We start from the raw sequence: 1,133,532 nt of genomic DNA, 5'->3' as shown, positions 1-1,133,532 counted from the left end.
AATTGAGTCCTTTCATAAAAATCTGAAATTTAGTCAGCCTTCCATGGGAGACAAATCAATTTAATTTCACGTCTTCATTTTAGCCATTTGGCAGAGACTGCTCTGTGGCAGATGTTTGTTTAGCAAAACAAACACAGGAAGGGATGGTTGGGCCCTATAATGTTGTTTCCTATGAGTAAGGGTGCTGCAGTTATGGAACAGTTGCTTGTCTGTGGGGGGGACATGAGAGCAATACAGTTATGAAATTATCATTGTGTTCCTTTGCTGTCAAGTAGCTATTGGCTAGGGCATTCGAGAGATCGAAGAATGCAAAATAACATCAATTTATGGAAACAATTTTATTTTTCCCATAAGTGCAACTATGTGAAGACATTTTAGGAGCAGAGGGTGGGCTACACTTATCAGTTCACTCTTTCTGTTTTGATAATATTAAAGTCAGCAATATCTGAACATCCTCTAGCTTTCTGCTTCCATCCTGTTCATGAGGATGAACACTCTGTGTTGGCTTGAATGATCAGTGGGGGAAGCAACACAGCATAGGTTGTTTCCCCCACCCCCATGCATGCTGGTCGTGTAACTGGGATTACCCTAATTACGTCTGCCATGTCACGGGTTGCTGTGTCGCCCGAACATGGTGTGAGTGTAGTACATATTCACTCACAGTGGCTTGCAGTAGGAGTTGTAGGGTGGGTGAAAAGGCACAACATGGCAACCCGTAATTAGGGTAATTCTGGAGGGGGAAATAATGCTGTGTTTTCCCTGCTGATCTGCGGACCTGACATAGATTGCAGAGCACCCCTATGGCACCATGTTTGAGACACTTAATTTTCCTAGACCTGTTTTCCTCAACTGACAATACCCTTGTTTGCTTGCAGACAATGCAGTTGTATTCTCAACAGCTTTGTATGAATTTTGCATATTCCCCACCCCCACAAGAGGTTTCTTTAGAACATGTCAATTTGAATAGGTCTTAATGCCCTTAACTTCATGGATTGAATTTTGATTCTTTAAAAATTTATGTAGTTATTTGAATACATATTTAATATACCTAAAAGTATGACCTGGCAGTTACTTGCTGCTCAAGAATACACAAGTGGAGGTGTACCTGTTCAGCACCTCTATGGGAAGGTTGCATAAGAACTGCAAAACTCACTAGTAAGCAATCTAATCCAAAATGATTTGTTTCAACCAAACAAGGAAGCAACCTGGCAAAGTGCAGTAATATTTTCTTCCCACTTACTGAGCAATTTTGTAATTGCTCATTGCTGAAAATGCACCTTAAAATGACCCCATGCTGTAACCTAGGGTGGGCAGCCCATGGGCTGCATGCACCCCCCACGTGGGATTTCCAGCACCTTTGGCAGCAGACCTGGAAAAAAAACTGCATTTAGAAGTTGAAGGGCTGCTGCCCATGAGAGTAGATGGTACAGAACTGGATCAACCAATGGTGTGGTCCAGAGAAATGCAACTTCATAGTACTTAAACTGCTATAGGTCATAATAAGCTAACTAAATCTGAGGTGTGTGGGGGAGAAGTGGCAGCTCATCACTCTTCCTATTGCCTTTCTTCCTCCACCTCACAAGGCCTGTTAAAAGCAAAGCCCCTGCTCCTTCAAAAGCTGCTACAACTAGCATAAGCTCTCTTTGGCCATAGAAGCTGGGGAACGTTGCTTCTCTTGGCCATACTCCACTGGTTCAAGTGTGGGTGGTTAGGAAATGAGGCAGACTTCCCTGCCAGCTTACTACGGCCGTGTTCCTTCTCTGGGCTCAAATATGCAGTTTGCCATAATGAAATCAATACTTAAAAATTTAAGAAGAGCAGTGATAGGAATAGGTGTGGGGGAAGCAATCCAAGTTAAGTTTACTTCAACCAGCAAAACAAATTTGAGCATGCATGGCCTATATGGATGGCTTGCCAAGTTATTTTCTTGAAAGTTACAAAAGTATCTCAAAAGAATTTTGAGATGCACTGCTTCCAAGTAACCTTAGCTGCAACCCAGTGCTGAAGGCACCGGAGAGCTGCTCAAAACATTCTGCTTCTCCATGTAATACCATGTAGCTGTGAACGAGGAAGTGACTGACGTGGGTCTACTCACGTCAGACAGGATGAAACAGTTCCAATCTTTCCATCTGAAATGAAACTTTATATGACTTGCATCCAGTAACAATGTATGTAATTTGGTTTCTTCAATACAGGGATACTGTGCCTTGTTAATATAAGTTAGCCATGCTGGGAGTTGTAGTCAAACACAGCTGGAAAGCACCAGGCTGATGTAGGTTATGCAAAACACTGCAACTGTGTAGTCAGGAAACAGTTTTTCTACATCAAGCTACAGCCTAAAACTCTGACTAGGAACGCATGTGAAAAAAACACCATAAAGAAGAAATGGCTGCCATGGACTCATGGGAGGTGGGGAACTGGCATAAAGAAAAACCAGCTGTAAGTGCTTTGGGGCAAAGTGCAAAGGCAATCCAGTAATAAACGACAGACTTCTTAGATAGGCTCTGGAGTAAAAGCTGGCTGGATCTTATTCACAGTGGAGCTGAGAGATATTTAGATCATGTTTCTAATGGGGGGCGCAGAGAGAAATACTGTGACGGAGCCATATATAATGTTTTCATATATATAGCAAACCAGCAGTAGCTGTTGACATCCCATTCAGTGAGTTTGGTGGTGCTGAGGCATGCTCTTACTAAGGGTCATTCTAAGCTCTTATCATTTCATTCCATCTATTCAGCCCATGAACAGGCATACGATTTTGAGAATAATACAATGTGGGAGAGAGGTACTAGGGTAAATTCTGCTGACACAATGTTTAGAGAACGCTGCTGTGGTTATTGACTGCGAAAGAAGCGACTTTGGGAGTTAATCCTCAGGAAAAGAACACACACGCCATTATAACTGGCCAATACTTCCCTCTTGCCTCAGAACAGCATTGCAACAAACTACTCTTTACATTCTCTCCCCACCACCCCTGCCCAATCACTCCAACCTGATAAAAAGAAATTTAGATCTTCATATCTGTACACAGGACAAAAGTCAAAATGGCTCCATCATCGTGTTCTTAAAACAATAGCATAGGCTTCGGGGGAGATCAGAGTTCAATTCTAGAGATTGACCAAAGGCTCCAGATGAATCCACATTTAATCCTCAGTTCACTATTGGTTAAGGGGGAAAATGGTTAAATTGTGGCATCGTGTCCCATACGTTAATTCAGTCTCAACAAAAAGGAACAGAACAGCCTCCGGTGCCCTGATGCACTCCAGATGTGGACTACAATGCCCACCATCCCCAGCCAGCATACCCAATGGCTGTGCTACCTGCTGCTGATGTGATGTATAATCCAACATCTGAAGAAGGCTGGAGTCGAACTATACAGGGAGTTCTATTCCAGCTTTTCCGGAGCTAAACAAAGCAATTATTGGAACCCATTTCAGAGCCATAAGTTACCATTTCTTATTACATTTAATTTATGAAGATGACATGACAAAAGCAACCACACATACCACAGCAGTAGGCACCCCGGTGCTGTCCAGATGTTTTGGACTACAACTCCCAGCAGCCCCAACCACATGGCTAATGGTCCGGAGTTATGGGCACGGTAGTCCAAACATCTGGAGGACACCAAGTTACCCACCCATCGCAGTTATCCTCAAAAATCTTTTTGTACATTGAGCATTCGTAATATTTTAGCTACCAGTTTCATCAATTTTCTTTCTCCATTCTTGACTGAAATGTTGAATCCAAAAGAATGGTTAAAGTCTACTGAGTGGTAATTAATCTGCACTTCGTGATCTTACATAAGCAGCTACAGGACATATTCAGGATTTACTAGGAGAGACATGTAGCTGGTACCTCCCATGATCATGGGATACATACATAGTGGTTAAGATTTAGTGAGTCATATACCTGCACTTTAGTAACAGGACACCCAGGGAAACATGCAAAACCAAATAGGATTGAATCATGTTTGAATTGCACAGAATTTTAAAAAGACTTTCACAACATACACCCCTCACCCCTGATACCCTACATTCTCAAAATTTAAAAATTTAACTTGAGCCACCAACAGCTGGTCTGAATACAAAAAGTATAACCACACTTCTGCTAAATGCACCTGTATAGATTTAGGAGAGGAACGGAAAAATGAAAGTCCACACCACAGTAATGAATAGATCAACTACTGAAGTTGCTTAATAATAGCAAATAATCCGCCATTGAAAAATCCGATCAAACTGGCTAACTGCCCACATAAATTGTCCAGTGATAATTTATCAAAAGGATTAAGGTGCTCCTACTGATAATTAATAGTATTAACTTGATGTGTAAACTTACAATGACTTGCAGTGCTTCCATTTATTTATTTTATTCAACAACATTTATGAATCAACATTTATGAATCGAATTAAAGAAATTTCTAGGCAATGTTAAAAAAGAAGTCTTCCTCCATAGGGCAAGATGACTTCCCAGGGAAAGCCTATTGAAAAAGGTATGTTTTGCAGTAGGTGCTGAAAACTGAAGAGTTGGAGCCTGTCTAATTTGTAGTTGTAGGGAGTTCCAGAGGGTGGACGCTATGACACTAAAGGCCATGATGGGCTAGACCTCTGAAATTTTGGGTAGCACTGAGAGGGTGTCCCTATATCTAGGCTGGAGACTTGTCACAGGTCAAGCCTGAATATCTTTCAGAAGTGCACAAAGTCTTTTCTGTTGCAGGTGATGTGCAGGGTCCAGGGTTAAGTTGGTATGGCATGGTGTTTTAGAGGAGTTCTGTAGTTGACATTTGACTTTCATTTCAAACATTCTGCTGCTTTTCCCTAACTTTTGGAATGAGACTAACTAAAAGTGTAAAAAATAAAAGCAGTACTGATAGACTATGAAGTGTACACGCTTTTGCCACCATAATAGCTATTTTGTGTCTCTTATCTGTAAAATAGTGCCTTTTTTTAAGTGCAGTTCTTTAATGTGAAGTGCTACTGGATCTACAGATGTCTCTCAAAAGCTGCTGTTAATGGGATGCAAAGTGGATTGGGACACCACTGCTGAGGAAGGGGTATTTAGCCCTTCCCCTCTCTGCACCATTTTCCCAAACAAAATCCCTGTCCAGGTTGCTGTAACCTTGCTGGGAATAAAAGATGAGAATACAAATACTTGATTTTCTCCCCCACAAGCATGGCTAATAGAGGCTTTGGTGGTGGAAGGAGTATAGGGGAAAGTGTGTGCGTGTGTGTGGGGGGGTTAACCCCCTAGTGCTGATGCTCCAATCCAATTTCTCTTCTCCTCCATTGCTTTTAAGAAGAGATTTCTGGAGATTGTATTGTGTATAATATACTGATGTATTAAGGGCCAATGTCAGTTCTAAAAGAGCTTGTTAATAGGCTGAAAAATTGTGCTATTTCCAGTCAGCATCTTATTCCCAGCATTAGGCATTGTTAGGAATTCTCCAGACAATCCATACACATATTTTCCAACCACATTTTATCCCTTCAGGGCACAATCTTATGTCAGCTTAGACAGAAAGAAGTCCTACAACTCCCAGCATTCCCCAACCAGCCATGCTGGGAGTTGTAGGACTTTTTCTGTCTAAGCATGAATAGGATTGCACCCTGAAGGGATAAAATGTGGTCAACTGATCATTCTGGCACCTGAGGCAACATTTTTATTTGACCACAAGTGATCCTACCAAATTTTAATCAGTGAGATAAAAAAAACAACAGTTTCCCTAGTTTCACTTGTAAAGAAAAGGGAAAATGCTTTCCATTTCTATTAAATAACCCTATTCCACACCTGAATTTCCATTGCCCTTTTTGGATTTTATATGCAATGATCCAGTCCTTCATAATCATGAAGCCCTTACTGCTAGCTGGTACCAGTTTACCATGGAGCTTGTGGAGGAAAATAAAAGTCCAGCTCCCATCTGGAGAAAACAGGAGCTAGCCATTATTGCTTTCATTTAGTCGATAGCCCCCCAAGTTCCCATGTTTAAAGTCCAATATAAAAGACCAATGGTCAGTCTGGATAACTTGTTTTGAAACTCAGGGGAGCTTCCAAAGTGATTAGTGATGCATCTAGGGAGTGCTGCTGCAATTATCAGCTCTTAATTCAGAACAATTTAAATTCTACTTGGGAGTTTTAATTAACCCATTGAACATTGGGAAATGTCATACTATTAACACATCTCTCCAAAACCCTCCTACAAATGACGAACAGGGATGCTCTGTCCCTCCATCCCTTGCACAGGCTTCAGAAACGGGAGTAAAAAATGGCTTGCTTCCTACTGGGCTGCAGCCTCTTCCAGGAAAGTGAAGAATTGCCTTTACGTGGAAGCTGCAGACCTCCATTTGAACCCCACAGATTGCAAAGAAACAACTTCCCCTGGGGAAGGCTGAGTAACTGTATGGCCCTATAGCATAGGTCCTGGATTTTGCCCTGAGCGAATGGCTCACTCAGTATGAACCTTTTGTTCTAATCTAAGCACATTGCCTCTAACAAGTACTATGGATGCACATTGGGCCCTGCACTTGAGCAACAGCATAGGGCAGCCTTCCTCAGCCTGGTGCCCTCCAATGGTTTGGACTACAGCTGCCAGCATTCCTGACCATTGGCCATGCTGGCAGTGGCTCCTGGGAGTTGGAGTCCAAAGTGTCTGGAGATCTACCTTGTGCCTACACCTGGCATAGGATACCAGTCCACCTGCTGGCTCAGGAGAAAACCACAATAATGCAGCTTAAGGTGAAGACCCTCCTCTCTCTTCCATTTAGTTTCTACTAAGATTCTAATTCTCAGTGCTTGGATGAGAGACCCTCTGAGAAGCCTTTGTAGAACACCTTGTGTTCCATGGAAGAAAGGTGGGATAGCAATACTATTATTTATATAACATTATATTATATAAGAAATAATATTATTGGTTATATTTATATTCTGCCTTTCTTTCAAGAAGCTCAAGGTGGCATATATGGTTCTTCCTGCCTCCCAGCCTGGTTTTATCTTCACAATAACCCTGTGAAGTAGGTTAAGCTGGGAGATGGTGACTGATCTAAGGTCATCTAGCGAGCTTCATGGCTGAGTGGAGATTTGAACTTGGGTCTTCCCAGTTCTAGATAATCAATTTTCTTGTTCTCGGTCATCACTAATTGACAGATAGTTGCCCTCTCTCTGTCTCTGTCTCTCTGTGACCTGGTTCAGACAACACGACAGCCCACTGTGGGTTAAGTAACCCTCAGGGAGCTGCAGCACATGCCCTCCGTCATTATGAATATGTAAGCACCATCTGTGCTTGGGTTTGCGGTGGCTTGTTGTGTTGTCCAAAGCCGGGTGGCGCAGGTTATTTGAGAGCTAACAACCTTTGCATAATCCACGGTCTGTTTTAGGGTTATGCTTGTATATACTTAATAGTAGCTGGCACACGACAGCTCCTCATGGGTAAATTAATCCACAATGGGCTATTATTTGATGTGAACTGCCCCTCGCCCCCCCCCTCACACACACACACACACACACACACACGGCCCTTCTTAACTGTAAGAATGGTAGGACTATGAATCAAGTTGCCCAGAGATTGTGGTATCCTTCACTGAAAGTTTTTTTTTACGTGGCAGTTGGAGAATCATCTACTGGGGATGGCTGCAATCTTATGTCCACTTACCAGTTACCTATATGTTGTCCAAAGCTGGCAGTATGACACTGCCAACCATGTTGCACTAGCAGGAATGACTGCTAGTGTAACAGGACAGTAGTGCTCTGTAGAGCAACCCAATAGCTCAGACATCAATAGCTCAAACTAGTGCCTCCTTCTGTGAGCTCCGCTGACTTGCCCCATTCCGGAGTGCTAGCTTCTCGTTGCATTAGCAGTCATTCCCACTAGTGCTAAGGCAGCATTAGGTACTTACTGCCCATAGTTTATTGACTTCCAGTGGGATTGACTTCCAAATAAATATGCAAAAGATTGGGCTGGCAGCATATACATAGCAATAGTGTACATGAAGCAAGCACTTCACACACACAATTCTTGATAGTCTTTGTAACAATCCTTTGTGAGATGTGCAGTATCTTTATTTCGACATTACAGCTAGAAGGCTAAGGGATTAGTTTGAAAGTATCTCAAAGCCAGAGATATGGCTGAGTAAGATATCCAGCAGCCAGGGGGCGGGCCTCGTTCTCTGAAGGGCTCTTTGCCCCTCCTAGTGGCTAGCAGGACTAGAAGCTTCACAGGGAAATGGAGGGAGAGGGGAAGTGGGCACAGAAAATGTATGCCTCCTGAGGAGGTAGGCAGCCTGGTGCCCTCCCCCTGTTTTAGACCACAATTCCCTTGACGCCTGACCACTGGCCATGCTGGTTAGGGCTCATGGGACCTGTAGTCCAAAACATCTGGAGGGCACCTGGTTGCCTATCACTTAAGCAGCAAAGAGGCAGTTTCCTTGCCATCAAAAGGACTAGGCGGGGACAAAACAGCTTGGAAGACACATGCAGAAGGGCACACATCTTTGACCCCAGTCTCTCTCTCTCTTTCCCCACCTCCCCCATTCCTTTAAGTCTCTAGCAGAAAGGAGAGTTCCCTTCAGCCATCCAGATCCAGTTGAAGACTAGTGCATAAAAACATGCTGGATCAGACCAAGGAACCATCTAGAAGCCACTCTGCACCAGTGGAAGCAGTGAAGCTATGGAACTGTTTTCAGGTACTTGAGGATAAGACTGGAGGACAGCCTGCAAAGGAAGAATTACAGGGGAACTTGCATGAGAGCAAGCAAGAGGATGAAGGTCAGTCAAGCAGAGGTGATGAAACCAAGGCCTACAACAACAAGAGAAGAGTAGTAGTAGTGGGAGATTCCTTGCTGCATGGGATCGAAACCCAAGTATGTCGTGGACTCACCAGGTATGCTGTCTCCCGGGAGGATGGATTAGAGACATGACTGAAGGGTTGCCCGCAGTCATAAAGCCCACTGACAGGTATCCCTTTCTTCTCATCCATGTGGGAATAAATGATACCACCAAGCGGAGCCATGAAGAAATCACATCAGACTTTGAAGCTTTGGGAAGGAAACTCAAGAACTTTGGGGCTCAGATAGTTTTCTCATCCATCCTTTCAGTAGTTAGAAGAGGGATAGAAAGGGAACGAAAAATACTCCGGGTGAATGACTGGCTACGAAGGTGGTGCCGACGAGAGAGATTTGGATTCTGGGACCACGGGCTATACTTCCTGGAAGATGGACTGTTGGCAAGGGATGGGTTGCACCTCACAAAGGATGGGAAGAATATGTCTGGCTACAGCATGAAGAACTTTATCAGGAGGGCTTTAAACTGAATCCTACAGGGAAGGGAGACGTAAAGCTGAGGGTAACAATGGATGAAGGCTCATGCACCGCAACCGAGAGAACAGTTCTGATAGTGCCCAATAATAGTCTTCAGACACATGTAGGAAGAAAGCCAGACTATGAAGCACATGGTCTTTGATGTCTATATACTAATGCCCAGAGTATGGGAAACAAACAGAATGAACTTGAACTCTTAATACAGGAGGGAAATTATGACTTGATAGGTGTAACTGAGACTTGGTGGGATGACTCTCATGACTGGAATACAGCAATTGAAGGATAGAACTTGTTCAAAAAGAACAGGAGGAACAGAAAGGGAGGTGGGGTTGCCCTATGTTTAAAATACATATTTCTGCACAGAAATACAGCAGGATGAGCCCTACTGAGAGCATCTGGGTTAAAATAAATGGAGCAAAGAATAAAAGAAACCTGGTGGTCAGAGTCTACTACTGGCCACCCAATCAAGGAGAAGACGAGGATGAAACTTTTGAAAAGCAAATAGCCAAGGTTTCAGGGAAGCGTGATGTAGTAGTAATGGGGACTCAAAGAGTGCTGATCAATGGGATCTTCTCAAACTGAGGAGAGGTAACGAGTGGTGTACCACAGGGCTCAGTCCTGGGCCCAGTGCTCTTCAACATTTTTATTAAGGACTTGGAGGAGGAGGTGCAGGGAATGCTGATCAAATTTGCAATGACACAAAATTGGGCAAGATAGCTAATACTTTGGAAGACAGAAACAAAATTCAAAATGATCTTGATTGACTGGAGCGCTGGGCAGAAAACAACAGAATGACATTTAATAGGGATAGATGCCAAGTTCTGCACCTAGGAAAAAGAAACCAAATGCACAGTTACAAGATGGGGGATATGTGGCTCAACAACTCTACAAGTGAGAAGGATCTTGGAATTGTGTCGATCACAAGCTGAATATGAGCCAACAATGTGGTGATGTTGGCATTTGCAAAAAAGGCAAATGCTATTTTGGGCTGCATTAATAGATGCATAGCTTCCAAATCCCAGGAAGTCCTAGTTCCCCTCTACTCAGCACTGGTTAGGCCTCATCTGGAGTACTGTGTCCAGTTCTGGGCACCACACTTTAAGAAGGATGCAGACAAGCTGGAGAGGGTTCAGAGGAGGGCAACAAAGATGATCAGGGGACTGGAAACAAAGCCCTATGAAGAGAGACTGAAAGAATTGGGCATGTTTAGCCTTGAGAAGAGAAGACTGAGGGGAGATATGATAGCGCTCTTCAAGTACTTGAAAGGTTGTCACAGAGAGGAAGGCCAGCATCTCTTCTTAATCATCCCAGAATGCAGGACACGGAATAATGGGCTCAAGTTACAGGAAGCCAGATTCCGGCTGAACATCAGGAAAACATTCCTGACTGTTAGAGCAATACGACAATGGAACCAATTACCTCAGGAGGTGGTGGGCTCTCCCACGCTGGAGGCGTTCAAGACGAGGCTGGACAGCCATCTGTCAGGGATGCTCTGACTTGGATTCCTGCATTGAGCAGGGGGTTGGACTTGATGGTCTTATAGGTCCCTTCTAACCCTCCTATTCTATGATTCTAGTCCAGTCTCCTGTTTCCCACAGCGGCCAACCAGCTTGCCTGGAAGCCCACAAGCCGGACACAAACACAGCAACACCTTCCTGGTTGTATCCCCCAGCAACTAGAGTACATAAGCATACTGCCTCTCATACTGGAGGTAGCATATAGCCATCAAGACTAGCAAACATCGATAGCCTTCTCCTCCATGAATTTGTCCCCTTTTAAAGCCATCCAAATTGGTGGCCATCTCTGCATCTTGTGGAAGTGAATTCCATAGTTTAACTATGCACTGTGTGAAGAAGCTGTTCCTTTTATCTGTCCTGAATCACCCACCAACCAGCTTCATGGCATGACCCCGGGATTCTAATGTTATGCATATGGGATGGGGGTTTAGGGCTGCATAATATGTGTGTATATAAGGGCAATGAGCATGTACAGACCTGGGTCCTATCGGTCTTTGTGTGATTCCAACCACCCTGTATTTTTCTGCAGAATGAGTGAAAGTCTTTATCATCAGTGGAGACAGACACTCTTCCACCTTGCCCTAATCTCCTCCTACCTGAAATTTACAGTCTGATCCTACGAATCATTACTTTGAAGTAACTCCCACCATCTTCAGTGGGGCCTACTCCCAAGTGCATAGGTTTGTAGCCTTAGGCATATCAACACAGAGACATCTCGCTTTATTAATATAGAGAGTGCAGGGGTAGGGGGTGTGTGTGTGTGTGTGTGTGTGTATGTATCTGTAAAACACACAGAGAGAGAGAGAGAGAGAGAAATTGCTTCATTTATACCAGCTTTTCTTGGTTCAGAATCTTGAGTTACAGAACTTTTAACTCTGAATATATACAGCTGTCTTGTCTATATGCAGTGCCACAAATAGACAAGGCTTAACTCTGAAAGGCGAACAGATTTATTGTGGCAGACATTCTTTGTGGACTCAAGCCTGCTTTTATCATTTCATGCATTTGACAAAGTGGGCTGTAGTCCACAATAAACATGTCAGGTGTTAACATACAACAAGATTTTGTCTTGTTTTCGCAGCCACAGACATGCAGATCAACGCTATATATATTTACTCAGATGTTAAGTCCTACTGCCTGTAGTAATATTGCACTTAAAGGAAAGGAAATGTCCCCAACCAGTCGTGTCCGACTCTAGGGTGCGGTGCTCATCCCCGTTTCTAAGCCGAAGAGCCAGCGCTGTCCGAAGACGCTTCCGTGGTCATGTGGCCGGCATGACTGAACACCGAGGTGCACGGAACGCTGCTACCTTTCCCGCCGAGGCGGTGCCTATTTATCTACTTGCAATTTCTTGCTTTCGAACTGCTAGGTTGGCAGGAGCTGGGACTGAAGACGGGAGCTCACTCCGTCACGCAGCACTCGGGTCTCGAACTGCTGTCCTGCCGACCTTCCTGTCTGCAGTTCAGCGTCTTAACCACTAAGCCACCGCGGCCCCATTGCACTTATTCCCCACTAAGTCTGTTTACCTGCTGGACTAGCATGGTCTTATTTACCAAGGGCACAATCCTATGCATATTTAGACAGGAAAAAGTCCTACAACTCCCAAAAAAGTCCTACACCAGCAAGCCATGGATTTTGCCCCCAACAGTAACATGCCTGAGGGTGGTCTTACTTTACTTCTCACCAAAGTCCCTTAACAGTGCAATTTTACGTGCGCTTATTTGGGAGTAGTTCCCATTGAACGCATTGGGTTATATCCAAAGTTATTCCTACTTAGAGTAGACCCACTGAAGTGAATGGGACTTAAATTGCAATCCTATACACGTTTACCCAGGGAGTACGTCTTATTTACCAGGGAGTACGTCCTCCCCTTTCGACGCGCGCGCGCGCGCACACACACACATCACATACCCTTCAACCTCTACTGTGCACATTCACCCCCCCCCCCCCCCCGGCGTCATAATACGCGAGAGGCACGGCAACGGGAGACCTTCAAACAGGGGAACTTGGCTTACTTCAAGCAACGGGACCTCTCTCTCTCTCTCAAACAACAGCAAGCGTATCTAGGTCAAAAGCTGCCGCGGCCCCGCGGAATGCGCCGCCAGATGCGCGCTCCGCAGCGGCGCTCTATGCGCGCCCACCATTGGATGCCGCCTCGGAACGGCCCCGGGCTTTCTGGGAACCGCCTCCCGACTTCTGCCGTCCGGGGCCGCTGGCGACGCCTGCCCGCCGCCCCCTGTTTCACGCCCCAAAGGCTCTTCTGGCTCTCGACTCCGCCTTTCGCGGGGCGGCGCCGCCTGCGCGCCGCAGCCATTAGCCGGCGCTGGAACTCCTCGCTCGCGTCCGGGGACATTATGACCGAGGCGAGCTCCGCCCCGCTGCGGGCAGGCGCGCACCCAATATAACGCTTCTCTTCGGGGGCCGGGGAGTAGGTGCCGGCGGCTGGAGGAGGAGCGGAGGCGTGCAGGAAAAGGCCGGCCGCTGAGAGTGCAGCTGCTTGGGCGGGCGAGAAGAGAAGAGCAGAGCCGGGCTGCCCAGGCGCGCCGCCGCGCCCGCCCGCCGCCGGCCGGCCGGCCTCGCCTTCGCCCCGCACTCCCTCCTGCCCTCTTTCTCCCACCCCCGCGCTCCAAACGCCGGGCGCGTTGCCTTGTAGATCTCCCCGCTTTCCCATCTCGGTCCCTCGTTGTCCGCCTCCCTCCGCCTCTGCAAGGGCGTGCGAGAAGGTGGTGGCGGCGGAGGCGGCGATGTACCCGCCGGGCTCCACCTGGAATATCTCCTTCGCGGGCTGCGGGTTCCTGGGCGTCTACCACATCGGGGTCGCCGGCTGCCTCCAAGAACATGCTCCGTTCTTGGTTGCCAATGCCAAGAACATTTATGGCGCCTCGGCCGGAGCCCTGACGGCCACAGCCCTCGTCACCGGAGCCTGCTTAGGTAAGGAAGGGAACGCAGCGGTCTTCTCCTTCGGCGGGGTGGCTGGGACGTTCAGCAGCCCCTTGCCAAGAGGGGCGGCCATGGACTCGGGCCCTTCTGCTCTCATGGGCTGTGTCGGCATCCTGGAGCTCAGGAGCGGCGAACCTGTGGCTCTCCAGGTGTGGTGGCACTCCAGCTCCCTTCATCCCTGACCACTGGCCATGCAGGCTGGGGCTGATGGGAGTTGGGACTCCAGCAACATCTGGAGGACCACAGGTTCCCCATCTCTGCTGTAGCTCTACCCTTGAAGCAAGAGTTCGTTCGGTAACACGGCCCCAAGTCCTATGGGTATGTGCCCTTTTAACAGTGACACATGGGCAAGTCTGGGGGGAAAAACAATGGCTAGCTAGTTTAGTCATGAATGACTCCTTCTGGTACACGTGAAGCTGTCTTACACTGAGTCAGATCATTAGCCTATCCAGCCCATTACTTCATGCAAAGTATATGAGTATTCTACTGCTAAGGCTAATCTTACTACTCTAGGTGAAACCAGAGTTCCTTCCCATGCATGTTATTAGTGTGTCACTAAGTTATTTTTAAAAGGAGAAGGAGACGGCAGAGGATGAGATGGCTAGATAGCATCACCGATGCAATGAATATGTACTTGAGCACACTCCGGGAGAGAGCAGAGGACAGGAAGGCCTGGCGTGCTATGGTCCAAGGGGTCACGAAGAGTCGGACACGACTGAACGACTGAACAACAACAAAGTTATTTCTCTGTGGTTGGGGGGGGGGTTGTATCCAGTGTTAGCTCTACTTGGAGTAGATCCATTGAAATGAATGGGATTTAAGTGAGAGTAACATTGAAGGCAACCCTCTCTGCGTATGCATATACACGGTGTGTATTCCTACAAATGTGGTGGTGGTGAGGGAAACAAAAATACTCTGTGTAATCGCATGAGGGGGGAAACAGACAAATGTTCTCTGCTTTGTCACTGAGGCGTCTCCCAAGTGCAAAAACTGACTTGCTCAACTTAATAATTCATTAGCTTCCTACAAATTGCGCTCTGAAAATATTCATGCATATAGTGTTTGGGCTTCGTAGAGCCAGAACTATGCTTTCTACCATACTGTGGTGCCTTCTCTTTCAATCCTGATTATTTGCTGATTTTTCCTGGGGCCTGGAATACAGTAAGGCTACATGCCCTCTAAATTAGATCATCCGCTTTTGTTTTCAAGCGCCCCCCCCCCCCCCGTGCGCGCGCGCTCTCTCTCTCTCTCTCTCTCTCTCTCACACACACACACAGCAAAGGAACATGGTGTGCAATAGGGGGCACTAACTGTCTGTTAAAAACATAGCTGGAACTGGTTTTTACCTTTGAAAACTTATCTCTTGGAATTTCTCATAAACTTCCTCCAAAGGCTTCAAACTCTGTGTTTTTGTGTGTGTTTTTCAAAAAGGTTTCTAAGGCTGCAATCCTATGTACACTTACTAGGGCTTAATTCAGAGTAAATATGCTTAGCGTTGGGTTGCAAGAATCCTTCCTGAACATGAAGCTTAACCTGGAGGAAGCGAGATCTGGGTTGCTGACTTCCGGCATTGGACAGGGGGTTGGACTTGGGTTGGACTTGTGTTTTATGTGTTTTCCCCTCATGGTTGTAGGAATCTTGTTGTACCTTGTAACAACACTGTTAGTGGCAGAAATACAGCAGGTTGTAACACTGCAGTTCTGTGCTGGGAGAAGCTTGCCCAGCTAAATGTATGTGTACCTTGCAGTGGTTATAGGCACAAGAGGTACGTGCTGGTGGGAATGGCAATATTAGCAGTATCCTACCATAACACTGGGTGTTTTAGTTCTTACATTCACACAAGAGTGGTCTGTTAACATGAGGTCCAAACTAGACCTGATGTGGGAGTTCTCCAATTGGGCTTCTCTGTCTTTTTTTTTCTTTTAATGAATAGCAGCACAGGGATGGGTGGGATTAGTTTGGAATGATGGTGCGGTGGGAGGAGAATTTAGCTCTTTCCCCTCCACTGTTTTCTTAGGAATATAGGAAAGCTATGATTTATCATTATGACAGACATGGGGAACCTCTGGCCAGATATGGCCCATGAGGGGCCCCCATCTGACCTGCCAGCATGTCCCCCTCTTCCCTGGCCCCACTCCCTATTACCAAGTCCTGTTCTCTGCCCACCCCCCGCTCCTGACCAAAACCTGTTATCTCCAATCTCTGCAGAGATAACAGGTTTCCACTGTTACCTCCATTCCCCTCTGGTGCAGCTGGGAGGAGGGGATCATAAACTTACTCTTCCATTTTCAGTTAGCCACAGTTTATGTCCAAACCTAGATAAACTATGGTGAGCCTTAACTGTGATTTGCGAAGCTGTCTTGTTCTAGTAAGCAGGCTATAGTAAAGACTAAACACAGATTGTCCAGCTTCAGACATAATGCTCAATGGTGGTTTCATTGAAAACGGAATCAAAAGCTTCCAGTCTCCCCCTCATGGCCATGCCAGAGGGGAGTTCATGACGTTTAGTGTTGTGTCTGGGTGAGGCCGATGAGTGAGTGCATCAACCTCATCAGACTAGTTTTGCAAGGAACTGGAACAATATGTATGTCTTACTCGTGTCATTACTTCAGAGTGAGTTTTTTTTCTGTGTGTTTTGTTTGTTTTGAGAGAGGGCAAATGTAAGGAATGTCAAGCAACTTTGTTGAGGACTTGTACTGTGCAGTTATATCTTTAGGAAGAAACTCCATTGTATTGGGAATGGATTTTATGGAAGTACCACACAGCTGCATTCCCAGGCAGTTCTTTCCTCCCTTTCTGAAATATGTACATCTGAACTCTTTCCTCCATCTCGCATGGTCACTGCTATGTTTTGGGATGACTTAGGGCACAGCCCTCCAATTGTGCCCTCAATGATCATAAGCCCCTGATCTCAGACGTTTACAATCATCCTGTGCAGGGTGGGAGGAGCGGCAGAGATCTTCGCCTCCCTGTCCTCCTGCCCTACATTTTTTGCTAGACTGGCTTTTTAGCCTGTCTAGCTGGGGTGCTTTGGAGGGGGAAGGAAAGAGGCTGGAGAGGCCTCAGGATAACTCATATCCTGGCCTCTCCAGTCTCCTCCCCATCCACCAAAATGCCCCTCTTCCCCCCTCTCTGAGGTTGCTTTTCCTTCCTCGGTGGGCAGCCGGTTCTTTCTGTGGTTCTTTCTGTGCCGGCTGTGAGGGGGCAATTCTCCAACTCCCCCTTCTGAGGTCTGAGCACTGTCTCTGACCTTAGAGGGGGGAATCCCTGTATCCTGTGGCCCTTGAGATGCTGTCTCGGGGCCATAGGATTGCTACCTTGAATGTATTACTTTCTCTCTGATGCGGTTAACTTCCAAACTGAACAGTGGCGTAGTGGTAAACTCTGAGGGGCAGGTGCTCATCATGTAGTCTCCATAGCTATGCCCCCAAGGAGAGATTAAAGACTCAGGCAGCTGTGTTGATCCATATCAACAAACCAGTTCTAGCAATTTTCATTGCCACCAGGATCAGGTCTTTGGTAAAGCTAATGGGTCTTAATTGCCCTTTCAAGAGTGAGCCACCCGAAAATACTTTGCATTACAGCAGGGAACAATATATTTTTGATTCTGCCTCCGCACTACTCTGAGGGTTGCAGCTAAGCTCAAAGGGAACAGGGAAACAGGGAATTCTGAGGGGAGTGGCAGATGATGTCAGCACCCCTGCTAATCTAAAAGTTCTGGTGCTGCATCTTGCGAGCCCTGGCTCCACTGCTGCTGGAGAGCCGCCAGTCCGTTGCAGGGTGTTCTGGAATACTTGAAGCTAGCGTGGAATTGTTCTACATTAAGTAAAAGGAAGAAATGTGGAACTGGAAATCCCTTTCCCTCAATCTAGGGATTGTTAAAGATCACTAAGGGGGAATCTCATCGTAGGTGACATGCCCCATTTTCAGTCTGGTCCCCGGCTGCTGCCCTTTCCCCCTCCACTTCTCCCAGTCGGAGGAGAGTCTGCTTTGTGAGGGCAGAACACCATATCCCTGCCTTCCACTGCATATTTGATTTGCCTTGTCCTGCCTGTTTTCATGAGGTCGGTGTCATGCTTTGGGTGATAAACATTAAAAAGTCCCATTTTCAAGCTGTTCTAGGGTGTCTTGGGGTTCTTGCATACCAAATGTCATTTTTCTGTTTGTTACAAAAGTACGCTACATCTTTGATATCCTTAGTGGCTCATAAACATTTTTATATATTCGACAGGTGAATCTGAGGATGTGCATAAAATCTAAGGAAGGTCATTAGGCTGTATTGAAATGGCCCTTAACAAAGGATGAGGGTAATGGGGTGACTTGTTTGTATAGTGACTAACAGTTTATGTGGGTGGTTAAAAACTGGGGAATTTTTCTTGGCTTCTCTGTCTTGACTCACGGTATCTTGAATGTAAGAGGGAGCTTACCAGTCGTCTGCTTGATGGTAGGTGCACAACAAAGCATTAATCAACAGTTTACCAGCTGTGTGAGTTGCTCCTTAACTGCAGTGCAAACAACAAAGAGTTTTGTGGTACCTTTAAAAAGACTAACAAATGTATTATGGTATCAGCTTTTGTGGACAGCACAGTGGCTTCTGTGTCCTCCTTTGTGTGAAAGGGGATAAAAGCTATCTACCTGTGACAGTTTCCCTTTTTAGCACATTTCTTTCTTTCTTATGTTTATATCCTGTCTTTTCCTCCAGGGTGGCACACGTGATTTTCCTCCTTCTTGCCCTCTCCATTTGATTCTCACAACAACTTTGTGAAGCAGGTCAGGCTGAGAGTCACTGACCAGCCCAAAATCATCCAGTGAGCTTCATGGCTGAGTGGGGACTTAAGCAAGTCCCTTAGGGCACAAGCCTATCTAGAATGGTGGCCACCTCTGAACTCGGAGGCGGCCGCCTCTGAACTCGGAGGCAACCGCCTATCCAAAGCAAGGCAGGAGAAGCACAGAGAGGATTGTTCCCTCTGCGTTCCTCCTGCCCTGCTTTTTCTGCGAGACAGCCGAGTGCGACAGTACACATAGGATGTGTCGTGCAGGCAGCTACGCTCTCCCCACTCTGGAACGCCCCCAGCCACGCCCCTTTCTGGCTGCCCCACGCTCCTCTTGCGAGCACGGAGGATGGGGCTGTTCTGTGCTGCCTTGGAGGCAGCGTGGAAGTGGGAGGAGGTCGGTTCTCAGAGAACCTCCGAGGTCGGTTCCCAGAAAACTGCATATCCTATGACTGTCTAGCCACTGTCTAGTGGCCATAGCATTGCTCCCTCCACCTATCAACTGTCATTGTCAATAAGATGGCTGCTGTCAGAATATTAAGTGCCACCTGCATATACAACTCCTGCTTTGAGTCTTCAGATGATCGCACCCTGCATTTTAGGATGCTTTCCCAGCTCTGCTCTGGAAAGGATACAGCTCTGGGATCATGATTGCATTAGCAATTATTAGCCATTCTAGAAATTAGCCATTATTAGCAATTATGAAATTGGTTTCACTGGTAAACAAGAAAGGTGCTGGGGCCAGGTACTCACCAGTTGGGAAACAGTACAGAAAGGTATTGTTCTGGGCGTGGTGAACAGATGATTTTAACTGTGTCACTTGAATGAGATATCAGTAAGAATTGCGTTCTAAGAGGCCACTTATTTTAACCTTACTGGTAGGCAAATTAATCTGTTATGCACATTGACCAAGGTACATTCGAGTAAGCTATATTAAATGTGTTGGTGATTAAAAAAAAGGGCATTTTCTTGTACCTTGCTCTTTGATCCGCCATTTGAAAGAATCCTTTTAATTTCTTTGGTGGTTAAGGCTTCAATCCTATACTCGTAAGCTCCACTGAACTTGGCGGGACCTACATTTGAGTAGACATTTATTTATTTTCAGAAAATTTCTATGCCACGTTAAAAAAAACAAAACCCGAAACATCCTGAAGTGGTTTATAAGATAAAATCATGATGACATATAATAAAACCAATCACTGAAACAATAAAACAGGAATAAAACCATAAAATATGTCATTAAAATAACCAGAGGGAGCTGGCAATGCCAGCATCAGGAAAATGCCCAGGCAAACAAATGTGTTTTAATTTCTCAGTGGAAACGCTCCATGCTAGGAGCCCACCTGATCTCAGTGGGGAGATAATTCCACATGTGGGGCACCATAGTTGAGATGGTCCTCCTCCTCCCCACAACTGAAGGAATGTCAGTGGGCTCAGTATGGTAAGCAAGGCCTCTTCCTGAGGATATGGGGACTGGGGCAACCTATATGGAAGAAGGCAGTCTCTCAGATAACCTGGCCCTGAGCTCTTTAGGGCCTTATAAACCAGCAGTAGCACCTTGAACATGGCTTGGTAGCAAATTGGCAGTCGGTGCAGAGCTTTCAGCACAGGAGTCATATGTGCATGGTACGACGCTCCACTGAGCAACCTGACTGCAGCGTTCTGCACTAGCTGCAGCTTCTGAGCCAATCTCAAGGGCAGCCCAACATGAAGCGGATTACAATAGTCCAATCCTGTATAGGGTTGTGCTACAAACTAGCTTCACAAATAGTAACAGTTCACACACTGATGCAGCAGTAGTGTGATAATCTCTGTTTACTCATTGCCCAGTTTATGTAGGACTACTTACACTAGGAACGGTGTGCGTACATCCTATAGGGTCTGGACCCAACACCGGGCATTTTTCAAAAGCACATGGCAGCTGAAATCGAAGATAGTGCATATAAATTTGGATGGAAAGAGATGGGGGTAGGAATCCAGGAGTAGGAATCCAGGAGTATTCTAATTAAAAATGGAAACCATTGAAGTGAGTGACACTGATGTGTATTAGGAAGCTTCCTTTCATTAACTTAGAGCACAATCCTACACATGTTTAGACAGAGAAAAGGTCCACAACTCCCGGCATGCCCCAGCCAGCCACACTGGTTAAGGCATACTGGGAATTGTAGGCCTGTTCTTTCTGTTCTTCTGCAAGCTGAGGCAGAAGTGGGAAATGCTGAGGTAAGGAAAAATGGAGTAGAGGATACTCCTTGGAAAAGAGTGACAGTTAGGAGAAGAAGAACTAGATGCCACTCTGCACCAGTGGAAGCAGTGGAGCTGCGGAACCGATTCCAGGTACTTGAGGATAGCCTGCAGAGGAAGAATCACAGGGGAACCTGCATGAGAGTGAGCAAGAGGCTGAAGGTCAGTCAAGCGGAGGTGATGAAACCCAGGCCTACAACAACAAGAAGAGAAGAGTGGTAGTAGTGGGAGAGTCCTTGCTGCGTGGAATCGAGACCCAAGTATGTCGCGAAGACCTGTGGACTCGCCAGGTATGTTGTCTCCCGGGAGGACAGATTAGAGATGTGACTGAAAGGTTGCCTGCGCTCATAAAGCCCTCTGACAGGTATCCCTTTCTTCTCATCCATGTGGGAACAAATGATACCGCCAAGCGGAGCTACAAAGAAATCACATCAGACTTTGAAGCTTTGGGAAGGAAACTCAAGAACTTTGGGGCCCAGATAGTTTTCTCATCCATCCTTCCAGTAGTTAGAAGAGGGCTACAAAGGGAAAGAAAAATACTCCGGTTGAATGACTGGCTACGAAGGTGGTGCCGACGCGAGAGATTTGGATTCTGGGACCACGGGCTATACTTCCTGGAAGATGGGCTGTTGGCAAGGGACGGGTTGCACCTCACAAAGGCTAGGAAGACTGTGTTTGGCCACAGCATGAAGAACTTCATCAGGAGGGCTTTAAACTGAATCCTACAGGGGAAGGAAATGTAAAGTTGGGGGTAACAATGGACGAAGGCTCATGCACTGCAATGGAGAGAACAGCTCTGATAGCGCCCAATAATAGTCTTCAGACACATGTAGGAAGAAAGCCAGACTATGAAGCACATGGTCTTCGATGTCTATATACTAATGCCCAGAGTATGGGAAACAAACAGAACGAACTTGAACTCTTAATACATGACTCTCATGACTGGAATACAGCAATTGAAGAATATAACTTGTACAAAAAGAACAGGAGGAACAGAAAGGGGGGTGGGGTTGCACTGTATGTGAAAAATACATATCTCTGCACAGAAATACAGGAGGATGAGCTTGGTAGTCCCATCGAGAGCATCTGGATCAAAATAAATGTAGCAAAGAATAAAAGGAACCTGGTGGTCAGAGTCTACTACCGGCCACCCAATCAAGGAGAAGACGAAGATGAAACTTTTGAAAAGCAAATTGCCAATGTTTTAAGGAAGCATGATGTAGTCGTAATGGGGGACTTCAATTTCCCTGATATTTGTTGGGAGACAAATTCTGCAAAACATGGCCCCTCCAGGAAATTCCTGACTTGTGTGGCGGATAACTTCCTCCTGGAGAACGTAGAGGAAGGAACCAGAGGATCGGCTATCCTTGACTTGATCTTAACCAACAGAGATGACTTAGTGGATAAAGTAGCAGTTACAGGAACTCTGGGGGAAAGTGACCATGTTGTACTTCAGTTCTTGGTTCTAAGGGAAGCAAAAGCCGAGTGTAGTCAAACGTGTACCCTGGATTTTAGGAAAGCTGATTTTAATAAACTCAGAACAATGATCAGTAAGGTCCCATGGCAAACGACTCTAACGAGAAAAGGAGTCCAAGATGGGTGGGAGCTTTTAAAAAAGGAACTTCTCAAGGCACAATCACAAACAATTCCAACAAGAAGAAAAGGTGGAAGACAACAGAAAAAGCCAATGTGGCTTCACAAAAAGCTTAGAGATGACCTGAAAACAAAAAAGGACACATATAGGAAGTGGAAAGAAGGCCATGCAACAAAGGAAGAGTACAGGCAGATAGCACAGAATTGCAGGGATGGCGTCAGGAAGGCTAAAGCTAAGAATGAGCTGAGGTTAGCGAGGGATGCTAAAAGCAACAAACAGGCTTTCTTCAGCTACGTGCACAGTAAAAGACAGAGGAAAAAATGGTTCAGCTATTAAATAAGGATGGAAAAATGATAACAGATGATAAAGAAAAGGCAGAGGTGCTCAATTCCTACTTTGGCTCAGTCTTCTCCCAAAAGAGGGTCTATGACCCCCCTGGCAAAGGCGAAGTACAGGCTGAAGGGGCAGGATTGCAGCTTGAGATCAATAGGGATATGGTCAAGGAACACCTAATTACTTCGAATGAGTTCAAATCTCCAGGGCCAGATGGACTGCATAAAGGAACTGGCAGAAGAACTTGCAGAACTTCTGTCTATTCTCTTTGAGAAATCATGGAGGATGGGTTAAGTGCCAGATGACTGGAGAAGGGCTAATGTTGTCCCTATCTTCAAAAAGGGTAAAAAGGAGGAACCTGGGAACTACAGACCAGTCAGTCTGACATTCATCCCTGGGAAAATTCTGGAGCAGATGATAAAGCAATCCATCTGTAAGCACATTGAAAACAATGCAGTGATTACTTGAAGCCAACATGGATTTGTCGAGAACAAAAACGAATCTGATCTCATTTTTTTATCAAGTAACCTCCCTTGTGGACCATGGGAATGCTTGTAGACATAATATACCTCGACTTCAGCAAAGCTTTCGACAAAGTGCCCCATGAAAAACTTCCTGATTTTTAGAGCAATATGACAATGGAACCAATTACCTAGGGAGGTAGTGGGCTCTCCCACGCTGGAGGCATTCAAGATGGGGCTGGACAGCCATCTGTCAGGGATGCTCTGACTTGGATTCCTGCATTGAGCAGGGGGTTGGACTCGATGGCCTTGTAGGCCCCTTCCAACCCTACTATTCTATGATTCTATGTTTCTATATGAATATGATTTTTTAAAAGCACTTTTCAATGTATGCTTTTGTAGAGGAAGACTATCACACTGAAATTGACCCTTCCAAAGCCCTCTCTCTGACGCACAGATTGGTTGGGTGGAGAGTTATTTTTGTTTTGTTTTTTAGTAGATTTGGCTTGCTCAGGCTACTGCTTGTAGAAGTTTGAATTTTTAATTGGCATTTACATCAGTAAAATAGTAACAATTCCTATCAGCCAGCATAGCTAGTGGTGAGCGATCATGAGAGTTGTTGGCCAGATCATCTGGAGAGTTGCAAGTTGCCTGTGGTAGAGAAAGACAGTATCTTCGTTACCAACTAGATATTTCTCACCTGTCTTGTAGAGATCCAGCTGACTGTCCCATCAGACCTTGAAATAGCCCTAATTCTGAATTCAGTGTTTTCCCCCCATGTGCCCCTTTTTGAGTGGGAAACACTTTGTTAGCTCATGCTTAAGGGCCAAAATAGGTATGATGCAGAAGATCACAACTTTATTTATAACTTCTTTTTTTAACCAATTGCTGAGAACTCTGATTTCAATTGTAGCAGCATCACTGCAGCAAGAATTGTCTCTAACTCCCCCCCCCCCCGACATTACCAAAAATTAGTCCCTCACCCCACCTGATGAAGCTGTTAGCCCCACTGGGGAAATAATATAGGCCCTGTTTGTTACCTGTACTTTTTCCCTCAGCAAGGCTAACAGCAGCTTCAAGTGAGGAGGTGGGGGAAGAGTGCAGTTACCAACATGACACTGAAGGAAAAGATCAAATACCCCTGGCCACAGTGCTGCCACACTAATCAAAATTGGAGTCCTCAACAATTGCCTTAAAATTGGGTGGTCCAATTGCATATGTCCTGCATAGTGTTGTCAGGAATGATTCTGAGCGTGTGGCGATAGTTAGCAGCTCAGACTCAGAATGGGAACGGCCAGAACTGGGGGAGGTTTCCTCCCTAGTGAGCACAGATATGGATAGGCGTTCTTCTCAGGAACTTGGCTCACAGATGGCTGAACTGGAAGGTCCCCCCCTTTCCTCCCCTGTGAGAACCCAGGTCTTGGAGGAGGAGAGTATGGGGTGTGACCTGAAGGATGCTAGAGTCCGGCGCAGAGCAAAGAGGGAAAAGTTAGAGGCGGAGCTCAGACATTCCACCCGGTTGGCTATGTATGAGAGCTTGTGTAGGGGGCACAACTGTAAGAGGGGCATCCCCCCCTAAGTTATTCTGGCCAGCAAGTTCTTGTTCAAACTGCTGGCAACGTCTCTGATTCCCACTTGGCTCCTCTATTGATATTTGTAATTGTGTGGAGTAGCTGTTTTCCTTTGTAGCCTGAGAGTCTCCAAGGATTTCCATTTGTAAAGAACCTGTAGCTAACTAATAAAGTAGTGAGCCTGAAGCCTGGTACCTTGGAGTGTGTGACTGCGAACCGAGAGGACCAAGGGACCTGACAAGTGTCTGTTTTGGTCCCAAAGGATCCAAATTGGACATCCCAGATATGTTCACCATTAGCTATGCTGACTAGGGCTGATGGGAGTTGTGGGCCAAAACATCTGGAGGGCTACAAGTTACCCACACCTGCTCTAAGGTATTAGTAGTCCTAACTAGATATGTTAGGCTGGGTCTAGCAAGCAAAACATTATTTACATTCAGGTGAATAAGAGCCTCATCTAGACTTCTGGCTTTGTGTGTGAATGTAGTACTCTGGTTTTCCTCACCATGGGAGCTAATGGCTTTCTGTGCTTTGCTTTTTCCAACACTAGTTCAGCCTGGTCCCTATTTCAGATGGGATTGTTCCTTATTCTAGAAAATAATCTCCCCAACCCCCAAACTTGTTGGGTCCTAAATAATGTTTTCCTTGCCAGACCCAGCTTAACATATCTAGTTAGGACTACTAATACCTTAGAGCAGGGCTGGGCAACTTGTAGCCTTCCAGATGTTTTAGCCTGCAACTCCCATCAGCCCTAGACCACATAGCCAATGGTGGGGGGTGATAGGATTGTAGGTCAAAACATCTGGAGAGACACAAATTTAGTTGTAGGCCACAAACATCTGGAGGGCCTGCTTCTCCTTTAGGGTGTTGAAAGGATTTCATGTACATTACCTCAGTAATCTTTGTTACAACCTTGTAAGGTAGGTCATTGCTGCTCCCATATCATGAGATTTGTAACGCTCTTTAGGAGTTGCCCAGAGTGTTCTTCTCCCGTAGTCTGTGGACTGCACTTTATTAGGGGATTTGTCACAAATTTCATGGTTCTTGCCCACAACTTGCTCCTTGACTTGGAGCTGGAGAACATGCAGCTGTATTTGTGCATACTGATGGCAGCCAAAGTCTCTGGTACTGCGCTCTTCCCACTTTACAGTGGCCTGACAACTCATTTGCAAACCCATGATAACATGTGGTTCATAAGAATCCCTTTCATGTGCCAGCTCAGGTGTACCTTTGAGGAAGAGGCAAGTAACAGTGTTTACTGCCACCAGAAATAGTTCTCAACAAGAAGTTATTTGAGGGAATCTCGCTAGCCTTCTGAAGCATCACTAATCTTTTGGCACAGTCAGCAAAACCATTAAAGCATGTAAGGACATTCTTAGTAGTGAGAATTCATGCACATTATACCCTCTACATTCTGCAGTAGGGAAGGTTGCATATTTGTTTGCTGTGATAAAGATGTTTGACATTCCACAGAGGTTTGCTTAAGAGGATATAAGGAGGGTTTTATTAGTGTCTTCCTTAAGACCTTTTGTTCCAGCCTTGATCCAGGACTAGATGCTGGCTACTTTGTGATCAGGCCTATGTCATTGGGTGATAAGGCTGCAAGTTTCCATGTGACTACAAGACAAGAAAGAACAAGGCTTGACAGGAGATCCTCTTGGAACGGTGGTGTCAGCAGTGCTTTTTGTTCTGGTTACCCGAGGCTAGCCATCAGTCATTGCCCCCTTCTTAATGGGATATTCTTGGCACTTTTAAAGGAACCCTCAAAGACTTGCAGTGCAATCCCAGATATCTTTACTCTGAAAGAAGTGTCCCACTGAGCTCAATAGGGCCTACTCCCTATTGAGCATGTTTATGGAGGATAAGGCTATCAATGGCTACTTGTCATGATGGCTCTATATTACCTCTAGTATTAGAGGCAGTATTGCCTCTGTATGCCAGTGGCTGGGGAACATGGGCAGGAAGGTGCTGTTGCATTTGTGGCTTACTTGTGGACTTCCCACAGGCTGCTGGTTGGCCACTGTGTGAACAGAATGCTGGACTAGAAAGGCCTTTGGTTTGGTTCAGCCTGGCTCTCCTGTAGAGTTCAGAGTTCCTGAAGTCAAAAACAGCACCCTGGTTTCGAAACAAACTGGTCACCACTGTGCAGATTAAATAAGATCAGTATTAAAAGAGAGCTTTGGCTATTGGGTGGTATAAAAATGAAATAAAATCTATATGTATGTATATATACACCCTGGGGCCTCCTCCATCTAAAAGCCAGGCTGCTGCCTTTTGAACTACTTGAAAGTTTCTGAATGTTTCAAAGGCAGCCCACATAATTTCAGTAGTCAAGTTGAGATGCTAACAGGATGTACTTGGTGGTGGCCAAATCCCTTTGCCTCCAAAAAGGAGCACAGCTGGTCATGGCCGAAAAACGGTACCCATGGTCATGGCCGTTATCTCATTGTCTCAGAGTTATCCTTGACCAACCACGCCCAGTGGTGCATGACGATGCTGAAAAGCTGGGGAGATGAGATGGAAACCCAGAAACCCACAGGACAGTTCCCACTAGGGAGAGCAGTAATCTTCCAGGACCGCCTTCTGAAACCTTCTTGCAAGGTAGGAGTAGAGCTTCTGCAGGGCAGTGCTTCCTATTTCCCAACCCACAAGAAGGCTATCCTGTTGATGATTTCAAAAGCCACTGAGATCCTGGAGAAACACGCTCAGCTCTCTCTCTCTGAGTATTCTATGAGAGTGACCAAAGCAGTTTCAATTCTATTTCCATTTGGTTTCTGGCTGGGATTTGGATTTAAATACTCCTTTTCCTCCAAGAGCACCAGAAACTGATAGACACTGCGTACTCAGTCGGCTTGACTAATAGGACATTGGAAGCTTGCCAGTATGAAGCTTAAGATAACGTTTCTTCTTAATAAGCAGTTTTATTACTGCTGCTTTAAGAATAACAATGATCATGCATTAACAGTCAAGATGGGAGTTTACCAGCCTTCTTCAACAGGCATTACATGCAGAGAACATGTCTCTTTTCTCGTCACAAGTTTTTCTTAGTACTTGCGTCTGAGAACAGTGCTGTTTACAGTACATCATGTTATGAATGGCTATTTCAGGTGTTCCTCCTAATCAAACAAAGGAGATGGTCTCATGATCCCAGAAGAGAGCGATTGGCATACGTTATTTGCTGACCTCCTTTTAGAGCCTTCTGATATCAGTCGAGGGTATATCACGAGCAAGTGTGTAATGTATTAAGACTATTATATAATGCTCAAACTGTTGAACAAATGTAAGTATGTTGAGTCATACTATGGATTGACTGTTGGTTTTTTTAGCAAGAGACGTGAACTTCTTTTCTCTAAATGGAGGATTGGGGAGCAGCAGCTTGAGTTGGCGTGGGCGATTAGGGGTTAAACTATTGAGTTTTTCTAAGCTGACTGGGTTCCTTGGAGGAAAACAGTCAGGATATAAATGTAATAATAAATAAATACATAAATAATTAAAATACTGCTTTAGTACCACATGTTTTGAACAGTAACTCCCATCAGCCCTGAATGTTGGCCATGCTGGCTGAGGCTGATGGGAGTTGTAGTCTATTACATCTGGAGACCCCCAGGTTGCCTACCTCTACTTTATTAGGTCTTGGTAGTTATCTTTTCTTGACTGGTAGCTGAGGAACCTTCCCTTGGTCTCTTTGTAGCACTGTCAAGGCCTCATAATGTTCTAAGTTTTCAGCTCCCCTTGAGAATGTTGTGACCAAGTGGCACAGCAGTTGTCAGTAGGACAACTGTCAGTTTGTATTTAGTCCAGTCAAATTGGTTATTATTTTTGGAGGTGGGGGGAGGAGGTTCAGCCCCAGTTGTGGGCCTGCCCATACTGATTTTGCTGCTTGTGTTGTTCAGTATGAATGGAGTTTGCTGCAAGAAGTGGGTGGTGTTACATGGCCTCTCTCACTTCCCAGATTTGGATTCTCTCAAAGGTTCTAAACAAAACTTTTCTCATTACAGTTTTTACTGTAATTATCATTTGGTGATGGAGTCTTACTCTTTTCCTAATCCTTGACCACACTTTAAGCTATTAAGGTGTGTTGCCCCCAGCCATGGGCGTTGAACTCTTAGGTTAGAAGTGCCAAGATAGTGATGAATCAGACTCAAAGGTTTGCTTACAAGGAGACTTTATCAAGTAACTTATAGCACACAGGCGTACCCAATGGTTGGATCAGACAGCTTCTCTGAACCTTGAGCCATTGGGTCTAATGGGTCTTATACTCTACAGGTTAGCAATAAGCAGCGTTTCAGCAGCACGTGCCCCTAGCGTTCATTCTCAGCATAGGCTAGAAGTGTTTGGTTCTCAGGCACAGCCACCTGTAAACAGACTTTGCTTCCCAGGCACATCAGAGATAAAGACTCTCCTTATTAGCAAGGAATGCACCAAGAAGGCTGTTATCGGCCTTTTGACTCATCTGCACATGCTCAGAGGCTTACTAGCATGGGAATTGCACCAGTAATGAACTTAAGCAAGCATTAAGAAGATCAAACCAGTCCATACTCCAGGAGATAAAGCCAGACTGCTCACTTGAGGGAATGATCTTAAAGGCAAAACTGAAGTACTTTGGCCACATCATGAGAAGACAGGATACCCTGGAGAAGATGCTGATGCTAGGGAAAGTGGAAGGCAAAGGGAGAGGGGCCGACCAAGGGCAAGATGGATGGGTGATATTCTGGAGGTGACGGACTCGACTTTGGGGGAGCTGGGGGTGGCGACGGCCGACAGAAAGCTCTGGTGTGGACTGGTCCATGAAGTCACGAAGAGTCAGAAGCGACTGAGCGAATAAACAACAGGCCCCCTAACACTACAAATGACTTGACTACACTCCTGGGGCCAATACATAAGGACTAAATGCTCTGAGCTATTATAAGGACCAATTGCTCAGCGGCATCAACTGGTATAGAACCCAAATGCCAGAGTATTGACATGGGTGCAATATGTAGAACATATTAGTCTGATTTTGTAGTATCTACATTGTCTACCAGTTTGTTTCTGGGCCCCCAATTTAAAGTGCTGGTCTTTGACACCACCATAAGAGCTAGAAAATTGTTTTTAAATTGAATTCTGTGGCCACTACTACATCCTGTGCTCTTGCAGAATTGCAACAGGCGTGCAGTCCTGCCTCTGCCCGTTCTCCTAGGTTGAGCAGCTTACCTCCCTGCCTGTAATCGGGCTCTCTGTTACCGCATGTGTACAATGCAAACTTGAATTGCACAACTTCCCAGGTTCTGACTTGTGGAAAGCTGAAGAATTTGTGGGTAGTCTGTTGACAGGAAGGCTCTACTTCTGCCACCAGATATTGCAGCAACAAGACTCCCAAGAAGATGTCAGTGGCTTAACTAAGTCTGTGTGGAAAACTTGAGTCTTTGGACAGCACATTGCTGTCCTTGCTGGTGAACTATATTACCCTGGGGAGTTACCCATTGAAATAAAAATCCTTTGACTTCATTGTTGGCTGCTTGCCTTGGGCAGCCCAACGCTAGTGGGGCAAAGTTAAATTGTAAGCCGTAAGTCTTGGATTGTAAGCATAAGCATTCATGGGAGGGCAAAGAGGACAGACTGGGGGTGTGTGGGGAGAGGTGGTATATGAACCAAACTTGCAGAGCTGATTGTTATGCCAAGGAATGTGTTTGTTGGCGTTCAAGGATGTTTTGATGGAAAAGGATTTTGAAAGGGCAGGAAGAACCTCCCTTGGGCTGGATCTGCCCCCGAGAACTGTATCTGCAAGTTAGGCTTTTAACTGCACTTGTCTGGACATGCTGGATGACCCCCTAATGGCTAGAGCTCTCAAGCCTAAGAATAGCTTGGAACTTGTCAGCATTTTAAATCTCTCTTGCTTCAGAGATTCTGCCCCATCCCTTTATTGCTATGTCCCCTGAAAGTTCTAGACTAGCAAGAACAAAAAACCAACTATGAAAGTTGGTTTAAGACTGGAAGTTAAAATCTAAGGCTGTTGAACACTGCCAGCATGCTGAGAACACTGGATCAAGCATTTTGATACCTAATGAGCAGATCTCCAAAGGCTGGGCGTTACTGGTTGAAAAGTGCCATAGAAGGAGAAAGTCACGTGGGCATAAGGAGAGCCATCCTGGATCAGACCAAAGGTCCATTGAGTCTGGTATCCTGCTTCCCAACTAGATGCTTCTAGGGAGCCTGCAAGCAGAGCGTCATGGCAGTAGCCCTCTACCACTGAGCTATAGCCCTTCCCCTGGGAGAGCACCTGCTTTGCATGCAGAAGATCTCAGGTTCAATCCCCAGCATCTCCAGGTAGGGCTGGAAAAATTCTTGCCTGAAACCCTGGAGAACCACTGCCAGACAGTGTTGACAGTACTGGGCTAGATGGATCAAGGGTCTGACTTGGTGTAAGGTAGCTGCCTATGTTCCTGTGCACTCCTGGTCCCCAGCAACTGGTATGAAGTGGCATAATGCCTCTGAACAGGGAGGTGCTATGTAACAAACTTGCTTCTCAGTCATGCTGGGAGGCATGTTGGGCTCTACACGTGAGCAGTAGTGTAGGGTGCCCAGTCTTCAGCTGCTGGGTCTGGATCCAGAAATGAGGTATGGCCCTTTTCCAAGTTGGGTTACATTACTGCCATCAACAGCATTTTCTCTTTGAAAGCTGGATAGATGCATAGTGGTAGTTTTAAAGTGGGACCCATGTTGCAGATTGAGATTAAAAATGGGTCCTAGATCCAAAGAAGTCAAAAACTCTAGGACAGGGCAATATTCCTGATTGTGCCCTGGAGATTCTTTGACAAACTGATGAGAAATGGAATGCTTTCCTAATCTTCATGCTTTCTGTACCCTGGAGGCAGATTATCCTGCCACTTGCCACATTAAAGAGTTGCCATCTTTCAGTGAGCAACTAGGGAAATTTCCCTAAAATGGGGATGGGGGCAGGGTTGTTGCCTTTCTGAGTCTCTAGAAGTAGAAACTCTATAGTACATTTCCATAAGCGTGCATTTTCCACTTCCATGAACCCTGTCCCCTGGGCTGGTAGCATAATTGTTTTATCAGAAAATGATATATGACTCACCTTTTTGGGTGTCTCTATTCTTCTGTATGATGATGTGGCAAGGCCTAAGGAAAGTTGCTCTTGAAGAGACAGGGACTCTATTTAGTCCTTGCTGTTGAGAGACTACCTGTTCTGAGTATGTAGTCACTGAGGCACAAGAGCCTTATGCACTGCATAGGGGACCTACGAAGCAACTTACGGACCTGGGGTTTGTGATGCAAGTAGAGGTTGGGGACTGCTAGTTTCTTAATGGCTCGAACAGTCCTGCACCATGAAGACATGGCCATTGGGTAATGTTAATCGCACCCCTCTAAAATGAAATGTATTTGATTAATAGTACTTGGGGGAAATCAGGGTACAGGATATGTAGAGCCTTCTCTGTAACTTAGTGAATTCTTAAATCACCATAGCTAAAATGGTTGCCATTACTGGTTACTTTTGGCAAAACTGCCAGTGAGGCTAGGGTAATCTGTTCCAGGGAAAGGGGTGCATACTTGAGGGGAGGGTTTCCCATTCGGCTTCATATTGAAGTTCCCTTCAGAGACCTTCAGTCTGATCTCATTGTCAAGATTTAAATGCCAGGTTCCAACCCTGCTTATAAGGGAACTGGCCAAGGCTTGCTTAGAGACCATCCTGCCAATCCATTCCCATAAGTAACTCACCCCTCACAGTTCTTAGACTCTTGCTGTCAACATTCCTGTAGTTGGAGACTTTGACTCCACAAGCAGTCTATAACGTCTTGTCTTGAGAATTGCTAAGATACACACTGTCATCTTCCTAAACAGAAATGTGTTTATCCTCCTAAAAGCAACTTAAACCTTATAATGACTTAGGGTTGTATCCAATGTTAATCCAACTTAAGTCCCATTCATTTCAATGGTCTCCTCTAAGTAGGATTAATATTGGATACAACCCTGTATCTTTAACTGAAGGTTGCTACCACTTTTTAAAAAAATTGATATTCATTTTGCAAGCTTTACTCTCCAAATGCATCCTTTAGAATATGTCAAAAAGCCAACTATAATATCCCTTCATAGTTGGAATCGGGTAAAGCCACCAGATCAAAGTTAAAAAAAAAAAAAAAGGAGCTACAGTGCGTGTCCAAATTATGTTGTAGAGCTAAGATGTCATAAGGGATATCATGACTAACATGGTCAGATACTTAACTTCAATTTATCTCTTAAGGCTGCTGACTCCTGCATACCCCTGGCTTAGGCTGTGACAGCCCAACCTTTCCTAAAGGAAAACATGCAAATATTTAATGTTAGTGTGGCATTTGGGCACACGTTCTGCTCTGCTAGTACCATGAAGAAAGCAGCTGTTGTATTAACAGTGGCTTTATTTAACCTATCCCAAATACAAATATGATGGAGCTGGCCTATCATGTCTCATGTGCAAAGCTTGTCAAATTTATCTCCTTGGGAGATTGCTTGTTTGGTCAGAGCTGTACCACAAAGCTTGAGCTTTCCTTTTTTGTTTTTGTTTCTTTGTAACACCCTATAATGTGGTACTGCACATATAATTTTAGGGCACATGGGGAAGAGTCCTACTATGATCTAAAACTATTGGGTAGACATCAAATCTGTGTAAAGAACTTAAAGCAGCTCTGCCTTGCATATGAGACGCTGTTAAACAAATACATTGCCCCTTGTTAGTTCCATTGGTACCCTATCATGTCCTCTAAGGAGTTTAGAGCAGCATTCTATCCTGTGAAGTAGAACAGGTTGAGCAAATTGCCCAAGGCTACCCACAGAGCTTGAGAGATGCATGGGGATATTGCATCAGATGCAATATGTCCCTTTGTACATCCATAGTTCTTAAAGAATGGCAAAACATTCTTGCTTATTAAATGCAAGTGTTCAGAACCAGGGTATAGGTGTCTTGTTCTGGATTAAGACACAAGATGGTACCACTTGACTCAGTCTGTTCTCCTTGTTGTCTTGGATGTTTTCTATAGGTGGGTCCCTCCCCCACTTTGGTTGCACCTTCTTCCGCTTCTGGGAATTATTTATTACATTTGCATACGTCCTGTGAGGACTTCTAGATGATACATCAGTTTTCCCATTTTATCTTTGCAACAATGCTATGAGGCACAGTTAGGTTAGACTTGGCCACAACCATGCACTGGGCAGGGCTTGATCCCTGGGTTTGGTGCATCAGTGCTTTGGCCATGACACACTCACTCACTGAATTAGGATTCATTCAACCCCATCTAAAGTAGACATGGAGACCAGCCTGAAACATTGGAGCGTGATGAGGTACAGCAAGGGAGAAAGACTTCAGCTCTCCTCATGCATGCATACACATTTTGTTATGAAAATTAAGACTCTTCCATTCTTCCGAAGCAAATGGTGCAGTTACATGAAGAACAAATATGGCTCCTCTGCCCTATCATGTCTGCTTTGACCCTTGCACTTCTAAAGGCATCGATTGAAAGAGGGAAGGAGAAGGTGTGGTTGTAGAATGAAAGTCTTCTGAAGAGCAAAATAAGGTAGCTAGAGAATATGCAGAAGGAATATGCTAGAGATCTTAAGGATGGATTTCAGCAGAAGCAGCCTGGCTTTCCCTGGTCTGAGTGACTGGAGCAACTTTGTTGATAAAGGTGGAGTCTTGTCTGCCTGGTAGCTCTAAGGAAAAATAATGACCTTTGTTCTTGCAGTATTAAGCCCTCTAGAAGTGGGGTGGGGGAGTTCAAGCAATAGCGTACTGTTTCTTGCATAGATTCATACCTGCACATTAAATAAAGGATATTAAGACTAAAAAAACTTCTTAGTAAACAGAGGCAAACCTGGTGGTGCTGTGCATGCTAGACTTTTTATATGTGGTAACAAGGAAAAGGAACCTGTCACTTCCTGTTTTGAAATTGTTGTTGCTGTCTGAGAAACACTCTCAAGTAGAATTTTAAGTGATGATTTAGGCAGCCTTCAGCCTTCCTCCAATGGTAGTGATACATTCTTTTGGCAAGTGTGTTGCAAGTCCAAGTTCAAAGTCTTTGATATTGCCACTCTCTTCTATTTGTATCCTGCTTTTCCTCTAAGGAGCTCAAGACACTATATATGGTCCACCCACTCACCCCCGTTTGTCCCCAAATGCTGTGAAGTAGGGTAGCCTGAGAGACCTACTTCTCAGTAATTGAGAAAGTCATCTGGCCCAAGGTCATCTTGTGGAGCTTTGAGCACTGTAGTACGCCTGCAACCCCCCCCCCCCCACACACACACACCCCACCAATCCCCTTTCCCTTGAGTTTTGTAGCTTTGCCTCCAGGCTGCTGAGCTGGAGAGGCAGGCAGGAGTGTAGGCCTAATTCTTTGCCATAGGCAGGGGCCAACACATCCTGATTCTGTTCCAGCCTGCCGCAAACACACATGGCGTGTGCTGAGTGTGGCATTTATACCTAGAGAGGGCTGAGAAATTTGTTCAGTTCACATTTCAGCTTGCCAAATACATACTTCCTGGACCTAAACATGAACTGGAACACAGTTAAATGTTGAAATCCATAGTTTTTGTAAGTTTGCAATCCAGTTAGCAAAAAAAAGAGGATACAAAAATGCATACATCTGAAATGGTGCACATGATAAATGCACATGAAGTCGTCTTCAAGATGCAAGCTCCTCCACTGGGTCATCCTGCTTTTGCACGGTAACCATATAAGTTTATGGAACTAGGATCCGTTTGCACATCAAACTCTGTGTGGGCATCTGTGGTTTAATGGGCACGGATTTTTCTTGGAAGAAAGGAGGGTTTTTCACCTTGTCATAAAGCCTAGTTATTTGGTGCTGCTATTGGTATAGTAATCCTGATTATGCAGCAGTAAGAATCACTAAGAGCTATAATTCCATTTTGAGGGATTTATGATTTATAAATCCAGCACTGGTAATATAAATTGAGCAAAGTGGGCCCTCTTGTCTCCCTCCCCAATTGTAGTACTTTTCCTCACATAGATCATAGAAATTGAAATAAGGCTTACAAAAGGGAGGAAATGTGCCCTGAAATCTGTCAAGTTCTATCATTGTTATTACGCCAAAATTTAATTTCTGATACCCAGTTATTGAAACTACTCCATCTATTCTGTCCTCTTATTTAAAGATGTCCCAGAGTGGATTTCCATCCTTGTTAAGTTAGGGACCCTACTCAAATCCACTGCCATCATAATACATTTCATCTTGCATAGCTGAGTAAGGCCATGTAAGGCCAAAATGTTGCACTGCATGTGCTGAGTGTGTGTCTATTTGCTGAGACTTAAAAAACCAGGAGGGATTACAATCATACTCTCCAGGAGAGTTTCTGCATTGTACTTATGCAATGCTGCTGGTTACAGCATTCAACCTTGCATAACATTATTATTTTCTGATTAAAGAAATCAGGCTGCCTTTCGTTGCTATAATCCCAATAAGCCACAGATCAGAAAGATTCTGATGCCACCCTGTGCTAAGTTCCATTTGCTTTGCTTTACTTGATTTGTGTTTACTTGATTTGTGTTTCTGTTGCATGGTGTTCACCAGAAAGATGAGTGGTGGGAGCCAGGGAATGAGCAAAGGCAAACCAAGGGAAGCTGGTGTGGCAAGTCTCTCTGCTTCTACTGTATTGTAACCAGTATTGCAGTAATTATGGGGGAAGGTCCCCCTCCACCACTAATCCTGCAGTAGCGCTAGTACCAAGTGGGCTGTGGAGGATGTAGAGGCAATGTGCATCACCTCCATCTCCTACATGGGTCCATGCTATTACAACCTGCTCCAAGGATGCAGGGACATATCAGCCACATGGGCTGGCCTTGCACAGAACTGGCCTGGTCTTTGGGGATGAGGAGAAATGGCCTCTGAAGCCTTGGGTCAGGGTTTCTGAGCTAGGATTCTCTTAGCCACATTGATGGACCCCTCAGATGGGCTGCAGCATTTGAATGGAAGCAACGTGAGTACATATGATAAAACTTTGATGCCACAGTTCTTTGGTTATGCTGGCCTTTTCAATGTATGCTCTCCTCATAAAGGACAATAAGGTGCATTGCAGTGTTGGGTGCTGCACTGGCTCTTAATATATATCACTGGAAGTACATGAACTTCCAGCATATCCCATGACGGTGTTTAGATGGGTGACAGACTTGATTGAAGATGGCAAACTGGAATTGGCAGTGAATATCTTGGTTGCTACTTGGATAGGATAAGTATTTTCAAATGTTATATATTTCCTCCAGACTGGTAATGCTGAACATTTATATTAACAAGTTTGGGCTGTGTTGGGCAGCTGGCAAACCCAAACTGAAAATCTGTCGAAAACATACTTTGTGATTAGGTTGGCCTTGCAGAATCAGATCTTCATAAAAAACAGCTATCACATGCAAAAACAATGGAATGTAGTCTTCATTCAGGGCACTCTTCTAAAGCATGTAGCATTCTGCCAAAAATGTTCAGTTGCAACTAAGTTAGTTTTTCTAGATGTTAACTCAATGATGGAAAAATGCCCATCCAGATAGCTATGTTGCAAAAAAATTTGCATGACAACTGTTGGACAAAGGAGAAGATTTAGTACATTGAAAGCCATGTGTTACCCATGAAAGTGGGGAATCATATTCTTGAGATCCCTGCTCTGCTAAAGTTGCTTTGCAGAGATAATTTGTTTCCATCTTCTGCAAGAACAAAGAAACTTGGACCATGGCTCTTGGCCAGGCTTTCTAAAAACCCTCTTTCGCAGAACTATTTGTTTGTGCAGTCCCGTATCTTGAATATTTGCACAGGGCCCTTTTTGATTAAATGGGTAGCTCATTGCGTACGAAGGATTGACCCATGGGATAGACTTATAAAGCATGGTGTTTACCATAGGCTGCTGCAGTTCTTTGCACTGCACCCTGAACAAGGAGGTACATGAAGACACATCGCCAACTCTTTCTCTCTCTTTCCGCCCACCCCACAAAGAGAAGCTAGAGGGCTAGAAAGTGCAGAAAGCCCTCAAATGGGAAAACATCAGAAGAACAAATTGTTCTAGTGCACACCATTTCTCAACACCCTTGAGGAAACATCCCTTTAAAACAGTTTAATGAGACGATAGTCATGTGAGTGGTTGCAAGGGAGCACTGTCTCCAAAGTAAGTTATAAGCTTCTGTTTTTTACAATGATTTTTGTGTTTGCTTTTTAGATTGAGGCTGGTCTTTCTCGGGAGGTGCAGACAATTGGCAGTAAGATTGCCAGCATTGGGCAGACCAGGTTTGCAAGAACTGCTTTGTTTTTCACTAGTACAGCCTTCCCCAACCTGGTGCCCTCCAGATGTTTCAGACTGCAGCTCTCACTGTTCCTGACAATTAGCCATGCTGGCTGAGGCTTCTGGGAGTTACAGTCCAAAACATTTGGAGAGCACCAGGCTGGGGAAATCTGCACTAGAACCTCAAGATCCACCAACTGGTGCAAAAGACACACACTTCAAATTAAAGAATTCCGAGTCCATTAATTTGTTTTGAGCATAAGAACTGAATAGAGCTTACACTCCTTTGATACAAAAATATGCTCCCTTTTACCAAAAGTTTCCTTCATGTCAGCAGTCTAGTGGGGTGGGGTGGGGTTGGGTTGGGTTGAGTAATTTTGTTGCTACTATTGTTAAACAGTTGGGAGTCACAAATCCTTGCTGATCTTCCACAAATCACCCAGTGATCTACCACTAGATCCCGATCTACCATCTGCCCACCTCTGATCTAGAGATCATGGGCTTTCCTACATGAGACTTTTAACCCACACCTTTACTGAAGCTTCTGCTTCTGGATTCTTTGCGGGATTAAGATCAGCTCTTTTACACGTGTATTTCCCCAGGTTCCCCCCCCTCTTCCTTTTGATATGCTCCATTACACAACCACTAGGTGATGCTATGGTATAGCGGAAGTGTGCAATTACACTAGGTTTCTATAACGCCATTCAGAAAAACATTAAGCTTTCCTTGTTAGGAAAAAAACACACCTTGATAATGGTTACAAATCACAGGAGAGACCCTGGAGGATGACATCGTGTAAAGGACCCACAAACTACCGTGAGTGGGGAATCACAAAAGCATAATAAAAGCCTCGTGTGGAGAGGCTCCATAACTGTCCCTTATTTATTACATTTCTATGCTTCCCAATAGCTGAAGCTCTCTGAAGGACTGAAGCAGCAAAAGAAGGCAGACCCTCTCCTGCTCTGCACCTCCACTGGTGCCTCAGTCTCTCCTGCTTCCCACTTGCCGTAGAAAACAGTATTGTCTTTTGCCACCACAAAGAGGGTGGGGAAAGCGAATAGTGCAGGAGTAAGGCGGGAGGTGCAGCCACTGCATCGTCTTCTGATGCTTTTATAGGGATTGCTGGCAATCTTAGTTAGCAGGGAGGGCAACAGGTTCTCAACCTCACCAGTCAAGCATTGCTTATTGGTCTTATTGGAATCTAGATTATAGACTCTAAAACAAGGATGCACAACTTTTTTGGCCCTGATGTCAGACCAGGGCCACACATTCATGTACACTGGTGACCCTGATACAGATTGCTCTTTCCTTGCTGCTAGTAGTGGCAGGAAAAGAATGATCTCTGTGGGGATCTCTGGGTGGGCTGAGTGGAGAGTACAGGCAGGGGGGAATTCAGAAGTGGTAGCAGGGTTTTCCCAACCCATGCAGCTCAAAGAGGTTGCATGCCTCAGTTGATCATAGGTGGTGGGGAACAATATGGCAACTCCTTCTTAGCTGACTTCTAGTCACAGAGAAACTTTTGGAATTATTCTGTGGATGGTGTCGTTTGTTTGTTTAAATGTACCCCATGTAGTCAGAGAGGTATGTTGTTGTTGTTCAGTCGTTCAGTCGTGTCCGACTCTTCGTGACCCCATGGACCATAGCATGCCAGGCCTTCCTGTCCTGCGCTCTCTCCCGGAGCGTGCTCAAGTTCATATTCATTGCATCCGTGATGCTATCTAGCCATCTCATCCTCTGCCGTCCCCTTCTCCTTTTGCCTTCAGTCTTTCCCAGCATCAGGGTCTTTTCCAGGGAGTTTTCTCTTCGCATTAGGTGGCCAAAATATTGGAGCTTCAGCTTCAGTATCTGTCCTTCCAATGAGCACTCAGGGTTGATTTCCTTTAGGATGGACTGATTTGACCTCCTTGCAGTCCAGGGCACTCGTAAGAGTCTTCTCCAGCACCACAGTTCGAAAGCATCAATTCTTCGGCGCTCAGCCTTCCTTATAGTCCAGCTCTCACAGCCATACATTACTACTGGGAAAACCATAGCTTTGATTAGACGGACCTTTTTCGGCAAGGTGATGTCTCTGCTTCTGACTATGCTGTCTAGGTTGGCCATAGCTTTCCTCCCAAGGAGCAAGCGTCTTTTAATTTCATGGCTACAGTCACCGTCTGCGGTGATCTTGGAGCCCAAGAAAGTAAAATCTGTCACTGCTGCCATTTCTTCCCCTTCTATATGCCAGGAAGTGATGGGGCCAGATGCCATGATCTTAGTTTTTTTAATGTTGAGTTTCAAACCAGCTTTTGCACTCTCCTCTTTCACCCTCAACAAGAGGCTCTTTAGATCCTCTTCGCTTTCTGCCATTAGGGTGGTATCGTCTGCATATCGGAGGTTGTTGATAATTCTCCCAGCAATCTTAATTCCGACCTCTGATTCATCCAACCCGGCATTTCTCATGATGTACTCTGCATATAAGTTAAATAAGCAGGTGACAATATGCAGCCTTGTCGTACTCCTTTCCCAATTTTGAACCAATCGGTTGTTCCATGTCTGGTTCTTACTGTTGCTTCTTGACCCTCGTACAGGTTTCTCAGGAGACAGGTAAGGTGGTCTGGTACTCCCATCACTTTAAGAATTTGCCACAGTTTGTTGTGATCCACACAATCAAAGGCTTTAGCGTAGTCAATGAAGCAGAAATAGACGTTTTTCTGGAATTCTCTTGCTTTCTCTATGATGCAGCGAATGTTGGCGATTTGATCTCTAGTTCCTCTGCCTCTTCGAAACCCAGCTTGTACTTCCGGTAGTTCTCGGTTCGCATACTGCTGAAGCCTAGCTTGTAGGATTTGGAGCATCACCTTGCTGGCATGTGAAATGAGCGCAATTGTGCGGTAGTTTGAACACTCTTTGGCGTTGCCCTTCTTTGGAATTGGAATGTAAACTGACCTTTTCCAGTCTTGTGGCCACTGTTGAGTGTTCCAGATTTGTTGGCATATTGAATGCAGCACTTTTAACAGCATCATCTTTTAGGATTTTAAATAGCTCGGCTGGAATACTGTCATCTCCGCTAGCTTTGTTGTTAGTAATGCTTCCTAAGGCCCACTTGACTTCACTCTCTAGGATGTCCGGCTCAAGTTCAGTGACCGCACTATCATGGCTATCAGGGACATTCAGATCTTTCCTGTATAGTTCTTCTGTGTATTCTTGCCACCTCTTCTTAATCTCATCTGCTTCTGTTAGGTCCCTGCCTTCTTTGTCCTTTATCATGCCCGTCTTTGCACAAAACGTTCCCTTGAGATCTCCAGTTTTCTTGAAGAGATCTCTAGTCTTTCCCATTCTGTTGTTTTCCTCGATTTCTTTGCATTGTTCATTTAAGAAGGCCTTCTTGTCTCTCCTTGCTATTCTCTGGAACTCTGCATTCAGTTGGGTATATCTTCCCCTTTCTCCCTTGCTTTTCGCTTCCCTTCTTTCGTGAGCTACTTGTAAAGCCTCATCAGACAGCCACTTTGCTTTCTTGCATTTCTTTTTCTTTGGGATGGATTTCGTTGCTGCCTCCTGAACAATGTTACAGACCTCCGTCCATAGTTCCTCAGGCACTCTGTCTATCAGGTCTAATCCCTGAAATCTATTCCTCACCTCCACTGTATATTCATCAGGGATATGATTTAGGTCATACCTGAACGGTTTAGTGGTTTTCCCGACGTTCTTCAATTTAAGCCGAAATTTTGCAAGAAGCAGCTCATGATCTGAGCCACAGTCAGCTCCAGGTCTTGTTTTTACTGACTGTATGGAGCTTCTCCATCTTTGGCTGCAAAGGACATAATCAATCTGATTTCGATATTGACCATCTGGTGATGTCCATGTGTAGAGTCGCCTCTTGTGCTGTTGGAAAAGAGTGTTTGCTATGATCAGCATGTTCTCTTGGCAAAACTCTATTAGCTTTTGTCCTGCTTCATTTTGTACACCAAGGCCATGCCTGCCTGTTATCCCGGTGATTTCTTGACTTCCGACTTTAGCATTCCAATCCCCTATGATGAAGAGGACATCTTTTTTTGGTGTTAGTTCTAGAAGGTGTTGTAGGTCTTCATAGAACCGATCAACCTCAGCTTCTTCGGCCTCAGTGGTTGGGGCATAGACTTGCATTACTGTGATGTTGAATGGTTTGCCTTGGATTCGTACTGAGATCATTCTATCATTTTTAAGATTGTACCCCAGTACTGCTTTTCCCACCCTTTTGTTGACTATGAGTGCTACTCCATTTCTTCTAAGGGATTCTTGCCCACAATAGTAGATATGATGGTCACCTGAATTAAATTCGCCCATGCCTGTCCATTTTAGTTCGCTGATTCCCAAGATGTCGATGTTCAATCTTGCCATCTCATGTTTGACCACCTCCAGCTTACCTTGATTCATTGATCTGACATTCCAGGTTCCTAAACAATATTGTTCTTTACAGCATCGGATTTTCTTTTCACCACCAGACACATCCACAGCTGAGTGTCCTTTCGGCTTTGGCCCAGCCGCTTCACTCTTTCTGGCGCTACTTGGAAATCCCCTCTGCTCTTCCCCAGTAGCATATTGGACACCTTCCGACCTGAGGGGCTCATCTTCCGGCGTCATATCTTTTAGCCTTGTGATACGTTCCATGGGGTTTTCTTGGCAAGAATACTGGAGTGGGTTGCCATTTCCTTCTCCAGTGGACCACATTTTGTCAGAACTCTCTGCCATGACCTGTCCGTCTTGGGTGGCCCTGCACGGCATAGCTTATGGCTTCACTGAGTTACGCAAGCCCCTTCGCCGCAACAAGGCAGTGATCCATGAAGGGGCAGAGAGGTATAGCAGTGGGTTATTTTCAGTAGCTGAAATGAGTGGCTACATATGTGTTTAAAACCCACCCTTATTACTGTTCCTTCCACGTGTGCCAAGACACCACATGCTGTTTTGACTAAGTGGTGTATTTAAATAATTATTACTTGCAGATGGTTCATTATAATATAGGAAATTGTAATTTCTGCTTCATTCAGGAAATTACAAATTAAGCAGTGACTGGCCTGAGCAGGGCAGGGCTGCAGTGCACTACACTGCTTATCCTGAAATAAATTAGGTTATTTTTTGCAAGTCTTGCTACTTCTGAGTGCTTTCATGTTATAGGTTTCTTATCTGAGAGAGGGAAAATCAGGAATATTTCAGTGTGCATGTTGTATCTGTGCTATTAGATCTACATGTTTCTATGGGGCCTGTTTTCCTTCTTCGTGAAAGTAAATATGGGAGCTGTCCATAGACAAACAGGAGCCAGAATTTGGCTTGAGTAAACCTTTTGCTGTCCCCCTGAACCTCAAAGAGAGACAGGATTAGTCTTAATTATGAATTTTGTGGGCCAAAACAGACATTATTTTAAATCCATATCTAGCAGCTGCATCTTTTTTTCTTTTTAGTCTTATTTTATTTTATTTAAACTCCTTATATATAACATGATATCGCAAGATCCCTAAGCGGCTTACATACAAATACATGTAATGTAAAAACCAATGTAAAACCAACATATAGTATAAAATAATAAATACATTAAGGGCACATTCCTATGCATGTTTCGACAGAAAAAAGTCTTACAACTCCCAGAATTCCCCAGCCAAAACCTGTTACAGCAAGAACAGGGCAGCCAATTACAAATCAGGGGAAGCTTGAGTAAACAGATCTTCAAGAAGCATTTAAGGCCTGCCACAGTTTCCCTCTCTTGAACCATACATTTGAGTGAGTTCCAGAGGGTGGGTGCCACTATTGAGAAGGCCCTCTTGTGTGCCTGGTGACAGGCTGTTGTGTGCCTGGTGACAGGCTGTTGTTGTGAGAGTAGGTGCAATCTACATGCAGTCTAGAGTACATACAGAGGGCCCGATCTGGATGAGGACCCTAGCATGGAGTGTAGGGGTGTGTGTGTTTATGATATGGATTGGGGGCATTGTGTGTACTCTACATTAAAAATGATGGAGAGAGGGAGGTATAGTAGCTAGATACGGATTTAAGGTAATGTCTGTTTTGGCCCTCAGGGTACCTTGTTTTGGAGAAGGGGAAAGGAAACAGCCAGAAGCAGGTGGAAGGGCAGGCAAGTCTGCTGACTGATTCTGTTCTTGTATCTATATGCCTGTGCTGGTCTGCCTTCCTTGTTCAGGTGCCTTTTAGAAAGTGACTTGAAGTTTAGTCTCCTGGTACTGGAGTAATATTCCCCCTCCCCCACCTGCCTCCACATACACTTCTTTCTAGTGGGTCGTGGCTCACAGTCTCTGGTATAGAGTCAGTGGTGCTGCAATGGGCATAATTTGGCAGCAGTGTCATCTTTCCTTTATGGGCCAGAACTGCATTTTCACAAGTGCAACTGGTCTCACTGCTACTATACACATTCAGTGCTTGCCCCCTGGTTTTAAGTGTCATCACACACACCCTCCCGCAAGTGCAGGAGAATACCTTCCCCCATTTGCCCACTCAGAATGCTCCCCAAAACGTCCCTGCACTTACTTGGATGCAGTCCGTAATACTCCACAGATAATCCTTCTAGCAAGATGTATAACTTTAAATTGTGTGCAATGCATTGTGGTCTTTCTTTTTTTGTGAACTGCCCAGAGAGCTTCAGCTATTGGGTGGTACAGAAATGAAATAAACAAACAAATAAAAAAAAAAATCTGCTCCGAGATACACATTTTGGTGGTTGGAGAGAGGTGAGATCATGTCACAACCCCCTTCTGCTTCAGGACCATTTTTTTATGCTTGTGTGTGCGTTCTCGCTCCAATCCACCTCCCAGTCTCCACCCCTCATGGCACTATTCTCCTTAATCTTCTTAAAAACGTACTCCCTCCCACCCAGTTCTAGTAACTATAGTGTTCTCTGCCTGTGTTCCTTGATGGCTGTTTCCTCCAGTGCCGTTGCCCACCCTGTGCTGAACTTCCAGCCCCAGTTGGCAAGGAATGGGGCAGGCATAAGGATGAAAGAATGGAACTGGGGGATACTGGAACAGCTGGCCTGGGAAAACAGAGGCATTTAAAGGGAAAGAAGCCTCTCCTCCAACCTCCACTGGGAGGTGGCTGCTATTCTGGGCCTTCCCGTTGATCCTGGGATATCTCCCCGGCCAAGTGTTCACAGGCTATGCTATAGGTAACTTTGCTGACTTCACTTCATGTCCCTGGCAATACATTACTTGTTCTGAAGGACTGGTATTGCTGCCCTTCGCTGCTGCAAGGGTGAAGACAAGTTCAGTGAAAGCAAAGCCTGTGTTATGTAAGTAACTGTTAGGGCAAATGTGGAATATGTAAAAACCGGAAAGCTGTCATCTACAGAAGATTGTCAAATGGTGCAGAGGGAGGGACCAACCCATCATGGTGGCCTTGTAGGAATAAGATGACACACCCAGCTGGGAAGGGGCAGCAGGATGCTGTTTGAGTTGAGTGTGTAAAACGTTGAGTGTGTTGAGAAGTCGAGTGTGTGAGAACTATGTGCAAAATCCACATTCTTCAGTGACTGCTCTTCTGCTGAGCTTGGTGCCCCTGACCTGTACCGCAGGAAAGGCATAAGGCTTCTGTTCCAAAGAGCTCTTGAGGAAAGCAGAACAGGTGTGGCTTTTCCCATCACAACACTACACATGGGGGAAATTGTATGTGTTGAGTGTTGATGCCAAAGCAGCCAGTTCTGCCTGAATGCAATGTGGTCTCTTTCCCCTCCCCTCCCCATGTTTGCTCCCTTGAATTTTTCCACTTACACATGTAGTTGAAAAGCTGCCTTATAGGCCCTTTTATGGCCCTCTTAGCCCTGTGAAACATTGCTGTTTGGCAATGTCAGAATCTCTGGTAGCTCCAGCCACACAATTTGAAGGACAATCATTTGTCCTCCACAGCTCTTTTCCTCTCCCTCCCCACCCCCTTGGAAGAATACATCAGTGGTGTAGCTCCATCTATCAGTTCCTTGTTTCTTGTGCGGCAGGGACAACTCTAGCTTTCTCATCCATGTTTGCATTTCTGTCATTGCCAAGTTTAGGGTATTTTCTTGCACATCACATGAAAACATGCTTTTGGGGACCTTTCTCAAGCTGTTTGTGTGCACTTGTGAAGCCATTTTGATGCCCTGAACTGACTTTTTTTTGTGTGCTATTCCTCTATCTGTAATTTGTATGTAAAATTTGCATTGTACATGATGCACGTTTAATTAAAAAAATTGTTCTCCGCTCTCAATCCTGCACTAATGTTTAGAAGAAACTCCTTCTGTGTTAAAAGGTATTTTTTAGCATGTCTTATGAAAATGCCCTCTGTATTAATGTATGGTGGAAAGCAGAAGATGACTACTGTTTAACTCAGGTGTACATTTCTATCCAATGTAGGTTTTGCATTCTGATTAGACACGGAAAATGCAAAATGTGACTTTTGCCTTGTGTAAGGACACGGCCACTCTTTCCATGCGTGATGCTTTGAGTAATTTGTTCCATGTGGCTCGTTCAGGATAGAAAGGGGGAATAGAGCCCCTTTTAATTTTTTTCTCCCAACTGTGTGTGCATTCTGGCCAGTGTAGTTCTACATTCCTGTTGGACTGACTTAAACCTCACATGGTGAAATGCCCTCTGTCGAGGGTGTCCTGGAATACCAAATGAAGCCGGAATGTCCCTGGCTTCAGCTAGTGCCCTTTACTCTGCGATGAAGCCTTTCCAAGAAGAGTTCCTGGTTCCAAAATAATATTGTCAGTGGCTGTCCAATCTCTTGCTTGTAGGCAAACCTTATCTGCTGCTGACTTTAATTCCTTTGTTTTCTGTTGATCAAATACTTTTATAGGCCAAATTGACCTTTGTTGGCAAGAGAGCTGGTGGTGCTTCTAATGATGTGTCTCTCTAAGTCTCAGGAGATTGTAAAATGTGTGTGTTGTGTGTGGGGGGCTCCACCAAATTAGTTTCTGAGCATTTGTGGGAGGGCATGTGGAAAAGGGGAGAGAAGTCTTGTAGGAACCAGGGCTTCATCTGTGTGATGGTTATGCGGCACCACAAAGAAACATGGTTTAAAGTATAGAGAGGGTGGACCAAAATATTGGGGAGCAGGAAGATCGGGTGCACACAGAATTGAAAGCGACCATTCTTAGTATATTATACTCTACCAGAGTTATACTAGGAATTTGAAAACAAAATTTTAGGAATGATTATTATGATTCCTGAATAATAGGCATGACTTCCCCCTGCTCCACCACTCTTGTGACCTCTATTACTCCCATTGATAATCCTTTAGCATTTCCAAAGTTCAACATGCTAGTTGGGTTTTCCTGCCAAGATTTGTGCGTGTGAGTGTCTGTCTCTGTGTGTGCATGCAGGTGCATCTTTCAAGCATACCACACATGCTTATTTATCTTAACTGCTGCCTACCTCAGAGTCTATCTAAATAAACCCAATTCTCTACTGGCAGTGCATCCAAACTGGGCCTCTCTTTGAGGAAGTCTGAAGTTCACTCTAATAATATCCTCTCTCTCAAGGATATTTTGGCACTGCCAAGTTCATAGAATGATGGGCTTGCTTTAAATAAAGCAACAGATGTTTCTTGTGCATAAGCATTGCACTTACATGTTTGGCAAAGACCCCCTTCAGAGGACTCAAAAGAGCTGAAGAGGAGCGATTCCTTTCCCTCCTGGCTTGCCCTAATCCTGGGAAAGGATTGCCTCTGGCCCCCAGCAATACAGTGATTTGAATGTAAAGTATAACTTGGCCACTGTACATGTTTTATGAAATGATACCTTTGTGGATTGGGACTGTACACAATTATGACTCTGGCAGCCTTTTGCAACCTGGTGCTGCCCAGATGTGGAGGCTGGCTGGGGGATGCTGAGAGTTGTATCCAACACATCTGGAGGGCACCAGGTTGGTCTAAGGACTGCAAATATAGAGGAAGTAGGCTTGAATAGATTGCAAGCACTCTTGGAGATTATTTTTTTCTGTCGGTAGATCCAGGATAGCAAATGCAGGGGTAGCATCATAGCTATGCTGTCTGTGCACCCACTCTGGCTGAAGAAACTCACAGATTCAGATGACACGCTGCAGCTTGTCGTGAGTTATTTAACCTATGATGAGACATGGCGTCAAGTTACATATCCAACTCCTGCTTGGGGGTTGTCATATTGTGTGAACCCAGTGAGTGTGGGTTATGCAAGGGTTGTTTAGAAAACAAACCATGGGTTGTGTGAGGGTTGTTTAACCCTTGCATAACCCATGTTCACTGTGTTTGCATGACATGACAACCCTGAGCTGGGGTTGCATAATCAAAATGGCAGCCACATAACCACATCCTTGCTGTGGGTTAAATAATCCCCAGTGGGTTGTCGTATCATGCGAACAGCCCCTTTGACTCACCAATTTGTGTGTGTGTCTCTCTCTTTTTACCTAGAATTAAAAAAAACTAGCTTTTAAAACCAGCTGTTCCATAGATACTTGCCAGAAGCACACCTGCATTATTTATGAGGTCCAGTTAACCATCTGCTTTTTGGCAGAGATCGGAAACCGAAGAGTAACATACGAAATGAGGGCTCCTATCTTGAGTAACAGAATGATAAAGCATTTTGCTTTAATGAATATCAGTTAGGGATTTGGGGGGACAACAGTGTTGCAATCCTCGATCTCTTCGTTTTATATTACATACCAACATTTAGATTTTAAATTGAAGTAAAAATTTAAATGGGAAAGATTGAAGGCAAAAGGAGAAGGGGATGGCAGAGGATGAGATGGTTAGATAGCATCACTGATGCAATGAACATGAACTTGAGCACACTCCGGGAGATAGTGGAGGACAGGAAGGTCTGGCGTGCTATGGTCCATGGGGTCATGAAGAGTAGGACACGACTTAACTACTGAGCAACAACAACAAACTTTTAAATATGCATTTATCTGTCTGTTGAACCTGAGGGAGAGGCAAAAGAACTTCTCAATCACCCTATAACTGTGCTTGTTCTTCTGAACCCCACAATACTCTACAGTGTATGTTTATTCATATGCACCGTTGTTCTGCCAGGGGGCAGGGGTTCTTTTGGATTCCAACAAAGCAGTGAACACACCAGATTGATTTCCCAGATTTTATTCAAAGGTAGAGGTAGCAGGGAAGAACATGGAAAGGAATAGACAGATACAGAGTACTTAATCCCTTCCATCACTGGGAACCCCAACACAGTAACAGGTGTGCTCCTGAGCCAGTCAGCCAGGGTGCGTGTCAACTCCTTGCCCATGGAGAGGTTCATCGTTGTGAACTCTCTGGAGCTTTTTATGCCATACTAGCCCATGCCCATGTGACTAACTAATCATCACCTACACCTGTGGATTGGGAAACTGGCCAGTAACTACTTATCTACAAGGTTACGTGCATTATTCATGAGTGAGCTGCTATCACATCAAGATTACATATATTATTCGTGGATTATCTGCTATCACCTCCCGCAGCTGGCAACGTGGCAACTTCGATTGCCTTATCTGTGCACCTGGCTATCCTGGCCAGAACACCTCCCCAAGCCCCCTCCCACATTTTCATGGGAATATTAAAGGCACAGGGGTCTCACAGAGGGGGGAATTCAGCCATGGGGGAACCATTGTTATACACCACTACATCCTCCTTGAGATCACAATAACCTTCCAGAAGGCCTGCCACTACAACCACCTTACTGTTCTCACCAGCACCTGGGCAGGCATGCCAGATGAGTGAGAAGGAGTGGGGGGTGGCGTGCTGGCTAGTGAACTCCCAAGCTTTTTAGTAGTGACACTGTCCTTCAGTAGCAACCCTAAGTTCAGCATTTCAGAGTGGCTGTTTTATTATGGCAACATTATCAAGTGTTGCCCCAATGTTGATTGAGTAAAACTTATCAGAGTGGTCAACCCAAGCCCTAACAGGTCAACCTGGGTTGATTTCGAGCTTTGGCACTTTGAATCTGCCAGCTTTTCCTGCCTCTTCGCCCAATAGGGTTATTTTTCCTTTCAGCAAGATTTTCTGGACAGAGTGCCCCAGAGGAAGTGGGGAAATCTGCGTCACCTTGTTTGTCTCCCAATTCAGGCCTCTGACCCACTCCCACTCACTGGAGCAATGAAGCATGAAGCTGCTGAGTTCTGCTTCCCACAGCTGTTTTGTTTCTGGAGCTGCAGCATGATAAAGAGCAGTGAAATCATCAAAACAGGGAGAAAATCGTTATAGAGCCGCCTGGTTCACTCTTGTCCAACCAAACTCCAAAGACTGAATCAAAGCCTGTCCCACTTCTCTGGGGAAATCGGTCTCCCTTTGCAGAGATTTGTGTATGATGTTGGTTGTAGTATCCATCTTTTTTTTTAAGGTGGGGTCCTTTTAAAAAGGAAAGGGTCCAAGCATTGGGGGTGGGGGTAGAAGGGTAAATTTTATCAGGATCCAGTGGGTCCAGCCTAGTCTGCAACCCTATTGCCATGAGGGGAAAGAACTGAGGCTAAACTGAGAGATCATTTTATTTATTTATTTAGTACATTTCTGTACTGGCCAATAGTCAAAACTCTCTGGGTGATTCACAAAAATGAGAACCATAAACTACAACGTGGTAAAAGATTATATAAAACCTTAAAAAGTTTTAAGACAGAATAAAACCAGAGTAAAAGCCAGCAGCAATGTAAAGGTCTAAAAACACAATAATGTGTTTAAAAACAAAACTGAAGGACTAAAAAACCTGGGGAAATTTAAAAATAAAAGGTTTTCACTTGATGCTGAAAAGATCACAATGTAGTCCCCAGATGAGCCCCCCTGGGAAGGTCATTCCACAGCCGGGTGCCACCACTGAAAAGGCCCTCCCCTTAGTAGCCACCCTCCTTTCCTGTTTTGGTGGAGGCATCTAGAGGAGAGTCTCTGAAGATCACGGTTGAGGATATTTAGGGAAACTTATTTCCTAGCATCTGTGTACTTATGGTCCAGTTTTTGTGAGATTTGCTGGAGCCAATCAGAAGCAGCATTGGAAAAGACAAGCAACTTTCTGAACAGAAGAGTTTCCAGCCCAGGCCCTTCTCTAGAGCAGAGAATGTGCTTGTGCAATTGAACTAGGACCTGTAGTTTGAGAGAAGCCCTCTTCAGGCATTCAAAATCTGTACCTGTGGGGGGCATACAAGGATGCACACTTTGGTGCTACCTTGACCTCCCTGTGTTGACAGGGAAGGTCGGAAATGTGACTGCATTTGGCTGGACACAGTTACAGTACTCCGTGGGATTGGGAACCCTGGGCAATCAAGGTTTCTGTGCATGCTTAAAAAAAGAAAAAGAAGGCTTAAACTCGACTAGAGTAAGTCATATATTGTTGTCTGGCTTAGCCTTTCTGGATATTGAATATAGTACGGTAAGGTTTGGGGTACAAAAAAGAATATGCCAAATTGCATGTTCTGATTACTACTGATTTTTAAGGACAAGATCATGTTTCGAGAAGTAAAATGTTGCTACGGTGTGTAATTTCTGCTGACTGCCTTACTAGGTAGTGTCTTATACCTAGGCATGTGCCATAGACAAGTTTGAAGATAAAGTAATAGAAGAAGAAAAAATAGAGTAGCCCATTACAACACTGTAAACTTCAACTCTGCTTAACCTTGAGTATATTTTTGTGACTGGCAAAAGGAGCCATATGAGAAGGTAGACAACTCTGATCACAGGGAAAGGGGCAAATGGCAGTGAGGTCATCTCAGTTTCCCCAGCACAGATCTAGTCTGACTGTCAGGAAGAACTTTAGGGCAGTTGACCAACACTGACTGTCTGTAGTAGGAATGTCGGAGAAATCCGCTACAGATTCAGATAAGTTCAGATTTCTTTGAATCTAACCTGTGGATTCCACAGCGGACTGCCTTTTTCTGAGTCAGGCAGATTCTGTGGACTTAACAGACTGTGTTTTCACTTTGGGGGGGAGTTTGTGCTCATTTGTGCAAATGCACACTTGCACGAATATGCTAATGCACATTAGTTAATGTGTATTAGTGCTAATTCACATTAACTAACTTGTGTTGGCACAACTGTGAATTAGTGGTAATGCGGTAGAACAAAATTCTGGTTAAGAAAAATCTGGTTCTGTCAATGAGTGGATGATGAAACAAAAGATGCCTGTAATCCGCAAAACACAGACGGAACGGATTGAACAAAATCTGTACATCCCTGCTCTGTAGTATTAATTATTTCATGCATGTGGTACTATGTTTTATAGTTGGGGAATTGTCAGTGCATTGGAATACTTATTCACTGTTGTAAATACCTCTGTGTTCTCTTAGTGAAACTGAATTTGTTGATTCCCCCCCCCAAAGCAGTGCAATCTATATATTTATATCCTTTCCTTTGAGAAGACTCTAGCTTTTATAGTCATGTGTAATATAGGCTTAAAAACAAAATTCCATGTAGGTTTCCAGCAGAGGTGTGTGTAGAGAACGTGCTGCTGCTCCACTGAGGGTCGATTCTCATTTTGGTTGGAGGGAGGCTGGGTTGTAATCTGCTACCAGTTAGGCATTTTATTGGCTAAAAGGATGCCTCTTGTAAATCTATAAAACACAGTAGCTGTGAACGATGGTACAGTTGTCTGTTGGACTTGAATGAGAATTAGCTGTCTATCAAACACTCAGGTTCGCAGCCAGAAATTTCATGGTGAGGGAGCTGACCCAAGCGCATGCTTCCTGGCTGTGTCCTTTTTGGACTATGGGGAGGCATAAAATAGCAGTAGCTTAGACATGTGTTTGATGTGCTTAAAGTCACTTAATTTAAATTGAATTTGACTTTATGTGCCAGGTGCCCAAGCACTCTTCTAGGCCCTAGAGGTAACCACTAACTGATTTTTTTTATTATTAAAAAGCAAGGTAATTGTATATGCTAAAAATATAATGCTTCAGATGCAGGTCCATGCTGCAGAGGACTCCTGAGCAGCTGCAGTGGGCCACGCATGTGGGGAGCCACGCATTTCCCGCTTAACCTGAAGAGTACTTGCTTAATTGCAGCCGATGGCACAAAGGGAACTACCATATTGTGTTTTTTGGAAATCATCATTAAAATGGCAACTTGCTGGCAGAGTATAGTAGAGGTGAAATCCTGTTTTTAACTTCTCTTTCTTTCCAGTCGTCAGCTAGTCTTTCACAAGCTGCCTTATTCCTTTCTCTGTCTTAACATTTCCACAATTTTGTAATTCTTCAACTAGTTGTCAGTTACTATGTATGTGATTTGGAGCGACTTCCAAAGGGGTAGGTGTGTTGATCTGTTCTGAAGGCATCTGCTGTATACAGTTTCTGAAATGTAGACTGTAAATGTAGCCTTTCTTTGTGTGTTAAGTCTACTAGCTTAGTATCTGGCACCATTAGCCCTTTAACCTCCTGCATTATCTTCCATATTCTAGGTGAAGCAGGTGCAAATATTATCCATGTCTCTAAAGAAGCTCGGAAGAGGTTTCTTGGCCCCTTGCACCCATCTTTCAACTTGGTGAAAATCATCCGCACCTGCCTGTACAAGACCCTGCCAGACAATGGGCATGAGACGGCCAGTGGACGCTTGGGCATCTCGCTGACGCGGGTCTCGGATGGAGAGAATGTCATATTATCAGAGTTCAGTTCCAAAGAGGAGCTTATCCAGGCAAGTAGTAACACTCTGCCTTTCTAATACAGCCTTCCCCGAGCTGGTGCCCTTCAAATGTTTTGGGCTGCAGTTCCCATTAGCCCCAGCTAGCAGGAATGCTGGGGGTTGTAGTCCAAAACATCTGGAGGACTCCAACTTGGGAAACTCTATCCGCTTTGGGTGTGAAGCCATAGGTTCCCACCCACCCGGGAGCTTGGAGATATGATCTGCTAATGCTTTCCTGACTAAAGGTTGTCCTGTAGCTACGACTTGTATCATCAGACTCTCTGATTTACTTGATGTTCTGGATACATATATTTTCCCCTGCACATTGTTCAGGTTTCCCTAGATAGCTTCACTCATTTCATGTGGTGTTTTTCTATCTCTCTTAGGCATGTGTTTGCAGCACTTTCATCCCCGTATACTGTGGCCTGATCCCTCCAAGTCTTCAAGGAGTGGTAAGCAGGCCACTGCGGACTTTCGCTTTCAGATTTGTGTATTGCTGTATCTGAGTTGTTCATGTTGCATCAAGGGGGAAGGAGGAAATAGCAGAGCTGCAGCAAGGGACTGGTCGAAACGGGGTGTTGCAGAGTTGCTTCGTCAGCACAAACACAATGGTCCGAATCACAGGCTTAGCAGAATAATATTATTCTCAAGAGACTCAGGTATTCCTAGAGTGCCAGCATTCATTGTTGGAGATCTAACTCACCCCTTGCCAAAACATGGCTGGTTTTGATAGAATGGAAATGCAACCTACTGTTGCCAGGTCTTTCTCCTTTTCCTTGGTAAGCATTGAAAACATTATCGAATAAAAACCTGCGGCTACAAAATAAGAAGCATTGCAGTGGTTTATAAACCAGTTGCCAGAGCTGGTTTATAGTGGTTTATACTGGAGTTGGTGAGCTGTGTGCCAGAGCATGAAGAGACCTTGCCTGAGGCTTGGGTGTCATGAGAACACCACCCCACACTTAAGTTGTGGACTCGATGGCCTTGTAGGCCCCTTCCAACCCTACTATTCTATGATTCTATGAAGTTAAAATTCTTCAAAATAGCCTCCAGAGCTCTCTGGAGACTTTGTAATTTTTCATTATAGCATTGGAAGGAAGAAAAGTTACTCTGCTAGGACTTAGGGAAAGTTTGGTTCACAGCAGTGCAGCACTTAGGCGCTCACTGTGCAAATCATAGTGGCTACACTTGCAGCCATCACATGGAGGCTAAGATGCCCATGGCCTAACAACTTTCCCCAGCCTGGAACCCATCAGATACATTGGACAGCAACCCCTGTACTTCCCAGCCAGCATGGTTGGGGAAGGCAGGTCTATGAAATGAAGTAAGGTAAAAATTATTCCGGCTTGCAGTGCCAGCTGTCTTTTCCCTCTGCTTAAAGCAGCAGAACAGGATGTGGGAGGAGGAAGAGGAGGAAAGCAGGCTGCTGTTGTTGCTAGTACACCGAAGGTGAACCTTATCTCTTTATGGACTTTGTGTGTAGTAGCTAGAGTGGGGCCTAACTGTCCACCTAAGCTAGCTAGCTTAGAGGAATGTGCTCAGCCTCCCAGAACAGGCTTTGGAGTGGGCTATACAAGACATTGGCAGAGGATGAGATGGCTAGATAGCATCACCGATGCAATGAATATGAACCTGAGCACACTCCGGGAGAGTGTGCAGGACAGGAAGGCCTGGCGTGCTATGGTCCATGGGGTCACGAAGAGTCGGACACGACTGAACGACTGAACAACAACAACAATACAAGACATTGGTTGCCGGAGAATTTGGTGTGCTTCTTCTGCCCCCAGCCAGTCAGTTTCTTCTCCGTCCTGAACCTTATTCTGTTTCTGAGACTGGTGACGGAGGAGGCCGCCTTGAGTGCCATTTCTTTTAGTAGAAAGGTGAGGCACAAATCAAATGAATCAATAAATCTTCTCTGCTCCAGAGCATTTCTGTGCAGGAGAAGCAAATGTTGGCCTCTTCTATGAGAAGGGGTATGTGGGGGGGGGGGGATTTGATTTTTGGCAACCGAGCCCCTTGGTCCTGTAAGGTTTAGAAGAGTTGTGATGAGCACTTAATCTCTCTTTGTCAATGGATGTTTGGGAGATAATCCTTCAGGCACTTTCAACAAGGCATCTGGGGCTGTGTCCCTATTGCAGGCAGTCCTAGTGAATGCCTTTGTTTTCAGTACTGTGGAAACTGGTGACAAAAGGCACCAGATTTAGCAATCTCAATGAACACCTGGCTGGACAGGTCCTTTCCCTTCCACAAGCCTATTGGTACAAAAGGCTGTATTTCTGCCTTCCGCAAAACCTCCCTGTTGACCTCTGCCCATCCAGCCTCTTCATGCCTTTGGCTAATGTGCTTCAGTTGTCACAATGGCAAAAGTGCCGAGGCCCTCAGTTGAATACTAAGAGAGTCTTAGCACTGGAATTGGGATTCCAGGTTCCATAAACGCCTTTTGTCAAATGAATGTCATCAGTCTCTGGACCCCCAAGGATTCTTCATTAGGCTAGATGTAAAGTAAAATGTGGGGAGGTGCCTTGATGTTGAAGCTTAAAATCTGCAGTCAGTCACAGTCATAAGATGGCACATAGGGATTTTTTTCCCTCCAGCTACAAACTTGGTAGTTCATCTGTGTTCATGGTGACTTGTGTAATATCTAACTGAAGGAGGTGAGGCTGCCTGGATTCTGCAGCTGTGTTTTGCCTAATCTCCTGCAAGAGAGGAGATTGCCTTATTTAATAGTGAGTGTATGAAGCACAGGGCAATAGTAGATGTCAGGCTCCCTTGGGTCCCCAGATGTTTACTGCCCACTTTTTTAATGTGAATTATTTCTCTCCACGCTTGGCCTTGTTTGTTTTTTGTGCAGTCATGTTCTGGGCATCAGGGTGTGTTTTTTTTCTAGAGGCAAACAAGCCAATACATTAGCTAATTGCACTGCAAATGATGGCACTGCATATAGCCTATTGGTACAATTGCAGTCTCTCCTTGAACTCTTACATTAATGCCATTGGAAATGGGCATTGCTCAACCAATGCCCGCAATAAATTTTCAGAGGGCAGGAAGAACCCACTTATCTTTGAGAAGCCCAGTATGACTTATTCAGATGTAACAATAAACTGTGGCTCATCATTACAGGAAGCTTTGTGCTTGTGTGGACTCTGCTTCCCCTCTCCTCCTGTAGTGCAGCTGGGAAGAGGAGTTTGTAAGCTTTTGCTTCCAAGGCCCATGCAGTTAAGTGTTGCATGTAAACCCAGAGAAACTGTGCTCAACCTTACCTATGATTTGTTGAAACAAGCCACCTTGAAACCATAATTCATGAAGCGCCTTGTTTCAACTAACCATAGTTAAGATTAAGTGTTGTGTAGGATTCAGACACAAAACCAAACCGTGGCTAATTGAAACTGGAAGCAAAAGCTTCTGATCTCCTCCTCGTGGCACCTCATGGCATGCAGTATGTCTGTGTACATCAGTTGCTGGGGAACATGGGTGGGAGAGTGCTTTTGCGCTTGTGTCCTGCTTGTGGGTTCCCGGTTGACAGCTGGTTGGCCACTGTGTGAACAGCATGCTGGACTAGGCGGGCCCTTGGCCTGATCCAGCAGGGCTCTTCTTACGGTCTTGTGGAGGAGGAGAAGGAAGGGGGTAGTGCACAAGTCCAAGGCTCATGCACATAATAACAACAAAAAAACATTGTTTATGGTTGTGTCAGAAACTGGGTGATGAGCTCACCCTGCCTTGGAGAGAGAGAGAGAGTGTGTATTTGCAGAGGAGGGTATCATGCAGTTGAACTCCACTCCAGTGGTCTGGGAGCTTGCAGAGAAGGTCAGGGTAAACTGTTTGTTCCCTGCTGGAAAATAGGTGAAAGGCCACTGATGGAAGGATAGATCTAATTATATATTGCTCTCCCTTACATAACAATGTTAATAATAACTGTACAGGGGCTGGGCTTTGTTTCAGATAAGTGTTCAGAAGTGTTCTCCCTGGGCTTCTTGGAATTTCAAAGCAAAACTCCAAGCATCCCAGTCCTGTACATACACCTCCCCCCGCCCCATAAGACCAAACATTTTTAGCTCTGTCTACACAAACAGCTGACACCGAGGCACAGGAGGAAGCATTTGCATAGAGCACTCCCGAGTATAGGTTTAAGCTAACGTGCAATGTTCTCTTTAATAACAACAAAAATCACAGAATCGGGAGGAGTTGGAGGGATACATGGGGGATTAGAACCCCAATCTCTTGAGCCCTTGATAGTCTAGCAGGCCGTAGCACCTAATGGAGCTACTGCTAAGTGATGCCATCACATTTGCAACTGCCTATGACTTTTCTAGAGGTTTGGGCAAGGGGGGAACAGACTAGATGGGTCTTCCCCTACCTGGTGCCCTCCTGATGCATTGAACTACAACTCCCAGCATCCCCCAGCCAGCCATGGTTGTAAAAAGCTGTAAAAAGGTAAATCACGCTCACAGTTCCTTGAATTTTCTCTCCTTCCAGAGGTATGTTGACGGAGGCATTTCTGACAACCTGCCGCAGTATGAGCTGAGGAACACCATCACGGTATCCCCCTTCTCAGGGGAGAGTGATATCTGTCCACGGGACAGTTCCACAAATATCCACGAGCTCAGGGTCACCAATACCAGCATTCAGTTCAATCTGCGCAACCTCTATCGCCTCTCGAAGGCCCTGTTTCCACCGGAGCCTCAGGTGAGAGCCCAGCATGGCTCGTGAGAGAAGTGGATCTTCTGGTTTTTTGCAGCTTCCGTGATTGGTGAAGTTTGTTTGCAGTCTTTCACTTGAAGGAACTTTAGGAAGTCTCTTAGGAAGTAGCTGTGAACTACTGTAATCCCCCCCACACACACCCCCTCAGGCACTCCAACCCAGACAGCCTGTGTGCACAATGCAATGACTGTTTACTTTGAAGTAAATCCCACTCTGCTCCATGGGGCTTCGTCCTAAATAAGTGAGCACAGGATTTCAGCCTGAATACCACTAGGCTATTGAAAGCTGTGCGAAGAGGAAGTGCCAACATGCTACATTCGCTCGCTAGCACAGAATATACTAAGAAACCTACAGGATCCAGATCCTGTGGACAACAGTGGAAATACACTTGAAAGCTTGTTTGCAAAGCTGAAGTGCCCCCAAAGAGTGTTGCTTTCAGTGATATGTTTATTAAATTGATGTCCTTTCTGCCAAAAATGGTGCTCAAGAAGTCTGGCTAAATTCTACACACACATTCTTAGCATGTTCAGTGACTTCTACCACCTTGTTCCTTCCCCTACTCTTTATAAATCTTTTCATCTCTCTCACACGCATGCTCATGCACACAGACACACACTGATTTCTGCCTACAAAAATTCTGCTAAAGTCAGGTTTTTCCATCTGGGATAAATTGGTAATTGTAAATTGGGTTATGCTGACTTGCAGAACTTGCTGTGCTAGCACTTTTTCTGACTTCAGAATTTGGGACTGCAGGGATCTAGAAACTGTCCTACCCTCCGTAAAACTTCAGTGTTCAGCCACCTTTCTGACAGCCAGGCATGTGGCATTTCATGAACAGCTGCGCATGGTTCGATAAGAAAACAGGCAACAAAGTCACTGAAAGGCACAGGGATATGAGCCAATGCATGTTATGTAACTTGGATGCCTGATCCCATTCTTTAGAGGGTGTTGAGGGGTAACATGATCTGTGGTGGCATTATGGTTAAGTTTCCAAGGTTATGGGGCAATAAGCCTTCAAAACATTTGGAGCATGGCTGGAGGCCATTTTTATTGCGCTGGAACAGAATTAAGATGCTCGAAAATATCCTGCAAGAAATATTAGGTATGGTTTGGAAATGCTTAGGGACTGTATTTGATTTGTGTAGATTGCCAAGTACTGTCTTTATTGCCCTTTTTATGTCATTTCATTTTTTTCGTGTGTTGGAATATTAGTTTATTTTCAATATAATTCAGTATTTCAGGTTGTATCCAGTGCTGTCTTTTCATTCTTGGAGGGCTCTTAGATGAAGGTGATGTTTGCAAATTCCCCCTTGCATAGAGCCCTACTCCAGGAGTGGGCAGACCAGGCTTTCAGGATCTATTTTGTTTTGTTTTTTAGTAAAACACTAAGATCCACCAACTGGAGCCTGGTGCAAAAGAAATGCACTTAAAATTAAAAGCATTCTGAGCCCAGGAATGTGTGTTCAGTACCAGAACTGAATAGATTTCGCAGTCCTTCCACACAGAAGTCCACTCCTGGTTACCTCAAGTTTTCTTTACTTCTGCAGTATAATTTAGAGTGGGCTGGTGGGGGTGGGGATCCAGTTTGTTGCTGCTATTGTTAAACAATTGGGAGTTGGAAATCCTTGCCAGTCTACCAGTAGATTTAACTTCTGTCCAGCCCTATCCTCCTCCACCTCCCATGCTGTTCCATAGCGTCCCCCAACCATTTGTGGGGGTGGGGGCAGTGAGTGTAGAGGGAAGGAGGATTTGCAAAAATTGCCTCCCTCCCCGTTCTTTTCGTGGAAGCCTTTGCTGGATCAAAGAGCCTTCTGTTAATGGAAGGACAGCACTGGATACAGCCTCTTATCTATGTGTTTGTATGAATCTCTTGGTTTGGTATAAATATAAACGTCTGTCTGCTACTGCCACCAGTCAGCCTTGCTACGGAAGTGTGGGAGATTAAATGTTGGTGGCAACAGCTTTTTAGCAAGTGTATAGCCAGACAGTGACTTTTCAGGAGCTCTTTGCCTGTTAGGCACTGGTCATGCAAACACTTCTTGTTCCAGGCATTCTTACCTTGTGCTTCATCCAGTCCTCTGTCCACACTGTTCTTCTTGGATTCTGTAGCTCATTACTTCCACTGTACCCTGGCATACAAGAGAGCATGGTCCAGGACCACTGCACAGAGTGCAGTGTCTCCTCCATGCTGCTCCCTCTTCCTTTAATTAGCGACTTAAGATGTTGCTGGAGACAATTTAATTCTACATCATTCCTCCCAGATGGTGCACAATCTCTGGGTGATAAAGGATAAGTGGTAATGTTCCACTGACCACTCCTGCCTTTCACGTGCACAACCCTGAAGAAGTATTCAAAACTATGTCTCAATTTGTCATGCCCTCCCCAGCGGTGTGTGTGCTGGTGGTGCTTCTTCAGACATTGGACCATTGGCATCCTCTGTCCTCTGTTATGGCTGCAGTAGAAAACGCTGTTGGGGTGAGGATGGTGGTATCCAGAAAGTAGGCACCTCTCACCCTTTCTACTGTAATATTTCAACCTAGCCTTCTCGCACCCTGGATAACACGCACTGCCTCGTATCTCTGCAGGTTCTGCGGGACATGTGCAAGCAGGGATACAGGGATGCTTTGCACTTCCTGAAGAAGAATGGTAAGCATTTAAGCCCTGCCCTTTGCATCATTGCATTCTCTAGCAGAAGTAAATCCTGTACAAATGCTTCTCTCCTCTGCCTTGTAAGTTTCTCTGTGCATAAAAATAGAAGGGCCACATTGCAGTCCATTGGTGGCCCTGCTTAATCCTCAGTTGTTCTGTTTAGCCAGTGGCTGCTATGCAGAAAGCAGACGATATGAATGGTCCCTTTTTATTGGGGCTAACATCTGGTTGAATTATACAAGCTTTCAAAATTTGCAGACCTATCCCACTGGTGGAATGGAAAGAGAGCTGTGCAATGTGTAACTGTGGAGCAAGGTTGATTACCAGTGCAGATGTTATTCTCTTTCTGCAGTTGACCTCCCTTTCCATTCTGCATAATTGACAAAGCCCTGAGTAACTCAAAGGTTAGTATATACTCCTGCAGTCGTGGAACTTTGTCAAAATGAAAGCTGTCTCTTGGGGTTGTAGATATGACAAGTGAGTCTGTTTTGCATAACTTTTGTATCTCTACATGGAGCTATGAGAGGAAATGGCATTGGGCAGAATTCTCTGAGATCTCCCTCCGCACAAACCTGACATTAAAGGAAGCTGTGCGAGAGCATGACGGTGCATAATGCACCTTTTGGTTTTACTGTATTTAAAAATATTTTTAAGCCACCCTTCATTCTTACAGATACTGAGGTAGTACACAAAGGGCATGACCAAAACTAATCATGCCAAGATAAAATAAAATAAAAGCAAAAAAATGACATAAAATAAATCTTAAAACTGTTAAAACAATAGAGCAACTCACAGAACAATGCTTAAAATGCCTGGGCAAACAGAATTTTTTTAATCTGGTGCCAAGAAAAATGGTAGTCTTGGTGCCAGTTATGTCTATGAGAAGAGTATTCCACAGTTGGGGTGCCACCACTGAGAAGCCTGTCTCCCTTGATGCCACCTAATGTACCTCTCTTGGCAACGGTACTCAGGGAAGAGCCCCACCTGCAGATCTTAAGGCATGGATGGGTTGGAATAGGGAGAGGCACTCCTTCAATTAACTGGGTCCCAAGTTGTTTGGGGCTTTAAAGGTCAGGTCAGCCCAGTGCCTTTAGTTGAGCTTTAAAGCAAATAGCCAGCCAGTGCAATTCCTTCAGAATCAGAGTAATGGGATTCTACCTGACTATCAGTTCAAGTTTTGACTGCCACCTTCTGCACTAGTTTCAGCTCCTGGGTCGTCCTCAAGGTCAGCTCCATGTAGAGCATGTTGCAGTAATCCAGAGTATGGTTCACCATGGCTGAGCCACCTGTGTCCAAGAACAACTGTTGCTGGCAAACCAACCAAAGCTGCTAAAAGGCGCTTCTGTGCCACAGGAGGCCACCTGGGCCTCAAGTGACAGTGGTGGGTCAAGGAATACCCCCCAGCTACCTTCCTGCCCTTTCAGGCAGAGTGAAACACTGACCAGAACAGGTTGCAGATCCAGTTCCCAGACATAGAAGCCACCTGTTTGCGGTGCCTCCATCTTGTCAGGATTCAGTTTCAGTCTGCTAGCCCGTTACCGAATCTGGGAACCGGTTCAGCATCTGCACAGCTGTACCTGACATGGATGACAGAGAGAAAGTGAGTTGGGCGCCAGTGGCATACTGATGACACCTCGCTCCAATCCCCCTTATCTCGCCCAGTGGCTTCATATAGATGTTAAAGAGCATGGGGGATAAGAAGGAACCTCGTGGGATGCTGCAGCACAAGTGCCATGGGGTCATTCTCCCCTCCACCCCTGCTCCTTTCTGAAAGCAACCCTAGAGGTAGAAGTGGAACCACCGTATCACTATGCCCCCTACGCCCAACCCACAGAGCCAGCCCAGCAATATACCATGCCAGTGGTATGAAAAGCTGCTGGGAGGTCAAGGAGAATCAACGGGATAACAGTCCTTGCATCTCTCCTGCAACAGAGGTTATCTATCAGGGGGTCCAAAGCTGTTTCAGTGCCAAACCCAGGCCTGAATCCAGATTGAAATAGATTTAGATAATCTGCTTCATCCAGGAATGCCTAGGTGTTGGATTTTCTAAGATGGCATATTTTCCTCCTCCAGCTGTAAGATGCTTGTTTCTCTAGTGCTCTGCCTACTATTATGTAGTCAGCTAATGCTGTGGCCAGAGCACATTTTCTGGGTCTGTAGTGTCACCTTGTGGTGCAATGTTGGTAGTGCCACAGTCTTATCCACTTCATTGTTTTGTCGTAACAGTTCATGTGTAACTTGTGTACACCAAGAGCCAGATGCAGTTGTTCTGCATATTATGAGATTAAGCCACCCCACAGAGATAGTGCAGCTACAGTGAGAAAATTGACACGATGGCATCCAAAGCCTTTGTAGGATTGCAGATATAAATAGGTTTGCTCATGAAGTCACAGATGCTCATATTGTTTTAGACTGTAGGTGGGGAAAATTGTATATGTGACTGTCCCTCCATACATATTTCCTTTACAAACAATCCCCCCCACACACACACATCTGAAGCATGATGCTTCCATCATGAGACAGCAGACACCAAGTACAGCATAATGTTTAAAAGGCCTCTTGCCTTGCACTTGAGTGTATGCAGCCATCCAACATGCCTTTGTGGCAATTTCTTGTCCACTGCTTTACTGTAGACCATATTCCACATGACAACCATCTTATGCAGGTGACCTCTGGCTGTGGATGCCACTTTTCTCCAGGATGAGACAGTGAAGAAATGTAATGTGCAGGCATATAAAGCTTTTTAGCTGGACTGCAACAGCTTCAGTACCCGTCTTCCTTCCCCAGGTCTCCTCCAGCGCCCAAGACCCATCCGCCCTCTGCTGGCCATTGGAAACGGTGCTGGGGAAAGGAACCCCAAAGAAGAGGAAGAAGAAGAGGAGGAGGTGGAGGACCAGCTGGGGGAGAATGCTGCACTCAAAGAGGCTGAAGAACATGTCTTTGAGCACTTGCCTCCTAAATTAAACCAAGGTATGACCTTTTGTTGAGGGAGGAGTTTGCTGTATGGCTGTGGTTCTCCTGTTTAAACAGACGGGGCTGTTAATGCTGTAAAGAGCCATTTCTTCCTTTGTGAGAAGCTGGAGAAGCTGAGTGAAGGAGAATGTTGAGAGGCTAGGCTAGTAACCCTGGGTTTGGAAAACCCCAGTTCCTGCACATCTATGTACATTTTAAACTTTGCAGGATTTGCATTTCTCTAGTACAACCTTCCCCAACCTGTTGCCTTCCAGATGGTTGGACTGCATACCCCATCATCCCCAGCAGCATCCCCAGTGGCTACACTGGCTGAGGATGATGGGGTTTGCAGCCCATGACATCTTGAGGGCAACAGGTTGGAGAAGTCTGCTGTAGTACATGTCACAGACCAGACTGCAATCCCCAGACTCCGTTGTAGAAGCCATGAGAGTTGAATGGATTCAACTGTGTAGTGGAAGCATGATTGGCTGTATTCAAATGTAATTTAGGAGTCTTTGAATACATGAGATGCTTGAGGTAGACAGTGTGACTCACGTGGTGTGCTAGGTTAGCTCTTTGGCCTCCAGCAGACATCTTGTATGACCTTGAAAAATCTGTGTCCTGCCCTCATTGGCAAAGTTTTGAAAGCTGTGTGTGTGTGTGTGTGTGTGTGTGTGTGTCTCTATATCTATATACACATATACACCTTTTAGTCTTATCGTAGGCTATAAATGAAAATAAATTCAGTTCAGGAACATTTCTAGTTGTAGACCTTTTGTTGCTGTTGGAACTCTTCTTTGTTTGGGGGCTCATGAGAAGGGGATGCAGCAGAGGGCCCGTGACCTTGTTTGGGATGCGTCTGGTTTTGGGTAGGGCCTGTAGCAGATGAAGTGAGGCTCAGCATTGAGGAAAGAAGAATGAAGTGATGTGCAGCTGGTTTTCAAACTGATGTGACCTTCCCAGCTAGAGCCCCAGCTGCTTGGTCCTGCTACTTGTTCTGTTTTTGGTTTTGTCTTTGTGTGTGGCTGCAAGACTTTTGTGCAAATGCCTCCAGTCTCTGAACTGCTTCAGACATTCAGTCATTGCATTCAGCAGTTGCCTGTGATTTAAGCTTCTCGTTCCCCACTTCTGCTGTAATAACTGAAGTGGGACTTAGGTGGAAGTCCCTACTTCAAGTTATGCCTACAGCTTAGGTGGGGAATCACAAGTGCCAGCTTATTGCAAACATGTCCAAACTGGCTTTAGAACTGCAAAGTCCCCAGGGTCTTGGTAATAATTTCTTCCCACTTCCATAAATCTGGAGTGAATTAAAAGCTTCAAAGCCATTCAGGTTCTGTGGCGGGCGGTACCTTTTCCTACAGCGAGCTCTGAGAGCCAGTGTGGTGTAGTGGCAAGAGTGTTGGACTAGGAGCTGGGAGATCTGGGTTCTAGTCCCCACTCAGCCATGGAAGCTCACTGGGTGACTTTGGGCCAGTCACAGACTCTCAGCCCAACCCACCTCACAGGGTTGTTGTTGTGAGGATAAAATGGAGAGGAGGAGGATAATGTAAGCCGCCTTGGGTTCCTTGCAAGAGGAAAAAAGGCGGGGTATAAATGCAATCAATCAATCAATCAATCTTGGCCTGGCCTGTTACATGGGGCAAGAGGAGTAACAAAGATCTCTCTAGCTGTTTCTCATGAGCTGAGTGAAGTCTGATTCTTGCATTCCCTGCCTCTTGGATTGATGCTTGGAGCCAAGGCTGTCTGTGAGCGGGCTTTGTCTTGGTCATTGGTTTCTCCTCTTAGAAACTGGGAGGGGGCGACCTCTGATCTCCCCACTGGAGCAGTGACTGGAATAACCCATTTCTTCCACCTTCAGCCCTATTGGAAGCCTGTGCCGAGAGGAGGGGGCTCTTCACTGGCATTGCCAACCTGCTGCCTGTACGCATGGCATCGACATTGATGCTCCCATATACTCTTCCTCTGGAGTCGGCTCTCTCCTTCACAGTCAGGTAGGTTCAAAATCTCTTTCTGAGACTGCTAGGAAAGGATGTTGTTGATGGGACCCGAGACTGGGATGCAGATTGCTGGGTCAACAGGAAGGTTAAGACCTTAGTATTTAGTTGAACCTTGTCCCAAATAAAGCTGGAATAAAATCCACTCCGAGGAGAGAATTCCTTATGAGCCAATGACTTTTACCTATGGTTTTAACTAATAATATGGAAAGCAGCGCTGAGACAGTTGGAACTAGCGCATCATGCAGAATTGGGCACAGAATTTGGCATCCTGATTTTTTTTTTAAAGAAAAATTCTAGTCCTTATGGCAGCAGAAAGGCTTGAATCTATGCAGGTAGTTCTTCAGCAAAGAGAGAGATTGAGCAGGCTTTCCAGTGGTTGAGAATGGGGCATAACTCCTCACTCACTCTTCTCAGTGATTACCCAATTCATGCAAAATCCAGCTGTTTGTGATGCAGTATTTGGCTTATCCCAATAAATAATAGTTTGTTTGCTTATAATGCAGAGCATTTGCATACTGCCCTGGCTCTAAGGGCTTTTCTACATGAGGCTTTTATCCCACACCTTTACCGGGGCTTCTGCTTCTGGATTCTTTGCAGGATTAAGATCAGCTCCTTTACACATACTTTTTTCAGAGGATTTTCATTCTCCACTGTTCTCTATGTTTTATTATACAACCACTAGGTGGCACTGTGGTTTAATGGAATTGCAGAAATACACACCCCTTTTATAACAGCATTCAGAAAATGCCGGACTTTCTCCAATCTTTTTAAAAAATGTGATAAACGTTACAAACCATGGGAGAGGCCCTGAAGGATAACGACATTGTGTAAAGGGCCCACAAACTACTGTGAGTGACCAATCATGAGTGCACAATAAAAGCCTCATGTAGAGATGCCCCAAGTCACCTAGGGCTATTTTTAATTTCAGCTTATTTGCTTTTAAAGCATTCTTCTGTGCTCCCTCTTCATCAAAAAATGAACCTCAGAGGCTTACTTACACAAGATCAAAAGAATAAAACCATCAAACATAGCAACAAGAGAAAAATTAACAAGCAGTAAGCAGTAGACAAAAAAACAAGCTGCAGAGGTTCGAATTTATCTAGCAGTTATCCAGCTGCTGCCTCGAAAGCTCTGTGAAATGTCTTGCCTCTTAGAACTTAAAGAGAAAGAAACTGAACTGCAGCTTTTTGAAATGGTCACACTTCTTTGTGGTAAGGAAGTGCAAATGAAACCTAAATCAGGCCAATTCAGGGACAACTTTAAAAACGGTGATGGATTGTGTGGGGGTGAGGGGAAATAAAGATAAATGGCCTGGCCTTTTAGTTGTCCATGCTTACTCCTGAAAATGGACATGAAATCATGGTACCAAAGAAGCCTTTAGCTGGCAAGCTCCAGGAGCAAATCAAAGTGTATACTGAGCCATATTATGGAAAAATGAAGGTTTGCCTTATCAAAGGGTGGGTGTTGGAGGAAGAGACAGCCATGGTTTAACCTAGCTGAGAAAAGCTTTGAACATCTGCTCTACTGAGCAGTCATGTACTCACATGCCCCAATATCCCACACAGCTGTGTGTGTGAGGGGTGGGGGAATAGGAATACTGCAACCACGAGGCAGGAGCAATTGTATGGATATTTCTCATCCAGTCAGCCCCCTGCCAGGAGGGTATGTTCCTATCAAGTGGGAAAGACCCATTTTATCAGCCAACCCATGTAGTTCAATATTCACATATTTGCATGAACAAATCACAGTGGCATGGGGACAGTACTCTGGGGAAGCTGCTCCCATGCAGTGCAGTGCGTGTGATTGGGGGTGGGGGGGACAGGCATGCTAATATTGGGGGCTAACTACCATACTGGTACTCACACCCATTTCCAGATGTTTTTAATTAAAGCATCTTAGATTTTCATTGGTAAATGCAATTTTAAAAGTTTCTCAGCTTGCCACACCTTTGTGGATCACTGTAGACTACAGATATTTCACAGAAGACAAGACTCTCTCTTTTTACTCCTTATTATGGTTGTTTAGACCTGTTCAAGTGATAAGACTATCAATAGCTACTAATTATGCTGACTACATATGGCTCTGGTATCAGAGGCAGTATGCCTCTGTACGCCAGTTGCTGGGGAACATGGGTGGGAGGGTGCTATTGCCTTCGTGCCCTGCTTGTGGGCTGCCCACTGACAGCTGGTTGGCCACAGTGGGAAACAGGATGCTCGTGTAGCTGGACTGCCCTTGTATGGATGTGGGAGGCGGTCCCGGGGTGGCTGTTCTAAGAGCCTCAGTGGAGCTGTGAGGTGGCTGGCCATTCATTTGTGCTTGCAATGCAGCGATTGCTGCTCCAGGTAACAGTCTTCTTGTGTGTCGCCTGCCTCCTTCAGGTTGCTTGAGTGGCTGCCTGATGTTCCAGAGGATATTAGATGGATGAAAGAGCAGACAAGGAAAGTCTGTCACTATCTCATGAGAAAAGCCAAGAAGAAGCTAGGAAGTCACCTCTCAGCCAGGTATGATAATTGGTTCATGTCTTAGATTTGCAGAAGTATTGCGACATCGAAAGAGACAACTCGAAGTTGCCCTATGAGGGATGTGATAAAATCAGCGAATTGGGAGACTTTGACTTCGAGTTTTACCATGCTTACACAGAAATTGGTTCCTTTTGGACTCCACTCAACAATAGCCATGTTCAGGTGTTTGTCCGAACATGTGAAGGCTTGAAGTGGGTAGAGGGATGGGGTTGTGCACGCTGGCTGAGCCCCCTGTGTCTCTAGGCATGCTGACCCCCTCCCCCCGGCCCAGGTCAGACCTTGCCACGTTGAATTGGCAAGGTCTGAACGGGAGCTCTACGTGTGTTTGCTTGAGCATGAGTAGAACTGTCCCTGTGACTGGGAACTGCGATTACACGGAGAGTTCTCACGCTCAAGCAAATGCGAGCATAACCCCCGTTCAGGCAATGTGGCAAGGTCTGAACTGAGGGGGTGGGGCCAGTGTGCCTGGAGACATCGGGGGCATGGCCAGTGTGCACGACTCCCATTGCTCTACCCGCTTTAAGTCTTCACATGTTCAGACAATACCTGAACAGGGCTTATGTAGGCTTAAGATGGCAGTTCTAGAGGTGTCACCGTAGTCTGCTCAGCCCTTATAAAAATAAGTGTCTTCCCCATTCAGGAAGATTTGGGTGTGCCTGCATCCTGGTAACCTGATAATAAGAGAGCCAGTGTGGTGTAGTGGTTAGAGCATTGGTCTGCAACTGTGGAGACCTGGCTTCTAGTCTCCACTCCGCCATGAAGCTCACTGGGTGACTTTGGGCCAGTCACTGATTCTCAGCCTAACCGACCTCACAGGGCTGTTGTGACGATAAAATGGAGAGGAGGAGGAGCATGTAAGCTGCCTTGGGCTTCCTGGAAGAAAAGGCAGCCAGGTGGGGTGGGGTATGGGGGATACATCTGCATTTAAAACCAGAGAACAGAAACCCAAACCTCATAGTCCCCAATTTTATTTTATTTTGTTTTATTTTATTTGTATGGCTAATTTGTAGAGCAGCTAAGGTCCCTAAGTGTTGAACAAAATGTATTGAAGAAATCCTACAGGCTTAGAATCACAAGAGAGAAGTGTTTCCCTGTACTGAGCATTCCAAAGATCTGTCTCTTTGGATCAAGTTTAAAATGGAAACCTCAAAAGAATCTTCGTAAGTCATCCCCTGGACAGTTAGGGAGACTAGGATCCCTATTGTAAGACTGAGAAAAATAGAAACACAGGATATGTAGGGGCTGTTCCCCACCCTTGAGACAATTTTGTACTTAACGCTCAGTTATTGTCAAGTTCACACAATACGTCTTTGTCCACTGTTCATGTAAAACCATCCTGACCTTCCGTGGTTATCCGCTCACGTACAGAAAAGTACGTGAACTCAGTGTTAGTGAGGCAGATGCAAGGTGAAACAGTAGCAGTAACTGCAATGGCAGTTTTTTCCTAGGATATTCTCGTTCACTCTAAAGACAAATGTAAAGACAGAGAATGTCAGGAGGATGGTTTGCACAGACAAATGTCTTGTGAACCACCTTTCAGTTTCAGGCTGTCACCTAATGATACTTCTAAAAGTTTACAGTATAATATACCGTTTTTGTTCTTTGTTGAGCACCATGTACAGCAGGGGGCGGCAATACATGGCCTGCAGGCTGATATACCCCCCTGCCCGACCTCATGTGCGGCCATCGCTACCCCACCACTGAATTCGGCAGTGGGGTAATGGTGGCAGCAAAAAGACCCCATGGTGGTTCACTGCCGAAATTCAGCAGCAAACCGCTGCAGATGCTTACAAAGAACGCATTTAGCTTGAAAACAAGCTAAAGTTGCCCTTTGTAAGCTTCCGCAGTGGTTTGCTGCCGAATCCCAGGAAAAAACCACTGGGGGAGGTTTGCTGCTGCTGTGCCACCAAAATTTGGCAGTGCGGCAGGCAGCAGGAGTGTGGCCCATGCAGGGGGTCAAAGGTGGTCCCTGGAACCCCCCCAAGTTGCCCACGTATGATGCACGTAGATGGTGTTATATAAATAAATAATATAGCTGTTAATGTGTCTTGTTTTTTATGGTACCATTTGGATTTATCACTTGATGCTACATTGTTACAATTTCCAACTGGTGGCTGCTGCATTTTGTCGGTCACACAACTGATGGAGTTGCCCTTGTTGGCAGCATTGAGAGAATGGGCTCCATTCTGTCCACGAAGTGTCGCTTTCATGGAGCAGTCGGCTCTGTGCTGCTGCTGGTGTTCTCATTTGTACGCCTGACTCCCTTCCTCAGACTCCATGAAACTCAGCACTATGACGATCACCAGCCTGGGGACTCTGGAGGCTCAAAGTTTCCTCTGAACCTAATTCAGCTCAAGTGGCACTTTCTGGTCATGGCCCAATGACGGGACTAGCAGAGGGCAGGACTAGGATAGCCAGGGTGTCAAAGGTCAGTATTGAGGCATGAGGGAGAGCGTCAACACTGCCCAGCTGCACCTTGCCACAACCTCAGCCTGTGCTGCTGCCTTCTTTATGCCATCATATCAGTCAATGATACTGGTATGATGTGGATGGGAAATTGTGATGGGACGTATGGTTAATCTGTCTCCCCCCACCCCTCTCTCCTTTTCCCCTTCTCTATGTTTTATCATCACATCTAGCTTGGAAGACCCAGCATGCCGAGCACTGCATAAAAATACAGCACGGCAAACTTATGATCTTCCTTTTTCTCTCTCAGGCTGTACTACCATCTTGAACTCAGAAAGACCCAAAGCTTGCCTGTCCCGCTGAGCATCGGCTATGGGGAGGCTCTGCCCAAATGGTTGCGGAACAACCTCTCCCTGACAGACGTTATGACAAAATGGGAGGAGTACCAGCGCCAGCTTATGCTGGGTCTCTTCTGTATCAACGTGGACCTGCAGGCTTCCATCTTCCCATCAGAAGGGCTGCAGATGAGACACCCTCCGGCGGGCTGCACACAAGAGACCCTTCAGCTCTTCTAAGACTCTTACCACAGTTTGGGCCGGGGGAAGGGGAAGGCGGGTGGGCAGTGACTGTGTCTCATCAGCATCCCAATGGAGCTCTTAACACCCACTAAGAGATTTTTCCCAATCAGAGAGAGAGAGAGAGAGAGAGAATTGATATCAAAATAGGCAATCGTGCCACTGCTAAGCAGGTGACTGGCACAGTGTTAGAACCCATCAAAGTGTGTAGGGAGTTATGAACATGTTTGGATATGATGGTGTATAAATACTTAACAACTGCAACACAAGTGATTGGTGCCTTGGTAGAACTGAAAAGAGTTTCATTCGAGGCACCTCCAAAGAGGCGTAATCTTGAACTTGCGGTCTGTAATAAGAATATTGGGACACAATCAGTGCTCTGGCATTTCTTTTGTTTTTTAACCTTATTTGTTTCAAATCAGTATTGTAAAGTGCTTTTGTTTTTAAAGGTGTGAGTTCCCTGGGATCTTCTTTCTCTGTGCAATGGAACAGAAAAAAAACAACAACACACACACAGAAAAGAAGTAAGGCAGCCTAGAATGACTGACTGCCAAACCAGTTCTTGTATCCAAGGCAGTCCTTGGTTTTCAACTCTCGACAGAGCCACCTTATAACTCCTGCCCCACATTCTCATGCAAATCTGTGTGGGTGCTGCTTCTCATAATACAGATGTTAGAAATTCAGAACTGTAAAATGAAACCCTTATGCTACTAGGGTTCCTTGTTCTTCTCAGGTGTGCCTGAAAAGATCCCTCCTTCTAAGGGATCTTTTTACCTTTGGGGGATGAGAAAAGATCAGGAGCTCTGAAATGTGGTTGATTAAACTGTGTCTGAGCTATATTTTTAGATATTGATACTCTTATTTTTTCCCCTCTTTCATTTTAAATTGTCCCATGCTGTTTCTGTTCTATTCCCAATAACTACAATTATGTGTCTTAATTCCTAATTATGTTTAGTCACAGAAGGGATGTAAAGAAGGATGGAGGAGGAAGGCAGGAGTAAGATGGTCCAATGTATGTTTTAAAATGGTTTGTGACTAATTGGGTTAACTGGAGCTAGCCGTACAAGGAAAGGGGAGAGGAGGGATTTGATTCCACTTGCAAAGGAATATGAAGCTGTTAGAACCTAGAGGTCAAAGTCAATACTGGTCCAACAGGATTTAATAAAGTCTGTGGCAGGGTAGGTAACCATTTTGGGCCAGTGGGCACGTTTGACAACTGTCCTGGACACTACAGAAAAAATGGCTTCCTTGGGAGCTGTGGGTAGTCACTGTGTAGCCCAGAGGCATTCATGGGATTCACATCTGGGAACGCATTGGTGCCCATGGGCACCATGTTGCCAACCACTGGTCTATGGAATCCATACCTACTTGTGCCACTGGTAAATTTGATCCCTTTTGGAAGAAGCTGACAGCCCCAACAGGATTGTTGCTGTTAATGGCTCTGCAGTGGGGCAGGGGTAGGTAAGGAGGCTCTGGACTTGGGAGATCTCAAAAGGGATGGCAGTGGTGCATGAACAGGAGGGACAGAGCTGCCAGTTCAGAAACACCAAACTGAATGCACATCCTTCTTTACATCCTCTGTGTGTCAGACTAGTGGATTGTGACTCCCCTTCTTTTGAGATAATGAAGCACAGAAATTCATGCCTATAGGTTAACCCCTATAGTCCACATAGGCAGAGGGGCATTTAATTGCTTGCCAGGGTTTTGAGTTTTCCAGAATAAAGATCTGGTACATGTTACCAGTGCTTTTACTAAGCCCCCCCCCCCTTCCTCTGCTCCTTTGCTGGAGTTGCTCGCTGCAGTATGTGTTAGGGATGAAGCACTCCAGATAGCAGAGCAAGCCCCACCAGCTGCACAAAATCCCTCCTCCCATAACCCCTTACCAAATGTACTACTAATTGTCACTAGCATGGAACTTTCTTTCATGTTTTGCTGCCGCTGCCTTGTTCCTGCTACTGTGTAGCGCGGCAAAGATATACTGTGATTGCAAAGCAGCAAGGATCCCCTTTCATATAGCTGTTTTATTTTCTCTGTGTGTAAAAAAATATACAATTCCTTCCCGGTTGTGCTTTTGTACTCTAAAAGCACAAATATTTTGTGCTACAAGGACAAAAGAATTTTGGTTTATTTGTATTGTGGGGCAGGGAGGTTGATTTTCTTTGTGCTCTAAGCAGGTGGTCATGTCTGTTTCTCTCGATTCAAACGATCTGTTGAATGCCGAAGATAACACATTGGCAGGAGAGGGGGGGATTCAGATAGTTTAGTTCATATGAGTAAAGCAGCATTAATAGTGATGGGATTTCAAGTGCCACTGGAGAACAGAAGGGTAGATGTACTTGCATACACAGACTTCACTGCACACTGGCCATTGCTCCCAGCGGACATCTACTCAATTTCTGTTTGTGTCTTTTTGTACAGCGGAGCTGTAGGCAGCTCCTGTAGCAAAGGCTTGTGATATATGCCTGCTTGATTTATTCCCCCCCCCCCAGAAAAGGAGAATTATTCGAAGTGGCAGAAGCCAGAACAGCACCGCGTTCAAAACCTTCTGGTAACCGAACACCTGGGAGTTTGGTGGCCGATAATAGCATTCTTAGAAATACTGCCACCTGCAGAACTTCTGGAATGTTTGTGGGGGCGGGCGGGGAGGGGGGAACAGGCAGTGCTACAAAAATAGGCTTGATATGGAAAGAAAATATTTCAGTTCTTTATTGGCTGTCCACGTAGCACAAGTGCCTGCTTTTGTCTCCACACCGCTCTTTTAAACTTATTTTAAACACCATTTGGAAAAATAGAACTCTTAAAGTGTGAAGCCTTTGCGACCGGGCAAGATGGGAGTGGTGAGGGTTTGGCATTGTGGCCAATTAAATAGTCACTCTCTTTTACTTTATGTAAATACTCTGCGTGGCAAAGAATTCACTTGTTCTCTCTGCAAACATTTGCTTAAGATGAGCGCTTGTAGCAAATCACAAAAGATCCACAGCACCTACCACAGAGCCCAACTCCTGGTCTCTGGGATCTCTGTTGAATTTAGATCAATGGGAATTTAGCTTTGGAGGCATTCTTGACATGCTGTGTGCCTTTTTTTATCCTTGTGTTGAATAAGAAAACAGCAGCCAACAACTATTGGTGCAGAGGAAAATGAGAATACAGGTCCTTGGCATTTTAACTGAAATATGAACTGAGATGCCAGAAGTGGAACTTTTATTTGGAGGAAGAAATACCATTAAAATGGTTTGGGACTTGTTCTGTTGCTTACGAAGACTTACACGTAACCTACTCTGTGATAGTTGAGGGAGAAAAAATACACCTGAAGATAAGGATCTCTTGGTTGTATTTAACCTTTTCCCCTGTGTTCTTCCATTCTTCATCCATAAAATAATAGCAGGCATCTCTAAGGAGGGCTCTGACTAGAAGACCCTCAGTAGAATCTTTGGGAGTTTGAAGTGTAGCTTAACAAAGATGAAGACCGCTTATAAATCAAGTCTCTACTGTCCTACATGAAGATTAGCGATTGCTAGAAACTTGCTGCTTGTTCAATGAACTATTGTCTAACCTGCTACAGGGAACTTCTCTTACTAAAAAAAGTTCTTGAATTTTGAAATATCCAGAAAAATGTGGCTTTCCTTTTGTCTTCCCAAGGTTGGGTAGGCACCAGTTTTTTCCCTTGCTTATAACGTAAATGTCACTTCTTGCTTCTAAGAAGACAGTGAGGCTGTGTTTATGTCTGTGTATATGTATAACCAACCACTAAGTTATTCAACACTGTATCCTATTTTAAAATGCGTTGCACAATAATTTAGAGTTTTCTAGTAAGCTGCTGCTTAAGGCACAATGATTGTACTGCTGGGTTTCTGTTTGCTGCTGATATATTATAATTTAGAAAGTCCTCTTCTGGAGCAATCCATCTAGCCAGATGGGAAAATAGCCAAGGTTATAAAAGAGGTTTTTAGAAAGTAAACCTCAAACAATCTTTCTGGTTTAATTATATCTTCTGCTAAATCCAGATTTTCGTGCCAAAAACTAGTATTGCAACAATGCACTGGATGCTTAAAAGGAAAAACCACAAAGATGGTTTAAACTGTAATTTAAAATTGGTCCAAAGATTATAGTCTAAATTTCAGCTCTAATAATGACCGGAACTCTCACAGAAAATGAGCAAAAGAAATGGACGATAGCCAAATGTAAAGCCAATCTCTCCCCACCACCCTTTTTTAAAAAAAGGATTTGGTATGTCAAATTTGGGAAAACTTTTGGATCAAGGTGTGACGTAGGTGTGAACAATATGAAACCTTGTGTGACTTGGTACACACCTTTAATGTGGTTTGCTCAAATGGAAGAATAGCATCTAATTACACCAGCAGCCAGTGGAACAGTAACGGGGCTTCATGCGTTGCGCACATCTGCCAGTGTAGCATTGTTTTTAAGTTACCACAGTGCCTTTTTTTAAATGCCAAGCATTCCAGCACTTGCTGCTGCTGTCAGAATGGCACTCATTCCCCTCCTGTTCTCTTCGCCCAGCTTCCTTTAATTCAGTAGCAGCTACTGGGTTAGCAACACTGCTGCAGATGGAGTAGTTACTGTGACAAATAATTGGTGCCCTTCCTGTTCCACTGACACACGCTGGCCATATATATATATATATATATTCTACAGGAAATCCAAAATGCCAAATAGAGAATCAGAGTTAACCTTAGAAAAGAGTCAGTTTTATTTTGCATTTATCTTATTGGAGAACTGATAACTGTGCTAACTTTGGGTGTGGGGGATGTTCTCTGATGCTGTTCTGCACTTCTGTGGACAGACTGCGGTAGATCCATTTTAGCACTTGCTAGTGAGTAATGCAGTTCTTTGTCTGAAGAAACAGCAGCAAGGAGATTATGAGGAAATAAGCAATTGATTGTATTTACATGGCAACCATCATTAGGTGGCATTCTAATAGTCATTGCTTGGAAGTTCAGTGTTAATTTTGTTTATGCTTTGCTTTCCCCCTTGGCCCCCCCCCCCAGTGTTTACTGGAAATGTGTTAAATATTTATTTTGAAAATATACGTCCCTAATAAAATACTTTCTAAACATATTGAACTGTGTGGATCTTTACTTGTGCCCCAAGGCTAATCAGCTGATGGGTTCTTCTGAAAGCCATGTCTGTTATGATACAGTCAGCTTGGGAAAGATGCACAAATTGAGAGAAACAGAGATGGCCAAAGGCAGAGGGCTTATCCCAAGGATCTTAAGTGTGGTGGTACCATGATGCCTTCTGTGGCTCTTCAGTCACTCCCCCCCCCCTTCACAGCTACTCCTTGCTGGAAGTCCCCAGTTTTTCTCTACTCAGTAGCCCATTAAGATGTGGAACTACAGCTTGTTACTCACCCAGCCTCGCTGGACACCAACCCATTGTCACCGCATCACCTGTCATGGGACCAGACAGAGTGATCCAGGAGTCGTCATGCTTTTTGCTTTCAGAGCCAAATCTTATGATGATTTAATGCACAAGTAGTGAAGTAGGCCAAGGATCTGTCACCAGCAGTGAGCTGACTCCATGTTTAAATAAGAAAGAGCTGCCTACTTAATTAATTACATTTCTATACCGCCCCATAGCTGAAGCACTCCGGACAGTTTATTGATGTTGAAACATTAAAATACTCTATACAAAGTTTAAAAGCCATTTACATAAAGGCACACAGACAGTATATACAAACAACATAACTAAAAACAACTTTGAATAGTCAGTCATAACAAAAGACACATCCAGGACAGATTAAAACTCATCATGTGCTGCCAAATGCCTAGGAAAAGAGATAGGTCTTAACCTGGTGCTGAAAAGGTAACAATTTTGGCACCAAGCGGACCTCATTGGGGGGCTCATTCCACAGATGGGGGGCCACCACTGAGAAGGCCCTCTCCCTCATTGCCTCCTTCCAAGCTTCCCTCGGAGGAGGACCTTAGATGTTGAACGTAGAGTATGGGTAGGTTCATTTCGGGAGAGGTGTGCCATCAGGTATTGTGGTCCCAAGCTGCGTAAAAGATAAGGGTTAGCAATAATGTCAAAGGCCATTTTTAGGTGAGCCAGGATTTAAATGCCATGATTTAGTGCCACGTGAACCAGGATTTAAAACCCTGCAGGGCTTTATAAGTTAAAACCAGCACCTTGAATTGCCTAGACTTCCACGTCTGCCCCAGATGATACTCCTTTGAGTGTGAGTGTGTGTGTGTATGTATGTAGGCCAGAGGGGCTTATCATGGTTCATTGGTAGGGCACGTGCTTTGCACACCCAGGTTCAATCCCTGGTATCTCCAGACAGAGCAGTGAAATACCCATCTGAAACCTTGGAGAGCCACTACCCCCTCAGCGTAGACAATACTAAGCTAGTTGGACCAATGATCTGACTCCATATAAGGCAGTGTCTCACTGTTTTGGCTTGGAGAGTTACTAGCCCAAGGAGAAACAATGCTGTACAAAAAGAAAAATGTATTTAAGAAAAACAACATGGATTCAGGTGTAAAAGAAAGTCAAATGTGACCATGCTGTCCTGGCATGGATATCCGCTCAAGGCTAGAAAACAAGAAAAGTCTGATTCCAGAGGTCCCCTAAAGGGGAAAAGGTGGCATACATTCTTTCAGCTAGCAAGCAAAGCACGCACCACTGGGCCTGTTCACATCATTAACTTCAATGCAATGTAGCCTGCCCCTTCACGGATCACTGCCTTGCTGTGGCAAAGGGGCTTGCGCAACTCAGTGAAGCCATAAGCTATGCTGTGCAGGGCCACCCAAGACGGACAGGTCATGGCGGAGAGTTCTGACAAAATGTGGCCCACTGGAGAAGGAAATGGCAACCCACTCCAGTATTCTTGCCAAGAAAACCCCATGGAATGTATCACAAGGTTAAAAGAGATGACGCCGGAAGATGAGCCCCTCAGGTCGGAAGGTGTCCAATATACTACTGGGGAAGAGCAGAGGGGATTTCCAAGTAGCGCCAGAAAGAGTAAAGCGGCTGGGCCAAAGCCGAAAGGACACTCAGCTGTGGATGCGTCTGGTGGTGAAAAGAAAATCCGATGCTGTAAAGAACAATATTGTTTAGGAACTTGGAATGTAAGGTCAATGAATCAAGGTAAGCTGGAGGTGGTCAAACATGAGATGGCAAGATTGAACATCGACATCTTGGGAATCGGCGAACTAAAATGGACAAGCATGGGCGAATTTAATTCAGGTGACCATCATATCTACTACTGTGGGCAAGAATCCCTTAGAAGAAATGGAGTAGCACTCGTAGTCAATAAAAGGGTGGGAAAAGCAGTACTGGGGTACAATCTCAAAAACGATAGAATGATCTCAGTACAAATCCAAGGCAAACCATTCAACATCACAGTAATTCAAGTCTACGCCCCAACCACTGATGCCGAAGAAGCTGAGGCTGATCAGTTCTATGAAGACCTACAACACCTTCTAGAACTAGCACTAAAAAAAGATGTCCTTTTCATCATAGGGGATTGGAATGCTAAAGTCGGAAGTCAAGAAATCACCGGGATAACAGGCAGGCATGGCCTTGGTGTACAAAATGAAGCAGGACAAAGGCTAATAGAGTTTTGCCAAGAGAACACGCTGATCATAGCAAACACGCTTTTCCAACAACACAAGAGGCGACTCTACACATGGACATCACCAGAGGGTCAATATTGAAATCAGATTGATTATGTCCTTTGCAGCCAAAGATGGAGAAGCTCTATACAGTCAGTAAAAACAAGACCTGGAGCTGACTGTGGCTCAGATCATGAGGTGCTGCTTACAAAATTTTGGCTTAAATTGAAGAACGTAGGGAAAACCACTAAACCATTCAGGTATGACCTAAATCATATCCCTTATGAATATACAGTGGAGATGAGGAATAGATTTCAGGGATTAGACCTGATAGACAGAGTGCCTGAGGAACTATGGACGGAGGTCCGTAACATTGTTCAGGAGGCAGCAACTCAATCCATCCCAAAGAAAAAGAAATGCAAGAAAGCAAAGTGGCTGTCTGACGAGGCTTTACAAGTAGCTGAGGAAAGAAGGGAAGCGAAAAGCAAGGGAGAAAGGGGAAGATATACTCAATTGAATGAAGAGTTCCAGACAATAGCAAGGAGAGACAAGAAGGCCTTCTTAAATGAAAAATGCAAAGAAATCGAGGAAAACAACAGAATGAGAAAGACTAGAGATCTCTTCAAGAAAATCAGAGATCTCAAGGGAACGTTTTGTGCAAAGATGGGCATGATAAAGGACAAAGAAGGCAGGGACCTAACAGAAGCAGATGAGATTCAGAAGAGGTGGCAAGAATACACAGAAGAACTATACAGGAAAGATCTGAATGTCCCTGATAGCCATGATAGTGCGGTCACTGAACTTGAACCGGACATCCTAGAGAGTGAAGTCAAGTGGGCCTTAGGAAGCATTAGTAACAAGAAAGCTAGTGGAGATGACAGTCTTCCAGCTGAGCTATTTAAAATCCTAAAAGATGATGCTGTTAAAGCGCTGCACTCAATATGCCAACAAATTTGGAACACTCAACAGTGGCCAGAAGACTGGAAAAGGTCAGCTTACATTCCAATTCCAAAGAAGGGCAACGCCAAAGAGTGTTCAAACTACTGTACAATTGTGCTCATTTCACATGCCAGCAAGGTTATGCTCAAAATCCTACAAGCTAGGCTTCAGCAGTATGCGAACCAAGTACTACCGGAAGTACAAGCTGGGTTTCGAAGAAGCAGAGAAACTAGAGATCAAATCGCCAACATTCGCTGGAACATGGAGAAAGCAAGAGAATTCCAGAAAAACGTCTATTTCTGCTTCACTGACTACGCTAAAGCCTTTGATTGTGTGGATCACAACAAACTGTGGCAAATTCTTCAAGAGACGGGAGTACCAGACCACCTTACCTGTCTCCTGAGAAACCTGTACGAGGGTCAAGAAGCAACAGTAAGAACCGGACATGGAACAACCGATTGGTTCAAAGTTGGGAAGGGAGTACGACAAGGCTGCATATTGTCGCCCTGCTTATTTAACTTATATGCAGAGTACATCACGAGAAACGCCGGGTTGGATGAATCACAGGTCAGAATTAAGATTGCTGGGAGAATTCTCAACAACCTCAGATACGCAGATGATACCACCCTAATGGCAGAAAGCGAAGAGGATCTAAAGAGCCTCTTGTTGAAGGTGAAAGAGGAGAGTGCAAAGGCTGGTTTGAAACTCAACATGAAAAAAACTGAGATCATGGCATCTGGCCCCATCACTTCCTGGCATATAGAAGGGGAAGAAATGGAAGCAGTGACAGATTTTATTTTCTTGGGCTCCAAGGTCACCGCAGACGGTGACTGTAGCCATGAAATTAAAAGACACTTGTTCCTTGGGAGGAAAGCTATGGCAAACCTAGACAGCATAATAAGAAGCAGAGACATCACCTTGCCGACAAAGGTCCGTCTAATCAAAGCTATGGTTTTCCCAGTAGTAATGTACGGCTGTGAGAGCTGGACTATAAGGAAGGCTGAGTGCCGAAGAATTGATGCTTTCGAACTGTGGTACTGGAGATGACTCTTACAAGTCCCCTGGACTGCAAGGAGGTCAAATCAGTCAATCCTAAAGGAAATCAACCCTGAGTGCTCATTGGAAGGACAGATACTGAAGCTGAAGCTCAAATATTTTGGCCACTTAATGCGAAGAGAAAACTCTCTGGAAAAGACCCTGATGCTGGGAAAGACTGAAGGCAAAAGGAGAAGGGGACGGCAGAGGATGAGATGGCTACATAGCATCACTGATGCAATGAATATGGACTTGAGCACGCTCCGGGAGAGAGCGCAGGACAGGAAGGCCTGGCGTGCTATGGTCCATGGGGTCACGAAGAGTCGGATATGACTGAACGACTGAACAATAATGTAGCCTGACTCATGAATACTTTGAGTTAGAGGATTCCGAGTTACAACAGGAAAATGTAGCAAGTGCCTTTGCCCGGCTGCAGCAGGGGTGCATAACCTTTTTCCTGGCAGAGGGCTGCACTCCATTTTGCAGAGGCCCTCAGGAGCCACATTCCAGTGGTGGGTGGGGCCAATGGCAAGAGGGTCGGGCTTAAATCTTTCAGCATAGGTCTCTCACTGTCAGCGACGAGGCCTTCGGAGAGGCGTTTCAACCTTTCACATTGGGGGGAAACTGCATAAACGCCAGGGAACCACAGAACTATCAGTGTTTGGGGGAAAGAGTGTGGGGCCAGAGGGTGTGACCATCTCGGGGTGCCCGGAGGGCTGGACTTTGCCCCCAGGCCTGAGACTGCGCCGGCAACTTGGCAATGCTTCCCGTCAGCACGGCAGCTTGAGAAATGCCGGGTCACAAGCTTGGTCTGTGGGCCAGCGCAAGTGCACCGGTTCCGCGTCTCCTCGGCTTGCCTCACGCGGAGGTGACCCGCGAACCAGCCCTCCGCGTCCCGTCTTTCCGCGCGCGCTGGATCGCTCCTTTGCGACCGCCCATTTCGCCACCGCTCCTGGTGGGGAAAGCAAGGCGCTGACGCGGCCGGGCGGGCGGGCGTTTCGAGGCTGGCCGCTCGCGCGGCTGGCAAATGCCTCCGGAGGCTCCCTGGCGGCGGTCCTCGGAGCCGCGTGCGTCCCTGGCCCGCGCCCGCAGAGGCGCGGGGCCCATCGCGCCGCCACTTTCCCGTGCTCCACGTGGGTGAAATTGGGGAGGCGCTTGAGGCGGCTCAACAGGCCCAGCCGGCGAGCGGGAGCAGCCGCAGCAGGATGCTCGCGCCCGGCTCTCCTCTCTGACTGACTGGCAACGTGCCGCGCGTCCATCCTGCCGCTCCGCGCCAGCCCCAAGGCGACGGCCCTTGGAGGCGCAGCCGCCTCCGCCTCCCGCCACCTGCAGGGCGGCGGCGGAGCGCCTCGCGGGCCGGAACAGAAAGCTCACGCGGAGACGTCGCAGCCGCTGCTCTGGCGAAGCCGCCGTCGATCATTTCCGCGTCGGGGGAAGCCTCTTCTCCACCGCGCACCGACCCGAGCGCGCCGGACTGCTGCCTGCTTCTCCTCTCCCCCAGTGGCGCCTCCGTCTGGATTGGGGAGATCAGGTAACGCTGAGAGCGATGGGCAACTTTTCTTCTTCGGGCAGACAGCTGAGAGAGGGTCTTGCGGCACCACCTTCAGGACCAGCAGCTTGAGCCTGGCACACATACGCCGCAGTACACGCGGTTGGTCGTGGAAGTGTCTCGAGGCGCTTTGCTGCGCCTGATTTAGGCTCCCGCCCCGGAACGGCTTCCCCGCCGCCGTGGTCTTGGCTCGTCTCTGCAACGAGAGGGGCGGGGAGGCGCGCTAAAGAACGGCCGTTCCAGCGCACCGAGGCTATCCCTTGCAAAACGGTGTAAGGTCCTGGCTCCCTGGAAGGGGGCTTCTTTTGGGGGTCTCGGGAGGGAAGAGAACGGACTTAAATGCGTTTAATCCCGTTATTAGCCGACTGGCACGTATTCCCGCGAAGTGTTATTGTTTTCGTCTAACTCGCCTCATCTCTATTATGGCGCTTTCCTTCCTCCCTGAAAAGATTAAGATGAGTAATAACAGCAATAGTAGTTATACCCCCACCATTTTCTTTTTCTTTTTAAAGCAAAGGGCACACAAAGCGGCTCTTTAGCAAAGTCCTCCTGATTTTTGCTTCTCTCCGTGTAGTTCTAAGTGTTGTAACAAGCAGAAATTCAACAGGTGGAGCCCATCACTGTAGTTCCATGCTGAGAAAAATCAGCAGCTAAAGCAGCTTTGGCCTGGAGTTCAAAGTCAGGGCTCTGCAGTCTAGGCCCCCACCCACCCCCCACCCCCCACCCCCCACCCCAAAAGCAGCAGGTGATGAGCAGCAGACACAAACCCCATTTTATTCCTGTAGTCGTGATGATGTTACGATTTAAGTGAGTTTAAAAAGTAAATCTGCACCTGCTCAGAATTTTGTATTTGTTTTTTGTTTTTTTAAAAAAATTGGGATTGGCAAACAGGTATTGCTGGTCTAACATATCAGGAATGTAGAAGCAGTTGTAACACATGGAATGGCAGGTGGGGAGGAGGGGAGAAGAAAAATGTTAGTTGTCTGCTTGAAAAGACATGGCGGTCTAATGACTGATGCCCCTATTAGATTATTAAGTCCAGGTTCTAAAATGACCCAGCTGCAACCATGGGTCGTCTCCTAGGTTTTTTGAAGTGCAGCTTGGGCCATGGAAACTTGGCAGGTGATGTTTTTCCTGTATGGAGACAGAAGTGATGAGAAACGTGTCACCTGCTCAATTTCTCTGTGTGTTTGGCTGCTCTTAAAAGGCACAGGAGCAAAACCAAGTGGTTTTTTAAAATTTTATTTTAAAGATGACACCCCTAAGGATGTTGGCATCTGTGATAAATGGTATATCACTTTTTAAAGAGACTGTGTCCCCCTAACAGCTGCATGACAGGCAGGTGCAGTTTCTCTTCATCACTGCCTCTCTGTGGTGGAAAAACGGTTTAATTTTTGCCAGTTATGTAGCTGGTGCAGACCCTCTGATGGAGGGAAAAATAGCGGCAAGGTTAATGATTTGTGACACAACTTTCCTTGCAATAATTCCCACAGAGGTAGCCACGTTGATCGGTTGAGGCAAAAGCATACATTTATGTGTACCATGGGGAATTAATAACACTTGTCTGGGGTGTCTAAACACTATTGGAGTATGCAATTGTTATAACACCTGTAGTATTCCAGAGAACAGATCTGTCTGGGTGGCTACTTTGTGGCTCCGATTTACAGATGGAAAAGTGGGACCTTTTTCAAGTGCCATACTTTAAGCAGGGATTTGAACCCAGGGCTCTTTGTAGCAAGTCCAATACAGCTATTCCCACACACCTTGGCCTTGTATTATTTAGTTGCCTGTGACAATTCAGCTCTCCTGTAGCATTGTTGTTGTGGTGGCTGTGGAACAGGGAGGGGGAACCTGTGGCCCTCCAGATGTTGTTGGCCAATCTCCCATCATCCCCAACCATGCTGGCTGGAGCTGATGGGATTTGGAGTCCAACAACATCCAGAGGGCCATTGGCTCCCTGCCCTTCTGCAGAACTTGAGACCCAACAGCTGCATGTTTGGTGAACAGAAAAAGACCCTGCAGGAACAAGGAAGGCAGTGAATTACTAAGAATCCGGCTCCCAGATGGATGGGGCAGGGAGCCACACAATGCCTGCAACTCCACATCTAGAAGTATGAGTCATGTACTCTAAGATGGAGTTTGGGGTTCAAAATAGAACCTGAGAATCTTGGGCCAATGTGCCTAGGCACCCACAGATACACACACACACACACACACACACACAGGACAACAATAACTGCCCGACAATTCAGCGCTGGAAACAGGGCCAGCCCTACCATTAGGCAGCCTGAGTTGGCTGGTTCAGGCAGCTGTTTCAAGGGTGTCAAGGAAGGGCAGCAAATAGTTACTGTTTAAGTTGTTGTTGTTGTTGTTGTTGTTGTTGTTATCTCCTAGGGAGAGTTGCTTGTGGGATTTCTTTCTCTGTTTTTGCCTTGGGTGCCAAAATAACTTGACCTCCCTCGGATACTATGTACCTTTATTTGGGGCCACGGGAGTGGGGAGGAGCCATTTGCTGTACCATCTCAGGCAGCAAAATATCTTGGGTCAGCCCAGTTGTGCCTTACAGGCCCCTCTTAAGACTCTTAATAGAGGAGTGAGCAACTTGTCAGCCCAAACATCTGGAGAGCCACATCTCCCATGATCCCCCACCATTGGCTATGCTGGCTAGGGCTGATGGGAGTTTTAGGCCAAAACATCTGGATCTGAAGGGCCACAAGTTGCCCATCCTTGCGCTAACAGTTGTTGTTGTTATCATATATGTGTCTACTCAGAAGTAAACCTTATTGAGTTCAGTGGGATTTACTCCCAGGTAATTAGGTACAGGATTGCAGCCTAAGAGGCCTGCAGGCTGAATGTTCATTGGCATTCCTTTTCACTCCACCCTTTGGCTATGTCACATTTTCCTCAATTGGGGTGTAATGTTTGTCACTGATGAGGTGACCCGCACCATGAGTGAGGTTTTGGCAAGTGCCCTCATTGCTTCCTCCCTCCCCTAAACATGGGCCTCTGCTGTGTTAACGTTAAGGCTCCTTACATTCATCACTCTTCCCTTCTTAGCTATTAGTGTCTGTGCTCAAACTTTGAGAAGCATTTTATGTAAGAGTGGTCAAATACAGCCTGCCAGTTTTGTACAGACCATAATCAGTTGTTATGCATCCCTGAGAAGCCTTTCAGAATCTTAGGGCACAGTCCTATGTGATCTGCCCTCGGTACTCAAATATCCTATGCAGAGCGGGAGGCGTGTTGTGCCCGCTGCTCTGCATTTAAGCTAGACAGGCGATTTCACCTATCTAGCGGAGGCTTCAAGGACGGGGAGGGAAGGAAGCTGGGGAGGCCATAGGATTCCTCATATGGCTGATGACCTAGTCTTCTCCTCCCGGCCCCCAGGAATGCCCCCTTTTCCCATTTCTGAGCACAGAGATGTAGCCCCCATGGAGAGAACTGCACCAGCTACGAGGGGGAGGGGGAGGGAAGCATGGTTTCTGGGCTCTGAGATCAGAGCCCTGTTTCCAGCTTTGGAGCCCATTAACCGACTGATCCTATGTCCCCACAAATGCTCTCTGGGAGGTGTAGGATTGCTCCCTTAGCTTCATTAAATAAAGAAATATTTCTGTTCCTTGTGGCTATAGAGATGAGCTTGAAAACATGACCATGATGTTACCAAAAGGCTCCGTAGCCCAAGGGAAAGTAGGGTTTGTTTTCAGATCTCATGATTTCTAAGTTATCTCCTGATTCTGAGAACCTGGCTGCAACATGATTTAAAAGATCTACAAGTATCAGTTCCAGATGCCTCTGTTCCCTTTCATGATGGAAAGCTCCTTTTGTCAAATGTGATTTGTCTAATTATGTGCAAATATAGGTGCAAATGTTTGTGCCTCTCCATTTCCAGTGTGATCCTTAATATCTGGACAAATTGCTTGGCCCTGTCTTAGTGAGCAGGTTATAGGTAAAAGGAGGCTCATGTACTTTTTACCTTCAGGCCATTACTGTCCATTTTTCCAGGTGCCAGTGAGATCTAGAAAAGGGATTCTTAACAATTAAGAGAGATGACAGCGCAAGTCTGTAAAATTTTGAAGCTGAGGGATGGAAGAAACGGTGTATCAACAAAGCTGAGTTCCTGTTGTTGTTGTTGTTCAGTCGTTCAGTCGTGTCCGACTCTTCGTGACCCCATGGACCATAGCACGCCAGGCCTTCCTGTCCTGCGCTCTCTCCCGGAGCGTGCTCAAGTTCATATTCATTGCATCCGTGATGCTATCTAGCCATCTCATCCTCTGCCGTCCCCTTCTCCTTTTGCCTTCAGTCTTTCCCAGCATCAGGGTCTTTTCCAGGGAGTTTTCTCTTCGCATTAGGTGGCCAAAATATTGGAGCTTCAGCTTCATTATCTGTCCTTCCAATGAGCACTCAGGGTTGATTTCCTTTAGGATTGACTGATTTGACCTCCTTGCAGTCCAGGGGACTCGTAGGAGTCTTCTCCAGCACCACAGTTCGAAAGCATCAATTCTTCGGCACTCAGCCTTCCTTATAGTCCAGCTCTCACAGCCATACATTACTACTGGGAAAACCATAGCTTTGATTAGACGGACCTTTGTCGGCAAGGTGATGTCTCTGCTTCTTACTATGCTGTCTAGGTTGGCCATAGCTTTCCTCCCAAGGAGCAAGCGTCTTTTAATTTCATGGCTACAGTCACCGTCTGCGGTGATCTTGGAGCCCAAGAAAGTAAAATCTGTCACTGCTTCCATATCTTCCCCTTCTATATGCCAGGAAGTGATGGGGCCAGATGCCATGATCTTAGTTTTTTTAATGTTGAGTTTCAAACCAGCTTTTGCACTCTCCTCTTTCACCCTCAACAAGAGGCTCTTGAGATCCTCTTTGCTTTCTGCCATTAGGGTGGTATCGTCTGCATATCGGAGGTTGTTGATAATTCTCCCAGCAATCTTAATTCCGACCTGTGATTCATCCAACCCGGCATTTCTCATGATGTACTCTGCATATAAGTTAAATAAGCAGGGTGACAATATGCAGCCTTGTCGTACTCCTTTACCAATTTTGAACCACTCGGTTGTTCCATGTCTGGTTCTTACTGTTGCTTCTTGACCCTCGTACAGGTTTCTCAGGAGACAGGTAAGGTGGTCTGGTACTCCCATCACTTTAAGAATTTGCCACAGTTTGTTGTGATCCACACAATCAAAGGCTTTAGCGTAGTCAATGAAGCAGAAATAGACGCTTTTCTGGAATTCTCTTGCTTTCTCCATGATGCAGCGAATGTTGGCGATTTGATCTCTAGTTCCTCTGCCTCTTCGAAACCCAGCTTGTACTTCCGGTAGTTCTCGGTTCGCATACTGCTGAAGCCTAGCTTGTAGGATTTGGAGCATCACCTTGCTGGCATGTGAAATGAGCGCAATTGTGCGGTAGTTTGAACACTCTTTGGCGTTGCCCTTCTTTGGAATTGGAATGTAAACTGACCTTTTCCAGTCTTGTGGCCACTGTTGAGTGTTCCAGATTTGTTGACATATTGAATGCAGCACTTTAACAGCATCATCTTTTAGGATTTTAAATAGCTCAGCTGGAATACTGTCATCTCCGCTAGCTTTATTGTTACTAATGCTTCCTAAGGCCCACTTGACTTCACTCTCTAGGATGTCCGGCTCAAGTTCAGTGACCGCACTATCATGGCTATCAGGGACATTCAGATCTTTCCTGTATAGTTCTTCTGTGTATTCTTGCCACCTCTTCTTAATCTCATCTGCTTCTGTGAGGTCCCTGCCTTCTTTGTCCTTTATCATGCCCATCTTTGCACAAAACGTTCCCTTGAGATCTCTGATTTTCTTGAAGAGATCTCTAGTCTTTCCCATTCTGTTGTTTTCCTCGATTTCTTTGCATTGTTCACTTAAGAAGGCCTTCTTGTCTCTCCTTGCTATTCTCTGGAACTCTGCATTCAGTTGGGTATATCTTCCCCTTTCTCCCTTGCTTTTCGCTTCCCTTCTTTCGTGAGCTACTTGTAAAGCCTCATCAGACAGCCACTTTGCTTTCTTGCATTTCTTTTTCTTTGGGATGGATTGAGTTGCTGCCTCCTGAACAATGTTACGGACCTCCGTCCATAGTTCCTCAGGCACTCTGTCTATCAGGTCTAATCCCTGAAATCTATTCCTCACCTCCACTGTATATTCATCAGGGATATGATTTAGGTCATACCTGAACGGTTTAGTGGTTTTCCCGACGTTCTTCAATTTAAGCCGAAATTTTGCAAGAAGCAGCTCATGATCTGAGCCACAGTCAGCTCCAGGTCTTGTTTTTACTGACTGTATGGAGCTTCTCCATCTTTGGCTGCAAAGGACATAATCAATCTGATTTCGATATTGACCATCTGGTGATGTCCATGTGTAGAGTCGCCTCTTGTGCTGTTGGAAAAGAGTGTTTGCTATGATCAGCATGTTCTCTTGGCAAAACTCTATTAGCTTTTGTCCTGCTTCATTTTGTACACCAAGGCCATGCCTGCCTGTTATCCCGGTGATTTCTTGACTTCCTACTTTAGCATTCCAATCCCCTATGATGAAGAGGACGTCTTTTTTTGGTGTTAGTTCTAGAAGGTGTTGTAGGTCTTCATAGAACCGATCAACCTCAGCTTCTTCGGCCTCAGTGGTTGGGGCATAGACTTGAATTACTGTGATGTTGAATGGTTTGCCTTGGATTCGTACTGAGATCATTCTATCATTTTTAAGATTGTACCCCAGTACTGCTTTTCCCACCCTTTTGTTGACTATGAGTGCTACTCCATTTCTTCTAAGGGATTCTTGCCCACAATAGTAGATATGATGGTCACCTGAATTAAATTCGCCCATGCCTGTCCATTTTAGTTCGCTGATTCCCAAGATGTCGATGTTCAATCTTGCCATCTCATGTTTGACCACCTCCAGCTTACCTTGATTCATTGATCTGACATTCCAGGTTCCTAAACAATATTGTTCTTTACAGCATCGGATTTTCTTTTCACCACCAGACACATCCACAGCTGAGTGTCCTTTCGGCTTTGGCCCAGCCGCTTCACTCTTTCTGGCGCTACTTGGAAATACCCTCTGCTCTTCCCCAGTAGCATATTGGACACCTTCCGACCTGAGGGGCTCATCTTCCGGCGTCATATCTTTTAGCCTTGTGATACGTTCCATGGGGTTTTCTTGGCAAGAATCCTGGAGTGGGTTGCCATTTCCTTCTCCAGTGGACCACATTTTGTCAGAACTCTCTGCCATGACCTGTCCGTCTTGGGTGGCCCTGCACAGCATAGCTTATGGCTTCACTGAGTTACGCAAGCCCCTTCGCCGCAGCAAGGCAGTGATCCGTGAAGGGGAGCTGAGTTCCTATTCAGAGCCATATTCACAAGAATAGCAACTCCTTGTTCTGATTAAATTGTTCTGTTTAATGGGAGAAACTTGTCCTTTGGACTAACAATATTCCTGCAGCACAATCCTTCACATGTTTACCAAGGAGTAAGTCCCATTTAGTTCAGTGCTCCGGGTATGAAAGTTAAAGAACAGGATAAAACTAATAAATAATTGTTATTTTTATTCAGCGACATTTTCTTCCTAGAAAGTGTGTGTAGGTATGCAGCTTTAACTGAACTGCAAATAACATTTAGGCACCAGTCCAGCTTAGAAGTTAAGCACACTTAAACCTATGACTTCACTGGGCATGAGCCTGATCCACTTTTGTGTTGAATTGTGGTGGCCTTGGTAGAGAGTTAGTGGTAGACACTGCAGGAGTGGGGAAACAGTGAGGCCGATGAGAAAGGTGTGGAACGCTCCCTCCTCTGTGAATCGCAGGGCCCTTAAGGGAAATATCTTTGAACTGACATGTACTTTTAGGAGGAAACTTAATCCTTGGGAAGTAGGGTTGTAGCGCACGCCTTCGGAGAATTTGTCTCCATCCCCACCTACCCGTGGCCCTGTGTGTGCATATATATATATTGTTGTTGTTGTTCAGTCGTTCAGTCGTGTCCGACTCTTCGTGACCCCATGGACCACAGCACGCCAGGCCTTCCTGTCCTGCGCTCTCTCCCGGAGCGTGCTCAAGTCCATATTCATTGCATCCGTGATGCTATCTAGCCATCTCATCCTCTGCCGTCCCCTTCTCCTTTTGCCTTCAGTCTTTCCCAGCATCAGGGTCTTTTTGCTTCATCATGGTGTATAATCCTAAACTGGCATATATATATATATATATATATATATATATATATATGCCAGTTTAGGATTATACACCATGATGAAGCAGACTCATGTCCATGAGAGTTTATGGCCATCTTCAATTTGTTAGTCTTTAAGGTGCCGGAAAGCTTTATTCTTGCTGCAACAGATTCACATCGCACCCGTCTGGAAATTGTTTTCCCACATACATGCTGGAGACAGTGGCTTCTGATGGATTTGTCAGTGACACACCTATAAGCAATCAGCGAAGAAAGAAAGAGTGATAGGAGATAAAGTCACAGAAAATGACTCAATGTTGCATTATTGGCTGATTAATTATCTTAATTTTAGTGCTAGAGAAACGTAATGGCCTTATAATGTCTTTGAAGTATACAAGATACTATGTTTGTTTTGGTGCCTGCATAATAGCAAAGTTGTGGTTTGTTCACTAAACTGGTTCTAGTGCAGCAGTGGAATGGAACTGGGCTTCGCTCTCTCTGTCTAAAGAGTGCAGAATGTATTTATAGAGAAGAGAGGCACTTGGGTTGTTTAACTGTGCCTGATCTTTGCCTAATAAGAAAGTACCCATTTTGTTTCCATCTGATAACTGAATGCCATGAGGTTTAGAAAAATAAATGTGTTGCAACACAGCAGATTAGTGGAATCACATAAAGTTTGCAAGTTTCTCTTTCTCCCCACCCCACTTTTGATTGTAGCAACACATGACTGGCAGAGACTTGAGGCTCTTTTCAGAAATGTTTGAAAAACTAAGACTGGAAAGTGAAGCTACTTGTGCTTTAAGGCCTAGCCTTGACTAACGGCTAATCCAACAGTAAGCCTGTTGCTGGACTATACACTGATGGCAAGGGGATCTCCCAATTGAATGCTTTAATTGAATGCCGAAAACTAGATGTGGGGAGGGGGTTATCCCTGGCAGGTTTTGAGTGTGGCAGCCCCCACCCCACCCCCTGCCATGAAGTAGCATTCAAAAATGCATTCTTGCATTTGCTTTCAGAAATGGTAGAGCCCAATAACAGTTTAAAATGGCTGAAATGTCAGAGCAGTCAGGTGTGAGCTTGACACCTGCAGCTGGGGCCCAACATCAAAGACCAGCAATGAGCTTTTGAGACTGTTCTTTCTGCCCCATCAAGCACTCCTTATCTTGTCACTGCATCAATCCGTTGAGTTCTCAGTGCTTCCTTGAATGCTCCCATTTGTGTGTGCCGTGCATTTTGACTGCCTGACCCTCTGCACCGGACGTAAAGTCCACCACAAGCCCCAATTGACTTTACCTGAACTTGTGCAATAACCGTTCTCATTGGCCAGCACTCAGTTGCAGCAATTATTTGCTGATGTGTATGCTCCATGCTGCATGCGACAGTGCTTCACACACTTTTCAAGGAGTTGCCCCTCCAATGGAAAACTTATTCACACAGGACCCCCTTGCACATATTAGAGCCTAAATGGGCTTTGGATTGGTGCATCTGTCTATACACGACTCTGGCTGGCGATTGGCACGAGTTCTGCCTTGGGTTACTGGCATGCAAGTATGTGAAAGCCCTGTTATTTTACAGTGTTACATCTTGGCTCACCTGTCCTTCAGCCTGGCTCAGATGATGATCTTTGAATCTCCTGTTGAGGGATGTTCCTGACAGCTGTTCTCTCTTTGCCACCTGTTATAGCAATTTGTTCTGTAGCACCTGACATGGGTCATGGGTGGGGAGATTTGGACGCTCTGGGGAAAGGTGTAGCCATGTTAACCTAAAAATGATTAAATACATAAATCACAGGTTTTGTTGTTGGTTGCTTGAAGTTTATATTTTAACCTCCTGCTCCTTATCCAAACTGTGCCTTGCCAATCATAATTCAGAGTGGCTAACAATGGAGAGAGAAAGCCCTCCATGTGAACAAATTGTAGAGTTACTTCGGGTGCAATCCTATGCATGTTTAGACAGAAAAAAGTCCTACAGCTCCCATCTTGCCTCAGCCAGCATGGGCCTTGTAAGACTTTTTTCTATCTGAAAACACATAGGATTGTACCCTTAGTCTTTCATTGGCTTTCTGTTTGTAATTGTGAGCTGGTTGCTGAGTGGGCCGCTTAGGCTGCGATCCTGTGCACATTTGGGACCTGTGTTCAAGTAGTAGACATGTGTAGGATTGCACTGTTCATCGCTTTCTGCATTGCAAGGGATTAGACTCGATGGTCTTGCAGGCCCCTTCGAACCCTATGATTCTATTGATTCCATTGACTTCCTGTGTGTAGCTGTGAGCCAGTTGTTGAATGACTGGTGCTGCACTGAAAATCAGTATACATTGTACCTGGTGGTGCAATGAAGATAAAAGTACAAAAGACGTTAGGTTGTTCTGGTAATCCAGAAGTGACTTTCATACTGTTGGTATTTTAATGTGCTTACTACCACAGTTTTACAATTCCCACATGGCTTAATGAACTGCTGTGATATGAACAGGACACAGTGGGTAAAATCCAACATAAGTCCTACTTCGATCGAACTGAAATCTCATACATTTCAATGGTCTATTCTAAGTAGGACTTATATTGGATTTTACCCAGTGGGAACAATCCAGACACAAGGAGCAGAGGAGTTTAATGAATGAATATCGTCCTCTCCTCTCCTCTTCAGCCTTGCGTTGGATATGCTGTGATGGTTGCAGCCATTCATGGTAAACAAACCAACCCTGCCCACCCCAGGCCCAGCATTAGCTCTGGGTCTTTGAGGGCTTTTGGGCAAGACACCCTCCTGGCCATGCCTACCCTTGACACCACCCCTCCTAGGTCTCACCTACAATAGTTAGCAGCCTGCTCCGTCTTAGGTCCCTGCACACAGTATCTCTCCTGTTCACTTTGCATACTAATAATGCTATAGAAATGAAAAATGAAAGCATTTCTCCGGAGCTATCCTGCACATATGTCTTATTATTTGGAAGTGAGCACCATGGTGCAGATAACTCAATTTCCTGCCAGAGAGCCCCTTTTGATGTAACTGGCGGGTTTTTATCATGTTACTTAAATGAAATTGACAAAGGGCAGGGGCATACTCCTTTCAACATGGAATAGACGCAAATGGGTTCCTTGATGAAGAGAGAACAAAGCCCAGGTTCTTTCCTCCAATAGTTCAAGGGAAACGGGCTAAAATCCATTTGCAGAAGAGATGATATTTGCCTGTGTGGTCTATTTTGAGTTACTGTGATTTGTACATTTGCATGCATCTCTTTAAATTCATATTTCCTGCATGGCTTTGTCTTCTGTACTATTCCCCCCTATACACACACACACACACACACACACTCTCTCTCTCTCTCTCTCTCTCTCTCAATTAATCTGTGCCTATTCAGCCCTACATGAGTTAGAGTTATGACATCCCCACTTGAATTAACTTTGATGAATAATCTATCTGAAAAACCAAATACAAGTTCCCTAAAGGATCTCTCTGCAAGTGTGCTCACCCACGCCTATACAGCATGACACCCCCCCTTTTTTTTCCTATGGGAGGAACATTGTGGCTGGTCAGGGGAAACATTGTGGCCACAAGAATTGCAAAAGCAGGCCTGGCAGAAAGGAAACAGACCCTGGGAGACCTGAGTTTTAGATGATACAGAGGATGCTACTGATAATGACATCCTCCTCAGGGTAGGAGGTTGGATTAAACCTCCTACCAGTTCCATACTTTTATAGAGACAACTCTGTGTGCAATTGGAAACTTGAGCCTTGATCATATAGACAACAGGTGGTGGATGAGATTGTTCCTGGACCGCACCACTTCGTACGAGGGGGCGTGTGTGGGGTCAACTGCTTCCCTATGGGGAAAGTTCTCTGCACTGCAAAACTAGTGTATTGGACCAAACACAGGGCTAGAATGCTTTACCCGCAATGTCTACTTTATTCTGAATGTCCAGGGAATCCTCTTGATAAAGAGGAGCACTCAGCATGTAACCCACTACCTGGGGTGGTTTTTGTGTGAACCAGGCTTGAATTGCTCTGGTTCTCATTTCTCACTCTGTGGTGTAAGGACAGTGGCCCTTCCCTTCTGCAGCATGGCATTGTGTGAAACAGACTGCTGTGCCTCCGAGTGCTTTGATAGGATTACTCTGCCCAAGGCAAAGTTGAGGTGGAAGCTCCTTTGGCTCTGTGTAACCAAAGACCATGACCCAGGGAAGGAATTCTATGCAAGTTTGCATCTGTTGTCGGGATGTCTTCCCTTGGTAATATGGGAGCCTATTATTGTGCAGCCCTAATTTCTGGAATTTCAAGGGCTTGTGCAGAATATCCAGTCTCTGCAGTTTGTGCATTGAGGGCTTTGGATCATACCTGACCCCAGGCCATTTGTATGACTGATTGAGGTGGCTGCAGTTCCAGAACAGTATGCCAAGTGTATGGTCATTTTTTCTGTTGTCACTGATGCTGCACGTTCCAAAGGAAAACATGTGCATATTTCCCAGGGACATCTCCTAAATGCTGGTTTGCTGGTCCAGCTATGAGTGTTGGTAAGCAACTAGACTGACTAATTGGTACCTGCAGGGGTTCAGGAAAGCATTGGGTTGTATCCAATGTTAGTCAAGCTTAGACCTATTGAAATGAATGGGACAAGTTAGACTAACATTGGGTACAGCCCATGGGATATAACCCCTAGATAATGTGGATAGCCTCCATCTTCCAGAGTTCTTGTATTATCCCTGGCAGTTACACAAGTAATGGCAGCCCTGAGACATTTAACAGTAAGAGGTATCTTCTTGCACCATCTAATTGCCATGTTTGCAGCAGCAGTAGCTGATGGAGGATGCAAATCTAGCCAGACCACAGTGCCAAGTGACGTGTTTTGCATATTGCATGCTTCTAAATGAAAAGTGATTTGGAATCATGCAAAACCAATGGATAAGAACTGAATTCTGTGAGCACTGGAAGCATGTGGGTGTGATTTTTACATTGGAGGATCCATTTGTAGTCCCATATATCTGTGTACACAGGCAGTAGGGCTGAGGAATATTTGTTCTTCTCAGCTTTTCTGAGATATAATATGTCCACCTTAAAAATGTAAATATTCATCAGACTCATGGACATTCATTTCCTAGAGTCATGTTTGGGACCCTTTTCAAATCAGTACAGCCACATTTTTCTTAATTTTGCCTAATTCACACACTCCTGAACTGTGTATCCTTTGTAAACTGCTTTGACTGATTCTATTGCAGACATGATGCACACAACTCTAGTAATTGCTTTGCTCAGTGTACAGATTGGGAACTGAACTGAGGCACTGATAAACTAAGAAACTTTTAGCATAATCAGATGATGGGGATAGATAAAGATAAGGATGCCTACACCTACAGATATTCCACAACTTGTTTGTACCCTGACTTAGATGGTTTGCACCAGTGATTGCACCACCATTTATTCATTTCTAAGAATAGGAGAGAGGTGGGAATAGTTGGTCAGAGAGAAGAAGGAGAAGAAGAGGGAGAGACACATACAGTACATGCGATACAACTGTAAGACTGGGTGGGTCCTGTTCTAATTTGGGTTTCAAGGTGGGCCCCAGGCCTGGAAAGATTATTGCCCTAAGAGCAGATAAAAAGGTAAAGGTGTCCCCAACCAGTCGTGTCCGACTCTAGGGTGCGGTGCTCATCCCCGTTTCTAAGCCGAAGAGCCAGCGCTGTCCGAAGGCGCTTCCGTGGTCATGTGGCCGGCATGACTGAACACCGAGGTGCATGGAACGCTGTTACCTTTCCCGCCAAGGTGGTACCTATTTATCTACTTGCAATTTCTTGCTTTCGAACTGCTAGGTTGGCAGGAGGTGGAAGTTAATTCAAATCTTATGAACCCCAGTTATTCTAACAACAAGACTTTGCCATGTATTCATTTTTTCCTCACATATTTGCATATGAAGGGGCTGCTTGTAAGCTGGAATGATTAAAAAACTGTGAAGAGCTTGTGGTGGGAAACCAAAACCTTTGCTCATTAAATGTCTCCTGCCACCTCAGCTCTGTGGCTCTCACCCTGCCCCCTGGTTTCTTAAGATTACAGTTTTCATCAGCATATTCTGCCTGTACTGAAGGTAGTTAGGAGGAACCATTGACAAGATCACATGCTCCTGTTTGACTTAGAATTATCTATGTGTGCTTTTGCTCATCTTGTATGATTTCTGATTGTTACAAGGGTATCTGCGCTTACATGCAGTCCATAACTCATCCTTCCCCAACCTGGCACTCTCCAGATCTGTTGGACTACAACTCCCACCATTCCCAGCCGGCATGGCCAGCCATGGTTGGGAAAGCCTGCCCTGAATGAGCCCTTGCCAGGTTCCCAATCACTTCAGTGACTGTAGAAGTGTTTTTTTTTTAAAAAAAAAAATCCACTCAAATTCCGATTAAATTATTGGAGCAGTGAAGAATGAAAGAGGAAGTCAAATCCCCAGGCACTCCTACCCTAGCGCAAATTCCTCCTTGTATTTGTATGTCGAAGTTTGTTTTTGCTAAGTAAATATTACCTTTGTGCGCTGCTTTAGAGACCCAGCAGTGATCAGATGGGGAAGGAAAGAGCATTAAACAGCACTGTATACATCTCCGTAATCCTGTCAAGGGGTTCCAGTATGACGGTGGTCTTCAGGGCTCTGAAAAAGCCTTATGCTCCTTAACAGTTGCCTAGATGAGCCAAGGGCAACTCTGCGTTGGCTTGCAGCCCTGGGCCAGCTGCTTTTCAAAACAAACAGCATCAAACTTTGACATTTCCAACAGACAGTGTGGCTTTTGATTTCCTCCATTTCTGAGTTAGTGGAAAGCACTGGAAAATGAGTGCATGCCAACAGGCAATTCCAGGACGCTGTGAAAGTGGATTGTTGCCGTTACTTATCAGCACTACTGCACAAACATGCGCAAAATTGTCCTTGCCAAATGTAGAATAATTAATTAATAGTCAAAGCTGGTACAATTTTCTACATGCTTCCTTGTTCCTATAATCTTACCACAGTACCAGATCAATTAATTCTATTGATGGGAACAATACAAGCAGTTTGTCCAGCCTATATAAAAGTTGAGATTTACAGTGTAATCCTATCCATGTTTACTCTGTAGAAAGTTCCAGGGAGTTCATTGGGACCCCCAGGTGAGTGGGTAGAGGATTGGAGCTGTCATGATTCTAGGAGTAGAGGCATTTGAGAATACCTGTTCCTACTGACAGCAGAAAGTTGACAAAACTGCCTACTTGGGTGGAGGACAATGTTTTGGCCTTATGCCAGATGGGTGAATGTTCTGGGAACAGTAAGAGTTGAAGCTGAGGAGCAGAGAACTCACAGGTACTCCTTGGCTGTGTACATGCAGGCAAGTTATCAGAGCAGAGGACACGTTGCCTTTTTTAGGAGGACACCTAAATGTGCTCACCTGTGTGACAAGCACATGTTGCTATACAGGTGCACTGGTGGCACAGCAGTGATCCGTTGTGGCTCCGTAAGGATGTGACAGTTTCAGGAACTACTCCAGGTGACCCAGCACGCTTGGAACTGCTCTAGGGCAATAATGAGAAGAAAGACATATGATCTAATGCTTCAGAAATAAGGACGTTTCATATTTCATGACTTTTTAGAGAAGCCCATAAGACTCCTTTTGCATGACTTGATTCAAGGATTTCCCCATTTGGAGTGGTAACTTGCAATACCACCTTATAGAAGAAAGGCAGCATTGTGTTAATTAAATATGCTCCTCCTTGTCTGTGCAACTGTAGGTAATCTTTTTGCATATCAAGGATTCAACTGAGCTGCAGCTCTTCCACTAATTGTATGTTTTCTGTGAGATCCATGGTGCCGCAAAATATGCCCGCTGATCGTTTAGCTCTTCAGGGAGTTGGTAGTGTGAATTAATCTCCATATACTTGTTTAGTTGCTTAACATGGGGACAGTATTCCAGACATTGGCTTGGATCTGAACTTCTAACTCCATGAACAGAGCTAAAAGTTAGGATCCAGGTCATTTGAAGGGAATCAGATATGGACAGTGATGTAGTGGTAAAATTTGACTGCATAGGCTCAACTTGTAAAGCACATTGAACTTTAACAAAAGATTTTGAGCCAGCTGAATTGCTAACTTTAGCTTTTAATTAGAAATGCAGATGTCTTGAAAATATCTGTTACCATTTAAACTGCTACTGTGAAGTAGGAGTTCCATCATAGCAGAGCAAGGACCTACCCTGGTAGTCAGGCAAACGAAGTCCCTGCTCTTGCTCTGAAAAATGTCCTGTACCTGCACTTCCTTGCCTTTCTCCTCCACTACCTCACTACATGCAACTGCATATTCCAAGTTATTTTAGCTCCTTGCAAGAGGGGCTACTGGGTTTCTGTGTTAATTATTTTTCTAGTCTAAAACTGGTGGGATCACATCAAGACACCTTCCAGTTCTGCACACCAAATCTGCCTCAGTTGATCAGGTGTTCCTCCGCACCAGAAAAATCATCCTGTCTCCCACTGCTGATTCTAACACATTATTGTGTTATTACATTTGTTATTGAAATAGTGTTAAAAGGTTAATCTTTCCAGAAGCCTTATAATCCCCTGAAAGGGTGAGGCTGATACAGCAGCAAGCATAGCTTGAGTGGGTGGGTGCGTGCGTGCGTGGGTGTATGTTTGAAACCCTAACCCTCCTGCTTTTAATTTCAACCATTGACGACCTTTTGAAATCCATCTTTCTGGGAGGTTATGAATAGGTTCTTCTAAGCCTTGGCCTGTATTTTCAGCCTTCCTCCTTCCACCCACACACACAAAGGCCAGGAAAAGATTAAAGCTCCCCTTTAGAAATTGCTTTGAAATATGGATTTCATTTGATTATCCTTTGCCTGCATGGCCCTTGGTTTTCATCCTCCCCCACAGCTCCTCCAGCCTCTTGTGACTCACGGTAGATGGATGTTGTTGATGTTTTTTGGCTGGAAAAGCAGATTGATTAATCGTTGTGCTGATAAGCGTATGGAGTACCCAGTACAAAAACATCTCCCCGTTCTTCCAAAGGGAACAGTGAGGGAATTATGTGCCTCTTTAGAGGCAGTAAACGTGCTGTTACCAAGTGCAAGTGCTTGGATAAGTCCTACCTCCATAATTTAGATTCCTTGCTTAGGGTTACCCCTAGAGTTAGATTTAGGGCTCCTATATCAAAATCACTGAGCATCTATTCTGCCTTTCCCTCCTTAGTGAATTTTCTGTGACAAGAAAAAGGATGAAAGAAGCGGTGGGAAAACACAGGAAGATTACAAATGAAAGACAATGTCATCTGCCCCCCACCCCCATAAGTGCTGGTTATGACTTATAAAGCTCTATATGGCTTGGGAAAAGGCTACCTGAAAGACTGCCTTCTCCCACATGAGCCTGCTTGGATTTGAAGAGCTTCGGGAGAGGCCCTTCTTTCAAGAGCACCGTCTTCAGAGTTTCTTTGGTGGCGACCCAAGAGAGGCCCTTTTCAGTGGCTGCTCTGAGGCTGTGGAACTCCCTCCTCCCTTGCCACCACTTTCTGCCAGCAGTCAAAGGCTGCTTTATTCAAGAAAGCCTTTGGCCTATAAGTGGGCCTGTTGGGTTGGGTGCTGTTTTCTTTTTTTGCCTTTTAAAAAAATTCTGTAATTGTTATTGTTTTATTGTATTTTAATGTATTATTGTTCTAAACAGTTTTAATTGTGCCTGTAAGCCGCCTTGAGTGCCATTTTTGGGTAGAAAGGTGGGGTACAAATCAAATAAATTAATAAGGAGAGCCCTGCTGGATCAGAATAAAAGCCTGTCTAGTCCAGCATTCTGTTCCCACAGTGGCCAACCAGATGCCTCTGGGAAGCTGTGAGCAGGTAGGGTGGCCACTTATGCACCTTCTAAAAAGAGGAAACACACCAGTTTTTTTTAAAAAAAAGTGGGCAAGAGAGGGCACAGATTTGCATAACATGTGCATATTCTAATTTTAAGTATTATTTATGTATTTATTTAGAGCATTTTAAAAGCTCTGAGCGTGGCTTACAAAGGTTAATATTAAGACAGTCCCTGCCCTCAGGCTTACAATCTAAAAAACACGACACAAAAGGAAAGGGGTTGGGGAGGGAGGAGGGGAAAGAAAATACACTGCTGCCCAATGTATTGGGCTAGGTTGGTCTCCCCCTTGCCATAACGCTCTTTCATGAGACCAGCAGTGCAGCCCCCCAGTGGCCCTGGGTTCTCTGGTCCGGTGGGTGAGGCCAGAGCCTGCAGTCCCAGGGAATTGTCAGTTGGAGCTACGTGCTCTTTCTAGCAGGGAGGGGTGGGGCGAGCTCCCTGCAGCTCTTCCCTCCTCTCTGGCTGATGTATAGGACCAGGCTGGTTTCCCCCTTGTATGGCTGCCTGTTTAGAAATAATTACTGCAATTTAGAATAGAAATACGTTGCATTTCATGATAGTGGGAAAGACTGACCAGGTGACCTATATGCTTGCTCAGTCTGCTGTCCAGGTGCTAACTGGTGATGTATAAACTGGATTTGAATGGGACACCCCTTCGAACAGAGCAGGGGCGCACAACGTTTTTGGCCCCTGGTGGGCAGATGCAGGGAGAGTCTGGCAGGCTGCCAGAAATGGCTTAGTGGGCTGCATTTTTGCACCCCCTGAAATAGAGGATGCTTTCAAATAGAGGACCACTTTCTGTAAAGTAGGACACATGGATACCCTACAAGCAGGACATGAATTCAATAGCACCCTCTCCTGTTCCCCACCAAGTGATATTGAGATGTATACTATCTCTAATAAGAAAAATAAAATCCAGCATCTCTCCAGAGACTCTTCCAAATGCTGGGTGCCATCACTGAAAAGTCCCTTTCCCAGGTACACACCCATCTTATCTGGGATGGGAGAGAAAGCTGAAGGAGAGCCTCCAAAGTGGAACAAAGGTACTGGGCAGGCTTATGAGCATGAGGAAACAACTGCAGGAAGAGAGGGCTAGTATAAAATGACGATTAAGAAAATGAACTGTGGGCTTGGAGTTCAGGCTTCTGTTCAAATGCCACCCCAATCATGAATTTACTGAGTGACTGACCCATTAATGTCTATCAACTACTCCAGGTATACACCAACTTCCTTGCCCTTTGGGTGAACTCCTTAGCACAGGGGTGGATAACCTGTGGCAATCTGTAGGCCAAAACATCTGGAGGGTCATAAGTCGCCTACCCCTGCCTCAGCAGGTGTATGTGTGAATTAGTTTCCTGCATTACCTGCATCCAGATCTGTTCAGAACCTGTGTGAAGCATTGGTGTCCCCAGCTTTGCTGTAACAAGTTGAGGAAATTCTTACTATGTCCCCAGACTCCAAATTTCTAGTCACTGCTAGCAAAAGAAGAGCGTTATGGTGCAATCCTATGCATATTTTGACAGAAAAGAGTCGTACAACTCCCAGCATTCCCCAGCCAGCATGGCTGGCTGGGGAATGCTGAAAGTTGTAGGACTTTTTCTTGTCTAAACATGCATAGGATTGCACCCTTACTTGCATTACAGTCTGGTAGAACACCATTGAATGAAGGTAACTGGGCTGGACTCTTCAGGCTGTAAGTATAGCTAGAAATCTGGCATTCACTGTTGCTGTCCCTTTTTCCTCAAACTCCCTTCCAGAACTATGAGGTACTACCATTTTCTCCCTACCACCTTCAAATCCCTTCTAAAAGTCCACCTTTTCTGTGAAACTTTCTGTGGCTTGACTATATCACCCTCATCCCCCAAACCAGGGGTGGGCAACTTGTGGCTGTCCAGAGATTTTGGCCTACAGCTTCCATCGTCCTTCACCACTGGCTACGCTGGCTAGGGCAATGGGAGTTGTAAGCCAAAACATCTGGAGGGCCACAAGTTGCCCATGCCTGCCCTAAACAAAACAAAATATAATGAGATTTTGCTGTACTTGCTCAAGAGCAACGCTTTTTACCATTCTCCGACCCTTCTCCTCCCTCTGTCTTCCCCACTAGCAGGTTTTCGCTTACCCCTTGGAGTAAGGACTTATCTCCCTGCTTCTGTAACTTGATAATGCCCCATAGAATCATAGAACTGTAGGGTTGGAAGGGGCCTACGAGACCATCAAGTCCAACCCCCTGCTAAGTGCAGGAATAGTGGGGGTATGGAGAGAAATATGAGTTGTGTGCGTCACAACTCAAGTAATACACATGGCCATCTAGAGTCTCCCCACTCCCCATAAGAGCGTTAAGTCCAGGGTTGAAAATTTCCCAGCTGTACCACTGAGTCATGAACACAAGCACCAAAATGTGGAGACAACCAGATCACAGCAGGATGAGGATGGCATCAGCTTGTAAGGACAACCTGGTCGGTCCAGCAAGAAGGGAGAAGTTTGCACTGGTACAGTTAGCTGAGGCAGTAAGGCATGCTCAACCACCGTTCCTTCAGATCTCAAGAGATTTCTGTCCGCCATGAATGTTGGCAGCACTGCGTAAATAATAATAGTTCCCCCTTGGCCCTTTATAAGCCATGAGAGGTGGTGCATACATGGGATGCCTTTTTGTCACAAGAAATACAGACTATTTTAATATTTGCGTCTGCCAGCTTATACCAGCTTATACACTGTTCCAGTGTCTGATCGTCAATAAACATTGTGGTAGAGAGAGTACAGCCTGCTACCTTACCTTGAGCACTAATCCTCTTCCGCTGAGCATATTCCATTTCCGCTTCACACAGGTCTTTCCTGCTTTCTTTGAAAAGGATCTTTAAAAGGCAGCTTAATAGAAACAAGACGCAAAAGGCTCAGGTATTACACTTACCCATAGTTCCTCTAACCAATTTTATGTAGCCTTACGACAATGTTATTTTCCTTTTCCCTCCCACCCCAAATAGCATGTGTTTCTCTTACACATTAACTACTTGATAAATTCTGGATTTTTTCTCTCTCCATGGGCCTTTCTGTCTAAAAATGAGAAAGTTGCCCCGTTTTTGTTGATAGCAATAAAGTAGTGGTAGTTTGCCAGAATTAGCAAAAAATGTTCTGCCACTTGGCCTCTACAAACTTTAATGACATATGATTTATGATCTGACATTCTAAACCAGCCTTCCCCAAATGGGGATGATGGAAGTTGTAAACAAACACATCTGGAGGGCAGCAGCTTCGGGAAGGCTGTTCTAATCCACAGAGATTAAAAACTTTGAAAGTTTTGGGGATTATTTCACACATTTATATGCTTTATTTCTGTGCATGATGGGAGATCCCACATGTCAAATGACATCAGTAGTACCTAGCCTGTGGAAGCCTAATCAAGTGACATCATACTTTTCCAGAACACAAGTTAATGTTTCCGGTCTTTTCTATGCAATTGACACTCTTGTTAGCTTTGACTATTTGAATCAAAAATACCTCTAATTTTGTGTTATCATTTAGAGCATCTCTGCACCAGCCTAAAATCCCACATTTAAAACAGGGCTTTCTGCTTCCATTTTAAATGCAGGATCACGAGGGACTCGCTTTACGCACACTTCCTTCCCCCCTCCTTTCCCCCCTATCTGAGTCTTCCATACGTTTCATTATACAGCTGCTAGATGGCTCTGTGGTCTAGCTCCTCTTATTGTGACTTTTCCTCTTTTCACGGAGAGAACCCAAGCAGAACTCAAGCGCTGTAATTTGATAGTTCATTATCTGTGATCTTTTAAAAAATGGAATCAAGGTCATTTAGTGTGGAAGATGCCCTGGAGGTTGATGACAACATCTAAAGGACCCACAAACTTCTGTGAATAACCAGTCTCAATAGCAGGATAAAAATTCTGTGTGAAGAAGCCCTAACTGCAAGTCTGCTGGCATTAATGCTGAATGCCTGACCCTTTTTGTCTTCCAGTGTGTAAACTTCATGCAGGATTCGGAGACAAAGATACATGCTGCTAATCTACATCTCGAAGCCTGCAGAATAAAGCATCACAGAAGGTGCGTGTAAGCAGTGCCATCCTTAGAGTGTTGCCCAACCTTCCCCAACCTGGCACTCTCCAGATATTTTAGACTACAACTCCCAGCATTCCTGACCATTGGCCATGCTGACTGGGGCTGATGGGAGTTGAAGTCCAAAACATCTGGAAGACACCAGGTCAGGGAAGGCTGGTGTAGCGCATTCCTTTGCATGTCTACTCAGAAGTAAGTCCCATTGAGTTCAGTGGGACTTACTTCTGGTAACTATGTATAGGATTGCAGCCTTGATGTGAGTTTTGTGCTCTGCTTTGTGAAAGTAAATAATAAGTGGCTTCCAACAAGTCTGATCAGGAGTTGGTGGCAGCTTTGGGAACGGAACTTGAGTTTGCCTGCATCCAAAACACTGGTGCCTTAAGCACAAAAAGTTGGCTAATACGAAAGTCCACTCTGTGTGTTTATGCAGTGGCTTGGCTGTTCCCCATCCCATCTTCTTGATTCTGTGGTGATTTCATCTTGATGACTGTTCACCTTGGCAACCAACAGTTGGCAGTGGAGAACTTGATTTCACAACAATACAGGGCAAGCATAGAGGGCGGTGGGGGATGAGACGGATGTGGGTAGGCCTCTGTCCAGAATGGTCAAGGGCACTCATTCCTTTTCTCTGAAAAATGCTGTCCCCTGTGCCTGAAGTTGGAAATTGGATGTTTGTCCCATTTTTACTGTAAGTTTTCCTCCCATCCTTCCCTTTATTATCCTTCAATAATAGAAAAGGGATGTTCCCAGTGCTTCATGATTAAGTAAACATGATACATGGGAGCCTTTCGCTCAATATTTTGAGAAGCCAAATGTTTTATTTTTATTTATTTTTTAAACTTTATCTTGGCAGTTAGATGCACTCCAGCACCAGTGAGGACAGAGCTGTGAAGCAATGGCAAGACCTGGGCAAGACCTGTGTGAAATGTCCCTTCAGGAAGACAAGAAAGAGGGTGGGACAGCCTCAGGCATCTATTCTTCTCCTCTCTGCTTGAACGATGTAGAAAACATGCAGGTGGAGATGCTGGAAAAGGCCAGGGAGCTCTTCCGGCTCTGTGACAAGGAGGAGAAGGGCTTTATAACCAAGCTCGACATGCAAGTAAGTAGGAGAACTGACTCTGCCTCCTTCCCTTCAGACAGAAAGCTCTTGTTCTCCTCAGCTACCATCCATAAGCTGTGTTCTGTCATAGGTACATTTCAAAAGCAACAAAGAATCTTGTGGCACCATAAAGACTAACAAGTGTGTATTGGAGATGCGGGGCAAACTTCAGGCTAGCAGGATCGATTTTGTTTTTTGGTAGAATGCTGAAGTCTATCAACCAAGGCAAGACACAAAATGGTGGCTAAGAGGGTTGAGTCAATTATCTACTGCATCCCACAAACCATATACTGGGATACATACAAATCTACGTGTGAGTAGATCAAGGATTCCAATCATCCCTCTAAAACTGGCCACATCGCTCTAAAGATCTGGTCAAAGGCAATCAATTAGTGCTGCTATTTTATGGATGAGGAACACTGAGGCTGAGAGATAAGCAGTTAGCACAAGGCCAGCCATCGGTGCTGGTGCTGGTGCTGGTGGTGGTTGTATCCCTTTGCTCTCATTAAAGTCAGAAACCTTTAGAGAACTACTACAGACCATCCATAGATCTACGTGCCTGTGTATTCTGACATAAGCTTCTGTGGACTATAGTCCATGTCATTAGATGAAGTGCCAGTCTCTAAGAATAAATGAACACAAATCTGACACCAGAAACAGCAGTATTCAGAAACCAGTGGGAGAACATTTCAGCTTCTCAGACACTCTGCCACTGACATTTAAAGTGGCCATTCTGGAGCAAAGGAACTTCAAAGGGAGGCCAGAACAAGAAACTGCCAAGTTACAATTCATCTAGAGCTTCAGTTCTATCTCTTGGAGCTTGAATTGGGAGGAAGGGCTTCTTTTTAATAACACCACATGCGTGAACCTGCTTAACCAATGCCAATGTTTGTGTCGTTAGCCACAACTAATAACTTTGTTGTTGACTGTTTAAAATTGTTGTAGGTATGTGTCTCTCTGTGTCTCTTTGTATGTTGTCTATTTATATGTTTGCATGTTTATGTTTTTTTATCACATATTTTTAATGTTTTAATCTTTGTAAACCATCCAGAGAGTTTTGGCTATTGGGCGGTATAGAAATGTGATGAATGAAATGAAACTACTTTGTGAATGGCCGCTGTTGATAATGTTGTTGTCACCATCTGCACTTTTTGCATTTCATTTCCCTCTGAACTCACTGTTTACGATCCCACACCCAACCCTCTGTAACTCAGGACAGCCGTTCATGTCTCTGATGAAGTGGATGGTGTCCACCAAAGCTTATACTGTAATAGATTTGTTAGTCTTTGAGATGCACAAGACTCTGTGTTGTTTTTGCTGCAACGGAATAACACAGCTAGCCCTCATTTGTGTGTGTGTGTGTGTGTGTGTGTGTGTGTGTATATATATATTATTATATTTATTTATACCCCGCCTTTTTCCCAGTACTGGGACACAAGGCGGCTTACAAAAATTAAAACATATACAATTAAAACATATGGAAATATACAAAAGTTAAAATATAAATTAAACAACAATACAATTAAAATTATATTAAAACATTAAAACAGCATTTTAAAACAATGCTTTAGCAGCTTACCCCCAGGTTCCAGCTATGTCCCAAAGGCCTGCTGGAACAAGAATGTTTTAGTCTGCCTCCAGAAACACATCAAGGAGGGAGCCATCCTAGCCTCCCTGGGAAGGGTGTTCCACAGCCATGGGGCAGCTACCGAGAAGGCCTTCTCCCAGGTTCCTACCAAACGTGCCAGTGACAGTGGTGGGACTGAGACAAGGGCCTCCCCAGAAGATCTCAGGACACGGGCAGGTTCATAAGGGAGGATACGGCCTTTCAGATAACCTGGACCAGAGCCGTATAGGGCTTTATAGGTCATAGCCAGCACTTTGAATTATGCCTGGAAACAGACTGGAAGCCAGTGAAGCTGTTTTAACAAGGGAGTTGTATGCTCCCTGTAACCAGCCCCAGTCAACAGTCTGGCAGCAGCTCTTTGTCCGAACACTCTTCATAGGCAGCCCCATGTAGAGCACATTGCAGTAATCCAAATGGGATGTAACTAAGGCATGTGTCACCGTGGCCAGATCAGACATCTCCAGGAATGGGCACAGTTGGCGCACTAGTTTTAACTGTGCAAAAGCACTCCTGGCAACCGCTGAAACCTGAGCATCTAGGCTTAGGGCTGAATCCAGGAGCACCCCCAAACTGTGAACCTGAGTCTTCAGGGGGAGTGTAACCCCATCCAACACAGGCTGAATCCCTATTCCCTGAACTGCCTTTTGACTGACCAGGAACACCTCTGTCTTGTCTGGATTAAGTTTCAATTTGTTCTCCCTCATCCAGTCCATTAGTGATGCCAAACACTGGTTAAGGACAGAAACAGCTTCCTTGCAATCTGGTGGAAAGGAGTAGTAGAGCTGGGCGTCGTCAGCATATTGCTGGGCGTCGTCAGCAAACTCCAAAACTCCAGACAACCTCTCCCAGCGGTTTCATGTAGAAATTAAATAGCATGGGGGACAGAACAGAACCCTGAGGGACCCTGCAAGCTAACGGCCACGGAGTCGAACAGGCATCCCCCAACACCATCTTCTGAGTTCGCCCCACTAGGAAGGAATGGAGCCACTGTAAAACAGTACCCCGAAGTCCCATCCCAGTGAGGCGTCTCGGAAGAATACCATGGTTGATGGTATCGATTGCCGCTGAGAGGTCCAGCAGAACTAACAGGGACACACTCCCCCTGTCTAGTTCCTGGTGTAGGTCATCCACCAAAGCTGTCTCCGTCCCATACCCAGGCCTGAAACCAGATTGAAATGGATCAAGATAACCCATTTCATCCAGGAACCCCTGGAGCTGGGAGGCCACCACACACTCTAATACCTTGCCCCAAAATGGTACGTCAGAGACTGGACGATAGTTATCTAGTATGGTGGGATTCAGGAAAGGCTTCTTCAACAGAGGTCTCACAACCACCTCTTTTAAGCATAATGGAACAATACGTTGTTCCAAAGAGGCATTAACCACTCCCGTTATCCACTCAGCCAGTCCTCCTCTGGCCTCTTTAATAAGCCAGGAGGGGCAAGGATCCAGCATACATGTGGTGGCTCTCACCACTCCAAGGATCCTGTCCACATCCTCGGGCTGCACAAATTGAAAAGAATCCATCAACAATGAACAAGCAGGAGCCAAAGTGACATCCACAGGATCTGCATCAACTACAGCATCCAAGTCAGAACGGTTCCGAGCGATTTTATCAGCAAAGTGTTGAGCAAATTGTTCACAGCAGGCTGTCGAGTGGTCAGAATATTTATCACATGGGCCAGGATGTAGAAGGCCCCTGGCCACTCGAAACAGCTGTGCTGGCCGGCTCCCTGCAGATGCAATGGTGGCAGAAAAGAAAGACTTCTTTGCTGCCCTCACTGCCACGGAGTAGGTTTTCAAATAAGTTCTAGCCCGTGTTCAATCGGACTCATTCCGAGTTTTCTGCCAACGTTGCTCTAGTCTCTGTCTCATTCGCTTCATTGCCGCCAGTTCCCTAGAGAACCAGGGTGCTGGCTTGGCTCCACTCCAGGAGAGGGGACGCTCAGGAGTGATTGTGTCCACCGCCCTAGCCATTTCCCTATTCCAGAGATCAGCCAGGGCTTCGACAGAATCACCTGTCGAGGCAGCAGGAAAATCCCCAAGAGCCGTCAGGAAACCATCCGGATCCATCAGCCTCCTGGGGCGGACCAGCTTAATCGGTCCCCCGCCCCTGCAGAGGCACTGAGTTCCAGTGAGTCTAAACCCCACCAAGCAGTGATCTGTCCATGACAACAGAACAACAGAAACAACATATTTCATTTGCCTTTGTTCAAGGTTGATTTGATCAATAGCCTGCTGGAAACACTCTCGGAAGCGTATAATGTGTGTGTGTGTGTGCGTGTGTGTGTGTGTGTGACTTCGACAACTTCTGCTGACGTATTGGCGGGAGAGGCCATGTTGCTGTGAAACTTGTTCTGCTGACGCTTGCATTCCTTCTCCAGTCTGTTGTGCTCCCAGCATTCCAGACCATTGGCAGGAATGCTGGGAGTTGAAGTCTGTGACATCCGGAAGGCACCAGGTTTAGGAAAGGCTGCCTTAGGGTTATGCCAAGGAGGGCTAGACCCTGGAATCTGTAGTAGTGGTGTAGAAGAAGAGAATGCTGCAGGTGCAGCTTGTCAGGAAAGGTGTACCTGCCACAATTCTCTTGTCTACACACCTCTTAAAGGTTCAAGAGCCCCCATCTTTCTTGCTCCTCATCAAGCCACCATCTGTCCTTCAGAGGCAGCCCGTTGCTCAAGCTAGGGTAAGGAAAACGTTCAACTTCAATGGATCTTCTCCTGATACCAAACTTATGATGTTCCAGGATTGATTCAGATAATGTTTTCTTGCTATGGCGTTCAAAATAGTTTCACTTTAAAAAAGCACCTACCAAGATGAAAGAGTTTGATCAACGTATGCACTGGCACGCCTTGAAAATATAATTCAAAAGTTTCAAGAGTAAACTGAACTTGCTGCCACCTGCTCCTCTTCACAAACAAGGAGCTGTCACCTGCATTGCTTGCTAGAACATAAGGGTTAAGCCATGGACAGCTTCATAGAAAAGGTGGGCCTTTAGATGAGATTTGAAGGTTTAGGGAGAGGGGAGGAGAACCTGTGGCCTTCCAGGCGTTGTTGGACTACAACTCCCGTAATTTCTGACCATTGGCTGTGCTGCCTGGAGCTCATGTCTAGCAACATTTGGAAGGCCACAGGTTCCCCCACCCCTGTCATAGTTCTGGAAAAGAGTTTGTGGAATAGGGGAAAGCAGCAGGGAATGCCAGACTGATAGACTTACAGCCAAACAACAGTCCATCCCAGTTACTTTCATACAAAGGTTTCCCACCAATATTTAAAAGCAAGTACACTATTCTTTTGCCATTAGTGACCAGAACTTTTCAGTCTGCAAACAAAATAAGGCTTTCCCCCAAGTTGTGATATCAAAGCTTGGGAGACCAGTTCTTTATAGATGGATGCAGATAGCGTAGGTGGAGATCTCGCACAGACACCTGTAGCTACACCTGCTGAAGAGTACACCAAAGGTCAAGAAACTCATCTGCATTACACCCGAAGTTGTTTGTAGACCCTGCGATGTGTTGATGTCATAGCATAATCAAGGCTTGTGGCTGGGGTTGCTATCTTCCTGTGCCTTTTCTGCCTGACATGAAGAAATGAAGCAGGCAAACGCATGCTCCTACAGTGCTGGGAAAAGCTGGATTCAGGGCCTTCAGCTACATGATTGCTGCATGCCGGGCCACTGCTAACGGCACAGCAGAAAGACCAGTTGAAAAGAGGCAACGTGACTTGTGGCAAAAGCGGACAGAGCTTGCAGTTAGGGAGCGCCCATCTGCTGCAGCAGAACGAAAGGTTTGTCGCTTGCAAACTGGCTTCTGCCAAATTTCCCATGAGTTATGTACCATTAAGGTTGCTTCAGAATTGTATCCTGTTCAATTCCGTCTGCTAAATGCTAATTATAGGAACAGGCCATGTTTATTAAACAAAAGCTAGCTTAAGTAGCGAGTCATTGTGTAATAAATTATGCAATGGCAAATTTCATGTGGGATTCTGTTAACAAAACTGGTTGGAATCTCTGTCCCAGTGGGCACAAATAGATTGTCTTGTACCAACCTTTTGCTTAGGGCCAGGCCTAAAGACCATTTCATATCATCGTTTCTCTTATTGTAACATTGGGCTGTTGCCTTCTGGCAGAGACCTGCATAGATTTGTGTGTGTGTGTGACTCTGGTTTCTACAAACTCCCTTGCCCATTGACACATTTGGCGAGGTTCAAAAATCAAGGTTGCAGTGACCTCTGGGCCAATCTGCTCATCCAGCAAAACCTCTCCCCACCCCCCACCCCAGGCCTGTCCAAAGCTCCATGCCAATTTGTAAGTTAGAGTGTCACAAAGAGAAATTCTGGCATATCCTTCAGCCTGAGGTGCTGGCTTTCTGCATGCATTTTGTAGTTTTCTACATGCATTTTTCTACATGCATTCACTTGCATTTTGAAGCAGTAGAATCCCAAGAGGGCTATGCCATGCATGTGATTTTTCTGAATGTGAAGTTCGCGGCTCTGTTGTGAGAGTGTATTCCATGGAACATATGACCACGAAACATGGCCATCTCCTCAGTTGTCCCTCAGGTGAGTAGAGATGGCTCACACCTCTGGCACCTTGCCTGATAGGGATTTCTTCCTTCCATGTGCTGAGTGGGATTGCTGAGGGGGTTTTTTATTTTACATCCAGCACAATTTGTATCTGTCCTCTTGACAACCTTAGAACAGTGAAGGCAACTGGGAAAATAGGGTAAAAGGAAGGTTTTTCAAGCTGTTCTATTACTTATGGGTAAAAATCCTGGATTATTTTATTTTTCTCCACAGCGGCTACAAAGTGAACTACCCTTTACTACTGAGCAGCTGGAAGCTGTTTTTGACAGCCTAGAGCAAGACAATAATGGCTATCTCACCCCAGTCGAATTCAGCATGGGACTAGGTAAGAGTAAGGGAAGAGGAGAGGACCTTTGCGGTGGTGGCACCATGGTGGTGGAATGCCCTTCCCAGAGGGGCTGACCTGGCACCTATATTGTGTGTGTTTTTGGTGCCAGGTGACGATCTTTCTATTTTCCCAGGCTTCTTATATCTTCCGTTTTGTTTTTTATTACTTTTTTAGATCTTTATACTGCTGCTGGCTTTTACTCCGGTTTTAAAGGTTTTATATTCTGTTTTAACGTGTGTATTTTATGGTTTTCATTTTTGAGAGCTATGACTATTGAGCAGTATAGAGATGTGATAAATAAATAAATCCATAGAAGTAAGTTTGCCTGGAGGTCGGTGTGTCTATGTGAAACAATGGCGACGAAGACTACTTAACATGTATGGAGGCAAACAGTGTACAGAACACGAATCTTCCTGTCCTCAGACTCCTTGCAGTCTGCATTAGGCAGTGAAGTGTGGAGAGATCAGGAATGCACCATTCTGTGTGGCAGCAAGATAGGAATGGGGAGTCCGGACAGCAGATTCCTGTCAGTGAAATATTCATGCGTGGCAAACATTTGAGGTATTTGCTCGTTATACAGCCAGTCCTGTTTATAAATAATGCTGTGTACCTTCTGCGGTTGTCTTTGCCCAGTGTGTTTTCGAGCCCATCTCTGGAAGCGCAGTCCTCCTAGTGATACATTCCTGTCCACCAAACCACATTTTACGCTTGCCAAGCGCAGCTGTGGAATGTACACACCCTGCCACTGACTCGGGGTATGGTGGGGTTTTCTCATGCCACGCTGCCGCTCTGCCAAGAAGGCTTCTCCCCGAGCTTCCAGACGAGTGCTGAAGCACCCAGCCGTGCAGCTCCCACGCAGATGAGCAGAGAGATCCAGCAGCAGCAACCTCCCATCCGAGCTGCTTTGCCAAGCGTGTGCTGCGGAGAAGAGGCTCCGCTGGCATTTCTGTGGCCTCGTGCTGATTAGAGGAAGCCAAGTTCCTTTTCTTAAGTAAACAGCTTAAGTCAACAGTTCCACAAATCTGACGCAAAGAATGTTGATCAAAGGTATCAGAAGTGAGGAGTTGGGCAAGGAAGCAATGAGAGGCTCTTATTTCAACAGGAACATGGTAGTGGTGTGTTTTGTACAAACTGTACATGTCTTTGTGCTTGACGGCTAGGCAGACAACTCAGGGATTTGATGCAGGCCAGCATGACTGGGGGCCAGGAGTGGCATTGTGCAGCTCTGCTTGTTACTGTCCTAAACTTGGAGTTGTTAACTCTCCCTTCTGCAAGGGATCAAACTGATGATGTGATTTTTAAAAAAAAAAAAGCTGGAAAAGTAATGTGTTCCCTCCATTTATCCTTCACATGGCCAGCCAGTCATAAGTGAGGAAGGCAGCTAGGCCGGTGACCCTGACTGGGATACTGGGGGGCCGGGTGGAGGCAGTAGGGGAGCATCAGATCTGTGTTCTGTCTTTTGACCCAAGCAAGACATGCAAGCAAGTTGAAATGGGGGAGACACTAGCTGGGCTCGGACAACCAGCGATGAAAAGAAGCCACAGTGGTGTCTTTTCCCTGCCCCACGTGCCACTTGCATGGCTGCCACGTCCCTCATGGCCCATGCCACAGGGCAAGTTGCCAAGCCGTCCGAACCCGGCAAGGTGTGTGGCAAGGGTGGCTTCCAAACCACCCCGCAACCCCTGTGTTGTTGTAGGGGTATGGGGTGGCTTGGAAGCCACCCTTGCCACGCACCCTGCCACGTTTGGCATCCCCCACCATGGTGTGGGTAATGAGGGAAATGGTGGGTGCATGAGTGGTCCACATGGGGTAGGGAAAAGAAGCCATGGTGGCTTCTTTTCCTCCACTGGTCGTTCAGACTCTCCTTAGCAGCTTTCATATGCTTCAAGTCTAAATGGTTTGTCTAAGATCTAGAACTCAACCCCAGGATCTGTTTTGATGTCACAGCTTAGTCCTGGAACGTTTGAAATAACAAAAGTGACAGGACAGTGAAGAGCACCTTCGAGCATGTGGAATAGCCACAGAATAGCCAACACTCGGTGCTTGAATTGCAGGGGGAGGTGGTGGTTTCATTAAGAGGCTCCTATCTCCCCACCCCCATAATTTGAGCACTGACTTGGTCCAGATCTGGGTTTGAGAAGGCTTTCCTTCCATGCCAGAAGGCACATTGGCTTCCCAGCAACCTTGAGCTCTGGCATCTCTCTTTTTAGAGGTGGGCCACAGTTGCAGAAGAAGCCTGGAGCCAGGCAAGAAATCCCCATTCATTTGGTCCCTCTCCCCGTGCTCTAACCTGATCCCGCATTCTTTCCCTTTTGCAGGGAAATTCATAGGAATTGAGCAGTACCCGAGCTCTGGAAGCACTGGACATGAGGAGACATTTGAGTCTGGCTGGTCAGATGACTTGGACCAGGCAGATGAGGAAGAGAAAAGGTTTTGCTCCATGCTGGAGCAGCTTGAGGCATCACAGGTGCTTGAAGAGTAAGTTGGCCCTCTCTACCCTGCACGCCTCAGGGCACGATTGTGATTACTGTTGCCCTCTTTAGGGACCTTGTTTTCAAGAGTGCTGCTTTGACCCTTTGTATCACACTCTCTGTGTTCAAATCTGTGAGCTGTATTTTCTGGATCAGCTCTGCTAGCTGGAAGGTTGTTGTCTACTCTTTGCACCCTATTTTAGCCTTCCTCAACCAGATACCATCGAGGTGTGTTGGCTGGGGGATGCTGGGAGTAGTCCCACACATCTGGAGGGCAGCAGCTTAGGGAAGGCTGAAATAGGGCACAAAGAGTAGCTGACAACATACTTGGCCACCGAACTGTTTCTTGGTCTAGGTTGGCCAACAGGGACTAAGAAAGTGACTCTGTGTACAGAAGTGACAATGTGGGTGAGGGGAGAACGGTGGAAGGGGGAGGATTTGCCTAGTAAAACAACAGGGCCCAAACCACAAGGAGGGGTGTGGGGATCTCCACCAGTATGCCTGTTCATACTTGACTTAGATTCCCGCACTGAGCAGGGGGTTGGACTCGATGGTCTTATAGGCCCCTTCCAACCCTACTATTTTATGATTCTATGTTCAGAAGAACCTCCAGTTTTAAGATGCAAATAACTTACTTCTGGCCCTTGGACTGGCCATCTCATCTCTTGTTGCCTGGGTTTCCCCATCACAGGTAGAGGTGACTAGGGGTGCTTGCAGATGAGGCTTTTATCCAGTGGAGGCTGGTGGCACTGATTTCAGTGGGTCTATGAGTCCATTCTGGGTTTCAGTCAGAACCAGCCAGAACTCTAAAGGTCCTGAACTTATTTTGGGGATAGGGTTCCTCACCTTGGATAGCTTCTTTAGATTTCTGGCTGGTTCTGACTGAAACCCAGAATGGACTCATAGTCCCACCAAAATCGGAGCCACCAGCCTCCACTGCTTTTATCAACCCATCATCACACTGCCTCATTCATGGAACTTTATGGAAGATCCAGATGATACCATCTTCCATTTGTAATCCTCCTGCGTTTTCCCACCATCTTTTTTTTCTCGTCATGGAAAATCCATGAAGGAAGAAAAGATGGAATAGCTGCACAGAACCTTCAGTTAATGCTAACACACCTTTAAGCACCCTAGGAAAATTCCTACTAATTAATTATTACAAATTAACAGTAGGAAAACACTTTAAAATAGGGAGCAGCCTTCTCCCAACCTGGGGAACCTCCATGTCTGTTGGACTACAACTCCCATCAGCCCCAGTCAGCATGGCTAATGGTCAGGGATTCTGGGCATTGCCCAACACATCCGGAGGACACCAGCTTGGGAGTGGCTGCTTTAGCACCTGTTTAGCAGGACCACAAAATGATACTGCTTGTCTTTGCTCCAGACAGAGTGAGGTTCAGGAGCTCTGGGCTCGACTCCGGAAAGAACGTCCAGAACTCCTAGCCAGTTTTGAAGAGTTCCTCTTCCGTATTTCCTCATACATCAGGGATGTACACCATGAGAAGGAATCCATGGAGCTGGCATTAAAACGGTAAGCTGTTTCCAGACTGTGTGGGACAGCCCCATTTCATTAACATGAGAATTTTTATCTATCTTTATTAATTTAAAATATTCCTTGGCCTCCTTATAGGGCAGAAGCCTTCCCAAGGCAGTGTACAACAATAAAACACATAAAACTGATACAATATTAAGAATGATAAAAACACAATAAAAACAGTAAGAACACAATAAAAACAGCAACAAAAACAGCAATAAAAGCCAACAACAAAATCAGCAATAAAAACAGCAACAACAGCAATCATATCAAGAGAAGACCAGAGTAAAATAATATGATTTCAAGGCCTTCTTAACAGCCTGCAGTGGTGGAGCATGGTGGACCCTGGATGGCAACTTATTCCACAAGTGTGGGGCCACTGCAGAAAAGGCCCTCTCTTGTGTACTCTCCCACCTAACTGCCCTTGCAGGTAGGCAAGTGAGAAGGGCCTCTCTTGTTGATCTTAAAGTGAGGGCAGGCTGATAAGGGTAAGGGCAGTCCTTCAAGTAATTTGATCCCAAACTGTTTAAGGCTGTAAAGGTCTAAACCAGCACTTTAAATTGGGCTTGGAAACACACCACTACCCAGTGCAGCTGGCACAGTATAAGCGTTACGTGGTGTTGATATGGTGGCAACTCTTGGGCTGCCAACAAGAACCAGCAGAAGCTGGGAACAAGGTGGGAGGGACTCCTCTTGGCATGTGCAAGAGGACTGGTGGATTCAAAATATGGATGTGGTAGTGCCTCCATCAGCATACCTATGGAAGGAGAGAAAATTCAAGGAATTGTTAGCGTGATTTATCTTTTTACAGCTTCTAGTCCAGCCTTCCCCTACCTGGTAACCCCTAGATGTGTTGGACTGGAACTCCCATCATCCCCAGCCAGCATGGCAGTTAGTCCAACACATCTAGGGGGTACCAGGTAGGGGAAGTTGCAGTCCAATGCATCTGGAGGGCACCTCGTTGGGAAAGGCAGACGGAATGCTTTCAGTAGGTAGCATGCTTTATGCTAAATACTGGTGATATCAGAAGATTGCCACAGTAAAGGAATGGCTGGATTAAAAGGGGGTGGGGGCTAGTACTCATGCCAAACCTAGCTGATTACCTATGAGTGAAAGCAGATAGACAAAAACAATTTATTTGGAAAATGGTCTTCTTTTTATTAATTTTGAAGCCAAGTCAAATAGGAATTGCCTCGATTTTTTCTAAGACATAGTGCATAGGACCTATTACTTTCTGGAAATTCTTTTTTTCTCTTTAAAACAATGGTAAGAGTTTCCTACTCATCTGTGTTACTGTTTTCTTCCTCCATAGCATGTTCATATCTGCAGCAAAATTTCCCTAAGATACTAAAGCAACATATAGACCAGCCTCTCTCAACCTCCAGTTCCTCCAGATATTTTGTACTACAACTCCCAGGGTTCCTCGCCATTAGCCATGCTGGCTGGGGGTGATGGGAGTTGAAGTCCAAAACATCTGGAGGGCACCAAATTGCGGAAGGCTTCTGTAGACTGAGTTTGGTTTCAGAGTTCCTTTCTGTTTTAGAAAATGTTTGTTCAGACTTTAAGCCTCTCTGGTGCCCCCTTGTGTCAGAGAATGTCCATATCTTCTAGCATATCTCATGCTGTTCGCTGGAATGTATTTAGTTTGTTTTGTGGAACAAAGTAGATTTTTTTTTCTTCTCCCCCTTCTACTTTGCCTTTGCCTTGTTATACATACATTTTCCACGCCTCATTCCTCTTGTTCTGTGCTTTTAGGAGGGAGGGAGACCATGACCGAGAAATCAGGTGCCTTTATGAAGAAATGGAGCAGCAAATTAAAGCAGAAAGGGAACGGTTGCTCAGCCAGGTAAACTGTCCCTCCACTCTCGGGAGGCCTCCTGAGCTGGACACACAGCTCAGCTGCTGAATCAATGAGCCACGTCTTTGATGACTCCTATGGTGTCGTTTGCAAAGAGGAGGGGACGTATTTTTATGCAGGACACTGGAGGGGGAAAAAGTAAATGCCATTCATCTGCTTTTTCCAGGAGTCCATGAGGCACGACAAGAGCAGCCTGCTTCAAAAAGAGCTGCGGAGCAAAGAGCAAGAGTTTGAGGTGCTGCTGTACCGTCAGAAAAAGGTGACTGGGGCCAGGTCCTCGCCCTCTCTCGCGTCTGGATTTTCGACTCAGTGAAGGAGGAACTACCTTTACTGGAGAGCTGTTTGCTGAATCCAGCAAGGGAGGTCCCCTTGCAAAGGAGGCTTCCACATGAGTGCAAGTGACGCAGAGGTGCGGGGGCACACCCGGCCCTGTCTGCGCCCCATGGCACTGGCTGGCTGTGTCCATTGCTGCAGACGGAGAAGCGCATTCTCATCCCGGGGTGGTAGTGATTGCACAGGTCTAGAGCTGGATTGGGTCCCAAGTAGCGGAGGTGCAAGTTGCCAAGTAAACTAGAACGGGTGACAAAGGAAGATTCCCTTGAAATAAAACAAGCCTGATAGTCACAGTCGTTTCCATCTCATTTGCAACGTACTCGGCACCATCTGTTGTCCACCAGAGGCATTTGGTTCCCTGAGGCCCTGGCACGCCCATCTGCAGTGCGGTTCCCTGAGCGCAGTTACCACCCCTGTCGTTTTGTTGTCCTGTTACATCAGCGCGCTGCTATATTAACTGTGGCAGGGGAGATGAAAGCTCTGCCTGCTGCAGCGCTTGGCCTGTGACCGGTGGTTTCATTCACGCAAATAAATCATCACAGGACAAGCACCAGGGGGATCGGAGGGGACAAAGTAGGCTCGGAGAGGGCAAACTCCCAAATCTTGTATGCATGTTCTGTTAGGGCCAGGGTGGAGAACCTTTTTTCTGCCAAGGGCTGCATTCCTGCCAAGGGCATCTGTTGGGGGTGGGAGGACATGACAGCAGTGGGTGGGGCCACCTCCTCTCTCTCCTCCCACCAGTGCTGTAGTGGTAAATTTGAAGTGCAGGCGTTCACCGTGGCAGTCGCCATGGCCACGTCCACAAGGAAAGTCCGAACATGCAAGCAGCTGTGTCGATCCATATCTATCACAAACCACTTCTAGCAGTTTTCATCTCCACCAGGAGCAGGTCTTTTGTGAAGCTAATGGGTCTTAATTGCTCATTCAGGACCAAGCTCCCCTGCCCCAATACTTTGCATTACTACAGGGGAGAATATCTTGTGGCTGGGAAAATTCATTTCCCCCCTAGCTACTGTGAAGGTCGCAGCTAAGCTCAGAGGGAACAGGGAAGTCTGGGGGTGGCAGACGACACCCGCAACCCCGCTAAGAGAAAAGTGCCGGTGTGGTGTCTCTGTGAGCCCTGACTCACTACACCACTGTTCCCCTCCCAGTGGGTTGCCAGGGGAAGGACAGCTTGCTCTTGCCAAAATTCTGAACTAATCTCTTTAAGAGGGCTTTTGAAATTAGGCTAAGGACTGCCTGCAGCTCAAGGGCCGCTGGTTGCCCAGCCTGTGTGATGGAAATGTTGGCCTGCAGTGTGGGGAGCAAATACTTTTTCAGAGAGGCTCCTTTCCCTTGGCACAGAGCTGCCTATGATTATTTTTCTCCATAACCTCTTTCTTGGCTTATGCTGAGAACCTCTTTGGTGTCACGCTTGAGACTCATCCGTACAGCTTTGACGCAGCATGCTACTTGAAATGTTCCCGTCATAGGACTTGGTGGCACTGCGCCGGGTTTTCCACCCAGGATTTAACCTTTACCTGTGAGGCCTAGGTGAGCTCCTTTTGGGTTTAACCCACTTACAAACGGCAAGGTGTCCTTCCTCTAACCTCCAGGCCCACAAACGTGGTATGATTCCAGCACCATTCATGTTTTAGCTCCAACCAGGTGGACCCATTTCCACAAGGAAAGGCCATCTGCTCTGTTTACACATGCCATTGTTGCACAATCACATCCTCTTACAGGAATGCAGTCAAGAGATAAAGCCACGTAGCGTGCATGTTATCAGTGCTGTTTGGATCATTCTTGTGTCAGCATTTGCTCTGGGTTGTTTTTTAAAAACTCAAGGGCAATTATGCTAGTGTAAAACAGCAGAGAGAGTAACCATTCTGTAATTAGAGCTTTCTCAATTTGTTTCATGAGTGGGTTCTTCAGGGACTCTTAGCCCTTTTTTCTGCCTTTATTGGGGGCTTGAAGAGAAAAGGGTCAGTGTGCCCTGTTGACTAGAGTGCTGGACTTGGAACCAGATTAAAATCCTGTCTCAGCCATGAATTTATTTGGTGCCCTTGGGCTATTCCTTATCTCGACATTTAATTCCCCACTGGAACTGTTGTGGACTTTTCTCTTGGATGATTATTCTGAAGATTACAATTTGCATACTAGATGTGCTGTCAAAATTATATAGTATGGGTTCTAGAAGCTGTGCTATATAGCTGGGGTAAATCTGTTTGGTCTTTGCTACCTTCAACAGAGGACTTCCAGTTGCTTCTTAATTCCTCCCTGCTTCAAGGCACAGATTACTTTGGTTGGCTCTGGAGCTTTCCGTATCCTGTAATAAATGAGGCTCCAGAGCATAATACTAGTGATTTGCCTTGCATCTGTGAAAGAGGTGTTTTTCTCTGGCCTCTCTTGACATCCCAGAAGTTCTGGGCAGCCTGGGGTTAGGGCATTGCTGAGTACAAAGCATATAAAAGTTATATTGCAAAGTCCATGAATGAGGTTGACCAAATTAAACCACTTAAGGGAGCAATCCTATGTCCCCTAGACAGTGTCTGGGGGACATAGGATATTTTGGATTCCTGGATCCGAGGCTGGAGACAGTGCTCTGGCTTTGGAGCCAGGAAACTGAGCTCCCCACCCTCTCCCCACCCTCCCCCACCCCCTCACAGCCAGCATGGAGAGAACCATGCTGGCCGCTTCTACAAGCTCTCAAATGCAAGCTTGTAGAGGGCTTAAAGGGGGCATGTCGGTGGGTGGGGAGGGGAGGAGCTGTCGCCAGCTGCCCCCAGCCTCCTTCCTTCCCCCTTGCCCATCTAGCAAAAATGCATTGGATACACATAAGCCTCTGAGTTCAGAAGCCTACGAGTTCTGAGGCTTACGAGTACCCAGGGCGTATTTGATAGGACTGTGCTCTAAGAACACAATCCTTGGACTGTTTAGACAGAAAAAAGTCCTAGAACTCCCAGCATTCCCCAGCCAGCTGGGGAATGCTGGGAGTTCTAGGACTTTTTTCTGTCTAAACATGCATAGGATTGTGCCCTGAGTGTAGCGTCAACACCTTAGGCTTTCAATTATGCTTTGTTGGTAACAAGTTAGCTGAATGATTCTGGATCCTTCGGGAGAAGGCAGACTAGTTATTTATGTTATTGTAATACCTTTATTAGGCCAACCAAAAGATCACAAAAAATGTGCAAGTTTTTGAGATCTCCAGGTCGCTTCATCAGGCAAGATGTTACAAAAAGCAAGTTTGTCAGAGGGGTGGGTGAGTGGGAATGAGGGGGAAAAAACCCAGACTTGATGGTGAAGTCACAGTGGCTGCATGTTTGCAGTTCCAAGATGACATGGGGAAGGAGAGGAGGGGTCTGCAAACATAGCATATTACACAAATATAGATTTTGCCAATTTTTCTTACAGTCAACACAACTACTTTTCTTGGTTTTTGTAGTTAGATCTGCTCAGTGCAGTTTGTAAAGATATGCACGTGCCCTTCTGCGTTGAATCCATTTGCCCAATAATGCCTCTTCTAGCTGACAAACGTGTGGCAGAAGAACTCTTGAGTATCCAAAGGCTGGTTTTTAAAGTCCAACTCTAAAATGTATTAGGGAGCAATCCTATGGTCCCTAGGAGAGCATCCCAGGAACCAGAGAATGTTGTAGGGCTCCCTCTCCATAAACCCTGCTATGACCTGGGGAGGGGTCTCCCACCACTCACAGACACTGCAGAAAGCAGTGTGGTGGCTTCCTCAGAGCTCCGACCTCAGATGAGGATGCAAATGAGGAAGGGGGAGGGGAAGTGCTGAGGTGTGCAGGATCCTACAGCCTCCCAGCTCCCATCCCTGCACCTCCACTAGACATGCTCCAAAGCAGGTCTAGTGGAATATCACCAGAAAGGAAGGTGGAGAGGCAAAGATGGCTTCTGTCCCTCCTGTTGCTCTCCTGGGTGTCTTCTGGCAGAACATAGGATTTTCAGAGCACTCTCTCGATGTGCATAGCGTTGCTGTGCCTGGGCCACATATAGGGATAGGGTCTCAGACCACAAAAGACCACTTCAGATTGTGAATGTAAGTTCATTTAGGAAAAAAAGGCAGGAGTTTTTTGACTGCTACTTTTTAAATTTGCAAATTGCTTTTCATTCACTAGCATGATCTCTCTGTCATAGAACAATCCCCTAAGCTAGGTTACTATATTCCAGTTTTGCAGATGAGGAACTGAGAGGTCTGAGAGAGAGTTTCCCAGTGCACGTAATGGCACGTAATGGCAGCACAGTGTGGATTAGTTAACCTCAGATTTGCCACAGCATGTGCTGGGCGCATTCCATGGCCATTTTCCATATTCAACCTCTGATCGGGCCAATCAGAGGTTGCTATGTGACGTCCAAACCAGATACTATTACGTTAAATGTGGGTTAAACAACCCATAGTTAACCTACATATAGTAGTTAGATTAACTGTGGGTTGTGTAACCCAGGATTAACCTATAGTGTCTGGGTTTGGTTAATTAACCCACAATTTGCCACGGTTATGTGCAAACCGGGTCAGTGAGTCTCCAGTAGAGCTGAGACTCTCAATTCACAATCTAGCTCCTTGGCTACAAGTTTGCTGTCAGGCATGATGGTAGTTCAAATGACTTTCTTTGGTGGCTACACAATCCCATCAACCACAAGAACCATTAAGAATAGGCCTTTCCTATTAAACTGCTGAGGTTTTCATGAGGTATAAATCGGATCCAGGCAAATCGACTGCTAATCCAAGTGTCTAAGGGCGCAATCCTATGCATGTTTAGACAGAGAAGAGTCCTACAACTCCCAACATGCCCCAGCCAGAGAAGACCTTTTCTCTTTCTAAACAAGCATAGGACTACGCCATAAGGGCGCAATCCTGTGGCCACTAGACAGTGGCTAGACGGCCATAGGATTGTTTGGTTTTCGAGAACCGACCTCAGAGCCCACGCTCTGAGGTTGATTCCTGGAGAACTGCCTCCCCTGCCACCTTGTAGGCAGTGCGGATCATCCCTGGGTTAGAGCGGGGCAAAAGGGGGCATTCCCGGGAGCAGGGAGTGCAGGAGTCCTGGTACAACACTTCCTATGTGTTGTCCAGCTTCCATATCCTGCGCTCTGATGTCCCGCAGCTAGACAGCCAAAACCGGCTGTCTAGCCGGAATGCAGGGTGGCTAGAGCACAGAGTAGAGGATTCCCTCTGCACTTCTCCTGCCATGCATTGGATAGGTGGTCGCCTCTGAGTTTGGAGGCAGCTGCCTGTCCTGATAGGATTGCTCCCTCAAGCAGGGGATTGAACCTCTTCCATCCCAAGGGCTGAATTCCATTTTGGAGAAGCTTTTGGGGGCTGCATTCCAGTAGTGGGTGGGGCCAGGGGCAAAATGGGTGGGGCCACACACACCCCAGCATAGTTTAGCTTAAAGCTCCTCCTGCCAGCAACTAAGCCTTGGGAGAGGCATTTCAACCTTTCAGGAGGGCTGGGGGAACTGTGTGAAAGACAGGAAACCACCAAATGATCAACAGTCCTGGGAAAAAGGCACAGCCGACTGGAGAAACCTGGAGGGCTGGATTTGGCTCAGGGGTCAGGGGTTCAACACCCCTGTCTAAAGGCTTTTAATCCATTTACCATCCTGTATTAGGAAAATGTCCATGCAGATATGGTAGTCTAGGTTTTGAGATGCAGTTTTTGCTGCATTTCTTCCCTCCCCTGTCTTACATTGAACTTGTATTTTGCACTGGGCCGTGTTCACAAGTCACAGATAGATGTGGTGCGTAGTATAGCCCCCAGGCGATTACTAGTTCTGTGCTTCCTAACCAGTGGCTGTTGGTCTCAGCACTTGGTAATCTTTTCATGTCCTTAATGTATTTAAATGCACTGTGGCTAAAACCAGGTGTATTGATGTGCTTGCTGTTTCATCCCATTGTACACCCATTTTTATTGAAGTATTTTTACTTAAGATGTATTCATCCTGCTTCCTGATCAGCTCAAAGCTGTTGTGGAACAGTGGCTTCTGATTCCTTGATTTTTAAAATGCATCTGTTTTATTTCTTAGCTAGAACATCAGTTACAGTCCCAGAGCTCTGAGCAGCTGGAGATGCAGGTCCAAAATGAGCGGCTCCGGCTTCTGAACGAAAATCTCCTGGATCAGGTGGAGAGAAGCAAATGGGAGCTGGAGGTGGCCCGAGCTCACCTGCAACAGCTGCAGAAAGAAGCCCAGCTGGAGCAGGAGCAGAAGGACAGGTATGTCAGGGCGGGGCTGCAGAGCATGCGTTGAAATGTTCCACTTGCTATTGCACTGTTGAGCGGGTTTGCTCCAGTCAGTGTGTGTGCGCATGTGTGCAGAAATGTAGAAATCAATAGCAATGATCTGTGGCTGCAGCAAATTGATATGATCTGTAAGCACACAGTGGTGCAAGTGAGGGCTGGACCTCAGGACCAAACCCCAAGGACCCCCAAATGACCACCCAGACAGCGGCAGGTGATGGGAGCAGCAGCAAAGAGGTCAGCATGGTTGCTGCGGCATCCTTTCTTTTAAGAAACATTTTACAGTCAGGGAGCAGGCAGCTGGGCACATACAGATGGTCACTTTTTATTTGTTTTTATTTTTAAAATATATCGTCCTTTTCTACAACAAAGTGCTGCTTGCTTGCTTACTTGCTTATTTATTTATTTATAAATTTGTGAGGCTCCCTTCAACCCAAATAGGGCCCCGAAGGTGACTTGCAACAATTTAAGAACATGGAGGGAGCAATCCTGTGGCCCCTAAGACAGGCTCTGGGGGACCATAGGATATTTCAGATTCCTGGATCCGAGGTTGGAGGCAGCGCGCCAACTTCAGACCCAGAAGTCTGAGCTCCCTGCCCCGCCCCCCACAGCTGGCATGGAGAGAACCATGCCGGCTGCTTCCCCAAGCTTGCAAAAGCGACCTTGGAGAGGAGGGAAAAGGGGCATGCCGGGGGGAGGGGAGGGGACTGGAGAGGCCAGCTTATGATGTATCCTCAGGCCTCCCCAGCCTCCTTCCCATACAACCAAAATATGCCTCCACCACCCTTCCTGCTTTGCATTGGATGGCCAAAAGCCTCCACCTTCAGAGGCTTATGGCCATCCTGATAGGGTTGTGCCCTAAATTCACCTATTCCTAAGTAAATTTGTTTAGCAGCAGAGCAGCAGAGGCAAACTCCATTTCATTCCCATCGTGATGTTGGGGCTATAATTGAAGTGCATGTAAAGCACAAAACTGCATATGGTGAGGAGATTTCTTTTTTTAATTGGGGTTTGCAAAGAGTTTTTCATTTTGTTTGTTTTTGCTCTAACCCACCGGGAATATAGAATCAGCTGGAAAACATGGAATGGCAGTGGAAGTAGTGGCAGGGAGAGAAGATCAAGGTTAATGTTAATTGCGTGCTTCATGTGGCCATCTAAAGGGGGTGCTCCATAAGACTGCTAACCCCACGGTCTAAAATTACCTAGCTGCACCACTCTAAGCAGGAACATCATCCAGATTACAGGAGACCCTGAGTTAAATCATTTGAAAATGCCTGTCGTTTGCCACAAACTTCGCAATCTCAAAGCCACATAGGGAGTAATATGTTTCCTTTCCTCTGTGTAAATGAGTGATGAAAATCCTTTCCCAGCTGCATTTCCTAGAAGACTGTGAAGGAATTGGCTTGGACAGCAAGCACAATCTAGAGCGCTTTTTAATTTAAAACCTTCCATTGTCAAAACCCATGGGTCGTAACAGTCTTGGAACAAAACAATGCAGCAAATGTTAACAATGATCTCCACAGCAATCAGTCACGATAATGTTCAGAAACGTACGTCCTCTCTTGAAAGTCACCGCTGCAAATTGGGCAACCTTTTGCGTTACTAGTAAATCATCTATTTTCTAGGACTGACTTGGCAGAATACTGGCTTCAGTCATAAAGTGGGTCAAGACTTTGGGGTTCATGTCTGCATAACAATAAGCAGTCATGCAGGTCTTCCACCCGCTGTTACGCACAGATTCAGAGCCCCGGGCGGCACAGTCCATCATGTGGGGTGGAGTTTTTTCTCGGGGAGTTTTTCCCCCCATTTCATACGTTCATTAGTGACGATGAAAGGATGCCAACTGCAAATACAATATTAGGCAAGCATGGCAGCTTCAGAGGTGTAATTAATGTTTTTCAGGTGATTATCCCTAGCAGGCATGTGAGAGAATGCATATACATCTCAGTGTAAAATGGAGCTAGCACGTAGCGGCATCAAAACCGAAGGCGCCCCCAAAACCTCAGTGGAAGAGTGACTGTCAGCATATCATGCACAGTTCTTTGGGTTTCTAAAATTTATAAGTGTGTTTGCAATACCTTTTTGTTTTTCTTCTTAAATTTAAACAATGTAGGAGCCTAGCCTTGGCCCAAAGGTAAAATATACTCCCAGTAATTTACATCTGCAAGTTGCTGAAAACTAGGACCACAGTCAGCTCCAAACCCAGAGTTAATTTATTTATCCCAGTCTCTGCACCCTATTGCTGCCAGCAGGTTTGGCATTCTGGATATATTATTGGTGTCTGCAAATGACAACACTTGCAATCCTTAATATATATATACATATATATATTTAAAACGTCCCTTGCCTTTAACCCAGGGATGTGTTTCGAGTCTCTAAGAATATGCAGAAAGAAAAACAAAGCCTTCTGCGACAGTTGGAGCTGCTCAGGTGAGGAGGCTGTGTTGAAAGAGGGTCGAAGAGCTTTTAAGATCCAGATCAGGGCCCCCACACTTACTCTAGATTAAAAATGAAGAACATATGTAACTGCTACGCACAAATGTAAAGTAAAGTTGGTTTGGGCCCTGAGGTATAAGATACTCTGGAATAAGAAACTCCTGGATGTTGTACCACTTTGGGAAACAACTGAATATGACAGTTGATAGCAGGAGATCTGTGATTGGTTCTTCCACGGTTTTTGGAAAAAAGAAGAAAGTGGGGGGAAACAATGGGTGGGGTTTTTGATTGAGGCTGCACCACATCGGGGCTGGAGGTTGATGCTTCTTCCTGTGCTTTTTCCAGATGAAAATCATCCCCCAAACATTCCCCCACATGGGTTCTTGTAATTTTTCTCTCATCAGGACAAAAAGCAGCTTCAGAAGGGGGATTTTCATTGGGGGCCAGGAAATGGCGCAGAGGGGAAGGGTTAAAGCCTCCCTCACTGGTGCTGTAGCCCTGATCTGAATCCCCCCGACCCTCCAGATGTTACTCATTTTGAAAAAACATGGGGAAGACCTGATCAGAGATCTCCTGCCATTTCATCTAGTTTGATCCTTAGTGTCTCCCTGTGGTGGCTGTGCTGGTACTGTAACGGTGGTGTTAGGCAAGAAAGAGAGAGGCCGGGTTCGCACAATCAGCGAAGGAAACCATGCGCTGTAGCTTGTTTCCCCTGTCCCCATGCATGCCGTTCACATGTGCACCATTTGCTTAATTACCTGCTCTGCGTTGTGGGTTGCTTTGTTGTCTGAACCCGGCACAGTGTGCAGTGGGGGTGGCTTCTAACCCACCCCACAACCTGTGGCTTGTAGTAGTGGTTGTGGGGTAGATTAGAAGCCACCCCTGCTGTGGACCATGCCAGGTTCAGATGACATAGCAACCTTTGACGCAATGCAAATATTCAAGCAAATAGCGAGCGTGTGAGCAGCACGTGCAGGGGCGAGGGAAACAAGCTACAGTGCATGGTTTCCCCTGCTGATCGTGCGAACCAGGTCATAGTGTGGTTATTGAGATGACTAGCTCAGGACTGGGATACAGAAGATAGGTTGTGTTTTCCCAGGAGAAACTGAGGGCCAGAGATAAGGCACTCCTAGCACACTTGTGATGTACTAGTCAATGCCCTGGGGACATAATTGCACTTAGAGGAACAATACAACCCTAACTTGTAATTAAGGAGACAATGGCCTAGTTCCCATGTCACAAACGCTGCTCTTTTTTTCCCCCAAGCTCTGGTTTGTTGCTAGCCAGCAAGTGTGCTGGTTCCTGCTGTCTGATGGCTCCCGCTGGAAGTGGGAGGAGCTAAACAACCCAAGAATGCTCTGTCCTTGGGTTGTTTTGTGTGCTGTTCAAACCAGGAATTCTGGTTTAACCATGTGTTGAAACTCTGGGTTGTTTCCCCTCAAGCAACCCGGAATTCCCAGTTTGGATGTCACATTAAGCAACCCAGTGATGAAGCGACCCTGGGATGTTTAGCTCCTCACGCTTGGAGTGGGAGCAGTTGTGTGGTGGGAGCCAGAATGTTCACTTGCTCCTGCTTGTTCCCAGTGACACAGGGATTGCGGCGGACGGGACCCACCCTGCGTTGTTTGTGACATGTGAACCTGCCCACTAACTCATTAAGCCTCTTGAGTTGTGGGAGGCTTGAAGGCAGAATCTCCTCTCAGTGTTGGTTGGTTCAGTTCATATTTTACTCAGCAAAATGCTTTCCACCAGAACCCAAATTGTGTGCTCACCACCTTGCATGGTTAGCTGCTTGTGTGAAGTGCTGCTTACATGGGTCGGGCTGAGCTCAACCTTGCAAGTGAAGTCAGCTACAAGTGTGTGTGTGTGTGTGTGTGTGTGTGTGTGTGCGTGAGAGAGAGAGAGAGAGAGAGAGAGAGGTGTGTGTGTGTGTGTGTATGTCTGTGTGGCTGCTACTTCGCACAATCAGCCTGCCATACCCCATTAGGTGATCTGGGTCCCTGCCAGCCACAGCAGCGCCAAAGTAATGTCTGAACAGGACTCTTGTGGTTGCATAAGGAGTGATCTCTCACCTCTCTTGCTTCTGTCTCAGCTCTCTAAGAACTATTATTTATCTGCTGTAGGTTGAGACATAGAGGAGGGACAAGCATGTGCATCTTATTTAGGGTCAAAGCCCCAACTTACTTATATGTGTGTGTCTCGCTTTCCTTTGGAGCAGGGAGATGAACAAGAAGCTGCGCGATGAGAGAGACGCCTTTGAAGCCAAGAAGCTGGTTAGTCTGGGAAAGAAAATTCTCATACCCCGTCACCTCCCCTTTGCCTGCTGCTGTTGCTGCCACCACCTGGGGTCATTTCATTTACATGGGGGCCATTGACCAAGAGGCCTTGGGTTCATAGTTCCTGCATGTGGACACTTTTTCTGTCTCCCACTTAGCTGTGCTTTTAAACTCAAGCAGCTACAAAGGGCTAGTAAGGGCTGTCTATGCCGGACTGTACAGGAAAGAGTCTATCATTGGGTGTCTCTTGGTCCTGAAGGGAAGAGAGAATGCTTTGCACGTTCTAAGCCTCATACGCTAAGGCAGAGGAACCATAGCTAAATCTCCATGTTTAAAACTTGAACCTTCCTCATCTAGCTCAGGGAATACCTAATGGTATTCTCTTTCTTCCTGTCTCCATTCCTGCAGAGTGGACTGGATCTCATCTGTGCAAGTGTTGTGCCTCACTCCGGCCTATAGTCAACAACAGAGCCTGCTGGCTCTTCTCTTAAATCAGCTTGTGGTTATACCCATCTAGGCTTCCATAGTCATGTAGCCTATAAGCAAGAGACTGGAAATAGGGGGTGGGTGGGAACTGGTCCTTGCTGCCCCGTACCTAGGCCTACTCCTATGGTGGGACTTTCTTCCCCATGGCAACTTGTGCGTATGTGTGTCAGGGTAACGGGGTTGAGACATTGTGTCCATGCAATACATCACACTAGATTCCAGTGTAAAGACATAGCCGAAATGTGAAGATGAGCCAAAAGAAAACATCTGAAGGATATTCCTCTTGCTGCTGACTTGCCTGTTCACAAACAAGGGGCAGGAATGAAGGATAAAGAAGAAGAAAAGTTTGTTGATCAACAGCTCTAGTCTGTTACATTGTGCAACAGGGAACTTTTATGAAACTTGAATGGGGATTTATTGAAGCTGCTAAGTAAGTTTTTGTGTAAAAGAGGAGAGGGATGTTTCCAATTCAATGTTTTGGTCTTTGTGTGTGATCATGTGATTGTGCAATCATTTGTATGTCTGAATATACGACTGTTTGTCTTTGTGATTACCAGGCCTGCAGGTGCAGCTCCAGACAAATCTGGGGGCATGGATGTGTGACATCCCTGTTGTACATATTGCATGCAGTCTGTTCTGCATTTGGCATGTTTCCATGTGCTCACAGTTCTCCAGGGCAATAGTCATCTGGCCATCCAAAGTTGCTGCCAAAATCTTGTGATCTGTTAAATTAGAGCATGTCCATCCAGAGACAAAGGGTTAATAAAATCATGCAGTTGGGAGCTCAGTAAAATAATCCCAACCATGAATAGCTATAGAACACTGAGATATTGCCACATTTTGCCCGCTCTGTCGCTTTGCACAGTGATCAAGCTGAAAAGGTTCCATTGAAGTGGGCCAGAGAGAGTATAAACAAACTGATTCTTGGAGGTACTTGGCAACAGTCTTGTTTTTCTTCCCCACCTCTCCACTTTTCAATGGAAACCCAGATGCTTCCATTTGCATTCTGTGAGGTGATCCCTGCTCCATGTACCCACACCACATAAAAGATGAAGACATCTTTGGCAAGAAGTAGGTTGTTTACCATGCATTAATCTGAGGCTGTGGATCAATCTCTCTGATAGCTACTAGTCAGTAGTCCAGTGGCTGCTATCCATAGCTACTAGTTATGATGGCTCCAGGATCAGAGGCACCCTGCCTCTGAACACCAGTCCCTGGGGAACAGCAGTATGAGAGGGCCTTTGCCCTTGTGCCCTGCCCGTGGGCTTCCCATAGGTCAGCCGTCCCCAACCTGGTGCCATCTAGATGTGTTGGACTGCAACTGCCATCGCTCCCAATGGTCATGCTGGCTGGGAATGATGGGAGTTGCAGTCCAACACATCGGGAGAACAGCAGCTTAGGGCCAGCTGCCATAGGCATCTAGTTGGTCACTGTGAGATACAGGATGTCAGACTAGACAGGTCTTTAACCAGGTTTTCAGAGAGGATGCAAAACCTGTGATTGCTGAGTAGGCTTTGTGGCACAGTGTTACTGCTGCTCTTGATTATATTGAGTTGGATCCAGAGGCCCATGTTAGTTTCTTGAAAGCAATGAGACTTAGATTAGGCATGACTAACTTAAACCCCATTGATTTCAATGAACCTTCGACATGATTAACGTCCTCTGAAGCCAACCCATTATATTTTATTGTCTCTTGTTGCAATTTCTGTTGTGTATTTTCTTTTGGAAGTTGCCTTCAGCCTTGGAGAGGTGGGGTACAAATATTTTTATAATAAATAAATGATACATGTACATAGAATCTACATTTTCCTGAGCTTAGCATTTCATTGAGAAATCTGGGTCTGGTCCTGGCACATGTGTGTGCATTGAACTGAGCTGTCTTCCGGAGATACCATTGTCCCCAGAAGTCCCCTGCTATACTGTGTTGCGGGTATTTTAATAATTCAGAAATATGGCCATTTTAGTCTGTAGCAGCAAAAAGACTAAAGCCTTGTGACATCTTCAGCTGAAGTACATAAGAGCATGAAACCAAGTTTAAAAGGTGAGAAATCAAGATGTCAAGAGCTGGTGATAGCTCCTGTAGAGTTATGACTGAAACCCGGAGCGGATTCACTGCCTCACTGACATCAGAGCCACCAGCCTCCACTGCCCTCAGCCCATGTGTGTGTCTATGCCTATCACCTCCTTAGCCAACTTACAGTGCAATCTTATGCAGGTGTACTTGAAAGTAGGCCCCACAGTGTTCAGTTGTGCTTACTTCTGGGTAAGGGTATGTATGATTGCCGCCTCAATGCATCTGATGGAAGCTGCCTTCGGCATACAAGAGCGCATGCCACAATATAAGTCTCTTAAGGCAAAAGAAGCCACCCTGGTGCCAACCACATGCTATGGACTACAACTCCCCATAAGCCCCAGCCAGCATGACCAATATTTGGGGGTGATGGGAGCTGTAGTCCAAAACCTTTGGAGGGCACCAGGTTGCCTACCCCTACTCTAAGGTGCTACAGCACCCCTTGCATTATTTCATGGTATCTAGCCCAGCTGTTGACTCGGCCAATACAGATCATGTGCATTTGGCGCATTCTTGGCTGCTATTTCTGGACAGATTTTTTACAAGCCGCATTTCCATTAAATGTAATATAAAAAAAACCACACAGAGAAAATGGCACTTCCTATCTGCTTTGGTTGCAGTCCAGTGAACTATGCAATGAGCAGTCTGCTCCCATTTGGGGCTTTTATGTTTTTTCCTAAGAACATCTCTTTCATGCTGCATCTCAATGTACTTTTTAAAACTCTTGAGTGGAGGTCACTTTGAAAGTAGTTTACAGTGTGGCCTGGGAGGTAGCTGCTGGGAGCTGGAGGAGGGGGAGAGAAATGGCAAGTTCACCTAGCCTTTCTCTGCATGTAAAAGTGGCGTCTGGATTGCCCCTCTAACATTCTGCCATCTCTTTTCCCAAAGGGCATTTGGCCTCCAGGGAAGGTCTTCTGTTGGCTTTTGTTGTCTGATGCTCTCTGAAAAGTAAATATTAATGCTGTGGAGGTTCCACTGGATGCTGAGTAGAAAATCATCCTGCTGCTATCTAAACAGCTTGCATCTGAGTACCAGGCAAAAAAGAGAAAGGGAAGAGAGGAGATGAAGATCTTGGACTTTTCTTGTAACTGAACAAAAAAAGTGGTTGGTGTGAATACAAAAACAACAAGTTTTTGATCTTCATACAACCATTCTGCAGACAAAAAAATGATATAATGCAAAAAATAACATAGTGCAACTGTGCTTGCATGTAACCTTGTGTGGGTGGATTAGTAATCAAAGATTCTTAAGGTGAAATGGTAAATCTCCAGCTGATGGGAGAAGTCAAAGGATCCTTATCTGCTTGCATGTTTAATCTGTCATCTTTTAAAAGAAACAAACATCAGCTTTGTATTAGGACGCACCAACTGTAGCTATGCTGGAGGGACTGAAATGAAGGAAATCACGTTCTGATTTTTCTAGTGGAAAAAATGTGTTGCATTCTGTTATTGTCAACATACGCACACTGTTGTCACCTCCTTGTGCCACCCATAAATTTCAACAAACTTTGCATTACAGGAGTTCACAGTAGGACGTTTACAGTACACTAGGGGGGAGTGCAAGGTGTGCATTTTCCTCAGGCTAACTCTGCAAAGAAAAGCTCAGTGCTTCCAGAAGGTTGCTTCTGGCAGCAGCAAGCAAGAAGTGTGGGAGGAAAAAAGTCTGCTGATCCATCAACAAGACTGTGGCTTGCAAAAGCCGCTGTCTGCAAACCTCTGGGTGATGGACACTATAGTCATCTTTCACTTCTTGCCAAGATTGCAATGCTTGTGTCTCAATTGGATTGGATCTATTTCTGTATATTTATCAAAGCAGGTGATATTAGATAGCTCTTCCAAACCTGCCTAAGGTACACCTGCCTAAGGCTATTGCTTTTCCAGAATATCTCTCAGCACTTAAGTTGCAATAGGTAGGTGAGCATCCCAATACAGCAAGAGAACATCCAGAGATGGAAGCAAGTGCCCACATGTTCATCTAATAATGGAGATGCAGGTGTGCACCCCTGTCCACTGTCTGATGCTCATCTGGGCCACTTTGAGCTGGCTGGATGTCTTTTGATGCAGGTGTGTGCATCTGGCAGGACTATCAGGATTGGATCTGAGCCCATAGAGTCCCAAAGCAGCTCTGATTCTGAGGAAATACAATCCATGGGAGAGGAACTCTGTCAGGTTTCAGAGGTGCAGCTGAAGGGCGAGCCCCCCCTGCTCACATTCCTGGGAGTGACAGTGACCCTGGCATGGAAAGGGAGGGACAACTTGAGCTTTTAGCCGCAAGGTGCAGGCGCAGGAACAAGCGAGAGGTTGTGGGAGCCAAGCTCAGGCGCTCAGCCCGATTGGCTCGACGTTAACAGCTGCGCCCCAAGGCCCCACGGGAGAGGGGGAGACTTTCCCCTCCTACTCCTTATGTTCAGAGAGTTGCCACGCTTTCCCCCAAATGGAGACCAACTGACATCCTAACTCTTAGAAACCCCTGGTAGGCTGTTCCTTTGTATTTCCCCTGAGTCTCAGGCAATTAGCATCTGTAAGCTTCATGAGGTTGAATGGAATTAAATCCTTGGAAATCAGCCCTTCTGTTGATTCTGGCTATTGGAGGATTCAGAAGGCACCAGGAGCAATCCTGACAGGGACACACCTAATCATGCAGACTAGTTCTCTTGCGCAACTAGAGCTGGACTGAGGCCTGTGTATGATGAGATGGATCCAGAGGTGCCCCTCCATGAGCAGGAAAGCTTTTCCTGACTTTGTGGAGAAAAGACAACTCGTGCTTTCATCTGACAAGTGCAGTGTCTCATCAACTCAGATTACTCATTTAGTTCAACACGATGCTTGAGAGAGAGAATCCATGAGTAATTTTTATTGTATCTTCGTGAGAGTTTCTCGAGGCGTATCATCCTAATACAACTCTGGTGAGCCTTTTGGTTTAAGAGTCTGAGAGGGCTTCCTTGTCTGATGTTTCTGTTGACATTAGATTGCATCTATGGTGCTTCTTAGCCAGAGATACTTGACTGTTGGCCAGTTCCAGTCTCATTTCACTGTGATGTAATGATGGACCAATCGGGTGGCCGGAATACTTGGCTTAAGGATGCTGCTGCATTCTCTAGGATGTGTCTGGGTTGTTCTTTCCTGCAGGTTTAAGCAAATTTGCTGGTGCTGCAGGATACATTTCCAAGTCTGCTTCAAAGTGTAACTCGTAACCTTGCCATAATGAGGTATTACAGTCTTTTAAATATGCAGGAGCTATTTAAACCTATGCATAAATGTCAGCACTGGAGGCTACAGCCTTTTTATACAGGTGAAACACACGGGGGCAATAATGCATTTTTCCTATGGCTGATACTTTGAATGATGTGCTGTAAATGTGAGGGGCAAAGCAGATGAAATGTTGGTGGGTCTTTGGATCTCCAATCTCTTTATTGTTTGTTTAAATCATGGGGAGGGGGAGCAAATTGGATCAGAACTGCAGCACTGGGTCAGGGCAGTCTATCCCTTTCTCTAGCACTGTTGTCCTATTCGAAGGCTGCAGTCCTATGCACATAAAGCTAAGAGTAAGCTCCATTGGCTGCAGTGGTACTTAATTCTGAGTAAACATTCACAGGTTGCAGTGCATATTTTCCATTATAGGCAAAAAGCAGGTTTCAGGGAGGATGGTGATATACATTGGATGGTGTTTATCCTGTTCTGGTTGGGGTTGCACTCCCGCTGAAGGAGCCAGTGGGTAGCTTCGGGGTTCTGGAGCCATCATAGTCACTTGAGGCTGAGATGGCCTTCTGCCAGCTATGGCTGGTGGCCCAGCTATGACCCTATCTGGACAGGGATAACCTGGCTTCAGTAGTCTATGCTCTAGTAATCTCCAAGTTAGATTACTGCAGTGCACCCTTTAAGACTGTTTGCTTGTTCAAAATGTGGCAGCCAGATTGATAGTGGGGACCAGAAGGTCTGAGCACATAACACCAGCTCTGGCCCACTTGGACTGGCTGCCTGTACACTTCCAAACCCAATTCAGGGTGCTGGTTTTAATATATAAATACTTACACAGCTTGGGACCACAATACCTGATGGACCACCTCTCCCAATATGAATCAGCCATACACTATGATCAACATCTGAGGTCCTCCTCCGAGTGCATCCTTTGAGGAAGGTTCGGCAGATGGCAACAAGGAGAGGGCCTTTTTGGTGGTGGCCCCCTGATTGCAGAATGCTTTCCGCACTGAGGTGTGCCTGACGCCAATGTTGTCATCTTTTCAGCACCAGGTTAAGTCTTTTCTCTACTCCCAGGCATTTGATAGCATATTATGAAGGTTTTAATGCCTGTGTTTAATCAGGTCCCAGTATTGGGGGGGGGGGGGATGACAATGTTTTAGCAGTTTTAAACTGTTTTAAATTTTTGCATGTTAAAAAGATTTTACATTGCGTTTTCTGTGTATTTTGAGTTGTAATTTTTGTGTCCCCCCTAGAAAGATTTGGCTATTGCGCTATATAGAAAAGAAATACATGAAATGAAATGGGGAAAATGGCACAAGGAGAAAGGCTTAACCTCTCCTTTCCCAAAGCTACACTCCTGATCCAGGTTGCTTGCAGCTGCTTCTAAAATCTTTTTAAAGAGATGGGAGAACTTATCCTGGATCTCCCACATCTCAAATCGTAAGGCTGTGAGTTACCGCACTGTACTAGGATTGTTAAACCGCATAATCTGGGAATTTCCATTCTATTTCTTCCACCAGTCCCTCCCTCCCAACCTCTTTCCCTGAATGCTTTGGGATAAAACTGGACTCTTACCTGCTACAGCAGCTGAAGAGAGGAGGATGAACAAAAGGCCCAGCAGTGGCACATGGCAGGAGGAGGCACAGTGGCCACATCCTGACGCCTCTGAACTTTCTGGGCTGTGACCTGGCTGGCTAGCTTACTTATAGCCAGATTACCTGGTTTCATTTATCCTTTACAGTGCAATCCTATAAATGTCTTCTCAGAACAAAGCCCTGTGGAATTCAGTGGGGCTTGCGTCCAGGCAAGTGTGTATAGAATTGCAGGCTTAGTGGTGATTTTCTATTCTCATTATTTTCCAATTTAGGTATGCATTACTGGAATAAGAGGGCTGGAGTAACCCTGCTTCATGGAGTTTTACAGGGGTGGGTGGATAGGTTCAGACATCATCAGCTTCCATTTGTCGCCCTCCTGCATTTTCCCACCACTTCTTCCCTTGTTTTCCTTACCCCAGAAAATCCATTAAGGAGGGACAGAGAGAACAATGCACAACGTGTTTTGATTGGTAGCACTAGGAACTGTCTGTTTGGAAGCACTCGGAACCAGCTAGAGATAATTAGTTTGTGTCTATGTGATGGACTAGGGTGGTGGTGATGGTAGTGGTGGATGTCCCATTGTGCCAGCTGATGCTTCCTATGAAGAACAAAGAGCCGAGAATGTTACAGCCCCCTAAATGCTCATAAACATGGGTCTTTAATTGATAAATTAATTATCGATCTTAAAACTAATTGAGAAATTTTGATACTTGAAATTATAGTGCAAGGATTTCACTTCTAGTTATTAAGACTTTTAGTTAGTTGTACTTTGTTGTGTTTGTAAGCTTATATTTTGTGGGCTCGATGCTGCAAATCAGCAGTGGGCCATTTGTGGGCCTCCAGATGTAGTTGGACTGCAGCTCCCATCATCCTTCATAATTAGTTAGACTCGCTAGGGCTGATGGGGTTTGCAGTCTACCAACATCTGGACAACTACAAGTTGTCCACACCTGTTGTAAATGGAAGCTAAGTTTCCCAGCAGTCCATACCTCCATTCCCAAATCTATACCTCCTCATATAATTTGGAGTGGTTGCATTGCATGCAGCATAATCCATACAGTTTGCTCATTTGTGTCCTTCTGGTGGCAAACCCACATACTCACAGGTTATGAGTAAAATTATTTCTCCCCAGGCTAAGCAATAACTTTACAATTTAAATATACGTTTAGTAACATGAATCAATATTTTTCTCAACACCCTTACAAATGAGGATTTTCATAAAAAAACGCTTGTTACAGAGAACTGAGTAGATGTCAAAGAAACTACTATGTCTGTGATTACTGTGGAGGGGAAATATGCAGTAACTTTCTGTGTTTCCTAACTAAGGCAGCTTTTGGTTCCAGATGTCTTGGATCCAGTATCTAGGTAGACCCATTCATTTACAGGTCCTGTTACATGCATCTCTGATATGTGTTTGCTTCAAACATTGTGACCCCCGAACACTGCAGAAATCCTGAGGTCATTGGAATGTCACCTTGTGATCCAGACTTCCATAATAAAATGTCACGTACCCCGTTAATCATCCTCATCAAATATGTCATGTTTGTGTGTTCTGTCCTTTCAGTGCAATGTTTGTTTCTTTATCATCTGTTTAAATGCCAAAGTTACAATGAGCCAATAAAAGCTGGTAAGAACCAGAGAATCAGCCAGGGAACTGTGGTCTTTATCTTTGTATTCATATTCCATTGCGTGAAGTGTTTCTTTTGTATGACTGTTTTATCAGACCATTCGAAGGACCAACCAGATGTTTAAGACTGGGCTCTGAGACTACCTGAGAGGCATTTATGGACTTGGTTTCCTAATGCTAAGAAAATCCACCAGAATGTAACGACTAATATCTATGCAAATAATACTTTTTATTTCTCGTGCCTTCCGTAATGACTGAAGGATTTCCATCACGCAGCGGAGGCTGGAGGCTCCAATGTCACTGTGGCAGCGCATCCGCTCCGGGTTTCAGTCAGAACTCTAAAGGAGCTATCCAAGGTGCTCTGCTGGTAATAAGCCACCATGTTTTGCACCTGGGATGGCTCCTTTAAAGTTCTGACTGAAACCCGGAGCGGATGCGCTGCCCCAGTGACATTGGAGCCTCCAGCCTCCGCTGCCATCGCCCCAAACAGTTTTCAGCACAATCCACGTGCATTTATGACTCCTCTGTTGTGTGTGACCCACACAATTGGGAGGAGGGGGCTTCTGTTGCAGCATTACATTTCCCGGGTTGTGTTTGAAATCTGGGAAATCATACTTCTACCTGAGAACACACCCATTGCTACTGAGGTTATCTAGTGCAGCTTTCCTCTCAACCTGGTGCCCTACAGAAGTTTTGGACAACAACTCCCAGAATTCTTGACTGTTAGCTATGCTGGCTGGGGCTGATGGGAGTTGAAGTCCAGAATCTCTGGGGGCACTCAGGACTGTTGTGTAGCAGCACTCCAGCTGTTGAACTCTCTCCTGGCAGGGCTTAGGATAGTCTGCTCTTTAGTAGGTTGTGGAAGGCTGCTCTGTATGTTAAACTGAAGCTTTGAAGAGCAGCAAGGCTACCTTCTTACTCTGCGGTCATTTTCATTAAACTCCAGGGGTTTATGGGGGGTGGGGGAATTGACATCCTCTTGGAGTCTGCAGCTTCCTCTCCTGTGCTGGAGCATCTACCTTTTTTTAAACAAAGTGAACAACAGCAAAGCTCCCCCTTTTACTTATCTATTTAAGATGTATGCCCTACTATATAGCAAGCAATTTTAAAGACAGCTTTCAAATACACATAAAGCCACAATAAATATGCTAAAATGAAAAATTGCAATTAAATGTGTCCTTAAAATGCCAAACCATGTACTATATATAAGAAGGCACCCATACATGGGACAGGAGAGATCGAATACTTTTTGGTGCTAGATCAAAGCTTGCAGGAGTATCATTCCGTAACGGTAAGTGATAGTAACATAGCATTATATATGCACTATTTATACGTGGTATGGTTTGGATCATTTCTGGTGAGCTGTTCTGAGAGCCTCTGCAGTGGAAAAATACCCTCTACTTTTCAATATGAAAACAAATGGAGCACTGGAATACACCAAGTTCTTTCCTTACGGTGCTCCCAAAACTGGAAAACCTTAACAGTGCAATCCTATGCTGGTCTACTGGGAAGTAAATCCCATGCGGTGCAGTGGAAATTACTCCCACAGTAGCGTGTATAGGGTTGCAGCCTAAATGTATCTTCTGCTTCAAAGGGCAGTGAAAGGAGTTCATGGGGTGATCCAGACTAAGTGTGAGAGTCTCCCCCCATCATAACATCGCTTAGATGTTACCATGGACTGAACTATTTTTCTTGACAATTATTTGGGCGATGAACTCTAACTAGCACTCTCTAATTTTCAGGCACCTGCTGAGAGAAAAAGGCCCCTGTTGAAGAAGCAGTCAGTGATAGGCAAATACCTAGTGGAAGAGAAGCCAGTCAAATGGTCAGAACAGAGTGTGTTGTGTTGTGTTGGGTCTCACCGCATGCTGTCAGTCTGTAGCGATCACCACAGTTGGTCTGTTGGGTCAAACTGTTCTCTACATTTCTCCTCTTCAGCAGAACTAATGTTGGCAATAGGTGTTCTAAGTGGATTTCTCTTTGATGAGAAGGGGACTGTGTTGTGACACATGGGACAGGTGGGTGGGTGGAGGGGGAAAGAGTTTGATCTGACAAGATGAGATTCGACATGTTCACACCCTCTTTCGTACAATAGCATGGTTTTGCGGGGAGGGAAAGGGCTAGATACAGCACCAGAGTTTATATATGAACACAGTATCACTCAAAGCCAGTTCACAAAATACATTTTGGGCCCGTGTGAGCAGCCCTGGCCTCCTTTGGAACCGTGCCCGTGTGATGCAAAGGCAATGTGTGATTAGAGTATGGCGAGAGAAACAACTTGGCTAATAGAGATGGGTGGGCCAAAAATCACTAGAGCTGCTGCTGGCCCTATCCACACCTGCCCATATCACATGTTTGTTTGTTCATCTGTGTATCCATTTAAGTGAGTGCTGATGTTTCTTTGAGCCCCTTTCACAGTAGTACAGTTCTTGGTGCTCCTAGGTGGGGGCAAATGGGACACTGAGAGGTGAAATTAATTTACAAATCTGTATACATTTGGCGTTCACATATACCTTAAGGCAGCCTTCTCCAACATGGCCCCTTCCAGATGTTTAGGGCTACATAGATGGTTGGGTTGTGGGAGCTGTAGTCCAACACATCTGGATGGGGGCAGGTTGAGGAAGGCTGCCTTGAGGGTTCTGGAGCTCATTGTATGCCTGCTGCTTCTCTCCCCACATTTAAAGCTGTTGGTGCCTCATCCTCATTCATGTTATGCAAACGTTTGGATAAGCTTTCTGTAAATGCTCATGTTGATTGCCTTGACCCTTCTGGTAATTTCTTCCCACTGTCTGGAGCCTTGGGCACAGGCAGCTTGTTCCTGGAGATTTCCCTCATATCCTGGAGCCAGAAGAGGTTTCTTTGGAAGAGCCAACCAAGAAAAATGGCAAATTCTTCCTGACCAACACAATTAGTTTGAAGCAGGGAAGAGAAGGTAATTCATCCATGGAGGAATATGCAGCTCCTAGGAAAACAACGGAGAGGCAAAAAACAGCAGGAAACTGTGGGAAGCCGAGGTCTCTGAAGAGCAACACAAAGTGGAGGGAAATTACACACACACGTGTTGATCCTCTTTTGTCCCCGAGAGGGCAGCCCATTGGCAATGAAACTGAGGTGAGTCTAGCTATTTGAGGGCATTTCCTAGCCTTATTCTTTGACTTTTATGACTGAGCCTTGCATAATTTGAGGCTTTAGTGCAGGGTGGGCAACTTCTGGCCCTCCAGATGTTTTGGCCTACAAATCCCATCAACCCTAGCCAGCTAATGCCCTAGCCACAATGGCCAATAGTGAGGGCTGATGGGCACTGTAGGCCAAAACATCTGGAAGGCCACAAGCTGCCCACCTCTGCTTTAGCATCCTGTCCTGACCTCAAGCAGAAGTCCACAGCACACGGCGGGATACTCAGCAAGGCAGGCTGGAGATGTGGCACCTTGGAGAGCTCTGAGTGAGCAACATGCTCTGAGGAAAGCTGGAGGTTGAAGGCCTTATCCCTCCATGCCAGTTCAGATAACCCTTCATAGGCTCCACCTCCCTACCTGTGGCTTCTTAAAGGGACAACCTCCAGGCTTCAAGATGAGTAGTTCTGTGTCTTTCAGTGCCTTCTCTCTGGTGCACACCAGTAGGTAGGTGTTGTGGAGTTAGATGTACTGGGGTGAACTGGCTTCTGGGAGCATCCATGAGGGCCCTTGCTCAGGGTCCACAGGTTCTCAACTGTCAGCCTTAAGTTCAGTATCGCGAATCCTATTGCATTCTTCAACCTGTTGTATGGCAGCCACAGACTGGAATGGCTCATCCTACTTTGTCTTTGAGCCTTGGCTATCATCCAAGGCTGGGGACATGGCAATTAGAGCTTCCTGCACTAACAGACAGTAATATATTATTGCCAGTAGACATAATATGTCCTAAGAAGGGATATTTTGACAAAAAATGGGAACCCCTTCAGCAAAACGCAGGGGGAGATGGGGAGCAGGTCATCACTTCACCATGAGGGAGAAGTGAAGATTAAATCAGGAGATCCCATAGTTATTTGAAGGATCTTCCTGATCCTGTGAGATTAAAACTGCTGGACCATGTGAGCCTGAGGATTAGTCCTGATCTCAGATATGACAGGGAGGGGGGAACATGGCCTCACTCTAAGCCACTAGTCCTGCAAATTTCAAAATGGGTGTGCCTTTTTTCATGTGAGCTTCCGTCGTCTGGTTATCGACCAGGTTATCTTTTAAGCACAACTTGTATCCTGGTTTTATAAACTACCTGGATGACTGCTGCTGATTTCAGACATCTGAACCAACTGGTTCTTCTCCTGACCGCATCTTCAAAGTAGTGTTCCTTGGAAACTCTGGAGTTGGCAAGAGCTCCTTCATCCATCGTTTCTGCTACAATAGATTCCTGGCTGGCATCAGCTCAACCATTGGTAACTAAAAGACTTCCAAAGTGTCGAAATGAGGGGGAGGTAAGGGGAGGAAAGAAGAGCCTTATGGAATTTGTCCAGTCTGTTCAAACCAGGAATATTTGTGAGTCCTTTTCACAAATAGCCCTTTTTCAGTGCTAGTGTAAACGTTGCTGATTTTTCCCTTGGATGTTCCATGCTACGCTTTCTCGTAACAATGATGGTTTTAAGATTTAAGAAGGATAGGGAGGGAGACATGGCAGTTGCATTCTGACTTGGTGCCTTAGAGCAGAACATTTAAGGATATAAATATGAAATCCCTACTCATTGATGGCCATTGGAAAGATTATGCTTTTCATTTTAAATGGCATAACGTACCCGAAGTCATGAGAGCTTTCTCAGCAGACAAAAAAGTAGCCCCCAACTCAACTGGATTTTTGTTCTACACTGTATAGACCAGGGGCGTTGAACCTCTTTCAACCCAAGGGCCAAATTCAATTTCAGAGAAGTTCTCAGGAGCCACCTTCCAGTGGTGGGCAGGGCTGGAGATAAAATATGGCAGGGCCAAAGTCAAAGATGCTGTGCAACAATATCAGTATAATTCTCTTCCTGCCAGTAACTAAGCCTTAGGAAGGGCATCTCAACCTTTTAGAAGTGAGGGCTGGGGCATGCACAGAAGCCAGGAAACCACTAAAGGATTGGAATTCAGAGGAAAGGGGGCAGAGCCAGGGCAAGAGGGCATGGTCATCTGGGGAACTCCAGAGGCCAGATTGGAATTTATTTATTTATTTATTGCATTTATACCCCGCCTTTTTTCCTCTTGCAAGGAACCCAAGGCGGCTTACATTATCCTCCTCCTCTCCATTTTATCCTCACAACAACAACCCTGTGAGGTGGGTTGGGCTGAGAGTCTGTGACTGGCCCAAAGTCACCCAGTGAGCTTTCATGGCTGAGTGACTTTGGGCCAGAATCCCAGGTGGGCCAGATTTAGTTCTGCATCTCTGATACAGATGTTTGTTTGTTTATTTCCATGCCACCCAATGGCTGAAGCTCTCTGGGCAGTTCACAAAAATTAAAACCACAAAATGCAGCATAAAACCATACAAAATATGAAAGCTTAAAACCACAAAATAACATCATATTAACCCCTTTGCAAGCCTGTTCTTATATTTTACCAGGCCTGCCTTACTGCTATGAATGTTGTTATGCACCACTTTTGATTTGTGATTGTGGTTTACAATTCTAATTGCACATTGTCTTCACAACAATGCTGTGAGGTAGACAGATCACTGTTATCCATATTTTATTGATGAAAATTGAGCTAAGCAGAGATTTGCCCATTGACCAAGACTGCAAAGGTGTCAAACCTGGACACTCACATCAGATCAGCTCTCTGTGCCTGGACCATACACGCCCTGGACTCAATGAGTGCCTCTTGTTATCCCTGCAGGCATTGATTACCAAGTGAAAAGTTTGATGGTTGACAACACACAGGTGGTTTTACAGCTGTGGGATACAGCTGGACAGGAAAGGTAAAAGATTTTGTGCTATTGGGTTCAAAGTGTCCTAAAAACACGTAATGATGTTGAAGATTAAAAACAGACCTGAATCATCTTCCAGAAAAGCCAGATGTTCTTTGAAACCTGATAGGGCTAACCAGCTAGTATATCACCTCAGATGCGCAGTGCTTTTCCATGCAAACTTTTATTGGCATCTGTGGCCATTTCACACATCACATTTTAGGACGAAGAGCAAAACGATATGTTACATAGAAATATGAATCACAAACGCTGGCTTTTATTTTTATTTTTAGTCTGACTTGTTTTAAGAAAAAACGTTTTAGATGAGGGGGCAGTTTGGAGCAGAAAACTGGTATAGGAGGGAGTCCTAAAAGCAGTTAGAGGGCAGTACTTCTTCACACAGTGCACAGCTAAACTATGGAATTTGCTACCACAAGATGTAGTGAAGTCAACCAACTTGGATGGCTTTACAAGGGGATTGGACAAATGCATGGAGGAGAAGGCTATCAATGGCTGCTAGTCATGATGGCTATGTGCTACCTCCAAATATCAGAGGCAGTGTGCTTCTCAATACCACTTGTTGGGGAATATGAGTGGGAGGATGCTGTTGTGCTCAGGTCATGCTTGTGGGCCTCCCATGGGCAGCTGGTTGGCCACTGTGGGAACAGAACGCTGGACTAGATGGACCCTTGGTCTGATCCAGCACTGCTCACCTTATGTTTGTATGAAAGCTTTGGACCAGAAAAGTGGTAGGCAGAGGGAAGGGTCAAGCACCCCTTCCCCTCCCTATATCACCTCTACTCCATATCGCCTCCTTCCAGAGCTGCCTTCTTTTTTGAAAAGGCCCTTGTGGTTTCATGATAAACATTTGTTTGTAATATTTAGGAAAGGCACCTATGCTTCTTTCTCACAGGCATATTAGCTTTCTATCTGCAGCGACCTGTGATCTGGGGGTGAATTAAATGTTTAACCTTCCACATATTTTTCTGAACTGGCACAGTTCCAGCAGAATATTTAAATCAGTTGGAAGATAGAGGCACAGCCCCACATAAAACACAATGGGAGAACATCTATCAATATCCAGTCAGAATTTGGCTGCTAGAATTTGTTCTCTCCCCTCCTCCCTCTCTCCCTCCCTCCCTCCCTCTTTCTCTCATGTGTGTGTGTGTAGGGGGGGTGGGGGAGCTTAGTGGTGAGTCATCCGATGTTGCTCTGACCCAGGCGGATATGAATAATTAGCCCAGGGAGAAAAACAACATTGATGTATGAGAGTTGATACTAAATGTCAAAGGCCAGACCATATTATTCAGAGAGCCCTTGCTTGTAAAGCATATTTCCTCCATCGCCTTTTTTCTAAACAGAATCATCTCTCTGTAACATGAACAAGGTCCTTCCTCTTAGGTGCAGCTCTTTCATCTTCCCAGGTTTAATGATGCTTTATAGTGCTTCCACAAGTGAGAGGTGTGCTAAAATGGGGTGTTTGACACTTCCAAGCCACTTGGGACTGTGGTACTTTGCTGCTGGTAGAAACAGAGCTGCAGGATCAGTGCAGGTGGCACAACAACCAACCGTGCACAAAACCCACTGTTTTAGCACCAAACCTCTATGCCATGGTGCAGAATCTTGCGCCTGGGGGCCACATAGAACCTTCTGGTGGGGGGGTCTCAGCCTGGTTCCCTAGGTGGCCATGCCCCCTTCCCCTGGCCCCACCCCCATTTCCCTCAACCACCAATTGGCGGTTTCCCAGCTTTGGTGCGCTAAAAGGTTGAGATGCCTCTCCTAAGGCTTCACTGCTGGCAGGAAAAGCTTTGAGCTAAAAGATGCTGGCATTTTTGGCTCCTTTGCCTTTGGCCCCAGCCACCACTGAAGTGTGGCCCCAGAGAGATTCTCCAGCATGGAATTCAGCCCTCAGGCTGAAAGAGGTTCTGCACCTCTGCTCTATGCTAGTGGGTACATCGGAAGCTACCTTTATACCAAGCCAGACTGCTTTGCCCTCTAGCCCGCTATCGTCTCGTTGGACTCACAGTGGCTCTCCAGGGACTTGGGTAGAGATCTGCTGCCTGGTCCTTTTTTAACTGGAGATGCCAGAAAGTGAACCTGGGACTTGGCACCTGCAAAGCATGTCTTCTGCTGTTGAGCTATGCCCCCTGCTCTACCTTTTTCCTCTGTGATGCTTCCTGTTTTGGCACTGGCATTACTTGGGAAGCTGTTCCCTGCATCTGGTCTAATTGCTTATTCAGTTGGTCTGATCCACTCTCATATCAGGCTGGTCCTAAGGAGCTGTTACCTTGACCTTCCAAGGGGTCCTTCCGAAACCTGCCCCTTATACCACCTTGTGAGTAGAGACAAACATCAGTCGGAGAAATCTGCAGTGGAAGCAAATGATTGCCTGTAGATTCTGCAGTGGACCAGCTTTTCGTAAGACACATCGATTCCATGGACTTGTGGATCAGTTTTCTTACTTTTCAGAATTTTATGCAAATTTGGTCATAGAAAAATACGTAAAAATAAACAAACCACCAGCCAAAAATGTAAAACCCCCCAGGCTAAAGCATGAAAATGCAACCATTTTGAGAGGATTTGTGCATTGGGGGGGATTTGTGCATTTTTGCAAGCATTTGCGCAAATTTGGGAAATTGATGGAATTGGGTTTTTCCCAATGAGCAGATGACGGAACAAAAGGCACCTGGCAATCCATGAAATGTAGACAGAATGGATCTTATAAAATCCATACGTCCCTCCTCACTAGTATGAAGGTCATTCAGTGGGAGTCAAAGTTCAGAGGGTGTGTGTGGGGTGTCGTTAATATATGAATGAATGTTCTTTGATTTGGTTTGGCATTAGATTCCGGAGTATCACCAAGCAGTACTTCCGAAGAGTGGATGGCATTCTGGTCATGTATGACATCACAGCAGAGAGCTCCTTCACAGCAGTCCGAAACTGGATAACTTGTGTCCAGGTTAGAATACTATGAATAGATGCAGATATCCTGGCCTTTGGAAAAGCTGTTGCATCCTCTTTTTTGTACTGTGGTTCTTCCAAGGGTGTCTGCTTGTGTGGGGGTGAGTCCCATCTACTTTGGCCAAACTTACTGCTTCTTCAGAACACGAAAATTAGCCAGAGAATAAAATCCCTAAAAGCACACATCAGATTGATCTTCCCAAGTCATCATTTAACCTAATTCTGGAATCTTGGCCAGCCATCATCTGAACTCAAAGTAGTGAAACATCTGCTATGTACCCTAACATTTAAGTTTGGGGAAGAGCGGACTTCCCCAACCTGGTGCCCTCCAGATGTTGTGGACTACAACTCCTAGCTTTCCTGACTATTGCCCATCCTGTCTGGGGCCGAGTTAAAAATTATCCTCTCCCTGCTTACTCATGAGAACATGCTTCTTTGAATGACCTCTTACGGCTTCTTTTGTTCTGCAGGATGGGACTGAAGATGGTGCAGCAATCTTTCTGCTTGGAAACAAAATGGATATAGCAGACAAAGAGGAACCAATAGTGCCCAGGACTGAGGGAGAAAGGCTGGCAAAGGTACGATTCTCTGTATCTCTTGTTCATCCTCACACCGATCCCCTGCCCAGCCAGTATGAAGTTTGTAGCATCTTCTATGCTGGCCAAAATATTTGGAAATAGTAAGGGAGTTCGAAGTATTTCAGATTATGGTCTTGCATTCAGTGAACTGAATTGAAATTGGTGGTACAGGATCTGTCTCTGGACCAAACTAGATGTAATGTTTGTCATGTAGCTTGTCTGTGTGTAGCTGGCCTCAGGGCTCTGAGCTGGATTGGGGCCATGGTGTGTGTGTGGGGGGGGCTTTCCCCCTTTCCCCTGCCCATGGTCCCAATCAGAACCCCCTCCCACATGCCTGTTATTTGCAATGGGAGAAAGGAAACTTTCTTCCCATTGAGAATAGTAGGAGCAGGGGGACAATTCTGATTGGGACTGTGATGGGTTAAAACAAAGGGTTAAAGCCTCACTTCCCACACCACATGTTCCTAATTGGCTCCCACCTGCACGCTAGCTATTTATGGACTAGAAAAGCAGCAGAGCGAGGGCAAATGGTGTGACAAATGCCACATCTAGTTTGACTCTTCCTCCAAACGGTCAACCCTGACGCTGCTCACTGGATGTCAATCCCACTGCAGTTGAGGGGACTTCAGAGTGTATGGGCTTAGGGCTGGAAGCTGGTGACATGGAGGAAGTAAGCAGCACATCAGTTGGCCACTTGTAGGAATGCTTCCTACCAACGGTGGCCCAAGTCATTTTGCTGCCTGAGGCGAAGGACAAGATGGCGCCCCCTCCCATGCCTTGTACAAAAGCCTACTGGACTGGCAGTGGAATCTTACTTCAACACTGACAATGGGACAGCATCTTCCACTGCACCTGAAGGCAGCAGGCTCACTTAGGGGCACAGGACAGGCTACACGTCACACAGGTCTCTTTCTATACCTTGCTGCCATCTTCCAACATCTGCTGCTTGAGGTGACTGCTTCACTCTGCCTAATGGTAGGGCCGGCCCTGCTTCCTACAGACAGATCAGAACAGCATGGGAAATCAGTCCATGGAAGCCACATTGGGCTGCTCAGGACAGTGTTTGAATTTGTTCCATGTCCCAAGCATTCATATGTATCCCCCCGCCCCCCGGTAAACTTGTTTGGATTGGGGGATCTCTCTCTTACGCTGGTTGCAGAGCTAATCTTGGAACGTTGAACCTTTTGTGAATGGACCCACTGAAAATAACTCAATATGAGCACTGAATCATATCAATTAGATGTTGGTTGTAGGTGCTTCTCCCACCGGCACAAACCACTATTTGGCATGCCAAAATCCAGGGGACATCAACATGACAAAAGTGGTCACAATGCTGAGAAATTGCATGTTGGTCTTCTGACCAATGGTTTTGTCTTTCATGCCCCCCCTTCTAATACATACTCAAACCTTCTCTCTGACTTGGCCCTCCACCTGACACCAGACTAGAGTGTTTCATTAATGTGAGTGCACAGTAATCGGAAAGCAAATCCTGGTTTGCCACCGTGTGTGTACACGCAAGGGGGAGAAGCAGCACACCCTGGCTTTCCAGCAAGTGTCTGGAATTTTTCTAGGTACATACTTAAAGCACCTTGAAGAAAGACCTAAAAGTGTAATGTGTGAAGCAGATCTAATGGTAAAGAGATCTGTCATCTTCCCTTCGTGGGATTATATCATTGGCACCTCACTGGGAATGACATTGCAAGTAAGCGTCTTCAGCATTTGCGAAGCTCAACCTTGATCCTTTTTTGTATTATTAAGTATTGCAGGAAATGGTAGCAGTGTGATTCTGGTGGCAGTCTAACGACAATTGTTGACCGATAATTGCCTTTCCTCTTTTTGCAGGAATATAAGGCTGTCTTTTATGAGTGCAGTGCAAGGACTGGCCATAATATTCTGGAACCCATGCTGCATCTGGCAAGGTCTGTGCAAATACCTCCCACAAAATTGCTAGACTTGCTCTGGGTAAGGGCTATACCAGCTGTCCCCAACCTGGTGCCCTCCAGATACCACATGCTGTTTGGGGATGATAGGAGGTGTAGTCCAACACATCTGGAGGGAACCAGGTCGGGGAAGACTAGACCATTTATTTATTTATTTATTTAGTGATACTTATATACCATTAAATATCATAAAATTGCTAAGTGGTTATCATATAAATATTAAAATCGCATTTAAAATGTAACATTTAAAAGCACAACATTAAAACAATTCCAGTTGCAATAAAAGCAACAGAAGGAGCAGTAAGATGGAGCGGCATGATTAATTTAATTACAGGCCAGGGAAAGCCTGGGTGAACCAGTGGGTTTTCAGGAGGCATTTGAGAGATGCCACATTTCCTGCCTCCTGAACTGCACAGGGGAGGGTTTTCCAGAGGGTGGCTGCCACTGCAGCGAAGGCCCGCTGTTGGGGTATTGCATGGCGACATTCCATTAGTTTTTGAATAACTAGCAAGGCCTCCTCTGACAATCTTGCTGGTCGCCTGGGTGTATATAAGGGAAGGTGGAGGGCTCTTGAGATCAGACTAGACCGTCTTTTCATTTTAATAATGTATGTTACTTCCTCTGAAATTAATACATCGGAGATTATTGTCAGAGTTTGCCGTCCATTTTTCTTTTTTAAACGTAGTCCTCCCCTTCCCTTCTGACCTGCTGTGTTTCCCCTGCAGTGGGCGTTGAACTCTTCGGTTAGAAGTGCCAAGATAGTGATAAATCAGACTCAAAGGTTTACTTACAAGGAGTACTTTACTGGGTAACTTACAGCACACAGGCGTACCCAATGGTTGGATCAGACAGCTGCTCTGAACCCCGAGCTACTGCGTACAATGGGTCTTATACTCTCCAGGTTAGCAATAAGCAGCGTTTCAGCAGCACGCGCCCCTAGCGTTCATTCTCAGCATAGGCTAGAAGTGTTTGATTCTCGGGCACAGCCACCTGTAAACAGACTTTGCTTCCCAGGCACATCAGAGATAAAGACTCTCCTCATTAGCAAGGAATGCACCAAGAAGGCTGTTATCGGCCTTTTGACTCATCTGCACATGCTCAGAGGCTTACTAGCATGGGAATTGCACCAATAATGAACTTGAGCAAGCATTATGGATCTCTTAGGTCCCTCTAACACTACAAATGACTTGGCTACGCTCCTGGGGCCAATACACCTGCTAATGTGTTTGTTTGTTCCAGAGTGCTGGCAGCCCATGAGGACAAACAGAGAGAGCGGGCACTGCGCCTGGAGGAGTACAGCAAGAGAAAAGGATGCTGCTTGTAACACACCATCGCTCAGGAATATAGAAAATAAACCAGAGCCTCAGAAACATACAGAGTGGGCTGTCTCCAAGCAAGATAGGCATAACCATTATTGGCAGGGTTGGAACTGGAAGAAGATCCACTTTTTTTCTTCTTAAAAAAACCCCCACCAGTGACATCACATCATTCATAATACCTGCAAATCACTCATACATTTTCTGCGTTGCTTCAGGTGATGGTCTGAGTAATATACCAGGGACGCAGCACTATCAGTTCCTCCATAAACCCATATAAATTTGTTTTACAGGATCAAAAGAAAGCACTCTGTGACACCAGGAAATATACACATATAAGGATTTGTGTGAATTCATTGAGTAATAAAGAGATAAGTACTTGAACAAAGTAGAACCGTTTATTTATATGAACATATGAAGCTGCCTTAGATTACAGGGCCAGTGAGCCCAATCCTGCCTACTCTGATTGCAAGAACCCTCCGAGGTACTATTAGGTGCAGCCAGGCCTGCTACCCCTTCAGAGCTCGCTCAAAGCCTGTTGCTGCTTGACGTTTAAGCATGGTTTTTTAAAAGCGTATTTATCATAATGTGTAGTTTGGACCTGAGGCTTCGACAGCTCAGCCATCCTAACACAGTATTTATATTAACCATGACTTGCTCAGCCTTGTGTAATACAGTGAGGATTTAGTCTGCAAAAGTTAAACTCTTTGGTCACCGTTTTTAGACAAGGATCTGTTCCACATGCATCGCCAGTGTCAAGGGAAGGCATGGTTGGGCACCTGCCAGGAGCCCACACCCCAGCAAGGGACCCACTGACATGACTCCCCTGGACTTGCTGCTGCTGCTGCTGCTCCTCCTCCATTGTAATCTGCCTCTCGCTCCGGCACAGACAACTGTGGTGGCGAGAAGGGGAGCAGGGGATGCCACGGCCTACTTGCTCACTGGCTCTTTGCCTCTCAAGCGAGCAAATGGTAGCAATGATGAGAAAGAAGAGAAGGAACAGTGGCACCCAGTGACAATAGTGGTCAGAAGGTGGACCCACTGAGGGAGGGGCCCCTTTGAGGGTATCTTGCCCAAGGGCCCTCAAAAACTTGGAGCTGGCACTGTCCACATTCACATGGAAAGTGCAAGTTAAGGATTCATTACCACAAAGTGCACAAAACAGTAGGAAACAAGGCTGCCCTCATAAAAGTAGGCTCCCCAATATCACTGAGGAATAATAAACAGCAGTGAAGGGATGGAAATGTATATATCACAAATGTGTGTGGTGTGGGTTGGGAGTATCATTTAGCTTTATTTACTGCCCAGGATAGTCTACCTGAAAAGGCTTGGCCTAAGGCAAGGCTGTAGGCCAGAGGTGGGCAACGTGCTGCAGCCCTCCTCAGCCTAATTTCGCACAGGCCTCAGACAAATTCCCAAAGCCCTCTGCAAGCAACCAGTTCAGACTTCTGGCAAGAGCTGCCTAGGCAGCCTGCTGCATGGGAAGGAAACAGAAGAGAGAGACAAGGGGGCAGCAGAAGGAGAAAAGTGTTGACCCACCTGCTTTATTACTCTCCCTGGCTACTGCCAGCATGTGGCTTTCGATAGATTACCCATGAGGTAATGTGGGCCTCAACAGGAGAAAAAGTTGCCTGCCCCTGCTATAGGACAGTAAAATGGGCCCCTGGATTTAGCAAAACTAGCACTTACAGGTGCTGGAGGAAAATTCTGAGAGTGCCTTGGACTGCAAGAAGATCAAACCAGTCCATACGCCAGGAAATAAAGCCAGACTGCTCACTTGAGGGAATGATCTTAAAGGCAAAACTGAAGTACTTTGACCACATAATGAGAAGACAGGATACCCTGGAGAAGATGCTGATGCTAGGGAAAGTGGAAGGCAAAAGGAAGAGGGGCCAACCAAGGGCAAAATGGATGGATGATATTCTGGAGGTGACACACTTGACCTTGGGGGAGCTGGGGGTGGCAACGGCTGACAGGAACTCTGGCGTGGGCTGGCCCATGAAGTCACGAAGAGTCGGAAGCGACTGACCGAATAAACAACAACAAGCACTTACAGAAATACAGGCCTCTTTTTCAGAGACAAAATGTTTTAGTTTATGCTGCATCTTGATGAATATATTAAAATGTCCAGTTAATCATGAGGTTCAAAGATAACTGTGTGTAATCTGGGGAGTTCTTGCATGGGCCATTTGCTTTAACGCTGTTCTCCAGAGGTGAGGGAAGGTCATTTCTCTAAGCAGAAATGCTCATGAGACCATAGCTCTTCCTGACAAGCTTCATAGAGAAAAACTCTTAACCTTAATTGAGTGAAAACTCTCTGCCAGAATATAAATACAATAAGTAGAACCATAATATTCATTTCTCACACTTCCATAAGAACGTCATTCAGAAAACTCACGTTCTTCTGCATGCATGTGCCTTACTTCTGCTTGTCTGCATCTCCATACGTCTGTATCTTTGGAGCTAGAAACCTAAGAGGCCTGGGAGCATCTAACCATCAGGTGTAGGCAACCTGGTGCCCTCCAGATGTTTTGGATTACAACTCCCATCAGCCTTAGCCAGCATGACCAATGGTCAGGGATTATGAGAGTTGTAATCCCAGACTATTTGAACTATTTATATATAGTTCCCATTCACTTCAATGGAGTCAACACAGGAGAACTTCCCCACTGTCTGAGGTGTATTAAGTCACAGAGTATGACAAAAGGCTGAATTAATATTTTCTTATGGAGGAGAACAATTTCTCACCAAATCTATGAGAGTAAAGCTATGATCTAACAGGATTAAATGCAAGGAATAATCCATAATCTCACACAGATTGTGGAATGCCCATTCTCAGTGGTTTTCAAGGACAGGCTGGGCAGAAATCTGATGACGAGGATTTAGGGCTCTCCTACCTTTAGGGCAGGGGCTAGACTAGGGCCCCATCTACATGGCACCACTTTCACCCTCCACCCCATCACAACTGCGCAGCATTGCAACTTCGAATTAGCTTCTGCTGGGATACACTCGCGATTTACTGCGCACTTCCCCAACAGACTCTGTTGTGCCCTGTTTTTGCCATTATACTTTAATGCACAGCTATGCAGCCCTGTGAGCATGGGGGTGTGACACTGCAGTAGCTGTTTTGTATTTTGGGGGTTCTGCTGTGTCTATCCGTCCCTCATTAGGTAAAAAGTGGGTGTTCTGCGCTTCTTCATTTCCACACCATCTGTTTGTCAGTTCCCCAGCCTGAGACTCTTTCAATGGTTTGTGTGAGCGGTACGTGCCTACCCATCACTTTGAAATAGAGGCTGGAGCAAAGTTGGTCCTCCCCTAAGACCCCGCTGGCCCTTGGGCACTGAGTCCAAAAGCAACCGTTGCAGAGATACGAAGCAGCAAAAATGTGCAAAAGTGTGATTAAATAAATGAAAACGCCTCTGTGCCTCTGTAACTGCACAGCTGCAAAGGGATGGGGGGAGTGAAGGGGCATCACAGAGTGATGCAAGCACTACGCATGCCTACAACACGCCCACCGCAAAATGCAAAGTTGGTTTGGGGAAGCAACAGATCGCTTGCAACTGCGGGGAAACCCGCAGCAAACCAAAAACATTGCAGCAAAATGCCTCCTCGGAGATCTGCATTTTCAGGGAGAAAACCACGGATGGCTGTAAAGTGGTGACTGCATCATCTGTCCCAAGGGACCTTGACTTGCAGCCACCCCGGAGTAAAAGGCTCATGTAGATGGGGCCTAGATGGACCATGCAGTCCCAGTTCTAACTCTTATTGGTTACATGAAAGGGGCCCTGCAGGGCAATGTGAGGTCAGGGAGTGAGAGTGAAGGTTGCAACAGGGTTATGGATGCCCCTTTGCCTTCTCTCTGAACCTCTGGGTTGTGTCACAGCATGGTGCTAAGTTTGTAGCTGCACCATGAGGCCTGGCATTTCAGCCCATCCTCATACCAAGCCCACAACCATTCTCAGTCTCTTATGGGATACATTTGTGTAGTGATAATATAAAACTGAGTGAAATGGGCCGGAGCGGGAGCATATTTCTCTCTAGTATTGTTATTAAAATATTTATATCCTGCCTCTTAATCATACTAATTCATGAGGCAGCTAATGATATAAATTCACCATTTAAGGGTCAAAACTCGCAGGCCTTTATGTGCCTCCCTGTTAGAGTTTCCCTAGGGCCTGCCCAAGACGTTTTTGTGCCTGAGGCAAAGGCATCCCCTTCCTGTCCCATATACGGAAGCCTGCGGGACTGCCAGGCGAACCTTACTTCAGCACTGGCAATGGCATAGCAGCCTGAGGCACCAGGCTAGTTTGGGGAGGGCAGAGCAAGCTGTGTGGCATACACACCTCTGTCTCCCAACAGAGGAGAACAGTGGGAGGGCACCTCTGCCCTCCAGCATCTGCCGCCTGAGGCAATCGCCTCACTCTGCTTAACAGCAGGGCCGGACTCCTGTTTTCCAAGAACGCTGAACAAACGTACATAGGAGCTTCTGGTTTCCTTCCTTTCCGCCTCACTTGCTGTTAATGCAAGTAGCCACTGGGTGATGCTGTGAGATCAGATGTCAGTAAAGGCAGCTCATCTTTGACCGGTAAATCAGGGAGGGCCTTAAAGTCGTCCCTCTTTAACGGAAATTCACTGACATTCCTAGTTCTTTTTATACAATAAAATTGCATTTGGGGCAATATTTGACTTTAATCCAATAGGATATGTTTGCCCTGTTCCTCCACTCCAGCCCCAGTGTCCTCTGTTTCACATGGTAACCTCTATGAGACATGCACAACTCAAGTGTTTTCCAACAGATACTTCATTTGCAGTTAGCTTAATATGTACTAAACAGATGCTTGTCCTGCCCCTCTTCTAATTAAGTCAAGGCAGTGCAGAAATAATAGTCCTTTTGGCTCTATGCTGCCTCTAGTATCAGGGGCAGTATGCCTATGAATACCAGTTGCTGGGGAACATGGGTGAGAGCGTGCTGTTTTGCTCAGGTCCTCAGGTCCTGCTTGTGGGCTTCCCGCGGGCAGCTGGTTGGCCACTGTGTGAAATGGGTCTTACGTACATCCTGCCCACCTAAGCTCGTGACAGCAATAGCTCTCCCTCCCTCCCTCCCTCTCTCTCTCTCTCTCTCTCTCTCTCTCATTCTCTCTGCCTGTGTGAGTGGGTGAGAGTGAGTGTGCCTAGCACTCTGTTTCTGGGTCTAAATTATGATAGTTAGAACTTGCCTGTCCCCTTGTTGGGGAAAGTCAGGTCCTTTCTGCCCTGGAGTATCCAAGGCCACTGTCAGTCCAAGACATTATGTTGCCTGAAGCAAAGGACAAGATGGCATCTCCCATTCCATGCACCAAAGTTGGCTAGACTGGCAGTTGAATCTTACCTCGGCACTGCAATGGGACAGTGTCCTCCCCTGCAACTGAGGACAGCAGGCTCGCTTAGGGGGTGCAGGGCAGGCCATGGGGATACCCCCTCTACCATGAAGCTCACTGGGTGACCTTGGGGCCAGTCACTATCTCTCAGCCTAGCCTACTTCATAGGGTTGCTGTGATGATAAAACCATGTATTCTGCTTTGAGATCTTTGGAGGAAAAGCAGGTTGTACATTAGAAAGGGTTGCTTGGTGCCTTCCTTGTTGATCTTTTGCAGCCAGGGGAAAAAACCCTTCTTACTCTTTCAAGCATTTAAACTTGCTATATGTTTTCATTGCCCAGTTATATTTTGAATTCTGTATCTTATGCTCTGAAGTTTTGTTTTGAGCTGTTTTACCTCTGCGATGGTTTCAGGTGCTTTTTTTTGTATTTGCTGACTTGTTGCTGTTTCAATAGTTTTGAAATAATAACAATAATTGTGTTTTTGCTGCTGCATTTTAATGTGATTGGATTTTTTTTAGTTATTGGTTTTATTGATTTTGCTGTTTTTGTTTTATTATGTACATCTCCCTAAGAGCCTGGCCTAGAGGGAGACTCATATGTTTATAGAACACTTATTTTATTTATTAAGCAAACAAATAATACAATACTCTGGGAATTTAGAAGAGGGAGCCAGCCATACCATCTGCACAGCCCTCGCTGGTCTGTGTCAGTTGTGGATTTGCACAGTCCTGTGCAGAATGGAATACTTCACACATCCAGCGTGCAAATACTGGGAAAGCTCTCTTTCAAAATTCTCCCTTTTCATGTACAGTCAAGCTTTTAGCTACTTTATGCTAAAGGACATTAAATGGAGCCTTAGGCAATAAAATTTCAGTCTTAATTTTAAGAGCAATTGATCTTTTTCTGATGGCCAACATAGCTGTCTTTGTTTCCTGTATGATTTTAAGAGCTTCTCTTCATATCAGCTGCTCCAAGCACTGTATCCATTTTGTAAATGCTTCATATATTAAGGGAGTGGAGCAAAGCCACTCCTTTGATTTGCCATGTAAGGCAAGTTTCCATTTTTTAAACTCAGCAGTGACTCAGATTTCTGTGCTTTCCAGCATTGTCTTTACTTTTCCTAGGAGGCTCTGGTGCAGATGAAAAGCTTTTTGAGTCAGCCATGTTGTACAAGGGCAAGGCATGTTTTCCTCAGAAGGCTCTGCCAGGTATTTGGAAGTGCAGTACTAATGGAAATGGAATTTGTGAGTTTCAGTATAACCATTCCCTCCACTCCTCCCGCCTGCTTCCTGACTCTTCAGACCTTCCATAAAGGGAAGTGTGAGGCACAATTAGTATAGGGCAACTTTCCCCACCCTGTTGCCCTCCTTCTGTGCATGAGACTGTAGGAAGTCGTTCATGGAGTGAACATCTGCAATAAATGTTCATCTGGGTGGCATCATTAGATTTCAGCTGCTACATGAAGAGTACCAGAAAAGGTTCTCCAGCCAGGACTGCACAGGAACTTAAGGCTGATTCATACATGTAGACACCTTATCTGACTGCTCACAACTGAATATGTGAACTGCCTTTATTTCAGCGTACTGGATTTGCAGTGATGTCCGGTGATATGAAAGCTCTGTCCGTGGTGTTTGATCTGTAATGGCTCAAACACATATGCAAGTCAACCCTTGGTCCTGCAGCCATTGGCTTATGAAAATGCATCTGTGGACTCTTCCCCTTTCCCCCAGTACTAACATGCTGTTGTTGTGGCCTAACTTGTGGTTTTAAGCAAAGCCTCCTCCTGGGCAGGTGGGATCAAACCTAGTTGAGGTAATTCTCCTCTGACAGCCTTCCCCAGCCTGTTGCAATCCAGATGTGTTAGACTGCAACTCCCATCATTCCCAATGGCCCTGCACTTTCCCCACTGGGGGGTGGGATGGAATTTTGGGGGGAGAAAATGAAAATTATCCAGTACTACTATTTTTAAGCACTATTTACAGATCTAAAGTCACTTTGTTACTTTAGGAACATAAAATGCATTATGTATAACTTGGTTTGCTCATAAAATTACCATTTAAATTAAAAAACATTTAAAAGTAAACTTGGTAAATTTGTAATTATCATCTGAATAAACTATACTTTTAAATTCAATATACCAAACTTGAGAATTTTATGAGGAAACCAAGTGATACATAATGTGTTTTATACCCCTACTTTATGTCTGATCAGAGGGAATTTCAGCAAGTAGTCCCTGAAAGAACTGATTCATCCTGGAACCCAAGGAAGCAGAGAGAGGTGGAAGCAGAGGAAAATTGGTGTAAAGCATCTGTTCTGGTTTGTGAGGAATTGGTTGGGGTAGAGTTTAGAGAAATCTGGGCTGAAGATACTGAGAGCTTATTTAGCTGGGGAAGACTCTCTTACCTAACAGAAATGGTAACCAAGCATATTTAATTTAAGAACCTTTAGGCAATCTTTATCTGTTATTTGAGGAGTGTCATTTTATTACCTTCTGTAAATGATTCCCTTTAATAAATTCCTTTTAAATTTTGTTCATTTTGAAAGGTTGCCTCTTGTGGTGGTGTCTATCCCATATCTACGCCATAGGAACCAGGCTATTGAGTTTCTTTTTGGTATAGGGGGGTTTATTTTGGTGGCAGCGGTTAAGGTTTTATAGCTGAGGCAGCATTTCCTAATGTTGAGGTCTTATTAGGAACTTTATTACAAGTGGTGGCAATAAGTTCCATAGACCCAAGCCTTAATGTGTTTTTTGTTTGTTTGTTTTTAGAAGAAACATAGGTGGGATAATCCACATATTGTTTCATCACATGTGGTGGTAGTGGCAGGAGAACCTACAGTGGTTTTCTCATATGTGGGTTTTATTCACTGACTACCAGAGAAAGGGTTAAATTCCGCCTCCAGATCTGATGAAATTCTGGATCAGTATCAGCCATCCTACCCTGCATCTGATGCTATATGCATTTTTTTAAAACAAACCTGCACATTAAATTCAAAGACACAATTGAATCACATCTAGTTTAGCCCTCAGTCTCTGTTTACATAGGAATGCACTGGAAATAAATTCCCTCTAGACAGTATTAAATAGGAAAACGATGACTCACTTCCCATTCTAAAAAGAGATGCTTCTAGTGGAGGAAATGGTTTCTCCATGACTATTACAGCCCCGCATGCCTTGTGCCGGACAGCATTGTTATAGGACACATTGCACTGAAGTGGGAGAGTCAGTGAGACTGCACATAAGACTCACTGGACTTTAGTTATGTATTAACTTCTCTGTTCCTGGAAGCCAAAGGATTAAGAGCTGAAGTGGAGCAGATATTGGTATGTGTGTGTATTTCAGGGCACTCAAAACTGCAGTTTATACTTATAAGACAAATTATCCCCCACAGTTAGCTGCATTGTTTTTGGTGAGAGGGCATGCTCCCATAGGCAATTGGCAGGGTTCATAGTTTAACTCCTACCCTGTTCTAAGCAGGAGAAAGATTGTACCCTTTTTGGGGTATACATCCCAGTTCCTGGTGGTTCATAGAATGCTTGCTCACGAGAAAGCTGCATGACTAATGGGGTTATTTGGTTCATTTGGACTTACCAAAGCACATAGAGTTGCCACTGTATTTTCTTGGTAGGGCTCTTGTACCTGTAAGAAGATGGACAATTAGCAGATATCCACCAGGTGAACAGTTTGGCACAACATGAATCTTGAACCAAAGCTATGTGTAGTGTGGCTGCATGATGGGAACATCACACATCTCCCACACTAACCTATATCACTGGTTCTGCAGTTACAAAGTTCTACATTATTCCTTTCTTCCCTCCTCCTTTGCCCAAATCTCGCCAGCCCCATCTCCCCCCCTTCCCCCCCTCTTTTTACTGCACTGTAACCAGCCACCCACCCTAGCTGGAAGACAACATACATGGGGGCAAAGTGCGGGTAAAGGAGCTACATTTCTCAAAATGGCTATAGATGGTCACAGTGGCACAATATAACAGTAGGTAAGGGGGGACTAGTTGAGCGGGCAAGGATTGGCACGAACGCCTCTTTACGGCAAGGTGTGATTCTGTCTTGCCTAAAGGAGGCGGTAGTAAGAACTTTGTTTTTAAAAATCCTCCCTGAACTCCACTGTGTTGGATAATTTCCGGCCGGTCTCCAATATTCCATTTGGGGGGGGGGGTGCTGCAGTGTGTGGTGGCTTCTCAGCTCAGGGATTTCTGGGTGAGGTGGATTATCTAGATCCATTTCAATCTGGCTTCAGGACTGGTTATGGAAGCAGTTATGGAACTGCTTTGGTTGCCTCGGAGGATGATCTACACCAGGAACTGGAGAGGGGAGTGTGACCCTATTAGTTCTGTTGAACTTTTCGGCGGCTTTCATTACCCTCCACCATGGTATCCTTCTGAGGCATCCATCTGAGATGGGGCAGGGAGGCATTGTTCAGCCTGTGGTGTCCCTCAGGGTTCCATCTTATCCCCCATGCTATTTAACATACATTAACACATGAAACTGCTGGGAGAGATTGTCCAGAGTTTGGGGGTTCGGTGCCACCAGTCTGCTGATGACACCCAACTCTCTCTGTCCTTTTCATCCAAATCCAGTGAAGCTGTTCTGGTTCTAAATCACCGCCTGATGTCAGCAATGGACTGGATGAGGGCAAACAAGTGGAAGCTTAATCCAGACAACATAGAGGTGCTCCTGGTCAGTCAAAAGACAGATCAGGGAACAAGGATTCAACCTGTGCTGGATAGAGTTACACTCCCCCTGAAGACTCAGGCTCATAGTTTGGGTGTACTCTTGAACTCAGCCCTGAACCTGGATGCCCAGGTCTTGGCAGTGGCCAGGAGTGCGTTTGCACAGCTGAGGCTAGTGCACCAATGGTGCCCATACATAAAAATGTCAAATTTTATTATTTTATTTTATTGCATTTATATCCTGCCTTTTTCCCTCTTGCAAGGAACCCATGGTTGCTTACTTTATCCTTCTCCTCTCCATTTTAGCCTCACAACAACAACCCCGTGAGGTAGGCTGGGCTGAGAGTCTGTGACTGGCCCAGAGTCATCCAGTGAGCTTCATGGCTGAGTAGGGACCAGAACTCAGATCTCCCAACTCCCAGTCCATCACTCTAGCCGCTATACACACTGGCTCTCTGATCTGGCCATGGTCACATATGCTTTAGTTACATCCCGTTTGGACTACTGTAATGCACTCTACATGGGTCTGCCTTTGAAAACTGTTCAGAAACTTCAGCTGCTCCAGAATGATGCAGCCAGACTGTTGATCAAGGCTGGTTACAGGGAGCTATGCATCTGTTTCTGGGCAGAATCCAAAGTGCTGGTTATGACTTATAAAGCCCTATATGGCTTGGGACCAGGCTACCTGAAATACCTTCTCCCACATGAGCCTGCTCAGTCCTTAAGATCTTCTGGAGAGGCCCTTCTTTCGAAACCATCAGAGGTGCATTTGGTGGTGACCCAAGAGAGGGCCTTTTTGGTGGCTGCTCCTAGGCTGTGGAATTCTGTCAACAAGGAAGGCAAGGTTCATTCCCCCTCTGCTGCCCTTCTGATGGCAGGCAAAGACCACTTTATTCAAGAAGGCTTTTGGCCAGTAAGTGGGTCAGTTCAGGTGGGTGCTATTTTTATTCTGTAATTGTTATGTTTTTATTGTAGTCCACTGTATTATTTTAATCAATTTTTATTGTCTCTGTAAGCCACTTTGAGTACAATTTTGGGGTAGAAAGGCAGGGTACAAATAATGTAATTTTTTTAAATCTTGCTTCCATTGAGTCATAAATGTTAAGAAGGTTTTTTTTCCAGACTGAACTGGCCTATATTCCTGAAATGTATACTGAAAAAAATCCATATGTCTTTCAGCATTTTCCATTTAATTGTCATGCTGTTAGACAATATTCCTGGAGGCACAGCCTGAATACAATTTTAGCTAGCTGTTTTACTGTATTATATTCTTCTTATATTTATGTGCATATTGATTAGCCTATTGTCAACTGGAACACTATAATTGGCTCTATCCTCTCTGTATGTGAATGTGTCATCACCCCAAATTAAAGATCTTTGGTTCTTAATGAGGGTTTGTCCTGACGAATGGAGGTGTACAAGATGTTAATTGCTATGTGACAGTTCTGTAATCATACAAATGAATATTCAGCAAATATACAAACTGAACAAACCATGTTAGTGAAGGCTACTTCTTGATGAGAAGATTTAAACTTAAGTCTTCAGCGTTATTAACAGTGCTATGTGGCAGGGAGATAAACAGGGGTTCAGAAGATTAGGTGAAGAAAGCACAACTTTGCAATAAATTTCAAGAACAAAGGTCAGCTTAGGAAGGAAATCCCAACCTTCTGACAGAAGGGAGATTTGGTAGGCTAGGATGTGTTACAGCTATAGGTGAACTGGTGAATGCTTGTTTAGTAAACATATTTGGTTTGGCCCTCAGATCAATTCCTGCATGCAATGGTGTTCATTCTTGTGTGTGTATATAGTAACCTTAGAAAGATGTATTGCTTCCTGAGTCCACGCACTTGTCCTTTTCACATAGGAGCTGAAGGCAAAATACTGTTCAGCCAAGAGAAGGAAAGGTAATTTTCTTGAAATAGCAGAGACGTGGTTGCACTGCATTTCAGATCTCCACATTTTACCTAATACGTGGATGCCCAATTTGCTGTGTCGAGGGTAGCCAGATGCAAAGGAGGACAGGGCTCCTGCTTCTGAGACTGGACGTAACATATAGCCATTAGGACTAGCAGCCATTGATAGCCTTCTCCTCCCTGTATTTGCCCACTTCCCTTTTAAAGCCATCCACGTTGATGGCCATCGCTACATCTTGCAGTAGCAAATTCCATAGTTTCCCTGTGAGTTCTGTGAAGTATTAAAAGACGGGCTATAAATATAATAATGAATGAACGGAATAATGAATTAAAAGGCGTACCGATCCCACCCAGCAAATCCTCTCCCAGAATCCCAACCCCCTTTCTTCCCTCTCAGCCCTGCCTTCAAGTATCCCCTTCCTCCCCGCGCTGGGGCAATGATCTCGGCCTCCCGCTAGGCGTCCCTGGGTTGTCGGAGAGAAAGAGATCAGAGCCGAGTCCCACAGCGGAAGGCGATCCCAGCCGCTGCAGCAGGAGTCCGAGGGCTGGGAGGAGTCGCGCGGCTGTTTGTATTCTCGCCGCTGCGCTGCTGCAGAAGGAATTCCCAGCCACCCCTCCGCCCCACCAGCAGCCACCGCGGGCACGACCGCCCGGATCGCGAGGGGAAGGTAGGGGGGCGCCCCAGGCTGGGTTTTCCTGGCTCTCGTGTGCGCGCTTGCGTCGGCTGCGTGCAAGGGAAGGTCACCGGTGGCGGCGGCCACGGAGCACGCGGGGGGAGGACGGGGAGCTCCTGCCTGGAGGAGCGGCGACAAAAGAGGCCCGCGCCGCCTCGCTCTGGAACTCAGCCGGGCCCTTTCCGGCTTGTTCCAGAGATCCCGACCTTGAATTTGGCGAGGCGAAGGAGGAGTGACATCTGGCGGTGTGAGGCCCACGAAGTTGGCTACCCCCCCCCCCCGTAGGGTGTATAGGGCAGCCTTCCGCAGCCTGGGGCCCTCCACATGTGTTGGACTACAACTCCCAGCATCCCCCAGCCATGAGGGCCCCAGGTTGGGGAAGGCTGCTATAGGCTGCGGGCAAGGAGTATTGCAGGCTTTCCCCGCTCTTTGCAGAGGAAAAATGCCTCTGCAATCCAAGATGTCTTTTGCTTCTATGTAAGGTGGGGAGAGGGTGGTTGAGGACCTCATGAGAAGGCCCCCTCAGTTTGGGTCAGGTTTTGGGAGGAGGCGGTGTGTGTGTGAAGGTGAGGTGGAGAAAGTGCAGGACGGTTAACTTTGTTTTGTTCGTGATGGGAGTGAGCCCAAACTACTTTTGATTGGAGAATCCACATGGGTAGTTCAAACTCCTGTCTCAACATGTGACGTTCCCCAGCATTTTCATTCGTGTGAAACTAGCATGGGGTAGTTGGTCCATTATTTATTTATTTTATTTATTTATTTCATTTCTATACCGCCCAATAGCCGAAGCTCTCTGGGCAGTTCACAAAAATTAAAACCAAACAACACACAATAAAACAATTTAAAATATATAGAACATTAAAACCACAATATAACAATACAACCATAATATACTTTGTCCATATACTTTGTGCTGCTTTATTTAATTTATCCTTAAAATATTACAGCCCATAAGTAGAAAAATATACATGAAATTGATGAACTTCTATGCATCAGGATGCTACACCATTATAACCAATCATCATCTGTCTAATCTGGATCTTTTCATCTTTTGGACGGTCTTCATAAGTGACAGAGTGTTCGAAGTATATGCAACAAAGGGTTTCGAGGCACCTTAAAGACTAACGAAGTATTATGACATAAGCATTGTGGGCTACAGTTTGCCTTTAAGGTGCCACAAGACTCTTTTTTGTTTTTCCTGCAACAGACCAGCACAGCTACCCTCTCTAAAAGTATATGGATGATGAAGGAAGATCTTTCCTTTTCCGGAGTGTTTCTCAGTGATGATTGTTCCAGAAAGCCAATAATATACCAAAGTTCTTCAGTTCCACATTGAATGTGTTTGAAATCTTTGCCAGAACTCCAAAGTGTTCACCTATAACTCTGCTTGAATGCTTTGAATAGTGAAGGTGGTTTTGCAGATGAGGAGGAAGCAGGAATGATGTGCATTTCTATTGTAATGTGTGAAGAGGGAACTTGTGCATCTTCCCCTTTGGTGAGACAGATGTGCAAATAGTTCTTTTGCATCTCATGTCAGGAAAGATGTTTGCATTTCTGCTTTGCATGTAGTAATGGAAGCATGCACACGAAGAACTGGTTCACTTGCACCAGTTATTTTTCTGGGGAATGTGTTCCTCTACATCTAAAGTGTGTGTGTGTGTGTGTGTGTGTGTGTGAATGGTATAGAAGGAAGGCCTTGGAGCTATAGAAGTACCTAATGCTGTTGTCCTTTGTTCGTGTGAATACAGCCTCAGTAACAGCATGGCACTATAATAAAAGGAGTCTTTCTTTCAGTATTGCATTACATCAGAGTGCCAAGCTGGTTAATAAAAAGAACATGACTAACAGACTGCACCTCTTAATTACCTAATATATTTTAAAGGGTTACACTGTGTCCATCTAGAGCCATGTGCTTCTTTCAGTTGTATAATTCATTGGTTGAGGAGGACCTGTGTTTTGGGTGTGGGTGTGCATGTGTGTGCCAAGGTAGAGAAAAGGAGAGGATGGTGGCCCAGCAAGAGGGTATGGTTTAAACAACTGTAGGGGGAAAATGGAAAAAGCAAGTGCAGGACTAAAAAGGCCAGTCAGACCTGTAGGCTGTTCTGGGCAACTGTAGCTAGGACTTTAGGAACAAACAAAGCCGAAAGGGTGCAGTGGAATTTGCTGGCATTGGCTATAAAGGGTTGGAGCCAAGCCTTAAAGGAGCAAAATCCATTTTAACAAACTATCGCAAGGGAATCATGTAGTTTGAAATAATCCTCGCATTTGCATTATGGTCAGAGTTTGGTGGGAAATAATTCAAGAATATGTTAGTTTCTGGGTTAGAGTATAAACACTTTTGTGAAAGAGGTCATTCAATGAAACCATTTATTTTTATAGGTTAGATAACTCCTGTTCTTGCTTTGCACGGCACAGTCTTCTGTGGGTTTGGAAACATTATGTGCAGCCTGATTCTCTGCAGAGTTAAGTGTTCAACCAGTTTAATCAGGATTAAATCTGAATAGGATTACAGTCTTCAAGCTTAACTTTACTTAATCTTACAGATTTTAATGGGACTTCCTCCCACCTAAGTGTGCAGGGGATTGCAATAGTCTAGCCCCAACTCCAGCCATTCCCCAGCATAAAATGTGGATTATAGCATTTTTCCTAGGCTGGAAATGTCTGCCTCAAGTGGCAACTTGGAGTGTGCTTTAATACACCATTCTCAGAAAAGGATTTGGCCCTTTGTGACAACAGCAGAAGGTGGCTGGGTGAGGAGGTTTCAGAACACTTATCAGGGGTGTGTGTGTGTGTGTGTGTGTGTGTGTATATATATATATATATGCAAATCAGCCCACATAAGTGAATAGCCCACATATATTTTTACTAGCTTTATACACCCACTTATATACCTATTTTAGTGACAGTTGATGGCCCAAAAGATAAATATAACACATTCTGTTCCATTTACAAAAACACCGATGTCTGATCACCTGCAGGTGATTTTGCATAGCCACAGACAACTGGAAATATACTGGCCTAATACACATTGTCCACAGGCTTCCTTTATTTATTTAAAATATTTATATACTGCCTTTCTGCCTGACAACATGCCCCAAGGTGGGTGACAATATGTGGGAATATATAACACATATTAAGATCCTTGAAGGGAGCAACCCTATGGCTGTCTAGAGGGCCATAGCATTTTTCAGTTTCTGGAAAGGAGGTTGGAGCCAGGGCTCCCAACGCAGTTCCCAGAAACCTCACCCGCCTCCCACTTGTAGCCGGCGCAGTTCTCTCCATGCCGGCTACGTCTCTGTGCTTGGAAATGGAGTGCGGAGACAGGAAAGGGGGCAATCCCTGGGGGGGGGGCACACACACCACAGATGCCAAATTACTCAGCTTCCTATGCGCTTTGCAGCCTCCTTCCCTCTTCTTCCCTGAAGGTGAGGCCAGACAGCTGAAATTGGCTATCTAGCCAAAAATGCAGGGTGGCTGGAGTATGTAGGTGTTAGATAAAAAGTCCTTGCTTTCGGTTTAGAAGAAAAGGATGCCAGGCAGGCAGCAGTGGATCCAACACTATTTTATTGAACGTTTTGCAAAACGGGTACAGAGCAGTCTGGACCCCGAGCTAAGCGTGCATTAGTCTTTTTATACCTCCGCCCCCTATACATTTTTGCTAGTGATAAGATATTTTAACCGACTAAGCTACTAGCTGACACAGCAGAAGCATGACCTGCAGATATACAATGAGATAATGTCGGCATATTTATTTTTGTGATTATGCTTTTGTGCCTGTCCTAACCATGTTTTACGACTTCCCTTTTTAACAAATGTACATTCCCACTGGACATGTGTCCGGTGGGCTCAATAATTATGACTAATAGCTCAAAGGTCTAGCAAAGAGCTGACAGCCAAAGAATAAGAGGACAATCTTTTTCTAACATAGGCAAGGATCGCCTCCATGCTATGGCTGCCCTGCACTGGATACTCAGCAGCCTCTGACAACTACCTCAGTAGGATTGTGCCCTAAAAGGCTGTGGTTCCGGAAGCAGTTGCTTTAGGCTGGCTCAGGTAGAAGAGGCTGATTGGCAACTTGGCAAACAGCAAGAGGGTAAGACTGGGAGTATTCCAAGGCACACTTGTCATATCGTAACTCATAATCTGCAGTGTTGCTGTCAGCGTTTCATTCAGTCACATGAAACTTGCTGAAAAATAATGGGGCAGCACTAGGTGGATGTAGGTAGGGAGCAGCATATCTGTGGTGTTTTAAAACCTGCATCCAGAACACATTGCCCTGGTTTGCACATAATGCTAACCCGTGGCTTGGGTTGTTGAATTCCGGGTTGCTGTGATGTGTGAAGGCAGCCATGTAAACAAACCATGATTTGTTAGCCATGAACAACCCAGAAAGAGAAGGCATGGTTTGTAGTTGGGTCATGAACTCTGGGTTGTTTAAACGATGGGTTGTTACATGCAAACCTAGAAATGTGGATTGTTTATGGGTTAGCATTATGGGAAAACCAGGTCACTCCATTATAATGAGAAAGGACTGCCTGCCTTTTTAGAGTTCTAGTTGCCTTTGCCTATGAATCTACAATCAGTAGATGGCTTTTGGTGAAAAAAAGCATGTGTTTAAAAGAAATGTAGCTGACAAAAATTACTTTCTTTTTTTCAGTTGGAAAGTTGCATAGTAAACCAAGCTTTCTAATGAGTAAATACATACCTCATACAAGCATTTCTAGCATGCCATTTGCCAAGTTGCATCATTGTGGTGCCAGGAATGCATATGGGTGGGGAGTAGTTATGGGAGTTGAAGATGACACAAAGGCCTTTGCCTTGGCAGCAGTGCTGACTTTTTTTTTTTAATTGCCCGCAAGTAAGTCCCATTCTACTCAGTCAGGCTTACTTCTGAGTAGACATGTATAGGATTGTGCTGCTAGATATGAAAATGTCCAAAGCCCCATTCCTGAACCTGAATTGTTTTTTTGTTTTTTAAAATGGCATACAGAAATAAGGAGTGGCAGGTTAGAAGCAGGGAACAGTATTTGTTCTTGAAGCTGCTGTTCTACACAGTCTGTTTTCTGTCTCTTGGGCTGCTCAGTGAAAATATGCATGGGAGGAATTGTTTCCCAAAATGCCATCACCTGTGATCCAGTCCTATTGTTTCCTTTTGTTCCTAAAGGAAAAAAATGCTGCCTTAAAATGGCTGAGCATAGCTCCCACAGGCCGGGCTGGGAGTTGCCCCCAAAGAGCATATAGGCCTCTCCCAATGAAAACAAAACCAGTATTAATCGCCATTTCAGAGGAGGCACTCTGAAAGGAGTGAACTTTGCTGCCCGCTGTGCAGATCCATGAGTTTCAGAAATCTCCTGTAAAAAGATTCCTGTGTAGCAGTATCACATGCTGCACAAGGGCCCCCAGTTTCCAGTGATACTCCAAACCTACAACCTGCAGCAAACCCCAAACTATGGCCCATCTCCTCAATGACATGTTGACATGTTGCAGAGGTCCTTTCGCTGCTTGTTTCCTGCCTTTCCTGGAATAACACCCACTGTGCCCTAGTTCACTTTATGAGCTCCTTCTGACAAAGTTTGCGCCATGGGCTGTTGTTTGTATCCTCTCACCTCTCTGAGTGTGGGCTACTACTCCATCACACCCACTCTGTGCCCTTAGCTCCCAAAAGCCACTGCTGTTCAGCCCCTCGTACTTGCCTCCTTCCTCCCCGCCACACGCCTGTCCTATCACCTCTAGATAGGTGCTTGCGCTTTTAGATTTGAACACATCAGATCCTGCCACCAGTTTCACAGGCACCTGCTGAGTAAGTTGCTATTATAAGAGGAGTATCGCGTGGCGCTCCTTCATATATTGAGAATCTGTCTTTGGTGTGAACACAGGAATTGCATCTCCTCTACCCCCACCCAAGAGCTACAAATACTTCTTTCAAGATTCTATCAAACGTGTTGTCTGCGCTTTTTCTGTGTTATGACATGATTCATAAACATATTCTTTTACGGCACTGTCTTTTGAAAAAATCTTAATGCCACTTGAAAAAACCCTTCCACCCACTTGTTCAAACACTGGGTTGTTTAAACAGTGTATAAGTGTAGGAAAGCGTTTTGTTTTCTTGGAGAGTTTCAGTGCAATGACAGCTGGCAAGGCTGACAGTATTTTTAATTGTGTATTGAAGTACCCCTTCTGTTGAAGTGGCAGAGGTTCCTGACTTGCAAGAGATCCTGTGAAGCTGCCCAGCTTAGTTGGTTGGTACCTTGGTTCCATCATGATAAAGTAAAGGTTTGTTATTGCACCTCACAAATTTAGGGTGCAACCCATAGCATTACTCGTAATCCTGGGTACTTGTAAGCCCCCGAATTCAGAGGCTTACGAATATCCTCCGTGGCCTCTTCCTCTCCCCACCCCCAGGATCTCCTCCTTTCCCTGAATCTCTGTGCTCCGTTTACCGAGTGCAGAGAGGCAGCTGGCACAGTTCTCTCCCTGCCCGCTGTGAGGAGGAGGGAGTGAGGAACGCCGTTTCCTGACTCCGCGCTCAGAGTCCTGTCTTCGAGCATGGAGCCAGGAATCTGAAAAATCCTATGTCCCCCAGGCACTGTCTAGGGGACATAGGATTGCTCCCTTAATGAGAGTGTTATTCTAGATTACTAAAGGAGAGCAATCAAAACTACTGCAAGGAAAAGGAATACTCTTACCAATATAAATAGCATAGAATAAGCACAAGAACAAAACTATTCCCCTGGGTATTTGCCCACTTGCATTGGTTACCCTGCATTTAACCTATATGATAAAGGATGGAACCCAATAACCCCTTCCAGTGAGGAACAGCGTCCATCCGCAATGGGGAGAGAGTGATGCCTCCTCCCTTCATGCACCCTAAAAAAACGCCAAGAATTGTGGGGAGCAGCTTTTGGGTGGCCAATGAAGATTGCGGGGGAGGGGAGATACTGTGGTGTGAGCAAACATCCTCTGGCACGATATTGGATTTTGCCCAAAGTAGGAAACTTTACACAGTGGGAAGAGGCAGCCTTGGATTGCTTCAAGGTTTTTAAAAACAGGAAACCAGTTTTTTCTTACAGTCTTATTAATAGAAATTTGAATAAATTATTTCTCCCCTTTTATCAATATCTATACTCACAACATTTTTTGAACATGGAAGTTCCAAAGAAATGATTTCTTACAAGAATTCACACAGTTAGAGAAAAGTGTTGACAGTAGCTTCTGTAACAAGGGGTTATTGTCAAAGATGTATGGTCTTCCTATTTCTTTCTTTCTTTAATATCCCACCTTTCCAATAGTGCTCAAAGTGACTAACAATCATAAAACAGAGCTAAACTGTAACACGATTAAAGCATAACCACATTAATTAAAACACATCAGTTAAAAACACATCAAAAGAGATATGAAATAAACAGCACCCATCACTTCAAACCTAGTTCAGCAAACAAAACAGCTTAACAGCCGAAATCCTATCTGAATAAAAATGTTTTTGCCTATGGGCAGAAGAACAATATAGAGGGACCTGGCCTTGCCTCCCTGTTCTGGGAGCAGACACTGAGAAGGCCTCTTCTCTGCTTCCCACGAAATGTGCCTGTGATGGTGGCCAGTTAGAGAGAAAGTCTTCTCCTGAGAGTCTTAAAACCCAGGCAGGCCATAAAGGAGAATGCATTCTTTTGACCCTGTAAAAGGTAAAGGTGTCCCCAACCAGTCGTGTCCGACTCTAGGGTGCGATGCTCATTCCCGTTTCTAAGCCGAAGAGCCAGTGCTGTCCGAAGACGCTTCCGTGGTCATGTGGCCGGCATGACTGAACACCGAGGTGCACGGAACGCTGTTACCTTTCCCGCCGAGGCGGTGCCTATTTATCTACTTGCAATTTCTTGCTTTCGAACTGCTAGGTTGGCAGGAGCTGGGACTGAAGACGGGAGCTCACTCCGTCATGCAGCACTTGGGTCTCGAACTGCTGACCTGCTGACCTTCCGGTCTGCAGTTCAGCGACCCTAAGTCTTATAAGGGCTTTATAGGCCATAACCAGCAGTGCTTTGAATTGACCCTGGAAACAGCTTGATAGGTCTGTTTTACACTGTTATGGAGGGAATTTTGAGGGAAGTTACCTAGAAAGAATGATGGGAAAGATTTGGGCAAGGAAGTTATGGGAAAAGCAATGGATTTTTTTTTCAATCTATGTGATATTGTACCCTCTTTTTGAATCTGAGGGAGATTTAGTATAAGCTACTGAATATATGATACCTTACCCTACAAAAGTTGAGCTGAATTTATGGAACCAACCATATCAATGTTAGAGGTTGTTGGGCGTTTGATGCCAATGTTATGCATATAGGGTGCAAAATCCCTCCAGTACATGACTTCTGGAAGAAAGTGATGGTATTATTCATCAAATAAGTGGCTGTAAGTCGAAAAGAATCCATTTGTGTTTTTGTTAAGTTATTTAAATGAATCTTAGTATCCATATAGCACTTAACTGAACACTTATTAGCAGTAAATTCATTCTTGCTAAACATTTGAATTCCAGCAGTCCACTTTTTTAGTGTCAGAATAGTTACAAAGGGCTTTGAAGGTAGCCAAAATGGATTAATTGATTCAATAAATATTGGGGGAGGGGAGATCCAATTGTGGCAGACAATTAAATAGATGGACAACTTTTATCATGAATTGGAATGCTTAATGTAAATCCTTCTTTAGAGATGCATTCTTTTTCTGTCTGGTAATGCACATGATGTTCATGTAATCCAATTTTTAAGTGTGTTTGTGCACGTGTGTGTAAAAAGAGACAGAGGTTGCTAGATAAATAGACTATATTTAGGCTGTCAGACTGACTTCTTACCACTTGAGGACAACACTGTAGGGACAGGTGATGGCATATATAGTTAGGATCCACAACTAATTCCATCTGATAATATACTTTATTACCGCTAGGGAGCAAAGATTCCTGCTTTATTGAGACCAAATGCATCTCAGAGCACTCTGGGGAATGCATCATTGACCTTGATACTTGATGTGTTGATGTTGAGCTGTGACAATACAAGTTGTCCCTACCCATTAACAGTTAGTGAGTGTATGCCGTATAATATTTTAGTCTTTGTGAAATAGTTTCCCATCTGTTTGATTCTTTCTCAAATAGTTTTCCATCTGTTTGAATCCAAATACAATTAATCTATCCCGGGTCAAACTTGGTTCGCAGATTGCAACAAGCCACAGTAAAAAATAACGGGTTGTTGAAAAGACTAGCAGGAGCGAGTGAGTGTGCTGATTCCCGGCTGTCTGCCCACTCCCACTGAGATAAACAACCCAGGGGTGCTCCATTCCTGGGTTATTAGGACATCCAAACCCAGAATAACTCTGAGCTATCTCTCCACCCAGCAACCCAGAGTTCTGGGTTTGGATGTCACAACAAAACAACTCAGGGAGGATCCCTGGGTTTAGCTCTGCCCAGTCGGGAACCAGCACATTCATTTGCTCCCACTAGATTTTCAACAACCCACAGTTTGTTAGCTGTTTACAATATGCAAATGGGGTCATTGGGTGGGTGGGAGGAGATGATCTTATTCCTGCTCAGCCTCTAAATCGTGTTATTTTCTTTTAAGTTGCCACACACTGCCAGTTTGGAAGAGCAGAAGTTGTTACTTTTCCCTGTTCATCACACAGCAGACAGCGATAGAATTCTCATGACACAAAAAGGGGGTGGCGTGTAGATCTTTGTGAAAAAGAGTCTCTATGAAAAAAGAGAGGTTCTTTTTCACAGAGTCTCTGCACACCACCCCCTTTTCGTTCCCATTTGCATCAACCGCGGCAGCCTTTGACAGCTCCTTTGACAGCTGTCAAAGATAGCTGCGGTTAGTGTGAATGGGAGCAAAAAAGGGGGTGGCTTGTGTGATAGATGTGAAAAACACTTCTGGGAGACTGCTGCAAGTGGGGTTTGAAGTAGGGCACCCCCAAGCGTCAGGGCAATACTTAAAACCCTGAGGATCACCTTGCTAAGGGAGTGATCTACACCCCTTTTCCCCACCTGTCAAGGGCTGTCAAATCAGCCTATATACAGTGTACTCTTGTCAGCTACCTTGTATGTTTGACAGCTCAATCATACAAGGCAAATCTTTTCTATTTTGGAAAGTTGTGCAACTCTGAAAATCGGACAAAATTATTTTTTATTATTTTATTTTAAATATGTTATTATTTATTTTTTATTATTATAACACAAAAAATAATAAATTTCGACCCCAATTTGCACAAATGTTTGGAGGATTTATTTTTTTAAAGGGTTAGTGAATGAGTGACAGCCCCTCCAGGTGCTGCTTGGGCACCGTTGGAGGGGCTGTCATTCATTCACAGGTGAGATCACTTGACACGAGCGGCAGAGGTTTCTGTTGCTCTTGCTTGACGATGCCCGCAACCCACGATGGGTTGGCAGTACCAGGTTCGGATGACACGCCAGTCATCATGGGTTGAACAACTCCTACAACAAGCCATGGGTTGTTAGGGTGGCCTGCTGCCCATGCACAAGTCAACCTGTGGGAATCAGTCCAGTTTTGCATGGCATGATAGCCCACTGTGGCTTGTCACCCATGATGGGTTGGCATGTCGTGCAATCCCAGTTAATATCCGGTAGGCACCAATGGCACTTGTGCAATTGTATTCTACATGGTGATGGGTGTGCTCTTATCGGTGAAGTGTTGCATTTTCAACATATAAAATATTGTGCTTTTAAATACTTGGGGAAATGCTCTGGGCCTGATACCAGCTGCCTTGAAAGCTCTGTGCATCTGATGTATTGTGTTTGTTCAATGACTATATTGCTTTTGTGATCAATAGCTAGACATTAGGCGAATACAGAGTGAGCAGTACTAGGGTTTGTTTCGTGTGAAACTATTTAGAATCCTAATGCTAAAAGAAGGGGGGATGTAAGAGAGAGAACAGCTTCATTTAGTTTTAACCACTTTGGTAGCTTCTTTGTATGAGAGTTTTAGCAACAAGATAAAATTGTACCATTCTGTTCATCTGTAGGCGTCTCCTTGGTTTGCGGTAAAGGATTTGCAGTGGGAACTGGGGCTAGGTTGGCTATGTAGTATTTCGGAGGAATGTGTTTTTCCCAGTTTGGCTGGGGATGTGTGAGCTGCAGAGTTAAGGTAGTGCTGCCCAGGCCTTCCCACCCCCTCGTTCCACCACTGGCATCCAGCCAGCCAAGAACTGCCTTCAAGCTGCCCATGACTTCCTATTGTTGGGCTGCCAACAGATTCCCTTTGATGTTTACAGGCAGCTCTTCAAAACAGTTGAGCAATGATTTTGGTGGATCCTTTCAAGACCTTGTACTGCTAAGGAGGTGGGGAGTAGGGGGAGAGAAAAGCACTTGTGCTTTTAGTGCCAGAAGCTGTTAATTTTGGTTCTCTGGAAGATTGATTTCAGGATCCAGTTTAGTTGATGGCTGCTGTTGCTGCTGTAGCAACCGAGGAGGGGAGAAACAGCACTGTCACTTCAACCCTATATATCTTTATTCGGAACCAAGTCCCACTGAGTTCAGTACTCTCTGCTCCCAGGTGAATGGAATTGCAGACATTGTCAGGCAATTCAATAAATTTATCTATTTCTTCCTCTTGAGCGCATTTTTCCCTTCTTCTGAACATGATCTGAATGATGGAATTCGGCTTCCTAATTATTAATAGTGACAAACATGCTGGGATTGCAGATATGGATGGCAGGGAAACTTGAGCCAAGTTGTGCTGGGCTTGTGGAGGTGGGCGTCTTCAGAGGATCTGTGGGCCACTTTCCACATGCACCCCACAGGCCATACTCCTGCCATCACTGGCCAAATTCGGTGGTGGCAGGGGCCGCAAAAAAGGACAGGTGGTGCATGTGGGCCATGTGTTCCTGCTGTAAAGGGATGTGAAGAAGCAGGAACTTCAGGCTGGACCTCTGAAGAGGGGCCCATGGCTTTGCGCACTGCATAGGTTAGTGGCACAATTTTAAATTGTGTCTAAATCATTTTTTGGTCCAAGTAGATAATAGATAATCAGATTCATGGGGAGAGCAATCCTATGCCCACCAGACAGTGTCTTTGGGCCATAACATTGTTTGGTTTCCTGGTTACAAGGTCAGAGATAGGGCTCCAACCTGGGAGCCTGGAAATCGCACTCCCCACCCCCTCCCTCGCCCCTTCGTAGTGAGCGTGGAGAGAACAGCTCTAGCTATCTCTCCACACTTGGTAAACGGATCCCAGAGATGGGGAAAACAGGGCACTCCCAGGAGCAGGGAGAGGAGGACACCAGGGCAGCTACGGTACAATTCCTATGGCTGCCCCAGCCTCCTTCCCTCTTCCTCCGAGGCAGCACTGCCTGTCTAGCAGAAATGCAGGGCGGCTGGAGCGTGAAGCTGCCGCTCTCCTGCCACCCTGCATTGGATACTCGGCAGCCTCTGAGTTCAGAGGCTAAGTTGATTTAATGTAATAATAATATAAATATAGCCCAATGCACCAAGACTAAATCAGAGAAAGGGAGCAACTACTGGGCAGCAGTCATCAGGAAAATGTCCAAGTTGATTAAAATATATACTTGCTGTCTACATGAGAGCAAAGCTAATCAAATTTCTCTGAGGAGGACATTCTGAAGGGGGGTGCCACAACTGAGAATGCCCCCTGTCTTCTTGCCTGAACTTTGAAAGTGGAGGTACTTGGAACAGTAGGGCCTCCTGTCCACCCATTGAGGTCACTGCTGATTTGTTTTGGGGTAGAAGGGCCCAAACTATATAGGGTTTGTTTTAAAGACCAAGCCTTCCATGCTGTCTTTGGGTAGTACGTAAGCTATGTCCTTGCAAACTCTTACTAAGAACATTACCATCCTTGTCAAGATTTCTAATTGCACAACAAATGCATTAAAAAACAAAATTACATAATGACTCCTACTTACAGTTAAGAGCTACTATTTTATTCCTTTCCCATGTTTTTCCCATTCTAAAAGGTTGAAATGCCTCTCCTAAGACTTAGATACTGGCAGTAAAAACTTTGCCCTGAAACATGCTGGTATATTTGCCCTTGCCTCTTTTGCCTTCAGCCCCGCCACCGCTGGAATGCAGCCCCCACAAGGACTTCTCCAAACTGAATTCAGCCCGCAGATGGAAAGAGGTCCCCCACAATTGGATTGGATTGTAAGCCCACAAGCAGGGATTGTCCACAAGACATCTAGTCAGTTTTTATTTCCTTTATTTTGTCATAGAGTTTGAGTTCCTTCTACTTCTTAGCCTTCACAGTCCTTTTGATTCAGAATTCACAGCAGGTTATTATGAATTGCTTTAACTCTTACCCTAAAATTGGGGTTTAACCCAGAGTCAACGAGGGTCTGAAACTGAACTCCCTCCCAGCAGCAGCACCGCGAAAAAAAAGTGCTGCATAGTGTGTCAGTAGCAAGAAATTTGCTTACTAATGAACATGAGTGCAATTAAATTGGATTTAGTAAAGTTAGGCTGGATTAAAAAGAGATTTCTTCTAGGGCCTTTGTCGTGACACTTCACTGAAAGATGCTAGTCCCTTTTTTTATTGTTCCCCCTTTCATCTCAATGGCTGTTGAAGTGGCTCCTGTATATTAATGGTGCAAAGTGCTTTTAGAATGAAAGGAGCTTTATTTAAGACCATGATGCTCTCTGCAGTGGTGCTTCCATCAATCACTCCTTTAGTGCCGTCTGGAAGGCAGCCTTCCCGATATAAACACAACAGAGCCGACTGTCTCTTTCGAGGGTTCTGTTCTCATCATAACATGATATTATTGGAGCGTATTTGACACACACAAGATTTTATCTCTCTCTAACGCATAGAAAATACATAGCAAAATACATGTTAAGGATTAGGATTTGCCCTAAATTGCCTTAAATATTTTTAACAGTTTTCTTCACACTGATTGAACAGCTCCCTAGAGGTGTGCTCAGTTGAGGCTAGGGAAGTCTCAACTCTCTGTAAATTCTGAAATATTTTTTTTCTTCTGCTGGGTCATAGTCTCACTTAGTTAAAATAGAAATCAGCACCTGGAGGCCCCAGGGCCAAAACTGGGCTGCTGGGAGGGGACAGCATGGCTCTCCAGTTGCCAACCCAGAAGAGAGTGAAAAAGTAACATCTATGCCAACAAGACTTGCCACCTGGCTACTTTGGGGGTCAAAATAGGGCTTTGGTCTCCCCTCCTGATTCCATTATCAAAGAAAGTCTCTGAGAAATCTGGCCTGTAATCCAGGGGTTCAGAATAACAAGTGGAACCTACAACCAGTGGAGGCTGGTGGCTCCGATGTCAGTGGGGCAGTGAATCCGCTCTGGGTCAGAACCAGTCAGAATGCTAAAGGAGCTCCTTTAGGGTTACAACTGAAACCCAGAGCAGATTTACCGCCCCACTGACATTGGAGCCACCAGCCTCCACTGCCTGCAACAAAGTGTTGCAGTGTGGGATGACATTCCCATCAGTCCCAGCCAGTATGTCCAATGGTTAGGGATGATGAGAATTGTAGTCAAAGCATCTGGAGGGCGCCAGGCTTGGAAAGGGCTGCAAAAGAGTTTATAATCTGGGTATTTTGAGAAAATATCCACAACAGTTGTACTCTAAATGGGGAACTCTGAGACTTTGTGACCTCCCTAATATTCTCGGGTAGCTAGAAGTAGGAGATGCTGAGAAATATGTGTGAACCTGCAAAAGGAAAGTAGATTTCTGCAAATCCTCTCCTTCCAACCCCTCCTTGTTAGAAATCTAGCCCAATATTTTTCCAGTCAATCAGCAGAAACTGACGCCACCTGCTATTACTTAACCACCTGGAGCTGGGAGCAGGGTTTTCTCCAAATATCAAGGTGTGCTACTGGATTGGAGGTAGCCAGCCAAGCCCCCATTCTCCATTGGCCAGCCTTTGACCCATCCTAACCCCCCTTCCCTCCTTATCTGACTCAGTAGCGTGTAACCACTCCAGGCCATGTGTGGAGAGAGAAACAACAACCCCTCTTGAGTTTGGTCAGAAATCGACTTCCACTTTCTCAAGAAGAAACAAGAAGAGAAAGCAAAGTTGATACTAAAGGAAACAAAGTAAAAAGCTTGCTGACCTACACTAGACTCTTGGCAGTAAATTACTTGTATGTAGGAGGCACATGCTGCATCTGGAGTTAGACAAGAGATGCAGTGAAATTTCTGTGCGCTGCAAACAAAGGATTGCATCCCATGTTAGTCCTACTTAGAGTAGACCCATTGAAATGAATAGGACTTAAGGTAGACTTCGGTCGGATACAATTCAAAATATCTTATTCCATGCTTATTCCTCTTGGCTAAGGGAGGGGCAGGAGTAGCTGCCCACTTAAATCATAGAATAGTAGGATTGGAAGGGGCCTACAAGACCATTGAGTCTTAACCGCCAGCTCAGTGCAGGAATTCAAATCAAAGCATTTCTGACAGATGGCTGTCCAGCCTCTTCTTGAATGCCTCCAGTGTGGGAGAGCCCACCGCCTCCCTAGGTAGTTGGTTCCATTGTCTTGCTCTAACAGTCAGGAAGTTTTTCCTGGTGTTCAGCCAGAATTTGGCTTCCTGTAACTTCAGGCCATTATTCCATGTCCTGCACTCTGGCATGATCGAGAAGAGATCCTGGCCTTCCTCTCTGTGACCACCTTTCAAGTACTTGAAGAGCGCTATCATATCTCCCCTCAGTCTTCTCTAGGCTAAACATGCCCAGTTCTTTCAGTCTCTCTTCATAGGGCTTTGTTTCCAGTCCACTGATCTTCAGAGGAGGCCATCTTCATTGCCCTCCTCTGAACCCTCTCCAGTTTGTCTGCATCCTTCTTAAAGTGTGGTTCCCAGAAGTGGACACAGTACTCCATATGAGGCCTAACCAGTGCTGAGTAGAGCGGAACTAGTACTTCACGTGATTTGGATGCTTCTATTAATGCAGCCCAAAATAGCATTTGCCTTTTTTGCAGCTGCATCATATTGTTGGCTCATATTTTATTTATTTATTTATTACACTTATATCCCAACTTTTTTCCTCCTTAAGGAACCCAAGGCGGCTTACACAATCCTCCTCCTCCATTTTATCCTCACAACAACAGCCCTGTGAGTTGGGTTGGGCTGAGAGTCTGTGACTGGCCCAAAGTCACCCGGTGAGCTTCCATGGCCGAGCGGGGACTAGAACCCGGATCTCCCGGCTCCCAGTCCAACACTCTCACCACTACACCACACTGGCTTGTAGATCACAAGCTATATTCACCTTGTGATCTACAACAATTCCAGTTCTCCAATCCTCCAATCAGTACAAAGCAAGAAAACAAAGTGATACTAATGATCACCTTTTAGACTAAGAGATAAAGCTGGAAAAATGCTGGTTAAATGATCTTGACTAGCTACAACAAATTGAATAAAGCCAAAGGCTCCCCATTTTATGTATTTGAAGGCTCAGAAAATATATGCACCATTCAGGAAGCCTGATAATAATCAGCTGCCCTGGCCAAAAATGCTTAACAGCTGCCGGGAAAGGGATGCTGAGAAGCAGCTCCACTTCACAAGTTCCGTTGTTGAAAACAAAAGCACATGAGTAATTTCTTTAGGAAAGCAAGGAGAATCTGTTCCTTCATCCCACTGATTTTATGTGGTGCAAGGTGCAATGTAAAAATACCATTGGCAAAGGAGTAAATTTTTTTTAAAAAACACCTAAAGAGGGCATATTGAGATTTCACATGTCAGGCTATATAATGCGCGTGGTAGGAGTGAGTGAGCATTTTGAAAAAGCACCTTGTGGGGCCTGGTGAGTGCAGATGGCAATGCTTGGGGCACGTGTGTGTCTGTAATGTAATTTCTTTTCTGAATCACTGAGCTGGTCTAGGCTAAGGACTAGTCCTGGCAATGTGGGTCTTATTCCTTGCAATGCTGTGATAGCCAGTTGTCTCTCATCATGGCCATCGGAGTGTAGCGATGACTGGCTTTAGTGCTGGTTTGTAGAATACCTGGGAAATGAGGAGTGACAATGTTCCTTGGTAACTTCCCGCCTTCTTTAAGGCAGTGCCCTGTGATTTTACTCCCACAGTGCCTCACATAGGCAGAACAAATGTGCAGAGTTACTATTGGCTCGCTAAGTCTTTCTCCCTGAACTGGTATAAGGTTCGTCTCTGGTTGTGTGTGTTGTTTACTATCCAAATTCTTTGTTTTTGTTGTATTATTTCTTTAAAACATTCCTATCCCTCCTTCCCTAAAAAGAAGAAGGTCTAACAGCAAAAGTAACACCATATATTAACAACGTTAGAACATCAAAAATATTAAGACACTAAAACAGCGCAGGATTAAAAACAACAGCAGTACACCAACAGCGGTAAATGTAATTTCAAAAAGCAGAGACAGTTAAAACTAATAATGCTGAATTATCCATCCTATCTAATATGGAAGTCTTCCCCAGTGTGGTCCTGTCCAGGTGTTTTGGCCCACAACCCCCATCATCCCTGGCAACTGGTCATGCCAGATGGGGCCAGAAAAGAGGTACGCATCCTAGGCTTATATAGCCTGAAGAATAAGGTGGTTTGTGTTTGGTTATTGTCTTTGCCACTAGTGTCTTGCATGATAGTAGAATTGTTAACCTAGGTGGATTCAGGCATTCAATTGGTGCCTTTCTTGTGGCAACAGAATCTCCTTCTCCCATTGATAGCAAGTACTACCTGCATGTCAATCAGCATGTGGTGAAAGCTTTTGACAAGTAGGTGGTTACCTGATAACTACAATCACCACATGAAAAATGATGTGTGGATCTGCAATCTGTCTCCAGGTTCCTTGGTGTTGAACATATTTGCTATTTATAGATCAAGTTATGCAGACCAAGTTGTTCAGGCAAAGTCCCTTGTGTCATCATCAACAGCAGTATGGCAGAATTAAAAGTAACAAAAACAACAACAGAGTCCTATGGAAGTGGATTGTGGCTGATGGAGGAGGGGAGATGTGTGTGTTTTTAACTGCAGTTTCATTTTTACCCTTCCCGGCATAATAGTGAATGTGGGGGGAGGATGGATAATAGCTTTGTTATTAGTTGTGTCTAGGCTTTGGCAATACAGAGGAAACCACATGCCTTTGCAAATAGTTATCTGTGCCTATTGTTATCTGCTACAGATCCTTATTCAAAAAGCTTTTGCAGAATGCTGATCTTGTACATGCTTCATGTGCTGATTAAAGCATATTTATGTTTTTTACTGTTACTTTTCTCAACAAAAGAATTCAGAGACCTTTAGAATGGGTTTTATTATTGTACCTTTTAATTTGTGGATTGAGGTGGGTTTTTTTTAATATTCGGTTTTTGTACTATATTCCTTTTACTTTTCCTAGTACCACTCCCAGAAAATACACTGAAATGCATTAGGCATATCTTCCAATAAGACGTTCCACCTTGAGCACAAATTTTGAGGTTTTGCCTCCTTTATTGGGAAGTAGCTTTTTGTATGTATGGGAAAAGACCCATATTTCGGTTTCAGAGCACATATTTTTCATGCAGAAGAAGATCCCAGGTAGGAAAGACCTTTACCTGGGGTCTTGGCAAGGCGTTGCCTGATTAGACAGAACTGAGTTAGATGGACCAATAGTCTTGACTTGATATAAGATAGCTACTTACTTTCATATAGAGTATTGGTTCACTCATGGTGGGGAGAGAGAGAGAGAATTTAACCCAGTGTCAAATTGGGGTGTTTGGGAAAGGCTAGAACATAAAGATGATGCTTGATTCCACACCCAGACTTGTGTCTGTTGCCTTCTAGGTCAAATTTTAGCAAGGTGATAAATTGAGCTGAGCTTGGTCTGAGTCTCACAAAGAAGAAAACACTAAAGTCCCCTAACGATGTAGATCCAGTGTTTAACAATATGGGAAATGTATTGAGCTCTAATGAACTTGAGCACACTCTGGGAGAGAGCGGAGGACAGGAAGGCCTGGCATGCTATGGTCCATGGGGTCACGAAGAGTCGGACACGATTTAACGACTGAACAATGACAACAATTGAGCTCTAAGACTGGATGAACCTACCTAGGAGCAGTGGAAGAAAAGAGGAGAGGCTTTGACATTTTTCTGTTGGCGTACGTGCTGTTCATTGTGCTCTGCCTTGTCTTCTAAATGGCTACTGAAATGTAACATTTGCTTAGCCTTTGTTTCCAAAGCTCCCGTTTTGTGTTTAGATCTAACCTCAAGGTAGGTTAAGAAGAAATAGCTTCAGGACCTGCTTTTTTGGTTGCTGTACAAGTAGAGGCAAGTGTGGCAGGCAAGGTGTGTGTGTGACTCAACAGATGTATATAGTCTGTAATTATATGGCTATGTGAGCATATGACTTTGCAGAGTATATGCATACTTGCCGTTAATTGGCAAGGAATCCTCAAAGTGGGTACAGTCAGTGTAAGCGACTCGAGTGTTAAAACAGCCCAGTTAAAAGCGAACCAGTCCAAGGTTTGTCCTACCTCCTGTAATGGGCTTTGTATATGTGGCCTTGGTCAGATCACATTCTTTTTGCCCCAGTCCCTGTTTGGAATACCCAATATTTATTTTTTATTTATTTTTTATTTAGTACATTTCTAATCCGCCCATTTCTAACATCCTAAAAAACCAATGCTGTACAGATATGCTATATGAAATACAAAACAAATTATCACTGGATTCTTGCCATCCACAAGAGAACTTCAGAACAAGAATTAAAGTGCAAGTGCTTTTGTAATTTCTCCCATTAGAGAACATTTAAATGGTTATTTTTCAAGTTGTCTCCTCGTCCATAAGGTCAGGGACAACTTTTCTTAACCTTGGTATATGAGTTATATCTTGATTACTTTGTGTGTTGCAGTCTTGTAAACAAGCCCACAAAAATTACTAGCCTGCCACTTTCTTTACTAGGCTGTGTTTCCACGCTGGCTACAAAGCCTGGAAATGTATCCTACAAATATAGGATACTGCTCTCTTAGCAGTGAAAAAAAATGCTTTCTACCAAACAGGCTAGTAGTGACACAGCTGAGGGACAAGCTTCCCTTCCTTCACAGCTAATGTGGAAACCAGGTGGACAGGAGGAGGAATGGAGGGATCTATCCCTCATCTGTCACCCTTCTCACTCATCAGCCTGGAATTCCTGGTCACCTATGGCGACTAGGCGAGTTATTATGTATATGGCTGGCATATTGGCTTGTTAATTCACATTGTGTTATAATTAAAGGAATCCTAGGGGTTTTTTAATGACTTAACTCGATTTAAATCTACATAACTTTCCATATGTGAAAATCCAAGTTTCTAAAAAAAGAAGCATAGTTTCTTTGTTTTTAGATTATGCGTGCATGTATCTCAGTAAGTATCATCTTAGAAGAGGCATTCCCACTCCTCTTGAGCACAGGAGGGAGTGCCTGTTCTAAGAACGTGCCGTTTTTATAAGTAAGTGCATTACAAAAATTAAATATCTGCTTCCCTGTTAGTTGGGGGCACCTTTTTAGTTGAACAAAATGTTTTAAAATCAGTTAATCAGCATTGAAGTCCTCATTATAAATGCTTTATGCAAAGCTCTTGTTTCTGTTTTGGCAAATGGATGGAACTCCCTGGCACAGATTGCCCCTATTTCCAGAACCCCTTGTAAATGCTGCTATGGATCTAAATCCCCCCTCTGATTTATCAGCCCACACATGCATTTATATGGTTGCAGCCTTACTACCCATTTGGTCTCATGCTTCCAAAAACCAAGGAGCCAGGAGTTGGGTGGCTCTTCAGGCTCTCCACTTTTTGTCTTAACCTTCCTTAATTGGTAACTGTTATCGTTAGCCGGGGAACTGAACATGTGATAAACTAGTCAGTAACCTCTTTCACGACTTATGTGGACGTATTTCTAAAGAACAAGATGTTGCCTCCAGGATTTTTGTAATCTTGCTAATAATGCACATCTCAAGATGTGTACAAACAGCTCCAGAGAATTCTGCATGTTGCGTTTTGTATGATCTTGTGCCACTGAGCTGATAACTCAATCCATGTATGCTGGATGAGAACAGAATGTCTTGGAATGAAATGCAAATTATCCAGGCAGAGAGGCAGGGGTGAGGACACCTTTCAGAGCACCCCAGATCTCCAGACACTGCATGAGCCCTCCGGAGTTATTAGCACCTGTTTTTTGTTTGGTTTTGATGGGGGCGCTATTGCAGTTTAGAAGGAGTGGGGTGATGTGTTGGTGGAGGGATTAGCCCTCCTTGTCAGTGTGGGGCTGGTTTTTGTGATCTCTTTCAACTCAGTGGTTCCTTTTCTCCCCAAGCCTAAAGCTGCGAGTTCTGACAGAATGTGGTCCACTGGAGAAGGAAATGGCAATCCACTCCAGTATTCTTGCCAAGAAAACCCCATGGAACGTATCACAAGGCTAAAAGATATGATGCCAGAAGATGAGCCCCTCAGGTCAGAAGGTGTCCAATATACTACTGGGGAAGAGCAGAGGGAATTTCCAAGTAGCGCCAGAAAGAGTGAAGCGGCTGGGCCAAAGCTGAAAGGCCACTCAGCTGTGGATGTGTCTGGTGGTGAAAAGAAAATCCAATGCTATAAAGAACAATATTGTTTAGGAACCTGGAATGTAAGATCAAAGAATCAAGGTAAGCGAGGAAAACAATAGAATGGGAAAGACTAGAGATCTCTTCAAGAAAATCGGAGATCTCAAGGGAACGTTTTGTGCAAAGACGGGCATGATAAAGGACAAAGAAGGCAGGGACCTAACAGAAGCAGATGAGATTCAGAAGAGGTGGAAAGAATACACAGAAGAACTATACAGGAAAGATCTGAATGTCCCTGATAGCCATGATAGCGCGGTCACTGAACTTGAGCCAGACATCCTCGAGAGTGAAGTCAAGTGGGCCTTAGGAAGCATTAGTAACAACAAAGCTAGCGGAGATGACAGTCTTCCAGCTGAGCTATTTAAGATCCTAAAAGATGATGCTGTTAAAGTGCTGCATTCAATATGCCAACAAATTTGGAACACTCAACAATGGCCGCAAGACTGGAAAAGGTCAATTTACATTCCAATTCCAAAGAAGGGCAACACCAAAGAGTGTTCAAACTACCGCACAATTGCGCTCATTTCACATGCCAGCAAGGTGATGCTCCAAATCCTACAAGCTAGGCTTCAGCAGTATGCGAACCGAGAACTCCCGGAAGTACAAGCTGGGTTTCGAAGAGGCAGAGGAACTAGAGATCAAATCGCCAACATTCGCTGCATCATGGAGAAAGCAAGAGAATTCCAGAAAAACGTCTATTTCTGCTTCATTGACTACGCTAAAGCCTTTGATTGTGTGGATCACAACAAACTGTGGCAAATTCTGAAAGAGATGGGAGTACCAGACCACCTTACCTGTCTCCTGAGAAACCTGTACGAGGGTCAAGAAGCAACAGTAAGAACCAGACATGGAACAACCGAGTGGTTCAAAATTGGGAAAGGGGTACGACAAGGCTGCATGTTGTCATCCTGGTTATTTAACTTATATGCAGAGTACATCATGAGAAATGCCGGGTTGGATGAATCAGAGGTCGGAATTAAGATTGCTGGGAGAATTATCAACAACCTCCGATATGCAGACGATACCACCCTAATGGCAGAAAGCGAAGAGGATGTAAAGAGCCTCTTGTTGAAGGTGAAAGAGGAAAGTGCAAAAGCTGGTTTGAAACTCAACATTAAAAAAATGAAGATCATGGCATCTGGCCCCATCACTTCCTGGCATATAGAAGGGGAAGAAATGGAAGCAGTGACAGATTTTACTTTCTTGGGTTCCAAGATCACCACAGACGGTGACTGTAGCCATGAAATTAAGAGACGCTTGCTCCTTGGGAGGAAAGCTATGGCAAACCTAGACAGCATAGTAAGAAGCAGAGACATCACCTTGCCGACAAAGGTCCGTCTAATCAAAGGTATGGTTTTCCCAGTAGTAATGTATGGCTGTGAGAGCTGGACTCTAAGGAAGGCTGAGCGCCGAAGAATTGATGCTTTCGAACTGTGGTGCTGGAGAAGACTCTTACGAGTCCCCTGGACTGCAAGGAGGTCAAATCAGTCAATCCTAAAGGAAATCAACCCTGAGTGCTCATTGGAAGGACAGATCCTGAAGCTGAAGCTCCAATATTTTGGCCACCTAATGCGAAGAGAAAACTCTCTGGAAAAGACCCTGATGCTGGGAAAGACTGAAGGCCAAAGGAGAAGGGGACGGCAGAGGATGAGATGGCTAGATAGCATCACGGATGCAATGAATATGAACTTGAGCACGCTCCGGGAGAGAGCGCAGGACAGGAAGGCCTGGCGTGCTATGGTCCATGGGGTCACGAAGAGTCGGACACGACTGAACAACAACAACAAAGCTGCGAGCAGGGAGAATGACTGAAATGCTGCACTGAGGCTCACACACAAAACCAGCTGTCAAGCCCTCATCAATCAACCACTATCTGGGCAAGAGCATTGCTGTTTTTCAGAGTAGGCGAATTTTTAGATTCAAGGTTGCACTGCACCAGCCTTTGTAGAGGGAAGGCTCCTTTCCCTCCTACTGGCAGCTCCATTCTCAGTGTCCCTTCCTGGTAAGCTTTTTTGGGTGGGTGGGGGGTGCCAAGAAGGTAATTTTCCTCCTCCTGCTGGTGGAGGCTCCACCCTCAGTTTAATTTCCCTGATGTACATGGAGCTGTCCGAGGATGTAGGCAGCTGCTCACCAGGCCCAAATCTGAAAGATGTCAGTAGCAACCCAGTGCCTCTGTTTTCTCAGCCCTGCTTCAGCTACAACAGGATCCCTTTTATACATCTGCTAGAGGAGAACATTGCTATATTAAGTATCCATTAACACAGCTAGAGGCCATGTAGAAGTTGAGCATAATCTGGTGCCTCCACTTTATGTGCCAAGTCAACACTACAAAACAGAAGAGACAGGTTCCCCGATTACAACTCCACAAAAACACACAAGGTGCAAAGGACTGTACAGAACTGCACTTAATCAATATATTATATAGAAGAAATAAATTGATAGTGTTTTATAAATATGCATATAAACAAATAAGGCACAGTTGATTATGCATACCAAATTACAGAGGAAGTATGTATTTCCAATGCGTATATATCATATCAAACCTACCAATCTCAAACATATCAATCAATTCCAATGCATATTGTTGTTGTTGTTCAGTCGTTAAGTCGTGTCCGACTCTTCGTGACCCCATGGACCATAGCACGCCAGGCCTTCCTGTCCTCCGCTCTCTCCCAGAGTGTGCTCAAGTTCATATTCATTGCATCGGTGATGCTATCTAGCCAATGCATATACATCATATCAAACATATCAGTCCAATGGAACCCTGGTGTGTTACCATTTTGACCAGGAATAGTCTTCCTCAGGAGCTATATAGACTACTCTTTTTAATTAAATATATAAAACATACTATGAAAACTGATACCATAAGAAAAATATATTTATTTTATATAATATATTGATTAAGCACAGTTCTGTAAGGTCTCTTGCACCTTGTGTGCCAATTCAACAAGAGGAGGTAGCAGCCCCCTTATAGCTTCATTGCTGGGACTACTTGATCTGACCAAACTCCTCTGTGGTTGAGACAGTCTGTTGAAAGGATCGCTGCAGAGTTCAGCTTGTGGTGTAAGCAGCTATGTGTGATAGCTGCCCCTTGCATCTAGCCGGGTTGAACTGGGCATACAGTGAAGCAGTCACAGTCTGTTGCTAGGTTAGTGCTCTGCAGGGTTCTGTTCAAGCAGCATTCTCAACCCTTCAGTGTTGATATGTGAATTAAGGAGGTGCGGCATGGGACAGGGCTTTAATTAAAATGGGAAAGAATGCCTTGGGTGATATGCTCATGCCGAGACAATGTACCTGAAGTGAAAGGGATCTCTCCCTCCTTTCTTCTGATATGCTGTGACTTGCAGTAGGTCGCTCACTTTTACCCTTGTCTGGATCAGTATTGTAAGCGCTGAACAGGACTGCATTGTACTCCATAATTTTGTGCTTAGTGTTGAATTATCTATTGAGTGCAAACATCGACATCCCAAGAACCCTGCCTTTCTTTCTCTTCTTAAAGGGAAGTTTCAAGCCTGTATAAAACGTAAAGGCCAATGTCAAACTATGCAGGCAGTAACATGGTGAATCTCAGAAGTTCAAAGGACTGAGCAGGATTTCCTGTGGCTGGGGTGGATCTTTCACGCAAGGCACTTTTCCTTGCCCCTCTCGCAGAAGCACACTAAGATACACTAGACAATATGATCACGTGCTTAATTTGTGCAATTCATGAAGGTTAGACTTCAGATTCCAGATTTCATTGGCAGCAAATGCAGATTACCTGAATTCTGCAAAATTCTGTGGTGGGTATATTAGGGTAATGTATACACAGCTCTGGTGCTAGATAGCCAGTTGCATACACTGACTTTGCATCTCCACAGCACTATGGAAAAGTCTGTTCTGTTCTTAGTCGGCAAAGAAAAGAATATGCATACAGGATGGGCCTACATAGCGTGTTGAATCTCCAGCAGTGCACTTCTCAATTTGCCAATTTAAATGCAAGAACAGTCTTGTTGTACTATGAGATGCTGTTCCTGGCCAGGATAACTGGAGACAGCAATGATTGTTTTGTGATTCACTGGCCACCAGCCCTGCATAAATCACCATGCTTCATAAACCTCCTGCTGCTCTCTGTCTACAAATCTAAAACCAGTGAGACTCCCCTTTTACTACCTCTTCACAATCTGATTTGCTTTACAAGCAGAACTATGCTGGATGATCAGAAAACTCTAGTCCGATGCTTCAAGAAACTTACGTTAGAGGAGTGGGCATAACAAAATCCCCTGTAGTCCTAAACTGGGGTAGGCAACTTCTGGCCCTCCAGATGTTGTTGTTCAGTTAAGTCGTGTCCGACTCTTCATGACCCTATGGACCATAGCACGCCAGGCCTTCCTGTCCTCCGCTGCTGGACTGTATCTCCCATCATCCCTCACCACTGGCTGTGCTAAGGTATTAGTAGGTGATCATGTGATGTAGGGAATTGGCCAATCAATCAGATTAATGTGCGTTAATCAGAACTTAGAAATTTCAAAATGCAACTATTATATACCATGCACAGAAGTCTAGCAAGCCATCCATCTCTGTTAAACATGTTGGATTATACTCATTTATCTAATGGTTGCACCTCCACCAGAACATTGTTAATTTGTTCATTTTCTTAGATGGGTGCAGTTTTAAAATGGAAATATAATATTCTGAAATAGCAGAGTGGCATGTACCTTAGGGTGTCCTACACCACTGTTAACATCCACTATATTTGATGCTTCTAACTTCTTCCATTGTCCATGCAAAGGCTACAAGGAACAGTATAGCTAGTTGCAAGTTTGATATGTCCTGGGATGGTGCTTGTACACCACCGATGTGGCTTCTATAATGCTGATCTTGGATCAGTCCAGCAAACCACATTCCTTCATACTGGGCTGCAGAGGAGAGCAGAACTAGAATCAGTACAGTACAGGAGGAGAGAGAATAAGGTGGGTACAGGACTGATGGGAAAATTGGGCAGCGAAATTGTGTTTGTAAAAATCTTCTTTTCTGGACCTCTTAAAACAAATGCTGACCTTTGGTCAGATAGTAACAACCTGACTTCCATGCCAGTTCAAGAACATAACATAGCATTGTATGAGATGGTGATACTGTGCTGTAAGGCTGGTCTTGCTCCCAGAAGTTATGTATGTTTTCATGTATCTTGATGTCAAGCAGGGGTGGGCAACTGTGGGAGGCCTGGGGGCCATTTTTGCTAATTTTGACCCTTTGGGCACTCTATAGCCACTATGGATGCCATTTTTTCAGGAAAAATTGGTTTTTTTAAATTATTTTGAATGGTGGTAGGCAGGGCCAGCCCAAATCATTTTGTTGCTTGAGGCAAAGGATTAGATAGCGCCCCCCTCCCACTCCATGTGCAAAAGCTGACTGAACTGGCAGATGAATCTCTCTTTTACACTAATGATTGGATAACTTTCTCCACTGAACTTGAAGGCAGCAGGCTAACTTAGGGGGTACAGAGTAGGCTGCAAGGCATGCAGTTCTGTCCTTGAACACTTTGCTGCTGCCTCCCAGCATCTGCCTCCTGAGGCGACTGCCTCCCCTGCCCAATGTGGCCCTGGTGGTGGGGGCTCCGTGTGGCTTGCAGGCCGCAAGTAGTCCACCCCTGATGTAGAACATTCATAGAGTGCGTATTGGCTTCGGGTATGATGAACTCTGCTTATCGTTGCACTTTTATAGGAAATTTCCCTCAGCACTGAACTTGCAGGCATTCCTCCCACTACCACCACCTGAATTAAATATCTCTGAACTCCTACCCCTTCTATCTAAATAGGAAAGGTTTCTGTACTGAGTGCCATGTTTTGGTACAATTCATCACAAAATGGTCTAGTAGTGGAACTAACCATAAGTATTTCAGCTCCACCATATCTTTTATTTTTATGTTGCACGTTAGCCTAGGCAGCAGGCTAACTTAGGGGGTACAGAGTAGGCTGTAGAAACACAGACTTCTCAAAATGTAAACCCATGTTCTGACTGACTATTAGGCCACATGCGTGTGGGAAACTTTTTACAGTTTTCTGACCCAGATTACTGGGCTAGTTTCCTCCAACACCCCCTGGGAATTGTAGTGCTGAGTGTGCTAGGGATTGCTAACAGAGAACTCGCAGCATCTTTTTTTAAAACTACAGTTCCCAAGATTCCGGGGGGGGGGGTACAATAACAGCTAAACCAGTTTATTTTTGTAGCACAGATGTCCCCTTTAGTGACTGATACCACTGAGTAATCTGTCCTATAGATAAACAAAAGGTTTCTGTCCCAGGGATAGTAAATCTCTCATCCTTTACAAGTAGCAAATCCATAAGAATAATAGATGGGGGTTGGATGTTTGAGGATGGATGGATGCATCTGAATCACTTTTTGTGTTTTGACAGAGCAGTGTGGAAATTTATCATGATGACTGGGCTGCCTGGATGCCAAGAAATGAGCCTTGCTCTTCTCTCCCTGATACTATCTTGGTCTTATGCTTTCATCTCTGAGTCTCTCGCCTTGCTTGTGAACACTGCCTGCTGCCAACTATGCTGTCACATCTTCTGTGAGAAAAAGAAAATCTGTGTGTGTGTGTGTGTGTGTGTGAGAGAGAGAGAGAGAGAAAGAGAGAGAGAGAGTATGTGTGTGTCTGTGTTGTAATTGGGGGCAAAAGGGACAGACTGAAATAGATTGGGTTTGGAGATGGACACATTGACCTGGTTCACACGTCACAGCTGGCAAATTGTGGGTTATTTAACCCATGATTCACTGGGATGCACACTGCCTGCAAGCTGCTTCCAGTTTCTGTAAACAGCCTCCTATTGGCATGATCAGAAATTGTCAGTGTGACATGTTAACCCAGACCAATTAGGGGCTAAACAACCCAGCAGTTAACTTATGGTTTGTTGTTAAGTCGAGCACTGGGTTGTTCAGCCCCTAACCAACCAATCAGTCTGGGTTTGCATGTCACACTGACAAACTCCAATCGGGCCAATTGTAGGCTGTTTACAGAAAGCAGAAGCGGCTCATGTACAGCCGCGTCCTGGCAAATCGCAGGTTAATTAACCCACAATTTGCTACCGTGATGTGCAAACCTGCACTCCTATCATGACATGCCTGGCCCCCCTTTTTTTTGTAATGTGCCAATTCCTGAGCAGATGGCATAGCTTTCAAATGTGAAGGAGGGGAAAAAACACACTGCTGTGCAGCACACTCCTGACTGCATAGCAAATCCAAGGGTGGTTTGCTGTTTCAAACTCTATAAATACAGCAAACTGCCTTATGCAGAATCAGACTGTTGGTCCATCTAGCCCAGCATTGTCGACACTGACCGGCAGCAGCTCTCCAGGGTTTCAGGCACGATTCTTTCCTAGCCCTTCCTGGAGAAGCCGGGGATTTATCTGGGGACTTTCTGCCTGCAAAGATCTCTGCCACTTCTCTACCACTGAGCTATGGCTGCTCTTAAACTCACCATCATCAGGGGAAATATGAGCAAGACCAATTCTCTCATGTTTGTTCTGATCCTTTGTGGCTTTCTGGGTACAATTTAAGGTGCTTTTGGTGGCTTATAAATCCTTACATGTCCTGAGTCTACTGCTGTAACTTGAGGAATGCTGTTACCCACCCCCACTAAGATTAGCAGGGGAAGTTTGACTTTGGATACCATCGCAGTGGGATCATAGACTAGTGGGAGGTGGGTTGGAACCTTTCATGTCTTGGTGATTTTCATTCCAGACTCAACATTGCATCAAGGTGGGCCTGTGGTATTATCAATCTTATGTTTCTTTCCAGATGTTTTTCTTAAGGTGCATCTCAGAAGAAAGGAAGCAGGAGAATGGGGAATAGTTGCACACTGGGCGACAAACTGTTGATCTTCCTTTTTCTTGTTGCTCTTCCACAGTTCTGCTGAGTTGTGACAATGCGTGAATACGGTGAAAACAAGGAAACATGTGGCACCATCTGTCTCAAGTATCTGCTCTTCATCTTCAACTTCTTTTTCTGGGTAAGGCACCTTACAGCCAATCTGTTATTATTTCACGAAGTACAGCACTCCTCAGACTCTCTGACTTCAGAATGCAGGTTGGGAATAGCATGCTTGGATGCTTTCTCCATATCAGAAAATCACTGCACATAGAAAGCTAGCACATGCTAAGCTAGAACTTTTCTTTCTAATGTGCTAGCTTTTTGAAGATGGGGAGTCACTGACATAGAGGAACATTCAAGCGTGCATTCCCCTGGCTGCAAGTTCTAGGAGGGCTGAATGATGTGTTTTTGTCCTGAACATACACATTGGCCTTTATTCTATTCTTCCCATAGCTTCCATTAAGAGAGATCAAGAGATCTTTTAAGCAATCTTTTCCCCTCTAGCCCTTGGATATGTATATTTGTTCTTTATGCTCAGAGGCTTGACAGGAGGCATGAAGACAAACAATCACCTAAGGGCTGGGGAAAGTGACTCCTAGCCCTTTATTTTTTACAGAAGAAGGCTTTGTCTTTGGTGCTTGTTTCCACATGCGGGGCCTGGAGTCACCTTCTTTCAACTCTTTGTGTTGAATTGTCTATACCACTACTGCCCACAGACTTGACAGCTCACCAAGAAGATTCTAGAAGTACATTGATGGGTTCTGACAGACCATTTAGGAATGGATTACTTAAAGGGTCTTTCATGAAGTATAAAGATGGATGTTTGCATCTTATTTCAGGTGGCTTAATGTGCTTTCCCCCTGCTTGTATAGAGTCTGATTAAGATTTTTTCTAAATGGGATGACATGTCTTTTGTAACCTTTTGTCTTTGCAACCTTGTCTTTCCAATTGCGCGTATCACACAGGGGTAACCTTCAGCACTGTGGGTTGAATATGGCCTGCGGGAATTCCCCATCCAGCCCTTCTCCCCAGGCTGGCAGGGAAAATCTGATCAGAGATAATGCTGCCCCCTATGTTGCATTTAGGTATTTAAAAGCATCCATCAGTGCCAGTGGAGGCTTTTAAAAAGCTGAACTGTTGCACTGGGGGCATTTTGGGCAGGGGACGCTGCTGTGGAGGGGAGGGCTAATCCACCCCTTCCTGAACATTGTGGCTCGCCTTTGAAAATCATCCCCCAGGTTGCAATCAGGATTTTGGAAAGCCTCCATTGGTGCCAGTGGAAGCTTTTAAAAAGCCTAATTGCCACCCAAGGGGGACATTTTCAGCAAGATGTGTGTGAGTGTGTGTGTGAGAATGGAGTCTATTATGTTGGGTGACCACATGCCAGCAGTGAGATGGCCCCACCCACTGTGGAATGTGGCCCTGCCCACTGCTTTCATGTGGCTCCCAGTGTACTTGCCCAGAGCCAATTTGGTCCTTGGGTTCAAAAGGTTGACCCACTCCTGGCATATTCAGTAAAACAAGGAGGCTCTAAGCAGCTAGGTTTCAGAGGTGACCCTAGATCCCAAAAGGAACTGGAACAAACGTTGTCAACATCCCTTCTCAATGGCTGAGACATCTTTGACCAGAGCCTGAAAAAGATCTTGGTTAGGTTTAGTAATGCATAATTCCTGTAAATGCAGACCTTGCCCTATTAGACATTCTGAGAATTACAAATCTTTCCATTTTATTGGCCTGATCCTATAAATCCACCTGGTCCTGTGTGAGAGACAAGAATGAGAATGAAGTGATATTTCATTTGGACTTAGATCCACTTTGAATTCAGCAGGAGCTGTGGCATCAAGGGATCCTGTATCGGGCCTTAGTGAACCATCACTGACAAGGTGATATGTGGTCCGACTTGATCAGTGATGGGCAACCTGTAGCCCTCCAGATGTTCTGACTTACAACTCCCATCAGCCCTAGACAGCATAGCCAATGGTGAGGGATGGTGACAGTTGTAGGCCAAAACATCTGGCGGTGACTAGCCCCCCCCCCACTAGATAGTGCTGTCTCATGTAAAAAGGGATAACCTCTAGCCCAGCTGCATTTTACTGACTTTGACTTTCTTTCTAAGCTGGCAGGTGGAGCTGTGATGGCCGTGGGCATCTGGACCCTGGCGGAGAAGAGCGATTATATTAGCCTGCTGCAGTCCAACACGTACATGGCCACAGCCTACATCCTGGTGGTGGCAGGTGTTGTTGTCATGATCACTGGCATCTTGGGCTGCTGTGCTACGTTCAGAGAGCAGCGGAACCTGCTGAGAGTGGTGGGTTTTCTTTGAATAAACTGTGCCTTGGATACGGAATGGCACAGAGAGCCATACTGAGTCAGACCAGGGCAAGATGGCCTAAGAAGGAAACAGATATTTGGGCTGGAGAGACTCAGGCTAAGGGATCCTTCACATGTTACCCTTCTGGCATGTTACTCTTAATGCCTGTGTTGCAGGAAGTGTGTAAAAGTGTAATGTTGCAATGGCAGGGTGAAAATAGTTTTGCTCCAGCTAAATATGTTAGAGGGGGGAAACTGACATGCTTTTCTGATGCTGACCAGAAAAAGCAATGTCTGAAACAGCACTCCTTGGTTTGCTGTTCCTATGTGCAAGGCAAGGAATACTGCACTGCAAGGACAAAGTCATCTTGATACTTCTGAAGTGCTTCTCATGATTTGTGATGATACTGGAGCTGACATGGCCTGTAGACCGTACCATTCCATTTTGGCATGTACACAATAGCTCACTGTGCCGGAGAGTTTCTTTCTTTCTTTCTTTCTTTCTTTCTTTCTTTCTTTCTTTCTTTCTTTCTGTTTCTGTCCTTTGAAGCCAGGAATTACAGATGGAACAATTTGGTACAGCCCTTTTGTTGTTGTTTTGCCACAGAAAACTAATAATTGTCTCTTGAAAACAAAAAATCTTTTTGTTCCCATCTTCCGTCCACTGAGTGGCTGGTTGTGACAGATCTATTGTCTCCTGTCACTTGGCCTCTGGTTTATTTGGCCTTAAGTAAAGTGCACAATAAACACTTTGTGGCCAGCCAGGCTGATCTGGCTTAAAGGCTTCTGCCAGCTCTGAACTCAGCTCACACCCAAGCATCTTTGTGCCAAGGGTAAAAGGCTATGAACCAGTAAATCCCAATGTTCTTCTGTACATTGTATTATGTATTATGTATTACACTGTATTATGACACTGAACAGTCACGATATTTTATATATTATTGTGGTGAGTGCAGGCTGGAGATGGTAAGTGTCTCTTGTGGTGTTACTTATTCAAAGCCAAAAGACACTCCTTTGTAAGAATGGTCTTACCTGGTGACCCCTTACCTAGGAGCTCAAAAAGGGGTTCTCTCTCTCTCTCTCTCTCTCCACCTCAGATTAGGGTTCCCCACTTTCTCCTCTCTTCCCCACATCACCATGTCAGCTGCTGCCATAACAAGATACAAAGTGTTAGGTCCGGAGTACTTATGGCCCCCGTAAAACCTTCTTTTGAAGATACCCCAGTATCTTTGCTTTACTCTGGGTCTTTCTTTGATCTTCTTCAACTGGGAAGGAATATTTTTCCTCCTGCTCACTTTAGGTAATAGTGGCCCTGCTGGATTCTCTTTCCCCCTCCCCCTTCTGTAGCGCGTGGCTTTGATAACTTGCTTGAGTCATCTGCAGCTGTTTACTCTGCAGACACTTCGGTATGGCGTGTCTTGTTCTCTCCTTGTGGCATGCTGTAGGTTGGATTATCTGTGCAAGAAGTGGGTGTTAAAGAGCAGAGAGATGGCTGGGCTCACATTGCCTTCCAGCAACCTTGGCGGGTTCTGTTAACGTAATCACCAGTGTAGCGAATATTCTTCGGGGTTGCCAGATCACAATGGGGGCGAAATAATAAAGGACTCCTATGGAGGAAATGTGTTGTGATCCTATAGGTCTTTGGTGTCCTAGAGCTGCGCCCATTTAAATCAGGAATTATCTGTGTCAGCCCTGATGGTTTTGCTGGAGCAGAGGAAGAAATATAACCTCAGTGGTGTGCTTGGGCATGGTGTAGTGCAGTGGAGAAGTAGACTTTAAATGAGGTAATGTGAGAACACTAGGGCAGGAAAGAACAGCTTTCCAGCTCATTGGCTGGATGTTTCTTCTCTCCTAATGTATCAGCCTGCTAGAGGGATGGTGTCAGTAGCATTGCTTAACCTGCCCCCAGCAAAAGAGAAGCCGTCTTCCTTGGGTGAAGGCGTGTTTCTGTTCTATTTCAGTCTCCCATTCGCATGGAGTCCAGCCTTTGGTTAGTCAGCTTTCTGTTAGGTTACTCATTCCCATGGTATGAAAGGATATCTTGTCCAAGCACGCAGATGGTCTGAGGCTTCAGCAGACCTTGTGGGGGGCGGGGGTGAGTGGCTGCCTGGGATTGTGCTCCCACACTGAAGCCCGTCTGCAGAGGAACACTTCTAGCTTTTTTATTTAAATAAATAAGGACATGCATTTATATCCAGGGAGACTAAGTAAAAACAAACAAACAAAACCAATAAAAGATTAAAAAGGCAACCTTTGCCTACTTAGCAGCAGAAAAATAAAAGATGAACACTACACCAGTCTTTAAAAGGGAAGATTTTAAGACCAATGTCTTAAAACAAATGCAGGCAAGGGATGGGGGGGAGTCTTGTTTGTTTGTTTGTTTGTTACTTTTACATCCAGCCTTTTCCTCCAAGGATCCCAACGCTGTGTACAATATCCTCCTCCCCATTTTACCCTCACAACAACCCTGTGAGGTAGGTTAGACTGAGAGTCAGTGACTGGTCCAAAGTCTCCCTGTGAGCTTTGTGACCATGTGGGGATTTGAACTCGGATCTCCCAAGTCCCAGTCCAACACTCTAACCATTACACCACATACAATCTCCATCTTCAACTGGCTCTGGCAAGACATAAGATCAGGAGTACTTCCAGAGGGACGGCCCTTAGCACTACCAGTCAAAAGGCCTTGTGCAGCTATTCTGTCTTTCCTTCCTTAACTGATTTTTGTGGTAAGAAAAAGGATGGAAGCAGTGGCAAGAAAACATGGGAAGGTTACAAATGGAAGACAGTGATGTTGTCTGGACCCCCAGTAAAACTCCGTGTTGGATGGCACAATAAAATCGTTGCCTGGAAACACCTAGGGGCATGGCACACCTCCCTGTGGAGAGCCTTCCACAGATAGGACACCACAACGGAGAAGGCCCTTGCCTTAGTTGTCACCTGCCATACCTCAAATAGTGGGGGATCTGGAGAAGGGCCTAAGTCTGGTGTCCTCAACATGGTGTCCATGGGCACCAATGTGCCCATTGACACCTCTCTTGGTGCCTGCCTGGCCACTTGCTTCTCCTATTTTTTTAAAGAGTTTTTTAAAAATGGTTTTTAACTGGAAGGCTAGCATGCTGCAAGTAAAGTCTTGCCCTCCAATGCCATCTGTTTGGTTCAAAAGTCTGGTTTCATGTTTTGCAGCTCAGATGCCACCTTTGATGTCTTGTACGTAGATTCTTGGGTAAGCTACTTTCCTTTTAGTCTCCCCAGTTTGCCTTCTGGGAAGTGAGTGCTTTGTGACCAGCCATGCTCATTGTGGTAGCCATTTCGTGAATGGGAAAGCCCCTCCATGGCAGCCATTTTGCAGCCATTTCGTGAGAGTGCCCACAATATTCTGTCAAACTTCCAGAAATGTGCCTGCCCCCACAAAGAGATTGGGGACCCCTGACTAGGGATGTACAGATTTTGTAAAATCTGTTTTGTCTGCATTTCATGGATTGTCAGGTGCATTTTGTCCACTGTCCGCTCATTGATGGAATCCGGTTTTTCCCAATTTCCCAAATCTATGCAAATTTGCATTTGCAAAAATGTGCAAATCCCCCCCCCAATGTGCATTGTCATGCTTTAGCCTATGGGGGAAATGTGCATTTTTGGCAGGTGTTTTGTTACTTTACATATTTTTCTATGACTAAATTTGTGTAAAATTCTGGAAAGTTCTAAAAAAAAAAACAGATCTGCAAGTCCACAGAATCTTTGTGACTCGGGAGAAGCCGGTCTGCTGCGGAATCCGCAAGTCGGATTCATAGAAATCCAAACTCTTTTGATTATGTTGCAGATGTCTTCATCATCCCTACCCCTGACCTAAGTACACAGACAGGTGGATGTAGTAGAAGGCAGTCCTTCATGTACCAAGGTCCCAAGCCATTTAGGGCTTTAAAGGTGAACACCAGCACTTTGAATTGTGCTCAAAACCAGACTGGAAGCCAGAAGAGCTCTTAAAGCGCTGGCAAGATGTGTTCCCTGTGCCTGGTCCCAGGTAGCAAACTAACTGCTGTGTTAAGCTAACTGCAGTTTCTAAGCTAACTGCAGGTAGCCGTACATAGAACATATTGCAGTAATCTAACCTGGAGGTTAGAGTGCAGCCCCATCTGGAACAGCTTGAACACTGCTTCCCTCAACAGACAAGCCACCCACCAAGAGTGCCTCCATCTTGTCAGGGGTGAGCTGCCTGTCTTGCTGAGCTGGTGAATCCCAGAAAGGCTGAAAAAGAAGATTTGATCCAGTAGATCTAGATGCTGAAATATCTCCATCATTAGAGCAGGACAGTGCCTTCTGCTGCAAGGAACTTGTGAATTCCCTCTGGGGAGTTCATGTTTGGGGGGAATGTTTCCTCTTTGCTCGAAGATCTATACCTTATCTTCCCTACTTGGTAAAAATTCATCTAGTAACTAAGAAAAACCAAAAAGAAACAAATAAAACTGCATTACAAAAGTATACAAGTAATTGTGTATGGAAGTATATCATAACTGTGGTGATTTTCTCTCTCTCCTTCCAACCAAATACATTTAAAAGTTCTACATTTATATTCATTTCAGGCCATAGTTAACTGAATGTAAATAGATAGTTCAAAAGAACGGTGATAAACTCAGTGGTGCAGTGCATTGTTGTTTCTGGAAGATACAGAATCTGTCTAGTTCAAGCTCCAGGGGTAGTTAATTGATTTTCTCTTTTGAAGGGTCTCTTGAGTAGCCTAGGCAGGGAAATCTTCTCTCCTTGTTGCACTCACGCTGTTCTTCTTTTGAAGCAATGACTTGACAGTTCAGTCCAAAGTTCCTAAAGCTGGTTTAGTGCTGCTGCAGGCATGTTGTTGACTTTTGTCAAGTTGAGAGCTTCAAGAAGCTCAGCTATTCCAAAATCATCTCCGCCCTTAGCAATTAAGCATTCCACTGTCACCTAACAAGCTTGCGATGAGTTTCTAATGATGTCAGCTGAAGGGGTTGCATTTCAAGACAAGTGTTATTGGCAAGAGCGAAGTAGGAATCGCAGCTGCAAAAACTATGCGGGGGGGGGCATGATTCAGTGGTAGAACACATGCTTTGCAGGCGAAGGTCCCAGGTTCAATCCCAGGATCGTCAGTTAAAAGGATCTTGGATAACAGGGCTGGGAAACACCTCTGCCTGTCATTTTGGAGATCCTTTGCCAGTTAGGGTAGATGCCTGTAGATTAGATGGACCTGACCCAATGTAAGGTGGTCTCCTATGTTAATTACATTCTTGTTGCATCTAATGATATTTGCATGCTGACAGTTAGTGAAAGGAATGTCTGCATCTAGTTCAGACATGGCCTGTGTAGCTTATGGTGCTGGCAGGGGTAAGGCCGGCACAAAATGCTCTGGAGAAGAAAAAAATGGTGGAGACTACTTTGGACAATAGTTTAAAATAGGACACGACAACTGTCCAATAACCTTGCTTGTTGAGATGATTGATCTATTGCAACCATGTTCCCATATTTTATTGTACTCTACAGTTTCAGTAGAGGAGGACTTTCCTCTTAATATGCAAGTAAGGCTAACTGGTCTTGTTGAAAAACGGCAATCAGAGTATCAGTCTGCTTTGCTTCTAAGCGAAATGAGCCTCATGGAATTTGACATGTTCTGTCCTATTGGGTAATGATGATCTAAATCCAGAAATGCACCAAGTGCTTCTCTCGTGCCATTTTTGTTGTTCTTATTCTTCTCTCTTCTGGAAATATTCCTTCAATTAGAGCTGTGTTTGAGATTCTCTCGTGTCTTCATCTCTTCTCCCCAATTTAGTGTTAGTAATTAAGCCTGTGGCCACAGCTCAACAACAGCTTTTGTGGCTGTGATCTGTATTTGATCTCTGCCTCTGTACTTGATCACAGGGGGCTCAGGGAAGAGTATGGATGGAGACTGCCTGGGAAACCTTACATATGTGCTCTGAGCTTCTTGGAGAAAGATGGGATGGGCATGCAGTAATTTATCTGATTCTCATTTTCCCTTGCATTTTAACATTTTTCAGAGTCATCTTGGAGTAGCCCGCACCACCTACTGATCTCTGAACCTGGAAGATCTGTAGATTTCGTGGTAGTGTTGAGCCCCTTGTGTTGCTCTGCTTTAGTCCTGGGCTTCTGTTTTGCCCCAAAATTCTTTGTATCACCTTATTTTTGTGGAACAACAGTAGTTCTGCCTATTAATATTCAGATCTGACCAGGCCAGTTTGGTGAGGTGAGTGGGAGCTGGACAAGCCCTTCCCACTCATTAGGGGACTGCTTCCTGATGATTTCATAGAATAATGGGACACTAAAAGTCAGAAACCTAGAACAAAAGTTATCTCCAGTCCTAGATAGGGCAGTTGGCTGGAACCACATCCCCAGAATCTTTCATCTGTAGCTGTGCCACTGGGTGCCAGTGAGCATCTGTTCCTGTTGTGTGCCACTCATTCTCTGGCTGTTAAGCATTGGCACCCCAATTCTGCTTGTTTTGTCAATGGCATACTTGTACGGTAAAAGTAGATCTACAGCATTTCATCACAGCTTTACATATAGTTTCCAGTGTCGTATTTCACCTGTAACTTTATCCTCTGTTTTAACTTCTTTTTTCATTTTCTTTTTGCAGTATTTTATATTGCTGCTGTGCATCTTCCTGCTTGAGATAATTGCTGGGATCCTGGCATATATCTATTACCAGCAGGTAAGCAGTTACGAGTAATGACTAGCAGAGGGCTCATCAGTATGATAGGGTTTGTTGTTTAAGCTGCCAACACAACTGCCTTTCACTCCCCACAGGTCTCCTCCTGATCCACTTCATCAAAACACAAACACACAGCTTCCCTATTCCCCTCTGCAAGTCCCATCTGTTATTCTGCTGTGGCTTCTCTGCATGCCACCGCCCCCCCCCCCGCCCCCCATGCCCAATGCAAACCCACACTGCCTTTACTGTGGCACTGGCAGCAATGTGACAGGAGCATGTCATGGCGGAGGCTCCTCCCAACCCTACCACAGAGTCCCTGTAAGCATATCTATTGTGGATGTGACTTCCTCTAAGACATACTGTTGCACCACACCAAAAGCCCACTGTGACCAACATCCTGAATTGAGTGTGTGTGTGTGTGTGTGCGTGCGTGCGTGTGTGTGCATGTGTGTGTTTGTTTGTGTGTATTAGAGGAGGTCATACTGCAGATGCTGGGGGAGTTTGATTGGAAGTGGTCATATGAGCCCATCGTTTCCTACTCTTTTTCTCCCTGTGTTCTACTCTGGTGTATAGAATGTATTTCATTATAAGCCCTGTTTAGGTGCACCCGTATACAAAAACTGGCCAAAACAGCAAATTTTACCATGATGGTGACCAGAAGGACCATAGGACAGTGCATAGCACATGCTTGGCATGTAGAAAGGCCCTGGTTCAGATCCCTGGCATCTCTAGGCAGGGTAGGAAAAACTGTTGCCTGAAACCCTGGAGAGCCACTCCCAGTCTGTGTCGACAACACTGGGCTAGATGGATTCACGGTCTGACTCAGTATAAGGCAACTTCCTGTGTCGCCTAAGAAAAAAACCGTATAGATTTATAGTGGTCTGATTTAAAAAACCCCCAACCTGGAACGATTTTTGCCTGCCAACCCCCATAATGTTCTGTGTTTGCCAATTTAATATAGCATGAAATTGATCAGCATTGATCCTGAGCCAGGTTCATGATGTGTGAAAAAACCTTCTAACAAAGCATCTGGCTAGCTGCATCTGTGCTTGGAATACAAAATTTCTTATGTTGTCTTTCTCTCTTCCCCCTTGACAAAGCAGAATGAAATGGAATGACTGAGAATCTAACTGCTTCTACTGTAGAATAGTTGCCTAAAAAGTATTTTCTTACTAGCATAAGGCCATTGTTACTGCAACACTTCCTAGAGTATAAATAACCTCTAATAAGCTGCAAGGCGGGCAGAAACGTAGTTTAGAAGACACGGCACGTGGACTTTGGGGGCACAATCCTATGCGTATTTAGATAGAGAAAAGTCCTGCAGTTCCTGGCATGCGCCAGCCAGCATGGCTCCAGCATGGCTGGCCGGAGGAAGGCTGGGAATTGTAGGACTTTTTCTGTCTAAACATGCATAGGATTGTGCCCCCAAAGTCATAATTGTATGATTGACATGTCAGCAATCAGTTACAAGTATACAACTCAGGTGGCCCAGGAACAGTAGGGAGATGTGTGTGCAACAGAACACTTTAGCTCAGGAGGTTTATCCCCATCCCCTTTTACAAATGGGGCTTGTGCATTCTGACAAAACATAGTCCCCGGGCTACACCTCAGGCTCCATTGAGATGGTTTCTAGTCTCCCCCTGCCCCTGGAGAAGGCACCCTTGTGGGGGATGGTATATTCTCAGGATTTGGACATCATGACAAACCATGGTAAATGTTCCATGAACCACGTTCCTGACAGCCAAGTAATGATTTGCCTGCAACATGTGAACGCGCCCACAGTGTCTGATAAGGCATGATTTAAAGACAGATGATGATGTGCCTGTGACCTATGCAGGGGACATCAATTTTAGAGCAATACCACATGTCGAGGAGTTGTACATCGTTGTAAATTACAGCAGATATTCTCTATTGCTCCCTAGTGTCTGGAAGCATGCCTAGTGTCTGGGAGTTGTTCCTATTATCCAACACACATGACGTGTACTAGTGGAATAAAACACAGTAGTGCCATTATTTCAATCACCACTGGTATCTGCCTCTGTTCCCTGTGAAATCTGCAAGTTGCAGAATATGATGCATCATTTATACTTGAAAACAGACTGGAGAATAAAATCAAAGGCTAAAGGAATGCGTGGCATCAGTTTTGATGATGAGAGGGGGAGGCATGGCATGGCATGCTGGGATTTGTGGTTTTGGGAGGGACACTAATGGCCATGTGAATCCTATTTCTCTTGCAAGCCTCCTTTTCCTCTGTATGCCTCCCCTTCCTTGCAAGCCTCCTTTCCCCTTATTCCTAGGGCTCAAGGTGCTTTGTCTCTTTCGATGCCTCTTTTTATTTTTCTACTTGCTGCCACTTTCTCCCAATATGCATATAAACTATGTGTGTTTGTTTCTGCTGCCTCTGTTCCATGCTGCAGTTCTTCCCTATGAACCCTCAGGTAATTGCTTTTGTTTTTCCTGTAAGGCCAATTGAGAGTCTTCTTAAAATATTGTTTCTGGTGCCAGCAAGCCTTTTCCCTTTTGTATGTATGCTAATTATTAATCTCTAAAGCCTCATATCTTTTGGGTTCAAATCCAAGTATTTATTTGGCATAAACAAATGACCTTCCAGCCTGTGTTAAGTTATCCTCTTATGCAAGTGGAGTTTAAGCACTCACTGCTGTATTTTGATGCAAAATCCTGGTTTTCTTTTTCCTGAGCACCCTCTTTGATTGCCTTGTGGTAGAGCACTTCCTATATGACCTGGTTTGCACAACAACCCAGGGTATGGGTTGAGTATGAGTTGTTGTTGAAACATTGGTTGTCATTACGTGCGAACCCTGCACTATGGTTTAAGTATGGGTTGTTAACCATGAACAACCCAGAGTTCACAACCCAACCACAAACCATGGGTTCTCTTCCCAGGTTGTTTGTAGTTAACAAATTATAGAGAACGATAGTGCAAGGTTCACCCGGAATGACAACTCACAATTCAGTGACAACCCACAATTCAACTCATACTCTAGGTTGTCGTTTCATGCAAACCAGGCTTATAAGCAACCTGACACTTGCAGCTAAAGGACTTCTGCTGGAAGGGCCAAGAGAGATCTCTGCTTGAGACACTGCAGAGCTTCTACTTGTAGCCAGTGGGGTTGACAACTAGATGGGCCTTGTGTCTGCCACAGGATAAGGCAGCTCCTTGTTTCTACATACAGGGAAAAGTATGTTCTTTTGACTTCATTCAGCAGTGGTGGAATATCCACCACTACTGGGTGAACACGGCAGAACTGTATTTCCAAAAGCATTGGGCTTACAAAGTCCTGTCTCACAAACCCCATCAAGTCCTTGTGCCCAGGGCAATTTATCCCCAGTGCCTCCAAACAAACTTGAATTCTACCGCTGTGTCTTGGCTGGTTTACGAAGTAGGCTGCCTGTTCGTTACATAGAGAATTTTTGAAAGGAGGCCTAGACAATCCTGCAGTAGATTAAAAAGGGGGGTGGGGGAATGCAGGCAAATACCATGAGCATTTATTCAGAACCAGGGCGTTCTCAAGAGCAGCCTCTCCCAGCTTGCTGCAGTCCAGTGCATCTGGAGGGCAACTCCCATAATTATGGGAGCTGCAGTCCAACACACCTTGAGGGCACCAGATTGGAGAAAGCTGTTCTAGAATATTCCATTTGCCTAATGCTGCAACTCCCCTTCTCACCTTAAGTTTGCTCAATTTATATCTCGTAAAATCAGACCAGAGATCTACTGAGTTGCTCTGGGTGCCATTTTGCACTGTGTGCAAGTACTTTTGGAGCAAAATTAGTAGCAATTTTTACACAGGGAGCTGTGTTGGAAAAACAGTGATCTCCATGTTTTCTTTCCATGTTGCTCCATTTTGTGTAGCTGAATATGGAGCTGAAGCAAAATCTGAAGGAGACAATGACCAAGAAGTACCAGAAGGAGGGAGAAGAGGGTGTGACTAGTGCAGTGGACAAACTGCAGCAGGAGGTATGTCTACGAAATGGGGAATTTATATGGGAAGTCATACTCTTTTAAACAAACAAACAAACAATTATTTGGGGCAATGGAACCATGCCATAGAAGATACAGGTGTGTTTCGCCACTTCCCAGCTTTTGACAATGGCATTTATGACACCTATTTTCAGGGTCCACGTCTGTCTACACAGATACCGCTTGGCATTTAGAGTTGGGCTGAAGAGCTGAATGCTGGTAGGATACACTTTCCCATACCACCTATCTAGGGATGGGAGAACCAGGGATACTCAAGCGCCCAGAGATTCTCTGAGCTCCACTTCAAAGCTCAGGTCAGCTTGCCCCCATTTTCATTTGTGACCTGTTTTTGTTGTTGTTGTTCGAACAGGAGAACTGTGCATTTCAAATGGAAAAAGTGCACATTTCCGTGGCCATTTTTCAAAAAATGGACATTTTTCAAACACAATTGCAAATTCGGGAATGCACTCCCATTTGTGTTTACAGTTTCGAACAGGGAAAGTTTTTTGCAAATGGAAACGAAATCCTTGTACATTCCTAATCCTATCCCGCTCACCATGTTTTATTCCCATGGAATTTATAAAGGTGGCTGCTCCCATTGCAATCACCCATCAAGGAAAAAAGTCTAAATTGGGGTGAGGGTGGAAGGATTACTAAACTGAAAGCACTACAATACTACCAAAAAGAGTGTTTGATGAATGAGTGTAGTTCCCCATCGCTACTGTTGCAAGGAGATCCTAGCTGTGGTCAAGCATTATGCCTACACAGGGAATTCCAGTTTTTTTTTAATGGAGCACATACACCGGCCCCATCCTATCCATTCCCAACCTTCCTGCATTGAGTGAGAAGGTCTGAAGGGGGCTTCTGTGTGTGTTCAGCTGAATACACTTAGAATGTGTGCAGAAGACCCCTTTAGACCATCCCACATATCACGGAAAATTTGGGGTGAAGCAGGTGAGCCCGGCATGCTTGGTCCTGTGCCTTCTACACACACTTATTAGTTTCTTGTTGTGTTTTTGATTGTGTTTTCAATGTATTTGTTTTTATGCTGTGTTTTAATTACAATTTTATTAATCTGGATTGTATTGTTAGCCGCCTTGAGCGCCTTTTGGGAGGTTGGCGGAAAGGTGGGTTAGAGAATATAGAAATAAATAATGCACATGGAAAACTTTTATGTGACTTGAGGCCCACACGCATATATAAATACATGCTAGGTCTCTGCTCATGCATTCCATCTACCCCGTTTTTGTGGCATATGGATTATGTAAGCAGAGCTGACTGGTTGCATATGGATGTACACATCCAGGCCTCTGCTCATCTTGAATGTTCTATGCACAGTTGGGAAGAGGAGAGCTCAAGGCTTGCTGTGCTGTGAGTAGAATGTGAAGGGGGTACTGAGACCCAGTATGAACCAGCCCCAAAAGGCCTGGGCACCTGAAGAGAACTTTGTCTGAATTTTACTTCACATCTGCAGAGCGCTTGGCTGGAGAGAGGAGTTCCGAGGATGCCTTGTTTGGACTGCTGATGGGTCGTATTTAGATCACTTTCCCATGCCTTCAACTTTGTGTTGGTCTCCCTGGAATAGCTGGTCAAGAGGTGCTGAACAGGGCATGTATATTTTTAGCACTCCTGGCCTCATTCCTGAAGTAGGAAATCCCAAAAGAGAAGCACAAGTGTGGCTGGCTAAAATACATGGGTGGCTGTATTTAGTGGCTGAGTTGCTGGGGCACCTCTCCATTTCTGCTCTCCCCCTCCTCTCCAAATCTAATGACCTCGTTGCAAGAGAAAAATTAGAGTGTAGATAGGTCTTCATTTTGGCGGTAAATATGGTAACTTTGCTGAATGTGGAAGATGATGAAGCTCCCATTTCTTTATTTGGTACATTTTTTCTTGAAGCCATTACATTACCAGCTATAGAGAACCATGGTGGGGAATATAAATCACAATGGAGCACAGTCCCCCAAGAGAAAAGGCACTGGGATTTTATCTTCCATTTGCCAGCGTAGCTGTGTTCCGTGTTTGTTGTACTGGATAACCATATTGGATATACCTAGGTATTTCAGTTTGGAAAACTAGGACAGGCATAGGCTTGGTTTGGGTACATGCTGGGTAATTCATACAGAAGGCAGGAGAGGAGGAACTCTTGGTTGTATAGCTCCAAGGTTGTGGAAAGCTATTTTGAACCCTGCCTCATTTCAGAAACAAACCAAGACTTTGTTTATATTTGTTTTTAGCAACCAGCGATAGGGGAATGGTCAATCTTATTGTTTCTGCTTCTTGTTAGTGCAACCACTTTACAACTGTTAGACTTTTTGTATAGTTGTGTGACTTCAAAGATATTGATATCTTAGGTGGCTTTGTGTACAATGCTTTGAGCTGTAGGGCTGGTATTCCAACTGTTCCAAAAGTCTACATTGTTCTAATAAAAGTAATTCAGCAATCTGAATTTTACAGCACTCCATACACAGCTGGAATGGATCTCCTGTTGGGCAACATGGCAAGTGGGGTGGGAATAATGGGGTATCTGCCATATGTACAGGGGAAGGAGAAATGCAAGTGTGCAAAAACTAGCTCCACATAATAAATTTTCATGCACCAGTTGTTGTGCAATAATAACCAGAACTTCAATGGGACTTAACTTTCTAATTTGCATAGGATTGCAGTCTGAGGGCGCAATTTGTATGCACGCTTACTGAGAATAGGTCCCATTGAACTTAGTAGGACTTACTCAGGAGTTAAACATGCATAGATTCCAGCTGCATGCCACTGAACTGGAAGCATAGGATATTTCTGTGCAGACATGACATATGACAGAAAAACTCAAGGAAGGGAGGAGACTCCTTTGGACTGTAATGGAGAGGAAGTATGTGAGCATGCAATGTCTCTACAAGGAATGAGCTCACTCTAGCTATGACACTTCTACACCATGCTGAACATTTTATCTGCTTGCAGAGAATGTAGCTTGATACAGTGAGAACAACCAGAGTTGCCTCTTCATTGACTGAATAAATGGGGGCGGGGCAGGGGGAGGCTAGCTATCACACATCCCACATATGTATAGTATGTAGCAAAGACATCAGCTGTTCAAATGTACCCTAAAGCACTGGAAAAAAAAATGTTTGTGTTGGTTTTCTACTTTTCCATGCTCGAGGTATTCCTCAACCATGAGGAGGTATAAACTAAAAAACCATGCACACAAGGTCCTCGGAGACAAAGGGATCCCGCACAATGCCATTTAAGTTTATTACTCTTCGTGTCTATAAATGCTTATCCCAGAACCTGTTCTCTCCATTTTTTAAGAGAACAAAGTGTACAGGCTGAAAAAAACAATGTTTTGCCTAATTACATAATAAACAAATGATTCACTAATCACTTGTGAATAATATCACTACTTCTTTTCAACTATATTGCCTTGCTGCAGGGGTGGGCAACTTCAGGAGGTCTGGGGGGCCATTTTAGCCCCCTAGACATGAACATCCCATGCGCCACAGTCTGCGGGGTAAGGCGATTTTAAAAAAAAACTTTAGGGGGGGGAAATGGCATCTGTAGCTGCTGCAGAGCACCCAAAGGCTCAAATTTAGCTTACTTACAAGCTAAATTTGCCCCTTTGGGTGTTTTGTAGCAGCTACAGGCGCCATTTCCCCCCTTTTTAAAAAACAACAACTAGGTCGCCCCAAATTTGGCAGGGCTGTAGCAGGGGCCAAGCACAGCCTGTATGTTACCCACCTCGTCTTACTAGAAAAAGAAAGTTCTCAATTAATGTATTTTTTAACTTGTAAATGATGTCATGCTTAATACATTCCACCAGGTATGCTATTTTTATGGCTTTCTTGGGTGTACATTTGACCCCTAAACTGTATTGATGCAGTACATTTTTCTATTGAGAGAGGGTTAAGGAATACTTTTTAAAACTGCAGGCAGTCAAAATTTATAGCCCCTTATAGAAATTCCAGCAAAGCCAACGTAGTTGCTCTTGGGAAGAGAGCACTCTCACCATGTATGGCAGCTGACAGGAGACTCAATAAGCCTTCTGTTTTGTTGTCTGGCTGGTGGGCTGAATTCTGCTTCGGGGGATCCTAAGTTGTGCAGGCAGAAGTACTTGCAATCAAAGCCATGATACAGCCATAGACAATTGAGTGGGAATGTGGCTAACCCATACCGTGCTTTTGTTTGTGTATTTAGTTTAAGTGCTGTGGCAGCCATAATTATACAGACTGGAGCGACAGCGATTGGATCAAATCTCCTCAAGGGAAAAGCAGGACGGTCCCAGACAGTTGCTGCAAGACAATAACAGACAAGTGTGGCAGAAGAGATCATCCTTCAAATATCTACAGAGAGGTAAAAAATAAAAAACAAACCTGAACCATCTCCCTCTATTTGGAAGTTAAGCCGATGCCAGATGGCAGTTTTGGTCTGAGTTCTATTATATACTTTTATCAATATTACTTACACACAAGTCTTCAGTCAAAAAAGAAAACATAAAACGTAACAAACATAGGCCTGGTTGTCATGTAATGACAACCCAAAGTATGGGTTGAGTATGGGTTGTCATTGAATCATGGTTATTGTTACATACAAACCTTGCAGTATGTTTTACCTGTGGGTTGTTAACCACAGACAATCCAGGAAGAGAACCCATGGTTGGTTGTTAGGCTGTGAACTCTGGGTTGTTTAAACAACCTATAGTTAAACCAAAGTGCAGGGTTCGCAGGTAATGACAACCCACAATTCAACGACAGCCCATATTCAGCCTATGCTCAACCTGTACTCTGGGTTGTCGTTACATGCAAACCAGGTCTCAATCTCAGGTTATGTTGGGTTACTTTACTTGATGTTGTTGTTCTCTAGAACAAAACATACACCGATAGATATTTATATTTCTTGGCAGGCCTGGCCTAACCCAGTTTGGTACCTGAGGCAGATATACTTTGCTTCCATCTTGGTGTTTTATAGAACTTTCATTGGTGGAAACGCCTCCTGGCATACAGTAGATTCAGACCCGACACCCACCAAGTGTCCCCTTCTACAAAAAAAGCCTTAAAATGTATTTAACCACAAAATTCGAATTCCCAGCCTGGCTGTTGTTGCTTTCGGTCTGCAGAGCGTCCTGCCAGAGGAGGGGGATGGTGAAGCAATCACTTTCCGCAGGGCTCAGGGGGATTACACGATATGAGGAGCGTGAGTGACTTCTTTAACTAAGCTTGTTTTGATCAGGCAGAGACAGCCTAAGCCCTGTGCCTCGGGGCATGATTGCGGAATAACGAGCCCAGGCAATTTCCCCCCCTAGCTGCTTTTCCAAAGAATTCTAGGACAGAAGCATGGAGGGGAAAAGAGGCTCTCTTGAAGGAATTTTCTACCATTTTGTATTTATTACCCTTCCCTACCTCTTCTATTTCCCTTGTCTCTGTTCCTAAAGAGTAAGCCCCTTGGGGCAGGAACCTGTAAAGTGCCATTTACATAAATGGTGCTATATAAATAAATGAATTAAGGGCGCAATCCTATTCTTGTTTAGACAGAACAAAGTCCTACAACTCCCAGCATTCCCCAGCTAGCCATGCTGGCTGGGGAATGCTGGGAGTTGCAGGACTTTTTTCAGTCTCAACATGCATAAGATTGCACCCTAAATAAAACATGTTTCCGAAACATTGGAAGGACCAGGGAAGTTTCTCCACTCTGTGATATTTCCCTCCAGCTTGTCTTTGAGTCTGACGTACCCATGATGGCTTGAAGTATACATGTAAAGGATAATTTGGGGAGTATCTATATTACTGATTTAAATTTATTCCATAATGAGTCATTCCCTCTCCCTAGGGAATCCCTTTCTCCCTAGGGATTTGGAATTGAGGGCCATCTGTGCTTCTGCAGCCACTGCTCCTAAGGGAAGTCCCAGTGAGCAATCCATCAAGCTGAGAAGCTCTTGGGGCCTGGAAGGAGCTATTCCCCCAGAGGTCCGTGCAATAGAGCTGGTGTATTGGATAAGAATGAGAATCGCGTTCTGTGTGGGGTTGTTACTTCCTGTTAGTGGAACCATCTGCTGGAATGGTAAGAAGGGGTCCTCTTACAGGAGGGAAGAGTGGAAGCAGGGTTGTAGCTGGGTTTGGACTACTGTTCAAAATAAGAGTTTAAAACATAGCAATGATAATACAATGTTTTGTATTGCATTTTCAAGTGTTCAGAGTGCTTTGCATGTATTATTTCAGCTTTCCTAACCTGGTGCCCTCCAGTTGTGTTGGACTACAACTCCCATAATTCCCAGCCAGTATAGCCATTGGCCACGCAGGCTGGGAATTATGGGAGTTGCAGTCCCAACACAACCAGAGGGCACCAGGTTCGACAAGCCTGCATTATTTAGTTGTAATCCTTACAAGAACTCTGTAAGGTAAATTAGGCTTAGCATCCCCTGTATTGCAAATGGGGTGGCTGAGAGAGAGAGACTTGCTAAAGTCACGTAGTGAGTTCATAGCAGAGGTGAGATTTGCACCAAGGACTTCCTGGTTTGTAGCTCATTGTTTTAGGATGCAATCCTATGCATGCTTTGACAAAAAGAAGTCCTACTATTCCTAGCATTCCCCAGCCAGCATGGCTGGCTGGGGAATGCTTGCAGTTGTAAGAATGTAAGAACGTAAGAAGAGCTGTGCTGGATCAGACCAAGAGTCCATCTAGTCCAGCATTCTGTTCACACAGTGGCCAACCAGCTGCCAACCAGGGACCCACAAGCAGGTCATGAGCACAACAGCACCCTCCCACCCATGTTTCCCAGCAACTGGTGTACATAGACTCACTGCCTATTTACACCAGTTGTAGGGTTCTAGAACTGGTAGACCTGTTGTAGAACCAGTTGTAGGATTCTACAACTACAATCCTAGTTGTAGGATTTTTTTCTGTCTAAGCTTACATAGGATTGTGCCCTGAGCCACTACACTAATGTTTTGCTAAAATCATTTATATCTTATCTTTCCACTAAAAAAATAGTGCTCATAGTGGCTAACAATAAATTCATAAAACAAGTTCAGAAGACAGAAGTTTACTGTAGAATGAGCTTTCCGCTGAAATTCAGCACTTGCATATCAATTCAAAGCAAGGTAGCCGTAAGTACATCTTTAGTACATTTGTATCCCATCCTTACTCCAAGAAGCTCAGGGGAGGGTTCTCCCACCCACTGACACTTTTATCCCTGCAAGGCCTACCCTATGAGGTAGGTGAGACTGAGGAATGGTGATTGGCTCAAAGCCATCCAGTGAGCCTCAGTAGCTGAAGAAGAATTTGGGTCTCCTCAGCACTCTTTCTACTGGCTCTCAGTTTGAACTTGAAGATCATGAGACGTGTATCCATGTGCTGCCTTCTTTGGGGCACTACCGCAATGTCAGGAGAAATGTATTTAATACCACTGTGACAAAGGTACCATCCCATATCAAACAGCGCTTTTAAAAAAATGCTTGGATCACAACCCATCCTGTTATTGTTTCTGTGCCTGCAGTGACTTGGCAGGGCTCAGGAAGGAGCAGGCAGGAGGCCAAAGGCGATGATCCCAAAATGAGGCAGGCAGTAATTGATCTTCCCAGAGCCCGTGCTTAGCTTCATCTCTTCTGTGATGCCAACTATCCAAGGTTTAAGGCTTGCTGCTAGTGCACCACAGACTCTAGCTGCCAACCCTGATTGGACTGTGTAGGAGGCCTCTGTTCAGGCCACATGTGCAACAATGTTGTGATGAGACATTAAGCTGACTAGGGGATTGTTGCAAGGACAGATGTTCATTCATCAGCACCAGCCCATTTTAAAATGTATTTATTTGCTATATTCACATATATATGTCTTGAAAGATGTGGATATCATACAGCAAAAGAAAAAAATACAGTATAAAAACACATAGATTAAACTTGAAATTATGTTGTCACTTTATTTCAGGGTGGCTGCATTACTAAACTGGAAAACTTCATCCAAGAACACCTGAAAATTATTGCAGCAGTGGGGGTTGGCATTGGTTGTGTACAGGTATGTATTAGTAGTATGGGAGATTGAATTATGCAATTTCAGGGTTTGAAGAGACCAGGATATAGTTCCTTCCCTAGTTTCACTGTTATGAGGTTGGTCAGCAACTGGTAGCCTGTAAGTAAAGTCTGACCCATGAATGCTCAGCACTAAGCTGCTAAAGTTAAAAAAAAAAAAAAAAAAACTGCAGAAGACATATGGTTATCAACCACAGAAAAGAAGCAGTTACTTCTCTCTCTCCCCTGCTTTAGGAATATTGTGAAAGGTGCATACTTTCCTAGGAGTGGCCGGCCAGGGGTGTGGGAGAACACTTAGTCTGTTGCTCCAGTGGTTGGCCCTTGATTGGCCTGTTGCCAACTACTCTGCTCTAGGACAGACATGTTTTTATGTCCTGCTGAATCCAAATCTGTCTGTACCTAAGCAATACACTTTAACATTCACCCTAAAACCAAGGATAGCAGCCAAGATGACTCAGACCGACAACTTAACTGCATATGCTTGCAGATAGAACCACATGATTTAACCAATTTTGAAGAAATTTTGAGGGCAGGCTAACATTAGGCCTAACATTTATCCCAAATGTTTTTAGAAGCCTAAGTTGAAAAATTTCAAAATGGCAGGCAGCTGGAATTTATTTTGGGCAAGAACACAAAACCTACAAAATATGTCATGAAACCACTCTACAAGTGTTAGTTGTAGAGCATTAAACGATGCATAGTTTAGTGTATAAACCAGCTTTCTGTGACACTGATGCTGAGAAAATGGAAATTTTAAAACATACAATGGTTGCTAAAATCACAGCATCTCAATTAAAATGGAAATCTATGCATCATTTTGTAATCAGAACAACACTGAAAGGTCTAAAACTGCAGAAATAGCACCTGATATTACCCTAGAAGAACTCTTTATGATTTCCAGTTGTGTTTATAATGGGATTCCATGATCATTTTATGGAAGTCATTTTTAGCTGTTTATTTGCCTGAAGCTTTGATAGAATCTAAATCAGCAAAAGGAAAAACTTAATTATGGGTGTGCAAAAGATGGATGCAAACAAGTAAAAACTATGCCTCAAGGGTAAATTGTTGCCTTTCAGCCTTTTTAAAATTAAACTTCTAAAAATTTGCCACCTCACAATTCTCCCTCTGGAGACTTTCCATGCAGGATGTCATGAAGCTGGGACGCACATTCTTTATTATATTATGAGTAGAAATGTGTAATTAAATGCTCTATAACTAACACACTTGGTTTCGTGACATCATTTGTACAGATTTTGTGTGGCCCAAAATAAATTTCAATTGGCTGCCTTTTTGTTATTTTTTAACTTATGCTTCTAAAAACCTGTGTTAGGCCTAATTATTAGCTTTGCCTCAAAATGTCATCACAAGTCATTGAACACTGTGGTCCAAGGGCAAGTATATGCTGATAGGAGTTGGTGTCAACCATCTTAGCTGCCACCTTGATTTAGTGATCATTTAGAATATTTTTGAATCACGCCCCCGCCACACACACACACACACACACTCACTCACTGAGTGCTCAAACAGATGTAAAAATAGAAAGAAATACATAAACTGCAAAAAGCTAAACAACTTTTTTGAACAATAAAACCAGGGATTAATAATAAAAACGGAGTATTGTTGACTGTTAAAAGCTTGACAGAACAATGTTGTCTTCACCAGCCATCCAAAAGACAAAGAGCAGACTATCCTAAGCCCTGCTAGGAGAGAGTTCAACACCTGGTGTGCTGCTACACAACAGTCCTGAGTGCCCATCAGCCTCACCTCTCTAGGAGGGACCTATAGCAAGGCCTCTGATGATGAACACGAATTTCAGGAAGGCTCATATGGGAAGAGATGGCCTTTCAGATACCTTAGCCCAGCCTTACCCAACCTGGCACCCTCCAGATCTGTTGGACTACAACTCCCATAATCCCCAGCCAGCATAGCCAGGAGCCAGGTTGGCGAAGACTGCCCTAGTCCCTTGGTGTTATGGTCAATACTACAGTGTATTGCTTAGATACAGACAGATTTGGATCCCATAGGTTAAAAAAACATAAACACAAGCAAACACATTCCTCTCAAAAGTGGAAAACTTGGGAAATCTCCCTAACTTCTGTACTCTGAGCCAGTCCCCTGGTCATAGAAATAGGTATCAGCTCTGACCTTGTTGTTCTGTCCCTAAGCTTAAGCCTCATCTCACGTTGCACTATATACGTGTGGGAATGTTCCCCCACCCATGTGTATCTCTTTTGGGAATAGGTATTTTTGTATCCACATGATTTGTGGTTGTCATGTATCCCACGTTGGTCCAGTGTTTGTTACCATATAAACTAGTCCTGCAAATAAGTTATGAAAAGGTACTGTCCCAGAAAAGAAATTAGTAGCCAGCCAGCGTTCATTTATGTTAATCTTTTATGGTACATTGATGGCCTCAAAGGTTGGCTCTTTCAGCTTATAAAAGCTTTCCTTCCTGGAGATGGTTCCCTCTCAATACAAGTGACCACATAAGGAACTGTTTACAAGCCTGTTATAAAATGTAGAGAGATTAAGAAGCTTCAGTGGAAGGCACTGGTGCTGATTTTATATGTGGGTTGCCTGCTCATAATTCTAGGTTTCCTTGGGAAATTGAGAGGATCTACCCCCCCATTTTAAATTCATGATTTTCTCTAAACATGTAAATGGAAGTCCCAGTAACCCACATACTTAAAAAAAAAATATCTTCCAGCTGGAATGGGTTGGGGGTGCTCCTAAACGTTTGGGTTTTCCAGGCCTAGGTATGGATGGCACAGTAAAATTATTGCACTGTTTATAAAGAGAAATGATTTGAAAAGAGAGATCTGTGCCTCTAGTACAGTCAGAGGGCAACCTCTAGTGGTGATGCACCACAACAATAATTCAGACTGAACACCGTCATTAGGAGGAGGTACTTTTTAAATAGCTTCTTCTGTTCAATTTCTCAGCAATACCAGAAGAACTGACAATGTCTGTTATATCATGGGAGTTCTGACAATAATATAGTAATTTCCCATAGCCGGATAAGTGTCTCTTCCCATCCCATTTCAGATAATTCTGATTAGGTTTCCTTTCCTTTTGTTTGTTTTTTCCTAGCCAAAAATGAAATGTGCTGTACTCTTAATGCCAGAGAGAGGCAACCCCCAGGAGTAGTGCATTTCTCCTTTTCTCATGCCTTTTTAGAACTGTCATTGCAAAATGCAGTTCACTCAGGACTGGCTCTTTTTCAATGAGTGTGTGCATCCGGGTAGGACCTTTGTTTTATTTTGTTATGGAAAACAGCTTTTACCAGCTGTAGGAAGAAATGCCCCTGCTTGTGGCATCTCCTGCCTATTACCTCAGACTAACCGCCCTATGGCTCAGGTCATCTTCTCCTTCCAGTAAGTTGTGGGCCAGCAGGAACTTCCAAACTCATTCCTCTGCATCCACACTGTACGACAAGGGGCCAGACTGAGGAGGTGCTGAGAATTATACCTGGATACAGAGACTGTTCCCATGTTTTTCCTACTACTTACCCATGTTCTGTTTGCCTTCTAGATTTTTGGAATGATCTTCACTTGCTGTTTGTATAGGAGTTTGAAATCTGAACATTACTAGGAGCTTAAATGCCACCCACCTGCTTGACTCCACCACGTTCCATCCTGTCACCCTTCCCTTTATCCGGCAGCGCAGAAAAAGTGACCTCGCAAGGACTTTTGCTGCTCAATGAAAAGTATTCTTGGATCACCCAGTGCCTCTCTGCCGGAGACAGCAGCTCTCCTCCTTAATGCAATGAGCGGAAGCCCAGTGCTCGCCCAGTCATTTCTTTGTGGTCCAAAATAATGGAGTTGTAGAATTTTGTCTGCTAAAAATATTTACAAGCCAGACCCAGCATGCAATCTGAAAAGGAGAACCTCAAAGCTGCCAAGGGCTCACTGCCTCACATCTTTCCCTTTCAGCTCTTTTAATCAAGATTTTGGCTCTCTGAGGGATGACAGCTGGCCACAAGAATACATGAGGTATACACAGGTTGGGGGTTTAAATACCCCCTGTACCCAGAAGAAATGCCTTTCTGGGCATGCGGAAGTTCTAGTGACAGCTCTGTCCCATCCAAGGGGGCAGCTTTCTCTGCCAACTCCTGCCCTGCTGGGTAGGCTTGAGAGATGGGTGGACTAGGCTACTTGCAGTTTCTGCCACCACTGATTGTGTTGCAGCAGTAGGACCAACCACCAGCACAGTAGGTCCCTCTGATGAAGAGAGAAGTGCTGTGCCTTTCAAGCCAGGCATTGGAGGACATACTTTTGTTCTCTTAATTAAAAGTATTAGAATATACATACATACATACATCTCTGTCTCCGAACCAAACTTCAGGGCTTAAAATGGCTTCCTGCCTCTAGAATGCGGTCAAAATAACCCCACTTTGTGTAATGCAGCAGGGCCCCCTTCATATGAATTAGATCCTTTCTCAGAATGACACTTCATTTAGTCGGGAAGAAAATACATTACTAGCTTTTATATCAATCTTCAAAGTCTCATTAAGCAGCCAGGTCCTATCTGACTGAAATGAGCCCCGGAAGTCAGCTCTCCTGTTCCCCTCTCTCATTAATTTACTGGGTGTGCTTCATTTAAAAAAAAAAAAGAGTCGTGGTGTCTTTTTAAATTGGCAGTAAGGAATACATTGGACTTCTTGATGTAAAGTGCATGGTATCTTTTGTATCCACAGTGCTACATCCTCTTCCATAGAGGAGCTTTTCGTACTACCAATGACTTCCACTACTGGATTTGCTAGGTTTCCCAAGAGTTCATCTGCACTAAAACATGTTCATAAAACATGTCCTTGTTTTTTTTTTTGTTCTTTAAAAAAAGGTGCACCAGCATTTGCAGATGTCCTGATTCTTTCTATCTGTGTAGCCCATAGTCAAAATATTTCTTGTGCATTCCAAGGTTTACCTATTTTACTGCTGCCTCATATTTTGCTTTCCCTCTCTTCCCTCATCTCATCTTTATGTCCAAGGCAGCAGTGGCAGCAGCACACTCAATAATATACTTCCGATATCTCTGAGACTCTACTGAGTAGATATTGTGCCAGCTTGTATATTGGCACCAGGTAGGTTCTGATAAAGTTCTTGCATTGCGTCTCCATAGCAGGTTCTTCCCTGCCCTTTTCCCCTCCTTCCACAGACTTGGCAACAAAAGAAATCACATGGTCTAAGTCAGGGGTGGGCCACTTGTGGCCCTTCAGTTGTTTTGGCCTATAACTCCCAGCAGGCCTAGCCAGCATAATCAGTGGTGAGAACTGATGGGAGTTATAAGCCAAAAGATGTGACTTTTTTTCCAGCTGAAGTGAACATGGAATACTTGGGTTTTTTTAAAAAAATGCTAGATGAGTTATTGCCCTATTTAGCTCTTTGTCGACCCTGGCAGGCAAGCATTTAACACAAGCACGCCTTCCTACAATTTCCACATAGCAAGTTGCACCTTCACAGGGCTATGAGAGCAGAAGTGTGTCCTCCTGGCTTTGCTCAGGAGGTTTCATGATGATGGAGTGTTCAGAAGGCAGCTGAGGAGGTGAAAAGGGGAGTCTTTCTATCATCAATATGTGTAAATGTTTGTACAGGAGAAAGATTTTAGACCATTCTTCACTGTATAGGAGAACAAATATCTCAATTATTGCAGGATAAATGGCTAAATTATTCCTTGATACCTACATGGGGTTTTCCCCTTGAGAAATTGATTATTAACCAAAATGGAAACTACAGATTGCAATTGCTTGAAACAGTATTTGATTACTGAGGTGTATATGTGTATGGCTAGTTTTCTCTTTCCCCTCTTCCAGGGAACCATATTGCGCCATGGTAAGAGAGGACCAGGTATGCCAGCTAGCAGTCTGTGCCTGCTCTCCTGTTTTTTCCTCATACAATAACCATGCTTTAAAAATGCAGTTTATGTTGCTGGCCAATAAAACTAATGTGTCTGTATTTTGTCCTTTGTAATGCTGAAGTGGTAACACAGGCAATAGAGGAGTAACAACGTATCTCCATTGAAAGGGTGAATATTGCAGGGGGCAGGAGAGATGAAGAAGAGCTGTGCTGGATCAGAGCAAAAGCTTATTTGACTCGGCATTCTGTACACACTGTGGCCAACCAGCTGCTTGTGGGAGACCCGCAAGCAGGACATGTGTGCAATAACACCTTCCTGCTTGTGTTCCCCAGCAGCTGGTAAGCAAAGGCATACTGCCTCTGATACTGGAGGTCGCATGCGACCATCATAACTAGTAGCCACTGCTACCCTTGTCAGCCGTTCTCCCCAATATTCATGCAGCCCAGACCCAGTCTTTAGTTCAAATGCAATTACCTCCTCTAAGTAATCAAGGAAGCAGGTCATCGTGCCGCACAGGCTGAAACGCATTAGCATGCAAGATCTTCTTATGGATGGCAGCTCTTGCATTCCAGCTTGATGATCTCCACCTCTGGATGGGTTGGCTCTAAAACATTTTAAAATAAGGCCTGCTTCCAGAGGAGGCTTTTATCGTGCCACTGCATTGTCTCATTCGTGGAATTTTGCAGGGGGTCCAGGTGACATTGTCTTCCACTCGTAACCCTCCTGTGTTTTCCCACCCCTTCTTCTATCTGTTTTCTTACTGTGGAAAATCCACTGAGGAAGAAAAGATGGAATAGCTACACAATGCCTTCTGATTGTTAGTGGTAGGCCCCTCCATCTGGAAGGACCCTAAATCAAGAAAGGCCCAAAATGTCTGCACTGGAGCCGGGCAGAGCACAGCCTTCAGTTATTTTTTATTTGTAATGTTTATTAGCTTTATACTGATACAAGTATGAAAGTTGCTCATCTCTTTCTAACGGAGTAACCCAGCCTTCCACAACGTGGCACCCTCCAGATGTTTTGGACTACAACTCCCAGCATCCTTGGCCATTAGCCATGCTGGCTGTGGCTGATGGGTATTGAAGTTCAATTAAAAATATATGGAAGGTATCAGGCTGGGGAATGCTGGTGCACATAATTACAGATTCCCCTGAACTAAAGAGGAAAGTGAGGAGATTGCAGAGAGACAGAGGGAGACCAGAGAGTGGGTAGTAGCCATGCAGTATAGGGATGATATTTGAAGATATCACAGCTTATTGCATTAATTTTATTTACTCATAGATCTCTTAGAAACTTGCCAGAGCAATTCATGGAAGGCTTAAGTCCCACATCTACTTACTGCATGTAAATGTTTCCCCTTTAACTGTCAAGTCTACCATCTGTTATACCCGATACTATACATTTGGGGCAATTTGCGATTTCCATGCAATTCATTTGGTAATTACAGCAGCTCAAAGAGTCCTAGCTTTAAGCCAGAAGCCTACACACACTTCTGTGTGAGTAAGCCCAATGGAACTTAGACATATACAGGATTGTGCTGTTAGTATGTTTTTGACGTGCTCTCATTTAAGGTAGTTGGAGGAAAAGCTGGTAGAAGTGGAAAATACCAAGTTAATTTGACATTCAATTTCATGTCAAAATGTCTTTAGACAGGAGCAACAAGTACAGAGATCCTTTGCAGCCTCTATAGAATTTCTTTTAACCCTATTATTTGTTCAGGGTTGCAAACGTGGATGTGGGGAGGGAAGGGAAGTTGTAAAACTGAGCACTAGTGATGTCACAAACAATATCCAGCAGGAGCCTGGAACACTTGTGCAATCACACCACACAGCAATGGTGACGGCAAGAAATGCTTTATACAGGGTAAGGGAATGCAGCCACACACAATTGCAGTTTGGTTACTGCAGAAAATTATATTCCCAATTATATTTCTGCAGTAGATGTATTCAGCTGGTCCTCATTTACACACTGTACATTTGTGTTTGTATGAACACGCAGGCAATGTGGAGCAGAACACTCTTGAGAATGAAAAGCTCTATTTTGCAGTTAATTCCTCTCCAATATCTGACCACTAGGTGGTGCCTGACCTTACAGCATGCTACCGGCTAAGAGCCAAGAACAGGGCTTGGGTCCTTACAGTAAACTCTGTATCTGTCTTGAGTTATACAATGTAGAGATGCGTTAGTAACAACATGCTCCACTGCCACCATGACACAAGTTGAAGGACCCTCTCCCCTGCAGTGGAAAGCCAATTAGGCTGGCTCTCTGCCGAGAGAGAGATTAGTGTGTGTGCGTGTTGCTAGTCCTAAATGAAAAGTATGCTTTCTTAAAACGCTCACCCCCATCAATAACGCAGGGTCAACACAGAAAGTGCTCATCTAGTTTAGCTCCATTATTAATGTGTTGAACCATTCCGTGTTGCCGTATGGCCCCCTTTGTTTACCTGATACAGAGCCATGGCTTACCTAACTCAGCTTAGGAGAAACTGGGTCTATGTGTATACCAAAGTTACAGCCCCTGGCTTTGAGTGAATAGATGGGTATTGCTGAGCACAACAAATGTATTAATGGTAACCTCTGATATGGCACATGATGGCCTTTTACAGTCTTCATCCTCATGATACACGTACAGGTGGGCTGGAGTTGTTTTCACTTCACATGATGGAGGGTTGAGGTTGGAAAACAGTAACCTACCCAAGAAGGCTCACAGGTGAGATCAGAATTTGAATCCAGGGCTTCCCAAGCTCCATCCAGAGGCAGACACTGTTTTCGTAACTGTAAATGTCAAGAAACAAGTTCCACTGGCATGAATAAGGGTTAATAGTGCGCCCTTCAGAAGAGAAGGTCAAGTCGTGCGTGGGTTCCCACTTTATGGTTGAGGCCACTCTTCATGCCCATAAATGCTCATTGAGGTGGTTGTGATGTCTGTAGAAGTTGGCAGCAATGGGACAAATCTTAGCAGCTTTCCACTAACAAATAGAAGACTGACAGCATGGATGATCATGGCCTGATGTGTCTGCCAAACATCAACATGAGCTCAGGTGGCATAACCATTCATGATGTTGCAATAGACTTGAACAATAGGCCACCAATGTTAAAGGAATAAATATTGAAGGTGGATTTCTCAGCCCCCCCCACACACACACACTTGCCCCCGATAGTTGAAACTCTTTCAGTAATTTCCCTTTAATCAATGAACACTGCCCTCTCATAACTTTGATTAATTACTGCTGGTGCTCTTCCACTTGCGGTAATTAACAAAACTGGCTGTTGGGACAACTAATTTTTGTTGGGTTTGCCGTATTGGCTGTCCACTGCCAATGAAATATGGCTGGCACTTTCCCCCCCCCTCCCCCATGACAGATGTACTGTTTTTACAGATGCATGCCAGTTGCTGATCTTCTTGGCATGAAGATGCAGTGATGGGACTTAAAAAAGAAAAAAAAGTGGCAACTATACAACAAAATGAGCCGTGGCCTGCACTAGCTGTTGTCAGGAGTCTTAGGCCTCTAACCTAACCATGATGGGAGAGATTCTGCTCTTCCCAAGTCCTCTCTGATGCATGAAGATTCCCAGGAGGCTATTATCACTTCGTAGAAAGTGCCCAGGAAGCCTGGAATCGGAGCAAATATTTCTTCCGCTGCTGCTGGTTGCCAGGCACATGCCAGGAGCAGGGGACAACAAGACAAAGATGTAGGACCAGGAGCATTATAGGGAGGAGCTGAGCCCTGCAACAAGTGAGAGGGCCCTGGGGTGTTTCCTTCTTCATGCACTCTTGCTTCCTTCCTTCACTCTTTGGCAACTAAGCAGACCTAATGGGTGGCCCTTTGCCAGGGGGCTCCACCCAATCCTGCTCTTCCTTGGTTTTGCCGCAATAGAGTAATATGACTGCCCTCTGGAAATCCTATTACTTTTGTTACAGTAGAGTACTACCATCAGGACCCTTTCACTGCATTCCCCTATGCAGCCTTCCAGATCAATAACACCAAGTAAACAAGTTCTTAAGATCAGGCCTGGCCCAAGACATTTTGCTGCCTGAAGCCAGGGACAAGATGGCACACCCATTCTGCCTAGAGAAGCTGACCAGACTGGTAGCTTGAACCTTAGTTCAAAACTGGTGACAACATCCTCCACCTCACCTGAGGGCAGCAGGCTTGCTTAGGGGCGCAGGGCATGGAACATACTGGTGGTGTAGTGGTCAATTTTGAATTGCAGGGGCTTATCATGACAGTCCCCATAGCCCCTCCCCCAAGGAGAGTGCAAATATTCAGGCATTTGTGCTGCTCCATATCGGCAAACCACGTCTAGCAGTTTTCATCTCCACCAGGAGCAGGGCTGAATCTACACATAGCAGTTATACCATTATCATAACTATTGGCACACTTGACACCGATGGGCACCAATAGTTGTGATAACGATATAACTGCTATGTGTAGATTCACCCCAGGTCTTTTTTATAGCTTAACTGGCCATTCATTAGGAAAATACTTCATACTACAACAGGGAACAATATATTGTTATTGGGAAAATTCATTCCCCACCCCATAGAGCTACTGTGAGGATTTCAGCTAAGCTTGGAGGGAGCAGGGAACTCGAGGGAGTGGCAGGTGACATCATCATCCCTGCTAATAAAAAAGTGCAAGCATTTCATCTCTGTGAGCCCCGCCTCCGCTACACCACTGGAACACGCAGCTCTGTCTTCCAACAGAGAAACAGCCAGGAGCTGCTGCCGCCCCCACCAGCTACTGCCTGAGGCGGCCACTTCACTCTACCTAACGGTAGGACCGTCCCTGGTTAGGATAATGCCAACAAAATGCATGTGTGAAAGTCATCATGGCTGAGCCTCTTGGTAAAAAGAGTCCAATTCTTTATGGAAGAGATTGAACAGGGCGTGGTCTTGCCAACATTTCTAAACATCCCCTGATGCTGTGTGTGGCTGTCAGCTGTGCTATTGCAACTCTGTGCTCTCAGACAACAGCGCTATGAAAGGCAGTGAATTTGGTTCTGTTCATTTCTTTCTTGGAAGCAGGCCAAGTTACTGAGTATTTAGCGAAGTGTAACTGCTCTTTAAAAGCCATGTCATCATGAGAAGCAAAGGATACATTGGTGGGATCTTGTGACTTACTGTAGAATGGAGTAATAAGCCAAAAAGAAAAGAAAAGATGGAAGTATCCACGGAATCCAAAGGAATAGTTTCGGGGGTGGAGGTGGGGAAATTATTCTCTGAAATGAACTAAATTCACACAAATAGCAGGGATGGCAGGTCCCCAACACACAGTTAACCATACAGTTACACAGGACCATTGAGCTAGCAGGCAATTTAACCAGCCCCGATTTGCCGTGAGGGAAGCACATCGCCCTTAACATCATTGCGGTTTCCTATTCACACCCCCAAAGGCCATTAGGGCTGGCAGTTCTCAGTCTCTCCTTTTTCAAATCCCTCCTATTGCAAACAAAAAGCCTTTTTGAGAGTAAGGCACTTCTGAGCACCAAGGAGCACATTCTGTGCAATAAAAGATTCCTGCATAGCTGAGATAATGATCTCCCCAATTTAAAAGAGTCTCTCCTTGCTGTTTTCCCCTGCCGCCACAACCTGCTACCACCATCCTGTCACTGCACCAGAGGAGAGCATTTTCCTTTTGTTTTTCAACAAAAACTCTCTCTTCAGGGAAAACAACACAAGCATGGTGCCACCTCCTCTTCCTGCTGACTTGATGTTCTATTAAAAGAATGCTTAAACTGAGGAAATCCTCAAAGCACATTTATGGAGTAATCCAGCTCCCCTAAAAAATCAATGGGCATGTTGTTGTTGATTTTGTTACTGCACACAATTCGCGTTTTATTTCATGCAATGTATGTGCCACTGACGATCTGCTTTCCAATGGCCATTCTGTTCGCTTCTTTAAAATGTTTGTATCCTGCCTCTCCACACCACTATTCTAAAATCACATCAACTAAAAGAGCACACACATTTTTTTACACTGTATTTTACCCCACTCTTCAGCCAAAAAAAGCTCTCAGGGTGGCTTTCAAAGATTAATAATGAGACAGTTATGTAAGCCATATATGAGACCATTTATATAAGGCATAAAACTCACAGTGGAAATGAAATCACAGCCTATTGTTACGTGACTGATAGAACTACTTACTGAAATCTTACTGAGTCAAGCATTACAGATTTGGGAGGGATCCTGATTCTCTTTGCAGTCAGAGGCACTGGACTGTAAGGGAGTCCCTGGAAGGTAATTTAGACTGATCCCAAACACAACATATTTTACCTAGCAGACCACACGTGAGGCAGGCAACTTCCCTTTTACTGCCCCCAGAAACCCCTCCCAAAGAGAGATGTTGTACAGCCCTTCCTGAAAGCCAGGGGAGATGTACTTAAAGGCATATCCTCTACAAGGCTATTCCGTAGCCTTGGGGATGGAGTGCTGGCAGCAGCACAATCTATCTTCAGCCAGGGTGGTCTAGGTGCTGGTGATCAACTAGTGGGTGGCTTGAAGCACTATCACTACCCTTTCTTTAAAAAAAAAAAGTCGGAGGTGGGTATAAATAGAAACAGAAAGAGGTGATGATCAGAGGTCAAAGGGAGAGGCCTCGTGCTCTTTGAAAAGTTGTACTGAAGACAGAATTTCAGCAGCTGCAGCTTTTCTCACACCTGTGTGACAAGCTGCATCAGTGCACCTGCTTAAATTCCACCTGCAATGATTAAAGGTACAAAAGTCCTGTCCTCTCTTTCATCTGGCCACCCTACAAGACAAAGACAAGAAAATGGGCCTGTATGGGGTTAAAAAAAAAGAAAGAAAAAAGCCTAAGGGAGTCTTAAGTTTGAAGACTACTGGTGGAGGGTGTAGGAGTGTTGGGACCAGTTTACACTATCAATAGAAATGCGTGGAAAGCTTTTCCTGGACTGTACTACTTAAGGCGGGGAAATCACAAATGCCTTCCTTTTAAACCAAACTAAAACATATCCCTGCATACAGACAACTAGTGTGTCAGGGAGAAAGCTAGGCTGAACCTTTTCCTCTGACTTGTTAGTTTTCTATGCGCATAGAATTTTTTTTTTTTTTTCATGGAGAAATGTTCAAACATACAAGGGCTGTTCAAATGTCACACTAACCCATCGTGGGTGATAAGCTACTCAGAATAGGTTGTTTTTTGAACAACCTACTGTGCTCCCACACAGATGATCAGGCAAACAAGCTATGCAGCATGGTTTATTCCCCCCTCCTCCTCCTGTAGTCTTCCCACCCTCCTAGCCAGGTATCCCAGCTTCCTTTGTGATGGAAACCATATCCTGCCATCACTTGCTTCCTGCTAAATCAATAGCCTGTCTTTGATTGGTCCACTTTGTCCTAGAGGCATCTTTTCCTCTTCTGTCTCTGCCAGTCCACCCTCCCCTGTTCTCAGCCCTGGGTTGATCCCTTCCCCCTTGTTCCTAGTCCTTATTCCTTACCTGCTGCCCCAATTTCCAAGCCTTTGATGGCTCCCCCATCACCAGCAACAAACCAACAACACAGAATAAAAAGAAATAAAAATAAACTTTTTATGGGTATACAGAGCAGCTTATTTGGCTTGCTTAATACTGGGCTTGCTTAATAGTGCCTAGAATCTACTGGGGGGGGGGGGCTCCAACTCCTTGAAATTTTGCTGAAAGAGGATGAAGTTTAATATACAAGCTCCCCTTATGGGGAGCCACTGGATAATTGCACGACTTTGCTTTTTTCATGGAAAAGTGAAGGTTTAACCAAACTGAAACAAACCATTGGCTTCCCTTCTCTTCCTTCCCCTTCCCTCTCTGCTCCTACCCCTCCTTATTCCTTACCCGCTGCCCCAATTTCCAAGCCTTTGCCACCCCTACCTCCTAAGCAATAAACCAACAACACAGAATAAAAATAAACTTTTTATGGGTATATAAAATGGCTTATTTGGTTAGCTTATTAGGCTTGCTTAATACTGGACTTGCTTAATACTGATTCGAATCTACTAAGAGCACAATCCTATGGCTGCTAGTCAGCGGCTAGACGGCCATAGGATAGGTTAGTTCCCGTTAACTGACCTCGGAGCCCACACTCCAAGGTTGGTTCCCTGAGAACCAACCTCCACCCCCTCCATGCTGCCTCGTAGGCAGTGCGGATTGGCCCCGTGCTCAGAAGAGCAGCGCGGAGCATTGAAAACGGGGAAGGAGCAGAATGGGCAGGGGTGGGGTAGGGTGTGGGAAGGGCAGTGATGTGGGTTTTCTGGAAAATTTTGAATTGGAAAATTTTCATTTGTATCAAAAAAATTCTTCAATGCAAATTAGGCTAATTTGCCTAAGTTCATTTGCATTGGAAAAGTTTCAGTTTGCATTGGAAAATTTTCTGATGCCCTAGAGATACCTAATTTAGCATGTATATTTTACTTGTATTTAGTAAACAACAAAGCTAAAAAAAAGTACCCCATGTTAATTGTTTGTCCCAATACACCACAAGTTTTTGACTTGAGATATATGAGGGGAAAAATTAAAGCACACTTAATGTGATTTAAATGTTATATTATGCAGAAATGTTTATTGGAATACTTGTAAACATTTAAAGACAATAGCTTCCCATACTTTAATTAAAATTAAGGAAAAAACAAAGGTGCTGAAAACTATGGTAAACTAGGGGCACAATCCTATCCATGTTTTGACCAAAAAAAGTCTTACAACTCCCAGCATGTCCCAGCCAGCATGGGTGTTGTAGGGCTTTTTCTGTCTAAACATGCAGATGACACAAAATTGGGCGGGATAGCTAATACTTTGGAAGACAGAAATAAAATTCAAAGTGATCTTGATAGACTGGAGGGCTGGGCAGAAAACAACAGAATGACATTTAATAGGGATAAATGCCAAGTTCTGCACCTAGGAAAAAGAAACCAAAGGCACAGTTACAAGATGAGGGAAACTTGGCTCAATAACACTACAAGCGAGAAGGATCTTGGAACTGCTGTAGATCACAAGCCGAATATGAGCCAACAATGTGATGTGGCTGCAAAAAAGGCCAATGCTATTTTGGGCTGCATTAGTAGAAGCATAGCTTCCAAATCCCAGGAAGTACTAGTTCCCCTCTACTCAGCACTGGTTAGGCCTCATCTGGAGTACTGTGTCCAGTTCTGGACACTGCACTTTAAGAAGGATGCTGTCAAGCTGGAGAGGGTTCAGAGGAGGGCAACAAAGATGATCAGGGGACTGGAAACAAAGCCCTTGAAGAGAGACTGAAAGAACTGGGCATGTTTAGCCTTGAGAAGAGAAGGTTGAGGGGAGATAGAATATTGCTCTTCAAGTACTTGAAAGGTTGTCACAGAGAGGAAGGCCAGCATCTCTTCTCGATCATGCCAGAGTGCAGGACACGGAATAGTGGGCTCAAGTTACAGGAAGCCAGATTCCGGCTGAACATCAGGAAAAACGTCCTGACTGTTGGAGCAATATGACAATGGAACCAATGACCTAGGGAGGTGGTGGGCTCTCCCACACTGGAGGCATTCAAGATGAGGCTGGACAGCCATTTGTCAGGGATGCTCTGACTTGGATTCCTGCATTGAGCAGGGGGTTGGACTCGATGGCCTTGTAGGCCCCTTCCAACCCTACTATTCTATGATTCTATGCATAGGATTGCGCTCTGATTAATTTTAGTAAACTGTGCTTGATATGCTGAAAACCACTCATCTATTTCAACAGAGTTCAGCTCTCTACTGAGGTTGCTGGTGCACCTTCAGTTTCACTGTCGCTACTTATTAGTTCCATTTCACTCCAAGGAATATATGTATTTCAATAACATATATGCACTCTCTAACAAACTTCCTAGGGATAATCACCTGAAAAACAACGTTGAAACTGCCAAGCTTGCCTAATATTGCATTGGCAATTGGCGTACATTCATTTTTACTAATGAGCATGAAATGGAAAATTTTCCATGAAAAGATAAAGCTTTGGGAAATTTCCCCAAACGGGAAGTGTTCTGCCCACATCACTCAGGAAAGCACAGAGAGGGAGTGACAGGAAGGATGAGATCTGATGGGAAGAACTTAATGCCTCAAGGAAAGCTCAGTGATTCCCACAAGTGAATTCTTTAATTAACACAAGTGTTGTTGATATGGTGCTGTTTTAAAGTATAGCTCTGCAGAGGAATATTAACCCCACCATTTTGTGCAATGGCAACACTCTGTGCTTGCTTAGCACTGCCAGGAAGAAGCTGAAGGAGGCTCTGGGTGAATTGTGAGTTTACCCCTTCTCCTTCCAAATCTGCTGGATAAAGAGCTGCTGGAGTGGGTTGGGAGGGCAGCTGGCTGGAGTAAGGGGCAAGGGGTTATCATGCAGGGTACCCTGACCACTCCGCTGCTCTTTAAAGTGCCTCCAAATCCCCTCAGCCTGCCTCATGGTCAGGCTTAATGCTACTTGTAGAACGTCTTTATTGTGGCATTTGTCGTGTATATGAGGCCTTTGAAAGTAACATTTGTGTAGGTGAACTCAGCTCCTTTCCCTTTGAAATTATACCAGTTCACACATTTCATCTTAACCCCTTTAAACTTCTCTACTGCTTATACAGAATGGTGACTTTTTCTTCATGAATGTCTGGAGTGTTTATATTCCAAGTTTCTCCTCATAAGCCCCCAGGAAACGCTTTTGCAACAATGATCAACAAATAATCTTTCTCTCAGAAAGGCCCTCTAAACCCAGCCTACACAGTTGGCCAAACTGAGGGACTCCATCTACCTCCCTCTCCATGCTAGACCCTGCCTGACCCCTCCTCTCACCATTCTCCCTTTCCTTCTCTTAGAACTAGGCCTCTTTCACACACACGGCAACGTGATAAAACTGTCCCTGGACTGTGCCACAACCGAATTCAAGAGGGAGCTTGCGTGGTTCTTCAGCGCCCCTCTATAAAAAATGTACAGTCAGGGCCAGAAATATTGGAACAAGGATAACTGTTTTGGCAGCTGGCCTCTGTACACCACCACACTGAAGTTGAAAGGAAACACACCCAGATGGGAGTGAAGTCAGGACTTTCAGCTGTAATTCAAGGGGTTCAACAAAAGTGGGGCACTACCCATTCAGGAAGTACAGCCAGTGGCATGCACACACACCCATCGTTGGTGGCTCATAAGTAATGGAACAAACCAACATCATTTCAAACTGAAGGATCGCCTTTAATGCCTGGATGGAAATCCTTTGCAGTCAATGACTGCCTGAAGTCTGGAACCCATGGACATGACCCAATGCTGAGTTCCCTCCCTCGAGATGCTTTGCCAGGCCTTCACTGCAGCTGCCTTCAGCTGCTGCTTGTTTGTGGGTCTTTCTGCCTTCAGTCTTGTCTTCAGTAAGTGAAAAGCATGCTCTATTAGGTTGAGATCAGGTGACTGACTTGGCCACGGAAGAACATCCCACTTCTTTGCCTTCAGAAACTCTTGGGTAGCTTTTGCTGTACACTTTGGTTCATTATCCATCTGCAATATGAAGCGGCGTCCTATCAGTTTGGCAGCATTCGGCTGAATCTGAGCAGAAAGATAGCCCTCTACACTTCAGAATTCATCCTGCTGCTTTTATCAGCAGTCAGATCATCAATAAACACCAGTGACCCGGTTCCATCGGCAGCCATGCATGCCCATGCCATAACACTGCCTCCAACATATTTGACAGATGATGTGGTATGCTTTGGATCATGAGCTGTTCCTTTCCTTCTCCATACTTTTCTCTTCCCATCATTCTGGTACAAGTTCATCTTGGTTTCATCAGTCCAAAGAATCTTATTCCAGAACTGGGCAGGCTTTTTAAGGTGATTGCTGGCAAAGGCTAATCTGGCCTTTCTGTTCTTAAGCGTTACCAGTGGTTTGCACCTTGTTGTGAAGCCTCTGTATTTACATTCATAAAGCCGTCTTCTGACTGTAGATGTTGACAATGACATGCCTACCTCCGCAAGAGCGTTCTTGACCTGGCTAGATGTTGTGAAAGGGTTCCTCTTCACCATGAGCAGAATTCTGCGGTCATCCACTTTAGTTGTCTTCTGTGGTCTTCCAGGCCCTTTGCTGTTGCTGAGCTTGCCAGTTAATTCCTTCTTTTTCAGGATGTTCCAAACTGTTGTATTGGCCACTCCCACTATTTTTGCTGTCTCTCTCTGATGGGTTTATTTTGTTTCCTCAGCCTAATGATGGCCTCCTTCACTCGCATGGACACCTCTCTGGACCTCATGTTGCGGGTTCCAGTAAACAGCTACCACTCAGAACCACTCCTAGGCCTTTTATCTGCTTGATTGGTCATGGGGTACCCAGGAAACAGGCCACACCTGGCCATGCCGCTGCTTGTCAGCCATTCCTTCCATTACTTGTGAGCCACCAACGATGGGTGTGCTTGTATGCCACTGGCTGTACTTCCTGAATGGTTAGTGCCCCACTTTTGTCACACCCCTTGAATTACAGCTGAAAGTCCTGACTTCGCTCCCATCTGGGTGTGTTTCAACTTCAATGTGGTGGTGTACAGAGGCCAACTGCCAAAACAGTTATCCAATATTTCTGGCCCTGACTGTATATCCCTGCATTTAGAATTCAGAGAATGTCTGTTAGCAGACAGATAAAAGTTTAATATAATGAAATAATTAAATTAGGGGACCCTTTTCTCTGTCTCCATCAGCAGCATTTCTGAGGCTTCAGGGCAGCCTCCCCCAACCTGATGCCCTTCAGATGTTTTGCACTACAGTTCCCATCAGTCCAGCCAGCATGGCCAATGGTCAGGGATCATGGCAGCTGTAGTTTCATGCAGTGGCCATGGTACCTGGATATGCTTATTTTCCTTTTTCCTCACTGCCCCTTTCCCCATTTGTATTGTGAGCTATTGTTTTTAACTATGAACCACCTTGCTAAATGTCAGAAGATAAATGTAACAAAGAAATAAATATATAAAGGTATCCCAACCCACCTTTCCCTGCCTGGTGCAGAAAGCGTTATTTTGTGTCTTGTTCTGTTGAGGAGTGAGACAGCATCAGCATTTGAGCAAGCAACTTAAGCCTCCAGTCCTTAAAACGCTTCAGCTGCATTGAGATCCTTTCATTTAATTTGAGCTACATGATATAACAAAAATTGCTTTCATTATGTTTTCACATTTAGAGGTTTTGTGTATGGGTATCCAAACAAAGCTTATGGCAAGAACTACAAACAACTCAGAAGGGTATCAGGGGTGAATGTAAGCAAGATAAATGCTCAATGTACATCTCTAACATACCAAATCATGCATGTTTTTAGTATACAGTCCCTAAATACTGTCCAGCTTTATGTACTATATCATATTTTCGGGGTGTACTTTAAGTTCTAGGGCCACTCCCGACTCTTAATTCTTCTTCGACGGATATGAAGAAGTGTCTTCAGTTCTGCATAGGAGTTTCTCCTCTCATCTAGTTCTCACATAATGACAACCCAGAATGCTCTGGGTTGTCATTATGTGCTAACCAGGGTGATGGTTTGTCGCTGAGTGTTCACAACCCAACAACAAACCATGGGCTCTCTTCCTAAGTTTTTTGTGTTGTTCACAACTCATAGTTAAACCATGGTGCAGGGTTCGCACATAAGAACAACCCATGATTCAATGGCAACCCATACTCAATCCATACTCAGGGTTGTTGCTGTGCGAACCAGGCTTCTGTGTCCCATTGTTAAAGGAAGTTTGCTATGTGGTAATACAAGAGAGATGGGCTTTCTTTGTGATGGTACCCAACTTTAGAAGCCTTCCCCACAGCAGTATGACTGGTTGCCAAACTACAAACTTTTTGGTGCCAGGTCAAGAGATTTATTCACCCAGGCATTTAAAAGTTGGTATGTTATTTAGTCTGCTTTGTTTTTAGCTGCCTCTGAATTGTTTTATGAAGATCCATTTTATGGCTTTGGATTGTAAGGATTCCCCTTCACAGATCACTGCCTTGTTGTGGTGAAGGGGCTTGCGTAACTCAGTGAAGCCATAAGCTATGCCGTGCAGGGCCACCCAAGAAGGACAGGTCATGGCAGAGAGTTCTGACAAAATGTGGTCCACTGGAGAAGGAAATGGCAACCCACTCCAGTATCCTTGCCAAGAAAACCCCATGGAACGAATCACAAGGCTAAAAGAGATGACGCCGGAAGATGAGCCCCTCAGGTCGGAAGGTGTCCAATATACTACTGGGGAAGAGCAGAGGGTATTTCCAAGTAGCGCCAGAAAGAGTGAAGTGGCTGGGCCAAAGCTGAAAGGTCACTCAGCTGGGGATGTGTCTAGTGGTGAAAAGAAAATCCAATGCTGTAAAGAACAATATTGTTTAGGAACCTGGAATGTAAGATCAATGAATCAAGATAAGCTGGAGGTGGTCAAACATGAGATGGCAAGATTGAACATTAACATCTTGGGAATCAGCGAATTAAAATGGACAAGCATGGGCGAATTTAATTCAGGTGACCATCATATCTACTACTGTGGGCAAGAATCCCTTAGAAGAAATGGAATAGCACTCATAGTCAACAAAAGGGTGGGAAAAGCAGTACTGGGGTACAATCTCAAAAACGACAGAATGATCTCAGTACGAATCCAAGGCAAACCATTCAACATCACAGTAATTCAAGTCTATGCCCCAACCACTGAGGCTGAAGAAGCTGAGGTTGATCGGTTCTATGAAGACCTACAACACCTTCTAGAACTAACACCAAAAAAAATGTCCTCTTCATCATAGGGGATTGGAATGCTAAAGTAGGAAGTCAAGAAATCACTGGGATAACAGGCAAGCATCGCCTTGGTGTACAAAATGAAGCAGGACAAAGGCTAATAGAGTTTTGCCAAGAGAACACGCTGATCATAGCAAACACTCTTTCCAACAGCACAAGAGGCGACTCTACACATGGACATCACCAGATGGTCAATATTGAAATCAGATTGATTATGTACTTTGCAGCCAAAGATGGAGAAGCTCTATACAGTCAGTCAAAACAAGACCTGGAGCTGACTGTGGCTCAGATCATGAGCTGCTTGTTGCAAAATTCCAGCTTAAATTGAAGAACGTAGGGAAAACCACTAAATCATTCAGATATGACCGAAATCATATCCCTCATGAATACACAGTGGAGGTGAGGAATAGATTTCAGGGATTAGACCTGATAGACAGAGTGCCTGAGGAAGTATGGACGGAGGTCCGTAACATTGTTCAGGAGGCAGCAATGAAATCCATCCCAAAGAAAAAGAAATGCAAGAAAGCAAGGTGGCTGGCTGATGAGGCTTTACAAGTAGCTGAGGAAAGAAGGGAAGCGAAAAGCAATGGAGAAAGGGGAAGATATATCCAACTGAATGCAGAGTTCCAAAGAATAGCAAGGAGAGACAAGATGGCCTTCTTAAATGAACAATGCAAAGAAATCGCGGACAACAGTAGAATGGGAAAGACTAGAGATCTCTTCAAGAAAATTGGAGATCTCAAGGGAACGTTTTATGCAAAGATGGGCATGATAAAGGACAAAGAAAGCAGGGACCTAACAGAAGCAGATGAGATTAAGAAGAGATGGAAAGAATACACAGAAGAACTATACAGGAAAGATCTGAATGTCCCTGATAGCCATGATAATGCGGTCACTGAACTTGAGCCGGACATCCTCGAGAGTGAAGTCAAGTGGGCCTTAGGAAGCATTACTAACAACAAAGCTAGTGGAGATGGCAGTCTTCCAGCTGAGCTATTTAAGATCCTAAAAGATGATGCTGTTAAAGTGCTGCATTCAATATGCCAACAAATTTGGAACACTCAACAATGGCCACAAGTCTGGAAAAGGTCAGTTTACATTCCAATTCCAAAGAAGGGCAATGCCAAGGAGTGCTCAAACTACCGTACAATTGCGCTCATTTCACATGCCAGCAAGGTGATGCTCCAAATCCTACAAGCTAGGCTTCAGCAGTATGCGAACCGAGAACTCCCGGAAGTACAAGCTGGGTTTCGAAGAGGCAGAGGAACAAGAGATCAAATCGCCAACATTCGCTGGAACATGGAGAAAGCAAGAGAATTCCAGAAAAACGTCTATTTCTGCTTCACTGACTACGCTAAAGCCTTTGATTGTGTGGATCACAACAAACTGTGGCAAATTCTTCAAGAGACGGGAGTACCAGACCACCTTACCTGTCTCCTGAGAAACCTGTACGAGGGTCAAGAAGCAACAGTAAGAACCGGACATGGAACAACCGATTGGTTCAAAATTGGGAAAGGAGTACGACAAGGCTGTATATTGTCACCCTGCTTATTTAACTTATATGCAGAGTCCATCATGAGAAATGCCGGGTTGGATGAATCACAGGTTGGAATTAAGATTGCCAGGAGAATTATCAACAACCTCAGATACGCAGACGATTCCACCCTAATGGCAGCAAGTGAAGAGGATCTAAAGAGCCTCTTGTTGAGGGTGAAAGTGGAGAGTACAAAAGCTGGTTTGAAACTCAACATTAAAAAAACTAAGATCATGGCATCCGGCCCCATCACTTCCTGGCATATAGAAGGGGAAGAAATGGAAGCAGTGACAGATTTTACTTTCTTGGGCTCCAAGATCACCGCAGACAGTGACTGTAGCCATGAAATTAAAAGACGCTTGCTTCTTGGGAGGAAAGCTATGGCAAACCTAGACAGCATAGTAAGAAGCAGAGACATCACCTTGCCGACAAAGGTTCGTATAATCAAAGCTATGGTTTTCCCAGTAGCAACGTATGGCTGCGAGCACCGAAGAATTGATGCTTTCGAACTGTGGTGCTGGAGAAGACGCTTACGAGTCCCCTGGACTGCAAGGAGGTCAAATCAGTCCATCCTAAAGGAAATCAACCCTGACTGCTTATTGGAACGACAGATACTGAAGCTGAAGCTCAAATATTTTGGCCACCTAATGCGAAGAGAAAAGTCCCTGGAAAAGACCCTGATGCTGGGAAAGATTGAAGGCAAAAGGAGAAGGGGATGGCAGAGGATGAGATGGCTAGATAGCATCACCGATGCAATGAATATGGACTTGAGCACACTCCGGGAGAGAGTGGAGGACAGGAAGGCCTGGCATGCTATGGTCCATGGGGTCATGAAGAGTCGGACACGACTGAACAGCAACAACAATTGTAAGGATTAGTGGTTTTTTTTTAATTACTTATTAACGTATATATACCATCTTATCTGCCAAAAAGTAATCATGGCAGGGTACAACAATTACAGTCATGTTGATTGTTTACCACCCTGGTATCCATGAAGATGATGGGAAGTCTAAAAGTATTTTAAGGGCACAATCCTATGCAGATAAGCGGCCCCCTCCGAACTCAGAGGCGACCATCTATTCAATGCAGGGCAGGAGAGGCACGGAGGGGATCATTCCCTCCACGCTTCTCCTGCCCTGCATTTTCAGCTAGACAGCCAATTGTGGCTGTCTAGCCTCAAGAGGGCAGAGCGGGGGCGGAGGTTGCCATACAACACATCGGATGTGTCATACAGGCATTTCCACCACCATCCCGCCCCGGAATGCCCCCTGGGAACACCCCACTTTGGCCGCTCCATGCTCTTCTTGCAAGCGCGGAGCACAGGGCTTTTCCACGCTGCCTGAGAGGCATTGCAGAAGTGGGGGAAGGTCAGTTCTAGAGGAACCCACCTCAGAGCGCAGGCTCTGAGGTCGGTTCCTGGAAAACAAGATATCCTATGGCTGTCTACCCACTCACTAGCGGCCATAGGATTGCTCCCTCCATCAGTAAATTATGTCAATCCATACTTTTTAGACTAGAAGGGTGTATGTCAAGGGTATATGTCCTCCTGTTCTATATCAAGGAGGGAATCAGATATGTAAGCAGATAGCTACCATTTCTTACACATATCCATTTCTGTTCATCCCAATTGCAGTCTCTATTATACTGCTGGGTCCTGCCCTTTGCAGTTATTGGCATGTTGTCTTTCCTTCCCAAACAATCCTTTTTCTGTACTGCCTTAAGAGAAGGTAACACTCTTTCATTATGCATCTCCATGCTGGGTGCTGTAATAGAGTACTTTACATTTACTGTATCTAAATTAAATCTCATCCCATTTAAACTCATCCATTTTGCTGAGGTCTCTCTATCACTAAGTGATTCCATTTATCTGCTGTTTTCTCAAGCCCTCCTTGTTTGATCCACAAACGTGATCAATATTGCAATGTATTTTCACCTCCGAAGCCACTAATGAAGATTTTAAAGAGTAGCCAGCTTGAGACTGACCTGATGCTTCCTGCTCCTAATATATCATGCCTGGTTGCAAAGGTGTTCTGCATAACTGATTTGTTGATGGGCTGCCAGCTAGCTCTCTAGTTGCACAGCAACATTCTCAAAAGGAACATTTCAGAGATTTGTCGCAATTGTGGAGTAGGCAATCTTGAATCAAGCAGAATGAAGCCTTAAAAAAAACAAGTTAACAATCCTATCTCGTTCCCAGAATGTGTCACATATACAATCAGCTACTATTGCTGGTAAAGATTATGAGGATTGGTGTGCATGGTTTTGTCATGTGACTTGTGTAGGCTGATCTGTGCCTGATGGGTATATGGTTCTGTCTTGTAAGTGAGGTGGGACTAGCTGCCCATACAGCTGAGAACCTGTGAATTGTAGAAAATTCACCATAGTGATTGTTAAAGAGAAAGGGATACTACTTTCCTGTTGTCCAACTGCTTCCCAGGGAGGGCAGCTGGCTGGAGTTAAGGGAAAGGGGTTGCCTTGCCCCTTGCCAGGCCCTTTACAGTGCCTTCAAAACCAGCTGCTTTTCTAACTAGAGGAATCTTGTTTTTGGAGCTTTTTAACACAGCGTTGACTTGTGTGTTGTTTTAATATTCATCTCTGAAACACCTTGGTAAGGAAAATTCTGATACTTTTTGATTAGGAAAGGTGTTTTGTGAGGGACTCTGCCTAAAGCCTCTCTGTATCTGGCGATATTAAATTCCCTTTGTCAGCTAAATCTGCAGTTTTGTCAGAGGAAGCTATTGGGTCTGTCTGGCACAACCTGTTCTTTATAAACCAAAGTTGCTTATCACTCACCGTGTCGTTCTTTCATAAGGGCTGATATGTTGATTCCCATACTGCACCAGCCCCCCTTGGACATACTGGCTTGACACAAGTGAGTGAAACAGAAAGCTGGGTGAGCCCAGCACATTTTTCCAAGGGGAGAGGGCAAAAGGACTGTTGTTGCTTCCCATCCCGTGTTACAAAAAGACACAAGGCAAGGGCAGCAGAATTAATTTCCATGAAAGGCTGCAGTATAGCTTGTGTTGGCCCTGAACTCATAAGAAGAGCCCTGCTGAATCAGACCAAGGAGCCGTCTAATCCAGCATTCTGTTCACACAGTGACTAACCATCAACCAGAAACCCACAAACAGAGCATGAATGCAACAGCACCCTCCCACCCATGTTCCCCAGCAACTGCTGTTCATAGGCTCACTGCCTCTGGTACTGGCACATAGCCATCAAGAGTAGTAGCCATTGATAGCCTTTTCCTCCAGAAATTTGTCCAACCCCCTTTTAAAGCCATCCAAATTGGTAGCCATCACAACATCCTGTGGTAGCTAATTCCGTAGTTTATGCGCTGTGTGACGAAGTACTTCCTCTTATCTGTCCTGAATCTCCCACCAATCAGCTTCATAGGATGACCCCAGGTTCTAGTATTTTGAGAAAGGGAGAAAAATGTCTCCCTATCCATATTCTCCACGCCATGCATAATTTTGTAGGCATCTATCATGTCTCCCCTTACCCTCCTTTTTTCCAAGCTAAACAATCCCAGCTGTTGTAACCTTCTCTCATAAAGGAGATGCTCCAGCCTCTTGATCATTTTAGTTACCCTTTTCTACACCTTTTCCAGCTCTACAATATCTTTTTTTAGGTGTGGTGACCAGAACTATACACAATATTCCAAGTGTGGTCACACCATAGATTTGTATAGGGGCAGTATGAAGTTGGCAGTTTTATTCTCAATCCTTTTTCTAATTATGCCTAACATGGAGTTAGCCGCAGCTGCACACTGGGTTGACATCTTCATTGAGCTGTCCACCACAACCCCAAGATCTCTTTCCTGGTCAGTCACCACTAGCTCAGATCTCATCAGGCTGTACTTGAAGTTGGGATTTTTTGCCCCAAAGTGCATCACTTTACATTTGCTTACATTGAACTGCATTTGCCATTTAGATGCCCATTCTCCCAGTTTGGAGAGATCCTTTTGGAGCTCACTCACTGTACATGAGAAGTCTTTTGTTGTTGTTACTGGCAAAGCTTGTTGTTGCATTCTTCCATCAAACACACACACACTCACACACACCAACACACTGAAAGATGTGTTACAGGGCCACATGATGCTGTTCAGTGCAGGGCTTGAACTGAAAACCTCAGAGCAGGGGTAGGATGGGAGCTGTTCTGAGGAGAGGAGCAACAAGAAGGAGCTGGGCTACACCCAATGAAAGCAGGAAAGTGGGAGACATTGATCTTTTCTACATGAGACATTTATCGTGCGCTCATCATTCCCTACTCATGGTTTTTTATGCATTCTTTAGACAATGTCATGACACTCCAGTTTCACTTCTTTGTCTAACCAGAACTTTTGGCAAGTTTTTTAGAGAAGGGAAAACGTGGCATTTAATTGTGAAAGTGAAAGAAAGTGCGGTTTCCTCTTGTGTGTTTGTGCTATTCTGCTATACCACAGTGCAACCTATAGGTTATGTCATGGAAAAGCAGGAAAGGAAACGCTCCTCGTGTAGTGCTCGGAACTCAGTTCTGTGACCAAAGCAAAAGTAGATGCAGCAGAATAACAGCCTTGTGTAGAAAAGCTCAAAATGGACCTGGATAAATCCCAGTCTGAATCTCACTGCTGAAAGGAAGGGATAAGGAATGAGGAAAGGAAAAAGAATTGTTCTGAGCCCAGGCCTGACTTCGTATAGTGATATGTGCGTTCACATATGCATGCACATGTGTGTATGCAGCTGTGGTCAAGTAGAAATCCACAGGCTGCTGAAAGCCGCAATCAGAGCATTGAGAAAGGAGACTGCTGGCCAAATAGGGATCCCAGAGGTGTGGTGGAGCCGGGTTTGCAGGGATGCAGCTCTGGCACTTATTGATTAGCAGAGATGCTGACATCAGGGTTGGACTTGATGGCTTTACAGGCCCCTTCCAACCCTACTATTCTATGATGCTATGATCATCTGCCACCCCCTGTTCCCTCCAAGCTTAGCTGCAATCCTCATAGTAGTGGTGGCGGAGGGGCGGTTGGGGGGGGGAATGAATTTTCTCAGCAACACTATACAGTTGTGAGCTATCCATTTTGTGATATGAAGTATTTGGTGGGGGTGGGGCAGGGGCTTGGCCTTGAATGGGCAATTTAGACCTGTTCGCTTTGCCAAAGGCCTGCTCCTAGTGGAGATGGAAACTGTGGAACGGGTTTGTTGATACGGATCGACACATCGGCCTGCATTTTTGGACTCTCCTTGTGGGGAGGGGGATATGGGGACTGTCACGATGAGCACAGGCACTTCAACTGCTATGGGACTTCGGGAGAGAAATACATGCACGGGGTGTGAGAAGGGATGGGATAGAATGAGATGTAGGTTGTTTTGTTGGGTGCGTATCAACTTTGTTTTTACCGTGCATTTATGCTGCTGCATGCATTGGCCAACCAGAAGACAGATAGGTCAAATTTGGCAATTATATGTGGTATAGATTTTTGTCAATTTATCTCCCACATCGAGTCATCCCACCATTGCCTAATCTCTAGTCTGATATGCATTTGCCATGTGATTAGTGGCTATACACGCTCCAGGGCCATTTTACAGTGCAATGAATATCAGAGGCCCTGCCATCTACGCCTGCCAATAGAAATTTAGCAGTATTAGAACTAGGCTTTAATGGAACAGTTCTTTGCATCTTTAGACAGAAAAAAGCCGTACAACTCCCAGCATCCCCCAGCCAGCCATGCTTCTATCCACGGCATCTCCAGGTAGGGCTGGAAAAACCCTGCCTGAAGCCCATGCCAGTCCATGCCGCTGCCAGTCAAATGTCGACAATACTGGGCCAGATGGACCCATGGTCTGACTCAGTATTAGGCAGCTTCCTAGGTTCTGACAGCAGGTTATTTTTGAAAGACCACCTACACGGATGTGAAACTACCCACGCTTTAAGATCAGTGTTGGAAGCCTTACTCACTGGCCTGCCTTTAAGACAGGGGTGTCAAACTTTGGGTGGGGGGCCAAATGACTGCCCAACCCCTGCACAGGCCTGATGATGGCAGGGGCTGGGGCCATGGCCCCTGTTGTCCTTGGTCCCTGCCTTCTCTGCGATGGGCTTTCCCTGGCCAGGGAAGGTCCACGCACAGAGAAGCCTCGGTACCAGGTGGAGGAACGCTCCTTTACCTGTCACCTCGGCCAGGGATCCGGCTACACCTGCCCTGTGCCTTCCCCCATTGGAGAGGACCAGAGCAGGCGAAGCACTTGGGCTACCACTCACTCCCACAAGTTCAGAGGGCGAGCAGCACACTAAGGGAAATCCCCACGATTATCTCCAGTCAGTGATCGGAAATAACAGCAGGGATTCTCTCCCCACTAGCCTCCAGAGGGTGGGGGCTTGGGGAAGGAGCCCACGCCTTGTGGGGCTGGATGGGGGTCCTCCATGTTCCAGATTTCTCCTGGATTCACTGCCAGGAGTGCGAGAGTAAAAAAAAAAAAGAGAGAGAAAAGGCGTAGCTGCTAGCTTCATTTTTAAAGTCACATGTGCTTTGCCTGCACTACAGCAGGGTTTGGGAAGTAGAGGGTCGTGCCAGAGGCTTCACAGAAAAGGTGATGCTTGAGGAGGGACTTGAAGGAAGCAAGAGAGGTGGCATCACACAGGTGTTCTGGGAGGCAGTTCCAAGCATGTGGGGCAGCATGGGAAAAAGGGTGGAGGTATCAGGAGATTTTCAGAGGCTGAGGCGGTGGAGCTGGAGGAGTGAAGGTCAGGGGCACAGAAGTATCCAGGGTGTAAGGGGAGAGAGATAAAGAAAGCAAGGTGATGGAGGGCTCCACAGACTAGAGTAAGTGCAGAGGCCATGATCTGGACTGGGACCCTAGCTTGGGGGTAGGGGGCTTTTAACCCTTCCCCTGTGCTGCAATCCCAAGCTGGACTGGGGGAACCATGCCTGCAATTTATATTGCTAAAAAGTGATTCATTAAAACAAATTCACTGAAGCAAAGGCATGACTAATTGAAGTCTCATTCATTTCAATGGGTCTACACGAAGTAGGAGTTTCACCCATATATCTTAGGCACGGGGAAGCAGATCTGGATTGGGACTGGAGCAGGGGGGAGGGCTAAAGTCCTCCCCCATGCTAGGGTTCTGATCCAGATCAGGGCTCCTGCACTTACTCTAGAGTAAAAAAAGAAAAAAAAAGACATAGCTACCTTATATTAAAGTAACGTATGGTTTGGCTCAGCTAAAACAAATGCAATTTGCTTCCCTGTCTGTGCCTCCCCTCCCCTCCCCTTCTTCTATTGCCTTCCCTGTGCTGAACTTTAGACTGTAGGCTCTTTAGGGCAGGGACTTCTCTTCTTGTACTTGGCAATGCACCATGAGCGGTCATGGTGCTATATTTATAAACAAGCAAATAATAGATGGCACCTGTCAATCCCATGTTAGCAACTGCTATGAGATAAATGTGACATCTCTGCCATGTTACCACACCTTGTATCATGGTAGAAAATCTCTGCCATTTGATGACAAGTTTCTTTCTAGCCAGTGTTAAGATACTAGTGATTTGTACATATGAACAGACGTCTTGAAACCACATTTTCCACTTGCAGTCTTCCAAGTGTCTGTGGGAAAGTGATGAAGTCTCTGAAGGATTTCCCACATCATTCCTTATAACACCTGAGAAAGAGGAGAGCAAGCTGCGTCCATCTCCTGTAGCAAACTTTCAGAATATTAAGAGAATGCACGAGCAGAATTTTGGGCAACTCCACTGCACCACCACAGGGAGCTGTTGCTGCTGCTCTGAGACGATGAGCTTAGACAAGATTGCGGAAAGCAACTTTAGACTGATTGTGTCTTCAGCACTTAAGCTTTGGCTCAGCATGTTGCACCCTCCAAGTGTGTGATTTTTCTTGAGGTCATATCTAATGCCCAGCTAAATCTATGCCTTTAGATTAAAGCACTTGGAGAAAGCCCTAAATCTCCATGTCTTCAGCTCCTGAAACCTTCCTTACTTTCTAGCTTTTAGAATTTACTGCCTCCCCATTGAAGACAACCCTGAGCTATGGTTTACAGTTGAGTTGTGGCTCAGCAAATAGGCTGATAATAGGCTGCTCCCTTTGTAAGCACCCTGTCTTCTGGCTCACATTATAGATCATTCTCTGGCTTCATTGTTGCCTTCATGGTTTATAGGAGGATGTCAACTGCTAATCCTCTGCCTTTTGTCTCTTTTTCCTGTCCTATAGCTGTTTGATGCTGACTCTGTCGCTGTTGCTGTGTCCTACTGCCAGTATAAATATTTCAGATGTAGAAGGCCCATTTTCCTCTCTTGCATCTCCCGTTTTGTGGAATTTCATTTCTATACTGCCCAATAGCTGAAGCTCTTGAGGCAATTCACAAAAATTAAAACCACAAAGTACATTATAAAACAATATAAAATGTGAAAGCTTAAAACTACAATATAAAAGTACAACCAGAATAGAACCTAGCAGCAAAGCAGGGATTTAAAAAACATATTTAAAACAGCAGAGCTAAAAGACTAGAGTGCTAAAATGCTGGGAAAATAGGAAGGTCTTCACCTGGTGCCGAAATGAGTACAATGTAGGTGCCAGGAGAACCTTTCTAGGGAGCTCATTCCACAGCCAGGATGCCACAGCAGAAAATGCCCTCTTCCTGGTAGCCACCCACCTGACTTCCTTTGGCAGGGGCTCCCAGAGAAGGGCCTCTGAAGATAATCTTAGGGTCCGGTCAGGTACGTATGGGAGGAAGCGATCCATCAGATAACCTGGCCCCAAGCCGTTTAGGGTTTGAATTTTAATACCAACACTTTGAATCGGGCTCGGACATGGACTGGCAGCCAGTGCAGCTGGAAAAGTACTGGCGTAATATGAGCTCATTTGCCAGTCCCTGTTAACAATCTTGCTGCCCTGTTTTGGAGCAGCAGAAGTTTCTGGACCATTTTCAAAGGCAGCCTTACATATAACGCATTGCAATCATCCAGACGAGAGGTTATCAGAGCATGGATAACTGTAGCTAAGCTATCTCTGTCCAGATAAGGGCATAGTTGGTATATCAGCCTATTACACCACTTCCTTTCAAAATGCTGAAAGTAATATATCCTCATGTAGTGTGCGCGTGTTTCACAAAATGACAGGACACTGAGGAATGGCAGAGGAGGAACTTTGCTAGTGTTGAGACTTTTTAGTTTTATTTGTAAAGGACTCCCTGGGGATCTGCCCTTCAGTGGAATGGGTGGAAAGCATTCAGCCTCTAAAGAGTTTTTAAAAGTTCATACAGATGATAAAACAGCATGGAGGAATGAGAAGCATTCCATTGCTCATCATCGGTGATGTCATGAGCACTATCCAACAGGTGCCTACAATAGACTATTAATATGCAACCACAGTACTCTTGATAGGCACTAGGCACACTAACTAGCTAGGGATAAAACTTTATTTTACTAAAAACAAAATATTGCAGATTTGAGTTATGGGTAAATGCGGTTTCCCTGAAACAGTTGGGCCACCTCTGGGAAACATCTCTGGTAATTAACGAGTAACCATCGTGCATCAGTTGTGCAATAACACTGTTGTCTGGGAAAAGCTGTAATCTTCAGTTGTCAGTTCCACACCACTCCATGCTTCAGAGTGCAACAGGTCAGATTTTTAAGAAATGCTCAACACTCCCTAATGTTCTTAAATAGTAGTTGGACTTTCTGGATGTTTCCTCACAATGGCCTTGTAGGCCCCTTCCAACCCTGCTATTCTGTGATGGAGACAGGACCTTTCAGAAAGACTTGTCATAAACACAATCCTGAAGTGGATTCTGGTATTGCAGACATGTTTGCAAACCTTGGCAGCTGTTGCAGAATTCTTGCAGAAAATGTTCTTGGCCTTCAATGCTAATGGCATGCCTCTTCCTCCTCCTTCTCCTCTTCTTCTTCTTCTGCATAAACAATCTCAGTTATACCTGCAGTTACCACACGCTGGCCCCACAATAAGCCTGTCTAAATGATAACATTTTCTCATAGTCTTAGGGTGCAATCCTATGCATGTTTCGATAGAAAAAAGTCCTATAACTCTGAACATTCTCCAGCCAGCCATGTTGGCTGGGGCATGCTGGGAGCTGTAGGACTTTTTTCTGTCTAGACATTCATAGGATTGTGCCCTTAGAAATATAAGTATTCTGGTTTTCTAGCACAGGGGGAGGTTGCTTGCCCAGCCTGAAGAGAACCAACAGAATATGTTTACTGAGAAAAGAGCAAATGGCAACGTGCGTCTTTCAGTGTGTCTGTTCCCAAGAAGAGGAAAATAAGTGACCTCCAGATCATTCCAGTTAAATACACCCATATCTATGGAGTATCAATCAAATTAAAAACAGCTGCCTCTTGCATTACACACCACCTCAACCACATTAAGAAGTTAGTTTGGTTACTTCTGGAAAACATGTTTGAATCACCGTTCTGCCAACTAAAAAAGCATCCAGTTAGGAACAAAAATGCATTTTTCTGCATCACTTGTGAAAGCATGCTAAGCAGCTGTTGCCAATCAGGAAGATCAATGAGGTGCAAACCCTACTTCTGCCTCCAACCATGCCTGCGCTGCTGCTCAAACAGCTCCCTACCCCGTGAAGCATGGGTTTTGGTGCTACAGATGGGTAGTGCAATAGGTGAAGTTGAATTTCCAGTGCTGGTTCCTTCCTTCTCCTATGACTACTCTTATTTTTAATTATTGTTTTATTTCAATTATATAGTTTTTAGATGAGAAAGCTAATTTGTTCAATTGCACAAACCACTAAAGAAGGACAATAAGACAAAACAAACAACCCAAACAGTTGTGTAAGAAGAATGGCAATTGTGCCCTTTGTCCTTCTTTGGCCATAAAGCACACCAGTTATTTATCTATATATAAATTTAATTGACTGGCTGCCATTTCATGAAGAAATGCTCTTCAAGGCAGCTTACTACAAAGTAATGAACTTTATAATAAGGATAAAATGAAACAGCCTCACCCCAGCTTTGAAACTGACACAATCTAAAACTGACTGAAGGTAGCAACACAGGAGTAAAAGTTAGTAAGTGTGCAATCCTGTGCATGTTTAGACAGAAAAAAGTCCTACAATTCCCAGCATGCCCCAGCCAGCATGGCTGGGGCATGCTGGGAGCTGTAAGACTTCTTTCTGTCTAAATATGCATCGGACTGTGCCCTAAGTAGAACCTTTTAGAAGCTATAAAATGCCTGGTGAGAAGGATAAGATTGTGCGGTTGTTGGAGCCACCATGGATAATACTTTGTTCTTAGGGGGTGTCTCCACGAGCGATTTACTGTGAGGCTGCTGCCTTCGGAGGTCATTCAGGGCACGTGATGTCATGGCCATCTCACAGCCACCCCAGAGTTTTGTGTCGAAAAACCGGTTCTTCTGAAACTACTTTTAGTCCAATTGTTTTCCTTAATTCAGCTTGTCTGCGCATCTGTTGTGGTGTACACCATCCTCCGCATTTACTCCAGTATGATTCCCCTGCCCAGTGGTATGTCTTTCACCCGGCCGTGACTTCACTGACCCCGGTCAAGGGGTATTTCCCCAACGTTCCCCCGTCTGTGTTTCCTTGATGTTTCTGCCATTTCAGGGCTGGCTGTCAGAGTTCTGAGCTACCTCATGGCATTTACTTCACCTTGCCTACCACTACACTCTAGTGGCCATCCCCACAAAGTATAGGTGTGCTCCGGGCAGCCTCTAACTTTTTTAAAAAAGTAACGCATTAAAGCGAAATAACGCTTTTGTCCAGCAGTACCTACACCCCCTATCTCACTATCTCACATTTGCCAGCAAGTCCTATAGCCTCGGAGCTGGCGAACCAGCCAAAGCTGGTAAAAGGCACTCCAAGCTGCCATGGCCACTTGGGCTTCCAGCGACAGCAATGGATCTAGGAGTACGCCCAAACTACAGACCTGATCTTTTAGAGGGAGTGCAACCCCATCCAGAACAGGCAATAAGCCTATCTCCCAGACTCAGGAACCACTCACCCACAGGGCTTCCATCTTGCCTGGATTCAGTTTCAATTTATTGGCCCTCATCCAGCCCATGACTGAGTTCAGGCACTGGTCCAGGACTTGCACAGCCTCTCCTGATTCAGATGTCACAGGAAGATAGAGCTGTGTGTCATCAGCATACTGATGGCACTTGGCTACAAATCCCCTAATGACCGCTCCCAGCAGCTTCATATAGAAGTTAAATTACATTGGGGACAAAATGGTGCCCTGCGGCACCCCATGGCTCAATTGCCAAGGGGCCGAGGAATAGTCACCCAATGTTACTTTCTGAAATCGACCCCGCAGGTAGGACTGGAACCACTGTAACACAGTGCCTCCAATACCCATCTCATGGAGTCTATCCAGGAGGATACCATGGTCGATGGTATCAAAAGCCGATGAGAGATTGAGCAGAATTAACAGGGTTGCACTCCCCCTTTCATAGAATCATAGAATCATAGAATAGTAGGGTTGGAAGGGGCCTACAAGGCCATCGAGTCCAACCCCCTGCTCAATGCAGGAATCCAAGTCAGAGCATCCCTGACAAATGGCTGTCCAGCCTCGTCTTGAAGGCCTCCAGTGTGGGAGAGCCCACCACCTCCCCAGGTAATTGGTTCCATTGCCGTATTGCTCTGACACTCAGGAAGTTTTTCCTGATGTTCAGTCGGAATCTGGCTTCCTGTAACTTGAGCCCATTATTCCGTGTCCTGCACTCTGGGATGATCAAGAAGAGATCCTGGCCTTCTTCTCTGTGACAACCTTTCAAGTACTTGAAGAGTGCTATCATATCTCCCCTCAGTCTTCTCTTCTCAAGGCTAAACATGCCCAGTTCTTTTAGTCTCTCTTCATAGGGCTTTGTTTCCAGTCCCCTGATCATCTTTGTTGCCCTCCTTTGAACCCTCTCCAGCTTGTCTGCATCCTGAAGATGCAGACTGAGCCAAAGTAGGAATTGAGCACCTCTGCCTTTTCTTTGTCATCTGTTATCATTTTTCCATCCTTATTTAATATCTGAACAACCATTTCTTTCCTCTGCCTTTTACTATGCACGTAGCTGAAGAAAGCCTTTTTGTTGTTTTTAGCATCCCTCGCTAACCTCACCTCGTTCTCCGCTTTAGCCTTCCTGACGCCATCCCTGCAATTCTGTGCTACCTGCCTGTACTCTTCCTTTGTTACTTGGCCTTCTTTCCACTTCCTATATGTGTCCTTTTTTGTTTTCAGGTCATCCCTAAGCTTTTTGTGAAGCCACATTGGCTTCTTCTGTTGTCTTCCACCTTTTCTTCTTGTTGGAATTGTTTGTGATTGTGCCTTGAGAATTTCCTTTTTTAAAAGTTCCCACCCATCTTGGACTCCTTTTCTCGCTAGCATTGCTTGCCATGGGACCTTACTGATCATTGTTCTGAGTTTATTAAAATCAGCTTTCCTAAAATCCAGGGTACGCGTTTGAGTACACTCGGCTTTTGCTTCCCTTAGAACCAAGAACTCAAGTACAACATGGTCGCTTTCCCCCAGAGTTCCTGTAACTGCTACTTTATCCACTAAGTCATCTCTGTTGGTTAGGATCAAGTCAAGGATAGCCGATCCTCTAGTTCCTTCCTCTACTTTCTGTAGGAGGAAGTTATCCGCCACACAAGTCAGGAATTTCCTGTTGGGGCCATGTTTTGCAGAATTTGTCTCCCAACAAATATCGGGGAAATTGAAGTCCCCCATTACTACTACATCATGTTTCCTTAAAACATTGGCTATTTGCTTTTCAAAAGTTTCATCCTTGTCTTCTCCTTGATTGGGTGGCCGGTAGTAGACTCCGACCACCAGGTTCCTTTTATTCTTTGCTCCATTTATTTCAACCCAGATGCTCTCGATGGGGCTACCAAGCTCCTCCTCCTGTATTTCTGTGCAGAGATATGTATTTTTCACATACAGTGCAACCCCGCCTCCCTTTCTGTTCCTCCTGTTCTTTTTGAACAAGTTATATCCTTCAACTGCTGTATTCCAGTCATGAGAGTCATCCCACCAAGTCTCAGTTATACCTATCAAGTCATAATTTCCCTCCTGTATTAAGAGTTCAAGTTCGTTCTGTTTGTTTCCCATACTCTGGGCATTAGTATATAGACATCGAAGACCATGTGCTTCATAGTCTGGCTTTCTTCCTACATGTGTCTGAAGACTATTATTGGGCGCTATCAGCGCTGTTCTCTCCATTGCAGTGCATGCGCCTACGTCCATTGTTACCCCCAACATTACATCTCCCTTCCCCGTAGGATTCAGTTTAAAGCCCTCCTGATGAAGTTCTTCATGCTGTGGCCAAACACATTCTTCCCAGCCTTTGTGAGGTGCAACCCATCCCTAGCCAACAGCCCATCTTCCAGGAAGTATAGCCCGTGGTCCCAGAATCCAAATCTCTCTCGTCGGCACCACCTTCGTAGCCAGTCATTCACCCGGAGTATTTTTCGTTCCCTTTCTATCCCTCTTCTAACTACTGGAAGGATGGATGAGAAAACTATCTGGGCCCCAAAGTTCTTGAGTTTCCTTCCCAAAGCTTCAAAGTCTGACGTGATCTCTTCGTAGCTCCGCTTGGCGGTATCATTTGTTCCCACATGGATGAGAAGAAAGGGATACCTGTCAGTGGGCTTTATGAGTGCAGGCAACCTTTCAGTCACGTCTCTAATCTGTCCTCCCGGGAGACAACATACCTGGCGAGTCCACGGGTCTTCGCGACATACTTGGGTCTCGATCCCACGCAGCAAGGAGTCTCCCACTACTACCACTCTTCTCTTCTTCTTCTTGTAGGCCTGGGTTTCATCGCCTCTGTTTGACTGACCTTTAGCCTCTTGCTCACTCTCATGCAGGTTCCCCTGTGATTCTTCCTCTGCAGGCTGTCCTCCAGTCTCATCTGCAAGTACCTGGAATCGGTTCCACAGCTCCACCGCTTCCACTGGTGCAGAGTGGCGTCTAGTTCTTCTTCTCCTAACTGTCACCCTTTTCCAAGGAGTATCCTCTACTCCATTTTTCTTCACCTCAGCATTTCCCACTGCCTCATCTTGCTGTTGCTCTTCAAGCTTCTGGTCTGCCCTTTGCTGCTGTAGTTCCCCCATTCTGTCCAAGAACTCTTCGTGTTCTCTTATTCCCCGGAGGGTTGACAGTCGCCACTCCAGTCCACTTACTTTTTCCTCCAGCAGCGTGATCAACTTGCACTTGTTGCAGGTGTAGGCCATGTTGTTCTCAGGCAAGAAAACAAACATTGCACACACCTTGCAGGTCACCACCCCTGGAGAGTCTTGTCCTTCCAAAGCCTCTTTTCCCTTTTTGTGTCTAGCTTTGTGATTGTTCTAGACTAGCCTGTGCCTGCTCCTCTACTCAGTAGAGGTTAAAAGCAGAGTCCCACTGGTGTGGAAGTGTGTGTTACAAGACAAATAAATGAAAAAAAGTTAGTAAAAAAAAATAAAAAAAAATGTTAGGGGCCTCCCCCTTGACCTCTCCTGCTGAACTCCCCTGGCCAACTCCTGTTTGCTCCCCCTGTGCGGTCGCTCGCTCTCTGGGAGCTTGCTTGCTTCTGTAGTCCCTGGACCAGCTGGAGCAGCTTGCTCTGCTCTGCTCTGCTCAGCTGGGAGGCGGGAAACAGACTGAAGCTTCCCGCCCAGTCAGCTGCTGGGAGTACTAAGGCCACACCCCTCCAATTCAGTTGGAGCTCTCAGAAGCTCCTGGTGAGCTCACAGCCAGTCAGAAGGATAAAGGGCAGCGCCCTGGGCTTCCTGCAACCCACTTACCTCTTAGCCTCTGTCTCCTTTGTCTCTTCAACCACTGCAACTCCCCTGGCCAACTCCTGTTTGCTCCCCCTGTTCGCTCGCTCTCTGGGAGCTTGCCTGCTTCTGTAGTCCCTGGACCAGCTGGAGCAGCTTGCTCTGCTCTGCTCTGCTCAGCTGGGAGGCGGGAAACAGACTGAAGCTTCCCGCCCAGTCAGCTGCTGGGAGTACTCAGGCCACACCCCTCCAATTCAGTTGGAGCTCTCAGAAGCTCCTGGTGAGCTCACAGCCAGTCAGAAGGATAAAGGGCAGTGCCCTGGGCTTCCTGCAACCCACTTACCTCTTAGCCTCTGTCTCCTTTGTCTCTTCAACCACTGCAACTCCCCTGGCCAACTCCTGTTTGCTCCCCCTGTTCGCTCGCTCTCTGGGAGCTTGCCTGCTTCTGTAGTCCCTGGACCAGCTGGAGCAGCTTGCTCTGCTCTGCTCTGCTCAGCTGGGAGGCGGGAAACAATAAAGGTCATCCATCAGGGCGACCAAGGCTGATTCAGTCCTGTAAATAGGATGAAACCCAGACTGAAATGGGTCTAGATAATCAATATCCTCCAAGAGTGCCCGCAGTTGTTCCACCACTACCATCTCCAGAACCTTCCCTAAGAAAGAAGTATTTGCAACTGGGTGGTAGTTATCTAATAACATTGGGTTTAGAGTGGGCTTCTTCAGGAGTGGCTGCACTACTGACTCCTTAAGGACAGCAGGGACCACCCCCTCCTGAAGGGAAGTATTCACCACACCCTGGACAGGTGCATTAAACCATAAATCTTGAAGGGAGAATGTACACTAACATCTTGTAAATGTGCTATGCAGACACAACCTCAGTGCAGCTTGCAAGTCCTTCTGTTCCTTTATATGAGCCCTGATGTGTTATCCATGCTGCTATCGGTATCTTATGCCAAAATTAAAATCCAGTTTCATAATAAGGTGGTGTAATGTCCACCTACAATTTTATACAGAATAAAGACGTAAAAGTCTTTGATTTGCATAACATATTCTGCTTGCAGAATTGTAATTTACTGATGATGGAACTGGGTAGTCTTGCTGTGCAAGTCAGTTCCACAATGCTAAGCAAATTCACAATGTTGGCAGCTGAACTAGAAAAAAAATCTAGCCTCCACTAATAGATGCTAGCTAAGCCCTTAAAAAAAATAAAACAAAAAACCACTGTGTGCTCTTCAGAAAGATCTGGCCACACATACATGTTCAATAACTGAATTCTAACAATGTCCCATTGGGGACAAGTGAAAATATCAACATTATTCATGGTGGTGAAAATTTGGCAGAAGTGCATTGTATTACTTCCTTAAGGCTAAGGTACACATAGGAAGCAAAAACCAGGTCTACCAAGGAGAATCCCCTGCTTACAACATTATGCCTCTTAATGCTGTTGGATTGCCAGCTGGCAACCAAGATATTTATTTAAAGCTCCAAAGCAAACTGAGAGAGTAGGCAGATGCTCTGCCTTCCGCCTGGCTCTAGCAAACAGGCCCTCATTTTTGCCTCATAGCCGGTGGAAGAGAAGGGTGGGCAAGGGTGGAGGAGCTGGCCAGAAGGTGCTGAGTCTGCATGTTTTGTTGCTGCTTTGGATCTTCTGATGTGGAAAGGTGTGATCTCTGGGTAGGCAGCTGGCAACCCTAACATTCCATTATTTTATATTATATTGTAGCCTTATCCAATCAGGTGCCCGACAGATATTTTGGACTTCAACTCCCATCAGCCTCAGCCAGCATGGCCAATGGACTCAGGAATGCTGGGAGTTGCAGTCCGAGGCACCAGGTTGGGGGAAGGCTGTGGTTATCTATAATTACATATATTGTATTCTGTTCAGTCCGCCTCTTCTTCTCTTTCCTTAGCCAGCAACTAGTGGAAGCAACTACCACCTTCAGCACTTTCTGGTCACCTGGGCCCAGACATTCCAAAGGATTAACTGGCATCTCTATTTCATTGTCCTACCAGTGTTTGGGGAATGTGGGGCTCAACCCACTCTCATAGTAACATCTCTTAGTGACACTGTAATTCAGTCAATGACATGACTTTAATACAACTCTTTTAAGTACGCATTTATTTCTCATAAGCTCTTGAGTATGGTCAAGTCCTTTTTATATTGAAATTCAAGATCTTCAATAACATTTTATTATGAGGTTTGCTATTTTTGGGATCACTGTTAGTTTGTTAGGAGCAAAGCACATAACACTGCATGATATGAAATCATTATGGGTACTGCAGAGTTCATTACTAGGGCATTTCACTGTATTAAGAACAAATCAATAGCACATACTAATACAGCAGCATGATACAGAGCTAGAGTTATGAGCAGCATGTCTACAAATAGACATAATATTCTCTGGGCCTTTGTCTACTTCTCTTTCCAATATGTTACCCTATTGTTTTTCCCCCAGGTGCTGGGACAGGTGCATCTCTGGCTGTGATCTAAGGATTTGTTAAAAGTTGTATGAACATTGTATGTTATTGTATTTCTCTTTATCAACATCTGGTGAAAAGATGTCTCTAGGATCATGCCTTGAACCTGCAAGTACTTTCTACCACAGCCTTCCCAAACCTGGTGCCCTCCAGATGTGTTGAGCTACAGCTCCCATCACCCCCAGCCAGCAGAGCCATTGACCATGCTGGCCATATGATGGGAGCTGTAGTTCAACATTTCTGGAATGCACCAAGTTGAGAAAGGTAGTTCTACACATTTACATATGTATATTTAGGGGCCAAACTGTACTTATAGTGCAACCCTATACAAGTCTACTCAGAATGAAATGACATTAAATTTAACAGGATTTACTCCCACACAAGTGTGTGTAAGATACAGCCTTAAGCATGTACTACAAATACCTTGCCACAAAATCTTTCTTTCCTGGTTTGCTTGCTCACTTGCATTTTTATACCACCTTTTGGCCAAAAATGGTTTCCAGGACATTTTACAACCACAAAATCCAGACAACAATAAAATCAGTATAATAAACAAAATAAAATATAATTACAATAAAAAAACAGCAATGCAGGGCACAATCCTATGGGGATTGGAGATGACCACCTATCCCATGCAGGGTGGGCAGAGTGTGGAGGGGATCTTCTCCCCGTTCCAGCTGCCTTGCATTACCAGCTAGATGGCCAATTTCAGCTGTCGAGCTGTGCGACTTTGGAGTGGGTTCCCCCACGATACATAGGAAGCTTTGGAACAACATTTCCGCTGTCTCCGCCCCTGGGAACACCCCCTTTTGCCCCACTCTGTGCTGCTCTTCCGAGCGTGGAGCCCGGGGACGATCTGCACTACCTATGAAGAGGTGAGGAGGCAGTTTTCCAGGAACCGACCTCAAAGCATGGGCTCAGAGGTCAGTTCCCGAAAACCAAACAATCCTAAGGCCATCTAGCCACTGTCAAGCGGCCATAGGATTATGCCTTAAAACAGTTTAGAAATTCAGAATTTAAAAACCATGGGAGGAAAAAAAGGCCTTCGGTTCTGGGGCTGGGGAGGGAGTTCCTTAAGCAGGGAACCTCCAGTGAAAAGCCCTCCTCCCTGGATACCACCCTCCTCATTTCAGATGGCAGCAACACCTAGAGGACAGCCTCCGCTGATGACTGCAGCATATGGGCAGGTTGATGTGGGAAGAAGCTTTCCTTCAGGTACCCCATTCCCAGGCCATGCAGGGCTTTTAAGACAAGCACCAGTACTTCAAATGTGCCTGAAGATGTACCAGAAGCCAGGACAATTCTTTAAGGACCAGCGTGATATGTTCCTATTTTTCAGTATCATTTAGTTGCTTAGCACTCATGTTTTGAAAAAACCGTAGTTTCCAGGTAACCCCATGTATGAATGCATCATAGTAGTCCAGCTTGGAGATCAACACAGCATGGATTAGTGGCACCGCTACTGGTAGACACATTAGCGGCCATTTCCAGCCATTAAGGATAGGTACCTCTACCCAGTGTTTACACCCACTGCAATCTAGAATCCCAATACTGTTTTGAACATGGAATTCTTGGTGCACCAGTGGTAAAGGGCGAACTCAGCGGCCTATTCAATTCTGCAGCTAAGGTCAACATCAGCCTGGAACCTCTTTTGCTCTTTTGTCCTCCACAGTAGCCTGAGGTTTTCGAAGGAGCTGCCCAAAAGGAACAAGTGATGCCATCACCTGACTTCTTCCAAGACAATTCACTTTCATCCAGTTAGCTAGTCATATCTATCTTTCCCAGGAGGGTCTGAGGAGAACCCAATTTTGGGAGGGGTGTTGCCAGCCTATGTGGGGCCCAAGGGGACCAAATCACAGCCTATGTCCCATATCTTAACCTTTGTTGCCATGGGAACAAAATCAGCCTGCCAGTTACTCCAGGATGTGCCCTGCACTCATATTTGCTCAGGGGCACTTTAGTCATATATTCTAGGGTTTGAACCTGGCATTGAAAGATATGCTGGGGCTGAGACCTGGTAATATCCAGCACCAATTACAACCCAGATTTGAGGGGCTGTGATGGAAGTCTGATCAGAGCCCCCGCCCACTTTAGGGCTTGGATTGAGCCCCCAAGGCCATCAGTTGCCTCTCCCTAGTTAATGCAAATGATGCCCAATCAGGGCATTCCTCCTCTATCAAGGATAGCCCAGACTCTTACTCCTTCCTCACTCCTCCCTTTTTGTGAGCAGTGCAGGGGATAAAAGAGTATTAAGAACTCAAAACATGTTTCTTAAACTGAAATGACTGTGTATGAATACTGCCTCTTTAGTCTCTCAAGCTCCTCTCCATAACTGGGTCCTTTGTGACATCCACATTAAGTCATCCACTTATGTGTCCTTTCACAGGTAATGTGCACCACTGGAGCCAGCTGAGTGGAACAATCCCAGAGATGTAGGTAAAAAGCATGATTACAAGTATATCTTATGTTTTAGCCTTTATGGAATCACACTGGATCTCTTACGCTGCAATCCCACAACCACACCTGGGGGTAAGACGTTAATGAAACGTACTTCTGAGTAGACATACATAGGATTGTGCTGTGAGTTCAGCAATCACTCTTTTTTTAGTCCATGCCATTAATTCTTAAGCAGCATTCCCCACTGAAATTAATGGTGTGCATGGCTTACAAAAACATTCAGAAAACTTTATTTTACCTTGAACTTTAAGATATTACTACTTCTAGCAGATACTGTAACTTTAAAAACATAAAAACCAACAATGTCCTACCCACCCCTTTTTCCTTCCTGCCTTGTTTTCTCATTCTTGAATTCCATCTTCTACCAGCAGTAAAGTTGATAGCATAAGTAAACAAAGTCCCATGATTATTTTCTTGTTTACTGGTTGTGTTTTGTTTTGCTCAAATAACAATAATTCAGCACTAGAAGTTAATTATGATTGTCCGGGAAATTATTCACCATGGAGAAAGGGATCCATTTATCAAGGTTGCACTTACCAGTGACTGAAACCAAAGGGTTTTTTCTGACTCAGCTGACAATAAGAAAAAAATAAAGTTAGTGATGGCCTGAGCCGTGGGCCTCCTCTGATAATGATGTGAAGCACTCAAGCCATTATTAGCTTAATGGTTTAATTTAATAGATCTTTCCTGGAGGTGGAATTTATAGTGCAAATAGGCAGAGTTAGAAAAAGTAAAGTTAATAATAGCTTGAAATGCACAGATCTTTACGGGAATTGGCTTGCAGCACTTTTTGATTTTTAAAGTTTAAGCAACACCTTTTGCCTGATTATTTTACATCCCCAGCTTGGATGTTTGGTATTTCATTGTCGTTTGTTACACTCTCTGAAATGCATTAAAGACATATGGAACTGCAAACCCCTCAAGTTAGAATTCACCTGATCCCCAATTATGTTTGGGTAACATCCTGTGACAAAATGTGAGAGTAAGTGGTTAGTGAAGAAACAAAGCTCACAATAAAATTATTATAGTTATATATGACTTGTTCGTACAATGGAGGAAAGACAGAGCTTCTGGTCAATAAAGATGCCAGCTTTTCATATATTTTTAGTTTTTACAAACTCTTCTCCTGTGTTTTTACAAAGTTTACAAGAAGATGCTTCTAAGCAGAGTTGCTTAGATAACCAGTAGGGTTGCATACTGGTTAACCATTGGGTAGGGATGTCGCTAGGCCTGGCCCCAAATCTATTTCCCAGAGCCCTGAGTGTCCATTGGTGCCAACAAACTTCTTTCCTCAGCTTAACTGTCATGCAGGAGGCAATTTTCAAGGGGTATTGCAGCTGGGGAGGGAAGGGTTAACTTTCCCCTCCCCTCATGCTGCAACCCCCCACGCAACGCAACCCCCCCTTCCCCTGCATTGCAATTAAGCTCAGAAAAAAAAGGTTTTCATTGGTTTGGGATGAGGGTGCAAATTAATTAGTGAATTTATTATATTTGAAATGATTTGCTTCCTGTGAAATTTAAATAAATCCTAGTAATTATTTATAAATTAGCAGATACATATTTTATGCAGATTTGTGTCTTATGGCTCTGGGCTCTGAATCTTTTAGGGTACAGTCCTATGCATGTTTAGACAGAAAAAAGTTCTACAAGTCCCAGCATGCCCCAGCCAACATAGCTGACTGGGGAATGCTGGGAGTTGTAGGACTTTTTTCTGTTTAAACATACATAGGATTGCACCTTTAAGTGCCTAGCAATACCACTGCCAGTAGCGTTGTCATCTTTTCTTCTGTGTTAAAGAAATACTCCCTATCCTGTGCCCTTATGCTCAGCCCAACAAATATTAAGAATCATTTTTCCCCATGGAGGTGGTGTACTCAGAAACAAAATTCTGCCAATTTCCAAATTTGAGGTCTCCACACACACACACACCGTCTCCGCCGCCCCAACCCCTTCTATTACATGGGCTCAAGATTTTTTGCTGCAGATGGCCAGCTGCCTACAACACTATCACTGCTATGAAAAGCCCGTTTCAGTCTGGAAGGGCCTTGGCTGAGCTCACCCACTTTTGTTAATAAATAGTAATAATAATAATAATAATAATATTTATATCCCGTCTTTTCCCCAATACTGGGACTCAAGGCGGCCTTGCAACGTTAAAGCTGCTACAATTAAAACCTTGACCCTTTAACATAGGAGTTACAGCTTCCCCAGGGTACCTCCAATTGAAGCTGCCCCCTCTGGTTGCTTCCCTGAGTATACAGTTAACTTTCTGTGGAGAACCAATTGGAGGCAAAAAAACAACTCTTAAAGCCTGCAAGGGAGCTGTTGGTCACTGTGTCAAGGTGACTGATAATGCAATAAAAAGGATCCTGAAAAGAATGTCCTGGAAGAATGTCTGGAGAGACTTGAGCCTTTCAGGAGTGGGAGAATGAGGCACCTGTAGTCTGTACAGATTGTAACTGGCATGTCTGAACAGTATGCCATAGGGAGAATGCTGCTAGATTCCCTACGTGTGTGAGGGGACATATTATGTCTTCCTACATACAGGTTAGGAAACTGTATTACACGTTAAGTGACTAGGCTGTGTTCACATAAAACGGTAAGACAGAATTCTGGAGAATCCTGGCTTATCATTCACAATTTCTCCCGCTTGACCCCTCCCATCTGCAGGAGCAAACTTTGTAACCAGGAGCTCACCAGGAAGAAAAAGCTTAGGGCTACACATTCAAATCAGGGCTTCTGGTTTGTCATTCCCCTGAGAAGCCAGAGTATGAAGCCAGGGTTTTTGATGTTAGCTTATGACTCCTGGCTTGTTTGGGAGCAACAACTCAGGAGTCGCTAAGCTTTTTCTTGTGGCGAGTGCCTGGTTGCTAAGCCTCTCCCACTGGTAGGAGGGCTGTGGGCATCAACACACTTGCTCATAACCAACATGTATTTATTATTACATTTATATTCTACCCTTGCAAGGAACCCAACGCAGCTTACATGGTCTTCCTCCTCTCCATTTTATCCTCACAACTACCCTGTGAGGTAGGTTTAGGCCGAGAGTCAGTGACTGGCCCAAAGTCACCCAGTGAGCTTCATGGCCGAGAGGGGACTAGAACCTGGATCTCCCAAGCCAGTACTCTAACCACCACACCACACTGGCACTCCAGACTTCGGGCTTATCGTTCTGTGCGAATGTGGCCTCTCTTTGCAGTGACATTCTGATATCAGAGGCAGGCTTGAGTGGACTGGACTGGACATGTTGGACTGGAACCACTGCAGTGGAGTACAGTGAAGCAAAGCAGGGGAGGGGGTGGGCTGGCTCCTATTCAGGTCAAGAATACCCCCTCCCCTTTCATATGTGAACAGGGCAGACACGTGGAAAAAATATACACAAAAGCCCCATCGTATCTAGTTTGGCCACACGCTGTAAACAAAAAGAGACAGAAAGGGAAAGAATTCTTCAGTCTCAAATCTGCTATTTCATATCACAGTATATACCCATAAATATATGCTGTTCGAAATGTAAAGCCAATGCAAACCTATGAACTATCAGTGGTTGTGGCTTGGAAACCACAGCTGGGTTTCAGAAACCTTGTGAGGGGGGCACTGTCCAGAAGCCCAGCCCAGCCCAGCCCAGCCCATAATGGAGGTCATGGACAAGAGGACACTGGTTAAGTTCTAAAAGGAATGGGGCTGAGCAGTAAACTTGCAAACAGTTCCATTTAATGGGTTTTCATAGCCAAAAGGAAAAAGTTGGGCACCAGTTTGTGACATGCATTCTGCAGACTAGCCTTCCCCAACCTGGTGCCCTTGGCTATGCTGGCCGGGAAATACAGTCTAACAGCTTGGGGGTATCAGGTGGAGGAAGGCTGCTCCAGACTATATGCCTTTGCTAATATAAAGACCAAGGCCTCGCCTTTGTGCAGCCCCCATGCGATCCTAGCAGTATTTGGTGGGACAACACGAGACCCTAAGGAGGTGCAAGGGTTTTTTTTGAGAATGTGCACACATGATATTGTCCAGGCGCAAACCTCTGCAACCTCTATAGGTAAATAGGAAAACGATGACAGCAGAAGCAATTTACCAGCACTGGGTCCCTGAAAAATAGGCACTACCCCCTGGCAGAGCATGTGCAGAGAGCTGTCACTTTGCGGTGGGCAATTTTATACAAACCAGTTACTTTATAGGGACGAAGCATTTTCCAAAATTAGGCTCTTTGCAGGTCATTCTTGCTGGGCATCCAAACTTATCAAACCATTTTTGATCTGTAGCATTTTTTTAAAAAGAAAGAATAAATATCAAGCTTTAGCTGAGGACAATAAGAGCAAAATCCCCCACAACACCCACTTCAAAACACACACACACACAAACCCACCCTCTACTCTTTACATTCCCAATAGCAAGTATTTCTTAACTATACTATTTGTTCTTTTCCCAAAGGCAGAGCAGGCTAGTTTATTAAAGCACTTGTTCTCGCATTTGGGGTGGGGATAAATACAGGATGTCCTTGCATTTATATCTCTAATTCAGCTTTTAGAAGGCATTATGATTATATTCAGCATTATGATTATATTCACCAGAGTGCTGGTGGGAGTGGGTGCAAGAAAAATGGGTCAGGCAGTGGAAATCTGTGGCTGCTGAGACACAGAGGCCCCATCTACGTGAGCTTTTTACTCCAGGGTGGCTGTGAGTCGAGGTCCCTCAGGACAGATTGGGCCAGAGAGACTTTTCCAGGACACTGTTAAACAGAATCAATAGCAGATCTTGATAATGGAGGCTTCTGACTGGTTGCTCAAGGTTCTCTATGATACTGATTCAGTATTGCTGGGGGTGGTGGGAGGCAGGGCTAGGCTGTTTTTGTTGTGATTCTGTATAGTTTTAAAGCCTGTGGAAGTAAAAAGAAAAGAAAAAAAGGCTGTTTATAATAGCTGAGGATCTGGTTCTTTTTCTCTATATGGGAGCCAGCATTTAGAGAATTCTGCATAGTGCCTATACCTTTGGACCAAAGTCGATAATACATGGGCATTCTGTGATTGGAACTTCCTACCTTTTTCCTTTCCTAAAATTCATCTAATGGGAGGAGGGAGGATTTGGATCAGGGCTGCAGTGCTGGGGGAGGAGAGGGTCTAATGCCATAGCCCTGATCCAAACCACCCCCACTCCCACCACTCCAAAGCTGCTATTAACTCTAAAGGGGGAAGCATACAAGCACTTTATAGGGTGATTTGGATCAGGGCAATGACTTAGGGCAAAAGGTTAGCTCCCTCTTCCCAGTGCCATGGCTCTGAACCAAATGGCACCCTCTGCAGTGCTGCTTTTTAAGAAAGGAAGAATTCTAATCACAGAAACCCTGCATAGTATCTGTTGTATAGGTAGAAGAAATGACTGCAGAATCAGCAGGCCTCAAAACACAACCGTTCTTTAATTCAGCACACACAGAAGTGACAACTTAGCAGAAGCTCCACCCACTGTTGCTACTCCCAGCTGTACAGGAGCTGCCAAGGTTCAAAACAATAGCTAAGCCACAGTACCACCACCCCCAGATACATAACATCCCTCCCCCCTTAGCTATCACAGCCTTCCAGCCAACAAGGGGGGTACCCTTTCATGGCACGGTCTCTGCACTTGATTAGTAGGTGCAACTTGTTCAGATGACTTCCTTTCAGTAACTGCTGTAGGTAAGGAAGGCGTATTGCTCCCATCACTTAGTGGTTCTGGTGCTTCAGCTGGTGGTGAGAGAAACACATCAGTTCTAGACAGATCTTCAGCAGCCACCTCTGCTGATGACAACCCACTCTGGCTGGAACGCTTTCTCAACTGGTCAACATGGCGATGCTGGACTGACCCATCTGCACACTGGATCTTGTATGACACAGGTCCAGTGACCTCAATGATAGAGGAAGGAGCCCACCTCAGTGCAGCACCACAGTTCCTTGCAAACACCTGATCTTGTGGGGCAAATGAATGGAAAGGAGGAGCTAAGAAGGCAGCATCCAGAGCTTGCTCCTATTTGCTTTGTAAGTCTTCAGCTAAATCTGGGTGGAGATGGTCAAGGCATGTTTTTAGACACTGCTCCATAAGCAACTCTGCAGGACTGACTCCTGTTGTTGCACACAGAGTAACATGTTGAACAACGAGAAACCTGGCAAGGCATGTTGGCCAGTCTCCTCCCACAATGCGCTTCAGGGCATCTTTTGTTGTCTCTCTGCACCATCCGTTCAGCTTGGCCATTTGCTCGGGGATGACGAAGTGCAATGGTGGCAGCCCAAATAAGGTTCTTGTTCACAAATGTTTTAAGAAGCCTGAAGAAGTGGGTCAGGAAGGGCTTCAAGCATCAAGACTTCCAGTGGAGGAGGTACAACAAAATCTAGATTCTGAAGTGGTACCCAACTCAATCCATCAGCATTAGCTATTGCCTTTCCTGGCTTGTAGACAAGTGTATAATCATAAGCATGGAGCAGAATGCTCCAACACTGCATACGGGGTGATAGTACCAGGAGAGAAGGCTTACCAGGAGAGAAGTTTCCTAGAAGAGGCTTGTGGTCTGTGCATATTTCAAGAGCATTGCCATAGAGATAGTTGTGGAACTTTCTGACTCCTGCAATAACAGCTAAGGCTTCTCTGTCAATTTGTGCAAAGTTCCTTTCAGTGGATGACACAGTCCTTGAATAATAAGCAATTGGTGCCTCTGTACCATCCAGAAAGTTGTGGCTTAGCACAGCACCAACCTCATAAGAAGAAGCATCAGTAGTAAGGATTAGGGGTGGGTGGGTTCATCATAATGTACAAGCACAAAATTTGAACTCAACAAGTGTTTGACCTTCTGGAAAGCATTCTCATGCTGGCTGGTGCATTTCCATGGAACTCATTTTCCCAGCTAGCAATGCAGTGGCTCAGCAATGATAGACTTTTGTGAAAGAAGCACATGGTAGAAATTGAGAAGTCCCAAGAAGGCTTGAAGTTCCTGCTTTGTTTTTGGAGCAGGTGCATCATGGATTGCACATACGTTTTCATCAGTGGAGTGAATGTCAGAAGCATCAAATACGATAGCCCAAAAATGTTACGCTGGAGATTCCAATTTCACATTTCTCCTTTTTTACATGAATGCTGGATGTGTCAAAATGATCTAAGACTTCTTGAAGTAATTCAGCAAGCTCTTCCTCTGTTGATCCCATGAGCAGGACAGCATCAAAATATCCAGAACATACGGTTTTTATTAATTGTTGGAGCAGTCCGGGGCCACAGAAATTCCAAATTGCAGATGCTTTACTCAGAATGCCCCTCGATGAGTGATTACTGTTTGGGCATCTGCTGTAGAATCTTCGACAACCAACTGTTGATATGCTTGGGCCAGATCAAGTTTAGCAAAGACCTTCCCTCCACCAAGAATAGTGAGGAGTTGATTGACAGCAGGCACTGGGTATGGGTGCTACTTAAGTGCCTTATTCACAGTGCACTTGTAATCCCCACACAGCCTCACCTTCCCATTAGGCTTTAGTACTGGCACAGTGGGCATAGCCCACTCTGTGTAACTGCTTCTAGCACACCTTGCTTGATAAGACGCTCAAGCTCTTCTTCAGATTGTTCCTACAATGCAAAAGGCACATTCCTGGCTTTCATGCAAATTGGTGCATAAATGGATCCAGATGGAGAGACACTGGCTTCCCTTTGTATTTTCCCAATTCTTCAGAAAATACCCTTGGAAATTATTAACAATTGCTGCAAACTGACCTGTAGTAAGGGCATGAATTCCTTGAACGCTAATCCCTACTGATGAGAATCAGTTTCTCCCCAAGAGGTTTTTCCTCTGCCTCTTTACAATTATAAGTGGAAGCTTCCCTTAGAAGGAGCCACTGTACATCTACAGTGCAGCATCCAACGAGATCGACCTTTTCTGCACCCTAATCATGCAGAATGCATGATGAACTTGAAAACTTTGGAGCAAGGGTCCCAGAAAATATGTGCTTAAAGGTGCCTCTGTTAATTTTGGATACCCCAGACCCTGAATCCACTTCCATTTTGCACTTCCAGCCATTGAGCAATACTGTTGCATTCAACACAGAATCATGAGGTTCCTTGCCACTGACCTTCTGAATGTGATATAGCTGTTGAGTTTCATCACCCTGTGGATAATCAAACCCATGAGATGCTGGGTGGAGCGACTCTTTGTTATAGTTCCTTGACCTTGTGCTGACAGATGTTGAACGGCAGACTCACTCAAGGCGACACTTCTTCTTGCAAAACCTGCACTCAGCATCCTTGAATCTGCACAGAGAGCGCTGATGTGGTCCTCCACAGCCTGAGCAGGAATAGGTAAGCCAAGGCCTATCTGCAGATTTTGTGGAGGGTGCATTTCTTGTGTTTTGTTGTCCTTGCTGCCCAGAATTCCCAGCCTGCTTGCTCCAAATGGCATTTACATCCTCTGCATCTCTCTTCAGTTCTGTGACATACAGTGATGCAGTCTCACTGGCTAATGCCTTTTCTTGAGCATTGCAAATGTCAAGCTTGGCTGGGACAGGAGGCATCATTGCAGTGCTTCATCAAAAACCGCATAGACAAGGTGATCCTTCAACATATCCTCTAGAAAATCCCCGAAGTTGCAGTGCTGAGAAAGATGACGCAGTTCTGCAATATAAGTGGCAGTACTCTCTCCAGGTTGCTGCATTCGTTTGTGAAATTTAAAGCTCTGCACAATAACTGAAGGGTTTGGTGAGAAATGTATCTTCAATAATCCTAAAAGTTCATTAAATGTCTTAGTTTTGGGTGAGACAGGAGCAGTGAGGGATGTTATTATGGCAAATGGCTGTGGCAAACAAACAGTTAAGAGCACAGCTCGCTTTTGTTCAGCATTGGCTATCTTATTTGCTTCCAGATAGAATGAAAGCCGTTCTGCATAAGAATCCCAAGAAGCAGATTGACTAACATCAAACTCTTCAATATGTCTGAGAGCAGCCGTTTTGATTTTAATTCTCTTTAAAAAAACACAGGAGTTGCTCAAGTTCTTAAGTGGGTCTAGCTGACTGCTTACCAGTTAGCTGTGTAAATGGATTCACAGTCCTTGCTGCCTGTACAGGTCTTAGAATCCCACCTTCGTCGCCACAAAATGTTGTATAGGTAGAAGGAATGAGTGCAGAATCAGCAGACCTCAAAACGCAACCGTTGTTTAATTCAGCACACACAGAAGTGACAATTTAGCAGACGCTCCACCCGCTGTTGCTACCCCCAGCCGTACAGGAGCTGCCAAGGTTCAAAACAATAGCTAAGCCACAGTCCCCCCCACCATACATAACGGTGTCTAATTTGACCCTTTGCCCTGCACATATGGGCAGAAGTTAAAATTAAATGTAATAAATCAATTTCCTTGTTCACATGTACTTACTTGTTACAGGGTGAGCCTAAGTAATGAACTGTGGCTTGTTTGAAACCTTTCTGCACCTCCTACTTCCATCTCTCTGGCTGCAGGGAGCTGAAACAGAATTGACTGATAATTTGCCCAGTAGGCTTGCATTTTAAACTAGCCAAGGGTGTTAAGTGGCCATTATGCTGGGAAGGGCCCACTTTCAATGATAGAATCCCCTTCCTAGGATCAAATAGGTAAAATCTCCAGTCCATTTGGACTTTATATAGAAAAAATATACTTCTACATGAGAAGCATTGCAGGAGATCACCCTTCATTGGCATCATGCTCATGGGTTTTGTGGAAGGGAGATGCTTTCTACAAAACAGCATTTTGGTAAGGCAGGTAGTCATTTTGGGCTTTTATCTGCCAGCTAGGAACAGTATATATCGAAGCTCTAGGCAACACTAGCACCATGCAGTGGAAAACGTTCAGGAACAGCACATAGCTGGGAATGGGAAATGGCCTGGGTTGGATGCCCTTAGCTTGCTTCAGTGAGGAGGGAGAATGAGACTGATTTACATAATCACAGAATCAGAGTTGGAAAGGATCTTGGAAGTCATCTAGTCCAACCCTCCGCTCAATGCAGGCTCTGCCATGCAGAATGCAACTACAGCATCCCTCAGAGATAGCCATCTAACCTCTCCGTAAATAGCTCCAGCAAAGGAGAGCCCACCACCTCCAAGGCAGGCTGTTCCACTGTGAAATAGCACATGCCATTAGGAAGTGTCTTCTAATCTTTAACTAAAATCTACTTCCCTGCAATTTCCACCCATTGGTTCTTATCCTGCCCCCCAGAGCAAAAAAAGGTGCTCCATCTTCGTGCAGAAAAGAGCAACTAAAGTGTAGAAAATGGCAATTAAAATGATCAAGGGGCTGGAGCAACTCCCCTATGAGGAAAGGTTACAACATCTGCGATTGTTTAGTTAGAAAAGGGGTGAGTAAGGGGAGACATGATAGAGGTGTACAGACTTATGCATGGTGTGGAGAAAGTGGATAGGGGGACATTTTTCTCCCTCTCTCATAATACTAGAACCCGGGGTCATGCCATGACCTTGACTGGTGGCAATTTCAGGACAGATAAAAGTAAATACTTCTTCACACAGCACATAGCTAAACTATGGAATTTGCTACCACAAGATGTAGCGATGGCCAGCAATTTGGATAGCTTTAAAAGGGGATTGGACAGATTAATGCAGGATAGGGCTATCGATGGCCACTAGTCCTGATGGCTATATGCTACCTCCAGTATCAGAGGTGGTATGCCTATGTACACCAGTTGCTGGAGAACATGGGTGAGAGGGTGCAGTTGCACTTGTCCTGCTTGTGGTTTCCTGGTCGACAGCTGGTTGACCACTGTGTGAACAAAATGCTGGACTAGATGGACCCTTGGTCTGATCCAGCACGGCTCTTCTTACATTATATTCAGCAAAAACAGCATTTCAGATGTTTGAAGACAACTATCATGACTTTCCTTAATTTTCTCTTCCCCCTGGCAAAGCATACGTAGCTCTTTCAACCTGCTGCTGCTGTAGGACCCAGGAATGTTGCACATGCAAAGAGATGAATGGCCCATCTATCACCACCAAGGTTGGACTAAGGGTTGGACCCAAGACGTTCTTGGCTGTGCTACATTGAGTTAAGATTTATCTCCCAGTTGCCCCAGGAAGAAGTCAATCCTTTCCCTTGGCTCAGTTGCATGTTAGTCCCCTGGGAGCCTGAGGCATGGGTCCCACTCAGAGTATGGTTCCCTGAAGGCCAAATTAGACATAGAAGAACTATGAACAGGATCTCCCGTGGCCTTTTACAGTGTAAATAGCAGGAGACGCCTATGCTGGGCATCAACTTGAGCAGCCTTAGGCATATGGCAATGGAGCAGGGGGTAGTGTAGTAACCATGGGGCAAGGGGCTGATTTGGGTTGTGGCTATGGTGCTGGGACAGCCTTTCCACCACATCGATTTCCCAATTAAAATTGACCTCAAAGCTAGTTGCCCTGTGGGGCAAAACATGTAGGTATTATACAAGGAAATGACTCAGGGGGGAAGAGGTTAACCTTCCCAGCTCCACAGTCCCAATCCAAGTCCTCCCCAACAACACGCACACAGAGCTGCTATTGACACGTTTAAAAAATGTGAAAGATCCATGCATACAATCTCTCATCTAGTTTGGCTCTTCATTTTCACCCAGGAAGAGCAAATTGTGAAAGATGATGGTAGAAGTAAGCACCCCCGGAATACCTTGCATAGCACCCCAAACCCAGATTGACACCCTCCCTGGTCCAAAGTAGGTGTCTGGTCTCGTGATCCAGATCATGATTTGTTTTCTGGAGAGTGTCAGGACAGATCACATATTTTCTCTTACTTAAGATTCATAGCTAGTTGAGATATAAGATGTTTCTTGCTTTGGAGCAGACTTCCCCAATCTGGTGCCCTCCAGTTGTGTGTGGACTACAACCCCCATTCTTCCCAGCCAGCATGGGCCATGCTGGCGTCCTACACATCTGGAGGACCCCAAGTTGGTGAAGGCTGCTTTAGAGTAACATGCTGAATTAATTCTGGACATTTGCAGCTGTGATGTGTTTAGTAGAAGACTGGCACAGCTGGAAGGGAGCCATGAAGGCAAAGAGCAGCATCCCAAGGCCTTTATGAACCTAGTAATCCCCTAGTTATTGTACCTCATACCTCCAGAATGCTTGATAGTAAAGAACACTTCTGATCGGAAACTTCCAAGTTATCGAGGCTGAGAAACTGCAGGAGCCTGTGATGCTCACCTTTGAATTATGGTTGCTTCTTGCACATCTCATTAGCAGTGGGGCCTTTTCCCTCAAGCATCTTCCCCATATCATCTCCGCCCCTTCTGACCTTCTGTTGACAAGTATCAGGGGATGGGAGGGAGAAGTTCAATATGTCACCTAACCAACAGAGATGACTTAGTGGATAAAGTAGCAGTTACAGGAACTCTGGGGGAAAGCGACCATGTTGTACTTGAGTTCTTGGTTCTAAGGGAAGCAAAAGCCGAGTGTACTCAAACGCGTACCCTGGATTTTAGGAAAGCTGATTTTAATAAACTCAGAACAATGATCAGTAAGGTCCCATGGCAAGCAATGCTAGCGAGAAAAGGAGTCCAAGATGGGTGGGAACTTTTAAAAAAGGAAATTCTCAAGGCACAATCACAAACAATTCCAACAAGAAGAAAAGGTGGAAGACAACAGGAGAAGCCAATGTGGCTTCACAAAAAGCTTAGGGATGACCTGAAAACAAAAAAGGACACATATAGGAAGTGGAAAGAAGGCCAAGTAACAAAGGAAGAGTACAGGCAGGTAGCACAGAATTGCAGGGATGGCGTCAGGAAGGCTAAAGCGGAGAACGAGGTGAGGTTAGCGAGGGATGCTAAAAACAACAAAAAGGCTTTCTTCAGCTACGTGCATAGTAAAAGGCAGAGGAAAGAAATGGTTGTTCAGCTATTAAATAAGGATGGCAAAATGATAACAGAGGACAAAGAAAAGGCAGAGGTGCTCAATTCCTACTTTGGCTCAGTCTTCTCCCAAAAGAGGGTCTATGACCCCCCTGGCAAAGGCGAAGTACAGGCTGAAGGGGCAGGATTGCAGCTTGAGATCGACAGGCATATGGTCAAGGAACACCTCATTACTTTGAATGAGTTCAAATCTCCAGGGCCAGATGAACTGCATCCTAGAGTCATAAAGGAACTGGCAGAAGAGCTCTCAGAACCGCTGTCTATTCTCTTTGAGAAATCATGGAGGACCGGGGAAGTGCCAGATGACTGGAGGAGGGCTAACGTTGTCCCTATCTTCAAAAAGGGTAAAAAGGAGGAACCTGGGAACTACAGACCAGTCAGTCTGACATCAATCCCTGGGAAAATTCTGGAGCAGATCATAAAGCAATCCATCTGGAAGCACCTTGACAACAATGCAGTGATTACTCGAAGCCAACATGGATTTGTCAAAAACAAGTCCTGCCAGACAAATCTGATCTCATTTTTTGATCAAGTCACCTCCCTTGTAGACCGTGGGAATGCTGTAGACATCATATACCTCGACTTCAGCAAAGCTTTCGACAAAGTGCCCCATGATATCCTGATGAGCAAACTAGCTCGAAGTGGGCTAGATGAAACAACGATCATGTGGATCCACAGTTGGCTACAGAATCGGACCCAAAGAGTGCTTATCAATGGGACCTTCTCAAGCTGGGGAGAGGTAACGAGTGGGGTACCGCAGGGCTCAGTCCTGGGCCCAGTGCTCTTCAATATTTTTATTAATGACTTGGAGGAGGAGGTGCAGGGAATGCTGATCAAATTTGCAGATGACACAAAATTGGGAGGGATAGCTAATACTTTGGAAGACAGAAACAAAATTCAAAGTGATCTGGATAGACTGGAGTGCTGGGCAGAAAACAACAGAATGGCATTTAATAGGGACAAATGCCAAGTTCTGCACCTAGGAAAAAGAAACCAAATGCACAGTTACAAGATGGGGGATACGTGGCTCAACCACACTACGAGCGAGAAGGATCTTGGAATTGTCGTCGATCACAAGCTGAATATGAGCCAACAATGTGATGTGGCTGCAAAAAAGGCAAATGCTATTTTGGGCTGCATTCATAGAAGCATCGCTTCCAAATCCCGGGAAGTACTAGTTCCCCTCTACTCAGCACTGGTTAGGCCTCATCTGGAGTACTGTGTCCAGTTCTGGGCACCACACTTTAAGAAGGATGCAGACAAGCTGGAGAGGGTTCAAAGGAGGGCAACAAAGATGATCAGGGGACTGGAAACAAAGCCCTATGAAGAGAGACTGAAAGAACTGGGCATGTTTAGCCTTGAGAAGAGAAGACTGAGGGGAGATATGATAGCGCTCTTCAAGTACTTGAAAGGTTGTCACAGAGAAGAAGGCCAGGATCTCTTCTCGATCATCCCAGAGTGCAGGACACGGAATAATGGGCTCAAGTTACAGGAAGCCAGATTCCGACTGAACATCAGGAAAAACTTCCTGAGTGTCAGAGCAATACGGCAATGGAACCAATTACCTGGGGAGGTGGTGGGCTCTCCCACACTGGAGGCCTTCAAGACGAGGCTGGACAGCCATTTGTCAGGGATGCTCTGACTTGGATTCCTGCATTGAGCAGGGGGTTGGACTCGATGGCCTTGTAGGCCCCTTCCAACCCTACTATTCTATGATTCTATGATTCTATGGTCATTGCTGCACTGCGCTTTGCTTGATGCGCATGGGTGGCTGGGTGGGTGGATGGATGGGCAGGAGCTGCTGCTTGGATTATATTGCTAATGTGCTCAGGATAGCAGCACGTATCAGAAACTGGCCTGGATTGCTTTATTGTGGGTTGCCAGCAGCATGTCAGGGAGCATCTTTAGAGTACAAGGCATGGAAGTCATAACACGTTACAAAGGATGCTTTATCTAGGAACTGTTCCTGAGTGGCTTATTTCCTATGGCAGTCTGCAGTCATGGCACTATGATTAAATATTATTCATCCTTTTTAAAGGACTTCCTCCTCCAACCCCCTGCCTCCATTTTAAACAAAAAACAGATCTAAGACAGGGACTTTCCCAAGTCCACCAAGTGCATTGGTGTATCACTTCTGCAGGTGAGGGCCCACCTGACTGAACACTCCTGTTGGGGAGAAGGGTCCAAGGCTTTCTTTCTCCATGGCACGCTGCTTCTCTGTGTGCACAGACTTTTCCAGTATGTAGCAGCATTCAATAATGGTAGCCCTGACCTGCTGCTGAAGTGGTACAGTCAAGAAACAGACTTACCTCTTCATCTGCTGTTTGTGAGCAGTAGGCCTAAATGTTAAAAAGAAGCATGAGGCTGCTGCCAGAAATGTCAGCGCCAGGTTAAGTTCCCTTCCCCCCCCCCTGAAACTTGTAGTACAACCTACCCTATGTCCTGACATCATTGCACTGCATTTCCCCATCCTCCTGGCAGCTGTGGTGAGGAAACGTGCAATGTAATGCCACCAGGAAGCGTGATAGGCTGCACTACACATTATGGAAAGGGGAGTTCGGTCCTAAATTAAAGAAGCAACAGCTGCACCAATTGAATTCCCAACACATTTCAACAGTGGTCTTCATCAAGGGAACATAAGAATGCAAAATATAAAATACATGATAAATGATATATAATGTACACCAAAGCATTTAAAATAAAATTTTAGATGTTTCCGAAATAATTCTTGAATATGAATTAACTAAAATCTTCAGAACATGCTAAACTATTCTAAAAATGTTAAAATTCTCTCTGTATAAATCCCTAAGTTTTATAATCTGACAAGTATTTTAAAAAAATTATTTTGTTTAGCATGCTCTGAAGATTTTAATTAGTTAATACATATTATTCAAGAATTCCTTTGGAAACATGTAAAATTATATTTTAAATGCTTTGGTGTACACTATATATCATTTATCGTGCATTTTATATTTTGTATTCTTCAGTTCCTTTGTTGAAGACCAGTGTCAAAATGCTTTGGGAATTCAATTGGTGCAGCTGTTCTTTCTTTGATTTTGGTTTCCAGGCTTACAGCTGTCTTTTCTGATCCCTATTGGTACTGTTGGAGGTCAGTGCTACCATTTTCAGTGTCAGCTTTGTGTTTCTTGTCATGTTTAATTCTGCTCTAAGTTCTCATTTGGTAAACAGTCTTCTGTATTCAGTATTCTGTATTCAGAGTGCAAAAGCTGGTTTGAAACTCAACATTAAAATAACGAAGATCATGGCATCTGGCCCTATCACTTCCTGGCATATAGAAGGGGAAGAAATGGAAGTAGTGACAGATTTTATTTTCTTGGGCTCCAAGATCACCGCAGACGGTGACTGTAGCCATGAAATTAAAAGACGCTTGCTCCTTGGGAGGAAAGCTATGGCAAACCTAGACAGCATAGTAAGAAGCAGAGACATCACCTTGCCGACAAAGATTCGTCTAATCAAAGCTATGGTTTTCCCAGTAGTAATGTATGGCTGTGAGAGCTGGACTATAAGGAAGGCTGAGCACCAAAGAATTGATGCTTTCGAACTGTGGTGTTGGAGAAGACTCTTACGAGTCCCCTGGACTGCAAGGAGGTCAAATCAGTCAATCCTAAAGGAAATCAACCCTGAGTGCTCATTGGAAGGACAGATACTGAAGCTGAAGCTCAAATATTTTGGCCACCTAATGCGAAGAGAAAACTCCCTGGAAAAGACCCTGATGCTGGGAAAGACTGAAGACAAAAGGAGAAGGGGACAGCAGAGGATGAGATGGCTAGATAGCATCACCGATACAATGAATATGAACTTGAGCACGCTCCGGGAGAGAGCGCAGGACAGGAAGGCCTGGCGTGCTATAGTCCATGGGGTCACGAAGAGTCGGACACGACTTAACGACTGAACAACAACAACTTCTGTATTCACCCATAATGATTTTGCTGTGGGTGCCTCATGTTATCTCTGGGTAAATGTGGCATGTGAAGCATCCCGTGACTGCCTCTTACCCTAAATATCTTGTAACATTTAATAGATATGAGAAAGCATAATCACACTATCCTTATTCAATGTACTATTGATGACATGGTGTTGGATCCAGACTAAGTTAATTGATTTCAAGGGGACTTAAGTTAATCATGATTAACTTGCCCACTGATTTCAATGGAACTAACAGAGCAATCCTAAGTGGGGAGGGGGAGTGAAATGGCAGATTGTCACTTCCAAAGCTTTGCTGGCTCACCCTGGCCAGGGCAGAGTGAGGGGAGATGTTACCTTTTCTCTTTACCAGTGTCCTTTAAAACAACCACTACCTCTTGTTGGTTTCCGATGAGAGAGGAAATACCTACCAAAATGACAGTCAGGTGTAGCTGAGGGGCCCAATTCTTAGGCCTCTTGGAGGAATTAAGGGGCCACTGAAAACAAGGTCATCTCCAACATGGCCCTGGAACACCACGTTCTGGGGTCTACCACTGGCAGAAACACTGCCAGCAGTAGATGTGCACCCCTAGAGCTTATCATGGATGTACTGGGGCTGCCATGGCAGGTGTGCCTCCTGCCAACGGAGCTCCTCTTCAGCTGCGAAGGGACACTTCTGCCCCATCCTAGCCTCCTCCAACAGACCTGAAGTCTATCATGTCTCCCCTTACTCACCCCTTTTCTAACTAAACAATCTCAGATGTTGTGACCTTTCCTCATAAGGGAGTTGCTCCAGCCCCTTGATTTGTTCTATAAAGCTTGACTAATCTATCCTGTATCCAACTCATATCAGACATTCCCAACCTGGTGCCCTTCAGATGCTTTGGGCTACAGCTCCCAGCATTCCTGACCACTGGCCATGCTCACTGGGGCTGATGGGGGTTGAAGCTGCAAACATCTGGATGGTACAAGGTTGGGCAAGACCGCCATAATTTTTCAGTCTTAAATGCATTTACTCATGAGTAAATAAACACCAACTCCAGGCATTCCAAACCCTTTTCTGACTGCTAAGATATCCATGGGGTGTATTTGGTTTTGAGAAATTATTTCCAATTGAAAATATCTATATCTATATGCAGTACCATAAATTTAGGTTCAGCAGATTCTTTTGTTGTTGCTGGGGTGGGGAGAGAGCTCTGCAAATTCTAAGTCTCTTACTGCTGAAGTTAATGCCAGTCTGTCTTCTGGAAAGAAAAACATAATCTATGAAATACCTGCCATAGTTTCCTTGATATTGCAGAGGAGGGTGATAATTTATATGGAAAGCCAAAAAGCGGTGGAAAATCAACAAAGAAGGGAGGAAGGGGAAGCTCATACTATGGAATATGCCTAATTGTCAGCTAGAAAAATAGCCTTTATAAAATACTGTCTATAAATCTGGCATGTGTAGAGAATTCCCTGTATATTTTCTGTCCAGTCCTTCTGCTCCACTCCCTGGAACTGTAGATCAGGGTGGGGAACCTCAGGCCCAAATCCAGCCCTCTTGTGGTCCCAATCTGGCCTTCCAGGGATCCCCAGAAGACCCCACCCTGTTCTCCTGGCCCCACCCTTTTCTCCCAACCAACAATAGTTGGTTGATTTCCCAGCTATTGTGCAGTTTTCCCCCATTCTAACAGGTTAAAATGCTTCTCCTAAAGCTTTGTTACTGGCAGTAAGACCTTTAAGCTACAATATGCGGGTATTATTTTTGTTTTGGTCCCACCCCTTTTGCCTTCAGCTCCGCCCACTCCTAGATTTTGGCCCTTGAGAGCTTCTCCAAAATTGTATTGGGCTGACTGGGGCCTCTCTCATTCCCTTTGTGGTTATGTGAACGTTTTCCTTTTAAGGAAAGGTGTATGACATTTCATTTAACTCAATGGAATTGCATTCTTGGTCTGCAAAATATGCATCTTCATTTTGAAGCCTATAGTAAAATAATCACTGCAAAACTTACCTCTTACACATCTTTTCCTGGTTTACATCTTTTTCCTGGTTTCTGACACCTACAGAAGTAGGGAAACAAACAGCTCCAGCTTCTGCTTATTGATAATCCTTGTATTTTATTTATTTCTTTATTGCATTTCTATACTGCCCAGTAGCTGAAGCTATTTAAATGTGCCCCTTTAAAAAGAAACAGGAGCATGTCTTCCACACTAATTACTTTCGGAGCTTAATTGCTGGAATGGAAGCACTTTTCTTTTCCTATTAACGTATTTAAAATTCACACGGTCAAATTCTCAGTTCGATAGCACCTGGTTGTAGCTAAACATGGAGGGATTGATCACACTTCATTTCTCAGGTGCACACTATTAGATGTGTTAATTTTACAGCCCACACATATACACAGAAAAAAAATCTATTTTACTTCCTTCAGGCCCAGTCTCCCACTGTTGGTATAAAACTGGTTTAATTCAATATGGATTTGAATGTTAGCAAAGATGATGGCTCTGTTGTCAGTGGCATGCTTTCAAAAGCTGCTTTCTGTCTTTGGTTGTCTCTGGATTGTTTGCTGCTTGCACTCCCAAAGATTTCTCTCTCCTGCCAGGCCTCTTTACCTTAGCTTAATACAAGTTTATCCCCCACACCCCACCTCCCACCCCAATAAAAAGCTCAGGTCAAGGCACAGCAAGCACATGTCAGCTTGTCTGAGGGATCCTTCTTAGACAGCTTGCTTTCCCTTGTAGGACTTTTAATATGGTATCTCCAGGCTGAAGAATTCCTTTTTGACTCATTCTATAGGGCCATAACCACCCTTCACAGACATGGGTTCCAACATTGCTGTTTTCTAGGCTTGCACACACTAGTTGCCTCCTTAACTTCCTGGTTTATGGTAAACATAGTTTGCTGTGATGTCTGATTTGGAGTAATGCTGGTAACCAGGCTCAGCCCAAGACATTGTCCTGCTTGAGGCGAAGGAGAAGATGCCTCAGCCCCACCCCACCCCACCCCTACCCCAATTCCATGCCCAGAATCTGACTGGACAGGCAGTTGAATCTTACTTCCAACACTGGTGTTGGAACAGCATCTTCTACCACACCTGAAGTTATCAGGCTAGCTTAGGGGGCATAAAGCAGGCAGTAGTGTAGTGGCAAATTCAGAAGCGCAGGGTCCCTCATGATAGTCACAGCCACACACCCTTCTAAGATTATACAACCTTGTAAGATTATATAATAAAAATGACCTTTCAGTCACTTACTTTAACTCTAAGCCATCATTTCTTCCAATTATGTTTGTGCAATTACTTGCGTTCTCACCGCCACCTATTTCAGTGCTCAGTGCAACTCAGTGCTATGCCTGTTTACACATAAGTTCCCATTGAGTCAATGGCTCTACTCGGTTGTAAGTTTGCATAGGACTGCAGTCCTCATCTTACTTCTCATCCCTGAGGTGACTGCTTCACTCTGCCTAATAGCAATGCTAGCTGGCCTGGCTGAGACATTCAGACAACACCAACACTCACAACACCAATACTTGCCTTCCTCCCACCAACATTAAAGGCAAATGGAGCATTCTGTAGGTTTGAATTATCAGAGCTAGAAGATGAGACATGGGTTGTTTAGTTTAGATAGCAAAGGGCACAATCCTATGAAGATAGTTGCCAGCCTCCAAACTTGGAGGCTGGAGACTATCCTATGCAGGGCGGCTGGAGCCGGAGGGGATCTTCTCCTCCATGCTCCAGCTGTCCTGCGTTTTCAGCTAGGGGGCTGTCAGAGCAGGAGCGGGGGAGGCTGCATGGCGCATAGGAATCCTCGTAAAGAGGCTTCTATGGTCCCCTCCCCTCCCCGTCCCCTTTTCGTTCTGTCCACGCTCCGTTTGTAAGCATGGAGAAGCAGCTGCCGCAGAGAGAAACGCACTGGCTACAATGGGGCAGAGGAGGGGGCGGGGAGCACAGTTTCCAGGAACCAAGCTTGGAGCCCTGGCTCCAAGCTCAGTTCCCCAGAAACCAAAGTATTCTATGGCCCTCTAAACAGTGTCTAGAAGCCATTGGATTGCTCTCTAAGGGTACAATCCTATGCATGTTTAGACAGAAAAAGTCCTATCACTCCAATACTGCATGCATTGGATTGCATCTTAAATAGACTGGGGGCTGGGTCAAAGATTCAGGCAGAAAAATCCCCTTTTAATTGACCCCTATCAATTGACTTGTTCACACATTGCTAAAGCAGAAAACACTTGGATATTTCCTCCCCATTATTTATTATTTAGTTTATATTCCACCTTTCCACCAAAAAATAGCGCACAATATGGCTGATAATAAAATACAGATTAAAAACAGAATATTAAAGCAGAACATAAAAACAAATACATTAAAAACAATAAAAACAGAGCAATAAAACAATAAACAGCAGCCAACCAATTAAAATCTCCTTCAACAACAGACCAGGGGTGTGTTTCCACACTATCGCCTTCATTTCTTTTCCAACGTTGTTGCGCTGTTTCCCCAAGCTCATTTTCTTTCGCGCGTGTTTCCATGTCCCAAAAGGACCCGGTCTATCATCGTTGTACCCTGGCGGGCTGTGCTGTTTCCACGGAGCCCTAATTGCATTATTCTCCCTATGGCTGGGTGGATCCTTTTTGGAGTGGGTTGGGTCTGCTTACCCCGTCTGTTTTCCTGTCTCCTCCTGTTTCCGATTCCCCCCTCCCTCGCTCCCCTCTGCCCCACTGAAGTTTCCCACTCTGGCCAGTCTCCTCCTTGCCTTCCCAGCCCTTTTACTTTGCTTTAGAGAAGGAGCGAAAAATCAAAGCGCTGTGTCCAGAGCATCCTCCCCTTTAAGCCTTCCTAGTTGCCCCTGAAACGAGGTTTTAAAGCGCAATTATTAGGGATGTATGGATTCCCCACCATCCGTTCCGGTGGGGAATCCGCGGGGAGGGGGAGGCGATCTGTTCCTCCCCCCTGGAATCTTCATGAGGTGCCACCTCATGCCCCCACCTCCCTCCCTCTCTCTCTTAGGAGGCCCCAGCCAAGAAGGCAGAACAAAAGCAGGGCCAACGGCCAGCACGCTTGCTCACTCCCTCGCTGGCTCACCGCAGGGCAAGGCTGAGACCCGGCTGGAAAAAAAGTACAGGGGTAAGGACCTGGTGAGACCCCCCAGGACTACACCACTGAATACAAGCCACATGGTATAGATAGCTCGGTTCTCCTATACTTTATCGACACTGTGCACCCCACAGCATCAGCTGCCTGAGGTGGCTGGCCAGCCCTGATGGTTACTGCTAACCATCATTAGCCTCCAAGTCAGAATTGGGAAACAATGGTTTGAGGTGGTTTTTTGATTGTAGTTTGGAAGGAAACTATGGTTAGTTGTAACCATAGCTTTCCCATTACAGACATCACGGCCAACTGGTTACTAAGGAGTGGAGGAAGGCTGCAGCACATGTGAGGGGAGGAGGGAGGGTGTATATGCGCTCACAGCACTTTCCAGCTGACCAAAGCATGGCTTGACAATGCCATCAGAACTGGGACGAACTAGACATTACATGAAATATGGAGCAGTTGTTGTTCTGTATTTCTTTACTTCCTCTTTCCAGTAATGTGTAACAACAACATATAATGTCACCACACTGGTGTGTTTCCTCACTCCAGCTACCAGTAGCCAATTATGTGAAGTAGGGAAAAGCATGGCATGATGGTGATAATGATATGTCATGTGTTGTGTTATATTATGTGTCACCACAGAAAGGAGACAAATACGGAACAGCAGCAGTTGTATCTTTCTTGTAGCATCTAGTTCTGCCCTAAAGCTATTGGCTCAGATAAAATCTGTGCTGGGTAAATATGTGTATTTTTAGTAACAGTTAAGAAAATCCTACTATATACACAGTCGATTCAGTTTGAATCATAGTAGAAAAACAAGTACTCAGACCTGTCTACCAGATCCTATAAACCAACCTTCTCCAGTCTAGTGCCCTCCAGATATTTTGGACTTCAACTCCCATCAGCTCCAGCAAGCATGGCGAATACTGGGAGTTTTCCAAAACTTCTGGAAGGCACCAGGTTGGGGAAGGCAGCTATCTGCTAATAAGCCCTAACAATGGCTCATAGGGTTCTGTATAACAGAAATGGGCAGACTTCAGATCTGTGGGATCTACTTCGCTTTTTACTAGAGCCTTGAGGTCCACTAATCAGAGCCAGGTGCAAAGTAGTGGGGCGGGGGGATGGACAACGACAATAGAGTCAATTGCCTATTGCACCCCATGAGGCATACACTGCGTATACATCGGAGTTACTATAGATCAGGGATTCTAACACCAAACTCTGAAAGTGGCCAGTAGACCTGTATACAGCCCTGGTCAAAGGCAACCAATTAATACTCTCATGTTACAGGTGAACAACACTGAGGCTAAGAGATAAGGAATTAGCACAAGGCCAAGCCATGGCAGATTTTTTTTAAAAAACATTCAATTTTATATGTTGTTGTTAAACCATCAGGAGTAAAAACCCTTGCTGATCTACTGCAAATCATCCAGAGATCTACCAGTAGATCCATATTTACCTTGCCTTCCCCTGCCAAATAAGGCCCCTAGTGTAAGGACAAGTTGGCTGGATACAGCTGTACTAGTGCTTACAGCTTCTATCTGCTACATGTACAGTATAGCTGTGTGGAGCAAGGGACTTGTTAGGCTCTGCCAAAGTGCCTTTCCCCCGTGCGCCTGTCTGGTTGGCAGGAGCTTCCCCAATGATCTACTGTGGGTTGTGGGTTGCTGGCATCTGGGAGCAGCCAGGCTAGCCAAAGGCAAATGGAGGATGGAGAAGAGGAGAATCTCAGGGGACGATAGCTAGCCAGTTCTGATCTTAGGAACCCTGAGCCTGAATATGTAGCCATTTGGTCATGTCTTTTGCTCTACCCAACCTGTGCTCAAGATTTTAGTCTAGGTCATCTGTAGGATGGTGTTAAACAGGGGCAACAAGAGAAGGCTTGATATTAGTGGGAAACTGAGTGATTGTGCACAGGTGAATGACAGGCCCGAACAACACTGGAGCCCCGGCTTTGTAGCCATTCAGGACCTACATGGGATTGGAAGATCCCCATTGTACAATGACCCCTGTTTTGGGACTATTACATCCTTGATGCACCATCTGATGAGCAGTCATAACACCCTTGCTGTGCCTGTAGGCACTAGTGGGGGCAGTTTGACAAGGGGGGCATAGCTGTTGTGGGCACAGTTGTGCTAACTTTCCCTATACCCCCCCCTTGATGATTGGAATCTAGTTTCTCCTCTCCCTCTGTTGCATTGATGCAGTTTATGTATTATCATTTTCCTCCTACCATAGTGCTTATGGTTTGTTCTGCCCTCTTCCTACCCTTCTGCATTGTACATTCATCTGCCTCACTGCAGTATGGGTGTGGTAGCCACATTAGATTATGCTTGGAGTTGCAGCCGCAGTGCCCTTTTGTGCTGTCTGTGTGTATTTGCACAGACATGATACTGACTAGCTTGTATAGGTGCCAGCTGTGCCACAGTGGTGGCCTTCTTAGTGGCATACAGGATTGGGATGTAAAATAATCAAGAATACGACTAGCACGTATGCTACAAGTGAGAGAATTTAGAGATGGAAGTAATATAAAGGCTTCTTGCTTCATCTAAGCTGGCACCCAGGAGCTGGCATGTTATTCCCTAAAGATGCAACTATGGATGGACAAAAAGCAAACGAAGGTTAACTTATGCACTTCAGAAACAAATATACCCTAAAACGGAATGTTGTTTTTCCAGGCATTTTCCTAGATAATGTGGTAGGCATACAAAACATAAGCTCTCCAACCAACTGTGAAACACAAATGCCAGAATTAATCACTTAATGCCCTTTGCATTAGGATAAAGCATGTGGTTTAAAATACAACAGAGCACTTTAAATGAGGAACTGCTGAATGCTGGCAAAAAAAAGAGATCGCAATCTCCTGCATCCCAGTAATAAACGAAAAAGGAAGCTTAACTTGTAAAGATTTGTAGAACTGATGAGAATAATAATGGTTAGGTTAATAATGTTCCTAGATCAGGGTTTTTTTTCCCCAAGAAGCAAATTGATAAAACCAAATTAAAGGAGTCTTGGCAAAAGTGGACCCCTATGAGGAAGAAGCTCTGCACAGCTAGCAGTTCCTGTAACTAAACACAACTCTGTAGCGTGTCTTCTCTACAATTCCATCCCTCCACTCCGTGCAAGGCAAACACACCAAAGACACTCCTTACTTAGAGGTTAAACCACATTTGTGGTAAAACATATTCTCCCAAACCTATCTATATACCAAGCCCAAGGATTACGTTACCACATTTATACCCACTGCATTTCGGGAAGGACTTTCCTTCTTTAGGGGCCTCTTATCTTTCTCCAGATGCTCGGAGCATTTTAAGACAGCAGCAGTATTGGAAAGATTCTTTACGGCATGTTCGGAGAAAGATAAGCAGCCCAAGAAAGTCTTTTCTGAAATGTGTTGGGCATAGTAAGTTTTTTTAGGCACTCGAGAATATTTTCTCTTCTGTTTTGAGACACATAAGCGCCTTCCCCTCTTCTTGTTTTCTTACCACATTTATACCAACCTTTATTTCATGGGGGGATTCAAAGCAGCATACATGGTATTCCCAGGTGGTCTTCCATTCAAGCACTGCCCAGAGCTTCAGTAAGGTTGCGGTACCTTCTGGCCATGCCGTCCTGATGTCTAAGCAAGCGTATGGTTTATAGAAGCAGTGTTCCTCTAGGAAGCAAACTGCATTTATCATTAAGTGAAAGGTTTCTGATCTTATGTGGATAATGCTGACTGGGCAGTAAAGAACAAAAAGGATACACAAAATTTCAGAGCAGGTTGCTAGGCTGCAATAATAATTTTCTGAGATGTGTGTAGAGAAGTAGGCCTTTTCTTGTAAGTACAGCATTATTTATTAAACTGAGATTTTATCTGATAGGTATTATGAGATGGCCTGGCCTAATGTAAAGCTAGCATTTGTTTAAAATGTATAGTTATCCTGTTCCTTATGGCTAGAGTAGGAAAATCATGTTTTAGTAAATTAAAAAAGCAAATAGAGAGAATAGCTCTCAGCTGCCTTCATTGCTTTTCCCACCTAAGCATTTAGTTACCTCCATAACATAGACTAGCTATACTGACACTCTAATGGAATGCCATTGCAGAGCTGCATGGAAGCTAGCAGCGACACCTTTATGTAAAGACTTGTTACTTGTACTTGACACACAATGGCACTACATGTGCTTGAAGACATTCAAAAGTATTTTGGTAGCTAAAGGCAAGATGTCTTAGTGTCTTGTCAAATTAATGGTGTATTTGTACATTAGTGGTGAGGAGAAGAATTTTCACTGCCTCCCCTTTAGTCATTAGCAAAAAGCAGATGTTCATTTCCTGAGCTCCCACAGCAGTGTGACGGAAATGACAGGCATGTAAGTATTTATGTTTCAGCATTGCTCATATGATAAACAATTGATCCCAGCATTGGTGGTAGAGCATACAAAATAAATAGAGGCAATTTCTTTTATTAGAGGGATGCAAGACTTTGAGTTGCACAGAACTCTAAATCTGGGCAAAGAGTTGATGAAGAGATATATTACTTGAAAGCATGAATGTATTTGTACCTCTAACTCATGATGTGGTTCTGAGTTATGTGGTACCAGCACTAAGGATTTAATGAACACATCTCTTCCTGCGTGTAACGATTTTTAGAAATTGTGCAGACAAGAAAGGCCTCTGAAACTGCTCTGAAATCTTGAAGCTGCTCACCTTTTCTCAGCTTTTGGAACTTACGCTACAGCTCTGGTAAATGGACTGCCAGTTTTGCAATGTGACATGCAAGAGAAATGGAAGAAGACTGTGTAAGCAATATAGCATGGTAGCTTTGAGGATGTTCCCTCAGTCTGAGCACAAGAGATTGAGTTTGATGGATAATGCCCCTTCCCCCATTTTTCTTGTAACCACAGACCTGCTTTTTTAAAGCAAGCCAAATCCATCTTACATTTGTATTAGTTCTTCATGTCACAGCCCACAAGTCACTCAGTTGGATCTCAGGTCTGTAACACAAGTTCGTAACATACAACTGTGTGCGGAAGAATATTGGAGACAGGATCCCCCTGCCCCTTTTAACATTGCTAGATGCCAGGAGCAAACAATCTGGAAGAGGTTAGTAGCAGTTAACACTCTCCAGTTTCTTGAATGACATTTAGAGTGAAAGGAGCAGCACAGGGGAGGGAGGAGGGACAGTCCTGACAACATCACAAACAGGCTATATTTACAAGCTTTATTAAAAACTCAAAGCAGTTTTTAAACTTCACCATTCTCCAAAATCCATGTGATTCTGATGAACTTTCATCCCTGTTTTAATTAAAATTAAAGTCCCCAACTGTGTGTAAGTGGATTTCATCTTTCAGTAATTTCCCTTGAAGAGGTTAGTGGCTGGTGCAGTAGTGTGCACAGAGAGTGAAATCCCTCACTGAACACGATCTGCATTTGTAACCCCAACAGTTTAGTCTGTGGATTTCTAACAGCACACTGGTCGATGTGAACATAGTACCATACATTCTTCTTGCTCTTTATTTCTCCAGAGGGGCATAATTCAGGAGCTTCTCAATCAGATCCACATGGGCAAGCAGCATTCGACGACAGCAGTATCTCTTCAAACCCAGAGCATCTAAGGCATCACTAAAAACAAAGAAAAGCAAGAGTGTTTTTTTAAAGAACAGCAACATGCTAATACCAGATCCCAGTCAAATAAAGGCAAAGAATTCAAGGCCTTGCCTATAAAGTAGTAAAAGGAAACCATGGACCCAGGAAGCTGAGCCCCCCAGGGATAAGCAAAAAAGACTGCTGTTGTAGTGGAGGTTGATTGTCAATGTGTGTTTTGTAAATTTTACTTTGATAAATTACAATTTTTAAGATTTTTTTAAAGATGTAAAATGTCCCTGAGAAGTAGGTAACATTGATCACATCTTGATTGCCTTGAGCCTTCCCCTGTCCCAACACACAACCTTTCTAGTGTCCCTGAGGGGAAATCTTGGCAGTCTGTCTCTTAACAAGGCCTGGCTAGCAACAAACAGGATTTGTGGTTTTGTTCTAAGAACCAAGGCTACAGTGCTTGGGGGGGGGGGGCAGTGGGGGAATAGGATTGCATGCTTGCATGTATGTGGGCTGATTAATATATTCACTTCTTTAAAAAGCACCAAATACATAGAACAGCATTTCTGCCACTATCAGCCTCCAGAAGAAGGGAGGGAGCTGCCTTCTCTCAGAAGAAAAAAAGGGCAACCATTACCTGACTTTACATCTAGCACATGCTTACCTTCTTGCCACACCTATGCTTAGGGGTTCATTATTACAAAAATTATACATAGTTCTGGTTTCTAGCAACTTTCAGAAGCCCCTGCTTCCTTTCCTCCCTCCCTCCCAAAAAAGACCTGTTCCTACAATATATTCAGAGTGAGTGAACAGAAGGCTCCATGCTTAATATACGGGCATTCAACTGATTGTCTGCAAGAAGTCTATGTACATACGGTACACATGTAGGACTCTATCCATACAATCAGAAACCCTAGCAAAGCAGGGTTCCCAATTGCAGGGAGATGGTTGTATGCATGTAGATTCCATACAGATATTCAAGAGAGGGGCCTAACCCCCCCCCCCACTATTTATATTCCTCACCCTGGTTATGTTGTGAGAAAAGAAGCTAATAAGTTACTCATTTTAGAGATCTTTCAGGGGGAAAGTAGATGCTGCCAGAGCAAAGGATCTCCAGCAGAGGGGAGGGGGATTCAGGTTGTTGCCAAACACTGCTGGAATAACTGTGCATGGTGGTGGCAAATCTGTAAGAAACAGCAAGGAAGTTAGTGAGCACTAGAAGAACTCACACTTACCAATTGTTTTGCTCTATGGGGAAAGAGTTGTCATTTTTCTCCGGGAGCCTGGCATACAAAGGGACTGCGTTCTGTATACATGGTATCGTCTAATGTGGCCAATGCATGAACCAGCCTAATGATACTACTACTGTGTTAACTGTCTCTGACTTAACGATGCTGCCACCTCAACCACACTTACTTGGAGGAATTGTGCTGAGTTTCACTGGGGACAGGCTCACTGGCAAAGAATGTGATTTGCATGCAAAGAGCCCAAAGTTCAACCCTCTCCAGGTAGAGCTGGGTAACAGAGTTGCTGCTGGTTAGTGCAGACAATACTAAGCTAGACCAATACTGACTTGGTTTAAGGCAACTTCCTATGTTTCTTAAAGCCAATGGCACTGTAGAATTAGATTGCCCCCTTTGAAGAGGCAGTAAGTAGAATGTATCTAACTTATGGAAAGTCTTGTACAACGAATTAAAGGCATGAGTATAGGATCGGGGAGACCGGCTTGGCAGCAGTACATGTGAAAAGGATCTAGGGGTCTTACTGCGTCACAAACTGAATAGGGGCCAGCAGTGTGATGCAGATGCTCAAAAAGTGAATGGAACATTGTTGTTGTTTATTCGGTCAGTCGCTTCTGATTCTTCGTGACTTCATGGACCAGCCCACACCAGAGCTTCCTGTCGGCCGTCGCCACCCTCAGCTCCCCCAAGGTCGAGTCTGTCACCTCCAGAATATCATCCATCCATCTTGCCCTTGGTCGGCCCCTCTTCCTTTTGACTTCCACTTTCCCTAGCATCAGCATCTTCTCCAGGGTATCCTGTCTTCTCATGATGTGGCCAAAGTACTTCAGTTTTGCCTTTAAGATCCTTTCTTCAAGAGAGCAGTCTGGCTTTATTTCCTGGAGTATGGACTGGTTGGATCTTCTTGCAGTCCAAGGCACTCTCCGAATTTTCCTCCAGCACCACAGTTCAAAAGCATCTATCTTCCTTCACTCAGCCTTCCTTATGGTCCAGCTCTTGCAGCCATAGGTTACTACGGGGAATACCATTGCTTTAACTATGCGGACCTTTGTTGTCACTGTGATGTCTCTGCTCTTAACTGTTTTATCAAGATTTGTCATTGCTGTCCTCCCAAGAAGTAAACGTCTTCTGATTTCCTGGCTGCAGTCAGCATCTGCAGTAATCTTTGCGCCTAGAAAGACAAAGTCTGTCACTGCCTCCACGTTTTCTCCCTCTATTTGCCAGTTATCAATCAAGCTGGTTGCCATAATCTTGGTTTTTTTGAGGTTTAACTGCAACCCAGCTTTTGCACTTTCTTCTTTCACCTTCATCATGAGGTTCCTCAGCTCCTCCTCGCTTTCAGCCATCAAAGTGGTATCATCTGCATATCTGAGATTGTTAATGTTTCTTCCAGCGATTTTAACTCCAGCCTTGGCTTCATCAAGCCCAGCATGTCACATGATGTGTTCTGCGTACAGGTTGAATAGGTAGGGTGAGAGTATACAACCCTGCCGTACTCCTTTCCCAATCTTAAACCAGTCCGTTGTTCCGTGGTCTGTTCTTACCGTTGCTACTTGGTCGTTATACAGATTTCTCAGGAGGCAGACAAGATGAATTGGTATCCCCATACCACCAAGAACTTGCCACAATTTGTGATGATCCACACAGTCAAAGGCTTTAGAATAGTCAATAAAACAGAAATAGATGTTTTTCTGAAACTCCCTGGCTTTCTCCATTATCCAGCGGATATTGGCAATTTGGTCTCTAGTTCCTCTGCCTTTTCTAAACCCAGCTTGTACATCTGGCAATTCTCGTTCCATGAATTGCTGGAGTATACCTTGCAAGATCTTGAGCATTACCTTACTGGCATGTGAAATAGGTGCCACTGTTCGATAGTTTGAACATTCTTTGGTGCTTCCCTTTTTTGGTATGGGGATATAAGTTGATCTTTTCCAATCTGGTGGCCATCCTTGTGTTTTCCAAATTTGCTGGCATATGGCATGCATCACCTTGACAGCATCATCTTGCAAGATTTTAAACAGTTCAGCTGGGATACCATCATCTCCTGCTGCCTTGTAATTAGCAATGCTTCTTAAGGCCCATTCAACCTCACTCTTCAGGATGTCTGGCTCTAGCTCACTGACCACACCGTCAAATCTATCCCCGATATTATTATCCTTCCTATACAGATCTTCCATATATTCTTGCCACCTTTTCTTGATCTCTTCTGCTTCTGTTAGGTCCTTGCCATCTTTGTTTCTGATCATACCCATTTTTGCCTGGAATTTACCTCCGATGTTTCTAATTTTCTGGAAGAGGTCTCTTGTCCTTCCTATTCTATGATCTTCTTCCACTTCCACGCATTGCTTGTTTAAAAATAATTCCTTCTCTCTTCTGGCTAACCTCTGGAATTTTGCATTTAATCGGGCATATCTCCCCCTATCACTGTTGCCTTTTGCTTTCCTTCTTTCTTGGGCTGCTTCCAGTGTCTCAGCAGACAGCCATCTTGCCTTCTTGGTTTTCTTTTTCTTTGGGACGTTTGTTGTTGCTGCCTCCTGAACAATGTTGCGAACTTCTGTCCATAGTTCTTCCGGGACCCTATCTACTAAATCTAGTCCCTTAAATCTATTCTTCACCTCCACTGCATATTCATGAGGAATATTCATGAGCTCATATCTAACTGATCTGTGGGTCTTCCCTATTCTCTTTAGTCGTGATTCTAAATTGTGCAATAAGAAGTTCGTGATCTGAATTAGTCTGTATTAACAGCAGCGTAGTGCCTCGATCATGGGAAATAATTGTTCTGCTCTATTCTTTGCTGCATTTGGAGTACTGTGTCCTGTTCTGGGCACCACATTTTAAGAAGGACATTAACAAACTGGAGCATACGTAGAGAACAGTGGCCAGGATGGTGAGAGGTCTGGAAACCAAGTCCTATGAGGAATGGCTGAAAGAGCTGGGTTACGTTTAGCTTGGAGAAGAGGATTAAGGGGAGATATGAATTTCAAATATCTGAAAGTGTCATGCAGAAGAAGCAGAGTTGTTCTGCTACTCCAGAGGGCAAGATTGCAGGCAAGCAGATTTTGGCTAAAATGTCCTAATGGTATGAGCTGCTCAACAGTGGAACAGACTGCCACATGAGGGGATGGTTCTTCTTCACTGGAGATATTTAAACAAACTTGACAGCTATCTGTCAGAGATGCTGAAGCTGCATCCTGCATTACAGATCCTGCATTCAGCAGGTGGTTGGACAATATTACATCCAATGTTCCCTCTAACTATGATTCTATGACTCATGCCTACTTCATGGTCCCTTTCCAGACACACGGCCCCTTTCCAGACTCAGTACTCCAAACATACAGATACAATTTCATTTTTATAGCTTAACAAGAGGATAAAAACAAACAGGTCCTTGACCAAAGTAGCTTGCAATCTAAAAATAGAAAAAAGGATCTGAAAAAGGAACAAGAATATGTAACTGATATACAAACGAAGAACAGAAACCAAGACTAAAAAGAGAAGGGGTGAGAATATCCAAAACAAGTATTGATTCTTTGCTAAACAAGTACTGTTTATCAACAGTATTGCTTCTTTAATAAACAAAACTCATTAGACATTTAAGGATAGTTTTCACAGAGAAAGAGTAAATGCCAAATGGAAAAGGGTCAAAAAGTGAATTAGCACCAAGAAATCCAGGACAGCAGGAGTAAAAAACCTGTTCAAGATTCTAGAAGAAGATAAATGGGAGGACAGCAGGAGTGATTAAATGCATCAAGGAAGAGTTGCTGTTTGTTATTTTAAAAGAAATTATCATAAAGTTTATCAGTTTTAATATATAATCAGCCAAATGTGTATCATTTATGGTGTGTGTGTGCATGTGTTGGCAGGGTTTTATACTGTACCTATGTTCACATACGTGTATGCAAATCATATCCGAGTGATATCTCCTCCTGCAAGATCTCAGTTTGTTCATATGTATGGGTGGGCAATTTTTCCGCTATTGCGATGTTATTCCTAAGCACAGCACTTTTATTTCTTCTTTACAGAAGTAAATGGCAGCCATTCCGTTATGTGACAGAAAATAAAGAGATGAATTTAGACACCACTAGGACAGGGGTGGGGGGTGGGGCGGCTAAGTCTGTGCCTTCTTCCTGGCGACTCCATCCATTAAGAATTGCACTTGCTCCTATCTGCATAGCACCATCCGGGATCCTGGTTCTTCGCCACTCTAAAATGTGTGGTGGAAGGTTTGGAAGGTAAGACTGGGTGCTGGCTTTAGATAGATTCTCTCTCATTAGGACACAGTCATCCCCAAGATCAGGCCTTGCTTTTTAGCCTCTACCTTATAGAAACAGCTTCTCTGGTCTCAGCCCTGACCTTTTAGGTCAGCATACTATTAGTTTCTGTCCCATAGAGTTTCTGGCTTTCAGTGGGGCCTAATTAGATAGGATTCACATGGCTGGGCTGTTGACCTACTCAGCTAGCAACATTTAAAAAGAAGTTGAGACTATCCAAGTTTTATTAGGGTGCAATCCTATGCAGATAGGCGGCTGCCTCCGAACTTAGAGGTGACCACCTATCCAATGCAGAGCAGGAGAAGCATGGAGGGGATTGTTCCCTCCATGCTTCTCCTGCCCTGCATTTTCAGCTAGACAGCCAATTGTGGCTGTCTAGCCACGGGAGGGCAGAGTGGAGGAGGAGGCTGCCGTATGACACATTGGATATGTCTTACAGGCATTTTCGCCCTCCCCACCCAGAATGCTCCCTTTTCGCCCGCTCCGCGCTCCTCTTGCGAGTGCGGAGCACGAGGCTGTTCCACGCTGCCTCTAAGGCAGCATGGAAGTGGGGGTAGGTCAGTTCCCAAAAAACCAGATATCCTATGGCCATCTAGCTGCTGTCTAGCAGCCACAGGATTGCTCCTTCCAAGTTCCTTTTGTCATGTAGGAAAAGAGTACATTCCACATTTGAGAATTCTGCTCATGATTTGTGCCAGGGTAGTAGACATGGGGAGAGTAAGTTTCCATTTCCATGATGGGTCTAGTGTAATTAACATTCAATTTGAGATGTGAGCCACTCACAGTTCAAGGAGGCAGAAGCTATAAAATAGAAGCAGGGAACTGATGAACATAAGATAGTGTCTCTTGACCTCAGAGGCCTCCAGCATAGACATTGGATTCCCATACAGGATCAAATCCTCACTACAGTGTATGACCTCACAAATTATTCAAACAATTATAATAAAAACACACACTCTGTTAAAGCTTTTAATAGCAGCTCAATCATTTTAATATTAATTTAAAGTGTTTAAACTGAAGATTTCAGCACACTAAGTTGTAATACTATGCATAGTTACCTGAGAGTACATTCCGTTGAACTCCATGGGGCTTACTTCCGAATAGACATGCATAAAATAGCACTGTTAACCTCCACAAAAATTGCAGAAACCTTTAGCAAAACGTTTAAAAATCTCAACTCATGATCCAGTTTTTAAAACCCCTACAGGTGATACATATTAAGCAGAACTGAAAATGCTCTTCAATGTTTTTTCTTTCTCCAATATTCCAGTGACTGTCTGAAGAAGCTTAATGTAAGTGAAAAGCAACATTTCCAAATACTGCAGAATTTCTGCATCCCTAGACTAGCAAATTATTCAGTTTACCTGACCCATTTTTGCTACAAGAAATGACTTTAACAACATCTGACATATAGATCTGCCCCGAAAATTGTCAGAAGACAGTTAGCTAACATAGACAGCTTTGCTGCTAGTGGGAACTCAAATATGATTGTCTGCTCACTTGGTTAATGTGAAATCATACAATAAATTGCAAGAGAATCAGATTTATGCCCAAGGCATTCACTCATTCAGGTGCATTTATCATGCAAATTTGTACTAAAACCCTGCTTAATCTCAAATATTAGATCCATCAATCCCAATTCTGTATTTGCAATGAAAAATCAATGGTTAGCACAACTATGATTAACTGCAACCAAAAGCAATACCATGAAGTTAAGGAAAATACAGCAACAAAACAGAGTAATATATGGGCGTTCTCTACAATCTAGCTAGTCAAGGAAAGAAGCTTTTCTTAAGTGTCTTCTGCTATATAATTTTGGCTTGATATCATCTGGCCATTTCATTCTACTATTAGAAAAATAGTGCTACAAGGCCGCCAAAAGTCAAATTATACAGTATCTATATATGAAATATGTACAAGTATTTTTCTTAACGTATACATATTAAGAGCTGCTAGAACATTAAAGAGTAAAAAACAGCCACATTAGCTGATGATGCATTGTGATTTAATAAAACGAAAACTTTAAAGTGCAGGAATGCACTTTCGATAATTCAGTTATGAGATGCTAAAAATGAACAGCTAAGAAGCACTTTTTGTGCTGTTCCATATTGTTCAAGCATCTTAAACTACTCCGTTGCTGAAAGGGTACTGAATTAGTTGGGATTGCTGGTCAGACGACTCAGCACAGGTCTTATTCTAGCAGCATTAATATGCCACAGTACAAATGTGAAAATAAATTAACTTACATTTCAAATGATCACATTTAAACCAAGAGTTCATAACTTGTCTAGGGCTGTAACAGACGGGGATGGGAAGCAGGGCTATTCCATCAGCTTTGCTCCACTAGGCTCCTCTTAATGCTGAACTGTTCTATTCCAGCTGGCCATTATAATAACTACAATGGAGAGAGCAATCCTATGGCCACTAGACACTGTCTACAGCAGGGGTCCTCAACCCCCGGTCTGTGGACCGGTACCAGTCCGTGGCCTGTTACAACCGGGCCGCAGGGGTGTGCAAAACCCCCTCACCTTGGGTCTGCAAGGGTCCGAAGGCAATCCGTCCCTCCCCCCCCGGAATCCTCGCCGGCCCCGGCCAGCTCCACTCCGCAGCAAGTCTGCGGAGCTGCCAGCTGGCTCTGGCTGCTGGTGGACTTCCGGCCGCTGGGACGCAAATGGCGTCTGCATAGCGCACGCCATTTGCGTCCCTGTCCTTCAACTAATAGGCTATGTAAATCTTTACGTAGCCGATTACTGCAAAGAATAGGGATACCATTTGCGTCCCAGTGGCCGGAAGTCCACCAGCGGAAAACACCCCCCACCCGGCCCATGGAAAAATTGTCTTCCACGAGACTGGTCCCTGGCACCAAAAAGGTTGGGGACCGCTGGTCTAGAGGGCCATAGGATTTTTTGGTTTCTGGGAACTGAAGTCACAGCCAGGGCTCTGAACGTGGTTCTCAGAAACCACGCTCCCCTCTCCCTCGTAGCCGGCTGGTTCTCTCCATGCCAGCTGCATCTCTGCACACGGAAATGGAGTGCAGAGGTGGCGATAAGGGGGCAGGGAGGAGATCATGGAAGCCGCTTTATGCAGTTCCCTATGTGCTGTGTGACCTCCTCCCCTCCCCCTCTCCAAAGGTGTGGTTAGTCAGCTGAAATCGGCAGTCTAGCAAAAAATGCATGGAGGCTGGAGCACGGAGGCAAGGACTTCCTCCATGCTATGGCCGCCCTGCATTGGAAGTTGGAGGCTGCCGACTATCACAATAGGATTGTGCCCTTAGTTTGCTTTTTTCCTCTTCTCTCCCCATTGATTTTTCACCATGACTTTTAGATTGTAAGTTTGTGTGCAGGGACCATCTTGTTTTATTGATTGTATGTAAGCCACTCTAGGAGCCTTTTCAGTTGAAGAGCAGGTTACGAATGCTATAAATACATAAGAAGAAACATGTGTGCCCTATAGAAGCTAATTGGTATTCTAAAATATCATGTACTATTTAAGATGATCCAAAATACAAATTCAGCTTCCTGTTATGTTTCTAGTTCTTGTAAGTGCAAAGGGAAATACACTTTATGGGAAGCGTGACAACAAAGAGCTCAGGTACCAGAGGGCACCTAAAATTAGTCTTTCATTTGTTATACGTCCTTGGGTTTCCTGAGAACTCAAGTGATCCAAGGACTTAGCAGGAAGATGGACCCTGCCATTTCCCTGAAAAATTAAACTATGGTAGCAATCCTATACACTTACATGGGAACAAGTCCCACTGAATTCAGTTGGGCTCACTTCTGAGTAGAGATGTATTGAACTGCACTCTTAACAGCACAAATACAAGAGAGCTGTGTTTGTGAAAGCATTACACTGAAATACAAAAGATGGGTAATGCTATCTACTGTTCACTGATTTTTTTTTTGCCATATCATATGGCAATGCTGAATCACAGCAAGATAGGATGCTTGAATATAACTGCTGAAGGACTGTCTGTTCTAGCAGCTCTACCTCTGCGGGAGAGATTGAAATGTTCTAACTTTGTCTGACATGCACTTCTCACTTTGTCAGTATGCTTTATTGGTAAGAAAGCACTTACCCCTGAAGCTCAGCAATGTAAGAGCACATGCTTTGCATGCAGAAGGTCCCAGGTTCAATCCCTAGCTTCTCCAGGTAGTGCTAGGAAAGAAATTCTGTCTGAAACCCTGGAAAGCTGCTGTCAGTCAGTGTCAACAATACCAGGCTAGATGTAACAATGGTATGACCTCAGTATAAGGCAGTTTCCGATGTTCCGATCAATAGAACAATTATTTTATTATTTATTTAAAATTATTCTTAGGCTGCTTTTTAGGCTGTATCATCCCAAGATTTGGCATTTGAATTTCACAGGCAAAGGAATGACAGTTGCACATTCATTTCAGTAAGGTCTGTACCTGTTCTCAGTTTCCTATTAGTCCTAACCCTCCTTCCTCAAACACTTCTCAATCCCTGACAAAAAAATAAATGACCTGCAAAAATACAAACAACATATAATCAAAGTTAAATCTGCCAATCAAGCATGTTTATGGAAGTTTCCCCCATTTTCATAACTTTTCAAATGCAGTAAGGGATTGGTTTAACCAGACTTCAACCATCTACATCAAACCATATCTAAGGCCGCAGTCCTATGGGTTGTGCCCTCATGAGATAGAAGCCTCTAAACTCTAGGGACAGCAGTTCACAGGGTGAGGGAAGGAGGCTGGAAGAGGCTCAGAACTGCTCATATCCTGGCCTCTCTAGTGTCCTCCCCGCCCCGTCCATGGGAATGCCTCCTTTCCCCCCTCTCCAAGGTTGATTTTCTGACCTTGGAGGCCAGCCAGCACAGCTCTTTCCATGCTGGCTGCAAGGGGGAGGAGGGTGGATCTCCAACTCCCCCTTCTGAGGTCAGAACACTGTCTCCAACCTTGGAGGAGAGAATTCCCACTATCCTATGGCCCCTCAGAATATGTCTAGGGGCCACAGGTTTGCTCCCTAAGATAAGGTATGGCTTAAAATGTCTTCAATGCAGGATCCTTCTTGAATAAAGATGGTACTTCTGTGGAAGCATCTTTTACTCAGTTTTAAGGAAGAGATCCTTGCTTATTCTCAAAATCATCAAAAGTATATTTTATATAACACTAGTAGTTTTTGACTGGGGAGCATTATGTCTAAGCTTACTTCATTTTCTACATAACCCCGATCCAGGGTAGTTTAGGGAATACCTTCTCCTGTAGAAGCTGAAGTCCTGTTTCAGTTGACACTACCTCATGAGTTTAGAATAGGGGTGAGGAATCAGTGGCTCTCCAGATGTTGTTGGACTCCAACTGCCATAATCCCATAATCTCCATCAGCATGTCTGGAGCTGATGGAGATTGGAGTCCCACAACATCTGGATGGCCACAAATTTCCCACCGTTGTTCTAGAAAGGTAGTGATAAGCAAGACCTTAATGGTTGAAATGCTCTCATTGTGGAACACTCTGCCTAAGAAGGCCCATCAAACAACCTCTCCTATTTTTTTGAGATGGCATAGAATTAAACACTTTTATTTCAAAAGGCATCTGAAGAACTTCCCATAGTGCTGTTTTAATTCTATTATGATTTTTTGGGGGTACATCTCTTGGACTGATTTTATCTTTTAAGCTTTAAGGTTTGATATAGACATTGCTATTATAGATATGATTTTGTAAGCTGTATTATAGTTTTGTCCTTATCTTAAAACAGTTGTGTAAACACAAGATTATAAGGAGAACACATACCCTTCTGTATATTCTGCCTGCAGAAGGCCAAGATAAGCCTCCCATTTGTTTCCAACTATTTTGCCACAAGTGAAGCATCTCACGGGTATAATCATTTTATACCTAGGAAAACATCAAGGAAAGGAAAATTAAACAGAAGCACATACTTGGTGTACCTAGATTCTAGAACTTAGTCTACTAAGCACCCAAAGCCAAGCATTTAAGACTTACTAGTTTCAAAGGAAGAGATCTACTGAAGTCAATGGAATGTAAAAGTGATTAGCTTTGGATGAACTTTGCCCTTGTTTTGCAGCCTATGGTTTTTTAAATTAACTCTACATCCAGCTCTAAGCACATTTCCTTGGATGCAATTGCCACTGATAGAGAACAGTCTGGGAGCACCTCATGCCATAGAATTGTTGAAGTTGTGTGTGTGTGGACCTAGTAGTCAGTCCCTGAATGCGGGATCTCTGGGTTCTCCAAGTAAGCAGGACCAAGCATATGTGCAATAAACAAATCAGTGTATTGGGGCTTAGTTTTGAGTATGTGTAGTTAGGGACATATTCACTATTCGATACACACTTCAGGTGAAGTCCCAGAACAAGTAAGAGAGAATCCTGCGGCCCCTAGACATTGATTGGGGTGCCACAGGATGATGCAGCTCTCTTCCTCCATGTCTGTAGAAAGAGCTACGAGTGCAGAGATTTGATTGTGGAACTTCCCTTCCCCACCCCCTCCTGCTGCTGCAGAAAGCTTCTCTTATAAGATTGCAAGTTCAAGAGGAAGAGGGAGAAAGGGGGTGTCCTGGTGGGCAGGGAGGGGAGAGTCTGTGATATGTAGAATCCTATGGCGCTCCAGTCATCTCCCCACCCACCAAAAGGTAAGTCAGCTAGATGGGCTCAGAGACCCACCTAACTGCTTTTTGTATTTTAAATGGAGGAAAATACATGAAATCACCTCCATCCTCCTCTCGCCCTGCCTGGTTCTTGCCAGCAGGGCATAAGGTAGAACTTGAAGCCTCTCTGTCTATTGGGAGTGCAATCCATATGTTTACACCATAAAAGTGTTTAAGACTTTACTGTATGGCTTACATATACGAATTCCAAAAAATATAATTTTCCTTTAAGAAAACCAACAAAAATATAGATATCCTTTGTTCAAAGTACTGACAATATGTGGAATAAAGGATATCATCACATCTCACCCTTGCAGAAGAGTGCAAAATTTAATAGAATTTTCAGTGGTTCCAATTTGTTCTGTGCTAGACTATAAACTAATAGTTTGCCAGTCTAATTTGTGTCTTTTAACAGACAAACACTATTCAAAGTAAGGGTCGTGTAGAATTATTTAAGACTCCTTCACCTCCAAGTGAGAAGATAGACAAAGCACAGACTGCATCAAACTTTTTCCAAGTGTGAGATATATATTGGACATATTCCTTTACCCCTTCTCAGTTTGAGCCAGACAACATGCATGATCATGCAACTCCAGTGCAGCATTTAGAGTGCCAAGCTTAGATACTGAAGACATCCAACTTAATTTCCTGCTATGTCATGAAGCTCACTGGGTGACCATCAAGCAAATCAGTTTCTCAAGTTGGCACCAACTTATGTCAGGGGGTTGTTGGGGAGATGAAATAGGAAAAACTCAGGTTGCAATCCTATACAATTTTCTTAGGCATTAAACTCAGTAAACACACATTCCAGAGGGATAGCTTTGTTTGCCTGTTACAGCAAACACAAAGAATAATCTTGTGGCACCTTGAAGGCTAACATTTATTGCAGCATTAAGAATTAGTGAACTAGAATCTATTTGGTCAAAGCCACACAAGCTTATACAACAAAAAGTCTTTAAGGTGTCTTTTTGTTTGCTTTTTAACTAATGGGAATTCCCATTGGTTTCAAAACATGGTCTCCAGTAAACATGGTCATATAGGTTTTCCTCCCACGTGTTTTTAGCACTTGGGGGGCTGAAATAGCCCCCAACAAAGTGACTAGCAGCGCTGCAAGGTATCTACCCATTCTGGTGTGACTATCAGCTCAGGATCCCGCTGCTAATGAATGTTGCCATGGCCTCCACAAAAGGCATTCGGATACAATTCTGATATGATAGGCGAGACGAAATAACTGCTCCTGTTTGCCGAAACCGGCTTGAGCCTGTGGAAATGAGGGATGTACGAAACACTTACCTGGTTTCGTCCAGGGACATCCACGGTGGGGGGGAGGCGCTCCGTCCCTCCCCCCGAAATCCTCAACGATCCGTTCCTCCCCCCGGAATCCTGCCCGGCCAGGCCGCGGAGCTGCTGGCCAGGCCAACCCGCAGCGGGGCCTCCAGCCGCTGCCGGGCTGGTGCAGATGCAAATGGCATCCCGAGTGGAGGATGCCATTTGCGTCCCTAGGGTACCCCGTGATAGGCTATGTAAATATTTATGTAGCCTATCACGGCTAAAGCAGGGACGTAAATGGTGTCCCCTACGCCATTTGCGTTCCTGCTTTAGCCGTCATAGGCTACGTAAATATTTGCGTAGCCTATCACGGATAAAATGGAAATGCAAATGGCATAGGGTCTGCTTTAGCCGTGATAGGCTATGTAAATATTTACGTAGCCTATCACGGGCTACCATAGGGACGCAAATGGCATCCCCCACTCAGGACACCATTTTTGTCTGCACCAGCCTGGCAGCGGCCAGAGCCGCTGCCGCAGCCAGGTAAGCTCCATTTCACGAGGCTTTCGCGGGGTGGTGGGGTGGGTTGCTCCATTCCGCCACAGATTCCGGGGGGCTGAATTCACTGGAATTCAGCCCCCCTGGGATCCGTGGCGGAATTCTCTAACATCCCTAGTGGAAACGGTTTCACTCCGCTTCTCACGCACTCCTCCTTCAGGGTGCAAAAGTATATTATTTACTGCTAGTTAGTAGCAATGCTAATATTATTAATAATAATATACTTTTGCATCCTGAAGGAGGAGTGCGTGAGAAGTGGAGTAAATATTATTATTTACTGCTAGTTAGTAAATATTATTTACTATTATAAATAGAAGTAAATATTATTATTTACTGCTAGTTAGTAGCAATGCTAGTAGGGCCGCGGTGGCTTAGTGGTTAAGACATTGAACTGCACACTGGAAGGTCAGCAGGACAGCAGGACAGCAGTTCGAGACCCTGGTGCTGCGTGACGGAGTGAGCTCCCGTCTTCAGTCCCAGCTCCTGCCAACCTAGCAGTTCGAAAGCAAGAAATTGCAAGTAGATAAATAGGTACCGCCTCGGCAGGAAAGGTAACAGCGTTCCGTGCACCTCGGTGTTCAGTCATGCCGGCCACATGACCACGGAAGCGTCTTCGGACAGCGCTGGCTCTTCGGCTTAGAAACGGGGATGAGCACCGCACCCTAGAGTCGGACACGACTGGTTGGGGGCACCTTTTTAGTAGCAACGCTAGCCAACCTCTCCCCTTTTTTTGAGGTGAAAAGGTGTCTGACACAGAGGGAAAGGTCTTTGGAGGAGAAAAGGGCTTGTACCCAACGTTAGTCCTACACAGAATAGACCCACTGAAATGAATGGGGCATAAGTAAGTCATGACTAACTTAAATCTCATTCATTTCAGCGGGTTTACTCTATGTAGGACTAACATTGGATACTATCCAAGGTGTCCGATAGAGAGGAAACCCCAAACTGAAGCGCAGTGCCAGGCACATCCCACTTCCAACGCGGAAGGGTCAAGGCAATTTACGCGCCCAGCTGACATACCTACCTCAAGGGCGCTCACCGAGCCCCGCGCGCGCCACGCTCCAATCCCTGTAGAGCGGCGCCGCCGCCCCACGCTTTGCATCCGCCACGCCCCCTCCTCTCCCCTCCCGGCAGTACTACACCATAAAATGGGGGGGGGAGTTTCCTGGCTTCCTCAGCCTACTTTAGCCTTGCACTGCGCTAAGAGATAGCAGCAGTAGGTACTCATGGAAAGTAGCGTTAATCCGTGGCGGGTTGGGAAATTGTGCTCTTCCTTTTTGTGCTCGTTTTTTTTTTTTTTTACCCCCAATCCTACGGAGTGGTACGTTCCGAGAGGTACGGCGTCGCGGTTGGCTCAAGATAGCCGCGTCCTGCGAGAGGGCTTTGCGATTCTCGTGCGCGCGGCGCTGAGTGGCAGCAGGGGCGTTCGGGTTGCAGAGCGCGGGGCTTAGGCAGCCGGAGCCAGCGGTTCATTGGGAGCAGCGGGCGAGCGTCAGGTATCCCTCTGTGTTCGCGTTGCTTTGCCACGGCGCTCTTTTGCGGACACGTGTTGGTAGAGTTCTTCTGATGGAGAGTTTTTAAAAGGGGAGAAGGGGAGCGGGTGTTCTCGTTTCCCTACGTTGATTTGTGGTGTAGGCTGGAAAGTGCAACTGGTGGTGGTATTGCAGCTGAGCCCGATCAAGTTTTTTCCCCTGCCGATGGGAGCAAGAAAGGAAATAAAAGGGGGGGGGGCATCTAGGCGAGAGATGGCAAAAGGGGGTGGTAGGCGAGAGATGGGGATCCTCGTTCCTTGCCACTCTGACCCGTTGTCAGTCTGCTGTTTTGCTGCTTTGCATCGGAAAACAGCCGGTCTGCGACTTGTGGCGATTTCTTGTTGCTCTGCCCAAGCCGCTCAAGTTAGTAGCGGTTTTTGGTGTGTGTGTTTGGAGAGGAGATGTCTGAAACTTGCTGGTCTCAAACGGCGATTGCAATCTCGGGTAGATATTTTAAAGCAGCCTTTCCCCCGACCGGCCCCCAGCTGGGGATGATGGGGACTGCAGTCCAACGCGTCTGGAGGGCGCCAGGTTGGGGGAAAGGCTGCTGCAAAGCGACGAGAGAGAACTTCAAATGGAAACATGCGCTCCCGGGGGGAGGAAAGAAAAAACAACAGCCCCTCTTTTTAACATGGAGACAGAGCCGTGGAGAAAATGCAACTGCTCTTGGTCGTTCAACCATCCTGGTTTCCCCCTAATACCGCTCTTGCGCTGGCCAGACGTTTTTCATCACCCGAGGAGGGGCTCTTCCCTCTTTCCTATTGAGAGTGTTAACTTGATGAATCCTGTGGCTGCTGGTGTCACGCGAAAACTTGCCCAGTATAGGTCCTTATAGAGTCGATGTCCTCCAAAGCTCTCGGGGGTGGCACCCGCGGCCGCTCCGTTTATTCGGAGAAATCTCCACCGCTCCGGGTCTGGCACGTCTGCAGCCCGATCCGGCGTGTGCGCCTTTATTCTTCGGAAGTAAATTCCGCAGATGTCAGTGAGATTGACTCCCCGATAAGCGTGTCTAGGTTTCGAAGCCTGACGATAGGTAGGCACGCAAAGATAGACGTTTTAAATGAGATCGGCGGACCCCCTGCGTCCAAGCAGGGCTGCAACCCTAGGGACGCTTATTGAATTCAGCGCGGCTTGCTTTTGGGAGAACAATTGCGTGCATAAGGTCAGGCTGCACATCAGACAACAAAGCCTTGTTTATTGCTTTTTTTATTCCACTCTTCCGCCAAGAGTGGAATAAAAAAAAAAAAAAGCTTAGAGTGGCATGTAAGGTCCTCCTTTTATTCTCACAACAATCTTGTGAGGTAGATCAGGTTGAGAGGTGACTGGCCCAAGTGAAAGCTTTACGAGCTAGTGGAGATTTGGCCTTGGGTCACCTTGGGGAAGCCCGCGAAAGTGATCGGAGTGTGGATTTTGAAAAAACAGCGCATAATTCTGCGAAGGCTTTAAAGTGGAATTAATTACACACTGGTTTATCCAGAGGAAATAATTGGGTTAAAATCCGGTTATGGCTTATTCTGGGGTCATACTATTCAAGTTAATGGGACTCCTCTGCAGTGTGGAGTTTGAGGATTATAGTCTGCTTGGTTGCCCTACGACGTAGTAGAACTCTTCTGGAGTTCTCAGTTTGGCTGAAGTGGATGGGTGTGGTCTGTTTAGTTTTTTCTTCTCTAGAGTAACTTTGGCCTGTCTCCTCTCTGGCCACATGTGCTGAATATACTTAAGAGTCGCCTTTAAAAGGGTGAGATTTATTTATTGACCAATGTATTTAGGACAAAATGTTCCAGCTTCAGGAGGATTAGTGTGTAATGCTTGCAGGATTGTGTCCAATGGCAACATTTTATTTGGGGGAGAGTTACAAACCATGGGATGGGGGAGGAGAGAGGACAAATGAATAGGATATTAGGTTTGCAAGTTGTCAGGCTCTGCACTTCATCAAGCTATTTCTGTGTCTTCAGGCAAAGACCAAATGAGGGACTATCATGTTTCTTGATTTCCCAGTTGTGTCTCATGAGTGTGCTTGGTATTTGAAACTGGTGGTATTATTGATTCTTGCTCTGCAAATATTTATTGTAAGGCTGCAAGGCTTACTTGGGAGTAAATCCCCTTGAACTCAGTAGGGCTTACTTTTGAGTAACATGCATACAGTTGCAATCAAAATTATTCAACCCCCATTGCAAATCAGGTTTATTGTCAAAATTTACAGACTTTCAGTTGTTTGCAATGAACAAATCAAACAAAAGCAATAGGAATAGCTCAGCACAACAAATGCTTCAAGTGGTTTCCCCAAATTCAACTGAAAATGCAACTTATAATGACTTCTCCAGTCAAAATTATTCAGTCCCTTCATGGCAAGCATCTTTAGTACTTAGTAGAGCACCCTTTTGCTGTTATGACATTGCTCCTCATGAGCAATGGCCTCCAGTTCAGTAATATTCTTGGGTTTGCATGCTGCAACCGCCTTCTTCAAATCCCACCAGAGATTTTCTATGGGGTTCAAGTCAGGTGACTGTGATGGCCACTGTAGAATCTTCCAGGACTTCTTCTGCAACCAAGCCTTGGTGGAGTTTGAGGTATGCTTGGGATCATTGTCCTGTTGGAAGGTCCACTGATGCCCAAGCTTCAGCTTCCTCACAGACAGCATGACGTTTTCTCCTAGGATTTCCTGATACGTCAATGAATCCATCTTGCCTCCCACGCGCTGCAGGTTTCCAGTGCCAGAGGATGCAAAGCAACCCCAGAGCATCACTGAGCCACCACCATGCTTAACTGTAGGCAGAGTGTTCTTTTCAGTGTATGCTTCAATCTTCTTCCTCCAGACATACCGCTGATCCATCCGGCTGAAAAGTTCCAGTTTTGTTTCATCGCTCCACAGAACAGAATCCCAAAACTTCTGTGGCTTATTTATATGATTTTGAGCATATTGGAGCCAACATTTCCTGTGCTTTTGGGTCAGTAGTGGTGTACATCTTGGAGTTCTGGCATTTCGGAAACCTTTAGTACGCGCCTTACTGTGCTCACTCAAACCTCAGTGCCTGTTGCCACCAAGTCTTGTGCAGGCCTTTTACAGTCACTCAAGGGTTTTTCTCAACCTACCTTCTCAGAAATCTGGTTGCAGCCATTGATAGCTTCCTTTTTCTGCCCCGTCCAGGTAGTGTAACCACTGTTCCTTTAGCGTTGAACTTGCAAACTATGCTTCCTATGGTGTCTCTAGGAACATTCAGTGCCTTCGCTACCTTTTGTATCCTGTCCCTTGTTTGTGAAGGGCGATGATCTCTTCTCTTAACTTTTTGGATCATTCTTTTGACATAGCCATATTTCTAGCATCCAGTCACACATGACACTCAGCAAACCCCTAGCTAGTTCAGGTATTTCATGTGTTCCAGCTCAAGCACACCTGGTGCAACTAATGAAGCCCTTGATTCCTTGCATCAGGTGTGCTTGAGACAACACCTGTTTTGCATATTTGTGTTGTTGTGAGGGATTCTATTCATGGGGTTGAATAATTTTGAGACTGGAGAAGTCATTATAAGTTGCATTTTAAGTTGAATTTGGGGAAACCACTTGAAGCATTCATTGTGTTGAGCTATTTCAATTGCTTTTGTTTGATTTGTTCATTGCAAACAGCTGAACATCTGTAAATTTTGACAATAAACCTGATTTGCAATGGGGGTTGAATAATTTTGATTGCAACTGTAGGATTGGACTGCATGACTTATTTACCACAGACTTTAAAAACAGCATGCATAGTTCCCTCAGAGGGGAAGGGAAGGTGAGAGTTTAGCATCCTGGGTGGGAAAAGAGCTAGTGTGATGTAGTGGTTGGAGTGTCGGACTGGGAAATGGGAGATTTGGGTTCTAGTCCCCACTCGGCCATGGAAGCTCACTGGGTGACCTTGGGCCAGTCACAGACTCTCAGCCCAACCTACCTCACAGGGTTGTTGTGAGGAAATGGAGAGGAGGAGGATTATGTATGCCACTGGGGGTTCCTTAAGGAGGAAAAAAGGCGGGATATAAATGTAATAAATCAATCACAATGGATCATAGATGATGGGAACTGGAGTCCAATAACCACTGAAGGTTCACAGGATTCTTATCCCTACCTTCCTTGATCAAGCCTGGGGGTGGGGAGAGGATTCCTTTTCTCTCCGAGTTCAGAGGCTACTCAGGTGCGGTTCCCTGCCAGGATGTGCGTGTCTACCTTGTGTGAAGGGCTGCAGGGTCGAGGAGGAGGGTAATCTTCGTGCAAGGCTTCCTAGCCCACTCCTCTTCTCCGCACAGCCTGCCATTTGATGGACATTATCTATTCAAAATTATTTCTAGGCCGCCTTTACGAGTGGATCATTATACTAGTGATATGCCCTTAGTGATCAGGGAATCCAAGTATGTACTAACTGTACTCCTTTTCCCATTGTTGTGGTAATAACTTCCAAAGATGTCTGGTTGGCCACTGTGGGAAGCAGGTTGCTGGACTAGACAGGGATTTGGTCTGATCCAGCAGGGCTCTTCTTCTCAATTGGTGAAATAGACATGGAAAGTACCTGACCCATCCAAGTCCTTTCTTTCATTTCTCCCTTGATCAAAAGTGTGTGTGTGTGTGTGTGTGTGTGTAGTAAGTCGGCCTTCTCCAATCTGGTGGCTTCCAAATGTGTTGGACTAAAACTTCCATCATCCCCCTACCAGCATGGCCAGTACTGGTTAGAAAGAAAGAGTTTGGTACAGTGCCTCTTCTCAAAGTGCAGCTTCTTCTGTAATCCCTTGTTCATGGGATAGCTGCAATGCTTATCTCAGCATGAAGGGTGTGTTAGGAAGAAGCCAGGGGGAAAATAAGAGAAGTTAAATGGAATCTCTGTGTGGGTACTACTGATGTTCAGTACTTTACTGAAGTTACCAAAGGAATGGGAGCTGGAGTAAAGAAACAGGTATGTAAACATCTGATTCATTAGAATCAGATTCGATTTCATTAAGTGTGATAGTACATTAAGGCTGCAGTCCTAATTAAATACATTAAGGCCGCAATCCTATGGAGTTGTAGCATGCTGGGAGTTGTAGGCCTTTTCTCTGTCTAAACCTCCATAGGATTGCAGCCTAAGGCTGCATTCCTGTGCATGTGTATGTGGGAGCAAGCCACATTGAACTTAGTGGAACTTACGCCTGAGTAGATGTGTATAGGATTGGTCTGTAAGTCAGATTTGCAAAGCAGTCCACAAAAGTCTGATATATATCAGGGCCAAAACAGCTATTACATTTGAATGTTTTTGGTTTTTTTTTAAACTCTAGATTAGGCGCAGGGTCCCCTAGCATGGGGGGCTTTAAACCTCCCCCCTTTTATGGGCCCAATCCAGGTTGAGGACCCAGCACCTGCAAATTCTGTTGCAACATAGTGATCCACTTGGTTTTTGAGTCATTTGTGGGTTTCCACTTGCTTTATGAGTCATATTTGGGGGGGGGGGTCGTAAGAAAAACATTTCTACCTGAGAGTTGTGTGACCAAGCAAGTGGCTATTCAGAACGCTGCAAGAAGCCCTTGTAAAGTAGAATTGGCCAGCTCTTCTCATGGGCCAGCTTTATTCCACAGTTTAATTTTATTTGACTGCCAATGCCTGCATATTGGGCTGCTGTTAAAAGCACAGGGTTGTCTTTTTAAGCTGGGATCCATAGAGCAAAGGGTTTATGCTGCAAACTACACTTCCATTGTCTGGAGCAGCCCCTAAGTGTGCCATCCTAGTTTTAAAGGAGCAGGACCTTGCAAATGAGTTACTGGCAACCCAGTAGAATAATACAGGAGACAAGCCTTTTACTGTGGGACACTCTGCAGACGTTTTTCTCTACCTCCCTGAAGATCTCAAAATAAGGGATAGGCTGAAACGCACTGAGCTTTTTGTTAATGAACTATTCTGCATCCTGAGAACCTGTTTTTCTTCTTTATGACCTACTTTGGATGCTCCCCAATCTCCGCTTTTTAAATAAAAATTTAAAACCTCTTAAAAAAAAAAAAAGTTGTGAACCGCCCAGAGAGCTTCAGCTATTGGGCGGTATAGAAAAGTAAGGGAAAAAAGGGCACCCTCATTACTTGCGCATTCAACCCGAGTGCCTCTTTAAGGTCAGCTCTTCACAATTATTCATGTTGTTTGTAAGTCATGCAGCCATTAACATTCAAGACTTGCATGCACCAGTCTTGATTCATTTCCTCGAGTCTAGTCGGTCTAGTTAATGTTGGGCTATTGTATTGATAAAAAGGTCCTGCAGTACCTAGGGCAAATGTCTGGGAATAAAGATTTCTCATCTTATTTTTCTTTTTAGGAGTTGGATAAACAAGCCAAGAAACTCCTTGCTGTGCACCATGTCACCTGAGTGACATTTGTCATGGTTCTGCAAAATACTTGGGAATATACTGAACTTTGGGAATATACTTTCTGTGTGAGAGAGAGAGCCCACATATCCCTCTCAATCCAAATAGATTAATACACCCGGAGATATAGCTGGACACAGAGCTGGCATTGGGTTGTCATGGTTGGGCACCTGCCAAGGGCCCAGGGGCTTAGAAGGCCCCGTCACCATCCCTGATACCCCTGGGGTCCCTGGCCAGTGCTGGGTGCCCCTGCTGTCATCAGAGTCCATGCGCCACACTGCCGCTGCTTGCTACTGTTACCACCACCAGTCATACACCCAGTGGAGGCTGGTGGTTCCAATGTCAGTGGGGCAGTGAATCGGCTCTGGGTTGCAGTCAGAACCAGTTAGACGATTGACGCCTGCAGTTTTATGTAAATGGTGCTATTTACTGCTGCCGTTTTGTGCAAAATGGCCATTTACACAAAAAGCTTATCCATAGTTGCCCACAAAATGGTGGTTCAGTGGGGATCCCCGAGCTTGCCCGACTCAGTGTGCACCTAGTATGTGGAATGTGAGCATTGTGCTTGCATGGATCTGATTCGATGAACGTTGCTGAACTGTGCAAAAAAGCACACTAAATAGGCAGAGCTCAGGTGGGATAGGGTGTGGAAATGGCAGTGTTCACTGGTATCCTATCCATGACATCAGAACCCAGGAGTTGGCCTTGCAGCTTTGCATGTCGGTGCTCTCAAAACATACGCTGAGTGCCAAATATAGGACAAGTATTCCAGCCACATTCGCATCTCCCCAGTGTTCCTATTGTCATTGCATCCAGCAGGTGGAAATAAGATAGAACATCCCACATAGGTGAGGAAGGGACATAGCATTTCTGGAAACTGAGGGCATGAGTCCTGGCTTAACAATACTTGCCACTGAACAAGTAAGAGCTGAATATGTGCAAAACGCAACTTGGGGAAGAAATCCTCCAGTACAGGTAATCTCCCATCATGACCCTGGGAAAGGAACGAGAAGCATTCATGGTTGGGGATGCCATCTCTTCCTTCCATTGGCGCTGCTGGCTGGGCACCTGCCTCTGCTGTCTTTTCTTGCTTGGATATATTCAGGGACCAAACAGCAGACAAAATGAGCCTGGTGATGGAGACCAAGACCACCAGCTCCATTGGGGAGCATGCCCCAGCCCTTGTGCACGAACTCTCGAAAGAGCAGATTCGGATGAGAACACATGGAGGTGGAGAGGGCCCTGGGCTGGGGCTTATGGAATGGGAAGTCCCCATGTGACACTCTCTCACGTGTTTGCAGGCACTGCCCATTCCAGGGAGAAACCTCTCCAGAGTATGAGCCTATCTCAACCTTTGACAATGTTCAGCTGGTTTTAAATGCAGGAAACCCATCGTGGTTATGGGTTCCCTGCATTTAAAATCAGCAGAATACCATAAAAGGATGAGACAGGATGGGATTATGGTAAAACCCCATCACTACTATACACCTCATGTGTGCTCAAGAGTATGATGTATACCCAGTGTAGGTGGAGGTGGCCTTGGGTAGCTTATCTCATTGGCTTTTTGCAGTGGTGGGCAGAAAGGAGATCTCCAGATGTTTTGGACATCAGCTCCCAGCATTTCCTGACCATTGGCCATGCTGGCAGGGGCTTCTGGGAGTTGAAGTTCAAAACATCTGGTGATCTACCTTCTGCCCACCCTGGCCTATTAGGATAGTGGTAAGCAGCTACCTCACAGTCACTTATTTATATGAAAGAAGACAGGGCAAGAATGATCGTCCCCCTCACAGATATTGCTGAAGGGGATTTTGGGAAGTGTTGCTGCTGCACCAGGTGGGAGAGTTGACTTTGGGGGCCCTTGGAAAATGACAGTTGTGTACTGGGCAGTAGCCAGTAGGAGAGTGAGATCATAGTGAGGGAGCAGCAGAAGAAGTTGACTGTTGGTAGGATGGAGTGGGCAAATCAAAACGGGAGGTGTTTCGAAGCATGTCCTGTCCATTTTACCCATTCTTGGTTATGGCTCCTTAGTGTCTTAGGCCAGGGGTCCTTCTGGCCCCACTCCTTGGAACTAATTAACTGGAAGCTGTTGGGGCTTGAACCTGAGACCTCGTGAGGCAGGTGAAGCTGCGAATTGTCTGTTGGTCCAGAGACACCCAATCACCTTCACAGCTCAGTGGGATTCTCCCATATTGGATTCCAAGACTCTAATCACTGCACCAGACTAGCTTTTAGGAGTTGAGTGTTACTCTTCCATCCAAAGAACAAGAGGCCTAAGTATGCAATCCTTGGGATCATCAAAGCAAAGCAGGACACATGGCTCCCACAACTTCAAGAAGAGGGAATTTCAGCAGGTCCGGTGTGTCTTGCCCTGCAAGACGAAGATGCGCCTGTTGGAATTCCTTTTCAGTCTCCAGTTCACTTGTGTGACCCTATGTCCTATTGACTTAAATAGCATTTTGATGAAATAAGAAACTGGAACTCTGTGGTGCTACATTCTGCCATACTGTTGTTAGCTAATTTTCTTGAATTGGTCTTTTCTTGTTGTGAGACTTGTATCGGCATCAGAAAAAGAGGGTGCTTCTTGGCTGACCTTATTACTTTGTCTGTTAGTATGGTATGACTTTCTTTTCTTTTTTAAAGTGCTTGTTTCTAATGTCCCTGACACGAGAGCTGATACAAGCCATTACTGCCCTTGGTATAAATAATTGTGCCTTAATGCACAGTTTATGTTAATGTGACTTTCATGGCTATTTTTTTGAAAACATGGATTATTGACCTGATGTGAAGAAACACGAACCTCTGTGTGAACTGTGAAGGAGTACACACTCCCAATTGAAGCAATGAGGATAGTTAAAATATGATTTTTATGACTTCAAGTGCTAATGAAGATAAGAGTCTCATACCACCACCACCACCTTTTTGATTCCCAAAGACGGTAATTGTCGTCAGCTCTGAACAGAGGGAATTGAATTGGTATTGAGCACAGAAACAACTGTGGTGTGCTAGGACTTTCTAAAAATGCTTGCGTTCTCCCCCTGCACCTGTTGAAGGTTTCCTGCACTTAAATGTAGTGCTGTAATACTTTGTCAGGTCTGCATCTGTCTTAAAAATATTATAGTCATCTAATATGTTTTTTGAAGTGAGTGTAAAAAGGGAGACATTGTTTAAGGCTGCAATCCTAAACAGACTAAATGGAGAGTAAGTTCCGTTGAGCATAGTAAGACTACTTTCAAGGCGGCACTTATGGGATTGTTCTGTAAGAGTATTGTATGCACCCCACTTCCTGGGTGAGAGCTGTGCTGTAGGGTTTATTTGCCTTGTGTATGAGAGAGAGCGGACACTTACGGGGTCTTTGTAATATCATTTTGTTTGCAAATATACAAACAGAGCATTGTGGAAATGAATGGACTCCTACAGTAAACAGCATAACTGCTAAACCTACATCCGATTCCCAAAAAGCAACTGTATCCCAAGATGCTTTACCTTCTGCCAGCTCACAGCATGTGCATTCATTCTCTCTCTCTCTCTCTCTCTCTGCAAGTTCAAACTGCAAAAACTCCTGGCTTCCCTCCCTAAAATGCAACTGAATGGGAACTTACAGATGGTTGCTTGAAAGATCATTTTGTGTTATGGCCTAGATACTGCTGTACTATATGAACTCAGGTCTTTCTGACCTATATCCTCCAAACTCTTGCTGGTATTACATTCTAAGTCTAGAGTCATCATGGAGCATTCAGTCCTTTTGTTAAGTCCCTGATCACTTCCGAAGTTTGTAAGTCAAAACTATAGAAATAGGTTTGCTCATGTTGATCAAGACAGAAAAATGACTCCGAACATTGTAACCTTGTAATGCAGCAATGACACCTTGAGTTAGGTCGCATTTTTACTAATTAGTTGTCAGAAACCATGTTAGTGCTGTTATAGCCTGATTATATGTAGTTGGAAGTAAGTTCTACTGAGTTCAGGGCGACTTATTCTCAGCTAATTGTGGATAGGGAGGCAAAAAAAAGCCCCTACCATTCTAGAGCAATTTTGCTACAAATAATGATAATTTTAGTAAACACACTATTTTTTAAACATCTGATTTGTTGCATATGGCCTGTTCTGAGGTAAACAATCTAAGTTCCTAAAAGTTCTATCAACTAAATTCTTTCCTTGGATGGATGATACCTTAGGAAGAGCCAAGAATAGGAAGAAATTGGCTTAGTGGCCTTGGCATGATATAAATTTGTGTGACACTCTGGTGGAGGTTTTACAGCTGGAGGATCACAAGTACCACAGGATCAGTAGGAGGACTGCAGCTTGTTTACAGAGCAACAGGATTCTAGCAGAAAAGGTTTACTCAAGGAATTCGAATTAATCATATGAACTTGATAAAGACTATTTGTGGAAATGGTATTCCATAGCCTATTCTTGTTTGGCTGAATATATTATATATTTTATATGTTGTCCTTTTGTGTATCTTCATTTGAGATAGAAGCATTTTCTATGTAATTGGGGTCTTGTATTGTGGTTGTGGTTGGCCCCTTCATGGATCACTGCCTTGTTGTGGCGAAGGGGCTTGTGTAACTCAGTGAAGCCATAAGCTATGCCGTGCAGGGCCACCCAAGACGGACAGGTCATGGCAGAGAGTTCTGACAAAATGTGGTCCACTGGAGAAGGAAATGGCAACCCACTCCAGTATTCTTGCCAAGAAAACCCCATGGAACGTATCACAAGGCTAAAAGAGATGACGCCGGAAGATGAGCCCCTCAGGTCGGAAGGTGTCCAATATACTACTGGGGAAGAGCAGAGGGTATTTCCAAGTAGCTCCAGAAAGAGTGAAGCGGCTGGGCCAAAGCCGAAAGGACACTCAGCTGTGGATGTGTCTGGTGGTGCAAAGAAAATCCGATGCTGTAAAGAACAATATTGTTTAGGAACCTGGAATGTCAGATCAATGAATCAAGGTAAGCTGGAGGTGGTCAAACATGAGATGGCAAGATTGAACATCGACATCTTGGGAATCAGTGAACTAAAATGGACAAGCATGGGCGAATTTAATTCAGGTGACCATCATATCTACTACTGTGGGCAAGAATCCCTTAGAAGAAATGGAGTAGCACTCATCGTCAACAAAAGGGTGGGAAAAGCAGTACTGGGGTACAATCTTAAAAATGATAGAATGATCTCAGTACGAATCCAAGGCAAACCATTCAACATCACAGTAATTCAAGTCTATGCCCCAACCACTGAGGCCGAAGAAGCTGAGGTTGATCGGTTCTATGAAGACCTACAACACCTTCTAGAACTAACACCAAAAAAAGATGTCCTCTTCATCATAGGGGATTGGAATGCTAAAGTAGGAAGTCAAGAAATCACCGGGATAACAGGCAGGCATGGCCTGGGTGTACAAAATGAAGCAGGACAAAAGCTAATAGAGTTTTGCCAAGAGAACACGCTGATCATAGCAAACACTCTTTTCCAACAGCACGAGAGACGACTCTACACATGGACATCACCAGATGGTCAATATCGAAATCAGATTGATTATGTCCTTTGCAGCCAAAGATGGAGAAGCTCTATACAGTCAGTCAAAACAAGACCTGGAGCTGACTGTGGCTCAGATCATGAGATGCTTGTTGCAAAATTTCGGCTTAAATTGAAGAACGTAGGGAAAACCACTAAACCATTCAGGTATGACCTACATCGTATCCCTTATGAATATACAGTGGAGGTGAGGAATAGATTTCAGGGATTAGACCTGATAGACAGAGTGCCTGAGGAACTATGGACGGAGGTCCGTAACATTGTTCAGGAGGCAGCAACTCAATCCATCCCAAAGAAAAAGAAATGCAAGAAAGCCAAGTGGCTGTCTGATGAGGCTTTACAAGTAGCTGAGGCAAGAAGGGAAGCGAAAAGCAAGAGAGAAAGGGGAAGATATATCCAACTGAATGCAGAGTTCCAGAGAATAGCAAGGAGAGACAAGAAGGCCTTCTTAAATGAAGAATGTAAAGAAATCGAGGAAAACAACAGAATGGGAAAGACTAGAGATCTCTTCAAGAAAATGGGAGATCTCAAGGGAACGTTTTGTGCAAAGACGGGCATGATAAAGGACAAAGAAGGTAGGGACCTAACAGAAGCAGATGAGATTAAGAAGAGGTGGAAAGAATACACAGAAGAACTATACAGGAAAGATCTTAATGTCCCTGATAGCCATGATAGTGCGGTCACTGAACATGAGCCGGACATCCTAGAGAGTGAAGTCAAGTGGGCCTTAGGAAGCATTAGTAACAACAAAGCTAGCGGAGATGACAGTATTCCAGCTGAGCTATTTAAAATCCTAAAAGATGATGCTGTTAAAGTGCTGCATTCAATAGGCCAACAAATTTGGAACACTCAACAATGGCCGCAAGACTGGAAAAGGTCAGTTTACATTCCAATTCCAAAGAAGGGCAACGCCAAAGAGTGTTCAAACTACCTCACAATTGCGCTCATTTCACATGCCAGCAAGGTGATGCTCAAAATCCTACAAGCTAGGCTTCAGCAGTATGCGAACCGAGAACTACCGGAAGTACAAGCTGGGTTTAGAAGAGGCAGAGGAACTGGAGATCAAATCGCCAACATTCGCTGCATCATGGAGAAAGCAAGAGAATTCCAGAAAAACATCTATTTCTGCTTCATTGACTACGCTAAAGCCTTTGATTGTGTGGATCACAACAAACTGTGGCAAATTCTTAAAGTGATGGGAATACCAGACCACCTTACCTGTCTCCTGAGAAACCTGTACGAGGGGCAAGAAGCAACAGTAAGAACCAGACATGGAACAACCGAGTGGTTCAAAATTGGGAAAGGAGTACGACAAGGCTGCATATTGTCACCCTGCTTATTTAACTTATATGCAGAGTACATCATGAGAAATGCCGGGTTGGATGAATCAGAGGTCGGAATTAAGATTGCTGGGAGAATTATCAACAACCTCCGATATGCAGACGATACCACCCTAATGGCAGAAAACGAAGAGGATCTAAAGAGCCTCTTGTTGAGGGTGAAAGTGGAGAGTGCAAAAGCTGGTTTGAAACTCAACATTAAAAAAACTAAGATCATGGCATCTGGCCCCATCACTTCCTGGCATATAGAAGGGGAAGAAATGGAAGCAGTGACAGATTTTACTTTCTTGGGCTCCAAGATCACCACAGACAGTGACTGTAGCCATGAAATTAAAAGACGCTTGCTCCTTGGGAGGAAAGCTATGGCAAATCTAGACAGCATAGTAACAAGCAGAGACATCACCTTGCCGACAAAGGTCTGTCTAATCAAAGCTATGGTTTTCCCAGTAGTAATGTATGGCTGTGAGAGCTGGACTATAAGGAAGGCTGAGTGCCAAAGAATTGATGCTTTCGAACTGTGGTGCTGGAGAAGACTCTTACGAGTCCCCTGGACTGCAAGGAGGTCAAATCAGTCAATCCTAAAGGAAATCAACCCTGAGTGCTCATTGGAAGGACAGATCCTGAAGCTGAAGCTCCAATATTTTGGCCACCTAATGCGAAGAGAAAACTCTCTGGAAAAGACCCTGATGCTGGGAAAGACTGAAGGCAAAAGGAGACGGGGACGGCAGAGGATGAGATGGCTAGATAGCATCACCGATGCAATGAATATGAACTTGAGCATGCTCCGGGAGAGAGCACAGGACAGGAAGGCCTGGCGTGCTATGGTCCATGGGGTCACGAAGAGTCGGACACGACTGAACGACAACAAAATTGTGGTTGGATGCACATCTCTAATTTCTGCAGTCCTTTGAAATGTAAGGACTCATATAAAATGTGAAAGGGAATGGTTGCAATGCATGAGGATGTGTTATGTGCCTTGGCGGTGGGGCGGGGGAAAGGTGTATTTGCTGCTCTGTCTTGAGATCTTTAGGTCTCAAGGATAGTCAACGATGACTGTGCTCTTGCTCTAGATGTGTGTACAAAGGGATCCGGCAGGGCTGAGTTAATATGGGTTGGATCCAGGTTTATCCTGGGTCAACTCCACTGACAGAAGTGGACTTCTTCCTACGGCAGCCCCTCCATTCACCTGAAAATGCTACACAGTCACAAGAGCTGGCTGAATGGGATGAGCTGTGGTGGGGCGGAGGGAAGATCCCCAAAGGTTGGGCAGAGGGATCTTCGGTGAGTGGACCCATTCCTCTCATGGAAGGCAGATCTTGGATCCAACCCCTTGTAAGTTGCCTTATCTTGGGGGCTAGTGCAGCGTGCATGTTTGTTTCTCATCTAAGACTAATAGGAGCGCATTTAACCATTGCCACGTCTGCCGATTGTCCCCAGCAAATGGTCCTCCTTGTCCCTGCATTTGTGTTTCATGTATTCAGCTTTGCTTCTGCAAGTGTGAGGATTCTCTCAAATTCTATGAATTATAAGTCACAGAAGTTTCACATTTTCTTGTCCTCTCTTGCTGCTTGAAGAAGCGATAATCCCCTGATCTTTGTTACTTTGGGGCTGCTCTCAGACACTGCAACATGTTTTAGATACCTTAACATTCAGTGACTATGTTGGAATATAATTCTCTGTTACAAATGGATGATACTATTATGGATCGGATTGAACTGGAGCAGGCTGAGGTCTGTGGTTTATGTGACAAAACTAAGATCTGTGTTTGCTTGAAATCAGTTGATTCCTGATCTGTTATTTGAAGTCCTCAGCGGGTTGAGATTTCTTGAAATGCTTCCATTATGCACATGCTTCTTCCTGATTATGTGTTGGGGTTAGACAGCTTGGCCAGGGCTGCTTACAATGCTTTGTTAGGCAAAGTTGGAGTTGACTGTTCAGGAAAAACTCATGGAGTTCTTCTGTCAGCTGAGACCTATGCAGCCCTTGTTTAGCAACCCAGCCTTTCCTGTACTGAGCTGCTCAAAGATGCCTTTATAGTTCCTCATTTAGCACTCATCAGTGTGCAGGGCAGTGAGGGCATCTTCACTCCTGAGATTCAACCAGCTAAGTGATTCAAGTGGCTGAATAATCCTTAAGCTGTTTTCATAAACTATCTAATTTTGTAGCTTCTGCTGTCGGGTGGAGTTTCGGGGAAACAATTATAGGCTTTCTACCTTGGCAGAGGCTTTCCAACTTGGTACCTCCGAAGAAGTCTTTCCGATATGTGACTTCTCTGCCAGTGAACCCCTGTGCAGGGCCAAGGATTCTGGGGTATATTCTAGGGCAGCCTTCCCCATCCTGGTGGTCTTCGGATTTGTTGGATTACACCTCCCAGCATCCCCCAGTTGTTCTAGGGCGCATTCTCTTTTCACGTGAGACAACTGCCCAGGACTGTTGATCTCATCATTTTGAGATAACTGAGAATGGATCCGAGAAGAGAGCCAACTCACCTGCAGGTGTGCACCGCAGAGAAGGTTGGCAGTGGTGTCAAACATAAGTTTGACACACGCCCCCCCCCCCCCGATCTGCTGCAACACTGTTGGCATCTCCAATGTTGGCAACACTTGCTCAATTCATTTCTCTTTCATGCTAGATCTTTGCATTTCCAGGACACCTTCTGGAACAGCAAACACGGGATGTTTGTTTTTTTAAATGAATAAACCTTAAATTTGTGCTACTGCATTTGAATGCTTCAATATCTGCCAATACGTTTTATGCTGAGAAAATGGGAGGGGTGTGTGTGGCATGGCTAGAGCCTTCTGCTAGCGATTAGACCTTGGGTGCTCAGCTTTTTGCCAGCAAACCAAATTATCGCGGCGTGGGCTTCAACTGTGAAAGAAGTGGCATAGCATAGTGTGCAGGAAGAAGGATGACATGCGGCTTCAGTTCATACCAGGAGTGTAAAATGCTTCTACCTCTTTAATGAGTGCGTGGCTTTTGCTTTTGCTCCCATTTCTGGTTTTCATGCACAAAAACAGTGACACATCACTGCATGTGATGCAGCGTGTGCCTTTTCCTCACTGACCAGAGATCATGCAGAAAAAACTGCTGACACAGGTATTGGGGCTCTTGCACATGGCGGTGGCTAGTATATATTTTCCACAATGTTCAGGTGGAGTACGGAGTTGGGACCAATTCCCTGTCCCTCAATATGTGAAATAGCCCTAAGCAGCAGTGTCTTGGTGTGTATGGCCCCTCTGCTGGCAGTTAAGGGAATGGAATTGTTTTGTGTGAATGCTTTTGTTTTCTGGCATTTCCTCAGATAGTAGAGGGCATATGTTTGTGTTTTTCCACAGCTGAAAAGCTCTGAGTGCTTTGATTTTATTTTTTGGCCTATATGCTACAGATAAAAGTCGAGAGGCACAACACACTCGTGCTAAAAGAGCAATGATGAAGCGAAGTTCAACATGGTCTCCTGCTTAATTTTGAACAGCTAGTCCTTTGGTTCCTTGTACTTTCGCAACATATGCTGCTTCCTGCTTTATCTCTTTGAGGAGGAATGCCATTTGAGAGTTTGGGGCTATCTTTATAAGACTTTGAGGGCTGGATGATTGTGTCATCTGATTCTGGACAAATCTGGCTCTCTGTCTTGTTGCTGACCCTTGAATGAAGCAGGGAGTGGGAAGGGAGAGAAAAAAGGCCAGGAGGAAGAATGTGAATCTTAAACATGCACTGTGATGATGCAGGAACAGTTTAGGGTGTGGAACAAGACTCCAAAGATTATATTGAGAAAGGGGAGGGATTATTATTAAAGCCAGTGCCTTCTGCTCCATCTTTGGTTTTCTGTGACGATACCCAGGGTAGCAAGACTGTGTGGTACGGCAGTGTAGCCTCCCATGTGGGGAGAAGCTCAAGCAGCTCCCTGACCCTTCGCCTCCTCATCGGACATGTTTGACTGAGTTAGGAAGCAAAGGGCCAACATGTGTGTGTTTCCCTGACAGTGACTACTGACATTTCCTCCAAGTGATTCCCACTCCCTGCTTCAGGAGCATAAAAGCCTAGAACTGGAGCCCTTTGACATCCCCTCAGACTAATAGTGGAGCAGGAATCTTGCTCTTTGTTGCCTTTTAGTGTCTTAAGTGGTAGAAAATCAGAACAAAAGAGTGACCTGGAGGAGGATGGAGTGAATAACTTGTACTGCTAGACTGGTAAATGCATTAATAAAATCTAACAAGTCAGGCATGCCCCCTCCCCCTATTATGTCTTAGGGCACTGGAGTTCAAGCTAGAGACAGACAATAGCTCTTTTTTCTTTTTTGAAAAAGAGTGTAATAGAGGCAATATTGCCTGTGGTGTGACCATTTATCCCACTATGATCTCTATTTGCAGGTTTCTGTAGTGGTTTAAGAACTGTCTACTTATGATGTGCAATGAAGCCTCTGTCATATTTACTTTCACATCTCTTAAAATGAGTGGCTTGAATCTCATGTTTCTGTGGACGGAATTCCGCTTATGGGGTGCTGGTGGTGATGGAAGGGGTGGGGAAGGTGGTTTTTACAGTTTCTCTGGGTTGCCTGAAAATCTGCTCTGGAGGGTTGGGGGACCCTCCAGAACAGCATGGGAATCCTGCAGGAGGGAGGAGGAATCCACAAAAATTGCCTTCCCTCCCACACCTTCTGCCAGCAGGAGACTTCACTGGATTGGATTCTCCCCATGAATGGAAGGAGCCCTTCTGTTTGCTGTAGAGCAACTTGGGATCCAAGCTGTTCTCTGGTCTCAGTGAAACAAAGTTGGGTATGGTGGAAGTAGAGCAAGTTGAGCCTGAGAGTGTGGCTGGAGATGTTACAGTTAAAACTTGAAGCAAAGGTAGCCGTATTGGTTGTAAGGCCCCGTCTGCACGGGGCATTTACTCCAGTTCTCCTGTGCCTCAGAGATGATCATGGCGGATGATGTAACCCTCACTCCACATCAACTGCATGTTTTTCTGCCTGAAAAGCCATTTCTTTGCAAAGTCGTTTTGCACCAGATTTTCTTGTTGCGGCAGCTTTAGTGCGGTTTGGGTGTCTGTATGACCTCAGTTGGCTTTGACGCAGGCTGGGGGGAACAACACCGATAAGCGGAAGGGGAAGTTGCGTTATGGAAGGGTGGATACAAGAAGTGTTGGCTAAATGTGTCTACTCAGAAGTAACCCATTCTCTTTTCTTGCACTTCACTGAGCATGGGAGAGAGGCAGGGAGCAAGCCTCCACTCATTCACTGCCCCAAAGCTATGCAGGTGATGATGTTGTTCAGTTCTCCTTGCGAGATTCCGTCCACCCAGTCCCCAACTACTGCAGTTTCAGGCGCTGTTTGCCCTGTGAAAGTGGGATTTAAAAAAAAAGTATACACCGCTTTACTGGCTGTGTTTGCCACGGGAGGAGCAAACCTGATTTCATGAAAATCTGGATTTAACTGGAATTGCTTCAGAAAGCGTCTCTGTGTAGATGGGGCCTAAGAAAAAAAATTGAGGATCCATATTGGTGAATTACCTTTATTAGGACAGCTCAAACTTCACACAAAATGCAAGTTTTCAAGATCTCGAGATCTCTTATTCAGGCAAGATGTTCCAAAAATCAGGTTGGGGAGCTAAGCTGGGGGAAGTCTGATGATGTTGAAGTCATGATGTTTGCATCACGGTCAGAATCTTAAAGTGAAATAAGGGAGGAGGATTAGCAGACATTTAAGCTGGGTCCTACGAAGAGATGTGGTGGTTTTCGGTTTCACCTGGATGTGCCCCTTAGGACTGCTGGGAGCAAGAAAGAAGCAAACAATGATTGATTCCCGAGTTTTGAAAATACAATAATTATTTCTTGATTTTACACTAATATGAGTTTTGGAGTTATACTTGCTAGTTTTATGCCCCTGATTTCATTAAATGCAGCACTTACACTTTGCTCTCTATAAAAAAAGAAGAAGATGAAAGTTTGGGTAAGCTTGTTATGTTGGATGCAATGAAGAACAGCTGCAGAATAAATGCATACGTAATATCCATTGCCAATTTGGAAAGCGGCACCAAGACCTTGACTTGTTTGAAAGGGGGAAGGGGACTGCTAAGGCAGGTGGCAGGCTGTTTATTTTACACCTTGCTAATTGCTGCTCCTACTTTATTTCTCAGCACTGGGCTTGATGATGGGGGAGAATCATCTTGCTTGTACGTGAGCTAGCTTTGATCTTGAGGCCCAGTAGAAGCCCTTTGCATCTTCCCACTCGGCATTGCAAGCTTGTCCTTGTAAACCTGAGTTGCTTCTGCTACTGTTAGAAAGCCTAATGCTGGGGGATGGCGAAATAATGGTGTAAACCTGCCACATGCCTCAACCCACTTTCCCCTTCCAAAAACTCAACGTTGCTTTCCAGTTTGGGAGGTGTTGACAAGCCATCCTTTTTCATGGAAATAAAGTTATTTTTTGGAAGCTTACTCTAGTACCAAGCTTCATGAGGAAAATATCTATAAATCCCTATATAACGTTGTTTTGAAGTTTCCACCAATCCCTATTTAATGGTGCTCAAGCATTGTGCTTGTGTTAGCTAATTTCCATCCAGGAGTTTACAATGTTGTTGTTGCGTATGCAAAGTCACATCATTTCTTCGCTTTATTGTTTGTTTCTGGAACTAGAATCCTAAATTCGGCAACGAACACTTTAAGGGTGCAATCCTACGCATGTCTACTTGGAAGTCCCATTAAATTCAGTTAGACTTACTCCTAACTGAAGTAAGGAATACTTACTTCAGTACTCCTTGGTAAGTGTATAGGCTTGCAACCTAAGTCACCTACGGCCACTCTTGGCAAACATTTTCACCAGGATGAGCCAAGTGCTCAGGCACAGCAAGCAAAACTGATTGCCTTTGTCCGTGTGAAGAAGGAAATGATCCAACTGGAAAATGAGATGGTTCTCTCTCTACCATTTTTCTATCTGCGTCTCTTCCTCCATTCTCTTTTTCCAGCTATTCCATTCGATTCTCCCTCCTACCCAGTTGTGATGCTTTGCCCCCTCTAGGCACTAAGCATGCTTCTTCCTCATTGGACAGTTTTGGGGAGTCCCCACTACCCTTTTCCCCTTTAAATATATTTTTATCTTATGCAGACCTTGGGGTTACCACAACTCTGCTGATACCTCCCTCTTGCATGTGGCTGTTGCTGTTTTGGCTGTGTAAGTGATCAGTGATTGAATTGGAATTAGAATATAGGATGACAATAACCAGGGGACCTTTAGTTCATAGTTTATGCTTTAAGACACAATCCTATGCATGTTTAGACAAGGGTCTACAACTCCCAGCATGTCCCAGCCAGCATAGCTGGCTGAGGCATGCTGAAAGTTGTAGGCCCTTTCTCTGTCTAAACATGTGTAGGATTGCACCCTTAGGGCACAATCCTAACTAGATAGGCAGCCTCCTCTGAACTCGGAGGCGATCACCTATCCTAAGCAAGGCAGGAGAGGCACGGGGGGATCATTCCATGCCTCTCCTGCCTTGCTCTTTTTCGCTAGACAACCGTTTTCAGCTGTCTAGCGGCGGGGGAGCCAACTGGGAGAGGAAGCTTTCGTATGACACATAGTAGGTGTTGTACGCGCATCTCCGCTCTCCCTGCCCCGGAACACCCCTGCCCCGCCCCTTTTCAGTCACTCCACACTCGTCTTCTGAGCGTGGAGGATGGGGCTTCTCTGCGCTGCCTCCGAGACAGCGTGGACAAGGAGGGAAGTAAGAACTCCAGGAACCGACCTTGGACCACGGGCTCTGCAGTCGGTTCCCGGAAAGGATCATATCCTACGGCCCTCTAGACACTGTCTAGTGGCCATAGGATTGGTCCCTTAATGTACCAGCTTTCTGAAAGTTTTTAATTTTTTTCAAGTTATTGGCTTTTCCACGCTTTTTGATTTGGAACCATTGACCGCAGTGTTTTGTCTCTGTGCTGGAACCCTCAGAAATAAATGGCACCACAGCAATAAGAAGCTTTGAAATGGCAAACAAATGATAGAAAGTCTCATTATTTATTTATTTATTTATTTATTTAAGAAATGCCTGACCTGATTTTCATTTTAAAATAATCCCAAAGTGGGGTAAATCAATAAAACACAGAAAAACAATACAAATTGACAGAAATCATAACCAGACAGGGAAGAACAGTAACAAATAATAGTTTACATGATATAGCAAAAGGAAAGAGAGGACAATTCAGTCAAAAGCCTGGGTAAACAAATAAGTCCTTAGCTGGTGTCAAAAGGTTGTGTTAGATAAAAAGTTCTTGCTTCCGGTTTAGAAGAAAAGGATGCCAGGCAGGCGGCAATGGATCCAACACTATTTTATTGAAACGTTTTGCAAAACGGGTGCAGAGCAGTCTGGACCCCGAGACACGTGTGCAAAAGCCTTTTATACCATATCACTTCTATTGTTCTTGCCAGTAACCAATGAAACAGTCAGTACATCAGCTTACCAAGTCAATAGCCAATAAACAGTCAGTATCAGCTTACCAAGCCGTTAGTCATGAACGCGTCATTATGGTTCTCCTTTTGGCTCCGCCCACATTTTTCCCGCCACTCGGGCTCCTACGTAACTGAGGCACCAACGGTTATGGAGTCTCTTTTTCTAACAATTCCCTCCTTTAAGTCTTTACTCACGTCTCAAAGCGTTTAACGGAGCCTCTTTATTGGTACAATAAAGCAAGAGCTTCTGTTTTGACAGAGCGGTTTCTATCAATCGCTGGGATAAGCCTCTAACACAGGGGATAATGCAGGAACCAAATAATACCAGAACTCCTACTACCACTACAAGCGAGATAAGGATTGAGGCTGCTAGGTGTTTCCATTTTCCAAACCACTTTTCTAGCCAGGCAGTCAGGGGGTTGTTAATCCCTGAATTCTCGGCTAACTCCTCAGATAAGGTGGTGAGACCTTGTAATGCTTTTGTTACTGTGCCATCTGGGGCAGTGTTGTTAGGGATGAAAGTGTAACACCGCCCACCTAACATAACGCATACCCCTCCTCTTTCTGCTAACATATCAAGAACATGCCGATTTTCCCAGGCCATTTGGCTAGTGGCATCTAGCTGCTCAGCCAATCCTTTTACAGCATCGCGGGTATAATTTATAAATCTTTGTTGATTATAATAAATGTAATTGATCCAATCTACATTTTTGTTAATGGTTGCCCACCAAAACAGGGTAGACTCAAATCCTGCAGCGATTTGATTTCTCCCTTTGAACTCATCTGGCACTCCCCTTGGCACCCCTATAGAGTCAATGTATATTCGATTATCAAAAGGGGTTACCGACCGTTTCTGTCGGGGTTGGCTAGTCTCCCTTGTTGGATGAAATGCGATTGAAAAGGGGACTGCCAACTGGACCAGTCCACAAACTCCTGACCAATTAAAGGGCAATACTTCATACAACTCTAGACCCCCGCAATACCACCAGAGATCAGCCCGTGGGATTGGGAGGGAATCATTTTTAAAGCTAGTGGAATTAACACATCTCCATTTGTTTGTCAGGTTCCCTACAGGCTCCCCTCCCCCTATAAGATTTCGGTATATACATCCAGTATGGTTTCTTTGTTGCACAAAAGCTACAGGGGGTATAACACGATTTTCTAATTTGAGGGGAGGGTACAACGTATTGAGAGTCTGGCACTCCTCCTCTCCCCATGCGTTAGGGTGCTGGAACAAACGGATCACACAGGTGAGGAGGGAGGGAGTGTCCCATCCCAGAGGAAAAGGCAGTACCGTTGCTACTGATCTTCCTGCAGCACAAATAAAACAGTCAGACTTATTTAAGGAATTCGCGGTGTACTTTACCCATTCTAGCCACACATTATCAGTTTCTTCTGTTATTGGGACCCCTAATCTGGCTTTCCAGGGGCGCTTCTCTATCTCTGGGATCTTTATTAAGGGGGGCAGACGTGGGGCTGCAGGGGTTAGCCTGGCTTGCTGTACAACTTGCTTAATGGTCTGATGGACCCGCGGCGGGCTCCATCGATCTAATCCCCACTGCCCTCCCTTAGTGAGGCAGACTTTGGCCCCTTGTGGTAATTGGCTTTTCCGAGTACCAGTATAATAGGTGTAGGGTTTGTTAAATTGTATCTCAAAAACCTTCTTTCCTAAGCAAGTGATAGACTTCATGGATTTGTAGTATTCTGTCCCTAGAGAAGTTCTGAAGACTGTGTTTCCCCCTTCTTGGCAACAAGATTGTTTTGATCCCATTACTCCATAGGTAAGCAATATTAGGATCCACAGCCACTTCATTTTAGCACGAGTAGCTATTCTATCAAGCCCGATTAAGTCGGATCTTGGCCTTTCCTAGGTGCTGGGATTTATAGACAAGAGGCGATTGTGGCTCCTGGATGGCTTCTTCACCTGTGTCCCTGGCAGCTTCCTGGGGGGTGCCAGGGAGCAGAGGACTGTTGCCCGTGTCCTCCTGTTCTCTCCAGGTGACAGGAGAAGGCAGGGGTCATCTGAACGGCTTCAACCGGCTGCAGTGTGTCCATTTGCTAGAACCTACAAGTTTTACACATGAATGGCTGGTTGGTCCCACTAGGTAGGGTCTTTCCCACCCTTCCTTTAGAGCTTCTTTATTCCACTTTTTCAGCAGTACTTCATCTCCCGGTTGGAAGAGATGGATGGGAGCATCTAGTGGCAATCTCTGGAATGGAACAGAGTAGGCTTGTAGCTGTGAAAGAACAGACTGTAGAGAAATCAACTGGCCCCTTAACATCTGATCTCCCATTTCCCATTTGACCTCCTCCCTCCTTCCGCAGTGTACCCGAGGCGGGAATCCAAACATTAGTTCAAAGGGGGACAGCTTTATGTCTTTTCTTGGCATTTTTCGAAGCTTTGTCAAAGCTATTGGCAGAGCCTCAACCCAAGTGAGTCTTACCCCTTGCTGGAGCTTGGTTAGAGTCTCCTTGAGACTCCAATTGGTTCTTTCAACTTGCCCACTCGCCTGAGGTCTCCAGGGGCAGTGTAAGTGCCACTCTACCCCCAGAGCTTGTGCCAACCCTTGCATAACAGCTGAAGTGAAATGTGAGCCCTGGTCGGATTCTCTAACTTCAGTCAAGGAGAACCTGGGCACCACCTCCTGTAACAATTTAGCAACTACAGTTTTTGCTTGACAGTTCCTGCATGAGAACGCTTCTACCCACCCCGTCATTTGACACACTATTACAAGCAAATACCTGTAACCCCTACATGGTGGCATTTCAGCAAAATCAATCTGTACCCTCTGGAAGGGATAGTACGCCCATGGTCGCCCTCCTTTTGGTGGAGGGGGGGCTCTGGGGGAATTAGTTTTCTGACAGACCTCGCAGGTTGTGGCTAGTTGATGGGCGCATACAGTTAGGCCAGGGGAGACAAATAGCCTTTCGCAATAGTCAATCATGGCTGATGCCCCAGGGTGTCCAAGAGAGTGATGCACTTGTTCCAGGATAGCTCCCTGCAGGGTCTGTGGAAGAAGCAGTCTTCCATCCGTCATCTGGATCCATCCATCGTCGCGAGGACTCACTTTGTGTTCTTGTGCCATTTGCAACTCAGAGGGGGAGTATGTGGGGCACTTCCCCCTTCTGGGTAAGACAAGGAATGTTCCTTGGATTCCTTCCCTGGCTGCTCTCTTTGCAGCCTCATCAGCTCTTTGATTTCCTTGCCTCCACTTTTCCTCTTTTTCCTTTCCATGGGCTCGGACGTGGATAACTGCCACTTGTAAGGGTAACTGGAGGGCATCCAAGAGGTCTACGATTAAGCCGCCATTGGCAACTGGGGATCCATTTGCTGTAAGGAATCCCCTCTTTCCATAACTGTCCGTGACCGTGCACAATGGCAAAAGCATTCTTATTGTCAGTGTAAATATTTACCTGCCTTCCTTTGCCTGCCTGCAAAGCTCTTGTGAGGGCCACCAGTTCAGCGGATTGGGCGGAAAAATGAGGAGGCAGTCATTCTTCATGGACACTCTCGCTATGGGTGACGACAGCCGCTCCTGTGTAATGCTTCCCATCTAGCATATAACTGGACCCATCCACAAACAGATCTTCAGCCCCCTCCAGCGGTTCATCTTCAAGATCTGGCCAACCCTTGGTGTCCAAGTCTAGTACTTCAAGACAATCATGATCTGGGAGCCCCGGCCCATGTGTGGCCTGTATTGCCGGTAACAGGGTGGCGATGTTGAAGCTAGAGCAGGCTTTGAAAGTGAGGCTTTCGTTCATTAACAAGCCTATTTCATATCGGGAGTGCCGAGCCGGGTTGAGGAATTTGCTTCCTCCCCCTGACCCTAGGATTTGCGGCACCCCATGTGGCACCCAGACCTCGATGGCCCCTCCCATTGTCATTTTTTCCGCTTCAGTGCAGATCAAGGCTGTCGCTGCTACCGCTCTCAAGCAGCTCGGCCATCCTCGTGCTACAACATCAAGGACTTTGGAGTAGTAACCCACTGGCCTCCAGGAAGGGCCCGTCCGTTGGCAGAGTACTCCCGAGGCTACGCCCTTATTTTCATGCACACAGTCTAAACGGTCGACTGGGATTTGGCATGGCGAGGGCCGGTGGTGACACAAGAGCAGCTTTAAGGCTGAGGAAAGACTTATTCATTTCTTTAGTCCATTTCCATTTGTCTATTTTATCCTTTTGCAGTGCCTCATATAGAGGTCATGCTATTTCCCCATAGTCGGCTATCCACAGCTGACAGAATCCAGTCAATCCCAGGTAGGCCCTTAGCTCATGGGGGGACGTAGGGACAGGAGTGTCACAAATGACTTCGACTCTTTCTGATCCCAAGCTTCGGGTCCCCTTGGCTAAGTGGTAACCTACGAATTTTACAGTTGGTCGGACTAGCTGCACCTTCTCCCTTGACACTTTATAGCCTCTCTCTGCTAGATGATTAAGGAGGGAAATTGTCCCATTTAGGCACATATCCTTAGCCTTGGCTGAGATCAGGAGGTCGTCACAATATTGGAGGAGATGCACCTCAAGGTGCTGATGGACCCAAGGCTCGAGGTCCTTTTGAAGTTGCTGACCAAAAACGACGGGTGAAAGATTGAGCCCCTGAGGGATCACTGTCCATGTTAGTTAAACCTTTGACTCACCCTCTGGGCTTTCCCACTCAAAGGCGAACAAAGGCCTCGAATCAGGGTGGAGTGGGATGCTAAAGAAAGCGTCTTTTAGGTCTATGACAGTAAACCATGCATGATCTTCTGGAATTCTTACGAGAAGGGTGTGTGGGTTAGGGACCACAGGGTGGGGGGCCTCGATTTGCTGGTTAATGAGGCGGAGGACTTGCACAAGGCGAAACCCTTTGCCCCCCCTTTTGATACAGCAATAATGGGCGTGTTGTAGGGGGACATTATCTCGATGAGCCAGCCTTCCTCTCGGAGCTTCGTTATTACTGGTTGTAGACCCAGCTTCCCTTGGCGGGAAAGGGGGTATTGTTTCATATGAACTGGTTTCACCCCTTCCTTGAGAGGAATTTTGTATGGTGCCGCCAATTTGGCACGAGAGGCCCCTCCAACCCCGGCCCAAACCAGTGGGTTGACTCTGTTTTCTATTAAGCACCGGTCTTCATTTGCCTCTGAGGTGGGTTCCTCCATGGCTTTAAAAAGGGCCATTTGATAGTTGCTGCTCTGTTGCTTGAGGAGTCGTACTTCCATTCTTCCATCAGGGGTGAAAGTGATCTCAATTTGGAGCTTAGTCAATAAGTTCCTCCCTAACAATGCCACTGGACAGGAGGGGGTACAGACAAACGCGTGTTCTAGGTGTGTTTCTCCAATTTTAGTAAACAAAGGACGAGAAAGGGGCACTCGCGTTGCCCTTCCCTCGACCCCCATTATGGTGGTAGTTCCCCCACTTCCCGTTGGTGGCTTGTTAAGGGGGAGTATGGACAAGGCAGCCCCTGTATCCACAAGGGCATCATAGGAGTGACCCCCAACTTTAATTTTGACCACGGGGTCCCGTCTTGCCTCGGAAACGGCCAGGAGGGGCCCGGGGCCCGGTCTGTCCTAATCTCTTTCTTGTTCATACAACACTCTTTGTTCTTCCCCCCTGCTTTCTTTCTCTTTCTGTTTCAGGGCTTCACAGTCTTGTTTCCAATGCCCAATCTTCCTACAGAAAGCGCACTGATCCTTTCCTAAGGGAGGCCCTTTTCTGTTCCCCTTTCCACCCTTCTTAGTCCCTCCTTTCTCTGGCTTGAGAACGGCAGCAAGTAGTTTTGCCTGCCTTTTATCTTTTTCTTTTTCCTCTTCTTCCTCTCGTCTTTCATAGACCTTCTGGGCTACCTCAACCAGGACTCCCAAATCAGCCGCCTCCTCCTTCGACTTTTTGTAACTTCTTTCTAATATCTTGGCAGCTATTTCCTACAAACTGCATTGTGAGAATTCGTAGGTTATTTGGGTCATTCAGGTCGATGTCAGTATATTTAGCAAAGGCTTCTCTCAGCCTTTGGAGGAAAACGGCGGGGGGCTCGCATTTGTCCTGTTTCAACGTCAAGACCTTTTGCAGATTGGGGGCCCTTTGAGCGGCCTGTTTCATGCCCACTAAAACAAGCCGAAAGTATTCAGCATGTAATTGCCTTTGCGCTGCCGTGGCCACTCCACAGTCAGGCCTCCCAATAGGCAAAACCTCTGCCATTTGCTCCTCAGTCACCTGGGGGTTCTCTTCTCTAAATCTAGTTCGCGCCCCCGCAAGAATAGTTGGCTTTTGACTAAGGAAGCAAGTGTTTAACAGCATCTGTGTGTCATCCCAGGTAGGATTGTGTGTAAGCCTCACATTTTCCATTAAGGACAACAGCGGACCAGGGTCCTCTTCAAAGGGAGGATTGAACTGTTTCCAATTGTACAAATCAGATGTCGTAAAGGGAACGTAAACAAACATTGTCCCCCTGTGGGTGTTGGGCAGTAGGATCAGGGACCTCTCTAATAGGGAAGGTCAATTTCACTAGTGGTTGAGGGTCCTTTCGTAAATTGTAATTAGGCCCTCCTTTGGTTTCCCCCTCTTTATCAGGCACCTTTTCCTGGGTTCGAGGCCCCCAAGCACCCTTCATCTCTTTGAAATTTTTCTCGAGGGCATCCAAACGATCTTGGAGAGTGTCCTCAAACCCAGTCATAGACCCAATCTCGGGAATTTTTAACGGTTGCAACTCTTGGGCAGGCTCCCTTGGTTGGGCAGGCTCCCTTGGTTGGGCAGGCTCCCTTGGGGGGGGGCGCTGGGGCGGGCGTAGTCTCCCTGTGACAGCAGTCTCGTAGGGAGGAGGAAGCAACGGATCCTCAGGGGCCGTCGCTACCACCCTAGGTATTCCCTTCTTCGTCAGGTTTTTTTCAGTTATCACAGAGGGCCAAGGACATACATTTAACTACCCACAGGGTGGGCCTGCCGCCGAGAGGTACACAAGTTGCCCATGAATCAGTATAGGGAAACTGATCCCAACTTCCCCTTTGCGTTACTATTATGCGCATAGCAGATACCAGGGTTGGGTCAAAAGACCCCTCGGGTTCTAATACCGGCCATTCCTGGGCACAAAGAAGGACAAGCCGATCCTTCGTCATCTTAGTTCCATAATCCTGCTTAAAATGTGACCATTTGCGCAAACAACACTCCAAGGGCGTATGGGACTCTTCCGTGAGCCTGGATTGGGACCCGCCCATGACGGTGGGATTTCACTCAACAAATCTCGCGCTTTGCCTTCCTCTGACCCAGGCCGTCGCCGAGACAAGGAAATGCAGATCGGGGCTCCTCACTCGCTTCGCCCGTAGGCATCTCACACAATCACAAACACACCACCGTCCCGCGTGTATCCCCTAAAGTAAGCTGTTTCACTTACCCCGAGGCCTCCTCTGTCCCGCCCGCAGCCGCGTCCAGCTGCCTATTGATCCACTGCCGGTGCCAAAAAGGAGTGATCACGTCTCCCTCTCCCTCTGGCGTTGGTCCCCAAGTGCCTCCGCCGCGAGGAGAAGGCAGTGTAAAACAACCGCCTGTGGCCACTTCTCCTCCGCGGCCCCTGGGCTCAGCGTGAAGGGGACGCGCCCCGAAGCAGGATCCGAGTCACGGCACCAAATTGTTAGATAAAAAGTTCTTGCTTCCGGTTTAGAAGAAAAGGATGCCAGGCAGGCAGCAGTGGATCCAACACTATTTTATTGGAACGTAAAATTTTGTAAAACGGGTGCAGAGCAGTCTGGACCCCGAGACACGTGTGCAAAAGCCTTTTATACCATATCACTTCTATTGTTCTTGCCAGTAACCAATGAAACAGTCAGTACATCAGCTTACCAAGTCAATAGCCAATAAACAGTCAGTATCAGCTTACCAAGCCGTTAGTCATGAGCGCATCATTGTGGTTCTCCTTTTGGCTCCGCCCACATTTTTCCCGCCACTCGGGCTCCTACGTAACTGAGGCGCCAACGGTTATGGAGTCTCTTTTTCTAACAGTGGAAGGTGTGTTGCTGCCGGTATATGAGGGGGGCATGAGTTCCACAGTTGGGTGCTTGTATGGAGAATGGCCTCTCTCATGTTGCCACGTATTGAACTCCAGGCAAATAAAGCACTATCAAGAGAGCATCCTCTTTAATGCTTCTAGTTCCATACAGGCACACAGCAAGGTACTCCCTACTTTTTCCAAGTGTGTCCTTAATTCTACTAGTCCAGTAGAAGACCTGAAACGAATGAGTCGGCAGTCTGGATCTTTTGGAATTCTGCTTGGGATCAAGGCATGGATGTAGCATGAACACTATGCCATGCCAATGCAGAGCAGTTTTGCTTATGCCACAGTTGGTCTTCAAGCGCAAAAGACAGTCCTAGGAACATGATCTTTAAAAGCCCCATTTTACAGCAGAGGACGTATAAGTAGGGAGATAAAATGCTAAACAATATTTGTTTTATTCTGAAGCAAAATTTGTGCCGATTCGCCTGCTGCTACAAATGGTGGCATGACATAAATTATAGATGGAATAAAGCTGCAGTGTATGCATACCTGGGGAATCTTGCTGATTATTCTGTTTCCCACTAGTATTTATTTTGGAAGTAAATCCAAGTGAATCGGTGAATGCTCCAACTGCGACAATTGCATGGAGACTGAAATTTAGAAGTCTTTGGTCCAAGAAAATAGCACAATACCTAGTCCACATAATGGTTTGGGGACCAGGTTTGGGGAGGGTAAGATGACTTTTTTGTGAGGACAGATTTGTTGGTGTTTACTGTTTTCTTCAGGTGAGAGGCAGGCATGCGCTCCACAGTTGGAGATGGAGAAGGCACCATTTAAAAGAATCAAATACAATAGGCTTAGGGTGCAATCCTATGCCTATTTAGACAGAAAACTTCCAACATGCACTCTCTCCAGCAAATTGGGCCCTAGTCCCCTCAAGGACTCTCTGTGACCTTTTTGCATCGCATTTTGAAGACAAAATCGTTTTACCTCTGCAGCGAACTTGTTGCTGTTAGCACAGTTCCAGTTTAAGTCTGATGCCACCATCTGCCCAATTTTGTAGGATCAGTTTCAGTTGTTGTGGCCTGATGACGTGGACAACGTGCTTGCAGCATTGCGACTGACCACATTCTCTCTTGATCCTTGCCCCTCCTGGCTAATAAAAGCTAGTCGAGGGGGTATGAAAGGGTGGGTCCAGGGTGTGGTGAATGCTTCCCTTCAGGAGGGGGTGGTCCCTGTTGTCTTTAAGGAGGCAGTAGCATGACCACTCCTGAAGAAGCCCACTCTGGACCCAATGGTATTAGACAACTACCGTCCAGTTGCAAATGCCCTTTTTTTAGAGAAGGTACTTGAGAGGGTTGTGGCAGAGCAACGGCAGGCACTCTTGGAGGATACTGATTATCTAGACCCATTACAGTCTGGGTTTCAACCTGGTTATGGGACCAAATCCGCTTTGGTTGCCCTGATGGATGACCTTTATTGAGAGAGGAACAGGGGGAGTGTGACCTGCTCGCTGTCTTACTGGTTTTTGATACCATCGACCATGGTATCTTTCTGGATCGACTCTGTGGGCTGAGTATTGGAAGTACTGTGTTACACTACTTCTATCCTACATTGCGGGGTCGATTCCAGAGAGTAACATTGGGTGACCATTCCTCAGCCCCTTGGCAATTGAGCTGTGGGGTCCTGCAGGATACCATCTTGTCCCCAGTGTTGTTCAACATCGATATGAAGCTGCTGGGAGTGGTCATTAGGGGATTTGGAATGTACCAGAGTATAAAGCCATCAACAACTTGGGGCCAGGATACTTGAGAGTGCCTTCTCCCTTGTCAACCTGCCTGCTCACGGAAGTCATCAGGTGGGATGCCCCTGGTGGTTCTGCATAGACCTATGGCCCAAATGGAGTCCACCCCAAACTAGTAATAATCCTTTCTGTGGAATTTCCTGCCTCTGAAGGTCAAGCTGGCACCAACATTGTGTTATTTTCGGCACCTCCTGAAAACTTCTTTATTTCAAGAAGCTTTTCTTGATTGACCAGGCACAATTTTTATTGGTAGTCTCTTTTAAAAACAAAAATTGTAATATGATTTTTAAAATTATTTTTATCTTATCTTTTAATGTTCACCGCTCTGGAATCTGTCTAGATGCAGAGTGGTATATAAATGTTGTCAAAGGGATGCCTACGTATCTTACATCATAGTAAGCTGAAGGCTTCACTTGAAACCTGAGTTCTATAAAGGTGCTACAGTTATGGCCCAGGTCTTAAAATAATGTGCCCTGGAGTGGTGGATCTTAACTCTACATATCAAACTGAATGTGCTCATTTATAATCACCCTATCTTTATTAGCATCTCAGTCAAGACATACCGGTGACCAATATTCAGCTATCCTGCCATGGGTAAATTATGGTTCCTCAACTTGTCCTGACATTTCTTTGCCCAACCACCATTCCTTAATGGTTCCAAACAACTCAATTTGCAATACTATCTTGTATTTCATTCAACTTGCCAATAATGGAAGTAGAGTAGAACAATCTCAGCAGTACCCCAAGTTCTGCTGTAAAAGAGGCAGATGGTGTTCTTGTGGGGAGTCCTAAGATATTCCTCAATTTATTTTGAAGGATCTCCAGTTCCAACCTAGTGCCTTTGCCTCAGATTTCATCCCCACGCAACATTTAAGCAATAGCCTTGGTGATATAAATCTTTAAGGCAGGATTTATGAACTGCCCACCTCTGGTGTAAAACAAACGCACTGCCAACAGAATCATGGTCCCGACACTCAGGGGTTTGGTGGCATCTGGTGCTAAAAATTAGCTCCAGGCTGAGTTTGCATATTCTAGGGCTGAGCTCAAGCTAAGACCTGAATACAACATGGTGAGGTGGCACCACTGACCTAGTTCACACAACACAACAGGCCAGAGTACGGGTTATCGTTACACTGTGGGTTGTTTCTGAATCGTGGGTTGTTTTATTGTGTGAACCCAGCAGTGCCAACAAACTATGGGTCCTCTTTGTGGGTTGTTTGTGATTAATGAACCATGGTTGGTTTGTTAGTGCAGCTGGGTTTACATAACACAGCAACCCACAATTCAACAACAACCCACACTTAACCCATACTCTGGCTTGTCATGTTGTGTGAACACAGCCACTCTCTCCTGATGCATTGCTGTGTCTCACTTCACTCCTTTTAGTAATAGACAGAGAAACAGAAGGAGCATATTGGTAAAATGGAACCCAGCCTGTGATTTTTATCTAGTGATAATTTGAGATCGCGAGTAAGATTCGTAGTCCAGAAGCTTAAGGCTCTATTTCACAAATGCACACTTCAAAGGTGTGTTGGCAGTTGTATTTGTACAGCTCGAGTCTTTCTGATGGAGGGGGAGAAGATAAAATCTTCACAAGAGCTCCGAAGGCAGCCTAATGACAGCTTTTACAGATACGTTTGGTCTTTTTTAAAATCAAAGTGCCATTTTGACTTGTCTTTGGCTGAATTATACCGTGCTGTCTGACATGCCTTTTATAACAGAAAAGCTGCTATTATGTCAATATATTGCTGACTAATTGTGACCACAGTGAACGTGCGCACAAAGTCTTGAAGAAGAAGACCAGACATCCCCCTTCTGAGGCAGCATTTTAATCAATAACTTCAAGAGGGCTGTCCACTACCTCTTTCCCTTCCTGCATTAAATTGTAATCTCCTCCTCCTCCTCCTCCTCGGCCCTCCTTGGGGTTAACTAAAAGAAAATAGCAAAGCCTCTCTATTGTATTGTTTCTTGCAAAGGGGATGAAGGTGCTTATGAAAATAGTCTTTCCTGTGGAGTGAATTGTACATGATGCACGTGCGGCGGCTCGTCTCTGAAAAGCTTCATGCTGTTCCCTGGCTGTAGGGTGGATAGTAAAGCTTTTATTAGCTCCAAATGGAAAAGGGGGTTATATCTACATTGGCCTTTAGGAATGCTGAGGGACTAGGAAAGCTGTATCTGGAGTGCTTATACAGACTGGATTAATAACCATCACGTGCGCACACACACCCAGAAACCCTGAGAACTGCAGTTCAGCATAGAGTGGCCCAGGATCTCCAAAGAGGCTTTTTGCACCCTCCCCAGACTACAATTCCCATGGGGAATAATATGGTAGTTCAACTGGTAAACAGTAATAGACATTTCTGCATAGATATCTGCAGAGAAATTGAGTGAACATCTTGTCAGTATTCTAGAGGTAAAAGTTTGACTTTCAGAAAGGTGATGCTTTTATCCCAATAGTTATAGGTGCTTCCTTGTTTTGAGTTGTGAGAAGTTTTGTCCCTAGAGGGCCCCAGTAGAGTAGAGGAGTGGACAGACAGAGGGAGGGAGAGACAGAGAAGGAAGAAGAAAGGAAAAACATAGTAAATAAGAGTTTAGAAATAAAGTGAAGTTCTGTTTACATTCAAACCCTGTTTCTGGGTCCTTACTGAGAAGAAAATACAAAAGTGATCGTTGGTTTTACAAGGACAGTAGTTACCTACAGGTATCGTTTAGGTTTCTCTACCTAGGTCAGCCCTCCCCAATGTGGTGCTTTTCAGATGTGTTTGCTACAACTCCCATTGTTTCCAGCCAGCATGGAATGATGGGAATTGCAGCCCAACATTGCCGGGGGGGGGGGCACCAGATTGGGGAAGGTTGACCTAGAAAATGAGGGCAGGGAGAAGCTGGAAAGAGTGGTGGACAATCTGTTAACATTGAGTCCCAATGGTTGAACCTTCTCCAGTCCCTGTAGGAAGGCAGCTTCGTATCTCAAAATGAGGGAGGTGGTGGCTGGTACTTTCTCCCTGGGCTGCTTTCTGAGGTGGGCTGCATCTTGGCACTGCCTTTTTAAATGTTTGGCAAGCACGGGGGGGGGGGGCTTTTGCTTTGGCAAGGCACTTCAACATCAGCGAAGCAGCAAAGGAATTGTATCTTGGTTTCTTCCTGAAGCAAATGAGTTGGCAAATATTAGTCTGCAAGTTATATTGTCTCCTTTTCTGACTTGGCATCCAAGTTCACATCCTTTTGACTGGCATGAATATATTAACTTGTACATTGAATCCTTTCTTCCTTTTTTTTTTATCCCAGCCCTCCCCAACCTGATGCTCCCCCAATGTAGTGGACTACAATGCCCATCATCCTCAGCCAGCATGGCAATGAACATGTTGGGGATTGTAGTCCAACACTTCTGGATGGTGCCAGGCCGGGAGAGAATGTCTTCTCCAAATGAACTATTTTGGCAGATGTATCATTCCCTCTATTTCCAAATTCATGCTGACAGTGGCGTTGCTTAGTAGCGAGAACAACAACATCCACGCACAGGAGAGAGGTATCGATTGTAATCCTGACCTGCTGTCTTGCTTGCAGGAGTGGTTCAATCTGAATCCAAGCCTCCCCTGCAGGAAAGCTGATGCCACATCAAACTTTGTGCATGGCAAATGTGCACAGCTGCTGACGTGTGCCTGTGTGATGGATCTGATGCATCCTTACGAGTGACAAGCAATCTCTGAAACGACAGCCATCGCAAGCACAGCCTGGAGTTAGAGCTGTGCAAAGGCTCCCCCTCCCCCCTTCATTGGATTTTTCTTTCCAACAAAAGTGTGGGGGAGAAATTCAGCAACATCTGTGTGTGGGGTCGGTGGGAGAAAGTCCCTTCACTTTTGTGGAGAGATGCTTCGTAAAACATAAAATTACAAGGTGGGTTCAAGGGCACTTTTATCCATTTTTCCCTTCTGTTTTTTAAAGAAATCTTTAAAGGCAAAAGCCGCTCTGAATGGCTAGGGAGTGCAGCTGCTACAGCATGCTTTCAGAATGGGGCTTGAATGTTGTAGCATTGTTTTCAAGGCCTTTGTATGGGGAGAAAAGGCATACCTGTCAAGTCTGAGGACATTCTGGAGCCATTTTGAAAATACCTGGTGGCAGCCACACTCCCATGCCACTTGGGCTGGTTTCTGCCTCTTAAAGAAGTTTTATAAATTGAAAAACCACCTCATATTACTTAATACTCTGAATGTTGCAACCCGCAATCTTCAGCATGGGTTTTACATCACATCCCCTGCCCTCTTCTGCCTGCTACATTTGAACATTCAGATGCGCCGGCGTTTGGCTGAAGCCTACCTGAAATCTGGAACAGGTTAAAGTTTGCTGGGAAAGACTGAAGGCAAAAGGAGAAGGGGACGGCAGAGGATGAGATGGCTAGATAGCATCACGGATGCAATGAATATGAACTTGAGCACGCTCCGGGAGAGAGCGCAGGACAGGAAGGCCTGGCGTGCTATGGTCCATGGGGTCACGAAGAGTCGGACACGACTGAACGACTGAACAACAACAAAGTTTCAGCAAGGTAGAGCCATGAAGAAGGGGATAAATAGTTGAGCGGACAGGGGCTAGTTTGGACCCAGCCTTGATTTATTTGTAGGTGGAGAAAAATGTTCCTGGATACCCCTCCTCTGCTAGATTTGTTCCTTCTAGTGGCTGTTTTTTTCTTAAAAAAACAAAAAACAAAAACAAAAGCCCAAATCCTCCATGGAAAATTAATGGGTATGGCATTGGCTTCTCTTGACAAATTAAGCATGTCACTTAGAGTGCCCTGAGGGTGACAAGACACTGCTCAACATGGTGGCTCTCTCACCTTAAGCGTGCATTAAGGAGACATGCTTGGTCTCGCAAGAGATACTGAAGCTATTGCTCTGCAAATCCAGTATCCATAGGGGTCCTGTGCTTAAAGCACTGCTCTTAGAATTACTCTTTTTTCTTTTCCTTTTGCAGTGGGGTACTCTGTAGAACAGCAAATTGCTTTTTGCTGTGCTCTTTTCAAAATGTTCTCTTCAGGTCTTCAAGCAACTACTGTGCCTGCACAGTAACGACTTTACAAAAGGATTTTAAAAAATTATAGTGTTTAGGCTTGAGACTAGAAACGATTATGTTCTAATGGGTAAATAGGAGGAAAGCCCTTAAGCCTGTCCATTGCCTTTATGAATATGGATTTCAATTTTTTTGTGCTTCTTGCGTATGTGTTTAATTAAAGTGCCTCTGCTGCAATTTATTTACAGCACATGGAACTACAAAGGATGGTTGCAGGTGGGAAAGAGTGTGCTGGATGACTTGTGTGCTTTGCTCACCTGCACTTTGAAACTGTTAGCGAGGGAGGGCTGATGCAGATTTGTAAGGTGCATTTTCAAAAAAGACATCAGAGTTCTTGGGAGTCTGATATATTTTACCAGGTTGTGACATGCATTGGCAAAGGTTTTGCAAAGCTTTTGGCCATGCAGATAGCTTCAGACAAGCAATGTAGACTTAGCCCACCAAATGATTTGCAAGGAGTTGTAACATTATGGACATATTGGGCAATTACGACTTTTAACATGGCTTCTCTACCTAACTCTATTTATTTATTTAATTGATTAAGTAAGTAATTTCTTACTGCAAAATAGGCAAAGCTGGGCAGTTCTCAAAAACCACCCAACTTGTCCTGGAATTGCCTACTTCACACTTCTCCCCCCAAGAAAGATGGGGGAAAGTGTGTTTAAGGGGAGGCAATTGAAATGCCAGACCTGGCTTGTTGACAGCTAGAAAACAGGACAGGATTTACTTAAAAGTGTTCTGGCTTGTCCTATATAGCATAGGCTACCTGCTTGTTGGGAACTAAATATAACAGAGCTCTTTTTCAGCCTAATACATAATATAATATTATATGATTAGGCTGAATATAATATATATTCAGCCTAATAGTACTTAAGGCGGGGCTGCCAGAGGCTGCTCGGGAAGGAGCCTGGGGGAAGGAGGACCAGCCAGCAGCTGCACCAGGTGGATCCTGAGCCTGCTTCTGCCCCCACCAACAGGTACTTAAGGCGGGGCTGCCAGAGGCAGCGCCTCAGCGTTGCTCCAAGTGCAACGCTAAGTGCGCACTTAGCGTCACACTTGGAGTCGCGTAGAGCAGGACCTGAAGACCTACCCACCTGCCTCTCCAGAGACACCAGCAGCCACAGATACCAGCAGCAAATAGCAGCAGCAGAGGGCAGCAGCTTTAAAGACGAGGAAGAAAGGGGCAAACGTGGACTTTATCTGCTCCTTCTTAGCTGCTGTTCTCTTTTATCTCTTTTATCTTTTATATTTTATACTGTTGAACATTTTGTACCTTAACATTTTAATATGTGCCTGGGAGGACTATTGGGCAACTCAGGGGGTCGGGGAGGTGCCACTATAACTGTGGTCACGGGCAGGGGGAGGTATGGCGCTGGTGGATTAACAGGCCAGCTGAGGAGAAGAGGGGCTAGACACCTTATAGCTGTCCCCTCTTCTGGTTCTTCCCCCAACCTGATGGTTCCTGGCAGCCTTACTAGTCTGCCCTCGGGTCTGGTGCTGCTGCTGCTGAATGCCAAGTCGGCCCAAAATAAAATCTCCCTCATCCATGATTTGATTGTGGATGAGGGGGCTGACCTGGCATGTATTACTGAGACCTGGGTGGGGGAACTGGGAGGGGTCACTCTCTCCCAGCTGTGCCCTCCTGGGTACTCGGTGCAGCACCAACACCAACTTGAGGGTCGGGGAGGGGGCATTGCCATGGTCTATAGGAATTCAATCTCCCTCTCCAGGCTTCCTGCTCATTCGAGCGCAGATCTTGAGTGTCTGTACCTTGTGTTGGGTACCCGGGACAGATTAGGGATTCTGTTGGTGCACCGCCCACCCCGCTGCCCATCAGACTCCCTGCCTGAGCTGACGGAGGTGGTCTCGGACTTGGTGTTGAGGACACCTAGGATGATGGTCTTGGGGGATCTCAACTTCCATGCCGAGGCCGCTGTATCCGGGGCGGCTCAGGACTTCATGGCCGCCATGACAACCATGGGGCTGTCCCAACATGTCATCGGCCCAACGCATATAAAAGGACACACGCTTGATCTGGTTTTCTCGACTGGGCAGGAGGATGGTGATCTGAAAGTGGAGGAATTAACATCTGTCCCTTTGTCATGGACAGATCACTTCCTGCTGAGGTTTAGACTTCTGGCGGCCTTCCCCCTCTGCAAGGGTGGGGGACCTATTAAAATGGTCTGCCCCTGGAGATTAATGGATTCTGATGGATTCCAGAGGGCTCTGGGGGACTTTCCTACTGGTATGGCTGTGCTCCTGTTGAAGCCCAGGTCGTTCTATGGAATGCAGAGATGACTCGGGTGGTTGACATGATTGCGCCAAGCACCCTCTCCCTCTGAGCAGAGCCTGGCCAGCTCCTTGGTATACACCTGAGCTGAGGGCAATGAAGCAAGAGGGGAGACGGCTAGAACGCAGGTGGAGGAAAACTCGTGCCGAGTCTGACCGAACACAGGTAAGAGCCCACTATCAAGCCTACTCTGTGGCGATGAGGGTGGAAAAGAGACAGTTCTTTTCCACCAGCATTGCATCTTCTCAATGTTGTCCAGCGGAGCTTTTCCGAGTGGTTCGCGGCCTGTTACATTCTGGGCCAGGGAGAGAGACGGTTGAACCCTTGGTAGCATGCTGTGATGAGTTTGCACGGCACTTTGAAGATAAAGTCGCTCAGATTCATCATGAATTGGACACCACCATTAATGCAGTTCCATTGGTAGAGGCGTTCAGAGCACTGTCTGGTCCAGTTCTATTAGATGAGTTTCAGTTACTGAGGCCTGAGGATGCAGACAAGGTGCTTGGCCAAGTCCGATCGACCACTTGTGTGCTTGACCCTTGCCCTTCCTGGCTTATTAAATCAAACAAGGAGGCGATGTCTGGCTGGGTCCAGGAGGTTGTAAATTCCTCCTTGAGAAAGAGAGTGGTGTCTGCTGCTTTAAAAGAGGCGGTAATTAGACCACTTCTGAAAAAGCCTAACCTGGACCCGGAGGATGTTAACAATTATAGGCCAGTGGCCAACATCCCCTTCCTGGGCAAGGTGCTTGAGCGGGTGGTTGTAGGAAAGCTCCAGGCACTGTTGAATGAAACAGATTATCTAGATCCATTTCAATTGGGCTTCAGGCCTGGTTTCGGAATGGAAACTGCCTTGGTCGCCCTGTGGGATGACCTCTGCCGGGAGAGGGACAGGGGAGTGCGACCCTGTTGATTCTCCTGGACCTCTCAGCGGCTTTCGATGCCATCGACCGTGGTATCCTTCTGGATAGGTTGTCTGGGTTGGGAGTTGGAGGCACTGCACTACAGTGGTTCCGCTCGTACTTGGATGGCCGATTCCAGAAGGTGGTGCTGGGGGATTATTGCTCTGTGCCATGGCAATTGTGCCATGGGGTTCCACAGGGCTCTATTTTATCCCCCATGCTGTTTAACATCTACGTGAAACCACTGGGGGAGGTTATCCGGAGGTGTGGGTTGAGGTGCCATCAATATGCGGATGACACCCAGCTCTACCTCTCTTTCTCATCAAAACCAGGTGAGGCAGTGGCTGTTCTGAATCAGTGCCTGGGCACGGTAATGGACTGGATGAGGGCTAATAAACTGAAACTCAATCCAGACAAGACGGAGGTACTGTTAGTGGGTGGTTCGTCTGCCCGGCTAGGTGATATTCAACCTGTTCTGGAGGGGGTTGCACTCCCCCTAAAGGATCAGGTTCGTAGTTTGGGGGTGCTCTTGGATCCAGAACTGTCACTTGAAGCACAGGTGAACTCAATGGCACGGAGCACTTTTTATCAGCTTAGGCTGGTATATCAACTACGCCCTTATCTGGACAGAGACAGCCTAGCTACAGTTATCCATGCTCTGATAACTTCTCGTCTGGATTACTGCAATGCGTTATACGTGGGGCTGCCTTTGAAAACGGTCCGGAAACTTCAGCTGGTCCAAAATAGGGCAGCAAGATTGTTAGCAGGGACTGGCCTGCGAGCTCATATTACTCCAGTACTCTTCCAGCTGCACTGGCTGCCAGTCCATTTCCGGGCCCGATTCAAAGTGCTAGTGTTAACATTCAAAGCCCTTAGCGGCTTGGGGCCAGGTTACCTGAAGGATCGCCTCCTCCCATATGTGCCTGCCCGGACCTTAAGATCATCGTCAGCGGCCCTTCTCCGTGAGCCCCTGCCAAAGGAAGTGAGGCGGGTGGCTACTAGGAGGAGGGCTTTTTCTGCTGTGGCACCCTGGCTCTGGAATGAGCTCCCTAGTGAGGTTCGCCTGGCACCTACATTGTATTCCTTTCGGCGCCAGGTGAAGACCTTTTTATTTTCCCAGGCATTTTAGCATTTTGGCTTTCTAAATTTTTAGCTTTGCTGTTTCAAATCTGTATTTTAAACTCCTGCACTGCTGCTAGGTTTTATTGTGGTTGTATTGTTATATTGTGGTTTTAATGTTCTATATATTTTAAATTGTTTTATTGTGTACTGTTTGGTTTTAATTTTTGTGAACCGCCCAGAGAGCTTCGGCTATTGGGCGGTATAGAAATGAAATAAATAAATAAACAAACAAATAAATAATATACCTGGGGAGGAGAGGTATGGTTCAGGAGAAAGCTGAGAGCTGTATAGGAGATCTTACTTGGAGGGTAAATGTGAGCATTTCGTGAACAATTAACTTGAGAGAGCGCCTTCTCCCTTGTCAACTTGCCTGGTTGCTGAGCTGAGATGTTCCTCATGGTTCCACATGGTCCTATGGCCTGATTGGAGTAGAGTCTTCAGTGTAGCGACACCCTTTCTGTGGAACTCCCTGCCTTTGGACGTCAGGCAGGCACCAACGTTGTGTTGGTTTTGGCATCTGGTGAAGACATCTTTATTTCAAGAAGCCTTCCTCGACTGACCAGTCACAGTTTTTATTGGCATTCTGGTGGTTTTTTTAATGGTGTGTTATTCTTTTTATTTTTTATTATTCACCATCCCAGAATCTGTTTAAATGTGGAGCAGTATATAAATGTTATAAGTAAGTAAATAAATAAGAGTATAAAGGCTGCTATGCTAAGCTAGGAAGTCTCACAGAACTTAGCGGGTTTGCTTCTAAATGAAGATGCTTATGAGCAACATGTTTTAAAGCCCTTCCCTTTGCCTAGTACTATTAGAGAGCTTTTAACGTTTAATTTTTGGTCTGTAGACAAGGTGTGCCATCTCTCTAAGCACAATGGTGGCATGTGCGGCATGTTAGAACCCTGGCACTCCTGGAGTGCATGATTAAATCACATTGCTCAGCACACCAGGGAACTGTTATTTAGGAGATTGTTCTGAATGGCAGCAGCTACTTTTTCTGATCTGATATGCAGCTGCAGCTATGCTTTCCTGTGGAGAGTGGGAATAATAAAATAATGTTCTGATCAGGAGGTCACGTGATAAAAGGCTTTGTAATGATTGAGAATCCTTTCCCTGATGACAGATTGATGGCATACTAGAAAATGATTCTTTTGCATGCATTTTTTATGGCGATGCAGAATGTGTGTGTGTGTCTGTAGTTCTGAATAAACATCAGTTTGATCAAACTTTCTTTTTTGGACACTAGCTTTTCTTTGCTATGGGCCAGTGTTTGTCCTTTTTGCCTGTTGCCATTCCCAAATACTGTTCTGATCCCCTTTTGGGAGATTGAAAACCTCTTCCAGCTTTGCATCAGTATGAAAGTAGCATTTTTAAGGTTTCCTGAAAAATTTCAGTGTCTTACAAATGTGTTCATCCCTCCAGGTTATTTGCATGTTGGTTGCCGGTATCACTTAATAACCTGAACTTGTGAAATAAGTAGCATCAGTCATCTCATGATAAGTCTGTCACTGGATCCCAATCCAGGTAGGAGTGAGCCTGGAGGTGGGGTCGGGGGAGACCTGTGGAATGGGATGTGGGGAGGTTTGGGGAGACAAAAATCCAATGATGCCCTTTTCTTCCTCCTCAATCACCCCAGAGATCACTTTGATGAAGGGACAGGTCAGAACGCTGTGTGATGCTCGTCTCCTGCTCTCTCCATACCACCTCTTTTAGCCCACCCCTTCCTTTTCCTAACTGGTGAGTGGCCAGGGTTGTCACTGCAGCTGACAGCATGTCATCCTCACCCTGCCAATGAGAGTTTATGTCGCCTTTGTGTCTGCTGACGTGCCATAGCGGGCACTGTTCTCCCTGGCACCTTGGGTATTCTTGTGTCACCAAGTGAATTCTCTTGCAGTCACCGTGAGTCTTGTCTCGACCAGCATGTGTCCCAAAATGAGGACCGTGATGGCATGAGAAATGGGGCTGTGCGATGGCTGATACAGTAGGACTTTGAAAGTGTGGTCACCCTCCAGAGTGACTCCCTGCATTAGGCTAGATGCTTCCTGCCCCCCAATTTTGTTTTGATGACAAAATATAGGGACCACCCACATCTGCTCTTGCATCTCCCCTTTCCCCCCAGTCTCTTGTATAACTCTCTGTTGCCATGGCTTCTGTCCATTCCTTGAACCAGGCCCAGTGCTGCCGCTGACTATTTTCCTTAGGTCCACGTATTGTTACATCCACACCCGCCCCAAGCAGTGGGAAGGTTCTGGGGTAGTGCTTGCCTGGCTTTAGCTTCCTTTGTAAGGAGATCGCTGGATACGTATGGTGTTTTGTTTAATACTTGGGATCATTTATCTCTCTCTAAATATATATAATTAATTTTGTATTATAAATGTTTAACAAAAAAGAGGAAAAGAAAAAAATTGTAGCTATGTGAATTCGAATATATCAGTTTCAATGCATGCATGTTGAATGTCTGTATGTACATATGAAAATATGGTTTTCTAAGAATTATACATAGATTTCAACAAAAGTAGACCAAATATCCATATAAGTATCAATTTGCAAGTGGCATCTATATACCACCCATTCAAATGTTGAAAGCGTTGTTAGGACCTCAATCCATTGCATTATAGGAGGTGAGCGTTTATCCTTCCAGTGTTGTAAAGTTAGTCTTTTAGCTGTCAAAAGGATGCGGAGAATCCATTTGCAGTGACCATGCATTAATTGCCAGGAAGCAGGAAGATAATTTAAGGGGTAATTTGCACAAAATTCCTCACAGTGATTATTTGCTCTTGCGCAGGACTGAAAAGAAAAACACACACAAAAACCTTATGAACGTGTTTGGGACGCTCTGTGGTGTCCTTTCTTCATGATTCCTACAAAAAAAGTTCCATCCTGGGGCTGAGAAGGGATGAGGGAGAGTGGGAGCAGCACTAGCGAGATCGTGAGGTGTGGCTGGTTTTTGTTTTTTTTTTGCTGCTCTCTAGCTGTTCCGATAACCCACAGAAAATCACCCTGCCGGGTTCAGATGTCACATTAAGCCACCCTTAGAACCATCCATCCTAAACAGCCCTACTATGAGCCATGGGTTCTCAGGGTGGCTTGTTTGCGCAAAACTACCCACGATGGGAAAACCAGTCTGGGTTCAGATGTCACCCTAAGCCACTCTGTGATCACCCACGATGACAACCCACCATGGCTTAGCATGATGTGTGAACCCAGTCATTCTCTTCACTCTGAAAGCTTGTTTTTTGGCCCACCTTGTCTGTGGAACCAGCAGAGACCTTCCTGTCACAGGCCTTGCGATTGTAGACCTTCCCAGAAATGGAAGGGGCAGCTGCCTGGGTTGAGCATTTGTAGATGGAGAAACGGTTTCATCTGTAAAAGGAAGCTAATATGTATTCTCCTGACTCCAGTGGGTCGAGCAGTGAGTATCATCTCCATAATGAAAGGAAGCCTTTCTGTCAAAACACTTTTTTCCCCTCCTTCTCAACATCTGGCAATTATTAGATTAAATGTTTTTTTTTAGGCTTTGTACATTGCACAGTGAAAAGGGCTTACTTGTGTAATGTAAATTCAGTGTGGTGGTGGGAAATTAATAGCTTACTGCACTTCTGCAGTAGACGGGGGGGAATCTAAAAATCTAGGGTGGGAAACATGTGGCCCTCCAGATTTTGATGGACCAGCTCCCATCAGCCACAGCCAGCATGGCCAAGGGTGAGGAATGATTGGAGATGTATTCCAGCAGTATCTGGAAGCCACAGGATCCTCATCCCTGATCTAGCGTATAGAAAATACTTTTGCAATATTTGACTTAAAGCACACCACTGGTCTGGGAGAGAGACCCAAATTTACCAAGGGACTTGTGCTTTGATATGGTTGCTTACTTCTGTAATAATGATAAGAGGCATTCCTTCACAGTCCACTGTCTTCTGAGCTATGTAGGCATTATATTTACTTGCAGTCCGTGCTGTGTCCTACGTGTATAGTTAAGCCATCATCTGGTTTAAAACCTATGGACATTAGGGAATGCTGGGATTGTTTGTAGCTATTTCACGTTTTTAGTGGGTGAAACTTGGGACTACTGACATAATGTTGCTGCTGGAGAACGCTTTTACCTAGGAGAAGTTAGGTACAGGACATGCAACTCTCTGAGCTTGGCAATAGCCAGAGGGGATTTGGGGAGGAGAAATGTCAGGCCACACTGTGGAATAGATGTGTCATCTATTCACAAGATGTGAGTAGATACTTGCGTTGCTATGCTTAGGAACCCCATGGGATTCCAAGTGCTTTGCTATGCTCTCATTCCTTTGCGCAAGAAATGTGCATTGGTTTCCTGTTTGTGTACATCTTGCATATGACCCTTTAAGGTAGTTCTCTTATTGATGGAGATGTTACATTTTCTGAGCATTTAACATTCATTTGTTGTGTTTCCAGAAAAGGCTTTTATTGTGCAACCCCCCTACCTCATACACACCATGTTATCAGAAGGTCCAGATGTTGTCAGCCTTGATATGTAACCCCCCTGTGTGTTCCCACCACTTCTGCCTTTTTTTTTTCTTACCACAAAAGATCCATTGAGGAGGGAAAGATGGAATAGCTGCACAATGTCTTTTGATTGGTAGTACTAGAAGCCATCCTTCAGGAAGCACCTTCAGTTGGATCCAGAATTTGCTCCCACCAGAATTTGCTCCCACCAGCAGGAATGCTCCCTGAGCAAAGTTCTACTTGCGACACTCCAGCTGGTGAGAAGCGGGGAGGCTATTATCACTTATTTCCCCCTCCCCCTGCAGCCTCCAGTATTATCTCCTGCACTCTTTGGGAGGTGGCAGTCCTCTGGAACAGATTTTGGAGTGTAGGGGGCTGTAGGTTGAGGGAGGGGGGAAACCATCTCTTTTTGCGAAACTTTAAAAAAACCCGAAATCTGGATCTAATTCAAACATCTCTTAAAAATGAATCATGCCCACCTATCAAATACTGAATTAAAGATTGTTTTTTTATGTAAAAGAGAACTATGGGAAAGAATATCTGACTTCTGAGAAGAAGCACTATAAATGTACACAATAAGTAATGTATTACATTATTGTGGGATTCCTACTGTACCTGGAGACTAGCAAGTCATTGTAGGCATTAGAATCTAGGAGATGCTACCCTGTATCTCGCTAGGATCATCCACTCAGCCCATATAGATGATTTTGTACCCTGAAGAATGCCACTTGACTCTTGAACTTATGGAGAAGCAGAGACCATCTCCTACAGAATTTAGGCTGCAGTCCTATAGTACCCATACACCAGGTTCCCCTACTGGTGCCTTCCAGATGATTTGGGCTATAATTCCCATCAGCCAAATAAATGGTCAGGGAGAATGGGAGTTGTAGTCCAAAGTGGCTGAAGGACACCAGGTTGGGGAAGGCTTACACACTTAGAGTAAGCCACGCTGAATACAGTGGGGCTTACTTCTGAGTAGATAAGTTCTTTCATGCACTGGGTTTAACTACTACCATAAATTTTTGCCAGATTTCGCAAGTGTGCTCTACCCTAACTACATCCAATAGGAGAACAATGGAAATGAACTAATGTGTACCCGCCTTCCAGGAGACAAAGATGTTTCCCACTTCAGAACAAGTGCCAACCTAGAGTTGGAAATCACCCTGGCATGTGATGCTTCAGCTTATGGCATTGGAACAGTGATTTCCCGTGTAATGTCAGATGGAAAAGAGTGGCCCAGAGCTTTTGGTTTTGTATCCTTGAACTTTGCAGAGCATAACCATGCTTAGATACACTGCGAGGCTTTGAGTCTAGTCTGGGGAGATAAGACATTTGAACTATCTCTTTGGTAGGGAATTTACGTTCGTTTCAGACCACAAACTGTCTGTCCATTTTCCATCCTAGGAAGAGCATTCCAGAGATGGCTGGTGCCCATATCCAAATACTGGGTTTGTTGTTAGGGACTCATAATCGTGATATGTTTTGAAGGAACAGTCCGATGCTGTGATGCAGGCAGCCTTACACAACGGCCTTTCAAGAGGTGTAGAGAGGTGCGAAACATCAGGATGGCCCCTCTGCTGTGGAGGTGTTCAACATGACACAGAGTGGCAGACTACCAATCATGTCTGTGGTACCAAGATGAGAGACAAGGTCTCTTGCTTGCTGAAGTGTATGAAGATACCATAAAAGGCTGGAAAAATGAGCTACTGGGGAGTTTGAAACACCTTTTTTCGCTTCTTTCAAATAAGCGCTCTTGCTTTGAATCCTTCCATGTGTACAGAGACAGCCAAACAGAAATGTGCTTCTAGTCTAAGGGTGCTAACTAGAATTGGGGTGCCTCCAGACAGAGGGCTCCTAGCTCTACCAATCAGAAGGCATTGTGCAGCAATTCCATCTTTTTGTCTTTCTCTTTAATGGATTTTCTGCAGTAAAAAAGCTAGAAGAAGTGGTGGGAAAACAAGGGGGCGTTAAGGAGTGGAAAACGACTTTGGACCCCCTGTAAATTCTGTGAATGAGACAGGGCAATGGCACAATAAAAGCCTCTGCCTGGAAGCACCCTAAATGTCTAATGCGTCTTTGCATTTAACCTGCAGGCATTTAAAAGTGTGCAGGCAGGGAAGGTGAATGTAACCCTTTCCTTCCCTGCTGCAGTCCCTGCGAAAATCCCTCCTTTGAAGCTGATATTTGCATTAGAAGGGGATTTCTTCCTAATGCAAATACCAGCTTCGGACTGCAGCAGGGGAGGAAAGATGCATTTAGTGTCAAGTTTTTTTCTGAATGGGTATTAATTTGCAGTGCAAAAGGCACGGTGAGAGCCAGGGGCATGGCTACGATCTTAAAAGATCTGGGGCACAGGCCTATATATCTATCTATCTCAGAGTCTAAGCACATCGTGTGTGTGTGTGTGTGTGTGAGTGTGAGTGTGTGTGGGTGTCTGTGGCATGCTTGTGTGTGTGTATAGATTACATACATACATAAGAAGTGTGCACCGACCCCCATCCCACTTCAACTCAGACTCTGATTCAGCATTTTGGAAAACATTCCACTTCTGCTCGAGCCGATTTGTAGTCAGTCTGATTCAGCTCAGCACCAAACCCGAGTCACGGTCTGGAAAAACGAGTCTTTATGCTTCCTGTTGACTACCATGGGAAACTTAGAAAAAAACTGTAACTTTTTTCTCTTGGTCAGAACTGAATGATAATTTCAGGCATAGTAGCCCCCTAGAAGGGGATTACACCTGCCCAGTGTCAGAAAAATAGGTGCAGGTTTTATATTTTGATTTTCATTTAAAGGGAACTGCCAGTAACCTTTGTATTCCTTGGAAGAATTGGATAAAATTTTCAGGATTCATTGTCCCATCACAGGAGATCATGTCTGCGAGAATTCAGAATAATAGCCACAGGGGGTTTTGTGCAAGGGAAAGAGTTGTGAAACTAGCAGAGTTTCAGAAGGATAGGTGTAGCAGTTGATGTGGAACAGGAGTTCTCCAATTCGGGGGAGGGAGTTATTTGCTTTCCCTTCCCTTCACTCCTTTAATAGTTTTGGGGTAAATTTGTATGAAAATGCACAGGTCATTAGAGGTGTACCCCAGCAAGAGACCTGCAAAGTTTTTGAAGGATATACATGCATGCAAATTTAGAATTACTAGAATTTATTTACATTTCACCAATGTTAGCACCAGGGGAACATGGGTGGGAAGGTGCTATTGCACTCACATCCTGCTTGTGGGTTTCCCATGGGCAGCTGTTTGTGAACAGAATGCTGGACTAGATGGACCTTGGTCTGATGTAGCACAGTTATTCTTATGTTCTTAAACATAGAGTGCTTCTGAGCATGTGCAGAATGCTTTTCTTTCACCACTGAGCATTTACATTTTCCCCCTACCAATTCTATTCCCTTCTGTGCAACTATTCCTCCACATCCTACCATCCTCCAGTAACTCTTCACAAAAACAGATGTCTTGTTTTGTGCAACTCTCCTCTACCTTGTCCTTGTTATGCACAAGCTCTCAATGTATCTTCCTCCCTATAACTTCATTTGTGCCAAGAGTTCACCAGGATTGAGCCAAAGAGTCTGTTTTCAAAACTAGAGCTCATTTATGGAGAAACTCTGAGCATGTACTAAGTGCCTTTCCCTCACCACTGAAGTTCATGCAAAGTGAAAAAACACAGTTGACAAAGCATGCATAGGACTGAGCTGAAAGGGTAGTCAATTCATTAGACTGGAATTGGGTAGGCACTGTATTAAGCCTGCATTACCATGCTCACAACTCAGGAATAATTTCTGAGTAAACATGAGAACATCAGGGTGCAAACCTCCCTGCAAAAGTAACTTATGCTGGAATCCCATGCACATTTTCCTGAGGATAAGTGTCATTAAACATAGCGGTGCTTCTGAGTAGGTATACATGGGATTGTATAAATGAGCAGCAGTTATCTCCCCTCCACTTAAAAAACAAACCCAAAACTCATATTTTTATTATAGCTTTCTGTTCATAGGAACATAGGATGCTGCCTTATACTGAGTCAGACCCTGGGTCCATCTAGCCCAGTATTGTTGACATGTGATTGGCAGAAGCTGCTCTCCAGGGTTTCAGGCAGGATTCTTTCCTACTCATAGAATCATAGAATAGTAGGGTTGGAAGGGGCCTACAAGGCCATCGAGTCCAACCCCCCTGCTTAATGCAGGAATCTAAGTCAGAGCATACTCCAACCTGGAGATGCTGGGAGTTGAACCTGGAATCTTCTGCATGCCAAACATGTGCTGTACCGCTGAGCTACAGCCCTACTGCTGGATAATGGCAACTGACAGACAAAACTAGATTTGTTTTTCTGCAACAATGTGAACCCACTTTTCTTGAAGACTTGAGTGAGGAGAAGGAGAAAAACAAACCTTCTTGTCTGTTTGTATAAAGTGAAATACAGTTCAGAACTTTTCTTGCCCACGAAAGAGAATTCTCTTTACGAATTTCCCAAGATATGCTCTGGGTGAAATAAAGAAGAGAAAGAAAGAACAGGATAGGGGAGGGAAGAAGAAAAGAAGAATGTTGATTGGAAATGCAGGGGCGGGGTAGATAGAATTCCCTAAGCCAAGGGGCTCCTTTCTGAGAAGTAATACTTCAGAGGAATTTAGGAGGCTGTGGAGGGTTTATAAAGATTGCACATACTTAACTTCATGAGATGAGGTGGCTGAGAGTTTTTTCTAGCTTTTTAAAAACTGTAGAACCTATTTAAAAGCCCCAGCAATTTCTCGATTATGACACCACATAGTCCTAACCCTCCTTTTGGAATAATTTGAGTCCTACAGCTATTTAGGAGAAAGTAAAGTGGAGGGGGAGAAAGAAGTTTGAGGAGGCTGGTTGGATCCTTTGTTGTACTGAAGCTACTAAACTTCTGCAGAAGCCAAAGGTTCCAGTTTGGGGCAGTAAAATCAGATGCTGTGTGAAATACCTGTATTTCACATGGAGCTCTTTATTCCCTTCTCCCTCTTCAAAATTTCATTGCAAGCAGGCTCCCAACAGTGGGCATATACGAGCAGAAAAGGAGGGGGAGAGAGAAAAACAATGAGCAGACTGTGGAAAGAAAGGTGGCGGTTTCCCCTCTAGTTTAAAAGGCTGGTGCATTCACACTGGAGCCTCTATTGGTCTGCCAAGGGAGTGAATCCTAAGGCCTCCTAGTAACAGCAAGGCTACTGAGCTCAGAGGGAAGAAGCAGGCTTGTATTAAGTAGGGCTGTACATTGCTTCGGATCCAGATCCAAATTGCGAACCAAAGCAGGATGATTTGGATCAAATTGGTCTGGATTCAAAGCAGGTCTGGATCAGTCCAAAGTGAGTTAGATCTGTCCAAATCGATTCAGAGCACTTCTGAGGATTCTGAAGCCCAGATAGCCTGTCTGGAAAATGTAACAATTACCTTAAGATTAGGAGGAGGAGAGGAGGAGTTGGGAGGGAGGAACTTAGCCTGGCAAGTGACATCTAGCTGCCATTAGGGCTGAACTTTTAACCCAGCAGTCTCCAATCACCATGGGGTGATTGAGAATGGGGTACAGTCACTACTTTATAAGGAAAGGCTTCAGTGTTTGGGCTATTTAATTTAGAAGAAATGCAAATAAAGGGGAGGCTTATCCAATTATATGGAGTAATGAAAGTGGAGCAGTGCACTAAATAAACTGAGTTCAGTGTGACTTTTCCCCAGGTAATGTGTATTTGACCTGTGGCTAGCACAACGGTCATTGGACATAACTGCCTGAAATTTGGCAGGTTCAGTCAGCTCCATGGGGCTTCCAGGTCTTCAAATTTCATGTATTTATCATACAGACTAAAAAAAAGTTATGGCAGTTTCTGTTTTCCAGTGCAAATCAATAGGAAAATGTAAAGAAAAAGGCAATCAGGACAGCTCAAAAGATCTGGGGCACAGCTCAGAATATCCAGGGTCCATGCCCAGGTAAGCTACTTATAATGACACCCCTGCTCCACTCTTACACATTTTCATTTCGAACATCTGAAGGGGGCTTGTGTGAGATGCAGTCATTACTTTCTTTCAGTTTCAGCTCCTTTCAGTGAGGTAGTACTTCAGAGGAATTTAGGAGGCCGTGGAGCAAATTTTATCTGTGGCTAACACAAAAGCAGGCTTTCTCCATCTGGAAGATGCCTCTAGAGCAGGCTTTCTCCATCTGGTGCTCTTCGGGTATTTTTGATTAGAACGCCCAGAATTCCTGACCACTGATTGGCCTTGTTTGCTGGGGCTGATGGGAGTTGAAATCCAAAACATCTGGAGGGCAGCTGCCCTAGAGGCTTGTAAGAAGGGCTTGTGAAGTCTCAACTCTCTAAAACATCAGTGTGGAACCTGTGATCCTCCAGGTGTTTAACAATAACTCCTGTCATCCTCACCATTGGTCAGATTGGCTGTGGCAAGGATGTTGGAGAAATCCACAGTGGAATCAAATGAGTTCACATTTCTGTGAATTTGACCTGTAGATTCTGCAGTGGACTAGCTTTTCCCAAGTAAAACAGATTCTGCAGACTTGTGGCCCATTTTTTTTAACTTTCCAAAATTTTATGCAAATTTAGTTGTAGCAAAATACATAGAATAAAAAAAACAGTGGCTGAAAATGCGCATTTTCTCCCATGGGCTAAAGCATGAAAATGCGTATTTGGGGGGAGATTTGTGCAATTTTGGGGAAGGATTTGGGAATTTGTGCAAGTGCAAATTTGTGAAAAGCCAGTTTCGCCAATGAGCAGACGACAGAATGAAAGGCACCTGACAATCCCTGAAATGCAGATGGAATGGAGATTACAAAATCCATACATCCCTACCTGTGGCTGATGGGAATTCAGCAACTGGAGGGCCACAGGTTCCCCAGCGCTGCTCTGTAAGTTCACCGGTAAGTGCGATTGATGCCAATTCTGTGAATAAATTAAACTTTCATGAGTTAACAGAATAGTCAAGCAGTCAAAATATTATTAGAACCTTCATATATATTTTCTGACTACCTGATGTAGGCGATGATTTACTTTGCTTAAGCATCACTTTTAAAAGCACTGCATGAAACAAGAGGCTGTGGTGAACAGCATCAGCGCTGCACACCTTTTATAGGACAGCTGCAATTAAAATCTGATTTAAATGCTGTATTTAAATCTGTAGCTAACGAAATAATCAATTGTTTCGATTAAAGCCTTTGGGCCTACATGCAATGCTTTTTGACATGAGGAAATCATCTGAACAGGGGAGAAATTTAGATAGAAGAATGAATGGCATTCCTAAACTTGTTTCTTAAAATAGTTGTGGGGCGAGGGTGAGTTTCAGAGGAAAACTTCTTAGCTTAACTTTTTAAAGAACGGAATTTTAAAAGCCTGTTTGTCAACAAATGCCTATCAAAATACTAGCTCCAGCTCTTAAGAGCATCTGAAAGGAAAGCAAATGTGGAAGCATTATTTTTGAAAATGCAGAAGAAACAAAATACTTCCTGACCGAGGGGGGAATTTGGAATTTATTCTTACCAAAGAGAGGAATCTTTCCCTCCTACATCCGTTCTAGTGAGCTCTTTCTCATGCATGGAGCTTGGCAAGATCACAGTTGACATTAATTAAAGAAGGTACTGTTGTTTCCCAGCACTGTTAATGGGAAAAAGAGGGAAAATGCTACACATCTGTTACTCTGGCCTGGAGACATTTTGGATCCTGCCAACCCTTCTTACTAAATCTGTTTTTGTAGAATTTTGCTTTTAAAGAAATCACCTATTTCCCAACATAACCAGTATACATAGGTTTGCTAATGTGATTTTGAAACCAGCTTCTTCTATTTCTGTTGAGCTTCAGTAGTAGTCATAGAAAAAGCAGCAAAAAGTAAATGCCTTAATTAATGTACAGAACTTCTAGGGGAAGGCTTTAAAGATGGTAATATGTTGTATTTGAAATGCGCAGATACCACAGTGTGAGCTAGAGCCATGCAGAATCTCCTCAACATACCAAGTGGAGGGCTCAAGCTGAAACCGCATGCACATTTTGAAGCACTTTTATCACTCAGGAATTTTTCATTGCCGCTATTCAGAAGTGATGCTTTCCCCACATGTTACCATACACCCTTCAGCTAGTGTGGGAGTAGACCAGTCTGGAGCCCTCCAGATACTTTGGACTTTGAATCCCATCAGCTCCAGCCAGCATGGCCGATGATCAGGTATCCTGAGAGTTATAGCCCAAAATGTCTGGAGGGCACCATGTTGAGGAAGGCTGGAGTAGGCACTTCCCCACCTGCCTACCCCAAATGCTGACTCTTGTTGTTGTTCAGTCGTTAAGTTGTGTCCGACTCTTCGTGACCCCATGGACCATAGCACGCCAGGCCTTCCTGTCCTCCGCTCTCTCCCAGAGCGTGCTCAAGTTCATATTCATTGCATCAGTGATGCTATCTAGCCATCTCATCCTCTGCCGTCCCCTTCTCCTTTTGCCTTCAATCTTTCCCAGCATCAGGGTCTTTTCCAGGGAGTTTTCTCTTTGAATTAGGTGGCCAAAATATTTGAGCTTCAGTATCTGCCCTTCCAATGAGCAGTCAGGGTTGATTTCCTTTAGGATTGACTGATTTGACCTCCTTGCAGTCCAGGGGACTCGTAAGAGTCTTCTCCAGCACCACAGTTTGAACGCATCAGTTCTTCGTTGCTCAGCCTTCCTTATAGTCCAGCTCTCACAGCCATACATTACTACTGGGAAAACCATAGCTTTGATTAGACGGACCTTTGTCGGCAAGGTGATGTCTCTGCTTCTTACTATGCTGTCTAGGTTTGCCATAGCTTTCCTCCCAAGGAGCAAGCGTCTTTTAATTTCATGGGTACAGTTACCATCTGCGGTGATCTTGGAGCCCAAGAAAATAAAATCTGTCACTGCTTCCATTTCTTCCCCTTCTATATGCCAGGAAGTGATGGGGCCAGATGCCATGATCTTCGTTTTTTTAATGTTGAGTTTCAAACCAGCTTTTGCACTCTCCACTTTCACCCTCAACAAGAGGCTCTTTAGATCCTTTTCGCTTTCTGCCATTAGGGTGGTATCATCTGCATCTCTGAGGTTGTTGATAATTCTCCCGGCAATCTTAATTCCGACCTGTGATTCATCCAACCCAGCGTTTCTCATGATTTACTCTGCATATAAGTTAAATAAGCAGGGCGACAATATGCAGCCTTGTTGTACTCCTTTCCCAATTGTGAACCAATCGGTTGTTCCATGTCTGGTTCTTACTGTTGCTTCTTGCCCCTCGTACAGGTTTCTCAGGAGACAGGTAAGGTGGTCTGGTACTCCCATCTCTTTCAAAATTTGCCACAGTTTGTTGTGATCCACACAATCAAAGGCTTTAGCGTACAGTCCCGCAGTATCATTCTAGCCTGCTTCACCGCCATTTCCTTCACTTCACCATCCTGTTCTCCAGTGAAGTTGACAAGTTTGGGGGAAAGCCCTGTCAGTTTCACTGATACCTCATCAGGTTTTTGTTTTTGTTTTCTGTTCTGCCACAAGGTTTTATTGGTTTTGTATGATCTCATCACACTTTAGCAAGCCAGTCTTAAGGCCTGTGATACATGAATACATACATAATCTGTAGAAATATTTACATTTAATAGACTCCCTTATATAAAATTGTTGTACAGAGGAAACAAACCCCAAAATTAAGCTGATCACAAAATAGACATTAGTAGTTGTTTGTTTTTGAACTGAGTATTATTATTATTTATTACATTTCTATACCACCCCATACTGTCTGGGCAGTTTACAAAGATTAAAAACAATACAAATACGGTATACAGACATTAAAAGCCATTTACATAAAAAAAACACATGAACAGACAATATACTCAAAGACAACATTTATCTAAAAACAACTTCAAGCAATCAACCATAGCCATAAGACAAATCCAGGATTGGTTAAAACTCATCATATACTACTAAATGCCTGGGAGAAGAGAAAGGTCTTGACCTGGTGCTGAAAAGATAACTATGTTGGCGCCAGGCAGGCCTCATCGGAGAGATCATTCCATAATTGGGGGCCTCCACCAAGAAGGCCCTCTCCCTTGTTGCTTTCTTCCAAGATTCCCTTGGAGTAGGCAGCCAGAGGAGGACCTTAGATTTGAGCGTAGTGTACGGGTAGGTTCATATCGGAGAGGTGCTCTGTCAAGTATTGTGGTCCCAACCCATGTAAGTCAGGCTCAGAAACATACAGGCAGCCAATGTAAGCGGGCCAGAGTTGGCCTTTTATATTTGGACCTTCTGATCCCCATTATCAATCTGACTGCTGCATTTTGCATGAGCTGCAGCTTCTGAACCATCTTCAAAGGCAGCCCCACGTAGAGTGTGTTGCAGTAATCTAATTTGGAGATTACCAGAGCATAAACAACTGAAGCCAGGTTATCCTTGTCCAGATAGGGACATAGCTGGGCCATCAACCGAAGTTGGAAAAAAGCACTCTGTCCACTGAGGCAACCTGAGCCTCAAGTGACAAAGATGGCTCTAGGAGAATCCTCAAGCCACGAACCCGCTCCTTGGTCAGAAGAGCCATTACTGTGCCATAGATGACACAAAAAATGAAGGATGTTTGACATACATCTGTAACTCCACCTTCCTGCATGGCCAATAACTGATTTTTTAAAAAAAAATATGATGGAGTGCATTTAAAGCCACATTTCTGTTCTTCACACGTGCATACCAATAGCAAGAGAGAGGCTCAAAAGCACTTTAAATGGTAATCTTAAATCTCTCGAAGGCAGCCTCCTTAATAAACAGGTCATTAGCAGAGGTGTATTAGGATGATGACCATTACACCTGTTTTCTAGTATTTATAATGAACTATTTTAATGGAGCAACTGTTTGCCTTGTTTACAACAAAGAACATAAAATGTCCCTGTACTTAATTTATGTTCAAGTTTAACAAAATAACTTTATATATTAAGAAGATTGAAAATATTATCTCCCTGGTTTTAGCTATATGTGAAACAAATGAGAGAATGCAACAGAATATAAAATGTCAATTTACTTAGTACATTTGCATAAACTTTCATTTCTGCTAGAGAACTGATGTTCCTTGTAGCCTGCACTGTCATATTCTAATTCATATTATTTCATGATGCTGGGAGAGAAGGTGGGGGTAACTTAGGTGTTGCTGCTTATCATTTCAGAGTCTGTAGAATGAGATCCCCAGGACTTATAAATGCAAATCATGACCCTGTGCAGTGCATTCAGCCTTTTTGTTGTTATTGTTGCTTGTGAAATCTTTCCTGTTATGGCACTATATCTGAATTAGATAGCAGACTTCCTTACACAAGGCATTTATCATGTGCGTGTCATTCCCTACCCACGGTTCTTTACGGGTTCTTTAGATGACATTGTGACCCTCCAGTTTTGCTTCTGTGTCTAATCAGCACTTTCGGTGAGTTTTTTTAGGGCAGGAAAATGCGGCATTTAATTGTAAAAGCGAAAGAAAGCACAATTTCCTCTTGCATATTTCCTCTACTCTGCCACATCACAGTGCCACCTAGAGGTTATGGAGTGGAAAAGCAGGAAAGGAAATGGTTCTCGTGTAGTGCTGAATTCTGCAACAAAACCGAAAGTAGAGCAGATTAACAGCTGATTAACAGCCTCATGTAGAAAAGCTCATAGATGGAGAAAACCTCTCCCTTTTCACCAAGTAGGAATTTGAAATTGGCACGGTTCTCTCCCATTTAAAAGTAATTTCTGTCCCTGGGAAGCATGGGGCAATATCCAGCACTGCTTGCGTGCCAGTGGGATTTACTACTAGCACAAGGGGGAGCTAGTGCTTCCTAAAGCAACCGGAAAAAGCCGAAATGCTCATTTCTGGAATGGGGCAGGTCAGTGGAGCTCACAGAAGGGAGCTCTGCCTACCTATCCCATTCCGGAAACTAGCATTTCAGCTAGTTTCTGGGGTTGTTTTAGGAAGCACTAGCTTCCTGTTGCACCAGCAGTTAGTCCCATGGGCGTAGCAGAATCAGCGGAGACATAGCAGCAACTTTGGATAATGCCCATGGTGTTGGTAAGAGGGAATCCACAGAGTTCAAGAACTAAATACAAAAGGAATCAGAAGTCCACAGAATGCCATGTCCTGAAATGTGGTGCCATGATGATGAAGGAAGGGTTGTGGAGAAGAGGTGGGCTGGATCCTTTGGGGTCTGAGGCTGCTAGTTCAAGGTACTTGGAGAAGAAAGGAAACCAAGCTGGAAGCATGGATTAGACAAATCGGGGTGTTTCTTTTGGGTGGGGCAAATGGGAAAATAAATTTTGGCAACAGTTGCAGGAGGCTAAGGGAATCTGGAAGGGGGAATTAATTTCTGGAAAGAGAAATTAATAAAAGGGGAAGAACCGGGAAGAGAAATTTATCTGGAAACAGGGAAAATATTTCTAGCGCATTATTTATTTAAAGCATTTCTACCCTCCCTTTATGTCTTATAAAGGACCCCACAAGGTGGCTTATGACACATATATACAAGAAAAATATATATCAAAAATACAGCTAACTATGTCAAACAACTAAAAACAAAGAGTATTAAATCACATCAGTTAAAACAGCAACAGAGAGCGTAAAATCAGATCAGTTACAAATGAAACTACCAACAGCAGTAGGATAAAAATATGGGGAAAATTAAAAGCCTGACAAAATAAAAATGTTTTTCCAGTCCACATAAGATGCAAAAGAGAGGGAGTCCCCTGAAGCTCTCATATGGGGGCAGAGGAGTGGTACTTGGGCATTGTGGTTGTTATGTGATGTGCTCTTGTTAGATCCGTGTACGGACTCATGCACGTTCCAACGAGACTCGCACACTTGTTTATAAGGAATCTTTGTTGTTGTTCAGTTGTTCATTTGTGTCCGACTCTTCGTGACCCCATGGACCATAGCACGCCAGGCCTTCCTGTCCTGCGCTCTCTCCCGGAGCATGCTCAAGTTCATATTCATTGCATCCGTGATGCTATCTAGCCATCTCATCCTCTGTCGTCCCCTTCTCCTTTTGCCCCCAGTCTTTCCCAGCATCAGGGTCTTTTCCAGAGAGTTTTCTCTTTGCATTAGGTGGCCAAAATACTGGAGCTTCAGCTTCAGGATCTGTCCCTCCAATGAGCAGTCAGGGTTGATTTCCTTTAGGATGGACTGATTTGACCTCCTTGCAGTCCAGGGGACTCGTAAGAGTCTTCTCCAGCACCACAGTTCGAAAGCATCAATTCTTCGGCACTCAGCCTTCCTTAGAGTCCAGCTCTCACAGCCATACGTTACTACTGGGAAAACCATAGCTTTGATTAGACGGACCTTTGTTGGCAAGGTGATGTCTCTGCTTCTTACTATGCTGTCTAGGTTTGCCATAGCTTTCCTCCCAAGGAGCAAGCGTCTTTTAATTTCATGGCTACAGTCACTGTCTGCAGTGATCTTGGAGCCCAAGAAAGTAAAATCTGTCACTGCTTCCATTTCTTCCCCTTCTATATGCCAGGAAGTGATGGGGCCAGATGCCATGATCTTAGTTTTTTTAATGTTGAGTTTCAAACCAGCTTTTGCACTCTCCACTTTCACCCTCAACAAGAGGCTCTTGAGATCCTCTTCGCTTTCTGCCATTAGGGTGGTATCGTCTGCATATCGGAGGTTGTTGATAATTCTCCCAGCAATCTTAATTCCGACCTGTGATTCATCCAGCCCGGCGTTTCTCATGATGTACTCTGCATATAAGTTAAATAAGCAGGGTGACAATATGCAGCCTTGTCGTACTCCTTTCCCAATTTTGAACCAATCGGTTGTTCCATGTCTGGTTCTTACTGTTGCTTCTTGCCCCTCGTACAGGTTTCTCAGGAGACAGGTAAGGTGGTCTGGTACTCCCATCACTTTCAGAATTTGCCACAGTTTGTTGTGATCCACACAATCAAAGGCTTTAGCGTAGTCAATGAAGCAGAAATAGATGTTTTTCTGGAATTCTCTTGCTTTCTCCATGATCCAGCGAACATTGGCGATTTGATCTCTAGTTCCTCTGCCTCTTCGAAACCCAGCTTGTACTTCCGGTAGTTCTTGGTTCGCATACTGCTGAAGCCTAGCTTGTATGACTTTGAGCATCACCTTGCTGGCATGTGGAATGAGCGCAATTGTGCGGTAGTTTGAACACTCTTTGGCGTTGCCCTTCTTTGGAATTGGAATGTAAACTGACCTTTTCCAGTCTTGGTGAGTGTTCCAGATTTGTTGGCATATTGAGTGCAGCACTTTAACAGCATCATCTTTTAGGATTTTAAATAGCTCAGCTGGAATGCTGTAATCTCCGCTAGCTTTGTTGTTACTAATGCTTCCTAAGGCCCACTTGACTTCACTCTTGAGGATGTCCGGCTCAAGTTCAGTGATTGCACTATCATGGCTATCAGGGACATTCAGATCTTTCCTGTATAGTTCTTCTGTGTACTCTTGCCACCTCTTCTTAATCTCATCTGCTTCTGTTAGGTCCCTGCCTTCTTTGTCCTTTATCATGCCCGTCTTTGCACAAAACGTTCCCTTGAGATCTCCAATTTTCTTGAAGAGATCTCTAGTCTTTCCCATTCTGTTGTTTTCCTCGATTTCTTTACATTGTTCATTTAAGAAGGCCTTCTTGTCTCTTCTTGCTATTCTCTGGAACTCTGCATTCAGTTGGATATCTGCATTCAGTTGGATATCTTCCCCTTTCTCCCTTGCTTTTCGCTTCCCTCCTTTCTTCAGCTACTTGTAAAACCTCATCAGACAGCCACTTGGCTTTCTTGCATTTCTTTTTCTTTGGGATGGATTGAGTTGCTGCCTCCTGAACAATGTTACGGACCTCCATCCATAGTTCCTCAGGCACTCTGTCTATCGGGTCTAATCCATTAAATCTATTCCTCACCTCCACTGTATATTCATCAGGGATATGATTTAGGTCATACCTGAATGGTTTAGTGGTTTTCCCTACGTTCTTCAATTTTAGCTGAAATTTTGCAACAAGAAGCTCATGATCTGAGCCACAGTCAGCTCCAGGTCTTGTTTTGACTGACTGTATAGAGCTTCTCCATCTTTGACTGCAAAGGACATAATCAATCTGATTTTGATATTGACCATCTGGTGATGTCCATGTGTAGAGTCGTCTCTTGTGCTGTTGGAAAAGAGTGTTTGCTATGATCAGCGTGTTCTCTTGGCAAAACTCTATTAGCTTTTGTCCTGCTTCATTTTGTACACCCAGGCCATGCCTGCCTGTTATCCCGGTGATTTCTTGACTTCCTACTTTAGCATTCCAATCCCCTATGATGAAGAGGACATCTTTTTTTGGTGTTAGTTCTAAAAGGTGTTGTAGGTCTTCATAGAAACGATCGACCTCCGCTTCTTCAGCATCAGTAGTTGGGGCATAGACTTGAATTACTGTGATGTTGAATGGTTTGCCTTGGATTCATACTGAGATCATTCTATCGTTTTTAAGATTGTACCCCAGTACTGCTTTTCCCACCCTTTTGTTGACTATGAGTGCTACTCCATTTCTTCTAAGGGATTCTTGCCCACAGTAGTAGATATGATGGTCACCTGAATTAAATTCGCCCATGCTTGTCCATTTGAGTTCGCTGATTCCCAAGATGTCGATGTTCAATCTTGCCATCTCATGTTTGACCACCTCCAGCTTACCTTGATTCATTGATCTGACATTCCAGGTTCCTAAACAATATTGTTCTTTACAGCATCGGATTTTCTTTTCACCACCAGACACATCCACAGCTGAGTGTCCTTTCGGCTTTGGCCCAGCCGCTTCACTGTTTCTGGCGCTACTTGGAAATACCCCCTGCTCTTCCCCAGTAGTATATTGGACACCTTCCGACCTGAGGGGCTCATCTTCCGGCGTCATATCTTTTAGCCTTGTGATACGTTCCATGGGGTTTTCTTGGCAAGAATACTGGAGTGGGTTGCCATTTCCTTCTCCAGTGGACCACATTTTGTCAGAACTCTCTGCCATGACCTGTCCGTCTTGGGTGGCCCTGCACGGCATAGCTTATGGCTTCACTGAGTTACGCAAGCCCCTTCGCCACAACAAGGCAGTGATCCATGAAGGGGAAGGAATCTTTAGGCATTGGCAAATAGAGCGTCTGTGGCTAAGAAGATGATTCCCACTCAAAGAGATCCTCACTTGGACACTGTTGGAGAGGATAATGCCACAATGGCATGTTTATTGGGGGTTTTGTTGTTGTTGTTTATTCGTTTAGTCGCTTCCGACTCTTTGTGACTTCATGGACCAGCCCACACCAGAGCTTCCTGTCGGCCGTCGCCACCCCCAGCTCCCCCAAGGTCGAGTCCGTCACCTCCAGAATATCATCCATCCATCTTGCCCTTGGTCGGCCCCTCTTCCTTGCCCTTGGTCGGCACCTCTTCCTTTTGACTTCCACTTTCTCTAGCATCAGCATCTTCTCCAGGGTATCCTGTCTTCTCATGATGTGGCCAAAGTACATCAGTTTTGTCTTTAATATCCTTCCCTCAAGTGAGCAGTCTGGCTTTATTTCCTGGAGTATGGACTCCAGTTTGATCTTCTTGCAGTCCAAGGCACTCTCCAAATTTTCCTCCAGCACCACAGTTCAAAAGCATCTATCTTCCTTCGCTCAGCCTTCCTTATGGTCCAGCTCTCGCAGCCATAGGTTACTACGGGGAATACCATTGCTTTAACCACGCAGACCTTTGTTGTCAGCGTGATGTCTCTGCTCTTAAGATTCAAATGCACAAGCTGGTTTGGGGGAATTAGCTGAGCAAATGGATTTCTTAACACTTAAGACCAAGTGGGGATGCTTCAGCCTTCACCAAGTTATGCCTTGTTGGGGAAATTAGTTGGATTCTTGGTGAGGCTGAGCTCCAGGCCTAAAATAGAGACTGCGGGAGGGAATATTCCAGAGGCTTGAAGCATACTCACACACAGAAGGGAAAGAGGGGGTGGAGGCTCCAATTTGTACAAAGAACCTCCAAGAGCAATATACCTTTCCTTGGACTGACGCTCTTTCCTGCAGACAGGAACTAACATGTGTTGCAATCCCTGGTCTCAGGTGGAGAGGAAGGAAAGTAGGGAGCCTTGACTGTGGGAGGCAAGGCACCCCACGATGGCACCTTGCTCTGGCAAGCACAGAGCCTAGCGATTTCAACTGGAAGTAGGCTAGCCCTTCAGTGATTTCAGCATGGAGCCTTTCTCTGGGAGGAAAGACTCTGAGTGATTTTAGCAGTAGTGTGGCACCTTACCCTGGTGGCGGGGGGGGGGGGTAAGGTACCTAGTGATTTCAGCAGCATGGCCCCATGCCTTTGGGAAGGGAGGGACAGGGAACCTCTGACTGCCCCAAACTGAGGGTTCTTATACAGTTCAGAGAAAGGCTGTGATATTACATCTTTGATGAAGCAGAAACCACTTATAGGCATTGGAAATAGTGATACTTGCTATGGGATAAAGACTGGGCTGCCCTTTCCTCCCATTTAACAAAAGAGGGTGCTTGGGCTAATGGCTATACTTGCTGGAAACAAAATCCTACTGGGTCCTTCTTACTATCACTCTTCTTCTAACAAAAGATGATCTTACATGCTAATGACTGTCTTAAGGACAGGTGTCAAGGCTGGAGTTCAACAACAGGAACACATTGCAGGTAGTTGACCAAGTAACTTATCAGTTATCACATTTCCTATCCAGCACATTCATGTTTTGCTCAATTTTTACCCCCACCTTCGCCTTTGGGGAATGCATTTTTGGAAATCCATTAGAAACTGAATTGCTTGACCTAGTCTTACCTGATTGCACGCAACCCCATTCCTATGCCTTTCTCCTGCCATTGCTGAAGGCGGGGATGAAAACACCTGGCTGTGTCTCAAAATGGAGTCAGTACTGTTCACTCAGAAGAGAGCCCCTTTGTAACACAGTTGTATAAGAACCAGAATAGGATTCCTCCTGGGTTGGCACAAAGGCCATCTCATCTCGCATTCTGGTGCCAGCCAGCCAGATGCCTCCAGAAGCTCACGCGAAGGTGATGGCCTCACATTTGGAATTCAAAGGCAGTATCTCTCTCAACTGGGAGTCTCCATTTGGCTATGTGGCTGGTACCTGATGATAGATATGTATTTATTATTACATTTATATCCCACCTTTTTTCCACTTGCAAGGAACCAAGGTGGCTTACATAGTCTTCCTCTCCATTTTATCCTCGCAACAATCCTGTGAGGAAGGTTAGGCCGAGAATCAGTGACTGGCCCAAACTCACCCAGTGAACTTCACGGCTGAGTGGGGACTACAGCACGGATCTCCGGAGTCCTGGTCCACCACTCTGAGCACAATGTCATTAGAATATAAGACGCTGCCTTACACCAAGTCAGACCATTGGTGCCTCTAACTCAGTATTGTCTACATCATCCTTCTCCAGCCTGGGTCTTTCCAGGTGTTTTGGACTACGACTCCTATCAGTCCCAGCCAGCATGGCCAAAGGTCAAGGATGATGGGAGTTGTTGCTGAACACATCTGGAGGGCCGGGTTGGGGAAGGCTGGTCTACACTGACTGGCAACGGCTCTTCTGTCTATAGAGCAGGGTCTTTCCTAGCCCTACCTGGTGATGCTGGGGATTGAACCTGGGGATTTCTGTATGCAGAGCAAGTTCTCTTCCACTGAGCGACAGCCCTGTCCTCTGTGTTAGCCTAACCATCCTTTTGAAAAAGGATCTGAGGATGTGGCCATCACCATATCTCATTACTGTGACTTCCATTAGTTAATCATGTGTTGTGTGAAGAAGTAAGGGGTGTTACTTTTTGTGTGTGTGATGGCTTAAATTTGATTTCCCCTTTGTCTCTGCAGATATAAGAAGCCTGGGGAAGGGAAAGCTTTTCAGACCATGGCATTGCAGCCAATGTTTGGTTGAAGGAGTGGTAACTGGATTTGGTTCTTGGGTTTCAGACACTCCCTAGTTTGTGGCCTTGGGCATGTCATTTGTCTCTCAGCCTCACTAGTTTGCCTTCTGTAAAATGGATGTAGCAGCAGCAATGGTGGGGGCCAAGGAGTACTTTGGTATTTATGGCTCAGACTTGACCTTTGCTTTTATTCAGTTTGTGCCGTTGTGCATATACCCTGCCATTGGTCTCCATTTAGTCCAGCATTTGCTCTCAGTGGCTAACAAGATCCTCCTGGAAGTTAACAGGCAGAGCATGGGGTACAACAGCCCTCCCTGTTGTTTGTCCCCAGCAGCTGGGATTAAAATATATAATGCACCTGAACGTGGAGGTCCCATTTAGCTACCACGGCTGAACTTGGAGGAGCAGGTAAGAGGAACTTTGCGTAGGTGGAGCTGAGGGGGAAGGCATGATGGGAGTGGCTTAGGAGGGTAGGTAGGACTTGGAGCTCCTCCAAGATTTGGAGGCACCAGCTGTCACTGGTTAAGAGATGAAGCATGTTACACATGCATTGGCCCTTTCTTATGCAGGAATAGGCTGTGGGGTTTTTTGTTTGTTTGTTAAAAAATGTTCTCCCTCTCTTTTAGAGTTGCTTTCTGTCAGCCTGTTGTGTTTGGCTTTTCAGTGCATTCTCCCACCTCTAAGGAGAGGTTAATTTCTCTTGATACGTAGTTCTGAAATCCTTGGTTGGGTGTGCATTTTTTAACCTTAACCATGCCTAATTAAGGATATGAGAAAAATGCTTGCCCACCTGTTCCTTTGTTCTTTTGTACTGCGAACTAAACCATGCAGTGAATGCTGCATGATGTTTTTGGGTTACTGCATTGCTTAGTTTAACACAGCCTTTTCCAACTTGGTGCCCTCCAAATTTTTGGACTTCAGCTTCCTTCAGCCCTCACTAGCATGGCCAATGGTCAGAAATGCTAAAAGTTAGGGCTCTTTTACACGGGGCTTTTTATCCCGCAATTCAGTGGTGTTTCTGCTTCCAGATTTTTGTGGGATTAAAATCGGCTCCCTTACGTGGGCTGACACGGGCTGTTGTTTCGGGGCTGTCTTTCTCGGCAAGTTCTCTGCAGACTCTTCGCCACCTCCTCAGAATTTGTTGCCTCACTCTGCTTGGTCTAGGAATTGGGGAAGGGGGGAGAATGCTGAAAGGGGGGATGCTTTATCAGAATTTGCTATGCTTTTTCTTTTTCTCCTCATCCAGTCAGAGAGGACCACCCAGAATATGTAACATCAACTCCATATTACATTTTTATCCTGCCATTCTTCCAAAAAGCTCAGAGCAGCATACATGTCTCCTTCTGTTATAGAACAACCCTGCAAGGTATCTTAAGCAGAGGAGGTGGGGGTGGGGTGGGGTGGGGAGATTAGCTCAGAGTATCTTCCCTTCTTCCATGATGGAGCAGCTTATCATATGGAGCCACCCTATATTTGCCTCATGGCACTGTGGTTATAGTGGAACTGCGCAGTTTCACACGGCCATTAAAGCAGATTTATATGTAAATACTACATTATCTCTGATCTTTTAAAAAGTGGGATAAAGGACAAAAACTGCAGGAGATGCCCCAGAGGTTGACGATGTCATGTAAAGAACCTGCAAACATCTGTGAGTGACCCATCATGAGCGTGCAATAAAAGCACTGTATGAAGGAGCCCTTAGGGTTCAAAACATCTGGAGGGCACCAGGTTAGGGAAGGCTGGTTTGACATAAGGGGAAGTGGGAATACCCTTATCAGGGCCAGTACTAGGTTTTTGAGGGCCCTTGGGCAAGACACTTTCTGGGCCTCCTCACTCAGTGAGTCTACCTTCTCACTGCCATTGTCACCAGCCGCTATTGCTCCTCCTTCTCTTTCTCATCATTGCTACCGCTTACCTGACAGGCAGAGAGCCAGGGAGCCAGTAGGCAGCGGCACTACTGCTCCTTCTCAGCACCACCATCGTCTGGGCCAGAGTGAGAGGCAGGTGAACAAGCAGGTTGCACTGGTGAAGAGGAGCGAGTCCAGGGGGCTCTTGTCAGTGGGCCCCTGCTGGGGTGTGAGCCCTCAGCAGGTGCTCAAACAAGGGCTGCCTGCCCTTGACGCCAGCCTTGATCAGTGGGACCACAAGGCCACATGTTCATGAGCTTGACCTATTTTTTGTTTTGTGTTCCATGATGTTTGCCCATCACTTGCAAAAGGGCACCTTCCTCAGAGGATCAAATGTTCTGGTGCCCAAAAGCAGACCTGCTTTGTTTCAGGTCTTGTACATGGCATTATTTTATAATAGACCAAGAATATTATGGAAGCTATCAAATTTCTGAATGAATGCATATCCCCTTGTTATACTGGAAGGTACTGTGGATCTTCCTTTTGTCTGAAAAAAAATTTTTTTTTGTAACCTGAACACGCGCACACTTTTAAACAGTGAGTTGGCCCTAATAAAATAACCCCTTCCACTGGTTCTATGTCTTTCTTCTTCTTTCTTAGTGTGTGGAGTGCATGACGAGGGTAAAAAAGTGGAACTGTGCAGCATTTGCACATGAGCACTTCCACGTTTCCCAATAAAATAAGTTTTATTCCGGACTGTGTGTGCCTCATGGTGAGGAAATTGACATTTTGAGCATAGCATAGATAGATGTGAACTAAGCAATCATACTTATTTGCATAATTATCCTGTAGTCTTTTGGAAACGGCTGAAGTGGAAGTTATAGATGGAGGAGAGAGCATGGAAATAGGAGCCTGATGGGCAATTGGGGTCAGTGGGATGAAGCAGTGCTTGGGCATTGAAGCTCTCCTTCCTCATTGCTGGAAGGCTTACACAGAGCCCAGCTGTGAGCAGCTACCTTTCGAACCTTCAGCAGCCACAGTCTGTGTACACTTCCATTTAAAGCAAACTGTCTCCTTAAAAGGGAAGGTTTTGCGGTGCTAAATCTCTTGCCAGATGCTTTAGTCATGCTATGTGCAGAGATGGGCGGAATGCTGACTTCTGTTTCTGTCCCAGAAGCATCTGCCTTTTGCATAATCCCTGCAACCTGTGCGCCTCTCCTTCCAAAACTAAGGGCTGAATCTGACCTTTTCGTCCACACGTGCGCTTTAGGGAATGATGGCTGTCGAGAGATAGCTGTGGAAAGCCTGGCTCTGGAGCTGCAGATCCACACGGATTTCTCAGGGAAGCTCAGTGAGCCTGACGCTATGCTTCTGCTGGCTCTTGCTCATGCTTCTTTCCTGAAGGAGACAAGCTTATTCTCTTCTGCAGCTCTGCAGAAATAATGGCAGTTGCATGTATACACCCTGAAACATGGCTTGGCTGACCAGGTTGTTTTTCTTGATGGCTGGGGAGAGAATGTGGCTGGTTCATTTTACTGCCAGCAGAAGGCTGCCTGGTGTGCAGGCGTCTTATCCTCTTCCTTTTAAAAGCATCACAGTGGAGGGTAATGCTTTCATTTGAAGGTGCCTCACTGCGTTTTGTACACTTAAGACAAATATCCCATGTACTGGGCTGTGTCTAATGTCTAATTAAAAAAGGGAAGAGGAGGAGGAAGAGGCCAAAATTACAGAGGGCAGAACTTTTTAGTTCTATCCTACCCTGTTTTGAACCTTCTGTAGTGTTTTCACAAAGAAGAGCATCCCTGTGCAACCTTGCAGTGTTAGATTTGTGTTGGGAGAGACTGACTAGGGGCACGCTTTTTCCTTTGGCATTCTAAGCTCTTCAAGGGAGTGCTTCTGTTTTTAAATGGCTGCAATAGAACAGCCCTTTTTGCTTGATAGCAATTAGTGCTTGGGCTATGACAGTAAACAGTGCCGTCTAGTACTACTGCAGGGGTTGCTTCAACAATCCTGCTAAACAGGCATGGTAATGAGGAAAGATGGCAGCATTTCTGAAGTGCCTCAGAAGATTAGGGATGATGTGATCTCTCCCTGGGAGGCAAGCGTTTCTGCAATTAGACCATGGCTTCCTACTGCATTTTAGAAGTTCTGGCCATGTTCTGAAAGTAGTTAAAGGCCTTGGGCATGCAAGGTAGTGACCTATCACAGGCTCTCCAGCCTATGCTACCTACCTACCTTCCAGCTCTGTAGGCCTCCAAGGCAGTGAGGGGGCAATTTCTTGAATTAATGTATCTGGCTTCCATGCGATGGGGCTTTCCCACTGACTTCAGTGTTGGGGGCAAGTGGGTTCAGGTGTAGAGCTGTCTCCAACATTGGATTACATGGGAGAAGCTGTCGCATATGCAGAAAATTCACTCATAACTCAGAAGCCCTGCTTCCAGAAAGGGTCCTTCCATTGCTCTATAAACCTTAAAGATAGATAGTGCTAGTCATGTTGCAAGAAGCATCATGTTTATAATTGATTTGCTAGAATAGAATTATGAAGGGAGTACAAACAACAACAAAGGCTTTTGTGGCACCTTAATGTCATAACAATGTATTATGGCAGAAGTGTTCATGGAGTAGAGTCCAGTTCTTTAGATACATGGAGGGAATATGCTTTTCTCTTAAATATATTCTCAAGAGAGTATTTAAGCCAGCCTTGTAATAAGCCTACAAAAGTTACTAGCCTGGGGGAAAAATACTAGCATACTGGGGGCTGGCCAAGGAGGGGATGAAGAATTTTGTTCCTCCCCTCCTGTAGCGGCCGACTGCATTTATGTGCTGGATGCAGGGGAGGGGGTTTCCCTCCTTGGGCAGCCTGCTTTGTTTCTATGCTGAGCTCAGAGGAGGGAAGAAGAAGTGCTCCTTCCCTCCTCCACCAGCCTGCTCACTCATCTGCATGGCATTCCATGCTCTCGTCTGCATGGAATTCTTTGTTACTTATGGCTATCAGGTGAATGCTTAAGTACAAGGTTGAGTTTAAGCCTTTAAAGATGCTATCCTATGCATGTTTAGACAAAAAATAAGTCCCATGATTACTAGCATTCCCTGGCCAGCCATGCTAGCTGGGAGATGCTGGGAGTTGTAGGACTTATTTCTTTCTAAACAAGTAGAGGATTGTTCCCTAAAATTATGAAGCTCTTGGCTCTAGTGTGGGATTCCTCAACGTGAAATCTATAGATGCAAGCAGTAGGTGACACATCCTTATGCCCGATTCAGGTTCCCAGGAGGGGCCCATGGTTATATGCTTTGCTGTCTGACTACTACTTGCTGTGACCAGCCATATATTTTGGTCTGCCAGGTGCTTGCCAGTCCTCTGTTTTTGCCTGCCTGCCTGGGACTACAAAATCAAGAGGTAGCTCACCCATACACAGCTGGTCGGCTGTGCTAAGGTTAGTCAATCACTAGTTATGCAGTGGTACTGTAGAGGCTAAAGTGCAGGTCTGGTATGAACTGGTTATTCTTGGATGGAAGATGCTAAGTACTATAGTGTAGAAATACCAGTATTTTCTTTCTTTTTTTTAGTTTATTCCCCCAGCAGACATTAGACAAAGGTTGTTCTTAGATTCGTTTATGTGCTCCCTCCTGCAGAAACTCTAGGCATCTAATATGAATAGAACAGTTCTACTAGAACTAGAAGTGACCTTTTTCTAGTCAGTGTTGGTGCTTAAATTACTTCCATTACACATTTTCAATTTGTACTTCTTATTTCCTCCCCTCAGCGAAACACTTTCCTTTGATTACTGTTACATTTACCACAGTTGGGCCAGAGTGCCTTGTTAGGCAAACCTTGTCCTGACTAATAAAATTGCTTGTCCATACAAAACCTGAGGATAAGCTCATTAAAATGTTTGGTTAATAGATTGTAACACTATAATGAAGACTTGCAGCAATCTGTTTCTTCCTATTATCCTGCCAAGTGTTGTGGAGATGGAAAATTAGCTCAAGTGATCACATGCATGATGCAAGCCTAAATAAAACCTGAATTACAACACAACTGTCAGTATGTAGAAGAAAGGGACCAAATGATGAAAAAATTAAGGATTGTGCAGTCTTGTTTTAAAGGTAACCTAAGTAAGAACAATACATATTTTTAGATAGCAAGACTGTTCGAGCTTGTGCAGATAATGTTGTTTTTCACAGCAGTCAGATTAACCCCTCCCCTTACTGCTGTACAAATAGCCTCTACCCTGTTGCACTAGCAAGAGATCTTTCCACTTTTAATATTCTTAAAATATTCACCAACTATTCTGCATTCAGCATAAATGCTTGGTATCTGGCAATATTTAATGTCTAGCTTTGATTTCTGTGTTTGATATTTGACAGCACATACCTAACAGTAACTAAAAGCTGGACTGCTGAAGTATTCAGAATTTGATTTCTCATATATATAGTAGTCCTCTGTTTGATAGTTAACATGCAGCAGTTCCTGGTATTTGACAGCTAGCATACAATTGTATTTAGTATCTGACAGGATTCAATGAGAGAGGTCCTGCAACATAGGTGACAAGATAAAACCATCACATGTTGAATGTTCACATCAAATGTTGAGCTCTAATTTCAATATTTAGGTCCAATTGAATTTTAAATTTTTGACAAATTTAAAACGTTTTCACAACTTTGATGCTAGATGCCTCCATGTGTATGCTCCTGGAAGGGGCTGGAAGGGGCTGGAAGCAGGCAGGAAGCAGAGTTCTTTTATGAGAAGACAGGACTGTGCATCCTAAGTATATTGTGCTGTGTGTGTTCTACCCACTCTGCACTCCTTTAGGGACAGGGTTGTTTGGCCAGGTGTTGCTTCATGGCAATCATGTGATAAGAGTGTGTTGTACCGGATGCAACTTGATGGGAGACCACATCGTCGAGAGTTGAAGGGTATGATGCAGTTTTGCCAGTTCATATGGAACAGGACATTACATGAGCTCTGTTATGGGCAGGTGCGCTCTTTCCTCCCCTCTTCCTCTTCTGTGCTCAGATTCAGTTAGTTCCTTTGTAGATCAAACCATAGCTTGCTGTTGCATCTGGACCAGCAAACTATGGATTGTGTTTGCCCTTCAGTCTAGAATTGCAAACCATGGTCAAATGGTGAGATGGTTTGAACTGACAGTGTCGTCTACTTCAGTGAGTATGCCAATGGCAAAATAGAGGAGATGCATAGAGCAGAACACTTTATGCTTTTATTCAAATTCTTCCATATTCTCCAGACCACATAATGTGTCTAAGTGACATTGAAATGAATCAGTAGCTTTCAAGCTCATGCTTATGTAAAATGCCTTGCTGATTTGGGACCCAGACCCATTGACTCAAAGACCTCCGAATCAATAGAGCTTGGCTCAGGCAGAAGGCATCTGTTCTTTAAAGCTCTTGGTGGGCCTGTCCTCCTTGCTGAAACCATCTTTGGAAACTGAAGGAAATATTCGGATGACCATTAGCAAACAAAATACTGAAGAACAGTATAAAGTCATTCTAGTGTTTTAGCCAAGTTCAGCTGGATAATGTTAGCAGATGCCACACTGACGTCAAAAACTGCTTGTTTCAACATTATATGTTATAGAAACACTGTAGATCTTTTGGAGTGACACCTTGGATGACAAGGAGTTCTTTTGTATTTTTTCTTTTTATGATACTCCTTATTATAGCATTCTCATTTTGAGTTTGAGTTTATTGTTTTTATGTGAAACTCTGGGGGGGAAACCCCTTTCCGCCCATTATTTCATGAGTTGTGTGCTATGAATTTGCTTGGTGCTTTCAACGCTCACTGTATCCAAAAAGATCCTGTTTTTGTGAACTTGTACAGAAACAAAATAAAATGGTGGAATCTGCCTTATCTGAGCAGATAAGGGAAAATCAGGATAGAACTGCAATTCCTAGATCTCTGCTTTATCCGCTGGTTTATACTGTCTCCTAAAAAGGCACACACAGTTGCTATAAGAGGGATAATGGGATAGTACGTAGGGCTTTGCTTTTGTGTTTTGGGGAATGAGTGGCTAGTTAGCTTGCTGCATGTGGATAATCCATTGGGCAGTTGAGATGGTCTGCTTGGATAGCAGATTACGCCATGGAAATGAGTCGGAGAATTCATGATCTGAGTCGGCGCATACCAGAGTAAAAATAAATAAGGCTGTAAACTACTCTTTGCTTGCTTTTTTTTTTTTTTACAATACAGGATTTCATCCATTGGGCTTGTTGACATTCCAAGGGTCCATGTGAGGAAAGTTTGGAAGAACAATATTTACAAATGTCCTGCTGTGATGTCTGGAACAGCCGAAAGTTGTGGAACTGGTTGAAATTAAAGGAGGTCTTTCTAGCCCTATTTTTCATGTGCTGCAGGGGCTTGTTAATGCTGACTCTTAAAAGAATATGGGGTGGCTGGCCTTTGCCTTAGGACGCAGTCCTATGCAGGTTAGACAGAAAAAGATCCTACATTCTCCAGCCATCCATGGGCGAATGCTGCATATTGTTTTGTCACTTGCTTAGCTATGATAGCTTTCTCTGAAAAGCAAAAGGCCCAAATATGTAAGCTTGACTTGCACTGAGCTGCCCAGTCCAACTTAACCTCAGGATATGAGATTTAATGTGGTTTAGATACCTGCAAGATCTCATGGTTACTAGATTGTAACCTCAACTCATCATCATCAATGTGTGCCTTAAAAATAAATGCATATAATTGAAGATAAGGCACAGTACCATAACATCCTAAGCAGTGCATGCACTATTTTGGGCTGCATAGCGCTGTAAAATTCACACATATTATAATGGAGTTTGGGGGGCATTTGTGACCTTTTCTTGTTCTTTTCAAGTTTTATGAAGCAGTGGCTTTGTGCCACTTAGATTTCCTAGGGTTAACAAAATCTCCCAGAGGGAAGATGTTTTTCAGCTGCAGAGATGTATAACAAGACAATGCCATCTGGAAGCAGCATTCCTAATCTATGCTGTTTTGAGCCAGGTAAAAATTTCTTGTTGTTAGCTGCCAGGCTTTGCCTTCCCATTTCCAGAGATCATTTTCATGCTGTCTAGATGAGGAATTGATGCATATTCAGGTGCGCTGTTGGGTTAGGTGGAACTTTAAATAGAAATTTGGAATTCAATCATGTAGGTACCATAAAGCTCTTCTTCCCTTTTGAGAGGTATTTGCAGCCAGGTTTTGAAAAGAACTTTCTTCCTAACAAGGCACCTGGTAGCTGGATTTCAGAATAACTGATTAGACAGTATTAAATTCTGGGGAAGTTAGGCTTTAAATATAATGTGCTAGTGGCCACTTGGGTCTCCCTTAGGACTTAGAAGGAGAGTTTGTGGTTCTCTGAAATGCTGATCTCTTGCATGGTGCTGTACACTAAAAATAAAAAATGAAAAATTGTCCACTGCAATCTTGAAGTTATGTTTTTAGGAGGTGGCATTGCATATGCCACTAACTAGAAAATTTTAGGGATATTCTAGCTAGATTCTACATGGTATGGCTCTGGTAAAGTTCTAAAAAGCTTTAAATGTTCTGTATTTTGTTGTTTGTGCTTAGAATGTGCAAGAAAAGCCAGGCTCCTAGCTAAAAATAACAGCCCTCTGGGGTATGTATTTTTCTTAACAAAAATTAATCACCAGGCACCCAGTGGCAAGAGTATGTTTGGTTCCTGTATGTTACAGCAAACAGGTCTTTGTGCTCCTCTCACTGTTGCATACATTGCAATGACATTGGGGCATATGTGAACTTATGGGGTTTCCTTATCCTGAGTCAGAGCCTTGGGCCATGTAGTCCAACCCTGCACACTCTGACTGGCTGAAGCTCCCCAAGATCTCTTTCCCAGCCCTGCCACCTTAGACCCTTTAACTGGCGGTGCCAGGGATAGTTCGTAGGATGCGTGCTGTGCATGTGCTTTACCAAGACATCTAGTGTAGAAAATGGCATAAAATCCAGACGTGGATCACCATCATGTGCATTTCCCTGAATGTTAATATGCTAAGATACTGCAGTTGGTTGTGTCTTTCAAGCATGTGAATGCCCTATGTAAATACAGTAAAACAATCTCTCTCTCTCTCTCTCTCTCATGTCATGGATGCTGTTCACTTGCAAGTTGCCCCAGCCTGGTGCCCTCCAGATGTTTTGGATTGCACCTCCAAACATTTCTGGTAATTGGCCATGTTGATGGGACTTGAAGTCCAAAACATTGAAGGGCACCAGGTTGAGGAAGGCTGGGTTACACCCTATCCTGTGCTCTCTTATGGTGACTTTGGTAGGGCAGTTGTCAAGGTAGGATTGGCTATTTTTAATTTTTATCCCCTCCCTTTGAAGTCAGTGGAAAGGAAATCTCTTGCACCAGGTGTGGGGCTTGTGTGAAGTTTGTGTTGAAGTCTGAGTGGGGAGTGTATAGGACATGGCGTAAGTGTGCTCCTCCCTTGTCTTGTCCATGACACCACCCTGTGTTGGCCATTCTGCCGGCATATCTTCTGAGGTGTATCTGTCATGGGGACAATGCGTCTCACATTCCACCAGGGTATGTGGGGCTTCTGGTGAATTTTATAGCCCTTCTACCAGCATAACTTCGGTTTATGATTGTGCCCCAAGAAATGCATGTATTCAGAAATTAAGACTGAAGATGCATGTATTGCATGAGGAGGGCCTGATACCCCATGGTACCTGTGGGTTTTGAATCCATATGGAGTACTGTATGAGCCTCAACCTTGAGCTAGTGCCCTCTCACTTCTTTTTGTATTTCTGAACGGAAAGATAAGATTCGAGACATGAGCCAAAAACTGTTCACTTTGAGGCTTAAGGAGAGGGTGACATGCAGAAGGCACCAAGCCTGTTTAAAATTTTGCTCATGCATCAAACTGCCTGCCCTAAAGGCTGCTAGAAAATCAATGGTGTATGATACTTGATTCATTACTGAGTAACCTACTGAATTTCAGTAACTGAGAAGCAGGGCAGTGGTAGGTAATCTTCATCCTACTTTCACATCATCTGGAAGGAATTAATACAGATTCCGTCCGTCCATCCATCGCAGTATGTATCCCACCCTCTCAGGGTAGCCAGCAAATCCAAAGGTTCTTTTCCACCCCTTTTATCACAACAACTCTGCAAGGGAAGTTAGGCTGAGAGATGTTGTCAGTCCTTTGGTCTTCCAGGGGCTTCATGGTTTAGTAGTGTTCTGAATCTTGGCCTTCCCAGTCCTAGTCCAGCATTCCAGCCATTACACCACACTGTCTGTCAGTGTTATATACCTTTAAACTTTAAAGGGTATGTTTTTGTCAGTGGAGGCTGATGGCTCCAATGTCAGTGGGGTGGTAAATCCACTCCGGGTTTCAGTCAGAACTCTAAAGGAGCTATCTGAGCACCTTAGATAGCTCCTTTAAAATTCTGGCTGAAACCTGGAGTGGTTTTGCCTCTCTGCTGTCATTGGAGTCACCAGCCCCCACTGTATTTTTGTAGCATCTTGCCACTTGAAGTGGTGCTTGTCATACTCCTACCTGGCCGTGTTGATCCTTCCTGGCCAGTGCTTCATAGTTACATGCACGTACATCCACGATTTATGCCCTCACATGTGTAGGATGGTAACCTGAATCTTGGAAGTGTAGCAGCTCCTTTTTAACAGCATGTCTGCATGGATGATACCCACTTTTGTATATTGTGCCTGAGTTTTATTTCTGTTATGCTATTTTTTTTCCACCTGAAGTGCTATAATGCATTTGTGAGCTTGTAAGGTGTCATAAGGTTTTCTGCTGGTTTTGCCACAACCGATCTAACTCTGGCAACTAGAACTTGTGGCAAATCGTAGCTGATCTTTCTTTCTACTAGCTTGCTGCCCTCTAATAACAGCGCAAGTAAGCCTGCAGTAATGCAGCTACTCTTTGATTAAGTGCAGTGCTGTCTGACATGCATGGGGTGGAGGGTGGGGGGGGCAGTTAAACCTCCAAACAAGGCATACATTTACTTCCCGGTGCTTTATGCAGATGGCATTTCCTTGGCCTTTCCCCTCATCATTTAGCTTTTAAAAAGCAGCCCTAACCTTGCAGGACATGGAAGTCAATTTTTTATGGTGCTGGCAGGTCCTTTATATATCTCTCCCCCTCCACACACACTTTCCCCCCTACAAAACTGCAAGGGTGGATTAAAAGCTTCTTTCTCGAAAGTGCTGGTCACACTGTGAAGATTTCAATTTTGTCCTCCTCTTTCTCTCTCCCTGACAGTTTGCCTTGAAACTTGTAGCTTGCTGGCCTCAGCTGGTGCTTGCTTTTTAGGTTTGTTTTTTTTAAACCTGCTTTCAAGGCTTCTCAATTGAGAAATTTGGTGTCTCGCAGTTGGCAGATAAAAAGCTTGGAGGAAAGATGATCAGCAACTATTTGTCTTTAGAATATCCTGCAATGGGATAGCCTCACTGGGGTTTATGCTCTTTTTACAACAATATTTCAAGTTGTGCAATATCAGGTTAAAAATGTGTGTGTTCCAGTCCTGTCTGTTTGTTCCCCAGGTGCTTCTGAAGTTGGCAGAAAAGAAACTATTGGGATAATAAGAGAATTTCTTCTGTTTCAAATTGAACTTGTTGTCGGGTTTTAAAAAACTGTACTTAAAGCTCTGTACAACAGAGCATGTGGTTAGACTGTACCAGATATGCACATAGGGTGGGGTTGTTTGAAAGTGTATCTACCTCCCCCCCACTCCCCGGCCTCCATCCCATGTCAGAATTTTCCTTCACACACGAAGCTAGCATGTCAGGGAGACAGGCAAGGCTAAAAACAGCTTTCTCCTTGTGCATTACTTTGCATGAGCATTATAACTCTGCATGTATGTGTTTCCTTTTTATATAGGGTGGCCTGTGTCCTTTGTTAGGGGACAGTCCTCTGTTTGAAGAACTTTAAGGATGTTCTGTATTTTAAGGGCTATAGACTCCAAGTCTGTTTTAAAGATCAAGAAGCATAAAAAGGAATAGGAAGGGCCTTGAAGTTGCCCATCAGTGGTTAGCACCTGCACAGCAGCCATACAGTTATCTGGTCCCAGACTTCCCCGCTAGGGTGAGATGTATTGTATTTCTATTTAAATTATAATAATTATTTTTAAATTTGCTTTTATATATATATATCAGTTTGCATATGCAAGTCTTTCATTAGTGATGGGCGAACAAGTGATGTTTGTGCTTGTGATCGCTGTTTGACTTGCGCAAATGAGAATATTGCGCAAATCGACCAGGAGAATTGTGCAAAAATTGGAGTATTTGAGTATTTGTCAAACATGTGCAACTTTCCCCCATAGAGTAAAGCATGACATTGCATTTTTTAAAATTGTACAACTTGGGATCGCCCTTTCTCCGAAATTTGTGCAACTTTTAAACGCAAGTGCATGTTTGAGAATTCGTGAATATTTTCTGAGATCATGTTCTCCTGCTCGTGCTCATGTTTGAGGTTGCAAACATGGCATGCTCGACTCTTTTGTAAATGCAAATGAAATTCTCATACATTCCTATCTTTTGTGTTCCTTCTCTCTCTTTTTTAGGCAATACAGAGTGACCACCCTACTTCCTTGTGATAAAATGGTACACCAAATGGTATTTGAATTCTAATAATCCAGATTAATCCCTTGGTTAATCTGGGGATGGTTCCTTATTTCATTTAGGTGTCCACACATGTGATGGCTCATGGCTACCATAATTTTAGTTCAAGAGACCCCTTCCTTTCTGTCACTTCCCTCCATATGAGAGAGGTGTGTGTGTGTGTATGTGTGTCCCACTTTGTACTGGTGGGGGAGACAGACATACCCCTCCCTGAGTTCTCTGTGTGCCTGAGAGGACTCAAGATTAGGGTATGATCAGTTGTGACGACAGATATTAGCTGGCTACCACCACCAGCCAAGATTTGTGGACCCTTGACTCAGTACCATGAAAGTTTCACCTGGTCACATCATGTGAAGAGACTTATTATTCTGCTTGTATACATATATGCAAGGGACTTGTGTGCATAGCCACAGTTTCTCCCATTTCTTTTCACTGTTCCCAGAGTGGAAGTACCAAACAAGTGCTTACTTTAAAATAGAGTGCAGCTTTTTGGCTCTAGGACTTACAGTGCTGAAAATGCCAGCTGCACGTGGAGTTCTATTGTGAATCCATACACTGTTCTTTGGGATTGTTGTGATCATACTCCTGATGGCATGGATGTGGGGGCTGACCAATTAAACCTTTTGAAGAGAGTTGAAGGCAGGTTCTTGATGTGTATGAAGATTGGTCAAGCTTTTTCCTCCATGCTGCTGCTTTCCGTGAAACAACAAGGAGTCCATTGGAACTAGCCCGTCGTGTGACCATTGCCTGTAGCACTAGGCTATTGTAAGAGACCTGCTTGCTCAAGAACAGCAACTTCTTCCTAGCAGGATGTTTAATTTTTTACAAGAGTTGCCACAGACTTTTATAGTGGGACATAATGTTATGTTTAAACACGTGTAATTACTTTAAAAGTCTGTTAGAGAAGAAAAGCATTGCGTCAATGGGAAAATGGAAGCGTGTAGCAGCAAAGTCACTCACACAGCAACACAGGTGATAAGCTAAGATTCAGAGCTACTGTATATATTGTCCTCACCATTCCTGGTGACCTTTCAGTACTTGGAATGTCACACTAGAAAAAAGCCATTCCCTCACTTCATGATTTTGGTGGTCACTGGTAAGGATGCAGGCAGTCTCAATAAGATAAGGGCGAGTCCCATAATAAGAGTTTCTAAACATCGGTGGTGGTCAAAAGCTTGCTATAGGATGTGACTTTCAAATTGCATCCCTGTGGCAAGAGGTCAGCAGCAGCTCTTAGAATGCAAACTGCTCAGAACTAGTAAATGGACATTGTGTTTTTCAAGCAGAGTTGCATGTTCACTTCTTGACGTTTCTTCAGGAGAGATTGATTCAAGTGTACAAAAGGGCAACAGAACTCCCATAGCCCAAAATTCTATTGCTGTTTGGTACCCATGGTGCTGAATGTGTAAAGGGGCTCTCCAGAACGTGCAGGCTAGCCCTGTCTTAGACACTATGCCCCCCTGTCTGACATATGATTGACATCCGTCTCCAAGGGGCCAACACTCATACTGTCAGGAGCACCCTAGCTGCCTCTTACAGTCCCCTCCAATAGCCAACTCAAGACACAGACGAAAAGGATTCTTTCCAAGGCTTTATTCCATTTACAACTTAATGACTCTTTCAGATGCTAATCACCAACAACTAAGCAAGGAACTGCACTGGGGTAGTTAGCAGAGTAGCCTAAGCTCCAGGTTAGGCAGTTGATCCCCGTTTGACACGGGAAGACCCTGAACTTATGGACTAGGAAAAGAGATCCTCCCTCTTTCCCTTGGGTCCTCGGGAAGCGACGGTTGCTTGTGCGCCAAACGAGCGCTACGCCTCCTTTCTATGCCCTCCGACTGTTGTTGCTGTCGTTGTCGAGCGTCCAGCAAGCCCCCCTCCAGCACTCTCTCACTGCCAAGGTCACTATTTCTCTCAGGAATGTAGGCAGGAGGAGTCTCTCCCTGCCGCTGTGCCTGTGAGAGATGAACGAGCTCCTCTCCCACAGGTTGTTGCTCTTCCTCAGAATCAGAACTGCTCTGGGGCTCTATGGACTCAGTTTCCACCCTGACACATACCTCCTACAGAGTGACACTAATCGCACATCAGCTGTGATGTGTGCCTGGCTTGTCTTATGTGCAACTTGGCATGGTTTGTGCTGGGGCACTGGCCGCTATTATGAGGTACTAACTCATTAGCTGTTATGAGTTTTGACCTATCTAATATTGCCAATTGGATACATATCTCTCCCTCAGAAATGAGGAACATGAATTGTACGTTTTCAGACTTTGTAGTAATGGTTGTCTTGGACTTCACATGTACCAGATTTCAGGTTTCTAGCATGTGGGGAAATACCCTAACAATTTCGGAGACCCTTCTCTGTGAATGACCCAGTCAGTCCCCAAGGCTGCTCAGTCACTTTCAACCCAGTCCAGGGATCTCAAGCTTGATCCCCCCCCCCCCCCAGTACAGTGTAGTGGCTAGAGTGTCAGAATAGGACTGGGAAACCTCAGGTTCATATCCCTGCTCAGCTATGAAGCTCACCTTGGGCCAATCACCCTCTTTTGGCCTAACCTACCTCACAGGGCTGTTGATGATAAAACTGCAGGTTGAGGGACAACAATGTGCAGTGCAGGCTGGTGGCTGCCATGTCAGTGGGGCAATGAATCCGCTCCCATTTTCAGTCAGAACCAGTCAGAACACTAAGGGAGCTATCCAAGGTGCTCAAATAGCTCATTTAGAGTTCTGACTGAAACTGGAGTGGATTTGCTGCCCCACTGACATCCCAGCCACCAGCCTTCACTGACAATGTGCTCTCTCCTGAGCTCCTTGGAGGGTGGATTGGATATAGATGTAATTCATTAAAACAGGGGTGCAAAACCTCAGGGCTAGGCACCAAATCCGGCTCTCTGAGTGTCTCAGTCTGACTCTCTGGGTTTCCCTGAAGGCCAAGCCTCCTACAACGTGGCCCCACCCCCTTCCCTCCAATCATTAATCATTTGCTTGCTTCTGAGGTTTTGTGCATTTTTTCCCCCTTTCTAAAAGGCTGAATTGCTTCCCTTAAGACTCAGTTACTGGAAGTGAGAGCTTTAAGCTACAGTATGCTGGCATTTGCGGTGTTTGGGCTAGGCCCATTTTGCTGTCTGCCCCGCCTTGCACTGGAATATGCTCCCCCCCGCATTTCTCCAAAATGAATTTGGCCCTTGGGCTGAAAGCGGTCCCACACCTCTGTATTGAGATTTAAATCGTGTAGTTCAGGTGATCTTCCAAACCATAGTTTGGAGGATCAGGAATAAACTGCACCCCAGGGGGATAAGATTAGATCCTTCTGTTTCTAATGAACAACCACCTCTAAGCCCCGTGTAGGTGTTCACCGGCTGCAACGCATCAGAGATAAAACAGGGGAAGGGACGTGAGTGTACACTCCAGCCTTGCCTCCAATGTCCCCGGTTGCTCTTGGAGATTTCTGTGCGTTTAGTATGAAGATCTGAGCTCTCTTCTCACCTGGCATTTTATCCCAGTATAAACTGGTCTCTTTGATTCCTGATCCTTTCCAGGATTTAGACTGGCCCTGTATACAGGCATTTCTCATAGTGCTTCCCTCCACTGTATTCCTTTTCATGACTGGGCAGAGCTGCATGGAAAAATTGGGACAGAAGGTAGTGCTGGCCCCTCACCCCCTCTCCACTGATCATTGGTTCCTGTAGCATGATTGATGGCTCCGCCCATCCCTCCCTTCATCCCTCCTGCCTTCCTTCCTGCCCCACCCCACTGTTGCTGCTCTTCCCCCTAATTCTTTCATCCCACCAATCCTGTAAGGTAGGCAGATGCACAGGCCCATTTGGCCACTCAAGAGTCCAACTTGTGATTCCATCCCACCACTACAAAGTCAGGCCATCTGGGCCTTCAGTGTACTGTACTTGCGATGCTACAGCCACCCCCCCCCCCACAACCCCTTGCACAGTGGCAAGGCATTAACCACCCCAAGCCCCTTCTCTTGTCCTTCTCTTTTCTGTGCCTTGTCTGGCATCTTTGGTTCTGTGGTCCGTAGAGAGATTTGGATTGCATTTAATCCGGTCTGCAGTTTCAGGCCCACCCTTCCATTCGCAAGGCCAGGAGCTCTACTTGTGCCTGTGTCTTTTCAAGGAGGGAGGGGAAGCCTCGTGGAAGCAAACTGACTTTAAGGTTTCTTTCTGTTGTGGAGGTGATGGAGACCACCTTTCCCACCTCAGCATTACTGTCAGGAGCGCCCTAGCAGCCTCTTTCAGTACATTCCAATAGCCAACTCAAGACACAGACGAAAGGATTGTTTTCAAGGCTTTAGTCCTTTTACAGCTTAATGACTCTTTCAGATGCTAATCACCAGCGACTAAGCAGTGAACAGCAGAGTAGCCTGTGCTCCAAGTAGGCAGTTGATCCCCGTTTGAAATAGAATCACTTGAAGACCCTGAACTTAAGGGCTAGGGAGAGATCCTCCCTCTTTCCCTTGTCCACGGGAGGCGGCCGTTTCTTGCGTGCCAAACGGGTGCTACGCCTCCTTTCCGCGCCCTCATAGAATCATAGAATAGTAGGGTTGGAAGGGGCCTACAAGGCCATCGAGTCCAACCCTCTGCTCAATGCAGGAATCCAAGTCAGAGCATCCCTGACAGATGGCTGTCCAGCCTCATCTTGAATGCCTCCAGTGTGGGAGAGCCCACCACCTCCCTAGGTAGTTGGTTCCATTGTCACATTGCTCTAACAGTCAGGAAGTTTTTCCTGATGTTCAGCCAGAATCTGGCTTCCTGTAACTTGGGCCCATTATTCTGTGTCCTGCACTCTGGGATGATCAAGAAGAGATCCTGGCCTTCTTCTCTGTGACAACCTTTCAAGTACTTGAAGAGTGCTATCATATCTCCCCTCATTCTTCTCTTCTCCAGGCTAAACATGCCCAGTTCTTTCAGTCTCTCTTCATAGGGCTTTGTTTCCAGTCCCCTGAACATCTTTGTTGCCCTCCTCTGAACCCTCTCCAGTTTGTCTGCATCCTTCTTAAAGTGTGGTGCCCAGAACTGGACACAGTACTCCAGATGAGGCCTAACCAGTGCTGAGTAGAGGGAAACTAGTACTACTTGGGATTTGGAAGCTATGCTTCTATTAATGCAGCCCAAAATAGCACTTGCCTTTTTTGCAGCCACATCACATTGTTGGCTCATATTCAGCTTGTGATCGACAACAATTCCAAGATCCTTCTCGCTTGTAGTGTTGTTGAGCCACGTATCCCCCATCTTGTAACTGTGCATTGGGTTTCTTTTTCCTAGGTGCAGAACTTGGCATTTATCTCTATTAAATGTCATTCTGTTGTTTTCTGCCCAGCGCTCCAGTCTATCCAGATCACTTTGAATTTTGTTTCTGTCTTTGAAAATATTAGCTATCCCACCCAATTTTGTGTCATCTGCAAATTTGATCAGTATTCCCTGCACCTCCTCCTCCAAGTCATTAATAAAAAAATTATTTTTTTATTAATTTTATTAATAAAAAATTCCCTCCATCGCTCGTTGCTCCCTGTGTCTGCGTCGAGCGTCTAGCAAGCCCCCGTCCCGCACTTTCTCACTGCTAGGATCACTATCTATCTCAGGAATGCCGGAAGGAGGAATCTCTGCCAGCTGCTGTGCCTGTGAGGGATGAGCTGGCTCCTCTCCCACGGATTGCTGATCCTCCTCAGAATCAGAACTGCTCTGGGGTTCTATCGGCTCAGTTTCCACCCTGGCAATTACTGCCTTATCTCAAACAACTCCATAATAAAGAAGAAACCATTAAAAATGATGATTCCAAGCTCAGCCAGATGAATTTATTCAGGGGAGGAGAAAAGGCAGCTGTAATACCCACTGAAATCCTAACTGTCAAGCCTTTCTCCTGCGTGGCTGAGAAGGGAGACTCCCCCGTCCACCCTGGGAGGAAAAAAATCCCATCAAACTGGTGAGCAAAAGGGAGAAGAGGCAGTCAGGGGCTAAGGAGGACGGTCCTGCGCTCACAGATAAAAAAATCCAGTGAAGTCAGTGGGAAGGGGAGGTTCAGAGTAAATGCACTGAAGGGGATGGGAGACCTTAAGACTGCTACTCTAAGTAGACTTACAGTGCAGTACTATGCAAGCCTACTCAGAAGCAAGCCACACAGTTTTCAATTGCACTTACTCCCGGGAAAGGAAAGGGTCAGGTGGAATGGGAGAGAGAAATGGTCTCAGTCAGTGACCTGCCCCCACCCTCACACCATTTTGTTGTCATGACAATGCTATGCAACACCCCCCAGCACATGCCCACACAAAGCCGGCCAAAGCACTAAGGCGTAGATACACGGGGAGGAAATTGCGGTTTCAAGTGCAAGCACAGGAAATACTGGGTTTTCCCTGTTCTCAGATAACACGGAAAGAGGGAGGGGAAGATGCAAGACAGCAGGAAAACCTGTGAGTAAAGAAGAATTATCGCACTAAAAAACCAACTGTGAAGGTGGCCCTGAAAGGGGTTTGTAAGCACGCCCACACACTTACCAACCTGTCCATAATAACAAAGTGTTCTTGAATGTGGGGAGCTTTGTAAGCACATCCAGCTGGATGCACCTACAACTAGGGCTGTGCAGGGACCCCCGACCCGCCTTGGGGGCCATTTCGGGGCTTCCGAGGTGGGCCAACCTACTTCGAGCTGTTTTGAGTCCCATCTGAGCCGCTCCGGGCTCTAGGGCCAAGGTGGGATATAGATAGCTGAAGCAGACTCTCTCCCCCGCCCAACACACCTGATGCATTGCACACACCCCTGCTCCATACCTGGACCCTCAGGACATGTGCCATCACCCTCTTCAAGTGAGTCGCCCTTTTGGTGACTTCCTCTATTTCCAGAAATTGAATTCTGTGTAAATGGTGGCCGTAAGGCCATCATGTATGCAATATTACAGGTGTTTGCACCTGTAATGTTGCTTACATGATGGCTTGGATTGCCATCATGTAATCGCCATTACGATTTCCAATTCCAGAAATAGAGGAAGTCACAATGGCGACTTCTTTGAAGAGGCTGCCAGCTGCCAGCATGCATCCCAAGAGTCCAGGTATGGAGCAAGGGGCTTGGGTGATGGTGGTGGGGCACAGTTGGATGGTGAGGGGCGGCTGGGCGGCTGGGCTTCTGGATTGCTCTGAAGTGCCTCAAGTGCTTTGGAGGGACCCGACCCGCTTTGGGTTGCTTCAGGCCAATGCCGACCCACTTTGGGTGCAGCCCGAAGCGCCCTGAAGCACCCCACTTTGGCTCAGAATTTGGCTTGGGAGCCAAAGCAGTGCATAGCCCTATCTACAACCCCTTTGCAAAGATACCTCAGTGCGGCCAGGCATGCGGGGATGGGTGGGGTGGGCTTTCATGCACCCTACACCCCCTCTCCAGCTTTAGCCTCACATGCTGCAGGTGAACACTTGCATAGGGCTCTAATCCTGTCTAAACATGGCAAATTATGATTTGCATAAACCATACTTTGACCTCAAACCAAAGGTCAAAGGTTTGTCTCCAAACCAATGTTTGGGTGGTAGTTTGAGGCCGAATAATGTTTTGCTGCAAGTTGGAAGTGGAATTGTCTAATTCCCTCCTGTCATGTGTGATGGAAGGGGTGGAGGGAGCATATCAGTCTGAGGCTCACTGCTGCTCATTCTCCTAACACAGGGATGGGTGATTTGTGGACCTCCATATGTTTTGGCCTACAACTCCCCGCATCCCTGGTTAGGGCTAATGGGAGTTGTAGACCAAGACATATGGAATGCCACAAGTTGCCCACTCCTGTCCTCATAGCAAGTAACATTAGAACTGAGCCTAAGGCTTTACTGTACTGATTTTCTTTAGGCTGGGGCTCAAGCTATGTGGGACAGTTCCACACTGATTTACAACAGGGTCTGCGTCAGTAGCCTACATGGAGGGGTGGTGGTGGTCCGATTTTTAGAGTGAAAGGGGTGTGTGTGTGGGTAATGCTTCTAAAAGCTGTTTGTAATGTTTTAAAAAAAGAAATGTAAAGCCCAGGAAAGCTGTTCTGCAAAGTTATTTCTATGTAGCTTGATGCCTTTTGCTGAAATAGGTTGTTATAAAAATAATGTTTACCGGCTGTGATCTCCAAAGATGTCATTTGGGAGTTGCGTGTATGCAAAAAATTTTCTCTGCTTCCATCATTGGGCTGTTCATGGTCTGTCCCACTTAGTTTCTTTGAGATGACAAAGTACCAGTTTTATTCTAAAGTTTCACTAGTCTGTTAATTCATCTTGTGCTTTGCTAAATTGTAAACTAATTGAGTGTTTGAAAGGCATTAGATTGACAGCCCTCGAGAGATGCAAGCTTTCTAATTCCACAGTACAAGCTTAGTATGGGCAGGAGCCGTGCAAGCTCCCCAGTGGGGACCTTTTGAAAATGTTTGGAAGCTAACTGGAGGTATATTTGCACCGGTGCCAGTTCCCGATGTCTTGTGCTCCTGCGCTGAATGCTGAAAGCGAAGTGGGAGAAATTCCTTTTAAAAGAGTTGTGGCGAGACACAGAGGAACCCTAGGTGAAGATATCTCCTTGTGCAGGGCAGAGCATGCTTTGCGACCCTGGCTGTCCATTGGAGATGGTAGCAAAGCTTGCTGGCTTTGGGCATGGATACCAGCTTCAGGGGCTCATAATACAAGCCTCAAAAAGAAATGAGTGTGATGAGACCCCTGCATTCTTTTTCAGCTTGGATTTTAACCCGTTGCGAGAACACCCCCGCCCCAGCTCACCTCCTTACCTCATCCGTCCCAGATAGAGCTGCCCAGTTTCCAACTCTCCCTTCCCTTTAAATGACATTTAATGCCTGGGATGGTGGAAGTAGCAGCAGTGGCACTCCTGTCACTGTGAAGGAAGGAGGGAGGCCCCTGGTGCTGGCATAATGCATAGGCCCTGGTGGCCCTTTTTTCCAAGGACTACCACCATTAGAGATAGGCAAATGAGCAGTGTTTGAGATTGCTAGGATTTTCCAAATGTCTTACAGCTTTTCTTGTGCCTGATTGTTATTCATGTTTGTGATCGCTGCTTGTCCTGCACAAATGGGAAAATTGTGCAAAGTGAGTAGACATCAAACATGAAAGTTGCTCAAATTTCCCCATATTTACGCAACTTTCCTCCATAGACTAAAATGGTGCTTTTAGTCTGCTGAGGTGATTTGCTCAAATTAGGAAAGTTATACAAATCAAGCGCGAGCTCATGTCCGGCCGTTTACAAACATTTTCGGCAGACAAGTGGTCATATTCGGGGTTTTGAACAGGGCATGCTCACATGTTTTGTGAGAAAAAACAAAATTCTCATATATCCCTAAGTACAATGTCAGAAGTTGTTTCTCAAGGATCACTGGAACCTACACAGTCCGTCTGTCCCAGGTGATAGCCGGAAGGGGTGTGGGGGGGTGTGTGGAGAAGAAGACCTCTCTTCCTCTCACTGCAACTAGAATGCCAACTGCTTCTGCCACCAGGCTAGCCAGTAAGAGCAACTTAAATGGAAGGGAAGACGGGCTTGGGGAATGGAAGGGGGCTGTGTAAGACAAAAGGAGCGGGCAGACCAGACTGAATTTGGCTTGACTTGGAAATGAGCCAAGCTCTTTCCCAGCTTTTGGGGAAATGCTTGGCTGGTTCATGATGCAAGCCCAGTGCAAGGGTGGTGTTGCCCATGAATGACACCGTTATGCAATGCAGAGAAGTAGTGGCTGGGTGCGGGGCATGGAGTGGACTGCAAATGGAGTGGAGTGCCAAATAAGGAGCAGTTGTTTCTGTATCCTTTACAATAATGAACCCTCTTAAGGCATCAAAATATGAACAGCACCATTTTATTTGCGCAATTTGTCAGTCGTTCTAATTCTCTCAAACCATTGGGAGGATGATAGAGATGGACGAATCTGTTAAATTCACTTTTGCTCCATTTCTCATTTTCCTGACTGTATGTTTGTTTTGGCCCATTTTTGCAGCAGTTTGTGTATTTGGTCCCCAAAAGTCTGCACAAATGTTTGTACATTTTTTTGTGTGCATTTCTCATAATACATGCACCTTTGTATGCACCATTCTTCGGGTGTGTACTTCTTGCAAGTGATGCTTCCCTAATATAATCTATTTTTGTGTGTATTCTCCACCAAATACTCATTTTTATGTGCCCATTTCCTTAATATGCACATTTTTGTGTTCATTTTTTTTGTTTTTTTTAGTGACCAACTCCATCACAAAATTCTGAAGCTCGTGGATTTCAAAGCGGACACGCATTCCAGTTCACATATAGGTTTAGGAGGCGTGAACTGGATAGGTTTGTCTAAAATTCAGAACAAACGAATTTGTCCTCATCCCTAGAAGTTGTAGGTTTCCCCAAATTTGTGTGCGTTAGTTAAAAATGCTCTACAAGACCCCCTTTCTGTTTATGAACAAAATATATTGCTGTTGCATTTGGGAGAATAGATTTTTCTCCCTTGGGATTTATTTGTGTATTTATTACCTTGCAGGCTGTTTTGCCACTTCCTATAGAAGGCACAGAGTGATTATCTTATTACTCATTGCATTTGTTTTCTGGCCTTCATGCAATGAATTCAGAGCAAACAACTGCTACGCAGTCTCCCATCCAAACTCTGACCAAATCTAGAGCTACTTAGCTTCTGAGATGAAACTGGGCTCTTGAGAGGAATAGAAACCCAATGTCAGGATTGATTCTGAGTGTATGGAGATAGTTAGCAGTTCAGAACAGCCAGAACCGGGGGAGGCATCTTCCCGAGTGAGTTCAGATATGGATAGGCGTGCTTCTCAGGATACTAACACCCAGATGGCTGGGCCCGAAGCCCCCCCCCTTTTCCTCCTCCATGAGAAACCAGGAGGAGGAGGAGGAGGAGAGAGCAGGGTGTGAACTGTGGGATGCTAGACTGCGGCGCAGAGCAAAGCAGGAAGGAGGCGGAGCTCAGATGGTTGACCTGGTTGGCGATGACTGAGGGTCGGCATGGGGAGCATCACTGGAAGGGAGGGACATCCCTCCCTAAGTTATTCTAGCCAGCAAGTTCTTGTTTCAAATTGCTGGCAACATCGTAGCTCCCATTTGGATCCCCTGTTGTCATGCGTAAATGAAGCAGCTGTATTCCTTTGTAGCCTGAGAGTCTTCGAAGATTTGCATCTCCAATGAACCTGTTGATAGCGAACTGAAGGCGTCAGGCTGAAACTTCTCTTCTTGTGTGTGCATGAGGAAGGAGGGGGCCAAGGGAATGTGACACCCAGTTGAGCCCTTGGTTAAGAACATAAGAAGAGCCCTGCTGTATCAGACCAAGGGTCCATCTAGTCCAGCAATCTGTTCACACAGTGTCCAACCAGCTGTTGCCCAGGAACCTACAAGCAGGACATGAGCGCAACAGCACCCTCCCACACACGTTCCCCAGCAACTGGTGTACACAGGTTCATTGCCTCTGGTACTGGAGGTAGCACATAGCCTTCAAGATTAGTAGCTATTGATAGCCTTTTGTTGGAGGAAGGACTTCACTGTTAAGATTGTTGGAAGGAGTCTGCCCTTTGCCCAAGGATGCCATCACTTGACCCACCCTAGTTGTTTTGCAGGCAGATTCAAATGGTGGCTTCATTGCTTCTCAGGCAGCCACTGTGGAATCTGGAGGTGGACGTCTCTATGTTCCACTTTTGTTAAGATGTCAATGTTTAAATGACATTTCCATTTAAATTTAGATGGCAGTTGCCTTGACAAAGGAAAGTAGTTCCAAAGAGAGAGCTAATGCAGCACCGCAGGCTAGAGAAAGGCAAAATATTCTTTGTTCTAAATGAACTCCCAAGTAAATCTGTCTTCTCTAATGTATGCAGAGGAAAAGAAATATTCTTTGTTCTAAATAAACTCCCGAGTGAAGCTGTCTCCGTCTAATGTATCACATTCAGCGGCTACTTTGATAAATGACAATGACTTGTTTTGATTTAACCCTGGTGATTGCATGCTCTTGTGGCAGTTCATCTTCTTGAGACTGGCCTTTTCTAGCAAGGGCCAAAAATGAGATTTTCCATTTCCCAGCTCTTCCAGAATGGTACATACATTATGAACACCATGTGGAGGTCCCTCTAAAATGTTTCACATGCAGCTGGAACCACACAGTGAGCCTTTTATTCTACAGTGGTTTACCATGTGGATTGGGCCATTCTCTCAATGCCACCATTAGTGGCTCTACGTTAAAAGGATCTGCAGTGGCTTTGAGAATGTTTCCCAGTTCACATGGGAGCTACTGCACATGAAAGGTGAAGAACACAGAAAGCTGTCTTATACCGAGTCAGACCCTTGGTCCATTGTCTGCACTGACTGGCAGTGGCTTTCCTGGACTTCAGACAGAGGTTCTTTCTCAGGCTTATTTGGACCTTCTGCATGCAAAGGATGCACTCTACCACTGAGCCATGGCCTTTCCCTCAAAGGGCCAACAGTATGGAATGATAGAAGGAATGGTGTGCATGCAACAGTTTTATTGTGTAAGCTATTGTAGCTGCAAGGCATGTGTGAGGTCAGACCTAGCTACGGTAACACATGCCTTAGTTACATTAAGATTGGATTATAGCAGTGTGATTTTCATGGGGCTACCTTTGAAGAGATGTCACAAGCTGCTGTTGGTCCAGAATGCAGCAGCAAGGGTGTTCGTGGGGACGTGCCCAGGGTATCATGTTATGCCTATCCTGCAATGCTTGTTCTGGTTGCCAGTTTTCTTCCACGCACAATTCAAAGTGTTGTGATGATCTTTAAAGCCCTAAATGGCTTGGGGCCAGGATATGTGAGGGGTCATCTCCTTCCATATCAACCTGTCCTCTCCTTAAGATCAGAAGGAGAGGCCCTTCTTGGTGTCCCACTTAGGGTGGAGGCATGGCTGATGGTCTCAAGATACAGGGCCTTTTCAATGGGTGCAGCAACTATGTGGAACACCTTGCCCCCTGAAGCACAGGTGGCTCCCTCTGTAGCTGGCTCACCAGTTGGTGAAAATATTTTTTATTCCGGTAAGCTTTTGCCTTGCTAAGTAAGGTTGTATTTTATCTGTGGTCTCTGCCTCCATTGTATTTTTATTGAATGCATTGAGAATCTCTCATTCTCTCAGTTTAGACACTTAACCTTCCCACCACCAGCCTCATCTAAGAAAGACGTGCCCAAGAATCCACGAAAACTTGGAGCCAGCCCTATGAATGGCTTAGTCTTATAGACACTGATCAGTGTCTGCCCTAAAAGGGAACCTGTCCAAAGGAAATAGACTTTTGATATCTTTGCGAAGGCTTTCCTTTCTTTTGCGACCTGCCCTGAGACAAGAACTCCTGCACCAAAGTGATGCCTAGAGGAACATGGTCAGAGGTTGAGGGGAAATCAAAACTCCTTTCTGGTAGACCAGCAGCACAGGTCCAGAAATTCACAGCAACCATACATTTAAGGAAAATGACCAAAAGTTGCCAAGTGATGAAGACGTAATTCTAGATAGGAGAAATCAGATATCAATGTGCTACTGTGCTACCTCCTCCACAAACATTTAGCTCAGGCTAGTAGTGAGTCTGATCAACTAGCCTGAGCTAAATGTGTGTGGAGGAGGTAGCACAGTAGCACATTGATATCTGATTTCTCCTATCTAGAATTACGTCTTCATCACTTGGCAACTTTTGGTCATTTTCCTTAAATGTATGGTTGCTGTGAATTTCTGGACCTGTGCTGCTAGTCTACCAGAAAGGAGTTTAGATTTCCCCTCAACCTCTGACCATGTTCCTCTAGGCATCACTTTGGTGCAGGAGTTCTTGTCTCAGGGCAGGTCCCAAAAGAAGGAAAGCCTTCGCAAATATATCAAAAGTCTATTTCCTTTGGACAGGTTCCCTTTTGCTCAATGGGGGCTTTCTTTTTATCTCTGTAGCAAACAGAAGTGTCTCTCCAGGTTTGTACTCTTACTGAGGAAAGTTGGCAACCCATATTTTGCATGTGAATACATTTAAAGAACTTGCATATACCCTGCTTACTTTTTATAATTTGTTAATGTGTTCTTGTTCTTGTTTTTTTAATTTTTGATGACTGGGGGAATGGCAGGTAGGTAGGTTATGAAGGCTTAGGAGGTGAACTGTAAAAGAAGAAGGCAGGGTACAGGCTGCCATGGGTGAGTGTGTGTGTGTAACTCTGCAGGGTGCTGAAAACATGCATCCTGACCACTTGAAGCCCTGCTCTTTCATTTTTCCCCAGGTGCTGCCCACATACTTTCAGGATTTTCTCTTAACCATAAGAACTAGAAACTCCCCCCTCCCCCGAAAACTAAGCATCTCAAATGCTGAGTTTGATCATCTTCCAGTTGGCAACGAATGTGCTTGCATGTGGGGCCTGGCGCTGTTGCTTCTTGACCAGGGAGGGAGGAAATTGGGAATAGTTGCAACTTCTCAGCATTCAGGAAGCAAATTGGCGCAGATGTCACTTCTCCCTTAAGGGTGACAGAAGAAGTGAATGGCCTGTCACACTGACACTGCTGTAGAGGTGATATAGTATGGTTTGAGGAATATGCACTTGCTAGGGGAAGCATGAGTAGTTGAAATAGTTCGTTACTGCTTGTCCTTATACCGAATGGTAGTCTTCTGTTCCCTCTAGTGCTGATGGATCTGGCTTGGAGAACTGGGGCCAAGAAAACAAAGATGGCTGAACATGGTGCAGTTCTAGGAAGTGGGATAGTGGTGGGGAGCTGTGTCAGTCACCACAAACATAAGTGGCAAACCACAAAGGTACAAAAGAAAGTCTTGCATTCATGCAAGGATGTTGGTGATTCGTTTTATTCCAGTGCATTATTTTGAGCCAGAGATGGTCTTTATCAGAGGATGTAATTTAGTGCTCTGTTTTGGTAAGTTGCTATTAGAAACTTGCTCCCATCTCAAAAGAGCTTTTTGTAGAGCCAACTTGTGTGTCTTGCCGCTTTGGTTTATTTGCTTCTTGGACATGGTGTGCTGACCACCACATCATTCTCTTGGTATACCACTGATGATGGAAACTGGCACACCAGCTGGACCCAAACTGCAGTTTCTGCCTGAGAGATGTGTGTCTTATCAGTATGTGATCAAAAAGCTGATTTGGAAGAAATTGCTTGCATGGTCTGCCATCCAAACATAAATAAAATGCTGGGGATCAGCATAGGAAGGTGCTCATACCTTGAGGAAAATAATTTCCCGTTCAAATAATGTTTTTCCTTTCTCACAATATTTTTGTTTCCCTTTATCCAGCCTTCATCACCAGTATCACTTGATTTTCTCTGCTCTGGGTCTTCCACCTAATAGTGGACACTCATTATTCATTCTGTGTGTGTGTGTGAGGCATCATTACAATCAGGAATACAGCAGGAGTAGTCATGTCTTCTCTGGAAGGTCCTGGTTTTATTGGTGGTAGAAGACATGGGGATAGTTAGGTCAAAAGCTATACTGCTAGCTTTATAGCTGTGGTCTTCCCAGGCAGGTTCCTTCACAAAACAACTTTTTCAATGCTTCGTATGCTATTCACCAAGGCTGTTTGTGTTGCTTAAAAATTGAAAACCATGTGCCATTAGCATGTGAGCTTGGATAGTGGCACCTGTCTGAAAGACTTTTCCAGCACAATGGCTGGCATTTGTGTTAGAGTCTAACAGTTAGCATCAAAGTGCGGAACCAGATACCTTCTACAGAAATGCTCCTGCATTTCCAATCTACTAAAGATTCAAATTAGGGCTGTGTGTACACTAGACTTAAACAATAACAATGAGGATTCTGTGCAGAGGTGACTCAGAATTGTGACCCAAGAAGAGCTGAGTCTGGTGACCTTTAGAAGTGATGCAAGTTAAGGAAAAAACTGCATGAATTTTCATTGTATAATCCGAAGTTGCTAATCCTTGCGAAGAACAAGGAAGCCCTGTCTTCTGCCACTGGAAATCAGTCCCCCTCAGTTCCTTTCTCCTGCCCAGTTTGAGATTCACCCTAGCAGCGGCTTTGCTCATATGCTTTCAAAGCTCCTTCCAGTCATGAGCACTGGCAGCTTTTTTTAGAAAATGAAGAGAGAGAAAATCCCAAGATGTCAAATTCCCTGCTTGTACAATACGATTCCAGTATGCACACCACCCGGCCCTTAAGTGAATGACTTCTGCAAGACCATTCATATGTCATCACTCCATAACCTGCCAGGATTCCTTTCCTTCAGTCCCTGTGAGTCTGGTATTTTTGGAATCAAAAGTTCACAAGCCCTATGATAAACAGGAACTGAAGTTTCTTGCTGAATTACAGCTTACATTTGTTAATATTCTTAGGATGCAATCCTGTGCATGTTTATGCATAAAGAGTTGAATAAAAACAGGAACAAATGGTGATATTTAGCAAGTTGTAATGATTTAAGCAGACAGCTAAGTTGACCCTTGCACTGTAGAAATTGAGATATTAAAAGCCTTCTCTGAACCTGATGTTTGAAGATGTAGAACTTCAAACAGTGGCAATGTGTGTTTGAGGGTGGCTGACTCGATGGTCTTATAGGCCCCTTCCAACCCTACTATTCTATGATTCTATGACTGGTTGGCTTTTGACATTTCCCCCATTTTGAGTAAGTATACCAGGCAACGCCTGATTATGTTGTCAGGACTGGTGTAGTAGCTGATTTGGATTATTATGACCTCTCTCCTTTTGGCTGCCTCACCATCAAGTCGATGGGACATCGATGCGAGCTGCAGAACTGTGGATCTAGCAAGTCATATTTGATAGGATGCTTCCGGGCGGCAGGAGTGCAGCAGCATATTTACTTGGATCAGTCTCAGCCAGCCTTCTCTAATCAGTTTGGGAATGTTAAGGGATGCTCCACGGGAGTCCTGTAAGTTAAGGAAAACTCTTATCATATTACAATGCAGTCTATGAAGGACAGGAAAGAGACTATCCTGAAGCAGTGGAGTTGTGAAAATCAAACCTTTGTCTGGAATACGGTTAGAACTGGGACAGGGAGGACTCTTCCAAATTGTGTTTGATGTTAATCTAGGTCACACTTTAGCTCTGTCATCAAAATCCATTTGGGAGCCATGAATTATCATCAGCCAGTTCTAAACTGATGGGCCATTTGAGATCCAAGAGACTAAGGGCCAAACTACATGTGATGCTAATTGAGTGAATGCCATTAACATGCACATTTTTTTGTTATGTAAATAGCCCTGGCAAAGCCTGGGGAGCCTTTGAGCCTTGGATGGTGAGGAGGTTATCTTTCCCTCTGCCACTGTCTGGACAAAAATAGCCTCTCCAGAGCTGCTATTTGCACTTCAATGAAAGCCTCCATTGGCAACATTGGGAGATTTCCCCTACAACACAAATAGCAGGTTGGGAGAAATAATTTTTGTCAAGGCAGTGGCTGAGAGACAGACAGACAGACAGACAGACACACACACACACACACACACACACACAGGGAGGGGGAGGGGGGGAGAGAGAGAGAGAACTACTCTTCCTCTTCATGGTCCAAAGGCTGCTCATGCTTCCCCCACACTGCTGTTTACCTCACAAAAATGCATGTTAATTGTGTTCATGCAATGGCATATCCTGTGCAGTTAAGCTCTTAGGAATCCTCTGAAGAGGTAAACTCTGAGTTTATTGTTAAAAAGAGGAGTGGTGTTGTATCAGGGAGTATCAGTTGTGGGCAGCCTTGAATTTTGCAGGTGATTTTTGAACTGTGTGAGAAATACAAGATGGCTCCTTAGAAGGAAAGGGGTTGCTTTTGTCCCGTTTCATTTTTTGTCCTTCTCTTGTTGGTAATATCCTGGGAAGGATTTGCCCTGGTTCCAGTAATGTTCTTACCTTGTTACACAGGGTGGAACACTTACAGGCTGGATTCATAACAAGCATGGCATACATTTCCTTCCCCAAACATGGAGTTCTGTCTAGCCTTCCTCCGAAAGCAGTGCTGTGTGTGTGTGTATATATATGCACAGTGGCTTTGAAGGAGAAAGTCCTCTTTTATACCACCACCACCTACACACTGCGGGTTGTGCTGTTGTTCCTGGCACTGCATTTTCCTGGTGTAGGAGAATTTGATAGCAAACAGCTTGCCTCTGGATTTCCTGTCCTCTCTTTAGGAATGGTGGGTAGTACCACCCCGGCTCCATTAAACTTGTGTTCTACTAATAGAATTGCTGGCATCGTGCCGCTTTTGTAGGACAGAAAATGCACACATGCTGACGTTAAGTCTGAGGGAAGGCATAGACTGGTATGCATGGCTGGCCACTGCACTGCCCCAAAATTCTCTCCCCAACATTAAAAGCAAGGCCAGAAGAAGGTCTTTAAGGCAATTAAAGGAGAACATCTCTTCTCTGTTCAGAGCAATGTGAATGCTTTGTTGACCACTGTGTTGTGGGGGCAGGTGGGGTACTTGTGTTGCTGAGACCATGACAGCCACTGTTCTTGGAATCCAAGATGTATTATGGATACCTGTTTTTAAAGGGTAAACATTATGTCCAATATATAGTATAAACATGGTCAGAATGACTTGGGAACACAGGCAGCTGCCTTATACGGAGTCAGGCCATTGGTCCATCTAGCCCAGTATTGTCGACACCGACTGGCAGCGGCTCTCCAGAGTTTCAGACAGGAATATTTTCAGTGCTACCCGGAGATGCTGGGGATTGAACCTGGGACCTTCTGCATGCAAAGCAGGGGCTCTGTCACACTAAACCATGGCCCTTCCCTCCCTGTCTTGAAAGATTCCCAAGTGTTTTGAATTTGGAGATCCAACAAAATCTGGCCTTTTGAGAAGACAACCCCCAATTAAATTACACTTGACTGCTAAAGTAGGTGGGAGAAGGTAAAAATTATCCGAAATAATCAAATTATGGTTTCAAAAGCAGTATTGAATGCAATGTAGATTCCTGCCTTATCCTGGGGACTCAGGGAAGCTTTCACGCACATTTTATAATTGTTAAAATGATGGGACAGGAAGAAATCCAGATAAAGAGGTTTATACTTTCTCTATTGGATGTTCTGAGATGAAATGTTTAATTTGCCCTCTCCTCACCCTGAGTTAGAAATGTTTGGCTCATTTCTCCCCATTGTAGAAGAATTATGGAAGAAAGTACACTGAAGTGGTGGTGATGAGGGTCAGTTACACTACTATAAACATACTGAGCTGGTTCACGCAACTAGCCAGCCCTCTGTGGATTACTTTGCCCATGGGGGCTGTCATGTAGTACCGAGTGTTTGTGGGCATCTGGCATGTCATGGGTTGTCGTATTGTGTGAACTCAGGTGGCAACCCTCAAATAACCCTTAAACAAGCCATGGGTTTTTGGAGGTTTGTCTAACCCTCAAACAACCCCTGCTGCCTGGGTTCACATAACACAACAACCCATGGTAAATTTAAGCCATGGTGGGTTGTTGTGTCACGTGAACCAGGTCATACTGTGCTACTCCCTATGTCTGTTTCCTTTACTCAAAAGTAACCATGCCCCCTGACCTGGATCAGGACCACAGTACACAGGAGAGATTTAATCCTTTTTCACTTAGTGATATTCTTTTAAAACTGTCATTAGTGCCAATGTAGCAGTGTAGAAGGAGACAGGGTAGGAACTATGCAGAACAGAGCCTGTTCTTTGACTGCTGGAGGCCTGTTCCAGCCCTCGCTTTGTCTTTTTAAGCCTTTACCAGAAACTGTTCAGGATTTTTCACAATTTCTCTATGTCCCTGAGCCTGAGAATGCAAATTTTGCTCCTTGTTAGTAAAAAGGTTTGGATTTTCAGACTTGTGCTGTGGAGGGCACGTTATACATTAAGGTAATTGAGAATTCTAGAGCCTTGGTAATATGTCACTTAACAAGAAGGTATTTGATTCTGATGTGTGGCTGGCAATCTATTTAAACAAAGATATCCTGAAGCATTTTGACCATGCTGTCTACTTGCAGGGTCCAGGTGCGGGAGGAACTAGCAGAAATTTCCATTTTAAACAGCTCTGCAGTTTTCTGGACAGCTACTCAAAAGTGGTTTGGCTAGTCAGTGATTGGATTCTATACATGCTACCTTGGGGTAAGCACAATGAACAGCCAGCTAGCTTCTATGAGTTATTACTGTAATGCATTAGATAAAAATAGAAAATAGATATTGATCATCATCTTATCAGTCACTCATTCATCATCTCCTTTGTCAGTCAGGAATTCTAGGAAGTAGGGTTTTGTCTCATTCAACAAGTATATCAGCCACTGTTAACTTTTAGTGGTTGCAACTGTTAGTTTCTCCTGCAGTTTTTAAAATGAATGGATATATCTGCACTACAAAAATGAATTTTATTTCCTTACAATTCAGCTCTTGTAATGGTACATTTCTCATTTTAATAACATTTTAGAACTGCCTGGCTTAAGGATTTTAACTTGAAAGATCAGCTGAAAATTCTGCCATACATGGAAAATCTATTACATGATGATATGATCTAAAATTTCATCAAACTCCTAAGATTTATTGTATCTCATCTGACTCAAGGCATGAGTACAAGGGTAAGAATGATGAGACATGGAGCCCTGAAGCAAAGGTGGATTAAATAAAGGGGTGGGGGAAGAGATCCAAGATAAAAAAAAACACTATGTTCTCTGGTACAAGAACACTTCCTTATTTTTAAAATGTCTCAATTGCCTATCCACCAAATTAGGTACCCAAGGCAATGTACAAAAATGAGATGGCAAATGAATGTAACATGGATGTCCTGCTGCTCTCTCAACCTTGCAGTTAACCAAAATGCTCAGGATGAGAAATGATTCCTTCCGAGCAAGTCGCTTGCCAGATCTGCTGCTCTTGTCAGGCAGTCAGGTAGGTAAACCCTGGGGGGCAGAATTACTAATGTTAGTCAAACAGGTGAAGCCTTTTCTGGCATACAAAGTGATGGGGAAAATTTCACAGCTTAATTGCTGTAATTGTGTGGGGCTGCTCTTTAAAGATACAGGAAGTGGGACATTTTTTTTTAAAGGTGGGGGAGGAAGCAAAGTGTTGTAGAGCGTGGTCAGTTTATGTACTTCACTGCAAAATTGCGTTATATCTGCAATTTCAGAAACACTCATCTGGAGTGTGATGTGGGAGGACGTTCGTAAGAGATCTGGTGAAAGTGAGTAACGGTTTCTATTCTATCATGCTTTCTCTTGGCATGAGACTGGAAGATAAAGTCTGTGATTAATCATGCTCTAGAGTTCTTGTGGTGATATTTCATATGCTGCCAGTCCAGTACATTTAACAGATAGGAACAGGGACGCTTTTGCATACTTGGAACCCCTCCTGATTTACCAGGTGCTTGTGGGAAGGACCGTGTGGCAGGAGCCGTCCCGTTCTCCTGAGGTGGATGTTATCTTCTCTCCACCTGGATCTGGTCCAGGGGGAAGGAATTGTTCTTGACCCCACTGCCAAGCCCAAGACAACCACAATTGCCACTGATGTCAGCAAGGGAGTAGGACAGCTCCATCCAGCCCGCTCCTGTGAAGACTCCAACTGCTATCAAGACCGATGCCTGGAGGAATGGCTATGTGGCAGGAGCAGCCCTGACCATCTACCTGACTCAGAGATTATCTGCTCCACTCCTGGATTTTTTTTTGGCGGGGCGGTGGAGGGCACTGCTGTTTCCTTCATGTCAGTGCCATTGCTGGTACATAAAGCCAGTGCTTTTTCATATATCACTTTTGGCTCTTCACTACTTCTCATATTTTTTAAAGTGCTGCATAACAGCTTCTTTAAAATCAGCTGCTTTTGCCAGATCAAGGTCTTCTTTTTGGAGTACTTTGTGGAAGCCCTCTGTTATGCTAAGTAGAGAATGGAACATATACAGGCAGTACACTGTGTGCAATTTGCACAACTGTCCTGAAAGTCCACTAGCTGTTGGAGAATCCATTTCTGAAGGGCACTGCACAACAGTGGTGAAGTTTGTTATCAGTGCATTCACGGAACATACCTGACAAGTCCAGCGTGTATCAGAAAGCTGTACCAGTTCAGCTTGTTTTAACTCGGGTTTAGCTTGGACTTTGAAGAATCTATGGTGATTTATCAGTGATCCGCTGAAGAGGGTGTACAAATGTTCCAGTGTATTAAAAGAAATCAGTAGCTTCTTTGATAGACTTACAGGTGTGACAGAGCATCAGGGCATAACAATGGACATACATAGCTTCTGGGTGATACTTCTGAAACCTAGCTTGACCACCACCACATATTCCACTCAGAACAGCTACTCCATCATGTGTCTGTGCTACACATTAAAGATTGTCTAGCTTGTTGACATGTAGGTAATGCTGTATTGTTTCAGTGATTGAATCTGCATTAAAGTCTTTCAGTACACTGAATCCTAGGAAATGTTCTTTCATAGAAGGAGTCCCTGGAGCAGCATACCGGACATAAAGGGCTAGCTTCTCCGTATGTTTGTCCCTTGCTTCATCAGCCATTATTGCACACATTCCTGCTTTCCTCACTTTACTGACTATAGTGCATGTTACTTCTTCTGAACAACACTGAAGAATTTCATTCTGAGAAGAACGGGAAGTGTAGGTAGTGTTAGCTGGTGCTTTGTAGTTTTGAAGAAATGGATCAGATTGCACTAGCAAATTTAAAATCTCAAAATTCCCTCTGTTTGCACTTTCTTCACTTTCATCAAGGCCTCTAAATGGTATGCCTTGCTTGCCAAGGACTTGTGTGAGAGCAACGCTGCAGCAGAGATATTTCCATCTTTCTCTGATCTGACTTCCATTTATCATATGCAACTGTTCTACTACATTGCCATGTATCCGACTGTCTTTGAAAGCTACCCAAGCAGTTATGCTTGTCCTATGAACTGCTATCTTTTCATGCTCTCTAAAGGAATCTAAATCTCTCTTCCAGTTTCTGAAACCATTACTAATTAATGCATCACTTTTAGATCTGCCATGTTTTGGTCCAAAGTTCTTGCAACAAAATGCAGCATTCTGTTGGACAGAGAATTCCAACCACTGGTGCTTTTCAAACCACTGATACTGAAAGGAGTGTTTTTTGGGTCCAAATTGTAGATAGGTATACTGTGCTAAGTTTGGCTGTGCTGGACCACTGTCTGTGTCTCCTAAATCTGAAGTTTGCACTGTAGCTGCACTGGAATCCGCTAGCCTGACACTTGAGGATGCCTCTGCCTCCCTACTGAAGCCTACCTCTGACAGATCACCCTGACAAAGCTGCTCTGCATTCCCTGTCTCCTCTTGCTGATGTTGCTGCAATGCAGCCTTACTGTTCATCAAAAATTTTCTGATATCCATGTCCTACCAAGAATGAAAATTTATTTTAAAACAACAACAGTGCTGATAGACATACACTGACACTTATAGAAGTGTGCCTGAGGCTGACGGACTATCATTTACATTAGCCCTCCAATGCAGTCCATTTCTAATATTTGCAGGTCAGAGATAAGGATGAAGTTTATTTGGATTTCAAGCCAACAAACCTCCATGCAAAGCCTGTTCAGACTTTATCAAAAGAAGCACACTATAGCCTGCTATTTCAGCTACCCGGGGGCTTCACAGTACTATCTTTCATTTTAAATGAGGTGTGGGTAACTTGTGGCTCCCCAGATGTCTTGGCCTTCAACTCCCATCAGCCCTCAACACTGGCTATGCTGACTAGGGCCTATAGGAGTGGTAGGCCAAAACATCTGGAGGGCCACAAGTTGCCCATCTATTTTAAATGAACAAAAGAAGGTACTGCATAATACACAATAAACACAGCTCCAACAACATTAGGGATTGTAAGACTTTGTTCACAGACACAAATTGTTCTTTTACATATAATAAAAGTGCTAGACAAAACATGAATGATGAGGGGTTTAAATTCAAAACCATAATGAAGCCTTGTGACATCTTAAAAGCTAACTCCTTTATTATGGCTTCAGCTTTGGTGGAGAACTTCCCTAGGACACTGTAAATAATTTTTGAACTTTGATAATTCACTATTGCAAAGATAAAAGCAGCCACCTTTTGTGTTACATTTTCTGTTATATGAACCTTCTTGGAGATAGTCTTAAGATGTCCGCATACTGCACCCGCTGTGGCTGACGAGAACAACCCTTCTCCCCTGCAAAGCACGTTAAACATTTACAGATAAATTGCAAACTGAACGTCATGGCACACTGAATGGGAGAGTTCTGGAGCATGGCTGAGATACTGGTTTTTATTATGACATGGCATCTCCACTTTTGGGGGGTCTTTGTTATTGTTCAGTCGTTGTGTCCGACTCTTCATGACCCCATGGACCATAGCACGCCAGGCCTTCCTGTCCTGCGCTCTCTCCCGGAGCATGCTCAAGTTCATATTCATTGCATCGGTGATGCTATCTAGCCATCTCATCCTCTGCCGTCCCCTTCTCCTTTTGCCTTCAGTCTTTCCCAGCATCAGGGAGTTTTCTCTTCGCATTAGGTGGCCAAAATATTTGAGCTTCAGCTTCAGTATATGTCCTTCCAATGAACAGTCAGGTTTGATTTCCTTTAGGATTGACTGATTTGGCCTCCTTGCAGTCCAGGGGACTTTTAAGAATCTTCTCCAGCACCAGAGTTTGAAAGCATCAATTCTTCAGCGCCCAGCTCTCACAGCCATACGTTACTACTGGGAAAACCATAGCTTTTATTATATGAACCTTTGTCGGCAAGGTGATGTCTCTGCTTCTTACTATGCTGTCTAGGTTTGCCATAGCTTTCCTCCCCAGGAGCAAGCGTCTCTTAATTTCATGGCTACAGTCACCGTCTGCGGTGATCTTGGAACCCAAGAAAATCTGTCACTGCTTCCATTTCTTCTCCTTCCATATAACAGGAAGTGATGGGGCCAGATGCCATGATCTTCTTTTTTTTAATGTTGAGCTTCAAACCAGCTTTTGCACTCTCCTCTTTCACCTTCAACAAGAGGATCTTTAGATCCTCTTCGCTTTCTGCCATTAGGTATCGTCTGCGTATCTGAGGTTGTTGATAATTCTCCCAGCAATCTTAATTCCGACCTCTGATTCATCCAACCCGGCGTTTCTCATGATGTACTCTGCATATAAGTTAAATAGGCAGGGTGACAATATACAGCCTTGTCGTACTCCTTTCCCAATTTTGAACCAATTGGTTGTTCCATGTCTGGTTCTTACTGTTGCTTCTTGACTCTTATACAGGTTTCTCAGGAGAGAGCTAAGGTGGTCTGGTACTCCCATCTCTTGAAGAATTTGCCACAGTTTGTTGTGATCCATACAATCAAAGGCTTTAGCGTAGTCAATGAAGCAGAAATAGACGTTTTTCTGGAATTCTCTTGCTTTCTTCATGATCCAGCGAATGTTGGTGATTTGATCTCTAGTTCCTCTGCCTCTTCGAAACCCAGCTTGTACTTCCGGTAGTTTTTGGTTCACATGCTGCTGAAGCCTAGCTTGTAGGATTTTGAGCATAACCTTGCTAGCATGTGAAGTGAGCGCAATTTTATGGTAGTTTGAACATTCTTTGGCATTGCCCTTCTTTGGAATTGGAATGTAAACTGACCTTTTCCAGTCTTGTGGCCACTGTTGAGTGTTCCAAATTTGTTGGCATATTGAGTGCAGCACTTTAGCAGCAGCATCTTTTAGGATTTTGAATAGCTCAGCTGGAATACTGTCATTTCCCCTAGCTTTGTTGATAGTAATGCTTCCTAAGGCCCACTTGACTTCACTCTCTAGGATGTCCGGCTCAATTTCAGTGACCGCACCATAGCAGCTATCAGGGACATTCAGATCTTTCCTGTATGGTTCTTCTGTGTATTCTTTCCACCTCTTCTTAATCTCATCTGCTTCCGTTAGGTCCCTGCTTTCTTTGTCCTTTATCATGCCCGTCTTTGCACAGAACGTTCCCTTGAGATCTCCGATTTCCTTGAAGAGATCTCTAGTCTTTCCCATTCTGTTGTTTTCCTCAATTTCTTTGCATTTTTCATTGAAGAAGGCCTTCTTGTCTCTCCTTGCTATTCTCTGGAACTCTGAGTTCAGTTGGATATATCTTCCCCTTTCTCCCTTGCTTTTCACTTCCCTTCTTTCCTCAGCTACTTGTAAAGCCTCATCAGATGGCCACTTTGCTTTCTTGCATTTCTTTTTCTTTGGGATGGTTTTAGTTGCTGCCTCCTGTACAGTGTTACGAACCTTCAACCATAATTCCTCAGGCACTGTGTCTATCAGGTCTAATCCCTTTGGGGGGACTAGGGGGATTAAAATCCTATTTTTCCAAGTATAGTGGCTTACCCGTAAATATGTAAGATGTATTCTTCCATCTCCCCTTTGTGGATCGCTGCCTTGTTGTGGCGAAGGGGCTTGCGTAACTCAGTGAAGCCATAAGCTACGCCGTGCAGGGCCACCCAAGACGGACGGGTCATGGTGGAGAGTTCTGACAAAATGTGGTCCACTGGAGAAGGAAATGGCAACCCACTCCAGTATTCTTGCCAAGAAAACCCCATGGAATGTATCACAAGGCTAAAAGATATGACGCCAGAAGATGAGCCCCTCAGGTCGGAAGGTGTCCAATATATTACTGGGGAAGAGCAAAGGGAATTTCTAAGTAGCGCCAGAAAGAGTGAAGCGGCTGGATCCAAGCCGAAAGGTCACTCAGCTGTGGATATCGGACTCAAAGAGTGCTTATCAATGGGATCATCTCAAACTGGGGAGAGGTAACGAGTGGGGTACCGCAGGGCTCAGTTCTGGGCCCAGTGCTCTTCAATATTTTTATTAATGACTTGGAGGAGGAGGTGCAGGGAATGCTGATCAAATTTGCAGGTGACCCAAAATTGGGCGGGATAGCTAATACTTTGGAAGACAGAAACAAAATTCAAAGGGATCTTGATAGATTGGCGCGCTGGGCAGAAAACAACAGCATGGCATTTAATAGGGATAAATGCCAAGTTCTACACCTAGGAAAAAGAAATCAAATGCACAGTTACAAGATGGGGCATACGTGGCTCAGCAACACTACAAGTGAGAAGGATCCTGGAATTGCTGTAGATCACAAGCTGAATATCAGCCAACAATGTGATGTGTCCGCAAAAAAGGCCAATGCTATTTTGGGCTGCATTAATTGAAGCATAGTTTCCAAATCCCGGGAAATACTAGTTCCCCTCTACTCAGCACTGGTTAGGCCTCATATGGAGTACTGTGTCCAGTTCTGGGCACTACATTTTGGATGCAGGCAAGCTGGAGAGGGTTCAGAGGAGGGCAACAAAGATGATCAGGGGACTAGAAAAGCCCTATGAAGAGAGACTGAAAGAACTGGGCATGTTTAGCCTGGAGAAGAGAAGACTGAGAGGAGATAGGATAGCGCTCTTCAAGTACTTGAAAGGTTGTCACAGAGAGGAAGGCCAGGATCTCTTCTCGATCATCCCAAAGTGCAGGACACAGAATAATGGGCTCAAATTACAGAAGCCAGATTCCGGCTGAACATCAGGAAAAACGTCCTGACTGTTAAAGCAATACAACAATGGAACCAAGTACCAAGGGAGGCGGTGGGCTCTCCCACACTGGAGGCATTCTAGATGAGGCTGGACAGCTGTCTGTCAGGGATGCTCTGACTTGGATTCCTGCATTGAGCAGGGGGTTGGACTCGATGGCCTTGTAGGCCCCTTCCAACCCTACTATTCTATGATTGTATGTGTCTGGTGGTGAAAAGAAAATCCAATGCTGTAAAGAACAATATTGTTTAGGAACCTGGAATGTAAGATCAATGAATCAAGGTAAGCTGGAGGTAGTCAAACATGAGATGGCAAGATTGAACATTGACATCTTGGGAATCAGTGAACTAAAATGGACAAGCATGGGTGAATTTAATTCAAGTGACCATCATATCTACTACTGTGGGCAAGAATCCCTTAGAAGAAATGGGGTAGCACTCATAGTCAATAAAAGGGTGGGGAAAGCAGTACTGGGATACAATCTCAAAAACAATAGAATGATCTCAGTACGAATCCAAGGCAAACCATTCAACATCACAGTAATTCAAGTCTATGCCCCAACCAGTGAGGCTGAAGAAGCTGAGGTTGATCGGTTCTATGAAGACCTACAACACCTTCTAGAACTAACACCAAAAAAAGATGTCCTCTTCATCATAGGGGATTGGAATGCTAAAGTAGGAAGTCAAGAAATCACTGGGATAACAGGCAAGCATGGCCTTGGTGTACAAAATGAAGCAGGACAAAGACTAATAGAGTTTTGCCAAGAGAACACGCTGATCATAGCAAACTCTCTTTTCCAACAGCACAAGAGGCGACTCTACACATGGACATCACCAGATGGTCAATATCGAAATCAGATTGATTATGTCCTTTGCAGCCAAAGATGGAGAAGCTCTATACAGTCAATAAAAACAAGACCTGGAGCTGACTGTGGCTCAGATCATGAGCTGCTTGTTGCAAAATTTCGGCTTAAATTGAAGAACGTAGAGAAAACCACTAAACCATTCAGGTATGACCTACATCATATCCCTTATGAATATACAATGGAGGTGAGGAATAGATTTCAGGGATTAGACCTGATAGACAGAGTGCCTGAGGAACTATGGATGGAGGTCCGTAACATTGTTCAGGAGGCAGCAACTCAATCCATCCCAAAGAAAAAGAAATGCAAGAAAGCAAAGTGGCTGATGAGGATTTCCAAGTAGCTGAGGAAAGAAGGGAAGCGAAAAGCAAGGGAGAAAGGGGAAGATATATCCAACTGAATGCAGAGTTCCAGAGAGTAGCAAGGAGAGAGAAAAAGGCCTTCTTAAATGAACAATGCAAAGAAATCGAGGAAAACAATAGAATGGGAAAGACTAGAGATCTTTTCAAGAACATCGGAGATCTCAAGGGAACGTTTTGTGCAAAGACGGGCATGATAAAGGACAAAGAAGGCAGGGACCTAACAGAAGCAGATGAGATTCAGAAGAGGTGGAAAGAATACACAGAAGAACTATACAGGAAAGATCTGAATGTCCCTGATAGCCATGATAGTGCGGTCACTGAACTTGAGCCGGACATCCTCGAGAGTGAAGTCAAGTGGGCCTTAGGAAGCATTAGTAACAACAAAGCTAGCGGAGATGACAGTCTTCCAGCTGAGCTATTCAAAATCCTAAAAGATGATGCTGTTAAAGTGCTGCACTCAATATGCCAACAAATTTGGAACACTCAAGCAGTGGCCACAAGACTGGAAAAGGTCAGTTTACATTCCAGTTCCAAAGAAGGGCAATGCCAAAGAATGTTCAAACTACCGTACAATTGCGCTCATTTCACATGCCAGCAAGGTTATGCTCAAAATCCTACAAGCTAGGCTTCAGCAGCATGTGAACTGAGAACTACTGGAAGTACAAGCTGGGTTTCGAAGAGTCAGAGGAACAAGAGATCAAATCGCCAACATTCGCTGGATCATGGAGAAAGCAAGAGAATTCCAGAAAAACGTCTATTTCTGCTTCATGGACTACGCTAAAGCCTTTGATTGTGTGGATCACAACAAACTGTGGCAAATTCTTAAAGAGATGGGAGTACCAGATCACTTTACCTGTCTCCTGAGAAACCTGTACGAGGGTCAAGAAGCAACAGTAAGAACCGGACATGGAACAACCGATTGGTTCAAAATTGGGAATGGGGTATGACAAGGCTGCATATTGTCACCCTGCTTATTTAACTTATATGCAGAGTACATCATGAGAAACGCCGGGTTGGATGAATCACAGGTCGGAATTAAGATTGCCGGGAGAATTATCAACAACCTCAGATATGCAGACGATACCACCCTAATGGCAGAAAGTGAAGAGGATCTCAAGAGCCTCTTGTTGAGGGTGAAAGTGGAGAGTGCAAAAGCTGGTTTGAAACTCAACATTAAAAAAACGAAGGTCATGGCATCTGGCCCCATCACTTCCTGGCATATAGAAGGGGAAGAAATGGAAGCAGTGACAGATTTTACTTTCTTGGGCTCCAAGATCACCACAGACGGTGACTGTAGCCATGAAATTAAGAGACACTTGCTCCTGGGGAGGAAAGCTATGGCAAACCTAGACAGCATAGTAAGAAGCAGAGACATCACCTTGCCGACAAAGGTCCATCTAATCAAAGCTATGGTTTTCCCAGTAGTAATGTATGGCTGTGAGAGCTGGACTATAAGGAAGGCTGAACACCGAAGAACTGATGCCTTCGAACTGTGGTGCTGGAGAAGACGAGTCCCCTGGACTGCAAGGAGGCCAAATCAGTCAATCCTAAAGGAAATCAACCCTGACTGCTCATTGGAAGGGCAGATGCTGAAGCTCAAATATTTTGGCCATGTAATGCGAAGAGAAAACTCCCTGGAAAAGACCCTGATGCTGGGAAAGATTGAAGGCAAAAGGAGAAGGGGACGGCAGAGGATGAGATGGCTAGATAGCATCACCGATGCAATGAATATGAACTTGAGCACATTCCGGGAGAGAACAGAGGACAGGAAGGCCTGGCGTGCTATGGTCCATGGGGTCACGAAGAGTCGGACACGACTGAATGACTGAACAACAACAACATTCTTCCATCTACTCCACCTCTGCAAAGGAAAAGTCTGTGTTGTCCTCCATGCTGTAGGTTTACCAAGAATGGATGGCTAGAACAAAAAACATGAACAAGCTGTATGATACCTGAAACATTTACAGAAAAATTACAAACTAAACATGGCACACTGGAAAAGGGAAGGTGTGGGAATAAGATATAGCAACCCATGCTCTCAGGCTGCAAGCTTATTATGCTTTAATACCTTTCTGAGTCTTCAAGTTGCCGTAAGACACCTTGTGGCTTTTGAACACAAAAGAAGGCGAGGTCCCTATGACTCTTTGCATCAGTTCACCTTTCTCTAACAAGTGCAAACCCCTGCTGTCAAGGAGGACTATGCACCCACCAGAGCCTGGCCTTGTAGATCACACAACCAGCAGTGCAGTCCAAAAAGATGCTTTTAGAGCTTTCCCTCATCCAAACGCCGCCCAGAGTGCTTTGGCTGTGGTGCAGTATAGAATTGTAATCATCATAATAAAACACACAGAGAGAAATTCCCTGTGTCTCCCTCGGGCTTGAAGAGGTGTCTTTGCATCTCTCTCCCCACCCCACCAAACATAAACAAACTTTCTAGCTTGAAAAGATGCTGTGGGGCCAGGCAGGGGATGGAGCATAAACCCTGAAGCACTTCCTGCCTTGGCGCCTCTCCACCCCCACTCCAAACACTGCCCGTGCCTAGAGAGCTTTGGCTATGGGACAGGAAAAAACTTCATAAAGCACACACACGCACAGAGAAACACTTCTCTGCATCTCCCTCAGAGGTCTGAAGAGGTATGGGGCCCGGGCAGGGAAATGAAAGAGGAGAGCCACGTGGTGCCTCCTGTTTTCCTGGCTGCTCATCCTTCCACCCACCCCTCAAATCAGGCTGCTAGGATGGGAGAAAGAAATCGGGAATGACCAAACGGTGCCTTTCCCTCCTTCCTCCTCCCCGATTCTCTGCCCGGCCCCCCAACCAGGCTTCTTCTCAGGGCTTTCTGGGCCACAACGGGAGAAATGAGCAAGCAGCGCCTTCCCCCCTCCTTCCTTCCTTTCCCCCTCCATCCCTCCACCGCTGCCCCTGCCCCAGCCAAGCTTCTTCTGGGGCTTGCATTCTGGGCCCGACCTATAGGAGAGGTCAGTGTGGGGGTGGGGGAATGAGCAAGTGGTGACTTCTCCTCCCTCCTCCCTCCTCCCTGATCGCTACCCCCTGCCCCAACCAAGCTTCTTTTGGGGCTTGCTTTCTGGGGGAGATCAACATGGGGAGGGGGGAACAAGCAAGCAGTGACTTTCCCTCCTCCCCAATTCACTGCCCCCCCACCAAGCTTCTTGTTTCTGGGGCCAAACCTACGCGAGAAATCAACGTCGGGGGGAATGAGCAAGCAGTGAGTTTCCCTCTTTTCTTCCTTCCTCTCTCTCTCTCTCTCTCCCCCTGCCCACTCCCCCCCACATGCTTGATCCCCCCCTTCCCCACACACCTTGCTAGAAATCAGGGCGACTTGAAGGGGTGCTTCCAGATCCAGGCAGGGAAAGCGAAGGAGCTTGCTGCTCTCCCTGTCTTGTTCTCGTGTTCTTTCTCTCTCTCCACGCACACCACACGAAACCTCCCCCCCCCCCCAGTAACCATACAGTAACCTTCTGCTCCTGCTGTAATCACTGCAGGAGCTAACTGTTGCATCGCCTGGCTTCTGAAGATTTGAACTACATGTCGGGAGCGCCCTAGCGGCCTCTTTCAGTACACTCCAATAGCCAACTCAAGACACAGACGAAAGGATTATTTTCAAGGCTTTAATCCTTTTACAACTTAATGACTCTTTCAGATGCTAATCACCAGCGACTAAGCAATGAACAGCAGAGTAGCCTATGCTCCGAGTAGGCAGTTGATCCCCGTTTGAAGGAGAGTCACTTGAAGACCCTGAACTTATGGGCTAGGGAGAGATCCTCCCTCTTTCCCTTGGGTCCACGGGAGGCGGCCGTTGCTTGCGCACCAAACGGGCGCTACGCCTCCTTTCCGTGCCCTCCATCTCTCGTTGCTCCCTGCGTCTGCGTTGAGTGTCTAGCAAGCCCCCCTCCCACACTTTCTCACTGCTAGGATCACTATCTCAGGAATGCTGGCAGGAGGAATCTCTGCCAGCTGCTGTGCCTGTGAGGGATGAGCTGGCTCCTCTCCCACGGATTGCTGATCCTCCTCAGAATCCGAACTGCTCTGGGGTTCTATCGGCTCAGTTTTCACCCTGACACTACAGCCATTACTGGTGGCAGCCATTGATTGGCTGCCAACTGGCCACTCAGAGAGCCTCAATTCAAAATGTTGCAAAAACACCATGAGGAGACTTTTCTGGCCTCCCCCGCATGTGGCCTTCCAGCTGGGGTGGTTCGGGGGTGGAATGACAAATCAGGAAACACGTCCCTTATCTGCTTCAGTCACCAGCCCCAGAGATCTGGGGCACTCCAGCAAAGATCCGGGGCCCATGCCCAGGTGGCCCGTCCTAATGATACTCCTGCCTGATCCCATTATAAAATGCTGCTGGGGTTGCCGTGTCAGCAAGCAAGAAGGAAAAATAGAGGAGAGGCAGCAAAACCGCTCTACCAGGCTTACAGATTCCCACCATGTTGTGCTGTGCAGGCAACCAGTAATGGAATGGTGAAGAATCTAAAGAGCGCAGGCATGGCAGGGTGACACTGCCACCCCATCGTCACAGGAGTCATCATGATAACTGCACCCCAACAACTGCCCACACGAAAGCGTCTCATTGAGCCATGGTAGAAGTACACAGGCAGGAGGTGGCGGTTTGATGGTGCTACCTGAGAAGATACTGTATTTTCCTTGTTGAGAACTAACATGAGGAAATGGTGGGGAAGAGGCAGGACAACAGCTTCAGGGCAGCAACATCGTGTAAAGCACACGGGAAAAACCATGACCGAAAAATAACAATCGTAAACAAAACTTCATGTGAAGGAGCCCAGGGACAGAAAAAAGGATTGTCCCTAGAAATAGGGGACAATTGGTGCTTATGTATTGAGGCTGCAATCCTTTACACATTTACCATGGAGTAAGTCCCATAAAATTCAGTGGGACCTATTTTTGAGTAGCTGTGTAGAGGATTGCACTGTAAATGATCATTTGTTCCCTGTGAGGGTTTCTACTAGCATAAGAGATATATTCAATCACTTAACAGGGGTTCCTCTTCACCTCACCCTATTCACAAGCCTGAAATGATAAGCAGTAGCAAGTAACAAAGCAGAAGCCTCTGGATTTACTCCTAAAGCTTACTTGGAAGAAAGCACTCACTACTCTAGAGGGAGGTGTTACTTTTATTTACAATGGGGGGAGGGGAAGAAGGAATAAAAGGCATACAAAAACCAGAGCAACCTTTAGAAATAACACTTCAGGCAAACATAACAAAGTACACCGAAATCTGCCCTATGTGTTACCTGAGTACAGATTTCCCAATAGGACAGGGCCAAATCTGGGATCTAGAGAATCATAAGCCCTAAAGCAAGTTCTAGCATGAAGACGAAGTCAAATGGGCGGCTCCAAGCCCCCTCTTTTTATGTTCAAACCCCTAACTCCTCAAGGGAGATCTTTGTTATACAGGCTGGCTAGAACCCCGTAGGGGAGGGTGAAAGTTCCCACAGGAACGCAGCTGAAATCATTCCATCCAGTTAACTGAGTCTTACTCTGGCCTTGAAAGCTAGAGACATCTCGAGATAACAGACACACAGGTGGTTGCATCACTGCAAGCACTTCAGCCTGGCCAATGGAGTCTTACACACAGAGCACAAAAAGAAAATGGAGTTCTTGACAGCTGGTGTGCCGATTTCCTTGGGGAAACTGGCATGCCAGTGAACACGAGTGCCATTGCAGTAGTGTAGTTTACGCCAATACAACGTAATTTACATTAATAGTTGTGCCCTGTTTGATATTGCCCAGAGCTCTTGGGGCAACATACATAATTAGAAAATAAAACAATAAAATCAATAAAATCTAGTTAAATACCTTAAAAAGCTAAGAGCAGGCTCCAACACAATTTAAAATAGCAAAGACTAAAATAGTGAAGATAGCAAATACTAAAAAGATTTTCAAAATCCTTGGAGATAAGTGGATATGGTTGGATGTATCTGTGTCTAATGCTTAATTTGAATACTTTGCAAAGACAACAATTTATTCTGAAATATATTTATTAAAATATTTCTAACTTGCCCTTTATCAAAACATCTCAGAGCAGGATACCATCAGTAAAAACAATTTGACATAAAATCCTAAAACCATAGTAAACACCCACAAGCCAGTATAAAATTGGCTATGGCATTAAGAGCCAAAAGATAGATTGGTTGAAGAGCCAGTTCTTGACCAGCCAGGCCTCTGGGGGAAGGGCGTTCCATAACAGCTGAAAAGGCCCACACTCTTTTCATCTCCATATAATGCACCCCTCCCAATGGCAGGATGCAGAGGAGGGCCCACTTGGCAGATTTTAATTCTCGGGCAGGTATATACAGAAGTGTGGAAGGAAGCACTGTTGTTTCCAGCTGCCCTTCATTGTCTTGTTTCTTTGGACAGAGGTTGACTTTGAGAATGTATCTGTTATCGCCTGGCATTCTGAGACATACAACTTTTCCCATTGTGAAGCAGACAAGTAGGTGCAAGCTGGTACGTTGGCTGAGGAACTTGAAAAGGGCAAAGGCTTAGTTATTTTTTTAAAAATGAATTGAGAAGTGCAGAGTAGGTGATTCCTTATAACCTAGTAGAATACCACAGTAAGCCAAAATTACAGTGTCAGTCTTCCTGTGTTCCTATCTAAATTGGCATCTAATCTTAGTCACTGGCAGAACGAACAGTCAAGGTTGTTGTTTATAATGATGTCTGTCTTATTGTTCAAACACAAGGTGGTGGTTGAAAATCTTCATGATCTCTAATCAAACAAGGCAATTTCAGGTGTAAACTCTGTTTCCAAATATCAAACTCTTGAGAAAACTGTTTGGTTCTTTTAGAACAAAAGCTGTTTATATAACTTAATGGAATGGACAGGGAGATGGAAAAATCAGTGTGGCATCCATGTGACTTTTGCCTTACCCAGCAGAAATTCAAAAAATGGTCTGCTTGTTTTTATCCTAGGACTCTGCAGGCATTCAGGCTGGCTTCTGGCACTTTCTAGAGCAAGATTCTTACTTACTCCAGTATGGGTGACTTGCCCTTGAGCTATGAGCTCCCCATGATTTCTCAGTTGATGTGAACAAAGACACATTGGAAGGTCATACTGGGGCTCTTGCTGCCAAAGACTGTAGTCCTACACTGAGTTTTCTTTCACTCCCTCTGTATTACGTAGAAAGACTTCCACATAGACATAGACATAAACTCATAGGGTTGGAAGGGGCCTACAAGACCATTGAGTCCAACCCCCTGCTCAATGCAGGAAGCGTGATTACCCAGGCAATCTCCAATCGAAGTACTAACCAGGGCTGACCGTGCTTAGCTTCTGAGATCAGATGAGATCGGGCTCATCCAGCCCTTTCTGTCCTGTCCTGATGTCATCATGCTGTGCATTTCTCTGCCAGTGGCAGCCAGTTCTGCAGCCTGGGTACAGGGAAGCCTACAGTGTGGTAACGTCAGGACATAGAGCAAGTTTTACTACATGTTTCGGAGGAGGAGAACTTGACACTGAGTTTTTGTTTTCAGCAGCTGCCCCGTGTTTTTATCTCAGTATTTTTACCTGGTATATACCTGTCTCTCTAGATCAGCCTTCCGCAACCTGGTGCCCTCCGGATGTGTTGGATGACAACACCCAAGCTCCTAGACAATTGCGATGCTGGCTGGAATGTTGGGAGTTGTAGTTCAACACATTTGGAGGGCACCAGGTTGGGTGGGGGGAAGGCTGTTCTAGATCAGGGGTGGGCAGAAGGTGAATCTTGAGATATTTTGGCATTTAACTCACAGAATCTCCCAGGAATACTGTGGGTTGAAGTCCAAAATATCTGGAAATCTACTTCTTGCCCACCCCTGTCATTGATGAACTGATATCAGCAAGCTGTTTGATTTAGAGTACTGATCTCTTTAGTTAGCAAACCTTTCAATTCAATTATGTTTCAAACAGTGCAGGAACTTAGTGCAAAAATAGTGTACTTCTGGCTACCAGCTGCATATTACAGGTTGCAGTTTTATGCAGATGGAAGTATACAAATCACATGGGAGATGATCTCTCATACAACCCAGGTGGAGCAGGAAAGACTCTCTGAAGTCAATGAGACTACTCCTCTCGTGACTTAATTTGCACAATTACATCTTTATGGTAAGAGACTCATCAAATTTGGTATATTCATCCAACACATTGTATTTCCAAAGAATCTCTGCCACACTAGCTAGACAAAACCCATCACCGATGGCATTATTTTCACTGGCATTGCATGTGGCATTGTGGACATCCCCTTCAAATATTAGCACAGCCTGTTGGACAACTTCTATGTTCACAAAGACCTGGAATAAATGGAAGAAGTTGTTTTTTCAGATGGGTTCTGTTCCTATTGATATCTCCAGAAAGAAGTGAGGTGCAAACATAAAAATCAAATATGGAGAGCAGTTCTTTGTGAACCACATATAGGTCAGTGCTTGGTGAGCTGGCGTGTACATGTACAATCCCACAGCTCCTGCCTTCAGGTAATCACACTGGTTAAATCTGTTCATGATTGTGTTCTAGTACTTTGATCTGGAGGCATCACAGAAACATAGGAAGCTGCCTTATGTCAAGTCAGACCAAGTGCACATTTCACTCAGTACTGTCTACACTGACTAGCAGTGGCTCTCCAGGGATTTAGGCAGGAGTCATTCAAGCCCTACCTGGAGATGCTGGGAAATCGAATCTGGGACCTGTTGCATGCAAATCATGTGTTCTACCATTGAGTTATGGCCCTTCCCCAAGGGTCAGGACACACCTGAACGAAAGAACTTTTAGAACTAGGCAATTGTGGTTCCCCTTATTGTGCATTTTCTTGATTATGCAAAATTGTGGTTCCTCTATCAAACAAGCACAGGAGTTTATATAAATTACGGATGTAACTGAATTTCATTTCAGTTTGCAAGTAATCCAAACTTGCCCTGTTCACAGCCCTGAACATGAGTTCATTTTTTCAAAAAACATTTGCACATTACTGAACTTGCAATCACATTAAAAAAAATGCATTTTTTAAAATGCACACATTTTTAAAAAAACCTATGCATTTTCATGGTTAAGATAGTGGGGAGAAGTGCACACTTTTGAAAAATATGCACAGAAATGCACACTTTCCCCATTTGAATGAAAAGAAAAATAGTTCACAAATGAAAATGGGCGCGAGCCCAACCAAGCTTTGAAGTGAAGTTCAGAGAATTTTGGCAAGCTCAAACATCCCTGGTTCTCTCATCCTAATATAAACAGCACAATAAACGAAAGATAATGTTGCAGCAAGATGTACTGAATATATTAAACTGTTTTATATTGACTCAGGTCATTGGTCCATCGAGCTCAGTACTGTCTGTTCTGACCGTCAGCAGCTGTAAGGGTGGGAGAAAGAGACAAACTCTTTCTTTTTAGCTGTTTTCTGCTCAATAATCCTGTCGGAAAAAATTATAGATACCCAGATTGTTTCTCAGTGGGGCAAAATGCAGGTTGAGGGAAGCTTTTTGAGTGGAAAAATGAGTGGAAAATGGCTAGAGATTTAGCAGCTCCCCACCCCGCCACCAGCCAATTTTCCACTTAGGACTGTGGCCTTCAGGGTCACTTTTGGGGTGTGCGTCACGTGACTGGGAATGATGTGTAGTTTGGGCCTTAGGTGCAAGGAAGGTATTTCCTACTCCTGTTACTTCTTTTAAGCTGGAGATGCCAGGAATTGAAAATGGGATCTTCTTGCAAAGTATGTACACTACCTTCGAGCTGCAGTCCCTCTTTTATTATTTTTTAAGTCATGCTTTGCACATTCATTTCTGCAGGCTGTTCTGTGGCAAAGTCTGCATAAGCAATGCATGCACCAATGTATGCCTAAGGGGCATGTCTGGTACCTAACACAGAGAAAAATTTTAACTATATAGGGTATATATTTTCAGAGCCCATTCCCTCTTTGTGTTTGGTTTTCATGCTCCAAAATGTAGGAACTACAATGAACAGAGATGGCCACACTAATTGAAGTTGCAAACTTTTTCTTCTTCTTCCTGGAAAACGATTTGATAATCAAAACAGGAATTTAAATCAGAACTGGAATTTAAATCCCAGCTGATTCATCAGCCTCCAAGCTGATCATGCTAATATTCTAGAATGATAGAAACCAACTTGCTTTGCAGTTAGCTGAAATAAGCAGAGGCATTCTTGTTAGCAGTATTAAGAAATTTGGGCCAAATGACACATGATTGAATCTCCATATGTATATAGTTAAAAACAACAACAATTCAGATGCAGCTGTAGGTAACTGCCAACTTCTTCTGAGCAAGTGTTAACCCATTTCCCCTGTGCCATTTCCCCATTTTCCCAATCAAAATTGTGTGCGCATATACATCTTGGCTGCTGTTTGCCCCACAGGGGGAAAACTACATGTACCTGTATTCCCTACTACCACCAATGCACCTGGGATATGTGCATGGGATTTTGGTGGGGAAATGATACAGGTGGTGGGAAAACAGTACATACCATTGCTCTGAAGAAATTGGCAGTTTCTGATGGGCAATTCCCATCAGCTGTATTTTAGAAAGAGAAAGAGAAAGAAAGAAAGAAAGAAAGAAAGAGAAAGAAAGAAAGAAACCTGATCACGGATGTCGCATGCAATGTGTAGTTTAGACAGTGGAGGCTGGTGGCTCCACCTTTGGTGGGACCATAAATCCATTCTGGGTTTCAGTCAGAACCAGGTAGAACTCAAAAGGGGCTATCCATGGTGCCAAATCTATTTTGGAGATAGGGTTTAGCACCTTGGATAGCTCCTTTCGAGTTCTGGCTCGTTCTGACCGGAACGCAGAATGGCTTCATAGCCCCACGGATATCAGAGATGCTATCCTCCACTGAGTTTAGGCCTACATTTCTATCATGAGAATGTGTGATGGACAGTAGGGTTGTTCTCAAGCCGACCTGCTGTGAATCACCTTAAACCAGTTTGACATGACTTTGGAAGACAGTATATATTGTAACAGCTGCTGCTGAGAGTTTCAGGGCCATTCTACGCTTGTATGTTGTAGCTTTTTCTGTTCATAGTACCTTTGCTTTTCTGATGTGGAACAGAGACCCTGTTCATTAGTCCAGTTCCTTGACCAGCCTCCCTTTTCCACAAGTCTCTTTGTCAGGCACTTCCAAAGCTTCAGCCCGCTTCCATCTCCTTAGTCCCCCAAACTCCTTTCTTAGTTCAGCTGCTGCCATTTCCCAAGGCCTTCAAGAGACACAGCCCACAGGCTCTGCAACTTTGTCAGGAATAAAACACATTCAGCAAGGATTTTAATTGATAGGAGTCTCTGTATTTCCGCCTTTTCAACCCAGGACTCCTTGTAGACTTTCCAGTGGGAAATTTCCTCTAATTAATAATGTACATGGTTGAGCTTGTAGTGAGGCCCACTAATAAACATTAACCTTGCAAATTTCTGCAGGTGTAAAATGTTCCCCAGATGCCTTAATGTCTATGATGCTGCAGAACAAAGATTTTATTTTTCCAAGTACATTCGTGTGTGTGTGTGTGCACTTTCAAAATGCTTTTTAAGAGCTGATAGAGTGGAGTGGTTAATGGTCAACCCCAGGATTCTATCAGTAATACGGGGGGTATGAGCCTACTCTACAGGGATATTGTGAGGATTAGATAGTGTATGTGAAGTGCCTTGTACACTTAAAACCATGTTATAAACAGCATTGTTTCCCTCAAAACAAACATTTTTAAGCATAGGAAAATTAATTTATAAAAAAAACACTCTGTGTAAAATAAATTGCAAAAATGATTTAAGATGACTCACTGACAGTTATGGATATATAGAAACAACAATATATTAGCAATCTGCTTAACAGCATTGTTTTCACTTAGTTTCAGTTTGCTATGATGGTGTGAGAAATTATGCCTTTCACTAAAGGTCACGTGTTGATAGAGAGAAATATATTTTAATTCTTAAAAAATCCAGACATACATCTTTGAAACAATCAAATGTTGTTGGGAGTGGTAGGGTTGTGTTGGTGATTGGCACCTCTCTTTTCCACCTCCAACAGCAGAAACAAGCACAGGCAGTACGTCCAGAATTTAAAGATCAACACCAGCCCTTTGAGCTGAGCCCAGAACTAATGCAGCTCCTTCAGGACAGGTGTTATGAGAGTTTGGCCCAAACAGGGGTCTGGCTGCTGCTGCGTTCTTGACCAGCTTGGTGCTCTGACAGAGGCTGCTGTCTCTCTTGTGTAGTTTGTTTTTCTGCTCTTAACTGTCCTGCTGTATTTAAATGGTTGAATTTAATCTGGTTTTATGAGTTCCACTGTATTGTACAATTTGTTTTCACATTGTAGGTAACTCACTTTGAAAGCCTACGTTAGGGCTAATCAACTGGGATAAAAATACTAAGATAAATATATCACGGTGAAAGTAAAAAATATGACTTTGGTAATGTTCACCAGTGATAAGCTGATTCGTCCAGTTGTAGGTGACTGCTTCTGAATTCACCAATGGCCGCCTTGGGGCTTTCATAGGACAGCGTTGTTACGAGATGCCGTTCTCCATGATGCTTTGTTGAGATAGCTTGATGACATATGATGTAACTCATCCAAGGTGCTGAATCTCACCTAGCACTTCAACTAGTAAAACCCATCCTCAGTTTGAGTTTTGGTTTATGACTTGACTTAGGGTTACTTCTCATGTTACACATTTCCTGCATGGAAAGCACTTGAATTGGGGTAGGGAGTGGGGTGTCGATAGTCTTATGTGACCATCTTATGTGCGTGTAATTTGCTTTACATATAGATACCGGGAAGCCCCAACTGGTACAGGTAGATGCATGCATTGAGGATGTTGACAGCCTGCATGTGGATTTCTTGGTTTTCCCTATATCAAAATGGTTTCTATGTTGTGAAATACCTAATAAAAAGGTGATGTGTAATATGTGATAAAACACAAAGTACGCAAAAGCTTAGAATGCCCATTTATCCAAATTAATTATCTCTTTTAGTACCATACAGTTGATAAATAAGATTCCTTTTTATTCATACACTTGAATGTTTAAATATTTTTTGGGTCTCTATCTGTATTCAGTCTTGCTAGTGGTGTGAAGAAGTTTGGTTTAGCAAACATTTTTTCCTTCCTTGTGATTTACTTTCCAAGTGTCTAAGCAAAAGTTGGGTCCCTCTGCTGATGTTTGATGAAAATTTAGGTCAATAGATGTTCAGGTCATCCACTTACTATGCCTACCAATTGTTGGAAAAGCTTATTTGACTTCTCTTGTGGATAGCGAATTGTGCCACAGCTATAGTTAACTATGGGCTGTGCTTTTCCCCCCCTCAGGGGACCTGTTACTAATGTGTGTTTTGTTTTCAAGCCTCGGTTTGATTAATAACACTCATAAGGTCTTTTTTTTTTTTTAGCTTGCATAAGAAATAAGTCAGATAAGTGACAAACATTTCTAATATCTCCATTCCAACCTATGGAAAAAAATGAGGTGAAAGAACTATTGAGCTGTGGGGGAAATGGAGCTATGAGAGTGGGGGAAGGCGGGAATGCACCAAACCCTGACTCTGAAGATATACTAAACTGGCAGGGGTCATAAAACCTTTATATAAATCTATGATGTGACCACAGTTGGAATATGATGTGCAGGTCCGGTCCTTTTTAATAGGAAAGAGGATATTGTAGTGTGCAAAGCCCTTGTTGTGTTTGACCTCTAAAGCTTTAAACAGGCTAGATCGAGCGTATTTGAATGGACATGTCTTGCGTAGCAGCACCGCAGGGCCCAGTTGGCTGGCTATGCTACCTGTGGCCTGGATTCCCAACAGAGAGACAGGGACAGAGGGAACATGGCCAGCCAGCTGGATCCTGCAGCGCTGCTAGGGAAGCTCTTGCTCCAGTGTGATATTGTAGGGGGTAGTAGCCATAGCCTGGATTTTTTAAAGCAAGTCTCTAGCTCTTAGAACCAGAAATACGAGGCAAAATGTGCAAGTGGTATTCTGTCCAACCACTTTGTGAGAAATGAGCACACTCCCCCCTTTCCATTGTTCTTGGACAATGAGGGAAGATGAGGGAACAGCTATGAATGACATTTAGGGAAGCAGTACTAATCACAGAAACAAAAACAAAAATTACTGGAGTAACATAACCATTGTCTGGATGAGAGACTTCCTGGTTCATTTTGAAGCCAATCTTTTGGTCTTACCTGGGGCTGAAGTGATAACTGCCCATAGAAAAAGTAGAGAAATCCAGCATTTTTGTGTGGCAGTGATTGGGCAGTAGCATGTCTACCCAGAAACAAATGGTAACAAAGACTACCATTCATATGCTCTTTCTAGCCTTTTAAACCTTTTTGAAGTTTTTGATGTGTTTTAAAGATTTTTAATTTTTTTTAAATGTCACAAGTTTTAACTAAGTCACCTTGGGGCCTTATTTGGGCTGAACAGGCAACTCATGCATTTAAATAACCCAGGTCTTACGTCATGTGAAAAATGTGATTTCCTTTAAAAAAACACACATTGAGTCTGTAAACATAAAAAAGATTACTTTGCTAAAGCCAGTGAAAATAAAGTCCACCATTTTGCTGGTTGAGGTGGTAAAACGAAGTCCATGTAGCTGAAGATGTTGATCCTTGAACAAAGCATCTGCCTTTATAGTCCAACTCAGAATGTATAAAGACTGACCTGGCATGCCTTGAGTTGCCAAACTTGTAATAAGTTGTCCAGCATGAAGCACTGTGAAGATTATTACCTTGCCTTTTGTTTTTTGTAAGCTTTCTGTTCACAAAGATTTTTAATATGTGGCCTGAAACAATGTGTTGGCTTCTGCAAAAAGTCGGCGCAATTCGTTGCTAAGTCTGCTTATCACTCTGTTTTTGTCTGTCCCTCCTTGGAAGGTCCATCTGGTTGTCATGACAACAAGAGATAGGAATCGAGGAAGTTGTGTGCCGGCTCTTGCTCCAGTGTGATATTGCCAGTGGGTTGAAGTGTTCCCAGTCCAGTCTTCTAACCTAGGCCGAAGGTTTTTGGACAGATTGGTCTCAGGGCTGCTAGGAGGCAGCACCCATTTAACTGAAGTTTCAGGACAACTTCATGCAGATACTTGGAGCAGAACAGTGGTCTTGAAACAGTGGAACAAGATCCATGTGGAGTTCCTGTGGCCATCCTTTTGCTTGAGTTGTGGCTCATGACCTCAGTTCAGCCCAAGAGACTGCTGCTGGTGTTCTACAGAGAAAGCCCTGCCCAGGGCCAGCATCAGAGGTTGGCATAGGTGGCCACCTGCTGAGGGCCTGGGGACTCTGAAGGGCCCATTGCTGATCCTGCTACGAGTGCCCTGCCCAGTGCTCCTGCCACCGCTTTGCCATCAGAGCCATGGCAACTACTGCTGCCAGCCACTCACTCATTCCTTCTGCCGCCCCAGAGGTGTTTATACTTATTATAGGTGTGGTGCCTCACCTTGGCTCTGTGGTGAGTGGCTATTAGATTCCTGAAGATGCAATGCTTGACAGAAATCTAACATGGTGGCTGACCACCACAGAGCTGAACCAGGGCTCTGTACCCATAAATGCTGCAAGCAGGGTAAACCCATCCCGGGTGGAGGAGGTGAGTGACTGGTGGTGGCATGCAGGCACTCTGATGGCAGGAACAGGAGAGACTAGGGGGCAGCAGTAGTGCTAATGGGCAAAGGTTGGCACCAGGCAGGGCTAAAGTCTGGTGCTGGCCCTAGTCCTGCCACAGACACACAGTTCATTAATTTCCCTAACATCAAGATGGAACTTGAAAGAGGATAGGGTTTCCTCTGCATGTCACCGAAGGCAGGAAGGCTCACATTGAAACATCTTAGAGCTCCATCTAAGCCTTAGATAGAGCTGTGAGGTCTGTTCCAACCTGAAGGTATTTTTGAGTAGGTGAAAAGCCTGTCTGACCTCTGTGTTTGTGCTAGGGTGGCTCCAAAGAATGGAATGCCACTATGAATACTAAAGGTGGAGCCACCATCACACTTCCTTGGATTATGCCACTGATAGGACTCCACTGGGGCTTTTCTGCCCAGTGCTGCTGCAGCCCCCATCCAGCTCCCATCAGGGGTCCTGTCCTGTTGCACACTGCTGCCACCCACACCATCACCAGTCACTCACCACCTCACCCCAGACATGTTTCTCTAGTGGCCAGCGGTGCTTTTGAATGGAAGCTGAGCCAGCCAGCATTCTACTGCAGTTTGCAGTGCCACCAGTCACCCACCTCATCCCAGACCAGACGTGTTTGTGCTCTGCTATAGGTTCTGCTTCTGAATGGGAGATCACCTCTGATCTGCTGAGACCACCTTCCATGTTAATTACCCAAAATGTAATGCTGGACATGATGCTGATATCTGGTTGGGCATTGCATTTTGGTAATTTATCATGATGGGCGGCCACCACAGATCAAAGGAGCAGGTGAGTGACGGTGGGCGGCCACAGGCAGGAGTGCCAAATGGGACAGAGGCTGCAGCAACGCTGGACAGGAGAGCCCCAGTGGTGGCCAGGGAATGGCAGGGTTGGTGATGAGCCCTTCTTAGTCTCTTTGGCCCTCAGCACATGCCTGTCCATGCCAACCATGGTGGCAGGACATGATGTAAAGAAGATGCCAGGTGCTTTTCAACACTGTGGAACTCTCTGCTAAAGGTTTTCTACCAGAGCCCAGGTATATACTGATATTTAGGAAATGCTGCGAATATTTGTGCTTGCCCAGCTGGTTGACATTTAATTGATTTTTATGAACATTTTGACTGGTGTTATGGTCTTGTATAGAAGACCATAACACCAAAAAGGTATGTTTTTTTATATTGAACTGTGGCTTGTAAACTTTGTTACAAACCATCACAAACTCATGTAGAATGGGCAATAAAAACATTAATACATTTGTATTACTTGCTCAGTTAGGCCCCATCCTGGTGGCTTTGTTCCCCCTCCACTCCTTATTCCTCTTTGTTGTTCAGCTGTTGTATTCAGTATTGTAGTTAGATGTGTGGATGCACTGCTTTTAACAAGCTGCCACTTAAGTGTTCTGTTTGTTCTCTGGGCCCTACTGGGGATTGCCTCTAGAATGTTAATCTTTTGTTCAGATCAGGGAAATGTGTTTGTATATATGTTGGCCTGGAATTTGCAGACATTAAGTGTAGTAGCTCAGAGAGCCCATGCTCTGCATGCCAAAGGCCCCACATTCAACCCTTGGAATCTCAAGGTAGGGCTGGGAAAGACCCCTGTCTGCAACACCAGAGTGCCGCTGCCAGTCAACATCAGCAATACTGGACTAGATGGGCCAATGTTCTGATACAATATAAAACAGTTTTGTGTGTTCCTATGACGTGCTGATTGAGACAATGCACTGCGCTTGCTGTTGGAGCAGACACATGCTGCCTTTCCACCGTTTGGGAGACTAGGCTAGAACCCCTCTTCTTACTCACCTGGCAAAAATGACAGCAAAAGACACTATCTCAAGGAGCGCCTCCAGCAACACCAGACAGGCCGCTCAACAAGATCAGTCTCGGATGGCCTTCTCTCTGTCCCATCAACCAGGACAGCTAGGCTGGTGAGGACGAGGGAGAGAGCCTTCTCTGTGGTGGCCCCCACTCTGTGGAACTCCCTCCCTAGGGAACTCCGCCATGCCCTCTCTTTAATGAGCTTCTGCCACACACTGAAAATTTGGTTATTCAGGCAGGCATTTGGGGTGGGTTAGGGTATTTTTAAATAATGTTTAATGTGTAATTTTACTGTTTTAAATTGTACTGTTGTACATTGCTCAGAGTGGCTGAGTGACCGGCCAGATGGGCGATTAAGAAATTTAATAAAGAATAAAGAATAATAATAATAACTGGTGGCATAAACACCCCCTTTGCACACTGCTTAAAAACCAGCTACAGGAGTACAGTGACATTCAAGTCACCAAGGCTGACTGTGCCTTTTGATGCCATGAAAGGGACTTTGCTGCATTGTACAGCAATAGTGAGGCCACAAGCAGCCTTGCATGGCGCTTAGACAGCACATCATGGCCAGAAGGCACACACAGATGCAACTGCTGTTGTGCTGACGGAGGAGCTCTCATGCAAGCTCTGGAATCATTAGGCCTGATCCTGTGTACTCCAGTAGCACAGTTTCAGGTTCGATTTAAACATGACCTAAACACCATGGTTGCCACTGTCTCATGGTTGCTCCCACGGTGCTTTGTTGATGTACAAAGGTTCCATCCATGTGGTTAGGGTGGGCTGTGTGGTTATTTGCCATAACCACAATATCTACTGGATCTGGCTAATTTTGCAAATATCTACTGGATCTGGCTAATTTTACAAATTAGATCCTTTAGAGCAGGGATGCACAACCTGCGGCTCCTGAGATCTCCACCTGGAATTAAACTCCACTGCTGAATTTGCTGTTGCTGTCAACTTTGCTGATGTTGATTTGTTCCTGGTCCTGCTGTTGCCCATTCTCCCCCACTGCTGCTCCCCCTCTGCCAGTCCCTTTCAATGATCCGAAGTGTCGCTGCTTCTGCTTCCAGGAGGATACTCTAGGACCCGGTCTCAGAGAGCCTACCCTCTGAGTGCTGGAGGCCAGAACATCTTCTAGGAGACACTCTGGCAGTCCCTGTCAGAGAGCTCTATGACCTGCTGAGTTGATCTCCGTGCAGCAGAGAAACAGAAATCTTTGTGGCGAAAGCCTCTGCCAACCACCAGGGATCCCACTTCCAAGATGGTTGTTTTCCTGCCACTAGGAGAAGCTTTCACTGCTTCCATCCCCCAGCAGTCAGGAGCTCTCCCCATCCTGGCATGCTGAAAGAGGGGTGGGGGAATGAGAGGATCAAACTGCATGTTACATTAATTGTGTAGTGTTCGGCTGAACCTGATAAGTTTTCTTTAATTTAGTGTAAGTGTGTGTGGCTCCAATTCAGATTGGGGCCACTGTGCAACGGGGGGGGGGGAGATCAACTCCCCTCCCCAGTTTTTCCTGAAATTCCATCCCCAAGGAGGTATGTGTAAAAAAAAGAGAGTCTCCGTTGGCTTAAATGGGGCCCACAGAATGTGTATTTCTGTGCGTGCATGCATGCCCCCCCCGATGTATGTCTCAGGACCAAAATGTTGTGCTCCCCTACATTAGTGAGAAACAAGCAGTGAAGAGCTCAGTTGATGTGGGTTCTCCCCCCGCCCCTGAATATGCCCCATCTAATCAACATTTGCTGTATACAGTGATATTACTTTTTTCAAGCATTTACAGACTAGAATATAATTAAATACCATAGCTGCAAGCAAGAGTCTCTTTCCCCAGCTCCCTGTCTCCTATAATTTACAGCATTCATCTATGCTTTCTTGCTATAGGAGTCCCTGTGTTTAGAATTGTGCTACGAGCCAGAGTTTATGGTAATAATCAGCTTGTATAAAATGACAAGGGCTGGAGAAATGAAACATAAGAAGCTACAAAGCTCTCTCCCTATCTTGCTTTCCTCCATTTTTAGAGATAGTTATTTTCCTTTAAGTAACTGTTATATTGGTTTATGATGCAGAATTACTGGTTTTTATGAAATATTAATGGAATAATGAATGTTTTTTAAAAAATTCGAATGCCTGTTTTTGTTTCATCTGAACTACCTGCAGTTATTTCTGAGTAGAAAAGGCGTTATTATTCTTGTTAACATTTTGGTAACATAAACAGACACCTTTTTAGTGCATTATGATGTTTCAGTATGCTTGGTACCGGATTGGTTCATTACCCAAAGGTCCCTTACTCCTGTTAGCAATTCTTGCTCATGCATTTAAACATATATATGATAAACCCTATGGCTTGGATCCTAAGATAAGTTGAGGGAATTCCCAGAAAGAATTTATTTATTTATTTATTTATTTATTATTGCATTTATATCCCGCCTTTATTCCTCTTGCAAGGAACCCAAGGCGGCTTACATTATCCTCCTCCTCTCCATTTTATCCTCACAACAACAACCCTGTGAGGTAGGTTGGGCTGAGAGTGTGTGACTGGCCCAAAGTCACCCAGTGAGCCGAGTGGGGACTAGAACCCGGATCTCCCAGCTCTCAGTCCAACACTCATTCCTCCTGAAAACCCTCTCCAGAGGACCAGGAGTCCCACTTGAACATAGTGGGATGGGGCATGGGGTAGCTTCTATGGGGAGGAGCAGCCGAGGAACTTTTCTTTCCATGAACTTCCTAAAGGGCGAAATCCTATGCATGTTGAGACAGAAAAAAAGTCCTACAACTCCCAGCATGCCCCAGCCAGCATGGCTTCCTGGAGGGATGCTGCGAGTTGTAGGACTTCTTTTTCTATCCAAACATGCATAAGATTGCTCCGTAAGTTAACTTGTCTTAGGAACAAAACCAAAAACAGTTCCTCTTTTTTGAGACTCACACTAGATAGACATAATGAAAAACCCATTCCTGCTCTACTGTGGATAAAATACCAGATTTGCTTGCCATAGAACTGAGGTATCATTGCATTGGGTGTAACTCTGAGTGCAGCAAACATGAAGTTAGAAACCTGTTTTACTTAATTTGTTTTTGTTTAAACGAGTGAAAGCGTACGGAGGTGACAAAATAAATTAATTGAAACAATCTCGTGCTGGAGCTAGAGGCAACACTGAATGTGCGGGAGAGAGAGACAGCAAAGTAGATCTTGCCTGGGAGATTTTGCAGAACTGAGTAGAGCAGAGCACTCTCTGTGATGAGAGAAAAATCCATCCCACTCAAAGGACCAAGTTTGCCTGCCTGGTGACCTGGTGACTGACTGATGAGGCCTTGCTTGGATGATGTGGAGGGGGATGGGGTGGAGAAGCCATAAAAGGCCCCTAACTCCATCCAGCGCAGTAACATTGCCACTTGACAGTGGGGAGTGGGAAGGAGAGAGCCCCCCACCCCATGCCCAAGAAAAGGCCCACAAAGGCACAAGCCTCACCCGCAGTGCTTGGAGCCAAAATGGATCCTGCTTGAAAAGTAGTGAAAATCACTGTGCAAGGCAAATCATGGGTATAAGGAATGCATCCATCTAGCACTTGCGCATACTACAGCCACTGCCTTCTTCTGTCTACCGCCACTTCTTAAGGTACAGTACCTTAACTCCGAACTTTCAGCACTCTTTGCTGCTCCAGCATGGTTCCCCAACAGTAACACACAGGCTGTGCCTGCCTGGCAAGAGTGTTTGAGTTAACCTGCCTCACCCTGCCAACTTCCTCAGCCAAATTTGCATGCTGCTTGGTTTCAGTACCCCAGCTCTTGATCTAAAACACATTGATGTTCAGATACAGTGCCTTTTCAGTAATATGGGCACTGTGGCTCTCTCCTGATGCTAGTAAAGGTGCATGCAAGTTTCATGCCAGGCAAAACTAGGAGGGTGTCGCATCAGCAGCTTGTTTGGAAAATGCTGGATGTTCAAGTCGTTCTGCCATATGCCTGTATTCATCCTTGTCCTATCAGCACTGCAGTGCACTTTCTCTGACTTTCTGCCAATTAAGCAGAAAATGAACAAACCTCAAACTGTCTTTCATGCATCCTAACTTCCTAGCCAATGCACCTATCATTCTGAAATGTTGTAAGTTACTTACTTAAGGGCACCACTATGGATGATGTATGCATAAAAAATAGCACACAGACCATGGAGGGGTGGGGGGAAAGCAACCCCCTTTTTGTGTCTCCCCCCCCATCAACTTTACAGGCACCTAACATAAAACTCCCTGAGCCTATCCTTTTTAAATTTTGTCGGTTTCTTCCTTTGTAGTGACTCTGATGTATATCATTTTCATACAAATTCCACCCACTCCCACACATAAAACACAGGAGGATAAGCAAATCCCTTTTTGAAAACCTCCAAACTGGTAAAGACCGTTCTTGCACAAAACTCCTTGCGCCTTTCTGTCTGAAATTTGGCAGGCTACACCCCTTCAGAAGGGACAGTGATGCTTGCTAATTTCCAATTGTGTGAAAAAGCAAAAACATTATAGCCATTTCTTGATTTCCCAATGGTAATCAATGTGCAGACATATGAAACTTTGGATTTCCTATGGTTTAGTTCTGATTCAGACACAAGTCAAATTGGGTGGTCTCCAAAGTGGTGTGGGCCAAATTGGGCTGATTTCCAAATTTCTGAAATGGGATCCAAACTGAATTTTGTGGTTCGTGCATACCAGATTTGACCTTTGTTTCATGTTTTTTTTAGTTAAACACACTTCTGGTGCTACTAATACAGGATTACAAATGCAGAACTGTGTTTTGCAGACATAACATCTAAAGGCTCCTTTTGATGGTGTTCAGGTGAGTCCCCCCCCCCCCCATTTCATTCATGCCTCACATAGCGCTAGTGTTGGTAGAGATTTAGAGAGGGATTGTTTCGCACACCCAGAACCAACTTCTTCACCCAATATATTTTTCATGCTGAAGTTAGTTTCCTTACTGGCAAGGCAGGAGTGGCTAAATAGGTGTGGCTGAAACTGTGACCCAAGTTTCCTCCATAACACCTGTCTTCTAATGCTGAAAAACTACATGTTGCATTAAACATATAGTTTGACGATGTGTTTGTTGTTGTTGTTGTTGTTGTTGTTCAGTCGTTCAGTCGTGTCCGACTCTTCGTGACCCCATGGACCATAGCACGCCAGGCCTTCCTGTCCTGCGCTCTCTCCCGGAGCGTGCTCAAGTTCATATTCATTGCATCGGTGATGCTATCTAGCCATCTCATCCTCTGCCGTCCCCTTCTCCTTTTGCCTTCAGTCTTTCCCAGCATCAGGGTCTTTTCCAGGGAGTTTTCTCTTCGCATTAGGTGGCCAAAATATTGGAGCTTCAGCTTCAGTATCTGTCCTTCCAATGAGCACTCAGGGTTGATTTCCTTTAGGATGGACTGATTGGACCTCCTTGCAGTCCAGGGGACTCGTAAGAGTCTTCTCCAGCACCACAGTTCGAAAGCATCAATTCTTCGGCACTCAGCCTTCCTTATAGTCCAGCTCTCACAGCCATACATTACTGCTGGGAAAACCATAGCTTTGATTAGACGGACCTTTGTCGGCAAGGTGATGTCTCTGCTTCTTACTATGCTGTCTAGGTTTGCCATAGCTTTCCTCCCAAAGAGCAAGCGTCTTTTAATTTCATGGCTACAGTCACCATCTGCGGTGATCTTGGAGCCCAAGAAAGTAAAATCTGTCACTGCTTCCATTTCTTCCCCTTCTATATGCCAGGAAGTGATAGGGCCAGATGCCATGATCTTCGTTTTTTTTAATGTTTTTTAAAACTTTAAATAGCATCGGGGGGGGGGGACATCAGGATTGGGACCGTGGCACTTGGAGAGAGGGGTTAACCATTTCCCCGCATGTTGTGGTCCTAATAAAAATACTCCCCTCAAGCTGTGACTTGGCACAGGACTGAAGTTGCCACTGATGACATGGTCCTGGTCCTGTTCGGGCCCCATTATGGCTGCTATTTAAAGTTTTAAAAACAAATACACATTGCCAAACAATGTTTTTAATTTAATGTACTTTGGCTCATCCCAGCAGCTCCTTATGCATGTGGGGTCTGCAGTATGCCCAGTGGCTTTCCCATCAGTCTCAGTGTTGGAGCACCTTTTCATGCCATTACTGTCTTTCAAATGTTCATAGTGGTATTTTCCACCTCCAACACTTTGTCATGTTTTGGTAATTTTGTTTAATTGAATGCTTCCTCCCTACAAAAGTGTTGCGTGACTGCTTATTTTTTTCTTCCCTCCTCAGAGTAAAAATTCAGTAATATTGTCTCTGTAGTGTGCCTGTTTTTGAAAGATTGCATGACAGCACGTTATGATTATCAGTTAATGTTTCACAGCAGAGCTGTCATTCTGCTTTCTTCCACTCTTCGATGCCTTGCCTTATCCAACTTCTTTCATAGAGTTATTTCATTTAGATGACTGGATGAAACTGATCTAGATTGCCTGTTCACTGAGGAAGCATTCTGTCTCAGGAATGTGCAGGGTTTCTCAGCTCCATCAGTGTCACTATATAAAATATAGGGCGGTATCCTATTCGGCACTAACGCTAATGTAAATCTTAATTGTGCTACTGAGAACTACCCCTACTGCAATGTCAGTAGTGTTTGCTGGTGTGACAGGTTTTCCTGGGGAGGTAGTTATAATCTATGTTATTCAGATTAATATATAATTTAATTAGTGTTAGTACCGAATAGGATACAGCCCATACTATCACACTGCATATAAAGGAATATACCAGAAATGCTATATTTGTCCCCCTCTGCTCTTTGGCCCCATATCCTCATGGAAATATGACAATAGAAACACTTCCACAAATTCTTATAGTAGTACGCTCTCAATAAAAATAACTATTCATAAGCTATACATCCCTGTATATATCACTACTACTTTTAACTAATGATATAGCTCCAGCCATGCTGTAGTTGCTGAACAGAAGAAAGAACATGGCTAGAAAGCACATGATGCAACCATCTTGCTAATGCTAAGCAGGGCCCAGTCTACATGGAAACAGAATGAGAAGCGCTTTCTGGTTATATCTGGATTTTCATGAAATCACTTTGGTCTGTTAGGGGCACATGAAGCAAGAAAAGCAGAGTATACACTACCTAAGAACCTGCCTTCATGGGTCACACGGCACTTGAGACCAACATACTTTGGGGTTGGGTGGGCAGGGTAGAACTGAATGTCATCAACCCCATAGGTGCTGCTCAGCGAATGAGAGAGGCTTGTTTCCCACCCCTGTACATGCTCCCCTGCTCAGGGAAATTTACTGGAAGTGCTGAATTAAGCCTCTGTAGTTTACACCTCACCTCTCCCCTCACTTCCACCATTGGGATAATGTGAAAGATGAAAAGATCCTGAGCTATTGTGAATGGGAAAAGCAGGCTACGTAATCTGAGTGGGTGAAGCAGCTACTGTGTTACTGCTCATTCATGCTTGTAATGTTGCGTAAATTGCCCTTTACAGCTGCTATGTATACAACAGTCCCTTCCAGGAAACACCCAAGCTGCTATTGTTGCACAACATGGAGGTTCAGGGAAGGAGCAGGCGAGTCCGTGGTGCTTGTCAGTTGGTCACTGAGCCATTGAGGGGCTCAAGCAGCATGGCACGCAGGCATGGGCGGTGGCTCAATGAGCGACTGATAGCCCCAGATGGAAGTTGGTCTGTCCATCCCTAGCTATAAGATACAGGAAGGTGATCTCTACCAAATGGTACCAGTTTCAGCCATGTACCTTATGACATAATCAACAGTCCCCTTTTTGGAGGGCGCAGAAAGGGGGCACGCCCCAGCAAAGTCAGCCAGATTGGGACAGTCTGGAATTATATCCACTATTCCCCAACAGATGTGCTTGTTTCATTCATGTACCTTAATGATGTAATTATTGGTCCTCAAAAGGGGCTTTGGGGAGCTGCCACCCCTAAAAGTCCCAGCAGCTGTGCATAAGACGGGCAGTTTTGGATATGCCACAACTTTTTAAAGATGTCCAGATAGTCAAACTTTTTGCACCTTACAACATAAGTATTTTGATCCAGGCTCTTGGACTAATTGCTCTGCAGGGAGACATGAAAAGGCTTTCCTGAGGAGAGTACCTCAGGTAAGGGCAGCAGGAAGCTGGGGCACTGCAATGGAAAATTCTGGAGCTCTGCATTCCTTATGGGAAGAGGATTGCTGCCTTGGCACAGAGAACTCTTGGAGGTGACAAGAACAGAAGTCTTCATTTGTAGTCTACAGAGTTGAGACTGCGTAGGTCAGGCCCTGTTTGATATGATTCTATTTGCTTGGCCTGTTTTGGATGGGGTTGCACTCCCCCTAAAGCAAGGCTGGAGAAACGTTTTCAGCTGTATGGCTGCATTCCCTTCTGGATAACCTTCCAGGAGCCACTTCCTTGGAGGTGCTGTAATCCCTCCCTTTTTAAAAAAAGGCACACAAAACACTCCCTTGCTTGCTCCCCGCTACATAAAACCTTCAAAGAGCTCCTTTGAAACCTCCTCTTTAGACAGGAGCAGCCAAATGAAAAAGCATGCCTTGTCTTCCTGACTGATTCTAAACAGCTAGCTGGGATGGGAGTTGCTTTGTTTACATAGGAGGCTCTGTTCACTGCTGGGACCTCCATTGAATTTGGATGGACACCAGGACTGCCTTGGGTTTCCATATTTTTTGTAAAGATACCTGAAGAAACTGAATTAAATTGGGGGAGGGGGAGTTGATCCATTTTAAATCTCATCTATGCAGAGGTAGAAGGGGTTGAAGAGTAGAGGGAAGTTTTTCAAAATGGAAAACCCAGATGATGGAACAGTTCTGTCTGCTGCCTTTGCATGTAGGCAAAGCTGGCCCTCCCTTGAGGGTGGTTGAAGCAGAAAAGATGGTAGATCCTGTGCATTGACTGCCTGGAGTCCCTATGCCACCACCACATTACGCCTCTCAAAATGAGGCACAGGGTGAGCGGGCGCTCTGGAGAGCCCTGATGGCCGCTCTCCTGCTGCTTGAAATGCTGCCGCAGGAAAACTGCAATTGTGGCTCTCTGGAGCAGCAGCAGCAGCAGCCGCCATCGCCGCCTCTCACCCCATGCCTCAATCGGAGTAAGGTATAAGTGGGCAGCTGCTCTGTAGATCCGTGCCAGCAACTCCACTGCTGTGGCAAAGGCTGCAGCAAAAAAATGCCCAGTGTGGCTCTCCACAGACCCAGCCCAGGCTAAATGCCCTACTCTGAGGGATCCTTTTTGAGGTATTGAGCAGGAGGCGGCTATGCTTGTGGGGCAGCTCACACTCCCGCCACTGCAGCAGCATGTGGCAGCTCACCCCCCCTCGACCCCCAGCAGTGGTGTGTGACAGCAGCAGCAGTGGCTCGCAATCCCCTGCCCTGCCCTGGAGGCAGGAAGTCTTGCGCCAGCCCTGCATGCATGTGCATGAGTAGTTTAGCAGGCTTCTGTTGCTGTCGGCCACTTGACTTTTGTCTCTCTCCCTGCTCTGCCTTGGTTTGCTGGAGAAGGAAAGGGAGTTAACTGGGCAGCTAGCTGTCATCTCCTCCTTCTCCTGGGAGATGTTTGTTTATTTAAACTACTTATATACTGCTTGACACCATAAGATGTCTAAGCAGTTTAGATGAAGGAAGGAAGATGCAGCTGGGCGGTGCTGGCTGAAAAGGAGGACCAGGAGTTCACTCAGAGAGAGTAAAAGTATCGGAAGCCGTCTGAGCAGACCTAGCTGCAGAATAAAGGAAGGGAAAGAGGGGAATTGCCAGCCAAAGAGGAGGCGCCTCTTCTGTATAAAAACACAGACACACACGTCCTACCCACACAGCCCATGCCCATCAAGGCGTTCTCCCTCCCCCACTTGTGCGAGGACCCCACTCCCTCGGTGCCGGTTGCCCATTCCCTGTCTAGGCCCTGATAGTCTCTGGTGGGTGGCAACTTTTTCTTTGAACTTTAGACCTGACCATGCGGCAGTTCAGCTTCCAGGCTTTGGCAGAGGGGGGAGGTGGGCGGTGGGCGGAGCACTTCACAAGGAGGAGCACCCGGGGCACGGGACCATGTTCGCACTGCAGTGGAGCCAATCAAGGATGGCTGGACCATGTTCGCACTGCAGTGGAGCCAACCAAGGATGGCTGGACCATGTTCGCACTGCAGTGGAGCCAACCAAGGATGGCTGGACCATGTTCGCACTGCAGTGGAGCCAACCAAGGATGGCTGGACCATGTTCGCACTGCAGTGGAGCCAACCAAGGATGGCTGGACCATGTTCGCACTGCAGTGGAGCCAACCAAGGATGGCTGGCGCCATTAGTAGGGGGCAGGGCCAGGCTGAAGAGGGCTCAGGATCTGGGACGCTGGATGGAGAAACCTGGTGGGTCCTTTCTGGTCTGTGGGCCAGAGGCTCCCCACCCCTGCCCCAAACAATCAGCATGCGGTGCTATCAGATTCAGTCTTCTCTTTCAATGCCCTGTGGCATCTGGAGCAATTAGCACCTTCTACCAGATGAAGCCGATGCGCTGGCTGCAGCCTGGCCTGGGTAGAGATAAGCTTGGCGATGGTTATCCATCCACTGGTAACTTCCTCTTTGGTTTAGCATTAATGTGTTGCATATGGGGCTGCCTTGAAGACTGCTTGGAAACGTCAGTTGCTTTGAAATATGGCAGCTAGCATTACTGACTGGGACTGAGCACATGGAGCCCGTATTGCCAGTTTTAATACAACTACACCAGCTCCTGCTGCTGATCTTAACCTTTAAAATCCCTAAACGACTTGGGACCTGGGTTCTCAAGGGTTGCCATCTCCCACATGAAGCTGCCTGAGCGTGGAGATCTTCCTCGGGGTCCCTTCTTTGGGTTCTCCTGCCTTCGCGGGTTAGATGGGTGATGACCGGCAATAGATCCTTTTTGGTTGTGGCACTCGGGTTCTGAAATGCTCTTCCAGAGCATTATCCAACTGAAATGCTCTTCCAAATCTCTCTGTTTGCCCAGGCTTTTTATATCTTCTGACCTACTATTTGGGGAGAACAATTCTATGGCCACTAGACACTTCTAGAGTGCCATAGGATTTTTTGGTTTACTGGCTTCGAGGTTGTAGACAGCACTTTGAGCTCCGAGCCAGAAAACTGCACTCCCTGCCCCCTCCCCCTTGTAGTCTGCAAGGGGAGAACCGTGGTGGCTTCCTCTCCATGCTTGTAAAATGGAGTGGGGAGAGGACAAAAGGAGGGCATTCCTGGGGGTGGGGAGGCGACGAGACTGTGGAAGTCCTTTACTTTGCTTCCTATGGGGTCTCCAGGTCCGTTCCTGCCCCCTGTCTGAAGCCCCAGCTAGACATGTGAAATCACATGTCTAGACAATGCAGGGCGGATGGAGCGTGGAGGAGAGGATCCCCTCTGTGCTTTACTTGACCTGCATTGGATAAGCCTCAGCCTCCAGGTTTGGAGGCTGACATCTATCTTGATAAGATTACACCTTAATCTCTTTAAAAAAAAATATTAAATCTGTTTCTGCTCTGCTGATTTTATTCTTTTTTATTGTTTTACTTATTTCTATTGTGTGTTTACCATACCTTTGTACGATGCTCTGAGAGTTCTTTTGGGGACTGAAGAGCAGAGTACCAAATAATACCTGAAATAAATACATTTACAATACTCTGTGTGTGTGTGTGTGACAATCTGCTATTTTTGATATATTTCCACATTCCCTAGGTCTTTTTTTAAAAATTATTTTTCTAAATACATAGCCAAACAAAAATGCATCTAATGTAAGTCTAGGTAGTCCATTTAGGGTGCAATCCAATGCATGTTTAGACAGGAAAAACAATCTTACATGGCTGGCTGGGGAATGCTGGGAGTTTTAGGCATTTTTCTGTCTAAACATGCATAGGATTGTGCCCTTAACATTTTTTTCCCCCTTTACAGACTAAAATATAGGTAGAATCCATTGGTTGCTTTTCTTCATGCATCTTCGTAATAACATATTTATTCTCTTTTCCACAATCTGAGGAAAGGCTTTGATAAATACTGCTGAGTATGTCCCTGATTTGAATATGAAATAAAATCACACTATATTTCATAAAAATCAGATATTATGACTTTGCCTTTAGTTAATTTCAGTTGGCTATTTGCCACAGCTCCATGTACTAAGACTTCAGCGTTAGAAGTTATGCAGTTTCCAACTTTTAGTTATTATCCTGCAAGCTGCCATGAGCGTGAACACAATTAATTCATTACATGTCACCTTTGCATTTTGTTCTGCCCAAATTGTTAATAGAGCCACTTTGTATTGCTTTTATTTGCTATCCTTGCCAGACATTCCTAGGTCGTTAGTTCACAAAGTAACATAAAATACCAGAACATGATTTTCAGTGTTTTGCTCAAGATGAATATATGGTGATTTGAAGTATTGTTTGTTCACTTGGCATTCTTAAAGGTCATCCTTTCAGATGAAGATGGTGGATGGGTAATTACCCAATTGAGCACTCTGTTTTAATGACATATAAAATAAAAGCTAGGCTTCTTTTCAAAAGTAGTCTGAGGACCTGTTGAACAGGATAGGTTGGACTGTGGGTTTTTCAGGAGATTTAAGTGTTATGTGCAGATCCCAGTCCTGCTTTTACAAGTAAGTGAGAGACATGAATGCATCTAGCTGGTTGCTTACAATTATCTAAGCAACCAGCTACATGCATTCATTGCTTAAAATGATCTAAGCAACCAGCTAGACACTTCCTTTTTATTTATAATGACATTTCTATGCCAACTCCCATCCCTAATGAAGGCCCCCATAGTGGTTTACAAAACTAAATACCACACAACCAAACAATAAGATAATTAAGACAGGTATAGCATTTTGGTTTAGCAAAAGGCGGCTCCCCTCTTTCAGAGGAAAAAGGGTGTATCTGCATGGATTCATTTCTATATATGTAGTTTTTTACCATTGGTGGGACACTGAGCCAGAGCTTCAAAAAGTCACTCCTGTTATTTCAAAAAGGAAGAGCAAGCAGGCCAGTTCAGCATGTATAAGCAAGCCCCATGGCATCCCAGTCTACACGGCATAAGATGGCAGTAGGAGGATGGCTTTTTTTGCAGTAAAGGCATAACTTGGACCCAGCTGGACTATCCATAGTCCATCAGAGACGAGGCTTTTCTCCTTTGAAGAGATTTGAAGTGGGAAAGTGTTCAGCAAGTGCAGCTCTTCCTGTGGCATCATTATGACGAGAGAAGCTGCACCTGTGACTTCTGCCTTCCTCAAGCCTCTTAGGACAGAAGCCCTGAAGATGCTCTGCTTAACGTTTCGGCATTGTATTCAGGTACATGTGTTTCATCGTAGTTTAAAAGGAAGGATAATAAGAAAGCATCTGAGGAGTTTTCCAACTGAGTTGTACACAAGTGAATTTACTGAGGCAACTTTTACAAGATGTCTTTAAACTGTTTCTTGTTTTTGTTTTTCCATTCCCACATTTGCATAATAGCCTGTGTTATGCATGTTAAAATGTCAACATTTTCAGTGCCTGACAGCCTCACAATTACTAGCCAACCCTTCAGTGTTGTTCGTTGCATGGTGGTATAACAGCCAGGCTATTGGTATATTTTTTGTTCTTAAAAATACAGCACATACTAAATTTTAGTACGTGTGAAGCCAAGCCCAAAGCAGAAGTTTCTAGATGTTGGTTTCTCTGTGGTAAAAACTGGCCAGTGCTGCTACTCGTTAAGGTGGAGTCGGTTCATGGGGCGGGGGGGAGCATGCATCCACTGAATCCTTCTGATTAAGTAGCAACAGTTCTAGGACTATAATCTGAATTAAACAAGACAATTGCCTATTTCAATTGGCAAAAAAGCAACTCTGCACACCAAGAGTTTATTCCAAAGCCGCAGTCTTATTTAGGTCCCTTGAATGACTGGGGATGCAACAACCCTATACTTACCTACCTGGGACGAGAGGAAGCCTTTTTGAACTCGGTACTTCAAAGTAGACGTTTATAGGATTGTATTGTGAGCCAGTGAACCTGATTTAATCTCAACACTGTACTCGTTTCAGCACCAGGTGAAAACATTTTTATTTGCACAGGCATTTAAATACAAACTCTTTTTTTTCTTTTCTATTTTTAGATTTAAGTTTGTATCTTTTTAGCTGGGTGAAATAGTTTTGTGCCTCTTGATTCTTTGTTGTTTAGATTTTAGATTGTTTTTATTGCATTATATTGTATTTTTAAGGTTGTTTTATGTACACCATCTACAAGCCTTTTTGGGCTGAAGCCACTCTTTATAAAATTTTCAAAAAAATAAATAGCAGATATTGCTTAAAATGTGTTCAGTTGTTAAGTCTTGTCCGACTCTTCATGACCCCATGGACCATAGCACGCCAGGCCTTCCTGTCCTCCGCTCTCTCCTGGAGTGTGCTCAAGTCCATATTCATTGCATCGGTGATGCTATCTAGCCATCTTATCCTCTGCCGTCCCCTTCTCCTTTTGCCTTCAGTCTTTCCCAGCATCAGGGTCTTTTCCAGGGAGTTTTCTCTTTGCATTAGGTGGCCAAAATATTTGAGCTTCAGCTTCAGTATCTGCCCTTCCAATGAGCAGTCAGGGTTGATTTCCTTTAGGATGGACTGATTTGACCTCCTTGCAGTCCAGGGGACTCGTCTTCTCTAGCACCACAGTTCGAAAGCATCAGTTCTTCGGCGCTCAGCCTTCCTTAGAGTCCATCTCTCACAGCCATACATTACTACTGGGAAAACCATAGCTTTGATTAGACGGACCTTTGTCGGCAAGGTGATGTCTCTGCTTCTTACTATGCTGTCTAGGTTTGCCATAGCTTTCCTCCCAAGGAGGAAGCATCTTTTAATTCATGGCTACAGTCACCGTCTGCGGTGATCTTGGAGCCCAAGAAAGTAAAATCTGTCACTGCTTCCATTTCTTCCCCTTCTATATGCCAGGAAGTGATGGGGCCAGATGCCATGATCTTCATTTTTTTAATGTTGAGTTTCAAACCAGCTTTTGCACTCTCGACTTTCACCCTCAACCAGAGGATCTTTAGATCCTCTTTGCTTTCTGCCATTAGGGTGGTATCGTCTGTGTATCTGAGGTTGTTGATAATTCTCCCGGCAATCTTAATTCCGACCTGTGATTCATCCAACCTGGCGTTTCTCATGATGTACTCTGCATATAAGTGAAATAAGCCGGGTGACAATATACAGCCTTGTTGTACTCCTTTCCCAATTTTGAACCACTCGGTTGTTCCATGTCCGGTTCTTACTGTTGCTTCTTGCCCCTCATACAGGTTTCTCAGGAGACAGGTAAGGTGGTCTGGTACTCCCATCACTTTAAGAATTTGCCACAGTTTGTTGTGATCCACACAATCAAAGGCTTTAGCGTAGTCAATGAAGCAGAAATAGACGTTTTTCTGGAATTCTCTTGCTTTCTCCATGCTCCAGTGAATGTTGGCGATTTGATCTCTAGTTTCTCTGCCTCTTCGAAACCCCGCTTGTACTTCCAGTAGTTTTCGGTTCACATACTGCTGAAGCCTAGCTTGTAGGATTTTGAGCATAACCTTGCTAGCATGTGGAATGAGCGCAATTGTATGGTGGTTTGAACATTCTTTGGCATTGCCCTTCTTTGGAATTGGAACGTAAACTGACCTTTTCCAGTCTTGTGGCCACTGCTGAGTGTTCCAAATTTGTTGGCATATTGAGTGCAGCACTTTAACAGCATCATCTTTTAGGATCTTAAATAGCTCAGCTGGAATACTGTCATCTCCGCTAGCTTTGTTCTTAGTAATGCTTCCAAAGGCCCACTTGACTCGAGGATGTCTGGCTCAAGTTCAGTGACCGCACTATCATGGCTATCAGGGACATTCAGATCTTTCCTGTATAGTTCTTCTGTGTATTCTTTCCACCTCTTCTGAATCTCATCTGCTTCTGTTAGGTCCCTGCCTTCTTTGTCCTTTATCATGCCCGTCTTTGCACAAAACGTTCCCTTGAGATCTCCAGTTTTCTTGAAAAGATCTCTAGTCTTTACCATTCTATTGTTGTCCTCGATTTCTTTGCATTGTTCATTTAAGAAGGCCTTCTTGTCTCTCCTTGCTATTCTCTGGAAATCTGCATTCAGTTGGATATATCTTCCTCTTTCCCCCTTGCTTTTCGCTTCCCTTCTTTCCTCAGCTACTTGTAAAGCCTCGTCAGACAGCCACTTTGCTTTCTTGCATTTCTTTTTCTTTGGGATGGATTTCGTTGCTGCCTCCTGAACAATGTTACAGACCTCCGTCCATAGTTCCTCAGGCACTCTGTCTGTCAGGTCTAATCCCCGAAATCTATTCCTCACCTCCATTGTATATTCATAAGGGATATGATTTAGGTCATACCTGAATGGTTTAGTGGTTTTCCCTACGTTCTTCAATTTAAGCCGAAATTTTGCAAGAAGCAGCTCATGATCTGAGCCACAGTCAGCTCCAGGTCTTGTTTTGACTGACTGCATAGAGCTTTTCCATCTTTGGCTGCAAAGGACATAATCAATCTGATTTCGATATTGACCATCTGGTGATGTCCATGTGTAGAGTCGCCTCTTGTGCTGTTGGAAAAGAGAGTTTGCTATGATCAGCATGTTCTCTTGGCAGAACTCTATTAGCTTTTGTCCTGCTTCATTCTGTACACCAAGGCCATGCTTGCCTGTTATCCTGGTGACTTCCTACTTTGGCATTCCAATCCCCTATGATGAAGACGACATCTTTTTTTGGTGCTAGTTCTAGAAGGTGTTGTAGGTCTTCATAGAACCGATCAACCTCAGCTTCTTCGGCATCAGTGGTTGGGGCATAGACTTGAATTACTGTGATGTTGAATGGTTTGCTTGGATTCGTACTGAGAACATTCTATCGTTTTTGAGATTGTACCCTAGTACTGCTTTTCCCACACTTTTGTTGACTATGAGTGCTACTCCATTTCTTCTGAGGGATTCTTGCCCACAGTAGTTGATATAATGGTCACCTGAATTAAATTCACCCATGCTTGTCTATTTTAATTCACTGATTCCCAAGATGTCGATGAGTCATTGACCTTACATTCCAGGTTCCTAAACAATATTGTGCTTTACAGCATCGGACTTTCTTTTCACCACCAGACACATCCACAGCTGAGTGTCCTTTCGGCTTTGCCCAGCCGCTTCACTCTTTCTGGCGCTACTTGGACATTCCCTCTGCTCTTCCCCAGTAGTATATTGGACACCTTCCGACCTGAGGGGCTCATCTTCCGGCGTCATCTCTTTTAGCCTTGTGATACGTTCCATGGGGTTTTCTTGGCAAGAATACTGGAGTGGGTTGCCATTTCCTTCTCCAATTGCTTAAAATAATTTATGGTAATTATTATGAATAAGTAGAATCCATGTTTATGGTCAGTCATGGGTCATAGTATGCATAAAGGTGTTTGATGTGCTTGATCAGTGATCTTCATCATTTTATCCCCATTTTTATTTTTTACAGTGCTGGCAAAGTGTATAAAAGTCTACAAACAAATATACAAATGTGTACAAGTATACATCTTCACCATTTCCAAGCAGGAACCACTGGGGCTCTAGGGACCACCACCAAGGTCACTTAGGGAGGGACCTGCACAGTGTAGCTAGCCAATCATGTTGCTCTTTGCCTCATGGGCTACTCCCCCCACCCCCAGCGAATTGGCAGGACGTTCCTGTGTTCTCCCCTCCCCACCCCCAGCCACCTTACAGCTAACAAGTGGCAGGTCTTCTGTGACTCCACATCCCTAAAGTCTCCGCCGGCAGCCCAGATCTCAGCAACCTGCCCCTCACTAAATCTAATAACAAGGCAAAGCTAGAGAGACTCTGCTAAGACTGAACAGCAACTGCAAGAAGAGGGAGCAAGTGTGTGTGAATGAAAGAGAGAGGCAGAGAGTCGCACTTGGGCCTTGCAGTGAAAAGCACTGTGCTAGATCAATGCTTGTTCCTTGTACTATTAAGCATTAATAGATAGCTTGCTTCACTGTTGGTTGTGTGACTCAGCACTTAAACAGAAAGCAATACTACAAAAAAGAAGTTGAACAGGATTATGTGTTGTAAGCATTCCACGGTCTCTACCTTGGACTGTGCCACCCATGCTGAGATTTTAAATCCCACAAGTGGCTGTTTTGGATTAATGAGGCCCAATCTGGGGACGGGCCTTGCCCATACGTGGCTTGTACATGGTTGGCTTGTTTTTACATATTTTATGGCAGCAAACTTTGATTTATCAGAATGTTCGCTGCAGTCCTTTAGCGCATCTCTTTAATATGTTTGACCATATTCCCACATCGTAGTTTTAGGTGTACACTTGTGTAAGGTGTTTTTAGCTGCTCTCCTAGAAGTGTTATCTGTGGCATGGCCCATATGATGCACTGGAACATGTTCCTGATGCATGATAAATCCTTGGCCTGGAAGTGACCTTAGATAGAAGCATGTATACTTCTGTGTGGGGGTGGGGGGACTGTGGAGTACAGGGGGAAACTGCATAGCCCCCCTCCACCAATTAAGTGAAGGTATTATTTAAGACATCTTGAATAATTATAATATTAATTTATGGCATTATGTACCAAACACCCCAAATGAAGAGTTGCATTGGGGTTTTGTTGCTTTTGAATATTAGGTGTCACAGATACTGTGTTTAAACCCATTGGCTCAAGAAAGATAACACACTAGTTGTTGTGTTATGGTGTTTAGACCTGCCTTTGTCATCAATGTTTTCTTAATTTTTGGAGGGTGCAATCCTATGGGGATAGTCGGCCGCCACCAAACTCGGAGGTGGCCAACTATTCAAGGCAGGGCGGGCGGAGCGCAGAGGGGATCTTCTCCTACGTGCTTCGTCTGCCCTGCATTTGTGGCTAGATGGCTGATTTTGGCTGACTAACCAGGGCACCTTGGAGCAGGAGTGGGGGGAGGCTGGATGGTGCATAGGAAGCGTCATACCGGCGCTTCCGTGGTCCCCTCCCTGCACTGAAGAATGCCCCTTTTCAGCCACTCCACACTGCTCTTCCCAGTGCAGAGCTGGGGATGAACCATGCCTCCTACGAGTCAGCAGGGGAGGGGCGGGCAGTCGGATTTCTGGGAACTGAGCTTGGAGCACTAGCTCCGAGCTCGGTTCTCATAAACCGAAAAATCTTATGGCCATCTAGATGCCACAAAGTGTGATGGTCTTATAAAGAAAATAGTTATTAGACCTGTCCATTGAGACCTTGCAAATGATAAAGTGACTGAAGGAAAATAATTTCCGTTGAAATTTGTACCATTAGCTAGTGATATTGTTCCTGACATTTGCTCTATCGTATCTTTCTTGTCAGAATGAAATTAAAATCTTTCTGCCAACAGTAAAAACGAATACTTGATTGTCCAGAACATGCACTAGATAATTAAAGGAAGAAGAGACTTTTATGGGGGCTGAATTCAGTGACATTCTAATCTTTATTTTGTGATTAGCAGGGTGGGGGAGACTGCTCTTCTCTTTCCTCAGTTCTTTTTTTTTTTTTTTTAAAGCAAAACGGGATGGCCAAGTTTTGATAGGCACACAACTCTGCTACTTGGAGACATATACTGTGATACTTTTCTGCACCTTCCTAGCAGAGTTCTACAAGGGGAAACCTGACGAGGAATGCAACAGATTCAAATGATTTTGGATTTCTATGAATCTGACTTGCAGATTCCACAGCAGACCAGCTTTTTCTGAGTCACTTGGATTCTGCAGATTTGCAGACCGGTTTTTCACTGAGGGGTGGGGGTGGGGGTTGCATGAATTTGCATTAGCATTAATTCACATTAGCAGAAGTGTTCATTAGTGCTAATGCAAATTAACACAATTAGTATTGTATTGGAACAAATTCTTGTATGGGAACAAAGTCTCTACCACTTACCAAAGATGGCAGTGTTTGAGAGATTATACCTCTTTTATAACAGACAAATTGGTCTTGTCCACATCACCTTTGTTGTAAGAGGGGTGCAATTTTCCCCTAATTTGAGAAGTAAATGGGTTTTTTAGACTATGAGTAGCCAACCTACAATACAGATCCCTCAAGTGGCTCTCACACCAGAATTTTGTGGCACTCCTGGATAGGAGTAGGAGAGTTCTGGAGGCCAGGTTATAACAACAAGTCTGATCTGTACTTCTGCTGGTCTCTTCTGTACTGTGCTACTGTTTACTCTCTGTCTTGGGAGGTGAGAGGCAAACCACAGCAAGACACAGGTGAGCTGCACCATGGACCATAGTGCATACTAGATAGACACTGTCAAATATTCTGTCCTCTGTTTGTGGCACATCTGCCAAGAAAATTGGCCACTGCAGCTTAGATAGATCCATGCTGTACACAGGGGTTTAGAGTAAAGAAGAGAAGATATGACCTAATGATTACTACAGCAAGCTCAGCAGTAGGCTTTTGAAGGGTCAAGATCTATCAGCCAGAACTGGTAAATTACAAAGATAGTCATTTTCCCCATGCAACGATGCAACACTACATTCTGTAGTGTGTGCACATGTGTGTGTGTGTTTTAGTTGAGTGTTAAAAAATCTTGATGTTAAGGGTGTCTATATATGCTTTACTGAAATTCCTGCTCATTCTGGTGATTCCTCCGCTCCCCCTGCTGCAGCAAGTTTGTGTGTGTGTGTGCAAAACTCAAACCAAAATGAAGATTGGCATCAGAATATGTGTGTGCTGCCAAAATTCAGTGCCATGTGGAAGAATTAGGCTTAGGCAGTCTAGTCTACATTATCTGCCAGTGTGCGTCAATTGTGTGTGACTCAGTCAGACTTCACATCTGGTGCTACATACTGCCATGCTATTGCATGAAGGACGTTTCAGAAGAATTGGGGAAGACCTTGGGAAACTGTGTCTGTATATCCTTGGCCGTTCTGCATCTCACCTGTGTACAGCTACAGACCCTTTGGAGAAGGGCCCTGTTCTACTTGTTCCTAGAGTGTATCCATGGAGGCCTAAATATAGATGGACTTCATCCAGGCAGGTGAGGTCAGCTACTGATAATCAGGCAAAGGTAGTAGAGTTTGCACTACATTCTCTTAGCTCTTTCTGTTTAACGCTGCTCTCTCTGTCTCAAGTTTTCTTATGTGAAGTTTTATATTTAATTAAAAGGGTACAATTTTCCCTGTGATTGGTCTTTTACCCTTTCTGGCTGCTTTCTGCTCCCCTTTCAGTACTAACCCTCCTCCCCCTGTTATAGCTGGGTGAAGAGTTGCATTGGATTTGTGCTAGTATTTACTTGTAGACACCTTATTAATTTGTTCTGCTGATTTCTAATAGCAGAAGTTACACATACTCCACTTCTTTATCTCCCAGCCTGGCTACTTCACTGTCCTATCTCAAGTTTACACTTTGGTGCCAATTTAGTGCTATTTAGGTAGGGGTGTGTGTGTGTGTGAGAGAGAGAGAGAGAGAAATCCAAACCTACAATGGTAGGAGGACATTCATATGAATGTAAAACATGTAAACACCGTTTACCCAAACGCAGAAGGATAATCGTGAAATTAAATATTACAGGAGTACTGGCCTGGACAAACCCCTCATTATTACTGTAATGCAGATAAAAAATAGTGATAAACCAGCTGTGCAAGCATAATTCAGGGCAGTAGAGACCTCCAGTTGTATCCTGGGGTAGTATTCCTGAATAAAAGCCAGAAAAGTATCTTATCTATAAACTAGCAGAAACTGGATGTGGGTGAGGGGGACTTAATAATAAGTTTCAGCTATGCTGTTACAAGATCTATACTAATCCTAAGGTCCCCTCTTAAAAAGTATGAAATAATTCTACTTCCCATCATACATTTACCTCCCTGTATGTGTGGTTTTGTTCTTATTTACTGTAAGGTGCAACTGAACATATAATACCAAATTCAGGCTTGATCAGGGCTGTTGCACAGTTGCATTTATGTTTTCTTTTCATCTGTTAGATCTCAAAACAACTGAGAAACATGTGGTGCGTATTAAAGATTTCTCAATAGGTCAACACCACTAGGGGCTCTAAAGGATGGGGAAATGTGTCAAGATGGCTGCCAGAACTAAACAGCTGGCAGCAGTTGGCCACCTCTGGATTAATACTTTGTGGGTTTTTTTTTTTTTAAAGGAAATAACATTCAGTGCAGTGTAAAAGGATTTTTATAGTGGTTCAGAGAATAAAATAATTGAGATTTCCACAATTAAATGGGATGGGGTAATTGTGTAGCAAAATGTTTTAAAAGGTCTGATTCATAGTTTATTTTAGTATATTCTGAATGTCAGATCTTGAACTTGCTGCTGTTCTGAAATACCTCCAGCAATGCTTCTGCAAATGCAGAATTGTGGTTAGGCAATGTTACATCTAAACATCTAAAACAGTACTAGCAATTTAGACATGGCTAAAGATCACCCAGTTCAGGGCTGACCACATTAGGTTGAAACATTAGAGATACTGGTGTCTGTGTGATGAAGGATACATGGAAGAAAGTGAAAAAATAATGTAGGTTTCTGAAGCCCCGTAGTTTGAAAGGAAGACTGACATTCTGCAGTTACATAAATGTCAAATGATTAATCTTTTGCCTACCCCTGGTTTAGACAACTGTCTTGAGTCAGAATCAGAGAAGGAGGAGCCAGACTAGTCTGAAGCTGTTGTGTCTCTGGCTGAAGATCTGGACTGTCCTCCTGACACTGAGCACAAGGTTGATGCCCCGGAGCCTACCAAGCCTGGAACTGGCAGGTAGGACCCCACATAACTGGAGCCAGGACCTTCATGGAGCCAGGACCCTCCACTGAGCCTGAGAAGTCGAGAGCCTCCTGCACTACTTGGCTTGCCCCAACAACCACGCAGGGAGCATGGCAGGCAGGAGACCACAGAGAGGGGAAGAAGCACCCATTGGCCTTACATTCTTCAAGCAAGGGGATAGAGCTTAGAAGGGAGGGGCTGGAGGCAAAGGCTCATAAGGCCTCATTCACCTCCAGCCTTCTTTGGGGGCGTGTTGCTCACTAGAAGCTGTCCATGGTAGTGGAACCCCTTACCTTACCAGTATGAGCAGCTACAAATTGATCAGAACAGTGCTCTCTAGTGCAGGGGTAGGCATTAGGCAAGCAACGTGCTACCTATGGGGACTTGTGTGCCCCTGGACACCTTTCTTGGAGCCTGCCAAGGTCCTAGCCCTCCCACCTTTCTTTTTTCTTTTATTTTTTTAAGATTAACACATGTTCTTGCTGGTAACTAGGATTCCTGCGAAACAGGTTTCTGTTGGTGCAGAAAACTGTGGGTTCAAAGGAGTTGTTGAGCACGTTGGGGCTTAGACCCTACCCCTGCCTTCTACTCAGTCTTCTGGGCAGGTTACATGTCCTTAGCCATGCCTCCCATGACAGCCATTTTGTGGAGGTGTCCAGGACAGTTTCTCAAATTGCCAAATGTGCCGATGTCCCAAAAAGGTTATCCCTGCTCTAGTCTAAGCAGTTCGCTCTCTGTCTCTCTCTGTCTCAGTACTTTGACAAATTTGTTGGCTACATCATGATTTTAGTGTATTAGGAAGGTAGAGCTTCTGTTTTATATAAAGAAATAAACAGGTATTTGTCTGTCATAGCTGGCTTTATGAAAAAAAAACTTGGACAGAAATATTGTTACTTGGGAGGGACGAGTACTGTTATGGTACTCAGCTCCAATTCACCTTAAGTGGGATGACCACTGTCAGTCCCACTGAAATCAGTGGAATGCTTTCAGTGCAGGTGAGGCTATCAAGGTCTTCACAGAATTACTGTGAAGATTCTCTATTATAGCTGGTCTTCATCCACAATGTTTAATCCTGTGCAAAACAAGTAATGCTAAGTGTCTCCATTCCAGGAAATATAACAAGAGGTGCATAAAGCTGGTCTGGCTGAGCTATGCAGTGAAGGTATTACATATGGCAGAGACCAGTTTTGACTTGCCTCATGTAACTTTGAGAGACTCTGACAGAGCAAAAAATGGACCTCAGGTCACTTGATATTTTCTGTCAGAGGCCACAACCATGGCAAAACCCACCTTCCCCAACCTGGTGCTCTCCAGATGTTTTGGACTTCAACTCCCATCAGCTCCAGCCAGCATGGCCAGTGGTCCAGAATCCTGGGAGCTATAGTCCAAAACACGTGCAGGGCACCAGCTTGGGGAAAGCTGCTCTAACCAGTTCTCAAACAGGGTGTGTAATGAAGGGACACACGTTCCCCTTCTCTGTGAGGTAGGACAAGCTGGGAGGAGCCCTTCATGTTGTTCACGTACAGCTGAACTGCTATCACCCATGTATTGTTGCCTTTAGTCTGAACATGTGGGGATTCAGGCTTGCGGTATCTCTGGGGGCTGAGTCACTGTCACTTTAATTTTTGCCACTCACACCATTTTTTAGCGGTATCTTTGAGTGGAAGAGATAGACCCGAGTCAGCTACTTCTGTTTACTACGTAGGTTAGACCCAAGTAGCCAGCCTGTGAGTGAGACTGTGTGCGAGTGTAGCACTTTAATCAACTATAGCCTTCTGATTCAAGGTATTTATCAAATGATTCAAGATAAAGAAATAACAGTCAAATTGCATAAAAAGAAAAATAAACAGTAATTTAATTATTACTCTGATACAGTTCCTAAATTAGTTCCAACTTACATAAAGAAAGTGGAGCATCGTGCCAAAGTGCAGGACCTTTATTGGAGGGGAGAAGCATAGATATTTTAGGAGAAGACAAAGGAAAAATACAAACGCTGTTCCATTTTCAAATTGTGTTGCAAGAGTGGCTATGATTGACAGGGGGAAAGCAAGTATCCAGTCAAAAGGTGATAAAGGGTGTGTGAGATGTTTGTCTTGTAGGCAGATCACCTCAGAGATGGGTGTTTAACACTTAGAGGAAAAGAAAATGAAGAGAAAGCAAGAATCGAGGTATCCTTTCCCTTGCCCATAGCTAGATGGGCTTTAGCACCACATCCAGTTGATCTTATGTGAATTAGCTCAAGGCTATCTGCATTGCTGGTTGCTCTCTGATGGAGATTCTGAAGGGGACAGAGCATTAGGGCTTTGTTGTGTCACATATCCCTGCCTTAAAAAATTGGGGTGGGAGTTTCTGCTTTATCAGGTGTTTTTCTTTCTCAAACATTGATTTTTAGGCCCTGAATGGAGGTAACTAGTACCAATCTTTACCTTTTGCTCCACACAAATCAAATTCATATAATAGTTATTAATTGGTACATTAAAGCTTTGTTCCATGGGGAAATCCAATACAAGAATTAATGACTAGCAACCATATTAATGTTTCATGAGATGTCATGATTCATGCTATTACAGTATGGACTTGAAGAATTAATTATGATTAAACTGTTGTTTTTTTTGTCAGTGCTGAGTGTAAATAGGTTATTGATGCTGATAAAGAGCAGACTGCTAATTTGGGTGAAAATTCTGAATCCTGCCTCCTTCTATAAGCACCACATATTTGTTCAGGCTGCTGTACAGATCTCTAGTTTCTCATATGAGGCTATTGTTGAAGACTCTTCTAGGAAGCGGGTACAGAATTCAGCTGCCTGGCTGCCAAATAAAGCTGATTCTCATGTATACATCATTTCAGAATGTAATTCAAAATGTTGAGTTCAATCCGGGGGTGAATCTAAAGCCATGGATGGGAATATGTACCTGAGTGAAGATCCTGTTTGGAAGTAGCTTTCAAATGTGCATTTGCGTGTGCATCAGAAAGGAATCCAGATAAAATTGTGCACACACCTGTGTGTGTGTTTTTAAAAGAAGTGTGGTAGAATCATAGAATCATAGAATAGTAGGGTTGGAAGGGGCCTATAAGACCATCGAGTCCAACCCCCTGCTCAGTGCAGGAATCCCAAGTCAAAGCATCCCTGACAAGTGGCTGTCCAGCTTCATCTTGAATGCCTCCAGCGTGGGAGAGCCCAGTTCCAGTGCACAAAATTGCTTGTGTACATAGCTTAGCTGAACGGAGGGAAACCACAAAAATGAATACAAGTGGAAAGCGGCAGTTTGTGTCATGCCCCCTTTGGAAGGTGACCCAAGCCAAATTTCATGGAGGAGCTGCCTGTGTCTAGAGGCCTTGAGGCAGATCAGGGGGATCCTGCCCCTCCTCAGGAGACGGCTGTTGACCCTACTTACAATGGACGTAGCGCCTTCTTGGATTTGGAGGCAAATGCTAAGTTGCCACCTAGCCCCAGGCAGCTCAAGGTTTGGGCTTGGCCACCTGCCAAACACAGAAGTGCCTGCCTGAATAAGGACTCGTAATGAGTAAAGGTATACCCACGACCAACACTCTGCTCTTGTGTAGACCATTCCTCTCATTCCTCGGGTGGCACTGGGCAGTATCCAATGTTGCACCAGTGGGGCCCACCACCAATGGGAAGCTAGCACTTCCTGACACAAGCAGAAGCAAGCGGAAATGCTCATTTCTGAAATGGAACAGCAATGGATCTTCATACAGAGGGATCTCTGCTCACCTGTCCCATCCAGAAATTAGCCTTTCAACTCATTTCCGAGGTTGCTCCAGGAAGCACTAGCTTCCTGTTGGGCCAGCAGTGGGTCATGCTGGTGCAACACAAACAGTGATGGTGGTGCAGAGACAGCATTGGATACTGCCTACAGCCGTGCTCTGAAGGCCCAGGCATAAAAGCCTTCAGTTCTAGGCACATAGTGCCAGAACAACGTCTGTGCACCAGTTCCCAGACTCCTGCCCTGTATTTCCCTGACAACCTAGCTCTTCCCTGGAACTCCTGTGTTTAAACTTTGGATTTCCTCTGACCTTGCCTTTGGTACTGACCCTGACTAATTTCATGAAGCTCTGTCCCTGCATCCCACAAGCAAGGCAGTTTGCTTATATCTGTTCTGAAATTAATTACAGAAATTGTATAACAACAGTGGGCAGAATGCTGGCCAGAGCCAATCGACAAGAAGATAAACAGCATAGGGGAAGTACTCCAGCTTTGATCTGGCCAGAACTGCAGCTGGAACTGAGACTATAATTTCACCTATTTGCCTGGTCTTCTCTTCTCTTCTCTTCTCTTCTCTTCTCTTCTCTTCTCTTCTCTTCTCTTCTCTTCTGGTAGCTGATTCTGGAAATTGGGGCTTGAGCCACTGTCACTTTAATTTTTGCTGCTCGCACCATTTTTTACTCAATCTGTATGATGGCATGTGTCAGTGGTACTCCAGCAGTGCACTCCTTTTAACGCTACAAATAACAGATAAGCAGAATAAAGCACTATGAATGGAATTCCATTAACATTCTCTACAGGAGTTTCCAAAGGTGTAAAAGTTATTCCAGGATCTATTCTTAACCATGTAAATGTGAATCTGTACTGTTAATATTTAGCCAACAGGCTAATTTTTAATAGCAATTACAAATCTCACAAGAAACTTGTTTCCCTTAGATCTTTTTTCCCTCCGCCTGAAAGGCATTTGAACACCTTCTTGGGGGGAAAAAAAAAAAAAAGAGGAAAGAAACGGCTGCCTTTCTACACATTTCCCTGCTGATGACCAACAGATTTATATTGTAATACAGTGGAAATCTGAGAACCACCTGTGCAGTTAAAATGGCTTCTAAAGATAAAATCTATTATGCCTCTTGAAAGGCCATTTTGGTCTCCAGAGGAAAAAGGCAATTTTGACTTGACTGGGACCTCATGTATTGATCTCACACAGGAGGTGTTAAGAGAGAGATTAATCTGAGAAAGGAGGTGTTCTCTCTGCCTTGTGGAACATGCCCCAGAATGGTTCCAAAGGAGTGAGAAGCTCCGAATACTAATTCTCATTCTCTCTCTCTCTCTCTCTCTCTCTCTCTGTGTGTGTGTGTGTGTTTGGGGGTGGGGTGGGGGAATGTGCATTTCATTTTTAAACTTTTCAGAGCTTCAGCTGTTCTTAGTCTTTTGTGCAGCTTACAAGGCATTTGGCTGGCAGTGTTGTAGTAGTGTAATACAAAGGTGGGCAACTTCTTTGTCACCAGGAGCCTTGAGTTCCCTTTCATGTGGCCTTCTGAAATAGGTGAATAGTGACGGATATGGGTGGCACAGGTTTTGTATCCCAGACCTACATCAAAACGGGCTGACCTGACTGGCAGCAAAGGCATGCCTGTTCCATGAGGAAAGCCAGGTAGAATAACCTTCCAGCTGGGACTCACCTCTCACAGAGCACCTTTGACCCTTGCAGCCCCAAGCAGCAACCTTATCAAGCCCTTCAGAGCCATACCTGCTTCTATTAACAGAGGAAAGCACCACAACATTGCTGCAGTAAGGGAAAGCTCAGTGACATAGAGTATTAGGTACCTTTAGGAAAAGCAACTGCCTAATGCAGTTCTTGGTGTCTGCTACTGTTCATTTAACAGCCCATGGGAAAGTCAATTGAAAAGCACATGCACAGACCAAGTATAACTTGAGGGCCTCTAATTGTCAACAGAGCTCTACATTGGCAGCAAAGCAATGATACAGAAATAATATTCCCCCTCCCTGTGCATCCCACATGTGTGTGTATGTGTGTGTCTCCAGGGGGTGAAAATAGCCCCACTGTTGCCCACCCTGGCTCTATAACAATCTGAGTTGTGCACCTGTAGAAGGTGGTGTTTTTGACACTTGATAAGCTTGCCTTCATTGCTGCAACTTGTTGCAACTTGCTGCAACCTAAGAAAGCTCTCTCTGTGACAGCTGATGCGTGGCACAACTGTTGCACAACAGCGATCCTATCATTGTTTTCAAATACCATCCTATTGAATCAGTCTTCGCTAGAGTTCACAATCTAAAATGCATCCCATGATTCTGTGAAATCCTGGTTCTGCTGAGCTTTCTGTTTTGGCTTACGTTCCCTTTTTGTCTTCTCTGTTCCATTATGTTAATGTTGCCAATCTGCCTGAGGAGTGTATGTGTGTTTTGTCTCAAGGTAAATCAGAGTCCCACTAGGCTTTTCTTTGTTATTTCCATATCCTGATTTTTTCCCTCCTGGGTTTGTTAGTGGTGAGGTGATTACATTTTGCAGTGCATAGTTTAAGAAGAATTTTACAGAGAGAAATAGGCAGCATCCCTCTTCTTACTGTTATATTTGCATGTATAGTATTAGAGCCAAAACAGACATTACTTGAAACGTGTATCTAGCAGCTATGTCTCTCCCCACCTCCATTTTTACTCTAGAAGGCTCCAATCCAGATCAGGATCCTTATCTGGGGTGCTTAGAAGGGCTTTCAAGACCTGGATTAGGGGCTCCGCACCTACTCTAAAGTAAAAATCAAAAGAACACATAGATGCTAGACACACATTTAAAAATGTATGTTTTAGTGCCAAGAAGCACAACATTGCTAAGATGTAGCAGCATGCAACACAACCACCACCATCGCTTCTTACTGCAGTGGCTCATACCTTGGACAGGACTAACATTTACTCAGAATTAAATTTCAGAGTTCAGCGGGTCTCACTCCTGTATGCCATATGTAGGATTGTAGTCTTGGCTGTTTTGAAATGTAACATGCTTTTACAAATGCCTTTGAGCCTCTTTCTTACTGTTGCATTGCTTTGTTCAGCTATAAAGCAAAAGAGGGTGGTTGTGAAACCTACATGGTAGTCAAACTCATTATAGAATGTGAAATGCAAAGAACACTTCAGTGTCATTTCAAAAGATAAAGGGAGCTATCCATCTTAACAATATCTCCCAAGATCCATTGCAGCAAGATGCCTGAAGAAAAAAGATGTAGATTTGTGTTTCAGTCCGTGATGTAATAGACAGCTTGAAGCCTACATCATGTCTGTGATTGCCATCATCTAGCCCACCGTGAGAAATCCCATAAAATTCCCAAGCCCTCTCTCCTCCACTACACCATTCCTTCTAACAGTGAACTCAGTTGGTGAGAGCTGACAGGATTGTAGCCAAGAAGGGAGGGGCAATGAAAAACAAGAGGGGGGATATCAGTGTGTTAGGGGGAACCCCAACGTTTGGAGAAGTACAAAAAAATTTTAGGGGAAAAAACGCACAAGGGGGAAATCTCTCTCCTGCAAAAGCCCAGTAAAGGCTAAGCATGCTCAGTGGCCACAGAATGTTGGGTGCCTGTTGAGGAGGGGGGGGGGGATGGAAAACTGGGAGGGAGGGGGACTGGAATAGAAGGGGCTTGACAGGCTGGCTGGCACGCACCATAAATAGGATCACTCCATATGGCAATGTTTTGTTGAATGTCCCACTTTTCCCTCCTGTTGTTCAAGGAGGGTGCTAATGAGTAATTTGCAGGTCAGACTTTAAAAATGAGGAATATTTTAGAGTTGTAATGTGTTTAAAATAAATAACTAAAGCTCATTCATGACATTTAGAGTTAGGTATAAGGTGGCCATGTGTAGGGCCCAAGCATGGGTGGATGTGCAAGGCTCCAACCCCATTATTGTGAGAGGGGAAAACTGAGGCTAGCTAAATTGTAGATCATGCTTGAGAATATTTATGGAAACTTATTTCCCTCTATGTATGTATCTATTGTCCAGATCTTGTGAGGTTTGTTGGAGGCAATCAGAAGTAGGGTTGGAGCAAAACAAGCAACAATCTGAACCTTGAGTTTCTGGCCCAGGCCCTTCTCTGGAGCAGGGAGTGTGTGCTTGTGCAGGTAAAGTAGGACTTGTAGTTTAAGGCAAGGGTGGGTAGACGGTAGATCTTGAGATATTTTGCATGGCCCAGAATGCTGGGAGTTGAAGTCCAAAGCATCTGAAGATCTGCCTTCTCCCCAACTCTGGTTTAAGAGACAAAAGAGATTTTCACTTCCCTATGTGACATACTCTCTCAGGAACTACTAATCCAGAGTTCCTTGTGTATAGGCAGGAGCGAGGTAGGAGGGTAGGAGCTGGTAGGAGGGACAACGCACCATAATAATCAGGGAGCTTGATCTTATGGACAGCCGGAGCCAGTGCTGCTGGTAGATATATGTGAGTAAATGTCTAGTGTGTGCTCTCTCTCTCTCTCTCTCACTCACACACACACACGCACACACACAGTGTGTAAATATGTAATGAGGTTAAACAAAGAGAACGATAAGGTAAAGGACACCAATCAATCCCTCCACTTCTACTATGGGGCAAGAACAGTTAAAGGCTCAATTCTATGCATGTTTAGACAGAAAAAAGTCATGCAACTCCCAGCATTCCCCAACCAGCCATGTTGGCTGGGGAATGCTGGGCGTTGTAGGACTTTTTTCTGTCTAAACATGCATAGGCTTGTGCCCTGTCACCTAGCTAATTTTGTCTGTCAAATGTGAAATTGCAAAATAAATTGACTTTCAGGAGATATTTCATGATTTTGCAATGAGAAGGGTCAAAATGATAAAGCTTTAAAGTGAATTGGTCTATTTATAAAATGTTTGGACTCTTTCCCGCACTCCAAAGATGATTGGACTCTTTGCCATGTTGAACCATTTGAATAAAAAAAAAAATCAGAACATTGATAAGATAATATCTTTAGTAGGACTAACCACAAAGTTACAAAATAGTCAGTGAGCACTGTGGGACTTCTTCAGACTGGCTGTTAACGTTAACCATTAATAGCCAATTGTGGTGGGAGCCTGATAATGCCCCAGTTGTGGATATGGTGTAATTTTTGAAATGGAGAAAATGCGATATAGTTAAAGTAAAAAAGAGCATAAGAACATAAGAAGAGCAATGCTGGAGCAGATCACAGGTCCATTTAGTCTAGCATTCTGTTCACACAGTGGCCATCACTAAGTCTTTTGGTAGTGAATTCCATAGTTTACCTATCCATTACAACAAAAAGTAGGGATGGCCACCAATTTTGATGGTTTTAAAAGGGACACAGTTCTGGAGGAAAAGGCTATCAATGGCTACTAGTCATGATGGCTATATGATACTGATAACTCCAGTATCAGAGGCAGTATGCCATGTTCCCCAGTTGCTGGGGAACATGGGCGGGAGGGTGCTGTTGCACTCATGTCCTGCTTGTGGGGTTCCCACAAGCAGCTGGATGGAAAATTCATGACTCATGAGACTATGTGTATGGGATAGAATCATGGCATGTGTGTGGGAAGGGGCCCATGTTCAAATTTTGTACTAATCCCCCCCCAAAGATGATTAGACCCTTTGATATGTGTCCTACTTTAGATGACAGTCCTCCATTTGAAAGTGTCCTTTGTTTGAAGAGTCATCTGTGCTTGTTGTTGTTGTTCAGTTGTTTAGTCGTGTCCGACTCTTCGTGACCCCATGGACCATAGCATGCCAGGCCTTCCTGTCCTGCGCTCTCTCTCGGAGCATGCTCAAGTCCATATTCATTGTATCGGTGATGCTGTCTAGCCATCTCATCCTCTGCCATCCCCTTCTCCTTTTGCCTTCAGTCTTTCCCAGCATCAGGGACTTTTCCAGAGAGTTTTCTCTTCGCATTAGGTGGCCAAAATATTGGAGCTTCAGCTTCAGTATCTGTCCTTCCAATGAGCAGTCAGGGTTGATTTCCTTTAGGATTGACTGATTTGACCTCCTTGAAGTCCAGGGGACTCGTAAGAGTCTTCTCCAGCACCACAGTTCGAAAGCATCAATACTTCGGCGCTCAGCCTTCCTTATAGTCCAGCTCTCACAGCCATACGTTACTACTGGGAAAACCATAGCTTTGATTAGATGGACCTTTGTCGGCAAGGTGATGTCTCTGCTTCTTACTATGCTGTCTAGGTTTGCCATAGCTTTCCTCCCAAGGAGCAAGCATCTCTTAATTTCATGGCTACAGTCACCATCTGCGGTGATCTTGGAGCCCAAGAAAATAAAATTTGTCACTGCTTCCATTTCTTCCCCTTCTATATGCCAGGAAGTGATGGGGCCAGATGCCATGATCTTAGTTTTTTTAATGTTGAGTTTGAAACTAGCTTTTGCACTCTCCTCTTTCACCCTCAACAAGAGGCTCTTGAGATCCTCTTCGCTTTCTGCCTTAGGGTGGTATCATCTGCGTATCTGAGGTTGTTGATAATTCTCCCGGCAATCTTAATTCCGATCTGTGATTCATCCAACCCGGCGTTTCTCATGGTGTACTCTGCATATAAGTTAAATAAGCAGGGCGACAATATGCAGCCTTGTCGTACTCCTTTCCCAAATTTGAACCAATCGGTTGTTCCATGTCTGCTTCTTACTGTTGCTTCTTGACCCTCGTACAGGTTTCTCAGGAGACAGGTAAGGTGGTCTGGTACCCCCATCTCTTTAAGAATTTGCCAGACTTTGTTATGATCCACACAATCAAAGGCTTTAGCGTAGTCAATGAAGCAGAAATAGACGTTTTTCTGGAATTCTCTTGCTTTCTCCATGATCCAGCGAAAGTTGGCGATTTGATATTTAGTTCCTCTGCCTCTTCGAAACCCAGCTTGTACTTCTGGTAGTTCTCGGTTCGCATACTGCTGAAGCCTAGCTTGTAGGATTTTGAGCATAACCTTGCTGGCATGTGAAATGAGCGCAATTGTGCGGTAGTTTGAACATTCTTTGGCATTTCTCTTCTTTGGAATTGGAATGTAAACTGACCTTTTCCAGTCTTGTGGCCATTGTTGAGTGTTCCAAATTTGTTGGCATATTGAGTGCAGCACTTTAACAGCATCATCTTTTAGGATCTTAAATAGCTCAGCTGGAATACTGTCATCTCCGCTAGCTTTGTTGTTAGTAATGCTTCCTAAGGCCCACTTGACTTCACTCTCGAGGATGTCCGGCTCAAGTTCAGTGAGCACACTATCATGGCTATCAGGGACATTAATATCTTTCCTGTAAGTCCAGTTTAAAGATGAACCATAAGAAGTGTGAGCAGGGGCCTTGAAGTTGCCCATCAGCAGTTAGCACTTGTATGGCAGATTGAGGAGGCATACAGATCACCTAGTACCAGTCTTTCCCACTGTGGTGAACTGTATTGTATTTCTATTTAAAGTATAGCAATTATTTCTAAGTTTGCATCTATACATATACATGAGTATATGCCAATTTTATGCAAACTATGTCCTTTTGAGGGGCAGCCGGCCAATGCATTTGGATATGTATAAGTGACCACCCTAGCTAGGCAGTATAGGCTGATCTGTCAGAGGGTTGTCTCTTGGCCTACTGTTTAATGATGCTGCCCTAGTGGCTAAAATACCTTTATTTTAGCCCCAGGCAAATGCTTTATGACAGGCTTATGTTGTCCACGGGGGCTGCCAGAAATTCACAGGTGATCCTGCTGGCTTGATTTCAGCTGTCTCCCCTCCCCCTCCTGGGTTTTCCACCAAGGAAAGAAAAATTCTAATATGGGGCAGTATCCAGTACTGCCAGTGCACCTCCGCTGGTTCCATTGCACTCATGGGACCCACTGCAAGTGCAGCAGAAAATAGGGCTTCCTAAAGTAACATTCATTTTTGGAATGGTGCAGGTCAGTAGAGCTCGCAGAACGGAGCTCCGCTGACTGCCCTGTTCCTAAAACAAGTGTTTCTGATTGCTTTGGGAACTGCTAGGTTCCCATTGTGCTAGCGGTAAGTGCCACTAGTGCAATGGCAGTATTGGATACTGCCCATGAAGTTTTCAACCACAACTAGCTATGACTGTGCCAACCTGGCATGTATGGACAAGGGGTGGAAGCAATTTTGCCCCTGTACTTTGTCCTAGATTTGTGTGCTCTGATAATCAAGTTGCTGTCCTGTGATGTATAAAAACAAGGGCCATCCTCTTAAATAAGGAACACCCGGTGACTACCATCAGCCTGTGCTGGAACCACAGACCTAATCCAGGCTGCACTGAATAGCTTATATTCCATTAATACAGTTTTGCCTACTTGTTGATTCAAGTACTTGGAGCATGACAGAGAGGGAGAAGATATATGAACAGGGTTAGTTCCCACAGCCCATAGAGAAGAGGAAGGGGTAAGATGGGATATATGTTTTATGAAGTGGGAGGAGAGAAATGAAGTGGTTCTCTGGCATCAAGAACATAAACATGGAAGGATTTGTGTTAGAAGAATCACTAGCTATAAAAAGGGCAAGGTAGATAGGAAATGTGTGGTGATATACTTGCTGACTGCAAATAGGAACCTGTATTTATAACAGAAGCAAATCAGATTTTTTAGTGTTAGGAAAGCACAGTGTTATGGCTAGTGGAGTATAAATAGTGTGTGCGCGTGCATGCAGGGTAATTTTGTGAAACTGGATGCTTCTGACTGAATGTTTGCATATACTCTAATTTGGAATGGGGAGCATCCATCCACAAACTGTTGACCATTTACGTGCTCAGAAGGAGGTGGAAGCTTGGTAGGGCTCGGGCAAAACATTTGCTTAGGGGTATGCTTTAGTGCCCCTTCATGGATCACTGCCTTGTTGTGGCAAAGGGGCTTGCATAATTCAGTGAAGCCATAAACTATGCCATGCAGGGCCACCCGAGATGGACAGGTCATGGCAGAGAGTTCTGACAAAATGTGGTCCACTGGAGAAGGAAATGGCAACCCACTCCAGTATTCTTGCCAAGAAAACCCCATGGAACGTATCACAAGGCTAAAAGAGATGACGCCGGAAGATGAGCCCCTCAGGTCGGAAGGTGTCCAATATACTACTGGGGAAGAGCAGAGGGAATTTCCAAGTAGCGCCAGAAAGAGTGAAGCGGCTGGGCCAAAGCCGAAAGGACACTCAGCTGTGGATGTGTCTGGTGGTGAAAAGAAAATCCGATGCTGTAAAGCACAATATTGTTTAGGAACCTGGGATGTCAGATCAATGAATCAAGGTAAGCTGGAGGTGGTCAAACATGAGATGGCAAGATTGAACATCGACATCTTGGGCATCAGTGAACTAAAATGGACAAGCATGGGCGAATTTAATTCAGGTGACCATTATATCTATTACTGTGGGCAAGAATCCCTGAGAAGAAATGGAGTAGCACTCATAGTCAACAAAAGGGTGGGAAAAGCAGTACTGGGATACAATCTCAAAAACGATAGAATGATCTCAGTACGAATCCAAGGCAAACCATTCAACATCACAGTAATTCAAGTCTATGCCCCAACCACTGAGGCTGAAGAAGCTGCAACACCTTCTAGAACTAACACCAAAAAAAGATGTCCTCTTCATCATAGGGGATTGGAATGCCAAAGTAGGAAGTCAAGAAATCAGCGGGATAACAGGCAAGCATGGCCTTGGGGTACAAAATGAAGCAGGACAATGGCTAATAGAGTTTTGCCACGAGAACACGCTGATCATAGCAAACACTCTTTTCCAAAAGCACAAGAGGCGACTGTACACATGGACATCACCAGATGGTCAATATCGAAATCAGATTGATTATGTCCTTTGCAGCCAAAGATGGAGAAGCTCTATGCAGTCAGTAAAAACAAGACCTGGAGCTGACTGTGGCTCAGATCATGAGCTGCTTCTTGCAAAATTTTGGCTTAAATTGAAGAACGTAGGGAAAACCACTAAATCATTCAGGTATGACCGAAATCATATCCCTTATGAATATACAGTGGAGGTGAGGAATAGATTTCAGGGATTAGACCTGATAGACAGAGTGCCTGAGGAACTATGGACGGAGGTCCGTAAAATTTTTCAGGAGGCAGCAGCTCAATCCATCTCAAAGAAAAAGAAATGCAAGAAAGCAAAGTGGCGGTCTGATGAGGCTTTACAAGTAGCTGAGGAAAGAAGGGAAGCAAAAAGCAAGGGAGAAAGGGGAAGATATACCCAACTGAACGCAGAGTTCCAGAGAATAGCAAGGAGAGAGAAGAAGGCCTTCTTAAATGAACAATGCAAAGAAATTGAGGACAACAATAGAATGGGAAAGACTAGAGATCTTTTCAAGAAAATTGGAGATCTCAAGGGAACGTTTTGTGCAAAGACGGGCATGATAAAGGACAAAGGAGGCAGGAACCTAACAGAAGCAGATGAGATTAAGAAGAGGTGGAAAGAATACACAGAAGAACTATACAGGAAAGATCTTAATGTCCCTGATAGCCATGATAGTGCGGTCACTGACCTTGAGCCGGACATCCTCGAGTCAAGTGGGCCTTAGGAAGCATTACTAAGAACAAAGCTAGCAGAGATGACAGTATTCCAGCTGAGCTATTTAAGATCCTAAAAGATGATGCTGTTAAAGTGCTGCACTCAATATGCCAACAAATTTGGAACACTCAGCGGTGGCCACAAGACTAGAAAAGGTCAGTTTACATTCCAATTCCAAAGAAGGGCAATGCCAAAGAGTGTTTAAACTACCGTACAATTGCGCTCATTTCACATGCCAGCAAGGTTATGCTCAAAATCCTACAAGGCAAAAGGAGAAGGGGATGGCAGAGGATGAGATGGCTAGATAGCATCACAGATGTAATGAACATGAACTTGAGCACACTCCGGGAGAGAGCGGAGGACAGGAATGCCTGGCGTGCTATGGTCCATGGGGTCACGAAAAGTCGGACACAACCTAACGACTGAAGAACAAAGCTGCCTTGTTTTAACCCTTGCTCCTGGTTTTATCTTGGTTTTATTATGTGCTGTTTTAATCACCATGTATTTTGTATTTTATGCTTTTAATTTACCTGTACACTGCCCAGAGAACTTCGGTTCCTAGTTGGTCTAAAAGTGTAATAAATATCCTTGGCTGTGTATTTACTCCCCTCCCTCTACTGTGTTCCCCAGTGTTGAAAATGAGATTGTAAGCCCCTTGGGACAGGGATCTTACTTTTGCTGGAACTGTTCATCAATTATAAATAATAGCACCACCATTTGTTATGGGAGGTGAACACTTTTTGTTCATGGAAATACTTTCTTATAGGCCACAGTTGATTACTGCTAATAACTACTGTGGTATTTTGCTATATAAATATTCCTGGAAGGGTTGTACGTATACTGGCAAAACCTCCAGTATATGCACAAACTATCAGAGTATCTGCCAAATAATGGCTGGATATATTCAAGATTTTTGTTTCTTAATCTTTACATTGCAAGGCAACTTTCCTTACACTGGCACTTTGCTTTTATTATTCTCTGACATTGCCTTGCTTGTTGCAGTTATGAATTCTGTGAGAAGTACCCTTCTTGTCAACATATCCAGCTAAAATGGAGTTTTATTTTCCCTTCCCTGCCAATAGTGACTTTTTAATTAGTACTGTAATAGTACCTGTAAGTGCTGAATGAAAGCACGATTTCTATGCTGCGTGCTGTGCTTTAATGTAACATGCTAATCCCCATTACAAGTAGACTATAATAGAAACAATTAAGGTAACCAAAGAAAACAAGCTAATTATTTTAGTTTTTGAACTTGCTGATAAACAAAAGACCACAGAATAGTGACTTGTTAGTCCTTAACACACATTAACTAAAACTTAGCGGTACAAGAGAAACTAAAGCAAGCTTTCCCTTCTTCTTTAAGAAGAGTATTTCAAGAGTGGAATGGCAGAAGTTATGTCTTTAATCATACTATGCTGCAGCCCTTTTATACCCTATTTGAAGCAGCCTTTTGGGCTGACATCTCTGCTTTCAATTATTTTGACCCTCTATGCTAAAATTTACTGTGATGGATAGCCTTGCGAATTCAGTGATTGCAAGAACATGATGTTGTGGTAACTTGGACTAAAAATGTGGTTTTGAGAACTTCGTATGTCCCCAAAAGTGATTTATAGTGGCGTTAAGAGCCACTGTAATGTCCAGGGTCCACGTTCTCTTGTGCCATGCTTCCCTCTGAGAAGCAGCTCCAGGGATGATCCTTCTCCATCTCTGCAGCTACAAGGTTGGGAGGAAGGGTGGGAATTGTGTGTGTCTGAGGCTTGTGTGACTGAAGCACCCAGAGTTTCAGCTTTCAGCCGGAAAGTGATGTTCTGACAAAGTCATTTGCAGTGGCAGGAGTTGTTATAAGATTTGTACAGCTGCCTGTCATGACAGAAATGTGGAAGGAGAGAGATTTTTCTTTGGTGTTAGTAAGTACATGTGCTGTTGATAGCCTGATTTTACTGAGGCCATGAATAAATTCCTTATTATCAGGTACAGCCATTTGGTGCTAGAAATTCTTTTTCTAAAGCAGACTGTAGGTTTAGGAATGATGGGTGGCAAAGGCTGTCTTGGGTTTTAGAAGCTCGGGAGAACTGGTGAAAACCTAGTTGTCATGTGCTCCTCAAACTATGTTAAGTCAATGAACTTTTTGTAGTCAAGTTTGGTGAAAATAAAGATGGATGGGGAGAGCAAACCTATGCCCACCGACAGCATCTGGGAGGGAGGGGGCATAGGATGGTTCAGTTTCCAGGCTCCGAACTCATAAATGGGGCTCTGAGCTTGGAGATGGGAAACTCCCCTCCCCGTCCCCCTTGTAGCCAGAGCACCGAGATGAGGGAAAGGGGGCATGTCCGGGGGCAGGAAGGGGAGGAGACTGGGGTGGCTGCATTATGCCATTTCCTATGGCTACCCCAGCCTCCTTCCCTCTCCCTCTGAGGTGCCACCGCTAGATGGGCGGAATCGCCCATCTAGCAGAAATGCAGGATGGCTGGAGCGTGGAGCCACCACTCTCCTTCCCCCCTGCATTGGATGCTCAGCAGCCTCCTGACTATCTGGATAGGATTGCACCTTGTTTGGTGGTGGTCATTCTTAGCCGGGGGTGACAATATTGCTTCTATCGTGATGGTGGCAAAAGTCATCCTTCTGTGATACTGAATGCAATCCCAACTCCCAGAACGGCCAGTACCCCACAAACGTTTAAAATAATACATCAAAAACAAACCTTTAAGGTAAGGAAATTCTTTTCCTATTTTTTGAGTTGAAGTTGGAAGTACACATTTTTTGCCCTGAACTGCATAGGAAGGCTTAAGGCAAACAAGAGGGTCATAAGAGTTACAGTACAAGCTCAAGGTTTCATCTTCGAAATTTCTAGTTACAAAATAGTTAACAAGAGGTCCTGAAAAGATTTTAGTTGAACAGATCCTATGGAAATGGATCTGATACCTGTTGACAGTCCAGGGCTTCAACTCCTTAGCTTTTCTCGAAGAAAAATAAAATCTAATGATCATTAGTAGCATGTTCAGCAGTGTAGTTCAAGCCTGGGGACACGTCAAGTTTGGTTTTAAGTGAGTCTCGGTGGCATTATATCAAATCAACCTTGAAAAATCACCATGAAAATATACAAGGCAGTGTAAGTAATCTACTTATTTACCCTCGCAGTCTGCTGCAAAGCACACAGAATTAAATAGAAAACCTTCTCTTGAAGCAAATGGGGTTTAGATAAGGCCTGTGGTTGAAAGTGGTTGACTGTTGGGCATATGGAATTGCAAAAATATCACTTCTGGGGTGAATAAAATTAGGAGACATGAAGCTGTTCTGAAGGCAGGGCAGGAGTGATGATCATGCATGGTTCTCTTTTCTGATTTGTCAGGTGCGCTCTTCCTTGTACACAGCTCTTCCGTGATATAGTTTACTGGCTAGTAAACTTTCCATTCATCAGAAAGCTTGTCCTTTTTGTGATGGTTTTTCCAGGATCTCTGTGGTGTTCCAAATCAGTGTCTAACAGTATTACACTGTCACAGAGGAATCCAAGTTTTTGAGCAGTTTGCGCCAGTCTGTGCAGAAAGTTGCAAGAATATTTTGGAGTGCTCTCTCATTCTGCCCTGGAATAAGAAGTATGAGACATCTTCCATTGTTTTTTTTCCCCCCATTGTTGTAACTACAGATTAATCTCTGATAGAAAGCAGTTCTCCAGATGTATGCAGCAGCTCTGTAGTCATGGCATGTGTATAGGGGAAAAGATATAGGTGTTTTGCCCAGACAATAGGTTTTATGGTAAATCATAGGCATATAGTTTAGTTGCTCAAGAGGATGCACTAAGGTAGTGTTAAAAGCAGGATTGATATAATACTGTGAATCTGAAATTAGGAAGCAAGGCAATTGCTGAAGAAGTATGTGGCCGCCTGGGGAATATATAGGGAAGCAAGTTCTTCCTTTCGGACAATACCCGTTGGTGGCCATGTCATGTGCTTTTTAACAGACTTTTGTCCAATGTCCTGTCTTAATGCCAGCAGTTTGCTGGAAATAAATTATAGCCGAATACTTGGCTATAACAGAATGTGGGAACAGCTGCCTCCAGACATGTGCCTTTTTGGGTTCTTGCTGTTAGTGTGCTTGTTTTCATGTACACAGATGTTAACAAAGCAAAGACAAAGAAATGTCAATTTTTGAGCTCCTTTTTGAGCACAGACCTGAGCATGTGTTTCGGTATGCTTAAGGTTTCATGGGGTAGTATTCCACATAATTAGGAAACAATAATGGGTAAACATACTAAATGACACAGGACGCCAAATACTTGGGCATTGGCTATATTTTTCTGTTCAAATGACAGTCTAGAAATGTATCTAAACAACACTCTCTGAGCTGGTGATGCATGAGTTAGTTGTGCCAGCCCTAATGCAGGTTTAGAGCATGAAGCAGATTCAGAATTTTTTATGCATATATACACCAAGAAGTCATTGTGAGTAAAGAAGATACAACTGGAAGACCTGAACCGGTGCATCTGTCTATATCATTCTGAGTTTTTCTCAGCTTCCTTCTCCCATCTTCTTCTTGAAGTTTTATTCTGTAGTCTAGTGGTTACCAAATTGTGTTTCGGGGGAACCTCGGGTTTCTTGGAAACCTGTCTGGAATTCCTCAGTGACCAGATCGATAATGGCATACTAGCTTTCTTGAATATCTGTTGTCATCCTTCTTCTCTGACTGTGTATGGATGAAATTTTGGCAAGCATTCACAGTTCTCACAAAGTGATGGTGAAACCAGACAAGAGCTGGCCCATGGCCCATATGGAGTCCCAGAGTCTTCTACAACACACAGGAGTTATTTGGCAAAATGTAGAGGGGTCGGTTTGGGGAGGGGGGTTGACAGGTAAATTCATGCAGAAAGGCAGTGAGTTTGAAATTGTCTTGGGTAATTAATGTTACACAATGCTGCTGTAATTAATGCTATCAAATGGCCTTAGGACCAGATTCACATGATTGGCAGGTCAGTGATTCTTTCTTCCAACAGTTTTCTTTCTGTACAAGATGCAACTGCAGGAGGCTGAAGCCAGGAATTAGGTGACTTTTGAGGAGAGGGGCTGCTTAACCCTTTCCTCTCCTGCCTCTTCTCAAATCTCTCCCCATGGGAGGAAAAATAAGATAGACCACAACTGCTCTTCCTCTGTGTATGGTGTTCCTTGTATCTTTTTGCATGTGGGGGGAGAAGCAGCTTAGGGCACCTTCCAGCAAAAAAATGACAGGGAGACAAAAGATTAAGCAGGATACCATTCCTTGGCAGCTCTCTGCAGTTTCAGCCCCTTGTTGCCACTTTTCATTTGAATACAACAGCAACATCAGGAGGAAGAATTATGGAATTGCCCATCACATATAGTTCTGTCTGAGACAACCCAACTTTACTGCATATGTACTGTTTGCATGTGTCAGTTTGGTAGGTCATGTAGAAAGTAAGATGAGTCCAGTGCTGTTTCAAGAAAATTAGACCTGTGTTTCTGTTGTGACACGGATTCATGTGAGACATCTGCCACATGTAACCAACAAATCTTGTCAAAGTTTCATCAAGCTGTGGTAAGAGTACTGTCCTTTACAAGGACAGTAAAACTTCAGCACATGTCTTCATTGTTTACTGTTTGCTGAGAACTGTGTAATATCTGAAATCTATGCAGAATTCATGTGTCATCCGTAAGTAATATTCCCAAGTCATCTAGCAATGAGCAGATTAAGGCACTAATGGATTTGGAGAAGGGGAAAGTGGCTCCCACTGATACCCCCATGCTTTCTTATGCAGTGTCCATCTAGTTCCTTCTGTACTACCTAAATACTCTTTTGCTATGACCTTAGCAGCCTGGCAGCCGTTCTGTGTTTGCATCTCCAACAACACTGGAAGTTCCAGGGCACATGGGAGAAGCTAGCAACTCTTTCCCACACCAGCGTTGCTCCTCCTGTGAGCTGGAGCAATGCCGGTGGAACTGGAGGGCAATGCTGGTTATTTGTAGGTTCCTCCCATATGATCTGGAGTTTTTCACAGTACAGAGCAGTGTGGGAAGAGCACACATTGCAGCAGCTCTCACGCTGGTAAGGTAGTTCTGGAAGGAGTCCTTGGAGGTCTTTCCCACTACCTCAGACTTTACTCCTACAGGTGCATCAACAATCATCCCTCAACATTTGCATGCATAACTGTGTGTATGTGCTTGCCCATGTGCTAGTCTATATAATGAGATGATAAATGAACATTTATGTCTTGTACTCATTGCCCCGCTCCAACATAGCCTACAACTGGGTAGAGTCCATATTGTCAGCAGAATGTTTTGATTTTGTGGTGTGAAGTCTGATGAGACTGGGCCCTTGGAGCAGCATTTCTGAGAAATGCTGCTGGTGAAAGGGCAAACGGAACTGGGAGAAGGTACTGCTGCTCGTGCTGCTATGTATGAAAGGAATCAGGAAGGCGGTACTGGAAGGGGCCAGTTCTCGAAGGTGACTGAATAGGCAGCAACAGAAGCAGTGGGGAGACCACATGGATAATTTATGAATCAATAGAGACAGTTGTCTGGAAGTTTAGACACAGAATCTTTTATTAGGAGTCAAAGTCAATAGTGAAGGCTCTTCTGTTAACCGTGATGCAGCAGATATTGATGGGGTAGGTTTAAGCCACAGACATATAGCATGTCTTAACCATTTGCTCCAGGATGAAAGGGGAGAACGCCTGAGATAAACATGCTGGCACTGATTAAATAAGCACTTTATAGCAGCTTACCTCAACATCTGTTGTTGCTTTTTAGCCTGTATATTAACTCAGTCTCCTGGAAGACAACATGGTGAGTTTAGCATCGGCACCTAAATTCTAGAAGCTTGATTGTAAGGGCCCTTCTGGAGGCTTCCTAGTTAGATGGTAGTGTGTGAATTTCTCAGTCCTTACCCTGAACGCTGGGAATGATTTTCTTTATGACTATGTGACAAACTGGTATGTCTACACCTCCACCCTGTGAGGTAGAACAGGTTGCAAGACACATTTTCCTCAGAGGTAGGCTGCCACCACCTATGTATGAATAACTCTCATTTAATATTAATATTCAATAACCCATAGCCTCTCATGGAAGATTATTATTTCACAGTTCATAGCCTCTATATCAGGGAATCCAGGCTTATAGTTTTCGTGTATGGAGGAGGACAGACCTTTTTTTCCCCAGAGCTTTAATTAAACTCTTTAAGAACCATGTTAGTGTGTTTACCAAGTAGTCCAGCACATGGGTAGGCCAACGTCCAAGCTAGGCAAGAGAATCAAATCAACTCCAATTTCCGATCCTATATATTTATTAAAGGACCAAGCAAAGAGAACTTGAGAAATAGTCAGTTTCTTTTAAAATAAGATAAAACATCAAACTAGCTCACTAAGAAAGCAATCTTATGGCCCCTAGACAGTGTTGGGGGGCCATAGGATAGTTTGGATTCCTGGATCTGAGGTTGGAGACAGTGCTCCGACCTCGGACCCAGGAGTCCGAGCTCTCTGCCCCCTCCCCCTTGCAGCCAGCATGAAGAGAACTATGCTGGCTTTCTCTCCGAGCTTGCAAAAGCGACTTTGGAGGGAAGGGAAAAGAAGCAATCCTGTGGGCAGGGATGGGACTGGGGAAGTGAGTATATGAGCTATCTCCAGCCTTCCCCAGTCTCCTTCCCTCCCCCCCCTAGCTAGATGAGCAAAAACACCCATCTGGTAAAAATGCAGAGTGGGAGAAGTGTAGAGGCAATGATCACTTCCGCGCTTCTCCTGCTCTGCATAGGATGCCCATCAGTCTCTGAGCGCGGAGGCTGATGGGCATCTGGATAGGATTGCTCCCTATATCCTATCAGAATCTTAAGAGTAACTCACCAAAGCACCTTACAAATGATGGTGAGGGGGAAGGATGGGGTGCACTCCTGGGACATCCTGGCATAGCTAGGCTGATGTTGGCTCTTTGCTATCCACATGAAGACAAAGGACATTTTCTTCACAGACACCGGTATTCCTCTGGGAGGCTGGGCAGCTTCCAGTGAGAGAAATTCAAACTAACCAATCCATAGCCTAGGAGGGGCCTGGTCATGCATCCTCAAGGTGATTTCTACAGTAGTTCGTTTACATAGTATGCTGAAGCAGCCTGGAAAGGATTGATTCAAATGCAGATTGGTGTCTACAGCTGCCTGGTTATATTCTTTGTTAAAAGATTTTTGCAGAAAAGATGTGGGGTGTTGGGTAGACTGCTTTTGCTAAGTGATGTGCAGTGAAGCAGTTTCAGGCTTCTATGTGTCAGAATTCCTCTCCTCCCACAGAAGTTGCAAGTGAGTGTGTGTGCACACATACAAACACGCATGCCTGACAATCGCAACTTCTCACAGTAATGGATATCTGGTTTTTGAAGCTTCACCCAATTCACCATAAGTTGTGTGCATTTTGAAAAAGATGATCCACTAGCAGGGAACACAGGGATATTTGCTGGCCAAGGCTAGACAACATACTGCTATGGCTGGATTTGAAGAAAACTTGCACAACTCCAGTCCTGGCAGGTTTTCAAGCTTTATTTTTCATAACTATGGATGCACCATTTTAAAACAAAATGAGTGTCGATGACAATGAAATTATGGGTGGGGGGAAAAAAACGTAGGCTGTGCTGGAGAGGGAAGAAGGAAAACCCAAATGCAGGCTATGATAAGAGGATTTTGTTATTGCGAGCGGAGATGGGTCAAAGAAGACGCAGACAACAAGCTTGGGTTGAAAACTGGGCCGCATTTATTGAAATATTTGCAAAGGGGTAACTAGGACGGGCATCTAACTGTGTCAGCGGCTAGCTGACACTTCTTGGGCGAAAACACACCCAGCCTGAGGGGTGGCGGTGATCTCGCCATCCCTCCGGACTGCCCCTTCTGGGGGAGGTAGACCTTCTGGTGTCACCCCCAACCCGGTGCCGCACAACACCTGGGTGAGTGAGTAGGGTTGGTCTCCCAGGCAACCCTTATCCCCCCGCCGAGCCACACAACCCGTTCGGGGGGCCTCAGGCGTCACCTGTCACCATAAGGTGCCTCTGCGTGCACACCATCCCTACTCCCTTTCCTGTTTTGCCCATCCTAGCCGCCAAGTGGAATGTGACCGATGATATAGACTGTATTCCCTTACAGGACACACTCAACCCGCATAACAGTGTAACGTAGGCAAAAAAGACTCACAGTCCTAGGCCAATCTGGCTGTGAACCAAAAAATTCCTACATGGCTTCCAAAGGGGCAACCGGTAAAACCCACACTGCTAAAGGGAAGGGTGGGAGGGAGCTGCGTCACGCCAAAGAGCTGAGATAGGGAGGGGGGTCGAATTTAAGACAACTCGGCCTGCTCCTCCCCGACTGGGGGTGCGACTGGGGTGCACCAATCAGAGGCCCATATGTCTTATCACCCCACCCTCCCGCAATGGCCCCCCCCTTTCAGCCAGACAAGCTGGCGCCGGGTAGGGCATTTGCGAGCGGAGATGGGTCAAAGAAGACGCAGACAACAAGCTTGGGTTGAAAATTGGGCCGCATTTATTGAAATATTTGCAAAGGGGTAACTAGGACGGGCATCTTACTGTGTCAGCGGCTAGCTGACACTTCTTGGGCGAAAACACACCCAGCCTGAGGGGTGGTGGTGATCTCGCCATCCCTCCGGACTGCCCCTTCTGGGGGAGGTAGACCTTCCGGTGTCACCCCCAACCCGGTGCCACACAACACCTGGGTGAGTGAGTAGGGTTGGTCTCCCAGGCAACCCTTATCCCCCCGCTGAGCCACACAACCCATTCGGGGGGCCTCAGGCGTCACCTGTCACCATAAGGTGCCTCTGCATGCACACCATCCCTACTCCCTTTCCTGGTTTGCCCGTCCTAGCTGCCACAGGAGTCACAAGCCTATTGCTTGGGAAACTCCCCCCACCTGCGCAGAAGAACTTCCCGCAAGCCCCTTTGCAGATTGGCCAAAAATAAGTCGTTGCCTATGTCTGACAGGTGGACGCCATCCTGCCTGTAAAGCTCCCTCCTAGTCCAATGGATTCCTTGGTGGTTGATGCAGCCATCACCATGCTCTGACAACCCATGTGCCAGTACTCTGTTCACCTTGCGCCGGGCCCATTCCATGGCCGCATTACTCTGCGCCCTCCACATGATTCTCGGGAGCATTGAGGACCATAATATGGTCACCCCCGGCCAGCGATGTCGGATCGTCCGCATATCAGCCAATGCCTGCTCAATCAAGCCCTTTCCAGGCTTGTAGCCCAGGTCGTTCCCTCCTAGGTGCAGCACCAGGACCTGTGGAGGGAAACTGACCAAACCTCGTTGAAAGAGTGTGGGAAGAAGACTGTCCCATCGCATACCCCGTCGGCCGAGCCGTTGTATCGCCACCTGTTGGGGAAACTGCAGCCGGGATCCGAAGGCCGACGTAGAAGCTCTGCGGGCAGCCCAAAAAACCATACTGTGCCCACAAATGAGCACCTGTACCAGCGTCGGTCGAATCCCATCTAAATAAAACATTGGGAAAGGCGAAGAGAATCATCATGAAGCATCAGGCAACTTGCAAATGTAAGAGCGGAAGGCCCTGGAGTGCCATCTCCCTACTGCCTTCACTTGCTTGGAAGAAAAACCTATGGCAGCTGCCGTAGAGGCCGCCCCTATATGGAATGAGTGAGTCCCGAAACGATAATGCCCCAGACCCAGTGTGGTCAAGGCTAACTTAGTGACTGCCCAAAATTGGAACTTTGTCAGTGGTGAACCATCAGCATGGCAAAATAGGGGACCCTCCTTCGCCCCGCGATGTTCAATGAAAGCCTGCAAGGCCCTGACAGGGCATAACTCGTCAGCCTGGGCCTGGTTAAGGGTCACCAATGCTCCCTTGCCTGACTGGTCGGTTTTTGATCGTCGAATATGGAGGTGAATCAGGCTAGAATGGATCAGGATATCGGAATACCTCAAGGCCCTCCCGGTGGTGTCGGATTTGGATGCCCAGACCAGTTCTGAAATCCTAACGGCCCCAAAAAAGGCTGTTAAGGCTGCAGCGTGAAAGAGGGAGACTTCGTATGGAGAAGAGCAAATGGAGGGCCACAATGCCCGAAGCCCTATAAGAATAACTGGCGACAAAGGATGTCTGGAGTCTGGCGGGGCGGGAGACATCCGTGCCCAGCCTTGCACAGCCTTCCTGATTCGGAAATCTGAGGTGGAGTCCTCCACCCCTCGCATTTTGGCCCAGAAGGCCAAAGAGGCGAGCTTCCCCAAAATGGTCCTAGCGGACATCCCCTTGTTATGCAGATGTACGCAGAATTGTAACAAGTGGTCCACAGGTAAGGGCCACACATCCTGCAACTGAAGTCCACGCCTGAAGGCGCTAAACTCCCTACCTGCTCTCGTAGGCAGCTCTAGTGCTGGGGGCTATAGAATTCAGGATAGCGTGTTCGACTTGAGAGCGCCAATCTCCCACAGTTCGTCTGGCATGGGGTCTGGTAGCGGACGTGCCCACGGAGCCAACGCACGGAACTGGTCAATCTGGTTTCGTGACAAAGCATTGGCTACAGGGTTCCCCAGACCCGGCACGTGGTGGGCGCGGAACCATATGTTGTGGCGTAGGCATTGGAGGGTAAATGCTCTAACTAACTCCATAACCCTTTGGTTTCTGGAGGATAAAGTATTAATGACGTGCACTACAGCCAAATTGTCACACCAAAAAAGAGCGACAGAGTTGGCCATCAATTCTGCCCAAATATGTACCGCCACATAAATGGGGAAGAATTCCGAGAAGGTGAGGTCATGACAGATACTGCCGGCAGCCCAGCTCTCTGGCCACTGGCCCCGGCACCACCAGTCTCGCCAAATTAGCCCAAAACCAAAGGTGCCAGCCGCATCCGAATGGATCTGCATGTCGGCTCGTAGAAGTAACTCACGCCTCCAAAAGGAGATGCCGTTAAAGTCTCTCAGAAATTTAAGCCATACCCGCAGGTCCATGCGCATAGCAGAGGTGACTCTGGTGCGATGATGCAGGAGTCGAAGACCCCGCATTGCCCAGCAGAGCCGTCGCAGGAATGCGCGGCCAGGGGCCACCACCCTACAAGCGAAGTTCAAATGGCCAACGACCTCTTGGAGGGCTCTAAGGGAGACTTTACGAAGATGCAAGATGGACTGGATCTTATTCCTAAGTACCAGCAATTTATCATGAGGGAGACGAGAACACTGTGCGAGGGTATCGAGCTCGATCCCTAAGAACGTCAAAGTAACAGCTGGGCCCTCTGTCTTCTCGTGTGCCAAAGGGACACCTAAATCTGAGGAAAGGGATATGAATGCCTTAATCAGGTCAGAGCATTGACTGCCGTCCCCGGGTCCAGCAAACAGGAAGTCATCCAAATAGTGGACCACATCGCCGTAGCCCGTCTTATCCCGTATGGCCCATTCCAGAAATGTACAAAACGTTTCAAACATGGCGCAAGAGATGGAGCATCCCATAGGGAGGGTGCAGTAGATGTAAAATTTGTCCTCGAAGGAGAATCCCAGCAAATCAAAATCCAGAGGATTGATAGGCAAAATGCGAAAAGCGGATTTGATATCACACTTGCCCATCAATGCCCCGCGGCCCAGGGCTCTTATCATGGCTACCGCAGTGTCAAAGGATGTGTAACGCACGGAACATAGGGAATCTGGGATTTCATCGTTAACCGACTGGCCTTTGGGGAAAGAGAGGTCATGAAATAACCTGAACTCACTGGGCGATTTCTTGGGGATAATTCCCAAAGGGGAAATCCGCAGGTTGGGTAGCGGGGGCGAGGAAAAGGGGCCGATGACCCGACCTGACTGAACTTCTTTGTTAATTTTGTCTTGCACCAAGCGCCGCATGCTAAGAACAGACCAGTGGTTACCGGTCAAATACGGCTTGCGCAGACCCATAAAGGGGATCCTGAAACCCAGTGTGAAGCCGCGTTCCAAGTAGATCGCTGCCCGACGATTTGGGTAATGCCTTAGAAGTTGAAGGAGCGGAAGAATCTTAACTGGGCTGGGGCCCTTTGGGAGGGGGAGGATGCCCACCGCCCTGTTTTCTGCCACCACAGCCATCCCTTGGGAAACCTCCCCAACCTCTGGCTCTCGGGCAGGAGGAGCAGGAGTGTTGGCCGCCACAAAGAGAGCACTCGTGCCGGAAGCGGCATGGGTTTCGGGAGCAGGAACCTTTGGAGCTGAACTCCCAGCACAGCCAGCGGTGTTGAACCCCTGGACCCACAATAGGCCTAACGGCTATTGCAGGCAACAGCTTGGCCAGGATGTGGCTGCTGTCGGACCTGTCGCCGAAGCCTGGCCTAGAAGGGGTCATGAATTGGAGCCAAAGGTCCTGGTCCTTCAGATCCCAGCGCATGGAGGGGTCAATGGCGGCCCTCCTACAAAAGGCTTCATCGTAGGCCAGCCATGCACTTCCTTCATATTTGGTGTAAGCCCTGTATATTATGTCAAGGTATTTGGTGAGAACCCAAGCCCTCTCAGGGAATCTCTGTTGGAGGATGCCAGCGTAAATTAAAAAACCTGGCTGAGATAGGGAGGGGGGTCGAGTTTAAGACAACTCGGCCTGCTCCTCCCCGACTGGTGGTGCGACTGGAGGTGCACCAATCAGAGGCCCATACGTCTTATCACCCCACGCGCCCGCAATGGCCCCCCCCTTTCAGCCAGACAAGCTGGCGCCGGGTAGGGCATTTTTCAGAGGAAGAAAGTCAGGCAAGGGAGAACATTCTCTCATTCTTTCTCTCCCGATCTTCTGATCCATGGAAACCTGTATTGCCAGTGACACCCCTGCAATCAGGCTTCTAGAATTCAGGTGGCAATACTAAATTCACCATGTTGTCTTCCAGGAGGCCTTGTGAGACTGAGTCAGTCAGTATGTGGACAAAAAAAAAAGAAGATAAGAAAAATGTATGTTGAGGTAATCTGCTGTAAAGTGCCCAGCATTGCCAGGGCTAAGGGCTTTCCCATTCTTGGAGTACCACATTGGAGAGCAAATAGGGAGCAGAAGATTTATCCAGAAAGTTGCATAATATGAATGTGTTATTACGGAAAACCTGAAATACTTCCCACTTGCTTTATTGTAATTTTATTATCATGGCTTGTTATAGTCTCTACCATAAGGTTTGTTGATTGTTATTTCTGTTCAGCAACAGGAGCAACTTCCTCCTTAGCATTAGGTGATATACAAATGTGATGGTTTATTCTCTTTCCCCCTAATCTCATACAAGTAAACAGAGTGTTGAAATTGACTAGACCGGATGGCAAACAGCTCCCAGTCTATTTAAAGGAAGCTTATATATAATAAGAAAATGTTTCTGAATGCGTTGGAAAAAGAGGAGCAGCCCCACATTTTTTAAATGTTTCTTTTTTAAAAAAAACCCAGGAAATTTGTTGTTGAAATGTCAGCTGTGAAAGCACTATGTGAGTACTGATGCTGATGAGTGAATATGTATGTATTCTTTATCATTGCAGTCATGGGAAGGGGAAGTGTGTTATTCCTCAACCAGTGATGTCCCAGGAACTGTCAACTAGGTGCCCATGTCAGCTATGCACAAATCAATTGCAGGAGCAGCTTTTATGAGAGACCACAGTGGGACAGAAAAGAATTAAAATCTCTGTCCCAGGCAATGACAGCTCTACAATACTGCCTCCAGGAAAAGTGATTATCTTACATAGCCTCATAGCTCTTACAAATCTTAGAAATGAAAAAATAGTGTAAACACAGGAGGAAAATGGCCTCCTACCTGTTGGGATGAGTTGAAATTTGATTAATTAATTTCCCCATGTGAATTTGATTAATTAATTATACGTATATCTCACTTTTTGATTGGAGTTCTTAAATCAGCTCACAATATTTATAAAATGTAATGTTTACATTAAGACCCATACATTTTAAACAAGACCTGTCCAGGTGGAGCTTGAGCAGGTTGTCTGATGTTCACTCTGGTTCCCTCCATCTCTCTCCGAGGTTGTCCTTCACAGAGCATTTGGTGTTAGATGGGGTGGCCTTGTGCTTTGAGAGGGGACCGTCCAGTTGCACCAGGAGGTGGTATCTTGTGTTCTACATGCATGCAAGGAAGTAAAGATCATAGATACAGATATGTAATGTCATGATCTTAGAATCATAGGGTTGGAAGGGGCCTATGAGACCATTGAGTCCAGCCCCCTGCTCAATGCAGGAAGCCTGATTCCGAGGCGGTCTCCCATCCAAGTACTAACCAAGGCTGACCCTGCTTAGCTAATCAGATGAGATCAGGCACATCCAGCTCTTTGCTTGATGTGAGGGAAAATTCAGTTGTAGAACAGGCCAGCCTCAGAAGCAGAACAGTCTGTGGACTCCCTGTTTCCCACTATTTTTTTTTAATCAAAGGCCGCTACTACTTCATATCCTATTGTTCCCCATCATACAACAGCAGTTTCGGGTGCAATCCTATGGCTGCTAGATGGCGGCTAGATGGCCATGGGATTTTTCAGTTTTTGGGAACCGCCTCTCCACCCCTCCCCTGCCTCCTCTTAGGCAGGGCGGTTCGTCCCCAACTCAGCACTCGGAAAAGCAGCGTGGACCAGGGGAAAAGGGGGCATTCCTGGGGGTGGGGAGGCAGTTCCCCAACACTGAAAAATCCAGTACGACACTTCCTATGCACTGTCCCGCCCCTCAGCTCTGAGCTGCTCCAGCTAGACAACCGAAATTGGCCGTTTAGCCACAAATGTAGGGTGGCTGGAGCAGATCCCCTCTGTGCTTCACCCGCCCTACATTGGATAGTCAGCTGCCTCTGAGTTTGGAGTTGGCCGGCTATCGTGATTTGGTTTCAGCTGTCTTCCGAGATTTCGTTTCAGCTGTCTTCTACCTTAAAAAGTGAATCTGCTCATGATATTTGACACTAAGATTACCCCTTCATCCCCAAAAGACTTAAAAATTAGCCAGACAGCTACATCTTTTCAGGGAACACTTCATTGTAACTTAATTAATTTCCTACATAAAATAAAAGGCTTTACGGGATATCTTACTGACTTTCCTCATTACTAGGCCAATTTACAGGCTGGCAAAATGTCAGAGGCAACAGTGCAGCTTTGCAAAGCAAGGGCTAGGAATGGTCTGTTACCTGGTTCCTATCTAAACCCCTGATTAAAAGTAAGCACCCGAAGCCATTAGTATAAAATGTGGCCTAATTTGAGTGTAGGACGATCTGTGTGGTTTTATACAGTAAGCATAGTTCAGCTGTATTTTATTTTATTTTATTTTAATTAATTTATTTCATAGATTTTTAACCTCTTAAGGCAATTTACAACCTCAAACATAACAATAGACTAAGATCATAAGTTATTAAGAGAGCAATCCTATGGACTCTGGGAGAGCGTCACAGGGACCATAGGATATTGCAGTGTTCCCCCTCCGAGGCAGTAGACATTTCTACGACCTCGGGAGAGGAAATCCGAATGGTGCTATGCCGCCCCCCCATTCCTTGAAGCTGCTGTGGAAAGCACTGTGGTGGTTTCCTCACCCAAAGTTGAACCTCCGACCTCGAGTGAGGGTGCACTCGAGGGACAGGGGGCATGGTGAAGGGGGCATGGTGGGGAGGTGGGGAGGATCTGCGGGAACCTAAAGCCTCCCCACTCCTGTTCCCACCCCCTGTCCCTGCAACTCTACTAGGTGTGCTCAAAAATGCATGTAGTAGAAAAGCAGCAGAAAGGAGGATGGAGACGTGAAGACTGCCTCCGTCACTCCTCCTGCTCCACTGGGTATCTGCCAATGGATCATAGGATGTTCTGAGTGCTCTGACATTGGAGCACTCCTTGGACACCCATAGGATTGCTCTGTAACATAAGAGTAAAATGATTAACAATTGCATTAAAACAGGAAGCTCAGGCGTGGGCTGGTCCATGAAGTCACAAAGAGTCGGAAGTGACTGAATGAATAAAAAACAAAAACAACAATAGAAGCTGCTGATAAAACAATTGCTAAAACACAGGTTCTCCTAAAGGCCAATTTAAAAATTTAAGTTTATATAATTCTTGAAAATGGTGCTATTGGTGGGATTTTTGCAATGGTAATTAATTCACCCCCTTCATGGATTACTGCCTTGTTGTGGCGAAGGGGCTTGCATAACTCAGTGAAGCCATAAGCTATGCCATGCTGGGCCACCCAAGACAGACAGGTCATGACAGAGAGTTCTGACAAAATGTGGTCCACTGGAGAAGGAAATGGCAACCCACTCCAGTATTCTTGCCAAGAAAACCCCATGGAACATATCACAAGGCTAAAAGATATGACACCGGAAGATGAGCCCCTCAGGTCGGAAGGTGTCCAATATACTACTGGGGAAGAGCAGAGGGAATGTCCAAGTAGCGCCAGAAAGAGTGAAGCGGCTGGGCCAAAGCTGAAAGGACACTCAGCTGTGGATGTGTCTGGTGGTGAAAAGAAAATCCGATGCTGTAAAGAACAATATTGTTTAGGAACCTGGAATGTAAGATCAATGAATCAAGGTAAGCTGGAGGTGGTCAAACATGAGATGGCAAGATTGAACATCGACATCTTGGGCATCAGTGAACTAAAATGGACAAGCATGGGCGAATTTAATTCAGGTGACCATCATATCTACTACTGTGGGCAAGAATCCCTTAGAAGAAATGGAGTAGCACTCATAGTCAACAAAAGGGTGGGAAAAGCAGTACTGGGGTACAATCTTAAAAACGATAGAATGATCTCAGTACGAATCCAAGGCAAACCATTCAACATCACAGTAATTCAAGTCTATGCCCCAACCACTGATGCCGAAGAAGCTGAGGTCGATCGGTTCTATGAAGACCTACAACACCTTCTAGAAACACCAAAAAAAGATGTCCTCTTCATCATCGGGGATTGGAATGCTAAAGTAGGAAGTCAAGAAATCAGCGGGATAACAGGCAAGCATGGCCTTGGTGTACAAAATGAAGCAGGACAAAGGCTAATAGAGTATTGCCAAGAGAACACACTGATCATAGCAAACACTCTTTTCCAACATCACAAGAGGCGACTGTACACATGCACATCACCAGATGGTCAATATCGAAATCAGATTGATTATGTCCTTTGCAGCCAAAGATGGAGAAGATCTATACAGTCAATAAAAACAAGACCTGGAGCTGACTGTGGCTCAGATCATGAGCTTCTTGTTGCAAAATTTCGGCTTAAATTGAAGAACATAGGGAAAACCACTAAACTGTTCAGGTATGACCGAAATCATATCCCTTATGAATATACAGTGGAGGTGAGGAATAGATTTCAGGGATTAGACCTGATAGACAGAGTGCCTGAGGAACTATGGACGGAGGTCCGTAACATTGTTCAGGAGGCAGCAACGAAATCCATCCCAAAGAAAAAGAAATGCAAGAAAGCCAAGTGGCTGTCTGATGAGGCTTTACAAGTAGCTGAGGAAAGAAGGGAAGTGAAAAGCAAGGGAGAAAGGGGAAGATATATCCAACTGAACGCAGAGTTCCAGAGAATAGCAAGGAGAGACAAGAAGGCCTTCTTAAATGAACAATGCAAAGAAATTGAGGAAAACAACAGAATGGGAAAGACTAGAGATCTTTTCAAGAAAATCGGAGATCTCAAGGGAACGTTTTGTGCAAAGATGGGCATGATAAAGGACAAAGAAGGCAGGGACCTAACGGAAGCAGATGAGATTAAGAAGAGGTGGCAAGAATACACAGAAGAACTATACAGGAAAGATCTTAATGTCCCTGATAGCCATGATAGTGCGGTCACTGAACTTGAGCCGGACATCCTCGAGTCAAGTGGGACTTAGGAAGCATTACTAAGAACAAAGCTAGCAGAGATGACAGTATTCCAGCTGAGCTATCTAAAATCCTAAAAGACGATGCTGTTAAAGTGCTGCACTCAATATGCCAACAAATTTGGAACACTCAACAGTGGCCACAGGTCTGGAAAAGGTCAGTTTACATTCCAATTCCAAAGAAGGGCAATGCCAAAGAGTGTTCAAACTACCATACAATTGTGCTCATTTCACATGCCAGCAAGGTTATGCTCAATATCCTACAAGCTAGGCTTCAGCAGTATGCGAACCGAGAACTACCGGAAGTACAAACTGGGTTTCGAAGAGGCAGAGGAACAAGAGATCAAATCGCCAACATTCGCTGGATCATGGAGAAAGCGAGAGAATTCCAGAGAAACGTCTATTTCTGCTTCATTGATTACGCTAAAGCCTTTGATTGTGTGGATCATAACAAACTCTGGCAAATTCTTAAAGAGATGGGGGTACCAGACCACCTTACCTGTCTCCTGGGAAACCTGTACGAGGGTCAAGAAGCAACAGTAAGAAGCAGACATGGAACAACCAATTGGTTCAAATTTGGGAAAGGAGTACGACAAGGCTGCATATTGTCACCCTGCTTATTTAACTTATATGCAGAGTACATCATGAGAAACGCCGGGTTGGATGAATCACAGATCGGAATTAAGATTGTCGGGGAATTATCAACAACCTCAGATACGCAGATGATACCACCCTAATGGCAAAAAGCGAAGAGGATCTCAAGAGCCTCTTGTTGAGGGTGAAAGAGGAGAGTGCAAAAGCTGGTTTGAAACTCAACATGAAAAAAACGAAGATCATGGCATCTGGCCCCATCACTTCCTGGCATATGGAAGGGGAAGAAATGGAAGCAGTGACAAATTTTATTTTCTTGGGCTCCAAGATCACCACAGATGGTGACTGTAGCCATGAAATTAAAAGATGCTTGCTCCTTGGGAGGAAAGCTATGGCAAACCTAGACAGCATAGTAAGAAGCAGAGACATCACCTTGCTGACAAAGGTCCGTCTAATCAAAGCTATGCTTTTCCCAGTAGTAACGTATGGCTGTGAGAGCTAGACTATAAGGAAGGCTGAGTGCCGAAGAATTGATGCTTTTGAACTGTGGTGCTGGAGAAGACTCTTATGAGTCCCCTGGACTGCAAGGAGGTCAAATCAGTCCATCCTAAAGGAAGTCAACCCTGAGTGCTCATTGGAAGGACAGATCCTGAAGCTGAAGCTGAAATATTTTGGCCACCTAATGCGAAGAGAAAACTCTCTGGAAAAGACCCTGATGCTGGGAAAGACTGAAGGCAAAAGGAGAAGGGGACGGCAGAGGATGAGATGGCTAGATAGCATCACTGATGCAATGAATATGGACTTGAGCACCCTCTGGGAGACAGTGCAGGACAGGAAGCCCTGGCAGGCTATGGTCCATGGGGTCACGAAGAGTCGGACACGACTGAATGACTGAACAACAACAACAATTCATTCACATTTGGGAAAGTTCCAACTAGTGCATCCAGGATAAGCAAAATATCTTTGTAGTCTTTAGAACTATCTGTACCACTGTAATACCCTTCACCACCACCATCACCACCACCTTTGACCTGCTGCTATTTTAGGGACCAGTGTTGGCGTGTTTGCTTTTGATGAGAGGCAGATCACATCTGTATTCTCTTGAATAGGTTAATTCCAGTGATATTACACCACTGTTTGGTTGTACACATGGTGCTATAGCTGCATCACCCATGATGTATACACATCTTTTGGTTTACTTTTTAGAATGAGAGATGCCAATAGGCCATAAAACAGCCAAACATGCAGACTGCTGGAAGTACAAGAGCTGGCAAGACTGAGATCTGATGAAGAGCTGGACATGTATCCCACAGGAGAGCTCAGGAATAAATGTACCACAGGGGGGCCAGGGTCTGAGTCAAGGAAGCTGCAACAGGGATTTGGGGAATGCATGTGGGAACACAGGCTGACAGAAAGGGAAACTGGAAGGCTGAGAAGGTGGTAGAAAGGGAGATTCAAGTGTATAGTATTTTTTAAATCCTGTCTTAAGATAGGAACAAGACACAAAGCATGTGTTCCTAATGAGATGCTGTGAGCAAACTTCCCTTGATAAGAAGTCTTTTTTTCTCCAGAGATAAAGTACTGATATTGGTGTGTTTTGAAACTACGATGGAATAAGGTGACTTTACCCATACGTACCTGCATTTTGCTCTTTTGGGGTAAGAATGGGAACTTTGGACCTGCTACTTCCCCATTCACAGGTTGCACAGAACCCCCAAAATGATGTGCATGTTTATTTCCTATAACATGTACAACCACCCTTCCTTTAATAGTTACCCTTGAAATATTATGACAAATATATTGGCGTTTTAATATAAGGACCTACATGTGGAGTGGAAACAAAGTGGAAAGACTCGTTAAAATGTATGGATACATTAAACTGCTGTAATAGAGAAATGGCCACATTAAATCTGGTGTCATTATTTCATGGCTCTCTTCTCTCTTTCTCTTTTAAACAGCTGCACAAGAACGGATCATTATTGTTTTGGACCATTGAAGGTTGTATCCAACATCATCAGAAAACGTGTTTGCCCTAGTAAGTTTTTCTACACTTTTATAGTCATCAAGGTGGCTAAAGTATTGTTAAAAGCAGAACTTTGCTTATTTCTTATTTGTTGTCCAATAACCACCCACTTGAGTTTTAATCAGTCTGGAAAGACCAGTGCTGGGAATTCAGTTTGCTGTCTTGAATCCCTGAGTTATGATGAATGAATATATTTTATTTCAGTCCAAGACCAGTGCATAAATAATAACAAACATATGAAACTCATGCTGTCAGACCACATAACCACAAGACAACACGATTAAAAACATAGAATCCCAATATAAAAAATTATTACAATGTTAAAATAGTGTTATTTTGTGAACAAATAACTCACTCCGGTAAGTGATAGCAGCTGCAAAAAAACTGGCCACTTTTGCTGTAATTTGGGGATTCTGATCAGATTAAAAAATACGATAAATAAGATAAAACAGATCTGCCAGGGATTTATTGTAAAATTGGGGTAATTAAAGTGCATCGAAGATCACAGTAGAAAGAACAATAAAACAAAACGTGTCCAACTGTCTGCAGTTCCCCCGCTTCACAAGGGCATAAGCATTCTTGATATGGGACCCTCATAAATCTTCCTTCCAAGAGTGCAGATGGCAAAACATTGAATCTGGCCAATGTAAAAGCCTTTCCGAATTTGGGAATAATCAGATTTGACAAATACTTTGTGGGCAAGAGTGCCCTCCCATTGCCCCTGAAATCAGGGTATAGTATGGCTAAACCTAAAAGCTTTTGCAATTCAATATCCCAAATTCGCTGACGGATAGTAACTTTGGCTTTTTTGTATACGAGAACTACAAGGGCATTAGGGGAGAATCCCAGATTTCGTAACTTCTCATTAAATGTCCTTATCCATTTTGTCTGAAAGGTATCAATTAAAGTTAATGGGGCCAATCCCACAGGAAAGAAAATCATCTTCAACCAAAGATTTATCTTGTAAACCCATGCACAAGCTTCTACAGAAATTTGCCCTGCTTCTAATAATAAAATTACATTGGGCAGACAACTCGGGACTTCAAATATGGCTCTAAAAAATTTAGGTTGTATGATTTCAAATGGGGTATAATTGCCATAAGCACGTATCTGCGAACCATACAGCATCTGAGCTATGGCCTTGGCTGTAAATACCTGACCAGCTGATGGGATCTGCTGTTCCCCTTTGGTGTAAAAAAAGTGAATGAGTGCCTTTATACTCTTCTGGGCATTATCTATAGCATTGGTTATTTGAGTTCTCCAAGAGCCGGATGAATGGAACGTTACACCCAGATACGCTGCAACCTGTTAAATAGGGTGCTCATTTATCTGCTATCTGTGTTTGATTCTTCTCTTGGTGAAGACTACAACCTTAGACTTGGTGTAATTAATTACTAGGTGTTCTTTTTTGCAATAGATATTGAGTGCGCTTAGGAGGCGTCTCAAGCCAACACTTGTTAGTGACAAAAGTACTGCGTCATCTGCGTAAAGAAGTATTGATAAAGATCTGTTTGCCAGCTTGGGAGGGTGGGAATTTATTTCGGCTAAATCTTTCACCAATGAGTTAATATAAAAGTTAAACAGGGTAGGAGCTAGAATATACCCCTGTTTAACTCTATTAAAAGTTGGTATGGGTCCAGATAAATGACCCGCACGACTGCATCTTATCCTCACACGGGTGTTTTCATAAAGGCTGCAGATGAGTGCTCAAGTTATGATGTGTTCTAGCAGCTTTCAAATTGAGGCCATTTATGAATGTATGTGTTTGATCTTCCTTTGAACAAAGCCTGTGTTCATAATGACACCTTTAATCTGAGATGGTGCTATCATTCTTCCCATGTGATTACAATTCATCTGCATAATATAGGGAGAAAACTAAGAGGGTGGAAGCTGAGCATGCATGATTAGAAATCTCATCCTTTATAGGTGTGAAAACAAAATTGGGCAAAGTAAGAAGAGCAGCCCAGTAGGGGAGTTGTCCTGCAATGACCTTAGTATAGTAGACACTTAATAGATTTTTCCCATCTATCATTTCTGTTCTATGAAATCATCTTCAAAAATTTAATGCTTTGATTTCTTTCTTTTGAAAGGCTCTTAGAGATTCCATAGTTTTAGGTACCTGATTTATCCTTTTAGCCTCCTTTGAAAATACGAAGGATTCTTTTGTTTTTACTTTCTCCAACCCTTATGAAACCATTCACTGCCCTCTGTCAGTCTTGTGATCTTTCCCAGCCAATAAATCAGTGGAACATACACAGGTATCATAAAGTATTAAATCTTTCAAAATGTAGTTTAATGGCGGTATTTTCTTCCATGTACACATCAGACATCTGTGTTCCCTGTATTATGTTCCCATCTATCTTTTGGCCAGATTAAAAAACTTATTTTAAGTTACGGTATGTTGGATCTGAACTCCTCACTGTGCATTCTTCTTCGTAACATCGCCTGAATGTTAGGTTGAACCATTTTCATCTTGCATCTGGGAACAGAGCCATAGAATGTGTAAATTATAAGGTCAGCCAACAATTCTAGAGGTGTAGGAAATTGAAAATGAATCTCTGGAGTTCCAATTGAGTATCCTAGGCATGGAATTACCCTGCCATATTTGCCTAGAATCTGGACAATTTATTTGTGTGTGCACATGAATATTGATGCAGGCTGATAAAAACATGAAGCACCATGTAAATCATGTATATGTTTCCATCTAACAAGTATATTTTATTTTATTTATATCTTTCTGCTGGAATACAGCATATTAAAAGAAAATAAGTAATATAAAAAGCCTTTCCATTGTTAACTTGATTTTTGAACTTGATAATTTTTTTTAAATGAAAACCAACCTCTTTAATGCAATACCAGCTTAATTGAAACTGAAAGCAAAAAGACCTTAACCACAGATTCTGGCAGGTCTGTAATGGGAGGACATTCCTTTAGAAGCTATCCTTCCCGAGCACCTATGTTGTATGAATTTTGCGCACAGATCATATGGTCAGAATTGGATCAAAATCAGCGGATGAGAGAGAGAGAGAGAACACGTGCTCGCAGTTATGGCTCTTCTTCATGGCAGTTAGAACAGCAAAGAAGTTTGCCACTGTTAGGGTGAGGGAAGTACCATTTTTGTTCGTTGTCTTCTTGTGGCAGCTGTTTTAGGACCATCATATATGTTGCCTCAATAGTGTGACATTGGCTCTGTAAAACTTGTCTCCTAGCATTGGCTTCTACATGACATTGTTAATATATGGATGTTTGGATCATGTGGGTAATGTGAATCATTTACACACTTCTCATTCCAGCATCAGCTGCAGTAATGTCTTAGCCTTGGCAGAGTGGCTTTGTGGCAGCAACCACACCACAAAGACAACATATTCATCTGGCCCTTGAGACTTGAACTCATTTAAAGTAGACAAGCGCATTTTAATCATGTCCTTAATTATTCTGGGCTGCAAATCCCTCTATATATCATTTGTTCTACTCATCCCAGATTGAACACAACTCCCCTTGTGGGAGAAGACTGAGGCAAAGTAAGAGTTGAGTAGTTACATCTTCTCTTTCACCTGTTAACGATTCACCAGCTTCCCTCAGGAGCGAACCTTCCCCTTCCTTGACCATCTTCTTGTTCCTAATATAGCCAACAAAGCCCTTTTTGGTGTTTTTAGCATCCCTTGCAGGCTCAGCTCATTCTCAGCCTTCGCCTTCCTGACACCATCCTTGCAGATTTGGGGAACTCTGTTGTACTTCTCCTTGGTAATATGTCCCTCCTTCTATCTCCTAAACATGGCCCTTTCAATTCTCAGCTCATCAGATTACTCCCTGTGCAGCCAAACAGGCTTCTTTAAATGTCCCCCATTTTTCCTTCTCATGGGAATATTTTGTGAATTTAGCATTTCAGTTTTCAGGATTTCCCATCCCTCTTGAACTCATTTTTCCTTCAGGATTTCTAGCAATGGGATCCCACCCAACTTTTACCTGAGCTTTTTTCATTGGCTTTTCTAGAATCCAAGGTACATGAACAATTAAGCTCAGTTTTCACAGCCCTCTCAGTCATGAATTTCAAGATGATATGGTCACTTTCCCTAAGGTTTTTGTCACATTCACTTCATCTACAATGTCTTCCCTGTAGATCAGGATTAAATCCAGAACAGCAGATCCCCTTGTACCTTCTTCCACCTTCTGAGAGATGAAGTCAGCAAAATCAGTCAAAAATGTATTGGATGCTACATTCTTTGCAGAGTTAGACTTCCAGCAAATGTTAGGATAGTTGAAATCCCCCATTACTACTATTGCATACCTCTGTGAAAGTTGTGTCATCTGTTCCAGGAAAGCGCCATCTCTGTCTTCTGGCTGGGTGGGTGATCTGTAGTGAACTGCCGCAACAATATCACTCTTGTTTCTCCCTCCCTTTGTCTTTACCCAAATGCTTTCAACAGGGCTTCCATTCTCAGAATCATATATTTCCACAAAGGTGTATGCATTCCTTACATATAACACTCCTCCTCCTCCCTTCCTGTTGGGTCTATTCCTTTTGAACAAAGTATTTATTTATTTAATTTATAGGCCACCTTTCTTCCATCATAGAACTCAAGGTAGCTACATGTGGTTCACAAGTGGTCTTCCCTCCAAGCACCGACCAGCCCCAGACCTGCCTAGCCCCAGCAAGGTAGCTGTCTCATGTGCCTTTAGACCATGCCTGGGACCCTTCAGTGGCTATATTCCAGCCATGAGTCTCATCCCATCAAGTCTCAGTGATATTTATCAGATCATACTTGCTATCTTGTATTAGGATTTCAAGTTTATCCTCGCTGTTTCCCTTCCTCTGTGCATTAGGATGTAGACATTGGAGGCCATTGGTGTTACACATTCCCAGTTTCCCTGCTGCATTTATCTGCAGATTACTGGGACCCACCTCTACTGTCTTGTCTCCTCCTTTGTCCTTTTTGTTCTCCTCTATAATACTTGGCTCAGCAGTTAGCCCTGGGCTACCCCCTCCCCCTGCTCCAGGTAGTTTAAAGCCCTCTTGATCAGGTTAGCAAGGCTTCTGCAAAAAACATTCTTCTCAGTCCCCTTGAGGTGCACTGCATTCTCCGCAAGGGATCTTAGATATTGGTATCATAGGCCATGGTCTATGAAACCAAATCTTTCCTGACAACACCATCTGCATAGCCAGGTGTTCACTTTCAATATTCTTCTTTCCCTACCAGTGCCCTGACCTTTGACAGGAAGGATGGATTAAAACACTACTAGTGTCCCCAAATCCTTTACTACCCAGAGCCTCATAGTCTTTAGAGATCCATTCAACATTTCTTCTGGTTGTAGCATTTGTTCCAGGTAAAACAAAACTGGAGAACATCCAGAATGATCCAATGGAATCAAGAGACGAAGTCTCAGGATGTTGAACACATATATGTGGTTTTATTCCAAGAAGTAGCCCTGTATGTTTCGGCCCTCAATATGGGCCTTCTTCAAGGGTCAGTTTTAATATATATAAATGCCTGCAGCGATCTCTGAAAAAGACTGTCTCCAAGATGAATCCTGACATCTTGAATACCTGCTACAGGAAGACAACACACCTCCGAAAATGCTGTGTCCGAGGCATACAGCTGTCTCTGTCCTCTCAGTGAGGAGGTTCCAACCACTATCACACATCTGCTCCTCCTCAGGCTAGTGGTTAAATTCTTTCCCTCTACATGGCCCTGAGTTTCTTCCACAGCATGTCCCATCGTCAGGTGGCCAGGGTCACCCTCCATGGGAAAAGCCTAGTATCTGTTGTGTAGCTGCAGTGGTGCAGAATGTCTCCTGATTCCCCTGGTCCTATGTGTTATGTTCTTCCGCTCCTCTAACTTTTGCCCTTTGTTTTATTTCTCTTCCTCGGAAACTTCCCTCCTCTGTTGTTCTTTCAGGAGGGCCTCCTGTCTCTCATCTAAAAATCTTTCACTCTTTCACTTTCTGGTAAGTTGAAGTGTACAGAGGCCTCAAGCCTCATCACTTTCTCTTCCAGGAGAGCTACTAGCTTGCACTTGCTGCAGGTGTGATTCCTGTTGGCCTCAGGCAGGAAGACAAGCTTGGCACACACCCTGCAGGTAACTGGAACAGCTCCCTCCGTTTCCATAGTGCTAGGCATTCCAGATGATTCTGCAATTTCCATGGACTCCCCCACAACCTCTCCTGCTAGAACACAGGAGGAAAGTAGAACTTCAGTTTCTTTGTAGGAAGGCTTTAAAATACAACTACAGCAAAGTGTAGCTTTAATCACTGTCACTATATCACAAGTCATGTTTGCTGTGGCGGGGGACATGTTGTCTCTCAGTAATGCCTTTTACAAGTTTTAGGACAATAACATTGTACCTCTTATGAAATTTGAAGAAATGAAAATCAGTATTTGAATTAAAAGAAAGCCAAAGTGAATGCAACTCCTGTGCCTTCAGGCTTCTTTGAAATGCCCAGGCAGAACCTCAAAGTACCAACATTTTGAAGCTCACTTGAACATGAGGAGTGCTAGAATATGAACGGCTCATTTTCTGTGTTCCATTTAAAGTCAGACACTTGTGCTTTCCTTGAGTTTGTATTGAACAGAAGTTAATTGCCTTGATTCAGAAGAAATTTGAAAAGGTGCCTGTCTTTTGAGTCAGATAAAACAAAGGCTATGGCCTTTGTTACACACATACTCTTGTAGCTGGCTCTGCCTTGTTGCAGATGGTGCCTTTTTTACCCCCCCCCGCCCCTTAATCTCAAAGACTTTGTCTGTCTGTCTGTCTGTCTGTCTGTCTGTCTTGGCAGAGATGTCACTCTTTAAGGTATATAAATTAGAGCATGCCCGTTAAACCTTTGGTCATATCAACATCTGGTCCCATAAGCAAGGAAGCTAGTCCTCATCCGATATGCCACCAACATACACAAGAGGCCATTATCAGTCATTCTTATCTTTCCTTCCCAGCTTACTCTGGATAAAGGCTTATGATCACAGCTTGTTTAATTTATACGTACATGAGAATCTGGTTGATAAATCTTTACACATGTGCCTTCTTTGGGAGCGCTTTGAAGATAGATTCTCACTGTATTTTATATGCAACTGTTTTTTAAAATTCTCCACATTTCAAGCTGTTCAGAGAATTGTTCTTGCTGTTTGGTCTACAATTAAAATTAGAATCAGTCTAAAGATATATTCCCTATGTTCCTGGGCTGCTTCCAGACGGAGGTCTCCTAGTGCTACCACTTGGAAGGCATTGTGCAGCAGTTCCCTTTTTTTTCTTAGCAGATTTTCTGTGGTAAGGAAAAAGATAGCAATAATGGTAGGAAACTCAGGAGGGTTGCAAGTGGAAGATGACATCATTGGGTCTCCTGTAAAATTCTGTGAATGAGGCAGGTCAATGGCACTATTAAGGCTTCATCTGAAAGCACCCCTGGTTTGAAGCTGTAATGCACAACTGAAAGCGAGGATATTGACAGCTGAACCTTCTTCTTGGTGGTCTCTGTGCCTGAAACGTATGGGTTATGTGCCTGCACTTCAGAACATTCTAGAGCTGAGGAAAGCTTTAGGTGGGAGCCATCCCGCTCTGGGCATGGCTCCCACCAGCTGCTCAGTTCCTTTCCATTTGTTGCAGCAACTGGCAACATTTGGAATGTTCTTCGTGTTCCACAGCTTTTCACCAGCCCTTTCTCTGGCATCAGCTTCAGTCTTGCTTTTGTGCCAACTGCCAGCCATGGCAGTGCAGCCTGGCCCCTGAGATTTTGGTACTGATGGCCAAGACTGAGAAGACCAAACTTACCAAATCCCAAAGCAAACGCTGTAATAATTCCCAGGCACTGAGACTGAAGAACAAGAAAAAGAAGACAACGTGTAGGATCAAGTCCGATGATGAGAGAAGTCTGTTTCCCGCCTCCCAGCTGAGCAGAGCAGAGCAGAGCAAGCTGCTCCAGCTGGTCCAGGGACTACAGAAGCAGGCAAGCTCCCAGAGAGTGAGCGAACAGAGCGAGCGAACAGGGGGAGCAAACAGGAGTTGGCCAGGGGAGTTGCAGTGGTTGAAGAGACAAAGGAGACAAAGGAGACAGAGGCTAAAAGGTAAGTGGATTGCAGGAAGCCCAGGGCGCTGCCCTTTATCCTTCTGACTGGCTGTGAGCTCACCAGGAGCTTCTGAGAGCTCCAACTGAATTGGAGGGGTGTGGCCTGAGTACTCCCAGCAGCTGACTGGGCGGGAAGCTTCAGTCTGTTTCCCGCCTCCCAGCTGAGCAGAGCAGAGCAGATCAAGCTGCTCCAGCTGGTCCAGGGACTACAGAAGCAGGCAAGCTCCCAGAGAGCGAGCGAACAGAGCGAGCGAACAGGGGGAGCAAACAGGAGTTGGCCAGGGGAGTTGCAGTGGTTGAAGAGACAAAGGAGACAAAGGAGACAGAGGCTAAGAGGTAAGTGGGTTGCAGGAAGCCCAGGGCGCTGCCCTTTATCCTTCTGACTGGCTGTGAGCTCACCAGGAGCTTCTGAGAGCTCCAACTGAATTGGAGGGGTGTGGCCTGAGTACTCCCAGCAGCTGACTGGGCGGGAAGCTTCAGTCTGTTTCCCGCCTCCCAGCTGAGCAGAGCAGAGCAGAGCAAGCTGTTCCAGCTGGTCCAGGGACTACAGAAGCAGGCAAGCTCCCAGAGAGCGAGCGAACGGGGGGAGCAAACAGGAGTTGGCCAGGGGAGTTCGGCAGGGGAGGTCAAGGGGGAGGCCCCTAACATTTTTTTTTTTTAACTAACTTTTTCCCATTTATTTGTCTTGTAACACACACTTCCACACCAGTGGGACTCTGCTTTTAATCTCTACTGAGTAGAGGAGCAGGCACAGGCTAGTCTAGAACAATCACAAAGCTAGACACAAAAAGGGAAACGGGGCTATGGAAGGACAAGACTCCCCAGTGGTGGTGACCTGCAAGGTGTGTGCCATGTTTGTTTTCTTGCCTGAGAACAACATGGCCTACACCTGCAACAAGTGCAAGTTGATCACGCTGCTGGAGGAAAAAGTAAGTGGACTGGAGCGGCGACTGTCAACCCACCGGGGAATAAGAGAACACGAAGAGTTCTTGGACAGAATGGGGGAACTACAGCAGCAAAGGGCAGACCAGAAGCTTGAAGAGCAACAGCAAGATGAGGCAGAAGTGGGAAATGCTGAGGAGAAGAAAAATGGAGTAGAGGATACTCCTTGGAAAACGGTGACAGTTAGGAGAAGAAGAACTAGACGCCACTCTGCACCAGTGGAAGCGGTGGAGCTGTGGAACCGATTCCAGGTACTTGCAGATGAGACTGGAGGACAGCCTGCAGAGGAAGAATCACAGGGGAACCTGCATGAGAGTGAGCAAGAGGCTGAAGGTCAGTCAAACAGAGGCGATGAAACCCAGGCCTACAAGAAGAAGAAGAGAAGAGTGGTAGTAGTGGGAGACTCCTTGCTGCGTGGGATCGAGACCCAAGTATGTCGTGAAGACCCGTGGACTCGCCAGGTATGTTGTCTCCCAGGAGGACAGATTAGAGACGTGACTGAAAGGTTGCCTGCACTCATAAAGCCCACTGACAGGTATCCCTTTCTTCTCATCCATGTGGGAACAAATGATACCGCCAAGCGGAGCTACGAAGAGATCACGTCAGACTTTGAAGCTTTGGGAAGGAAACTCAAGAACTTTGGGGCCCAGATAGTTTTCTCATCCATCCTTCCAGTAGTTAGAAGAGGGACAGAAAGGGAACGAAAAATACTCCGGGTGAATGACTGGCTACGAAGGTGGTGCCGACGAGAGAGATTTGGATTCTGGGACCACGGGCTATACTTCCTGGAAGATGGGCTGTTGGCTAGGGATGGGTTGCACCTCACAAAGGCTGGGAAGAATGTGTTTGGCCACAGCATGAAGAACTTCATCAGGAGGGCTTTAAACTGAATCCTACGGGGAAGGGAGATGTAATGTTGGGGGTAACAATGGACGTAGGCGCATGCCCTGCAATGGAGAGAACAGCGCTGATAGCGCCCAATAATAGTCTTCAGACACATGTAGGAAGAAAGCCAGACTATGAAGCACATGGTCTTCGATGTCTATATACTAATGCCCAGAGTATGGGAAACAAACAGAACGAACTTGAACTCTTAATACAGGAGGGAAATTATGACTTGATAGGTATAACTGAGACTTGGTGGGATGACTCTCATGACTGGAATACAGCAGTTGAAGGATATAACTTGTTCAAAAAGAACAGGAGGAACAGAAAGGGAGGCGGGGTTGCACTGTATGTGAAAAATACATATCTCTGCACAGAAATACAGGAGGAGGAGCTTGGTAGCCCCATCGAGAGCATCTGGGTTGAAATAAATGGAGCAAAGAATAAAAGGAACCTGGTGGTCGGAGTCTACTACCGGCCACCCAATCAAGGAGAAGCCAAGGATGAAACTTTTGAAAAGCAAATAGCCAATGTTTTAAGGAAGCATGATGTAGTAGTAATGGGGGACTTCAATTTCCCCGATATTTGTTGGGAGACAAATTCTGCAAAACATGGCCCCTCCAGGAAATTCCTGACTTGTGTGGCGGATAACTTCCTCCTACAGAAAGTAGAGGAAGGAACTAGAGGATCGGCTATCCTTGACTTGATCCTAACCAACAGAGATGACTTAGTGGAGAAAGTAGCAGTTACAGGAACTCTGGGGGAAAGCGACCATGTTGTACTTGAGTTCTTGGTTCTAAGGGAAGCAAAAGCCGAGTGTAGTCAAACGCGTACCCTGGATTTTAGGAAAGCTGATTTTCATAAACTCAGAACAATTATCAGTAAGGTCCCATGGCAAGCAATGCTAGCAAGAAAAGGAGTCCAAGATGGGTGGGAGCTTTTAAAAAAGGAAATTCTCAAGGCACAATCACAAACAATTCCAACAAGAAGAAAAGGTGGAAGACAACAGAAGAAGCCAATGTGGCTTCACAAAAAGCTTAGGGATGACCTGAAAACAAAAAAGGACACATATAGGAAGTGGAAAGAAGGCCAAGTAACAAAGGAAGAGTACAGGCAGGTAGCACAGAATTGCAGGGATGGCGTCAGGAAGGCTAAAGCGGAGAACGAGGTGAGGTTAGCGAGGGATGCTAAAAACAACAAAAAGGCTTTCTTCAGCTACGTGCATAGTAAAAGGCAGAGGAAAGAAATGGTTGTTCAGCTATTAAATAAGGATGGCAAAATGATAACAGATGACAAAGAAAAGGCAGAGGTGCTCAATTCCTACTTTGGCTCAGTCTTCTCCCAAAAGAGGGTCTATGACCCCCCTGGCAAAGGCGAAGTACAGGCTGAAGGGGCAGGATTGCAGCTTGAGATCGACAGGCATATGGTCAAGGAACACCTCATTACTTTGAATGAGTTCAAATCTCCAGGGCCAGATGAACTGCATCCTAGAGTCATAAAGGAACTGGCAGAAGAACTCTCAGAACCGCTGTCTATTCTCTTTGAGAAATCATGGAGGACCGGGGAAGTGCCAGATGACTGGAGGAGGGCTAACGTTGTCCCTATCTTCAAAAAGGGTAAAAAGGAGGAACCTGGGAACTACAGACCAGTCAGTCTGACATCAATCCCTGGGAAAATTCTGGAGCAGATCATAAAGCAATCCATCTGGAAGCACCTTGACAACAATGCCGTGATTACTCGAAGCCAACATGGATTTGTCAAAAACAAGTCCTGCCAGACAAATCTGATCTCATTTTTTGATCAAGTCACCTCCCTTGTAGACCGTGGGAATGCTGTAGACATCATATACCTCGACTTCAGCAAAGCTTTCGACAAAGTGCCCCATGATATCCTGATGAGCAAACTAGCTCAAAGTGGGCTAGATGAAACAACGATCCGGTGGATCCACAGTTGGCTACAGAATCGGACTCAAAGAGTGCTTATCAATGGGACCTTCTCCAACTGGGGAGAGGTAACGAGTGGGGTACCGCAGGGCTCAGTCCTGGGCCCAGTGCTCTTCAACATTTTTATTAATGACTTGGAGGAGGAGGTGCAGGGAATGCTGATCAAATTTGCAGATGACACAAAATTGGGTGGGATAGCTAATACTTTGGAAGACAGAAACAAAATTCAAAGTGATCTTGATAGGCTGGAGCGCTGGGCAGAAAACAACAGAATGGCATTTAATAGGGACAAATGCCAAGTTCTGCACCTAGGAAAAAGAAACCAAATGCACAGTTACAAGATGGGGGATACGTGGCTCAACCACACTACGAGCGAGAAGGATCTTGGAATTGTCGTCGATCACAAGCTGAATATGAGCCAACAATGTGATGTGGCTGCAAAAAAGGCAAATGCTATTTTGGGCTGCATTAATAGAAGCATCGCTTCCAAATCCCGGGAAGTACTAGTTCCCCTCTACTCAGCACTGGTTAGGCCTCATCTGGAGTACTGTGTCCAGTTCTGGGCACCACACTTTAAGAAGGATGCAGACAAGCTGGAGAGGGTTCAAAGGAGGGCAACAAAGATGATCAGGGGACTGGAAACAAAGCCCTATGAAGAGAGACTGAAAGAACTGGGCATGTTTAGCCTTGAGAAGAGAAGACTGAGGGGAGATATGATAGCACTCTTCAAGTACTTGAAAGGTTGTCACAGAGAAGAAGGCCAGGATCTCTTCTTGATCATCCCAGAGTGCAGGACACGGAATAATGGGCTCAAGTTACAGGAAGCCAGATTCCGGCTGAACATCAGGAAAAACTTCCTGAGTGTCAGAGCAATACGGCAATGGAACCAATTACCTGGGGAGGTGGTGGGCTCTCCCACACTGGAGGCCTTTAAGACGAGGCTGGACAGCCATTTGTCAGGGATGCTCTGACTTGGATTCCTGCATTGAGCAGGGGGTTGGACTCGATGGCCTTGTAGGCCCCTTCCAACCCTACTATTCTATGATTCTATGATTCTATGAAGGAACGGCTAAACTAGTACCAAAGCAGTCAGCCCTGATACCAGCAGTCTCACAACCACCTCATCGATCCCCAATAACAGTTTTGGTGGAACCAGCTCCCTTGGGGTCATAATTCCTCTGACAAAATCCATTTTATGGGTTCTGTGCTGGAGGGTGAACCCAGGGGACAAGCCTCTCAGGATCGCTCTCTGATACTGTCCTTTCCAAGGTCTCCCTCTCACAGGGCCAGATCTCCTTGGCACCAAGAAAGTTCACCAGCATCACTGGCGTCTTCAGGGAGTTTTCTGAGGGAGCCACTGCTACAACATACTGTGGGACGATCGTCAGCACCCCTATTACACTCAGTCACCACCCTACTACCACGATGACCGATTACTCCTGTGATGGCATCACTCATCTTCACTATGGCATCATGACTACAAGGAAAGAGATGCCTTGCACTACCACTTATGACAACGACGATCTTGCTACCTCACCATAGCGGGCGTTCAGAGGTGCCCTCTGGCCATGCATCCCCAACTCATACTGTGTCAAAATGGCCCAGTGCACAGGTGTCCCATGCAGCCACAGTACCTAATCTGACTCTAACCTGCAGCTCACATTGCATTGCATACACCTCTCCTGGCTAACTTCTTCCAAAATGTGATCCTCCCCCAAATTCTGGAGATTGCCACAGAATTTCAGGCAACAGCACCCACCACACTATAACCAGTGGTCACCCAGCCATAACCCATGACCAATCTGGAGCCAACGCCTGAGCCGCACTCCAAGGACTGTGCCTAGGGACAGGATGATTGCTGCTCCGACTCGCCCTCCCTCTCATCTGCAGCGCTGCCATCTCTTCTCCAAATGCTGCTGTGGGGGATCAAAACCACCTCTCTCCCACAGACGATGTCAGGCCGTACACAGAGCAAATACTGCAGATGCTGAAATCTTGGGGTCTAGAGATCAAAGCTCCGCCGATCCCTGTCACAGACCTGGTGTTCAAGAGGGTGCAACCAGACTTAGCTCCCCAAGCCACCATTCCTATGCTCCCTACCCTTTTGCATGTCATCAAGCAGTCATGGACAAAACCTTCCACTGTATTGCCTACATCCAAAATGATAGAGAACCTCTACAGGATCCAGGAAGAAGACTGTTCCTTTCTCTTTAAATACTGCACACTGAACTCAATAATTGCTGAGGCATCCCAGTCTAAGACTAGACAAAAGCCCCGTTCTCCTCCTGTTGACTTGGAAGGGAGAAAGTTGGATTCCATGGGATGTAGAATCTATTCCGCTGTGGCCCTAGCGCTCCAGGTAGCAAATTATGAGGTTTGCATGGCAGCCTACCAAGGGTTTATATGGGAAAAAGTGGCAACTTCCTTCGACCACCTCCTAGAAGAAATAAACCTGGCAATGATATTTCAATCTGAAGTTCACAGACTGGCAGGCCAGCAAATCAATACAGCTCAGCATATGTCCGACTGCAATTCCAAGGCTGTGGTAGCCACTATATCACTACGACGTCATGCCTGGCTTAAAACAGCAGGGCTTCATCAAGAGGCTAGATCCAGAGTGGAAGACCTCCTATTTGATGGAGAAGGACTCTTTACTGCATCCATGGATGAGACTTTGGACCATGTTCACAAGATGAAAACACAAGATGGGGATGGGATCCCAATCCTCCTCCACCTCCACAAATCGCCCTTGCCCATATTGGCAATGACAGGGGTCAGTGAGGCAACAGACGGGCACAGCTGCAACCAGAGCTTCTAGACCAGTCTCATTTACCTCCTTTCAACCAAGACAGTGCCCTTCAGAATCAACACCAATCTACATGAGGAAAACACCTGACTAGTCCAAACATTGTCTTTGATTCATACAAGAGGGTCCAATCATTAGCTGTGCTCTCCTCCAGCTGATTCAGACCCTTTCTACCTATGTGGTAGTCCATCACAGCCAATATCTGGGTACTTTCAGTTATTGATGGGGGGCTACGTCATCAAACTCGAAGAAACTCCCCCCATGGGGACTTTCTGCACCACTCGCCATACTGGCACTCAAGGAAAAAATCATCATGCTTTTGAACGAGGGTGCAATAGAAAGAATTATTTCTGCCCCCAAACTTACTGTTTTCTTCTCCAGGTACTTCACCATCCCCCCAAAGGACCTTTGAGATGTCAGTTGCTACATCCATCCATGGAAGTTCTGAATGACCACCCTCTTGTCTGTTCTTCCCTTGCTGGGGCATGGAGACTGGTTTGCCACAATAGGCCTCCGTGATGCCTACTTTCATATTACCATCCATTCTACCATACTTGGCTTCCTCTGCTCTGCCCTGGGCAACAGATTCTTCCGGTTCCCATTCAGTCTAGCCACAACGTTGAGAGTCTTTACGAAATGCTTGGTGTAGTAGTCTTCCCATACATAGACGACTGGCTCTTTGTCGCTCCCTTGTTCCATTGTCTCTGGACCAATGTTGTCTTTGCCTTGCCTGTCTCGAAATACCAAGGCCTACAGATCAACGAAGAGAAGTCCTGCCTTATCCTTTCTCAAACTCAGCAATTTATAGGGGCCTTCCTGGACTGCACTTGAGCCCACGCCTACCTACCAAGCAACTGAGCAGATACACTGAGACACTTGGCATGAGACGTGAGATCTCACCGTCAGTCCTGGGAAGCCATCATCCAATGCCTCCTTGGCCTTATGGCTGCAACCATGGCTGTAACTCCCTTGGCTTGCCTCTGCATGAAGCCACTGTAGTTCTGGTTCCTCTGAGCCTTTGATCCAGAGGAGGACTCCCGGGCTCATCTCCTATACCTCCTTCATCAGATCTGACACTCATTGGACTGGTGGACCATCCCAGTAAACCTATTGGCAGGACTCATATTCCAGCTTCTCTGCCCATCGGTAACCATCAGAATGGATTTGTCTCTTTCTGACTGGGGGCTCACTGTGGCATGCTCAAGATAGGCAACTGCTAGTCCCATCAATAAGAAATAATGCATGTCAACCAACTCAAATTGCTAGTGGTCACAAAGGCTTTCTGAGCATTCAAATCAACCAGCATTAATCACTCTGTCCAGATCGCCACAGAGAACACAACTGTTGTTTTCTACATCAACAAACAAGGGAGGGGGGATGAAGTCTCTCTCTTTTTTACTTGGCACCTTCAACTTCTGGGACTGGTGCTTAGTTCATCACATTGTTCCTGTTACCATCTACCTTACTACAGGCATAGTGAATACCATCATGGACTCACTCAGTCAGGGACCACACACCATGAATGGAAGCTGTCTCTGATAATCACATCACACCTATTCAGGATATGAGGCATCACTATGGTACACCATTTTGCTACACACCTGGACTCAAAATGCAGGACCTTCTGCAGCAGGGCACGCCACAGTCTGGACTCACTTGGTGATGCCTTTCTCCTCAAATGGGGGGGAGGGCACACTAAACTATGTCTCCCCTCCCTTCCCTCTCATCACATGTATTGTGAAGAAGATAGAGGAGGACAATGGCCCCTATAGCCTAATAACCCTGTTGTGGCCACTAAGTGGAAGGTGTTTTCAGCCTTCTTGTGCCAATAGGACAGAGTCCCAAATCCTGTGACCTTTCTCAAGTACTTGAGTTCCTTCTTTTTACCAAAACTAAGGGTCTAGTGCTCTCATCACTAAGAGCATACTTGGTAGTGATCTCAGCTAATCATGACAAGGTTGAGGGCTTCTCCCTCTACTTCCATCTGGATGTCAAGTGTTTCCTCAAGGAAGTTGGCAACCTCTATCCGCTAGTCACTCCACCTGTCCCAGCATGGAGTCTGTCAGTGGTGCTGGTGCAGTTAACAGTGAAGCCCTTCGAGCCAATGGCTATGGCTGACTTATGACTCCTTACTATGAAGGTAGCCTTCCTAACCACCATTACTTCAGCATGCAGAGCTGATGAGCTCTGTGCTCTTCACTACCACCAGCATATTTGATGTTCCACCGAGATAAGGTGGCTTTGGGACCAGACTGTTCCTTTCTCCCCAAGGTGGTGTCACAGTTTCATTTGGTTCATGATATTGTTCGCCAATTTTTCTTCCACACCCTACCTCTCCTTTGGAGACCAAGCTTCACTCCCTAGATGTATGGAGGGCTCTCTCATTTTACCTCCAATGTATGATGTCATTCTGAACCTCCCCTTGGCTGTTCATGTGCCATTTGGGCCCAAGGAAAGGACACTCCTTATCCCCATAACACTTTGCTAAGTGGGTAGTGTCAACCATACTCCTTGCTTACCAGCTTGCATACCTTCTGGCTCCCCTGAATGTCTGCAGCCACTCAGCTAGGGCATTGTCTGCTGTCTTTCTCTGGGGCATTCTGCTCCCCCAGCTGTGCAGTGCTGCAACATGAGCTCAACTCTCAAGCACTACTGCTTGGACATCAGAGCTTGTATGGATGCAGCCTTTGGCAGGGCGGTCCTCTCTACAATCCTGGCATGACATATCCCTCCTCCAGTAAGTTTCTTGCTTATCAGTCCTATATATGTGTGAGTCGCAGAGACCATAATGAGAAAGACAGGTTGCTTACCTGGAACTGGTTCTTTGAGTGGTCATCTGTGAGCTCAATCCACCCCCCTTCCCACTTGGATGCCTCACTCTTAATTTATTCCTCCTCTGTCGCAGAGTCAAAACTGAGTGGCAAGCAGGAGTCACAGCCAGGATGTGTGCAGAAGGGGTGGGTGGGGCTCCCGCCTGAAACTGTGCTCAGCTCTAGAATATTCTGAGTGACTGTTGTGCTCAGGTACATAGCCCATATGTGTTGAGTTCACAGATGCCTACTCTAAGAACCACAGGTACAGGTAAACAACCTGTCCTTGTAGCAAGGTGGTTCTGAATCCTTTCTGTGTTGCACAACCTACAACACACATACTGTTGTGCATTATGGGGGGTCATTAATGCCTGTGACCTGGTGGCATAAGCTGAGCACACTGCCCTCCAACTTCCTGTGATTATGCTTTGAAAATTTACCCATTGCTTATGCATTTTTGATTTTAGGAACTAAAAATTAATTGTATATAAAAATGCAAGGACCATGTAGGGTTATCAAAATAGTTAACATACTTCAAAACATTAAAAGCAGAAATTTTGTTACGCATGATGTGAGACAGCCTGATTAGTAGTAAAATCTAAATGAAAAAAGAGGACATTTTAATGCCTCTCACTCAAAACATTCTCGGAGGGAGGAAGCCAAACCACATGGAGTTGGAGAGCATGCAGTTGTCCCCTTCGTTCACTTTCACAATTCTCAAATTGTGGGAGGGAGTATTTCAAGTAGTAGCTTGGAGTGAATCTTTGTTGTAGAATAAAAGCCTGTAAATTCTAGTATTGTATAGAATTACAGGACACAGTTGTCTGTCATGTAGGTCAATATTCTATTTTACTAGGAACCAAGAAAAACAAGAGGATGGAATCTTCATTAAAGCAACACACTTCAAAGGAAGGATTAAAAAAACCCAATGCTTTGAAACAGCAAAATATTTTTTTCTTTCTTTCAGTAAGTTCTTTTTCTTGGCTCTACCCTATTACTTAGTTCCTTTTTGTAACCATTGAAACGCCTTCTTTTGTGTGGGGTGAAGCAATTTTTATATTCATGAATCTTCCCTTTGTTATAGCCAGTATTCTGCTGCTTTGTAATGCTAACCTTCTTGGAACTCTCTAGCTAATATTGTTCTTTCTGTCATTTAGGGCAGCTTTTCAGTCTGTCTCCCCAATCTGTACATATTCTTCAAATTAATTTCTCTTAGGGTGCAATCCTATTGGGAATAGGCGGCTGCCTCTGAACTTGGAGGTGACTGCCTATCCATTGCAGGGCAGGAGAAGTGCGTAGGGGATTGTCCCCTCTGCGCTTCAGTTGCCCTGTGGCTAGACAGCCAATGCACAGGATGTGTCATACCGGCATTTCCGCCTACCCTGCCTCAGAACGCCCGCCAGAATGCCCCATTTTCGCCGCTCCACCTCCTCTTCTGAGCATGGAGAATGAGGCCACTCTGAGCTGCTTGCGAGGAAGCACAGGAGGGGGGGGGGAAGGTCGGTTCTCTGGTTCTCTGGGAACCGACCTTGGAGCACGGGCGAGGTCGGTTCCTGGAAATGGACGTATCCTATGGCTGTCTAGCCGCTGACTAGCGGCCATAGGATTGCTCCTTTAGTTTTGCATTTTATGGCCAGATCTTATTTATGATGGGTGTGCTTCTTTTTTTGACACTCCACGTTTAAATCAAAAAGTTACGGACAAGAAAGAGATGTGTTTTTAGGAATGAGAGAGGAAATGCTATGGTTAATGTGATTTTTTTTTTTGCTCAAAACAAAATATTTAGTTCAGAGAAATGTCCACATGCTATATTGGGCATGCTCTAATGGGGTGTGTGTGTGCATATGCGTATGCGCACGCGCGTGTGTGTGTGTTGTTGTTGTTCAGTCGTGTCTGGCTCTTCATGACCCCATGGACCATAGCACGCCAGGCCTTCCTGTCCTACGCTCTCTCCCGGAGCGTGCTCAAGTTCATATTCATTGCATCGGTGATGCTATCTAGCCATCTCATCTTTTTGTCATTTTGTCAGAACTCTCTGTCCGTCTTGGGTGGCCCTGCACAGCATAGCTTATGGCTTCACTGAGTTACGCAAGCCCCTTCGCCACAACAAGGCAGTGATCCATGAAGGGTGTGTATGTGTGTGTGTGTGTGTGTGTATATATATATATATATGGAAGTACAGTTGTGCCTCCAATAGATAAGGCGATCAGTCAAAAAAGGGTTCCACAATGTTAGATGAAAATCAGGGGGTGAGTTATTCTAACCTTAATAAAATGGAAAGAGTTTCACCAATCTTCCTGAAAATTGCATGTGCCAGACAGAAATGCCTATTTTATATAACCTGAAAATTTGAGGAAGATTGGTTAAAGATTGAAGGAGAAAGGGCATTTAACAGAAAAAATAAAATAAATACTTGGTCATGCAGTGTTGGCACTGAAAACATGTGTTGGCAACTGTTTGTGTCCATCATTTGCCAAAAAGCTGGAGGCTATATATGAAAACCATATATGTTTTCCTATTCCCTTTCTATTGTACTTGGTGGAATGGAATTTCTTTTTTAAAAACTCAGTTTACTTATTTTTAAAATAATTTTTAATGGTATAATGAATCCCTATGAGATTTCATAACATAGCACTCAGAATGTTGAGTGGGGGAGGGGAATAAATGCTGTGCAGAGAAAAAGCAGCAGCAGCAGTAGCTGGGTTTCTGGGTCCTCTGTGTGTGTGTACACAGACAAGCAATCCCCTCAGCATAACTGGACCCTACTGGTCCACTGGTCTGCACTCCCACCCATTCCCCTTCTTCCTCTGCTCCCCCCTTTCCCCTTAATTGTTTTGGTTACTAAAGTCCCTTTTTGGATTCAAGTGCTGGGAACAAAGGGCTTAGAAGGAAGCTATGGCATGGAATGGGAGTGAAACTTTGCTTCATAAGCAGGCCTGTATTTCCTTGAGGGCAGAAAGTTTTGCTGTCTGGAGTTTGAGAAGCAGGCAGTCATGCTGACAAAGCTGTGGTCAAGCCATGGAACAATGGAGCAGTATGAGAAAAGGTTACATTTGTTACTTCCTGCAGCTAGCAGCTCCATGGGTCCGGAGTGTTCCCATGTACCCTGATAAAAGCCTAGAGGATCTAGGGATGGGGGAGAAATCCTCCACGGACCCCAGTGAGGCCAGATTCAAAAGAATCTGGCTCCCTGGAGTCTGGGGAGGATCGGAAGACTTACCTCCACCTCCTGGAGGAATCCTCACTGGCTGGATCCTCCCTGCCGGCCGGTTCCGGAGTGCCAGTGATACAGCCACCATTGCTTTATCGCTGGCTGGGCGGATTGACACAGCCGCAAATGGTTTCTGCCCACCAGCCCCATATGTCATTCAGAGCCAATTCAGAATCAAATTTTCCAGTTAGCAACTACAGAAAAGATCCAATCAAAAAGCAGAACATTTAGGGCTGTCAGGGGATTAAAGAAAGCAACAGCACCCTGTGCAAAAGATAAGAACCACGTTTGTTCCAACCTGGCTTGCTTGATTTTTACATTTTGCTTAACTCTGAACTTTATTAGCAAGTTTTGATTTGTTCTGAGAGCTTTTTTGGTTCTTGCCTCCCTTTTGGGAGTCCTCTTTTCTCTTTTTGAACATGTTTTCTCTGGGCTTTGAGACTATTTTGGGCTATCTTTCCCCAAGCCAGTTTCTCTGAGCCAGGTGCCTGGCGCCTGAGCAGCTCAGTGTAGTTTTTGCCTGCTATTTTATTTTGCTCACTGGTGAAGCATGGGCTTCACAACACTTTTCACTTTAAATTATTGTCTCCATTCTCTGCCTGGATTAATTTTCCCTACTTGGACTTTGCTACACTCTGGATTCTAGGAGAGGTCTCTTTCAGCCTTCCTCTGGGTACTTGAAAGCCTGGTCTTTAGATCTCTGCTTGGGATAAGTAGCTATACATTCCTTTTAATTGCCCCCCACCCCTCACTCTCTTCCCTTTCTCTAAACGTTTGGACGATACTGCTATATAGCTGAAAGCAATTACTGGCATCTCCAGTTAAAAGAATTACCAGTTGCAGGTCTTGAAAAGACCCCCACGGTTCCTGAGACACTGGAAAGCAGCTGTCAGTTAGAGCTGACAGGATTGGACTAGATAGACCAGTGAGCTGACTCTGTATAAGGCAGCCTCATATTTCAGACTACATTAAAAAAAAATTACCCATCTTTGTGAATACCTAAAAGACTGGTTTCTTAATGCACTTTTGCATTTGAAACCTTGAAGAAAATAGTACTGAAAAGGAAGCCCTGGGCTTCTGTCTATTAATATCTCCATGGCTCTCTAAGCGAATTCACTCAGGCTCTGCTTCCTTTCTTGTGACTGTGGATCTGGCCCAGTATTTTGGAGTGAGTCAGCTTGAGTAGGAGACATAGAAATTAAAAGCTGCATTTTGCATTTCCCCGTCTAGTCAGGTACCTGAGAAAGCAACATCCCACTTCTGGGGTCACATTGGGCTTATATGTTTTTTGCACCAGCTTCTTAATGAAGCTCTTGCAATTGATCAGAATTCAGGCGCCTTCTAGGTTGTCAAGTGCATTGATCCTCCAAGTGAGGGGGAAGTACTGGGAGAAAACACAGTCAGGGAAATGTGAAAAGGTTTGTTTGTTTATTTCTTATTCTTTTAGACTATCCAATAGTATACCATTCTCTGGCATGGCATACAGTTAAATTAAAAACATAAAATACAAAATCAAAACAATGATTAAGAACAGCACATAATAAAACCAGTAGCAAGGGGTAAGAACAGTGCAGCAGATAAAACAAAGTAAATCCAGCAGTAAACAGCATGACAATCTAAAAGAAGTAAAACAGTCCTTAAACTCCTTGGGATAATAAAAAGGGCTTCACCTGCCATCAAAAAGACTGTAACGTAGGCGCCAGGTATCCCTTCTTGAAAAGGCCCTCCCTCTTGTAGCCACCCACCTCACCACATTTGGCAGGGCACTTGGAGGAGGGTGGGCAGAGATGGGTGGAGACGCTCCTTCAGGTAACCGTCCCCCAAGCTGTGTAGGGCTTTAAAGTTTAAAACCAGCACTTTGAAGTGGTCCCAGAAACAGATTAGCAGTCACTGGAGATAGGCAAAGTACTGGCATAACATGATTGTATCAGCCAGCCCCAGTTAATAGGCTAGCTGCCCTGCTTTGGACGAACTGAAATTTCTGGACGATTTTCGAAGACAGCCCCATATATAACATACTGCAATCCAGTCAGAAGGTTACAAGAGCGTGAATAACTGTTGCAAGCTCATCTCCGTCCAGGTAGGATCATAACTGGCATGTCACTCTGAGCTGATAAAAGGCACTCCTTGCCACTGAGGCAGCTGAGTCTCTAGTAGCAATGATGGATACAAGAGTGCTCCCAAATTATGAGCCTTGTCCTTTAAGGGTAATGCACTGTACTCCAGAATGGGGTGAAACCACTTAAATGGGCAGACAATCCACCCATAAGCACTATCTCTGTCCTGTCTGGATTGAGTCTCACTTTATTGGCCGTCACACAGTGCACTAACTTGCCTATGCACTCCTTCAGAACATCAACTGCTTCACTATATTAGATGATAAGTAGAGCAGGGTGTTATTCACATATTGGTGACACCTCAGCCTACATTCCTAAATAACCTCTCCCATCAGTTTCATGTAGATGTCAAATACCATCAGGAATAAAACAGCCCTGAGGAAACCCGTAGCAAAATTGCCGCAGGGCAGAGCAATAAACCCCCAGCACCACCTTCTGGAATTGGCCATCCAAGCAGGGACGGAACTACTGCAATACAGTGTCCACACATCCAAACTCAAACAGCCTACCCAGAAGGATAACATGGTCAGTGGTATAGAAAGCCACTGAGAGGTCTAAGAGAACCAATAGGTTTGTGTTCCCTGTCCCTCTCCTGGCAGAGGGCAACCAAGTGAATTTCTATTCCAAAACCAGGCCTGAAACTGAACTAAAATGGATCTAGGAAATCAGTTTAATCTAAACGAGCCCTGGAGTTGATCAGGTTAATTTATGCAAGTCTTTAAAAATCCCATTCATTAAAAAAAGTAAGGAGAAGAGCCAGAAATTTTGAAGACTTCTATAAAAGGCAGTGGAAGGAGAACAGTACTTGGTATGACTAGCAAAATAATCTCCATGAACAAATTCCATTTAAATGTAAATTACCTAAAGTGATGGTTTTTGGAAGTGTTGTCTAGAAAAGCAGAATAATCCCCCGTTCAGATAAGTTATTCAGGCATCTGCACATAGCTAAAAATGACTCCCAGATTCCCCACCACCTACTATAAAGTTCTTTGCATTGGGCTCCTCTAAGCTGTTCCCTGCAGCAATGCCTCCAGGTGCTGACAGCTGAGATGTGTGCTTCCATTACCATAGCCCTGCTGGTGCCAATTAGAATCCCGATGACTGGCATATACCATATTGGCAGCGCTCTGTGCTTTCTCGTTGGGTCACCAGCCACTTGGAGCTGTTCTCATCCCCTGTGACTTCCTCGGTTCTCTAACCCTCACAAAAATGGTGTCAGGACATAAGAAAAGATTATCTTTCCTGCAATTCATTTTCTGTAAAAAGCACACACAGAATGAGCTTCCTTTAGGTTGAATAACAGAAAAGTAGGGGGGGGGTGTGGGGGGAAGGTGGGAGGAACCAGTACTTGGATGCCTCCAGTGATGCTTAATAAATACTCGGTTGCTTATTCTATTTGTCTGAATGGGTGCAATTCAGTTTCATTTCAGTGGAGCTCAGGTCATGTGTACCACCTTACCCACACAATTTTGACAGTTTGCTTACAGAGACAAATCTAATCTGTTAGTTTTCTAGAGTTACTATCTGAAGTTGTAAAATATATTGGATTGGATTCAGACTAAGTTAGTCACACTTTAGTCCTATTGAAATCAATGGGGCTTAGGATAGTGATGACTAACTTGTCCCATTGATTTGAATGGGCTGAAAGTATGATCAAAAAAGGAACAGCTGCACCAATTGAATTCCCAACAAGTTTCGACGCTGGTCTTTATCAAAGGAACTAAAGAATAAAAAATATAAAATACATGATAAATGATATATAATATACACCAAAGCATTTAAAATCCTTCCCTTCCCTTCCCTTCCCTTCCCTTCCCTTCCCTTCCCTTCCCTTCCCATTTCAATAAGTTATTTGACCACAACGTGACTTTTATCTCTTGCTTAGTTCACAACTGGATCCACTTTAAGTAAATGAATACCCTAGTCTTGAATTTTCATTTAACTTTTGCCCAATTCATTCAATTTGCTTGTTGGAATTGCATCTCCAATGTTTCTGTAAACTTGTAAATTTTTTACTTTGATTATGTTTCTTCAGACCTTTACTGGAGAAGGGAAGTTAAGGGCTTATATAGCTCTTCAGAGGCTAAACCCAGTTTTCTACCCGTATAGGCAGTGGGGAATAACAATCTTATGTTTGCTGATCTAAGAGCTATCTAAGGGAAGGGGCTGTAGCTCAGTGGTAGAGCATATGCTTTTCATGCAGAAGGTCCCAGTCTCAATCCATGGCATCTTCAAGTGGTCCTATGAAGACCCATGTCTGAGGCCCCAGCAGTCAGTGTAGACATACAGTACTGAGCTAGCTGGTCTAATGGTTTGACTCATATAAGGCAGCTTCCGGTGTTCTTATGGACTGTTACATAATTGAACCCTGTGCTTTTTTGTGTTGTAGGAGGTGGTTCATAACATCAGTAACCATAAGCCCAATGACCAACTGAGAATTGGCAACTATTAAATTTGCCCACTGTAGGTTTTGTAAAGGTGTGTAAACTGGTCCACCATAATTGACCTTCACAGTGGGGCATTAAGGAGGGTGTTTGTGTTAGGACTGATGAAGCTGACTAACGTGGGGCAGGTCAAAGGCACACTAAAGAATAAAGAATATTAAGCATGAATTATTTAACAAAACAACAAAGAGTCTTGTGGCACCCTAAAGACTAGCAAATTTATTATGGCATAAGCCTTTTTGGAGTCACTTCATAAAATTGTTAGTCTTAACAGTATAATCCTATATGTGTGTACCCAAAGTAAGTCCCATTGACTTCAGTTGAGGTTTACTCCAAGGAACTGTGTATGGGATTGCCGCCTATGGTGCCAAAAGATTCTTTGTGCAACGGACTAAGGGCACAATCCTATGCATGTTTAGACAGAAAAAAGTCCTACAACTTCCATCATTCCCCAGCCAGCCATAGGGCTTTTTTACCTGTGTATGCATGCATAGGATTGTGCCCTTACACAGCTACTCCACTGGAAATGATTTAACAAGACACTGACAATTTTATTTAAGGTAGTTTTGGTTCCATTTTGACATTAAAGATAAATCCCAGGTAATAGTCTTCAAATAGACTGACCCCAAAAGACAAGACAGAACAAACAAACAAAAGCCTTCAGTAACTATCTTTACCCCAAATTACCAGTTTTTTCAGGAAAACTTTGAGTGATTTTGACTATCAAAGAGATGCATCTCTTTATATCTGTAGTGTGTTTTATACAGATAGCTTGATGTTCCTACAAGCCCCTTACCTTTCATTTGCTGAGACTAAATGTGCCAGCTCAATGTTACAATGACATTGTTGCTGCCTTTTATCATTATGTTTCTAAGTACGTTTTTAATGATAAAGGGTTTTGGCTGGATGGTTGTGAAAATTCTCAGTATCACTTGATAGAGCATCATATGCTGAATGACTCTATGATTGCATGAGTAACTTGTTTTTCTTTACAGCTTGACCCTCAAATGTCTCCTTTGTCTCCAAAAACTCTGGAAGCTCACATTCTCAGTGACATAAGCTCAGCTGTGGAAGCTCACGTTCTCAGTGACATAAGCTCAGCTGTGAGCCTTACTCAGGGGTAGGCAATCTGGTGTTTTGGACCACACCTCCCATAATCCTTGACTATTGGCCACAATGGCTGGGGTTGATGTAAGCTGTAGTACAGAGCTTCTAGAGGGCACCAGGTTGCTGAGCTCTGCTTTAGGCTCTCTCATTTGGAAGTACAAATTAGAGTTTCTGCAGAGATAATTGAATATCTGTGCTAACTCCTGTGGTAGCCCAAAATCATCCCAGTCATTAAATGATTTGGGCCCATGCACCTGGCCAAGTACCCTGATGACATTACCCACCTGCATTGGTTCTGTATACATTTCTATTCTGGTAAAATTACAGCTCATGGTATACCCCACCAGTGACAACAGTGGGCAGTGATACATCAACCTGCTTCCCAGCAGGACAAATGCCAGAGGTGGTAGAATGACAGAGTTACTGAGGCATTCTTTCCCACAGCACTGTTTTCCCTCAGATTGAGAGTGAGCTTAGGGAGCTGATGGGAGATAGTCAGAGGCTCAGAGGTGTGTGGAAATTGGTTACAACATAGGCTAAACAGTGACATAGGAAAGCTGGCTGTGACCTTTGTAGGCTGTCTGCACTAGCAGACAAGCAGGGGAAACTTTTGATTATTACTATATCTTTTGGTGGCCTCCACTGCTGATGGTTATGTTGGTAGTACAACTGCAGAACCTGGGAATTATTCATAGGGCCATCCTCATGTGATTTCCCCTTGCAGGAGAAGCTCAAGGGTTTGATGATGACCTGCACTTGTCATTTGTTCAAGACTTTTCCCACAGAAGCCCCATGGGACTCAACCCTGTAGTCCTCTCCCGTCATGTGTGTCTGCATGAGATCAGTATATGAGTATCCTTGAATATACTGATGATATCCTGCAGTCTCTGTTATTAAGCAATATTTCACCACAGCTGGGAATTGGATGGCAGTGGGCTTATTGAAACTGGATCCAGACAAAATGGAAGAACTGACAGTTGCCACGTTCTGTGGACCCGCAGATAATGTGATGAGGTTTAGTTTTCACTGAGCACAGAAAAATACAGCCTTCATGCATTATCAGGTTCCAATGGGGACCAGAGACCCTTCTTATCATGTGCTTCTAGACAGAACGCTGTATGCTTTTGTCTTTATGTAGAACAGGCCTCTGATAGCACATTATGCTGGTGTTCCAACCTGCACTGAATTAGTACTGCTTTTCTGGTATGATCGCTATGTGTTTATTGCTGATAATAGAACCTTAAATTAATTAAGGCCATGCATTTCTCCACATCTCATGATCTCTAAAGAATGCCATAGATGCAATATAAGTTCCCAAGGTGTGTACCAAAGGCATTGATATAGCTACTTCATAGTTATGGTACTCCTTTTTCCCGCAGGTTCGCCAGATCCAAAACTTCTTCAATAAGTGGTCTTAAAGCTTTTATTTGAGCTGGTATTGTTGTTTGAGTTAAACCACTGTGCAGTTATTTCAGTTTGCAAAATCTTAGACTTCGTATTTTGATCCCCCCCCCCCCCCCCGCAAACACACACACTTTACTTCTGGTATTAAGTGTGTTGAGCATTTTATATGCTGAAATAAATAAATGAATCATTATTGCCAGCCTTCTGATAAATTTGTACAGCTGATGACAGTAAACTTAAATTAGATACATGGAAGTTTGACAAATGAACAATACAGTTATGATTAAGATTTAGTATGTTGTATAATTTGTTCTTCTGCGATGTCCAGCAGCTTCTGGCTTTGGAAAGAAATTTGGGCTTTTGCCAAATGGAAACAAAGCTTTATGCCTTCTTATGGAACATTGGCCATTGCAAATGATTATGCAAAAGGCTGGAAATAAATATTTTTGGAGTATATTTTCTTCACACAGCACTGATTTTTAGCTAAATGATAAATTGCCTTAAACTGGAAAGTGAACTGTGTCTCAGTGTCAAGATGGATTATAATCTTAAAGGTGACCTGCTGAAGATAAAGTGTGTTGGGTTTATGCCTTTCTTCTCTCATTTTGTGCTCTATACGCACAGTCTGCACATTTATTTGCCTTTTCCATTAGAAATTCCAGTCATTCTAAGTCTGCAAAACTCTGCAGATATCTGAAGAACTACTTCAAGAGAAAGGAAACGAGCACATGCTGAAGGGCTAAATCAGATATTCTTGAAAAGTAGGCTCCAACCATATTTTTTCCTTGGTATGATCTTTGCACAAGCCCCTCAACAATTACTGGAGATAGATAATAATTTTAAAGAGAGATTACGATGGTATGATATAGAGCAGGAGTGGCCAACTTGTGGTCCTCCATTTGTTTTGGCCTACAAGTCCCATGATTCCACACCATAGGCTTTGCTGGCTAAGGCTGATGGGAGTGGTAGACCAAAACATCTGATGGGCCACAAGCTGCCCAATCCTGATATAGAGGGATAATTACCTTTGGTGCATGAACTCATTTATTTCTTCCAATCATCTCTGATCAAATTGGTTTACAGGTTTTTGGAACACTACAAACACCTGCCACACCTGTTTACCAGGGGCAATAGAAGTATGTCAAAAGCTTGACAAAATGGAGAAGTATTGCTGGGTATGGTGGCTAGTGGGGTATAATTGTTAAAAAAAAAAAATTAGGTGAGTGTACCTGCTCTATTAGCTAAGGGAGTGAGGAGCCTTCACAAATACCACCTCTACCACAACTACGAATGCTACTACTATATTAAAAATCAGATCACAAGATGGTGTGGACATGAGGATTGTGTTGTTTGTCACTCAGGGCAACCAAAATGATCAGGGGCTGGAGCAACTCTCTTCTGTATAAAGGTTACAGTGTCTGGGACTGTTTAGCTTCAAACAAAGCAAAAGGGGGGGCATGATAGAAGTTTATAAAATTATGCACGGTGTGGGGAAACTGGACAGAGATGTTTTTCTCCCTTGCTCATAATACTTGAACCCACGGTTGATTAGTAAAACTGAAAGGTGGGAGATCCAGGACAGACAAAAGAAAGAACTTCTTCACACAGAGCGTAGTTAAATTATGGAATTTGCTCCCACAACAGGTGATGGTCACCAACTTCGATGGCTTTAAATGGGGATTATATTTTAAAAACTTTGCAGTTATTTTATTTGCAAATATAGCAACAAGAATGCAATGAAAAAAAATGTCAGTTCATGACAACAGTAGTAAAAATTCAAGACTCATATCTTAAATATATGAATGTTTATATATGGGGATTTAAAAGGGGATTAGACAGATTCGTGGAAGATAAGACTATCAATGCCCATTAGACATAATGGCTAGATGCTACCTCTCAATATCAGTTGCTGGGGAACAACAGTGGGAGGGTGCTGTTGCCCTCATGTCCTGCTCGTGGCCCTCCTACAGGCATCTGTGGGAAACAGGTTGGACTAGATAGGCCTTTGGTTTAATCCAGGAGGGCTCTTCTTATGTTGTTATGATATCGCAGGAGCTATCCAATAGTTACCTGTGATACTATCAGAATCGATCCCCATTGCAATCTTAATAGCAGTGTGCATGCCATCTGAGGAAAGACCTGAATTTTTTTTCTAGTAGCAAAATATTGCACTTGAGTTCTAGATAAATGTAGTACCTTACAACAAAAGCACTGCTGGTTCTCATAGACCAAGCGGGTAACAACTGCACCGTTTATTGTGTGAACAGGCGCTTGGATCCTTTTTTATTGCCGGGTGCGGGAGGGGTGGGGGATGATTAAAACTCTCTCTGGATTTTTCCAGCATGCGTCTGGCTATTAATATCAATAGTCTAGAGACGGATTTGTCTCTCTAATTCAAAGTACCATACCCCAGGAGTCTGTTGTTTAGGCTGTATGTCTCATGACTACATGTGTACATGTATAGTAGGGGCTGCACTTTATTTGGGGTGGGGTGGGCTTGTTTTCATGTGCTGTAAGCCTTGAAGTCAGGGCTTGGAGCACAGAAATGACAGCTACATCTTAAGAGAGCCTCGTTACCAAGGAGCTCAGCTGCACAGCTATTTTTGAAGTCTGCCTCATTCACTTTGGCTCTAGAATCTCCATTTTCCCCTGCAAGTCTGGTTAAGCAAGGGCTTAGGATCAGCCAGGGCAAGAAACACTGTTATTTACACTTGCTGGTCTCTAACTTAATTAAATCACTAGGAGCAACACTTGCTGGTATACTAAGGATGGGAACTGTGGAACCTGCAAATTTGTGTCTAACTGCTGAGTTACAGCTCTGGCCAAGCTATCCAAGGTACATCCTGAATTGGTCATTCCAGAGCCCAGAGTGGGAAAAATGGTCTATTCATGAAGCGGCCCACCACTACCGGTACACTCATTTGCAGTTGTTTACAGCCATTAAGGGTTGGAATCTCCGCACCTATCGTAGCCTAGAACAGGTGACATGACCCTGCCCCTGGTGTAGGGAACATGTGGCTCTCCAGATGTTGTTGGACTGCAACTCCCATCAGCCCTAACAAGCACAGCCATGGTGAGGGGTGAGGGGAGTTGTAGTCTAACAACATTTGGAGGGCCACACATCCCCCACACCTGCCCCACAGCATTGTGCACACGGAATCTCCCTATGTACCCAGTGCTAATGGGACAATTCAGCTCAACTACCTATTCAACTTTACATACCACACCAAAGGTCAAGAGCAGCCTGGAATCAATCCATTTTGTCTTTTAAAAGTTCTCTGTGATAGCCTGAGGCTTTAAAAACAGTTGCCCAACATGGAATGAGTGAGTTCATTGCTTGACTGCTTCCAAGTCAGTTCACCTTCAGCCAAGTGGCCAGTCGCTTCTGTTTTTAACTCAGGACGCTTCATCTGAGAACCCAGTTTTGGTCTTGTCTTGTTTGCTGCACTGGGGCTCTAGAGGACCTAACTGTGGTCCTCCATCATAGTCTTTGTCTTCATGAGATCAAGAACAATCCAGCTGCTTTTGTAGGAGCACAGTGATTATTCCCAACATTATGTTGTGACCTGCAACCCCTATTGCTCTTGGATCCAGGCTCCTGTGATAAATACATTGGATCACAGTGTCTTTGGGAACCTTCGACCCCTTTTCCTCTGAAAAAGGTAAATATTTGTGCCTCTGTCTGTCTGTCTGTCTGTTTGACCTTCCTTCCTTCCTTCCTTCCTTCCTTCCTTCCTTCCTTCCTTCCTTCCTTCCTATTTTTACCAATTCTCTGTTCTACCGCTTGCATTGCTAACCCCAGGTCATTTACATTCTGAGTTTTCCCTGTTACATCTCAGTCACTACCACCACCTGCCAAATCCTAGCATCCTCCCTATTTCATTATTTGGCAACTGTAACTTCCCCTCTCTCTGCTGCTTTCTTTCTTTGTTTACTTGGCGGTTTTGTGTGTTTGCTTGTATTGATTTAGTGTGATAGCTGCTGGTCCAAGCCTAATTGCGTTAATCAAACCAACTTCTCCATTCTGTATCAAAGTCATGTATTTGGTAATCTCTTACATTTTTTAATAAAGCCTATATTATTTGATTCAAGCCTTAGATTGACCCGGTTTGCACATAATGACAACCCACGGGTTATTTGACCCACAGGTTGTTGGGAGTGAGCACATTGCCTCCCGCCTGCTTGCTGCTTCCACTTCATTTCTGCTTTTGTAAATAACCCATGAACGCCCAGTTCCTGGGTTGTTCATCCTGATGTGCAAACCTGGAACTCTGGGCTGTTGGGGGGGAAAGAACCCAGAGTTTTAACCTGTGGTTTGTTGTTGGGTTAACACTCTGGTTTGTTTCCCCCTCAACAACCCAGTCATGATTAACAACCCAGGGTTGTTTACTAAAGTGGAAATGAAGCAGAAGCAGTGAGCAGATGGGAGGCAATGCGCTCGTTTACACATAGCCACAACGAACTATGGGTTGTTTAACCCATAGTAGATTGTGACGTGCAAACCCGGTCTCTGTGTTCGTTAGCTAATCTCCCCCTGGTTTAAGTGTAAAGTACAACCCTCCTATTGCACACTTTGTCTCTAGTCCTAGGATCTATATATACACATGTTGGTTGGTTACATGTGTATACTTGCTTGATGGGTATAATGTGTGACTGGGGGCAGAAAGAGAAGGAGAAGGGCCTGATGTCCCTTCACTCCTTGTGTCACTGCTCTTGGTAATCGGTGAGCCAGGTTTTGGTGTGCCCACCCTCCTTCCCGAGACTAACCGTCTGTGAGTGGGATCTCTTCTATGAGGTTACTCTGTTTCCACATTTCTCCTATGCTAGGATGATGTCCTGTACCACCCTATTATCCCCACCTTTCCTTTTTTGTCCCTGCTGTAAGGCTGTGTTAAATCCATCACAGGTGGGGAAACTTTATTGTGTTAATTACATCTACCAAAATGATCGGTAAAGTGGTGAAGAAGTCCAATTCTCACTATTCTGGTTAACCATTCCAGTTTTCTGCATTAACCATGTGTGGTGATTTTCCCTTTGCGTGTCACTTAGAAAGGGTTTTGTCAAGCATTCATTATTTTTGGGAAAGTTCCTGTTAACATGAATGGCAATTGTATCAGTCCAAAATGATTATCCAGAGGGGTATTAATACATGAATGCTCACACAGGGTAGGTGTTTGAGGCCATCTAGTGTCTGGAGAATGTTAGAAACATTGTTTACTAGGAAAGATAATCCTTTACTTTTGACAAATGATTTCCTGTCCTAGCCAGAAACTCAGTATTACAAAGATGCTGCTGCTCCCACTGAGTGATCAGTGGCAATAGATTATTATACTAATACAATTATATTACTTACCGTGACTACTTGCCCTTGCTTCTGACTGTATGTGTGTATGTATGATGAGCATGCCCTTTAAATTAGAAATAAAAAATCAGAGGTTACTAGTTTTCCCTGCAAAGTGTGTTACCCCTCTTGTATTTTTCTCAGAAGTCCAGTGATGAAGGATAAGACTCTTATCATCAAAAGGACTTTTTTTTTTTTTTTTTACCGTTTTTGACAGGAGAAGACGATTTCAGGTCTGTTATGTATTCATATATACAGATGATCTTTAATTTCTTTGACAGAGTGGATGATGGGAAAATCTGTAATACCTTTAGAGAATGTGAAACACAGAAGCTTTTATTTAAAGTTAACATTAAAACACAATATTGTAGGCGCTGTGTATATAATTGTTTATATATCCAAGGCAGAACTAGCTGGAAGAGATACCTGCACTTGACATATGCCCACAAAGTTAGAGGAATTAATACTACTCATCTGTCACTTTATCTAGCCATCACATGTTAAACTGGTTTTATTTTGCAAATCTTGCTCATATGGTGGTTCATATGGTTTAGTTAGCTTTCTTGGAGGACAACATACATATTTTGAGAATTTCCCCTGTAGGAAATTAAACTGTTAGGGAAGTAGCAAACATATTCAACTACACTTACTGCAAATCTGTCTAGTGGAATTGAAGCCCAGAACAACTGGTGGGAATATCTCTGCTTATTTCATTTGACTTTGAGTCTGGCTTAGTTCTCTTAAACTTGTTTACTTCGGCAAGTAATGCTTAGTGCTGTAGAAATTTGCACTGCAATTTTTTTAGGTATATGTTAACGCACGTTAAAACACCTGGCAACCTTCCCGTTCCTTTGTGACATGCTGCATTTCAATTTCTTGCCTTTAAAACATAGACAAATTGGTTAGCAATTATGTCTGTAATTTGACAACTTAGTGCTTTAAGCATTTTTATGGATGTATTTCAAATAGCAAAATACATCAGCTATGAAGCTGTTTTGAGGAGAAGATTGAGTTCCCCTGAAAGTATTACCCTGAAAGATAGGGAGTATTTTTCCCTAGCATTCTAACTCCCATCACAATCTACTGTGTATATCAGTATTTTCCAGCTTTCTGTTTTGAGGGAAGCCATCCAACACTGACTTGTCTGTCATTGGAACCCCTGCCCCTTGCAAAGGACTTGGGACATATTCTAGTCCAGGGATGCAAAAAGGGCAGCCTGTGGGCCATATGCGGCTTACCAAGTCATTTTTGGTAGCCCGCCAGTCCCTTCTGCATATGCTGCCACCCAAAAAATGGTGGCAGCACTGCCTGGGGTTTCCCTTGCTAGTGCTAGCAAAGGAATCCCTTCCCTTATCTCCGATCTCTTCGGAGAGAGTGGAGATAAGGAAAGGGTTTCCTCGCTAGCAAGAGAAACATGAATGTGTGTGTGTGTGTGTGTATCTGGGCACGCACTCACATGTGCATCCTCTGGCGCTGTCCTTGGGGCCAAAAAGGTTATTCACCCCTGTTCTAGGCCATACGCAGTGGGCCCTCATGTCCACCTCTGTGAAATAATAGGTGGTGGCCCCACAGCTGCGGAGCTCTGTTCCAATTGACATGGCATTGAATCAGACCTTGAAGACTTTTCTCTTCACAGCTGCTTTTAAGATTTTATATGGTTTGTATGAATCAGAACAGCTTTTTTATAGTGCTTGCACTGATGCACAGGGGGCTGGACTTGGTGGCCTAAATGGCCCCTTCCAACTCTTCAGTAATTCTATGGTTCTGATGTGCCCGGCTATTAATTGTATCTTGTATCACTCCATTTGTGTGGCTCTAAAAAAAGCCTTATAAATAACTTTGAAATAAATATTTGTGCACCCTTCAGTGTACCCTTCACTTCCCTGCAGTTGCACATGGCAAAGAAAGAACGGGTAATGGTGACTAAGCTGTCTTTCAAGAACTCTTGACTGCCATTACTGATCTTCACATTGAGGAACACCTGAAGCTTCCAAGGAACCCCCGGTGTTTGCCAAAACACTGCTTGGATATGTTTGGTACACACCATTGCCCATCAGAAAAAGTATTCCCACTTCTCCTCTCTCCAGTCATTTCTCCCCCCCCCCGCCATGTTTGTCTTTCCTCCAGTTGGTTTCTTTCCTTGCCATTCATGAATTTGCCAAAGGGCTTGTGTCATGATTACCTTTCCCCATTACTAGTGTTAGTGATATAGAGCACAATCCTATGGACTGCACCCTCACTGCTCGGAAGGGGTGTTTACATCTTCTGTGCTTTGCAGCCAGTTTATTTTTTCACTTTTTTTGCAGAGAACTAACTTTACAGGTGTATTTGAAGGGTTCCCACTCCTTCTTGAAGTAAATATAATTCTCATAAAATTTGAGTTGCTTAATATTAGTAGCTCAGAAAGGGTGCCCCTTGAACTCAGGGGCTTCCGGGATTCCTATGCCCCGCCAGGCTGAAGCTGGCAAAGTGGGAGGAGCAGCGGAGACTATCTTCACCTTCCCGCCCTCTGATCTCTTGTATTTTCACTAGACGGACTTTTCAGAGTCAGTGCTCCAACCATGGAAGGGGTAGTTGGAGATCGGAAATAAGCTACCTGTCTAGCGAGGGCAGTTCAGAGGGGGAGGGGAGGAGGTTCAGGATAACTCATATCTTGGCCTCTCCAGTCTCTTCCCCTCCTCGCCCACTAGAACACCCCCTTTCTTCTTCCACCAAAGTAACTCGTCCAACCTCAGAGAAGCAGCTGAGGCGATTCCTTCCATGTCAGCTGCTAGGAGGAGGGTTTGGGGGGTCAGACATACAACTCCCTGTTCCAAGGTTGGTGTGCTGTCTCCAATCTCAGAAGGGTTTCCAGAGCCATCCTATGGTCTCTGGGACACTTGCCTATGGACCACAGGATTGGTCTCTGAATGCTAATTGCATAAAGTTGATAGCTGAAAGAGGGGTGTTTACATCTTCTGTGCTTTGCAACCAGTTTACAAGCATTTTATTTTTTCACTTTTTTTGCAGAGAACTAACCTTATGGGCGTATTTGAAGGGTTCCCACTGCTTCTTGAAGTAAATATAATTCTCATAAAATTTGAATTGTTTAATATTAGTAGCTCAGATAGGCCTGCCTGTAGGCCTTTATCAGGATAGTTTCCCAAGAGACATACAGCACCAATTCTCATGAGTATGCTGCATGGCCAACCCCGTCCTGCAATTTTTGCATGTGACAGCCTGTTGTCTAAATCATGATAAACACATGTTCCAGTTTGGTGTGTTGCCATAATTAAGCCCCCTTAATGTGCATTGAGCCAGTGAGACACCAAATCACAATTGTTTTGTTTGTGATGAATGAGTCAAATTGCCATATGCATTGTTGCAAACCAGGCTAGGGGAAAAGCACAATTGGCTTCTCACAGAGTGGTTTTGTGAACAGGGCTTTAAATGTTCCAGATTCACAACAACACCTTTTGCTTATGTAAAATGGCCGATTTCTTCTTCAGAGATTTATATGAATGAAAATAGTAGCAGCTGCTGCTGCGTTTTGATTGTCTCAATGTAAACTGTGAGCATGCCTTGTGTTAATGGCAAGCTGATTTGAAGCTTCTTTACTCGGGACACCTTGTTGCAAGGCTCTTTGAGATCTTTTGAGCAGTGCTCATTTCTCAATAAATTAGAGCATCCTTGTAAATAAATCTGCAAATGTTATTTAATCTATGCGGAGTCATCAACCCAAATGCTAGACAGGATTTTCTAAGCTTCCCTATCTGACAAGTGTTTATTTTCAAAGCTAGAAGATCAGAGATAATTGTGCTACAAAGCTATCTGTTCAGAAATTGCTGGTTTCTCTTATATGGAAGTTTAGTTTGTATGTGTGTGTTTGCACATGCATGTATGTGGGTGAGACGGAAAGATAGAGAGAGCGAAATCCTATGATACAGAAGTATTTTTTTGTTCTTTTTTAATCATTTTGTGTGTCAGCTGTGAGTACAGGTGGAATATGGGGCATGGTAAAGGAGGTGAGGTTCAAAAGAGCTGAGATTTTATATGGAGTGGGATACCTGCCTCTTCCTGGGTTTCACGTGCCTGCCACACTTTGCCTCCATGAGTACAGTGTCAAGCCAGTCTATATTAATATTAGGACCACAGGATTTCTCATCAGATTCGTGTTGGGATTGACAGGGCTGGGCAGAAGGTGGGTCATGATGAACCACTGGCTGATTTCCTGCTGGTTGTTGGGATAGCTGCAGAGAATACTGGATCTTGGCCCGGTTCAATAAGGCACTTATGATGATGATAGGCAAGAGTGCATAACTGGGATCATGTAACACAATTGAATTGTGCTTTGACTCGGGGTGGGCAACTTGTGGCCCTCCAGATGTTGTTGGACTGCAGTTCGCATCAGCTCTAGCCAGCATAGCCAATGGTCATAGATCATGACAGTACAAGAGCATCTGGAGGACCACAAATTGCCCACCCCTGCTTTAACTGAGTATCCACTCTTGTTTTGTGACTTTAACAGTAGACCATAGGATTTCTAGGTATTGTTTTTTAAAGGAGGCCATGTAAGATTAGTCAGCCCACTCCTGGAGTACAAGACAATTCTTGCCATCCCATTATGTTTCTGGTTCTTTATACAACTTTACTGTATTTGGACAGGTAATACTAATGCATTCAGTCTTTATGGCTTGGAATTCTCTTGCATGTTGCATCTCTTTCACTTGTGGAATTATTTTATGGTGAGATTTTTTTTCTCAAAGCGTCCACAGAGGAAGAGTATGAAGACAGACCAAGGTGCAGTAATAGGAATTGCCACCAGTTGTCACTCAGTTACCATTGAAAAGATGGTAAGAATGCATGCAGCTGTTCTTGCCAGCAACAACAACCACCTTTCCATGTTTAGCATTTATAAAGATTTGTGTTCAGAATCTTCCAGCTGCTACTGACTTTTTTACTGTGAGATTTACTTGGATTGCTTAATGTGTGAAACTCTCTTGCTCTTGTTGCTAATTTAGTTGGCCATGAGAACCTATGGTGCTTTTAAAAAGGCATTCTGATTAGTAAGCTCAAAATTGTTCAGCACTCTTTTTTATTTTAATGTATTTGGTCCGGACAGAAAAGTGTTACTTGGGGGAATTAGTTATTCTAGGGAGGAAGGCTGAGAGAAGAAACATATAAGTGTTGAATAAGGTGGGTTAAGCAGTAAAGGAGACAGACTGACTGTGTGGGATTTTTAAGATGATTCTATTTGAGGTGGGATTGGAGGGGAGCCTGACTTAAGCCTACAGGTTTGGATGGTAAATCTATTAAGACAAATGTAATAGGATGTTGGTCAAACTTCTGTGCCCTCATTGACTTAGGAGATGTTTGCAAAGCTTACAGTCCAGCAAGCTGCTACAACAGACCTTTTTGAGATCCTGAAAAAGGCATCGAGCTTATGGACATGGCAACCTTGATAAATGCTTCATCACTTAAATACTGATTATGGAATGTCCTGTATGACTTTCATATCAGCTGTTGCTGTTTTAGAGCTTGCATGCCTGGATATCTATACCTATTGTTTGAATGTCTATAATAACAGCAGCTGTTTTCCTGAGCACTTGGGGTAGAGGACAGCCTATTGTAGATTGTAACCCTACATTTTAAACATTCATATGTTTACTCGCATTAGCATTTATAGCAGAGATTACCTAAAATGTGTTTGCAGGAGCAAGACCCTGATTGTATAAGGTGCTGTGCATTCACTGAGTATCTGCCCATATGGTTTTAGATGGTTCTTAACTAAATGCAGATTAAATACCCTGCTGTTAATGGAGATTAGGGTACGTTATAGTGGCCAACATATCGTGGATAGACATTGCCCTAGTTCTCGCCATCACCACAGCTGTTTGCATGGGGGTAGACAAGACACCACCCCCCCCCTGCAAAATGTGGCCTGTGTGTATGTGTGTGCTGTAGACTATTGCTACCAGTCACTGTCCTGGATCTCCCCGAGAAACCATTCATCTTTAGGAAAGGAAACTGGCTTGAAGGTTAGCCTTGTTGTACTTGTTAAGGTGTGTGTCTAATGGAGGTGACTGTCAGACACCGTTCCATTGGATAGGCACTGGTTATTATTAGAGTTATATATTTCTGTTTACATTAGGAAGGCATATACATAAATCGCACAAGACATAGGCCCAAGCTTGTAATTGACTTGTCTAATGACTTGTCTTTAGACAAGTCATACAAGAAAAAGGAAATGGAGGGAAGAGTTAGAGAGTAAGGAGATCAGTTTCACAATGCCAGAAAGAAGAGGTGAGTTGCTGACAGGCAGTTACATCTAGTTGAATCCAGGTTGATGTTCTGGGTGAAACGGAGGTGGTGCAACTACCCACAGACCATTAAGCTTCAGGCCACTGCCAGGGGCTAGAGCTTCTCCTTGTTTCTGCAGTCACAGGGCAAATGACAGTTGGAAAAGAATGTTGATGAATCAATTGCAGGGATAATTCATACTTGCAGAATTTACAGCAGGGGTGGGCAACTTGTGGCCCCCCAGATGTTTTGGTCTACAACTCCCATCAGCCCTAGCCAGCATAATCAATGGTGAGGGATGTTGGTCAAAACATCCAGAAGGCCATAAGTTGCCCACCCCTGGTTTCCAGTCAGCATAGCAAGGAGTGCTAACCCATATGAGCTAGAAGGAGACATCGTGGTGTAGTGGTTAGAGTGTTAGACTAGGACCAGAGAATGCTGTGTTCAAATCACCACTCAGCCACAAAGCTCACCAGGTGACCTTGGGCCAGTCATACTCTCTCAGCTTAACCTACCTCATAGGATTGTTGTAAGGATAAAAGAGAGAGGGAAATGTATGCAATGTCCTGAGCTTCTTGGAGGAAGGATGGGATAAAAATGCAATCAAGCAGGGCAAAGCAAGTCATGGTAGGGACAAAGTGAAACAGAGCAGAGAGAATATAAAGTGAAAGGATGTGTGTGTGTATATACTGTGTGTGGGTGCGTGAGAGGGGGTTGGGGGAGAGGTAAATCTGTGCATAAGTAGCAAAATGGAAATCCTGTGGTTGCTTTGATCAGTACAAAGGGCTGAGCTGGCAAAGCAAGTGTTTGCAGGCTGAAGATGAGATTATAAAGCCAACTTGAATGCATCTCTTATGAAGGGGTATTGTCAAATAATCTTATTTCCTATGCACCAGGCTCCAATACTTGTGCGTGGGCTCAACTCCAGCCTAGAATACTGAGAACCAATTTAAATATGGCTCTTGTATGTATACATGTAGTAGATTTGTATCCTGCTTTTCGAATAAAGACCTCAAAGCGGCTTATCACAGGAGATTTTCCAATATGTCCATCACAAAATGGAATGGATATATTGAAAAACCTACACGTGACACAAAACAAGCCCAGCAAGAGCAGATGCCTGGTGTTATATTCACCTCCCTCCTCATCTCTCTTCTTCCTTCCCACAGAGCAGGTGATGTAAGATGGTCATGTAGCACTGTCAAAAAGCTCTTCTTACTCATGGTGGGTCTCTACACAGCTACCACAATGTTTAAACGTTTCTGAGTGCATGCAGTGGCCCATATACATACACAACCTGTGCTCCATTTCAGCCACTGCATTGCAGCATGCAGGGTAAGTAGCCTTTACATATTAAGGTAGATTAGATAATTTTGGTGCCACTATACACAGGAGGTGTCAGGTTGAAAGTAGGGCTGTGCATTGCTTTGGATTCAGATCTGAATTCCAAGCATAAGTAGGGTGATTCGGACTGAATTGGTCCGGTTCCAAAGCAGGTGGGGATTGGTCTGAAGCGGGTTCAGATTGGTCCAAAGTGGGTTGAGCCGATCCAGCTGATCCTGAAGCCCCGCTTGCACCCCCCAAAGGCACCCAATGAGTGTGCGAGCCGCCCTCCTATTTACGCCTGTAATGTTGTGTAAATGACTGCCTTACGGCCACCATTTGCACATGATTTGATTTCTGGAAATAGAGGAGTTGCCATTTTAAAATAAAATGGTAACACCTTTGAAGAGGCTGTTGGGTCCAGGTAAGGAGCAGGGGGCTCGTGCGGCTTGGCAGGCGTGATTCCGATGTCCAAATCTTGCTTCAGACCCAGAGTCCAACGTGGGTTGGCCTAGGTCCAAATCAGGCTGAGGTGGATCGGGGCCAATTCAGAAGCTCCAAATTGGCCTCTGAAATGGGTTGGGGGAGTCCATGCACAGCCTTAGTTGAAAGTCTCCATAGTGCCTGTTGTGGATCTCGGGGAGTGGGGTGTCAGGAGCGCCCCAGCGGCCTCTTTCAGTAGACTCCAATAGCCAGCTCAAGACACGGACGAAAGGATTGTTTTCCAGGCTTTAATCCTTTTACAACTTAATGACTCTTTCAGATGCTAATCACCAGAGACTAAGCAATGAACAGCAGAGTAGCCTATGCTCCGAGTAGGCAGTTGATCCCCGTTTGAAGGAGAGTCACTTGAAGACCCTGAACTTATGGGCTAGGGAGAGATCCTCCCTCTTTCCCTTGGGTCCACGGGAGGCGGCTGTTGCTTGCGCGCCAAACGGGCGCTACGCCTCCTTTCTGCGCCCTTAATCGCTCGTCGCTCCCTGCATCTGCGTCGAGCATCTAGCAAGCCCCGTTCTCCCATTTTCTCACTGCCCGGGTCACAATCTATCTCAGGAATGCCGACAGGAGGAATCTCTGCCAGCTGCTGTGCCTGTGAGGGATGAGCTGGCTCCTCTCCCACGGATTGCTGATCCTCCTCAGAATCAGAACTGCTCTGGGGTTCTGTCGGCTCAGTTTCTACCCTGACATGGGGTGGGAAATGTCTGGCCCTCCAGATGTTGTTGGACTCTAGCCTTACCATTGGCTCTGCTTGTCTCTGCTTGCTAGGGCTGATGGGAATGCAGTCCAACATCTGGAGAGCCACACATTGCCCAGCCTTGGTCTATTACCTGGCAGTTTCTCAGGCTCCATCTCTCTTCTTGGTAAAATAATCTATCCTCATAGAAACCTGCTTTGGCTTTGGAGGCTTGATGACTAACTGCCAGTAAGAGTTTACTGATCCTGAGAAATTTAACTAGTTGAATTGCACCTATGCATGTTTAGACAGAAAAAGGTCCCACAACTCCCAGCATTTCCCAGCTAGCCATCAACATTCTGTCTAAACATGGATAGAATTGCACCCTAAAAGCATTTTTGCTAGACTAAATATGCAAAGTGTGTATTTCTATATGCTGTACCTTTGGTGTATCTCACTAAATTTCCTGAGCTCAAAGATGGAAAGGAGGGGCACAGAGGTTGATGGCTTTATCAGGTCCATTCAGCATTGTCTTTTATATTTGTGGTGCAAAAATGTGTGTTTACAAAGCTAGGTATTTACCAGAATTCAACTGAAAACCAGCAAGAAGGGAGTTTTTCTTCCACTCTGTTATGGATTGCTTTGTATTAAAGATGTATGCTTCTTCACTCATAAATCTGTCACACCATTCCTTTGTTTGCTTTCTCTGATGGCAGTTTTTACTGCGTGCCATTTACTGCTCAAGCAGTGGTTTTTGTTTTTGCAGTTTCAGAGAAAAGTCCCAATGGGAAATTAAAGGAACATAAAACCCTAAAATGACTTTTAAAAAAGAAAAAGCTAGAGGCTCTGACTCTTAATTGTCTTTAAATGCTGAGTGCTTAATTAAATCATAATATTTTCTTTTAAGAGCTTCTTCCATGTGGGATTTTAATCTTCAAGCAGTATCCACTGCACAGTTTTATTGTGAAAGGGAATGTTGTTTCAGTAATGTTTCTTGGGGCTAGCAGTTGCACTAGCCCTCTATTGCTGCTACTCCCACTGGAAGCACCGTTTATGCTGTTTCCTGTGCTACAGGAAAGTCAAGGCTTTTAGGGTGCTGTTCCTCTGCCTCATTCACAACATTCTCTAGAGATCTAGATATCATCATCTTCCTCTAGTAATCTCCTGTGTTTTCCTACAGCTTCTTCCACCTTTTTCCCTACTGGAACAAGTCCATTCAGGAGAAAAAGGTGGAATAGCTACACAATACCTTCTGATTAGTAGCACTAGGAGCCCTTCCATCTGGAAGCACCCATCAGGATGTCAGGGTTGAATTAAACTGGTATGCTCCTATCTCTTAACAGAAGTATAGAGTAGTTTATACATTTCTTACCTTCAAAATTGCCAGCTGTCAGCATCAATGAACTATATCTTTAAAAAAATGTTATCCCATGAGGACAACTTCTATACTCATATGCAGTAGCATATTTACTCTGTCAATGAATATTTTCACTCCCGTGTATGAGCATAAGCTCACCCCCCCCAACAAAGCAGTTATTACACAATTTGTGTAGAACAAGTTACACCATCCCAATCAGTAAGATAAATGTGTACAGAAATCAGCTAAGTATATATCCCTTCCCATAAACATGTATGTCATTAACTGAGCTACTACAATGTCACACATGTCATCAGCTGAGGAAACAGAAGGGCAAGGCCGGCCCAACCTCTCCTGCTGCCTGAGGTGGGAGAACACACATGTGGTTCCACTTCATCCACCACCACCCCCGCCATCATGTCTCCCATCTCCTAGCAGGGGGTGGGGGAGTGTACAATTTGCCACTCCTCCCACTCTGCTGCCTAAGGTAGGGGGATTCATCCCATGTCATGGGAGGGCCAGCCCTGCAGAAGGGCTTAGAGCTGGAGAAACAAGACCAACCTTACACTGACGTTGACCCAGTTTGCATGTAAAGGCAGCAAATCATGGGTTATTTAACATGCAGTTTGTGGGGATGTATGCCTCCTGCGAGCTGCTTTTGGTTTCTGTAAACAACCTCCAGTCAGCACAATCAGGGGTGGTCAGTGTGATGTGCGAACCTGGACCAATGGGTTGTTTAATCCCTAAACAGCTCATCAGTCTGGGTTCACACGTCATTCTGACAACCTCCAATCAGGGGATTGGAGGTTGTTTACAATATGTCGAAATCACACACGCATCACACATCCCAGCAAATTGTGGGTTAATTAATTAACCCATGATTTGTCACCATGATGCGTGAACAGGCCCATTATGGTTTGGAGCTATGGTTTTGTGTCTCTGTGATTACCTCTCCTGTTATATTGCTAGTGTATAAAACAGGCCTGGGGAACTTCTGGTTGGCAGGCCACATTAGGTGCACGAGGCCTCCCCGTCTGGCTCACTGAAGCCCTGGTGGAGGCCCCTTCACCTCTCCAAAGCCCTGCCCATTAGAGAAGGGTGCTCCAATCTGCCAATGGAGGAAGAGATCCAGTCTTCCTCCAACATCAGATGGTTTTCGTGCCACTCTGTGCATGGAGTGAGGGGTTCGCTTTTTCTCCATGCACAGAGAAAACAGTGATCTATGTATGGTGGAAGAGACCTGTTCTCTTTCTCCATTGACAGTCTCTTGCATGATGGAGAGAGGGTCTGCCTATATGATAAAAGTTAGGCATCACACGGGTTATCGGGATGATATAGCGATGTGTGAATCAGCAAAACTTGTGTTCATCAAAGGTCTCTGAACTCCATTTCAAAGCATGTTCCAACTTGAGTCCATATCAGATTGCGAGCTTTATTTTTTCCTTTTGCATGAAAATCCATGTGTATTTTTCCAAATGTACACATCAGTTGTGTACATTTTCGAAATGTACACATTCTTCACTCATTGATTAAAGCACTCATTTTGTACACATTATTCAAAAGAATGCATTTTTAATGCACATTTTTCAGATGTATGCGTACTCTCGAATGCATTTTTCTTGCCCATGAATCACATTGGAAGCTTGGAGATGTACGGGCTTCGACCACAGATTGTGTCTGTGTCTGAGTCTGTGTTTGTTCCAGAAGGTGTGAGCTGGGTAAAATCCTGACCAAAAATGAACTGAAACAAATTTCTCATACATCCCTAGGATGATATCATACATCCTAGACCAGTGGCAGTAGTTCAGTGGGGCCTGGGAGCTAACCACAATGGAGCAGCAATCAGATTGCAAGGTAATGTGGAGTTGAGGGTGGGGGAGTGAATGTAATGGATATGAGGTCAAGTGGAGACTTGAAAGGGTGGAGGAGGCGTGACCTGAGAGAAGCTGAACCAACAGATAGGTAATAGCAGGCAGCCTAGGGAAAGAAGAGTAGAGGAAGTGGTTGATAAAGCTGCAGTAGATCTGAAGAGGCGGTGTCAGGATCTGCTTGACCAGAGAAGCTCTGCAACTCTACCTAGTGGTCGGATATAGAAGGCAGCCTAGTCCATACTGCAGTACTTGCAGGATGAAGCACTGGGCCTGCAGGTCCTCTAATGCAAACCAGCTGAGAGCCTCAGGAAGCCCTGTAAAGAGCTTCCTCTTCCCTCCAGGCTTTGCCATAGCAACGTGAGTCTTTGTGGTGGTAGCATCATGTTCTTGCCGCTTGTTCCGGACCTTGCTATGCTTTTGTTGATACTTGACCCTTGCCTGTTCCTAACCATGTCTCTGGCCCTGCAGCACCTTGCCGGTAACTGACCTTAGCCTGCTCTGGACCTTGCTCTTGCCTCTGGCCCTGCCATGCCTTGTTTGTACCTGACCTTAGCCTGCTCTGGACCCTGCTCTTGCCTCTGGCCCTGCAGCACCTTGCCTGGGTCTGACCCTTGCCCAAGGAACCTTGATTCTCCTCCCACCTCCAGCATCCCTGGCCCCGGTGTTCTAGTCAAGGACACCAGCTGCGCATGTCCCGGACCTGGTAGGTGGAAGGAGATCTACTTGTCTGAGTTCCTAACCCTGGCATTGGCTGAACAACTATGATGTCACTGGGCCTGCTTGAACCTAATGTTCATAGCTTAATAAACTGCAATTTATTAATAATCCATAGTTCATTAAGGTAAAATGAGTGTTGGCCCTGCGTGCTCTCTCTTTACCCCTTACCTTACCTTACCTCACCACATCTCACTCTCTATCTTTGGAACTTCAAGTGTGTTGTCTTAAAACTCCAGTTTCCCCATTATATCTGAAGCAGGGAATTGTGGTTTAGTGTCAGTTTACTAACCTGGGTATGAAACCATGGTTTGATCCTGGTTAGTAAACTGACATTAAACTGCGGTTCCCCGTTTCAAATGATATGGGAAACGGGGGTGACAAAGGAAAAGGTCCCCTTGCATGTGGCTGCTAATCTCACATTAGGCAGCTGCAGCAGATAACCCTCAGAGGACCTTAGGTGGCGGATTGGGAGGTAGGGGAGGAGGAGGAGAGGAGAAGAATGAAATGGGTCTTAGGTTTGAGTTGACATGCATAGGCAGATTGGTTAAATAGATAGGACTCATATTTGTTAGCCCTGACCACTCAGCTTTTGGCCCCGTTCATTGCTGGAATGTTCCCCCGACACACACACGCCCCCTCAACTGCCCTGGCATCGAAATTCAGCTGAAAAATGTTCCCCACTTCTGACTTAAAGGAACAAGCAGGATGATACTAAGAAGGACAGTCAATGTGACAATTCTGTCAATTTAGAAGAAAACTTTCTGCAAAATGTTACCAGCTTCCACTTAAAGAGGGATCTTGTGCCCAGGTATATTTCATAAACTGTCCTTCCACAAACTTTTTAAAAAATCATTCTTTTACGGAAACACATTTCCTCAAGTAGTGCATAGAATCTCATCAAGCCCCCGTAAATGCTGTGCCTCTCAACATTTACCCTCAGGAATTAGCAATTGATTGATTGTGTCTCATAATTATGTTTGCAACCATCTGAAGGCGCAAGAAATTATTTGGAGTCTGTGATCGAAGTTATTTAAAGTAATTGTGTTTAAAACACTAGGCCTTTGGGGACTGTGTTGATTAAGACAGGAATGCCAGATGTCTCAGGTATACTAGGTGTCAAGAAGGGATTAATTAATATTTTGAATAAATATGTAATTTTCTCTACACAAGCTTCAAGCTTTGCTGAACGTAAATGTTAGAAGTCATTGCCAACATTCTTGACAGGCAACCAGCCAGAAAAAGTTACTTTTTGCTTTTGTTTTTTGCTCCCTATGTAAGCACTTCACAATCCTGTAGTTCAGGGCTGGGGAACCCGTGAACTACTGCTCCCATCACCCTTCACTATTGGCTAGGTTGGCTAGGGCTGATGGGAATTTGAGTCCAACAATGTCTAGTGGGTCACAGGTTCCCTGGTGCTGATGTAGCATGAATAGGCCCACCCACAAGAACAGTCTCTAACCTGTGGCGTGGATATATTTTTTTCCCCAGAGGAGATCTTGTGTCTCTAAATCATGCTACAGAAATCAACCCCTATTCCCCAAACTCAGAAAATAAATAAATGAAACACTTTATTTCATGTATAGAGCAGACTATACAAAGTACATTACATATAGACCCAGTTTCCACAATCAACACAAGCCATGGTAGCTAGGCCACCACGGCTTGTTTAATTCAGCAGTGCGTGCTGGGCGCCAGTACCCTAATTAGCCGCCCGGGCATGGCTTGTTGTATCCGAACTCGGGTGACATGGCTTGTTTGAAGGGGAAACAACCCTCAAATAACCCATGGCCTGTTACTGGGTTATTTCAGGGTTGTTTCCCTCTCAAACAAGCCATGTCGCCCAGGTTTGGACGACATGACAAGCTGCATCCGGGTGGCTGATTAGGCTAATGGTGCCTGGCACATGCCACAGCTTCAGCAAGCCAGCGTGGCTTGTTTGATCATGTGAACCAGCTTATTTTAGCAATCTTTACAACCACCCTTGTTGGTCAGTATTACTATCCCTCACGTTGCATATGGGGTGGGGAGGGTGCTGAAGTTGAGAGTTAGTAGCTTGCCTACAGCTTCCTAAGGCAAAGAAAATGTCAATTGGTGCACTCCCAGTTTAAGCTCTAGGAATCTTAGCCAATTTCTTAGCCGTTTCTTAGCCAATATAAATATAAGAGAAAGGGGTTTTTTTTTAGTGTGCTTTTACATTTCAGTCAGGGAATTACGGTGAATTTCTGGCAAGGTCTGTGGAATCACAGGGCTGGAATGGAAGGGAAAGAAGGGCATAAAGGTGGACTTCATATTGCATGTAAGGATTGGAGAGCAGGCAAAGAACAGTAGAGGGGACTCTTGGCAGTTTGTGTCATGCTACCTGATCCCTGGAGGTTTTTGTGAGAAGCTTTACCACATGCTGACCACATATTTCCAAGGTTACCTGCAGTTATGAAGGCAAGAAATATATACTTAAAAGAGCTGAGATTACCTGGTTGCCAAGTCTATGTCAGATACACTAGCTAAGTAAGCGCTTGGATGCATGGCCCTGCTTGTGTAGGTTGTGCAAGGACAGGATGGAATGTTCCCCTCCTGCATGATATTGTATGTTGTAGCTGGGGGATAATGGAACATAAATAACTAAAGTAATATTTTCTCCAGTTTGAAATTATCTTTTATGTACAGATAAATCGGTGATTAAAAAGAATTTGTCTAAACTTTGATTACATATATGCGTACACACCTGATTGTTGAAGCTGTCCTCGTACTTCATTAGAGAAACACAGTCATTAAGTTAATTTCCTCTTGTTTTTCTGTAAAGTTACTTTGCAAGCTGCAAAGCTTAGCAAGCTGCTACCATAAAGTTCAACAGACAAATTTTTTTTTTTTGAAAACTGGGCATCACATCTCTGCTTGAGAGCATGTTTTTCTACCACTAAGCTGATATCTAGTTTCTGCATTAATCTTTCCTTTAAGCATTTTTAAATGATTCCTCTAGCGGGTCATCTTGGCTTAATTCATGTGGAGAGGTGTATAGGTGACCAGATATGCTAAATTTTGGGGGGGAGGATGGTATATTAAATCAAAATAAGCTGAGGAGTATGTCACAGAAATGGAGTATCACTGGGAGATAATTTCTCTGTTGGTAGATAAAGGCTATAATAAATCCTCAATGCGTTTAGATCATATTGGGTGTGTTGAGCCTGTGGCAGTATTTTAACTAAGGCAACTTTATTTCTATTATTCTAAATGACAGGTTGTATTTTTATTCAATTCATCTCATGAATAGGAGTGCTCACTAGGAGGCTGCCCAAGGTAACTTTATTGATTTGCTAGTTCTTGGCAAATGTTGAAAACAAACTTTTTCAGCTAGTTGTTGACTAGCCCCATAAAGTGTAGTTATCAGCACTGGTTTGAATTTCTGTAAGAAGTGACAGCAACCAGTCATGGCAGGTTTTATTAGCAGTAGTTTATAATTATGTTGTTCATGCAAGCATATTACTCTAGAGGTAGCAAGAGAATAGCACCATACATGCAGCCAATCACTACTGGCCTTTCACTGCCTTTCTTGCATTAGTTAGGACTGTGCACATTGCTTCAGATAGGACCTTACGCCTGCTTTATGTTTCTGAACTGAATAGTGAAAGTGGGCAAATTTTGGAAACTCCTTGGGGCAAAGACTGCCAAAGAACTGGAGCCATCCCTTGGAAGCCTCTGTTATGTTCCCCCTATAGACTGGACACAAAGCAGAACTTCCTTTGTGAATCTCAAATGGCGGGTGGTTTTCTATGAAGAAAGGCAACTCCCTCAGGTATGCTAGAAGCAGTTTCAGGGCCTTGAACAGGGTGCAGAAGCTAATTGGCTGCCTGTGTAGCTGGTGCACAATGGATATGGTCTTTTCACTCTACCCCCATTAGGAGATGAGGCACCACATTCTGCATCCTCCACAGCTCCTAGTTGCACTACCTTTAAGGGACAATCTAACACACATCGTATACTCAGTCATGGAGTTTACAAAGACATAGATGATTGTTGATAGTCTGTTGTACTCCAGAAAAGGCTGCATCTATAATGCCATGATGTAACTGAAAGAAGTTGTGCTTGCATAGAGATGCTACCTTGGTGTCTAGGAGCATCTCAAGCTCTGAACCTATTCTACCAGAGGTGATACATGCATCAGTAATAGACAGACCCACTTCCTACACAATGTAGGTCTCCAACCGCCATACTTTTCACCTTGTTTGGATTCTTTTTTAACCCATTAATCTTCAGCCGCTTGACCGAAATGGCCAAATATTAGTTCAGAATGGAAACCACAGCTCAGAAATAAAATGAAAAAAGGTAGAGCTCAGTGTCGTCAGTATGATGATGACACTGCATTATCAATCCAGCAGTCTCATATCATGATTAAAATAGAAGTGGCAAAATACAAGTCTGTGGGATAGCACTGATCAAGTGCGTATATATTTGAAGGAAGATAAGGAGCAAAACATTTCAGCAAATTATCCTCAATGCTGTTCCTTTTACTTATATCATCTTTATGTAAGAAGGTGCTTGCCTGTTTATATCAGCTTTTTTGCTAAAAGGTTCAGATTTGTATCTGCCTGATTACTTTCCCCACTAAACCAAACAGAAATAGCTTGGCCTATCATTTTAAATGTAAAGTGCAAATCAGGTAATATCCTTACAACCTTTTACTCCCTTTCTGGAGATTAATTAGAATTTTTGTTACAGATTTTCTTCCCATACCTTCTCTTTAAAATTCAGTTTTGGAGTTCATCCATTTAACTTATCCTTACTGAGTGGAAATTCCTTTCCTGCATTCTTTTCTGCTCCTCCCCACTTTCTTCTGCCCAATCAGTTTATGCTTTCTTCTACCAAATATTGCTGCCTGGGCCGGTGTCAGGGATGAATCTAAGTGCCTTGAGATGTCTTGACAGCTGATTCTGAATCCGAGTTCCAGGAGCAGCTAGATCAGAGGCTGGGGGGGGGTCCCTCCCTAGTGAGCCAAAATGGTGGAAGAGAGTCTTCCGAAGACCTTGATCAACAGATGGCCTAGACGGAGTCCCTGCCCCCTCCCTCCACCATGAGAACGCAAATTTCCGAAGAGGAAGAGGGGCGTGACATAAGAGATACTAAGGCACGCCGCAAAGTGTTTCTCACATCATGCCCCTCTTCCTCCTCAGAAACTTGCGTTCTCATGGTAGAGGGAGAGGGCAGGGACTCGGTCTGGGCCATCTGTTAGTCAAGGTCTTGGGAGGACTGTCTTGCAGGGTTTAGGCTCAGTTGGGAGGGTCCCTCCCCCAGCTGGCTCACTAGGGAGGGTCCCTCCCCCAGCCTCTATGCTCCAACTCTGATTCAGAATCAGAGCTGTCAGAAATCTCAAGGCACTTAGATTCATCCCTGAGAGCTGGTGCCAAAAGTAGGCACGGTTGGGCACCTGCCAATGGCCCAGTGTCAAGAGCTCCATGGAGTTGCTCCTCTTCTTCATCACTGCAACCTGCTTGTTCACCTGCCTCTCACTGTGGCCCAGACATTAACGGTGAGGAGGAGGAGCAGCAGATGCTGCTGCCTACTCGCTCACTGGCTCTCTACGTGTCAAGCAAGTAAGTAATAATGTAATAATGAGTAGCAATAATGAGAATGAAGTTTAGGAGCAATAGCAGCTGGTGACAATGGCAGTGAGACGGTAGACTCACTGAAGAAGGGGGCCTAGTGAGGTGTCTTGCCCAAGGGTCTTCCAAAACCTGAAGCAGGAACTGACTGCTGCAGCCCACAATCTTCTGCTTCTAATAGCGTGGGTCTGCTGTTGCATACACTTGTGATTTGTCCAGTTCTAAACCCAGTAAAGTATGTAGGGTGGACATCTGATACGCTTATAAGAGATGCATGGAGGAGAAGTAAACTGTGGGTCAAATGCCATGAAATGCAAAAAAGAAGTATAGTCTGAGACAACTCAACTAAAGTTTAAATGTATACAAAAGAAGCACGGTGACCATTCACAACAATATTTGGTACTAACACAATCGTCTTAGCATTGCTGAACTAATTAACTCCCACAGTGGGACAGGAAACCATAATTCTTACTCATGCCCAACTGAATAGGATCAAAAACCTGTTTGACCGCCTTTCCCTGTATGCACGAAATTGATCCCTGAGATCTTCTGAGGAGGCTATATTGGTTGTTCCACAACCAGCAGTGTGCCATCAGGTAACGGCCTGTAAGTGGGCTTTCTTAGTAGTGGCACCCCCACTCTGGGACACTCTCCCACATGTGAGTTGAGAGGAGGAAACTGTGGCAAGCTTCAAACGCCCCTTGAAAATGCATTTGTTCAACTCAGGGTTTCCTTAACTTGTAATCAGTCATGACGCTGCACTATTTTACTGCTTTTGTTGTAATGTTTTTAAGGTATTTATTGTTTTATCCTGGTTTTTATATTGGTTTTTATACTATATTATATGTTTTTATGTAAACTGCTTGGAAATCCTGGGATGTCAAGCGGTTCAGAAGCAGCTTAAATAAGAAAATAAAGAAATGTCCTGATGAGTTCTAATTTGAGGTTGGAGTCTTTCTTTGAAATTTCTTTTGTAGGCAAATTGCAGTGTTAATGAGTAAGGCTCAGAGTGGGCTGCCATTCTCCAAGAAGTTCCTAGTGATCTCTAACTAGAAAGGTTTACTTAGGGTTGCCCTGTATGCACAACCCTGCAGTATGGCACAATTTATTTTTGCCATGAGTGCATATCCCTTAGCTTGAAAACAACTGGAGATTAGGTGTATAGGTAGTGCAGACTTTACTTGTACTTTAATATAAAATAGGAACGTGCTGTTCTGGATAAGATACTGCATGGGCACCTCAGTCTTTCTCTCACACATAATTCCTTCATGTCCTTGAGGCAATTTTCCACAAACCAATTAATCTGGATATATTCGTATTTAAGGTGGCTTTAGTCAATTTGATATTTTTATTTTTATTTTTGGCCTCATTGGCTTGTAAATCTGGCCAAGTATTGCTCAGTGTCTCTCTTACCCATCCATAAAGTGCTTGCATTTTTTTAAACAGGTATATTGTGAAGATTAATGAATGTAAGTGAAGCACTTGGACGGTGTAGTGTGGTGGCCATCTGTGCAACTAGATGGATGGAATGGTGCTTTCAGATCAATAATCAAGAGCTGGAAGGGGGAAAAAATGGTATTGCTAAAAAGTAAGAGAAATAGACCTAGACACAGAGAAAGAAGTCTTCTGGCCTCAGTCATGGGTGATGGCCGTCTGACTATTTACACTTGTTAACTCTGATATCCATTTGTCACTAGTGACTGGCACAGATCTTCTGACAGTCTGCTACATGAGTGAAAATCCTCTTTCCTCTGATCTGTGCCTCTGCATCCCTTAATTTAGAGTCTTGATATTTCTAGGTATCAACGTAGGCCAATGTAGCTTTTTCAGTTGCTGCTAACATTGTTTTTTTTATTCTAACAAAGTCTAAAAATGTACAACATGTTATATTATGCAGCCAAGGCTGCTTCTTGCATCACATTTGAAATCAGACATGCATACTCTGGAGTCACACTGAAATTCAAACCACTATGAAATTGTAATTTCTGGGACTGGTATATGGCTCACCTGAGAGTAGCCTGGGAAATTATCTGAACCTGGGCCTACAAGTGATGGCCCAGGGTCTGTTGCTGTATTGGGACCACAAAAACCACACCATCGATAGGCAGTGCAGCAGCTTGGGATGTTCAAGCCAGCCAAACATTCCTTTCACCCACTGGAATCTGACTGACCCAATGGAAAGTCCCCAGGACTTGATTTCCAAAAAGTCAGGTGGAGCTGTTGTTCATATAGCATCATCACTGTACATGATGATTTACAGAGTAATGTAAGCAACAACAACAAAAGCAAAATACCTGTCCTGAGAAGTTTACACACTGAATTGTGATGGTGTGGGAAACAGCAGGGCTGGGGGGAATTGAGAAGCATTCAGTTAACAACTTAGGAATTTACTTCTTACCAGATCGGGCTATTTGTCCATCTAGCACGGGTGGGCCTCCAGATGCTGTTGCATGGTAATTCCCATCAGCCCTAGCCAGCATAGCCAATGGTGAGGCATGATGGAAGTTGCAGTTCAACAACATCTGGAGGGCCTCAAGTTGCCCACCCCTGCTTTAGAAAAGAAAGGTCCCAAGGATGGAACTGGATGAAGGTGAGTTGGAGAGGAAGCTGGGTGATGGGTTTGAGTGGACTGTGCAGAGCAAAAAGGGGCATAAAGGGAGATGAGGGAGGAGATACAGGGCCAAACTAACCTAATGCTAAATGTGTATTTGTGTTTAACATGCAGGTTTTTCAAAGGCAAAAGCCATCAGCTTGGGTAATGGTGGCTGATCGCAGCAGGCAGGGAGGGAGAATTTAACCCTTTCCTTCCCTGCTTCAATGCTGAGAAAGATCCCCTGTTGAGGGCTTTTCTATGCAAGGCTGTATCTACTTTTGGTTGTAATGCAGAACTGAGATCTGAGCTCTGCACAAAGAGCTTTTGCTTTTCTACCACTTTTAGGTGGTGCTGTGGTATAGTGGAATATCGCAGTTGCAGAAGTAGGAAATACCTTTTCTTTCGCTTTCAGAATTTTTACCCCATTTTCCCTGCTCGAAAAAAACCTGGGAAAGTGCTCTTAAAAAACAGAAGTGAAACTGGAGGATCACGACATTGTCTAAAGAATCCGTAAACAACTGTGAGTAAGGAATGATGAGCACGCAGTACATGCCTCGTGTAGAAAAGCTCTGAAACTGATGTTTGCGTTGGGAAGTAATTTCCCATTGGTTCCAGCAAAGACTAGTTTCAGAGCAGGGATTTTTCTCAGTACTGCAGCAGGGAAGCAAGGGTTAATTCTCCACTTCCCACTTGCTGAGATTCTGTTAATTATCAGCCACCTGGACTGCTGCTATTGCATTTTGAAAGACCTGCATGTTAAATGCATCTTTGCATTTAATGTCATGTCAAGTTTGGCCCACATTCAGGGCAAAGAGGTTAAGGGCACAATCCTATGCATTTTTAGACAGAAATAAGTCCTAAATTCCCAGGGTTCCCTAGGCAGCAAGTGCTTTAAAAGTCAGTGCTGGAAATTAAAGATGAACATGGCATGTAACCAGTGCAGGCCTGACTTAAGGACTAGTTGTGTTATAATCACAACCATGAGGAAAATACAAGTTTAGCAGATGTTTTCTGATTCCGAACTGACCAGAGAGAGGAGATGTTGCAAGAAGGAAGGCCAGCAAGAAGAAAGTTGTAGTCCAGTTTCTCAGTAAGTACGAAGAGGAAACAATAGAACTTGGAGATGAGACTAGGATAGAAGAAGCTACAGGTGATATTTCTTTGTCTTTTACAATATGTTGTGCACACGTGGGATAAAAATAAACTTTACCAAGACTTGCTGTGGAGAAAAAGCAACACTTGGAGCCCCAAATTCCCTTAGTTGGGATCCGATGTAGTAGTTAACTCCACAGCCCCAACACTAGGGCTTCCCAGCTGGTTGCTTATCAACTGATTTGACTGGTCCAATCATGTGGTGTCAGATTTGCTTGAATGTAAACTTATTAACTTAGCTGACTGCGTATTGGCTGTTGGAGCTTTTGCTATCCTTTCCTTATAGAAATGCACCCCTGCTATCTAGCCTAGAGTCCGGGTGTTCCTTTGTTATCCAGGTGTGGTCACTTTTGTTAATCACATCTAGGTTGGCTTCCTCTCTTAAATCTGGATGAGCTCCCGTAATGTGTGCCTGCTGTTTGAGTGTTACCTTTTTCATTTTATGGGCATGCCCCCCCCCCATACAACATAGGCGTGCATGCTTCAGACTGAGCATCAACCTTGCTAACTGGGTGGTTGCCCATTCCTTTTTCTATTTATCTGCAGGCCAGGGCCATGCTGGTGAGTGAATCAACAGTGACTCTTGGTGGCTAAATGTGTTCAGTGCTGTTAGCTTAACGGCACAGACTTGCTTTCTTCTGCCTCCTCACTTTGTTTATGCTACGTGCAAGTGGGTCTACGTGCAAGTGGGCTGCCTGAAGCAGTGGATGGCTTGCTTGTTTTGAATCTTAAAGCTAAATTATTTTCTTGCTGCATGAATATTTCTTTAACTGATACGTAAATGACACATGTTTACATCAGTTATCTCCTTTTAAATAGTCTGGATGCTGATTAGGAGGGAGACAACCCCACTGAAACAACTTTCTGCACTACTTTTTTCTTCCTGGCAGACATGTAGGAGTCTGTCATCACCTGGGATACGAAGGAATTGGTATAGCTGTAATAATTGTGTATTAATAGCAGGGCTGCTCAATTTAAAACTGTTGACTTATGCATATAAAAAATAGTTTAAAAATAAATTATATCTGTATGCCATCATAATGCACCCAGTCTTCTCCCATGCTCAGAAGATGCTGGAAACCAGATGAGACTTCAAGCATCATTATAATATGATGTAATTATGATGCTGAAGGTCTATTTTATGATTCATTGGTCATTTATATTCTTGACTCTGGGCTGTGCTTCAAAATAGGTTTAAAGGAGCCACCACCTGTTTTATTTTTTAGCAAAGCAATCTACATCTCCCTATGTATATATGTTTATGTTTTTAATTTAAAATAAGTTGATAAAATCAATTTGCTTTTCTGGTATCTGATTTTTTGGCCTTGCTGTCTAGACAAATGATATATTCTTCATGCCCTTCAACATTTTGTTGCCAGCTGTTATTCATCACTGCTTTGACAGGAAGTTGTACACACCAGTATAAAGGGAGTAGACTTTGAGATGTTAAGAGAACCAACTTCAGTACCTGGTGGGCCGGTTTTGTGAATGAAGCACGAGAAGATCCTATTCAGTAAAACATAATGGTGCAGCTCAGTGTTCTTTGCTTTGTCTGCCCCCATCCCACCTCTCTAATTGATCTTATTGTTTTATTGATGTCACTTGGTTGTAAGCTGCCTCGTGAATCCACTGGATTCAAAAGTGGGATATGTCTCGAATATATCAGTAAATAAGTTTGCAACTTTTTCTTCCCATAGCCCTTAAATATTTTATCCTTTTGTGCAGACTTCCTTGCCTTCTACTATCTTATTAGAACCTTATGTCCTTCCATCAAGTCCAAGTATTGTGGGGAACATATAGGCACAGAGGAACATGTAGTTATAGATTTCAATGTGGTAAACTTGAGCAGTTGTGATCCTGAACCCTAAACACACACACACACACACAGCTTTTAGTTTGGTTTACCAGTCATATTATCTAGAGCTACATGGTAAGCCCCTACAGCCCTGGTCCCTTCCCTATTTCTTTGATCCTAAAACATTTGTATATAATTAATGGCTGATTAACACATTACTTTTGGTTTCATAAGCATTATCACTCATGTTGGGAAAAGCATATTCCTTGTAATGTGTGAATGATGAATAAAGTACCTTTTTTTGTTTCAAGTACGTTCTTTAGGAAGCCAATGAAGCTTCACTGACTTCATTGGCTTCTTGTGATTTCAGTGGGACATATTAAGCCTATGAGAGGGAAGTCCCACAAATGTGTTGTTTGATGGTGCTTTTTGTTTGTTTGTTTTTGGATTTATGTTCCTGGCTGTCATAAGAACATAAAAGGAGCCATGCTGGATCAGACCAAGGGTCCATCTAGGCCAGCATGCTGTTCACACAGTGACCAACCAGCTACCCACAGAAAACCCACAAGCAGGACATGAGTGCAACAGCAGCCTCCCACCCATGATCCCCAGCAACTGCTGTACATAGTAATACTGTCTCTGATAGTGGAGGTAGCATATAGCCATCAGGACTAGTAGCCATTGATAGTCTTATCTAGAGCTGTTCACAGATAGCCTCTCAAAATTTTCTACTTTATTTGTGGGCAGAAAAATTTGGGAGATAATTTCACTGAATTTCTCCAGGGGAAGGAGGAATTATCACTAGTTTCTCACCAGTAGGGCTCCCCATTGGCAGGGCTTGTAGCACAGCTTCTTTCGTTTTTGGTAAAGGGTGTTTGCGTTATTTGTGCGGCAACAGTATCTACCGTGTTGGCAGGCTGGCCTGCATTTTGCATCCACCACAATGCAGGTGTGTGTTGGGGGGGGGGAGTGTCGTGTCAAGCTCCAGGGATGAGGTGGAGTTAGTGCTTTGCCAAATTCTGTCCTCCAATTTCCAGAAAGTGTTCTTCCCCCATGAAAGGGGCTTCCATTGTTCTGCCTCATTCTCAGGACAGTCTATAATTTATGTTGAATTTCTTTTGGTGGTGTTTTCAAGCTTACCTAATCACTGCTAGCCTCCCAGGCTGCCTGCACTTCCTGATCTGAAGAAGCCCTAAGGGAGGAATTAGCTCATGATGCCTTCCACTGGGCTTCAGTTGAAGTGTAGGGAGCTGAGGAAGCTACAGGCTGCCAGAGAGAAGATTGTACAATGAAGAACAGGACACTTGTGCTTGTTTCTCGGCCATCTCCTAAGTAAGGTAAGCCCAAGAAACCCAAACCCAACCCTTGAGAATTTCTCCAAAATTTCTTCAGTATTGAATTTCTTTTTGAAAGCAATTTCTATCAAATTGAATGAGAATGGTTAAAAAAAATGTGGGAGAAATTTTCGGCACAGCACTAGTCTTATCCTCCATGAATTTCTCTAATTCACTTTTACAGCCATTGAAATTGGTGGCCATCACTATGTTTTGTGGTAGCGAATACCATAGTTTGACTATGCCCTGTGTGAAGAAGTACTTATTTATATCTGTCCTGAAACTCCCACCAATCAGCTTCATGGGATGACCCCGGGTTCTAATATTATGAGAGAGAAAAAAATGTCTCCTTATCCACTCTGCCCACACCATGCATAATTTTGTACACCTCTATTTCATTGCAAATAGCCCTCCCACAACTCAGAAGTTTGGAACTATCACAGCCCAACAATCCATTCTACCTGTGCCTTGGCTTGCTATGTAATGCAGTGCTAGTTGGTATTATGAGGCAGGCTACGATCCTAAATGCACTTACTCATGAATGCATTCCATTGAATTCAGTGGGACTTATTTCTGCATTAATTCCCTAAGGTGTGTCTTGGGCGATGTGTGCATGAAATATCTCTCAGTTCAGTGGGCAAAGGGATTGCCTCACTTCTAGAAAAGGCTCAGACTTTGCCAACCCTAAAAAAAGGGCAGCAGTGATCATGCAAAGAGTGGGAAGCAATACCTTGCTATTTCTGCTGATCTTTGAGCCCACCGCTGGCCCTGTGCACCATAATGGTCATGGGTATCAGGAAATATATGAATCAGGCCCAAATGACTAGCAGGTTTGTGCATGAACTTGCTCCGCTGAAAAGTGTTTATCTGAGGTGATATGAAAGTTCTGTCTGCGATGTGGTAGCTGTGATTGCCCAGTTATATATGTAAGTCATCGCTGCATGCTGCAGTTACCAAGTGAGGTACATTCATGTGTGAATGCTCCCCATATTTAGATATGCTCCCCAACATCTATACACTTTAGAGGACTATCTTGTTGTTGGAGTGGGTGATTGGATAGTATTTATTACGGTTCTCAGGACGCCATATTGCCTTGCCATAAACTGCTGTGTCATATTCACACTGAGGCGTCCGCAGATCTAAAGTGCTGCTTAATGACTAATTTGTCTGTGGTAACATTACGTGGTTACCGCAGACAAATTAGTAATAAAGCAGCACTTTAGATCTGCGGTTACGTGGTTAGTAATCTTTCTGAAAGGAGGATGAATTGTTAAATATTAGTTAAAAGCTAGGACTGGGCTGAAACTTTGGAATTTTCTCCTCCTGTGTCTGTCTTTGCCTTTTTTCATGAGGAAGGGGCTGCAGAATTATGGTACATCACCACTCGAGACACATTTAGGTGATACATATTCCCCTTTCTCCATACCTGGTATTCAGGCAGCAGCAGCGGTACTCTCTTGTGAGCCTTTATGCAATACTGGTCTGCTGCAGCCTCTGCATCATTTTTCAAAATGGCCCCCTTTCCTAGTAATGGTGACATCATCATGCAGCAAACCAGATGTAGCTGTGACACAGCATCACTGAAGCAAATGAACAACAAAGCGAGTTCAGAGTGAGGGCAATGCTGTTTGTGCTTAGTGACATAGTGTGTTGTCAAATCTGATTGGCTGTGTGATGACATCACTGTTACAAGGAAGGAGCCTTGCCCCCTGCCCCCTTTTCACATAAAAATGTTCCTTGGTAAACATTTGGCCTAGCCCTAGTAAAAACTCCAGAACACACAGAACTGAATCACACTCCACATTTGTTTTTCTTATCTAAGCAATGACAAAGCATTGAACTTGATTGAATATGCAATCCACAGAACAGTCCTCCTGCATAAACTCATTTGTTTCAGTGATGTTTCTGTGACAGGTAGGGCTTTTTGGATTACATTCTGAGTGGGAAAGGCCCTTGCAGCTTTGTTCTTTCGGGAATTGTCACATCTACCAGAACGGTGTGAGAAAGTTTCTTTTGTACGTGCCAGTTTCTCTCTTGATCCCTGCATTTTAAAAAAGAATTTGAGAGGGGGGATTTCAGAAGTCATGGAAGGTTGCATTGCATTTAATTCATGTGAATTCCCTACAGTAGTGTTAGATTTATTGTTGCTGGATTCTCATGGAGAGAGTGTAAGTCAGAGCAAGGTTGCAGAAGACAAATAAATCAACTGGTGACATGGGAATTTATGGTCCACCACAGAAAACAGAATGGGAACCGTGATTTATATATTTATTTACTTTAATAATTTCTTAAAAATAAAGTGTGACGTTATTTATAGGGGGTTGTGGCAGTGAACAATGGCAGTTCAATTTGTTTTTGTCTGTGTGGTAGACAAGTCTTTCCCTGCAAGAAGTTCCTGAGCTATGGGCAGTGGTTTATGAATACAAAGTATCTATTCAATGGTCTGGCTGTGAAAACTATATATTTGGGCATAGGAAAATAAGACTGAGGTTGGTAGACAGGGTCAGATTGGATCCAGTTGCTTGGAGTCCATTAGAATGGATAGCCACGTATGTGTTCTTTCTGTCTGCACCATCTCTCCCAACAGGAATATGATAAAACCAAAGTGAATACAGCTTCTGATATATCCCTCCTATCTCAGTACTGACTTTGGTTGTCAAATGACAACCGCGGCTAACATGAGATTGCTGAGCCCAGCTTTTGCATCTATCATCCATCTTCAGAACAACTTCCAGTGTACACAAGTGCTTTACAATTATTATCCTATGACTGAAATACCCACCAGTGAAGAGAAGCATGCCAAGCGAGGGTCTTATCTCTTGGTATCGATCCTTCTTTAGAACTTGGCCTCCAAGGAAAAGTTTCATAAGGGATTTTATTAGTGATATCTGATAACAGCCTATAGATTATTTGATAGTGGAACAAATCACACCTTTGAAAACCCGTTGAACACCGTTATGCTAGTAATACATTGGGGCAATGAAGGCCAGTTCACATTTTCTAAGAACCCCAGAACAACTGGCTGGGAAGTGTACATGACTGTGCTCATATGGAAGTGCTGTTTGTGTAATTTGTTGCTTCTGCATGGGAGCTATCTTAATGCTGCTGCAATTTGTATGTATAATTCAAATTCACATTCTTCCCCTAATTATCCCTTCCTCCATTTTTGTCTCCCATCTGTTGAATTTGGATTGTAAGCCCTTTGGGGTAGGGACCTGTCCTCTTGTATCTTTGTAAAGCATCATGCGCCTTAATAGTCTATATATACATACATACATACAGCTATTTTCCTTAAGGAGGAAAAAAGGGTGGGATATAAATATAATCCCCTTCATGGATCACTGCCTTGTTGTGGCGAAGGGGCTTGTGTAACTCAGTGAAGCCATAAGCTATGCCGTGCAGGGCCACCCAAGACGGACAGGTCATGGCAGAGAGTTCTGACAAAATGTGGTCCACTGGAGAAGGAAATGGCAACCCACTCCAGTATTCTTGCCAAGAAAACCCCATGGAACGTATCACAAGGCTAAAAGAGATGACGCCGGAAGATGAGCCCCTCAGGTCGGAAGGTGTCCAATATACTACTGGGGAAGAGCAGAGGGTATTTCCAAGTAGCGCCAGAAAGAGTGAAGCGGCTGGGCCAAAGCCGAAAGGACACTCAGCTGTGGATGTGTCTGGTGGTGAAAAGAAAATCCGATGCTGTAAAGAACAATATTGTTTAGGAACCTGGAATGTCAGATCAATGAATCAAGGTAAGTTGGAGGTGGTCAAACATGAGATGGCAAGATTGAACATCGACATCTTGGGAATCAGCGAACTAAAATGGACAGGCATGGGCGAATTTAATTCAGGTGACCATCATATCTACTATTGTGGGCAAGAATCCCTTAGAAGAAATGGAGTAGCACTCATAGTCAACAAAAGGGTGGGAAAAGCAGTACTGGGGTACAATCTTAAAAATGACAGAATGATCTCAGTACGAATCCAAGGCAAACCATTCAACATCACAGTAATTCAAGTCTATGCCCCAACCACTGATGCCGAAGAAGCTGAGGTTGATCGGTTCTGTGAAGACCTACAACACCTTCTAGAACTAACACCAAAAAAAGATGTCCTCTTCATCATAGGGGATTGGAATGCTAAAGTAGGAAGTCAAGAAATCACCGGGATAACAGGCAAGCATGGCCTTGGTGTACAGAATGAAGCAGGACAAAGGCTAATAGAGTTTTTCCAAGAGAACACGCTGATCATAGCAAACACTCTTTCCCAACAGCACAAGAGATGACTCTACACATGGACATCACCAGATGGTCAATATCGAAATCAGATTGATTATGTCCTTTGCAGCCAAAGATGGAGAAGCTCTATACAGTCAGTCAAAACAAGACCTGGAGCTGACTGTGGCTCAGATCATGAGATGCTTGTTGCAAAATTTCGGCTTAAATTGAAGAACGTAGGGAAAACCACTAAACCATTCAGGTATGACCTAAATCATATCCCTGATGAATACACAGTGGAGGTGAGGAATAGATTTCAGGGATTAGACCTGATAGACAGAGTGCCTGAGGAACTATGGACGGAGGTCCGTAACATTGTTCAGGAGGCAGCAACGAAATCCATCCCAAAGAAAAAGAAATGCAAGAAAGCCAAGTGGCTGTCTGATGAGGCTTTACAAGTAGCTGAGGAAAGAAAGGAAGCGAAAAGCAAGGGAGAAAGGGGAAGATATATCCAACTGAATGCAGAGTTCCAGAGAATAGCAAGGAGAGACAAGAAGGCCTTCTTAAATGAACAATGCAAAGAAATCGAGGAAAACAACAGAATGGGAAAGACTAGAGATCTCTTCAAGAAAATCGGAGATCTCAAGGGAACGTTTTGTTCAAAGACTGGCATGATAAAGGACAAAGAAGGCAGGGACCTAACAGAAGCAGATGAGATTAAGAAGAGGTTGCAAGAATACACAGAAGAACTATACAGGAAAGATCTGAATGTCCCTGATAGCCATGATAGTGCGGTCACTGAACTTGAGCCGGACATCCTAGAAAGTGAAGTCAAGTGGGCCTAAGGAAGCATTAGTAACAACAAAGCTAGTGGAGATGACAGTATTCCAGCTGAGCTATTTAAAATCCTAAAAGATGATGCTGTTAAAGTGCTGCATTCAATATGCCAACAAATTTGGAACACTCAACAATGGCCGCAAGACTGGAAAAGGTCAGTTTACATTCCAATTCCAAAGAAGGGCAATGCCAAAGAGTGTTCAAACTACCGCACAATTGCGCTCATTTCACATGCCAGCAAGGTGATGCTCCAAATCCTACAAGCTAGGCTTCAGCAGTATGCGAACCGAGAACTACTGGAAGTACAAGCTGGGTTTCGAAGAGGCAGAGGAACTAGAGATCAAATCGCCAACATTCGCTGCATCATGGAGAAAGCAAGAGAATTCCAGAAAAACGTCTATTTCTGCTTCATTGACTACGCTAAAGCCTTTGATTGTGTGGATCACAACAAACTGTGGCAAATTCTTAAAGTGATGGGAGTACCAGACCACCTTACCTGTCTCCTGAGAAACCTGTACGAGGGGCAAGAAGCAACAGTAAGAACCAGACATGGAACAACCGAGTGGTTCAAAATTGGGAAAGGAGTACGACAAGGCTGCATATTGTCACCCTGCTTATTTAACTTATATGCAGAGTACATCATGAGAAACGCCGGGTTGGATGAATCAGAGGTCGGAATTAAGATTGCTGGGAGAAATATCAACAACCTCCGATATGCAGACGATACCACCCTAATGGCAGAAAGCGAAGAGGATCTCAAGAGCCTCTTGTTGAGGGTGAAAGAGGAGAGTGCAAAAGCTGGTTTGAAACTCAACATTAAAAAAACGAAGATCATGGCATCTGGCCCCATCACTTCCTGGCATATAGAAGGGGAAGAAATGGAAGCAGTGACAGATTTTACATTCTTGGGCTCCAAGATCACCACAGACAGTGACTGTAGCCATGAAATTAAAAGACGCTTGCTCCTTGGGAGGAAAGCTATGGCCAACCTAGACAGCATAGTAAGAAGCAGAGACATCACCTTGCCGACAAAGGTCCGTCTAATCAAAGCTATGGTTTTCCCAGTAGTAATGTATGGCTGTGAGAGCTGGACTATAAGGAAGGCTGAGCGCCGAAGAATTGATGCTTTTGAACTGTGGTGCTGGAGAAGACTCTTACGAGTCCCCTGGACTGCAAGGAGGTCAAATCAGTTCATACTAAAGGAAATCAACCCTGAGCGCTCCTTGGAAGGACAGATACTGAAGCTGAAGCTCAAATATTTTGGCCACCTAATGTGAAGAGAAAACTCTCTGGAAAAGACCCCGATGCTGGGAAAGACTGAAGGCAAAAGGAGAAGGGGACGGCAGAGGATGAGATGGCTAGATAGCATCACCGATGCAATGAATATGAACTTGAGCACACTCCGGGAGAGAGCACAGGACAGGAAGGCGTGGCGTGCTATGGTCCATGGGGTCACGAAGAGTCGGACACGACTGAACGACTGAACAACAACAACAATAAATATAATACATACATACATACACACATACACCAAAGGCGGCCATTTCTTTTCCTTGTCTGTTTCGTGTTCAGGTGTAATGAAAACAGAAAATCCCTTCCTGAGCTTTTTCTGTACTTCTTTTCACAACCTGTTATAGGTATTTCTCCTTCGAGTGCCTTTACAGAGAGATTATACAGTACAACATGTGTAGAGACCTTGCAATCCTCCAAATGCTAATACAAGCTCAGCTGACATGGTTCAGTGGTTAGCAGTGCTGATATAATTCTAAGGCCCGTCTTTCATTCAGGAGAGGCAACCAGGGAACTATAGCTGTTAATTAGCAATCAAAAGAGCAGGATTGACACGCGGAAAATAGATGAGGCTTTGGAAGGGGCTTCCTTTGTGACTCAAGGTAAACAGCTATGATTTGGGTTCTTTGTTCTTTTATCTGCATAGTTATTATTCGGTTTTAGGCATTTATGTGCTTCCCAAGTTCTCAAGGCGGTTTACAACAAGAATTAAAGCAAATTAAAACTACATACAATAAAACAGGTCAAATAATATTTGCTGTCCACACACAGTGATTGCATTCATTCTCACCCTTTCAAATTCAGGAAGACCTAAGGTTACTGTGTAGTGATGCAAAATGTCTCTGCTTTTCGTACAAGTCCTCAGCTCCCCCCCATCCCATCATGTTCCATTTTATTCCAGTGGCTCTGGTCAGAGAGGGAGTCTTGCTTCCTCCTGCAGAGCACTGAAGGCAAAACCATAACAAACAATCTTGTGCCCTGGAGGTCAGACCCTTACTCTAGCACCCAAGAATTGTTTACTAGGTTCTGCCTGGAAGGCAGGATGCCAGTTTCTTATCCCCTGTTAGCAGGTGTGCGCCATGCATATGGTTTGCTAGTTACTGGTGTCATAAAGACACCTTGCTATTCTGTTTAAGGAGCATTTGTTGTGCAAAGGTTTAGTTGTGGATACTTTTAAAAATACAAGTGAATGCCTCTGTTCTTTCCACGTGCATAGATACATAGTTAACATGTTAGCGAGAATATCAAGATTTCACAAGCAATGAAACTGCTTTCATTGCTTGTGAAATTGCTTTCTGGAACTGTGGATGCTATTTTATTGAGCAATGAGCGGACCTAATTTTTGAGCCTGGACTTAGCTTTGGAAAGTGAAGAAATGTAAAGAAAGGAGTACCTTTGAGCATGTGCAAAATGCTGATCTATCATCACTGGGTAAGGATGACCAGCCCTCACACATCTGGGATTAGAGGAAAGGGCTCCCATACACAGCATTTGGCTACAAAACAAAAAAGGGGGGCTTTATGGTAATAAATTGCTCCATTAAAATATTTTTTTAAAATAAGAACATCTGGCAATCCTTGTGATTAACATTATCTTTAGAAGTTGTGAATTTTCAACATATTCACAAATTTGACATGGAATTACTTGTAATATAGCTGGGATTTAAAGAGAAACCTGCTTTACTTTTCTGATTGCTTCCAGCTTCTTGGTGATAACTTCTTTCTTCAAAGTGGTTATGCTGCAGTTCTGCACAGATAATATGATATCCTCAGGGTATTCCTGCTACGGAATAGCTAGGTATAGGCACGAAAAAACATAGCTGAATAAGGCACTGTAAGTTTCTCTAAAGACAGCATGATGTCCCAGAGATCACTGTGCTAGTTTTACTCTAATCCTATGCGTGTTTACTGGAGAGCAAGTCCCATTGAGTCTAGCGGAACAGGCTTCGAAATGAGTTTGTTCAGGACTGCAGACCCACTGCCGTGTAATGTGTTACTTCTACAATTTCTAAAAGGATGTTATGCTGTTCTGCCTCCTGACAGGTATCACTTCAAACTTCAGTGCTACTGCAATACTTTGAAGCTGTACTTTCCTCCTGTAAAACATCTGCCTCTGGAGTTGTTTTCCTTTCACATCCTTACCTCATCTGCTATCAGTGCAACTTTTGTCTTTTTGCAGCTTTTGCAAAGTGATGCCAGTGACAACACTGGAGTGGCATTTTGTTAATCTTTCTGCTGGAGGCTGGTTTGCTACTCACTCCTTTGAGTAAAGGAAAAACAGTGATAGCATTTGTCTGATAGAAAAACTAAATTTCATGCTTCCCCAGATTTCTTCCTGGTAATGTATTTTCCTGCCTGTTTTGACTATGAATATGAAGAAATACCTAAGAGGCCAGCTTAACCCAAAAAGGGTTGTATTAAAACACACACACTCACACCATTTCTCAAAAAAACGTTTAAATAGGCTCTGGTTGGATAACTGTGATAATTGTGCCTGCTCATATTTTCCTGAGTTGTTATTGCTTGGACATTCATGCAAGTTCTATGTTAAAATTGCAACAAAGCTGCCTCCTATGCTGTGAAAGGCAATGTGAAAACGATTTCTTCTATGTAAACTTTGGATGCTCACTAGAGAGTATCTGGTAACAGAAGAACCGGGACTGGATCAAAGTGTGGACATAATGAACAATATTGAAAAGGCAGATCAGAAATGTCAGTTGCAAGACTGGTGAAATCGAAAGGTTATATGTGAAATGGATAACAACTTGTTTTCCCACGCATTGTATAATATGACCAGGGACCTGGAAACTATTAAGTAACTGGATTTTTAGAATATAAATCTTTAAGACAGGCCAGAATTATGATTGGAATAGCTAATTACCACCTGTTGTCCATGTAGTGAATTCCACCTCTTTATGTCTTGAATAACGTACAAAGTTTTCTGAAAGTTGACCCCAGTGCATCTATTTGAGAGGTCTTTCTTCAAGATCTGGCTCACACTGCAATCCTGTCTATGTTGTTACAGAGAATCTCAGCCAATGATGGCTTTCTATACACACGTAGCTTGACTTTTATATCTTTTATTGCAGGGATGGGGAACCTCTGGCTTGTGGAGGTTCCCCATCTGCCCTATGGAGGCTTTGGTTCCCTCCATGGCCCCTCTGCTCCCTTCACCAAACCCTGCCCCCTGCAGGCTGCCAAGGTCCTGGAGGGGGAAATATCCCTGTTATCTCCAAACATTGATTGGAGATAACAGGGAGATTCCCCTTAGTGTGCGGCTCACCCTTCCAATTGGGAGGAGGAGGAGCACACTAAGTGCTTTACCCTTACAGTGCCCTCTCGGATGGGAGAAGGCATGGCACAGGCGAAACAACTCTGGCCAAGGTGGTGGCTGGCCATTGGGAAAGATGCATGGAAGCCAAAGCAGCCCTGCATTAAGTGCCAGCTGGAGCTCCAGCCAGTGCTTTGACTGGGGACATGGCTACGCCCCTGATGTCATCCAGTACGCAGAGGGTGGCATGGTCATTAATCCCCCCACCCAAATGAAGTTCCCCACCCCTGTTTTATTGGTATCACCCTGGCACCTTGACTAAATAATCTGTTTTGTTCTGAGACAGGCAGCAAGAGCTTTGAAGGCGGTAGCAGAGGGGCTATTATGTAATTAAATTATAAAGAGTTACCCATGGAAGTCTGGATACATGAAGATGCCTACCTCACTACTACACCAATTGCCCTTCCTCCATCTTTCTCTATAGACGCATAGGGAGCTGCCTTATACTGAATCAGGCCCTTGGTCTATCTAGCCCAGTAATGTTGACGCTGACTGGAAGCAATGGCTCTTCAGGGTTTCAGGCAGGATACCTGAAGATAACAGGGATTGAACCTGAGACTTTCTGCATGCAAAGTATGTGCTGTACCATTGAACTAGGGCCCCTCAATTAATCTGTTAGGACCATTAGAACTAATGTCTTGGTCCATCTGCTGGGAGTTTGGTATATTTACTGAGCATTCTTCTGTAGGATTTTTGTGGTAAAATAAAGCTTGTATTGTTCGCTTGTAATAGCTATCCCGGAGCTAATTTTCCCCATTTTGAAGGAGCTGTTTCCCCACTTTGTTGGAGTACATGCACAATCTATTGCATATGCCCCACAACCCTGTGAAAGTTGCTTTAGTTTCTGTGTTCGTCATGACATTTCTGCAGATGTGAATAAATGTATATGTGTGAGTGGAGACATGTAATAATATTTACTCAGAAGTTCAGTCCTACTATGTTAAATAGGGCTTACTCCGTGGTAAGCTTGCATAGGGTTGCAGCTGTTTGTCTGGCTTTTCAGGGTATTTAAACCAGTTTCCCTTCTGGCTTTGGGAAAGACCATTCCTGTTCCTGTCTCTAAAGTTGGTATCACCAATTTCTCTCACAGGGATTAATGAGATGGTGAGAGCACGCTACTTTGCACATTAAATATGCTATATTTATTTTCTTCCCCTCTTCTTAAGCAACAGGTATGGCCACCACTGGAGATTGACTTTTTATTCTAAAAAGGCTCTAGGGTGTAGTCTGAAGGCACATGAGGCAGCCACCTTTCTGAAGCTAAACAGGTCTGGGTCTGGTCAGTGCTTGGAAGGGAGACCATCGGGGAACCACATATAGCCACCTTGAGTTCCATAATGGAAGAAAGGTGGGATATAAATAAAATAAAATTTATAGAGCTGGGCTGCATCCAAAATGCAGGTTAATATGGCTATATACAAACACATTTTGTGGGGAAATGGCTACTTTTTTGCATTTTAGAGCATAACATAATGGTCACAGTCTGCTTTGTCTAATACAGTATAATCTCTGAGGGCATAAATACAGCATGCCAAAATACAATGTATGACAGAGTATTTATTGTAATCCATGTGATTAGCTTTGCAAAAGATGGCCCTTTCTAATTTGGTGTAATGTGCCACAGATAACTGCTGGGAAGATTTATGTAGAGATGGAGAAGGGAAACATTAGCCTCAGTTGTGGTATATGTGCAATGATTGCCATTGGGGATTAGTCCTTCATATACATGTGTGTGCATTTGCAAGTGCCAGGGGAATGGTGGTCTTGGACATTACACATTGAGATTCCAGACCAGGCTCCCAGCTGTTGCAAATGGATGATCCTATCCTGACCACACTGGCAGTGATGAATTGAAGCCCTTGAGATACAAGGCTGAGTAGATCCAAGTGACCTTAACTGACATAAAAATGAAGCCTCATCTCTATGAGAGGAGATGCTCAGCTTGTCAACCTCCACTGTCTGGTACAAGAAAACAAGGGAGGGGAATAGGGACAATTTGCTCAGGTACAAGTTGGCATGCTGGAAAGCAGCTGTGAAAATACCCAGCCAAGCGTGTATTTTTAATCTACAGCCCTCACAAATAGGCATGGTGTAACTGCTAGGTGGTAGTAACAGTTGTTTCACCAGGTGTATGTCTGTACATTTTTCCTTTCTGTTGACACAATATTTACTCATATAGCTTATGTCTTATCACAGTTTTACCTGCCACAGAAATGAGAAATCTATTTGTAAATGGCGACATCAAAGTTTCCTTTTTGTTGAGAGTTAAATGGCAAGAATCCAAAATACTGGTGTCTGAGCATTTAACTGATGCAATTTATTTTTGCCAGATTTCCAGGGAAATATTGGCAGTGTGTGCTCCTTGGCAAACTTTAACTGCACATCCCATTTTTTGGCAAACATTACGTTTCATTCTCCATTGGAGTGCCCTGAAAGATGCTTGACTTATTTACAAAAGAAAAAAAAGTCCAAACCCTGTGGCTCAATCCAGATGGAATCCAAGTAAAATTATGTTCAAATTAATGTTCCATAATAACAGACTGTCTTTTTAGGCTCATTTTATCCAACCTGCTCAGGGTAGGTAATAGTTCAGTTCAGTGTGGAAAAACCAAGACAAAGCACTGTTTCTGAAAGCCCACAAAGTCATAGGCGAAGAAGTGATGATGCCAGTGGTCTAGTGTAGCCATTTCACTTTGACTGCCAGTTTCAAACAGCCTGCTGACCTTTCAAATGGGTGATTCAGAAGTGCAGTGGATGGGTGCAGTGAGGAGGTTGCAACTCAGTTTCATTTAGTAACCTGCAATTCTTGCTTCCGTATGGAGGTTCCTAAGGCTGAATTATATTGCAGCGTGCATATCTACAACTGTAGCAGCTTGCATCCAGCCTAGCAGAGAGTGCCACAGAACTACAATTTGTTTCATTAAAAAAAAAAAGAATTATGTGTCTTTGTATGTGATGAAGCTCATTGACCTGGATCCAGCTGTAGTCACAGGCAACTAGTCCCGGAACATGTAGTACCCCTGGATTCTGATGCACACCCTATTCACTTGGAAAGACCTGTCTGCTCTGCTGATGAGCAGTGCAGACAGGGCTATATATGCAGATGCCCATTTACCTTGGCAACATGTGCAGACACCTGTTTATATGGACAGATTTCTCTTGCTAGATCAGAGTGATTTGTTTTCTTGTTTATTCAAAGGAGATGAAATGAGAACACTTTGAAAAAGGAATTTAGGAACCCAGTTCAGCTGAGATGAGGAGCCTGTGGCCCTCCAGATGTGGTTGGACTACAGTTTCCCTCATCCCTGATCATTGGCCACACTGGCTGGCGTTGATGGGAGCATCTCAAGGGGCACATGTTCCTATCCCTGCAGTACAATTAGCCCAATACAGTTATGCCTTTATAGACAAAGATTCAACTATGTGACCCCAAAAGCACTATATAGGCGCTTGACAGCTAACTTGGCCATTTATGGGAAATCTCTGTGTCTCTCTGTTGCTACCGTAACATCTGTGTTATTTATTGTAAGCTGTCCAGAGAACTTTGTTGTGGTACAACATACAAATGTTGTTGTTAATAATAAATGAATGAATGTATGCATGCATGCATGCATGCATGCATGCAAAAGTGCTTTTTGCATCAGGAGCAGGAAATCAGGAGACATATTAATAGGACCTTGGAGTATATTACATGTCTTGAAAGACGATACTACTAAAACTATGGGATTCATTGTAAAATTTAAAACGGGAAAAGACCAGGGACGTAATTCAGCAAAGGGGATCTACAGAGACAGGCTTGCATAGGCAGATCTCCCTCCACTCACAGGATGGTGCTCACTGCATGGAGTTGTGCACGGTGTGAGTAGTGCATGCAAAGTGTTGAACAGGTGATCTGTGCTGTCGGCACTCATCACCTATTGGGAGGGAGGTGTACCTCCCCTTCCCCTCTTCCCTAGAACTGGTGATCTGATCAGTGGGGGAGATGGGATCCTTGTGATCATTAGTAGGCGAGTAGCCATCTTCTGCATTCAGGATTGTCTGGACTGGCATTCATTGCCATGTTAGTATATAAATGATCAAGATGGACCCTGGCCTCCAGTGACTAGACTATGGGAGAGGCTCCATGATAGGAAGTGTCTTTAGAAGGGTTGGCTCCAGGGCCAGCACAAGACATTTTGCTGCCTGGGGCAATGAACAAGATAAAGTCGCTTCCCATTCCATGTACAAATAGTCAACTAGACTGGGAGATGAAGCTGTCTTCAATACTGATGAAGAGACAGTGTCCTTCACTGCAATAGAAGGCAGCAGGATAACCTATGGTGTGCAGAGCAGGTCATGTGGGGCACAGCTCTCGTCTCCCACACCTTGCTGCCGCTTCTCAGCATCTGCCGCCTGAGGTGACTGCTTCACTGTGCCTAATGGTAGGGCCGGCCCTGGTTGGCTCTGAAAAACCTCATGTAGTCTCAGTCCTGTCTGTTCTTTTCCCCACTTACCTTGGGCACACTTTTAGAATGTCCTCCTTGTATGTCCATCAAGCTAATTCTGTAAATCAGGGGTAGGCAACATGGTACCTGTGGGCACCAATGCATCCCCAGAAAACTTTATTGCAACTTTACTGCCAAGTTGTCCTACCCCTCTCACTTTTAAAAAAATTAACAGATTTTCTTACTGGCAGCTGGGATTGCAGTGAAATAGGGTTCTGTTAGTGCTGAAAACTCTGGATTCAAAGGAGTTGTTGAGTGTGTTGGAGCTCAGACCACCTCTGCCTTGTACTCCATCTTTTTGGTAGCTTATTTGTCCTTTGCCATGCCTCCCATGATAGTAATTTTGTGGTAGTGCCCAGGACAGTTTCTCAAATTGCCAGATGTGCCCACAGCCCTAAAAGGTTGCCTACCCCTGCTGTAAATACTTTCAAAAAGTCCTCAAATTAGAATTCTGTACATCTACCTGTTCAGTCCCAGTCCTGCCTTGTCCCTACTTTTGCAGGAACTTGACCTTTCCTAGTGTTACTTAGATTTAAAACTCAGTGGACAGGGAATGTGCTATAGCACAGTTTTTGCATAGCCACACAGACTAGCTTTTTTCAGGAGTGTGTAGGGTTGCTCTGATCTGCAAAATAGTTTCCAGGCTTTAAACTAGAGGCCCTCTGTCCACACACAGGTCTTCCATTCCCAACTGATATATATAGCCACCTAATCAGCTTGCAGAGGCAATAAGAGAAACAGGGCTTCTCCACGTGCAGCTTTTATCCTGTGATTGATATTGGTTATTCACGGAAGATTGCGGGCACTTTACATGACGTCATCAACTTCCAACACTTCTCCTGTGGTTTCTGAGGATTTCCGTGGCTTAATTTGAAATGGGAATAATGAGCTAATAAAAAGAAGCAGCTTGAATCAGTTTTAATTTGTCTGTGTAAAGAGGAAGTGGTGCTATAACAATAGCGCCATCTAGTGGTTGTATAGTGAAACACATAGAATTTGCAGATAAAACCAATCCTCTGGAAAGAAAACCCAGGAAGTGTGTGTGAAGGAGCCTATCTTAATCCCACAAAGAATCTGGAAGCAGAAGCCCTGGTAAACTTACGGGATTAAAAAAACCTGATGTGGAGAAGCCCACAGTGGAGTAAAAGTGCCATGATAGAGCTTAGTTGCATGCACCTTATGTTCTCCTAAAGCATATTAGCTTTAATTTGGAGTAGTTGCCATCTATTCCCATAAACTAGCGGTAAAATGCAGTTATCTCCTTTTAGATTCTTTTCTGCTTGCAGTGAATTGCCTGTAGCCTCTACTTAAAGATATGTTTGCAGCAAACTAGATAAATGGAGCATTTTCCTCTTGGTAAAGCAACCAAGTGGTAAAACATAATATATGGTTGCGGGTATAAGCACCTGCAAAGAAAACCTGCAGTGTCTTTCCAAGTCTTGGGAATATTAGTGATTTATTTCTAGAGTTGTCAGTCATTAAAGGGGTTTTGTCAATTAACTATGCTTTCTCTAGGTGATGAATAAATCCATGTAATTGATTAGAAAACTCAATGCTCATTTAAAATACTAAGAACACTCAACCACCTGTTAATATATCAGTTGGACCCATTCTGTTGAATCGCTGCAGAAATCATGGAAACTGGTAAAACTTGTATCAATAATTTATTTTATAAACCTATGCAAATTCTCAACATTCTTAAAGTGACCTACTGCATAAGTTGACGTTAAGATGCAAAATGATATAATTAAGAGTAGTTAACATCCATGTTTATTCATTACCAGGAGATTCCTTAAAATATACTGCAGATTCATGATCATCTTTTTTCTGACGTACTTTGCTTTGTATAATTTCTGGTTTAATTCTGTATATGGGCTTGTGCTGTTATAGCATATTGGGGTTTATTTTCCTTCTCTTTAATTAAATATGGAAAATAAACACGTTCTTCTGTGATGGGTGTTTCTTTCTGCCCTCTGCATTATGGAAAACATTTTCTTCTCTGCTCCTCCAGTCCTGAAGAGATTACTCATACACTTATGCTTTCAACATGAAATAACATCTTGTGTGTGTGTGTTTTGTCATAGAAACATATTAGAAAAATAATGTATCTGGGATATTTTTCCTCTACTACACTGCCAGCTCACAGTCTGTAGTTTAACTGATCTCACTTTGTACTACCACCCATATACTGAGCTATCGGAGGGAGGCATGAAGAGATGTAGGTTATGGAGTAGCCGGGAGAAATTCCGGCAGTAGAAATGCCCAGCTGGCTGGCTCTGATTAGTAAGTGCTCCAGTTGTAATCTCTGATCAAGCTCTTTATCTGCTAATTCCATCTATTAATTCAATGAATGTTGTTAGCTTTACTAATTTATTTTCTGAGGAGACACTAATTTATTTTCTGAGGATATTTTTAATGCAGAAGCAACACATCCAACTAAGCCAAGTGGTATTTCTGCCATACCAAATACGGAAGTAAACATAGGTGATAATGGATTTTATTTCTGTCACTAAATCATAATATAATTGAAAGAAGTACAAAGTAGACACTTGACATGTTAGCCTTCATTTAACATAGCCTGAGTAAGCGCCCCATCTTGAACTATCATTTCTTTGTCAGCAAGAATGCACCAAGAAGAAGAAGAAATGCAGGATTATCAACTCTCAGTAGGTCCTGAACCTGGAAATTGAGGGATGCCAAGTAGAGATTCAGCCTATGAACCACCACCGAGTTCTGGGCAAAGGAAGGTACTACAGGGAAACCAACCAGACCAGTATGGGAGTCCCTTAACAGCAGTAGGCCAGAGTGGGCCATGTGGTACTACCTGGTTCCTTTAAAGCTTCCAGATCAGGCCTGGTGCTTGCAAAACATTATTCTAGCATGCTGAGGAAAGGTGTATTGGGGATGGAGTTGTGGAGGGATTGTAAAGTAGCAAGTTTTAACTTCTGTTAAATTAGTGAATGGATACATGGAGCAGTGGTGCCAGTTAAACATAAAAAAGGGGATCCAACCAGGGAGGAGGAGCAACAGTGAGATATGTCCAGACTAGCCATGGCAAGATTTATGTATCTGTAAAGGTTTTTCTGTGATAGTGACACATAAGAGGTGTGCTAAATAGTGATTAGTCACAGGATATGGCAAGGAGTCAATCATCTCCTTCTGTAGCAGATCATGCAAAATGCAGCTAATTTGGATGTAATTGCTTTGTGGCAGGAATTCTTGTACAGCCCTAAAAACAAAAGAACCCGGGTATTGAGGCCCGCCTTTTTGTCACACTGACAAGCTGATACAGAAGCACAAATAACAGTGAGGTCTTTTATTGCAGTAGATCATCTTACACAGACCAGCTTTTCAGAGCTCACAGCAAAAGCTTAATGATTGTGTCCTCCATAAAACAGATAGCAAAGGCATTTATTATCAGCACATTGCTTAGTTCAAAAAACAGTCCCAAGGCTAGATTTCATGCAGTATCAAAGTTGACGTCCAAAATCCAGCAAGATAATTATGGATCTCATAGTACAGGATATAATGCAGACAAGGGTCCAAAGTTCATTATAGGTCCGGCCAGTTCAAGGCAGATAAGAGTTCATGAATAGTCCAGAGAAGAAAGCATTTCAGGCTATTAAAATGACATTGTTCCTAGCGAAGGCTTCCAGCCTATGCACTGGCTTAAATACAGGGAAGGGTCTGCTAGAGCCCATCTTCTGATGTTCTATCCTGACAGGGGAATCTGCCCCATAGACAAGCTCTACTCCAAACAGGGTGTCTGTTCCACCTTCTTGAGTTGATGTCTCACCCTGGGTGATACCCCTGAAACTCCTTCCCCACAGAGTCTTCCTCCTCCCAAGCTGTAAATCAGAGGACTGACTCAATGCCTTATCTTGCAGCTCTGGCTGAAAAGGAACCTCACCCTCCCTCAGCCTGTAATCATATGGGAAGCCAGGCAGACCCAGGCTCTCAGGCCTGGAGTTCCTCATATCTGGACTGGGTTCCAACTGTCCTGTTCTAAGTCTGAAACAGAGTCTGGCTCTGAACCCATGGGGCCCACGATGGCACTGGGGCTAGGCTGAACACCAGGGCTCACTCATGGCTTCTAACTTCTGTGTTCTGAAATACTCCGTGTCGTTATGATGTTCCCCACCCTGATTCTAATATTTTTACTTTTTCTTGAAAGGGTGGAGGATGTCAGTGCTTTCAAGCAGAAAATAAAAAAGAAACAAGGCCTGGCAGTTCTAGAAATCAGTTTTCTGTAGTTATTACGTAGTGCACAGAAAGGCCATAGGAGCTCATTTATACATCCACATATTCCATAAACTAGACATTTCATTAGTTCTATATTTGTATAGGTAATAGTATGATAGACACATGAAAGTAATATCAAAATTGGGCCACAAGAGGAAAACACTGCTTGTTGAAAATCTTTGCCTTAAATATTTTATATGACATATTCAGAACAAAGTGAATCCATCATTCCTAGTTATGTTTGCATTTGAGGGGGGGGGGGATTTTGCCAAATGTCGGTATACCTTTCTGAAAGAAGTCTGATCTGGGCTGCCAGTTTTCATATTTAAAAAAGGGTTATTGGACTCATAAGGTAATTGGCAGGCTAATAAACTAATGTGGGGAGGGTGTTTGAAAGAGGGGGCCTTTGTTCCACAGGGATCAGTGCACATGTTGTGACATGGGGAGAACTGGTCATGTAAATTCACTCGGGGACATAATTGAAACAACATAGTATATTTCCATCAAGCTTGCTGTGTGTATATTTTGTGGGTTGTTTGCACTGCCTTGCCCCACAGGGCAGATGCCACTTTGTGTGTGATTTTCCGTTAACATGAGAGGGCCTGAGGCTATTTGTAGGTGGTGGAAGTCTTGCTGATAGGGAGCCAAGGGAAATGTTAAATAGGTACAGCAAACTAAGAGAATGCCCCAGAGCAGGGAAATTTGGGATGGCCGCCCACTTCAAATGGGATATGAATGCACTTAATAAATAGATAAAGATAGAACAAACATATTCTCAGTGACCAGGTAAGTGGTCAGTGGGGTGCTGTACTTCTCCTTTGATGCAATTTCTAGTGGAAAGAGAGGTAGCCTGGTCCTTTGAATGGCATCTTCTTCACCTTAGCGAGGCAGAGATGTCCAGAGCACCTTTGATGCTACTGAGGAATCTTTTATAGCTAGCTCTCAAGCCAAGAAACAGCCCAACAAATATCTAAGCTGTTACCTCTTCTCCCACCACCGCCACAAGCTTATTCGCTTTCCTAGGAATCTCTAGGTATACAGTGGCCTGATTCACATGTAACGACACCCCTGAGTATGGGTGGTTATTTAATTGTGGGTTGTTGTTGCATGTAAACCATGTACTATGGTTTAATTATGGACTGCTAACCATGAACAACCCAGGAAGAGAACCTATGGTTTGTTGTTGGGTTCTGAACTCTGGGTTATTCATTGTTAACAGCCCATAGCTAAACCATAGTGCAGGGTTTGGATGTAACGACAGTTCAACAATAACCAATAATTCAATGACAACCAATACTCAACCCATACTGACCGGGTTCACACAATCGCCACAGCTTGTCGTGACTTATTTAGGCCATGGGGAGTCATGGCACTTGCGAGTCTCATCCTGAATATTCAAGTGGCAGTTGCGGCTTGATATGTTGTCCACACTCAGGGAACATGGGCTATGTGCAGGCTGAACAACCCTTGCAGAAACCAAGGCCTGTATTAGGGTTATGCACAGATTGTTCCTGGGTTCAGATGACATGACAAGCTGCGGCTACGGCTTGAATATTCAAAATGATTGCCACCACATGCCACTGTTCGATCGTGCAAACCAGCCCATTCTGAGTTGTCATTATGTGCGAACAGGTCTCTGTTTTACTTTCCAGCATCTCCAGTACCCCATTTGCTAAAGGGCTCCTTGAATTTAGGTTTGGTTATGGGCTTTTCTACATGAGACTTTTATCGTGGACTCATCATTTCCTACTCATGGTTGTTTGTAGTTTCTTTAGACAACGTTGTGACCGTTCAGTTTCACTTCTGTGTCAAAAGAGCACTTTCTGTGAGTTTTTTTTTAGAGTAGGGAAAATGTGTATTTAATTGTAAAAATGAAAGAAAACATTTTTTTAAATTGTGTATTTTGTGCTATTCCACTATACCACAGTTCCACCTAGAGGTTATGTTGTGGAAAAGCAGGAAAGGAAATTCTCTTCATGTAGTGCTTGGATCTGATTTTTGCGACAAAACCTAAAGTAGGTACAGTGGATTAACAGCTTTGTGTAGAAAAGCTCTGTGGCTGAAATAAAGAACATTCATTGCTTTGCTTTTATGTGTCCTATGGAAGTATGGGCACAAAGGACAACTATTATCTCATTTGGGACTGTGTTAATGTGAAGTAAGGAATGTGATTTAGTGCTCCCACATTCTTGGCACCCTATCCCAAAATCCAACTGTCAGTTGGAGCTTCCCATGTAAGAAATCTGTCCCTGCAGTAAAAATTGGCCTTTGAGTCCTATTGTTTTTGAAGTGTTTTACTTCCAGGTAACTGTGTTTAAGATTTGTGATGACAGGCACTCCTGAAAATGTTATGCAGGGCTGTATACTATTTTCTGTGTTGTCTGTAATCTAGAATTTATCAGAATCCAGTGGCTGCCCAAACATGATATTGATCAATGGTATAGCGTTGTTTGCTGGATCAAGATAAACTGTGTGTAATTTTTAATAAAATGCCTCCAACTTTTTGTAGTTTTTTGGCACAACATACATGATATTGTTCTGGCTGTCTCCAGTCAGCAGTGTGGAACTCCTGCTTTTAAGGAGCAATCCTATGGCCACTAGACACTGCCTAGAGGGCCATAGGATTTTTCAATTTCTGGGAACCGAGGTTGGAGCCAGGGCTCTGAACATGGTTTCCAGAAACGGTACTCCCTGCCCTCTTCCCAGCCACCTCGTAGCTGGCGCAGTACTCTCCACGCTAGCTATGTCTCCACACTCAGAAATGGAGGGTGGAGACAGCGAAAAGGGGGTGGTCCTGGGGGTGGGAAGGGGAGGAGACTGCAGAAGCCCCTTTACACAGCTTCCTATGCGCTGTGCGACCTCCTTCCCTCCCGTTTCCTGAAGCTGCAGCTACACAGCTGAAATTGGCCATCTAGCCAAAAATGCAGGGCGGCTGGAACATGGAGGTGAGGATTGCCTCCATGCTATGGCTGCCCTGCATTGGATAGTTGTCAGCCTCTGACTTCAGAGGCTGATGACTATCTCCATAGAAAATTGTGCCCTTAATCTGTTTTAAACTATTAATTTACTTGGGCATTTGGCTGCCTCCCAGTACAATTGCTTTACCCAGGTTAGGTGGTATGTCTTCTGTTTATTCTAATTTTTGTTGGGTCAAACAAATAGAATTAAGTGGAAAGTGTATGAGAAGTTTCTTTTATTGTTGGTGTTTTGTACTCGGAGGGCATATTATTTTGTATGGTCTAGGACTGCCCAGTAATGGCCAGATTTTGATCCGAAGTTGATATACCTGTTCAGTTTTATGAATTTATACTGAACTCTCCATGTACATGGCACCTTACAGAGTTACACAGGCAACATAAATAGGTCCCAGTTTCCAAGGAGTGTAGAATTTAAAATAGTGGTGAAACAACAGAGGGAGGGAGAGACAAACAAAGGTAGGAAGAGAGGAATATGGGCAAATGCTGTTGCATGTGCTTAAAGTTTAGCTATAGCCTGAAATGTAGGATTAAGCTGATAATAGAAACATCACTGTTATACACATGCCATGATATGTTCTGGTGACTTGAGACATTAGTGAAAGCTTTGCTAAGGAGCATAGTGAAAGTTATGCTAAACAGAACCACCTTAATTGCAGAAAGACCTGTCCCTCAGAACTGGGGACTCTATAATCTCTGCTTCCATTGATCTGTGGCATGAAGGATGATTGGACCTTGCTATACTCGGAGGACATGTAACGTGCACAAGAAGATATTTACCATGGCATTTGGCCATTACATGGCCATTATTGCTTAATTTGGGTCTGAGCAGCTGATGTGTCAGCTTAATCTGAAACAACAGAAACATTATGTGTATGAATCATCCAGGGATGTCGCAAGACATTTTGCTGCCTGAGATGAAGATGCTGCCCCCTTCAGTTCCATGTACAAAAGCTGACTAGACTGGCGGTTGAATCTTTCTTCAATTCTAGCTATGAGTCAGTGTCCTCCACTGCATCTGAAGGCAGCAGACTAAGTTAGGAGGGACAGGGCATACAACTGTCTTCTCCAACAGCTTGCTGCTGCCTCCCAGCATCTGCTGCCTGAGGCAACGGCCTCATTTTGCCTAATGCTAGGGCCAGCCCTGGAGCCACCCAATTTTAAGCACATTTAACTTACGTTAAAAGGAAGGTTAAATACATGCTTAAATCAACTCCCATTAAAATCAGTGAGACTTAGAAGTGCTTAACTTTAGCTGGTTTCATAGAATAGTTGGGTTGGTAGGGGCCTACAATTCCATCGAGTCCAATCCCCAAATTATTCCTTATTCATGGAATAAGAGGAGAGGACCTCTTATGAATCAGTAACTGTTTAAAGAATAGAAAGCACATAGTAGGAATAAATGGTAAATTCTCCCAATGGAGGGATATAAATAGTGGGGTCCCACAGGGATCTTTATTGTGACTAATGCTTTTCAACCTGTTCATAAATGATCTGGAATTAGGAGTGAGCAGTGAAGTGGCCACGTTTGCCGATGGTATCACATTAATTAGAGTGGTTAAAACAAGAGGGATTGTGAGGAGCTCCAAAAGGATCACTCCAAACTGGGAGAATGGGCATCCAACTGGCAGATGCGGTTCAATGTAAGCAAGTGTAAAGTGATGCACGTTGGGGCAAAAAATCCCAGCTTCAAGCATAACCTGATGGGATCTGAGCTAGTGGTGACCAAGAAAGAGATCTTGGGGTTTTGGTGGACAGTTCGATGAAAATGTCAAACCAGTGTGCAGCCACTGTAAAAAAGACAAAGTCCAAGTTAGGCATAATTTGGAAGGGAATTGAGAAGAAAACTGCCAGTATCATACTGCCTTTATACAAATCTATGGTGTGACCACACTTACAATACTGTGGACTGTTCTGGTCTCCAAACCTAAAAAAGGATATTGGAGAGCTGGAAAAAGTGCAAAAAAGGGCAACTAAAATTATCAAGGGGCTGGTGCATCTCCCCAATGAGGGAAGGTTATGACAGCTGTGATTGTCTAGCTTGGAAAAAAGGAGGGTAAGGGGAGACCTGGTAGAGGTGTACAAAATTATACGTGGTGTGGAGAAAGCGGATAGGGAGACATTTTTCTCCCTCTCAATACCAGAACCCGGGGTCATCCCATGAAGCTGATTGGTGGGAGACTGAGGACAGATAAAAGGAAGTACATCTTAACACAGCACATAGTTAAACTATGGAACTTGCTATCATGAGATGAAGTGATGGCCACCAATTTGGTGGCTTTAAAAGGGGGTTAGACAAATTCCGGGAGGAGAAGTCTATCAATGGCTATGTCGCCTGATGGCTACTGCTACCTCCAGTGTCAGGGGCAGTATGCCCATGTACACCAGTTGCTGGGGAATATGGGTGGGAGGGTGCTATTGCACTTGTGTCCTGCTTGTGGGTTCCTGGTCAACAGCTGGTTGGCCACTGCGTGAACAGAATGCTGGACTAGATGGACCCTTGGTCTGATCCAGCATGGCTCTTCTTATGTTCTTATGATTCTGCCTCCACCACTATCTGTTATGTGGTAAAATGTTCCTTACCGCTTGGCAGGATATAGAAATGACCATACTTCCCAGGGTAAGTAAGCTCACCCCTGGGTAGTTAGGCCATCTGTATGAGTCAAGCACAGAACACACTGGATGCAGGACCATGGTCTAATGGTAGAATAGGATATGTCATGTTTTCTTCCTGCTGTAGTGTAGTTCTTCTTTTGGCTGGCAGAAACTCTTTTTGTGAGAATTTCCCCTATTTCCTGCAGAAGGTTTTGGTTTCAACCTAGAATTGTTAGTACAGCATGCTTCAGAGAGAGAATGAATATATTTGTGTTATGTGAAGTGGTGCAGATTATTTAAAGTGGTAATGTGTCTTTAAAACCCTTGGTTAATTGAATGTCAGGAAGAGTTACAGAACTTCATCAGTCGCATACAAGCAATTTAATAGCTGTTATTTATTTCACTGGTTTAGATGTCAGCCTCTGGCCAGGTTTACTGGTGTAAGAGCTAGTTTATTTTTAACCTCACTGTTGTTTTCCTCTATTATTCTTGATTACAAAGGAGACAGATGGAATTTTTAAATGAGATGCCCTATTACTGTCTCCATTTTTCACTAGAAGAGCTTTTTTACTGACAGCAGCAGCCAATAGTTGCAGAATACTTATGTGATACGTAGCTGCCAATCAGGGGTTTCAGGCACAGACAATCAAAAGATTCCCAGGAGATTTAGGAGCACGTCCTGTCAACCTTCAACATATCTGTTCCTAAATCCCCAAGGTGTTCCATCCCCACCCTAAAAAGTATATCTGTAGAATCTAGAATGCTCTTTCATAGTTGGCTAAGTAGTCTCTTCAGACTCTTGCTTGTTTGACATAGCAGCAAGGAAGTGTGTGTAGGTGTGTGTGGCTGCCCTTGTTTCCTGTGTTTGATGTAGAAATGATGTTGGAAAGCATTGCGATAGGTTTCTTTTGTACACAGTGAAGATAGATAAGGAACAGAGGTAATTCATTGTAATGCGGTACTCTGCATCCATCATTCATAGCTTGACTTGAAATGTCATACATAATGTAAAAAGTACATGTAAGAGTACAAACTCCAACAGCAATATAAGCTTCTTCTCGTGATAAGTTTTCCCATCTTGCTTTCCTGTTGAGGCCCTGGTTCTGCTTCCTATCTCATAAAAATGGATTCTCTCCCTCTTGTGTTTTTGGGCAGCTGGTGTGTGGTGGTGGTGCTGGGGAGCAGAATGGACCTACTTGTACAGAATAGTGTGTGGCAAAGTCAGCACTTCGCAGTTCCAAGATGTTTATTGAGGACGCTGAGCTGGAGTCATTGGGTGGTCTCTTGTGATGCCTGGCTAATGCTTCTAGTTTCTGACAACATTCTGGGTCTGACCAAATTTAAAATTAAGAAAAAAACAAAGAGAGATACTCCTGCTACTGTGTTAAAATATGGGCTTAGGGGAACTGGAGAAATATGAGCATATCTTCCTGGACATGCATTTGCTTTGCTTTGCCAGTGCTTCTGGATTATTCACCATATACAAGGCACTAATTTTCCTGCCACACTTTATTTCTGAAAGGATTCTGTGTTTTCTAAAAACAGTTGCACAAAAGACAAAAATTCAGCCTTGCCTTCACTTCATCTCAGTCTTTGGAAAGGCTTTACTTGTTGAATTTTTGCTTAGTATGGATAACTTCTACTTGTGTGGTGCCTAGGGGGCTTAATCAGAATAAAACTTGCAAAGATATAACTGAACAAACATGTCTTTAGTAAGAATTAAATTACACAAACACATGCAACAATTTCCCAATACAAATAAATGTGCAATTAGTCCCTCATGAGTCCAGACAAAAATATGGATTTCTTTCTTGCAGCTTTGCAGTAGGCCAGTCCCCAAGTGTCTTTGGTTTCTCAAGATGCTGGATACTTCATTAGTCCCTGTTGTAGATTCGTTAACTTTAGTCCACAGGACAATTCACAATTAGTAACTCATGCATTGTAGTTCAAGGTATTAGCCCTTATACAAGGTGATTAAAGCTCATAATCATAGAATCATAGAATAGTAGGGTTGGAAGGGGCCTACAAGACCATTGAGTCCAACCCCCTGCTCAGTGCAGGAACCCAAGTCAGAGCATCCCTGACAGATGGCTGTCCAGCCTCGTCTTGAACACCACCAGTGTGGGAGAGCCCACTACCTCCCTAGGTAATTGCTTCCATTGTCATATTGTTCTAACAGTCAGGAAGTTTTTCCTGATGTTCAGCCAGAATCTGGCTTCCTGTAACTTGAACCCATTATTCTGTGTCCTGCATTCTGGGATGATCGAGAAGAGATTCTGGCCTTCCTCTCTGTGACAACCTTTCAAGTACTTGAAGAGCGCTATCATATCTCCCCTCAGTCTTCTCCTCTCAAGGCTAAACATGCCCAGTTCTTTCAGTCTCTCTCACAGGGCCTTGTTTCCAGTCCCCCAATCATCTTTGTTGCCCTCCTCTGAACCCTCTCCAGCTTGACTGCATCCTTCCTAAAGTGCAGTGCCCAGAACTGGACACAGTACTCCAGATGAGGCCTAACCAGTGCTGAGTAGAGGGGAACTAGTACTTCCTGGGATTTGAAAGCTATGCTTCTATTAATGCAGCCCAAAAGAGCATTTGCCTTTTTTGCAGCCACATCACATTGTTGGCTCATATTCAGCTTGTGATCGACAACAATTCCAAGATCCTTCTCACTTGTAGTGTGGTTGAGCCAAGTTTCCCCTATCATGTAACTGTGCATTTGGTTTCTTTTTCCTAGGTGCAGAACTTTGCAAATTTGATCAGCATTCCCTGCACCTCCTCCTCCAAGTCATTAATAAAAATGTTGAAGAGCACTAGGCCCAGGACTGAGCCCTGCGGTACCCCCGCTTGTTACCTCTCCCCAGTTTGAGAAGATACCATTGATCAGCACTCTTTGAGTCCGATTCTGTAGCCAACTGTGGATCCACTGGATAGTTGTTTCATCTAGCCCACTTTGAGCTAGTCTGCTCATCGGGATATCATGGGGCACTTTGTCGAAAGCTTTGCTGAAGTCGAGATATATTATGTCCACAGCATTGCCACAGTCCACAAGGGAGGTGACCTGATAAAAAAATGAGATCAGATTCATCTGGCAGGATTTGTTCTTGACAAAGCCATGTTGGCTTCGAGTAATCACTGCATTGTTTTCAAGGTGCTTACAGATGGATTGCTTTATAATCTGCTCCAGAATTTTCCCAGCGATTGATGTCAGACTGACTGGTCTGTAGTTCCTAGGTTCCTCCTTTTTACCCTTTTTGAAGATAGGGACAACATTAGCCCTCCTCCAGTCGTCTGGCACTTCCTCCGTCCTCCATGATTTCTCAAAGAGAATAGACAGCGGTTCTGAGAGCTCTTCTGCCAGTTCCTTTATTACTCTAGGATGCAGTTCATCTGGCCCTGGAGATTTGAACTCATTCAAAGTAAATAGGTGTTCCTTGACCATATGCCTATCGATCTCAAGCTGCAATCCAGCCCCTGTACTTTGCCTTTGCCAGGGGGGTCATAGACCCTCTTTTGGGAGAAGACTGAGCCAAAGTAGGAATTTAGCACCTCTGCTTTTTCTTGTCATCTGTTATCATTTTGCCATCCTTATTTAATAGCTGAACCACCATTTCTTTCCTCTGTCTTTTACTTTGCACATAGCTGAAGAATGCTTTTTTGTCATAAATCAGTTCTGTAGCATTCAACATCCCAGCAGAACAAACTGACTCTTTTTTGTTGTTTCTTCTCTTAGCCCTGCCTCTGAGTGAGGACTCCACCCAAGCGACTAAACCAACTACTCTATAAGGGATACATATGTAGCTATTAAAGGACAAATCTTAGGCTTTAATATCCTAATTTGCTTTGTAAGGGAGCAGATGGCCAAGTATGGGGAGAAGGGAAACAGAATAGATCTATACATAATTATTGTAGGGATTATTGTTTGGTGTGTGTGTGTGGGGGGGGGGGGGTTGGGGCAGAAATATATACTTTATCTATCTGTGTATACATGTTTGCATGTCAGCTTCCTGGAGGTTGCTCCTGGACTTTGTCCAATAAGACCCATATACAAAAATATATGGTGGTAAGCAATAGATGTAGTATATATATATTGGTCCAAAGTCACCATGGAAATAACCTCTGAAGCCCTGCTTCAAATCAGGTGGTAAAATCTGCCTCTATCTGGGATAGCAATTAAAAGGTCAGTGCTTAGCTATAGGATGTTGGATGTGGGGCTGATCACCATCTGGAATGCTTATGCTTGACCCAAATGTTTGGAAAACAAACAGCAGGGGAGGACCAGAAGATGTAAGGGCAAGGATGAATTATACTGCAAGGCCCGGCTGCTGAACCTGGGCAAAGCCTTGCAGGGCCAAAACAGGCATTACTTTAAATCAGTGTCTAGCAGCTATGTCTTCTTTTAACTTTTACTCTAGAGTAGGTGCAGGGGTCCAATCTGGATCTTAAGAGCCTCCTACCCTCATGCTAGGGTCCTGATCCAGATCAGGGACCTTGTGCCTACTCCATAGTAAAAGTGGGGTGGGGGGAGATGTAGCTGGTAGATACACCTTTATACACCTTTAAAGCAATATTGGTTAAGGCATTAAGAGGATAAGTGAAGGTGATGCTGCTGGACAAGAGCACTTAAGGAATTTAGAGTCTGTATTGCCCCTGTCAAATCCCACATTTAACTTTATTTATATGAATTTCAGTTATAGCCTGCAGTGTGAGGGATGGTGGTAGTTTATTTAGTTCTGGTAAGTGAGTTCTTTAGGAGACTGGCAATCCCTGTGAGTTTGTAATTGCAGATTAAAGGAATGCAGTATTCTTTTACGCAAATCAGTTGTACCAGTAGGAGAAGCTGCACACAAGTTTGAAGCCTTGTTTCTCATTCCGATGCACTTCTTTGACCCAGTCAATTGCTTATGGTTATTGGTGAACACAATGTAATTCTATCAAATATACAAGACAACATATATATTATCCTTTACAATGATGTCCTGGAGATGTTTGTTGTAAATCCTTCTCTGTGTGTGTGTGTGTGTGTGTGTGTGTGAGAGAGACGGAGAGAGAGAGAGAGAGAGAGAGAGATGAGAGAAAGCCATTCTGTAAATATTCATGTTGGACAATAAAGCACAGATTATCACATCACCTGGCTAGGCCTTGTAAAGAGAATATGATGCAAAGAGAAAGGGGGCTGTTATAAAGGAAGTACTATTAAAATATGCTCTGCCATTCCCAAGGTACACAACACCAATGCCTAACCTGGGATGTTTGGTTATCTTTTGTGAACATAGATGGAATTGTTTGAAACCATAAACTTGTAAATGCCTCTCTAAGGGGAGGAGGTTTTGAGTAAAACAGAAAACAAAACGCACAGCACCTAACAATGCTGGCCATTTTGAAAGAAGTAGACATTCTTGTAAATTGCAAGGATCCAGTTTTAGCCTATCTGTGTTGTACTGTATGACATTACGAGGCCTAACATCCAGTAACCATTTATTCTGCAGAACAAAACTTTGGGAGACAGCTGTTAAACAAATTATATAATAGTTGCCTGTAGATAAGCTATCATTTCTGGATTCTGGCCATAACTGAGGGAAGACATATCTGTCTCAAGAAAACTTTGAAGCAGGACCAGTAGATATTTCTTTTATAGGGCTTCCAACATCTTAATACCTCCCCAAACCTCAGACCCCAAACCTCTGCCTGCATACAATACTTGTGCCAAGGTCTTCGCCTTAGATACCCTAATTGCTGGGCCCATCATGAGATCCAGAAGAAATTGAATATGGCCTGTGGGGACTTTTGCTACTATCGGTTTAATAGAAAGGAAATGGATTTCCAGAAAGTGGATTGACTAAAATGGACTCCAATGTACTTGAAATCTTCACTTGTTCTATTTGATGGCCATTAATTGACCATTTATGTGTTCTCAAGTGCCTACCAAAAATCACTACTTCAGTATGGAGTAATTAATACAAAGGCACTCTTGAGAGCAATAAGCCCCAAACTTTTAAAATAGCCTTCATAGGCCAACTTGGATAACTGAAAGTAGCACCATGTCACATATAAACTGGGCCAGAATGTTCTTCTGAATGTGTGTGTGGATGGGGATTGGGACTGAGGGCTAGGAATTTCTTTGACTACATTCCTGACATAAATGTTAGGAGAAGGGGAACCAACCAATCAGCCCTGCTTAACATCACAGCTCATTGATGCTGTTTTTATTGTTCCTACTGCTCTTTTTGGTTTTACTGAATTTTTTGCATAGGTCTTTAAAAATGTTTCTGTAAATTGCCTTGGGAACTACAGTTGAGAGGCAGAAAATGAATATTTAAAACAAATATGTTTTTAAATAACTACATGCCCAGGTATACTCTCAAATTTATGTTGGAATACAACATCTTTATTAACAACAGTAACCTTTTATCAATATTGGGCTGATCCATGCTTACTAAAGATTAATCCCCATGGAACACGGTGGGACTTACTTCCAAGTAATGATGTTGTTGATTGCCCTGTGTCCTACTGTTTGTCCCATTAACTAGCTATAAGGTTGGAGGCTGATGTACAATCATCAAAGGCAGTGTACAGTTTATCTGTGGAGCCTAGTGCAAGGGGGTGTGGGGAACCTGTGGCTCAACAGATGTTGTTGCTCTCCAGGATCATGGGAGCTGTAGTCCAACAACATCTGGAGGGCTATGAGTTCCCTGTCCCTGCCTTAGTATATTTGGCTATTACATGGGTTAACGTAAACCATTGGTCTGTGGAACTTCTCCCCTTTTGAATCATAGAATCATAGAATAGTAGGGTTGGAAGGGGCCTACAAGGCCATCGAGTCCAACCCCCTGCTCAATGCAGGAATCCAAGTCAGAGCATCCCTGACAAATGGTTGTCCAGCCTCATCTTGAAGGCCTCCAGTGTGAGAGAGCCCACCACCTCCCCAGGTAATTGGTTCCATTGTCGTATTGCTCACAGTCAGGAAGTTTTTCCTGATGTTCAGCCGGAATCTGGCTTCCTGTAACTTGAGCCCATTATTCCGTGTCCTGCACTCTGGGATGATCAAGAAGAGATCCTGGCCTTCTTCTCTGTGACAACCTTTCAAGTACTTGAAGAGTGCTATCATATCTCCCCTCAGTCTTCTCTTCTCAAGGCTAAACATGCCCAGTTCTTTCAGTCTCTCTTCATAGGGCTTTGTTTCCAGTCCCCTGATCATCTTTGTTGCCCTCCTCTGAACCCTCTCCAGTTTGTCTGCATCCTTCTTAAAGTGTGGTGCCCAGAACTGGACACAGTACTCCAGATGAGGTCTAACCAGTGCTGAGTAGAGGGGAACTAGTACTTCCTGGGATTTGGAAGTTAGGCTTTAATTAATGCAGCACAAAATAGCATTTATCTTTTTTCAGCCACATCACATTGTTGGCTCATATTCTGCTTGTGATCGACAACAATTCCAAGATCCTTCTCGCTTGTAGTGTGGTTGAGCCACGTATCCCCCATCTTGTAACTGTGCATTTGGTTTCTTTTTCCTAGGTGCAGAACTTGGCATTTGTCCCTATTAAATGTCATTCTGTTGTTTTCTGCCCAGTGCTCCAGTCTATCCAGATCACTTTGAATTTTGTTTCTGTCTTCCAAAGTATTAGCTATCCCGCCCAATTTTGTGTCATCTGCAAATTTGATCAGCATTCCCTGAACCTCCTCCTCCAAGTCATTAATAAAAATGTTGAAGAGCACTGGGCCCAGGACTGAGCCCTGCGGTACCCCACTCGTTACCTCTCCCCAGTTTGAGAAGGTCCCATTGATAAGCACTCTTTGAGTCCAATTCTTTAGCCAACTGTGTATCCACCTGATGGTTGTTTCATCTAGCCCACTTTGAGCTAGTTTGCTCATCAGGATATCATGGGGCACTTTGTTGAAAGCTTTGCTGAAGTCGAGGTATATGATGTCTGCAGCATTCCCACGGTCTACAAGGGAGGTTACTTGATCAAAAAATGAGATCATTGAAAGCCAGTCTGTTTTGCAATAATTTGGTGTCAACCCAGTATTCCAACCTAGTTAACAAACAACTATAGATTTTAGATGAGATCTCCAATAGACTGATGGGCTTTTAATTCTTGGGGTTTAATCTGTTTCTCTTCTTTTATATTGGAATTATACTGCTGGATGTCTATTTATCAAGCAGCAGGCCCATAGAATTGACATTAATACATAAATTAGCCTCTTGTCTCAGTCAGTGGAGACCTCGCACACTTCCAAGAGTTCCTCTTCATAATCTTTGAATTTGTGCTCCAGGCTAACTTTGCCAAATCATTCATACTAATGATATTTGGGGTTACCATCCTTTTTTACTTACCCTGCTCTTGTGCTTTAAGAAAAAGCTGATGGAAGAAATTGTGGAGGTGAAACAGCTCTTGGCATGGAGATAAATGGTGAGAAAAGCTTCACCTGCTTAATCTTTGGGTATCAGGCTGTTGTTAACGGTACAGAAGTAGGGCCAGTGAACAAGCTGACAACTACAATGTGGTTACTTAGAGATGCTGGTAATAAGTTGCATTAATTTTACAATCAAATAATCTGCCACTTTTATATTGTGGTGGGTTATTTGTTGGTTTGATGTCCTATGGAAAGGTGCCAGACAAGGTGGTTGTCCAAAATTTAGATAGTTACCAGAAAGATTTGCTGACCAATAGCAACTGAGTTGTCATCACTGGGAAAAGGAAGAGAGCAGAAATTAAAGGGAAACCAAGACACCTGGACAAAACACAACAATTATACTTAATATACTTTTGTGCAATTTATTGAGACAACTTCATGCATAGTAGAAATGTGTTGGGGATAATTCATTGCCCTCTTGCGACCAAATCAAAGCAGATTGAGGCTGATTCATATACAGCAGAATGAAGTGGTTGGGTGTATCTCTTCAGGTTGCAGGTTGGGCCAACATTCTCAAATGTTGCTTTATGGTTGTTGTTTTTTTAAGCTCTCTGCAAATAGAAAGCTAGCAAATCTGCTCCCTGCTGTGCTGATATCCTGTTTGCCAGGAGGGTTGTCCTCTTTAAATGTAAGGAAGCATTAAAAATGTGATTGTCCTATCCTCAATTTTAGGTGGTACAGTCCATTCTGCCACCTCCTTCAGCTGCATGTGTAGGCCAGGCCTGAATTATCATAGCTGAGGGAGCAAGTATTTGCATTGTGGCCTCTAACATCACTATGTGTGATACAATGGCTGCTGTTGCATTCCTGAATTATATATGTTTTTGGTCATCAAGGGTTGTATAAACCTGTGCTTTGATGTTCTACAGTTGCTATATGTAACTATAGAATAGCAAATAGCATAGGGTCAGATTGTGGTGCCCTTTTCTTTGAACAAGATGGAAAACTGATGGAAAGTGCTAAATTGGTAAGTCCAGCTCCACCGCTGTTTACCACCGTCTTGCGTCCTTTGTTCTACCGTAAGGGACTTCTTGTGTTTGAATGAGTCATCTAAAATGTGGGTGAATGAACAGAAGCACCCTATTTATACCTGTTGGTTGTGGCTCAGTTAAGAGGTATGGAAGGTGAAGAGTGAGCCAAGGATCACAGCAGTATAATAAAGAGGAGTTGCTGTTTCTATGTAAAGATTGCCTTCCTCCCTATTCACCTGGGGAAAACATGGAAGAAAATGTAATTAGTCTTCTTTACGTAAGCCGTGCAGTTACTATTTCAAAGGGAAAGACAGAGTGAGCAAATAACTTATGTGTGTGCCATCTTGGAGAAAATTCTCTGCTCAGTATTTTTACCACACTTATTTCCAGATATAAAATCCCATTGTGGTGGTTAGAGTGTTGAACCTATGGCTGTAGGGATCTGGGTTCAGGTCCTTGCTCAACAATGAAGCTCACTGAGTAACCTTCTCTCAACCTAACAACCATCGCAGATGGTTGTGAGGATAAAATTGGGTGTGTGGGTGGGGTGGTGGAATGGACTTTTGTACACTGCTCTGAGTTCCTTGGGAGGGGCATACTATAAGGGCATAATATAAGTAAACAAACAACATATTTTGTCCTTCATCTCATGCAACTTGTTAGACATCCCTGAGGAAGGACTGCTAAACTGTGTCCTAAACATTGATATGGGGACTAAGGTATACATGACAAAGGCCTGATTATGGGGAATGACATGGGGAAGTCCTCTTGTAACAGAGTAGAAAACAAGTGATACAAAACATATATTCTTCAGTAACATATTCTTGTCCCTCAAGTCCTACATGAACCTGCCTAAATGGTAAGGTAATCTTCAGAGGCCCTTCTCCAGGTGTCTCACCTTCAGAGGTGAGGTAGGTGGCAACTGGGGAATTCTGTCCCACTCTCTCCCTTCCCACTCTTGCTGTTAGACATGCTTAGCATCATGTCTAAGCTGACAGTTAAAAAGTTTCATGGACTTTGCTAGCCCATTTCTGAGAATGTACATTGCTGTATTGTATAAGTAAGGGAGTTGTATAGAACCGTATCATCTCTCTCCGCCCCCCGCCCCCTCTGTCTTAAGCAAGGGTTAAGACAAAGAACTACAAAAGCTGTTACTTGGCTGACTACATTACAATCCTTTTGATGAGATGTGTGGGAAATCCTCCTCTCCAAACTATTTATCCAGGACTCCACACATTATCATAGGTTATTCCTTTGTAATGCCTACATTTCGTTTGCAAATTCTCTGCAGTTGTAGCCTTTTCAGTTTCTTAAAAAGTTAATGCAAGAATGAAGGAGAAGACACTTCAAGAGAGCATCTGTGTTTTGCCCTGTTTTCTTATTTTCATGGATTGGAAGAAAGTTTGCTGGGTACTGGTTAAGGTCAGTGGGATAAACTAAATAGGATTCATGGCAGAGAAATATGTAGGTTCAAGGGATTAGAAAGACAGAATGGGGAAAAATACTTGACTGGGGGGGCTTTCAGTCTTGATCATAAAAATATCTGTATCATTACCATGTTTTGAGTTCTTTGTGCAGTGAACTGCCAGTTAGAACTGAAAAAGTCTTACCAGTAAAAATAGATCTGCATTCAAATCAATTCAGTTTTTAGTGCTGCATTGTGAAAAAAAACTACAAAAATCACAGATGGAATATACAAAGGGTTTGGGTCCCTGTCCCCCCCGCCCCCCCCCCCCGTTGCTACTGCTGTCATCACTCACCACATTGCTGTTGAGAAAAGGAACTTGAGTTCTGTGGAATTCAAAACCATGGAAGGGACTTTTGTTAGGAAACGACTGCTTTGAATGTAACTACGTTTTTGTTTTTTCAGTGCTGCTATGAGTGATCCTTGCTACAGCTTTCTGAATCATATCTGTAGCCTCACATTTTACTACTGTTATGGTTAATTTCATCTAAAGTTCTGCAGACTGTGCTTTTTGCTCTCTTTTCAATAAACAACATTATTGGCTGTAATTAAAATAAACAACAAAGGTTTGCAAGTACTATGTAGTTGGATCAAAGCAGGGTTTCTGGCACAAATTCAGGTATTTTGCATGTTAACTGAAGATAAGTGTGATAGTTTTCGTGTAACAGTTGCAGTATTTAAATATGCGATACTGTTACGCATGATATAATGTGCTATAATAGGCTGTTCAAAAATTTAGGTGAGCGGACAGTTCTTGATCAGTCAGGATGAATTAACTGGATAAAGCATAGCAAATTGGCTAAGTTTGAGTTCATATATTTATTTAGCCACAAAGGTAGAAACTGAGCATGCTCCAGCATGTTTTGGCTAAAGGTTGCACCTTTTTTACAGGATGCCCCTTGTGTTTTTATCTAGGGTTGCCATATGGCCTGGAAAACCGCATTTTTCTGGATTCCAGGCATTCCACCTGGTGTCTATTTAGACAACCCCTCTATGCATTTAATTCCAGCCAACCTGACAAGTTTCTTTCCCCTCATAAAGGCTGGATTGCAAACTGTGTAAGTTGCCTGAGCAACTAAGCATTCAGAGTTATCACACCAGCTCAGCCAATCACTGCAAGATGTTTCACTGCCACAAGCATAAAATAATTTCAGTAGTCAGTTGCTGCAAATTGGGGTGCAAGGGGGAAGCCTACTGTAGAATAATTTAGCTGCTACAGTACTGCCGCTTGTGTATTTAGCTGATATATTTTACTGTTGGAGTTTTTGTTAAATTGTTTTTAACTTTGTACACCACCTAGAGTGTTTGTATATAGGTGGGTTATAAATTGAATAAATAATAATAATAAAATAATATATTATAGTTCCATGTTTAATTTCTAACTGTTAGAAGAAAGAACCACTCAGGGCTTCTCCACACAGGGCTTTTATCCTGCTATTGAGATTGGTTACTCAGGGAGGTTTGTGGGTCCTTTACATGATGGTGTCAGTCTCCAGGGTGTCTACCCTGCTAAATGATCCTTTATCCCAATTTTTCGAAGATAGGAGGTAGGGATGGTGGAGGATTCTGCCACAGACCCCAGTGAGGCTGGGTTCCAAAGAATCCAGCCTCTGGAGTCCATGCCAGAATGTGGCACTCACCTCTGCCTCCCTCCGGAATCCATCTGGGCCGGCTCCTTCATGCAGTGATCCTGCGGAGCCGGCCGCCGGGTCCACATCGCTGGCGATACGGCTGGCCGCTATTGCCGTGCCATATCGTTGGGCTAACTCCGGACGCAAATGGCATCTGCTACGCCATTTGCGGCCGTAAAGCTGTTAGGTTAACCTAAATGCAGCCATTTACAGCTGCATTTAGGTTAACCTAACAGCTTTATGGCTGCAAATGGCGTAGCAGATGCCATTTGCGTCCGGAGTTAGCCCAACGATATGGCACGGCAATGGTGGCCGGCCGTATCACCAGTGATGCGGAGCCGGCGGCTGGCTCTGCAGGATTGCCATGGAGCGGGGCTGGCCCAGACAGATTCCCAGCGGGAGGGACGGATCGCCTCCCCTGAAGGGCAGATTCCCACCTGGACCAGCAGGTAGGGAATCCGCCTATCCCTAATTGGAGGTAATGAGCTATCAAATTACAGCGGGTTGAGTTTCCTCACGAAAAGAGGAAATCCTGCAATAAGAGGAGCTAGATCACAGCGCCATCTAGTGGCTGTATAATGAAAGATATAGAACAGTGCAGATAAGGGGGGAAATGGGAGTAAGGGAAGCGCGTGTAAAGAGAGCTTGTCATGATCCTGGATTTAAAACAGAAGCGGAAAGCCCCGGTAAAGTCGTGAGATTTTAGCCTGGTGTAGAAATGCTCTCTGTCACAGTATTCTATAGTGTTGGAAGCTAGACCATAAGTATTGAAAGCCCTATGTAAACATACTTACTTAAAAGTAAATCCCTTCGAAATGGATAAGACTTCCAAGAATTAGTGCTTAGTATTGTAGCATTAAATACATAGAAACTAGCTCCCAGCTAGGGTGGCCACTTGTGAATTGCCAAAAAAGAGGATGTGTATCACTTGGGGGAGGGCAGAAAGAGGGCACTGATTTACATAAAATCTGCATATGTTAATTTACATGTCTTGATGCAAATTTAGAAATGATTATTATAATTTATATAGAATACAGTACATCATAATGTAGAAGTCTGTGACCAGGTGACATATGTGCCTTGTTCATTCTGCTGTTCAGGTGCTGTTGATAGGCAACTTCAAGGGCCCTGTTGCTCTCCTTTTTGATGGTTCTTTATCTTTAAACCAGAATGGGACTGGGGAACCCTTCAAGAGGACTCCTTCAAAACAGAGTACAGCCCTCTGGTAGCCCTTCAAATAGAGGACCGTAAGAGGACACATGGCCACCCTACCATCACTATAGAATTCTGTGACTAGGGTTGGCCTTCCCCTTATACTTGGAACATCTGCTCCCACATTAATTGAGCAGTTATGAAGCCATGTTCAAGAAGCAAAAAAGAGGGATGATAGAAGACAACAGCCTGCCACATCTCTTCTCAACATGCTTTACTGCGCTCTCAGCCTCTCAGAGAAGAAAAGCAGACAGGACAGATAAGAGAGACCACTCCTTAATGGCATGCACCATTAAATGGTCAAGTATGGAGCTCCTTTCCCAATTTTTTTGTGATACATGCCAAGTGTAGGCAGAAAAACATTTGGTTGAAAATGCAGTTAATGTGCTTCATTTCCATAATTTGAAAACAAGTTGCATTACATGCTGTCTGGATTTGAGGACATAAGGTATGGTAGCTTCTACATTTAACAGTGACTAAAGACACACAAATTTAGCAGGTGATTTTTTTCCTGGCATATGGAGACAAGTGGTTGAAAAAGTTTTACCTGCTAAATTTTTGTGTCTCCAACCACTGTTAAGAGCAAGGGGCATTTCTACATGAGGCTTTTATTGTGCATTCATGATTGGTCATTCACAGAAGTTTGCAGGTCTTGTACACAACACCATCAATCTCCAGGGCCTCTCCTGTGCTTTATACCTTTATCCTGGTTTTTTTTAAGACTGGGGAAAGGCTGGCATTTTTTCTAGAAGCGCAATGAAGTGCTGCAGTGGCTATGTACTTCCCCAATTCTGCTATACCACAGCACCATCTAGTGGCTGTAAAATGAAACATATAGAATGTGCAGTGAAAGAAAATCCCCCCCGAAAGCACGTGTAAGCACATGTGAAGGAACCGATCTTAATCTCACAAAGGATCCAGAAGCAGAAGCCCCGGTAAAGGTGGGGGATAAAACCATGGTGTACAGAAGCCGCAGGAGAAGGGACCATAACTAGATAGCAACCCTATTTGGAATTGCAGAGTAATCACAATACATATAATAAAATTTGCAGTGGGGTGAGTGGAAAGCAGTCTGTAAGAACCTATCTTCAGTGATCTTTAGCACATCCTCCAGAGAATCTATTGTTAAAATTGCTCTTTTTATAGGAATTTCAATAATTAATCATGTTTGGCAGCTTGGTGCAGATTATGCTTCTAATGGCTGTGTTTACACTTTCAATCTTTTCCCCCAGGTGGTTTGTTGTTCATCTTCCTTTCTACAGTAGGCAAATGTCAATTTCAGTGACAGTGGTATTGTGCTTGATCTTTGTAGCTGTGCAGCACAGTATTGTGCATGTTTTCTTGGCAGTAAGCCCCACTGTGTTCAGTTGGGCTTACTCGCTAGTAATGGTATGTTTAGGATTGTAATCTTAATAACAGAAGCAGGGACACTTCCAACTGGGCCCTTTTAATTGAAGAATGCATTTGGAGTTGGCATTATCAATGTGCTCTTCAGTGTTTACTGCACCATTTGAAAAGCACTGCTGTCTTGTCTTCTAGTATCAGCGCTCCTTTTACTTGCTGTCACCACTGCTGTCTTTCCAGTGAGCAATATTTAATAGCTGAGGCCTTGTGGATCAGCTTCCAAATGAATGAAAATCAATATGTAGTGTGTACACTAGAAAGGTTCAGTCTAATGATGGTCTCTGCTTCCCACTTCTGTAGTTGGATCCATGTAGGTATCTGCAAACATTTGAAAATCGGTACTGATACGCTTGGCCTGTGTTCAGACCTGTCTGGTCTTTGCTCATGGTGGAATAGGTGTGTGTCCCTTACTTCTCCACACACCTGATTTGGGCTTTCCATAGAAGCCCATGTGTATAAGGGCCCAGTTTGTACAATTGCTCTCTCTTTTTGAGGGAATATTGGACGAATTGAGCCCTTGTCTAGTTCAGGATTTGCCATGAAACCCAAATGGGCTTTTCAAGCGCCCCTGTTGAAAATCTGGGGGAAAAGAAATCCATTGGAGGCTGTTTTTAAACATTCAGTACCAACACTTGAAGAGTTCAGTTGACTCAACTCTGGCTCCTCTTTCTTTGCCAATCCCGCCTACCTTCCAAATAGGAAAGGGGAGGAGGTAGCAGGTGGTAGAGGGCTCACATCCACACAGGATGGGCCCCACAAGATAAGAACATAAGAGCCATGCTAGACCAGACCAAGGGTCCATCTAGTCTAGCATTCTGTTCACACAGTGGCCAACCAGCTGTCAACCAGGAAACCACAAGCAGGGCACGAGTGCAACAGCACTCTCCCGCCCATATTGCCCAGCAACTGGTGTACGTAGGCATACTGCCTCTGGTACTGGAGGTAGCACATAGCCCTGAAGCCTAGTAGCCATTGTAGGCTTCTCCTCCAGGAATTTGTCTAACTCCCTTTTAAAGCCATCCAAGATCTCTCCTTAGCTAGAAATGATGTGGGGATCATAATTCCCTACTGGGCTTTATAGGGCTTGTAGTTTTTAAAAATAAACTAAAGTTAATATTATACTGTGGGTGCTTCCAGATGAAGGGCTTTTAGCTCTACCAATGAGAAGGCATTGTGCAGCTATTCTGTCTTTTTCTGCTTCATAGAATCATAGAATAGTAGGGTTGGAAGGGACCTACAAGACCATTGAGTCCAACCCCCTGCTCAGTGCAGGAATCCAAGTCAGAGCATCCCTGACAGATGGCTGTCCAGCCTCATCTTGAAGGCCTCCAGTGTGGGAGAGCCCACTACCTCCCTAGGTAATTGGTTCCATTGTCGTATTGCTCTAACAGCAAGTTTTTCCTGATGTTCAGCTGGAATCTGGCTTCCTGTCACTTGAGCCCATTATTCCATGTCCTGCATTCTGGGATGATCGAGAAGAGATCCTGGCCTTCCTCTCTGTGACAACCTTTCAAGTACTTGAAGAGTGCTATCATATCTCCCCCCTCAGTCTTCTCTTCTCAAGGCTAAACATGCCCAGTTCTTTCAGTCTTTTTTCATAGGGCTTTGTTTCCAGTCCCCTGATCATCTTTGTTGCCCTCCTCTGAACCCTCTCCAGCTTGTCTGCATCCTTCTTAAAGTGTGGTGCCCAGAACTGGACACAGTACTCCAGATGAGGCCTAACCAGTGCTGAGTAGAAGGGAACTAGTAGTTCCTGGTATTTGGAAGCTGTGCTTCTATTAATGCAGCCCAAAAAGAGCATTTGCCTTTTTTGCAGCGACATCACATTGTTGGCTCATATTCAGCTTGTGATCGACAACAATTCCAAGATCCTTCTCGCTTGTAGTGTTGTTGAGCCACGTATCCCTCATCTTGTAACTGTGCATTTGGTTTCTTTTTCCTAGGTGCAGAACTTGGCATTTATCCCTATTCAATTTCATTCTGTTATTTTCTGCCCAGAGCTCCAGTCTATCAAGATCACTTTGAATTTTGTTTCTGTCTTCCAAAGTATTAGCTATCCCGCCCAATTTTGTGTCATCTGCAAATCTGATGAGCATTCCCTGCACCTCTTCCTCCAGGTTATTAATAAAAATGTTGAAGAGCACTGGGCCCAGGACTGAGCCCTGCGGTACCCCACTTGTTACCTCTGTTCCCAGTTTGAGAAGATTCCGTTGATCAGCACTCTTTGAGTCCGATTCTGTAGCCAACTGTGTATCCACCTGATGGTTATTTCATCTAGCCCACTTTGAGCTAGTTTGCTCATCAGGATATCATGGGGCACTTTGTCGAAAGCTTTGCTGAAGTCGAGATATATTATGTCCACAGCATTCCCACAGTCCACAAGGGTGGTTACCTGATCAAAAGACGAGATCAGGTTAGTCTGGCAGGATTTGTTCTTGACAAATCCATGTTGGCTTCGAGTAATCACTCAAGGTTTGTTTGTCTGTTTCCCGCCTCCCAGCTGAGCAGAGCAGAGCAGAGCAAGCTGCTCCAGCTGGTCCAGGGACTACAGAAGCAGGCAAGCTCCCAGAGAGCGAGCGAACAGAGCGAGCGAACAGGGGGAGCAAACAGGAGTTGGCCAGGGGAGTTGCAGTGGTTGAAGAGACAAAGGAGACAGAGGCTAAGAGGTAAGTGGGTTGCAGGAAGCCCAGGGCGCTGCCCTTTATCCTTCTGATTGGCTGTGAGCTCACCAGGTGCTTCTGAGAGCTCCAACTGAATTGGAGGGGTGTGGCCTGAGTACTCCCAGCAGCTGACTGGGCGGGAAGCTTCAGTCTGTTTCCCGCCTCCCAGCTGAGCAGAGCAGAGCAGAGTAAGCTGGTCCAGCTGGTCCAGGGACTACAGAAGCAGGCAAGCTCCCAGAGAGCGAGCGAACAGAGCAAGCGAACAGGGGGAGCAAACAGGAGTTGGCCAGGGGAGTTCGGCAGGGGAGGTCAAGGGGGAGGCCCCTAACATTTTTTAAATTATTTTTATTTTTTATTTTAACTAACTTTTTTCCATTTATTTGTCTTGTAACACACACTTTCACACCAGTGGGACTCTGCTTTTAACCTCTACTGAGTAGAAGAGCAGGCACAGGCTAGTCTAGAACAATCACAAAGCTAGATACAAAAAGGGAAAAGAGGCTATGGAAGGACAAGACTCTCCAGTGGTGGTGACCTGCAAGGTGTGTGCAGTGTTTGTTTTCTTGCCTGAGAACAACATGGCCTACACCGGCAACAAGTGCAAGTTGATCACGCTGCTGGAGGAAAAAGTAAGTGGACTGGAGCGGCGACTGTCGACCCTCTGGGGAATAAGAGAACACGAAGAGTTCTTGGACAGAATGGGGGAACTACAGCAGCAAAGGGCAGACCAGAAGCTTGAAGAGCAACAGCAAGATGAGGCAGTGGGAAATGCTGAGGTGAAGAAAAATGGAATAGAGGATACTCCTTGGAAAAGGGTGACAGTTAGGAGAAGAAGAACTAGATGCCACTCTGCACCAGTGGAAGCAGTGGAGCTGTGGAACCGATTCCAGGTACTTGCGGATGAGACTGGAGGACAGCCTGCAGAGGAAGAATCACAGGGGAACCTGCATGAGAGTGAGCAAGAGGCTAAAGGTCAGTCAAACAGAGGCGATGAAACCCAGGCCTACAACAACAAGAGAAGAGTGGTAGTAGTGGGAGACTCCTTGCTGCGTGGGATCGAGACCCAAGTATGTCACGAAGACCCATGGACTCGCCAGGTATGTTGTCTCCCGGGAGGACAGATTAGAGACATGTCTGAAAGGTTGCCTGCACTCATAAAGCCCACTGACAGGTATCCCTTTCTTCTCATCCATGTGGGAACAAATGATACCACCAAGCGGAGCTACGAAGAGATCACGTCAGACTTTGAAGCTTTGGGAAGGAAACTCAAGAACTTTGGGGCCCAGATAGTTTTCTCATCCATCCTTCCAGTAGTTAGAAGAGGGATAGAAAGGGAACGAAAAATAGTCCGGGTGAATGACTGGCTACGAAGGTGGTGCCGACGAGAGAGATTTGGATTCTGGGACCACGGGCTATACTTCCTGGAAGATGGGCTGTTGGCTAGGGATGGGTTGTACCTCACAAAGGATGGGAAGAATGTGTTTGGCCACAGCATGAAGAACTTCATCAGGAGGGCTTTAAACTGAATCCTACGGGGAAGGGAGATGTAATGTTGGGGGTAACAATGGACATAGGCGCATGCACTGCAGTGGAGAGAACAGCTCTGATAGCGCCCAATAATAGTCTTCAGACACATGTAGGAAGAAAGCCAGACTATAAAGCACATGGTCTTCGATGTCTATATACTAATGCCCAGAGTATGGGAAACAAACAGAACGAACTTGAACTCTTAATACAAGAGGGAAATTATGACCTGATAGGTATAACTGAGACTTGGTGGGATGACTCTCATGACTGGAATACAGCAATTGAAGGATATAACTTGTTCAAAAAGAACAGGAGGAACAGAAAAGGAGGTGGGGTTGCACTGTATGTGAAAAATACATATCTCTGCACAGAAATACAGGCAGCCCCATCGAGAGCATCTGGGTTGAAATAAATGGAGCAAAGAATAAAAGGAACCTGGTGGTCGGAGTCCACTACCGGCCACCCAATCAAGGAGAAGACAAGGATGAAACTTTTGAAAAGCAAATAGCCAATGTTTTAAGGAAGCATGATGTAGTAGTAATGGGGGACTTCAATTTCCCCGATATTTGTTGGGAGACAAATTCTGCAAAACATGGCCCCTCCAGGAAATTCCTGACTTGTGTGGCGGATAACTTCCTCCTACAGAAAGTAGAGGAAGGAACTAGAGGATCGGCTATCCTTGACTTGATCCTAACCAACAGAGATGACTTAGTGGATAAAGTAGCAGTTACAGGAACTCTGGGGGAAAGCGACCATGTTGTACTTGAGTTCTTGGTTCCAAGGGAAGCAAAAGCCAAGTGTAGTCAAACGCGTACCCTGGATTTTAGGAAAGCTGATTTTCATAAACTCAGAACAATGATCAGTAAGGTTCCATGGCAAGTGATGCTAGCGAGAAAAGGAGTCCAAGATGGGTGGGAGCTTTTAAAAAAGGAAATTCTCAAGGCACAATCACAAGCAATTCCAACAAGAAGAAAAGGTGGAAGACAACAGAAGAAGCCAATGTGGCTTCACAAAAAGCTTAGGGATGACCTGAAAACAAAAAAGGACACATATAGGAAGTGGAAAGAAGGCCAAGTAACAAAGGAAGAGTACAGGCAGATAGCACAGAATTGCAGGGGTGGCGTCAGGAAGGCTAAAGCTGAGAATGAGCTGAGGTTAGCAAGGGATGTTAAAAACAACAAAAAGGCTTTCTTCAGCTATGTGCATAGTAAAAGGCAGAGGAAAGAAATGGTGGTTCAGCTATTAAATAAGGATGGCAAAACGATAACAGATGACAAAGAAAAGGCAGAGGTGCTCAATTCCTACTTTGGCTCAGTCTACTCCCAAAAGAGGGTCTATGACCCCCCTGGCAAAGGCGAAGTACAGGCTGAAGGGGCAGGATTGCGGCTTGAGATTGACAGGCATATGGTCAAGGAACACCTCATTACTTTGAATGAGTTCAAATCTCCAGGGCCAGATGAACTGCATCCTAGAGTCATAAAGGAACTGGCAGAAGAACTCTCAGAACCACTGTCTATTCTCTTTGAGAATTCATGGAGGACCGGGGAAGTGCCAGATGACTGGAGGAGGGCTAACGTTGTCCCTATCTTCAAAAAGGGTAAAAAGGAGGAACCTGGGAACTACAGACTAGTCAGTCTGACATCAATCCCTGGGAAAATTCTGGAGCAGATCATAAAGCAATCCATCTGGAAGCACCTTGACAACAATGCCGTGATTACTCGAAGCCAACATGGATTTGTCAAAAACAAGTCCTGCCAGACAAATCTGATTTCATTTTTTGATCAAGTCACCTCCCTTGTAGACCGTGGGAATGCTGCAGACATCATATACCTCGACTTCAGCAGAGCTTTCGACAAAGTGCCCCATGATATCCTGATGAGCAAACTAGCTCAAAGTGGGCTAGATGAAACAACGATCCGGTGGATCCACAGTTGGCTACAGAATCGGACTCAAAGAGTGCTTCTCAATGGTATCTTCTCAAACTGGGGAGAGGTAACGAGTGGGGTACTGCAGGGCTCAGTCCTGGGCCCAGTGCTCTTCAACATTTTTATTAATGACTTGGAGGAGGAGGTTCAGGGAATGCTGATCAAATTTGCAGATGACACAAAATTGGGCGGGATAGCTAATACCTTGGAAGACAGAAACAAAATACAAAGTGATCTGGATAGACTGGAGCGCTGGGCAGAAAACAACAGAATGACATTTAATAGGGACAAATGCCAAGTTCTGCACCTAGGAAAAAGAAACCCAATGCACAGTTACAAGATAGGGGATACGTGGCTCAACCACACTACAAGCGAGAAGGATCTTGGAATTGTTGTCGATCACAAGCTGAATATGAGCCAACAATGTGATGTGGCTGCAAAAAAGGCAAATGCTATTTTGGGCTGCATTCATAGAAGGATCGCTTCCAAATCCCGGGAAGTACTAGTTCCCCTCTACTCAGCACTGGTTAGGCCTCATCTGGAGTACTGTGTCCAGTTCTGGGCACCACACTTGAAGAAGGATGCAGACAAACTGGAGAGGGTTCAGAGGAGGGCAACAAAGATGATCAGGGGACTGGAAACAAAGCCCTATGAAGAGAGACTGAAAGAACTGGGCATGTTTAGCCTTGAGAAGAGAAGACTGAGGGGAGATATGATAGCACTCTTCAAGTACTTGAAAGGTTGTCACAGAGAAGAAGGCCAGGATCTCTTCTTGATCATCCCAGAGTGCAGGACATGGAATAATGGGCTCAAGTGACAGGAAGCCAGTTTCCGGCTGAACATCAGGAAAAACTTCCTGACTGTCAGAGCAATACGACAATGGAACCAATTACCTGGGGAGGTGGTGGGCTCTCCCACACTGGAGGCCTTCAAGACGAGGCTGGACAGCCATTTGTCAGGGATGCTCTGACTTGGATTCCTGCATTGAGCAGGGGGTTGGACTCGATGGCCTTGTAGGCCCCTTCCAACCCTACTATTCTATGATTCTATGATTCTAAGGTGCTTACAGATGGATTGCTTTATCATCTGCCCCAGATTTTTCCCAGGAATTGATGTCAGACTGACTGGTCTGTAGTTCCCAGGTTCCTCCTTTTTACCCTTTTTGAAGATAGGGACAACATTAGCCTTTTCCTTTATTAGAGTTTCCTTTTTTTAAAAACTCGCACCTATCTTGGACTCCTTTTCTCGTTAGAGTCACTTGCCATGGGACCTTACTTATCATTGTTCTGAGTTCATTAAAATTGGCTTTCCTAAAATCCAGGGTACACATTTGGCTACACTCGGCTTTTGCTTCCTTTAGAACCAAGAACTCAAGTATAACATGATCGCTTTCCCTAGCATTCCTGTAACTGCTACTTTATGCACTAAGTCATCTCTGTTGGTTAGGATCAAGTCAAGGATAGCCAATCCTCTAGTTCCTTCCTCTACTTTCTCCAGGAGGAATTTATCCGCCACACAAGTCAGGAATTTCCTGGAGGGGTCATGTTCTGCAGAATTTGTCTCCCAACAAATATTGGGGAAATTGAAGTCCCCCATTACTACTACATCATGCTTCCTTGAAACATTGGCTATTTGCTTTTCAAAAGTTTCATCCTTGTCTTCTCCTTGATTGTGTGGCCGGTAGTAGATTCCAACAGCCATGTTTCTTTTATTTTTTGCTCTGTTTATTTTAACCCAGATGCTCTCGATGGGGCTACCAAGCTCCTCCTCCTGTATTTCTGTGCAGAGATATGTATTTTTCACATACAGTGCAACCCCACCTCCTTTTCTGTTCCTCCTGTTCTTTTTGAACAAGTTATATCCTTCAATTGCTGTATTCCAGTCATGAGAGTCATCCCACCAAGTCTCAGTTACACCTATCAAGTCATAATTTCCCTCCCGTATTAAAAGTTCAAGTTGGTTCTGTTTGTTTCCCATACTCTGGGCATTAGTATATAGACATCAAAGACCATGTGCTTTATAGTCTAGCTTTCTTCCTACATGTTTCTGAAGACTATTATTGGGCGCTATTAGAGCTGTTGCACTGCATGAGCCTTCATCCATTGTAACCCCCAACTTTATGTCTCCTTCCCCTGTAGGATTCAGTTTAAAGCCCTCCTGATAAAGTTCTTCATGCTGTGGCCAAACACATTCTTCCCAGCCTTTGTGAGGTGCAACCCGTCCCTTGCCAACAGTCCATCTTCCAGGAAGTATAGCCCTTCCAGAATCTAAATCTCTTGCACCGGCACCACCTTCGTAGCCAGTCATTCACGCGGAGTATTTTTCTTTCCCTTTCTATACCTCTTCTAACTACTGGAAGGATGGGTGAGAAAACTATCCGGGCCCCAAAGTTCTTGAGTTTCCTTCCCAAAGCTTCAAAGTCTGATGTGATTTCTTCATAGCTCCGCTTGGCAGTATCATTTGTTCCCACATGGATGAGAAGAAAGGGATACCTGTCGGTGGGCTTTATGAGTGCAGGCAACCCTTCAGTCACGTCTTTAATGCTTGTAGAGGCATCTTTTGGGGAGTCTGGGTTGCCTCTCAGGGAGTTATGATGTAAGAGCAGGGGATTTGCTGTCTGTAAGAGTGCCAAGCTGTGTGCTTTCACCTATACCCAACTTGTATATTTGTAAATAAATTCAAATATTACAAAATGCCATAAACCTCCAGTGATCCCTCCTTTCAAAGGAAACCAAACTTTGGTAAATGCTGCCTCTGGAGCTTTTAATCAGTTCAGGAAGTAGGAAGCACATAACGATATGAAGAGCAATCCTTTATTTTTCCTTCCTTCCTGTTTTGATTCAGGTTAGGCATGTGCTGATTACCTTTCTGTCCTAAACCAAAGAGGAAGAAGTGAATCTTGGTGAACAGTTCTGAAGCAGGAAGCGAGGCAAATATATAAGTGCTAGATAGACACAACTATTTAAGTGCAGGAACAAGCTGTGAACTGAATTTATGCCTGCGGCATGAGGAGTGAAAGAAGAAAAGGTGGTACTCAGTAGCTTCCCCAAGCTCCTCATAAATTTCAAAGTGGTGTCTTTCCTTTTTTTAGTAGCCTGTAAAATGCAACTCTGGGACCATTAGATGTTGTGCTGGTGAAGGTGATAGGAAATGAGAGAAGACATTTCCTGGCTGCGGAATCTTAATGATTTGTCAGTCAATTAACTGGAGGTCAGATGTATCTGCAGGCTGTTAGTGTTCCACTTCAGTGGGCCATGTTATCAAATTCTTCTGGTTAGTGTCGTAAAAGATGCAGATATTGTGAATCTTTTTGTGTGTGAATGATGCCACATTTTGAATTATGGACTCTCCGGTTTCAGCTATATAGAGTGATAACTTGGCACATTGCTTCTTTAAAAGGAAACAAAATATATAATTGAGGTATCTCTTCTTAAATACTCTGGATGATTGCAAAGTATCTCTGTGGAGAATTTTTTTTTTTTTTTGAGGAGCTGGTTTAGTATTTCAGCACTGAACATGGGCAGTGACTGCCCAGCTAGTGAGCCATGACAAACGCTTATTTTGCTAATCATAATATTCGCTTTGCCATGTTCTGCTCTTTGCACTGATTGTTGTCACATTATCTCCCTGCCTTGCTGTCCCACCGCGCATTGAGAATCCTGCTTGCTAAAGCACACAGGAGAGAAGGGCAGCCAGAGTGAACCTCAGAGCTGGAGGTTCTTTGGGTTGTTGTTATTGTTGTTTTGCTGCTCTGGATCCCCTTAAAACTATAGGCAGAGTATTAATAGCCAGCCCTAGACTTGAGAACTTTCTTGCATCATTAAGTCGACAAATTGGAGTTTAGAGGGAGGTTCACATGGGATCTGCACAATTTGTGACCTACCAAGCCAAATGTAGCCCAGTAGTCTGCCAGATGATCCCCTCCCCTATGTTATCTCAAGCCAGCAACAAAAACAGGAGAGTTGTCAAACACCTAGCACATAATACATGACTGGCAGCTGCATTCAGCTTTGTGGGTCACAAATATTGCAGGCCTGGTTTACACCTTTACTGCCTAATTTAACGAAGAATAAAATTAAAGAAGAAATGTATAAGAGATGTGGATGATGCCGTGCAGAAGGGGGGCAGCTTTTGCTGATGTTTGCTTGACTTTTACTGTTCAGAAGCTATGGAGTGCTTCCACTGAACTGTTACAGATGTGAGCACTCAGCCTCTAGAATAAATACTTATATATACACCAAACTACAACAGTTTCTTTAAAAATTCAAAACAGTAGGACCAAAGAGGAGGAAATAGTGTGTTTGCTTGTCACAGATGATGTGCTAAGAATGCTATGAAGGAATAGTGATAGCAGTAACTTTTGCATGAGCAAAAGGCTTCCTTTATCCAGCTGAGATATGATCCTCCTAACAAAGCCATGTAGTTAGTTTTAAGTATTGTTTATCCAAGCAAGCAACTGCAAACCATGGTTTATGATGCCGGCTTATTTGGATAAACCATAGTTCAAACTAACTGCAGTTATCAGTTCAGACATAACAAATTGTGGTTAGTTGAAAACGGAAGCAAATGCTTCTAATATCTTGCTTGCCACCACCCTGGAGGAGAGGAGAGTGGGGAGCAGGCTTACCCATGGATCACTAAACTGTGATTTAGTCTGACATCCCAGAACAGTCAAGGATGGCACAAACTGAACTGCCTAGGGACAGTAAACTACACAAGTCTGGGGTAGCAGCAGCTTTGGGGGGAAAAAAACATCATGAGGAATCTTTAAACCGATTGTGGAAAAGCCTTTAGTCTCTACAATCCACTTCCTTACCTTCAATCTGTTTCTGATCTGTGGATTTCCATTAGCAGAAATCCCAGTTGACACTTTCTATCATGTCATGTTTATCCACCTTTAACCACTCTGTTCTTAACTACAGTCTCTCCTAATTTGTCTAGTAATGGAATAAGGGTTGCTAACTTGTATTATCGAAGGTCAGTTTTTTCTTTCTATGTTGATGTTATTTTATTGTGCTGCTGTGATTTGCCACAACAGTGGTTTGCCTTTATTGAGATTTCTGTGTGCTGTTACAAGAATAAACATTAATAATGTCACTTGAGAAATGGGGGCATTTTTACTCTCAGCATTTTATCAAGCTCATTTAATGCAAGTGCCACAATCTTCTTAAATTCAAGCCCATCTGACTTACTCTCTGAAGGTGAAAACTTTGCAGTTTTGACTAGAGATTTTGTGTCTGGACTCTTAATAGTTTTGTAATGAGTTTTTGTAAAATTCATCAGGCTATTGATCAAGTTACAACTCAAAATATCCCTACCAAGGTATACAGGTGAACAATCACTACTAATTACATTATGGTTTCTATTAAGCTGGATTAATTAATGAGACTTTGGAAATTGCTACTGAGAACAAAGTTTGCAGTTTAATTCTTTGTGGGATATGAATTAAACTTTCACTGTGGTTATTGGGTGGAAATTTAAGAATTGTTGTTTTCTACCAAACTTTTCAAGAAAAGATGTAGCCTTTCTCTGACAGTTTGTGTTAAACAAACTGTGTACATCACACGTTAATGTCAGTGGACAGTATTAATGCATTTCTAAGATCTGTGCAAGATCTAAAGTTTTACTGTGGCATGCCCTCAGTGGAAAATGGAAAGTATATTGGTACTAAATGTGTTCTCACCACTTTACAGCATAGTGAATGCATATAATGCCTGTGCATAGTCATTAAAATAACTCCATCATGAATATTTTATGTGCAGGCATTATGTTGTGAAGTGGTAAGATGCACATTCAATGACACTATTAATCCTCAAAATTTAAAGAAAATGCAAAAGAATATGTACTTTCCCCACTTTCAACTAACGAAGCAAAAGTTTTTTTAAATACATCATGTAACCAAGAATATGCCCCATTGTATGTCTTCTTGCTTGCTCAGTAAGTTGATTCATTTCTAGCATTGCCACCTTTCATTGTTGCTGTTAACAGTTCCATTGGTTTTTCTTTGCACTTTACAACATGCAGTTATATTGTGCCTCTACTATCCTCTAACCCCCATATCCTTCCAACGGTAACCATGACCATCTTAAATCAGAAGCAGAATCAGTTCTTCACCTGTGAATATAGGTACCAAATCCTGGGGTGACACTGTCACAACTTTGCAAGGCAGATGAAGTCACCTGTTAACGTTAAACCCAGGAGTCTTTCTCATTGATCTTATGTCATGTATCCTAGTGGTGTCAAAAATCACCTCTACCATGCCATCCACAAGGTAGCAGTTCTCCTAATTCTCCCTTCACACCACATGTACCATACTTTAATTCTTGAGAGATGTCATAACTACTGGAGACGAGCAGGGGTATTTCATGTCAACAATGGCACTAAGGCAGAGATGAGGAACCTCAGGCCCAGGGGCCAAATCTAGGCCTCAGGGGATCCCAATCTGGACCTATATGGTTCCCCTCACCCCACACCTCTTTTGCTGACCCCATCTGCTATCCCCCAATCATAGATCATTTGGTGGTTTCCTGGTTTTTGTGCAGTTTTCCCCACATTCTAAAAGGTTAAAAATGCCTCTCCTAAGGTTTAATTATGGGCAGTAAGAGCTTTAAGCTAAAATATGGTATTTCTTATGGTTTGGCCCCACTCCTTTTGCCTTCAGCCCCACCCATCCCTGGAATGTGCCCCCCGAGGGCTTATCCCAAATAGAATTCATCCTTCAGGCTGAAAGAGGTTCTGCACTCCTACACTAAAGCATTTCAATTCTTTCAGAAGTGGAGTGAAGCACACACTTCCTAGTACATGAGAATGAAATAGCAGTCTCAGGAAGCTCACTGTAGTGGTTTGTAGCTCTTTCCACTGCTAGAAAGAGCAGAACATCTGGGCCACTCCTCCATCATGTCCTTGGTTTACATGGTGAGGACAATCAGGAGAGAGTTTTGTAGCGGCATGATGTGCAGTGGGAAGAACCCTGGACCTGGTAGTCACTGAGGGACAAAATAAGTCTCAGAGCAATCCTAAATGGGATTGTGGCCATTTAGAGAGTGAAGTGGCCAGTTGTCTGCCACCTCCAAAGCCTTGCTGGTTTGGCTGGCCAAAGGGATGGGAGACTTGCCTTTTTCTTTCCTCTGGAGATTTTACTCCCACCCACACATCCCTGTTTCAGACAGGAGGGAAAGACCAAGACTTGCCTGGTGTAGGCAAGGGAACTGATCCTGGGACCTCACAGGGTAACGGAAGGGCCTTGAAGCTACCAGATCTGGGGCTGCTCCCACTTTACCCTCTGGAACTCCCCATTTTGGGGCCTGGCATTGGTGGGAACTTTATGCCCACAGAACTTTCCAAGGGCTCTGTGGCAGACATCCCACCACCAGCAGAGCTCTTCTCTCTTGATGAAGGGGCACCTCCGGCCCATCCTAATCCTACTTGGGCGGCCATCCAAAAGGTTTAGGATTATGCTGTCAGCTGTTCCTGGAATAAGCCTCCTCAAAGGGATCTGCAGCTGTCTCCCTGTTTTCTTAAAGTGAACCATGGTTCATTCTGTGGTGGGTACCAGCAAGTCAGAGATATTGGAAATTTTTACGTGGCTCTCTTGCATGATGATGTAGGCATTGAACTGTTATATTCAGCAAAACTGTTTTCGACTCCCTCCATCTGACTAAAGCAATTACCCCCTTCTCATGCTCTTTATAAGTCTTGCTTTTATACCATTCATCTCTGTAATGGATTTCTTCTTCAACCTAAGAGCAATCCTAAATGAGAATATTCTTAGTTGCCATTATTTCTTGAGCTGATAGTTCTATTCCTAAATAGGATCAGTTGAATGGAAGCTTTTTTTGGTAAAAGGTAGAAAACATGGCACTTCTGCAGTAATTTCTTTGCTCCGTAGAAGCTACATCTTTAAATAAAACATGTTGGCAGCAATCTAAACTTTCATTTGAAACTGATATTTGAAGGTTGCCCCCTTAGTTTGTTTTTGAACTGAATTCTGAGGGAAATGATGGGAAAAGAATGTCACTTTGTCATGAAAGAGTTAAACCACTTTTTGTGGAGCTTCAGACAGGCTATTAGCCTTTAATTATCATGTCTTTGAGGATTAGTCTGAACCGTAGTCCCTTATTGATGGCTTCATTCAAACTACCTTAATTCTCTAAACAGTAGTGTTAGTTCCAGCATGCAATGTGATAGACTAAATTTTAGACTTTGGGTTTAAATTTAGTTCCATCTGCACTAGGCAACTTCAGGTGTGCGGTGGTGGACAGGGGAGGAGATATCTCATCTACTCTTCTGTGATTAAGGACAGTGTTCCCAACCCCTGTTAAGTGCTGAAGCTAATTGCACTGTGAAAATTGTTAAGGTGCATTGTTAAATGTTCTTGTCATGGTTTAACCTCTAAACATATCAGGGAGTTGCACAAAATTTCCATGATGCACTTGATGATGCTTCTAGAACTACCTGTTATTTGTATATTGGGATGTCAGTTGCACGGGGAAATCCGGCCCCTTTTGGGCTTGCCAGACTTCTGCAGAGCACCCAACTCAGCTTGCTTTTGTGAGCTGAGCTGTGTGGTTTCTCTGAGTTCCAGGGACTTTTAACGCTTATTTTTTTTACTCAGCCATAAATTGCTCAAGTAGAGATTTGCACAAATTATGGCTGCAAAATGCACCAATTTGCACAAATTTCAGCTGTAAATTGCACAAATTTGCACAATTTGTGCGCATTACAGCCTGTAATGTGTGCAAATTTGTGCAATTTACAGCTGAAATTTGTGCAAATTATGCAAGTTTGTGCATTTTGCAGCCATAAATTGTGCAAACGTTCTTTTATGCAAACAATTATGGAAATTCTGCTAGCTGGCCCAACTCATTGCATACTGAGTTGGACCAGCTGATGGAAGATGGAATGGAGGCCAGGGGCTAAGCCAACAAAGGCTTGTTGAGCTCCACCACCACCCCAACTGGATTCCTCTGGCGTCCTTATTTGTATCACATCTTTGGAAACTGCTTAATGATGAGTGTGTTTGCCTTTGTAATAGTCTGCAAGGTACATGATAAATATTTCCATGTTGAAGATGGGCAACTGAAGAGAGAGAAAAAGAGAATGACTTGCTTGAGGCCACAAAATGTGTCTCTGACAGCAGTGGGATGAACTCATACTAGTTATAGGCCTGATCATCTGATACTGGAAAAGCCCTGGATCAGTTCAAATTGGCATCTCTTGAGTCTGTTGCAGACCTAATGCTGCTCCCCAAGCATATTCAGAAATAAGGAGCTGTCACTGCCACCTGAGTCTCTGCCAGCTTCCTCAAAGCCAGTGCTTGGATGGACAGGCTTGACTACCATAATGCATTCTGCATGGGGCTGCATTTAAAGACAGTTCGGAAACTTTAGCTGGTGCAGAATGTAGCCGCCCAGATATTGGTGGGGCTGGGCGGCCTGCTCATATGACATTGATACAGTGACATCTGCATTGGTTACAAGTGCATTTCTGAACCCAATTTGAAGTGCTGGTTTTAAAGCCTTAAATGGATTGGGCCCATGTTACTTAAGGACTGCCTTCTCCTGTACCAGCCTGATCACACTCTGAGGCAGAGCTGGTGTCAAAGGTAGGCATGGTCGGGCACCTACTGAGGGCCCACACTCCAGCAGGGACCCACTGACAAGAGCTTCCTGGCATTGCTGCTCCTCTTCATCATTGCAACCTGCTTGTTCACCTGCCTCTCACTCTGGCCCAGGCAGCAGTGGTAATTGAGAAGGAGGAGCAGGAGATGCCACTGCTGACTAGGTCAATGAGAAAGAGGAGGAGCAATAGCAACTAGTGAGAGTGGTGAGAACAAGTAGGCCCATTGAGGGTGTTTTTCCCACGGGCTCCCAAAAACCTAGAGCCAGCACTGCTCTGAGGTCATAAGCAGAGGCCCTTCTTACTTGCCTGCTGCCAAGGGAGGTTAGGCTGGTGAGTACAAAGGAGAGGGCCTTTTCAGTGGTGCCCCCTCACTTGAGGAATCTGTTTCCATCAGTAGTTCATCAGGTCTTCTGGAAGGTTCTGAAGACTCATTTGTTTTCACTGGGCTTTTTATAATCTTTGATATTAGCTGTTCTTTTATTTACTTATTTAATTTCATTTGTAAACTGCCCAATAGCCGAAGTTCACAAAGAACTGAAACCACAAAGCACAGCATAAAACAATATAAAATATGAAAGCTTAAAACCATTAACTAAGCTTAGAGGTTTTATCCTATTTTATTGTATATTTAATGCCTATCTGTTTTTGCATACTTTTGTGTGTGTTTTTATCTTGTACGCCACCTTGAGTGGGTCCACCCTTAATGGCTGCCTAAAAATAGTTTTAAATAAAATAAATATAAACCTCCCAGTTGAGCATTGTATTTCCCAAAGTTTAGGGGGAGGGGCAGAGTAACCTGATTCCCTTCCAGGCTGTGCCAGCATCTTCAAACCCGCACTCAAGAAAGTTGGAGGGTTTGAACCCAATTGCCCTCTCTCCATCTCTTCAAGCCTGATGCTCATCTGAGAGGCTGGAGTGCCTCCTAAATCATTAAGCTGGGCTGGGTATATATAGGGGAAGGTGGTTTACTAGGTATCCTGGTCCCAATTTGTTTAGGGCTTCCTGTGTGAACAACATAACCTTGAACATGGCTCTGTAGCTAATAGGCAGCCAGTGCAGTTCTTTTAACACAGGTGTAATGTGAAAATGGCTGGGTGTCCCACTGAGCACCCTTGCTGCTGCATTCTGCACTAGCTGCAGCTTACACACTATAGGCACAAGGGCAGCCCCACATAGAGTGGGTTGTAGTAATCTAATTGTGAGGTTAAACCATGATCAAAAGAGGCAGCAACAGTCACTCGGTGGTGACTGGGGAATTTTGGAGTTGGGGGCTGTAGTGGGGCAGAATTAACGCTGCGTGTCCTACATTTCATGTGTGTCCTATATTGTTCATGTGCATAACACACAACACTTAAGCGCACCTGTGCATTTGTATTATGCCCTTCCGTGCTTTTGGATACATCCTCCATCCGGCAGAGAATCACAACCATGCTACCCCACAGATCAAACAAATCACTAGCTGCATTACCATTACCAGGAATTTCACAGGCAATAACCAAGACAAGTCCCCTCCACCCCATTTCAGAGGAGCATTTGGACACTGAAGCTCTGAATGAGTAGAAGCATCTCTTTTACTATTCTTTAACTAGCCCAGATGTGAATTGAAAAGGGTGGTTAAGTGGTAAATACCTACAACTGAAACAAAAATGGAGCATGTTAAGATTATGACTGGGTTCACACAACACACTAACCCACACTTAGTGGTTGAGTGTGGGTTGTTGTTGAGCTGTGGGTTGTTTGTTAAACTATGGGTTAGCGTGTTGTCTGAACCGAGGACATTTTCCGCTGGTAGCATGTTAACCATGCAGTGTGGCTTATTTTTCCTCAAACAAGCCACCTTGAGAACCCGTGGTTTGTCATTGGGTTGTTCAGGATGGTTAACAAGCCATAGTGCATAGTTAACAAGCTACCCTGCAGAAAATGTCCTAGGTTCAGACAACACACTAACTAATGGATCAACAAATAATGCACAGTGTCAACAAAAACCCATAGTCAATCACTGAGTGTGGGTTAACGTGTTGAGTGAACAGCTCCTATGTGTTTGTAGAGCAGCTCCCCCATAGAAAAGGGGCTGCACAAGGACAGTAAAATAATAACTCTATTAGGATGCAGGTTCACTGTGTAATATGTGAGCTTTTGAGTTACTGAGATCTCTTTCTTCAGATTGGGTACAATTAAAAAGATGGAAATTGATGTCTCTAGGAAAGGGCATAGCTTTTAGCCCAGTCAGCAGTGTGTTCCAGTCTGGAGATGACAGTAGGAAAAGTTATTTCAGACTAATTAAGAATGATGTCTTATTAATTAATTAATTGATTAAATTTCTATACAGCTTCTTATCAGGTCAGCCCTCCAGACTTGTTCAATAGTAACATCATAGTAAAATGGTAACAGTATATGATTCACTTCTATTAACCCCCCCCCCCCTCAAATTATCATGGTCATCATGGGATTCTCTCTACAAATACCCATACCTTTATTTGTTCAAGGCTGAAGGCAAGAACACCAATGAGAGGAACAACACAGTTTTTTAATGGAATTACTATGCTCCTTAATTCCCTCCAGCTCCCTGTTGGATTCTAACAGAGAAAGACACCAAGAAACAAAAATGTCAGTTAAGTGTGATGACATGTTAGAGTGCAGTCCTATCAATTGCATTCTCAATGATTGTAAGCCCCCGAACTCGGAAACTTAGGATCATCCTGTGCAGGTTGGGAGGAGCAGTGGAGGCAATCTTTGCTTCCCTGTCCTCCCGCCCTGCATTTTTTGAATTTTTGCCTGTCTAGCAAAGGTGTTTCGGAGGGGGAGGGAAGGAGGCTGGCAGAGGCTTGGAATAGCTCATATCCTGGCCTCTCCAATCTCCTCTCCTCCCCTCCCCATCAACCAGAATGCCCCCTTTTCCCCCTCTCTGAGATAGAGTTCCCGACCGTGGAGGCCACCTGGCACAGTTCTTCCTGCCCCAGCTGTGAGGGGGAGGGGGTCAGATCTCCGATTCCCCTCTCTGAGGTTGGAGTGCTGTCTCCAGTCTTGGAGCTGGGAATCTGAACTATTCTGTGGCCCCTCAGACTCCCTTAGTTCCTTCCCCCTCTTTTTCTTTGTTGCCACACCCCCACCATAATAGCCTCCCCTGGTAGTACTCCCACACCTGCGCTTGGATTTCAGAAAATATGTGTGACCTCTACATTATAGAGGGCAGGTGGAAAGGATGCCAGTCACTCTTTCCCAGAGAACCTGGGCAGATTATTCCAGTTATTGAGGTACTCTGTTTCCACATTCTTTTCTTCCAGGACTAAGCAATGCCAATACTTTGCCCTCTAGCCCTGCCTTGGCCACTGCCACTTGCTATTGTTTGCCTGCTTTTCATCTCTCCTTCACACCTAAGCTTTCATAGCTATCTGTGCAAAGGGCAAAAAGCGATGGTGCCAGTCTGGTGACACTGACCTCTCCTTCATTACCTTTCCATTGGTCAGTGAGGGCCTTTTGCTGCTAGCTTTGCTGCCAGATCCTACAGCCAGTCTGGTAGGCATACTTTAATTGGCAGTCCAGTGAATTTGGATTCATTTTCTTTTTCAGAGCGTTTGAACCCAGCAGACTTGAGCTCCTGCTGTAGAAGCAATCTAACAGTGCAGCCACTTATCAGGTACTTAGTTTATTTTTAAGATTAGATCACAGCTGTAAAGGGCTTTATTTCCCTGTATTCTTAAATAATCATTATAAAGCTTCCTAAACAGGGCGAGGGCTATTCAGTTTTTTTTTAAAGGAATTGCTCTGGATTATTTTGGAATTTTTGCATAGCCATCAGAAACAAATCAGATGCTCTGTCGTGTATACTGCAGGCCACTTGGGAGCTCATTTATCCAGATTCAACCCACAAAGAAAATGAAGGGCCATTCTAAAGATCGATCTTTAGATCAAGGGAGAAAATACAATGGTGGGAGAAGGACCATCATGGAAAGGGGTGAGAGAGCATGAAGAGTAAACCTCTCAAATTCCAGGCCAGAAATAGTACTGTTCAGTAGTATGCATCACCTGGAAATACAGTTCTGTTCTTAACATCACTAGTAAATGCACTAGCAAATTAAATGGCAAAAATATTCAGATGCATATCTCAGGGGTCCTCTCAGTTTTGTAAAGATCTCGTTTTCCTTTTACTACCTTATGAGTTAAGGCCACCTTGCAGACTGTTAGAGGCAGGAATTGCTCAATTTTACAGTTCCTTGCTTTTTAGTACTTAAATTGTCTTAATTTTATGCCTCAGGTTTATGCCTTACTCTGCACTTAATAGAGGTTTTATTTTGTTTTTGCCAACAATGCTTTGGCACTTTTGCAATAAGAGTACATCAATTTCCCGGTCTGTGTTGTTGGATGCCATAAGGGTATGAGAGCCCAGGACTTAATTCTTAAGCTAATGTCCAACCCACTCTCTATTAAATGGGAGAAAGGAGAAAATACCCTGACTGACTCCCACCAAGCTGTCCATCCCAGTTTCAGGTTAAACAGATAAAAGAACAGCACTTCTCTCTGCAGGAAGAGCCTAGCTCATGACACCTTTCTCAGAGAACCAAAACAGGCAGCCTAGTTCACTTCAGATCCACTTAAAGGTAGCCTCCCTTCTCCTTATTGGACCAAGGTCTCTGGCCTATGAACACCGGCACCATCTCTCTGCTAAACTGGGATGTTGCTGGGTCCCAAGTCTTGGGGCATTAATTTTTTTAACAGGTACAGGTAACAGATGTGGGAAAGTTGTCAAAAAAAAGTGGTGGCTTATAGGGGAATGGCAAATTCCTTTCACTTCAACTTTGGATTGGAATATTTCTCCTGTGTCTTCCCTCCCCACTCTGTGCAATTCTATGTCTTTGCTCGATCCTGCTGTTATCACTCTCTAGATCTTGTGCCAGCCCCTGCTGTATAGATTAGGTACTTGGCAGTGATTCAGCCGTTGCTTTATGTCTGCCATGTATCCTTTCTGTCACTGGAATAGAAGGTCTCCTGAATGGTTGTGCGCACTTGCTCTGCTGCATTGTAACCTTGTATAAATTGTGCTTCCAGACTTGCTGCTAATGCAGCAAATCTTTTTGTTGGCCGGGTTGTACGTGAGCCTTTAGAGACCATCCACTGCAGTCTAAGTGATTTCCTTTTACATACCTTCCCAGGGCATCACGTGGATGAATTAGCTAATGTTTATAAAGGACACTGAACAGAAGAACCATTTCTGCAAGTATCAGGCATTATTATTACATAACACAGAATTAAATCTGGCTTCATCTTACAAAGCCCACTTCGTGTGAAGTGCTATGTATTTCAAATTAATACATTTCAGAAGAATTGTATTACATTCAGTATGTTGTAAAGCAGTCTGTGCCAGGGACTAGGAGATCTCCTGTGTTTTCCCTTGTTACATTGAATTGCTGTTAATTGCCATATTTGCAATTTAAATTCTTACATATTAGAAAGTCAGAACTACTGGGTAATGCACAGGCATTGTGTCAAACACCCAAGTAGTGCACATATTAACATCTACTTTAGAGTTAGCCTATTATGAGGAACTCTTCATGAGTCTAGCACACAAAAAACAAAGAAAGCACCCAAAGATCATGGACAATGCCATGCTTTATGTTTTGTATGATTGCCAGGTCCTGGGCCGGCCTTACTGCTAGGCAGACTGAGGCAGTTGTCTCAGGTGGCAGATGGTGGGTGGGGTGGGGGTGGGCAGCAAGGGGTTGGAGGAGAGATCTATACATCATGTGGCCTGCTCTGTGCCCTCTGAGGTAGGCTTCTGCCTTTCAGTGTGGTGGAGGATCCTGTCCCATCCGTCAGGATTCCTGATCCCTCAACCATACACGCTCAGGCAATCTGACACCAAACACCCAAATCAGTGAGGCTTCTTTACTGTAGGAAATCCCATGGCCAGTTACACTCTTTTGAAATCATATAGCTGATGGTCAGTAACTATAGGCTCTAAGTAATTCAAGACCAGTCAAAGGCTACTGTTCAGAACACTACCACCATGACTGAGATCCTCATCAACATGGTTTCCCTGTTGCCATCTCCATGGCTCTGAACACAAGGGAAGGGACTCAGGATTCCTGGCGTATCCAGCCCAGGCAATCCATATACAGGGTTCCATACCCCGGAGAAGGAATGGGAATCTTGGAATTATCCCTCCCAGGCAGTCAAAAGGGTAGATTCTAGAAAGGCCTAAACAAAGGCCCACAGAGAGCTAGTCCAACTTTGAATCTTTCGTTGGGAACTCCGGGCTACATGGTCGAGGCCTATCAAATCCAAGGGTAAACCCACACAAGCAAAGAGTTCCATGCCATAGCTTGCACCTTGGTAATTCCAAACTGCCTGAGTCCAGATAGAGAAAAGTCCAAGAGTCAAGATAAAACCCAGCACGACGGCACTCTGGGCTGACAACAAAGAAAATAGTCCATCTTCTTTGAACAAGAGTTAAAAGTCTATGAAGATCATTATGGTACTTTTCATGGCAAGTCCTTAGCAATCATAAGTTCCAATTCGAAAGGGAGTCCATGTGCAGAGTACCTCCAGAGGCTCAGATAATGGTGAATCCAAACAGAGAGGGTTTCAGGCAATTAAGACAAGATGTTCCTAGCAAAGACTCCTTGCCTTTGCATCAGGTTAAAATGGAAAAGTGTGGCCTCCTCCAGGCCCCTTGAAAGACAAGGGCTTTTGGCCTTTCAGCAAGGCCCCTGTCTAAACAAGGTGTCACTGCTTAGCCCTCCAGCACTGACGCTTCAACTCGGGCAACCCTTCTGCAAACTCCACCCCACCTCTGTCAGGTTCTCACAGAGAGCTTCCAGCCTCCATCCTTGCCATGGCCAATCTAGCAGGTGGACGCAAGGAGCAGGGAGACTCCCCCAAGCTCCGCTTTGAGAATGCTGACAGAGATAAACTCACACAGATTCTGACATTCCCCAGGGTATATAGGCCCAGACTTTTCCAGGCTACTTCTAATAAAATCCTAGCTATAAACTACAAGGCCCACTGCAGTGCTGAAGCTGGGCCTTAACACCATCATTCGTGCTGAAGAAAGATTGGTCTGCCAGTCCAGTTAGCTTTTATATATGGAATGGGAGGCATGTGTGTGTGTGAGTGTGAACTATCTTGTTCTTCTCTTCAGGCAACAAAATGTCTTGGGCCAGTCCTGGCTAGGTCATAACCTGGACAACTGTTTCCTGAACAGCCCTACAGCTGTAAAACAGCAGACAAGCACACCTTTTCCTGCCCTGCTTCTCTTTTGGCTATGTCACCATCCCTCCCCTCCACTTTCTGGAGCAAGCAGGGCTCCCACAATGCACCATTGCAGGCAGGAGAAACAATTGGGTGAAGACATTAGGAGAGGAGCAAGGTGGGAGAAAGTGTGGTTGCAACCTCCTCTGCTGCTGTGGGGCTGTTAAAGAGACAAGATGACTCTCCACCCTGGGTTGCAGCCTAGCAGCCACGTACATTCCCACTGTATGTGGTGGAATAAGCAAGGGCTCTTGTCACATGACTAATGCATGCAGGGTTTCCTGCATGAAAGTAATATCCATGTAGGAAATAAGGCTTGTGTGAAGTGGCCCTTACTTCCTCTTTGATAAACATCTTTTTTCCTATTTAGTTTCCATATAGAAAATATGTATCATGCAAACTATTCTGAGAAAGTGCCTCACATTTGAGTGGCCTTGTTAATTGGTCGTGGTTAATGAGAAGGCTTTTAACCTATTTTCTGCAGTCCATCAGTTTCTTAGCTGTTTGACTGTAAGCCAGATACCTCTTGGACTTCTGGCTGGAAACTTTATCCTGGCAGCTGGAACTTCTAAATTATTACAGCATGAGGGACAACATGAGCAGTCTCCTTAGAACCTATAGATTCAACAAGGTATCTGAGTTTATATTAAATATTTCATGCCTGCAACATCATCCCTAGGTAGCATAGAGGCATACAGAAATGCAAAGTAAGATATGTGGTTCAGAAAGCCTACGTCTGCGCTCAAATTGCTGCTTGTACATATTTGGGGTCCTCTCTGATCTGTGTCTCACCTTTGCAACAACTGAAGTTTCATTCGCCATTATAGCCAGAAGGAAAAGGAACTGCATGGTGAGGATTTCACTACTTATTGATTACGGCTGTCAAGTGAGATTATAGATGCCTCCATCCTGTCATTCACTGGATATCTAGTGTACAGAATGTGAGCTGGGCTGTCAGCAGAAAAAGGGGCTGAAAGAGAAGAATTTTGGATGTGTGTGGGTGTGGAGGGGGAATCCAGTGGTGGTTCATTCTCATGGTGATGCTCCGTCTGTCTGTCTGTCCATCTATCAGCATTGCCTTGTTGCTCCTGCCCAGGGTCCCCAAAGGAAGATGGGCCTGCAAGGTGAAATAGGAGTTTGAATGTGTGCATAGGCACACCCATCTTTAACATTATTTTGGAGCTCAGCTCTGTGCCCTCTGATAACTGAGGGTAGGAAGGAACCCCAAACTTATCTTTGTGTTGAAGAAACAGTAGGTTGGGGTGGAAAGTGGTGGAGCAAGGAGGCATCTGATAACTGAGGGAAGGAAGGAACCCCAAATGTAACTTTGTGTTGAGGAAACAGGAGGTTGGGGTGGAAAGTGGTGGAGCAAGGAGAAGCGATTATGATGGCAGAGTGCCATGTTTACGATAGGATGTGGTGGTAATGTGGAGATGGCCTAAGCTGCACATTCAAGATTATTTTGCATGGAATATTCTATTTTTTCAGAACCCATCCTTGAGCATGTGAATTCTCTTGCACGCCATAGAGGGGATTGCTCAAGCTTGGGACACATTCCTAGCTTGCCGAACCATGACAGAAGAAGCCTCCTGTGCTGATACATGGAGTGATTATTTTAATTGTCCTGCATTGGTAGGGAAGGCTTTTGTCACTAGCGTAGCAATCCCTACTGCTTCTTAGCAGGCTTTCATTAAATTCATGCTCTGTTGGGGGCAAGCATCTTTGCTGGGTGATAGAATTCAGTATTTCTAGCTGTCTCCATACAGGCAGTTCACCTAGGGTGCCCATCCGGGGGCACTGCTGCTTGCCCATTCAACCTTGGAATTCCTGTGGTTCTTGGTCTAGTGGCATGGGCTAGGTAGCCACTGGATACCTTGCTAGTTGTCTCCATGGAAATAGTTTGCATAGGGGGCTGCTGCCATAAGACTGCCCTGCTCTGGGATCTCTGAGACCAGGCAGCATTGTAGTGTTGTTGTCATTGACCTCTCTATCCTACTGAGCTAAGTCCATGAAACTGCTTTGAAGAGGGACATATTGCTGCTGTTTACTGCAATTGCTCAGCCCTAGGAGGTCCCGGGGCTGTGGGCTGTGGCACCATGACAGCTGAATCCTTCTGCCACCTTGCTCTATGCAACCAAAAAAGACCTATTGAGGAAGCAGGTCTGAGGGACAGAGGGAGGACAGTCCTGCCTTCCTCTCTTTCATCCACTGAACATTGTTGCAGGCCCCCACTTTTTCCACCTGTAAACCATTTAAAAATCCTGGCTCTTCTCTTCATATGCTTCATCATGGCAGTAGCAGCAGCTTCACTACTTGCCTGAAGGTGCCCATCAAAGTGATGAGTCCTTCACCAAGTTCAATATAAAGTAAACAATTCTGGGCAGCCTAGAGAGCATTTGAAGCCCTTATCACAGTCTCTCTCTCCTCTCCATCCCATTTATTCTGTATCTATTGGGCTTTCGTTGGTATAACATATATACCAGCAGTTTGAAATATTATAAAATGGCATCAGTGTACATATAAGGACCTGCCCAAAGGATCTTAAAAACTAGCCTTGTAGCCAAACTAGGGTATAGTAATCTAAGCAGTAGTAATGTTATTGAAAGGTTATTATGTATCTTCATAGAAAATAGGGATAACTTTAATTATGATCAAGGATGGGTTGAAAATTCCCATAGCACCTGTTTAATCAAGAGCAAAGGCTTGTCACGTGGAGCGGTATTTTTGTGCTGCATGATAACAATAGCAAGTTATTCACAAAGCCTAATCAGAGACTTAATGTTGAACGGTTGTACTTGTGCTGAGGCTGTATGCATTGCTGCTTTCTTTTTTGTGTTAGTTTATAATAACTGCATCTGTTGTTCCGCACAGGGCCAGTTCACTTGACAATGAAGAATACTGCTTGTGCAGTGGAGTGTGGATGGGCTCACATCTTCCACTGCGTGTATGATCCAACATGTAATGTGACTATATAGGCATATGTCCAGTTCCCATTAAACTTCCTTTTGGAGGTGGAAGGACTACAGGATTAGAAGTGAGCATGCATCATGTTATATTGGATTTGTGGCAGGTGGCCTGCCTCTGGGTCTGTCTGCACAGCACTGCACCTAGAGTGTTTCTATAGCTAGCATAAGATCTGAGTGGCTAAGAGACTAAGATCTGAACCAGGACATTCCTAGTTCAAATATCATCTCTGCTATAAATTCATGAAGAGTGCAGTTGCTGGCTGGGGGATGGTGGGAGTTGTAGGACTTATTTCCGTTTAAACATGCATAGGATTGTGCCCTATGTGGCTTTAGGTAAGCCTCTGCCTGTATGTCTCTCTCTCAGTCCTACCCCACCCTAGTCCCATTTGCAATATGGAAATAATATGGAAATAATAATATTGACTTCATAAGTGCTTTGAACTTTCAACTCTGGAAGTATGTTATGTAAGTGCTACTATTGGATTCCTCACCATGTAAGTCTGGTCCTTATGTCATCTCTATTTAGAATTTGTCTAGCGTTAACTGTCTGAACCCACATGGGACTTAAGTTGTGAATCTGAATATAGCTTCTACCTATAGGAATAAAGTGCTGGTGCATTCAAATAAGTAACAAAAATATAGTTGCCTTTTCCTGGGAGCAGTCATACCAGGTACCAGGGCTATACAAATATTCCAGCTATGTAATCTCATGGCTGTTTTTTTCAGAAGTCAGTCCCTCTGAGTTCAGTGGGACTTACCCCTGGTAAGTGTGCTTCAAATTGCAGCTCAAATAGGCAAGGAACTTGAGATTTATTTGTGCTCCTAAATAGCTTATTTCTAGTTTGCCACTTTATTACTGGATGTATCTATTTTCTGTATAAAGGCCATGTTTTATTGCCATCTAAAAGAGAGAAATGTTATAAATGAGTGATGCTGTTGGTCTTGTCACTTGATTTGTTTCCATAAAATGCGAGTGACTCTTACAGAATAGTTAGATCACAATTTGAGAAAAAGGTTGGGCTTATTCATCATTCTATCACCTTATATTGGGATAGATCCTTGTTGGGGCAGGCCTCAAGGTTTGAAGTTCCTAATGCAGAACTCCAGAAGGCAAGTTCATTTGAAATACTGAGGTTGCAATCCTATGCATAAGTACCTAGGAGTAGGGATACATGAGAATTTCAATTCAGTTAGTTAAACATGAGGAATTGCCCTGCTTGCACCCCTGGGTACAAACACATTTTTTGGGGCAGAGCTCATCTATTCCTGAGCTTGCAATTGCAGCTGCAAAAATGCATTCGTTAGAAAACTGTGTACTTTAAATTATTTATTTATTTATTTATTTCTAATCCACCCAATAAGTACTGTTCTCTGGCTGTTTTTTTTTTTTTGGGGGGGGGGACATTTTCTTGCTTTAGCCAGTGGAGGGAAAGTATGTATTTTGGTGTGCACTTAAAAAAATGTGCACCTAAATATGCACTTTCCTGTTCAAACAACAAAAGCTCACATTTAGAAATGGGAATGAGGTGGACCAAGCTTCGAGGTGGAACTCAGAGAACCATGCTGAGGTCAAGCTTTCCTGATTCTTCCACTCCAACCCCACTGAACACAACTAGGCTGACTTCCAGGTAAACATGCAATAGGATTGCTCTGTTGGGATACAGGGGAAAAAGCAACAGTCTCAGAAGTCAAGCTCCCTGTTCCAGCATGAACAGACCTGCACACTATAGTGCTCCAAGCATTTTTAAAAATAAAAATGTTATCAGTGTCTGTCACAACAACAGATGTGAAAAATATGACTTCAGATGTTTTAGAGTCTGTTTGGCTAGCACATGTAACTCCTGCACATCAGGTTTGGGGGACACAAGCATACCATCAGAGTTTGGGGGAGACGAGCGTACCAAAAAGATGACATCTTCTTTTGTTAGCTTTTTTTTTTTTTTTGGAGCAACCCTATGGCCCCTAGACATTGTCTGAGGGGCCCTAGGATACTGGTGATTGCCCCCTCTGAGGTCGGAGGCAGTGTGCTAACCTCAGAAGCAGGAATCAGAGATCTGCCCCCCTCCTCTGCCCCCTCGCAGCCGGCGTGGAAAGAAATGCTCCGGCTGGCCTCTAAGGTTGGATAAGCGACCTTGGAGAGGGGGAAAAGGGGGTGTTTTTGGTGGATAGGGAGGGGTGATGAGTTAACCTGAGTCTCTGCCAGCCTCCTTCCCTCCCCCTCCAAAGCAACATTGCTAGATAGGCCAAACAGCCTGGGTTAAACTAGTCACCTGCTCTCAAAGCAAATAAGGGTGCAGTCCTGTCAATTGTGCCCTTGATGATTGGAACTCGGAGGCTTCCGATCATCCAAAGAGCCAGTCTAGCAAAAAAATGCAGGGTGAGGGGACAGGGAGGTGAAGATCACCTCCACCGCTCTTCCTGCCCTGGTTTGGAGTATCAGAACCTCCCATGTCCTGGTATATACAGATTTGTGTGGGTCTGCAAGATCTGTCTATGCCACCTATACACATACCATACATCGCTGCTGTTTCAGTAGTAGCTCCCATGTGATCTGGGGTTCATGTAACAAAATTTGCTTTGATGGTTCCTGTGATGTTTGCCTGGTGTATTGAATACACCATCCGAGAAACCCTGAGGGCAGAAGCTTTTTCATGCATCTGGAACAGATTGTGTAGGAGCAGGCCCAGAGGCAGCAGTAACCAAACCAGTTGGGTTCATGTAAAAAAGGTCTCAGATTCATTGATCTGATTAATCCTTGCATTTTTGGCAGTTTTCACTTAGTTCTGCATTCAGCTCTTTTAAGACATTACAGGAATTTTACATTAGAACCAGCAGCTAGATGTTTTATCCTGTTCTTCCTACTTGTGGTTATTGCAGGTTAACTAAACTGATTGGCTTTTTGTAGTACTTGTAGATCCTAAGGCACTAAGGAAATGAAAAAAGTTGCCAGTATTTTTACCCCAGGTAGAAATATATTTTCCACTGATCTGTGCTGTAAAACAAGAGTGTAGCTTACATTGACCTGACCCATGAGGGATACCCAAGGAAGAGCTATATGCCAGGGGTTCTTCCAAGTTTCATCTCATGCATGGGAAGTTAAGAGTTACAGCTGGCTTGATTGCATAGCTGAGTCCTGAAGCTTAGGAAATTACTGTTGTCATCTTGCTTACTAGATGGGGATGGAGGCATGTTTGCATAGGAGAAGGCAAGTCAAAACAATGCCATGCACAGAAAGAGAGAGAGAAACACAACAGTAATAATTTAAATGAAGCCTTAAACAAACATCTCCCAATTCTCCTTTCCTCAGAAATACATTTTGGTAAATGTGTTTATATCTGCATAAACAAGAAAAAGTAATGGCATGCAAAAAAACACACACAACTATAAACACCTGGCTGTGCATAGACTTGTCTGTGAAAGGATGGTATCCAGGCAAGAAGATGGGCCGTGATGTGAATTGTTCATGTTCTCACCTAATAATTCAGCCACAATAACTTTCCATGCATGTTTGTGCATATGACACCATTTCAATAATACCTATTCACTTTCTGTCTTTGGAATAACTTTGTCTTTTCCCCAAGTTTCCATCACTTCTTTTTTACCCCCACCCTCTTCTTTTTTCCACTAGATATCTGTTGCCTTGTTGCATCTTTCTTCAGGTAACATGATGTGCTCTCTTCCTCTTGTCTATCAACCTCAAGGTTCCTTGTTTGATTCTGTATTTGTAAAACAGTGAAAGGAGTAAAAATAGGATTAAGCAGAAGTGGACTTGGTATTCAGTCTTCTATTCTTGAAGTGTGTGTGAGAGAGATTTCTCTGCAAGTATCTTCCCCAAACCTATGTGATCTTCTAGGTTTGGTTATAAAACCAGAAAGTTTCAGGGTGTCGGGGCAGAATATCCTCTGATTCTGAATTATGTAGTTTTCGGGGTTTCTGGGGGGAGGGGTGGAATTTCAGGAAATACAGTGTAGAAAACATAGCTTGGTACAGAATTACATGATATCTGTATGCCATTATTTGCATCTTTAGCATGTGCAGGGGGAGGGGGGGAAATTACTTCAGGAACTGGGGTACAATGAGTAAAATGTGAGATAAAGAATTGAGTTTTAGAACGCTACTTTGGCTAGTAGTTACATTTTGGAAAGAAAAAAAATCTTTGGAACTGTGGTCCTCTAATTAAGAAGGCCTATGTGATACATCTTAGTGAAAAGGGCTAGTTGGAATTACTCAGTAGGGTGGGAAGCATTCTTTGCACATGCACAGAGGACCTCTTAATTATTTACCTTACTCATTCTGTGGCTGAACCATGGTCGTAACCTCACTGAAACACCATGAACTGCACCGTACAGCTGCAGAAGTAGTGTTGGTGATTTGAAGGAACATTCCCTACACCAGGTTGTTGTCTTTTTAAAATTGGTGATAGTGACATTTGGGTTTTGAAACTGGGAAACTTTGGGAACATTCTAGGAAATGTAGAAACAGATATGAAGCTTTCAGAGTCTAGGCTCCTACTGTTGTCTGTCTGTTTGCCTGCCTAAAAAAGTGTATACTGAACTGGGTGAGCAGCTTCTGCCTTTCTTCTTTTCCTTCTCCTCACCGCCACCCCCTCAACACCATTTGCTATGCTGTCATAATGAAGTCTCAGCTCCAGTGTGGCAGACAGTGAAAGGCCATTCATTCTAATTTCACCTATCCCCAATCTGCATTGAAACTGAATGCACTGAATGCCATTGCCTTTGGCCTCTTTCTCTGGTAAACTGCGAGTATCGTAGGGAAGCTTCCTGGATGCCGTTATGCAGCCACCACCTTGCACAGGTACAGATGGTCAAATCGGTGTCAGAAGAAAGACAGTTGGTGGTATAACTTTTCGTAGCGCACTCAACAGACCCACATTTTACAATCCTTATTCTCAGTGGATCAGTTGATGAATTTGGCCAGATCTGCCAGTACTATACTGATAGGGCAGATTTATTTCAGTTTATTATCTCTCCTTCTGTTAGTTAAGGTGATGCAAAATTTATGTTGTTGTGTTTGGGGTTTTTAAAAAGCATTTTAGTGTCACATTTTTAGAAAGCTTGTGACAGAATTGGAATTCATTCTAAAGATACTGGCTCCTTCCTCAGTCGTCCATAGGGTGTGTAGTGCGCACACTATTTTTGTCAGTGTTGCCTTCAAAATGTAGACGTCAGTTTTATTCATTAGCTACTAAAAAGGGGTGGCTGTGCCATCTTAGTTTATAATTATCTGCATAACATTTACCCCTTACTTCAACTATAACTGCTCTACCACAATTGTAGGAGGATATCCCATGACAAAATCCCGATTCTGGTACATTGAAGTCTTATAGTTATACATCTCTCTCTCTATAGTACATACTTTCTCAAGATGCTTTCTTTCCAAAGCTTTATAGACGATTGAAACATTGTACACAGCAAGATCACGTAACCCGTTGTGTATACGCAATCACTCCCTAGAGTTTCTCTTATGCAACAGTACATTCTGTCTGTGGGGTACACTTATTTAGCGGAGCAAGAATCATTGTCCCCAATAACCACTTGGGGATAAATATTTCACATTCTACTTATGAGTAGTTTGGGGTAATAATGGAAATGGCAAGTACGGTATGATATAACTTCTTTACATCGGGACTTATTCACATGATTGGGGTAGCTGAGCTTGTTTCTGGATTGATATCTTGACTTGACTCATTTCATTCAAGCAGACAGGATATTCCAGAATATTCTAGCCATTTTTAACTCCATCTTCCTTTGTATACTTGAGGTAATGAGTTAACTCTTGTTTTCATTGTCAATTATCTCAATAGATGAAAAGGCTAGGGGAAAAGGTTCTAACCTTGGAATAACCCTGTGATGATATAAATAAATCAGAGCTTGAAGCAAATTAAGTAACCCGTGCATCAGAATAACTGATTATATAAAATAGGTTCTCTCTTCACCAACAAAGCCTTTGAAAATTCAATTCCAGATTTGCTAACAAGTTCTTAAAACGAACTTGAAAGGTATATATTAGAGCAGCCTTTCCCAATCTGATGTCCTCCAGATGTCTTGGACTACAACTCCCATAACCCCCAATTATGGCCCATGCTGGCTGGGGCTGATGGGATTTTGAGTCTAAAACATGTGGAGGGCACCAGGTTAGAGAAGCCTGAACTAGAGTGAGTCAGATGGAAAGATATTAGATATTAGATATTGGGCCTGTAAGAATCTCAGGATGTGATCTAATCTCCTGATGCAAGAGTCTCCAGAGGGCTGCGGAGAAGAATCCTCTGAGCTGCCCCAGCAGTCAAAATGTCAGTTCTGTCTTTCTTCTTTCTGCTTCACTGAGATAAGAGCCACGAAAGGCTGCCATCAGTTCCGTAAGTAGCCAGTAGTGCAGAGGCGAGCAAAGCCCAGCCAGCATTGAAACAGGGGGTCTGACATCACCATTGTAGCTTGTTCTGCTGCTACTCCACTACAAAAACCAGTGAAAAAGAAGTGTGGAGGCATTTTAAACAGTGGTTGGACTTTCTGTTTGACATACCTATACACACACACAGAGCATGCTTTCAGAATAAATGGTTCTTTTCAAGAGGATCAGCCTACTACAGTGTGTTTCAAACTTCCTAGCACATCAGCCTGTCTGCCAGGGAAACCTTGTATGTCAGAATGGAACTCCTGTGGAGTGCAGAAGATTCTGGGGCATGTTCTAGGTTATACAAGCAGTTGTATAAGTAGGAGTATTGGCCGTGCCAATTGGACATTATTGTTGCCTCATGTGAACTGAATGCACACTAGAGTGGGGGAAACGGAGCTCCGTGCCTCTCTCTGCACAGGAAGGGACTTTGGCCAGGGCTTGCAGGAGCTGGGTCCTGCAGGTGGCAGCTGAATCAAGCAGCTCCTTACCGCCCTGCTTATGTCCCAGGCAAAGGGCTGGAAGGGGCTTGGTACGAGCTTGCAGGACCTGGTTTGAGTGCACGGGCATCAGAGATTCTTCTCCACATGCCAGGGGGAGGGGGAGGGAGGGCCCCGCAGAGGGTGCCCAATTCTCCACAGGCCAGATTGGGCAATCACATGGGCCAGAGGTTGCCTCCTCTGCTCTAGAGCATGCCCAACATTCTCTCAAGGTTGTGCATTGCAGGAAAAGAGTGGTAGTGGTGTGTAAGTTGTTCTTTTTAGGGATTGTTGTCTGTCTTCTCCTTGAAGAATTCCGGATAAGTTTCTAAAACACCCAAGGATCCCCTAGCACAGAATGTGAAAAACAAAGATCCAGTGGACCGAAGGAAGCATACTGAATGCTTGAAAGTTGCTGGTCACTCTGGTAGCTAGTATTAATCACTGAAAATAAAGCATGTATTGAAGACCTCCATCCTTTAAACACACACACACACACACACACACGCACATCAGGCATTTAAAAGAACAAGAACAATATGCAACTTCAGTGTCCATAAGGTAGTACAATTTGATAATGTGATACCCCAGAAGAAACTGCTATCAAAAGCAGAGTTGCAATCCAAGTCAGCGTATTTTGTTCTCCCCTGGTATCAGAACCTCCAACTTTTAAAAAAATAATATTTTATTGTGAATTTTTGCAAACCAAACCAAACTGAAAACGTTACAAAACCTAAAAAAAGAACGAAATAAAAATAAAAATACAACAACATGTTCAAAAATCCTCAGTTACTAACATTACAATACTTGAGAAAAGAAAAAAAAAAGCGTGGGGAGGTTATATATAAACCTCAGGAAAAGCAGACCAAATATCCACATATAAGTCCATTTGCAAGTTACACCTATATACCACCCTTTCAAATGTTGCTAGTGTTAAGTCTTCAGTCCATTGCGTTATAGGCGGTGAGCTTTTATCTTTCCAATATCGTAGTATCAGTCTTTTAGCAACCAAAAAGGTGCGAAAAATCAATTTACGCTGACTATGTGTTGCATTCCAAGAAGCAGGTAAGTAATTTAAGAGAACATTATATCAGTAAATATTAAAGAGCTTTCCAATCCAAAATTTATCTGTACAATAACTTCCTCCCAAAAGGAGGTAGACATTGGGCATTTCCAAAACATATGAATAAAAGAAGCATTGACTGCATTACACCTCCAACAATTAGCCAAATTTGACAAGACTTTACTAAAAAGATGTTGTGGCGTCCAATAGACCTGAAACAAGAGCTTTTGCTGAATAAGGCGTAACCGAAGATCCATTGAAATGTCCGATACAGATGCCAAAACGGTAGTCCATTGGTTAAGCAAAATAGGATGTTCCAATTCCCTGTTCCATTCCTGCTGTAAACTGCTTGTGTCATATTTATTCATTGATAATAAGTGTTTATAAACATGAATTGTAGGTCGATACATCTGATCAGCTTCAATAAGTATTTCCAATAGCAAAGGAGACTCCGAGGCAGTAAAAGCAGCAGGACCGAATCTAGATACCATCAAATGTTTTAATTGCAAATACTGCCATTCTGCTGAAGCTGGCAGATCAAATTGATCTCACAAAACTGAAAATACCAAAAACTCATCATCAGCCCCCACTAATTGATCTAAAGTAGATCTATATCTCATGTAATATCATTAATCAACATGTTTAAATTTAACCTAATCCTTTGAGATATATCTCTAGGAATAATTATTCCCAAATAAGTAATAAACTCTGGGCACCGTCGAAATTGCCAGTTGGCTAATACACTAGAGTATATCCTATGTTCAATTGGCATTATTTCCAACTTTGACCAATTAATTGAATAACCAGACAATTCACCAAAGGTATTAATCAATTTCATCAAACTTGGAACGGACGGCTGGAGTCTCGAGATAAACACCAAAAGATCATCAGCATAAAGACTAATTTTAAATGCTAATCCAAACTGGATAAAACCATTAATACTATTATTCTGTCTGATAGCACACGCCAGGGGTTCCAAACATAAATTGAATATCAGTGGGGAAAGTGGGCAACCTTGTTTGGTGCCCCACCGTGTAAAAAAAAGCTGAGAATAAACCATTGGTCATTACGCTCACTCTAGGATCTGAGTATAAATTTTTAACCCATTTCAAAAATTCTATAGGAAAACCAAAATTAGTAAAAATAAATTTCCAAGGAATTTTGTCAAAGGCCTTTTCTACAGCCAAGGAAATGATGGCTGCCTGATCCGTTCTTTCAGAGTTTTAAGCAACCAGATCAACAACTAATCTGAGATTTTCAGCTCCCTGTCTATTTTTAATAAATCCCATCTGGTGGCCCAACCAATATAGCCATGACCTTTTGTAATCTATCATTGCTGTTCATATTCTGATATCTACATTAATTAATGATATAGGTCAATAGTTTGCGCAATAGGTATGGTCCTTGCCTGGCTTAGGAATCACAGTAATATAAGCATCATTTAACAATAAAGAAAGGGAGCCCACTTCAAAAATGTTTATAGAGGTGATACAACTTTGGGGCTAAAAAACTAGAAAATGTTTTATACCATTCACTTGGGAATCCATCTGGTCCGGGTGATTTCCCAGTATTCATTTTCATTACTGCATTCATAATTTCCTCTAAACGCAGAGGAGCTAAAAGGAACTGTTGTTGTGAAGAATCTAAACATGGAAGATGAATCTGAGAAAAAAAGCATCCATATCTTGCACTATCTTATTACTGGTACTATACTGATCAGAATAAAATTTTAAAAATTGTGAAGTTATGTCTGTAGGAGAAGTATATACTTTGCCACTCTCATCTTTAATTGCTGAAGTAACATTTTGATGTTGGTGCTGTTTAAGACGATGTGCAAGAATCTTACTAGGACGTTCACCATTTTCCCAATATTTCTGTCGTAGAAAAGTTAGAGCAAATTCTGCCTGTTGTGAAAGGATATTATTCAACTCATACTTCATATTCTGTAGCTCTTGATAAAGTTGTGCTGTGGGGGAAGTGGCAAACTGAGTTATGAGAGATTTCAGCTTCTTATTTAAATGCATCTGTTGAGTTTTTTTACGCTTTTTTTGATAGGAAGCGTAAGAGATAATTCGGCCCCTTATAAAAGCTTCACTACTCTCGCATTCAATGGTGCACAAACCTGCTGTACCTCTTTAGTAATGAAATACTCAGCTAACATCTGAGTTAGCTGAAATAGTTCAGCTAACATCTGCATTTTAAACTTCTCATTAAGAAGTGAAACATTAAAACACCAAAGACTGGGGCCCCTAGGAGTATCAGAAAATTGCAGTTCCAAACATACTGGGGTATGATCTGACACTACCAATGTATCAGTCTTGCAATCTTTGATTTGACATGCTAAAGTTGTAGAAATCAAAAAATAGTCTAATCTAAAGCAGTTATAGTGAACTGGTGAAATAAAAGTATATGTCAGCAGGATGTAAAATTCTCCAAGCAACAATTAAATCCTATTCCATCATATAAGCCTGGAGTGCCAGTCTCACCACAGATTGTCTTGGGAGAAGGTGTACTCCTATCTAACAAAGGATCTAAGACCTCGTTAAAGTCCCCACCCACAATCAAATAATCATAGGTAATATCAACCAGTTTAGCAAAACAATCATGAAACATAGCCAGAGAATCAATATTTGGCCCATATACATTGATCATAACAATTAATTTGCCCATATACCTTCCTGCCAAGATCAAAAAACGTCCCTCAGTATCAAAAATCACCTGTTGAACTGAAATAGAAAGTCGCTTATGAATTAAAATCACAACCCCTTTACACCATGTTGAAGTGTCTTGTGACATAGGCTTCTCCAACCCAGTCCTTTTGCAACATCTGCTGATCTGCAATCATCACATGAGTTTCTTGTAAGAAAGCCATGTCAACATTAAGCTCTTCTAACTCAGTAAGAAGTCTTTTCTGTTTGTTTACATTTCACAGCCCGTTGACATTCCATAAAGTTATGTTAAACATTGAAAAAACAAAAGCAAATTGTTTTCCCCTCCACCCAAGCACATCTTTCTAGATTTACAAAAAATGACTAAATTTATATACCATAATTGGTATCACAAATGCATCCTTAATTTACATTTAGGACTAACCATTTCAGACATCATCAAAATAGTTCTTGTTACATAGAAACTGAGAAAAAATGTAAAATTATTCCAAAATACGAGGAAAAGTTGAAAATAAAAAACCAAAATAAAAATACAACTCAAATAATCCAATTTGTGTCCACCTAGCATAAAAAAGTGCCAAAAAACCACCCCTAACAGACCAAAACAAAAAAACCTTAACAAAAGCAAAAATAAAAACTTTTGCCTTCCACTTAGATCGATGTGTAACTGCAATGCTCAGCTTGGCCACATATTAAATACATACACAGAGCAAAATTAGAAACATACAAATTTAACCAATAAGAAATAGTAATAATTATTTTTTAAAAAAGAATTTTTAAAAAGCCAGTTGGATATTTTAACTAATATTGTATCTGGAGATATATTCATATGTGTACATACATACACCCCCCCCCACACACACACGCATATGTGTATACATATACATACACATGCATACACAGACATGTATGTACCTACATATCCTTATTAAGCTAAATTTAATATAGTAGTTACATATAACCTGTATTCACTCAAAATGTGTAAATTAACACACTCAAAAACAGGAATTATGTATACGTTATACGTATACAAAAGGAGAAGAACAAAAGAAAAGAAAAAAGAAAGAGAGAAGGTGAGGGGGGGAGCGTAGTATACAATGCATTTGATCTGGCATACCACCCAGACATCTTATCAACTATAACCCAAACAAAGCTTAACAGTGAAAGCTGCCAGAGGGACATTAAAGAAAGCAACAAAAGGAAATGGCTGGATTCCAACTCAAGAAACTTAAGAAGTCAGATCCCTCATTTTGATTTTAATGCCAGTGAGAAATGATTCTGCAGCATCAGAACATAAAAACCTCTTCATCTGGCCTTCAGTAAAAATGCAAAATATGGCAGGATATTTGATATGATATTGCAAATTAATTTGCTTTGCCAAATTTCTCGCCTTGGTAAATTGTCTTCTTTTATCAGCGATTTCTTTAGTATAATCAGGAAAGAGCGTAATCTTGTCATTGGCTGGCCCCCACCAAAGCTCACCCTGCTCTTTTGCTAAACGCATGAGATAATCTTTCGTGGAGGCATATAGAAATTGAATGATAACAGGTCCCACCTTGATGCCTCATGTAGAACTGGGAACACAATAAGCATGCTCAATATCGAGTGGAAAATCAGAAGCCAATATGCAGAAATTTATCCATGAAAACAGCAAGACAGAGATCTGTAGCCAGATCTCTGAAGCCAAGAATACGGAGATTAACTCTCTGAGCAAAGGCCTCCGTTTAAGAAATTCGAGCAGACAGAACATTAAGAGAGGCATCCATAGCAGTTTCGTGAGCAGTAACCCTGTCTTCAAGTATATTAACTTTTGACTCCCATCTTTTGAAGACAACTATTCATCAAGTCCACAGACTCTTGAAGGGTATTGATAGAATCCCGAATCTTGTTCAGCTGTTTCAACTTTTCAAACTGTTCGAGCTGCTCAAGCTGTTCAAGCTTCTTTGACTGCAAAGATAACTGTGAGGACATTTTTTTTAAAAATCAAAACAAGCAACTCCTCTCCCTCTATTGCTTCTTTAGAAACCTTTGCCGGAGGGGCAGTTGGGGGTGTAGGCAGTGTTCCCAAGCTTTTCTTCCCCCTTGGTGTTGCCATCCTCCTCTCACCTCTGAAAGCACAACAAGCAAATATAAGTCCAGAAACAGAAAACAAAAGCTTAAGCAAGTATAATTGCAAATACCCAGATAACACTGCAATCTCAAAGAGGTATTTTTAAAGCTGGAGCTTGGGAGAGACGCAGTGAAGAGCCGATCACAACACCATCCCCAACCGGAAGTTCAACACTTAGTAAACTCTATGCCATTCCATAATAAGTGACACAGAATCTTAAAAGTTTGGAAAAGGTTGTATCTAGCCAGGTGTCATGGTTTAGAGGTGTTACATCTTTTGTCTATAAACAATTATGTTTAGAGGTCTAATTGAAAGATCCCCTCCTGTTCTAGTCGGTGGTTGAATGATATTGGCTTCAGGGTGTTATAGCATAACCTGGTCTATGATTTGGCAATCTTCTCCTTTCACCATCTCCTCATTGAAAATCAGAGAACTTGGCCTTCAAGGTAGTGACAAGACTACTTCAAGGTAGTGACAAGACTATTCCCTAGACCGTGGGAATGCTGTAGACATCATATACCTCGACTTCAGCAAAGCTTTCGACAAAGTGCCCCATGATATCCTGATGAGCAAACTAGCTCAAAGTGGGCTAGATGAAACAACGATCCGGTGGATCCACAGTTGGCTACAGAATCGGACTCAAAGAGTGCTTCTCAATGGGACCTTCTCAAGCTGGGGAGAGGTAACGAGTGGGTACCGCAGGGCTCAGTCCTGGGCCCAGTGCTCTTCAACGTTTTTATTAATGACTTGGAGGAGTAGGTGCAGGGAATGCTGATCAAATTTGCAGATGACACAAAATTGGGCGGGATAGCTAATACTTTGGAAGACAGAAACAAAATTCAAAGTGATCTTGATAGACAGGAGCGCTGGGCAGAAAACAACAGAATGACATTGAATAGGGCTAAATGCCAAGTTCTGCACCTAGGAAAAAGAAACCAAATACACAGTTACAAGATGGGGGATACATGGCTCAACCACACTACAAGCGAGAAGGATCTTGGAATTGTTGTCGATCACAAGCTGAATATGAGCCAACAATGTGATGTGGCTGCAAAAAAGGCCAATGCTATTTTGGGCTGCATTCATAGAAGCATCGCTTCCAAATCCCGGGAAGTACTAGTTCCCCTCTACTCAGCACTGGTTAGGCCTCATCTGGAGTACTGTGTCCAGTTCTGGGCACCACACTTGAAGAAGGATGCAGACAAACTGGAGAGGGTTCAGAGGAGGGCAACAAAGATGATCAGGGGACTGGAAACAAAGCCCTATGAAGAGAGACTGAAAGAACTGGGCATGTTTAGCCCTGAGAAGAGAAGACTGAGGGGATAGCACTTATGATAGCACTCTTCAAGTACTTGAAAGGTTGTCACAGAGAAGAAGGACAGGATCTCTTCTTGGTCATCCCAGAGTGCAGGACACGGAATAATGGGCTCAAGTGACAGGAAGCCAGATTCCGGCTGAACATCAGGAAAAACTTCCTGACTGTAAGAGCAATACAACAATGGAACCAATTACCTGGGGAGGTTGTGGGCTCTTCCACACTGGAGGCCTTCAAGACGAGGCTGGACAGCCATTTGTCAGGGATGCTCTGACTTGGATTCCTGCATTGAGCAGGGGGTTGGACTCGATGGCCTTGTAGGCCCCTTCCAACCCTACTATTCTATGATTCTATGATCAACTGACATTCTACACAGGGGTGAGCAACCTCTGACCCTCCAGATGTTTTGGCCTACATGATCTTTCACCATTGGATATGCTGGCTAGGGCTGATGGGAGTTGCAGACCAAAACATTTGGAGGGCCACATGTTGCCCACCCCTGCTCTACACCATTTGAATGTTAACTACTCTCTGCTTTGCTGGCATCAAGGTGACACCAAGCAATTACTTTTTCATATCTGGTGGCAATGCCCTAAAATCTGCTCATTTGGTTCTAGGATTTTGCAGTTCATCAAATGCATTACAGGCTGTGTTATTTATGCCAGGCATGGGGAACTTCTGACCTGCAGGGGTTCCCCATCTGACTCACCAGCTTCTTCCTCAGGCCACCCCCATCCCCTCTCCCCATTAGTACCTTCAAAGAATTCTTTTCTGTTGTTGTTTTTCTCCATTGTTGTATTTTATTGTGATAAAAATATTTCTGAAAATAGACAGTTTTTTTTAATGCCACTTCCTTGCATTTAGAGGAATGAATGTGAAAGCATAGGGGATAACTGTAGGCTTCTTATTGGTTCTTATGCATTGCCTTTCATAGTCAGCCACATTACAAAAACAAATGAGGTGATGCAATTGCGTATGCTCACATAGAATGATGAACCTTGCATAGTTTCCCCAAAATTGTTAGTGATATGTTCAGGTTGCAAATTGCAGTGTCCAGCCCAAAATGGTTTCAGTTGACCTAATTTTTCACAATGTGCTAAACATCTCGGCCTTCATGGCATTTGAAAATGGTCTTATTAAAGAGGCTTGAGCATCTAAAATCTCTGGCTGTTTTCGATGATTTAGGCCTCACTGACTTTAATGAAAGATAGCATCAGCTTTCATTACCAAGGTAATCAATCCAAGTTCAGCTTTTGGTTAAGTTAATGAAGATATAAGCAGGCTGAATTGAGAAAACAGAGACCTTCATCCATTATTTGTATTGCCTTGTTATAATTCTTATTTGCCTACCTTTCTAGAAAATTAAAGGGGACATTTCACGAACCTGCAGTTTAGAAGAAGGGGGAGAGATCTTATATCAGTTTCATAATCGTTCTTGCTTTGTGTGTGTGCTTAGGATTTTGTCAGTTCTGTTTAGTTTCTGAGATTGTCCATGGGAAAGATCTAGCTGCTTTGTATTAGAGTTCAACAGCTTTGTGAAACTGCAACAGGAACTGAGGCAAGCGCTTGTTAAATTGGTAGATTACAATATGCTTTCATTCCATCAGACTTCTAAAGGAATGGTCTTCCAGTTCAAAATATTTATTTGAATTTGTGTCCCATCCTATCCAGATTAATTCAGGTCATATAACCTGTCCTGTATTCTCATACCATCAGAAGCAGCAATTGCATTGTTAACTCCCCTTGTTATCACCCCAATGTATTAAAAACCGCAGACATATTATAACCATGGTTTGTAATAAAAACAAACCACTGCAGATTGATCTGGCATGGCAGAGTGAATAACAGCAGGAGTTATCAGCAAGACCTCCCTAGTTAATATCTTAGCTCAGACAAGAACTCACTGGGGACTTAGATAAACTGCTGTCACCCCACCCCCACCCCAATATGAAATATGGGGATAATCAATCATGCTGACATATTTCACAGATTTAGTGTAAAGATAACATACATAAAGCACATAGAGCACATATTATTTGTAAGGCGCTTTCCCCCTAAGACTTTGTAGAACTGTTTGATGGGAAAGAGTGTGTAGGAAACTTAGGAGTATATAATGCTTCAGGGTTCTCGGGCAGTGTGCATGTTCTTGACCCTATGAAGAGTTTTGGGTTACAAGAGGATGCAGATCTCAAGTCCAAAGACCCAGCTGCTCTTAGTGGGCTGAGGAGTGAGTTATGTGCCATACAGTTAAGAAAAAAGATCCCCCCCTCACTTTATTAGAGGAAGAAAAATACAGAAGGCACCTGTGAAATACGATGGCCCTGTGTAGGAGGCAGTGGTCTATCTCAACTTTAATTGTTTTTTTTTTTTAATAAATAATTTTCAGCTTCATTGACAAAGTGTCAAGTTAAACAGTTAAGCATACAGGCGAGTTAGCAATAGTGGGAGGAGTCCAGGCAAACTATCCCCCTTGATCTTCCATAAATTAACTTTCCAAGTGAGCAAGCCCAATCAACAAAAACAGTTATGACAGCAGAAAGCCAGCAGAGGTGTGGGGACTATCCAGTGTATTGCGCAGAGTGTCATGTGTATGACTATCTACCAGCTGGACAGGAGTCATGGGTATGTGCTTGGTGCAATGAACGCCCGGCTCTCAGGTAACAAGTTTGTTCCCTTGAGGCCAAGGTAGCTGACCTGGAGAAGCTGAGAGAGGTAAGAGGTTTGTGGATAAGGCCCTTGGAGATGAGATAGCAATATCCCACTCTCAGAGTGACAATTCACTCCTTTGCTGTCACAAAGAATTAGAGTATTGGGAAAGAGGATGTCACTGCAAGGAGGTGGGAGATAGTCTCTTAGAAGGGACCCATTCCTTGGAGGACAAACTGATACGCACTTATGTTGAGGATACACCTTGGGTGGGGGTGCTCTTAACAGTTGGTGATTTGATGATTAGAAACAAAGAGCTGGGTTTGTGGTGGGCATGAAGATCGCATGGTGACTTGCCTGCCTGGTGTGAAGGTTGTGAATGTCACACTTCGGTTGTGGATGTGAGGAGAAATCAGTGGCTGTGCCTGTTGGCACCGATGACATGGAGAAATATAGTCATCTGATCCTGGAAGCCAAATTTAGGTTGCTAGGGAGGAGGTTGAAATCCAGGACTTCCAAGGTAGCTTTCTCAGAAGTACTACCTGTTCCATGTGCAAAGTCAGTTATACAGGTGGAGCTGAGGGGTATCAATGCATGGATGAGACTGTGGTGTTGAGAAGAGGGGTTTGGATTTGTTAAGCACATTAAGAAAGAGGGGAGAACATTTTTGGGACAACCTGGGCCAGTACAAAAGGGGCAGGTTCTACTTGAACCAGAATGGAATCAGACTTCTGATGTTTAATATCAGAAAGGTTGCAGAGCAGCTTTTAAACTGTCCTCTGTGGGAAAGCTGAAATGTGCTAGGGAGTGCCTGGTTTGGGATGAATGATTCCTAGGGAATAAGGGTGAACATGTTTCCGAACATTCAAATGGGGATAGAACTAGCCAGTGGTCGCATTCGCATGACATGCTAGGCCATCGTGGGTGTCAAGCTAGGCTGTTCCGTGAACAACCCACAATGCGTGGTTTGTGTGCCTGACAGATAATTGGGCTTGCTGCAGCTTGTTTCCCCCTCCTTCCCCCTCCTTCCATCTTGGTCCTCCCCCCAGTATCCTCTGTGGCAGTACACATCTTGTCTGCCCATTTTGACCCTCCTCTCCACTCTGATTGCTTCCCCTTGTTGGTCTCTGGCGTTTTTTTCTTTAGTTTTTTTGGGTTGGTCTTTTGCAATAGTGCACAATAGTGCACAAAAGTGCAGAATAGCACTATAGCGCCATGAAGAATTGTTTTTTTTTTAAGGAAAGGGGAAAGCCCTTGACATTACTGACTTCACAAGGGGACGCCCAGGATTTAAAGGGCATACCCAACCTCAGGGTTTTTTCTCCTTCTAGTCCACACCTCCCTGAGTCGGCATCCCCTCTTTTTCCCAGAAAAGTGTGCCCCCCTTTCATTCCTTGTATTCTGATGGCACAGTACAAAAGTATCATGATTAAATTTGTTTGTTTGTTTATTTCTATAGCACCCCATAGCAGAAGCTGGGCGGTTCACAACAGTTGATAAAAAATACAAGAACAAGATTATACAATAATACATCATTATGATAAAACCATAGTCTAATTTTAACATATAAAATTTAAAAAAAATTTAAACAGATAAAAACAATAAAAACAAACCATTTTAATAGACCTGTTGAAACAGCAGACATACATGCCCTATTATATGTCATTAAATGCCTGGGAGGACAGTCTTAACCTGGTGCCAAAAATATGTCAGCATGATAGCTGGATGAATATATTTGGTGGGGGAAGCCCATGAAGTAATTGCTATGGCTACTGTGGTTTTAACAATATCATTGGGTGATATAATACTGTGGAGACTTCCTTCCATCTTCACTCAGCCATTTAACAAATACAGAGAGCAAAGGGGTGTATAATAGGCCTTCAACTTTCAAATGTTTAGGAGCACTGCATTGTGTAACATGGTCTTGTGGAGTTACATTTTTTAGGTTGAAGCCTTCATTCCACAAAACTCTTTTAATGGTGTCCAGTAAACATTCATTTCCTTTTAAAACTGGATGTGCATTAAAATAACCTGTTTGGTTTTTTCCTGAACTTAAATCATGGCCTGTTACTGGAGTGGAAATTTATATATAAATTGGGGTGGGGTTTGGCATTGCAGGAACCACCATACTTACAATTCAGATAGATACGTTGGAAGGAAATTTATCACCAGTTGAAGGAGATATAAGTGCCATGGGGTTTTGAGTGAGGAAAGAAGGGGCAGATGAGATACAGAATAAGGGAAGGATTTTGGTATGGATAAGTGATTTTAATATAGGTGTTCTTAAATGCTATATTTAAATTGCTTTCTCAAATCTCTCTCAATTGTGAAATGGACCTTTGAAATACAATATAAGATGTATCTTTTTGTTTGGCTCTTAAAGGGTAGCTTTTTACATTTCTCATGGAAGTCAGTAGGTTATAATGACAGAATCCTTTAGTCACAGTAAAGTATTGGCAATTTTATTTTCTAGCTGTTGTATTCTCTTCATGTCCTGCTGTGCTCAGTACACTGGATGGTGTAGAAACTGCAGCATAAATCCTTGGCTTGGCAACAGAAATTCCATCCAATTATCTTACTGACTGGTCTTTATTACACTTCATCTGGCTTTCTGATTTCATTTCAGATCTGCTGACATCTGTTCTGCAAGCGACAGTGGCAGGCATAGATATTTATAGATATACAGATAGATGCACATGTATGCATGCATAATAAATACGTAAGCCAGTATAATCAATTGTGGGTAATAATGCCACCTATTGTTGAACAGGAAGTGAGCTACCACTGCTTTCCCCCTTGTGGCATCAACTCTTTCAGATAGCTAAAATAAATGGGGAAAAGTACAACAAATTAATTCAGAGAGCACGCATTCTTGCAATCATTCAAAAGTGAACTGGTTGACTTGACAAGCTCAATTTTGAAAGCAATCTCTCAGGGTACAGAGACGTAACAAGTGAGGAATCCTACAAGAAGACTCAATTTACCAAATGTCAGGCAGGTGGCATTAATTTTCAGCAAAACTACCATATTTCCCAATGCTGGAGATTTCACTGGAGCTGTGAGTCAGGTTATATGCACTGTGACAGTGGAAGGGAGAAGTCCTCTGAATGTTGGCCTGTGCTTCTCTTACCCTTTGGGAGATTATTTCTTCTCCAGAAAATAATTCTCCTCTCAATAATGTTGAAGAATATCAACAAGATTGTTCCAAATTGACATTAGCTGCATGCAGCTTAATGCTATCCCAGAAGTGGGTGACCATTGTTAACCTTTATGTAAAGCACACAATCCTATGGAGATAGTCAACAGTCTCCAGAGTTGGAAGCTGCTGAGTATCCAGTGCAGGGCAGCCGGAGCATGGAGGTGATCCTTACCTCTGTGTTCTGGCTGCCCTGCATTTTTGCTAGATGGGCGATTTTGCCTGTCTAGCTGTGGTGCTTCCGAGTGGGAGGGAAGGAGGCTGGGGCAAGCAAGAAAGCTGGGTAATGCAGCTTCCCCAGTCTCCTCCTCTCCCAGCACCCTGGACCGCCCCCTTTTCCCCATCTCTGCACTCCGTTTCCAAGCATGGAGACATAGCCAGAACCGTGCTGGCTATGAGGAGGAGGGGGCGGGGAGTGCAGTTTCTTGGCTCGGATCCCAGAAACCAAAAAAAACCATATGTCTCCCCAGATGCTGTCTAGGGAGCATAGGATTGCTCTCTTAGAAATGTTACTGTCAGGGTTGCCTCTGAGCACAGGGAGTGGCAGAGCAGTTCAGATTCTGAAGAAGAACCGCAAGACATGGGGGAGGTAGTTTCCCAGGCTGTTCCAGACATGGCTAGGCAGATTCCTCAGGTTTCAAAGATCCAGCTGGATGGAGAGGGCCCTTCTTCACCCCCCCCATGAGAGATAGCGAACAGGGAGAGGCGGGTTTTGGAGAGCCTGAATTAGACGCCAGGCGCAGATGCAGAGCCAAGAGAGAGATGGCCGGGGCGGACCTTAGACGGTCTACCCAATTGGCCCGGCGTGAACAACTGCACTTAGAAGCCTCACGAGAAAGAGGGAGACCTCCCCCCACCCCTTAAGTTAGGATAGTGAGCCCACCTTTCTTCAAACAGCGGGCAACTTTCGTAGCTATCTTTTGAACCCCCTGAAGACATTTCCTTTGTAGACTGAGAGTCACTGAGAATTTGCATCTGTATGACCCATTGAAGTAATGGATTAAAAGCTGTAGCTTGAAGCCTCTTGTCTGTGTTCGTTTTGGCGTTGGAAGTTCAGTGGGGGGGAAAGGAATCCTGACATTTACTATATTATGTATACATATGTTAAAAATAAATACATAAAACCCTGCTATAGATGTAATAGTGGCTGAGATTTTCAGAGTGGCATTTTAGCTCCTTTTAAAAATGTAGCTCAGATTAACAAAAAGTATGTTTTGGGGCATCTTAGAATGCATAGAAGATTTTGGCCAGGATTGCGTTTGGCAGCTTAATTGGCAGCCAGTGCGGATGTAATATTTTGCATCCATGGGATGGTGAGAGCAAGTTGTCATGATTGCTCATTCTGAAGTAGTTATTTAAAATATTGGAAATAATCATCAAGTACTTCATTTCTTTTCAAAATATAAAGAAATGCTGTCTGTGCAAATGGGTGCCTTAGGTTTCTGTTTTCTCTGGCTCAGGGATGGGTCAGGCCCAGGGGCCAAATCCAGCCCTCTTCCTCTAGCCCCATCTCTTTCCCCCAACCACTGGTGGTTTTCTGTGCAGTTTTTTCCCCATCCTCAAAGGTTGAAATGCTTTCTCCTAAGGCTTAGCAACTGGCAGTAAGAGTTTAAGCTACAATATGCTGGTATTGTGGCTCCACCCCTTTTGCGTTTGACCCTGCCCACCCCTGGAATGCAGCCCCCGAGAGCTTCTCTGAAATAGAATTCAGCCCTTGGGCTGAAAGAGGTTCCCCACCCCTGCTGTTGTCAGAGTTTTTTGCTTATTGAGGAAGAATGTACCAAAACCATTGCTGTTAGCTGGAGATCCAAATTAGCGCTGGGGCAAAATTGGGAGGAGGTTTCAGAAACCAGATGTGTGTGATCCCAAAAGGTGCTCCCAATCAAACCCTGATTTGATAACTGGACACCATCATGTCTGAATCAGACAATGAATCAGACTAGTGTGTTCCATTGTTCTCTCCAAGGTTCCATAAAACAAATTATCAAAGCTTTCTGTTACAAATAAAGGTCAGACTTTAGCTTTTCAGAAAACAGGCAATAATTATTTCTTAGATTAAGCCCCAAATTAAACTATACGTGGCATTTCAACATTTGTAAGAAACCACGTCTTGACATCACCCCAACACTTAATTTGTAGATGGTGCAACAGCAGCAGTTTCTAGACCCAGATAATCCTGAAATACTTGCATCTCTGTAGATGTCAAGGTCATAATATGGAAAAGATATTTCAAAAACGTTAGTCATATGAATGAAATATTTCTTATTACTTTACTGGCCAGGCACTAGTCTCCCAAGGCAGAATAGCAAAAGCAAATTTACCATAGAATAAAAAAGAATGGTTAAAGTATTTACTTCATATGATTTTTTTCACAATAGGCCCAAGCAGAGCATAATTGTAAGCATTAATTTTCACTTGTAGTGCGTGTTGCTTTAAGAAAAGAACTGCTTTTAGTGCAGGTTGGAAATCTGCATATGAACATTCAGAAAGCAGATTTATTTAAAAGTAATTCAGTGCACCTTTGAAGATATACCTTAACTCAAAGCCATTATTTATTTATTTGTTTGCTTGTTTGTTTGTTTATTTATTACATTTATATGCCACCTTTTTTCCTCTTGCAAGGCACCCAAGGTGGCTTTGAAGGTCCTCCTCCTCTACATTTTATCCTTACAGCAACCTTGTTAAGTAGTTTAGGCTGAGGATCAAACTAAATGATCTGTTTAGCACGCATGGTGGAGCCACGCATGCTAGTGTTTTTACAACTGTGTAAGTGCATGTGGCCCTGATTCAGATTGGGACAATGGCGTTCTGGGAGGGGGGTTTAAACTGCTCCCCCTCACCTGTTTTTTTTCACGGAATTCCACCCCCACCCCCTGCGGGGGAAATTAAAAATAAGAAGAAAATGCTCCATTGACTCCAACTGGAGGCAACAGAGCTCCTCCCCTTTTTTTTAACAGGTGAGGGGGAAGGGTTTAAACTCTCCCGACTGGAGTGCTGCAGCCCTGATCTGAGTTGGGGCCATGCTCACTTACACAGAGGTAAAGAAAACTAGCACACATGGCTCCACCATGTTTGCTCGGCAGAACTTTTAGTTTGGTTCTGAGAGTTAGTGACTGGTCCAAAGTCACCAAGAGATCTTCATGGCTGAGTGGGGCTAGAAGCCAGACCTCTCGAGTCCTGGTCCAACACTCTACACAACGCTGGCTCTCACCACAATCACAAGAAAATAGAATTACTGGGAAAAGATTTCCAGAATGAAATTAGTTAAAACCCATATGCAGAATAAAATTTTAAAAATCATAAAGCAGAAAATGTACAACAGATCTACATTCTCAGAAAAAAGCACTGGAACTGTCGAGAGCACCCTTGCTGCCTTCTGAAATCCTCAAGTAGCCAGAATCAACACACAGATGATAGGGCTCTTTTCCAAGGCTTTATTTCCATTCAACCTAATGATGCTTACAGATGCTAATTGCCTGAGCCTAATGAGGGAAACTTAAGAGAGCTGCCTATCAGGGGTTTCTAGCCTTAGGGAATCAGTTGGTCTCCGTTTTGGAGGGAAAAGGCAGGAAGCCTCTGAACTTAAGGGCTAGGAGGTGAAAGTCCACCCCTTTTGTGTGGGGCATTGGGGCGCAGCTGTTGACATCGCGCCAAGTGGGCTGAGCACCTCCTCTTGGCGCCCTCCATCTCCTGCTTGTCCCTGCGCTGGCGCCTAGCATCCCGAAGCTCCAGTTGTCCCTCCCCCTGCCTGCCAGGGTCGCTACCACTCTCAGGGAGGGGCTCTCCCTCCGGCAGCGCCTCTGGACAGCACGCAGGTTCCTCTCCCACGGTTTCTGTCTCTTCCTCAGAATCAGAACTGCTTTGGGGCTCTATGGGCTCCGATCCAACCCTGACAGGAACAAAGTTTAGGAGTGTGGATTGGGGAATATGTGCGTGTATACACACTGTCATGGTCAGCAGCTTAGCTGGACTTTCAAGGACCACACTAACATGGTCTGCACTTGCAAAAAGCTTTATTCAGGATGGAGTATTGACATCGCAATGGTTCACCTCAAACATTTGAGTGACACAGAACGGAACTTTCAATCCTCTGTTATAGTTGATAACGGTATATGCTAAACCACATTCCTCCATGCTCCCCCCCTCCTGTATTTGCTATTCACCACTGCGGTTTCTCATACAAAGCAATAATGTGTTAAAGCTTAGACGTAAGTTCATAAAGGTCACAACAGATTATAGGAAAACGCTAGCTTGACCACAAGCTCTGTAGGAAACTAGAGAAACCCACAAACTACATCCTGTTATTCTTCACCTTCTTTCCAAGCAAAAGCCTTTCAATAAGTATTCTGCCTTGCATTCTTGCCCTAATCTTATTATGGCCACTAACTTAAAATGGAGTCTCTTTGGCCAAAGCTGAATGTCCATTACAGCCATGACAACACACACACACCCTTTGATGGCACTATATAGTAATGTTAGGTCTGAACTCCTCAAGCAGGTTATGTAACTGGAAATAATGGATAGGTTAGTAATAATTCAAATTCTCTGCCTAGTGCTTACACTGAGTCTATATTGTACTTCAGCTGAACTCTGTTGTAAATTATGAGGCAAACACCAGCAGATAATATTGTAGAAATTACCATCACACTGAGTTACTTTCAGTTAAGGAACATAGTATGGGTCTTCCCCATGAATACCCCAGTAATTGTACTGCTCATTCCCATTAGTGTAATATTTATAGACGGCTGTGTACAACCTAAAGAAATCATCATCATCATCAGATTGTACTCTTCAAGGAACAGAATATATTTTGCCCTGTGGTTTTGGATGCAGTTTTTTTTTAAAAATCTCATATTAATTGTCATCTTTGAGGGAACCATTTTCAGCAGTGGGCCAAGGGGGTGCTTGTTCCTCCATTTTCAGACTCCCATGCTATTGGAAAGTTATCTATCGTGCCTCTAACTGCCAGCTCCAACCATCGCCCCAATATAACCTCTTTCATAGGCAATGAATGTTCCTCGGTTAACTGCTGCTGTCTTTCTCATATTCACACACTCTGGCCTAGACACTCCTGTACCTGCAGTGCTGCCACACCAAAACAAATTAGAGACTGCAGTGATATTAGGATTATGGTCTCAGGATATCATTTAAGCACATAAAAGTCTCTGCTGATTGAGATGAAGGGGGCAGCTCTGAATTGTACCTCAAGGCTATAGTATATTCAGGCCTAACACTAGATGCAGACCACTGTCCCATGCAGGTGAGGCACTTTAGGCAATGAACTGTATATTATACTACTCTTGTCAAATTCTTTAGTAAAAATTCAGAGTAAGCTGTCATGCTTTGACCTTCCATTCTATGTTTTAATATCCTTTCCCCCCTTATAGCTCATTGCTCAGGCCTTATACCACCACTGCTTATAAAGACAAATGATTTAATATGGCAGCAGAGGTAAAGGAAGAGCTGTGTAAGCTGACAGAGCTAGGCTGATATATAAAAACACCTCCATGCCTCATAAACTTAGGCTTATTATTAGCAGGCTGAGTTAGATCACATGATGTCAGATGGTGAGTCTGAGAGTCGTTACACTTTAATTCCTCTTTGCTTTTCACATAGGAAAAATGAATCAAAAGCAAGTTCTTAATGATATGTTAAAAAAGGAGACAACTAGGCCTTTTCAGGAATGTTCTTGAAAACAATAATTAAAATGCACATTTTTATCTAATGGGGTGATAGGTTCTAACACAGAAATCAAAGTAGCTCAGTAAAAGAGAGAGCTGTAAATAAAGTCGCCACCTTTTTCTGGCAGGACTCATGTGCTTTTAACAGTTGTGTGTCAGGGAAAATTTCAACAAGTGTAGTCTTCTAGTATAGAGATGGAGAGAGCTTTACCTGTTGAATTTCTGCCTGTCATGCAGCTGTTCAAGTGCATGGATGCTCCCAGAAGAAATGCAGAAACCATAGATTAAGGGTGCATACATGACATGCAAACTGCCTTGCTTACAGAATTTTTGGCTTCTTAGATTAAGAGCTTTTTAAACTTTTCAATAACTGTGGGTGATATGTTACAATTTTGACATCGCTTCATAAAATAAATCTTATAAGCCTCTAACCTTGTCTGAACGCAGAGGGAAGGAGCTTGCCTGATTTATTGGGGGAAAACCTTAAGCTGTGGGCGACATTAGCAGTGAAAATGTCAAGCTCTGTCGTATGTAGTACATAAGCATGCTATAATTTCACTGTATTTAATGTTATGGAACAATAACCAAGGCTTGTACACTTCTGCTCAGTTATTTTATAACACTGAGGGCTGGTCTATATGTTAGAGATCTCTGAAAAAGCTTAGCCTGCCGCTGTGATGCATACAGCCAGCCACCATAGTGTACTTCTGCAGTACATGAGCATCTATTACATGTTGCTGGTGGAGGTTTGCAGTCATATGGAGATACTTATGACATGAGCCCTATTTGCGTGTTATCTCTCTCATGATTAACAAGTGTGTGAGGTGGAGAGCAGGGTTGTGGCTACTGGCTCCATCCCAGCCATTGTGTTCTCACCCTCCTATCCATGCATTGTGGGTCACATCTGTAGAGAGAAGCATGCTGAATATGTGTAGGGTCCCATCCCCAACCATGATTTTGAACCCGGTGCAATCAAGTTCTGAATTATGGGGGACACCTAGGCATGAAGAGCAGGCTGGCCTCTACAGATGTGCCCCGATATATGCACAGTGTGAGGGGTGTTCCACAGGAACATGACAGTGGGGATGTGACCAATGGACACAGCTCCACTCTCCCCCCTCACAAAATTATTAATCTCATGAGGAATAATGCCTTGAATAGGGCTGCGGTGACTGCTACATGTTACAGTGGTGGGGCTAAGACATCAAATGGAGGCTGTTTCAAGAGATACGTGATGATACGCGAGTTACCAGCTGTACAATCTCCAGCATAAAGGGATAAGGCACCATTTTTATATTTAAGTTAGTGGAGCGCAATGTCACAGTCAGATTCTAGGTCACATAGCTCCTAATTTTACCCTGGCTCCACTGGCTCTGAGAAGACCCAGCAGAGACAAGGCAGTACAGTGAAGGATATAGAGCAGAAGTGGATTAACTGAATGTATACCAAAGAGGACTGTTTTAATCATAATGCATTTCCAGTCAATATTGATCAGTACAATTCATATGAGGTAATGTAGAGCCAAATTGTATCCAAGTGTGTCAAAAGCTGTCATGGAGGGATCTGGGTATACATGTCTGCATTTAATAATCTGTGAGAAAGATTCAGGACTCTTTCCTATAGTGGTAGTTCACTTCTCACATTTGCCATTTCTTGCTCCATGCTAAGGAAACAATCACTACCACTACATCAGTTACGGGTTTTTTTTTTTCCTATTTGCATTTTGGATCATATTTTCAAAGCAAAACACAAAGTCATTTCATACTGCTATATTTAGTTGATAGAATATACTGGACATTTTAATCTATTCTGTTTCTACATTCTAATTTTAATTGACTTGCCAATGCAACCTTGTAAAGCTTATCTTTCCTATCTTAATTGTGGCATGCCCTGTTGCAAAAAGCTTTTATAAATGTCGATTGTTTGTTTGATCTAGCCACTAGATCAAACTATTAATACTTATAAAAGCACCTAGATTCTAGGGGCTCAACTCTGGGAAGGTTATCTTAAGTGTCAAAAGCATTTTTAGACACCTCGGTGAAGGAAAACACATTTTATAGCACTTCAGATGAAACTGGCTGCTTCACACAAACTTCATGGTATGTAGATTCTACAGACTGTGAAGGAGTGAGATTGTACCTTTCTGCCCCATCCATAGGTTTAAAATAAATGGTGATTGGTGGTGTATCTGGTGGCAGTACCTTACAACGTGGTAAATAATATTTCCATGTACACAGCATGTTTAACTCGGGCTACTAATCATTCCTTTGTTCAGTCACATAGAACTGCCTAACAAAAGTTAAGACCACTAGCGTAACCCCCCAAAAATGAGACATATGTGGTTTAAAAGTAGATAGACTAGATTCAGTGCTGGATATGGATAATAAAATATGCGGTACTAGCCTGAGTATGGTAAAGCAAATTAATTAAACAGTGTCCGTGTTCGCACAAGACAGTAAGGCAGGATATTAGGAAACTGCATGTTGGTGCATGCAGCCTGTTTGCTCCTGCTTGTTCCTGCTTGGCTCCTCCATTAGTGCAAGCAGCTGAATAAACCAGAAATGGTTTGCTTAGCATGTCATTTGAACCTAGCTTGTTGCTCCCTTTATAAGCCAGCATCGTAACCTAGGGTTTACACTTGGCGTACGTATCCTAGCTTGTTTGGGAGCAACAAGCCAAGTTCCTGGGTTCGAACAACATGCTAAACAAACAATTTCTGCTTTTTTCAGCTGCTCACTCTAGGGCAAGGATGGGCAGAAGGTAGATTGGGATCTACTGGTAGATCTCTGGGTGATTTGCAGTAGATTGTCAATGGTTTCTGACTCCCAATTGTCTAACAATAGCAACAACTAAAAAACTTTCCCTTCCCAAATTAGGTTGCTGTAAAAGAAGACTTGGCGGGGGGGGGGGGGAACCAGGAGTGGATTTTTGTGTGAAAGGACTTGTGAGCTTGGTTCTGGTACTGATCACAAATTCCTGGGCTGAACATGTGCTCAAAGGCAACCTGTTCCTTAATTCTTAGTGTATATCTGCCTGCCTGGGCTACTGTTTTGCACCTTGTTCCAGTTGGTGGATCTCAGGGTTCATCCCGCAGGTTGGAAATCTGGCCACTCTCAGGGCTTAGCTTCAGCACTGCACTGGGCCTTGTAGGTTATAGCCAAGATTTGAATAGAAATAGCCTGGAAGGGCTTAAGCAGCCTCTGGAATGTCAGAATCTGTGTGAGCTTATCTCTGTCAGTGTTCTCAGGGCAGAGCCAGGGGGAGTCACCCAACTCCCTGTCTGTCCACCTGCTGGTATGGCCTTGGCAGGCAGGGAGGCTGGAAGCTCTCCATGACAACCTGACAGAGGTGGGGTGGGGATTGCAAAAAGTTTGCTCAGGTTGAAGCATCACTGCTGGAGGGCTGAGCAGTGACGCCTATTTAGACAGGGACTTTGCTGAAAGGCTAAAGGCCCTTGTCTATCAAGGGATCTGGGGTGTGTGTGTCTTACAGTCATGCCTTCCCTTTTAAGCTGATGCAAAGGCGAAGAGCCTTTGCTAGGAACATCTTGTCTTCATTGCCTGAATCCTTCTCTGTTTGGATCCATCATTGTCTGGACTGTTGGAGGCACTCTGCACATGAACTGTCCCTTTATTGGAACTTTGGATTGCTAAAGACTTGCCATGAAAAGTACTGTGAGGCTTTTCATAGACTTCAGCTCTTGTTTGCTGTGGATTGTGTGTCTTTGTTTGTTGTCAGCTCAGCGTACTGGCAAGCTGGGTTTGATCTATGACTATTGGACTTTCCTCTGCCTGGACGCATGCAATGTAGAGTTACCAATGTGAAAGTGGTGGCACAGAACTCCTTGTGTGTCTGGGTTTACTCTTCCCTTGATCTTGATAGGCCTCGACCATGTAGCCTGGAGTTATCAACAAAAGATTCAAAGTTAGACTCTCTATGAGTGTGGTTTTGTTTAGGCCTTTCAAGAATTTATCCCTTGATTCTGCCCCTGTTCACTAGTCCCCGGACTGCACTCAAGCCCCTCTCACACTCAGTGAGCAGCGCATACTCACCCTGGTGGCCTCATCGAGCTCCACGGTCACAATGTTTTGAAAAATAAAATGGCGATTGCAAAAATGCACATATCTGCAAATGCGCATATTTGCATGTGTGTGAAAATGCGAATTTCCACCAAAATGTGCATTTTCGCACATATGTGCACATTCACAAAAATGCACATTTCTGCATATGCAAATATGTGCATTTGCAAAATGCGCATTTTTCACACATACGCAAATTGCGATCACCATTTTATTTATTATTTATTATTTATTATTTATTATCAGAACTGGATGATCATTTCAGGCATAGTAGCTCCCTAGAAGGGGATTACACCTGCCCAATGTCAGAAAAATAGGTGCAGGGTTTATATTTTGATTTTCTTTTAAAGGGAACTGCCAATAACATTTTTATTACTTGGAAGAATTGGATAAACATTTCAGGATTCATTGCCCCATCAGAGATCATGTCTCCAAATTTCAGAATGATAGCCACAAGGGTTTTTGTGCAAGGATGGCCTTGACATTTTGAGGTCTCCAAAAGAGGACATACTTATCTTCCTTTTTTTCTTGTGGACCATTGTTCTGAAAATTACAGATAGCCTTAGTTGTCCCTTAATAAGAAATTTTCAGAAGGATAGATGCAGCAGTTCATGTGGAAGGGGAGTTCTCCCATTTGAAGGAGGGAGTGATTTGCTTTCCCTTCCATTCACCCCTTCCCCAATAGTTTTTGGGTAAATTTGTATGAAAATGCACGGGTCATTAGAAGTGTCTCCCAAAGTTTCTGAAGGATATACATGCATGGAAATTTAGAATGACTAGAAATTATTTACATTTCACCAGTATAAGCAGTGGGGGAACATGGGTGGGAAGGTGCTATTGCACTCATGTCCTAATTGTGGGTTTTCTGTGGGCATCTGGTTGGCCACTGTGTGAACAGAATGCTGGACTAGATGGACCTTGGTCTGATGCAGCATGGCTCTTCGTATGTTCTTAAATATAGAGTGCCTCTGAGCATATGCAGAATGCTTTTCTTTCACCACTGAGCACTTACATTCTCTCCCGACCAATTCTATTCCCCTCTGTGCAACCATCCCTCTGCATCCTACCATCCTCCAGCAACTCTCCATAAAATCAGATCTCCAGTTTTGTGCAACTCTCCTCTACCTCCTCCTTGTTATGCACAAGCTCTCAATGTATCTTCCTCCCCATAACTTCATTTGTGCCAAGACTTCACCAGGTTTCAGCCAGTGAGTCTGTTTTCAAAACTAGAGCTCATTTATGGAGAAACTCTGAGCATGTACTAAGTGCCTTTCCCTCACCACTGAAGCTAGAGTTCATGCAAAATTTAAAAAACCACAAATGACAAAACATGCATAGGACTGAGCTGAAAGGGTAGTCAGTTCATTAGATGGAATTGGGTAGGCACTGTATTAAGCCTGCAGTACCATGCTCACCACTCAGGACTTATTTCTGAGTAAGCATGCAGAACATCAAGGTGCAAACCTCCCTGCAAAAGTAACTCGTGCTGGAATCCTATGCACACTTTCCTCAAGGTAAGCCTCATTAAACATAATGGGGTTTCTGAGTAGGCATACATAGGATTGTATAAATGAGCAGTATTTATCTTCCCTCCACTTAAAAATCAAACCAAAAACTCGTATTTTTATTAAAGCTTTCTGTTCAGAGGAACATAGGAAGCTGCCTTGTACTGAGTCAGACCCTGGGTCCATCTAGCACAGTATTGTTGACACTGACTGGCAGCAGTGGCTCTCCAGGGTTTCAGGCAGGGTTCTTTCCTAGCCCTCCCTGGAGATGCTGGGGATTGAACCTGGGGCCTTCTGCATGCCAAGCACGTGCTCTACCGCTGAGCTACAGCCCTTCCTATTGCTGGATAATGGCAGCTGACAAACAAAACGGCCCCAGATTTGTTTCTCTGCAACCATGTGAACCCACTTTTCTCAAAGGCTTGAGTGAGGAGAAGGAGAAAACCCAACCCTCTTGTCTGTTTGTATAAAGTCAGATACAGTTCAGAATTTCTTTTGCCCACCGAAGAGAACCCTCTTCAAGAATTCCTCAAGATATGCTCTGGGTGGAATAAAGAAGAGGAAGAAAGAACAGGATGGGGGAGGGAAGAAGAAAAGAAGAATGGTGATTGGAAATGTGAGGGGGGGGGTAGAGAGAATTCCCTAAGCCAAGTGGCTCCTTTCAGAAGTAGTACTTCAAAGGAATTTAGGAGGCTGTGAGGGGTTTGTAAGGATTGCATGTACTTAAATTAACTTTATGAGGTGAGGTGGTGCAAGGCTTTTTCTAGCTTTTTTTAAACTGTAGAACCTATTTAAAAGCCTTAGCAGTTCCTCGATCATGACGCCACATAGTCCTAACCCTCCTTTTGAAATGATTTGAGTCCTACAGCTATTTTGGAGAAATTAAAGTGGAAGGGGAGAAAGAAGTTTGTGGAGGCTGATTGGATCCTTTGCTGTACTGAAGCTACTAAACTTCTGCAGAAGCCAAAGATTCCAGTTTGGGGCAGTAAAATCAGGTGCTGTGTGAAATACCAGTATTTCACATGAAGCTCTTTCTTCCCTTCCTTCTCCCTCTTCAAAATTTCATTGCAAGCAAGCTCCCAACAATGGGCATGTAAGAGCAGAAAAGTAGGGGGAGAGGGGGGGTTTGCACCTCAAAAAAAAACCTACACCAGAGATTAAGGATAGTGACCTCCTGATGGTCACCTTAAATACCTTCTGATGAGGATCTCTAATCCCCTGGGTGACTTGGCAGTTTTTACTTATTGTTTTAGTCTTTGAGAAAAGGAAACTTTACACATAGCTAGCACAAAAGCCACTGGACCTAACTGCCTGAAATTTGGCAGGATCAGTCAGCTCCATAGGGGCTGCCAGGTTACCAAATTCCATGCATGTATGTGGAAGCACAAAAAAATATATAGCTCTTTGATTTGACAGATTTTCTTGGAAAAAGCAATTTTTACCTGTGGATAGCACAAAAGCCACTAGGCATAACTGTCTGAAATTTGGCACATTCTGTCATCTATATAGGGGCTGCCAGGTCCCCAAACTCAATGCACTTATGTAGAAGCACACAAAAATATAGCTCTTTGCTTTGACAGATTTTCTTGAAAATAGCAAATTGTACCTGTGACTAGCACAAAAGCCACTAGACCTAACTGTCTGAAATTGGGCAGGTTCAAACAGCTCCATGGGGGCTACCAGCTCTCCAGATTTCATATACTTAGCATTCAAAATAAAAATGTTATGACTGTTTCTGTTTTCCAATGCAAGTCAATGGGAAAATGTAAAGAAACATAGCAATTAGGACAGCTCAAAAGATCCGGGGCACAGCTCAACAAAGATCTGGGGCCTATGCCCAGGTGGCCCCTCTAACGATGCCCCTGCTGGACAGAATCAGGTGCTTGCACCATCCCTACTCTCTCTGCACAATAATGGCCCCTTATCAGGATTCCCAGCCCTCCACGCACTTTAAGCTCTCATGCCAGAACAGGGCTTCTGAACCAAGCAGAAGGGGCTGAGGGTGACTGAAGAAAATTGATATCTCCTCTGTATCCTCTGAGATCAGATAATTCAGGCCTGAACAGGACTAGAATATGCAGTATAGACAAAAAGGTATAGATTAACCTAAACCTGTGAGGTGGGGAGAGAGAAGAAGGGGGAAGGTTTGGCACCAAATGAAATACATTGTTTTCAGTTAGCTCTGCATAAGCAGTAAAAGAAGACATAAAGAAGTTTTCAGTGTGAGTCAAGCTCATAATATAAAAACAAACCATCAAATTTTAGTGGCAGCTAAAATAAAGGCCGCAGTATCGAGGGGGAGAGAGAAGACAGATTCATTGGTGTGTGTGTGTGTGTGTGTGTGTGTGTGTGTGTGTGTTGCATATGTTTTGTTGGGGGGAAATGCAGACTTTGAACACAGGGATCCTACTTACATCTGTAGTAAGCGGGATGCTAAACTACATGTGTGTGTTTGGTGAAGGAGGGGGGCAGTTAAGGAACATAGACAAGATTAAGGTCTACTGGAATCTCCTTTTCAGCATGAATTAATACTGGGAAATGTATGACTGCCTGGTGTAACTAACTGTGTGGCTAAACTAGATGTGACACTCCCCGATCCATGATCAGGTCCTGTGCATTTTATTAAACCAATCTTCAGGGGAAAGATTGTGGCCCTGTGGGAGGGGAATTTAATCCTTCCACCCCTACCCCCATATCTTTTTTCTGATTTAAGTAATCTTCCAGAAGCTGCTAGTTATCCAGCAGGGAAAACCATACAGATACCCACAAGGCAAATAGCACTTTTGGCAAGGGGACTATTTTAAATCAGCAAAATGGCATAGGGGTAAGTGATTGAATCCCCTTTCCAAAGCACTATGGCCCCAATCTGATTCACACACACACACACACACACACACACACACACACTGTACAGCTGCATTCCACAGTCAGGGGGAGGCACCCCCAAGAAGGCCCTCTGCCTTCTCAGTGGTGGCTCCCGACTGAGGTACACTGTTTCCAGTGAGGTCTGTCTGGTGCCAACAATATCATCTTTTCAGCACCAAGTAAGGATTTTCCTTTACTTCCAGGCATTTGACAGCCTATGATGGGGTGTTTCAGGTTTTTAACAGGTCCTGGTAGTTTTATTGTCAGTTGTTTTAAACTTGTTTTTAACTTGTTTTACATTTTTGAATGTTAAAAGTTTTAGATTATATTTTACCAAGCTGTGAACCAGCCAGAGAGCTTTGGCTATTGGGCATATACAAATGTAATAAATGTAATGTATCTTTTATTTTTAAGATCGGATCATGGAAGTTCTCCTGATATCACATCTGATTTGGCTCTGAAGCAAGCTTATTCAGCTTTGCTTTCCCAAAAGATGGGTTCTGAAAAATCATTCAGTTTGATAATTGGAAGCCAATGGCTTTCTACCCTCTGTGATTCAGACATTGTGTGGTCACAAGCTCGAGTTTGCCACGGAGTGTTAACAGGTAATCGCAGCTAATCAAGCCCTCAGATGAGAGTACCTGTATTTGTTTGTAACCCATTCACACTTCATATTTCTAGAATTGCACTTAAAAATTAGAGGTGTACAGCTAAAAAATACAAGTGAAGCAACCAGTTTATAAAGCAGGGCTTGACTTGAAGCAATTCTATAGAGCTAGTCTAGTGTAGTGGTTGGAGTGCTGGACTGGAAAGGAGATCCAGATTCTAGTCCACATTCAGCCATGAAGCTGACTGGGTGACTTTGGGCCAGTCACTGACTCTCAGCCTAATGTACCTCATAGGGTTGTTGTGAGGATAAAATTGAGAGAAGGACTGTGTAAGCCACCTTGGGTTCCTTGCAAGAGGTGAAAAGCCGGGGTATAAATGTAATAATTAATTAATTAATTAATTAATTAAATGTGTGCTTACTGTGGGTTAACTCCAGTGTCATGTGAGGGGACTTCCCCTTGCTTTCCTCCCCCCTGTAGCCCCCTGTGCACCCTTGAGATCTGCCCCAGAGGGCCCCCTAATCCTATGGAGCAGATTTGGAGGGGCGGGGCTGCAGGCAGAGGGGAAATCCACTCTGCCAATGGTTTCTGCTGGTGGATGGCCAACACAGGATCCAGCTCAATATATGTAAACATTGCCAAGAGAGAAAACTGGTGAAGCAATGAGAGAGGAGGTCCCAGTCATGGGAAATAGGACATTTAATTTTTTTCCTTATAGTAATTTTTCTCTTAGGTTGTTTACAGACTGAAAGCCTGTTCATATGCCACCTTTGACTGTTGCTATGTGCATTTTAATAATTCTCGTGAGGTCTTAAGGTGGCTAACAACAATTTATACTGTAAAAAAATTCTGTAAAGGTATCTAGAAACAGCAAAATAAAAACAAAAATAAGCAGTTGCTACTAAGCAATTATTCCATTAAAAAGCGGGAACAATAGAGTAGAAAAACAGATGCTTGTAAAAGTTTGAGAGAGCAGCACAGACTGCACCTTGCGGCTAAAAATAACAACAGTGCCAGGCAGACATGTCTCAGGATTCTTATGGAACACTTCATTGATTTGTATGTCACCCTGGCACAGGGGCTATGCTAATCATTCCAATTTTAGTGTTTGTGCCACCAATGCAAGCATGAGCATTTTTGAACTTCTGCTTTGCAGCTCCCCATGGCTTCTCCATCTTAATTAAGTGAAAGTTCCCGCTGCTTTAATTGCAACTAGGAGACAAGGGTCGTCTTCTCCAGCTGGTAGCAGAGGCCATCTATTGGAAATCAAATCCAATTTGATCTCTGTCTCAGCTGTAACTTTTTAAAAAATGTAACCATAGGCCTGCATCCAATGCTTCCTGGTTTTCCCTCCTAGACGGCATAGATTCATAATGAGGGGATGGCACATTTTGCTATTGGTGCTGTATTAAGGCTTGTAGAAGTAGTGTCCTGGGAATAAAATGCAGTCGGAGAGCACACTTTTGTTGATTGCAGAAACTCCCTTGGTAAATGCAATCCCTATTGCTTTTGACCAGAAATTGTGTCCAAATTAGGTAAATGTGCAAACTGCAATTTTGCAAGGGAGGTGCTGTTGCTTGCTTAAATATGCATCAATACTAATATTCGGTTCGTAGTGTTATGTGCCAAATTAAACATTTCCCCCATTCTTTGTGTTGCTAAGTTCAAATAAAGTCATTAAAAGTTTGAGATAATAAGATAAGGGAGTGCCTCTTGAGAGATGAATAATTTTTCTTTTAGCTAAACTTGGGGTCCAAAACAAAGCTAAATAACTTATGTATGAAAGTGTTTATTTAGAAGGAGCACACATATGAGAGGTCAATGGCTGTTTCTGTATTCCTGGGGCATGAAGCAAAAACAATGAGACTGGATGTCTAAATCAGCATGGTTGAGTGGTTAATCTAGTCAGCAAGGCCAGAATATTTGTTGGAACCCTGTAGCATACCTTTTGGTTTATTCTGGAAGTCTGTCTTTCAGGCTGCAGAGAAAATTCTAAGCAAAATTTCTTGAATGCATTGCTCATAGTGATTATAACTTGATCCAGAGGAAAACTCTGTGATCACAATTGCTCTCAGAACAAATATTTCCTTTAGCCTTCCTGGCTTCCAACAGCATGTGACAGCATCTTACAACATAGGAAGGAAGCCGGAGATGTTATAAAAATGGAAGATGAAGAGATGAAAGATGTGGCGCTTTGGCTGTGTTGGTAGGGAAGGATGGGCCAGGAGGGATCAGCACCTGCATGGCAAGCAGAGAGGTTGACATGTCTACTCAGAAGTAAGTCCTGTTAAGTTAATTCAGTTTAGTTCATTGAGTTCAGTGGGACTTACTCCCAGGACTGCAGCCCCTGAAGCGATTTCTGGAATATTTGGAAGCAAGCCTACCACTTGGAGTAATGCAATAATCAGAAGATGCACTGCCTATTTAGCTGGAGAGTTTTATTATACTTTTTATCATACAACTGCGGGAGTAGCTGCACAGTTAAGTCAGCCGGCTTTCCCAGCACGTTACCATTGTAAAGCCTGAAAATTCTATCCATCATAAAATAATGCCTCTGTGTACATTTGTGTGGTTTCACGTGAAGTGCTGTTTCATGTGGTTATGCATGGCGTTTGGCATGGAGAATCTTCCTGGTGCAGGCGTATAATCTGGACAAATTTCAGAAAGTTTGGATGAAGAATGACAAAGTTACAGAGATTTAAAACATAGAACAGGAGCAGGAGTCCCACATTTCCAACAATTTTTTTGTTCATCCAAAACATACCTTAAAATTTCTCCTTTTGACAGCTGAGATTATACAAAAATGTAGAATACTGCAGGGTCTCCATTTGCTGATTTCACTGAAAATCCATATTCTGAAAGATATCAGGATTTAGTATGCCTATTTAACTAAGGGCATACTGCGTTTACCCCTTCATGGATCACTGCCTTGTTGTGGTGAAGGGGCTTGCGTAACTCAGTGAAGCCATTAGCTATGCCATGCAGGGCCACCCAAGATGGACAGGTCATGGCAGAGAGTTCTGACAAAATGTGGTCCACTGGAGAAGGAAATGGCAACCCACTCCAGCATTCTTGCCAAGAAAACCCCATGGAACGTATCACAAGGCTAAAAGATATGACACCGGAAGATGAGCCCCTCAGGTCGGAAGGTGTCCAATATACTACTGGGGAAGAGCAGAGGGTATTTCCAAGTAGCGCCAGAAAGAATGAAGCGGCTGCGCCAAAGCCGAAAGGACACTCAGCTGTGGATGTGTCTGGTGGTGAAAAGAAAATCCGATGCTGTAAAGAACAATATTGTTTAGGAACCTGGAATGTCAGATCAATGAATCAAGGTAAGCTGGAGGTGGTCAAACATGAGATGGCAAGATTGAACATCGACATCTTGGGAATCAGTGAACTAAAATGGATGAGCATGGGCGAATTTAATTCAGGTGACCATTATATCTACTACTGTGGGCAGGAATCCCTTAGAAGAAATGGAGTAGCACTCATAGTCAACAAAAGGGTGGGAAAAGCAGTACTGGGGTACAATCTCAAAAATGACAGAATGATCTCAGTATGAATCCAAGGCAAACCATTCAACATCACAGTAATTCAAGTCTATGCCCCAACCACTGATGCCGAAGAAGTGGAGGTTGATCGGTTCTATGAAGACCTACAACACCTTCTAGAACTAACACCAAAAAAGGATGTCCTCTTCATCATAGGGGATTGGAATGCTAAAGTAGGAAGTCAAGAAATCACCGGGATAACAGGCAAGCATGGCCTTGGTGTACAAAATGAAGCAGGACAAAGGCTAATAGAGTTTTGCCACGAGAACACGCTGATCATAGCAAACTCTCTTTTCCAACAGCACAAGAGGCAACTCTACACATGCACATCACCAGATGGTCAATATCGAAATCAGATTGATTATGTCCTTTGTAGCCAAAGATGGAGAAGCTCTATATAGTCAGTAAAAACAAGACCTGGAGCTGACTGTGGCTCAGATCATGAGCTTCTTATCGCAAAATTTTGGCTTAAATTGAAGAACATATGGAAAACCACTAAACCATTCAGGTATGACCTAAATCATATCCCTTATGAATATACGGGATATGATTTACTGATTCAATGACTATGCTAAAGCCTTTGATTGTGTGGATCACAACAAACTGTGGCAAATTCTGAAAGAGATGGGAGTACCAGACCACCTTACCTGTCTCCTGAGAAACCTGTATGAGGGTCAAGAAGCAACAGTAAGAACCGGACATGGAACAACGGATTGGTTCAAAATTGGGAAAGGAGTACGACAAGGCTGTATATTGTCGCCCTGCTTATTTAACTTATATGCAGAGTACATCATGAGAAACGCCAGGTTGGATGAATCACAGGTTGGAATTAAGATTGCTGGGAGAATTATCAACAACCTCAGATACGCAGACGATACCACCGTAATGGCAGAAAGCGAAGAGGATCTCAAGAGCCTCTTGTTGAGGGTGAAAGAGGAGAGTGCAAAAGCTGGTTTGAAACTCAACATTAAAAAACGAAGATCATGGCATCTGGCCCCATCACTTCCTGGCATATAGAAGGGGAAGAAATGGAAGCTGTGACAGATTTTACTTTCTTGGGCTCCAAGATCACCGCAGACGGTGACTGTAGCCATGAAATTAAAAGACGCTTGCTCCTTGGGAGGAAAGCTATGGCAAACCTAGACAGCATAGTAAGAAGCAGAGACATCACCTTGCCGACAAAGGTCTGTCTAATCAAAGCTATGGTTTTCCCAATAGTAACGTATGGCTGTGAGAGCTGGACTATAAGGAAGGCTGAGCGCCGAAGAATTGATGCTTTCAAACTGTGGTGCTGGAGAAGACTCTTACGAGTCCCCTGGACTGCAAGGAGGTCAAATCAGTCAATCCTAAAGGAAATCAACCCTGACTGCTCCTTGGAAGGACAGACACTGAAGCTGAAGCTCAAATATTTTAGGGCACCTAATGCGAAGAGAAAACTCCCTGGAAAAGACCCTGATGCTGGGAAAGATTGCAGGCAAAAGGAGAAGGGGACGGCAGAGGATGAGATGGCTAGATAGCATCACCGATGCAATGAATATGAACTTGAGCACGCTGCAGGAGAGAGTGCAGGACAGGAAGGCTTGGTGTGGTCCATGGGGTCACAAAGAGTCGGACACGACTGAACGACTGAACAACAACATACTTAGTTTAACCAAGGGCATACCTTGGTTAAGACCCACGAATGATGAAGACAATAATAAAAACAGGTATAATATGGGGATGAGAATAAAAAAGGAAAGGTGGGAAAGGTTCCTCCTGTGCAAGCACCGGGTCATTACTGACCCCTAGAGGGACGCCTGCTTACGCTGACGTTTTCATGGCAGACTATAGCGGGGTGGTTTGCCATTGCCCAGTCGTGACTACCTTTTCCCCAGCAAGCTGGGTACCCATTTTACCAACCTCGGAAGGATGGAAGGCTGAGTCGACCTGAGCTGGCTACCCGAGACCCAGCTTCTGCTGGGATCGAACTCAAGTCGTGGGGAGAGTTTCGGTTGCAATACTGCTGCCTACCACTCTGCGCCACATGAGGCTCTGAATAAAAACAGCCTACTTAAAGTGGTTTCAACACCTTAAAGCAGGAATGAGGATCCTGATTTGGTCCAGGCACTGAATTGCTGCCTCTCACCCACCCTGGACAAATGAGGTGGGCTGGATGATGCCACCTTCCCCCCACCCCAGACAAATGAGATGGACTGGATGATGCCATGGGGCAGAGCGCAAAATGAAGCCCCTCCCTCTGGCATCATCCGGCCCACACATTTTGCCTGTTCCCTTTGCACATCATTCACTGTCCCAATTGGGGTAGTGAGCGGCATACGAATGGACTTGGCTGATGCTTGGAAAATTGGGATGATGAGCAGTGCACAAAGCTGGATCTCACTGTTATCTCCAGTCACAGATTAGAAATAAAAGTGGTGATTCCTCTGGGGGGAGGGGGGAGCTTGGAGGACCACAAACCATGGTTTGTTAACCATGAACAACCCATGAAGAGAATCCATGGTTTGCTGTTGGGTTGTTGGGTTGGGTTGTGGGTTGTTTGTGGTTAACAAACCATGGTTTGTTAGTTCGGCTGGGTTCATACAACATAACAACCCATGGTTCAGCAACAACCCATGCTTCAATGGCAACCCACAGTCAACCCATACTCAACCCATGCTCAAGTGTGGGCTGTTTCGTTGTGTGAACCCAGCCACTGTATTGTTTTACTTCTGGTTAAAATGAACTTGAGTATGCTCTGCAGCTTAACATAAGTGTTGCAGGAAGTCAGTTTTCAGAATTAAAAGTTTTAAAACTTACAGTCACAGCAGATAAAATTATTATGAAATGCACATAAAATTGCATTCTGAAGTTGAAGATAAACTATGCAAGAGGATGGTTTTCAGAATTAGGGGTTTAGAATTAAAAGCAGAAGTACCCCTTTAGTTAAGGTAAGTTGCAAAAAAAGATTCTGCCATTATAAGCCTCAAAATTGTACTGCTTATAAAAATGACACCTGTTGAGCTAGTAATGTGACATTTGACATTCATCATGTACCAGATGAGGTCTAAAATTGTGTCAAATTTCAAGCCAATCCAATAAAATTTGCCACAGGTACAGCAAGTTAAAAAGAGCTGAAAATTGACACATTTATCCTTTTTACTCTAAGCTGCAGCTTGGCATATCATACATTTCTTTCAAAATTTGGTGAAAACTACTGATGTACTTTATTCAGTTTTATTGAGGACAAATGCCTTTCATTGGTTTGAAAATCTGAGCAGCGGTTCAAAAGTTATTAAGTTTTGTTCTGCCCTGTGAAACCTCTGGCAGCAACTGCTGGCAAATGTATGCCGGGCATGCTCAGAACTCTGAAGCTAGAATGCTGCCAGTACTCCAAGGTATTCAGAGGAATTCTGTTACAGAGGGCTTCTATGTGCAAGGCCTATTCCTTTAGTTATGGAATGGAACTCACAAGGTGAGCTTACATGTTGCTACAAGATGAGACCCTAGCATGGGAGGCGGGAAACTTTAATCCTCCCCCACCCCTGCTGTGGTCCCAATCTGGATCCCCCCCTCCCATGCTTCCAATTTACATTGTCAAAAAGGCATCCAGTTGTAATGTAAATTGCAAGTATGGGGCAAAAGCTTAAAGCTCCCTACCCACTCCTCTAGGGTCCTGATCCATATGAGGTCCCATTAGCTTACTTTTCATTTAAGAAGAAGAAAAACTGGCTACAGCTTTAAAGTAACAGGCAGTTTGATCCTCACAGAATTTGGGAGGGCTAGGAATGGAATGCACAGATGTGGCGAGCAGAAGGATCAGGGCCTCACACCACCTTTCTGAAAGCAGAAGTGCAGCACAAGGGCCCTGATCCTTGCTCTTACTTTCTGTGTAGTGGGAAAAGAACATGTAAGGATCATGTCTCATACTCAGGGTATATTCACATGTTACACTGAACATACATTCACACATTACGTACGGTCATTAAGATGGTTGTGAGTATCTAGCACTATTCAGTAATTCTTATTGTGTATAAACTGTGCATATGAGGAAGGGAAGTGGAGATGAGCTTGCTAGCAAGCTGTTCTCATCGCTTTCTACATGTGGAGGGCAACTGTCTACAGAGCACAGCCTCCTCCATCCATGGGAGTTCTCCCTGAAACGTTTTCAGGTTTTAACACACAATACTTTTATAATGGAACTTACTCTTGCCATGTATAATTTTTTGTCAAGAAATGACATTATTCTAGATTGCAAGGAATATCATGCTAAATCAGAGAACATTCTGCTTCCTTTCCATTAAAGAAGCTTTACTTACAAAAGCAGAACACAGTCCATTACTATAGTTTTAATCTTGTCTTGAAAGCTCTGAATTATTGTTGTCCTCTGCCTCTCCCACTGTGCTCTACAATGGACTTCCAGATGGCTTTCCTATGGTTTTTCAGAGGCTAAGCCTTTTGAAGCAAATAATGTGATGCCCTTGTATAGCTCCCAACATTTGCTAATGGACTCTGAGTATGATAATACAATACTTCTAAGAGGCTCCTTAAAGTTTTCTCAGCTATGTGGTTTGATTTGAACAGCTTGGGATTTAAAATGCAAATGGTGCATCTTTTTTACAAAGTGCTCTTTCCTGTCATGAAGTGATGGTGCCTTGTAACAGGTGGTGGAGGAAGCATTGCTCGTTTTGCAGATGAAATAGGTGGATGATTTGGCCAGTTTACGCTCGGGCTGGATTTAACCCCATGCCACTGCTTGGTCCAGTCAGCCTAGCTCCTCAACCATGCACATCCCACATGTATTGATAGATGGAATGCAGGCTGGAAATGTACACATGAGCCTCAGGGTTAAAGAAGGGTGAGACTGGTGTATTGCTGATGTCACCCAGCAAGTATCACACGCAGTGCATTCTGAATTGCTGTGAATGTCACATGCAGCTAACCCAGCTGGGAGCAATTCCATCCCTTTCTGGTAGCTGAGGCATGTGTTCCTCCCCGAGGAGAGAATGTTTGCTGTGCATCCCCAGTGGAGAACACATGCTCCTGATCCTTTCCAGTCACCCTCATGTTTTTCCCCCTCCTTTCTTGCAAATTTCTTCTTTTGCGGGGTGCTTTTCCTCCTTTTCTTTTGGCTCTCCTGGTTTTCCTTTTAGCTGTTGTATTCACTGGAATTGCAGGTTCCTAATGCATTCAGCCAGGCTTATTTGTTAGGGCCAGCCGAGGCATCAGTGCGCAGTGCTGCTGCTGAGAGCTTGTTGAATGATGTTAAAATGTGAACAGCTTCAGCTAATTGGCATTTCTCTTACATTTCATTTTCTCCAAGCGAACAGTGGCGACGGACTGTCCCGAAAGGTGTCAGAGGAAAACAGCAAGCACGTCCCTCCCCTAAACCTGGTGTGAAAGCACATTAGCTCTGTGCTCTTGTTGTGAGTGCTTCGCTCCTATTAGCTTTAATGGGAGTTAGCTGTGCTACACCCCTCCTAGGCATGTGCTTGGAACACAATGCGCTCTGTAGCTCTTGGGTGTTACAAACCCTTATCTACCATTTCCATATTGATGGCAAAGAAAAACTGCTGTAGAGACAAATTCATGCCTCTCTTGAAGGGCCTGTTCTTACTTCCCTCCCTCTCCTCTGCTTGGATGCAGCTCATGTCCCCTCCTTTATAATGAGGGAACAATAGAAGTGCATGCTACATTTCAACCCAGTGAGAGGAGAGAATAGATGGCTCCTGTGCGATATGGGCAGGGCACCTCCCAGGTTTTATCATTTGTTGTGGAAGGTCTGTTGGATCAGACATCCTGAAAATTGCTGATATATTCTGCCATTTATTTGGACCAGATTGTGACCTCTAAATTATGGGAGGCTAGGAGAAATGAGACTTTTTTTTAAACCACAACAAATGTATTTTACAGGTTCTCAATAAATTAGAGATGCATAGAAGAAAAACACAAGGTAAATGTTCAGTGTTTAAATCTACGGAAAGCAATTCTTCTGACACTCAAAACTATGGCCTTCCTAACACTGCAGAGGTGCTTTTTTTAAGATACCCATTTAGAGCTAAAAGTGTGCCAGAAATTTGGTTTGTATTACAGCTAAATTCATTTTCCAGGAGAAAAACAATCTTTATTTGAAGTTGGGGTGAGGGATTCTTATCCGGTTTCCCAAAGTTCTGGTGCTTGTGTTGAAACTAGATTGATGATATCGTCCTTATTTCCACACTTCGGTGTTCGGCTGGTTCAGAGATTCTGTCTCACTGGTTCTTTTAGTTCTCCCTCACTTCTTCCCTCCCCCGTTCTTACGGGTTTGCATGCACTGTGAGGCCCAAGCTACCTAACATTTTGCTTCTTCTGCTGCAGCAGCAGCTGGCGCTGCTCCTGCCGCTGTTGCTGCTGGCTTCTCGACTTGGATTTCCACAAATATTATGGGCTGCACATTTATTACATTTAATTCATTACATTTCTCTTTGGGCAGTTTACAAAGATTAAAAACCTAAAAATACATAATATAACCCCAGCGTATTAAAAAAATAACAATGTTTTTGTTACAGTATTGGCCAATCCTGTTTGGCATAGAGAACATGGCATTGCGATGTCCTGATGGGCAAAGAGGCAGTAATGATGTGATCATAATTTGGCTAGATTTAGTAACATTTTGATCAAGGGAGTGAAAGAGGTTTTAGAGATGTCTGGTGGGGTGGGGGAGAGGGAACTAAAATAAAATGGATTTTTGCAGGTTGCTTTCATACAGCCTAACACAGAATTCTAATCTGCCCCTCCCCCCACCCACGGTACTAATATTCTTTACCTTCTGCATGAATGTGCATTTAGCCTGGGTATTTCAGTGTTTTGCAAATGTTCCTGTAATAACATCATACTATAATTCAGTGATATAGCTGGATGGGCCCTGGTATTCCCATGTTGCTGACCACTAGCAGCTATCAGTGACAGCCTTTCCAATTCCAGTCTCTCTCTCTCTCTCTCTCTCTCTCTCTCTCTCTCTCTCTCTCTCATGTTCTTACATTTGTGACAAGGTTAGTGGATTTCTCCTCAGCCCTGCAGCATGCCAGAGCATTTCAAGCCTCCCCATTCTCAGGTATCACTTGTTCATTTCCCTAACATTAAGGCTCACACCCAGCTTATAACTGTCAGTTATCACAAGTATCATGTCTTTACAAAGAAGGTATTTCAATTAATGTATTTATTTGTTACATTTATTATAGAAGTAAATCTTTTTACTTCTGTAGCCCTCCTGACTGTCTCTGAAGGGAAACAGCATTGTTGGTAGTCACGCATTACCAAAGAGAGCCGCAACTTCATATGCAGACCCAGTTCTTTTGAGTTCATGTGTCTATAAGAACAAGGCCACCTGAGTCTTTCCCCAATACATATGTGTGATTTATTCATCACAAGCTGCAAGGTATGCATAATCTACTCCCCTCTTGCACTGAGTTTAGCATTGTTTTGAGTCTCTCTTCACTTTGTATTTTGAGAGGTTCATCTGAATATTTATCTAATAAACCCTTTTCCATAGAAGCTCTGGCTCATTCGAACACAGGAAGCTGCCTCATACTGAGCCCAGTATTGTCACCATTGACTGACAGCGGCTCTCCAGCGGCTCTCCTCCAGAGCAGGATTTTTTCCACTCCTACCTGGAGATGCCAAGGATTGAACCTGGGACCTTCTGCACGCAAAGCGGGTGCTCTGCCACTGAGCCACAGCTCCTCAGAGGTAAACCTAGAGTGGCTTCACAGAGAATGTAACCAGAATTTGAACAAGAATGTCTGGATACTGATTGCAGATTGTATGTTTCGGAAACCAGAAAGGCCACTTCCATGCCCAGGTTAGCTCCTAGTTCCCGTATCTTCTTCCCTACCAGCCCACATTTTACTTCCTTTCTTGCCATGTACTACTCCAGTGCTTGCAGAAATTCTCAATTGTTAAAAAAAAACCTAAAACAGCCCCAGTAATCATGCAAACAAGCAAAATAAGATTACAAGATTCCTTTGACTTGTAAAAAAAAAATCAAGAAATAAACCCCTATTCCTTAAAACCAGGTGCACATCTTTCAAGAGGTGCTCTTGGATATACTCAAGGTCAAGGCTGACCCCCTACCTCACATACCTCAAAAGGTCTGGGGAGCACCACGACACTGTTCCTCTGATTGCTGCCAAGGATTGGGCCCCTACTGTTTCCATGGGGAGAAGAGAAGGCAAGACTGTTGGAGCAATGGGTGCTAATGCTGGGACATCTCTGGCCCAGAGATTGCAACGTGCCACAGCTCCACCTCTGTGGAGACCAGAGTGCGAATGCCTTCTAGACCAGATCTTGCCAGAGGCCAAATGGTCTTGGGGAGCATGTGTGTTCTGACACGCACCATTTGGGTGGAAGGCCAATGAAGATTAGTCCCAGGCTGGCCAGTCAGAAGGCCAAGAGATGTAAAATGGAGAAGAGCATGGGTACCTGACTAACTCTCTTTCTTTCATACCCTTCCTTCACCTGTGAAGCCTAATCAAATTGGGGGCGGGGGGAGTTGCACAACTCAGCATCACTACTGTGGCTAATTGTTTATTCCTCATGATTAATTTAATGAATTGGTATCCCACCTCTGCAAAGTTGTTTGAGGTGGCGAATCAAAGAGAGGTGTGTTTCTCAAGAATAATCACACATTGTCCTGGTTTGCACATGACGCTAACCCAGGGATTTCTGGATGAGGTGGATTATCTAGATATATTCCAATCTGGCTTGAGGCCTGGTTATGGGACATAGACTGCTTTGGTCACTCTGGTGGGTGATATATGCTGAGAACTGGACAGGAGGAGTGTGTCCCCCTTGGTTCTGCTGGACTTCTTGGTGGTTTTCAATACCATCAACCATGTTATCCTTCTGAGGAGTCTCTCTTAAGATGGAACTGGGAGACACTGTTATACAGTGGCTCCAGTGTTGGAGTGGCGATCTCAGGAGGTGGTGCTGGTGGATTCCTGTTCAGTGCTGTGACCTGTGGTGTCCCTCAGGGTTCCATCTTATTCCCCATGCTATTTAACATGTACATGAAACTGCTGGGAGAGATTGTCCAGAATTCTGGGGTTCAGTGCCACCAGTCTGCTGATGACATCCAACTCTATCTCTTCTTTCCATCTCAATCCAAAGAAACTGTTCTAGCTCTACATCATTGTCTGATGTCGGTAATGGACTGGATGAGAGCAAACAAATTGAAGCTTAATCCAGATAAAACAGAGGTGTTCCTGGTCAGTTGAAAGGGAGATAAGGACTCAACCTGTGCTGGATGGGGTTACACTCCCCTGAAGACTCAGGCTCGCAGTTTGGGTTTACTCCTGGATTTGCCTTGAAGCTGGATGCCCAGGTTTTGGTGGTGGCCAGGAGTGTGTTTGTGCAACTGAGGCTAACGCACCAACCGTGCCCCTTCCTAGAGATATCTGATCCGGCCACAGCCATGCATGCCTTAGCTACTTCCCATTTGGACTAGTGTAACATGGTCTATGTGGGGCTGCCTTTGTAAACTGTTCAGAAACTTCAGCTGGCCGAGAATGCTATGGCCAGACTGTTGACTGGGACTGGTTACAGGGAGCATGTGACTCCTTTATTACACCAGCTTCACTTGCTACCAGTCTGTTTCTGGGCAGAATTTAAAGTGCTGGTTATGACCTATAAAGCCCTATATGGCTTGGGACGAGGCTACCTGAAAGACCGCCTTCTCCCATATGAGCCAGCCCGGGTCTTAAGGTCTTCGGGAGAGGCCCTTCGGGAGAGGCCCGTCTTTGGGAGTGGCGCTTCTTCGGGAGAGGCCCTTCGGGAGGCCCTTCTTTCGAAATCGCCACCATCAGAGGCGCGTTTGGTGGTGACGTGGAAGACAGCCTTTTTGGTGGCTGCTCCCAAGCTGTGGAACTCCCTGGCAAGGAAAGCTAGGCTCACTCCTTCTCTGCTGTCCTTCTGCCCTCAAGCAAAGACTGCTTTATTCACGCAGGGCTTTGGTGTGTAAGCAGGTCTGTTGGATTGGGTGCTATTTTTATTCTATTGTTGCTGTGTTTTTATTGTATTGTAATGCATTATGTTATTGTTTCAATCAAGTTTTATATGTGTTTGTATGATGCCTTGAGTGCCTTTCTTCTTTGTAGAAAGATGGAGTAGAAATCAAATCAATCAATCAATCAATCCATGGTTTGATGCCCTTCCCAAAGTTTCTCTGGCAGAAGACCGAACAAACTGTGGATTGTTTTCTCAATTTCTGGGTTGTTCATTTCCCTCCTCTTCCCAGTCCCTCCCTGTATCCCAAATGCTTTTGCAGTGCTGTAGCACTGGCATGTAGAGTGGCTGGTAGAATGGTTACCACTCTTGCCTGCTGCCTCTGTAGCCTGGCGCAACAACCCATGAACAACCCATGGTTCTGTGTTTACATGTAGCAGCAACCCATGTTTTAAACAACACAGGGTTCACAATCCAACAACAAACAACGGGTTCTCTTTCTGGATTGTCCACAGTTCACAAACCATAGTTTGTTAGTGTGGTCATGTTTGCACATCACAACAATCCAGAATTCAACAGCCCATGGGTTAAATAAACTATGGGTTAGTTTTCTGTTTGAACAAGGTCATAGTCTGAAACACAGTTGGACACACAGCCTCCCTAAGCTCTCCTAAATGGCACTCTTGCTGAGAGTTCTCACAGAGGTAGTTCATGTGCCTTTTATGGATCATTTTTGAACATTTACTTAATACAAAACAAATGTCCGCTAGTACTGTTTGCATTACATTTAACCTTGATGGTAGCAGGAACTAGTATTACATGTTTTAATGGCCACTGCCTTATGATCTTTATATTTCTCCCTAAGAAATAACACTATTCACGGAATAGTAATAGTTCTCAATAATAGCAGTTTTTGACTTTTGAAATGTAGATCTGTTAAATTAGGACTGGTTGTGACCTTTTTGATACATGAAGCAGTTTTCAGAATGATTAGCATAGTGAAGATACTGGAAACTTTTCCTCTCCCAGGAACCTGATACCAGTGGATATTTTTAGACATATCAGACAAATTATAGATTACAACCTTCTTCCCTCTTGAGGAAAACTCCTTTCAGGGCTGGTTGCCAAGGTGTGGGTCCACATTGCAGCTGGCCTGTGCTGATGCACTTATGTGATTTCTTTTGCATGTGGCCAGCTCAAAAGTTAAACAACATTTACCATCCACTTTGTAAGCTTTGCAATCTTATGTTAGATTTACTTGACTGGACCTCAGTTAAGTATGACCTCAATATGCGCTTTGCTGCATTTCCATGGTTTCTCCCACATCAGCTTTATGGGTGCCTCTGACATCATTGTTAGCAATCATGCAAAAGACAGTTCCTTAGGAGGTCTGATCCCATGTGTGGTTGCTAAACCCAAGAGCCAATGACTTTACTCATACTGGAACTGGCATGGCAGCAACCTTAGGAGGCAACCATTCTTCCTTGAGGTAGGTGTAATGGAACAGGACTGGCTAAATGCCATTTCGTGTCAACATTTTCCATTTACATTCTAGTTTCAGTGTGTGAAAAGAGCCCAGAGTGTTCTAATTAGTTATTGAACTTAAGTTGTTCAATTAAAAGTTCTTCAAAAGTTTGTATTTCATTCCCACATTTTTCTTAGAAAAGACCTTGGCTGGGTGGCATGAGTAAATTAGGAGTTTTTTAATTGACACAATTAATAAACCAAAAATTATTGAGTAACTGAGACTACTATGTGATAGAAAGTATTTCTTTAATTGCCTTCGCTGTTCATTATGACTTTATCACCAGTAAGCAGAATACATTAGTGGAGGGATGCTGGAAATCTGAGTCATCGTGCCTGAAAGGAAAGTTTTCTCACCATGTGTGGAATGTGGACCACAATTAATATAATTTTGCAAAATTAATTAAATGCCAAAGATGACATAACTGAAAAGTCTTGACCTAATTGAAGGCTATGGGTTTCAACAAAATGGGCCCCAACGATTTAGCAAAACTGATTGTTCCAGAAAGAGGACTCTGGGTGTTTTCAGAGGTGAAACTTTTCAATTAGTGCTCTGTCATGATCAGCATGGAAAACTCCAATTACTTATGAGTTGCACACACAATTCATGGAGTCTTGGATGGGTGATTCTCTGTTAACAAATGTTCTCCTGAGGAAGTGGCTCATTTATCTGTCGAAGCAGAAAGCACCACCTGTGAGATCATAGCTCTTGCTGCCTAGTGCTGCTGAGAAAAAAGCTGCAGCTCTAATAAAGAATGGAAGCCCATGAACAGGATCACTTTGGAAACATATTTTGCCATTCGTGTATGAGAAGGTTACTCCTTCAGCCCCAAATCTTATGAACAATGCACCTTGCTGCCTACCTAGAAACTATGCTTGGCGCCCTTTTAGATATTCTCCCAGTTGTGTTGGCACTGCCTATTTGTGAGCAGCTACTTTGCCTTAGCGAGAATGTTTAAATGACCTGATTTGGTGGGTCTCTTCTGCAGAATGCCCATCACATCAGGAAGGGGCTGCCATTACATGGAGAAGACCATGTGATTGGGCTCTGCCCTTGTCTTTTGGCCATTTAAACATTTTCCCAGACACATGGGAGCTGCTTACAGGTAAGCAGTCCCCACGAAGCTGTGAGAATGTCTAAATTACACCTATGTCTCTTTCCATGAAGCTTGAACCTTGCTTGGGTATCCCTAACCCCAGATGAAAGCTGGCCTGCTACAATCACAAATCCATTTATTCTGGCATCATGTATCTGGAAGGTCTCACAACTTCTCTGTGAGTATTGGTAATTGAAATCAGAATGACCTTTTGTTGTGAAATTGCTTTGGAGCACACGTGTTTTGGCTAATTATTTCCATGCAAACAGTGGCTATTTCCAAGAGTTTCTTCAATCCTCCCCGCCCCCCCCGCCAATAAAAATAAATGGTGTTCCATTCTTTGATTCTTACCAAAACTTATAGTTAATGCTGAGGTCAAAACTATATGTGATGGGAAGATGCATAGGCCACAGGAGACCATTGATTCTCCTCACATCTCCCAGGTAAATCATAGTTGGAAACACCACATAATGTTACATGATTGCATTAGAGTTTCCCTGCTGCCATAAAGCTTCATTGTCTGCCTTTTTTTAATTATTACATTTCTATACCGCCCAATAGCCAAATCTCTGCCAATGAAAGGGGACAAGGAAATACTAATGTTCTGATGTCACATCACTCATTTCCAGCCACATACTTCAAGACAGATGTAGGGTGCCAATGCCCCCTGTAATGTGTAGTTCGAGATGGCCTTGTAGGCCCCTTCCAACCCTACTATTCTATGACTATTATATGGTTAGTGTGTTTCTCCAGCTGTGCCTTGGCAACAACCTAAACATTTCACAGAATCTTCTCCCAATTTTTATTATGCCAGTACTTTCCGAGCTGCACTGGCTGCCAGTCCCTTTCTGGGCCCGATTCAAACATTCAGAGCCCTAAACAGCTTGGGGCCAGGTTATCTGAAGGATCACCTCCTCCCATATGTACCTGCCTGAACGCTAAGATCATCTTCAGGGGTCCTTCTCCAGGAGCCCCTGACAAAAGAGGTAAGGCAGGTAGCTACCAGGAAGAAGGCATTTTCTGCTGTGGCACCCCAGTTGTGGAAAGAACTGCCTAAAGAGGTTCGCCTGGTGCCTATGTCCGGCACCAGGTAAGGACCTTTTATTTTCCCAGGTGTTTTCAGCATTTTAGCATTCCAGGTTTTTTTTAGCTCTGCTGTCTTAAGTCTGCTATTGCATTTTAAATATCTGCACTGCTGCTAGGTTTCACTCTGGTTGTATTTTTATTCTGTAGTTTTAATCTATTATATTTTATATTGTATTTTCTGTTGTATTTTTGTGGTTTTAATTTTGTGAACCTCCCAGAGACCTTTGGCTATTGGGCTGTATAAAAATGAAATAAATAAATAAATAAATAAATCTGCGTATGAACACTAGACTGGGAGTGTAGAAGTCATCACCCTCCCTTCCTAGAGAAACAGCAGCAGCAACTATAATGATGTGAAGGAGAAACCTGACTTTGCAAACAGAATGGCTCTGTGCTGGTTCTTCTCAGAATAAGTGTTATTGTAACCCTGTAAAATAGGCTCTGCATGTCCTTAGAAATGGATCCCTACTGCAACAGCATCTAAATGCACGGGAGGTTGGATTCAGTGTGTCTCCTCTCCTGCATCTGCCAGGATTTCTGCAATTACCGTGCAAAATGAGATTCATGTAGAGGTTCATAGAATGGTGAATGTACAGTTGATGTGGTTGCCTGGATAGTTTACATAAGCATGGACCTATTGGTATGGGTGCTTCAGGGTATTTCCCTGTACCTTCTGTGCAGAACTGTGAGATCCAGGCAAAAGTGGTGTAGTGGTACATTCTGAAATGCTGGCGCTCATCATGATCCATAACCACACCCACCCCAAGGAGAATCCAAAAACTCAGGCAGTTGTGTTGATCCATATCAGCAAACCAATTCTAACAGTTTCCATCTCCACCTGGAGCAGGTCTTTTGTAAAGTTAACGGGTCTTAATTGCCCATTCAAGACCCAGCCACTGCAAAATACTTTGCATTATTGCAGGGAACAAATTGATTTCCCCCTCAGCTACTGTGGGGATTGCAGGGAAGCTCAGAGAGAACATGGAATTCTGAGAGGGGAGGCAGATGAGATCAGCATCCCTGCTAATAAAAAGAAGTGCCACGGGTGTGTCCTGTGAGCCCAGGCTCCACTACACTACTGCCAGGCAGCACAGCACAATCACTAGTATGATTCCTCTGCCACCATCTCCATGCGGTTTGAAGAGGTGTCAGCAGCATCCAGTCACAGTGTACCATAAGAATATAAGAAGAGCCATGCTGGATCAGAGCAAAAGTCCATCTAGTCCAGCATTCTGTTCATACAGAGGCTGATCTTAGGGACATGTTACATATTTTTGTTAGAAGTTCAGCAATTTCACATTTGAGTTCTTTAAGAACTCTAGGATGGATACCATCTGGCCCTATGATTTATTAGCTTTCAATTTGTCAGTAAGGTCAAGAACTTCATCAGGTCAAGAACTTTGAGACTCCCTTCCTGAAAACGTCAGTTCAGGCAGAGGTATCTGTTCTACATCTTCTACAGTGAAGATAGATAAAAAGAATGCATTCAGCTTCTCTGCAACATCCTTATCCTCCATTAGTACTCCTTTAATTCCATTGTTATCCAGTGGTCCAACTGCCTCCCTAACAGGTTTCCTGCTCCTGATATATTCAAAAAAATATTTATTATTGGCCTTGATACTGTTAACAATACGCTCCTCAAAATGCTTTTTTTGCATCTCTTACTGTCTGCTTGCATTTCCTTTGTGCAAATTAGTGTTCCTTTTTCTTCTCCTCATTTTGGTAAGACTTCCATCTTCCAAAGGAAGCCTTCTTTTCACTAATAACCTCCTTGACATTGCTAGGTAACCATGCTGCTGACCTCTTGGACTTGGTGCTACCTTTCCTAACCCGTGATATACATTCTAGCTGAGCTTCTATTATTGCGGCTTTGAATAACCTCCAAGCATTTTGAAGAGATTTAACCCTCTTGACTCCCCCTTTCAATTTACTTTTTACCAGTTACCTCATTTTAGAGAAGTTTCCTCTTTTGAAGTCAAAAGTGATTGTGCTGGACTGCCTTGGCAATTTTCCACTTAAATATATACTAAATCTGATAGCACTTTGAGTGGCACTACTTAGGATTAAATCTAGAGTTGCTTTGCCTCTGGTCAGTTCCATGACCAACTGTTCTAGGGCATAGTCATCCTGGACATTGAGAAATGTAACCTCTTTGTTGTGACTGGAACATGCATTTATTCAGTCAATATGGGGGTAACTGAAGTCATCTATCATTACAACACATCCTCATTTGGATGCCTCCCTGATTTCATTTTCCATTTCAAGATCACCCCGAGTGTTCTGGTCTGGAGGACAATAGCATGCCCCTAGTACTAAATTACTGTTGGAGCCTGGAGCCTGCTCCTTTTAGGTTTTCTAGTCTGCTCGACACTATGCCCTCTTTGATGTACAGAGCAACACCTCCTCCAGTACACCCTTCCCTTTCCTTCCTATTGAATTTATATCCAGAGATTACTGTATCCCATTGGTTCTCTCTGTTCCACTCCATTATGCCCACTATATTTAAATTCTCTTTTATAACCAGGCACTCCAACTCTCCCATCTTGGCTTGACGTCTTCTAGCATTAGGATAGAAACACTTATATATAATGTAGGATGTTGGAGGAATCTGGTTGGGGGTGGACTCAGTGGTTTTTCACCGGCTCAGCCCCCCTGGACTCCAGCTCAATCATCTGCGAGTTTGGCGCATGACAAGTCAGGCCAATTCATAGATTTGGGGGGGGGGGTTGTTGCGCAAATCACAATTTGTGCAAAATGGCACTGTGAATAATGCAATTTGCACAAAATGGTGGCCGTAAATTATCTAATGTACCCAAATTAGACCATTTACAGCTGCTATTTTGTGCAAATTGCACTATTTACAGCTGCCATTTTGTGCGAATCGGCCCGCGATTTTGTGCAAAACCCCACAGCAAAGTTCCCGGGTTTCAGGAACTGTTGCTTGGCTCACTAATGCAAGCAGAGCTGGGTCCATGATGGGGATCCATCGGGCCCCAAAAGGGCTGGATTTCCCCACAATGGGCAACCCTAATGCTCCTCCCCAAATTTCTCTGACATGTGCGTCTTCCGCTGTGGCCCTTAGGCCTCTTTCACTGGCTATCATATTTCACCATATGCTCATGGCCTATTCCCTCCCCATCCCCATTTGGGCAATTGGAAACATTTTCACCCTCATCCCTTATGGATGATTCAGCCGAAACTGGATGCTTCCAAGCACCTGTCGGCTTTTCCCCAGGGTTCAGTTTAAAAGCTCCTCTGCCACCTTTTTTATGTTATGTGCCAGCAGTCTGGTTCCATTCTGTTTCAAGTAGAGTTCATCCCTATTGTACAGGCCTGGCTTGTCCAAAATGATCCAGAGTGCCTAACAAATCTGAACCCTTCCCCTCTCATCTACGCATTGAGACTCCTCAGCTACCATATTATTTCTGTCTTACTTGTAAATCACTTGCATATAAACACACACACACAAGCGTGCACACACACACACACACACACAGAGTTGCACACACATACCTTTTCCTGCTGTTTAAAAACAACAATAGTGGGAGGCACAGAGAGCCTCAGAAAAATCAGTTTGTGTGACATCTACCGATAGCCTTTGATTTGTTCATCCTCACTGCAAACTTGTGAGGTGAAAGATTCTATGACTGAAACATTTACAGGAGTAGAATTAAGGGGTAGAGAGGCTGTTTCCTCAATTCTGTGTTTTCTTGTTGTCACTGGAGGTTTTGGGGTGTTTTTTCTTTTATAAAATAGATCGTTTTCAAAGTTTTAGAGAAAGTTTGGGTTTTCTTTTGTGGCTATGACTTTCTGTGTTGGCTAAGCAATTACAAATTAATCAATAACTCAATTTTGGGAAGAAATGACAAACAAAAGCAGTGCAACACAACACAGTATACAAGGGCTTCTACCACGTTTGCCAAGTATAAAGAAACAGAATCAGCAGGGAAATATGCCTTTTGTTCTACTGTATTGAGCGTAATAAAAAGAAACTTTAAAAATAAATGAGATGTCCCTTCAGCACTAGGACATTAACAGGTAGGGCTCCAATTCTTCTCTGTTCTTCTTCTTTTTTTGTGATGTGTTTTTTTGTGTGTTTGTGAGAGAAAGAGATGCCCATGATCAGATTCAGAATGTGATGATGAATGAATGTATTTAGCATCAAAAAAGAGATGGATGAAAGTTAGCAGCCAATAGCTGGTATATTCTCTTTTCATTGTGCTGGTGCTGGCATGATAAGTGTAATCTTTTCTATATTACTGGTGCACTTTTCCCTGGAGTTGCCTCATGAAAATTGTTTCTTTTTCTGCTTTATACAAAGCTGTGAAAGAAGACATGTGGATTAATATGGATTACTGCTGGTTTAACATGGCTGAATGTATAACGTGTGCAAGTGGTATTGAGATGTGTGTTGTGTTTTAATACATGAATAATGTCTTATTGATAAGTTTTATATACAAAGTGTTTTACAGTGTGCTCTGGGCAAGATTATCCTGCGGGTAACAACCTCTGAATTTAATTCAGCATCTGAACATTTAAATCAGAGTTTGAGGTGAACTGAAGGAGAGGAAAACCACCCCTGGCAAGATAAGGGAATCTTGACTCACTTTCCTTTTATCCTAGGAATAAGTTCTCTAAGGCACCATCTGTTTTGCTATGAACCTGCCTGGATATTAAGATCTTCAGGAGAGGCCCTTTGGAAGATCCCATTACCCACAGATAACAGTTTGTCAGGCACGCGTAAAAGGGCTTTCTCCTGTGTTGCCCCCAAACTATGGAATGTGCTCCCTCAAGATCTAGAATTGGCCTCCGCTCTCTTGGCCTTTGTTGTTGTTCAGTCGTTCAGTCGTGTCCGACTCTTCGTGACCCCATGGACCATAGCACGCCATGCCTTCCTGTCCTGCGCTCTCTCCCAGAGTGTGCTCAAGTTCATATTCATTGCATCGGTGATGCTGTCTAGCCATCTCATCCTCTGCCGTCCCCTTCTCCTTTTGCCCTCAGTCTTTCCCAGCATCAGGGTCTTTTCCAGAGAGTATTCTCTTCACATTAGGTGGCCAAAATATTTGAGCTTCAGCTTCAGGATCTGCCCTTCCAATGAGCAGTCAGGGTTGATTACCTTTAGGATTGAATGATTTGACCTCCTTGCAGTCCAGGGGACTCGTAAGAGTCTTCTCCAGCACCACAGTTCGAAGGCATCAATTCTTCAGCGCTCAGCCTTCCTTACAGTCCAGCTCCTACAGCCATACATTACTACTGGGAAAACCATAGCTTTGATTAGACGGACCTTTGTCGGCAAGGTGATGTCTCTGCTTCTTACTATGCTGTCTAGGTTTGCCATAGCTTTCCTCCCAAGGAGCAAGCGTCTTTTAATTTCATGGCTACAGTCACCATCTGCGGTGATCTTGAAGCCCAAGAAAGTAAAATCTGTCACTGCTTCCATTTCTTCCCCTTCTATGTGCCAGGAAGTGATGGGGCCAGATGCCATGATCTTCGTTTTTTTATTGTTGAGTTTCAAACCAGCTTTTGCACTCTCCTCTTTCACCCTCAACAAGAGGCTCTTGAGATCCTCTTCGCTTTCTGCCATTAGGGTGGTATCGTCTGCATATCGGAGGTTGTTGATAATTCTCCCAGCAATCTTAATTCCGACCTGTGATTCATCCAACCCGGCGTTTCTCATGATGTACTCTGCATATAAGTTAAATAAGCAGGGTGACAATATGCAGCCTTGTCGTACTCCTTTCCCAATTTTGAACCACTCGGTTGTTCCATGTCTGGTTCTTACTGTTGCTTCTTGACCCTCGTACAGGTTTCTCAGGAGACAGGTAAGGTAGTCTGGTACTCCCATCACTTTAAGAATTTGCCACAGTTTGTTGTGATCCACACAATCAAAGGCTTTAGCGTAGTCAATGAAGCAGAAATAGACGTTTTTCTGGAATTCTCTTGCTTTCTCCATGATCCAGCGAACGTTGGCGATTTGATCTCTAGTTCCTCTGCCTCTTCGAAACCCAGCTTGTACTTCCGGTAGTTCTCGGTTCGCATACTGCTGAAGCCTAGCTTGTAGGATTTTGAGCATCACCTTGCTGGCATGTGAAATGATGAGCGCAATTGTGCGGTAGTTTGAACACTCTTTGGTGTTGCCCTTCTTTGGAATTGGAATGTAAACTGACCTTTTCCAGTCTTGCGGCCACTGTTGAGTGTTCCAAATTTGTTGGCATATTGAATGCAGCACTTTAACAGCATCATCTTTTAGGATTTTAAATAGCTCAGCTGGAATACTGTCATCTCCGCTAGCTTTGTTGTTAGTAATGCTTCCTAAGGCCCACTTGACTTCACTCTCGAGGATGTCCGGCTCAAGTTCAGTGGCCGCACTATCATGGCTATCAGGGACATTAATATCTTTCCTGTATAGTTCTTCTGTGTATTCTTGCCACCTCTTCTTAATCTCATCTGCTTCTGTTAGGTCCCTGCCTTCTTTGTCCTTTATCATGCCCGTCTTTGCACAAAACGTTCCCTTGAGATCTCCGATTTTCTTGAAGAGATCTCTAGTCTTTCCCATTCTGTTGTTTCCCTCGATTTCTTTGCATTGTTCATTTAAGAAGGCCTTCTTGTCTGTCCTTGCTATTCTCTGGAACTCTGCATTCAGTTGGATATATCTTCCCCTTTCTCCCTTGCTTTTCGCTTCCCTTCTTTCCTCAGCTACTTGTAAAGCCTCATCAGACAGCCACTTGGCTTTCTTGAATTTCTTTTTCTTTGGGATGGATTGAGTTGCTGCCTCCTGAACAATGTTACGGACCTCCGTCCATAGTTCCTCAGGCACTCTGTCTATCAGGCCTAATCCCTTAAATCTATTCCTCACCTCCACTGTATATTCATCAGGAATATGATTTCGGTCATACCTGAATGGTTTAGTGGTTTTCCCTACATTCTTCAATTTAAGCCGAAATTTTGCAACAAGAAGCTCATGATCTGAGCCACAGTCAGCTCCAGGTCTTGTTTTTACTGAGTGTATAGAGCTTCTCCATCTTTGACTGCAAAGGACATAAATAAATCTGATTTCGATATTGACCATCTGGTGATGTGCATGTGTAGAGTCGCCTCTTGTGCTCTTGGAAAAGAGTGTTTGATATGATCAGCGTGTTCTCCTGGCAAAACTGTATTACCTTTTGTCCTGCTTCATTTTGTGCACCAAGGCCATGCCTGCCTGTTATCCTGGTGATTTCTTGACTTCCTACTTTAGCATTCCAATCCCCTATGATGAAGAGGACATCTTTTTTTGGTGTTAGTTCTAGAAGTGTTGTAGGTCTTCATAGAACCGATCAACCTCAGCTTCTTCGGCATCAGTGGTTGGGGCATAGACTTGAATTACTGTGATGTTGAATGGTTTGCCTTGGATTCATACTGAGATCATTCTATCGTTTTTAAGATTGTACCCCAGTACTGCTTTTCCCAACCTTTTGTTGACTATGAGTGCTACTCCATTTCTTCTAAGGGATTCTTGCCCATAGTAGTAGATACGATGGTCACCTGAATTAAATTCACCCATGCCTGTCCATTTTAGTTCGCTGATTCCCAAGATGTTGATGTTCAATCTTGCCATCTCATGTTTGACCACCTCTAGCTTACCTTGATTCATTGATCTGACATTCCAGGTTCCTAAACGATATTGTTCTTTATAGCATCGGATTTTCTTTTCACCACCAGACACATCCACAGCTGAGTGTCCTTTCAGCTTTGGCCCAGCCGCTTCACTCTTTCTGGCGCTACTTGGACATTCCCTCTGCTCTTCTCCAGTAGTATATAGGACACCTTCCGACCTGAGGGGCTCATCTTCCGGCGTCATCTCTTTTAGCCTTGTGATACGTTCCATGGGGTTTTCTTGGCAAGAATCCTGGAGTGGGTTGCCATTTCCTTCTCCAGTGGACCACATTTTGTCAGAACTCTTTGCCATGACCTGTCCATCTTGGGTGGCCCTGCATGGCATAGCTTATGGCTTCACTGAGTTACGCAGGCCCCTTCGCCACAACAAGGCAGTGATCCATGAAGGGGCTCTTGGCCTTTAGAAAGGAAGTAAAGAAAACTTTTTTTCAGTTTAGCCTTTAAAATGTATAGGTTTTAAAAAATGTTTTAGGGCACCATCTTATCCAGATAGTCAGTAATCTCCAAACTCAGAGGCTGCCGAGTATCCAGTGCAGGTCGGGAGGAGAGCCACGTCTCTGCTCCAGCTGCCCTGCATTTCTGCTCGACAGGCAACGCCTTGCAGGGGGAGGGAAGGAATCTGTGGCAGCCATAGGAAATGTCATACAGTTGCCGCCCCAGTTTCCTCTCTTTCCTGCCCCCAGGAACGCCCCCTCTCCCCATCTCTGCACTCTGTTTTCTGAGTGTGGAGAAGTAGCCAGTGCGGTTCTCTCCATGAAGGTTACAAGGGGAGGGGGTGGGGAGTGAGGTTTCCAGCCCCCGGGAATGCCTCCTTTCCCCCATCTCTGCACTCTGTTTTCTGAGTGTGGAGAAGTAGCCAGTGTGGTTCTCTCTGTGAAGGTTACAAGGGGATAGGGAGGGGGCGGGGAGTGAGGTTTCCTGGCTTCAAGCTCAGAACCAGGACACCAAACTATCCTGTGCCCCCCCCTCCGCAGATGCTGGGGGGCATAGGATTGCTCTCTTAATAAGAGAGGATTGCACTGTTAAGGTATTTAGGGTGTAGCCGAAACACTCAGAAATTGTTTGCATATACAGGAGTAACAAGTCTGGGATGATGACAGACAGGCATGGGTCAACTCACAGGATGATTACTCTTAACCTAGCAGTACAGTAAGGCTCAGATGCTTCATAAGGTAATACAGGACCAGGACAACCTGAGACATCTTTGCTGGTCCAAGCACTCTATCTTTGCCATCTGGATTTTGCATGAAAAACTAAGGAAAAATGTGGGTGCATGGGGTGTAAGTTGTAAGCAAGCCCAGTTTGTAACACTGTACAACATCATTACTGATCACTGGGCACTTCTCTTAACATGTCAGCCTTAGTTTCTGATTTCCTGCATTTGTCAAGCTTGAGCCAACATGAGAGATTTAACAGTAGTCATAAACCAGCAGGGTTTTAAAAACTATTGAATAGATACATTAAGGCACAATTGTGCTAACCATAGTTTAAAACCCAACGCATGGTTTGAATGGCTAGAAGTACTGGCAAATCATAATTTAGCTCTCCGTGCAAAGCCTTTGCTTTGTACTACCTTGTCAAATAAAACTGCCAAGATCATACTCCCCTTATACAAATCTATGATGTGACCACACTTAGAATACTGTGTACAGTTCTGGTCATCACACCTACAAAAAGGTTATTGTAGGGTTGAAAAAAGTGCAGAAAAGGGCTACTAAAATGATCAAGGGGCTGGAACAGAATGCATGGTATGGAGAAAGTGGATAGGGAGACATTTTTCTCCCTCTCTCAAAATACTAGAACCCGGGGTCATCCCATGAAGCTGATTGGTGGGAGATTCAGGACAGATAAAAGGAAGCACTTCTTCACACAGCGCATAGCTAAAATATGGAATTTGCTACCACAAGGCGTAATAGTGGCTACCGATTTGATGGCTTTAAAAGGGGGTTAGACAAATTCACGGAGGTCTGATCCAGCATGGCCCTTCTTATGTTCTTATGTCCTATAGCTCACCAGAGTCCCCGATGCAATCCCAAAGCATGCTTCCTTGCTGAGAGCTAGCAACGTGACACCACATGTGCTACCATGTTCTCATGGGCTGGCTTCTCTGTGGTGGCAGGCTAGCCAAGGACAGTCTTGTTTGGCAACCTTCTGCTACCTTTCTGGATTGCACAGCACATTAGCATTCACCTCCCCTTCCTTCCAATTTATCTCACAGTCTTCTGCATCAGTCACCTGGGCATCGGTATTTACTTCAAGCACCCTGGCCTGATGTGTGGATGCTGCTCTGTTTTTTTGTTTTTGTTTTAATGTGTTAATGATTTTAATTGCTCATCTTGTTTAAATCTTGTACTGGGAATTGTTCTGAGAGCTCTGTCATGTACAGGGAACCACCACTGAGAGCTGAGCTGTGGGTGGATTACTGTGTGGAGGAGGGCAACCACCAGTAAGAGCTGCTTGGGTGCTTAACTTTCTGTACACTGAGTACTCCTGTCTCTGTGGTGAGGTGGCCTCTGAAGATGGACAGTGGCCACAGCTGGTTTGGCAATCTGGATATCATGGCAAGCCATAATTCGTACAACTCATGGTTTGCCAACCTACTTCAAATCATGGTTTCTGCTTTATAGACTGATGGGGAAAAATGTTTTGTCAGTTCAGATGTCATGCTCACCCATGGTTATGGTTCACAAAGTGTGGTTTGGTTTGACATCTCAGTTGAGCCAAAGTGGTGTTACCATGCTGAAAAAAGGGCAAACTTCCCATTTCATCCATTTTTCCATACTTTCCATTTTAGCAAATCTGAACTAAATCCCAGAAATAAAATACTATGGCTGTCAATCCACTCCTTTTGCACAAAACAGTGAGGTTTGAAGCTAGTGTGTGTGTGTGTGTGTGTGTGTGTGTAGTTGCTTTCTGCATTATACTTTCTGCAGCTGCACATGTTAATTCCCACTACTATCCATGGTGTGAAATAACATGAAAGCACAGAAATGTTTGTTCATTAGCAATGCATGTGCAGTTCTGTAATTTTCACGCAAGGCCTTAAAGGGACGACAGAAACAAAACCAAAACACCAACTCAGTCCTAGGGAGACAGCCCAGTTTCCCCAGAGCTGCACAGTCCAAGCAGACAAGAAGGATGTGCTTTATGTTGGAGAACTGGGAGGAAGAGATACCAATGCCATTACAAGCCATCACTGCACAAAAAGGAGTCATGTTAACCTGGATTACAGGTTATCCTAAATTAATAACTGTAAGCGTGTGACTACCGTATGGTTGGTATTTGATAACCCAACTTCCCAGGTTCATTCTTTGCCGTATGAGTGATATGTGTTGCTGATAACCTTCAGAAATATTCAGGTTAGCCATCCATGCAGTGCAATAGTACTGAGGAACGTGAAACAACCATTATTGCAGAAAAGCTAGAAGCTAAGGGACGTTTTTTTGCTATAAAACTGTTGGAAGACCATGAGCAGAGGAAGTCCGCAGGCAAAATGAGAACAAAAATGAGATTTCTTGTCACCCTCTACAAGCCTTTTTGTGGCTAAGATAAATGTCACATGTCACATAGTCTTTTAGAGCTCTTTCCTTTCAATTTGCTTTGGGAGTCTTATTTATCCTCCTAGTTTCCAGTTGTATCTGAAGTCATCTGTAGGTATTTGTTACACAGCATTATTTGGGACTGAAAGCATAAGCAGATGTGTCATTCCTGATAAGCTTACCACTAAATCAATGTGCAGAAACGCAAAGCTACCCTGAAACCTATGTGTCCCCAAAGGGCATCACAACTCTTCAAGTCAATTTTGCCTTCTCAGACATTGGCTCAATTCAGACATCATGCCAAACTATGGTTAAGTTAGCTTAATGGTGGTTGGACATGATGTCTGAATTGACAAAGAACTGACAAAACATAGTAAACTGTCACTGCACAACTTGAGGCCAACTCCAGTGAGTGGGGTGCTAAGTCTTAGCAGCTAAGTGATGGGTGAGCAGGTGTGTAGCTTTCAACTGGGGGTGTTGCACTTCTTTCAGATTGAGGGCAGAATTCCATTGTGGAGAAGCGCTCAAGGGCTGCAGGCAGGACTGAAGACAAAAGGGGCGGTATTTTATCTTGAACTGTTTACTGCCAATAACTAAGCCTGAGGAGAAGCTTCTCAACTTTGTAGAATGGGGGGAAATGCACAAAAACTAGGAAACCAAATGATTGTTGGCTGGGGAACACCAGGTAGTGACCCCAGGAGCTTGATTTGGCCCCTGGTCACCTCTGCTTTAAACCATGATTTGGGTTCTAAACTGTGCTTAGGACAAACCATGTTTTGGCAAGATGCTTGAATAGAGCTATTGTTTCTTCTGCTCTTAGTTAGACCAGAAACTCTTTTGAGAAGTTGTAGTAACAAAGTTAAGGGTGCAATCCTATCAGGATAGGCAGCCACCTCCGAACTCAGAGGCGACCGCCTATCCAATGCACGGTGGGAGGAGCACAGAGGAGATCCTCTCCTCCGTGCTCAGCCACCCTGTATTCGTGGCTAGACAGCTGAGTGCTGGGTGGGGAGGCCAGACGATGCATAGGAAGTGGCCCTGTGGGAACACCTCCTTTTGCTCTGCTCCTCGCTGCTCTTACGAGCTTGGAGCCCGAGGACAATCCATGCCACCTATGAGGGGGCGGGGAGGCAGTTCTCTGGGAGCCGGCCAATCCTATGGCCATTTAGCCACTCTCTAGCGGCTATAGGATTGCTCCCTAAATCGTTTGTGTAGTAAGCAATCCCTATGAAGTTCACTTAAAAGTTAATGTAGGTAAACATATGAGATTAGCATCCATTGTTCTTCAGCCAAGTGTGTGAAATACTGCTTTGACAAATTTGACGTCCCATAGCTCAGATAAATTGTTTTGTTTTGTTTTTGGTCCCGTTCCAAAGCCTTGTGGTAGGATATCCTATAGATGTTTATCTGAGTTTTATCTGCAGAATAGCCTATTAAAGTAGGTTAACCTGAGAATGACTTTGCTCAAAGTCACTCAGTAAACTTTGTGGCTGAGACAGTGTCCTGAAAATGGATCTCTATTGTGAAAACCCAAAACTCTTTCAATGGCATTGCATTACTTCTATTGCATATTGTCCTCTACTCCTTTGTTGTAGCCATTCGCTTTCCATAGCCCAGTTCTATCTCCTGGGCTCAAGCCTCCCTAGGTCTCTTCTCTCAGGCTTTCATACTCACTCTTAACAAACTGAAGCTCGTAACCTTCTAGTTTCAAAACCATTAAACAGCCACTGCATAATTAATTGAAGTTATTGGGTTACATCCAGAGTACCTGTGAGCGGAATTCCTCTCACTGAACCTGTTGCTCATGGAAGGAGGAGAGAGGTATTATTCACCAATTTCCCCTTTCCTCCTGTCCTCCCCCCACAACTGCTCCAGAAGTTAGAGTGGCCCTAAGAAACAAAACAGGAGGTGCTGCAGGAAGCTGCAGGGAGAATTGGAGAAAATTGTTACCCCATTCCTGTTCTATCAGTGGCAGCCCCCACTGGATATCTGGCCCTTCAGCAAGTGCAAGAGCTACTCTAGATCAGAATTCCCCTACCTGGCGCCCTCCAGGTTTTTGGACATCATCCCCAGCCATCCAGCATGGCCACTGGTCAGAAATGCTGGGAGTTGTTGTCCACAACATCTGTAAGGCACCAGGTTGGGGAAGGCTGCTCTAGATGCAAGCTATTGTCACTCTTCATAAACTCATGTAGTTCATGACAGTGAGAACATGAATAAAATCTAACTTGTTTTCCAGAATTTAACCAATGAGTTGTGAAGCCGTTTTGTCTAGAAATTAAGGGTAAAAAGGAAAAAAATCATTTTTTTAAATTTTTAAACTATCCAGGGGATGGCAAATGATTGTAAATTTCTTTTTTAAATGTTGTGATTTTATAAATAATATGGCACAGACTGGTAAATAAACTCTTTTAATTTGTCCAGAATCTCCCAGCTGGAACAAAAAGGAACCATTAAAATATTTTCTTCAGCAAACTGATATTTCAGCTGATCTGAGTCCCTGACTAAAACAGAACCCCATCTACTGATGCTATAATATTAATAGCTGTGGCAGCTTCTGTGAAAATAGCTGTTAAATGGGGAGTAAAAATCTTTCTACACTGCCAGAAGTATAATAAAAATGGAACTGTCAAGTATATAATGTTGTTGGCCGGAATGATTGTGACTTTACAATTTTCCAATGCATTGGGTTTATTTGATGTACGAGATATGAGTGTTGTAAGAGGTTAATATGGAGCCTTGACTGGGGAGACTTAAAAAGTCATAGAGCACAAGATGGAAAGTTTTAACTTATTCCATAGACAGGTTGTGTGTTACGCCTTGGTTCCTATCCTACAGTTTTGTCCAACCCTTTAGTCTGTCTGGGGAAGACAATTTGCTCATAAGTGATTATCATACTGATATATTTTGCATACAAATATCTGTGGGAGTATTTGGTGCCTGACAAAAATGGGTTATCTAAGTATGATAAGTTCATTGACAAACCTTTTGACTTGCCCACTTTAGTTTTCCATATAGAGCAGAGGCTTATGAAAGAATTAGAGCAGCCGAGAAACTCCTGTTGTTGGAACTCTACTACCTACCAGCTTTCTAGGACTATTGTGTAGTGATTGCTGTCAACTGAATAGTGTTGGTGCACATATATGGATTGCTTCATTTTACCAGTATCTACCTCACTGTCTGCCTGTTCATTTATTTGAATTGTTCTATCTTGTGTGAGATCGTAAGACATTTTAAACCAAGCCCGATAAACAGTAATGAAGTGGCAGTGGACATGGATAAGTATTTGTTAAATGATGTGAAGTAGGCAAAATAACACAGTGGTGGCAATCCTATGCACACTATGTAGGAGTGTTTCTCTGGCTGCATTCACACATAACACTTTTGTTCAGTCGTTCAGTCGTGTCCGACTCTTCGTGACCCCATGGACCATAGCACACCAGGCCTTCCTGTCCTGCGCTCTCTCCCGGAGTGTGCTCAAGTTCATATTCATTGCTTCGATGATGCTATCTAGCCATCTCATCCTCTGCCGTCCCCTTCTCCTTTTGCTTTCAGTCTTTCCCAGCATCAGGGTCTTTTTCAGAGAGTTTTCTCTTCGCATTAGGTGGCCAAAATATTTGAGCTTCAGCTTCAGTATCTGTCCTTCCAATGAGCAGTCAGGGTTGATTACCTTTAGGATTGAATGATTTGACCTCCTTGCAGTCCAGGGGACTCGTAAGAGTCTTCTCCAGCACCACAGTTCGAAAGCATCAATTCTTTGGCGCTCAGCCTTCCTTATAGTCCAGCTCTCACAGCCATACATTACTACTGGGAAAACCATAGCTTTGATTAGACGGACCTTTGTCGGCAAGGTGATGTCTCTGCTTCTTACTATGCTGTCTAGGTGTGCCATAGCTTTCCACCCAAGGAGCAAGCGTCTTTTAATTTCATGGCTACAGTCACCATCTGCGGTGATCTTGGAGCCCAAGAAAATAAAATCTGTCACTGCTTCCATTTCTTCCCCTTCTATATGCCAGGAAGTGATGGGGCCAGATGCCATGATCTTCTGTTTTTTAATGTTGAGTTTCAAACCAGCTTTTGCACTCTCCTCTTTCACCCTCAACAAGAGGCTCTTGAGATCCTCTTCGCTTTCTGCCATTAGGGTGGTATCGTCTGCATATCGGAGGTTGTTGATAATTCTCCCGGCAATCTTAATTCCGACCTGTGATTCATCCAACCCGGCGTTTCTCATGATGTACTCTGCGTATAAGTTAAATAAGCAGGGTGACAATATGCAGCCTTGTCGTACTCCTTTCCCAATTTTGAACCACTCGGTTGTTCCATGTCTGGTTCTTACTGTTGCTTCTTGACCCTCGTACAGGTTTCTCAGGAGACAGGTAAGGTGGTCTGGTACTCCCATCTCTTTCAGAATTTGCCACAGTTTGTTGTGATCCACACAATCAAAGGCTTTAGCGTAGTCAGTGAAGCAGAAATAGACGTTTTTCTGGAATTCTCTTGCTTTCTCCATGATCCAGCGAACGTTGGCGATTTGATCTCTAGTTCCTCTGCCTCTTCGAAACCCAGCTTGTACTTCCGGTAGTTCTCGGTTCGCATGCTGCTGAAACCTAGCTTGTAGGATTTGGAGCATCACCTTGCTGGCATGTGAAATGAGCACAATTGTGCGGTAGTTTGAACACTCTTTGGTGTTGCCCTTCTTTGGAATTGGAATGTAAACTGACCTTTTCCAGTCTTGCAGCCACTGTTGAGTGTTCCAAATTTGTTGGCATATTGAGTGCAGCACTTTAACAGCATCATCTTTTAGGATTTTAAATAGCTCAGCTGGAATACTGTCATCTCCGCTAGCTTTGTTGTTAGTAATGCTTCCTAAGGCCCACTTGACTTCACTCTCGAGGATGTCCGGCTCAAGTTCAGTGGCCGCACTATCATGGCTATCAGGGACATTAATATCTTTCCTGTATAGTTCTTCTGTGTATTCTTTCCACCTCTTCTTAATCTCATCTGCTTCTGTTAGGTCCCTGCCTTCTTTGTCCTTTATCATGCCCGTCTTTGCACAAAACGTTCCCTTGAGATCTCCAATTTTATTGAACAGATCTCTAGTCTTTCCCATTCTGTTGTTTTCCTCGATTTCTTTGCATTGTTCATTTAAGAAGGCCTTCTTGTCTGTCCTTGCTATTCTCTGGAACTCTGCATTCAGTTGGATATATCTTCCCCTTTCTCCATTGCTTTTCACTTCCCTTCTTTCCTCAGCTACTTGTAAAGCCTCATCAGACAGCCACTTGGCTTTCTTGCATTTCTTTCTCTTTGGGATGGATTGAGTTGCTGCCTCCTGAACAACGTTGCGGACCTCCGTCCATAGTTCCTCAGGCACTCTGTCTATCAGGTCTAATCCCTGAAATCTATTCCTCACCTCCACTGTATATTTATAAGGGATATGATTTAGGTCATAGCTGAATGGTTTAGTGGTTTTCCCTACGTTCTTCAATTTAAGCCGAAATTTTGCAACAAGAAGCTCATGATCTGAGCCACAGTCAGCTCCAGGTCTTGTTTTTACTGAGTGTATAGAGCTTCTCCATCTTTGACTGCAAAGGACATAATCAATCTGATTTCGATATTGACCATCTGGTGATGTCCATATGTAGAGTCGCCTCTTGTGCTGTTGGAAAAGAGAGTTTGCTATGATCAGCGTGTTCTCTTGGCAAAGCTCTAGCTTTTGTCCTGCTTCATTTTGTGCACCAAGGCCATGTCCGCCTGTTATCCCGGTGATTTCTTGACTTCCTACTTTAGCATTCCAATCCCCTATGATGAAGAGGACATCTTTTTTTGGTGTTAGTTCTAGAAGGTGTTGTAGGTCTTCATAGAACCGATCAACCTCAGCTTCTTTGGCCTCAGTGGTTGGGGCATAGACTTGAATTACTGTGATGTTGAATGGTTTGCCTTGGATTCATACTGAGATCATTCTGTCGTTTTTGAGATTGTACCCCAGTACTGCTTTTCCCACGCTTTTGTTGACTATGAGTGCTACTCCATTTCTTCTAAGGGATTCTTGCCCACAGTAGTAGATATGATGGTCACCTGAATTAAATTCACCCATGCCTGTCCATTTTAGTTCACTGATTCCCAAGATGTCGATGTTCAATCTTGCCATCTCATGTTTGACCACCTCCAGCTTACCTTGATTCATTGATCTGACATTCCAGGTTCCTAAACAATATTGTTCTTTACAGCATCGGATTTTCTTTTCACCTCCAGACACATCCACAGCTGAGTGTCCTTTTGGCTTTGGCCCAGCCACTTCACTCTTTCTGGCGCTACTTGGAAATACCCTCTGCTCTTCCCCAGTAGTATATTGGACACCTTCCGACCTGAGGGGCTCATCTTCCGGTGTCATATCTTTTAGCCTTGTGATACGTTCCATGGGGTTTTCTTGGCAAGAATCCTGGAGTGGGTTGCCATTTCCTTCTCCAGTGGACCACATTTTGTCAGAACTCTCCGCCATGACCTGTCCGTCTTGGGTGGCCCTGCACGGCATAGCTTATGGCTTCACTGAGTTACGCAAGCCCCTTCACCACAGCAAGGCAGTGATCCATGAAGGGGATCACATAACACTAAGCCATGGTATATATTAGCCATGAATTGTCTTCCTGATGAGCAAATAAACTGCGTCTTGTTTTCCCTTTTTCTGGTTAATTTTTCTCTTACCCATTTTACCAGCCTTTAGAACATTTTCATTTTCAGACTGCTCTTGCTGAGCACCTCTGTTTCAGGGCGTATAGCAGTACAAGCAAACAAAGGATAAGCCACGATTCTGGTTGCAGATATCACAACAACCCACAGTTTAAACAAGCCAGATTTCATGAGCCAACAATGAACCATGGTTATATTTGTGGTTTCTAGCTGGTTAGCAAACCCAGATTTGTTTGCACAGATGAGTTTGGATGCAAACAAGATTTCAACAAGCCACGCTATGGCTTAGCAAACCAGGTCATTGAATTCATTGTTAAAAATAGGATTGGGCTATGCAACAATGTTACTGGTGAATTTAAATTAGATATTAAGACTAGCGGGATTTTAGCTGACAATTCCATTTTTGCTCACGGTACATGGGCTCCACATAAACTCGCAAATACCACTTCTATTTGAGCTGTCCATCCTACTTGGTATTTAACATTGTTCTTGTATTGTATCTAGAGACATGTTTTCATTAGCAGCAAGTGCGATATCCTTTAAGACCAGGTATCCTTTAAATGTGGAGTAGAGATGCAAATACAATTTCTTGGAAGTTTCCTAATTTTGGCATATATCCAGGAAGGTACTTAAGAGACCATCCATTAAATATGTCACGCATTCAAGGAGGCAGAAGGGGTGTAGCGAAGTTATAAGAAAGAGTGTATTTATGATTGATTTAAAATTGGCAAGAGGGTAGTTAAACAAAAGGCCTTACTTTATGGACACTCCCTAAGCATTTGCTTGCATTCTTAAATAAATTCACTTTGGTTGCTTCTCAAAGGACGCTAGTGTCCTTTAGGTTGACTGGTTTCAAATGACATGTTGTGGCTCATCGTGGGTTGCATATGCAACAGACCATGGGTTTGCATGCCCTGCAGCCTCACTGTAGGTTACCTACAGTGGGCTGTTGTATTGTACCATTACTTTCTCACAATCTCCTGGATGTGGAATTAAATGGAGTACTATATTATCCAGCAATGCCTTTACACATGATCAGGATCCCTCTATAGTGTCTACACATAGGCAAGTTTCATTCAGCAACAGTTCTTTCTAATATTAATTTAAAGTTTCCTATTTGTAAGTTCAACCCATCAGATTGGTTTGCTGCTCAGCATAGTTGCGGATTAATAGTGAATTGCCCCATAATTCGGCTATAATAAGAGAGCTTTGGCTATTGGGCGGTATAGAAATTAAATAAATAAATAAATAAATAATTGACCCATATTTTGTCAGGTTTTTATGTGTGGGTATGTGTGCTAAACTACTGGTTTCTTTCCACTATTTCTTTTATCCCGTAGTCTTTCCATTATAATGAAATAGTGCTATTTCCCTTAATGGAAAGAATAAGGGATGAAAGAAATAGTGGAAAGAAACCAGTAACTTAACACCCCATCCATAGGGAACAAAAGGTGGTTAAATAAGGGGCAATTCATCACTACTCTTTTAGCCGCAAAAACAATGAAATGGGATGAACTACAAAAGGAACCTTTCAATTTAAAGGAACAGTTTCTCTGAAAAGGCTGTATAGCATTTTGCCTGCCCACATCCGATAGGCTGGCATTAGAATTGTGATTTTTAAGCAAAAAAACTTGCCACAAATCATGTCTGAAAATAAAATGGGAGGGGGGAGGACACACAAAACAGAGTGCAATGATTTGGCAGTGATGTCATGTGCATTTCCTGTAAAGTGAGTGAATAAAGAATGGCGATTTCAGAGCAAAAGGCTAGTACAGATTACAGAATCAACCCTTGCTGAATGTCATGGCTCATCTGTGGCTCATATGAAAATATTTTATTTATTTATTTATTTATTTATTTATTTTATTTCATTTCTATACCTCCCAATAGCCGAAGCTCTCTGGGCGGTTCACAAAAATTAAAACCAAATGGCACACAATAAAACAATTTAAAATAAATAGAACATTAAAACCACAATATAACAATACAACCACAATAAAACCTAGCAGCAGTGCAGAAATTTAAAATACAGATTTAAAACAACAAAGCTAAAGTCTAGAAAGCTAAAAACATTTTTTTTCCATTTTAAACAAAAGGGTAATCCGAAGTTTGCTCAGCCAATGGGTGAATACTTCTTTTAATCTTGAAGCCTACTGCTTTATAGGCAGCTTGTATTAAAAGAAGGGAGAAAATAAACCAAACAGTTGCAGATATGAAACTAGTTATCATCAGCTATAAATGCTGCCACGTTTACACTATAAACTGCCACGTTTTATGCATTTGTATGCCTGCCTGATAAAGTCTGCATTGTTTTCCTCTTCTGCTTCCTTTAAATGTGCAGATTAAAAAAAAATATCAATATGTCACAGTAAGGAAGATGCATGATTCAGGTCATATGCACGAGTTAAAAAGGTTTGCTTTTAAATGCACTGCTCAAAATATAATTAAAATGTTTGTTGAAGTAAAGGTGATTTGTTTTGCTTTTGCTCACTGCAGTCTGCACTGCAATTCCATTTAGTGAAGTTAAAACTTGAAATATCTGTATTACAATTTAGTGGAGACAGAGAGCAACCCTCACACAGCAGCCCACCTGTTCCTACCAGTTTATCAACTAAGGAATCCTGCTGGGAATTTGCACATTTAATAGAGGAGGATGTAGGAGACTAGTTCCTTCAATAGCTACCATCGGTATGATTCATTTATTCTCCTTGTCTGAGACTGCGGCTGCTGCCATTTTAACTACGCCAACTAGAGACAGAAATGAATTTTCACTTCATGCTAGCAGCAGATGAGGGATTCTTGGAAGGGTGGATTAAGGTAGGATCCCTGAGATCTACAACTCTCAGAAGACTGGATAGGAAGGATTCATTTCCAAGCATGTGGCAAGGCACACTGCTCAAGTGGAAGACAAGAACGGAGGTTGAACCTTAGTTGATTGCAGTTTGGGATTTCATAGGCAACAGCCTAATTCACCAAATGCGAGAAAGATACTGCCGCTAGACAAAATCACTCTAACCTCCTCCTCCCTATGTGAAAAGCCTCTCCCCTTGTTGTTCACCTCTGCTGTGTTGCTGAGAAGCTCAGCCATGATGGCATTCGTGTTACTTTTTTGGCATCACTAGCACTGAAGTATTCTCCAAGTAAGAAGCTTGGAGGCAGTTAGGAACAGGAACGTCCAGATGGTAATGTGTGAGTTAATAGTACCAGATGCATTTAACGTTCATATCCTGTGTATCCTAACCACTAATTGAATTAATAGGAGTTGCCCTCATGTGAATAGGCAAGCAATGGGATAAATGCAAATGTCTTCCTGACCTTCAAGTCACCACCCTAGTTAAGCAACCCAGAGGGTAACCTAAAATTGGCCAGTCTAAAGCCCTGGCAGGAAATATAGACCAATCCTGAAGTGTCCTCGCCTCCAGATAGGCCATCGGCGGCCTTTAGGGATCATCCAGGTTAAAGTATCTCCACTTTACCTATTTCTTCTTCTCTCACTTGCACCAGTCACCTCCACCAGTTTGGCCTTGGAAGCATAGCTTTGTGATAACGAACAAGCCATATAAATGCCCCCTGTTGCTTTATCTGTGATTGACCCAGGTTTTGCCTGGCATGCTGCCTATTCCTCATGATCCACACTCCCTCCCTCTGGGGCCAAGCCCACATTTCCAAGTGCAGAGATTCCCTCTCTGCTACCTTGTTGCCTCCATTGCTGCATTTAAGATTCCCAACCATACTGGGAGCTTGGCCACCTGCCTGAGATACTCAAGGGATGACCACACTGTGTTCATAGAGTTACAGACCTTTGTGTCTCACTCAGAGATCCAGGGAACCCATGCCTTGTAGTAGGAGTAAACAGCAGAACCGTTAAGAATTTGTTGGCTTTAAGTACAGAGGTTCATCTTTCCTATGGCCAAGCTAAGAGCCGAAGGATGTTTGTAGAGGCTTTTCAGGTTCTCAAGCAAGATGCCACATCCCCCACCTAGCCAGCTCTCCTGTGGCCAACCAAGGAGTGCCCTTCTCCCTTCTCTGAAACTGATAAATATACCCATTCTGACTTTATTTCTCCATCTCACTTTCCTGATATCACTCTAAATCTATCTGCTTTGCTCCTGGCATGGGCAACCCAGTGCAGTTGAAACTTGAATTTTCCTTGTTGTGTCCAGGCCTCCTAAGACTGCCTCACCATTACTCTAACACCTTCCCCACTCCTTAACTGGTAAAATATAATTTCCTACCTCTGTCTTTTCTTGCTGTGTCACTGCTATTGGGGAAGAGAAATAAGAGATCAGGAAAAAGCTGCAAATTTTGCACACAGGTAGCAGTACTGTAATAATAAAATTTATAAAAACACTATAAAACATTAATAAAATCATTTATAAAACATAACAGTATAAACAGGTAACATTCTATGTTTGAACCAATTTTTCAGGAATATACAAGTATAATGAGGATGAGGATGACAGACAAGACATCTCACAACCCTGTTTAACTCGTCACAGTCTCAAATTATAAGGGTGATCTGTAGATTTATGTTCAACAACGTTAAATCCTACAGAATGCCCTCATAATTTGAAGCTGTGAAGTTTGTAACAGTTTTGTGAGATGTTTTGGCTGTCCTGATAATCCTTGTATATTCCTGGGAAATTGGTTCAAAAATAGACTTTTACCTGCACCTTTCGTTGTGCCATTTTAGCTGTTTTATAAATTATTTTTATAAATGTTTTATCATATTTTATAAAATTTATTATTACAACACTGTTGTTGTTGTTGTTCAGTCATTAAGTCATGTCCAACTCTTCGTGACCCTATGGACCATAGCATGCCAGGCCTTCCTGTCCCCCGCTCTCTCCCGGAGTGTGCTCAAGTTCATATTCATTGCATCGGTGATGCTATCTAGCCATCTCATGCTCTGCCATCCCCTTCTCCTTTTGCCTTCAATCTTTCCCAGCATAAGGTCTTCTCCAGGGAGTTTTCTCTTCGCATTAGGTGGCCAAAATATTTGAGCTTCAGCTTCAGGATCTGTCCTTCCAATGAGCAGTCAGGTGTCAGGGTGGAAAGTGAGCCGATAGAACCCCAGAGCAGTTCTGATTCTGAGGAGGAACAGCAATCCGTGGGAGAGGAGCGCGCTCATCTCTCACAGGCACAGCAGCTGGCAGAGATTTCTCAGCCAGCATTCCTGGGATAGATAGTGACCCTGGCAGCGAGAGAGTGCGGGAGGGGGGCTTGCTGGACGCTCGACGCCGATGCCGGGAGCGACGACAGCTGGAGGAAAGGAAGCGTAGTGCTCGTTTGGCGCGCAAGCAATGGTCACGTCCTGAGGACCCAAGGGAAAGAGGGAGGAACTCTCCCTAGCCCGTAAGTTCATGGTCTTCCCATGATTTTCCTTCAAACAGGGACCAACTGCCTAACCTGGAGCATAGGCTACTCTGCTGTTCCTTGCTTAGTCGCTGGTGATTAGCATCTGAAAGAGTCATTAAGTTATAAAAGGATTAAAGCCTTGAAAAGAATCCTTTTGTCTGTGTCTTGAGTTGGCTATTGGAGTAGACTGTAAGAGGCAGCTAGGGCGCTCCTGACATCAGGGTTGATTTCCTTTAGGATTGACTGATTTGACCTCCTTGCAGTCCAAGGGACTCGTAAGAGTCTTCTCCAGCACCACAATTCGAAAGCATCAATTCTTCGGCGCTCAGCCTTTCTTGTAGTCCAGCTCTCACAGCCATACATTACTACTGGGAAAACCATAGCACAGCACTGTTACTTGTGTGCAAAATTTGCAGTTTTTTCCTGATCTCTTGTTTGTTTTTGGTTTTTACTAATCATTATATTATCCTCTTGATTTGACCTTCACTGCTATTAGGGACCATAAGTAAATAAGTGCCAATCCAGTGGTAAGGATAATTGAACCTCCTGTGATTCCTGTTAACTTTAATTGGATTTCTTATGTGATGTATGGGTTTTGCTAATTGGAAATGTTGCAATATTTTCTACATAATTGATTATATTGAAAACGTGTGATTCAAAACTCAATAAAATATTTTTAAAGGGTAGTGCACTAACCAACCTTTTACTTCAGCAAATATTTACAAGTAAAAATGTGTGTTCTTAACACTGAATTTGTCAGTTTTCCTGAGCTAATTGCCCCACCTTGTCAAAGTTTAGCATGTAGTTCCCCACGTACATGCTACCCCTCTGCAAAAGATCCTAATATTGCTGTGTTGTTCAAGTACACGTGTACAGATGCATGTGTACACACATGTGTGATTGAGGACGTAGGGTAACAGCTGCTTCCTCTGATTTGCACATGTGCTGGTTTGTGTGTTGTGGTGGGCAGTGAAGGTGCATAACTGGAGAAATCTGCCAAGCTCTCTTTTGCTGATCATTCTGAGGATGCAGTAGCTTAAGGAGCCCTTTGTTTGGGTCTTGGTTTGGGAAAAAGCACATTAGATGCATAATAATGGTTGGTGGTCTTTAGGGTAAAGGGCTGTGGTGGGAGAAGGAGACTTCTGGCAGGTTGCTAGATTGGGTCCCAAGGCTAGTTGCCTATCCTTAGCATTGGAAAACGTATATTCCATTGTGGTAATGGATGAACAGGAGAAGGCTTCAGTGGAAAAGGAGTAGACATCGCTAACCTAGCTCATACTCTATGAAAGCTTTCTTGCTGAGATGATGGGAGTGGGTCAAGCAAGACCACTAAGCAAGAGAGGGGCCACATTTGGATGCAAAACTCCAGTTGTCTTTGAACATTACAGTGTTTGTGATTTGATTCAGAATGGTAAAACATTTAGTATTATGCAACATAAGCATTTTGAATTTCCCAAGATAAGGGAAATGTTTGGCTCTAGCTTTCTGCCGTTTCGTGTTATTGAATGTTTCCTGCTTAAACAGAATTACTTGGGATATTGCCAGCTCAAATGTTCAGTAGCAGCAAACATTTTAGTGCCTGGGAAAAAATATATCAGTCTTAGTCCTTATTTTTGCAAGACTGCTAGGAGCAAGGGTAAATATTTGCAACGTCTGTTTCTTCTATCTATATGTGCGTGGAGATATCTATGGTCATTGACCAGTCCTACTGGGAATGATGGAAACAACAAGCTACAGCAAAGGCAAAGGCTTCTCTTGATCACTGGAACAAGTTCCTATTGGGAAATGAACTTTAAATCCAAGTGGTAGAAATTGAGATTTTGTTTATGCTTTGTTTACACCAGTGTAGCAAAAGCAGAGCTTGGGCATGAATTATAATTTCTGCTTTGTTGGGGATCCTGTGCGCAGGGTCTCAAGTTCTGAGGATATACTGGGGCAAAGGGATTTGGATAATATTTTGAGAAATTTTTTTCCAGGATTTGCACGTGCTATTCTTTGCTGGTAAATAAGGTTCTTTCAAACCAAGCATCTGGCTGCAAATCCTCATATCATCCTTATGCACTGTGGGAATTAGGGAGAGCTAGTTGCAGGCACTAGGCCTGGAGGCTGCCTTCCCATGAGAAAATGAAGAGCAAGTAACCTGTATATGTTTAGCTCTCTGTGTGCATTTACATTTTTGTATGCAAAAGGAGATTAGAAAACAATTAACTGGAGAATGTAGAATAAACTTGCTGCTTTGGAACTTGCCATTTTTGCTCCCCACCACTTTCTCATTTATCCCTGAGAGAACGAGAATAGATGCAGTTAAATATTCCTAACAGCCCTATCATCAGCATGTGTACTTAAAAATAAATTCAGTGTTGTTCAATGAGGCTTACTTCCTAATAAACATGCTTAGGAATGCAGCCTTAGATTTTTATTATGTCTATTTGGGAGTCAATGTCATCCAAGAATTGTCTTAGGATGCATCACTACTGTTAATCCATTTTTGTTGTTGTTAACATTTTATTGAGGGATTTTCACAGTAACCAATAAAAAGCAACTTCTAAGAACAGGTAATATGATAATCAAAACTATATATACTATGATTGATATAATTCAATCAGATGGTTTCAAGTTATGATTGGTAGCAACATGAATACCCTCCAAGCCTTCCATTTTATTACCTCATTGTAGCAGCCATTATAAACAAGACAGGTCAACTACAGTGCTGAAATTGATAGGTGACGTGTACAGGTATGCCTTTTGATAGGCCGCTATAAATGTCAAAATAAAAGATAAAAGAAGGTGGGGAATAGGGGGTGAGTTGAGTATGATATTACTTCTCCTTTACTAGTAATTCCAGAGCTGGTAGAGTTGCTACAGTTTTCTTGGCTGATCTTGTGGTCCTGTTCTGTTGATAATTCCTATGTCAATGCCTTGAGCTAGCATAGCGTAACTGTGATCCTATGGACTTTCAGCAGCAAAGTCAAAATTACCATAAGAAACCAAAGCCCTACATTAGCCCTACATAGAAGATTCGAATCAATACGCAGCAATGGTGGGCATGCTGTGATACGACAGAAACCATCCCATGCCCCCTTCTGCACATGTTGTATGTGCACAGTTCCAGGAACAGCCCACAGTACCTCTTGGAGCAGATGACTCCATAGCTCAAAGGTAAGAAGGGAATGTACATAGAACACATAGACCCCAGATCCACCTGAAAAAGGCTTCAAGTTCTGTTGTGGAGGGGTACATCTATAACAGACTAATTAAAACTTCACATGATATGTTTGTATTAGTGTCAGAGGGGAACATCCATTTGCAAGGGAGATGGATGGGGGCCACATGGACAAGGAAGAAAGGATACTGCAACAGCAAAGTCATTGGAAGCAATGCTGTGAGCTTCCTGGTGCTGCAGTCAGTGAGAGAGAGAGAGCAAGTGAGCAGTGCAACAGGAGACAGTAGATGTAGGTTTGAGTCCAACTTCTGGGATGTAATGAGGTGACCTCCACAAGGAAAAACCTACCTTTTGGATATTCTACTGGCAACAGTACTTTTAGCTTCATAGAATGGTAGGGTTGGAAGGGCCCTATAAGACCATCGAGTCTTATAGGGCCCTTGAAAAGGAAGAGGCAGCAGGACTAGAACTCAGTCCTTCTATGGCAGAGAGGAGCACCTTTACTACACACAGTAACAGATAGTAGTGAAACTTACTTTGTAGTAGTCTAGGGGACCATGGCATGCCTTCTTCTCCAGTCCTTTCTTGTGAATGGGACCCAGAAATCCTAGCCATAGAAACCAGTTTTGTGAAGCGGCTCCATGTAGAGCCCTGTTTCAGTGGATAAACACAGGCTTAGCAAACAGGAGGTTGCAGGCTTGATCCCTGGCCATGGATTCCTGGGAGAAAGGGCTGGGAAGAACCACGCAGACCCTTGCGACAGTATAATGTGAAAGCCAACCAAAGTGACTGGCACATAGACTGATGGCTTCATTCAGGTGACAGTCTGAACAAGTCATGCTCAAGGCGGCCAATCCTTTTGCCCATCTGGCAGAGCCACACTTCCTTCATGTCCATTTGGCTGCTTGCCAGTGCCTGCTCTTTGGCTTGCCAACTGATTTTGATGCCCCTCCACTGCATAGAAACCAGACTGCTTGGTTTATCCCAGCAGTGGTATATGTGGGGAAGTCAAGGAGCCTGACCCATCAGCCATACAGGTGCTCTACAGGCAAAGTCATGGATGCAGACCTTCAGACCTGGCACTGTGGCAGACAGTGCACCACCTGTTCCCGTCATGAAGATATCATAAGACATCAGGAGTTAATAAAAAGGGGTGGGTGCCTCCCCATCTGCTAAACACCAAAGAATATTGACAAAGCTGTAACAGTTACAGCTGTAAAAAAAAAACCCAAAACATCAGTTTTCAGTGAGTTCCTGTGAACACTGCAAGAACTGAATTGCCCTTGTAACCTGAAAGCTGCTTGACAGAGAGCAGATAAATGGGAATAACTTTCCTTACCGCTGCATCTCCATGCTGGGGATGCTGAACCTTATACAATACATGTCCGTCTAATATGCACTTTCAAAAGACAGAGGAGCACTGTGAGGAAAAAAGGTGGTAACACAGAGGGACAGCTGGCTTCTCCCTGGTCACTGGGAGATTAAGTAGACTGGAGATAAAGTACACTGGAGATTAAGCAGACTACGGCGAAAATAAGGGCAACGCTATTTGCGTTGCCCTTATTTTCGCCGTAGTCTACGTAAAGATTTACGTAGACTACAGCGACCAAATAAGGAACGCGAATGGCAGCTCCCTATGGGGGCCGCCATTTGCGTACGCGCTTTTTTTTTTTTTAAGTCACCTGTGATAGGCTACGTGACGATTTACGTAGCCTATCATGGCTGACTTTGCAGATCTAGCCGTGATAGGCTACGTTAATTGTCACGTAGCCTATCACGGGGGCGTTTTTTTAAAAAAAACTTTTAATTTCGCGGCCGGGCGAGGCGAGGCGCCTCCTCCCCGGCCTGAATTTCGGCCAGGTGAGGCAGGAAGCCTCCCCCCCGGCCTGAATTTCGGCTGGGCAAGGCGGGAAGCCTCCTCCCCCCGGCCTGAACTTCGGGGGGAGAGCAGCGAAGCGCCTCCCCCCCACCGCGAACAAGCTGCGAGACCAGGTAAGTGGCTTTCGTGCACTCTTAGTTCCAGGTTGCGATGGTCGGTTCTAACTTCGACTGGGTGCTGTGCCCCTCCAGCAGATGACGCCAGGTCTCCAAAGCGGACTTGATGGCCAACAGTTCCTTCTCCCAGATGGTATAATTCCTCTCAGACATGTTCAGTTTCCTGGAGTGGTAGGCGCAGGTTTGCAACCTGCTGCCCGCCTGATCTGGCTGAAAAAGCACCGCCCCCACCGCAAAGTCAGAGTCATCAGTTTGCACTACAAAAGGCTTCCTCGGGTCGGGATGCAACAGGATCAGCTCAGAACTAAAAAGCTTCTTAAGTTCCTTGAAAGCCTGTTGGGCAGATGCCATCCAATTAAAAGGAGATTTCCTGCCCTTAAGGAGGTCTGTGAGAAGAGATGTCAACTGAGCAAAGCTGGGCAGGAACTTTCTGTAGAAATTAGCAAACCCCAGAAAACGTTGCAAGTCATTCTTGGCGGATGGAGCCTGCCAGGAGAGGACAGCCTGGACCTTTGCAGGATCCATCCTGCTGCCATCAGCTGAGATACTGTAGCCAAGATATTCCAAAGAGGTTAGGTCAAACGCACATTTCTCCAGCTTGGCGTAAAGATGGTGCTCGTGGAGGTGCTGGAGGACGGCGGAGCGATGGTGCTGATGGGCGTGGGGGTCCTCAGAAAATATAAGTAAATCATCGAGATACACAGTGAGGAAAGTGTCCAAATAGTCTTGGAAGATGGCATTCATAAAACTCGAAAACGTGGGGGGTGGTGCGCAGGAGAGACCAAACAGCATCACTAGGTATTCATACACTCTGTACCGGGTCCCGAAACAGGTCTTCCACTCATCCCCCTCCCGGATGCGAATCAGATTGTAGGCGCCACGCAGGTCCAACTTTGTGAAAATCTTGGCTCGCCCCAGGTGCTCCAGCATCTGGATCAGGGGGAGGGGGTACTTGTTGGGGACCAAGACAGAATTCAAAGATCTGTAATGGTGCACCGGGCGGAGTTCTCCAGATTTCTTGGCCACAAAGATGGTAGGGGTGCAGGCGGGGGAGGAGGAAGGGTGAATGAAACCACGTTTGAGGTTTGTGTCCAAAAACTCTCGCAGAGCTCGAAGTTCCGGCTCCGACATTGAATACAGTCATCCGGCAGGGATAGTCGCCTCCGGAATTAGGTTAATGGTACAGTCAAATGGGCGGGGGGGGGGGAGCTGGTCGGCCTCCTTCTTGTTGAAAACATCCCGAAAAGCCGCATACTTCTCTGGGAGGATCACGGTAGCTGAAGAACTGCCAGAAGCAGACGAGGAGGGGGAGGAAAGGGTTAATGCCTGGGCTGGGACTGGCGCCTCGATCGGGAGGCAATGCTCCCGGCAGTAGGGAGTTGCAAACTCCACTTGCTGAAACTCCCAAGAAATCTGAGGATTAAGCTTAGAGAGCCAGGAAACACCCAGCACGATTGGGTATTGGGGAACCTTGGCCAAGTGAAACTGAATCTGCTCAATGTGGGACTACGCACGCAGAGTGTGCGGAGCTGTAATCTGGGTCACCGCGCCCGAAGAAAGAGGACGCCCATCAATGGTCTCCACTGCCAAGGGGGCAGGAAGAGGCAGGGTAGGAATCTTGTGGAAGAGGGCAAAGGTTTCATCCATGAAACTGGTCGTAGCCCCCAAGTCCACTAAAGCCAGGGCCTCCACCCCACCCCACTGGGAGGAGTGGAGGCGAATCTGCAATAGCAGGTGGAAGGGTGGGGGGGTTGCGGAAGGCACCCACCGGGTGTGGAAATGACCCCCACACTGGAGACCCCCAACAGGTTTGGGGGGCAGCCTAGTCAGGCCTGGGGGCGAGGAGGAGGAGGGGGAGGAAGGAGAGGGGGGCAGAGGAGCTGCGGGTCTAGCGCGGCAGGTTTTGGTGAAATGTCCCAGTTTTCCACACCAAAAGCATCGGCGCTCCGCGCGCTGCTGCTCTAGTTTCTCTGGTGGCAGTGGGGCTTGGGTAGCTCCCAGCTGCATCGGGGTCTCCTCTGCCCCCACCGCAGGGGCAGGGGGTGGGGGAGGAGGCAGGAAACGGGGGGAATGGGAGGAGGGAAATCTCGGCCTCCGGCACCCCGCCGGGTCTGCCGGCAGCCCTTCAGCCGACTATCTATCTGGAGGCAGGTCTGGATGAGGTCCTCCAAAGTAGGCGAGCTAGGCATGCGCGCCAACTCATCCAAGATCTTGTCGTTTAAACCATCCAAAAACTGAGCCACCAGCGCGGCATCATTCCACTGTAAATCCTGCATCAGCAAGTGAAAAGTTGTCGCGTAGCTGGAAACTGAGTCCTTGCCCTGCCTGAGGCGGTAAATCTTCCGAGAAGCCGTCTGCGTGCGCAGGGGGTCACCAAAAAATCTGGCCATCGCTGTCATGAAACCTTGATAGTCCCCGAGCAGGGGGTCATTAGTGAGAAGAAGTCCCGAAGCCCATTTAGCTGCCATGCCTGAAAGTAGATTAATGATGAAGCCCACACGAACCTGTTCCATCAGGACATCCTCAGGTCAAAGGCTCCGATTGGGCCCTGAAAACCTGAAAAAGTCCTTTCTCCCCCGAAAACTTCTCTGGCAAAGCCACTGGGCACTTGTGGCGGGGGTTGAACCGCAGCTTGCAGATTCTGTATGGCAGTCGTGAGTTGAGCCACTTGATCATGGAGGATCTGGTAGGGTTGGCGGAGAATAAATTCTCCGCCCCCCCGCCCCCCGCACCCCCCCCCCGGGACGGGACTTACCTTTCCCGAATGTCCCTCCCGGCGGTGGGTCCTGGCGGCGGTTCGTCGGGTCTTCGTCAGGGGCGGGGGCGGCAGCCGATCTTTCGACCGGCTGCCGCCGCCGCCATTCCAATAAAACTAAAAAAAAAAAAAGCCCCCGTGATAGGCTACATGACGATTAACGTAGCCTATCACGGCTAGATTTGCAAAGTCAGCCGTGATAGGCTACGTAAATCGTCACGTAGCCTATCACGGGTGACTTAAAAAAAAAAAAAAGCGCAAAAAGCCATTTGCGTATGCGCTTTTTTTTTTTAAAGTCACCCGTGATAGGCTACGTGACGATTTACGTAGCCTTTCGCGGCTGACTTTGCAGATCTAGCCGTGATAGGCTACGTTAATCGTCACGTAGCCTATCACAGGGGCGTTTTTTTTTTTTTAACTTTTTAGTTCGCGGGCGAGGCGAGGCGCCTCCTCCCTGGCCTGAATTTCGGCCGGGCGGGGCGGGAAGCCTCCCCCCCGGCCTGAATTTCGGCCGGGCGAGGCGGGAAGCCTCCCCCCCTGGCCTGAACTTCGGGGGGAGAGCAGCGAAGCGCCTCCCCCCCACCGCGAAAAGCTGCGAGACCAGGTAAGTTACTTTCGTGCACCCCTAGGATCTGGTTCTCTTGCGCCATAGCTTGCACTGCCGGGTCCCTGGCACCCTCCATTCGCCAGGAGGAGAGAGGAAAAAAAAAAAAGGAACGGGGATCAAGCTGTCAGGAACGCCTTGGCGGCCTCTCTCAGTAGATTCCAATAGCCAACTCAAGACACAGATGAAAGGGAATTCTTTGCAAAGCTTTAATCCCATTACAGCTTAATGACTCTTTCAGATGCTAATCATCAGCGGCTAAAAGCAAAGAACAGCAGAATGGATTAAGCTTCAGCAGGCAGTTGATCCCCATTTGAAAGAGAGTCACTTGAAGACCCAAAACTTATGGGCTAGGGAGGGATCCTCCCTGTTTCCCTTGGGTCCATGGGAGGCGGCTGTTGCTTGCGTGCCAAACGGGCGCTACGCCTCCTTTCTGCGCCCTCCATCGCTCGTCGCTCTTTGCATCTGCGTTGAGCGTCTAAGAAGCCCCCCTCCCGCTCTCCCACACTACGCAGGTCACAATCTATCTCTGGAATGCTGGCAGGAGGAATCTCTGCCAGGTGCTGAGCCCGTGAGGAATGAGTTGGGTCCACTCCCACGGATGGCTGTTCCTCCTCAGAATCAGAACTGCTCTGGGGCTGTCTGGGCTCAGTTTCCACCCTGACATCTGGGTTCTTAGCAGAAATTATTCTTTTATGCAACTGCTGCAGAATCAATGGCCTTGTAGGCCCCTTCCAACCCTACTACTATTCTATGAATTCAATTCCTGTGTGTAAACAGAAGTCATAGATCTTTGCCTTGACCTGTGAATCTGGATCTATTGTGGTCCACAGAATGTGTGATCTTCTGATAAGAATTAATTATATTGTTCTTTCAGGAACTACAGCACATTTTAGGAAGATAGGCTTGTTTCATGTCCTCTGCATGTAGTGGGTGTGCCTTCTTCAGGGATTACAGCATCCTATTGAGTAGACACTGTTATTATCTACCAATTTATTCATTTCATGTTACTTTGTAATATAAAAGCTGCTGGCTATTTGTTAGGCTAATAGCCCAGGATGGTTGGCTGATGTTTCATCAATAGGAGGTAATGACAGGAAATGGTTTTCTGAAACCTGGAGATCTCCCTTGGGGCTAGGCAACTTGGTGCCCTCCAGGTGTTTCGGATTACAGCTTTTATAATTCCCAGCTAACATGGCCAATGGTCAGGAATTCTGAGAGATGAGTCCAAAACATCTGGAAGGTACTAGGTTACCTATCCCCTGTTAGCCATCAGAGTTTAGAGAAGGCGACACCCCTCCAGTTAAGGAGAGGGGGCAAGTGTGTGTGTGTGTGTGTGTGTGAGAGAGAGAGAGAGAGAGAGAGAGGCCCATGGGTTCTAGGTGGCTTGTCAACCACCGCAACAACTCACCCTTGCCAGATTTGCACATAATGAAAAGCTATGGTGCACCCCCCCCCACGGCTCAAATATTCAAAATGGTGGCAGCTGCCACAAATAGAAGCTCCACAGGGAAATTCACCCATGGTGGCTTCTTGTTACATGTGAACCAGGTCATTGAGAGAGAAGAGAAGAACAGCAGTTTGGGGAAGAGAGACTGAGGTACAGAAATAACTGAATTGGCTGAAGGTAACTTGAGCCTGCAGGGGCTCTGTAGAACTGATTTGGGGCTCTATACACATGATTGATTGATTGATTATTTTGGCACTCAAGGCAGCTTACAAACACAATTAAAATTGGTTAAAACAATGAAACAATACATTAAAATACAACAAAAACATAAGTTACAGAATAAAAAAAATAAAAACAAAAACAAAACAGTACTCAACCCAACACATCCATCAGAATGTGAAAGGCCTTCTTGAATAAAGTGGTCTTTGCCTGCCATCAGAAGGACAGCAAAGAGGGAGCGAATCTAGCCTCCCTTGCTGAAGGAGTTCTACAGCAGTGACCACTGAAAAGGCCCTCTCTCGGGTTGCCACGAAACATGCCTCTGAAGGCAGGGGGCTTGAATGAAGGGCCTCTCTACTCCAGAATATCTTAAGAACGGGGCAGGCTCGTATGGGAGAAGGTGGTCTTTCAGGTTGCCTGGTCCTAAGCCGTATAGGGCTTTATAGGTCATAAACAGCACTTTGAATTCTGCCTGGAAACAGTGAAGCTGCTGTAACAAGGGAGTTGTTTGCTCCCTGTAACTGGCCCTGGTCACCAGTGTGGCTGCAGCAATCTGGATCAGCTGAAGTTTCTGAACAGTTTTCAAAGGCAGCCCTACATAGAGTGTGTTACAGTAGTCTAAATGGGATGTAACTAAGGCAAGCTTGACTGTGCCCAGATCAGACATCTCTAGGAATGGGTGCAGAAAACCAAACCTGGTTCTGCTCCCCCTGGCATCACTTGGGGAAGTCAGTAGAATATACATTTCAAAATATAGCATTAAACAACAGGACTGATATGAATTAGTCAATTATTTTCCCTAACCCTTCACTGTTCATCTATTTGTTTGTATAATACTTATTCTTCTTTGTTGTCTAATATTGTTCAATAGAGTTTAATTGGTCTTTCTCTAGATGATTGAAGGCCACTGTCTAGATGAGGCTTTTTATTTTTTCCATTTTCAACACCTGGTATGTATGTACTGTGAAATTTCCTATCATTAGGACATCCTAGAGCAGAGGTGGGATGGCCCTCCAGATGTTTTGGCCTATACCTCCCATCATCCATCATCATTGGCTATGCTAGCTAGACTGATGGGAGTTGTAGGCCAAAAGTCTGGAGGGCCACAAGTTGCCCACTGCTGTCCTAGAGCTTGTGTATCTGGTCTGTTTCTTCTAGTGCACCAACCTATTTATGATGAATATGGCATTCAAGTGAGATTTCCAAACTCTTGGGTGTCCCAAACAGAATGGCACAGTTCAGACATAATTATCTTGGTTAGTTAAAAGATGATATATTTGACCAAGAACAAACATTGTGCCCACGCGATACCTCGACCTTTCTCCCATGTGCATACAATGAAAGACTTCCAGGGTGTTAAACCACAGTTTCCCTTTACACCCATTTAAAGGAGGCCAACTATGCTTTAATCACTGTTCTCAAAACAGGATATGAAACTGGGTGGGGTGGGGGAATCTTCACAACAACAGAATGAGAAGCACGTTGGACTATTACCTGGATTTTCATGGAATAAGTATTGCTCTGTCAGGGATAAATGAAGCAAGATAAGCTGGGTGTGCTGTACCTTTAAAATCTGGCTTTCAGGGGTCACACAGCACTTGAAAGGAGCATATTTCCAGGTGGGGTGGGGGCGTAGAACTGAATGTCATCAAACTGGCAGGGGCTGCTCAATCAATGAGAGAGGCTTGTTTCCTGGCCAATGTCCTGGCTTTTCCCTGCTACTACGTTATTATGAATGGAGAGCAACTAATTTTTCCCTATGTGTGCAGATTTCCCTGAAGAAGCCAAAATCGCTGATTATCCAGTGCAGCATCTAAAAGCTCCCTATGAAAGCACCCCCCTAATTGTGCCTCATTCCAGCAATCTGCCGTGGAGTTATTGCTCCCACCCCTTTTTCCCCCATGTGCGCACTTTTGCCTTGAGAAGCCAGAATTCCCACTTCTTGAGTGCAGCACCTGAAGGCTCCCCCTGAGAGCAGCCTACCCCCACCCCAATTGTGCCCCATTGCAGCAAAGTGTCATGGAGATATTCCTCTCTCCCCTGTTCCCCAGTGTGCACACTTTTGCCTGGAGAAGCCAAAATCCCTGGTTCTCGAGTGCAGGATCTGAAGGCTCCCCCTGAGAGCAGTTCACCACGTCCTTCTCTGGGCACTTCCTCCCTGCTCACAAATGCAGGCTGCAGCGATCCCGAGACCTTGTCAGATCGGTAGTGTGATAAAACTCTTATGCCATTGGAGAATTGTCCTTACACAGCATCATAGAAGTGATTTAACCCAGCATTGGACAAGCAATTTAACACAACATGGGAGAAGCAAAGTAACAAACATCAGAGAAATGCATAATCACTGAGGCTAATTACTCCCACTGGTGAAAACAAAGTGCAGGGTGATTCTGAAGGCTTGAAAGAGTGCTCTAGGGCTTTAATGTGTGGGAAAGGCAGGCGAGTTACTCTAGTTACCCAGGTTACTGAGCGCATGGCCAGGTGAAAGACATACCACTAGGAATGCCCCAATCATACAGAATATAAAGTGGAGGGATGGGCACACAGCAGCTGAATTGCAGGGGAGCCGAATTAAAGAAAACCAACGGAGTAAAAGTATTCTGCAAAAATGCGGCTTCCCCACAGGTAAACTCCAGGGTGACTGCAGACTGGCCATGTCATGTGTCCCTAAAAACTTTAAGCCACAGAAGCATTGGAGAAAACCTCCCATGTAGATGGGCCCCAGGTGTTAGAATTATGATAGAAGTGCTGAAGCCAGGAGCCCAAAGATAGTGAAGGGGTGAGGACATAGCGCACAGGTGCATAAATCTTGCAGGCATGAGATCTATGTCTAAACCAGGCAATAGTTTGCAACTGTAGGGTTCCTTTAGCCCTGTTGTTGCAATTTAGTATTGCCTCTGAAGAGTTATTTTTCCTTTATTTTGCTTATTAGTTAGAAAAAAATGAATGCCTAAAAGAAACATCTCATGTGCACATGAAATGAAAATTCTTGTTTTGAAGGCACTGTACCTAAAATGCATGAAGTGAAAAAAAAGAAATATGTTGCATTTGTCTTGTGTTTTTTGGTTTGTTTGTTTTAATTGTAAGCATAGATCAAATACCTGACTCTTGATTTCTCACAGTAGTGCCAGGTTATAGGGTCACTTTTCCTTGTTAGCAACGTGAATGCCGGAGAACTGTAGATCTCTAAAACACACCCTTAACTAGCCGGGGATGATTTTATCTTTAGAAGTCTTTATAGAACAGAGAGGCTGCGGCTGGTCAAGAGTAAAAATAGTTCTGAGTTTTCAATGGCTGCATTCCTGGCTGGAGCCTGAAACCATGAATCAGGATTCAGCACTCTGTGCAAGACTGAGCGAGGGAGCTGTGCTACGAAAGGCAGGAGAGGAACGGACGGCTTGCTGAGATGAGTCTCCCCAGAGCTTCGCTAATCCTTTGGGATGGACCTGTCTTGCTTGTGCAGTCCCAACAAGGTACTGTGTATGTGGTGTTATCATGGGTCCTGTTGGTGCTATCTAGTACCATAATGCTATAAAAATAATGATGACTGAGTCTGAGCTATGTAAAAGATTTGATTATTATTTTTTGCCTTTGGCCCCTTTCAGCTTCTTTAGGGGCTCTGTAGTTGCACACATTCAGGCTGTCAGAGCTTTCAAGATCTGTGTGTTGGCTAAGGTTTTAGACACTTCTCCTGATCATGTGCTGTGCTTCAAGAATACTTTGAGTTCATCACTGTTGCTAATTATATGGAAAGGTGTTCCCCTCCCCCACCCATTCCTATGGGGAATCTTGCTTCTGGAATTTATAGAGATTCCAAACTGTTCTCATTCTGTAGGAAGCATGATAAAATTAGCACTACTGCCAAGCCAGTTTTGAGCAGAAGAAGTTGCTCAAGATGTGTAGTCCAGTTTTCACTATGTATTAGTGGAATGTTGTCAGTTAGTTTGAGAATTCAGTCCTAAATTATGAGAAATATGTAATTCAGAAGAATAAGGGGAGAGATAAGTGACTAGTCAGTAGCCTTGCCAAAAATGATTTGGTTGGATAACAGAGAAGAGAGCACTATTTTAGTTTGTATCAGACTTGGGACCACTTATTTCCTGTGCACTTAGTTTGATAAGACCTTCTTTTTACTGATTTAGTTTTAGGAGGATGTAGACAAGTTGGAAAGCATTTTGGAAAGATTATAGGGGTTAGCAAAAAGTTAAAGTGGAAGAGCAATTGTAGGAAGCACGTCTTGAAACAACTGGGCAAGCTTACTTAAAACCAAAAATATTAATATGTGCCTTCTGCTCCCAAACATTTAAAATAAGTTTGAAAAGAGAGAGAAGGCAACTTATCATGAGATCCACTGGAGGATGTGACAGAAGAAATTGATATAAATTACAGGAAGCTACACTTAGGTTGTACATTAGGAAAAACTCCCACCTCAAAGAAGGCACAATGTTTTGTGGGTAACCCATTGTGGGGAAGCAGGTCCTTTGTGTGCTCAACAGACTATTTTCTTAGGCTTGATAGATGTGGGGTGTTTATCACCAACTATTGAGCAATTTACACATCATCATAGGGAGGTCTCATCTCATCCTTGGCCTCTTAACAGGGGTCGGAAGCTAAATACAAATTCATACCTGACAAACCCCATATAGAAGCTACTGAAAAGCACTTGCAGATGGCAGCACCTCCAAATGGGCCAGCCAATATGTCTGCTGTTCACTACGTCATTCAGTCTGGTCATGCTGAGAGTCTCCGTGTTGACAGTTGCCACTGCCAGGCCTAGAAATAAAACTCATGCAGAACAATCTCCTCTCTCCACCAACCCGGCAAGGCTTCCCTTCTTATGAGTCTATAATTACATGTCCTGCACTCCTGGTAGTATGACCCTATTGTCAACCAACCCACAATTTTATCTCAGTATTTCCCAAGTTGCCCCATCCCCTGAGATCAAGTGACCAACTGCCACTAGACTGCCAGGTCCTTTAGGTCTCTCATACTCTGCACTGACATTGTATTTGGGTTTTTCAGACAGTGTTTTCCATACTGCCCCTGCTGTCGTCCTTATCTGCATTGTGGGGAGGCAGGAGACCGACATCGGATGAGTTCTGTAATTAGAAGGGATTGTATGCAATGCATGAGTCCTCAGAACAAACAAATATTGTTCCCTACTGGCAACAAGGGCAATTTTATAGCATTGAGCCAACTAGGATCAGGGAAGACTGATCACTTGTCCTAAGGATGGCTTCCGAATGGTAGAGATATAACATGACAATTCAGGGGGTCTGGTGCTTGGCCATTTGTGTATTTTTTTATTGATCATCTGAAGATAGTACAGTCATGGCAACCATTCATGTTCGTACAGAGCATTGCAAAGATAGGGTTAAGAATCTTGCAGGCAGCAGTTCCACTGAAGAGTTGGATGATGATGATGATGTGCTTTTCCTTTGTGATACTGTGTTGTACCATCAAAGAATTTCATCCAGGGTCCTGAAACACTATTGTATGACAGGCAAAGCTTTGGCAGTCACCATGTGGGTGTTTCACCTGTCCCAGTAGTTTCCTATTAATATCCAAAATGTTGAGGGGGGTTGTGGCATTTGTTGGTTGTTTTTGATTCACAGTCAGTACTGTGCCATTAGCTCCTATGGAAGCTTGCTCAGATTTTATATGTCACACATCTCACTTGTAAGGCTGCGGTACTTCTTATCGTCTCTCCAGTGGTCTTTTGAGGATTGTCATCCAGCAGTCTGCTACCATTTCTCCAGAGCATTGGGCACAAGCTTATCTTTAAGCATATGAGTGGTTTTGCAGTTATTCCACTTTGTATGCCCAGAGTAAAACAGGTTTTTAAAAGCTTCTCATGAGCAGGGTTACAGTGCAATTTGTAGGATCAAGTCTTAAGCAAAAGTACTAAGTTTAGTAGCACTAGCAGAGCCAGGAATAGTATTGCCTTCTCTCCTTGTGACCTGTAAACCTCAGAGAAGTTTGTTAGCTTTTCCATTACATTCTGGCTGGGTTTTTTAAGTCATCCATCCACACATTCTAATTGTAAGAAGAGAGATTTTTCAGTCTCTGTCAAAAGGATATTCCTTGCATAAGCTTATTATTATCAGTGACACATTGTTAAAAATAACGAGATTCAGTGATTTCCAACTGCAGCAGTATTTAACAACATAGTTCAGGAAAAAGACACACAAAATCACCACACAACACAGATGTGCACTTAAATTAGTGGGCTTAAGTGCATTTAATTCTCATTTTAAATAAGAAATTATATTGTAGCCGATATGTATAAAACTAAAGAAAATCTCCTGCTACATTATCAAGTTGTTGGTTGTAAACAAGGAGGACATTATCTCCACATGGGGTGGACTTGTTCAGCTGAGAAATTTTGGAAAGAAGTAATCTTCCAGACAATTAGACAAATACCACAATTAGAGATAACCGGAGAACCTGCTAAGCACCTTCTTAGGATAAATATTACAGATTAGCAGTGGATATTTTGGTAGAGGTTAAAATGCTAAATAGTTGTCATTATTGCAGCCTTTCATGAACAAACTAATCTAGAATATTGTGATTATGGCAAGATGTAAATCTTGTCATACTCACAATATTCTAGATTAGTTTGTAATAAGGGAGCAATATTCTAAATTAGTTTGTAGTAAGGGAGCAGTCCTATGTGGAGAGGCGGCTGCCTCTGAACTCAGAAGCAACTGCCTTTCCAATTCACAGCAGGAGGAACGTGGAGGGGATCATCTCCTCAGCACTCCAGCTGCCCTGCATTCATGGCTAGATGGCCGATTTCAGCTGTCTAGCCGCAGGACATTGGAGCGTGGGGTGGGGAGGCCGGACGACACATAGGAAGTGTCATAGCGGCATTTACCAAGTCCCTGCCCTGCCCCCGGGAACTCCCCCTTTCCCCCACTCCACGCTGCTCTTCTGAGCATGGAGTGCAGGGACGATCCGTGCTGCCTACAAGGAGGCAGGGGAGGGGGTGGGGAGGCAGTTCTCTGGGAACTGACCAATCCTGTGGCCATCTAGCCACTGTCTAGCAGCCATAGGATTGTGTCCTAATTATATTGTGACAAGGTTAATAAAAAGTAAGTGTGAAAGAAACTGAAATACTCCACTGAAGATCTTTTGGAATTTAAGAAATCATGATAATATACAAATTGGTGTTGTTGTTTTTAAATCATCTTATAATGTATTAATGCTGTCATGTAATGCCTTAAAGTTCCTACTTACGGTAGCTATTTTAGGTGCAATCCTATTGGGATAGGTGACCACCTCCGAACTCGGAGGTGACCACCTATCCAATGCGGAGCAGGAGCAACACGGAGGGGATTGTCCCCTCTGTGCTTCAGCCACCCTGCATTCGTGGCTAGACAGCCAATTTTGGCTGTCTAGCCATGGGAAGTCGGAGCAGGGGTGGGGGGCGGACACTGGACAATGCAGAGGAAGCGTCGGAACGGTACTTCCGCCCTTCCCACCCCGGCATGCCCCCAGGAATGCCCCGTTTTCACCTCTCCACACTCCTCTTCCGAGCATGGGGCCGTTCCACGCTGCCTATGAGGCAGCGCAAGTGGGGGTGGAGGTTGGTTCTCAGGGAACCGACCTATCCTGTGGCTGTCTAGCTGCTGAGTAGCAGCCATAGGATTGTGCCCTTAATGCCTTTAACAATGAATTAAAATATAGACAAAATGTATAAAACCTCAGTGTGCCAAAAGAAGAAGCAATATTCTTTTGGGGATCTCAAATACCTTAAATTCTGTTTGTGGCATCACCGCATGATGGAGGGGAAAATATACAGGCACCCATAGTGGGCGAGTTCACACGACACGCTCGGCTCATCGGGGGTTGTTTAACCGATAATACAAATCACCCACCCATAGCTGCTTTCAAACACAAACACACACACACACACACACACACACACACGTCAGAGATGCCTTCGTGCTTCTCCAAAGTCCCATTTAGGCCAACGCACAACTGGCTTGGAAACACATTGGTAAGATTTCTTTAAGAACTGATATTTGTTTATAGCTCCTGTTGTAGTTTCTAGAGAACTACTGCTGCAACATAAGTCCCAATTATTTCATCAGGTCTCCTCCAAGCATGACTAAAGCAGGAACCAACCCATTGTTGCAAACCTGTTCTTTTGTAATGCAAAACATCCCCCCTCTAGGTTTTTCCATAGCCTCATACTTGATGGTGAACAATAGATATTTGGGTGGCCTTGGGCTCTGGTGGCAGGTGGCTACTCCAGGATCTGAGAATGTGGAGTACCCACCTTTGACCATGTAGCTGGAAGGGCCCAGAAAGAATTAGTTGGAAAAGATTGCTATGAGGTTTTGGATTCTGATTGGCAGAAGCCGCTTTTTACCTTCTTGATGCTCATTTTGTACACTTGTAAACAAACTGTTGATTATAAGGTGCATCCTAAGCCTCTTGCATCTGAAAGGAACTGGCCCTGGTAAAGGCTGCCCTGGAATTTCCCAACCAATTTCCCAAACTACACATTAACAACAGATGTGCCTAAATGCATCTCTGGCAATTTAAATTTATTTCAAATAGCAGCTGCAACCCTCCACCATCTGGATTAGGGCCATAGCACAAGACAGGGTTAACCCTTTCTCCTTGTACCATTTTCCCCATAAAAATTGCCCCCTATTAGTTATTTGCCCTGGTAGCAAACAACAAGAAGCTCATGATCTGAGCCACAGTCAGCTCCAGGTCTTGTTTTTACTGACTGTATAGAGCTTCTCCATCTTTGGCTGCAAAGGACATAATCAATCTGATTTCGATATTGACCATCTGGTGATGTTCATATGTAGAGTCGCCTCTTGTGCTCTTGGAAAAGAGTGTTTGCTATGATCAGCGTGTTCTCTTGGCAAAACTCTATTAGCCTTTGTCCTGCTTCATTTTGTACACCATGGCCATGCTTGCCTGTTATCCTGGTGATTTCTTGACTTCCTGCTTTAGCATTCCAATCCCCTATGATGAAGAGGACATCTTTTTTTGGTGTTAGTTCTAGAAGGTGTTGTAGGTCTTCATAGAACCGATCAACCTCCGCTTCTTCGGCATCAGTGGTTGGGGCATAGACTTGAATTACTGTGATGTTGAATGCTTTGCCTTGGATTCATACTGAGATCATTCTATCATTTTTAAGATTGTACCCCAGTACTGCTTTTCCCACCCTTTTGTTGACTATGAGGGCTACTCCATTTCTTCTAAGGGATTCCTGCCCACAGTAGTAGATATAATGGTCACCTGAATTAAATTCGCCCATGCTTGTCCATTTTAGTTCGCCGATTCCCAAGATGTCGATGTTCAATCTTGCCATCTCATGTTTGACCACCTCCAGCTTACCTTGATTCATTGATCTGACATTCCAGGTTCCTAAACAATATTGTTCTTTACAGCATTGGACTTTCTTTTCACCACCAGACACATCCACAGCTGAGTGTTCTTTTGGCTTAGGCCCAACCACTTCACTCTTTCTGGCGCTACTTGGAAATTCCCTCTGCTCTTCTCCAGTAGTATATTGGACACCTTCCGACCTGAGGGGCTCATCTTCCGGCGTCATCTCTTTTAGCCTTGTGATACGTTCCATGGGGTTTTCTTGGCAAGAATCCTGGAGTGGGTTGCCATTTCCTTCTCCAGTGGACCACATTTTGTCAGAACTCTCTGCCATGACCTGTCCGTCTTGGGTGGCCCTGCACGGCATAGCTTATGGCTTCACTGAGTTACACAAGCCCCTTCGCCACAACAAGGCAGTGATCCATGAAGGGGCAACTCTCCATTACACATTGTTGAAACGTCTCTCTACCTGCTGTTTACCTACTGTGCAAGTCCTGCCCTGCTTTAGCTTCTGAATCAGATGTGTTCATCAACTGACTACAGCAGATATACGGTATAGATCAGCAGAGGCTGGTGGCTCCGATGTTAGTAGGGAGGTGAATCTGCTCCGGGTGTCAGTCAGAACTCTAAAAGAGCTATCCAAGGTGTGTCCGCTGGTATAGATACACACACACACACACACACACACACACTGCTTTTTAGCTCTCTAGGCTGAAAAACAACAACTGTTGGTATCATTGATTCATGCATGTATAGCAGGACAGATGTGTGATGCAAGTCACTGCTGGCAGCTGAGGTGCTGAACAACAGAGAGAGCTTCTGTGTTGTCTCATCCAGTTTTAACACGTGTCAGTCTGAAGCATCTAACCCTCTCTCGTCCTGACTAGCAGTTCTAGGACATGTGCTCTCTCATCTATTTCCAGCTAGCATTTTCACCACAGAGTGTAAGACTCTGTTATGGATCATGAGGTAAGAAATCCATCACATGAGACGTGTGTCCTCATCATCGCATTTTCTCCCTGTGAGACTCTGGCAAAGCTAATAGCTGAAGGGCCTTATTCTGGCAATGGGTAGTTTTTTGAAAGCAGTAAAATGTTCATTCCCATCATGGGCAGCTTTATCTGCTAGACGGTGAGTTAATGGAATATTAAGTGTAGAAGATGAGCTTTCCTTGAGAGTGAATAATGAGAGTGGGAATAGTGACAAAAGTCTATTGCATTTCTAAAGTTGTAAGCAGGACTGAAAGTTAATGCCGTTTTGAGAAAAGTTCACCAAGGAATCTATCAGACAGAAATGCTTAGTAATCATTTTAGCTTTAATTATATAGGGCCACATAAAGTATTTGCTTGGAAATCCTGGTGTCATAAATACAGATGGCAGGTACTAAAATAAATTGTCTCGTAAAGAGATGCTACAAGGCAAGAAAATGAAACACAAAGTACTGTGGTTTGTGATTCAAGGTGAGATTGAGGCAGGAATAGCTGCATCTCCCCAATCCCTTTTCCTACTTTTCCAGAGTCATCTTGGTCTTGTATGGTGTGTGTGTGTGTGCGCATGCGCGCGCATGTCAGGGGAGGTAGATGAATCAGAATAATATTATGGGCCTACCTACTGCCTTTATGTAACGTGAGCATCATAATATATTGCATTGTGATGCATCACTACAATATCATATCTCAATATGTGAGTAAATTATCTATGGTTATTATTATCCCAACCTTCAGTTTCTTTTTCTTCTTAGTTATTTAGTTATTGTATTTTTAAAATGCCCAGTAACCGAAGTCATCTGGCTAGTGTACAATGCATTAAAAACATAGTACAAATCTTAAAACAAACAATAAAAATAGCACAGAATAAAATAAAAATAAAACCAGCAACAGAAATAAAACCACTATAACATTATAAAATCAGATTGAAACCAGCAGCAGAGTAAAAAAGCAATTCTTAAAGCGTGTGAGACAATGACAAGAACCTTACCTGGCACCAAAAAGACCTTAACGTAGGCACCAGGTGAGCCTCTCTGGGGGGAGCATTGCACAGACAGCATGTCACCACTGAAAAGGCTCTCTCCTGTAGCCATGTCATTTGGAAGGGGCACCCAGAGGAGGGCCTCTGACAACTACCTTAATGTCCAGGTAGGTAAATACTTTCTGTTACTTACTTCTTCTTACTGTTACTTGTAGCCTGGATTATTTATGACAAAAATGTAAGTGCTGCATTTTTCTCCATAGAGATTGTTAAGAAGTAAGTTAAAGGACCTTTCGGTAGAAATTAAGGTTCCCTTAAGCTGCCTAGATCTGATATGCAGCCCTGAGTGTTCGCACTTCTAGAAAGAGGGAATGTGTGCATATGTTTGCCCTGTAATGATTTCGTGACTGGCTTAGCTGGCTTTCCACAGATGTAACCACAAATCAGTTGGGCCTGAATCAAAGCAGTTACCCCTGTACGAATTCCAGTCTGCCTTCCCTCCAGCTTGATGTTTAGCTAGCGGGAGGAAGGGATTCTCTTCTGCCAAAGAGCAGCCCCCCACCCAAGCCAGATTGCATCCTAGTTGGAGGAAGTACAGGCGGAACATATGAAAGAAGGTCCTACATCCTGGGAGCTGTGTGCGGGAGAGGGAAGGTACTCTTGTCTTGTTCCAGTCCCACTGTCATTGGCCCAGCATACTAGAAGGCAGAGCAATGTTTCTCTTTCCCACTGGGGCTGCTACTGTGATGTGCATGGCTGTGTATGTATGTCACAATTTTGCAGGAGTACAAACAACAAGTGCAGAATGTAGTGCTGTGAACAGAATTTAGCTTCCTGAGAATCTTGGCTTTCTTCTTCTGTTCTCTTCTTTTTAAAGTAAGCATTTAGTATTTATAGCTGGTAATATACGCAAGGAAGGCTATTTCATGATAAGCATAAGAATTACCCACTTTGCTGCCCCCCCGCCTTATTTTTTTGTGGTAGATAAACGTCTCAGGTCAAGCTTCCAATAACTAGGACTAGCACTCTCTATCTGAAAATGTAAAATTCTGCAACTAGGATTCCAAATTCCAGGAATAAATCAAGCAGAGAGCACTTACTTTCCGTATCTACTAAGCACTTATTTTCTGTTTCTACTAAGTTTGCCTTATTGCAGTCTACAGTTCTGTCAGAAACCTCTTTTCTAAGTAATGCAACATAGAAAGGAGTATCATGGTGATTGTTATTCCCTGTCATAAACGTTTTGAAGGGAGATATAAAATTATTCCATCTTTACGTGTATTTTAAAATATATTGTTTGTAATGTAGTCAGTTCTTTTCAAAAACTAACAACAGAAACTGGCTTTTTTATTAACTAAATGGGCAAGCCCTTCCCTTTCCTCCCCTTGTTGCATTACTGAGATGAGATTTCTGCAGGATTGTTTCATTAGACTTGTTGAAAGTGTAACTTTCAAACTGAAAATAGTCTGACAGATGGGAAGCAAAATGCAGAGGACTTGCTATATTGCATATCTGTGGTCATACCGTCTGTTATGTAGACAGATGCCTTTTAGTTCACCTTGTACATCCGTAGCCTTAGCAGCAGGTGCCACTTCCAGACAGCTGAACAATGCTGGAGTTATTTCTGAGGAGCACTGAGAACATCTTGTTGCATTGTTCCAATAAGTGAGTTTCTATGGGGGAGATGGAGACTGAAGTAAGTGTGCGTGTGCGCTTGTGTGTAGGTTCCGAAGATATGAGAACATCTGACAAGACTGAGGAAATGAACCTTTCAACTCCTCTTGGTTGAGGAATAAATATGAAGAGAAAGGTGTTTTTTCCTGCAACTCACAGTACAGATTGAATGTGAGATGCCTTGTCTCAGAAAGACAGGAGCATAAGTTCACTTGTGAATGGGGGACCATCTGCCAACTGTTTTAGAATAAAATTAAAGATGTGGTAGGTGAGAAGTGAACATAATTCTCCCCCTTGTTTCTGAGAGGCTAGTGGCTTTACACGCTTGTCTGTGAAGTCTTTGAGTTTCTTTTCTTTTGCCAGGCCTGATAACTGCTGAGAAGTAGAACCACATGAGTCCTGAGATATTGCTTGTATGGAAGTGTAGGCATGCTTTGACTTCTCTGAGACAACCATACTGTCCATACGAATTGGTCCTTGATTATTGTTGATCACAGGCCCGAGGCTGAATACCATGAATACTGTGCTCTTCAGCTTCCCTTCATTTGGGGGGAAATGACTGTATTAAGTAAGGGAGGAGGGAACAAAAGATAGATCATTTTGACACCTGCTAACTGGAATTGTCCTGCTTGATGTTGCTTTAGTGTAGAAGATGGCTGAGAAATTGCCTTATATCTTAAAGAGAACATATTGCAGATGTGGATTTCAGTATGTCATCCCCCCACCCACAAGTCTGAATTGCAGTGTGTGTGTGTGTGTGTGTTTTCTACACAGCATAAACATAAATGGCTGACACAGAAGTCTGAAGAGAAGGAAACTGCAAGTAGTTCATTAGGCATAGACACCTGAATTCTATTCTATCTTGAGTGAGGGAGAAGAAGCATTTGAACATATAGACCACTTCTCCATGGCTGCAGTCCTAAGCTTGGAGTCTTCCCAGAGGGATGGATAGGTCTGTCGGTGGCTATTAATCACAATAGCTAAAGGGACCCTCCATGTTTGGATACCATAGGAACATAAGGAGCTGCCTTATACTCTCTCATAATACTAGAACCCAATGGGGTCATTCCACGAAGCTGATTGTTGGGAGATTCAGGACAGATAAAAGGAAGTACTTCCTCACACAGCGCATCTTTAAACTATGGAATTCACTTTTGCAAGGTGTAGTGATGGCCACCAATTTGTATGGCTTTAAAAGGGGATCGGACAAATTCATGGAGAAGAAGGCTATCGACGGCTACCGTCCTGATGGCTACCGTGAGGAGAAAAAGGTTGTGAAAACTAATGCTAATTACGGAAATTACATAAGTTTACCATGAGAGCCTTCGTGAATCAAAACCAGTCCTTTTCAAAATATCCAGTAGCGTTTATATGTGAAATAAAATTATGTATAAATTAGGCAGACAATGAGTACTTAAGAGTCAGGGTATATGCAAAAGTAAGTGAACCCCTGGTTGCATCAGCTCAATTAAAAGGAATAATTAGAATCAGCTGTTTAAGTAATTAGGTAGATCTTCAGGGGTGAGTTTGGGAGGCTCCACCCTATAAAAGGATCAGAAACTTGGTGAGTTTGGTCTTCCACCATATGGTTGTGAGGAAACCCATCATGCCACTATCAAAAGATATCTCTGAGGACCTCAGAAAAGCAGTTATTGCTGTTCATCAGTCTAGAAAGGGTTACAAAACCATTTCTAAGGATTTGGGGTTCCACCAATCCACTGTCAGACAGATAGTCTACATCTGGAAAAGATTCAAGACCTCAGTCATTCAACCCAGGAGCAGTCATCCTACCAAAATCTCGCCAAAAACAAACCGGTGCATCATCCAGGAAGTCAAAAGAACCCCAGAGTAACATCCAAGGATCTGCAGGCCACCCTTGCCTTGGTTAATGTAAGTGTTCATGACTCAACGATCAGAAAAAGACAGAACAAGCATGGCGTTCATGGGAGGATAGCCAGGAGGAAACCACTGCTCTCTCTTTGTACTCTTTTACCTTTTATGTTCACCGGACTGAAAACTGTTTTAGATATGGAGCGGTATACAAATATTGTAAATAAATAATAATAAATAAAACATAGCTGCCTGTCTGAAGTTTGCTAAAGATCACATAGATGATCCCCAAGACTTCTGGAACAATGTTCTATAGACAAATGAGTCGAAGATAGAACTTTTTGGCCTCAATGAGAAATGCTATGTTTGGAGAAAAACACTGAGTTGCACAGAAAAACCTCATTCCAACTGTCAAGCATGGCGGTAGGAATATGATGGTTTGGGTCCGCTTTGCTGCCTCAGGGCTTGGATGGCTTGCCATCATCCACACAACCATGAATTCTGCAGTGTATCAGAAAATTCTAGAGGAGAATGTCAGGCCAGCCATCCATGAGCTGAAGCTGAACTGAAAGTGGGTCATGCTCACTTTCATGCAACAAGACGATGATCCTAAATGTACAGGCAGATCTACAAAAGAATGGCTGCAGAAGAAGAAATTCTGTGTTTTAGAATGGCCTACTCAAAGTCTGGACCCAAACTGCCATCCAAATATTGTGGCAGGACCTGAACTGAACTGTTCATGAAAGAAAGCGCTCAAATGTCACAGAGTTGAAGCAGTTCTGTAAGGAGGAATGGGCCAAAATTCCTCAAAATCGATGTGAGAGACTGACCAACATTTATAGGAGATGCTTGCTTGAAGTCATTGCTGCTCAAGGGGGTGCTACCAGGTACTGAATCTGAAGGTTCACATACTTTTTCACACATGGATATTGAATGTTGAATCAGTTGTGGATAAATAGATGTTGAAAGAGCATCATGTTGTGTGTCCTTTTTTAAAATCAAGTTATCTTTTGTTCTTTATCTAGGGTTATGGGGTTAGATCTAATAACATTTTAGGCTGAAAATATGTGATAATCTTAAGGGGTTTTTTTCACCAGTGTATATGCTGCCTCCAGTATCAGAGGCTGTATGCCTACGTACACCAATTGCTGGGGAACATGGGCAGGAGGGTGCTGTTGCACTCCTGTCCTGCTTGTGGGCTTCCAGATGCAGCTGGTTGGCCACTGTGTGAACAGAATGCTGGATTAGATAGACACTTGGTCTGATCTATCATGGCTCTTCTTATGTTCTTATACTGAATCACGCCATGGGTCCATCTAGCCTAGTATTGTTGACACTGACTGGCAGTGGCTCCCCAGGTTTTCAAGCAGGATTCTTCCCTAGTCCTGCCTAAAGATGCAGGGGATTGAATCTGGGACCTTCTGCATGCAAAGCCTGTGCTCTACCACTGAGCTATGGGTAGGGATGTAGGAATCCCTTACCTGGCTCCGCGCAGGGGCATCCGCGGTGGGGGGGAGGTGCTCCATCCCTCCCCCCGGAATCCTCGACAGGGGGGGAGGCGCTCCGTCCCTCCCCCCGGAATCCTGCCTGGCTGGCTCCGCTCCGTGGTCAAGCTGCAGAGCTGCCGGCCAGCTCCGGCTGCCCGCAGCTGGACATCCGGCCGCTGGGCAGCCCTGCAGGGATGCAAATGGCGGCTGTCATAGCCACTGCCATTTGTGTCCCTGTATTGAGCTGCGTGAGCCGCCATTTGCATACGCTGGGTTTTTTTCCCCCCTGCCGTGATAGGCTACGTAAATACTTACGTAGCCTATCATGGCAGGGGGGGAAAAAACCCAGCGTACGCAAATGGCGGTAGCCGCCGCCATTTGTGTACGCTGGGGTTCCCCCCCCCCTGCCGTGATAGGCTATGTAAATACTTACGTAGCCTATCACGGCCTCCGCAGGGACGCAAATGATGTCCCTGCATTAGCCGTGATAGGCTACGCAAGTATTTATGTAGCCTATCACAGCTAGGAAGAGGAGGAAGTGAATGGCGGCCGCAGGACGGCCGCCATTCGCAAAGCAGTGCGGATCGGAGCAGGTAAGTTCTACGTTTCGCACGCCTTTCATGGGGTGGGGGCGGCGGGGACTTCGTCCCGTGTGCCTTTTGTGGGGGGGGCGGGGGCTTCGTTCCGTGACGGATTTCAGGGGGCCGAATGCACTGGCATTCGTCCTCACCGAGATCCGTCATGGAATTCTCTGTCATCCCTAGCTATGGCCCCTGCTCTGGATACCAGATGCTATGGACAAACATCAGAGGAGGGTTGTTGCTTTCAACCCCTGGTTGTGGGCCTCCCAGGGCCATCTGGCTGGCTTCTGGAAACAGATGGAAATTTCATCTGATCCAGCAGGGCTCTTATGTAATTGGGTACCATTGGAGTTTGTGGACTCCATCCAAGTGTTAGTCCTACTTAGAGTAGACCCACTAAAATAAAATCTAGCCATTGAGACTTACTTCTAAGCAAACAGGATTGTTTCTTACTTGTAGTACTTCCTAATTTAGTGGCATTTTTCACTGACCTTCCCCCCCCATCTTTAATCCCCAACTCAGACAAAGAAATAATATTAAAATGTAGGAAATGCAAGTTTAAATGCTTAATCAATTTGTAATTAAGAGAACATAAGAGTCCTGCTGGATCAGACCAATTATCTATCTAGTCTAGCATCCAATTTCCCACAGGAATACATTTTTCCACAGTTGCCACACACCGGGTCAGCATTTTCATTGAACTATCCACCATAACTCCAAGATCTCTTTCCTGGTCAGTCACCGCCAGCTTGAACCCCTTCAGTACATATGTGACGTTCAGATTTTTTGCTCCAATGTGCATCACTTGCACTTGCTTACATAGAACCACATTTGTGATTCACCCAGTTTGGAGAGTTCCCTTGCAGCTAGCTCTTCACAATCTCTTTTAGTTTTTACCAGCATGAATAATTTGGTGTCATTCACAAACTTGGCCATTGCACTACTTACCCAAACTCAGATCATTTATAAATAAGCTAAAAAGCACTCATCCTAATACAGATCCTGGGGGGACCCCATTGTTTACATTCCTCCATTACGAGTAGTATTCTACTCTACTTTTTTTATTTCTATTCTCTGATTTCTGTTCTTTAACCAGTTACTGATCCATAAGAGGACTTCTCCTATTATCCCAGGACTGCTAAGTCTATTCAGGTGCTTTTAATTTTTTCAAAGTATTTTGAAAATCCAAGAGTGTCTGCTGGATCATTCCTACCCACATGCTTGTTGACACTGTCAAAGAACTCTAAAAGTTTTGTGACTAGATTTACCTTTGCAGAAGCCATGTTGATTTGTCTTCAGCAAAACTTGTTCTATGTGTTTGATGATTTTACTTTTAATAATGCTTACCATTATTAATTAGCTGAATTTGAAATTGATAGTTTCAGAAATGATCCATTTCCTAAAGATGAAGAGTATGTGTTACATTGACTACCTTTTCCTGTTCCCATTTGTAATGTCCATCTAGGGCAGCACTGTCTCCAGAAGTGGTGAATGAATTTCCACTGGAAAACTTACAAGGAGGGCATGGCAGAGAATAGCCATCTTCTGTTGTTTTACCTAAGTATCTTCTAAGCAGAAATATACAGCTTCTTAAGATAGATGTTCCATTCTTAGCTATCCTGGTGAAGAGCCTTTGATACATTTGTCCTCCATATATTTGCCTAATCCTTTTCTAAAGCCCATCTAAGCGAGTGACCATCATCACATCTTATAGCAACAAATTCCAAAAGTTCATTATGCATTGTGTAATGGAATGCTTCCTTTTGGTGTCAGGAACCTGTTGGCAATCCATTTTATTCGATGACCTCAAGCCCCAATGTTCTGAGAGAGAGAATATGAGAATAATTTCTCTCTGTTCTCTTTACACTTAGGTCCTGTGGTTTAGCACTTCCTGAAGAGGCTTAGTGTGTTCATGACTTCATGTATACATTTCCTTTCCTTCAGGGGGCTAGAAGGGCCATGGCTCAGAGGTAGAGCTCATGTTTTGTAAGCATATGGAAGTTGTTAAACTGAAGGGTAGTGTACTAATATTCTAAAGAAATAAACAAATAAGGTCCAAGGATCTCTCCTTCTCATCTCCATCTAAAAAGAGTTCAGGAAATGTGGTCAGAAATGACCTCTGCTGGAAACCTTGGAGATCCACTACCAGTGGAGGTAGATTGCTTAGATCATATATTTCATGCAGCTACATATATTCTATATCAGGGGTGGGTAACTTGTGATCTTCCAGATGTTTTGGCTTGCAACTTCCATTGTCTCTCACCATTGGCTATCCTGGCTAGGTCTGATGGGAGTTGCAAGCCAAATCATCTGGCAAGTCACAAGTTGCCCACCCCTGGCTTAGATTGATCAATTTCCTGAGTAAGCATAAGGCAACTTCATATAGGTAGGGATGTCAGAGAAATCTGCAATGGATTCAAATGAGTTCATATTTCTATAAATTTGACCTGTGGTTTCCACAGCGGACTGGCTTTTTCTGAGTCATGTGGATTCTGCAGACTTGCAGACTGGATTTTCACTTTTGGAAGGATTTGCGCTAATTTGTATTAGTGCTAATTCACATCGGTGCAAGTGTGTATTAGCACTAATGGACATTAGCGCTAATGCAAATTAGCTCAAGTAGAATGAAATTCTGGTTTAAAAAAATCCAATTCATCAATCTGCAGATGAAGGAATGAAAAACACCTGACAATCCTCGAAACACAGACAGAACGAATTTAACAAAATTTGTACATCCCTACATATAACTGGTTCACATTCCCTTAGGGAGGTCAGTTGGTTGCCCCCTTCAAGAATGATCAGATGAGATAAATCTGAAAGCATAAGATAAATGGCTGGATTGTTACAAAAAACATAAGCCTTCCCCTGAACTGTTTATAATTCCTCCTTTGTTCCTTTAGATCCTTTATAGGAGATGGCAATTCCATCTCATCTACTTTAACATAGCCTTAAAATGCCAGTGTGTTACTCGTCTAGAAGCTAAACATTACTATGGGAGTTGCATGAGTTTGAGGAGGAAGCAGACTTTAATTTTTGATGTATTCAGTGTGAACTACCTTTATGGACTGTGCTGCTAATTGGCTAACTTAGAGAGAGGGTAGTAATCAACTGGCATTTTTCTATGTTGGATAGAGAGATTGAACTGGGCAATGCCAGCTGTGAGAAAGCTGGTTGAACAATATTTGTGCAGATGAGCAAACACCAGTGAGAGCTAATGATGGTTTGGACATGAGCAAGTAAGACCAAGAGTTCCCCATTCAAGCCATTCAGTTCTCTAGTTAACCCTGAACCAGTCACTATGACCTGGTTCTCAAGACATGATAAGCCACACTGGGTTGTCACCATGGGTTGTTTCAGGGTAGCTTGTTGTGATGTCCAAACCTGGAGCGTTTTTTTCATCATGGGATGTTTTCCACAAACAAGCCAACCTGGGAACCCATGGCTTGTTGTTGGGTTGTTCAGGGTGGCTTGTTGTGATGTTCAGACCTAGCAGGGCAACTTCATTGTGGGTTGTCAGGAACAGCTAGAGAACTGCCTGGCAAGAGCAGCAACCCTCCCCCCGCTGCTGTTCGCTAGTGCCTCCGCCATCCTCCCTCATCCCTTGCCAGTTCCCTCCACCCCGTGCTTCTCAATATCATGACTGAAGGCATTCTCAACCTTTTTAAAGGGTCTTTTACAAGTGTGCATATTCAAAAGTCTGCTGCTATGAAATTTGCATAATTTCCCCCCACACTTTACTGCTCTGCCATGAAATTTGCATACATTTACAGATCCTACTCCCAACTCTGCTTTAAAATGTGCATATATTTACCAATCCACCTCACTTGTCTGTTGTGAAAATTGCATATCTTTACCAATCCCTCTCGGTCCCTGCTCTGCCTTGAAATTTGTGGAACTTTACTGATTCCCATCACTGCTTTATAACCTATATGTATATCTGACAGCCAACAATGGAGAGCAGTGGAGGGAAGCAACTAGCATAAAGGATGGGGGTGCTGAAAGCAGCTGGCAGCTGCAGGAGAAGGAGCTGTTTGGGTGAGTGTACTTATTTCAGTAGTACTTGAAGCAGCCTTTTTTTTTAAAGGTGTTTGCTAGCTAGGCAAGGAAGCAGAGGATAAAATTGACAAGGTAATTGGTGAGAGGGGGATATTGGTAAGTGGAGGATGAAATTGACAAGGACATTGACAAGAGGTATGCTGGGCTAAATAGCTGACAGGCAATCTTGTGCTCCTGTCCACTTGCACAAGACCCCGAATAAAGAAATAGTTTAGGGCGCAATCCTATGTGGAGAGGCGGCCACTTCCGAACTCAGAGGTGACCGCCTATCCAATGCAGGGTAGGAGGAATGCAGAGGGGATCATCTCCTCCATGCTCCAGCCACCCTGCATTTGCAGCTAGATGGCTGATTTCGGCTGTCTAGCCAAGGGACATTGGAGTGCAGAGTGGGGAGGCCGGACGATGCATAGGAAGTGCCATAATGGGCACTTATGCATTCCCTGCTCCTCCCCAACCCCAGGATTGCCTCCTTTTGCCCCACTCCATGCCGTTCTTATGAGTGCAGAGCCCGGGGATGATCCACACTGCCTATGAGGTGGCGGGGGAGGTGGCAGGGAGGTGGTTCTCCAGGAACTGACCTTGGAGTGCGGGCTCTGAGGTTGGTTCCCAGAAACCAACCAATCCTATGGCTGTCTAGCTGCTGACTAGCAGCCATAGGATTGTAGCCTTAAAAAGTTTGCGAATGAATTACTGTGTTCATAAAGGCTCAGAAAATTATATGCATTTGGTGATCTGATCAGGGGGGGTAGGCTTCCTTTATGAGTCGACAACCACAGTTGACCAATTGCAGAAAGGGTGCTGACATAGGGAATGAGGAAATGAGGATTTTTGTTAAAATGGCACCCGGGATACGTGCCGGGAGTGGGCGGGAGGACTAAGGGGAAACAACCCACGGAAAGCCACAGTGCGGCCAGTCGTCTGTTAGGAATAACGTGGGTTATCAAGTGAACAACCAACCCATGGTGGCTTATCTTCATGGTGACTTAGCGTGACTTGCAAACTCGGCCTATGTCTCCATCTAACCTAGCTCTAACAGGAATTGTGAGGATAAGATTATTATCATTTTATCATAGAATCATAGAATAGTAGGGTTGGAAGGGGCCTATAAGACCATCGACTCCAACCCCCTACACAGTGCAGGAATCCAAGTCAAAGCATCCCTGACAAGTGGCTGTCCAGCTTCATCTTGAATGCCTGCAGTGCGAGAGAGCCCGCTACCTCCCTAGGTAATTGGTTCCATTGTCGTATTGCTCTAACAGTCAGGAGGTTTTTCCTGATGTTCAGCCGGAATCTGGCTTCCTGTCACTTGAGCCCATTATTCCATGTCCTGCATTCTGGGATGATCGAGAAGAGATCCTGGCCTTCCTCTCTGTGACAACCTTTCAAGTACTTGAAGAGCACTATCATTTCTCCCTTCAGTCTTCTCTTCTCAAGGCTAAACATGCCAAGTTCTTTTCAGTCTCTCCTCATAGGGCTTTGTTTCCAGTCCATTGATCTTCAGAGGAGGCCATCTTCATTGCCCTCCTCTGAACCCTCTCCAGTTTGTCTGCATCCTTCTTAAAGTGTGGTGCCCAGAACTGGACACACTACTCAAGATGAGGCCTAACTAGTGCTGAGTAGAGGGGAACTAGTACTTCATGTGATCTGGAAGCTATACTTCTATTAATGCAGACCCAAACAGCATTTGCCTTTTTTGCAGCCATATCACATTGTTGGCTCATATTCAGCTTGTGATCTACAACAATTCCAAGATCCTTCTTGCTTGTAGTATTGGTGAGCCATGTATCCCCCATCTTGTAACTGTGCATTTGGTTTCTTTTTCCTAGGTGCAGAACTTGGCATTATCCCAATTAAGTGTCATTCTGTTGTTTTCTGCCCAGCACACCAGCCTATCAAGATCAGTTTGAATTTTGTATAGTACAAGTATAAAAAGAAAAGTCCCTGACTGACTGCAGGCTCATAGAAGAGAATGGACACCTCAGGGAAGGGAAGGATAGAGGATAAACAAAATTCAAAATGCAAGGATGAAGAGATGGGTTTTTAATAAGTTTAGAAATGGAAACCAAGGGAGCCATCCAAAGTTCAAGAGCTATAGCATTCCAGCAATAGGCAACAGCAGTAGGAAGAGGACACAATTGTAATCTTCAATCAAATGAGAAAACCTTGGGGGAAGGTCAGGATGCAAATGAGAAAATGAATGAACATGAGTTGTGTAACAGTTTATGTTTGTAAATAAAACACAGCCCATGGGTTTCTCAAGATCTGTCAGACTGACATCTCTTCTGTTGAGAGATGCTGATAGTTGTTGTCATTGTTTGATTACCTGGTTGTGAATAGTTGTGAGCAGTTGTGCATTGTACCTGTATCCCAGCTTCAGCATCCTGCCCCTGAACTTTTCAACTCCATGGATTTTGATGCAACAGTGATTGGTCTTTTAAGACTGCAAGCTGAGTCTGGTCACAATGATACGAAGGTAGCAGGTATTAATGTGAATTGAATCTGATATTTAAATGGTGTGTTTTGGTGAAAATCCAAATGGTTGACATGATAAATTATGTTCCAAAAGGGGTTGAGAGAAGAGTGGAATAGGCAGCCATTAAAATGCCAATCTCTTTTTGGCCACTTGAAATTGCAGCTTAAATTTAGTAGCATTTCAAAGCTCAGAATAATCTTTTATATGACTCGGAGCAGAAGCTACATTTTCTCTGTGGTTGTGGAGAATATTGCCATTTAAAGAGATGTCAGCATTTTCAACAAACTGGAAATTGAGTTGTTCAGAAAGTATAGAGCCTAAGAAGGCAAAGGCTGGGTAGAGTACAAATGCATACTGAAGGAAAAATGGTTTTCTCTATTTTCTTCAAAGTTCTTTCCCAATCTTCACACTGACAGAGTTCACACAATCACCACAGCCCACTGTAGCTTAAATAAGCCATGGTGGGCTGTGGCAATCATGCCAACCAGCCCTATGAGTAAATGCTTTAAAGTGACTTGTTGAATGATACAGTTTTGGGGCAGTACATTTCCTACATGGCAAACATATTCTACCAATCCTCATTTCCCCCCTACAGATGTTATTGTTTACTGAACGTGAAAAAAAATTGAGCTTTATCAGGCCATTTCATACCCTAGCTAAATCTGAACTGCTTGAATGTAAGCTCCTTCTTATATGGCTTCTATGTTTTACGATGTAAATACACAAATTTGGGGCACTTCATTTGATTCACTGGGGTTAAAGTGGATTAAATCCTGTTTGACTGAGTTGTAACTCAGGCTGTATATATGTATTTTAAATCAAATGGATATTAAGGCTAAAAGGTCCACATTGCAGTTAGCTTTCTTGGCCAAATCCTTAATAACACCTTAGATTGATCTTTTGTCATGTCTTGTAATAATCTTCTTAAGGCCTTGATTCTTGAAATCTTCAACTTTTAAAAGTTTAAAGTATGTTTCTGCCTTTCATCCTAAAACAGTTTTCAGATGTTATATATTTACAGAAATTGCTACCAGTGCATTTAACTTATGTTAGGAGTGTTTATGCAATTGGATAACCATAGTACTTGCAACTGCTGCGTTGCATCAAAAAATGCTTTCCATGAGCGCTCCCCAGGGTAGTGAGGGAATAACTCTGTTGGTGACTGATGACATACAGGGTTAAAATAATGGATTCCCCTGTAGAATTCCAGTAACCTTTTGTATGGAGGCATCAAATATTGCATCCTCAGCATGGTTTTTCATAAGGGTAGGATTGGTATCTTGGTTGCACCTGACAAGAATTTTCCCCATTTGACATTTTGCAGATTGATATTTTTTTATTATAAATAATATCTCAGCCTTGCTCCAAGAAGCTCAGAATGGCATGCACAAGGTTATCCCATTTTATCCTTACAACAACCCTGTAAGGTAGGCTAGGCTGACAGGTAGTGAGTGATAGGCCAAGGCTACCCACTGACCTTCATAGCTGAGCTGAACCTTGAACCTGGACATTCATATGGAAACCCATCACTCGAGCTGTTACATGACCCTGTGCGAGAGTGGCAACTGTGGGCAATCAAGATGAATCCGGGATACAAGTCCATGGTATACAGCTTCTTTTAGCATGGCCATGCGTCCTCTGCTTTAAAGAGAGCAGTTACCTATTTGGAGGGCTGTCCAGTCCAAGTCCGGTATAAGGATAAAGAATCATAGGAAGGGAGAGGAGCGGCCTTGCTTTGCCCATCAGCAGTTAGTACCTAGATAGCAGGCTGAGCAGGCACACGGGTCACCTGAGCATAGTCTTCCCCTCAGGTGAGTTGTATTGCATTTTAAATTGTAGTAATTACTTCTGAATTTGCATTTATGCATATAAATTGGCATATGCAAGTATTATACAGATTGGTAACCTCTTTTGTCCTCTTTTTGGTGATGTGTGGCCTCTTTTTGGCAATGTGTAAGTGGCCACCCTAGTGCCCATGCTCTCCTTGTTCTGTGATCATCCTGATGTCCTCAGGCTGGCCTAGGAGATAGGATGCTTGACTGGCTGGCTGGAAGAGCTGTAGGAAAATGGCAGCCATCTGCCTTTTCCCTTTTAGAAGTAGGATGTTGAAGAAACTTGTGATTAATAGAATGGGTGCTTTGGAACTATAAGGGTGAGTCATCGAAAGATGCATAGTTGGCCGAGGGTTGTTTGTTTGCTGCTCTAGGCACCTTAAAATTTTGCCTTCTCTCCTTCCCCCTCCCCCTCCCCTTGCTGCTCCCCCCCTTAAAATGTGTTCTCTTACTATGTGCCAAGTAGCAAGCAATAGCAAATGGAATGGTCAAGTACTGATAAATCCCATTTTCTCATGTTGAGTTTTTCTTGCCTGTCACCGCTTTACTTCCCTTTACAACTATATCTATGCCCTTGGCAGCTGGTGGAGATCTGAAGGCTCGGGAACGCAAGGGATATTACTCAGCTGATGAACTGTCAAGCTGCTTCCAAGAAAGCAAGCAGGGGGTTTCTCTCCAAGCCATTTACATAGCTGAGGCAGCTGCCCAAGAATTTTGCCACCCGAGGCAATTGCCTACTTTGCCTCCTGTGCCTGTGTAGGCCCTGAAGGGATGTGCATGCAAGGGTGAACCAGCTCCTTGATTATTTCATGCCGAACATTAGCTTGAACAATTTCCTCTGTGTATCCACATATAGCATATTAAGTGCCTTCTCACACTGCTGATGGCCAGTTTGGTCACTGCAAATTCTGGGAATGTCAGACACAAGTCTGTGGAATGCATCTTATGGATCTTTCCATGAGATGATGCTGCCACCATTTTTAAAAAAACAGATTCTTTATGTGGGAACTGGTTCTGAGGTATTACAGAAAAAATGTGCTGAAAAGTTTTAATTTCTGCTACATAGAGTAGCAGATTCCTTAGAAGCTTGGCATTCAGTTGTTTTCTAGCCAACGCATGACAGACTTACAATCTTTGCCTCAGGCAGAAGTGCCAAGAGCACAGCAGAGACAAGGCAAGATTTTTTTTCCCTGATCTCTTGCCAGCCCCCTCTTACATTCTTCCTTTGCCTATCACATTTATGATGGTGGCAGATGAACTATGGCTCAAAGGAGTTGCTCACTTTGTAGCACGAGGTGATCTCACTTGGAGTCTCCTGTGAAATGCTGCTGGCTGCATACTGTCAAATTGGCCTCTTGGCAGCAGACATCCAAGAGGAGAGATGGTTTTGTCCTTGTTCTTATTTCCATATGCCAAGGCTCCTTCTCATTGCCAGAATGACACTGCATGAGGGTGATCACCCATCTTTACCTAATAGCAATTGAGACTGACACTGAGTGGGAAATTCTCCAAGGGAATTAAGAACCTCTTTCCTCTCCCTCCCCACTTTGCAGAAGACACTTGTAGGCAGATATTGAATTGATTCTTCCCCCATTCCTTTCCAGGAACCTGACGCTCTTGGGTCTGGCAACTGATACTTACTCAGCCTGCCAGGCCCTGTAACTTACTGGGTCTTAATAAGGCCTGTGTACCGACAGAGAGACTGCCAGGGATTCTGAAGCCTTAATCAGAAGCATTGGGGTCTGAAGGAGGGACCTAGTCCAGTGAGCTGCTATTAACAGTGTGTACTAAGGCTTCAGAACTCGCTTTGGGTGCAGAAAGGAACAGGTGCAGAAGCGACATCTGAGAAGCCTCTAGCTTGGCAAGCTTTGTATAAATGCTAGGAGCCAAGCTCGGCCTTTGCCTAGTCCAGCGGTTCTCAACCTGTGGGTCGCGACCCTTTTGGGGGTCGAACGACCCTTTCACAGGGGTCGCCTAAGACCATCGGAAAACACATATTTCCAATTTTATTTTTAAGTCTGGCAAAGTTCTATTGATGCAGTGCGAGTGGGGTCAGCTGTTGTTGGTGTATGGACGCCAGTTGCTTAGAAACTCCAGGCCCTGCTCGGGCATTCCCTCCCCGGCAGCGGGGCTTGGGCGATGAGGTAATAGCCAGAGAAGAGGGGAGGGCCTGCAGTTGAGGAACCGAGCCTCTGGCCCGCCCAGCCGGCAAAGAAGGCGCTGGCAGCAAGAAGAGCAGCCGGTGGCGGCATCTACCGCATTAGCCGCTTTCTGGACCGAGTCCAGGCCGAGTGGAGGGAAGAGAAGGGCCGGGGGCGGCGGCATCAGATCTTCTGCCAAGCGCGCGCGCCTATGGGAAACGCTGCGAGGCCCTCGAGTGAAGGACGAGGCGCTTGAAGAGCGTGGCTTTTCCCGCGAGCCTCAGGGGTATGGGGTCACAGCACGTAGCGCCCGCGAGCGACAGCACCATCCCGCGCCGACCGAGAACGGGAGCTGCTCTCTGCACCAGCCGGGCTTTCTCTTCTCGCCCCACATGGGGAGCCGGCTGCTGGCTGCATGCATGCAGCCCAAGCAGGGCTTCTTGCAGGCGGGGAGGTGCCTTTCCAGCGCCTGGCTGCCGGATCCGCTTTCTCCTTGGGCGCCTCTGGAGAGCGGGTGGAGTCCGGAGCCACTTCGGAAGTATGAAGTAGCAATGAAAACAATTTTGCCACTATGAAGTAGCAACGAAAATAATTTTATGGTTGGGAGTCACCACAACATGAGGAACTGTATTAAAGGGTCGCGGCATTAGGAATGTTGAGAACCACTGGCCTAGTCAAAGGAGTAGTAACTTCTGCCTGCTGCATGCCAGGGCCCACCTACCCACTCAGGACTCTAGGCTTACATTTGGGTATGAATGCTCCAGGCCTGCTAGTCTGGCGATCACAAAGATACACTGACCCTACTATTCTCCCAAGGTTATACCATCCCTGTTCACCTTTGAGGGCCAAACTAAATGTTCTGTGTAGCATGTGTGATGGAGTCATACGTGCTAATTTTCTTTATGTCTGTATAATTGTGTGCGGCCACAATACAGATCAGGACTCTGGCAATCTGGGAGTGGGGTGTATGTGTTAAATCTTCCCCCCTTTTTGTTTTGCAGAATTTCAACCCCACCCCCCACAGGGTGTTAAAAAAAAGACCCTCCTCCCCTGCTCCATTAGAATCAATAGAGCATTCCCCCCCACTTCCAGGATTGCTGCGGTCCTGTTCCGAATTGGGGCTGTGCGCACTTACACAGAGGAAAACTAGCATGCATAGTGGAGCCATGTGTGCTGGACAGAATGTTTAGTTTGGCCCTTAGAGCACCTCCTCTTGGGTTCTGATGAACTGCTGCTGCTGTTCACTTACCCATTCACGTGAAGCTGTCTTCTCCTTGCCTGTTGCTCAACCCTTTCTTGCACGAATAATACTTACTCAAATAAGAAAGGCATTATTCCATGATGACAGAATATCTTTCATCGGATGTGCAGGCTGTGGCTTCTTCTGGACCGCAGTTAAACCTTCCTGCATTGAGCAGGGGGTTGGACTTGATGGGCTTGTAGGCCCTTTCCAACCCTACTATTCTATGATTCCATTCTATGATTCTTGCTCTGATAACACCGAGGATTGACTAGTGCAATGCATTGCACAGAGGCCTGCCTTTGAAAACTGTTTGGAAGCTGCTGCTAGTTCCAAATGCAGCAGACAGGCTATTGTCTGGAACCATAGTTCGGTGCTATTGAAATAATTTCACAGGCTTCTGATCTGCTTTGAGCTTGTGATTCAAAGTGCTTGTGATTGCCCTAGGTACTGAAGGAATGCCTTCTCCCATACCTACCTGTCTGTGTGTTCAAGTAATCTTTGAAGGCTCTCCGTCTGCTGCCCCTGCCCTCCAAGAGAAGGTGTATGGTGACTAGAGAGAGACCCTTCTCACTGATGGTGCCCTGTTTGTAGCATTCTCTTCCAAGGGAATCCTGCCTGGTGCCAGCATTGTTATCCTTTTGTCACCAAGCATTTCTACCCTTGCTGACTTTTTAATGTATTATTTCAGCATCTTGTAATAGTGTGAATGTTATATTTTATGTCATTTTTGTAAGCTTTGCTGAAGGGTGGTATATAAATCTTCTGGATAAATAATATGAAGTCTGTCCTTCATGTCTTTTTCTCCTGAGCAGCAGAAAGCAGGGCTGATGCCAGGTTTGAGGAGATCTTGGGCAGGTTGCCCAAGGCAGGTTGCCCACAGGAGCCAGGCAGCTGTGGACAGAGCTTTCTTTCTTTCTTTCTTTCTTTCTTTCTTTCTTTCTTATTTACTAAAGCAGTAAAGTGCTACAAAGTGCTGGCCAAGGCTGCACCTGCCTGGCATTGTATCTTCCCTCAGAATGCCTTGTCTAAAGGCAATTTTTTGTCCCATTCAAAGGCATCCTGGGAAAATGAAGATGGCGGGCAACTTCAGCCTCAGCCAGCATCTGCTGCCCTAGTAAAAATGTAAAGAAAAGGGGGTGACAATGGCAGGCATTGGGCCCACGGCCCCTACCATGCCGGCTTCTGATGTTAGGCGTGATAGAAACCTCTGTGTTAAAGCAGAAAAGGGCAACTAAAATGATCAAGAGGCTGGATCATCTCCCCTATGAGCGAAGGTTACAACAGCTGGGATTGTTTAGCCTGGAAAAAAGGAGGGTCAGAGGAGACATGCTAGAGGTGTACAAAATTACGCATGGTGTGGAGAGTGTGGATAGGGAGACATTTTTCTCCCTCTCTCAAAATACTAGAACCCAGGGTCATCCTATGAAGCTGATTGGTGGCAGATTCAGGACAGATAACAGGAAGTACTTCTTCACACAGCACATAGTTAAGCTATGGAATTCGCTACCACAGGATGTAGTGATGGCCACCAATTTGGACGGCTTTAAAAGGGCATTGGACAATTCCTGGAGGAGAAGGCTATCAATGGCTACTACTCTTGATGGCTGTGTGCTACCTCCAGTACCAGAGGCAGTGAGCCTATGTACACCAGTTGCTGGGAACATGGGTGGGAGGGTGCTGTTGCGCTCATGTCCTGCTTGTGGTTTCCTGGTGGACAGCTGGTTGGCCTCTGTGTGAACGGAATGCTGGATTAGATGGACCCTTGGTCTGATCCAGCAGGGATATTCTTATGTTCTTAAAGCAACAACGGGAAGTGGAAGTCCTTTGCCTTTGCTGTCCCCTATAAAGGGTTGCACTAAAAGACCTCCTACAATGTCAAGCCTTGGGGGTATCTGTTGTAACTTCCTTGCCATGTATCATGCCAGAAGGCCCCTGTCTCAGCCTCTAATTTCTGCATGCTTGTACCTGCTTGTAGGCAGATGAGTGAACTTTGTTCCATGGCAGCAGAACTGTCCCTCCAGAGATTTGTAGAGGTCTTTTTTTAAAAAATCAACAACAACCCACTTTGTTTTGCAATTCCATGTTTGTTTATGTACAACTGACATTTTAAAAAATCTGTGCATGAATAATATTAACACATTTGTCAGTTAGGTTGGAAGACTGGCAGACATGAGAAAAGTGCTGCCACTGTTAGCCACTGATAGGAACAGATGCAGTGGCAGCAAGCAGGGAAACAAAGCAGTAGAAGCACTGCAAGATAACAGAGGTCTGCCTTGTAGAACATGTACATGCTGACAAACCCAAGCTGTTTCTAGGATTCTGATCAAGATCACATCAAAGAATAATATTCAGAGTTTCTTCTGAACGTAGTGAACAAACACAAGTCGATGCCCATTTAGCCCTTGTAAAGAAGTGAGCAGCTTATTGCTCTTGCCCAAAGGGAGTCCCCCCCCCCCCATATAACAATAATGAAAGTGCTGTAATCAAATGGCAGATAACACCACTGCAGGTTGGCTGAAATGCCAACCCGGAGGCTCCCAAATGGCATATTTCTTATCCTTGCCAGCCTCCATCTCTGTTCTTTATGAGACCTTTCATCTCAACTTCAGATTGCTTGGGTCAAGCAACCACTTTACAATGAGTGTAGCAATGGAATCAACACTGAGAGCCATTGAAAATGATATGCAGATCCTACGGTAATGCTGAAGCGTATATAACAGAATAAAACATTTTCTGCCGTTGCATAAGTTCTTACTCTCTATCTGAGATTGTTCAAACAGCCCCCAACCAGATCATGTACTGCTCTGGATCAGACATGAACAGTTTCTGAAAGATTGCAAGTCTTGTTTCTCTGAAACACCATAGCTTTAAAATCAGTATTCAGGTTGCATTTGATGCTATATAAACTCATTTGATTTCTCACTGCTTCTGACAACTCAGACTTTTGATGTCTCATGAAATGGAAAGCTTAAGGGATGGAGGCATTCAGTACGAGTGACCTCTTCTCAAGTGCTTGCACACAGGGTCCCCCCGCCCTTCACACAGTTGGTGGAAAAGTTTCTAGCCAGCTATTTAGGTATCAGAGCAGGTAAGATGGAGAGAGCTAGGCTAATATGGAAGAAGGCAAAACTACATTCTTCCATGAACCCATATCTTGAAACCCTTGGTTCTATTTCTCCTCTGCAAAGTGGCTTTGGGAGGGGACAGTTTGCGAGGGAAAAACAGTGGGTAAGAGGGATGTTGCAACTCGGTGCTCGTGGGCGCCGTGGCTTATCATGAGTTAAATAACCCACGACTAGCCATGGTGTGTTGTCCAAACCTGGTCAATCTATTTGGCCTGGCCACTTGAGTCTCCCAGTAGAGGCAGAAAGTGGGGAGAGACGATCAATAGCTATTTTTGTTGATGAGGTGTGAGAGTAGCTGATTCCACTTCTAAAATTGTCTAACTGGTGATGTACTACCCACCAACTAAAATTTGTGTTTCTCTAAGATGTGTTTAATTTAGTTCATTCTTGGCAAAATGACATTAGCACAACCATTTTAAATAAGCGTTTGAATCTGCTGTTACTTAATTCTATTTATTGATTCCTAGTTTTGGCTGTTTGTGGTTTTGTCTTTGCTGGTGCTTTTAGCTTGTTGTAAATGATTGACTATTGTTTTTATGTTTTTTTAATATTTTGCAAGCCACTTCGAGTGACTCCTTTTTGGGAGCGGAAAAGCGGGGTATAAAAGAAATTACCACTCCATGGTGGAGTTTGTTTTGTGATTTATCTCATGAAGTTTATGGAGCTCAAGTTAGTGGGATTCTAGGGTGGGGATGGGGGTGGAAGTTGGCAATAATGTGGGAACGCTTATCTGTCAATGTATGCCCCCTTCATGTGTGAGGTCCATGACAATTCCCCCCCCTCGCAATTGTCCTACACCCCCAAAAGGGTATGCATACATGCTTTGCATGTAGAATGCCTTAGGTTTGATCCCTGATGTCTCCAATTAAAATGATCAGATAATACTCTGCCAGAAATCTTGGAGGTCTGCTGCAAGTTAGTGCAAGTTAGGGCAAACAATACTGGGCTAGATGGACAAATAGACCTGGTATAAAGGAACTTCCTATACTCTTAAGCTTTGCTACTTCCCCCCAGTAACTCCTCTCCCATCCACCTCCATCCAGCCAGTGCCCCAAACCTCTGTGTGAAAAGAACGTATTCCCAACAGCACTCTTTCAGATTTCAGTGTGTGCATGTGAAGATTCAGTAAGACCCATTAAAAAAAAATGGAAAAAGCAGTGCATTGGCAGAAAGAGTTGTTGTAGTTGGTTTTTATATATCCCAGAATACCTATAGCAATGCTATCCATACAAGTATCTGTTTATATGAAGCCAAAGGATTTCCTCTTAAGTAATGTTCTTCTGGCTATTTCAGATTAATATTCTTAGGGCACAATCCTATGGGGATAGTTGGCCGCCTCTGAACTTGGAGGCGACCGACTATCCAATGCAGGGCAGGCAGGCAGGCAGCACAGAGGAGATCTTCTCCACTGTGCTCTGGCCACCCTGCATTTGTGGCTAGACGGCTGATTTCAGCTGTCTAGCCAGGGCGCCTTGGGTGCGCAGGGGAGGCTGGATGGCTCACAGGAAGCATCGTAACAGCACTTCCGCTGCCCCCGCCCCACCCCCAGGAACGCCCCCTTTTCCTCCGCTCTGCACTGCTCTTATGAGTGCAGAGCTGGGGACGGATTACGCCACCTACAAGGTGGTGGGAAGAGAGCAGGGAGTCAGTTTTCTGTCTAGCGGCCATAGGATTGCACCCTTAATAACTAATCTACCTCACACTCTCACTGCATACCACCTGAACCATAGGCCATGGTTTGCAGAACGTGTGACAGTGGGATGGTTTTGTATCTGTTGTATCAGTGTTGTGTTTTGCTACAGGGGCTTTCTAAGAAGATGATGTTCTCTTGCTTCAGCAAAATTGTTTTTGAAAAAGGCAAATGGTACATAAGTGCCCTACCATGCATAGATTCTGATATATGAAGGTGCCAATTTTCCCCTCTTATTTTCTTGTCAGAAAGCAAATGCCTTCCTAGCATGGTGATAATGGCCACTGATTATAGGTCCTAACTGAGGGAATGGTGAAGGTCAAGTTAATTTTCCTCTGCAAACAAGGTATGGTGTGGGTTTCCAGGGCAACCAGTGCTATTCCACCATGCTGTCCAGAACACATTTTGATATATAAATAAATTAAAAGATCACAAAAAAGCAATTCATAAAAATGTCAAAGCCTTTGTAGGATCAAAAGGCAAATATTCCAGAAGTTTATGACTGTCACATGCAGGTGGGAATGAACTGATTTTCAAATATTGCCACAGAAATTCTAAGAAATAATTGTTTGAGCTTCCCCAAGTGCTAACTATGACAAAGCAAAAATGAATCATCGCTTTCATGTCAGGTAGAGAAAAGGAACGCTTCGATGGACATTTATCTTGTTCCATCATGGACTCTGCCATCCCCACTAGGTGATGACCTAATCAAGGGGGCTTTGGGTAAGGTGGTTGGTTGAAGACAGAACCAGTTCAGAACCTCGGACAGAACTGCAAGTACTGACCCAGGGACTATAGCCTTGGATTCAGGACTGTGGAGAGCAATCCTGAAGCTAAAGTAAAGGCAAGTTACCCCATCACTGTTCTAGAGCAGCAGATGGGGTTTTATAGCCAAACCAGAAGAGTCTTTCTGGAAGTTCCACCTGAAGTACTGTATCTGTCTTTTAACGGGTTAATGCCCTTACCTGTAATTCCTGGATTCTTCTTGGGGGTGTATGTGTGGGACTGAAAGTCTGTGGAGTGAGGAGCTGCTTGGGGAATGTTCCCCAGGGCCTCCCTGCTCATTGGAAGAATCTGAGGTCCACTCCTCAGAGTCAGAGGGCAATGGCAATCCCTCTCAGGGATTGAGTGGACAGAGTACAGGATCCAAGACTGAGGGCCCCACTTGTGAAGGACCAGGAACTAATTTTGACTCCTGCTTGGAGTTGCTGCCACTAGAAACCTCAGTCTCTGAGGGCTCCTGGTCATGGGTCATGAGAACATGCCATTAAAATTGTGGTAAATGGACATGGCTTAAGGCAGCCTTCCCCAAGGTGGTGCCCTCCAGATGTTTTGGAGAACAACTCCCATCATCCCTGACCATTGGCCACAGGTCTGGGGCTGATGGAGTTGTAGTCCAAAACATTTGGAGGGCACCACCTTGGGGAAAGCTGGTTTAAAGTCCTCATACCGAAAGAAGTTCTAAAAACTTGCAAACAATACTTTCTTCACTACTCTAGTCCTAAATAGTTAATACCTCTGTGGTGATGAGAAATGGCATCTGGTGGAAGGGGTAGGGCATAAGCAGGAAGGAGGCTGGCCCTACTTCCCTTTGCCCCTCCCCCTCACGTGCTTGTGCCAGATTGCTCAGTTTACTATTTGCCTATTGGAATTATCTTGGCCAAGGTGGCTGATGGTAGTAGATGGTTTTTGCAAGACAGGGTAGGAGTCAAAGGAACTTTGCTTGGGCTGGGGGAGTAGGTAGCCTGCCAGCCTAAGACATCAGCGGCTGGCAAGAACTGCCTCACTATGAAGTCAAACTTTACATTTTGAGATGTACACATAAGCCTTGGTGGTTAAGGGTGCCTTTTATCAGGTTTGGCTGGTTCGCCAGCTATAATGTTCCTGAACAGGGATGGTCTGGTCACAGTGGTTCATGCTCTGGTAACTTCCCACTTGGATTACTGTAATGTATTGCATATTGGGCTTCTATTGAAGATGATCCAGAAGCTTCAGCTACTGCAGAATGTGACAGCCAGAATTATAACTGGTACAGCCAGGTGAAATCATATGACATCCATCCTGGAAGAACTATGCTGGCTGCCTATTTGCTTCCAAGCCCAATTCAAGGTGCTGGTGCTTACCTTTAAAGCCCTAAACAGCTTGGGACCTAAACATTTGCAGAAATGCCTCTCCCTGTACCAGCCTGCCTGTGACTTGATTGTCAGTGGAGGCTCTTCTCTAAGTGCCTTGGATACACTGTGTGTCAACAAAGGAAAGAGCATTCTTAGTTGTGGCACCCAATTATGGAATGCCCTCCCTACGGAGGTGCAACTGGTGCCAATGCTGCAATTGTTTCGGCACCAGCTCAAATCCTTTCTCTTTACCCAGACATTTTAATCAATTGATTGTTGCATTTACTGCCTTCATTGTTTTTATTACAATCATGTGGTTTCAATGGTTTTATGATTTTTTTAGTTTCTGCACTGCCTTGGTATCTGCAAGGATGAAGGATGGTTTAAAAATAAATACATATGATGCTGTAGTATCTGGAGAGCCTTTTGTCTGCTCTGACCAGTTGAAGGAATGCTGTAGTGTTGCATGGAATCTTGCCTTAAGGGTGGCTTGCACAATGGTAACAACTGTTGAACAATGCAACTCCTGTGGAATGGCTCATACATGGGGAGAGCAATCCTATGGCTCCTAAACAGCATCTGGGGGGGGGGGCATAGGATAGTTTGGATTCCTGGATCCATGGTCGGAGACAGTGCTCCGGCCTCGGACCCAGGAGTCCAAGTTCTCCCGCTGCTCCCCCTCCCCTTCACAGCCAGCTCAGAGAGAACTGCACTGGCTGCTTCTCCAAGGTCACAAAGGCCCTCCCCAGCTTCTTTTCCTCCCTGCCCACAGAACCACCCCCTTTCCCTCCTCTCCACACTCCTCCTGCTCTGCATAGGATGCCTGTCAGCCTCCGGGTTCAGAGGCTGACAGGCATCCAGATAGGACTGTGCCCTTAGAAAGCCATCTGGTATGTGTATTCTGCAATGGAAAATTAAAATTCAGCCATTTATTCAATTTTATACAGACCTACTTAGCATAGTTCTGTGTGGTACTGGATTAGTGCCCATAACTCTTCTCACAGAACCACGAATCTTCACATTTTACTGCCGAGGGAGAAAGATGAGTATGCATGGCAGGGATGGGGAACATGTGGCCATGTTGTTGGACTGCAATTCCCATCACCCCTCACCATTGGCTATGCTGGGTAGGGCTTATGGGATTTGCAGTCCAACAGCATCTGGAGAGCCACACGTTCCCCATCCCTGATGTATGGAAAGCCAGGCCTTGGCTTAAGAGATAAGTTGTCTTACAGACTCAGGTTAAGAAAAACACTGGTTGGTTGGCAGTTGGTTTCATTACAGTTTACATTTACATGAGCTTCCCTGATGGAAACCCAGTTTCCCCTGCTGAATATAGATAAACTCCTAATCTGCCACAAGATGTAGTGATGGCCACCAATTTGGATGGCTTTAAAAGGGGATTGGACAAATTCATGGAGGAGGTGTCTATCCCGATGGCTATATGCCACCTCCAGTACCAGAGGCAGTGAGCCTATGTACACCAGCTGCTGGGGAACATGGGCGGGAGGGTGCTGTCCTGCGTGTGGGTTCCTGGTTGAAAGCTGGTCGGCCACTGTGTGAACAGAATGCTGGACTAGATGGACCCTTGGCCTGATCTAGCAGGGCTCTTCTGATGTTCTTATCTTAGGTAATTTTGAAGATTTTGCCATTTAGTGCTTTATGTGAAACTAGATCTGTCTGGGCCCAAGTCTTGGAGATATTTTAAAATAAAGCAATAGCCTCCAACAAATTTTGTTTCAAGGGAAGAACATCATCATCACCTGTGTAGTTTTAATAAAGGTGATGAATAGTTTGTGTGCCTGCATAGAAAGCTAGAAGGTTCTGCCTTTTTGTGTGTGTTTTGGGCTAAAGTAAGAGCTGCAGCTGATTTTTAGACCTTCTTAATTCTGTCCTAATAGTTTAAAAATTGTACTCAGGAGAGCCAGAACTCCACTTGCCCTTGGCATAGGTGCTGGAGGGAATGGGTTGATGTTGCAGAAGGGAATAGTTATGTGTAATGCGATAAGCACGCTTGTTTTGTGTATACCTAGCACTTATGAACATCCCTTATGTCAAGGTGTCTCTTGAGAGTGTTGGTACTATGTGCCCCTACACCAGTAATTGCTACAGTGCTCTTTTCCCAACAGCTCAGGATTGATTTTTATTGCACTCTCCCCTTAGGAATACTGGATTTCTTACCCCAAAAGTGCACCTTTATATTAGGGATTTTATTGGAAATGATCTCATCCTGCCTATTATTTGGTTGTAACACAGAGAAGAGATTCTTTTGTATAGCTAAGCACTATAAGAGTTATTCACGTTAGCATCAGTATCTATCCACAGTATGCCCATGATCGGTGTGTCTTGGGCTGTATTCTTGATTCTCCATGGTCAGAACTCCAAAGCATTGCAGAGAGCACAACTACCCTCCTCCGCACTCTCTGCTCCCCAACATTGTGTGGAATGTGGATTTGAGATTTTGCTTGTTTTTGAGAGGCAGCCTGATCCTAAGCCCTCCTGGAGCTACTGCGGCACATCCACAGGCCTTGGCTGCAAGTACTATGGCACCCTGTGTCAGGAGCGCCCTAGCGGCCTCTTTCAGTAGACTCCAATAGCCAACTCAAGACACAGACAAAAGGATTATTTTCAAGGCTTTAATCCTTTTACAACTTAATGACTCTTTCAGATGCCTATCACCAGCGACTAAGCAAGGAATAGCAGAGTAGCCTATGCTCCGAGTAGGCAGTTGATCCCTGTTTGAAGGAGAATCACTTGAAGACCCTGAACTTATGGGCTAGGGAGAGATCCTCCCTCTTTCCCTTGGGTCCATGGGAGGCAGCCGTTGCTTGCGTGCCAGACGGGCGCTACGCCTCCTTTCTGCGCCCTCCATCACTCGTTGCTCCCTGCGTCTGCGTCGAGCGTCTAGCAAGCCCCCCTCCTGCACTTTCTCACTGCTAGGATCACTATCTATCTCAGGAATGTTGGCAGGAGGAATCTCTGCCAGCTGCTGTGCCTGTGAGGGATGAGCTGGCTCCTCTCCCACGGATTGCTGATCCTCCTCAGAATCCGAACTGCTCTGGGGTTCTATCAGCTCAGTTTCCACCCTGACACCCTGTAAAGCAAGCATGGCAGAGGTGGCTGGTGTGGAAAGTCCTAGCTGCTTTGAAAGCAAGGCCATTCTGCGACACCACCACTTAAGACAGCCACCACCTCTCAATTTCCCCTAGCTCCTGAAGGAGAGGAGCTCCCAGAATTGCAGAGTAATTTCCCAACAGGTAGGGGACAATTTTCCATCACATAGCAGGCAATTACCAGCTCACTCTCCCCAGTAACTGTTGAGCAAGTTCGGTCTGTTTTCCCCTTACCTCCTATTAGTGAAAGCATGCAGCATGAAAGTCTTTGAGGAAAGACCCCTGGGTTCTCAAAAGGACACAATTAAACTCCATGTTCCAATTTAAGAAGCTTTATTCAGATTAGGGATGGAGATACAAGGGATGAGGCAGGGGGAAGGGATAGCGTAAAAAGAAACAAAACGATTATGTAAATATCCTACGCCAGGCAATCTTAGAGTAATCTCAAACTTACCTGCGAGGAGCAAGAATCACCCATGATGTTCAGTAAATGACAAATGTACATAGGGAATAATCCCCATTTTTAACCCTGTGCAATCAGGGACTGATGGTGGGAGGAAGATCCTCCAATCAGGTATGGCCACATGAGGTTAAGCACAGTACTCAGGCAATCAATTTAGAAGTAAGGAGTGTCTGTGCAGATAGGGCCACTGGCACCTTTCAACAACCCAAGGAGTAAAAGGTGAGAATTCGGAGAGATTTCCAAGAACCAGCATGGCGTGGGGATTGGGGGAATTCCATCTTGTGTCCATGGAAGATGCTTGAAATGTGAGAGATAGGTTGCTAGTAGTGGGGAAGCTAAGCCATTGTGCCGGATGGATTGGATTCTTAAAGGGATGGCCATTTTGTTCTCAGGCCCTTCTACACAGGCAGTTCCAACCTACTTGCCTCCATAAGCAAGAGGAAATCTTACTCCTTGCTGGCTTAAGGCTGTGCCAGCTTTAGCTATGGGCCCATTCTTGCAGGCCTTAGATTGGTGTGCAAGAGGCCAATGGCTCTTATGCTAGGTAAAGGCTTTGCTCCTTGTCCTGAAGAATTAGTATTTATGGCTTCGATGCAGACAATAGGGACAGTAGCTGCTGAAATAGGCCGGTATCCCACTCCTGTTGGCTGGGAGTCCTGATCCTATATGCTTTGCAGCACGTGTAAGAGAGCAGAGGGCCAGGCCCTACAGGTAAGGAAAGGGCCTTCTGCAAAATTCCACCAGAAACAATACTGAACTGTTATACTAGTGAATAATCTTATACCATGACTGCTAAGTTTGCTCAGGAGTCTTTGGTGAGGGACTTTGTCAAAAGCCCTTTGGAAGTCCATGTAAACAATGTCCACTGGATCACCCTTGTCCACATGTTTATTGACACTCTTGAGAACACTAGCACATTAGTGGGTCATGACTTACCTTTGAAGAAGTCATGTTGATTCTTTTTCAGAAAGGTGGGTCCTTCTATTTGTCAAGTCAGAGCAATCTCAAATTAAGTCATGATGTCTTTGCTGCTTTCCTAAAATATTGCCCAAAGTTGAAAATTGTAATTGCATCCAGCAATCAAAAACTGGTGAACAAAAATGTCATATTGTGACTAGTGAGGGCTTGGGGACAGGGCTCTCTTGATCTTTTGCACACATTTCCGGTGCTTGACTGTGAAGCAGAAAGGAAAGAAAGAATGATGGATCTAGGTAGCATAAACTGTAGAGAGTGACTTCAAATATTTATTTTATGATTGCTGCATCCTGACAAGAAGTTTGTACCAGAACAGCCGCTTTGTGGTTAATATATTGATAGTTGTAGGCAAAAGGCTTTTGGAATTCTACTCATTTGGCTTCAGGATATGCTCTAGAGCCATATGCATACAGTAATTATTGTAAAATGATGATGGAAGCCAATCACTTATTGCCTGAGTCAGATGTGGAGAAATGAAACCTTCAGTCAAACTCCAACCTTTTGCATAAAGGTGCAGGATATTGAATTGGGATTCTTTTCCTGCCAAATAGGAATTATCCTCAGTAAGTATTTTGTGAAAGTCAACGGGAATGCTATTTAAATTGAACTTTACTTTGAGAGAAAGGGCCATAAAGGTGGCTGATGAGTGGTTTCCTTCTCAATTTCTTCAGCCTGTGCTTTTAATCCTTGTTCAGTCTACTAGCTCTTGCTGTTTTGGTAACTAGCAAAAAAGGAGCCAAGCACATTATTACTATGAGGAATGTACATTCATATTCTGTTTAAGACCCAATAATCCCAAATCAAAAGTGCTTTCATTCTAAATATGTATGTATTTATTTAAAAGACTTTGCTGCTTTTCAAGACTCAAAAGTCTTCTCAAAGCATCTCACACTAAAACACACACACACACACACACACAAAGTAATGCAACTAAACATTAGTATCTAACATTAAAACCAACAATTATTTAAAATCTCTATAAGTTTAAAGTTGCAGTCCTATACACACTTACCTAGGAATACATCCCATTGAACCTAGCGGGGCTTACTTCTGTGTATAGGTACATACGATTGCATTGTAAAACAACAACTCCAAAATAGGTTTGCTTGGCTCTTGTTGGTAACCCCACCTTCAATAGCCTCAGTCCTGATTAGATCAGAGTTAGCCCTTTCCCTCATAAAGGTGCTAGTTTACAAAGCAACCATCAATTATTGGTTGGAAATTCTTTTTTGTGAATCGACAGGGTTGTTGTTTTTTTTACCATTGGTATATGGGGAAATGAAGTCTAACTCATGGCAAAGCTCTGTATTGAGTTTAGTGGCCAAATTGGGATTCTCAGAAGGATATTTGAGGAGCCTTGGTTTCCTTGCTGCCAAAACCTCAGTGAGGCAAAGAATATTCAATGTGAGTGTTCAAGTAGATAATGGACTGTTGGGTATTTTAAAATCAGTGCCCATTTATAAGCATCTTTCCTTACTGCCCCTGAAACTTCTAACTTTTTTCACAGATTTAATGAGTTTTGAACTCAGGAAGGCTTTCACTGAAGCTTGGCTGAATATTTTACCATTAGCGGTATTAGAGGGAAGATACAAGGGGATTCCATATAATGAATGGGTCTGTTGCTTCGATTGTAGGTCCATTGAAGATCTGGCCCATGTGGTACTTTGGTGTCTGAGATTTGAAGCAGAGTGTGAGAGATATATCGGGTCTATTCTCCTGAAAACAGCTGGAAAATCTGACCAAGACAAAATAATAATATTGTTGGAGGATAGCGACAAATTTCTCACATTCAGAATGGTGAGATTTATTGCAGCCATTTTAAAGATAAAATCAACTGTCCCAACTGTGGCTGACTAATTGTTTACCCTGGACTGTATGGATTTTATTATGTAATATTAGACTATTGGAGCTGTACCTATAACCAGTATTTTTATGTGATTTTATTAATTGAGTTATGATTACTGGTTTTGGGTGATTAATTTTAAAGGATTATTATGCTAGTTTATTTTAACTGATGTGTTTTAACTATTTTATGTATTATTAATTGTGTGTTTGCTATGGCTATTGTGCTAATGCAATAAATATTTGTTGTTGTTGAAGATGATGAACAACAACAACTAAAAGAGAAGCACAAACACATCAGATAATCAGTAGAACATCACAAATTATGCTAATGGAAATTAAAACAAGAGCAGACATAAATTAAAACAGTCCAGTTTCCAATTCAAGGTGGTTTGTAATAAAAACGAAGTCTATAGACCCCATCTAAAAGAGAAAAGGGAGTGAGCCAAGTGAATCTCCTGAGGGAGAGAGTTCCAGAGTCAAGGGGCCACCACTAAGAAGGTCTTATCTTGTGTTCCTTCCAGCCTGCTTGTGCCAGCTGGTGAGTCCACGAGCAGGGACTCTGTGGCTGATCTCAAGACCTGGGCAAAGCTCATATGGATTCAGGCACTCCTTCAAGTAACCTGTTCCCAAACTGTTTATGGTGTTGAAGGCAAAGGAGTAAAATATGAATTAAGTGCTACGTTTCTGTGATATTGGGTCAGTGCATTTCTTTGTTGATGCAGCTTTTGAACTGTGTGGTATTGGGATAAATGTGAAAGGGATGAACTGATGTTTGATAGGAGGTGAGACAGTGGGGTAGGACCAGTGTGTGTGTGTGTGTGTGTGTGTGTGTTTTAAATGTGAATTCAGTTTAGAAGTTGATACAAAATAAATGTTCTGGGCTTAAAAAGAGTGTGTGGGGGAGAGAGAGAGAGAGAACACCTATTGAAAGTAAGCCACAACTTGGTGTCAAGTGTCATATATTCTTACACAATTAATCTAGAACTTGCCCAGTATTTTGAGAACTGTCCACAGACTTTGGGTATCCAACTTTAGTATTTGCATTTAGGAAAGCTCAGTCCCATTAAGAAACTGTGGAATAGAAGATTCCAAACTTATGAGTAGCAACTTGGAAATGCTGACAAGTATAATTTACTTCCAAGTCAGCAAGGCATTTAATGTATTAGTAAATGTAGGCCCCATTGACATGACACATTCTACCCATAAAAGGATTATTTCTGAGATGGAATTCTTGTGAAAATATATTGTATGAACTATGCAGGCACTGAAACTGTACACCTACATTCCTTGGGCTAGTCAATGGACCAATAGAAGGATTTTCTTCCCAGGAATATTGCTGGGCAGCTCCAGGACCTGCCATGGTTTGCACAACATATGATGGCACATCATAACAACACAACTCTGCTGTGGCAATTATTGCAGGGACAATCTGATGTGAAGAATATGATTTGTGTGGTGAATGAACCCTGAATGAAGCGCATTTCAAAAATGGTGTGGTTCCTTCCAGTCACAAGGTGCCTTTAATAAACTCTAAGATTATTAAAACTTTGCCCTGTTCATTCCTGTTGCTAAATCGTCACTGAGATATCAGGACACCATTTTGTAAGTAGGCTGACTGGAGGTATTGGCAACTCTCCTGTGCCTATACTTCTGGGTATACCAAATACCCTTTGTGAGAATTTTATGTAAGTTGTGGCCACCTGCACACACTAACTGGCTCCATGTGGGCTATCGTTCTTGCACTGCCTTCCTACATAAATAATATTTGTGGTCTTTCTTGTGTGATTTGTGCTGTCATATGTGATTTGTGAATATGGCTTGACATACTAGAGGGAACAAATGTTTCTGAAAGTGAGCTATTGATGTATAAATATCAGACACACACGGAATGCTGAAGGATGCAGTTTAGTGGCTTCTCTTTCGTGCGTACTTGATCTGCCATAACGTTCACTAATGCAATCTGCTTTGCATCTCTGGTATAATCTACTGCATGGTGAATCATTGCTTTGGGTTGTTGAAATGTGGATGCCTTGTTAGTGAGTACTGTACTACATGGCCTCACTGTGCTTCTTTTCAGCTCCATGCTAGGTTCCAATTCCCCCCAAGTAATTGGTCTACTGATATTTCTGTACACAGCAGCCACATGAAGATGTTTAGGCCAAGGAAAGGATTAGAGACGGCTTGCGGCCTTGCATTGTCTATGTCAGAAATAGCTCTTCAGCCCTTCCTGCCTTGGAATACAAGCTCACTAGAGGCCAAGCCACATGGGCTTCCTTACTTTCTTTGCCCCAAGCAGCCCTTGTAAACCGGAAGCTGGAAGATGCTGGCAAACTAGTCAACAGCTCCTGCATAGAGGTCTGTGGCTGTGCCATGAACGTGCGTTTTGATGGTTTGTTTCCTTTGTCTTGCTCTGCCCTGTCTGTCTTTGACTGATCCCTGCTTATTTGCCCATAGCTTTTCCCTACTCTAGCTCTGCCACCTGAGTCATGGTTTGCCCCCTGACAGTCTTCCCCCTAGCCTATTCCATGAAATAAATCACTTCATGAAATTAGTTTTCAGCCCCAGACTTTATTCCGGGTGGTTGCTTCTATGTCTGTCAATTTGTTTGTGCTCTTCAGTCTTAGTGCTCTGGGAAGCCTACAGTGAAATCTCCTCAATAGTCAAGGAGTTCATCTTCTCTTGTGTATATGGGTGTTTGAAGTAGGGAGTGTCTCCATATGGATGTTAAGGGCATCTTAAGCAACAAAGAGTATAGACAATCTGACAGAAATTAGAGGAACTGAACTTAGAAGAGAAACCTGCGATTGTTTACTTTGCTGTTGGATGAAGCCATGGTTCGTGACCCCCAGCCTGCTCTTCCTGTTGCACTCTCTGTACCTGCTATACTTCTTCTGACTCTCCTGGCACATCATCACTATCATTGTTCTGGTCAGATATTTTCTTGCATTCACAACCTCCACTACTGTTTGCATTTTTGCTCTTAGAATCATAGAATCATAGAATAGTAGGGTTGGAAGGGGCCTACAAGGCCATCGAGTCCAACCCCCTGCTCAATGCAGGAATCCAAGTCAAAGCACCCCTGACAGAAGGCTGTCCAGCCTCGTCTTGAATGCCTCCAGTGTGGGAGAGCCCACTACCTCTTCATCCTCTGCAGTGCTAGCAATTGAATTTTTGAGGTGGGTGGAAAAAGGTAGGAACGAATATTCTTCCCTAAAGTTATGTTCCTTGATGCACTGCTATACAATTGAGAGGGACAGTGCCCCTGTTGATTCTCTTGGACCTCTCAGCAGCTTTCGATACAATCAACCATGGTATCATTCTGGATAGGTTGTCTGGGCTGGGAGTTGGTTCCGCTCCTACTTGGATGGCTGATTCCAGAAGATGGCACTGGGGGATTATTGCTCTGTGCTTTGGCAACTATGCTTAGGGATGGCGTGGGTGTCTGGTTGGGGCTCAAAGCCCAGGAAGAAATCGCTGGCTCAGCCCCCGGATGCTAGTCTGTGGACCCCAGTGCTTGCCCAGCTTGGTGTGTGCTGAGTTGGGCAAACATGTGGGCACCCACTCCCTCCCAGCAAGCTGCCTGTTGCCAGTGCCACCACTGCTGTAGCAGGAACATGAGGGAGAGAATGGAGCTCCACTTCTCCCCTCCTCCCACCCTGCTACAACAGCAATGGTGGCAGGGACAGGCTGGTCATTTTCCATAAGTATAAGAAATTTATTGTCAGGATTGATTCTGAGTGCAGGGAGATGGCAGCTCAGATTCAGAAGAGGAGCAGCCAGAACTGGGGCGGCGGCGGGGGGGGGGGCATTTTCACAAGCCAGTTCAGATATGGGTAGGCGTGCGTCTCAGGTTACCAACTCCCAGATGGCCAGGCATGAAGCTTCCTCCTTGCCCCCGTCTGTGAGAAGCAGCAAGCAGGAGGAGGAGGGGCTTGAGGACTGTGACCTAAGACACGCGAGGCGGCGGCGCAGAGCTAAGAGGGAAACCTCAGGGGCGGAGCGCAGATGGTCGACCCTGTTAGCGATGCATGAGGTGCTACGCAGGGAAGCATCACGCGAGGGGCGGGGCTGCCCTCCCAACTTAGCCTAGCCAGAAAGCCTCCCTTTCAAACTGCGGGCAACTTTCGGTGATCCCATTTGAATCCCCGGGAGGCATTCCTTTGTAGCCAGAGAGTCTTCGAGGATTTGCATCTGTAATGAACCTGTGAATGATGAATGAAAGGCATGAGACTGAAGCCTCTCTATTTGTGTGAGTGCTTAAGGATAGAGGGGGCCAAGGGATTTGTGACACTTACATAAAATGACCATCACCACTGCTGCCGCTGCCATAATAGCAGGGACGAGAGGGGCAGCAGGAGCACCTCTCATCTCCTCCTTCCACCCCTGCTACAGTGGTGGTGGTGGCAGGGACAGGTCAGGGTACCCATAGAGTTTCACAGGAATTAGAGCTGTTCAATTTTCAGTCAAATAGCAAACAGGAAACCAGAAGTGCTATGATATGCCTGGCCACAACATCTAATAACTCCATTATTAGGGATGGATGAAACTATCAGTTACACTTTCTCCCACATTTGATTTTTTTTTAACTCTCAGGTTCTTTCTGTCCTGGTCAGGCCTGACAGGCCTGATTGCCATACATACTGGCAATCCCGACACAGAATGCAACATACAGCAAAGCTCTTTATCACAGCAGATCAGGTTACACAGACAAAGTTTCCAGAGCTCACAGCAAAGCTTACAGCATTAATAGACCCCAATAAATCAAATATCTCAGGCAGAGGCTATCGGCACATTGCTTTGTTTAAGAGAAAATTCCAAGGCCAGAATCCACACAGAGTCAGAGTCTTACCAAAACAGAATTCAAAACAGACAAGAGTTCAAGGTTCATGAAAAGTCCAAGCAATAAAGTATTTCAGGCAATGAAGACGCTGTTCTCAGCAAAGGATCTTTGGTTTCTGCATCGGCTTAAATAGAGAAAAGGGGCTGCTAGAGCTCCCTTTCTGACAACCTGTCCTGACAGGGGAATCTTGCCTGTAAGTGAGCACTACGTCTAAGAGGGCGTCTCTTTTCCCTTCTCTTTAGGTGATGCCTTAACCTGGGCGACACCCCCAAGGCCCCCTCCCCTGTGGAATCTTCCTCCTGCTCTGTTCTCACAATCCCAGACTGTAAATCAGAGGCCTCACTGAAGGCCGGATTTTGCAGCTGTGGCTGATAGGGAGTATCATCTTCCTTCAGCCTGCAGTCAGATGGGAAGCTGGGCATTGCTGAGCTCCGAGCTTCCCATGACTGGACTGGGTTCTTAATAGAATCAGACCCTGGCTCCAAAGCCATAGGTCCCACAGTGGTGCTTGGGCTAGGCCCAACAGTCTTGTTTATAAAGACATTTGTTAATGTTGATGAGGTCTTATCAAAAAACCAAACTGAACAAAATTCTCACCCATCTGCACCAGCCAAATTCAGTAGGTACAACTATTTCCAGCATAGCAGGCATGGTGTACTTGCCTGCTATGCAAATGTTAAAAATAAGGAGCCTGACAGAAAAAAGGAGGTGGCAACCAGCACCACAAACCATCAGGATTCCTTTTACCCACACTGAACATCAAACTCCGAAATCAATCACAGACAAGAGACTTCAATCTACAGCTTTTAATCCATTACCACAAAGGGTCATACAGATGCAAATTCTCAGTGACTCTCATTCTGCAAGGAAATGCCTTCAGGGGGTTCAAAAGGTAGCTACATAAGTTGCCCACCATTTGAAATACAGGCAGGCTCCCTAGCCTAACTTAAAAGGTGGGGGGAAGTCTCTCCGTGAGGCTTCTAAGCACCACTGTTCATGGAGGGCCAGTCAGGTAGACCTTCGAAGTTCTGCCTCGGCCATCTCCCTCTTTGCTCTGCGTCTGCAACTTGCATCTATTAATTCAGACTCGCCAAACACCGCCTCTCCCTGGTCGCTGTCTCTCACAGGCGTGGGTGAAGAGTGACCTCCCTCCTGCAGCTGGACCTTGGAAACCTGAGGAGTCTGCCTAGCCATGTTTGGACTAGCCTGGGAACATACCTCCCCCATGTCTGGCGGTTCTTCAGAATCTGAACTACTCTGCCACTCCCTGCGCTCAGAAGCACTCCTGACACAAACATGGTTGAATACAAAGGGATTCAAACCCAGACTGTAAGAGCTAAGGACTCAAAGCTAACACCCAAAGTTCTTTCCATCATGTTTATGACAAAAAACAAAACAATGTTCACCCGTCTCTATTCATTTTGTGAGTCAGACCCAGCCTATCTTAAGCTCAAATTTCATACCCATTTCTTCACTTCTGAAAAGTCTCTTTTCCTTCTCAACCATTGGAAAAATATAGGGATTTCATGGACATTTGTAATAATTATGACTGGTCAAAGTACTTGAGGGGATAAAATATCACTCAGAGAAATGTAACATTTCTTAGATTTGACATCATGGGGGGCTAGGGGAAGCCTTTCTTTAGGTTAAAATGAAAACATAACAACCCCAGAACTATATGGAAAATTGAAATATTTGCTGTACTGACTGCCTTATCAAACCTAAACCCATTTAATTACTTTAAGAACATGAAATGTGTTAGCTATAACTTACCACATAAAATGTGTGCTGTTTGGTATATTTGAAAAATGTAAAAGTATAAGGACACAATCTTATGCATGTTTAGACAGAAAAACTCCCTACAACTCCCAGCATTCCCCAGTCAGCATGGCTGGCTGGGGAATGCTGGGAGTTGTAGCACTTATTTCTGTTTAAACCCAGATAGGATTGTGTCCCAAATGCCAAAGTTTTATTTAAACAATAATTGCAAATGTGTCCAGTGTTAAAGATGAAGCTGCAAGATGCTTTACACTAAGCTACCTAAGTATGATAGATGTTTGCCAATTGGGAAAATAGGAATAAACTAAATGTTAGAAATAAATATCAGCATCACAGTAAACCAAAAGGGCTTGTATCCAGCTGTGTCCTTCCATTCACAAAATGGCTTTTTGATCCAGCAGAGGACAGTGTGATTTTCACTGATTCCCACTTCCCTCTGCAGCCTCATGTGCCCCCCCCCCCCAATTTTCTGTAGAGGACTGGGGAACCCTTCAGAATAGTGTAGGAGGTGACACAGGGGGCTGCAGGAGAAAGGGGGAAATTGTGAAAATCACCTCCCTCACCCTTCTGTTCACGGAAACCTCCATTGGTTCAAAGAGCCTTCTGTGAATGGAAAGACAGTATTGGATACAATGCCAGGAAGCTTTATTTTAAAGGCTTAGAAGCTGTATGTAAGATTATCATCAATAACTGAAGAAAGTCATATTTTTGGAGAAAAGTTTCAGAAAATAAACATTCCTGTACTGAAATTAAGAAGCATTAAATGTGGATGTTCAGTTAATATGGTAACATGGAACTCTGCAGTAATATCACTAAAGGCCTAGGCCTGCACAGAAGATGGGGGTTTGGTTGACAAGGGTCTGGCTGTCCAGGGCACACTGTCAAGCAAATGCTCTTTGTGTACACAGTGTCAGATCAGATATAGACTGTTTTTTTCCCCATCCCATCCCATCCCATCCCCACACACACACACACACACACCCTATATAATGAGGTTGCCATCTATGCCACACTAAGGGAGCAATCCTGTGGCCCCTAGACATTGTCTGAGGGGCCTTAGGATACTGGGGATTCCCCCCTCCAAGGTAGGAGACAGTGCTCTGACCTCAGAAGGGGGAGTTGGAGATCCAACCCCCCAATCCCTTGCAGCTGGCACTGCACTAGCCACCCTCCGGGATCAGAAAAGTGATATCAGAGAGGGGGAAAGGAGGCATTTCAGTGGGCGGAGAGGGGAGGAGGTCAGACAGGGCAGGATATGAGAAGCCTCAGACCTCTTCAACCCCTCTCCCTTTGAAGCGCCATTGCTAGTTGGGCTGAAAAAGCCCATCCAGCAAAAAATGCAGGACAGGAGGATAGGGAGGCAAAGATTGCCTCTGTTGCTCCTCCCACCCTGCATTGGATGATTGGAAGCCTCCGAGTTTGGGGGCTTCGAATAATTGAGGACACAATCGATAGGGTTGTGTCCTAAATTTGTTAGTCATTAAAGTGCCACAAGACACTCTGTTGTTATTACTGCCTTTGAATCATGGATAAAAGAGATTTCGAGCAGCATGCATTGGCTGTAACTATTCCTTTTAAAGCATTGCTTTAAAAAGTATTTCACTCATCATTGTGAAAAAGAAAATATTTCATAAGCGAATTTTTCTGCCTCAACTCCCACAAGGCTTTCAGCCCCATAAACTCCAACTGCCTTCCTTGACGCTTACATTTAGGAGACATTTCATTATCCCTGAGCCTGGCCACTTTGTATACTTCTTGTTTTATATTATCATACCTTATATACATCATACCCCCGGCAGCATGTTTTTGTGTGGGCAGATGTTGGTGAGTAATGTGTGTACCACAGGATCTCCTCAGTATGCATAATGCATTTATTTTCATTGTCCATGGAACCATCATAAAACATGTGCTAATAGCCACACAAGACTGAAAAATGAATCCTTTCTCCAAGGAACTTGAAATCTTAGAGCCAGCGTGTAAGCACTGTGGAGCTGACAATCAAAAAGGAATTCTTGGAGTGTGAGCACACATTGGGCAGTATCCAAAGGTGTCATTCTGCAAACTCAAATAGCGCTAGTGGAGCTCTGCAGAATCTTTCCATTTTGCAAGCGGTTGCACGTTATGCTTGTGCAACTGGTTACAGAAGTGGTTACACAACTGTTATGCAAATGTAATGTACAACTGGTTGCAGAACCAGTTGTGCATTACATTTGCATAACAGTTGTGTAACCACTTCTGGTTGCAGAACCAGTTGTGGAAGGAGCTGTGCAAGTGTAATGTGCAGCCAGTTGCACAACTGCTTGTGCAAATACGGTTGTGAAAACATAACTTGGTTTCTCCTCTGGTGCATAGTTTGGAACCTAGTTTCCACTCGTGCAGTGATTCCACAAAATCATTTGTGCTAGCAGAATTACACTGTTGGATATTGCCCATTATATGTTTTTACATTATATTTCTTGGTGTAAATTGAGGCAAATTAGCTTACTGGGGGGGGGGGTCACTATCTGTCCCCTTTAGTGCAATAGACCTGCAGCTAGGGATGTCAGAGAAATCCATGGGGGGGGGGGAGTGTGATGAGTTTTCCTGGGTTCCACTCACCCTGGACTGTGTTTCATTTCCTGCTGTGGTGCCCAACTCAATCTGCAGCAAGTCTGGCCAGTTTGTGGATTTTCTGGGCATTTGGTGCACTTCCTCCCCACAGGTTTTGCACATATTTCTGAGCAATTTGTCTAAATTTAGCCGTAATTTGTGCAACATAGGCTATAATTTTTGCAAGCTGAGCCATAGTTTGTATGAATGGCTCAGAAGCATGTGCAAATTGCTTAGAAATTTGCACAAGTTGCAGAACCTGAGGGGGAAAATGTGCAAAAAAAGTTCCCAGAGTTCAGGGAAAACCTGCAGCTCATCTCACAAGCATACATCGAGCTGTACATGCCATGGAATTCTGATGAGTAGAAAAGTTACCAGATTTCCCAGGGACAGACCTCCCTACCTGCAGCTACACGGAAATGAATGTAACATTTTACTTCCCACTATAGTAGTCAAGAACTGAAGTGTAACAAGCTCGAAGAAATAAAGAGACTGTTCTGATTAGCTGTGATTCTGTGAAACATCATGCTGTTTCCAGTTATTTCCTTTGCACCAAACCGATTGGAGATGAGACTCATGGTACCAGAAATGTAAAGGCTCTCCATTTACTTTGTCAAAAGGAATGGGCTGTTCATACCATTTCAAATCTCCATCATTCAATCAGAGTGAATTTATATGGGAATGTTTCTTCTGCCTCAACTGGTGTCCTAGCCAAATAAGAAATAATCAGTGTTAAGGTTGACTGTCAACATATAATTGCTCTTATAGTAAAGCCATAAAACACTGTAATTAAGGCTGTTAGTTGTTACAAGAGCAATTAACAGTTAAGCTGACCTTCCACTCTGAAAGGCAGTGTGCTGGCACCAGTTACTACGGCTGAAATGTGGCTGAATGCCATTCCCAGTTGGCAAGTTGCCTTATTGGAGTTATAGTTATTGTACTCTGCTAATACAGAAATGCCAGGTTCCCTTTGGCATGCTCGTTGTTTCTACTGTGGTAGCAACTGGAGGCTTTTGCTGTGATCAGAAGGGTGCCTCTGCATAGCGAGTGACAGACACTTCCTGCCCTAAAGAGCAAGCAGTGTAAATGTACCCAATAGACATTGGTGAAATGACTTCCACACTTCAGTCAGGCAATGGCAGATTGGAGCTAAGAGTAGCAACCAAATACTCTGACTTTCAGTCCTGTGTGTGCTTTGCCTTTTGCTGGCTTGTACAAACTTGGCAGGTCTTTTTCATGTATTATTACCTAATTTATCCAGGTGGCCTTGAGGACATCCAAATGATTCAGATAAAAGCTTAGAATAAATGGAATTTCTGTTTCCATATGGTTTCATTGAAGGATAAATGGGTAAATCAGGAAAAAAAAAATTAGGGTGGAGTGAAAATGCCCCTCCCCATTCACCACTCCATTCACAGGCTGCGGGGGGGGGGGCATTTTTGGCATGGGAGAAAGATTCAGTGGTTTGTGGGGGTATGCATGGCAGCAGCAGCAGCAACTTCCTCTCTTTTTTCTCCCTTAAAGGTTTTGCTGCCACAGGTAGTGAGGAAGCATCTTTCAGTGGCCATATCCTGGCAGCTGTCATTCTCCCCTGCCTCCCCACAATGACCCTGTAGAACAAAGCTACATACCGCTGTGGCATCAGTGTGAATGGGAGAAATGGCGGGTGGCAGGAGGCAAACCCGAAGGGCAGTTCCACTGCAAGTAAAGAGAGAGAGTCCTCCATTGCTGATAAGCCCCCAGCCCTGAAACGGGTGGATAATTTAGCCCCCCTCTGAAATTAGCCCTAGCTTCCTGAGTCCTCTCCCCCACCCCCATTTTGAGCTCAAAAGGTCAGAATTAGGTTCCATGCTCATTTGCATGATGAAACTATTATTTACTTATTTTGCACATTTTTTGGTAACCTTTTAGTCAAATAAGCCATGGAAGTGACTTTCAAAAATAATACAAAGTGCATTTATCATTACTTGTTATTTAACAGTAGTTTATTTTTCTGCTTGTGAGCAGCCTTAGGTGGAATAGATATCTATTAAAATGATCAGGGAGGATATACTCTCCTGGCTCCTTGAGAAGATGACAAAACTCAGGGCTCCACTTTCAGTCTCTTTATCTATAACAACCTGGATATTGTTTGGTATTTAGGTATCGCTGGTAAATATTGTTCTTTATGCATTTCACCATCATTCTAGCAGATAGTTAGCCACAGCACAGTGGTAGTCTTCAACTCTCTGAGTTGTTAGCCTATAATGTGAAATGAAATCTCATCAAGATTTCTATTTGCAGTTAAAGTAGCATAACCTATAGATGCTAAGAATTTTGCACTAGTGAGCGCAGTCACATATAGAGGAACCAGGTACAGCAACACTTTTCCTTCTCCTTTTCTTTGCTCTCCCCTTTCTAGCCCATAGATACATGCCCTCTCTGTATAGATACATCTAATATAGGAGATGGTTTTGCCGCACACATCAGGCTTATGCCAGGCAAGATTCATTGTATCTAGTGTAGAGAAGCTGTCACTTCTATAGGTTCATTTGCTACAGCTGGAAAAAGATGGGGAGAGGTATTGTGGAGTGTTTCGATTGTTTTTAATCTCCAGTCAGGTTTCACATTTTTGGTGGTTGTGGCCTACTGTGGCCTTGTTCCAGGGACTCCTTTGTTGTGAAGTTGGGGCAATCTCTACATGCTATTCTTCAGTACCTATCTACATTCATAGTGTGTGTGGCTGTAGCCTGACTTGGGATGAACTCGGTCCCAGCATTATGTGAAGGTGTCCCCCCCCATCCCCGTCGCACAAGTTATGAGCAACTGAAAATCAGCTCATAATGTAAAAGTTCTGACACAGTTAACGATGGTGTTCAGGGCACAGCAAAGACTATAATAAAGCTGGCCTCGGCAGCAGTATCTGTCCAGTACCCATTACTGCTCAGGAAGAAATTGTTGTTGTTCAGTCGTTAAGTCGTGTCCGACTCTTTGTGACCCCATGGACCATAGCACGCCAGGCCCTCCTGTCCTCCACTCTCTCCCGGAGTGTGCACAAGTTCATATTCATTGCATCGGTGATGCTATCTAGCCATCTCATCCTCTGCTGTCCCCTTCTCCTTTTGCCTACAACCTTTCCCAGCATCAGGGTCTTTTCCAGTGACTTTTCTCTTCGCATTAGGTGTCCAAAATATTTGAGCTTCAGCTTCAGTATCTGCCCTTCCAAAGAGCAGTCAGGGTTGATTTCCTTTAGGACTGACTGATTTGACCTCCTTGCAGTCCAGGGGACTCGTATGAGTCTTCTCCAGCACCACAGTTCGAACGCATCCATTCTTCGGCGCTCAGCCTTCCTTATAGTCCAGCTCTCACAGCCATACGTTGCTACTGGGAAAACCATAGCTTTGATGATACGAACCTTTGTCGGCAAGGTGATGTCTCTGCTTCTTACTACTCTGTCTAGGTTTGCCATAGCTTTCCTCTCAGGGAGCAAGTGTCTTTTAATTTCATGGCTACAGTCACCATCTGCGGTGATCTTGGGGCCCAAGAAAATAACATCTGTCACTGCTTCCATTTCTTCCCCTTCTATATGCCAGGAAGTGATGGGGCCAGATGTCATGATCTTAGGTTTTTTACTTAATGTTGAGTTTCAATCAGGAAAAAATAGTAAAACATAAAAGCGGTCTTTCCTGAATGCATTGAGCATGCACTGTGTGTATGGATTGGAAGCTGAAGATAACAGTGTGAGGTGACCTCTGGAACATCTTGGCTGCTTGGCTTCTGAACTTGGCCTGAGATGTTTCTGAGGAGGAGGAGAATCCTTCACAGTCCAGCCGTGAACCACCTGAGATTTTTTGCTGTCCATTGTACCAGAATAATACAAGCTGCTGCTCTGAGGCTGGCTTAGGGCCAAAACCTGCTAGGACAGTGTGCAGAGTACAAGAAGAATACCTTTATCTGTTCTGCTGCAGTACCACTTCAAAAGGCAGAATTCAAGTGTTAGCATAACAAAGCAAAACCTGCCGGGATGGAGAATGGCGATCTGCAGCTAGTCTGTTAATGTTACATAGAATAAAGGGACAGGATGGATTTGCATGTTTATTTCATGTGTGTGTGCATGCGTGCGTGCGAATGAATGAATGAATGAATGAATGAATGCATGGTGCTGTCCATCTCGTGTATAGGTACAGAAGCAAAAGTAATTAATCATAATTGCTTCATTTGTATACTGATCCATGGCTGCCTTCTGTTTTATATGGAATCTGCAGACAAGTTATTGGAAAGAACCACCATTGATCCTGTTTGCATGTGCACTTGCATGCATAATCAATAACACCATCATTAAATAATACAGACTTGGCAAACGTTGGAATCCATATTTTCTGTAGGATGTCATAGTGCACGCAGGATAAAGAATAAGTTCAGAATAACAGTAACAAATGGGACCACACGTTTTGTGTTACACATGGGTCTCTTTTCCCAGCAGACAGGATATAATAAGAGAGCCAAGGTTCTCCTAACAGTCTCCATGTATTCATACCCCTTCTAGGGCTACAGAGAAAACCACTTCCAAATATATCAGAAAGATTAAAACCCAGTTCTTCTGTATTGGTTTGTGCTTTGTGGATACCCTCTAAGGACAAAAAGGTGGAAATGCCTCTGTATTCTTTTTAATATCCTGGCCTGACCTTTCCAGGCCCAATGGGCACCAGCGGTGTCATTGGCATATATGGGCTGGGCATTGCTGAGACTGGGAGTTTCCCCAACAAGTTCCCAGATATATTTGGGATCTTCCTTGCTTTGTGTACTCCTTTCATGATATTTTAATACCCCAGTGACCCAGTAATCCTGTAGAGAGCCAGTCCTGGAAAGACCCACCTCGCCTGAGTTGCTGGCAGAGTCCAATGAGTTATTGCCACATTCCCCTCTCTTTTTGCCCTTGGCTTCCTTGACACTTGACCTTTGTGCTTGTTTGCCTTTACCTTCCCTGTTATGATTGGTATCTTCTTGCAGATATATTGGATCTTACCTTACAGAGGTTCACTGGGTACACCTCTCACTGTGTCCTTTTCCAAGCTCCTCCCCCTGGTTGGGCTGGGGCTTGCTGGGTTGAGATCTCTTGGGCTCAGCTTCTTTACAGGCTTGATTGTAGAACCGAAACAGAACAGTGTTAAGCACACCATAGAAACAATACACAATCTTGCAATGAATATTTACTCCTTTATGTTGACCCAGTTGCTTTATTAATATTGTTTTCTCTCATACACTATTTCCATATCTGTCTGTCTGTTTGTCTGTCTTATCCACCACAAACACACACAATAATTCAAAGCACTTCGATGATGAAGTAGGTAGGGGGTAGTGAAGCATCTTAGATAAAACTGCTCACGATGGAGCGAGGCCATCACTGCTGCTAGGGCTGGTGTCAAGGGTAGGCATGGTTGGGCACCTGCCAAGAGCCCACACTGCAGCAGGGGCCCACTGGCAAGAGCCCCCTGGAGTTGCTCTTCCTCTTCATCATTGCAACCTGCTTGTTCGTCTGCCTCTTGCTCTGGCCCAGACAACGGTAGTGGTGAGAAGGCGGAACGGTAGATGCCACTGCCTACTTGCTCTTTGCCTGTCAAGCAAGCAAGTGGCATCAATGATGAGAAAGAGGAGAATGAGGAGCAACAGCAGGCAGTTGCCAGGGCTGGCCCAAAACACTTTGCTGCCTGAGGCAGACAAGATTTTGCCCTCTACTGTTCTGTGTCTTAAAGTCAACTGGGCTGGTAGTTGAATATTTCTTCAACACTGACAATGGGACACCATTGTCCACTATATCTGAAGGCAGCAGACTAACTTAGGGGATGCAGGGCATGCCATATGACTCACAGCAATCTCCCCCAACACCTTTCTGCTGCCTCACAGAATCTGCCACCTGAAGCAACTACCACACCCTGCCTAATGGTAGGGCTGGCCCTGGATTTCCAGCCCTTTTGAAGCTTGGCAGTGGCGGGAGGGGGGGAACATGTGGAGTTTGGAAATCATCTATTCAGAGAGTGGCAAGAAAATTCTTGTAACTTTGGGGACCTAAGCACAGAGAATACCAACTTCTAAAATGAATTCTCAAAGCCACAATAGTATTGAATAATTTACAAGCTAGCTATGGAAACAAATGTTTGCATTAAGCATTAGTTAGATGGGTGAAGGTTTTCAAAGGCACAAAAGACAAATTGGCTTATAGCTCTTACTGAAAGAGCTGGGTGGTTTGTGCTTACTTTCCATTTGGCCATTCAAACACTCCCCGTTTGTTGAATTCATATTTGTGTAACTCAGATACTTTTTGCAGGTTTTTGAATGCTGTAAAGTGAGCTAAAGAAATTGAATAGCTATTTGCAGAACTTGACCCATTGATAATGTATGTAATTACCTATTATATTCCATGATATATTCCTGGAAAGCAGTTGAGTGAATCTGTTCATTCAGATACAAAATGCTGATGATCAATCTCAAATAAGCTTACCTTTTTTTTTTTAATTTGGAAAAGTATGGCTGAATCTACACATAGCAGTTTTACCGTTATCATACAGCAATGATAACTATTGGTGCACGTGACACCAATGGGCACCAATAGTTATCATTCCAGTATGATAACAGTAAAACTGCTATGTGTAGATTCAGCCTATGTCACTTTGAAGATTTACTGTGGCTACTCAGAAACTTGAAAGGGATTTGGGTTGAAGCAAATGTAGGTTCTTTGGATACCGAAATGTATTCACACTTGATTTGTTTATATAATTACCTGAAATGGGGCTATCCTAGGGTTATCTTTTATTTTGTGATGGCTGTATTGTTTTAACAATAAAACAGAATTGGTGTGAATCAGATTGAATTATAGGTTTTTCCAGCTTTGGAAAAACTGCTACTATAGTCTGTCCTCCCATTGGGTAAAAGCTTCCTTCCCTCCATCTCATTTCATCAGCCCTCCCTCAAAATGATTACAGTAAACAGCTTAACCCCTTGAATAATTCACATTAAAATCCTGTTTGAAATATATTGTGTGATTTTTCTCTTGATGTGTGCCTCCATTTAGATGTAAGAAAAATATTATGACTTTATGTTATTATTCCTTGAGAATTATGATTCAAAATACTAGGGATAAGAATCAGTGATAAATATATTGCCTACAGAAAAATCAGATTTAAGAAAACACTGCACAAAATTCCAAAAGACCTAAAAGGGTGGCTCTTGGAACACAGTTCCAAAGACATCTAAATTCTGAAGATTTCTTTATATAAAGTTAGATAATATCTCTGAATGTCTATAAAATTCACTGCATGACTTGGGAAGAACTTGGTAGCTTACATGCAAGAAAAACCAGTTTCTCCTAGCCTTCTTCTTATGCTCTCCCAAAGAGGGGGGAGTCTGTGTAGTATGTTGTGGTTACTGCTAAAGATATTTGCCCAAAGTCCATTAGCTGCAGTGTGAAAATTGCATTCCCTCTGGCAATTGCTGCTAATGGATATTGAGCATACAGCACAATCTGCTTTCTAAGGGGAGGCTGGCTATAGATAATGAAAGGGCTGGGAATCACAACTAGAAGAAAGGATTCTGGTGGAATGATTGGTTTCAGTTATCCATATAAGTGTAGGTCTGACAGCAACACAGACTGCCACAAAAGAAATGACTGCTAAAGGGGGTAAAATATTTGCTATTGCCAAGCAAAAAATTGAGGATCTAGAAACCTGTATGACAACTTAGGGCTATAGTGAAGAAGATTCTCCACAAAGAAACCGTGTTGACATTAATGCAGTTACCCCCAGAGCTATATAGATCAAAGGTGATGGATGGAAGGAATGCGTTTGTTGATTTTGATGGAGCTGGGCATGCTATGCTTTAATTTGACCTTGAGAGAGTGGAATTGAGGACTCCTAAAGGGGGAGGAAGGCCTGAGTGCTTTTATTAATTTTATTTCCCATGGGATAGATTTTGACACTGCAGGCTTCTGCATCTCCCCTTTGAAATGTTCTGCATTCCCCAGTTCACAGAGCAACTGGCAGCTTTTGGGAAAGTTTCTTCTTTACTTTCTCAAGGTTGAAGTGTTCTCCCCATCCCCCAGTAACAGAGTTCTAGTATCTATTCAAATAGGGCTGCATGGTGGCTCATTCACCTGTTGTGCGCTGCTTCCAGCATTTCTTTCTCCTCCTACTCATAGGGACTGTTCACACAACACAATAACCCACACTCAGTAGTTGAATGTGGGTTGTTGTTGAACCATGGGTTGTTTGTTGAACTGTGGGTTAGTGTGCTGTCTGAACCCAGGACATTTTCTGCAGGGTGGCTTGTTAACTATGCAGTGCGTCTTGTTGACCACCCTGAAGAACCCAACAACAAACCATGGGTTCTCAAGGTGGCTTGTTGAAGAAAAATAAGCCACACTGCATGGTTAACAAGGCACCCTGCAGAAAATGTCCTGGGTTTGGACACCATGGTTCAGCAACAACCCACACTCAACCACTGAGTGTGGGTTAGCATGTTGTGCAAACCCAGTCATACTCTCTTTTTTTTAAAAAAAGGCGAGTGGCCAGAAAATGGCCATACAATTAACTTTAACATACAATTTTGGGGGCTTACTGAATGGCCATGTTTTTCTATCTTTCTACCTTTTTCTGTTTTCTGTCTTTTTTTGGATGGCCACAGATGTCCATCCCTTGTGATGTTGTAATAGTCAGGCAATTTCATTTTCTCTCATTAGTTGACATTTGATTTAGCAAGCCAAGGTGTTCAGAAAAACCTAAGGAAATAGCATAAAACTGTGGTGCTGTGGATTGGTTTTTATACAAGCAAAATGCTAATCCACTACTAGTATTTTCCACCATCCCATTTTCCTCTGAGGTATCAGAGAAAGCCATAACTCAGGATGTAATACAGAGCAGAGTGGGTTGGACATGCTCTTGGAAGGGTGGATGAATAGGGTCTCACTGCATATAAAAAGCCTAGCTGGTCATTCATATTGTTTTTCTCTCAAATCAAACTGGGTGGTCTTCTTCAAAGCTGCCTGGCTCTTCTTTTACATGACTTGCTTACTTAACAACGCAATCCTTGACATGTCTACTCAGACATAAGTCCCATTGAGTTTTCATTACTCCCAGGTAATAAGTATAGTATTGCAGTATAAACTACCTTAGGGAGGATTTATATTGCCCTGGAGAAGGTCAGGTATGCAGGGTTTTTTGTGAAATGTAAGAGCCAGCTTGGAAGGTGAGACTGATGGTGCTAGTGAGATGAGCAGTCCTGTTCGAACTGGTGCATCCATCATGTTCCTGAATGCCCTTGTTCACACGTGCTGTCAGGAGCACCCTAGCTGCCTCTTGCAGTCCCCACCAATAGCCAACCCAGGACACAGATGATGAGGAATTCTTTCCAAGACTTTGTTCCTTTATTATTTTATGACTCTTTCAGAATACTAGTTGCTAGCGCCAAAGCAAGGAACAGCACTGGGGAAAGATAGCTGGGTAGCCTAAGCTCCAGGTAAGGCAGTTGGTCCCCGTTTGAAGGAGAATCACGGGATGACCCTGAACTTATGGGCTAGGGAGATATCCTCCCTCTTTCCCTTGGGTCCTCGGGACGCAACCGTTGTTTGCGCGCCAAACGAGCACTATGTCTCCTTTCCGCACCCTCCATCTGTTGTTGCTCCCTGCATCTGCACCGAGTGTCCAGCCAGCCCCCCTCCAGCACTGTCTCACTGCCAGGGTCACTATCTATCCCAGGAATGCTGGCAGGAGGAATCTCTGCCAGCTGCTGTGCTTATGAGAGATGAGCGAGCTCCTGTCCCATGGATTGCTGTTCCTCCTCAGAATCAGAACTGCTCTGGGGCTGTATTGGCTCCGTTTCCACCTTGACACGTGCACACTAGCTCATATGCATACACATGTACTCAACAAACCCAGAAATACAGGGATCTTTTGCAGAGTCGTCATGCGCACAGGGAAGACCACTTTGACAAAAGTGGGGAAATTAGCTCACTGACAAAGATTAAGTGTAAATTAATGTAAACAATATGAGTTTTATTTTACCATCAGTATTTGCAGCGTGAAGAAGACTTGATTAGTAAATCAGTCCCCTAGCATTATTCCCAAACACAGTGATATAGCAAGAAAAGAGAGAAGTGGAGAGTTATGAGTCACCAGATAAGGAGCAGAGAGGGTGTTAGGGGAGCTATGTGCAACAGTGGTTCCTTTAGGTTTCAATGTCAAGGGTGGGCCGCATGAGGGGCAGAATGGATCAGTTTTAGAGTGGATTCAGGAGAAAGAGGAAGAAATAGAGTCAGAGTGGGTATATTTACCATGGTGTGCAGCAGGTAAGATGGAGAAACCTGCCTGCATCCTACTCTCTTCAGCAACCTTAGTCCCATTTGCCAGGCCCAATTTTTGTTGTGAGCGGCAACTGTGTGAGACTCGGTTTTTGCTATAGAGCACATAATGGTTAGTCACTGCTAGTACCTGAGCAACGTGGTCTCACTATGGGCAGTATCCAGTGGTGACAGGCTGTATGCGGCCAGTCCCATCAATTCCATTGCACAAGTGGCCCTCCCTGCTTGTGCAGCAGAAATTTAATGTTTCCAGGGGAAACCCAAAATGAGGGGAAACACTTGTTTCTGGACTGGGGCATGTCGGCAGGGTTTGCATAAGGGAGCACCACCGACCTGCCCCCTTCCAGAAACTAATGTTTCTGCTCATTTCAGGCCTTGTCCCCAGAAGTGCTAAATTGCCATTGCGCAGGCAGTGGGGGCTGTTTACCCAGTGGAATTAGTGGGGCTGGCCATGTGTGGAACAAAAAAGGTGATGGGCCACATGGATGGATGGCCAGAACTAGATACTGCCCATGATTTTGGCCACTGTGAAATGCAGAGTGGATAAGGCAATAGTTTTACAGCCTGGAGTAATGTTCAGAGAAAAGCTGCAAGCTAATTTATGTGGCCTTTGTGTTGCAAAATTAACACAAGTTGCCTTTTGAGAAGATGCTGGTGTGTTTAGATAAACTGGTAAATGTTATCTCACATATCCAGACAACAACTCAGCATGTGCTGGTTCAACTAACTTCTCAAGAATCTGGGTAAACTGTGATCTGAACACAGGCCAAAACATTCACAAAATCCATTCAACATACCAAAACCTACTGGGAAAATTAGCTTGATTTCATTGCTTAAGGAAAAATAGTATGAGAGCTGATCTTAATTTATCCAGGAAGGATGTTGGTTCAATCTTGGATATGAGCCTAGATCTCCCATACCCCATTCTAGTCCCTTACCATTATTACCACTTGACTGTTTCCCAGCATTTATTCCTGGCCTTTGTGAATGAGGAGCAAAAGCATTCAATAATAGCAAGAATAAAAGTAGGTGTTTTCCCCCCCCTTTTGGAAAAGCACCAACATGTAATTTCTAATTCCTGAGCTGTTGCCATCCAGGGTGCAGTCTATTGAATTACTTTTTTGTTGTTAAAGCTGTGTTATAGGAAATTAATGTTGACACAGAGTACTTTTTATTTAATTTGTAATAAAAATAGTCTTCCAGGCCTCCTAAACGTTTGACCGCTATTGCTGCAGAGTGCTTTGCTTTTAGTGTGTGCTTACGTGCTTGCAGTATCTCAGTGTCTCCCAGGAACTGGATGTAACATTCCAGTGAATGTATTTCATCCGCTACAGTTTTGTTTGCTGGACAAGAACTTTAATGAGACAGATAAATAAAATTAAATAAAATGGTGGTGGTGTGGCTTATATTAGCTCCCATTTGCACCTGACCTATAACAAACAATAAATACAAAATGTAAGAAATATTTCCTCACCCCAGGAAACAGAATGGCCCAGATCACACAATCACCACAACTTAAATAAGCCACAGTGGATTGTTTAAGCCATGGTGATCGTGCAATGCCTAAGATGGAAGGTAAGTGGGACAGAGATGTAAAATTTCCAGAAATTTTGAAGCCATTTTTTTTCCTGGGGGGAAAATTGGAAATTTTGGGAAAAATAGAAAAAAACAGGCAATACTTATTTTGTCACATGCTTTACAGATTTAAAGTGACTTTGTTGCTTTAGGACAGCCCTCCTCAGCCTGATGCCCTCCAGATATTTTCCCATCAGCCTTGAGCAGCATGGCCAATGGTTAGGAATGCTGGGCACTGTAGTCTTAAAACATCTGAAGGGTACCAGGTTGGGGAGCGCTGCTTTGAGAACATAAAGCAGCTGTTATGTTCCTAAAGTTATAGTATGTATAACTTTGCACATAAGATTATCATTATAGTTAAAAACTTTTAAAAGTAATTTAGTAAATTTGTATTTATTGTCTGAATAAACTATACTTTTAAATGAAATATACCAAACATGATTAATTTTATGAGCAAACCAAGGTATAGATAACATATTTTAGGTTCCTCTTTAATATCTGACCAGGGGGGACATCAGCAAGTAATCCCTGAAACATCTGAATCATTCTAGAAACCAGAAGAAGCAGGAAGACCTAGAGGCAGAGGAAGACTGCTGTACAGATCTATTCCTATCTGTAAGGAAGTTTAGGGAAATTCTTAATACCGCTCCTGTTTGTTGGGTGGAGCTTAGGGAAATCTGAATGAAAAGGTATTGATATTTTATTTGCCTGGGAAAGACTCAGCTTCAGAATGGTAAGCAATCATATTTAATTTAAGAACCTTTAAGCAATCTCAACCTCTTATTTGAAGAGTGACATTTTATTCACTTCACTAAATAATTCCCACTACTGAACATCTTATTTTTGTTCATTTTGAAAGGTTGTCTCTAGTGGTAGTGTCATTCCATGCCTATCCCATAGGAATCAGGCTACTGAGTTTTGTTTAGGTAGAGAGGGTTTATTCTAGTGGCAGCAGTTAAAAGGTTTTATAGCTGAGGCAGCATTCCCTAGTGGTGAGGTCTAATTGAGAACTTTATTAAAAACTGTGGCAGTGAGTTCTATAGACCCAAGCTTCAACGTTAATTTAAAAAAAAAGAAAAGAAACAGGTGAAATAACCTACATGCTGTTCCATTGCATCTGGTGACAGTGGCAGGATAACCTATAGTTTTTTTTTTCTTCACAAGTAGGTTTTAGATTAGAACTACATTAATTGATTGCCACAGAATCTAACCAGAACAAGCCCAGAAACACAGGACTCTGTAGAATAAAACCCAAACTGTCAGGAATGCACATTTCTTCCATACTGTGTATATGGTGACTCTGTTCACATATTGGGAAACTGAGTATGAGCATCCCTAAATATCTGTCAGTAAAAGATACTGTGAATTCTCACCATGGCCTCATTATTTCCATTATAGACACCTCTAGTCTTTCTATTAAAGTGTTCTTATTACATCGTTTTCAGAAATCATTTTGAGGGGAGGAAAGACTGGGTAACAATATATAAACACATTGTCTTAAATTCTAAAAGAAAGTATTTCATAATCCAGAGCTGTTCAATTTTTCCAGTTTTATGGAAAAAAACAAAAATGGTTCTTGGGGAAAAAACATTTGTTTCTCGAATTTTTCCAGTTTTTTCCCTGGCCTTCAGATCCCTAAGCGGGACTTATTGCACATATTTGACATATAATTCATTCTCTCATCATAATACAAAAGACAAGAGGTGCTCATTGTAGCAAATATATGACATTATTTTGTTTATTACTTATTATTTACTATATTTATAGAATGCCTTTTAGCCATAATGGTTCTCAAAGAGTATGGTAAATAACAAATTAGAAACAAAACTCAAGATTTAGGGCAGAAGTAAGCAACCTGATGTCCTCCATATGTTTTGGATTACAACCTTTTTTGGTTTTGACCTTTAAAACCCTATATGGTTCCGGCCCAGCCTATCTTAAGGAGCGCCTCCAGCAGCACCAGACAGGCCGCTTAACAAGATCAGCCTCGGATGGCCTTCTCTCTGTCCCATCAGCCAGGACAGCTAGACTGGTGGGGATGAGGGAGAGGGCCTTTTCTGTGGTGGCCCCCACTCTGTGGAACTCCCTCCCTAGGGAACTCCGCCATGCCCCCTCTTTAATGAGCTTCCACCGTGCATTAAAAACGTGGTTGTTCAGGCAGCCATTTGGGGTGGGTTAGGGTATTGTAGAAAATGTTTTTATTGTAGAATTTTATTGTTTTAAACTGTTTTATTATATGTTGTACATCGCCCAGAGTGGCTGGGTGACCAGCCAGATGGGCGATTAATACATTTAATAAATAATAAATAATAACTCCCATAATCCCTGACCATTGGCCGTGGTGGCTGGGGCTTATGGTATTTGGTGCCCTCCATATTGTTCAGACTACATGTTGCCTACCCCTGATTTAGGTCTTTAAAGGTCAAAACCATAACCTTGAATTGGACATGGAAAGCAACAGGAAAGATATTTCAGGACAGATATTTTGTATATTTGTGACAGTTGACACCTATGAGCAGATTAGCAGACAAATTCTGAACTAGTTGCCATTTCCAGAGGTTTTCAAGGGCAGCCCCATGTAGAGCACATCAAAGGAATCTAATCTAGAAGTCATCAGAGCATGAATTACCAGATACATGACTGCCAGATACATTCCTCCCTCTCAGCCCCATTCTCTCCAAACTTTTGCAAGCCTCTGTCCTAAAGGGGAGTATGACCCCATTTAGGGGCAGGTATTTCCTTATCCAACTGGTCAGTTGAACCTCCCACCAGCACCTACTTTGTTTTGATTGAGTTTCAATTTGTTCACCCACTTCCAACCTATCAGTAACTTCAGGCACTCCTTAAGTGAAGAACATAGAACAGAAACATAGGAACCTGCCTTATACCAAGTCAGATCCTTGGTCCATCTCGCCCACTATTGTTGACACTGACTGGCAGCAGCTCTCCAGCATTTCAGGCAGGAGTTTTTCCAGCCCTACCTGGAGACGCTGGAGATTGAACCTGCATGCAAAGCAGGGGCAATACCGCTGAGCTACGGCCTCACCCCATACTGAGCTTCACCCACAAAATAGAGCTGAGTGTCGTCAGCATGCAGAATGTTCCTCACTCCAGATCCCCTGATGATTTCACCCAGTGATTTCATCAAGATGTTAAAAGAACATGTAAAATCATATTGAACACTGAGGAGGCACACAGGATAATTCCCGTGGGGTGGTACACTGATCTTACTGTGCCACTGTTTATAAAACTTGTTAATCACCTTTCTCTAATAAAAAATCCAAGGCAATTTACAGTTTACAGCAAGCTTACATTCATTTCATTGTGCTTTGTTTCAGCATCCAAGCCTAACTTCTCTGACTTTTTTGCAGCTATGCATTCTTTTAATCGATACCCAAGTTTAGTGTGACCTGCATCCTGTGTTTACCATCATTCAGCTCCCGCTGGAGTTTCTTGCTGCCAGCATCTTTGCATTCAGTATGTATGTTTGATGGATTATGGTTCATCCCAGGAATAGCGGGCATAAACTTGAGGCTGCAGAGGCTTCTGTGTAGAGATGTACAAATTAATCTATATCCAGTCCATGTCAGTTTCACATGTACTCAGTCATAAATCTGGTAAATGTGTGAATGAGCTGTTATTGATCAAATCGAGACACAGGGTTAAATCCAGTGTTGCGTGAGCAGACCTCCCCTTTTCTCCTCCCCCCTGCAGCCCCCATGCGCCCCCCCAATCTGCTGTGGCAGGTTTTCAAGCTCCAGAGCAGATTTGAAAGGCATGGGGAGCAGCAGGGGAGAAGCCCATTCCACCAGTGGTTCCTTTTAGGCTGGTGGAAGGCTAGGATTGGATCCAACCCATAGCCTTTATGCATCTCTTTTTAGTGAAGTTTGGCTGGGCTTCCTTGACCAATTTGGGGATTGAGAGGGTGGGGGTACAGAGGAGAGGAGCAGAGAAGCTTACCTGGGGCAGCTGACAGAGCATCTCAGAAAATCTCCCCTTTTTTCTTTCTCCGTTCTCTCTACTATTTCACTATTTTTACCTATTTGTTGCTTTAATTGTGTCTTATGTGATTTGGGCATCCTGAGATTGGGAGGTTAGAAAAAAATTAGACCGCAGTTTTATGAGAAAGGTTTGGATGGATTAGGGAAGGGAAAGAGTAGAATACAAGTTATTTTATTGTACTGTGTTTTTTTTAAAAAAAGCTGTGAATAAAAAAGCAGAGGTCTGTTGACACATTTAGTTCAAGTCACAACATGATTAGAATACATAATCAATGGAGAGATGGCTTTTGGATCCTTTGTTTTATATCAGTGGAAGAATTGCTAGTAGGAAACCTTTTTAAAACGATATAATGTATAGGGTGCAGAAACTGTCTTGAATATGAAACTGTAAAGGCGTATTTTCCTGCACCAAAACTGGATCCTGAAATATAAATTATGAATGGAATCTCTGAATTTAAAAACGTCAGGAGATATTTGGTGGATGATGTAAAGTGAAATGCAAGTATTAAAAGATGCCATTACATTTATATCCCTTTTCCTCTTGCAAGGAACCCAAGGTAGTTTATATGGTCCTCCTCACCATTTTATCCTCACAACAACTTTGTTAGGTAGGTTAGGCTGAGAGTCAGTGATTAGCCCAAAGTCGCCTGGTGCATTTCATGGTTGAGTGGGGACTGTGACTGGGTCTCCTGAGTCCCTGTCCAACTCTCTAACCACTATACCACACTGGCTCTCAAGTTTTGGATGTGAGTTGTATACTTCTGCTGTTGAATACATTTTTATGGCTATCCTGGACTATTTTTTGAAGGGATGATTCAGTTGCCATTTAAGTTGGCTACAGCACTTTTAACTGAAGTGGGAGGATGCGCTGCATGGGTCTCTTGCGGCTGCTGTCAGTTCTACATGGTTGGCAGACCGATAAAGTGGGCTCAAAATCCAGCTGCTATTTGAGCCATTGCTCCTCTTTCAACTTCTGAAAACAGTCATATCTGTCACACATGTGTCTAAACGTCTTCAGTTCTGGGAGAGATCCTAGTTCCATGTCAACCCCACCCCCCCACTCCATCTCACATCTACAGAAAATTTGATGACTATTTCTAACCCACCTTTTGGCAACAAAGCGGGCCTCTAAGGTGGCTTAAGAGGGTTGAAATTATTAACTGAAATAAAAATGGCTGCAATCCATTGAACACAGTTCTCTTGTAACTTCCGGTCATCTTGGTGGAGATATTTTGCTTTACATTTCTCACTGATATTTTCAAAAGGAGAAATTCACTCTGATCCAGAATGTTGATGTCTCAACATTTGTCCTGAAAGATGTGTGTGTGTGTATTGTACATACGTATCAGTGCTAATTCATAATATGGAGATTAAGCAAATACATTCTGCCAATAAATTCAGCAACTGCCATACCTGTGTAAGTATGTTAGGAAAAAGATGCTTATGCCTTTCTTTGTGTGTGACAATGGGCATCTCTACACCAGCCTAAAATCCTGTATTTAAAATGGGGCTTTCTGCTTCCATTTTAAATACAGGATCACAACAACTCCCTTTTTCACATGCTTCCTTTCCCCCCACCCCCTTCCCCCTCCTTCTCCCCATTCTGAGTCTTCCATTATCATTCATTGATCTCACTCCTCTTCTTGCCGCTTTTATTCTTTTCACGGAGGAAAATGAAGCGGAACACAACAGGGTAATTTGATAGCTCATTATCTGCAATCTGTTTAAAAACGGAACAAAGAGTGCAGGAGACACCTTGAATGATCACGGCGTCATGTAAAGAGCCCGCAAACTTCTGTGAAGGAGCAATCTCAATCGCAGGATAAAAGCTCCATGTGAAGGAGCCCAATATGTAACCAAGAACCCACTCCTTCCTCTCATGAAATTGAATAAACACTTATTCCTATGCAGACATTAATCCAAGTTAAGAAAATAACATACTAAAGAGGGAACCAGAAGACAACAGTTTGACCTGACCTAATTTATAATTTACCTTTTAAAAATCCAATTTAAAGGATTTCAAGACAATCATTTCTGGTATTACAAAATTGATGACAGTCAATGAGGTCTGAATGTCATTTCACTTTATGTTTGCATTTGCGTTTCATTAGGAGCCCTTCCATAGTCCTTCATGTAACCATTAGCCGTCCTCTTGTCTATATGGTGCAGGAGGCTGCTACCTTGCCATTAGGCCATATAAAATGAAAACTCATTAATAAATAATAATGGAAAAGAAGTATCTTTCTCAAGAAAGGAAGTATTTCCCTAAATAGGCTATCAGGTATTCTAATTAAAGATTAATAGGCTCACAATTATGAAGTGTTTTAGAGCTGTTTTAGAGGTAGCACCAGACTAGTTTAATCTTCTGTTTTTAAGGACGTAGTATTGTGTTACCCTATTGTATATTTTTATCGTATATAAATAGCTGCTTCTTTCTTATATAACAGGAGTGGAAATAAATTATGTTGATGTACCTAAATTCTGATCATCTTCCAGATAAGCTAGGACATCCTTCAGGTACCACCAAGCCCAACACAGACCACCAGGTCTATATAGTGAATCCCTTTCTTTCCTGCTGTCTGCCTGGGGCTGTAAAAATAGAGGGTCTGGTAAAAATGTGTCTGATGGGCTATATTAGGCTTTGACCAAGACTGAGTTAAGAAGACCTGACACAATTATAGTTCATCTACAGGTAGTAATGGGAAAATATAAGAGTTTCTGTAGTGAGGAGGCAAAAGCCCCATGCGTTTCTGAAGAATATCATTACTCAGTACAATTTCACCAGTCTTCATTTTGGAAAGTTGATCAAATTCAGTGGATATGAATTTGAGCAAAGATTTTGAATCTCCAGCACAAAATTGGGGAATATGACCTTCCCGTGTGTGGGAGCTGTTGGAATTTTTCCTCAGAAACTGGATTGCGGATTTTTAAAATTCAGTCAATATGAATCTAGAAGATTCTGAGTTTGGGGTGTAGTTCCACTTCCAAAGTCCCTAAAGATTAGAGCTGTGAATTTCACTCCCCACATCCATCTGGCCTTTCTTCCCTACAAAGGTGGGGCTGGAAAATTTGCATATGTGTGTGTGTATGTGTGTGTGTGTAGATCAGCCTGCTTTGGGGAGGGGAGTATTGTACTTACAGTTTTAATTATGAGGTGGTCTGTGGGCTTCTTAATCCCCCCTTTTTTCTACTGTTTAAAAGCTTCACTGAGGCTCAACAGATTGCCTGACAGCTCCATGCACTTTGGAAATGGGGCTGCAAAATGCCCTGAGGAGACATAATGTAATAACGTGACTTCATTATTAGGCATTGCACAGAAAAAAAAAGATGCTGCTCCGTTTTGTCCATGGGAGCAGCCATCTTTTTTCTGTACAATGCCCTGGTAGTAATGCAGCATCATTACTTAGTGTCTGCCCAGGGGCTTACGCAGCCCTGTATCCTGAATACGTGGAGCCAGACTCCAAATGGGTAGCACTTTTAAAGAGTCCAACATGGGGTGGGGGGAGAGAGGAAGAGAAGCCCTCAGAACACCTTGCTGCTTATTTATTTTATTTAAAATTATTTTTAGGAAGTCTGTAAGGCTCCCTAATACCGTTGGGCTCCTGACCAACCCAAGCCCAGGGAAGACCTCTTTGGAGGAGGAGGGGGATTTGGATTCCTCAGCAAACCCCACTCCCACAGAAGACATGGGGTAACCTTAGGATACCTAAGGGATACCTCACCAGAAGTCCCAAAGAACTTCTTCAACTTCATCCCAAGCCCTGCTGGAGTTCCTGACTCTCCCCCCTTGTCCCTGACTCTCATGACTGGAATATAGCAATTGAAGGATATAACTTGTTCAAAAAGAAAAGAATGAACAGAAAGGGAGGTGGAGTTGCACTATATGTGAAAAATACATAACTCTGCACAGAAATACAGGAGGATGACCTTGGTAGCCCCATTGAGAGCATCTGGGTTAAAATAAATGGAGCAAACAATAAAAGGACCATGGTGGTCAGAGTCTACTACTGGCCATCCAATCAAGGAGAAGACGAGGATGAAACTTTTGAAAAGCAAATTGCCAGTGTTTCAAGGAAGCATGATGTAGTAGTTATGGGGGACTTCAATTTCCCCGATATTTGTTGGGAGACAAATTCTGCAAAACATGGCCCCTCCAGGAAATTCCTGACTTGTGTGGAGGATAACTTCCTCCTGGAGAAAATAGAGGAAAGAACTAGAGGACCGGCTATCCTTGACTTGATCCTAACCGACAGAGATGACTTGGTGGATAAAGCAGCAGTTAAGGGAACTCTGGGGGAAAGCAACCATGTTGTACTTCAGTTCTTGGTTCTAAAGGAAGCAAAAGCCGAGTGTAGCCAAACACACACTCTGGATTTTATGAAAGCCAATTTTAATAAACTCAGAACAATGATAAGTAAGGTCCCAGGGCAAGTGACTCTAACGAGAAAAGGAATCCAAGATGGGTGGGAGTTTTTTAAAAAGGAAATTCTAAAGGCACAATTACAAACAATTCCAACAAGAAAAAAAGGTGGAAGACAACAGAAGAAGCCAATGTGGCTTCACAAAAAGCTTAGAGATGACCTGAAAACAAAAATGGACACATATAGGAAGTGGAAAGAAGGCCAAGCAACAAAGGAAGAGTAGAGGCAGGTAGCACAGAATTGCAGGGATGGCATCAGAAAGGCTAAAGCAGAGAACGAGCTGAGGTTAGCGAGGGATGCTAAAGGCAATAAAAAGGCTTTCTTCAGATACATGCATAGTAAAAGACAGAGGAAAGAAATGGTGGTTCAACTATTAAATAGGGATGGCAAAATGATAACAATTGATAAAGAAAAGGCAGAGGTGCTCAATTCCTACTTTGGCTGTCTTCTCCCAAAAGAGGGTCTATGGCCCCCTTGGCAAAGGTGAAGTACAGGCTGAAGAGGCAGGATTGCAGCTTGAGATCGATAGGCATATGGTCAAGGGACACCTAATGACTTTAAATGAGTTCAAATCTCCAGGGCCAGATGAGCTGCACCCTGGAGTAATAAAGAAACTAGCAGAAGAACTCTCAGAACTGCTGTCTATTCTCTTTGAGAAATCATGGAGGATGGGTGAAGTGCCAGATGACTGAAGGAGGGCTAATGTTGTCCCTATCTTCAAAAAGGGCAAAAAGGAAGAACGTGGGAACTAAAGACCAGTCAGTCTGACATCAATCCTTGGGGAAATTCTGGAGCAGATGATAAAGCAATCCATCTGGAAGCACCTTGAAAACAATGCGGTGATTACGTGGAGCCAACATGGATTTGTCAAGAACAAATCCTGCCAGACCAATCTGATCTCATTTTTTGATCAAGTAACCTCCCTTGTGGACTGCGGGAATGCTGTGGACATACTATATCTCGACTTCAGCAAAGCTTTTGACAAAGTGCCTCATGATATCCTGATGAGCAAACTAGCTCAAAGTGAGCTAAATGAAACAACTCTCAGGTGGATCCACAGTTGGCTACAGAATCGGACTCAAAGAGTGCTTATCAATGGAAACTGGGGAGAGGTAACGAGCGGGGAACCACAGGGCTCAGTTCTGGGCCCAGTGCTCTTCAACATTTTTATTAATGACTTGGAGGAGGAGGTGCAGGGAATGCTGATCAAATTTGCAGATGACACAAAACCGGGTGGGAAACAAAATTCAAAATGATCTTCATAGACTGGAGCGCTGGGCTGAAAACAACAGAATGACATTTAATAGGGATAAATGCCAAGTTCTGCACCTAGGAAAAAGAAACCAAAGGCACAGTTACAAGATGGGGCATATGTGGCTCAACAACACGACAAGCGAGAAGGATCTTGGAATTGTTGTCGATCAAAAGCTGAATATGAGCCAACAATGTGATGTGGCTGCAAAAAAGGCAAATGCTATTTTGGCCTGCATTAATAGAAGTATAGCTTCCAAATCCCGGGAAACACTAGTTCCCCTCTACTCAGCCCTGGTTAGGTTTCATCTGGAGTACTGTGTCCAGTTCTGGGCACCGCACTTTAAGAAGGATGCAGACAAGTTCTTTTGCTATCCTCTTCTTTATTTAGAATACTGTAATATTGGAAACTGAAGATTTTGATTATATTGTTGGTAGTGTTTATTTTATTTGGAAAAATAAAATTAAAATAGATTAAAAAAAGAAGAAGAAGGATGCAGACAAGCTGGAGAGGATTGAGAGGAGGGCAACAAAGATGATTAGGGGACTGGAAACAAAGCCCTGTGAGGAGAGACTGAAAGAACTGGGTATGTTTAGCCTTGAGAAGAGAAGACTGAGGGGAGTAATGATAGTGCTGTTCAAGTACTTGAAAGGTTGTCACAGAGAGGAAGGCCAGCATCTCTTCTCCATCACCCCAGAGTGCAGGACACGGAATAATGGGCTCAAGTGACAGGAAGCCAGATTCTGGCTGAACATCAGGAAAAACTTCCTGACTGTTAGAACAATATGGCAATGGAACTAATGACCTAGGGAGGTGGTGGGCTCTCCCACACTGGAAGCATTCAAGATGAGGCTGGACAGCCACCTGTCAGGGATGCTCTGACTTGGATTCCTGCATTGAGCAGAGGGTTGGACTCGATGGCCTTGTAGGCCCCTTCCAACCCTACTATTCTATGATTCTATGATAGCTTTTTGGAGCATTAGCAGCAATGGACCAGGTTGGATGCTCAGAGTCTTTGGCCACCAGAAGACCCTTTCACCCAGGGTTTATTCAGTAGGAAAGGTCTACTTGGGACGAGGCTACTTGAGAGGAGGAAGATGGAGCTGTTGGCAATGAGCCAGTAGCGAATGGTGAACCAGGGACAGCAAGGACATGCACCCTCAGTCCCCTTCCAGACCTTGGTTGGCTTGACAGCTCTCATTGAACTACTTTGTTCCAGCTGCACGCTCAGGATAGGTATAATACACAAAACAATAAAACAGTAAAAAGCAATAAAAGCAATAAATACCAGCAATAAACAACCGATATCCAATCTGTGAACGTAAACATTATAATTAAAGCCATCAGCCTCAAAATACAGCCCTAATAACAACAGGTGGGACTTCTGAGCTTTCCTGAAGGCCCACAATGAAGGGGCCTACCGATCCCCCACTGGAGGCTTATTTACATACAAATACTACTACCTTCCCATTCGAATGCCTGCCCCTCCCTCTCCTGATCTTTGGGAGGATTTCTGCTCTCCCATGACCTCCCCCCACTCCCTGCCGAAGTGATGAAACTGGGTGGGGTGGGAGGAGGGTGGAGTTTCACATCAGTCCTACTAAAGATTAAATCCTCACTGAAGGCGGGAAGCAAAACGGATAATATAGATAATATACACATACAGACTCTCCCTCTTAGAAGGCGACTGTGGTGCAGCACGTACTGAAACGCATGAAACTCATGCTTTCAATATGAGAGCAAGTAAAAAACTAGCTGGAGCAAAGAAAGATGAGAGAAGAAAACAAGAAATACAATCACTGTGGAAAAGAAATGAGATTTTATAAGTTCCTTTGAAAAAGGAAGGGAGGAGAGCTGTGTTGCCAGAGAAGCGAGAATTCCCATACACGTATGAGAATAAAGGTACTCCATACAAGGTATGAAAGGGTTAGGGATAGGGTACAATGATATATGAGAATTATTACACACACAGAGAGAGAGGTCAGGAAGGGGAAATTTGGAGCTGAGAAGTCGCTGTGTGTGTGTGTGTGTGTGTGTGTGTGTGTGTTGTACTTAACCCTTTCCTCACCTGCCACTTCTCTGCTCTAAATCTTTGCCCTCAGCTGCTTTTTCTCTTCAAGGTTCTGGATGCATATTTCTGTCTTTGCAGTTTTGCATGAGACTCAGGGTGCAATCCTACTTGGATAGCTGGCAGCCTCCAAACTTGGAGGCTGCTGAGTATCTAGTGCAGGGTGGGAGGACAGCGGAAGCAATCCTCTCTTCCGTGCTCCAGCCACCCTGCATTTCTGTTAGACAGGCGATTTTGCCTGAGTAGCAGTGATGCCCTGGAGGGGGAGGGAAGGAGGTTTTGGTGGTCATAGGAAATGGTGTACCACAGCCACCACAGTGTCCTCCCCTCCCTGCCCCCAGGAATGCCCGCTTTTCCCCGTCTCCACACTCCATTTTGGAGTGCAGAGAGGTAGCCAGCACAGTTCTCTCCATGCCAGCTGGGACGGTGTGAGGTGCGCTGTTTCTTGGCTCTCAGGTCAGAGCCCTGTCTCTGACCTTGGAGCCAGGAAACCAAACAACCCCATTCCCCCCAGATGCTGTCTAGGCACCATAGGATTGCTTTCCCCGGGAATCATTTTCTCCCTTCCCCGGTTAGAGTTAGAGGGGCATGCTTTACTGTTTCTATCATTAGAAATAGTATTAATTGCCAATCTTGTAATAAATGATAAAGTCATTTCTTTTCTGCCAGGAAAGCTAGGGCTAAAATTAACATGGGCTGAAACACCCCTTCCTGTAGGATTTCACAAGACATTTAATTTCATTTATTATATTTCTATACCACCCCATAGCTGAAGCTGTCAGGGTGGTTCACAAAAATTAAAAACTATTGAAATACATTACACAAAGCGCAGAAACAATTTGCATAAAAACATATAGACAGTCTTTACATCATTTTTTTAAAGAAATGCTGCCTGTATGTACTATAGCAAAAGTAATTTACATAGGGGAGGCCAATTTGCTACAGTCAGTGAACCCTGACATTTTCTTCTGAAACCAGGCATACCATAAATGCAAAGACAAACACCGAAGTCCATATATTGAAGCTTATGTCCCTTAGCCCACCAAAACAAACATTCTTCAGGAGGGGAACCTTTTTTTCTATTGTATGAGCAGCTTCAGAGATGTCAAGGTGAAAAGAACCCCTACTGTGTTCTGAAGGTATTTTGGATGAAAGATAAACCACATCGAAAAAGAGAAGTAGCTGATTGCATTCTAGGAGGCTGGCTTGTTTTGTTTTTGTTTTGTGTGTCTCTCCCCCTCCCCTCCCCCATATAGGTGCATTCCTTTTTCATGTTAGTGTTTAATTGTATTTTTGTACTGTTTTTCTTTCAGATATTCTCACTAAAGCACCAAATTGCTTCATATTTCAGTTTTAATGTTACATGGTCCAGTGAACCTTTACTTATAAACTGATTATGTATTTCAGTGTGCTTTATTGTCAAAATCAGCTGATTATCATAGGTTGTCCGCTTCTACCTGTAATAAACATTTGAAATGGAAGAAATATTTTAAAAAATAAAGCACAAAAACCAACTTGCTATTGCTACTAGAGTCAATTTTTGAAAGTCTCAGACCAGATTTTCTGAAACAAGGCTAATAGCTTGTTCAACTTACTTCAGTTCATTTCAGTGGGACTTCCATTATATGCCATGATGAGGATCAGTCAGTCTTTAGGGGAGCTGGTGTGATTTTGTTGTCATTTCCTTATGGAATTTATGCCCCATTTGATTTAGGCATTTTGCATACCACATTAAAATTGAGGCTGCAGTCCTATGCACAGTTATGTGGGAGTAAGCTCCATTGAACACAATACTTCCAAGAAAACTTGCACATGATTGCTCAGTAAATATTTATAGATTAGGTTTGCACAATCACAGAAGGGCAAATTAGCCACTCTCGCTTATTTCCCCTGCTGCGTGTGCCAGGTGGGGGGATTTACATCATTACCTTTGCCAGTGCAGCTTGCTGTGTTGCGTGAACCTGGCGAGGATGGCTTGTTCCTGTGGTTAAGCCACGCAGAACCCATGGGCTGTTTTAGGGTACTGGGGTGTCTTGTTAACCACGGCAACAAGCCACCCTTGCTGAGTTCACGCAACATGGCAAGCTGTGCTAATGAGAGTAATCATGCAAATCCCCTGGCACATAACCGGCACGCACGGCAGGGGAACCAAGCCGTGATTGTGTGAACAGGCCCATAGATACAGAAAATATTCGCTATAGACCAGTCTGGAGCCAGTTAGCTTATCATACATACAAGCACTCTGCTTTACTTCTTAGCAGGGTTTGGGGAGCCATTAAAAAAAAAAATGTCAGCAGTTCGCCAGTTGCTCGCCTTTTTTGTTTTCTTTTATAGATATTGGGGCGGGGGGCATTTTTAAGGTCACTTGTAAAATGTCCTGAGTTGGCTTGGAAGAGTAGGCTTAGCTTCTTTTTAATACTTCACACTTGAAATCTAAACAGTAGTGTATATTAGCTTTCTTTCATTCCTCCCCTGGTTTATAGGAGACACGGTTCACTTCGAATCAACCTCTTTTAAAAGCAAACAGAGACAGGGAATAAAAATGGTAGAGATGGCAGTATACGGCTATTACTTTTACAGGTTAGTATAGTACTTTTTGCATTCCACTCTCCCTCCCCCCTCCCGGTCATCCCCGTTATTAAGACTCCTTGAAAATGGCTGCTTTCTCAAGGTACCATACCTGTAGGGAATTAACACTGATGTTTGGTTTGATTGAGTGCTTTGTACTAGACAGTGAGAGCATTTGTACCGTACGTGTATGCTTGAATTGCTGGTGCTTTGAACCTCAGCTGATCTCCTAGGTTAGAGGATGCATCAACATGCGCGATAGCTAGCCTGTAAATCGTATTGGCACTTTAACTGGCTCCTGAGGAAGTATAGAAACATCTAACAAAAAGAGTCTTTTGAGCAGAAATTGGCCCACACCATATGTCAAATGTGACCTGCATTCCTGATCCTTTGTTCTTTTTATTATTAGTATTCTTATGAGGATGGGACATTTGCTTCTTAAAGGATAATTTGTAAGGGCTGCTTATTCTTTGTTAGAAATAACTATCCTCTCTGCTCATGACTTAAATAGAGTTTTTGAGTACTGTCAGTTTAAATATGTAGGGAACAATTCTCTGTAAGGAAAAATGGCCAACATTTAATGTGAAGTTATATATTACTACATGCCCCCTGCCTTCATTCAACAAGCTCAGGGAATGCATGGCATCCCCTCTGTGTTATACTCAAAACAACCTTGTCCAGTAGGTTGGGCTGAGAAATAGCGACTGGACCAAAATAACCAACAAACGTCATGGCTGAGCAGGGTTTTGAACCCAGATCTCCTTGGCTTTCTCCGATACTCTTATCTACTATACCAGATTGCCTTTCTCCTGTGCACATAGAGAGAGGCATCCGGTGCTGCATATGGAATTTTTATTCGATCTCAGTTAAAGGAAATGGGGATCTTTTCGTCGACATTATTTGATTTATAGCCTAACACTAGCCTGAATTATTTATTTGTTTATTTAATAGATTTATATGCCACTTACCATATTTTTAAAATATCTCTATGCAGAATATTATCTTACCATCAATGTCTTATGATATTCAGGCTTCACACAACTAGAGCAGATGCCACCCAAGAGCCATGGTTAAATCTTAGTCTGTTATATTATGACCATCTACCAGTTTACATTTGGCTACTCTTGGTTCAACTGGAGTTTTGATTGGCTTCCCTGTATTTCATGGTCAAACCTTGTGCATTTGCTTGTGTAGTACTCTTGTCTATCTAGCTCCTGCTTAGATTCAATGTGCTTTTTTCTCTCCTTTACATTTGCTGCTTCCTTTTACCTTCTCTCCTGATATTACTTCCCTGTTTCTGTACCAGGATTGATCCTTGACAGGACCTACTGTCCAGCAGTGAGGCACCACCAGCTTGTGCCCCTTCCTGCTTTTGCCTCAGTCTTCCAATTTATTTGTTGTAAATGTTTACTTAATTTAATATGTCCTACTTTTCATAGCAACAATAAAGAAGAGGTTGCGTGGGGGAAACGAGATTTTCCAGTTTATGCCCTTTTTTCTTCTTTTCTCAAAGATGGGTTTTATCATGACAGGAACAAGCTGCAGTAAGTCTTGGTCTCTTGTGCTCCCCACTCCTCTCCTCCAGTGGGGCCACGAGGATGAGATGGAAACTTCCACTTACATTTTTTTTAATTAACTACAGTTTAGTTTTACAACCCAGCCCTAAACTGTGGTTATTTTTAACTGTACTTTCTTTCTTATGAAGCCAGCTTCATAATCCATGGTTTGAAGTTGGCTTTTTTCAAACAAACCATTAACCACAGTTTGTTTTCTTCCTGTGTGCAGCAATATTTTGAAATGAGATTGGTAAGCACACCATAGAAACTTTGGGATGTGTCTTATTTAACTCCTTAACCCAAAATCATAGGACCTAGCCAAACAGAGCTTGTGTAGGACGGCAATTGTTTTACAGCTAGGGAAACAGAAAAACTGAAGTGTCTAATGCATAATTTTCTCATTGGTCTATGTGGTGTTTCAATCTAGCATATTCATCTAAGGATAGCATAAGTATTGGAATCACGATGTATGCTTGTGTTCGTTAAGCCCATATGGGTTAGAGAAAGATATCACAGATGATTGCCTGTTATTTTTATACATTTCTTGTAGTTCAAGCAAGTGATGCTTGCAAGGATGACCTTGTAGAGATAGTTTGCCATATCATCCATTCTACTTTCTCTGTTGTATTGTTTAATTGAATAGAATTCTCTGTGTATGTTTCCCCAGGAAAGATGAATCAGGCAAGAGATCTGCTTTCATCTTGTGTATTTTCTTTCTGCAGCAAGGTGTTTAAATTACTAACTGGTCACCTCGTCCTTCTGCCTCATGATATATTTCATGTGCTGCATGGTTTATGTAAGTGATTCCTGGTCCTGAGAGGCATCAATGCACCACTGGACTATGAGCTGTGCATATTCAGTGCCAGTCACCCCTAGACTGCTGCACCTGAAATCCAAGTAAGGGTCCTCCCTATCCGAAAGAAATATTGAAGAAAGAAAGATTGAACTGCAAAGTCACAGCTTCCCAGATGAAAGTAGTGGGCTAGCATAAGCTCAGGTGAAAAACAGAGCTCATGGTGCACATGCACACAGCATTTGTGAAATCCCATGAACTGAAGAGTTTGCCATTGAAGTAGGCAAAGCACAGGGGAAAACATTGAGCACTGTTCTGCCCACATTGCTACAATGAAGCACCAACAATAGCAATGTTTGTTATGAAATTAACAGATTTAGAAAACTTTGTGGCTGGCAGCTGAATGTTCTTTGATTTTATGTCTCCGGAGATATTTGCCAGTGCTATGGCCACAAGAGAATCTTTCCTCCCCAATAAGCATAAAATCTCTGCTGCTTTTTGAGTTAGGAGGTAGGTGAGGTAGACAAGCCTACACTCGTGGCCAGTTTAATGTTATGGATTGTTGTTGTTCAGTCGTGTCCGACTCTTCGTGACCCCATGGACCATAGCACGCCAGGCCTTCCTGTCCTGCGCTCTCTCCCGGAGCGTGCTCAAGTTAATGGTATGGATAGAGGCTCACTAACCTGTAAGTGGAGAACAGGGCTGGCATTAAAGTAGGCATGGTTGGGCAGCTGCTGAGGGCCCACACCCCACAGAGGGCCCAGTGAAGACGCCCCAGACCTGCTTTTCCTCTGCACCATTGCAACCTGCTTGTTCCTTTGCCTCTTCCTCTGGGCCAGACAACAGTGGTGGTGTGAAAGAGGAGCAGAAGATGCCACTGTCTGCATGCTCATTGCCTCTCCGCCTGGCAAGCAAGCAGGCGTAATAGCAATTATGAGGAAGAGGAGTAGCAGCAGGCAACAAAGCTCGTGAGAAGGTAGACTCACTGAGAAGGAGAGCACACTGAGGGTGTCTTGTCCAAAGGTCCACCAAAACCTGGAGCCAGCACTAAGGGAGACGCTACCCAACACAGTCAGACGCTACCCAAGACAGCATTCCATTGTAGGTATATAATAGTGGGAATACAACCATATATCCATTTACCAAACCCTCACAGTGCATTTGCTCACAGTGACAGTAGTGCAGCCTACACACATGGCCTGTAGAGATGATTGTTGGACCACCTTGTCTTTGGAGTTGATATACAGTCTCCATATATTTATTTATTTATTACATTGAGATCCCACTTTTCCTCTAAGGACTTCAAGGTAGCATGCATGGTTCTCCCGCCCGCACCGCCCCAATTTTATCCTCACAGCAACCCTGTGAGGTATGTTAGGTTGAGAGATGGTGACTGGCTCAAGATCACCCAGTGAACCTCATGGCAGAGTAGGGATTTGAACCTGGGTCTCTCCAGTCCTAGTCCAACACTCTAGCCACTATACCCCAACTTGCAACATGGGATATGCTGGGTGGGGAGAGGAAGATACCATCCCTTCCCAGATACAATTTTCCGCACCCTTGATTGAGTGCTTTGGCTCTGAATTTGGAGTGCTGGGAACCTGCTGTGAGGGGGACCTGAGACGGAAAGAAACTGAGCTGAGAAACTGAGAAACATACCATTCACAATGGCATGAATGGCATGTCAGATTAGAACAATGGAAAACTGAAACATAGAACTCCCCACAGTAGGGAATTGGAGCAACAGCCCAGACACGTTAGATCATATTGAAAAAAGCAGCATCTTAAAGAAAGCTTAGGAGTTCTTCCTTAATAAACAAGCATCTTCTACGAGACTAATCTGTGCCCTGCTTTTAGGGGCAATTACACTTAGGACATCTGTAAATTCTGTGGCTCCTTGCTAAAGGGCTATAAATCCAAGCAACCAATGTCAGCTGGGATGATTAAAAAAAAAAGCACCTCATCCCATGCCCCCCCTCTGCACAGGATGGAGTGAGAATATAATTACCTGGGGGGAACGACTCCGTTTAAATGTCTAAGACACGCACAGTACTTTTTCCGCCAGTACACTGATTGGTTAAAAGCAGCTCATGTTGGATTTGCTGTGAAGAAGCTGAGGGGAGGTTTTTTATTTTATTTTAAAGAGGGTGAGGCGGGCGGGGGAACTAGTGTAGCATGAGAGTAAATGTGATTGGCTGGGGGAGGGGGGCTTGAGCTGGCGAGAGTGCTGAGCAGGCATTCATGAGATACAGTAAGAAAAGCCTCTTTCCCTGCCTCTCGCTTCAGATGCAGGAACGGACCAGAGAGCTGTGACTGTCTTAGCAGCACAGAGAGAGCATGACTGGACTGGAATCTCAAAGGAGTGACCGCGCTGTGAATGAAGCCCCGGTTGTTGTCGTAGGTTTCCTCTGTGCGAGGGGAGACGGAGAAATCATTTAAAGTGAGCTGAGCCATCTCTGGACAGAGCAATGTGGCCGAGAGGAGCCGGGCACGGGAGCTGCTTGCCGTTTGGATAATCTCTACTCTTAGTCTCAGTTCTGTGCAGCATCCCTGTTTTTTGAGGGGCAATGTGGAGCCAAGGTTTCATATGGCACTTGGGATAAAAAGCAAGATCACGTCTCTCTCTGTCTGTCTCTTTTAACCAAACTAAAATAATTTTGTTGGGCACAGTATCTTCCTCTCTCTCTCTTCCCCCACCCTTTCTTCCTCCCCCCCTTTTTTCCAGCGGGAGGGGGAGATTGTGACACCCAAAGGAATGTTTTCTGTGCAGGAGAGACTTCTCAACAAGTAAGCACTTTGTTTCCTAACTCCTGGCTGAACGGGCTTCGGTTAGCCAACTGGCTGCTTTTACAGCACACATTATTCCTTGACAGGATGGCAGGCAAAAGAACAGCTGGCAGAAAACAATAGGGTGGCGGGAGGGAAACCAAATAAGGAAACTGTCCACAACCTGCCCCTTCTCAATAAAATAAACCTAGAAATATCGTTGTCAGTAGTAATTGTGGAACACTTTTGACGTCACAATGCGCAGATCTAGCACGGATGAATCAACGTATCACAGGAGCCCTTCTTTGGACAGCAAGGATTACAGTTTCCCAAATGGCGCCTTCCGTCGCTACAGCAGCATGTATGGCGGCCAATTTGGGGCTGCAAGCAACTCTTTTTTTGGATTCCACACTAACCCGGGCCCTAAGGCCACCAAGGCTAAGTACACGTCCCCCAAAGGGAACAAGTATGTGGTCTTTTACTTGGATCTCTCCTTTATTTTTCTTCTAGAACTGAAGAGGTGCAGCATGGCTCACAACTGCCTGCAGTGCATTAAGTACCTCATGTTTGTCTTCAACCTTCTGTTCTGGGTGAGTATGAATAAGTGTGTGAGATCTATTGCCTCCAAAAGTCTCTAGATTGTTTTTCTCCAAACCTTTGGGCATTGAGTAATGGTAAACACTGGGAAACGGGAGCCGTTCTACACATTATACAGAATCAATTGGTAAACTGAGGTGGCACAATCCTGGACTGTACCACTTCAGGCTGCAGCTGGGGGGTTCCATGTATTTGAATGTTCTGTCATATGAAAAATAACATTTCTCCTAGAACACTAGCACATCAGGAAAAAATGGTTTAGCATAGACCTCTATCTGATGCGCTGGTTTACTGTGTGCTGGGAGCTTTTTACATGGGAGTATTTACTATGTGCTGGGAGCATTCAAAAATATGGAACCCCCTCCTGTAGTTTGCACTGGCACAGTCCAGAGTTCTGCCCCCTCTGTCTACTGTTTCATTCTGCTGAACCTGTAGAATGACTCTCAGTGTGGCTTTTACGAATGAAGTTGTTTGATGAGTTGCTATGGGCCAAGAAAACAGATATTTCACTTGTTCTGTTTCGCTGTGTTCTTCATCAATCCTGTTAAAATACATGCATGTTGAGATGGTGTTATGGAGACTGTGAACTCATTGCTTATCCTTGTTCCATCCAAACTTGTGTGTGCGCGCAAATTTAAATGTGTAGTTAATTGCTCTGCAGAATCATTAAGCTGACCTTGAACCTGAGTTCAGCTGGATTTGCATAGGGTTTCTCTGTTTTAAAGGCAGTTCTGGTATGAAATGATGAGCTAACTGATATTGTTGTTCTGTGATCTGGAATTATCAGAATCAATGTGTACATTGTAGGAGTGCACATGATGTGATGGCTACCTATGCCTGACAGTGTTATCAATATTAGTGATGCTGCTGCTGTAATAAAGTAGGTTAGCAGGCTAGCGCTTGGTTTTCTGCAGTGAGGAGAGACTTTGCATCACAGAAATAGACTTACTGGGCAGAATGTGTATTGGACATCCCAGTAAATAACTTCCAGCCCATTTGATAAACTCTGTCATACTACTTTTATTCCATGAAGAGTATCTGAAAATCCTGAACTGAAAAGAATTTTGCTGCTTTTTAAAGGATCTCCATGGAGGTCCTTGTGTGGGAAGGTTGCGTTGGTGGAAAATTATCATGACTAGTGCTGATAAACTTTTCTGTTGGAACAACATCACAAGTTTTCAGAAGCAACTGGAATTGCTGTGCTGCTGCTTCAATTTTGTATTAACAGATTCTGGCCGAGGGGTGCGTGATTCAGTTTGCTAACTCATTTATGCATCATATTTGCTTTTGTACAGATGGGCCAGCATGTGGAGAGTAAGGTTTATTTTAGCAGGTTCAACTGCTCCCTTTTTGTGTCTGGAAGCACCAAGCATAGATAAATTCAACTGTTATTAGCTCACATCATAAACCAGAATTTGGTTGAAGAAAACAAATGTTGAGGTCAGCAACTGGCAGTACCTGAACAAAAACCTGCAGTGGCATCTGAGTGGCACCCCAGTTGCCAACAATCCACGTTCTTTCACCTCCCCTTCCTCTTGCCATAAATAGACATTTTGAGCAGACAGGAATGAGGTTAAAGAAAGGGATGGGAAGAAAGCAACAGCTGTGGCCTTGGGGAGTGGGGAGTGGAGGTGGGCTTGCTAGCTACTTTACAAAGGTCAGGTTTGGCTTGACCCACCAACCCTCCCTTCTCAAAATACTTTCCCCTTCTTTCTCTCTTTTCCTGACCAAGGATATATGCATTGAACAATGGCTTGGTTCTTGGGGGAAGTTCTGAAATGCAGGGGGGGGGGGGCTCCATTTAAGCTCTGGATAATCTGATAGAAATAGATCCATCAGACTAGTCTGTTTTCCAGCTCCTGATTCTCTCACACTGCTGGGGGGTCCTAAATATCCCCGGTCTTTATCCCAGCTTACCTCAAAGCTTCCCAAAAAGACGGGGAGTGTGGCTTTCCTGTCCTTTTAAGCCATCCGCTTCTCTAAGGCTTTTGTCCATTTCTGACTGAGTTTAGAGCTCAGTCAGCCAGCTGAAATGTATATGCAGAAGAAAATTAAGAGGGCTGGCATGAATAGTCTTCCTTAAAAATGATGCACAGCCGAGCTTTAAAGTTCTTTGCATTCATCCTGCGCTGTAGCACATGCATATCTTTTTTTAAAAGGAATTGCCGCTTGTGATGGGCATGTAGTTACAATGGGAGGACTGAAAAAAATGTTTTCTTGGAATAGTTCACAGTGAAAATGTTACAGTGGTCATTCTGAAAGTGAATGGTAGAAGGTGTTTTTCTTTTCCTCAAGGTTTTGGCTCTTAGGGAGGGGGCATAGCTCAGTGTTAGAGCACATGCTTTGCATGCAGAAGATCCCAGCTGCAATCCCTGATATCTCCAGGTAGGATTGGGAAAGTGCCCTGCCTGAAATCCTGGAGAGCTGCTGCCAGTCGGTGTCGAAAATACTGGGATAGATGGACCAATGGTCTGTCTCAGTATAGGGCAGCTTCCAATGTTTCTATGTTTGTATGGTGAGTAGAGTGCAGGAGTGGTGAGCTGCCTATGTCCCAAGACTAGATCAGGAGAGCGTACAAGAAATTATTTATGCAGCTATTGCACAATTGGGGTAGGTAGTGTACCCAAAATGCTTGGACGTTTTCCTGATTCTACTTTTGTTAGTGTAAACCTATTTGGGTTTATTTTCTTTAGCGTCATAAAGTTGAATTATCAATGTTTAAGAATTTAGGAATATCCTTTGTTTCTTAAATATGCTCCTGGTTGGTCATATTAAGGAATTCTTCATGTTAACCAAACCCAACTCATCATGCCATAAAATCACTTTCACTCTATCAAGCAGCTCTCCTTTGTTCAAACAGAAATAAAGACCAGGTTTGTATGATTAAAATGGCTCACAGTGGCTTAACCCACCCTCAACAGGTTCACATGACACAACAACATATTGGGTTTTTTTTTTTTTTACAGAACAGGCACCCATGGGTGCCCCCCAAAATCTGTTGTTGTGTCATGTGAATCTGGTGAGAGTGGGTTGTTGTCATGGTTAACAAACCACCCACAACTCTAAAACAGCCCATGGGTTCTGGGTGGTTTATTAACCATGCTAACAATCCACCCTTGCTGGGTTTGCATGACATGACAACCTATGATAGAGGTGGGGTTGGTGCGACCGCAAACCACAGTGGCTTACTTAAGTCACTGTGGGTCATTTCAGTGGTGCAGACCTAGTCAAAGTCTCTAGTCTAGCAGGGGTGTTTTCCCCACCCCACTTAATACTATTACTTTTAATTATCTCTGTCATTTAGAAAAGGGGGTACACCTTCCATGTTTCAGACCAGAAGTTATTATTCCTCATGAGCACCTACTGCATATCTAGCAAAATCACTGGTTCTACCCAGAAGTGGCTATTATTGTAAAATGGGCCTATTTACAAAGTCTGCATACCAAAGTCACACATCTTTGCTTTTAAATTTCTGTAAAGATGATAGTTTAGATATGTTGACAATATTGCTATAGTTATTTATTAACTATGGAAAAACAATCACAACAAATGTTCTTACCATACACTGCAGTGCTGTGTGCGCTATACCACACCATATGCATGGCTGCTCCCAATTAGAACAGATAATATTGGGATAAATGGAGCAATGCTCTGACTCAGTAACGTTCATATATCCGAGGGCAGGCCTTTGCACCTCGCTGAGAATCTGGTTGCCTTTGCACCTCGCTGAGAATCTGGTTGCCTTTGCACCTCGCTGAGAATCTGGTTGCCTTTGCACCTCGCTGAGAATCTGGTTGCCTTTGCACCTCGCTGAGAATCTGGTTGCCTTTGCACCTCGCTGAGAATCTGGTTGCCTTTGCACCTCGCTGAGAATCTGGTTGCCTTTGCACCTCGCTGAGAATCTGGTTGCCTTTGCACCTCGCTGAGAATCTGGTTGCCTTTGCACCTCGCTGAGAATCTGGTTGCCTTTGCACCTCGCTGAGAATCTGGTTGCCTTTGCACCTCGCTGAGAATCTGGTTGCCTTTGCACCTCGCTGAGAATCTGGTTGCCTTTGCACCTCGCTGAGAATCTGGTTGTCTTTGCACCTCGCTGAGAATCTGGTTGCCTCCCTGACTGAAATCTGAAATGTACGTCTGTTTACTTGAGCTGTGGCAAGACCCTTGATCTTGCTCTATTGCAAGGGTGTGGAACCTCTATCAGCCTGATGACTGAAGAAGCTCAGAGAAGCTCTCAGGGGCCACCTTCCAGTGGCAGGTGAGGCTGAAGACAAAAAAGGGTTGGGCCAAATACCAAAAATACCAGCATATTGTTGCTTAAACTTCTTACTGCTGGTAATTAAGCTTTAGGAAAGGCATTTCAGCCATTTAGAAGGGGGTGGGGGAACTATGCAAAAGCCCAGAAACCACCCGATGATCAGTGGTTGGGAAAAAGGGTTGGGGCAGGGAGGGGGCATGGCCACCTGGGGACCCCCGGAGGGCTGGATGGTCCCTCCCAGCCAGGTCAGATTCCTGCAGCTCTGCACCTCTGTTCTACTGCAAGAAACACACCAAGCAATAAACCACTGACTATGATCCTTTTCCTGAATTAGTTACTCTAATTGATAATTCTTAAATGAATCTACAAAGGCCAGAAGAATGTGGCATTAGGGATTTGAGGTATATGTGTGTGCATGTCCTTAAACCTCTAAAATTGTGAGAGGGAACAGAGTGAAGCTGTGGGTGTTTTTTTTTTTTAAAGCAAGAGATGATGGTGTGGGAGCTTGTTCTAGTTACAATACTCACATGGCAGCCAAAATATTTTTGTTGAGCCAAGTCAGTTCCTCAAAACAAAACATTTCTAACCAATGACTATGGCAAATGGTTTTATGCAGTGTGATAGTTATTTTTTAAAAAAGTTCTGAAGATGGTCAGAACCAAGCATATGAGCTATTTTCATGGGAAATGGCAGCCACCCACAAAGGGAACCTGCAGCTGCAGGGAGTGATAGTTGAGGCGAAAAACTGTTTGGATGGGCTGAAAGGGAAACATAAGAGAAATAGGGGTTGATTGAAAGCAGAGATCTGGTAGACTTTTCTCAGCCACCACAATAGCTTGGAGAAGGTGGGTGTCCAGGGACACAGAAAACACACAGTCCTGATTATAGGATGCTTCTCTTATAATAGCTATCATATATACCTAGGAGACTGGGACTATCACTGGAGATTGTGCTGATTTGCCATTTAACACACACAGGTATATATATTCTTGCAATACCTTCCTGTAATACCATACCGCTTGACAATTTCATATCTTCCTTCCAGAGAACAATCCACTTTCTGTTCCTAGTTTTTGCTTTTTATCCATATTAGTGCTGCTTTGAATTCCCCTGGAGAAATCCACAGGAACTATGGAATGAACTTTTCTGAACAATTTTCAAATATGCATCAGAATTTGGCCAGACAAATTACTTTGTTCAGGTGCATTACATCGTGGGATTCGTAGTGTGCATCGATGTGGAACAAATTAACTGGTGTGTGTGTGTGTGTGTGTGTATGTGTGCATATGCATGTGCATGCATATGTTGTGGGCAAATACACTAATGTACATGTTTAGCATTAGGGACAAGCAAATATTTAGCTTCAGTGGCATGTCTAATCCAAACATTGTGGTCTTTTGCCTTTCTGAGTTTAAAATACTACCCGTTTCCTCAGGGCAGGAACAGCCGAAAGTGTAAATGTATCAGCAATCCTGTATTCTTTCAGTACCTTTCAGTGATCATCCTAGACTTGTACAAATTTGTGTTATCTTTTATTTCAAGCGCTTGCTATACTTCAAGGGTGCTTCCAGACAAAGGGCTTCTAGCTCTACTAATCAGAAGGCATTGTGCAGCTCTTCCACCTATTTCTCCTTAATGGATTTTCAGCGGTAAGAGAAAATATGTAAGAAGCAGCGGGAATACATGGGAGGGTTACAAGTGGAAGACAGCATTGTGTAGACCTCCACAAAATTCCATGAATAGGGCAGTGCAATTACACCATAAAAGCCTCATCTGGAAGCACTCTAAGACAGCTTTTTGGTGCAATAAAACGCTTTGTTTTGCCTACCGTTGGATTAGTAGAGCTATATTAACCATATGAGATGTCCATATGAGAAGCTCCTCACAGGTTATGGCCAGGGCAAAACTGCACACGTAGTTCTGCCCACCTAAGGGGCATTCTTGGACAACAGTCCTGGATGCCACAGAGCACGCTGTTTTTAATATTGAGGGGACTTTCAAAGACAGATTGTCATAGGGGTGTCTTCCCCAACCCTCATGCTCTCCAGATGTATTGGACTTCAACCCTCATCATTACCAGCCAGCATGGCCAGTGAATACTTGGTGGTAAAACTGAGTTTATTCCTATGTTAAGGGTGGAATTGCCCTATCGGTAAGCATGTAAGAACTTCTTTTTTAATTTAAGAACTTGAATTGGCTTCTCCCTTGCTGTTGTAAAGGAGGGATGGGAGAAGCAACCAACTGCGTACTTTCCCCCCACTAACTAATGTGTGAAAATGATCATTTTCCCAAAATGTGCCTTTTAAAAGTGCACATTTTTCTATCAAATGCATTTTGCTAATACAATCACAAATTCAGGAATATGTGAGCTTTGCCCACAAAATGCATTGGTGTTCAGGGTTGCAAACAGGGCAAATTCTGACATTTAGAATCATAGAATCATAGAATCATAGAATCATAGAATAGTAGGATTGGAAGGGGCCTACAAGGCCATCGAGTCCAACCCTCTGCTCAATGCAGGAATCCAAGTCAGAGCATCCCTGACAGATGGCTGTCCAGCCTCATCTTGAATGCTTCCAGTGTGGGAGAGCCCACCACCTCCCTAGGTAATTGGTTCCATTGTCGTATTGCTCTAACAGTCAGGAAGTTTTTCCTGCAGTTCAGCCAGAATCTGGCTTCCTGTAACTTGAGCCCATTATTCTGTATCCTGCAGTCCAGGATGATCGAGAAGAGATCCTGGCCTTCCTCTCTGTGACAGCCTTTCAAGTACTTGAAGAGCGCCATCATATCAGCAGGATGTGCCCATAGACTTATACATAAAATAGAGCCGTGAATCTTGCTTATAAGCCTATGGACACATAGACTTATATGCAAGATTCATGACTGTATTTGCGTATAAGTCTGTGGGCACATCCCCCCCCGATCACTTATTTTTAAAGGCAGTCGGCAGGGACAGGGAGGAGGTGAACGGGTCTGGCTGGCAGGAGGGAAGCAAAGTGCCCCCAAGCCAGTCCCCCCCCCCGGAATCCGAGTGGAGCGGAATCACTCTGGAGGACTCCGGGGGGAGGAACGGATCACCTCCCCCCCCCACGGGTTCCCCACTGGAACAGACGGTGGGGAATCCATACACCCCTAGTAGTAGATAAGTGGGAAGGCTGCTTTCAACCCATCTATCCTCAGAACAGGACAACTTAGTCCCATGTAAATCTTCTCTGTCTGTCTGTCTCTCTCTCTCACACACACACAGTTTTATTGAGAAAATAGTGTTTCATTACAACAGCACATTACCCCTTAACTCATTAACCACGTGAACTGAAGCGATATAACATATGAAATGTATATACACATCTAGAGTACAACAGTGCTGTTTCTCTGGTTCCCAGAAAGAAGAACGCAGCAGTTCTAATCACATTAATCAGCAAATAGGAATGATAAGTTCTAGACCCTGATATACAGCACCATTAAATAATGTATTGCTGAACCTGGAGGAAGAGATTATATATTGAGTGAACACAATCAAATACTTTCAGCTGCTAGCAGCTACAAAGAAGGTTGCAGGGATGAAAGAGTCGACCTTTGGTTCTGGATGAATAAGCTTAAATCTTAAGTCGTCTGTCTGTCTGTCTATCTATCTAGAAATGATGCCAGTTCCCCAACATTTTGTCGCACTATAGTATGACAAAAAAACAGGAACCATGAATGGGGTAGAACCATAAGGACGACAAAGGCTTGATTTCTTAGTGGCTTTGGGTTATCATGGGTCAGGAGTGGGTTAATTCCCACCCCAGTAGTGCCTTGAAGGCATCCGCATCTATGCCTATGAGGAAAATGATGTACTGCACCTGGGACCTTGTTGTAGTGAAGACCAAACCTGCCACCAACACCTAACATTGCCCCAGCCCTAATTGACAGGGATCCCATGAGGGAGATGAAGTACGTTTTTGTCTGTAGAGTGCAGAGAGGTGCAGTGCATCTCCGTAGGGGCCCCTGTAAATTACAAGCGTTTCTGTGGAGGCGCACTCCTTCTCTTTGAACTTTGCACAGATAGATGGGGAGATAAGGGGAGCAAGCATCTTGGATCATGCTGGTCAAGTACATGTGGAGAGATGGTCTGCGCAGTGCAAGCTGTCATGTAGCGGTCATCCGCTCCACACATATCCCCCACCCATCACAATGGGCTGGTTCACATGACGCAAGGGTGGTTAATAAGCCAAGGTGGCTTGTTAACCACCCCTGTTCATGCCACCTGATTTACCTAGTTACTGTCACTGGGCACAGATTGTCTGAAGCCCAAACCCGGCAAGGGTGGGTGGCTGGGATGGTTAGCCAACCACCCAGCAACCCTAGAACAGGCCATGGGTTCTGGGTGGTTTATTAACCACCCCAGCCACCCACTCTTGCTGGGTTCGGATGTCACAACAAACTGCTTCTGGTGATGACAGTTAAATGAATTGGGTGGTACGCAATCAGCACGTGCAGGGGTGGCTAACAAGCTGTTGTGGCTCATTAACCACCCTTGTGCCATGTGAACCCAGTCAGTGATGGAAGAGACTTGCTCTCCTACGCTAGCTTGGAGGATACGGACTCATGTCACATGGGATTATTATTTATGTGGAGAATTGTAGTATATAAAGCCCCCTCTTTAATGAGCTTCTGCCATGCATTAAAAACGTGGTTGTTCAGGCAGGCATTTGGGGTGGGTTAGGGTATTTTAGAAAATGTTTTTATTGTAGAATTTTGTTGTTTTAAACTGTTTTATTATATACTTGTACATCGCCCAGAGTGGCTGGGTGACCAGCCAGATGGGCGAGTAATACATTAAATACATACATACATACATACATACATACTTCTCTATCGGCATCATTTGTACAGGCTACCTGGGACTTGCTTCTGAGCAAACATGTCCCACTAGAACAAACGTGTATGACTGTGAGTGTGACTAAACCTCATGCGTAGGTCACAATGCATTAACCAGTGCAGCTTGTCTGGTCTCCTTTTGAGAGCAACAAACAGGAGGTCATGGGAGACTTTGTCTTTTAGCATCTCTTAAGATGGCATGCCAGTCTGCTGTCCTTAATCAGATTTGTGTTGAAATGTCACAGTTGAGCTCTTTAATCTCTGGAAGAGGGAAAGCCTCCCAAAGTAGTGGCAATCCAATGTGTGCTTAACTGTAGGGGCAGTTTAATCCTAAAACCGATAACTGGCTGGCTGCTCAGTGAATAAAGAATTCAGTCCTGATGTGCTCAGTGACTTCCCCCTGAACATAACCACTGGGTGGTGGTAGAGAGACATTGCTTAGGTCCTGAGAGACCTCAAGTGGGAAGGAAACCTGTTGTCAAAATTAAATTAGAGGGAGAGGTTTCCAAACAGCACCTGCTGCCATGTGCAGTTGGATATAGTTCACTTTGCACTTGCAAAGCTTTTTTTATGTTGTTTTGGTCTGTGACAGAGAGCAGCTAAGACAGATGGAAATTCTACTAGCATGAATGCACACACAGAACTACGCGTTAATTTTTTTTATGTTATAAGACAAACATTAAATAAAATGAAACTGTGAAGCAGCTACTGAATAGCAAAACTTCCAGTATCTTCATCACCCTTAGATCTCACCATGGACTTCATTGGGCTAGTGAAACTAAAGGAGAAATGCTGTATCAGCCTATAAGTCATATAAAGCTTTGGTTTTCATTTCAGTTTATTTACTTTTCAAAGGTACAGTGAGCAGGTAATAAAAAGGGGTAGGAAGCCTAGGAATTCACTGTTGAAATATTCCAGATCTATTCCAAAACACCTTTATAGAAAAGTCTGTAAATAGGAATTTGCATGTTTCTTTATTGAAATTGAGGCATGAAACACAGACACACATGCATGCACACACAATGGGGCATTTTAATGCCCAATGGTAAAAATTCAGAGCATGAATTCCGCCTCATAACACCAACACAAGAAAAGCCAAGGCACAGATGAGGCCGAATGTTCGATTGGATGAGGCTTCCTGTTTAGAGATTGGAGAACAGGGAGGAGGGGTTGCTGTGCCTGCCATAAATTTAAGTCTGAAAATAGAAAAGGCTGGTCACGCGTGGGACGTTTCCTTTTATATACTTTAACAAATCTGTGGGAGGAGAGATTTCCAGGAACACACCTATGTTTGCAAGTGATTATGAAGGTCCTAGTATGAGATATATAATGAAAATTGATTGTGTAGGTGTTTTTCTTAAGAACTGTAGCCAAAGAAATATGAGACATATGCCTATTTTTTGTTTTGTTTTGTTTAAAGTAAGGGAGGGGCGGAAGAGGTCATCTTTTCAAATTCCTCCAAAATTTGTTCTGTCCCAAATTATATATTTTAGGATATGCTAGCATTCACATCCTAAAATATATAATTTGGGACAGAACAAATTTTGGAGGAATTTGAAAAGATGACCTCTTCCGCCCCTGCCTTACTTTAAACAAAACAAAACAAAAAATAGGCATATGTCTCATATTTCTTTGGCTACAGTTCTTAAGAAAAACACCTACACAATCAATTTTCATTATACATATTTACATTTTCATTATATATATTTTCATTATATATATTTTAGGATATGCTAGCATTCACATCCCCTTCATGGATCACTGCCTTGTTGTGGCGAAGGGGCTTGCATAACTCAGTGAAGCCATAAGCTATGCCGTGCAGGGCCACCCAAGACAGACAGGTCATGGCAGAGAGTTCTGACAAAATGTGGTCCACTGGAGAAGGAAATGGCAACCCACTCCAGTATTCTTGCCAAGAAAACCCCATGGAACGTATCACAAGGCTAAAAGATATGACACCAGAAGATGGGCCCCTCAGGTCGGAAGGTGTCCAATATACTACTGGGGAAGAGCAGAGGGTATTTCCAAGTAGCACCAGAAAGAGTGAAGCGGCTGGGCCAAAGCCGAAAGGACACTCAGCTGTGGATGTGTCTGGTGGTGAAAAGAAAATCCGATGCTGTAAAGAACAATATTGTTTAGGAACCTGGAATGTCAGATCAATGAATCAAGGTAAGCTGGAGGTAGTCAAACATGAGATCTCTACTGGAGGTAGAGATCTCAAGGGAACGTTTTGTGCAAAGACGGGCATGATCAAGGACAAAGAAGGCAGGGACCTAACAGAAGCAGATGAGATTAAGAAGAGGTGGCAAGAATACACAGAAGAACTATACAGGAAAGATCTGAATGTCCCTGATAGCCATGATAGTGCCGTCACTGAACTTGAGCCGGACATCCTCGAGAGTGAAGTCAAGTGGGCCTTAGGAAGCATTAGTAACAACAAAGCTAGCGGAGATGACAGTATTCCAGCTGAGCTATTTAAAATCCTAAAAGATGATGCTGTTAAAGTGCTGCATTCAATATGCCAACAAATCTGGAACACTCAACAGTGGCCACAAGACTGGAAAAGGTCAGTTTACATTCCAATTCCAAAGAAGGGCAACACCAAAGAGTGTTCAAACTACCGCACAATTTTGCTCATTTCACATGCCAGCAAGGTGATGCTCCAAATCCTACAAGCTAGGCTTCAGCAGTATGCGAACCGAGAACTACCGGAAGTACAAGCTGGGTTTCGAAGAGGCAGAGGAACTGGAGATCAAATCGCCAACATTCGCTGGAGCATGGAGAAAGCAAGAGAATTCCAGAAAAACGTCTATTTCTGCTTCATTGACTACGCTAAAGCCTTTGATTGTGTGGATCACAACAAACTGTGGCAAATTCTGAAAGTGATGGGAGTACCAGACCACCTTACCTGTCTCCTGAGAAACCTGTACGAGGGTCAAGAAGCAACAGTAAGAACCAGAGATGGAACAACTGAATGGTTCAAAATTGGGAAAGGAGTACGACAAGGCTGCATATTGTCACCCTGCTTATTTAACTTATATGCAGAGTACATCATGAGAAATGCCAGGTTGGATGAATCAGAGGTCGGAATTAAGATTGCTGGGAGAATTATCAACAACCTCCGATATGCAGACGATACCACCCTAATGGCAGAAAGCGAAGAGGATCTCAAGAGCCTCTTGTTGAGGGTGAAAGAGGAGAGTGCAAAAGCTGGTTTGAAACTCAACGTTAAAAAAACTAAGATCATGGCATCTGGCCCTATCACTTCCTGGCATATAGAAGGGGAAGAAATGGAAGCATTGACAGATTTTACTTTCTTGGGCTCCAAGATCACCGCAGACAGTGACTGTAGCCATGAAATTAAAAGACGCTTGCTCCTTGGGAGGAAAGCTATGGCCAACCTAGACAGCATAGTAAGAAGCAGAGACATCACCTTGCCGACAAAGGTCCGTCTAATCAAAGCTATGGTTTTCCCAGTAGTGATGTATGGCTGTGAGAGCTGGACTCTAAGGAAGGCTGAGCGCCGAAGAATTGATGCTTTCGAACTGTGGTGCTGGAGAAGACTCTTACGAGTCCCCTGGACTGCAAGGAGGTCAAATCAGTCCATCCTAAAGGAAATCAACCCTGAGTGCTCATTGGAAGGACAGATACTGAAGCTGAAGCTCCAATATTTTGGCCACCTAATGCGAAGAGAAAACTCCCTGGAAAAGACCCTGATGCTGGGAAAGACTGAAGGCAAAAGGAGAAGGGGACGGCAGAGGATGAGATGGCTAGATAGCATCACGGATGCAATGAATATGAACTTGAGCACGCGCCGGGAGAGAGCGCAGGACAGGAAGGCCTGGCCATGGTCCATGGGGTCACGAAGAGTCGGACACGACTGAACGACTGAACAACAACAAGCATTCACATCACACAGGCATTTGCTCATACATGTAAGCAGACCTGATTTACCTTAAAAAATAACCTTACATGGGATCTGGGTGATATCCTGATATAGCCACTGTGATTCCTGGGAGCATGGCTTCTGGAAAACATGCTGCCATAACTATAAAAGTTGATGCTGGCTGTATTCGTGCATTGCTAAATTCATGCTCTTCATTTTTCCATAAAAGTTGTCCAACAGGCTGTGGCTGCTTGCGTGCAGAAAAAAATGATTGTGTGAACTGTCTCTGAGATTTCTCTCCTCTCATTTGTAAAGTGTATGAAATCAGAAGGCAGAAGGAGAAATAGTATACCTGTATATAATTTATTCAGCAGCATAGATGGCACTGAACTGAACACAGGGGTTTCCAGGCCTATGTCTGAAAAGCAGGCAGTTTTTTCTCCTGGGAAAGATGGTGGTTGATGATCAAAGCAAAATAAAGTAAGAGTTTTTAAAAGACCAAACAGTTTTTATCCTAAAAGCATGTTGAAGGAAGGTGAAAAGTTGGAGAAAGAACGTTGTTATTTTACAATGTTGTTTTACATTCTACATAAGAGATAATGCTGAAAATTGCTTCAGGCAGATCCATAGCACAAAACCAATTTGTATGGCTGGCTAAACCACTGTACAGCCCAAATACCCTACCTCGAGGCTAGATACTGATAAAAATACTGACATTTCCTAGAAAGGCACTTACTCTTTCTACTGGGCCAGAAACAATATTTTGTACTGATGTTTAAGGCCGGGAAACCATAGCCATTTAGATGAATAGGTGAAAGACCTGCAGCCAAGAAAATCACTGGGACATCTGCCCTCAAGCAAAGGGACCCTGTTTATTATGCTCAGGTGTTTATCTTTTGGTAAACACCTACCATACTTAGTTCTATGACATCTGGTAGGCAATTACGCTGGTGAAAAGACTACTTCCTGTAGAAATGCTTATTAAAGATAACAGCCTAGTTATCTTTGCCAATGTAAATGCTATTGTCTATAAACAAGACATCCTTTTCTCAGATTTTCCCAGCAATTTCATTAATGGACGAACTGCTGAATGCAAACTGCTGAATGCATACATGAGCAACTGCCTTTGAAAAATGCTGCTGTGGCATTTGCAAGAATAGGGCATACTTTCAAGCTCTGTTGCTTTTTAAGGACCTGACCCTGATTTGTTGAAAATCTTTAGAAAAGTTATGGAATTCACAACCACATGCCAATAAATGTCGATCTGGGGCAGGGAGGCTGGAGTGGGTGGATGTAAACCTGGGTGAGTTTGGGAAGGGGCAGTAGCTTAGGGGTAGACCACATGTTTTGAATGCGGCCCCTCCCCCAAATTGCCCAGGCTTCTCACTCCTACTGGACCAGGTTCAGTCCATGGTACCTTCATTTTAAAGGACCAGGTAGCAAGTGATATGACCGATGTCGGCCTCAGACATTGGAGAGTAGCTGCCATCCCGAGTAGCCCAGCCTTTCCCAACCTGGTGCCCTCCAGATGTTTTGGACCACAGCTCCCATCATCCTCAGCCATTGGCCATGCTGGCTGGGGCTGATAAGATTGAAGTCCAAAAAACATCTGGAGGGCACCAGGTTGGGGAAACCTGGAGTAGACAATATTGGATTAGATTAGTGATGAATGAGAAATTAGTTTCAGTTTTTGATCAGGATTTTACCCAATTCGCGCCTTCCAGAGCAAACACAGACTCTGATGCAATCTGTGGTCAAAGTCTGTACATTTCTGAGCTTGCAATGTCATTCATGGACCCACCCCAAATTGCGTCAGAAAGCATGTGTATATTTGAAAAAATGTGCATGAAAAAATACGTACTTTTGAAAAATGTGCACAAATATGCTTTAATCAATGGGAGAAGAAGGCATACATTTCAAAGATGCACACAGTTGATGTGTGGATTTGGAAAAATATGCACAGAAATATGCACAGGTTTTCATATGAAAACAAAAAAGAAAGCTCACAGTCTGATATCGATTCGAGATGGAATGAGCTTTGAGGTGGAACTCGGAAAAATTTATTGAAATTTAGTTTTGCTGATTCACACATCCCTAGATTAGATGGACAACAACCTAACCTGGCATAAGGCTTCTACATTCTACATACTACATTTCTGTGAAGAGCTACACCTCCTCCCTTCAAGCAGGTATGGATTCTGTGGAGCACAACTCTGATGTTTATCTATAAATGTTAGCAGTAGGAAGCTATGAAAAAGCTGGATACTTGTTTGGATGGTTATCTTTTCCTAGTAATGGAAATAAATATAAACTCCATGGCCTGGTCCACATTTTATCAGTGGAGGCTGGTGGCTCTGATTTTGGTGGGGCTATGATTCCACTCTGGATTTCAGTCAGAACCAACCAGAACTCTAAAGGAGCTATCCAAGATGCTGAACCCTATCCCCAAAATAGGTTTAACAACTTGGATAGCCCCCTTAGAGTTCAGGCTGGTTCTGACTGAAACCCAGAATGGATTTACAGCCCCACCAGCCTCTAATGCATTTAATATTGATAGTAATAACTAGGAGAAGCCCATAAGTCTGAGCACCCTTGCCCCACCACTGTCCTCTTTCACACAAATTTCCCATGGTGCTCTGAGCATTTCATGTAGCCATCACCAGCATTTATTTATTTCTAGTGGTTAAGACGCTGAACTGCAGACTGGAAGGTCGGCAGGTCAGCAGTTCGAGACCCAAGTGCCGCATGACGGAGTGAGCTCCCGTCTTCAGTCCCAGCTTCTGCTAACCTAGCAGTTCGAAAGCAAGAAATTGCAAGTAGATAAATAGGTACCGCCTCAGCGGGAAAGGTAACAGCGTTCCGTGCACCTCGGTGTTCAGTCATGCCGGCCACATGACCACGGAAGCGTCTTCGGACAGCGCTGGCTCTTCGGCTTAGAAACGGGGATGAGCACCGCACCCTAGAGTCGGACACGACTGGTTGGGGACACCTTTACCTTTTACCTTTTTATCTATCTATCTACTATCTATCTATCTACACACACACACACACACACACACACTTATTTTGTGCCTGTGTCATCCTCATTATTTTGTTGCAGCAGAAGCTTTTAAAAAATGGAATAGACAAAAACACTTGCAGACCATTAGGCATGATCCAGCCATATTTATGTACTTTTAAATCAGTTGAATGCAATGGGAGAGTTCGGTAAACACATACTTTACTAATAAAATCAATGGGAGTTATTGATAGTTTAAAATGTACTTTTAAAGTAGTTCCAACTGAGACTTGCTTGGCGTTATGTATGTTGGATTTATGGGGGACCAACACAGCTATTCTGGGGATCAAAACAGCTGTGATTTGGCAGGTCTGTGATCGCCATCTCCTGACCCCCCTTTTTTGTGGTAAAGTTCAAAGCAGCTGCAGTGAGTATGTATATGAAACAGGTAGGAGAAGCAGCATGGCAGGGATGCTGTGTTCCCAATCTAAATCTCTGCCACCCCCCAACTGCTATTTGTGAAGACAGGGTTGAAGCCTGTCCACCCCCCAGTGTACTGAAAATATGATCCCCTGAAAAAATGGGGGTGGTTTTCTTTTGACCTCTTGGGCCAGGAGGAAAGCAATTCTACTGAGTTTTTTTCCAGGGGTGTTGCCATTTTCCTTAACCCAGGGATGCAGAACCTTCACCCCATGGGCCTAACCTGACCCATGGAGGTTCTGTATTTGGCCTGCAGAGCTCTTTAGATTCCTGCAGGGGATGGGGCATGGCCTCCAAACCCCTCCCCCTGGAGGAATCCCATGTGGAGGGATCCCCACTGTTATCGTTGATCTCAGATCAAAAATAACAACAGGGATGTGGGCCCTGGTGCCCCACCCCTGAGGCCAATGGCTCAAGGTGCCCGGAGGACATGCCTAACTCAGCTGGGGCTGGGAAGAGTGGGCCTCTTCTGCATGCTTGCCTTTATTTCCGATCTGGGATCGGCAATAACAGCAGGGATTCCTCTTCCATCTGGAGATATTTTACAGCAAGGAATGTGGTCTTGGTCCCACCTCCCAAGCAGCTACCTTCTGGGACTGTCCAGGGGAGAGGATCTCCACCAGTCTCAGCATGACTTCTCCAATGCAGAGGTTTTGGAGTCCGTTGCCCATACACTTTTATGCCCATCTTTGCTGATATAAAAGCTAGAAATATTGAGAGAGAAAGGTGTAAGATTGTTAGGTTGTTGAATTCTGGACTAATTTACAAATTCTATGCTTTTGTGAAAATGAATTCACATTGTCCTGCTCAGACCAATATCCAAAGGTAACACATTTCTGTCCTTTTTTTTTTTTTTTAGTCTCACTTAGGGAAAATAATACCTTGCCAAGTGTGTTTATCTCATGGGCTGTGAAATGAACAATGTCTCCCCAATTGGCCTGAAAATGCTCCTGTTTTAAATGGACACATACTTTCCCAACAACGTAAATAAGAAATACTTCAGTTGAGTCTTGCATGAAGATGACTTTATGTTTTCCTTATCTTGAACTTCGCCTGTGTGAAAAAATAATGTAACTATTATTTCTTTTGTCAGTCTTTCTTGTCTTCATTCAGTTTCTGGAAGCAAATGTTTGACAATTGTGGCTTTTCCTAGGGGCAAACTAAATATGATGCTTGGTTGCATAGAGCCTTTGTCCAAGCTTTTCTTTATTCACCAAATACAGCCACAGATATTGCAATAAGGAGTAGAAGATGCATATGAAGAGTGGAAAGAAAGAGGGCTTCTTTCTCATCCAGTATTTTCCCCCTGACTAAAAATCACTCCTACAAGCTGCCCGCCCCCCAACACACACAGGGGAAATGATATGGGCACCATATTATTATGCATTTTAATAAAAATGAACAAATAATCACATTCAGACTGTTTAAATATATATATATATATATATATATATATATATCACCCAGTGGATCTCATTTAATATTTCTCAGTCAGTATTATTTAGGCAATTACAATTTGGGAGAGAGACAATTATTGGAAGAGGAATGGATTCTTACAGCGTACAAACAAGCAACCCGTCAAGGCAGAGAATATTTTTATTTCAGTTTTTCCATGGTGATTAAATATGGCTGCTGCTTCCTCTTGCCCTGGGGTCCTAGACCTGCTTTGGTAACAGAAACATTGAACACCCAGCTGGTGTTAAAGCAGTTAGGAAGGCATTTGCTGGGAGAAAGCAGTAGCTGGGGAAAGAGTTGAATTCCATAAGCATCCCTAGGAGAAGCAGCACTAAACACAAGCTGGTCAGGCACCCACATCCACCCTAAGCTACACTGGCTCTCAGGCTTGAAGCCCATCCAACAGGTGTCTCTGAGTGTAGCTGGGAGGGGAAGTTTAAAGGAAATTGTTACTTGATCTCATACAAAGAACTGGCTGCTTATCAGTCCTATAGAAGAAATGCTGCCTTGGGGACACCAGCACCATGAGGAAGCCCTGGTTATCTCTGACACTAGGGGACCCAACCTCCATTGACTGGGCGGGGGGGGGGCAGTTATTAACAGTTCATTAGATTTGTTTCATTTTCCAGTGCAAGGCAAACAGTGAAGCCTCCCCCCTCCTGCCCCCCTGCCCCCGTTTCCTCCACATTAGATTTCCTCCTCCCTTCTGCATATTGTCTTGTATTTAAAGCAAAAATGCTTCATGTCTATAATTAAAATCATTAATCAAAAATTGGATGATTTGATCATTACATAGAAAAAATAAACAAAAAAGTAAAATAAAATAACAGGGTTGTGTTAAGCATGCCACTTTGCTGTCCTGCTCTCATTTTGCGGTGCATCACATTGTTGTTGTTGTTGTTCAGTTGTGTCCGACTCTTCGTGACCCCATGGACCACAGCACGCCAGGCCTTCCTGTCCTCCGCTCTGTCCCAGAGCGTGCTCAAGTTCATATTCATTGCATCGGTGATGCTATCTAGCCAGCTCATCCTCTGCCATCCCCTTCTCCTTTTGCCTTCAGTCTTTCCCAGCATCAGGGTCTTTTCCAGGGAGTTTTCTCTTCGCATTAGGTGGCCAAAATATTGGAGCTTCAGCTTCAGGATCTGTCCTTCCAATGAGCACTCAGGGTTGATTTCCTTTAGGACTGACTGCTTTGACCTCCTTGCAGTCCAGGGGACTCGTAAGAGTCTTCTCCAGCACCACAGTTCGAACGCATCAATTCGGCGCTCAGCCTTCCTTATAGTCCAGCTCTCTCAGCCATACATTACTACTGGGAAAACCATAGCTTTGATTATGCGAACCTTTGTCGGCAAGGTGATGTCTCTGCTTCTGACTGTGATGTCTCTGCTTCTGACTATGCTGTCTAGGTTTGCCATAGCTTTCCTCCCAAGGAGCAAGCGTCTCTTAATTTCATGGCTACAGTCACCGTCTGCGGTGATCTTGGAGCCCAAGAAAATAAAATCTGTCACTTCTTCCATTTCTTCCCCTTCCATATGACAGGAAGTGATGGAGCCAGATGCATATAATTCAAGAATACTTCCCCATATTAATTGGAATTTATTTTCTTTTGGTATAATATAACTTTTCATGGGTAGCTAAGGTCAGTAGATCCAGAAACCTAATGTGTATATATGGGGTTTTATTTGCTTTCCAGTAGAATAATATGCTTAGGTGTTAGTGTGGCTTTACTAAACCATGCAGCATGCCCATCTGCCAAGTCTCAGTTACCCAGAATGTATCCCACTAAGGCATGGGCATCTTCTACATTCAGTGAGGTTTCCAGGATGAAGGTGATTGTGGTTAGGACCTCAATCCAGAAAGGATTGGGTGGCTCCATAACATGTGCCTGTGGACTATAACACCTCCAACACTTATCATGTGAGATGCCCAGGCATTTGAATTATTCTTATGTCCAATGTGCCATGTATAAAATATTGTTCTGTATAACCTGCAGCCTGAGATCTACGTTAGATGGTTTGACAGATTTCAAGGCTGCTTTCCATTGGGAAGGCTGGAGTTTAGTTTCTAATTGTGCATTCTATTTAATCCTCAAGAGATCCAAATTCAGAGCAAGGGTATCTTGAACCAAGCCATACAGGAATTTGTATGTACAGGAACCTCCATCAATAAGAATAGCATGGCAGGCAAAATGCAAAATTCATTTCTGTGACTGCCTATAACCTCATTATAATGATGTATATTGCATCCATTTAAGGATATAGGGCATTACAACTGGCTTCACACTACATGGCAACCCATACTCAAGGTTGGATATGGGTTGAGTGTGGGTTGTGGTTAAACCGTTAGTTGTTGTGTTGTGCGAACCTAGCTGCACTAACAAACCATGAACAACCCACAAAGAGAACCCATGGTTTGTTCTTGGGTTGTGAACTGTGGGATGTTCATGGGTAATAAACCATGTTTTGTTAGCACAGCTGAGTTCACACAACATGACAACTGTTCAGTGACAACCCACAGTTCAATGACAACCCACACTCAAACTTGAGTTTAGGTTGTGTTGTTGGGTGAACCCAGCCATTATCTGCAACCCCATGTACACCAACTGGAAAGCAAGCCCCTCTGAAAGTAGTGGAACCTATTTCCAAGAAAACTTCCGTAGGATTGTGGTATACATCTACCTGATTTCAGTGGCAGAAAGTTAAGTGTTTGCTTAATGTTCCCATTGCAATCAGTGCAACTTAAAAGTTCAAAGTGGTGAACTTTGTCAGGAGAATCATGCTCATAGTGTTGGAAGAAGTAATTTTAGAGGTATTGTTTAGAATGAAGAGCTTCTCTGAACTGCAAGAGGAATGTACCTGAATTAAATACCTTTGATCACCTTGATGTTCTGGACCCATGTTTACTTTTCAAACCCTGCAATGGTAAATGTAGCTGGAGGTGAGGGCAAAGGAAGGTAGCTGGCCTCCAGTCCTTCTCTGCTTCAAAGCACCCCTTCCAAGGACACTTTGCAACAGAGAAGAGACTTGTTTGAAGTGTAACATGTAATTTGCCCCTTGACTGCTGACTTTGAAATAACAGATCGCTAAGATGATTTTTGTGGTGCTAAATACTGAAACTACTTAAGGAGGGGAGAATGTAGACTTGCCGTCATGATTAGATATCTTTCTGCAAGATGTACTTTGCTCCATCTGGGATAAATTCCACAGTCTCAGACAAAATTACTATTAACGTTCCATTCTTCGCATAATAGCTGTAAAGAAAAGAGATGGAGAGAGAATAATCTTTTGCATCATGAGAGCCAATTATTACAACTCTGTGATACACTCTTGCTTAATGCACTATCTCACCTATGAAACGAGAAGATCTAATGCTCTAAAGAGACACTGCTAGTTATTTGAGAGAAATGGGACAGGCAGCATTGTGGGGATATGGTGAATAAATTTTATAAATTTTAAGCAGCATTTAGAAGGGACAGAGACAACTTATTATCATACATACTAATATCAGAATCAAGTGCTGAGTTATGATGGCTATATAACCAAACATTCAGCTACTGAGAAATAAGAGGTCAAGTATCAGCATGCTTGGGTGAACCCCAAGGCTTGCAGAAGAAGAAGAAACATCAGGAGGAAGAACCCTAAGGGGTCACCCCTGAATAGGCCAATCAGGACTGAGTGTGCTCAGTGGCCAGAGAAAATTGAGTGTCTGTGGGGGGAGGGGAAGCAGATGGAGGGAAAGAAATTGAGTATTCTAGAAGGGCATGGCTGACTAGGACCATTCCACACTGCAACATTTTATTGCAGGTCCCACTTATACATTATTTAAGAATGGCAGTGCCCTATACAGTCTAGCCTTTGTCTGCTTAGAAGCAGAATCAAAGGTGCACACCTAGCTCTGACATTCCCTACTGTAAGCATTGGAATAATTTTATTTCCATGTTCCTTTGTTCCCCTTTTATTCTTCTCTTAAGGGTGAAGTCTTTCCCCATCTTGCCTCCCTCCTTTCAGGTGTCAGTAGTGTTTCTCAATGGACAGAGTTGTTGCCACCATCATGAATGAAGGGATACAAAGGGAGGCCTCCATTCACCATGTAATCTGACACTGTGGGAGCTTCCCAGAAGCAGGCAGGCCATGGGTTTGCCTCACCTTCTCCATAGCAGATTTGGGTGGTTAGTTCAAATCAGTCCAGCATTCTTTTCCCACAGTGTCCAACAGCTGCCCCAGTGGGAAGCCCACAAGCAGGACACAAGCTCAACAGCACCCTTCTGTCCATGTTCCCCAGCAACTGGTATTCTCAAGCATACTACCTCTGATTCTGGAAGTAATATGTAGCCATCATGACTAGTGGACATTGATATCCTTATCCTTCATGAATCTGTCTAATCCCCTTTCTAGGCTGTCAAAGTTAGCAGCCATTACTGCATCTTGTGGTAGCAAATCTCATAGTTCAACTATGTGCTGTGTGAAGAATTACTGTTTGTCCCTGAACCGCCTACTATTCAACATCATTGGATGATGAGGTTCTAGTATTATAAGAGAGGGAGGAAAATGTCTATACAAATATACATCTTGCTTGTTTGTATTCTGATCAGGGCTGGTCCAAGACCTCCCACCACCCAGGGGGAGTGCAAGCCAGCACCTTATGCCACTGGTGGGGGTGGAGGAGCGTGAGTCCTGCTGGTGGCGAGGGAACATGAGCCAGTGCTGCTGCCAGGGATAGGGTGAGCGTGAACCACCGCATGCCACTGCTGGGAGAAAACACCACCTGGCTTCCCATCAATACCTCGCTCTGAGAGGTCCATTTTCAGAGCGAGGTATTGGTGGGGAGGTGGCCCTGGAGACTGCTGTGCCACAACAGCACAGGCAAACCCCAGGGTCACCTCTCTGCCAGTGCCTCACTTTGAAAAAGGTCCCCTCAAAGAGGGGCATTTGGGCTGGGCGGGCTCTGTGGGGAGCCGCAATGGATTCTCTTTTGATAGGGGTGGCACAGCTCTGTAAAGCAGCCGCCCACCTATGCCTTACTTAGTCAGATCTGTCACTTGTTTTTGTTGCTAATTTGATCTTCGTCTAATCACCTTAAGGTGGGTGTTTTTAAAATCAGGATGCTTAAACTTTGGCAATCAATTTCATACAAGAGTCACAAGGAATATGGGACATCATGTCATGTACCTGAGAGTTTAATCTCTCTGTCAAGAGAGTCTGAGTAAGCAGTATATAAACAGCTTGCTCATTTTATTTGATCAGGTTCACATAATTTAGAAGTAACTGTGGGATTAAGGGTCTAACATTTTATTTAGACTGCGGCATTTCACAGGATCACTGAATTTCTGAGTCCCTTTTTTGGCAGAGAAGGGTTTGGAAAGCAGTCTTTTTCTCTGCTTTCAGTGCCCTGATGGGTTGATACCCAACCTGTGGTGCATGACTGTGAGGCTCATGGGTGCCTATTAAAATCCGGAGAACCTCAGTTTGTTAGCTTTGATCACTGTAGAGAATATATAGCAGGAGAATATTCCGAAGACTAGGGAACCAGAAAGCAGATAAACAGATCACCAGTTTTATTATGCTTTAAAAACTTAATGTTTCCTAAAGCACTCTCCTGAGGGACAGATCTATGACTTGAACCTTGAGAGTTAGCGATTGTGTTATTCTTGGTTACCCAACTGGATTAGAAGAATTTTGAAATGAGAGGGACTTTGTTAAACTTTATACCAGATGCTAGCTTTAAACACTTTTTCTGATACTGTTATGTATGTAAACCAGTGAGTTTCTTGCTCTGTCTTCCAATATATTGTACATAGACACTGACCCAGTTCACATGTAATAGCAGCAAGTCATGGATTAATTAACCCACAATTTGCCAGGTTTTTTAATACATCACCACCATTTTGAATACATCATCAAAAAAACAGTGATTGGGCCAATCAGAGGTTGCATATTCGAACTAGTGATGGCACACTCTGGGCACAGAGTTAATTAACCCACATTTGCAACCATTACATGCAAACAGGCTCATTGCCACTGACCCAGCCTCCAGCTGATGGTGCAGAAATTCTTCAGTAGGGTGAAATTCTTGATCTCACTATTCCGCAAAAGTCAGCAACACCAGTGTTGTGAAGGAGAACAGACATCCCGCACCTTGCAGGTTTCCCACCTGAGACAGGTGGTGGCAACACTGAAAAAATACCTGGATACTGTTGGAGAAGACAACTATAAATCTGCTTGGGTTGGGTTTCTCTAGAAAAATGGTGAATACATTTTTAAAAACACAACTCTTTAATTCTTCCATCCACCACTGGAAAACTCATACATGTGTGTGTATTACATCTGCGCGCACACACACACTCCACCTAGCACAGGAGGAGTATATGGCTAAAGAATAAGCTTGTCTCTTTAACCATCCTAGAGGAGAGGAGCTGGGTGGAGTCAGAGCAAACATCACTGGTCTGCTGTTAACATCAGCTGAAGCAAGAGGTGCCAGTTTGCACCACTCAGTTTGTCAAGATAAAACGGCTTGGTTTTCTCTGGCTAACTGAACTTCCTGGAGACAATCTGACTAATTTAAGAAAAAATATTTATGAGTGATACTGTGACATCCTAACCTGATGTTTTAGGTGCCTGTAGGGGTTCTGTTTTGTTTTATTTTTTTTAATTTTTAATTTTTAAGATTTCTGATAGTCTTTTTTCCCAGCAAAGAATTGTGGATAGTTGCTGTCAGGTCATACGATAACAACCTAGAGAGATATAGTGGTGAAATACTATGTTGGTTATTTTGTCTATTTGGCTGTTTCATTCACTAATGACCATATTCGTGATCAGAAAATAATTCTCCCACTGATCTAATGGAGCATGGTCTCAACTTTCTCCTGATGAATAACGGTTTAGCTGTTTGCATTATCAGGAAACAGGAATATTTCCTTATCGCCTCATTGCAAGTTTAGAGAGGCTTCTCACATTAATTATCTTTTTGTCCTGTGGTTACTGGATAATATAACATCTACAACTGTAGGTATGATTCATTTTAGCTTGGGTTGGGGGTGAGTTTATATATGGATAGATAGGGTAGATTGTGAAAATGCCAGAAGAATATTAGTTATCTTCATTTGGAGTGTGATACATTTTTGCCTTGCTTTCCTAGCTGGCTGTTGACCCCTCTTGCAGCCCTAAGGTTCAGTAGCTACATATTAGGGAGACTTGATTGACAGACATAGCAAATACTTTACCTATCACATTTCAGCAGAGCAGAGCTCTGTTAATCAAATGCCTGAAAGATGACCTGGGAAAATCTTAACAGATGCCTTCTGAGTTAAATAAGGAGCTTGCACAATGCATTTAAATTATAGATCATGCTCACTATTTTATGGCAGTATTGTGCATTATGTTCATCTTATGTTTTGTAATTAGAAGGTGGAACAGATGGGGGAACTCTCTCTCTCTCTCTCTCTCTCCAAAGTTACGTGCCATTAAAGTAAACTATGTTTTGCACAGTGCAGCACAGGGTGGTTGTCTTGGTGGCAATAGTGTTGTTCCTGCAGTGATTATTGTAGACAGTGGACTTTCTCTTTCCCTACATGGATGGGTTCCATCAGTCTATACTCTCTGTCCTTGTGTATGAATCTTCAGAACAATATCTTGATACTGGGGGTGAAAGTTAATAAGCTTAGGCATTGCTTAGCCACTTTCTTATGGCAAAGAACTACAGCTCACAAAACAGAAGAGAAAAGAAGTTCTCAGGTGCCTGGATGAAATATTTTATTCTGCCTGATGCATTTCAGAAGAAATGTCCTTCCTCGGCGTTTTTCGTAAGATATATATATATATATATATATATATAAATCCTTCTTATATATCGTCTATCTTGAAATGAGCATTTCAAGAATCCTTCCTCTGCATCTTCTATCTTGAAATGAGCATATCTTGAAATGATAGAAGATACATAGGAAGGATTCTTTTCAATATATCTAAAGAAAGCCCCAGAGAAGGAAATTTATTTTGAAACACGTCGGGCAGAATAAAATATTTCATTCAGGCACCTGAGAACTTCTTTTCTCTTTGGTTTTGTCATATATTAGTGCCTTCCCCTCCCTCTTGCTGTTTTTGAAGAGCTGCAGATACTACTTCCTTCCAAACAACCTTCTGGCTGCTGCTATTCCTCTAGCCTCCTATCAAATTTGTGCTTTTGTGAGCCGCTTCTGTCTGCCTCTCCACCACAACCATGTTTCTCCACATGCTCACTTTTCTTACTTTGTCTCCCTCCCTTTTCCAGATTGATCCAGGATTCTTAGGGACCCCCTGCTATAGGATCTCAGATTCTGTTGCTTTAACAGGCTTCTCCTCTAAGGCTCCTTCTCCTCCATTATGCTGCTGGGACAGAGAAGAGGAGGTTTCCTTTCTTGAACTGCCTGGGAGTTGTACTTTAATAGTCTGTGCAGTATGGAGCAGGGAGGAAGTGTAATTCTTTTTCTCCCAACCATGGTCTCAACAAAAATGGCCTCTCTAAAGCTGCTATTTGCACTTCAAGGAAAGCCTCCACTGGCAAATAGCACCTTCATAGAGGCAGATTTTGTAATGGGACCATGGCACACAGAATGAGTTAAACTCCCCTCTCCCCATCCCACATGGTCCCGAGGCTGCTCAGGCTCCTTTCAGCTCCTATTTACATAATTTAAAAATGTGCATGGGTAATTGCATTAATGCAGTTAATGTGACATCTAGTTTGTCTGTAGTCCCAGTGGAAATGGTGAAGTTCACTATGGGATATCTCCCAAGTCGTGCTGTGAGCTGGAGGATGGGAAATTTACAACAGGGATGCCAATCCTCATAGTAAAAATAACATACAGATCAGCTCTAATGCCATGGGTGTAAGGAGGGACAGAACAGCAAGAATGTTTTGTTGATATGGAAATGCTTGAAATATTATATTATGTACTTTTAAGGAAAATAATTACAATCAAAAGAACACAAACCAAGGTAAGGCAAACTAGTTAGATCCACTTAAATTATCTCTCTCAACCCTTCCCTTTTCTCCTTGTCTAACAATCAGTCCTCTGAGAACCTTCTTCTGTGCCTTTCCTTTATCAGTTGTCAGTTGTGTTTGCCTCTCAAAGGAGACGGCATGGACAATGTGGTTAAACCCGATAAAGGTTTCGGAATACTTTGTCCTCAGCTGTCAGTATTTGAGCACCCTTGTTTATTCTTCTGGCTTTTGTATTGTGGCAACATGTCAGTCTTTTGTTATCTCCAGGTGAGGTGTTTTGGTGGCGTGAATATTCAGACTCAGCCATACTCTTTTTGGCACCATCTTCTCTAGATGATATCAGATTAATGGTTTTCTAAGTGGCCTGAGAGGGAAGAAATCCTCAAGCTTGTCTTCCTGCCATGCTGCCCCCCTTGATGGAAAGTAATGTATGACCTGGCACAATGCACACTGGTGCTACCCTCTTCCGGAGCGTCAGCTGATGCAGAAATGTGGTGGGCTGTCTCCCAGTGGGGTTAGGTTACTACAGTCACATCACACCATGGCATTATCTCCCCATTATTCTTCAGACACAACTCAAAGTCCTGATTTTCTCAATTAAAAACTGGTTTTCCCCATTCTGTCTCACTGTAGTGTGACCAAAAAAACCAAATCCATGTTGGGGCAATGCAGATAAAGAGAAGGCTATTCAGATGTGATACTTTAGTTCTAACTGAGAGTTTCATTTTGATTGCTCCATCCAGATGGAAAGTCTTGGAAAGCAATGCATTGTAGGCCATCCCTCAACTATGGAGTGTTCCATCCACCTTGAAGTTGCCTTAGAGCCTGAGCCTCTTTTGGATGCTGATATTCCTAAAATGATCTCGGCCTTTCATAATTCCGAAGCAGTACCCTTCTCATTGATCTACCCTTTTTACCACTTGCTGTCCTTTGATTAGGAGTACCCCACCCCACATCCAATTATTGCTCTGACTTGTTTCTTTTCATCCTTTCACTACAACAATAGCATCATGATCACCTGGATGAGGGTGCAGACCTGGCATGTATTACGGAGACCTGGCTGGCCGAGGCTGCTGCTCCAACCCTTGCAGCCATGTGTCCAGCTGGATTTTCGTATGCACAGCAGCCGAGGGCTGGGGATCGGGGAGGGGGAGTGGCTGTTATCTACCGAGAGTCCTTGGTCTTCACCAGACCCCCTCTCCGGGAGACCAAGGTTGTTGAGTGCATGTACTGGAGGTTGGGCCCGAAGGGCAGTCTGGGGATTCTGCTCGTGTACCGTCCACCCCGCTGCACGACTGACTCCCTGGCCGAGGTGCTTGAGGTGGTCTCTGATGTGCGTGTACAGTCCCCTAACTTACTGGTGTTGGGGGACTTCAACGTACATTCGGAGGCCATCCTCACAGGAGCACCTCGGGACTTCATGGAGACCATGGCCTCCTGGGAGCTGCACCATATTCTAACTGGGCCCACCCATGTAGCCGGTCATGCACTAGACCTTGTGTTTGTTTCTGGAGAAGCGGGGAGTGATCTGGAAGTCGGGGGTATATCCACCACCCCCTTGTCATGGTCAGATCACTATCTGGTGATGTTGGACTTCTCGGTTCCACAACCCCTCCGCAGGGGTGGAGGACCCATTAAAATGGTCCGCCCCAGGCGTCTTATGGATCCAAATGGATTCCTGAACGCGCTTGGGGATTCTCTGGGGCATGCCAACGGCCACTCGGTCGAGACCCTGGTGGGTGGCTGGAATGCCGCAATCGCTGGGGCATTAGATCGGGTGGCTCCGAAATGCCCTCTCCCCCTGAACAGGGCTCGGACTGCACCATGGTTCAATCTGCGGTTACGAGCTCTGAAACAGGAGGTGAGACGGCTAGAGCGCCGGTGGCGGAAGTCTCGCTCCAAAGACGATCAGACACGGGCTAGAGCTATATCTTCAGCCTATCACGTGGCGGTGAAGGCAGCAAAAAAGGAATATTATACTGCCTCCATCGCGTCTGCAGAGTGCTGCCCCAGGAGGCTGTTCCAAGTGGTCCGGAGCCTGGTCGGTCCTGTGGCTCCGGAACCACTGGAGCATTCTAAGGCCTCCTGTGAGGCTTTGGCAAGGCACTTTGCAGATAAAATTGATCAGATTAGGTGTGTTACTCTGCACACTGTGGATACAATTAGTGAGCAAGAGGCGGCCTGTGGCAAACCGGTTTTGTGGGATCGGTTCCAGCTTCTTCCTCCTGATGAAGTGGACAAGGTGCTTTCATCTGTAAGGCCAACCACCTGCTTACTTGATCCTTGCCCATCTTGGCTCATTATGAGCTGCAGAGAGAGACTGGGTGAGGGGATCAAGGCGGTGGTGAACGCCTCCCTTGAGGAGGGAGTGATGCCATCAGCCCTCAAGGAGGCAGTGATAAGACCGCTCTTAAAGAAGCCCTCCTTGGATCCTCAAGTTCTGAACAACTTTCGCCCAGTCTCAAATCTGCCATTTTTGGGCAAGGTGATTGAGCGGGTGGTGGCGGTGCAGTTGAAGGCACACTTGGAAGAAACTGATTATCTAGACCCATTTCAGTCGGGCTTCAGGCCTGGGCATGGGACAGAAACGGCCTTGGTCGCCTTGGTGGATGATATGAGGAGGGCTCTGGATAGGGGTGAATGCTCCTTCCTTGTTCTCCTCGACCTCTCAGCGGCTTTTGATACCGTTGACCACGGTATCCTCCTGGACCGCCTGGAGGGGTTGGGCATTGGAAACACTGTATTGCGGTGGTTCTGGTCTTTCCTCTCCGGCAGGTACCAGAGGGTAGCACTGGGAGAGGAGGTTTCGGACCCGTGGCCACTTACTTGTGGGGTGCCACAGGGTTCCATCCTCTCCCCGATGCTATTTAACATCTATGTGAAGCCACTGGGGGCTATCATCAGGAGGTTTGGGGTGCAGTGTCATCAATATGCGGATGACACTCAGCTCTACCTCTCATTCAAATCTTCACCAAGGTTGGCCGTAGAATCCCTGTCCAAATGTCTGGAGACAGTGAGTGGCTGGATGGGGAGGAATAAGCTGAAGCTCAACCCTGACAAGACCGAGGTACTTTTGGTGGGAGACAAGAGGAGGCTGGGGGATGTTGACCTGGTGTTGAATGGGGTACAGCTACCCTTGAAAGACCAGGTCCGCAGCCTGGGGGTCATTTTGGACTCCCAGCTGTCCATGGAGGCTCAGGTGTCAGCTGTGAGCCGGACAGCGCTGTATCAACTCCATCTGATACGGCGGCTGCGCCCCTACCTTCCCGACCATCTGCTCCCATCGGTAGTACATGCCCTGGTCTCCTCTCGTTTAGACTACTGTAATGCGCTGTACGTGGGGTTACCCTTGAAGACGGTTCGGAAACTGCAGCTGGTACAGAACGCGGCGGCTCGCCTGATTAAAGGCAGCCGCCGGCGAGATCACATCACTCCAGTGCTGAAGGAGTTGCACTGGTTACCAGTTGTTTTCCGGGCCAAATTCAAGGTGTTGGTTTTGACCTTTAAAACCCTATATGGTTCCGGCCCAGCCTATCTTAAGGAGCGCCTCCAGCAACACCAGACAGGCCGCTTAACAAGATCAGCCTCGGATGGCCTTCTCTCTGTCCCATCAGCCAGGACAGCTAGACTGGTGGGGACGAGGGAGAGGGCCTTCTCTGTGGTGGCCCCCACTCTGTGGAACTCCCTCCCTAGGGAACTCCGTCATGCCCCCTCTTTAATGAGCTTCCGTCGTGCATTAAAAACGTGGTTGTTCAGGCAGGCATTTGGGGTGGGTTAGGGTATTTTTTTAAAAAAAATTTTATGGTAAAATTTTATTGTTTTAAATTGTTTATGGTGGGTTGTACATCGCCCAGAGTGGCTGGGTGACCAGTCAGATGGGCGATTAATAAATGTAATAAATAAATAAATAAATCATCCTTAGGGATGTATGAGAATTTCGTTTCAGTTCGCAAATAATTAAAACTTGCCCTGTTCGTGAATGTGAATGGGAGTGCATTTTTCAACAACAACAAAAGCTTGCACATTTTTTCAAATAAAGCTGACACATCCCAAGCTTTGATTGCATTCAAAAATGTGTATTTTTAAGTGATTTAAAATGTGCGTTTTTCAAACAACAACACATTTTCATGCTTTAGTCAATGGGGGGAAGTGTGCATTTCTGTGCACATTTTTTTAGAGTGCGCACTTTCTCCATTCGAACAAAAATAAGAATAGGTCACAAACTGAAATGGGAGTGAGGTGAACCAAGCTTTGAAGTGGAGTTCGGAGAATTTCAGCAACCTCGAGCAGCCCTAGTTCTCCCATCCTGAGCCATCCTTTATATTTCATAATCTGTCTTTACGTACCAATTGGCTTTAGCAAGAGACTATTGTTATGACTGCATTTTGATGCTGCAGTCATGGAATATTGAGTCTCTCACTCCCTGTATGTAAATTTCAGCAGTTGGATTGGGAGAAGCCCAACATTTTGTGTGTGCATCTATAGGTGAAACAGAAAATGAGATATATACATCCAGCAGAAAGGAAGCAGTCTGTGCCTTATCCTAACAGTGTTTGAGGCTTCTGATGTAACCCACTCTTGGTACAGAGTGGATTTCTTGGAAAGACATGCATGTGTCTATGTCTGCAGAAGCAATTTATGGCAGATGTCAGTAGGAACTGACAAATTCGCAAATGGTGATGCTGTGTGTGTGTCTGTGGGAGAAAAACAACAATATTGCATGAAGGTGAACATCAGAGTGCAGCATTCAAATATGTCTGTAGAGTGTGTTACTATCCCCATGCAGTGCTTAATTTCTAAAACAGGATATCATATGACCAGCATGCATAGAAGGGCTTAAGGCTTGTTAAGCTTAAGGCTGTGGACTCAGGGTGTGGTTACTCAGCAGTGAAGGGAATGCGCTCTGCACATTTTTAGAGAAGATTTCTTTTATTATTTCCTGTGTTCCAGAACCCTGGCTGTGGTACTGAAAACAGACTCCAGGTCTGAGCCTTAACACAAATGAAAGAGTTACAGTGGACGAAGCACCTTGTTGCTCTTCCTCATACTTGGTCAGACTAACTCCGAATTGGTTTCTCTAGCACTGTCCCTTCATTCTCCCTCCAGAAGGGTTGCCCCAAAGGCATAGAAGAGGAGAACCCTCCTTTGCGAGAGTGCATCACAGATGTTTTCTTTCAGATGCTCTTGCTTCCCTATCCCTCTAGGCTTTAGGACCTAAATAATACGGAGACATTATTAATGGCTGTGTTCACACCTGTCTTTTCAAGCAGCAGTAGTTTACTGCTAGCCATAATGTGGGAATAAGTAAGCTTCTGTGCTGTTGACATTAATGCTTCAGTGGGGAGTAAACTCCTATTGTTCTGCTCTGCTTTGTCCCCAAAAGGAAAATAATGACTATTCCAGGTTCCTTTGCACTGAGTAAAAGAATATGGTGGCTGCTACAGGACATTCCTGTTTCTGCCAGAAGGACAGGAGTAATTACACTCCCAAAGGTTTGCACTGTCTCTTTCAAGCATCCCAGGGGAAATATGAGTAAGCTAGTGCCAGATCTTGCAGCAGAAATTTAACTCTGAATGGTCACTGATTGAGTGCACACCTAGCATTAGCTTCAGCAGTAAAGTGCCAGCCGCATTTTGTTTGGAGCCGAAGGGCAAGTTCTGTCTTCAGACAGAGGGACAAGGGTATTCAACATATCACTTCATAACTCTCAGAATCTGACTGTGAACAATGGACTGAGATTGAGTTGGTTGACTGGTACCAATTGGGCATGATTGTATTTCTAAGCATATAATGCCCCCCTATTCCTAAGACTGAGGACGCTAACAATAAAAAAAAATATATGTGCATGGTATATATTTGTTGTTTATTCGGTCAGTCACTTCCGACTCTTCATGACTTCATGGGCCAGCCCACTCCAGAGCTTCCTGTCGGCCATCGCCGCCCCCAGCAACCCCAAGGTCGAGTCTGTCACCTCCAGAATATCATCCATCCATCTTGCCCTTGGTCAGCCCCTCTTCCTTTTGCCTTCCACTTTCCCTAGCATCAGCATCTTCTCCAGGGTATCCTGTCTTCTCCTGATGTGGCCAAAGTACTTCAGTTTTGCCTTTAAGATCCTTCCCTCAAGTGAGCAGTCTGGCTTTATTTCCTGGAGTATGGACTGGTTGGATCTTCTTGCAGTCCAAGGCACTCTCCGAATTTTCCTCCAGCACCACAGTTCAAAAGCATCTATCTTCCTTCGCTCAGCCTTCCTTATGGTCCAGCTCTTGCAGCCATAGGTTACTACGGGCAATACCATTGCTTTAGCTATGCGGACCTTTGTTGTCAGTGTGATGACTCTGCTCTTAACTATTTTATCAAGATTTGTCATTGCTGCCCTCCCAAGAAGTAAACGTCTTCTGATTTCCTGGCTGCAGTCAGCATCTGCAGTAAACTTTGCGCTGAGAAAGACAAAGTCTGTCACTGCCTCCACGTTTTCTCCCTCTATTTGCCAGTTATCAATCAAGCTGGTTGCCATAATCTTGGTTTTTTTGAGGTTTAACCGCAACCCAGCTTTTGCACTTTCTTCTTTCACCTTCATCATGAGGTTCCTCAGCTCCTCCTCGCTTTCAGCCATCAAAGTGGTATCATCTGCATATCGGAGATTGTTAATGTTTCTCCCAGCGATTTTAACTCCAGCCTTGGCTTCATCAAGCCCAGCACGTCGCATGATGTGTTCTGCGTACAGGTTGAATAGGTAGGGTGAGAGTATTCAACCCTGCCATACTCCTTTCCCAATCTTAAACCAGTCCGTTGTTCCATGGTCTGTTCTTACTGTTGCTACTTGGTCGTTATACAGATTCCTCAGGAGGCAAACAAGATGGCTTGGTATCCCCATACCACCAAGAACTTGCCACAGTTTGTTATGATCCACACAGTCAAAGGCTTTAGAATAGTCAATAAAACAGAAATAGATGTTTTTCTGAAACTCCCTGGCTTTCTCCATTATCCAGCGGATATTGGCAATTTGGTCTCTAGTTCCTCTGCCTTTTCGAAACCCAGCTTGTACATCTGGCAATTCTCATTCCATGAATTGCTGGAGTCTACCTTGCAAGATCTTGAGCATTACCTTACTGGCATGTGAAATAAGTGCCACTGTTCGATAGTTTGAACATTCTTTGGTGCTTCCCTTTTTTGGTATGGGGATATAAGTTGATTTTTTCCAATCTGTTGGCCATTCTTGTGTTTTCCAAATTTGCTGGCATATGGCATGCATCACCTTGACAGCATCATGATTTTAAACAGATTTTAAACAGTTCAGCTGGGATACCATCATCTCCTGCTGCCTTGTTATTAGCAATGCTTCTTAAGGCCCATTCAACCTCACCCTTCAGGATGTCTGGCTCTAGCTCACTGACCACACCGTCTAATCTATCCCTGATATTATTATCCTTCCTATACAGATCTTCCATATATTCTTGCCACCTTTTCTTGATCTCTTCTGCTTCTGTTAGGTCCTTGCCATCTTTATTTTTGATCATACCCATTTTTTCCTGGAATTTCCCTCCGATGTTTCTAATTTTCTGGAAGAGGTCTCTTGTCCGTCCTATTCTATTATCTTCTTCCGCTTCTGCGCATTACTTGTTTAAAAATAATTCCTTATCTCTTCTGGCTAACCTCTGGAATTTTGCATTTAATTGGGCATATCTCCCCCTTTCCCTGTTGCCTTTTGCTTTCCTTCTTTCTTGGGCTGCTTCCAGTGTCTCAGCAGACAGCCATCTTGCCTTCTTGGTTTTCTTTTTCTTTGGGACGTTTTTTGTTGCCGCCTCCTGAACAATGTTGCGAACTTCTGTCCATAGTTTTTCTGGGTTTATAGTTCTACTAAATCTAGTCCCTTAAATCTATTCTTCACCTCCACTGCATATTCATGAGGAATATTTGTGAGCTCATATCTAACTGATCTGTGGGTCTTCCCTATTCTCTTTAGTCTGATTCTAAATTGTTCAATAAACAGTTTGTGATCTGAACTACAATCAGCTCCAGGTCTTGTTTTTACCGACTGCATAGATGTCGGCCACCTTTGGCTACAAAGGATGTAGTCAATCTGATTTCGGTGTCAAAACATGTGGCAGGACATATCAGCCTATGTCCTGCTTCATTTTGTTCTCCCAGACCATGCTTGCCTCTAATTCCAGGTGTCATTTGACTATCCACCTATTAGGGGTGTACGAAACCCCGCTTACCTGGCTCTACCGGGTTCCGCAGGTGGGGGGAGGCGCTCCGTCCCTCCCCCCAGAATCCTCGCTGGGGGGGGAGGTGTTCCGTGCCTGCCCCCGGAATCCTGGCTGGCCAGCTCCGCTCCGCGGCCAAGCCGCGGAGCCGCCGGCCAGCTCCGGCCGCCCGCAGCCAGACATCTGGCCGCTGGGCAGCCCTGCAGGGATGCAAATGCCGGCTGTCGTAGCTGCCATCATTTGCGTCCCTGTAGTGAGCCGTGATAGGCTATGTAAGTACTTATGTAGCCTATCACGGCTGAAGAAGGAGGAAGCGAATGGCGGCCGCTCGATGGCTGCCATTCGCACAGCAGCGCGGACGGGAGCAGGTAAATGCTCCATTTCACATGCCTTTCGTGGGGTGGGGGCGGTGGGCACTTCATCCCGCGTGCCTTTTGTGGGTTGTGGGGGCGGGAGCTTCATTCCGTGACGGTTTTCGGGGGGCCGAATGCACTGGCATTCGGCCTCACTGAGATCCATCGTGGAATTCTCTGACATACCTACTTAGTATTCCAGTCTCCTGTAATGAAAATAACATATTTTTTGGTGTACTGTCCAGTAGGTGCTGCAGATCCTCATAGAACTGATCTGCTTCTTCAGCATCTGTGGTTGGGGCGTATATTTGGATCACTGTGATGTTAAATGGCTTACCCTGAATTTGAATTGAGATCATTCTGTCATTTTTTGGATTGTATCCAAGCGCTGCTTTAGCCACTTTATAATTAATTATGAAGGCTACTCCATTTCTTCTGTGGTCTTCTTGTCCACAGTAGTAGATCTGGTGGTCATTTGATTCCAGTATTCCAGTCTCCTGTAATGAAAATAACATATTTTTTATTTTTTAATTCTTTTTTATTATTAATTATGAAGGCTACTCCATTTCTTCTGTGGTCCTCTTGTCCACAGTGGTAGATCTGGTGGTCATTTGATTCCAGTATTCCAGTCTCCTGTAATGAAAATAACACCTTTTTTTCTATTAACATCTATTAATTATAATTCTTTTTTATTATTAATTATGTAATGAAAATAACATCTTTTTATTTTTTAATCTTTTTTATTATTAATTATAAAGGCTACTCCATTTCTTCTGTGGTCCTCGTGTCCACAGTAGTAGATATGGTGGTCATTTGATTCCAGTATTCCAGTCTCCTGTAATGAAAATAACATCTTTTTTGGCATACTATCCAGTAGGTGCTGCAGATCCTCATAGAACTTATCTATTTCTGCTTCTTCAGCATCTGTGGTTGGGGCGTATATTTGGATCACTGTGATGTTAAATGGCTTACCCTGAATTTGAATTGAGATCATTCTGTCATTTTTTGGATTGTATCCAAGCACTGCTTTAGCCACTTTATAATTAATTATGAAGGCTACTCCATTTCTTCTGTGGTCCTCTTGTCCACAGTAGTAGATCTGGTGGTCATTTGATGTGAAGTGGCCCATTCCAGTCCATTTCAGTTCACTGACACCCAAAATGTCTATATTTAATCTTGACATCTCCCCAGTAACCACATCCAATTTGCCCTGGTTCATAGAGCTTACATTCCAGGTTCCTATGGTGTGTTGATCTTTAGAACATCGGATTCGTCGTTCACCACCAGCACCATTGGCTGCTAGCCGTCCTTTCGGCTTTGAGCGAGCTGCGTCATCGCATCTGGGGCTAGTTGAACTTATCCTCTGTTCCTCCCAAGTAGCATTTTGACCACCTTCCGACCTGGGAGTCCCATCTTCCGATGGTATACCGACATATCTCTGGTTGTACTGATCCATTTAGTTTTCATGGCAAGAATACTGGGGTGGGTTGCCGTTTCCTTCCCCAGGGATCGTATTTAGTCTGACCTCTCTGCCATGACCTTCCCGTCTTGGGTGTCCCTTCACGGTTTAGCTCATGACATCATTGAGGTGCTCAAGCTCCAGCACCACGACAAGGTAACGATCTCCTTTGCTGAAGGCATGGTATGGATGTTGTTGTTCAGTCGTTCAGTCATGTCCTATTCTTCGTGACCCCATGTACCATAGCAGTGGCCTCTGGATTATATCTAGAGATGTGGAGAAATGATGGTTTTTGTTAACAATAATAAGAAAAACCAATAACTCCACAGGATTTTAAGGGTTTTGAACTATGAAACCTTCCACAAATGGAATTATGTAACCACTATCAAAACCATGTGGTTCTTCTAGAGAACATCACAGTTACCTCTACCACAAACGTGATGCAAAGAAAACAAGTCCTAGAAGATCCTTGTGTGAAGTAAACTCAACTTATTTCCAAATTTCAGATATTTTATATTTTAAAATCAAATCCATCTGCACTTGGAGCTGCTGTCCAGATATCCAAGAGTTCTTCAGTTCTGAGTAATTCCCCTCACTGAAAGCAAACTTTGGGCTCAGTCCTGCCAAAGTTAAGCTTGTATAAATTTCATTGATTTCAATGTGGCAGAGTTAGGCACAAGCTTTTCTTCGCCGCATTAACTTTAATTGGACTTAACTTGGACTCATTGCTTTGGTTGAATTGCATCCATTGGCTTCTTTGGAGTCCTTTATTCTTCTAGGCTGTTTTCTTTCTGGCCTTTTCATTTAATTTATTATGTATATGGTTTTACAAGCAAAGTTGCTTCATGAGGGGAAAATGGATACCAACGAAATGAAGTTTCCCACTGAATCCTTTCTCCACTCACCATAGCTCTGCTCTAAGGTGCTTCTCTAAGCTGCCCCCACACCCACAAGGTATCAGTTCTCTGTTTGCTCTTGCAAACATGTTTTGGACCTGGTTGGGACTTGGGAGGGAACCACTTTGGGGTTTGCAATTTGAAGTGAAGAAATGGTGGAGGGGGAATGGGTTAAGGGCTCTCTCCCTGCCATTTTCTCCCCTTCTCCTGAGCTACTTTGATCTTCAAAACAAAGGAAATGGGTTGCTGCTGCATGTGTTAGAATGTAACATCTAATAAACCCCATATTGACTGAACTTAATGAAAGAAAGGGGAGTGGCTCAGGGGATCCAAATCAGTGGGTGGGGGAAGGTTTCTGCTGTCCTGCAGTGCAAAAGGTAAGCCCTATAAAAGGGTCAAGAATTTGTTAGAGGAGACTAGAATCTGTGAAAAGGAGGAATGGTAGCTGTTCTCTAGTTTACTCATTTTTGTTTGTCTCTGGATCTTGTTAAACAAAAACATCTACAAGAGAACTGCTGTAATGCCTTCTGGCTTGGCTATTTTACAAAAATGTCAATCAGGTGGTGTGTGTTTTGTTTTAATTCAGTTGTCACACTTGCGTTTTGCTCTTCTTCCAGGGAGCTCAGAGGGGAATTTTCCCATGTTGTCCTTCTTCAATCTTTTGAGAGAGTGGCTGACCAAAGGTCACCCAATGAGTTTCATGGCTGTGTGGGGGTTTAAGCTCCAGTCTCTCTGGTCTAAGCCTAGCACTATATCCGCTACGTTACACTGGCTCTCTAATTAGTTATTATGAGGCAAGGCACTGGTAGAGTTATGGCAGTGAGACTAAGTGAATTGTATGTTCCTTTGTTGCTCTGATCAAAGAGGTAGGCTTGATCTGGAAACTATTATTGGGCCAGGGCTTATATCACATGACTTGCACTGGCCAGTTATTTGCTTAGATGGCTCTTGTATGTATGGCTCATTGTCTTGCAGTTCCGCCTTTGGGGCAAAGACCAGTGGTGGTACACAGGCTGAATCTTCTGAGTCTTGCAACGTGTTGCCTGAAGATGTCTGTGCATAGTCTTCTTTTCATATAACCTCTGCCTGAATGCAGCGGCATTTCAAGGATGGTCTATTGCTATTATAATTTGCTTTGTAACACTTTGGTTGCTTGCTGAAAAGCTTCACGCATTACAGGGTGATACTGCTGCTGCAACATCAGAATCATAAGAGAGGATGATATTGATGGTTGACAGCAAGCCGGCTTGACAGAGAGGTTCAATTGTTTCAGAAAGCTTCTGTCTGTGGTGTCCATGTTTGATCTCTATTTTGAAAGTCAGTCAGCCTTGTTTTCCAGATTTCCCACAGCAGGACTTGAAGAGCAGATCGTTACTAATTCATTTGATATGTACAGGCTGAGAACATCTGGCTTTTTCTGTTCTTGACTTTTGTGCCTGCACGAACCAGTTCATGGGCATGGTAATCAAAATAGCTTCTATGTAAGTTTTGCATGCACTCAAATGCAGTCTGCTTGGCTGTGTGAAAAAGAACAGCTCTGTGCCTCATTAATTCATTAAATTCCTCTGTAGGCCATGAGCGGCTGTGGTAATGCTAGAGAATCAATACTCCTCTGCACTTTCTCTGCCAAGATTCATTTTCCTCAGCTCCAGTTCAAGCAAAGTGTAATGTTGACCTAGTCTGAAGGGAAAGATATATAATTAATCTTCAGGTTTGCTTCCCCACCTTCCATCCCTTTGTGATGCTCTGAGCTCTTCATGAAAGCAAACTGTTCATATTTGGGTTAAGAATCAAATGTAAAAGCTATTTCACTTGAGAATTCAGTGGCTGGAAACCTGGAAAGGGAGGAAGGATTTTGTTTAATTAGGCCACCCAACTTGAACAGGACTGGGTCCTCCATGAACTAGCAGGACTCAAGCCTGCATTAATTCCAGCAACTCTCCTACCCTCTGCCTTTTCTTTAATTGGAAACTTCCTTATTGCTGTAATTAATAGGACTACCCAGAGGCTGGCATTTCACCCTCTCCTTCTAGTATGTGATCTCTTACTGCTGCTGACAAGATTACTGCCCACAGAATTGATTGCTGATGTATGTGGCTTTCTCCCAAGGGAAAGTATCAGTGAATACCAATGAAGTGGGGGAAGAATAGAATTTCCCTGAGGAAAAGTCCTCAGAGGATTTTCAGAAGGGATTGTAACTTGAGTGCAATGCTCACCTAGAAATTGATAGCATTGGAATAAGGGAGTATGAGGAACTTGACAAAGTCAATTTTGAAGGCAACATCTAATACTAATTGTATATTAACTGTCAATGTGAAAGAAGATTTCTGAGTAAATCATACTGCTAGAAAGAGTTCAAAGGCCATGAGGTCTAATTCTCTGTATTAAGACTGGATGATGTATTCCAAAACAATCATAATTCTCCCTCACAACTTACACATCCAAAAGTCAATAAGCTTCTCCTTAGAATTTTTTTTGACTAATTTTCCCACAATCGTACCCATGTTACATATTAAGGATTGTAATCAGGGGGTTTCTTTCCCCCTACTTAAGGGTCTTTTTGCATTGTTATGTGAATTATGTTGCATTGTTATCTTATACTGTTATATATTGTTATTCCTATAAGTAATTCCTTATATTCCTTATATATTGTTATTCCTTTTTGTTGTCTGTTTTTTTAAACCTTATTTCAAAATAGAATCCCATGATTAAACAAAAAAACCCCTTTTTAAACAAGTGCCTATATATCCCCAATGAATTACCAATTCTGATAGCAGTATTTTTTTACTACTCTTAATTAAAGAGTAGTATCGCCTCCTCCCATATGTGCCTGCCCGGACCTTAAGATCATCATCAGCGGCCCTTCTCCGTGAGCCCCTGCCAAAGGAAGTGAGGCGGGTGGCTACTGGGAGGAGGGCTTTTTCTGTTGTGGCACCCCGGTTCTGGAATGAGCTCCCTAGTGAGGTTCGCCTGGCGCCTACACTGTACTCCTTTCGGCGCCAGGTGAAGACCTTTTTATTTTCCCAGGCATTTTAGCTTTCTAAATTTTTATCTTTGCAGTTTTAAATCTGTATTTTAAACTCCTGTACTGCTGCTAGGTTTTATTGTGGTTGTATTGTTATATTGTGGTTTTAATGTTCTATATATTTTAAATTGTTTTATTGTGTGTTGTTTGGTTTTAGTTTTTGTGAACCGCCCAGAGAGCTTCGGCTATTGGGCGGTATAGAAATGAAATAAATAAATAATAAAATAATAAATAATAAATAAAATTAAAGAAGAATAACAAACATGTGTCTACCCAGCCTTTCAAACATGTTTCTTTTAAATCTTGTACCCATCTAGCTATTCATCCTACCTTTTTTGTCATGAGTTAACATTTGTCCATTTTCTAGGCAAGCTCTTGAGTTGCTGCTTAGTTTTCGCCTTCTTCAGCTGCATCTTCTCTAAACATGCCACCTCTCCATTGTCTCTGGATAGGGAATGCTGGAAGATGTAGGATCTTTTTCTGTCTAAACATGCATAGGATTGCTCCCTAAGTAGATCTTACTGTGAACAGTTTGCATCGGGAGGGTATATACAAAGACATTATTTGGTACACACTAGCCTGGTTCCTTACACCCCCCCCCCCATATTTTAACCTGCTTTGTTGTTCAGAAATAAATATCAACCCTGTGTACATTCTTATCCACTCCAGAAACAATATTGTGGGCTTTATTTGTCTCCAGAAAGTTGTTTTTTCTTTCCGTGGAATGGAGGCTGATTATGTTACCTTTCAGTTGTCTATAAGACCCTTGTTTGACTTTCAGAACAGTCTTCTTGTAACTATGTTTTTCTAGCTGCATGAATAGATATGACATGGGCATTATTTTACAGTGATGTATATGCCATACTGTTACGTGCTTTTCTATTCAAAGTAATTTTCTGCAAGCTTATATAAGTAGTTGCTACACTGTGTACCTCTAACTTGAGAGGAAATTAGAATGCCCTGTGGCCACCATAACTAACAAAACGCTTGGTACAAAGTGAAGAATTTCACCCCAACTGCTCTTTCTTTCTCTTTCTACTATTCTATTATTCTGGGAGAGAACAAAAGCATGTGAATGGTTCTGTTTAGCTTTCAAGAAGACAATGTGCTTATTATGGCATGATCACAGAACTAGTAAAGATCAGGCTGTGATGAACAGAAATGAGCTTAGTATTGGATACTTCATGGAGAAAGATCCTCTGGGAACAAATGAATTAGCTCAAGAGTTAGGTAAGCTGATTTGCTAATTTTTCCTGCCAATCACTTTGTTGAACTTGGTCAAGACAAGTTAGGCTTTCTGTATGTGTCCCTGGTGTGGTGTAGTGGTGTGTTGGACTTAGACTGGGAAGATGTATGATGATGATGATGTAGTTCAAATCCCTGCTCAGCCACAAAATTTACTGGGTTGATTTTGAACCTGTCATTTTTTCTTGTATTAACATGCCACACGGAGTTGTTGTGAGGATAAAAAGGGAGACCATGGCTATCCTGAGCACCTTAGAGAAAGAGTGGAATAAAAATGTAATGAATAAATGAATTTATAATAAAAGGCAGCAAAAAGTTTGAATTCTGTTAAGCCTCTTCCAATAATGGGAGAAAGGAGCAATCAACAACTGTCTTTTGCTGATTAGCCCAAAAGCTGGGCAAGAGGATAGGGACTAACTAAATGATATTCAGCTTTTTTAATCAGAGTTTTTTCTAGTTAATGGCCTTCCATTCACAGTAGCAATCCTGGTCAAGTCCTCTTTGAAAGGTACAACTTGTATGAAAGAAACCAATTGCTCTTTATCCTACTGCTCAGGCTGCCACAGGCAGGGCTGGCATCAAGGGTGGACATGGTCGGGCAACTGCTAAGGGCCCACACCCCAGCCACTCACAAGAGGCTCCTGGAATTGCTCCTCCTCTTCACCATTTCAACATGCTTGTTCAACCCCCTCTCCCTCTGGGCCAGAGAACAGTGGTGATAAGAAGGAGGAGTGGTACATATCACTCACTGCCTGTTTGCTGACTGGTTCATTGGCTCTGTACGGGTCAAGGAAATAAGTGGTAGCAATAATGAGGAAGTGGAGCAGGATCAGCTGACGACAATGGCACTGAGAAGATGGACTTACTGAGGGAGGGGGCCCATTGAGGGTATCTTGCTCAAGGGCCCTCAAAACCTGGAACTGTCACTGGCCATAGGGAATCTTAACATTGTTAGGAAAGCCATCTTCCATCCTGCTTTAGTTGACAGAAATCTGCTCCATCATTTATACACACACAGACACACACACACACCTTGTCAGCTCCCCAAAGGCTGTTTACTAAATGGAGGTGCAAAAACAAAACAGAACTCATCTTCAGTTCATCCTGTTTTCACATCAGTTTGAGATTTTTTATTTTTAAAAGGTTTGTATGAAAATTTGTACAAATATTTGTGTGTATTTCTCTTAATACACACACACAATTTTTGATTGCTGTTTTGCCCAATACATGCTTTTTTGTAATATAAATATATTACAAAATATATGTAATATTACATGTAATGTTATTTAACCTTATATTTATTTATTTATTTATTTATTGCATTTATACCCCGCCTTTCTCCCTCTTGCAAGGAACTCAAGGCGGCTTACATTATCCTCCTCCTCACCGTTGTATCCTCACAACAACAACCCTGTGAGGTAGGTTGGGCTGAGAGTCTGTGACTGGCCCAAAGTCACCCAGTGAGCTTCCATGGCCAAGTGGGGACTAGAACCCGGATCTCCCGGCTCCCAGTCCGTCACTCTCACCTCTAACAGATGTATTTTGTACGTATTTTTTTAATTGGAGACCTCTGTTGCAAAATTCAGAGAAGTGCAAATTTCGAAGGATAACTTTCAGTTCGCAAAGAGGTTCAAAAGTTCAAAATTAGGTAAATTTGCATTAAAATGCAAACCGAACAAATCCCACCGCCACCCCTAGGCCCAGTTCTTCTCCTCTCACCCAATCAGGGTTGCTTGGGCCTGTCAGCTTGCAATTGCTGATGATATCTAGCACCCTCATTGTCTCATAAAGAGCCCCCTTGGGGGGCACAGTGATGTACCAACCTTGACTTAACCCCAGCTGAGTAGATCCCTGCTCTTGATTCCACAAGATGTAACCAAGTGGTCAAACCTAGTAAGATCCCATAATAGGATGCTGCATGGAATGCGCAAATTCAGCCAGTCTACAACAGTGGGGGAAATCTTAGGAAATAGAAAATGACATGTGTTAGAGCCTGCAGCAAGTCTTGTACACATAGCCTCAATCAGAAATTCAACTAAAACAAGTTGATAGATAAAATAGCAATCTGCCCATATATAACTGAGTTGCTTTGGTCCTAGCATAGGTTAAATCTGCTTGGGCTTGGCCATGATTAGCTTGCTGTCAGTCAAAACTCTTTAATTTACATTGGCCATCCTGGGCATCTTCCTGTTGGTTGGTCCTCTGAACTGATTGCCTAGGCTGGACAACCTAATGAAGGGTGATGTGACTTTTACATGTTTTGGTTTGGTTTTTAAAACGATGCCTAGAATTCACCACTGAGCAAATGGATGATGGTCATTGTTCTCTGCTTGCGTAAATTTGCAGATTACAAGATCTGTCTGGGCTGGGCTAGAATAAGTTTTTAAAAATTGTAAAACAAACTTTTTACAATAGCTGTAGCATGGAAATTAATAATTATCAAAGCAAACACTGGGGTTGTTGAATGTTAAAGTGGGCATCTATGCACTTCATGTCAGCTATTAAATACATTTTTAATATGATGTCTTGTGAGAATGTATGCGGGGAGTCTGGACCAACCCCAGCCTGGATAATGCAGTGCATCCTTGGTACCCTTGAAGCTTATTGGAAGTGAGGGTGATAAATAAGAGTGGGTATTTGAAGAGAGCAGGCTGGTCTCCTAATAGAGTAGGCTTCTTACCAAAAGAATGTGAAACAGATGCTGTGGGTAGACAGGATATTTTTCACCTAAAGAAAGGTCCTTAGAGAGAGAACGAACTCGCTGATGGAATTTAATTAACTGAGGCATAGGAGAGAAGCACAAAACTCTTCTTAAGTGGAATCATTTACTGGCAATTTGATTTGAAATCCAGTTGCTGGCAACTGCTGATTGGTTTTTTATTTTTTATTTTTCTTCTTCTGTCTTAAAGGATTCTGAACAACAAAATGCATCTCATAGTTTTCTGGCATCATTAGTACTCCTCTCAGATTCATGTTCCTCATCACTCTGTAATGAGCAGTGAACTAGACTGATATTAAACCAGGCTTAATGAGTGATTGCTTTTTAAACTGCAATTGCTTTGTGTTTTGAGAACTTTTACTATCACCTTTTCTTTTCATTCAAGAGTTGTTGTAGGCTAAAGATATGTACATACAGATATTTGGTGAGATCCTAAAGTTGCACAATCTGAAGGCTGCTTGCCCAGTGTATCTTTCCCCTCTTTAGGATGCTTAGGGGTTCCTCCTAAGCTGCATGGACTATGTTGTGGGCAGCTGCACTGGGGGGGGGGAATCCTCCATCTGATTTTGGGTGATCCCCCTCCCAGTGTAGCCCTCTGCAACAAAGGCCAGAGAAAGTTTGGTTGCATGACCGGCCTTCTGTTTGTGCAACCTTTGATCCCACCCATTGTATGACAGCTCCCAGGGTCTGCCCAAGTCATTTTTCTGCCTGAGGCAAAGGACAAACATGGTATCACACAATTCCACAAACGGAAGAGAACTAGAGTGGCAGTTGAATTTTATTTCAATACTGGTGATGGGACAATGCCCTCCACTGTACCTGAGGACAGCAAGATAGTTTAGGGGGCGCAGGACAGGCCATGTGGCAAACACAGCTGAGTCCTCCAACAAAGGGGAATGTCATGGGGGCTCAGGAGGAATGGCTGGGAGAGTACCACTGCTGGCCCCCAGTACCTGCTGCCTGAGCTGGTTGCCTCACTCTGCCTAATGGTAGGGCTGGCCCTGAAAGCTCTGCTCAATATGCCCATGTTTTGGAAATAGAGGGTGTCCCCGGAGTATAGCTCAGATATGTCCAGGCTTTCACTCTTGTCGAATTTGGCCATCATTGCCATGTATCTAATCTCCATGTGTTTCCTATATATATATGCTTATTCCCCTCCTCAAATTATAGGCTCGGGTTCCTTCTAATGTGAAAGCACAAGCTTCCCCTCTTCTCCTCATGCACGTGAAGAAGAAGGAAGAGGGAATGTGAGAGCCCACTGCCCACTATAGCTTTCCCCCCCGAATTCCTAAGCCATTGTAGTCATAGAAATTGTTTCAGGTTTTGGTCTAGAGCATACGGGACGGGTATTCATAGAAGTCCTTTGTGCATCATTTATATATGTATAAATACCTCTACTTGTTTTAAGAGAGGGTTTGGGGTTATGTTGTGTAGGTGCTGCAAATCTGGGGAAAGGATACTGCTGTCATTGTATGAGTTCAAGAAACAAAAGGAAGACAATTGTTTTGCCCTAAGTTTTGATGTCACCTTTTTAATTAGTGAGTGACCAAAGCCCAGACAAGGGACACAGATGTCAGTGAGTGGAGAATATCCCCACCTGCTCTACTGAGTGAGCTCCTTGTTTTTGTTTTGTTTTTCCTGAAGGGCTAATTACAGTGACACATATCCCTGCAGTCAACTTGTGACTCTTGAGCAGTGACCGGGAAAGGCTAAATGGCAGCTGCAGCAGGTCACTGAATCAGGTGCACTCTGCACGACAAAACTGACTGTTAAAGAAATACCGTACAGGTCCTAAGACATACATTTCATAGTCAGACACCAGAATGTGTGGTCCTGCCATGTAGCTATTTGTTCTTATGTTCTGCAGTTGATCTGTTTGTTTGTTTGTTTGATAAAAATAAATACTTATTTTATTATTTATTTTATTATTTATTATGCATTTATTTTATTTATTAAAATATTTATTTATTTATCTGTATGTATCTTTATTTTATTTTATTTTATTAGAATGCTTTGCTTTAAGTGAAAGAAACTGGATATAGACAGTGAAACTAGTCACATGTTAGTGGGTGGGGGTTTATTTCATATCTCCATGCACATCCTTGTAATGTGTGTATGGCTTCAACATTTTCACCAACCAAACAAATCAATGGACCCACAAATGCTGTGTATTACAAAAAGCGAAATTATACATTTAGAATTTAAAATATGAATCTTTTACTGTAAATGTGTGTAAATACTGTATACTATACTATAAATACTGTATATGTACACCCAACGGAACTCGCTTATACAAGTAAATAGACAAGATCTCTAATTAACATTGGACCAATTGTTTCTTAAGAATGCAGTAAGGTGTAGTGACAACCATACCCCAGTTCAAAAATTCCTATGCTTAGTACGGACATAACGATACTATAGACACTGTGTGTCTATTAACAGTATAGAAATTGCTTCTCAAGAATATGAAGGGTGTACCACAGGCCATACACAAAATGAATACAATTCAAAATTTCTCTGACAACAAACTATGGTAAACAATAGTAAATTTAACAACAACTCTGGAGTATGGTATTGTTTCTGTACTTCATCTGGAAGATAAAACTATTGTTTATTTTTCCGTTATCTGTTTTGATATGCAGCCAAGCTGTGTTCCTCTCAGTTAACACACACTGTCTGATAACTTTAAAAAACTGAAGCGCTTCAATGGCCACTTGCCAAAAGCTATGTGAAGTCAGAGGAAAAGAATTTTTCTGTTATCCAATTGTATTCCAGGTCAGATCTTACTCCTAAACTGAGAAAATTGATGAGCATGAGTGTGTAGGAGGTTATCCATGGCTTATGGCTTCAGCATTTTGACTCTGTTGTATGTGGTCATCTTATTTGTCCATTCCACCATTCCCCTTACAATTGTGACATTTTTTTCCCCTCCTTGAGGGGAAAACTGTAAGTTTCAGTAAGTTTACTGACTGTAAGTTTCCTCTGCTCTTTCCATTTCAGAAATTGCAGATGAATAATCAAAGAATATAATTTGAGATTATTGATTTCAGGTTGTTCCTTCAAGGAATTTTGTTCTACCTTTGAACACCCTTTTGTACTGAGATACCTAAAGTAGTACATCCCCAAAAGGCTATTTCATATTCATTATCATCTTAGGGAACCTGATTATAAATGCCACATATCTGCTTGAAGTAAACCCATCTGAGTATGAAGCCCTACAATTATACTAGAAGTGGACATGTTTAATCTTTTTAAAATTATATAACTGTTAATTGCTTAACTGGGCACAGTAAAACTCTGCTTAGTGAAATTTGGAGGGCGTATTTAGATTTAGACTTACTCCAGGCAAGATAGAAATGCTCTGTCTGAGCGTGTAAGACTGCTGATCTGGGAATTGAGGGTTCAGCCTGCTTTGGATGGGATTTCACTCCCCTTGAAGAATAAAGTGCATAGTTCGGAAGTGCTCTGCTTCTAGATGATGGTGATGACCACCAGGCGATGGTGTGACCAGGGTGGAGTGCTTTTGCATAGCTTAGGTCAGTATATTAACTACGCATATTAGGAACATAGGAAGCTGCCTTCTACTGAGTCACACCCTTGGTCCATCAAGCCTAGTATTGTTGACACTGACTGGCGGCAGTGGCTGTGCAGGATTTCAGGCAAGATTCTTTCCCAGCCCTACCCAAAGAAGCCGGGGATTGAACCAGGGACTTTCTGCATGCAAAGTAGGGTCCTGAACACTGAGCAACGGCCCCACCCAGCCATGGCCCCACTCCACATCCTTGGAGAAGGCAAGACCTCACCACAGTCACATGTTTCTTAGTTATGTCAAGGCTGAATTCCCCATGGAATACCCTCCCCAAATAGGCTCACCTGAGGCCAGCTTTACTATCTTCTAGGCATCAGGTTAAAATAGTCTTATTCTCTCCGGAATTTTAAGATCACTTATTTTAAATGCTGGTTTGCTAGCAAACTTCCCACTTTGCTCATTAATGGCTTTAATATTTGAGTGTTTTGAATCATATTTTCTTATGCGTACACTTTTATAGTTATGATAATTGTATTTTAAATTGTTAGGGAAACCATCCTGGGAAAAGATTTTATGAAACGCAGTATACAAACATCCTAAATAAATAAATAACACATTTTACTGGAGCCACCTTTCGTTAAGTGTTTTGAAACTTCCACTAGCCGAAAATGTGGCAGCCAATGTTGTATTTGGAACTGGGGAATTCTGGAGCATGCATTACCAGCTTCACTCACTTCTGGTTCGAATCTGGCCCAATTCAGAGTACTGGTTACTATTGGTAAAGCCCTAAGAAGTTTGGGGCTGGATATGTAAAGGACCGTCTCTTTATCCACTCAGATCATCAGGAGAGGCCCAGCTGATGTCCCACCACTATCAGAAGTACAGTTGGTGGGAACACTTTTTTGTTTTAGTGCCCAGGTTGTGAAGCTCCCTGGCTCAGAGATTCTTCTGCCCCCCTCCATACGTTTAGATGCTGTGCAAACTCTTAACTGTCCCAACAGGTCTTTGGACAAGCTGGCCTGTGAATTGTCATCCCCGTGGCTTTTTAAATTGTGTTTTGCTGTTTTAATATTATTTATTGATTGTGTTAACATTCTTGAGATATTAGCCACCTTGGGCAACTCAGAAATAAGACTGAAAGGCAAGATGTAGATATTTTAAATAAATCAATTCTATGTATAGATGCATTTGGGGTCATCAAACTATTTTACCATAACAGTTGTTCAAACTATTAATCCGAGGATAAATTCAAGGCATTTTCTCTCATTGAAAGACATTTCTCCCTTGACTCTAAAATGCATGGAATCAAAATGTAAGATTGTCACTGCAAAGGTTTAAATTGGACCCATTTTAAATGTAAATATTTAAATTACATTCTTCCTGCAGATTTCTGAAATTGCCTGAACGTTAGAGTTAAAAAAAACCTGTCCAGAACAGTATTGCAGAAGTATATGGAGAAGGTGTTAATGTTACCCTAATTTGCAAAATTCTTGGCATCCTGTACTTAGAGGAAAGCTTCATTGATACAAAACTGACAATGTAGGTCTTCGTAAGGCAAGAGTTTATCAGCAGAAATGTGTCTTCTTCCAGGAAATCTTCTTTAATACTTCAATGATATTGCAAAGCACATTTTACGAGATGCCACCTGCGATGTACGTGCTTTCTTCTCTTCTGCTTTGTAATGCCCATGTAATACTGGGTGTTGAATCTTCCTCTCTGCATAGGGATATTTAATAGCTCCAGATATATAAAAATAACTTTCACTATGCTTATAGTAAACTTACCAAGTAAAAGAAAATTACAGATTTCCCTGGAATGTATTTGACTGTTTGTGTTGTCCCTGCAGTGGATGTTGAACTCTTAGGTTAGAGGTGCCAAGATAGTGATAAATCAGACTCAAAGGTTTGCTTACAAGGAGACCTTATTGAGTAACTTACAGCACACAGGCGTATCCAATGGTTGGATCAGACAGCTTCTCTGAACCCCGAGTTACTGCGTACAATGGGTCTTATACTCTACAGGTTAGCAATAAGCAGCGTTTCAGCAGCACGCGCCCCTAGCGTTCATTCTCAGCATAGGCTAGAAGTGTTTGGTTCTCAGGCTCAGCCACCTGTAAACAGACTTTGCTTCCCAGGCACATCAGAGATAAAGACATTCTCCTCATTAGTAAGGTATGCACCAGGAAAGCTGTTATTGGCCCTTGACTCATCTGCACATGCTCAGAGGCTTACTAGCATGGGAATTGCACCAATAATGAACTTGAGCAAGCATTATGGATCTCTAGGCCCATCTAACACTACAAATGACTTAGCTACGCTCCTGGGGCCAATACATTCCACCCTCAGATGATCAAAGGCTGATAACAGTCTGCCTTGCCACTTGATCACCAGGGGTTTGACATCTACGTATACTTTAAATGCAATAGCCATATAAGCAAGCTCACAAAGCTACAAAGCTGCTAATAACTTACAAAATTATTGCAACCACTCACGGCCACCACCACCCCCGATCCCTTGAAACCAGTCTGAAATTGGTTCAAAGAGGAACTCCTCTTCTAGCTGCTGCATTTTTTCACTTTGCCTGTATGTAACAGCCCAGCGGTGGGCTATCACCCCCTCCCCCCATTTGGGAAGAGAAATCTCTCTCTCTCTCTCTCTCTCTTTGACCTGCTAGTCTTGCAGATCCTGTTTCAAACTTTCTACAGAAAACTCTCTGTGCCATGCACCAACTTCAACCCTTCACTTGTCTTCTCTCCAAGTTAGGCTATTTGCCTTCGTCTCAACAGAAATTCACTTACTTAAACCTTTCTGCTTTACACTAGTCCCAATGACGCACATTTGGGATAGGCTCTTTTTCATCTTCTTTTCACATTTTGTCATCTTAAAGAACTCTTACATTATTGTGGCTGCTCCACCCCCAGGTAATAAGCTCCAGGCATAATCATCTGCTTCTAATTTACCCTGGGGGCAACTACGGCCACACTTTTTCTCTACAAATGTTCTTTCTCTGTGCCTCTTTCATCCTCCCTCTTCTTCTCTTTGCCTTTTCTGCCACTTTCTCCTTCTCTCTGTCTTTTTCTACTTGTCTTTGCCTTTGTAAACCATTGGGAACCACACTCACTATCATTCGGGGTTGCAGCTGACAGTAAAAACATTTGCAAATATCACATAATATTTAACAAATCATAAAATGCATGCAACAAACTTTCATTGAAATTTAACACCATAACTGGAAAACATTTCTTGCATGGTAAGGCGTGATGGAGCAGATCTAGCAATCATACTGCTCCTCCAGCTGAGCCTATCAAGATCAAGGGAAGGTCATTCCCACACACACAAAGAGTTCTAGGTCACCATTTTTGCATCAGCAACCCCACGCTGCATGGTGTCAGGGTGGACACTGAGCCCATAGAATCCCAGAGTAGTTCTGATTCTGAGGAAGAGCAGTCGCTCCTGGGAGAGGAGTGCGCTCCTCTTTCCCAGGGTCAACAGCTGACGGAGATTCCTCCCACCAGCATTCCTAGCTTAGATAGCAGTCCAGAGAGTGACCTAGCGTGGGAAGTAGACTTGGTGGACGTGCGACGCCGACGCAGAGAGCGGCGCCAAATGGAGGGCGCAGAAAGGAGGCGTAGTGCCCGGTTGGCGCGCAAACAACGGCTGCGCCCAGAGGCTCCAAGGGAAAAGGGGAGGGACTCTCCCTAGTCCTTAAGTTCAGGGGTCTGCCAGTAATTCCCTTTCAAACGGGGGCATAGGTGCTCTGCTGCTCATATCTAGTTGCAAACAGTAGAGTTGTTAAGTTGTAAAAGAGGAATAAAGCTTTGAAAAGAATCCATTTGTCTGTGTCTGGACTTGGCTACTGGATTAGACTGAGAGAGGCCTCCAAGGAGCCCCTGACACATGGGTTCTGGCAGAGGGAAGTCCAAAAGTCATAGATAAAACTCAGCCTGCTGTAAACTGAGCTGACTACAAACACAGATACATAATCCACAGCCTTGAGAGTTCAAGTCTGTGAAAAGCCTCACAGTACTGTCTATGGCAAGTCTTTAACAATCCAAAGTTCCAGTCCATGTGCAGAGTGTCTGTAAAAAGTCTGAAAGATGATGGGTCCAAACAGAGGAGGCTTTGGGCAATGAAGATGGGATGTTTCTAGCAAAGGCTCCCCACTTCTGCATCAGTTCAAAAGGGGAAAGTGTGACCCTACACCCCTTCCAGATCCCTTGACAGACAAGGGCTTTTAGCCTTTCAGCAAGGCTTCTGACTAAACAGAACAGCACTGCTCAGCTCTCTAGCCATGATGCTTTAACCTGGGCAACCCCTCTGTAAATCTTACTCTACTTCTGTCAGGTTCTCACCCTGGCTGCGCTCTGAGAACACAAAGAGGTAAGCTCACACAGACTCTAACATTCTAAAAACTGAATAGGCCTAAACTCTTTTAGGCTACTTTTAATCAAATCTTGGCTATAACTTACAAGGCCTCACTGCATTACTGAAGCAGGGCTTTGACATTATTTTTGCTCTCATAACACTTAACAACAGCAGAACAACAGCTGTGCTTTTAAACACTTCTTAAACAAGGAGTAAACTTTTGGGGCTATCAGTCACTAGATAGGCTAGCCGGGGATTTACAACATCACACACACACACACACCTCTTTTCTCCTCTTCTCCCTCAACCTGGCACACAGAAACAAAGTGCCAAACAGGGAGGTGGGGGTCGCTTCATACTTGCATTCTTTATGCAGCCATTAATCTTCTTTGGGAGGTGGTGGCGGGGTGATTTGCTGGGCTTGAAGGTAAAGCTTCACAGTTTGTATTGGTAAATCCCAAATTCGAAACAAGACACGATGAGATACAGGGCAATCAAATCTTTGCCTTGTCAGAGGCAACAAATAACTCAGGTCAGCTTTTTCCTGCTGTGGTCTCAAACAGGAAAACAGTCTTAGTTCTCAATTGTAACATCACTTACAGCATCAGCTAGCCAGCTATACAGGTACAGCTACTACAATATCTTCTTTTCTTCTCCATCAGGTTGGGTCTCCCAGCTTACACAGTTTATTGGCAGCTTGCAGGAGCATGGTAGTAGTGTTTGGCCTGGCCAGGAACATGTTGCCAGGTTTCTTGATCTCCTCAGCGCACACACTCAGGCAGCCCAACACTGGACACTCAAATCAGTGGGATTTCTTTAGTGCAGGGAATCCCATGGCCAAAGCTTAATGGTTACACTCTTCAGAAATCATATAGCCGATGGTCAGTAGCTACAGGCTCTATGCAATTCTAGAACAGTTCAAAGCTAAACACGGTTACCTTGACAGAGGACTTCAACGTGGTCTCTCCGCTTCATTCTACCTTGGGACTGTCCTCTGGCGTGCTTTCCACTCTAAGAGGGGTCTAGCCCATGCTCTGGGGGCTGATTCTTCACCTTTATTCTGTTCCTCGGCCTCATCTCTCGGGTCTTCATTTTCAGTTTCCACTTCTTAGGGATTTCATCCCAATCAGGCGAGGTGATGAGGTTGCACTCCTCGGGACGCTGTGGGCAATTCTCCCCCCCCCCAGCATACCAGGCTAATGGCTACTTCTTTGGCATCATGCTCCCATACCTTGTTAGAGGCCAGGCTGTCCTGCAACATTTCTTTAATCAACAGCCTCAGATCTTTCAGCTCCGCCTCGAGCTTTTCTGCTGTTTCCTCTCTCCATTCTGAATCCTTCTGCCCGACAGCTCCTAAAGCTGTCAGCAATAACCATGCTAGAGGTCCTGCCTGCTGCTTCTCTTTAGCTGACCACTTTCCCAGCTGCAGAGATTCTAACGCAGTTTCCAGACCCACTGGGGTGCAGTCCTCTTCGACCTCTGGCCATTTAATCGGGCCACTCAGGACTGCCAGTTGCTTTGCGGCTGGACCCCACAGCTTCAACTGTGGACAGTCCAGGAGGCGGCTTAACACACTGACCCCCTCGTTCTCCCTCCCTCTGAATCTGAACATAGCAGTATCTTTGGCAGTCTGCTCACTGCGCCAAATGTGTTGTCCCTGCAGTGGATGTTGAACTCTTAGGTTAGAGGTGCCAAGATAGTGATAAATCAGGCTCAAAGGTTTGCTTACAAGGAGACTTTCTTGGGTAACTTACAGCACACAGGCGTATCCAATGGTTGGATCAGACAGCTTCTCTGAACCCCGAGCTACTGCGTACAATGGGTCTTATACTCTACAGGTTAGCAATAAGCAGCGTTTCAGCAGCACGCGCCCCTAGCGTTCATTCTAAGCAGAGGCTAGAAGTGTTTGGTTCTCAGGCACAGCCACCTGTAAACAGACTTTGCTTCCCAGGCACATCAGAGATAAAGACATTCTCCTCATTAGCAAGGGATGCGCCGAGACGGCTGTTATTGGCCCTTGACTCATCTGCACATGCTCAGAGGCTTACTAGCATGGGAATTGCACCAATAATGAACTTAAGCAACATTATGGATCTCTAGGCTCCTCTAACACTACAAACGACTTGGCTATGCTCCTGGGGCCAATACACTGTTATGTATTCCAAGTATCTTACATGACCTTTTTGGTTTAACTTTGCTTAAATGTTGGTGTTGAGATTTTTTGGTTGGAAATCACATCAGATGAATTTGGGTTATGAGCTATTATTTTTCCACTGTGGAATTGATCCAGAACCTTCACAGAAGGTTACCATGTGTTGTTGTAAGCAATATAAAACTATGTCGCTGTGTGTGTTTGTAGACGTAAGGATACTTTTGGCTTCTGTGTTTTAAAGTTTGGATCTGATGGGGATGCAGATTTGATGCAGTACTAATTAACACTAGCTACAGGCTTTATTTTTTATATGAAAGCGAGCCTAAGAATTTGCTTGAGGATGCTGAAAGGTCTTTTAAAAAAAGATGGCACTAATTAATAGTAAATGTCAGAGCTATGTGCCATGGGAACCTTTTGTGTTTCATACCATGAACTTGTTTTCTGTAGGGATAGGGGTTCATGTTGCCTGGGACTTTGTCACTTAAAAGCTAATTATGATATGTGCCTAAAGTGCTCTTAAGAACTTCAGCATAAAAACACTAACAATGTCTGTTAATGTCCCAGTTTAAGAAGGTATTCAAGATGGGTAAACTAAAGTCACTAAAGACAGATTTGCACCACGACTCTTCTACTGTGTAGGAATGTCTTCCAATCACCTAGCGGTGACCTGCGTAGAACCTGGTCTCATAAAATGGTGTAAGATTAGCTAGACTACACAGCTTCCAAAATTCTGGATCTCCACGGTATTCCTCTTTAAAAATGTTGCCCCTATTTAAACACAAGTTAGAATAAATAAAATTTGCACAGAACTGAATAAAATTATATAAAATCAGTCATGGACTTAACATTCTGAATCCCCCTGAAAAGGCACAGTATTCTCCCGTAAGAATTTTTCTCTAACCTCCATTACTATAGATAGAAAATGTGCAGTCTCTGCAGCTAGATATCTATCTTGCACACAAAGCAGATGGATCACAGTCTCATGGACAGACCTCTCCAAAATATCTCTCCAAAATCTGACCCAAGTATTGTTCTCTCAGCACATTATACAAGGGACCATATATAACAATATGTACAAGTCTTCCACCTGTTTTAAACCACATGGGCAGGTATGCTCAGAATATGACCTATTCCTGTATCGTCTTTCTAACACAACTGAAAGCATCAAATTTAACCATACTCCCCAAGGCACTCCACAGTTTCAGAAGCACTGTCAAAAGGGCTGAAGTAATGGCATATTCCATGAGTGGTCAAGGTTTTTAAATACAGGGAATCAAAACTGGTTTTGTGTATGAAACAGCCCTTAGTTACTGCTCATAAGGTATTGTCTACTTATTCAGTCAGTGTAATTGGTCTGGCTTGCATCTGTTCTAATTTTAATTCATCCTTCTGGAACATGTGTGACTAAAAGTAGATATGGTATTCCAGCTCAGTCCTCAAAAGTGTCTTAGGGCGCAATCCTATGCATGTTTAGACAGAAAAAACACCCTACAACTCCTAGCATGCCCCAGCCAGCATGGCTGGTTGGAACATGCTGGGAGTTTGTAGGACTTTACTCTGTCCAAACACACACAGGATTGCGCCCTCAACTTACTGTAGTCTATAATAGCCAGTCACCTTACAGATCACCTCAAGAACATAGAAGTGTGGTGGGCATAGTGTGGCAAGAATGAAACCTGAGAGTCCTTGACCACCAGCTTTCCTCTCTAGCTGCTATATAGAAAAAAGAACAGAAAAACATTTGGTGAAACTAAAACGTATCAAAATCTTAGATGCATCATATGTTAAGTGAGGGAGGGTGTGTCCTACCTGTATGGACCATATGAAAAGGTGTATACTCCCGTTTTGGTGTTCTGTTCTTGATTTAGTTGTCACACCCCAAGGTCATTTTTCCCTGCTAGCTCTGACATTATTAAAAAACTACTCAGATATAAATAAACCACACTCAGCCAAGATTTTCCTGGTTCATCTAACAATGTGCCCTACTTCTACCTGTCACCAACAGCTGTCCTTTTCCTTTTTAATTAAAATTCTCCCCCACCCCACTTTGTAGATTTCATTTCATTATCATACCACAGGGCTGCAGCTTCTAGGCTTGTGAAGGAAAATAGTGTTATTTGTTGATGCTCAGTGAATCCCAGTGGCCTTGATGAACTGCTGTCAAGGTCTGGTGTACTCTGTAAAGTTTTTCAGTATCTTTTTGTGCATCCTGAAACTTTCAAGCTACTGTAAAGATCAAGGGGATAGCTAATGAAATCTGTTAAATTTAACGTTCAAGGATTTTAAATGATGGTTTGCGGTTTGCTCTTACTGTATGAAGAAAAACGAGCGCCAGTGTCTCTGTTGTCATTGTGTTAACTTACTACAGTACTTTTTAAAAAGACTGGTTTTCATCAGTTGTTATGATCATATTCTCTGTTGGTTTGAATCAGTGGAACACCAGTTACTTCAGAAAGGATTTGGTCTATCTTAAAATCTAGGCCACATAAAGAAGAGCTGAATCTTTTTAGCAATAGTTGTGTGTTGCAGTACAAAGACAGTGTAGTGGCAATATTTTAGTTCTTTAATCTTTCATGGATATTATATAATACAATTATTATGCCATTAAAAGCATAAATGTCTTTAAGTGGTATATTCAGATTCTGCACTTTTTAGGAGTGAAATTCAGACCTGTCAACTGTCTCTTTACCTTTCTGCTGCCTTTTAATCTGATTAAAGATCCCGTGTTCTGGCCAGTTCCACCTTCATTGGCTAAGTGCAGATGCAATGTTTCCATATCTCGTAACCATGGTTAAGAAATTAGAAGTGCCAGTCAGCTCTCACACTCTTCCTCTACTTCGTCCATCCCACTCATGCTGCTCCTTTTCTTTCCCTCTCAAATTTCTCCTTTCTCTTTTCTGTTTAATTATGGATAAGATTAGGGCTGCACTGAGTTGAATATCAACCTTGGTTAGCTTTAAAACATAATTTTAAACCTGTTTTGGATTGTGGTCCAAGTGATTGTGCAAAGCTAACAATGGTTGGTGTTCAACTTGATGCTGATGTAGTGCTATGCGTATGTGGCAGCATAGTGGTCTGGGTTCAAAGTGGGGATTAAAATATGACTTGAACCCCTAATGCGCTTTGTGTTTCCTTCACACAGTTTGGGAAACAAAAGTAAAAGTCATTTGGGAATAATTTTACAAAGTTTAATTAATTTTAACTAATGTAGAGTAGACTAAAAGGTTGTTTTCTTACATATAAAGAAAGGAGAGTGTGTGGGGGAGCATGCAAGCTTTAAGGTGGCCTAAAAGTAATTTTAGGTAAATAAAAAGAACCATAGTTAAATATTAGGAAATATTGAATCTGCGCCAGGCTACTGGGATTTGTAAAATATTATTGGCAATACTACACCAGGTTTGATCAAAGAAAAACTCCATGTCATATTTCAGATTTTAAAACTTAAAAATGAGCGGTTAGGATGGTTGACGGGGGATAAAACAGGCAGTGGGCTGAGAAGCAGGATTCTCTGGAAAGGATGGGTGGGGAGTATTAGAAGAGAGGGTGGGGAAGACAGTAGTTGTGGAAACTTTGGACCAGCCAAGGAGAAAGAGGAAGCTGTGTTATTGTTCAGAAAAAGGGTAGACATCAAAGGGAACTGGAAAAGTGTGAGACTGGAGAAGTCACAGATGCAGTAGATGGGGTGGTGGATGGACTGTGGATTTCAGGGTATGATTTGAAATTACCACCCTGAAGCTTGTCTGCAGGTCTCTGGTGTACTTTCCCCCTCTTTAGTATTTCTTTTCCTGCCCTTTTAAAACAAGCACTTTCAGTCTGGGTGGTGATAGGTGTGAAATGCACAATGTATTCTAATGCAGTTCTATTGTTTTGCTGCTCTACAAATGGGAGAAACAGCAGTGCAAGCAGAGTAACTTCCTCTGAAATCATTTCTGAAAGTCTAATGAGCAGAGAATGACTTTGCTTTCTCTCATCTTGCTTCTGTTATAAACAAATAGTAACAAGTTTTCTATGAGGCATATGGAAATGTCAGAATATTATTACCTTAAATAGTTTTTTCACAGTGAAATGATCTTTCTCTTCCACATCATTTGATCGGAAGGAAGGTTTGCATTATGTTGACAGTCTACATTTTCTTGCTCTCTAACGCTTGGGAGAGGAGGAAATGGGTGTCACTGATGTGAAAGGCCTGGATAGAGAGAACAGGAAGTTGCTTTTGAACCACCAGCAACTGGTGACTTCGGAAAGCTCAATTAATGGGTCTGTGCCTTAGTTTCCTATGAGTGAAATATAGGTAACAAATATTGATGCCATATACTGTTGACATAGAGGTTATCATAAACATGTTTGTTGATAATCCCTCACAAAGTGGTGTTTCACCTCCTTAGCTGAAGTTCACCAGCAGTACATGTTCTGATCTCTGGTCCATGTTATAATAATGATTTGTTTGTTTGTATACATCCCATTCTTCTTTCAGGAAGCTCAAAGAGGTTCAGTTGGAGCTCTCAGGCCATCCATCACTAGGCACTCCCCAGGCTGAAAGCCCGCTCCTTAGGTTTATCAAAGTAACAACTGTTGGGCAGCATTTGATTTATGTCACCCGTTGAGACCCTTAAGTGGATATCAGCCTGGGACGGTCTGCGTTTCGATATCAAGGAATTGTGGTGGTTTTATTTTTAGGTGTTGTTATTTTTATGGCTGCTTTATGGTATTTCATGATGATTTGAGATATAAGCAGTTTTGAGCACCTTGTAAGAAAAACAGGTTACAAAGTGTTGTGGGCTTTCCCCTTCCCATTAAATAAACAGCACCAGCGACCTTCAGACCATTCTCTTGGTCCACTGTTAAAATGCATTTAAAAAGCTATTTTAATCTGTTGTCTTTGTTGCCTGCTTTCACAGGAAATGTGTAAGAGGCTAATGGAATATTGGTTATCATCCAGCTGGTATCAACCAACCAACCAATGCAATGCAACAGGTTTTTTTGTGGGCCCCTTAATTATGCCACACCCAATTACTGTTATCTGGGGATCCTAGTGACACTAAGAGACACTCGGTGTTATTCTTGCACATAAGCCAGATATAAGAATTTGTGTAAAACCTGGGCTATGAGTACTTGGTTATACATTGCCCTCCTGTTTTCAAACTTCTCTTGATAAATCGATTCTTGGGCAACAAACAAGAACCCACACATTATATAGGTTATATACATCCCTGTTCAAAACAGACCTTGGGGAAGGGAGAGAAAAAGTATATTTTTGCAAATAGAAAATTGAAGCAATCCATGTGCAATATTATATATTGGCATTTACATCTGGCTAAGCTTAGAAACACAATAGCTAAGATTTTTGCCTATGTTTTCTGTGTGAATTTTCATGGAGCTGGCAAATCCCTAGTTAGTAGTCATCAAAAGCCTTGGTATTGGTGCAAAAGGAAGGTGAGAAAGAAAACTTTCCATGACAGTGCCATGAATGCCACATAGTAACACAAAAATTGAGTTATCTGTGATATGGAAATATATGGTTTGGCTGTTTGATTAGGACATCAGCCAGGCTAAGTCCTTGTGACCACTTTTTGGAGCTTTCCCCAACCAGGTGTCCTCCAGATGTTTTGGATTTCAACTCCCATCAGCCTCAGTCAGCATGAACAATAGTCAGGAATGCTGGGAGTTGTAGACCAAAACATCTAGAGGACACTAGGTTGGGGAAGGCTGACTTATTGGGGCGTCACCTATTTGAAGTGCCAGGCACCTTGCTGCTAAATAAACGAGAGAAGCTTCTGTGAGTGATGTGAGAGAAAATGAAGATCCTTTAATTCAAAACAAACAGAAAAACAGTTAATAATCCTCAGATGAATCTGTCTTTGTTCTGCTTCAATAATAATTGGTGGGGGCGGGTGGCGGGTAGAGTTCTCTTAGAATTTCCCTATTGCTTTTGTCCTTCAGAAAAATGCATTTGGAGTAATTTCCATCCTTTTCCCACATGCATGCAGAGTAGAAAAATATTTAATTCCAAGCCTGCTTTATGCCTAGAATACCAATGATGTAAGTATTTGGTGGTAGTGTTCCTAATACCCATTCTTTGGCAAATTCAGGCTCCCAAGTATACCGGAACAGAATGTACCACTGAAAAGGATTTGTGGTGTTGAACTGGATCAAACTGTGCACACCAAAGTACAATAAATAACACCCTTCATTGTAGAAACTCTTGTTTAATCCCAATGTTGTCATCACTGTTTTCAGCCTTCTCCAAGCTTATACAATTATGGTAGATGAGCTTGCCAGCTGCCTTTCATTACAGGGCTGTGGTCCAACTCATAGGAGTTCTTAAGCACGGCTATGCTTGGCGAAGTAATAAACAAAGGAGGAGAGCTTCTTCACACGAACACTACAGGGGAGACAATTCTATTTAGTTTGATGGCAATTCTAAGATAGCTCCCTCCCCCATATTTGGTTTCCAGAGCCAACAAGCTTTAGGTTGCCAGTGCAACTTTAGACTGTGATTGCAACTTTAAACTTGCAGACTATGGCTGTATTTCCACCAGCAATTTACTCCAACCTGGCTGCGCGGTGAGGTCTCTGTGTTTCCATGATGTCGGGGCCATTCAGCACCAGCCCCACATTTTAATGCTGGAAAATGCTTCTTCTGAGACTGGTTATAGTCCGACTTTTCCAGCTTACTTTGGCTCCATTACTGACCTGTTTCCACAACTGCACTGGGTTCGGTATCATAGTCCTGCCCATGGGACGTGTAGCTCAGCCTTTGTGGGTGTGTCACTTTGACCTCAGTGACCCAACCCTTTCCCTCCCTGTTTTCTGGAAGTTTCATCGCCATTTTGGAACAGGATGCCAAGGGACCAAATTTTAAAACAATTGAAAATAAGCAGCAGTACACAGCGCATGACCCCAGTCAAGGGGTGTTTCCTCCCATTGTGCTGAATGAGGCTTGCCCTGTCAATGACTGCAGAAATAACAGAGAAGCCCCTCAACTGACACAGCACATATCAAAGCCCAATTCCTTAAATGCAATTAAGCGTGATGTCGAGGCTGTGGTCCATTGCCTTAGGACGTAACTCCTTCATAGCTTCCATATAGAGATCCTGTGCATTAAAATGGGGGCTGGTTTCCATCTCTTTCCCAAAAGAAACCCATTAGTATCTCCTCAGAAGTAACTCCCATTGCAGTCAATGAGGCTTGCCTTTGAATGCCCACACCAGAACTTACAGAGATTCCCCCTCAATTGACACAGCACACTTTAAAGCCCAATTCCTTAAGTGCAATTAAGTGACCAAGCAGGATTGCGATCCTCCGATGAATTGCCTTAGGAAGAAAGTACTTCACAGCTTTGTTATAGATATCCTGTGGGTACTATGGGGGCTGGTTTCTGTCTTTGTGTTTACTGCTCTCTTTCCCACAACAAACCCATTACTGTCTTATCAGAAGTAACTCCCGTTGCGCTCAGTGAGGCTTGCTCCTGAAATGCAGGTACATCAGGGGAAAGGAGAAAGGGGGGGAGAGAGGGGAAGCCTCTCTTCACAGCAAAGCTGATTCCTTTTAAAAAAATCCAGTACTTCTCCATTAGCTTCTCCTTCTGTTGTCCTGGAAATACGGCCGAGGAGGCGGGAGCACTGATGAGGTAATCAGACCCAACCCAGGCTCCACTCAGACTCCACCCAGCCATCAAGAAAATAATTTGATTAGAGCTCAATGGAAAAAGCACAGAGCCCCAGGCTACAGTGATGATCAGCCGGGTCTTTAAGGGCTGTGGAAACAGGAAAAGGAGAAGATACGATTGGGGAAACATCGCAACAAAGTTGCAAACAAAGTGAAGCCGATACCATGGAAACATGCCCCAGGTGAGCAAACACAGAGCTTATCAGCATACACAGGCAACGTGAACAAGGAGGTTCATGCACAATGTGGTTACCGCTGGGGCATCTCAGAGGATTGATGAGCTCCACATTCAATATGAATCTTTGCTCACACTCTTGAAATTTCCTGTGGTGTTGAAAGTATCATGTCTACCTATGGCTTGCTCCATGCCACGTTGGGTGCAACTCCCAGCTTCCTGGGCTCAGTGCTCTCACCTGCAGGGACAACGGAAATCCATCGGTGGAATTGGGCAGGAAGGCTGGTTTTTCCACTTCCAGCCTCATCAGTCACTGGATTGCCTGGTGGATTGCTGCCCCCACTTACTGCAGATCCTGCAAGTGGCACACAGTTAGACTAGCCCTTACCTTCAAATGGCTGAGCTAGTCTTCCTCTAGAGCCTTGTGCTCTGGAGTCCAGTCCTGCCACATGTTACGTTTGGAATCTGGCACAGAACCTTGTGACATGCCGGGTCTCTTTCACATTGGTTGATTTGATGGTGGGTTACTATGTGCCCTTCCCTCTGGATTATCAGGCCTTTACCTCCTCCACCATTGGGTTCAGGCTCTTGATTATCACAATAGTCTGTGCATAAATTTGCCACATCAGTCTGCTATGGGACACAAAAAATGGAGAAGCTTTTATTACCTTGTGATGTCATATGTCAAGTGTTCAGATCTGGCTGCTCTCAGAACTATGGTGTCTCCTGTTGATGTGACGTGGTGTGTGTGTGCCAGTGCTCTAATAGATTAGTTCCTCATCCTTCCCCCTCCAAATTATTTTCCAACATATGCACAACAGCTTTTAAACAGAATGTGTTTTTATCTCTCTGAACAACTCTTTGAACTTTGTGCATGTACTATTTCTCTCTTAGCCAACTCTGTTTGGGTCTAACTACCTTCTGAACAAACAAACCTGTTTTCTTAAGCAAGGATCTTTCCTAGATACTTCCCCTCCAATCTGGTACGCCCAAGTTGTCTCAGAGTTACTTTTGATACCCCAGCAGAATATACCTGGAATTCATTAAAACAAATTAATCTCTCAGATTAACAGCATGCCTCATTGCTTTTGTCCTGCCTTGACTAACAACTTTTGACAAGCAAATTATTGGGTCAGTAGCCCTTGCAAGATGGAGTGAATTTAGGAAATTGGTAACAGCTTTGCAGCACAAATAGCTTATTGTCATGAGAAACATGGCAAGTTTGCAGGGAAGCTGAACCCAATTATCCATGCCCTCCTTGGGTAATGCCAAGCTGTTGGAGGCTAATCGCATGAAGTTTGGGCCAATTTATGAAGACATTTTGTGTATTTCTAAACAAAGCTTTCCCCTCATGGCTTTGCTGTTCTGAAATGCAGTTCCACATTTGAATTTCCAGTGTGGCTGTTGTTTTAATTATGCTGCTGCAACTGAATTGGCCGGCTTGGGACCGATGAATTAATAGCTTGGTATCCCACATTAGCACTTCTAGTTCATTATTGTGGGGAGGTGTTATGAGGAAGTTGCCAAATAATTATCCTATGAGAGCTGTCCTATGACAATCAGTCAAACCACTGATCAAAAGCCATTGCTCTAGTCACAACACATTGATCCGAATCCATTGCAGTTAGTTTAATTGAGAGCCTGATTAGGCTATCCATATGTTAGGGACTCTGGGACTTGGACTAGGAGCCTCCTGGTTTGAGGCTGGGACCCAGCATAGTGATCTACCATCGACTGTGTGTGCTCAAGCCTCAGAACCCTCTTCAGGCACAGAAAGGAACTGAAGCACCTATCATTTGTGTCTGCAGTGGTCAGGCAGTATAAAGCATCTGCATTGACCAGGCCTGGTAGAAATTCCAAGAGCCTGTCCTTTTTCCGTTGCTTGATGGACAGAGCAGTGCCTTTTCCTGCTGTGCTTTAGCCTAACGTTTTAGAGGTGGGAGGATTTATTCAATAAATGTTAACCACTAAATGCAAGGAGTAGTATCCAACAGGGCTGCTCTGCCTCTGACGGTTCCGTTGTGCTCACAGTACCCAATGCTTATGCAACAGGGAAGTAAAATCTCTTGAAATAAGCCTGGAAATAAGTGGAAATGCTTGTTTCCAGAACTGGACTGGTCAGCTAAGCTTCCTTCTGTGAGCTCCACTGATCTGTACCCTTTCTGACAAGCAGATTATAACCTATACAATCCCCACCCCTCTAATCACTTAACACTAGCCATCAGATTAAACTGAAAATGAGTTTCACAACTGGAAATATTAAGCATAATAGATAATGTGTAACTAATCCAAAGCTTTCGATCTGGTTTGTCTATAATAAACAGTTTACCATCTCTTGCCTTACAGAGTCTATTCTTTCCTTTCCCATTTAATATTAGAAAAAAAGCATGTTTCTGTGCCTTTATACAATCGTAACTTGTTGTCTGTGGTTTAGAAAACTCTCAAGACTCTATAGTACAATCCTTTGCATCACACCTTTCACAGATCAACCCCTTTTCTTGTAATAATTGTACTCGGGGGGTTGCTGCCGAGTTCTTGATTTACAGAAATAAATATTTGCTATTGTGATTCAGTGAACTGCGTAATGGTGGTTCATATTTAACCTCTCAAAATAAATTCTGCATTTACTTCTGTAAGAACGCATGTTTATATCTAAAGGTTATATGAAGACATATCGCTAAGACTCAACTGCATCTTTTATAATCAACTGCATCCTGGGGTTGATAACACAATCAATACTTAAGATAATTCTGTTTCTATTTTGGAACAGTATGTTAAAACTTAAGCTAGAATTCGTATTGCTTACATATAATATCTATTTTCATTGTTAATATCTCTTCATTATTGTCAATCATTATGGCTTGGATCCTAAGTTAGTGTTCTGTGAATGGAAGGGCTCCTTCTGATCATAGACATTTTTTGGTTCAGCAGAAGATCCCACTGGCAGAAGGAGGGAGATTATTTTTGCTGATCCCCCTTCCCCTGCAGCCCCCTCCCACTGTTCCAGAGGCTTCTCCAGGTCAATGGAGCAGATGTGGGTGTGTGCATGCAAGGGGTTGCAGGGGGAAGAGGGAATTAATGAAAATGGCCTCTCCCCTTCCACCAGTGGTAGTGTCTCATGAGCAGAACTTTGCTCATGGGGGGACCCGCCAGCAGGAGCAAACTCAGGATCTAAGCCACAGTGTTTGTTTGTTTTTAAGGAAAGATTGGTCCAAGTCATGGTATGTATTCTTTTTTACTTTTGGTTTGGAGTAAAACTAGAGTAGATTTACAGGTTCATGTACCACATCTCTACTGCTATTCTCCTGTATGCATGTAAGAGTGATTTCTAGTTAATCATTACATAGAAAGGGTTCACATCAATATCCTAGCGTTGCTTCCGATTTTCCACAAGCAAAACTGGAGATAAATTTGGAAGTTATTGCTTTGATAAAACACTGCTGGAATTTTGAAGAAAGTTAAAGGATGACATCCAATGTCACATAAGTGAACTTCCTGTCCCTCTCCTTCTTCCCATACCCCCTGCATCCCCCAGTCTGCTCCAGAGGATCCCCCAAACCCCTGGAGCAGATTTCAGGGGTACATGAGGGGCTGCAAGGGAGGGAAAATATGTTCCATCGACAGTGTTTGTTTCGGCAAATGGACGCCACTGGATTTCACCAAAGAGTTTCAATAAAATAAGCAGAATTTCTCAGAGAATTTTTGTTCATCCCTAAGGACCAGGTGACAGTCCTGTGTGTTTAGTTACAGAACTGCCACAATCACATGGAAAAGAGGGGGTTGCAAGTGGAGTCCAGTTTTAACAAGAGAAGGAGCATGTGGGTAAGGGAAGCTTCCTTCTCAATCAATTTATGTCTTGTTGTTCAGTCGTTCAGTCATGTCCGACTCTTCGTGACCCCATGGACCATAGCACGCCAGGCCTTCCTGTCCTGCGCTCTTTCCCGGAGCGTGCTCAAGTTCATATTCATTGCATCCGTGATGCTATCTAGCCATCTCATCCTCTGCCGTCCCCTTCTCCTTTTGCCTTCAGTCTTTCCCAGCATCAGGGTCTTTTCCAGGGAGTTTTCTCTTCGCATTAGGTGGCCAAAATATTGGAGCTTCAGCTTCATTATCTGTCCTTCCAATGAGCACTCAGGGTTGATTTCCTTTAGGATGGACTGATTTGACCTCCTTGCAGTCCAGGGGACTCGTAAGAGTCTTCTCCAGCACCACAGTTCGAAAGCATCAATTCTTCGGCGCTCAGCCTTCCTTATAGTCCAGCTCTCACAGCCATACATTACTACTGGGAAAACCATAGCTTTGATTAGACGGACCTTTGTCAACAAGGTGATGTCTCTGCTTCTTACTATGCTGTCTAGGTTTGCCATAGCTTTCCTCCCAAGGAGCAAGCGTCTTTTAATTTCATGGCTACAGTCACCGTCTGCGGTGATCTTGGAGCCCAAGAAAGTAAAATCTGTCACTGCTTCCATTTCTTCCCCTTCTATATGCCAGGAAGTGATAGGGCCAGATGACATGATCTTCGTTTTTTTAATGTTGAGTTTCAAACCAGCTTTTGCACTCTCCTCTTTCACCCTCAACAAGAGGCTCTTGAGATCCTCTTCGCTTTCTGCCATTACGGTGGTATCGTCTGCATATCGGAGGTTGTTGATAATTCTCCCGGCAATCTTAATTCCGACCTCTGATTCATCCAACCCGGCATTTCTCATGATGTACTCTGCATATAAGTTAAATAAGCAGGGTGACAATATGCAGCCTTGTCGTACTCCTTTCCCAATTTTGAACCAATCGGTTGTTCCATGTCTGGTTCTGACTGTTGCTTCTTGACCCTCGTACAGGTTTCTCAGGAGACAGGTAAGGTGGTCTGGTACTCCCATCACTTTAAGAATTTGTCACAGTTTGTTGTGATCCACACAATCAAAGGCTTTAGCGTAGTCAATGAAGCAGAAATAGACGTTTTTCTGGAATTCTCTTGCTTTCTCCATGATGCAGCGAATGTTGGCGATTTGATCTCTAGTTCCTCTGCCTCTTCGAAACCCAGCTTGTACTTCCGGTAGTTCTCGGTTCGCATACTGCTGAAGCCTAGCTTGTAGGATTTTGAGCATCACCTTGCTGGCATGTGAAATGAGCACAATTGTGCCGTAGTTTGAACACTCTTTGGCGTTGCCCTTCTTTGGAATTGGAATGTAAACTGACTTTTTCCAGTCTTGTGGCCACTGTTGAGTGTTCCAGATTTGTTGGCATATTGAATGCAGCACTTTAACAGCATCATCTTTTAGGATTTTAAATACCTCGGCTGGAATACTGTCATCTCCACTAGCTTTGTTGTTAGTAATGCTTCCTAAGGCCCACTTGACTTCACTCTCGAGGATGTCCGGCTCAAGTTCAGTGACCACACTATCATGGCTATCACGGACATTCAGATCTTTCCTGTATAGTTCTTCTGTGTATTCTTGCCACCTCTTCTGAATCTCATCTGCTTCTGTTAGGTCCCTGCCTTCTTTGTCCTTGATCATGCCCGTCTTTGCACAAAACGTTCCCTTGAGATCTCCAATTTTCTTGAAGAGATCTCTAGTCTTTCCCATTCTGTTGTTTTCCTCGATTTCTTTGCATTGTTCATTTAAGAAGGCCTTCTTGTCTCTCCTTGCTATTCTCTGGAACTCTGCATTCAGTTGGGTATATCTTCCCCTTTCTCCCTTGCTTTTCGCTTCCCTTCTTTCCTCAGCTACTTGTAAAGCCTCATCAGACAGCCACTTTGCTTTCTTGCATTTCTTTTTCTTTGGGATGGATTTCGTTGCTGCCTCCTGAACAATGTTACAGACCTCCGTCCATAGTTCCTCAGGCACTCTGTCTATCAGGTCTAATCCCTGAAATCTATTCCTCACCTCCACTGTATATTCATCAGGGATATGATTTAGGTCATACCTGAACGGTTTAGTGGTTTTCCCAACGTTCTTCAATTTAAGCCGAAATTTTGCAAGAAGCAGCTCATGATCTGAGCCACAGTCAGCTCCAGGTCTTGTTTTGACTGACTGTATGGAGCTTCTCCATCTTTGGCTGCAAAGGACATAATCAATCTGATTTCGATATTGACCATCTGGTGATGTCCATGTGTAGAGTCGCCTCTTGTGCTCTTGGAAAAGAGTGTTTGCTATGATCAGCATGTTCTCTTGGCAAAACTCTATTAGCTTTTGTCCTGCTTCATTTTGTACACCAAGGCCATGCCTGCCTGTTATCCCGGTGATTTCTTGACTTCCTACTTTAGCATTCCAATCCCCTATGATGAAGAGGACATCTTTTTTTGGTGTTAGTTCTAGAAGGTGTTGTAGGTCTTCATAGAACCGATCAACCTCAGCTTCTTCGGCCTCAGTGGTTGGGGCATAGACTTGAATTACTGTGATGTTGAATGGTTTGCCTTGGATTCGTACTGAGATCATTCTATCATTTTTAAGATTGTACCCCAGTACTGCTTTTCCCACCCTTTTGTTGACTATGAGTGCTACTCCATTTCTTCTAAGGGATTCTTGCCCACAGTAGTAGATATAATGGTCACCTGAATTAAATTCGCCCATGCCTGTCCATTTGAGTTCGCTGATTCCCAAGATGTCGATGTTCAATCTTGCCATCTCATGTTTGACCACCTCCAGCTTACCTTGATTCATTGATCTGACATTCCAGGTTCCTAAACAATATTGTTCTTTACAGCATCGGACTTTCTTTTCACCACCAGACACATCCACAGCTGAGTGTCCTTTCGGCTTTGGCCCAGCCGCTTCACTCTTTCTGGCGCTACTTGGAAATACCCTCTGCTCTTCCCCAGTAGCATATTGGACACCTTCCGACCTGAGGGGCTCATCTTCCGGCGTCATATCTTTTAGCCTTGTGATACGTTCCATGGGGTTTTCTTGGCAAGAATACTGGAGTGGGTTGCCATTTCCTTCTCCAGTGGACCACATTTTGTCAGAACTCTCTGCCATGACCTGTCCGTCTTGGGTGGCCCTGCACGGCATAGCTTATGGCTTCACTGAGTTACGCAAGCCCCTTCGCCACAACAAGGCAGTGATCCATGAAGGGGAAGAGGAAGGTGCAGTGCAGTTCCAATTTTAAAAGCAAAAGGGATGTGTAGGTAAACAGTGCAGCCCCATTACTTACTTCTCTCTTCATCATGGCGATCACTCGTGACCGAGTAAGATTGTCTTCCAGAGATAAAGTCTTAGCAGTGGGTCTGCAGGTGGCTTCTCTAAAGCCCTATGCTCCTGACACTTTTCTTTCAGCTGGACCTCTGATCCTCATAGGCATTTGACGGCATAAGATGGGGCTTTTTAATGTTCATTTTTAAAGGGGTCATGGTAGTTTTTATTGGTACTTATTTTTAACTGTTGCAAACCATTGCAAATTTTTGCAAGTTAAAGGTTTTATACTATGTTTTATCAAGTTGTGAACTACCTATTGGGCGATATAAAAATGTAATGAATGAATGTGACCCTGAAGAAAATCGCTTGGGAAAGCAGGCTACAGGGAGTTAAGCCAATTGAAAGGGGAGGGGGGAGAGAGGGAGACAGAGAGAGAGAGAGAGAGAGAGAGAGAGAGAATGAGAGAAATTACTATAGCATTGTGGCCTGCAAAGTTCTTCCTTCTTCCTAGGGGCACCATAAAAGACCTGCTTACCGTGGACTGTGGGGAGAAGGTTGCTGTTTCAGGGTTTTGGAAGGGTCCTAGATTTTGGTGGATTCTTGTCTTGGGGAATTAGGAGGGAAGTACTCTCCTAGGGAGGAGAGAGGCAGAGGGAAGAATAAAAGCCCCACCCACTATCTTGATTAAATCAGCTTCTTGATTGATCCACTTGAAATAATTGAGTGTTTTGGGATACCTACCATGATATTGTATTGCATTTTTGTGATTAATTGCCTCTATTATTTGGCTGCAGGTTTTTATTGCTTTACATCTTGTATTTTTATCATTGCTGCTAGAATTATTCACATTCTTATTATATTTTATTGCTAATTCTGATATGTTGCTGAGATGAACTATTACCATTTTTGAAATATTATTTTATACTTCTGAACCTGTTTACTGGTTTGAAATATTATACTTATATTTCTCCCTGTGTATTGATTTGTTAATGAACTGTTTCATATATTGAAATTGATGTTATTTTTTGCTGTACATTACTGTTGTTATTGTTGAATTGTTTATTGTTCTCTTCTGATCTGTTGTGAACCGCCTTTGACACAATTCTGTTTAAAGGAAGATAGACATAAAATGTGGTCCACTGGAGAAGGAAATGGCAACCCACTCCAGTATTCTTGCCAAGAAAACCCCATGGAACGTATCACACCCCTTCATGGATCACTGCCTTGTTGTGGCGAAGGGGCTTGCGTAACTCAGTGAAGCCATAAGCTATGCCGTGCAGGGCCACCCAAGACGGACAGGTCATGGCAGAGAGTTCTGACAAAATGTGGTCCACTGGAGAAGGAAATGGCAACCCACTCCAGTATTCTTGCCAAGAAAACCCCATGGAACGTATCACACCCCTTCATGGATCACTGCCTTGTTGTGGCGAAGGGGCTTGCGTAACTCAGTGAAGCCATAAGCTATGCCGTGCAGGGCCACCCAAGATGGACAGGTCATGGCAGAGAGTTCTGACAAAATGTGGTCCACTGGAGAAGGAAATGGCAACCCACTCCAGTATTCTTGCCAAGAAAACCCCATGGAACGTATCACAAGGCTAAAAGAGATGACACCGGAAGATGAGCCCCTCAGGTCGGAAGGTGTCCAATATGCTACTGGGGAAGAGCAGAGGGTATTTCCAAGTAGCGCCAGAAACAGTGAAGCGGCTGGGCCAAACCCGAAAGGACACTCAGCTGTGGATGTGTCTGGCGGTGAAAAGAAAATCCAATGCTGTAAAGAACAATACTGTTTAGGAACCTGGAATGTCAGATCAATGAATCAAGGTAAGCTGGAGGTGGTCAAACATGAGATGGCAAGATTGAACATCGACATCTTGGGAATCAGCGAACTCAAATGGACAGGCATGGGCGAATTTAATTCAGGTGACCATCATATCTACTATTGTGGGCAAGAATCCCTTAGAAGAAATGGAGTAGCACTCATAGTCAACAAAAGGGTGGGAAAAGCAGTACTGGGGTACAATCTTAAAAATGATAGAATGATCTCAGTACGAATCCAAGGCAAACCATTCAACATCACAGTAATTCAAGTCTATGCCCCAACCACTGAGGCCGAAGAAGCTGAGGTTGATCGGTTCTATGAAGACCTACAACACCTTCTAGAACTAACACCAAAAAAAGATGTCCTCATCATCATAGGGGATTGGAATGCTAAAGTAGGAAGTCAAGAAATCACCGGGATAACAGGCAGGCATGGCCTTGGTGTACAAAATGAAGCAGGACAAAAGCTAATAGAGTTTTTCCAAGAGAACACGCTGATCATAGCAAACACTCTTTTCCAACAGCACAAGAGGCGACTCTACACATGGACGTCACCAGATGGTCAATATCGAAATCAGATTGATTATGTCCTTTGCAGCCAAAGATGGAGAAGCTCCATACAGTCAGTCAAAACAAGACCTGGAGCTGACTGTGGCTCAGATCATGAGCTGCTTCTTGCAAAATTTCGGCTTAAATTGAAGAACGTCGGGAAAACCACTAAACCGTTCAGGTATGACCTAAATCATATCCCTGATGAATATACTGTGGAGGTGAGGAATAGATTTCAGGGATTAGACCTGATAGACAGAGTGCCTGAGGAACTATGGACAGAGGTCCGTAACATTGTTCAGGAGGCAGCAACGAAATCCATCCCAAAGAAAAAGAAATGCAAGAAAGCAAAGTGGCTGTCTGGTGAGGCTTTACAAGTAGCTGAGGAAAGAAGGGAAGCGAAAAGCAAGGGAGAAAGGGGAAGATATACCCAACTGAATGCAGAGTTCCAGAGAATAGCAAGGAGAGACAAGAAGGCCTTCTTAAATGAACAATGCAAAGAAATCGAGGAAAACAACAGAATGGGAAAGACTAGAGATCTCTTCAAGAAAATTGGAGATCTCAAGGGAACGTTTTGTGCAAAGACGGGCATGATCAAGGACAAAGAAGGCAGGGACCTAACAGAAGCAGATGAGATTCAGAAGAGGTGGCAAGAATACACAGAAGAACTATACAGGAAAGATCAGAATGTCCCTGATAGCCATGATAGTGCGGTCACTGAACTTGAGCCGGACATCCTCGAGAGTGAAGTCAAGTGGGCCTTAGGAAGCATTACTAACAACAAAGCTAGTGGAGATGACAGTATTCCAGCCGAGGTATTTAAAATCCTAAAAGATGATGCTGTTAAAGTGCTGCATTCAATATGCCAACAAATCTGGAACACTCAACAGTGGCCACAAGACTGGAAAAAGTCAGTTTACATTCCAATTCCAAAGAAGGGCAACGCCAAAGAGTGTTCAAACTACGGCACAATTGTGCTCATTTCACATGCCAGCAAGGTGATGCTCAAAATCCTACAAGCTAGGCTTCAGCAGTATGCGAACCGAGAACTACCGGAAGTACAAGCTGGGTTTCGAAGAGGCAGAGGAACTAGAGATCAAATCGCCAACATTCGCTGCATCATGGAGAAAGCAAGAGAATTCCAGAAAAACGTCTATTTCTGCTTCATTGACTACGCTAAAGCCTTTGATTGTGTGGATCACAACAAACTGTGACAAATTCTTAAAGTGATGGGAGTACCAGACCACCTTACCTGTCTCCTGAGAAACCTGTACGAGGGTCAAGAAGCAACAGTCAGAACCAGACATGGAACAACCGATTGGTTCAAAATTGGGAAAGGAGTACGACAAGGCTGCATATTGTCACCCTGCTTATTTAACTTATATGCAGAGTACATCATGAGAAATGCCGGGTTGGATGAATCAGAGGTCGGAATTAAGATTGCCGGGAGAATTATCAACAACCTCCGATATGCAGACGATACCACCGTAATGGCAGAAAGCGAAGAGGATCTCAAGAGCCTCTTGTTGAGGGTGAAAGAGGAGAGTGCAAAAGCTGGTTTGAAACTCAACATTAAAAAAACGAAGATCATGTCATCTGGCCCTATCACTTCCTGGCATATAGAAGGGGAAGAAATGGAAGCAGTGACAGATTTTACTTTCTTGGGCTCCAAGATCACCGCAGACGGTGACTGTAGCCATGAAATTAAAAGACGCTTGCTCCTTGGGAGGAAAGCTATGGCAAACCTAGACAGCATAGTAAGAAGCAGAGACATCACCTTGTTGACAAAGGTCCGTCTAATCAAAGCTATGGTTTTCCCAGTAGTAATGTATGGCTGTGAGAGCTGGACTATAAGGAAGGCTGAGCGCCGAAGAATTGATGCTTTCGAACTGTGGTGCTGGAGAAGACTCTTACGAGTCCCCTGGACTGCAAGGAGGTCAAATCAGTCCATCCTAAAGGAAATCAACCCTGAGTGCTCATTGGAAGGACAGATAATGAAGCTGAAGCTCCAATATTTTGGCCACCTAATGCGAAGAGAAAACTCCCTGGAAAAGACCCTGATGCTGGGAAAGACTGAAGGCAAAAGGAGAAGGGGACGGCAGAGGATGAGATGGCTAGATAGCATCACGGATGCAATGAATATGAACTTGAGCACGCTCCGGGAGAGAGTGCAGGACAGGAAGGCCTGGCGTGCTATGGTCCATGGGGTCACGAAGAGTCGGACACGACTGAACGACTGAACAACAACAACACCTTCCTCTTGCTATACAAGTAGCACAGTTATGTATTTAGAAACATGGAACTGCTTCTGTCACATTTAGCTTGGCTAGATGCCACCTGTAACAGGATGAGCCTCCACACATTTTTTGGTTTTCATGGTTTGTTACTGGATGTGTGGAACCTAGGGCTGGTATGGGCCACAGTAGTTGCTGGATGTACCAAACAGGACCCAAACAGGCATTATTTTAAATTTGTGTCTAGGAGATGCATCTTTTTTTTACTTTTACTGTTGACTAGGGGCATTCTCTACACCAGCCTAAAATCCTGCCTTTAAAACGGGGCTTTCTGCTTCTGTTTTAAATGCAGGATCACAACTGACTCCCTTTACACATGCTCCCGTTTCCCCCTCCCTTTCTTCTCCCCATATCTGAGTCTTCCATTATCTTTCATTGATCTTGCTCCTCTTCTTCCCACTTTAAGTCTTTTCATGGCGGAAACTGAAGCGGAACACAGCGGGGTAATTTGATAGCTCATTATCTGCAGTCTATTTCAAAATGGAACAAAGGGCATTTAGCGCAGGAGGGTCACGGCAGGATCACAGCGTCATGTAAAGAGCCTGCAAACTTCCGTGAAGGAGCAATCTCAATCGCAGGATAAAAGTCCAGTGTGAAGGAGCCCTAGGTGCAGGGCCCCCAATCTAGATCTTTCAAGCCCTGCTACCCCCATGCTAGGGTTCCAATCTAGATTGGGGGTCCTGCACATACTCTAGAGTAAAAATGAAGAAGAAAAAGAGCTGTAGTTGCTAGACACAGATTACAAGTAATGTCTGTTTTGGCCCTCGGTTGCTGGAGGCTGGGTCCTGAGCAGCTGCCTAAGCTGCCTGCTGCTAGTATCAGCTGAGAGAAAAAGAACTCTGTTCTTACTTAGCAAAAGTTTGTGCCTCTTGAGAGTAGCTAAGCTCACATTTTGAGAACTTTTTCATCAGTGAAGTGTCTACCCAGACAAGCTCATTGCCAAACATATTGTTGATAATGGTCACAATGATAGCTGTGTGGCCCAAGTAAAAGATTCTAAGAGAGAATGTGAACCTTTCAATTTCCAAATCTATGTTTAGGGCTAGACTCCTTGACATTTTCCCTTTAATATAATAATTATAATAATGTGAATTAACAATTGCACTTGATGGCACCACCAGTTCAATCATCTACTTTCTGCACAGGATGCTGTCATAGTACTATATAATGACTTTGCACTGGGGTGCTCCGTGCGACATTGATTGAATATTGCAGATGACAATTTAGCATTTATATTGATTTTTTTCCCAACAAACATGATTTAATGCTGCACAGCAGAGTCATTTCAAACAGAAATCATGAAAGAACCTACAATTTAAAAGTGATACTAACTGGCAGTGGTTTCATAGAACTTCTTGATAAGAAATTGACTTTTGGGAATGAAAGATATCTATATTAGAATAGTAATCTATTTTTAAGTACAGCTTATGGCAAATTCTCAAAACAGGTCTGAATTTGTAGTCCAAATCCACAAAAGGGGAACAACTGTATATTCAGGTGGCCTGTCCTTATCAAATAAATTATCACATAGAGTGAGTGGGGTTCCTCAAATGTATGCATAAATTTTCAGGGGCGGGATTATGGTACCACAGCAATTATGCTCAGGGCAAAGGTTAATAATACACTGTTTGACCATATGGTTGTGAAATCTATATTTTGAGTTCAGGTAGTTGGGATACTTGAGGGATTTGGCATTTGTGAATTCCGATATCAACTGAGCTAGCTAATGTGCAGATTGGAACTTAGCTATCCACCACCTTTCATGCTTCTTGAATCTAAATAAAGTATAGAAATGTGCTCAAAAATGCACATTTTGAGAGAGAATACATTTAGAAATGTGTATTTTGAGAGCAAATACATTTAGGGTGCAATCCTATGCAAGTTTAGACTGAAAAAGTACCACAAATCCCAGCATTCCCCAGCCATTTTCTGTTTAAAGATGCACAGGTGTGTGCCCTTAAAAATCATTTATTTTTATTCACTTAAAATTATTTTTAGGCTGCTTTAGAAGTGCCTAAATTTGTAAGTCACTGACTTGTAAGTCAGTGTACAAAGTTAAAAAAGCATACAAAATAGATACAGTACATTACAATTCAATAAATTCAATAAAAACAGAAGTCACCAGTTAAAATCAATAAGATCAGAACTTAACTAATGTATATTTTATGAGAAAATTGGCTTAAACAGCATTTAAATAATATTTAAATGCAACTTTCATGTGGACTTTGTAAAAAATTCTCATATTCATGTAGAAATTGGAGGGAATTGACCTATGAATGAGACCTACTTGAATTTCCTCTAAGCTTCAAAAAGGCATAACCAACTGGTACAAGTACATAGATCTTCGGTTCCTTCTCAGATATTGAGAACTGGATTTTTCAGTGGCTCATGGCAAATTTTCACACATTAGCTTTAAACACAGGGTGAAGCTACTGGAAAACTATGTTCTTCCCTGAATGCAAGAGAAGGAGGGAGGAGTTGATGGGATGCTTGTGGGAATTGAGAGGACGTAGAGTACGCTAGCTCTAAGAGTTACAGGGGCTGTTAACTTTTTAAGCACTTCAAATTTCATTTGTCATTTACTAGTACTCAGTTTATAGCAGCCTTCCCCAACCTAGTGCCCTCCAGATGTGTTGGACTACAACTCCCAGCACATCCCAGCCTGCATGGCTGGCTGGGGATGCTGGGAGTTGTAGTCCAACACATCTGGAAGACACCAGGTTGGGGAAGGCAGGTGTATAGTATATGAGGCAGGTAACACTGAGTACCAGAGGCATCTAGCAGGGGAGTTCTTTCATTCTATAGTTGCTCTTATATCTGAATCACTTTTTGGAGCAGCTTCAGAGAGAGGACATTATAGTAAACCCTCCCACATGTGATAAAAGTATTTGTCTCCATGTGGGATATAGCAGTGTTTTACAGACTGAAAAAAGCAGGTAAGGGAAACTAAGACTTATTTAAGATATTGTCTACATCAACAATTACTTCAGTTTAATAAAACTTAGAGATCTTTAACAGAGCAATCCTATGAGTCACTTAAGGCAGGAGAGCAGGGAGGAGATCCATTGGTGGAGCCATTGCTGCATCCTTAGCCCATAGGGCGGACATGGAGTGCTGTTGGTTCTATAGACATTAGAGAAATGACGGGGCTTTGGAAGGGGCCAGTTTTGCCCCGGTACACCCCATTTCCCTCTCTTTTCAGGGGAATATCTGCGCTGGCAGAGCTTTGCACCTGGGTACGGGGGAAACTCCGGAGGCAGAAACATTGTCTTGCTGACAGACCTCCTTCTCATATCCAGTGGTGCACTTCCATTCACAGAAAGCTGAATCAATTTTTGCACATTCTCCCTTCCTCTGCAGCCCTCTCCGCCTGCAAAATCTGAGCCAGTAAGTTGGGAGATGGGAGGGGGCTGCAGGAGAAAGGGAGAAATTGTGGAAATTACCTCTCTCCCCCTTTAGTTCACGGAAACCTCTGCTGGATTAGAAGTTACCCAGATTGAAAGACCTTTCCTAACAGTGTAAAATTCAGTAGGTATAATTCATTTTATACATTTTTTAAAAAAATACACAATTATTCTAATAAGGTAGGTGTCTTGGTAAATTGGTATAGCTATTTGGTAAAACCTCATTGCCTATTTTATCTTCTGCAGGGGAGATCAGCCAGAGAACCTATTTTGAGTGCCAGTGAGATGTTGACATAGTTACGAAGTTAATAGATCAGACCAAATGCAAAGTGGTCTGATTCCCATTCCTCATAATGGAGCCCACACACATCTGAACATCTAGGCCAAATGGTGTGATTTCTAGACAAAGCTAAGCCTCTGAACCTTTTTATTGTAGAAGATGAGCGCTGCACATTCAGAGAGTACTTCAGTCTCTCCTAGCTGACTTCTAAACTTGGAAAACATCGCACTTAAATCAATAGGACATACTTCCAAATAATGTCTTAAGCATTCTGGGGTTAAGGCTACTAACAAAACACCAGCCAATTTGCTCAGCCTTGGCTGGTCCCTTGAGTAAACTGTTGGGAAGTGTTTCAGACTGCCAGTACGGTATTCTCTCGGTTGTTTCAGTGGTTGCACAGAGAGGTAGTTAAACTTGGAAATGTGTAATGGGATGTGACCTTCTTGGCACTTTTCCCACAGCTGCTGTAATATATAATTAATTAGATTCATTAAATAACGGAGTACTGCTGATGCGTCGGGGACTAAAATTTCCTTTTTTTTTACTGGTTTTTGGAAGATGTGAAATATAACTAGAGCTGAACCAGAACAGTTTTTGCCTTTCCTTTAGAACCTGCCTTCCAACTCCCAAAAAAGTGTTCAACACCGCAGTCTCAAGCTGGTTTACTCAAAAGTGAATCCCTCCTGATTTCAATGGATTTTACTCTGTAGTAACTGTGTTTCGGATTGCAGATGAAGTGTGCAGTCACCTTTTGGTTTTACTTTTAAACATTTCACTATTGGTTGTTAGAAACATGAGTGCCCCTCCCTGAAAAGTGACATGTGCCAATATTTTTTGTAAAAAATGGGGTGGTGATGGAATTCTTTCCAGTTCTTATGCACAGTTGCCTGTAAAGCCAGAGAGGACTTCGCTATGTAAAAACATTAGCCTCTGCGTTCTGCCTTGCAGTGGAAAGGACTTTTTAAAATCCTTCTTTGTGGTGGGCTTTTAAGAGCCAGGTTTTGATGAACTCTCATGGCATACTGGCACTCTTAAGAAGAACATAAGAGCTCTGATGCATCAGATGAAGGGTCCATCTAACCCAGCATCTTGTTTCTGTGTGGCCGCCAAGCAGAAGCAACAAACAGAGTATTAAGGCGACTGCCCTCCCCTACTGGTAAGCCCCAGCAACTGCTACTCAGTGGCATACTGCCTCCGAATCTGGAGATTCCATTTAGCTGCTATGTCCAGGGATCACCCAAGACTTTTTGCTGCCTCAGAGAAAGGACAAGATGGTGCCGTCCCCATTCCATGTACAGAAGCCAACTGGACTAGTAGTTAAACCTGGCTTAAACACTGGCAGCAGGATAGCATCTTCCACAGTATGTGAAAGGAGCAGGCTAGCCTAGGGGGTCAGGGCAGGTGATGTAGCGCGCAGAGCCCTGCCCTCCAGCACTTCACTGATGCTCACTCACTGCTCTGCCTGGTGCCCGCTCGCTGCCCACTCAGACCAGCACTGCAAGGCACTTGCAGCAATGCCAGGGCGCCTCATATTAGCAGAGCAGTGCAGGCACATGCATGATGTCTGCTGGAGTGCGTGGCCTGGGCTGCCTGGCCCTCTCCCTGCTTGCTTAGTCAGGCTCCTTTTCCACTGCCCACTGCCTGAGGCAGCTGCCTCACCTTGCTTAATGGTAGGGTGGCTCTGAGCCATTGACACTGGATTATTATCCACCATGCATTTGTCTAATTCCCATAAAAATCCATCTAAATTTGTGACCGTTGCCACATCTTGTGGCAGCAGATTCTGTAAGTTGATTATGTGACATTTGAAGTGGTAATTCTACAACATCAGGAGGAATTTGTTCATATTCTTAGAGTTCCACCTGAGGCCCAGTGGGTAGGAGGGGCTATTTTCTATAAAACATTTGACTTCTAAGTCCATGTAGATGGGGGAGGGGGAGGGGGAATCACAACAGATCTCAGAAATGATCTGTTAACCTGATCACTATTAGAACGCTAGCAAGAGAGAGACAGAACCATTAGGCAGTGTTTAAAAGTCAACAACATGAGGGATATGGTCCAGTAGAGACCCATGGCCCTAGTTGAAAAGAAAAATCACAGGCTGCCTTTAGGAATAATGGGATCTGACTGGCTCAGTCTTCCTGCTGGGAACTTGTATTTCACGCTGAAGAGGTTTGTGCTATTAGTGGTGTGAAGTGTGGAAAAGATACATGGCGGGCTATTGGGAGCTAGCATCTCCTCTTCACTCAGCTGTGAGAGGAACACATAATGTCATTTTCCTCCCTGAAATCAGCATTTAAATGTTTCATTAGGAACAGTCAAGGCTTGTCATGTGCTCAGCAGCTCCTCACCAGCCACCGTCCTCTCTCTAGACACTTGTGCTTGATTGCTTGCCTCTGATAAAGATGCTTTCGGCCTCAAACAGGGCTGGCTGGATGAGGGAACATGGAGCGACATTACACAGAGGTATAGAGGGCAAAGGGATAAGGGCTTCCTTTGAAGACCATCAAGTGGATAGAAAGTGATGTTTTGTCCTATTGGGCAGTTCAGAACACCACAGGAGTCCCCTTCACATGCTATATGCATGAAGAGGCTTCTTGTGATTAAAGGGGCTGTGATGATGCTGGCACCATCCCCAAGATTGCCCAGCATCCCCCAGCACTGCCCTTGATGTCCATGTGTTAGGCATGGATGTCTGCAGGGGTATGCCAGGCTTGGCCACTTGTGGGCCTCCAGATGTTGCTGGACTGTAATTCCCGTCATCACTCACCATTGGCTATTCTGGCTAGGGCTGACCGGAGTTGCAGTCCAATAACATCCAGAGGGCCACAAGTTGGAGGAGCATAGGGAATGTAGAGAGCTGCCTTATACCAAGTCAGACTATTGGAGCAGATAGGTCAGCATTATCAACACTGACTGGCAGTGGCTCTCCGGGGTTTCACACAAGAGTTTTTTCCTGCCCTACCTGGAGATGCCAGGGATGGAACCAGGGACCTTCTGCAAGCAAAGCATGTGCTGTGCCTCAGAGCTACAGCTCCTTCCTTCAGTTGCCCACACCTGAGGTAAGCAAATGCACACAGACCTTGTTGTAAAGATTACAAACACCGTAGACACTGCGCTGGGCATGCCTGATGTGGCCACTTATATAGGTCAAAGAATTTTCTAGAATAGTAGTCAGAGGGGAAGGGGAGGACCAATGGTAATGTGCCACCACAGCAGTGGAGACGCATGCTGCAAGTGAATGCGGGCTGCCGGTACATTTCTACAACATCTATATTATGCAGTTTGGTGCTTATTGCATAATACAACAATCCATACTTTAAAATTAAAAGAGCATATCATGTGATTAAATTACAATGCAAAGCCACTTTATTTTTTAGACATTAGACATGCCTGGGCACACGCCTATGACGTGAACATTTTCAAATGTATTTGTCTAGAAATATCCTAAACTCTTGGGAATAAGCTCTTGATGTGTCCCCCATGTCATAGCTAGTGATTCCCAGATTTGTTCTTCAAGATACTTAGGTGAATGCCCTACTGACATGCAGCCTGAGTTCAATGGGGCTAACTCCCAATTAAGTAATTGTGTTTCAGCCTTAGAAAAACAGTACATTGTGCAGAACGGCAGCACACACTTCCATACTACTAGGATTTGGTGAGCAAGTTTCTATTAAAGACGCTCTAAAAAAATGAACTGCCTTCTTAAATCTTTCTTTGCGAGGATGAATGAGCCAATCTTCTCTCTCAGTATGAACCTTCTAGTCTTTATGAACATTCCAACAACCATTTCTGGTTGTTGGATACAGTTCAGTTTTTTGGTTGCAGTTACAACAGCCACGGACACACATCACATTTCAAGAAACCAAAACTAAAGTGGTGAGGACTAAGATCTTTTTATAGGAAGTAATAGTGTTTTCATGAGATAATGACAAATCTCTCATGATTCTATGACAGTGTGCTGTCACAGACTTGTCATTGTACATGCAAACTCTGTAATAAAACAATAAAAATGTGGTTAGAGAGGTATGGTTTGTTTGTTTGTTTGTTTATTGTTTTCTACATAGCTATGTTTTATTGTGTCTTGTTGCAGGAAAGAATTAAGACCGCTGTGCTGGCTTTTGATGGCAGAAGTTGTTCAGTTTTGCCGTGTGTGTGTGTGTGTATGTGTGTTTAGTATTTCACTTGCCCTAATCTTAGTCTTTAATTCAGCATTTCACTATTGGCCAGTAGTGCTCCTGATTCCATAACGATGTTTAAAGAAGGAGGCCAGAGGATTTCCTGTCCCCTCAATCCCTCTCCTTTTCTGTGTGAATGCCCCCCCCACTTCCCCACTACTGTAGTTTTAATGTTTTATATATTTTGTATTGTTTTATTGTGTGCTTTTTGGTTTTAATTTTTGTGAACTGCCCAGAGAGCTTCGGCTATTGGGCAGTATAGAAATGGAATGGAATGAATGAATGAATAAATAAATAAATAGTTTTGATCACGTTTAATGCCAACCAGAATTCATTCTTAAGGAGAATCGGGAGCTGATTATGTCATAGATCTTCCATATAAGATCTAGTTTGGCCCTCAACAGAGTCAAGATTTTACTTCTAGAGAAGCATGAGTGGCCAAAGGAAAAGCAAGTAAGTAATGAGACATGACAGCACTCATCAACCACAGGTTAATTAGATAATATGAAAGCTCTAAAATTATTAATTTAAACTGTATAGATATCTGGCATTTAATGACTTATGTTAATTTATCATTGCTACAGTGGAAATTGCCTCTTACTGAATTTCAATGTGTCTTTTCACCTCTTTTCTGCAGTTCAGGTATTATGATGAGATTGTACCAAGATAAAAATCCTTTTATTCTCCTAAAGAATTCAGAGCTTGCATCTTGCAATATTTGTAGATTATATGGGGAATGTATGCACTGGGCAATCTCCTTGGGACTTAAATCCTATCCTGTTTTGTTCCATCCTTTCTATCAAGCACAAATAACTTATCACAAGTCAATATACAGTTGTCACGGACACAGTCCCTTTGCAGTTTGAATGATATATTATGGTTTGGGTGATAATAGACAATGGGGGAGAGAGTGTGTGTGAGTATGTGCTTATCTTGCTCTTTGTCCTGTGTGTGTGTGTGTGTGTGTGTGTGTGTATGTGTGATGATCATTCCACCCTGGAAGGGCATCCCAGGCTATTGGCTATATGCAGGAAGTATTTTCTACATAAAACAAGTGTGCCTTTCATAACAGACCACTTGGAATTTATATGATATCCCTTCCAACTCTATCATTCTATGTGGATGGTATCGGTGGCCAGTTGGGTATGTGTAATGTGGATCAGTTGCACGATAGCTTCAGTTGCATAGATTCCATATGTCTGTTCCAGTGAACAGACATATCTGGGACTGAGGTCCATCATGCTGCCACTGACAGCCATCTAACTCTAAGGTAGTGGTGAAGCTGGAACTAACCACATCATAGGATACCATACCATATGCATATTGCCTAAATAACAAGTCTGTTAAGAGCATGGCCCTTAACTGATGTAATTTTCCAGCATGTGAAGCTTGAGTGCACACGGAAAGCCCTTAACTCAACATGTTAAACCAACAGGGTTTTTGTTAATTAAATTATTTAATATAACATGAATGGACACCCATGATTATACTATAGTGGCAAAAAGCTCCTAGATGTCCTGCTGATTTAGCCCCACTGACACAATCATGGCTGGGCTGATCATAATTTTCGATGTTAAAAGGTTGCAACCCTGTCCTGATGTATGAATAAACAGATGCAGAATGAGGATGCATGCACGGATCACTTGCAAATATTACAATGAATGGGGAATCTCTAGTGTGCATGGCTTGAGCACCTGAAGCGAGGTAATAACCTTCACCTTTGTCCTATTGTGATAAAGATGTAAGAACGTACAGAACTTATTCATCTCTGCAGAAGTTATTTATCTTTGGAACTAGCAGTTTTCTCTTGAGAGAATCCACAGGAGTATGAAAAGTACATCTAAAATTAATTATATAGTTATGGAAAAGGATCTTCATTTTAATGAGGAACATGTTTTCCCGTTTTGTCTTTGGCATCTTTAACTAGAATGCAGGCTTGTAGCCAGGAGGGAGGCTGGGGGGTCGTTGGCCCCCATAAATTTTCTCTGCCCCCCCTAATTTTGTTTTACAAATTAATAATGAACATTTTACAATTTTGTCCTTAAATGGCCTGCAAACCAGATGAACTGGGCACTCCACACCTGAACTTTTCGGCTGGCTATGGGACTGCTAGAATGTCAGGAAAGTACAAGTTAAACCATTTTTTTTTTTTTGGTAAAAAGGAGATATTAGCAATGGGTTTGATGAATAAGCTATACTTTTAAAAATTCAGTTCTTCAGGTATTTCCCATAAAAGGCATTTCATCTTTCCAGAGTTTGTTTATTTATTACAATGTTTATATACCGTTCCATATCTAGAACAGATTTCAGAGCAGTGGAAACAAAAGATAATACAGTAAAAGAATAAAAAGATTAAAATACCACATTAAAATTATACTTGTTTAAACATACACACACACACACACACACAATATGCTAATAGAAACCGTAACTGGTCAATACTGAGTTGATACTGGAGTAACCAAAGAAGCCCTGGAAATTGCCCTCCCATTTTTCCTTTTCGGGTGGGGGGGGGGTGTCTTGGAGACTGTTCATGATCGGTGGACTTCCTACCATATTATTTGGAGTGGGATGATTTAAATGGATTAATCTGAAGGATGTCTAGTGGATGCCTTCAATTAATCCAATTTTAAAATTCATTCCATTTGAAAATTGACCAGATGTGCTCCCAGTGATGTCTTCGGGAGTGTGACAGGCTTTAGATCCCCTTCCTCCAGCCATCAAGAGCCCTCCCTTCTACCTCATCCCCTTTCCTGAATGAGGTGAAGGGCAGTGGTGGAGGTTCTGGGGATTATCATTACTTTTAGGACCTCACCATTTAAACCCTAGATGCAGCCACATGCATGCACACCAGAGTCCAGGGCAACCAGGAACCAGAGGAAATGTGTTTCCCAGGATCCCTAGAGCCAAACTGTGAGGCCCTACCAATAGCAAAGATCTTGTAAGCCCTCCCCACTACTGCCCTTTGCTTTTGGGAAATGGAAGGGGGTATCAGCAGAGGCTTTAAGGGGAGCAGCAAGCCAAAGCAAATCATACTCTGGAGGAGCATGAGTCTAATTCTACTGGATCTTGACCACGGTATCCTCCTGAACCGCCTGGAGGGGTTGGGCATTGGAGACACCGTATTGCGGTGGTTCCAGTCCTTCCTCTCCAGCAAGTACCAGAGGGTAGCACTGGGAGAGGAGGTTTCGGACCCGTGGCCACTTACTTGTGGGGTGCCACAGGGTTCCATCCTCTCCCCGATGCTATTTAACATCTATGTGAAGCCACTGGGGGCTATCATCAGGAGGTTTGGGGTGCAGTGTCATCAATATGCGGATGACACGCAGCTCTACCTCTCATTCAAATCTTCACCAAGGTTGGCCGTAGAATCCCTGTCCAAATGTCTGGAGACGGTGAGTGGCTCGATGGGGAGGAATAAGCTGAAGCTGAACCCTGACAAGACCGAGGTACTTTTGGTGGGAGACAAGAGGAGGCTGGGGGATGTCGACCTGGTGTTGAATGGGGTACGGCTACCCTTGAAAGACCAGGTCCGCAGCCTGGGGGTCATTTTGGACTCCCAGCTGTCCATGGAGGCTCAGGTGTCAGCTGTGAGCCGGACAGCGCTGTATCAACTCCATCTGATACGGCGGCTGCGCCCCTTCCTTCCCGACCATCTGCTCCCATCGGTAGTACATGCCCTGGTCTCCTCTTGTTTAGACTACTGTAATGCGCTCTACGTGGGGTTACCCTTGAAGACGGTTCGGAAGCTGCAGCTGGTACAGAACGCGGCAGCTCGCCTGATTAAAGGCAGCCGCCGGCGAGATCACATCACTCCAGTGCTGAAGGAGTTGCACTGGTTACCAGTTGTTTTCCGGGCCAAATTCAAGGTGTTGGTTTTGACCTTTAAAACCCTATATGGTTCCGGCCCAGCCTATCTTAAGGAGCGCCTCCAACAACACCAGACAGGCTGCTTAACAAGATCAGCCTCGGATGGCCTTCTCTCTGTCCCATCAGCCAGGACAGCTAGACTGGTGGGGACGAGGGAGAGGGCCTTTTCTGTGGTGGCCCTCTCTCTGTGGAACTCCCTCCCTAGGGAACTCCGTCATGCCCCCTCTTTAATGAGCTTCCGTCGTGCATTAAAAACGTGGTTGTTCAGGCAGGCATTTGGGGTGGGTTAGGGTATTTTAGAAAATGTTTTTATTGTAGAATTTTATTTTTTTAAACTGTTTTATTGTATGTTGTACATCGCCCAGAGTGGCTGGGTGACCAGCCAGATGGGCGATTAATAAATTTAATAATAATAAATTTAATAATAATCATCATCATCATCATCATCATCATCATCATCTTGGGGGCAGGCCCATGAAATCCATTATCAACCTGCTCACTTGCTGTTCTGAGCAATGCTTGCTTTTAGTTTGTGGGGGAATGCTAACACAGCTCTCATTGTTACTTGAAAAACAGAGAGCTCCCTTATTGGAATAGACAGCTATTTATTTGTTTACAACATTTGTATACCGCTCCATATCCAATCAGAGTCCGGAAGAGTGAACAATACAAAAAGAATAAAAACACCATGTTAAAAAATAATTACAATTTTTAAAAAGAAATGGAGCTATCTCATCAGTCTGACTCAATATTCCAATGCTGGCAGCAGGTCCTAGAAGCTGTAGCATCAGAGGGCTGATTTCATAATGCATATCACTCAGTGTCTCATCACTTGCATCAGAACATGTGAACTGGCTCTGTTGAAAAGTATTGGTTTTGAACTCATGTCAGTTGATGATATGGAAGCTCTGTCTATGTGTGTGTGGATCAGTGATTGCTGTTCTGCACATAGCACACTTGAAGTGATTCCATGATGAGTCATTCCATGATGAACATGCATGCAAGAAGTGATCATTAGTATAAGACAAAGAGGGGGATTGTGTCACTTTTGAGTCACTGTTGGTCAGAGGCTCAGCTCTGCCCCACCCCCATTCCCAAGCATGAGATAACATCCATGAATATCTTCGCTAATAATAGCCAGAATGACAAATACTGACAATAATGGCTGTTAATGACAACAATTATTATTTCATTGACTTCTTGGCTGCTTCTTGTTCTCCCCCATTAATTAGTTTACTGTTTAAAAATGTTACACATGTTTCTTTTCCATTTCATTAAGCTTCTGCTTTTGTTTTGCTGAGTCTAACGTATTGTATCTTAGACTAAAATATATTGTATCTTTGGCTAAAACCTCTGCTTCAAAATGACACCAAGATTGTTTTTGCTGGCTATGTTGTGGACTGTAAACTGGATTATTGATCCTTTCTAGTGTAGTTTGTAGTGTTGTGTACTATGTTACTGTTTGTACACCTTTACTGTCTTTAAATAATTTTATTATGGCTCATGGCTAAAACAAATACTGACTTTGATGGGATTTCATTTTGTTTATAACATTTCCATACTGCCCAATAGCCAAAGCTGTCTGGGCGGTTTACAAAGATTAAAAACCTTAAAAATACAATATTGTACAAAATATAAAAACCATTTACATACAAACATATAAACGGACAGCACTCACACAAACACACACATATATATCCAAATAATTTTAACAACAATAGAAATCCCATGAACTTACCATATGCTGCCAAACGCCTGACTGTAAAGGAAGGTCTTAACCTCGTGCTGAAAAGATAACATTGTTGGTGCCAGGCGGGCCTCACTGGGGAGATTATTCCATAATTGGGGGGCTGCCAACAAGAAGGCCCTCTCCCTTGTTGCCACCTTCTGAGCCTCCCTTGGATGATGAAAGAAGTATATGGGTAGGTTCATGCCAGGAGAGGTACTGTGGGCCTGAGGGGTGTAAGGCTTAAAGGTCAAAACCAGCACATTCAATCAGGCTTGGAAGCATACAGACAGCTAGTGCAAGCAGGCCAGAACTGGTGTTATATGTTTGTCTCTTCTTTTTTAAAAATGTACTCCAGATATGTTAATGGGGAAAGGGCAGCCCTGGAGGGCTGGATTTGGCCCCCAGGACTGAAGTTCCTCACTCCTGCTTTTGATCCTCTCACTCTTGTTCCATTGCTTTTGATTGTGTTCTGATTGTGTAACTGTCACGTGAGAGAGGGATCCAGCATTTCTGGGCGAGCTCTGTGCCAGGATGAGCAGCTGCTCCTGGACTAGTGATGGGTTCTGATGGCCACAGTATACACAAAAAGTGTGCTGGGGATTCCTGCTGGTCAACCCACAAGTTGGTTTGCAAATCAGCTGGAAGATGCTGAGGCGGTGCTGGTGCACTGAAACCCTGAGCAAGGGGAGAGAGCAGAGGAGGAAGGACAGGAGAGGACACTGTAGGCTGGGATGAGAATGAAAAGACGGAGGGCAGCCAAAAGGCAGATGGAGGCAATAGCAGAGGAGAGAGATGAAACAGGTCAGGAGGAAGCAGGGAGTTAGAAGGAGGCAATAGTGGAGCAGAGATAAGATGGGAGGGAGCAGAAGGATGAGAAGAAGAAGTGGTAAAGCAAGACTCAAAGGAAGCCCCCTAGAATGAATGTGGAGGAAAATGAGGGGGAGGAACTGGAAGAAGGGGAAAGGAGTTGGCAGGAGGAAAGGGCCAAGACCAAAAAAAAAGCCTCCAGCAGGGGCCAAAATCATGAGCAGCGAGGCCCAGTAGTGTTCCCACATCGTTACCTGGAGCTCCCAACACAAGACCAGCCTGCTGGGGGCTGAGTGGATCTGGGACATACATCTCAGCTTAGGAACTCAGTCTCCAGGAAAGCCCTGGCAGAAAAATAGACAGGCGTAGAATGACACTTACCCGGCACCTCCTAAAACAAGATCAGCTCTATTGCAACTAAGGAGTGGGCCCACTTGCCCAGGATAATGGTTGACTTGACCTTACATTGAACTGCACATACTAACTGCCAGGGAGACAAGACATTAGGGTGCTGTGTAAATTCCAGTGTGTTAATAGACTTTTTTCAGTTGCTTATTAAAGTTCAGAGTCAGTGTACTTTGTAATGGAGATGCTGCCAGGGGTTGGGTGTGTGTGAAGGTGCCATTGCCCACTCAAGAGATCACAGTAATATTTAAAATAATGTTTAGTCCTTATTGCTGTGTGCCCCTTTGAGTAATTTGTTTTAGAACTGCAGTATAGAACTTATATAGAAGTTTGTGCTGTTGATGAAATAGATGTGTGGACTGCGTGTGGGTGTGGGGTGGGTGGGGAGCCTTTGTACAGCAGAGGGAACATTTAATATAACCTAACTTTTAAATCTTGATAGCTTTTTTTGCAACTGAGAAGCTTTTTTTGTTAAGTGTGGCTTTTTGGTCACAATCATTTTAATGATAAAATGACTTTCCAACAAAGTAAGGCGAACTAAGTGCCTCAACTCTGAAAATCAATAGCAAATCTCAGATCCCATCAGCAAACACGCAAGGGTCTTCTGTTGTTCAAATCCTTTTTATTTTCACCTTTAATGAGGTAGAAAGTTTTTCATTTGACATACTGTGCCCTGGCCTTTTCACAATAATTTGACCTGGACCAATGGGCCATGCCTTAATAAATCTCTTGTTTAAGGAGGCAGGAAGAGAAAGAAGAATCTATTTGTTCTAGAACTTGTTAAGTTTGATTCCCTTGTTGGAATTTCACAGTACTCTTTTGCATTTTTCCTTCTTTGCCTCCACTAGATTGCCAATATAGCACAAAGAGCATCACTAAGGTGCATGTTCATGTGTATTTTCTATGTGTCACTTGGCTATGATCCCCTCAAATGATTGGGCATTTATCATTCAGCAAGATGCCTGAAATCGAGAATGCAAAAATCATTCCAGGAAGCATTAATATTTTTGGCCTTTACATCCTCATTGCCTGCTATAGCCTTAGTCCCAAATTCTGAGTTTTTTTCCAAAATGTATGAGCTTGAAGGAACCTAGTGTATGTATGATGCCAATAAAACCACAAATCAGGTGGAAAATAGGTTCACCTTGGGTTGCACATTCTGCCTTGTGCCATGGAAGAAAAGGTCACAAAGAAGAGAAACAGTTTCTCAGGATGCAAAAATAATTTATTAAGAAGAAGCCTGCCGCATTTCAGCCTATCCCTTGTTTTGAGGCCCTCTTCGGGGGTAGAGAAAGATGTCTGCACTGCAAAGTCTCTCTCAGCAAAAAGATTGTCTCCTGTATTGATCTACTGGCCACTGGAAGAAAAGCAGCGAAAGACAAAGGACAGGTTAAGGCACAACAGCCAGTCATATTCAGAATGCACAAAGATATGTCAGCTGCAGCAAACTGAGGGCCAAACTAAACATTCTTCAAATTATGCATTTCAGAACTATGTGTGATTGGATTATTTACTTCAGTGTAAATGCATGTGGCCCCAATTCAGATCAGGACTATGGTGCTCTGAGAAGAGGGGGATTTAAGCTTTTCCCTTACATGGTGGCTGGGGGTGGGGGTTAAAAAAAAAAAAAAGCATCTCAATTGATTCCAGTGGAGGTGTGGTTTCTTTTTTTGACCCCGCCCCATGCGTAAGGTGGAATTCAGGACAAGAATCGGTGGGGGAAAGCTTAAGTGCCACAGTCCTCATCCAAATCGGGGCTGTGTGTGCTTACACTGAAGTAAATAATCCAATTGAACATAGCTCTGCTATGCATGATTTGAAGAACTTTTAGTTTGGCCCTGAAGTACCTGCTATATGGGATGCCTCTGTACCTCAGAGGCCTCTTGAAGGATGGTGTGGAGTGAGATGACTGTATCATTTCTTTTTAAGAAAAAAAAATCAAATATAAAAAGGGATTGCAAGAACAACCACTTTTTATTGCCTGAAACTTCCACTTTTTTATTGCCTTCAGCAACCATATCCTTCTTGTCAGAGTAGGTGTAAGAATGAGCACACAGAGTGGTTGGGCAGTGTAGCTAGAGATTCAGGGAGATTCAGATATATCTGATACTTCATCTCCCATTTCTGAGAACACATGGAGGAGAACACAATGGGTGAAGTACAGGTCTTCAACAGAGATTTTCATCCCTTGTGCTGAATGGGACTGGGGACGATCTTTCATTCCAGCAATCTGATGTTCTCATTCCAGAATACTGAAGCTGGGCAGGAAGGTTCATGCTTCCATCCCATGATAGAACAGATGGGGAATCAAGGATAACAAATGGTGGGGGGATCTGAATTTGATTATAAAAATGAGATGCTAATAGTTCTAAACCAGTGATACTTTTTGAGAAGTATAAACTTAAACCTATTGCCATTCCTGAAATACCTCCTTATGTATTTTGCCTCTGGTCTAGTGAGTTGGAGAATAAGTGACAGTGCTGCACTGGGATGTAATCCTGACGTTGTACCATAGCCAGGTCTGCAGGCTCTCTCTCCAGGAGTGCCATCTCAGCTTGCTGCCTGTTCCACATTTGGCGCTTATGCCACAACTAGTTGGCCAGTTTTGTTCTTTAATGATGGGGCTAGCCAGGTAAGATCTTGGATGCACAAGTTCACCTTGAAAACTCTAATTCAGGAAACACAAATATCTGTTAGTATCACTGGAATTGAATAATTCCAGGATCAGATTGGCATCTTCTTGCATGCTTAGGCAGCCTGAAACATATAGCTGTATTATGACCTGATTTTCAACCATCTGGCATATTTTTCTGTGAAACTGAAAGCTTCATACTGATTTTCCCTAGCTACGGCTTGTAGAACAGAGCAGCAGGACCAGGACATCGTTTGGCAAAGCTGCTGTTCCAACCATAATGTTCTTCCCTTATTTGTTTAACTGTTCAACTAAGAGTATTTTTTTCTCACTGTATCTCCATGATTTTGAAATTGTAGGCCAGAAACAGTAGAGGAAGAAAGGGATCACTCAGTCAGGAAAAAGTCTGAGTAGTCCAAAGAAAGCTGAGCTATTAACATGTTAACCTCTAAAACCTTATCCCAGCATCACTGGGTTGCCTTGCCACACAGAATGGATTTATTAATTGAGAATTAGTATTATCCATAGCTTGTTACCCTTCCCTCTCCCTATCCTTCCTCTGATGTCTCCCCAGTCTAAATTTAGATTGTAAGGTCCTCTGTCTTTTGCTTGAGTTACTTTGTAAAGGGCTCTGTACACCAAGCAACTTTATAAATTAAAAAGGCTATTTGAGCCTAGACAGGCACTTGGTGATTTTGTAACCTTAACGTTCTGTGCCTGTGTTTGTTTTCTGTGTTCGTTTCATGCTTGTGATTTTGTTTACTTTGTCCTACATGGGGATTATTGGAGGAGTTTTCTTCTGAATGTTAAAGAAGATAGCACTTTGTTCGTGTCCCATTAATTGGAGGAAATAGTCACATTAATGGAGGGCATTATGCTGCCTTCCAAGCCATTTTTGTTTTGGCAGGACAGGGTAGAATGATTGCTTGCCTCTATTGGGGCAATATTCTTGAGCCCTGATCTACAGTAAATGTATAGTATAGGGACAGGAGTGGGGATCAGGGACTGACAAATTTATAAAATTAATAGAGTAGAGGTCATTGGTTGGCACATGAACAAGGCAGGGGGAGACTAGAGATAGAAGGCTGTGAAGGTGTAGATAAGGTTGTGATATACATGAATGGTGCTGGATGATAAAATGCCACTTTGCACCGCAACTGTGTATGTTGGTGCAGCGTTGCAGCATGATTGGTCCCAAGCATGGAAGCTGCAAAACTGTTTTCAGCATTGGTTCCTTGGGTTCTGTGGCTGATAACGTGCTGGTGAATCACTTTGCAGGTACAGACATTATTTAGTGAGACTGGACAGGGTTTTAGGTAAAGTAACTCACAGTAGTATAGATCTTTCCATTTCTAAGGCTAAATATCACATTGCCCTTTTACAGAAAGCTATCATTTTGGCTTCTGTCATTTCTTTGTTCCCAGTGATATCAGCTGTTAGCCTGAAAGACAGAAGGTCTCACAGAGGGCACACGCAGTCTGTTTTGAATTAAAACACAGTATTCTGACTTGAGCATGCTGTTCACAATGAAGCTAAGAAGATTGCACTAGAGAGCAAAGCAATGGAAGAAAAATCATAACGGCTTACAGAACAATTTAAAGCCATTTTCTTCCTTATTGAGATAAAAGCTAGGGTCTTTGCTTCTACTTTTTCAGTAATGCATATTATGTGTCTTGTAAATGTGCCTGGTAAATGTGTTTTTTCTTATTTTTAGTTTTTTATGTTTCTTCGTTTTCTGGGTGTTAAACGGGTTATCTGAGCTTACACAAAGTGCCTTTGTGCCGATACTGTAAGGATGTTTCCATTAATTTCTTTAAAAACCCTTTATTTGCTTTTAGATCTACCTGCCCACTATTCGGTGTTAATTTTGAAATAGTAGTAGATTAGATATATATACACAATATCATTTAAAGAGAGTTCATGCTATTACTTGAGAAAGTTAGTGTTCCCCTCCACCGCCCATTTTTTTTTGCCCTGTCAGTTTTTGCATTGCATGTGGGCAAGTGCCATGACATATTAATTTTCTTTGTGTATAGCTCTGACAGCTGCTTATCTTCCAAGAAGGTCAATGCTGCCACCTTGGATTCTACTCGTAAGGGTCAATTTATATGTGGTTGCCACTTCTCTGTGGCTGGATCTGCTGTTGAACTGGCATTGTTTGAATGAGCTAATCACATAGGACAGATGGATTGTACAGGAAATTCCTGTGTCAGCACTGCACCTGAGTCACTGAAGTTGACATGGGAACTTCCCACATGACTCATTTATCCCATGTGATCCTATCAGTTCAATATTATGGGTGCCAGGGTGCAGCATGCAGCCCAGCCACAAGGAGGCAGCATCCACCCGCATGAGCAACATAGGGCGCGACCCACTGACCATTTTGGACCACAGTGTAGATATGTGGCCTGCATCCGTAAGCGGTTGAAAGTTTGTTCTGTACCAGACTACCAACTGGAAAGTTCCAAAGTGACACCAGGTAGAATTCAAGTACATGGAATGCTTTATAGCAGTCCAGTCATAGGTTTAGAAAGGCATGAATGATGGTTAATGGGTCTAGGTTCTGCATCTGCTAGACAACTAGGGCCTTACCAAGTGCCAGCCCAAGACCTTTTGCTGTTTGGGGCTTTGGCTGCTTGGCGCCCCTGCCCTCTTCCTAGGGTCATCACTTTTAAAAGTCTTGCTGCGCCATTCAGACACAATTTGTTGTCTTCATCTGTCCTCCCTCTTGATGGGGCTGCCTGTAGCAGGTCACTCCTCACAGTTACGTGCAAGGTCTGGCCCTGACCTTTGCCCCTACATGTGGTCTTCCAGCATTAAATGGGAAACCCAATACATGCATAAAGCATGGCATGTTACGGTTCTGCCTCTGCTTATATGGCCCATTTTGTTGTTTAAAAAAGAAAGCAGCTTTTCTGATAATCTTTCTAAAAGTCATATTCAAGGTGATGCACACTGTATAACCCTCCTTAAAAACAATGGAAATGTTAAAACAGCAGTCAAGCTGTTTAAGACAGAAGCAATGTATTTAACAACTCTATTCCCACTAGCAGCTCAAAACCCAAAAATTATTGAGAAGCCAATAGTATCAGGCTGGAAAGATCTTATGAGACAGGTTGCTGTGATGTCTTGCAAACTGCTGGCCCCTGGGATTTTCTCCCTCCTTCCAAAGGCACCACCTCCTCCTTGGCAGACATTGGGTGTGAGCATGAGAGAAGATGCTGTCCTCTTGTGTTTGCTGCAAGCTGTGCTTGGGAATTTGAGTCTCTTTGTCAGCACAATCTGCAGTAGAAAAGGCAGTAGAAAAGTTTCCTCTTTTATCCATGCAAGAATTGGTAGCGCATCACTAAACCATTTTGTCAGATTTTCTGATCCATCAAGCACATACGCTCAGGCAATCTGACACTGGAGATTCACAACACATTTGTTGATCCCTGGCAAATACACATTTGAAAACGTCTTCCAAACATTGCCACAGAAAGTGGCATATTGCCTGAACCACTGCGTCTAGATCCGCCAGAAACAGCGTGGGACTTGCTTTGAATCTCACTATTTGTAAAAAAAAAAATACAGCAGGAAAAAATTGAATTCAAGAGCAAAACCCCACTATAATGAGGCCACAATGGCACTCTGCAATATGTATTTTGAGGCACGTAATTTGGAAAAGCCTTGAAATGAATTGAAGCCTACCATACTTCCAATTTAACACTGCAAATATTGTAAAGTTTAGGTTTATGTAGGTGTTCTGTTAGTCCCCTGGAAGTTATTCAGTGGCATTTTTGTACTGCTCTGGAAAGAACCTTGTCAGCATCTCATCTCTTTTACAAGGCTTCAGAGGTCCTGAGGTACTCAGAAAATGTATACAAGTTGTGCATGAGATAGGGAGAATGCCAGTTCCATGTGTGGAGTTCTCATAACATGCATTCACAGAGCAGCACAAAAATATTGTAGCCTTTGGATCTGTGTACATCTCTTGAGTGGAGAGTTCGTCCTTTTGATGCTTAGCTTTTCTCCCCTTGTTTTTTGTAACTGGTGGAGTGTTTCAGATCCTCCCCGCTCTAAAAAAAGATTGCCAAAAACCAAATATGAGGCAAAATGTTTCTTGAAACAAGAGGGGAAATGATTTACTAGAGTTAATTAAAAATAATCAATCCCCTGAGTCAAAAGAACGTTGAATTCTGGTTTATACCACTCGGTGCTGTTTAAAAAGTCTTTTATCTGCAGAGACATTTAAAATTCAGCTATTTAATCAAAGTACTCTGTACTTGTTAATTCCGTGTTTGGGTGCTCTGTCTTTCCACTTTGCATTCTACATATTTGGGTTGCTGTTGGGCAGAAAAAGAGGACCAGGTTCTCTGAGTATTGCTTCTGGGTTCTGTCCAATTGGAAGCACCTTATGGTGATTATTGCATTGCTGAATAATGGCATTTCGCCTGTGTGGAGGAAAGAAGGCAGTTTTATTGGCCCTGGCTCCCGTGAAGGCTGTGTCTCTGCATATTAGACAAGTCATTAATGTTTTCCGAGCTAGGCTTTGCCCTTTGTAGTAAATATATTGTACGTGAAAGTTTTAACAAGCTGACATGTTGGAGAATGAATATGTAGTGCTGTTGTTGCTCAGATGAATGTGAAAGGGCTGTGTTACCTGGGGTGGGAACTGGCTGGACTCTACCAATATTGAGAAGGGATATGCCGTATTTTGGTGAATTGCAGCATTGTTCTACAAGGAGAGAGAGAAGCCAAGCATCATTTTGTTTTAGCAAAAGTAATGCTTGCAGAATATGGTAGGTAATAATAGGTCTCCATACTGGTCAGGTCTTGGCTTTCAAACTACTAATAAAAAAAGCCAGTCTCTCATGGCATATGCCACCCACACACTCAAATACACACACCAGATTAGTCTGCTCCCTTGACCTAGTATGTGTATATCATCATCATCATTAACAACAACAACAACATTTCTATACCTCCCAATAGCCGGAGCTCTCTGGGCGGTTTACAAAGATTAAAAACATTAAAAATACAATATACAGAGATTAAAAACCATATATGCCCAAGTATGTACCACACTGTGTACTTTAGGGTAAACGTCGTACAAAAATACATTATCTATGGTTAAATGCATATAAAATGTGTATTTCATGAGAAGACTCGTTAATGGTATGAATTTTCATGCATTTTTAAAAAGAAATCACATATTGATTAAGAAATGGGACAGAGCAGATTTATGAATGAAATGTGCAAAACTGACATGATCCAAAAAATAAAGTGATCCATACATTGCAGAGGCAGTGAAACCCCCAAACAGTACAGGACCCAGGTCACTTGTTTGCTGATCTGCTAGCAAGCCTACCATGTAAAGATATGGGCTTCTTAATAAGATGTGGTTACTTGATGGAAGCACAGATGCCTTCCATTTGAAAATGGTAGGCTGCAGCCCCCAAGTGGCCAGGAAGTGTTAAAAGCATTTCTGGGTGTAGGGAAAGAGTGGGCATTTTCTTTGTTACCCAGCAAAACAGCTTGTTCCAAGTACTGATACACAGCTGGAAGCAATCTCTCACCAGTGGACAAGATGTCTTCCTTTTCTTATAGGAAAAGGCAGTGCCGGTTCCAGGTTTTGGAGGGCCCTTGGGCAAGACACCCTTAATGGACCCCAACTCTCAGTGAGTCTACCTTCTCACTGCCATTGCCACCAGCTGCTATTGCTCCTCTTCCTCTTTCTCAACATTGCTACCACTTGCTGTCTTGACAGGCAGAGAGCCAGTAAGCCAATAAGCTGTGGCATCTCCCTCCTTCTCACTACCACCGATGTCTGGGCCAGAGCAAGAAGCAGATGAACAACAGGTTGCACTGGCAAAGAGAAGGAGCCACTCCAGGGGGCCTCCCCTCAGCAGGTGCCCAACCATGCCTATACATGACACTGGCTTTGGGGAAAGGGAAATGTTTTACTGTTCACCAGACAGAGTTTTAACTCAGGAGGCAAGAACAGTTTGCCTTCACTTAGAGTGGTATATTATACAGAACTTTAACAATTCCTTCCATCTTGTCTTGCAGAGGTAATTTAAAGAGATTAGGATTAGAAAAAAGAAGTTGTTCATGGATGTTTTGAGATGCAGGATTGTCAGTGGGGTTTTTCACAAAGCAGTTAGCACATGTTCTTTGTGTATTTCTTGCCTTTTCATTAGCTCTGATATTGATTAGATGTAATGCAGACCCTAAGAGTAAATAGGTGCTTTGTAAGCTTTGCTGATTGTGGCTTGTTTGTAAATACCCTGATTTCTCATTTTGGAAGTAATTTTGCCCACTTAGGTTGATTCTGAGAGTGAATTAATTAAATTGGAAGGCACTTTTACCCAAGACCATGTACCGCTGCAAGTGACAAACTGCACCATTAGGCATAACAAGGATACCGAAGTGATGTTTATCTTGAACACTACTGTTTGAATAGGGAAATAAATAGGCGTGTTGGAGGCTGGCGTTTCCCTTTTTGTGTTGCACATTATCGAGATAGATGTCAGTTTTAAAAAACGTATTCCTCCTTGCTCATGCCATCTCTGCAAGAAAGAGACTCATCCCAGCAAGTTATATCCTCTAAATGCCAGTTATTTAGGATGACTGCTTAGGCATTGCCAAGAAAGAGGATTTGCATCACCAAGAAAGAGGGCAAAAGAGGGCACAAATTTGCATAGAATTTACATATGCCAATTTATATGAATAAGTGGAGATTTAGAAATAATTATTATAAATTTTAATAGAAATACAATACAACTTATGATAGTGGGGAAGACTGTGCCTTTGAGACCCCCCCGCCCGCTGACAAAGCCATCATAATGAGAACACACAAATGAAGAAGGTGTTGCTGTGCCAGAGGGAGGGTAAGGAAGGAGGCAGTTAAAGTAAAGGATCAGCAGTTGCTGCTGCAAGTTCCATGACAAGGGAAAGCCCGGCCAGGGAGAGTGGGGGGAGAAGAAGAAACGCAAGCAATTCCTATTGTCTTGTGAGAGAGATTAGAATACTAGATGTGAACAAGAATGGGGTATGATTGCATAGCTATCTTCAAATAATCTTGGAACCAACTCTGAGTTCAATGGAATTAATTTGGGATTTGGTTGATTGATGTGTTTGTACTTAACTTCATCCCACCTTTAGCTCCAGAAAGATTGACCCCCTCCCACACACATACACCTCTGTCCTTCTCCTTCACCCCATAGTTCTTCTTTCCCCTTCCTGAGGCAATCCTGTATGGCTTCCCTTTCACCCATCCACCCACAGCAGCCTTATATCAGCCAGACAGCTATGAGGAGGACCTTCTGACAGGCACAGGCTTGCTACCTGAGGTATTTGTTCCTCCTCCTTTTCCTGCTGTCTTCGTCTCCTTAGCCAGCTCCGATGCTGCACACCTACCAACAGTTAAAAGCTAACAAACAAAGCAACCAACCGCTCTGGTGCCACAGCTGTAGCAGCTTGAGAACGACTAGGGAACTCTGCCAGATAAAAAGAACGGGGTAGGAGATCCCAATGATACTCACCATGCCAGGGATTCCCAGGTTATGAGAGGACTAGTTTGACCCCAGAACCCTAAAATAGGGACTGTCTGGGGCAGAAGAGGACACCTGGCCAGCCTGCAGTTACTCAATAAATTCAGTGCCACAAAAAGGAAATCCTATCAGATTGTCTTTTATGGTAGAGAATTGTATTGCTGAGACAAATTTTAATGAGTTCATATTAAAGTCAAATTCTGCATGTTCGATGAATGAGAACCTTCTGGCAAACATTTAAGCAAATGGTGTGCAAACTGAAAGTCACTTGAGGACTGAGGCACAGATACTGTGTGGCTCTTAACAGTTACATTGGCTAAGGGGAGGCCTTACAGAGAATATATAAAGGCTGGATCCACACCAGACATTTAGTGTAGAATCACTATGCCTTGTTCACCTACATTTTACAGGGTGACCAAGGCATACCATACACATGGATGATATTGTCATCCATCTATAATCCTCCCACATTTTCCCAGTGCTTCTTCCATTACTTTTTTCTTACCAAAGAATGTCTACCTTTTTTTAGAAGGATGGATGAGTAGTGTAAATTCCCTGTAGGTGTAGATGCCTTCAACATTACTTGTCTGTCCTTTTTAAGCGGCGTGGTTTTGACATGGACCTTGACGTATCAGGCAAGTGAACCTATCACAGCTCAGCACACATTCACTATAATCTTTGCAGTGAGCACCATTTTATAACTGTGTCAATTTTTTTTAAGTCAATCTTTTAATTAGCACTAAATGGCTTTAGAAAATAAATGGCAGTCATTGCCATTTTAGCAACATGGTTAAATATTAAAGTATTAGCAAAATACTGCTTAAATGAAAGAGTGTTAAACACTTCCAATTCAAAATAAGCATTAAATACTTTTTAACCCTTTCATGGATAGTAATGGACAATCACGCTTACATGGATAAATATCCAGCCCTAAATAAATAATTGATTTGTTTTAAGGATCACTCAGATTTATTTTTTTTCAAATGGCCTGCTCAGGTGAATTGTACCTTCCCCTTCCTCATCCACAACAGGAACTATGTCATATCCACTACTGGGAATGGAACATGGTGGGAGGACACATACAGTAATAGTGTGATATCCCCAATAGTGTGGAAAGAACAATGATTTATTCATGCTAGGAAGTAGCTAAAGAGCCCTGCTTAAGCTTTAGCTCATTTGGGTGAAGGATCTTTTCTGCACTTCGACATATAAGTGTGGTCACATCTCCTCCAACTAAATGGATTTCAGTGGGAGGCAGTTCACATGTTCAGGTGAAAATCCATATTTGATCACATCAAGTGAAATATATGCCTGTATGAATCAGCCTGTAGCCTTTAAAACTGGTTTCTTTAAATCTCCACAGTTTTTTGAGATGGCAGTATGCAGGAAATGTTTTTACACATTTTTCAGCTTTATTTGTTGCCATTCCGAAGCATAACCAATTCAGCCCTCAACTGCTCCTGATCTCATTTCTTTGATCCACTTGTATTGCCCTTGTAGACTGTCAAATTGACACTCAGCAAGAAACACATCTCCTTTTCTGAGCTTTTGATGTGCTTCGCTAGTGACTAAGGGCTAGACTCTGCTCCTCAAGACTTTTGAACTTTCACCTAGAGCTTAGAGAGATGCTGTTGTCAAAGAAACCCAAAATGCCTCCATGGAAAAGAAAGGACACTTTAATGGGACTACATCAGCAGTTTAAGTGCATTAGTATTTTATTGGACTGTATCATGACATAAGTGCATTAGTGCTGGTCAGCACTTCTTGTTTCTACTTGGTTTTATAGGGGTTATCAACAAGGCGATGTGTTAAAAGCTTTGTTGGTCTGGATCAGCATGTCAGTGCATTAGCGGTTCATGTAAATGCTTAGATTATAGAATCCTGCGAGACTGGTAAAGTGTTCCTATATATCATTCATCTCTCTGCTCTTTCTTCCCATTGCTTTGAAGTGAACATTCTGAACTTGATGGATCTCAATTATCTCGATTATGAAAGGCTGTTTTGTGTACTTGGTTTCAAAAAGAGGAGTGTGATATGGTACAGCCTTTTTAAGTTACAAGCATCCTTGCCTCAGATGCTGGCATACATTGCCCACTTGGAATATCACATGTCTTTCCAAGGGCTTCCAGGTCCACAAAACAGAAAGCCATTTAAAAGTGCTGAAAAGTTTCACAGTTGATGATAAATGCAATCAGCCGAAGAAAGTACAAGACAGAGATCTGTAGCAGATCTTCATCTTTTATTACCCTTAAGTTTTAGGGTCTAGTCTCATCAGCATCAAGAAACATAGGTTCCCATCTTCATTTTCCCAAATAATGGGAATGGATGAGTGGGTGAATGCACCCACCTATGCCTTACTCAGAGCGAGGCAAAGGGTGGACTGCGGCAGCATTTGCCACAGCAGGAGAGTGGCCAGAGCAGACACCTGCGCTATGCCTGTCCTTGAGAGAGACATAGGGCAGGAGTGGCAGCAGGAGCCACAGCCCTCCCAGCTCACCCTGCCTCATGGGAGGGCCAGCCTTGGGCCCAGCCCTAGAATTGGCACCCCACTGGGAAGGGGCACCAATTCTGTGAGAGAGATCCGTGTGATCACCCTCCTGCAGCCATGTTAGATCATTGGATTATTACTTTAGTCACCGAGGAGCCACTCAGAAAAAAAGCCCCACAGTGGGCTGTTGTTGTACATTCAAAAGGAGCATCAAGTGCCTTTGCTTAGCTGTTAAGAGGCCCTTCTGTCTCACAATGTTCCTTAGCTTTTTCATTGTTTTATATCCAGGGTAAACAAAAATAATGGCTCATAGACTGTATCTTGTCTTCTGACATGTTTCTCAGCCTACATGGGCTACATCCAACATTACACAAGCAGACTTCTGCTTGCACAATGGGTGTTTCCTTTCCTCTCCTGCCCCTGCAGTCCCACCCCTACAGCTCCTAGATCTGCTCTGAAATGTCCCCCTAACCCTCTGGAGCAGATTTGGAGACTACAGTAGGAAGGGCGAATTTGATCCATCAGCAGTGCCCATTCCACTGACAGGAGGACACTGTTGAATACAAGCCCATGGCAGTGTACTTTTTGTAGGCTACAACTCCCACTGTTGCTACAAATGCCTTCCTACTACGAGTTGGCAGTACTCCCTGCATCTGCAGAGTAGCTCCAAAATGTATCCCGATTCTCTAGGCTTTTTGCCAGCACATTATGCTTTTCTCCTCTCTTGCTCTTTCTCCTCTTCCTCTCCCACATTGCTTCCTTTCTGCTGCTTATCTCAGAGATGCATCTACTTAGAAGATGAACAGCTGTGCTTTGTTGACCTGTGGTGAGTGTTGCATTGGCAATTTTTTTGGTGCCGCATTTTAACTACCCCCCCCCCACCACCATCACGAAAGACATCCAACTTGTTCAGCTGCCTTAAACATAAGTCTGGAAGGAATCCCCCACCATACTCCAGAGAGTTTGTTCTTTGGGATGTAGAGAGAAATCTATGAATACTGGTGCTTTGAGTGATATTCATTGGCTACCTTTTAATTTCTGCTTCTTGAAATACCAAATGAGGAACATGAAAGAGAGCCCACGTCAACACCAGTAGAAGCTGATCATCTATTTTGTTATCTGCTTGTGCTTCTTGCACTCTTTACTAAGTAAGATATAAATAAAGGTGTTTCTCTGCTGGTTCTTTTAAACGATGGAATCTGTGTGCTTTGTGTCTTGAAACATTGAAGCTCTGGGCTGCTAGGCTCCAGGGAATGTACAAGAACCTTTTCTAATCACACAGCAAATGCACTTCCCCCACCGCACACAATAGTAAGAGCCTGTCTGTCTTGCGCAAGTCTGTTGTCTGTTTTCCTTATTGTCATTCCATAGTAAATTGACCTTTAGAACCAGAGCAGGCAGAGACATTGTTAGGAGGCTCTTAAAGAATTGAGGCTTAGTGCCAGGTTGCCTTTGAATCTTTCCAAACATCTGCGCTTGAAAGAAATATACTTTGGAGGGAATATATACTATTTTATCCTATGTGTATTATAGAGGAGGACTTTTATCAGGCAAATCAAAGAACTTGAGAAGGAGTCAAGGGAAGTCCTCTTGTATGAAACAGTTGCATGGGGGTGGGGGTTGTGTGTGTAGATGTCTGTTTTTTTTTAAACATTTAGCCTGCGTTGAAATAAGAAAAACAAAAAGAAGTGTGAGGATGCTGTTGTAGGGCTTTCAAACAAATTTGCATCTGTACTCTGATTATGGAGATAATTATTCAAGATCAAAATGAGTAGAGCTATAGGAAATGCAGATTTGATGCATTGCCAAAGCTTAAATTAGAAAATTAAACTGCTTCAAATGTAATACTGTGAAGAAGAACTGGTGTTATATTGTGGATGTGTGTTAGACTTGGACCAGGAAAACCTGAGTTCAAATTCCAGCTCAGCTATTTATCTCAGAGTGTCAGACTTGGCTCCTGCAAAGATGGTCCATAGCCAGGAAGCACAATATCTTCTAGTTGCTTGGATTAATGAGCAAACCAGCCCAGAAGCTTTCATAAGCCTCAAGAAGTTTTACTTGACCTTCTTTGGCCTAGGTATTTATCTAAGGAGGCTTCCTTGAGGAGTATGGCTATTAGTTAATCTCCCCCAGCAGTGCCCTCATTTGACCAGAGTCTGGTGATGGTAGAGATTAAAATTCCTGCCTGATATCTCTCACACTGTTCAGTCATTCAGTCATGTCCGACTCTTCGTGACCCCATGGACCATAGCACGCCAGGCCCTCCTGTCCTGCGCTCTCTCCCGGAGTGTGCTCAAGTTCATATTCATTGCATCGGTGATGCTATCTAGCCATCTCATCCTCTTCCGTCCCCTTCTCCTTTTGCCTTCAGTCTTTCCCAGCATCAGGGTCTTTTCCAGAGAGTTTTCTCTTCGCATTAGGTGGCCAAAATATTTGAGCTTCAGCTTCAGGATCTGTCCTTCCAATGAGCACTCAGGGTTGATTTCCTTTAGGATGGACTGATTTGACCTCCTTGCAGTCCAGGGGACTCGTAAGAGTCTTCTCCAGCACCACAGTTCGAAAGCATCAATTCTGCATCGCTCAGCCTTCCTTATAGCCCAGCTCTCACAGCCATACATTACTACTGGGAAAACCATAGCTTTGATTAGACGGACCTTTGTCAGCAAGGTGATGTCTCTGCTTCTTACTATGCTGTCTAGGTTTGCCATAGCTTTCCTCCCAAGGAGCAAGCGTCTTTTAATTTCATGGCTACAGTCACCGTCTGCGGTGCTGAAAACAGCACCAATATTAGCCAAAGAAATGATAGTTCGGTGGTCTTTCAACTGCAAAAGAAGAATTTATGAGGTTTTTAATTTACCATTTCAATTTCCTTTGTTGGATCACTCAGAATCTAAAATCACATAATACACATATATTTAATAAGATACCTCTAGAAGCAGTAATACAAGGCACAGGTATTCCTTAATTAATTAATATATTACCTACTTTGGAGTGGGTAGAGATAGAAGCAGGATAAATTATTTTGAAATAAATACAATGTAAATATTAGTAGTTTTATAATAGAATAGCACTACTTTTATATTTGTGAATCAGATAAGCATTTTTGTGCATTTTCCAAAGGATGAGACCACCATTTCTAAGGTTATCTGGGGCAGCTTTTTGACACTCATGGGAGTCCATGACTGACAGCATCTCCATTCATGTGAACAACATATCATGTGACCTCAGGGATCATGGTCCTAGTTGTGCCAACTTCAGAAGTCTTAGTTGCATTTTGGAGCCTGAGAGCATTCTATAAACATAAAAATAAAGACACACCCTTTTACACTTGTAACACCCCTGTTCTCCCATAAAGGATGGATTAACCCACTGGATTGTTTAGCACCTAAACAACCCAGCACTCCAGGTTCCCACGCCATGATTGATTGTCTGTTACATGGGAACTGCCCCAATGTCTTTCAAAGAGTCAGAGTAGATTCTCTATTCCCATGTAGTCAAATAGGTAGCATTAAGCTTCAGAAAGCCAAATATATATACACAAACACCCTTTTTGCCAAAGCCCTTGGTTCAGCTATTTTCATGTGTACTCCACATATGCCACATTTGACATACCCTCACTTCTCTGTTTTTTTCCAGGACAAAGGGCTCTAGAAAAATCTGAATTTTGTTCATTCCCATTGGACAAATTCTTTGAGTTCCAGGGTTCTACTTCCTTGGTGGTTAGTTGGATCAGGGATTGCATTAGTTAGGCCCATCAGCCCACAGGTCCAAAAAGCAGCCCAGTGTCTCGCACCTGTACAGATCCCATGGTTCAATACTAAAAGTGAGTTAGCTCATTTTCAAACTAGGATGCTATTTATTCCCCAGTATTTAATTTTCACAATATTAACATTGCAAACCTATACAAGTTGATTTAAAAGGAAGACCCATTGGGGCTGTTTGCATGAGACAACAGCCCACTGTGGGTTATTTGCACCATGCTGTGACACGTCTGGGGCATGTGAGGCCACCATTTTGAATATGCAACCCCCACTTGGGGATTGTCTTGTTGTGCAAACCTGGTGAGCATGGGTTATTCAAGGGTTAAACAAACCTCACGTAAGCCATGGTATGTTTTAGGGTTTAGGGTCGTTTAATCTTTGCATAACCCACGCTTGCGGTTTCGCACAACACAACAACCCCCAAGTGGGGATTGTATATTCAAAATGGCTGCTGCATGTGCCCCACATGTGTCACAGCATGGTGTAAATAACAATCCAAATTAACCCCTTCCCCGCAAAGTAATGATTAGCTCTGCAGCAAAAAAAAAAATGCAGATAGATAACATACAATGTACGCAGCATCTGATATATGAGGTTTATTTATTTATTTAAAATATTTACACACCACCCTTTAAGACAAATCCTCCTAATTATTAAAAGGATCAAACAGCTATGGGACATCATGCTCACGTTTATCCTGCATTGTTTATCCTTTTTTGGGCCTGAGAAATTGATTTTCATCATAGCATTGCAGTAGTTAATTATTGCTTTGACAGGAAGCAAAAATAATCGATTAATGAATGTCTGACGCACACAAGGTACCGCTGGTGGGAGATGATATTTTGCGATGAGCATAACAAGTTATTAAGGGGAGTTTACTATGCACGCTGTCAGTCAGTGTTAATGTAGATGTCTAATAGAATTAATAGTACTATTTATATCAATAAGATTAACAGAAAAATAATCTCAGGGCAATTAATAGTCTAATTAACAGAAGCACTGAATTTGTTGTGGTATCTGCCATATGATCATGTGATAAAATCTACTGGCATTTTCAAGTTGGAGGCAGATGTGGATTCAGCAAAGCGTTTGCCTTCAAATATATGAATTAAGCCAGTCACTTTTAATTTTGCAAATTACACTCATTCCATATAGACCCACATTTGCAAAATTACCTGGATTTTAATGGAACAATTGATCCTTGCTTCTTTCACTCATACTTTGTGGGAACTGTGACAATGTCCTAAAGGCTGATTGGAAGGAAGGAAGGAGTCCATCAACTAGCCAACCAGTCATACATGTCGGAAAATCAGTATATGATGGCTGACGTGATTAAAGATGTATTGAATGTCTTTTCAAACAATGTATGAAGGTTACACTCTGCAGTTGATGATAGACTGGATGTCCCCTTTTCTAGATATTTTGGTGATGTACCAATTACAGAATGCTAAGGGTAAAAACAGGGGTAGTATTCCAAGAGCAGTCACAGCAGGTTCTTCAAAGATAGTGTGAGACCAACTTTGCCGTTTTGTTGTTAGACAAGCATAACAGCAAGACAAACATTGGTTGAGCCATCAGTTAAGCCCCTCCCCTCAGACGTTAGGGAGCTTGTCTGCCTCCTAAACTTCCATCAGCTCTAGCCAGCATAGCTAATGGTGAGGGATCATGGGAGTTTTAGGCCAAAATGTCTGGAGAACCACAAGTTGCTCACCACTGATTTATACATTACTCTTCCATTCATTAAAAGCAAGCATTTTAGAAACAATTGCAAAATTGCTCTGTGGACTGATTGGCGAGGGGTGGGATGTGTTGGTGATGACATGGGCACTAGTCAGTTGGCATTCTTTGCAGCTGGCCTTTCACCGCTTCAAAGTGAACTAAACTGCAAACTTGCAGAACTATTTTTTCAGAGTTCACCACAGGAAAGGGAAAGTTACTGAAACGGTGAGGGTGCTTCCAAATTGGCCCTACTGTTCTAAAAATGTTACATTTGCCTTCATTGCCTTCACCCTGGATTTGAGCACAGCTAGGAATTTGGCTATTGAGGACTTAACTATCTTATAATGTAGTGGCAGATGTCTTGTGTGGCTTTTGGACAGGTTGCATGGAAGAGTATTTGCCAGGCAAAGTGTCCTGGTTATTTTCACCCACAGAGATTGCTGCAACTGTATTGTCTGAAGGAATTTGTTTGACTGAAGCTATTGGGAGCCGTTCTGGAAATCCATGGAACAGTAGCTCACATCCAGTAGACGTGCCACTGCATTTCCGAAAGTATGTGCTTTCAGATGGCACATCAGCCCAATAAAATTTTAGTGATATTGCAGAGGTAGGTGTTTTTGTATAATATTTGAAGATGCTTTGAATGTATTTGTTTGCATCTGTGAAACTGAGATAACATTTCCTTATTTCACAGTTGTCTCAAGCTAAAGAATGTTGCATTGCATCTAGATAAAAACAGAGCAGCAAAAGACACCAAACGGTTTCCATAGGAAGCTGAACAAAAGCATACCAAATAAGCAACCTATGTGCAGAGGTTGGTATTAATCAGTGTCAGCCAACTATCTGTTAACAAAGAGCAAAGAAATCTGCCCACTGTTTCCATATTTGCATTAGGAGCATAATGGCACATTGGGAGTTTAGTGCTTTGGAAGAAGAGCAGTGCAGTCTTTGTGTATGATTATTATACAAAACAATGCAAATGGCTCTCTGCCATTATATAAAGGTCTTCATGATGTTTATCCAATTAAGAGAGCAATCCTATGTCCCCTAGATAGCATCTGGGGGAGATAGGATTTTTTGGTATCCCAGCTCCAAGCTCGTATACAGAGCTACAAGCTCATAGCCAGGAAAGCGTGCTCCCTGCCCCTCCCCGAGCCCCAGCTTTGCACACAGAAGGTCCCAGGTTTGATCCCTGGCTTCTCCGGGTAGGGCGAGGAATGAATTCTGCCTGAAACCCTGGGGAGCTGCTGCCAGTCAGTGTCGACAATACCGGGCTAGATGGGCCAATGGTCTGCCTCAGTATAAGGCAGCTTCCTGTGTTCTCCTTCCCCCTCGTAGACTGGGCAGAGAAAACTGCAGCGGTTGCCCCCCCTCCGTGCCTGTCTGTGCTCGTAACACAGAGCACAGACAGGGCAAAAAGGGGGCATTCCCGGGGCAAGGAGGGGAGGAGACTATGGAAGCTGTTTTAGACAGCTTCCTATGTGGTCTCTAGCCCTGTTCCCTCCCCCTCCCCAAAGCTGCGTTTAGTCGCCCAAAATCAGGTGTCGAAGGCAAACTGCAGGGCAGCCAGAGCATGGAGGGAATTCTCTGTGCTTCAGCTGCCCTGCATTGTCGGTCACCTCCAACTCCAGAGGAATCAGAGGTGACTGTCTATCTCAATAGGATTGCGCCTAAGCGTCTTACTTGCATGTGATAGAAAATAGTGTTCATGTTGCTTTGCAAAGAGGTTGCTTTTAAAGCAAACACTTGTGTATCCCCAGAATCTTAGTACCCTTTATCAGGAGAAAGGCCACTGTTAGGGATATCCTACTATAAGAAACTGGCAGGGTAAGTGAGGGAGCTCCTTTCATTTGAAGAGTTTTGCATGGCTTGACCTGCCAAGAAGATGCATCTTTTGAACTCAATCACCAGGGCAGCATTTAACGGCAAATATCCTGTGGTTCTGCAGGAGAAATGCAAACCTGCCTCTCCCTGCCAGCATCTCTGTGCACATACACTACAGAAGGGTTGAACCAGGCTATTGTTTAATTCACCCCCGTTTGCAGAACAGATGGAAATTTTTGGCCATTCTATGCCATCTCATTTTGCCTGCCATTGCCAAGTTATCAATATTTGCCTTCCCTTTAGTGTTAATATTTCCCCGAGTTACACCTTACTCAGAGAAATACTGTGCTGTATATTATCAGCATGAGTATAAAGCAATAAGCCAATGTATATGTAATGCAATGCAGTCATTAGCCATCTGTGTGTATAGTGCTAATTGGGAGCAGCAGACCGCACAAGGCTCTCCTCGTTATCCGAGAGGGTTGCGAATGGTCCATAAGTGCAACAGTTATTCTAAATCTCTGACCTATCAGTAGTTCAGTTTTATTATGATTTTGCCTATTTCTAGCAGTTGTTGTAGTAGTTGTTGTCGTCCTACAATTTCTAGGCAGTAAGCAAAGGTTTTAAAAACGACACAGTCCTGCCTCTAGACTTAGTGCCTAAAAGGCATGATACAAGATGAAAAAGGTTCAAGGAGGGAAGAGGAAAACAAACAAATGCAGGTACCAAGACTTTCCAGTTTGAATGGCCCTGAAGAGACAACTCTTGGGCTGGAGTTCTGGCCCCAGCTTGTGCAGCCTTACCTCCCCCTGTGTTGAGCCAAATGGCTGCTGAGAGAGTTTGAGAAGGTCCCAGCTTTTGACTGATTAAATATAACCACATGTTTTCATTGTAATTATATACAGATAAGATTTGGAAGAATTAATGGCATGCTGTAAAGGGCTTTAATGACATGTGCTTTTATTGGTAAAAACTGTATAGCATACTGGGTTAGTTATGTATTCCCTTATCAAGTGCTCATTAAACCTTAAGAGATTGTTATGGTGGCCAGATCCATCAACTTTCAATAGTCCCCAAGGATTGTCAGATCAGAATTTCTAAAATAATATACAATAGAGGGGTCAGTAGTCAGTTCCTTTTGTGCTTACTAGAAAAAGTGGCAACAGTTCAAAGTGAGGTATGGTGATCCAGAGATCCATGCTTTGAAAGAAAGTGGAGTTCTATGAACAGCTGAGGCCATGGAGACATCAGAGAATACATTTGTTTTTCATGGACTTGTTGTTTGTTTTAATATGTCACAGTCCAAACAAGTGGCAAGATCAAAACTTGCCACCTTGTACCTCAAGCTAGGTTTCATCAGTTTTCTAGGTGGGGATAAGCCGCAGTCACACCAATTCTCTATGATAAGCCGAATCAATCAAATGAAGGATTGTGGTATTAAAATGCAATATATCCATATTCTTGAGAATATGCTATAATATATTCTCACAGACTTGCCTAGAGATGCTGCCTTCAAAAATTCTATCTTGTTCATATCACTTGGGGCTAGAAATTCCACCTTCTTTCCCACTAGAATATATTTGAATGCACTGTTACAAAAACTAAAAACTTTAGGCTTGTCATATTGTCAGGCTTGGTTTCTGAGGGAGAAGCTGGTTAGTTGCAAGCATCAATAGATCTACTCACCTTGCTGGGGGAGAGAAGTGTATACCAGTACCTCTAGTCCTAGAAGTTACATTTTGTGCTAAAACTGTTTTTCTCCAAACTGTTTCATTTGCTGCACAGATGCCTTTCTATCTTGCTCTAAGGTCTGCAGTGTACAGGCTTGTGTTTTGTGCACCCTCTTCATGTCATGGGTGTTGTTAGGAAAAGGCACACCAGGGCATGTGCCTTGGATCTTTGGCACTGTTCCCTAGATCTTTAGAGTTGCCCAGTGCCATCACCTGCCTTAATACAAACTTACTTTTTCCCTCTAAGTTCAGTAGCCTTGCAGATACTATGAGATCTTAGGACTCACTCCCTTAGCAGACCAATGGGGAGTGTAGCATTAAAGTAGCAGCCTTTTAAACTAGAGAGGAGGCTACCACCTTTCCTTCCACAGTCTGTTCATTGTTTTTTCTCCCTCCCTACTTTTCTACTCTTACATGCCCACTGTTAGGCACTTGCTTGCAGTGAAATTTTAAAGAGGAGGGGGAGGGGAGGAAGAATTCCCTGTGAAATACTAGTATTTCACACAGGATCTGATTTTACTGCCCCAAACTGGAATCTTTGACTTCTGCAAAGTTCAGTAGCTTCAGCACAGCAAAGGATTTAATCAGCCTTCACAAACATCCCCCCTCACCACCACTTTAACTTCCCCCATATAGCTGCAGGCAGGCTGCAGATTATACCAAAAAGGAAGATTAAGACTATGTGACATCATGATCCAGGAACTTCTGGAGCTTTTAAATACATTTTACAGTTTTTAAAAAGCAAGAAAAAGCCTTCAGCCACCACACCTCATGAAGTTAATTTAAGTATGTGCAACCCTTCTAAATTCCTCTGAATTGCTATCCCTTTGAAAAATAGCCACTTGGCTTGGGGAATTCTCTCTCCCTCCTCTCCATTTCCAATGGACATTCTTCTTTTCCTCTCCCCTCCCCTCTCTTGCTCTTTCTTTCTCTTCTTTATTCCATCCAGACCACATCTAGGGGAATTCTCAAGAGGGGAGTTTGGTGGAGAAGAGAAATTCTGAACAGTATTTGACTATACCAACATACAAGAGGATTTGTTTTTCTCCTCCTCCTCACTCAGTTCTTCGAGAAAAATGGGTTCACGTGGTTGCCGAGGCAGGAATCTGGGGCTGTTTTGTTTGTCAGTTGCCATTATCCAGCAATAGGAAGGGCTGTAGCTCAGTGACTGAGCACATGCTTGGCATGCAGAAGATCCCCAGTTCAATCTCTGGTATCTCCAGGTAAGGCTGGAAAAAAAGCTTGCCTGAAACCCTGGACAGCCACTGCCAGTCAGTGTCGACAATACTGGGCTAGGTGGGCCAAGATTCTGACTCAGTATAACATAGCTTCCTATTGTTCCTATGAACAGAAAGTTTTTTTTTTAATTACATTTTTATTAAAGTTACATTTGGGGGGATGAGGGGCCACGGTGGCTTAGTGGTTAAGACGCTGAACTGCAGACTGGAAGGTCAGCAGGACAGCAGTTCGAGACCCGAGTGCTGCGTGACGGAGTGAGCTCCCATCTTCAGTCCCAGCTTCTGCCAACCTAGCAGTTCGAAAGCAAGAAATTGCAAGTAGATAAATAGGTACCACCTCGGCGGGAAAGGTAACAGCGTTCCGTGCACCTCGGTGTTCAGTCATGCCAGCCACATGACCACAGAAGCGTCTTTGGACAGCGCTGGCTCTTCGGCTTAGAAACGGGGATGAGCACCGGACCCTAGAGTCGGACACGACTGGTTGGGGACACCTTTACCTTTAGGGGAATCATAGAATCATAGAATAGTAGGGTTGGAAGGGGCCTATAAGACCATCAAGTCCATCCCCCTGCTCAATGCAGGAATCCAAGTCAGAGCATCCCAAGATAAATACTGCTCACTTATACAATCCTATGTATGTCTACTCAGAAGTAAGTCCCATTATGCTCAATGGGGCTTACTTTCAGGAAAGTGTACATAGGGTTCCAATACAAATTACTTTAGTGGGGAGGTTTGCAACTTGATCTTTTGCATGTTATAAGTTGTGAGCATGGTTGTTCTTGTTCAGTTGTTAAGTCGTGTCTGACTCTTCGTGATCCCATGGACCATAGCACTCCAGGCCTTCCTGTCCTGCGCTCTCTCCCGGAGTGTGCTCAAGTTCATATTCATTGCATCGGTGATGCTATCTAGCCATCTCATCCTCTGCCATCCCCTTCTCCTTTTGCCTTCAATCTTTCCCAGCATCAGGGTCTTTTCCAGGGAGTTTTCTCTTCGCATTAGGTGGCCAAACTATTTGAGCTTCAGCTTCAGTATCTGTCCTTCCAGGGAGCAGTCAGAGTTGATTTCCTTTAGGATTGACTGATCTGACCTCCTTGCAGTCGGGGACTTGTAAGAGTCTTCTCCAGCACCACAGTTCGAACGCATCAATTTTTCGGCGCTCAGCCTTCCTGATAGTCCAGCTCTCACAGCCATACTTTACTACTGGGAAAACCATAGCTTTGATTATACGAACCTTTGTCGGCAAGGTGATGTCTCTGCTTCTTACTATGCTGTCTAGGTTTGTCATACCTTTCCTCCCAAGGAGCAAGCGTCTTTTAATTTCATGGCTACAGTCACCCTCTGCGGTGATCTTGGAGCCCAAGAAAATAAAATCTGTCACTGCTTCCATTTCTTCCCCTTCCATATGCCAGGAAGTGATAGGGCCAGATGCCATGATCTTAGTTTTTTTAATGTTGAGTTTCAAACCAGCTTTTTCACTCTCCACTCTTTAGATTCTCTTCACTTTCTGCCAATAGGGTGGTATTGTCTGCGTATCTGAGGTTGAACCACACAATCAAAGGCTTTAGCATAGTCATAAACTACTGTCTGTAATTTTCAGAACAATGGTCCATAAGGAACATAGGGAGATAAGTATGTCCTCTTTTGGATACCCTCAAAATAAAGCTGCTCTTGCACAGAACTCCCTGAGGCTATCATTCTGAAGTTTGGCCAATGTGATCCTTCAGATGGGACAAATAATCCTGCAATTTTCATCCAATTCTGCCAAGAAATAAAAGTTATTGGTAGTTCACTTTAGAAGAAAATCAAAATATAAAGGCACGTAGCACAAAAACACTGCATCTATTTTTCTGACATTGGGCAGGCGTAATCCCCTCCTAAGGGGCTGCTATGCCTGCAACTATCATAAATTCTGACCAAGAAAAAAAAAGTTATAGTGTTTTTTAAAAATTTCCCATGTTGTTGTTCAGTCGTTAAGTCGTGTCCGACTCTTCGTGACCCCATGGACCATAGCACGCCAAGCCTTCCTGTCCTCCGCTCTCTCCCGGAGTGTGCTCAAGTTCATATTCATTGCATCGGTGATGCTATCTAGCCATCTCATAGAATCATAGAATCATAGAATAGTAGGGTTGGAAGGGGCCTACAAGGCCATCGAGTCCAACCCCCTGCTCAATGCAGGAATCCAAGTCAGAGCATCCCTGACAAATGGCTGTCCAGCCTCGTCTTGAAGGCCTCCAGTGTGGGAGAGCCCACCACCTCCCCAGGTAATTGGTTCCATTGCCGTATTGCTCTGACACTCAGGAAGTTTTTCCTGATGTTCAGTCGGAATCTGGCTTCCTGTAACTTGAGCCCATTATTCCGGGTCCTGCACTCTGGGATGATCAAGAAGAGATCCTGGCCTTCTTCTCTGTGACAACCTTTCAAGTACTTGAAGAGCGCTATCATATCTCCCCTCAGTCTTCTCTTCTCAAGGCTAAACATGCCCAGTTCTTTCAGTCTCTCTTCATAGGGCTTTGTTTCCAGTCCCCTGATCATCTTTGTTGCCCTCCTTTGAACCCTCTCCAGCTTGTCTGCATCCTTCTTAAAGTGTGGTGCCCAGAACTGGACACAGTACTCCAGATGAGGCCTAACCAGTGCTGAGTAGAGGGGAACTAGTACTTCCCGGGATTTGGAAGCGATGCTTCTATTAATGCAGCCCAAAATAGCATTTGCCTTTTTTGCAGCCACATCACATTGTTGGCTCATATTCAGCTTGTGATCGACGACAATTCCAAGATCCTTCTCGCTCGTAGTGTGGTTGAGCCACGTATCCCCCATCTTGTAACTGTGCATTTGGTTTCTTTTTCCTAGGTGCAGAACTTGGCATTTGTCCCTATTAAATGCCATTCTGTTGTTTTCTGCCCAGCACTCCAGTCTATCCAGATCACTTTGAATTTTGTTTCTGTCTTCCAAAGTATTAGCTATCCCTCCCAATTTTGTGTCATCTGCAAATTTGATCAGCATTCCCTGCACCTCCTCCTCCAAGTCATTAATAAAAATATTGAAGAGCACTGGGCCCAGGACTGAGCCCTGCGGTACCCCACTCGTTACCTCTCCCCAGCTTGAGAAGGTCCCATTGATAAGCACTCTTTGAGTCCGATTCTGTAGCCAACTGTGGATCCACTGGATCGTTGTTTCATCTAGCCCACTTCGAGCTAGTTTGCTCATCAGGATATCATGGGGCACTTTGTCGAAAGCTTTGCTGAAGTCGAGGTATATGATGTCTACAGCATTCCCACGGTCTACAAGGGAGGTGACTTGATCAAAAAATGAGATCAGATTTGTCTGGCAGGACTTGTTTTTGACAAATCCATGTTGGCTTCGAGTAATCACTGCATTGTTGTCAAGGTGCTTCCAGATGGATTGCTTTATGATCTGCTCCAGAATTTTCCCAGGGATTGATGTCAGACTGACTGGTCTGTAGTTCCCAGGTTCCTCCTTTTTACCCTTTTTGAAGATAGGGACAACGTTAGCCCTCCTCCAGTCATCTGGCACTTCCCCCATCCTCCATGATTTCTCAAAGAGAATAGACAGCGGTTCTGAGAGCTCTTCTGCCAGTTCCTTTATGACTCTAGGATGCAGTTCATCTGGCCCTGGAGATTTGAACTCATTCAAAGTAATGAGGTGTTCCTTGACCATATGCCTGTCAATCTCAAGCTGCAATCCTGCCCCTTCAGCCTGTACTTCGCCTTTGCCAGGGGGGTCATAGACCCTCTTTTGGGAGAAGACTGAGCCAAAGTAGGAATTGAGCACCTCTGCCTTTTCTTTGTCCTCTGTTATCATTTTGCCATCCTTATTTAATAGCTGAACAACCATTTCTTTCCTCTGCCTTTTACTATGCACGTAGCTGAAGAAAGCCTTTTTGTTGTTTTTAGCATCCCTCGCTAACCTCACCTCGTTCTCCGCTTTAGCCTTCCTGACGCCATCCCTGCAATTCTGTGCTACCTGCCTGTACTCTTCCTTTGTTACTTGGCCTTCTTTCCACTTCCTATATGTGTCCTTTTTTGTTTTCAGGTCATCCCTAAGCTTTTTGTGAAGCCACATTGGCTTCTTCTGTTGTCTTCCACCTTTTCTTCTTGTTGGAATTGTTTGTGATTGTGCCTTGAGAATTTCCTTTTTTAAAAGTTCCCACCCATCTTGGACTCCTTTTCTCGCTAGCATTGCTTGCCATGGGACCTTACTGATCATTGTTCTGAGTTTATTAAAATCAGCTTTCCTAAAATCCAGGGTACGCGTTTGAGTACACTCGGCTTTTGCTTCCCTTAGAACCAAGAACTCAAGTACAACATGGTCGCTTTCCCCCAGAGTTCCTGTAACTGCTACTTTATCCACTAAGTCATCTCTGTTGGTTAGGATCAAGTCAAGGATAGCCGATCCTCTAGTTCCTTCCTCTACTTTCTGTAGGAGGAAGTTATCCGCCACACAAGTCAGGAATTTCCTGGAGGGGCCATGTTTTGCAGAATTTGTCTCCCAACAAATATCGGGGAAGTTGAAGTCCCCCATTACTACTACATCATGCTTCCTTAAAACATTGGCTATTTGCTTTTCAAAAGTTTCATCCTTGGCTTCTCCTTGATTGGGTGGCCGGTAGTAGACTCCGACCACCAGGTTCCTTTTATTCTTTGCTCCATTTATTTCAACCCAGATGCTCTCGATGGGGCTACCAAGCTCCTCCTCCTGTATTTCTGTGAAGAGATATGTATTTTTCACATACAGTGCAACCCCGCCTCCCTTTCTGTTCCTCCTGTTCTTTTTGAACAAGTTATATCCTTCAACTGCTGTATTCCAGTCATGAGAGTCATCCCACCAAGTCTCAGTTATACCCATCAAGTCATAATTTCCCTCCTGTATTAAGAGTTCAAGTTCGTTCTGTTTGTTTCCCATACTCTGGGCATTAGTATATAGACATCGAAGACCATGTGCTTCATAGTCTGGCTTTCTTCCTACATGTGTCTGAAGACTATTATTGGGCGCTATCAGCGCTGTTCTCTCCATTGCAGTGCATGCGCCTACGTCCATTGTTACCCCCAACATTACATCTCCCTTCCCCGTAGGATTCAGTTTAAAGCCCTCCTGATGAAGTTCTTCATGCTGTGGCCAAACACATTCTTCCCAGCCTTTGTGAGGTGCAACCCATCCCTAGCCAACAGCCCATCTTCCAGGAAGTATAGCCCGTGGTCCCAGAATCCAAATCTCTCTCGTCGGCACCACCTTCGTAGCCAGTCATTCACCCGGAGTATTTTTCGTTCCCTTTCTATCCCTCTTCTAACTACTGGAAGGATGGATGAGAAAACTGTCTGGGCCCCAAAGTTCTTGAGTTTCCTTCCTAAAGCTTCAAAGTCTGACATGATCTCTTCGTAGCTCCACTTGGCGGTATCATTTGTTCCCACATGGATGAGAAGAAAGGGATACCTGTCAGTGGGCTTTATGAGTGCAGGCAACCTTTCAGTCACGTCTCTAATCTGTCCTCCCGGGAGACAACATACCTGGCGAGTCCACGGGTCTTCGCGACCTACTTGGGTCTCGATCCCACGCAGCAAGGAGTCTCCCACTACTACCACTCTTCTCTTCTTCTTCTTGTAGGCCTGGGTTTCATCGCCTCTGTTTGACTGACCTTTAGCCTCTTGCTCACTCTCATGCAGGTTCCCCTGTGATTCTTCCTCTGCAGGCTGTCCTCCAGTCTCATCTGCAAGTACCTGGAATCGGTTCCACAGCTCCACCGCTTCCACTGGTGCAGAGTGGCGTCTAGTTCTTCTTCTCCTAACTGTCACCCTTTTCCAAGGAGTATCCTCTACTCCATTTTTCTTCACCTCAGCATTTCCCACTGCCTCAGCTTGCTGTTGCTCTTCAAGCTTCTGGTCTGCCCTTTGCTGCTGTAGTTCCCCCATTCTGTCCAAGAACTCTTCGTGTTCTCTTATTCCCCGGAGGGTTGACAGTCGTCGCTCCAGTCCACTTACTTTTTCCTCCAGCAGCGTGATCAACTTGCACTTGTTGCAGGTGTAGGCCATGTTGTTCTCAGGCAAGAAAACAAACATTGCACACACCTTGCAGGTCACCACCACTGGAGAGTCTTGTCCTTCCATAGCCTCTTTTCCCTTTTTGTGTCTAGCTTTGTGATTGTTCTAGACTAGCCTGTGCCTGCTCCTCTACTCAGTAGAGGTTAAAAGCAGAGTCCCACTGGTGTGGAAGTGTGTGTTACAAGACAAATAAATGAAAAAAAGTTAGTAAAAAAAAATAAAAAAAAATGTTAGGGGCCTCCCCCTTCACCTCCCCTGCCGAACTCCCCTGGCCAACTCCTGTTTGCTCCCCCTGTCCACTCACTCTGATCACTGGCTCTCTGGGAGCTTGCTTGCTTCTGTAGTCCCTGGACCAGCTTGAGCAGCTTGCTCTGCTCTGCTCTGCTCAGCTGGGAGGCGGGAAACAGACTGAAGCTTCCCGCCCAGTCAGCTGCTGGGAGTACTCAGGCCACACCCCTCCAATTCAGTTGGAGCTCTCAGAAGCTCCTGGTGAGCTCACAGCCAGTCAGAAGGATAAAGGGCAGCGCCCTGGGCTTCCTGCAACCCACTTACCTCTTAGCCTCTGTCTCCTTTGTCTCCTTTGTCTCTTCAACCACTGCAACTCCCCTGGCCAACTCCTGTTTGTTCCCCCTGTTCGCTCGCTCTGTTCGCTCGCTCTCTGGGAGCTTGCCTGCTTCTGTAGTCCCTGGACCAGCTGGAGCAGCTTGCTCTGCTCTGCTCTGCTCAGCTGGGAGGCGGGAAACAGACTGAAGCTTCCCGCCCAGTCAGCTGCTGGGAGTACTCAGGCCACACCCCTCCAATTCAGTTGGAGCTCTCAGAAGCTCCTGGTGAGCTCACAGCCAGTCAGAAGGATAAAGGGCAGCGCCCTGGGCTTCCTGCAACCCACTTACCTCTTAGCCTCTGTCTCCTTTGTCTCCTTTGTCTCTTCAACCACTGCAACTCCCCTGGCCAACTCCTGTTTGCTCCCCCTGTTCGCTCGCTCTGTTCGCTCGCTCTCTGGGAGCTTGCCTGCTTCTGTAGTCCCTGGACCAGCTGGAGCAGCTTGCTCTGCTCTGCTCTGCTCAGCTGGGAGGCGGGAAACAGACTGAAGCTTCCCGCCCAGTCAGCTGCTGGGAGTACTCAGGCCACACCCCTCCAATTCAGTTGGAGCTCTCAGAAGCTCCTGGTGAGCTCACAGCCAGTCAGAAGGATAAAGGGCAGCGCCCTGGGCTTCCTGCAACCCACTTACCTCTTAGCCTCTGTCTCCTTTGTCTCCTTTGTCTCTTCAACCACTGCAACTCCCCTGGCCAACTCCTGTTTGCTCCCCCTGTTCGCTCGCTCTGTTCGCTCGCTCTCTGGGAGCTTGCCTGCTTCTGTAGTCCCTGGACCAGCTGGAGCAGCTTGCTCTGCTCTGCTCTGCTCAGCTGGGAGGCGGGAAAAACCTCTGCCGTCTCATCCTCTGCCGTCCCCTTCTCCTTTTGCCTTCAATCTTTCCCAGCATCAGGGTCTTTTCCAGGGAGTTTTCTCTTCGCATTAGGTGGCCAAAATATTTGAGCTCAGATCTTGGAGCCCAACAAAATAAAATCTGTCACTGCTTCCATTTCTTCCCCTTCTATATGCCAGGAAGTGATGGGGCCAGATGCCATGACCTTAATTTTTTTTTTAATGTTGAGTTTCAAACCAGCTTTTGCACTCTCCACTTTCACCCTCAACAAGAGGCTCTTTAGATCCTCTTCACTTTCTGCTATTAGGGTGGTATCGTCTGCGTATCTGAGGTTGTTGATAATTCTCCCGGCAATCTTAATTCCGACCTGTGATTCATCCAACCCGGCGTTTCTCATGATGGACTCTGCATATAAGTTAAATAAGCAGGGTGACAATATACAGCCTTGTCGTACTCCTTTCCCAATTTTGAACCAGTCGGTTGTTCCATGTCCAGTTCTTACTGTTGCTTCTTGACCCTTGTACAGGTTTCTCAGGAGACAGGTAAGGTGGTCTGGTACTCCCATCACTTTAAGCATTTGCCACAGTTTGTTGTGATCCACACAATCAAAGGCTTTAGCGTAGTCAATGAAGCAGAAATAGACAGTTTTCTGGAATTCTCTTGCTTTCTCCATGATGCAGCGAATGTTGGCGATTTGATCTCTAGTTCCTCTGCCTCTTCGAAACCCAGCTTGTACTTCCGGTAGTTCTCGGTTCACATGCTGCTGAAGCCTAGCTTGTAGGATTTTGAGCATCACCTTGCTGGCATGTGAAATGAGCGCAATTGTACGGTAGTTTGAACACTCTTTGGCATTGCCCTTCTTTGAAATTGGAATGTAAACTGACCTTTTCCAGTCTTGTGGCCACTGTTGAGTGTTCCAAATTTGTTGGCATATTGAGTGCAGCACTTTAACAGCATCATCTTTTAGGATCTTAAATAGCTCAGCTGGAATACTGTCATCTCTGCTAGCTTTGTTGTTAGTAATGCTTCCTAAGGCCCACTTGACTTCACTCTCTAGAATGTCCAGCTCAAGTTCAGTGACGACACTATCATGGCTATCAGGGACATTCAGATCTTTCCTGTATAGTTCTTCTGTGTATTCTTTCCCCCTCTTCTTAATCTCATCTGCTTCTGTGAGGTCCCTGCCTTCTTTGTCCTTTATCATGGCCGTCTTTGCACAAAACATTCCCTTGAGATCTCTGATTTTCTTGAAAAGATCTCTAGTCTTTCCCATTCTATTGTTTCCCTTGATTTCTTTGCATTGTTCATTTAAGAAGGCCTTCTTGTCTCTCCTTGCTATTCTCTGGAACTCTGCATTCAGTTGGATATATCTTCCCCTTTCTCCCTTGCTTTTCGCTTCCCTTCTTTCGTGAGCTACTTGTAAAGCCTCATCAGCCAGCCACCTTGCTTTCTTGCATTTCTTTTTCTTTGGGATGGATTTCGTTGCTGCCTCCTGAACAATGTTACGGACCTCCGTCCATAGTTCCTCAGGCACTCTGTCTATCAGGTCTAATCCCTGAAATCTATTCCTCACCTCCACTGTATATTCATAAGGGATATGATTTAGGTCATACCTGAATGGTTTAGTGGTTTTCCCTACGTTCTTCAATTTAAGCTGGAATTTTGCAAGAATCAGCTCATGATCTGAGCCACAGTCAGCTCCAGGTCTTGTTTTGACTGACTGTATGGAGCTTCTCCATCTTTGGCTGCAAAGGACATAATCAATCTGATTTCGATATTGACCCTCTGGTGATGTCCATGTGAAGAGTTGCCTCTTGTGCTGTTGGAAAGAATGTTTGCTATGATCAGCGTGTTCTCTTGGCAAAATTCGATTAGCCTTTGCCCTGCTTCATTTTGTACACCACGGCCATGCTTGCCTGTTATCCCAGTGATTTCTTGTCTTCCTACTTTAGCATTCCAATCCCCTATAATGAAGAGGACATCTTTTTTTGGTGTTAGTTCTAGAAGGTGTTGTAGGTCTTCATAGAACCGATCAACCTCAGCTTCTTCGGCATCAGTGGTTGGGCCATAGACTTGAATTATTGTGGTGTTAAATGGTTTGCCTTGGATTCGTACTGAGATCATTCTGTCGTTTTTGAGATTGTACCCCAGTACTGCTTTTCCCACCCTTTTGTTGACTATGAGTGCTACTCCATTTCTTCTAAGGGATTCTTGCCCACAGTAGTAGATATGATGGTCACCTGAATTAAATTTGCCCATGCCTGTCCATTTTAGTTCGCTGATTCCCAAGATGTCGATGTTCAATCTTGCCATCTCATGTTTGACCACCTCCAGCTTACCTTGATTCATTGATCTGACATTGTTGTTGTTGTTCAGTCGTTCAGTCGTGTCCGACTCTTCGTGACCCCATGGACCATAGCACGCCAGGCCTTCCTGTCCTGCGCTCTCTCCCGGAGCATGCTCAAGTTCATATTCATTGCATCCGTGATGCTATCTAGCCATCTCATCCTCTGCCGTCCCCTTCTCCTTTTGCCTTCAGTCTTTCCCAGCATCAGGGTCTTTTCCAGGGAGTTTTCTCTTCGCATTAGGTGGCCAAAATATTGGAGCTTCAGCTTCATTATCTGTCCTTCCAATGAGCACTCAGGGTTGATTTCCTTTAGGATGGACTGATTTGACCTCCTTGCAGTCCAGGGGACTCGTAAGAGTCTTCTCCAGCACCACAGTTCGAAAGCATCAATTCTTCGGCGCTCAGCCTTCCTTATAGTCCAGCTCTCACAGCCATACATTACTACTGGGAAAACCATAGCTTTGATTAGACGGACCTTTGTCGGCAAGGTGATGTCTCTGCTTCTTACTATGCTGTCTAGGTTGGCCATAGCTTTCCTCCCAAGGAGCAAGCGTCTTTTAATTTCATGGCTACAGTCACCGTCTGCGGTGATCTTGGAGCCCAAGAAAGTAAAATCTGTCACTGCTGCCATTTCTTCCCCTTCTATATGCCAGGAAGTGATGGGGCCAGATGCCATGATCTTCGTTTTTTTAATGTTGAGTTTCAAACCAGCTTTTGCACTCTCCTCTTTCACCCTCAACAAGAGGCTCTTGAGATCCTCTTCGCTTTCTGCCATTAGGGTGGTATCGTCTGCATATCGGAGGTTGTTGATAATTCTCCTGGCAATCTTAATTCCGACCTCTGATTCATCCAACCCGGCATTTCTCATGATGTACTCTGCATATAAGTTAAATAAGCAGGGTGACAATATGCAGCCTTGTCGTACTCCTTTCCCAAGTTTGAACCAATCGGTTGTTCCATGTCTGCTTCTTACTGTTGCTTCTTGACCCTCGTACAGGTTTCTCAGGAGACAGGTAAGGTGGTCTGGTACTCCCATCACTTTAAGCATTTGCCACAGTTTGTTGTGATCCACACAATCAAAGGCTTTAGCGTAGTCAATGAAGCAGAAATAGATGTTTTTCTGGAATTCTCTTGCTTTCTCCATGATGCAGCGAATGTTGGCGATTTGATCTCTAGTTCCTCTGCCTCTTCGAAACCCAGCTTGTACTTCCGGTAGTTCTCGGTTCGCATACTGCTGAAGCCTAGCTTGTAGGATTTTGAGCATCACCTTGCTGGCATGTGAAATGAGCACAATTGTGCGGTAGTTTGAACACTCTTTGGCGTTGCCCTTCTTTGAAATTGGAATGTAAACTGACCTTTTCCAGTCTTGTGGCCACTGTTGAGTGTTCCAGATTTGTTGGCATATTGAATGCAGCACTTTAACAGCATCATCTTTTAGGATTTTAAATAGCTCGGCTGGAATACTGTCATCTCCACTAGCTTTGTTGTTAGTAATGCTTCCTAAGGCCCACTTGACTTCACTCTCGAGGATGTCCGGCTCATGTTCAGTGACCGCACTATCATGGCTATCAGGGACATTCAGATCTTTCCTGTATAGTTCTTCTGTGTATTCTTGCCACCTCTTCTGAATCTCATCTGCTTCTGTTAGGTCCCCGCCTTCTTTGTCCTTTATCATGCCCGTCTTTGCACAAAACGTTCCCTTGAGATCTCCGATTTTCTTAAAGAAATCTCTAGTCTTTCCCATTCTGTTGTTTTCCTCGATTTCTTTGCATTGTTCATTTAAGAAGGCCTTCTTGTCTCTCCTTGCTATTCTCTGGAACTCTGCATTCAGTTGGATATATCTTCCCCTTTCTCCCTTGCTTTTCGCTTCCCTTCTTTCGTGAGCTACTTGTAAAGCCTCATCAGACAGCCACTTGGCTTTCTTGCATTTCTTTTTCTTTGGGACGGATTTTGTTGCTGCCTCCTGAACAATGTTACGGACCTCCGTCCATAGTTCCTCAGGCACTCTGTCTATCAGGTCTAATCCCTGAAATCTATTCCTCACCTCCACTGTATATTCATCAGGGATATGATTTAGGTCATACCTGAACGGTTTAGTGGTTTTCCCGACGTTCTTCAATTTAAGCCGAAATTTTGCAAGAAGCAGCTCATGATCTGAGCCACAGTCAGCTCCAGGTCTTGTTTTGACTGACTGTATGGAGCTTCTCCATCTTTGGCTGCAAAGGACATAATCAATCTGATTTCGATATTGACCATCTGGTGACGTCCATGTGTAGAGTCGCCTCTTATGCTGTTGGAAAAGAGTGTTTGCTATGATCAGCATGTTCTCTTGGCAAAACTCGATTAGCTTTTGTCCTGCTTCATTTTGTACACCAAGGCCATGCCTGCCTGTTATCCCGGTGATTTCTTGACTTCCTACTTTAGCATTCCAATCCCCTATGATGAAGAGGATATCTTTTTTTGGTGTTAGTTCTAGAAGGTGTTGTAGGTCTTCATAGAACCGATCAACCTCAGCTTCTTCGGCCTCAGTGGTTGGGCCATAGACTTGAATTACTGTGATGTTGAATGGTTTGCCTTGGATTCGTACTGAGATCATTCTATCATTTTTAAGATTGTACCCCAGTACTGCTTTTCCCACCCTTTTGTTGACTAGGAGTGCTACTCCATTTCTTCTGAGGGATTCTTGCCCACAATAGTAGATATGATGGTCACCTGAATTAAATTCGCCCATGCCTGTCCATTTGAGTTCGCTGATTCCCAAGATGTCGATGTTCAATCTTGCCATCTCATGTTTGACCACCTCCAGCTTACCTTGATTCATTGATCTGACATTCCAGGTTCCTAAACAATATTGTTTTTTACAGCATCGGACTTTCTTTTCACCACCAGACACATCCACAGCTGAGTGTCCTTTCGGCTTTGCCCAGACGCTTCACTCTTTCTGGCGCTACTTGGAAATTCCCTCTGCTCTTCCCCAGTAGCACATTGGACACCTTCCGACCTGAGGGGCTCATCTTCCGGCGTCATATCTTTTAGCCTTGTGATACGTTCCATGGGGTTTTCTTGGCAGGACTACTGGAGTGGGTTGCCATTTCCTTCTCCGGTGGACCACATTTTGTCAGAACTCTCTGCCATGACCTGTCCGTCTTGGGTGGCCCTGCACGGCATAGCTTATGGCTTCACTGAGTTACAGAAGCTCCTTCGCCACAACAAGGCAGTGATCCATGAAGGGGGAAAATTTCCCATACTAGTCAACAAATAGCACAAAGCCTCAGATTTCCAAACCTTGACTTGAGTTCCATACTGAGTCAAATAGGACCAATCCCAAATTGGTCTGAGCAAAAGCAGGATGTTTCCAAATCAGGGTCCAGGTCAAAGCAGGGGGTCATTGCACCCCGTGTGTGTGTGTGTGTGTGTATGTGTCTGTGTGTGTGTGTAGCATATGCAAATTTGTGTTATGGGCTTGTGCCCTAGATCTTTTAAGTAGCTAGTAATGCCCCACTTCATGTATTTATAGTAATGATTTCCTGCAGTGTTATAATGATGAAACTGGCTTAATATAGAAGAAGAGCCTTTTTGCATGGTGTGTCTGGGAAATTATATGTACTAAAGCAAATACACACTCAAGATATTCTTCAGTGCCCTCATGATGGTTCTTTATGTTCAGTTTACAAACAAGGAACAATCTCAAAATGGTAGCTATTAGGAGTAAGAACATGGAAATAATGATAGCCATCTTGTAACTTTTCAGCATGGATGGCTATTCATTAGTACATTATTATGACGCCAATAACTTTACTCTAGGAAGTTTTCCCTTGAAGCAGTGCGAATGTTGACAAAACCTCCTGTGTATGTATGTATTTAATATTAATTCTTATTTTAGCAATTTAGATCCTGCCCTTCAATAAAATTCATAGGGCAGCTTAGAAAGTTTAAAAATACAATAAAACAAATGTAAAACAATCAAATTAAAAATTAATTAAGAACAGTAAACTGTCACTGTTTTGGACAACACTTGAAGCCTTTCAGGGCACTCCCTTTCTAGAATTATGATTCTTTGCTGTAGAGCTGCCTTTCCCAACTTTGGGTCCCCAGGAGATGTTGGACTATAACCCCTAACATCCCCAGCTAGCACGGCCAATTGTCAGGTATGATGGGAATTGTTGTCCAACAACATCTGCAGACCCAAGGTTGGGAAAGGCTGCTCTAGAACATGGATGGCACATGTGGGTGGGTGGTGTGGGGTCTTTAGTTGGGTGGATGTGTATAGAACCTAACTGCTTCCTGAAAGATCCTCCCAAGAAGTTGAATAAGCTGCAATTTTTGCCATTCCACACTGTACGTGAGCAATACTTCGCAATCAACACACTCCAGGATACCAGGCTTCAGGCCCACTACTTTATTAGTTAACAACTAAGGATGGACGAAAGTCCCTTACCTGGCCCCGCAGCTTGCTTTGCAGTGGGGGGGAGGTGCTTCAGTTCTCCCCCCAAAGTTCTTGGCGGGGGGGAGGCGCCCCGCCCCTCCCGGCCGAAATTCAGGCCGGGGGGGAGGCGCCCCATCCCTCACCGCAGAAATTCAGGCCGGGGGGGGAGCGCCCCGTCTCCCCGGCCGCAAAATAAAAAAAGTAAAGTAAAAAAACCAAAAAACACGTGATAGGCTACGTAACGATTTACGTAGCCTATCACGGCTAGATTTTCAAAGTCAGCCGTGATAGGCTACGTAAATCTTTACGTAGCCTATCACGGGTGACTTTGAAAAAAAAAAAAGCGCATATGCAAATGGCGGCGCCCATGGGTGCCGCCATTTGCATTCGCGCTTTTTTTTTTCCCCCAAAGTCAGCCGTGATAGGCTACGTAAAGATTTACGTAGCCTATCACGGCTGACTTTGAAAATCTAGCCGTGATAGGCTACGTAAATCGTTACGTAGCCTATCACGTGTTTTGTTTTTTACTTTGCTTTGCAATGGCGGCGGTGGCAGCCGGTCGGAAGACCAGCCGCCACCCCCGCCTCCGCCGAAACGCCACCGAAACGCCGCCGGGACCCACCACCGAGAGGGACATTCAAAGGAGGTAAGTCCCATCCCGGGGTGGGGGGTGGGGGGGCGGAGAATTTCACCACCAATTTCGGGGGGTCGAATGCGTTGGCATTCGGCCTCCCGGAGATTCGTGGAGAAATTCTCCGCCATCCCTATTAACAACCAGGTTCCTTACAAATGCAAATTTTAGGAAACTCTCAGGCTCCAAAGGAAACAGTTGCTCCACACTATTATGAATACCAATAGAGGAGCCGAAGTGGAATATAGAGAAGTTGCCAGCAGTTTGAACAAGAACTTCCTGGCCAGACTAGCTTAGGGGGGATGCCCTTCCCTTACAGTTGCTCCCTCCTACATAGACTTTCACTCACAGCCAACCTGGTGGAGTGTCTGAGCCCTGCCTCTAACTTTTCCCACTTTGCTCTGCAACAGACCCTAGCATCCCAATTGTTTTTAACATACCAAATATTTAACTCCAACAATTCTCGTGCCCAGATAATATTGGGAAGAAGAAAAACATTAGGTCAGCAGTGCATGTTTTGAATCCCTGTGCTCCTCTAAGCTCCCACATCTGCAAGGGCATTTACATTCACTGCCATGTTGGGAGACAAAGCGTGCACATCTCCTTTGTAGCGCATATTAGCTCCCAGCATTCAGAATAGGGTAGCTCATTCCATGTTTGTATTGGAGCACCCATAGATATTCAGATCATGGTCAAAATGTATCTGTGACATTGCTATGAGCAATGAAAAATTCAACCCTCTATCTGAGCGTACGTTGCATGAGATCCTAGGGCATGACTTTGTTCAGGCACAGTAGACCCCATTGAACCAATGAATACCCTGAACATTGTGCGCCAGCATCCTTGACAACATTGCAGAGGGTGCTGATGTACACCTTCCAGGTTATGCATTACAGCTGCCAATGTGATGCTCTCCGTGACACTGAAATGGTCCCTGGAGCGCACTTGTTGGATTCTGCACTGCATCTACTTTAAAAGTGTGCCATCCCGGACAGCTGCCTGGAACTCTTGTGATACTGGGCTGGCTCTGGAAAAGTGGATAACATTTTTGCTACACATTTTACCAGATGAAATTCTGAAACAAGTAGTTGCACCAGTGATGTGAAGCAGCATCTGCTGTGGGCAGTCTCATCCATAATCCTTGGAACCCATGGGGTTGCATCCAGTGTTAATCCTACTTAAAGCAGACCCATGGAATAAGACCTAAGTTAGACTAACATTGGATATAACACCATGCTGCTTAATTCATTAGGATGGGTAATGTGGCCATTGCAACCTTTACTTGCAGCTTCCAGAATACTGGGGGGAAATCCTTTAAAAACAAAACTCTTGTGATAGCATAGCCAGGTAGTAATAGCGTTGATATCCTGCTTTAATAAAACCTGAGATACAGTTTTGATATCCTCTTGATTAACAATCTACTCTTCCACTGTGTTTAATATATTGTGCTCTGGCCTATGAAAATGGAAACATAATGTCCTTAATAGCTCCATGGATGGTTGAAATGAAGTGTGCAGTAGGTTCTTGTCATATTTTCAAGTCAGTGTACTTTTCCCTAAAGCAACAATAATTAAAATAATGCACAAGGCTCTGAGCAGCTTTGCAGTGGCAGAGTGGCTTTGCATGTATAATGGAGATAGCAAGATGATAGCTAACTGAGGAACACTTGATGTAGAACAACAGTATGACAAATTTTATTTACACACACACACCATATATAAATAATAACAAGCAAAATGTAAAATCATGGATCAATGTGAAGTAGAAACTAGCAAGGTTATATATAAGAACATAAGAAGAGCCATGCTGGATCAGACCAAGGGTCCATCTAGTCCAGCATTCTGTTCACACAGTGGCCAACCAGCTGCTGACCGGGAATGCACAAGCATCAGCACCCTCCCACCCATGTTCCCCAGCAACTGGTGCCCATAGGCATACTTCCTCTGACACTGGAACTAATAGTAGGTTAAAACTGACTGAAAAGGTTTCTTGGTCTCTTTCTCTCCCCACGCCCCCTATATTGTAGGAAAGCTGTCTTGAAAATTCAGTTTTTTTCATTGTTAGTTACCGAAATGATTTGCAAAATTTGTGTCATCAGCTATGTTGTTTTAAATTTTATATTTATTTATTTTATTTATTTTATTTATTTAATTTCTATACCGCTCAATAGCCGAAGCTCTCTGGGCGGTTCACAAAAATTAAAACCAAACACACAATAAAACAATTTAAAATATATAGAATATTAAAACTACAATATAACAATACAACCACAATAAAATCTAGCAGCAGTACTTCAGCATGAAGATTTCTGATGGAAATTGAGGTAAGAGACTTACTCATTTCACCCTTAAACAAACACTACAATGGAGGTGATAATATCATAGTACCCAGTGAAAAATATGAGTTACAACTTGGAATCTTCATCAGAGGTTTCCCTGTCATAATAATCTGACACAGAACAGTTTATGAAGCAATTTTGGTTATCTAATAATGAACAAGATGATACATTTGCAGCAGCCATCTTGGAATACAAAATGCTACATAATATGTTATACTAAGTTGGTTTTGTCATTGGAATTAATTTTCTATCCCTAGTGGGAGTTGAAATATTGACCAAAATGTGGTAACAGTTATCCTGGATTTCAATATGGTGGCTATTCAACACACGCTACTTACGGGATTGACTTTTTACGCGTAATATGTAAACTAAACCACCAGCCAAAAGGCCCTCTGCTTTTTGGACACTGCAAGAAGGAGGACTTCTCTGTCCTAAATCTTCTCACATTCTTCATCTCATTCTTATAGATCCAGAACATCTTACTACTCTCCTTTCCATTTCATTCTCCCTCTGCTTCCCAGTCTTTGTTCCTTCTTATTGTCTTCCCTTCATCTTGGGAAATCAAACTATTTAGTTCAGAATATAATTTTCAAGAGCTTTTCTTGTTGTTTGATTAATCTGATGCAGAACGTTCACAATCCTTCCCTTATGTCTAGGTGTAAACTGAGGAAAAACGTTTAAGTATGTATGATGAATGGCTGAAGATACAGGACTTCCCGTTTTCACGGCCTGTTGTACAACAGGATTGCTGAGTGGCCCTCAATCAGAGTTCTAGTTCTCCATCCATAAAATGGGGATAATAGGTATTCCTCATCTCACATAATTGTGAAAATACTACAGGTTGTAAAGTTATGAGAATCTGTGGAAATAGCTCTGAAGCCACTTGTCTTAAAACAGTGCCATTGAAAGCAACCAGCCTACTCCAAATAATGAAGTTTTGAGGTTTATGGCTTATTTTGTAACAGGGGCCATATGAATAACACTTGGTAGAATTACAGACCAATAGCAATCATTGAAGTTGGAAGTAAATTCACACAGTGAAGTGGATTTAAAATTGCATATCTTGAAAGGTAGCATAAATAGATGGAATGCCATAGACAGCTACACATTGAAATTACATTGAAAAGTGTTTTGTTTTAAAGAATGTCCAGTTTCTGAGGTTCTAAGTCTTTGCTGTCCTTACTGAACTGCATTTGTTGTCTGACAGAGGACTGATCCCTGATACTTACTTTAACCAGTACGTTATACTTTCTGACTTGTTTTCCCCACCCCAACATAGAAGCAAGTAAAGTGTGAATGTGATTTCTGGAATTCAGATATTCCTATAATGCTGTTTAACAGGATCTAATTCCAGATAGATGGTACATTGGAATTCTTTTTGTAGTTATTAGATATATATCCTGCTTTTCAACTACCAGGTTCTCAAAGCAGCTTACAACATGTTTTTTTATCTACCACTTACACACCCACCCACCAATCCCCTATACCTTAGCTTTCCTTCTTGAATTGTAGTTCTGCTGTGGTCTATTCCACACAACCTCCCCCACCCCATCTTATTTATTTGGATGCTTATAAACCTCCCTTTATCAAAATATATCAGGGTGGTGAACAATATAATGGAAAATGGTCATACAATCAATAAATGCAATACAAACAATAAAATACCATAATAAAATATTAAAAGGAAGTAAAAATATAATAACTTCTAACTGTCCCTCCCCTCCCATTTTGCAGTTAAAGAAAACCCACACGATTGTCCTCTCAGCTTCAAAGTACTATTTTCAAACATAGTTCCATGTCCCCAAACAGGCAGTCCCTTAAGCATCACCCTTTGACAGCGGCCTAGAGGCTATTGTCCCGAGGGGTTGCAGAACTCTCTTAATCTCCCAGGAGCCAAAGCTGAGAGGAACCTCATGCTGTTCTGCTTGAAGTATCTTCCATTGGTAGGTATAGAATGGCCATTGCCTGAATGCTGTGATTTCTACTTCCTTTCTCCTGGGGCTAGCAATCTTTTAAAGTGTGAGGAGCCAGGTATTCTTCCTGATGTGTTTTCCATTTGGTATACTTTGATTTGTTAAAAGTTACAGATCAAAGGTACCTAATCCATATCGCTGAAAACAAAATTGGTGTGCTCCAAATTAGTAGTCTCTCATGAGCAGGGTATGCCAATGGCATGATCAATAAAGCTTGTCTCCTGATAATGGGAAGTATTCCTTTCAAAGCTGAGTGACATCACAACAGCCACTCATCCAACTCAACCGATCTTTCAGAGTGTCATCACCAGTGGCTTTGCTTCCATTATGCTTAAATACTTCACTTGTCCCAGGAAGCAGGTAAGTGCATCATAAGAAGCTTGTTAAGATAATCAGATAGTGTGTCTCTGTAATTATTGACTCAAGTACTTCTTACAGGAAACTTTAGTGTTGTAGATGTATTCTACCACCAAGAGAGAAAGAGAGAGAAAGAGAGAGAGAGAGAGAGAGAGCGATGGGAGGCTTTCCCAATGCCCTATTATATCCTTTGTAGGTATGTATTCTACTGAGAGTTTTACTGTATTCAGTATTCATACTCAGTATTCTACTGAGTATATGAACATCCATATGTTCATTGATATTGATGTTCATTGATATATGAACATCAATATGCATTGGTGGCTGGGGCATGCTGGGAATTGTAGGACTTTTTTCTGTCTAAACATGCATAGGATTGTGCCCTTAAAGTTTAACAAATTTGTTGAACATTCATATAAAGGTTTTATTTCCTCCAGAAAAAGGAATATTTTAAATAGTAAATAATAATAACAATAATTAATTAAATTAGCAACTAAACTTTGAAAATAAGCTCCATGGTTCACCATCATCAAGTTTGCCTTCCCTGAAGCTGCTGCCCATCTTGAAAGCCCATATGATTCAACAAACATATTTGCCGCATTATATTGTTTCCCAATGCAGGAGATGCAAGAGATGAGAGAGAGCAAGAAACTAGAGTAAAATAGTGAGGTCCTATCTGATGTAAGGCTGTCACTGTGAGAACTGTTACTCCGGTTTTAAAAACTCCAGAGCAGAACACATGTGACCTGGCCTGTTGCAGATCTTTTTTGACTGCCTGAATAATCCTTTTCTCCTTAGATACTTGCAACCAATATTTCCTGTTCTTATATGAGAGAACTGTTGCTCTGACTATGGAGAAGTGTCTTTATTGCTAATTTGACCCACTGAGAATGGCGGAAGCATTATCTGTGCATCTTCCAAGATTTGCAAACTCTGTAGGATTTTTTTTTTATCTTGGTGATATGTGATGCAATTAAAGAAAAAGGGCTACTTTTAACTGTCACTAAGACAGATTTCAATTGCCCAGCAACTGCAACTAAGTACTTCACACTAAAAGATTTTTAAAGCTTCTTCAAGATAAGGGAGCAAGAGAGACAGGAGCATCAGACATGGAAGGCACAAAATTGCTAGCACACAATATGTTACGGTGTCCCTCTTGGCAACCCTCACTAGCATATTTCATTCTGACTGCAGAGTTACTTGCTACTAAATCTTTTAAAACCTGTAGTGGTTCCTGAAAATTAGTGCTTGCTTGAATATAATTAGGCAAATGAGAATTTGTTTCTGAATAAAAAAGCAGGGTAGCTTCTTAAGGCATCTTTAAGTGAAATCAGCTGAATAACTCTGATCCAGCAGCTTTGGTTCACATATGTGAACTCTGATGTATGCATGCGCTTTGTGCCAGCAGTAGCAGACAGAGGTTGGCACTGTTGGGTATTTGCCAGGGCATCAGGACTAGCAGAGGGCCCACTGCCCTAACAGTGCTACCATTTTCTCAGAGTTTCCAAGAGGATCTGATGCAGCCTAGGACAATTCTCACTTGCATGCTGTATAATTTTCAGGATAGGGGGACCCACTGAGTGCCTTGCCTGAGAGCTGCCAAACTCTTGGAGTCAGCACTGGTAGCAGAAGCTGCCTCAGTCACTTCAAGTGTCAAGGAAATATTGGGTAGTATCCAGTGCTGATCCTGGGCCTCCACTGATTGTGTTGCACCAAGCGGGACAAATCACTCGCGCTTCCTAGAACAACCCTGGAAATGAACCATATGACTCATTTCAGGAATGGGTCTGGCCAGCAGAGCTCCCTTCTCCAAGTTTCATTGACCTGTTCCATTCTGGAAATGAGCATTTCAGCCCATTTCCAGTTGTTTTAGGAAGCACTAGCTTCCTGTTGCCCTGGCAGTGGGCCCTGCTAGGTCATGGGCAGCACTGGATACTGCCTGCTCTATCCACATAGTGGGGATTCATGCACAGAATACTCCATAACAGAAAGCCCCAGTTTGTATGGAATTTTTGTGGAATTTTGGATATGGATGAACTGGTTATGCCTTGGGTTTGTCTGCACTGTGAATTTGCATTGGATCAGTGTAGAGCTGAAAGTTGATTGAACCAGCATTTGGTTTGTACTTTGTGTATACATGGCCAAAGTTTCTGAACCACATGTCAGTAACACATAGTTCTCTGTCCCATATTATCTGCTGCTCCCCATTTCTTCAGCAGATTAATCCTACTGGCACTTCACCGTTTCCATCAGCGCTTAGCCCTGCACCCAAGAATGAAAAAAGAGAGCGTTTCTTTAAACCTATTTCATTTTTTGACTGACTGGGACACATGTGGCTAACAGGCTGCAGTTTGGCTACACCTGGCCATGACTTCAGACCAATATAGCTGCCACAGAAAGGTGTTCTTGCACAGTTCAACTTGTAACACATTGTAGAAGGAATGGCTGCACATGTTCCTGTTAATATTTCCAAACATTCAGAAATGTTTTGAGATGGTAATCTGCCAGCATGGCTGTTACGTGTAGGCTGAGTTGTGTTTGTGCTCTCCCTTTGTCCATGCTGCCTTGGTCCATATTCTACTTAGCACAAAAAGATGGTCATGTACTAAGCAAGCTTGTTTTCTGTGGCATTCACAGAGCAGGGTGAATGTTCTGTGCAATTTTTCTAAGAGTGTTATGTGATTTTTCCTTGAAAATATAAACCACATTATCTCATGTGAAATAAAACCTCAAGGAAAGAGGAAGCAATGCAAACAAAGATGGTGAACAATCTGGTATGAGTTTATCCATTACTTTGTAAACACAAGGATACAATCCTGTAGCTTAGCAGCCCGATCCTAGGCATGTTTATTTAAAAGTAAGTCATATTGTGTTCTACAGGGCTTACCCCCAAGAAAATGTGTATAGCAGCCCAAGTTTCCATTGATTTCTGTTCATGTACTAACTAGAGATATTGGAGAAATCCATTGGGGGGTGGGGGTGGAGTTCGACGAGTTTTCCTAGGCTTGCCCTCCTGCCCCCCCCCCCCGGACATTATTTTAGTTCCTGCTGCAGCACCAAACTCAATCTGCAGCAAGTTGGGCCAGTTTGCAGATTTTCTGGGAATTCTGTGCAAATTTTTGGGAAGGGTCTGCAATTTGCACAAATTTCTGAGCAATCTGTGCAAATTACGGCCGAATTTACATAATGGTCACAAATTTGGCCACAATTTGCACAAATTCAGCCATAATTTGCACAAATTGCAGAACCTTCCAAACAGGAATTGCACAAAAAAGTTTCCGGAGTTTGGAGAACAACCCGCAGCACAGCTTGCAGATGCAAAGCAAGCTGTATATGTCACAGAACTCTGGTGAGCCAGAAGAAAACCAGATTTCTCAGTGACGGACATCCTTAATACTAATTACCTAAGAGTTGCCAGTAAAGTGGTTGGCATGATCAACTGAAATAATGGATGTAAGACATTTCCTGGTAAAAATCAAAAGGCAACATCCTGAACCTAGTTGATCATCTCCTCCCTGCTCCAATTGCAAAGTTATTCTCTCTTTCTATTCATAAGGACCAAAAAGTGACAGAAGCAGAACTTTTGTTAGAAGGCCTAATTTAGAGAATGAGAGTGTCTTAAAGAAACTGGATGCAATAGTGATGGGTGCTTGCTTGTTTATATCTATAGAAGCAAGACTTTTTCATCATGGTTCAAAAGTACAGGAGGTAAAAGGCCTGTTTGGTATTCCCCCTAACATGTTTCCTTTCACATCAAGGTGGAGAGAGCAGGGATGCACTTGCTGGTCTCACCCCTTCAATTACTTTCCTGACTGCCCAGCCTCATCACCCTCCACGTGTTGGGGCTGAACCTCTGCAGCGGGTAGCTTGCTCTGTATGTGGATATTCTCCCCACATGATTTAGAACCCTGGTCATGCAGGGTTCTAAATGACACAGGAAGTCTACATGTGTAAAGTCAGCTCCCTGCTGTAGACATTGAGCCCCAATGTGTATGTGTGTGTAGGGGAGGGAAGGGAAGGGTGCAGGCTGTCAGGAATTGACAGAAGGGACAAGGCCAATAAGTGTGTCCCTGCTCTTCCCCCTCATGCAATAGGGAATGCATGAGGAGGAATCCACAAATTGACCTACAGTTGCATAGCCTTCATTCATTCAGTATTTTTGTATCTCACCGTTCTCTAATTCTAGAACACCGGGTGACTATCAGCACAAAATACCAGAAACAACAATAGAATACAAATATAAAGCATCTTAGAATCACTGGGCAGTATCCTATGCTGCTGCTGCAGTGCTGCTACTTCTGTTGCATGAGTGGAATGGACCACTAGCACAACAGGAACCAGTGGCTCTTGAAATAACCCTGAAAACTAGCAGAAATGCTTGGCTCTGGATTGGGTCAGGTCAGCAGAGCTCCCTTACCTGCTCCATTCCAGAAATTAGTGTTTCTCCTTGTTCCAGGAACTGCTAGTACCTGTTGCACTTGTGGTCCATTCTGCTAGCATGGGGGCAGCCTGGATACTGACCCCTGCAGATCTATGTGAGAAATGAAAATATGTCTGAAAGAATGTCCTACTGAAGTTGGCTTCTATATCTTCAGGTTATTTTGCATGTCTAATGGATATAAGAAAACCTTGACTTATCTTTGCATCAAGAGTGAAAAGGATATCCTCTACATCCCAGTTACCATTTGGGATAATGTGGACCCAGCTGTTAAAACCCACCCAGACAAATGTACACCAAACCATGTCCATACCGGCTATTGCTTCCAGTATTATTTGGAAGCAGATGGAAACAAGCACATTCTGTAGAACTTTTGGGACAAGAACATTTCCCACTCTAGATGTTTCACATAGTGTGGGGCAGTTGGGTAGCAGCTTCTCTATTTTTTCTTACATATCTCTTAGAAAGCACTAGAGTTCTCCTAAATATACCAGTATGGAAACCACTGCTCTAGGAGGAAAAAAAATGTCTTTTTACCACATGTATTTAGTATTGTGAAATTGTTGCTTACTGAATAATCTTTAGTGTTGTTTTGTACTACAACATGCTGGGAAAGATCTCAGTATGAGCATTTTTCAGGGAAATGTAGCAAACCCAAGGTTGTCTTGGTACATTTATTGGCACATGTTGCTGAAAATACGTATGTTATGTGAATTGTAAAATTAATGGTATAGAATCTTTTGCAGGCTTCACTAAGGCAGATAAGAGCAGGATTGCCATTGAATTATTTGCCATTAAGGACAAAGCTAAGGATGCATTGAAATTCAATGACAAAAGCTTCAGTAATGAAGAACTAAGGTAAAAGTACTTCTCCCCTCACTAAGTTACAAAGCTGGGAATCATTACTTTGAGCTAATCCTTATATTAAAGTTCAGGTACCAACCAGGCTGCTGTAGCTCAGTCCTGTGAAATACAGGAGAGAAAAAACTGATACATTCTCCACATGTGTGTGGTCAAAAATCATTATTTTGTTTTTATTTGATAACTGATTAGGTAATTTTTGTTTTAGACTTCTTCCACTCACACTGAAGGACAAAGCTAAGGATGCATAGTTAGCTATTTAGTAGTACTATCAGCTTTTCCAAGTTATGTTTCAATAGAAACACTTAACTAATAAATTAATTATATACTGTCTTTCTGCTAAAAAAAAAAATACTGCTCAAGACAGCTAACAGTATCTTATAAAAACAATTCAAAAATACATTAAAAACATAAAAGCAACAGTGTGACATATAATTAAAATGGAATAAAATAAAAAGTACTTTAGGAATATTTCTGCTTTAGCTGAACATGAATAAAGTATTTGACCACTGTGTATGTTTATAGTTTTAGAGCAGCAGATTCCACTACTTTCTGTTCCAGTGGAGTAGTTGGGGAAGGTGATGACCTGAATGCCAGGCTTTGGCACTGATGGGCCCGCTTTGGGGCCCGTTTTCACAAGTGTCTCTGATGTGGCACCCACTGTTTGGGCTTACTGAGAGCTGCTAGGTCCGTGAGCAGAGACAGCTGTGTGATGGCACATGGCAAGAGCAAAACTCTGCATTTATTGTGTCTCCGAAACTTGAGAATCTGCCACTGAAGAATGTCACATCCAATGAAATCAAAGGATATGAGGAATAGCAGAGAACTTACTTGTGTTTTGCATGCCATGTGCCATAATTTTTAAATACTACCTGAAGACATCAAGGCATGCTCATATATTTGCTACAAGTCCTTCTTCTTACCAATTTCTCCAGGCTATATATCAAATTATCAGTGGCCTGTTCTCTAAAACCTTGCCACTAAGACATTCAGAAAGAGGTCCCCTTTACACTTACCCTCTATATCAGATCCCAATGACACCTCTAGGTTAGCCAAACCTTTAAAATAACGTCAAGCCAATGGCCCATTCAAAACTTCGACCCATGGAGTTTCCTCTATTTCATGCTGAAATAGGGAAATTCTTATTTTTCCTTGATATCTGGTTCTGCGAAATGTAATGCATGTAATGTAATATCTAACAATGGCATAACAATTCTGCAAGTCCCTTCAGTTCTTTGTTGGTCACAATCAAACTTAAGGGCAGAATGCTTTACCTCTCTGTCTATGTAATGTTAGATACTGAGGTGCTGTTGTGAGGCTGTTATCAATATCTGATTGTGCATCTGAAAGTCTGTGGCATTTTTCACCAGAGGCTTATTTTGCTAGGAATTAACCATTGTGTGTTTGCGGCAGCATGCACGCAACTTTTGCAGTGTATCCAGTTGTCCAAATCCAAAAGTCTTTAGGAAGGGAGAGAGTAATGCATTGAAATTGACTTGTTTTCTTCAAAGGCCTCTCACCTTGTGATCTATTGTTCCTTTAAAGGAGTACAGATGTTTGATAGATCTCGAGAGAGAGAAGAGAACAGTTTTGTTTAAAAAGTTGTGCTATCTTGATTTGTGGAGGCAAAAGTCCAATTCAGAGTGACAGTTTAAGTTCCTGCATAATAATAAATGAAATGCTGAGTTTTTGTAACTGTTTTTTCACCCCGTTGGGACATAACATTCAAATGCCCTTGTTGCATTTGACTTTCTTGCAGAATACTGGAGAGCTTCCAACCTTTTAAATTACCTCAGCTTTAATTTATCCCACTTTTGATGTTCTCCTGTACCATATATCTAATGTTCTCTATTTTTTCCCCTTTGCTCTTTGAGTCTATAATTTAGGTAGAAAAATATTTTAAAAGCAGCCCAAACTTACCTTTCAAATTCGTTGTCATGTTATTATCCATAGGAATAAAATATGATGTGCAGAAAGTTTGGGAGGGGGATTGGGATGGGAAAATGACTCATTTCATGAGCATTACCAATAATTTAAAATTGTAACGGAAGCAATTTTTTCCCATCTGTGTTCAGTGCAGCTTAAATGATAGTCAGAGATTGTTATAGGGCACAAGAGGTGTATTGAATCACAAAAATATCTACAGTCCCAAGGTGTTTTGAGCATTGGTAGGAGTGGTCACAAAGGCCAGTGGTTTGAGGTTGCAAGATCTGGAAGTTTTCTGATGGGGAACTTTAGTCTGGACAATCACAGCAAAGCTATCAGTATGAATCGCCAAAAAAGAGGACATGCATCACTAAAAAGGAGGGCATAATAGGATACTGATTTACATACAATTTGCATATGCTAATATATATGTGTAAATTCAAGTTTTGAAGTAATAATTATGATTTAATTAGAATTTAATTTAAATAGAAATATAGTATATCTCACCCTGGTTTGGAAGACTGTGTCCAGGTGACCTGTGTGCCTTGCTGAGTCTGCTGTCCAGGTGCTGCTGATGGGCACCTTCAAGACCCAGCTTTTCCTTCTGATGGCTCTTTGTTTCTAAACCAGACTCGGACAGGGCAGCCCTTCAAACAGAGGACATCTACAAGTAGACTACAGTCCTCTGGCAGCCCTTCAAATAGAGGACTGCCCTCTGTAAAAGAGAACACCTGGCCACCCACATGGCAGCTGGGCTGTGCTTTCTTCCATCTCAAGGTGTGGCTGCTGTTTGTTTGGGTTTGGATGCCTGTCATGATGCAGAGTTGTATTGTTTGGTTTTGCAGGTAGTTGAGATACGAAGGATTTCACCCCAGGCTGTTACCAGACTGGGTCTGCTGTGGAGTAATTCTTGAGACTGGGAAGACTAAAAAATAAAAGGCAGCACTGGACACTTCAGAGTGCCCATGTCTGTCTCACACTTTGCTCTGCTCTTCTTTTCCAAGACTAGGCTTCTATCCAGGGCCACCTGCTTTCTAACACAGTGTCTGCCTCAGCCTGTTAATGGTTTTTACAAATTATTATTTTGGTAAATTGAGGCAGCCAGTGGCCCCCTTAAAATTCAGGTGTCATATTCATGTTTCATGAGGAACCTGATTTTTATGGCTAAATTTTATGTTGAGAAATGGGCTGTAGGGGAGAGCGTTGCACATTAAGGAGCACCGTGAATTATGCATGAAGCACAGCAGTCAGGCATCGGCGGTGCCTTTTTATGAGCAAAAGAGAGTGATATTAACAATTTACACTGTGCTCCAGCTCTTATTTTTCACAGGGAAGCAGTAGCGGCAGTGGTGCTAGAAATGAACAGTGTGTGGCTCCTCTTTCAGGTCCCAGGGGCTTTCAGATGAGATTTGGCAGCAGGAAGCAGAAGACCCATTTGAGTACCGTGCAGGGGCAGAGCGCAACAGGAGGGGAAAGACACAGCACTTTTGTGAGTCACTTGGCAGTGCTGTGTTGGGGGCATTGGGACCGGAGCAAGGCTGACAAATCTGTGCATTTATCCGATCTTTATATTAGAGCTGTGTAGCCACTGCACAGATCGGTACCTAGCTGTGGTTAGTTCAGGATAGAGTGCCTATCAAATCCATAATAAAAATACTGAGAGCATGGGGAGAGTCACTGCTATTCTGGCTGACGTAATGCTTAAAAGGGGGGTGAGGAGTGGCAAATGACTCCAAAACACTTCCCTGCTAGATAGACTCTTGTGTCCAATTCCTGGCTCCTTTAGTATTCAGTTTTATGTGGTGTGGGGAGAAGAGTGAGATAGCAAGACATTTCCTCCTGGGAATGAAAGAAGGATAGGTGTTTATGAGATTTGTCACTAGGACAAGTGACCCAAATGCTCTCCAGCCATAAGGAAATGTCAGTGCCTTTAGCTGTAGCGATGTATAAGAACTTCGTTTTTGCTCGCAAAACACGTGAGCGTGCCCCGTTCGAAGCTCCGAATGTGAGGCTGAGCATGTATCTGCCAAAAATATTTGTAAATTGTCAAACAGGTGCTTGCGTTCATCTCATTCCTGATTCCCAGTTTGATTTGCACAAATTTCCTCAGTAGACTGGATCAGCCCTACTTTATTCTATGGAAGAAAGTGGAGCAGATTTGGAGAAATGTGTGCAAATCTCCTGTACGATCGCTGCTCGATTCGCACAAGTTTCCTGTTCATGCAGAGCGAGCAGTGATCACAAATGGGAATTGGGCCTGAGACACCCAACCCTACAGAGCTCCCATTTAGTGGCCAGTTGCCATCTTTTCTTCTAAGAACCATATTGGCACAAAACTAACAGCGTGGTTCTTTTTCATGTCAATCATATTAGAAGATTTAAGGCTATGGCAGATTTGTGTATAATGGGAGTTTATAATCTGGAACATTTGAAAATACCGTGGCACAGTAGGTACATTGTTAATTACAGTTATTTACGTATTTGTTACATTTATATCTGGCCTTTCTTCCAAGGAACGAAAGGTGGCGTACATGATCCTCTTTCTCTCCATTTTATCCTCACAACAACCCTGTGAGGTAGGTTAGGCTGAGAGTCAGTGACTGGCCCAGAGTCACCCAGTGAGCTTCATGGCCGAGTGGGGACTAGAACCCGGATCTCCCCAGTCCTAGTCCAACACTCCAATCACTATTTAGTCCTGTGAGTCATAGATTCTTTTTGTGATAAGCCACATTTTCTATAATGTGACCATATAATTAAACTCTGATGAAGTAAAAGTTATTAGGGATGGTGCAATAATTTGGCAAGTTTGATTATCCATGGATATTATAATATTGGTGGTGTAGACAACTATCCTGAACCTGCCTTCTGTTTGATTCTGTCCCATTTTCTTTAAAGTGAAAAAATGATCTGCAGCTGGATGCACATATGCTTGTACATCTGTGTGTAAGCTGTGGGCATGTATGCACTCGTGTGTTAAGAGTAGGGATGCACATCTGAATACACATCTCATTTAAAGCAAAGGACAGCATTTGTCTTTCAATGCGCATTCCATAGAATGTAATGGACATCATATGCATTTGGATGTACATTCGTATGCACATTCAGTTTACACCCATTGTGGCTAAAACCAAGGATATCTGATAAGAGAGGCTGTGGTGCTTCCATGGATATTTGCAGTGATTGGACAGAAAAGTCTTTTCTCTTTGATCAACTCCTTTTCCCCTGCCCATTGAGATCTTCCAGCTGAACCTTTCTGAGAATTCCCACACTGAAGGAGTCAACAACATCTGTGGCAGCCTTCCCCAATCTGGTGCACTCCAGATGTTGCCGTACTACAGCTTCAGCACCCCGACCGTTGGTCTTGCTGGCTGGGGCTAATGAGACGATGGTCCAGCAACCAAAGGTTGGCAAGAAACTGTGCCTTTAATGTGGTTGTCCCAAGGCAACATAACAATTTATTGGAAGAAATCTGATAGGCTCCCTCTGTTCTGACTTTTAGCAAAAAGCATAAAGTGTTAATTGGGTTTTGGAAGTTAGGCTAATCAGTGGATCTTCTGTTGAAATGTATCTAGAGTTTTTAAAACATTATTTTAAACCGTTTATCTGGAACGTTTTAGTGTTTGTGAGGTGCCTCAAACATTTGGATAGGCAGCTTACAAATATTTAAAATAAACTGCTATGTTTTACACCTGATATACAGAGGAGCTATGAATGCCATTTCTTTTTTAATTTGACTGAAGTGGTGGGCAGTTTGGGGAACCAAAAGGTCCCAGGCCAGACACTTGAAAATGAAGACACCCCAGTCCCAATATCACCCTGTTTATGTTAGCTCTGAAATTGATCCTCATTCAGTGACCTAATATCTTTCCCACAAATACATCCTTAAGCTTTGATCTTTAGGGTGAGGGTATTTTTATCTGCCCTGCTTTTGAATGTGTTGTAATTTTTTAAAATGTTTGTGAATTTGGCTGTTTTGAATATTGATGTTTTATGCTTTAAATGGCTGCATTTGGGTTTTTTTATGGTTTTATTTTGTCAACCGCTTTGGATTTCTGTTTTTGGAAAGCAACCTATATTTGAGAAATAAACACATTAGGAGACACCTATAGCAATTCCTTGCCTTCAGCCATTTCCACCCCATTACTCGCTGTTTTCATTTGAGGGAGCAAGCAGATCTTCCTTTATTTTGGCATTGTCTTTATGTTCTTGATTCATAAAAAAACACACCCCACTTGTGGATGGTACTGTAAATACAGAAAGCACTTCTGCCCAACCCAGTTAACGGTGCATTGCAGCAGGCTTCTGTGCCCATATCCCAGCTGGTAGCAGCGCTGTGATTACAAATAGGTGCAGCACACATGGGCTGTTTCCTGATCCAACCACTGAGACTGCCATGCATAGGCCTGTTTGAAAACTGACAACAGTCACAATGCCAGTCCGCTGTTAGGGAGGAGAAGTGGATCAGCTGCAGTACATGTTCACAGTTGAATGAGGACTTTCAGGTTTATTTGTCTCTTTTGCAGATCTACAGTACATAGTGTGGCATCCTATTAAAATAGTGATTACAATTATTGTCAAGTATTTATGAATCTTCTTCATCTCATTAGAGTGCTTTATTGACTGTAGATTGCCATAGCATTGGTTCAGGATATAAAACACCTCCTGCACATATATCATAAAAACACATCATCACTGTATTTCCAGCACGGACTCATTGGACTATTCCAGATTATGTTTACTGCAGTGTGTATCTGTAAAGAATTAATCCTTCTTAAATGCAAACAGTAAATCTCATGTTGTTCCCTAATTGTTTTCTTTTTGGCAAAATGTCCTCATAATGTAATTACACGTGTGCCCCGGGGGGCGTATGGAACTGAATTATGAGGTGCAAACTGCCCTCGGTTTTCATTTCTTCCCAAATGCCCCATAATTCAGTTATAGGTACCTCTTTGGGGATAATGCAAGTATAAGTAAGGTAGCAAGAGAGCTAGCTTGTGGCTCCAGAAATTGCACACAGTTTACAAGGCCACTTAATTCTTTCTTCTTTGGTATTTTTATATGCTTTTGGTCTCCCTTTGACATGGATAGAATTCAGATGCTGTAAAGATAGATGCCTGATTGGTCCTTAACGGGAGGTGCTTGCAGGACTCTCCAGTGCCAGAATATGAGTGCGTGCATGCGTGCGTGTGTGTGTGTGTGTGTGTATCTTTCCCAAGGATACAAACTATTCAAAGTGACTACAAATAACTATTACCATGTGGGAATTTATACATAACCAACCACTTGGTAAATTGTTCATTTGTAATGTCTTGCAAAAAAGAATGTTACCGTTCTCCTCCCCCTACAGTCTAGATTCCCCCTAACGTATTCCGCTTCCAGGGGAAGCCCACTCCTGGTTCTGCTGTGCTTCTTTTGCTGCTGAACCTTATGAGTTTCTGGAATTATAGCTACATGTGTGCAGTTCCGTATGTCCAGCCATACATCTGCGCAGGCTACACTGTGCCAGAGCCAGACACTGTAAATCGTGTAGCTGAGAGTCAGTTGTTTGTTTTTTACCATCGTGCAAGTGTGAGGGCCCCCAGTTCAGACTGGAACCGTCGCACACCAGGAATGAAGGCTTAAACCTTCCCCCTGTTCCCCCCTTCCCTCACGGGGAGGAGATTTTAGGGGAAAACAGTGGTGGTGGGGAAAAGGCTTAATGTTCCCCTCCCAGTGCATGGTGGTCCCAGTCTGAATTGGGGCTGCGCACTTACACTAGAGAAAACAAGCCACCTGTCCTTAGCCACACACGATGCAATTGCATAACACGTAATTTGGCTCTTAGGCATGGAGCTGGCACCGTTTAGTGGCAGCGAGGCACTGTGGCAGAACGTGGTTACCATGGGCCAAATTGTTCCTGCTTAAAAGCGGGGGCTGTGTCACATTTCCATTCCCCTTCCTGTAGCAAAAGTGGGAGCAAATCAAATAAGCACTACTAGCACTACTTTGAAGACCAAGGGTGGGGGGACTTCCAACGTTCCCTCAGTTGTGAGGGAGCCACTGCAGCAGCCTGTCTCCTTGACATATTTCTCCAGTAAATTAGAAAGCCCAGGTCACCTGGGAGGAATCCCGGACGCAGCTCTTTCCCACACTGGTATAGAAAGTTGCCACATTGGTGGCTCCTCCCATCTTTCCTCTTGATGTCTGTTGTTATCAGAAGGAGGCATGATGCAGTAGCTTTCTGACTGCTGAGGTAGCACTGGAAGGGCTCAAGGGATTGTGGGAAACCTTCATCTGCCTTTCCAAACATCTCTTTCTCATGATGCTGTCACTTTACAGTACTGTCATAAAGATAAGAAGGGTGAGTCCTTATTGCTCTACACTGTGCCACACCATGATCACTTGCCTTTGCTGTTGACCACTGGGAACAGAGACAGGCTACCCATGGGACAACAGCCTGTACTTAACACCGGTCACTGTTGATCATCTTCTGAAGAGTTTACGAATGCCGCATTATAGGTGTTTGTAGACCTTTCACCCCCTTTCCCTTTTTCCCATTGTATTTCAGGACAAGGGGCAGAGCAAATCCATTAGTACTCCCCAGGTTTCTTTTTCCAGTTGTACTGCCCTCTTATCCAAATATTAAACAGATAGTAATAATATGTGACAGATGCTGTAGGCAAAGACGGCAGACACCTAAGGCTAGTTTTTGTTGTGTGATATATATTTTTGGCTTATGCTCTAAAATGAAGTTGGAGGCTCTTGTTCTTCATCTTTTAGAGGATGTCCTTCAGATGTTGTTGGACTGCAACTCCCATCATCCCTTATTAGCTATGCTGGGTAGGATTGATGGGATTTGTAGTCCAACAATATTTGGAGGGCCACAAGTTCCCCATCCATGCTTTAGCGTGTATTATTGTGGAAAGCAGATGGTCTTATACAAACCCGTACAGCACTTTAGGAGATGCTTTCTAAAACAATTAGCAAGAAGTACAGTCAGGGCCAGAAATATTGGAACGAGGATAACTGTTTTGGCAGTTGGCCTCTGTACACCACCACATTGATGTTGAAAGGAAACACAACACAACAGATGGGAGCGAAGTCAGGACTTTCAGCTGTAATTCAAGGGGTTTGACAAAAGTGGGGCACGAACCATTCAGGAAGTACAGCCAGTGACAGATACACACCCCCATCGTTGGTGGCTCATAAGCAATGGAAGGAATGGCTGACAAGCAGCTGCTTGGCCAGGTGGGGCCTGTTTCCTGGGCACCCCATGACCAATCAAGCAGATAAAATGCCTGGAGGTGGTTCTGAGTGTTACATCTGCATTTGGTAGCTGTTCACTGGAACTCCCAACATGAGGTCCAAAGAGGTGTCCATGCGAGTGAAGGAGGCCATCATTAGGCTGAGGAAACAAAATAAACCCATCAGAGAGATAGCAAAAACAGTGGGAGTGGCCAGCACAACAGTTTGGAACATCCTGAAAAAGAAGGAATTAACTGGCAAGCTCAGCAACAGCCAAAGGCCTGGCAGACCACGGAAGACAACTAAAGTGGATGACTGCAGAATTCTGCTCATGGTGAAGAGGAACCCTTTCACAACATCTAGCCAGGTCAAGAACACTCTTGCATGTCATTGTCAACATCTACAGTCAAGAGATGGCTGTATGAATGTAAATACAGAGGCTTCACAACAAGGTGCAAACCATTGGTAATGCTCAAGAACCAAAAGGCCAGATTAGCCTTTGCCAGCAAACACCTAAACAAGCCTGCCCAGTTGTGGAATAAGATTCTTTGGACTGATGAAACCAAGATGAACTTGTACCAGAATGATGGGAAGAGAAAAGTATGGGGAAGGAAAGGAACAGCTCATGATCCAAAGCATACCACATCATCTGTCAAACATGGTGGAGGCAGTGTTATGGCATGGGCATGTATGGCTGCCAATGGAACCAGGTCACTGGTGTTTATTGATGAGCTGACCACTGATAAAAGCAGCAGGACGAATTCTGAAGTGTAGAGGGCTATACTTTCTGCTCAGATTCAGCCGAATGCTGCCAAACTTATCCATATTGCAGATGGATAATGACCCAAAACATACAGCAAAAGCTACCCAAGAGTTTCTGAAGGCAAAGAAGTGGGATGTTCTTCAATGGCCAAGTGAGTCACCTGATCTCAACCCAATAGAGCATGCTTTTCGCTTACTGAAGACAAGACTGAAGGCAGAAAGACCCACAAACAAGCAGCAGCTGAAGGCAGCTGCAGAGAAGGCCTAGCAAAGCATCTCGAGGGAGGAAACTCAGCATTTGGTCATGTCCATGGGTTCCAGACTTCAGGCAGTCATTGACTGCAAAGGATTTTCATCCAGGTATTAAAGGCGATCCTTAAGTTTGAAAGCCACCAACAATGGGTGTGTGTGTATGCCACTGGCTGTACTTCCTAAATGGTTCGTGCCCCACTTTTGTAAAACCCCTTGATTAGGGATGGCGGAGAATTTCTCCACGAATCTCCAGGAGGCCGAATGCCAACGCATTCGGCCCCCCGAAATTGGTGGTGAAATTCTCCGCCCCCCGCCCCCCCGGGATGGGACTTACCTCCTTCGAATGTCCCTCTCGGCGGCGGGTCCCGACGGCGTTTCGGTGGCGTTTTGGCAGGGGCGGGGGCGGGGGCTGGTCTTCTGACCAGCTGCCGCCGCCGCCATTGCAAAGTAAATTAAAAAAAAACAACAACACGTGATAGGCTACGTAACGATTTACGTAGCCTATCACGGCTAGATTTCCAAAGTCAGCTGTGATAGGCTACGTAAATCGTTATGTAGCCTATCATGGGTGACTTTGAAAAAAAAAACGCATACGCAAATGGCGGCGCCCATGGGCGCCGCCATTTGCGTTCCTTATTTGGGCCCGGGTAGCCTACGTAAAGATTTACGTAGACTACGGTGAAAATAAGGGCAACGCTATTTGCGTTGCCCTTATTTTCGCCATAGTCTACGTAAATCTTTACGTAGACTACCCCTGCCCAAACAAGGAACGCAAATGGCGGGGCCCATGGGCGCCGCCATTTGCGTACGCGCTTTTTTTTTTTTTTCAAAGTCACCCATGATAGGCTACATAACGATTTACGTAGCCTATCACAGCTGACTTTGGAAATCTAGCCGTCATAGGCTACGTAAATCGTTACGTAGCCTATCACGTGTGTGTGTTTTAAATCTACTTTTTTATTTCGCGGCCGTGGAGATGGGGTGCTCCTCCCCGGCCTGAATTTTGGCGGTAAGGGATGGGGCGCCTCCCCCCCAGCCTGAATTTCGGCCGGGCGGGGCAGGGCGCCTCTCCCCCCGGCCTGAACTTTGGGGGGAGAACCGAAGCGCCTCCCCCCCACCGCGAAGCAAGCTGCGGGACCAGGTAAGGGACTTTCGTCCATCCTTACCTTGAATTACAGCTGAAAGTCCTGACTTCACTCCCATCTGGGTGTATTTCCTTTCAACTTCAATGTGAAGGTGGTGTACAGAGGCCAACTGCCAAAACAGTTATCCTTGTTCCAATGTTTCTGGCCCTGACTGTATTTTTCCAGGTTTACATGTGCTTTATGCAGTATTCTGTTTTTCTTTAAGTTTGTGATGGGGAATGTGTGGCCCTCCAGATGTTATTGGACCAACTCCTGTGATCTCTGACCAGTGGCCATGCTGGCTGGGGATTACGGGTATTAGAGTCTAACAACATCTGGAGGGTCGCAGTTTTCCCACCCTTGATATAAATGGTAAAACAATGTTTACATATGGAAGTTTCCATTGTTTATCTCCTCTAGCCTCCCCTCCAAATGCTAATTACCATGTTTTCCTGGAGAAGCACTCTCAAACAAGAGATCTTCTTTCCACATTAATAAGCCCTCTCTCTAATTCTTCAGTTGCCACTTAATTAAATTGCTGCCTGTTGTTTCCTTTCTGATGTAGTCTGATAGCTACTTTGCTGTATGCTCAGGGAAGTAATAAAGTATTTTACGTTGGAGGCCGGACATAAAATACCAAGCAGATTTCTGATTATTATTTTTTTGAAGTCAAAGCTGCTATTACATTCCATGTTGGAAAGAAACTTCTTTCCATGAAGTTGGTTTTCATAATTGTAAGCAAAGCAAAATCTCTATTCTGAGGGGTATTTTGGAGCGGAGGAGAGCTATCCAACAATCGCGTGGCTGCCATTGAACGAAGGCTCAATCCTAAAATTTATCAGGCATCCTCCAGTTACTTTAACGGATGCAGACTCTTGATCTCCAGAAGCAGTGCCAACCAATCATATGAGGAAATAATAAGAGAGCCAAGGAGCCATCTGCACATTATGCTGATTTGTCTGCTGTTATAGATGGCCAGCTCAGTGCTCCTTCTAGCCCAGAGTCCTTCTCCGGACAGAAGCCAATTCCATATGCTGGAGAGGAAGTAGCACATTGTCCTGTATAGTTCACTTCAAGCTTCTGGCAGGCTTATTTGAAGATAAGTTTGAAGTTTGAAGATATTCTAAGCAATGAGATTTATCCTCTGTCCATCTTGCTTTCAGCTTCTGGGTATTCCTGGGTATTCATGGATTTCTGTAGTTATTTTTTTTTAATCTGTTTATGGTATATGATGCAGCATTACACTGCACCCCAACACCACATATGATGGGAATGGATTGCACTGTTAACATCTTTTTGTTTTTAAATCTGTCCCACTTCTTTCATAGTGTCTGGGATAAGGCTCTCTAGTTCTAGCATTATGTGAAAACAGGAGGACGGTCCCATTTACTGTTTAAGAATTGCAAATCAAAATTTGAGGTTTTGAAAGTCTTGTGCTTTTACTGTGAGCTCTCTGAATGGAAGACTGTCCATGGAGCACTTTCAAGGTAGAGCCAAATGATTCACTTTTCCCAGCGCTGATCAGATTGGGCTAAAGCACGGAACTGCAACCACAGTGGAGTACTTTATGTTTTGGGCTGGTTTTTTTCCTCTCCCTCTGCCTTCCCGAAGTATGCTATTGTGTGAAGATAATGACTGTGTGAAGGAGAAGAACATGGCTCAGTTTGGCAGCAGTTTCTGCAGTTGTTACATGGCATGTCCAAAAAGCATTGCTTCAGTTGCAGAAATAGCTGCATAGTGTACTCATCCACCACCAGTTCATGCAACAGTTCTCCCCATTATTGTGGATGTCTTTGATCCAGATTTATGTTGGATCAGCTACACAGTCCGAAATGGAACTCCCTGCCACCTGCTTCCCAGGGCAGCCCCTCCAGCCCCCTAAAAATGTTACACAGAAAGTCAGGAGACTCTGCTGAATGCAGTGTGCTATGGTGAGAGGGGATCCCCAATATCAGAGGGACCTTGCACAAGCAGAATCTTTCCTCCCGCAGACGATCCCTTCCTCTCATGGTAGGGCAATCCTGGATGTATGCATAATTGTGTCTGTGTATGGAGGGGAATTGGCAGCAAAAATGACCTTGTGAACTGGTCCCAGTTGTGTTTATATTAATATGCACGGTCACTGGACAAGCTGGCCTATTTCTCGGACCTGATACTGTTAATCCTTGAGAAGTCCAAAAAAGATGCAGCACATCTGAAACCTGAGCTGGATCAACTACAGTTATTGATTGAAGGGCATATGATGACTCCAGAACTAAAAGGTCTGTTCCCTAGATCTGGTTTTTAGCTTGCTCAACTTTCACTTTAGAACAGATTCCCTTTTTTTCAATTTTTTTTTTGTCCATAAAATGGGTGAATACCTTCTGTGCTGCCATTTTCTAACCTTGTGCACATTTTTCTTCTGTGAGGCACTCCAAAATCCTCAGGGAAAGCTTGCTACCTAAGTGCAAAAAAATGAATATACAAACTCAGTATATTCCTACAAAGCTATGGCACTCTCTTCAAGCTGCTTAGAAGACCCCTGTGACAATGCTACAGATTCTCTTGCAGCATTTCTGCTGAAGTGAAGAAGCCCATTTCTTCTGCCATGGCAAGTTGCTTTGGATGTGGAACTCTGATGCAGCAGGGATGCTTCCAGATTGGTAAGGAGTTCTTCACCCATTGGACCATTCAGTCATCTTGTCATTGCAGTGCTTTCCACTACTGTGCTGACTTTACAGTTTTGGCAACAGGGCTGGCTCCATGAGGAATTGAGGTCTGTAGAACTTGGAATCAGGTCACAGAGCTGTCACTCTGGATTTCTGGTTTTTATATGCTTAAATATTAAGGTTCAAGGCAAATGTAAATACTATGCTATAAGCGTTTCAGGAACATCTTATAACATGTGCGAGTGTGTGCACGTGTGTGTGTGTGTGCGCGTGTGCCCCTCCCTGTATATATCTAAACAAACACTCCTGTCTCTCCCTTTCCCTGCTCACTGACAGGCACCTCCATGGAAAAGAATAAAGCTTCCTTAGTATGAATAATTGTGTTGATCTCTTATGATGTTGTACTGCCTATATATAGGAGATTTCTGAACAAACACATCCTGAAACTCCATGCAGAGAATATCTAATTGAACTGCTGCAGAGCACTAACAACATTATATTTAGAAATAAGATCATTGCAAATAAGGTTCCAAAATAATACCCCAGGGCAGCAACCCTGAGATAATTAAGGTAAGCCTACTTTCTACATAGAAAGCTGTTTTAACTGTTATTTGCTACCGCGTTCCAGTTTGCTGTAGAAGATGTATTGCATGCAAAATGTTCACAGAATATTGCTTTTCTTCTCTGGAGTATTATGGGATGAGACTTGAGCTTTGGAGACTTTGAAATGTTCACTTTTTTTCTAAGCCTGCATGCTCGACACAAAATCTGGCTTCCAGAAATTAAAAAAACTGACCTGCTGTGCCAAGAGGGTGGAGAGGTCTGGACGGAAGAGCTGTCACTCAGGTAACGCGCATCAGTGCTGAATGCTGGGGATGGGCTGCTCCTCCTTATCCCCGCAGAGTGTCATCCTTGGTCCTGGCACTGGGTGTTACTGTGCTAGTCTTCCCCACAAGCATATTGTGTTTACGTTTGTTGAATCTAAGAATTCCCACATACGGCTCTATGTGAAATATTGTAAAGGCTTATGTCATGTGAAATTAGCATTAAAGTAGGAAGAATATTACTAACTGTGTCCTTCAGGTAGATAACTAAAGTGTAGCAAGTTAAATAGATGTGCTTTGGTAACACAAGGGGTGTAACATAAGCCTTCAGAGTCTCACTTTCACACACGCTGCTGTATGGATCATTCCTCAAAAAGACCTTCCTTTGTTTTCATTTCATATTCCGTTAATGATAAGACCGGGTTTCTTTCTCTGGCATGTAGTGCTTTGATTCCATTGCACCATTAAAGTCTGGAGGATTGAGCCATCAAGGGGGAGCCAAAAAGGTTTTATCACCACCAGTGCTCTTAAGAGCACATCATAATTTTTCACTTCTCCTTCCTCTGGGTGGGTACAGTCTAATGCTAACATGTGAGAGGGAGCAGATCCAGCTGTGCACCATGCACTCCCTGAGCACCAGCCTATAGTGCCATTAGGCTGATGGCGAGCAGTCCTTGTCCAACCATTATTATCTGCTCTGCTGCTGTTTTGATTTTCACTTGAGTGAGACGCACCTGCTGCAACATTCATTTCTGTCGGGCCAAAAATCTTGAGACCTTGAGACAGGTGTGAGATTAACCTTTGCCTTCTCTATAATTACACCAGCAAATGGAAGTGATTTTTTTTTTTAACGGTTGGCATGAAACCGAAAATAGCCAGCCTGCCTCACAGAGGGAAGAACACACATTCCCTAGCAAGCAAGCTGGCCATCAATAAAGCAAGCAAACAAGCAAGCAAGGGCATTTGCTCCCAGAAAGCAGGTGCACACTCCAGCTGCAGGTGTGGATGGCTGCAGCATGGACTGGCATGTTGAGCACATCATTCTGTGTAATGCTAAACAAAGGCGCAGCAGAATAATTTTGTGCCAGTGGGGATCAGCACATAGGTGGGAGAGAGGCCAGAGAGAGAGAGAGTTAGTTCTTAGGATGCAGTGGTTAGCATTCTGAGATTCCCCTGGCCTGCCTCTTGCAATGGGTTTGGAGCCACAATGTGGGGATGAACTCGCTTCATTCTCCTTTAGCCCCACAACCATCAAGGGGCTTTGTCCTGATCTCAGGTCATAAGGAACATAAGAAGCTGACTTACAGTGAGTCAGACCCTGGGTCCATCTAGCCCAGTATTGTTGACACTGACAGGCAGTGGCTGTCCAGGGTTTTAGGTAGGAGTTTTTCCAGCTCTAACTGGAGACACCTGGGACTGAACCTGGGACCTTCGGCATGTGCTCTGCCACTGAGCTAAAGCCCATCGGGTCACATTCATCCCCTGAGTCCAAAGCAATCTAGTCCTCACAATGGATTTATGATTGAACAGCAAAGTAAAACACACACACACTACACACTTCCAGCCCTGTACTCAATGCAGAGCCTTCTGCTGGGGTGAAAGGGAAACAAGTAGCAGGCCTGCTTCATTTGGGGGTGCAGGAATCTTGTGAGGCAGGCAGTCTGGCTCCATGTTATTTTGCAGTGAGGCTGGAGCATCACTGTTGTGCATAGATATGCCCTGCTGACCCTGCTCCCCCCACCCCCAGTTCCTCATCTTCCATATCCACATGCACAGAAGGGAAGTTACAAATTAGTGCTGTGCTAAAAAATTCTCCTCCATTTTTCCCCTGACGATTCTCATTCAATTTGATAGAAAAGAAGTCATTTTCAAAAGAAATTCAAAGGTGAAGGACATTTCGGAGAAATTCTCATGGGTTGAGTTCAGGGTTCTTTTGCTTAACTTACCTGTAAGGTGGCTGAGGAGTGTGGGAAAGTGTCCTGTTTTTCATCGTACACTCATCTCTTCAGCAGCCCGTGACCTCCTCAGCTTCCCACACTTCAATTAAAGCCCAGGGGAAGACATCATGAAGTAATTGCTCCCATAAGGCTTTTTCAGATCAGGAAGCGTGGGCAGCTTGGGAAGCTGCGGAGCAATGGAGAGATGTGTAATAGAAAGAAGACGCATGCACAGCACCCTCGGCTGCCTTGCAGTGATTAGGTGAGCTCAAAAACACCACAAAAATACATTAGAAAACACCCTGAAAATGAGGCAGAACAATGGAAGCCACTTTCATGGGGGAAGAAAACTTTCAGGAAATTGGAGGACAGATTTTGGCAGAGCACTAGCTCCACCTCTTCCCTGGAGCTCGACACAAACCTGCCCCCCTCACACCTGCATTGTGGGGGAGACTATACAAGGCCGTATGTATGTGCACATTCGAACCATCAGCTCAGAATCAATAAAGCTCTGCGTACCTGCACATCTCCATTTTTTAGCCCTCAGCTCCACCCACCCCCCATGCAGCTTTGAATCAACAGGCTTTCCCCCCCTCGCTTGCTGCAGTGAAGGAGTTACTTCTGACTAGACACGGAAACATTCTCCCACTCCTCTCTTTCCCTCCAGAGGCGGTGTCACCCCCTAAGTGTGAAACAACGCTCCTCTGGAAAAGCAATATTGTGAATGACTGAGCAGCAGCAGCAGTGATGATGATGGTGATGGTCCTGGCGAGATTAAGAGTCATTTGGGGGCCATCAGCTCTTAAAATCAATAAGATTTGATTTGTACCTGAGAATTAGGAAAGGGTGGAGGGGGAGGACATTCCAGGAATGAGTGTAAAATGACGATGCTGCGTGGAGTTTTTATACACACACACACACACACACAAAGGGAACCCAAAAGCAACCTGCTGACTTTCCCAGGAGCAAGCCTCATTGAAAAAAATGTGATTTACTTCTGAGTAGACATGGTTATTGACGCCAGCTAGTTGTCCCTTGAGGCAAAGAAATAAAAAATGAGAAAGTAGAGAACTGGCACCATTCGTATTCGAAGGTGTGCGGATACAGAGATGCCTATTTCCACCACCACCACCACCAGTAGGGAGAAGCAGATGGTTAGCTCCTTCCATTCCTTCCCTCTCCTGCTGTTTGAGGCTTGCTCTCTGCCATTCTTCCCCCACTCCGTGGGCTGTGAACCGCAAAAGAGGACGAGTTACTTCCAAGTAGGGATGCGTAGTTTTAAAATGGCAGGCTTGAGGCTTGCTCTCCACCGCTCCCCCTCCCCACTCCCATGCTCAATGAATATTATAAAACAGGCAGAGGAATTCTCCCAAACCCTCTGCTCCTGTACTTGGCAAAGTGCACTCTGAAGTTACTTCTGCTCTCCTCATGCCCACCCCATGCCACTTTCCCTTCCACCAATCAGCGCTGCACCAGCAGCCTGCAGCAAGGGCAGTTCAGCTCACACAGACCCCAGAAGCACCGTGAAAGCACTGCAACAAGATAATCCATCAGAAAAGCAGTTTCAGAAACACCAGATGTTAGAGCTAGAAGCAGCACGCTGGCTACAGAGAAAGGCATGCATCATCTGACTCTATCAATTTTGGGGTGCAGCAGGACTGATGTAAAAGCCCCATGTAGATCCGGCCATGGAGAAATTCCATGAAATTGTCCCCCATCCCCAAATTTCTCTACCCACAAATAGGGTGAATAATTTCAGGAGGCCACTTGCACACAGCTCTCTTACAAATAGATAAATGATACCAGCTGGTAAGTAATACTCTTGAGTTGGAAGAAGCTCAGAGTTGAGGGACAGGAGTTGGAAGTGCAGGGTCTGGAGAAAGTAGGATTTAAACCTGAGCCCTGGCTATTTTCTTTTTAGAAATGAGGCACTGTAGGGAAGTCAGGGAGAAAATATTTCACTGATCAAACCCAACAGGCTGGATAATGGCCATGTGGTGTGTCTGTATTGTGTTTATGTCTCTCTATAAATGTCACAGTGCTGGCACTTTATTGCTTAATTTTAGCAGAAAATATTGCATGGTTCGAAGTAATCCAACATAAAGGAATTGTAATTTGTCCACAAGAAAGGAAAACAGAGAGGAAAGAAGGAGCTGTAAGTAGAATATGAGATTACTCGGTCATGAATGACACACATGGAAATACTACATAATTACAGGCTGCTTGCAGTTGACTCTTCTCCTCCCCATCAGCATGTCAATTGTGTTTCATATTAGAAATCTGGTTTCTCTCTCCTTCAGACAAAACTTTTTTTTTTATGTTGATAACTCTTGAAGAAGTACCCACTATTTTAGAAAATCAAATGACCCAATGCACATTTGGTGAAAATGCATGGTGAAAAATGTCCCCAAATTGCATGTGTGTGCGTGTGGGAACTGACCTCGGAGCGCATTTCTGGGTCAGTTCCCAGAAATGAGCATATCCTATGACAGTGTCTAGTGGCCCTAGGATTGCTCCCTTAAGGTCAGAAGGGAAAAATATTGTTGGTTAGATTGCAACATTGAATAGTGGACTAGATATCTAGGAAAAACAAGTTGTGCTAGAGTGAGGATGTAACAAGCAAGGCTTCTGGGATGGAATCAATCAAGCAACAGGGGGGGAGCCTGAATTAAAGCCATATTTTTCTCTAATATCCACGACAAATTGTTACAACAAAGAAGTTAATGTGAAAGGATTTACCTTGTTCTTGAATTTGTCATTCCAGTAAGCAGTAAATAAAACCCAGTTTTGTATAAACTCATTATCTTGCTGTCAGCCTTTAAGACAAATGACATTAGTCAATTTAGGGAGCAATCCTATGCATATTGAGACAGAAAAAAGTCCTACAACTTCCAACATTCCCCATGCTGGCTGGGTAATGTTGGTAGTTGTAGGATGGCTTTCTGTTTTAGCATACATAGGACTGAGTGCTTAAACATGTGTTGAAATTGTTTTCAGCTGTTTAAATTGTTTTAAATTTTGTATATTGAAATTTTATGCTGTATTTTATTATTCTGTGAATTGTTGTGAACTGCCCCAAGAGCTTTGGCTGTTGGCCAGTATAGAAATGAAAATTATTATTGTTGTTGTTGTTGTTGTTGTTGCAAGGTCCCCAAACCCAGTGACATTAGTTCGTTAGAGAAAAAGCCTCTTTTTCTAGGGATAGGTGATAGATGTCTGTGCTGCTATTAACATTTTCTGTGATATTTTGTATTTGAATAAGAAACAGCTATTTATATCAATGTATAAATAAATAATATATGAAATCCATTTATACATGAGGTATGAAATCTTGACATGATTAGTTGGTGCTCTTGAAAAACAGGAAAATTATTGGTGTCAAGAGAGTTGGTAAACAATTTCATGGTAAACATGAAATTGTTGCATTCTGTTACATGTTAGAGAATGCAACAAGTTGTCCATAATAACAACCTTGTGTATGTCGTACACTATCTGCAAATTTATTTATTTATTACATTTCTATACTGCCCAATAGCTGAAGATCTCTGGGCAGCTCACAACAATTAAAACCATAAAACACAATATAAGGTGCAGTTTTAAAGTTTAAAACTACAGTATAAAATAAAAATAAAAACCAAAATAAAACCTAGCAGCAATGCAAAGATGTAAAATACAGTAACAGATTTAAAACAGAAACTGAAAAACTAAAATGCCTGGGTAAATAAGGTCTTCATCTGGTACTGGAAAGAGCATAATGTAGGTGCCAGGTGAGCCTCTCTGGGAAACTCATTCCACAACCGGGGTGCCTCAACAGAAAAGGCCCTCTTAGTATCCACCAACCTCCTTCCCTTTGGTGTGGCTCCTGGAGAAGGACCACTAATGCTCATTTTAGGGTCCGGGCAGGTATATGGGAAGAGACATGGGCACAAGCCATTTAGGGCTTTGAATGTTAATATCTGCACTTTGAATCGGGCTTGGAAATGGACTGGTAGCCAGTGCAGATAGAAAAATACTGGCATAATATGATGCTGTTTAAATTACTAGACAATATATTATAGCAGCTTTGGAGATGCTGCTGAAAACTGTGGTCCTGTGATTAATTCTTACCCCTCATCCCCAGCAAGACAATTTGAAGTACTCACCATGTGGGGTACTGGCAGGCTTCCTGAGAAGAGTCTTAAGTAGAGGTTGCTAGGAATTTGAAGTGTGTGTGTGTGTGTGTGTACACATGTAGATTTATATAACATGATCATTGTTATGAAGATACTTCCGATTGTTACAGCAGGGGTGGCAGCAGGGTGGAGAACTCACCAAGGTGATGCCATTTTCGCAGTATCCCCGTGGCCGATTCATTGGTGCTTTGGCACTTTTGGTTCACATCTCATGCAGGTACATAAGGGGAAGATACATTTTTGTTCCCTGAAGTAGACATTGCAATAGCTTGAAGTTTGTTTGTTTGTTTATTTATACTATTTCATGGCTGCCTTTCAAGGCAGAAGCCCTCCCAAGGTGCCTTACAACAATAAAATACATAAAAACAGTTAAAATATTAAAACTGATAAAAACATAAAAACAACAATAAAAGCCAACAATAAAACAATTATGTTAACAGCAGCAGCAACAGCAGCAGCAGTCATATCAATAGAAGGCCAAGGTAAAATAATGTTTCAAGGCCTTCTTAAAAGTCTGCAATGACGGAGCATGATGGCAGCTTGTTCCAAGATGTGGGGCCACTGCAGAGAAGGCCCTCTCACGTGTGTTCATCTACCTGACGGCTCTCACGGGTGGGCAAATGAGAAGGGCCTGTCTTTCTGATCTTAAAGTGTGGGCAGGCTGATATGGGTGTAGGCGGTCCTTCAAATAACTTGGTCCCCAACTGTTTAAGGCTTTTAAGTTGACATTCAAGCCTGGATAAAGCTTTAAAGATAGATATCCTGCTAACAATTTCAGCAGTCCCTTTAAGACTGGGGGTGGTGCAGTTAATTCTTAAGAATTCTTAATTCTTAATTCTTGGATATCTATCTTGACATGGTCAACTCATCAAGACAATGTTAATATCTCTCTATAAAGGCATTTTATATCTGTCTCAGACTTGGTCAAGCCTCTAATGGGGTTAGGGAATGGTGTTGCTTCACTAAATACAACTCGATTTTAATTTTAGAAAATGTACTTGATGCAAAACCAGTAGAAGCCAAATTTGGTAGATGTTGGAGAGTTGCATATTGTTCTTCCTTGAATGTTATATCGCTAATGCCGAATAGCTTATTTAAATCAACATCGACATTTTGAGAACTTTTATCGTTCTTCCTTCTAATTTTCCTCACTTTCTGTCACTCTCTTTGTCTTCCTTTCTTTCCATTTTGCCATCTCTAATTTTTCTTTTCCTTCCCCTTTTGATCTCTTCCGTTAATGCCTTGAAGACTACTGTATTGGTTAGCTATAATTGCTGAATTAATTACACTTTGTATGATATACTGTTTTTAATATTCTTCCATATAACATTTCCAGCGGGTGCATTGTTCAGTGCAGGTATAATTATGAAACAGCAATGAATTTATCTCCGGGGTGGGGGGATCAAGAATAACAAATAAAGGCAAATTACTAAAGCAAGGCTAGAAAAATCCCAGGAACCGTGGGATGAATAAAAATGGAATACGGGAATTTGAAACTCTTTCCAGCTCTCTGCACATCTAGTGCATATATATTTGGAGTGGGTGACTGTTATTTTTTTTTTAATAGGGGATCATTGACTGCTATTCTAACTCAATCTCTAGAGCAGGACATAAAACTCAAATGTCTTGGAGGACCATATGTCGTAGCCTGCAGATGTACAGAGGGTGCACTGACGATTTTTCACCCCTCAAAAATCAGCAGTTTTGATGGGAGGGGGCCAGTAGTAGGACCACTGGTTAGTAAAATATCCCTTGCCATCCAGCCCCCATGAGCCACCCTTCCATATCTTGTCTACCAAAATCACATCACCAACACTAATGCTGATTCGCAATTACTAGCCTGAACTTTGCCCACAGCTACCGACTCTCCATCATGTAAGTTCCTTCCCATGTGCCTTGGCTTGCTCTCCAAATTTTCTCACATGCCAAAGGAGCTGCCCTTATCCTGCCAGCCTGAATAGCCCTGTCTTCCATGTCTTCTTCTATCAACTATGTCTCTTTCCACTGACTCAAAGCCACCTCTGCACATTCCACACCCTTTCCTCTTGGCTGCAAGAGCCAAGAAATTGCAGATTACTCTTCCTCCACACTCTTTGAGATCTGCCTCAGTTGCTAATATAAGCAGAGTAGAGGAGAGGCTGGTGCTTTGGCAAACAGTAGCAGCCATTGATAAGTCAGCCCTTTTGCTTTACTAAGGGCATCATTTCCTATCTCTGGAGCTCCTTTGGTCATTTGTGTGGTGGTACCATTGGTGACCCCAAAGATGCTGCCTCTCTTTATGTTTGACAGCCATGAACGAGAGTAGCTTTCTCTCCGTTTTCTGTAGCAGTAACTCTTAAAGCTCTGTTGCAAAAGGTCAATTAGTTACTGTGCTCTCACTCTCTCTTGCCAGACACTTATGTTAAAAGGAATTTATTTGTTTGTACCATTTCCCATTAATTTCTACAGCAATAATGCCAACCTACTGTCATGTGAGTTGTACTCCATGATATTAGATGCTGAGCATCATAGTTTCCCAAATAAATATCCCTGTCTTTTATTTAACTTAGCAGAGATTATGCTTGCAGTTCCACTAACAGTACTAGTAGTGCCACAGTCCTGGACAGTCTGTAGGAAATGGCCAGCAAAACACCACTTCTCTCTGTTTACAAGATTAACTGTGCTCAATTTCTGCTGCTTCTGGATACAGGAATGTTTTACTGTGAGCCCCAGGTCTACTTGCTGGAATTAATTTTTCTTTCTCCTAGCTGGTAATTGTAAATTTGTTTTTGACAGTTTACTAGTGGAAGGAGCTAAGTTCTTTGTAAAACAGCAGCAGAAACAAATAAAAATCCTTTTAGACCCAGTCCCAAGAAGCATCAAAAGAAAGCAGGTTAGTTGCCCAGAGCTTTTGTGCTGCTGACTCTGTGAGGTTTTGGGATTATTTTAATTTGCTAGCACATACTGCACAACGGAAAGTTGCTGTGTTTTCATGAGGGAACAAACAATTAAAAAAAAAAAAAAGAGGGTGGAAAGTTCTAAAAAAGAAGTGCATGCATGCTATGAGAAAATATTCCTGAGGACATCAAGATGCTAACTTCCCGTGGTTCTTTGTTCAGTGTCTCATCTTAACTAGTCCCACTGCAGTTTTTCTTGGCTTGATAAAAGTGCCCAGGTTTTACAAGTCATGGCAATTCTGCTGCTGGCATTTGTCTTTTACATTTCCCAACACTCTGAGGAGAAGCAGGTTATCATTTATACCTAAAGCCTGGGAAAATTTGGCTTTGATGGAGGTTAAATGTTATGTTGACCTTTTGATCAGTGTTCCTCAGAGGTCCTTTCAGGAATATTTAGTTTTCATGTTCAGTGTTGTCAGTGCAATGCATGTAGCTCTTTAAAACATTTTAAAGATGTTGGTTTTGTATTGCCTTATAATTTATTTATTTTATTTTTTTAATTTGAAAATCAGGGCAGGCTGAGGATTAAGAAATTGGCCATGCAGGAAGGAGCAAAGCCTGAGTTTTCTCAAGGTTAAAAGTACACCATGGTTTCTTTCCTTTGCCAACTCACAGGAGATGACCATCTGTGAGACCCAAACCACCAAGCACCAGGTGTATAATTGTGCCAGTTCAGTGGAAGGTCTTCCTGATTCAGTACAGAAGAGAATCTTTTAAGTTAACAAGCAACAGAGGCCTTCTGTAAAGTAGGAAAAAAAAACCCTTGAGATTTTACATGACAGAATTAACATATTGGTGGAATATGCTCTCAGAACAGTGAAGCAGAAAAGTGTATCATGCCCTTTCTGTACGGTGTTCACCTGCTCTCTTTGCTTTTATGTGGTTTGAGGTTTTGGCATTTGAACTTCACTTCACTGACTCCCACCTTGCAAAACAAACTAGCCTCTGTTTTGGAGGGATGTTTTGCAACCATCCTTTCTTTTTCTTTTTTAAGATGGAAAGTGGTCAGTTCATCCTGGGTTATATATCTAAATACACTTGCAGAGTTTAACTCTGCAGTCCTGTGCACACTGTTGTGGGAGGAAGCCCTGTTGAATACAGTGGGACTTACTACTTAGTAAAACTGAATAGGATTGGCTAAGAGCTTATATTACATTGCCAAGGCCTGATGGAGTAGATTCCTCTGTCACCAGCCATTACTCAAGATGGGGTACAATTGCTGCACCAATATATCATGATCTATGGCACTATACCCAGAAATGTGTTCCTATACCTGCAAACATAAAGCATTCTTGTCCACACTTCTCAGTCATGGGCATGCGACATGCATATTGTATATCCATTTTTAATATATGAGCCTTGATCACAAACTTCAGAAAAGTGCAGATATCAATGTTTAATTGCATTCTTGTTTGTGTACGAGTTTGGTTAGTGAGCATTGGGTAAGCGCACATGCAAATGCGAACTGAATGCATTTCTCCCCCATCCCTATCCAGGAAGGGTGCTAGGAGGCCTCTAGGCTCCTTCAAGCACCTGGCAATATCAGGCCAGGTAAAGAGCTTAGGTTTCTATATACAATTAATCTTGGGAAAGCTGGATTAAGTTTTGAGTGTCCAGCAGACATCTGGTTTGCCAACTGATTTTTGCCTTGAATAATAACAAATCGGGCAATACCTGCCCATCACTAGCCAAAATATGCACATGCATTCTTCATATCCAGTAGATAACTTCAGAAGTCAACAAAATAAAGTGTCAGCTGATACACACTTTAGGCAGCAATTGCACTTACTATAAATACACCAGTGTTTGCAGCAGTACAAGTGAGAAAGTGGATTCTACATTTCCAAGCAGCTGTTGGCTGCAGCTGCTTAGCATGTATCCTATCCACTGGATGTTTAGAAATGCGCATCTCCCATATACATGTTTCCTGTCACACCAGCATCACCATGGCAAACACAATTGGTGTGTGAAGCCCTGAGATTCAACCCACAGTGCTTAGAAAGGTTACATTACGCTGGGGCAACAGATATAGCCATTCAACATTTGGTGTGTAGGACACACCTGCATATGTCTGGAAGTTTGTGGGTGAAACCAAGCCTGGAGTGCTGGGTTTATTGGTTTATATGGGCAATTGGATCAGAGTAATTAGCATGGGGAGAGACCATGTACTTTTCCTAATGGCGGTGAGCTATCCCTTGCTGCTTCCGTGCCAGCAAGCTTTTTTCTTTCATCTTCTGCTGTGTTCACAAGCTCTGCTAACAGTCATATAGCCTTTTCCCAGGGTCATCCAAAGATTTTTTTTTTTCCTGGTAGACCCAGACAAAGTATTGAAATGGTTGCTCCACAGGGAACTCTTCAAGTCATCTGAAGGTGAGCTATTAGAGAGAAGTCAGAGTAGTAACAGCTTTCTCTCCCCTTTGCAGTGTTTCACCTGTTAAATAGTTAATGTGATAGGAATGGAGCTCTCAAAAGGTTTCTGTCTCTCTCCCCCTGCCCCTCCCAATATCCTCTTGCCCCAGGCACTTACCATTCACTTTCATTGAGCATTAGGGTCTTCAGGGGTCATTAATTAGAAGCAGTTTCTTTTTGGCAAAGGTACAGACTTAATATTGCCTCAAGGAGTACATATTGTTGAATATTGTTGAAGGAATGCCTGGCCTACCTGTTCACAGAGCCCATCTTTGCACTAGTGTTAATTATGAAGGACGGAGTCCTGCAAGGTCACTCAGGGATTCTCCTCTGAGCTGTGAACAATCCAGAATGGATGCCACAGTCAACTGTGGGCATGTAGTAGTAGCTTCTGGGAGGCCTCCAATGCAAGGCCTCCAATGCCTTGCATGCACAGTGAGGATATCATGAACTCTTTATCACACCAGAGTCCCCAGAGCACATGAGGTGATGCCAATCACAGCTTGGGGATATCCATGCCAGAGGCAAGGACTGACCCAGGGCCACCTCCCAATTCTATTTCTGTCCTCATTTCAGAAACCTTGAAGGTGTAATCCTATGCATGTTTAGACAGAAAAAAAATCCCACAACTCCCAGCATGCCTCAGCCACCATGGCTGGCTGGGGCATGCTGGGAGTTGTAGGACTTTTTTCTGTCTAAACATGCATAAGGTTGTGCCCTTAGTTAGTTAGATGGTTAGTTAAAGAAATCAAGGGACAGAAGAGAATGGCCGTTACCATCCATCAGAAGGATGAGAGAGAGTCAAACGTGCCTCACAAGGAAGGTGTGTGCCCTATTGCCGTCTCCAAAGAAGTGGTAATCCCAGTAATGAACATAGATGGTTTAAGGAAAGAAAGAACAAAAGAAAGAAAGGCAGCCCCATAATCTTAATACTTAATTAAAAATAAAAAGAGAGTGAAAATCCCAGTTGCTTTCCACCCTTTTCCTGTCCTCCTATATACACCTCCCTTCTGTATAGCTCTCTAGTCTTGGACCCCCTTGCAAAGCCTCTCTCACACACATTCCTCTTCCACAGACTGTAAACAAGGGGCCAATCTTAGTGGAAACGCTTTGTGAAGCGATTTGGGAAAAATCCACATTTTCACAGAATCGAATTAGCTATTTCCACGGTACACGTGGTGCTGTATTCCTCCACATGCATGCATAGTATCATAGAATAGTAGGGTTGGAAGGGGCCTACAAGGCCATCGAGTCCAACCCCCTGCTCAATGCAGGAATCCAAGTCAGAGCATCCCTGACAAATGGCTGTCCAGCCTCGTCTTGAAGGCCTCCAGTGTGGGAGAGCCCACCACCTCCCCAGGTAATGCATGCATTACATTTATTTCCCACCTTTTTTCCTCATTGAGGAACCCAAGGTGGCATACATAATCCTCCTCCTCTCCATTTTAGCCTCACAACAACAACCCTGTGAGGTAGGTTGGGCTGAGAGTCTGTGACTGGCCCAAAATCACCCAGTGAGCTTCCATGGCCGAGTGGGGATTAGAACCCAGATCTCCTGGCTCCCAGTCCAACACTCTAGCCACTACACCACACTGGCTCTCACACTGGCTTTTGAAGTGTATACAGGAACTGAAGCCACATTAGTTTGGGTGGGGTGGGCAAAGTCTCACCAACTGCATAGGTGCGGGGCAGCCAATGAGCAGAGGCTTGCGCCCCCTCTCTCACGTGTTCAACCAAGTGCAATACAGGACTTGCTTACGAATAGATGTTCATGGCAAACCCTGTATACCCCCCCCCACACACACACATACACATTTATGAGGCAGGCAGGCAAGCAGGCAGCCGCTGCCACCCAGAGACTGAGCAGAATGAGCAGGAGTGCAAGAGGTGCTGAGAGCAGAGAGCGCGGAGCCAGCAAGGAGGGAGAGCAACTAGCACATTGTCTCTGGTGTATATTAACTGCCCAATCAACAGGCTCCCCCCCCCCACATGGGCTCAATGTAGTGCTTCTGAGTACATGTTCATGAAGATCATCCACCCTTTCTCAGCTGCACAGCTTCGAATCAACAGGCATCCACTGTTTCTCCGCTATGCTCCTGCATAGCTGCACAGTTCCAAACAGTGGGTCTGGCTCCCGTCTCCACTCCCTGGCTGAATGACTATTTAAAGTGAGAGGCAGGCAGCCACCGTTTCTCTGCTGTGCTCCTGCGTAGATGCACAGTTTTAAAAAAGCAGGGCTGGCTCCCCCATCCCAACTCCCAAGCTCGACTATGTAAAGTGAGAGGCAGCGACGTGGAACTGAAGGCAATGAGCTACTTCTGGGTAGACATGCCCCCGCCCCCTGCTACTTTCCCTTCCGCCAGTCAGCGCTGCTTCCACCAGCCCGCACCAAAGCCAGCTGAGGTCACACAGACTCCCAAACAGCACTGAAGCTGCTGTGCCAGGAAAATCTGACACAAAATGAGTTTGAAAAAAACCCAGATTTAAGTCAAGAAATGCTGGGCTAGCTACAGCGAGCATTGTGCGTCATCTGACACTATCGATTTGGGGGTGGAGTAGAACCGGAGTAAAAGCCCCGTGTAGATGGGACCAAGGACAAATGTAAATATAAACTTCACTACACACACACACACACACACACACACACACAGTGCTTCCCATTAGTCAGTACATCTGGCTCTTAAATTGTCAAGCTGGTAGTGGAGGTTGTGGACAGCTTGCCTGGGTCTATTCTTCTTACACATAGTTGGATATTAAAATGAAACAGGGACAGTCCCACCTAGAGGCAACAGCAGATTCTGATGGAGATGGTGATTTCCCCTGGTGCACACATTCAAAATTCCCCCACAGGGACTGTCCATCACTCCACTTGGATGGAGGAAGTAGTACCTGGGCTAGGTGCTCCATGCAGGCCCTGTATGTATGTATGTATTTAATTAATTTCTATACTGCCCAATAGCCGAAGCTCTCTGGGCGGTTCACAAAAATTAAAACCAAAGAACGCAAATAAAACGTATCATGTGAACGTGCCACTCATGCCATCTACTCCCTTTTTTGAGGAGAGAGATACTGTGGGGAAGAGGGCCTTGGTGTCAGCAGACATTAAAGTGCTATAGGGTGGATTGCCCAATTCATACTTTGTTTCCTTGCTGTGGCAATGATGGCTCCATGTAGGGGAATTTGAATGAATGGATCAGCGCTTTATCTCATCCAGATTTTTTCCGTTCTTGTAACATGGACAGTTAATAGCAGCAGCACTGAACAATTTAGGGTTAGCACAATTTATAATTGGGACATTGTTGCTCTGAAAACCAAGAACTGCTTCTTTAAGGGCCCAGCTTGATTACCAGGAGTGCTAGAGCTGTGCAAATAATATGGCTTCGTAATTTATTATTATGCTATGATCTTTTATTATAGGCAATAGCAATGGAACATAGAATTTTTTTATATGGAGGGCCAGAGCTGCTGTTCAGCATTATGAACTGGGAAATAAGATTATTTAATTTATGAAGACAAACTTATTTAATGGTGCTTTATTAAAGAATGAATTACTCTGCAGAAGCTCTAAAAAGTTTATATAATATTTATTTCTCCTAGGATGCGGTTTCCATCAGGGAAATACCACTTTGTTTTAGATGAGAATCACCCTGCAATATTGAAAATCTGCAGAAATCCAGCTTTCCTTTCCTATGCTCCCCTCCTCAAACATCAAGGGAGAGTATGTAAATAAAATCGGGAAACATAAAATTGCAATAAAAATACAACTGCTCCATGAATTTATAACATGAGGAGGTAAAGTAATAAAAAGCTATAAATTTAGTGTCAGCCAGGCCCTTTATCAGTCTGTGTAAGCAGCATGTACATCAGGCAATGCAAGAAGGAGATTAAAGCATCATGTATATACACTCCCTGGGCAGTTTGCTAAGGTTTCCTCTCAGAAGTACATAATGCAACCAGAGAAAAGATTTACTAGCTGACTAGAAATATGCAATAGCCAGGTCCTGCTTCAGAATTGTCTGGGCCTCCAGGACAAATATCACTGGACCCCCTCCCTCCAGTCTGGGTGAGCCTTGGCCAACCTGTGAGCATGCACCAGAGTCCCCTGTGGCAGGGGTGTTGCAGAAGACTCTGAAATTAGCTCTTGTTTGGCATGGATCCCCACCCTCAAATAAAGGAAGGGCCTCAGAAACCTTAGTGCTTTCACTTCAGTGAGCCCATAAATCAGGGGTGCAGAACCTCAGGCCTGGGGTCTCAATCTGGCCCACTGGGGTCCCAGTCTGGCCCTCCAGGGTTCCCCAGATGACCACACTCCTTTCCCCTAACCACCAATCATTTGGTGGTTTCCCAGCTTTTGTGCAGGTTTTCCCCCATCCTTAAAAAAAAAAAATCATTTTTTTATTGCGAGTTTTCACAAAACAAAACAAAAACATAACAAAACCAAAAAAAGTTTTAAATATAACAACATACTCTAAAATCCTCAATTTCAAATATTACAATATTCTAGGGAGGAAAAAAAGAGAGAGAAAGAATAGGTTACACGTAATCTTCAGTCAAAGCAGACCAAATATAAGTCCATTTGCAATGTTGCTATCGTTGTTAAGTCTTCAATCCATTGTATTATAGGTGGTGAGCTTTTATCCTTCCAGCATTGTAGTATTTGGTCGCCTGTCTTTTAGCAACCAAATGGGCACGAAAGATCCATTTAGGCTGACTATGTGTTACATTCGAAATAGCAGGTAAGTAATTTAAGAGAGCATGTACATCAGTAAATATTAAAGAGCTTTCCAGTACAAAAAAATCAAAATAATGACTTCCTCTCAAAAGGAGGCAACTATTGTTTTTTTCCAAAACATATGAATAAGAGAAGTGTTAACTGTATTACACCTCCAACAATTAGCCGAGTTTGACAAGCCTTTATTAAAGAGATGTTGTGGCATCCAATAGACCCGAAACAAAAGTTTTTGCTGAATAGGGCGTAACCCAAGATCCATAGAGATATCCGATACAGGCGCCAAAACTGTGAACCATTGATTAGACAAAATAGGACACTACAATTCCCTGTTCCACTCCTGCTGTAGACCACATGTATCCTATTTATTCATTGATAATAAGTATTTTTAAACATGAATGGGTCAATATATCTGGTCAGTTTCAATGAGTGTTTCCAATAGTGAGGGAGACTCCGAGGCAGTAAAAGCAGCAGGACCAAATCTAGATATTAACAAATGTTTCAATTGCAAATACTGCCATTCTGCTGATGCAGACAAATCAAATTTATAGGGATGTCAGAGAATTCCACCACAGATCTCGGTGAGGCCGAATGCCAGTGCATTCGGGCCCCCAAAATCCATGGCGGAACGAAGCCCCGGCCCCCCCACCCCACAAAAGGCACGCGAAACAGAGCACTTACCTGCTGCCGTTCACGCTGCTTTGCGAGTGGTGGCCACTATGCCATTTGTGCCCCTGTCTTTTGCCGTAATAGGCTACGTAAATATATACATAAAAAAAAAGGGAACGCAATTGGGAACACCTATTGCATTCCCCCTTTTTTTTTTTTGGCGTGATAGGCTACATAAATATTTACGTAGCCTATCATGGCAAAATACAGGGACGCAAATGGCGGCGGCTACAGCGGCTGCCACTTGCGTCCCTGTGCAGGCTGCCCAGAAGCCAGATGTCTGGCTGTGGGTGGCCCCGGCCGGTGGCTCCGCGGAGTCACCGCAGAGCGCAGCCGGCTGGGGAGAATTTCGGGGGGAGGGACGGAGCGCCTCCCCCCCACCGCAAATGTCACCCTTCAAAAAGGTAAGTGACTTTCATACATCCCTACAAATTTATCTTGCAAAGTTGAAAATAGCAAAAGCTCACCATCCACACCCAATAATTGATCCAGGGTAAAGATCGTTTTATCTGTCCAGGTCTGCCACAAAAACAGTTTCTTTCCAATTCTTAAATCTGTATTTCCCCATAAAGTCAATTTGGCATGGGAAAATGAGTCAAACTGTAATTGGTGTCACATTATACACCACGCATCTCTATGCCAAGATTGTGGGAGGAGCTCTATCTGCCTTAATATGCCGAGAACCTAAATGCCATCCATTTAGAGAGAGACAAGAAGATTCCAACACTGTCCAAGGTGGAAAATCAAATCTGAGTGGAAAAGACCAAAATTTAGTACAGGTCAGCAAATAAGCCTGATGGTATGTAGCAAGATCCGGAAAACTGAATCCACCTTCATTAATTGGAAGTTGCATCCTTTTCAAAGATATTCTCGGTGGAAAAGAACCCCAAAAGAATTTATGAAACAAAGCATTAAGTTTTTGGAAATATTTGCCAGGTATAAGTATAGGGATCCCACATATAAGTAATTCGAGGTATAATATTCATCTTAAGTGTATTAACCTTACCCCATAAACTCAACTTTAAAGATACCTGTTGATCTGTATCTCATGAAATATAATTGATCAACTTATTTAAATTTAACCTAATCATTTGAGATAAGTCTCTAGGGATAATTATTCCCAAATAAGTAATAGACTCTGGACACAGTCGGAATTGCCAATTAGCTAATACACTACAGTATACCTATCTCCAGTCGGCATTATTTCTGATTTTGACTAATTGAATAACCAGACAATTCACCAAAAGTATTAATCAGTTTCATCAAAGCTGGAACCAAACACTGGAGTTTCGAGATAAACAAGAAAAGATCATCAGCATAAAGGCTAATTTTAAATTCTAAGCCAAAATGGACAAATCCATTAATGCTACTATTTTATCTAATAGCACATGCCAGGAATTCCAAACATAAGTTGAATATCAATGGGGAAAGTGGACAACCTTTTCTGGTGCCCCACCCAAGTAAAAAAAAAGCCGAAAATAAACTGTTAGTCATTACTCTCGCTCTTGGAGCTGAGTTTAAAATTTTAACCCATTTCAAAAATTTTATAGGAAAACTAAAATTAGTGTGGTAAAAATAAATTTCCAATGAATTTTGTCAAAGGCCTTTTCTGCATCCAAGGAAATGATGGCCGCCTGGTCAGTTCTTTCAGAGTATAAAGTGACTAGATCAACAACTAATCTAAGATTATCAGCCCACCTGGTCCGGTCTAATCAATGCAGCCATAACTTGTTGAAATCTATTGGCCAAGATTGCTGTTAATGTTTTGATATCTATGTTAATTAATGATATAGGTTGATAGTTAGCACAATAGGTATAATCCTTGCCTGGCTTAGGAATCACAGTAATATAAGCATCATTTAATGATGAAGAAAGGGAGCCCACCTCGAAAATATGTTTGTACAAGCAGTACAACTTTGGGGCTAAAAAACTGGAGAATGTTTTATACCATTCAATTGGGAATCCATCCTGACCGGGTGATTTCCCAGTGTTCATTTTCATTATTGCACTCATAATTTCCTCTAAATCCAGAGGAGCTAAAAGGAACTGTTGTTGTGAAGAATCTAAACATGGAAGATTGATCTGAGAGAAAAAAAAGCATCCGTATCTTGCTCTGATATCTTGCTACCGATACTGTAAAGATCGGAATAAAACTTTAAAAATTATGAGTTTATGTCTATAGAAGTATATACTTTGCCACTCTCATCTTTAATAGCTGAAATGACATTTTGATGTTGGTACTGTTTAAGACGATGTGCAAGGATCTTATTAGGACATTCACCATTTCCCCAATATTTCTGTCATAGACAAGTCAGAGCAAATCCCGCCTGCTGTGAAAGAATATTATTCAGTTCATGCTTCGTGTTCTGCAGCTCTTGATAGAACTGTCCAGTGGGGGAAGTGGCAAACTGACTTCTCAGAAATTTCAGCTTCTTATTTAAAAACATCTGTTGAGTTTTTTAAGTCTCTTCTTTGATAAGAAGCATAAGCAATATTTCAGCCCTTATAAAAGCTTTACTGGCCTCCCACTCAATGGCACACGAACTCACCGTGTCCTCATTAGTATTAAAATACTCCGTTAGTTCAGCTAACATCTGAGTTTTAAACTTCTCATCGTTGAGAAGAGAAACATTAAAGTGCCAAAGACTGGGGGGCCTAGGACTGTCAGAAAATTGTAGTTCCAAACGTACTGGGGTATGATCTGACACAACCAATGTGTCAATCTTGCAGTCTTTAATTTGACATACTAAAGATGTAAAGATTAAAAAATAGTTTTTTAAAAGCAATTATAGTGGACTGGTGAAATAAAAGTATACTCTCTGTCGGAAGGATGTAAAATTCTCCAAGCATCAGCTAAGCCCTATTCCATCATAAAAGCCTGGAGTGCCAGTCTCACAGTCAGAGAATCAATATTTGGCCCATATACATTGATCGTAGCAATTAATTTACCCATATACTTCCCTACCAGCAGTGGTGTAGTGGAGGCAGGGCTCGCAGGAATGCAGCCCTGGCACTTTTTCATTAGCAGGGACTCTGATGTCATCTGCCACCACCCTCAGAATTCCCTGTTCCCTCTGAGCTTAGCTGTGATCCTTACTGTAGCTGTGAGGGGAATGAATTTTCCAAGCAACAATATATTGTTCTGTGCAAAGTATTTGGGATACCTTGGTCTGGAATGGGCAATTAAGACCTATTCGCTTTACCAAAGACGTGCTCCTGGTGGAGATGAAAAATCCTAAAACTGGTTTGTTGATATGGATCGACACAGCTGCCTGAAATTCCTGGGCTGCCCTTGGAGGCTTACCACTACACCACTGTGTGTGTGTGTGTGTGTGTGTGTGTGTGTAGTTCAATCCAGCTGGGTGTGTGGACGTTTCTGTTGGAGGGGGAGCAGGGAGATATAATGAAGGAGCTTAGGGAAGGCTAACAGGTAATGTTGGGGCACTAAGGGAGAGTGCAAGGGGGCTGTTTAAATGAGAAGGGATCTGTCCATGAGGGCTGAGTTGAGCGGGTGAAGCTTCCATAGAGTATCATATTTTGAAAACCTAAAATGTTTTTGTTTGAGTGAGTGAGTAAGATTTTAACACCCCTGAATTTTTTCTCAGATGTCCAATTAAAATACCACTGCCTTACTCTCAGCTGCACTGTTTTTGGATCCCAGTTGAAGGCTGTATATCTTACAGTGTGTATAACCTTAGAAGGAGGTGGGGTGTGAGGGGGCGGGGCTGTGACTGTCACAAAGCAGCCCTGCACTTCTGAATTTGCCACTACACTATTACATACCAGAATAAAAAAACACCCCTTTTCCTCCATTCTAAAATGTTGAAACACCTCTCCTAAGGCTTAGTTAGTTATGGGCAGTAAGAGCTTGAAGCTAAAATAGGCTGGTATTTTTGGCCCTACCCAGCCACTGGAAAGCAGCCTGCAGGAGCTTCTCTGAAATGGGATTCAGCCTTGGTGCTCAAAGAGGTTCAACTAACTGGCTCTTGGCAGGTATAATAAGGATAGAAGGTTTGTTTTTTTCTATAAGCCAGGATTTATATTCTGTTTTACTAAAGAAATCTTACAGCTGTTCAATGTTTATTTAATTCCCTCTGGGTTCAAGCTCTTGCCATCCAGAAGCTTTAATAGCTAGGGAAAGCATTAATTGATAATCTACACAGGAGATATCGCCTGAGGAACTACCATGGCTGGATGGGGCATGCTGGGAATTGTAGGACTATTTTCTGTCTAAACTTGCATAGGATTGAACCCTAAGGTGTGCCTAAAACAAACATAAATTGAAATCCTGATCATGTCTGGATCCCTTGGAAGTTCTGCCCACCTGAATGTAAAGAACATATCCTGGAAGCAACTTGATTCAGGTCATAGCATGAAATCTATTTGGCCTAGAGCTGCTTGTGAGTTACCAAAACTGCAAGCAGTTCTGAGGTTGTGTTTCCTAGAGCAGTCTATGAAATGTGACTCTTGCTGTGATTGCCAGTACATGTGCAGGATGAGACATGCCGTAGTTTACTGTAGCACAGCATGGCAGAACCTGTGTTGCAAATAAAGGTGCTGATATAGATATTTAAGGTCAAGGTTATGATTTCTCTGGGCAACCAGATATTAAGTATGTTTTTGCATGACATAATGGGAGTGCTAGAGTGAGAGAGAGATAAGAAGTTTAAGCCTCTAAAGCATGGATGGGAACATGTGGCCTTCCAGATATTGATGAATTGCAACTCCCATCAGCCAGCATAGCCAATGGTGAGGGATTATGGGAATTGCAGTCCAACAACATCTGGAGGGCCAAAGGTTGCCCATGCCTGCTCTAAAGGAGTGTTTAATTTGAGCAATTTTCTTGGTCCTTCCATTCACTTTCATGATGAAAAGAAATGTTCTGGAACCAAATAATAATATGGGGTGATATCCCATGTCAAAGGCAGCTCACACAACAGATCTTTCCCTCCCCACCCTCTGCAGCCCCATAAGACACAGCGCAAAATGTTCAGTAGGTCCACATGACCCTCTGAAGTGTCTTTTTGGAGGCAGAGGGCACTGCAGAGGTTAGCAGGGGAAGGGAAAGATAATTGTATGAGCTTGCATTCCACTCATGTAATGTTGGGTAGCAACTCTTGGGTTTTGCTTATCTTTCAGTCCTCTGCCTCTGAAGTGGTTAAGTGGAGAGAACTTCACCATTGAACATGTCCCATACCAGAAAAATGCTCTTCTATCCTAGGAACATTCATGAAGAGGCAAAGACTTCCAAAGGAAGGATTGTTCCATGTTCTGTGGTATTGCTACTATGTTGCTAGCTTAGATATTGGTATTCAGAACAGAAGAAGAACAGTGAGAATATACCCCCAAACTCTATTGTGTTCCAGTGTTATATATCTGAAGATAGCCGGTGTAGTGTAGTGTACAGAGTGTTGAATCTGAAATCCCCTGCTTAGCCATAAAGCTCACTGAGTAGCCTTGAGCATGTCGCACTCCACCTAACCTACCTCACAGGGTTGTTGTAACAAATAGGATGGCTACATAATTAATTATATTTGCTCACATAATGCAAATTAATTATTTGCAATTTCCCCTTTTGCTCAGTTGATTCTGAACTTTTCCTTGTTTTCTAGTGAATTTCAAAGCGATCAGATGATGTCTTTGCTTTGTGAAATGTCACTACTTGTTATTACAGTGTGATTATTGTTCATAAGACTGCTATTGATCAAGTCAATCAATGCTTCATGCTACGGGGGCACCTCTTGCCACAAGCTGGGAAAGCTGCACATTGTTTAAAGACTATGTTTTTAAAAGCTATTTCTCAATAAACAGCATGTTTGTCCTCCTGCAGTGACTTGTTGCAGGAGATGCAGAAAGTGGTTCCTATCAGCATCTTTATTTTATGGATATCATTAATATTATTCATGCCTTGGGCTGCATAAACATTTCATATTTCAGCATCATAAGTTTCTGGAATAATAAAGAAAACATGTTCGTGTGTTTGGAGTGGAATGCATGGCATTTAATGCTTGAAATGCTAGTTAAAACATAATCATTTGGTTTCATGAGGAATTCTAATCATTCTCATGGTTGGAGGGGGGGGAGAGAGAGAGAGAGAGAGAGAGAGAGAGAGAGGAAGCAGAGGGAAAAGTTTGTTGCATGTCCTTAGCTAATCATTTTCTCTTGCATCATTTCTAATGCATCTAAGAGGTTCAGCCCCTTAAAGGATGTATTATTCTTAAAGAAACAGGTAAGAAGACAGGGAGTCAGAACAGAAAGCTCAGTATTGTTTGCTTCAAATTGGTTTTCTGCAGAGCTAGAAAATGGCATGACACAAAATCTGATATGGGCTGTAATGAGTCTTTGGCTTCAGTTGGTGAATTATTAGATAAACACTTCCATGTCATTTAGAGACAAACCAGATCTTATTCAAGGAAGTTTTCATAGTACCCTGTAAAAGATTATAGGTTATGCCAGCTCTGAGAAGGAATGTATTGAATGTGCCTATGACAATGGGTTGGTTTATCCCTGTATGTACAATTTTTCTGGATGGTGCTAAAGATTATGGGTTAGGTAGTCTGTCAGTCAGGGGGAAGGTGAATCTACTTCTGTTTGCGCTGGCTGTGGGCTTCCAAGATTTAGAAGTGCCAAGAAAGTGATAAGTCAGATCCAGGTTTGCTTACAAGGAGACTTTATTGAGTACGTACAGCACACAGGCATACCCAATGGTTGGATCAGACAAAGCTCTGAACAAAGAGCTCTGCTACAAGATGACTTTTATATCATGCATGTTATTCAGGCATAGCAGTGTGGTAGTATGACAGGTGCAAACATTAATTAGAGTTCATCTACAACTTTCCCAGCATAGCTTAGTGGTGCTTAGTAACATATTTGACAGAAGCAAGACTATTGTAATTTTCCCAGCACAGACACCTGTAGCTTTAAGATAAACAGAGCTTCACTTCTCAGGCACATCCTAGGCTCCGATAAGATAAACGGTACCAGAGGTCATTAGCATGGAATGTGCTGAGGGGGTGCTACACCAGCCTTTGACTCATCTTACGAGCCGGCAGACCCAACTGCAAGGGATTGCAACTAATAATGAATAAAAGCAGAGAGCATTATGGATCTCTTAAGCAAGGCTATAACTACTGTTAGCTTGTTTACAGGCCTGGGGCCCTACAACTTCTCTTACTCAGCCAGAGCTATATTACCAAGGAATATAACTCCTATGGGGGAACCTCAGCAGCAATGAGTACAGAATTCACATTCAGAAACAGAGAAATTTTGATTCACTTCACCACGTACATTGATGGCACTGTTTAAATGGCTTGGATCCTAACTTTTTGCTTTGTTAATAAAAGGAGCTTCTATTCCAGGAAGGAGAGTTGCTCTCACAAAAGGGTCCATTTTATGAATGCAATCTTCTTCCATTCATGGAATGAAAAGTTAGAATCCATGCCAATAATAACAAGAATAACTTGTGTTCCTGAATAGCATACACTGAACATGCTAGCATTGATGTCTCTTCCTAGCCTGTGGGTCCATCTACATTTTGTAGTGCTGTAAAGGTATCTGGACTTGCATTGCCCTGGAACTTCCACAGCAGACATTCTAACACAGAATGCTGCCAGACAAGCAACAAAATGTCATTGTAGTTTAGCGAGTCAGAAAATACCTTGCCACACCTTGAAACCCATTGCAAAGACAGTGAATCCTTTAACTTTATTTTAACCTTAAGATGTTCAAGCAGCATAAATTAAGCTAAAAACATGAACAAGCCTGATAGAGAAGAAAAGTTGCTCTTGAAACTCATCTGCAAGCTATTAAAGCCAAAACTGAGGGCAGCAATACATCTTCTGTCAAAGTCTATATTTCAGCACCAAGGACAGCAGCACAGAACTTGCCTTGCAAGCAAGTCTTTCTTTCAGATTTTTGCTGCTTATATTTGAGAGAGAGAGAGAGAAAGAAAGCTATTTCTATGTCCCTTGTTATTATACTATCAGAGTTCCTTGGGTACTCACACTATCCTTTAAAAGTCACCTCAGGCTGACTAACAAATTGTTCAAGATCATATTGGGCTATGGGGTTGTCTTCTTGATGGTTTTGCTGTTTGTATGTTTCACAATGGCTTATTTTTTTCCTTTTGTGTAAGAATTTATTCCAGCATTTTAAAAGCATTATCTCTACTGTCAGGCTATTCTAGAATGCACAGATTATCAGATTTTATAAGCAGATCAACAGGCTGATTTGTATGCTAGACAAATATTTCCTCGCTCTACCAGAACTGCCTTGGAGAACATCAAACCATTCTGTGTTTGGGGAATTTTGATCACTTCAGTCACTTGCAATCTCATTAGTTAAAACCTATCCCTTATTGCAAACCATATTTTTATACATTATTTTAAATCAGGGATGTGGCCAACATTTATTTTCTTGGGGACACTTAATTCTTCTGGGGCCAGAAGTGTATTTTGCTGCACAAGGAGTAAATTTGGTCTCACCTAGCAGTTAAGAGCATCACAGTTGTGGAACATAGGTATAGCTGGCACATTATTATAAGGGGAGAGTGGGGGGAGGGAGATGTTACATTGAAATGTGGATTGTCTCTTATATTTTACAGCTAGCAAATATTGTTTTGTTTCCTTATGAATGAAATGGTGGGCAGACCTTTCACCATACCGTGGTAGGGTCACCAATGGCCAGATAAAATTAATTTAAGGGCCAGATCTGCCCAGTGCACTGCATGTTAGCCATCCCTGTTTTAAACTAAAGTGATCTAGTAGATTTGCCCAGTGGACTGCAAGTTAGCCACCCCTGCTTTAAATTTAAGTTGTCTTGTAGATTTGCCCACTGGATTGCAAGTTAGCTTATCCCTGTTTTAAACTAAGGTGGTCTGGTATCATTAATTTGCTTTCTGCTATTTGCTCTTTTGCTACAAGAGATCTGCTGATAACCTGCCATTTCTGGTTGCTACTTCAACAGACTGAGCTTGACCAGCTTGATTACAGAGTTCATAAACCCAACTTCCCCCCTGATCATATTGATTTAATTATGGTTGATCCCAGCTGCATTTTGGAAATGACATTTGAGGAGTAGATGACTAAGTTTTAACATTTTCAGTTTGGCATGGTTTAAAACTGGAACCTGAAGCAGATGCATAATTTCCCCCTCACTTTATATTCCTCTCCCTTTTCTCTTGGATATATATTCACTGTACCTTTTCTGCTGAAAATTGTCTAACACTCTGCTCAAAGTCCCCGCTTCATTGTAATTAAAAGTTTGAGAATATGCAAGTTTAGATGCTATGACATCGTTAATCATCAGCTTCAGAGTATTCTATTCCAGAGGGGTAGGTGTGTTAATTTGTTGCAGCGAAAACAACAGAGAGTTTTGAGGAACCTAAATATTAACAGATTTAGGGCACAATCCTATGCATGTATGGACAGAAAAAAAGTCCTTCAACTCCCAGCGTTCCCCATTCAGCACTGCCAGCTGTCTAAACGTGCATAAGATTGTGCCCTTGTTGCGGTATATGTTTTTCTGGCTTGGAGCTCCTGACATGAAATGGCATCTAATCCACCAGTGCTTATGCCCCAATAAATCTGTTAGTTCTTAATGTTCCACAGGACTCTGTTGTTTTCTGAGGTTTTTTATTCTTTCCCTGCTGTAGAATTAACTCTGATCACTGTCTTCCCCCTATTCCCTTTCTAATTTTAAATCCATATTTGATTATGTGATTTCTGTATAGGGAGCAGGACTCATTTAAGTGGATGACCGACATTATGAGTTAAAATTAATTATGAATGTATGAAGCTGCCGTATATGGAGTCAGACCCCTGGTCCAATTTGCCCATTGTTGACTGGTAGTGGCTCCCAAGGGTCTCAGTCACTTGCGTCATGAGACCCTTTCAACCAGAGATGCCAGGGATTGCACCTGTGACTTAATTAATTAATTAACTAATTAAATGTCTACCCTGCCTTTTTACCAGGAAATGGCACGCAAGGTGGCTAACAATGAGAAAAGCCAAAAATTAAGATAAAAAACATAATTAAAACAAACCAAAAACAAATACATTAAAAACCCAACAATAAAAGATCTTCAGCATACAAAGCATGTGCTCTGGCACTGCTGGCTGTGGTTCTTCCCTACTGAACATCAGATTTAGCAGTATTACATAGGAGGAGGAAGTTTGTGCGGTACCAAAGCAACAGGGATGTATGTTTTTGAGAACCTACAGCTATTTCTGTCTGCTTCAGTATTTCATGAGTTCTCTTCTTCCATGTTTCACCAACCCCACAAATAGACCACTTGTGTGCATTCAGATAAAGAGCCAGTTGTGATATATGAATCATCTCCCACTTGTGTAGCCAAAGTGTCTTTGGGAATAAGAACTATACCTCTGCCTATAGGACTGGGCCACCAAGAATCAAGACCAAGGGTCCACAAATATTAGTTTGGCTTACTACCCAGGCTCTATTTGTGCTTGCCACTAACCCCTCTCCTCCCCAGCTCTCCATTCTTTGGCATGCACAGCGGCTTTGTGGAAGATGCAGAGATTTATATCTGTTGTGCAGGAAGATAAGAAATGGTGGGAGAGGCTCCTGTCTTTCTTGCCTTAACCAAACCTCAATGCACCTCTCTTCCAAGCTGCCTGCACATGCTCAAGGGAGAGGCAAGGATTTCTCTCCTTTCTACAGCAGTTTAAGAATGTAAGAAGCAACTGTCTTCTTTTGCTGTTTATTGTCTCCGGAGGTCAGTGCAAAGTAGATAAGGCCCTTTCCCTTTCTCTTTCAATCCCTTTGGTGTATACACAGGACTGGAAGGAGAGGCACTGGGATATGGAGAAGGCAACACACACACACACATACACACCCCAGCCCAAGAGACTCCAGCTGTTTCTTATCTTCTCCAAGTGGCAGAGGAGGGTATGTGTATTCCTGGTTGTATTTTCTCTCCGGAGTACTAGGGGCACTCACCTGTGGCAAGTGAGTCAGTGGATTTGAGGATTTGTGATCAAGTCACATGACAACTTGTATCTTTTCAAATGATTTTTAAGGAATAGTGACCAAAATGCCTTGGAACATACCTTTTGAAGGCTTATGGAGGTCAAAAACTTTATTTGTATTGGTAAATAGAATAAAGTTCAGGATCAAAACTGCTGCAGATGGTACTGCTGAATAATACACTGATATCTGGAAAATGGGGCAAGGCAATGGCTTAGAGACAGGTCCATTGTACTACACTGTCTCAAGTACCCTGTTAAGGGCATGTTGGCAAGACTCCGTCCCAAAGTTGTGGGCCAAAGCTCAAGGCAAGTTTACATGTACTGGTGTTCCTGAACAGATCCAACACTCTTTGCAGCATAATATTCTGGGATCTCCAGGCAGCAGTCTGATGAACATGATTCCAGTTTACCAAGATGGATTACTGGACAGGGTAGCAGGTCAGGTAGATAGACAAGGTTTCCATGGGATGGAGAGACAGGAAACCAATCAATGGAGATGTAAACCAATTGCAAGGCCTGTTGAGATTTCCCAGAAGGCTCGCTAAATGCTGCTAGCACCCAATCAGGCTACAGCTAGTCTGCAAGCAGCACATGAGAGTAAGGCACTAAAACAGATGGGCCAGGAAAATCCAGAGAAGAGGTTTGACTCTGCCACTCTCAGGACTTGCAGCGTAGTGACCTGCTGCTAGGTCTCAGCTTATAATTTGAAAAAGGGGCATTATCCTAGAATGCAAATGAGGTCTTTCAGTGCCACAGGTAAGGACATATTGCAACTTCCCTTTCCACACACAAAAGTACATTGGGAATCCACATGGCCCTCTTGTGTGGGGAAAAGGCAAGGAAGGGAGCATGCTGGATGCGAACGAAGCATTGTAGCAATTCTTCAGTGGTGCAAACAAGCATAGCTAAACATTTTGATATGCTTAAGGGGTTGGCTTGTCCTTATGCACAGTTCCAACTTATGTGCTGATTTTCATGCTCAGGGTTTGCAACAGCACTGCAGATTGTGGCTTTTTGTTTCCAATTAATTTCTCAAGCAGATAATAAGGATGTGGGATGGCAGGCTAAACAATTAGTTTCAGAGAGCTTTTAATTTTTAATCACCACACGCTGTTTATCATCTTCAGAGCTGCAAGGAGTGGCAGCTGTAATTCTCTGTGATTTACTCAATCCTATACATCTGAAATGTCTTCTATTCCTCGGGGTTGTAGCAAATATCAGTGCAATGGGACAAGGGAGAAATAAATGAAATTAGGACAAAATGAAGGAGCGTTAAAAGGAAAATATAGCAAACAATAGATCTTGCTGTAAACTAACACCATGAGACCCATCATGGAGAAGCAGCTGTTGTGTGATGTGTTGTTATGTATAGCCGATGTGCCAGGAAGACTTGCCATGAGGGTGGAAAGGAGGTTCAAATGTGGCTTGGAAGCCAAGCTAGCAGGAGGACAAGCACAGTTGGTGGGGACGGATTATCCTTTTTAGTCTGGCACTGCAAACTGTGGCAGCTTGCAAGTGACTTCTGCATAGCCTGGGTAACATTCCTACTATTTGCTTGTTTAATTAATTAAAATATTTAGAACACACCTTTCCCACTATTTAAGGCAGTTTACAGCAACATTTAAAACAGTGCAGACAACCTTCTCAAAATGTAGTTTAGAACCAAAAATTAGAGGAGCATGGGATTTTAAAAACCCTCATCAAGAAAGCCTCTAGAAGTCCCAGAATCCTTCTGACCAAAGGCCTTCACAAACAGATGGACCTGACTAAAACTTAGGCCAGAGGAACATAAAAGCACCGCCTGGGAGAGTTTGTCGCACAACGCTGGGGCAACTAAAGAAAAGGCCCTTCTCCTGTATCTTCTGGAGGGCATTCCAAGACTTCTGAGTTAGACCCTCCCACTGGATGATAGACAGGGTCCAATCAAAATGATCCTGTACAAGGGGAGGAGCTACCCAGCCTTCCCCAGACTGGCCCTGCCTAGCAACGGCTGAACAGGGTGCTTGCTGAACTACGGAAGTTCAGCGGTATAGTTCTCTCAGGGTGTGTGTGTTTTTTTTCCATTTTATAGGATTTTTCTCTCCTCATTTTCCTTCCTTCCTTTCTTTAACCTCCTCTTCCAACCTAACAGCCAGGAAAAAGGTCAGGTTGTCACTAGAGGTGCCCTCTGGTGCCCCATTTTTTTCTCTGTGAGGGAGAGCCACCTGCACCAGCTACCACGGGCTTACTCAGCAGAGGCCTTGCAAGCTGTTCCACCCCAACCGGGCAGGCAGGCCCCTTTGGTATGGGCGGCTGCACTTCAAGTGCTGGCTGGGCCCCAAACTCTCCCTACCCAGGAGGAGGCTGCGCTGTCTGGTCTTTTCACCACCCTAAATCATGCAGGGATGGTGGGCCTGATGATAGGCCTAGGCAAGTGCTAGGCCTATTATATTTTTGGCATGCAAAGCACCCAGATCTTCATCGCCCAGCCACCTGCCCTCTGTACCTGGGAAGATGCCAGGCCTCAGGTTTACTCCTTTTTAGGGCATGAAAAGCACAAGAACACCACCCAGCCCATGCTCTCCCTAACCTGGAACAGAGGGGTCATCAGATTTTGGCCTTTCTCGGTGGTGCATGGATCCACAGTTGAGCAGTGCCCCCCCTCCCAACCAGGAGCTGGGGATGCAAGTCTTGTTTGGCCACCCACTGCCCCTAACCTTCCCCTAGGTGGGGCTCAGGAGAGCTGAGGGAAGTGAAGCTCATACTGTAAACATTGATGGGGGAGCGTGACCAGGCACTGCCATCATTGGGAGAAGGCTCTTCTGAGTGTACTCTATAGTGATCTGTGGACTCTGTGGTTGGACTGGCAGGGGTGAGTCATTCTGGGAATCCCCCCTATCTAGCCAGGAGACATCTGGCCTTAGTGGGGATCTAACCCATCCCAACTTCCTGGCATGGGTCAGACAATGGCATTACAAGAGGTTAGATCCAGTCTCACAGCTAGGGGAAAGGGAGAGGCTCTGCTCTCTCTTTCCCATTCGGGGGCACACTGATCCTATAAAGGGAACAAAAAGAAGCATCATCACTGTTCTAGAGGTAGAGGCAGGCCTAAGAAAGGAAAGAGGGGACACAGATCTCCTTCTTCTCCTTCCTCTCCTTCCAGGGGTCTTCCTCCCCAGACTCCCACTTGGAGAAGGAAACACAACTCAAAAACTGGTAGAAAAGGGGACCCCCTGCTAGTTCTTCTGATCCTCCCTGTCAGGGCAGCAAGGACAGCACGAGCCGGATCACTCAGCAACAACAGGCCGTCTCCTCCCTTTCGATGGACTGAATTCTGAAGGAGGGGGAACTTTCTGAGGAAGATTTAGAGTCACCTGCTTCAGATCAACAGAGACTTTCCCCCCTTGAGCTGTTTCCCACCTTACTTACTAAGGCCATTTATATTTTAAAGCTGGGTGACAAAGCTGCCCCTTCAGATGATCCCCTACCAGATGGGGCCAAGGTCACCATCTCCCAAGCCTCTCTCTGTACCCTTTCCAGACTTCACAGACAAGGCTCAGAAGGCTGAATGGACCAATCCAGCTAAAGGCAAAGTTTCCCTCCATATGGCAAACAAACATTATTCACTGCCGGAGCTGGTTATGGATTCTCTTAAAGTGCCCGTGATGTACCCTGGTGGCTGCCCTGGCCTCTTCTGCCATCATTCCCACTGAGGATGAGGGTGGTCCCAAAGACGCCTGTGACAAGCGGGCGGAAGCTGTGTTGCAAAGGGGATTTGAGGGCTCATCTGCAGCCTTTAGAGGTTCAGTTACTAACTCCTTCTTTGCCTCTGCAGTATACCTTTGGGCAGAGGAACCAGCTGAGATGGAAGGAGCATCTAAGTCCATCAAGGAGGGGCTCAAGAAAATTTCCCTATCTGCAGCCCTACTAGGACTCTGCTCTGGATACTATTCAGTTAGAATCCAGAGCCATGGCAGCCAGTATTGTGGCTCGGAGTAACATTTGACTGAGAATGTGGGAGGTTAGAGCCCGGCTCTCAGGCAAGAAAAAAAAAGTTATGCCTTTTCTGGTGACAAGCTGTTTGGAGAGTCTTTGGACAAAGTGTTGGTAGAAACTAGAGATGAGACCAATGCCTTACTCACAACCAAAAGCCGGGTTTCATAACAAGTCCAGGTCCAAGTGGTTTTGTCTAGGGCTGATGGGTTGTAAGCCAAAACAACTGGAGGGCCAAAGCATTGCTCACCCATGCTCTAAATAATAACTGGAGAGAAAGAAGGCAGCAGTTCAGTGCTGGGGTAGCAGGAAATAATGTAGATCTTACAAATAGTCCCCTCCCTGCTTTGGAAAGGAAGTTCACTTGACACCACTTGAGCTTCTCTGCTAAGCTCTGCCTTGTCTGTTTACCTGTTTCTGCTTATTCGACCTTAGCTGTTCTTCTGATGTAGTTTAGCTCTGTGTCCCAGTTGGCCCTTGGCATGTGTCACAGTCAGGCCTGTAGGCCCTCATGCTCCTGTTTAGGAGTGCCATCAGTTCTTGAGGACTTATCCATTTAAAACTAATGTTGGCGTGGACTCAGACCTACACTGCTAGCTTCTGCTTCATAACTCAGTAGACTAGAGGCCAAATTCACCAAGGCACTGCATATTTTCTCTAGTCTGCAACCAAGTGAAGCTCTCTTATATTTTGAGCTTGAGTTGCAGAACACTTGCCAAAAAAGATTGCATCCACTTATCTGATTATTCCTTTGTCTTGTATAATGTATTCTTCAGCATGCATTAAATCAACAGACTTCAGTTCCTACTAGTTTTGAGTGAATCTCAAGAGTCAAGAATATGGAGCCCATTGCTTAATGACCTTTAGCTTTATGTCCACTTCTGCTGTCAAACTTCAATGTTAACACACAAGGTGTGTAGAAAAAGCCACTTGTCCTTGATGACTATGAAATCAGATAAGCTTGAATAAGATCCTTATGGCCACTCAAAAAACAATCTGGTTTAAATATCTAATACATCTGAGTGGGGAGTGTGAAAAACCCTTTTCATCTTCACTAATGACAGGGAGGATTTAACTGTTGTGACTAAAGGGGATTTGTTCTCTCACATGTACAGTAGAAGTAAGCACTGAATTTGATGATGGGTGAGATGAATAGGAGAGCTCTTTGGTTAGTGTGTCCCCATCTCTGCACTCTCCCTCCTCAGAGGAGAGGCTGATATCAAACAAATCTTCCAAAGAAGAAAATGAGTTTTGTCTAGGGCTGATGGGTAGGGTAGAGAGTGGCCCAAAAGTAGGTATACAGTATAGTTTATTTGCATTCACAATATCAGTAAAAAAAATAACTAAACAACTAAACAACCGTATACCTACTTAAGGGCCTCACTCCCCTCACGCTCTACACTTAACTGATTTAACTGTCACTCCCTGTCACTCACTCTTCCCAACTGTCATTCTGACTCCACCCACACATCTTCTACTCACACATTCTCTCCCCCTCCCATCAACATTCTAAACAACTGTATACCTACTTTGGGCCACCTGGTATTTAAAATCGATGTGTAAAATCTCCCACACTGACTCCTCTCTTAAATGTAAAATGGATGGAAGTAGTTATCACAGGTATTCAGTAGGTATGAAATTAATGCATTTTATCTCCCCCCACCCCCCACCCCCGTTGATCTGGGAAATGGTGTCTGTTCCTGAAATTTAACATCACAATGCAGCTGACCTAAGGCTACAGTCCTATACAGTTTCCTGGGAGTGAACCCCATTGAATTCAGTGTGACTTTCTTAGGATCATGCTCTAACACTCAAAATGCTTGCCTATTCTATACCCATTTTTCAAATCCTAAGATTTTATACCCATGGATTCTTCAAATCCATGTTTCAAAAGGCCTCTTTGGAAAACCTTCTCCTGATGGTTCATCATTTACCTTCTCGAGGCACATGTGTCCAACAAGAATGATGGAAAGGTTTGAGAATTAAGAGTTCAGAGCTATGTGTATTCACAGGTATGCACAAGCCAAAGTGGCCCATGGGGTTAGTTCAAGAAATGTGGATAAAGAGGGGGAGCGGGGATGTAGCCCTGCCTTCATCGTCATGCTTCCCACTCCTTCATCCAAGCCACTTTTCACTGCTGCCATTGCTACACTGTAAGCAAGAACAGGGATGGTTCTACTGGCCCCCTGCTCTTCACTTCCATCACAGTGAAGACATTAGCATTGTGGACAAAGGGCTCTGGGGTGGACAGGTACAAAGCACTGTCCTCACTTCTCCACCCTGTAGGTCTTCATCCAAGCCAGCACTGCTGTCACTCTGATGCACCAGCTTACATGGCAGTGTTGTGGGAAACTTTCCTTAGTTTCCCCTGGCCCACACTCAGGTAGGAGTAAGATAAAAACAAGACCAAAGGAAAAGACAAAGGCACCCTAGTAGGGTGATCTTCATTTCTGCTGCAGCAGGATTCTAGATTAGCTCAAGGCAAAGATAAGAAGACAAGGAATCCCTTTGTGTTGCAGCACAAAGCTTTTATATAAACAGCATTGCATCATAAACATCATAAACATTCTCATTGGTGGTCTTTGTAGCATTTGAATGGAATGTGCTTATGCTGACTAATCTGTAGTATATGTGATGTGTCTGCATTAAGATAATGGCAGTGCAGCCATAAAAATCTTTGGTTAAGCAAGCTATTTTTCTTATCAGTAGGGGGGTGTATGCTATTTCTCAGGGAAGATGGTGTGGTAGTTTGCATTTTGGGTGCATAGCCCTGTCTTGCCTATCTGAATAGTCAACGCTTTTATCAATATGGGACTCTCCAAGTTGTGTGCCTGTGTTTTACCATAAGGGATGCTCTAGTTTTGGGTATGCTTTTTTCTAGCAACACTGTCTTCCTATATATGGCTTTGCAAAGGCCTTGTTCTTGCACGTGCTTTTCATGCAAAAGGCCCAAATTCAATCCCTCCCATCTCCAGGTATGGCTGGGGAAGAATCCTGCTTGAAACCTTCATGTGTTCCCATATTCCTGTTGACAATTGTTGTATAGTTTCCAAACTCCTAAGGTGATCTCCAACAGGAAAGTGTGTGTGTAAGAGTGAGCCAGTTTGCATGTAACAAAAATCCACCATGGGTGAATTCCCCGCAGGGCTTCTCGTCACAGCACCAGCTGCCATTTTGAACATTCAAGCTGCAGCCGAGGCGCAGGGGACACACACACTGCAGCTTGTTGTTACATGCAAACCTGTTGAGGGTGGGTTGTTGGGGTGGTTACATGCCCACCTGCAAGCCTAAAACAGGCCATGGGTTCTGTGTGGCTTGTTAACCACTGCAACAACCCACCCTATCCGGGTTCACATGTAATGACAAGCTGTGAGATGCCCCTGCCATGGCTTGAATGTTAGAATGAAAAACAGCAAACCCCATGGAGAAATTCAGTCACAGTGGCTTGCCATTATGGGCACCAGGTCAGTGTAAAGTAATGTTAGACCACAGACTACTTCTACAGTAGGCTCAGTTGAGTTTTGGTAGGTAAACCTTACCCAGCATATATATTAAGTTTAGGCCTCTGCCTGGTAGACAGATTCAGTGAACAGAGGACTGGGTTATCCAGTGTTCCTGGACTGCTGGATTTGACTTTAGGGGATTCCTTTGCGCTTTGAATATTGGGTTGGATGTATTCCTTCATACCAGCCTTCCCCAATGTGGTGCCCTCAAGATGTTTTTGACTGCAACTCCCATCAACCACAGGCAGCATGACCAAGGGCCAGGGATGCAGGGAATTGTAGTATAAAACATCTGGATGGTTGATGAAGGCTGCTCTCCAATACTGGCAGTTATTTAGAACCAGATGGTTTCTAGCATTTGTAGAAATGTCAGCGGGGAGCTGTGCTAGATCAGACCAAGAGCCCCATCCAGTCCAAGCCAGCAGCCCATTTTCTATAGCAGCCAGGTAGATGCTTCTGAAAAGCCAGAAGAGGCTTTCTAGGCATGAAGAAAACAGGCTCTGAGGCCTGGTGGGCACACAGGGTCCACAGTTGCCCCACTAATAAGCCTCAGACTCAGAGACTGCCAGCTGTCAAAGCCACAGAGTCTTTGACAGCTGGTTCTGCTCTTACTGCCACCAGCTTTATGGAGTACAGGAGGGGTGGGCTGACATCAAACTTGCGGGATCTACTTTGTATTGTACTCGAACCCTGAGATCCACCAACTGGAGCCAGGTGCAAAATCATGGCTCAGACGGCTGAATATATGCCTCTGAGCATATGCTGATCCCAGGAATTTGTGATTGGTACCAGTACCATGCTCACTTTGTATGGATAGAGCTTCCCATGCCCTCAATCCCTGAATGAAATAGTTCTCTCAGTATTTTCAAAGTATATTTTTGTTTTCTTAGCAAGGCAATGCCTTAAAATGAACAGCTCTCACTTCTTTTTAAAGCTGTCAGTGCATGTGGTGAACTTGAGGAATTACAGGAACAACATTTTAGAGTCACTCAGCAACAAATGGGGCCTAGCTACTGCTGTTGCAAATCTTACAAATGCCACTGGAATAATATTATAGTGTTTAAAATACTTTATTTTACTTGGTAGTTAAAAATCGTAGTAGAATATGCTCACAGAAAATTGACTTAAATTATTCTGAAACCTTCGTATTCTCCAACTAGGGCCTATAAGCAGATGTAAAATATAGCTCAATAGAAGAACATATTTTGCCACAATGTCCTATGTATAATGCATGCCCAGTATTAGCTAGTCTTTTTTTTTCTTCTGTTGCAAGTGGGTTTACTTATAGCTAAATGAGTTGGCACTGCTCTGTGTTTGGATCCTAATCTGATAATGAACCCCTGAGCCATTGATTAGATGCATTTTCTAGACAATAAAAACAATAAAAATCACTTAGGGGCACCAAGATGAACAATGAGGCCATTTCTGCCATTGTATTATAAAGCGTGTGCAAAACTAAAGCCTCCAATTGTATGCCTATATTAAAAGCTACTAGGGATTTCTTTGTTTAAAATGGTGCAAGATCAATGAAAGTATATGCATTCTAAGTCCGAATAATCTATTTTCTAATCTGTTGTCATTATCAAGAAGTTCTACCCCATAGCCCTCTTTCCTCCCCCCTGCCCCAGAGTGTGTGTGAGAGGTGTGTGTGTGTGTGTGTGTGTGTGTAAAGGAATGAATTCATGGTTTGCTTAATCTATAGGTTAAACAAGTCTATTTCTAGAGATGTAGGCAAGTTTTGTCATTCCTTGGCTCAGAATAAAAACCTGAGCAACTTGCAGTGCTTGTTTTAGAAAAAAAGGTGAGCATTATGCTCCTCAAGGTCTTCCCTGGCTTTAATTTTAATTTCACACACCCACCAGCCCTACTTATCTGGCGGCTGCTCCAGCAGCAGCAGTGATGGCAGCAGAAGGGGGCATCTGTTCCCTCCTCCTCCACCATCACTCTTTCTCTCTCTATCCCTTCTTTTTGTTCCTGGCACATGGCATGTTGGGAAATATAGGTCTCCTAGGGATACCTTAACATTGTCAGAAATAGCTGAGAAAAATGTATTTCCCAGCATTCCAGCTAGAGGAGGAGAGAAGAGAGACTGACTCTAACCTCCCTTGTGCCACAGCCACCGCCACCACCACAGACAAGAAGGAGGGAAGGAAAGAGAGCAGCCACCAGGTAAAGAGGTTTGAGGGCAGGCAATTTCAATCAAATTTGAGCATTCAGAAAGTGAACAAGGAAACTGCCACTCTCCACACCTGTCAGGGCCAGCCCAAGATGTCTTGCCTGAGGCAAAGGACAAGATGGTGCCCCCTGGACTGGTAGTTGAATCTTTCTTAGACACTGGCAATGGAGCACCATCCTCCACCCCAGCTGAAAGCAGCAGGGTAGCTTAGGGGACGCAGGGCAGATCGCCTGGCTCACAGCTTTCTCTTCCATCACCTTGCAGCTGCTGACGTGACTGCCTCACTCACTCTACCTAATGGTAGGGCCGGTCCTGACACGTGTGTGTGTGTGTGTATATATAAGACAACAAATCACCCTGTCCAAATGATGGCCCCCCTTTATTTCTTGGCCTCCCCAAGTTGGCTCACAGTTAATAAGAATTGCCTTGTTCACATAAGCACCCCCCTAGGGGCTGGCCAGAGAATAAAGATAGGGAAGAGAGGGGGCAGTAGCAGTGTATCTGTTGTAATTGGGTGGGATAGAGGAGGTGTCAAAAACAATTACTCAGTACCAGCATTCAGAACCTGCTGCATTTTAATTCAAGGGGGGATAAATGCAACCATCATCACGAAGCTAGCCAAAGGTGTCATCTTTGATAAACACAACCCGCTTCACACATTTCCCACAAAATCAGTACAGGCTTGGTACTTATTTGCTAATATATATCATGCCATCTCTGCAGTCTTCCTTCCCCCCCCCCCTCCGCACCCATCATTCTTTTGTTTCGGTGATTAGTGTCTCCTTTCACTGTGACACTTTGGGGGCCTTCCAGAAGACCGTAAAGCTATCAAAACCAGCCCTGTTAGTAGTTTTGCTTTTGTTTTATTTCACACAGCAGCAAGCTCTGAAAACTGTCAGGAGTCGTCGTCTCTCATCACTCTTCCGTGAATTGTTTGGCACTGCAAACAAGGAATGGTGGGGAACCGTGGAGTGTGGGGGAGGGAGCACCGCATTAATAACCCAATACAATTATCCATAAATTGCAGATCCTCAGAGGTTAAGAGTAAAAAATCAGATCAGGCAAACAGCAGTCAGCAGTGAAAACAAAACTTTTTTTTCTGCTTGTCAGTGGCTCCTCCAAACTCTCTATTGTTTTATTGCTCATTAGCCAATGTACCTGGCTTTGCACGGGTTGGAATAGCCCTTAATATGATACAGCATAGCTTTCAAGCACAGTTATGCCGCTGTACTGCAAGCTTCAAACACACAGACACGTTTAAATTAATGCATTTTAACAACTGAATAACCTTGATGTGCATATCTTTAGGGTCCACTTAGTTTGAATGCCAAGTTTCAAGTGTCTGGGTTTCACGGTCTTGGTGCTGACAAACAGATACAAATCCTTTATTATTATAGAATAGCAAAAAGATCCAGCTTCACATGGCTTGGAAAAATGGAAGCCTTAATCTGATATAGTGAAGCCTTCAGGCAAAGTTATTCAGGTGTCAGATTTGGACACATTTGTGCCCAGCCCAAAGTTTCTAGCACCTCAAGCATGGTCCCTGCTATGCTGTACCCCTATAGCCCTCTGAGAGAGCAGTCTGTCCACTCCATTCCCCTGATGAGGGGCTGCCCTACAGCAGGAACAGGAGGCAGCCCTGTAACTGTGCTCTTTGGACTACACCTCCCTGACTTCAAACTGTATTGACTGCAAAGCTTTGTGCTGGTTATGGAAGCCTGTCACCTAGTAACTGGAGATGATACTGCAGACTTCAAACATAAGGACACATAGAAACCAAATAACCTTGAGGCACACACTCCTAGGGTCCCCTTGGTATGCATGCCAAGTTTCTGGTAGGGATGTGCGATGTGGAGAATTCCTTTCTATTTAAGCCCGAAGGGATTCCGCAACATTTCCGTTCCTGTAAGTGGCAGTGGACTGTAGTGGATTTCCCCCCCCCCCACCAGTTCTGAAAATATTCTGCAGATATTTGGGGGGTTCTGCAATTTGTGTAACTGGTAATATGTGCAAATTGTAATTTGTACAATTTGGGGGCATCTTGAAATTTGCGCAAATGGTGTCCTTTAAAAAAAATAATTGGGGATCTTGCACAAGTCCACCTGTCCATTATGTTGCCCCACAGAGCCATATTTCCCTCTTGTAAATATCCTTGTCAGTTTCATCTTCTCCACACACTACTTCATTTAGCTCAGCAGAGCTATATTCAGTATTTGTCAAAGAACTTGTCATTTCCTTCTTCACTTCAGCAGTTCCCAAGCAAAAGTGTATTTATGGGGGGGGGGGGAATTGACAGAGTCACAGGGCCAAACCAGAAAAGTCCATTGTGTTTTCACCCTCCACGCAGAATTCTTATACATCCCTCGTTTCAGGTGTCTATATTTCATGGTCTTGGCGCTATGGCACTGACAGACAGGCAGATCTCCTCTTTTGAAATTATAAATATATGTCTCACCTGACCAGGAAGCCTATTCCAAGTGGCTTACACATTCAGGGCCAATGCAAACTTTAAAGATGTAAGTAGTAGCTACTACTTTTTTCAGTTTTAACTCTAGTGTAAGTGCAGGGGGCCTCATCTGGACCAGGACCCTAGCATGGGGTTTTACCCCTTTCCCCTGCTGTGGGTTCAGTCCTGGTTAGGGGGCCCGTGCCTTCAATTTGCATTGCAAAATAATGATCCATTACTTTGAAGTGATGTCTGCTTTGCCTCCCAGTATCACGCAAAATATTCAGACTAAATATTTTGAGAGTCTGCATAAAAACAAATAAGCAAATTGGATGAAAACTAGTTGTCCTCATATTTTTTATTATTATTATTTCCATTAAACAGATAAACAAAACTTTTAACAATAGAGTCAAGAGCTTATTGTACTGTATACACATCTATGTTCAGTTTTGTAGTGCCAAAGTTACACTGGATAGAAAGAATTGCACAAGGTATATATTCAAATCTTAAGATGTTAGGCTTTTCCAAAATGATCTCTGTGTGACTGGAGGTCTGAAGTCATTTTCTTTTTTGTTAACAAAGATAAAAAATGGAAGCCATATCTTTATGACACTGTCTTGCTTGGTTAGCCCCCTAATCTATCTACTTTGATGAGTGAGCTTCTCGGCTAGTGCCACTTGGCACATCCTGGTCTGCCACCCTCGGACTGTATATCCTGACTTGGTTTTTCACCCTTTTGCTACCTCCATACATGCCGCTGCCAATAATAGAGCAACTAACTCTTAATGGTTTACCGGGGTCATTATATCATTACAAATGGATAGGAGTGCTAATAAAGGGTCTGGTGCAATTTGGAAAACTAGTTGTCCTCATATTCTGAGACTAAAGTGGTCTCTGAAAAACTCCAAAGAAATAAAGTGGTGTGTTCCTTAAAGGCAAGAAGGTCCAGAGAGACCTTTCTTTGGGCAATGAATGCCCCTTAGTAGAGACCACCACTGACAAGGCCCTGGTCCTCAGCTTCACAGTTCTCACCATCAAAGTTCTCAAAGGATATTATCAGACAACTGTACCTTCCTGATTAGCGCACTAACTAATGGAAGGGCCAAAGCTCCATGGTAGAACAGCTGCTTTGCATGCCCAGGGTCCCAAGTTCAATCCCTGGCATCTCCTGGCGGGCTGGGAAAGATTCCAGTCTGAAGCTCTGGAGAGTCGCTGCCCCTGTCAGTTTAGATCAAGGGTGGGCAACTTGTGACGCTCCAGATGTTTTTGCCTGCAACTCCCCCCAACCCTAGCCAGCACCTTTCTAATTTCCTGAGGGAGGAGGCTGCAGTATGTGGTAAGCAGCAGCGTGGTGCCTTCTACACACAGTGACACAGGTAAGGGTGATGGAAGCTGGGAGAGTTGCACGCTCCTTCTTCCTTGCAGACACACTTCCCATTGGAGTCCCCAGGCAGTTTTGAGAAGCTGGCTATCTGGAAGTGAAAGGGTGAGATGGCCTCTGGCTTTTCTTTGCCGACAGCAATAAACTGGACTACAGCTAACACTGACTCCACGTTTCAAGTAGCTGAACTGCCTACATTATTCTGTGGATCTTTTTTAGTCTTGAGCTACACAGAGACTTCATTAGCTTCTCTCAGTGTGTGCATATCCTTTAAGCGAAGAATGTCAATTCAAGCAAAGGCACTGTGTTGAAATCCATGAGCTTAATTTCCAATCCCTGCTGTGTGGTTGGCTGTCTTTGTGAGGCTGGTCCAAATCACTTCAATTTCTTGCCTGTGGAACAGAGATCATAGCACCTCCATGCCTCTTGCTCCTTCTTCCCCCTGCCCGCCCCCGTCTCTTTCATATGGAGGCTTAAGGGATCAGAGACACTCACTTAATGTTCATGTTAAATCTACCCAGCATAACTGTGCATCAGTCCTAGATGGCGATCCTCTTCCAAGTTACGTGCACTGTGTGATTTCACGGAACAGAGACATGCAGACTTGTGAGAATAATCATAGTGTTATTGTGCACTTCCTGGATATTGCTGCTGCTGCTAATAACGATAATGAAGGATAGTGGTGATAGCGATTGCGATAATAGCTTTCTTGGCAGTTTGACTAAGCTAACTTGTTTCTCTTTTGTTTTTTCTAGCTGGGAGGCTGTGGGATCCTTGGAGTTGGCATATGGCTAGCTGTTACCCAAGGGAACTTCGCTACCCTCTCGTCCTCCTTCCCTTCCCTGTCAGCTGCCAACCTGCTGATCATCACAGGGACTTTTGTGATGATCATTGGCTTTGTGGGGTGCATAGGAGCCATCAAAGAAAACAAGTGCCTCCTGCTTAGCGTGAGTATGAAACAGCAACTGCCCCTGTTGCCCCCCTGCATCCTGTGGCCTCTGAGTACTTGCATGTATATCAATGTTCAGCATATTTGTCATGATCCCTTAGCTCCCACTTCATTTCAGTGCCCAAACATACACAGACGAGAGGCTTCAGTCTACAGCTTTTAATCCATTACTTCATTTAATCCATTACTTCACAGGGTCATGCAGATGCAAATTCTCAGAGACTCTCCATCTACCAGGAATGCCTTCAGGGGATCCAAATGGAATTTATGAGAGTTGCCCGCCGTTTGAAGAGGGAGGTGGTCTCGCTAGCCTAACTTAAGGGAGGGAGGTCCCTCTCTTGTTGTGAGGCCTCTAAATGCAGCTTCTCACGCAAGGCCAGTTGGGTAGACCGTCTAAGTTCTGCCCCAGCTTTCTCTGTCTTTGCTCTGCACCTGGCATCTATTAGGTCATCCTCCTGCTTGCTGCCTGTCACGGGGGGGACCCTCGTGCTCAGCCATCTGGACATTTGTAACCTGAGAAGCAGGCCTACTCATATCTGGACTAGCCTGGGAAAACACCTCCGCCATGTCTAATGGTTCTTCTTCAGAATCTGAACTGCTATCCCACTCCCTGCTCTCAGAAACACCCCTGACAATATTCTTGAAATGAGGTACTGTGCATACCAAAGTCCAACACAAGAAATCACTATGCTGCGATGTACTGAAAATCACTGACTGTTTTTATCTGGGATAAGGCATCTCTGCAGCAGTTATGTAGGATATGAAAGATATATATGAACAAAATACGCTAGTATGCATCCCGGTTACTCACCAAGATGGCAAAATTTACCTACCAAAGCTGCAGTTTAAACCAAGGATATTACACGTTGAGCTAGATAATTGAAAACTTGCAGATTTCATGCCTTTGAAGAGACAAGTGGGAACATATTTGTATTTTATTTATTTCATAGAGAAATCCGAACCCATCATCAGCACAAACATAAAAATGGAAATCATGCCAAATTGGTTTTCCCTAGTTTTTCACTATTAGCTATTATTTGCTTTTAACTAACACATCTGTAAAATAGTTTAATAATCTCTCTGGAACAATTGTGCGAGAAAACAATATAGAAGTTGAACTAGATTCCAAGACAGATCCAGATAAATCTATGAAGGAAATAGATTGTTGTTGCTGGTCCCATTGCTGGTCCCATTGTTGTTGCTTATTGGGAATGGCTTCTTTCTTGGTTATTTCTTGAGATCTGACTGATTGCCGTATTTCTTGATCTCAAGGATGCTAATCCACCAACTGGCTAGTGAGCATTTTCCCTGTACTGTGTAGCTTGCCTGCTTGAACCACCTGGCCTCATTTGTTCTAATAAAACTGTACTCTGTATTCTTTCTATTTCTGCTACATTCCACAGCTGGTTGACAGTTGGGAATCCCACCGCAAGTGAAAACTGGTTCCTTTTTCTTCTGCAGCAATTAGGCATTAGACTGTTTGCCGTAGTATCCAGTATTTTTGGAGAAAATCTACCATTGGTATCAAGCATAGCCTGAGATCCATAGAGACCTTTCTAGCATTATGTAGTTTATTTTGCCAGTGGGATTAATTTACGGGCTGTAATGAATTGTTATACTGTTGCAGAAAAAAATTAAGTCTGCATAAATGGATTCCCTTTATGTTCATAACGCTACAGCTCAGACATGGGCCTGTTAAATTAATCAGTGCTTACCTTTCAGTATAACTGACCTTAGGCCATTGTCTCATTTCTCCCAAGAAATTGCCCCTAGTTTCATTAACCCTTCCTGATGATGTTTGATGAAAAAAAAGTTAGCTTAGAACTCTCTTTGTGGAGTTTACTCCTACAATTGGATAGATTTTTAAAGCTGTATTTTAAACTGTACTATATACTTTCTTACTTACTTATTGCATTTTTATACCACTGAGGTTCTCTGGCAGTTCACAAAATGAAGTTTAAAATCATAAAATACATAATAAATATAACAAGACAAGACAATAAATATAACAAGACAAATATAACAAGACAATTTCTAAAAGAAATTAAAACAGCCATAGGATAAAACCAAGGTAAACCCACCAACAGTGGGCAGCAGCAGTACAAAGCACCAATGCAATTTTAAAACTGGAAGACAGTTCCCAAGTCCTTGTCATTCAGTGTCGACTGTTGTATCTCTTTCAGAGGTCAGCCAAAGGGAAAGCTGATTTGTGAATATATTCTACCCACTTCTTGCATTAATAGCAATTAAACGAGAAGCAAGGTGAGGCATCCATGTGAGCTGGAACCCTGTGCATATGTGCATAGGGTTTCCTCCTGCAGATTTCCATGCTCAGTGCAGTTAATATGTAAACAGGGCTTCTGGGTTTATAGAAATCTGGAAATTAGAACTGAGAATGCTGTGGCTTTGACTGATTTGGCAGCTTACTGCACTTCAATGAATATTTATATTTTACATGCACACCTTTCTGAACAGCAAACTGCTAGGAATCACTACAGACACTCCTTTATAGTGTTTTTGCAAATGTGTTTCAAGGAGCCCCAGGGTTCCTTGGAATTTATCAGAGCTCCTCAGTGGGAAGATCAGTAATTGCAGACAAGCTTCCCTGAAAGTTTGCTTCACCACCATTACTGATCTTCTTCTGCAGTACACTGTCATAGGGGGGTGTTGAATGGCAAGAGACACTGAAAGAGAACCCAGGGGAAAGGAGAGAGAAAAAATGTGAGAAAAAAGCCTCAGGGAAAGAGAGATAAGGGGAGAACTGCCAGAATCCAGGGATGGGTAGGAAGCAGGGAGAGAAAAGCCAAAATCCAGAAATCAAAAAGGGCAGGGAAGAAAAGCTAGAAGCCAGAGACAGACAGACAAAGAAGCAGCTAGAGAGAGCCAGAGAGAGGGGAAAGCAGCCAGAAAGAGAGAGTGAGAGAGAGGGGGAAAGGGGGGGGGGAGAGAATCCAGAGAAATCAGCCAGACACACACAGAGAAATCACTCATGCACACGCAAAGCCGTCTCACACATGCACACCTACACCCACAAAAGGCCCCCCCCCCCAACATTTTGTGATTGGCCTGGTGCCATCCCACAGTGTAGTGGCACCCAGGCCACCTTTTCAAAGTGTCAAATGTGCTCATGGCCCCCAAAAGGTTGCCTATCCCCGCATTATGCACTGTGAGAGAGAGCCAAAATAAGAGATGCAAAATGAATGGGTTGGAACCAGATTATGTTTGTCACACTTTAGGCCCATTGAAACTAATGCAGCTTAAGTTAGTCATGACTAGCTTGTCCTGATTGATTTGAATGGGATAAGAGCTTGACTAACATAGTCTGGATCCAGCGCAATGTTTCGTTTTCTTTTAGGAAACTTGAAGCTCCGTCTCTCTAGCCCACTTTTAATTATTCCCCTTCCAATAATAATAATAATAAGTGTCTCACAATGGAAATGGAAGGAAGGACATTCAGTTTCAGTAGAATGTGAGAGACAGCTTGAGCTATCTCGCCATGGTGGATTTAAAGGACATAAGAATCTCCTGGGAAATAGAAAAGACGAGACAGGCCTTTCCTAGGGGCCAGCCTTCTATTTTCTCTTTTGTAATTTATACAACTATGCTACTGTGTTCATAATTCACTGCAAAAGCACCTGAAGTCAGAGACAAGTGCTTTACCAGTAATATATAATAAATAAAAACCTATCTGATTTGGAGCCAATGCCAGTATATAGTGAGTGAGCTGAGCTGCCCACTTTGTGATCTGGGTGACCCTGAAGTTTTACGTGTTTGAAATAGTTCCTTAACACTCTTTGCCTCTCTTTAAGAAGTAGGGAAAGGAGCAGAACTGAACGCTACTTTTTATTCTGGAGCAGTCATTCACATTAAATCATTCCAGTCAGAACAATTTAGAGCAGGCTGAAAGCTAAAGATGAGAGGCAGAAAAAAGTTAGCTTGGAGGCTACTCTGTTCCCATTATTTCTTGATTTTCTTGAAATATAGTGCACCTTAAATTGCCTAGTATAATATGCACTGCATGGGTATGAGGATAGTGTGTGCTTTCTTCTTACTTTCACCTCTGTGTGGAGTGTGTGCTTTTTTACTCAGCAAAAATAATTTCAGGAAATTCCAGGAAACTCTTGAACAAACTCCTGAAACCCAGACTATAGAGATATTATAATGAGGTTGGGCAAGAGGTTTCAGGGCAGGAGGTTTCAGTACAGGAGGATGCAAACATCTTATTGGAAGGTACTTAACCTACATAAAAGTAGACCCTGGGTGACAGAGATGGGGGATCTTTACATAGGAAGATAGGAACCTGTATTATATTGAGTTAGACCATGGGTCCATCTAGCCCAGTATTGTCAACAGTGGCTCTCCAGAGTTTCAAGCAGGAGCTTTTCCTGTAGTACCTAGAGATGTCGGGGATCAAACCTGGGACCGTCTGCATGCAAAGCAGGTGCTCTATTGCTGAGCTACCGCCCCTCCTGTAGGTTCCAGGCTATGGCTGGAAGATCTTTGCATCTTCTGTAATTAGAAGGCTGAGCTAAACTAACCCAGCCATTTCACAATTTTTGGTTGAAATTTCAGCATCACTTCTGGAAGTCTGTGTTAATTTTCACCTCCACTTGTATTGCTGTTCCAAGGGAGCCTTAAAAGAAGACATAGCTATGAAAATTTGCATTGCTAGTTCTTCCCGAGGATGGTAGCTTCTTGACACCTGGTCCTTGGGGGCTAGTCCCAGGGGATGGCATGTCTGGGCAGCTTCCTCAGCTGTGTCTTCTTAGGGTTCATGGAAGTAAACTCGGAGGCTAGAAAATTGCCTCCACAAAACATCCTTCGGTGAGGGGAGGAAAGAAATATCAATTTTTCATATCTGTTTGAAAAAGTTCTACCTTGTCAAAATGGTATGTTTAGATGAAAAAAAAAAGTCAAAACCTACGAGAATGGGACTCAACCCTAATTTTAGATTGATTGGTAAATAGTGTGCACACTCAGAGCCAAGCACATTTGTGTGTGTATGTGCCCAACAGCCTTGGCTTCAGTGGGAATTGTGCAGAGCCATTCCAAGGGGGAACATGTCTCTGGGATGGAAGGGGAGGAGCTTTCATCTCCTGAAGAAAAACCCGTTGAGTCCATTGCCCTTGAAAACGTCATCTGTACCTTACTAGTATGACCCATGGATATGAGGCTGGAGCAGGGCAAGAGGAAAAGTAGAGAGGAGCTCAGTTAACAAGGGCCAAGATGATACCAAAGGGCCAGATGGAAAGTTGGTGGGTTGGCTTCTGCTTTCTTGTGCAGGTTTCCCCATTAAGTGACCTAATGTCACTTAGGGTGCAATCCTATGGGGATAGGCAGCCACCTCCGAACTCAGAGGCGACCGCCTATCCAATGCAGGTCAGGAGAAGCACAGAGGGGATCATCCCCTCCACACTTCAGCTGCCCTGCGTTTGCGGCTAGACAGCTGATTTCTGCTGTCTAGCCATAGGAAGGCGGAGGGGGGGAGGAGGCTGCTGGACAATGTGTAGGATGTGTCATACCGGCATTTCTGCCTTCCCCACACTGGAATGCCCCCCAGGATGCCTCATTTTGGCCGTTCCATGTTCCTCTTCCGAGCACGGAGTGCAGGGCCGTTCCGAGCTGCCTGCGAAGCAGCACGGAATGGGGGGAGGTCAGTTCTCCAGGAACTGACCTCGGAGTGCGGGCTCTGAGGTCGGTTCTCAGAAACCCACATATCCTATGGCTGTCTAGCTGCTGACTAGCAGCCATAGGCTTGCTTCCTTAACCATCAATGTCACTGAATAAGGAACATGCAGGGGCACCACCTCATAGAATGTGCTCATTCAGACTCATTTGGTCACTTATTGTTTCCAGACTCATGGCTTGCTTATTTATGTAATTATTACATTTTTAGCCCTCCCTTCTTCCATGTTGACATACCTTCCATATCTTCCACGTTGAGCTCATGTTGATATACATGGGAGTATCGCCTTTAATGCTGCAACATCTACATGAGTAACACCACTACAGTTAGACAGAGAGATACTGATTTGTCACCCAGTGAGCATGGTGAAATGGGGATTAGGACCCCTGCCTTCCGAGTCAAAGTCAGATGCACTTTGCACAGTACTGGCATTTTCTGGCAGCAAGATGGTTTCTGACTGATTCACCACTTGCAGAAGGGATACAGTTTTCATAGAATCATAGAGTTGGAAGAGCCTTTACTTGTTGGACATCTAGTTCACCCTCCCCCTTGAAGCAGGAAATCCAGAGCTAGAGTATCCTCAACAGATGGATGTCCAGCTTCTGCTTGAATACCTCCAGCGAGGGAGACCGCTCTCCTCCCCAGGAACTGGTTCCATTGTTGAACTGCTCTTTTGCACACCACTTACTACCTCAGTATGTTTGCCTATTATGTGCTTGTGTTTGCCTGCTCACAATAAGCAAGGAAATGCCATGTTTTGAATTTTAAAAAATCACCTCAGGTCTACCAGCCATGTGAACTGGCTTTTAATTATCATTTCCTTAAAAGGTGTGCAAGCTTCAGAGGCCTGTATGTTAAGGAAAGAAGAAAATATACTTGGAAGAGATTTCTGAAAAGAGTTCTGTTTCCAGTGCTGGACTTTATTAAAGAACTGATACCCCAAATTCTAGCTTTGACAGGGAATTTGTCTAGCAAAATGTTCAAAGGTGTGAGAGAGAAAGGGGAGGAGATTGTCTCAGTAATGATTTTCCATCAATAGTTTTCCAGCACGAAGTTGTAGGCACCGAACCTAGTCTAGTGTTTCAGCCTCTGTTGTTGTAATGGCTTGACACAGGAGCTGGAAGGGAGGAAGATGATGGGCCTAGGCTTCACCAGCCTAAAATCCCACATTTAAAACGGGGCTTTCTGCTTCTGTTTTAAATGCAGGATCACCACAGACTCCCTTTTCCCTACATTTTATTATACAGCCACTAGATGGTGTGGTGGTCTAGCTCCTGTTATTGCAGGATTTCCTCTTTTCAAGAGAGAACTCAACACACTGTAATTTGATAGCTCATTATCTCCGATCTTTTAAAAAATGGAATAAAGTCATTTAGTGAAGGAGACACCCTGGAAGTTGATGACATCCTCTAAAGGACCCACAAACCTCTATGACTAACCAATCTCAATAGAAAGATATAAGTGCTGTGTGGAGAAGCTCTATATCTACCAATTAGTTGACTGGCATAAGACACCCTTTGGAGAAGGGCCGTAGCTCAGTGGTAGAGCCCCTTCTTTGCATGTAGAAGGTTCCAGGTTCAATCTCCAGCATCTCCAGGTAGGACTGGGAAAGACCCTGCTCTGAAACCCTGGAGAGCTGCTGCCAGCCAGTGAAGACAATACTGATACCTGTTTACCTGACTTAGCAGAAAGGTAAAAGGGGCGTTGAACAACAGGGTAAAGTATTTCTCTTCTGTCAGATGGAATTAGGAAGCCACATGCTAATTTTGGTATTTGGAAGGGGAAAGGCAGCATACAAAATGCACTAGTTTCGACTTAAATAAAGATAACATTATAGCTCCCAAACCTTCTTGGTTTTGATCTGCAAGCTTTATGAACAGCTGCATTCAGGGTGGGGTAAAGTACAGGGACAACATGGGCTCCTTCATACAGGTGGTTCTTCTCCAAGACTCAGCCAAGTTGCTGTCAGAAATGGGAAGAAATGCTTGTCTTCCTCTTTTCTCTAAACAGAGCAGCAGCATCCCAAGGAAAGTGGAGAGCTGAAGATTAGAAAGGTCCCCCATTTTGCTTTTTTCCATCCTGAAAGGATCAAGAGGTGGAAAGCGGGGATTGGATTCTCTCCCACTGTTTGTTGCCTGTGCTCTCAATGATGACAGTGAAGTGATTGTAATCCAGATACTGGGAGAACAGCCCTTCATTCCTAGCACCCACCTGCCTAAGGCTGACCATTGTTTCTGCCTTGTGGCTGATCCGACTGAGTTGGCATCCTGCATTTCCTGAACGTGTGCCGAGCTAGGGTGGCTTTCTCTTCCACAGTGTGGCTAGAGTTGGGCATGGAGTGGGAAACTCGGGGTCAAAGCCCTGTTTAGCCATGAAGTTCAGTTTGGCAAGTCACTCTGTTCCATCCTAACCTAACTCAGTTTTTTTGTGAGGCTAATAAATCCTTCCTGCACTTCTTGGAGGAATGTTTGAGTACATATCTAACTACAAAGAGCACTACTGCTCTTCCACCAGCTCCTCTCCCATTCTTCACAATCATAATGGCCTTTTCATTACATCTCCCCCTCTAGTAAAAATGCCCCAGTTTTACTATTATGTATCAGCCCTTCTGCATTGCTACCTCACACACACACTCTTCTGTTCTACCCAAGTACACTTCCTCTGACACCCCCCCCCCAATTTTTTAAACTTTCTCCTCCTCTAGTCAGTGCAGCCTCACTACATTCAGGTCTACTCAGCAGCTCCAAAGGATGTGCTTTTCTGGCCACACGAAGCAGCATTGGGGTTTCAGTCCCATTGACATGACTGCTTGGGGCCATATGTCTAGTTTAATCCAGGAAACAGTTGTCCATCTTTTTAATGAAATTGTGGCCTGCTTTACAATAAACTAAACAAGTGACTATAAATAATAGAAGCCCCTACTAGGGAGCACTTTTGAGTTGTCCCTAGCTTTTGAGGGATGATCAACAGATCTCCCCTGCCTGAAAGCCATTCCCTCAGCCAAGTGCTGGCCATTAAAAAGAAACAAACAGTAGTTGCTGGGGGAATGTTCTGAGGACGTGCAGCTATTGCGCAACTCAGAACGTTTCCTCTAGCAGGTGACAGACAGGAAGAAAATCAACTGGGGGAAAGAGGAAGAGAAGACACTATGCTGCTGCTGCCGCCTCATGATTTTTAAAGGACAGCTGGTTCTGGGTGGACTGGAGGAGGTGGAGAATGGAGGTGGGAAACAGTAGGTTCGTTGCTGCCCCCCCTCTCCACTGTGATGCTGTGCCACAGTGCTGCAAGAGAGCAGGTTGTAAGCATTGCACTTAGACCAACTTGGTGCCCTCCAGGTGTGTTGGACTACAGTTCCCATCATACCCAGTTAGCACGGCCATGCTGCCCAGGGATGCTGGGAGTTGTGGTCCAATACATCTGGAGGGCACTGGGTTGGGGAAGGCTGTCTTAGACAACACCAGAAAGGTGGCCACTTCCCATAGCTCTGGGCTGTTGACTGTTTCCATTAAGAAGGAAAGAAAGGAGTGACTCAGCATTAAGACAAATTAATGCAATTTGTGTTGGGAACACCAATAAACAGAAATGATAGACCAGGCATCATTAACTTCTGAATTTCCAGGGCCATTTTTCTCTCTAGACACTAATCCAGGAGCTAGAACTATCCATCCGCTCATAGATGATCAGGTTCTGTAATAAGCTTGGCAAAAAATCATAGAATCATAGAATAGTAGGGTTGGAAGGGGCCTACAAGGCCATCGAGTCCAACCCCCTGCTCAGTGCAGGAATCCAAGTCAGAGCATCCCTGACAGATGGCTGTCCAGCCTCATCTTGAATGCCTCCAGTGTGGGAGAGCCCACCACCTTCCTAGGTAATGGGTTCCATTGTTGTATTGCTCTTACGGTCAGGAATTCAGCCAGAATCTGGCTTCCTGTACCTTGAGCCCATTATTCCATGTCCTGCACTCTGGGATGATTGAGAAGAGATCCTGTCCTTCCTGGCAGTAAGGGGTTCACAGGTGAGGACTGCTTCATGTGTTCAGGTAGTTCAAGGCCATTATTGGGGAGCCTGAGGAATGGATGTGCTTCCTGAAAGATCCCTGCAGATTTGCAGCAGTTCTTTGCTTTTCCAGAATATGCATGAAATAGCAATACGATAAAATGTATATGAAACAAAATGGAGTCTCCTTGCTTCCTGTAGTTACCATTGAAACCTGTGAGCAAAATTATTTACAACTTCCTACTTCAGTTAGGTAAAGACACTAGATTACATTGCTTTTAGGGGCCCAGGCTGTCAAGACAGCCATCCCTGGCGTAGAGAACGCAGAGAGAACATTGGAAGTTATATTATACTGAATCAGACCATTGGTCCATCAAGCTCAGTTTTGTCTATGCTGATTGGCCAAAGCCCTCCAGATTTTTAGAAAGGTCTTTCCCAGCCAGGGCTGGCAGAAGACCTCCAGAGGCAGGAGATTACACTGCTGCCCTCTCCCCCACCCCACCTGCAATGGCAATGGCCTCCCCACAATGATGCTAATGGCAATGCTGATTATCGCAACTGCCCCCTTTCTTCTTCTTGGTGTTGTCAACCACTCTTCCCTCCCAACGACAATAAGAGTGGCAGCAACCCCCCCACCCCCCCCATCCCATGGCAGCAGGAGTGTGCCACAGGCCTCTCTCCTTCCTTAATGTCTCACCTGAGGGGTCCTTCTTCAGAGTGAGGTATCGGCGGAGAGATGGCCCTGGAGATTGCCTGTGCATTTGGGTCAGGCTCTCTGGAGAGCTGCACTGGCTGCTTTCTTCTGAGGAAATGGCAGGGCTTCCCAACTTGATGCTGTGCTCTGAGGGGTCCTCAAAGCAAGGCATTGTTTGGGTGGCAGGAGAGCAGCCAGCACGATGTTTTGGAGAGCTGGGCAGGGTGCACAGTTCTCCTGGCAGCAGCAGTCTGGGGCACACAGGGTCTGCCACCTGAGGCGGGGGATTCACCCCACCTCATGGAAGGGCCAGCCCTGTTCCCAGTCCTACTTGGAGATATCAGGTATTGAACCTGGGATCTTTTGCTTGCAAAGTCTGTGTTCTTCCATTGAACTGTGGGCTTTTTCCTCTATGTAGAGCATATGGGGTGAAGGTCAAATTAGATAAACAGCAGACCAACTAGATGGACCTCTTCATGGCCTTTTTAGTGAAAGATGCTACTTGCCCCTCTCACTATTTGGGTTCTTTCCAATCACCCTCCCCTTCTTCTCTCATCTATTTACAGAGGCAGTTATTTGAAGTTCATTTTTCCGAGTCTAGATAAAGCAAAAGATAAAGAGCCTAGATAAATGATAAAGAGTTCATTTTTCAGAGCCTAGATAAAGCAAAAAAGCCTTTTTTTCCCCTGTGCTCCTCTCATTTGTTTTAATTAGTAGACGGAGTTATTGTTGAAGGCTCAGACAAGGAGATGTAAACTAAGATATAAAACTCAAGGGTTCGTGGTTATTTTGTCCTGTTCACCTTCCTTCAACCTGTTTTCTCTGACCGGAATAATATAAGGGGACCTCAAACTAGGGATAGGTGGGAATTTTCTTCACCAAATTTGCACTTCCCGAACCTACACGTGAACCGGAATACAGTTATGCAGTGGCATTTGCACTGTTCCGAAATTTGTGATGCAGTTCACAAATTTAAAAATATGTATAATAGTGGACAGTGCACACAAAAGGACATTGTATTCAGGAAAATCACTTGCAAAAATTGTGTAATTAGGAAATGTGTATAAGAATACATATATTGGGAGGAATGTGCAGAAAAATATGGACAAATTGTCACCCAGACTTTAAAAAAATAATTTGCAAGCTTCTGTGGAAATAAGATGGAACGAACTTAATATTTGAAAAATGAGAAATTGAGCAAAATCAAACTTGACAGATACATCATCCCTACCTCAGACCTTTAAGCTAGGATTTGAGGAGAAATTCTCATTGCCCTACAAAGCAAGTCAGTAGTTAGCATCTTGTGCAATGTGTGTTAAGTTTGTGAACCAACTCTTCGTTACCTCAGAGAGGGGGGCAGAACGTGCAAAAAGACTAATAACTAATTTCATTGGGCTAGTCACCACTCTCTGGCAGTTTGTGGGTGGGATTCATCTGCTTGCAAGAAAAGCCACTTGTGAAGGTTTGAGGCCTACATAGGGTAAAGGAAAAAAGGTCAGGTTTAGAAGCCTGAATTTTTCTGTTGGGAAGGGGTAACCCTGAGAGGTGTAGTTTCATTTCTCTGGTTAAGTGTCAGTTTCATTTCTCCACTTAAGTTTCATTTCTTCAGGTTTGAAGCTGTACTTTCGGTATTGAGGGAGGAGGGTATATAAAAGGGGTGAGAGTGCCAGTAAGAGCAGAGGCAGCCAGAGCCTGAAGTGAGAGCAGAGTCTGAAGAGTGAGCAGGAAGAAGCAGCCTAGAAAAGTCTAAGGACAGCTAGGGTAAAGGAACCTGCATTTTGCAAATTTTCTTTTCTTTGAATGCCTTTTGTATCACTCAGCTCTATTGTGTAAATACCTTTAGTTGTAAATGGCTTGTTCTAAATCTACTAAGTAAACTGTTGTGGTTAAACCCTGTGTCTAGAGTGTCAGTCACCTCATGTCTACAGCCTAAACCTGACATTACTGGGAAGGGGAAGGTAAAAGAAGGAAGATGGGACTCTTAAGGAGGCAAGAGATCCTTAAGGAGTTGCTCAGGGGGTGCAGATCATAAGTGAAACCTTGACAGCTCTCATGCTTGAAGTAACCCAATTCACTTTTAATTTTGCCTGGTTGCATAATCTAGCAGAAGCCAGACAGGCAGGCAGAATATTCAACTTTTTGTCTGTCCTTCCACTGGCTAGGGGTTGCAAAATCCAGAGGCACAAATCCTTCCAGAATTGGCTACCTCTTGATCTGGAGCACTTCCAATGTTTCAGTGCTGCTTAAATATGGTTTTATTGTTTTTATGTATTTTGATTTATTTGAATTGTTGTACTCTGCCATGGTAACATTTGTGGAAAGGTGGTATATAAATATTACTATTAATAATAAAAAATATTTTCCCAGTACAGGATTGTAAAACCCTGCAGCATGGGCAGGTATCCAGTCAAAACTGTCAGCCCCTTGCCTCTCTCCATCCCTGGCTCAGAGAAGAATACTCTACCCAGGGTGCAAGTGTTCCAATCTATGTTCTGATGTACACAGAACTTTTCATCCCACTTTTTCTTCCATATATTATGTGTGCTCTGGAGTGTCATGTACTTATTGCTACAATTTAAGCCTGGCTCTTCCATTGACTTTAGTGTGACTTCTATAATCCAGGGAACTTATGGGTTCATGACCAATGTATATAACAGTTTTGGTATTTCCATGAAAAAAACATTCTGGATTCCATATGTAGAAGGCTCCCCAGCTACTGCGAATTCTTGAAGCCCCCATTAAAGTGTAGGAAATAAGCCATCTTCTTCTTGCTTAATATCTGGACCACTTAAAAGGTTCTTTGATTCTTTCTGCTGCCAAGATGCCTCCCTTTTTAAAGCTCAGTGGAGATGACTGTTTAGCAGATATTCGACACAACTCTGACATCCAGATTCATTCATTTGTTTTTCTGTACTGAAAAGTAAGGCCTGTGCTTTCCAAGGAAAAATACTGCTGGCCCGTGAGTCTAAGTGCTTAGGGGTTCTTGACCTCCTCTTGCCATACTGGGATATCCCAGCCCTAAAGGTTTGAGGTGGTAGGAAAATGTACGCTTGGTGATATGTAATCTAGTTCAGCAGATGGTTGCATACAAAAGCAGATGGCACAACATTTGTATGCCAGTGGAGGCTGGTGGCTCTGCTGCTGGGGCAGTTAATCCTTGGCTCCTTTAGAGTGCTGGTGGGTTCTGAATGAAACCTAGAGCGGATTCACTGCCCCACTGACATCGGAGCCACCAGCCTCCACTGTTGTATGCTCAATGAGGCCAAGGGTCATGACGGTCCTCCTGCAGATCCTTTGCATCCTGGGGAGGCTTGGTACTGAGGGGGGTTCCAAGACTAATGCTCCTTGTCTTTAAATTAACATTCTGCTATTCTATGTCCATGGTTAATGAGAACAAAACTGTGTTGCGCACGTGCCTGGAATGTGACAGAGATCTGTGGCTTTGGTATTTTCTGACATTTTATTGATTGGGAGTCTGTTTTCCTCCAAAAGTCATAAAATACTGAAAATGCCATAAAATGCCAATTAAATCTGCTGTCTGACACATAATTCAAGGGACCATTTCCCCCTTCTCTAGATTGCTAACCTAATAATACCAAGCTCAAGTGAGTAAGGTGTGGATTCACTCACCACAAACCACAATCCTTGATTTATGAGCCTTTTGCATTTTAGAAACAGTGTTTTGCCGTTGGAAACTCGCACTGGGTGATATGGACCTTATGCTATAACAGCTTGTCCAGTGTGCAGAGTTTCAAAGGCCCAGCCGCCACACATCCCTAACCTGAGCCCTTAGAGTTCTTGTTTGCAGCCCCACCCCCTGCAATATTCTGTTCCTAGGCACCAGCCATGCTGCACTTGGCCTTTGGCAGGTGTGCAAATATTCCTTATTATTCTGACAAAGGCATGTATCATTCCTACTGCATATCTAAGGCCTAGATCTGACAAACAGTAGATGTTGTGGTAAACCAGTTCAGACAAGAGGTAAGTGGGCTGCGGGAAGCCCAGGGGCTGCCCTTTATCCTTCTGAGTGGCTGTGGGCTCACCAGGTGCTTCTGAGAGCTCCAACTGAATTGGGGGTGTGTGGCCTGAGTACTCCCAGCAGCTGAGTGGGCGGGGAGCTTCAGTCTGTTTCCCTCCTCACAGCTGAGCAGAGCAGAGCAAGCTGCTCCAGCTGGTCCAGCAACTACAGAAGCAAGCAAGCTCCCAGAGAGCGAGCGACCAGAGCGAGCAGACGGGGGAGCAAACAGGAATTGGCCAGGGGAGTTCGGCAGGGGAGGTCAAGGGGGAGGCCCCTAACATTTTTTTTCTTTTTTAACTAACTTTTTTTTTTCATTTATTTGTCTTGTAACACACACTTCCACACCAGTGGGACTCTGCTTTTAACCTCTACTGAGTAGAGGAGCAGGCACAGGCTAGTCTAGAACAATCACAGAGCTAGACACAAAAAGGGAAAAGAGGCTTTGGAAGGACAAGACTCTCCAGTGGTGGTGACCTGCAAGGTGTGTGCAATGTTTGTTTTCTTGCCTGAGAACAACATGGCCTACACCTGCAACAAGTGCAAGTTGATCATGCTGCTGGAAGAAAAAGTAAGTGGACTGGAGTGGCGACTGTCGACCCTCTGGGGAATAAGAGAACACAAAGAGTTCTTGGACAGAATGGGGGAACTACAGCAGCAAAGGGAAGACCAGAAGCTTGAAGAGCAACAGCAAGCTGAGGCAGAAATGGGAAATGCTGAGGTGAAGAAAAATGGAGTAGAGGATATTCCTTGGAAAAGGGTGACAGTTAGGAGAAGAAGAACTAGACGCCACTCTGCACCAGTGGAAGCAGTGGAGCTGTGGAACCGATTCCAGGTACTTGCGGATGAGACTGGAGGACAGCCTGCAGAGGAAGAATCACAGGAGAACCTACATGAGAGTGAGCAAGAGGCTGAAGGTCAGTCAAACAGAGGCGATGAAACCCAGGCCTACAACAACAAGAAGAGAAGAGTGGTAGTAGTGGGAGACTCCTTGCTGCATGGGATCGAGACCCAAGTATGTCACAAAGACCCATGGACTCGCCAGGTATGTTGTCTTCCAGGAGAATGGATTAGAGATGTGACTGAAAGGTTGCCTGCACTCATAAAGCCCACTGACAGGTATCCCTTTCTTCTCATCCATGTGGGAACAAATGATACCACCAAGCGGAGCTACGAAGAAATCACGTCAAACTTTGAAGCTCTGGGAAGGAAACTCAAGAACTTTGGGGCCCAGATAGTTTTCTCATCCATCCTTCCAGTAGTTAGAAGAGGGATAGAAAGGGAACAAAAAATACTCCAGGTGAATGACTGGCTATGAAGGTGGTGCCGACGAGAGAGATTTGGATTCTGGGACCACGGGCTATACTTCCTGGAAGATGGGCTGTTGGCAAGGGACGGGTTGCACCTCACAAAGGCTGGGAAGAATGTGTTTGGCCACAGCATGAAGAACTTCATCAGGAGGGCTTTAAACTGAATCCTACGGGGAAGGGAGATGTAAAGTTGGGGGTAACAATGGACGTAGGTTCATGCACTGCAGTGGAGGGAACAGCTCTAATAGCGCCCAATAATAGTCTTCAGACACATGTAGGAAGAAAGCCAGACTAGGAAGCACATGGTCTTCGATGTCTATATACTAATGCCCAGAGTATGGGAAACAAACAGAACCAACTTGAACTCTTAATACAGGAGGGAAATTATGACTTGATAGGTATAACTGACGCTTGGTGGGATGACTCTCATGACTGGAATACAGAAATTGAAGGATAACTTGTTCAAAAAGAACAGGCGGAACAGAAAGGGAGGTGGGGTTGCAGTGTATGTGAAAAATACATATCTCTGCACAGAAATACAGGAGGAGGAGCTTGGTAGCCCCATCGAGATCATCTGGATCAAAATAAATGGAGCAAAGAATAAAAGGAAACTGATGGTCGGAGTCTACTACCGGCCACCCAATCAAGGAGAAGATGAGGATGAAACTTTTGAAAAGCAAATAGCCAGTGTTTTAAGGAAGCATGATGTAGTAGTAATGGGGGACTTCAATTTCCCCAATATTTGTTGGGAGACCAATTCTGCAAAACATGGCCCCTTTAGGAAATTCCTGACTTGTGTGGTGGATAATTTCCTCCTATAGAAAGCAGAGGAAGGAACTAGAGGATTGGCTATCCTTGACTTGATCCTAACCAACAGAGATGACTTAGCGGATAAAGTAGCAGTTACAGGAACTCTGGGGGAAAGCGACCATGTTGTACTTCAGTACTTGGTTCTAAGGGAAGCAAAAGCTGAGTGTAGTCAAACGCGTATCCTGGATTTTAGGAAAGCTGATTTTAATAAACTCAGAACAATGATCAGTAAGGTCCCATGGCAAGCAATGCTAACGAAAAAAGGAGTCCAAGATGGGTGGGAGCTTTTAAAAAAGGAAATTCTCAAGGCACAATTACAAACAATTCCAACAAGAAGAAAAGGTGGAAGACAACAGAAGAAGCCAATGTGGCTTCACAAAAAGCTTAGAGATGACCTGAAAACAAAAAAGGACACATATAGGAAGTGGAAAGAAGGCCAAGCAACAAAGGAAGAGTACAGGCAGGTAGCACAGAATTGCTAAAATTCAGAAAGGCTAAAGCTGAGAACGAGCTGAGGTTAGCGAGGGATGCTAAAAACAACAAAAAGGCTTTCTTCAGCTATGTGCATAGTAAAAGACAGAGGAAAGAAATGGTTGTTCACCTATTCAATAAGGATGGTAAAACGATAACAGATGACAAAGAAAAGGCAGAGGTGCTCAATTACTACTTTGGCTCAGTCTTCTCCCAAAAGAGGGTCTATGACCCCCCTGGCAAAGGCGAAGTACAGGCTGAAAGGGCAGGATTGCAGCTTGAGATTGATAGGCATATGGTCAAGGAACACCTAATGACTTTGAGTGAGTTCAAATCTCCAGGGCCAGATGAACTGCATCCTAGAGTAATAAAGGAACTGGAAGAAGAACTCTCAGAACCGCTGTCTATTCTCTTTGAGAAATCATGGAGGATGGGGGAAGTGCCAGATGACTGGAGGAGGACTAATGTTGTCCCTATCTTCAAAAAGGGTAAAAAGGAGGAACCTGGGAACTACAGACCAGTCAGTCTGACATCAATCCCTGGGAAAATTCTGGAGCAGATGATAAAGCAATCCATCTGGAAGCACCTTGAAAACAATGCAGTGATTACTTGAAGCCAACATGGATTTGTCAAAAACAAGTCCTGCCAGACGAATCTGATCTCATTTTTTGATCAAGTAACCTCCCTTGTAGACCATGGGAATGCTGTAGACATCATATACCTCGACTTCAGCAAAGCTTTCGACAAAGTGCCCCATGATATCCTGATGAGCAAACTAGCTCAAAGTGGGCTAGATGAAGCAACTATCCAGTGGATCCACAGTTGGCTACAGAATCAGACTCAAAGAGTGCTTATCCATGGGATCTTCTCAAACTAGGGAGAGGTAACGAGTGGGGTACCGCAGGGCTCAGTCCTGGGCCCACTGCTCTTCAACATTTTTATTAATGACTTGGAGGAGGAGGAGGTGCAGGGAATGCGGATCAAATTTGCAGATGACACAAAATTGGGCAGGATAGCTAAAACTTTGGAAGACAGAAACAAAATTCCAATTGATCTTGATAGACTGGAGCACTGGGCAGAAAACAACAGAATGACATTTAATAGGGATAAATGCCAAGTTCTGCACCTAAAAAAAAGAAACCAAACGCACAGTTACAAGATGGGGGATATGTGGCTCAACAACACTACAAGCGAGAAGGATCTTGGAATTGTCAATCACAAGCTGAATATGAGCCAACAATGTGATGTGGCTGCAAGAAAGGAAAATGCTCTTTTGGGCTGCATTAATAGAAGCATAGCTTCCAAATCCTGGGAAGTACTAGTTCCCCTCTATTCAGCACTGGTTAGGCCTCATCTGGAGTACTGTGTCCATTTCTGGGCACCACACTTTAAGAAGGATGCAGACAAACTGGAGAGGGTTCAGGGAGGGCAACAAAGATGATCAGGGGACTGGAAACAAAGCCCTATGAGGAGAGACTGAAAGAACTGGGCATGTTTAGCCTTGAGAAGCAAAGACTGAGGGGAGATATGATTGTTGTTCAGTCGTGTCCGACTCTTCGTGACCCCATGGACCATGGCACGGCAGGCCTTCCTGTCCTGCACTCTCTCCCGGAGCATGCTCAAGTTCATATTCATTGCATCGGTGATGCTATCTAGCCATCTCATCCTCTGCCGTCCCCTTCTCCTTTTGCCTTCAGTCTTTCCCAGTATCAGGGTCTTTTCCAGAGAGTTTTCTCTTCGCATTAGGTGGCCAAAATAGTTGAGCTTCAGCTTCAGGATCTGTCCTTCCAATGAGCACTCAGGCTTGATTTCCTTTAGGATTGACTGATTTGACCTCCTTGCAGTCCAGGGGACTCGTAAGAGTCTTCTCCAGCACCACAGTTCGAAAGCATCAATTCTTCGGAGCTCAGCCTTCCTTATAGTCCAGCTCTCACAGCCATACATTACTACTGGGAAAACCATAGCTTTGATTAGACGGACCTTTGTCGGCAAGGTGATGTCTTTGCTTCTTACTATGCTGTCTAGGTTTGCCATAGCTTTCCTCCCAAGGAGCAAGCGTCTTTTAATTTCATGGCTACAGTCACCGTCTGCGGTGATCTTGGAGCCCAAGAAAGTAAAATCTGTCACTGCTTCCATTTCTTCCCCTTCTATATGCCAGGAAGTGATGGGGCCAGATGCCATGATCTTAGTTTTTTTAATGTTGAGTTTCAAACCAGCTTTTGCAGTCTCCTCTTTCACCCTCAACAAGAGGCTCTTTAGATCCTTTTCGCTTTCTGCCATTAGGGTGGTATCATCTGCGTCTCTGAGGTTGTTGATAATTCTCCCGGCAATCTTAATTCCGACCTCTGATTCATCCAACCCAGCGTTTCTCATGATTTACTCTGCATATAAGTTAAATATGCAGGGCGACAATATGCAGTCTTGTCGTACTCCTTTCCCAATTTTGAACCACTCGGTTGTTCCATATCTGGTTCTTACTGTTGCTTCTTGACTCTCGTACAGGTTTCTCAGGAGACAGGTAAGGTGGTCTGGTACTCCCATCTCTTGAAGAATTTGCCACAGTTTGTTGTGATCCACACAATCAAAGGCTTTAGCGTAGTCAATGAAGCAGAAATAGACGTTTTTCTGGAATTCTCTTGCTTTCTCCATGATGCAGCGAATGTTGGTGATTTGATCTCTAGTTCCTCTGCCTCTTCGAAACCCAGCTTGTACTTCCGGTAGTTCTCGGTTCGCATACTGCTGAAGCCTAGCTTGTAGGATTTTGAGCATCACCTTGCTGGCATGTGAAATGAGCGCAATTGTGCGGTAGTTTGAACACTCTTTGGTGTTGCCCTTCTTTGGAATTGGAATGTAAACTGACCTTTTCCAGTCTTGCGGCCATTGTTGAGTGTTCCAAATTTGTTGGCATATTGAATGCAGCACTTTAACAGCATCATCTTTTAGGATTTTAAATAGCTCAGCTGGAATACTGTCATCTCCGCTAGCTTTGTTGTTACTAATGCTTCCTAAGGCCCACTTGACTTTACTCTCGAGGATGTCCAGCTCAAGTTCAGTGACCGCACTATCATGGCTATCAAGGACATTACTATCATGGCTATCAAGGACATTAAGATCTTTCCTGTATAGTTCTTCTGTGTATTCTTTCCACCTCTTCTTAATCTCATCTGCTTCTGTGAGGTCCCTGCCTTCTTTGTCCTTTATCATGCCCGTCTTTGCACAAAACATTCCCTTGAGATCTCCAATTTTCTTGAAGAGATCTCTATTCTTTCCCATTCTGTTGTTTTCCTCGATTTCCTTGCATTGTTCATTTAAGAAGGCCTTCTTTTCTCTCCTTGCTATTCTCTGGAACTCTGCATTCAGTTGGATATATCTTCCCCTTTCACCCTTGCTTTTTGCTTCCCTTCTTTCCTCAGCTACTTGTAAAGCCTCATCAGACAGCCACTTGGCTTTCTTGCATTTGTTTTTCTTTGGGATGGATTTCGTTGCTGCCTCCTGAACAATGTTACGGACCTCTGTCCATAGTTCCTCAGGCACTCTGTCTATCAGGTCTAATCCCTGAAATCTATTCCTCACCTCCACTGTATATTCATAAGGGATATGATTTAGGTCATACCTGAACGGTTTAGTGGTTTTCCCTAAGTTCTTCAATTTAAGCCAAAATTTTGCAAGAATCTGCTCATGATCTGAGCCACAGTCAGCTCCAGGTCTTGTTTTGACTGACTGTATAGAGCTTCTCCATCTTTGGCTGCAAAGGACATAATCAATCTGATTTCGATATTGACCATCTGGTGATGTCCATGTGTAGAGTCGTCTCTTGTGCTGTTGGAAAAGAGTGTTTGCTATGATCAGCGTGTTCTCTTGGCAAAACTCTATTAGCTTTTGTCCTGCTTCATTTTGTACACCAAGGCCATGCCTGCCTGTTATCCCGGTGATTTCTTGACTTCCTACTTTGGCATTCCAATCCCCTATGATGAAGAGGACATCTTTTTTTGGTGTTAGTTCTAGAAGGTGTTGTAGGTCTTCATAGAACCCATCAACCTCAGCTTCTTCGGCATCAGTGGTTGGGGCATAGACTTGAATTACTGTGATGTTGAATGGTTTGCCTTGGATTCGTACTGAGATCATTCTGTCATTTTCAAGATTGTACCCCAGTACTGCTTTTCCCACCCTTTTGTTGACTATGAGTGCTACTCCATTTCTTCTAAGGGATTCTTGCCCACAATAGTAGATATGATGGTCACCTGAATTAAATTCGCCCATGCCTGTCCATTTTAGTTTGCTGATTCCCAAGATGTCAATGTTCAATCTTGCCATCTCATGTTTGACCACCTCCAGCTTACCTTGATTCATGGATCTGACATTCCAGGTTCCTAAACAATATTGTTCTTTACAGCATCGGATTTTCTTTTCACCACCAGACACATCCACAGCTGAGTGTCCTTTCGGCTTTGGCCCAGCCACTTCACTCTTTCTGGCGCTACTTGGAAATACCCTCTGCTCTTCCCCAGTAGTATATTGGACACCTTCCGACCTGAGGGGCTCATCTTCCAGCGTCATCTCTTTTAGCCTTGTGATACGTTCCATGGGGTTTTCTTGGCAAGGATACTGGAGTGGGTTGCCATTTCCTTCTCCAGTGGACCACATTTTGTCAGAACTCTCTGCCATGACCTGTCCGTCTTGGGTGGCCCTGCACGACATAACTTATGGCTTCACTGAGTTACGCAAGCCCCTTCGCCACAACAAGGCAGTGATCCATGAAGGGGCGAGATATGATAGCGCTCTTCAATTACTTGAAAGGTTGTCACAGAGAGGAAGGCCAGGATCTCTTCTCGATCATCCCAGAGTGCAGGACACGGAATAATGGGCTCACGTTACAGGAAGCCAGATTCTGGCTGAACATCAGGAAAAATGTCCTGAGTCTTAGAGCAATACAACAATGGAACCAGTTACCTGGGGAGGTAGTGGGCTCTCCCACACTGGAGGCATTCAAGACAAGTCTGGAAAGCCATCTGTCAGGGATGCTGTGACTTGGATTCCTGCATCGAGCAGCGGGTTGGACTCGATGGCCTTGTAGGCCCCTTCCAACCCTACTATTCTATGATTCTTTGACTGCAGGTGGGGATTGCAATCATGAATGAATGTTCCTTCATAAACGTAATCATCCCTGGACATAGAAAGGTTGAACACCAAGAAGAAGGCTTCCTTATTGTGCTTAGAATTGCACTGTAACTTAGTACTCTTCTCCCTAACACATAGTTTTCTATGTGCAGGACATAGAAAAGTGTTTCTTTCTATGGGTAGCCCATCATGTGAGCCCCCACTTGCAGTCTGAAGTGATACTATCTAGACACAGGTTTATTTATTATTTATTTACAACATTTGTATACTGCTCCACATCTAAACAGATTCTGGAGTGGTGAACAAGAGATAAAATGAACAAAAGGTAACAAGAATGAAACATGATATTAAAATTATTCTGTACAAAACAGAGTGCCAGTAAAACTCAGGCTGTTTAACCAAGGAAGGCTTCCTGGAAAAGTGTTGTTTTCAGGAGGCACCGAAAACAACCCAGTGTTAGTGCCTGCCTGACCTCCAGAGGCAGGGAGTTCCATAGGAAGGGAGCAACCACACTGAAGGCTCTACTCTGGGTGGACTCCAGTCAGGCCATAGGTCCATGTGGAACCACCAAGAGCATGCCCTCTGATGACCTCAGTGATCGGGCAGGTTGGTAAGAAAGAAGGTGCTGTCTCGGGTGTCCTGGTCCCAAGGTTTACATGCTATACTATTTGTAACTAATAGGACAGTGACCAGCTATGAACTCGAGTCATCCCTTTCTAAAACACTGGTCATCCTTAGAATAGCTTCAGTAAAAATATTCTAAATTTGCTAGGATCCTCACTCTAGAGTAGGGGTCACTAAAGTACTCCCAAATGGTCTGAGCCAGGGACTGTCTTCCATGCAAACTCTGCCCCTCTGCCGCTGTTCTGGTCACCCTAAATGAGTTGGAGGACAGAAGTTATACCAGTCTCTACAGATTGGGGCAGCTTTTCATGATATTGTTCAATTTGCAAACACGCTATTTAAAATTTTACAAGATTTTGAACTTTTCACTACAGAATGTTATGTCTGGAAGTAGGAGAGGTATGGGTAATGAAACAAAGGATAGAAGGCATACGGAAGAAAAAGTGGGGACAACAGAGGGGTAGAGAAGGTGGTGGGCCATAGCTCGGTGGGGGGCAGGAGAAAACCTGTCTGAAACCCTGGAGAGCCGCTGCCAATGGTCTGACTCAGTATGGTTCCTGTGTTGCCATGTCTGCAGCAGGGAGCTTGCTGTGGTGGTGTAGGCTCCCTGCACTAGAGTTGTAAATCGCATGGGGCGCCCACAGGAGTGGAGCAGGCTCCCCACTGCAGGCATTCACCCTCCAAATTGTGGAGGGCAATGAGGATATCAGCAGAGGGGCAGCACCAGCCCGCTGTCCGTCATGTGGTTCTAATCACGCGGGGGATTAGAATGTCCAAATAGGGCTAGGAAGAAGATTAGAATATGTCCAGAATTGCGATCCAAACAAAACAGCATCTCTCCCTCCAGTACCAGAGGCAGTGAGCCTATGTACACCAGTTGCTAGGGAACATGGGTGGGAGGGTGGTGTTGCCCTCATGCCCTGCTTGTGGGTTCCTGGTCGACAGCTGATTGGCCACTGTGTGAACAGAAGGCTGGACTAGATGGACCCTTGGTCTGATCCAGCACGGCTCTTCTTACATTCTTATGTTCTTAGAAGGAGAAGATTGTACGTTGAAAGACAGAATGCTCACACACGCTCCTGTATTGCCCCTCGTATATTGCCCTGGCTGTGGGCTGCTAAAGTTTGGAGGTGCTGAGATAATGATAAGCCAGACCCAGGTTTGCTTACAAGGAAATACTTTATTGAGTACAATCAACACACAAGCATACCCAATGGTTGGATCAGACAGCTTCTCTGAACCCAGAGCCATGGGGTAAAATGGGTTTTGTGCCGTATATGTTAGCAGTGAGGCAACATGACAGCAGCAAGAGTTAATTTGCATTCATCTGCAATCAGAACTTTCCCAGCACAGACACCCGCAGCTTTAAGGCAAACAAGCTTCACTTCTCAGGCACATCCTAGGCCCTGATAAAATACTAGCCTTCGTTAGCATGAGGCCGCGCTATCGACCTTTGACTCATCTCACATGCTCAGAGGCCCACTAGCAAGGAAGTTGCACCAATAATGAACCTAAGCAAAGCATTATGGATCTCTAGACCCCTCTAAAACAACAGGTGACTTGGTTACAGGCCTAGGGCCAATACAACTCCTTGGACATCTCATAAGTAAGGTGAACACAAACACCCTGAACCCAAGCCATGAGGTTTTATCCAAAATTTTCTTCTTTCAATTTATTTTCAAAAGCAATTTCTGTTATATCAAATTGAATGAGAATGGTCAAGAAAAAAATGTGGAAGAAATGTTCAGAATAGCACTAGAATGAACAACTTCCTTTTCCTCAATTTGCTCCTACTGATTCCTAGCACACAAGGGCCTTTAAAAACAAACAAACCCAAAACATCATAGTGATTCTTACCCTATAGACGCTTCCTCAGCAACCTCCTCCAGAGACCATCTTAGCTACAGAACGTTTCTGTGGTGAAATACGTCTCATTGCAGTGTAAGAGTAGTCTTCTTTATGAGTTTCTATGTGAATGCTTTGCACTGGGATTCTGTTGTCTTAAAGCATCAGCAGCCTGCAGTCCCACTGAACCACAGCAAACTCATTTTTATTCTCCATATTTATCGGTTGAGTTGGGAAGCTCACTTAGAAGCAAGTTGCAAGAATTGTTAGTGACTGTATAGTCTTCATTGTCCTTCGGCTCACTCCAGTTACTCTTGTAACCTGCATAGAAAGGTTGCTTGGACGTCTGGGATTCTGTATTTCCATGTTAGATCATAACAAAGACAAGACTGTTTCTAAAGGTGGGTGTTAGGGTAATGAACCCAGTGGCAGAAGTGGCTGTTCTAGTGGTTTGGGATTTAGTTATTCAGTACATACGAATAACTAAATCCCAGACTTATACCTATTAAGTTCACTGGTTCATCTAGTCTAGTACTATGTCTGGCTAGCAGATGTATTTCCCATCCCTTCTACCTGAGAATCCTTTCAACTTTATATTTGGGATCTTCTCCTTGGAAACCACATACTCTGAGCTATGAGCACTCCAGTAAGTTATACGACTCTTTGTAGAATCATAGTCTGTGCTCAGAATCATGCTAAGGAGCACAGAGAAAAACCAAAGCCCAAATGTTCTGTTTAGAACAATGGTAACACTGTGGAGAAGGCAGAGTGAAATCTTTGTTTCCATTCTTAACATGTTAAATTATGGCAGAAGTGTAAGAGAAAGATATACCAGTGGTGAACCTGCAGATCTATTGGCACATGTTATTCTTCTGTGTCTGTAGCTTGGAGGATTCATGCTATCTTTCTTAATTTCAGTTTCCCCATTTGTAACATGGGGTGAAATGTACTGCTGCCATAAAAAAATAATACGATTTCAAAAGGCACAGAGCAAGAGATTAAGGGAATAGGGAATAGAGATTAGGGGAATAGCCCTTAGCCCACAAGTCATGCGCTGCATAGGAACGTGTCAGCCTGTAGCTGCCCACCATCTTTATTTCCTAAGAATGTCTCTGTCTGAACCCCTTATGTGGCCCAGAGGCATTCATTGGAAATGAAGATGGCAGAAGCTGGAGTCCCTCGTTTTGCTTTGAAGGTGTTTATTATACATACATACATACATGTTCTTATAAACAGCTGGGATTGGAGAGAGAGAGAGAGAGACAGCGTGGTGTAGTGGTGAGAGTGCTGGACTGGGAGTTGGGAGATCCAGGTTCTAGTCCCCACTTGGCCATGGAAGCTTACTGGGTGACTTTGGGCCAGTCACAGACTCTTGGCCCAACCTACCTCACAGGGTTGTTGTTGTGAGGATAAAATGGAGAGAAGGAGGATAATGTAAGCCTCCTTGGGTTCCTTGCAAGAGGAAAAAAGGTGGGATAGAAATGCAATAAATAAATAAATATAGTGTGTCTGGTGGGCACGCAGGTGAACATGGACACCATGTTTCTTGCCTCTGACATAAGCAGGTCTCTACTTTCTTTCAGTTAGGACTAGCTACCAGACCAGGTGTAATGGTGTGGCAGAACATTCCTAGGCAGCCCTCTGTTAATATTTTACCATAATGCCTGGAAATTTTGTTCTATTTTTCCTTATCAATGTCAGAGACAGAGCATATTATAAACATGGTATAGGTTGGTAATAGGAGGAGATAGTACTTGTCTTCAATAATTCTAAAGTATTTTTGCAGATTCTTTGCCACTAACCCTTTTACAAGATGGAATAATTTCTCCTTTTTCTTTCATTGCTGTGCTGCAGTTGCAGCAGTGTGAAATATTTAGGCTGCAGTCCTGCACCTACTTCCTGGGTAGTAAGCCTCACTGAACTCAGTGGGATGTACTGCTGTGGAGACATGTATAGGATTGCAATGTTAGGCTAGTACCAGTTGTGGATAGCAAAAACACAAAGGTCACTTTGGTGAATTGGTTATGATCCAGAACTAGCAATATGCTCCACTATGGAGCTCAAAGCTAAATCTTCAGGTTTCAGCTGAGTGGAATCGAAGATAAACCTTAATTTAAGCCTCTTGGGAACAAATGTAATAAAGTTGGAGAACAAAGTGGTCATGGTGGGAAATTATGTTTCTTCTTTCCAGATCTTTTGCTCTTTATTTTATCATGGAAACTCACAGGTTGAAAGGTTTGGCGTTGATTTAGTCAAGTAAGAAATAAAAAGCTTTGATAAGATTTTTTAGCCAGTAGGGTTCTATAGGTCTGAAATTGAGTGACTGAAGATGAAGGTACACTCGATTTTAACTTTTAGAAATGAGTTTTCAGTCAAGCCATAGCTCCATGTTTCAGTTACACTGCTGTATACTGTATGTGTGTGCCTCTATCGGTATGTGTTTGCTTGCACTGGAGAAACAGGATAGCTCCTACTTTGACAAAACCTTACTTTTCTTTTAGATCTTGCCTCAGTGAAACTCAGTTTAAGGAACTGCCTAGAAGTGTACCGAAGGGACTTTATCCAAAGTCCACTTCTAAAATAAAGTGGAGGTGAACGCATGGTAGAACATCCCTCTACTAGCCACCTACTTTTTGGTACCCTGGTATCTTTGCTGCCCTTTGTTGTTAAAAATGCTTTTTCCCCTTTTGCTGAAATTGGCATGAATGTATTGAGAAGGACTGATAGTATTTCCCAAAGGCAATTCAGCAGCCTCCAACTTCTTTTTGTGATCCAGATGCAGTTGTTAACTTTTGTAATTCACTCCTGCACATCCAGTCGCAATCTCTATATAAATGTTTCTACTTCTTGTATAATTTTGTTCTCTTTTATACAGTATTGTAATCTGGATGCATTCCTTTATTCAGATATACAATCAGGGCCAGAAATATTGGAACAAGGATAACTGTTTTGGCAGTTGGCCTCTTTACACCACCACACTGAAGTTGAAAGGAAACACACCCAGATGGGAGCAAAGTCAGGACTTTCAGCTGTAATTCAAGGGGTTAGACAAAAGTGGGGCACTAACCATTCAGGAAGTACAGCCAGTGGGCAAACACACACACACCTATCGTTGGTGGCTCATAAGTAATGGAACAAACCAACATTATTTCAAAGTTAAGGATTGCCTTTAATACCTGGATGAAAATCCTTTGCATTCAATGACTGCCTGAAGTCTGGAACCCATGGACATGACCAAATGCTGAGTTTCCTCCCTCGAGATGCTTTGCCAGGCCTTTACTGCAGCTGCCTTCAGCTGCTGCTTGTTTGTGGGTCTTTCTGCCTTCAGTCTTGTCTTCAGTAAGTGAAAAGCATGCTCTGTTGGATTGAGATCAGGTGACTTGACTTGGCCATTGAAGAACATCCCACTTCTTTGCCTCGAGAAACTCTTGGGTAGCTTTTGCTGTATGTTTTGGGTCATTATCCATCTGCAATATGAAGCGGCATCCTATCAGTTTGGCAGCATTCGGCTGAATCTGAGCAGAAAGTATAGCCCTCTACACTTCAGAATTCATCCTGCTGCATTTATCAGCGGTCAGGTCATCAATAAACACCAGTGACCCGGTTCCATTGGCAGCCATACATGCCCATGCCATAACACTGTCTCCACCATGTTTGACAGATGATGTGGTATGCTTTGGATCATGAGCTGTTCCTTTCCTTCCCCATACTTTTCTCTTCCCATCATTCTGGTACAAGTTCATCTTGGTTTCATCAGTCCAAAGAATCTTATTCCAGAACTGGGCAGGCTTTTTTAGGTGTTTGCTGGCAAAGGCTAATCTGGCCTTTTGGTTCTTGAGCGTTACCAGTGGTTTGCACCTTGTTGTGAAGCATCTGTATTTACATTCATCAAGCCATCTCTTGACTGTAGATGTTGACAATGGCATGCCTACTTCCTCAAGAGAATTCTTGACCTGGCTAGATGTTGTGAAAGGGTTCCTCTTCACCATGAGCAGAACTCTGCAGTCATCCACTTTAGTTGTCTTCTGTGGTCTGCCAGGCCTTTTGCTGTTGCTGAGCTTGCCAGTTAATTCCTTCTTTTTCAGGATGTTCCAAACTGTTGTGCTGGCCACTCCCAATTTTTTTACTATCTCTCTGATGGGTTTATTTAGTTTCCTCAGCCTAATGATGGCCTCCTTCACTCGCATGGACACCTCTTTGGACCTCATGTTGGGAGTTCCAGTGAACAGCTACCAAATGCATGTGTAACACTCAGAACCACCTCCGGGCCTTTTATCTGCTTGATTGGTCATGGGGTACCCAGGAAACAGGCCACACCTGGCCATGCAGCTGCTTGTCAGCCATTCCTTCCATTACTTGTGAGCCACCAACGATGGGTGTGTGTGTATGCCACTGGCTGTACTCCCTGAGTGGTTAGTGCCCCATTTTTGTCAAACCCTTTGAATTACAGCTGAAAGTCCTGACTTCGCTCCCATCTGATTGTGTTTCCTTTCAACATCAATGTGGTGGTGTACAGAGGCCAACTGCCACAACAGTTATCCTTGTTCCAATATTTCTGGCCCTGACTCTATGTGCCTCTTTTCAGCCTTATGGACCTCAAAGCGGCTTACAACAAAAACATTTGTGGTTTTAATGTTCTATATATTTTAAATTGTTTTACTGTGTGCTGTTTGGTTTTAATTTTTGTGAACCGCCCAGAGAGCTTCAGCTATTGGGCAGTATAGAAATATAATTAAATGAAATAAATACATAAATAAATTTACAAGCACAACAAAAACAAAATGGCATAAAATAACAACAGAGTTGTTGAAAAACATCTATAGTACACATGTGTGTGCACGCACATCCACACTCACACACACACACACGACCTACAACTCACAAAGGAAAGTTCACTGCTGAGAATTCAAAAAGTCGTCATGGAACAAATGAACTTTAACTAAATGCCCACTGAATGGCTTTGAATGGTAATGCATTTCTGAAGCTTTCTCTAGTTTCCCTGTCCTTTGAGAGATCCCCAACAGATAAAGAAAGCTTGCTCTAATTAATCTGCAGCTGAATTCTATGCATGTTTATGAAGAAATACGTTCTTCTTTATGATTAAGGATATATAGCTCTAGTTGTCTTCTCTCTCTCTTCCTTTCTCTGGTTGTTAAGAGCAATCCTCTCTCTCTAAATCACTGGTGGAGGCCAAATTCAATTTTGGAGACACTTTGAGGGCCACATTCCAATGGTGGATGGGGCTGCAGGCAAAGGAGTGGGGCCAAAGGCAAAAGAGGCAGGGGCAAAAAAAGTCCCCTACCCTTGCTCTAAATCCAAGGTGCTCCTATGATGTAATATTGGGAATAGGGTGCAAATATTTTTCATAAATGCGGTTAGATATGCTGAGGTTCAGGTAGGTCACAAAGCTGTCCAGTGTCTATACCGGAGACTGACTGCAGTTCTGCACTTCCATGTCATGGAGAAAACTGCATGTGACGGATGGTGACCTTTTATTCTTCTGCTTACAGCTACTTGCACAGCTGAATCTGTAAGCTGGTTTTCAGTTTAAAATTGTCTTGCTTGTTGAGCCATGCAAGTGGTTTCAGTAGAAACTTCAAGTAAAATTTGGCTGCATGCATAGTTCTCCCCCAACATGCATGCATAGTTTTGTAGGATCTCAGACTGAGGCTTCAATCCCATTGAAATTAATGGGACTTGCTTCAGGCCTCAGCCAGCCTAAAAGTTCTGGAAGGGCCACCAAAAAAGTAGCGGGGGGGGGGAGTTCATCTGGTTTGCAGGTCTTTTAAAGACAACATTGTACACTGTTTTTTAATTATTTGTAAAATAAAATAAAAGTGGGGCAGAGAAAATTTGGATGGGGCAGGACCCTCCCTAGCCCAGCCCTGGCTACAGGCCTAACTTACCTCCCAGTGATCGTGAAGGATCAGGCTGCAAATTCATAATTGTATGCAGTTTTCAACCTATCATACATATTAGCATCCTAACATACTCTCCCTGCACTCCTCCCAGTTCAGATTTATACCCGGTGTGGATTGGCTCTCCAAATCTCCCTTGTGTTTAGGCAGAGGTAAATGTTTTAGAAATCCACTACATGTTCCCTTTGTCAGTTTTGAAGGACCTCTTTTTCTAAAGCCACACAGAATAGCCTGTGGCTACGCATGCATTTGACTGTTGTTTCATCAGAATAGCAGGGGGAAACAAGAACAACGCTATTTTAACTCTGGCTTTGTTGTCTAATGCTGTGTTGAGGTTTATTATCAAGTATTATTTTTATAGTGGTGAAATGGGCTTGCTTAGCAAAAGAAGCTGCCTAGAGAACAAGCAAAAAGACTAGAGAGGCAGTAAAAGAGCAAGAGAGCTTTCCCTATAGAACTGGGGTGAGAGGTATGCATAAGAACAGCAGGAGTCAGCGAGACCCAAATATTAAATTGCTTTAGATTCTTGAAAGTAAATTGCTAAATTAAGAATCTGATTATGTCACCTTTACCTTAACCTCCCCTGTTGCTGAATGCAGCACAAAAAGTCCTACCCACTTTGTTACACATGTACCTCTTGAACAGCCCTGGGGAGAGGTTGAAGCCCTGAACTAGCAAAAATCCACATCGCTATTCATAAGAAGAGCCCTGCTGGATCAGACCAAGGTTCCATCTAGTCCAGCATTCTGTTCACACAGTGGCCAACCAGCTGTTGACCAGGAACCCACAAGCAGGACACAAGCGCAACAGCACCCTCCTGCCCATCTTCCCCAGCAACTGGTGTACATAGGCTCATTGCCTCTGGTGCTGGAGGTAGCACATAGCCATCAAGACTAGTAGCCATGGATAGCCTTTTCCTCCAGTAATTTGTCTAACCCCCTTTTAAAGCCATCTAAACTGGTGGCCATCACTATGTCTTGTGGTAGTGAATTCCATAGTTTAACTATGCGCTGTGTGAAGAAATACTTCCTTTTATCTGTCCTGAATCTCCCAAAACATCAGATTGTTTCTGGATCAGGTTCTACATTCTAGAAACTGGTTTCATTGGAACTGCCTAGACCAGGGATGGGGCACCTCCAGCCCATAGGAACGTCAGAAGCTGCCTTATACTAAGTCAGACCCTTGGTCCATCTAGCCCAGTATTGTCAACACTGACTGGCAGCAGCTCTTCAAGGTTTCAGGCAGGATTCTTTCCTAGGCCTACCTGGAGATGCTGGGGATTGAACCTGGGACCTTTTGCATGCAAAGCAGGTGCTCTACCACTGAGCTATCCCCGCATCCTTTTGTGGCAGGTTCAGTTTTCCTACACATGCCGTTTTTCAGCATAATTTTAGCAAACACATCTGCAAGAGATACCTTTTCACAGACCACAGACATTGCACAGAAAATAATGAGAGCCACTGTAGTGCAGTAGTTAGCGTCAGTGTTAACACTATGCTCCAAATCTCCATTCAACCATGAAGCTCACTGGGTGACCTTGGAACAGTCAGTACCTCACAGTCTAACCGAACTCACAAGGCTGTTTGGAGGGTAAAAAATGGGGAGGGGACAGAGAATTATGCATGCTGCCCTTGAGCTCCATGGAAGATTTTTAGAAGTGAAATGTAATTTAATGAATTAATTAATTAATTAAATGACACAGACAGTTCAGATCCATATATTTGAACGATGGCAACTGCCCTTTCTCAGCCATAAAGATACAGTTGTCTTAATTACTGTCACAAAGCTTATAAATTAAGTCCACAGAAAGCTGAAGTGAAGCTAACCATGGAAAGCCTTTTGGAAACCAGTTGACAGTCTCTGATTTAAAGCTCAAAATCAGAGACTGCCAAGTGACTGCCTCTACTAGATCTTTGCCTACATGTCAAAGATCCCATATAAATGCCCAAATTTCCTAGGGTGAGCTCTCTCACTCTGAGGTAAGTTTGATGTCTGGATCGTCTTGGTGAGAAGTGGTTTACAACACATTAGGCAGGTACAAATGTTCGGTAAAAATGTGAGCTACTGTGTGTGGTAAAATAATAATCCTTGTGGGCTCTTTGAAACTAGAGTTTCCACAGCTTTCTAGCATAATGTGAAGATGAGAGCATGGTAGAACATCCCTCTACTTACAACCAGTGGTCTAGTAGTAAATATTAAAGTAGGAGCATTCATCATGACAGCCCCATAGCCACACCCCCAAGGAGAATCCAAAAATGCAGGTAGCTATGTTGATCAATATCAACAAACAGGTTCTAGCAGTTTTCATCTCCACCAGGAGTGGGTCTTTTGTAAAGCTAATGTTTCTTAATTGCCCGTTCAAGACCAAGCCACCTCAAAACACTTTGCATTACAATAAGGAACAATATATTGTTCTTGGGAAAATTAATTTCCTCCCAGCTACTGTGAAGGTTACAGCTGAGCTCAGAAGAAACAGGGAATTCTGAGTGGGGGAGGGTGACCAATGAGGTCAGCATCCCTGCAAATCAAAAAGTCTCAGCATGAGCCCTGGCTCCACTCACTGCTAACAACCTACTTCCTGGGCACTATAGTGTCTTTGCTGCCCCTTGCTGCTAAAAATGAAATTCTTATTCTGTTGTTGGAAAAGGGCAATGCTTCCTGAATTGGCAAACATTAGCTGCAAACCCTTTCATAGCAATCATCAAAAGAAAAGAGAAGGATGCCGGGCGAAAACCACTATTGAGCTTAGCCCTAGATTTGATCCACAAAGTGCTCACACTTTCTGGCTCTCACATAACATTAAGCCATGCTGTGGTTTGATGAAATTTGGGTTGTTGCCATGTTTGAACCCATCCCTACAAACCATGGTTTGTTAACCAGCTACATTCCACAAATAGAAGCCATGGTTTGTTGTTGGCTTATGAAGTTTGGCTTGTCCAAACCATGGCTTGTCGTGCTGTCTGAACTCAGAACCATGTCTTACACCTGGCTTGTTTTCACTGCTGTCCGCCCTGAAACAGAGGTGCCCAGCAAGAGCAGCCTGAAAATTAAACTACCCTGAAGGCTGGCAAAATGGGCAGGAGAGAAACAAACCCTGATATTGGTTACTCTCCTACATGTCAAAGCATGTCACTTTGAAACTGTGAATTTGGAAGCACTGTTAATGCATGATGATTCTTCTTTGCCATGTAACTTCTGAGTATTTTAGGGCACAATTTTATGTGATGCACAGGTGCTTGTATCTGTACACTTACTTTGTTTTTTGTTTTTAAGCAAAAGGAGTCTTGGCAGACTGCAGGTTGAGTGGAGGAAAAGCAAAGGAGGGGGGCTGCTTAATCCTTTCCCTGCTGCAATTTTGCTACTCAGAATCATCCCCCCGTTGCCATCCCCAATATCTTTTCTCTAATTGAGGAAAAAGCAGCAGGGAGGGTGATTTTGAGTTCAAAACTGACCCAAAGGATAGGGTTAAGTCACACTTCTCTCCCTTGCTGTTCTTCCTTTCAAACTCAAAAGCCTTCAGAGGCTGATTCTGATTTAAAAAAAAAAAAATTGGCAGAAAGTTAAAAACAGCAGGCTTGTAACATCTAGTTTGGCCCCCAGACACATTATCACAATTTAAAGCTTAGTTCAACCACCTGCAGCATTTTTTTAAACTAGCCCTTACTTTTTTAGTGCAGTAGTATGCCTTGGGGCTGTATATTTCCCTATTCGAGCGCAATCCTATGTGATCTACTCTTGATACTCATAAGCCTCTGCACTCAGAGGATCCAGTGCAGAGTGGGAGGAACAGCAGAGGCTCTCGTTGCCTCTGCCACAGCTCCTGCTCTGCATTTCAGCTAGAACGGCTTTTTTGCCCATCTAGCTGAGGCATCACAGAGAGGGAGGGAAAGAGGCTGGAGAGGCCTCAGGATATGGTCTGAGCCAGCTTTTCTATTCCCCTCCCCACCCATGGGACATCCCCCTTTACCTCCTCTCTGAGGTCACTTTTGTGACCTCATAGAGGCAGTTGGCACACTGTGAGGGGGAGGGGGAGGTGACAGGGAGCTCGGATTTCTGGGTTCGAGGTCAGAGCTCTGTCTCTGATCTTGGATACAGGACTTTGAAATGTCCTGTGCGCTCTCCCCCCCCCCCCAATTCTGTCACAGGGACCATAGGATTGCTCCCTCCAATGTTTAAGACATACTTTCCATTCCTAAAAGCCACATCATGTGTGTGATCTTGGGGCGGAGTCATAGAATCATAGAATAGTAGTGTGGCAGTTCAGTGCATGATTTCATAGGGGAGGGCCACCCTCTCTCCAAAGCAAAGCAAGATAGCAAAGTGTCACTGCAAAGTTGGATAATGGAATATCTATTGAGCAAAAGGCACTGTCATTCATGAAAAATGCCATGAATGTCTTAATCATTTCTTGCTGAATTAATGCAAGCATCTCCCTTAGCTGCAGTGGTAGCAGGTCGTTTGACTTTTAAAAACTAAGCCTGGGTTGTCCTCCTCAGTTCTTTGGCCCCTTTCCACATGAACATCTCCCATCAGACTAACATGAAATATTGTCTATACCTATTTGTCCTAGTTCCTGCTAGGGTCATTTGAGCTATACAATCAGTGCCAGCCCCAGGTTTTTGAGGGTCCTTGGTCAAGACACCCTCAATGGGCCCCTCCCTCAGTGAGTCCACTTTCTCACCACCAGTGTCCCCTGCTGCTATTGATCCTCCTCCTCTTTCTCATCATTGCTACCACTCACTTGCTTGACAGGCAGAGGGCCAGTGAGTAACTAAGCAGTAGCATCCACTATTCCTCCTTCTCACCACCATAATTGTCTGGGCCTGAGCGAGAGGCAGGTGAACAAGCAGGGTGCAATGGTGAAGAGGAGAAGCAACTCCAGGAGGCTGTCATCAGTGGGCCCCTGCTGGGTGTGGGCTCTCGGCAGATACCTGACAGTGCCTACCCTTGATCCCGGCCCTGTATACCATATCAGACTATAGGTGGGGCTCATGTGACTGAATACTTTTCCAGTCAAAAACGGTCCCTCCTCATAGGAAATTGGTTGTCAAGAGGAAGGGTTCTAGCCTAGCCATCTCTCCTGGCGTGCAGGGAGTTTTCTGATATGGAGGAACATTCAGTCATATGAGCCCCATTGCATCTGAAGTGGTACCACCCAGACACATGTTTGCCTCCCAAGTGAGAACTAGGCCTGAATAAGTCCAATTCTTTTATGCACAGACGTATGTGTTGCATAACATCAGGAAGATGGAACAGATTTTGATATTTCTGGATTTTTGTTTCTCTCCCACCCCCTCTTCTCTTTTCAGTTTTTTATCATGCTGTTAATTATATTTGTGCTGGAGCTTACCATCGTGATTCTCTTCTTCGTCTACACAGACAAGGTATGTCAAAAGTTCTTTCCCCCCTCTTTTCTCCCCTTCGGCAAATGTGTGTGCCCCTTCCCTCATAAATCAGTCATGAAGCCTTTGCCTTGTTATGCATATCATGGTTTTGTCAAGACACCCCCTTTCAGGAATACTGCACTTAGAACACATAAATACTGTTCTGTGACATGGCTTCACTCTTCAGCTCTCTGTAGCTCACTTGCAATCCAAGGTCAGTCATATTAGTAACACCGTAGCTATTTAAATACAGAGAACTCTAATCAGGAAAGGCTGATGAAAACTCATGCACTAAAAGGCAGATAGTAATCACATTAAAATACCCTTTAGCAAGGTTATATGTGTTACTGTGAAAGTTCCAAAATGGACATGGTAGACATTCTCCAGGAAATGTGAAATTAAGGAACTGGACATTGTTGATATATGCACTTGCCAATGCTGACAACTTACAATGTATCCAGTATTGTTGATAATGGACATCATTAACGTTCACCAGAGAAGGCTACTTTGATGACACTACCCAAGAAGAGAGGCTTCTACCACACTCCTCAAACTAGCCCAATGTTGATAGCTAAAAACAGGGTTTCGTCAGAGCTGCCACTGTAGCTTCTTGTCACTATGTCTTTCCTTAATCTTTTAAAAGTAAAACCAGCTTCTTTCTTTCTTCCCTTCTCACCTCCCTCTCCCAGCCCAGGCAGGGAGACTAAATGGGTACAGTTTGGGGGTGTTTTTTTTGCCAATTGCTGGCACCTCTTGTCAAGAGCAGAGGTTCAGCAAACACCCTGGCCTCTGTCCCCGGCTCCCTAAAACCAGGCCGAAGTGGGGACTACTTGTTTTGGGCAGCAAAAGCATACTGACTATAAGCTATCCTTACCTATTATTTACCATGTGTTGTGAGTAACAAGATAACAATGTTTAAATTTCATTAATTCATTCATTCATTCTTCCTATTCTCCCTCAGCTCAATTTGGAATTCTTATTTCACAACTAAAAGGTAGTGATTTACCCAAGGTTTCCCTTATCAAAACCCAGTACTCCAGCCACTGTGCCACACTGACTGTTCTGAAAGACCCAGCGTTATTTACATTTGTTAAAGTGCCAAAGACTTCACTGCCCTGGAAGGGCAGTCTAAAAATATTACTACTGCTGCTACTGCTAATAATAATAATAGATGTGAAACCTGTGCCTGCCTAAAAGAGGTAGATTATACAAATCCAGTTGCCATGCAAGATGATTTATGTTGTCAATGATAATTTTAAATTACTCATATGCTGTAATGGCTTATGAATCAGTTGTTGCTTCTTAAGAGAGAGACTTATGCATAATGGAAGACAGATTAATGAAAGGATCTGTGCAGTGTGCAGCAGTGTTCCAGAAAAAAGCTAACACCACGCTTGGTATGCTAAGAAGGGGGGAAATTATGAAGAACATTATAATGTCATTATGTGAACCAATGTCTGTGTGTGAGAACTTACAGGGAGTAATTCATAGTAGTTCCCCCCTTCCTCCCCCCCTGTCCGCCATCACTGTAATCTGTGTAAAGGACAATGAAAATTATTGGAAGGGCGTGACTGAGAAAGTGTTATCAACATCATTGGGATTGTTCGGAAAAATAAAATGTTAAGAGAAATATATATGTGGGCAGCACTCAATGATAGGCCACACATAAGGAAGGCAATACTTTTTTTAAAAGTATGTGTGTGTGTGTGTGTGGGGTAAAATTGGGGTGTATAATTAGTGTATTCAAGTATTTGCCACATGGCATTTTGGAGGTTATAGTTTCTTATATGGTATTCTGCTTAGTGAAACCATGCCACATTTAGTGCATGTGGCAGGGAGGAATGGGAGAGAGAGATTCATCGTACCACCTCCCCTCATTCCTCTGAATAGTTAGCTGAGTGAGTGGGGCGGTCTCCCCATCTCATCAGAGCTACTGGTGGCTGGCCTGCCTACCTGCCTGCCTGCCTCCCTCCCTCCCTCTGCCACTCAGGGAGAACAGAACAGGCAGGCAGCGGGTGGGGGCTTACAAGTTACATGATGAAATGCTCCCCCTAGACGTCGCAGATCAGGTTAGTCTAGAACACAGCCGCGCTTCCTATGTGATGTCCCTGGGCTCATCTGGAGAGTCCTTACCCTGACACACCCGCGCATCACTTAGTGAGCTAAATTAAACAGGTGTCTAGTTACCACCAGGACTAGATCCACCCTAAGATATAGCTGTAAATCACTAGCCGCCACCACCACCACCAACTATGGAGTTATCCAAGCAGTTCTACATCAGAGGCTGGGAACATGTGCCTCTCCAGACGCTGGACTCCAGCTCCCATCTACCCCATCCACACGGCTGACAGTCAGAGATGATGGGTATGGTAATCCAACAACATTCTAAGCTGACATAATTGGCAGGTAGGTCATATCTTACATGCTGCACAGAACCCACAGTAAGAGGCAGTAGTTGAGCCAGGAATCAAAAGCCTATCTCTGCCCTCTTGGCATAGGGTGCCATATAGACTTCGAGGGGCATAGTTGGCTAACTCTAAAGACAATCCAACACAGATGTTGCTTGTATAGGTCAGCCTTCCCCAACCTGTCACCCTCCAGATGTTTTGGACCTTAGTTTCCATCAGCCCTAGTCAGCATGGCTAATGGTCAGGAATGCTGGGAGTTGTAGTCCAAAACAACTTGAGGGCACCAGGTTGGGGAAGGCTGTTCTAAAGTATTCTGGAAGGTAGTGACTAGATGGAATTATAGGACTTGTGGTACGCAGAATTATTCACATCAGAATATTACCACCCCCATCCTCATCAAGGTTCAAGAACTGAAAACCTGTTTAAGATTTACCTTAAAAGGAATCCAGCATCCTGAAAATAGCATTTTTGCATTCCTGCATCCATCTGCCTGCTGATGAGGAGGATAAAAATATTGTTTGCTGTCTACTGTGAGGAATACAACTAAAAGAAGTCAACTTTGATTCTGATCACCAAGATTTTCCCAATAATAGAAGTCATTGGAATATCTTTAAATACCTGGAGTGTTATATTTATTATTTATTTATTTATTATTTATTTATTATATTTATTACATTTATATCCCGCCTTTTTTCCTCCAAGGAACCCAAGGCGGCTTACATTATCCTCCCCCTCTCCATTTTATCCTCACAACAACAACCCTGTGAGGTGGGTTGGGCTGAGAGTCTGTGACTGGCCCAAAGTCACCCAGTGAGCTTCCATGGCCGAGTGGGGACTAGAACCCGGATCTCCCGACTCCCAGTCCAGCACTCTCGCCACTACACCATGCTGGCTCTCTTATCACTGGGTATGTGCGTGTTATCACTCACACATCCAAAACAACCTGCATTAGGTTTGCTCTCCAATAAATCCATCTTCAGACCAAACTAGGTGTTTGCTTATTATGTAGCATACAACTCTATATTGTGGTTTCCCCTGAAATACTTTCTGGAATGGGGAGGGGCTTCCCCACTACACTCAGAATCACACCACCATTGGTGCAGGTAGCAGCTTTAGCTGGAAACTTTTCTTCCCTAAAGCTCCTAGCCATATTGGGGGAGGTTCGTTTCAGTCACGGTGGAGAAATGAAGACATAAGCCTCTCCTCGCCATATGCTGCCTTCCGAACAAGAATCCCCCTCCCCGTGAATCTTTAGGGCGGCTGTGTGTCCTCTTTCACAGAGGACAGTCTTCTATTTGAAGGGCTGCCAAAGGACTGTCCTCTGTTTTGAAGGCATCCTCTGTCTGAAGGGCTGTCCAGTCCAAGCACAGTTTAACGATAAAGAACCATCAGAAGGAAGAGCTGGGCCTTTTAAGTTGCCCATCAACAGCATCTGGGCAGCAGATTGAGCAAGGCACACAGGTTAGGTGGTCCCAGTCTCCCACACTATGGTGAGATTATTGTATTTCCATTTAAATTATTATGATTTCTAAATGTGCATCTATACATAATCATTAGCATATGCAAATTATATGCAAAAAGGCATCCTTGTTTTGAGGTGATGCATGTCCTTTTTGTTGACAATTCACAAGTGGCCTCCCTAAACGTTATTTAAGGAAAAACAAGCTACGTAGCTGCTTGCTATGTATTAAGCGAACAGTTAGTTTGGCCGTCAGTGGGCTCCTGCATACTGAATGTATCTAGAGATAATCAGGTGTCTGCAGCACAGTGAGGGGTTCTCTTGACTAGCTCAATTATGTGCACTTCATATAAAATTCATATAAATGAATATGTGCACTTCATATACAATAGAAATAATGATGGCTGCTTCTTGGCATTTGGGAAAGTTAAGCAGAAGATACACAATTTTTCCAGTCCTCCCCTATCTCACATGAAATGATTCTGATAATTTGGTCCCACATCACAAATGAGAATTGACATCATTACGAATTGACATTACTGGTGTGGGACCGGACCACATTTTTAAAGGATCATCTCCATTTAGATGCTGATCATTTCTGACATTCTAAAGTAAGGGTGACATAGATGGAATTCTTGTCAGCCTTTGAGCCAAGATTAATGCACCTGAGCCCTGTACTTTAGTCACATGGATTCTAAAAATAAAACTACCTAACAAGTAAGAATACTGAGCCCTGATGATTTGCAGTAACTATGGTTGATTTTGCTGCTTCACCTCTTCATGGGGATCTCTTTTTTAATCTTTCTACTGCAACCTATGCAGAAACTGTGATAAACTAGATCAGCAGACTGAGAAGTCAGGAGGGAGTCTGCCTTCAAACATATATTGATATTAATATACAAGTTACTGGAATCGCCGTAACATATCCTTCAGCTGTGGTGTTGCCATATCTAGCAACAAGAACAAAATATACCATTGGTATGTTGTTAAGAGCTGATTTATTTATTTGTTTGTTTGTTTATTTATTTATTTTACAAGAGAAGTAAATGGCAAGAAGTATGAAAATTCTCAGTGATGCTGCTAAAAGACCGTTGTGCTTGCATCAGTTTCTTCTTTTTTCAGCTGGGAAACTTTCCAAAGTAATTTTAATTAGTTCCTGAAAGAAGGGGGGATGCCTTCTACACTGAATCAGATTGATGTTCTGTTGTGTCCAGTACTACCAATTATGATGCTGAGCTCTTCTGGGTCATGGATTGGTCTCTCTTACTTGAAATCCATTAACTGGAAATTCTAGGAATCACATCCGGGGCTCCATACATGTCAAGAATGTGTGCTGTCCCTGAGCAAACGCTTTTGTTTTTGTTTTCTGAAAGGAAGGATTGTCCATTTCAATTCATTTAATTGGATTTCTTCAGAACTTTAGCCCTATTCAGGTGTTCCTAAACAGCTTAGACTAAACACACGAGGACTGTATCCTTGAGCCCTTCTCACATGTTTCCGTTGCCCCATACTCATGGAGGGTGACTTTCTGAAGAGGAGAACTTTGTGTATCTTTGGAGGCTCTCCACACAACATTGAACATTGATTCTCCTCTTCAGAAAGTCTCCCTCCACAAGTAGAGGGCAATGGAAATAGGCAAGGAGGAGGGGGCAGGACTAGCATGCTCCTTCTCCTCGCGTATTTAGCCTAACCGGTTTAGGAACACCTGAACAGGGCTTCTGTTATGTGACTATGTATACCTTACAAGTTGGGTAAAACAAGTATTTATTTTCTGCTACATCATTGTCTCCTTGAAGGCTTCTTGAATTATGAGTTTCCAGGCAGGAGCAAACCCTTAGGAATAATAAATAGATACCATAGGAGCAAACCCTCTCTTGAAGGCCTTGCTCCCTGTCACACTCTATATTCTAGTCCTCACAAAAGTTAAAGCTCTTCACTTCTTTGTTCTTGATGATATTACGCCACCGTTTCCCCTTCTTGTTCTCTCTGCTCTGCAGAAATTAGGCTTCTGCCACGCCCTGTTGTCTTTTTTGGCCACTGTGTTCGCCAGCTCTTTTGCCATATTTTCCTTATTTCTGGAACAGGCCCCCACCTCCGCTACCTCTACAGCCTAATTCCATAGAGAGCATGTATTTGTGGGATGGGATTGTGGCCATTCAGAACTAGTGCACGCATTATAATTGTTTTCTTGAGTCCAGGTACTAAGTGCCTGAATGATCTATGGGTTCCTTGCATGATGGGTTCCTTGCAAGAGGAAAAAAGGCAGGATATAAATGCAATAAATAAATAAACAAACAAATAAATAAACAAATAAATGCAACAAATAAATAAATCTAAAACAGCTAAAACCTGGGCTTCCCTCTCGTCCCAGCCACTTGCACATTGGTAGATATTGTCTCCTCATTGTACATTCTTCTTGATTGTATTGCAAAGAAAGTCCTGATTAAATGTTTCCTCAAGACATTTTTGACAAAATGTTTACTTTTTATGACTTATCAGTACACCATGCCTCTACAGTTTTGTGCTCTAGGCACTCAGCAGCCTCAAGCTACATGTAAGATGATAAATTACTTTGCACTTGGAGTGATAACAAAGGAAAAGTTTGATTTATAATAGTATGGGGCAATATCGATTTCGACACTACCGCCACTGTAAATTATGCTGTGCTGGCATAATCAGCCTGTAGCACAGGGATAGGCAATGCACAGACCGGGACCACGTGTGGCCCTGGCTGCCTCCTGGCACAGCCCCCAGCATCTCTCAGTGCCCCCCTGAACTTAAAAACACTTTTTCACATCAGAATGGCATCCATAGCGGGTACAGAGTGCACAAACTGCCCCATTTAACTTGTTTGCAAGCTATATTTGACCCTTTGGGCACTTCGTAGCCACTATGGAGTTCCAAACAGGTTAAATTTGGATACTACCCATAATTATTTGCTGCCCAGTTACAGCACAGGCCAATGACCTTTGTTGCTCCTTTAAAGTTTGTGGAAATCCTAAATCCCTTCCTTCCCCAAGGGCCATTTCATACATCATGCAGGGTAAATCCAGTGACCATTTCTCATCATGTGCACCCTTGACATGGAGCTGTAGCCAATACTAGCTCCGTGATTAGTGTACCTGTATAACACTCATGTTTCCCAGCATATGTTTGCATTCACACATTACATTGTGAGGAATGCACTTTAAAACATGCACCTCCACATGCATGATGTGCAAAGAGGGCCTGAGCCAATTCCACTAAGGGCGCTATCCTGTGCATGTTTAGACAGAAAAAAGTCCTACAACTCCCAGCATTCTCCAGCCAGGCTGGCTGGAGAATGCTGGGAGCTGTAGGACTTTTTTCTGTCTAAACATGCATAGGATTGTACCCTAAGAGAGCAGCACAGTCTTTCCTACTGGAAAATCCATATAACTTCAAAAGCACCCACCTCCCTCTCCCCTCCCTCTGGCTATTTAAAGTCTCTACAACTTCCCCTCCCCACTTGAAGGGCAAATGTGAGTATGTCAAGGATTATTGCAGGCATTGTTTTCAGAGCATTGGCTCTGTAAATAATGTGTCAGTAATAACTTATTCTGCCCTTCCACTTTTAACAACTGTATTTATATTTCTGTTATGGATGCTCTCCCAGTGGCAAAAATAAAGGCCAGATTTACTTGTTTTCACAGCATTATATATCATTCCCCAATAGGCTTATTTATTCAGGTGTCCCCCAGTCTCCTGATTTATACCTATAACTGTGCTACTGCAATTTAACATTGCAGACTGGAGTGATACACCCAGCATTATTTTTATGTAACCCCCCACCAAACCAGTCAAGTGAATTTTCTTTTACAAATACAAAGAGTGAGAATCAGAAGGTTAGTTTTATTATGACGTTCATACATGTTCTTGGGCCCAGCTTGTGGTTCAGAGCTAAAATTTGCAAAGAAACTTGACGGAAGTGGAAGTCCAGTAAAAGATTACTTAGCACAGAACTAGATACTCTCTCAGCAAATAGATATTCCCACAAGATAATATGAGATGGGGGGGGGGGAGGATTTACAGGGAAAGATTGACAGAAGGGAGAGTTGTTTCACCCTTCCTGTACTTGCCAATGATCTCCTTCAAATACCTCCCTCCTAGTGCATTCCTTTCCCTTCATCTGGGCTTACTTCCAGTCTCATATCCCTGCTGGGGTAAACATTAATTAAAAACTGTCAGGGGGCACTGACAGAGAAAAATCTGGAGAGGAGAAGGTTAAGCAACCGCTCCCACCTGCTGATTCTTTCTTGCAAGTGCTTTATCATATACCTATGTTGATACCACAAAGAAAACATGGGCTTTGGGACATTCCACCCTTAGTCTCAGAGATACAACTGAAATGAAAAATTCAAGGGAGGAGGGATTCTTAACTACTCCTGATTCAAATTTGTTTCCAGAATTTGAATATATATTCTCATCCAGTTATGCCCGCTCCAACATTTCTAATTATAGATATTGTTCGATTTAGGGGTTTTAAGGGATAGGTGGGGTAAAGTGTAAATATTGAATTTAGCACGTTGATACTCAATATTGTTTTGTTACTATATATCACAAAGAGTTTAAAGAATGTAGATTTTGGTTTGGTAAAAGTATCCCGCAGAATTGGGTTTCAAAAGCAAAATTTGAAAAAAAAAATCAAAATTCTAAAAGCTGAATTTTAAGCATTTTCCAGATTGCAAATGTATGTGACAAGCTGGAGAGGGTTCAGAGGAGGGTAACAAAGATGATCAGGGGACTGGAAACAAAGCCCTATGAAGAGAGACTGAAAGAACTGGGCATGTTTAGCCTTGAGAAGAGAAGACTAAGGGGAGATATGATAGCGCTCTTCAAGTACTTGAAAGGTTGTCACAGAGAAGAAGGCCAGGATCTCTTCCTGATCATCCCAGAGCCCAGGACACAGAATGATGGGCTCAAGTTACAAGAAGCCAGATTCTGGCTGAACATCAGGAAAAACGTCCTGACTGTTAGAGCAATATGACAATGGAACCAATTACCTGGGGAGGTGGTGGGCTCTCCCACACTGGAGGCATTCAAGACGAGGCTGGACAGCCATCTGTCAGGGATGCTCTGGCTTGGATTCCTGCATTGAGCAGGGGGTTGGACTCGATGGCCTTGTAGGCCCCTTCCAACCCTACTATTCTATGATTCTTGTTTAAGCTCTACACAGCGGTAGCCTTTGGATTGGCAGAGTTACCTAGAACTGGCTGAGGCAGAGCTGGGATGAGGGAGCCCAAGTAAAAGCAGGAGGCAGCAGAGCTTCTCAGAAGCCAGTGTGAGCATGATCCCTTTGAGTACTGGAGCACAAGAACTGGAGATAGGCAAGATACTGTCAAAAGAGAGAGTGGGATTTGGCTTACAATTTGGACAGGACCTAAATTACAAGTTTAATTTGTAATTATAACCCATGAGCCAGTGCAGAAGTGGAAGTGGTATTTGGCAGCATCTAATGAGTTTTTAATCAGGTCCTGGATTGTCTTTGGCTGATGGTTTAAAAATGGTTTTTAGATATATGCTGCCTGTGTGTGTGCTGTCTGTTTATATGTTTTTTATGTCAGTGGTTTTGCACTTTGTAAAATGTATTTTTAATGATTTTTAATCTTTGTGAACCACCCAGAGAATTTTGGCTATGGGGCGGTATAGAAACATAATAAATGAAATGAAAATGAAAAATGAAATATAGCAGGGGTGGGCAGAAGGTACATTGGATCTATTTTTGGATAAGCAAGGATTTCTGACTCCCAATTGTCTAACAGTTGCAACAGCTAAAAAGCTCTCATTCCCCTAAATTAGGTTGCTGAAAAACAAGGCTGTAGAACCTCAGGCCCAGGGGCCAAATCTGGCCTTCTGGCATTCTCAGAAGGCGTTGTCCCCTTGCAATGTCCACACCTGCTTCCCCCAAACACCGAGAGTATGGTTGTTTCCCAGCTTTTGTGTAGTGTACCCCCAGTCGACAAGATTGAAATACCTCTCCAAAGATTTAGTTCGACCTGCCCCAACCTGGTACCCTCCAGAATTTTTGGAATTCAACTCCCATCAGGCCCAGCCAGCATGGCCACTGGTTTGGGATGCTTGGAGCTGTAATCCCAAACAACTGGAGGGCATTAGGTTGAGTCAGGCTGGCTGTCACGTTCCTTCATCCTCCCCCTTTGCAATCAGCACACTCCAGGAAACAAGGCTTCGGGCTACATAACTACTTTATTAGTTAATGACTAGCTTCTTTACAAATGCAGATTCTAGAAAACTCTCAGACTGCAATGAAGCAGCTAATTCACACATCTATGAATATCAATAGAGGAGATGGAGTGGAAGTCTGGGCATGTGCTTTTCGGCCAGACTAGCTTCACAGGGATGCCCCTCCCTTAGGGTGGCTCCCTTCTACTTTGGCTTCCACAAGTGGCCAACCTAGCAGAGTGTCTGAGCCCTGCCTCTAACTTTTCCCACTTTGCTCTGCAGCGGACCCTAGCATCCCTCAACTCACACCTCTTGCTCTCCTCCTCCTCCCTCAAAACCTGGATTCTTATGATGGAGGAAAGGGGGGCATTCAGACTGGGCCATCTGTGTGTCAGAGTCTTGGGAAGAAAGTCTCACCATATCTGGGCTCACTAGGGAGGGTGTCTCCCTCTGTTCTGGCTGTTCCCATTCAGATTCTGAATCTGAGCTGCCAGACATCTCCACACACTCAGATTCATTCCTGATACTGGCTTAGTTACTAGCAGTAAGAATTCTATGCTAAAATATGCTAGTATTTTGGCCCCATCCATCTTGCCTTTAGCTCCGCCCACCACTGAAATGCTGCCCCCGAGAGCTTCTCCAAAATAGAATTTGGCCCTCAGGCTGAAGGAGGTTCTGCACCCCTGCTGAGAGATAATGCTTGCGCGGAAACCAGGAGTGGGTTTTTGTGTGAAAGAATGTTGTTGTGGGCTGGGCTCAGCATGTGCTCAGAGGCACCCTGTTCCTTAACTCTTAGTGTATATACCCACCTGCCTGAGCTACTATTTTGGACCTGGTTCCAGTTGGTGTACCTCAGGGATCTCCTAAAACACAATGTAGATCCCACAAGCCTGAAGTCAACCCACTCCTGGTATATAGTCCTCTGGGTAGATGATTGGCTGTAATCCTAGACTATGGCTAGGATGGAATGACTGCAGTGTCCCCCAAAAGTGATGGTATATTAGATGTCCTTCCCCTTCCCTGGCTTCCCTGGATCTCTCTCCAGATACTATATTCTGAGACAAGTAGCCCCAGAGTCCCAGCTGTGGCCAATTAGGTATATGAAACCTGTGCAGGGTGAGGCTGGAACTCCCATTTGTTTGGGGCAGCTAGGAACTATAAACCTCACGTGTCTGTTCAGTGGCCAGATCACTTGCTGTGATCTGGGGCTTCTTGAGGCAACCTGATGAGCTAGGGTGGTGCTGGAAGGCAAACCAAGAGCTGAGATGATGCAGGATTGCTCTTTGATCATCAGCCACTTTGCACTATATTGGGCATCTGATGGGAGACAGCAGAGGAGCCAGGGCTGGCCCTATCATTAGGCAGAGTGAAGCATCTGCCTCAGGCTGCAGATGCTGGGAGATGGGGAACAGCAGCAAGATGTTGGAGGGCAGACGTGTGTATGCCACATGCCCTGCCCTATGGTTCTAAACTAGCCTGCTACCGTCAGGTGTGGAGAAAGACACTGTCCCATCACCGGTGTTGAAGTAAGGTTTAATTTATTTAATTTATTTATTAAATTTATTAATCACCCATCTGACTGGTCACCCAGCCACTCTGGGCGATGTACAACAATAAAAACAGTTCATACAATAAAATTCAACATTAAAAACATCACATTTCTAAAATTACCCTAGCCCACCCCAAATGCCTGCCTGAACAACCACGTTTTTAATGTGTGGTGGAAGCTCATTAAAGGGGCATGGCGGAGTTCCCTAGGGAGGGAGTTACATAGAGTGGGGGCCACCATAGAGAAGGCCCTCTCCCTTGTCCTCACCAGCCTAGCTGTCCTGGCTGATGGGACAGAGAGAAGGCCATCCGAGTCTGATACCTGGTGTTGCTGGAGGCGCTCCTTGAGATAGGCTGGACTGGAACTGTATAGGGTTTTAAAGGTCAAAACCAACACCTTGATTTTGGCCTGGAAAACAACTGGTAGCCAGTGCAGCTCCTTCAGCACTGGAGTGATGTGATCTCACCGGCGGCTGCCTTTAATCAGGCGAGCCGCCGCGTTCTGGACCAGCTGCAGCTTCCAAACCATCTTCAAGGGTAACCCCACGTAGAGTGCATTACAGTAGTCTAAACGAGAGGAGACCAGGGCATGTACTACTGATAGGAGCAGATGGTCGGGAAGGTAGGGGCGCAGCCGCTGTATCAGATGGAGTTGGTACAGCGCTGTCCAGCTCACAGCTGACACCTGAGCCTCCATGGACAGCTGGGAGTTTAAGATGACCCCCAAGCTGCAGACCTGGTCTTTTAAGGGTAACCGTACCCCATTCAACACCAGGTCAGCATTCCCCAGCCTCCTCTTGTCTCCCACCAAAAGGACCTCGGTCTTGCCAGGGTTCAGCTTCAGCTTGTTCCTCTCCATCCAGCCACTCACTGTCTCCAGACATTTGGACAGGGATTCTACGGCCAACCTTGGTGAAGATTTGAACGAGAGGTAGAGCTGCGTGCCATCTGCATACTGATGACACCGCACCCCAAACCTCCTGATGATAGCCCTCAGCAGCTTCACATAGATGTTAAATAGCATCGGGGAGAGGATGGAACCCTGTGGCACCCCACAAGTGAGCGGCCATGGGTCTGAAACCTCCTCTCCCAGTGCTACCCTCTGGTACCTGCCAGAGAGGAAGGACCGGAACCACCGCAATACTGTGTCTCCAATGCCCAACCCCTCCAGGCGGTCCAGGAGGATACCGTGGTCAACGGTATCAAAAGGCGCTGAGAGGTCGAGGAGAACAAGGAAGGAGCATTCACCCCTATCCAGAGCCCTCCTCATATCATCTACCAAGGCAACCAAGGCCGTTTCTGTCCCATGCCCAAGCCTGAAGCCCGACTGAAATGGGTCTAGATAATCAGTTTCTTCCAAGTGTGCCTTCAACTGCATCGCCACCACCCGCTCAATCACCTTGCCCAAAAATGGCAGATTTGAGACTGGGCGAAAGTTGTTCAGAACTTGAGGATCCAAGGAGGGCTTCTTTAAGAGCGGTCTTATCACTGCCTCCTTGAGGGCTGATGGCATCACTCCCTCCTCAAGGGAGGCGTTCACCACCGCCTTGATCCCCTCACCTAAGATTTAACTCCCAATCTGATCAGCTTCTGTACATGGAATGGGAGAGGGGTGCCATCTTGTCCCTCGCCTCAGGCAGCAAAATGTCTTGGGCCACCCTGAGAGGAGCAGATCCTGGGTCTGCTGATAGCACCTTTGTTGCCATGTACACCCCTGAGGTCATGTTTATTCAAAGATAACATGGAAAGTTCTGCAACTCCAACAGTGCCTGCCAAGGAGTGGATTATCTCTGATAATGGACAGCCAGTCTGAACTTCATTTCAGGGCTCATGCCAAGCCAAATACCACTCTGTCACTGGCGTCCCCACAGCACTTGCAAAGCTCCTGCTCCCCCTCCTGCCCAGACATCCTCACCACAGTGGGCAGCAGTGGCACTTCTGTATGGGAGCTGCTCAACTCCCATCTTTCTCCAGAGGTGGTGGCTACTGACATCAGGCAATGCATTTTCTGAATTCTAAAATATTCTAGATGCTACCTCAGGAGGATGGGAGTGAGCAGCTTCCTCACCGAATCTCTGCCACTGCCCATGCAGAGAAGGACATGTGGCTATAGAAATGCTGGGAGGAGGGAGATGGAGTGACAGGTAGGGATGGATGGAAAGTAGGGGTGGAGGTCAAGGGGTTGAGGAAGAAAAGTGAGGGGAAGGGGAAGGAGCTACCGGAGCAGGGTGGGGAGGAAGGAAGGCAAAGTGACTGTCAGGGAGAGGGAAAAGCAGAGTGAACTGGGGAGAGGAGAAAGGAGTGACCAAGGGACAGCAGGAGGAAGAGAGCAGGGTGGTGTGTGGGTCAGGGGGGGCGGGAGAGAGAGAGAGAATGCATGTGCACATGGGCACACATGGGCATTCACACTAGGGATGGACGACAGTCCCTTACCTGTTCTCGAAGCTTGCTTCGCGGTGGGGGGGAGGCGCTTCGGTTCTCCCCCCGAAGTTCAGGTAAGGGGGGGAGGCGCCCCGCCTCGCCCGGCCAAAATTCAGGCTGGGGGGGGAGGCGCCCCATCCCTTGCCGGTGAAATTCAGGCCGGGTAGGAGCACCCCGTTTACCCGGCCACAAAAAAAAAAGTAAAAAAACCCCCACACACACCCGTGATAGGCTACGTAACGATTTACATAGCCTATCACGGCTAGATTTCCAAAGTCAGCTGTGATAGGCTACGTACATTGTCACGTAGCCTATCACAGGTGACTTTGAAAAAAAAAACCGCATACGCAAATGGCGGCTCCCATGGGGACCGCCATTTGCGTTCCTTATTTTGACATGTCTAGTCTACGTAAAGATTTGCGTAGACTACGGCGAAAATAAGGGCAATGCAAATAGCGTTCCCTTATTTTCGCCGTAGTCTACGTAAATGTTTATGTAGACTAGACGTGCCAAAATAAGGAACGCAAATGGCGGCGCCCATGAGCCGCCGCCATTTGCGTACGCGCTTTTTTTTTTCTCTTCAAGGTCACCTGTGATAGGCTACGTGACGATTTATGTAGCCTATCACGGCTGACTTTGGAAATCTAGCTGTGATAGGCTACATAAATCGCTACGTAGCCTATCACGGGTGTTTTTGGTTTTTTTTTTTACTTTACTTTTTTTTTTTGCAATGGCGGCGGCGGCAGCCGGTCGGGAGACCGGCCGCCGCCCCCGCCCCCGACGAAATGCTGCCGAACCGCCGCCGGGACCCGCCGCTGAGAGGGACATTCAGCCACAGAAAGTCCCATCCTGGGGGGGGGGGCGGGGGGCCGGTGGAGAATTTCCCCACCAATTTCGGGGGGCCGAATGCGTTGGCATTCGGCCTCCCGAAGATTCGTGGAGAAATTCTCCGCCATCCCTAATTCACACAGAGAAGGCACACACAGAGATAAAAGCTGTATTCAGTAAAACAGATGCTGAAATTCATGATTGTTATGGTTCAGACCATGGAGACAGATATCACCTGTGATTTGATAGTGGTTTGGGGCAGGGGGATCCCATGCAAAAATCATGCCAATTCAAGAGGATCGCTTTTAATTCTACTGGATCAGACCCCATGGAAAAGCAGTGTGCGTGTGTGCGTGCGTGCGCGCACGGTTTCTGTATGAGTGGCTGGGAGGGGAGCAACCTGGGGAGAGGGGGTGGTGCCCATGGCACTTTCACAAAATGCCAGATGTGCCCGCAGGTCCTGAAAGGTTGGAGAGCCCTGATCTATCCATTGGCCAAGTTGTTTCCACATAAATGTGTGCCTCGTTGTAACGAGCCACGTGGTTTTACATTCTGTTGAGGTCAGTGCAGTTTTTCAAGTAGACTATTAAGAAATGTGCCCTTAGTGAAATCACAAAATTAATTATGTTATTAATCAAGTGCTACATGAGGTGAATTATTTGGCTAATTCCTGAGGTGGCATCAATTAATATTTTAAAATCAAGATTCCCTAACACTATATACAAACTAGAGAAGGAGAATCAATTTTGTTTCCCTAATTTATTAGGCCAAAGTTAGATTTGACACATGCATAAAAAAGCCCAATGCTCTGTGCAATTATTAGCATTAGATGTAAGGATGACAAAAAGAATGAGGTGTATGTTCAGGAAGCTAGTGTTACATAAATACAACAAAAATGAAATAGACATATAAAATGCATTACTACTCTCTTCTGAGAATCTCCGACCTTTGTTGTTCAGGGCTTAATGGGGTCTTGGAATCAGCAATTGGAATAAAGCATTAAAAAAACTCTCCTAAACAAAGGTTCAGTCCCATATCAAATGTTACAGTATCACATCCCAGAACTGATGCATCTAGTTGTTACAGGTAGGAAATCTGCACTAGACACACGTAGTCCAAGTTCACCTTTAAAAAAACTTGTTAAAGTTTTCATCTGCTCTTTAGATGTTCATCAACATCTAAAGTTTTGGAATTTAATTTTGTTTCAATGCCCATTTTTCAGTCAGGCCATTCCACATGGAAAACCTACTCATTGACTGAGCTTGGATGATTGCGGGGGTGAAAGAAGCCATTGTGGCTTCTTCCCCCACCCCCATGCATGCTGTGCATGCAACTGAAATTTGCATAGTTACCTACGATGCGGCACGGGTTACCGTGTTGTCCAAACCTGGCGTGATGTGCGTCGGGGGTGGTGTCTCACCCACACCACAACCCATGGCTTGTTTTAGGGGTTGTGGCATGAGTAAGGAGTGTCCCCCACCACACACCACACCAGGTTTGGATGACACGGCAACTGGCTCTGCATTGCAGGTAATTATGGAATTTGCAGTCACATGTGCAGCATGCACGGGAGCAGGGGAAGAAGCCATGATGGCTTCTTTTGCCCCTGCAGTCATCCAAACGTAGCCATTAACTTGGTTCCCACGGCTGCAGGGCAGTTAACAAAACACCCAGCAACCCTAAAAAAGGTCATGCATTCTGGGTGGCTTGTTAACCACCCACCTTCGTCAGGTTCAGATATAACAATAAGCCACACCGACGAGGGTAATTACGTAAATCCAGCTGGCACACAACTGGCACACACAGGGTCATTAGCAAGCTTCTGTGGCTTATTAACCAGCCCATTGACATTACCCAAATTTAGCACTCAATGGAAGGAGACACTGACCACAATGATCCACTGGGAACTTCTCATGCACGATCCTCAGCTCCTGTTTATAGCTAGGGGGAATTGTGCAGAAGATGTGGATTCCATCTTGGAAATTAACAGCATATATTACAAGCATATTACACCAGTACAGTGTCATTGTTTCTAGCTCCCAGTCCATTTCCAGGCCCAATTCACAGTGTGGGTTGTAACCTTGAAGGGCCTTCACAGCTTGGGGCCTCGGTACTTAAAGGATCACCTCTTCTCACATGTACCTACCTGGACTATGAATCTTCATCTGAGGCCAGGCACAGATGAAGATCTCATAGTCCAGGTAGGTACATGTGGGAATTCTTTGGACGCCCCGGCCACATGAGGTATGACAGGTGGCTACAAGAGAAAGGGCCTTCGCAGTCGTGGCCTGCTAGTTGTTGAATAACCTGCCCAGAGAGGTCGACCGGGCGCCTGCTATAATATCTTTCCAGCACCAGGCAAAGAACGTTCTATTTCCCCATCCCTTTTCAATCATGTAGCTTTCAAAACAGGGGTGGACAACTTCAGTGGGCTGCGGGGGGCTGCATTGTCTCGCCAGAACTCATTGCAGGCCACTGGCCTCCCCCAACGCTGCTGCTGGAAGTGGCCGTGCAGCTGACTCCCCAGTGATGGTGCTGGGAAAGAAGGTGCATATGCCTCGCCCGCCTTTTTTCCCAGCACAGTTGCTGGGAATCCAGAGGCACGGTGGTGAGGCCCCCAGTCACGGCCGCAACCCACTCGCCATCAGGCTGCATATTGCCCACCCCTGTTTTAAAGTTTTACCCTTTCGATATTTATTTTCTCTCACCCATTTTATCTTTTTCAACATTCTGAATTGGTGTGTTCAGTGATGTGTTTTATTTTATTGCGTTGTGTTGTTAATTTCTTATTTTTGCTCTGTGAGCCACCCAAAGAACTTCTTGTTGTGGGAAGATGTATGAACAACACAAATAAGAAATTAGTAAAAAAAAAAAAAAATGTGGCGAGTTGTTCACGGTGCCCCATAGAATACCCCCCCACACAGACACACACAAACTGCTCCACAGTACTTCACTCTGAAGCACTAGCAAGGCAGAGTGTCTGTTGAACTAGATTTGTTAGAAATTAGCTGGATGCCTAGTCAGCAGAAGGTGAAGAGTGAACAGCGACCATGAGCGGCGCTGGGAGTGCTGGGTGCGGCATTTCTGGGAAGAAGTCTCATGCAGAATTGCTTTCTTCCATTATTTATCAGTGTCCATGTTTCTAAGTCATAAAAGGCCATGATCAGCGGTATTTCTGGACTGTGGCTGTCAGGAAGACTTGCCATGCACCGTGGGTTCTTTCGCAAAGTGACCCTTTTACTTTTAAAAACAATTACTTTGGTTATCTGCAGTCTGTGTGTGCGCGCCCGTGGGGGGTCTGTATGGCACAGTGGGGGCTGGTGACTGACTTTGGTGGAGCTATGAATCCATTCTGGGTCTCAGTCAGAACCAGCCAGAATGCTAAAGGTGCTGAACCAATTTTGGGGATAGGGTTCAGCACTCTGGGCAGGTCCTTTAGCTCCTCCGGCACGCTTTGTATTGATGAACTTGCTTGCAGTGTTCAAAAAAGTGCAGATTTCAGAGAGCGACTGCGTTTGAGTTTGTGTAGCAGTTTGTGGAGTGTGAATTAGGGAAGTCTGCATCAAAATGCAAACTGAACAAAATTCTCACCCATCCCTAGCATGCACTCAGCTCCACTCTTGTTCACTGTTTCATACTGTTGCTCTAACTGCTTCATTTGGGTCCTTCTCTCAGCAATGCTGAGAAGAACCACTGCCTAGACAGAGGTTCTTCTAGCACAACTGTCAGGCCCTGAATTCTCAGTCAGTAGTCCTGAATCTTTGAAGTCTCTGGGCATGTTCACATGGCATGCCAACCCATTGTGGGTGACTTGCCATGCACCGTGGGTTGTTTTGCAAAGTGGCCCTTTTACTTTTAAAAATAATTGCTTTGGTTATCCGCAGTTTCCACAACTGCGAGTATCCAAAACTACGAGGGCTTGCCTTGGCTGCTCCCTTGTATGTCAAACATTCAAGGGAACATGCAAGGCTACAATGTAGCAAGGCTGTTTGGATAGCCTTGCGCAGTTGACAGGTGGGGAAACGGGGTGCAAATCGCCCCTCTAGCAAGGGTGTCCCTAGGGTTCAGTGCATTGCCCTGAACCTTGGGGGTGCCCTGCTAGGAACCCCACTTGCCCGATCCCCTGCATCTGTTTTTAAGGCTGCTCGGGGCACCACCCCATTTTCTCTTAAGAACCTGTAACTGCTGCTGTTTTGACAGCTGTCAGAGTAGAAGGAGTTACTTACTTTGGGGTAGAGAAATGGCATGTGTGCACTTTATGTGCAAATGGGGTGCTAGCTCAGTATATGAATTTCTCCAGCGCAGGGTTCTCAGATCTATTATGAATCAAGGGCCATTTCTCAAAGAAATCTTCTCCAGCTTGCAATGTTAAAGATGGTTTTGAGCATGTGCAGCCAGCTGTATTTTAGGCAGAAGTTTTTTCATGATAGTACCTTCATCTTGATTTGACTTCCATTGATTGCTGTGAACTGCATGACCAAACCACCTGGTCACTAGTTATGAGTTTACTTGAAATCCGCACAGAGTTTGTTGATTTGGCAAGCAGTTTACCCAAAGCCTCCATTCTTAAACAAGTCCAAGAATTGGAAAGAAGCAGCAGAAATTGTGATTGCATGGGTCAAGATACAGCATTTTGAAGAGGCAGAATTTTTTTTGTTAAAATGTAACACTGTGCAAAACTATGTAGAGATTAGCATGCAAGTTAACTCAGCCATTGTGGTTGTCAGGCTGATCGGTCTTTACACCCTCCCTCCCTCCCTTCTCTTCCTAATGTTGCTATTATGTTGATGATTATTGTTGTTGTTATTATTGTTGTTGTTATCTCCACCACCATTTTTACAATTCAATCATTGCTTGGGTTTTACACAATTGTGCATTTTATTATTTATGTAGTCAAGTCCAAAAACATGAAGCAGCTAACATGAAAACAAATATTCACAGCCTAGTAAAATAAATTAATAACAGAGGCAGAGCCAGCCATGGGGGTGGGGGGAGATGCATCAAATGAAAAGGAATGATTAGGATTGTGTATTGAAATAGACAGCACATTTTTTTATTCATTCCAATAGCATTTTTGAAGTGCCACTATATATTTAAGCCAACATTAGGTGTTGACAGTAACCTAACTGTTTAACAGTTTTACATATACAAAATGGAGTACAAATGAATGCTCATGTTTTGTGACTGTATATTGGCTGGTGGATAACAACCTTAATCTCACACTTGACAGCTGCCACTGAAAATAATGTTCCAAACACAACACTTGAATTCAGAAGAGTTTGAAGCCAATATTCTTCCCTTATTTTAACTCAACAGTGAAAAGTATGGGAAGAATTCCAATTGCACTGAGAGGCTTTTTGGGCAGACATGTACCCAAATGGTCAGCTTGTTGGCTGAGTAATCAAACACATCCAACTAATAATTAATGAAGAATCAGACTATTAGATGAATTCAAAAAGAAAATGCAGTACATCCAGCTGTGTTGTCATTAATCCCTCAGTATATACACACCTCATATATGTAGCATAACTTTTTGGTATAGCTCTGTAACAGAGTAAAGTCCAAGCTCCTATCTCCCTTGAAAATCTCCTGTCTGCCATGGACTCTTTCTTCTCTCCAGCAAGGGGAGAGAGAGAGAGAGAGAGAGAGAGACTCATTTTCTTCCATAATCCTCAAAGCAAACAATCACATAGGCTGCATGTCACCTGAATCCACATAGATTGTCTGAAAGGGGAGAAAGAAAAACACTTTGTCAAGTTGGCACCACTTCAAGCCATTTCTATTGACTAACTAGTGTGCCAAGTGTTGCTATGTGTGTGCTATGTGTACATGTGAAACCTGAGAGAACTCAGAATCTTATTTGATTGCACGTTGGTTTTCTCCAGACCAGCCCCCATCTCCCTCAGTTCCTGGAACCAAGCAGAAAAGGGATAGTTTTGAATATTTCCCCTCCATCTCTGTTCATTTTGCCAGAGAAACTCTGCTGTCTGTATATACATTTTTGTGCATGCGCAATATCAAACTGCATCTTACAATCTGTGGTTTGATATCACACAATGTATCATGACGTCTTGCTTCACCACATTATGTATCCCTTTCTGATTAGTTGTTTCCATGTGGCCTTTCTGCATATTGTTTCCTTGCTGTCACCGATTGGTATATGGTGGAGAGAGATATGGATCAATTTATGGAGGTGTTCACAACCTACATAGCCATTCCTTCTAGCATGATTGTTTTGACAAAAAAGTTTGAATGTCAAACTTTCCCTAAAGTGATATCATCACATTTCCTCCTGAAAGAAAAGGCTTAAACCAATCAACTGTCCTGATATGGCTGAATCAGAGAAAATTATGGCACAATTCAAAAGGCAAGGCAACAAAGCAGGCAAATGATCATGCACAGAAGTTCCAGTCCAGATCAGGATCAGGCAAAGGCAGGAGTGATCCAGATACAAGCAAAGGTCAAAGCACAGTAAAGCTGTAAGTTAACTTACACAGTCCAGAAGCAGACTCAAACGGGAATCCAAGGGTCGGCAGCACAGAAGGTCAATCACAAGGCAAGGTCCAGAAAGCAAGGCACAAGGCACAGGAGCTGACAAACAATGTTGTTCCAGCACTGGCTCAGCTAAAGCTGAAGGCTTATATACTCAGAACCTTCTGAGCCCCACCCAGGGGCTCCTGAAGAGTCCTCTTTTGGAATCAAGCACTCCTTCTCAGAGGAGCCCTACTGGCCTGCTTCTTGAGGCAGCAACACTCTTGGGGGTTAGGTGGTTTCCCAGCCTCTGCCTCAGAGGTGGAACTCTCCTCCTCCTGCAGGGATGGACTAGAAGTGATCTCTTCTGAGGGCCCAAGCTCCCCTAGACCTCCTGACATGGGTGGCTCCTTGGCATGGTCTGTCTCTAGGAGCTCTAGCTCCTCTTCAGAAGAGGACTCCTCCAGCAGGAGCATGACATCAACTCAGCACATGCACAGAAATGTCATAGTTCTCATGCAGACTGTGCGTGCCCTCAATCTATTCTGAAATTAATAACAAATTTAACAGCAGTCCAAGCTCTCTACAAAGGTGAACATTACGAATGCATAAGTTTTGACCAATGATCTGAGTAACTACAAAATTAGGTGGCATCACTAGCTGAGACCAACTTGTCTCATTGATTTCAGTGAGACATAATTGCAACTAACTCTTTCTGATTTGAGTGGAATGTCTTTTAGACCAAAGATTCCTCCAGTTTTACTCAGGTGTTGCATGGGATCCAGACTTTCTTCTTCTTGTTAGCTCTTCCTTAGCAGAGAGAGTATGAAAAAGATGATTTTGCCACCTTCTGCTTGCATTCTCCTGTGACAATGAATTAATGGTTTATATTGACTATATATTGACTATTGACTATTGACTAGCCTCCAAGGCCACTGCTGGTTCAAAATAAAACATTGTTCCCAAATGTCCTCTCGAGACAAATGTACGAGGATACACATATTCTGAGATACTCCCATCTAAGGGATCTTTGAACCTTGATAGTAGCACAGATTTCCTCCAATCACACACACACACACACACACACACATACGTATTCAGAAGGAAAGCTGATTCTTATTGATTGCACAAAAAGTAAAATGTACAAATGTTCAGTCATGGGGAATTAACTTGTTGCAATAATAAAGCACATACATGCATTCTGTTATGGATTCAATCAGTTCTTACAATCCTAGGCATAGACACATTTCAACATACAAAGCAGAACACAAAATGGATACTGTGGACATCCCTGCACAGGGTTTGGATTGTTCACAAAACAACCCACAGGGCCTAGCTTGTCACCCACCAGGAGTTGTTGCGTTGTGTGAACGCGGCGCATGTCTTTTAGTTCCTTCCCATACAGTGTCTCCAAGCCACTGGAGGACACATAATCAGCCTTTATCAAATCCTGTTCCTAGGTTTATAAAACACATTGACGTTCTCAGTTGGAAAATCCTACAGAAGTACAAAGCAGACTGTTGAATTGTATAAATTGGAAAATTATTTACATTAGAAGAAATTGTGAAAAATCAAAGCACTGAAGTCTCGAGGGAAAAAAGGAATTGATTTTCACCACCACCACCACCCTCCAGAGATTAATGGAGAAGAGAGACATGAAACATGTCAGAGAAAAGAACTTCTGACAGGGAAACAGATGTTAGTTCGATCTTCCACTTAACATATTCCTTTTTTCCTTTGTAGATATTTTTAAAAGCTATAGCAAGACAGGAATTTGCCAAAATTATTGAAGGAATATTTAAATGCAGCCTTTCAGTGGGGGTTTTGGCAAAAGTAATGCTGTTGTTTGACGGCACCAAAGGAAAGAGCATGCTGCAATTACCTTCCAGGGCTGTTTCAGTCAGCAGAGAAGGGAGCATCTGATACGTTTTAACAAAGCAAGGTAAATGACTTTTCAAGGGCAGAGCAGTCAAAAAGGGAGAGGGGAAGAGGAGAAAATTGATTCTCTTTGGGGGAGGGGGGACAAGAGAAGAAAGCAAAAGGAAAATATTTGTCACAAACCACCAAATGTATTGAAAATATCAGTATTTAATGAATGTCAGCTAAAACTCTCCCGCTGCTACCACCAGCAGTACAAGCCATTCAGTAATCAGGTGCCAATACACTTGTTCGGATGTGCTCAGTGGAAAGCTGCCTCATTGTCAGCAGAGGTTACAGCTTTGTTTGACGCTGATTTATGTACAAGTAGAGAGGCAACCTTTTCATAATGACTTTTGTCATCACAGATGGGTATAGAGAGGTGACGGAAGATGGGTATTTTTTTTTATGGATCTTCTTAAGTTCCTCTCCTCCTGTTCTGGAAAGTGTCAGTTTTCCACATACAAGATAATTATGTGGCTGAAACATGGGTGATGGATTGTTTTCTGTTCTTCAGAACTAGTAAACAACATCTGTATGGCATACATTTTAGAATGTCTCTTGGGTATTGAGTCATTGTCCCACTATATATCAGTTTCTGTTACCATTGGGTTACACTTTACAAGGTATTTAACTTTTGCCGGATTTCCCCCACACCAGTATTTCTAATAGTAGCCCTGAACATTTTTCCTATAAAAACCAATGGTATTTATTTAGGTATTTAATGCCTGCCTTTTAGTACAGCTCCTTACCAGGTGGGTTACCAAAATTAGCCATTCAACTAATGGGGGGAAGAGAGCCAGCACTGGAAGGTGGGGAGCACAGTATCCCATGAACTGGTCCAATCTGCCACTGCCCACCCATCTGATGTGCCAGTAGCTTCTCTGATATCAGCCTTCATAGTCACATAGGGGGGAAATGAAGAGGTTAGACGGTTGAGCAGTAGTGCTTCGCGCAGTACAGGGGCTCTTCCACGGTGTGTAGAAGAGGTAGGGATGTCAGAGAATTCCGCCACGGATCTCGGTGAGGCCGAATGCCAGTGCATTCGACCCCCCGAAATCTGTGGCGGAACGGCCTGCCACCCCCCGCCCTCCAGTGGATTCCCCCCAGGACGAGACTTACCTGGGGCGGATGTTCGGGCAGTGGCGGCAGCTTCGGCGGCGGTGGCTTCGGCGGCGGTGGCTTCGGCGGCGGCAACTTCTGACCGGCTGCCGCCGCCACCAATTGCAGTCTTGTCATTTTGGGTTTGTTTTTTTTTACAGAGACGTGATAGGCTACGTAAAGACTTACGTAGCCTATCACATCCCAGTTAAAAAAAAAAAAGCGTATGCAAATGGTGGCGGCTACAGCTGCCGCCATTTGCGTTCCTTATTTTTTGTCGTCTTAGTCTACGTAAATATTTACGTAGACTATTACGGCAAAAATAAAGGGGAACACAAATAGCGTAGTGAGCACTATTTGTGTCCCTTTTTGATTCACCGTTTTAGCCTACGTAAATATTTACGAAGGCTAAAACGGCGAATCAAAAAGGGACACAAATAGCGCCCACTATTTATTTATTTATTTATTTATTTATTATTGCATTTATATCCCACCTTTTTTCCTCTTGCAAGGAACCCAAGGCGGCTTACATTATCCTCCTCCTCTCCATTTTATCCTCACAACAACAACCCTGTGAGGTGGGTTGGGCTGAGAGTGTGTGACTGGCCCAAAGTCACCCAGCGAGCTTCCATGGCCGAGTGGGGACTAGAACCCAGATCTCCCGGCTCCCAGTCCAACACTCTTGCCACTACACCACACTGCACTATGCTATTTGTGTTCCCCTTTATTTTTGCCGTAATAGTCTACGTAAATATTTACGTAGACTATGATGGCAAAAAATCAGGAATGCAAATGGTGGTGGCCATAGCCACCACCATTTGTGTACGCCGTTTCTTTTCTTTTTTTTTTTACCCAGCAGCCACCGCGGCCGGAAATCCGGCTGCGGACGGCCCTGACCTGGCCAGCTGCTCCGCGGAGCTGCCACGGAGCAGAGCTGGCCGTCAAGGATTCCGGGGGGAGGACTGGATTGCCTCCCCCCCCATCGAGGATTCTGGGAGGAGGGGAACACCTCCCCCCCACCATGAACAGAATCCGCGAAAAGGTAAGTCACTTTCGTACATCCCTAGGAAGAGGCAAAAGGATAAAGCAAAGACTTTTCTCTACTGCCCCAGATGGTTGGTCTACATCTAAAGGGCTTAAGTTATAGGAGGGTAGGGTAGATTTTGGTTGAAGGTTAGGAGATACTTCTTGACAGTGAGAGCAGTGGACAGTGCTTGTCCAATTGAAATCAATTGTGTAGAAGGGTGGTAGGCAGAGGCTGGGCAGCCATATGTTGGGGATACACTAGATCTGGATTTTTTGCATTGAGCGGAGGGTTGGACTAGGTGCCCCACATCTCTGTGGCTCTGAGGGATTGCACACAGAGACATGTTGCCTGCCTTTTGTTTGTTCAGTGTGCATGCACACCCTGTAGGGATGGAGGGAGCATCGTACCAGATGCTTAGCTTGACCGAGATTGAGAGAGTGAGAGAACTGTAATTTATGTAGATGGATGGATAGATGCGACACTATTCCCACTATCTTGAAATGGAGAAAAGTCTGACGAATACCTCAGCGACAATTTCAGAGGTGCCCATGTTAGTCTGATGCAACAAATGCAGCCGAGTCCCGTGGCACCTCGAAAGACAAAGACATTTTATGCATCCAGCAAAGCCAGCTCTGCCCTACAAAAGTGTATGCTGCAGTAAATGTCTTTGTCTTTAGGGTGCCACTGGACTCTTTGCTGTTTAACTACAGTGCAATGCATGAGTTTAAAACAACAGGGAGAAGAAGAAGAAATCTCAGGTAGAAAATAATTCTTCTTCTTAAGATAATTGTCTTTGTCGTTCTGAGGCATACAACCTTGGTCGGTAGATCATCCACATCTTAACACCTCTCTCCCCTTAGGGAACACTTATTCCTCAAATAATAGTGTGATTGAGCCAGATGGAAGACTGACCTGTGTATACTAAGGATGAACTGGAGACAAGGGTGAACCCAGTCTGAGTAAGGGCTCCATCACATGGGGGCAGAAATCCACAGCAATCCTGGTGCTTCCCTCATCCAGTTTCATTGCAGGATTGGGTCGTGCTCCTTTATATGGGTGTCCCCATCTCTCCATGTTCCGTGTTTCACCTTTTCATGGGGGAGCGGAGGGTGGGAAGCCGCTCAGAAAGACCGCTCCTTTTCCGCTACGAGTCGTTACACATGCTGGGGCCATGGTGAACATTGCTCCCTGGTTCCTGCCCCATTCCCTCCCCTCAGACATTACTGGTGGTTGGCTCATGAGTAACATATGGAGAGTCCCCCCTGCCGCTCTGGTTTTCCAGTGAGTTGTTGGATTCCTTTCATGTGCTCAAGAACTCTGCCGTGTACTCGTCATCCCCCGCCCCCAAGCCTTCACTGGCTTCTTGAAAGCAAGGAGCCTGTGAAGGCTTGAGCAGAGTCAGGAGTTGCCCTCCAACTGTGCGCCCTCCCCTCCTTGCAAGCAAGGGAGAGAGTGCAGTTGGCAGGTGACTCCTACCTCCATCGCTTGACAGCCGGTGCCTCCCGCCTGTTCTTCCCTTCTTGCCGAGAGGATCCCTGCTCACACTCTCCTGCGTGTGACATGCCCTGCAGCCCATCCTCAATACCTTTGTCATCCTGACCACCCCACAGCAACCAAAAACAAACGCCCACAGCTGCCCAGACACAGCGGTTTCTTCGTGCTATTGGAGAATTTGATGGGGAGGTCATGGCACTCCTGTTCCATGGGCTGGGAAAAAAATACCACATTTTTTGCGTTTGGGGAAAACACAGGATAGGCTGGGGAAAATGGCAGGAGATGTCCTAGAGGCTCACAACGTCCTCTAAAGGGCCTGCAAACTTCCATGAGTGAGCAATCAAAAGCTCCGTGTAAAGGAGCCCTATGCTTGGGATGCTGTGGGTTTTGGGGAACTCGTGGTCCCTTTGAACCTGTTATAAGAGTAGCAGAACCTGTGGGAAGGCTGTTACAAAACTGACGAGTTTAATTATCCGCTCTCAATCCACAATGCTCATTTGCTACATTGATATCCTTTACACCAACAGCAACATGGACTGACAAGCAGAAATGATGGTGTGTGATTGAAAGCCAGGTCCTCCTGGGAGAGCCCCAGTGAGGATTCTCTACTTATTCCTCATTAGTCCTGAGCAGGTCTGCTCATGAATCCTGTCATTTTGGCAGCAAAAGATCTCCTCCTTGCTTTGCTGTCCATGGGAAAATGAATTGTGCAAGCATTGAAATTCATGAAGGCAGACTATTGCAATTAATTTTCTTAAAGTCTCTCTTTATATATTTAGTTTGCTGACAGGAGAGATGGAGAGCAGAGGCGGCTTTTAACTGTTATGAATTTCAAAGTACGATCTCATACAGTCCTCATTTTTTGAGATGAAAAAATTATCTTTTAAAAAGATGAATCCCCCCAAAACTTAATTTATTTTACATTTTAAAAAAATAACAAGGAACTGGGGAAGGCAGCAGTGAAAGTGCTATTAATATCAGGATTTCCATTTTAGATTTGTTTGACATATAGAAAGATAGGGATAACTCTTTAAAATATGGTAGGTGCAAATGATTTATTGGAAATATAGAACAATGAGTCTGCTCTGTTCTGACAGTCAGTTAGCTGCTTACTTCAAGAAAATATTTGGATGCATGAAGTTGGGTTATAGGGAATGAGACCATCAGTCCAGCTGGCTTCCTATTGTCTACCTCAACTGGGGGCCACTTTCCAAGGTCTCAGGCAGCAAGGTCTTTCCCTCGTACCTGACAACATTTTAGCTGGAGATGCCGGGATTGAATCCTAGGATGCATGCTGAACATGTACTCTACTTTCAGCTATTCTGTTTTGCAGTTAATGGGAAGAGGATAACTTGTATGGCTATGCTGTTATAATGCTGACCCGGTGCCAGGACCTGGCATTCTTGAGCAGTGCCCAGGCCCCAGCACCCTGGCAGGGCCTGCTGCTAATGCCTGCTCTGCACCCCCCTTTAAAGAAATATTTTCTGGAGTGGCCCTCCAAGCAGCAATGGGAGGCTATATCTAACCCCCATTTTAATGTCACATAATTCCCCAGAGCAATGCCACATTGGGGGCCTTAGGAGAAATTAAAATGGCAGCTAGACACAGCAGTCTGATGCTGCTCAGAGCACTGCTGCTGCCTGCTGTCTCCACAAGGTAATCCTGCCAGGGCCCATTGACAGAGGAAGCGTCCCACCAGAGGGCACTTTTCCCAGGGCCCCCTTGAACTTGGCTCCAGCCCTGCTCTCGTGTTCACTTATTTGCATTTGTGGAAGTGGGTTTCTGGCTGATGGTCAGAACCATCTGTCTGGGTGATGTTCGCCTGTTCTGTCATACAGCCGACCATGTCAGGTGCAGGATCTCAAACATAGGGAGCAAATTTGGCCCACCTGGGGTCCCAATCCAGCATTCTTGGGTTCCCCAGATAGACCTGCCTCCTCTCCCCCACCATCGATCTTTTGGTGCAGTTTGCAGCTTCTGTGCAGCTGTTTCCCCATTCTAAATGGTTAAAATGCCTCTCCTAAGGCTTCGTTACCGGCAGTAAGTGCTTTAAGCTGCAATATGCTGGGGATTGGGGGTTTGTTTGTTTGTTTTGTATTTTTGGTCCCATCCCTTTTGGCTTCAGCCCCGCTCACCACTGGAATACAGACCCCAAGAGCTTCTCCAAAATACAATTTGGCTGTTGAGCTGAAAGAAGTTCTCCACCCCTGGGCTATGTGCTTTAATGGTCTGAAAGATGCCACCCCCACTTCAGACATCTAATGTCCACACTGGTATCTGAGATGGTGCCTCAGAGATGTCTACGCATGCACAATTGTGTGTCTGCAACCTGGAATGGCTACCTGCCATACTTCTCTGCATATTTCTATACCTCCCCACTTTTTATGAGCCATTTAAGAGCATTCATTTAATGAGATCAGCTGTTGCATTTGTAATCCTGTCACAATCAAACTTGTGGTGGCAGCAGCAGGAAGAGAGAAGGCTCTGAGATGACAGTGTAGTGCATGTGACACATCTTGGTGGTGCTCTCCCTGCACTACTGATGACAGCTTTCTAGTGATGCATTCGAAGGTGCATCTTGTTGGGCCAGGTATGGGCCCTTCAACCTGTTAATAAAAATGCTACCAGATGTCTGATGGTGGGAAGGGTGGCACTTTCACAGGGGGTCTGCTTGCGCATTGCACAATGCATGTGCAGCACCATCTTGGAGGCACCATTCCCCCCCCCCTCCGGCAACATTGGTCCAGTAGATTATTTGTCAACCGGTTGAAGAGGCAACAATAAAATTTGGTGTCCATGAAAGGGTTTTTGGAAAGAACGGCGCCATTATCTTTTTCAGAGTTAAGATTTTTAAATGGATTGTACAAGTATTCTTTTCTTCCACCCTCAAAACTTTTCGTATTGCAAAAATTCAGAAGGATATCCAGTTGGCATTAGTGGGAGCACTTTGAACATAAGGATCCGGCTTACCATTTCTCATCATCATCATTAGAACTTCCCTTTAGAAATATTAACTGAGCAGCATTTGGCTTCATTCTGGGGCGTCTATCTTGGAAACCCTCCCTACTGAGGAGCAATGGACTGCATAAACGCTGCCCCTGTGGAACATTTTCAGGTTGTGCCCTGCAAATAACTCCTCATCTTACTGAGGATTATTTGCTGGGCATCAACTGTGAAATTGCTCCACATCAGTTGTTGCCTAAGCTACTGTTCCCCATTTAGTGGGGGAGAACAAGTTATTTTGAGTGTCTTTGCTCCACCTGCATTAGGACATAAACATACTGAGAGTACATACAGAGGTGGTGGTGGTATTATTATTATTATTATTATTATTATTATTATTATTGCAGTCCTTTTAAGAACAGCCCAAGCCTTTGTCCTGCAGCAAATTTGGCTTAGGCAGACTCACACGGTAGGTTAATGATATGGCTGAGGAGGTTCAAATTCAGCTCATTTGAAATCAGTAACAGGCTCTGTTTGAATCCAGTGGTTTATCCACATAGAAGGCCTAATTCCTTTTAATACTCACTTTCTCTTTCTTCTTTTATTAGTGCTAAGCACTGCGTTCCAATTTCTCCTGTAAAATCAGCGCCGGCAATTTCTCTAAGTTCTGTCTTTTGATGAGCCTTTTAAAACTGCAGAGAGCCTGTACATTGTTCTCAGTGCAAGGAGCTTCTATTTGTATGCCAATACATTCCTATGCTTACTTGCTATATCACAGTACAAACTCCCCTCAAGACACTAACCAGTCTGTATTTCACTGTAGCCTTCATCATGTGTTTAGGGGGAAGCAGGGTCATGTCACTGGCTCCGCCCCCATCATCACATGGCTTCCCCACTGGTGAGATCCACGCATTGAGCATGGATGTCTGCAGGGGAAAGCCTACACACATAGACCTCTATGCAGGCTGCGTGATGAGTGTTTCAGGTTTTGTGGAAAGCCTACAGGTATAGATTTTCCCCTGCATGGATGGCAGGGGCGGGGGCTGGAGAAGTGCTGCAGTGTCACGGGCAGGGCCTTTACATACTTCCTTAACATGAGGAACATGTGGAGGCAGGGCTCATATCTCTGCCTCTCCTGAAGACTGCTTCATGACTTGTGGATGAGTATCTGCCTGAATGTCTGAACAACCAGTTTCCCAGTGCTTGTAGTAGTACGCCTATTCAGTTGTGGAATGTGACAGCATATGTGCAGGTTTGAACGGATTTAAGTGTAGGAAATCCATAATGTGTAAAGTGGTCCTAACTCTATGCATGGGTTCCTGTAAATCATATTTTGCATGTGAGAATTGCAGTTATCACATGGCAGCCTGCTATTTTGAAAGCTTCCGTCAGCTTCTTTGACTTGCCTTAGAGGCCTTTGTCAGAACATATGTGCAAAATTATTTACTGAAAAATGGAGCTTCTTCATTAATTAATCTATTAGTTACATTGCTGTTGCTGTTTTGTTGGTGGTATTTGTTGATTTCATGTTTAGAATGTGCGTGTGTGTGTGTGTGTGTGTGTGTGTATGTATGTATGTATGTTGTGTTTATCAAAATATTTATACACTGACCTTTCCACATCACTAGGAAAGCCAGTGTGGCTAACAACAGCCATTTCTACTTATTTCTACTTTAAAACAATAAAATAGTTTTTATTGTACATGAAGAAGTCTTAATGTACCAGTCAGGTCAAAAGTCTCTAAGAATAAATGGTTTTAACTGGCAATGGGATGCTATCAAGGTGTGTGCCAGATAGGGATGTACGAAAGTCACTTACCTGTTCGTGGATTATGTTGATGGTGGGGGGAGGCGTTCCATCCCTCACCCTGGAATCCTCGCCGGGGGGGGAGGCGCTCCGTGCCTCCCCCCCGGAATCCTCGCCGGCCGGCTCCGCTCCACAGGGATTCTGTGGCGCCGCCGGCTGGCTCCGCCAGCAGGTGGACATCCGGCCGCTGGCTAGCAGGGACGCAAATGGCGACGGCCGTAGCCGCCGCTGCCGTTTGCGTCCCTGCAGTCAGCCGTGATAGGCTACGTAAATGTTTACGTAGCCTATCACGTCTGACTTAAAAAACAACAACAACAATGTGCGTATGCAAATGGCGGCGGCCATGGCCGCCGCCATTTGTGTTCCTTATTTTTGCACGTCTTAGTCTACGTCAAGATTTACGTAGACTAAGACGGCGAAAATAAGGGGAATGCAAATAGCATAGCAGACGCTACACTATTTGCGTTCCCCTTATTTTCTCCGTCTTAGTCTACGTAAATCTTGACGTAGACTAAGACGTGCCAAAATAAGGAATGCAAATGGCGGCGGCTGGAGCTGCCGCCATTTGCGTATGCGCGGTTTGTTTGTTTTTTTTAAGTCAGACGTGATAAGCTACGTAAACATTTACGTAGCCTATCACGGTTTTTTTTTTAAACCTAGCTGTGATAGGCTACATAAATCTTTACGTAGCCTATCATGTCTTTTTTTTAAAACTGGAAATGGCGGCGGCGGCAGCCGGTCGGAAGACCGGCCACCGCAGCCGCTGCTGCCAAACCGCCGCCGGAGCCGCCGCTGCCCGGAAGATCCGCCCCAGGTAAGTCTCGTCCCGGGCGGGGGTGGCGGGGGGTGGCAGGCCGTTCCACCACCAATTTTGGGGGGCTGAATGCACTGGCATTCGGCCTCCCCGAGATCTGTGGTGGAATTCTCTGACATCCCTAGTGCCAGATAAAGAAGTTTCTCTCATGTATCCCTGCCACCCACACTTCAGATAGTGGTGGGATATGCAAAAGAGTCTCGCCAGCTGACCTGAGTCAACACAGGCAGGATTGTGTGGGCGGAGACAGACCTTTAGCAGTGCAACTGTAAAGGTCTCTATTCAGAAGGAAGCCCCATTGAGTTCAATGGGACTGTTTTAAAGGTGATTAACCCACACTTTGAATTGAGCCTGGAAACAGACTGGCAGCCAGTTAAGCTGATGAAACAGAGAGCTTTCGTGGTTCCCAAAACTGGCTCCGGACCAAACTTTAGCAGCTGCATTTTACACCGGCTGAAGTTTCCAAACGTTTTTCCAAGGCAGCCCACGGTTTTTGAAAAGATGTTGTAAGCTGCCTTGAGCTTGTGGGGAGGTGAGTTATAGATGGTTTACATACATAGTCTGCCACCCCAGACTCATCCAGTCTCCTTGTTTTATGCAAGGAAGATTGCTTTGACATTAGTGGGTCAGTGATAATCATTCATTAAAATGGAGAATATAATTGTTCCTGAAGTTATTTATACAGTACTGGAGAATGACATTTTAAATTGGTTGGAAGCTTTGTGTTTGTTTGTTTGTTTATGTATGTATACCATACACATTTGCAAGCATATTGGATCTTCTTAAACTTCAGCTAAAAAGCTGGGGTGATGACGTGTGATTTTCCACAGGGAAACCTCAACGAGGGAAGAGGGAGAACTTTTTGCATCCACCCTCACACCTTTCTATCATTTCATCATGAGTCACACTCCATTAGTGTCCTAATGTTTCTATCCATCAATGATGGATTCACCAATGGTGGTTTAAGTTTAAAATTACTTGCGAAAGCTTAATGAAGCCAGCAAATCAGGGATTATATTTCAAAGAAATTGCCTGTGACAGTTAAAAACTACAGGGCCAAAGTAATTTCAAGGGTAGCACTTGCTTCATCTTCCCGCTTTTTGCTGCACGTTATGAAATGGGTAAAACTAGAGGTGGCTCTGGAGGAATTGCTCTTGACCTTTATAAAGGAATCTCAAATCATTTCTTGCTGCAGAAACTCTCCTGAGTTTTGGGTTTACTCTCAGTGTCTCAGGACAGGCAGCTGTTTCTCCTGAGAAAAATCAAAACTGCATATGGCATCTGGTAAAGAATTTAACCCTACCACTTCTTAAACTTCCATTGTGTGTGTGGTGCAGACAAAGTGGATAGAGACGTTCCTCTCTCTCTCTCATAATACTAGAACCCAGAGTCATCCTGGGATCACGACAGATAAAAAGAAATACTTCTTCACACAATGTGTAGTTAAACTATAAACTATGGAATTTGCTACCACAAGATGTAGTGATGGCTGCCAACTTGGATAGCTTTAAAAAGTATGTGTGTGTGTGTGTGTGTGACAGAGAGAGAGAGAGAGAGGGAGAGACTCTTCACTGGAATTTGATTAGAATTTTGAAGGGCTTCAACAGAGGAATTAAATGGAAAGCATGGGGCCGTAATATCTTTTTTTAACATTAGGATTTCATTGCTTGCTGCACTTGCTGAGTAAGTTTGTACATAATCATAGTTTCCCAAATTTTATCAATCCACCCCTGTTTCCATGATTTCCAATCATGTGTTATACAGGTGCTGTATACAATTGCTTAAGAAGGTCTTTATGCAAGAATCGTGGGTCAGTAGGCCCAAAAGGATGAAGCATAGCTTTAGGAGCTACCAGTAGTCTAACAAGGAGAAAATCTTGACAGTAATTGGCTACCATGTTCCAGAACTCCACTGTTGAACAATCCCACCAAAGATGAAAATATGAACCAATCTGACCACACCCCTTGCAATAACACTGACTATAGTTTGTATGTATTAGCTGAAGCCTTGCAGGGGTGATGTATCACCTACTGAGAACGTTGTATTGTGCTTCCTTTGTATTAGCATTGGCCGATAAAGATGGAAAAGAGGTCCAGATACACTGCCAATCATCCTCCAAAGACTCGCCAAAGTCATTCACCTATGCCTGTACATGGGATGGTTTTCTTCCAACCACAACATTTAGAGGATATTATCAATAGATCATATTAGATCTTTAGTTGAAGAAATAGCAACTTCAGTAAAGGATGCAAAAGAAGTGTGTGGGTGCCTGGCTGCCCACTTGATAGGAGGCTGGCTAAGAAAGTGATGTAGTTGCAGATATTGATCAGGCGGTGTGACTGCTTCTGGATTTTTTCAAGGCATCTGCATAGGAGAGAGGATCCCTGTTATCCAACAAATTACACCATGTATACGCTTTTACTCCTGTCCCAGTGCAAATCCCTTGAGGATTGTTGTGTGCTGCAAGTCCTAGATGAGGCAGCCCTGACGTTAATAGAGACAGCCCAGTGTCAGGGTGGAAACTGAGCCGATAGAACCCCAGAGCCGTTCTGATTCTGAGGAGGAACAGCAATCAGTGGGAGAGGAGCGCGCTCATCTCTCACAGGCACAGCAGCTGGCAGAGATTCCTCCTGCCAGCATTCCTGGGATAGATAGTGACCCTGGCAGTGAGAGAGCCCTGGAGGGGGGCTTGCTGGATGCTCGACGCCAGCGCCGGGAGCGACAACAGCTGGAGGGCGCAGAAAGGGGGCATAGCGCTCATTTGGCTCGCAAGCAACGGTAGCGTCCCGAGGACCCAAGGGAAAGAGGGAGGATCTCTCCCTAGCCCATAAGTTCAGGGTCTTCCCGTGATTCTCCTTCAAACGGGGACCAACTGCCTAACCTGGAGCATAAGCTACTCTGCTATCTTTCCCCAGTGCTGTTCCTTGCTTAGTCGCTGGTGATTAGCATCTGAAAGAGTCATTAAGTTGTAAAAGGATTAAAGCCTTGAAAAGAATCCTTTTGTCTGTGTCTTGAGTTGGCTATTGGAGTAGACTGTAAGAGGCAGCTAGGGCGCTCCTGACACCCAGAAGCCAGTATTTTCTGCCACTGTTCACAAATAAGAGTGTCTCTAACCAGCAGATGTTGAAAGATGTGCTTAGGTCTGTCACTGTGTCTGGCCCATAGCTAGAGGGTAGTTGCCCACTGCCTGTGGTTCTATGTGCATCCATTGGTGCTCTGAAGAAGGATGCATCCATCCTACAAGAAATCTGAGTTGAGCATCATCATCATTATAGTGCATTAGCACTGCAAGTTTTGTCTGGGATCTGCTAAGAGTCACTCTCTTCAACCTTGGCTTCTGTCCTCCTGACCAGATAAAGTCCAACAATAACTTGTTCCATTTGTCCAGGATTGGCAGGGCCAGCCCACCCTTGAAGCAGGCTGAGGCACCTGCGTCAGGCAGAAGAGCAGGAGGGGCAAATTGCTCCACTCCCCCCACCCCCACCCCTCCTTGAGGGGCCATCGCTGCTGCCCTGCCTCCTCCAGCGGGTGCTCTGGAGAGTCCCGCTAGCTGCTCTCGTCCCGTGGCATTTACCACAGTGAGAGCACGGCTGACGGGACTCTATAGAGCAGCCGGTTGCCTCATCACACGGAGAGCCATGCAGCTGGAAGAAGTGGTTGTGGGGGCCTCTCAAGAGCTCCACAGCCACTACTTCCAGCCATGGGACAAGGCAAATGGAATGAAAAAGGGTGGAGATGCAGTGGGGGAGGTCTCAAGGGGGGCAGGGGAAGTGATGCAGTGGTGAGCTTGCAACAAAGCTGGGGTTTGGAGTAGGCAGATAAGGTGAAATTGCTTGGCATAAGAAGAGGATTCCAGGCAAGATATTTGTCCTGACTGTAGCTGTTCTGACTAACCATTATAACTTATCCTTACTCCATGTCTGAGTGCCAGAGTGACCTTGTGTGTGTAAGGGCAAAGAGTTGCATTTATATAGTGAAGGCAGTGATGGTGAGATGTGAATCCTGCAAATTTCACCAAGGCTTCGTAACCCACACAGAGGGAAATTTCCTTTCCAGGTGGCTTGTGTAACTGCACATTGATTGACATTGATCAGCTTTGACTTATGATAGTTTGCTTTGTAACCAGAAGCTTGCCCCAAATCATCAAGCAATGAGATTATTTCTGGTAGTACTCATATTGGATTTGTTCTATTAGGGGTTATGTCATCTGCAAACAGGCCCACTTTATGTTATATATGACCAACTTTTAAGCCCTTGATGTGCACTGATTAGTACCAAAAGCAATAGGAAGGGTTTCAGCAGAGAAGGCATAGAGTACTGGAGATAATGGGCATCCTTGTTGAAAATGCTTTGAGTTGTGATTGTTAACAGAGACAATTGCTTGAGGACCTTGATAATTAGATGCGACAGCTTTAAAGACTGTTGAGCCAAAGCCAAAGGTTCAAGATAAAGCCATTAGATGTGATCACAGGCCTTTTACTCATCACAGATTTATGTATAAGCTCTGTGCTTTGCGTATAAGATGTAGTATGTTGTAAGTTGTGTGCCAAATGCCTGCGTGGGACAAATCCCATTTGGTCAGGGTTAATAGGCTGACCAATTACTGCATTCAACCTTTGAGTGACAACTACAGTTTAAAAAAAATGTAATCCTCATTAATTAGAGATATAGCTCTGTAAGACGTTGGAGCAGCTGAATCGTTGTCTGGTCTTGGTATGGCTAGGTTGCATCATATCACGTGTACATAGAGTTTCACCTCCCATTATAACATGATTGAATTGTAAGAGGAGTGAGCATGTTTGAAAAATGTATAAAACTGCCAGAAGCCCATCAAGGTTAAGAGATTTGCACGGTTTTGGTTTTTTATTACTTGGCTGCCACCGCCACCTCCTTCTCCTTCTCACCTTTCCAAAGCTGCCCTATGCTCTGGTGCAATCTTTGGAATAGGCAAGAATTCAGGAAAGTATTTTCTTGAGGGGTGGCTGTTGAGATGTGTATAAGTATTCAAGAATACAAAACAGTTGTCGTCTTTCCTAATAGAAAGAGTGTTAATTGGAGTCCTAATGGCCATTACTTGTCTTTTAGTTTGAACATCTCTGACTTTCCATGCCAGACATTCATCCTCCTTGTTACCCAGCTTGAAGTATGCTTAATTAAGCATATAGAAGTGTATGCTGTAAAGCATACAGCAGTGCTTTCTGGATATTTTAAGTTTCCTACCAATTTGTGTTGGGTTGCTGTCAATTTTTTGTATAGTTTGTTTGAACCAGTTCTCTTATGCTTTGTTCCAAGTTTTGCAGTTCAGCTGAAAGTTCAGAGTATACCTGAAACCAGTCTTTCTTTATGTGTGAGGCAACCAATAAGAATCAGCCTCTAGCCACAGCCTTGAATGCATCCCAAATTATTAAGGGGGAGTTTTCAAGATGAGAATCCTCAGAAAAGTATCAGGGAATTTCTTTGCTCATTTCATCGATGAAAAGTTTATTCTGAAGGAGAAACATATATGTCCCTATGTGATTATATTCTGCTGGGTGTGGTTTGTGCAAGATAGTTGAGATCTATGCATGGTCCGACCAGGTAATTGTACATTTCTGGGCATCTTGGAGGTCCTATATCTATTCAATGGTAAGATACATATTTTTTATGCTTGAGTAGAATGTGTCATCTCTTACACTGGGCAAAATTGAGGACCACAAATCCACAGTGCCGGCATGAGCTACAAGATCTCTAAGAGCATAGCAATCGTTGATGTTTGAATGAGTGCCCGGTGATGTCCTGTCTTTAGCATTATCTAAGACAGCATTGAAGTCACCACTGAGTATTACATTTCCCTCTCCAATTGTTGTCAGTTCAAGAAAAACTCTCCAGAACAATTGGATTTGATTTGTGGGAGCATAAATGGTTCCAATAGTATACCTTTTGGAATCCAATAGGCCCTTGAGAAAAATGAAGTGGCCGTCATCATCCCATAGAGAGTTTTGAAGTTGGAAATGGAGTGAGGCCTAGGGATGGATGAGAGTTTTGTTTCCATTCTTTTTCAATAAGAATTTACCAAAATTTTCTAATTCCTTTATAAATCAGGATGGAAAGAATATGAGATTTTAAAAAATTGAATGTGAAAGAAACTGAAACTGACGATTCATCCAGCCAGCCCCAGGACTTTGAGTACTTAGCTCTTAAAAGCCTGGGTTTGAATCCCTGTGTACTCAACCAGGCTTTTCATCCCCAAATATGTAGGAGCGTTACTACTCATGGATGGGAAAGAATGAGTTATGAACAGAGCACTGGTTTACAATTTCAGTTCTGACAAGCATAAATGCTACTTTCCATGTCATGACATCATATATAAGGAAACCATCTGAACATGCTGGGAAGCCAGGTGAACATGCACATGACGCTTCTTAGCCTGTTTTTCTATATCTTTATCAAGGCATAGGGCAACCAAATGCCTTCTCAACTATAGTGTTCAGCTATTTTTATCAGGCAGTTACAACATGGCTCTCTCTGTGCTGAGAATAGCTGTACCTATTCAATTTGGCTGGTGCAGATGGGTGAGAATTTTGTTTCAGTTTGTTTTAGATAAAAGAATTTACCAAAATTAGCAAATTTCTCCGTATTTGGGAAGGAAAGACGTTAAGATTTAAAAACATTCAAATGCAGGAGAACGTGAAACTGACAGATTTTTCCATCCATAGTGAAGCTGCAAGTTTAATAGCGCTCCACATTTTTTGATGTTCCAGGGATGATGAATTGATCTCCAAATCAAGGGCTTTTATAAAGCTTGGCCTCAATATCCGACTTGTGGATTTCCTGCCACATCATAATATCAGGGTGTTCTCTATCAAGGGATCAGACAACTTTTGTGTTAAACAGGATTTGCAATGCCTTTCACACTGCAACATGTACTATCCACAAAAAGGGGGTCTACTTAGAAACTGTGTGTCATAGGTGCATAAACATGATAATGACTTAAATTAATGACTTATCTGCAATTCTGTATCAGTGAAACAAACCTAAAGCGAGCTTCCTTATCAGTGTCAAAACTCATCTGAACAATCACAGTACAAACATAGCAGTAGAGCAAAAACGGAAACACAAATCTTATTACAGAGGAAATACTTAAATCAGTAATATATAGAGCCACACCTGTTTTCTCACTATAGTGACTTAGGAAACAATCCTATGTCCCCTAGACAGCATGTGGGGGACATAGGATTTTTCGGTTTCCTGACTCCACGCTTGAGGCCAGGAAACTCTGCTCCCTGCCTCCTCCCCCTCTCCCTCATAGCCGCCTCTCCATGCTTGGTAAACGGGGAGCAGGGATGAGGGAAAGGTGGCATTCCTGGGGGCAAGGTGGGGAGGAGGCTGAGGCGGCATTCCTACCATCTTTCCTATGGCCACCCCAGCCTCCTTCTGTCCCCTCCCTGAAGCCTCTGCTATACAGGCAAAAGTGCCCATCCAGCTAAAATGCAGCATGGGAGGCGCGAGGCACCTCCCGCTCTGCATGGGATACTCATAAGCCCCCGAGTTCAGGGGCTTACCAGCACCCATGGCACAACCCATAGGATTGTGCCCTTAATGCCAAATGGGAGAGTTTTCCATATTTATTACGTTTCTCTGTGTTTTTGACCTGCCAATTTACAAGCTAGTAAATTGCATTCTGCAACAACTATAGGTAGCTTCTTGGCTGCTTATGGAAATCTCCCTTCTCCCTATCCAGGCTTCTTTGTTTTTTAACTCCTATGCTCCTCTTTTCTGTTACATGTGTGACCCATGTCATTTAAGGCTTATATACCTGGTTGCTACTGCAGATCCCCCCATGTACCTAAAACTGGGTCAAGCCTGTGTAGGGGGAACCTCAGCACCTGTTTCAAATCATGCACGGCTTGCCTTGCTGTTTGTTGGAGCAGTGGCCAGTATTATAAGATGCACCTCCTGAATTTAGGCCATATTTCAAATTAGTTCTACTTACTAGGGTGTCTGGATAAAATGTCAATATTGTATCTATTGTCGAAGTATCCTACCACTTTTGATACCCTCATGAGTGAGTCAGTCACCGGGGTCCAAGAGTCTATATTATATTCCCATTCTCAGTCTCTTGGGAGGCATGGACCATATTTTATTAGATATTTCTTCTATATCAGAAGATTTCCCCCCCAGCATCTTATATTGGCGAAGAATTGTTAATGGCTTAAGTCCAACACCATGCGAGCAGGCTCCCCCTCGCACAACAGGACTTCATAGAATCATAGAACAGTAAGGTTGGAAGGAGGCTACAAGGAGCGCCTCCAGCAACACCAGACACAGGCTGCTTAACAAGATCAGCCTCGGATGGCCTTCTCTCTGTCCCATCAGCCAGGACAGCTAGACTGGTGGGGACGAGGGAGAGGGCCTTCTCTGTGGTGGCCCCCACTCTGTGGAACTCCCTCCCTAGGGAACTCCGCCATGCCCCCCCTGTAATGAGCTTCTACTGTGCATTAAAAATGTGGTTGTTCAGGCAGGCATTTGGGGTGGGTTAGCGTATTTTATAAAATGTTTTTATTGTAGAATTTTATTGTTTTAAACTGTTTTATTATATGCTTTGTACATCGCCCAGTATGGCTGGGTGACCAGCCAGAAGGGCGATTAATAAATTTGATAAATAAATAAATAAATAAATAAATAATACAAGGCCATCAAGTCCAACCCCCTGCTCAGTGCAGGAGTACAAGTCAGAGCATCCCCGACAGATGGCTGTCCAGCCTCATCTTGAATGCCTCCAGTGTGGGAGAGCCCACCACCTCCCTAGGTCATTGGTTCCATTGTCGTATTGCTCTAACAGTCAGGAAGTTTTTCCTGATGTTCAGCCAGAATCTGGCTTCCTGTAACTTGAGCCCATCATTCCATGTCCTGCATTCTGGGATGATCGAGAAGAGATCCTGGCCTTCCTCTCTGTGACAGCCTTTCAAGTACTTGAAGAGCACTAACCTATCTCCCCTCAGTCTTCTCTTCTCAAGACTAAACAGGCCCAGTTCTTTCAGCCTCTCCTCATAGGGCTTTGTTTCCAGTCCCCTGTTAATCTTTGTTGCCCTCCTCCGGGCCCTCTCCAGTTTGTCTGCATCCATCTTAAAATGTGGTGCCCAGAACTTCCCCTTGCTCTCCTCCCCCCTGCAGACCCCCACCCCCAAAACTGCTCTACAGGGTCTCCCAAACCTCCAGAGCAGATTTTGAGGATGGGGGAGGGGAAAACGGTTCCACCAGTGGTTTCCGTTCTGCTGGTGGACGGCCAGAGTTGGATTCAACCCTGTGTCAACAGCACCACTGGTGAAGCTACTGTCTTTAAAAGAGTGGAATGAATTGTTTGTCCTCTAGAAGAGAGGGCAAACAAAATCAAATGAAAACAAAATGAAGTCTGGGGCTCTCCTGTTCAGCATGGCCCATGGAGGTGTCCCTAACTCCTTTATCATTCATGACAGATCTACCCTTTTGTGGGAGTCTCTGCTCATTCTGGTGAATGATGAGATAACTCACTCCTTGCGACAGAGGCCATGTCTGGGTAACCTTGATCATAATTGGCAGTGCTTAGTCTGCCTGAATTGCTATCAAGATCCATTAAATCCAGCTTCTCCCATGTGGTGCCTAAGCTGGACTAGCAAATGGACATTCTGGCCAAAACATCTGGCATTAGGTGAACATAATGTTTTTGAAGTGAAACAGAACCAATTTTTCTTTTCCATATAGGATATGTACAGTACCCTTATTTCCCCGCTACAGAATGGACAGATGATGCTATGGTGTTGTTTTAACGTAGGCTCTACTGCTTTTGACCCTAGTGCAAAATACATTTTATCCTGTGTATGTCCCACTTAAGTCAGCTCTGCTTATTAGCAAACATTCTGGTTGGGAAGGCATGTTGTTTCCCTATGCCTTGTTAAAGACAGAGGACAAACAGGCTAAGAAGCGTCATGTGCATGTTCACCTGGCTTCCCAGCATGTTCAGATGGTTTCCTTATATGATGTCATGACGTGGAAAGTAGCATTTATGCTGGTCAGAACTGAAATTGTACACCAGTGCTCTGTTCATAACTCATTCTTTCCCATCCACCAGTAGTAACCCTTCTACATATTTTGGGGCCTAAATGAGCCTAAGGAGTCCCCCCCCCTAACCTATGCAACTTCCTGGTCCATGTATTCTCCAGTACTTAGGATGTCAGTTGTTTGGTAGTATTTCAACACACTCTCCCATTTTTTTTTATGTTTTCGAATTTCATTAAAATGGCATTGAGGGTCAGTTAGACCCCAATTAAAGTTAATGTTTTAAATAAAATAAATAAATGAAAACAAGCCTGCACACCCAAATATTGGGCTCCAAGTGATTCCAGACATATACTAAAAGTGTTATGTTGTAAACCCACTTAACACAGTAGCTGAATATGTTGATGCAGAAGGTGATTTTCAGTTGTTCTTTTCTTTGTGTATCTCCAGAGGAGAATGTGAGTTTAAAAAAGGATGACTAAAGTATTCCTGTTCTGTGAACCTTCTTAAAAAATAGTAGTTATAAAGCGGTGTTATGTGGATAAATACATAAGATAAAAGGATATTTTGCTACTGGTTTGCTAGTCACATCTTCAGGGAGTTTTGAGTTGAAAACATGCAGAGGTAAAGGTATCAAAGTCTAAGAGACCATTCCTGGAAATGACCAATTAACAACACAATTGCTGCTCTGCATTGATGCAGCAGTTAAAGTAAGAGATAATAGCTTTTCAGTACTGATTTCTTTTAATCATAGGAAGCACACACCTCCAAGAGCACATTACCAGAACAAAGGTCAGGAAGGTAATATCTCTGACAAAGGGGGATCAAAAGGATAGCCAGGTGATTATCCGCAGGAAAATGCAACCCAAAAGGATAGGGGGTGGAAAGGTAACTTAACATTTCCAGGACAGTGGTATCCAAAAGAACATCAGGAAGAGAAAGCAACCACAAGGAGAGGTCAGGAATGTAATCCCCAGGGCAAGTGATATCAAAAGGCTTTGTTATGTTTTATTATTATTAAAATAATTTGATTTGCTTTTCTGTGACAGTATCCAAAGTGAAATGCAACTACGCTATACCAATAAAATTAACAATTAAAATACCCAAAAGAATCAATTATAAAATGAGCAGTAGCAAAATTCAATAAAGCAGCACATAAAAATTTAAATAAATATTAAAACAATCATTCTTATTTTATAAGAAAATCTTAACCTGACACCCAAATGATGTTAATAAAGTTGTCTCCTGGATCTGTTAGAGGAAAGTCTTCCAAAGATGACGTGCCACTACCAAAATGGCCCTCTCCCTGATAGCCACCTGCCTCACCTCATTAGGCAGGAACACCTGGAGAAGGGCCTCAGAAGAGTATCTCACAGGTTGGGCAGATTTGTATGGGAGAAGGCAAGCCTTCAGGTTGTTGTTGTTGTTCAGTCGTTCAGTCGTGTCCAACTCTTCGTGACCCCATGGACCATAGCACGCCAGGCCTTCCTGTCCTGCGCTCTCTCCCGGAGCATGCTCAAGTTCATATTCATTGCATCCGTGATGCTATCTAGCCATCTCATCCTCTGCCGTCCCCTTCTCCTTTTGCCTTCAGTCTTTCCCAGCATCAGGGTCTTTTCCAGGGAGTTTTCTCTTCGCATTAGGTGGCCAAAATATTGGAGCTTCAGCTTCATTATCTGTCCTTCCAATGAGCAGTCAGGGTTGATTTCCTTTAGGATGGACTGATTTGACCTCCTTGCAGTCCAGGGGACTCGTAAGAGTCTTCTCCAGCACCACAGTTCGAAAGCATCAATTCTTCGGCGCTCAGCCTTCCTTATAGTCCAGCTCTCACAGCCATACATTACTACTGGGAAAACCATAGCTTTGATTAGACGGACCTTTGTCGGCAAGGTGATGTCTCTGCTTCTGACTATGCTGTCTAGGTTTGCCATAGCTTTCCTCCCAAGGAGCAAGCGTCTTTTAATTTCATGGCTACAGTCACCATCCGCGGTGATCTTGGAGCCCAAGAAAGTAAAATCTGTCACTGCTTCCATTTCTTCCCCTTCTATATGCCAGGAAGTGATAGGGCCAGATGCCATGATCTTAGTTTTTTTAATGTTGAGTTTCAAACCAGCTTTTGCACTCTCCTCTTTCACCCTCAACAAGGGGCTCTTGAGATCCTCTTCGCTTTCTGCCATTAGGGTGGTATCGTCTGCATATCGGAGGTTGTTGATAATTCTCCCGGAAATCTTAATTCCGACCTCTGATTCATCCAACCCGGCATTTCTCATGATGTACTCTGCATATAAGTTAAATAAGCAGGGTGACAATATGCAGCCTTGTCGTACTCCTTTCCCAATTTTGAACCAATCGGTTGTTCCATGTCTGGTTCTTACTGTCGCTTCTTGACCCTCGTACAGGTTTCTCAGGAGACAGGTGGTCTGGTACTCCCATCTCTTGAAGAATTTGCCACAGTTTGTTGTGATCCGCACAATCAAAGGCTTTAGCGTAGTCAATGAAGCAGAAATAGACGTTTTTCTGGAATTCTCTTGCTTTCTCCATGATGCAGCGAATGTTGGCGATTTGATCTCTAGTTCCTCTGCCTCTTCTAAACCCACCTTGTACTTCCGGTAGTTCTCGGTTCGCATACTGCTGAAGCCTAGCTTGTAGGATTTTGAGCATCACCTTGCTGGCATGTGAAATGAGCGCAATTGTGCGGTAGTTTGAACACTCTTTGGCGTTGCCCTTCTTTGGAATTGGAATGTAAACTGACCTTTTCCAGTCTTGTGGCCACTGTTGAGTGTTCCAGATTTGTTGGCATATTGAATGCAGCACTTTAACAGCATCATCTTCTAGGATTTTAAATAGCTCGGCTGGAATACTGTCATCTCCGCTAGCTTTGTTGTTACTAATGCTTCCTAAGGCCCACTTGACTTCACTCTCTAGGATGTCCGGCTCAAGTTCAGTGACCGCACTATCATGGCTATCAGGGACATTCAGATCTTTCCTGTATAGTTCTTCTGTGTATTCTTGCCACCTCTTCTTAATCTCATCTGCTTCTGTTAGGTCCCTGCCTTCTTTGTCCTTTATCATGCCTGTCTTTGCACAAAACGTTCCCTTGAGATCTCCAATTTTCTTGAAGAGATCTCTAGTCTTTCCCATTCTGTTGTTTTCCTCGATTTCTTTGCATTGTCTCTCCTTGCTATTCTCTGGAACTCTGCATTCAGTTGGGTATATCTTCCCCTTTCTCCCTTGCTTTTCGCTGCCCTTCTTTCGTGAGCTACTTGTAAAGCCTCATCAGACAGCCACTTGGCTTTCTTGCATTTCTTTTTCTTTGGGACGGATTTCGTTGCTGCCTCCTGAACAATGTTACGGACCTCCGTCCATAGTTCCTCAGGCACTCTGTCTATCAGGTCTAATCCCTGAAATCTATTCCTCACCTCCACTGTATATTCATCAGGGATATGATTTAGGTCATACCTGTATGGTTTAGTGGTTTTCCCGACGTTCTTCAATTTAAGCCGAAATTTTGCAAGAAGCAGCTCATGATCTGAGCCACAGTCAGCTCCAGGTCTTGTTTTGACTGACTGTATGGAGCTTCTCCATCTTTGGCTGCAAAGGACATAATCAATCTGATTTCGATATTGACCATCTGGTGACGTCCATGTGTAGAGTCGCCTCTTGTGCTGTTGGAAAAGAGTGTTTGCTATGATCAGCATGTTCTCTTGGCAAAACTCTATTAGCTTTTGTCCTGCTTCATTTTGTACACCAAGGCCATGCCTGCCTGTTATCCCGGTGATTTCTTGACTTCCTACTTTAGCATTCCAATCCCCTATGATGAAGAGGACATCTTTTTTTGGTGTTAGTTCTAGAAGGTGTTGTAGGTCTTCATAGAACCGATCAACCTCAGCTTCTTCAGCATCAGTGGTTGGGCCATAGACTTGAATTACTGTGATGTTGAATGGTTTGCCTTGGATTCGTACTGAGATCATTCTATCATTTTTAAGATTGTACCCCAGTACTGCTTTTCCCACCCTTTTGTTGACTATGAGTGCTACTCCATTTCTTCTAAGGGATTCTTGCCCACAATAGTAGATATGATGGTCACCTGAATTAAATTCGCCCATGCCTGTCCATTTTAGTTCGCTGATTCCCAAGATGTCGATGTTCAGTCTTGCCATCTCATGTTTGACCACCTCCAGCTTACCTTGATTCATTGATCTGACATTCCAGGTTCCTAAACAATATTGTTCTTTACAGCATCGGATTTTCTTTTCACCGCCACACACATCCACAGCTGAGTGTCCTTTCGGGTTTGGCCCAGCCGCTTCACTCTTTCTGGCGCTACTTGGAAATACCCTCTGCTCTTCCCCAGTAGCATATTGGACACCTTCCGACCTGAGGGGCTCATCTTCTGGCGTCATCTCTTTTAGCCTTGTGATACGTTCCATGGGGTTTTCTTGGCAAGAATACTGGAGTGGGTTGCCATTTCCTTCTCCAGTGGACCACATTTTGTCAGAACTCTCTGCCATGACCTGTCCGTCTTGGGTGGCCCTGCACGGCATAGCTTATGGCTTCACTGAGTTACGCAAGCCCCTTCGCCACAACAAGGCAGTGATCCATGAAGGGGAAGCCTTCAGGTATACTGGTCCAAAGCTATTTGGAGCCTTCAAGATTGACCCCACTACTTTGAATTGAGCCCAGAAGCATACTGGTAAGCAGCATAGATCTTTCACTCCCAGTGAGGTGTGTTCAAACCAACAGTATGCTCCTGTTGACAGTCTTGCAGTGGCATTCTAAACCAATTCATGTTTCTAACTATCTTCAAAGGCAGTCCCTTTGAAGTAGTCTCATCAAGATATTACAACATGGATAACTATGGCCAGGCTGTCTCTGCCTAGGAAGGGCCACAGCTGTTACACCAGTCTAAGCTTGTAAAAGGCTCTTCGTGCCACTGATGTCACTTGAACACCCAGGGTAAGATCCAGGTCCAAAAGCAGCCCCCAAGCTGTTAACCTGCTGTTTAAGGGGGAATACAGCCCTGTCAAGACTTCTGCTGGAGGAAGAGGGACAGAGGCCATTTTCACAAATTCCCACTGCAACCTCTAGCACCACCTCCCATTCTGTTCCAGATGGTCCCCCAACCCTCCAGAACAGTTTTTCAAGGGGCACAGAGGGCAGCAGGAGAAGGAGAATAGCTGGAAATCTTCTCTCCCCACCCCAGTTCTCCAGCAGGAGCATCCTAAGATTGGGACTGTACTCATGGGACATCTGGATCCAATCTCTTACGTTTATTATGTATTAATTTTCATTTATTGTCAGTCACCTTGGAGGCCTGTTATCAGGCACAAAGTTAAATATTTATTTTATTTAAAACATTTCTAGGCCAAATAATCATATAAATATAAACATTAAAATAAATATAAACATATAAATAAACAGTGCCAGGGTGCTTTGCCATAGATTTAAAATAGCAAGTACTTTGTCAGAGAAAAAAATCCCTCCTCAGGAACACAAAGAACTGTAAGAACATCAATTTTTGAAGTTGTTTCTGCAATCGGAATCTGTCTGTTTCCTATGCTCTGCTTAAACATGATCTAAGTTTCATGTGCAATGTACTACAGGCTGTTCAGGTGTATCAGAGAACACTAGCTCTAGAACTGTCCAGTTAATCTCCTGTATGGATAAGTAAACAAATGAGTCTCTGTGGAGAAATTGAAGAGTCCAGCTATCTTGAAAGGTGTTCAATTAGCAGTCTGTTAACAAGATCTATACAGAGACTGTTGCTCTTTTTTAAAAAAAAAAATCCTCCATACATGTTGGTAATAGAAAGGAACTCAGGACATGGCAGAAGCTGAGATAAGCCAGCGATTGACGGAGCCTTGTTTCACACCCTGCTACACTATACATGCCTTTGGCTGTGGATCTGAAATCTAGAAGGAGTTCCTCTCTGTTTCTGGGTGACAGCAGCTGTGCCTCATGTTTTCCTTCCCTGCCAGCTTTCCCAGATGGTGCTCATGATTTCCAATCTGTTAGTGCCGGTGCTGATCACACACAAATCTGTTTGCCTACTGGTCCTTAGGTGGCTCAGTTTTTCTGATGAACCATGGCATCCCTGGACAAAGAACAAAAGATGTATTGCAGATATTCAGATGTGACTGAGAAACAGCTCCAGCTCCGCTCATTTAGATTCCATTGCTGTAAAGAACTTCTCAAAATGCAGAGTTGTGGTAACTGCATTAAACCCTCACTCTAGTAGGGAAATACCTTGTTCTCTAGAGCAATAGTTCTCAGACCTTTGTAGGTCAAATCTTTCAGACGGCTTCCATTCTCCACTCCCTCCCATATCTGTAAACTCTGATAATATGATACCTGTTACCTGGTAATGCACCCTGTTAGCATCAAGTAATTATATTTCCTTTGTTTATAATCAGAAGTTGAAGGCACAGGAAGATGACAGCAGTGACCGTGAGAGCAAGCTTATTTCAAGGGGACATGCTCTTCTGGAAATGTACTTAGGCCTGGAGCATACAGTTCTCCTTCAGTTAATTGCCCCCCCCATTTCCCCTCTCCCCTCAAAAAGAAAGAAGAATCGTCCCTGGTTTTTCTCTTGACCAGCCAATGCAGCCCATTCCCTCTACTCCTTGCTTCCAGCTTAAAGAGGCAGGGCTCTTGCAAGAAGGCACAAGGGTAGGCTGACCATATTTCCTTGAGATAAAAACGGGATATTGGGATGACAAAAACAGGACAGGGTTATGTTTGGGGTTGGACCCGATGGCCTTGTAGGCCCCTTCTAACCCTACTATTCTATGACTATTCTATGATGTAATGTCCCACTGGAGAGTTCCGCTGTAATAAAAAAAATAGCTAACAGCCCGTTGAGCCGAAATATGAGTCTGAAAAGTCCGAATCAAACTGAATGTAGGGCAGAAAGAATCTCTATGGGCGGAATGATGGTAGAAATAACAGCAAGACTCACCCCCCTGGCTCCCACACGCTGAATGGGGCTTAGCGACCGCCTCTTGAATTCCCGCCACTGCAGACAAGCAAGGGGGCGGCATCTGATCGTCACCAGCTCAAGAAGCCTGGCCCTAGCTGGATAAAGTAAATGGAACTTCCTCTTTTGTCACACGAGTAGTTTTACTGCACGCATTGATTAGCATAGAGCCTTATGATAAACGCGTTCAGTTTTTTTTACAAAAAAGTAAAAATGGGACAAAATTGACATTTATATTAAAACGACGGGACGGTCAGGAAATATGAAAAAAACGGTACTGCCCCATTTAAAATGGTACATATGGTCAGCCTAAACAAGGGGCAGCTATTGTCCAGTTAGCGGCCACCCAGTGTTCAGATAGCCACTCTGCTTTCACCACCATCCCTTTGTCTTGCTGTAGTGCAGGTGTCCTTATGGCACTCAGCTAGTTGTCCATCCACAGTTAGCACCCAGACAGCAGTCTGAGCAGGCACACCGGTCATCCGGTCACAGCCTTCCTCACTACAGTGAGATGTATTATATTTCTATTAACTTCACAGTCATTATTTCCACATTTGCATTCATATGTATAAATTAGCACAGGCAACTTTTATGGAAATTGCTGCCCTCTTTTGCCCTCTTCTTTAGTGATACATTTCCTCCCTTTTGGAGATGCCCAAATGGCCACCTTGCGCTCAACGTACCTCCATAGGGGCAGGGAGGAGTGAATCCTGCAAACACTTTTGTGCTCAAACCTTGTAACCTTAGGTTTTGAACACTAATAGGGGTGGGGGGGCAGTAGAAATCAATGTGTGTTTGTTTTGTTTTTACTGTGGGTTGTTTGTTTTGGGGTGCTTGCCCTCTAGATGACAGTTCGGTGTACCCTGCGAAACATTCCACAAGTGGGTTGAAAAGCAACAGACTAACGAACTTATTCTGGCACGAGCTTTCATGAACACTGCCTACTTCATCAGATGCATGAAGTGTTAACCTCAGATTGGCAGATCTGCATGCATATGCAGGGAGTGGGGAGGGGGAGATGTAAACTGTGTTGTAAGAGCAAATGGAAATGCAAAAAGGTACAGACACTGATAATTACCTTAAACATTTGCCACTCACAAAACGTTCTTGGGAAGTAACACAGAAATCTTCGTAATGGTGAGCCAATTAACTTACGTTGTGTGATTTTTAAAAACAACTACAATCTTTGTCTTTATTAAAACCACAGGAAATAGAGTTGAATCTCTTGATGATTTGTACTTCACCAATTTCACACTGGTATCTCTCTTTAAAATTCCATTGAAGCAAGTGTGTTGTTGCATGCTGTTTGTGACTCCAGATTTTTTTTTCTTTGTCCACCTTCTACTTTCCTTACTTTTGGATGAGATCTGTAAACACCAAGCCACCTTTCACATTATGAACATGAATTCCAGCGTGTCTCCCTGCAGGATCCCCTGTGACAAGAAAGATCTGAACCTTAGGTCTGTGACAAATGCTGTCTTTGATAACTAATCTTATGGGCTGCTTGTTTGCATTAATGCCCTGACAGAATTACAAATGGAGCTGGCCCCTCCTGTCATGTCCACGGGTTCAGCGCTGCACTCTGCTTCCCCCTTTGATGTGCTTTGGGGAAAGAAGCCAAAATCTGAGAAAATTCAGTTGTGCTTAGCTAGCAGCCATGAGTCCATGCATGTCATGGGCAGGAATAGAAGCCACCCTGCTTGCTCCCCCACTCCCCCCAGTGTGGCATGCTTTGTCTGTGTCCACAACCCTCTAAGCACTGATTACGTTTTGAATCAAGGTGCAGGGCGAAATGGATCATTGGGCTGACCCATCAAGAGAGTTCTCGTGGTATGTGCTTCCCCTGCCCCTTACAGCTGTCATTCAGCCTTTTCAAACATTCCTTCTATTCCTAGACAAATTCATTTGAATCGAGGGGTAATTCAGCCAGTGTTGCATGCATTCTCGGACAGCCAGTGATGACACACACACATTTATTTGTTTGTTTGTTTGTTTATTTTTGCCTTCATAATCTTAGATATTTATGACTGTGTATGAATAAATAAAGCTGGGGCCACGGTGGCTTAGTGGTTAAGATGCTGAACTGCAGACTGGAAGGTCAGCAGTTCGAGACCCGAGTGCTGCGTGACGGAGTGAGCTCCCGTTTTCAGTCCCAGCTTCTGCCAACCTAGCAGTTCGAAAGCAAGAAATTGCAAGTAGATAAATAGGTACCGCCTCGGCGGGAAAGGTAACAGCGTTCCGTGCACCTCGGTGTTCAGTCATGCCGGCCACATGACCACGGAAGCGTCTTCGGACAGCGCTGGCTCTTCGGCTTAGAAACAGGGATGAGCACCGCACCCTAGAGTCGGACACGACTGGTTGGGGACACTTTTACCTTTTTTTATGAATCAACTCGACCTTGGGGGAGCTGGGGGTGGCGATGGCCGACAGGAAGCTCTGGCGTGGGCTCGTCCATGAAGTCACGAAGAGTCGGAAGCGACTGACCGAATAAACAAAAACAACAACATGAATAAATATGCATGTTTATAGACCATCATGTGCGAAGAATGTACACCTGTCTTTTTCACTGCATGTGCAATGTGTTAAGCTTCTGAGATAACAGTGCTGTAGAGATATTGTGAACTTATCCTTTGTGCTCCATGGGATGTACGTGTGTGTGCGTGCGCGTGTGCATGTGCATATACCACGAATTTCTCCTCTCTAGGTATGGAAGTTTTAGCTACCATTGGACAAATGAAAACTATCTTTTCTTGGATCTCATGCCTTTGCTCCCTTCTTAGGAGAGTATTTCCCATGAAATGGGGGTCTTTTGCTGCTACAACTTTTGAAGTGCTTTTTCTGTGCCTCAATCTCTTATAGCCTTTCCCAACAGGAAGGGAAGGGGAAAGTGTAGCTGGGGTAGAGTACAAGCATTTCAGCGCAAGATGCAAACTTCGTTGTTCCCTTTGATGCTACCTCAACAAAATATTATTTCATTGCCTCCTGTCATGTTGAAGTGACTGCTACCTTTTCCAGTCACCTTATCCTAAAATATTTCTAAATAGCATCCATCTCTTCCTCATTCCATGTTTAATGTGTCTCCGTAGCATTAAGTTTCAGGCATTTTTGTTTCCCAAACGTTTGTTCACCTATTTTGTGTAAGAGCAGTATGCATCTTTTGTATAATTTATTGTCCATAAGCTGTTGCTTATTCATAATAACTACATGAGAAAAGGGACATGTGGAAGCAACTTTGCAGCAACAAAGATGGTTTAAATAACCCTACAAGCCCTCTGCATAGTCAAGGTTTTTCTTACTGCAGTCTTCAAGAGGGAACATGGTACAGCCCTATCCTTATAGAATCAGGATTGAAACTTAAAGGCATTCCCAGTTTAAACAACAGGTGGTAGGTATATTAATTTCCCCCTCCGTTTTTCTTTTTCAGATGAGACTCAAATAGCAAATAGAGAGGAATTATTTTTCTGTAATAACAGGAAACATTTTAATAGTCTTCCATTGACTTTATTCTTTCAGCGCAAAAACAGAATTATTCCTTGAGCATTGTGTTAAGGAGCCTTCTGCATTTGGGTCTGGGTAAACACAGATGCAAGTGGAAGAGAAGAGAAGAGGCAGCAGGGATGGTGCTGCCAACCCCAGATATGCATAATTTAGCTACAGTTACAGGGCAAAGAGAGGGACACACTTTGCCCAGGCTGGAGACACTTTTCTTTATTTTTACTTCACATGTTCTAAAGCTAAGCCTAGGGGTGGACGAAAGTCCCTTACCTGTCCTCGAAGGACGTTCGCAGTGGGGGGGAGGCGCTTCGCTGCTCCCCCCGCGAAGTTCCGGCCGGGGGGGGAGGCTTCCTGCCTCGTCCCGGCCGAAATTCAGGCCGGAGGGGAGGCTTCCCGTCTCGCCCCAGCCGAAATTCAGGCCGGGGAGGAGGCTTCCCGCCTCGCCCGGCCGCGAACGCAAAAGTTAAAAAAAAAAAAAGCAGCCCCCTGATAGGCTATGTGACGATTCACGTAGCCTATCACGGCTAGATCTGCAAAGTCAGCCGTGATAGGCTACGTCAATCGTCACATAGCCTATCACGGGTGACTTTAAAAAAAAAAAAAGCGCGTATGCTAATGGCGGCCCCCATAGGGAGCCGCCATTCGCATTCCTTATTTAGTCACTGTAGTCTACGTAAATGTTTACGTAGACTACGGCGAAAATAAGGGCAACGCAAATAGCGTTGCCCTTATTTTCGCCGTAGTCTACGTAAACATTTACGTAGACTACAGCGACCAAATAAGGAATGGGAATGGCGGCTCCCTATGGGGGCCGCCATTATCCGTACACACTTTTTTCTTTTTCTTTTTTAAAGTCACCCGTGATAGGCTACGTGACGATTGACGTAGCCTATCACGGCTGACTTTGCAAATCTAGTCGTGATAGGCTACGTTAATCGTCACGTAGCCTATCAGGGGGCGTTTTTTTTTTTCTTTGATTGCAATGGCGGCTCCCGCCCCACTCGAACACCCGCCGAACCGCCGGCCGGACCCGCCGCCGGGAGGGACATTCGGCGAAGGTAAGTCCCATCCCGGGGGGGGTGCGGGGTGCGGGGGGGTTCGGAGGATTTCTCCCCGAAACTTGTTCGGGGGGCCGAACACGTTGGCGCTCGCCCCCCGAAGTTTCAGGGAGAAATTCTCTGCCAACCCTAGCTAAGCCTAGCATTAAAACAATGTTCTCCCCTGGTGAGCCTGGAAGGGGCAAGGGAGGAGAAGATATATATGCAACTTTTAAATGGCACAATGATCTCAAGGTGTTTGCCAGTTCCATTTGTAATCCAAATGCAGATAACTTCTTGAACGAGCTTAGTGTGCTTGATTTCTTGTATATTCCAGCACTTGAGTACATCCTGTGGATCTAGCTTAACCTGTGTTCCTATTTGGCTCTACCTTTACTTGATAGATGCCTTGTCAAGACTTAGAATCATAGAATCATAGAATACTAGGGTTGGAAGGGGCCTATAAGACCATTAAGTTCAACCCCCTGCTCAATGCAGGAGTCAAAGTATCCCTGACAGATGGCTGTCTAGCTTCATCTTGAATGCCTCCAGTGTGGGAGAGCCCACTACCTCCCTAGGTAATTGGTTCCGTTGTCGTATTGCTCTAACAGTCAGGAAGTTTTTTCTGATGTTCAGCCGGAATCTGGCTTCCTGTCACTTGAGCCCATTATTCCGTGTCCTGCACTCTGTAATGATGGAGAGGAGATCCTGGCCTTCCTCTCGGTGACAGCCTTTGAAGTACTTGAAGAGCACTATCATATCTCCCCTCAGTCTTCTCTTCTCAAGGCTAAACATGCCCAGTTCTTTCAGTCTCTCCTCATAGGGCTTTGTCCAATGCATGCTTTGTGCAATATACCAAGCTGGGCTAGACAATTGGTGAGCCACCATTTTGCTATGCTGCCTCATAATGATGAGGTTATTAGTGAAATCTACTTTGAGAAGACCTGTAATTCAGGAAGTGAGCAGAGGACAAAGACCTGCAAATCTCACTATTTGCTTTCATCTCGGTAGAATTAGTTCGGTTTACACTGTCTGGGGATCTCCAGTAGGTTATATGAGAGTGTTCTATTTTCAGTCCTCAAATTGTATAATTTTTGTATTAATACATTTTCTCATTTGCTTCTAAATTACTTAAATGAATAATACAAATAATTGACACAAAGGTTATGCTCTTGAGATTGCTCTGTCGAATGGCTATGTGGGCTTATGGCCAAGTCTTTCATCTCTACATAAACCAACAGTTCTTCCTTTGTCGGCTGACAATTCCTGCTAGGGATTATGTACTCAGTGTTTCTGTTCTGCTCAATTTAAAATCATACAGTGGTCATTAGGTTTAACAATGGAACTGATGACTTTACCTGTTGATTTGCTTCTTCCTCATGGAGGCTTTGTGATAGCTAATTGGAATGCTATCTCTACAGACATGATCATTGTGGGGTTTCTTGTTCTTTTGACATAGCAAGTTAACACCTGGTTGTTCAACAGATATGAAGTGTGGCTGGTGTCCTCACCTTTTTGCAGGATTCGTTGTGCCAGTGTCAAAGACGATTACTCATGGGCACAAAATATTTTTAATCAGTCAGAGCTAAGATGAATAATAGTTCTTATTATGTATTGCCTCTTCAATATGAAATGTATTTCCTTCATCTTTTTGAGGTTAAGTTTGAGATTCATGTGAAAATGGATTTTTCAGTTGAAAAAACCTTAATACAGAGGAATGATCCAGTTGCTGTTCAGTCGTTCAGTCGTGTCTGACTCTTCATGACCCCATGGACCACAGCACGCCAGGCCTTCCTGTCCTGCGCTGTCTCCCGGAGCATACTCAAGTCCATATTCATTGCATCAGTGATGCTATCTAGCCATCTCATCCTCTGCCGTCCCCTTCTCCTTTTGCCTTCAGTCTTTCCCAGCATCAGGGTCTTTTTCAGAGAGTTTTCTCTTCGCATTAGGTGGCCAAAATATTTGAGCTTCAGCTTCAGTATCTGTCCCTCCAAGGAGCACTCAGGGTTGATTTCCTTTAGGATGGACTGATTTGACCTCCTTGCAGTCCAGGGCACTCGTAAGAGTCTTCTCCAGCACCACAGTTCGAAAGCATCAATTCTTCGGCGCTCAGCCTTCCTTATAGTCCAGCTCTCACAGCCATACGTTACTACTGGGAAAACCATAGCTTTGATTAGACGGACCTTTGTCGGCAAGGTGATGTCTCTGCTTCTTTCTATGCTGTCTAGGTTTGCCATAGCTTTCCTCCCAAGGAGCAAGCGTCTTTTAATTTCATGGCTACAGTCACCGTCTGTGGTGATCTTGGAGCCCAAGAAAATAAAATCTGTCACTGCTTCCATTTCTTCCCCTTCCATATGCCAGGAAGTGATGGGGCCAGATGCCATGATCTTCGTTTTTTTAATGTTGAGTTTCAAACCAGCTTTTGCACTCTCCTCTTTCACCCTCAACAAGAGGCTCTTTAGATCCTCTTCACTTTCTGCCATTAGGGTGGTATCGTCTGCGTATCTAAGGTTGTTGATAATTCTCCCGGCAATCTTAATTCCAACCTGTGATTCATCCAACCCGGCGTTTCTCATGATGTACTCTGCATATAAGTTAAATAAGCAGGGTGACAATATGCAGCCTTGTCGTACTCCTTTCCCAATTTTGAACCAATCGGTTGTTCCATGTTTGGTTCTTACTGTTGCTTCTTGACCCTCGTGCAGGTTTCTCAGGAGACAGGTAAGGTGGTCTGGTACTCCCATCTCTTTCAGAATTTGCCACAGTTTGTTGTGATCCACACAATCAAAGGCTTTAGCGTAGTCAATGAAGCAGAAATAGACATTTTTCTGGAATTCCTTTGCTTTCTCCATGATCCAGTGAAAGTTGGCGATTTGACCTCTAGTTCCTCTGCCTCTTCGAAACCCAGCTTGTACTTCTGGTAGTTCTCGGTTCGCATACTGCTGAAGCCTAGCTTGTAGGATTTTGAGCATAACCTTCCTGGCATGTGAAATGAGCACAATTGTACGGTAGTTTGAACACTCTTTGGCGTTGCCCTTCTTTGGAATTGGAATGTAAACTGACCTTTTCCAGTCTTGTGGCCACTGTTGAGTGTTCCAAATTTGTTGGCATATTGAGTGCAGCACTTTAACAGCATCATCTTCTAGGATTTTAAATAGCTCAGCTGGAAGACTGTCATCTCCGCTAGCTTTGTTGTTACTAATGCTTCCTAAGGCCCACTTGACTTCACTCTCGAGGATGTCCAGCTCAAGTTCAGTGATCTGTCATGGCTATCAAGGACATTCAGATCTTTCCTGTATAGTTCTTCTGTGTATTCTTGCCACCTCTTCTGAATCTCATCTGCTTCTGTTAGGTCCCTGCCTTCTTTGTCTTTTATCATGCCCGTCTTTGCACAAAACGTTTCCTTGAGATCTCCGATTTTCTTGAAGAGATCTCTAGTCTTTCCCATTCTGTTGTTTTCCTCGATTTCTTTGCATTGTTCATTTAAGAAGGCCTTCTTGTCTGTCCTTGCTATTCTCTGGAACTCTGCATTCAGTTGGGTATATCTTCCCCTTTCTCCCTTGTTCTTCGCTTCCCTTCTTTCCTCAGCTACTTGTAAACCTCATCAGACAGCCACTTTGCTTTCTTACATTTCTTTTTCTTTGGGATGGATTGAGTTGCTGTCTCCTGAACAATGTTACGGACCTCCATCCATAGTTCCTCAGGCACTCTGTCTATCAGGTCTAATCCCTGAAATCTATTCCTCACCTCCACTGTAAATTCATAAGGGATATGATTTAGGTCATACCTGAATGGTTTAGTGGTTTTCCCTACATTCTTCAATTTAAGCCGAAATTTTGCGATAAGAAGCTCATGATCTGAGCCACAGTCAGCTCCGGGTCTTGTTTTTACTGACTGTATAGAGCTTCTCCATCTTTGGCTGCAAAGGACATAATCAATCTGATTTCGATATTGACCATCTGGTGATGTGCATGTGTAGAGTTGCCTCTTGTGCTGTTGGAAAAGAGTGTTTGCTATGATCAGCGTGTTCTCTTGGCAAAACTCTATTAGCCTTTGTCCTGCTTCATTTTGTACACCAAGGCCATGCTTGCCTGTTATCCCGGTGATTTCTTGACTTCCTACTTTAGCATTCCAAACCCCTATGATGAAGAGGACATCTTTTTTTGGTGTTAGTTCTAGAAGGTGTTGTAGGTCTTCATAGAACCAATCAACCTCAGCTTCTTCGGCCTCAGTGGTTGGGGCATAGACTTGAATTACTGTGATGTTGAATGGGTTGCCTTGGATTCATACTGAGATCATTCTATCGTTTTTGAGATTGTACCCCAGTACTGCTTTTCCCACCCTTTTGTTGACTATGAGTGCTACTCCATTTCTTCTAAGGGATTCTTGCCCACAGTAGTAGATATGATGGTCACCTGAATTAAATTCGCCCATGCTTGTCCATTTGAGTTCGCTGATTCCCAAGATGTCGATGTTCAATCTTGCCATCTCATGTTTGACTACCTCCAGCTTACCTTGATTCATTGATCTGACATTCCAGGTTCCTAAACAATATTGTTCTTTACAGCATCGGATTTTCTTTTCACCACCAGACACATCCACAGCTGAGTGTCCTTTCGGCTTTGGCCCAGCCGCTTCACTCTTTCTGGTGCTACTTGGAAATACCCTCTGCTCTTCCCCAGTAGTATATTGGACACCTTCCGACCTGAGGGGCTCATCTTCCGGCGTCATCTCTTTTAGCCTTGTGATTCGTTCCATGGGGTTTTCTTGGCAAGAATACTGGAGTGGGTTGCCATTTCCTTCTCCAGTGGACCACATTTTGTCAGAACTCTCTGCCATGACTTGTCCGTCTTAGGTGGCCCTGCACGGCATAGCTTATGGCTTCACTGAGTTACGCAAGCCCCTTCGCCACAACAAGGCAGTGATCCATGAAGTGGAATGATCCAGTAACCCTTTGGAAAACATATTTTTAACAGCTGTTGTAGTTTGTGTCAGTTCTAAGGGGTGTGTGTGCATGTTTGTATGTGTGTGTGCATGTACACTTTGTATATGCCATTCTGCTAATTAATGGAATGGCCTTATCACTTTTAAAATTGTGATGATGGTAGTCGATTAGATCCCAAAGGCTGTAGAAGTAATCAGGTCCTCATTTTCTTTGGTACTGGTCAAACGTACAGCTCAAACCACACAAAACTTCACTCAAAGACCAGGATATTAAAAAAAAATATGATATGCATATATATTTTAAGTGATATGCTATGTGCGTGGACACGGCCAGGCTGAGCTCATTGTTTTCCTTAATAAAGTTCCAGCTGCTGAAGAGATAGCAGTAGCAGCTAGGGATGTTTGAGAAATTTCTTTCAGTTCATTTTGGACCAGAATTTACCTAGTTTGCACTTCCTGGACCTGAACAAAATCTGCAATCAAAGCCCGTACATTCCCAACCTAGTCATGCAATTCACAGTCCAAAGAAAAATGTGTTAAAAATGCATACATTTCAAAAATATGCACAAAAAGTGCATACTTTTGAAAAATACACACAATGGGAGAAAAGTTCATAGTTTTCAGAAACGTGCACAATTGGTGCATATATTTGGAAAAGCCCACACCGAAATATCATAGAATCATAGAATAGCAGGGTTGGAAGGGGCCTAGAAGGCCATCAAGTCCAACCCCTTGCTCAATGCAGGAATCCAAGTCAGAGCATCCCTGACACATGTCTGTCCAGCTTCATCTTGAATGCCTCCAGTGTGGGGGAACCCACCACCTCCCTAGGTAATTGGTTCCATTGCCATATTGCTCTAACAGTCAGAAAGTTTTTCCTGATGTTCAGCCGGAATCTGGCTTCCTGTAACTTGAGCCCATTACTCCGTGTCCTGCACTCTGGGGTGATCGAGAAGAGATCCTGGCCTTCCTCTCGGTGACAGCCTTTGAAGTACTTGAAGAGCGCTATCATCTCTCCCCTCAGTCTTCTCTTCTCAAGGCTAAACATGCCCAGTTCTTTCAGCCTCTCCTCACAAGGCTTTGTTTCCAGTCCCCTGATCATCTTTGTTGCCCTCCTCTGAACCCTCTCCAGTTTGTCTGAATCCTTCTTAAAGCGTGGTGCCCAGAACTGGACACAAGATGAGGCCTAACCAGTGCTGAGTAGAGGGGAACTAGTACTTGTGATTTGGAACCTATACTTCTATTAATACAGCCCAAAATAGCATTTGCCTTTTTTGCAGCCACATCACATTATTGGCTCATATTCAGCTTGTGATCAACAACAATTCCAAGATACTTCTCGCTTGTAGTGTGGTTGAGCCACGTATCCCCCATCTTGTAACTGTGCATTTAGTTTCTTTTTCCTAGGTACAGAACTTGGCATTTATCCCTATTAAATGTCATTCTGTTGTTTTCTGCCCAGTGCTCCAGTCTATCCAGATCAATTGGAATTTTGTTTATGTCTTCCAAGGTATTAGCTATCCTGCCCAATTCTGTGTCATCTGCAAATTTGATAAGTATTCCCTGCACCTCCTCCTCCAAGTCATTAATAAAAATGTTGAAGAGCACTGGGCTCAGGACTGAGCCCTGTCATACCCTACTCATTACCTCTCCCCAGTTTGAGAAGATCCCATTGATAAGCACTCTTTGAGTCCGATTCTGTAGCCAACTGTGGATCCACCTGATGGTTGTTTCATCTAGCCCACTTTTAGTTTGCTCATCAGGATATCATGGGGCACTTTGTTGAAAGCTTTGCTGAAGTTGAGATATATTATGTCCACAGCATTCCCACAGTCCACAACGGAGGTTACCTGATCAAAAAATGAGATCATATTCATCTGGCAGGATTTATTCTTGACAAAGCCATGTTGGCTTTGAGTAATCACTGCATTGTTTTCAAGGTGCTTGCAGATGGATTGCTTTATCATCTGCCCCAGAATTTCCCCAGGGATTGATGTCAGACTGACTGGTCTGTAGTACCCAGGTTCCTCCTTTTTGCCCTTTTTGAAGATAGGGACATTAGCCCTCCTCCAGTCATCTGGCACTTCACCCATCTTTCATGATTTCTCAAAGATAATAGACAGTGGTTCTGAGAGTTCTTCTGCCAGTTCCTTTATTACTCTAGGGTGCAGTTCATCTGGCCCTGGAGATTTGAACTCATTCAAAGTCATTAGGTGTTCCTTGACCATATGCCTATCGATCTCAAGCTGCAATCCTGCCCCTTCAGCCTGTACTTTGCCTTTGCCAGGGGGGTCATAGACCCTCTTTTGGGAGAAGACTGAAGTAGATGAAGTAGGAATTGAGCACTTCTGCTTTTTCTTTGTCATCTGTTATCATTTTGCCATCCTTAGTTAATAAACTACCATTTATTATTATTTATTAATCACCATTTCCTTCCTCTGTCTTTTACTATGCATGTATCTGAAGAAAGCCTTTTTGTTGCTTTTAGCATCCCTCGCTAACCTCAGCTCGTTCTCAGCTTTAGCGTTCCTAGCACCATCCCTGCATTTCTGTGCTACCTGCCTGTACTCTTCCTTTGTAGCTCGGCCTTCCTTCCACTTCCTATATGTGTCCTTTTTTGTTTTCAGTGAAGCCACATTGGCTTCTTCTGTTGTCTTCCACTTTTTTTTTCTTGGACTCCTTTTCTCTTTAGAGTTGTTTGCCATGGGACCTTACTTATCATTGTTCTGAGTTTATTAAAACTGGCTTTCCTAAAACCAGGGAATGCATTTGGCTGCACTTGGCTTTTGCTTCCATTAGAACCAAGAACTCAAGTTCTTGGTCACTTTCCCCCAGAGTTCCCTTAACTGCTGCTTTATCCACCAAGTCATCTCTGTTGGTTAGGATAAAGTCAAGGATATCCAATCCCCTAGTTCCTTCCTCTACTTTCTGTAGGAGGAAGTTATCTGCCATACAAGTCAGGAATTTCCTGGAGGGGCCATGTTTTGCAGAATTTGTCTCCCAATAAATATTGGGGAAATTGAAGTCCGCCATTACTACTACATCATGCTTCCTTGAAACACTGGCAATTTGCTTTTCAAAAGTTTCATCCTCATCTCCTCCTTGATTGGGTGGCTGGTAGTGGACTCCGACCACCATGTTTCTTTTATTCTTTGCTCCGTTTATTTTAACCCAGATGCTCTCGATGGGGCTACCAAGCTCATTCTCCTGTACTTCTGTGCAGAGATATGTATTTTTCACATGTAGTGCAACTCCACCTCCCTTTCTGTTCCTTCTGTTCTTTCTGAACAAGTTATATCCTTCAGTTGCTGTATTCCAGTCATGAGAGTCATCCCACCAAGTTTCAGTTACACCTTTCAAGTCATAATTTCCCTCCCGTATTAAGAGTTCAAGTTGGTTCTGTTTGTTTCCCATACTCTGGGCATTAGTATATAGACATCGAAGACCATGTGCTTCATAGTCTGGCTTTCTTTCTACATATTTTTGAAGACTATTATTGGGCACTATTAGAGCTGTTGTTGTGTCCATTGCGGTGCATGGGTTTTCATCCATTGTTAACCCCAACTTTACGTCTTTCAGTTTAAAGCCCTCCTGATAAAGTTCTTCATGCTGTGGCCAAACACTTTCTTCCCAACTCTTGTGAGGTACAACCCATCCCTTGCCAACAGTCCATCTTCCAGGAAGTATAGGCCGTGGTCTCAGAATCCAAATCTCTCGTGCTGGCACCACCTTTGTAGCCAGTCATTCACCCAGAGTATTTTTCTTTCCTTTGCTATCCTTCTTCTAACTACTAGAAGGATGGCTGAGAAAACTATGTGGGCCCCAAAGTTCTTGAGTTTCCTTCCCAAAGCTTCAAAGTCTGACATGATTTCTTTGTCGTCCCGCTTGGGGATATCATTTGTTCCCACATGGATGAGAAGAAAGTGATACCTGTCAGTGGGCTTTATGAGTGTAAACAACCCTTCAGTCACGTCTCTAATCCGTCCTCCCAGGACACAGCATGCCTGGCGAGTCCATGCATCTTTGCGACATACTTAGGTTTCAATCCACGCACGCAATAAGTCTCCAACAACTACAACTCTACTCTTCCTGTTGTTGTAGGCCTTGGTTTCATTGCCTCTGCTTGACTGACCTTCATCCTTTTGCTTGGTCTCATGCGGGGTCCCCTGTAATTTTTCCTCTGCAGGCTGTCCTCCAGTCTCATCCTCAAGTACCTGAAAATGGTTCCATAGCTCCACTGCTTCCACTGGTGCAGAGTGGCTTCTAGTTCTTCTGCTCCTAACTGCCACTCTTTTCCAAGGAGTATCCTCTACTTCATCTTTCCTCTCCTCAGCATTTTCCTCTTCTGCCTCAGCTTGCTGTTGCTCTTCTAGCTTCCGTACTTTGCTTTGCTGCTGTAGTTCCACCGTTGTGTCTAAGAACTCTTTGGCTTCTCTTATTCCCTGGAGGGTCAACATTCGCCACTCCAGACCTCTTACCTTTTCTTCCAACAGTGTAATCAACTTGCACTTGTTGTACATGTAGGCCTGGTTGATCTCAGGCAAGAAAACAGTCATTGCACACACCTTGCAGGTCACCACTACTGGAGAGTCTTTTCCTTCCATAGTCTTTATTCCCTTTATGTTTCTAGCTTTCTGATGGTACTGGGATAGCCTGTGGTTTATCCACTATTCACTGGAGGTTAACAACGGAGTCTCACTAGTATGGAAGTGTGTGTTACAAGAAAAAGAAATTGAAAACAAAATGTGTTAGGGGCCTCCCCCTTGACCTCCCCTGCCGAATTCCTGCTTGCTCTCCCCGTTTGCTCGCTCTGATCGCTCGCTCTCTGGGAGCTTGCTTGTTTGTATAGCCCCTAGACCAGCTGGAGCAGCTTCCTCTGCTCTGCTCAGCTAGGAGGCGGGAAACAGAACATCCATATGCATGAATGTGCCTGAGAACAACAACAAAAAAGCTCTCAATCTGATATGGACATGACTTAGAACAAATTTTGAGGTAGAATTTGGAGAACTTCGACGAGCAATACGACAATAGAACCAATGACCTAGGGAGGTGGTGGGCTCTCCCACACTGGAGGCATTCAAGATGAGGCTGGACAGCCATCTGTCATGGATGCTTTGACTTGGATTCCTGCATTGAGCAGGGGGTTGGACTCGTTGGCCTTGTAGGCCCCTTCCAACCCTACTATTCTATGATTCTATGAGCTCTAAGTTTGCTGACTCCCACATCCTTAGTAGTAGGGCAGGTATTTGTTGTTGTTGTTCAGTCGTTCAGTCGTGTCCGACTCTTCGTGACCCCATGGACCATAGCACGCCAGGCCTTCCTGTCCTGCGCTCTCTCCCGGAGCGTGCTCAAGTTCATATTCATTGCATCCGTGATGCTATCTAGCCATCTCATCCTCTGCCGTCCCCTTCTCCTTTTGCCTTCAGTCTTTCCCAGCATCAGGGTCTTTTCCAGGGAGTTTTCTCTTCGCATTAGGTGGCCAAAATATTGGAGCTTCAGCTTCATTATCTGTCCTTCCAATGAGCACTCAGGGTTGATTTCCTTTAGGATGGACTGATTTGACCTCCTTGCAGTCCAGGGGACTCGTAAGAGTCTTCTCCAGCACCACAGTTCGAAAGCATCAATTCTTCGGTGCTCAGCCTTCCTTATAGTCCAGCTCTCACAGCCATACATTACTACTGGGAAAACCATAGCTTTGATTAGACGGACCTTTGTCGGCAAGGTGATGTCTCTGCTTCTTACTATGCTGTCTAGGTTGGCCATAGCTTTCCTCCCAAGGAGCAAGCGTCTTTTAATTTCATGGCTACAGTCACCGTCTGCGGTGATCTTGGAGCCCAAGAAAGTAAAATCTGTCACTGCTTCCATTTCTTCCCCTTCTATATGCCAGGAAGTGATGGGGCCAGATGCCATGATCTTCGTTTTTTTAATGTTGAGTTTCAAACCAGCTTTTGCACTCTCCTCTTTCACCCTCAACAAGGGGCTCTTTAGGTCCTCTTCACTTTCTGCCATTAGGGTGGTATCGTCTGCATATCGGAGGTTGTTGATAATTCTCCCAGCAATCTTAATTCCGACCTCTGATTCATCCAACCCGGCATTTCTCATGATGTACTCTGCATATAAGTTAAATAAGCAGGGTGACAATATGCAGCCTTGTCGTACTCCTTTCCCAATTTTGAACCAATCGGTTGTTCCATGTCTGGTTCTGACTGTTGCTTCTTGACCCTCGTACAGGTTTCTCAGGAGACAGGTAAGGTGGTCTGGTACTCCCATCACTTTAAGAATTTGCCACAGTTTGTTGTGATCCACACAATCAAAGGCTTTAGCGTAGTCAATGAAGCAGAAATAGACGTTTTTCTGGAATTCTCTTGCTTTCTCCATGATGCAGCGAATGTTGGCGATTTGATCTCTAGTTCCTCTGCCTCTTCGAAACCCAGCTTGTACTTCCGGTAGTTCTCGGTTCGCATACTGCTGAAGCCTAGCTTGTAGGATTTTGAGCATCACCTTGCTGGCATGTGAAATGAGCGCAATGGTGCGGTAGTTTGAACACTCTTTGGCGTTGCCCTTCTTTGGAATTGGAATGTAAACTGACCTTTTCCAGTCTTGTGGCCACTGTTGAGTGTTCCAGATTTGTTGGCATATTGAATGCAGCACTTTAACAGCATCATCTTTTAGGATTTTAAATAGCTCGGCTGGAATACTGTCATCTCCGCTAGCTTTGTTGTTACTAATGCTTCCTAAGGCCCACTTGACTTCACTTGACTTCACTCTCTAGGATAGGGCAGGTATACCTTATGTCAAATCACTGGAAATGCCACCCTAATTGAGTATTTATTCACAGGAATTACATCACAGGAAAACCCACCCCATAATTCTGTGGACACCGAAGGATTGGCTGTGGAGAACACTCTTCCACTAATCAGATAAGGCCATGTGTGTGGACATTGCCCCCTTTTTACAGCAGTATGGGTGAAAGGAGGCCAGCAATATGACATTTTCCTCTCAGCTGGAGGAGCTTCCTGATAAGGTGATATGCTCACTTGAGGTAAAGCTGAAGTAAGGCAGACTTGAAATTGGGAGTGTAACATGGGCACAGTTTTGATTGTTCAAAGCTTGCTGTAATACTAGTAGCTACTCTCAACTTCCATGTAACCAATGACCCATGTATCACCAGAGATTTTAATTTTTTAAAATAGAAAATGGCTGATAAAAAAAAGCTTTTGGCTCTTCCATACACACAGGTTTATGTGTCTGCTTTGTAACACTCTGGAGGTCTTGTTTCAGAAAAGGAAGTAGTGGCATTAAAATGAATGATATATGTATTATTAAAACTATTTTCAAGCCATCTTCCAATACTGATTCTTTCAGTTCACCCTCTCTTGCGTCTTCTAATACTGAATCTGTGAATCTGTGTTTTTCTAGAGAATTCCACACAGAAAAGCACTTGAGCAAAGCATATGACTAGTCCAAATTCAAACACGTGTTTTCTAGTCAGTGGTTTTTGGCGTCTTGAAAGGGTAGGGGAAGTCACCCCAGCAAAGCGCACAACTTCCTGTGGTGTATAATATGCATTCCTTAGATTTTTTTTCCCGTGGATTCACCATGTTGCTAATTTACACAGGCGTGATCATGCACAGTTGAAGCAATTTTTTTTTAATTGGCAGGAGAATGAACTTTTCTTTAATTCTTTTTACCCAGTCTGAGGCAAGAATAAAAGCACACAGCAAAGGACACATTTACACCCGTAGGACCCCCAGTCTACAAATTCTCAATAGTGCATATGGGCTCATCTATCTATGTTAAGTATAAGCACTACACAAAACAGTAATAAGTCTACTCCTCACAGATTCCATGTCTCCACAACAGCATTTGAACCTCTTGCCTGTTACCTACTGGTTCAGGGTGGTGGGGCATGTTCACAGAGGGATCAGATGCCCACTCTATTCCAGTCACAAGAGTGGCCAGAAATTGCACCTGCTTCAAAAGTGGCAGTTTCCAACCATGCCGTGAGTTGACGTGCGGTGCCCCCACCCTACTATTGACAATCCATTTGTTAAATGGACCAGCAAGTTGCCTGTCCTGCAGCGGAACTGCCGCAGGGCAAACATTCAGCAGAGTCCTGACTCTGTGTGCTTTACTCCCCCATGTGTGCACTGGTACCATTGGATCCTCTCCCCAAATTTTCCCATGCTGTGTAGGAAGATTGTGCATCGTCCTGCAAAGTCTGACATTTATCACCTGCACTTTTGGCCCACCTAGGAATTAACCCAGTATCTTTAACTGCTGATTTACTCTTTGGCCCACTGGGAAATTTGCCCTTAATTTCCATCTTTTTTTTAAGCTTAGAAAGTAATGTCCCAATGCCCCAAAGACTTTCTTCTGATTAGTGGTGTCCTACATCAGTCAAACACATTAGGACACAATCCTATGCATGTTTAGACAGAAAAAAGTCCTACAACTTCCAGCATCCCCCAGCTAGCAGCATGGCTGGCTGGGGAATACTGGGAGTTATAGGACTTTTTTCTGCCTAAACATGCATAGGATTGCACTTTTAATTCCACCTGCATTCAGGTTTTAGTAGTCAGTATGAAATGGTATTAGCTGAAAAATCTCTTAACTACCCAGACGTTGTGGCACTACAATTTTAAGGGGTGGAGTGGGGTTGGGGGTGAAATAACACATTAAAATTACAAATGAGAAACATTTATATTGACAGTTTATTTATGCAGAGTAAGTCCAGGTTTCATAGTCCATTGGGAGCCTGCTGTTGCCCTCAGAAGTCTTCAGATCAGGTGCTAAATTCGTCTCTCCCTTGGCAGGTGTGTATTTGGTATATTTTTATGCCCAAAACTTGCTGCAGCCTCCATCTGAAAGTGAGGCTCTGTGAGTCTTTCACCTTCATGGCAAGTTCATGTACTGAATAATGTCCCACCCCAATATTAAGCTGTCCTCATCTAGTAGTACAATCAATCACATCTTTTCCCCAGAAGGAAGCGGGGCTCCTGCAAATGACCTTATAGATTAGGTGCTCTCTATTTACATTCAATTTCCAGCTCTGTGCTATCTGTAGAGAATGATTATCAAGGCATGAAATTAGAAGTTTCACCCAGTGGGAAACAATTGGATATTTTGTCATTTCTTTACAGCTTCTTCTCCCTTGTTAGTGGGAGGAGGGAAGCAATCATCAGAAAGGTCAGAAATATTTACTTACCAATATTGAGACACTGCCTGGGCGGCTTTCTTCAGCATGAAATAATTGCTGCTTGGGATCTCCATAATTGGGGGGTGGGTTAGGGGAATGTGACGCTGTAGAGAGCAGTAGGGCCTGAAATTGGAATTTCTGCCCACAGGTGAGAATCCATGAGAATGCTGCTGGTGAGCTCAGCAAAAAAAATTAAAAATCAACCCCACTCTTCCTTCATCCAGGCACTTTAGCCCTTGGCTGGACAGCTGTAATAATGGCATCAAGGAAATACTGGGGTGGGGGGGAGAGAGAGAGTTTATGATGTTTTTTAAAAGCCATGTGATACTAAAGTACAAAATATCTGATCCCAGTAAATAGGCAGAATCCAACAGGACACTTATGCCCCACTGATTTTCTTGCATCCCACCAACTGTGTCACGCAAGTGGCCCCCACCACTTGCGCAAACGCCAGTGTAGTGCTTTCGGGGCAACCCAAAATGAGGGGAAATGCTCGTTTCTGGAAAGAGGCAGGTTGGCAGAGCTCATGCAAGGGTGCTCCACCTCCTTCCCTCCTGAAATTAGCATTTTCATTCACTGGGGGCTTCCCTTTGCATAATCTCCCTTGCATAAGCGGTAATGTGTGCTTGCGCAATGGAAGTGATGGGACCCACCACTTGCAGAAGGGAACCTGCAGGGCAGAAAGGAACTGGCGGGGGCATAAATGCCCCATTGGATTCCACCTAATGGATCTGCATTTAAGCATCACTGCCTTCGGGAAGAAATTTAGGGTTACATGATGCAGGGGTTGAAAAAGTACAAGAGCTTTCCTTCCAAGCGGGTAAAAATGTGATCTTAAGGTTGATGTGGGGCTCTGGGGTGAAGTGCTAGAGCAAAGAGGGAATCCATCGGCGCTGCAGGCCAAACATGTGCTGCTTCATACAGCCACGGTAATGGCGGTGCCCTCCTCCATGCCAGGCAAATTGTTTCTCCACACACCCCATACAGTAGCAGCAGGTCATACAGGCCTCCACATCCCAGGAGTTTGCTAAGGGCTCCATATGCTCCCATTATGTGGGGCCACTGACTGAATTTGCCAGACTCGGGCCTCCAAGAGGAGCGCTCCTGCTCCCTCCTCTATGCACAGGTCCTGAGTCCCCTGTAGAGTTAACAAACCAGGGCACAGCAGCACCTTCAACTGCCAAGCCTCTCAACTCAGGACAAAGCAAATCTCACCATTTGGGGCTTCAAAAGGGCTGAGGAACTCCTGCCAGAGGGAAACCCAAAATGGTGAAATTTGCTTTGTCCTGGCTTCCCCAGTTCCATAACAACTGGCTGCAGCAGGTGGCATCATGTCTCCTTCAGGGTCCCAATGCCTGTATTATCACTCTGGCTTTCTCCCAGCTCTATACTCAGGTGTTACTTTCCATCCACCCCGCCCCCATAAGTGAAGAATACACAGATTGATGCTAATGTTATTTATTTATTTAATTTCTACACTGCCCAATAGCCAAAGCTCTCTGGGCGGTTCACAAAAAATTAGAAAAACTCCATCAATGAAAACTCCTGTTGAGTGTCTGACATGGAACTATTTATTTCCCAGCTGTTTCTCAAATACAGTCTGAACCACCTGACAAGTTTCAATATGTGTTTCTTAGGTATTCCACATTACTAAAACAGTAGGTTGGATGCTAACTTAGCCTTCCATGAAGAGAAGGGCTCCTTCTGTCTATGGAAGGCTTTTGATCCAAGGGAGGATCCTACTGGTGGAAGGGGCAGATAGGCAACTTTTACCATTTCTTCCTTCCCCCTGCAGCGCCCCCCCCCCCCCGAAAGCAGATTACCCTGCAGAGCAGATTTTTGGAGGGTGCAAGGGTCTGCAAATGAAAAGAGGAATCAACAAAAGTCTCCTCCTCCTGCTGGGGTCAGTGTCTCCTAAGCAGAACTCCACTCAAGGGTTGCTCCCACTGGCTGAAAAAGATCTTGATCCAAGTCACAGTGTGTGTGTGTGTGTGTGTGTGTGTGTGTGAGAGAGAGAGAGAGAGAGAGGGAGAGGGAGAGGGAGAGGGAGAGAGAGAGAGAGAGAGAGATCTATGTGCCTACGGGTCTTAATAGCTTACTATGCTTCATTGTGCACAGCCAGTGACTGGATTGAGATGGGGTGGGGAGAGAAATAAGAAAGAGTCAATCTAAAGTCAACTATTGAATTGCAGAATGTTAAGAATAAGCCTCAAGCATGTGAACATATTTGGTCTGCTGGAAAATAAGACACTAGGCATCTGGGTCAGTTACTTGATTCTAAAATTTTGTCTTGCATTTTTCACAGTAGTCTACATGAACTTGTGACCTAAGACTAGAATGAGCTGTCATCACTTACATAAACTCCATTACTATAGTATAGTCTCTTGTGCACTTTATAATCTATGGTATTTTCATCCTCATGAGATCCCCTGAGCTGCAGAAGAGATTTTAACTCAGGATTTAGGGATAACATATATAGTTCTTTATAACCCAGGATTCTGGTAAGCTGGGCTACAACTAATGGTTAACTTCCTTCTTATAGGCCTATGGTGCGCTTTCATTCCTTCTTCCAGGGACCTTTCCTAGCCAGCTAGCTTGTTCCCATACATAGACTGACACGGCATCATAGGGAATGAGTGTGAGCAGCTTTCTCAACATGATTGGTGCCAGTAACCACTCAGAAACAGCACAGCCTCATTTCTGTATCTTAAAAAGTATGTTCTTTATTAATGAAAACACATGCAAATCATAAATACATCAGTATATAAAATGGAAACACTTCACATCGCTAGACAGTTTCTGGATTTGAGGGGTGAAACACCAAATATCAGGTGAAAAAAAATGGTTTACTTGATTTTGCCCCCTGCTTTCTCCTCCATACAAGAACACTCTCTGGAAGCTTGTCACAGAAACATCTGCCTCAGTGTCAGTGTGTGACATTCCCAGTCCACAAAAAATATAGGTAGCAGTTTTGATCCATTTGGGGAAAACCAAAACCAAACCTGCAATATGGAAGGTCTTAAAGGTAAGCAATAATGCAGTAACCTGTAAAACAATAACCTGTAGCCACTTAGTCTACACTTCAGCACTGCCCAGATCTTTGAAATGCTTAGGATTTGTCTTTACGTGTTTGTATGCTAACAACTTCTAATCTAAAGTACATATGTGTTTGCACACGGGAACCTAAAACCATAGGTATCATAGGATCATGGGCTTGAAATATGCATCTTCCAAATTGCATTTATCAGATTGCATTTTTCTTCATGGGGAAGATACTAACACTCATATTTTTTTCTTCTTTGGTGGAAAAGCAGGTGAGGATAATTTTCAGCCAAAAAACAGCTGAAGAAGAAAGGGTTAAAAAACTCACATCCCATATGGGTTTTCCAAAACAGATTGCAGCCCCCACAGCTGGATTTTGTTAGAAAATAAACTGCGGGGGGGGGGGCTCTCCAGGTAGCTCAGTATCATGTGTAGCTTGGCCCTGAGATGCCAGACATCAGTCCAGTAACTGGTATAGCTACTGTGTCTTCCATAGAGAGGAAATAATCCATGCAACCCAGACATATATTTTCCTAGGCTAAGGCTTCAATCCTATGGATCCTTATAGGATTGTTCATATCTTCTCCTCTGGGGGTGGAGGGAGACATCCACACTTGGAGGGAGAGGTTCAACCTTGGATCTCTTCCTTCTAGGCTCCACAGAAACTTCTGCATCCCCTTACCGCCCAGAGATAATTCAGCTTTGGGGCGGTATAGAAATGAAATAATAAAATAAAATGACCTCCATGCTTGAATTCTGAAGTCAGTGAAAGTAAAAAAGCAGGGGGCACATCAGGACATGGCATGGGCAGATCAGCAGCAGCTTTGGATCTGCAGGATCCAGAGTCCTCCCATCTCCAACACGGGGGGAAATGCATGCCAGCCCTGGAGCTGGCATAAATAATTTCCCTCCCATTGGTTGAAGTAAAAAAAAGGGGGGGGGACAAAAGGGAGGCAAACACCACTCCTTCCTCACTTCTGGCCCACCAGGTTGAACCTGACACGGCTTTAGATACCACAGTTTGTCCGCCTTTGGAGCTGCTGATTCTGGTATTGGAGTCCAAGGTAGTTTCCAGCATAGTGGGCTGGGGACCAGCGAGATAACTCCACTTCAATCTACCCATAAAATATCTACTGTCACTCGGGTTAACTCTTTATGGCTTTGAGGGCTCATGTCCTAGGAAAAGGTGATGGTCACCCAGGTGCTCTCACCCACTGCTGCCAATTTTTATTATTTATACAAGTTGCACATTAGTGATTCTCTTGCTTGCTACAACGTTGAGCAGAAATGCTTGGTTAAACAACCTATTATGGTAAAAATGAGCAAATGTGTTAAGGTACACCTGAGCTAACAAAATATTCCTCTGGACCCTTCAGGCATTTTATAAATGTTGACTTGGGGTTATTAAAAATTATTGATCTGAAACAGGGCATGAAGATTACATTAAGTAGGGCAACATCTGAATCCTAGTCAGAAGGATTATCATGCGGTGTGGCTCTGTCCAAAGGCTTGCAGAATTGACTGAAAAACAACCTCGGCATTTTGCATTTCCTTAAGTTTGCCGCTTAGACATTTTTCTGTTTTTCGGCCTGGACAGCCCTGATGCACATTACTCTGTAAACAAATTTTAGGCTGATATAGTGACCGCCTATTATGACAATCATCTTTCTCAAGCATTAAGAACCATTTCCAAGCTAGCACATCTTGTTTACCCATCAGATGCCTACAATTTCATGGCCGCTGTGTGTGTGTGAGTGTGAGAGTGTGTGCGCGTGCACGCACGCAACCTCCTTCCTAAGGATGGGTGAACATGCAATGGTCGAATTCATTGAGATTCTCCAAATCCTTCCTCAAAGCTCATTTTGCTTCATTTGCGTTCTTGAACATGAGCGTCTTTTCTTTCCGACTGGGAAAAATGAACATTTTAAAAAGTGCACAATTTCCCCCAATTTTAAAAATAAACCTTTTTTAATGTGCATTTTCCCCATGTGAAAATGCACATTTGGAGGGGATTTGTGAAAATGCTCCTTTGTGCAAGTGCCCAAGTGCGCATTTTTGGAAGTGCGCATTTGTGAAAGAGTACACTTTCAAATGTGAACACAAGTTTGTGAAATTGCTAAAATTTCCGGAGAATTACATTCCCTCTTGCAAATGGGACACGTTCACATGATTTGCAAACAGTAAAATGCTCTTACATCCCTCCTCCTTCCTTTTATTTTTACTTCCATAGTCCATTTACCAAATGGGATGTACTTTGTTATCAGTTAACTCCATTCCTAAGTTATACCAGTGCCTGCACTGTCCAGGCAGGAGTCTCCTTCTTGTTTCCTGCTCCAATTAAGTGTAAGATAATATATCTATTCAGGGGTTACAAATTTCAACCAAAGGAGGGGCCCTGCAGGCCTGCCCCCCCGATCCCTGTACACGCTGGCTCCATGCCCAACCTTCCTGTGGTTCCCAATCGTGGGGAGGATTCTAGGCAGGTGCAGCGGAATGCATCCCTTTTCAAATCCCTTTTCAGACCTTCTCACTCAATTCTGGAAGATCAGGGGTGGAGCCTGTCAACATGGCAGTGCTGGTGGCTGGAACCGGCTCCCTCCCGATAGGTAATTTGTAATGCCTGAATATAGCTAATGTTAAAAAGTTTAACTTTTTAACATTAACGCCTTACCTTACATGTAGTTACATAGTGCTCTGATTTTCTTTTAACACAATCGAGCTGCTGCAATTTGAAGTAGAAGAACAGCATGGGGAGAACGGCTTGTGAACCCTTTCCCCTCATGTCATTTTCTGCAATGTTGTGGAGGGTGCAAAATGCTCCCTGAATCTCACCCCTTGAAGCTACCATTTCAGTCCTGTTTGCAGCTACTGTGTTCCCTTTCTTTGCAGCTTCTTCAGTAATATTTTCTTTTTGTTTGCTACACAATCCAAGCCAATCAGTTATCTCACAGTTAGCATAATAATGTCATGTCACTACGTAGTAGCCAATCTGAACTGGCTCCATGAAGTGGATGGAGAGTGAGGGCAATGTTTCCTGTGACAACTCTAAATTGGCTTTATGATAATTGCTATAAGTACTTTGATTTTCCTACATGATAATGTCAAGTCAATTCAAAAGGAAGGAAACATTACCTTACCCTGAAGGGGTATAACCACAGCCACCCCCACCCCCCGCCACCATTGTTGAAGGATGGTGCTTTTCATATGTTTGTGAAAAGTTGCCACTGCATTTCAATTCAGTCCTAAATTAAACTCTTCCAATAAAAAGACCCATTAATCAGAACCTCCTGCTTCTATTAAGATATTTGTTTTTGTTAAGGGGAACTGCTATTGGAAATATGCTGCTAAAGTGCATCTATTCCAATCTGCAGTATTGATAGTGCTCTCACAAGATTGAGCTGTTCCACATACCTTTATTTTGAAGCCTTTTCTCCTTATTCCATGCATAGTAAAAATAGAAAGGATTTCTATTTGCCTTTGCCACACAAAGGAAAGTGAGTCGGAGTCCAACAATGTTTATATCTACATCAAGAAATGAGTTTTATATAGATTCTTAAGCTAATAAATTCTTAAGCAAACAGAACTGTACAAATGGGAAAGGCAGGAATTGTCCCTTCAAAACCTCCTTTAAACAAAACACTAAAAAAAAGATGCAAACCAGTGCACCTTAGATGTAGAGGAAGAACCAGTATATGATTGTAGTAAGTGAACTTGTGGAAAAAGTAAGAAAACAACGAGTCTTAAGAACATTAGAGCCCTGCTGGATCAGACCAAAGGCCTGTCTAGTTCAGTGTTCTGTTTCCACAGTGGCCAACCAGCTGCCCCAATGGGAAGCCCACAAGCAGAACATGAGCGTAACAGCACCCTCCCACTTGTGTTCCCTTGCAACTGGTATTCGGAGACATATTGCTTCTGATACAGCCATTGATAGCTTTATTCTCCAGGAATTTGTCTAATCCCCTTTTAAAGCCATCCCAGTTAATGCCATTACTACAGCTTCCTTTTATCTGCCCTGAATCTCCCACCATTTAATTCATTAGCTGACCCCAGGTTCTAGAATTATGAGGGAGAAAACCGTCTCCCTCTGCACTTTATTCACATAATGCATTATTGCATAGACCTCTATTGTGTTCCCTCTTGCTCACCCTTTTTCTAAGTTAAGAAGCCCCAGACGTAACCTTTCTTCTTGGGAAGTTGCTTCAGCCCCTTGATCATTGTGGTTGACCTTATCTGCGCTTATTTCAGCTGTACAATATCCTTTTTGAGGTGCAGTGACAAGAACTGTTTGCAGTATTCCAACCATGGTCACACCATAGGTTGTATAAATGCATTATGGCACCTAAAAACTAACAAGGTTCTTTATTGCTTTTGCTGCAAGAGATTAATATGGCTCCCCATCTGGAAATTGTTACAATAGCTAACTGAAGTTACTTTCATATCAGATACACATTTTTACATTGGACAATAGTTCAAGGAGATCAGGAAAACATGTTGCCCAGATACCTCGTTTTCTTTATTTGCCACAATTTACAAACATCCCACCTTCAATTCTATCATCACTATGACTTTCCAAAGGAAAATCAGCTAAAAAATGTTATTGTGGAGATTACAAAGGCTTGCATACTTACACATAACTGTATGTGCTTTGTTTCCAGATTGATAAGTATGCTCAGCGGGACCTGAAGAAAGGGCTTCATTTGTATGGAACTGATGGAAATATTGGCCTAACTAATGCATGGAGCATCATACAAACAGATGTAAGCTTACATTTTTATTGTTATTTTCATCTTTGATCCATCAACACACATATATCTGTCTGGTTGTGAATTGTCAGCATAATGAGGATTTCATCTTGGATTCTACAATGTCTGTTCTTGGGACAGCTCCAGGTCCGCCCCCCCCCCCAATAAACTTAACACTGTACCTTACTTATGGACCATGCCCTGTATCTTAAAAGGTCCTTTTCCCTAGTTGCACTGAAATCTACCTATAGATAGATTGCCGCTTTGGGGTTAATTTCATCTGCATGCTGCTCTTTATCATGCTACACAAGGTAGACTAAGGGTGCAATCCTATCGAGATAGATGTCAGCCTCCAAACTCAGAGGCTTATGCCTATTCAGTGCAGGACAGCTGGAGCACAGAGGGGATCCTCTCCTCCATGCGCCAGCCACCCTGCATTTAGCCACAGCTTCAGGGAGGGGGAGGGAAGGTGCCTGGAGACCCAGTAGGAAGCTGTGTACAGCAACTTCTGCAGTCTCCTCCCCACCTCTGAGACTGCTCCCTTTTCACCCTCTCCACGCTCCATTTATGAGCACAGAGATGGTGGCAGCAGGGAAAGTACCGCACCAGCTACAAGGGGGTGAGGGGCGGAGAGCGCGGCTTCTGGAAACCAACAAATCCTATGGCCATTGAGACAGTGTCTAGTGGCCATAGGATTCCGCTTTAAATGCACCTATTTTAAGTAGTATGGACAGTGAAAATTCATTAGAATAGAACCAAACTGCCCCATCCCATGAGTAATTATAATGCATAGGAATGTCACATTTCTATTATAATTGCCACTAAACCATTCAGGTATGACCGAAATCATATCCCTTATGAATATACAGTGGAGGTGAGGAAAAGATTTGAGGGATTAGACCTGATAGACAGGGTGCCTGAGGAACTATGGACGGAGGTCCGTAACATTGTTCAGGAGGCAGCAACTCAATCCATCCCAAAGAAAAGGAAATGCAAGAAAGCCAAGTGGCTGTCTGACAAGGCTTTACAAGTCGCTGAGGAAAGAAGGGAAGTGAAAAGCAAGGGAGAAAGGGGAAGATATACTCAACTGAATGCAGAGTTCCAGAGAATAGCAAGGAGAGACAAGAAGGCCTTCTTAAATGAACAATGCAAAGAAATCGAGGTAAACAATAGAATGGGAAAGACTAGAGATCTCTTCAAGAAAATCGGAGATCTCAAGGGAACGTTTTTGTCAGGGTGGACACTGAGCCCATAGAATCCCAGAGTAGTTCTGATTCTGAGGAAGAGCAGTCGCTCCTGGGAGAGGAGCGCGCTCCTCTTTCCCAGGACCAACAGCTGACGGAGATTCCTCCCACCAGCATTCCTAGTTGGTGCCTAAAGCTAGCTGTCAAGGGCTCCTTGGAGGTCTCTTTCTGTCTAAACCAGTAGCCAAGTCCAGACACAGACAAAGGGATTCCTTTCAAAGCTTTATTCTTCTTTTATAACTTAACAACTATACCGATTGCAACTAGATCTGAGCAGCACAGTACCTATGCCCTAAGTTGGAACAGTTGGTCCCCGTTTGAAAGGGAATTACTGGCAGACCCCTGAACTTAAGGACTAGGGAGAGTCCCTCCCCTTTTCCCTTGGAGCCTCTGGGCGCAGCCGTTGTTTGCGTGCAAACCTGGCACTTCGCCTCCTTTCCGCGCCCGCTATCTGGCGCCGCTCTCTGCGTCTGCGTCGCGCATCCATCAAGTCTGCTATCTGTGCTTGGTCACTCCCTGGACTGCTAACTAAACTAGGAATGCTGGTGGGAGGAATCTCCATCAGCTGTTGGTCCTGGGAAAGAGGAGCGCGCTCCTCTCCCAGGAGCAACTACTCTTCCTCAGAATCAGAACTACTCCGGGATTCTATGGGCTCAGTGTCCACCCTGACAGTTTTGTGCAAAGACAGGCATGATAAAGGACAAAGAAGGCAGGGACCTAACAGAAGCAGATGAGATTCAGAAGAGGTGGCAAGAATACACAGAAGAACTATACAGGAAAGATCTGAATGTCCCTGATAGCCATGAGAGTGCGGTCACTGAACTTGAGCCGGACATCCCCGAGAGTGAAGTCAAGTGGGCCTTAGGAAGCATTACTAACAACAAAGCTAGCGGAGATGACAGTATTCCAGCTGAGCTATTTAAGATCCTAAAAGGTGATGCTGTTAAAGTGCTGCACGCAATATGCCAACAAATTTGGAACACTCAACAATGGCCGCAAGACTGGAAAGGTCAGTTTACATTCCAATTCCAAAGAAGGGCAACGCCAAAGAGTGTTCAAACTACCGTACAATTGCACTCATTTCACATGCCAGCAAGGTGATGCTCAAAATCCTACAAGCTAGGCTTCAGCAGTATGTGAACCGAGAACTACCAGAAGTACAAGCAGGGTTTTGAAGAGGCAGAGGAACAAGAGATCTAATCGCCAACATTCGCTGGAGCATGGAGAAAGCAAGAGAATTCCAGAAAAATGTCTATTTCTGCTTCATTGACTACGCTAAAGCCTTTGATTGTGCGGATCACAACAAACTGTGGCAAATTCTGAAAGAGATGGGAGTACCAGACCACCTTACCTGTCTCCTGAGAAACCTGTACGAGGGTCAAGAAGCAACAGTAAGAACCAGACATGGAACAACCGATTGGTTCAAAATTGGGAAAGGAGTACGACAAGGCTGCATATTGTCACCCTGCTTATTTAACTTAAATGCAGAGTACATCATGAGAAACGCCGGGTTGGATGAATCAGAGGTCGGAATTAAGATTACCGGGAGAATTATCAACAACCTCAGATACGCAGACGATACCACCCTAATGGCAGAAAGTGAAGAGGATCTCAAGAGCCTCTTGTTGAGGGTGAAAGAGGAGAGTGCAAAAGCTGGTTTGAAACTCAACATTAAAAAAATGAAGATCATGGCATCCGGCCCCATCACTTCCTGGCATATAGAAGGGGAAGAAATGGAAGCAGTGACAGATTTTACTTTCTTGGGCTCCAAGATCACCGCAGTCGGTGACTGTAGCCATGAAATTAAGAGACGCTTGCTCCTTGGGAGGAAAGCTATGGCAAACCTAGACAGCATAGTAAGAAGCAGAGACATCACCTTGCCGACAAAGGTCCGTCTAATCAAAGCGATGGTTTTCCCAGTAGTAATGTATGGCTGTGAGAGCCGGACTATAAGGAAGGCTGAGCGCCGAAGAATTGATGCTTTCGAACTGTGGTGCTGGAGAAGACTCTTACGAGTCCCCTGGACTGCAAGGAGGTCAAATCAGTCCATCCTAAAGGAAATCAACCCTGACTGCTCATTGGAAGGACAGATCCTGAAGCTGAAGCTCCAATATTTTGGCCACCTAATGCGAAGAGAAAACTCTCTGGAAAAGACCCTGATGCTGGGAAAGACTGAAGGCAAAAGGAGAAGGGGACGGCAGAGGATGAGATGGCTAGATATCATCACTGATGCAATGAATATGGACTTGAGCACGCTCCGGGAGAGAGCGCAGGACAGGAAGGCCTGGCGTGCTATGGTCCATGGGGTCACGAAGAGTCGGACACGACTGAACGACTGAACAACAACAAAGTAGGAAATAAGTCATTTAATAAGTCTCCTGCATTTTCATAGAACTGAACCTTTTGATTTGTCTACTTCTGCTTCTTCTCCTCTGAACATGAGGTGCATAATCCAACTAGCCAGGGGGTAAAGGAGGAGAGCATTTCACCTATCTATGTTTTTGAATCCATTTAGCATATTCCTAGTCCTTACAGACTGACCACATTTACATAGAGATAAGTCCCACTGCTTTTGGTGGTGCAACCGAACTCTATAGTTGGGAAGTTCAGAGTATCATTTCCCCTGTTTGCAGCTTCTAAGCTCATTATGAACTGAGACGAACATCTCTGAAATTTGGTGATAGCTCATAATTACCTTGGTTCTGGCCCCAACACCCGCTCTCCCCACTGCCATGCAGTCTGGTCCTTATCGGGCAGTGGCAATGAAACCGACGCTGCTGTGATGTTCATTAGGTGGCCCGTGCACTTTGAGCACCATTACCCCTGGAAACTGCAGTATGCTCATTAGCACTGTGGGTGCCAGGATCCCCTGGGAATCTAGTTTCCCAGAGATCCCAAGACTTACTAAGGATTCCAAAGCCCTGGGAAACTACCATCCTCAAGGATACTGGCACCCAGTAAATGTTCCTGTAGCATTCAAAACCTCAAGGCAGCATTAGCCCCATCTCACCAGGTGAGCTTTGTGGAAAGGAAAGCAGACAGAGGTTCACAAGAGGCTCGGAGAACTCAGAATGGGACTGAGTAAGCTCAATTCAGGTTAGCCCAAATCCATTCTGAATCTAATCTGGAGAAGCTCAACTGCTCCTAACTGATTTCATTGGGACATGCTCAGTTTGCAACTGAGGAGTCATTCAAATAGTATCTATTTGAATATAGATACTATATCTATATTCAGTCTACTGTGGGATGATCAATGATCTATTTAGTATGTCACATGAGGAAAACAGAATATAGAACCACCTTAAAATATAAGATGGTCATAAAAAGGAATTAATTTGCAGGAGCAACTAAATTAAAAAAAAAAAACAGACAAGAACCCAGTTTCAAAATATTGTTGATGCTATCAAATCTCCTTTTTTTAATGCAGTAGTTTCCCTGTGTGGACTACGACAGAAAATATTTAACTATACACAGTAGAAAATAAACATCCAGATCTTCCAGCTTTTTGTGAGAGAACACTCTAGCATAAATAGAAGATAACAGCAGCAAGCCTCCCAGTCACTAGGGATAACAGACCATTGTGAACCAGCTTCACAACATGTGTTCCCCCCATCCCAACATTACTCTCTTTCCCATTTTTCTTAAACCTCTTGCTTGAAGAGGAATTCTATGGGCATCAAATGCCTGCATGTCCAACATTAGCCATCTCACTTGCCGTGGTTCCCCTCACCCCACCCCCACCCCGGTGCGACCAACAGGGTCACAAACAATTTTGATCCAAGGCAGCATGTAAACTTTCCCTTTTCTTGGTCCACCAGATGGCGCTGAGATACTTTTGTTTGCAGATGCTTGAATTCTCAGGCTGCATTTCGAATACAAGTCTTCAGCAAAGCTTTTTTTGTTTAGAATTGTGTCTTCTCAAGTAGTGCTGGGCAACCCCCCCACACACACACACACACAAATTGGCTCAGAGTAAGCCAAGGGGTTCTCCCACCCCAACTGGAAATAGCATCACTTATTTTGAATCAAATCCCATTGCTCCCGTGACTGAGGGTGTAACGGGGCCCATATCCTCCAGCTCCCAGGAACCTTTAAGGCCTCTCGACTCCTCCTGCCCATGAGCCTCCAGCCCCCTCCCCCTGTTTCCAGCTCCCGCTTCCTCCTGACATCCACCAGAAGCTCTCAGAAAACTCAGTGAAGGAGGAAGCAGCAACAGTAAGCAGATGGTTGGAAGGAGCCGAGTTCTTACCTGGCTTGGATTAAGATTCCGAGCTGGAGAAGAACTTGTAGGAGGTGGGTTGCAATAATCACTCGCTATGAATCGTCAGCATTTGTATCCTGAGCTAAATTACTGAACATGGCAACATTTCTACTCTCAACCTACTGTACCTCCTGCAGAGGAAACAGCAAGGGTTCCCACATCTCCACACACATTGGGAGGCTGCGACAGAGACCTGTTCCTCCTTCCAGGTACCTCCTGAGTCCACCTCTGGCACTGGAAAGGGCATTGTTTTGTTTATTAAGAGTTTTACCCCTCCCCTTTAGAAAAATACTCAGTGGTTTCAAAACAATAAAATAAAATTATGCAGGAACTTAATTTGTTACTCATTTTCTCGGTCTTAAATGCAGGGGAACACTTGACTGCTCGGACTACAGCAGTGTTAATTTGGCAGATCTGAATATGTTCACAGATACCTAGTCAGTTAAAGATTCCTGGCATGCTATAGTGTGAGAGTTGCAGTAGCAGAACTGGGGAGTAACCCAGCAATGCAAGTGCAGTGGGTGTTGCTAATTAGAGGAAGACTGTTTGGACCCCTGCGTTGGGGTATTGGAGATCTAGGAATGGATTCGCTTGGCTCAGCTGTAGTGTTGCGGGCCATATTTCAGGTTTGCAGAGCGTGAGAGAATCTTGAACTGTTCCAGCAATATTCTGCCTGTTTAACCAGAACTATAAATCACTCACCTTCATGAACCACTAAAATCCTGATCCATGTGCTGAGTAGGTACAATGGAAGAGATAGAAATCAAAGTTTAGTACTCTGCTACTTGGAAAACTTTGCTGCCTGCAATCTCGGCTCCAGGATCATGAATATCTATATTACTAAATGTCAAAGACAATTTCAAGGCAGAGCATGTGTGACTCTGAAGCTGCTCGACTTTACAAAAATAAAATAAAACATATTTGATTGCTGTAACCATTTCATCTGCTGTTCATTTTTCCTGGTGGTAATAGCATACTTGAAAAATAAAATCATTGCACTCTGTAGTGCTGACAATCTAGTGTTTGATGACAAACAATTTGTGAAGTCATGGATTATTTTTTTTCTGGGTTTTTCCTTACTGGTGTAACTTTGGTTCTCTTTTACTTTTGTTATTAAATGCACAGATCTCCGTAATAATGCTTTCTCAAGATTTAGTTTATAGCCAATTTAGGATTTGTTAACTGGCCTGTGAAGTGTGGGCTGGACTCCCCCACCCTCTGGTGAAACTGTCCCACCCCACCCCACTCCCGCATCACCATGTCCGGTTGAGGGACTGGGAGCCATTTTGAACTGCTAGGTATTCTGGTAGTGCCCCCTATGGCTTCTGATATAGGCAAACTTCTTTTTTTTTTTTTTTTACCTTTTTTATTTTTTGCAGTGCTTGTCCCCACCCACTATCTGAAGTAGAGTAGCATATCTGGAAACAAATTGCTCTTCCTTCCAATCAACAAATGTCATCTGTCACTGAGTGGCTGATCTGCTCTGATGTCACAACCTTGGGATGCATAGGGCCCTTTGGCATAGCTGCTTTGATATTACAGGAGAGCTAGATAGCCTAGGGGGGAATTTGGGAGACTAATGCAAATTTTGTAAAAATAAAGCACATCAATATTTTAATTAGAAATGAATGAACTTGCTCAAGAGAATTAGACTGAGTAACTAACCCCACCAGATGTTTGGATCAGAATATTATAGGAATGGAGAATCGAGAAGAGGAGCCTATAGGAATCCACCCACTCCCTCTGATGGGCCAGGCTCACTCGACTTGGCCCTCCAGGGGCATCTAGGCCCTTGTGACTTCTTACCGTCTTGTTGGTTCCCCCACCCCTCTCCAGTTCAGATGCTGTGGCGTGTCAAACTACACTGACTGGTTTGAAGTATACAATACCACACGGGTGCCAGATTCATGCTGCTTGGAATTCAGTGAGAATTGTGGTCTTCATTCCCCAGGGACCTGGTGGAAAGCTGTGAGTAAATGCTTATGTCAGCCAAGCTGACCTAGAATTGTATGGGTTCCACAGGAGGAAGGGAAAAGGTAAAGTTTTGCCATGTTGCAGATGCTGTCCTTTCATTCTGAGGCATGACCTAGCATCTCCTTAAAGACAGCGCAGATACATGTGTCATAGATTTGTATGATTGCTTGACAAACAAATAAGAGAAGAAGCCTTTGCTTAACAAGCTGAAAGGGTGGAAGGGGAAGCAGAAACACAGAAAGGGCACAAGAGTGTAAGCTAAGGCTAGGGCATTGGGTTAATGTAAGATTTGTGTTCCCGTCCATCATGACTTTTTCACCTCAATCTCATGTGTAATAACAATCGGTTCTTCGGCTATAGCTTTTTTAAAAAATCTGGAAAATTATTGTTTATGTATCACTTGATTGTTTGCTTTCTCAAAGCAAACTCCCAAAGCCCTTCATCCTACCTCTTTAATAGCTGTTCCCAAATATTGCAACCCCTCCCCGCCCCAGCCTTTGCTTTGGTGGCCATTTTTCCTGTTTCATTCCTCTTCATCTAACTTACTTTTGTATAACAGCTCGCCCCGTATTTGGACTGGTTGCTTTCACTTTACTTCAAATCTTTCTTAAACCTTTCTTTTCAGACATTAGCATTTGTATCAGAAAAGTTATCCCAGTTATAGAGGGTTGGATCCAGAGTTGCCCCTTCACAAATGGAAGGGCTTCTTCCATTGCCAGGGGGAACAGGGATCCAATAGAGGCTCTTTGCAGGAGGAAGGGGGCAGGGCAGTGACTTTCACTGGCTCCTCCTTCCCTCTGCAGCCCCTAGAGCCACCACACATGCTGTTCTGGAGGGCCCCCAACCCTCCAAAGCAGATTTTTGGGGTCATAGTGGGCTACAGGGGGAGAGGAAGAATTGGCAAAAACAGCCTCTCTGTTTTTCACCTGCAGGATCATCCTGTTTGCAGAGTTCCACTCCACACAACTCTGGGTCTAACCCATAGTAAGCTGTTGCAGACAAGCAGTTTACTACGTAATAGCATCCATCATATAAAACAAGTGGAGGCTGTGACACATAGACTATGTGCAAATGTCTCATAAGCCATGTTTCTATGATGTGAATTCTGGAGATTGCATTCATCTGTGGTAGCCAGTCTACATAGATAGAGGCCCTTAGCCCATGCTAGTTACCAGCCCAATCCCAATAGCTGACAGGGACCACTGCAGAACCCGTTACGGTGATATAATCAGTACATGCTCTTGGATTCCATTTGGAATGTTTTTTCTGGGAAATATTCCTACAGGTCCAGTTACATACCATGGTACCCAATTGGAAGTATAGGTGGCTGGCCTGGCCTGAGTGTGGATACAGTGTTGGGTTTGAAAGGACCTGGCCAAAAACCATGATCAACCAGGAAGCTCACTGGGTGACCTTAAGCTGCAGGAGAGTCTTGCTCAACATACGCCACAGGATTTTTTCAAGGCTGAAAGAAAAGCCTACAGTTATAGAAATGGTAGATAAATAACTACTTTCTTTATGTGCTGGCTCAACAAATCCTACTAGGAGACAATCAGTGCTAAGGTTTGATATATCAAAAGGAGGGCCAGCACATCATCACAAAAGGGGGGCAGACGGAACTTCTTAATTCTTTTTGATTATTGCATCTTGCACACAGCATCATCCATCCACTTGTCCTTCAGAGGTACAGTCTTTCTGAGCCCCCAAAGCCACACTTCATTGTAAACTAGTCCCCTGGAATATTTTGCATCTTCAGTAGAATACTGAAATTGACACCTCGGTTTACCCAGTTTGATCTGATTTGCCATTTCTACTTGTGCCTTTTGACTTAAATAAATATTCTCTCTCTCTCTCTCTCTCTGTCTCAAAGCCTTGTTATGAAACAGTAAAAATATGGCTCCAGGAAAACCTGTTAGCAGTGGGAATTTTTGGACTGTGTACAGCTTTGGTTCAGGTACAATTTTATCTTATTGGCTCAGTGCTTTTTGTTTCATTATATTCCAGTGAAGTGAAATGTATCTGAGCTTTACTGGCTCTCTCAAATGTATTTAGTCTGATATTAACAGCACAATTCTATACATGTCTACTCAGAAGTAAGTCCCACTGTGGTTTACTCCTTGATTAGTTCTATTGTTTACACTTAGGACTTCAGAGGACTCATTGTTGTGAGATAAAGTAACTCACTGAACAATACTGTATATAACTTGTTTCTATCGTTAAGGAGTTTGATCTGTGGGATGCTGAACAAATTCAAAACAAGGGAACAAGCCATGGCTGATTCCTGGTCCTTGCCTCACCTTTGGTTTAGCTAGGGATACGTGGCCATTGCCATTGAAACAATAAAATGGCTGTTCAGGACCCCATTCTAAAGTTAGTTACGCTTAATTCACTTATTTTAGTGGGACTTCAGTGGGATTATCTTTCATTGGATTTGGCCCAGATATGCAAAGGAGAGAGTTAAGTTGTATATAAGCAGATGGTTACCTGAGAGTAACTGATACAGCTGTCTTAGAAAGCCTTAAGCACCAGGAGATCCTGTATGTGAACTAAGCAATAATAAAACATTGTTTAATTTTGTATCTACAGATTCTTGGACTGACATTTGCAATGACCATGTACTGTCAGGTTGTCAAGACAGATACTTACTGTGCATAAAAAAAACCCATATTCTGAGTCCATCAGTCATGGCTCACCTCTACAAGATAGAAGAGGACACTTCTTCATGCTCAATCATAATTTTTTCTATGTAAAATAAACTGTGTATAATCTTCTCTGGAAATTTTGTGAATCACCCTAGTTTGTCACTACCATCCAAAAGGAAATGTCAAGGAACTCAGACTAGCTTAGACAAAAGAAAGTATTCTCTCTAAGTAACAAGAAAGCTAAGAACGAAGAAATTGCTCCCTTTTGCACAGACTGTGGCATGTGTGAAGAGGCTGATTAAAAAGAAGAATTCTTGCAGGCTACTGTCAAAGAGAAGTTTTCCAGAATGGTGAAGCCAGCAAATTCCAGGAAATATAGAGAGTCAGCTTATTTGTCAAGATGCCTGTAGAGGATGTGGAGTAACTTGAAAGCATAATTTTACTGCAGTTTGTCTTTACAGACAGCTAGCATGTCGGCTCAAGGAGTATGCTTCTGAACTCTCAAGATTTCACCATGGTGCGGGATTGTCATTGGGAATGTTTTCTGCTTAAATTGCTTTCAGTGTCATGCTCTCTGAAGTCAGATGATATGAAAAGCAGGACCTACCCTGGACTTAAGTTTAGGTTGGTCAGTAGAAATGGGGTTCTGTCTTACAGATTAAATAGGTAGCAGTATATAAACGATAATATGTGGAAATTTATATACAAAATATATAAATCTATAGATACACAATGAGCATTTTAAAACAAAGTGGTCTAGCAGCTGCCTACAGAAGCAGGGAAGGGTTCTCCCCTGTTCTGTATTCCAAGGGACCATGCATTCAAAATAAAAGAATGGAATATTATTTCTTGGGGGAGAAATCTAGGCCATTGGGAAACAAGTAAGTATTTCAGATAGATCTCTTCTTCAGTAAACAAAAAGCAAGTAGTTTTTCTTTTACTGTCTTGTGGGTTTTCTTTTAAATGTCATTCCTGTTTCAACGTACCTTGCATCATTCATTTCCAAGCTTGAAGTCCCATAAAGAGCTGTCAGTTACTTGTCAGTGATACACTATTTCATTAATGCGCTCTGTGATAATGTCATCTCCAGACAGGATGGGCTCACCAGGCATAGGAAAAATCCATGATGTAGACCTGTTTCAGTTGTTGCTTTTTTGAGCTTGTAACTGCTATTTTACAAACTCAATCAAAAGGTCCTTGGAAGAGTAAAAAAGTTTGCATAATTTCCCCACTAGCAAAAAAGGAGATTTTAGATAGGCACTCCTTTTCCTGCTTTTCTTCCCTGTGTTAATATAAACTGAAGCAAATGTAAGTCAGGTTATGTGTGTCAAGTTTTCAGGCTGTAGTACATCCACAGAACCTTCTATCTATTACGGGCATAGGTTAGCAGAGAGGCCAAAGTAGCCTACAATATTTTGTGGAATACTTTCTCTCCTTCTCAGCAGTAAACTTTCAGACCCCACTACTTAGTGTGGGATGGTAAGTCAGCTCAATGCTGGCAAACTAAAGTATTGTGAGCAAAAATAACAGAGGGAGTGATCAGTCAAGCTGAGCCTGAATAAGAGTATATTAACACATGAATGCTGGTAATAGTTAAAGATCAGAATGTGCTGTTTGTAAGCCAGTATTGAGGAAAATGCTGTGCTATTAAACCTGTGACCATGCCCTAACCCAAATTATTGGTTTATACTATGCTCTGGGCACACAACATCAAACGGGACTTTGAGACCAGCTTGGAAACACTATTGCTCAGATCCAACTAGTGGCCATACACATGTGATTTCCCTGCCTGATTTTCCCACCTCAGACAGCTGATAGCCATTAACCCAGTCCTTCCCATTCTCCCCACCCTCTCATACAGTTCATTGGTGCTATTTTGTCTCTAACAGAGGCTGTGAACATGCAGCCCTGCATTGGAGCCTACAGGTTTATGCAAATTAACCCCCCCAATATCTATAAATTTTGGAGGTGGGGATCCCATCAGTTGGGTTATGTTCAAGTGTTATTATAGCTTATTGGTTAACTCTTTGGATGCAAATTGTTAAATGCTCCATTGAGCATTTAACACTCACAACTTTCTGCGGAACTTTCAGAACGCAAGAATAGCCCTTTGCAGTAGGGAAAGGGTGAGCAGACCCACATGACCAACTCAAGGTTTTCTGTGTCACAAAAGGCTACTTCCCCTCTACTGCCAGAAGGCACAGCCAGCCTCCTGCTGAAATCACCTAGTTCCACATAAGGACAAAGTTGGTCAGAGATGCTGATTCAGCTCAATGCTAGTAAGGTGCATACAGTAGGAAGGCAAAAGATGGTTCAGCTATTTGATACATCTCCTCACAGTAGGAATTCTAATGGCAAATATATCTATTGCTGTTTGCAATCCAGAGGTAGAGCAGGATATACATGTAAGCCTTGCCCATGTTATATCATTTAAGTGTCATGGGTTCCCCCCCAAAATTCTAAAAACTGTAGTGCTGAGAATTGTTTTCTGAGTACCTAGTATTGCCCCTCCACAAAACTATACTTCCCTGCGATGAGAAAATGATTGCTAAGCCACCTCAGGTCTGTAGCATAGACACACACCTGGTTGAAGCCTTGAACACTAGCAGCACTCCTGGGTGCAGTTCCCCAAGGGCTATATCAATGGCTCCAGCACAAACATCTAATGCAGAATCGGAAGAGGAAATTTTCAGAAGATCTGAACATCAGACAATGATTGGTGAGGGAGTTGACATCACAGCTCGATTGTTCACACCAGAGCTGGATCTGAACCTTGACCCAACAGGGGCCAATGGTCTAAAAGCTTATTCAGCAAGCTAGAACACATCACCTGCCATACTGATATGTGAGCTAAGAGCCACAGGCATGTCAAGAAGCAGTCACAGTTATGGAAAACATGCACAGATTCCACAGGAATAACTAGGAATTGAACTTATCCTAATTCCCCACCATGCATCCTAATCTTTCTCACTACCCCTTGTCCTTAGTACTAGCTGTGCAAGCTTTGGATAATTATGTCTTTAAGTAGTAGTTTTTATGTTATTTTCCTTCTTTTCCTGTGCTATTTGCTCCCTTCCCCCCACCTTTCCCTGACTTATGAACAGCCTGCAACTTGGGAGTTCCATTGCTGTTAGTCTTTGTCATGGTTCATTACCACTGTTGTACTCACAAGCATTCCTGTTGACAGCTTGTGGATTCCCATCTCTGAAGAGCAGAGTTATGGAGTGATGAACACATTAATAAAACATTCGTTCTAAAAAGATTAAAGACAGATGAAATCTATTTGTAGAGATCCCTATCATTAAAAATTAACACAGCGGTCCTGGTGGCTCAGCAGATAAGAGCACAGAAGTTGTGTTGTAGAAGTGAATGGGATGGGAGGTTCTCACAAGAGATCTCTGTTATTGTCTCCAGAGACGACAGAGCTAGCATAGCCAAACAGCCTGCATTTTAATGCTCTCTGTTTCTGAACTCTGCATCTCAACTGACTGGATATGCAGTATTGTTTGGAACTTCAAATTCATAACAGCCCTGCTGTTCATCCTGTGAATCCCATCCATCCATCACAGAGATGTAAGGATTGCCATTTCTCCACCAGCAACCAATCATGTAAACTAGGGGTGGGCAAAAGATCTACTTCGTTTTTTTTACTAGAACCAGAGATCCACCAGAGCCGGGTGCAAGACATACACTGAGAATTAAAGAACAGGGTGCCTCTGAGCATACTAGGATTTTTTTTTCAATACCAAAACTCAGCTGACCTCATAGTCCTTTCACATAAAAATCCACCCCCAGTTATTCCTAGTTTCAATGGAAAAAGTCATTTTTCTTCTGCTGTTGTTCAACAATTGGGAGCCAGAAACCCTTGCTGATCTACTACAAATCACCCAGAGATCATCTACCAGTAAATCCCAATCTACCTTCTGCCCACCCCTGATGTAAACAGCGCGCCACCCCTAGAGCAGTGCTGCCCTTAAAAAGCAGGGCTCCATTAGCAACTCAAAACGTCTTCTCGGCAAGCAAAGCACATTGTATTTGTTCAGAGTTGATTCTGATTCATGGCTCAAGGGCCCTGCCATACTGCTGGGCCTTACGGAACAGATACAGAACAGAAGGCGCCAAGTGCTTGAACCTTTGCCATACAGTGGGCATCTTTGAACTAACTAATTGACATTTCAAAAGCTGCTGAAGAGAGATCTTACGGGGCAGGCCAAGCCATCCCAGCGTGCTTCACTTTAAAACCAAAGGAACTAAAACTGACAGTTGAAGGCTGCCCACATTGGTGAAGCTGATTGCTCAAAAGAAGCTCTTCTAATACAACACTGCCAACCTTGGTGCTAAAACAAACACTGGCTGCCGGTAACACAGAAATGGACAGAGTTAGAAAAAACAGCTCCTCCAACACCAGCCACCAAAGCTAGGTACCAGTAGCTTACACACACTGCAACGAACTCTTGTGGATTTGTTCTTACTACATTTCATTAACCAGCCATTCAAACCCTCTTCAGTTGTTGCCGGTTTTTTTAGGTGAGAAAACCCATTTAGCTCCTGAATAAGCAACTCCCTTGCTGATGAGTCCACAATAAACAGCACAGTTTGTAAGAGCTTCTCCTGTACACATGTCCCACTCAGCTAGTTTGTTAGTTACACATGCATCCAAAGCAGCATGGAAGAAATCAGCACAGTTGCTTTTCTATGTTATAAGCACAGGGCTTCTAAAGTATACAACATGACCAAAGCCATTTAGGGTTCAGCTGTTGAGTCTGCCCCTAAATATATAGGTTTGGATTCTTGGTGCTTTGTCTCTGGTCCAAGGCCCAATGGTTTATTGTGATCCTATTGAAGTCAATGCAAATTAGGATGTGAGTTTACATTTCCGTCTATCATTTGTTGGGATTGTGTTGTCTTGTGTCTACTATGAATATACCTAATACAATGTGTGCTTTAATATACTGTAAAATAACTATTGATAGCTGCCCGGTTTTGTTATCTGTGCGGGAGGAAAGGATTATTCAGCTCCCTACAGCACAGAGTTAATGAAAGATACATCCTTTAACACTGGTTTATATTACTTTCGTGTTGTATTGCTGTATGGCCACAGTAATTGTACATAACCACAGCAAAAGTGAATTTGCCACAGATGCACCTTATAAATAGGAGCATAAAGGCTTCTTTGGAAGATTGTGCAATGATGCCTCAGAGGTTCTCGGGCAGAGACCTGAAGTGGGTATGTTTTCTATACATAATGGGATCTGCATGTGAAGAAAAAACACACATACTGCTACATACTTCAGTTCACAGCTGTGCTATAAATACTGCAAAGAGGAAAGCTGCAGCAGAACTGGGTGTATGTTAAGATGCAGCTTTTCCAAAACCCCTAAGTGACATGCAGGCTGATTGTATGCATGTTGATACAGAACTACGTCCCACTGAACTGCATAGGATTACAGTGTTTGGAGCTTATGGGCCATTTTACATATTATGTGAAGTAAACCTGAGTTAACCACCAAGGATCACACTTTACAAAAGGTATACACTAGATGTGACACGCTGTCACGTGTAATCAACAGCACAGAAACTGCACAGTGCGGGAAGAGGGGAAGAAGCCGCTAACATTTTCCTCTCTGGCTTTTTTGTTACTTTCAAAATTGCCATCCGGGCTGCTTTTCTTCCCACAGAGGAAACAATATATGTTCCGTTATAAGAGGAATAACAGCTTGAGGAGTCAAGTTTGAGGAGGAAAAACAGCCTGAGGGAAAAGGGTTAAGTAGAGTGCCCCTGCCCTGCAGTTTTTTCTCCATTCAAATTTGCAGCTTCCCGAAGCTGTTTTGCATCAAATAAAATGTTAAATATCAGGCAAGAGATCCATGCAATTCCACGTTGCATCCAGTTTGGCCCAAGGATTTGCAGCAATCCTGCCTCTGTGATGAGTGTATACGCATCTACTACACATGTTTGCAAGCATGTTTGCCGCATTCATGCTTTTTACATGTGCACTGAAAACATCTCTGGTGTATACCATAAAAAGATAATGTGTGAAGAGCCCCCTAAGTCCTATTGACGATGTGAGAGAATTGAGCTCCTTGGCACCTACATCCTGCACTTCTGTAAATGTCGCCCTCCATTTTGCAAAACATTTACGTAACTCAATTTCATTTCAGGTTCCAGTTTGAATATAATTTTTTCTAGTGTTACCTGTTCCTGTCCATTGTAGCCTTCCTTGGTTTCTTGGATATTCTTGCTGCAACAAAAAGGAATGGTATATTTTCATGCACCTCATAGGAAGAAAAAAAAAAGCTATACATTATTTTTTAAAAACGTATTAAACATTCTTAAAAGTTTACATGGAATGTGTTTTGTATTTTTTATGTGTATAGAAAATAATACTAATACTGATGTATTTAAGGACACTTCAGGTTGAATTTATATAGGGGGGAAACACATGGCACGTTTCTCTGTTTCGAAGTATTTATTCCCATTTGGGGGGCAGCAGGACTAGGGGCTAGTAAAGGTGGTATTCTTCTGCACAAGGCCAGTGCTTTCATGAAACACAGCCCGCAATTCAATTTCATGTTTTAAAAGAAGAAATGTTGCAACCAGGGTTACTGTTGCAGAAAGGAAAATGCACCAACATTAAAAACTGGTTTACACCCTGTGAATGAAATTGGTTTATAACTCACCTGGCCCAGGCCTAGTACTGATATTGGCACGGTTGCAATACTGCCATGTCTTAGGAGCCTAGTTTCACCTAAGTATTAAGATGTTAGTCATTCTAATATGCTTTGCCTTGAAATGTATTTCAGGAACTTAATATAATTAATATACCTGGTGCCTAAAAGAATGTCGTGTCTACACACACAAAATATCAGTTTTAAAGACATTAACATCTAGTATACAGCTGGCTATTGAGTGTACTAGATTTTCACTTCCTAAACACTGATCCAATGATGCAGTGATTGGGATCTCTGAGGTTTCCATTTGTGGACATCTATGCCGACGAACACAAAAGGCTGCTGTTGGGAAGGGAGACCATATCTACATTCACAAGTGAATCAGTGAACAGATGTCCAGCACTATACGCTCTGATGACCACTTGCTGGAAGTGGGGATGGGGAAGCAGACACAAAATGCACCCCAGTTCTATGCTTCCCCAGCAGACCACCAGCATGTCAGAAGTGACAGTGCAAAATCATCTGTTTGTCAGGAGAGGGTTGTGCTCAATCATCTCTGAATCAGAGCCCACAAACCAGAACTGGTGTATTTCTTCTCCTCCAAAACAAAAAAACCATATGATCAAGGAAATTCTCTTTTTTACTGCCAAGTTTACTCTTAAAGGATTCTTCTCACCTACACACACCACCATAGAAAAGGCTGAATCAATGGTTTATTGGACTGTGTACTATCAGCAAAGTAACTGCTGTGGTAGTTGGACCAGAGTTTCCATTTCAAAAGTCTTTCATCACTAGTGGCAAGTAAAAAGCACCACTGGTGTTTCCACTGTGCCAATTCACACTAGCAAGATCACTTCCCATAGAATTAACTCCGGAGTTAGCATTACCAATTGCATTACTATGTCTAAAAAGGAGAAAAATAATTCCCATCATTTCAAGCACTTCCAAGGAGTATTTGGAAACAAAGTTCTAAGAAATCAAGAAGACCGAAGGACTCGAGCCTAAGCACTGATGCACAGGGCAGCCGCCATGCAGGTTTGATAATGTGTTAATAAATTAACAGAATCATCAAAATATTTGACCAACACAAATTATCACAAACTCAGGATGTGAACTGGCAAGTGAAACTCTGTAAAACGCAGAAGTCACACAGTCAAAAGGGGCTGCTTCTCATTTCACAATTTTCAACCCAAAGTGAGTTCCTTCATGTTACTTCTAAGGTAACATTGGGTGTGAATTGTAGGTCCACTCCAATGAATTAAAAAAATCCTTCTGATATAGGTCACAACCAGAAAGTGTTCATGTACAATTTCAATGAAATACTGACAGTTTGGGACCAATGCCCAAAATCAACTGATACAACTCCATGAGATATGAGGTCCTGGCAGAATTTTATTTTACTTCTAAAACTTATTAAAACATAAAACTCTCATGTACACAAAAACAATATTAAATACGTACAAGTAAAATCAAAACAATATAATTAAATAATTGATTAACAATAATTAAAGCAGCAATTAAAAGAAGCAAAGAACTAAAACAAGAACCACAAGAAAATACCAGCCTTTGTCTCTACAATTACATATCAAATTATCATAGAATGGCAATACCCTGTTCTGTGAGTGGAAGGGAAAATGGACAAATCGTGTGCCCACTGTCTCTTTTGCTCTTCCCTTCCTGTGGCTTTCCCTACAGCCACCAGATGGAAGTGTTTATTTCTCTGGCCACCTCCACCAAACTGACCTGAAAATTCTCTGGGTCTCAAGTATCTAATTCAGGTCATGTGGGGGTTGGCTATTAAATTTTCCCAAGGAAAAATGTCAATAGGAAGAAGTTTTAAAATATCAATGGACACACACACACATACCACAAAAAATTAGGGATGTATGAAAGTCACTTACCTTTAAGTGGATTCTGTTCATGGGGGGATGTTCATTAGGGATGTTCAAACTCACTCCATCCCTCCCGCCGGAATCCTCGACGGGGGGGGAGGTGATCCGGTCCTCCCCCCCGGAATCCTCGATGGCCGGCTCCAGGCTGTCCGCAGCCGGATTTCCAGCCGTGGACAGACTGCTGCAGACGCAAATGACGGCCGCTGTAGCGTCCACCATTTGCGTCCACCCAGGCAGCCATTATAGGCTATGAAAGAATTTACATAGTCTATCACAGCTAACCAAAAAAAACCCAACCCCCCCCCCCAGTGTACGCAAATGGCGGCGGCTACAGCGGTAGCCATTTGCGTTCCCTATTTTTCACCGATTTATCTTACATAAATATTTACTTAAGATAAAACAACGAAAAATAGGGAACGCAAATGGCCGCCGTAGCTGCCGCCATTTTTGTATGCTGGGGGGGGGGGTTAGTTAGCCGTGATAGGCTACGTAAATTCTTACGTAGCCTATCACTGCCCCAAGGATGGCAATGGCGGCAGCAGCAGCCCAGCTGTGGCCGGCCAGGAGACCAGCTGCTGCCGCATCCGCCACCGCATCCGCCCCAGGTAAGTGCCGTCCCAGGGGGATTCCGCGTGGGGGTGGGGGGAGGGAGCCGTTCCGCCACAGATTCCGGGGGGCTGGATTCTAAAGAATCTGGCTGCACTGGAATCCGTGGCAGAATTCTCCGCCATCCCTACAAAAAATATGAGCAATGGCGTAATAAAACAACCAGGGATAAACATATCCAGCTAGACTATACCCTTATTTTATCCATGTCCCTTATGATTATCCAAGCAATATCTTACTGCCATTGATCTAGTTCCCTCAATCAGTTCTCCAATTTCAGTAGCTCTGACTCTTTCTTTCCTCTAGGACTCTAGCCTTCTTTCCTTCCTTCTCTCTCTTTTACGCTCTCCTTTCTGCCTTTGGTTTTATCTTCTTTTTTTTAGGGATGTCAGAGAATTCCGCCACGGATCTCAGGGAGGCCGAATGCCAGCGCATTCAGCCCCCCAAAATCGGTGGTGGAACGGTCTGCCCCTCCCCTGGGATAAGACTTACTTGGGGCAAATCTTCCTGGCGGCGGCAGCTCTGGCGGCGGTGCGGCGGCTCTGGCGGCCGGGCTTCCGACCGGCCGCCGCCATTTCCCATTAAAAAAAAAAAAAGACATGATGGGCTACGTAAAGATTTACGTAGCCTATCACAGCTAATTTTTTTAAAAAAAACGTGATAGGCTACATAAATGTTTACGTAGCCTATCACGGTTGACTTTAAAAAACAATGACACGCGTACGCAAATGGTGGCGGCCACAGCCGGACACTACGCTATTTGCTTTCTCTTTATTTTCGCCGTCTTAGTCAACATAAATCTTGACGTAGATGAAGACGTGCCAAAATAAGGAACGCAAATGGCAGCGGCTGTGGCCGCCGCCATTTGCATACACGCATTGTTGTTTTTTTTAAGTCAGCAGTGATAGGCTACGTAAACATTTACGTAGTGATAGTAAAACCTATCACGTCTGACTGCAGGGATGCAAACAGAGCCGGCGGCTCCGCAGAATCCCTGCGGAGCACAGCCGGCCAGCCAGGATTCCAGGGGGGGAGGAACATAGCACCTCCCCCCCCACCATCAACATAATCCGCGAAAGGTAAGTGACTTTCGTACATCCCTACTTTTTTTCTTTGTCTCCCCACAACTCCAACCAATCAGGAGGGTAGTTTCTTGTTCATTTCTGCAAACTAAGTTTCTGTTTCCTGAATTAAATCTCTCCCCGGCCCCCTGGCCCGGTGTGTGTGTGTGTGTCTGACTTCCTGTAGAAATTTATAACCTGCTTCCTGAGCAAAACTTCCTGACCTCTATAGTCTGACAAAACTTTTGACCTATTAACCTTTTGGCTGAAACTGACTAGCACATAATACAACCAAACTAAATGAAGAATACAGAGGACAATTCTGGTTCTTCACAAAAGTTTTCAGCAAAGATTCACATTTCCCTAATCATAAAAGTAGATTTTAACCATCTGATTGCAGAGGGTTTTCCTTGCCGTCTACCATATATACTTCTGACATGTTAAAAACAATGAACAGTCTTCAACAAGCAGGTCATCATTGCTCAATGCGGGTTACACTATGACCACTATTTTTATGTTGTTGTTTAATGAGAAAGACAATGGAGGGATATAAAGAAAAAGATGACAGGTAGAGAGAGATTGTGACAAATTACAAGCAGCTCTCATGTTGTAAGATGGGGTTAAATGCTGGGTCCTTGGTTTGAAAGGGTCGAAGACTGCATCACAGAATCCTTGCTAATGTATGATAGCAAATCCCATTAACTATTATGTACTTCCATTCAAAGGCAGTCAAACCACAGCTAAGTCACAACAACAATGGGTTTGGGGGCACAAATCACAACACAAAAAGAGACAATTAAAATGCAGTGTGGCTCTGTATTTATTTCCCCATATGTGTAATGATTAAAGTTTTAGTTTAGGCCCACATTCAAAAGATACTAGAGAAATTTAGACGAGGTATTAGTAAAATTTATTGTTCAGGGGTTTAAAAGGGTGCGGTTTATGAGAATCTATTCTGCTGCTCTTCCCTCCTGCTTCCATTATCACAAATTCAGTAACAGTCTCACAGCTCTTTCCTACATCAGTTCTCCTCTTTGATGAATCCATTGTTAATCATCTAAACACAAGAACTTTAAAAAGGTAATATGGCAAGACGCTTTGACTTCATTATGCAAACTGCTGGCTGAACAGTCATATCTTTAAAATGATCAAAGCAAACTCTTGCATTGAGAAGCTAACAATGTAGAGAGCTCTCGTCCTGGAATTTCAGTCTCTTCTCCTAGTCAGATGAGGTCAATCATCCTTGCAATTTCCCCAAAGTTACTAGACCACAAGTTCACCCCCGCCCCCCCCCCCAGCTAACTTTCCAGTGCATGCATACTTATTTGTGGCACACCAAAAGCCTGAACAAGTGGGGGAATAGAGAATAAAACTGTTCCAGTTTACAAAAACAACCTGCCTCATCACTTGGAAGCAACCCCTCCTCACTGCAGGTAAGCAGTTGAGTGGCTTTCTACAACCTTGGACACGATCCACATTGCTATTGCCATGAACTCTCCTCTTCAGCAGTGGAGTTGGATCAGCTGCAAAGTCCAAAGTGAACTGGAAATCATCACACCATCTAGAGCCTAATTAGAATGTCTCCGGTCTCCTCCCACTTTCCATCTTAAGACTGACTAAATGCAGATGCCATGTCTTCAATACAAGCCAGCATTTTCCTCTTCTCTCTCTCCCCCTGCCCCAATCCACTTTTGCTTTGTTTACTATCTAGCCTGATGAAGAGTTCTGGAGAAGTCAAAACCTTGCACACTGTTTTGTGAGCTTGGGTTTGGCCTAACAGAAGTATTGCCTGATACGGATTTTGTATTTTCTCTTGTGGCTAACACAGCTGTCCCTGCTTTTTCTATGACAAAGATGCATCACTTTTAAAAGATGCACCTGAAAACTACATCATGTCTGTCTTCAAATGACTTGCAGCTCAACATTTGTATGCATGGTAGTGATGAGCTATTTGTCAACAGAAATTATTTTGACATTATTATTATTACTATACTACCATGTTTTATATCTGCAGCTCTGTTTGTCAAGAAAGGCTTATTTAGTTGACTGATTCACAAAAGTCTAATGAGATTTTACACTGAAAGAGCTGCACTTCTTTAAACAGAGTAAGAACATAAAAAGAGCCCTGCTGGATCAGACCAAGCATCCATCTAGTCCAGCATTCTGTTCATACAGAGGCCAACCAGCTGTCCACCAGGAACCCACAAGCAGGACACAAGTGCAACAGCACCTTCCTGCCCATATTCCCCAGCACCCTCCTGCCCATATTCCCCAGCCCATTGCCTCTGGTACTGGAGATAGCACATAGCCATCAGGACTAGTAGCCATTGATAGTCTTCTCCTCTAGATATTTATCTAACTCCCTTTTAAAGCCATCCAAAATGGTGTCCATCACTACATCTTGAAGTAGCTATGCCCTGTGTGAAGAAGTATTTTCTTTTATCTGTCCTGAATCTCCCACCAATCAGCTTCATGGGATGACCCCAGGATGTAGTCTTATGAGAGAGGGAGGAACGTCTCCCTATCCACATTCTCCACACCATGCATAATTGTGTACACCTCTATCATGTCTCCTCCCTTTTCCAACCTAAACAACCTCAGCTGTTGTAACCTTCCCTCTTAGGGAGATGCTCCTTGATCATTTTAGTTGCCCTTTTCTGCACTTTTTCCAGTTCTACAATATATTTTTTTAGGTACAGTGACCAGAACTGTACTCAGTATCCTAAGTATGGTTGCAACACAGATTTGTATAAAGGCAGTATGATATTGGCAGTTTTATTCTCAATTCATTTTTTAATTATGCCTACCATGGAGTTTGCCATTTTTACTAGGGATGTACGAAAGTCACTTACCTTTTCGCAGGGGTGCTTCGCGGTGGGGGGGAGGCACTTCGGTTCTCCCCCCGAAGTTCAGGCGAGGGGGGGGAGCCGTCCCACCTCGCCCGGCCGAAATTCAGGCCGGGGGGGGGAGGCTTCCCGGCTCACCCGGCCGAAATTCAGGCCAGGGAGAAGTGCCCTGTCTTCCCTGCCGCGAAATAAAGTGTAAAACAAAAACAAAAAACCGCGTGATAGGCTACGTAACGATTAACGTAGCCTATCACGGCTAGATTTCCAAAGTCAGCCGTGATAGGCTATGTAAATCATTACATAGCCTATCACAGGTGACTTCGGAAAAAAAAAAGCGCGTACGCAAATGGCGGCGCTCTATGAGCACCGCCATTTGCGTTCCTTATTTGGTCCCGGTAGTCTACGTAAAGATTTACGTAGACTACCGGGACCAAATAAGGAACGCAAATGGTGGCGCCCATAGAGCGCCACCATTTGCGTATGCGCTTTTTTTTTTTTCAAAGTCACCCGTGATAGGCTATGTAACGATTAACGTAGCCTATCATGGCTGACTTTGGAAATCTAGCCATGATAGGCTACGTTAATTGTTACGTAGCCTATCACGGGGTTTTGTTTTACACTTTGTAATGGCGGCAGTGGCAGCCGGTCAGAAGACCGGCTGCCGCCCCCACCCCCGACGAAAGGCCGACGAACCGCCGCCGGGACCCACCGCCGGGAGGGACATTCACCAAAGGTAAGTCCCATCCCGGGGGGGGGCAGGGGGCAGAGAATTTCACTGCCAATTTCGGGGGGCCGAATGCGTTGGCACTCAGCCCCCCGAAGATTCGGGGAGAAATTCTCCGCCATCCCTAATTTTTACATCAGCCACACACTGGGTTGACATTTTCATTGAGCTCTCCATCACAACCCCAAGATATCTTTCTTGGTCAGTCACCACTAGCTCAGATCTCATCAGGTTATACTTGAAGTTGGGATTTTTTGCCCAACATGCATCACTTACACTTGAACTGCATTTGCCATTGGGATGCCCATTCTCCTAGTTTGGAGAGATCATTTTGGAGCTCCTTACAATCCCCTTTTGTTTTAACCACCCTAAATAATTTGGTGTCATCTACAAACTTGGCCACTTCACTGCTCACTCCAAATTCCAGATCATTTATGAACAAGTTGAATACTTGTTCAATAAGATCTCTGTGGGACCCCACTATTTACTTCCTCCATTGGGAAAATTTACCATTTATTCCTACTCTCTACTTTTTGTTCTTTAACCAGTTACTGATCCATAAGAGGACCTCTCCTCTTATTAGATGACTGCTAAGTTTGCTCAGGAGTCTTTGGTGAGGGACTTTGTCAAAAGCCTTTTGGAGGGCCAAGTAAACATCTACTGGATCACCCCTGTTTACATGTTTATTGCCACTCTCAAAGAACTGTAAAAGGTCAGTGAGACAGGACTTATCTTTGTGGAAGTCGTGTTGATTCTTTTTCAGCAGGGTTTGCCATTCTATATGCTTACTAATTTTATCCTTAGTGATGCTTTCAACCAACTTAGAGTGTTAAGAAATAAAAGGTGTTTCCATTGAAAGGTTACTGAATTCAGAGTGATATCTTGCTTTGTACACTTCAAAATTAGTAGAATGCAGCAGGCTAATGCCAAACAAAGGCAGTCATGCTTAAACCTCATTTAAATCAATGGCACCTAAATTAGTCACAATTGATCCCCTTCATGGATCACTGCCTTGTTGTGGCCAAGGGACTTGCTTAACTCAATGAAGCCATAAGCTATGCTGTGCAGGGCCACCTAAGATGGACAGGTCATGATGGAGAGTTCTGACAAAATGTGGTCCACTGGAGAAGGAAATGGCAACCCACTCCAGTATTCCTGCCAAGAAAACCCCATGGAACGTATCACAAGGCTAAAAGAGATGACGCCGGAAGATGAGCCCCTCAGGTCAGAAGGTGTCCAATATACTACTGGGGAACTGCAGAGGGAATTTCCAAGTAGCGTCAGAAAGAGTGAAGCGCTGGGCCAAAGCTGAAAGGACACTCAGCTGTGGATGTGTCTGGTGGTGAAAAGAAAGTCCGATGCTGTAAGAAACAATATTGTTTAGGAACCTGGAATGTCAGATCAATGAATCAAGGTAAGCTGGAGGTGGTCAAACATGAGATGGCAAGATTGGACATCGACATCATGGGAATCAGCAAAAAAATGGACAAGCATGGGCAAATTTAATTAAGGTGACCATTATATCTACTACTGTGGGCAGGAATCCCTTAGAAGAAATGGAGTAGCACTCGTAGTCAACAAAAGGGTGGGAAAAGCAGTACTGGGGTACAATCTCAAAAACAATAGAATGATCTCAGTACGAATCAAGGCAAACCATTCAACATCACTAGGGGTGCACGAAACCCACTTACCTGGTCTCGCAGCTTTTTGCGGTGGGGGGGAGGTGCTTCGCTGCTCTCCCCCCGAAGTTCAGGCTGGGGGGGGAGGCTTCCTGCCTCACCCGGCCGAAATTCAGGCCGGGGGGGAGGCTTCCCGCCTCGCCCGGCCGAAATTCAGGCCGGGGAGGAGGCGCCTCGCCTCGCCCGGCCGCGAAATTAAAAGTTAAAAAAAAAAAATGCCCCCGTGATAGGCTACGTGACGATTAACGTAGCCTATCACGGCTAGATTTGCAAAGTCAGCCATGATAGGCTACGTAAATCGTCACGTAGCCCATCACGGGTGACTTTAAAAAGAAAAAAGAAAAAGCGCGTACGCAAATGGCGGCCCCCATAGGGAGCCGCCATTCGCGTTCCTTATTTGGTCCCTGTAGTCTACGTAAATCTTTACGTAGACTACGGCGAAAATAAGGGCAACGCAAATAGCGTTGCCCTTATTTTCACCATAGTCTACATAATCTTTACGTAGACTACAGCGACCAGATAAGGAATGGGAATGGCGGTTCCCTATGGGGGCCACCATTATCCGTACGTGCTTTTTTTTTTTTTTTTAAGTCACCCGTGATGGGCTACGTGACGATTTACGTAGCCTATCATGGCTGACTTTGCAAATCTAGCCGTGATAGGCTACGTTAATCGTCATGTAGCCTATCACGGGGGCGTGTGGTTTTTTTTTAGTTTTATTGGAATGGCGGCGGCGGCAGCCGGTCGAAAGATCGGCTGCCGCCCCCGCCCCTGACGAAGACCTGACGAACCGCCGCCGGGACCCGCAGCAGGGAGGGACATTCGGGAAAGGCAAGTCCCGTCCCGGGGGGGGTGCGGGGGGCGGGGGGGCGGAGAATTTCTCCCCGAAACTTGTTCGGGGGGCCGAACACATTGGCACTCAGCCCCCCGAAGTTTCGGGGAGAAATTCTCCGCCAACCCTAAACATCACAGTAATTCAAGTCTATGCCCCAACCACTGAGGCCGAAGAAGCTGAGATTGATCGGTTCTATGAAGACCTACGACACCTTCTAGAACTAACACCAAAAAAAGATATCCTCTTCATCATAGGGGATTGGAATGCTAAAGTAGGAAGTCAAGAAATCACCGGGATAACAGGCAAGCATGGCCTTGGTGTACAAAATGAAGCAGGGCAAAGGCTAATTGAGTTTTGCCAAGAGAACATAGCAAACACTCTTTTCCAACAGCACAAGAGGCGACTCTACACATGGACATCACCAGATGGTCAATATCGAAATCAGATTGATTATGTCCTTTGCAGCCAAAGATGAAGAAGCTCTATACAGTCAGTAAAAACAAGACCTGGAACTGACTGTGGCTCAGATCATGAGCTTCTTATCGCAAAATTTCAGCTTAAATTGAAGAACGTAGGGAAAACCACTAAACCATTCAGGTATGACCTAAATCATATCCCTGATGAATATACAGTGGAGGTGAGGAATAGATTTCAGGGATTAGACCTGATAGAGCGCCTGAGAAACTATGGACGGAGGTCCTTAACATTGTTCAGGAGGCAGCCACTAAATCCATCCCAAAGAAAAATGCAAGAAAGCCAAGTGGCTGTCTGATGAGGCTTTACAAGTAGCTGAGGAAAGAAGGGAAGCAAAAAGCAAGGGTGAAAGGGGAAGATATACCCAACTGAATGCAGAATTCCAAAGAACAGTAAGGAGAGACAAGAAGGCCTTCTTAAATGAACAATGCAAAGAAATCGAGGAAAACAATAGAATGGGAAAGAATAGAGATCTTTTCAAGAAATCGGAGATCGCAAGGGAACGTTTTGTGCAAAGACAGCCATGATAAAGGACAAAGAAGGCAGGGACCTCATAGAAGCAGATGAGATTCAGAAGAGGTGGAAAGAATACACAGAAGAACTATACAGGAAAGATCTGAATGTCCCTGATAGCCATGATAGTGCGGTCACTGAACTTGAGCTGGACCTCCTAGAGAGTGAAGTCAAGTGGGCCTTAGGAAGCATTACTAACAACAAAGCTAGCAGAGATGACAGTCTTCCAGCTGAGCTATTTAAAATCCTAAAAGATGATGCTGTTAAAGTGCTGCACTCAATATTCCAACACATTTGAAACACTCAACAGTGGCCACAAGACTGGAAAAGATCAGTTTACATTCCAATTCCAAAGAAGGGCAATGCCAAAGAGTGTTCAAACTACCGCACAATTGCGCTCATTTCACATGCCAGCAAGGTGATGCTCCAAATCCTACAAGCTAGGCTTCAGCAGCATGTGAACTGAGAACTACCCCAAGTACAAGCAGGGTTTCGAAGAGGCAGAGGAACTAGAGATCAAATCGCCAACATTCGCTGGAGCATGGAGAAAGCAAGAGAATTCCAGAAAAATGTCTATTTCTGCTTCATTGACTATGCTAAAGCCTTTGATTGTGTGGATCACAACAAACTGGCAAATTCTGAAAGAGATGGGAGTACCAGACCACCTTACCTGTCTCCTGAGAAACCTGTATGAGGGTCAAGAAGCAACAGTAAGAACCGAACATGGAACAACCGATTGGTTCAAAATTGGGAAAGGAGTACGACAAGGCTGCATATTGTCACCCTGCTTATTTAACTTAAATGCAGAGTACATCATGAGAAACGCCAGGTTGGATGAATCACAGGTCGGAATTAAGATTGCCGTGAGAATTATCAACCTCAGATATGCAGATGATACCACCCTAATGGCAGAAAGCGAAGAGGATCTCAAGAGCCTCTTGTTGAGGGTGAAAGAGGAGAGTGCAAAAGCTGGTTTGAAACTCAACATGAAAAAAACGAAGATCATGGCATCTGGCCCCATCACTTCCTGGCATATAGAAGGGGAAGAAATGGAAGCAGTGACAGATTTTACTTTCTTGGGCTCCAAGATCACTGCAGACAGTGACTGTAGCCATGAAATTAAAAGACGCTTGCTCCTTGGAAGGAAAGCTATGGCAAACCTAGATAGCATAGTAAGAAGTAGAGAGATCACCTTGCCGACAAAGGTTCATATAATCAAACCTATGGTTTTCCCAGTAGCAACGTATGGCTGTGAGAGCGGGACTATAAGGAAGGCTGAGTGCTGAAGAATTGATGCTTTTGAACTGTGGTGCTGGAGAAGACTCTTACGAGTCCCCTGGACTGCAAGGAGGTCTGAGTGCTCATTGGAAGGACAGATCCTGAAGCTGAAGCTCCAATATTTTGGCCACCTAATGCAAAGAGAAAACTCCCTGGAAAAGACCCTGATGCTGGGAAAGACTGAAGGCAAAAGGAGAAGGGGACGGCAGAGGATGAGATGGCTAGATAGCATCACCGATGCAATGAATATGAACTTGAGCACACTCCGGGAGAGAGCGCAGGACAGGAAGGCCTGGCGTGCTATGGTCCATGGGGTCACGAAGAGTCGGACACGACTTAACGACTGAACAACAACAACAAACCTGTCCTGTTGATTTGTTTGTGTTTTCTTGTTTGCTTTTGTATTTTATTATTATTTTGGGGGGGGAGAGAGAGAGAGTGTGTTAGAGTTTAATATTTGGCAGAGAATGTGGCTTATAAATGCTAACATGCAAATAAAATAAATATTCATCAACACTCTTATGTCCATAAAAAGGAACACAGGTAACAGGTTAAACAAATAGAACAACCAATTGAACTGACATGGGGATATAATAAGGGATGCTGGTAATGGGCAGTTGGAGACATAAATGTTTTATTATTTTGCAAATATTCACATCCTTTAAGAGTCTGACTGATTTCCAGGTTACTATTTGAACTTGAGAACAACTTTCTGCAGTTCCCTAATTTCATCTCACTTTCTTCAAATAGCACCCTGAAAAATTATGGTGTTATTTTACTTGTATGAGTTGATTTACCCTGCTTATTTAACTTATATGCAGAGTACATCATGAGAAATGCCGGGTTGGATGAATCAGAGGTCGGAATTAAGATTGCTGGGAGAATTATCAACAACCTCCGATATGCAGACGATACCACCCTAATGGCAGAAAGCGAAGAGGATCTCAAGAGCCTCTTGTTGAGGGTGAAAGAGGAGAGTGCAAAAGCTGGTTTGAAACTCAACATTACAAAAACGAAGATCATGGCATCTGGCCCCATCACTTCCTGGCATATAGAAGGGGAAGAAATGGAAGCAGTGACAGATTTTACTTTCTTGGGCTCCAAGATCACCGCAGACGGTGACTGTAGCCATGAAATTAAAAGATGCTTGCTCCTTGGGAGGAAAGCTATGGCCAACCTAGACAGCATAGTAAGAAGCAGAGACATCACCTTGCCGACAAAGGTCCGTCTAATCAAAGCTATGGTTTTCCCAGTAGTAATGTATGGCTGTGAGAGCTGGACTATAAGGAAGGCTGAGCGCCGAAGAATTGATGCTTTCGAACTGTGGTGCTGGAGAAGACTCTTACGAGTCCCCTGGACTGCAAGGAGGTCAAATCAGTCAATCCTAAAGGAAATCAACCCTGAGTGCTCATTGGAAGGACAGATAATGAAGCTGAAGCTCCAATATTTTGGCCACCTAATGCGAAGAGAAAACTCTCTGGAAAAGACCCTGATGCTGGGAAAGACTGAAGGCAAAAGGAGAAGGGGACGGCAGAGGATGAGATGGCTAGATAGCATCACGGATGCAATGAATATGAACTTGAGCACGCTCCGGGAGAGAGCGCAGGACAGGAAGGCCTGGCGTGCTATGGTCCATGGGGTCATGAAGAGTCGGACACGACTGAACGACTGAACAACAACAAAATGAGTTGATTTGCATGTTTGGACCTTTGCTGTCATGCATGTCAGCATCCCTGCCATTGCTTTCTTTGACTGCTTGGAGGCAGCTTAGCTGCTTTGTTTTGAGAACTTTGCTTGAGTATCTCAAAATCTACGGAATACTTTATTTTCAGTTCACTCTACTGAACAAGGAGTTGACAGAACATAAATGTCACATTTAGAACCCTAAAATAAATCCTTGAGCTTTAGGGCCACCTTCTGGTAATTTACATAACATCTGAACAAACTTCTTATTAAGCATATGGTCCACTAATTCCTCTGAGGTAGTCCACAAATAGCACTTTTGATGCGGGTTTTTTGTTCAAATCTTTAAGCTGCCCACTTAGCTGAAGGCCAACTGTAACTCTGCAATGGGGGTGGGGGATACGAGGTATGCTACATGTTCCTGCTATTTTTTTTTTTAAGCAAGCCCAGAGGGGTTGCAGAGAGATTACTTGGATTTATTATAGCCCACTCCTGCAAGTAGATCAGTATTTTCTGAGCAGTGAAGGCACATCTTCATGCAACATGTCTGCAAACTTATTTTTAGCAAGAGAAACCATGTTACCGTTTTGTGTTATGGCATAACACAAAATAATGGCTTCCAGCTAGCTTCCTTTTCTGTTAAGCTGAGTTTATTTGCCAAACAAAGCTTAGAAGTCCACAGTCCTTTGTTCAAGGCAACCCACATGGATTCTCTGAGTCGCACCTGGTCTGGCACAGCAGCACCTTTCTCATGTCATATTGCTTCTCAGGTAAAGAGAAGGCAAATGATCTCAGACATCTGTTCTAGCTCTTTTTAATGGTAAAACTTGCCACCTGGTAAATTGACCATGCCTCCATGCCCAACTCTCAACATGTTTGGTCAATCACAGTTCTGTCTGTCTTCAGTTATTAGGAAAAGGCGGTAACCATACCTCTTCCAGGCTACTGATGTTTTAACTACAAGCACAGCAGAGAGGGGAAAGGAGATAGAGGATACAATAGTCTTCCCTGGTACTATCTGATGCAGCTTTCTCCAAGGTTCATAGATGGTCCCACTTTTCCTTTGGCTCGGACGAAGAAGATGAGACATTAGTAGTTATATGCATTTCCATTACACGTGATTTTGCAGGCCAGATATTAAGACACAGACCCACATTGATCACAGGGGGAGACACTTATGATAGGATCAGGTAGCAGCCACCTCTGGGGTTGATAAAATACCTAAGATTTCTGCTGCTGCTTGCAGATTTATATATATATATATTTAGCAAAGTAGCTATGGATGGATCCAAGTAAGCAGACAGACTTAGTAATAGGGGAAGGACAATGTGGAAGGCAAGGGAGGGAAAATGTAAAAAAAGAAGAGTCTAGACACATTATGGCAAAACATTTACAGAGAAAGATGGCAATGTGTAAGGCAACCAGGAAGCTCAAGGTGAATAGTGGCAACCCACAGGAAGCAGTGTAAGCTATAGTACTTGCTCACAGAACCAGCAGAAGCCGGTGCAGGGACAGCCTCCTTCATTATGAGCTGGTTAGTACTCATCTCATTGGCACATAGAGACCTAAACCAAGAAAATTCTTACAACGCAAAATCTAAAAATGTTCAGACAATCTGCTCTATTGATTAATTGAATGCTCCAGTGCCTTGTTTATAGGAAGAGATATTGCTGCATATAAACAGAAATAATAGATGACACTTCTATTGTTATTGCTGATGGTGCACAAGGCTTTTTCATTTTAATTTAGTCAGTTCTCCCACTGATGTTACCGTTTCCCCTCAATGCTTTACAATGCATTAAATGCAAAATTGAAACTTAAATTGAAAGTGCCAACACTTCACACAAATACATGCATAGTAATCTTGTGGCAACATAGTGGAGAATTTACATTTAATTGTTCCTTGAACTCTGTGGGCAACTTTGGGTCCATTTATTTTGGAATGCATCATTTACACAGGCAAAATATTCTACCCAAAGCCAGGCAATACAAGGAAGTCTAACCTAGTAAGTGGAAATGAGGTTTAAATAGACAAAAAGGAGCACTTTTTGCAAATTTGAAAACTGATCTGTGTCCTGAATATCCCCCAAATCTCTTTTGACTTATCTCGGCTTTCATACCAGATTTCCTATCTGCTTGTTAATGTAACCACAGAGTGAGTGGCTCTGCTTATTTTAAAGTGCCAGAAATTGTTTTATTCATCTTCACCTCATTCCTTTCTGACTTGCTGACATTGTCTTCATGATACCACTTCATAAGAATCCAGATTTTAGGAGTGAAGGAATTAGTGTAAGTACATGCCCAGGTTGAGTGGATGCCCTAGGACTAAAACTGTTCCCCAAATCCCACACCACAAACAAATTGCAACGATGATTTATATTCAAGAAGCAGAGAGAAAAGGATTCCCTAGAGGTGCTGCAGAGTGACGGTGCTTAAGCATATTTACAGATTATCACTGGGGGCTTTTAAACCCTGCTGTACGTTTCCATTAATGCACAGAGCTGCTAGCCCAATTTCACATTGGCATGCTCTCCATGTAACAATAGAGAGCTTATTAAATATTAAGGCTTTAATCTTAAGCACTTCTGTGTGATGGAGGAGTCCTAAACACTGCAAAGGCAGGCAACATTCTCCAAGTACAAAGAAGTTACCTTCTATAAAGAGTCTAAAAGCAAGCAGCCAAGGACTATGTCAAATAAGTCCATTCACTTTAATGGCTGTTGCTACAGGATGTATTCCAAGGGTGGGCAACTTGTGGCCCTCCAGATGTTTTGGCTTACAAATTGCTCCCTCCTGTATAAGACCCATGATTAGCAATATTGCTACCATGTGGCTGCTTGTTAAGGGCAGAAGCTCACAATCCTCCTGCCTCTAAATGCCAGAATGGCAGGCTCTGTGCTGAGTTTCCCAACCTGACATGTTCATATGTCTGATATGAGTAGGAACCTCATGTCTGTAGACCAAATACAAGCTTCTACCTCCTCTCTCCGTCTGACCTCGGTCCTTTCAATGCAGGGCTTATCCAGAACATGTGACATTTTCAAGAAAGATAGGCCTTCTTCCAAGGTGCCTCCCACATAAGGATGGACGGGCCAATCTATTTCTAGTCAGTGACAGTCTCACATATTTATTCGTAAGTCCATTCTGCCCATTAAAGCATTAAATTTGTGGTTTTAAAAAATCGGCGTGAAAATTCGTATTGAAGTACGTATCTCTGAATGCATTCTCTCACAAATATGCATTTCTACATGTATTTATCTCAAAATATGCATTTCTGAATGTACTTTATCCTAACATATGCATTTTCAAATATCTTTCAGTAGTTTCTCTTTTTTTGAGCCAAGAACTGCATCGCAAAATTTGGAGAAGGGCAAAATCCACAGGATAATTACTTTCAAAGCTACGTTAGTCCAGGAGATGTGGATCAGATCTGTTTGCATCAGAATCCACAAAGGTCAAATGCCACAAGCATCTCTGTTTCCACAAAGGAACGTAGTGGAGAACGCTCCTTCCTGTATGTAGAGTACATGACTCCCCATCTATCATGCATTTCCAATGTAGCTCTCCAGATGCTGCTGGTTAAATCTCAGGAGAGAAGAACATCCACACTTTAGAGCTGTGAGTGAGCCTCCCTCCCGCTACTATTTATTTATTCATTATATTTTTAATCTGCCCAATAACCAATTTTCTGTATACCAGAAAGGTGAAAACAGCTTGGGGGAGGGGGAGATGCTTTCCCCGCTTCCTCTCCCACCTGGTTCCCAGCAGCAACCAGTTTCCTCTTTAGAGTTGCTCTAAATAACCAAGGTGGTGCTGATGAAGGGGTCACTTAGAGGAGTAACAGTGAGCCATGTAAGTTCACAACAGCTGGTTCATATTTTACTGGATTTCCAAGTACACAATACACCTGCATAGCATCATACATAAAGGCCTGTAAAATTTCATGTGAGTGGGGGCTGCAAGATCCTTTCCCAGTCACTGCTTCCGTATATTTTTCAGCAGAAAACACTTGATTTATAGGAGACTACCCTTCATAAAAGATGATGCTGTGTACAGTTATTATGTATTTGGGAATTGGTTCCTGAATATGAAATACACAAAGCATCCATAAGAAACCTGCACACCTATTTATTGCTACCCAGAGGCTCTGAACATAAGAAAAACCATGCTGGATCAGTGTAATGAATGTTCCCTCTATTACGCGGTCTCTCACTCATGGCTGGATTTAGGGGCAGGTGATCCAGGCAGCTGTCTATAGTACCAGGATTAGAGGATGTCTGTCATGGACTCAGCTATCCACTCAATAGTACAAAACAGTTCATCTTCACCTGTAAAGTTGCCAACACTGGGCTGTGTGATCAACTCTGAAGTTGCTTTTTTAAATGTTCATATTTTAATTCATCGGGAAATTCACATTAGCACCCATTTAACAAACTGTGTGTATATGAGTGATTATTATTAGATCCATGGATGCAAATTTATCATCTTATAAGACAAGGATTTTTCTTTTCTTTTTTTCTTTAGTTTTTTTTTAATATACATACATGAATTTGTATATATCCATAGGAATAAATACATATAAAATGCATATATATATGAAAATACATAGGCTTCAACAAAAGCGGACCAGATATCCAAGTAAGTATCCATTTGAAGTTGGTGTCTATATGCCACCATTAGCTTTCAAAAGGGGCACGAAGAATCCATTCACATGGCCCATTCATTAATTTCCATGAAGCAGATCATGGAAGCCTGAGCCAACACAGAGCAGGGTAAAAGTTTGGACCCCAGACAACCTGTATGTTTACCTGATCTCCATTATAATTTACACCTAAGTCAATATTATTCATTGGTAGGGCAGCATACTTTGATAATTATTTATTGAAAATGAATAATATTAAGCTTTAATGGCACTCAAGATAATTCACTTTTACAGACATTATTATAAACTAAAAATATCCCAAATACAAGAATGCATGGAGAGTCAAAAAACCAAGTGGGATCTGGGTTGAAAAGGGAAGGTGGTGGTGGTGGGGGTGAGACAGATTGCACTGCTCAGAATTTTAGAAGCATATATTTAGAACAGGCAGAGTTTGGATGTGACAGTAAGCCATACTTTAGCCTTATGAGAATGAGATGCAGCAAGCTTCAGGCTCATCCATTCCCCACTCCCTCTCCAGCTTGACCACTAGGAGGAGTTTAGAAGCTTTCACTTCCTTTTTTGATTAACCACAGCTTGTTGGGTCATCCATACCTGGACAAACTGTGGTTAATCTGAACTATGGTTAGTGAAAACAAGCCAACTTCAAACCATAGTTTATGAAGAGGGCTTGTTTTCACAAACCATAGTTAACATTAACCACAGTTTAGTGTTTGCTAAAATATGTTTAATCTAAAATGAAAGCAGAGGCTTCTGACCTCCTCATCGGAATGCCCCCATAGTTTCCCTGCATGTCATAACATACGTTCTCATAGGAACATACAGCAGAACCAAAGTGGGTTGCTGACCGGTTGAGAAGCTTCAGCTGGTACAGAATGCTGCTGCCCATCTTTTAATGGGTGAAAGCTGGCAAGCAAACAGATCACACCTGTTCTGAAATATCCAGATTGGTTAATCGTTTAGTTCAGGCCCCAATTCAACATGCTGGTTTTTACTTTTAAAGCCCTACATGAGTCCTGAATATCTCAAGGACCACCTTCTCGCATATGATTTTGCTTCCCTGGGTTTTAAGACCCACCAGTGAGACCTTGCTCCAATTTCCATACTATTGCAAAGTCTGACTATCATCTACCAAGGGCCAGGCCTTCTCTGTTGTGACCCTGGAGCTATGCTCAAAGGCATAACATGCAAACTAAGTTTAAACATACAAATTTACTGGTTTGAATGCACATTTCAGTCTCGCTCTGTGTTGAATTCCTTCCCTGACTCCCCCTACAACAACATCAAACTTGCAACAACAAAATACTTCAGGACTCAGTCAGGATATTTTTTGCATGAGAACAAAACAGGTTAGCATGCACGAACAATAACTACAAACCAGTCTTCAATTATATCTTTAAAGATTATTCAGCCTAAGTGTTGCTATTGTGGGATCATGATTCTATGTAAAATTGCATAGTAAAATTATTCCATTGTGGATTTTAACTGAAATTAGGGAGCATACTAATACGGTTTCAGGCCAGCACACACACACAAAGTTTTAAAATCCTCTCCATATTACTTTCAAAGAGCAGCCCTTTTGAGACATGAATTGACAGAATCACATGTTACTTATGTAAGCCCAAGAAAATAATTACTTTGACAACCTCACACTGTGGAACAGCCTTATGACATGTTAAATGAAATAACGTTTCTTTATTGTTATCTCAACGACTGAACTGGTTTATAATCTACATTCAACAACAGCCAAGTCAAATTTGCTTTGCCATCTCTCTGTTTGCCTCCATCCAAGGTTTGGGAGACCTTTCTCGTCATAATGAAATTCCTTCACCTTATCGCTTTAGATCTTGATGTTTAACTTCACCCTGGCAGGAATAAATTGGAAGTGCTCTGCTCAAATCCAAGTGGGCAGCATTTATCAAGAAGATAAATACCTAGTGTTTCAACATCTTTGACAGCTGATGTGAGTAGGAACAAAATGGAATTAACCCTTCAGGACAAGTCCTCAGTTGCAACTATGAGCATGCTCCTCAACTTGCAAAGGGCCAAGCGTGAGACACTATGTACAACCAAGTCAACAAACAAATTCATTTTGAAAGAATTACAGCATCAAGTGAATAGCATTGGTTTTATCAATCCTTTATACTAGAAGTACTTTCTTTGGAACTCCCTGCCCCTGGAGGTCAGGCAGCCACCAACACTGTGTTGTTTCCAGAGCTTCCTGAAAACAGCACTGTTCCAGGAGGCATTCCTTAATTGACCAGTCACAGTTTCTATTGGCAATGTTTTTTTTTTTTTAAGCATGATTTGAAGGTGGTGTTTTAATCTTTTTATTCTTTTACTGTTTTATCTTTTGTGTTCACTGCACTGAAATCTTTCTTAAATATGGAGCAGTATACAAATATTGTAAATAAATAATGTAGGACAACAAAGGGATTTGGGATTAAAATGAATTTGATCCTTAAATTAACTTTGGCGTACAAAGGGGCAAAAGAGAGAAGGAATGCTTAAACTAGTGAGCTCCTAGGCTTCACAAAGGAGCCCCACCAGACTCACGACATCCAGTCGTATCTAATTAATCTAACCAAGCTGCAAAAATTGCCAGCATCCATGAAGACACACGGCTGTCTCTACCACCAGCCAAAGAAACCCTTCTAAGGCTCCTACTACAGGCTGATCTAACCACAAGGCTGTACAAGTCAAAAGACACATAGGATGCCCTGTAGAAAAGTTGTTTGGGGCCCTTCCCCTCCCTAGCTATGGTAATAATTACAATTAATATTCATGAGCAAAATAAACCCACAATATTAAAAACAAACAAAAAGAATCAAAAGCTAGAAATAGCAGCAAAACACTGGGAGTGGAGGCTTCTAAATACATGCAAGAATGCAAACTGATTCTGAAAAGTATTATCTACCACATCTTGCCTCATACAGCGGCAAACTCCACTATTAGATGTGTGCTCTAGTTGAAGCAGTGACATCTTATTCGAGCCAGAATTACATACATACATACATACATACATATGAGCACCTTTCCGGAGAGCTGTCACATCCCAGTACATCCCTTCTCAGTGGCTGGGGAGGCCCACCTGGCCCCCTCTCTGATTACGTGTTGGTAGCAGGACAAGACCTTTTGATCTGGATAGGCCTTTGACTCTGCCAAGCTGATTGGACTTTTCTGCTTCTCAGTTCTTGCACTGTTCTAAGCCCTGTTCAGGTGTTCAGAGACAGGGTTAACAGCAACGCATGAGAAGGAGTACTCCAGCCCCACCCCTCTCCTCCCTCATGTCTCGCTCTGTACTTGTGGAGGGCAGCTGTCTGCAGTGGGAAGCTTCCTGTGCCATGGGAGCTCCCCATGGGAGCCAGAACGCTGGAAAACCTGCAGGATAGAGGAGGCTCCCTGCTACAGACAGTCACCTTCCACGAGTGCAGAGCAACAAACGCAATGGAGAGCAGCGGGGCTGGAGTGCTTCCTCTCCTCCTGTGTTGCTGCTAACCCTTTTTTGAATGCCTGAATAGGGCTGTACTGTGTTACTGATTCTATTGACTAGTTTTTATTTACTCTCATTTAAATGTATGTATTGTGACTCTAGCATTACCAAGAAATGGAACCCAGGCTTATGTAGATACAGCCTGTTATGTTCTCAATGTTTTGCCATTGAGTTTTATGGGAAAAAGTAAATGGGCTGTAATTCTGGATATAACTGAGAGAGAGAGTTCAAGCCTGCCCTCAGTCCAGACACAAGGGTCTTATGGGGGAAGACTAAAGAGCAGAACTTTTTCAGTAGTGGTGCCCAACTTCTGGATCTCCTTTCTCAGACTAATTCCATACTCACCTGCAGAAAAGTCGTCAAGGTATTTCTAGTTCAGAAGATTTTCAGAGGGTGAGCTGAACAGACTTGCATGCCTATTATTTTGCTATTGTATTGTGTTTGAAGTTCTAACAGAGTTTTAATTCAGGGTTAATGTTTTATGGATTTTTAATAAATGATTGCTTTTATTAAAAAGCCACCCTGTACACCCTTTGGGGTTATATGGTGTGATACTCATCCAAATAAATAAACAAAAGCCCCCTTTTAATAGTACAAAGCCTCTCTCTCTCTCTCTCTCTCTCTCTCACACACACACACACACACACACACACACACTAGGTTGGACTTAATTTTAACAGAAGTTAAACAGTGATGTCAGAAATCTACACTATAATAGGTTGCTCCATTGATCATGTCCAGAAGCCTACATTCAAAAGGTACAGCTAGGAAAATGGCATGGTTCTAGGCAATGGAACACCACTATAAATAGGATGCAAAAGGCAGGATTTATCATCTTTCTCTCTGACACCAATCAGCTAAATCTCTCAAGCATGAGTCTTGATTATATTACACCAAGGCACATAAACGTAAGTGTTATTACGGGCCAATTATTCAGCCATTTTTGAACTAGCTATGGTCTTGACCCCATGCAGCAGTTAATTTCTCTGGCTGATTGCACACTCTGCATATAAACCATTTCTAGTTTATTTTCCCCCTTTCTAAATTCACTTGATATCATTTCCATAAAGTACTCCCTTCCTTTATTATGCAGTGTAGAAAGAGGGACTGATCACATTTCAGTATAAAGATTCAGGAGCTTAAGCGTGCAATTCTACCGCCTCCTCCCCCCCCCCCACACACACACCATGTTGATTGCTGGAGGGGGTTAGGATCTGGCAGAAGTGTCCCCCACTGGCCTCTAGCAGAGGCCCCCAATATACCCATGGAGGGCTCCACAGGAAAAAAACAAAGGGATTTGGGAGCCCTGGTGAATCTCCCTCCAGCAGTAGCAAGCATAAAGGCCCAGAACAGGGCATTCCAGGGATGGGGCAGAGGATCCAAAAACTATTCTGTTTCCCCCAAGGGGGGACTGATCCAGATCCGTTACCTTCCTCTCATTGTAACCAACAGGAAGGGGAAAATCTGCTCTGCCAGTGAAAAAGGAAACAAAATCACTCCCACCTCCACCTTTTACCCTGGCTGGTGCAAGCCAGCAGGGCTGTGGATGAAGCAGTAGATCTGCCTTGTCACTCTACCCCACCGATTCCACTTAGGATTGTTCTGTCTGCACACCTTTCTGAACCTCTCAGTACCATGGGAAACCAAAGGACATATGGCCATTTTTGTTCTGTATGTCTTTTACGTTTTCCCACAGATGCTGGATATTAATTTCTTGGAGTGATGAGACCAATACAATACATGACAGCATGACTGGCATAAACATAGAATGTTTATTCTAGAACCTTTCCTTCAAACAGAGGTCAGGTGTGAGAGCAGCTTGGTGTTCACTCTCTTCTGAGGAACTTCCCTTCCACGGGTTGGCAGCTATTGCATTCAGCCACAAGTTCTATATAGCAATGCTGGCAAAGAGTTAGAAAGAAAAAAAACAGCAGACCACCACCGATGATAGAAATTTGCTCCAAATAAAAATCTGAGCTGACAAATTTTTCCCCACTACAGCCCCGCATATGCCCCACTCATACTTGCATGCTGGTAAAATTGTTGGAGCAGAATATAACACTCTTTGCATACATGAGCACAATGTAAAACTGTAAAAACTACCGTTATCTGACATTCAAAAACAGTGTGACCAGCTTGAGGCATCACTATATTTTATTAATGTCACACACACAGGCACTGGATTAAAGTAAGTATAACAGCTGAACACATCATGCTCACTAATAATGCAACCATTTTTCCAGACCAAAAGAGGACCTGGTATGATTTAAATATTCTAATCTCCCTCACAATAAATAATGTAGCATTCTCATTTCTTCAGCAAGCTGCTATAGTATCTACACTGAAAGAAAAGAAGGAGTTGACATTTGGAAGTGCTTTCAGCTGGACACTGAAGGTGACACCAACTATGGCAATGAGCACACATGCTCAGCTTCCCTGTTGGCTTCACTGAGCAGCGTGGAAACAGCCATTACAGGAAATTGATGTAGCTCAGAGGCAGAGGATCAGGGGAGCCTGGTGGCTCCGATGTCAGTGGGGCAGTGAATCTGCACCAGGATTCAGTCAGAACTCCAAAGGAGCTATCCAAGGTACTTCACACCTTGGATAGCTCCTTTTGAGTTCTGAGTGAAATCTGGAGTGGATTCACTGCCCCACTGATATAGGAGCCACCAGCCTCCACTGCAGAGGACAAGCTTACATGCAAAAGTTGCCCTGGCATCTTCGGGTATTGCTGGGAAAGATTCCTGTCTGAAGCCCTGGAAACCCATGGCCAGGCGGTGTAGACCATACTGAGTTAGATAGACCAATGGCCTAAATCGGTACAAGACGACTTCCTGTATTCTTCAGAACTGAATACAGAATATTCTTCAGAAGTTAAAATATAGAGGCATTCCAAAAAGGTCTGAGGATTCCTCTCCACCTTCCCTTATTGATCACTGCTGGGTAGAAGGAGGATTACAAGCCTCTCTCTTCTCTCAGCTCCAACACTGATGCTGGATGAAAGAAAGCAGCACTCCCTTCTCACCTCTGCCCATAAGAAATCTGAACTTTTATTAGATTTCCAAAATATGGGGGAAGTTTGGTGAAGAATTATGGTGGGTGTTGTTGTTTTTACCAGATTTCCACATGTCAAGCTATACCGAATAAAAATTTGGATTTCAACTTCCAATATTTTTGAGGTCTGACTTAGGTGCTTTACCTATGCGGGTGACAGTTGAAGAAAAATGCTAAATGATGCTCAGATTATGTGAACGCCATGCAATAAAATCTGTACATTAGCTGTGACCTTCTGCTGATATATTCCACCAAGATTGTGCTTTCTTGCTTTGTTGTACTCCTGTACTCGAATTTTTGACAATTGCAGTCACCAAACACATTACATCTCTTAAACACTTGAACTTCATCATCCAACCAAAATAAGCATTGGTAATCAAAGTGAAGTGTCAAAACTGACCCAGTGCTAATGAAGATAGTGATGGGTTTTTAAAGGCAAATTTCCTCATTAATGATCTTGTCATTTCACTTTCTTACAAAACAGCTAGTGAAGATGACATTATTCAGAGGTATCAATCTATCACACTTCAACCTTCCTTGGTGCTCATATTTCATTACCTGCATCCCATTCCAGTAGCTACTGTAAAATTCATAACTTTGTGCTGAGAATTTTGTCAGGAAGGCCAGGCAGAGGAGGCTCAGAACTGACAAAGGAAGAGCCAAAGTATGGCAGCTGCTGCCATCTCAGGATATCTGTGTGTAGCTATTTATGACAACAGAAAACAAAATATACAGCTGTAGAAAATGTTAATAGTTATCAGCGTGGGGGAGACTTTAAAACAAGGGCATCAGAATCAAATGGATAGGAGGGCTAAACATCCCACTTAGCAGATGCCCAGTGTTCACACCTACACACGCACGTGCACACGGAAATCACCAGTTTTGATAGGAGAGGAGACCAACAATAAGACGAGGCCTAGCTGTAGAATCCCAAAATGCCACCCATCCACAAGTTGTGTGCCAAACTCCCTTTGTGCCTAATTGCCAAATCCTTTTTCAAAACAGCTGCCCCCACATCCTGGCAGGCCCGTCCCTACCATTAGCAAGACGGAAGTGGCTGCCTCGGGTTACAGAGAGATGGCAAATGCTGGAGATGACAGAGTTGCAGCGAGGTGTTCGTGGACAGAGCTGTGTGTGAGCCAGTACCCTGCCTTAAGCCCTGTAAGTAGCTTGCTAATTTCAGGTACAGTGGTGGATACTGCCCTGTCACCAGTTTAAAGTAAGACTGAACTGCCACTTGGCTTCTGTATGTGAAGGGTGCCATCTTGTCCTCCTCAGGCAATAAAATCTCTTAGGCCCATGGGTCCCTGTTATCCAACAAGTCCTGTTCTTCACCAACGACAGGCCACCAATGCCCATTCCATACATTCCCCCTTAGCTGAAATACTGGCAAATTGCAATTTCTGCCATCTCCTGCCACCTGTGCTATTAACTGAAATGGGAAGTACAGGAGGCACTGATGTTGCTACCCTGGCAGTGCATTTCTTCTACCTAGAGCAGGGCTGGGCAACTTGTGTCCCTCCAGATGTTTTGGCCTAAAACTCCTATCATTCCTCATCGTTGGTTAAGTTGGCTAGGGCTGATGGGAGTTGTGGGCCAAAACATCTGGAGGGCCACAAGTTGCCCACCTCTGACTTAGAGGTTAGTATGGGCGGGTGGGGGTGGGAGGGGGTTGTCCAACTCTGCCCTGCTTAGGGATGGCAGAGAATTCCGCCACGGATCACGGTGAGGCCAAATGCCAGTGCATTCAGCCCTCCGAACTCCGTGGCGGAACGGCCTGCCCCCCCGCAGATCCCCCCCGGGATGAGACTCACCTGGGGCGGATCTTCCGGGCAGCAGCGGCTCCGGCAGTGGCTCCGGCGGCGGCTTCGGTGGCCGGTCTTCTGACCGGCCGCCGCTGCCGCCATTTCCACTCTGGTAAAAGAAAGAAAGAAAGACGTGATAGGCTACGTAAACATTTACGTAGCCTATCATGGCTGGGTGGTTTAAAAAAAAAAAAAGCGTATGCAAATGGCGGCGGCTACGGCCACTGCCATTTGCGTTCCTTATTTTTCACCATCTGAATCTACGTAAATATTTACGTAGGCTAAAACGGGGAATCAAAAAGGGACGCAAATAGTGCCCGCTATGCTATTTGCGTTCCCCTTGATTTTCGCCGTCATAGTCTACGTAAATATTTACGTAGATTAAGAGGGAAAAAATAAGGAACGCAAATGGTGGCGGCCGTAGCCGCCGCCATTTGCGTATGCGGGTTTTTGTTCTTTGTTTTACCCAGAGCCCTCCACGGCCGGAAATCCGGCTGTGGATGGCTATGGCCTGGCCGGGCCTGGCCAGCTGCTCCGCAGAGCTGCCGTGGAGGACAGCCGGCCGCGGAGGATTCTGGGGGGGGGAGGAACGGAGCGCCTGCCCCCCAGCGAGGATTCCGGGGGGAGGGACGGAACACCTCCCCGCCACCATCAACATAATCCGCGAACAGGTAAGTGACTTTTGTACATCCCTAGCCCTGCTTGCCTCACAAAAGATGCTTACAGCAACCTCTACTGCACAGAAAGCGCTACTGCAGCAGCAGCAGCTGATAGGCTCAGGCTATTAGCAACAGCCCCCCTTATACTTAGAGCAGGGTGGGAGTAGGGATTATACCCTATTTTAGGGGCTCCATTTGTATGGAGCCCCTATCAACACAGTTCCCAACACCCCAAGAGATACCTATTAGTGTAGGTAAGATTCCAAAGGAAAGAATAATTAATTCTGTATAGATAAGGTTTTAAAAAAGAAGATGAAGAACCACAATAAACATTTCAAAGGCTTTTATCTGTTGCTACCCAAGCCCTAAGGCTAAAAGTATGCTGCTGATACATAAATCCTGTTTAAATTTAAAATGTGGTTGAAAGGCCTTTTTTAATAGCACCCTTCATATAACATTGGCCCTTCCCTTTCTCTGTTGTATAAGAGACGCCAACATCTATTTTTCTTTTTCATTGGAAGACATATCAACAGTCTGCCAGTAGGACTGGCTGGCCAGCAATGCTATAGGCAGAGCCCTCCATGCATAAATGTGAAAGCAACAAGGAAACAAGCTTCCCCAAGGAAGGAGCTGTCCCTAAGCTCCACAACTGATTCACACATTTCTGCTATGTGGTCAGGCTAGCTTTTCAACCCCAGGGTTTGGCCACAACATTTTAGATGTCTCACACAGGAATCCTGTCTTCTCCAAGAATGATAAATAATCCAGCAGCCAATAAATCAGGCCAGCCCTCTTTTCTTTACATTACTCTCTACATAGTTGCAGCAATGTCCTCCACCTGTACAGAGCTTGTATATCACGGCATGGGACTTTAGCCTGGCATAGTAGTTGATACTGTACATCCTAAACTTTTACATGTAGGCACAGCACTGTTTTTTCCGCTGGATACAAAGAGTACCCCATTATGTGAGAAATGACTGCCCTGTTCATGCATTGCTCAAACGTAGGGTGCTCGTGTACTGCAACAGGAGCAGGGCCATGCTACTGGCTCTGCTCCCAATGTCACATTCCTGGACTAGCCCCACCCCAACCTTTGTGAGTTGAGCGCTGAAGTCTGAAAAGGAAACCCTACGTTTGCATGCAGGGGCTCCCCCCATGCCAACCTTGGGGTTTCTTTTTCAGGCTTCCGCACTCAACAAAGGCCGAGGGCAGGGCCCGCCTGGGGGTGTGACTTTGGGGTGGGGCAGGCAGCAAAGCTCCACTCCTGCTGAAAGACATGAGTGCCCTACAGACGAGTAACAGGTGAACAGGGCTTCTATCTACTTCTTTATGTTTGGAGGCTTCGTGGAATGCAATCTCTGCTAGAAGAAATTAAATCAGAAGGTAGCACATCTTAGTAATACTTGTTACTTAGAATTTATACAACACTTCAAAGCAAAGGTGCACAACCTTTTCTGCCAAAGGGCTGCCTCCAAGGTTGGCTGGGAGGCCAGGAGCTGCCTGAACGCACGCGCACGCACATACCTCCTCTCCCCCGACAAAACTCAGCATACAGGGGTGGGGAGGTTTAAACTACCCCTCCCTGCTCGCTAAGATCTAGGGATTGCTGGGGATGGGGTGGGGGTGAAAGCCTCTCCGATCTTCCAGCAATCACCACTGAGATTGTTGTTTCTCCACTGCTTCTAGCAGCTGGAAAACAGCGATCTCAGAAGCCAGGGAACAGCAGTTCCACTGCCTCAGCAGGCCAGATTATCAGCCAGGCTGTGGGGGAAAGTGTGTGGGTCCCTGCCAGCTTTGAGGGCTGCACAGGGAGTGGCCAAAGGCTGCAGGCTGTGCATCCCTGCTTTAAAGCGTTCAGAACATTTCACCTATATTTATTTCAGTAATCCTACCACAACAACCCCCTAAGTTAGGTCACTATTGTTACCTCGCCCATTGAGGGGCTGACAGTGAGAGATAGCAGTTTACGCTGTCTACTGAATTCATAGCAGAAGCAAGATCTGAACCAAGGACATCTTTGTTCACAGTTTCATCTCTCTGCTACAGGTACGGTCATAAATTTGACAATGAAAAATTCAAAGGAGAACGAAGGCAGTCCTCTGTAGATTCAATCTGGACAGGGTTAATGTGCCCAAGGAACTACCTTAAGGCAAGAAGATGGAACCTAATTCAGTAGAGGAGGGGGACAGAGCTCAGCATTCTGTTTCCGGCATCTTCAAAAGGGGACACAGGTAGCAAGACTAGAAACGCCTGAGAACTTCTGGAACCTTGAAGAGCTCCTCCTGGTCAGAGTAGTAGACAGTATTAATTGGATGGGAGGATGGATTAATGGACTGACTCATTATAACAGCTTTGCAGCCCCCTTCCATTTGAGTACTTTGATCTCTCCTTCCTCTTCCTCTTCCCCTCCTCCTCTCCCTTAATTAAGAAGATTCTCATCCTGCCAGAAGTTTATTTTGGCTCTACAGCTGTTTTGTCCCTCCTAAATGCTTTACTGCTAACACAGGCAATTTGGAACAGCCTAATAATGGTATTGAGCAAAACTGCGTTCTTGCAATGTGCTTTGCCAGACAGATAATGCTTATATAATTTATATTTAACTCAACAAAATTGCTCTGTCGTCTTAGATTTACTGCTGGTATAAAACATTTTAATTATTTCAGCAAACAGCATGAGGTTCCTATATTCTACCATACCTCATACCACTGATAACCCTTCATCTTTGTACTTTTAAGTGCAGTGAAGGTAATGAAAGACGATACCATTTTCTCCTTCCCTGGTATGTTATTTATCGCTCCTTCTAATAGTGACCTCAGATGGTTGAGTGCCTATCAGTTTGGAAGCAAAACAGGGCCACTCCCAAATAAAGCAGCGGTTTCTACACAGCAAGGGGAATCCCAAGGTACACAGAGGTACACAAAGTTTGTGAATTACAATATATATTTAAGACCCCAAAGCAGCCTGATAAGGACCTCTGACCTTTCATACTTACCAAAAAAAAAGGGGTCTAAAGGGACCAGACATTGGGCACATGGAGTAAGTCTATCAATTTAGTCTATGGGTGAAAGCAGCTGAAAACTGAACGTTAGAATGGCAATGAAAACTCTCCTTTCCCCATCCATCCTCCTCATCCTCCCACCTCCCCAAGGCCTGAACAGCATTGCACAGATCTTTTTCCAGGCTGTCCAGAGGCATGAACAAGAGCACTCTTTGAACTGGAACACTTTGTTCAGTCAGCAGCATGACAGCACCTGTGGAATGGGACTTCTGTATCCTCTTGTCTCCACTGCAGCCTCCTCCATACCCTCCAAATCTGCTCTAGAGGGTCCCCCAATCCTCTGGAACAGATTTGGAGGGCACACAGTGAGCTGCAGTGGGGAGAAGAGGATGCAAAAGTCCTGTTCTGTAGGCGGCGACCTTCTATTCATGGACCAAAGGATTGGGATCCAACCTCTAGGGGGTAAGGATACACACACTATTTTGTTGCAGGTACCACTTGTAAAGCACTATGCAGCAACTGGTCTATAGGTCTGGGAGTACCTCTTACAACTGAAGTCATTATAAAATTAATTAATTAAAGCCCACAATCCTTGACAGCCATGTGTGCAGGCGCATGTGTTTTAAACTTTGTACTATAGCTGATAACCTAGCAGCATGGGCAAATGGCAATTCCAAGCAAAACCAGTTTGTCTGTTTAGCCAGGTGGCAGTAAAAGCTTTCAAAACACCTCTGGTTGTACAGGTGCATCTCCCACATCCCTGCATATGGCTGTCTAGGGTTGTGGCCTTAAATGACAAATCACACTGTATGACGCCTGCCCCAGATGGTATTTGCTGTATATGGGAAAAGGTGGTGGGAAAATAATGAATTTTATTTTGCTCTTTTAGTTCAGTACATTTACAGTTGACCTTTTAGTTGATGGTTTTAATGTATTATTTTGTTTTGACTCAGTAGCTTTTTCATTGCTTTTGTCAGCTGCCTTAAGCACCATGTGGTGGAAGGCGAGATACAAATTCTCAGACAAAATGGAACAGAACAGAACAGAACAGAATGAAAGAATCAATCAATGAAACAAACTGCCTGGGTTTCCAGAAAACTGATGATTTTGTTATAGATAACAAAATTTTATGCACATTTCTTGTGGCATATTCTGCAATCTGTGAGCTAAGACCTCTTCATCTTAATGCAAACATAACTTTGTTCCTGATGTGTATCAAAGAAGGTGTCAGGTAGGTTACTTCTAAACAGAGAAATCAAGAACCCAGCAGTTGGTGTGTTCTTTTTTTTCATTTCCAAAGAGCCTGGATGTTATTTTAATGGGATAAACTCTTCCCCTTCTTTCAGTTGGCATTGACAGAGGCAATGGGATCTTGGGACTTCTCTGGAAGTCCTTAGCTTGGGAGATGCCTTTAGAATAAAAAATTATCTGCTGACATTTGGGAAGATGCTTGTAAGTATTTTATTGGAGGGAACTGAAGGTTCTCGTAGCTGCTGCTGCAATGTTTTGTTATTTCGAATGTTAACTTGATGTTACCTTTGATATTTTGTCAAAACATATAAACATATTTTAGATGTTTTCTGGATTTTTTTAAAAATTGTGCTTTTGTAATTTTACTGTTTTTGTCAACTGCTTTGAGAAGTCAATTTTGGGGCCACAAAATTGGATACTTATTTTAACAACCGCACAGGAGGGAGCAAAGGGGGCAACTGTGGCAATTTGCCCCTGCTGCAGCTCCTGTGCATACCATTGGCCCCTGCCCTGCAACGCTGCTCACCAGAGCTCCACATGCACATAGGTCCTTGTCCCAACATCACACCTGGCCCAGGCCCATAAACCTTCTGGGAGGCCCCTCAACAAAGAAAGGGTGGAGGGAGGGACACACCTGCTCCTCTCTCACATAAATGGATTGTAGCCAGGGCATGCGTCTGAATGCAGCCATAGGAAGACAAGAGGAGGGGAAATTAACCTAAATTGACCTTCTGCGCTAAGCCTCTACACCCTGGACTACTTGTACAACAGGGTTGGGCAACTTGTGGGCTTCCAGATGTTTTAGCCTACAACTACAATGATCCCTCACTACTGGCTATGCTGGCTAGGAGTTGTAGGCCAAAACATCTGGAGGGCCACAAGTTGCCAACTCCTGATCCACAAACAGCACCTGCATAGTCTAGTCAACTCTAGGATTGTTTAATGGAGTTGTGCTTAGTGTGTTTTTTCCTTATTAAATATTGTTCTTGGTTAAGAATTTAGGGAAGCTTGTCTAAACCAGCATTCCCCAGCCTGGTGCCCACCAAATGCCTTGGTCTAAACCAGCATGCCCCAGCCAGCATGGCCTATGGTCAGAAATATTGGAAGTTGTAGACCAAGATATCTGGAGGGCACCAGGTTGGGAAAGGCTGGGCTAAAAATTTTATTGCTTGTGTTAGAAGTGTTGGTATATGACTTGCAGCCAAAAGGGTACATCTGAAATAATATGGGATAGCCTCACACGGCTGTAGCGGTTATTACCTCCAAGATCTAGTGGTGTGCATAGACCCTACCAATTGTTCTATCTACCATGCTCTGACAAGACTGCACACATTGAATTTCTAATGTGGTAATCCTAAATTTTAGTTGGTCAGCTACACTGCAATCTCATCCTTGTTAAGCTGCTAGTCCACCAATTTAATGACGTTTCACTTCTGTGAGGTCTTTGAATCATGCTTAAGATCAGAAGGTTCATACGCATATATACTTTTTAAATCAAGTGAATGTTGTGGCATACGCAGTGTTCTCAGATTTCTTTTCCAAATGTTTGGGACTATGGCACTGCCACTTACAAAACTGTTTCTTTTCATGCACATTTTAGAATCCAAATAAAACAGGTGCAGACACTGATTGATGTGCACCTCATCAGATGTGTGCACACTACAAATGAAATTCATGCACACAGACCATCAGATACAAACATTGGGGGGAAATGAGCTGATGGTAAACATCCAACTTCAGTAGGAACACCCAGTCTTCAAACTGGCAAATTAAAAACACAACAGATTTCAAGCTATAACAACATGGATGCAAACTCAGAATTTATACAAAGTAAACATCAACCAGACTGAACATAATAAAGCATCATATACCAATAGCAAACTCATTGTCTGAGTGCCGATCCTTATGTGGCCAAAATGGCACCATCTACACACAAGAGGGATACGCTCACGCACATTTTAGGAATCAATAAATGAGGGGAGACCAAAACAGCCCAATGAGGACCTAGCATGCTCTGTGGCAACAGAGTACTAAGTGTCTGTTGGGAGGAAACAGAAAACCCAGGGGTGTGGGGCATGGAATGGAATATCATGGTAAAGGGCTTGGCCGTCTGGAACCCTGATCAGGAGCACTCTGCACCACTACATTTTGCTGGAGGTCCCCCTCGTCATTCCAAACGCACACAAAAACCGTAATGAGCACGATACTGAAAGAAACATGAAGATGGGTTTAAAAATAAGCACAACCAGGAGAAACGCAAGACAAAAGACATCCAACATTTAGCCCAATAATCCATATACATGTTTTGCCCAGCATGAGTAAAACCAGAGCTCTTTTATCAAACATGCAGTATGTAGTAGATACTGCCTTCTTGCTGGTGCTATTGCCACACCGGACCTCTAATTATACACCTCTTGCCAAAACAAGCTTCAGGAAATACAAACAAGCTTTTCCACTCCTAGAAAATTGCCAGACCACATAGAGCAGAGGCAGTAATGCCTCCGAATATCAGACGCTGGGGACAAACTGCATGGGAGGGTCATCTCCACCATGCCCTGCTTATGAGCAACCAGAAGCATCAAGCCAGATGCTGTTGGAGCGCTGGACTAGATGGACCTTTCGTCTCATCGAGCAAAGCAATTATGATCAGATTGGTGTTTTCCAAAAAAAGGAACACCATAGTGAAGAAACAGTCTATCATGACCTATAGACTTTGCCCTTCGTTTGAGAGCAAAAAAGGGCCACCAGCTTTCCAGAATGCCTGGAAGAATTTTTTGGTCCTTGCAGCAAATATTTAGGGGGAGGGCTATAGCTCAGTGGTAGAAGGTCCCAGGCTCAACCCCCGGCATCTCCTGGAGAGCTGCTATCAGTCACTGTAGTAGACAAAACTGAGCTAGAAGGACCAAGGGTCTGACTCCGTATAAGGCAGCTTCCTATGTTCCTATTCCAGTCTGACCTCCAGACTGAGAACATGAAAGAACTCAGGACATACTGACAGATGTCAAGGGAGCTGTCACAGTGGCACCTCAGAGACTTAGGATTTATTTTCAGGCATAACCCCATTGAAAATAACACTCCTCAAACAACTGAAGTGTTACTTTAAATTCGTTCTGAACGAACCAGATATGTACAGGTTAATTGAACAGGAAGATCCATGCAGACAATTATATCTGTATTGATGGAGCAAGGGGGGAAAGGGGCCCCTGATTAGGAAGGCGGCAGGATACGCTACAATACAAGGAGTCAAGAGGCTTCAGAAGTGAACCAGGGAGGTGAAAATCAATGGGACTTTAATCAGCAGTGGATTGCAGAGGATTTATCTGCCTGAAGACAGTAGGGGTAGGCACGTTCCCTACTGAGATACATTCCTGGGAGGGGGTGGGGCTGGACAAAGTGCAGCCATTATCCTAGTGAGAGCAGCAAGTGGCAAGAGGAACATCAGCCATTCTTTAGTCGGACCGCCTCAGCATCTCTGGTGGCATGCAACATTCCTCTTTCCTCAAGGGTCACATTCCTAGCACTCCCTTCTCAGCTGCCTCTGAGGTTTTGCACAGCTAGAGCTTCTTCAGTGAGAAGGGCTTGGAGGACAGAATACGTGCAGTTAAATATAAGGGACACCTCCTCTTAAAGAAAGCTTTACGTTAAGCACTGAATGAATACAACCCATAGCAGAATATTTAAGCATTTAGAAATTCTACAAGATGTCAGTCCTTCCACCCCACCATCTGGTGGTGCAGCTAGGAAATTTTAGACACTGGACGTGACAGTCTTAAGGGGTGGGTTGTGCCTTTAGACAGCCATGCATTACTTCAGTTGTGAAATATGACATTAACAGTTCTTTTCTCCCCACCACCACTCCATGCTTTGAGACTGCTTCTGCATGCGTGATATTTTAGAACATAGTAACACAAAATATTTGCCAACCTTGATAAAAGAAAGAGTCTGCGCATGTGCAGTTTTACATTTTAAACTCACTGAAATCCTAGCACCATCACGGCTATAGGAATACTGTGGTGTTCGCCAGCCTGCTGTCAGAAATAGATCGTCCCTTCGCAATCAACACCACAACAGACAAAGCTTCAGGCTGATACAGCGTTATTTTGCTAGCCTCTCTACAAATGCAGATTCAAGGAAACCCTCAGACTGCCCCAGGCACTAAACAACTAATCAACAATCTCTAAGAAGAGGAGATGAACCAGAGGTTAGAGAAGTTGCCTGCAGTTTGCGTATGAAACCCACAGCCAAGCTTGCTTCGCAGTGATGCCCCTCCCTTAGGGTGGCTCCCTCCTATGGTGGCTTCCAAGTGTGGCTATCTGGGCAGAGTGTCTGAGCCCTGCCCCTAACTTTTCCTGCTTAGCTTTGTGACATGCCCTAATGTCCCTCAAGTCACGCCCCTCTTTCTCCTCCTTGGAAACTTGAGTTCTCATAGTGGAGGGAGGAGACAGGGACTGAGCCTGGGCCATCTGTTTGTCAAGGTCTTTGGAGGAACCTCTCCCAGCACCTAGGCGCTCCAAGGAGGGTCCCTCCCCCATGCTTTGATCTAGCACTTCTAACTCTGACTCAGAATCAGAGGTGTTAGACATCTGAAAAGGCTGGGACTCATCCCTGACACCCAGGTGCTGACCCGTCTGTTGCTGCTCCCATCATCCGCTGCTCCCTGGGGAGGGCTTCAGCCCCAAGGTCCAGCCCTAGCTGCACTACTGCCGCCATCCTTCAACTTATCCCTTCCTCAAATGAGTGGCTGCTTGACCCAGGCTGTTTCTGTGCCAAAACAAAGCCTGAGAATCCAGATTGAAATGGGTCTAGATAAGCAGTCTCCTCCAAGAGAGGCTGGCGTGGAACCATCACACACCTGAGCCCATTGCCCAGGAAGGCCAATCTTGTCTGGCAGCTCCCTTAGAACCTCTGCCTCCATAACTCTCTTCCTACTCTGCTTTTCAGCAAACCCCATTTCCTGCCCTCCTATCATTATTTCCCATGTGAGTATATATATGGTTGGTATTTGAGTGCTGTGAAGGGCTCTGGATTTGGACAAACAATGATTAACTGGGCCAGAATTACTGCTTAAGGAGCCTTAATAGTCAGTAACACTACCAGCCACATCTATTGCAGGAAAATTACAAGTAAACCTTGCAGTTTACTGCTAGGGAGATGAGAAGAAGAAGAAAGCTAGTTTTGAGCTCCAGAAGGCATCTGGGGCACTCCTCTAAGGGATCAAATTCAGGCAGTGGATTTGCTCCTAGGAGTGCTCTCTCATTTGACTCCACTGGTATTCTTCTAAATAAATTCAAATGTGACCTGACTCCATATAAGTCTCTGCTGTGATATCCCCCCTCCAAAGGAAACCAAGACCAGGTAACAGCTGCCCCTGGAACCTCTCACATTTCCTCAGGGAAATGGGGCACATGTAACATTGGGGTGAAAAGTGGAACTGTGCTTCCTCAAAAAGAAACTGTGAGCTGGTAGGAGGGAGGACTTTGCAGACTTGCACAAATGAAGTTGACGTCCCAGCAGCTTGAAGCAAGAATGGAGGCCAAATCACAAGACCAAAACCAGCAGCAAATGGAGGCCTCTTCCGTGGCTTAATAAGGACTGCAAGGCAAGCCTGAGCAGTAGGAAACCTCCCAAGTGCAGCTGATGCAACTCTGACATCTCAGTGCCGGGTGGTGAGGACCTTGGCCCTACAAGGCTGACCCAGAAGGCCAGCTGCAGAGGACGCAGTCGGGGTGGGTGAGCAGCACCTGATGGCCTTGGACCAGTCAGCAGCTAAGAAGGACAAGGCTTTGTCTGCCAGGAGCCTGCCAGTGGTGGTCAGAGTGAGAAGCTGGAAGAAAAGCCCCAGAAATGGGGAAAGGACATGCATGAGCTAGAGCAGCAGAAGGTGCAGCCCATCCGAGAGGTGAGCGCAGCGGGGAAAGATGAGCTGCAGCCTGACCATCAGGAGCTGTGTATAGAGCTTTTCACCCCAAACGCACAAAGTGTAGAGAAAGGTCTGATTATTATGAGCCAGATGGTCGGCAGCAGCCTAGAGACATGCATGAGGAAAAAACCCTTCGAGACTTTGCCCTGCAGGAACCCCATGAAAGCCTTAATGGGTGGGATCAGGCCCCTACAGTTGGTGTCCTCGAAAGGCAAGCTCCAGCAGTGGGAGTTAATTGGAAATGTGTGTGTTATGGGGGTGAGAGAGAGACTGGTTAAGTTATTCGCCTCACTTTGCAACCTAGCACTGCATAAGTGGCTCGGATGATGGACAGAAAGTGAGGCTTCGACCATCTGACTTGAGAGGTTTGGCACAGCTAGTCCTGCAAAATATTCCCCCAGACAAAGACCTGGGACTGGACTAAGATCCATGGTTTGAACCAACCGAATCAGAATGATGGCTAAAAGTTCCTTAGGGTACAATCCTATGCATGTTTA

At 44.1% G+C, this 1,133,532-nt stretch overlaps 5 protein-coding genes and 1 pseudogene across 20 annotated transcripts; 4 read left to right on the top strand and 2 right to left on the bottom strand.

Moving 5' to 3' along the window:
* Positions 1 to 13,106: 13,106 nt before the first annotated feature.
* Positions 13,107 to 76,401, top strand: PNPLA2 (patatin like domain 2, triacylglycerol lipase). Its single transcript, XM_084856678.1, has 9 exons — positions 13,107 to 13,753; positions 53,311 to 53,543; positions 53,918 to 53,983; positions 58,005 to 58,214; positions 60,815 to 60,875; positions 63,666 to 63,848; positions 65,689 to 65,821; positions 68,206 to 68,328; positions 71,066 to 76,401. The coding sequence occupies exons 1-9, from the start codon at positions 13,567 to 13,569 to the stop codon at positions 71,328 to 71,330; spliced, it is 1,461 nt and encodes a 486-aa protein (XP_084712804.1). The 5' UTR covers positions 13,107 to 13,566; the 3' UTR covers positions 71,331 to 76,401.
* A 5,454-nt stretch (positions 76,402 to 81,855) lies between these two features.
* Positions 81,856 to 151,357, top strand: CRACR2B (calcium release activated channel regulator 2B). Its single transcript, XM_084856665.1, has 19 exons — positions 81,856 to 82,409; positions 104,410 to 104,495; positions 105,361 to 105,606; positions 112,031 to 112,142; positions 114,464 to 114,623; positions 116,004 to 116,150; positions 117,909 to 117,999; positions 118,178 to 118,270; positions 124,371 to 124,558; positions 126,941 to 127,012; positions 129,237 to 129,291; positions 140,016 to 140,098; positions 141,081 to 141,384; positions 142,549 to 142,684; positions 144,111 to 144,192; positions 147,025 to 147,139; positions 147,612 to 147,719; positions 149,562 to 149,638; positions 150,899 to 151,357. The coding sequence occupies exons 3-19, from the start codon at positions 105,403 to 105,405 to the stop codon at positions 150,981 to 150,983; spliced, it is 2,112 nt and encodes a 703-aa protein (XP_084712791.1). The 5' UTR covers positions 81,856 to 82,409; positions 104,410 to 104,495; positions 105,361 to 105,402; the 3' UTR covers positions 150,984 to 151,357.
* Positions 151,358 to 163,435: 12,078 nt separating this feature from the next.
* Positions 163,436 to 219,917, top strand: CD151 (CD151 molecule (Raph blood group)). 2 transcript variants are annotated; one of them, XM_084856650.1, is made up of 9 exons: positions 163,436 to 163,601; positions 167,536 to 167,700; positions 193,018 to 193,119; positions 195,097 to 195,288; positions 201,907 to 201,981; positions 205,853 to 205,957; positions 210,143 to 210,298; positions 213,866 to 213,952; positions 217,498 to 219,917. In XM_084856650.1, the coding sequence occupies exons 3-9, from the start codon at positions 193,036 to 193,038 to the stop codon at positions 217,555 to 217,557; spliced, it is 759 nt and encodes a 252-aa protein (XP_084712776.1). In that variant the 5' UTR covers positions 163,436 to 163,601; positions 167,536 to 167,700; positions 193,018 to 193,035; the 3' UTR covers positions 217,558 to 219,917. The 2 variants fall into 2 exon arrangements, with proteins under 2 accessions (XP_084712776.1, XP_084712765.1); XM_084856639.1 differs by lacking the exon at positions 167,536 to 167,700.
* Positions 219,918 to 278,148: 58,231 nt separating this feature from the next.
* Positions 278,149 to 299,189, bottom strand: POLR2L (RNA polymerase II, I and III subunit L). Of its 3 annotated transcripts, XM_084856618.1 has the most exons (4): positions 299,123 to 299,189; positions 298,669 to 298,760; positions 295,398 to 295,499; positions 278,149 to 284,158 (listed from the first exon to the last, which is right to left on the bottom strand). In XM_084856618.1, the coding sequence occupies exons 3-4, from the start codon at positions 295,490 to 295,492 to the stop codon at positions 284,050 to 284,052; spliced, it is 204 nt and encodes a 67-aa protein (XP_084712744.1). In that variant the 5' UTR covers positions 295,493 to 295,499; positions 298,669 to 298,760; positions 299,123 to 299,189; the 3' UTR covers positions 278,149 to 284,049. The 3 variants fall into 3 exon arrangements, with proteins under 3 accessions (XP_084712744.1, XP_084712735.1, XP_084712752.1); XM_084856609.1 differs by lacking the exon at positions 298,669 to 298,760; XM_084856626.1 differs by lacking the exon at positions 299,123 to 299,189 and having other exon boundaries at positions 298,634 to 298,714.
* A 260-nt stretch (positions 299,190 to 299,449) lies between these two features.
* TSPAN4 (tetraspanin 4) lies at positions 299,450 to 1,096,269 on the top strand. Of its 13 annotated transcripts, XM_084856498.1 has the most exons (12): positions 390,957 to 397,926; positions 398,165 to 398,218; positions 481,408 to 481,484; positions 598,089 to 598,155; positions 650,418 to 650,614; positions 773,007 to 773,086; positions 966,864 to 967,055; positions 1,002,854 to 1,002,928; positions 1,078,726 to 1,078,827; positions 1,086,154 to 1,086,285; positions 1,088,162 to 1,088,245; positions 1,088,878 to 1,096,269. In XM_084856498.1, exons 5-12 carry the CDS (start codon positions 650,542 to 650,544, stop codon positions 1,088,944 to 1,088,946), a joined length of 807 nt encoding a protein of 268 aa, XP_084712624.1. In that variant the 5' UTR covers positions 390,957 to 397,926; positions 398,165 to 398,218; positions 481,408 to 481,484; positions 598,089 to 598,155; positions 650,418 to 650,541; the 3' UTR covers positions 1,088,947 to 1,096,269. The 13 variants fall into 13 exon arrangements, with proteins under 13 accessions (XP_084712653.1, XP_084712673.1, XP_084712663.1 ...); XM_084856537.1 differs by lacking the exons at positions 390,957 to 397,926; positions 398,165 to 398,218; positions 650,418 to 650,614 and adding exons at positions 299,484 to 299,594; positions 368,929 to 369,019; XM_084856508.1 differs by lacking the exons at positions 390,957 to 397,926; positions 398,165 to 398,218 and adding an exon at positions 369,005 to 369,019.
* LOC146357835 (U6 spliceosomal RNA) lies at positions 640,393 to 640,488 on the bottom strand (annotated as a pseudogene).
* Positions 1,096,270 to 1,133,532: the final 37,263 nt, after the last annotated feature.

The sequence above is a fragment of the Heloderma suspectum genome, chromosome 1 (assembly GCF_057233095.1).
Source record: "Heloderma suspectum isolate Gila_16-S chromosome 1, 16-S_ref, whole genome shotgun sequence".
Lineage (NCBI taxonomy): Eukaryota > Metazoa > Chordata > Lepidosauria > Squamata > Helodermatidae > Heloderma > Heloderma suspectum.
The sequence above is the reverse complement of the archived record's forward strand: the minus strand, read 5'-3'. Positions and strand labels throughout refer to the sequence as shown.

Coding starts and splice junctions, on each gene's coding strand:
- POLR2L (XM_084856618.1), bottom strand. CDS start 295,492: ATGATTATACCCGTGAGATGCTTCACTTGTGGCAAAATAGTTGGAAAC. Junction 284,159..295,397: donor CAGGCAGAATATACAGAAGG/GTATGTGTTCTC, acceptor CTTTGTTTTTAG/TGATGCCTTAGATGCTCTGG.
- TSPAN4 (XM_084856484.1), top strand. CDS start 772,754: ATGCGCAGATCTAGCACGGATGAATCAACGTATCACAGGAGCCCTTCT. Junction 773,087..966,863: donor TCTTCAACCTTCTGTTCTGG/GTGAGTATGAAT, acceptor TGTTTTTTCTAG/CTGGGAGGCTGTGGGATCCT. Junction 1,088,246..1,088,877: donor TGTGTACAGCTTTGGTTCAG/GTACAATTTTAT, acceptor TTGTATCTACAG/ATTCTTGGACTGACATTTGC.
- CD151 (XM_084856639.1), top strand. CDS start 193,036: ATGCGTGAATACGGTGAAAACAAGGAAACATGTGGCACCATCTGTCTC. Junction 193,120..195,096: donor TCTTCAACTTCTTTTTCTGG/GTAAGGCACCTT, acceptor TTTCTTTCTAAG/CTGGCAGGTGGAGCTGTGAT. Junction 201,982..205,852: donor CATATATCTATTACCAGCAG/GTAAGCAGTTAC, acceptor CATTTTGTGTAG/CTGAATATGGAGCTGAAGCA.
- CRACR2B (XM_084856665.1), top strand. CDS start 105,403: ATGGCAAGACCTGGGCAAGACCTGTGTGAAATGTCCCTTCAGGAAGAC. Junction 116,151..117,908: donor ATGGAGCTGGCATTAAAACG/GTAAGCTGTTTC, acceptor CTGTGCTTTTAG/GAGGGAGGGAGACCATGACC. Junction 129,292..140,015: donor CCTTTGAAGCCAAGAAGCTG/GTTAGTCTGGGA, acceptor TCTAATTTTCAG/GCACCTGCTGAGAGAAAAAG.
- PNPLA2 (XM_084856678.1), top strand. CDS start 13,567: ATGTACCCGCCGGGCTCCACCTGGAATATCTCCTTCGCGGGCTGCGGG. Junction 53,984..58,004: donor CTCCAAGTCTTCAAGGAGTG/GTAAGCAGGCCA, acceptor CTCTCCTTCCAG/AGGTATGTTGACGGAGGCAT. Junction 68,329..71,065: donor GGAAGTCACCTCTCAGCCAG/GTATGATAATTG, acceptor TTTCTCTCTCAG/GCTGTACTACCATCTTGAAC.